The sequence below is a fragment of the Anopheles merus genome, chromosome 3R, assembly GCF_017562075.2.
Source record: "Anopheles merus strain MAF chromosome 3R, AmerM5.1, whole genome shotgun sequence".
Lineage (NCBI taxonomy): Eukaryota > Metazoa > Arthropoda > Insecta > Diptera > Culicidae > Anopheles > Anopheles merus.
In genome coordinates, this window is record NC_054084.1 from 41922686 (window position 1) to 42891545 (window position 968860).

The window sequence follows — 968860 nt, forward strand, 5'->3', positions numbered from 1 at the left end:
TATTTTTTTAATTTTTTAAACTTGTCATTTGAACGATTTTTTAATGCGTTAGTTAGCACAAAAAACTTGTTTTCGAAGTGTCTTTATACAGTCCTAACTCACTGGTTGAACTTCAATTCCCTGCTAACTACTGAATATGTGCTTTTTAGTTGACACGTTTTTATAAACAATTAAAAATGTTTTCGGCAGGCAATGAGGCAATTTTTTTTAATTTTTCAAAAACCCGTTTTTCCATACAAATGCATGCTTTTTAATTGAACTGTCAGCCAACTATCGAGCGTTCAATTAAAAAGCTTGCCAACTAAAAAGCGTTCAACTATTGAATTGTGACTGTACTTATAGTACGACTATAAATTAGTTTTTTCATGATTGGTTGTGTAAAAATGTTTTAATATTTTTTTTAAATATACAAACATGTGAAATAATGCTCTGCACCACTCATACATTCACTGTTTTTTTTTATCTATTTCTCTATCTATCTATCTATCTATTTCTTATGGATTTTCCGCAAATCGCAAAAACGAATATCCATATAGTTGTGGTAGGCGCTGTATTATAATATTACAATTAATTTAAAAAATCATGTCAGCTTTTTTTCAATCAATCATCCAAAACTCATGTAACGCTTTGTAACGTTAGTGCTTTCTGACGGTGCGTTCCCTGGCTCTATTGATTCCGCCAGAAGCATTACTGTATTGATGTTGTTATGATATTATCCAAGTAATAAAGTTGAGCATTTGATCTGGTGCTTAAAACAGTGTTACTAAAATTCCTTTACGCTTCATACTGTGCCCTTATGCCATCTTCATTTAATCACGAATTCAACCCATTCGTATGTTTTTCATCATTAAATCAAACATTTCAAACAATTTTCTACGCATAGACAATTGGTTGCGTAGCCTGCCGTTTTGACCGCCTGTGCACCGATATGAATAATGAATGCAATTAAACTTTTCACAGCAAATAACATTAAATTCATTGTTTATGACAAGAAGCGTGGAATTTGATTTCGTTTCGTTGCATCTAATTTGTTTATCGGATTGGATCGCTCGATAAATTACTCGATATTGTTTTTGAGTTTATCAAGTAGAAAGAAATCATATTTGAATGGTGGGTAGGTGCTCCTATTTTTTTTTGTTTATTAAGTTTTCAAACAATTTTTAAATTTTATTGTTTTATATGTTACATATGTTCCACATGTGTAAAACAAGTGATAAACTATCACTCAAACTATCACTGGCCATGTGCTTAAATTTAGTTTGACCAATCGGTTACTCGCTCGACCGGCTTGCTATGCTAAATAATGCCAAAGTCAACAGCAGGAAATAACATTTGGCATACGGATAGCCTAATCGACACTAAGCCGTAAACTGGACTAGCTCATAATCTGGATCCCCGCGAATAATGTCGAAGCTCAGAACGAGCAGAGAGAGTTTTTCGCTTTACATATACATATACTTTTATTTGACGTTTCCCTGCTGCATTATGTATCCATTAATTGTATGCTTTCGTTCAGAGATTCGCTTCCCTGATGTCCCAGTGCGATGACTTTAGCATGCACGTTTCGGAATGGTCGGGATGGACAACGTCTCTGTGTTTCGGGTGGTAAGAGGAAGGCCAGCTGCTCGCAACCATGTTCGGATAGTACTATGAGCTAAGGCAATTATTTGTTTTACGTTCTGCGTGCACGTTGGGTAATGAAAGATGTTTTTATGTGTATATGTGTGTTTTTTGTATTAGATGTTATCTCATTAGCCCCGAAGTTATGACACACTGTTTATCTGAACAGAATTCAACTCAAGTGGTGCCGCGGTTTCGGGTGGGAGTTTTTAATGAAAGTAATCAATTTGATTAAAAAAAAACTCTCTCATTTACTCACTAAACTAACGATTTTCCATGATTTGAATTGCATGATGTAAAAATTCCTGAAGGCCTGTCCCGTGGTAAAGACGTCAACTAACACGATTTAACAACAAGTCCGGCTTAGGTTCAAGTCATATAATGACCGTGCGTCGTAAACGAAGGATTGCCTACCCTGCAATTGATAATCAATAATTCTCTTATAGCCAAATCCTTTAGTAGTGCCAGGCTTATATCGACTACTGTTGATGCGTCAATAAGAATATTTGTGCTCCAAATTCAATAGTTGAACGCTTCTTATTTGAAATGGTTTGTAGTTGAATGCTCAATAGTTGTGCTGACTGTTCAATTAAAGGCATGCGTTTTTATGGAAAAACCGGGTTTTGAAAAAATAAAATTTCATATTTTGAAAAATTGCTTGGCTTGTTGAGAGAAATTTACGCAAATGTTTGTATGGAAAAACGTGCCATCCAAAAAGCACATTTTCAATAGTTGGCAGGGAATCAAAATTCAACAAGTGAGTTCAGACTGTACCCAAGCGCCACAGATTAAGCTTAAACGACTGGAAAATTGAATATCCATAGAAAAAAAATGAAAGCTCCATAGCTTCACTTGTTTGCTCAATAGATGGCGTATTACAACTCATCATTATATTGCTATCTTTTTCTTGCAATGTGTTTCGACAAGTTTCATCTAACCATGACCTATACAGCCTTTTAACTTTCCAAACAAAAATCTATATGAATGGTTGCGTGATCCGATACGTGGGTATCAACACCAACGACCATTAATCAAATCTCACTTGCTTCAGTACTGGTGGCTTACATCGGAGTTTAGTATTGAAACAATCGTATCGCCGTTCTAGTTCTAGCGATGCATAACTTCAATGCGATACCATAAAACAGTACAGAGGAAATGAGAAGCGAGGAAAGCTTCACTGGTTGGGTATCCCACCAACAGATGGCGCCACCAGCTTTTTTTTTGCTATTTTTAGAATGCATGAGTCGTTCACCGTCTGCTAAACGAAGTCTTTCTATATTCCGTTTAGGTAGAGAGCTTGAGTTGTTTAGAACCCGTTTAGTGGTCGTTTAGTGGATTTGTGGCAGTTGGGAAGGAGACATTGATGTGTAGATCACCAGAGTGAAAATACATGTTTCATTACGATACTACAATTAGAGTTTGGTGTTTAAACAAATTGCATTGTTGTTCGAGTTTTAGCGATGCATAGTTTCAGAGCGAAACCATAAAACAAAACGCTAGCAAATCGAGGAACCCAAATAGCCAGCTCGTACTTTATAGCTGATTCAGAGCTGTTTAACGAAAAATCGGTCCGATGTCGTACTTTGTGGCTGATTAAGAGATAGACGGTACTTTGCGGAACTATGGAGCTTTTTAACAGGCACATGGTACTCTTTGGAACTTTGCGGCTGATTAGCACTATATGTAGGGTTCATGATGGAACTTGAAGGCTTGTTAAGAAAGGGTGCTGAACTTGGTGGAACTTTATAGCTTTTTAATGCATGACATCGGTTCAAGGTGGCTCTTGTCAAAGTGTCAAAGACAAACGCCGGCAATAATCTCATTGCTGCTGCACAAGTTAGATTCGTTAAATGAAGAATGAATATTGAGTGAAGTGATTGTGAATTATCAGTAAATTGTGTAAAATTTTGAGTAATTCATCAATACAAAAGATTAAAAAATATACATATGTGTTTAAACGAAACAAATCTTGTTGTTTATTTCATCGATGACGCTTGCTTGAAAGTAAAACACAAAGAAAAATAATCCCTGGCATCGTGGCATAAAGAAGCTGCTTAGGCGCTGTTTGAAAGACCCACATAGAACTTTGATGCTGTTTATCTACTGCAAAAGGCGAATTAGAGCAGCGATCTTTAGCGTGCCTAAATGAGCTGCTTAAGCAATTCTGGCTATTTGGGAAAGCTCCACTGCTTATCCCACCACTAGATGGCGCCACCAGCTTTTTTGTTGCTAATTTTGGAATGCATCGTTCGTTTATCGTCTGTTGAACGAAGTCTTTTTAGATTCCTTTTAAGTTGAAAGCTTGAGCCGTTTAGAACCCGTTTAGCTCTGTGGCAACGCTTTTTCGTATGCGTTATTTATCGGATGGACTGTAGAAATTTTATATAATATTTTACAGAAAACGTCAGACGACGAATCTCACTTCCGACGTTATGTGATAAATCCCATATAAATATGATCTGATAAAATTGCATCGGATCAGCGGATTATCACCCTTAGTGGTCGTTTAGTGGATTTGCCGAATAAAAGTTACACAAAATAATGGCTAAAAAAGATTAAAGAAATGAAAAATTTGTTGAAATTTCTCAAAAACTATATATTTTTTTATAACAGATTTTTGTACTTTGTGATATTTAACTGCTTTAGTTTCAATTTATTTTTGATTGTGTGCCAAACTTCATATGTACAGTCTGTTCCCGAGTTACGCCGTTTCTGCGTTCCCGACGAATCCGCGTATCTAGTACTTTTAATTTAGTACTTTTATACACTTTATCATTTAATTGATATGATTTGTGAGGAAATTATAATATTTTCGGCTTTTAAGCGGTTTCAATTTGCTAGCAAAAATGCAATTTTTACCGATCTTTAAGCAAATTGTACTGATTTGACATTTAATCAGTCAAATTTAGAAAACCGCGCATCTCCAAATCCACGTAAGTCGAGAACAGTGTATCTCGGGAACAGACTGTACTTCATATCTGGCAAGGAAAATATCCGACACCGGATGAAAAAAGAATCGTTTTATAGTATTATTGAAATACAGTGAACCTTCTCTTATTTGACACCTCTCCAATTTGAAAAACCTCTCTTATTTGAACATTTTGCACAGTCCCTTGATTTCCAGTACATTTTTGTTTCTCTAATTTGGAAAACCTCTGAAATCTGTGTCTCTCTTATTTGTGTATGGTATTGCCATAGTTATTGAATGATGTATGCTTAAATTGGCAATTCTGTTTGCAGTTTCCTATAGCAACAGTTAAGGCTGTATGCTAAATGTTCTGTCTCTTTCTTATTTGTATGGACCTTTCATTCACTTTCAACCTCTGTAATTTCAAAACCCCTCTTATTCGACAGTCCCATTGCCTCTCAAATAAGGGAGAGTTGACTGTATTTCATAACGTGAATTTTTTGCTGCATGGGAACGTGATCACTTGCCGATGAAAATGTTTGTTGGGTATCCAACAGCCTGCTTGACGGGCAGTGTGGCCAGATTATTTTGGCGGTTTTCGGTAGGCGCATCAAAATTTTATCGATAGTTTTCGGTAGGTTAACTCGAAACTTAACTCGAGTTAAAAGAAGTGAAAGCGGAAGAAGTTCTAAGCGGTATGGGGGGGGGGGGGGGGGGGGAGGGTAAAAATGTGCAAAATGAAAGTTCCATTTCAAGAGAATATGCATCCTTTACCTAGGATACGGATTAGGTTTTGTTCAGCGGTTACACAAATGGAGGTCTTTCTGCAGTGTTGATCTGAAAATTGTACTAGGAATTGTAAGCCAAGAAGGACTAAGATGCACATTTTCTTCTCAATGGTGGCAAGTTCTTTTTCTCGGGCCTCCACGCGACCTTAGAGCCGCTGCAGTGGTCCATCGGATATGATTTTATCGTACGTGCTGTCATTTGATTTTCGCTGGATTATTTACACTGATTTGATTGTTTGGCTGAGTTTTATAGTTCAATCATTAAAAAAATTGAGATTTTTTCCTTCAAACCCTAGATATATATATATATATATATATATATATATATATATATATATATATATATATATATATATATATATATATATATATATATATATATATATTATATATATATATATATATATATATATATATATATATATATATATATATATATATATATATATATATATATATATATATATATATATATATATATATATATATATATATAGGTATTTGTGGTCACTTTGCCCACAGGTCAAGGCGAGCGTTTTGGCGGCCACCGTCGCAAAACCGTCGCAAAACGTCAAACCGACGTCGCATGTACTGCAAACTGACGTCGCCAGCGCCTCGAAATCGTTGCGAGTTTCGCTCGCTGGCGACGTCGGTTTGCAGTACTTGTGACGTCGGTTTTGACGTTTTGCGACGGTTTTTCGATGGTGGCCGCCAAAAAGCTCGCCTGACCTGCGGACCAGTGTGGCCAGATTATATTGGCAGATTTCGGCAGGAGCACTGTTGAGAACGCAACAATTTAAATTTAATCAATTATTTTAATGATTATCCCGCTAGCAAAGAGAATGAAAAAGTGTGCGACTTTCAGGCAAGGGGCATGTAGAAGCAGGGGGAGACGGTTGGAAACACGCGGAATTACGCAGAGGCGCGAGCGTGTTTTGGTTTCTACACATCTTTGCACTCATACAATTACACATGAGTGAATGTGTGCGTTCACTTTCAGCCTGCGCGCTCAGTTTAGTTTTCTCGCAGCGGCATGCTGGAATCGGTGTCTCGCTCGCACTAGTGCAGCGTGTTCGGGGAGAAACGGGAAAGAAAGGGTATGTGGAAAATACAATGAAACAGCGCGAGCGAGCATCCCTACCCGCAAATTTCCGTTAAATGCCTTCTAATCGCCTTGTAATCGCCGGCGAATTGAAGGCGATCAGCAGTGCATTTAGCAGTAATTAAATGCCTTTGAAATATGTCAATGAAAAATTTCGCTTTTAATTTGAAATTTGAAATTGCAACTGTCAAAAGAAAACCTTACAGGTGTCTTCAACACTGCACTGTTGTAGTGTTCCCAGATATGTGCGTGAGATTCGATAGCACGATTTACGTGTTATGTTCTCTTGCGTTAAGCTCTGAGCTATTTCACTTTATTAATGATGGTCTGCATTATTCGGTTGTTAAAGACCAACCCGTTGAAAGGTGTTAATATATCAAACTCATGTCGATAAATCTAATAAAACGAGAAATGAGATGCATATTTCTCCCATCCTGATAATGATGGGTGAAGATAGAGTAATTATTATGTTTTTAAAAAGGTATTATTTTCATTTTGCTTCACAAAAAGTTTGTTTATATTCATTATAGCAAGAAAATATAAATATAAAAAGAAATAAGCACAGAAAAAGATCATAAAAAACCAGGATTTGAACACACGCTTTCTCGGTTCGGAACCAAAAGCGTTGTCACTGCTCTATTTGGCAGTTACATTAGTAAGGGTGCAAAACCAGTATATATCCCTACCAGCATTAAACGGCTTTGAAGGCATTCAGAAGGCATTTAAGGCCTTAGTCGCCTTAGAAGGCGAATAAAGATTTCAACCGAAACTTTCACGGCTGTAACGGGTTCTCTTCGAAATCTTTCAACTTTTTGATTCAAGGAGAACAGATAGCTTGCCGCCATCTTAGCTTGTTTATATACTGAATTTGCACCTATACCAATGTAACTGCCAAATAGAGCAGTGACAACGCTTTTGGTTCCGAACCGAGAAAGCGTGTGTTCAAATCCAGATTTTTATTATCTTTTTTCTGCGTTTATTTCTTTTAAATTAATTTAATTTAATTTAAATTAATTAATTTTAAAAAAATTATTTTTTTCTTACTATAATTACTTGAAACAAATTTATGTGAAGCGAAATTAAAATAATACCTTTTTAAAAAAACATAATAATTACACTATGTTCACCGTTCATTATCAGGATGGGAGTAATATGTATCTCATTTTTCCTTTTATTTTAGTTATCGAAATGAGTTTGATATATTATTACCTTTCAATGAGTTGGTATTTAACAACCGAATAATGTAGACCATCTTTAATAAAGTGAAATAGCTCAGAGCTTAACGCAAGAGAACATAACACGTAAATCGTGCTATCGAATCTCACGCTCATATCTGGGAACACTACAACAGTGCAGTGCTGAAGACGCTTGTAAGGTTTTCTTTTGACAGTTGCAATTTCAAATTTCAAATTAAAAGCGAAATTTTTCATTGACATATTTCAAAGGCATTTAATTACTGCTAAATGCACTGCTGATCGCCTTCAATTCGCCGGCGATTACAAGGCGATTAGAAGGCATTTAACGGAAATTTGCGGGTAGGGTATACAAGCGAAGATGGCGGCAAGCTATCTGTTCTTGTTGAATCAAAAAGTTGAAAGATTTCGAAAAGAGCCCGTTACAGCCTTGAAAGTTTCGGTTGAAATCTTAATTCGCCTTCTAAGGCGACTAAGGCCTTAAATGCCTTCTGAATGCCTTCAAAGCCGTTTAATGCTGGTAGGGATTCTTTCCAGTGAGAGCGCCTCGTGTATTTTAAAGGCATGCAAGAGAGCGCCGGTCTGGTGGTACAGTCGTCAACTCGAACGACTTAATAACATGCCCATCATTGGTTCAAGCCCCGAATAGACCGTGCCCCCATACGTAGGACTGACTATCCTGCTATGGTAACAATAAGTCACTGAAAGCCAAGCCCACTTCACTAGTGGGTACAGGCAGGCCTTGACCGGTAGCGGCTGTTGTGCCAAAAAGAAGAAGAAGAAGAAGGAGCAAGAGAGCGCATTCTCTCTGTGGTAGCGCTCCATCCGCCATTTTTAATTTTTAGCCCAAAGCAACCGACTTCGGATCGATCTTGGGCCGGACCCCCACCGTGTGTTTCTACTTACCCCTCGCCTGAAAATTTAATTCTCTTTGTCTGTCGGGTAAGCTTTAACCGCCGACAGCGAGATTCAAATTCAAATTTAAATGATTTTCTTTGACGAGCAATTCTCGGTATCTACGCAACTGACATTTTCTACTTATTATGAACATTAAATTTTAACGGATAAAAATAAAAAGTGCCAGGCAAACAAACGTGCATCAGCGCGATAAGTAACAAATGAGGTTATCAATCCTTGAAACAGCATCCCAAGCGCCACAGATTAAGCTTAAACGACTGAAAAATCAAATATCTGTGATTTTCGGTAGGATAAATGGAAAATCGGTAGTTTTAGGAGGCTTCCCTACCCGCAAATTTCCGTTAAATGCCTTCTAATCGCCTTATAATCGCCGGCGAATTGAAGGCGATCAGCAGTGCATTTAGCAGTAATTAAATGCCTTTGAAATATGTCATTGAAAAATTTCGCTTTTAATTTGAAATTTGAAATTGCAACTGTCAAAAGAAAACCTTACAAGCGTCTTCGGCACTGCGCTGTTATAGTGTTCCCAGATATGTGCGTGAGATTCGATAGCACGATTTACATGTTATGTTCTCTTGCGTTAAGCTCTGAGCTATTTCACTTTATTAAATATGGTCTGCATTATTCGGTTGTTAAAGACCAACCCGTTGAAAGCTATTAATATATCAAACTTATTTCGATAACTCTAGTAAAAGGAGAAATGAGATACATTTTTTTCCCATCCTGATTATGAAGGGTAAACATAGTCATTATCATGTTTTTTAAAAAGGTGTTTTTAAAATTTCGCTTCACATAAATTTGATCTGTTCTAATTATAGCAAGAAAATATTAATTTTAAAAGAAATAAACACAGAAAAAAGATAATAAAAATTAGGATTTGAACACACGCTTTCTCGGTTCGGAACTAAAAGCGTTGTCACTACTCTAGTTGGCAGTTACATTAGTGAGGGTTACAAAACCAGTATATAAACAAGCTAAGATGGCGGCAAGTTATCTGTTCTCGTTGAATCAAAAAGTTGAAAGATTTCGAAGAGATCCCGTTTCAGCCGTGAAAGTTTCGGTTGAAATCTTTATTCGCCTTCTAAGGCGACTAAGGCCTTAAATGCCTTCTGAATGCCTTCAAAGCCGTTTAATGCTGGTAGGGTTATCTGTGAATCGATAAGCATATAAAAAATCGGTAGGAATACAGATAAATCGGTATTTCTGGTCACTCTGTTGACGGGACTTGCTTCAAAACCGTACGTTGAAAATCGATTCAAACGTCAACGATCTCCCAACGGATTCAAACGCCAGCGATCTCCCGCCCAGTTCAGCAGCATCATTCGCCATCGTAGCAAAGCTGGTGTGCTCTTCGGTCACGATAGACTTAAAACGCAGTTGTGTTAATTTATTTCAATAAGTGTTGCAGTTTAAACTGTACCGTAGTGATTTCGTAAACGTGTGATAAGTCGTCGAGTCGGCCACAATACAGGGTCATTTCTGTTATCTGAAGCGAATTGTCGAAAAGTAGTTTGAGGTTAAAGAGTCCTTGATTTTGCTGGTGATCCAGAAAGGGAAAATACAAAATGGATACGGAAAATGTTCCCAACAACCGTCTGGCGGCGTACAAACATGGCTCCAAATCGAACACGGTAAGTGGAATTATAATTCCCTTGAATTGTTTCATACTATACAGCGGCTTCAATGACTTGATCCCTTTTTATATCTCGCTCGTGCCACACTCTCGCCCTCACATACTCACACACACACACACACACAGGAACTTCGCCAACGGCGTCACGAGGTGACCGTGGAGCTGCGCAAGAACAAGAAGGAGGACCAGCTGCTGAAGCGTCGCAACATTACGGAGGATGAAGGGCCGACGTCGCCGCTGCAGGAAAACAATGCTCAGAGTCCGGTAACGCTTAAGTTTGATGATATCATGCAGTACATCCGAAGTGGGCAGCCGGAGAAAGAGTTTGCCGCGGTACAGGCGGCCCGCAAAATGTTGAGCCGGGAGAAGAACCCCCCGATCGATAAGATCATCGGCCTGGGCATGGTGCCGGTGTGTGTGAAGTTCCTTTCCGCGTCGGATCGGCCGGCGCTTCAGTTCGAGGCTGCCTGGGCACTCACCAACATTGCGTCCGGCACGTCCGAGCAAACGAAGGCCGTGATTGATTCGAACGCCATTCCACGCTTCATCGACCTGCTCAGCTCACCGTCGGTCACCGTGGCGGAACAGGCCGTCTGGGCGCTGGGAAACATTGCGGGCGATGGTTCGAAGGCGCGTGACATTGTGCTAGAGCACAACAGTGTAGATGCGATCATCGCCCTGGTTACGAACGGCAACACGCAGATCTCGTTCCTGCGCAACATCGTCTGGCTGATGTCGAACCTGTGCCGCAACAAGAATCCGGCCCCGCCATTCAACCGGATCGAGCCGATGATTCCGGTGCTGTCGGCGCTGCTCGATCACGAGGATGCACAGGTACTGTCGGACGCTTGCTGGGCGCTTTCGTACGTGACGGACGATGATGTGGAGAAGCTGGAATCGGTCGTTGCGTCCGGTGCCGTGCCCAAGCTGGTCCGTCTGCTCGGCACCAACAATCCGGCCATCATTACGCCGGCTCTACGCAGCGTGGGTAATATTGTGACCGGCAACGACAAGCAGACTGATGCTGTGATAGCGGCCAACGCATTGCCCTTGCTGACGAACCTGCTGCGCCACACGAAGAACACGATCGTGAAGGAAGCCGCCTGGACGGTGAGCAACATTACCGCGGGCAATCAGAGCCAGATCCAGCACGTTCTGGACTCGGGCATCTTTAACGTGCTGATTGACGTGCTGGCAAACGGGGACTTCAAGTCGCAGAAGGAAGCTGCCTGGGCCGTCACCAACACTACGACGGGCGGGTCGACCGAGCAGATCATTCAGCTCGTCGAGAAGTACCCGATCATGAAGCCGTACTGTGATTTGCTCGAGGCGAAGGATACGCGCACGGTGCGCGTGGTGCTGAGCGGGGTGGCCAACATCTTCCAGTTTGCGTCGCAGATCGGTGGCGTCGAGAATCTGTGCACACTGTTCGAGGAGATCGGCGCACTGGACAAGCTGGAGACGCTGCAGAACCACGAGAACGAGGACATCTACCAGAAGGCGCTGCTGCTGATCGAGACGTACTTCTGTGATGCGGTAAGTCGGGCGCGCGCAGCCTTTTGATTTGATTGGTGGGTGAAAATACGTTATTTATTTTTTGGGTTTTTTTTTGTCACTATTTGCCCACAGGAGGATGTGAACCCGGAGTGTGCCCCGAAGGAGGTGAATGGTGCGCTCGAGTTCAATCCCACCACACCACAGAACGGTGGCTTTTCGTTCTAGAGTGTGCCGTGATTCGTTCGTTTGTTTAGGTTAAAAAAATATGTTTAATTGTTTACATGTAATCATCATTCAAATCTCATCGCGGCAGGTCCCCAATTTCCCCTCACACAACAGTACACAGTAGCTGGTAAACCAGAGCTGATCCATCATCCAAAATCTAGTACGACTAGGAGCTCTGGCGCACCGCGTTTACAGTTGTAATAGTGCCTATCTTAAAACAATGAATTCCAATGACTGGTTTTTTTTTATTCCGAGCAGTGATAAGCTCCATTTGTCGATATATTTGCGCTTTGTTTCGTTTGACACATTTTGGCCATTATAATAGTAAAAAAAAGGAAACAGGAAGGGTTTTCTTAATTCGAGCTTTGTTTTTGCACTAAACGCTTATTTGAAGTAGGCCTTTTGTATCGTCTGTTTTAATCTGTACCTTACGGCAACTTGTCCAGCGTGTTGGAAGAAAGTGTGTGTTCCGTCTTAAATACATTCACAATGCATTTAGTGTAGCTAGCGAAAGAAGCTTTTGTATGTTTTTTTAATGGTTCAGATTGAAAGAAAACTTATATGAGAGGTACAGATGGTGGGTTAGCTCAAGTCTCTTTAACCGTAAACATTACTGCACAATAATTACCTTTTCGTTACATTTCGTTAAATCTCGTAAACATGTACACTCTCATGCAATTACAATTTCGAAAGCATTCGTATTCTAACATGGTACTGCAACATGTAAATTGTGTTTTTGAATTTGACATGAGTTTTGGTGCTGATTCCCAAATTCTAGCGCTTATACCGTTCGTTACCTATGGTAAAGCAAGCGGGAAAACTCCTCGTGACCGTCCAACCGATTTGTGCTTTTGCTGTAAAAACGTGAGCGAAGAATGATGAGTCGGAGCGAGACGTTACGCCACTCAGACCATCTCTCTACTACAGCCTTGGCGTAAAACACGCGTGAAATGTCACTAATGCTATCACGCACGCGGTTAGAAAAGAAATACAATGACGAATTCTTTCCATTTCTAGAATGTTCCCTTTCCTTTTCTGTCCGTGCAGTGGTGCACCGTTCCGTGTTGCTGCTTTTAGCTTCGTATTGGTACGCCTGTCACTACACTGACCCCTCCTCATGCGTATCATTCTGTGCGTTAAGATGTACACTTAAGAGATTAAAGCTAACAAAAAAAGTTCTATTTTCTCCTACCCCCTCCCTTCTTCTTGCAAAAGAGACCGAGGGTAGGTAACATGTAATGAGTCGCGATGGCGCGGAGAACCGGGATTGAATCAAAAGCAGCATAGTGGTATGTTACACTTGGGGGTCACGATTCCGTTTGCCGTGCACGTCTCATGGCTTACTGCTGTGGTGTGTGCCCCGTTGCTAGGGAGGGGAGAAAGAGCGTCTGTTTTTCGCATTCTTGTCTGCTCTTCGTTTTTAGCATGCTAAGAGCGATAAACAAACTGTAGTAAACGCGGACCAGGAGGACCCGCCCCAACCGTGATGTTGTTGTGTGCGTGTGTGAAATGCCTTGTGCGTGCGTTTGTCGAAAGTTTTGTTCGCATTCACTTAAGTAGCTCATAGAGGCACAGATTTTTGCAGTCTTTTGCGAAATTAGCCGCATCAGCGATGAAAAGCGGTGGATTTCTTTCTCTCGCGCACCCCGGGGTGCTGGTAGATGAAAAGTGGGGCTAAGGGAAGGAGGAGGGGTGGGGAGGTGTGTCCTTCGCTGCGAACGTTAAATTTCCGTTGGAATTAGAGAGACAGTCCCGCAGCAAATCGCAAAGCTTTACTTTTTAAGCACCCGAATCCAAGCGCGAGACTTAACATTTTTGTTAATATTAACTTACTGAATGGTCTTTTAAAATGGGTGCAAAAATGGTCGTTTCTTTACTGTGTTAATTTTATTGCAGTTAGCAGCAGGAGAGAGGGAGCTAAAGATAAGACTGTGCCGTCGCTTTTAAAGCTTCTTTTTGTCGCAACTTCGGTGACTTACTTTGATTTGATTACATTGCCTCGCAAATCATGCGCGAGGTGTGTTTGCTTGGGGAAAGTTAGGCGCGCCGTTGCTATAGCGAGTGAAGATGAGCTTCGTCAGTCGGTTTTACGCACAGTTTTCTTGCTTTGATCACGGCCGAAACAGTAAAACGAGCATGAAAATGTCCCAATTTACCTTTTTGAAAGAAAAGCGATCAGACAATTTTATTTTAATTTGTTAAGAATTAAACTTAATAAAACAGGAAGGGCGTTTTGAAATTGCGAAGCACTATCCTGAAAAACATGTAATCTTAATAAAGGCTAACAACAACACTTTCAGCAGTAGCTAGTAGCAGGGACGCCACTCAACCGGGAATTAGCCGGGAATTTTATTTTTCTTGGAAAAACCGGGAAATTATCACAATTTTTTGCTATCACTGTTTACCATCGTACGAAGTGCATTTTCAATTAATGGGATGTTTTGTATATTGTTCCCAACTTACCACCGGCCATCAACATCACACCAATGTGTAAGGACAACATTTTCCGTTTCTCACATATGGTACGCAATATATGTACTATACTTCTCATTCGCACTGGTGCAATACTTACGTTCATCGATATCGGTTCTTGCACATTTCGGGTATGGTGTGCCTATTCGTTCTTCCTTGCACTCGTCTTTTGTTATTCATCTCTCGTGAAGTAGCGGTCGTGTCGAATTTAACGGTGGATTTAGTATGCGATCCCAATTTTCGAACAAAACTGATAATTTTTGTCCCCTTTAGCAATTTTAAGGTTACCCAATCACACATCGCCTATAAATTGGCGTTTTGCATTTTGGTTTCGGGCCTCTACCTTCATTCTGCCCGGGTGACTGGGTTCCCACACTGGCACTGATGGTTGATTCCTGTAGCTATTCGTGAGGTGCATCATCAGCGTCGTGCGAATAACAGCATAATGCATGGCTGCTGCTGTTTAACAGGAAATCCGTTCTTCGCAGATTTGTATGCTTTCTCCAGTGGCTGGTTGGTCCATGACTTTCGGTAACCCTTTTTTAAAGATTGTGTGATGACATCTGTTAATCAACAATTGATAGCAGATGAAAAATATCTTTGCCACGGGGTAAAATCTTTACACGTTAGTGTCATGAAGCTAAACCACCAAAAAGCAATATTTGTAAAGCTTTTTTTTGTCTTTTTTTCATCAGTTGTTAGCTCATGTAAAACTTCCGAAAATATAAAGAATGCATACTTAGCTTAACATGGATAGTAGCCAAAATAGATCCACAAACGAGCGCACGATTGAAAATTTGTTTGTACAAATTTGATAGAAATCATGCCAAAAATGGTTCTCAATTAGGATGTAACACCTCCAGATTACATACTATATTGTTGAATAATTCACTAATAACTTTTATCCAGTTTTTATGACAAGTGTCCATCTTTCCTGTAATGCCCGTGTTTACTTACCATCCTCTAGATAATGATTTTTGAAAATGTACGATATAATAATTTGGAATTGAAGTATCGAAGCATAGCGAACCGAAAAAGCATAGTCGAAGCATAGTTGCTTTCTTCTTCGTCTTTTTTGGCGCAATGACTTTAGTCGGTGTAGGCCGGACTTCTGCCATTAATGAGCTCGACTGTCTATGACATGCTGGTCCTAATCATAGCAGGACAAACAGTACAGTAAAGATTTGATTATTTATGACAAAGAAATAATGAATTGAAATTAAAAACAATTTTTCTTCTAAAATGAAGGAAAATTCATTCACTATGTTAGTACTTACCTGACACCCTGTTTGATTTTTTTTCCTCTACTTTCTACTTACCCTGAAATGTATTCTTTCCCGCAAAGCAACGGGCAACGAGTTTTTCGGCACCGGGGTTTCACAAAATCAGACGAACTTTTTTAATTATTTTCATCCTCACATCGTGTGCACAAACGACGATGCGCATACATATTTTTATATACACTCGCTCATCTCTCTCTCTCTCTTTCTCTCTCTCTCTCTCTCTCTCTCTCTCTCTCTTTCTCTCTCTCACATTCACACACACACACACACACACATCTCCACCGAGGAAAAACTGTTTTGGGTTTACCGCCGGTTTGGTTTTCTTCTTTCCTCCTTTACGCTTTCATGTTTTGTCGTTTTCGTGTGTTTTGTTTTTTCTTTTTTTTCCTGTTTCTTCTGTACATTGTGAGGAACGTTAAAATTCCTTACCCTATTTTATCCACTTCTAGCTACAGCTTTTCGTTTAATTTCTTGTCTCTGGTTATTTTCTTTCTCACTGTTGTTTCTCTTAACTCTGTTATGCACTTCTTTTAAGTTTTTCACTTGCACCTCTCTTCCCTTTTCTCACTCCTCACTGGTTCACGTGCTTAGTTTTGCGCGCCATCGCGCGTTTTTGTATAAGTTTTTAAACCTTCTTTTATTTTTTTTGCTTACAAGTTTTTTTTTCGTACATCGTTTTGTCCATGCTATTTGCTATTAAAGTTTCGTCACAAAGAAGAAATGAATTTCGTAAAAAAAAAAAAAACAGAAGCTTGTGCTCGTCTTTTTGGGTGTTCATTGATTGGTTGGCTCGATTGCAACAGTAATTTGCACTTCTCACGTGATTTAAAAACTGAACAAATGAAAAATAATTAAACAAACCTGTACAAAACACTGTTAATACATATGTTTGTACTATAATGGTATGTAGATTTTTTCCTTTTTTTGTGAAATTCCAACAAAACATGGCAAACCCGTTTTAACCTCCCCTCCTTTCGGCAACAACCATCTAACTTTATAGTAGAAAAATGTTATTTAAATAAACAGAAAATGGGATACAACAGTTGCCAGTCAGCCTTTTTTGTTTGAAGATCATCCTGTCTTGTCGATCCTGCCCCTTCTCTCCCTGTCCAACACTGTCCACCCGGGGAAGGGAACAACGGATAACCAATATCGTATCGTACTTCTGTGCTGTACACACGCCTCACTGCGGCGTCTGGGTGAAAATGTATCCTCAAAGTGTTTTTGGTTGTTGTTGTTATTGAAATCTTTCCTAATTATGTACACAGTTTTATGGGATTGTGCTACTATTTACACATGAAAAAAAAAAAAACACACACACACACACATACTAAATGATCACCAAAACCTGCTTCATTTTTGTATCTAAATCGATTACACACTAGCTCTGTTTTTAACTGGATCTGCCCTTGCGCCTCGCTTTTGCTTTGTATGTAGAATTTTCTATTTGTATATAAAAACCACGTGTTTCTTCGTGTCCCATTTTGGTTGGTTTTCTTCCCTACGTAAGATTTGTATTATTTTGTGTGTTTTTTTCATTTCTGTTCGTTGCTAGTTTTTCTTTGCCAGCTCAGTTTTTCTTTGCGGTTTGCGTATCGCACACTTGGCACAGCGTGCCTATCCATTACGTTACACTTTTGCTACTCCATCATTCATTGCGCCTTTTTGCCAACTCTCCCACCCCTTTTGTCTGGATAAAACTGGGCGAGCCCAAAGATTTATGATCCCTTGGGAGAAAAGTCGGGAATTAGGTTGCTTTCCCGGCTTTGGACGAGAGTTTCGTTGAAAGAAACACACAAACAGTTACAAGCATGATTGGTAGAACAGGGGCTTTCGCAGAGATAAGTCAGTGCCGGCCGTGCGGTAGCATAGCAGGATGGAATAAGTGACAGAGAAAGGGACTTTCTCCCCCCTCACTCCAGGAATACAACGATATTCTGCTGCTCCTGCTTGTGACAGGTGATGACCATACCGGAAGGGTCCATCACTACCCCCCCCCCCCCACCTCCGGTTGTTGCGTGCTGAAAACACGCCAAATAAACTAGTTTTGTCGGGATGATGATAGGGATCGGCCGCTTCGTGACATTGCTACAAGAAGCTACACAATATCCACCCACGGCCAGCAAGCCCAATCACTCCCGAACAAGATGAATGTGATTTTGGGTGCTGGGTGGCATGATAAAAACGGGAAGCAAAATCCGATCAATTAGTTCACTTTCATCGTTCTAAACGAATTGGGCGAGTCATTTTGCCTTCATGGCCAATGTTCTCAAAAAATCGGGGAGTTGGAATTGGCATCGATTCTTGCGGCTTGTCGAGAATAAAAACATCCATCCGATGCTGGATGGACGTTATGAAAATGAAAGCTCAAAAAAAGCTACATCATTCCGACGGATCCGTTATGTGATTGGAGTTCCACAGCAACCAACTCGCCCGCCCAGGAGCATGCCTTATTACATTATCGCTAATTGCATGATACTGCTCCCGGAACGCAGCGTCCGGAAAGCTTCCACCCGGAGTATATGATAATGAAGCCAATCTTTCCAGCCCGTTTAACAGGAGGACACACTGAAGAAAAAGGGATGTCATTATCCGTGAGATGATATGACGATGATGATGATGATGCTGACGATGAGAATGAGAATGATTGAATTGAATGAAATGGAGCGTGGCGCAACGGGAGATGGCACTAGCAAACAGGCGATTGAATATCATCCCTGTGCATAGTTTATGGTGAGCATATCAGTCCGGAGCTACCGAAACGGGTAGATAAAACAAAAGTAGCGCGTCCCGAAAAGTAAAAGTCGTAGAAAAGCCTGGAAAACCTGTCTTTATCAACACAAACCCACACCGAGAACCGAACGTCCAAAATAGACGGGTTCATTCTATCGGGTACTTTACAGCTCATTTGTGTAGAGGCGACCTTCTGGGTTTCGGTGGCTTCCTTCCTTTTCTGTGTCGGTTTGCTGCTGCTGCTGCAGAGCAAATATTTAACTATCTACGTCTTCAGACTCTTCGATAATTACTTCGTGAACACTGTGGCAAGTGGGCATTAGTGGTGCGCTAATGGAGCCGCCCGGTTGTGGTGGTGGTGCTGCTGCTGCCGATCCGGTTGCTGTACTGGTACCGATGCTGCTGCTGCTGCTACTTACTGCTACCGATGATGGCCCGGTCGTTGGTCGTAGCTGAATCGGTACTACCGAGGAAGAGGATGATGCACCCGTGTCGCCGCCGGTCGTGCGGTTCAGCAGGTAGTCGAGATCGTGCGAGATTCGATCGAGCATACCGTCGAGCGGGCGTCCACCACCACCACACGCCGTCGCTGCCCTGCCATCATCCGTTGACGTGACGGTAATGATGGGCGGCGCTGGGACCGGTTTGCTTACCACTGCGCCCGCCACGGATGATTGCTCCGAGTAGTACGGGATCAGCGGTGATGGTGCTGCTGCCGTGCCCTGGGACGATGACGAGGTGGTGGGCGATGGAGTGGTCTGGGTCGCCGTCATGATTGCTTTCCCCGTTTGACGGGGTAGTGTACCAGCACCATCACCACCACCACCACCGCTGGATGATTCGATTACCGTAACAACCTTCTTGCTGCTGCCACCATCGTTCACTTCGAGCGCTTTGCCACGTATGCCGATGATGCTGTCTGGAACCCCGAGGGGGAATAAGAACGACATAAAGAAACGAAGGAGGGTGTTAGAGTGGCCATAAAAGAGAGAGAGAGAGAGAGAGACTGCACTTGAAGCAGCGGTTCCATGGAGACAAGATGTTGACAAGCGTCGCCCGAAGGGGGTTCTTGCAAGGTGGTTCCTTTTTCGCAACGGTGGCGAACGACAAGTGCAAAGTGGCATGATTGAAACGGCTTGAAAGATGTATGTGTGTGTGTGTGCAGTTACGCCGTCACCAAGGACGTTTAATTAGTGTCTTCTTCAGACTCAAACTCATCAATATTGACTGCTTGCATTGGAGAGTTCACACACACACACACATACACACACACAAACACACAAACACACACACACACAAACACACAAACACACACACACACCAAAGGGACATAAGGAAGCATAGATTAACTACCTTGCCCGACGCCCTTCAGGATGTCCAGTGTGCCCACGCCAACGAAATCGCCCCCATCCGCGGTCGGTATCGTGGGCAGAAAGCTCACGGTCGCCGGCAGCGGTTCGGGACGATGGCCACAAGCGTGTGAGTGTTGCTGTTGCTGCTGCTGCTGTTGCTGATGCCATTCGATGCTAACGCTGCCCGAGCTGGGTGGTGGTCCTGACGGTGGAGGTGGTCCAGCCGCTAACACAATGCTGGGGCTGGTTTCGATCGTGATGAGTGCGGGCACGCTCGTACCACCGACCACCATCGTGCCCGGGCCGGGAGGTAGCAGCAGACTGCCGGCAAGATCGTAACAACCGCCCGCCCCGAACGGTGGCCCGGTGCTGACGGTCGTGTAGCTGCAGAGACCTCCGCCCGCAGCACCCAGGAACGTGTCCATGCTGTGACCCTCCAGGTCTACCACCTGCAGGCAGGGTTCGATGGTGGTAATGTGGGGCGCTGCTGCGGACTGTTGCTGCTGCTGTTGCATCAGCGGCTGGGTAGCTGATGATGATGAGGAAGGGTGTTGCTGCTGCTGCGAGGACAGTATTGTCAGAGGAATCTTCGTTGTCTTACCCACCGACGAGAGGCATTCGTTATCCTTATCTAGTTCCTGATTGGTATAAACTGGATGGGAAGAGTATTCGTGGAAAAAAACATATAGATCTTAAGCACGTGGACAATTTTGGGGGGGGTGCGCACACTTACAACTTAACGGACTATTGATTGATCCCGAGCAAAAGTTTTCGTCCAGGCTATTTTTGGTGCTGGACTTGCTGCTGGTCGACTCGGTTGTGTCTTGCTTCAGCTCTGCCTTCACCACGAAGCTAAACAGTATACAAAATCCCTGTACAAAGTGGGAGAGAAAAGTAGGCCATTTTTAAAAGAAAATTGGTTAATGTTTCCTATAACGACGAAGCATTTGCGCCTAAATGTTGACATTTTTGCCCCTATATGTATGCAATTGTAATAGCGTTCTTGTGTTCATCAAAAGAAACAGCTTGAAATTCCAAACATTTTTTTATGATTTAATTGAAATTATTCATACCGCATATTAATTTCACATGATTTTCATGATATGCTAGAAACAATTTATAAAGTAGCTGGTATTTTATGGACCTTGATTTCACCATGAATGAATATTTTCTGTCAGTTAACCAACGGTGGTATTTTTAGAAGGTGTGTTTTTAAACGACTGACAAATTCCTTTTAATCTGGGATTGGTTTTGGTTATTATTCAATTCGACGAAGTAAGGACATTTTACGCCTAAATGTATGTAATTGTAGTTGCGTTATATTTCATATTACGGGACAGCTTGAGAAATTCCGAACATTCTGCATGTATTAAATTAATTTTTCAGGCACAAACTATCACCAAACCGACTTCAGCATAATTCAATCGTAAATTACTTTGAATCTGGGGTGCATCTGGGGTGCATCAGAGTACATCGGAATCCATTGTATACGTAATCATCAACGTGAAATTACTTTTTAAGTTATTTAAGCAAAGTATGATTGTTTATTCAGGCTCTGATTTATTGATAGTTTTCCACTATTTCTTAATCGTTCCCATGACTTATTAGTGTCGTTTCAGCATGTTAGAGAGAAATGATTCAATTTTGTTTTGGGAACGTTAAATACATCGTGGGAAATGTGAACAATTTTGGAAAGTAACCTTGGGAAAGAAAATCATAAACAATGCTGTTCATTTCGAATATTCGGAGTAAATTGTAACTGTACGTGATGAAATTAATATTTAAATGCATTGATGTCGTGCGAGGAGAATCGTTCACTCGTTCATAAGCAGTTCAATTTAGAAACTTTGAATAGTGCGTCGAATGACAAGAGGAAAAAAACAGCACTCAAATCCCCCGACGTTTCATCTTCTTAGAAAAGCACCAAATTATTGAATTAAGTGTTAGAACTTTGAAAGTCGTTAAAGACTAGATGGGTGTAGCTTTAACATAGGAAGTATGTGGTTTAATAACTCTATGGACAAAGTTTTGATCAAAATACTATTGGTTACTCGGAGTTTTTTTTTATTTGATTTGTTACTTTTATACACTTTACCAATTTTTTATATGATTCGTGCAGAAAATTATGATATTTCTGGCTTTTAAGCGGTTTCAATTCATTATCAAAAATGCAATTTATACTGTACTTGAAGCAAATTGTACTGGTTTGACATTTGATCTGTAAAATTTAGAAAACTGCGTGTCTCCGAATCCGCGTAAGTCGAGAACCGCGTAACCGCGTAATAGACTGTATAATGATTGCATAATTGCATGTACAAAAAATGTCTTAAGTATGCGCACTTAATCAATACGCTCTCCTCTAATGTACAGTAAAGAAATTCAAACAAGATAGTCGAACAAAACACTTCCAACACAACATATGTTTACGATACCCATATCAAACACACATGTACCGTAGATTCCAATCAGAACTGGAAATAATTGGCACACGGTGGTGCGGCACGTTACCTATACATTTCATTAAAATTTGCCACTCAACACACACCCCTCGTATGTCCCTCTTCGGGGCGGATGTGCTGCTTGCTCTGCGGTTGCTCCGCGGGTTACGCTGGAAACACAGACACAGACACACACACACAATGAAATGTGCTTAGGTCGATCCATGCATTTCCAATTAGTTCCGCGGATTGGAGAGGTATGCGCGTGCAGTCGAGGCCAAATCGAACGCCACATTCGTCCGAAGCTCGTCGTATCCGGTCCGTCAACTAATTGGCGCAAGTCGGAAGTACTTTCTGGCCCCGAAACAGTGCGGAACACAACACACTACATCCCGTTAGCGTGTGTGTGTTTTCGGATATTGATGACGTCCACAAGAGGACACACCCGTTCGCTTGCCCTTACACTTGCTTCTGCCCTTACTCGCTCATACAACCCACTCTTTCGATAGGACATGGGACGGTAGATTTTCGTTTGTTCATCGAACTTTTATCCCCGCGGGGGTGTACTGTACCGTACCGTCCACTCGACGAATGTCACGTTGTCACGTACTGCTCCGAGTCGGGGGCGCTGGTTGACGAGAAACTTACTTCTTTTTTCCGCCCTACACACATACACACACTCGCATGCAAGCGGAGAGCCAAAGTAAAGCAAGCAAATTGAGTGTTCCAGCGGTGCACCCGTAGGAGATGGGCGACTTCATCAGTTTTGCGAACTACCGTGTGCCCTCATGCCAGGTTTTTTTTGTCTTTGAGAGAGGTTCGCGGCCACAGAACCACGGTCGGTCGTCGTCATTGTGGCGATGGATTGATCTGATTGGGAATGTAACCGTGGCACGACTCAATTAATGGCGGTGCTTACGCCATCGCACGGCATGCTGTTGCCTGTTTGTTGTTTTTAGGTTGGAAGCAGTTCTTTTACAGTACCAAACGAGGCCCGATTCCTTCGGGAGCAACAAAATGATGTCATTAACAACGCTACCGGGTATCGGTGACACTCATTATGCATTCGACAATTATATGAGCATGGGAGGGACACACAGTGGACGGGGACTTTGTGTGTGTGCTCTTGGGTTTAAAACCCGGGACAGGAAATGAGAAACTGCATCATTAACAGATGTAGCCGATGGGCATCAGGCAAATTGTGCGACTGTTTTCCCCCGACAGACTTTCTTTGCTCATTATGTGGATGTGTGTGTGTACGGTATTGATAGTGATGATCAATTGGGAATCATATTGCATGACATTTGCTGTGAAGAGATGTGATTTGTTTTGTCTAGACAATTTCTTAAAAATATACGTCTCATTAAAATGTGTCCCGAAAGTGTGTCTTTGTTTGGAAAGTGAGACCCAATTACATTGACAAACAATGGTATGAAAAAAATCCATATAATGATATCTTTAGAATCCAATGACATCCCCATTAACAAATTAAAACTATGCAATGTTGACTCTTGACAGGAGTCGTCGCCTAAAGGTATGCAATGAGATTGGATATCCAATTATTAGACGGAATCGCAAAAGAAATGGTTAAAAACTAACAGTCATTAAAAATTGCTCGAATTTGGCATCATGAACGTAATGAGCTGATTTGTTAATTTTAACGACTGGACCTAGGTCGTCGTTAAACAAACGATCGTCAAAAGCGTATGCGATGCAAATTAATAGTCATTTAATTATACTGCTCAATTGATATCGAGCAGCTGTTTTTACGATCGTTTATTTTAACAGGAATGAACTCGGATTAACTAAAATGAACTTTAGTTATTCACGTTAGTTAGTTAGTTTTTCGCGAAGTTTTTTAGAGATTTAAAATTAAATATTAAACAATTAGATAATTCATAAAAAAATTGATTGTAATGAACGGCAAATTATATCTCTGCCAATTTAGCTAAGCGCCTAAAGCTATGCAACAGAATGGTGTGCGTAGAAGTTGGCGATCGTATTGATTTAAAAAATGAAAAGAAGGAAATTTAAGGTAAGTGTACCAATTATGGCTATAATATGTCATCAAGATACTGATTTTACCCTTGTAAAAATAAATATTGAGAAAAAGGACAAAAGTCTTTATGTTTTCTTGTAGTTTACACTGTATAGAACTCGAGGGTATTTTTTATTATGACTCAGTATTCATCAAAATACTCGACCAATTCAATTCAAAATTGCATCTCAAGGTACCAATTATGGCTATGGTGTTCCTAGCAATTCGCCATAGCTGTACCAATTGTGGCTGTATGCTAAAACTCGTGGATATTTAAACCAAAAATTATTTTGTGTTTTAACTTAAATCAAGTAATAGTAAGTTCACTGCAGCATTATAAGTATGCAATCACCATTAAATACGTAAAATTAACATATTCAAGTATCCGTTTTCTATTGATTCGTATGTGGACACATAAAACCATATCTCTTGTATCAAATATCACCAATTTCACCATATATGATCCTATAACATGAGAGAAAAATATTAATTTGTGAGCCAGTACTGTCTATAGCCGTCAGACTGTCTCTTTTCTTCAATGCCTACTTTGTTTGTAACTCACATCAAAGAGAATGTAAAACCTGCCAGCAAACTGACCAGAATAAGCAACATAAAATTTATAATTTAAGTGCTTTTTAACACCAATTTTAGGAAAGTGAGAGTGTTAAACTGTTTTAAATATTTTTATCTGCTTATTTGCATTGATTAAAACATTTTCCAACCCGTATTCGCGTTGCCAAAAATAGGAGCACAGCCGGCCGAAAATAGGAGCAAACTGCCGAAAATGGGAACAAAACCAATGTTTGCATTTTCACGAATATCTCTAAAAATACATTTTATAAATATCAAATATCAATAAAAAATACATAAACATACATTTCAATCGGCAAATAAAAATAGCACAACATAATACGATAGTTTATCATTCAAAATAATGTCACATTCATGAAAAATAATAACAATTGTAAGTGTACCAGCAGTTTAAGTGAAACTTCTGCACTAACCTGCACAATACTGGTACATTTACCTTATTAATACTTTAGATTGTGCAAATAACAAAGAGAAACCCGAGTTGTACACAAAGTGAGTTGATATATCAGGTGGGCTTATACAGTTCAATATGACGTCTAAAAACGAAAATAGGAAGAAAATCTGGTTTGACAGTTAGATCCATAACAAACTCGATGCTTTGATGATTTTTCTATGGACTCACTCCTAACTCTATCCAAAATTTTCACAATTTTACTCGATATTTGAGATCAATCGGTGGTCTGTTAAACAAGGATAAATGCGCAGGCACTCTGATAAATTTCTCACTTTCAGTATAAAATCATATTTGGTTCGATTGGTACACTACTCCTTGCTTGCTGGCAGAAAAGATTCAATAATTGTTGCCTATGTATCAGATTTGGCGAAGGAAATGTTTTTTTTTTTATCTATAGCCTTCAAATCTTCGTTTTAATCCAAGAACTGGCTGCCACCCAATTTTTTTTTTGGCTTCTTTCTTCGTGCGACGCCTGAGTAAAACCACATACAATTTCTGCGAGATTTCGTTTAAACTTCAAGGCATACTAGATTTTGTTATGGAACAAACCGTCAAATTGTGTGTCGATGTATTGGTGAGAAAGAACACCATAAGCCCACCTGATATATACACTCACTTTGGTTGTACACTTGCAAACTACGCGCTACGACCAAAACGACAGTTGTCAACAAAGCATTTATAGTATACTACGATATTTGGTACACCGAAGATTAGTTGTAACAATTATGGACATAGAGAATAAATACATATTTTCGATGAAATATTGGTAGAATTTTATGTGTTGTCGTTAAATAACTAATATCGTTTGCACCAAAATTATGACTTTGACTTTGACTATGAGTCTACGCAAAGAACTAAATTATAGATCAAGCATAAAAATGCAGGACGGCTCAGAGAAGGGAAAAGAGACTGGCTGTAAATAGCATCATGTGTGAAGAATTTTGCCGACCACCGTTGAAGGATATATTTGGTATCTTCTTTTCCTTATTATTTTTTAACTGTTTGATACAGAGAATCCAAAGGATATTGCATAAAATAATTAATCCAAGAGAAGAACCACTATACCAAACAGCTACATACGGCCACATATTGCATATTTCATTCGTACAATCACATCAACATTCGAGGAAGGTCGTAAAAACATTCCCCATTTTTGTACAGGAACACAGACGCCATAACCAATAAACGCAACCACCAAAGAACACACACACACACACACACACGCAAGGCCTTTGAATTGGCCCGGATTGTTGTTCTCCGGTGCCGGATATTGAAAGGTCCGAATCTTAGCACAAACATCATTTGCACCCATCCGCTAGCGATGGTTACCGGTGCAATCAGCGGCATTATGAATTATTTACCTGCCCTGCCGCCCTACCAGCTTTCGTTGTTGTTGGGCATACGCGAAAAAACTGCTCTTAGATAAGCTTTGTTCTTGCACAGCCGGAAAAATTTTGCACAAAAAAGTAGCTCCAGTGTCTATTCTTATTCCCGTATCCGAGGAGGAGGAAGCTCGGTAAATGGAAAATTCATACACATTGAACCTGTTCGAGGACCCGTCTCGTGGGACAAGTTTCGCTGAATCGCATCCCAACTCCATCCATACTTTAGCATAACGGAGCAACCGGACTGCCTGGCCCACAGGTTGCTTACTAAGAATCGCTAACGAACACTCATCCTCAACCAACAAGGAAGGACGAAACTCTGATGCAGCGGGAACTATCTCTTTAACATTGAGCGCGACAAAACGAGGAAGCAGCCTGGTAGAATATTCGATTAGTAAGTTCCCCTATTATTTGTTCCGCGCACTGATAGCCGGCAGAATGGCATGTGTTTTCTCCGGAAACGTGATCCAACTTGCTACCGGTGCTTCAGACAACAGTTGCCTTAGCTGTTCAACGACAACAAAAAAAAAAAAACGAACTCAATAGGTACTCAAAACCAAGTCCAAACAAATAGCATCCCCAACGGGGGGGAATTATTTTCTCCGAAGAGTCGGCACCTTCACTTCTCTGCCCTACTGGTCGTTTTGATTTTCGGCAAAAAGCGTACAACAACGATACGTCCCGCGTAAGCGTGAACGGGTAAAATTCCATTTCTCAACGATCGACGTGGGAGTTGCCTTTTTTTGGATGCTCTCCCGGCTCAGGGACACACATAACAATCAGTGTCGTGCTGCGCTTCCCACCAGTAGCAGAAAGTAGTGTGTGGTCTTCCTATCCCCTTCATGATAATGGTTCTGGTTCCGTTTTTTTTTGCAACTGTTTGCAGCCCGAATATCTACGGGAAGTGCATCAGCGCCATCAGCACCGTGTCGTGAAAAGAAATCTCTGCCCCGATGCTGGTTGGGGAGTCGTTGCAGGAAAGGTTAAACACTCACAGGCGGGAGTGAGAAGGTTTATTTTTTGCGCCTTCCGTTACATTCTTCAAAGTGGGTGTGAGATTTCGTGTGAGGTACCGAAAAACGAAAAAAAATGGTAACACGTGCATCAAAAGGAAAGAAATGGAAGGTGCAAGCTGCACGATATTGACAGCAGCACCAACATCGTTATAGCATAAGGATGCATTTATACTAGACAGTAAAACAGTACTTTTCTGTTGGACGATTTTTGATTTCAGGGAACAAGTATCTACGTTTGTAAGATCGTGCAAATTGATTTCCTTTGCAGGTGTGCACTTTTAAGTATAGTTTACACATTAACGCCTAAATGTAGGCTATCTGTTACTTGAAGTATGCAATGTGCAGTAAAATTGGATGTATTCGGCAATGTTATTGATTGAAATGGATTCAAACTTAATAAAGGCAGGCATAATTAAACGCTTTTGGCAGAATCGACGACACTTATTGTTATGTGCATTATAAACGGTAAATTGCATTAAACATTGTAAAGGTTTACGAATTGTATCATCAATTAAGTACAGTTAAAAAAAAGTACAAAGCATTGGTGCTAAATTTAAAAACACTTATTTTTCCAAGAAGAAGAATTGCAAAATAATGCCAATAAAAAACAATACACAAAAAAGTGGAAAAATTCCACAGTTCCTTGAAATTACTCTGTAATGAACGGACCGTTATCGTTACATTCTTTTTTAACAAACCCACACAACAAACACACACACATAAGCCAAAGCTCAAGTCTCAATCAAGTTTGTGATCTTTGCAGAAGCTATTCAAATCGTTCTACCATTCCCTTTTATTATTACACATCTCAGCCAACTGAATGGCCCGTTTGAACGTTCCCTGGCATGTCGCGGGTATCTGGAGGCAAATGCTGAACGCTTATACTCTATAGTGCAGATACGTGCGGGGGTATGTGGATAATTCGATTTTCGAACTACTTCCTACTTACCAGTGCTATGCTGTTACCGCTGAACAGATAACCGCCCGACGTCAAACCGTCCGTATTGACGTACACCAGGTAGAACGTGTGGCACAGCACATTCGACACGAACAGCAGCCCGGTCCGGTAGAGCAACCGAATCCTGTTAACGGATGAGAAAAAGAAGCAAAACGAAATGGAAATAGACATAAACACACGAGAATATTATACCGAAGGGGAAGACAAACGCTCCCCGAACATGGATCCACGATGGCGGGAACGTTTGGGAATATAACTGTAAGTGTGATTTGCAAAAAGAGAAAGACACTCAATGGAAAGATGGCCGGATGATGATGATGATGTTGCTGTCGCTCCCTGGGGAGCAAGCTTTAACAATGTCGATCGAGGAAAATCCTTCCCACCAACACTAGAAGGAAGTTGAACAAATGTTTATTTGAATATCCCAAACGGTGCAGGAGATAAGATTTGGTTGGTTTGGGGACAAACAATTGTTAACAAGACATTTCTACCATGCGGATTGCATGACTGTAGGGGTTTTGAGATATGAATTGGAAGGCTTCGTTGACTAATGGTTTTGTCCCGTATGTTATCTGAATAAAAAAATGGTGGTAAGTTTAATGTTTTGAAAAATTCTTTCGTTGATCGAAGTGAATCTCATGCTGTTTGATAAACAATTGCGCTGAATAATGTCCAAAAACTGTTCTGAGATCTGCGAATCCTCAGAAAAAAGACATTCGATTTGTTTCGGAGATTTCCGTTCATCGTGCTGAATGGAAAACAATTTCCACTAGCGACGGACTTTCCAGTGTCATTACGGGAGGCGATAGGCAAAGACTCCGGAGAGGTTAAATTACCACATTCAAGAGAAAAGTGTAGAATGGTGAAACAGGCAGTGCTGACGAGAGTGACTAGAAACTCCTCCGGGGACAACATTTCAACACACAGACCGTAGACCCGGCAGTAGAATGTGAAACAAATTGGGCACGGATTTCAAGTAGCAGCGATTGTTGTCAATACTGTTGGTAGAGTTGGTGGCTCAGCTGTCGTGTTACAAAAGGGCTGCCCTTTTTTGCTTCCCTACAGGCTCACTATGATGATGATGATGGTGATGAAAGCGAAAATGCTGATGCGGGGATGATGAGGATAAAGGCAATCCCCTTGCCCCTTATCTATCGCTTAGAGAACGAGTAAGACATCAAACGAGAACAGGACAAAGTCAGAATGGTCAGAATGATCAGAATGTAGCATGTGTTTTGGGACGGTGGTTTATGTTACGTATTAGGTTCGATTGAATTTTTAAGCAATCACTGTAAAGGGGGGGGTTTGTGAGGCACAAAAAACACTTAAACGAGATTTGGTATTGATGAGAAAGCACCATAGATTAAAAACACAATTGTGTCACTATGCGGAGAATTCTCCCAAGTGGCTAATCGATAGGATGAAACGCGTCAACATGAATAGGAATGTTTGAATTTTAATCAAAGCGATCGCTGATTGCTTTTCTATTTCTCTTCAGACAAATTAAGCAGCAATAATGGGGCATGAGTATGGCAACTGGGGGTTTCACAGCCTATCGGAATGGAATATTTATTAGAGTAATTACGCCTAAATGTAGGCAAAACTAGATGTACTAAAAATGTGTTGGACCATGTAACGTTAAATTACTAGGCTTGTTTTTAGATAATGTGCAAAACTACATATTTTGCACGCTTGATCTGCAATACGGATTCTATCGGATCTAAAAAAAGTAAATAAAATTACCTAAAATCACCAACAAATAAGACGTGGCCGTATAAAACAAAACTTTAAATAAAGTTACTTGATTCTTCTTGGCCAAGCAATCTACATTAAAGGGGCAAAACATATCGGTGTGTGCTTTCCAAGGAACAGCAAAAGTTTCGTACAATACCGCACCATGGGGACATCCAGCATCGACAATTCACATTTCCTTTCCACACACTACATGTAATGTAACTTAGGCACAGCGCAGCGACCAACACCGGACGTTCCTCTCGCTCCAGCAATACATCCCACAAAATACACTGTATTTCGAGGAAAAGTTTTGCACGCGCTTCGAATCAAATATCGCACACAAAAGGGTGAAATGGTTGCCGTTCAGCAAAACTGCTTCCATGTTTGCAGATTTGTGTGCTTTAGCAGTGCATTGGGGAGAAAGGTAAAATGGTTACAAATAGAGTAAAGCTCCACGTGTTTGAAATTTCATTTCCGCTAGAATGTCAAACCGGGGGTTAGATTTTTATTTCCATTCGCTCAGTAGCGCTTTCGAATGGCTTTGGGTGTATTGGATTAGTGGATAACTGGGGCAACAACTAAATCGGTTAGGGTACGATGCAGCATGCAGTTTTGTAAATCTTCATCGTCAATGCCAATCTCTGTCTTGTTATCGCAGCTCTTCATGAAGATCAAACTTGTAAGTATGTGAGCTAAAAATACTTAAAATTCTTTCAACATACCCAACACTGGAGGCTCAACATGAGGCAAATATTTTGTCCGAAATTCTAACACCATTACCAACATTGGCAGTAGATATTCTTGGATATGATACCCCTTAGATATTGGCATTTCCCTCTAGTCTGCAGCGAAACGCATACTTTAGGGTATTAGGAAAGTTCTAACTAACAGCAGCAGTACTACATCATGATTCTTATTGTTTAGGTAGGCAGCATATATACTACGTGTCTACTTTTTTATTTCCTTGTAGACACTTGTGCACATGCGGACGAAATAGTCTTTGGAAGTGTACTCTTCTTCTTGAGTTGGGATTCGAGCTGTTCAGCACGTATTTGGATTTCACCTTGCGGAGCCACTCAAATGAAATAGGAAAGTATAATAGAATAAAAGAGAGAGAAAGAGCGAGAGAAAAAAACCCAAACATCTCATCAATTGTCTAAGTAACTGAACGATGCATCATCATTGTCTATGGGGAGTTTCACCGGAAAAGGTTCGTCTTTGGCTCAGGTTTATTTGCGGACGGACTCGGGAAAACCCCTCAGTGGGAGATGTACCGTGTCCGGTAAGAGTATAGAGTCCTGGAAGCCCGTCCAGTTTGCTCATTTCATTGGTCGGTCTTGGGGCACCTGATGGGGAAGGTCAGTTTGGTTTGTATATTTTGTGTGTGCAGAGTTCCGCAGCTGATGTGGAACGATCATTCGTACCAGAAGTCGCAACGCCATGGTACCTTGGAACCATAATCGTTTGACTGTACGGATCAGTGAGTTTGTTTTCACTGGCAGTTTTGTAAATTGAATTAGATGATTGCACCGTAACTGAGTCCTAATAGATTGTACAATTTAAGCAGCCATCTCGGGTTGATATTCCATGTTTGCCAAAGGAAGTAGGTAAGTTGATGTATGGTTTTGCAATCGTAGCAGCACGAATCATTGGTTTGTTGTTTTCGAACAGTTTAAGCTTTAAAGTAAGTTTTAGCATAAAATACTCTTTTTTTAGATTTAATGTACAAACAAGTATTGAATAAATATATTTTGCAATGTAAATTGCATAAACTTAGGCGCTTTCAAGGTGAACCATTTATTTTGTCATTTATTTTAGCTGAATCGATTTTCAATAATAAGATGCCACATTCCATTTCAGTATAAAATTCCATCGTCATTGTGCATAAAATTGCGTCTAAATTCAGTAAGGGACTCACTCCACAACCAATGAAATTGTGAAACATAGTTCATCTTCAAATTGATTGCTTGTCAACTTTCGAAGCCCACCACCGCTAACTCTCGAGAACGATTTGTTTACAATTATAAATGTAAATTACCGTAAAAGCTGTCCCAAACAGGCTAACCAAATAGCGGGGAGAGATAAATCGCTCTTCAACACGCGCAACAATCATCCAACATCATTTGCAAGCGAACAACAAATCATGATCATTAAAATCAATCGCTTATATCGCTGTCTCTTTCGCTCTCTCTCTCTCTCTCTCTCTTTCTTAAGGTTGGTATATGCCTAACGAGCTTCCTTTACATTGCCCGATAGAGTGTGGATTGGTGGACGGGGTGGACTATGCCACTGTTCCATCCAACCCATCCCGCTCCTTATCCCTTTAAGCCGCCACTTCACACGGAAGAGGACAATTTGGTAACGATTTTCGAGGCGCAATCTCATCCCCCCCCACGGCTTTGACTGTCGTAAATCTCCGCTTTATCTGCATGATTGAAAGAAATCGTTTACATCCGAACATTGTTGGCGCAACTCTGTGCTGTTGGCTGTGGTTGTGCTGCCGAAGGGGTCATCTTTAGTTGTGTTGTGGGTACGAGAAGCTCGCCTTCATAATCCTTTCGCTTGTGGAACGCGTTGAGCCCAATGGTGGCGGTGTGTGTGTGTGTGTGTGTGTGTGTGTGTGTGTGTGTGTGTGATTTCTTGAGAGCAGCTGAGCTGTGGGTAATACTTGTACGCCTTCTGGGACCGGTCGGCCAGTATACGCTCACCGTGGGAATAGTATTATAGAAGCGGTGAGGGGCGCGTGAGGTAGCCGACGGGGCCTGGTGGAATAAGCCGGGACGGCCCCAGCTGGATGGTACTACTGTGCAGGATTTGGCTAAGAAAAGTTTGAGACCTCCTTCACGTAGTCTGAAGGCTCGTTAAGAAGCTGTATCTGAGCTGGATCCGAGAATTGCCCGAAAGTCGCACACACCGACAAAATCTTTGGAGCTTTGGAGAGGTTGTTGCCTGCCGGCGCACTGGACGAGCCGGATAAAGGGGCTAGGATTTATTTGGCTTTGTGCTGGCTGGTCTAGGGTAGCGTAGTGTACATGTGCCCACCACACCATGTGCAAAGGGTAGATTGTCCTTTATCCGTTCGCAGCGTTATACAGTCGCTGGTGTGGATTTTAATGGGGTACTACTCCCAGTGTTGTCTGGTCACACCAGTATACGCATACACACACACATACACACTTGCCGTTCGTCGTACGCTTGCACCCGGAAGTCCAACCAGCCTTTATGCAAAGGAGCGAAAAGGTGCAAGTGCATTGAGCAGTGCTTTTCTTTTGCCAAAGTCTCGTCTTTAGCCCTGCTTTTGTATTATGCCGGCGATTGCAATCACACTAACGAAGGTAACGAAGCGAAAGAAGCGGAATAAAATAAATGCCAAAGAATTGCAGTGTCGAATAACAATAGGCACTCGGGTTAGGCACGGAGTGTCGGGGCTCGTTGCAACATGCCCCTACCGAAGATGATATTGAGCGTGCTAGATCGCACGGGGAACCAACTTCAGCAGCACACCAGCCGAGTTTCTTTAAGACCAACCAACGATGGACAAACTCGTTGGATTTGTCTCGCCCGAGACAGTACGAAGGCCGGTTGGCTATGTGTTTGGAGTTTGCCCAAAAGTTTCGGTTGACCGTTGTTGTGTTCTTGGGGCCAAGGCGATACACTTCTTTGTGTGTGGTTGGAGCGGTGCGGAAGATGGAGAAGAAATTCTTGTCTGCTATTCTTTGGCAGCAAACTGTCCCAAGGAAGAGGAAAGCCGTCCAACGACTTTGGAAGTTCAACGAACTGGGACAGGAAAACGGTAGTTGAAGCGCAACACTGGACAGTGGAGAATGACACGATACCTTGCCCAGTGTCTTGCAGCATTCGGTTTCGCTTTCACCGTTTGCCAAAGTTAGGCCAATGGGAAAAGTAAAGTACTGCAAGAAAATAGACAAAAAGGGCAATACTTTTGATGATAGCGCGTATTGAGCGTACTACAGACGTTTGAAAGCTAAGGTAGGTAGGGGACATGTGGTACTGGCAAAACACGAGTAATACTGGTTTGGCATCCGTAGAGACAGAGAACAAAAAAAAAACAGCCGTGCAACAAATTAAACTTTATTTTCTGCCCCAGTATCATTTCCGCTTTCCGTTTTGCGATGTGTGTGTGTGTGTGTTGTGGATTGGGAAATGTGGGTAAGTTTGGTGCCCATTCCCACTCGAATGGGTTCACCGAGTCGGACGTCTTTACGGTGATTTGTTGCTCAATTGGTTGGAACGGTTTGCGAGAACGTTCATTCGTAGAGCAGATTGGGCGCGGGGAAGGGTAAAATTCTCATTTGGTCGAATCGATGTTTGAACGCGTAATGGAAAGTAATGCTGTTTAATTAATTACTCGTGTGTTTTGAGCGGACAAACAGCTAAACAGCTACTGTCGGGAAGTAAATAAATCAAGCTTGTTGTTGAAAGTTGATTGCAATTTGTTAGAAAATGGTTATGATGAAAATACTTTTCAATTTGCTACTACCGCCAAGATCTGTGCCAGTGGCGGCTCCATGCCGGCTGGCGCCAAACACTTTTATATACCATACTTTTATATACCAAGAAATGTTGTGAACAGCTATTTTTAACAACTAAAGCCTGGGGGTTACAACTCCAGTGAAATTGAACGTGAAATTTTGGGTTCTTTGTTGCTATATTTTATTAAATATTTTTTAGAATACGACTTATCGAACAGCAAAGAAAGGATATTCAAATATGTTATAATAAGTAATTAAATGCATGTCTTTATGATTCTTCGCTTTGTTAACTCTTGTGAGAAAATAATGGTCAGTGGAGAATCACAAGGAAATGTATTCCATTCATTATTTCAATATGTTTTGCAGTGTAAATAGTTGGGGAATTGAATTTCCTATCGTTTGGTGTGCGATGATCCATATCCTGAAGAGTATTTAATGAAATGTAGCAAAACATAAATTTCACATCCACTTTCACGTAAGGTCTAATCTGACCTTTACATTACGCATTCATATGGACAATGTTGTTTGATTGCCGGTCACAAATAACAAACATTAAATTAACGCTATTAGTTTCGTCTCTTGTAAATCCTTCTCAAACGCCTAGATGTATGCAAATTAAATCAATTTGCCATTTTAAGCGTCTGTAACGAAAATGTTATGTAACGTTCGTTTTTTTAAACAATAAAAATAAACTCTAAAAGAAGAACAAATTAATAAATTCTCTATTACGTACTAGTAAACTTATAATTCGTCTAAAGCAGACATGCCAAATGCACATACCATGGCAAACATATTTGATTAGCAATATTTATACGGACAAGACCATCGGTGGATTTTATGATCTGCTCACCAAGAGCCCTGTTGGTTACAGTAAACTCCACCTAGTTAGTAAAATTTGCAATTTTCGAAATATTCACATTTTTAAACATAACCAAAAATGTTAAGGGTATTGATAGAAAAATTTCCGGAGATTATAGTAAAATATAAATTTTGCTTTAGCGTTAATGATCCGTTTGCTAAGCCAAGAACATAGCCATACTGCACCGTGCGTAGTGGTCGAAAGAATCGCCCAACACCATGGCTAAAAATAATTGTCCATCGATGATACGCATTTTCAAAAAATCCCACAAACTAACCTATTCTATGGTTGCTAAAGTATACTAGCACACTTGAAGGGAAACAAATTTCATCCCTCTCTTCCTTTTTTTAGGCGTTAATTATTTTGTCACCTGCATTAGAAACAATTTCTCTCGCTCTCAACGCAAACACTGTGGTTCGCACAGTCCGTTGTCTATATGCATATCTTCCCACTACCAAAAATAAATTTGACATCAAGGGTCCTAAGATAGAAACCTACAGAAATATTTAAAGAAAAGCTTCAAGTTGAATAGTCTAAAAGCTTTGTAATGCAATTTAAACTTTTACCTTAAGCTCTGCTTACTGTACCTCTCACATTAAAATGCTTATTTCATTATTGAAATACAGCACTTGCCTAATGGCCACAAAAATGGGCCACAAATAACGCTCGCTATTTACCATCTCCGCGGAGCAACAATAATAAACAAAGACGTTTATTGAATTTTCTCCATCGATTTCTCCCTCGCTAATGCGTTAGAGAACCGCCGGGGCGTGAATCTTCTTATATGTCTTATCCATTATGGGGTCGGATGAGTATATGCAAGCCAATATGCTTCGCAACAGTAAGGCCGAATTGAATAATGACGGCTAGGAAAGAAAGGGAGCCGAAATCGCCTATGGTTAAAAGGTATTTTTGTTTTACTTCTGTGATCTGTGGTGGAACGGAACGGCAACGTCACGTCACTGCTGTATGGTAAAGCACAGACACACACGTGCCATACAGGGGGCAGGAACTTTCGTAGATGTTTCCAAGAAGCTTGTGTATGGCTGTTGTTTCTTTGGTTTACCATAGGCAACCAATAGGGTGTTTGTTTCGCTTTCCCAGCCTCATGGAAAGTCCTTGAGCGAACAGAGAACAGAGAGAGTGTGGGACAGCGTGTGCGGTGGGTTTTGGTTTTGGGGTTCATAAATAAATAGATGGTTTTGCGTAGGAACGAGAACACCCTGCGAACGGGTCCCTCAAGCGGCAATAGAAACACGCACTAAGGTAAGGTACGATGATATCGATATAATCGGTCTAGCACATCCACAGGGCCCCGAGAAGCAGGCCGTATGAGATTGAACCAGTTCCCGGGGAGAGAAAAATATGCCCAAAAGGTGTACATAGCACCGTAGCAAGCTCAACAAGTCAGTGCAGATCTCCTCCGGTTCTGGTAATGCGTCGTAGTAGCTGAAGGGACGACCATACGTCGAAGCTGATCCACCAGCTACAGTAGCTTACCCATCTCGACATGCAGGTCGAAAGGATCGAAAAAGTGAAACGACGGACGAATAGAATGATTTCATCTGCCATCGTCAGTGCGCATCCTTTGCTCGTTGGAGCGTTCGATTTTTCTTGTAATCAGATTATCGGAAAGGTTTCCCTCTGGCTGCCATCGTTTTCTCTTCACTCACAACCGCCTGGAGGAGTAACATGCGTTTTCCGTTGCCCGTTTTCCTTCCACCGTCACACGGATGATGCTGTCCAGTGGAATCCATCGTAGGCCATATGGAAAACAAATTTAATAAATTCTATTGGACTGGCTGAACTTCGGCCTAAGGGCAGAGGCAAGCTGAATCGGATACGGAGCTGAACACAACAGCAGAAAAAAGAAAATCAAAAGAACTAGAGCAAACTTTGTCGCGGACGTGCGCAGCGCGGCAGGACCGGAGACTTCAGCACCGATATTTCCGTACCGGAATGGTGTTCACGACCGATTGTCCTTTGTTGACACAGAGTGTGTGTGTGCGGGAGGAGTAGGTGTGCAGGACAGGAAAAAAAGGAACCCGGATCGTTGTTAGGTCCTTTGCCGTCCCAATGGACGGATATTATCTGCTTAAAGAGTTAAACGTGCCCAACGGAGGCCTCTGGCATCGATGAATGTTATTTGCATGGGAGCAATATTGATAGGATCTCCTTGAGGAACTTTAAGGTTTGATTCATGGGCGGTGACGTTCCCAAATGGACTGGCTCGTGCCCTAAAGCAAACAGGGATAGGCAGAGGGTTTAAAGTTCTGAATATCAAATAAGCTCTAAATGATGATGTAGCACATGAAAAAAACACATAATTTATGTTCCATTAGTCAAAGGAACTGAATAAATCATAAAAAATAAGAAACAAAACAAAACAAGAATCTTTTTTCAAAGGGGATATTTTTTACTCTTTTCACATTCAAAAGTGTACGTCATTTAAACCTGTCAGGATGTTTTATGTATCGCCTTAAAGTATGCAATCTATTTTAAAAGCAAAAATAATATTTAAATAATGAACGGGACAAACCAGTGGAATATAAACGAACGCGATAACACTTTTAAGCTGATTCGAACATGATTTGATTGCCATTTGTACAGGTCTTGGTTATTGGACTGATGAATAAAAAGCCACCAAAAACAACACATAGATCTTCTTCTTCTTCTTCTTTGGCACAACAACCGCTGTCGGTCAAGGCCTGCCTGTACCCACTAGTGAAGTGAGCTTGGCTTTCAGTGACTTATTATTACCATAGCAGGATAGTCAGTCCTACGTATGGGGGCACGGTCTATTCGGGACTTGAACCCATGACGGGCATGTTGTTAAGTCGTACGAGTTGACGACTGTACCACCAGACCGGCCCAACATAGATCTAGATTGGGTAAAAAGAGTTGATTCATTAATCTGAGTCATTCCTCTAATAGAGTGAATGAATCAATTTTCATGGCATGCAAAAATTAACTGCTTTGGAGTTGTTCATGTTTATAATTGAACCATGTCCATATTTTATAATTAACATCAAAATTATTTTTTAATGAATACTATCGTTCCAACGTAGAAATCCTAACTCCGAACAACACAGTTTTCTTTTCGCACATGAGTATAGCGATTTAATTCCGTGAAGAATTAGCAGTGTCATTCAAAAAGGCAAATATTCTATTTAGAGAAGATTCAATCTTGCAACGATTCAATTCCATAAAAATTTAATTCTGATATGAATTGCAGTGGAGTAGAAAGATTCACTTCCGTAAAGAGTTGCAAAGGAGTCGAAAGATTTAACTCCTGAAGAGAGTCGATTTTGATTGATATTAATTCAGGAGTCGAACAGGAGGTCTCTCGAGAGCAGTAATCGAATGAAATGCAAGAACACTGGGAGAGAAAAAAAATTATAGGGGTTTTGTCTCGAAACAAATCATTTGAGTATATTACTAAAAAATGGATTACAGTATGAGACGAAAAAAGATAAGTACTTGTTTTTGTTAATAATAATTTATATTAGTAGCTGTACATTTACAATTCATAACTGATTTTATCTGTTGCCAGAATATTCATCATAGTGAAACGATGAATATTTCATGAAATTTACGATCTTATAAGCAAAAGATAAGATGGAAAAGATAAAAATAAATTGCTGTAACATGCAGATAGAATTGATCGATTGTCGTAATATTTTGTCATTAAAGTCATTTTGTTTTTTGTCGTAAAGGATATTGCCGGATCCCTGTCGAATGAGGTGGACCACTTCAATCGTGTGAAGTGTGGGTCTCAGTCCAGTATAGCTTTTATAATAGATCGATTGAAGTGTGTGTGACACTTATTATTGATAAGCAACGAAAACCGTTGCATGAAGAGAGGAGCCGAGAGGTAGTAAGATCATCTTTTTTTAAATAGACCTTAACCAGGGATCGGCAAACTTTGTAGCCCCAAGGTTCCAATTCAATAGAAATATTAGTGGCTTTTCAAGTGCAGAACCAAATAAAAAAAACCGAGCATTAAAATATTTGAAAATTTTAATAAATGTATGAAAGAAAAAGAGTCGTGGGTCATGCGGAAAGCAGCCGCATGTTGAACCAGTCTCGGTGCCCCAATATCCAGCCTTCAGGGGGCCCTAGTCGCTAGTATTCTGTCATTTTTTATTCATAGTGCATACTGTAGACCAGGTGTGTCAAACTGGCGGCCCGCAGGCCGCATGCGGCCCGCGTCGATTTTGAATGCGGCCCGCAAGAATATTTTGAGAATTGTTTAAAGCACTGCAAATCAAAAATCTGTTATTACTATTTATCGAAGTGTATTCAAATTTTTAGAGAAGAACAGTCTTTTTTCGCTATATTCTTCGAAATTAACATTGATGTACCCATAACATCTAACAAACTTATTCTACACGTATGTACAGAACAACCGAAACCCTTAAAAAAAATTATATCGAATGCAAACTCAGTCGTATTATGTTTCAATTAAATTCTGAATATTAGCATAATTTTGTGCGGAATCGATTGCACATTTTATATGGAAAAACAGATTTGGGTCAACTGTCTAGAAACGAAATAGGAATGAAAATAACTTGATACACACACTTGGAAACTTCGTAACAACTAGTGATAGATTATCGGAATCGCATCCACGGCCCAAAACCATTTCCGATCTTAGCTATTCCGACTCCGATTCCGGTTAAATCAAACCAACAGATCCGCTCGTTGCCGTCCGAAGTCTATAGAGCCGTCCAGAGCCATTCGAAACCGTTGAAGTCATCGGTAGTCGCACGGCTAGTTTGCAGTCAGAAATAGCTCTGGTCGGTCTCACCGATTTTGACAATCTCAATGCCTCCGACTGCCGAGTAAAGGCTTCAGTTGGCTCCGAATTGTTCCGTACGGATCTGCACGGCTGCGACCTTAGAATGTTAAATTTTTTGATGTTCGATTGGATCCACCTCTATTTTTTTTCATAACCATGCCACCATAAAAATGTTAGGCTGGAAATAGACGAACCGAGGTCGTCGTGGTACCGCGAAAATCGCCTATGACTTGAGCTGTCAATTCTGTTATAAAATCTGACAGGTAGGCGAGATAATCGCGGTTCGTGTATCGAACCATCCGAGGTCTGGTGACGATTCAATGTGCTAAGATGATTTTTTTAGTCAACTTGCGAATCAAAATATTTATTTCACATAGTTCATGCAAAATAAAATACAAAACTAGTTTCTTGACATGAGTTTTCACACAAGCCCACCAGAAAAAGTAAAAATAATCGGTTCTCGGTACCGCGAAAATCTCAGCAATACCAAAGTTGGGTATCTCTGCGAAACAGAAGGCGCGATTAGAGGCGCGGAAGATTTGACAGCTCAACTGTTCTACAACTGTTATAAACAAGGCGCGAATTTCGCGGTACCGCGACGATCTCGGTTCGTCTATTTCCAGCCTTAATATCTAATGTTTATGACTCATTGAAAGCGATTGTAACCAAGTTGAAATTATTCGTACCCCCATTCTACAAGATGAATTAATGTACCATCCATCCTCCCCAAAAATCGAAACCAAAATGAAATGATTACGCTTAAGATAGAGGAATTTAGATTAAGGATTCAAATAATCGAAATGCCGAAGCCCTGCAATACATAGCTTATTAATAGATTAGCTCACAAAGTCCATACCTCAATTCGCGAATCATTTAAAACGCCTCAAGTGCCAACAAATATTTGTTGATCTTTGTGGGATCACACACCACGAATCTTCGTCAGATAAAATTATAGTAATTTACCAAAATGTTTCGTATAATACGAGTTCTTGTTATAAGAAATGAATATACCACCACTTGGAACATGGAAATTTGTGAAAAGTAATGTTTAAACACGTTATATTACAATTTTTCTCTTGATCTGCCGAAAAATTGCAGGACAATATTTTTGTAATTCATCTATCGATGGATAGCTTGGATTCCTTGAAAAAGATACGCAACAGGCTGCTAGACTTCCTCTACCTCAGTGAAAAAGTGTGATTGAGCGATATTTTCTAACAGACCTGCCGTTTGAGAACGCGACTAATGAAAAATTTGTTTTTCCTATTTTAATAATAAGGATTAAAGAAATTGCACGTGACGTTAAAAGTACATTCATTAAACGTTTTTTTTTAATAAAAAAGAGCACAATGAAATATACCATCGCAAATTTGTAAATAAGAAACGATTCCAGATTTGAAGTGAGGAGCATAAAAAGTCAATTTGTTTAACAATAATGATTTTAAACAGTATACTATATAAATATTGGGGTATATTTTTTATTATCAACTATGCGGCCCGCGAATCACTGAAAATCTGTACTTGCGGCCCTCTGATGAAATGAGTTTGACACAGCTGCTATAGACTAACGTTCATGTCCGCGTAGGACGTTACGCCAAATAGAAGAACTATAGACTAACGATCGGTTAGCCGGTCTCATTGTACAGTCGTCAACTCGGACGACTTAACAACATGCCCGTCATGGGTTCAAGCCCCAACTAGACCGTGCCGCCATACGTGGGACTGAATATCCTACTATGGGGGGGGGGGAATAATCCAAAAGTCACTGAAAGCCAACCTCACAAGTGGTACAGGCAGGCCTTGACCGACAACGGTTGTTGAGCCAAAAAGAAGAAGAGAAGAAGAAGATAGACTAACGATCTACGGGATCCCATGTGACCGCCTAGTCTGCCTACCGTTAGATCCGCCGCTGTGAAGGGGTCAAAAGAGGCTATACAGGGTTTTACAAGTCAGAATCGAATGTCAGCAAAACAATTTCAGAAGCACAAGAATCAGTTTAGCTGTCAAAAGTTGTTGTTTCACCGCACCGATGCTATTTTTCACAAGCGCAATTTGATTTTTAAATCGCTCAAGTTGTTTTTTTAGAGGCCATTCGCATCGTTTTGCAAATTCAAACATGTATTTAGAGATTATATAATTAAGATCAATGCTGTTATGCGTTTAAGTATTATATTTATGAAATATTACGTATTTATGGTAAAAATTGCGATTTTATGTGCAAAAGGCTACATAAACATTGTACATGTTTACATACGCAAGTGCTCGTAGCTTTTTGCACAGAAAATATTATTTTTTACAATAAATACGTAAAATTTCAAAAATATAACGCTATAAACGCACTAAATAAATGATTTGTATACAAATAATATAAAAATACGTGATTTAATTTGCAAAACGATGCGAAAGGCCTCTAAAAAACCAACTTGAGTGATTTAAAAATCAAATTGCGCTATTGAAAATAGCATCGATGCGGTGAAACAACAACTTTTGACAGCTAAAATGCATCTTGAGCTTCTGAAATTGTTTTGCTGACATTCTATTCTGACTTGTAAAACCCTGTAAGACAGCGGTCGGCAAAGTCCGGCCCGCGGGCCAAATGCGGCCCGCCACAACATTCAATCCGGCCCGCGAAAGGATTTGACTGATTTTGAAAGATGGGAAGAAACGAAGAAACGAAACGATCGTACACAAATTACTGAAGATCTTTTAGTATACCATATTAAACCATCGTACTTTTTCAACTTTTACTTAAAGTACTATGGAATGACGGACCGTTCAGTATGTTCGAGCTCGAGGTCAATATCCCCGTAACTTTAGCATGATAATGTAAAAAACTTGAAAACTTTAAAGTGCAGTTAGTCGCTTGTGCTTTGTGACCTGTCGGAGTTGGTTTTAATTAAACACTACAAGTTTCAATCAACCATGTTTTGTGGTTCGATTTGCACCGCCAACGTGTACCTGATAACGACTGTGACGAAAATATGCCATTTTCGGCTGGTTGTAGAAAAAAACTAGGAAAGATAATTTCTTTACTTTTACATCTGTTGAAAGGGAATTATTTCAGATTACTTGCACAAATAAGTTAAAGATTTTGTGAATTGCCTTTCGTCAGTTATTAGGAATTTTCACCATGGTGGACGGAGACATGCATGATTTAAGTTATACCTTCGATTTTCATCAATTCTTCCTAAGTTTTTGCTACAAAATTGTTAGAGTACAGTTTTTGCATCAGTTTGCGGACTAGGGTGTTATATCGAAATTCTGTTGAAATTCACCTGAAATGATTGCATTGAGTTTTCGCGTAATTGTTTGCCACAGCGAAGCCAGTGGATGCGATTCCTAATTCCTGATCTGTTTCTTCATGTTTCCCAGGTATTATTTTACTGTTTGGTGGGTTGCATCGATATTCCGGTTCAGCTAACGCAGTAATGTAGCCACTTGTTCCTCTGTCTTCATTTCAGCTTCTTTGTTTTTCCTCAAAAATGAACCTGGGCTTTCTTACGATGCTTTCATTGTTGCCTTATAATTCCAAGACGTTGGCGACCAAAATGCAAAAACGGGTATATACGACGTCCACAAACTTCCGCAAGGAGTCCATTTTGGACGCTACGGGGTGCCATTCTTTGATCGCGCACGCTTTTGATTCACTTTTTGGCCATCATGGTTAGAGTTCGACTGATAGAGGAGTCAAATTTTGTCTGTTAACTAATGGGATACTACTGGTGATAAAGTGTAATTAACGTTTTGTTAGTGCGGGTTAAGATACACCCATGAAAAATCGATAATTGTTGTCCATTTTTTAATGCAACCGTTATGTAATATTAACATCATTTTAACACCATAATAAGCCTATCGAAATGAAGATCGCATACGAAATTTTATGATTTATATTTGTGTATATTAAAAAAAATGTTAATAAGTAGGTTATATCAATTTTGAACCATGCTTGGATGACACGATTATAGGAAAACAGCAATAATACCAATCACATTGCTTGATATCATTAATCAATTATTTTGTTTTATAAAATTTAAAAAGTAAAAATTAAATCACAATAATTGAATTACCGCATTCTCCTGGCCCGCGGCTTCAGATCAAAACTAAATTTGGCCCGTTGTCTCAAAAGTTTGCCGGCCGCTGCTGTAAGAGATTCAACTCTTTTAACAGAGTGAATAGCTGTGAGCCACTCTTTTAAGAGTGTCAAAAATCATATCGCTAGTCTCGATATATTACGAAAGATTTCTAGATTAACAGTTTGCATAAATTCAGGCGCTTAGTAAAAGATTTCAAGATATTTTATTTTTTATAAGCTTTCTCTACTATATGTTCTTTTTTTAAATAATGACAAATTTCAATAAAATAACTTACACTTTCGAAATGAGAGCAAGAAGAATTTGAATCGAAGGGGAAATTGATCAATCGGTTAAATAAAGTTCCTTTTTATAAGTGCTCTGAAAATAACCATTGAATGTAGGCGCAATATTTCATCTGTTATCTAAATAAATGCTCCAAAGCATCATCCATAGATGAAAAAAAGCATTTTTCACCCATTCTGAGAACAGAATTGTAGAACGAATCTCAAACGTTTCCAAGTATTGCTTCAGAACAACTAAAGTTCAACCATCGAACTCTTCAGTCGATGCGACCTATCTTGGTTGAGTATATTTTTATAAAAAGAAAAAATGCCGATGGGGAGTAAACACATCGTTGCAACGAGAATATTATACCCCACAAGCAATAGCGTTGTATCGAATATCAAGACGTGCAATTGAAGGCTACCATCGTTATCGGAACGACGGGGGTAACAACTCAAACCATTCGAATGGCTTCGCGCGAATTATGATCGGACGGACAGGGACGGGCTTGGTGTTGTTACTTACCTGCGCAGCAGGGACGTGTTGTGTTTGTCATGCTTCCGGGCGAGATAGAGCAGCCGCTTGATGAGGGTAATGAAGAGCAGCACGAACAGCACCACGAACAGTGCCTCGATGACGACGAACAGCACAAAGCCGAAGGAATCGGACGCGTGCCACCAGTGCGCGGGCGATTCGACCATCACGTTGTACACGAGCGGCGTCGAGGTGGCGCACAGGATGGGCAGAAACCAGCTCAGCCCAATGCTGCCCGAGATACCGGTGGCCAGGTTGGTGGCGGCAATCAATTTGCGGCTAGGGCCGTGCAGCTCCGTTGTCACCAGGACGGTGATGGCGACCAGGGTCGAGGTGCTCAGCAGCAGAAAACCGGACAGCAGAGCCATCACCAGGGCGTACCATTCCTGGAACGGTAGGCGAGAAAAACACATTTTAACCTTTTCTGTTGTGCGCGATAGCGATGCTTGTGTGTATGTGTCTGTGTGCGGGAAACATTTTCCGTTCGTGTTGTTGACCACCATCGCTGTGCCACGAGCAGATCACAATTTTCTTTTCCTAGAATAGAACAAAATGCCATTCAAAAGTGACAGCTTTTGTAGGAATCAGATTGTAAACCCGGATCCTGTTGCATACCCGGGATTTCAATGCTAGGGGCAAAGTGTGATGTCTCAAATGGATAGCAAATGCAATGTCATTTATCCCAATTAGCTGCCATCTTAATGTATCGGGCACAAGACGCACGTGTACAGTTTACGCATCAAACTCAACACCACGATGGTCGATAATTTCCTGCCAAGCAGTTCGCCAAGTGTAAATTACGTTTCTCAAACCGTCTTGTGGGACATTTCACGGACGTTTAGGTAGGTCAAATTAGCAGCTTCTGTATCATGACCCGTTAGCACTCAATTAATTTCTTCATGATAAACGATGACTGGTGATGCGCGGCATCGTGAATGGAGTTTTGTGGTTTTGAAGCGAGCGTTTCGAACGATAGATGGACATTAAGAGTAGCTCTGAAGTGGGATTAGCTAGTCAAGACGGACGAAGAGCCGTGTAAATGCAATTTCCCACACTGATTGCTTGCCGGTGTAAGTATGTGATAACATGGAACTTGTTCTCGATTTACAGCAGTCAGCGATGAGGATGTTCGTCAGCGCTGCTAAGTCCTAAATACTAAATCAAGCAGACAGCCGCACAGTGCTGCGGTTAAAATAACGCTTCCCGGAAAGATCCGGATATCGCGCCGTCAAAGGAAAGCGATCGTTTGATATATTTCATACATGCAACTTTTCAATAGACAATCGTTCACTGTACGTTGATTGTAAATTTTTCAAATATTAGTGCAAGTAAGTTCCGATCTATGAAATTCTACAACGGTATCAGGATACGTTTGTAAATTTCCACGAAAGCCAAGCGGGGCATAGTTTGTGCGATACAATAGCGAAATTCTGCGTCACTTTCTTGTTGTCATATCACAATAACCTTATGGCCTTTGGCAGCCTCCTGGAATTAGTTATCAATCACATGGAAATGAAATTTGTTGGCCAGTTACCTTGATGTTCGATCGGCAGAACAGGGGTTGGGCACGATCGATGAACAGTTGGGTTGCGGCAATGATGAAACACATTAATTCAAAGCACTTTCCCCATCAATTCGGTGCACCTGTCCGAAATGGGAACCGTACCGTACTACCGAGCTTACAACACATTTACGGACGGTGACTGTTACAGGAAAGTTTGCTCCACATAAAATGAGGGTTCCCCTTCAAGGAAAGTGATTTGAAAAATGGGAAAACTTTGCCCCCCCCCCCACGGAAACGGGTGTGCGTGCCACGTATGTGAGGAAGGGGTTCTGCTGGGTTTGGGGTATAAAACAGCGGAACCGAGCAGACTGATAATGTTTTATGACGCAAATTGAGTGAAAATGGTAGATTTATAGGCCAAATAAGGTGTGGAAAATGAGATGGCAGCGTCGATTTGGAGGCATCAAATTACTCGCTGGAATTAGCCCGGTAGGCGACCTGCACAAAAATTAACATATAAATTGGGCCATTTAATTGAGTGATAATGGAGAATTATCATTTTGTACGCGGTCAAAAGGTATGCGAAGCAAGACATGCTGTGTATCGATAGATAGAGGTGCTATTAGTAGGGAAGCATATCCTTTTTAGGTGACATAAATAATTCGAGGCACTTGCTTGTTCTGAAAAAGAAAGTTTTTCGACCTTTCTTCTAGGTGGCACACTGAAAATGAAACAGTTATAAATTGCAAGTGGAAAAAATCAACAGCAAACGCAGCAAAAAAACCCTCCATAGGGTTCACTTTTGTGAAATTCATAAGCAATATTTGTCAGCCGGTGCATCCTCCTTTTTGTTTATTCGACCATTGCTGCTTGATATGTGACTTTGATTCAACATTTTGCTTTCAGTCGTCTTTAAACCAAGAGCAAGTACGCTACAGACGGTACGGTAGAAGCAGTAGCAAGATCGTCCAAGATAAAGCGGATGACATGTCACAAGCTGCAAAGCTCTGCAACGAGGGCGGATAGAAATTGTGAGTGAAGTCAAAAGTAGAATATGCTGTTTTATTTATTTTTTTTGTTAAAACAAACATGACAGCAAAAGGTGACGTTAGTACGTGGGTACGTTCATACTCTAACGACAATTCGTTTTGAGAAGATATAAAACGTTTAAGCGTAGCAGCATGACGAATGATGATGTGAAAATACACGAATGCAACTGTGCTAAAAACGAAAACGTGCTTTTTGCGTATCTATTCGCTCGTGCTGTTTTAAAATCGAGGAGATAGAAAAAAAGAAAATAAATCAGTAACAAAAAGGAAAAACCAAAAAAATGGGATAGGAGCATACTTAAAAAGTAGAAAGTATATAAGAGTAAAATAATATGAATAACAAATGATGCATAGTTGTGAAAAAGATAGAATCGGTAAGATCTGATGGCACTTTTTTCTAGAAAAAGAGGTGGCTTTTTGAAACTAGTGAAAAATGTTGATGACAATGGTAGAAAAATGCAAATGTACTTTATATCATCTTTAAGTGATATTACCTTGTTTGTAAGCATACTAAACAACTACAACTACTACGACTACAAAACGACTACAAAAAAATTAATTCAACAGATGGTTTAAATATGATCTTTCTTCCGACTCCGGTTAACGTACCAACTTCACCATAACGCCACTAAACGATAGTTAAGTGACTATTTCATCTATCCATTAGCCCATTGTTTTGTACTACCAGCGTGTGCTCCTCTTTTCATTGGAGTTGACGATGATAATAACAATGGCTGGTTTTGTGGCACCAGCTGGTGCAACCGGTGCATCATGGTCCCATTGTAATGCAAGTGGTTTTCTTGTTTGTCTTTGCAATGGTGTCAATGCTAACCTAGCAAGCTTGTAAGAGGCAGCCTGCGAGACGATGCAGTTTGCTCTTATGAAATCGCACACAGCCCAACCGGTCTGCTGCTGTTTGGATAATAAATAAGCAAAATTTATTGAAGGAATGAGATGTCTATGGGCTCACCCGCAACTAAATAACTCAAGCTGTGGTAAAGAAAGTGGGTTAGGGGGCTCAGTTACATCGAACGGTGACGGTGCACAGGAAGGGAAAGGAAGAAAATGATGATTGGTTTTTGATGTATGTGTACAATAGGAAATCTGGTGCGCTTGTTGACTTAAGGCCAGGACATTGTCGGTGGTTTGAAGAAGGCTTAGGATTGATTGTTTTGCGGACTAGTTCACATCATTTGATGTATGTTGGGAAGTGAATGCAAGCAGGTATATAAGTAGTGCTAAATTATAATACATATGATATTCTTTTGTTATGATTTTTAAAACAAAATAATCTGAAAATTAAACATGTTTAGAGTTCATAATAATAAAAAAATGCTACCAAAAAAAGCAAAAGAAAAACAACAAATGAATTATAAGGAAATTATAAAACTTGTTACTTTTTCATCTAATATTGCCAAGCAACTCTTTTTTTTTTAATCAAGTTACAAAAGATACATAAACCTGGTTTAAAAGTACTTTTTATCACAAATTTTAACATAAATAGTCCTAGACAACCTGAAAGCAGGTATTAATAATTGCCTAAATTTATTATTTGGAATTTTAGGCAGCAACTATTAGATGTTGAAAAAAATTTTTTGATAACAATTACCCACATGGTTATGAAGATTCCCCAACTTTAAATATGATATTTTGTAAATGACTTTTCGAATAAAATTAAACCATTTTCTATAATACAGTTAAAATAAACTATATAATGGGTTTTGACTCTTCCTCTTGGAAGAGTGTAAAGTCTTTCCCCGAGTTACGCAAATTTTAAAATTTGATAGTTCATACGTCAAATTGGCACCTTTTATTTGTTATTTGTTATTTATTGATTAAAATTCAACGGACCACGAGTGGCCCACTTGAAGCGAATTCGCTTACATTTATTACATTAAGATCACGTTTCGATCATCCATTTCTCACGCTTAGTGTTAATTAAAATAATTAACACGTAAAATAACGCACGACACGAATACTATTTAGCAATGCGGTGCGCGACATGTCAGGTTGATGACGATCACAAATGACATTTTCATCCAGCAATTGCTTCAAAACAAATGGCAGTTATGCTAAAAGTTTGAAATCGCAAAATATATATAAATAATCAAATCTTCTATACGAATTGTATGAAATCAGTTAAAATGCACATTTAAAAATTGAATTAAATCATAAATATCTTTTTATCATTCATATTTTGGCTAAAACCCTGCTCTTTGACTTCCGAATTGAAATCCTGATTTGAAAAGTTACGCGAATAGCCCTGGAACGCATAATTCGCTTAACACGCGCAACGGAAAGACTGTATTGTGTATTGAGATTTGACGTATGACTCTTTAGACCTAGTCCCAAAGCAAGGGGACATTTTTTTGGTCTCAGATACAGTCGTTTGTTGGCGGTCTCCTATAGTTGAAAATCGCCTTAAAGTATGCAATACGCGTGACAAAATTAACTGAATTATGGTTATCTTTAAAGCTCATACATGAATTAAATCACCTATATAGCTTATGAGTTACAATACTTGAAAAAAATCAATAAACCAGGAAGCACACCATGCATCTTATTCATTACAATGAATGGGTTCAACATTATGGCATACGCCTCGTTAATCAAACTGAAAACACGCTGCCTCAGTCAGAAACGAGAGGCGTAATTAATTTTCATTCATAGCAGCACCAAACCAAACTCAGGTCGGTCTCTGCTCAGAGAAAGGGGCAGCGTAACGTGCGCAACACGAATACTCGTCAGTTGAATATTAAATTTTCATCGAGACCAATTTAATGTGTCAAAAGGACAGCCCAGCACACCACCATGGCGGACTGCGGGTGCTTCCTACGGGATTTTCCACCCAGATTAGCATGTCAACGACATGCTCAAACGGAACCGGATCGATTTATTGACTTGCAACGACACTTGAACCGTGACTGCAAGCGAATCGTAAGTAATTGACTTTCAATCACATTTATGCAACCCACGTCTGCCGGGGTCAACTACGCTGTGTACGGGTGCATCCCGATATGTGCGTGATGAAGGGCTTTAATTTATTTATCTATACAACGCCTCGAACCGACGCGCTTCCCCCCTCTACGATGGGCATGATAGATCTTTATGTACTGTCGGATAGATCTTTACTTACTGCTGCTACCACTTCTTCAGGTGAGCTATCATAGCAGGCAACTACTGCTAGTTCACCGTGTCGGATGCGAGACATATTTAATAAGGTTAATTATCATCCGTATGAGCGTCTGGTCTGGCCGTCTGCTGGCCGGAGGCTGAAACTGTTTACCGAAATGAACACCGGAAAATCTCATAAGCCGAATGGTTGGGTTGGTGGGAGGATAAGATGCTCTTTGATGGCTTTATCACTCCTAGCTGACATGCTGACGCAGAAATGGTACAAGCGCAAAGATAAAGACGTCGCACGGCAGAACAGTGGTCGAGAGATTGGAGGTAACAACATGGGCAGCTTGGGACAGTTCGCTAATTTCCTGTAGCTTTTAGGGATTATCCGTTTCCGTTCGATACGGTAATTGATAGGCTTTTGATTGAAAAGCATCGTCCGGGGATGGAAAGTCTTGGGTGGATGCTTCTTCTTTATTTGTTGTTTGTTTGTGGTGTTGTATTGTGATTGAGTGAAGGTTCAAATGTTGCTGACGCAGCAAGAGACATTTGATGGTACTTTATCAAAAACATGATTTTATTATTAATAGCGTATATCAAACGCTGACCTTTCTTTTGATGGTAAAATATACCAAATGAAAATAAATAAATGAACAGATTGAAAAAAACACCATAAATTGAATGGTTATAGACGTTTCTCACCATAATGAAATGTACACATGCAAAAGTAACAAAAAGATCATTTCATCAGACGTGTTTTGTGCTATTTTTATGGATCACTGTTAAAAGGTTGTAGTTTTTTTTGTAAAAAGTTACGAAATTACACCATACTCCTGAGTTCTTGCTTATTTTCATGGTTATAGTACTTACACTGTTTCCCTGCTCAATTTTCAATGTGAACAGCATTATTCAAAACTTGCAAGATGTTTTTCAACAGCTATCATTACTTGTGACAGCTGGGTTGTTAAAAAACCTTGCGCTATTGTTGAATAACACTCTTCATATAAAAAACTGACCCTGAAAACAGTTTATATGCTTATTGTTCTATGAAGAATCTGCAGTCAAAAGTTTTTTGAGCAGTGTAATAAATGTTGGGGCAGGTTACAAATACAAGTAACATGAAAGTAAACTGAAAAATAATGTCAATTCAATTTAAATAATTAACAATCGTATTTAGAAACCTATTGAAAATAAAAAATGACTACTAAATTTCAAAACGTAATGTAATAATGTGAACAAATTAAGAAAAAAATATCGCGCAAATGAAAATAATCTACTCCCGGCAGCAATGGCATTCAATAGTACATAAAAAAGTATGATGAAAAAAAAACTTCACAGGTGCTAAAAAAAGCTCATAATTACCTATGTTCATTAAATGTTATTTTACTATTAAAAATAAAACAGTAACAGTATGACTCGCAACAATGTAAAACTCAGCATAAGAATAAAAAAAGGCAATCAACCGTTTAAGCTAACAGTGTGCAAGTGACCATGGTAAAAGTCATTCCCCCGAGCGCAAAATGAATCCACATTTTGCCGCGAGTGAAATATGCAATCGACATAACCGATTCTATGGAACGCACAGCCCAGGAACGTGCTTGCAAAATGCATCCACATTCGCTCATAGCACGTACGATGCTGTGGGGCAGAGGTGCGTGCAACAGGCTTAAACGCCATCGTCGCGGTCCAGCAACGGCATAAATTATGCCGCACGTTATTTATTTATGAATGCGTGAAATATCATCCGTTATCCGGCTCGTCCCTTGGTGCTTTTTTTCTTCTTCACCAGACCAATGACCAATACCTCCAACTACCTTGCCTGGATGGCTTGCTCGTTTTTCATTGCCGTTTTGCAGCAAATGTTACCACCGTACGAGGCTCGTGCACCAGTTGATAAAATGGTCGTCGATCCGGATTTTCGGCCTTTTAGCATGGCGGTGGTCCTTTGACAATAAGCATGCGTTCCGTTTGCAGTTGCCAGAGGGCCAATGGTGGTCACATGTTGTGACACGTGTGAGTGCATGTCCAATGGAAAAGGTGGCAAAATAGCTCACGAGAGAGATGGATGGTTTTTTGCTGATCAGCGAATTATCTCGTACGGATTTCTGTCCCTTCTAAAATTGGGAGGAAAACTGCAAACGGTAACGTTTTTTACCCCGAGCAGGTTATCTAACGTTGCCGAATAACTTCAGTGCCCGTACGCAGATTTTCTGCAAACACAAACATTCCTTCACGAGACGCTTTTACATCGGTTACATTTCGAGAGAAGCATTGTAAGTTTATGTGCATGTATGTATGTTTTTTTCCTCTTTTCCACACCCATACGCCAAACAGGAAAGTGCATGTCTGTGCAGATATTTGCCGGTTGGAAAACGATGCCGATGCGTCGATTCGAAACCGTTTCAGCGCTTTTATGGTCGCGAGACGAAGGAAGTGGTGCGCTAATGTGCCGGTGATGCATGTGTGTGGACTGTTGTTGAGCATTCCCCAACGCACATCGAAATGCAGTGTGGTAGAAACCGCACGTTTCCCAGTATCGGTTATTACTGGGCCTCATTATACATCGGAAAATGGGTTTCATGACCTGATAGAATGGGTTTTTTTTCTTGAGTTTTGAAAATTTGCTACCATCCTACTTCGGCAATGTAGCAAACAAGCCTGCAACGGAAATTAATGTTTCTCTGCGGATGTATTTCACAAGTGAATTTACATCTCATTTCATTCGTGGATTCACCGGTCCTGCCTCTTAGCTCGATTTCAATTTAAGAGTTAATTTATAAATTCTGTTAAGTGTGTCTGTCGCAAATGGATAACGATTTACATTATTGATTAGCTTATGGACAAATTACGGTTAATGCATGGTTCAACCAATTCACACACCTCATGGTTCAAATTGATAACACTTTACTTAGAATGGATTCAGGTAGTCAAAACGCGTTCAACGGTTCCCAAATCCTGCAAAACGAGGTGTTCTAGCGCTTTAAAACGAACGAAGTTCAGATCAAGGAAAGTAGCTCAGGATAATGAAGGCGAGCCGCTTTATAATTTATGATAAATATTCTTTGTGCATTACTAGAGCGTTCTTGGAATGACGCGATGCCAAATAAAGCGCAACGGCGTAACCGATCGTGTTCCGGTAACGGAAAGTATCATGTCACGGATACGTACTCCAACATCAGTACGACTAATGAGCAGAAAGGAAATAATATTACCAATCCCACGAGTTAGCCGTACGAGAAGATTGCTAATTGGTTGATTATCTCTGTCGTTGTCGCGTTGTTTCTAGAGTTTCTAGAGCTTCGCATGAATAGTGAGTTCAATATGATCTTGGGTTCCCACTTGATCTGTTGATCATTTGCTAATTGACAGGATAGCTTTGCATCAGCAGCTTCTAATAGATGTTTATCTTCCGTCGTATACATGGTGCCGTCTCATAGGCCTTGAGCCACTTGCCGCAAGGAGACATAACGCACAGTACCTTTTCATCGGTGGTCATCTGAATGGTGCCATCGAGTCACTGTCTCTGTTGTCCCGCATCAACATTTTCGCATTATCTCTGTAGATACCTCAACTTCGATCCAGTACTGGTCGGTCAGACCCTGTGATTCGTATGCCGGCGGAGTCCAATGCTAGTTCCTATGCAATAGACTTTGCAATATCTTCAGAGCAGTTCGAAAATACGGCCTCAGCACCATTTTTCTATCGAAAAAATGCCATATGCGCAAACGCTTTAATTTTTTCTTTAATACCTCTACAAAAAAAAACGATTCCCATCAAGTTCAGCATTTAGCGTAGGCAAAGCATTTTTTAATAATTAATAAATGATTTTTTATTACCATAAACATTGAAAAAAAAAATCATAACTTTTACCAATTTCCTTTTACACAACGTTTTTTTTAACTTCAGCAGTATTGTATGGCCTTTTTCTGATATTCGATAATCTCCGTAGCTCAATTCGTCGCGGTTTTTTGCGGATTTGGCAAACAAAGCGGAACGATAAAATTTTTGTAGCGTAGTTCATTTTGCTCGTGGGCGCCATTTAAAAAAAAACGGTAAAATGAACTTCCGCGGCAAAATGAGTGTCAAATGATATTAATATGACAACTGGACCGATCCAAGTTTTTCGTTCGAAAAATGGTGCTGAAGCCGATAGATACCGGCTGATGATATGGCCAATGTAGTGCTGTGTATTACTATCACTTATCAATCATTTGAATTAAATAAATAATAGTAATAATAATAATAATTATCATTATTATTATGCAGTTAGTGCAGATCCACAATTCACCTATCTTGGGTCAAAGGTCAGCAAGGACAATAGCATGGTAGCTGAGTTGCACGCAAGGATGCTGGCTGCCAACCGGTCATTCTACAGCCTGAAAAATCAGTTCACCTCAAAGAACCTGTCGCGACGGACGAAGCTGGGACTATATAGTACCTATATAGTTCCGGTACTCACAAACGCCTATGAGACATGGACACTGTCCAAATCTGACGAAACCTTGTTAGCCGCGTTCGAGAGGAAGATGCTCAGAAGGATATTTGGCCCCGTATGTGTGGAAGGACAATGGAGGACCCGATATAATGACGAGCTATACGAGCTGTGTGTGGCGACCTCACTGTCGTACAGCGTATAAAGCTCGCCAGGCTCCGGTGGGCTGGCCATATTATACGCATGGAAACGGACGACCCAGCCCGTAAAGTCTTTTTAGGCCGTCCAAAAGGACAGAGGAGGCGTGGTAGGCCCAAACTGAGGTGGCAAGATGGAGTGGAGGGGGGGCCGGGATAACGGCCTGCCTCAGGAGTTTCCGAAACCGCTCACGCAAAGCGGTTGTAGCACGGGATAAGTAAGTAAGTAAGTGCAGAAAAGTGCTAAGTGCGAGTGATATTTACACGATACAAACAGCAGTGGAGTTTACTATTCTGCAGCATTCCAGAGATTAATTCTTTTAAACGAGCAGCATTTATATCAAGCCTTTTTCCAGTCTCACTAAGTAGGTGCGATCTTAATCAACAGTCTAGGAAGTCCGAGAGTGCCAAGCTTGCAAAGCAGGATTGAGTGTGGATTGCTATCAGAATCGAAATCACTATCGTTTTAATGTCCTCACTTATTGCGTAACTTGCAGTTCGATAACCGATAACGCAATACTGTGGAGTTAAAGAGCTCTCAATATACTGGCCACAACATAGAGAGAATCCATACAAGGAAAGAAGCAGCTCAAGTTTTTCGTTAAATTATAATCTAATTTGCTTTGTGTGTCGTTTTGTTAATAGAAATCTAGTTTTTTTAAAATAAAAATCAACTAATTCAGTTTGTATTCCATCATTCAGTTAAAGTTAACCTTCTTTATCTTTTAGACTAAATTTGGTATCTGCTTTAAACCTTGTTTATCTATATGCGGGTGGATTTGATTTTAATTATTCATATCACGTAACTGATGCATAGCTTGGTTAATTGATTTCCCTTATTGTTATTTATTCTGAAGTCTGCTTTTATCTATCTATCAAACGGCAATATTCTAATTTTGAGCTTTTGAGCTATTCCACTGAATAGTTCCCAGTTCTTCTTTCTCTCTCGACATTCTTTTAGTTTGTGTTGAATGTTTTCAACACAGCCACATTTTTCACAGTGATTACTGTTAGCTATATTATATTTAAATGTTAACTCCTGAGTGTATACTCTTTGATTGGCCAACAAGTACATATAGCTCTTCTGTTCCGAGTTCAGTTGTTTACCATTTATATTGAGCCATACGCTATCCCATTTTATATTGGGGTATTTTTGCATTATATGTGGTGTGCTATAGGAACTGTTTCTTGATTTGTAAATTGTGTTTGCTGTTAGTTTTTGTATTATTGCAGTTGATAGATAAGCCATTTTTAATGCTATTGTTTTCATGCAAGGATATGATGGTGGAACGTCTGTTGGATATCGGGTGGATTGTGATTGATTGCGATAAATTCCTTAGTATGTTTAATGTATTCTATTTCCTTTAAAATCTCTATTCGTTTGCTGAATAATTTGGATTTTATTTAAAAATGTATACAAATATTAATTAGCAAGTATTTTATTATTATTCTATATAGACCTTTATCAACATATTGCATTCTTTCAGACATCAACCTGGGGCAAATTGTTGCGGCCAATTGATATTAAATGTTTGTTTTCCCTGGGTTAAATTATGAGATGAAAGATTATCTATAAAATTATGACGCTTATGATAATTCACTTAAATTACGTTACACTTTCAGCGATCACTTGTACTCCACCATCACCGTACTTTACTGAATTATTCCGAAAATCAACCCACACCCATTGCGCCCACAGTTTGAGAGAAGTGCAGTTTGCAGCTTGTTGACTTTTGAACGCGCTCATTCAAGCGAAGCTGTGCTTGCCTTTAGCGTGACGTGATCCGCACACTGCATGAGTGTGCAATTTATGGCAATTCAATGGAAACCCCTGACAGGGTAACGAATTTTGCAGTACGCGCGTGTGCGTGTATGTGTGTGTGTGCGTGTGTTCGTGCTCTCTGTGCACCCGGGCGCATTTAGCGCTAAAGGTAGCACATTATCCTTCCGGTAGCGACAAATGTCACGGAAACTCTCCAGCGTAGAAGTTCTACACTTGAACCCTGTGCTGCCCCTGTGCTGGCAGTGGAGAGGTGTGAACGCATTCATTTTCGAGCGATTATGGTTGTTTAACAGTGTCATTGCATAATGCTACGGTGGTGTGAGAAAGCCCGGTCGGAGCGTCCATTTTGCGCAACAGTAGCATTAGTAGTACCGTCCTCTTAAGGGGGGATTGTATTTTGTGCAAATAGGAATCACTTCGCCTAGAGAGAAGCTTGAACTGTAATCTAACTTTAATTATCTTTTGGGGACAGTTGTCAGCTTGGCGCGAAAGGTAACAGATTATCCGAGTTTAAGTGCATTATGATGTAATTTGGTAATTTAGCATTGTAACATATAATGCTTGCAATAAGCGATTAGGAAATTAAAACAAAGTCACAGCATAATTTTGATGCGTAATTAGAAACAGGCGACTACATTTTGAAAGCATTTATTTTCATATGTAAAAACAACCAGTTCGATGGAGACGCCCGGTAGTTTTGAAGCAATTAGGTTCCATCGCACCGATTGCGTCGGATTGCGTCAGCAATTAAAAACTCCTACAAAAGACAAACTGTGTCCAACGCATCAGCCGCTACCATTGATAGCAAACGGACCGTAGCGTTAAATGAAGAGAGAAGCCTTTCGACCCGGAACACATCGGTGAGATGCTGCTGTCAGTCCACCGTGTGGCGTGCGACGGGAACTTCTCAGTCACGGGAGCAGAACGGGTCTTTGACTTTCGGCAGCAGCAATCTGCACCTCGCCACATCACAAAGGTTGAACGATCGTTCGAGGTCACATTCAAGTTAAAGAGTTTCTGCTCGATTTGCTGCCACGGTTGGCATGCTGTGGATAATCACGGTCTGAGCTATGCTAAAGTTCCTTCTCTGCTTGCGATGTGTGTGGGGCGGCACAGGGAGTGGAGGAAAAAAAAATACATACCACAATCAACCAAAACAGCCAGCAAGAATCTGAAACCATGGGTCCATCCGCAGCCGGTTGCTGCAAGTTCATTTTTTAAAGTGAAAACTTTGAAAGCCTAATTGAATTAGGAAAATTCTCGGGCGATAAGAGTGGAAAAGTTTGGCCGGCGGTTCGCGCGTCTGATCCAATTTCGTCAACGCCAAACCAAGCAATGCCGTTTGTGGTTTTTCTTTTCTGAGGCCGGGAGGGGGAATTAATCGACAAACAGTGGCCGGCCGGTTAGGTTGTGGAGTCCGAAAGGGTGGATTACCTTGCCGAGAGCTTTAAGTTGCGAGGAGCTGTAGGTTTTGTGTTTTGAGGAGTGAACTTTTTACGTAAATTTGGCGCTCGAAATTATAAAAGAATAAATTAAATTATTTTCCGGTTAGTTTAACACATAAGAGCAATCTTATTGAATGTATAAAATCCGAGCATTAGCTTTGCGATGAAAGATATCATCGCAAAAAGCTTTCAATTTAATTGTGCACCTTAAGATATGCTTCTGTTTGAAAGAACAAATAATAAAAATCATTGCTCAACAGCCTGATGTAGGAATGAATGAACAATGAATTTGAAAATGACAAACCATGATAAAATTCATAGAACGATTCCTGTTAATGATCATTTCTGCTTAAAGAAGCACGAGCTTTCCGTTTGCCTTTAGCAACATTCTAATTTAATTTATTGTCTTATTCCTTGAGGCTGTTCTGCTGCATCGCTCTCATACCTGTCCATACCGTCAACTGCCCCGACAGTTAAACGTGTCTATGGTAAGATCTTGGATAAAGAAGCCGAAGGAAAGAAAACCCACTCACAGACCACTTCACTTCGACAAGCAAAATGTAGCAACATTGTCTCGCAACGTCTCCATTTTTTTGTTTTGCACCATTACGTTTGTTCGAAACAAGGTACTGTGAAACACCTTCTCGAATGAATAGCCCACTTCAAACGATACTCCACTCGGTTCCGCTCGCCATTTGAAAATGGAACGCCACAAAGCAAGAGGCAAACAAGAGAGTTAGTGCACACACCACTGGCCGAGATTTCAAGCCGTCTAGGAGGCAGCACATGTTCGTCCATTACTCCGCACGCTCTTCGGAACCCGTGCGAGGGGAGGTGTTGTGCAGGTTTGTTCCGATGATAAGTGAATTGTTTCGCTTAATTGATTGTAATTTGTTGAAGCAGACGTACACAATCGTTCTGCTGAAGTGGGCGGATAGTGCACTTGGGCGGCAATGTTTTCACCGAGCTGGATATTTATGCCGCACAGGCCAGACATACAGGGTGGAAGGGATTGAGTGGAAAAAGAGTATTGTTCTCAGAAGGGGAGAGAGTGAGTAAGAGAACCATTTGAAGCGATGGTGAGCCGAACCTTAAGACGGAGCAAACATGTTTATTAACGAGGCTAAGCGGAACTAACCAAACATCGTCTGTCTAAGCCCATGCCCCACAAGACACGGCTAGCACCCCTCGTCGATCCGGCCACACAGGCAAAGAAAACAGCTGTCAAACTAATTCCGAGCATGAAATAATGCATGCCGGTAGTGCTGCAGATGCAGTTTCGTTTTTGTCGCCGTGCCGACGCGGTGCCACGCGGGTGAAGGTGGCCTCATGAGCAATGGCACTTCAGCAGCACACGCCGCCACACGCTCGAGAAGTTTAGCTTTAGTTGGTCGGCACACTGTCGCAGCACACATGTGTGTTAAACGGACAGACGAGGCTTGCTGGTGCTGCTGTTGATACTGCTGCTTCTGGTGCTGCTGCGGTGCAATAACGACGATAACAAAGTTTCTCGTTATTTATAAGCATTTTATTAAACGCCAGCCGTGGTAAGCTTGGGGACCGTTTATGACAAAGTCCCGGCAGATCAGTTTACGGGGCAAGCGCTAGATTGAGGCCGAATGTGGCGATGCCGTGCAAGGCAAGTTTGCCATGCTGCAGTTTACCAATGGAAGAGTGAAGCATAAATTGTACCATCAGCAGCATGAGCAACTCGTACTGTAGACGGACATGAAACGGCATATCACAGCATGAGCAAGGGAGCAAGGGTTGAAGAAATACATGCAGGGCAACATCTTCAGGCAAAATGTCTTTCAGGCTATAGCAAGTGGCGAAAGATACATTCGACTGTCACATGGGTGGAAACCCGAGCGCTATGCATTACATTTATTTGAAAAGAGTTTAATAAATTGCAAATGCGTCTGCAAATCGGTTGTAAAGGATTTCGAGCATTGAAAGTTTGTTAGCAAACGTCGGCTGGGGAAAACTGTTGACATGTATAACTAATTGAATTTCAGGTTGCCCTATAGCGTCTAGGATAACATTGTACCGTTAGTTGGTGTAGAAGTGTGATAAGAATGACACTGTTGCAACAAAGAAATGTAAATCAAATATTAAAGCAGTGTACAATGTAGCTCTGTGAGAAAGACGGCATAGCAATGGTCAAGAGCATAAGTAATATAAATGTCACAAGCTAGTAATAAGTTTAAAACAAATCATGAACAACCTAGTGTTGCTTGCTTCGTTTTTATTAAATTCGTCATTTTAATGTTTTTTTTTTTTAATTTAACTCACAATAGTATAGGCAATATAGCAAACGCGTGTGATTTGATAGGCAAACGCATCATTTTAAACATGTAGCTGGATAAAGGGGTTTCTAAGTCAGTTTCAAATGTAAACGGTGTTATACCCCAATTGGTGCAACTACACCAATTGGCAGCTGTTCAAAAACATCTTGGATGCGGTGAATAACAATGTTTACATACGAAAGTGACTTGAAAAACCCTGTATTTGAAAAGTAAGAATAAATAAGAACATTGCATATATTCAGGCGTTAATTGAAACGATTATAAATAGTGATGGGTTGAATGAATTAGCCAGTTCGTTCAGTAAAATTGTTTTATTTTAGTTTTTACGTTCTTTTACGACAAGTTATCGCCCAATCAGCTTGCTCCCCTCGTTGGATAAGCTTTTCAAGAGGATAATTCTTGATCGGTGACAGAGCTGGGTGTCTGAGCTTAATCTTGTTCGACCGGAACAATTTGGGTTTCGACAGGAACACTCAACCGTTCATCAGCTTTTATGAGCCAAGGATTGCATCGACCAAAACAAAGCAGATACAAAATCCACAGCTGTTGGATATTGCGAAAGCATTCAACAGCGTTTGGCATGGTGGGATTTTACACAAGCTGGTTGATGTTGATCTTCCAGTTTATTTAGTTCAAATTATTAGCAGTTACTAAAAACATAGAACATTCAGAATGGCCTTGGACTCTGCATTGTCTGATCCATATGGTGTTCCTGCAGGTGTACCACAAGGGAACTTTCTGGTTCCATTACTGTACATTTTGTACACAACGGATATCCCTCCCCTTCCCTGTAATGGCATGCTGTTTCTGTTCGCAGATGCCATTGCAGTCAAAGGTAGGAACATGATCGAACTAAAAACCTGGTTGCAACGCTGTCTCGATATCTTCCCGAGATTTGCTGCAGACTGGAGGATCAAAATCAATCCATCCAAAACCAAGGCAATTGTCTTTCTCCATCGTTTTAAGAAAACTCTGACTCCACCTCTGAGCCGGGGGCTTATTGTTGATGGGACGACTGTACCATGGTCGCCGTCGGTAAAGTATCTGGGGCTTACATGTTGAATCCGTCTTAGAAAGAGGACATCTTCTTTTGAAATGCCTCTATCCACTGATCAGTCGTAGTCGTCTCGTTTATCGCAATCAAATAAGTTGGCAGTTTATAAACAGATAATCCAACCAGTTGCAACAAATGCAGCCCCAGTATGGAGTATAAGTGTGGAAGCTCACCTCTGTAGGCTGCAAATCATGGTTAACAAATTGTTATGTATGAATACTGACACCAGCCGCTTCACAAGGAATGCAGATGTATACACCATTGCTGGTATCCTTCTCCTTAAAGAAGAGATTCATTATCTGTCGGAAAAACTGTACAATCGCTTTTCGGTCTCGAATTTTCCTCTAAAAAATAGCCTCGTTGTGGCGTGAGTAATTTAATCTAGGGTAAGCTAGAATAGAGGCCGGTCTCATGGTACAGTCGTCAACTCGCACGACTTAACAACATGCCCGTCATGGGTTCAAGCCCCAAATAGACCGTGCCGCCATACGTAGGACTGACTTTCCTGCTATGGGGGGAAAATCAATAAGTCACTGAAAGCCAACCCCACAAGTGTGTTGGCAGGCCTTGACCGGCATCGGTTGTTGAGCCAAAGAAGAAGAAGCTAGAATAGATTACATATTGAGTTATTTGTGAAAAAATCATCAACGGATTCAAACGCCCTACCAATGTAATGAGAACATATTGAAATAGTACAATAAAAAGAAAACTGTTGTTATCGATCAGGTTTTTTAACGGTTCGTTTGCGTTCTTAAACAAAAGATTGATTTCATTGAGACTCAACTAATTGTATGTAAATTCAATGTTGCCCCAGGTTAAAGGGAAGTAAAACATTTGGTTTCTTTTATTGGCGTAACACGTAGCTCTTACTTGTACCAAAATTCCAAATAGTCTACCCTTGCAAAGAGAAACCATTCACGTCCATGTTACAACTGTAGCACCTTGCTCGTAGACACTGTGGTACGCTTCTGTGCAATCATCATGTCTCGTCACTACAACTGCGCTGGCTTCCGCACGAGCAAACTAGCAAAAATCCTTTCCGTATGTGCAATAAACTGGCGAAGTTGCGTTCATACCAAAATTTACACATTAATTGCGTGGTTCGATCCCCTGAGAAGGTAACAAACTCCTGTGCCGAAAAGCAAAAGGCGCGAAAACCAACCCCTCTCCCCTCCTCTCCGTTGTTGGCTAACCAGAGTCAAACATCGATACTTACCGGCGGGAACAGCTGCAGCAGGCCGAGAATGAATATTGCCATCGCCATCGAGGTGGCGGAACAGAATTGCATTTTTAAAAAGGTCACACAGCACCGACGCTGATACAGGATCGGTAGCATGATGGCGAAGGCGATGCACGACTGCAGGAAGCAGCAACCGCAGCTGATCACCACCAGTATCGGCCGGGTGGTTGTCTTCGGTACAGTGGGCTAAGAGAGGCGGGAGAGAGAAAGAGAGAGAGAGAGAGAGCGAGAAAAAAGAGAAACATGAATAGAGATGTAAATGAGTCGGTTGTTAGGGAAATAAGTTCCCTTGCGGCGCGTGTGCGTGGTAGTGTAACGATTGAACGTACGAAGGTAAAAGTTTACTGTTAAAAAATCCATTCGTTTTTGCAAAGTTTGTTTAGAATTTGCAACCATCGAAATGGTGAGTATGTGTGACAATGGTGTGCTTCCCAGCACAGCTCGTTCGCAAGCAATTGCTGAAACTCTTGCTGAACTAACTATCTGCACACAGCGGTTATATGAGAAAGGATGCAGGGACAGACAGGACATACGAAAAAAAACCCTGGCATTTTTATAGCCGATGAAAAGGAATTTCGAGGTATTTGGATGGAGCACACATAAGGAAATGGAATGTTGGTACAAAACCCCGTACCATTGTGCTGGTGTCATTCCGGCGCGTGGTTAGATAGAGTGTGGTTCGTAACAGTTTGCCATTCTACTGCAAAAAGTTACATCGTTTGGTGGTACTTTTTTCATCCAAACAAAATACGTTTGTGTAGCAATAATACATGGAGGTGGTGGTACGTGGTGTTAAAATGTTTCCCACAAAAGCACACCTCAAAAAGCGTGTTTTAATTCTTCAACTTAAATCATCATCTTTTATGATACTCCCTACTCCCGCACAACGCACAATGTTGCACAAAAGCAGCTCGTCATCAATTAACTTTGATAGGCTCAAGCAACATTCCGGTAATGTTGAAGGGGTTACAAATTCCGGGTTCAAAATCCGGCGCCCTTTCTGCAAGCAAGCCAAAACCCGAAGCTACTATTTTAAATTGGCTTGGAGAGTAATTTGGAAGCAATTAAAAATTCACTAAACGTTCCGATGAAAGGTTCACCACGTGGACCACCCTCTAGCACCCTTCCCATTTCCCAGACGGGCACGGTAGTAGCGAGGGCCATAATATTGGAGCTTGATTGAGTGTTATTAATTTCGTACAGCACACGGATGGAGGAAGCAACCCACCCCCCAACATGGCGTACCCCGGAAAGGATGTCGAAAGATGAAGATAATTTGTATTGAACACAATATTTGCCCCAAATACTTCCGCTCTTACCGTAAGCGGAGGTAGAGCAAGGTTGAAGAATGTGCTCAAAAGGGTTGTAATATTTTAAAGAGAGAGAGAGAGATAGAGAGAGAGACAGAGAGAGAAAAGAGAGGTTTTTGTCGTATGCACGCAAACACCAGCACAGGTAGGGAAGGAATTCATTTACGAAAGTTTGCGGTGATTAATAGGGAATTCATTAACCGTCATGTGTACGATCGCCTACCCGGGTAAGTTTCGCATATTTATTCCAAAATATCTTTGTGTTGAGAAGTCGTACCGAGACCAAATTTTTAAAATGCCTCAGAACAGATGTTTTCTAATCATTTTTACAAAATAAAAAATATCAAAAATATTTGAGTATTTTTTTTATTATTTAACTTTACATACCCTTCACATGTACAACCGCCTACCCGGGTAGGCCATACATTTTGTATGGAAGTATGATGTTTTTCGAGGTTAAAAGCGTATATCTTTTGAGTTACTTGTTAGATTTGAATGAAAACTGTCTCATAGGTTCATAATAATGTTTACTAACACATCGTAGTAAAATTAGAATTTTAAAAATCCTATCAATATTTTTTTCAATTAAAAATATGTTGTAACTCCAACACCCCAACCGGCCTTGCAGGAAGTTTTGAGTGGATGCTTATGTCTTTTTATAAGTTTTACTTACGTTTCTTTCAAAAGTTAAATCTAAATCTTAAAATTTCAAAAAGTAAAAATCTTTTGGTTGTTTTCCTTGTTGTATAAAATATATGTTGACGGTCTATAAGTATGCTTATTACGTTTTTTTTTTAATTTTCATATGTTTATTTCAAGTTTTTTTACTTCGAATCATTGTCAATTCATTTGAACATAATCCCAACATAATTCATTTTACATAAACGTTCATCTATTTAATTACACGAATTACAACTAGTTTTAATAACACTGTGCAGCGCACAAATTGGCTTTTTACAAGTAGAACACGATTTTCTCGTTGATCGTTTTTTTACACATAGATAACAATTGCCTTTGTGTTTGATTCGTCCGGACACATCACGTTCTTCTACATCTTTAGTGGTATTTTTTTTAGATAATTCTATCAATGGCCCTCCTAACATGCTTTCCACTCCGCTGCGTGGTCCAAAGTGTCGCATTATTTGCACATTTTCCGCACGTCTCTGAATCTCGGGCATCGTTAGTTGTTCGGACAATTGTTGCAAAAATATGCGTCTATAATCCGTAGATTGGCAGTTTTGCAAATTATTTTCCTTATATATTTTGAAAGCTGCAAATGCAGCTATGTCCAAAATGTTGAAAAAAAATGCTAAAGGCCATCTATTCGTCTTCCTCTTGGTAGAATATTCAGAAAGGCATTTGTCCATGTTGTCGACTCCTCCCTTGAATTTATTATAATCAATTATCATTGCAGGTTTTTCTTTTGGACCTTGGACATCTTTGTCATAATGCATTGTTGACAACATAACAACGGACTTGTTCTTCTTAGGAATATAAGAACAAATGGAAATGTTTTCGCTAAAGCCATATAATGTCGATTGAATTTCCCTTCCGTGAGGATTGGCAAACATTGGCGGAACAAACGTTCGTCGTTTGTTTACTGTTCCTAAAAGTGCTAGTTTGAAATCTGACATTAATGATGAGGCTAAGTTGTAACTTGTGAAAAAATTATCACAAATTACGCTACGACCACTTCCGCGAAATATTCTACATAAATCTTTTACTACACGCTCACCTTGGTGTCTTTCCCTTTGTCCAGATGGTGCTAACCCTGTATATATTTGGCCTTTGATGGGGTATGATGTGACTGCGTCACATACCCACCACACTTTTATCCCATACTTCGCTGGTTTAGATGGTATATACTGGGTAAATCCTGTGCCACCACGATAAGGATATAACTGTTCATCGACGGTTACATGCGAACCTGCAACATAGCATGCTTGTAAATTTCTATTCAATAATGCAAATATATCCGATATTGCTGCTGATTTGTCCATTTTCTTTCGAACTTCTCTCGTTCGTCCGTCGTCAAAGCGAATGAAACGATTGATCGACCGAAATCGTTGGAGACCCATTGTTGCACGAAATATTGGATGTGAAGATGTTTTCCATAGTTCCGTAGAGTGTACGTAGTTAGAACGCATAACTCCGGCTAGTAATAAAATCCCAAGATATGCTTCGAATTCTGATGTGGTTAATGTTTTCCATGTATGCATGCTTGCTGATTTCGCTGAGTTTGTGACTTGCTCGCGTTCATAAATATGTTGCGCTTTCCTATTTGTTTCCCGAACAATGATATCAATCATTTCGTCAGACATCAACAGCTTGAAGGTCTTTATTATGCTAAGTCCTTCCGTTTTGCGCGTTGGACCTGACTGTGAAGAACGTAAAATATTGTGGGCTAAAATTTTACGGGGTATGGTTGGTTGACTTGACCAAATAGTTCCATCGTTGGTTTTATATGTTGCGCTTGAAGGTTGGAAAGATTCTGCGTAATCGTCATCACTATCAGTTTCGAGAGGATTATACTCTGGTAGTTGTATTTCTTCAGCATCAGAATCTATGATCACTTGATCAAATACAGGAATTTCATCTTCTTCTACTACTGCAGAAATCATATTTTCATCTTCGTTATCGTATTCTATAAATTCATGCATTTTTTGTTGAATATAAGCTTTTCTTTCTTCTTCAGTAAGATTTGAAAGTTCCTCTGGAGTTAGCCATTCAATTTCCTCCATTTCTAGATCTGATCACATTTTTAGTAAACAGTAAAAAATCAGTTAAAAACAAACGATTTTGATCTCAACAATACATTCACTATATTTTTTCACTACTCACTTCTTCCGAAAAATTGTTGACGCAAATTATTTATACAATCTCCTGATCACTGTACTAGCACAACCTTCTCGATTCGTTTTTGAACATGAAGTGAACAATATTCTTCGTGCGAACGAGCTGCACGTGCCGTCTCGTGAAGTCTAGTCTTATTGTGATTGTGTTCAATATTTTCCGAGAATCTTGGTTTTTCATTGTTCAACTACTTTACCTACTACCGAAATGAGTCAAAAATACGCAATTTGCTGGTGCAGGCAGACGCAGAGATACATGGCAGAAACTAGTGTAGGCCCGAGAGTGTTACGCAGTAACACTATAACAATAATATGAATGTGTGTGTGAACTTTCAGCCAGCAAATTCTATTTCGTTTGCTAGTAGCGGTTGGTATCATTATAAAATGATTTTTGTGTTATTTTCAATATATTGTTATACAACAAGCAATAAAATTTCTCTGCAATACAACGTTTGAAAGAAAAGAAAAAGACATAAGCATCCACTCAAAACTTCCTGCAAGGCCGGTTGGGGTGTTGGAGTTACAACATATTTTTAATTGAAAAAATATTGATAGGATTTTTAAAATTCTAATTTTACTACGATGTGTTAGTAAACATTATTATGAACCTATGAGACAGTTTTCATTCAAATCTAACAAGTAACTCAAAAGATATACGCTTTTAACCACGAAAAACATCATACTTCCATACAAAATGTATGGCCTACCCGGGTAGGCGGTTGTACGGTTACGTAGAGTTTTTTGGTCGTACACAAGACGGTTAAACTTATGGTTTGGATGTTTGGAGTGGCGCAAGATGCCTTTAATGAGTAATCGTGACGAGTTTTAGGAGGCATTTAAGGGAGCAACGGTCTTTGAAATATACACAGGAAGCGGCTTTATTGGCGGTAATTAAGACTCTTTAAATGATCAATTAAAGAAAAGTTGCTTACTTTACAGTGTTCAAGAAAGATGTGCTCGGTGGGAAGGATAATATGAGCAGAGCGGCACATCACCCTTAGAACGATCACCAAAGAGAATCGACTGTTTACACACTTTGAATCAAAACTTTCCCACGGGGCAGCCATTTAATGTAATCGAGATATTTTGTTGTCGCTGAACGTCTGAACGGACAAAACTGGAACGCAAGCCAGGATGGAGGAACGCAATGCTGCAGAGCACGCCAATGCGAGTAGCAGCACCATGCGCAAAACCCATAACCTTATCATTTTATTTCACGTAAAAAACCAACATAAAAATGGAAATAAACACCAATATTCCAGCGGCCAGCGGGCACAATTGTTGTGGACTGTTCCGTTCCCTCCTCACCTCACCCGGGGGGGGGGGGGGTGGTTTGGATGGATTGAATGAATTGGATTAGAGCGTGGACATTGGAGAGAGCGGGAGAGAAAGGTGCAGGTTGGAGCAAAGACGTTAAAAATCACCAACACTCGTTGAACAAATCGGCGACTTTCAATAACGAAACGAAGTCGTCGTCATCGTCGTCGCCGTTGTCGTATCGAAAATTTTATAGCTTTTGCAACATAAATTCCTCAAAGCTCGGCGAATGGAAGGGGAAATGGTGATGATGGTGGTGATAGCCGGAAGCAACCGTCAAGGATGCTGCCAATCGTCGTAAAATGGAATTTGTTGAATGTAAAAGGAAAGAGAGCAATTGAGGGATGAGTGGGAGAGAGCAAAAAAAAACGAAGACACACTGAGAAAAAAAACCGGACGAAGTAAATCCGGTCACATTCTCTATCGGGTGGTGCTATCGACAAGTGTGTCGCTACCGCCACTGTTTGTGTCGTTTGCTGCACAACCAAACGACTGTTCTGTGTCCCTTGCTTGCGGGGTGGTGAAAGGGTGCGGCAAGAGAGAACATTAAAAACTTTGTAACATCGTCGCCAGCGTGACGTGATGAAGGCAGCAGCAGCAGTGTGACAAAGAAACGGACCCCACCAAGATCCAGTCCCCACGGTCACCACCATCCGGTTTTTGCGAGTTGCTGCCCAAACTGAAACTCAAATACCGCCACTTGAATAAGCTTTGTGCCGTGAACACGTGTGTGGGAACGTGAGAAGAATGGCCATTCACGAAACTCGGGCACGGACATGGCTGGTGTGGCTAGGGCACCAGGCCAGGGAAACGACAGAGGTCGGTGGAATAAATTTATGATTTTAAATGTTGCCAAAGAAGAACCGATGATGCAAACCGATGCGACAGAGTGGCACTGTTTCTTGTTTAAGCATCTCATTTTGACATCGGGTTAAGCATAATCTTTGTAATTTTTTGCCATCTTTACGCGTAAATCTTAAACAGAGAGATATCGGGCGTTGGAGACATATTGTACAATGCTTTTGGGGGGAGAAAAACAAAAACCATGCTGACAGACGTATATACCACACTTTTCTTTTATGATCTTTCATATCCGGGGAAAAGGGGTTGGTTTTACTACCCATCTCAAACCAACACAAGCCACTATCGAAAGACGAGAGCATTTGCCAGAGCAAGCAATCATCACCATCATCGTCTCAGTTTTATGCTGATGGTCATCAACGGCTTGGCTGCTTCCGGTGATACCATTATATATCCTAGCGGTGCTGCTTCCCTCTGGTGGAGAAGGATTTTTCACTCTTCACTGCCATCACGCAAAATGTGAAACGCACGTTAATAATTTATGATAATTGCTCTTTACCGTGTGGGTTTTGCTATATTACCATACATTTGGGCAGATGATCAGATCGGTGTGCTGCCAGCCAGCCAGGAACTGGCGCACACACCGCTAGATGATTATCGGGTACGGCCCTGCCGGCGAGGTAGGCCGGCCGAATAAAATTTGCATTTTTTATTCGCCACAAAAACAGAAGATCGAGCTCGGGATAAGTTTGGGAATCGTTTGGCGATAGCTAGCTTGATAAATGGTGCTGAAGGAAAGTTTAGTTGATATAGCACAAACAAAAAAACAATTATAACAAATTGTCTAATTGATTCATAGACTCGACGTAAGATTTTTGAAAATGCTACATTTATGATTACAGACAAATATTATTTTCTCCACCGAAAAAATCCCTAAGGACACCGTGTAACAGCATGTAAAATTGCATGCCAAAGTCATACTAATTGACAGATAACTTGCATAACAGTGGATGGCAGTTGGTTCACTAAATTAGTGAAGAAATTGTTAAATTAAAATTGATGTGAGATTCGCTCAAGCAGTTTGAAAGGACAGTTCCAGGCACTTTTCTGACATAATGTAAAGTTAACAAATGATCCGCAAATTTTTTGATGCACAGTTCGATTTTGAATATACTTTACAGCCCTCAAATCAGACAATCGCTAGGCCCAGACCCGAGCCACAGTTGTCATGTATGATACCGAACGCCTTGCATCGCAAGTCGCCGAAGGCTGAACTGATTATGGTGTCTTTTACGATACTATCCAGCTGTTTTGTATCGATTTTGACACTTGGCGGCTGAAATCATGCCAACACTGCATACAAAATCACACACAAGACTAGCCTCAGTATTTCAGCTTGACAAATATGGGTAAAGAAAACTGGTTTATATTAGGGATAGTATACTTATTGCTAGTCAATTCTTTTTTGCCCGGATCGAACGAGGACCATTTACAGACAAACCAACGCTCTGCAGCTTATGATTTTAATGATTTTAATATTTCTACGTCAGTGTTCAAAAATCGTCTTCGTCAGCGTTTCCATGCTGGTAGTTTATAAGTATAAGTATTACTTAAGCTATTTGTGTAGACCTGCGGAGGTCCGACAATTCATCCTGATAAAAAAAAAAATTTTAATTTTTATTAAATTACTAGTCAATTCGCAGACACAGTACTATTTTCTGTAAATCCCAACAGAGGACGCCACCGTAAATGTTTAGTGTTGCCATCGTATGTCACTGATCGGCACGAGTATCCTCATTTTTTTGTCTAAGTCCGACAAAAGTGTTGGATTTTTTTAGCTTTTAATAAAACATAGCACTAAACACTTAAAAGTGTATGTTTTTTCCTAAGTAATACATCTGGGGTGAAAGACACTGTTACTGATACTGTTGACTTATTGCAATTAGTCACAGAATCCGCATATGAGGATCGTCCGCATATGAGGATCGCGGCGCTTGACACTGATGTAAGTCTAAAGTAAGACAGAAAATATCTTATGACATTTTTTACGGTAGATCTTTGTCGTTTTCTAGAGTAGAATTTGTGCATAATTGAAGTAAATAATGTAATAATAAATAATCATAAATTAACATAACATTCTTTTAAAATGTATGCCCTAACAAATGCATGTGCTCAATCTCGGAAAGTAACACACATTTTGATTGAAAAAAAGCAAAAGGTTAGCCCCTTGCTGCTCTGATTGTTTAAAGGCATAGATTGTGCATGCCATTATGCACACAATTTGTCTTCGGTTCTTGCTGCAAGACACCGTGAGGATTTTAAATTATCCTAAGGAATTTAATTTACCTGTCTTATCGTATGCAAATGGACTGTGCGGTGTATAATCGTAACAAAACAAGAGCAGCCACATACACATGAAGACACTCTTGGAAGGTGCGTAGACATACATTCTGCAACCGTTTTCAATCCTACCAGAACGACGCTGTCCCAAACGATGCGTAAATGTGTAATAGAAAATGATGATTTATTTATGTAGGTCCTCCCGTTTGCGTTTCTTTCACTACCCTCTATACTAGCTGCTGCTACAAACTTCCTCTGGCGGATGTCTTAACGAGTGGGGGGAAAACAAACAGAGTGAAAACAGAGATAGCGCAAAGCTCACGGATACGATCCGATTCCTTTTGCGGACGCGTAATCCTCTCCGCCACACAGTGACTGACTGCTGCAGGCACAAGGAAACACAGGCACAATTTGTGTGACACAAGCCCACGGTCCAATGGCATATTCAACCGAGCGGTAACCATTCTCCGCTGTGGATGGGGAAGCAACCCGTCAACCCGACACGCATTGCGTGAAACAGCTGCACACGCAGGGTGGTAGCATATTTTGTCTAGCATAATCAACCCGCTACCATTTGAATCTATTTTCCTTTTTTCGACGTAAATCTCACCCACATCTCGGGCAAGAGGCACCACCAGCCACAATACGGTTGACGTATTTCGACCGGATGAAGCGGCTGCGGGTTTCTTAGCTCATCGCCTTAACTCGATGGAACGGAAACGGGATGCGATGTGAAGGGTCTATTTTAGGTTTGGAAATAAAATAAAACCCCTCACACAGAAACACACACACACACACAAGGGCAAACAGATATCTCATTCGACTGACTGCCAGCCGCGGTTTGGGCAGCCGTGGAAGAGATCAGCGCATCTCTCTATCCCTCTAGTTCGCTTCTCAAAAGCTCATCAGACAGTAGAGGCGCACGGTTTTCAATTTTTATCTCAAAACGAAAAGCTTTCGCCCATTGTATCTACCGAGCTTCGTGCTTCTCTTCCGGTCTTGCACAGCCTGGGTATGCGTTACGATTTTGGATGGTTTCTTTGTGTGATGGGTCGTTTTTTTCTTGCTTGCTTTCTTACTACCATTGACTTTGAATCACCCAGATGTGGGAGCAAATTGCACCAGGGATGTATTCTAATGGTGCCTTAAGTATCATTAAACTGAATCAAATGAGAATTTATCGCTTTCCGGGGAAGTAATTCCACTCACACACACACAGTCAGCCGACCAGCTAGTGAAGGATGGCAATGGGATGGTTGTGTTGGTGACGGTAGGCGGAGGAATAGTATGGCGCGGTAAGGCGTAGGATTGTAAAGTTATTTCCTGCACGGGTTACGTTTGCTAGGCAACAAACGTCACCCTGCGGTGGTATTAGGAATAGAAATCTTGTGTCAGGATCGTCATGGTAGCTTAGAGGGCATAGGTGTAAGTATTCTATTTAAACTGTAAGGAATGCGACATATCAGAGTGAAAAACCTTATGTTTAATCAAAACTAAAGTATTTTGAATCTCTACTTCCCAATGGAATATTAAAAGATGTAGATTAATGAGAAATTTACCATGAATTAGTTTCACTACCATTGTTCTCGTTTTAAATAAGCTGTTCAAGAGCTTCTAAATTAATGAAACAGAAACTCGTATCACAATACGAAATCTTACAGTAAAATACCACCAACTCACTAAACTCTAGCAAGGATTTGGCTCCTCAATTCCACAACACACTTCAAAGTCTCGCATGCACACCACATTACATTCACGCTGTCAAGTCCGAGAATAATTTTTCAAGAAAACGTTCCACCATTACCTCACAATCGCTGGAGTATAGTTTCGAGTGGAATGGAATTTATCATATGTTAGTGTTCTTTTCTTCCCTTTTCTTTTACCGCTCATATGGGAATGCCTTCGCTACACTCATACCATTCCACAAATAATACTAGTGTCCATCGGGGACGACCAGACCACATTCCCTTAGTACCATTCCCCAGCTTTTGCACCGAGTAACAGACTAACCACCACTTAAATGCACTTGACATGAACGTATTGCTGTCATCGTGTAAAGCGTTGCTAGCCCCAATTGTACTCTATTGTACGCGTTGGCCAAAAAGTTCTGATGGTCAATAACCTCTTCCTTTCGTCGGACTGTTCTACAAAAGTGCTGCTCCGTTCAAACTGGGTGCTGTGTGTTTGCTATAACTCATTGACCTTTGTGTGCGGGATGAAAAGAGCAATAGGGAGCTAAGTCTACGAGGGAAAGACACGGGTTTTAAGACACAGCTTAGAAATGCTTTGCTTTGGAATGGTAATACTCACGTTATAGTTCTTCTTAGCTAGCAGCACCACAAACGTGCCCGACAATGGGCAGATGCAGCGGGTGATGTTCTCCAGCAGGTTCTCGGTGATGCACAGATCCGTACGCCACGTCGGTTCGAACGTCGCCTTCGAGTCGTAGCTGAAAATATGAGCGTGTGTTGAGAGTTCAAGACGCAAATCGTTAATGGTTGATTCTGTCTGTCTGGCTGGCTGTTGGTCCGTCTGTCTGTCTGTCTTCAGACAAACGGTCTCAAGGTTCGTAAAGCGATTGCCTCCCCCTCCGTTTCGCTCCAACCACACAAATCCCATACGAGTCGCTGACAGTCGTCATCGAATCGTTGATCATCTAAATTGATTGTACTATATCAGTGAAGCCAAGTTCTTGGGCATGGTCGCGTTACTTAAGAAGGCTCACAATGAAATAGGCCTTATGCGTTCTCGCTTTCTTGATACGATTTTGAATAGAGCCAAGAGTTGGAAAACGCAACTCGAGCTCGATTGTCATTTCTACATAAAAGCACTCCTTCCCTAGATGAGGACTTACGGTGCATTCTGGCAAAGGCAAACAGAGCTTACATCGATGGGAATTATTTCATAATGAAATTTTAATCATCTTCTGCCCGGGGAGCATTTTCTTGAGCTGCGCGACGAGGATTATCATTGTTTGAATTTTGCTGTTTTACTGTAGAAAGACAATAGTTGGAAGAGTGAACTAAGACACTTCGAGGAATTAGACACGCAAACAATGAAATTAGCATTTATGGAAAGGAATTGCTCATCGCTTAGATAAGTATGTTTTCAAAACAAGGAACAAATTAAATTTTTACAGTACTGTGTGAAACATAGAACTATTTAAGAAAATGTGAATCAATTCCTTGAGGTTAAAGCTTTTTTTTTCTATGAAGAAGCTCAGAAACAACACATTGGACTATATAAAAATCCTCTCTCCTATTTGTTTTATACCAATGTAGGGGTTGCTTTTGCAAACCTTTTTGTTATATATTAAGATTTTTTGTAGCGTTAGCCTGTGTGTTTGCGCAAAAAAACTGTTTACAAAGATCGAACGCCAAAAAGCCTAACAATACACGCCCAACCAACGTCAAACAAACGCTTCCCGCAATTTTCAAACAACCCTACCTGGATGTGTTTTTCTTTAATCATCTTGTATGTGAAACGCCTTTTCTCCTTGAGGCTTGGGTGGCCTGCTTCTTTAAAGGCCCGGTAGCGTGTGGTTGCATTGTTTGCGTGGTGCGCAAACAGAAACGCCTGCTATTTTGTACTGGTTTGCGTTCTTGGTATAACCGCAACACATCGTCGATAGCAGCTTGATTTTGCTACGCTACCCAGGGCTGTTATTGACGATGGTTTTACACCCTTTTGCCGTCGTTAAGGGTTTCGCTAGACGGTGAAAAAATGTTGTTCTATATTGGCTTTGTTGGTCGTAAATCACGCGCTAAGCTTAAGAAAATTGCCAACCAGGTAAATCGTGTTGAAAGGCGCAGTTCAAGGTACGATTTTTAACGTAAGTAAACAACCGATTTTGTTTGGCTATTGAACTTCTTTGATGATTTTACCAAAAAAAAAAAAAACAACTTTAAAATCATGTGTCAATGATGAAGTACATGTCAAAAATAAAACAATTTACGTAACGTTAATGGTAACACTGGGACGTAGAACCATACGTGAGGGTTTTTTTTCGTTTCGCTTGCAACAATTTGTTGTAACCAGCCACGTTGCAATTGATGCACATCTATGACGGGTATGATTTAAAACACTCATTCATTCGCTACGCTTCGTCTCACGTCACGGTTGGGGCTTGGCATATTGCACAAGTCCATGCTTTTCACCCAGCTCAGGGCGAGATTTTTTGGCACTTACCCACACAAGGGTATCCATTCGGTGGTGGGTGAGTTTTCATGCTGAAAAATGATTTCCACGTGGGCAGCCTCGAGCGGCACGTGCAGCGGCTGGTTCGCCTCGCTGCCAGTGCGGTTGGCGTAGTACAACCAGCTTGAGATGATTTTCGATGCCGGGATGTAGTCGATGTCGGTGCCGAAACTGTTTGCGAAATAAAAAAAAGAGTGTGCGTGTTAAAAAAAGAAGCAGAAAAGGCAGGATGGGTTATCGTTGAAGGATATTTTTAAAGTTTCTCAGAATAATGTCTAGTTTGGTTGCTCACAGGGTACGGAAAACAAGACTATGAGGTGGGCACGTTGACTAGCTGTCCTATTTAGTGGGAGTTTCCGGAATGTGGCGAAAGGATATTGCCTGGGCAACGGATAAAACCCCACGTCGATACGGTTTATGACAATGTCCAGCTGGGCAGTGTGGTGCGCATGTTTTGCATCCTATCGTCTGACGCTCAGCGAACCATTTGCCACAAATCATGCCGTGTTTTTTTTCGTGTTTTTTAAATCGATTTTGTTTTTGATTTCATGTAGCAAAGTCTGGTTTTGTGTTGGAAGTATGGTATGAAACCGATATAAAAGCATGCAATCTATGCCGGACAAAGTAAATTGAGTGCTAGCAAGTGTATGATGTTACATACAGGGAAATGATCAAAGTCTACATTTAGGCGCAATTTATACCGAAAGTTATAAAAAGCTAAGCTATTATTGGGCCTATAGGCACTTTCAAAAACTACTTTCCTATCTTAAAAATCACTAATTCAACCGAACAGAAGATAGCAGCCAGCACCCAAATCCGAAACAAAATCCCTATCGAAAACCTTCACCGTTTTGAAAGATTAAATTATGCTAACTGGTTTTGCTGTTCCCCTTGCAGTAAGGTATTTGTGCCAGTTTGCCCCCATACCTGTTTTTGGCGAAATAGAAGCGCGGCAGGAAGCTGGTAAGATTTTTGTACGATATCACCGTCACCAGCACGGTGCCGTTCGCTACGATGTCCTGCAGTGAAGCGGACCGATCCATTTCCATGTATAGCTGGTCGGAGTAGAGTTGATCGCTGGGAAGCCAAAACGGAAGAAACAAAAATAAAAATATCGAAATTTGGTTTCACATTTTTGGAGAATAGTAAAACAATCGAATGCACAATCTCACAGTGGGTGAGTGCGATATTGCACGTTGGGAAAATTATTTTTATTTTTAACTCAGTATTTCGGATTTGTTTTTGGATTGTATAGATAACTTTCAAGTGATACCATCGTTTCTCGTGTCTGTTTTGTGGTTGTAGTAAAGAGCACCAATGGGTTATTCAAAATACAATAAATTGTTAATAGGCTCAAACAGCACCGATCAAAGCATATTGGAAATGGAAATGCTTTTAAAAATATTAATGTGAAGTTTGAAATTGAAACGATTTATCTTGCTCTCTTGGTGATTGACGGATATAGATGAAATCAAGATAAATTGATGAAAACATTGAAATGTAAACATCAAACCCCATTCATTCCCTTCCCTTTCCCTCCTTCTGTTTCTGTACTGCCTTTAACCGAACTGAACGTAATAATGAAGTGTGCCCTAGAACCACGAATTCACCACCCGGCACTTACTTACCCATAAATCTGGAGATTAAATGGCAGCCCCTTGACCGTTTCCGTGTACAGATAGAACGAATTCAGCTGATGGGTGGCGGTCGTAGAGGCGGCATGCTTCCCGCCCGGCCCAGACACCGGCCCAAGTGCTGCCGACGATGAGGATGAGATTGGGGCCGCCATCGTCGTTTCATGGTTGAGGGCGGCTGCCTGTACCAGATCCTGCAGTTGCTTGATTTGCTGAAATAACAGAAACAAGAAGAAGAGGAGAGAGAAAAAATACGCAAAAAGGTGAAAAGCACGCAAAAGCACCGGGGTAGGTGAAATTAGGAAAATTTTCCAATTGACTTCGATTGTGTTGCAAATTGGTGCCGGTCGGGATTGGGCGGTTCTCGGTCGCTGGCACAATCTGGTAGCACGAGGTTGGTGAAATGATTTCCCAGCCCCCAGGCAGGGCACACGGGCAAATTGTGCTGCACAACCATTTACAGGGCCGCGGGGGGGGGGGGGAGAGAAGCACGGTTCAATAAATTTCCCTGATTGATGTTATGATGGTAATGGCTCGATGAGTTTGCCAGTGGGCCAAAGCCATCGAACCGTCGAACCATCAGCGCCAATCTAATCGATCGTTTTAGAGAACACAGAGCAGAGGGTTGGACAGCTTGGAGACAGAGCTGGGAGGAGAGATATGAACCACATTTTAAACTATTTTTCATTCGAAAGATACGCTTCCGACAAGAAGAAAGCATTACTGCAATGCACTATGTACTAAAAAATGGGTTCTTCGTAAGTGAGTTGCGTGGAGTTTATTTAATTAATTGGCATCGTTGTTGGTTTCGCCAGTCACTGTGTGGGGGCTAAAAAGATGACACAAGATGATGATTTTCAAACCAAGATGATTTTCCAAACCAAAGCTAGAAATACACAAATTACACACAAGTATAGCACGCTCTCTAACCCACCTGTTGACTGTTGAGTGATGCTTTATTCTGCATAACGACATCGACGATACGTAGAATGATGTCCGATGCGATTTCCTGCTCGTGACGGGTTCCGGTCGCTTCGATGTAACTGAATACCTGTGGTGCGTGTGTAATGCGGGGAAATGATAAACGGAACCAACATTTATTATGCATTTTCCTGATCGATTGTGGCATTTGGTGATGGATTTGGAGGGGTGTTGGGGAGTTAGTGCGGGCCGGTCGGAAGGATGAAGCACGTTTGCCTAATGCATTGGATTATACTTCCGCGAATGATCCTGTGTTTCTAATTTATTGTGTTTCGATTGTGCTGTGTGGATCAATGTACATTGATAATCAAACACAATTACCATTTAATTATTATCAATATTTCGCCATACCATGCAGAGTAATGATGTAAGCTTTTTACGCCTCACTATTGAGAGTGTGATTTTACTCTATTTGGATTTGGTTGATGCGATTATGAACAGCAATTGGTTCAATTATACACTGCTTCCATTTGCTTTATAGTATAAATATTTCAATATTGATCTACCATAATGTGATTAAAAATCGTACAGAATAACATCGCTCGGGAATCGGCTCATAACTCGAAGCAACAAAGTTGAAGCTTGCAAATAACCAGAATAGACAGGAAAACGTTAAGAAAATGAACAAAAGCTTTCGGAGGCACTCTTCGGGACGGAAAAAATTCTGCTACAATCTCCAGAAGACAAAGAAAAAAGGTCTTCTAAAGTTTGCTACCACTGAACTGCGCCTCCGGTTTCCGCAAGCACACTGTCCGCGGACACGAAGCGCAACGACGTGCAATTAAATTTTCCTATAAATTATTCACTCACCATAAAGCTTATGAATATTTAAACCGCGTTTGTAGCACGTTTCATTCCGTGGCAGGATGAGCATTTTCACTGTTATGTTTTTTTTTTGTTTTGCTTTTTGCGTATACACCAACAACCGAACCGAACTTACTTACGCCCGGTTACTGTACTGCTTCCGGTTGGTCCAGCGTTAACCTTAGCCGGAAAGCTGCTGCAGCTAATGCTCAGAACCTCGAGAGCAGCTACCGGTTTTGGAGTAAAAATTTGGTTACGCCAAATGCCGGGTAACGAAAGTCCCCAAACGGGAAGCGGGAGTTTTCGGTTCTTGTTGTATGTTTTGCTTCAATTTCAATTCAACCGTGTACAAACATCCACTTGAGGGAGTTGGAGAGTTGCTCCGTCCGACAATGAGCATGTCCGGTGGCGTCGCCGCACGGCAAACGAAACAAATGCAAACCAGCTGACCCCTTCAGCTGCAGGCGGTAGCGGTGTGTCTGTGTGTGTGATTATGGTAAGTTTTTCTTTTCGGTTATGGCGTTTTTTTGGGACTGCAAAAGAAAGGAATGATGGCGAATAATCGTCCACTTTGGATGTTTGCGCGCTTGTCCTAGCCCCCGAAACGGCGAGCGGCAACAGTTTGTCGGAATGAATTTCCTCTCGCTTGCTGGATTAGCTACCAACCGTCCTGGAGGAGCAGCTGGGAAATGTTGGTAAAAGTTAAATAAATTAAAGTAATAAGCTTGCACAAGAACAAAGAAGGCGTTCGCTCATATTGTGTGTAACACTAATCCCATGAGGCGACGGACACAAACCTCGCACAACAGTCGGTGTGTGTTTGTGTATAAATGCGTAAATTTACTAAACTCTAGCCATTCAATGTTGTAGGACTGTTTAAGTGGAGCCTTTCTCGTTGTTCCCTCGTGGGGAGTGGGGAAATCTTAAAAAAATAAAACAAAAAAAGCAACAACGCGAAAGCCCACAAGTAGCTGTCTTCCACGTGGTTGGGAAAGTTCTTTGCATAACTGCAGGCGCTTAGAGCACATCCAGAAGAAAAAATGGAAAGCTCTTGACAAGCTCGTGATGAATGGTTAGTTTTTGTATCATTTTAATGCTTGCTCTATGCCTCTCTCCCTCTCTATCTCTTTCTCAGTGTGTACTTAGTTGAGCGTCCTTTTAGAGTTCTTTTTTCTTTCTAAGCCACTGCCCAAATAGTTTCGTCCTCCTGTCAGTAGGGGCATTTGTTTCTCATAAACAAAAACAATAGGGGGAAAAATTCTGCGTTTAAAACAACAACAAAAAACTCAAACGATACACTTACCTCTTGCAGCAAGGCCAACAAAATGCCACCCTCACCGGGTAGGAAGGTGGCGCCATGGGTTGAGGCAAATTTCAAGCACGACTGCAGCACATTGGACCCATTAGTTTTCTGGTAGCCGTACGTTAGTCCGCGGAACTGTGAATAGGTTGATGGTGCACGTGGTTGGATTTTTCATATAAATCGCGTTGTTGTGTTGTTGTTGTTGTCGCACGATTTGCAGTAGTAGGTGGAACACGTTCATATCCATTTATCCCGCGAGAAACGATCATCGGATGGGAATGAAAAAGTGAAAAAAGCACATAGTTTTAGAGTAAATAAAAGTGTTGGCAAGGGATGTGTTAAAAAAGTGGCACGATGAATAGAGCTAGAAATACAGTGGCTGCTTTTTTTTACAGTCATGCAGAGAACACAACATGGGATAAAGCCTATCGGGCTCGGGTACATATTTCAAATTGCTCAGCGTAAAAGCGGCTCGCTCGCAGTCATCGCATTCCTGCGTTACATGGCGTTACAATGCAAAGGGAAGGATAAAAAATCAGTTCTTTTTTCTTATCGCCACAGTTGGACCATCAACCGCAGCACATTTGTACGCCTTTGTGGTACGCGCTTTCAATGGGTTTGCACGTTACATGATTTCTATGCGTGCTTGCAAATTGTGGCCATGGAAAAAGTTTCTTGTATGAAAATGAGGGAAGGGGGGGGGGGGGGAAACCACATATGCGCATCAATCCGATAGCCCCCTCCTACACACATATGTTTGAATCGGAAACGACGCTTTGCTAGTTGTGTTAGTTTCCAGTTTCGTGCGATTTTTTTTCCAGTTGCAGCCGAGTTACATGCGCAAGAATTTTGTTCATGATGATGCAAGTTATATATTATACATCGCCAGTCTGGTACCGATATATTGTAGCACACTTCATAGCGAGGAAGCAGATCGTGGTTGACATGGGAAGGAAAATATGCCATTTCAAAGTGCGGTTTGGCTGATAACACGGATGCCTCGCTTCTGACAGGTAATTATCGGAATTAGTGTTGTGCGTCTATGTTTAGCTTTCGCTCCGGGGGAAGGGCGCTGTCATTCCACTAAGCGGTAACTAATGAGATAACGTAAGCGCGGTACATTTAGATCTGTTGTAACAATGCTCTTGTCGGTGCTGGTGCTGGAACACTGGTGATTGTGGTTTTCCGATCACGGTTATTGGTGTTGTGCCGTTCGATAACGAGTGGCGGAGCATGGAGAAAATAATTCCAAACAATCGGTGATATGTATCATCAATCCGCAACACATGTTACGGTGGGACCCATTACGCGCATTATGCCGATTGCGATAACATACTTTATGTTTGGAATTTAATTAGATCTAAACCATCGTGCCTAATCGCCGGTGGCAGCATCTAGATCACAAATGCAAGCAACACACATTTGCGAAAATTACGCACGCTGCAATGATTTTGTAGTAGGCTTGATGTGGTACAGCTGATGAGCATAAAATTGCTCAAAAAAACAGATTGCCTCAAACCCCAATTTGGCATGGTGACATATAAAATGGCAACACGAATCGAGCTTTTTTGCTTGCTTGCGTAAGCTAAACTCTTCTCTTGCTTCATTTACTTCGGAAAAGCCCGCAAAAAAAACCCATCGATGAACGCAAACTCTACAGCTTTCTTAGCCCATAGCACAACATAACACTCATAGCAGTTTATCGTGCTTTGCTATTACATGAGCGGTTCTTGTCGCAAGAAATACGCGTGACAACAAAAAAAGGAAGCAACTTCCATGACAAGGGATGGTGTGTGTTGGGTGAGCGCTGCGAACATTGCTAGACCATGTCTCCAATTTCGCTTATCCCTTTTGACGGAATATGGTCGACGAGCGGTGGTTTGTCAGTAAATTTTCGTCGTCTGATACGTCGTCTCGCTCTGGTGGGGGTATTGTTTTGCCGCACCGACCGCCAGCCACGTGATGCTGGCTGCCGGCCGGGGTGGAAAGGGTGATGATGATCGGTATCGGTAGCAGGTCGATTTGTTCTTTTCCGAAAATATGATAATGACATTGATTCGCTTTTGCGACAGTTCTAACGGTGAGGTGAAGGGAGAGGGGAGGGAGGGATTATTTGAGGGGTTTCTTGAGTCTTTTGCCTAGGGTCGTTTTATATCCTTTGCCTCACCCAATGTGTTTTTGGGGGTGTTTTTTTTTGGTGACTGGCGTTGGAAATGATGACACAGCAAACGGAAATTTCGTATCCAAATGTTCGACTTTCGAGCAAATCGAAACGATATTCTGATGAGGCGAGCAATAGGTTCAGTTTGCGTTGCGGTTGTTTTTGGAATGTGGCTTAGGAGGAGTTTAAAATGGAGAACGGTTTTCCCATGTCATAAAAACAAATGACATTGGTTTCGTGAATAAACAAACGATGAAAACAGGAGGAGCTGCTGATAAAAAGGCTCTCAGAATTGAGTTACGTAAAGTAAGGAATATTTAAGGCATGTAGAAAACACACTTAACTTACTCAACAAAATTAAGATGAAAATAAATATTAAATAAATGCTGAAAGTCATTGGTGGTACATTAACAGAAGCTAATCTTAATACAATCCTTCGTATGAATCTTTAAAGAACGCACAACGTTCAACTACTCACCTCATTGGTAATCTCGATCACTTCCTCCGGCACGCAGTCGGAGAAATCTGGCACCAACCATTCCGGCCGCCCAAAGTCCCGCTGCTCGCAGATGCGACTCGCCAGCCCTGTCCCCCGTTTCGGACAATCGGCCAGCACGGCCGGACCGCTGGCACTTGCCGGCCAGCTTACCCCGTAATCATCGCTCTTCGGGCAGAGCGTAACAGTGCCCGGTTCGACCACCGTTACATGCACACTCCTCGACACGGGAGCGACCGAGTTGGACACGATGCAGGTGAAGACGACGGATTTCTAAAAAAAAGAAAAGAAGTGATTTTGCTCAAGAAGGACCATCATCGGTACGTAAAACGATTCAGCTTACCTGTAGATTGTTCACCTTCAGTATACTCCCATCCGGATAGAGATCTTCCCACAGCTCGCCGTTCGGGTCGGATTGAAACAGTGCCCCGTTCTTCGTCCAGCTGTAACCGACCGTACCGAACCGGCGGTCGGTGTCCTGCGACAGGCAGCGGATCAGCAGTGAATCGCCCCGGAAAAGCGTTACGCTCGGTGGATCAACGCGCAGTTGCGGCACTTCCAGGATCTGGACCTTTGCCGACCGGCACTGCTGGATGCCCATGTCGGAAACCTGCCGTTCAACACCAGCCCACCAACGATGACGACGATGATGCCGATACGATTCGTTGGGCGTGATTGAAAGGAAAATTCGTGGAAATGAAAGACAAAAACGAACGGTTGTGCGGTTAGCGTGAGCGTCAGTGGAGAAGGCTAATGAATAGCAGAACGAACGAGAGCTGGGAAGGATGCAGCAGGAATCGATTTCCTGTTCATACGAACGCACGAAATGAATAAAAAACCCTCTCTAGGGTGAGTTTTTGGAACAAAAAGGATTACCACCAGAGCGCACAGTGTATAAAAGATCACATGAGCTCGGGTTTTTGGGAGTTTTCATTTGTTTTCACAGTATTTTGTTTCTCCATACACAGCCACCATATTGTTCTTGTACGTTTGCCGCAGGGAGAGAGAGAAACACCACGGGGAACGACCATCATTAAACACAGAAGAATCCACGCCCGACCGGGCGGTAGACTCCTCGGTGGGTACGGCAAAGCGACTTAGAGAGCTCGTTGCGCTCCGATGTGTGTGTGTATGTGTGTTTATTCGGTGGTTCGGTTTCAATATCCGCCGGAAACGATCCCGTCAACGAGCTTGTCAAGAGATAGGAAATAAATGTGCATTTAATGGTTTGCTTTGTTAGGGTTTCGCGTTGAGCTTTCGTAGTCGAGTAAAGACGTGTCGATTTAGTGGTCGATGTTGGGTGTGCTTTCGATGGAGAGTGGCCTGTCTGTGTTGGCTCGTTCTAAGGTAGTTCATTTATTTTAGGACAATGATTTATCTTTCCGATAACGATTTCGAAGACAGCTGGGCAGTGTCCAGGAATAGAGGGGGTAATGCTGTAGTCTAGCTCTCTATTATGCAGAGTTAATGTCCTGTGGCCTTAAATAAACAATTTAAAGCAATCTACGGACCAAATTCAACATTTGCTCTCTATTCCTGTGTAATATTATGACATTGCTGCTAAGAATTTGAATGCGAAAGCCATTCTGAAGTGCATCAACGCTGACATTATTTTAATGAACTCTTTTTCAATGCTTTCCATTGCCTCTATCCCTGTGTATCTGTAGTTTGTATCTGTGATGTACTAAATGGAACTCTCTACTTCATCCAGCAATGGTAGCAGCATCAAACAGTATTCAACCGAACAGCGGCACTTCTTTACGCTAAGTGATGATGCAGATGAATGCAATTGCAATGAAACATAAGCACCCCAGCAGGGGCACCAAGAGAGCCAGTTCTCCCAAAACACGGATAACATAACTTCCTTTTAGCAAAGGGCTGCATATCTTCAAAGGCCAAAACCCTTGCAGGGGTTTTGCAAGATTGCTGCAGTAAGTCCACCCCGCAATCTCAATCTCATCGTAGCTTTCAACGATGGTCGTAGCAGTAGCACCACTAAAGAAGTCCCGAGGAGCTGCAAAGGTTGAGTTTGAAGTATAGATCTAACAGATGCGTGCAGCACAACTGAAGAAAAGCGCGCGTAGAGAGAAACAGGGAACGGAGGGTACACTTTTCGGCTGCAAACACTGCAACACACCAATGCAATTGAATGCACACGATAGATCCCCAACAAGCTTCAGGCCATGGCGGGAAGAAGCGAGTTCAACGAGAGAGAGTTGTTGAATTAAATTAAGTGGAATTGATTCCGTGCTCTGGTAAATTGTGTGTAATTTATTACCACGAGTGCGCTTTTTTTCGTTTCGTTCCATGTTGGCCATTTCTTAATTCGGAGCGGGTGCACATAGATAAAACTACAATGTTTTTCACAGTGCATGTGTATGTATGTGTGTGTGTGGTACTCTACACTAAAACTAAACCGTTTGGAGAGTGACCCGATAAAAGCACACATGACCTACAGCTTCGTTCGCTTGCTGTGTGCTGCAAATGGCAGAGTGCTGCAAGAACCGGATGCCAGTGGGGCAAAGTGGAACAGCGACCGAATGCAATGTGAAATGGAATTGATTTCCGGTTAATAGAATCAAGTCGTGATTTGAGCGCTCAGGCGATTACAATGTAGGTTGATTTGATGCAATGTTGTTGAGTGGTTATTGCTTGTTCATTTGTTAGCTTATTGTGAGGCGGGTAGAGTTTCATTTTCGTGTTTATTTTCTGCTTGCGTTTTCATGTAAATAGCTGCACGCTTATTGGCAACGAATTTAGTTCAAATATTAGGCTTGATTCATGTTAATTAGTTTGAAAAATGCAATCCAGTTCCAAACGGCTGTTTGAATGTGTAACAGTGTTGCCTTTATTTATTTGTCCATTTCGTTGCTTTTAACAATAAATCTGACATTGATATTCATGTGCATTGGGCTGCGAGTGTTGCTGACAATCAGCTTTTTAATTACACCACCACCACGATCAGGCATCGCCAGCCACATTACAACCAAGCACAACCATCGAAACATAACACTCTGTCGGTACGTGTGCTGCAAAACGCCCCAGTCGCGTAGTTAAAAAGCTACTTTTCCCAGGCTACTATCGGGGGTTGGAAGTGAAAGTATATGGAGAAAAAAGCATCTCACTTGGGAAGCAAAATTGTGCTTCCTTCGGCCATTTACTTACAACAGCACAGACGCGAACGCACAGACGCATTTGCATAAAAACGTAATTAAGAACAAAACACAACGGACGGACTCAAGCAAGCAGCAGTCGGGGGACTGAAGAAAGATTGCATCTTGCCGATCGAATAAAAGCTTTTTCGTATGCTTTGCCCCCGGCCGAGACACGGGGTCATAAGACCTCCTCCTCCCGACTCCGGTTTGGTAGAAGGTTTTGCAAAGAAAGGTTCTTCTGATGAAGATAATTTCCTTAGCGGGCTCGTATCCGTTCCGAGCCCAGTGCCAGTAATGATGTTGGGCGATGTTTTCCCATCTTCAAATGCATTTTACTAATGCTGTATATTTGACCCGGTTCTTTTTTTAACAGTGTTTCCTTTGGATGTATCCCTTTTCAAAGGAACCCATGACGCACTCAGAATGATCGAATCATTAATGGATGCTGTGAGTGTGTTTTGACCTAGCCAACGAACTGGATTGTACGAAAATTAGTTTATATTCGCCGTCGCTGCGAAATACGCTCGTCTAACCCGTTTGCGTCATGTTCCTTCTGACCTTGGGCCACACAGACAGGCAGACACAGATCAAATAAGAAACATTCGCACTCCAGCATGAACTCGACGAAAGTAGCGCTAGTGCGCGAGATGTTCTAATTTTTAATTATTACAAGCTGCATAATTAAACAACTCTTTCCGCCCTTTCCCCTCGCCTGACACCGAGAGCGACTGAAAGACTGCTCACGCTTCTGTGTTCGCGGCTTGAATTATCTGCTGGAGCTTCACAGAAAGCGGGGGGGAGGATTGTCTTTGACAGCTGGATGTAAATTTGCACGCTTTCATTTGGGGTGGGAACGGCAAACAGCTAACCAGTGACGGTGGAACGACGTACGGGCTGCTCATCAAGCTCAGCCGACGCAATCCGAATACGCGAATGGTGCTCGCGTAGAAGAAGTCATTCGCACAAAAGAGGGAAACTATTTCACGCAATCTTTGCTCATTATTCGCACTTCATTTTCTTCGCCCACGGTGGCGGTGTCCTTCGCTATTCGCCCGCGTGTGCTTTTCTTTTGTCTTCTTAGCAAGATTAGTCGTTAGTCTCCGGCCGCTGGTGCCGGATGTGCCCAGTCGGCCAAGATTCGGTAATGCCAGTCGGTAATGCTTCAGTAAGAGTAACGAAAATTCCACTTTCCGCAAGCAGCTTACACAATGAGAAGGTGAATAGGTAAGCACTGTGCGGGGAAAGACACAGTGCTAGTGGTGGGAAAAATTACGCTTCCTCCGAAAAGCCCACCCATCATCAGACGGTAATGGGGAGCCCCAGCAGTTTCAAGTGAAAACTATAGGCTTCTCATTTCTTGGCTATTGTTTTGCTGGGTGCGCTAAGAGAACAAACGAGAGAGGCAGAGGAAAAGAAATATAAGCTTTTCAGCTACTGATGACACACACAAAGCACCCGTGGTCGGAAGACCGGGCAAAACCGGCCACTTTTTTCGATTTAAATTGTAAATTTTACCGCAATGTGGCAAATGAAAATGAATATTATGAAAGCGCGAGGAAACTCTTGGAACGTGCCAGGGAGCTGCACACTACCGGCAACCATCCGCCAGGCTCTAACGAAGGGTGGCTGAAAATGTCACACTGGAGGAAATAATGAAATCCTCTCTCTCTCTCTCTCTCTCTCTCTCTCTCTCTCTCTCTTGCTGTGTTCTCTCCCTACCTTTTTTGTTTTGCCCAGCATTTGTGTTCCGCTGAAGTGTAATTCTAACAGTGTGCTTTCAATGGACGCATTTTTTGCAACCCCGTGCTTGTCAACTGGAAGGCTTTTGTTTGCCCGATTGTTTGTTTTTTAGTTTGACCATTTACGAGAAAATTCTTACTCTGGCGCGCGCGCGTGCAAAGATTATAATCTAAAGGTGGCACTAATTATTCGCCCATCCGCACTGCACCTGAATCGTTTGAGGGGGGAGGGGGAGGGGGTTGGAGCAGGCTAGCTACGGTACTAATTTGCAGACAGCAACTACGAACCTCTTTTCTGAAAGAAAGTTTCACCTCTTTGCACCATTTCAGGCACGGTTTTGACATGTGACCGGTGGAGTTTTGCATAAAGCAATGTCACGTAATATTAGGCTTTCGTAACCTCGTGCCAGATGGAAATATATTTTCGGTGGAATTTTTAAGAGTTTGTGTTGTTGTCAAAAGAACAACGATCACAACGATTCAAGTAGCACCTTCTGTTAAATCAAATACCAAAATTTTGGAAGGATTTTCACAATTTTTCACCCCAATTCCTCGAAAGCAGTCTCGGAAACTCTCTCTCATTAATTTGACAATTTCCAAGAGAAAGAGAAAGAAAATAGTCATTATCACATTCTTAGTATATTTCAAATCCTTCCATGCCCTACCATGGTAAATGCTGACAAGCGTGAAGGGTTGCTTTGCGTCAGAAAATCAGATTCTAATTTGATCTCAGTATGGGAATGTTGATGACTGCCTACATTGTACAGAGCTGCAATGAAGAGTGTTCCGTTCAAAATATGTTTAATTACTATCGTATGTGATTCAACAATTATTTTACGATTTTGCTTCTTTAAACTTCAGCTCCACTAGTTATAAAGAAAACTGTTCAAAACGTTTATTGCAAACACACTTATTTTTGTTAACATTTTAAAACACCTTTTTCTACAGTGGTCCAATATGCTGAAACGAAACTGTTCTAGACATATTACAGTACCAGGCAGTTATGATTTTTTACTTAAAAACATTCCATTGAACTGACAGACTGTTTTTTGAAAACGGAACATTTTCAAAGCAACTGTTGCGGAATAAAACGATGACCACCAGCGATTTATGGCAGCTTCTAGGAAAGTCCATTCGTTATGACCATTCAGGGAAGAATGATTTAGACATGTTTCACAGTACCAACAAGCTATATGAAATTGTTCAAGATAGTATATTTAATTTGGCCCACTGCTTTATTTTTTGCTTAAGGAAAGAGCGTTATTTTCGAAGCTTCTGGGAACCATCGTGGAGTTGCTAGTCGTTGCGCTTGAAAGATACGTTTCGTAGCTAAACTGCTGCTTCTGTTTCCATGAAGGTAAAACAGCTCATCAGAAATGTTTTTCTGTGCCACAGCACAGCACGCATGACGTATAAAAACCAAGGATTGTGTTATTTCCAGAACAGCGGACGTTTGTCATCGATAACGTTTCATACAAGGCCAAATAATATGGATCGTTACAAAAATCCATCCAAGAATGGTATTAATGTAAGCAAACATCTAATATTGATGAAATATTGGGGGAGAATATAGCAATATGTAATTGATTTTACCAACTACATCTTGTGTGGAACAGCGTTGATTATAGAAATCGCACTGTAAAACGCCTAAATTTATGCAATTTGTTGAACAAATTAGATTAATTTAATTTAACTACGAATATGACGTACTCATCACACGACAAAATGGAAACAAGGATTACGACGAACGTAATGACTTTAGTACCTAAATAAGTTTACCAAACTGTTAAGATCATCTTAAGCTCGAGGATAACATGGTTAACTTCTAAAATGTAGCGATTATCACTAACAGTTCACTTTCACCTCGAACACATGGTTAGCATTGTTCTAAGAAATTGTGATTCCGTTTCGAATGATTTTCCCTTCGTGTGCAACTACCGACCTACTGAAACCAGTCAACGTCCGAGGGGCAGAGTTTCATCCAATCAAATCTTAATCCAATTCAGAACATCACGTAGGAGCATTTTGGTCTCATGGGACCGTGCCCTTTCGCCCGGTTGTGTTCTCCCTGGCATGAGAATACATCTTCATTTTTCTCCGACCAACTATCGCCCACCATTCCTAAGGAGAACTAGGAAGAATGGGGCTTAGTTTTTGGCTTTAACTGTTAACAGTTTTTCCTACAAACACCAAGCTTCGATTCGGCATCCTCTCAGTTTGCAACGATTTGCGCTTCGTTACAGCTGTTGCTGCTGTTACACTTACCTGGCAGGTGTAAATGCCCTCGTCAAGACGGTTCGCCCGGTTGATGCCCAGCAGGGCCGTGTAGTGATCTTTCGAGTCCAGTGGCAGCAGGCGGGTCCACATGTTTCTGCATTAATAATGACGTTTCGTCCAAAGGCGGAGAACGACGAAGCAAACCGAGAGTGTTCAGCGCGGTGAAAGGAAAAAGGTAAAAAAGGAAACTCGTTAGATCGTTGTGTTGGTTCGTTTTGAGGAGCACACAAGACAGCCCCATTCTCCCTTCACTAGTTTTTGACAGCGCAGGCATAGGTGCAGGGTTTAGGTAGCGTTTGTTGTGCTTTCGGAAGAAACAACATCGTCTGTTGAAATAACCTCTAGCCGTTGCTCGGCGGGATGGAAGCAGTGCAGAAGGAACAGCCCCGAAACCGGTCGGATCCTGCTGTTCCTGCATCGTGGAGGGTTATGGCTGGATGACATGTTTAACATATCAAAGGTTTTTGGGCTTTCATGCTTTCCACATCCCGGGGGCCGCCTGCTCGAGAGCTAATCCCAAAGTTTCAACCACATCAAGACCGGCCCGTCCTGAGGTTGCACCCTGCCCCAGCTACCATTCTTTCTATCTGATGTGCGCCTCTCGTCGTTTTCTGGGACTGGATGTGCTTTCCTTCCCCGTCCCGTCAGTCGTATTACTTTTTCTTCGACGGCGGCTTTTTGAACTAATTTTGGACGGCCTTTGCCTTCATCGTTGCCGGGTCGGCGGTTCCGTGTGCGCGATGATGGATGAGACTCAAATGGCCAGCCAGCTTCTCCGGTTGCGGTAGTCTTGAATGCGAAAAAGCGGCACTCCCTCTCCCTTCGGCTGCCCCTTGCCAGTCCTGTTGATTGTTCCTATTTTGAGCGATTTACCTTGTTGCTTTGGTCACGTTCACGAAGTAGCCGTTCTTGTACCACCGGAAGGACATTGTTGATGAGCCCTGCGCCACACAGGACAGTATGAACTCAGTGTTCTCCCGGATCGGTCCCTTTTGATTGATGACCACCGACTGCAGGAAAGAGATGAAACGAATGTTAAAAGGAGAGAGGTAGAATTATGTTTCAAGCAAGATGCGCACTAGATCGCATAAGAGAGGGAGAGGGAGCAAGAGAGAGTTGTGATGATGTGTCAGGCACCGGAAGCACAAAGGAGTGTACAATTTTCCAAGCAACAAGACACAGCACTGGTTGTTAATGGTCCGACGATGAGGGGACACAAGTCCAAGGCCGAGCGAGAGGACACAAATTTGTATACATTACCCACCGAGGGCCCGGGACGATTTAGCTTGGTGACAACACTTCCGACCAAGTGGGTCAAAAATGGTAGCTCAAATCTGTGCATAAATGGACTCAAACCAGGAGAGGACGCTCCTAAATTGGATACTTTAGAGGGATAGGTGGAATAAGGACCATCGTTATCGATTATCCTCCGGTTACGTGCTGGATGCTGACAGGTAAATAAATTGGACACCATCATCAATCTTGCTGCCAGTGTCAATTCGGACATTATATAGAGAGATTCATAAAGAAGGATTGAAGATTTGATGCAACATTATTGAGGATAAAATGAGGATGGGGAACATTTTTGATTTCGAGTGATGATTAACATGTTGAATTGAAGCATATGACCGCAAAGAGTTTAATAGCTGGTTATGCTTTAAAGAAGCAGGAAGGAACGTGTAATTCCGATACATTAAACTACCCACCAACACAGCGGATTAATTATCGGGAAATTAACGCAATGTTCGCGAGCATCGTTGGAAAACTAAAACAACGTTGTGGACCGGTAGGAAAAAAACCGGAAGAGCCAGTCGGCTTGTCCGGTTCGCTGGTCATAAGCTGCCCCGATCTGCGAGCAGCTTGTTTCGTGGAAGGATGGCTGCCACAGTCTATCCATCCCGTCAATGAGGATGCTCTTTCTGAGGAGCGATGTTACAGCAGCAGCCGGAAATAAGTTTCCGGTGCAAATGGGAGCTTCTGGGAACCTTCGCGGAAAAGAACCTACATTGACGCTTTAGCCGGTGGAGCGGCGAAAAACATGTTCTACGGAAAAACACTACCATACACAAAATGCTCCATTAACGACCTATGGTATTCGATGGCCACCAAAACATAAAGTAACCAGTGCGATCCCGTCCTGTGTACCGTTCGTGCGCGTTTGTGAGCAGGGTATGTATCGTCGGGCGAACGAGAACTACGTAACCTACCTGCAGCATTAGACCAACGTCCTGGCGAAAGGAAAGCTTCGTCCCCGGGACGAGACTCACGTTCCCGATGCGGCCCCGCTCCGTCATCTTTTCCATCGCTTCTCGCACCCGGCTCGAGTCGATTTTGGGGCCAAAAAATTGAAACATCACCTCACCGACTCCGGCTCCAGTTGTTGCCGGTGCGGCAGCTTTCGTGCCCGATGTTCCACCGCTACTAGCTCCGGTAGGGATCGCGTTTGTCCTGTGGATTAAACGGTAAAGGTCGATGAGTGAACCGGCAAAGCAAGAATCTCATACCCGTGCCAGGGGTTGGGGGTGTGTTTTTAAAAAAAATGTGCAAAGAAAATACCGGCAATGAAAACATCACCCACCCAGACGCCCAGGTGATTGACCGTTGTCGGTATGCTTGTAATCGGACGGTGCCGCCGCCGAGGGGCTGGCATAGTAATTAGCTATAAGCGCTGACTAGGACTAAATGTATGAACGTGCACGTGTATGTGTGTGTATGTGTATGTGTTGGTTGGTATCGAGCATCGTTGCGCGGGTCAAGAGGATCAAACGGTACTGAGATATGATGACTTCTTTAGGGATGTTCCACGAAGCACAGGCACGAATGGCAATGAGATTAACGGAAAGGTCGTGTCCCGCCCGGTACCACGCTGCTGTTTGGGAAGGTAGAGCAGCGTGTGCTAATTTAAGGACCGGGAGGGATTTTAGATTTAGTTACGTGTGTAATTATCGTTGGATTGAAGTAATTAGGCAAGGTGTTTCAGGTACACTTTGCAATGTAAACATTAAAGTCTTTTGCGGAGGCTCGCTGGAGGTGTGTCGTTGGCGGGACAAAAGGTACATTGAATTTAATGAAATGGTCATGGGAATTGATAACGTAATGGTTTGGTGAAATGACCTTTCAACAAGCAGACGGAGGGCGGTGACACAAAAAAATTGTATCAGTCTACTTACTTCGTAGCAAAAACTTCCAGATCATTGATTTTGGATAGATTAAAATTCCTTAAAAACCGGTTGATCTGCAATAAAGAGAAACAGAAAAATAGGATTAATAAATTATAATGCATTGATTCTGGGAATGAATTATAAAACTTAAATTTGTCATATTTAAAATGGATTTATCGTTTATAAAACTGGCATTAAGTCAAAGAATGGAAGAGATGAAGATGAATATCTTTTTTTAACATCTTTTTTAATTGCATTATTTGAATATCCTACAAGCAGAGATGAATTAAAACGTTATCGGTTTTATCGATTATATCATATTGTTATATTATTTAGATGGCGAAAAACCAAAGCACCAAGCAAATGACACATACTATTTTTAGTTTTAAAATAAGCAAGTACTTTCCTCAATAAGCAAGTACTTTCCTCGATAAGCAAATACTTTCCTCGGTTCCTTTAAAGTCTCATTTATACTTTGAGTATTGCTTTTGTGTATAAACATATTTGGAGTATTTTTTGAGATAATGATCTGCATGAGTTATATGTTTATTCATGAGAGTAATTAAAACTTAGCATAAAATTTCCTCCAAATATGATTCGACTTATCACATCATTTCTCAAAACGCGAACAGGCTCGGTTCACATAAATAATTTTACCTCCACACCTTCCTCAAGGAAGCGTACTTTCACCGATTTTGTTTAATATTTACACATGCGATGTTCCAAAAATGAAAAATGTCAAACAATACTCTTTTGCCGATGACTTTGCGATTAGTTCCTTTGCCAAATGTCCAAGAAGAATTATAAATATCCCAAACAAAGGACTAAATGAGTATGCAAGATACTGCAAAACATGGAAGCTGAAAAGTAAATGAATCTAAAACTGAAGCTATTTTTTTCTCGCGTTGCACAAGTAGAAGAAAATTGTCAGATAGAAAATTTAACATTCATAATAATGAAGTGGAATGGAAAAATGAAATCAAATTTTTGGGGGTTACACTCGACAAAAGGTTAACATAAAAAAAAAACAAAAAAAAACAAAAAAAATATTGAAAATAGAATACTCTCTGCAACAAAAACCTCATTATCTCTATATAGCTTTACTAGCAGGAAATCTAAATCAAACTTAAAAAATAAGCCTTTGCTTAACAAAAAAAATCTTACGGTCTATATTATTATATGCTCTACACACATCAAGAAAATCCAAGTGTTCCAAAACAAATATCGTAAACGAATCCTTAATTTACCATTTTGGCATATGACTAAGAACAAATATGATAAAAATAATACAATATGCTGATCTGCTATTAGAAAAGTGTAAAACAAATTGCATATCCAGCCAGAGCCAGATGGCGATTAGTAAATAGGTTATATGAATGTAAATAGACTAGATTATAAATTTAAGTAATAGAGGAAAGATTAATGTAGATAAGGTTGAGGCTGGATTCTCTTTCGTTATTATTTTTTCTTAGACTATAAGTCCTTAATGTGACCAGGGTTTTTTTTTCAAAAAAACTTTTCCCTGCAGAAGAACTCCACTCTAATGCGATGGCTAAAACATGATCCTATCATGACGTGTAAACTGTTAAATTTATCCAGTACTAGTTAAGGCCCGGTAAAATCTACCGGATGTCCTCAAATTTCGAATTATTTTCAAACTCTACACGTTCAGTGGCAACAACCATAACTCAAACACCTATTTGTTCTTATTTGTTCTTATTTGTATTAACCTTTTAACTTCCTGAACAGTTCTAACTGTACATTGCAGAACCGTTAAAAATCGATGAGGCTACTTTTGAGCCGTACTGATGTAAATCTTAAATATTAAATAACCATAAAAAACCAAGTCACGCAATTTTGTATTTTATAAAACCGGTCTTCAAAAATAAGATTATTTGTTACGCACGTAAAGTACCATTTACTAACACGTATAAGTAATAACAATGATAATCATGATTGGCGAGTTTTGTGGCCATTTTGAAAAAAACAGAAGGTTCAGCACCTGCATTCCTACTTATTTTCAATCGAACTGATGCGTTCCAGCCTCTGTTGACACAAATGTATAATTTTTGATTATTATTTTTTAGTTATCGGCGTGATTTTTGGAAAGCATAGCTAAGTAGTAACCTCTAAAACGTGTCCATTGAATAACGTATTGATGTGCAGTAAATTAAAAAATTAGGGTGCCGCTAATATATATACAACATGTTTAGATCCAATCCCAACTGCGTACTTAAAAACATACAATTTTTGAAATGCTCACTTCTGCTTCAATCCATCTTAGTAATAGAGTAATAAGTAATAGATGCTTAGAAAAATTTCAATGTAAATTTTCTCGGTCTTTAATTTTATGCGGGTCATTTCCAAAACCGCCATCAAAATTTTATTGTATTATCCTGAAACTGGTTTTGAAGTATTAAATGGATTTGGTATTTATGTATGAGACAATTGTTATTGTTGCGCCAAGTATCAAATATCAACAGTGAACATATACCCTCATATTACCATTCCAAATGTGTAGTTCTTATATTCCGATCTATAATGTTATTGAAAAAAATGGTTCAACACTGTCCTTCCTAGCCTTCCCAGATCAATTAACTAAATTCGCGTTTACTTGCAAACTATTTTATTCACTCTTGTCGCCCACATCTTTCCGATTTTGCTTCTAATTTGACGTGTCCTTAATTATAACGTGGTTGTTCTTAATCAACACCATAGTACGGTGATAGCATCACAAAGTAGTAGAGTAGTTCTTCCCGCACGCGAGCAATTCGTTACAAATTCAATTTTTACTTTCAAGCCATCAACATCCGCCACTTTCTCGCTCGGAATTTCAGCAAGGCTTTTTAGCATATGGCCGCTTAGGGTCTCTCGACTACATCCGCCTCTTATTGTCATGCGTTTTCCTTGTCCAAACTCAGCCAATATTGCGGAGTAGTAGATTTGAGGGAGTAGTAGATTTGGGGCGGTCCTGTGGTACATGATCGTCAACTCGAACGACTCAATAACATGCCTGTCATGGGTTCAAGCCCAGAATAGCGGACGGTCCATAGCAAAGATTGAATATCCGGCTACGTGGTAATGAATTATGTCTCGAAAGCCTGTATAGGCCGGCATGTCCGCGTAGGACGTTACGCCAAATAGAAAAAGTTATGAGGGAGTGTACATGTTCGACGTCCTGGGTATAGTAATCCGTTTTACAGGATATTATGTACCACACTTACCTGCCGATCACGACGGTGTATGTAGTACTCGAGGTGCTTAAGGTGCATAAAGCCAACTATACTGGCTTAATGAATGATTGATTTAATTGGAATATCAACCATTTCACAATAAATTTAATTTGCATGGTTTCCAAACATGATATTGTCTTGAATATCTTGATTTACATGAGGTATGAGGTACGACACATCATCATCAGTTTGCTAATTTGCATCTTCAGTTAATAAAAAAATATATATATCCAATACCATGTGATTTCAAATCGGTTTGTGTAAATAAAAAATCTAAGTAACCATTGCCCTCATTACCCGCGGGCTAGCAATGGTGCATGTAGCAAGTCCTTTCGCAGCAACACGCGTTGCTAAGAGAGCTCTGCTTTCACCGCTTTGCTTCTCTCTCTCGCTTAATGTTTACTCTCACGTCATTGTGGCGATTTACGATTTTATATATACAGTCAGTCCAAAAAGTATTCGTCTAGCTGAATATTTTACAGAAAAAGGCGAATTATGGCCGCAATACGTATGGAGCGATAAAAGTAATGATGAGGTTTGATAATGGGACCATCAATACACATGTTTTGCTAAAAAATAAGCATTTAAATAGTGCAATAGCAACCAAAATACATAAAAAACTAAAAAAAGTCGTTTGATGGGCGCGCAAAAAGTATTCGTCCATCTAGCTTTTTAATTATTTACGCTGGACAAACACTACGTAGACGTGAATTAAATTTATTATTATCAATCTGCTGGTGACTTCCTTCTAAATTAATGCATTTCTGTTGTTTCAATTGGACTTCAAGCGGTCAGAGAGGCACTAAAAGCGGGGGAGTTAAATGATTGGAGCATGATGGCGAAAATCGTATATTTAACTTATGCATAACCTATCCTTCTCATTTTTGAAGGTTACAAAAGGTGTGGGAGACCTCGTTCCTTCATTTGATCAGAGTTTGGCCATTTTTCTGACACTAATTGTGTTACAAACTGCCATGTAAGCAGCCATTCTTGACGGTTAATCTAACGAAAGAAGCGGTTTAATGTCCAAAAAATAAAATTTTACCAAGGAATCAATGCATTTTGTGTTGGCCAATAAGATCAGGAAAAGAGATGGGTCACATTTGGTTGATGGGTCATGCTGCATTTCATCGTAGCTGGTCATGTAATAGCTTGAATGAGTGAGTTGTTACAAACATGTTTTGTTTGAATAACACCATACACAGAAAGTGGCCAAATCCGTTACGGTGCATCAAATAATGCAGGAATTTATTTCAAATTAGACTCTACTAACATTTTAAAACATGTTTAAATCGCCAAGGTCATACGGCCGACGTCTACCATAGCGAAAACAGTCTACTAAGATGCAACATCAAAATTTCGTGTAACGGTAGCATCATGGAGTCATGATACTAGGGCTCAGTGAGGAAAGGTGAGCTAGAAAAATGATTCAAAATGATTGGAGACGAGATGGGGAAACATATTAATGCAGTTTTTAAGTACTTTGAGTCCCAGTTCTCAGAAATTTTACTTAAAATGTATCACATCTTTCAAGAACAGTCGAACTGGAGAACATACAGGGCATTGTCATTTGCCCAAAACGTCAAACCAGCTGAAACCAAACTGATGAAAATGATTTAATAGACTCTCAATATGATATCAGTTGCCATTTTTTCAATGGAACTTGGCCACGTAGTCCGGAAATGCAATATTTCTACCAGAGAATAATTGGAACAAGTCTTGTAGGATAAGTGGATCAAAAATACGCCTTTTTAAAGGTTCAAATGAGTTCTTGCGTTGTGCAAGTAGTCACCAATAGTCATAAATGCAATAAGAAACACGATCAGGACATTTTTTGATTCCATAACCTTTGTTTTCTTACGCATATTATGCCAAAAGTCTGATGGACGAATACTTTTTGCGCGCCCATCAAACGACTTTTTTTAGTTTTTTATGTATTTTGGTTGCTATTGCACTATTTAAATGCTTATTTTTTAGCAAAACGTGTGTATTGATGGTCCCTTTATCAAACCTCATGACTACTTTTACCACCCCATGCCTATTGCGGCCATAATTCGCTTTTTTCTGCAAAATATTCAGCTAGACGAATACTTTTTGGACTGACTGTAGTGAGATATTGTGTAAAAAGCACAAAGGTCTAATATCAATCAGAGCTCCATTATATTGTTATTAAACATAGTAAACAATGAAAATAAATATAATAATATAATATAAGCATACAATAAGGATCCAATATAAAACTGTGAGGGTTATATGATGCAGCTAGATCATAGTATCTACATAAATGCAAACAGCAGTAAACAATCATTCCATTTCCCGAAAGCGAATTCAAATCAGATCTTCTGATCATCAAAAGCCGACTAAATGGACTGTTTGTTTATTTGATATGTTTATTTGATAAAGTAACCCCATCGAACTCATTTAGTTTAAACGGGTCATAATTACATTTACATAGTCAGTTTTTCACAATAAATAACAATTAACAAGTTTACTTATTCCTTAATCGAGCTAGACGTAGACGTACCCAGAATGTGGTCTGAGGTATATCGAGAACGAATAAATCAGCGGTCATGTTAAAATTACAAGACATGGATGTTATGGGATTATTTTCTCCATACCGTGAAGTGCCTATTGACTTATTGAATTGAATTGGGATTCAACCATTCATCAACCATTCACCATTCATAATTCCAATCATTCAACGAAAACACTTTTCGCACTACACCTCTACATTAATCAACCACAGTGCAGCTTGTTTAATGCGACTGTGCGATTTTAAACAACGTCATGTTGCGGGTATCACCTCCGACGTATATGACACGCAACAATATGCCACAGTATCACAACGTACATACAAAAACAGTGCCTAATGAGGCCTCACTGGACGACCGATGGAGCTACCGAGTAGCACACCACACACGGGTACAGCTCGTTTGTATCCCGTGCGGAGATCTCGATCGCTTTCATGTGTGCCGCCGAACGGGGGCTCATTCACTTTGGTAAGGGGCCACCGTGCGATATGGGGCTTGGTTTTGACGTGATCTAGAAAATTAATTAGCATATTCGTTTAATTATCAAATGCAAAACGCCAGCATCAGTGCTCGGTACACTCGTCTCGTGGCAGCGGCTGTGTGTAGCAACGAGGTGGTTCAGTGTTTTCTTTCTGCTATTTTTCATTTGCTATACAGAGCGCACCACCGGTGTTTGACACAAAAGGTGTACACGAAACGCCAACGAGTGAAATAACTCAGCAAAGGCTCAGAACATGGCCAGTGCTTGCAAAAAAAAAAAAACCCACCATACTTTACGGGAGTGTCTGGAGCTGGGCTGCTGAGAACTCCATGAACCCGCCAGGCGGTTGCTCTCATTAAGTAGAAATCAAGGGACAGGCCGGCACCAGGTCCGCCCGGCAGTGCTCGTTGGTGTTTGCCGGTTGGCCCTTTTCACACGACAAATACTTCAATTAGCGGGTTGTGGTCCACAACAAACAAGCAAAACCATCGTACACACATACACACATATACTCTAACTCGCTGACAAATGACGACGGGAGACGCATGCGGTTGTATGTTTGAGACTTGTGTTTCGGACGAACAAGCGTCATAATCAACAACGAAAAAAAGCATTTCTTTTAACCGGCATGAGGTACGTTGCGTTGAAAAATCTTGAGAAATCGTTTGTTGTTGCACTTTTTAAAATTATGCTTGATTTTGGATTCAGTCAAGGTAGCCCGTTAACAAGAGCTGTAGGCCTGTATCAGTGTAAGTAATTACTAATAAACCTCAAGAATAGGAGGATCACAAAGTAGAACAGATAAAAGTTCAGTTCTTCAATGTTATCCGAAAAGCATGTAATCTATTACCATTGAATTAATTCGCTAGTTTTGTCCCATTTTTTTCTATATGGTATCATACTATCGCTAAGCTATGTGAGAATCTATGCTACATCATATCACAAAGACATGAGATCGTGGACTTATTTTCTCAAACAAAAAGCCCCCCACCCCCCCTCAAAGTTATATTCCATTGCTATCAACTGGAAGTCTTAACCAAACAGCAAACACTGGCACTCTTTCATAAAGCATCGCAAAAAGCATTTGAGTAAAAAGGAGCAATTCCCGAAATGAATTATTGTAATGTAAATAATTCACAACCATTCACATATAGAACTGTCCAAAGCACTTCCGACGACCTAAATTTTACCTGTGCCTGCGCAAAAAAAAAAAAAAACAGTAGGGGAGTTGGTTCCTTTATTTAACTACCTTACCAATCAAAACCGTCCCACGCACATTGCCTTCGAAATGATAAAACCCTATTTCGGAAAACCCATTCTTAATGCCTTCATCGGATCAGTGCGGTGGAAAGTTTGTTGGGCCCGACTAACTTAAGTTAGGCTGCGTTTAATGCTGCATACGTGACCCCTGTATCATACATCGGGTAAGGGTCTGATTTGTGTGTCCTATTTTCCACCCATTTCCGGAATGGTGTTTGGGACAATCCTATCGACGAACAGCAAACCTCCTTCGAAGGGTATAATGTAAACATGTGTTGCTCGCTGTATTCCAACGGGATGTTATGTAGTAAGAAATCGGCAAAGTGTGCGAGTAGTATTTAATTGTTAGGCGTTTTTCATTCATGTGGTTCTTGTGAACGAAAATGGCTCAACAAAAAGGTTTTACTAGTAACTCTCTATTATCTAGCTAGGTGAACTGTTGCAACTAGTGCACTCTTCACTTTACATACTAACACTAATTACCGCCAATGTTCAGTGTTTGACGCACGCGGTTGAGCCGGAACTGGCTCGTCAGATTTATTAGTCGGTCGACGTTTTTACGCGACCGTAAAGTGCAACACTTTCGACCAGTTTAGCGTAGCGACTGGTTAGTCCACTTGTGTGTTCTGTGGAGTGACAAGTGAACTTCCGAAAACGAAAACGAGTGAAGTGCTATCGGGTTTATATTTCTCCATTCAGGATCATTCCCTGTAGCAACACGAATTCGTCCTATTTTCGTCTTGCGACGTCTGTTTGTTCCCGAAAAAAGCATCCTAGCGGTAGAAAAGCATCTGCTAAGGTGTGATCAAAGGTTCGCGGCAGATCCCGCGTCAGGCTCATCTCACTCTTTAGCGCTTTAACGCTGGCCCCCATACAAAGGCTCCAAGCAGCTGGATCTGTTATTAGGGTGTGTTCGGAAAGATGTGGGAAAATTGTTTTAGGGGGCGAACATTTGGTGAGAAGTTTACGCGTACCTACACCTACACCAACGCAAGGAAAGAGGAAATGGTGGAATGGTGAAACAACTTCATCGTTGTGCGGAATGTGCGCAAAGGCAACAGCAGAGTTTGTTGGAACTAGAAGGATGAAAAACATCACACCCCACCCGCCGCTGGTTCCGGGTTCCCCTGGTGTTGTTCGGTTGGCAAAATTAACCGTTGTACCAACCACCGATTTCAACACGCCAACTTTTCACCAAACTTTCAACCCTCTCGTACGCAATTTTCATAAGCGCGCAACACAACACTTTCCAGTGGCGGACAAGCCCAGCCACCGCCACCGCTAGCGCGGGTTTTTGGCATGACGATTGCACACGCGTTGTTGCGTTCGAAAACGGCTCCCGTGTGTGTGTGAAAAAGAGACAGAAAGACAGCCAAAAATTAATTGTTTCCTTTGATGTTTGCCGTGCGAAAGATAATTTAATTGTTGCTTGCTGTCCTTTTTTTTGGGGAAGGTGGGATTGGCAGAATTCCGTGCGCGAAATGTTTGCTTCAGGGCGGTAGCAAAAACAAGCTCAATAACTTTTAACACATCTCATGCGAATTTTGGCTGGCTGGTGGAAGTAAAATTGGAAAATATTTTTGTGCACTTGTTCTTCCTTGCTGCTTGACAAATCGTTTCTTGTAATTCTGCCCGCTCGTGCAAGCAAACCGGCTCTGGTTGCCGGTGCAAACACCTGGCAAAGAATTTTGAGCAAATTACGTCGAAATTCGTTGATTTTTTTCTGTAGTAGATTCTTATAACCAGCTAGCAACTAACTTACCCCCCCGTGCTAGTGACTAGGAGTGTGTGTGTGTGTGTGTGCGAGTGTGTCGCAAAAGAATGTGTTCCAGTGTACGCGTGTACTAGCAGCAAACAGTGCCTGTAGTGCGTTGATGCAGAAAGCGAGCGGATTATAATCACACAACCTAACCTGCTTCACACAACCGATCTGCTGCTGCTGCTGCGGCTGCTACTACTGCTACCGTTTCTGATCTCGCAGGCAAACGCGGAAAACCGGCCCCTATTGGTGGTGGCAGCAGTAGCCGCGGCGGGTTTTGAATGCCCCGCAGCCTGAAGGATGCCTGGAGTGGTATTTCTTGTTTGTGTTCCAACGGCAAATTATGAAAGGACGTTAATTAACGGTAAGAACGCAAGCCCATTGCACATTCGTCTGGTCGCCCTAATCACTTCCTACGCTCCAACGTTAGTAGAACCGCCCGAAACCCCCTTAAGAATGTACGGTTCAGGTAGCCAACTCCCGCATTTCCCGGCACGGAGTGCAGAGGGACCATGCTTCTGGTTCCTGTTTTCCTTTGTCGTTGTTAAATATGTACTCAACGAAAATGAATAGCAACCTGTTCCGCCGAGAGAATGGGTCGGATTATGGTGGATATATGTTGAAGGAATAACAAGCAAGAAAAAAAATATGGAGCCGTAGCACAATCTAACAAACGTCTTCATTAGCGGAATATCAAAGCGTCCGGCTAGAGACAGTTCCGAGAGTGTGAGTTGTACTGAATATTAACTGAGCCGGTCTCGTGGTACAGTCGTTGACTTGTGCGACTTAGCAACATGCCCATCATGGGTTCAAACCCCGGATGGACCGTGCCCCCCATACGTAGGACAGACTATCCCGCAATGAGGTAATCCATAAGTCACTGAAAGTCAAACCCACTACTTAGACCAACAACGGCAGATGAGTCAAACAAGAAGCAGAAGAAGAAGAATAAAAAGAAGAAGAATACAAACAGTGCTCAGGTTCCAAGAAGATAAATTTTGTAATATATTAACTATTTAAAAAAACACTTGATGCTTGCGTAAAGCCCTTGAATTGGAATTAAATGTCTAAAGCTTAATGGTATTTAGAGTGGGGAACATGGTTTTAATAGTGTTGTTGCAAACACTATATACAAAGTGTGAACACCATTGAAAATATTTGCAAATCATGTCGATGATTTGCAATACACCAAAGGTTTCATAAAATTACATTTTACAAGAGGGAAACGGCCAAAGGCCACTTTCAATCCCGTTTACGAGCAGAAAATCCACCAAACATTGAACTACAAAAATTGTTTACAAAAAAGTACTGTTAGTTTGCAACATGTATAAACTATTACGTCAGAAATTCGTGACTGAAAATGTCTCGAAGGTAAACCAATGGAATATTTTATATGGTTCATTAAAAGCCCACATCTAGTCAATAACCAGCCAATTCAGCACGTGCTCCAACGGTAAATGATTTCGTGAGAACCATTAGGTATCGAGTTCAAATAATTGGTACGAAAAAAAGCAAAAGTTAAAGATGAAGGACCCATATCACTAAGTACATTGCCCATATGACACATTAATGGAGCATATTGACACTTAAGATCTCACTAGTACGCATGCCAGCGTAGCTCGGGTAGAAGTTGATGCCGCAGCATATCACCAGCAACATTTTATTAAACACATAAAGTGTTTAAACCAAAAAGTGGAATATGTCGAAGATCATTTTACCGATGCTTTGAGTCTATTGGCCTTATTCGTCTCTTTTAATGAGAAATTTAACTCAAATCTTAATATATCAAATTATTCTTTACTAGCAATTTTATTCTTGCAGTTACCTTATATCCAGTAATCTTGAAAAACTTGATATCATTTGTAGTGAATTTATTTGAAATTATTATCTAGTTTACATGTAAAACTGGAAGGAGTTTTTTATAAGGGTTAGTGATACGGCCTAACTAATCTAAAAGTTTTCGCTGGCAATTTTTAAGTATCTGGGGAGAGAATGTCCAAGAATATAAACATACTTTATTTATTTCTAGTTTTCAATGCAATATAAAGAATTTCAAGTATGGATTTATGGAACAACACAATTTGAGTGACGTTTTGAAATTTCATTTCGGTTTTGTGCAAGATTTCATCAATGTTTGGGCAGTAGCATCCAATTTTCCATTAGCAAAAGAAAACTCAGTTTTCTCTGATTACTTGCCGTCGGTATCATTTTTTCCACTACGATGAGCGGTCCAAGATTTCTTATCAACTGAAATAGGGGAAAAATACCGTTTTCAAAGAATGCGCTTCATATTTTAGCCGAATTCCATTCACCTTCGGGCCGGTTGTTTGTTGTTGTTGTTGTTGTATGCTTTGTGCCGCGCGCAGCATGCATCGTTTTGCTCCCGAAAAAACAAACGGAGAAAGTGCAACCATACATTTCAAAGCACCGAGACAGAAATCGGCATCAAAAAGCCTGCCCCATCTGCTCGAAGAAGAGTGATTACTTCCTGATGGGAAGCTTCCGGGCATAAAGCAGGCCGCTCGTAGAAAGAGGCAAATGAACTTACTTTTTACTGCAGTTGGAAAAATAGAAAAGGAACTCCACACTGATAGAGACCCCGCACATGTACTGTGTAGATTTCACCCAGTCGAATAGAAATGAAGCCGAAATCGCGTGGTAGTCGAAGGCTGGCAGCGAGAATAAAAGGGCTTCAAAACCGTGATGCACCTGGTACCGCCGACCGGGCCGGAAGCTTGATTGTGTTTGGCTTTGGCCGTTTGGTAGAGCGGAAAAATAAAATTCCTTTCCGTCATCAATCGGCTCTCCTAGAGACGACCACTCTCCTCCCCCGGAACAACGAAATCGGCGGAGATTTCGTAGCTAAATATCGTGCACCTGGTGTACTAGCGTCGTTCTGCTTGCATTCTATTTCCGCGATGCAAGTTGGTCTATATTCAACTTCCATTTTGTTCTTTGGGCTGTTTTCTTACGCTTCCATAAGCCAGAACACGGCGAAAGCGACGACGTTTTCATCTACTTCTGTGTCGTTTATTTTTCGGCCATTCGATTCGATGCCCTTCATTTGATTCTACGGCGAGCTTTTAGCCCCAATATCTAGAGGAAATAAAAGTGAACACCGGGGACCGAACCAAGGAGAGAGAAAGTGCAAAAAGCACGCACAGAAATAGAAAATCATCTACCAACTACTATTACATTCGCCAGAAGGAATAGAAATAAAAAAAAAATGAAACACCATAAAAAGGAATACCGGGCCACGAGGATGCTTCGTGCTTCGCAAAGCGGAAACATTCCTTCCTCCATCCGCTACCTGCTGCACCACACCCCCGAGGGCAGCACTGGGTTGGGTAAATATTTGCAGATGAGTTTTGCTCCACTTTTGCACCGGTTTTGAATGGGGAGCTGCTGATGGCGAACGAAGAAAACAAATCGCTCATCCGCCAGCAGCTCTTCATTCGTATCCGCGGCGCAAGTGGTGAATGCGAATGAACCTCCGTCGCTGAGAGTGCAGCGAAGGACGAAATGATATTGTTAATGGATGCGACCAGGGTAGAAATGGGAGATTCGATAGTAAACTGCACTTTGATTCAGTTCCACACAGTGGCAAAGGGAGATTGGAACCTTGTCTAATGGTGAGTGTTGCTACGAGAAAAAGAAGATCAAATACATTTGAACAAAATGTAACAAACAAAATAGTTCATTTTTCTTTTTGTTAAAATAGCGTTAGACTGAGGACACTATTGTGAATTGTATATAGTTATTTTCCGTGTTGTTAGTAGAAGATACAAGAAACTTGACCTTTTTACCTGAAGCATCAGGATGTTTTGGCTGAGTAAATAAGAAAAGAAAACAAAATAATCGGAAAAACTGCCCTGAACATTTGAGCAACGCTTTTTAAGCTTATTATATAATTTTGTGGTATTATTTTGACTGTTTTTTCAAATTAGCGATTATTGTTTACATTTTGTAACACCGGATTATGCTTTGTTTTAGAATGGCTAATGTAGGATTCCGTAAATATTTATCCCTGTTCTTCTTCTTCGTAACGTTCTACGTGGACAGGCTTTCGAGACTTAATTCATTACCACGTAGCCGGATAGTGAATCCTTGCTACGGGGGGACGGTCCATTCTGGGCTTGAACCCATGACCGGGCATGATATTGAGTCGTTCGAGTTGACGACTGTACCACGGGACCGCCCCAATGCACAATGGGCATTTGCCGGGATGAAATTCAAAAAATCTACTTTGTAATAGCGCAATTCCAAATTATAGGTTTTAATACTAAGGGTTAAACTAAGAAAAATACCAAATATGAGCTCTTTATCTTTTCTGGTTCTCTAGAAAAGACCTTTCAAAGTCGAGATTTGTTAAAAAACGCAGAAATTTTTTCACTTTTTTGGAAAATCTTGAACCTTTGTAACTTTTTCAAATATAAACCGATTTTGATAAGTTTAGATATTTTAAAAAGGATATTTAGTCAGCTTTAAAAATACATTAAAGATTTTGAGTTAAGTTAATTTCATGCAAAAATAAACGATAATAACTGAAGAAACTTCCTAAAAAATTTCATCATTTTAATTTTTGACATGATGCCATTATTGAAGTGGCGTAGAGTGGCGTTGTCTCATATATGTCACATAATAGTGTAATATATATACTATCAATCTGTGAAGAAATATTCTGCGAAAGTTTGCGAACGCGAATTTTATTGAAGTTTTATCACATCGACTTTTTCTAAAAACAGACACATGCGCAACTAGGCGGCTCCATAGGAGCCTAGTGTAGCGTATTTAGTGTATTCTACAAAACTATATTCTACGTGATTTTAATTTCCATTACGAAGCTGTGTATCTTAGTTTCAGCTCATGTACTTATCTAATATGTAAATTTCTATTCTAACCTAACTTTATTATTAAATATAATGAAGCAAATTAGAATCAAATAACTTTTGGTCCTACTCCAGATTATAGACGGATGTAAGGAAAATAATTCTGAAATTATACGAATAACAGGAAAACGTTATGAATGCACCAGCATCTATTGGCGCTTTGGGAGAAGAAACTAGTATGCTACAAAGAATATTTTGCAAGAAAGAAAATGCATCCAGAAGGACATTTTGTATAATGAGCTGTATTCCTCTGATTCGTTAACCAATTCAATATCAGTAGCTACACGCACTAAAACAAAGACAGAGTTTAACTTTACTAATGAAGTAAATACTTTGTTTGTAGCTATCGTTGAACTCTGATTTTTTCGGATAGTTGTAAAACCTAGACCATACAATGTTTAGTTTTATTACCCCTTCTGAAGGCAGTACAGGACATGGAAAAGTATAGGATGAATATTCAAAGACTAACAATATGAGCTGCTTTTCATGACGAATTTGGGAACTACTTTATTTCAATGTACCTGCTCTACCGAATTATTTAAATGCCTTTATTCATGTCTCTAGAAATGTGAGCAAGACTTCAGAAGCTTGTAATAGCATCCACCTAAGTTGTGTATGTAAAATTTTAATATTTGTACTACCTGTGAGTAAAAGTGATGAAAATTAGCTACAATTGTTCTATACAAAACAGAAAATATTATCTTATTCAAAATTATTAAGGCCGGGCTACATTGATCGTACTCCGTAGTGTAATTTTGATTTTCACTAGCGCATCTGGCGGCGGCTGGTGGAAGCTTTTTTTGGTCATCGAGGGAATGGTCATGCCGGATTTCAAAATTAAGTAGTTTTTCCATCGTTTTTTTATGCGAAAATGGCTGAAATACTTGCACAATATGTTTATCTATCAATTACAAAGCTTTTCCAGTCCAGTTAAAGTAAAAAACATGGAAAAATAACATATTTTCTGGAGCGGCTCCAAATTGTTTGGCAAAATGCTTCGGTCAGCCGCCGCCAGATGCGCTAGTGAAAATCGAAATTACACCAGAGAGTACGATCAATGTAGCCCGGCCTTTACAACTTAAGCAAAGTACCTAATCAATGTAATATCTTCTTATTGTTTGAATCAGGGATCCTTAAACTATGGCCCGAGATAATTTTGTTAAGGCCGGGCTACATTGATCGTACTCCGTAGTGTAATTTTGATTTTCACTAGCGCATCTGGCGGCGGCTGACCGAAGCATTTTGCCAAACAATTTGGAGCCGCTTCAGAAAATACGTTATTTTTCCATGTTTTTTACTTTAACTGGATTGGAAAAGCTTTGTAATTGATAGATAAATATGTCGTGCAAGTATTTCAGCAGTTTTCGAATAAAAAAACGGTGTAAAAACTAATTAATTTTAAGATTCAACACGACCATTCCCCCGACGACCAAAAAAAGCTTCCACCAGCCACCGCCAGATGCGCTAGTGAAAATCAAAATTACACTACGGAGTACGATCAATGTAGCCCGGCCTTTAGAATACAGGCTATCCCAGAGATATGCTGTAAAGGCCGGGCTACATTGATCGTACTCCGTAGCGTAATTTCGTTTTTCACTAGCGCATCTGGCGGCGGCTGACCGAAGCATTTTGCCAAACAATTTGGGACTGCTCGAGAAAATACGTTATTTTTCGATGTTTTTCACTTTAACTGGACTGGGAAAGATTTGTAATTGATACATAAATATGTTGTGCAAGTATTTCAGCCGTTTTCGCATCAAAAAACGGTTAAAAAACTACTTAAATTTGAGATCCGGCACGACCATTCTCCCGACGACCAAAAAAAGCTTCCACCAGCCGACGCCAGATGCGCTAGTGAAAATCAAAATTACACTTGCGAGTACGATCAATGTAGCCCGGCCTTAAAGGCCGGGCTACATTGATCGTAATCGCAAGTGTAATTTCGATTTTCACTAGCGCATCTGGCGGCGGCTGACCGAAGCATTTTGCCAAACAATTTGGAGCCGCTCCAGAAAATATGTTAATTTTCCATGTTTTTTACTTTAACTGGACTGGCAAAGCTTTGTAATTGATAGATAAACATATTGTGCAAGTATTTCAGCCATTTTCGCTTCAAAAAACGATGAAAAAACTACTTAATTTTGAGATCCGGTGCGACCATTCTCTTGATGACCAAAAAAAGCTTCCGCCAACCGCCGCCAGATGCGCTAGTGAAAATCAAAATTACACTACGGAGTACGATCAATGTAGCCCGGCCTGAAGATGCGGAGAAATGTTGCTTAGCGCTTTGTATGAATGACGATTTGTCCAACAACAACAAATAACGGCCTACTTTGTTGCATTTTATGGACGTTTATCAACATTTCAAACGGCATACAAGTAGCCTGGTCGAAACTTGATGAGACACCAAGTATGAATAATTTTGACACATAAATTATACCGACATCTAGCTTGCGCTGGTCGTCGCCAGATGCGCTAGTGAAAATAAAAATTACACTACGGAGTACGATCAATGTAGCCCGGCCTTAATAGTGGAATTTCCACAATTTCCGCGCAGGTCGAATTTCACGAATTTCAACGGATTTCAAAATGTAGCTAATTTTCATATAATTTTCCCCAAGGTTGTAGATTTAAGCCATTTTATGAATTATTCGATAGGATTCTGACTAAAGATTACCTTAATGTAGCGCATTTTCCAATGATTTTTACAATTGCACCAAAACGGAATTTGTTTTGCCTTTGACAATTGATGTGTGAAATCAGTACAATTTGTTCAAAAGACAACTTCAGTCAACTTTAGGACTATTTAAAGAGGTATCGCGTATCTCGAGAACGACCTGCAGTTCATTAGTTTGACTATTTCGATCACAATTTTATGTTTTAAAATAAAATAAAGTATCAAAAAAAGACATCAGTAGAAAATTGATACATATATAATGTATTTTCTGATTTAAACGAGATTTACACGATCAACCATTAGCTAATTAGCAACCATTAGCCATTGTGTGGAATGATATTTCATTGAAATCTTTTAAAGAGTATGAGTACTTTTACAACGCAATACATAATTTCAGCACTACAAAATACGCTACTGTCAAAGTCAAAGTCAAATTGTCTTAAGATACTAATTTGAAAGTAACTCACAGGAAATCATTGAAATTATTTTCATGATATCCTGTGGTGGTGTCTAAAACATGTTTCAGTACTTTAGACATGCTTAGACATTCAGCTACAAATCACCATTTTTTCAGAGGCTGGTGTCATAGTAGAGCAGCTGCTATTATAGGACAGTAGTAATTATCATCATTAGGATCATCATGAGCTTGAGTATTCAAAAAAGTATCCAATTCAAGGATAGAATTTTTGATATAAACAGTTTGAATTATTCGTTTTATCACTCATCATCACCGTTTGAACGAATTGGTGCACATGTACATTGACCATGAATTTGACGGCTATACCACGCAACCGGCTATCCGTTAAGGTGGCTAGCTAATCTTGCACAAATAATAGCTTGTAGTAATTAGGATTTTAAAAAATCTTTCAGTGTTCATACTGCTGTAATAATATGCTGAACAATTACAAGAGATTATATATATACATGAAAATGGTTCAATTAAGGTTGCTACTAGTGTTAAACGATTGATTTTTTTTTGTGATTTATGAACAAGTATAATTATTTAATGATTCACACGTTTAAAGTAGTGTTGTTAGGAGATTTGTGAATATTAAAATTCAGAGACTCGATAAGTAAAAGAATACTAATCTGAACGGATTCCGTTCGGGAATCGATTGGGATTTGTTTGCTATTCTATCACAATTTGATCGGAATTGGTATGAGTTTCGATTGGGAATCGTTAGAGAATTGAATATTATTCTAACGAGATTAGGTTGTGTATTGTTATCGCGACAAATTGCTGCACCCTTTCAACATTTTGCAAATGTTAAAATCATTACATTTCCATTTTAGAAGCAAAGGCAATATTAAGTAATAACAACACGAAAGATACCAATGAAAGTTTGTCTATTTTTGTGCAAGATTATTAGACTTATTTATTACTATCATTGTTATTGGTTATTATTTTTTTCATTTTAACACAAAAAGTAAAGTTTTGACTCGAACACTAACTGATATTTTCCTCCCTCACAGGCATAAACTATGCACCTAATAATGAACAGTTACCTCCACCGGAATCGACCCCCCAACAACACTCAACAACACCGGCACGTAATCTTAATATAAATCTGCCAGAAAACGTGACCCAAGGTCCGCGAGGGCCACGGACACCCACCACAGCCCACAATGCAGCCGGGAATGCAGTGTTGCGGCTCGAGGTTGAGCTGCGTGACAAACACGCAGTCCAGGGACGACGCACGGCAAACAAAGCGAAACCACCCAAACCACCGGGGTACGGAGTGAACGCGATAAAAGGACCACCGCCCAGCGTTGCCGGTTCGGCACCGCTTGAAAAGGTAAGGTTGCCTCCATTCCCCTTACATTCCGAAACAAACACAAACCGTTTATCAAGGTCACGCCGCTGGTGTGTGACGCGTGGCCAACCAAGCGTCGACCGCAAAGTTGAGGATGTGACGGTGATAAAAAGCTTCACCCCACCCGCCACTGTCCTTCATTAACGGTTCTGGAACGGTGCATCCGTGGACATGCGGATGGACGATATAAATCTTTTCCGTTTGGCGAGTGTACTCTCCTTTGGGTGCTGCGCTGGGGCCGTTGTTCGTTGTGGCAATGTTTTCGTAGGCGAAAAAGTTCATCCAGTTGTTTGGATTGCACGACGGCGGTTATGTTTTAAGTGGAGCTTATCTGGAGGCTTGAGTTTTGCGGAGTGCCAGCTGCAGCAGCAAGTATTCGATAAAACAAACTTTACAAGGCTTACGATCAAAATTTCGATTTGTGTAGGTTCTGGACGAGTTGCTTAAGAAGCTTGAGATTGACCGGGTCATTTGGCACCCGGACAAGGAGGGGCAGTACTACCAGGTCGTCTTCCCCCTAGCGGCCGGTGATCCTTGCGAAACAACTCTCCACTGTCTGACGGAGCTTGGAATAGGCGTGAAGTACAATTCCAGCGTCAGGTAAGTTGGAATAATATTGTTACATATACATTGTAGCAATATTATAACTTGTCCAGATGGAAAATATTATTTTTCCTAGCTTCTGAAGCAAATTCTGATTTTAATCATGCTTTATCTCCATTTCCATTTCCTTCAGCGTGCTACCGTGCAGCGTCAGCTACGACGGCTCGAATGACACCAGTAACGAAGATGAATATGGGTAACGTTTTCTATTCCCCAGGTTTCCCCCCGTAGTCTCGCGTCATAGTTCTCCCTCTCAACCAGGCAAATTACCGTGTGTGCACAAAAACACACACACACACTGATACATTTGCTTTTTGGAAACCATCCAGCGCCGCTCACTATTATTTAAATGAAGAGCAGTGACTTGTCTGCGGAAGGAAATTCCGTCCTGCGTACATCGTCCTTGTCTCTTGGCAAACGCTTTGTCTTCCCCCCCCCCCCCAAAGGACGTCTTTGTACCGTCTGTTTTTATTCTGTTACAGTGCTGCCAACTGCTGCGAAAGCTTTGTTGCATTGGCTAGAACGGTGTGTGTGTGTGTGTTTTTTTTCTCTCTATTTTTTGTCTGCTACTTAGTTCTTTCTTCCCTACTGTATTTCACCTTCTTCCAGCGTCCAGCGTCGACATCGTTATTGTCGTTGTGCATTTGCATAATTTGATTAGGTTCACGTACGCTGTGCAGCATGCAACATTGCAACGTGCATGTGCAGGAAGCAATATGATCTTGGAAAAAAAAGATGCAAAACTTAACTCAAGAAGAGGGGAATAAAGTGAAACAAAGGGTGCATGAAAGCACTGAATTCAATATTCTTTTCACTGCAGCTATGAAAGGCTGGTGAAACAACAGAGAAAAGGTTACACCCATCGAACGGAGTGTAACCGGGCGTTACATCTTTAGGTGATAGTTTCTTCTTCTTCTTCTTCTTCTTTCACTCTGTCGTTACGTTCACTCGGTGAATATTAATTCCCTTATTTATTCGCTCGGAGTGAATGATTTTTCATCCACCGTAGTTAATCCCTTTCGGTGAAGACGGGGTGGCGGCCGCTGCAGTAACCGGGGTTGACTGGCAAGTGAGTTGACTTTTAATTAAACTTTGCTCGCCCCTCGGAGCTTTCTAACCGATTTTGACGTTGCAAAACGTGCGCAAACGGGCGAGATGGATTAAATGTCCCGTCATTGGACGATAATTAAATGTCCTTTAAGATTCTGTTGCGGAAGTCTGATCCAAGGGAAAAACGCTTTAGATGTGACGCTTAATTAAACGTTCAAACATGTATGTGTGTGTGTGTGTGTGTGTGTGTGTGTGTGTGTGTGTGTGTGTGTGTGAGAGAGAGAGAGAGAGAGAGTGTCGGGGGGAAGGTACGAGGAATGTATGTGTCTTCAATCCCTTTATTTCCCATTTCTCCCGTGCTACTATGGCAGCGATGAGTGTGAGGAAAACTCCAAATGGAACAACTTCGTTGACTCGATCCGCTCGAAGCTCACCGTGAAGCAGGTCGTCGATGGTGTGCGAGCCGGCGGCTCTCTATCGTTCGACTATTTGCTGCTCATCGTTACGGCTGAGTAAGTATACGCCGTAGCTGCTTGGTTCAGTGCATCTAGAACGGTTTCACCTCATCATCATCTAGCTAAACAAAAAAAAAAGATGAACACTTCCTCCACCAGACGAAGCGCGAGCAAATTTTTCTAAACGAAACACTTTGCATCACTTCATCAGGTCATTTCAGCAGTCGCTGGTTTGTTATTTTTTTTTCGTAGTTTGATTTTGCTCCTCTCTCCCTTTCCTTTATAGTTCGCTGGCCGCCCTCGGGCTGGTGGAAAATAATGCACCAAACATTGTAGCCGCGATGCTGGTCTCACCACTGATGGGGCCGGTCATGTCGATTACCTTCGGAACGATCATAGCGGACCGCGAGCTTGTGGTAAGTGGAGTGGTTGCCTGTCTAGGGGGGTTTGTGTGCTTCACCACGCGATCGTGTGCTTCGCTTTGCCGCTCCCATCTCTATGCATAGCTCTGCTGCACGAGGAGATATTTCGATTTTTGAATAGCTTTAGAGTGTACACGAATATGCTTTTAGGTATGTGTTGATGGAACACGTAACGTTTCGCGATGGTTAAGCAAAAAGTAGGATGGAATAGAAATGTTTGGATAGAAAACCTCGTAAAAAAGCGTTTGCTCATAGTAGAAATAGTAAGTTTTTTGTTAACAAAGTTGTAACAGTTTTTGCCCATGGAATACTGCTGACCGACTATGAATACACATTCCCATAATGTTATAGAAAAAATAATAATAATATGAAAACTCTTTCTCAGTATGGTTAGCAACATCATAAGAGTTAGTTTTTAGTAGCAACAAACATGCAAAACACCATCCAGTAAACTTGTTTAAAAAGTCCAATAAATTTATCCATCGCTTAGCATTTTGAATACTACTCATTTCCAAAAACCTGCGCCATACAGAGGACAGAGAAGGAGAGAGGAATCAAAAATAACAACTTTCAGATGCAAAAAGGCAATGAAAACTCACAGATTTTCCATCGCCCACTGGAGCGGAATTCGCGTAACATAAAGTCAGGGTAAAAGTTCACTTTCATAAAGCCGACTTTTTGGTTACAAATAAAAAAAACCGCTCTTCACACACACACACAAACACACACACACACACACACACACACACACACACACACACACACACACACGGAACTTTTCCAGCCCACCAAAGAGCAGATGGTGAACTGAGGCTGGAACTATAAAAAAAACAGACGAGCAAAACAAAAATGCTGCGGTTCTCAGGTGTTCTCAGTCGATGAAAATTTAAATTAAAACATTTTCATTCAAAGCGATGTGGCCGATGGGGAGGTGACGGGGGAGGGAACCGAAATGCAGGAAAGTTTCTCCCACCGGGGCCCGCAACGGTGTAAGGTTGAAAGGTAAAGTATCAGAAAGGGAGTAGTTTAAAAATTAATTGCCTCGCGTTTTGAGAGTGTGAAAGTAGTCGTTGGTTTTGGAAGGGTAAGAGAGGACAAGCCCTATGTTTTGCACACATCTGAATGATTTTTTCCCTCAACTCCATCCGCGTCCGATGGGATAATCAGTTGTGAATGTTGTGAAGTAGGGAAGGAATTTAATGCTGCTGGAAAGAATTATGCTCTCGTAGTTGTACAAAACATTTGAAGGAGTGTGAAATATTAGCAAGTGAGCAAGTAAGAGTTAATTTTCAACACCTTAAATAATTGCACGATTGTTTGGTGGATTTTTTTTTGTATTCCGTTGATGTTGAAAAGCTTTTTGAAGTAAATAACCAGCACTATGATGTGCCACCTCATATCGCCAATTCCTTCGAACACGCTTTCCATTGAAGCATTTGCAATATTATGATTTTTTTTTTGTGATTAGGTTATCATAGATGATAATTACATTACAAAAACAAATGAAACAATGGAACTTGAATGAGAGATAAATAAACGAAACATAATAATATGTTGATTCAGGTTCTCCAAACTGGTGGTACAAGCTTATTATTTTTCTGTCACTGGAAATGTACTATTAATAGCGATAGAAGTAGTTTGTTTCTATAATTGAAGTAGCTAATAAAAGCCAAAAAACTCATGCATTTATTCACCGCAGGCTGCAAGTCTATCAACATAAATTATTTGGATAATTGGCTAATAACTGAAAGATGTATAAAGATCGATACAAAAGTAAAAAAGATTCTTTTTCCAAAAGTAAAATTGATGTTTTATATATTTTTGATAACATTTTTGGATGGTACATTGGATTGGACATGCATCAACTCATATGTCAATAAATTAGTTGAATTTCATGAGTAAAACGTTGCTTATGAAATTTTCAATCGTTTAATAAACTTTCGTTTATTCATATTTCCATGCTCTATCATATTTTAGCATGATTTTAAATCAATATATCTGTACAACCACTTTTTTCATGTTACCTTGCCATTTTCAGCTATGATACAACGAGATATACATAATCATCACACCAATAACTATGAAAGAGACAAATATGGCAACTATTATTTGTTGATGGTAGTGAGCTATGAGACTAAATAGGGAAAAAATATTCTTATCGTCTTATTTACCAGTCACATCTTAAAAGTGATATCATAAAAAAATAACCAAACTTATTTTCACCGTCTATAAAGTCTACAATAAAAATTTAAAAGACCTAATCATAAAATTCAACCTGATGTACCTCACATATTCTTATTCCAATACATCGATAAAAATAACGACTTATACGCTTATAAATTCCCGTTGCACATCAAGAAAAGTGTACCAAAAGGGCGACAGCAAATGGTACGAGAGTTGCGTTGCGATTTGGGTAAATTGAATGTCAAAAAAGCAAACAACACATTCATCACCCATTCCCGCACATCAAGAGCACTTCCGAAGGTTGCCCGAGTGCCAGGTTCGAACAGTGATTAATTCCGTGTTTTTGCTTGCGCTCCCACCCATTCCGCAGCATTGCCAGCATTCTCTCGCACGCGATCCAGTACTTTATACTCCTATACGAGTACTATACGAGGGCTCGGTCCAGCCCGGTCCGTACAATTTCCAGTAAAATATTTACATAACCGAACGTTGCACTGTACTGCCTGGTGCGCCCTGTGCTAATTGCTACCCAGAACGTGTCCACGGACCATTGGTGTTTCGATTTAAATTTTCTCTTCTTTCCATTTCTTTCCCGGGGCCCTTCCGTTACATCACGGGCGCAGAAAGTTGGCTTCACAGCGCTCGCCCTCGGCATGTTCATCTCGATCCTGTTCGGATTCATTTTCGGGCTGATACTCGGTACGACGGAGATGCCGTGGGGGTTTGGCGATTTCCCAACGGAGGAAATGAAGGGCCGGTAAGTGAAGGTGTATTTTTGTGTATGAACGTTTGTTTCTCTTTTACGTTTGCTTTCAACATTCGCACAATTGTGCGCTATCCGCGTATCACGTGTCGCGTTTGCCTGGAATCATGCATCAGCGTGATATGGGCAGCACAGCACAGATACGGGGAGAGCAGGCACAATGATAATGAATTACAAATTCATCGTTACTACGCTCCAGAACACACTCACCCAACATCCCTACGTCTGTAGCAAAGTTACTAACGATTAAGAGGAAACAAAAATGGCACGGCATAAATGTAATGGATGAAAGCAAGCGAAATGGTTGCTTAATATTCGAAAACAACCAAACAGCACAAATCACAGAAATCATTTCACCGCTACTATCCGGTGGGTATTTTGAGATGAATTAATTAAAGCAAAATATAGCGCTCATGCATACACACAAACACACAAAAAAGGAGTATTTATGGTATTTTTAACATTTTTTGCCGATATTCAAGCCGGTACCCTAACGGCCACCCGGTTACCGGAAACCAAAACCCATCGGAAATGAGTTAGAGGAAAACAAGGAAGAGCGAACAGGAATGTGTGTATGTGTGTGTGTGTTACATTGTGCGAACACACCTAAATAGAAATATTCAAATCATTGCACTTTCCCACCTGTGGCAAAGCCCTCTTCATCCGTTGGGGAATAGATCCTCCCGACATCTCCCCTACCACGTAATGTTATGATGGTTTTTCTTTCTCTTCGAAAATCCCACTTCACAGAGTTTCTGCACATTGGTTTGGTGGGTTTTGTTTCGGTTAGCAAATGGAAAATAAACACACACACACACATACACACACACACACACACACACACACACACACACACACACACACACACACACACACACACACACACACACACACACACACACACACACACACACACACACACACACACACACACATACACACACACACACACACATCGAGCACACTGTGATGATGTCGACGGGTTGCCGGGTTAGGTGGGTTTCGCTTAAAATGTGGCGATGAAATATCCTGTTTTTTTCTGGGCGGAGCATTTTGGCCATTCATCGATTGAGGTTGTGTGCAGTTCGGTAGCAACGAGGTGGTAAATTAAATTAGAAACATGCGTGATTTCGATTGGATTAGAGCGTGTGAGATTTTTTGTGAGTGTTGTTACGGCAAACTTTAATTGTAATTATTGTGCAACGATTAACACATTGATTGGGTGTGGTTTTAGTTAATTGATAATGTTGTTGTGGTTTAGATGTAGCCCTGCAATTAGAGGGTAAACCATGTGATGTGGAAGCGATTAAATGGAACGATTTATTTCTGATTAAATAGTTTGATGTTTGATTTAATTGGGTTGTATAAAGCAGAGGAAATTGTTTTTTTTTTGCATACAATATACGCCAATTAAAACAATTGTGAAACGATTCGTGGAGAAAATTATTTAAAAAATAAAATTACATGGGAATATACTTCACTTAAATACTTTACAAAAATTAAAAGAAATAGTGTTTTTTTATCTTAGTATGAAATTAAGGTATTCCCCGATATACGCCATACTCAATGTACGCGATTTTGCTATACGCTGTTTTCTACATTTGACAGATTGTACTAATCTGACACATCGAACATGAAATGCAAAATAAATTCCCTTTTGGTCGAATTTTAAAAACCATTTTGAAATGTACAAAATTGTAACCTTCAGTAACAGTACATATAATCAGATCAAACAACTAATTTAGTGGCTAAAACCTGCCATTTTAAGCAAAATTTAGCTAAAATTTGACTGAAAACCTCGAAATTCGACTTACGATAATATTCGAGATTCGCTTTTGCTATAGTCTTTGGGAACCAAATATTACCAGCATTCTCAATGTGATGCTAGATTAAATTTATTAATACATTGAAATCACAAATTAATTCAGATTAAATAACCAAAAAATTCGTTAGTATCGAACTGAGGTAAATTTAATAAGAGATTTCCAAAAAAGATTTATACTCAGTGTATTTTTGATTCAATCGATGACAAAAAAGATACTTTTAATATGGTTAAAAATTTTGATTGTAATATGCTAAAACATTTCGCATGAGTTTAAAAATTTGCGTTACTGCATCGCTATTTCAAACCGCTTCCTGATTTTTGTTTGAAGTTTCCGTTCTCATTTTACATTACATTAACTGAACTGAAATTGGTTCATTGCGTTACTCCATAATCCATCGTAGTTTGCAATTATTTACAGGCAATGAGCACAATAAGAACCATTGAACCGTTTTCTTCATAATTTCCTTTCACCCCACCCCAGTGGCAACGCACGCTCCCTGTGGATGGGCATCCTGTGGGCGCTAACGTCCGGAAGCGGCGTAGCAGTGGCACTGCTCCAGGGGTCAGCCGGACCATTGATAGGTGTTGCAATTTCCGCTTCGCTGTTACCACCGGTCGTGAACTGTGTAAGTATGGACGCAATCGAACTGAACCCATTCTACCCGACTACCAAACACGAAACGGTACAACACTCTGGCCCAGAGAGTCCAGAGAGATGCAACAGTTTCAGGGCGCGCGCGCGCCCAATAATGATGCTCCATTTCCGTTACAAACATGTGTCGAAAGTACAATCGGCAAGGTACGGTCTCGGTGTCTGTGTAACGTTTCCCCGTCACGCTACCGGCGAATCGAAGGCAATCGATTACAGCAGTTTGCGAAAGGATCAAAAGCACCCGATGCCCGAAAGCCGTTCTATAAGCCCGTACGTAGTGCATGACTACATTTCCACGAACGCGATTAGGGATTGGTTTTGCAATGAATTTTGGGGTGACATTGACAGAGCATGGTGCGCTTTGCAGGGACCATTAGATGCATCCTGTCATTAGAGGTGAACAATGCCGAATTGCAACGTACGTTAAAACGTTCCTATACCCTGAAGCGGTACAATTGAATTGGAGAAGTTTTGCGATCCCTATTGATAGCGCGAACTGAAATGGCATACGAAAGGGTGGTGAGCCCCCGCCTGAGGTGTTAATAGATTCATTAGGGATTATGAGATTTTATGACCGACAATACCCGGCAGGCCCCGTGCCTTTGGAATGGGGCTACTTGTGATTGCTGAAATATTCCTGGAATTGAGCGTGGGAAGTGTTCTGGAACATTATTTAATGAGAAAAATGGCATACAAAAACTGGAATATATGAGCAACTTGATGGCATTTCGCGGTACTTAAAATGCAATCATTCGCTATCGGTATTTCAAATTCTGTGAACGTATATAATTGATTTTAACTGTGCTAGTAATGGTATTTTTAATAAATTTATTAGCTGACTGAATTTGCCAACATATGCTACCGATGGTCAAAAGTCTGGTAAATAATTATAAGCACTGTAATTAATATTAATTTGCTTCTAATTTGGTTGCTTTGTGATAAACTCTTTTCAATAATAAACTCTTTCTAGAATATCTTTCGCCTTCCCGCGCCATTCTCTTAATTATCAGCATACGATAAAATCCATCTCCAACATTGGATCGATTGGCAAATGTGAAATTCAAGGACATTTTCATCATTGCGATTTCACTATTGCTCTCAGAATGCTGTGGAAATTGTGGCAATTGCCAACATTTCAACTGAAACGATTCTCTTGTCCCCCACCCAGTGGGTGGTGTTAGTGGAAAGCATCCCTCGACGGAAGCAATTATACAAAAATCATTACAATAAACGGACGACGGAAAAATATTACGATTCTTTAGCACACCATTACCGGGGCCGGCCGTCCCCATCCAGCAGCACTTGGCCCACAATTATGGGCTTTGGTTCTTTAAATTGAGCTAGCCAGCAAAATGAGACCGAGCCGGGAAAGCATCGCGCGTACCGAACGGAAATCCTTATCGGCCCAACATTTGGGGGGAGGAGGGCTCGAACGACCTTCACCAGCGAATAGGCTCAACCAACGGCAACGGTACGACTGGGCATTCTCCTCACCCATCCCAAAACAACCAAGCAAGCGCGCATTTGATTTTATTTTCCCGTTTTAATAGCCGTCCCACTTGGCGCTTTCCCCCCAATTGTTGAGCAAAGTTTCAGCAGCTCGATGGCGGAATCCAACGATTTCCGCAAGAGGATGATCGTCATCTTTGCTGACAACGACCAGCAGCAGCAGCAACAGCAGCATCATCATCATCATCATCATCATCGTCATCACCGACGCCTGCCAATTCGAGAGCAAATATTCTATTGAAATGCGGATGCGACATCAAATTGTGTCAGCTTTTGCTTTCGGTGCGTGTTGGATTGAAAACTTTCCACCAAACTTTGATATACACCAACCCCTCGGACACCGGAAAGAGGCTGATAACGGCGCCGGAAGAAAGGGGTTTTAAAGGGACGGCTTTTACCAACGAGCTTCCTGAGTGATGATCCGCTGCTAAGCCCTCTGCTTGATACATCGCGAGCAAATTTCCCTATGCAAAAGGGTAGCTTTTGGCGTTTTACAACGCGTTCCCTGGAGCGTCCTTCAACACAAGGCCACGAGAGCACGAGACCACGGGTATGGCGTTTTAAGGGAACATTAATTTTACGACCATAGTTTTGTATCTTGCTCTCTTGACTTATGCTACACCTCGCTATCGTGCCCATTCCGCTGGCCGGAGATCGTAAAGTTTTATCGGCGTGTAAAGGCCGCCCCGTTTGGTTGGCGTGTGAGGATGTGTACGCTCTGCTGAAAATTTGACAAGTTCCAGGGGGTGCTTCCTGTTTGCTGCTGTTGCCGTTGTTGTTGGTGGTGGGGTTATTAGGTGGCAGCATTCCGAACAGTGACCTTTCAAAAACGACTAATGCGTTCGTGCCAATATGTGTGTAGCACAAGCATATACGGTCGTGTTTCGGTAACCGGCTGTGGAATGCTTACGACATGTTAAGGGCAAGCAATTATTTGCGATGTTGTAGTGCCAGAGGCATTGTACGATGTAATTTGTATATACCATTTGCCATTTCTATTGCTACCAAGCAACAAATATGGTTGCGTCCAGCAACAAAGCTCTTTCTATCGCGTTGTGAAAAAATGAAAGCTTCAGTTTTCTTAATGCAACTCAAACTGTATTCAAAAATCACTGAACTTGCTTCTCTTGGTAGAAAGAGGCTGATTTCCAAACCGGATACATTCCATTCTTTAATTACGTTCAATAATGTTTTCTTTGTTGTCTATTTTAAATTGTAATTAAAACAAAACACAAAAAACTGCTCTCCTCTCATACTTTCCCAAGGGGCTTTTCTGGGCATTGGCCTGCATCTGGCTGATTTACAAGGAGGAAGACATCAAGATACCCCACCTGAAGGGTGAGCTGTACAGTGGCAACTCCAGCTACGAATTCATCTACACCAATTACATTCCCACGGAGTTTCTAATTAACGGCATCGTTTCCGGTCTGCTGACGGTGATCAACGTTATTTGCATCTTCATTACCGCCATCATCGTGCTGAAGATAAAGGAGGTGGCCGCACCGTACACCTCCAGCCCGGATCTGCGCCGGTAAGTACGCCCGGGTGGGTTGGAAACCCGATGATAAAGACCACATTTTTAAGCTTTCAGCATTTCATTATTATTTATCCCGGGTGGGGGTTTTACGGTCAACTGTCGTCCAGATCGTTTTGCTACTGCTGGATGGCAGTTAATTTAATGATTTCTTGCTTTTTGTTCATTTGAAGCTTCCTGCGGTGGTGTAATATTCTTTGTTCTTGGTTTGATAAAACAAAATACCGATTTATATCGTTCCTTTTGGCTCAGCAACGATTTATTTGCTGTTTAAAGAGTCATAGACAGGGAGTGTTGTTTTTTTTTTTTTTTAATAATGGATAGATAAATAATGGCGAGCTTTAACTTCGGTAATCGTTTAAGTTTAATTTATTTTATTTGCACATAAAGTTTAATTTTTTTGCAATTAGTGAGTACAAGAGAGATATTAAAATTCTAAAATTCAACTTATACTGAATTGCTATGAAAAGGCTCAAACAATTGTTGAAAAATGTCTGCTGAAAAAGTGATTTTTTGAAAGTATGTTTTATGCTATTGCATTTATGTTATTTAAAAAAATAGTTTGTATATAGAGTATTATTTTATTTACATAGAAAACCAAGATTAAAAATATATATTTTTTCAAATCCACTATTCTAACTTAATCAATATACAGAAATTAAAACTGAAGCGAAATTCCTATCGGAAAAAATCAAAAGGTGGTAACAAAGCAAGTGCTAACGTGTTTATATTGAAACACATTTGAAAAAACCTTTCGATTTGTCCACAATTTTGTCGACAATAGAAATGAAACGAGATTGCCAAATCGATTGAACTACTCCGTATTAGCTCAACATACAGCAACAGTAGTGTGCACCAGGTGCCACAGTCTATTGTTCAACGGCATAGAAGCTGGAGCTGTACGAGTTACGTGTTACTAGACACTGCCGGGAATGCAACTGCAACAATGCAACTTTGAAAGGGCGTAGTGAAAAAGGATGACAGACGGGAAGGAAAAAGGGCCCCACAATCAACCGACGATGAGATGAAAAACTAATGGGTGTAAAATTATTGGCTCCGGTCGGCTGCGTGACTGGTGGTAGCTATAGTCATTTAGCGCACGTTGCACAACATGCACAGAGGAAAAAAGAAGCTTTTTTTTCTATCCCAATCATCACGGCAATGGATACGCTGGTGTAGCCAAAGAGGATACAGTGCTACTGTGGCTCCTTCTGCAGACTAGATAACGGTTTTTTTACCGGTCTGCTCTGCGCTTTGCATTCAGTCGCACGTGTATGGTCATTGCTTTCGCTTTTCGCAAAAATTGAATATTGTAAAATTACCCCGAGGGAAGGTGTTTCACAATTCGCTCTTTCCGTTTCCTGCACTGCACATTTTGCCTGTTACATCTCTTTTTTACTACTCATTTTTAATTGATGATTCGGTTTGAAATGTTCCGGAATTCTATTTGCCATTTCGATGATAGTTTTCACGCGCAGCTATTCGCCCTTCGGGCGATGAAAATGAATTGCTCAAAAAGGTTTGTTCATTGTTGCCAATTACACAAACTTACTATCCTACGCAGTCAGACAGCAATGCAACTTTAGGAAGTGTTCAAACCATTCGTTTTGGGTAATAAAAAGTAGTACAACAGACAAACACTGCACTGTGTGTGTGTTCTTTTTTCAAACAACGGTTGAAAAATAATTTCCATTTGTTTTTACAACGATAATCGCATGTACACCACGCTGTTCAAGGTAGGAAAAACGTGCGATGCGTAGCAAAAAGAGAACCACTGCTGTAGGGCGAAGCTTTACCGGGTGCAGATTATGGTACAAAATCAACACAAAAGTAGCTTTTAGTCTCTTTAGTCAGTTGTTTTTTGTTGTGGTGTAAAAACATGGATTTCTGGTGAGGATTTACCATGAGATGGGAAATCATAACAGACCGAGCATTTATGAATGTGTTCATATTATTCGCCTTCTGTTTAGGGTTGACCAACAGTGCCAGACGCTTAGTGGAAAGCGATGAAGTCAGTAAATCCGACTCGACGGTCTGTGGAAGGTGAGAGAGTGTGTTCGTGTGTGTCCGATGTTGTTTTAAGCGCCGTGTTTTGTGGTGAAATGTTTGCGATGAAAATTAATGCACAGAATGAGGGTTTGCTTTTTTGTTTCGAAATGGTTATTTTTACGCAAGGCATAGTTCAAGTGTATTACAAAAAAAAAAAAAAAACTCGACGTTCAAATAAGTGGTATATGCAAAATGAATGGTTTTATAGTTGTTTTGTGGTTTGTTTTAGTGATTACCAGCTTTGGTTAGTTTTGATTTGATATGATTTCATGTTTATACTATTTTTAATCTTGTTAATGCCTGAGTCTCTATGTTGCTACCTTTTTTGTATGATTATAGTTAAAACAAAAACAAACAAAAACATAAATTTTATTATGGTTTTAATTTCTGACATAAATTGGAAAATAAAAATGTTAATTTAAAAAAAATTAAAAACTAATTAAAAAAATGATATTTATAAAAAATAACAACAATTAGAATGAAACATGATCGCCCAATTGTTACGAACGAATAATATTAGATTGATATTTCATCTAACACAGAATGACATTTCTATATTCAACATTGAACTACCACTCACAATATGTGTTGTTTACCCGTAAAAATATTAAAAATAATAAACAAAAAAAAAGAAAAATATAAATACTGTACAAATGCTACTTATTATGAGAAAAACTAAACCATCAACTATAATGAAAGAGAAATTTTCATAGCAAAAGCAAAAAAAAAAAAGAAATGTATTAAGAGCGAACTGTGACTGTCTGGGAGAAACATGATAGATGTTATAAATAATTTTAAACTTTAAGTAAAGAAATAGAGCCAGTCTCGTGGTACAGTCGTCAACTCGTACAACTTAACAACATGCCCGTGATGGATTCAAGCCCCAAATAGACCGTGCCGCCATTCGTAGGACTGACTATACATCTATGGGGGGTAATCCAAAAGTCACTGAAAGCCAAACCCGCAAGTGGTACAGGTAGGCCTTGACCGACAACGGTTGTTGTGCCAAAAGAAGAAGAAGACATAAATAGATAAAGTCTGCTAACAGTGGTTAAACTGTTAATGATTTCCGTTAGCTGAAATTCATCGATTCCGGTCCCGATTATTCCTACAAAGCACGGAATACATGCTCCGTTGATACCTGATGCAAAGATCGCAGACCAGATCCACAAAAAAAATGATGTGAATATAGCGAGAACAAACACAACAGGAGGCAAAATTAGGCACTTAATCACATATACTAATGCCAAATAAAACGCCTTGCCCATTTATCACCTCTGAGTGTAAGAGTGTACTTGAGAAAGTGAAACCGATTAGTACGAGTACCACTTTCTCCGAGCATAACAAAAGAAGCTGAAAAGGTACAAAGGATGCCCCAAATTGCGTGTGCTTACGTCTTCTCGCATGGAATCAACCCGCTCCAAAGAATGGAGCACGAAACGTACAGAGCAGATTGGGATTTTTTTTGTTGTGGGTTTTACTGATTCCCAAAACAGTTCCCACCTTTTCGGTGTCGCTCGTGCGCGGAAAATCTTTATAATCAACTAGATTAGAACTTATCATGCCCGGCCCCGGACAGTCGGAGTAGATTGTTGAAGATAGGAGAACCGTGCTCTACTTTTCGACCCGGACCCCCGCAAAAGCTGTGCGACGGAAGCGACATGGAAATGAGCCTCCGCTACGCTTCATGGCACTAAAGGGCGGAGGGTAGCGTAATACGGTTTGACATGTTTATGGAACCCTTGGCCGTGGATGTTCAGGACCACTGGTGCAAGTGCTGGATGTGCCAGCACCAGTGGATCAGATACTGGCACACCGGTTCGCGAGTAATGGGCTCGAAATGAAACGATGCTCAAAATTAGACAAGCTTCCTTTTGCTCGGTGCGGCCTTCAACAAGCTTACCATTCTGGTGTCAGTCAGGTCGTTACTAGCAGGCATCTTACAGCTAGAGCTTGTCCTTTTCTTTTCTCTTATCTTTCGCTGCATTGCTTTAAGAGTGCAAAGTTCAACCCCCGCGAATAGGTTGGTCGTGTTTTCCATACGCCACTACGTCCGACAAACGCTACACCCTCTCTCTCTCTCTCTTTCACAGACACCGTCATCATTTAACGAAACCGTTCCGTTGGTAAATTCATTGTTTTCCATTGGTTAACCACTGCCAAACCTGGATGAAAGGAAATTGGAAAAAAGCACCAAAACCAGGCGCAGCTTTCTGAGGGAGATCACACAGCACAATCTCACGGCCACACGCCGTGCCAACGTGCTTACGCTAAACTTTAATATTTATGATTGTTTCTTCCCACTTGCTCGGTTGCAAGATGGTAGAGAATATATTTTTTGGTGAATGAGTGCGTTTGAATAAATTTCCCTAACCACCACCGGTAACGCTGCTGCTACCGTGGACGGTGTAAAACGAGCCGCCATTTTACAGCAGCTTTTTCCCCGTGGGAGAGTAGAAGTGCGTAAATTTACATAAATAAATGTCAATTTTTCGGGACCAAAGGTGGCATTTGCGTGTGTCCGCCTTCGCGTGACCGATAAATTGAATGGGGCAGAACAGGTTGCACAACAAACCGGAAACAGCTTGTCGGTACTGTTCGCAACCCACGGGCTGATCCTTGAGCTCCCAGGGATTGGTTATAGAGGAAACGTAACAACGGAAATTGATCAGTAATTGGTAGTAAGCTCAACCGCAAAAAAGAAGGCACAATAAAAAAACAAACATAAAGAAACTTTCAAACTTGACGTTTCATTAAACACTTTTATAATTAAAGCGTTCATTTGTCAGAAGTTGATGAAGAGTCACATTTTGTTGACTGTTTCGAATAAAAAATGTATGCGAAACAGTTCGGAATGTAGGGAAACCATTATGTACTATTTGGTCAAATTACACCACAAATTCTTAAATATTATTTTTTTCGTCAACATTTCGCCATGTCGACATTTTAATTACAGATTCTGGGAGACGGATATTCGCACGGCACGTACAGCAAATCGCACCACTATTCGCCGGAATCGTGGAGGTGAAGCGGACGTGATGTCAGCGTAAGTATTCTACGTATTCTCATGTGTTTTTTTTTTAAACGCAAATTGTTTATTAAAAACAACGAGCATCAAATTTGACCCATGTTTTACGATTTTTTCGTTTCCATCGAAAATTACCACCCTTTTGACAAACATCAAACATTGCGCTAGAGCAATATGATAAGTTTGCAAACAATTTACTGCGTAATGATCTTTTCATGTTTACACCGTATGCCGATGCAAAGTTACACTCATTCCCCACGCCCACTCGGTACAATTGTTTCGAAAGGCGAACAATCACTCACAAACGCTTTGGTGGCGGTCTAGCTTGATGTAAAGCTTCTCCCGGAAGCCCAGAAGAAGAGACAGTCGGAGGCAAGTGGTGCAAAGTGCTCGAAAAGCGATAAAAAAGTTACAACAGCCCGAGGAGTCATATTTGAAAAGTTAATAAATATTTGCAATCGCTTGCTGCCGTTTCACGAGGGCGCGATTCCACTTTTCCTGTGACTGTGCTTGCCTATGGCACGGGAAACCACTTACTTTTCCCCGCGTTCGTAAGCGGTGAGAAACAGTATGGCATGGTGGTCAATGCATCTTCGCCTTCGGGAAATATCGTAACGTAAAAGATAGCAAACTGAAATGAAGGGGCAGAGTGTGTTTCACTCGTTGAAAGTTATTTGTCGGGTCGATTTTCACCAAACTCTTCAACAGCCCCCCTCCATTTGGCTCCATCAAACCCCTGTGGGACTGTGAGGATTTCCGGGTTTTGCACATTTTCCCGTTAGGCGTTGGCGCTTTTTTCTGTTTCTTCTTTTCTCCATTGTCTTTCCCTTGCTTTTCTTGCCAACAGATACGCCGAGCTGGAAAATGACCCAAAGGCACGGAATCTGGAGAATGCACTCGAGCAAGCCCTGAAGGAAGCCGTCGACGATGACACCTATCGAAAGGTCAAGCGGATGAGCTATTCCAGCAATGCAGCCGGCGAGGTAAGTCCACTCCACCGTCAGTTCCATTTTTTCGTGGTACACGAGCTGCCCCGTCCTGGGCCAGGCCCAGGAGAGTGAAATTAAGCGACCAAGCAGCAGTACGAGGCTTAGCTCCCCAGTATCGGAACCGACCCGACATACACACACAGGTGCGGATTCGTTGGAGATAAATTCCAAAGTTTTACCGGTGTGGAGGGATTTGCGCCGGCTATGGTTCCGATGCTGTGCTTTGGACAGCTGTGTCGTTTGAACGCTCGGTGAAGAATGTGTTGGGTCCGTGACCTGCAACCGATACCGGCGGATCGGTACACGGGACGGATGCTTGAGACCTGTGAGAGCGAATTTGGCTTTGCTGCAGTGGAACGATTTATCGCTGTCCCAGACAAGTGGACTGATTTTTCTCCCGTACCGAAGGTGGTAATGCTGGTATCGATGAACTCACCTTCAAGGAAGAGCCAGTTTGTAGGGTATGACTTATGGCAGGGAAAAATCGGTGATTAAGGAAAAAGCATCCGAACCGTACGACGCCTTCAGTCTGGCAGGTGTTTTGATAGACGGGGTACGCCAAAGTGGGTGCCAGCGCCATAAGCTATTTTGCTTAAGATGTACCCAAACTTTCCTATCATTAATATTCCAACGCTCGGCGATTTTTCAACGAGAGGGATGAAAATGATAATGTTTGAAATTGAATTGACATAACAAAAAATACAATATCTTTTAGTAAATATATTCAATACATTGCCATTGTGTTACAGATTATTATAACATGGCTAATACTACAATATAATGTATCAATTATGCTTAAAAGATTTTGAAATATGCAGCAAACTTGCCATAATCCGTCACTTCCAAATCGGCTATAAACGCCTAAAGTTATGCAACAATGTTGACATAAGTACTGTATCAGTGATTAAAACTTTGACTGCCAGATCATTTTTGTTTATGTTTCCCTGGTGGCTAAGCACTGTTTGTGTACATTTTTTATGGCTCGTGTATTTCGTGTATGATAACCATGGCACCGCAGGAAACATAACTGGCTATCATATATGATAGCCATGGCACTGAAAGTGTTAATGAAATTCATGGTGTTCTTTGTATTTGAATTAAGAAATGTGGGCAGATTCTGCTAAAAAATACGTCAACAAACAGAATTTCACCACCTTTAACAAAAGTACAGTAAAATTTAAACGTTCTTTTAGGCCAAATAGAACCCCCCCCCCTCCTCTCATCCCAGGCAACAAGATATGTTTCAAGTAACTTGTAAAGTTAATAATGCTACTTCACATTCGCCGCGTACACACACATCGCTGGAAGCGAACAAATGAAAACATGCTTCACATATCTCATACAAAACAATCCTGCCTGCCCTACGAGTCGGATGGCAAATTCTATTATTCTGCAATCAAGTCGGTGCAGAGATCGTTGGCATCGCCAACAACAACAATCTTCTGCTCCCACTTTCCCAAAGGAGAAACCGCTTCCGAAGGTGATTCTGGCTGGCAGTAGCCCTCTAATGATACAGCCTCGGGAGGATGTAAGCTCAAGAAGGGGGCGAAAAATGGGCAAAACCCATCGAGCTTTACCCTATACTCAGTGTGCTCCGGGTGTAGTGCACTGCACACCACACGGGCCCAAAACGGTTGCGGCACTTGTTATGCAGATTTGCTCGGGCAGAAGTGTTGTGCTGGCGGCTGTCGAGCTTCTAAGCCCGTGAACCGATTGGGAGGGAAATATCCTCGTGCACACAGCCGCATGGCCGCAGCTGCTGTACAAATGATCGACCATCAGACTCCACACACACGACGTACCAGGATGGTCGCTCCAGGAGAAGGGGGAACCTTTCTTCGCACTTCGTCCGTGATTTATGCCCGCACTAGGGCCGCACGGACAATTGCTAGCACGCGAAACGACGGACGGTTCATGTTTAGCTTCGTTTGTCATTTTTCATGCTTTTCACTCTCAAACTGATAAATGTTGATTTTGGCTTTTCCTTCCTTCCACGCTGACGGCGGCAATGGTGGTTGTGGCCGCACCGGTTTACGGCCGTAACCTCGCGTTTTGTTTGTCTGTCGTGTTTGCTTTGCCTGTGTTGCACTATAGAGTGGATTGTTACTTACGGGTGGTAGCATAAGTCAGGGAGCACACGCCAGCATGCACAATCCGTCCCGAAACGTGTGCATCGTTGGACGGTCGGTCCGAGAGTGCGTTGCAGCCGTTGTTATTGGCGAATCTGCTTCGGGGTGAAGAAAACATCAACCCCGTTTGCATCAAGTGGTGTTGCCATTGACTTTTATTTTTTACCCTTCTGAGCGTAGCATGAGCAGAGCGAAAGTGTAAGCATCCGGTAGAAAATTGTTGAAAAGGTTGAAAATTAAGATGTGTGTTGCACCAGTCGGTTTGGAGGGTCTTTTTGGCAGACCAAAAAGGTAAAAAGGGAAGAGAGGTTTCAACAGCGTATGTGTACTGTTTAGTTTCGCCAAAGGATCTTTATGTTGGGTGTGGTATTTTGACTAGGTTTTTTTTTGTGGTTCATAACAACGCTGTAGAGAAGTTTCAATGTAAAGCATAAATAAACTCGAAACGACGTACACGAATGGTATGGCATAGCGTAGCACCAAAGCAAGGAATATTGCATACGTTCTCGCAAGAAAAAAAAATGAGACCGTAATAAATACAAATGATATGGGTATCACATGCCCGAAAAATGAAGCAAACGCTTCAAATGTACCGTAGAACAGATGCGATGGTTGAAAAATTTAGTACATACATCATTAAGTTTGTAGAAAACTAGTACACTTGGAGATAGAAAAATATTTAACCATCCTCAAGTTTCTTTCCGCGAGAATATCCTGTTTTACTCCGCTCAAAACTAACCAACAGTTCATGTGCCTCGTTAGCGGTACCTTAATACTACGGCTACTTTCATGTACTGGTTTCCCCAGGCAAGCTTTATATTTTTTATTTTTTTGAACTTGTGTATGTCTGCAACCACAAGAGAACGGCCGGGAATTCTTCCTAGTTAACATTTCATATTTCCGCCAGTGGCTGTCAAGTCGTTATTATGCTTTTCCCATTACATTCACCGTCGAGAAAGATCTGGTAAGCTTTCGGCAAGTGTACAGCAGGGGCTTTAGCTCCGTACATTCCCAGGCATTTGTGTCGCTTGTCTGGGAATAATAATGAGGCTAAGCAACGTAGTAACGCTTTGTTTTTTGTCTCCACACACGTGTTTTTTTCACTTGCTTCTTTCAGCTGTAACGGCAAAGCGACATTTTCTGTACACGTTTGCGCTGCAGACTAGTTCCGCAACGGCGCCAGGGTTTTTTGTTTTGTTAATGCGACACTTGCCAACGTGTTTTTTTTATGGCACACATACACATTCGGGGACCTTAAATGTCTTGCACGTAGAAAAATCTGACACTTAGATGAAGGCTTCTTTTTCCTTTCTAACGACCAAATATTACTGAAGGCTTACGTACGAAACAATATGTGACAGCTGCCATGGTTGATGTTGGGCGCGAGATCGGTGCAGGAATAATTTACACGTCTCCGTAAAGCTTTGTGGAAATGTCTTCCGGTTCGTTTCTGTCTTGATGGTTTTATGAGCGTTTATTGTCCAAGTTAAAGTTGGTTGTTTTGCGCTTTGAGCTTGTACAAAGTAATGTGATGAAAATATCGTAGTTTATGTTGCATTTTCATCGTTTTCGGTTTATTCGGTAATGCCTTTTTTCATATAAATCTGTAGAGATTACTGTTAGTTGTACTAACTGTCAATCAAAGAGCATTGTAATGAGGCAACGAAAGAAAAACATAGGCATTTCAATTCCAATTCCGAGAAAAATCCAGATAATAAAAATTAGTAAATCAAAAATTCGTGCAGTGAACGTGTGGCGAGTTTAAATGGCACACTTTTCATTTCATCTTTTCAGAAATACTGAAGACTTTTTTTTCTTCTTTTAAATGAATGTTACATTTGGCGACATGTAAGTTGGCGCCATGAAGCATACGCGTACATGGTCACAATCTGACAGGCGCAGATTTTATCCCGTGCGTCTGTAACAGTTCGTGGGTCATATCTGGGGAAAAGAAGGATCTCACGGGAGGGATGTTTAAAAACCCCTTACACACACACAGCTTGACGCTTGACGTGTGCAGTAAATTCGTATCTCGAGCTCGTATCGTGGAAATCAACAATACACAAAAAACACACATACACAAATTTCGCTAAAAGCCCACTTTCTGTTGTGCCCGAGATTTTGTCGATTGTCTTTTGTGGCAGGCGCACATGGGTTTGGACGGATTCGTGGGCCGCGATGTACAAACGCGAAATGTTGACAGTGGTGGAGCTTGAATTTGAAAAGTTGGACAGGCTTCGTGTCACGTGAACGCGCGTGTGAAGGACGAACGCACGTCAAGCACAACACACACATGTAGGTGCCGCGCGTATCAAGCGACGGTGACGAATGATGCATTTTAATGTGGTGCCGTAGTTGAACTACCCAGTGTAGGGTATTAGTTTACACAATCACGTCTCTAAACCGACTTTGTTTAGCACGTGCTAGTCAAAAAGTGATAATTTGTTAAACAATCCTACTACTGGTCGGAGTTGTTTCAGTTAGCAGCGAGGCTTCAAAAACATGTGCTTCTTTTACATTTTCTTTGCAGAGATGTCGGTTTGCACAGGCTGCGCCAAAGCTGCGGTTTGGTTTGAGATTAAAATAAATTTAATTTTCTGCTAAACGCCGAAACATATGCAATTTATTTACCATGTTTTAGGAGCCTTGTAGACTTGCTTTCAATTAGCATAGCCTACTGCATAGTAAAAATTTCTAATTAAACGCCTGAATGTATGCAACTCACACAACACAAAAGTATTTTTGGGAGTCAAACAAGACTAACGAGCTTATTGAATTGTGACACGTTTACAATGCATCTTCGGAAGGACCATTTACATTCCAATTAGTCACTGCCGTGTTGTAATTGCTCATTCTTTTTTAGCGCTAATTAGTTATATTACGCATCCCGCTGGAAATCAATAGTGTGAAATTTCAAACAGTACCCACTCACATTTCGCATCTTGCATCCCTTTTTGCACCCCTTTCGTATTTAATTTATCACTTGTGTGAGGGTACTGATAGGGTTTAAATTACGAAAGACATTATGAACACGCTTAACTGATTTCCGATCCCCCAAATCCACCTAAAATAGATCAAATTTGCAAGCTTCCTAGCTGATATATTTAATGTTCTTCTATCGCCAATGTATGAGGGTACGATACTGTTTCGTTTGATTGGACCTCGGACCTATCCTCTCGTGTCCATGCCTCTTTTATGAACAAGACTAATTAAGCCGAGCTTGAGTAAAAATTTAATTAGGTTTCAATCCATCGCCGAGCATCGAGTACCGCTTTTTCATCGATGGGGAGGTAAAAGGCACACACACACACACACACACACACACACACACACACACACACACACACACACACACACACACACACACACACACACCAACGGACATTCAAAAACACAGTTGGGACAGTGCCGGTACTTCCGCATAAACGAGGGGGTGGAAAATTTGTCATCGCACGTGTATCATGCTCTGCCTGGTGATAGTATTGAAACTATCATTAACCTGGTGCCCGAGTGTGTGTGTTTTGTTGATTAGAGCTGTACAGGAAAATCGTTGAAAGCGCTTGGTTTGGGTGTGGTGATGATACGTTCCGCTCATCGTGTTTGAATTGGAATTAATTGCAGTCGGTGTACCGCTGACCGACCACAAATTTGACTTCCACCTTCGCACGGCACTCCAGGATAGGGGTGCAACGATGCCAACCTCATCATCTCATCAATAATATTAAATAAAACGATACCGAAAACTGAAAGCGATAGTAATTAAAACAAGGACAAATGAGAATCTCAAAGCAGGTAGATGACCTCACTTATGACGTATTCCATTTGACCCATTGGTTTACTTATTGGATACTGGATACCACATTAGTCTAATTTTAAAGTCCAAAAAATGTTACATTAAACCAATATGGTGTAGGTTAGCCTTTCCCAAAAAGTTGATACACCACCATCTATCTTCTTTCTCCGCATCATCCAGCCTTATTACTAATTGCAAACATTATTTCCAGATTGCCGAACGCCTTTTTGGGCACGGTTCCGCTTCCGGGACGTCAGGAGTACCGAACAATGGAGGTCAAATTGGAAATCCTATGGCAACCGGGATAGGCTCCAGCACGAAGACGACAGCCGATTTAAAGCTACTCGAAAAGCTTGTTACCTCACTGCTGGAAACGCAAGGCAGCGCTACCACCGGGGACGGCCGTACCGATGGACTACATCGAAGCGGTTCCGTACTCGGGCGCTTCCGTCCAATGTCGCGTTCGTTCCGCTCGACAAGCTCGCTGAGAAGACGCAACAACGACAGCACGGGCGCTTCTTCCGGTGCGACCGGCGGGCAGGGTGGTGGAGTACAGGGTGGCGAGGGAACGATGCCAACTATTCAGGAATCTGGCACCGACCGTAACAGCCGTCGAAACTCGTGGAACGATCGGGCTGGAGTAAATGTGCGAAGGGTGCTGAACTCCATCGCTAATGCGCCACACCGGTTTAGTCAGTCGTTGAGTGGTGGTGGTGGTGGTGGTGGGTCACTTCAGGATAACGACGAGGAGCGCAGTAATTTGACGCAGAACATTCTTTGACGGGGTCGCGACAAAGTTAATAAGGATAATGGTATCCCCGGATGGGAATGCTTTTGGGCAGCCTATCAGATTTAGCTTGACAGACAGCATAGTGTTTCCTGCGTAGAGTTTATAAATCGAGGAAAATAGCCCCAACAATACGTAATATATGTGGTACAAATATGAATTTGAAGTATAAAAAAATAGATATAGAAAGGTAATGAAATTATTTTAATATTCAAACATACAATATGATACAGACATTTGTAGAGCCACAGCACCTTTTGTAATATTACCTTCCACAATAATAGTACCAAACTAAACAGCTTGAGCAATAATTAAAATATGCCATCTTATTCCGTAGAGAACACATTCAACAGGAAATGTTACCCTGTGATGACAAACAGTTTTTGAACAAATAATACGCGAGAAAATAAATGATAACGTTTCATGCCAACAAAAAACCCTTGTTCTATTTAATGAGAACCCCGTACCTGTTGGCAACATATTACGTTCCCTACTACACCTAGATACGGTATCTCGTCCCAATCGTCATACACTGTTTACGCCCGAAGTTATGCAACTTACCTGCTTTTCCAGAACCGTCACCGTATTTTCATTCAGCTGATGTTCGCCGTTGTCGTTTAGCTCAAAGTGCGATGCGTTCGCTAACCGTACCGTCATCTCGTATTTGGCTCTTCCACGACCTACAAATAATAAGCACAAAAAAATAAAAAGAAAGGTTCATTAAGAAACTATTACATTTTTTAACGGAATTGTCATCAGAAGATGATTGTATCTGATGTTAAGCTACTATTTTTAGAATTGTGTAACGGTTGTGTTACAAAACGTTTGAAGAAAAAACTAAACTTACAACACAAAGCAAACTAAAAGGATACTTTATCTGCCTGTTCCTAGTAGAACCCTAGTGCGATTATTAAAAGCAGCCAGCAAAGTCTCACCAATGGTTAATAATGGGATAATCTTTAAGTTGATCCTTTTCTAGAGCTATTTAGCTCTTCTTACACACTATAATCTTAATAATTTTTTCTCCTCATCCTCGAAGGTATTTTGCATTCTCATTGCTGCTGCTGTTGCTATTATGCCACCATTTTATGCCTTATCTAAGTTGTACTTTCATCAAACCCGTAATCTTTTTTCAGCGGGCTAAAAACAGGACGGAGGAAATGGAGCTAAAGGGAAAGTTGTATAATTTTACTCCCTGCTTTTTCCTCTTTCCACTGCGCGTAGGATGCCGTAGAGATAGCTGTCTGAACTAGAGCCATGGAGCCACGAACTTTTGCTGACGATGCCATCCTTCCTTATCAGTGGGCCAGAGTAGTGTGCCCGCTCGCCCAGCAGGGAGCGTAAAAGAAAACACTCATAATGAAGTATGGCGTACCGGGTGGTTCCCTGAAACCGATTAGGCTGCTGATAATCGGCCTATTAAACTAATGCATAATTTACGCTTATGTCACCCCTGAGCTTCCACACCACTGCACGCCCGTCCCCGCAACGATAATGGAGTGTTGCGGAACCGGCATGCCGTAGTTTTTCGCACAAATCTAATCCATTGGTGTGGCTTATGCCACTTTTTCACCCATTTCCACCCAGTTGCGTCCGTTTAGCTTCTTCTGCATTATGTATGCAAAAGAGAAAAGCTGCTGGATCATTAGAGTATGGGAGCAGCAAAAAAAGGAGGGAAATCTATAAAGTAGGAAATAGCGATGGGAATGATTTTGTTGCTTTTTCGCCCAAAGTTGGGTAAAATATTCATGCTCTGGAAGGGTAAAAGTGAAAGTGTTGGAAAAAGGGGAACGTGACAACGCAGGGGAGCCATTAATCATGCTCAATGTTTGCTTATTTCCAACAGCACAAACGACAGAGTTCAAATGGCACTATCAGATCGAATGTCAGCGATTATGCAAATGTTTATCATAGGTTTAATGAGGCGAAATCATATCATCATAGGCGTGTTTAAACGGTCCCAGCGTTGGTGATGCAGCACCAGCTCTTTTTTAATTACACTGGGATTAAGTGTTGACCGTGTTGTGCGAAAGAAACACAGTGCAAGAAAAACATCACGCACTGCTGACGAACCAGCTTATTCAGTTAAGTAATCTTCCAGCATTATTCCTGCTCTAGTGCCACACGTGCGATCGATTGTTAACTCCTTAAACAAATAAACGATACCATCCAGTGACCCAACTGTCATCAAGCGCTTGTGTTTACAGATAGCACTAAAGCCTTACCACCAACTCGTAGAAAGGCTTATATTGTTTGAACCATTTATTTTCTTTGCTCTACTCGAGTGAAATTCGGCCACCCAAATGCGTGCCAACACTTTCCAACCATGCTGTATTGCATACATTTAGGCGACATATCAATGTTTGTGTACAGTAGCATGAACGGCCCACTTTTCTGTCCGGTCGTTCATTGGTAAGAGCATTAAAACGTAGCTAATCGTCCACTTGTCACTCCCAGGCTTGCTTTAAGTTGGAGCGTTTTCAGAGCATTCGATGAAACTGTGACACTGTTTCACAAACGTCACCATTACTACTGGAGCTTCCGCTGTGCAACGCTGTACGAGTAGTGGTGTCGACTGTATTCTCCAAGGAGCAAACTCTCCGGCACCAACCAAAAACACATTACACGCAACATCTCCTCCTTTCTCAAGCAACATTTCAAGCACACAGTTGCCTCCTCCTTCATGCTTCGAGATATGATGAGAAATTTACTACTTCTATTCCCGCTTCCCGTTCTTTTTCCCCGGTATCGGTTGCCTTATGCTGGTTAACGTAAAACATCTGAACTTTATCGTTTCCTGCTACCATCACTTCTGCCCACTTGCCTGCTGCAAGAAAGGGTAGGGTTCTGGGACGACCACCTGTCACGTACAGAAGCAGAGTTTGTTCCCGTGCTCGCGTCGGTAAAGTTGCATCTCTGTTACGAAAGGTGCCACGAAGGAAGGAAGGAAAGCAAGCTTGCAAAGCTCAAGAGACTTCGATACTTACTCGAGGACGATACGCTCTGGTCACACCGGCACACGTCCAAGCTGTCACTGGGTGAAATACACTGGCGAAAGCAGTCGTCACCTTCCTTGTCGAGATTGCATCCTGTTGGTAAAAGGTGAGATAGAGAGAGAGAGAGAGAGAGAGAGAGAGAGAGAGAGAAGAGAAGAGACGGCAAGAAAGTTGGTCAAATTTTCATCTTTTACTGTAAGTTTTGCTTTGCTGTTGGCATTATTTTGTACGGTGGGTGACGGAAGGTTTAGGGATGTGTAGGGAAAAATGTAGGATGGAAGAACACACACAACCAACACCAAATGGTTGAATGATATGGAAAGAGCAGAATGCTAAAAATAGTTGCTGCACTAGAGACTTGGTATGGCCTCGGGCCATTAACTCGAGGACAGTTTGACACAGGCCTGGCGTGCCTGGACTGTGCTCGGAGAAAGCGTAAAGAGAAGAACTATGCTTATAAGGAGGACGATACATGCAGAAGAGCGATGTGTAGAGCTGTGTACCGTTTACAGCGAGGGGTGTCAGTCACACGGCGAATGCTACCGTACGCGACGACGGTGTACGAATGGAGATCACTTTCGTTCCTTTGAACTTGATCAACTTCACTCGACTCGCTTTAACTTTTGCCATGGCAATCAACTTGTCCCTCTTCTTGCAGACACACCTTCTGCCTACACGGGAAGTTTACATGAAAACAAACCGTACCGCTCGCTTGCTCCTTCTCCACACAACCGACAGAAATCACACACAAATTCCTAACGAAGCAGTTATCTGTTGGCGGGAGGTCGTCCACGCTACTACTGAGACCGGGGAGAGAAGACAAGTGTTTGCGAGATTACTGGGCTGAATCAAAATGGTGGGGTGATTTAGACGCTGACCCAAGGAATACCCCGGGTGACATCATCATTAGCTGTGAACAAAACGGTATATTTACTGTATGCACTGTGAATGCGAACTCGCACTGTATCAGCAGACTAGCAAACTAGGCTCGCCTTGGACGTGACGATTTCTCGTCCCAGCGTCTGCCAAAACAATGGGCTGACAGTGTGGGGGTAATGATGACGACCACCGTACAAATGACCGTAATGTTGGTCGGTAGGGCTGAATAAATCGCTCCAGGATTATTTCTCTCCTTCGAGCCTGCCCTTCAATTCATGCACGAAACACTTTCAAACACGATGGTGCCATAAAATCGCTATACGACGCTATAAGACGCTATAAGATGCGGACGCGGACGAGGAGCTAAAGAGTGCCAAAACTGTGCACGGCGTCTGCTGGTGAGAAGCGTGCACCTAATGGTATTGTTATATTTTATGCTTATCATATCGAGTTCATCGCTACCTGCTGCAGCACAGATACGAGAAGCGGAAAAGGAAATGAACTTTTGCCACGAAGGTCGATGTTACTATGGGCAAAGTGGTGAGAGTGTTCTTTTTTCTGTTTGTTGTTGTCCCTAGCAGATCCAGCGACCGATTTCACTCAATCAGTTTCCCGGAGCGTGGGACTGGCCATTTAAGGACCGTTCCTCGGTCAGCCTGAGCATAAACCCAACGGAGCAGAGTATATTGCTACCGGATACGGTATCGGATGGGACTCGTGGTGCGTGGATATCTCATCGACTGGCATAAATCATTGGTTGGTAAATATTTAACGACGGTACACACCGTGCGAAGCCATTTGCAAGCGCGCAACTATTTTAGCAGGGTGTGTTTGTATCACAGGGAAGGGGTTTGTATCATAGCAATTGCTACCTTTCTACTACAAAGAGAATGTGTAAAATATGCGCTTTGTTTACTTGTGTTCATTTTTCATAGCCCATCGGAACGAGCTATGTTTTTTGTGGAATGACAATATATACTATGTCTGTAAGAGTACGGAAATGGTGATACAGGGACGGACAATTGTTTCACATTTTAATATGAGTGGTTGCGCTTCAAATTTATTAGATGGGCCCCCAAGGTCCACCTGATAAATGTACCGCAAAATGTGTTACATATCATCGGTCATCATCTCCTTTTGTGACCCCATCGTGTCTCATCGTGACCCCAAAAAGCTTTGCGCAAGGCTATCATATAAATTACATTTTTGTTCACGTCCTCTAGAAAGACTAGAAGATGAAAAATACTGCGTCAACATGCTCCAAAGAGGTGGGGACAATCAGAGTGTGTGTAAGTTACATGTTGTTGTTGCTGCATTATCAAAGGGGGTTTGGACTTCGCATTTTTTATGTAAAAACAATTTATATTTTATTCACAAAAAATACTACGTTGAATCGAAATTTGATTGTTGGGGAAAGCGGGGCAAAATGGGCACCTTCTATTTAAGCATTATATTACTACAAAGATACATTCCAATGCTTAAAATGTATTCATTGGAGTGTTCTATGAACACCATGTAGGTTTCATAACGCTGTAATACCAAAAAACCAAGAAAAATGCAAAAAAAAGATTTAGTAGCCTTTTAATGTTATACCTTCCACTTCGAAAATTTAAGCTTTAAGCAATGTCACAGGGATGCGTGGAAGTTTTACATGATATATTTTTAAAGATTATATACTGCTATACAACTAAGCAATACGGCTGCAGTCGTACTTTCGGAACAAAATAAATAAATATATCTGTACAAATTGTCTGATGAAAGCAAGGCAATTAAATGCGTATTTTTACTAACATGACAAAAATAAAAAAATGATTCAAGTGAGGCAAAATGGGCAGTTATGCTTGGGTAAAAAGAGCAGATGCTTTTGACATATGGCGTCTGGTGAGGCAAGAATGTAGCATTTGTCCCCACAATAATGCTAACAGGTACAGCTTCAAATGATTCGATTTTGTAGATTGAAACGAGTAAAAACTGTTATAATTTTGCTAACATAATTTTGGAAGAATTTTAAGGGCTTTTCTGAACAGCAAAACAAAAGATAGGACGAGAATACATTTCATGAAACGTGCGCAAAAGCATAGACCATTACCTAAGCGCATTTGTTGTGGTCCGTATTGCCCCAGTGTTTTGACGTTTCATGTTTTGTTTTCATATTGCCCATTTTGCCCCTCGTGTCAAAATAGACTCTCGTAAAACATCAACTTTTATTTTATACTTTTTTCGTGTGTTTAACTTATTTTAAGGCTATGTGGCAGTTTTAATCCATAGATAAATGGCGGTAATAATTTAAGAATAATTTGTGTTTAGTGACATATTCAAAGGAATATTCAGTAAACTGCTTATCATTCCCATTTTGCCCCGCTTTCCTCTACTCTATTTTATGATATTATTAGTCTTAAATACATATTCTTCTTCTTATTCTTTGGCACAACAACCGTTGTCGGTAAAGGTGTGTCTGCACCACTAGTGGGTTTGGCTTTCAGTGACTTACTGATTACTACGTGTGGAGGCATGGTCCATTCAGGGCTTGAACCCATGACGGGCATGTTATACGAGTTGACGACTGTACCACATAAGTATTCTGATATTGTAATGTAAAATTTCAAATATATTTTTAAATATCATTTCACTATCTTTTCTCCTTCTTTTCGTATTTAGCGAAACAACAAACAACAAACCCTGCATATAAGGGAGTCGGTTCAACAATTTTTTATATACCGGATAAAAGTATTGTCTTGTTCAAGAGTTGAATAATAATATTATCATATTGATATCAAATTCAAATGATTGATTCATTGTATAAAACATCCTTTTTTGTCAAAATACCGTCAGTCATAATGAATCCAACTGGGTAGTAATCATTTTTGGAGTCCCTTGTACACTCCGTCTTTTGTTCAGACCTCTGTAATGCGTTCTACGCAGTAAAATAATAATCATAAAGTAAATTACAAAAATCATGTGAGCGTAAAAACACACCAAAAAAATTACTTTTTCTTTTTTTTGCCAAACTTGAAGGCAAACCAAAAAACACTTAAACTACACTTTAACAAATATCGTTATAGTGCAACCGAAACAAGTCCCATAGCGTACCGTAGGAATATAAATGTGATACGGTGATACCGTTGGTCGCTTATGTCTTCCTTAGAGCCTTATTCCACATTTCGGAACCTCAGCGAGAAGCTATGAACGGTGAAAGGAAAAACTTTTTCTCACCTCAGCCACACAATTATCCACAATCCGTGCGGCTAACCAGCCGGTCGCCCAGTCTTCGTTGTGCCGGCTGTGTTCCATCCCAACCGGAATGGAAAGTATTGTCCAAAGTTGATTTACGACATAATTAATGTCGTTTTCACTTCCGACGCACAAGGTTCCGTTGGAGCGGAAAAGCGATTGAGCGTTTTTTTGTTTGCCCGTCAGTCTCTTTCTCGCTCCAAAGTGAAAATTCGGTCTAGTAATCTCAGTTCGTAAAGGTAGTTGAAATTTCTAATCGTAAAAAAATAATCAGGCCAAACATTGCTGGCTCAGTACGCTGCACTACAATCGTGGGATGCGAATGAATTATTGACTTTCGATCGATGGAGCGTGAGGAGCATTTGTTATTATGTTCCCTTTTTTCCCAATCCCAAAATAAGTCATCCTCTATTTTTTGCTGATATAAAAAAGAGCAAACTTGCAAGCGTGATTTACCGGAAGAAAATCTTTGCGACATTTCTGCGCCTTGACTCCACTCACCAAATGAGAGGCAAGAGACGATGGATGCTTAAGCCAATTTCTTGCGGCTTAAAACGGCATTCCGACTTCGTTTTCTCTATCCCACCGTACATCAGTGTGCAGGATCGTTTATTCGCAGGATCGTCCTTAACGGAGGAGATTTTCCCAACAAAACTTCTCGGAATCGGTTCTCTCCTTCTGCCACACTTCAGCATCAAACAGCGTCAGCGTTCGTTTACACCGGCCCCAGAGAGTGACAATATTCGTCCGCCCCGTAATTCTTCTCACTAACGCTCACACAGACTCCCAAACACACACAAAAACAGTCAGCCTCCTTCCCGGTGGTCGTAATAAATTATGAAACTTTCCCAAATAAAACAGCAATAAATCTTGTTAATTTGCTGATGAGGAAGTGCAAAGTAGATGCCTCCCATATACAGACTGCTCTCTTCCTTGCCGACCAGAAATAACCCACGCCGTACCAACCCAATGCCTTCGTTGCCGGTCTTCATTCTAAGAAGGTTGATGATTTTTATACGCCAGTTTTGTGCCAATGCCGGTCGCATCCATTTCGCGTTCCAGCATCAACCGAGTTGGTTTCGCCCGGAAGTGAAACTCCACGGGTAAAAAGCTTTTTCGGGGGCAGCCATGGAAATGAGTCCACATAAACCACACCCAAACTCACACACATACAACGAGCCTTTAACACCAGCCCACCAGCTGGTGGGATAATACAAAGCTTTAGCATGGGAAAATGGAAACGATTTGATAAAGTACTTTTGAGTTACTCTTGAAAGAGTACATTTGTATGCGTTGGTGTATAAGACGGAGATATACGCTCGTATACCATTGCCGACCGCAAGTCTCCACAGAAATTGACAACCAGTTCCGCCCGGAAACGGTACACTAGGAAAGGTGTTGTCACTACCGAAGTTTATGTGACACTTTCTGTGCCACTTAGTGTTGTGATGGTTTAATGTATTTTCTGTTTTCTGTTTGATTGCTGTTGTCTTCTTCCTGCGCACTTGAAAAGGAGAAGTCATGAGTAGCGCGTCAAGAAGCTTTAGCAGCGCCGCGAAAGAGTATTCGGTCGCGCTCAGCCTGTTGAGTTAAGCTTTTGAAAATCCAATTAAAATGTTATATCATTTGAAAACTCCACAGACAGTAGGACGGAGGTTGACGATTTCCATGGAAAGTGGCACAATGGAGCAGAGCCAGCAAAAGCCAGATGGGGAGTGCATTTGAAGGGAAAGCATTTGAAATGCGCTTTTATTGCGTTGACGAAAGAGCAACTAGTGTCGTGCCAGTATTCGTGCACGTTTCGAAGAATCATAATATGTAAGGGCAAAGTGCCAATTTAAGTAATTTTTAATCTTTTTCAGATCGCGCAAAAGGTAAAAATTTTAATAACAAGAATTTGATTTATGCTAGTTGTAGGCAGATTTAAGTAATATGGCAGTATATATTTGCTATAATTTGGTGCCGCAAAACAGTTCCTTTCAATCTGTTGCCTTTGATAATGCAGGAGAGAACGTGGCAGTCAACGTTTTAAGAATATAGTATATTACATTTTGCAACTTTATAATATATTTATTTCATTTTGCAACTTTATAATATATTTTTTTATTTGAAAAGGAGTTCTTGCACTCCAAATTAAAGTTTCAACAAACTTCTATAATGTTCAACTGCAGGACATTATTAGAAGAATAATTGAATAATTTAGATTTTTAATTTTGAAGATATAAATATTCTAGTTATGGCCCATTGCATTTTATGGAATTTAAATAGAAATCCCCCCCCCCCTCCCAGCAAAATAAAAATTCCCCAATGGGATAATGTCTTAATGTCTTAAAAATGTCTTAAGTGTTCGTAGTTAGAAGTAATACGGAATAAATGTCCATTTTTATCGTTTACTATTGACAGTTGAAGGAATATAAGAATCCTAAATAAGTAACTATCAACTAACAACGCAAAATGTCAAAAAGGTGACTCTTCCATAAATATTATGAAAAGTATGAAAAATTGAATCTCTATTGTAAACAAAACTAACAGAATAAATAAATCCATTACAATGCAATGGTCAAAATCGTTACAAGTTCAATATGTAGATATTTTTGAAGATGGTGCTGTAGATCGGTTTAAAAAATGCAGATATATTCATTCCGGAGCGCTTGAAGAGAGAGAGAGAGAGAGAAAGTATCATTCAAAATATTGATGACAAATATCGATAACGATATTGGAGCGATTTTTCCGATGGTCCTCTAAAATTCACTCCAGCTGAAGCATACCTATTGAAACGTGGTCGTGGCACGGGCACAGTACGATCGCATAACTGTAACGCACAAACGAACACGAAGCATGGATGGTTGATCGAAACTAGTTTCAATTATTCAAACTAAATAGAAAAACATAAAAAAAACTCCCCTTCGTACATTTGACATCCACGCGGAGAGTGTTTCAGCGAAACGGGCGAAACACGAAACCCACTGCATCATGGAGCTACGGAGAGCACATGCTCAAGGTTTTCCATCCAGCGTCACAAACTGCCACATTGTGAGGCGGTAGGTGCTGCTTGGGTGTACATCTTTTTTTTCCATCGCAAACCGTTACCTTTTCGAGTGGCATAAATTTCGACGTTTTCCCTATACTACAAAACCGAAACTCGATTCCGATCGTTGCCCGGCCACTCTCGATCTGCTGAAGAGGTGAAAAAGTTTTTTTCATCCTCCCGCTGTATTTACGTGGTAGCCGTTTTTCATTCAAGTTTGTCGAAATGTGTACGCAACATTTTCTACTCTGCTTGGCTTGGGTGGGAAAGGTTGAAAGCAGCTGGTATGGAGAGACGGCATGCTTTATGGTAAAGTTGTTCCTTTTTGCTCGTCTCATGATGCTGAAACGGCTCTTTACCTGTGCTGCCGATTTGAATGGGTCTCTGGTACGAGAAGGGAAGTTTTCCCTCTTTCTGTTCCTCAAAAAGTTGCTATATTACGTTTACAAAGTTGTTTCGAGAGGAGAGAAGGAGAGTGCTATGGCTATCGGAGGGCTCACCCCTCATCGAATCGAACCACAGCAAAATGGGGCCGTAAGATATGGGAAGACTCACACAGCAGCGATATCTTGATCCCAGCGTATACACAGCGTATACGCCAAAGAGAAAGTTGATAAAAATTATTGAATTTTATCTTAATAACTTTGGGTGAAATTCATTTTTATGACTTTTATCATTGCCGATGGCAGAGGGTCAAACCTATGGAATGGGGACAAGCAAGCCAGTACAAGCGGGGGGAAGTGCTTTGTAGGAAGTGTAAGGCGAGCAGACAGGTGTAAACAATGAAAGATGAAATTTGATGTACTAAAAATAACTCGAAACACGGAAGCGCTTTCTATTCAGCAGTTGTTGCATCGATGCGAATTATTTTAGGCTCTTCTTTCACGTACGCATTAAACCGACAGCATGTCCCAAGCATGTCAAATCAGACCAAGCAACGCAGTGTTCGTGTGTATGTTTTTTCGCCATCCTTCCTTTTCATCGCTTCCGTCAGTCATTATCAGGCATGTTTACAATGTGATCCTTTATCGAGACTACATTTTCTGACAAATTCAATGTCAAGACACTCAATCAATTTTCGACGCAACAGGCAAACGCGAGAAGAAAGCGATTTTTATTCAACCATCGTGCGGGAGCAGTAGTTGTTGAATTATTCATACCGAATTTAGTTGCTATTGGGAGAATTGATTATCCAGTGTATTCTGAAGACATCAAAACGATGGAGTAGTAAACGATGCACGAATTGGGATATTTTTTACTTTCCAACACAATAAATGAATAGCTCATTGATTAGATGAAAAAAAAAAGATTGTTTCATTATACAAAAAATAAATAAATAGATAGATAGAAGAAGCATCAACGGCTTTGCTTTACCAATAGGTAATCATAATGCCGGTCTGGTGGTACAGTCGTCAACTCGTACAACTTAACAACATGCCCATCATGGGTTCAAGCACCGTATAGAATGTGCCTCCATACGTAGGACTGACTATCCTGCTATGGTAGAATAAGTCACTGAAAGCCAAGCTCACTTCACTAGTGGCTACAAAGACAGGCCTTGACCGACAACGGTTCTTGTGCCAAAGAAGAAGAATCATAACGACAAGGGCAAAATCATAAAAGAAATATGTTGGTACATGAGAAAGGAACATGTAGGAAGTGTTTAAAAATGAAAGTAGTTGAGTTTACATGATAAACGATGTTTAATTCAAAGTTAACATAATATACACAAATGAAGGGATGCGTGTACGTGTAATAAGAAAAGAAGAACTGAAGCATGAATCGTACATGACAACTAAAATGCATTGCTTGTTTGAGAGCTTTAATCTAATTTTAATTAGATTAAAAAGGTAAAATATTACAAATAGAAATTCCTATTAGGAAACAATAGAAAACTTGTTCTCAAAGATATTTAAGCAATTTTGAGTAGAACAGTGTCGGTAATATTCAATTAAGAAACAAGGATTCTAAATGAAGCAATTACCGCTGTTACAATATAATAACTTTTTGTTGTTTTGGTAGCTTACACTGTTGTTGGTAGGTTGGGCGAAAAGAAAAATCTTAAATGTATAAAACAAAAAAAAAGATACAGACTGATATTCCTTAAGAGAAATTAAAAAAAATACTGTGCATGTGTATATAATAGATTGTCCCCTTATTCCCTTATTTATAACCAATTATTTTCTATGATGACACACTTTGTCATCCATACATAACGCAATGTTTATATGTTTATGTTTTAAACTGAGCTACTTTCTTCTGATTGTCTGTCGAGCTTCCTGTTATGTTTTTTTGGATAAAGATGATCGAAGGTTATTGTTTATTAATGGGTGTTCTTTCAGGTTTTCGCTGCGCAATTGGTTTAGCAATTGTTTTTATGGTTTGCGAAACGTTGCGATGCGCTTCCTGCTTGACGGTTTGTTTGAATACATTTGTTTTTTATTGTTATGGCGGTTGACCTACTGTGTGGGTATAAGTTATAATTTTTATTTTAAAATTAAATATTTAATGAACTACCCACGAACCTCAGGTAAAGGTTCACGTTGCCTAAGGGTAAGTCATTGTAATACTCATAGAATCTAGATGATGCTGCAATAAGATCGTCGATTTGCATTAAAGTGTCGAAACTGTTCATACCAGCAAACGCGGGCGCATTGCGAACACTAATTTGAAGCAATTCATTTTAATTAATGAAGATCAATGGTTCGAAACATCCGCGAACGATGAATTTTTACGCGAACGATGAAGTGCGAGTGGGCTACGCATTCGTCATCACTAATTGCCGCCTAATGAATGAACCGTTTGCCCAGTCAATCAATAAAATACAACACTCAATTACAGCAACGACAGTTGAGAGTGGAAGAACAAGAGAGAAACAGGTACGATCGTCGTTCGCTTGCGCTCACTGGATTAGATTGATTTCGAGGGCACAATTTTGCATTTGTGCGTTATAAAAAGCACAAGAGTGCTTGAACTCCACGGGAGGTAATGCAGTAAATCAAGCTAATTGCTTCGAAAGAGCGCTGGTACCGTTCACTTGTAACGTTTGATCATTGGCCATTACTAGAGTTTTGATGGTACACAATTAGAACCTTTTATGTGAACCATCCAAAAACCCCTTTTAGAAGCTGTTTGCATTAGCAGAGGAATGTGCTAATGTAACGAACATTTATGATCAAGATATGTTTACAGAAACATTGTGATAATGTTTCATAGCATTTATGAGATAACGAGGTACATACGGTTTATTGTCGGCTAATGGTTAACCTTTTTCACTTTAGTAAAGCGAGAGAAAAATGTTACAAAATGCAAAGAAAAACAATAGACTTGTCCATTTTAATTATAAGCTTTTGGGCGGCATTTAACGTTGCTTTATCTTACACGCCCGTGCTTTAGAAAGCTTGTCTTGCAATTTGATATTGTCTGGCCGAAACATCCTATCAAAACATAATCCTGCCGCAAACTGATGCAAGAACTGTAAGCAGCCCTGCTGAGATGAATTGCTGCTACTCATACTTTGACCCTTGGGTTGTAATTTTCTTTGAATTTATTTTTTCTCGTACATGTTTTTTTGTTTCTTCTATTTTCTGCCCAACCCACTAGGACACATTACCTTGTATGCCTCCCCCTTGTACAACCGAACCTTTAACATGTTACAAACAGCGACCCTAGCCACCGAACCGAACCTCAAAAGCAAAGCCCAGTTCCCGTACACCAGCTGGCAGAAAGTGCTCAATATATGCGAACGAACCCCTGAGCAGGGTGTACACTAAGTACCAAGCATACGACCCGGGACACCGGCTCCCGGCTGGTGGTAGTGGGGCTGATTTAATTAAAGATAAGAATCAATTTCGTTTCGTTTTCAAAATTATTTTCTGACATTTACCTTCCCGTTTTCGGCACAACGGACGAACGCACAGCAGCAGCTGCCGGAGGTGTGGGGGAGGTTTGCCGCTCCAAGAAGTAGTACCGCACCGCAAAGAGGATCCTTTTGATTTTGCTGCCCCGATCAAAATTTCCGTTTAATCACTACCCACCACATTGGCGAAGGGAAGGCAAAAGAAGCGAGAGGCTTTCACCTTGTTTGATGGTAACACCAGAAACCAGCAGAAAGGTTCCCAAGAGTGTTGAGCTTCGGTAGCTCGGAAGCTTAGTTTGAAGTACTGGGCGTCTCCATTTCCTGGTGGCACGAATACGACAGAAACAACACTGCTCCCCGTTGTGGGTTGTGCCTGTTTTTCGAACAGAAAATCACCTTCTTCGAAATCCGGGTCAGCAGAAGAGCTGCCAGCGGTGGTGGCAGAAGGTAAGTGCTGCTGTACGACCCAACAAACATGATTGAGAACAGCTTTTATTAGAGTTTGACAAGTTGGCACCCTTTGTCTGGGTGCTTCCGTTTCCTTTCGGCCGAGAGAACAAGCGCCTTTTGCTATATGATACTTTGCTGCAATACTGTACGTTCTGCAAGCAATACATGGACCAGGCAAAATCTGATCGTGTGATGTACACGCCCGTACACTTTAGGCACCTGTGCGCTAGGCACCAATCTTTGCAACTCCAACGAGGGGAAAACGTCACGAACAAGCGCGCTGTTGGAACAAGGGATCAGCTATTAGCGCTGTTCTGTTTGCCTCTAACTGTTTTCCGTGCGTGTGATGTGAGCAATACCATTAACGTGCACAGATGCTGCTTAACATTTCTAACCTTCAAAAACAAAAGGAAACTGTGTTAGAAAATATCAAACGCGTGTAAAAGTTATTGCTGCAAGGCTTTTCTTACTCACACTCAGTAACATTATGACATGTATAAAACATCTTCGACTACACGAACACAGACCATCAGAACGCACACAAAAAATCCCATCACCAAGTATAATTGAAAATCACTCCACTGTTTACCGTTCAATGATCCGACAGAGAATCTCCTCCGGGCCGCAAGGAAAAGGCGGTAGAGATTATCGTGACATGATGGCAGCCCTCTTAAAGTGGCTAATTAATTAAAATCCTCTTTCATCAGCATTTCTTGAGCATTTCGGAGAGGCGTATGAAGGATGGGTAAGTAAATTAGTGGGAATGGGAATGGAGGGTGAATAAAACAAGATGACGACGACGTCGGAGATTCCCAAAGCGCCTATCATCGTCAATGCATCATCGTCGTGTCTTTAGCAACAGCGTGGGAAATAATGGGTGGGACAAGGGATGTTTACCGACCGATGCCTTACCTGTGACCTCGTCGTACTCGTTGATCTCGCACCGTTTGCCCTTAAATCCGGCCGGGCAGATGCAGATGATGGCGTTGTCACCGATATGCCTGAAATAGCCAGAGAATGACAAGCCCTGTTTAGCGCCCATGTTTTGTTAATGAGCGTAAGGTTTGCTGCATTACCGGGAAGCGCGTCAAAAACTGGGGTTAAAATGCAGGGAAGGGGGAGAAAAACGGGGAAGCTGAAGCGAGGTGACATTAATATTGCAGACTATGTGGCTGTGGTTGAAAATGATGGGCGGGTTAGCGGACAATCTCATAAAGTGTAAAACGATGAAGCATGCATTTTACCCTAAAAGCTCTTAGTGTGCTTTTGTGGGTGTGTGCGTAAGTGGATGATTGTATGGAGAATATGTGTAACGATTAGTATTATGTTGGTGTATAATTAACAGGAAAGTTGCGGGGCATTTTTATTGGATAAGGCTATTAAATTTCAAAAGTGTTTACTTTACATCAAAATAGTTTGGTTTATTTGTGTTTCATGTTTACAGGGTTTCCCACGATTTATTAGTTGGTTCCATCAATTTTTGGTTAGTTCTTTTCTTTTTTTATGCGTTCCCATGATTTTTGGCCGTTTCCCAGAATTTTTTGATTCAATTGTATTGATATCCAATCGGACGATACCAATAAATTATGGGAACGAACCAAAAATCTATAGGATACGATGAAAAAATTGTGAGACGAGCCCCCCACCGAACTGACCAATAAATCGTGGGAAACCCTGTGTATAGAAATGTTACTACTGGATTTTTATGCAACTAGAACGAAGCATATACCTACAACTTAACATCTTAAACCAGTTTCCAATTTTGCTTATTTTTAAAGATATTTATAATCATTTGTAGTGAGATTTTGTAAGATATAACATAAGAGCTTGAAAATTGATTGACATCTATTGCAGAACAGTGATCCAAATCTTGATGAATTTGAATTGAACTGGAACACTTGGACTGGAATGGACTTTTTTGTACTCATTTCTTTTTTTATTTTAGAATATCAAACAATTGATTTCAGGTTCTACTGAAAGCAACTTTTACGGATGATTTTTATTTGAGTCTAAAGTATTTATTTAAGAATGAAGCGAATAAAATGGAATGAATAATTCATGAGAGAAAACAAAAACTACAGAAATTATTGGCTTAAAAAGAAAGATATGACGTTGGTCAAAACAAGTAGTTGTCTTAAGTCTTCCACCAAGTAATTGAGTATTCTCTCAAACGTTTTGAAATCCTGTATTAAAATTTTACGAGGAAAATTAACAAATTAAAGATTTTGTAGTTCAATATTTTAATGCAACTTTAAACAATCAAAGAAAAAAAATACCACCAAGAACATTAAAAAAAGGTACGGAACGGAAAACCTTTTAAATTGCTAGCAACATAACACTTACTTGCATGTGCCACCGTTCTCACAGACATTCGCATCCTTGCAGAGCGGACCATCGCCACAGTCGGGACCACTAAATCCAGGATAGCAGTCACAATAGTACGACCTGAAAATGAACAAAAGAGCGAGAAAGAAAACAGCCCGTTAAAGATTTAAATCGATGCCACCACCAACGTACACAATCGCCGCCAAGGCCCTACATAACAAGCGAACGAGCTCTGATGACAAGAAACGAAAAATTCCAAACGAACTAGTGACAAAGAAAACGTGTCCTTTTTAGCGCTACCGGGTGTGGGAATCAGTTGGCACGAGCACTGAATGGCATGGGCATGGTACATTCGAATCGTACAGCGGAATCGTACAATGGATCTTCCGATTACCGGCAAAACGGTAAAGGTAAAGCCGAACACTGCATCCCGATGCAGTGAACTGTCTCCAGTTGAATGCAGGTCGGTTTGTGGTCTTAGCAAGAAAAAAATCCCACCGTTGCATCCATCGGCAAGGTGTGTTTGTCATACTCTCGATAAAAGGGGTGTGCCATCGTTAAGGTGTCACAAGCTTCTTGTGACGAGTGTTACACGCAAGGAATTCAATATAACTTGGCAGCCCGATTGACATGCCTTGCTGACTGACAATCGTGCCAGAATGTACCACCACTAGCCGGTCGGTAAAAGCTCAACCAGGCTTCAATCGCTTGCGCCACGGTGAAAAGCAAATAAGTTGGTTCCGCTACTGGTTCCGGCTGTTTTGCTTTTCTCTTTTGCGTGCCTCTTTCTCTGTCTTGAAAACATCACCCCATAGCCGCCGTTGTCCCACCCCTTGTGTTCCATTGACATTTTCGGCACCAGTTTGCGCGTCAGTAAATCTATTTTTATTAACTTTGCGGCGAAATTTATTGTGCTTTCATGAATATTCATTCTCTTGGGTGTGCGGACGCACACGCGCGAGCGCTACCGCGCTCGTTCCGCATTAGCATTGCTTTTACTTTTCGCCCCGGCTGGTGTCTATGCGCTACCTTACGCCATTCTCGAGATTAAGCTCAGGATTCGCCCGTTAAGCGAAACAGCGAAAGGGAAGGCAAGCACAAAAGCAGGCAGTTTTGTGCGGTGAGAAAGCAAATGTGCCATCATCATCGTGTAAAACGCTGCCGCTGGTTACGCATAGCCGGCATGCTCTTGCGGTTGTGTCTGGTAAGGACGTCGTTTCTCGTCTCATTCCTTTTCCACTGTTCTGCTTTGTTTTGCTTTTTAAAAGCACCGAAGGCAAGGAGTTCATTTGACCTCGACGGTGCTTGCTACCCCACCATCTGTTTGTTGGTTGAGCTGCAGCAACACTACCAGCGCCAAACCGCAAGCCATTTGGAGCGGTGGATTCGTATTTTTCTCCCGTTTCGTTACCTTTTTCCCGAACACACATACACAGAACCCTTTGCACCCCCTGGGTGGGGGTGGAGAGACAAATGAATTCACATTCTTTCGCGGCAACAACATGCTGTTTTATTTTTCTTGCCGTCGGTTCCCTTCGCCAAAGACTGACTAAAAATTTTACGCAAATGCTTTAGACACAAAAGCGAGCGTGCTGTCTCAGTGGAGTAAGAAATTCAATTTGTGACGATTCGTTAGATAGCTGACGGGAGGGACAAATAAACGGGAACGGCGACAAATCCTGTCCGAGCGTCCTGAGTGACTCGATGTGCGTATGTGTGGTGTGGTGTGCGAGTGTGTGTGTTTGTTATCCTTTGCTCTGCTCTTGAGGTATATTCAAATGCACACGGAAATGGGATGGTTTCGGAGAAGGAGCAAAAGACACAAAAAATAGCAAGCTTTCAAACAAAACCTAAAGCCATCTGGTCGCTTCGTCGCTCGGCAGACGCTGTTGCCAAAAGGATTTCGATTGCTTTTTCTGGGGAAAGTTTTTGTATAAGGACAGTGTTTTCACTGACAAGCCGTTTGTTTTTTGTTTAGGAGAACTGTTTGTTAGAAGTGGTATGATGAGCTTTTTTATACGGAACATTGGAGCTGAGCTGGAAAAGAGCTTAGATTAAGTTTCAGTTTAAGCACGAATAATGGGAAAAAGCAAAAAGTTAAATTATCAGACAGTCAATCGATTCCAAGTATGAAAGACTTTTATTACTTGTTTTGGGCACTCTTGCACATTTGACATTTTACCAACACCGTGTGATCAATTGGATAATAATGAACAATTGTAATTTGGTGTATTCTATTGTTGGGGGCCTTCACGATTCTAGTTAGTTTTTTGTATGAAGTTTGACAGTTGGAGGCTGAAATCATGTAAACACTCCATACAAAACCACACAAAAAACTATCCTGCAATTTTCAATCTAGCTACATTTTTTTCTAGCTACAAAGCTAGAATTAGATTCGAGTACCTACTCGAAAACACGGTGTTATTTACATTTATCCCAAGGTGCATTAAAGAGATCACGTGGTGGAATCTAGAATCAAAGTGTATGTAGTCCAGGTGGTCTCATAGCATTTTTTATAACCAAATTTGAACATCACTTTTTGACAGAACGAGTGAAAACTTTAACTCCAAAGAGCTTTTTGGAGGCTTGACGAATACTCAAAACACTCTCACAATCTTCATTCAGAAGCAGAAGCAATAAAAATCAGCCTTCTAAATTCATACAACCTTAGGATAAGCACACCTGTATATTATACTCACTTAGACAGCTGCTCGAAAACTGCTATACAATGCAAACAGCTGACAGGCTGAAATTTCAGCCTACGAACTTCAAACGGAAAGGGCCCCGTTAGCGGCAAAAAGGATGTCATTTTCCGTACTACATCGACCGCTCTTTGTTTAAAACGATCGATTCAAATTACCACCAAGTGATAGGAAATAACTACAATTTAAATTTAAATTCTGAACTTAAGAAATTCGTTTTTTGTTATGAAAAATAAATTGTAAACCGATAGTTCAATCTGAAATTATTCATCGATCATTTGCCGATGAAAAGTCAACGCCTTGTCAAAATACCATAGAAGAGAATCAAAGGCTATGGCTATTACCATGCATCTCAGGACAGTTAAAGGCGACCCTAGTTAATATGGAATGTTCCTAGAACTTGGCACTGTGGCTAGTATTAGTAGACAATTGTTAGCCATTTTCTTCAACAAAAAATCTACTGCTCTACCACTTTGATCCTTCAATTCTAGTGATTTTACTTTTGATCTGTTTTCCCAGAAGTACAGATTTTTGGAGTTTGATTTCTTTACTCTTGATAATGCTGAAAGAAATACCTCCACCAACGGAAATGCCTACTACGGTTAATGTAGGTTTAACCTTTCGCACATTTGTCTTTATTTTTATATATTTGACCATGTATGTAGTTTAAAATTAGCTTTACCGATATCTTTTAACTTTAAAGAGAACAGAATTTGAAGCTGAAACAACGAATGTGAATCTTTAAATGCAAATTACGTTCAAATTGGTTCCACATTGATAGGTTACAATAAGTTACAAACTGAATAAAAAAGAGCTTTCAAACAGATTCTATAAGTTAGTATCTACAATTAAAAAAAAAATAATGGCAGACTTTAGAGCAAAAGCCAACGATTTTAAAAATTGCAATTTTTTAGCATTTTTTCCACCATGCAAAACCTTTCAATAATATCGCTAAAAACACCGAGAAGAATATTGAACGTCAATTGGATTCGGATTCAGGATTCTGAGAAGTATTGTGTATTGGTTGAGCTGAGTGGTTTTTTATGTCGCTGTAACAAGGAGACGATTGAGTATAAATGGCCTCTGACCTGCATCGTCATTATTTGTCAGCATATTTAACGAAGAATTGTCAACATTGATCCATAAACCCTGACGCATTCAGAAATGATAACCATTTAAAATAAATATTCAATTAAATGCAGTTATTTAAAAGTGTTTTAAAAATGGTGTTTTGAAAAATGGTACTATCCGTCCAATGACAGCACATTAATTGAAGTAATTAAGTAATAAATAAATGCAGTATTCACTGCCCCCACCCAACATCAAATGTAAAACATCTCTGTACCAAGGATCATATGCATGTTCGGAACTAATGAGAGTACGGAACATCACATCCAGCATAATTGCCGTATAAACTGATGTAGGCCAATAATTTACATCCGCTAATCCTCCTCCGGGAGCATGCTACAAATCACCACGAGTCGCCGACACAACTCATCCCGATTTGCATACCGGTTACTCCACATTTCAATCAATAATTAATATCCACCATTTCCATAATGGGTGCGATCATTGTAATCACACTTTTGCCGAATCCCACCTCGCTGACGGACCTCGACGCGTGCCCTCGTCTCATAGCCCGGGACACAATATAGACAGCTGCAAACCACATCCGGCCACTTCATTACACTTGTCCAGTAAGTGTGGTTTTCTGGACGCAGCATTTAATGACTCCCATCGGGTATTTGGAGCTAGTGTGTGTGTGTACACAAGCAATGCCGGGAATCATAATCAAGTCAAGTGTCATCCAGAGATGATGAAGTTGTCGTCGCTGGAAACCACACGCAATGTGTGCATACATAAACAATGTGTACTGAATAACAAAAAAAAAAAACATCGTTTTGCGTAAAATGAGCGACAAGAGTTGAAGATGTGAGGAAGGAAAAAAACACACCAACCCCTACACCCATCGCCTGAAACGAATTACGATGATAATCAACAGCTCGCCACACAAATTGTTCCGGCTGTGCCGGCGTATACGGTGGCGGGAGTTCACTTTCCCGTCTCATCGCCATTAGTCTACCGGGAAGCGCGAGTCCACCACCTCACCAGGAAGCACATAATTTATTAACGAATCATTGCCCGACACTCGTACGTCACTGCCAGAAATGGCCGCATCGGCATCACCCAACGCGCCCAACGGTGGTGGCGAGCCGCGCAGTGGCCATTTTTCTTCTCTCATGCCACCGGGATGAGATCCCGGAGGGATCTCATCTCCGGGATTGGAAATTGTTTTTTTTTATTCTTCCATGATATCTGCTATCTGCCGTGTTCTACGTTCTACGCTTCTTGTCACCGCCTTTATACAGTGTGTGGTTGTCCAGGGCGAAGGAGGGCGAGCGCGTAATAAATGGCCTCAACTTCTCTCGGCACATCATACGGAATCGATGTCGGTTTTCGGAGTATCGTCGCCGGCGACGGGTTCGTGTTCCGGATGTTGATACGTTTTAATTCATGACCGCGGGTGACAAAATGGCCTCAAGCGCCATTAAACGCTTCACGGGAAAAGGGACCGGTGGTGCCCCACCGGTGCACGGACAAACGATCGCCGCATTGTGAGATAATTTTCCGCTTCATTTCGACGGCAGGAAGGTTCGGGATTTGGCTTTGCCTTTGCAATTGATCCAGCGTACCTTGGGCGATGGCTTCCTAGCGCCGCGTACCATCCATTTATCCTTTTCGCAGCGGTCAAACAATAGGGTGCAAGGGTGCGTTTCACGTTTCGTAGATCGTTGGCAACAAATGGAGCAGGAGTTTTTTTTTGTTGTTGCCGCACGTACAAGGAGAAGCAAAATGAATGCCATTAAAGGCGGCTTATGTGGGCGATATGGTGTCACTTGTGGTAGAATTGAAGCGCCTAGTGGTGAAGGAATGGCTCTAGTGATTTCGGAACCAAGCGTTTTTTCCCGGAGAAACCAAACTTATACATCTTCACGTCTTCTTTAATACTTTTCATTGAGTCATGTTTATTTGACTCAAAACTTAGATTGCAGTTAAGAAATGTTGAGAAATTACCCACCAAAACCACATTAAAGTCTTCATAAAGCATAATAAAGCAAGAAATACAGCATTCATCACTTTTCGTTCTACCATCCCAGAAGACCTTTTTTCTCAAACCAAACGCCGATATCCTACAATCCGAGAAACAACATTTAAACCACAGAGCATCGGCACGTCTTCCGTGACCCATTGCAGAAACAAAAGCCACCACCGTACACTGTGACAGCGTTTTGTGACGATCCATTAGCGCCCGGCTGACGGGAAAAATGGTTCATTATTACTTTTTCCTACATTTATCCATCGCTGGTCAGCGTCGGCACGTATCAAACCCCGGGAAAGGATAACCGTTCCAAATGGTGGATGGACGTACGACGCACACGACGTTCCACTGTTTCACCGGCAGTTCGGTGTGTCTGCTGCGAAAGACAGCCGAGCGTGATAGTGGTAACCACCACCACCACCAACCAAAGCTAACGTGGTAGTGCTAGTGAGCAAATGACTAAACAATAATCGCTTCTTGTGAAAGCTTCCATTACGGGGTGCAAAGAAGGAATAAGTGGTGCAACCGGAGTGAAAAAAAAAGTTTATCCTGAAAGCTGCGCGTGAACGAAACGAGGGCACCGATGGCAAGTGTATCTTTTGCAGTGCAAGTATTTGCACCTTTTTTTTAACCGGTTTTGCACAACCTGCCGGGAGCGTACAGCAAATCAACCATGGTTCTTCGTTGGGATGGTTTCATTGTTTTCGTACCAGAATAAAGACGTAGCGCTTCTCATAGGTAAACGTTAGCCGGTGGCAACAGTAGAGTGTTTCAAGAGAGCATAAAGAAACCATCAGCAAGGTCTTGCAGTTAATGAAAGATGATGAAGTCCGTTAGCGATGGAAACGAGGGGCAAAGTGAACACCCTCACTAACGGAAGTATTGCAGCTTTAAAATGAATAAACGACTTATTATGTATTTATTACAATCATTTCCAGGTTGAAGATACAGTTCTAAAAGTCTTAACAATTATTTTTGTTCAACTTGTTCAGAAAAAAATACAATTAGATGATATCGTCTCTTTCAATAGCGATACTGACATTTTACTGTATGATTGATTAAAGATCTTATTCACAAGAAAGCTCCCATCTTGAAAAGATGTTAGAATTTATTCTTTGTAAATCTTATAATTGAAATTTTATATTGACCCGTGCAGAGAATAAAGTAGAGCAAACATAGTAGATAAAAAATGAAATAATTGTCTGCGTTATAAGTCAATTTCTCCAGCCCACTACAATGCATTATTCAACATATTTTTACAAACAAACAAAAAGCTCTGATGTTATCAAGACGCTTCCCAGACTGGTAAACGATGTTTAGCAAAATCCGTAATGCTGGAGCACAAAAAATTCCAAGTGCCACCAAATAGAGCACTTATCTTTCAACGAAGCACAGCAGAAATTCCACAACAGGTGCTTGTGAAAAGCTGCCAGTACTTTTATTGTGATTCTCCGACGAGAAACCCCCTATCCCGTTCAGTGATGGGTCGAAGGTACGTATACATAATAATGGAAGGGGCAAAAAAATAAACCCGAACACTTTGCAGAAAATATAGAAAATATTTGCACAATTGCTAACAAACGGAGGAAAATGCGCTACCCCAATTTTGACCATTATTGGCATTCTATTCGGAGAAGGTAGGGTGAATATTTGGGGTATCGTTTGATGTTTGCTGAACATACCGGTGAACAGCAGCAGTACTGGTAATACACATCATTATTTGATTTGTTTGATCCCACAACACATTGAGTTTGGAAAACATTTTTCGAGCGCATACGTACAATAATGCAGCGTATCGGAAGTAATTGATTGTATTGTACGCGCTTGGCGTGTGTAGTCTGGGTACATTATGTTGTAAATTATATTGTGCCATTTTGTGAATTCTTTGATTATAAATAAGTAATGCATAAATAAATAGATCAATTAAAATTATTTAAAAAAAACCAGTTTTGTTTGATTCTGACTGCATACTAATAACGGTCAATGCATTATCAGATCAAAAACATTGCAAAGCTTTCAAAAAGTTTGATAAAAAAAACAAAACCATGTGAAATGGCATTAGTTAATAATTACTATGAACATCGAAAGGATCAATGAAAAAAACACCGGTTATATACGATTTGTTATCGAAGTTTTAATTTGTTCTCAAACTTATATTTTAATATGCTCATAGTGTATGTATAGTGTAGGATAGTTCTTGAGATATTTAGACCACGAAAATCGTACAGTCATTGTACATTTATTATTGCCACACAATTATTATTTAGATGTATTGCTTTTCGGAATAATTTTGACTAATTTACATTTCCGTTTACCAGCCAACGATATTGAATTAAACACCACACCACAACGTGTAAGCCATTATGAGGTGCAGATGCACCCTGCCTTCATATGAGCGTTTAATAAAGAAAGATGAAATCCACCCCACACGAATAGGATTATCGTGCAGGGTCAGTACGGATTTTACCGCAAAACCACCCCGGAACCACTCATATCGTCTATCAGAAGTGTGATTTTGCTTTTGTGCATTGTGCACAACAACATTACGCCCATCTCTGACACAACCAGATGCATCCTTGCACGTATGGCACTGGTTTGCACATACACGTACACACATGACAGCAAGTTCGGGGCTCGGGCTAGGATCACGTTGAGGGGTCTAGAAGAAGATTCTTACAAATAAATGATTACGGTTGCATCAGTAGTGGGTTCCTGCATAATTTTTCATCTAAATAGAACAAAACGAGTATGCAGTGGTGGTGCTTCCGTTTGTTGGGTGAACGATGATGTGCCATAGCACAGCACCGGTGTTGAGCAGATTAAGCCTTACACCACATACGTATGAGCATCTGTGCCGTATCAACAGCAAAAAATCGCCCATGTCGACTTATCAGACGGGATAAATGATTGGAAAAGAACGCATGCTTGATTACTATCATTGAACGTATACACAGCAGCGCGCCCTTCTGTGTTTGCATTGTGCCGCTCACACGTTAGATCTCCCGGACCCTCCTTTTATTCGCATTTAGGCGTACTAGAAGAGGTACGTGCCAGAACGTGTGCTAGTTAAACAGCGCTCTAATGCATCGTTTGAGAGCTTATGCTTGGGTAGATTTCGATTGCCTTTGCGTGCGTGCGTGCGGAGGAGTTTCAGGTTCGAGAGGAACCAACATGTTTGCCTTCGTTAATCGGCGTTTGCTGCTTTTCAAACGGTTGCCGAAATTACCGTAAAGCAGACTTTGCGAAACCGTGCTGTTTGGTGGATTGAAATGGTTCGATTCACTTTTATGGCAGTGCCACCGCTACGAAACTGTTCAATTAGACACGTTCCACGATTGTAACGGGGTTCGTAATTGGACGTCTGCCACAGCCAAATAGCACACACACATATACGATAGGGTACGATAAGAACGATAAAAAACTCATCTCTCTCCACCACCACCACGCTTAATGGCGTTGTGAGAAAATGCCACCAAGACAGGACACACGAAAGGGTACTTAAAACTGGATGCACATCCATTCCCAGCTGCCCTGTGATGTGGTCGTTGGTGCAAAATTGAATTTTGATCTGTGATTTGCACGTAAAGCTTTTCACTTCAAACGGCCACCACCAACCTTAAAAATCACAACCATTCATGCAGCCTGGGAATGAGTTGCATAAATCAAAACTGCATTCGTAATGCATCCGAGGCTGGGGATAATTTCGCCATAAGACATCAAAGATAAACCACCACACTTTGCCCCCGCTCCCCCTTTCGGTCATCTTTGTAACGAGTTCCGAGGCCCTCCCGGCCATACCTTCCATCTCCTTCGAAAATGAAGGAACTGCTCGTTTTCCTATGCGTCATTTAGTGGAGTAGAGCCAACACCGGCCCCGACTTCCGGTTTCGCTTTGGTGTGGGCGAGAAATAGTTACGCAGTTTTCGCACAGGATGCTTCCGGACAGCAAAGTACGCAAGCTGGAAACCCCTTCCGGAAGCGAAACCGGCAGTGATGAGCACGAGCGCAAGCCGGTGGAAACTTCTGCATCGGTTGCTGAATCCGGCGTCGACCTGAATTCCGATCCCGGACCCGGGATCCGTACGGTTCGCCCGGGGGTACATGCATGAATAAATAATATTGGTGGAGGATTTTGGTTTTTCACGAGCCAACCGGAAATGTAAAAAAAGTGAGCCCGATTTTCTGACGATGCGTACAACGCCCGGGCATACGACCGGGATAATCCGTTGCAGAGTTGAAGAGCTGTAAGAAACGACGGTTAGGTGATGAGCGTTTCGAGAATGGTTTCGGCTTCTTCCTTCTACGGCATTACACCGAAAAAGATGGGTGAAAGTCATCAGAACCATCTACTTCCGGTGCCCCAAGCCGGTGTGGGAAATTCAGCTTTCCCAGTACCCAAAAGCCTTCGCAGCACATACAACCAGCGTGAAAGAGTGAGTGAGAAAGTGTGTGCTAAATTTATCATATTTAATTCAAAGCGAATATGACCTCAGGATGAAGCCAGCCTCAGGTCAGGTCGGATGTCAAAGTTTAACCATTTTCAGTAGCAAAAGGAATGTATTTTTAATTCACTGAAGCATCCACCGTTGGAATGATATCTTTGCTGCCAAAGGGTTTTTTTTTCTTATTTAACTAAATGTGATGACAGGTTATTAACATTGCAGTTGGTACGGGAGAAGTGATTATTAGTGGTGTGACAGTTTAAAACATCAACCTACAGTCTAAGACGAGACTTTGATCTTAATGATGTCTATTTCTTATGTTTAGTTTAATTTAGGCCACATATAGTGAATGCAATTAAAAATTTGGTAAATTGATACATGCCAACAGGCTGTAATAATTACGACGAAATATTTTTCTATAACTAGTTCATTTGGCTATAAGTCAATGAAAGCCAAACCCACAAGTAGTGTGGTACAGGCAGGCCTTGACCGGCAACGGTTGTTGAGCCAAAAGAAGAAGAAGAAGTTCATTTGGCTAGCTTACAGGGCTGCAAACAATTTTAAAAGATCCATTTTACTACTAAAAATACGCCGAACCCAATTAAAATGAGACACTTATGATGACCCCTTGGACCTGAGTCTATGAACATGTTGCGGAAACATTTATGGATTTTCCTATTTATTTCAAAAACTGTGCACAAATTTGTTGACAAAAACATTTTAAAATTGAGTTGAAATGATTTTTTATCCGTTTTGGTGACCAAACAAGTCCGAAAATGTTCCTGCAACAAATAAATATGAAACAAATCGATTTGTTTCACTTTCATGTTCCCGCAACATGAGTTTGACAGTTCGTCCATACGATTTACGATTTACTCCATACAATACTGGTCCTGGAATTGATACTGAACCTATAACGGTCCTGGAAGCGATGCTGAACTCATACCGGTCCAGGAATCAATACTAATCATACCGGTCCAATAACTGATTATGAACCCATACCTCTTGGAACCGATCATGTACCGATAGTGTCCCTGTCACTGATCATGAACCTATACCGGTCCTGAAAGCTGTACCTCATGAACTCGTACTTACTTTGGAACCTATCATAAACACACATCAGTGCTGGAACTCATCATGAACCCATACTTGCCTAAGAACCTGTCATGAGCCCCAACCAGTCCTGAAGCCGATCATGAAATCGAACCGTTCTTGGAACTGATCACAAACCCATACCCTTCCTCGAAGCTACCATGAACCCATACTGATCCTGGAACCGATCATGAGTTTATACATGCCCTGGAACTTATCATGAACTCATATCGGTCCTAGAACTACTCATGAATCCATATCAGTACTGGACCTGAAAGGAACCGCATAAAGGAACGAATACTGAACCTATATCGGTCCTGGAACCGATCATGAACCTATAATGATACAGAAATCGCTCCCAATTTCAATGATTTTCAAGAACAGTAACTGAAACTGTGCCGGATTCGGAACGATAATTGGACCGGGTCTGGAACAGATACAATTCCAGTTTCAATCGACAAACCATACTCCATAGAAAATTTGCAGCGTTGGAATGGTGTAGGAATTAGTGTCAGTACTGCAAAATGTCACTGTCAATGTCATAAAAAAATCTGACTGAAATATAATTCATATCAGCGTCACGTACTCGATTGTGATAATCAGAGGTGATAGTCAGTTGGTCGGTTGGTGTGACTAATACATGCTCATGACATGTTTGCGACCATCGCTTGGTCAGTCACTATTTCACGACTTTTTTTTGCTGTGAACAGTTTTGCAAAATGTCACTGACAGTCATGACAAATTCCGGCTGAAATAAAATCATCTCAGCGTCACGAGCTCTACTGCATAGATCAGAGGCGAGCCTCAATCAGTTGGTGCGACCATCACATGCTTGGTGACATTGTGTGCAATCAACTCTTGGTAAATCACTTGGTCGCGACATTTTCAGTCGGTGATCATCGCGATGGTCATGGGAGATATGCGGTGCATGCGAGTAGTTCCAAGAAACAAAATGAGCATGTTTTCTCGCTCTGTTTGACCCGACAGATAATCAAAACAGATAAAGGGAGAAAGCATGCTCATTTTTTTGTAAGAGCCCACGCGCCAAGTATATTCCAAGAATGTCGTGATTATCGCCGACAAAAATGTCGTGACCAAGTGAGTGACCAAAAGTTGGGTGCTAAACTAAATGTCACCAAGCATGTGATTGATTCTCCAACTGTTTAAGTATCGTCACTGATCATCTCATTTGTGTACGTGATCTGATTTGAGCTTCGTTTCAGTCATGAGTGTTATAAATAAATAAAAATACACCCTCATCTTTATGACCACGTACCCGTGTAGGTAATACATTTTAGAAGGGAATTCGTATTTTTATAGGTAAAAAAATGTCGTATTTAACTTATTATATGCAGCTATAATAACAATACTTCTTTTTATGTTATAAATTTATGAAGTATGACTTTTAGTTAGATAAATTGATTGCATAGCAATTAGATGAACTGACACTAATACACCGCCATGTCTTCCCGACTGTAGGGGCAATCTTTTCAATCTATGTGGCTTTAGAAGAATATTAAGAGCTAGAAAACTTTTGGAATGGATTCTATAAATATAACTACATGCATTGCTATACATATCATTACAAAATAAGCGACTAATCGAAACCAAAATCCTTTATTTTATGTATTACCTACCCGGGTAGGTGGTTATAGAAGTAAGGGGTAAAAGTTGATTTTATTTTTTAAAGCACATTTACCACTTTTTACCACTTTTTTAAAACATGTTTCTCTAGACATTCTAATTTTTTTTGGATCGATTCGATATTCCAATAAAAAGTTATCTTAAAAAGAATAAGCTAAACATACCCGGGTAGGTGGTTATAGAAATGAAGGTTATGCTTGCACCGGCATTAAGCTCAGTTTATCAGTCAGAGTATCGCGTTGGACACAGCATTCGCATGCCGTGTTCAGCATGTCATGACGCACTTTTATTGACTATCAGCAATGAGCATCAAGCTACCACGGATATGTTCATTGTTTTTGTTGGTGAAAATCTCGTGATACTCATGACATTTTGCAGCACTGATTAGCGTAGTAAATATGGTAAGAATTCAGCGTAGGTAATAGCGTAGGAAAATTAGAGGACTTTGTATAGTAATGGGCGATAGGAATTGTCTATTATTATAGCATCTTCAAAATTACTATAAACAAATCTTACTACAGCATCTTCAAACACAAGCAATTCATTTCAAACCTGCATAACCAGTATTTTAAAGCTTGCAGTGTTTCTTTCAAAATTTGAAATTTGATATGAATTAGTATGCATTCGTCAATTGTTATTTACATATTTTGACACTCAGCACTTGTAAGTGTCATTTTGGCGTAACCGACATTTGGTTGTTTCACCGACATTTGGCGTAACGTTCTACGCGGACATGCCGGCCTATACAAGCTTTCGAGATTTAATTCATTACCACGTTACCTTGCCGTCAATCCTTGCTACGGGGGGACGGTCCATTCTGGGCTCGAACCCATGATGGACCGATGGAACCTCTTTTAGTGTAATGTATTGATTTGATATATACATTTTTTTAATTTTCGCCAAATTTATATTTATTCGATAATACTTAAATCATGCGTATTTGGTACCAAGAGCGAAAGGACACAATGCAATAAACTTCTTACAATAATTTATACTTAGCATTTAATGTATAAATTTACCGTTTAATTAGCTCAATTTCTTTTAGAGACACAACATACTTTGATTTGGTATATAAATCGTTGTGGTCTGTTGAGTATTTTGTGAGGTAGCATACATATTTTTGTTACACTTCAATGGAATGGAAATGGACCCAAGAACGCAAATTTTAAAATTTCAAATTAAACGTTCGTATCCTTTGCGTAACACAAAACACAGAGCAATAACACAAAGAGCCATACACATTTAGAAGCAATCAAAAACATACAATACAATGCAATACAATATAATATATTAAATAATACAATACTAACAAAAACATTCTCAAATGATCAAATTTTGAACGGAACAACTGTTCTACCTTACAAGAATATTCGATGTTTGTATCACAACATTCATCACTTTTCTTGCTAGTTTAATTATACGTCATCTTCTTATTAGGAAGGATTTTTTAGATTAGTATAATGCTTTTCTAATACTATCCTACTCGACAAGTTAATTTGCCGCTCCATACCTTCCAATCTTCTCTTTTATTTTGTAGATTCTCAGACCGGAACTATTTCTTAAGGTTTGTTTAGTTTTGACTCGTCCAACAGAACTAGCTAAAACATAGTGTACTCAGGGGAAACAGAAACAAAATAGCGTTTGCCGCTTTCAGATGCTATGGGTAAAACAAACCAATTTCTTCCCAAGCTGGAAGACAACAACCATCCTTCTTAAAAAAAACCACCCCACGCAAGCAAGTCAACCAGCACAACCGCGAGCAACATCGCACTGACAGGTGCCCGAGAAGATGAAGTTGACACTGATGGGTTCGTACAATCCGACCGCACACCATTCCGACAGAAGACGGACAGAGAACAGATGAAATGGTAACCTGCTAGTTCAAAGAAAAACACGTCCAATTGCAGCGGTAAAAGCGGTTATGAAGCATCATAAAACTGCCACGCAAAAATGGAACAACAGCACCAGAAAGCTTCAAAGTGTGGCGCGGCATGAGCAAAAGGGCGACCACCACCGTGCGGGCACAAAAGCTCCCACCGTTTGTGCTGTGTGTATGTGCGCGCACAGACCCGGTCTTGACCTACTGGCGGCTGCTTTGGTGAGTCAAAATCTTCAGCTTATCGCTGCCGGGGGAAGAATAATGGATAAACTTGAACCTTACTCATAGCTCATGGACCATACGGTATCCCTCTCCGGAGCAGGTCCATTCCGGTAGAGAAAGGCTATGATGTGGTGAGGCAAATTATCCTCGCAGGTTTGGTGAGGACAAAAAGTCCAGCCACGAAAACCTGTTCCAGTTGCCAAGTACGACCAAGGCGCAGCAAGGAGTGGTGCACGATAATTGAGGAAAATAATTTTGCACGGCTTTGCCCGGCTTGTGCCAATGGCCCTGCGGGTTAGCTCCGGCTTTGCCGGTTGAGACGTTTTCGGGGTAACTTTTTGCCTTCCACTCACGGAAGAGTAGTCAATTTTGTGTGAGATTCTGGTGGTTATTTCCACAAGGGAAGAGCTTTCGCTTTGCCTGGGACTCGTGAGTTGAGAGCTTTCTTCTTCTAACTGCTCAAAAACGTACTCTGGAATGTGTACCTGCCGGTGAGGAATGAAAGTGAAAATAAGTCGTTTAGTTATTCGTAGTCCTGAGAGAGGGCGAGGGAGACAGCGGTAGGGGAAGAACAATCTGGGCTTCGTTTTTGCAGCGAGATTCTTTTTCCATGAAGATGAGAAATTTCGCTTGGTATACGTGCACGTGCCACAGAACGGGCTTTAAATTTTGCGTTTAACTTTTCAATTTCCACTCACCGTACACCATTAGCGGGACCAATATTTTATCTTTTCTTTGGAAAACGGAACGGAATCCCGGATGAATAACAATCAACCATAGAACGGTGTTAGCTTTACTTATTCATCTCGCCTTTGTTCGCCGGGGGGTTTGCGCATGCTAAGGAACGTCGCTGCTACCGCTAAACATGCTAAGCGTACACTGCTCACACATTACAACATAACACCCCGGAAAAATGGTAACACTCTGCTAACATTGTGCCAGCACAAATGTTTACACATGCGGGTGGTATGCCCCCCCCCCTCTCTGTGTATGTGCCATCCCTGACGACATTCTTCGACGCGGTAAAATATTTACCCAACGATGGCCTTTCTCGGGAAATCGTCGGCATCGTGCCTTCCGAGAACGAAACCATCAACACCGAGCAGCGCCTCACCACTGTCGCGTCCTGTTGCTGCTGCTGCTGGCGCGCCACTCCTGACAAGGAACATATTTTCCTTCGTGACATATTTGGTTTCTTTTGCTTCCTCAGCTCCGGTGCTGGTGGCCCGTACCACCCCTCGTTGCTTTCGATGACACGCGAATGTCCTTTTGCATGGCGTTGTGGCGCTGCATAGCACCCCGTTGATAGTACGCCACCCCGCTCGGCGTTGCATATGGCTCGAGAAACCGGGGCGTCACACCAACGCCTATGGTCGATTCTTGTGAGCTGTGAAATTTCTTGCGGTTGCAGAGACTGGTCGCTCAAGATGCCCGTAGACACGACGACGACAACGACGACGACGACGACGGCGACGAGCATGCAAAAGCGCATCACAGGAAATGGGGAATAAATCCCTGTCATTCGTTTCGGCACGGTCGCAATTTACTGTGCAGTGAACATCTCGAACGCTTTTGCTTCTTTCCTTTGCATTCTTCCCGAGCGAATGGTGACGCGCATCGCTAAGGTAAGAAAAGGTGCCGAGGACATGCTAGGACTTGCTGGGATGCTTCAAAGTTCCTACCTCAGTACGACGTAGCACGTGTCAGGCATAGTAGTGTGTCGTTAGAAGCACACCTTCAATGCTTTCCGGGAGGTGTTAATGCTAATGTTTGTGCTTTTCTTCCATGGCTCCATGGCTCGATGGTAACCGCAAGCAGCTCTTTCTGCATGTCAACTACCCGTCAGCTATCCGGCAGCCACCGATGAACGGCACAACAACACACTGTTGCGTAAATTGTTTTAATTAGCTTCTGTGCCGGACGGACAAAAATGAGCTGCAGAGCAATTATCTGGCCTTGTGGTTAGGGGTGGGCCCGGCAAACCACAAAACGTAGACGATCATCTTGATAGGATAATTGCAGAGCAGCACGAGTGCGCAAGAGAGCTGCCTCGACCACGGTTTGACCAGAACCAGTGCGGGAGGGTTTAATTCTAGATAAACAGCACAGCTGCAGATGAAATTGATACGTGTGTTGGTGTAAGTGCGTGACCACAGTAAGGCAGATGCAAAACCAACCATTGTCCATTGTCCAGACCATCATCGGGTAGCTAGGTCTCGTCTCGTAACCGCTGCAGAATCAAGAAACAGTTACCTGCAGAAGAGAGAGCTTAATTTATACTCTTCTAAAGGTACCGCAACAATCGGAGGCATCAAACGATTAAAACCAGTGACGCACGGTGTGGCATTACGGGAGCGAAGGCACTAAGCTCAACAAGGTTCTTACTGTTTGTCTTCCGGATCGAAGCCACACTAATTGAAGGCTTTCGATGGCGACTAATGTCAGAGTGAAACGCGAGTTGGGGTAGTTTGTCCGTGACATCGTCACGCTCATCACCCAGAACAAAGACTTTAATACAAGCCCCAATGGTAATACTTTACACCGGAAGTACGGCGCACTCACCTGGCACTCCTTTGCAACAATACAGTAGTTGCCAGTTGTTGCCCGTCAAACAGGATAACTTCCCTAGATGCCCACTATTTGTGACAAAATTTTAACGATGACGCTATGGCAATTACCGAATAATTGGTAGCCTGGCGCGGGTATAAAAGCATGACGGTAAGCGGTACCTGGTAGCTTTGGCTCGTTTCTGGCAGGGCACGTGCGCTCAATCGAAGTGAAAATGAATGACCGGCCCGACGCTCGCAGTGTCAACGTGACGCAATTGAGATGGATTAAGCAGCTCGGGCACTTGGCCAGTGTTTGTGCTTACGCCTGTGCTGAGAGGTTGTGACGTGCTTATCGCTAATTTCTTGCCGACAAACTTTCCTTTCGCAGCCAATTATGGTTAAACTGTGGAACGGAACGCATGACATAAGATGCCGTCGAGCCAGTAGAGCCGTACCCCCTAGGCGGTAATATTTGGATGATATTTTCTTCCAAGAATTACCGGGTTTTGAGCTGTTAGTTTTGCTCTCCGGAGGCTTTTTGCAATTGGGTAAGATAGGACTGCTTTTGCTTGCAATTTCTGTTTATCTGATGTGTGATTCGAGAAATGAATTCTTTTTTTTTTTTAGAAAACACGCTACACTTGGACAAAACCTAAATAGAGCAGCATCAATTAATCATTTAGGCTTTCATCGTTGGAAAAACAAAGTAGAACATATCATATACGACGGATATAAAAGAAGCAGCTAGCTTCAGTTATGTAGTAGTTTAGTATAATAAACTGTAGAGACACATTCTAAACTCATTAGGTTATGGGCTCTCCACGTATCTAACAAGTGTGTGAAGTACTCTGGAAAAACCAACATGGAGGAAGAACGAATGCAACGCGTGTATCTTTTTGATGGAACGAATTTTTCGAATTGGATTTTTCGTATGGAATTGGAATTGTAATGGAACCTGGAAGAATTGGGGTTACTCCATTGTATCGAAAAGACTCTGGAAGAAGAAGATTTTTTTCAAGTGAATCCGACGGCAGACATTAAAGCGCTAAATGAAGAAAAACGGCTAAAACGAAAGCAACAAGATGCGAATTGTAAATCAGTTTTAATTCATAAAATAGCCGATAATCAGCTGTAATATGTTCGAGGAAAAACATCTCCAAGAGCAATTTGGTTGACGTTAAAGGAAAATTTCGAGAAGAAAGGAGTTTCCGGAGTGTTTTACTTGCTGAAACAGCTTTCTACGATGAAGTTCGATGAAAAGCGAACATTGCAAGAACATATTTTATCACTCGAAAAGCTCGTCAGGGAACTTGAATCGGCTAACATCAAGTTGGATAAGTCGGTATTAGTATTCTTTTCGCTACAATCGATGCCGAAATCATTTGAACATCTGATTACGGTATTGGAAACATTGCCGGTTGAACAGTGCTCGATGGAATTTGTCAAAGCACGTTTGCTGAATGAAGCCGTTAAACGACAATTCAACGTGGAAACAGTCGAAACCAGCACAGCCTTTTCTGGAATAGTTGGAAACCCTCGAAATACTGGAAGATTTGTTTTCAAGTGTCATGCTTGCGGAAAACATGAGCATAAGCGTATAAATTGTCCGGAAAACAAAAGAAATGAAAAACACGTAATTGCGGAAAATCAGAAGAAGAAAAGTACGGCACATTATGCGGAAAACCAAGACGACACGGCGTTTATAACTGGTGATGTGAATTTAGATGAAAATTTCTAATGGATACTCGATAGTAGTGCATCGGAACATATGATTAACAACAAAAAGTATCTGCAGAATATTCGAAAACTGAATTCACCAATTGTTATAAATGTGGCCAAGTCAGGAGTATCACTAACCAGTGATGTAATTGGAGATTTGAAGATATTAGTGAAAATTCAAGACGAGCGGTTGTCTTACACAGTACACGATATATTGTATGTACCTGGACCGTTTGCGAATTTGTTTTCCGTGAAACGAGTCGTTGAACGAGGAATGGAAGTAAAATTCAGCAAAAATGGTGCAAAAAATCATGCGTGGATCTAAGGTTTTGTGCACTGCAAGTCGAAAAGGTCGATTATATGAATTGGATATTTTAACACCAAGTATCGAATCTGCCATGGTTACTGATTCTCAAGATTTGCTGACAATATGGCATCGTCGGTATGGTCATATTGGAAATACGGGTCTGGTGAAGCTCATCCAAGGTGAAATGGTTGAAGGAATCGACAACTGTGAAAATGTGAAACCGCACGCAGGAGTCTGTGAATCGTGTATGATGGGAAAACGAACAAGGTTACCATTTGAAACAGTTCCTCGACCTCGATCATCGCGACCATTGGAATTAATCCATTCCGATGTTTGTGGGCCGTTCACACCAGCTTCCTGGGATGGTAAGAAGATGTTCGTTACCTTTATTGATGATTATACGCATTTTACAACAGTGTACGTGCTGAAATCAAAAGTGGAAGTTTTCGACGCTTTTGTTAAGAACACAGCGATGGCTACAGCTCACTTTGATCGTCGAATATCCCGAGTAAGATGCGATAATGACCGTGAATATATCAACTCAAATTTGCTCACTCATTTTTGTGAGGAAAAGGGCATTGTAATGGAACCAACCGTTCCATATACACCGCAGCAAAACGGAGTTGCTGAACGCATGAACAGGACGATTATGGAACGTGCACGAGCTATTTTGGACGATTCGAAATTCAAACGATCGATGTGGAATGAAGCGGTTTTGACGGCAGTACATCTGATCAATCGAAGTCCGTCCTCATCTTTAAGTATGAGCAAAACTCCATACGAATTGTGGTTCGGGCACAAGCCAAATGTGTCTCATTTCAGAGTATTCGGAAGTAAGGTATTTTGTCACATACCGAAAGAGAAGCGAACGAAGCTTGATGTCAAGAGTCAAGTAGGATTTCTTGTTGGCTACGGAATCAATGGCTATCGTGTGTGGGATCCTGTACATCGGAAGATTATCGTTGCTCGTGATGTTGTAATCGAAGAATTAATGTCGAATCGTCGTTTGGAAGAATCCACTTTTGACCAAGAAAGGATGCTACCAGAACAGGCTAGTGAAATAAATCGTAATTTTGAATTTACTGTTCGACATCTGGAAGATTTTGGCGATTATTTGAACACATCGACTGAGGGCATTAAAAACGTGAAAAATTCAAATATTGAAACTACGAATAGATCGGCTGATATTGTTGGAAATTCGGATGAAACATGTCATGAAAACACGAATGATACGCCTGATGTTATTGGCCACATAGAACATAACGAAGTAGCAGTTCGTCGTAGTCAGAGGATTCGAAATCCTCCTGTGCGATTTAGTGATTATGAAGCTAATGTCGCATTTGCACTGAACGCGGAAAATTACGTGGAAGATTTACTCGATACGATCGATGCACTTTGAAAGCGTGACGATTGGCCTGAATGGAAACAAGCGATCAATGAGGAGATGCGAGCGCTCGAGAAAAATGAAACATGGGATCTAGTAGAACTTCCTGTTGGCGCGAGAGCAGTCCCTTGTAAATGGGTATTCAAAATCAAATACTCGGACAATGGTATTGTGAACAGATACAAGGCGCGGCTCGTTGCTAAAGGATGTTCTCAACGTCAAGGATATGACTATCAAGAAACGTATGCAACAATAGTCCGAATAACAACAGTGAGGACCCTACTGGCAGTAGCAGTGCAGAAGAAGTTCTATCTTCATCAGATGGATGTGCGGACCGCCTTTCTGAACGGAAATCTTTCAGAAACAGTGTACATGCTACAATCACCAGGATATGAGAGGGGGAAGAAGGTATGTAAACTGAACAAATCCTTGTATGGTTTAAAACAGGCGCCGCGGAGCTGGAATGAAATGTTCCACAATTATATGTTGACACTGGAATTTGTACGGTCAGCATATGACAGTTGTTTGCACACTCAGAAATCTACGAAAGCTGTGATGTATCTAATCCGATACGTCGATGATATAGTTTTGGCATCAAACTCTTTGGAGGAAATTCGATTGGTAAAGGAACCGGAAATTAAAAAGGAAATTCGAAATGGACGATATGCAAGAAATAAGCAACTTCCTTGGAATGAAAATTGATTACGACATGGCTCAAGGTACGTTAAAAATTAATCAATCAAAGTACGTGAAGGACTTGTTAAAAAGATTTGGTATGGAAGATTGCAAACCATCGTTAGTACCCCAAGAAACCAATTTGAAGTTAACACGCAACCAAAACTTGGAGGGAACAACACAGCATCCGTACCGTGAACTTGTAGGATGTTTAACCTATTTGATAATTACGTCTCGTCCAGACATTAGTATTGCAGTTAATTATCTTAGTCGCTTTCAGAGTGGTGCAACAGATGAACATTGGACACATCTAAAACGTGTACTAAGGATTTGCTGATGCAGATTGGGGTAGCGACGTGGAAAGTCGTCATTCCACAAGTGGCTACATATTTCAAATTTTTGGAAACACTGTTCTATGGACCACAAGAAAGCAAGGAACCATAGCATTGTCATCAACAGAAGCGGAATATGTTGCGTTAAACTAATCATCCTGCGAAGCAACGTGGTTAGAAAATCTGCTTACCGAATTTGGCGTGCATTTGAATACTCCGTTAATTATATACGAAGACAACCAGTCATGTATGTATATTGCCGAAGAGCCTCGCGAACAAAAACGGATGAAACATTTAGACATCACATACAACTTCATACGAGAATGTATCCAGAACGGAAAAATTCAACTGAAGTATATTCCAAGCGAAAACCAACTTGCGGATATGTTTACGAAAGGGCTTTCTTCAGCAGTTTTTACGAAACATCGATTTGCGATAGGTCTAAGAGGGGGTGTTGGAAAAACAAAGTAGACCATATCATATACGACGGGTATAAAAGAAGCAGCTAGCTTCAGTTATGTAGTAGTTTAGTATAATAAACTGTAGAGACACATTATAAACTCATTATTCATGAACGAAAAATACAAATTAAGAAATACTCACGAATAATCTGACTTAGCGTAGCAGTTGCCCAGGAACCGGCAGCGCAGCGCATTACAGGTGTGCGGCTTGACCGTGTCCACCTCGTACGTAATGTTAAACCCGTAAACATCCAGCAGCCGGTCCAGGGCACGCAGATGCGTCCCATACAGGTTGTCCATCGTGAAGCGCACCTCCAGGTATGGGCTGCCGAACCGGATCCACGGTACGCTCGTCACGTCATCCTCGCTCAGCTCGTACACGTTCATGCTGGGCACCTTGTAATCGTCACTGTAGTACATGTACTCGGTGAAGCGCAGCCCGCCAAGAACGTACTGCTGCGTCAGGTACAGCACGATCGACACATTCGCACCGACGATGGCCGATGCGTCGATGATCCAGGTGCAGCTGATCGGGACGGGAAACCGGGCCGGAAAGTTGGGCGTCGAGATGATGCCGTGCGGTGCGGTAAGCGTGCTGCCACCGCACAGCTGGGACGAGGCAGACAGGGCCGGGCCCTGCTCGTGCTCCACCCGGATCAAACCGGGCTGGGATGAACCGAGTTCGCCACATCCGTACGGCGACAGTAGCACCAGCACCAGCAGTAACCGATCAAGCACCACCGCACACGTCCTGTCCGCTGCGGACATCGAAGATCGGAGGCCGCAAAGCCGGACCAAACCACTCACCATAGCCTCACCGGACGTTCGTACATTGCTGGGCGTTGGGAGCGACTGGCAGCACTGCCACGTTTGACGTTTAGTGCGTACCAGCGAAAGCAGCTGGCTTTGGTGTTTGTAAACAAAATAGTCGTTGATGTGCGATCGCGTACGCGTGTGCTGGGTTGTGTGCGCCCCCTTTAATGGCCGTAAGCCGAGCGGTTCTTTCAGGTCCTGGCCGCACAAAACTCAACCAAACACATTCCTGTACCCTCGAACGCAAATTTATGAGCCGACTGACAGGTGATTTCAATATTATGGCTCGTTAATCATGTGCGGTCGTTCGACCATCGGTCAAATGTGGTGCGATAGTGTTACCGAAGTGAGTGTGAGATGTGCACAAAAACCCTCCGGCTTGCCGCAGAGGTCTATCCGTTATCGGTAGAATCTGAAAATAAAAATTCGAAGAAAAAAATTGTAAATGAGAACGTTCCATTGGCAGCGCCGCGGTGTGGAAGGGGGCGAAACGGTAATGGAGTAGTGATTAACACAACATTGCAGTAGGAATGAGTTTAAAATTTAATTTCTCTCTTCTAGATGGTTGATTGAAAATTGATGGCTGATGGTATTTGAGGTTAATGGGTCGGATAGCCGTAGCTCACTAGTGGTGAGAAAAGAGGTATCAGGGAGCGATGTTCATCCCATTGAACCCTACACTCTACACCGCCTGTATTGCTTCCGGCATTCCACAAATTGGCGGGCACATAAATCTGCTGCCTTTGCCCATCCCATGCCACCCTTGCCCGGTGTTTGGCATCTCATCGTCCCATCGATATCGTAAATAAATGATATCGATTCGTTTTCGATCGTTAAATACACAAACAATATTTGCTGGTGCGAATTTGCGCCTGCAGGAGGATCTGCTTGCTGGACAGGAGCGACTAGGGCAGGTAAGTGGTAGCAAACCTTAACAATAGTGTGGAAGCGGATAGTAGTCACATTAAATGGTTTTATTATTTTATCGCATTCGTTTCTTCCGCGTAATGCGCACATATTTGCGTGCAATTGTTTACACTCGACAGGCAGGGCGAATTGGCAGGGCGATAAATGGCCTGCGTTGCTGTTGTAGTAATCAGTGATGATAGCAAAAAATGACACATTAAATGCACACGGGAAAGGCATTAAAGCTGTTCGAAACACTGTAGAGTGCATTTGCTTACCGGACGGTAGACAAAGGTTAAATATGGTGTTAATTAAACCTTTTAAATCGGGTTCCGGTGCAACACATTTGCCTGGGAACACCCTTCACAAAAGAACAAATAAAGCGCTTTGTTTTGCCTCGCACAACCACTAACTGGCATTACGCGTTACTCTACCTGTCTGTCTGTTTGTGACACTCCTGTGGCCACACACGGGAATGAAATTGAATAGATAAACTCCTGTTAAAGCGATCAACACGCTCGAGAGCACGCATTTACGCAGAGAACTGCAACGAGATGCTTCCGATGCGTTGGTGGTATTTGATGCGTAGTTAATATGTTATACTTTTAGTTTTTTGTTGTATGAATTATTGTGGATGGACCGTTTATTATTCATGATTTTTATCGAATCACAAAAGCCCTACTAATCTAGGAGTTTATCCATCATTGAGAAGGATTACTGTTGATCATGATTATGATTAATTATGTTTTTTATTCTTTTCGTTGATTTCTCTAAACGATTCACTATCAAAGGATAAATTATACAGAGTTGGGTCGTTCGGTTATAAGTGCTACAGTTTAAAAAATCGAGATAAGACGATACGTTCGTTGCATCGGTGCAGGATACTTGTAATCTCTTTTACCGGAAACACCATATCGGAAGAAGCCTGTCACTAAGTCATTTGCGATGCTTTTATCGATGGTATCAAAACGATGGCTGATAAGGATGAGTTGGTCTTTTCGCTTTTATTGAGCGGTGGTTCACCGCACTAAAATGAGAAAATTTGATCAATCATCGGGTCTCGGGTTGAATACGGAACCGGAGATACTTCCGTCAGATCAATCTATTTGAGCTGTTCCTCGCTCGATGCATGAAGGCAAAGTGTGTCCCAGATTTTGATATCGTTCCTGACAGCTGTGATACACCCGATTCGCGTGTGGAGCTTGCCAAAATGGATACAATTTAACTGGATTATGTAGCTGCATCTGTGTCAGCAGTGTGTTGTAAAATAGTAATTCGCACTTGTATAAAGGGTATCCCAAGAACGAGCAATGTTTGTGGTCTAAACCATTTTCCTTCACCTTCAAGGCGCTGAAAGGTATAAGATGTATGCAAAGTGATTTGTACTGCTTTCTTCCTAGGCAGCTGGGAAGGATGATGTTGCTGTGTGTCGGTTGTCACCGTTCAACCGTTGACGATATAGGGCGGCAAGCTTCTTACCATCATCATCTCGAGGAATGCTGTTATAGCTTGCATAACACGCTATCTAGAAGTTGTGTAAAAACGTAATACCATGCGCAAATATGTAGAATATTTAGCGTGCGTTTCGTCTTGCTGCATGCGCGTAAAACAGTGGCAATATGGCGAGCGAACTGCAAAAGATGTTACACGCGTATTATGCGATTAAACTGTGGTAGCATATACATTCAGCTTCCTAGTGAGAGCATTTTGTGAGCAGTTGACACACTACTTTCAGTGTGCATGTGTGTTCAACCCGTCGCCTTGCTCTGATGACAGGGGAGGTGAATTACCTCATTCTACGGAAAAGTTTGTTTACACGGAAAGGCGAATTAATGTGATCATTTCAACACAGTGTTTGTTGGAATGCAAATGTTGATGCGTTCTAGAGGAGTTGCGACGCAATTCTCGAACCAAGAGGAAGATGAAAGTGATTAAAAATTCCCGTTACAATTCATCAGTACAAAACCCGTAGATGTAGCAATTTCGTTTTATGAACTCTAATTGCAAGAGATAATTATCGCAAGATTCATTCGTTTAGCTTCTACTTAATTAGGACATGTTTTATATTTAAAATAATTGAATAGCTCTATGCCGAACGTCGTTTGCAAGTGACGAGTTGTGCTATTGTAAACAAACGTTTATTTACATTAATTGACATTTCATTTCCTTAGAACGATTCGCTCATTCTGCTGGATGCTAACAGAAACATGTTTGCATTAGTATAATCACACACTATCCATTTGCGACTTATGATAACACGTCGCCTTAGACCATCCATTACCTTAACGAAGTAATTTCCAATAATGTATGCATGAACCCGGTACAGACACACACATCTCCTTTGCTTGGTAGTAGGTGCAAGCGACAAGCAACTGTTAAAATCTCATTTTCCGAATTCAATCAAATTAATCCGTGCCCGATGAAGCCGAAGGGGGCTGATCTGCGATGACATGTTTAATTTGTCTGATGTGTGCTTCTGGACGTGTCTACCAGCCCAAATACAAATGGGTAATCACTCTTGCAACAGTTAGCAACAGCCCCGCTAATGAACAATCTCGTTGATTATTCCAATTTTATAGCACCGGTCATCAGAGGCTGTCTGATGCTCGGCTGTACACTGTCCACTGTGCGCGCGTAGCTGGAGCGTTGCGGCTCACCGGCAAAATGCCCATGGCAGCCTCATAACAATCGAAACTCATCAACCCGATCGAAGGCTATCGAGACAACTTTTACCCTTTTGCCCAATGGTGTTGCAATTGCTAAGGGGCGCTCTGAAATGTATAAACAAATAGCCATCATCCCATATTACAGTCCCATGTCCCAGCGACGTCCAAGCATCGAGCATCATCGCCACCGGTTTGAAGGGAAGGGAGTTGATATCGGTATGTAATTATGCAAATAATATTTGTCCCAAAAGTGAGTGCCTGTGGAGGCATAAATTAGTGGTGGTGATCTCCCGAGCCCGCAGAGATCGATGACACGTTTGTCACACTGTCAGCGGAACTGTGCGGTTAAAGCGAGCGACAGTAGCAGCAGCAACATCAAAATACAACGCAAAAACGGGAAACGGATAGCTCAAACCGCAGCACACCGAAACAGTCGCAGCGGGCTTTTCCTGGTCAGTATAATGGAAAATAAACCAAATCAAAACACCACAGCCCGCCCAGGCGTTACGCGTTCGATTGCACGTTGCCAATCGATTTGTAACGCTGGCGGTGGAGTTGACAAAACATAAAACTTGTTGCCCTGCTGCCCGGTTGTGAACGATCGGGTCAGCGCAGCGGCGGTGTGCAGCGCGGTATTAATTCAGCTGCAATCACAACCAACCACTTTAGCGCACGGCAACACGTTCGTACATAGATAGACACGCTCTTCGTTGCGTGTAGCGTATTTACAAGCGAAAACAAATAGCGTGGCGCGTGCGAGGAAATTGATTCCAATTTCACGCATTTTGTCACGAGCCCAAGCGGTGGTAGCGCTTGTTCATGAATAAATTCGTACCGCGCCAAGCGGGGGGTTTTTTTGGTCGCCCCTCTCCACCCTTTTCTACGTGCACGATGCGGGTGACGATTGTTGTTGATTTTATGACATTTATTTGATAAAGGAGAAAATTAAATCCTGCCCGGGTAGGGCTTGGGTCGGTGGGTTCGAAAAGTGGTAAGATACATCAGGACATCAGCGCTGCGTCAGGATTTGCCCCACACCGTGATGGATAATACATTTCTATTGCGGTTTTTTTTTGTTTCCGAGAATCGAAATTACATTTCAGCGTATTATTTAGCGCGTGGGCAAACTTCTGAAGGAAAGAAAAGGGATAACCCGGGCTCGTCACTTTAAGTCAACTGGCGCATGGGAGAAATCCCATCAAATGGAACACCTCACCACAGACAGTCGGCGCGCTTGGCGCCGTGTGGCACGATTCAATTTTCGATGCCAATTTTCCAGGAAAAATCACCTCAAAACCACTTGCGAGCCGTAGGAATCGGGTGCGGCTTACGGATTGAGGTAAATGGAAATGGTGGAAAAGATTCAAATAAATCAAAATGATGAATATGATGAGTGTCGTCTCTTATCTATCTTTGGCAATGCCACTCTTCCGAGGCCTCCCAATCTGTATCTGGTGGCGGTTGGTGGTTGAGCCGTAACGCGTGTGTGTACGTAAGCCGCAACACACCGTCTCCCGGATGATGGTGGAACCACCGATGTCACCGAATTCAATCATCGTCCGCGGTAATCGCAAATGTCTTTGTGATCATCGTTTCTGGATTGCTTTTTGAGTGAGTGAGTGTGTGTGTATTGTTCGCAGGGCAGCAACGACAGGGACAGGAACAGGAACCGGTGCAGAGGTGGAAGTATGTTAACCTTCTTTGACACCTTCCAATTTATTTCGTACCCGTGGCCAAACGGTTGACACCGTGCCTGCCAACCATCATTATCGCCGACGGGACCTTTGTTTGCTACCTACGGGCCTCCCCCAAACGATACCGGGGCGTCGAAATCAAAAAGAAAACCACAGGGAGTGAACAGATTTTGCCACAAGTGTGAAGTTTTGGTGGCTCGTTAGAAGTGGAAGATGTGTGGTGGTTGCTGCTGTCTGTTAAATATCCTAGGAATTTTGGCGTCCCAGGTGAGTGGACTCCTCCTGTATGTGTGTGTTTGTGTACCGAGGAAACGCTGTCGCTTGAAGATAATCGAAAGATGAATTCTGTGGTAGGCCGCTCGGTACCCGAACCACGCTTTTCTACGCTGTTGGTTTAATATGGCATAGGTGTGTGTGTGTGTGTGTGTGTGTGTGTGTGTGTGTGTGTGAGTACAGATGAAGCAAAAACTCGCTTCCTCATCTTGTATGTACGCTAGGATAACTTATCATCCTACGTCTCTAGACAGCCGCATCAGCGAACGATCCCCAAGCACCATCTGTCATTGGACGGAATCGATTCAAAGCCTATGGTGGCATTAGGCACAGTGTACAGGTGTACCGAGCGTATTGGGTGACTTGTAGGGAAAGCTTTTCGTAAGGAGGTCGCACAAGAAATAATACTCATCTGCTGGAAGAAAGGTGGAAACTAGGGAATATTGAGCATTTGTTTCCGGATTTCTTCCACTGTCGTGGGCTTCTTTCACCTAGCTATGGCCTGAATCTTTACGAAATCGATCCCCAAGAGTCAAATACAATCACTGTGGGGGGAGTGTTGGGAGCATTGAACGCAGCAAAACAGAATCCGGTATCTGGGGGTGAATGATTAAAGATTCTATCGAAGGTCGCATTCCCATCGAGCTATGTAGGCCACCGGGACCGCCGTGAGAGAATGCGAAGAAAATGTGCGGTGGCATTTTTGGATACGAGCACGGGCATTAATTGGATTCTCCGGTGGGAAGGCGAGGTGGGGCGAGCGGTAAAATGTGAACCATGACAAATCGATGACATTTATGCACTGATGGAAATATATTGCGCCTCCCTATTTTCTTTGGGCCGCCGCTTGTGTATTTTTTCATCAATCAAAGAAACTGTCATATCGAGAAGTTCATTTGCTTGGCTTCACCGATTGCTTGCTCTTGTGGGTTATGATTTGCATGAAATTAAACTTGCTTGTATGCTCTTTGTTCTAAAATACCCTGCCATAAAGGAAGTACCAAAAAACATCTGGATGTTTTGTTTATCCTTTTTCATCCCTAAAAGGAAGATCTTGACAGGATTAAAGCCTGACCAGAGTGGCACTTGTCGCTGTGAACTCGATTGAAGGTAAAAATATAATTCTAAACCAAATTAAAGACAACAGGGAAAAACTGGGGTTGCACGTGGTCTATGCCCGGTCCATTCACCCTGCTGGCGATGAGCTGGCAGTGGTTTAATAATTAAGCGCAAATTAAGATAATCATGACAGGCGTCCGCTTTGGGATTGTTCACGACGGATTTGTTCGTGGCGGTGGCTACGAGATGGCCGTGGTGCAGAAGGACGCGAGAGTGCGAACAAAATTAACGCCATGAAGGGATTAAATCTGTTCGCGAATAGCGAAGCTGCTCCATCTTCGGTGGCAGTAAACGAGAAACGGAGACATTACGACTTTGTGTTCGCGGCCGTAAAGATCGGAACAGATGATATTTTATTTATGCTCGAGCTGGGAACGGTGGTAAACGTTTTAATTCTGTACTTAAAGTAGCCGTTTGTCTGAAGTCTTTGTTGCCAGTGTGATGAGAATGCTTTTATCATAATTGATTTTTTACCATATTTTTTTTTAAATGAATACATCTAAATATTGATTACGACTGCGACCAAATGTTTATCAACTCATATCATAGAAATAACCAACATGTAAATCTTATGCGTAAAATATCAATTTCTACAATCAGAAATACTTGGCAGAAATCAATTTCAAAATAGAACGACGCCTGTGACTTAAATACGATTTGTATGTTGCTATACTGACAACATAGCGTCTGGTTTCGAGATTTAAAATCATTTTAAGCATCTATTTTACGACGTTGGCTCAGTGCGAAGTATTGTCGTAAACATTGTGAGCAAGTATCGTATGTCTCCTCAGAGATCGTATAAATTGTCGTATCGTATCGAGCCAAGCGCTAAGGACGATGCGTTTTTAAGCTTGTTTGCATGCATCAAAAGGTTTTGTTTTTTTATTTTAGTTTTTTTTTTCTTAAAATACAATTTTCCTATTTTGTACGAAAATTACACATGAAATTGAATGTGCTGTTCTGTTTTAATTGAACAATGATACATATGATTTCTCACATTTCCATTGAATTAAATCACTCCAAACACCAATCAGTGAAGATGTATCTTCGCCTTTCAATAGAATTCTATTTATAAGAAACAGCTATTTGAATCGAAAGCAAAAGGCTCGTCTACCTTCTGTTGGTGCTACATGCCTATTGTATAATTTTTGGGAGGAATATTTCAATGCGACGCAGTCAATTTCATTTACGATCAAGGCTACGATGTGTTCTCTTCTTTTCCTGCTTGTCACAATCAGCAGCCATGGCTGTAGCCGGTCAATAAATCTGATTTTCCTTCCTTATCTGTGCTTATCGCGTGCCAAGTGGTATGGTGCGCAGTTTTTCTTTTTTTTTTTGCATAATGGCTCCTAAACGCAGTCTGGCAGCAACGAAATGAACGAGCCACGAATCAGTTAACGATTTTCACTGACAGCTGATTGATGCATGATAAAGATGGGTCGTCGGCAACATATTGGGCCAAATCATCGTGCGCCATCGTACTGGGCTGGGAGGGAAATATTGTCAATCTCGCTGCGATCGATAGAACGATAGGCCGGAGGCGACAATGCGACATGGTTTGCTGCGTCTGGGGCCGTGCCTTTCGTAAGCCGTTGAACGTCTTTAAGTAAAGGATGATTGTTTAAATTTTGACTCGGGACTGATTGCCCAATTTCATTTACATTTTTAAGTTACTCGAATTTGCGTGAACAGGCGAAACGTTAGCTAGCATACCAGCGATAATGCTGAATTATTTATCTCTACCATAGCAGACTGGTGTTTGATGCTTTCGTATTAAACAACTTCAGCGACAAGACAAGCGGTATCTCACTTGAAAACGTAAGCAATGCGAACTTTTTTCTCTTTTCTTTTCCTTTGTCCTTTGTGTTTTTGCATACACAGACACCAGAACACAAACCATCAGCCCTGCTTTTGCCCAAATACGTGACCAACTGCGCGCGAATGACGACAGCTTAAGGCCTGAAAACAATGAAAACTCTGATAAGGTGAGTCGAGGGACTCCTGATATGCGTGACACACAAAAAAACAGTTCACAATACTCCCAAAATAACCATAAACGCGTCACTTCAGACGCTGTGGACAGCATACAACATGCACCAAATGGGCGTTGCATGGTGAACAGTGTGGGTAGGCTGAAGGCCTGCGTTATCGTGAAGGTACACAGCGGAAGCCTTCAAGAGGTCTTTCACCATAAAATGAGCCATTCTTGGGACGATAGGAGCCACGTGGGACAGGCGGAAAGCACACGGTGAAAGACATTCAACCGTTGGGCTGGGAAATTTGTTCCTGTCCAGCCGACAAATCTGGCCATTCCCCCTTTTTTGTGGACGTGCTTTGGTTTGGCTAAAAGAAGATACCCTTAAAATAACTGCGGTGGGATGTTGGTTCAGGGTTGTTTTTTTTGCTTGCATGCTTGCTGACTAGCTGCAGGTAAATCTTGCGGTATAAAACGGTCTATTTCGTCACAGCATCTAATGACAGGTGCCATCAAGCAAACATGTCACCCAGAGCGACCGGCCAGCAGAGCACAGAATAGAAGGTGGATGTGAAAGTAAACCATTTTCTGCTTCTACTGCCCCGCTGCTGCGCTGTTCGGGAAATGGCGGACGGCATCTGTGTAAGGTAAAATCCTCGCACATAGCGAACGAAACGGTGAAAAAAGCACCTTTCCCCCGCTCTTGCCTGCGTGTCGGAAAAATGTTTGCCAAGGGATTTGCTCATCCGCACCAGCGAGCAAAGCGTGTACAGTGCTTTGTGGCGGTATGTGGTGGGAAGCAACAAAAAAGTGGGACAAATTCTGGACTGCCCCACAGGCAGTGTAGAAGATTGACACTGGTGCGATGTGGTGGTAACTAATGGGTGTGGATGAAGGTAAAAAATAAACAGTAAATTAAATGGAAAGACTAAGTCAATGTGGCAACGTGGTGTGGGGATCGTAGGCTTTTTTTTTTTTTTGAGGACCCATGGCCGGGAAGATAAACACAATTAATGGCGTATTTCTTTTCTTCTTTTTTGTTGTTGCTTTTGCTGTGTGTATGTAGTAGATCTGCTCCTCAGGGTCAGTTTTGAACAAGGGTTATCAAATCCAGCGTAAGAAGATTAGACGGGTACAGCGAGAGGGAGGTTTTTCAATTATTTTTTTCGTATTATGTTGGGTGTGTTTAAAATTCTGCTCAAAGTTATGATACGATAGCGTTAAAGGCAAACGCGAATAATTATGGGATATTTTGTATGTTAATTGGGTTGATGGTGTTGTATCGTTGTGGATTATCTGTTGTACATGGTTTAATTTGGTTACTTTAAACCTTAAACCTTGTGGTTACCTTACCTTAAACGACTCTGATGTTAATAATTTAATATTTAATTGCGGTAATACTTGTTGCATGTTTTGTTAATCATTTTCAATTGCCTTACACTTTAATTTATTTTATTCAAATTGTATTGCTATGTATTGAAGTCTATATATTGAAGTCATTAAACACAAGCTTCAAATATAGGCAGCCTATACAAGCTATAAGTTTTCAGATGAAACGATTCAGCACTTTCAATCGATTTGCTCACGTTCTGCACCACTTCCGTTTACACCAACTGCTCCGTTTGTAAACATGACTTTTAAGTGACAGTAGAGACTTATCGATTGACACTTATCTTCAATTGCTGCTTAGACTGTGCTGTGCTTTAGTGGTAGGTCATACGATTCATTTCACGACCCGACCCGGAGTCGGGTGCGAGCCAATCGGAATGGATTCCGACCCGTGGGGCAACGAGTTCGGGTCTGGTCGGGCCAAGGTGGGTTCATTTCGACCCGCGGGTGCAGCGAGTTCGGGTCGACCCGACTGATGAATAGGTGCAAGAAAGCATAAGTGACTCCGACTCGTTGTTGCAGTGAGTTCGGGTCGGGTCGAGTCAAGGTAGGTTCAATCCAACCCGACCCGACCCGAACTCACTGCACCAACGGGTCGGAGTCGCTAATGCTTTCTTGCACCTACCGGAGTTGTTGCACCTACTTGTACCTTTCAGGTCGACCCGAACGACTCCGGGTCGCTTACGGATGGCTCCGACCCGATAGGTTCGTTTGGATCCGCCCATCACTACTGTGCTTATGTTCTCCGTTTCTATTCAATCGTCGCGCGGGGGGAGGGAGAGGGAGATAATACAATGATAATACACATTTTGAAGCATCATCTTTTATGTAAATGTATGCAGGTATGCTGAATGGGCTAAAATTATTTTCCTTTAATATTTTTTTTTTCCATTATAGTATGAACTCACTGGTTGAACTTTCATTCCCTGCCAACTATTGAAAATGTGCTTTTTAGTTGGCACGTTTTTCCATACCAGAAAATTTGAAATTTTTCTCGTCAAGCCATGAGAATTTGAGGAATTTTTCAAAAACCGATTTTATCATACAAACGGATGCCTTTCAATTGAACTTTCAGCCAACTATCGACCGTCCAACTAACAAGCGTAAACTATTGAACTCTGACCGTATTTCATTATGGGTTTGTGCATTTTCGAAAAATCGTAAGACTGTCAAAGCGTTTATCCTTTTTACACGTTTTTTTATTCACATATCACCATTAGCAAAAGTTGATGGAGCTATAAAACTCATTGTTAGTAATATTGTGTAGATAGGTATGTTAAAAAAACAGTATAATTTAATACTCCTAACAAAACATCCTTGCTTTTTATCGTCATCAACACTTTGAAATGAGAATCGTAATTCACAGCTTCAAATTAATTAACTTTGTAAACATTTGAGGTTTCCACTCAACTGCATCTTTTCATTTTTCAATTGCAGTGCAATTTATTGTCGCAGTATCATGGTGAAAGTTTAGCAATTATTTTTCCTTAATTGAAATCAGCCACCAGGCGCCTCCATCCGGTTCGAGGCTTTTGCAACGGAACGAGAAAAAAACAACATAACATAAAACACAAAATCAATCAATAAGTACCAGTGAAAAGTTTCTCAATTCGTGCATCGATACACAACCACTTGCATTCGAGGGAGCTGCTTTGTGTGCATATTGATTTGAGGTTTTATTGCATTTTCATTAGCGCTGGGAAAACCGCCAGCAACCGTACCCGTGATTCAATTGAACGCTCTGTGTACTTCGTCAGTCTGTTCAACAGACTCTGTTGTCGAAAAGTTGGGTTCATTATGCCTCTGGCTGCAGAGCGTTTCAAAACCAAAACTCTAACAGCAACAACAATCAACTGTACTCTACCATATGGCCAAAGTTACACACCACACGCGATTGTAAGCCCCCCCCCAAAAAAAGGAAGATCCTTAAAATCTGGTGGCAGAATCGAACGATTCGCTGTTTCGTGAAAAACAAAGAATAGCAAGAAACTAGGCAAGTAAAATATGCGATCTAACGAAACGCAACAGCTTTCTCAACTTTATTTGTCGAAAGGCGGATGGAACGTGATCGAATGGAGCGGTGACCTCATCCATTTCTCACCCTGTTGGCCCTATTCTCCGTACCACACTTTTACCGAACCGATTTTTCGCCGAACCCGAAAGTGATTTCCATGCCCAAGGGCCAATTTTCCATTCGATCGCAAGGATAATGAAATTTGCGCTCGTGCACCAGTCGGGATAGCGTTGGCAGGCGATGCTGAGGACGATTGCTGATGGAAGCTGCAGTGGACAAGAGACGGGAGCCAAAATTGTTAGCCATTAATCAAAAATTCAAATTTATGCATTATCATGTTTGATTTGAGCTGCTACGCGTTCCACCCCCTCAGCTTCGTGGTACGGTACGGTTCGGTTCAGTTTATTCACGCCATTTACGGGTGACTTTTGAGCGAAATTGAACTGACAAAGGTTGACCGAATGAATTGATCCGGCTTGTAGTGTGAATTGAGACGTGTCCAAGGGAGCTTTACGCTTGTGGCATACTTCTATTGCGGTGTCTCCGGTACCGGTACCAATCGGTACAAAATCGATCATCATTGTGCATTTCATGGGCGTCGCTGCCTCTTCCAATTTTGCCCGTTTTGGATTTCAGCCTGGGCGCTGTGTAAAAGAAAGGAAAAGCATTTTTCTCCCACTGCCTTCACATACGCGGGCGATTGATTTGTATGCGCACGCATCGATTGGGCCGATTTTTGTATCGACACACGCAACGGAACTGATGACAGTTTGATTGGTTTTACCGTTTACTTCTCAATCTCGCAACTTTCTTCGATCCGGGCAGTTTGGGAATAGTGGCAGTGGAGTTGAAAGAGGAACAATCGAGAAAGAAAAAAAGTTAAGCACATCCTGTCAGACGGTATCGGGTGTCGTACGTGCCACTATCAATCAAATGGGAAGCAAGAAATGGAGCGGGAGTGTTTTTTTCTATTTATTTCTCCTTTCACTCATTCGACGCTCCAATATCCCTCGATTATTGGCCGGAAAGGGCGAAGGGCCCTAATAGGTTTACGCTTGGCCGGTTTTGAATGGGGCCGAACCGGCACGAATGAACAATACTGATCCGCCTCAGGAAAGTGCGAGGGCAAGCACGTGTCGTTATGGTTCAAATATGGCAAAAACTCATTTCGAGAGAGGTTCAGTTAATATGATTATTGAACGATCTCGCTCATCAGCCCGACAAAACGCTTGATTGGTGATGTAGTCTTGTTTTTTTTTTTGTTTCTGCTTAATTGTTACACCGAATGATTATCTCCCATAAAAGTGCTTTTGTTCATTGCACTTACATTGCGTCTTGTGTCAGAAATACTCTTCAAATTGAACTATCCGTGATCAACTTTTATTTATTATTTTTGTTTTGAAAACTTTACCCATTTGTACGGCACTCGTTTTATGATGCAAATTCCAGAGATTGCAAAAGTACGTCGTAACGCAACTGCGAAGCGACTTTCATCTCTTTTACGGTTAAAATTTTCCAATCCAATGCGACATCGGACACGGGTTGATATACCACACCAGGAAGGCTTAAAAGCTCGCCCTGTGTAGAACGAGAGGCGAGGGGGAGTGGCTTTTGAAAGATTCATCAAATGTGAGGCGCTTTTGTAGGCAGTTATCCATTTCACCTTTTCGAGTGCTGTGTCGAGCGTATTAGCATATGCAAAATGGGACTTACACCGAAGATGTTATGGGCCCGGCCTTCGTTCAAGCTCACAATATGACGAGCTCGGCTGGGAAAGCGTCTCAACGGTTTTTGTCGTCCGACACGGCACACAGTCAAGGACCGTACGTTTGCGATGGAATTACGTACCGATGTCTTCAGCCTTCGGTAAGCTTTCCAAAAGGGGCTATGTTTTTTAGCCGATTTATGCTACCGTCTGCCTGTGTCGGCGTGGACACTTGTGCCGTTGCGTTGCGAAGCATATGTGTTTGATTATTCATTACCGAGTGCTATCGTTTGCATTCTATCGCATTGTAATCGGTTTTACGGTGCGCCGAAGCAAACGGGGCACGATGATGTATTTGAAATTCAAAGCAAGTGTGCAGCCACTCGGCTATACGGCGGGAGAGATTACACGCCTTTTCGGTACCGATGAGAGTGCGCAATGTGTTTGTTTTTATCGAAATTAAATTTTCAGTACACTTGCACTTGCGTGGTAGCACGCGTGAAGAATGGTAACTTTATACAAGTTACGGAATATTTTATACAAGAAACATGATTAGAGTGATTAGAAGCAACACTGTCAAAATAAAACACAGTTGCCAGATTGATCTAATATTTGAAAAGTACACGAAAATAGAGAGAACAACTTGGTGGTTTCCAAGGGTAATAAAGAAGGATATTAGGGTAGATTGGAGATGAAAGAACACAAAGAAATGTGATGTATGATTATAAATATAGCATGTTTTCCTTATTCTTATTATAAGTTAAACAAGTATCCTATCTCACATTATAACTGGCTATATTTTGAGGTCTTTACTGAATTTTGTGAAATGTTTTGTATGGCTTAAAGCCCGGCCAACTTTAACTCCTGTCATAATGCGATCGAAAAGCGAAAACCGTAAACATGAGATCGCATGCTTCTCCATTCCCGCATGTTAAACGTTCAAGCTGCGAACAATTCCGTGGCAGATGTTAATGTCAACATGAGAAAATAATAAGCAAAAATATTCAATTTATCACCCCAACGACAACTAGTTTCGAGCGTCATTGGGCTTTGCTGACAGCCCTACCGTTGGCTGTCTATGAACTGAAGTGTCTTGTGTTTTACTGGAAGACGCCAAGCGCCGACAAAAAAAGCTCGCTTGCGGGAACCCCCTACAATAGAAGACGAGAGTTTCATTTTGGTGGCGTACAATATTGAGGAATGAAAAAAAAAAATTGACGCCATTGTTGATGCCGTTGACGAACCACAAGATGAGAATCGGTCCCATTCCTACCCGTGCTGTCGGAGCGCGTGTGCTCCCACACACACACACACACACACACATCCTGCAGAACGGGCTAAAGTTTCCGATGGTAACGAATTGGAAAACGATGGTGGCTGGATGTTCCGTGTTGCCAACAGCGTATCCGGTTCTTTTTCGCTTTTCTCGGTCCGTTGCCACGATGATAACGATAATGGTTGATGACTTATCACATTATTTGCGCCAACAGCAATTTATTACCAGCTTCTTGGACTGCGTTGTGTGTCGTTTTTTCCGCCCGTTCTCAACGTTATTTTATTACACTCGCCATTTTGTGTCTGTTATGTGTGTGTAGTTTATTTCTCTGACGAAAACGAACGCATGATTCGGTGCCAGACTGGCTGCAGGATACGGCCTATTTCCATACGACAAGCCACGTAATTATTGCGTGTCGCGAATGTGACGCACGACACACAACAACAAAAAAAGCTCTCGCTCAAGTGGCAAGGGAATGAGAGTAATAGAAAAAAATATACACACAGCGCCTACGGGCTTCTCGGGCGTCCTTCACCACAAGCAGAGAACGTTTGCCTACGGAGCGGATGTGACAAAACGTAGCAAAAGAAAAAAGACAGTGGTTCTGGTTCTACCGACCGCTCGTTTCCGTTTGACAACAGAAGCAGATCATCGCGCCCGGTATGATTAATGGCGAATAAAGATTAAATGTGGAGGGGTGGCTTTTCGCACAAGCTTTCTTTTCGTGTGATGGGGCAGGGTTCTTTCTTTTTTATGCTATTTGTTGTTTTTTTTTCTGTATCTCCCTCTCTTAGCTGTGCTTTTTCTTCCTCACACCTCCCATGTAGGAATGTAGGCTTATGCGGGGTGCGTTTTTGGCGCGTGTGGTGTATCCATTTTTTAATCTCAGCAGGCAGCTCCAAAGAAACCACTTAGAGGCGGTGAGTGCGAAAAAGGTAGCAGCAAGCGTTTTTTCGGGTGCCATTTTTCATGGTAAGAAAGCCTTAAAGTAATAGTGTGCCATGGGAACATCCATCAACGGTTGGCGCGTGCTAAGCGGAAATTGGGGAAGGGGACGATTGTGCTAATACTGAATGTGATGTTTAGTTTTTATTTTTACTCTTGACTGAGTCGGGTGTGGAAAAATTAGCTATTTTTCCTCGCATAAAATGGTGCTAAAATGTAAGCGAATATGTGTGATTAATCTTACGGCATAATCAAAGCCATCGCGTTATACCAAGGCTTTATTATAGAAGACGTAGATTAATATACTTACGTTCATTTTTAATTTTGTTTCATCGTTCGATAGTCGGAACAAAGCCATTCTCTTCCATGAATTATCCTAATGAAGTGTGTGTGTGTTTTTCTTTTTTTTTTGGCTGAACCATTTTCCTTTGAAATACTTCTCGCCCACAAAGTGGTGGACCATCAATTCAATTTTATTCTTCACACACCCTTAGGAACTGAACCGAGAGCCAAAACAGACGGACACGGTATCTGCACTCAGCTGCTGGTAAGCAGCGTGGTCAATAAAAGTGTACCAAATTAATAAACCATCCTGCGGCTCTCGTCCAAAGCTTTTCCATTAACAACACCATTCCCCGAACACAATCCCTCCCCGTTATCTGGAACAGAGCCTCTAATGAACTACGAAGCAGGAATAGAAATTTATGAGCTCCCAAACGTACGCTTGTATCGGCTGTTTTGTTTGGATCCTAAATTCTGGAAAAATCTATCTGCTCGTTTTATCCCCAAATTCCCATCGCTGATAGCACCCCTGCCGCTACGGATCTCTAAAGTGTTCATAAATCGACCAGCTAGGGCTGACGACGGTAGGGAATAAAAGACTCTCGGACCAGAGCTCTCAATAAAACGTCATCAAAACGGAAAGATCACTTCAATTCGATCGGGACAGAGGGATTCCTGTATCGTTCAAGTGGTCCTGTTTTCGTGACCGTTGTTAGGAGTAAAACTGTAGCGTGATGACAGTGCGGCAAGCTACGTGATTGAGATTGTTAATTTTTTATCGTTCATTCATTCGTCCAGATCGGGCCGGCGGAGCTTGTACGGCAATGTTGGTCTCGTAAAGTCTCATACGCTATTATGGTTGTGCATGATTCTGCCGGTGGGCTTTTTTTCGGTACAAATTGCCTCTCCTTATCGATAACAGCCAATTTTATTTGCCAATTTACGGCCGTGCGTCCTCTTTGGTTTGGTAATCTGATCGTAACTCTCGCGAAAGGAGCCTGTTCGCTGTAAGAAGCGTGAAATATTTGTACCTTCGAAATGTTTCCCAATGCGAAGGTTAAGCCTTTAGGGCATGATTCTTTGCGAAAAATAATGCTGCAAATAATGGAATGATTATGTTTTTTTTTCAAACTTTCAAAATGTTTGAAGATTAAGACAAAAGCTTAAGATGAACTGTCTTGATGCTCTTCCATTTGTCACTGTCATGACAGGTATTCCGCAAACTTGAAAGGAAAATATGTGGGCTTTTCTTATCTTCTTCATGAAAAATAAATTCTTCATTAGCTCACCGGATCCCGTCCGCTGCAAATCGGCGTTTGTTTACATATTTTTCGTGCTGCAATAATTTAGGCTGAAATAGTGAGGCCAGTTTTGTTTGTGGTTTTGTATGGAGTGTTGTTATGATTTCAGCCGCCTAGTGTCAAACTCCATATTAAACAGCTGGCATTGGCACCATATTATTTTTCTTGTGCTTTGGTTTCTTTTTTTATTCGAACGTGGAATTTAATCTTTATTATTTCTATGTTTGCACTCTTTTTAAATATATTTTTCATTGAATTTCAACTTTTTTTAACTATCGACCTTAAATTTGACGAATCAAATCCAATTCCATTCGAATATACATCTCATAGGCAATTGAGCTCGCTATTGCTCACTTTATACTTCCATGAATAAACACTCTTAAAACTCACACTTCAAATGTTTTCTCGTTTCCAAGAATTAAGTATCAAATCGGCTTATCGAAAATGGCTACTTTTTTATGCTCAGTGTTTTAGTCTCTATCTTCCTCCCTTCCTATTCTTCTCTTCCTCTCTCTCTCACTCCCAACCAACAGAACCTCAAGAGCTCTTCAATTGATCATGCCCGCATTGTGAAAGAGGGTGGGAAAATTTCCCTCCTCTGTCTTCTTCACTCTCGCTTCGCTTTCCTCGTTTTAGCCATCGCTACTTCATTTTCGAACCCACACTAGAAAGCGATCTCTCGGGAGCTTAAGACACAATTCCCAAAAAACCGTCCCACTGCTGTCAAAATGATGACAAAACTGTACAAACATGGTTTGGCAACGCCTAGGTCTGATCTTCGGTCTGCTTCTTTGGTTATTTTTATTTCCTATGGTTTATACCGCGCCGCCCAGAGGATGGAGACGCCTGGTGGATGGAATCGCCCGGTCGTTGATTTGCCACACAGAGCCGGAGCGTGTTTCGTAGCCGGTAACTCTCAACGGCTAAATTTTTTTGTTTCGTGCTTTGTACGAATCGTTCACGCTGTACTAAATAGCAACTTTTTTTCTTCAATTTTGATGAAAAATCCATACAGACTACCATACTGAGGGAGTTGTACTTCGTATGTCTACCGATGTATGATGCTGATGATGATGGTAGGATTTTTGAATTTAATGCTGCATTCGAGCTCGAGTTGAAACCGGCAGTTCGACTCATGCTCGAGAACAATGCTGCCATCAAGTGGAGTAACTTTTTAGGCAGCAAATGAAAAGAATTACCAACAAAAACGAGACGCGGCTTGTGAGAGTAGTGGTGGGTGTTATTTGTGTCAGCAAATAAATAATATGTTTCTCCAAACGGTTCCTTCTCGGCCTGCGAGTGAGATGAGTGAGTCAGTTGCGCAACAATTCGTAACGCCATCCTGCGAAAGGCAGTGTAGGCGATGAAATGCGCTGATTGTTGTGTAATCAGAAAACTTTCACCCGGACCAATATTCAGCTGTTGTTGGGGCTGCAGGATTTAACACACTTCTAGGGTGCTACATTGTGCCCTTTTTAGTAACCCAACTCTCTATCTCTTTCTGTCTTTATCGTTGTCGTCACCATTCGACGAATGTTGACTTGGAGCTGAGGCACGATTCGATGCACAATGCGCTGCTCTCAGTTAGAACACAAGCGTCGTAAATACAGAGGCTAAGAGGGCGTGAGAAGTTTAAATAGGGGAAAAGCGCGTGATTGTTAGACAATTCTCTCCCAACTGCTACACGTCTCTCCATCCAACCTACAATATCGTTGACGGATTGGTGTAAAGTGCTCGTCACAGTAGCGTTCGTTTTTTCCCGTTTGTTATGCACCATGGAATCGCACCAAACTTTTGCTACTGAAGATGCTTCCGAAGCGTTGGTTTTCAATTAAACTTTGTGAATAATTTTCATACCAATAAGTTCGCTTCAGCAGAAAAATAGCGCAATGTTGGTAGATTTAGATATTAAATTACGTTGATATTTTTACCCATTTATGATGATGTATTGATTTTTTATTGACAGAAAGGATTTACAAAAACGGCATAACAAATCTGATTACATTTTTTATTGAAAAAAAAAAATGTTTTACAGTGTTTTATCTGTGTGGGGAATATGGATATACATTAAACATTAAATATCATTTAAGCATGTAAAATTGTACATTTTCAATACAATTTGCTAGGATATTACAATAGGAGTTAAGTAATTGCCTTATTATGTAATATTTCTGACTTTCAAGTATTTCTTACATCCAGAATAATACCAAAAAATGTCATAGTACGTGATTGGCTTGATAAAAGTACCGAAAATCTAAACGAAGGCTTTTCAACAGTGAATCATGTTAGTGAAAATAATTTGAAGCATTTTTCCAATGCTTTCGTGACCCAAACTGGTAGGATTTTTTATTGTACGGTCTGTTTGATTCTCAATACTAAAAGCCGAAAAAGAAAAGGTTAAGATACACAAACCAAAGCTTTAAATTTATACTATCAAAGATTCTACCATTTCATGAGCAAACAATCATAAGTTGGTTGACTATGGCTTTGAGGCGCCTTCGCTTCGTGCGGGTATTAAAGATGGTGCCGTGAAGATGGCCATTTTCAGAGCGCAAAGCTTGCACAAGGCAACTAAAGATGCTCATTTTTTAGCCAACAATCCTCCGGCCGAACGAAAAATCTCAACCGAACCGAGCAACGCTGCGCTTCGCCGGAAACAAACAAACGATACAAAGCGTCAAGCATAATTTCTTGGACATTCTGCCTTCACCGAATGACGGAAAACCGTTAGCAAACTAACCATCTTGAGGTCCTATTTTTTCACCACCAAAACCCTCCACAGCTAACAAAAAGCACACCAACGAAGCAGAGTAGGTATCCACAAGCACGAGTTTGTGGTTTCAGTGCAAAGTAAACCGGATATGGTAGTCTATTTTTGTTCCTTTTGCACCTTTTCCTTTCAAACATGAGATAGCGTGGTCTTCGTAGTGTCTACAAAAAAGCGAGAAAAAATTGACAAAAACGGAAACCCAAGAAAAGTAAAAATATAAAATGGTTAGTGGTAAACCGGGTTCCGTTCGTCAAACAAACTCCTGGTGTGTTTGTTGGGCTATTTTTTTTGTTGTGTACCAAAAACAGAGCAATGAAAGAACATTTCCAATCTGACGGAATCGGAATGGGTGTCCCTTCTGAAAGGGACTGCAGCGATATGCCGACACATTGCCAAACGAAGTGGCAAAGGTTTGCCACCGATAAAAGGTCAAGATATTACCCGCATCATGTACGCCTTCGAATCAAAGGCCCAACCGTTGCAGGAATGAAAACAAAATTACACACTTCAGCCGGAAGTAGTAGAAGTAGCACAATTTGACAAACAAGCAGTGAAAAGGTTGCTCTGGAAAATCAAACACTTTAAAGCAAGCCAAAAACCATGAAGCATTAAGTGCTACTCTTTAGCTAAATGAAATCACTGAAATTTAATCAATCAATGAAATAATCCAGGAATAAATGAGTTTTCGCATGACGTAAATTCTATTTTTTGGGAATAATAATTAAATAAAATATTACTCTAATTATTTAATTAAATAAATACTCTTTAGATTGCATGTAGGACAAATTTACCCAAGCGTTTATCTGAACAAATCGGTAAAACGTGGAAAATTTTACCCTCTCTACCCTGATTTAATGATGGAGCCAAATTGCCAATTCCAATTGCCAAAAATCAGTTCCAAATTTCTCGGTTTTTATTATTGCAATAAAATTTCATTTCAAACCAATTATTTGATTATTTTTCAACGCGTGCGATTGCTTTCTAGAAGAAAAATGTCTTCATAAGTAAAGAAAACGATCTGCTTTCGGTACACATTACGAAACTTCTGTTGCTCGAGCAAAGCTATCGCGCCTAAACACCGGGCTCATTCACCCACAACCAGCTGCCCAAGCTCACATCATTGCGGAATTTGTGTGAAATAAAATAATAATAATCACAGCATAAACGGCAGCCACACCAAAGAATAAATAAACGCAACGTTCCGGTTCCAATTTCGATGGCGCCCTCCTCCGCAACACTGCAACGATTGGAACAAAACGACATCGAGAACTTTCGCATTTCCCATAATTGACCGTTTCGCACCAAATGGAGCACCATGACTGGTAGCGTACATCGCGAGAAAATTCTTTCCAAAATTTAGCACAACTCAAAAAAAGGCCCAACGCAACCAACAGCGAGCGCCCGCTACACGCCAATCAGGGGGCCCACGACCGACTTCGCGTCCTGTCATTTATCACGGAAATTGTTTACTTTGCAATTACAGTGACTTACTCCAATCAAATCAGCCTCGCGTCGATTTACTTGCCAGTGTTATTTTTCCTGCTGTTGTTTTTGTCCGTTCGGTGCTCGAAGGTTGTGATGGAAAATCATTTTGAAAATTGTTTGCCCAAACCTGAGGTTAGGCGTGGATACGGGGACGGAGAGAAAAATGTGAAACGAGAAAACTAGAGTACAAATGTCGAAGGAAGAGAGCCATTTTCTATTCTTGTGTCGAAGCTTTCCGGCGCTGGTTGCTACACGTTTTGCGTTCTGGTGGAAAATTGACGGATTCTGCGGGCGGTATGATGGTAAACGACATTTCGCGGAAAAGCTGCGTTCGACAGCCCAGTTTCAACAAGTTGACGATACGAATCATAAAACAGGCACAATGGTAAGCGTCAGTGCGCTGGAGAAGAAGCATGGAAGGAAATAAATCAAATGGTACCTAAAATAACATTTACCTAATGTCTTTTCATTCACCATTGGGCTTTTTTTCAGCCAAGAAGAAACAATTACTGGTCACGCGTTCTCTTATAGCCTTATTGTTTGGATTGCTTTATTGTTAAGCCATCAGTATGTCTTTTTGAATTGAAGGATGTATTGCCTGTTTAAAATTCATTTCTATTTGCTTAAAGATATTTGAAGAAAATTAATTGCATTAATTCTATGCAACTGGGGATTTTAATAACATGTACGATCATCATAATCTACAAAATAATTAAATTCCAGACATGCAAATTCGGTTAGGATTAAAATAAAAAAGAGGATAGTACACAAAACTTCATTAGATCGGCAAGCCCCCTTTCTTTCCTTCTTTTTTTTACATCAACCATCTTTTCGAAGGACCGAAACGAACCTTAACCCAGTTTACCAGCAACGAGCACCATTTCTTAAATCTTCTCCGTCTCTCCTTCTCTTTTCCATAATACTGACATTGTAACACCAAAATTGATTCCTTTATCGTAACTGAACCAAATGCTTGCCTTGAAAACACTTCAATGTCGTGCGCTTTCATTTTCTCTTTCTCTCCCTCTTCTTATCACTATCTGTCGCTTTCACACACTGGAAGAAAAAGGTTGTTGGCTAAGGGTGTTTGGGAAGGTGCGATAGTGCTCAAGAAAAATCACTCAACCTTGTACGCATTGAAAGGAAGGATAGAAAAAAAACTGTTGCCAGAAGATATGTTGCAACCAGGGTAAAAAGGGAAGCAAGAAAAAAATATAATAATGTAGGATAGTATGATCATGAAAAAAATGGTCTCACCCTGACCTCATCTCATTTGCTGCATTATAAGGCGAGCAGGGGCAAAACCAAAAACATGCAAAAAGGGGAAAATAAATGTCCCTTTTGAATACAACTTGCGGCGGGGAGCCGTTTTGTATGTTCGAAATATTTCCTACTCAAGATCCGAACTGTAAGTCCTAAAAGGAGTCATTTTTTTCATCGCCGATAACCAAAGCCCCTCCCCACAAAAAAGACTCCTTCTCACGGCACAATGGAGATGCCGAATGTCCCACTGGTACGAGGAAAATTTTTGCTAATAGATTCCATCTCCCTGGGGGCGAGATTAATGGGCACGGAAAAGCGATGCCATAGGTGATGCGATTTGTTTCTTGGGCTCTCCCGACGGTTGGTTTTTGGTTTTGTTCGGTACTAACAAGATTAATGCATCTTATCGAGTGCGGTGCTGACCTTCGATGTGCTTGCCTAAAACTGTTTTCTCTCACCTTCGTTGACGCATTGCAGGAATTGAATTATCCAGCCGTGAAATGGATTTATGGGTGTGGCAAGTAGCAACAGATTGAAGTTTTGTTAAACCGGGCGTTTAGTTGACATGTACATTTAACATCCTAGAACTGTACAGTTAACTTTAACTTTTATTACTTCTGCATGTTTTTTTTTCATTTAATTTCTTCAGTGATGTTTGTTCAATTAATTTTTACTGAATAAATGTTTGCTTCAGTATGAAATTTCAATTTGCCTTAGCATAAAAGGCATATAACGTTACGTTAATGGTTTCTCAAAACACCCATTGTTTGCACAAATCCGTTCCCCAAACACATTCTTGACGCATCTAACACTCTCCCTGTTGCCACTGAAACGAAGTGAGTGGCGTGTAATCTACCAACTCGAACCACAAAAGAGCTGACCCTCAAAGCTCAAAAGGGTTCCATGGATCCAATTTTTCGCCCTTGAATAAGCATCACCATATCCCTCCATCGCTACCGACTCCTCCGTTGAAAGGGAACAACCAGCCGGCATCGGTGCAATAAAGTCATTATCGTTTGGCTAGTGTCATAAATAATTGGACCCACCCAGGCCGGGGCCTCGTGCAAAGCATCCAATCTACCGGACTGGGAGCCCATCAACATGGCTACAATAAAAGAGGCCCAAAATCCCGATTTGTGGTTCGCTGTGCGGCTCAATCTTGATGAATCTATTCCGTCCCGCAGGCACAGACACGCATATACGCACAGACTGGGAAGGATCGAAGAGCTACGGAGAAAATTACTTCCCGATCAATTGCCTTTGACCCGGGCAATGGGTTTTAGGGATCAATGCAGCCGTTGAGGATAGCTGGTTTGCTAAAGGTCAATCACACCTTGCGTTTGGTGAGAAAGTGTGCAAAGAGCTGGTAGGGATAGTAAGACATGTTCATTAATCGGAACGGTTCAGTTCCTTGCGGATCGACATCTTTTCCAGGAAATGGGAATTTACCTATTTTAGCCTGTTGGATGCTAAGATGAATTAATCAGGGAAACAGGTGAAACAGGGGGAAAAGGATAAAGAATAGGATAGGGTAGAAAGGAGGATGGTTATGTAAAGTATCTGCCAGGGAACACTATGGTATGGAATATTTATGGTCCATTTTAGATGTGGTTCCATTGTGTAGTAAAATGTGTTTCGTAGCAGATTGTTTGTGGATTCGTGCCTGGAAGCTCGTTCAATAAAAGGATGAGGCAATCTTGCGAAATAAGCTATCAGGCTTTAACATCGTGATTTTGTTTAGATATCTGTTAAGTAATTATTTGAAAAATTGTTTAAAAAAAAGACAATTAATTACTAAAACAAGGCCTTTCTTCGTTCTATTTTTGTTCTCAGTTTTGTACATATTCTTGTGCAAATACCATTGCTGCAAACTGTCATGAGAATCACGTGATATTACTACTCACCACCGAAAACTATCAACGTGGTAGTTTGATGTTCATTACTGATACTCGATGAAAGTGCGTCATGACATGCCGAACGCGACGTGTGAGTTCTTGAGTCAAATCCGATTCTCCGACTCACAAGCTGAACTTAATGCCGATGCAAGCCTAATCATGATTTTTTTTTTCTGGCCAAAGGCCACTGTTACAGTCTCTAACACTCATGACTGAAACGAAGCTCAAATCAGCTCATGTACACAACTGAGATGATCAGAGGTGAGATTCAAACAATTGGTGAACCAATCACATGCTTCTTGACATTTTTCGCCCAACTCTTGGTCACTCTTTTGGTCACGACCTTCTTTGACTATACTTGGCGCGTGGTCCCAAGGAACAAAATGAGCAGGTTGGCGAAAAAAAAGCGAGAAAACATACTCATTTTTTTGCTTGAGATCACTTGCACACTCCGAATTATCTCCCATGACTATCGTGATGATGACTGAAAATGTCGCGACCAAGTGACTAACCAAGAGTTTGTTGCACAAACTGTCAACAAGTATGTGATGGTTGCACCAATGGTTTGAGTCTCACTTCTAAGCATAGTAGTAGCGTTCGTGACGCTGATATTATTTTGTTTCAGTCGAAATTTGTCATGTCAGTGACATTTTACAGAACTGGTCACAGTAAAAAAGTCATGATAAAGTGACTGACCAATTGTTAGTTGCTAAAACGTCACCAAGCATGTATTGGTCACACCAACTCTTTGAACATCACCTCTGATTATCACAATTGAGTACGTGACGCTGGCCTGTATTTTGTTTCAGTTAGAATTATGTATGACATTGACAGTGATATGTTGTAGCACTGGTCACTACAGCTAAAGTTACATTAACAAAATGCCGATTCAGACGTGGGATGGCCGTACTTTTATCTCAACCTGCTACATCAGCTTAGTCACATTGATTTGTAAATTATATTTCTTGGGAGGGCATTTTATGTATCATTTCCTCGATCAAGTAACAGTTCACTTCTCTACGAACTGTCTCGCTCTTTTTCTCGTTACTCATGTACGTTCGAGTGCTTTCAACAGTATTAAATTTTGCTCTTCCGAAGCAAACATTCTTCGTATTTCGTACCATACGTATCCCGGCCAACTTTTAACGCTTCATCGCTTTGCAAACGTTTTAAGTTTCCATCCAAACGATAATAATATTGCAGTCTCGACAGGGGACTTCCTTGCTGGCTAGACAGCATAAATACTCCCATTGTTGGGCCGTGGATTTGAAATGCAAATTTTGATTCGAATGCGCCCCTTGTGCGTTCCATGTGCCAATGTAATGGACAATGTTTTACATCCGACAATACCAATGTTGCCAAAAGTTGCAAAAATCGATCGTAACAGCGCTCTCGAAGATGGTCCATAAATTTTGTACCGGTGCTTGCCCTTCTTCACCTTGAACTGCTAGCGAATCCTTTTGTGTGTTTTTTTTTTTGTTGTTACAAGAAGCCGGAACCGAACATCCAGTACGTTTGGAGCCCGTATGAGTGTGAGATTTATGTATTATGAATCTGAAATAATTTTCCATTCGGGACCGGGACCGTCCGTCCACTGCCAACAGTGGATCGTTCCCTTTCACCGGCGTGTGGTGTTGCCCGGTTTAACGATAGAAGCACGAAAGAAGCTACGCACCATTTTCTTGCTACACCAAACTAAGAACCAAAGATGAAGTTTAATCTTCGCTGCAGCAGACAGCTTGGTGTAGTAGGGGTAGCTAGAAAGCTACCACCAAAGATGCTGGCAAGGGTACTGTGCTGAAAACTAAATCCCAAAGTAATTGGTGTGAAGATAGCCCATCCAGTGAAGAAATTTCCTCAGCCGAAGGAACACACACTTTGATGGATGAAACAAGGATGGACGACGTGGAGGTTAGTCCTCGCATGGGTAGATGAATCGGCGAAGAAACATCAAAATCACTCACATAAATCCTGCTAATTGAAACAAACTATTACGCTCTTATCCCTTTTCCGCCGGGCGATAATGAAGCTTCGAACATCCTCGTTAAGTGTACGGGATTAACATGAAACAGTGTCGGTCGGACTTGTGTGTTGTACACCCCTCACGCGGATACAGTAAATGAGTGGAATAAATGAGATTTTCGAAATTCACAGAGGAAGAGTAAACTGCTAATGGATTCGATTGCAATGGCAAATGGATTCACCGTGCAAAATGTGTTGTTTAATTAAAGTACAGCACAACATGTGTGGCTGATTATAGTACGATTTTACGGGGCTGGGGGTCAGATTGCATGGTACCATTTAACACCTTTTAATGTTTGCCATTTCATTTTCCATGGTGTTGTTACTTTTTACTGTAGTATATTTTTATTGTTGTATAATTGCAAAAACGGTGTGCATTGGACAGAATAATTTAAATGTATGCTGTCCTTTGCTAAAAGTGTTTTAAAGGGATTTCAAATCAAAAAGACATCTGATAATAATTTCTATAAACAAACCGGCTAGACTTTATTTCTGAGCGGCCATAGGAACTATCAGTTGGTATATGAGCTAAACATTCCAATGAGAAGAAACCAAAAATGGCCGCAATCTTTAATTAATAACAATCTTTAACATCAATATGTTGTACACAACCAATTCTAAACATCAGGGGTTTGAAGAAACCTCTCTCTCTCTCTCTCTCTCTCTCTCTCTCTCTCTCTCTCTCTGTCTCTCTCTCTCTCTCTCTCTCGCTCTTTCTTTCTCTCTCTCTTTCTTGTTGACGTGCTCACGAGAATATGTACTATGTTAAAATACAATACTTATTAGCAGTAGTTGTTGCTAGCTACAAGCAATTTGCAACGAGAACTCGTAACTATCAAAACAGGAAGTCGGCTCAGACTTTAAGACTAAAGTAAACCTAAAGTAAGCGAAAAGGAAGCGATACAAAACAATAAGAAATAGAAATAGAAATAAGAAAAAGAAAAGTAAAACTTTAGAACCATGTTTGTAAATAATAACTAATCCAGAAGGTCATCTTCTTTACATTGCAACCAAAATTCACATGCCCGTTAGCAGGTAAAAAAAAAGTTAAATCAACCACAACTTGAAGTTGGTACTTGACAGAACTGACTTTCGACCAGGTCAGGTGAACCAATTCAGACAGCATTTGCATCAGCAAACCGCGAATAACATTTCATGTTTAATTCAATCCCCGACATACCAAACCTTACAACAAACCGGCATGTAAATTACGAATTCCACCAGCAACCAGCAATAGATGTATGGAATGGTGGAAATCACTTTTAACTTTGCACAAAACACACCATTCGCAACTCGCCAGAATGCCGTTAGGGCTAAAATCACTCCACAAAAACGAGTGCGGTACGATTTGTCCGAAGCACACGCGCAACACCGCCGTTTAAAGTACTTGCTGCTCGAAAATTCCTGCCGATTTTTCTTTGCTTTGGATAGTCCTCACTCCAACTTTACACACTACCTGCCCTTTTCTCTCGCGCACACAGTTTGGTACAGTTGGTTTCGATTGATGCGATAGAAGTTACAACGTTTGCGTCGTTGATTTGCCGTTTCGCTTGTGTCACGGTCACCTTTCACATTCCCGGAACGCGGTGGGACTGGCAAACAACAAATGGAAGATAACGAATTTCCTTTCCCGCGTTTCAGCTCACGGCGAAGTAGAAAGTTGTGTTCCGGCAGTGCTGGAATTATGGTGTTTCTTTCGTTTGAAATTGTCTTTCACTGGTTGACATGAAGAAAATTTCAATTTGTCTTCATCGCCGTCATCGTTTCTGGTGCGAGCTAGCTGGTAAAAAGGGAGGGAAGAAACTTTTGCTTTTTGCGAGCGAAGCGGCACAAGAAAATATACCAACTACAGGAAGGAAGGCACGGAGGAAACTTTCTATCTCCGTGGTGGGTGTGAAATTACTAGTTTCATCACAAGCTTCTCACACTCGTGTCTTGTTGTTTGCTTGATCAAACAAATTGAAACATTCCGATTGCAGTAACGCTTGGCTGTGACTTAAATATGGATATTTTCCAGTTTATTTGTTTTCTAGTTTCGGAATGGTTATTGTTTTTTATCGGATGAAACTGCAATATATTTTCGATATCATTGAAACATCGGTTATGAAGTATTGAACATAGAGAAACACATATTGATATCATTAAAATTTTAATGATATTTTCATATTTTCTTTTTCTGTTTATAGTTGTTTGCTAAAGTAACATCAATGTACAAAGCTTGATTTCTTTAAACTAAACCACAATCTTAAAGGAAACATGGGAAATCGCTTTACATTCTTTCGTTCCACTTATTTTTAACTATTGCAGAAAGTACCAACTCGCACTCACTTTGTAACCCAGCTCCAGATGGCATGTCCGCTTTCCCACCACCGTTGCATCTTACGCTAAATGCGCTTTTGTCACACAAGCTGCACAGTTCATCGTCGCTCCCGGAGCAGCGTAAAACGTTCACCAAAACTTTTCTCCAGACAAAGAAATCCCACACCACCAAAACACAGAACGCATGAAAGAGATTTAATCAATTAAATCATTTCATTCCTTTCGCGAGAAAGTTTCCCTCGCTAGCTCTTTCTAGGAAGGCTTTTCATTTCGTGTTTGCCTTTCTTCTCTCGCTCTGACACAAACTTTGTTCTTTGTGCTGTTCTGCTACAACACACTGATTAAGATAAATAAAAAATCTCTTAAAACAGAAAAATACAACAGCATCCAACTCGCCGCACTCGCAGGGTAGTCGCGCTTACCTACCGTACTACTTGCTTTAATCTTGCAAACTTTTCCTTTCTATTAAGGGACTTTTTAAAAGCACTCCCCTTTGTCTCGCGCAAACTCAATCTTCCCGCGCGTTTTGCCGTGCGCTTCACCACTGCAGCGCGCTGCGTCGGGAGTGTGTAAAAGTTACCCTTAATTAATGCGCATCCCTGCACTGCAAGACTCATTTGACGCGACCGCAAAAACATTGACGCTTAGTCTTGGTGTGTGTGAGGCAACCTTTTCTTCTGAGTACTTTAACTGACCTAGTAACCGGTTCCACCCGGTTAGCGGAACGGGTTGGGAAACTTCTTACTCAAACTCTTGAGGCTGATAATTTGGGAAAATTAATAGGCCTTTCTCTGGAAAGTGGATCCAATGGCGTACTGGTTATCCGTTTATTTAGGATATCGGGCATACGGATCCATCGATTGATTAGGGTATGATATTAAGATGTTTTAATGTTTAGGCAGTATTGCCTGAAGGGTAATAATTGAAAATAAAGCTAAATTGAGATTGGGTTCAATCGAACGCAATGTGGCATTGCAATTAAATTTGTGTTTAAAATGTCAAAACTAAGCATTGCTTCTTTCCCTTTCATGTTGTAATATTTTTAAGCCCTTATTTTTAACCAATACGCCTAGCCGTCCATCCTGATTAAAAAAAAAAAACCCTCATTTTAATCGTGCAAGTGTGATGAGATTTTTGCCATAAATAAAAACTGCACTGTTTCTTTTAACTTATTTGTATTTAGTTTATTTAACAAATGTGCAATAATATGATTAGCCCCAAATTACAAAGGTCAATGTCGTTTAAACATCGACAATATTCTCAAATACATGTTACATCTGAATTGTATTACATCCCTATGGCAGTGCTATTTTTGTTGTATATCATTGCACAATTCCAAACAAAGCTGATTTTATATCATATACTTTAGTAGCGTACATAAAATAACAAAAAACCTTAAATAGTTTCGTTTTGAAATTTCTTCTTCCTGTTTTGTGTATTTATAAAGCGCTACATTGTATTCTGACTGAATGATACATGGTAATTAGAAACTTGAAATGTAGTCCATCCATCAAAAACGCCCATCCATTCACCGATTCACTAGCACAGCAAGGAGGAAAAAGATCAAATGCAACTAGTTCGGATGAAGTTGTTTGTTAGCTAAACACTCAATCGCAAAGTAATAGGAGTTGTTTCCTTTTTTGTGTGCAAATTTTACCCACTTCTCCTCCCCCTTGTGCTTTGGTGGGTGTGTTGGGTCCGACGAAGGCATGTTGTTAAATTACCCTAATCAATTTCCGCACCATCGCTGTATTCATTCACACACACACGCACCATCTATTACATGGCGGTATCGATTAGCTTTTTTTTTGCGCAAGGGGCCTCGTGCGCAAATACTTTCCGTTGATGATGATGGTTTGCATCATTTTCGTTCAGCTCGATGCTTTCAAGCAGTGCTTTAAACAACCAGCGGTACTGTAGAACAAACTTCCGGAAGTTGTTAATTCACTTTTATTGCACACTTTGGCACGTCAAGCTCTGCGCCAGTTTGGGTCGATTGTTTACCCATTTCAAAAAACGTAAAAACCACAGCCTCGCTTCGGCGAGTTGGTTGTTGTTTTTTTTCCTTCTTTTTCCGCTCTACCGTCATTCTAATCACCGAACCTAGACTCGAGCACCGGTTGGAGCTACGGAAAACTTCTAGCTAATTGAAATGAGCACACCGAACTTTGTACCATCCTCGGGCAGTGCGTGTGCTGTGTTTTGTGCGTTTCGTTTTATCTAAAAACAGGCCAAGAGGCGGGCATAAATTTTCCAAGTGTCTATAAATTTTATCATCCATCAGACGTTTGGAAGCATAACTGGAGGAGGCAAAAGGGGATTTCCGCCAAGGGGTCGCCAGTGCGCGCATCGATCCGCAAACCCCGCCCTTGGGAGGTTTCACGTGCTCCGGCTGGTGTGGTAATTTTTTGTTTGCTCTCTATCAATTTTGTAGGCTCGTGCGACAGGGTGCTCTAGCCCTGTCTCATCCCCTTGGGGATCACAATTCTTCACTGCGACAGTGACTTCATTGTTTCGTTCTTAAGCTCCCCGGCGACAGTTTGGGGCCAGCTGCAACGGGGCCGTTGCGAAAAATCAGGGTCGCGCGCGTATCGTTGCGGTGTTTTTTCGATATCAGCATAATTTTTATTCTTGCTGCGTCTCGTCAGTTTTCTTTTTTGTTTTACCTTCTGCCGGTGGTGGGTTTGGCGCTGGCTGTGGCCCAAATTGATAGATGTAATAAAAACGGGTAGCGTATTGACGTATAAAAATTGGATTTTTGTGCACTATAGGTGCTGAAGGGCTGTTTAGAATTTTTTTTAGTACGTTAACGATGTGTTTGATAAAAATAATATCTCTGTTTTGTGTGGGTATTGTTTCGAGAATTTTCATCAAATGTATGCACAAATTATCAAAACTCAAATAAAACATTCTCTGTCTCAACTGTCTCGCCAGCTAGCTTCATTTCATCAATTTATAAGAAACGTTCTTATTCTAATTATTTTGCAAAAAGTATGGATCATTTGAGAATATTTTTTTCTCATATATAAGCATAACAGTTGCATTTTTAATATAAGAATACCTTTCACTGCGAGAGAAAACCCAACAAGTGTTTTTATTATGTACTTAATGAATATGTATCGAATGTAAATTGAGACACGTTCTTGTCTTGTTAAGAAAACCTCCGATTTATCGACCGCTTTGACGGAGAAAAAATAGATCTCATTTTTAAACAACAGACCGCGTAACAGAAGACTTCATTGGAAAACAATTAATAAACCTCCCTCCAATGTGCCTCCTATTTTGCCATGATTCATCGGTAAAACTTTTCCATTATCGATCAAAACCCTACATCTCAGGTGGAACGGGAAGGAACTTGTTTCTGCTGCGCTATCTCGGGTCTGTCGCTGCGCCAAATCCTGATCATGCTCAGCCTTCGCTCCTTCTAGCCTGTAGAGTTTCGCAAAACACAATGCCAGAAAAGAAAAAAATAACAATCCTTATTTGCCCAACATGCTGAGGAACAAAGGAAATCAAAACAAAAAGTAACGATACACTCCGAACATTCACCCTTTCCATCGAGTGCAGTCCAATATTGCCGTTGGTCGCCGGGCTCTTATAGCTTAACTTCCCATCTGAATGCCCAACGCACCGATACGATCGAAACAAGGAAAACTCTGATGCTTTGGCAGACCGGAATAGATCGCATAGAATTAGCAGCTGGACAACCGGTTCGCTCTACCTGGTACCTTTGAAGGATCGTCCTTCCTCACACTCCTAAACCACACCCTAAAAGCACAATTCCCAACGGGAAAGGAGTTCGAGTTTTTCCGATTGTACCAGTTTTCCACATCATTCATTTGAGTCATAGATAAACTTTCCACCATGACTGCTGCTTACCACCGTGTTACCCTCTCTTCCATTTCTTCCACGATATCCGATAGTAGCTTGGTTTCTGTAAAGGTTGGTCCCTTTTTTTCTTCTATTAGACACCGTGATGGCGATAAGTAGGCTTAGTATGTGGTAGGCTTAGCTTTCGTGACCCACTCCACGCACACCAGGAGGATACAGAGAGAGATTGAGAGAGTGAGAAAAGGGTTTGTCGTTTTTCGGGGTCCACGGTAAAAGTTGGAGGAAAGTTTCACACACATTCGTTCCACTCACTTTGCTCTGCACACGTACGTTCGGATGGGAGCAAAAATAATGTATTTCGAATGGGAACATCACACGAAAAATATCTCAATGTCACGCATACAAAATCATAGTGAAGTGAAAACTGGGCAAAGTTTGGTAATGCCTACCATCTCGCATAGATGATACGCTTTTTGCAAAAAAAGAAGCTTAAGTAAAATATGAACTTATTATAAATAAATGTATGTGTCATTAATACAACTAAATGAAGATAAATAATTTTTTTGGTACTCTGTATATTCTTTTCATTTTTTTTGTACTCGGTGGCAGTGATCTAATGATTTCAATGATTTTAAATGTATAACACAGTTTTGCCCAAAGGTTTTTTATGTTCCATATTTTCAAAACAGGCTATTATTTTTGTCTTATATAAAGAGCGAATCTATTGACATTCAAATTAATCGGCTTACATAGACACATGGGCGGACTATAAAAACAGACATCATCGTAAATTCACTGTCTATTTCTTTCTTCAGTATGACAATTCCACCGGTTGCGATTGGAAAGCATGAAATAAAGTGGAATATTTAATTTATTTGGTGCGTTTTTATTGCATGTGTACAAGTGCGAACCATATGGTATGATATTATTGCATATCGCTACTGTTGAACACGTGTATGTAAATACAAAGCGAAACGGTCAATTTAAAATCGACAGTACAACCCAGACTGAAGATAGAGTTGATATTTAATACATACTACTTTTAAAAATTCCATATACTTTGAGAACAATGCACACCAATCGTATATTTGATATTGGGAGAGTGAATTCAGAGTGAATTCTGCTACTATTTTGAATTTATTTGATTATTTGTTATTGTTTGGTGTAATGTTTTTTACTATAAGATAAAAATAAGGTATTTCGTTATGGTTTTTTTTTTTATTTATCGAAAAAGGACACGAAGAGTCAATATTAGTAAATAACGTATTTTAGATTATATACTATACTATTTTATATAGCATTAGGTTAAAAAATAATTAACAAAAAGATTAGCTTTGCCATTCATTATCCGTCTTCATACATTTTTGTATGAATTTTGCATAAACAAAAACCCATCGTCACTATATTCCGTCCCATATTTTCACTTTGTAAAGATGAATAATCTTCATCAAACTTGCTTACTTCATCACCTTCCACATCTACCATATCATTGACCGTTTGAACCTTTTCAAAGAAAATGAACTCACCCTTGACAATGCACGAAATACCAGTACCAATGCAGAATGTAACCAACCGAAACCTTTCAATTTGTATCGTCATTCAATCTTCCCTGCCCAACAATCTCTTCTCCCGTTTCAATCACATTTTTTGTTGTGTTCACTTCACATGAACGATGTATTGAAGTGTTTCATGTCAATCCGGTCCGGCTCTGCCCGGACGGCTAGACGGCCGGGGTGCGGTGAAAAATTTCAACATCTGCAAAGTTAACATTCCTTGTCTGGGTGGTCAGCTTCAACCCCGCTGGGGGATGAAATGGTAGACCGTCAGGGTACTGAACAAGATTCAACACGATATGAAGCCAAGATACACACGGCGTTTGCTTCTCTCGTTTGGCTTGAAAACGGGGCAAAAGCGATCCCGATTTGAAACCTCGTTCCGCCCGGTTGGACTGGGACATATTTAATAAAGTTTTTAATAAGATTTTAGACCAACAACTGGTTGGGATCAAGCTTAGGACGGGTGGTGCTGGCGCAGCTGGTACAGGCTTTTGCGTTGATTCAGAAATATCTACCTCGATAGCAACTGCGAAACGTAGCGTAGCGGTAAGGTGAATGTATTTAAAATTCCTATTTTATTCGTTTTCTTCCATTTTACCGTCGGGGAGTTGTGAGAGGAGGTTACGGTAAAAGCTGCCGGGTTCACGGATTAAATAAGACACTGAGAAGAAACTTAAGCGTATGTTAGCGCTGCTGGCGAAGTACAGTAAAAGCGAATGAAGCATTCGCTTACTTAACGTACTTTCTACCACATCATTCCTTTTTCCGCATGCATTAACATAAATCGAGTAAGGCCAAGAGCAATTGTATCTCTTATTGAGACCGTTACTTGGTAAAGTAAGACGGTTGTAAGGCAGCTGCATTCGCTGACGACAACTTTGTGCTATTCTATCCAATTTCGTGGTGGATTTGTCTAATGAGTCTCAATCCTTGAAGCTTTTTTCAACCTTCTAACACGATTATATCTACGACCCTACCAAAGACATCGCCGATGGGTCGATGATTTAACTAATCGATGTCCACCGGCACTCAGCGGCGACCACATTCAAAATGAGACGAAACTTGATGTATGAAAAAGGACCAGTAAACTCCAATTCAAAAGAATAATCCACCTAATTCAGTTCGCCAATTCTTGTCTTCCGGCGATTCATGTTTTCTCAGCCGTCCATTACCCCGGATGACTAAGCTTTCCTTCCCATCACCATCTCGTTCTCGGTCCCACCCGATGTTATGTGCAAAAGTTGACCGTTGGAATTTGCTCAAAACCTTCCAAAAATTGATCCCATTCTCACACGGTGGTTGGTTTTTCGGACGCACCGTAAGGATACATATTTAGATACATTCAAAAGCACGAGAAGTAAAACATAAAAAAGTTTAACGCAACGGTCACAAGGGGAAATGTGGGAACTGGCCGCATCCCGCAAGAAAATGGTGAAACTTTTCCCTCGTTTATTGAGAAGCAATGCGCCCAAAGGTTGCTCTATTTTACACAGCCAGAAGGCAGGCGAAAGGAAAACCGTTTCACAGAGGCTTCTGTTGTACTGTATAAAAAAGTGGTACACCAAGGAAAAGATGGTGATGGAATAAAACGACTTTTGGAATCATCTCTCTGGATATTATGGAATTTTTTCATGTTTGTTCGTTTCGCTCCATATGCGCACACACACACTTTTCGGTGTTCCGTCTGTGGAGTGTTGACGATAGGGCGGTGGTAAAAAGGATCAAAGTACAGTGCTGCTGCTTTCATTCCCTTTTTTGCGATGGGGGAGCTTTTTTCAAGCATTATGGTTGCAATTTATGCCAGCTTATATTGGAAGACTTTAACTTTTTATTTCAATTGGACAGTGGCTGTGCCCGCCCAGCTCGTACAGGAACGATCTTGCCGAGAACGCGAGAGGACGTTGAACCTTTGCCGACGCTGTGAAAATGTGCTATAATCTACAAAATTATTCAATTAAATTTCACGAGAACCTCACGACCTACGGGAACAAGCTTTCCTACGCTTAGTTGGCATGTGTTTCTGGGGTGAACTGAACCAGATGCTTCTGATGCCAGGGAGCAATGGTTTTGTCTGGTAAAAGAGTCAGGGCAATGTCTTACAGTTTATTTGTCGGGTGCATGATGTTCTGGTTCAAGCGGTTAAGGTGAATATGCTTAGCGTTCTCTTTTCATTTTAACTTGTGTGAAATAATTGTCGTTTCTTTTGTAATTTTAATAATTGTAATTCGTTTTACAAATTTGACAGGATGGGACCCAAACACATATGCGAAATGGACACGATCTTGATCATACGGCTGAGAGAGATATAAAAAACGCTGATCATTGTCCTAGTTACCCTAGTTTAGGTAATTTGTTTTTTTGTTTTTATATAATGTTATGCGCTGTTCTAGTCGCTGTCATTTGTCTTGACTCTGTGCTTCAGTCTCTTTAGTTATGGTTAATAGAGTAGTAGCTAAAGCCTAACTCTTTATAAATTTTATTGACCCAGTACTAATTCCAAACATATCTTTGTTTACTTCGCGGTCGCAAACATTGTTCCGAATAGTCGTTTTTTATTGAAGATGTGTTTAGAATAAGTCGTGACTATCATGTTTATCCTTGTTTCTATTCCCCTGGTAATTCTATCATTAGATCACATGCCAATCACTGTCTTTGTTCTATACAAGATTCTTAACCAGGTAGCATAGACAAAAGGTTACGACTTTAAAAATCGTAATTTTAAACATATTTTTACCTAACATTTTTCCCTATTTATTAAATATGATAAAATAAAAAAATTACCTTCATTCAAATCATCGCTCGTGTTCGCTCAATCCCAAAACGCAAGTGTATTGTAACTATCACCTCGTTTATAACATAATTCGGTTAGTGTGTCGAAAACCCTTCCACCGACAGACTCAATCATTCAACGCACATTTACTGCTACGAACTGGACTGGTTTGGCAGGTTTTGTAAACCCGTCTTTCTAGGAAGCACCTAATTAAGCACCCTTTCGTGTAGAATACGCCTACGCGCCAGTATGTCTGCCATTGACAAGAAAGCTTCTCGAAAGCTTACGCCGTTTAACCAAACTTCGACGAACAGGCGGCAGCATGCATCCATAAGAATCCCTTATTTTTTATTTCGTTCTCCTTTTCTTTCGCTCCCATAGAATCAGGTACCTCTCTTCAAGACGCGCGTGAAGCGTGAAAAGTGAAGTGACGTAATCTGTGCGGTAATCAGTGTTGGGAAGCCTGATTAGTGCCGGGGATCTCAGTAAATGAGGTGGTAGGCAAAATCGTTCACTGTTACTTTGCACCGGTGGAACAACTCTCACACGAACATTTGCTGCGAAGAAAATCATTCACAAAACGCCGAAAACAGATTGGCAAAGCAAAACAGCGAGGAGAAGTGGGTCAGTATGTGGATGAGCCTCTGACGCCTGTCAGCCTTTCAATCGTGTCTGCTAAGCGTGGCCCCACAAACACCCACGACCCGTGGGACGTGGATGCTTTGATTTGGGGCTGGCGGACGCGTTCAGCTCTCACAGTACTGGGGCAATTATTTGAGCCCATGAAGGAGCTTTTTCTGCTCATTCCAGTGTACGCTGGGTGGCTTACAACTTACCGAACTGATTTTCCCGGCAAGAGGATTAGCACACCCCGAGTGGCCCGGAAAAGTTGGACCGCGAAAAAACGTGCGTAAATTCCGGTATAATTTAACAGCTGCCTTTTGAATGATGGTAAAACGAGGGGAGGGAGGTTTGAAATGGCGTTATATCGTTTCATCTATCACGTAAATTATCTGCTTAAAAGCTCACACGTTCATTTCCACAAACATACTCGCATTTAGTCCCGGAAACTGCTCTTCCCTTTTTTCCGGCACTGCGGTTGGGAATGGTGCTTCGGTTTTATTTTTTTATTTTGGTTGGATGAGTTTCGGTTTTCCGGAAGCACTTTTCAGGTTTCCTTTTTTGGAGTGGCAGTGTACGCACAAACTGTGGCGAAAAGGCAAAGTGTACCGATGAGCGATTACGTTGTCAGAGTGCCAGAAAGGCTGGTGTGAGACGGCTTTGGTTAGGTGTGATGCGTCGGTGAATTGGATGGGCAAGGCAATTGGTTAACCGCACTCACACACAAACACAGAACCCATAGAAGTACGTCAAAAGCTTTCAAAACTTGCGCACACTCCGGATTTCTATACAGACATATGATTGATTGATTACAGTTTTTTTTCACTCTCCCTTTTGTGATTGAAAATGCAAAGAGGTCTTTCAACAATACATGTTAAAGTGGTTAGAGATGTATGGGATTTAATTTAATAAATGTCAAAGCTTTAACTTGATTCTAGTAAATTTAATTCGGTAATAAAACAGATGTAAAGATTACTTTGGTTTCTGGACGCAAATGTGCCTTTGACGCATTTATGCACGCAAACCACAAGAAGAATTATCAAAAAATTGCCCAAGTTTTCAAATCAAAATGAATTTTTTTTTGCCAAAATAAGCTAATTATACTAAAATTGAAGATATAAATATGTGAAAATATGAATGATTTGATTGTATGTGAATAACAGTCTAAAAATATCTAGAAAAGTTACTTTAATGAGCTAACAGCTTAACAACTGTGACTAAACTAACCATAGAAGCAGCATGTAAAGGTTAAAGCATACTGTACACCATTCAAACTGTCACAATAATTGAACTGGGTCATGTCTTCGCCGACCGAAATAGCATCAACCTATCACATCATCAATCCTGTACCGGTCACGGATCACGGATGAAAATAAATCGTACCACGATTATCCCAGCAGCGATAATAGGCAATTTGTCTCGCCATTTCGTGTTCCGAAAAAAGCAGCCCGTGTGCTGCTGTTTCAATCCGTTCAAGCTTCCCGTTGTTGTGTCCGTCCCTACCATCCCGAAAACCGATTCACCTAAAGTGACCTCCGACTTTAATAGCTAAGATAGCTAAGACACGTTTGTGTGTAGCACACACAACGGGTAAAGAAAATTGCTAACACACTGCGCGTGAGTGAGAGTGCTTCGATGAAATCTGATCGGAAATCGTTCCCCGGTTTATACGACTCCCAGGACAACTTTCACCACCGATAAAGCCGATAAAAGTGGCACCGAAATGAGCAGTCAAAGTGAACGCTTGCACGGCAAAGTCGAACTGCACACCAGCCCTGACTGGTTATGCTGTGGAGCTGGTAAAAGGTGAACTTCTGCCCACGCATACACTTTTCCAAAAAGGACAGCTTGCTGGTGGAACCGGTTTGAGAGATATCGTCTCGGGAAGAATGGGAAAATACAGGAAAGAAGAAGAATTAAAGTCTTTCGACGATACCCAACCTCGGTGATGCTATCGTTTACTCACGATGATGATGATGAAAGCGATGTCGAACCGATAAGGCGAAAGCACACCAACAGGAAGTAGATTTGTCAAGCATGGCTTTCTTTTCCCGCTGAAAGCTACAGCCAGCAATAACAAAAAAGCAGGAACAGGGCACTTTAGGAAACATTTTTCAAAACTTCTCTTAGCCTTCAAATCTTACCATCCAATCAAACCGGCTATAGAACCTCTCGATAGTAGTTTGGAGAAATGGTGAAGCAGTTTTTCATACGATTGACTGATAGTCTGCATTTGGGCTGGCAGCCAATACCTTCATCTTTGGGAGAGCAGTTAGAAATACTTTTCGGACCGTTCCGTTCGGGAACGTAGGACGTGGCGCAACACGATAGAGGCCACCATCGAACTGAGGTGCCGTTGTGGTAACCGATCGTTAGCCGTTTTAATTGACTCGTTATGAAACTTTTGCTACCAAGGTTGGGCGAAATTTTCTATAGTCCTTTTCCCTGCCCCCTGCGCGATTGCGGCTGGCAGCTGTTTCTTCTAGCTCATCGTCACTTCCGCCCTGGAGCCATACTTGGTATTTTTTTGGGCACCCGCTGTAGTGCGCAAAAAAGGACACAAATATCATTCGATTCGATTCCACAAAACAAGCGAGAACAAGTGCCGGGCACGAGATGGTTGGTTGGTGGTGTTGAAGTGTTTTAATGGGGCTCATAAATGAGATTTTATGCTTCCCTGTGGAACACAATCTCTTCGGTTCGGAATGGGCATGGCTGGCACGGCACCGGCTGTGACGACAACTCTTCCAATTGGCGGTAATGGTAAAAAGAATTCTGGCACGAAGAAGCGTTCGGTGTGCAATTCTGGATTGAAATATATTTTTTGAAACGTTTAAAGCAGAAAAAGGAGCACACTCAAATGCATTAGCTTTTCTAGCAATTACTACAACGACCAGAAACGCTCAAACGAAGGAAAAAATAACAGAATTTATTCCATCGAGAGACAAAAGCAAATTCAAAAATCCTTATCCTTTTACTTTTTGGACTTTATACCACAAGTTGGGGCTGTATTACTTTTCTCTTGTTCCAGTATTTTTTTTTGCTTCCAAAGCATTGCCCATTATAACCCACCATAAATATACAAATTACTTCAATGATGAGAATTTTACAGATTTTTCTTGCCGTGCCTTACACCCTTGCCAAACGAGTTCGGGAAAATTCTTTTTATTCTCTCTCGGCCAAGAAGTAGCAAAATAGCTTGAAATTTTCTACTCCAACAGCCAACGAAGAAAAAAAATACACACACACAAAGCGCATTCCATTCCCGGGTTTTCCAAGTACACACGATCATAAAGCGAATTAGGTACAAGAGCAAAATGAAGCCATCGAAAAAAGGGGGAGGGGACTGTTTTTTTTTCTTATTCGTGGAAAACGAACCCAAATTTTGACATGCCTTCGATGACTTTCTATGGCTTTCCGTCCTCGGGAACGGGACACTGCGTTTTAGCAAGTCGGGCGTGCCAGAGCGGTTGAGTTTAATGATGGGAATTAAATTTCCTTCACACCACTCGCCGCCATACGGCACAACACTGCCTCAAGGCACCATTTCGCACTGGTTGCGCTGAAAGGCAAATGATTGCCAAATGCTTTATATGCGTACGCCTCATTGAGCTTTTTGGCTGGGCGAGGGTTTAATGTTTCTTTTTTCTTTTCTTTTTTGCTCTCTGTTCGCTTTCTTTTTGGTGAGAATTTGGGTGTAATACTGGCACATGCTTACGGGCTGGTTTTATGAGCGTAGTGCGTCGGTTATGTGCAGGCATGTTATTTGGAACGGTTTGTATTTTTATTTTATTTTACCCGGGTGCTGTGCAATTTCCATTTCCTGCGATTCCCTTAATGCTTCATTTGAATAAACGTTTCCGAAGCAGATTGTATTGAGTTTTTGTATGATTTTATTCTCTGATGTCTGCTTGCAATATTGACTGTCTTACTGAGGCAACAAAAAAGTAGAAAAGGCAATCTTTTTTTAAATTACACATCATTGCACTCTTTCACGCACGAGAGAAGCATTAAAAAATGGTCGTAAGTTAGCATTGTGCGTGTGAATGAAAACATGTTTGTTACTATAACGGGAACGAGTTATTCTGATTTGGGGTGTGGTAAAAGATGTTTTGCTTTCATTTTCATTCTGGGTCTAGAAATCAAACTCTGTACGTCAGCTGTCCTGTTCATAAAATTGTCAAAAAATTAATTGCATCGCTCAAATGCGCCTGTCATGTTTGTGTCATCTCAGAGCAGCCGTATGTTCTTGTCATACTAAACGAGTTGTAAAAATGGAAAGCGAAGATAAATGCAACTCCATTTCCATTTAAAACGTACACAGACAATTTTGTACATTTCGTTTGCTGAGAACTGTTAGTATGACGTACCATTTCGATTCAATATTCATTGCGATTGTACTGAAGATAATCAAACATGTTTCTGTGAGGAAACTACTGGCTATATTTAACATTTAAAACGATTATACAGTTAAAAAAATATTAGGTAAACTTATCTTTGCTAGCAAAGATTTTACATTTTTTTAATTGTTTTTCGTAATTATTTGATTATATTAGGAGTATGACATGATATTTGGTCCTTTACAAATGTTTTACAAGTTAAGTGGTTCCATTATGTTTCGTATCGACTGGAAAATTCTTTATTTTATGACATGTGACAATGTATGGACGGATTCTGTTTTTTTTTTTAATTCTTGGAGATATATTTGTACCACTACAAACTCCACCACTATTCGTAAGTTTACCATGCTCGTTTTTAATTGATTTTTTATGAAGAGAATTTGTCAAACCATCTATGGCTTATAGTTAACGTTTAACATATTGAACAATAACTAGACATTAACATTATATGAAATTATAATATCCTGTGAAGTTGTGTATTATAAAACCACTACGTATAGTAACTGATTTTCCTTAATTTAATTTTCCATTTAATAGACCAAAATGGTTCTGAAATATCACATATCTTTCTATAATCTTTTTTCTCTGCGGTTGCATTTGGTTCGAGACACACTGTAGACCAAACTAACCACAGACAATTTATCAAAATCCCCGTGGTCGACAATTTCCACCCACTGCCACACTAACAATTACCAATCCAATCGGTCCCATGTGGTGAAACCCAAGCTCCCACCGACTTCGGGCGTTGTCGAAGGTAAATTAAATTCCAATCCGCCCTAAAAGATGTGGCTGATAAATTGCACCCATTACACACGGCTTCTTGCAAATACAGCTTCACTATTCGTTCCGACCGGCGGGAGGGCCTTGTTAATGTCCAACTTTAAATCCAATTAACACCGCGACCCATTGCTTCACGGTGTGCGTGCTTTACAGCAATTAACCAACGGCACCGATGTTCTTGCGGAACGCCATAACGTACGGAAATTAAGGATTTTCCGCTCCGCTCTTAACGAATTCAGTGGGAAAGGATAAGCGGGGAAGGGTGACAAAGAGTCAGAAGAAACTCTCATTAGCATAAGAATCTATTATTTACATTATTCCTGCCCGCTGGATGTGGCGTTGATGAACTGCTGCTCCTCTGCTACTACAGCATCCGTCTGCCCGCCGTGCACTGTCTCCAACACTCAACTGCACCGCTATCACCACTTGCTGCAAATAGCACTTGTGGCACCACTTTCTCGGAGTGACACTCTGCTAATGCTCAACTTTTATGAGCGTTTTAATGAGCAGCATTGACAGAAATTGCCAGTTGGTCAAACTAACTTGTGCCACTTTAATTACGCTCTTCACACATCTTATGTATTGTGTGCTGTAGTATCAACTTCACTAGCACACATTTTGTTGGACAAACTATACTATTTATATTTTGATTTGGCACAAATTAAGCTTAAAAACCTCTCCTCACCTTTTTTCACCTCGTACTTTTACCTTTTACTTTTTTTCGAAAACGTAGGAAAACTTCCCCGGTCTGCTACGTTGGCAGAGCTTTCAACACACTAAATAAACTGAAAATCAAACACACTCACACAACGTGCTGACACGCTTATGTGCTAGCACACACGTTCACACGAACACACTGTAGCACACAGAGAGCGCACGGTTTGGCTCACACTGTCAATCTTACAATTACAGCACACCCCAAGGCAAACACACTAAGGGGCTCCCGGTCGTACCGTCGTGCGCTTCCGGTTGCGAAGAGTGCGTTGGGACGAATTTAAATTTTTGTCGTTTCCGTTCTGCGGCTCACTTTCCGGGAGGTAGCGGGACTGTTTTTCCAGGAAAGCACCCAGTGTACGCTGTGTTTTCTTCTTTGTAGCTTCAGCTCCACCAGCTTCACCTTCACCATCAGGTGGCAAAGACAGAAAGACGACTCCTTAGGATGCTCCTTGCTTTTTTGGTTGATGGAAAGATTTCACCTACGTGTGCCACACACACGCACAGTGCGCCCAATCTGTGCTTACCATTCTGGGGTTGGCTTTTCGGGAAGTAGGCTTACTTTATAGATGGCTTCAGTTTCTAGCCCAGTTCCCACAAACACATACCCACACGCATGCACACGCCTTCTCATACAATCCCCCACACTCACGTGGTTGAACCAGGGAAAGGACGTAAGCTATTTTCGGTTTGGGTCCCTTTTTCACGGGATATGATTTTAACGTACTGGACTTTTATCCTTCGCCCCCAACCGTTTCCGTAATCTGATTGCGCTGAGATAAGCTACAAAATGTAAATTGATGATTTTTGTCTGCAGTCAAACCCGCAGCACCCAATGCCGGTCGACCATGAATCAGCTGGTAATCCTGGCGAGCGCAACTGCAGTATCCTGTTTGCATATCACTACAGCCCTCTATTATTTGCTCTTTATCGTGGTGCGCTTACAAATATCGCACAACACTTCACTTTTCTTATTTTGAGGGATTCAAAGCACGAATCAATTTGAAACAGAAATAGTATGAATACGCATCACTTTAATTCTTTTAAATCACGTCGCGTTTTTGCTTGATTTTTTCAATCCACACACACACACACACACACACACACGCAAAACACAATGGGGAAAACGCCCTGCAAAACGTGTTAACCGGTTTTACGAGTACCGTTCGCCCGTTTGTTCGTCCGCTCGATTCGCACTTTCGGTTACTTTCTGCCGTTCACGTTCGCGCGATACGCGGGTTTGTGCTCGCACACGCTAGGACTCGACCCGGTTCCGTCGCCCAGCGAGATGAAACTGGTCCATACGGTGAGCGCCCGCAGTGACGGATGCTTAGGATGATTATCATCGCCTTCCGGCAAGCGTGTTCAGCGCTTGCCAGCGAGCCGAAGCCAAAGGATGGACCGGGCACGAGATCCTCGGCTCGCCTGCACACGAACCGAACGATGTCCGGATGAACAGCATCTCCAACCAGCGCGGGATTGTTCATTTTGCGAAACAAATCATCGTTTCGGGGGAATGAATTTCTTATCAGTCGGTAGCGTGGAGTGTGTGTTTGTAATAACCAGAAAGGGAAAGTAAACGGCAAAATAGTATATTTTATTTATGAAACGAACAAATGCAATTTACAATATATAGTAACATTTTTATAAGAAGTGTACTAAATTGGAGTATATAATGCCTTTAAAAAAGTATGAAGTATCTAACAACGTGTTACTTATATAAAAAGTAAGAATTAAAAATTTATAAAATTTTGAGAGATGTTGTGTCTTAATGGATTGGGAATTGGTTATGGTTTATATTTTATTTCATTTGTTTTGTATCTTGTAACGTAGTTTTTTCATGTTCTTTTTTTGCTTATTAGTCTTCATTTTAATTTCGTCAAGTGATTTACGATATTTTCTACCTTAAGCTAATTCAATTTTGTTGAATCAATTACAATTCTACATTTTGATATGAGACTTTATGTTAAATAATAGGTGTTGCTAGTGACTGTAAATATTAAAATACACTTTTTGGTTGCATAAATTTACTGCGTATGTAATGTTGTTGTCTTAAACCATAAATCAGATATGTGATGTTAGTAAAAATACTCATATATTCATAAATTATCTTCAAACCCAACGAAGAATTATCCACAACGGTTAGCACCAGCTATCACGGCATTGGTGATGCTTTGCCAGACTTTCTCTTGAATGAAATAACAACCTGACCGAAACCGGGTTCGTGCTCCTCCATAGGGGAATCGTGTCTGCTCACATGTTCGGCCACGGCTGCGTACTTGGCCCGAGCATTTCACCAACTTCATTGCCCACTGCCCGATACAACGACTGTCCCAGTAAACTAGAAAGCGAAGGCAAAAATCAGCAACATCAACAATGAACTCACGCTCCCCAGGACGATGGGATGACCCATACGGTTACAGATGAACCATGCGCCTGGGTGAGCTTTCGGTGTGAGAACGAACCTTCATCTGGTCGGGGCTTGGGTGCACCTGACCCCGGACACGGCGTTTCCGGTTGGCACCGAAAGAGCGGATGCGTTCGCCCGTGAATTGTTGGCCTTGAGCACAATTCGGTCGACCACCCGTTGCGGGGCCCATGTGTGGGGAATGCGGTGAATGCAGCAAAAGGCTGACAGTTTTGCTTTGTTTTCCTTTTCAGCCGTTAATGCAGTCGGTGCCTGACCGTGACACGGGAACCGCATAGCGTTTTGCTATTTCTAGACAATTGAGTGTAAAAAAGCTATGAACAAACTGAAGAATTAATTCCTGTTGCTAATCATGGAGCATCATGCAGTAGTAATTCTTGTATTTCGGGATTTTTTTATCGCTTTTAGATAACAAGATTTTTATTCCTTTCCAGCTCAGGAACATTTCATAGGTAAGGAGCGGTTTTCTATTTTTCAAATTTTTCTTTATTTTTTTTCGATATTTTCTAATATCAACTTTTAAAACCAAAGGTCAACAAATTCATGAAAAATGTTTAGTTTAATTTTATTTATTTCTTATTGCATTGCATCGTTGTTTTTCCAGTAAAACATTCCAAAAAGAAAAAAAACATTCATCATTTAAATATTTTTGAATGCTTGTTATTCGTTTTTGAATAGTTTGAATAACATTTTGACTTTGATTCTTCATTGCCTTGCAAATACTGTTGTAGGTAGATAATTGATTGATTAACAGCAGATAATAATTGATTAAATAGATTATCAAATTAAGTTATTTTGGCAATTTTTTTACATTTCATTGCTACGGATGCCTGCCATAATTACTTCGGCAGTGTTTGATTTTTTACACATTGCATCCTGAAATATTACTGAATCTCTTCTCTTCTTTTGGCTCAACAACCGTTTTCGGTCAAGGCCTGTCTGTACCACTTGTGGGGTTGCCTTTCAGTGACTTTGGGATAACCCCCCATAGCAGGATGGCGACACGGTCTATTTGGGGATTAGACCCATAACGGGCATGTTGTTAAGTCGTACGAGTTGATGAATGTGCCACGAGACCGGAATCTCTTCTAGAGTAGTAAAAAATCTTATCGTTCAAAGAAAAAGTCGCATCATTCCCGTATCTTGAACATTTTATTTTGCACATAAAATTCCACTCACATCTCCGTCCAACCGCTTATTTGTGGCCATTCACAACCAACATAACAATCATTAAAACTGCAATCGGTCTTAAAACGTTCAAAAGAAACATAAAACTATTAAAGATAAACAGTGCGGTGCTACGGTACGGTCTTGCAATCATTTTTCCCGTGATTTCATCTGCCCTAACGCGAGTCCCAGTGAGCAAAGTGCAGCGGCATCCGAGACCAAACGACATCGTAAAACGTTGCAGTCGTCTGTCTCGGTCCCCAATCCTGCCAAGGTAACCATAATGAACTTGCAGAATTGTCTCCCGCCTGCTCTCCCTGCGAGTGCCAGCAACGCTCCGGATGTGGCTGATGTATGACACGTCAGCTAAATTTAATCTTCACTTGCTGCTTGCACCAAAGTGAGCAGAATTTTCAACTACGTGAAAGAAGCGTTTCAATGCAAACTGGCAAGCTTGAAGCGAGTAAGAAGCGCAAAGAAAAACTTATCCTCGTGCTCCGCTTGATGCAGTCGATGCGCACGGATAGGGGAAAATGAAATATTATTTCCGTCGAGTGATAACAAAATCACTTTACCATTCCAGAATGTGTGATAAAAACATTGTCGCCTCTCTCTTCACTGTGGGACTATGTTGTTTTCCTTCGCTTAACCCCCGCATGCCTTTCGTCGTACATAATGATATGCAATTGCATTAGTGAGTGCAACAAACAAGCGAAACGAAATTTGCCACCAAAAGCAACGGTGTCTGATATCAGTCAACAGCAAAAACCTAAAAACGGACGCCACATTCTAACACTGCACACCACCTCGTGACCAACATGATAATGATTCATTACGATGTTAATCGGATTGACTTAGTTGGTCGGTGTTGGTGGCGCAATTGCGAGTAACGTGCTTAGTTTGCTGCGGTTAATGACACGATCTGACTCCTCTTTTTTCCTCATTACTCGTAGACGCAAAAAGGGCAATTAAAAATTCAGCGACAAACCCATATAAGCTACCGGTGGAGTTGCAAATTAACCACTGGGACGAAGGTGAACCGAAGACAAGGGTTAAAGGTAGCACTCTAATGAATACGCTTTCGAGATCATCGTAAAATGGGGTTGAAGATAAAAATAAAATGAGGATATTTAAGAGTGACGCACACATTCTCTGTATGTTATTTAAACCCTCATTAGATCATGATTCGGATAAAAAAGGCAACTCCCTCGGAATCCTCACCTCCTCCAATTTAATTACGTTTCATAATGGGGTCTGGGATTTGCTTTATCTCCACTCGATGCTGCTGAATGCTATGCCAAAGGATCACCTTTTTTTACCCGTTGCCCTATTATGAATGCTGATCAACACGATCTCTTCTGTACACAAGCTATTACGGTACCAGGTGTTGGTGTAAGCTCGTTTGATATATGAACGCATAACAAAAAAAGACATGAAATCAATCAGCAAATGAAAAACGCATGACGATGAAGTGTGCGTATTTAAGATCCAATTTTATTGTTAATACCCTGCAACGAATATCACGTTTTCGTGCAGCTGCTGACTGGCGGTGGACTGCCATCCTACAAACAATCGTGAAAACATTAACGCAATAGAACACGCCCGAACACAATCCCAGAAGCGAGAGTGGCTGTACTTGGGGGAAAAGGAAAAACATGAAACTGATTAACGTTCATTGCGGATGGCTTACTGTGCAAATTAATTCGTGCAAACCAAACTGTGGAAACTGTCTGGGCTGGTGGATGTTTGCTGACGTTTGCCACTTACTATCTCTCTTTGTTTCTCTTTCTTTCTCTCTCTTTCTTTGTTTGCTTAATGCGAGTAAATTAAAAATTAATATCCCAGCCCGACGTTTCGTCCGGCGGTTCGTCCTGATCCTTCGGGTACTCGTCAAAGTTCGACAAATCAATATCGGACACGATGGGACGTATGAGAGGCGCTGGCATCGTTCGTTCCTTCAACTTTTGCCACTCGAAGCTCCCGAACCAGCTAGAAAAAATGGAAGTAAGTGAGCGTTTTTGTATGTGTGTTAACATAACAAGGAAAAATCAAACATATTCACAGCTGCGCTCAACACCGCAGCAACACTGCAACAAGCACACTTACGGATGGTTCTTAATGTCGGCTATACCGTTCTTGCCGTATCCCAGCCGTTCGGCCGCCGTCTGTCGGCAGAGACGCTTAATCAGCACCTGTGCCTTCTTGGGTACGCGGGACGGTAGCTCAATAATGTCAATACCGCGCAGGATGGCATTGTACGTCTTCATATGATTCTTGCCACGGAACGGTGGCTTCCCGACCAGCAGCTCATGGATCAACACACCCAGCGCCCAGTAGTCGACGGCCCGGTCGTGACCCTTGTTGAGGATGATTTCCGGCGACACGTACTCTGGCGTACCGGCGAACGTCCACGTCTTCTGGTTCGGTCCGATGCGCTTGGCAAACCCAAAGTCAACCTGCAAAATTCACAACCGTACCGAGCAGGGAGTTCAGTAGTTTCCGAACCGCGCGGCACCGGGAGAGCAGTGTTGTACTTACCAGCTTGATGTAGCCCTTCTCGTCGAGCATTAGATTTTCCGGCTTCAAGTCACGGTAGATCATGTTCCGGCTGTGCAGATACTCGAACGCTTCGACGACACAGCCCGTTATGAAGCGAGCGGTGCGCTCGTCGAAGAACTTACTTTTCTGCAACACGGTCCAGACGTCACCACCGAGACAGGCCTCCATCAGGAAGTAGAGATACTTCTTGTCACGGTAGGTTTTATACAGGCTGAGGTTGAAATCAAGGTTGGCGGGTGGAAAAAAGATACATTCAAAATTAAGCTCTTTAGGTTGTCGTGTAGTAGGAGAGAGGTATGTTGTTGCATCACTGTCGAATGGTACAGAGCTGCCTAAAGGGTATTATGCTGGAAGATAATTAAATACGTAGTCTAGTGGAAAAGTGTAAAGCTCTTTTTATAGGTATCATAAGTGATTTTAAGCTACCCAATGAAGCTGGACCTAAAAAAACACTTAAACACGTTACGTGTTTTCATGGAACACCATTGTGAACGTTGGGTAATGGGTCTACGGTCTATGGAATTTAAGCAAATTTCGCAGCAATGAAGATTTCGATTAAAAGCCTCAAACTTAAATTATTAGATTGAATTGCACAAAGTTAGAATTACGTTAGCTTTCAGACTTTTTTTGTAAGCAATACGACCCTACTGAACAATAAATAAATAAATAAATAAATAAATAAATAAATAAATAAATAAATAAATAAATAAATAAATAATTCAGGTTTTGACTTGAATGGTAAAAAATATACATTAACAGTTAATTTAAATGGTAAAACACTCGTCGTAATATTTAAGAAAATCTGAACAAAATAATAGCAGAAGAAATTGGTTTTTGTTTGTGAGTACGCCCAATGAAACCAAATGTGTTAATATAAGTGTATTCTACTATCCAGGAGAATATTTTGCTTTTGCAGTGCTTTTTTCTTCTAATTCTTTAATTATCTTTTTTCAACTTTCAAATTTCAGTAATTATGTTACAGTCATATGCCTATCATTAATTTTACTTTCTATGCACAATTTGCAACATTTTTGACGAATTATAGTCCACTTTTACTTCTTTAACTTCAGTTTAATTTCTATGAAAAGCTCGTATTTTTTTCTGATTATTCCCTCCGACAATTAGCTTATGCATTGATACATAGCTTAACGAAGGTATTATGTCAGTGCACTATGTGTCAATGCATAAGCTAAATAAGAAAAAATACGATAATGATATCAATCGATTTTTGCACTGCAGTGAAGTACTATGTGCAAAAAACAGTTGCACACTACAAACTTCATTTTAAATATGTGTAAGTCATCTAGAAAAAGAAAACCATATCGGGTTACAAACGTTGCTTCATTACAGCATTGTAAATTCACCCACACACACAATAGTCCGTCCTGAAATGTACCTGTGGTATTCCAGCATAAAGAGATATCCTTAAGCTTGAATCACTAACAAACCGCGAGACATCAAATCGATTCAACCACCCGGAAGCAATCGGGCAATCCAATATTGTCCCAAAAAAAAAAGGGAAAAAGCTATACAGAGCGAGAGATTCATTTGATTCTCGCAATCGCACATCGGTGTATCGGTTTCAATCGGGCAATGCTTGAAGGGATTGGACAAGGTTCAATCGCTTTTCACAAGCTCGTAATTCAATCCCAAGTGTTACCCATCCCCGACATTCATGTGCCGCCATACCAGCGTTTCCGTTGTTGTTATTGTTCAACGGGTATGTCTCTGATCAAAGCATCACCCTTTACGCGCGAGACCAGCGGATTTTTGCCGTATTCTGACAAACCAACCATATCCCGTTCGCGCTCCCTCCCGCTTGGGGATTACTTTTACATGGTGCAAAAGCACCAAACAAAACCTTGCTCGCACTGCTGGCCCTAATCGTTCGACCGCGTGAATTCAAATCGGACACCGCAAGCACCACAAAACGGGAGGATGAGTTGGGCTATCCATAGTGTACATAATCATCACAAAACCGATGCCAAAACCCGATACGGTTTGTCGAACACGTATCGGATGATTGCCATTCGAGAACTGGTAGCGTAAACGACGGGACAAAACAAAACCCAAACAACAAGCAACACGATCGACGCGGCCATAAAAGCCGACAAGTCCTTACCGTACGATGAACGGACTGTTGCAGCTTAGCATGATGTCCTTTTCGCTGTAGGCGTGCTCCTGCTGCTGCTGCCGTACCATTTCGATCTTTTTCAGATATTTGAGGGCAAAGGTTTGGTGGTTTTTGTACTGGACCAGCTCCACCCGCCCGAAACCACCGATGCCAAGCGTTCCGATGTAGGTCAGATCGTGTAACTGGATATGGTCGTACTCTGGTGGGTGAAGGGTGTGGGTGAAAAGGTGTAAATGAAAAGTCAGTAAGGGAGAGAGTTGCAACAAGTACAGCAAGCGTCAAGAGTGGAGCGTCACAGCTGTCAGTGGTGAGCAAAGAGGTACATGCTCACACCACCACACCTTGTACAACGCTCCCTGGCGCCTCCATTCGAAGACATCTCACCTGAGACAATATTTGTCATCGTCGAGCTGCGTGGTATCGTGTCCGAGAGTTTCACCTCACGCAGCTTCTCCAATCCGCCCAGGAACTCGTCGAATGCACTGTAGAAACAAACAAAACAAACAGCACACAATCAGCTACGAAACATTTGCGGTCACCGTAGCAACCAGTGAGCGCCCGGTCAACACCTACATGCGGTTCAGCGTCAGACACTCGGTTCCTGGTGGGTTTGCAATAATGCTGGCCAGACGACGGTCCTCGTGGAGGAGGGCCTGCTCACCGAAGTATGCACCACGCTGCAGCGTTCCGACCAGACGGTCGTTGCCCTTTTTGTCAGTTTTGATGACGTTTACGCTACCGCCGCGTATGATGTAGAATTTGTCTCCCGGATCGCCCTGCTGGATGATGGTCGAACCGGTGGCATAGAACTCCTGCGAAACATTGCACCCCGTAATCAAGTTACTCGAACATGTCCCAAATCCAAAAGCCGTAACAAGACATAGGTGCTTCTTACCCGCTTCAAGAGGTCCGATATTTTGTGCAGCTTCTCAATCTCCAAATCCTTCAGCACCGATACCGTGCTTAGGAAGCGTACGTTTTCTTCCCGCTCCTTCCGACCGCTCTTCATCATGATCTTCTGGAAGACCTTACGCTCCAGCAACCAAACGCGCGCTCCCGTCGTCACGCGGATCGAGGCAAATCGTTTCGCTTTGTAGAGGATCGCCAGCTCACCAAACACAACGCCTCGGCCAAACGATTTAATAACCTTATTGTCCACCACGACCTCGTATGTGCCCTCTTCCGAGACGAAGAAGTGCGCTCCAATGTCGCCCTCTTTGATGATGTAGCTGTTTGGTGGGAAGGTCATCGAACTCATGGCCGCTGTTACGGCCTGTAACCGTTCCTCGTCCATCATGTTGTTGAGGAAGTCGTTCGCTACGATGGCGGTCTTGATTAGAAGCTCCGTGTCCGGGCTCTTTGGGTGCGTTGGGATAACAATATCCTTCGATTCCTTCAGATCGGTCTTGTCCGAAACTACGCCCTGTTTGCGAGTCTTCTTCAGTGTGCCGATTTTACTGTCCAGCTCCTCAATGAGCGACCGTTGGGAAGACACCTTGCGCAGCATTTCCTTACGTGGCGGGGTTGTTGCTTGCGGATCATTGTCTATCGTTTGTTGATCGGATAAAGGAATTGGCGGAGGCTCTCGTGATGGCGGTGGGGCCGTTGGTAGAGGTATTTCCTGGAAGAAATAGAATTGCTTGTTGTACGACACATTCTTACCTTAATACTTGCAAAAAAAAACTACCTTTTCTTCTTCCCGTGCACTCTGTCGAATGATCGTTTCCTGCAGCGATCTACTCAACATCTCATCTACGGCAAGGTTCTGTTCTAGCTGACTTCTTGGTGGTGGCAACTTCGGCGGTGTCGGTTCCTCATCCTGCGAGGTATCGTCCGCTTCTTCCACGTTGTTAACCCTGCTCAATCGAGGCGGTAAATCCGGTGGCAATACCGTCGATCTGTCATCCTCCGAACTTGGTGCTTCCGGGACGATTTCATCGTTTGGTTTCTGTCCCGAGATCACATCGTAGTCGGACATTTCGCCATCCTGCAGGGGTTCTTCAGTACGGTTGTCAGCTTTTGTAACAGACTGCTCGATTACCGGTGGCATTGTCAGTGGTGGGAGATTCGTTTCGTACGAGTTGGCACTATTGCGACGATCTTGCTCTGTCCTCTTTGGCTCATTGGTAGGCTGCGGTATTTGTTGCGGCTTCTCCGGAGCTTTACTCTTCTTCTGCAGCTCTTGTATCTCTTCTTCCAGCCGAACCAGCGTAGCCCGTTCGCTCTTCGATAGCTGACTGTATCCCTTAGATTGAATGGCCAACATGTGTAGGATCTTGTTCTGTAGCAGATCCTTTAGCAGCTGCTCCTGACCCTGCTTAGTTGGTGGTTCGATGGTTGATGTTTCTCGAGAACTGCAACTTATTTTGGCCTTTTCCGAGTCGCGTGGCCTCGATGCTCGCCGTTCGATTGTCGGAGCTGCCGGTGGTACCACTGCCGTCGATCCCTGCACGCGCCACGATTCTTCTGCTGGACCGATAGGATCGGGGAGCTCGCGATTAGTGTCGTTTGCCGTAGCGTTGCTTGTAATGTTTAATCGTTCGTCCAACGATCCCAGCCCCGACTCACGTTCATTTGATTTCACCACCGTCGAGACCACGGTGGTCGACTGTGATGGTGGTGATGGTGGCGGTAGCTTTTCCAATCCAATTTGTCCATTGATTCGATTCACGGGCGGTATCGTTTGATTGAGCTCCTCGTCGTAAAGCCGCCGTGTTACACGTGTAGCCTGTTCAGTGAGAGGGGGAAGAGAAAACCAGTCACTAACTTTACAGCTCATCCCATTTAGTTAGCGTGTGGACAAAGCAGGGCTTTATTGAAAGTCATAAACCAGACCCTACACTGGGTTGCGTTCCGGTCGGTAAAGAGGGTGTTCGTTTTACTACAGAAACGCGTCCACGCAACACCCACTTATCACGCTGTCTTCCATCAGATAATTTAAGATGCGAGAGGAAGCTTTCAAGGAAAAGGGCTTGTCACACTGCCGGCCATGTACCTGACATGTCTTAGCTAATCCTAAAATAGATTGATTGAAGTGTTGCACAAACAAACTATCTCCCATAGCATTGTGATAAGCGGTCAACTTAAGTCGCTCGCATGTTCTCAGAAGTAACAGCGATAATAGTAGAAAACGGGGCTTTACAACTTGAATGTTTCGTTAAAAATTTCAAAATTTTAGATCCCTTCCTTTTTTTAACGAAGAATCGCGCTATTTTCATACTTGTAAACATTTAATTTAGATTAATTTAGATTTAATTTAGAGTCGTTAACTTGTACGACGTAACAACATGCCCGTCATGGGTTCAAGTCCCGAATAGACCGTGCTCCCATACGCAGATTTGACTATCCTGCTATGGTAACAATAAGTCACTGAAAGCCAAGCTCACTTTACTAGTGGGTACTGGCAGGTCTTGACCGACAGCGGTTGTTGCGCCAAAGAAGAAGAAGAAGAAGAAACATTTAATTTATTCAGATTTTTTCTATGCCCGATGAACAACTTAATAACTACTTAATACTTCTACGACTTGGCACAATTTTTTGGACGTTTGCATGAAAGGCATCTCAAAATTAGTCACTAATTTATCATGTTTGTAGTTAAAAACATGTACAAAAGTCAAAAATAAATTATTATTCATTTGGTACAATTGGTATTTGGTATCTTTCAAAGGTTGCGTCATGAGACCATACGATTGTTGTATAGCAGTTTTTCGTTTTAAAATCAATTGACTAAATGAAAATATCGCCAATTTGGTCACGAGTAATGTGTGTGTGTGTTGTCTATAAAAAGCGAAAAAATGCGTTACTAAATAATATTTAGCGACAGCAAGTTAGCAAAATAGTTAGCAACAATGTGAACTCACTGGTAGAACTGCAATCGCATGCCAACTATTGATAATGTACTTTTTAGGTAGCTATTTTTACATTTTCTAAAATTCTATTTTTTTTTCTCTGCAGTCCATGATTTTTTGCGAGTTCATCAAAACCCGGTTTTTCATACTAACTCTTACTTTTTAATAGATCAATCATCCAACTACCAAGAGTTCAATTAAAAAGTGTTGGATTGAATATGGATTGTACAATCTAATGAATTTTTCTCATAAAAAGTATTCTTTATTATAGGTAAAATTTCATGTTTTTATGTCATGTTAGAATTTAACTTACGTCTTGCATCAATGTTTGAAATGTGTAACACCAAATACTAATTGACCTCATTGCATTCGCCATTTTTTATCTGCCACTGCCTAACGTAAATGTAAAGATTCGCTGTCGTCAGTTGTAATGAGTTGCTTCAAAATGGTTCAGTGACATGCGTCAAAAATAAATTTGCCCAATCACTGCCAAAGCAGTGAACGTCCTCCAGAAACATACTTATTGGCCATAATAGATTGATAAAGGTGGCAAAAATAAAAATCATTGCATACCGTTCGCTTGATTGTAATCGATCAGATGTGACATCTAGCGTGTTATACAATGCTATTTGTGCGGAAGACATGTTTTGTTGTTTTTAAATATTGATTTTTTTTTATGAAAAATCAGTCACATACAAAATTAATCAAATAAGACCAAGTACACTGATCAAATAAGTAAACTGTTGTTGAAAATCACTCCCTACTTCGCTTTAACAGCACACAAGAGAATATCTCCCGAGTGTAGTTGTTGTCGCAGTAAAGTTTCTAGTTTTATCGCTTTTAAATATTTAATTCGATAAGTACACAGCTGTCCATGTTCCAGACAGTAAATCCTCATTTTCCTCTGACCCAATTCTAGATTCCGGTAGCTCGTTCGACGAAAAACACAACCCCCGGGCAGTGGCTTCCAAGCACATATATTCCCAAAATTTGAACCCCCGCTTTCGTGTGTTGTTTCAGTATGACTTACTCATGCCGCAACAATCAGCTAAACATCACTGGGTGGAATGGGTCGCAATAGCACGAAACGGCGGGCACCAAGACGCCCTGATTGCGGCTTGTACCCGCAGCAAGTGTGATAAGAGCAAAACACCATCATTTCGCCACCGCCACTGCTAACACGATTCGGTGTCTACCGAAAACCGGAATGAATCAAAGTTCCTGCAGTACCGCGGAGTTCCAGACAAGAAAAGGTATGTAGGGCCTTTTTTTACCCCACCCAAGCAAGCGAAATACTCACCACAACTTCTCCATCACCTGTGCCAGCATCGGGTAAGTTGAACGAACCGTGCTTTCTACCGAAGAGCTTTGCAAAGCACGCCATTGCCTATAACACAGATAATTTAACTACAGTTAAAATGCTTCTGCGCCGTTGTCTACAGGTGTTTCGATCACTTAAGCAAAGAGTTTCATCTCACAATTCACTAAACTTGGTATGGCTTTAACAGCAACTGGCCAGTATAAGTAACATTAAGAAAATCTGGCACGCATTTCATTTTGTCGGATGTTGCACCACCGTCACTACTGCCACGTTCGAATGCTTTCGTTCAATTGGATTGATTGTTTCTGACCGGATGCACTCGTCGTTGTCGGCACACTCGTCGTCGTCAATATCAGTAAGACGTGTCACAGCAGTAGCTTAGGCTAATAAGGCACTTTCATTCTATATTCTATATTGCTATAAACACACTTGCATGACAAACTACACTCCGGGTTTCTTTTTTCCTCAAGCTTATCGATTGAGCCACTCTGTTAATTCACTTGAACTTCCTTGGTCCCAATACCAAACCGACCGAATCTTACCGCCGTTCGAATCGTACTGAGCCGCGGGCCGAAAGTAGCTAATTATTAGAAACCAATTACTTACTAACACAACACAATCATCGCATACCACGTCCGCCCGCCCCCAACACTCGGCTACTTTCTGATAGCTGTGATCACACCTGCCTCCAACACCCGTTTGCTGCGGCACCATTCACACACAAGTGTCTTCATTCTTTTAAATTCCACCACCCTTCATCTATCGATAAAGAAAGGCGCTAGGGAAAAAAGGCAAGACGACGGGAAGCGGGCAAGGGCTACCGAACCGGGCAGTGTTGTCATCTACTATGCCACTGCCATGCATAAGATAGCTTTATCTACACGTCGCGTTTCTTCTCGTTTCGTCTTGCCATAGAGCGTCTTGGGAGGAAAGTATTGGTGTCGTCGTTACATCGTGTCCAATGAAGCATACCAAGTGGTACGACGGGGGAAATGGTCCAATGGGAAGTAGTTCACTTTGTGGATTTAATATTTATGCTATTTGAAAGGCAAAAATGGTACGAAATTTATTGGAAAATCAGTAGTTCAAATGTTTACAACAAAAAGCTAAATGTGGCAAAGTATTTTAAAATTTTAAATAAAAATGTGCAGTTTAAAATTCAAACTAAAATAACACTGGAATAAAGTTTTTTTTTATTCAGTAGGGACAGCTTTGCCGTGTTGTTTACACTGAAATATAGTTAAAGGAAACAGAAGATTGGCTTTAAATTATTTTTTTAACAAATCTAAATAATAAAGAATATCAATTTTCTAAATATGGTAATTGAAAATAATTACTTGAAAATTATACCAAAATAAATAAGTTAATGATTTCTAGCAGATGAAAATGGGAGCTGAAGCTACAATTACAGCAGAGCAATGTAGTTTCACAATTAAAATTAGCATTCTCTTTCGAAAATTCACTTCATAAATCATATGTTAGATGCAAAACTCTCATCTTCTAAACTTACGATTTCTTCGTAAACCGGTTCTATTGCAAACAAGCAAACAACAACGGTTGCAGTCGATTGACCATGTGTGACGGTAGTTTGCAGCTGCTGTTGACACTGTGTTTGCCGAGCTTCTTTTATGTCGACTGTATCACCTTACAGCCCCTACCCACACTGGTGGCGCTCAAACTCATTCCATAGTGCCATCTTCCCGGGAGTTCCCCTTCCCCGCTCACCCAACAACAACAACAACTATAACCTCTCTCTCCCTTCTTGTATACCATTGGCCTTCGATGCCTAACTGTGTCCGATACCTCTGTTTGTATCTGTTTGTGTGTGCGTGAGGTAGAGACAGAAAAAAGAACCCGCCATTCTTATCAACACACTAACCGCCCGATAACAACGGGTAAGATCGTGCGAGCCCTTATCGAACCAACACACATTGCGGGGCGCTTGTAAACAATCGTTTGATTTTAAAGAAATTAAATTCATCCCGCTACAACACGGCTATGGTTCACCGGTTCACCAACACTAGTAGCCAGTGTGAGCGTCGTTTTCTTTTTTTTTTTGTATCACTCGCTAGGTGACGAAAAATAAAACAACACTGTTACAGAAACACCCCCTTTGATACGATCTTTTTGACTGCATTCCTTCAATGACGCCAACGATAATAACACCGCTCAGGAGAAGCATTAGGCTGTCACCGAATAAAACACAACTTTTTTTTGCTTTGTTTCCATACAATCTAACAATAATTGTAAACATACACACTGGCAGGTTTCAGTCAATTTATGTAGCTGGGGAAATGTTTCTGGCTGATTTGCACTTTGCACTCAACGGTACTGAGTTACTGAGTTTGCTCATCGATTGGCAGATATTCATAACGCTTAATCGCTGTCCGCCAGTGGCACTTCAAATCTCCTAAGTGATTTTCTCGTGCATCAAGTGGCAGGTGAATCAATGTCCTGGCTCTCTCCGTTGTTGAAGATTATCTTGCAATGGTTTAGCGGAGTGTATGAATAAACTAGCGATAACATAGTATTAAATGAACTACATACATTAGACTATCAACAAAACAGTATACCACAAATTTCATGGTTGTTTGAAGAAAGCTTTCTTATTTTCTTTTACATTTATAATGACCTAATTGAATGATTCAGAATTGATTAACAGCATGATATGGTGCAATATATATTTGCAAGCTCTTGTAGGATTGTTAAGAAAATATAGACACTTTATAATATTTTTCATTTGAACACATAGTTTCACAAAATTAATTTAATATTGTGTCAAACACTATCTTTTTAATTTATACATTTATTAACTAATTATAATAAATCCACCATTTTTGTGCTAGGCTGTTTATTCCTTCAGCTAAAATTAATCTTATTTAGATCGAAATACAGCATGTCTAAACCGGTTTTATATAAAACTTAAAACAATATTGAATGCTTATGATAACAACAAACTCAAATACATAATACAAATATATTTTGCAGATTTGGTGCGTTTCATCCGATCCGATGTTTAATACTTCACGCAGGTTCAAAGGCAAGCCTCTCTTGTTGGGCTTATCTTTCCAGCCACCAACCCGATTCTACGAGTAACGCTTGAACTCAAGGCTGCTTTATCAGTTTCTCATCAGCGCACTTTTTTCTCATTATTTATTTTATCTGCACATGGATTGCAAACCAAGACACGCGAAATATATATTCGCGACACAGTACATTATGTTCATGCACTGCAGTAAGATCTAGTCGCATGCCGATAAGGTTAGTGTTGATGGTGGTTTCTAATCAAGCTAATTAGCTAAAAGCATTCACTCCGTCATCGGTACGATCGGTGAGCGTTAGTATGGTGGAAGTAAAGTTTAATGCGACACAAACATCAGAGTATGAAGTAGTTTCAAGAATCACTTCAGTTCAATTCAAGGCCTTAAAAAAGTTATAAATTGGATTCTTATCATTCAACACAAAACTCATTTAATGTAATTCAGAAAAAATCGTCTCGTCATAGTTACTTAGCAAAAATATGGATTTTGTGTATGGCTTGCGTGCACAAAAACTAAGTGCAAGTCATAAAATCTTATGTCTGATGTCGGGAAATACCGATAGAGAAATGCTATAAAATCGTGAAATGCACCAAATCAGCGCCAACTTTACCAGTAAGTGCACATTACCTTTTTTCCAGTCTTTTCGAACTGGCAGATTTTTTTTTTTAAATTCCATTTGGGTGACCTCATTCTAACCTTATCAATATAGAACTATTTTCATCACATCGAAGTGTTTCTTCTCCAGCACAATTGCTACGGAACACAGTACCTGTAAAGACATCGATATCGATACTTTGGTGAACTGTTCATCTCGTTCAAAAGTTCGCATCATAACGAACTGGTTTATATGTTTCAATGCTTTTCTCCTTGTAGAATCATTCTTCTTTCCTGTCTCAAACAGCACCGTCTGAAGATCGTAAATCAGAATGCAATTTATAAACGATGACCCAATCCGATACGCCTGGTTCCTGGAACTCGGTTCCCTGTATTGCTCTCCTGACGCTACATAATGGCAGTGGTTTGGTTCTTTTAGACGATTGTATGCTAACGTTTTTCTTAACGTTTCCTATTTTTTCCTGCCGACTCTCGAGTTATGCGTAAGAGTTCGCTTTAGTGGTACATTTATTAGACTCGTACAGTTCATAAAGCACAACCAAATGTGTTCTGAGTTACGATTTGCGCACCGTTCGCACAGTGAAGTATGCGGTGCGCAATCATAATCGTAATCATAATAATGATAGCGCTAACAATAGCTCAGGACAGCACGGACAGCAAAGAAACAACAAAAAATGAACTCGATTGCAGTTTGAACCAGTGGAGCATGATTTGAGCGCACACTGTACTGCTGCTGATTGTTATCTTGTGTAGTAAGCTCTGGTAATGCATCATAGATACAGGACCATTTCCGATTTTAGTGACTGATCGGATTTCATTGGCGTTATAGTGTATTTCTATATGGCTGCGATAATATTCTTACTTCAAGAGTTTGGCAGTAAAAATGAGACTACTTATGTTCAACAATCTCTAGGCGGTGGATTGTGTGTGGTGAAAAATAACGATACTATGAATATACGGTATATTGCAGTGATACCGCATGTGTTTTTACTGTAGAAACATTGTTTTAAACGGTGGCGGTGATAAACTTAAACAAAAAGTAACACCTTAAACCCCTATATTGGAAATGTCTTCCTCCGCCTCTCCACCGGTACTTATAATGTTTAAAGATCAATAAGCAAATGCGTGTTCGGTATGTGTTTTTTATTTGATTTGAAGTCTGCTGGACTGGTCTATTATTTAGCTCGCACAATTATCGCGAACATTGCGGCTCTACATTTGATGTTTTCATCTAATGTTAAGATCGGTAAAAAAATACCAGACTCTTCGAGGTTGCCATCATTGTTTAATCTCAAACCCTTATCGGGCTTAATGTCCACCTTATCCATGAACTTTTCATGTTGATAGTTTCAAATTCTTGATCCATCGTTCCAATCGTTATGCCAATATTCTTAACTCCATGCAGTAATATAAAGCTCTTTTATCTTTTTTCTATCTATGGGGCCCTTCCCGTTTTAAGTTCGTAGGCTGAAATTTCAGCCTGTCAGCTGTTTGCATTGTATAGCAGTTTTCGAGCAGCTATCTAAGTGGGTATAATATACAGGATATCCCAAAGTGTATGAATTTAAAAGACTGATTTTTATCGCTTCTGTTTCTGAATGAAGATTTTAAGAGTGTTTTGTGTATGCTTCAAGCCTCTAGAAAGCTTGTTTGAAAAAAAAATTCACCCATCCTGTCAAAAAGTGATATTCAACATTGGTCATAAAAAAACATGCTATGAGACCACCTGGACTACACACACTTTGATTCTAGATTCCATCTAGCTTTGAGGCTAGAATAATCTAGACTGAAAATTGCAGGCTAGTTTTGTGTGTGATTTTGTATGGCGTGTTTACATGATTTCAGCCTCCAACTGTCAAACTCCATATAAAAAGCTGACTAGAATCGCAAAAGGCCCCTATTTTATATTTTCACCTGATTTAAACCAGTATTTTACGTTGTGTTATCGAAGAAGAACAAAAGAAAGGATCCGTTATAATGACAAGCTATAGGAAATGTACCGCGTCCTCACTGTCCTGCAGCGTATCAAGCTCGCTAGGCTCCGATGGGCTGGCCATGTTGTACGCATGGAAACGGAAGACCCAGCCCGTAAAGTCTTTTTAGACCGTCCACAAATACAGAGAAAGCGTGGTAGGCCCAAACTGACGTGGCAAGATGGCGTGGAGGCGTCCGCCATTAAGGCCGGGAATGGCAGACTTTTAATGATGCCCTAAGAAGGCGCGAGACCGTGAGCGGTTTCGGACACTCCTGAGGCAGGCCAAGACCACAAAGCGGGTGTAACCCCGAATACAGTCGTTGCCGGTAAATTGTGACTCTAACTCATCTATTTTTGTCTCAAAGGCACCAATTTTTGACAGCTTGTCTAAGTTTATGCCTCAAATGCATAAATTGTTGACAGTGCGCATCAATTTTTGTCTCTAAGGCATCAAATTTTTGACTGTGAGTCAATCGCTTTATTTACTTCATTTCACGAGATTTCTGAATCTTTGCGTTCTGAAATTATTGAAATTGAGTTCGGTAATGAATAATTCTGGTCCGGTCTGGTAGTACAGTCGTCAACTCGTACGACTAAACAACATGCCGGTCATGGGTTCAAGTCCCGAATAGACCGTGCCCCCATACGTAGGACTTGACTATCCTGCTATGGTAATAAAAAGTCACTGAAAGCCAAGCTCACTTTCACTAGTGGGTACAGGGTAGGCCTTGACCGACAGCGGTTGTTGTGCCAAAGAATAAGAAGAAGAATGAATAATTTCATTGATAGAATTTAAAATAAAACAACTGTTCTATCAATTTTGGATGTTTTACAGGGTTTTACAAGTCGGAATCGAATATCAGCAAAACAATTTCAGAAGCTTGTAGTTTTTTACACAGAAAATCTTAGTTTTTGACAATAAATACGTAATATTTCAAAAATATTACGCAAGAAACGCACTAAATAATTGATTTGTATACAAATAATCTCAAAATGCGTGTTTGAATTTGCACAACGATACAAAAGGCCTCTAAAAAAACAAGATGAGTGATTTAAAAATCATAATGCGCTTGTGAAATATAGCATCGGTGCGGTCAAACAACAACTTTTGACAGCTAAACTGAATCTTGAGCTTTTGAAATTGTATTGCTGACATTCGATTCTGACTTGTAAAACCATGTATTGCTACCACTGATCTCGATTTTCTAATATAATGATACTAATATAACCGATGAACACGTTTTTGATGCAGTCCTGTTAATCTGTTAATTTTGTCAATATCTTCTGCTAATCTTGTGTTGATCTTCTGTGTGTGCTAATTTCTTTTTCTGCTTGACGAAACGAACAAATCGATCATGGCAACGTACAAAGGTAAGCATGGTATAAACTGAAGTTATTAGGCACTACGTTAAAGGGGGATACAAATCCAAATTCTCATATTAATCCAAAAATGCCCAAATCTTGGGTAAAAAACTGTAGAATTCTTTCCATTCAAAACTGCTGAAGCGACATGAAGAAGAACGACGTGTTGCGAAGTGGCTTTTAGATTGGTAGCAAAAGAACATCAGGAGAGGGTTATCTATAAAAGTCCATGATGAAACAATTAATGGAGCTGAAAAAACTGCTGCACATGTTAAGAAATTGTAAAACAGGATGGAAAAAACACGGTGACTCTTACTTATACTAGATAGTCCAGAATGCCCTTCCCCTGATTGAAGTTGTGAGGGGGGAATATAATCCTACATACACTCACATGGGGGGAATACTGAAAGTAAGTTGAAAACCACTGCCCTAAAGTGTTTCACGCTTGTGCGAATAAAATTTTTAAAAAATCCTAACATGTTATAATACAATTTTATTTGCGTTATTCATTAAACTGTTCTTTCCGTGCTATAACACATATTGGAACACTGTATCGCTTCCTAAAACCAGCTATGTTTCACGATACTCGCATGGCATTAGGGGAATGAGTTGCAAAAAAGTTTACACCCTTCCGGTATAATAATTGTTTCATATAGCACACTCCAACTACCGGAACTATCATTTGCAAGCGTGCTGGGAATGTAGGATGATGAAATTTTAATGATGCATTACGAACGGATGCCTTCCAAACTCTGTACCACTACATTAAGCAATGTATACATACACGCACATACAAACGAATTGCAAATAAAATGTACCATCATATAATAATTATGTTAAAACATTTGGAACGTTTCAACGCCAACGAATAAGTCTCAACGGCATTTAGTAAGTATCGTACAATGGTTCATTCCACATTTCCGCATAAACGGTGACACTTTCCCGTCCTGCCTAAAGCTTTTACAGCCCTGCGCCGAGAGCTTTTACCGCCCCGATCCGGATGTCTTTGACGGCACGTCGCTACCGTAACGCGATTCCGAGCCATTCTCACGCCGCATAAATTCGTCGTAAGAAGCTGCTGCGCTGCACTATCAAAAGCACTAGGATTGCTGCATGATTATCAGCCGCATATTTTATGCCGCACCCGTCATCGCCCATGTTGATGACTTTCTTCGGGCGCGCACTTCAGCTACGCCGCACCCTTGCCACCGGCAGCACACGGAAGAACATTTCACGCGGACCAGCTACCGGATATCCGCCAATCCGCTCGGCCATTTGCAGTCTGGGCGCAGCTCAACCTTCTGGTAGGGAGTTAAAATAAAAAGAAAAAAACATAATCCAAGGACGTTTCCACGGCAGCGAAGCTCATCCCCAATTCGCGGCGGAAGACGAAGAAACTGTATCTGCAACGGAACGACCGGGTGTGAGCAGTATCGTGAATCCTTCGCCACACGGTGTGGTTCATGTGGAGCATGGAAATTGTGTCATTACCATGCATAAATATGATTACGAAAGCCACAAGCCGCCGACCCGTTTTGTACTAACGCTTCCAACGGACATGGGCAAACATCGTTAACAGAAAGCGCTGCAGAGAGCCCTCGAGGATGCTTTGCATTTGCATCCGGACCGCTGCTCCAAACATACCGGCTAACGATCGTCGATGAACAAATGAGCTGGAATTTCGCGGGATATTCTAGAATGCGGAAGCTGTGAATCTAAAATATTTCGGAAAATTGACAAGGCTTTCCCGCACCAAAAGTTCCAAGGACCTATATTCAAAGAAGCTTAAGGTTAGATCGATTCCTCAGTCATACTTGCAAGCATTAGTTGGATTAGGCATAATATAATTTCTCAGTTTTTTTGTAGTACTAACTTTGAGAAACGAGCCCGGTGGAACAAATCGCTTAACTTCCACCACATATTGTCTGCTGATGAATTATATTCCGGGAAAGATAAAATCCTTTCAATCTTTTCTACCAACTATTTTCCACGATCTTTCGCTTGTATGAAGTTTACAAAGAATCACTGCATGCATACTTCATAATTCATTGTCGACTAGAACCCTTTCCTCGGAAGTGCTGCAATCTGTGCGAATATCTTCATCACATACCCCGCCGCTTGCCTTCCCTTCTTACAGTATCGCTACAGTTGCATCTAAAAATGTGCCCCACTAGATGCCCCGCGACGTTGAACGAACGAACAGCACTCGCGGTTCTCATATGGCTTATCCATGACTGGAAGTGAATATTTTATTAAGTGCATCCCGAAGCACAAGGGGCACTGACGGGCACGTGCTAGCTGATATGGTTATGTTTGGTGTAGCTTTTTTGTAGGGCCAAACTAGTAACTATATATGAGGCTTATAACCGATGGCGAATTGATTGTGGAAACGGGAATAGATTATCCTGCACGGGCCGCAATTATGATTATTTTAGTATCTATTCATGAAGGTGTATAAAGTTTACAATAAATGCGGCAACAGGCCAGAATGATGATTGTTTTAATATATTTTCATTCAGTTTTGCAAAATGTCATGTAGAACTTGGTACAGTGTACTATAGCCGCATAGGAAACGCAAATCAAAACGAATAAGATTATTATTTTTTTAACTTCCATTTATTATAATTTTTACTCTCACGAAGTGCATGGACTTTTATGCATCTTAACAATGCATTAAAGAAGTAAAAGTATAGCTTTGTATTGCGGATTGCCTACTACTTGGTGTTGTATAGCAATACTGATCAACTATTATTTACTACGATTTACTTGAATTCCAAACAGATTCCATAAATACAGTGAAATCTCTCTAAGGTGTAAGAGGTCATCAGCTTAGAGAGATATTTATGTTGAGGAAAACTAATGAAGATGTTGCTATGAAGTATCCAAGAAAAATTGGCATCCTTTGACCAATATTTTTGTGTACTAGCACCCAAAAACTCATTTGAGAGAATTTCGACTGTCAAATCGCATATGTAACTTACTGAATATTCGCCTTCATCTTAAAGGTATTTATCATCATGATCATCACCATCATCATCATCATCATCATCATCATCATCATCATCATCATCATCATCATCATCATCATCATCATCATCATCATCATCATCATCATGATCATGTATAGGGAACGGTTCCGTAGCACTTTTAATAACTCGCACGACTTAACACCTTAACATAACAACATACCCGTTGTGGATTCAAGGCTCGTGTGGACCTTCTTCCAGTAGCAAGGATAGTCATCCGACTGCGTAGTATTTAAGGCTGGAAATAGACGAACCGACATCGTCGCGGTACCGCCTTGTTGTTTATAACAGTTGTAGAACAGTTGAGCTGTCAAATCTTCCGCGCCTCCAATCGCGGTTTCGCAGAGATACCCAACATCGGTATTGCTGAGATTTTCGCGGTAGCGCGAATCGATTGTTTTTACTTTTTCTGATAAATTTGTTTGAAAAAAAAAACGTGTAGAGAAACGTGTTTTGCATTTTATTTTGCATAAACTATGTGAAATAGATAATTTGATTCGCAAATAATACAAAATATTTCTTCTTGGCATATTCAATCGTCACCAGACCTCGGATGGTTCCATACACGAACCGCGATTATCTCGCCTATCTGTCAGATTTTATAATAAATAATAAATTTCGAAAGCCTGTACAGGCCGGCAAAGGTCGTTAGGCCAAGGAGATATATGATTCGCATAAAATGTGATTGTGGAATGCAGGGTCATCGAATTAGATTTAAATAATAGTTCACAACAAAACATTATATCCATTACAAATTTTGTTATATTGGACCACCAATTTATTGATTAATCAGTTACATATCACTTTCGAGTTCGATTTCTAGTCATCAAAATGTACATTTTTGCTATAATTTCAACAATCTGTCTATGGTAACACCGAGGCAAACGATATATTCCGTTTACAGCATCCATTTCGCGATCGGCACACTGTATAATCGTTGCTTGAACTACACCGCTTCGGAAGCATCTTACAACGAGAGACGATTAATTACACTCTCACCGGGTACGATCCATTACCGCTTTGCTTCATCGTCTTCCACTATCGCGTGCTGCTGGTGATCGGTTGCTTTCAGCATAGTTCCAAATTTGCTACCCGGTTTACCAGCTAGCTTCCGGGGACATCCATCCTCAACGATACGGCCCTGCTCTAACACCAGAACCCGTTCGTAGTCCACCAGCGAATGAAGCCGATGCTATCGATAGTGTCGAAAGTGTAAGGGGAAAAACACATTAATTGCAATTAAACCCAACGTAACCTTCCCTAGAACCATCCATCCTTACAGCAATCGTGATCACCGTCCGTCCCTTGAACGCTTTTTTCGCTGCCTGAAGGACTAGCTTCTCCGTTTCCGTGTCGAGCGACGACGTTGCCTCGTCCAGCACCAGACAGACCGAACCGCGCAGTATGGCCCTTGCAAGACAGAACAGTTGCCGTTGACCGCTGCTAAAATAATGCTTATCGTCCGATATCTGTGTGTCTGTAGGTGCAAGTCGATGTAAGGGCAGGATGCATGTAAAATTATGTTAATATCAATTACAATTGACAACAACAAAAATCCGGAAGAGGAGAAATTCTCTGTTTGACTCTGTTTCCTGTTAACCCCTTACCCAATCCGTCCGGTAAAGACATGACGACATTTTTAAGCTGCGCCAGCTCGAGACAGTTCCACAGCTCCAGGTCCGAAAAATGACCCCTCGGATCGAGATTCTCCCGCACGCTGCCACCGAACAGCATCACCTCCTGGGGGATGATCGATAGCCGCGAACGCAACTCATCCGTGTGCAGTCCGGCGATGTCAACGTCATCGATCAGAATGCGACCTGCCGTAACTTCCAGCGCACCGAACAGGGCCAACGCTAGCGATGATTTCCCACTTCCAGTGCGTCCACAGATGCCAAGCTTCAGATGAAGATAGAGAAGGAACAGAGCGTAACAGGGAGAGAATGTAACGAAATGAAAAAGTGATTGGATCGAATTCGAACGTGACACCAACGGGAAATGGAAAACAATCGTTCGAATTGTCAGCATTGACAGGCCAGTCCAGTGGCGATTGGTATGCTACGAGAACGAGAACACCCAGCGGGACACAGACAGAGAGTGCGAGAAGGAAAGTGTGCCACTGATGGTATTGGCAATGTTTTTAGTTGCTCGTTAGTGTTTGCACCCTTGCTCTAGATATTCTACCCCGGCAAAACGCGCCCGTTACGAGACAGAGGCAAACTAGTTTTTAATTTCAAGATTTGTCACAAACTACCGCTTTTTTGACAGGGCGAGAACAGGATAGGGAAAAGAAGCAGGAAGGGTTGCCCGGTTTGTGTACGAACTAATTCCTGGTCATCAATTTCGCACCCGGGTTGTACAAGAGTGTGTGTTGTTGTTCGTGGTGCTGGTGTTCTACCTTAAGTATCTCACACGACGGCAGCGCTACCGATTGTTTCTCGGTACTATCCGCAACCCATTCCCCTTTGCTCGGGGTTTACATGAAAAGGAACCGGTGGACCATCGTTCGACCAACGCTGGTATCGTATGAAAGTCATTTATTTACTATTTCTCTGTTTTGCATCGCTTTTGTTGCAGAAATTGCACTTCCTTTCGCCTAGCACCCTTGCGCTAGACAACACTTTGTCCATGCTGCTGCTGCTGCAGGAATGCCATTGGCATTCAGCAACCGCCCGGTATCGTTCTGCTACCATTCTCATCCACACGCTCATCGTCCTGGTTGGGGTTCGGCCAGCCACTGTTTCGACCAACCAGGATGTTTAACTATCGCTTCTTACTAAACATTCATCCGCAACGGTCGGTTGAGAGTAAAGCTTGAAAGGGTAACGGGGCAAGGAAGCTAGCATTCAAAGCACCCGAGCAGTCCATTAGCCTGTGAGTCCGGGGGCACCTTCTATCTATTGCCACTAGTCTCATGCCTCCCGCCGCTCCCTGACTGTGGCGATGAAGTACGATCCCTGGGTCGAGGTCCATTGTGCAACTCCCTATCCCGTAGCAGCAGCGCGAAAGCAACGGTTTCAAAAGCTATTGGAACACATTCCATCGCTTCGACTGTGGCGTACCAAGCTGCGCGCTGGGTAATGTAAAAGTAGTCATTTAAATAATTAATTGTACTGCGTTGTTGATGATGGCAGGGCCGGATGGTGCGCACAAGTACGCGCGGGCAAAGGGATGCCACTTGAGACATTGTGAGGTGGAATGATGACGAGAACCTTGTTACAACGGTTGTTCCTGTCTCCTTTAGCCAAACGATAGAATCAAAGAACCCGTGAGCGAGAATGCAGTGAGAAGAGAGAAAGCGAGTGTAGTGTTTTGTTTAACGCTATGCCCTGCGTGCTTCGCAACTCCCCCCGCCCTCCCCATCCCCTCACACTTACCCGTTGACCTGCCGGGATTGTTAAATTCAAATTTGTGATTATGTTCTCCTTTTGATTTTCGTAGCGCAGCGAGACGCCCTCGTACACGATGACACCCCGCAGGGGCCAAGATATTGGGACAGTTTTATCTGCATTATAGTGGAAGAAAGAAAATGAGGTAAATATGAATGTGTAATTTGTAAGAAGTTCCTGATATTTCTTGAACCGGATCGGATGTTGAAAGTTGAATAATATTCCTGGCGCTTCTGCTTCCGGCATGCACCACGGAAATACTGAACTCTCCGTTAGTGGCATATCCGAACCGGATAAAATATCGATAAGCACAGGGTGTGTCGTGGGAATAAATCTGTCGATGATCGGAACTTGCAGAAAGCCAACGTTGGTATGTGAGGTCTGCGTTCCGGGCATCATCTCGGTCACCGGCAAATATCTTCATAAAACATGCAACATGTAACAAGCTACAGTGATTTTCTGTCATCTTGGAGAAATAATAGAAGATTGCTGTAGTTGATCGAAGTTTGATTGTGTGCGGAACTGTTTGAACCAGCCAGTGAATGGAGCCGTTACTGGGGAATAAAAGCAATCATGCGAAACGCACCAGTCCGATAATAAACCGGACACAACATGACCATCGATGAAGCATTGGGACCTTTTTCCTACCGTATCATGCCCCCACCATACCGCCACAGACAATAACTCATCAAAGATTAAACATCGTAGTAACATCTCAGTAGATATTCTTCCATCAGTAACATCCATCCGCCAACCGCTCGCTGAGCAGGAGGAATTGCTGAAAGGAATCAATTTTAATCCAGTCCAAGAGACTTACATGAAAACGGCACCACACCGGTGTCTTGCATCACTCTTGACGAACGTCCCCGGAGACCACCGTCCTGCCGGCGCCGCTGGACATCGCACTCGATGAAGGATTGTATTCGCTCGACCGCACCGCCATACATTTCCATCTCGGCGAACAGCTTCACGACCCAGTTCAGATAGATTGGCACCAGCATCGCGTAGTTAACCGCCAGCCCAATCAGCGACGAGCTGGTCGACTGTGGTCGCAGGCTGGCCGTAATCAGCGCTGTCAGGATCGCGACGAACACAATGATGGCACCGAGATAGTCCAGCGCGATGCCGAGCCACCGATTGCTGCAGTTCAGCGCCAGCTGAGCCACGTTGTTCGCCTCCATGCGCTTAAACAAAACCTCCATAAAGCGTGCTTCCTGGCCGAAGGCACGGATCGTCGTAACGCCCTCAATGGTTTCGGAAAAGTGTGCCAGCACCGGGGAATAGGTCATGCTTTCGATGCGCTGCAGCTCCCTGGTTGGAAAGAGGATGCGTCCGGTTATTGGGGAGCTGTTTAATCTTAAATTATTTCTACCATTTTTTTTCACCCACTTCAATAAAAAAAACTCTGTCACTCCACACCTTTTCTACCGCACACGTACTGTGCATTCCAGTTCATCAAAGTTAATTAAACTTTGGTCAAATTTTGAAGCTTCTAATCTATGTCGTTCTCGAGAAGACCATACATTCTAACCAGCAAAAACATACTACAAAACCAAAGAAGATCTTTATCGTTTGGTTATAGGAGAGCGGTTTGTAAAAAAAAAGAAACCCCAAGCGCACTAAACTTCTGCAAACTTCAACTCGTCACTTCCTGGTGAGCTCAAAATTACAAAACGCCATTACCGAAGGGAACCCATGTCACGCGTCGAACGCAGCAAACGTTAGAGCAACGAAGGTTTGCCCAATGGCCACCCATATCTTCTGATTTTCTTTGGTAATTGTCGGTGGACCGAGCAGCTGCAGAAAAGGCTGACTCGGGACAACCATCGAACACGTGTTCTGGTGTGCGGTACTCCGAACCGACCTACCATAGATCATGTCTCGTAACATGTGGCAGCATCCTAACGATACCACTTATGTGTCCTGGGTGTTTCTGTTCCTGCAATGCAAGAGACACACACACTCACACAAAGACAGACACACTTGCACGATAATCCAGTCTAGGCGTACTGCTTCGAAGCTACACTGCATTCGCTTTCCATTTCGTTGCAACATCGTTAGTGTCTTACAGAGACCATTTTTTGCCCCACACCTTCGAATGACGGCCAACACGGTACGGCAGGATTAAAGTTTAACTATTTTTCAAGAACAAACTGAGCATGGGGTCACAGCTTTTTCTAAGCTTTGCCCTATCTGTGGGGAATTTTGCATTTTGCACCTTTGTCCTCTCAGTGCAAGGAGGCACACACACACACACGGTCCATAGGTTTGGATCTCTTATGATTGAATTCAAGAACAGGGGGTGATCTTATTTCACCAGAGGGCAACTTTCTATTGCAAGTGAGAGAAATTACGCTTGACAAACCGTACCAAGAGAAGCAGCACGAGCACCACAACCGTACATCCGGAACAATCAAATGTGATGATATTCATACGACGCGGCACAAACCGTACCCACCGCAGCCGTATCAGGCAGCCGCTGAGCACACAAATTTATGCCAACTCAGCGGCAACCAATTCCCCGACTGTCAATTTTCGTACCGTCCCCGTCCATGTGCCGTAATCAATTTCACCAAAGTTAAACAAGCTTTTGAGCCGGAAATTTGTATATCACCCCACACCAGGGGACCACCGTTGCATCGGACCACGACACTGCATGAGAATTTTCTTCACCAATTATAAATCAACGACTTCAGCAAACGGGAAACTTCACCACCGATACCATCCATGCGTTTGGGCAGGAATGAAAAGAACGGCGTTGCATCAAAAAGCGAGCTTCGGTCTCACTTCCACGTCTGTTACTGCCCCAGCGGGTCCTTCAGAGGTTTAGATATTAGATAACTCTGCACCTTTCATTGCATTTCGAGTGTGTAGAACTTTATCCCAACAGACATGCAGGCCGAAGTTCAGCACTTCGCCCAACTTCGCCAGGAAGAGGAGGTTCGTTGGCTTCGGCATTTGTGCTTTCTGCTTATGTGTTTTGCTCGCCCGACCTGTCTTCCGGCGCCGGGGCTTCCGGACGATGGTAAGATACGTCAGCTGCGTGTGTGTGTGTGTGTACCAGTTACATGTGCAACTCGGCGTGCTCCTTCTCCCTTCCCCCAAGGGATAGCAAAGTGCAACCGTGACAAAGTGTGTAGCGTAACCCTCCCCATTCGGTAAGTAAATGTTTCACATACGATAAATTGGTTGTCAACGGATGGGAAACTTCATTTCTGCACTCTGTTGTTACCGACACTGTGTGCTGGGCTGAGAAAACAGAACCCGGCTGCAAACGAGTTGCTGATTATAAAGTTGTGTTGCTGGCGTATTTCAGGTGAGGATATGTTTACGTGCACGTAAGATTAAGAGCACTTTAAGTGATGGGTACAATTGTTTTGAATTCGTAAGTATGCATATAATATGCATAAAATTTGTTTGTTTTTTGAGAAACGTTCCAAAGATGGGTAGATGTTTTGAAGTATCCCGATTCTGTCCTTGTACAAACATTAAGAACATAACGATGCAGCGACCATAGAAACGAAACAAATGGTCATTATTTGTAAAAATGTATTCCCAGGACAAACCATCAGCCAACCCAAACACGCAGAGGTTGTCGCTCCAACCATAGAGATTAATTGTCCTAGTCCGAATCTGAACGCTTCTTTGAAGGCAGTGTTTGTTAAAACTCTATCCCACAACAACCATGGCCAACAAGCTCTTTCGCAATCCTGACATGCTTGGCAAGATGCTTGGTAACCCGCTCAACGAAATACCGAAGTACGATATGGTTCCCCGGAGGCAGCGCAGCCAACGAATCCTTTAATACTACTTACCTGGACGATGCACGGTAGAATTTTTGCACCATGTAGTAAATGCCACAAATTGGTATTGTTAACAGGATGAAATACGGCGTCACGACACTATTTATGAGCACGGCACACACGCAGAGCAGAATGAATTGTAGCAGCTTTTGACTTGTTGCAGCGATTTTCTGTAGAAAGGTAAATGAAGATCCCGAGAGAGAGAGAGAGCGAGAGAGAGAGAGAGAGAGAGAGAGAGAGAGAGCGAGATAAATGCATGTGTAATACGAACAGAATGAAGCTGTAGAGTAGCAGCAGCAGATTGAGTCGTTCTTTGAAGTGATGAAGAAAGCTAGGGTCAAGGAAGCGGGGCTCCATGCCAAGCACTGATTTATGGATCAATTTGCAATCCTTGTCTGCTTGCTGTTCGTGCGTTCTTGTGGTTTTGCAATCGAACGGCAATCTTGACCGAAACAACCTCTTACCTTATCCACCACGGCCACGTCGATGCTGAGCCGGTTCATGATCCGCCCCAGCGGTACGGATTGGAAGAAATGGATGGAATTCTGCAGCACCGATGCAATCAGCTCCCGATGTAACCGCCGCCGGGCGTTGCTGCCCGCCCGCTGTCCGGCCGGTACGGAGATGGCCGCCAGTACGATACACACGGCGGACAGTGCGACGTACGCGTGAAAATGGCGCCGTATCTACGTGTGTGTGCCGGAGTGTGTTTAAACCGAAAAGAAAGAACAATCCATTACCACCCGCTACATGAGGCGACGACAATCATCATCACATCCGACCAATTCGTATGCAAATTGACAGTCAAATTTAGCCTTTCGTGTGCACGATACTACACCAAGCCCCAAGCAGTTACCTCCAACGGTTTGGTTGGCGAAGATGCATCGGCAACCGTGCCATTAGCCGGAACGACAATGGTCGAGATGGTCGCTGTTTGATCCGTCCACTCCTGCAGCCAGAAGTCGGTGTACACTTTGAGCGCTTGCTGGGCCAGCGCGCTCAGGAAGAAGATGGCAACCATGCGCGGACCGCACGATATCAAATACAGCCAATACATTCGGGCCGGAATGCGGCCGTATTTGCGCTCGTCGTCGTAGATCAATCGGTTGGACACTTCGGTTTCGCCGTAATCTGCAAGTGGAGAAGGAAAGCGGAAAGATTTTGTACATGGTTGTACAGGATTGGTGGTCTTCGTTTGCGCAGTGGGGTCAAAGGATTGCAAATCGCTCAAGGTTTAAAGAGTTAGAAATTGCTCGGGTGATCTATAGCTTAACTGAGCTGTTTCAAAATTTGTGTTAACTGTATCTACATGTGACATGTTATTGTGTATGCAAGTTATCATACGAAAAATATTCTAGTACTCAGCCAGTTTATCACACTCGAACGAAGGAGAATTAGGGATTATTTTAATTAATTTCAAAAGTTTTCTGATAATTAATCTATCGAATTGAATAGAACATGATCGAATTGAATCGTTCGTGATTATTAGTTCAAATATCAAATCAATATATAATATCAAATATCAAAATCAAAAAAACACAATTTTATGCCTTTTTTTGACAAAGTTAAGATTATGAATCTGACTGAAAATTGTTAAAAATTGTTGTCGTTATATAATTTGGCAAATTTAAATAATCGTGTATACCTATTCAGTTACATGTAGGGGAAAGCGAGGAAAATTGGACCGGTTAAAGATTTTGGTTTATATCTTATTGGTTAAACAATTTTTCATTGTTATTTTGACATCAATCAATTATTCAACGTCTTCGTCATGAAAAACAATCATAAGATGACGCATTAATAACAAATATATACGTTTAAAATGGATTTTAAAAATCAACGTCAAAAGTCGTGAAAATGTATTGTGTGGGGTAAAATGGTCTTGCTATGGGGCAAAATGATCTTACACAAAATGTCAAGACACATCAAAACAAAGGGGCAAACTGGACCACAACATTGAACTTCAGGGTTTGATTTAAGCTCTTGCATCTTGGTAGAATTGTGAGAGTAGAGATTTAAGATGAGTATTAAAGTGTTATGCTGAATAATTTAGTAAAATGCTTGAATATTTCAATAATTCCCGTGTTGTCAGTATTTTTTTCTTGTCGATATAGTAAACATACAGTACAGTTTTATTTATGTAAAGCTAGTGTATTGTAGCGACCTTAGCTTATACCACAGCCTCATCATGTTGCTCCTGTCAAAACATAAAGACCATTTTGCCCCAAGTGAAACATTTTACAAATTTTGGTTGGTTACTTTTTTCACGTAAATCATCGATAAATATCATGTGCCTGGATGCACTTTTTTTTGCTCTAATATACGTTAAATTCTTACAAAAGCTTATTTTCGAGACGGTGAAATTTACATAGCTTAGAGAAAACATTTTATTTGCTAAATTATTCTTTATTTTGAAATCTTATGTTATGAAACGTACATTGTATTTGATATTTTTCAATCATTAGAAATCTTTATAACCGTGTTAATTTGCCAATAATGCAGGTGGCCATTTCGCTCCACCTAATCATTTTGACCCTGGTTCCCATATGTACAATTTTTAGAAGATTACTAAAGTCAAAGCTATCCATATTTCGAACCTTTTTTCATCGTTTTTGCTCTTATCATTATTTTCGGCATATTTGGATAAAATAAATATACAAAAAATAATAATAATTAGTATCCAGTGTATAATGTTTTGATATAATTGTGCTTTTATAAAAATTGGATCTATAAAAGCTGTTACGGTATTTTGAAATCAATAATATTTATCCACCAAAATGTACTAATGTACATGTTGCACCAAAACAGCACAAAAACTTTGTTTGCAGCATCGCAAGACTCTCACCAACTTAAGAACCAACTTAGCACAATGCTCATGATTCGTGAATTATAATATTCCCCTTTTGTCTGCGAACCACAGCGAATAAGTACACATAGACGTCATACACACACACTCACACACATACATCCATACTGCCGACAGTTTGGTTCAACAATGACATTTCGCTAAAATGCAATAGCGTGCACTCGAGAGCGTAAGTCTCTGGTGGTAATTTTCTGTCCCATACTTTATCCTATTTGTGCTAAATTTCTCAGGCCAAATGGGGAGATGGGACGGGAATAAAATGGACAAAAAAACAACAACCAAAAACGCTAAATCCCTCACTCGCTCGCTCGCACTAGCTGCGACAACTTGGTGACGTTCCAATTTATGATGCAATCGCGTACACTCGGCGACCCCGAAATATCCCGCATGGCCCGCAACAATTCCCGGCGTCAGTGAGACCCCTTTTCCATCCTCCTTTCCCTCTACCACGTCTTCCCCTTTCTTATCTGGCAGCATAATGCTCGATTATGCTAAAGCACTCTATCGCTCCGATGGCAGTCGCGACAGCCAGATTGGCGTACGAGCGAACCGGCGTACATACCCGCTTGCATTTTATTTTCACTTCGTTTTGCTTCTTTTCATTTTTTTTTTCGTCAAATGCAACGGCATGCCAACGTAGAATCGAGGCATGTCAAAATCGGATTATTGAACGTTACACTTCTTTCACCGCACAACACACAGCCTTCCTCGCTGGCGTGACGCGGAAATCGCATGCATATCCACTACCCGTCCCAGCCGCACCGACATAGCTAATCCCGTGGAAATCAACTTCAAGATCGTCAAAAGCAGACAGGATGCAGGGAGGGGTTGCACCCACACTGCAATCTGGTGTTTAAACCACGTCCGGGAATGCATAATCGATGAAATCCACTTGTGCCAAGTGCGTCCGCGGAACGCGGAAACGCGGAGTCGGAAATCCAGTGGGAAGCGCAAGTGTGGTGGCTCCTGTTCGCGCTTAAAGTGGAATGTCTTGCGAAGCACGCAAATCTCTGAATGCATGCCAAACGGAAGCATAATCGTACAGGCAGCGCACAGAAGGTGATAAGGGGATATAAAAAAAGGCAACGGTTCTGGCACTAACCACATGACATGGTTTTTCGTACGCCTTCGGAAATCTGTCAATAGCATAAAATGGGCGAAAAACAAGAAGCTCTACGAACAAGGCGCACAGTCTAGTTGTTTGGTTTACCCTGTTTTCCCCCTTCCCTCAGCAGTTTGCTCAAGGTAATTACGATATAAGTGCTTCTGGTTTAAAAACCATCAATGAATATTTATTTTGGAATAGGGGCATTTAGCTGCATTTACTTCTACTTGATACGCAATGAAAGGCCCCGCATGGATGCAAGAATGTTTTCCACGCACAATGCTTGACTTTCATTGTGCTAATTGGATTTGCTCTTTAGTGTAATCGAAGCTACCAAAGGAATGGAATGCGATTTGCTATAAAGGGTCAATTTTAAAACGAAATAGGGTAAATGTACCATTATTGGGCTGGTTAGTGCAGCAGTTTCACAAAAACTACTCCTACATTTTTGGCGATTATCCGGCACTACAACCGCTTTGCGGTCTTGGCCTGCCTCAGGAGTGTCCGAAACCGCTCACGGTCTCGCGCCTTCGTCTGCCAGTCCGTTATCCCGGCCTTAATGGCGGACGCTTCCACGCCATCTTGCCACCTCAATTTGGGCCTACCACGCCTCCTCTGTCCTTGTGGACGGCCTAAAAAGACTTTACGGGCTGGGTCGTCCGTTTCCATGCGTATAACATGGCCAGCCCACCGGAGCCTGGCGAGCTTTATACGCTGTACGACAGTGAGGTAGCCGTACATCTCGTATAGCTCGTCATTATAGCGGCTGCTCCATTGTCCTTCCACACATACGGGGCCAAGTATCCTTCTGAGCATCTTCCTCTCGAACGCGGCTAAGAGGGTTTCGTCAGATTTGGACAGTGTCCATGGCTCAGAGGCGTATGTGAGTACTGGTACTATATAGGTACTATATAGTCCCAGCTTCGTCCGTCGCGACAGGTTCTTTGAGGTGAACTGATTTTTCAGGCTGTAGAATGACCGGTTGGCAGCCAGCATCCTTGCGCGCAACTCAGCTTCCATGCTGTTGTCGTTGCTGACCTTTGACCCAAGATAGGTGAATTGTGGGACGACTTCAAAAGTGCGTTCACCTATCTGCACGTCACGCCTACGTAGATTCTGATTATTTGTTGGTGGGCCCGCTGATGTTGCCACCATCAGTTTGGTCTTTGCCTCGTTTATCTGCAATCCGAGGCTCTCTGCCGCGTGCTCGATCCCTTGGTAGGCTTCTGCTACATAGGAGAGCCGCAGACCAATGATGTCTATATCATCAGCGTATGCCAGGATCTGGGTTGACTTATAGAAGATGGTTCCCGTAGTCTCCACCCTCGAGTCACGGATGGCCCTCTCTAGCGCCAGGTTGAATAAGAGACAAGCAAGCCCGTCCCCCTGGCGCAGACCCTTGGTGGTAGCAAAAGGTCCTGAGAGTTTTCCATCCACCCTCACCTGGCATGTGACGTTGGTCATAGTCATTCTAACTAGCCTTATCAGTTTGGCCGGGATTCCAAAAGAGCTCATAGCGTCATACAGTTTTACCCTGGCTATGCTATCATATGCGGCTTTGAAGTCAATGAAGAGATGGTATGTGTCGTGTCTGTATTCAGCCATCTTCTCCAAGATCTGCCGCATGGTGAAGATCTGATCAGTGGTTGATTTTCCGTTTCGAAATCCTCTTTGATAGTTTCCGACTATTTCTTCGACGTGCGGGACAAGGCGATCCTGAAGGATCAGGGAGAATATTTTATAGGCGGTATTCAACACCGTAATACCCCTGTAGTTGTTGCAGTCCAACCTATCTCCCTTCTTGTATATGGGGTAGATGATGCCGAGATTCCAATCACAAGGCATCGATTCGCTATCCCACACCTCAGTAACAATTTGATGAATCTCGTTTTCTAGTCGTGCACCTCCATTCTTGACCAGTTCGGCTGCAATTCCGTCGGTTCCGGGTGCCTTGTTATTTTTCAGCCGACGGATAGCCTTTCGTGTTTCTTCTATGCTAGGTGGCAGTAGCATGTCACCATCTGCTAGTGGCGCTTCTAGCTGTTCGCTAAACTGGTCATTGAGTAGTTCATCAAAGTACTGAGCCCACCGCGAGAGGACCTCTGGCTGGTTACTGACCAGATCTCCATCCTTGTTGCGACAGCAGGTTACAACGTTGTTTCGGTGACCTGCTATCGCTTGGTACAACTTTCGTGTCGGTCCGTACGCCTCTCTGGTTTGCTCGAGTTCTCGCATGTTTTGCTCTTCCAAAGCATGCTTCTTGGAGCGGTGAACTCTTTTCTCTTCGCGTCTGAGCCGTGAATATTCCTCTGCGCATGCCCGCGTTCTATGCCGTTGCTGCATTGCTCGGTATGCAGTATTCTTACGTTCGGTCACTTGTCTGCATTCATCGTCGAACCAGCCAGATTTGGTGTTGCCACGACGTGGTGGGAGTATATTTCTTGCACAGTTTATTATTTTTGTTTTTAGAGCGTTCCACCTCTCGCTCGTAGTTTCATAACTGTTTTCTGGTAGTAGAGACTCGTCCAAAGCGGCTTTGAATTCCTGTTGGACAGTAATGTCCCTTAGAGAGTCCGTGTTGAGCCGAGGCTGCGTGTTTTCTCCACCCCCATTGGCGCGGGGGCGGGCGATTTTACAACGTATCACTAAGCCAACCAAGTAGTGATCGGAATCGATATTGGCTCCTCGATATGTTCTGACATTTAACAGACTCGACTGTCGTCGGCGGCTTATTAACACGTGGTCGATCTGGTTGAAGGATTCGCTATCCGGGTGCGCCCACGTCATTTTGTGGATGTCCCTCCGCGCAAATTTGGTACTTCCTGCAACCAGATTGTTCGCTGCGGCGAACTCCTACATTTACAATTTTTATTATTTTTCATTAAAGTGATATTATTTTGAACGATAAACTATCGTATTATGTTGTGCTATTTTTTATTTGCCGATTTAAATGTATTTTTTAACGATATTCGTAAATGTAAACACTGTTTTTGTTCCCATTTTCGGCAGTTCAGTCCTATTTTCGGCAGGCTGTGCTCCTATTTTCGGCAACGCGAATACAGGTCGAAAAAATTTTAAATTAATGCAAATAGGCAGATAAAAATGTTTGAAACAGTTTTCCACTCTCACTTTCCTAAAATTGGTGTTAAAAAGCACTTCAATTATTAATTTTATGTTTTCAATTTTGGTCAATTTGCTGGCAGTTTTTACATTCTCTTTGATGTGAGTTACCAACAAAGTGGGCATTGAAGAAAAGAGAAAGTCTGACGGCTAGGGCGGCTATAGAGTAATGGCTCACAAAATATTATTTTACTCTCAAGTTATTGTAGTGAACCTGTAATTTATATGTAGTGAAATTGGTGATATTTGATACAAGAAAAGACGTTTTATGTTTCGACATACGCATTGTAGTGTTCTGGTCAAATTTAAATGATTATACAGCAAAATTAAAAGTGTGTTTATGTTTCAAGGTTCGGCAGGCGCCCACAGTAGTTATCTGTCAAAAATCAGATTAGCTAAGTTAGGTAGCTAACCCACCGTGTACCTATTTTCGGCATCGTTTAAAGTGAATTGTTTTTCGTGATTTTAATATTCCAACCAGGCTAGAGTAAATTCTAAAACCATAGAATCTTTCATAAAAAAATACACTTTAATTGTGTAAGTGCTATGGTTGTCTTAATAATGAAACATGTCAAACTATTGGCTGACAGCAAATCTGGCGAAAAACTGTGAACTCTGCACATTTTGTTTGATATTTTGATAAATATGCAATAAAATTATGTGATACTTCGTATATGAATAACAAATGAGCATATCTCTATTTAAAAAATATGTATTGAGAAAATTTTCAATGCGTTTTTGCGTAATTACACGTTTTTAGCTTCCCTGCCCAAAACAGGTACACTGCCGAATACTGGTACAGGTACCCTACATTAGATTAGAAATTTTTATCTATGATAAAAATTTATAATGGCATGAAAAAGCAATAATGCAACATGCAATCAACCCTCAATTCTTATGAATTTTAGAAAGATTTCAAGTTTTGATTTTTAAACCTCTGTTTTTAATTTTGACATATTATCCTATGTTTCACCGGCTTTTGCCGTGGCCGCAGTGAATTGCGATGCAAATCTTATTTTTGCTATGTATTTTTTTTTTTCAATTGAACTGTTACATCTTAATTAGGCCATACGGCCCGTTGAAGATTAAATAAATAATAATAATAATAATAATTTGTGCCTTTTTTATGGTAATTATTTGTAATTGATTAAAAACTGTTTCTTTTTTATGGTTGGCCAGTGTGCCATCCAATATGGAGCCGCTTCAGAAAATGTGTTGTTTTTCCACCTTTTTTACTTAAAATACACTGGAAAAGCTTTGTAACTGATAGGTGAATATCTTGTGCAAATATTTCAACCATTTTAGCATCGAAAAATGGTGAAAATAATACTTTGTTTCGAGATCCGGCACGACCATTCTCTTGATGATCAAAAAAAAGCTTCCACCAGGCGCCGGCAGATGTGCTAGTGAAATTCGAAATTACACTAGCGAGTACGGTCAATGTGCCCCGGCCTTAATGTATGTTCTGACACGAATGAATTAAATATTTCAACACGTCCATCATGGCCATCGTATTGTAAAACTTAATGATTTAAATACACTGAAAATCAGTTTCATATTCAAACAACCTCCTTGAATTTAATAAAACTATAAATAAAACGCCTCCAAGTTTGCATTGCGCAATTATAAAATTCCCAAATATGGAAACATTTGCAACTCTCAATGTTTCCGAACATTATTTACCTATAAACAACGCTATATATATAAGTTCTGCGAGTTCAAATTGTAATCAATTGACGCGTTGTCTTTACCTTTTTTTCCTATATCACTATTCAATGCCCACATTGCTATCATTATCAAAACCAGCCCATGCATTCCACCGTGCTGTAAAGTTCACCAGTTCACTTACCAACGGAAGATTCCTCCGTATCCTCGCTTTGGCGCGAAATCGTCGAAAGCAATCGTTTGATCGAATAATGTCGCTCCTTCGGAATGCTTCTGTACGGCGGAAAATGAAAAGAACAAACGAGCACGCACAACGCACGGCCAAGGTTAGGAAAAAACTGGCACTCCATCCACAACGAATGCATACCGACTTTAGCGAACTGGTCTTGCGTGATGACTTTCGCGAGCCATCCTCCCGCTCCCGGTACGGTCGGCCGAACTCGGTCGGGTTCGAAAACCGGCGGCCACGCAGTGACATCCTTCGCAGGAACTCTGGAATGCGAAATCCAATCGAGCTACGCTTCAAATCCTCACAACTATTTCTGCCCTCATTCTGACCGTACAGCAGCACACCTGTCCGGTTCGGCTCGATGCCGTCCATCCCCGTGTCGTCCGTGCTGGCAAGCATTCTAAGAGAGGGAACAAAAAGAGCATGAAGAAATAACCCTCCACCCCACATTATGGGAACGTCAGTGAAGGCGTAGGGCAGTTGAAAGAATTCCCACGAATCGATGAGCGGGAACAAAACTTCCCACAAAGCCCACAAGGCAGCACAAATGCCGTACGCATCAGCCCCCGTACCTTCGCTGTCCGGACAGGGCGTCGGTAGAAGCCATCTGTCCCGAATGAGCCGCCGTACCGCCCTGGTTGAGCCGCTTCCGGTACAGCGTATCATCATCAAGCGCACCCGAGCTGGTCAGCGTGGTTGGGAATGAAATGTGACGTACGACGACCGCAGGTTGCCGCTGCTGCCGTTGGTTCACCGTGCTGCTGCTAGTCGTTGCGTTCGTGCCCAGCTGCAGGGACAACGCACGAAACACACTCTGATGTCCGGTGCCGGGAGGATGTTCGATTGGTCCGAGTGGAGGCCGGCGCAAGACGACGGCCGTTGACGACGGGGGTGAATCCTTCCGGAGCCGGTTGGAGTAGTGCCGGCGCAGGGCAACGTTTGGTTCGTGACAGTCTTCGATAGGCAGCGGAAAATCGTGCGCCGAGAAGCGTGATCCAAACAGGGCTCGGTTAGCCATCGTCCGGGGGAAGTAAAATGTGCGCTGCAAAGGGGAAAATGGGCGGGAAAGGAATGAATGGTTAGTCTGGTAGTTCCGTTTTGATCGTAAAGTTTATTACGTTATAAATATCGCTAGTTAGCCAGTTTTATAGCATCATACGTTTAAAATTTTCATAACAAGAGTCAGATAATCAATTTCGTTTTTCCAATAGTCTCCCTCAAGCAGTTGAGTACTCAAATGTATTATCTTTTATGAAGACATTTGCTTAAATGCAACATATGTAATCAAAATTTAGTTGCTTGAAACAATAATTAAAATTAAATTTAATTATGTATGTCACCAAAAAAAGTTTCCACGACTGATCTTCAGCTGTGGATATTTAAGGATAGCAAATCGAGTCTATTTGTTAGAGATAGACGGTAAAACTCTTGCCTAGATGGCTTTTTGGACCCCCTCCCATCTTAGATTCTCTAAAGTAAATTTTCGGGGCCTCGTTATTCTTATTCGAAATTTCTCTCTTATATGAGTTTATCTTATCCAGCTTGCATCGTATCGCTTTTATACAATCGTATCCATAATCATACAAAAAGTTATTTTAAAACATTAATCTGCTTAATCATGGTCAGCCCGGTAAAGACCTTAATTTTTGTTTATCATAAAGCTGTATAATCACCCCCTGTTAGAGCCGAACGCTCCAGCTAATCATCCAATTTCGGTCTTGTAAAAGCTGATGCGCTCACCATTACAGACTCATAGAGAGTTAGAAGTTTTACTTAAATCAAAAACATACTTTTCCCATTTACAACAATTTAATCAGCTGTCTGTTATAAGCTTGTTTTGTAGTACTAGAAAACTTTAATACTAACAGAACGAAACAAACAGGAAAATTTCGTCTTAAAGAATCAAAAACATATTAAATGAAAACATGCTAAACTAAAAACAAAAACACAGGTCTTCTCGACCCCAGTCATCAGTAAACCACAATATCGCTTGCTCAGTTTCTTGCCAGCATCGGACCCAGAACGCATTAGAAAGCATTCTTTAGATGGTCAAGCTTGACGAACAATTATGAAATCTTACCTGTCCATCCGAGAAATAGGGATGCTACTTTCATCAACCCCCGAACTGTTACTTCTTTCCTCAAATACCAAGCTAACAACCCATTTCCAGCCACTGTAACCATAGCACATGGTGTAGAAGACTTCTCGGACCGAAAATCCCACACGGAATCCGTTCTTTGGAATTTGTTTCCCCAAGGAACGAAATAAAACTTTTCATCCGCAACGAACAAGCAGCGGTAGGGGGAGTGGTCCGCACCACCCGATTTAGTCACCACCAACATTCTCGAGGTTAATCGTTTGGCGTTTGGAAGAAAGACAGTGCCAAAAGTTGGTGCTTACATGAACGGGCAACGTATACGAGAGGGATCGGAAGAGAATGGGAGAAGCATAAACTTTTCACAGCTCAAAAGTTTTCCATCGACAAGACTGCGGGGCAGGGGCCTGCGCCACCACGGCCACCACTTATCTCTTTATTTCTTTTCGGTTGAGCATATTAATTTGCCGTTCGAAGCGACTAGCTCAGCCACAGAATCGTATTTGTATTGGGATTGCGTCCTTATTATAGCCGTGGTGCTTGTTTTTGCCGTCTTATTTTTGTTGCTGTTGAGTTTTGCAATCGGAACAATTGGTTCGATCGGTGGCTGAAGCGACTATCGGGAAAAAGTTAACTTCACTGCTAAATGAACATTCTCAAAAAGTTTCATCGGCCAGTGGCTGTGAAATCTACAAACTTTCCAATAATCATCATCAGCAGCAGCAACGGGCTGTGGGTTGCTTGGACTGGGTTCGGCGTGCTTACTGTATACAAAACATAATCAAACGAAGCGAACGATTATCTGGTTGAGTGAAGTGTACCGGGCCGGTGGCAGAAACCCGAGAAACATGCGGAAGGAACCGGCTTAAATGGAAACTTCCAGGAATATTATGACGCAAGCAAACATAGCGTCGTGGATGTGAGAAGGCATTTTTTTCTTCTCTAAGATCAATATTTATCTTAAAACGTAGGCTCAACACATGAGCCACATAGAGCTTAAATCTGTTATTAAGACACATATGATGTACACTTTGCATAAATTAAGGCGTTCTCAGTTGCAGTGGTTGTAAAAAGGTGTTATGAAGACTTTTTCAATTTCCCATAAATTACTAAATCTTAAGCAATTTCCACTCATTAAGCCTCATTCAATGATCGAGTGAAAGTGGACCTCAGCTGTGTTTTTTTAAATGATATCTTATTAAATAATTGAAAATGATCCACGAAGCGCTCAGAGTGTTATGCAAAGTATACCTTGGAACCATGGTTATACTGTGTTCATCGATTTGGTTGTTTATGTACAGATTTTCCGTAAAGTTAATTAATTCTAGTAATAAGCTATAATTGATTTTTTTCCTTCGGGACGGAGGAATTCTTTACATATTGGGCTTTTTACTGTAAATAATTCAATTTAAATAACTGTGCGAGCGTAATGATAAAAATCGCTTCCCAGCAACACTTACCTCCATGAAATCGTTCTCCTCGGTTGCATGATTCCGCTGAAAGCTAATTCGAGAGATGTTTTTGAAGAGCTTCCATCGTTCCCGTGCCGTCCGTCCCGGGCTTCAAAGAGTCGTTCGAGAAGGTTGTTCAATTGCAACGCCGCAACACAGGTTGGGGCCAGCAAATTGGATGAAAAATAAACACCCACCGATGGGGGAGTAAAACAAAGCAAAAAGAAAACAGAACGATCATTAACCACAGAGCTTGGGGCGGAAATGGCATGGCAGTCTCCTCCCACCGCACAATGGAAGCAGGCTGCAACGCAATCGTCAACAACTGCACTCCTGTTGCGCATGGTATTTTGTCTGGTAAATAGTCACTGATTAAAACAAGAAAAAGCGCTCCAAACCCCGGAACGCTGCATGCTTAGGTTTTACCAAATACCGTGCCCGATATGGTCAAAGACGGCAGATAGAGAGAATGAGAAAGTGTGAGTCGCTTTCCCGGGTCCTGACTCTGTGTGACGGTCGGTGTGCAGCAACGATTTGCAGCAAATAGTTCTTCTAATTACCTCGATTGTGCTTCGCTCGACTGTTGCTGCTCCTTTGCAATAATTGCATTCCACTCCCGCAGGATGTGCGGATAATTGTTCTCGATTTCCGTTAGCGAACCTGTTGCACTGACCGTGCCTCCCTCCATCACCACGATCTGGTAGCACGATGGTTGAATGGTGCAGCAGCAGCGTTTTGCACGAATCGTCCCCCAGTTGATGTCGTCCAATCATCCGTGCCGGCCGAAAATCCAAACGGTTTAGTTAATGGAATGTCCGCGAAGTGGTACAGTGCCGGGGGAGAAGAGTGAGAGTGAGGAAGTAAGAGAGAAAAGGAGAGAAGTAACAAAAAAGCAAACCAAGAAACCAGAAAGCCATTAAACGTTCACTGCTAGGAAGCGGAACCCGGCAAAACCCACTTTTTCCCGGACGTCTATCACTCTACCGGGATGCGGCCATGATGGTGCCCACACACCAGGGTGGCGGATTGACTTACATTGTCCGCTCGATGTACCAGCTGCACCTTCTGGGTGACCAGGATGATGGTTCGCTTTTGGCGTGCCAGCATCCGGTGGACACCGTTCTCGAAAACGTCCATGGCGACCTCGTTGTCTAGGGCGGACAATGGATCATCCTGGGAAAGGTAAAAGAATCACGCTCAATCAGTTAGTACCGAGTCAGTACATTGGTATTGTGGAAACGGATTGAAAACATAGCTCAACAGCAAAATAAAATGCAAACCTTATAAAATTCTAAACTCCTAACTTAATTTAAAATATTGAAAGTAAACAGCAACTTAATTACACACAAAAAGAATTAAAGAAGATACATTAATGCAAGCACGTATAATAACAAATCAATGAACAAAATAGTTTAAACTTATGTAAACAAATGAAATAATATGTATTGATGTAGTAGTAGTATTTGTTGTTTAAAAAATGGAAAATTTTAACAAAACACAATAAATAAGCACAATCTAATTATAATAGAGACATAGAAAGTAAAAATATACATAGCTAAGAAAAAATATTGATTCAAAAATCATAACCGATATAACTATATTTTTCAAACAAAACGTATTTGAAAAAGAAATGTAGAATATAAAAAAAATGCTAAAACCAATTAACTTTCTCCCGAGCACAATCAAATCAAAGCGCCGAATAAATAAAACAACACATGAAAAACCCCTCCACCGCACACAACACACATACACTTACCAATATTACGACGTTGGCCGACGAGTAGAGGGCCCGGGCGATGGCGATACGCTGCCGCTGACCGCCGGACAGTTTCAGGCCACGTTCGCCAATTTCCGTCCCATCGCCGGCAGGCATCAGGTCGAGGTCCGGCTTCAGTGCACAGGCCCGCAGCACCCGGTCGTACCGTTTCGGCCGGAAGCTCTCGCCGAACAGGACGTTCTCCCGGATGGTGGCATTCTGTAGCCACGGTTTCTGCGGAACGTACGCAATCGATGAGTATCTGAAACAAAAAACAACCCACCCCGAAACGGAACAACGGATCGTGAGTGAGAGAACAAACAGAAACATGACAACTGTTGGTGGCTGCAAGTGCAATGCACCTTTTACCTCCGCACGGTTTCGTTGACAAACCAAACAGTCGAAAGAACCGAGGGGAACAAGTTAAAACGCATACAACATAAACGGTGTCCTTTTTTTTCTTAACATTTGACGACCTGACTTGACTCTAACTGCAGCGCACTGCTTTCGACAGGTTGACTTAGAGCGCCGGAGTCTATTGCGAGACACACAAACACCCAATTACGGTCTGTCACACCATTGAACGAAACTCTCAATCAAGCCGGAACGGATGGGACGGTGCCGTTATGGACGATCTTGTACATTTCCAAGGGAACTGTGTTCACTAGAAATGGTTTTATGTGTTTGGTTGGATTTAGGACAAATCGGAGTTATAGTATAAAGCTTAGGTTGCTTCGAAACATTGCTTTAAATGTTACTAAGGCAAATAAGCAGAATTGTAAATCATCTGCTGCTCTTTTCCATTCCTCCGTTCGTAAGTAAGGGATTGCAACGAATTAACTTACCAAACAATGCTGCTACCGCCCCGATGCAAGGCTCGAGATCGGTACGAGCACGACAGGGCATTCCAATGATACAATGCACACTCACACACGTCTCTTCATCTATTGCAATTCAGTCCGAACAGTCCATACGGACGGCAAACCAGCGAAACGGATTCGATTAACATCCGTTTTCAGGTCCGCTCTCCCTGGGGGTGGTAAGAGATGAGTGCAATTCAATGTTCCTTACCAACCAGGCACAGCTACTATATGCTCAACGAATAAGAATCGTCACTGATTGTTTGCACTTGATCAAATGCTTCGTTTCTGTCTGCAACATCGAAAAAGATACCAAGCGTTGTGTATTCTATCATGCATTGAATAAAACGTTATTGGTTTAGTTTGGACTTTTATTTGCTTTTCTGAGGTTTTGTCAGAGAGCACTAACCAAAGGTGTGAGGTAAATAAATATTTAGTATTTATTGCTTTACTTATTTATTTATTTATCTATAATTTTAGCCTATACAAATTTTGAAAGTGATTAATTTTTTGTCATGGATTGTTAGATTGTTACATAAATAACAATATAACATTAAACTTTAACATTGTTATCATTTTTAGCCAATTTCAATGAAGGCAAGTTTGTGATGCAGCTTTAACTTCTCAGATACGTGTGTTTTTAGATGCTAATTATGTATTGATGATCTTATAAGTGTAAAAATTCCTAGTACCCTGTTTTTGCTCAGAGTTTTGTATTTTTTAATATTGTTGATTATTCTGCCAACTAAAAAATCTATTTAAAAGATACTTGAATCGTCTTCATGGTCGTAATGTGGAATAAATCTATTTACATCTACAATATAAATTTTTGCATTTAACTTTATTTTCATACCAGATGCCAGATGCTGCATTATACTATGCATTATGCATTATGCATTCTTTCATACTCCTACATGAAGTCGATTCCCATCGAGTTCAGTATTTAGTGTAGGTAAACCATTTTTTTTAATATGTAATAAATGATTTTTTATCACCGGAAATATTGAAAAGAATCAAAACATTTACCAACATAACGGTTTTCAAAACCATTAACCTTGATTTATGGCATTTTTCTGATATTCTATAATTTCCGCAGCTCAATGCGTCGCGGATTTTTTCCCATACAAAGTGGAACGATCGAATTTTTGTAGCATAGATCATTTTGTTTGTGAGTGTCATGCTATACCAGTTTTCAAAAAGACCAGTAAAATGAACACCTTGGCGGCGAAATGAGTGTCAAATGACACCAAAATGGCAGCCGGATCGTTCGAAAAATTGTGCTGATGCCGATAATCTAAACAAAATCTCGAAAAATTAACAAATTTTTTATACGGTGGTGTTATTTTTATTTTGCAACTGTTTTGAGGAATATTCCAGCAAAATTGAAAAATATGTAGTCAATATATAAAAATAATTTTCTGAAATGGTGTAAAACAGGTTATTTTTTATATTCTGAACTAAAAACTCTTAATTGATCAGGTAAGTCCTAACTTATTGTAATAATATGGCATTTGAATTTCTCATAGTGTGAATTGAATAAAACTTTAAATTGAAGTTAAATTAAATTTAAATTAAACGATATAAAAACATCGCTTCACACGCTTTATAACCTTCATAGATTAAAAATTATAAGCTTGCTAAAGCTAACGTGAATGAGCTAACATTAATAAGTACAACGCGATTCTACGTTTGTTTAAATGTGATTTGTCTAAGAAAAACCACACTAGAGATAGTGTTTGAAGTGTTTGCGTTTAAGCATTATATTTATGAAATATTACGTATTTATGGTAAAAATAGCGATTTTCTGTGCAAAAAGCTACGAGCATTAGCGTATGTAAACATGTACAATGTTTATGTAGCCTTTTAAACAGAAAATTGCTATTTTTACCATAAATACGTAATATTACATAAATATAATGCTTAAACGCATAAAAGCAATGATTTCAATCATATAATCTCAAAATGCGTGTGCCAAACGATGCGAAAGGCCTCTAAAAAATAACTTGAGCAATTTAAAAATTATATTGCGCTTGTCAAAAATAGCATCGGTGCGATGAAACAACAACTTTTGACAGCTAAACTGAATCTTGAGCTTCTGAATTTGTTTCTTAAATTTCGATTCTGACTTGTAAAACCCTGTATAAATTACGGCTCTTTGAGGCTTTTCAATCAATAAACGAAACGGAACGAAATAAACTGATAGCAAACGAATTTATAAAATAACGAATCCAACGGATTTTAATTGTCACATTCATAGATATCGGTAGATATGTTAGAGAAAAATAAGTAAAAAAAATTGTATCTTAAAATATGGTTTGCGCTATATAATATATTTCACTTTAAAATGCAGCTCTATAAAATCATTGCTTTAACGTCTTACATTACATACGTTTCATGTAAATATTTAAATAAAAGCCATACCGAAACCACCAAACATTGCCTCATTTCGCGTATCAAATGCATCGTTTGATAACGCACTGAATCGACCAAATGTGAATCTACATAAATCCAATGCCAACCCTCGTAAAGCATCTGCTTTTTCCGGAAATCGGATCATAAAGCTCATCCAACAAACGGACAAACGATCACAATTGGATTGGTTGATTGAACGCATGCATGCATCACGTGGGCAGCAGTAGTAACGCGTACGTTCGACATACGTTGAAGTGCACACGATAATTTGCTCACCAACTCACCATTTCCACTCTTTTGGCTCTTTTTGTTGCTGTTCATTTACTACGATCCAAATCAAGCGTGTTTGAGTATGTGCAGTTCGTCATCGGCCATTTAGCTTGCCCATTTCAGTTTACGCAGGGCTTGTTTGCTTTTGAGCACGTAAACGGGGAACTATCATTTTAATTTAAACCTTCGTACCACGAAAAAAGGATCCCTTCGCCTCTGTGGTGTATCCCACTTTCTAGGGGTAGAAGCGGATAGAAGCGCTAGGGTGCAAAGCATCAAACTATTCCGATAAAATAGCATTAACGTCAGCGCAGCCGGTCACAGAACGGTGCGCGAAATCACATCCACCTACACCGGAAAAGTGCCCCATAAACATTCGATAAAATCACTTCTCAGCCGATTCCATACACACACACATACAAAAAACGGTCTTTTTTCAACATGAACAAAAATAAAATAAAACGCAGAGAAAGCGGAACGAATCATTGCAATAAATACCGTAAAAAAGGAACAGACGGGGAGCGAGATTCGGAAAACGTGTGCGGAACACGTTTTGCTCCCATCCGGCGATAGTAGCCAGCCCATTTATTTATGCTCACCCTGGCCCTTCCCATTCCTGGTCCGGATTTTGGATGAATTGATTTTCCGACGAATTTATTGGCTTAACTTTTATTTATACATCCGCTTTAGTTGTGTTGTGGATGAGGAAGACTTGGACAAGCAAAAAGTATAACGTAAATATTCTACCTTTATAGTAGTTTTTTCTGGGACCTACGGAAAATGTAGGTCGATCAACTGTTACGAAAGGTGATGGAGGCATTGTATGGTTTTATTTTATCTTGTCAGCAAAAACTAATGCGCTGTGCAATGGAAGGCAGAGGGCTAGGATATAGTGTCCGTGTCCGTTTACGGTAAAGTGGGAATGTTGGTGGAAAACAGCTAAAAACATTTCCATAGATAAATTTTCAATTCAAACAATCTCGGATTGTGTTGATCGTTTGGATCGTAAAAAAATCCAATTAGCTTTCATACCATTGTCACGTCCTTTTTGCTTGTCGTTATTAAATCGAAAAATTGGCTTAGGTTTTACACGGGTGAATGAATAAAATATTGAATTACTCAATTATTAAGCAAAATCTTTACCTTCAAAGTGGCGCAAGCAAATTTCGTTACAACTATACCTATCAGATCGAATATAAAAATTGTGAGGTTTTGCTTAACCAATCGATGTTTCATAGCACAAATAAACAATTGCTGATTTTTTTTTCATGTCTGATATCAATGGTTAAAATTATATAAGACCAGACCCCATCGTCTCCATACACTTTCATATATCCATCCCATGGGGCGGTCCCGTGATACAGTCGTCAAATCGTACGACTCAATAACATGCCCGTCATGGGTCCAACCCTAGAATGGACCGTCTCACCGTAGCAAGGATTGACTATCCGGCTACGTGGTAATGAATTAAGTCTCGAAAGCTTGTATAGGCCGGCATATCCGCGTAGAACGTTACGCCAACTAGAAGAAGAAGATGAATATCCATGTCCTAAGGATTGGTCACATAACAGTATGCAACTTGTATGAAGCCTTGTTTGTTAAGGGTTAGGATAGTTTATGTCTTTTGGTCTAGCTTATTATTAATGTAATTAGGATAGTGATGGCAAATAGGGTAGTGAGGCAACCAAAAAAATACTATCAAGTCAGATTTGGGAATTTATATGACACAGGGGGCCTTCACAATTCTAGTCAGTTTTTGTATGGAGTTTGACAGTTGGAGGCTGAAATCATGTAAACACTCCATACAAAACCACACAAAAAACTAGCCTGCGATTTTCAGTCTAGAAAATTTTAGCCTAAAAGCTAGAATTACATTCGAGTACCAGCTCGAAAACACGGGTTTGTTTACATTTTTCCCAAGGTGCATTAAAGAGACCAGGTGGTGAAATCTGGAATCAAAGTGTATGTTGCGACGATCGCTTTTGCAAAGGGGTTTATTTAATATAATAATCACGAAAACCAAGCTTTTTGTAGCGAGACTTGTTTATTTGTGTTAAGCTTAAAAAACGTCTTGGCTTCTCCTTTGCGAATGGACTCGTTAAGTGTTTTTAGCGCGCTTAAATCGGTTTGACCTCTCTGACCTTAACCGCGATTTTGTCCCTTTTTTCGGAGAGCTGGTTGGTTTCTTCTAACTGATTTCCCTCTCTTTTCCACGATCTATTCCCTTTTCCACGATCTATTCTATACGCCATCTAGTGGGCATTGATGGCACCTATCATTATTCGAAATCATAGATCAATATTCGAACTCATTCGAACATCAACAATCCGCTGTCAGTTTAAAGCCGTCCCAACAACAATATCCGTTCCAACATTCCCCACCGCGTGAACACATCTGCCTGCACGTTGTTGCTGTTCACTCATATCCTACTAGTTTGCATTGGTATTTTCGGCTTATTTTGCTCGTCTATGTTTTCCCCATCTTTCACTTCAACATCGATCAACGCTAGTTTTACTGCCGGACGTTTTAGTTCCTTCCCCGTAGTTGTACGTACCAGTGCTTGCCTTACTGTGCCATCCGTGCCCGGGTATGTTTCCAGTACGATTGCTCTCAGCCATTCCTTCCTTGCACCCTCTGTGATGAAAACCAGGTCTCCTGGTTTTAGTGGTTTACATGGCTCCAACCATTTACTGCGGCGGTTTAGGGTCGGTATATATTCCTTCAGCCATCGATCCCACATGGCCTCTGCTAGGACAATCGCTCGTTGGTAGCTACTTCTTAGCGCGTTCGCTAGTTCTGGTGTTGTGCGAAGTGTTTGTTTTCTTCCTGCCGAGTTGCCTAGAAGGAAATGGTTAGGGGTTAGTGCTTCCCTATCCGATGAAGTTTGTGGCATATAAGTTAGTGGCCGAGAATTGATCAGGTATTCCACGTCTGTCAACACGGTAACGAGTATTTCGTCATTCAACTTTCTGCCATCATTCAACCCGTTTAATCCTTCTTTAACGCTTCGGACCAGTCGTTCCCAAACTCCACCCATGTGTGGCGCGGAAGGGGGGTTGAAGATCCACTTCGTGTGAGTGTCTGTAAAGGTGGCTGCGCAGGTAAGGTTCAGTTCTTTCATCTGTCTTTTCAGTTCGTTGCTGGCGCCTTGAAAATTGGTTCCATTGTCGGAGTAAATCTCCGCCGGTGGCCCTCTGCGACAGACAAATCTTTTGATGGCCATTATGCAGGACTCGGTAGAGAGGCTGTAAGCGACCTCGAGATGGACTGCTCGTGTCACAAGGCAAGTGAAAACGGCCACATATCGTTTCTCGTGCCGTCGCGCATTTATGATGTCTATTGGCCCCAAATAGTCAACTCCTACGTTTGTGAATGGGCGCAAGAAGGGGGTAAGTCGTTGCTCCGGTAGCGGAGCCATTCGAGGATTTTGTGACTTACACTTTTTTATTTTGCAGTATTGGCATGTTTTCCTCACTCTATCAACCACTGCTCTTAAGGATGGAATATAGTACCGCTGTCGGACTTCATTCACCCCGGTTTCCCGATTCGCATGCCCATATTGCCCGTGGTAGTGTCGCAGGAGCAGTTCTGTCGTGCGGTGCGAGGAGGGTAAAATGATTGGGAACCTTGTGTCGTAGGGAATATTGCTTGCATTCGCGGTTCGCCCATCTACACGTAGAATCCCGTTTTCGTCTACAAACGGGTCAATGCTGTACAGAGGGCTTGATTTTTCGACCATTTGTTTGTTTTCGGCCCCTGCTTCTTTCTGGAGGACTTCGAGCTCTTTTCTAAAGCAATCGTTCTGTGCTAGCTGTATCAGAAGCTTTTCAGCGCGTTGAAGTTCTTCGGATTGTAGTGGTTCTAACTCATGTTGCATTTTGCATTTAATGATCTGAGCCTGTTTCTCGGTAGCTTCGAGTGTCTTTATGGGTTTACCAATCAGTTTCAGTTTACAATTTGTTATAAACCTGCAGACTTTAGCTACAGTGCGTAATAGTACATTCCATTTCGAGATTCGGGTGATATCAATGAGCGGTAGATCCGAAGGCGTAATGGAATGTGCAAGTAGGGGGACCCTTCTTTCTATTGTTGTTGTGCGAATTGGTTTTTGTTCAGGCCAACACTCTTTAGGATGGTAGAGGAAAGAAGGACCGTTGAGCCATCGCCCTTCCGCTCCTATTTCCGTGTCTTTATTCCATTTCGTCAGACAATCTGCTGTATTCTCTTTAGAGGGGACGTATCTCCAGTTAGCTGTGTCTGTCAAGGTTCGAATCTCTCCGACTCGGTGTGCTATGTATTGTTTATATTCCCTAGGGGGTGATCGAATCCAGGCAAGAACGACTTCAGAGTCAGTATGTATATACTTTTCTGTTATATTTATGTCGTGATTTTCACTGACAGTTTTCATCAGTCTTGATCCTAGAAGGGCTGCTTGCAGTTCAAGCCTGGGTACGGACAAATGTTTAAGGGGTGCCACTTTGCTTCTGGACATCACCAACGCACAGCGAATAGACTTGCTCTCTGTCAATCTAAGATACGCCACGCATCCGTAAGCCTGCTCGCTTGCATCCGTAAATACATGCAATTGCACTGCTTCTTGTGTAGTCGAGCATGCACCTTTGAAGTACCAACGCGGTATTTTTACTTTGTAAATACTGGGAAGTATGGCTATCCAGTTTCTCCATTTAGTCAGTTCTTCGTCTCCCACTTGCTCGTCCCAGTCGATTCGGCTTCGCCACAGATCTTGCATCAGCAAGCGTCCGTGAATCAGAGTGGGGGCTAGTACTCCAAGAGGGTCGAAAATGCTCATTATCGCTCTCAACGCAATTCGTTTCGTGGGTCTTTTTTCTTCAACCACATAAGGAATTAGTTCTTTGTGCCATGATGAGGGAAATTGGAAAACATCACTGATTGGATCCCAAACCATTCCAAGTACTCTTGTTTCGCTATCGTTATCAGCGGGTTTGAAGGTTATTAGAGTTTGGCTGTTTTGGTTTTCTTGCAAGCGCTCTACAAGAGTGTGGTCGTTGCTCACCCAGTTTCGCATATTCAGTCCTGCTTGGGCGTGAATGCACTTTACTTGTTCAGCGCGCTCGATTGCTTCTTCTTTCGTATCGCAGCTGTCGAAGTAATCGTCCATGTAGGTGGAACGTTTTATGGCAGCTGCCGCAATCGGGTATTCCTTCGCATGTTCGTCGGCATTACGGTGCATGATATATTGGGCCGAGCATGGAGAACACGTTGCCCCAAATGTAGCTACGTCCATGAGATAGACGTCTGGGTCTTGGTTTTTCTCGAATCGGAATAAGAATCTTTGACTGTGTGTGTCTTCTATCCGTATTCGAATTTGATGGAACATTTTTTCGATGTCTCCACCAAAGGCAATTCGTCGTTGCCTAAATATGCTCAGTACTCCTGGCAATTCGACTAGTAGATCTGGGCCTTTTAGTAGTTGCGAATTCAAAGACACTCCTTCTACTTTTGCGGCGGCGTCCCAAATCAGTCGTTTTTTAGTGGGTTTCTTGGGATGGGACACGACATTCAAGGGGAGATACCACACTCTGTCTTGATTTGCTAGTCCCAATTCCTGGGGTGTGGCAACATGAGCAAATCCCTTTTTCACGTAGTCTCGGATTTGATTATGGACTTCTATTTTGAGTTCGGGATCTTTATCCAGTTTCCTTTCCAAGGCGAGCAGTCGCTTGAAGGCCATGGGCTTACTATCTGGAAACCGAAATTCATCGCTCTTCCATAGTAGTCCAGTAGTGAATCTACCGTTTGTTTTGAATGACGTGTTTTGCAAGATGGTTTTCGCTCTTGCCACGTCAGTGGGTTCTGGAATCGGTCCGGCATAAGTCCCTACATCATCTAGCACAAATAATTGTCGCAGTAGCTCGTTGAGCTCCCTATCTGCAATCGCTCTATCATTTCCCTCTTCGCGAGGTTTAACGCGGGAAAACTTATCTACTGCTAATTGTAGTGCTACTTGATTATGTGGTTCGCTCACCGATTGTCGTGGTACGGCAACGTCCTCCAGCACGCCCTCACGCGCTCCCTCATCGCGGTGGGTTTCGCGGGAGTTCGAGTGGGGCTTTTCAGTTGGTGTGTCGTTGCTCGTTCCTTCATCGCGAATGTCTTCGCAGAAGCTCTCCTCCTCCTGTCGGGGTGTTTGGTGTACTCCTAGGGTCATCCTTTCAGCACGCGCGTCGGTTGGTCCGTAGATGGCCCAGCCGAGGGCACTCCTTACTGCGACGGGCTCATGGGGTAGGCCAAACCGTGTTTCGAGCGGTCGCATCAACTGCATGTCTCGCAGTCCGATCAGGATGGTCGGCTTCGCGTTAGCCAGGGACGTCATCGGAAGGTGCTGTAAGTGTGTAAAGGAACTTATCAGTGCGTCGTATTTAATGTTGTTAGACGGCAAACTTAGCTCTTTGACGGTGCGGGCGGCCGCTATGTCGTAGCGCCGCCCCTCTCCTCTCGCAGATATCTGGAAACTGACGCGGCGGGACTCTTCTTCCTTCCGGGTTACGTTGGCTGTCCAGCAGAGCTCTAGTGGTTCTACCTCTCCGTCAAGTCCCAACTTCGAGGCCAATTCGGCTTCCACCAGGGTGATGGCTGATCCCTCATCAAGAAAGGCGACGGTGTCGATGGCGCGCCGGCCGTGGTACACCGTAACTGGCACGATGCGGAAAATCGCCGGCTGCTTGATGTAGTGATGAGCTTGGTAGTGCACGCCCTTAGGTGATTCTCTATCTCGGTGTAGCAGAGTGTGGTGTCTTTCGCCGCATCCTGGCACCCGACATGTGAATCGTGATCGACACGGTTTCGTACCATGTCTGTTCTGGCACGTCGAGCAAAGTTGTAATTGCGTTACGCTTTCCCACCGTTCGTCCACGGTCATTCTCTTGAGCGTTTCGCAATGCTTGGCGGCATGTCCCGGCGTAGCGCATACCAGGCATTTTATAATGACTTGTCGCGAAGTGTGTGACGTATGTGCAGGCGGTTCTGGGTCGGAGTGTTGCACGTGCAAGTGGGAGTGGAAGCTTCTTGATCTCGTTTGATCTGCTCTAGGAGGAACGTAAGTGGTGACGTCGCATGCATCGTCTACCAGCGTCTCTATGAATTCGCCGAACTCCTTTAGCGTTGGTTCGGAATATTTGTTTTTGTACCTAGACCACTCAAGTTTCCTTGTTGCAGGTAATTTATCCACCAAATCCGCCAAAAGTTCCGGGTTGTTAAAATAGCCAGTCAGGTTGCTCAGAGTCAGGTGATCGCACAAATTAATGACTTCCAAGCCGAACGTAATAAGATTGTTCAACTGCTCTGGCTTGGGGGGTCCAATCTGCGAACACGTTCCGTGAGTTGTCGCACGAGCTGGGCTGGTTTTCCGAACAGTTTTTCCAACCGTTTAATTATGAGCGGAGCGGCATTTGGCAACCTTAGTTTGGACTGCACGGCATCTCGAGCGGGGCCCCTTAAACACTCAGTTAATCTGATGGTATTTTCGCCATCAGTATACCCGCAGGCTTTGGTCGACTCTTGGTAGCAGTTGAGAAAGATGGACCATTCATTTGCACACCCTGAAAATATGGGTAGTTTTTTGGGGTACATTTCGCGTGCGATACTTAATTCGGCCGTTCGTGAGTGTGTCGCGACCGGGGTGGACATTATTGCTGGCAAAATGGGTTGCGATGGAGGCTCGGTTCTTCGGCTCTGTTCGGGGGTGGCTTCCATGACTTGCCGATTTTGGTGCTTGACCCACTCGGCTGTCCTATTTGTTTTGGAGTCTGCCGAGTAGATTGACAGATTTTCTATCTCGTCTTTCAATGCATTAAGTTGCGTTTCGTGTTGTAGCTCCATTTCGGCCATCTTCGCACGAATTCCCGCTTCCATTTTTTCCTTTTCAGCCAGCAAGATCTGTTTCTGCATCTCCTGCTCCTTCTCTAAGCGTTTCAGCGCCAACTGTGCCGATAGTCGGGAGGAAGCGACACTTCCTTGCCTGGTTGGAGTGGGGTTTTCCGGATGGCTCTTTGCAGTGTTCGGGCTAGGAAGAGGCTTAGCGGGCAGTTCCTTGCTAATACCAGGCGTCGCTTCCGATTGTTGCTTCCCTTCCGGGAGATCGGGCTGCTGGCTTGCCTTTGCAACCGCCATCGCTTTTTCGCTCTTAGGGCGCCGTGTCTTCATTGACGTTTTTGGCCCTTGTTCCGCGCACTTGTCGCACACCCAGAAAGCTTCTGAGACGCTTTCTCCCACTCCAGCACAATTGAAGTGACACCATTTCTTACACTCCTGGCACTGCACCATATCATCGATATCGTTGGGTAAACTGCACTTCACACAATCACTCTTAGTCGCGGGCATCTTGTCACTTAACTTAACTTAACTCGCGGGCACTTTACGCGTAGACTTTGAACTTTCAAGAAGTTTTTTAAGAATGTTGCGACGATCGCTTTTGCAAAGGGGTTTATTTAATATAATAATCACGAAAACCAAGCTTTTTGTAGCGAGACTTGTTTATTTGTGTTAAGCTTAAAAAACGTCTTGGCTTCTCCTTTGCGAATGGACTCGTTAAGTGTTTTTAGCGCGCTTAAATCGGTTTGACCTCTCTGACCTTAACCGCGATTTTGTCCCTTTTTTCGGAGAGCTGGTTGGTTTCTTCTAACTGATTTCCCTCTCTTTTCCACGATCTATTCCCTTTTCCACGATCTATTCTATACGCCATCTAGTGGGCATTGATGGCACCTATCATTATTCGAAATCATAGATCAATATTCGAACTCATTCGAACATCAACAATCCGCTGTCAGTTTAAAGCCGTCCCAACAACAATATCCGTTCCAACAGTGTATGTAGTCCAGGTGGTCTCATAGCATTTTTTTATAACCAAATTTGAACATCACTTTTTGACAGAACGAGTGAAAACTTTAGCTCCAAAGAGCTTTCTGAAGGCTTGACGAATACTCAAAACACTCTCACAATCTTCATTCAGAAGCAGAAGCGATAAAAATCAGTCTTCTAAATTCATACACCTTGGGATAAGCCCACCTGTATATTATACCGACTTAGATAGCTGCTCGAAAACTGCTATACAATGCAAACAGCTGACAGGCTGAAATTTCAGCCTACGAATTTCAAACGGAAAGGGCCCCACAAACTGTTTTCCAAATTGTATGAAACAGATATCATTGAAGATAAAAACAATACCCATAATTTAACTCTTTGTTTTGTATTGGCTTTGTACTCATTCTTATTCTGTATCTCTCGCATTTTGTAATTTTTGGTATAGCTTATAATATGACCAAGTAGTACTTAACAAGCCGGTCTCATAATACAGTCGTCAACTCGTACGACTTAACAACATGCCCGTCATTGGTTCAAACCCCAAATAGACCGTACCGCCATACGTAGGACTGACTATCCTGCTATGGGGGAAATCAATAAGTGAAAGCCAAGCCCACAAGCGGTAGGCAGGCCTTGACCGACAACGGTTGTTGAACCAAAAGAAGAAGTACTTAACAAAGTTTGATCAGGGCAAATAAGACATTGTTTTTTTTTTTTTTATATAATTACTATTTTATTCAAAATGTCCTATTTTGTCAATCTTAGAATAGACTGCCCGCAGTGTCGTTGAATAGTTAAACAAGTTCATAATCTTTGAACATATGCTTTGAGAAACGAAAATATTGAATTTAACAGTCTTATTTACCCTAAAGGCCTAGATAAAAAGAAATGATTAAAAAATAATGTATATTATGTTAAGTAATTACGATCGGTTTTGTAGGGACAGACATGTCTAAAATTATTCGCACGAGGTACAAATTTGCTAATCTTGCTTTTCTAATGATTGTAATCTAATAAAAGCAAATGACCTTCAATCCACTGAAATATATTTGCTTCTTCGTGTTCAAAATTTGTGCCCGCAACTTATCCGTAGATGATGGTTAAGATCAATTATCAATCAAAACGAAATCCCTTAACCCGCGATGTAAGTGAATTTACGTGTTGATCGAATTTTTCTCAAGGAAAGGCAAATTACCCGCAGCAATTAATTCGACCTAATGTCATCGACTTGAGCAGAAAAAGGCGTTGAACTTAGGAGAAGACCCAATGTCATCGACTTGAGCACAAAAAGGCGTTGAACTGAGGAGAAGAACACAATTTCTCCAAAAAGAACCACTTTGTCCTTTTCTATGTCTTTCATCATGATTGTTGAAAAAACGTTGAAATATTTTCTTTTTTCTTGTGAAAAACTCTGGACCATTCGTGCTGCGTCTTTAGAACAACCATTTTCTAACCCTTTTTTGTGCGTTCTTTTTATGCTGAACGAATGGAATATTCTCATAATCAAGCAACCTTTCCCACACCATCTCCTTCGCCCCGCATTGCTAACCGGATAATCCATGTTTACTTCCAAGCAAATGAGCCCCTTTTTTGTCGCCCTAGTGCGGGTGCTAATCTGCAGCTAAATGCGCCCCTTAATAATCAGCCGATTGTCACACGGCTGAGTGCGCTTTTGTATCAGTTTTCCGCTCAATCCCTTTCTGGTTAGCTAAATCCCCATTCATACTTGACAAAAAGCAACGAAAAATCCGCTTGAAAATGGTGCCGCCTGCGGGCGGAAAGAATGCCCAGAGTAAAACCAGCAAAAGGAAGAAAGAACTTACTTATTCCAGATCAGTTCGCCGGAAAGATGATTTATCTCTTTGAGCAGCGCAGCCAGCAGGGACGATTTGCCGCTCCCGCTACGCCCAACAATGACGGTCAGTTTGGCTGTGAAAATAAATAGAGAGAGAGAGAAAGAGAGAGTAAGATCAATTGGGTTAATTTCGCATTCCATGTTCGACAACTTCCGGCGACTGTTCGGCGGGCTATGGCAAGCTCACCTTTCGGTACGGTCAGCTGCTCAATGTGTAGCGCACAGTGTGCCATGGTATCGTCTGCCCCCGTGTCGTTCCACCGGAAGCGTGCGTCCTTAAGAAACACCGCCGCATGGTCGGGCAGCCCGAAGCGCATTTCCCGCGCCAGATGCTTCTGCTTCTGGCGACACTTCTCCAACCGTGCGCTCACCGACAGCTGGCTGTGCTTCTTCAGCTTCACGTGGGGGCTCGGGACCGTCTTCTGGTATTTGGCCGGTCGCTGCCGGCCCATCGGTGCCCGGTCAACCTGCTCGCACCTAATCGACCGGTCCGAGCTCATGGACGAGTGCTGGCTGCAGCTTTTCCCACCGACATCCTCCACCAGCGGCAATGGGCCTGCATTGTCAGCAGCTTTCCGCTCGGTTTGCGGCGAACCGGTAACATTATCGGACGATTTAATGCCTGGCTGTTGCAGCTGCTGCCCTTCTTCTACCTGATCGGGTGGTGCAACGACCGGAACACCCGGACACTGTTCCTGTGCTGCTGCAGCATCGTCCCCGTCCTGTGGGTCACCCGCTTCGTCCATGTCCAGCGACGCGTCACTTTTGCTAAGAATTCGGGCCATCGTACGGATACCTTCGAGCGAACTCCGCTCTACCTCCGGCTGCCCAAGGAACGCTTCCAGCCGACCAGTGCTGACGATGGCCGAAAGTGTGATCGGTATGGTGATAGGAAAGATGAACAGTGGTACGGTGAGTTGATTGAAGAGCGCCAGCGATGCAAACAGACGGCCGGCGGTCAACTCGATCGGGTTGTTTTCGAGCGCGAGAAACACGGCTATCGTTACGATGGTAATTAGCACGGAGGAAATGTGTGTCAGCAACACTGGAAAAAGGGGAGGTAGGGAACCAAAGACAGTAAATCAACGACTTACAATGTAGTAGGTTTTGATCATTAGAGTAACACTGTTGATTTTTAACTGACATAGCCTTACAACCCGTCCGATGCCAATCGAACTCTGCTCACTACAAACACCACAAAAGCAAGTAAATGGTTACAATGTGTTAGAAGCAACCACATTAGAGGAATAGCTTGCAACCACATCGAAGAAGTATCTCGGCAACAGCTCTCACAAACCGTTCGAAAGCTTTCATATTTCAATCAAAATGACACCTTCAATGTATCTCCCAAAGAAGGGCACGACTGCTTGGCTCTGTTACTTTGTAACAAAAACGAAAACCACTCCCTTAGAAACATAGCTGGCATGTTGGCATAGTAAAATGCAACTATTGCACTCTGCATTGGCAAAGAGCTACCGAGAAAAACTCCTCATTCGATGCCTTTGACATCCTTCATTTTTTGTGGAAAAGTAACGACTATAATGAAGGGAATATCCATCTGTTAATGGTTCGTTGCATTTGTTTGTTAGGGTCAAGCTATTAGAAAGAAATCATCGTAACAAACAGGATGTTGTAATGCCGTTTGGGTTTTTTTGTGCATACATTTATCCGTGATAATAATGATTGCTGGAAGGGAGCTTTCAATAACATGCCAATTTATGGTAGAACCTTTTTAAAACCGTATATAGTTTATGCGTGTCTCATTTGACCAACAATCTAAAGGAATTCAGCCTATGTTTTAGGCCAAAAAATAGTTTAACGTACACTTTTATTTTGTATTCGATAAGGTTAGCTCATCTATGCGATAACTTTCTACTGAAGCACTCACTTTTTTGCTGTATGCAAATGTATGATAGAATCGTAAATATTTTTCTCATTTTTTATAAAAATAGAAATAAATTAACTAACAATGACAATAACAAGCACATGAACTTCATCCTACCATACGGTTTATTCCAGGGCTAATCCAAGAGTTTTGTCAATTCTGGGCCCTTAAACCAAAGGAGTGAACATTATCTGACAAAAGAATATAGTCATGGTAGGTGCTGTAGATCGTTGGATATGAACAGCGACAAAGTTTGCATAGCCGTTACACGCAATATTAGGAAACAAATCGCTAATCATTATCCACAACTCTGTAAGCGTCTTTTCTTCAAACAATGGTTTTGCAGTAGAACTATTTTGCAATCCAATAAGCATATACTGGGTTTAATCAATTCTGATCAATTTTAAGTTTTGAAAATATCTTACAAAGCTCAGTTTTAACTGATTGCTGGATAAATATTAATGTTTTATTTATGTTTTCAGTGCGTGTGTTAAAAACTGGCGCTCTAACCAATAAATAAGAATGCAAAGTGAATGACTGACAGTGCACCAAAAAATAGTTTTTTTCTGTGTTCTCTATAAATCGTGGCTCTTGGGTGTTTATATCGCAATTAACTTATTTTGTGCGGTTTTTTCGCTTTTTATGTCTAAGCACACACATAGAAACATCTCCCCAATTCCAGCAACATGAAAACCTCTATAATGTACAGTTTATTGTTATAATTCTTGCTTAAAAATGCGAAAATTCTACCTTGGAGTGGATCCATATGGTGGAACAAAACTGTCTATTACGAATAGAAAACACAGCCCTGTTGATGAATGTAGCACTGGCCCAGGCTGACACAACTTCAAGAAACATTCGGGGTTTACATTTTCAAATCCTTTTTGCTTTACAGCTACTGTAAAAAAGTGTCTCGTAGCCTTCAAAGACGAAGATCTTTATTTCCAAAATGGAATGATGCGTGAAAACAGCTACAAAAGGATTGCTGTTATTTATATGAATAAAAAAACACACAATTCCACATACCGCCTTACCTGTTTCATGGAAAGAAGAAAAAGGAAACTTTTCAGTCACTTTTTTTTGGCCTGATAGCTTGTTTTTGTTCATTTAAGCTCGCTTCCCTATACTGATCCTGCTGATAAAACACATCACACACGCCCTCCCCGATCTCTCTCACGCTCCATTCGTTTTAGTGCCGCACACAAGTCGTGCCAGACGAAGGGATACTCCTACTACTTACTCATTAATGTCCAGTAGATTGAGTCGAGGTCGAGGTGGCGTAGCTCCTGCTGGCGGGCTTGCGAAATTTTATCTTTGAATACGGTCTCCCATGCGTTCAGTTTAATTAATTTTATCCCCAGCAGTACCTCGTTGATGCGCCGTAACCGCTCGTCGGTGCATTCCTGGAGGTGGAGCATTTGAATGAATGGAAGAAAACGAGAAAACAGATAGGGAAAATCAGAGATCAGGTACTTCGCCGAAATTGGAAGCAACTCTGGTAGCAGGAGAAGCTGTTACCGGCAATAGTGATTCTTGCTGGAGTTGCACCTAGCACAGCAACCCCAGTGGTGGAGAAATTTAAAATGGCACGAAGCTTAAATGTGAACAGAACTGCTTTATGGCTCTGTGAATTTCTGGCTCACAAAAGATTTCACCTCTGTACCCATTTTCCACGCTGAAAGGTGGAAAATTGTATGCAAAACTGATAAAAGGGCAAACGAACGATCCTTATATGAGCAGTGGGTTGCAAAAAACGTTAAATCTGGGGAAAATCATTCCACCAGAGTGTGTATCTTAGTGTGAATTAATTTTAATGGGAATGTTCTTCCTGGTGGATTCAATGGAATTTAAATTTTGATAAAATAGTATGTTTTCAAACGTTGAATCTACCCTTTTAAAAACAGGAACTTTCTTAATTGTTTCCGTTTATTCGTTTCGATGTGTTTAATAAAATGTGTTTCTGATCAATACAAACCGTATCTTTATTGATATGAACAACCGAACCGTTCGTAAAATAATGAATTAATACTTTGACAACAAAAGCTCGCCCATCAGCAACATAAACCCCCCTGACCGATCCCAACCAATACATACCGAGACTTTCTTCGAGTTGGCAGCCATCAGCTTACCGATCAGCAGCTGCAACGGTGTCATCGTGACGATGCAAACGACCGATCCAATTACCGTACTAATCCCCAGCTGACGATAGAGCAGGTACATTACGACGGCAATCTAGTAAGAAAATGGAGGAAAGAAGTAATTATAGAAACACAAGAAAAGAAGAAAAAAGACACACGGAGAGCTGCTGCCCGCGTACGACGGTGAACGGGGCTGCTGAGCCACCCCGAAGTAACGCCGGGTTTCTTTGCTAGCTAGTGAAAGTAAATAGGAAGGGAGGACAGGAAATCATAGCAAGAGTTGATATCAAGGGCAAGGGGTGGCTACCATTCCACGCAGGGGCACAGCAAGCGGTTATCGTGCCCGTAGGGTAATGAATTGAAAATTGTTTCTACTCATTACCACCGTGCGCTACCGGAATGAATGATGCCGAAGAGGGTTCTTTTTTACTAACAGAAGAAGCGGTTGGTCGGTGCTTCAAATGCCATCACCGTCAGACTTTGTTGCTGTACGATCGTCTGAGCCATCATCATCACCATCATTATCACCATTATTTTCAGTGTCATTTGAGCAAGTGCACTTAAGACGATATTCTACAAACACACTTACACACAAAAAACCGCTGCCAATTGCGTTCTTCTCAGTGGTCTTCATTTCTTCGACCCGCGGAACAGTGTTGGAAAATTTCCTTATTAACCCGAAAAAACATAACAATAATAACACGATAGTGTGAGGGAAAAACAGGGAGAGAGAGTGAGAGAGAGAGAGGGACAGAGAGAGAAAGAGAGAGAGAGAGAGAGAGAGAAATCCCTCACAGCTGTTCATCGTCACCAGCAACAACCATAGTAAATGGAAATAAGAAAAACGCTTAGCTAGTTTCTCGCTATAAGCTTTGAATCTCTCGCCACTGACCAAAACTTAAAGAAGAAATTCTTACGCGAAACTTGAAGAAGAAAGTCTTACTGCAAGTAAGTTGCTTCTTCCTTTTCATTTTCACTACTCAACCCCCCCCCCTCCCCCGGCCCTAAATTGCTACAGCAACTGCTGACTAGAGGGTGGACCGCTGCACGAGTCACTTCAATGTCAGCGAGTAATTTGTAATTTCAAATTATCTCACTCCCGCTGACCTACTTTTTACCTTTTTTACTTCCGTGCTTGGGGCCAGTGATGACTGTGGGTGAAGGCAAAGAAAAGCTTCTAATTACAGAACCTAGAAACGGTGACAACGAAATGTGTCATTCAAACGGAAGAAGTGGCTTACGATATTGAATATTCATTTTTGCTCTGCCATTTTTCGTAGCACTTCGTCTTTTTTTGCGTTGACTCCACTTTAGCCTGCCTGTAGTAGGTAAGAACGTTCTGTCTGTATTTAAATAAGATTAAATTAACACATTATTCTTGATCACTTCTAAGCCAAAGTTTTAACTCACCACTCCGCAGCCGATAACTTTTAATGGCTGTGTGCCTATTAACCTTTAAAGTGTTGAAACTGTCGCGTGAACCAAAAAAGAAAGAAACGGAAAGAAGGCAACATTCACTGCAGGTGCCGCACGCGCTCGGCATTATTTACACAACAACAATCAGCAACTTTGCTAGTGGGGCAGAAGACGGGTGCTGCACCTGCACCAAATGGCCCAGACCCGATGGCCTTACACCGGGTGGAATGTTAATGGGCGGCATAAACGCTATTATGCTTCCTCACTAACTGCTGCCGGTCATCTTAGCGGTAGTAAAACATTCATTGGAAAACTTCCGAAGCCTTACGATGATGCTTGGCTGGTTGGAAGGAAAAAGTTTCGCTTCAATCCTAATTATGCCCTCCACACACTCTATGACCTTGTGCCCTACACCCGCTTGTTCCATACAGTGACAAATTAAATACGAATAAACATAGTCCCACCTCCATCGCTCGGAAAGCTCGTACCAGCAGCTTTCGTCGGTTGGCGAAGCGGTTACTGGGATCAATACACCAGAAGAAACGGTTGGCAAGATTATTAACATACCATCCGTGTGCCGGTGGCTTGGTGCCAAAGTGATTGGGGAACGTTGATGCAACGTTTCCATCGGACCAGCCCGCATGGAAATTAGTGTGGAAGGACACGGATGAGTTGAAACCGTCGAGCGCTCGTTTGCTTTTTCGTTACAGTGTGCCGTTCTGATTTAAGTAAATCCAAAGCAGGAAGTTGAGCTTGAAACAGTATTGAAATTTTAACTATTTTTTCTTGAACGTGGTGTATCCTGGAGTGGTTCAAAACATGGAAATGATTTTTAATACCATAAATAAATGAATGATTATAATCAACAAGATGCTTTTACATGGCTTTCAAATGTATTCCTTTAACATCGACTGCTTGGGATCCAGCATCAACTTATTATTCTTATTTGGTTTAGCGCAACAATCATTTTTGGTCTAGGCCTGCCATAAACCACTACAAATGGCCTTTATTATCAATTACTTTTGATAGCAGGATAAACAATTATACGCAGTGGAGACGCGGTTTATTCCGATTTGGCCCCATGAAGCGCATGTATCAAAATAGTCAATCTCAAGAATTATAAAGTCTCGAGAGAACAAATTAGCATTATTTATTAAGATTTATATGACACTGACAATATTGTATGAGGTTATAAGTTCGTTTTTATGTTTTAATTTAACAATTCAATAATATACTGTGGCACCCCTCATGACGAGTTTAATCCGTTCCAGCGGCTCACTCATTATGCGAAAAACTCGTCTTGCGGGCTGCTCTTTGCATTATAATTTGTATGATAAGTTAAATAAATAATTCTAGGACCGTAAGTGGTTGCTCGTTATGCGAGATTTTGCTTGAGTATTTGGATCTGCTCGTTATGCGAAAAACTCATGATAAGAGATACTTGTTATAAGAAGTTAAAGTTAAATGAGTTATTGTCAAAGCGAAAAAAATATTTTGATTGCTTACTTCTATGAATAAACTATAAGCTGTCTCTGATCTACCATCTTTAGCTAAACAAATTCAAGATCGCTGAACCAACAACGTTAAGGAACACATATTACTCAATTATTGAAATTTAAAGATGTTTGCATTTTTTTAGACATCGTGTATTTATCTCATTTTGAACGAAGCGTTAGAATATAACTGATCAGTTTTATACACAGAAAAGCTCATACCGTCAAACAGCCTTGCACGTGAAAACAATACTATCGGTTTTGATGAAATTCAAAATTGGTATCCCTTTCAATTCAATCACTTAAATCGCGCTCCATCTCGTTAGTGATATCAATTAAACGTGCTGCCGGCCACACAAAGGATGGCCTTTAAAACCACCTGGCTACCCTGTTATTGTTTGCAATTAAACCAATTATATTGCCAGTTCAACTTAACCGTGAAAAGGGTCATGTTTTTTCTGTCTCTCTCTCTCTTTCTGTCCCCTGCTTCTCATTCCGTAACAGTGTTGTTTATCGGGAAAAATAACTACCCGAAAAAAGCTGCGCGCTTTCACTTCCGCACCTTGCGCGCTGCTCATCGAATGCATTAAAATAGGCGACACCAAATCACTTCACCAACACCAACACAACAAAGGCTACAAACAGTATGTATCGCTGCACAAATTTTCACTTCCAAACAAAACCTGGTCAACCTGGTCTCGCACATGAAATCGGAATAATTGAATTTAATCACCAGGTGGGTGAGGTCACACTGTCCCCTTTTTCGCCCACGGGCACCAGTGTCCTTGACGATCGGTTTGTTATCACAGCTGTACCAGCGACGACCACTTGCAAGCACAGCGTTGCATCGTTGGCAGTTTTTAATGAAATTTTATGATACATTCCGCCAGTGGTGGTAGTGTGCGTGTGAGATTCGATGCAGATATTTAAAACAAAACAAAAAAAGATCACGTTAAAAGCACAACAATAATAACCGGATTGTGTGGTAGACGGCTGAGCTGCCGAACGCGGTTGAGCCAACCGAAAGTGAATTAGTGCAGTAGTTTATCGAAAATGGTGCCTATGGGAGACGGAAAACAATTTACGGTTATTGTGAAGATGTACTTCCGCACGTGAGTGTGTTTCACGCACGCATAATGCTGAGGATCAATAAGAAATTTAACGTTTGTGGTAGTCAATGCAAATTACATTTAAAAAGATAAGTTAAGATTGTTTACTTCGAAAGCTCTTAGAAGATCGCGCTAGTCTTTGAGACACTGTCACTGATACAGTTGGCCAAGGCAGAAACAGATATAAAATAAAAATGCAGTATGTTTAAACATTCGATATTGAAGCACCAAAACCAAGTAATTTAATGAAATAGAAACAAACGCTTTCACACCTACTCAGTAAAACGTGCATTCACAAAATTAAATGCTACATTTACAAAGCACTTAAATGGATGCCACTGAACATTCCATTTTCTCTAAAAGTCTACCTTTTAAACCGCGAGCACCCAACACTGCTCCCTTCTCTCCGTGTCACCGATATCGCACCCGGTTGTAGTAATGCAGACAACAACCGATGCCAACAAAGACTGATGCGTTGCCAGCAAAATAAACACCATCATAAACGTTGGCCTCTATTTGAAAGGCATCAGCAGCTTGTAACATTGATAGGAATTGTAGCCGCTTTTGGAAGGTTGTGCGCGCCCGACGCTGTACGCCAAAAATCTACAACGCAAACCTGACCCCGGAAAAGCGGTCCCACCATAAACTCCCCACGGCGATTCATTTACCCCATCACGCAGGAGGACACTTGAAAACAAACCCGCGCACACACACGCACATACACACTTACCTTCAGCGGAATGGCCCACACATAGTGTACCATCTTCACGAACGACATCACGTTGAACGCATCGTCCGACATTAGGTTGGTTATGGTGCCAGCATCGTGCGCAAAGTTTGGCGCTGGTAGCTTTTCCCTTCGTTCCGATGCGCTGGCTACTGCTGCTGCTGCACCGCCGGATGACGATGATGATGACGCATTTCCGGACGCTGGTTCTTCCGCCGGTTGTGGTGTCTTTTCCCGAGCATCACAAATCAAGCGCTCCGCAACGCTGTCGCCCTCCCAGGACAATCGTTCCCCGCCCGTGCGCCCGTTGAGCTGTTGAACTTGATCGCCGTTCGTTGCATTTGGTGGCCGCCGTCGTTCATCACGCGCCTCCTCGCCCATCTGTGCGCTGTTTGCAACCGATGTTTTATGTTCGATCGCTTCCGTGTCCAATTCGGTTGCAGCTGCTGCTGCTGTTGCCGTTGCTGCACGCCTGTTGACATTGTTCTCATCCGTACGCTCCCGGTGGCGTTCATTTGCTTCTGCCCCGGGGCTGTTTCTTCGCTGCGGTTTGCTTTGTTGCGGGTGGCCAGCCCCTTCCCGTGCTTGCCGGTGCGGCTCACTCCGGGCTGTTCCGGTGGTGCGCGTGGGAAGTTTTTCCACCACCGGGTGAAAACAGCTCGTGCTGAGCAGCAACGTTTTCCGGTACACCAGCCCTTGGAGAGCATTTTTCAGCCGAATGCCTTCCTCGTCCATCAGGTGAGTGCTCGCCTGGGAAAGGGTTCCCTGGGCGAGCGATGCCACCAGCACGAGCACGCACACGATCCATCCATTAGCGAACAGGGACGCCCAGGTAAGGGTGAGCGCTTCGAAGCCATCCATTTCGACGCCATTTCCAGTGCCGCTGGCTGTCGCCGCAGGTGATTGATTTGATTTGGCAAAGCTGCCGGCGGCGGCGGACAAGTTTTGGCTGGCGTCCCAGTGCGCTGTCTCATTGGCCAAAATTAGCGACGCTGCCGGACGCGTTTCGGTGACGCCCGACGCCGTGGCCTCCAGCGACTGGGCGGCAATGTAATCGACAATATTGGAAATGCAAAGTGGGCCGACCAGGGCGCACAAATCGCCCGCCAGCTTAAGAAGCCCGCCGAGCAGGAACATCCGCCACCCGTTCCGGACGTAGCAGCGCCACAGGGAGGCTCGAGTGCTCTAGCGAAAGGATTGGAAAAGAATGAAACGAAAACGTTAAGAAAGATTAATTGCATTCGGCAGCAATTTGGTACCGGGCAGGAGCGTTCGAAAAGTCACATCTGTTGGACGAGCAAGGTGCTCAGGTGTACGGTGTTGTACTATGCTTTAAATCCTTTGATGGATGTAAACGAAAGAATGGATAGAATGAAGGGGTGTAAGAAAAAAGTATCCCAGATAAAGACGGATTTTGGAGTTTTTCCAGGGTCTGGGTGTTTTTACACCGGAAAAATCAAAATATTGCTGCATGCTATTGTTTTAAATCAAATGATTTCAGTATTGATGATCAAATGTTTAAAGTAACTTCAATAACTTATTTTCCATCATTTTTTTTCATTCGGGCATGAAATTACCAAAAATATAAATGAGTATCGCATTTTTTAAGTAAATCTTACATGTCCACATACACCTTGCGGTTAACAAGTAAAACATTAAACATTCTAAATAAAATCAACGGATAGCTTTCAGTAAATCGAGACTAGGTATTTGCAAGCCACAAATAGCCTGCAAATAAGAATGTTAGATTTTTAGTTTTAGATTTAATCAACCGATTAAAAGAGGCGAGTGAGGCCAATCGGCTCAAAGTGTCTATAAAAAAGCAAAAAAATACCTTGCCGCACCACAATTTGCTCCTCTCATGAAACACCATGCGTCTCCACCGAAATCATTTCAATTATGTGAAATACCATGCGTCTCCATTATCAATAACTTCGTTCCATAAAACACCATGCGTCTCTTTTTTAATTAGGCGGTAATTTTTACTTTTCCTTTAACATTTTGACCGCCGGGTTGGCATAACAGATTTTCATGTGAGCATGTAGTGCATGGCAAGTGAGCGATGAAAGCGCCAATTCCTCGTGCGATTGTAATCACTCTTTTGTTTCATTCCAATAAGCGGCGTAGCACTTGTCGTTCTTGTTCTCTCTTTCCTACCTCTTTAATTCCCAAGAGAATCACTGACCGTCAGATACAAACCTGAGCGGTAAGCTCATGCGTCATGCGAATTCGTATGGTGCGTCGCTTAAACTGTTAACACTCTGGGTTCTGCGTGGATCGTTTTCGATCCACGGGTTTTTTTCACTCTCCTTCTCTGCGATTGTTCTTTCAGCAGCAATCAGCAGCAACCGCTCTCTTACCCTGTACTGTGCTCTCCGCAGAAAGCCAGTGCAGAATGCCAGCGCTAAGAGTGTTAAAATATTAAACTTATGTTAAAACTCCATTTAAATTAATGCACCAACTAGTCTGTCCAGTACTTTTTGTGTAAAATTCAAATTACTGGCCACAAATTAAACAAATATCGATGGATCGCAAAGGTAAGCTCATATTGCAAATGCATCACCTGCCGAAAGAACGTAGTATTTAGTAGAAACAGTCTGTCTTGTTTATTTTTTGCATGAAAGGCTTTTGCAAAGCCTTTTATAATTAAAAATATGTTTTCTAGTATCATATTTGCTTAGGCATTTGCAATCTAATTGGTCAATATTTCTTTACGAAATTATGATTTGTTATTTATGTTAATTCAAGGTCACCATGACAACCCCCTACCAAAAGAAACGGATCAAAACAAAATAAGCTGCTAGCCTAAACCATTCCTCTTGGTCAGCATGAATATCTCGACCGCACGCCGTCACACAAACAAGTGATTTATGTCATAAGAAACCGGTAAGATCATGCGATACAGTAACCTAAATAAGAGAGCGATGAGCGGAAAAAAACCTTGCGACATAAAACCCTTTTCATGCTTGCCCATTCTATACTAATTCCAAGCGGCTATCTCAACACCCAACACTCACATGCACACACCAGGGCGTCCCTGCTTAAACGGATTCTGGTTGCGCCCCTTGTGTCCATCGTAACGAAAGCTAAAATCCACCAAGCAAAGGGCGAAAAAATAATTGGACCTCAAGGCGGATAAACGAATTCGATTCCGGTACCGGACCCCGGCATCATTTCAATCCTACCCGCTGCAGCTAGATAAGAAAGGACCGACCATACTGTCACATAGGATGGGATACCTGCAAGAGGAAAGAAGGAGGTGGGTTGCACAAAGCAAAAGCCGACCCGAAAAAAGCTTGATTTGCATGACCGAGAAAAAGCTTATCGCGTCATCCTCGAGGCACCCATTCGAGACACAACATTCGGTGTTGGTGAGAGATGCTTTTTTGTTTCCATTCAAACCCATTCGTCTGTTCGGCTTTCAACGGTTGGAGGGTGCTAAAAATGCTTTCTCGCTTTTTAAAACTTCTCCGCCCCCCCTTTCGCGGCTTAGTTTGCCTTCCATTGTTGACGAGAACTACAAATCCACTGGCTCAATCTGTACAGCACCGCAAGTTGCTGAAGCGAGCGAAGGGATCACCCAAAATTTTGGTCACCGGTAAAGTGGTAAAGTGAATTAATTATCAGCTCATGTAATCCTGGTCTGTTTGGGTTTGCCGTCGTTTATTTCAGTGGTGAGAGTGGCTGCTTGTTCTACTCACCCGCTATCGCCTTCTAGTAATTAATGATTGCACTGAGCATGGAACGCGTTAGCAACTAACTGGAGTGAAAGAGATAAGCCTACAAAACACACACACACACTTACACACAGACGTCAGTTTATAAAAGCACTGAGCACTGAATCATGCTTGCATTAAAATGCTTCATACGGTGAATTGTCGCCGGAAATGAAAAGGGTCAAAGCATGTTCGACATTCACGCACAATTAGCATCACAAGTACCGCTAATGCCGCTCGGATAAGGATTGTTTCGTGTCGATGAAAGTGCAGAGAGCTGTAGATGGACAATCGGCGATTAAATGGTATCCCTGTGTGGGGGGAAAGATAAACGGACATCACATATATTATATTTCTGTTCGCTCATGATAAACTTTGATCTGCAGTACAATCACCAAAAAAATGTTGAAGTAATACAAGTATTAACACTAGTATTAATGGCTAGATAAGAGAACTAGATAAGAGAGATGAACGTCGAACTCTGAAACTATAAATATTAAATAGTTTTTGAACTTTGAACTCGTAAGAATATAAGATTTGATTTCAAATATCTTTTTTTCTAAACATTTCCTTTAAAGATAGAAAATAAATCAAAATCAAGGGCAAGGTTCAGTTATGTAATGTTATAAAAAAATCAAATAAAACATAACGAAATTAAGAAGCTGTAAAATCCGTAAAAAAATTGTATCCGTATCTGTAAAAATTTGGCCTCTGACACGACCATAGTGTCGATTTAGCGGGTTTAATCATAGCCATACCAACTGTGCAATCGTATAAATGTCAAAATAAAGAACCATTCTGCTTTGGATCGTTGCTTAGGCAACGATTTAAGCGTTTCACCTTAAGTCTTCAGTTTTCAATTCTTCGGCCTTCTGTTCTTCAGTTTTTGGTTATTTCAATTATTAAAATACTGTAAATTCAGTGCCCATTACAAGGTATAAAATAAAACTAAATAAATAAATGTTGCTTCACAAAATGCATTCAGCGGTTCTGAGATATTGCAGCGCTGAGTTGTAATTGCAATGCTCAATCATGAGAGAATCCAACCAACAATGGGTCAGGATGTCTCCTAGCATGGATTATCTAGTCTCGGTGCTGGCCAAATCATGTTGGGTGGGATCGTGCGATCCAGGAACACTGATAAATTTGTAAAACTATCATAGTTTTTATACAAATACATATGTAATACACCAAAATCAACTCAAAATCGAGGATGAAGTAATGAGAGTAATGAATAAATACATAAACTAGATTAAAGTGATTTATTGGAACATATTGGTCACCATGCATCAATAAAAATGTGCACACGTGAGCGATTAATAGCAAAAAAAAATCCCATTAAGACGCATACCTTAAATTTGATGCGTCATTTTTCAACACCACCAATGACTACCTACTAATATTTCCTGTCACACAATGAATTATCCTGTCGGTTCTGGTACACAGTAAGCGTAATTGTTAATAAACTCACATAATCCCTCTCCGCATAATCTCCATAATTATTTTAACTTATCCTTTCCCTTCTCTTTTTATGTCATTTAATCCCTCCTTACTCCTCCTCTGCCGGCATATTGTTTCTTAGTTTATTATTCACTTACTACAATTAAACCAGCAAAACACGTACAAAGCGATCCTTTGAAGATACGAGCTAAAAAGAGAATAACAGATCCCGTTTTTCCTTTCCTATAGATTTTTTTAACAAAAAGAAATTACGATATACAAAAACAAACTATCATAGCCGCGGGACAAAATGAAACTACAAACTTCCACTCTCCAGTAGCTTTTTTCATTCCACGACAGCAACTAACAGGCTAGTGAACATCGTTTTCCCTTGTTTTCCCTGTTTTATGTTCGCTCCTTCACAGCATAATTAATCATGTCATTATTTCACACTTAAGCAGCATTTCGTAGCGTTTCGGTGTGCCTCCCCCAGCCGCACCGCAAGTTGCCCGTAAACCGAACCCTCGGAAAGCGTAAGAACGTAAACTTGTCGCCAAAGTGGCTACACTTTCGTGCTTCAAAACTAACGCCACTCCACGGTTGAGCTTTTCAAAGAAGATGGAAAATTTCTTCTGGTGACAAAAGACGCCAAAGGAAAACTATCTTTTCCTAGCCTTCTATTTTACTTTTGAGCAAGTTGCGGTAGCTAGTTTGGTGAGTGAAAAATCTGTCTCCGTCTCTAGTTCGTTTTCTCACACGCTCTTGTTCAAATACGTCCTGCACGCACAATACTTGATTTATGGTCGACACGCTACTAGATGAAACTCTCGCTTCCCGCAAACCATAAGAGGCTAAAACCCCTTTCACACACTCTTTCGTACAATGTCAAAGTCACCATCAAAGCTTTCGACCGACGGTTTCCTTTTTCTGTGTTCGAGCTCGTCAATAAAATCCTGCTCCCAATCTTGTCTGGGCGACTGGACGCTGCAAATTTCAGAATATGCAAAAAACTAAGACCAAAATTCCTACCGTAAACTGAAAACTATCGTCCCTTTGCCTTCGGTTCCTATTGCTGTAATCCGTCCGGTCCTGCCCACCAGCGAGCATAAGCGTCCGCTCTGCGGTAAACTTACCTTGTAGCTTTGATAAATGAACAGAAACTGATCGTAGTGATAGCGACTGGTGTCCTTCTCGTGCAGGTTGCCTAGATCCTCCAGCTCGAGCGGCTCCCGGTAGCCGCGCCACAGCAGCGGCACGATCCAGTGGAAAGTGACTTTCGACAGGAACGGCGAGTGAGGCGTCTTGTAGCCGAGCTTTTTCTCGCTCGACATTATCGACGAAACGTGCCGGCGTCCAGTGTTTTGCTGATGATATGCGATGGTAGCGATGGAGATGTAAAAACAAAAGGACGTTAGAAAGTAGAAACAAAACAAACGTAAAGGAAAGAAAGAAAGAGAGAACTAGAAAAAGAATTAGAAAAAAAAGTTAACAGGAATTTTCTCTTTCCGTAACAAGTATGAGACCCAGGCTAGTGAACTGAACAAGAAAAAGGAAAATTCGACACATTTCCCCGTTCGTCAAGAAAACTGAGTCCAAAATGGACGTTCAACGCTGAAAGAACGAAATAAAGTTATTAAAGTCGAAATCGATAGCATGATTAATAGGAACCCTACTTCGTCTGCTATCGAATGACGATCATCAATCGACGGACCGGATGTGGGACAGGGGCAGAATTTGCGGGACCCATTTCGGGCTGTCATCTTTTTGCCCTACCGCAATGTCAAAGGTTCTTCAGCAAGAAGAACCTTCGTTGTTTTTTTTTTTCTAGCCTTCCCATTTGTCCCGCATGTGATGAAAGAGGAATGTTGACGGTTGGCACTCACATAATTTATTTGAAGGTGTTTTTTTTTCCTCGCAAACTTTTATAAACCACTCGTATATACGTTTGACTGCCACAAAAAAATGTCACACGAAAAAAGAGCTTTAAAACTCTAATGTGTAAAAGCTCTTTGCCTTTTCCCCCCTCTTGAACTATTAATCATCCGATGAAATACCCATTTTCGGGTTAGAGCTTAGAGTTGACTTCCACGTACAAATTCATCATTTAAATCCTTTCTGCTCAAAAATAACCGTTTTGTTGTGGGTTTCTTTCCTACTTTTGCACCGGAAAATCCCGGACAAAATAGAAACATCGCTCCTCTCTGGCCTTTCCCATCATCGAAGGTTATAATACAGGGAAGGAAGGGAGGGGTTTCTTCTCTTTCCTCTGATAATCGAAAACGATTCCTTCCCTTCCTACATTTTCTGCACACATATCGTCTCCCGTTTTCTCCACCCGATACTCGATCAAATCAGCATCGATAATTTATTCATGACGTTTCACCTCGTTAGCACCAGGGACCCGGGTAACACTGGGTGGCTCGCTTTCTTCTTTTGGCTTGCGTAAACGATGAACGTCGTCTTGGCGGAACGGGGCAGAACAGCAGCCATTCTGCCAAGCGAGCTTCTAAGAAAGTAGCAGTAGCAGATTTCGATGATTAATAAATATGGCATTAATTTTGCCAGCACGTCGGAAAGCTTGTGCTGTGCTTTGGCCGATCAGTGCTGCCCGGTCCCGTGGGAGCATATCCTGAACAATAGCGGTCGTAGTATGTATGTGGCGAATTGATTTTGCAAAATCGTGCGCAACGGAATTGGATGTTTATGTTACATGGTTGTGTAGCATTGTTAATTGAGCAAAAGGTGAGTATACTATCGGTAGAATTTATGTAATGCACTTCAATAAATATCCTTCAATATGTCCATTACTAGGCATTGTTACTTTTCTATACTATATTATTACTGAAACTTTTAGGAATATCATGATCGATAAGGTCAATCTACCGTATCTTATTCTAAGAAATACTGCCAAAGCTCTATCCTAAATAATGATAATAATAATAATAAAAACATAAATAATAATAAAAATAAAAACAATAATAAGAAACATAATACGGCCTTTTTGGACCGTTACTCCTGAATAAAAAATTAAAAAAAATAATCAAAATAATTATATAAAAACAACAAAATAATGATAATAATGATTATAATAATAATAATAATTATTATTATTATTAATATTATCTTAATTTTGTCATTTCTCAACAATATGCTGGGAACTTTTCACCTACCCCGGGCTATTCAAATGTTATTATTATTATTATTATTATTATTATTATTATTATTATTATTATTATTATTATTATTATTATTATTAGTATTATTATTATTATTATTATTATTATAACAATAATAAAAATAATACTCAAAATGATAATAATAATAATAATAATAATAATAATAATAAAGATAATTTTAATAATGGAATTAAAGCTAAATGCAAATCCAGTATTTCTTGAACCGTACTTGTTTCTTTTCCATTGAAAACATTTATTATATTTCCTTTTAAAATGGCACAAAAACTCCCAATAAAACACACCGACCCTCACCCGAAAATATGTTGACAAACATAATCGCTAAAATAATTACAAGAAAATTAAAATAAAAAGTATAATTATCAGTATATCATAACATCACAAACTTTGTTCCCCATTTTTGTAAAAAAAAAATCCATCCTTTCATGTAATGCCACCCGCAAAGTTTATGTAAATGCGGTCTTCTTCTACCGCAATAAACCATGCATACAAAAAGCTTCTTTTTGTAAATTCTCACTCTAAAATTTTCATCAACATCAGGAGGTGGAAAAAACTGGAAAAACACCCCCACTCGTGTGTGAATGTACGTGTGTCACCACCAGCATCAATCGAAACACGCATGTGAAAACTTGCGACCGGAACCGGCTAACCAGATTATCGACGACATAAAACATACCTCTGCCACTGCCTTCCACTCCTCCTTCCCTTCCCACTCCCTCCTAGATGAGTCCTCCATTTTGATCCGTTTCCGTTTCAGTGGAACGCTCAATTACAAACGCTTACGGGTGAAAAATTTCATCACGCATTTGCCGACACATTTGTCAACATTTTGCGAACGGTTTCAGGGTAATTGCGGTACCATTTGCTGTCTTTTGCTTTCCATCTTTCACTATCGCTCTCTCTTTCTCTCTCTCTCTCTCTCTCTCTCTCTCTCTCTCTCACCTTCCCCAATACCCTTGCTTACTACAATCCTGAACCATGGCGCTCGATAAAACAAGCATTGATTTATGCTGTTAATATATCGATATTTCATCTAGCGATAGCAGGTTATTTTTTCTGCAAAGCTTCGCTATGTTCAATCGCATTTCATAGCCGGTACGCAAGTTAGTTTACGCATATTCATACCGCTGGGATGGGTTTGCCCCGTCCCATTGTTCTGTGCTCACTTTGAATTTTAAAAACGTGTTTGTCATACTGAGAACCAACCCGCTGTTATGCTATGCTATGCTGTCATCCACCACGCGTGTCTTCTTTTCTCAACCACATCGATCACTGCACACAGCGCAATTTACATACAATCAAAAGCCAATGCCGCTAACACACACACGCATATCCCTTTCTCGGTGAAGCTTCATGAACATGACCGTGAAATGTTTGTAACGCGCGGTTTGAGGCGATTTTTTTTTGTTGGGTGGAATCGATTTTACAGCAACCGCAACAAAAACCGCAAAGTTTATGCAAACGCACCAGAACGTGTACCGGCCGATTTGTTTATGTTTTCTGCCACACGCCCTTTTGCTGATTGACTGGCTACGGGCAAAAGGGCCGTCAGTGCTCGTGTGAGGATGCTGTGCTACTGTTGTTACATGTGTCGGGTTGGAATCATTTTGCAAACATTAACCCCACATCCCACACCCAACGATCAGATCAGTGCAAAGGGCCCATTTTTGATAGCTTACGGCTTGCAGGAATGGCTGTTTATGTATGCAAGTTTGTAGATGGTTAGTGTGCCTAGTTGCCACTAATTGCTGAAAGAGCGCTGATTATTATGCAACCGTAGTGCAGCAACGTGACGCAAAATGCGCAAATAATAATAAGCACTGGAAAGGACAAACTGTACATCGATCAGTTAAGGGGTGAAATAATTCTAAGAAATGTGTCCACCAGCTACATCATTTATTTATTATTCACACCGTTAAGACAACAACACCCTCCACCACGCAGGCCATCTTTTGTAACCTCTAAATTCTTCCTTCAAGATGCATGCTTCATGGCCCCGGTAAAAGACCTTCCGAGAGTGGCCAAAGAGCAAAGGGGCCCGAAAAGCCTGGCAAAACTTGCTAACGAACACAAACTTTCCTCTTCCACTTGACAGGGAGGGTAAAGTTTGGCCACTAACGAGAAAGAGCTGCCGGAGTCTTTCCTTACCTTGCAGCTTGGACACTACTAGTTTCCGCAGAACACACGGCTGCCGCATTTCTTGAGTAATTTTGTTTATTAAATTTAATTAAAAAATAAACGAAAAGAAAATCAAAAACTTCCGCACACTCTAAGCGAGCTAAACTAAACGTGTACATAGTAGTGTTCTTTAGTGCTTTGCGTCGGTACCAGCAATGTTTTAAGCAGCAAACTCTTTTTAAGCCACATTATTGCTACCGTGCTACGTGGACGGCATACTTTCAGGCGTTTAGCGCAGCGCGTACCGTTCTCGAAAGGGATGAAGCCTCACGACCGTCCCGGCTACAGCGAAACTTGTGCGTCAGGTAAATAATATCAATCACCGTTCTAAGTGGAAATCTTTCCCACTTGAAGCGGAACGGGTAAGCTTTCCCACCTTGCAAAAGCTTCGCCCCACTGAGAAAGGGACGATAAACACATTACATCATTTCGGTTTCTAATTCCTTCTGCCATCATCTACCTGGCATGCACAGCAGCATCCCAGACCGAACGACAATTCTAACACTCTGTGCACCAACAACATCCACTTCAGTGAGATAGCTAGCCGGTAATTCAGTTAATCCCTGCCGAAAATTACTACACCAACTAATTGTGCTCCATTATGGGGAACTATTGCCCCAGCACACCAGAGCAGATCGGATGGATAGTTACAGAAACAGGCAAACTGTCGTGACATTGCTGGTGCAAACTTTACTCGCTCCTTCTCCCCATGTTTGTGCACTGCTGGATATGCTGTCGTCGTGTCGCAGTGTAGTTTTGCCGCTGGAATGGCAAGAAGCGAAAGGGCGCTCCCCAACGTGCAAACTTTTTATGTACGCCAATCTAATTATAATTATGAACTAAATTTTCCTCCCCTTCGTTTACACACACCATTGACCGTGCGTCCCTGCGAATAGCAAGGGCTGTACGTTTAAGCGGTCAGCGAACACATGAAATTTAAACTGTCCACCGGGAACGGGATGGAAAATAGGGCTCGAGCATGCAGTAATGTTACAGGTTTGCGGCACAGCGCTTCACAATCGTTGCGTGTATTTTGCGAGGGGAACTACCCCAATAGAGTGTTGGAAGGCGCGATTCCCCAAAACTTCCCGTTAACTAGTGCACGTGTTTTTCTCACCTACACCAAGCGGCACTAACCGGCCACTACCTTCCCAAAACCCTCCTCCCGAAAAGCGGTCTTCTATTTTCCCACGCTAGGATACAACGGGGAATCGAACTATGAAGTTTCAGAAAATGCTCAACAGTGAAGGGAATGTGTCAGGCGGAGGTTCATTTCTACACGAAACAGCACCAGCTCAAGCTCGTGCCTGGAATGTTAGACGCACACGCCGACGGGTGAGCGATGAAAATGTGCCCGATTGCATACTGACGGTGTGACCGCACGGACCTGTCACACAGAACGACGGTACACAGATCAGCAGTGTTATGTGGTATGAAAAAAGACTCTGCCTCTCTCGCTCCTTCCAATGCTTCATTCCCAAAACGAGGGATTTTCAAACACCGTAATGGTATGCACCGTGCAATATTTACTTTGATGCTGTGTTGCGGGAGATCTTTTTTTTGCTCTTTTTCCAGCAACACAGTGTGGCGTGTCGAAACAAATGCATACTATGATGGTGTCACTGAGCTTTCGGTAGAAAATAGCACAAACACGCAGATAAAGAGAGCGAGCGAGAGGGAGAGATAAAAAAAGATCATGGCACACTCAGCACGGAAAAAAGTTCGCTGTTCCGAGTAATAAGCAAAGCGAAAAATGCGCCATATCAAACCACACCAAACCCCTTTCCAGCGCCAACAACCCGAACCATCCACCAAGGATGGAACGCGCTGATCGTGTCTAGACCACCGCGTGAGCGCTGTCAGAACGATATAAATTCCACGAAATTTATGACATTTTCTATACCCGGTGCAGTGCACGTTTCCCGCCTCCTTTGCACTCCCATTGCTCCCGACAACTGCCCACCCTATGCACGTTTCAATTTGCATGGGGACTGGCGAGGATGGAAGGAAAGGGAGAAACAACAATTTCCAAAAGGGCTCTGTACGCTTCATATAAAAAAAAAACAAAACAAATTATGCTAAATGTATGCTAATTGTCCTGCAGCACAAAGATGGACAAACGTACCAGTGAGTGAGATAAAGGCAGTGGGGCACGTGTTTTTATTTTGTGCACACCCAACAACAATCCAGTTGTTGGTTTAATTCGTGACCCATGGCCCGATCACGTTGCAGACGGGTGAATCGCTTGTTTTATTGTTGTGTAGTGGTAATATTTAAAGCACACCGTTTGGGGGTGGCAACGGAATTTTGCATTTACCTTTTGGTGAACACTAAATTAAATACCAACTACCAATGCACCTGTTAATTATTGCCATTAATTGCAGCCGTGCTTTACCATCCTTTCGGCTGATTGCATGTGCTGCACAGAGTAAGAAAAGCATAACCGGCACTGAAATATATGGTGTCAACCCCTTTTCTAATCGATCGTAGCGTAAAAGAATGATGCGCCTGCTTGTGTGCTTGTGTTTGCGTTTTAATCCCTCGGTATGGCGTAGGCTCTTGCCATACAAGCAAGCGACAAAAACGGTGGCAATTTCGTTAAACTGTTTAGGTGTCAATGCAACAGCCACACAAATGTTTAAGCCGATTATGTTTAACTTTGAACGGTAAGCTGCTTAACTCTTTTTTACGCTTAAAGGGTTAAGTGAAGGTGTTAAGCATGCTTTATCCGGGCTATTTTGATTCATAATCTCATTTCGCGGACCATAATTATGATGAGTATTATTTTATGAATGTTGCTGTTGATAGCTATTTGTAAATTTCAATGCTTTTATTTCACAAAGCTGTATTATCCAGAACAATTGTTTCAGATTCGGTCTAATTATATGTATATATTTTTTTAATTTCAAACGCGAAGGAAAAGTAAAAATGCATACTAAGTTATTTGGCAATCGTTATGAAATCGTTAAATTGTTTTGAATCGTTGGATCAAATACGTAGTTATCTTGAAATATTGCATGCAAAAGTAAAATATAAAATTAAAAACTAACATTACTTATAAGTAAATAGAAAACGTTCCAAAACAATAAAGTAAAGATCTATAGCTTAGAGCGATATTCATTCACCATAAACACACATTACAGAATTTAGCAAACCAAATCACATATACAACGTATAGAAACTCGCTATAGGGAGACATTTATCTTGAAGGGACAACATGAATGGAATATGACTGCCAAAATCTTAACAACAATTCAAACATTTGTAAATCCGTTCCGTGGTACAGTCCACACGAATTAATCACATGCTCGTCGTGAGTTCAAGTCTGGTATGGACCATGCCCACGTAGCAACTAATCAAAAGAACTAAGAACTTATTATTCAGCTGCATGATACAAAATATGCATGCCTTGAATGCCTGTTTCCGCTGGAATTGCCGCGTTGGTCGCTTCGTCTAATAGAAAGAAACTAATTGACTAATAAGTAGAAGACTAATTGGTTAATATGAATATTTCAGTTTTAACGAGCTTAAAGATGATACTTTTAAAAATTCGCCGTTGAACTATTGAGCTAATAAACAATTATACTCTAATCCGGAAAATAGCATACTCGCTTTATATTTCCTACTTTATGTTTCTTTTTTATTACAGTTATTCGAGTAGAATTATCTTATAGATACTTTCGTCCATCTCAAACCTGTGCTGGGGTAAGAGGTGAGACTTATCATCATCATTTCCATAATTGTCATAATTGTCAAGATTTGTAAAATAAGTGTTACCGATAGTAATAATAATAACCATAATAATAAATAAAATATTGTATGAAAATGTTAACGATAATAATAGTAATAAATAAAGTCAAACTGCCGAAAAAAAATCCAAACTACACCAAACATGCTGTTTTATACTCATAAGAAACATTTGATAGCTGTTGAAAAACTGTGAATAATAATGTTCACGTTGAAAACTGGCTCGGAACTGTTTTTTTAGTGATGTCATTCCGAAATTGAGAGAAATAGAGCTTCAGTTCGGTTTTCGATTGCTCTATTTGAATGTTTATCATTCTTTCTTAATAACTGAAACCCCATAAACAATGCTATCTGATCCATTTGAAAGAAAAAGCTTTATAACCAAATCCCCAAAAATCAAATAATTTATAACCAAATGGAGATCTGGTTAGTAACCAGCCAGAGGTCCTCTCGCGGTGGGCTCAGTACTTTGATGAATTACTCAACGACCAGTTAAACGAACAGCTAGAAGCGCCACTAGCAGATAGTGTCATGCTACTGCCACCTAGCATAGAAGAAACACGAAAGGCTATCCGTCGGCTGAAAATAACAAGGCACCCGGAACCGACGGAATTGCAGCTGAACTGGTCAAGAATGGAGGTGCACGACTAGAAAACGAGATTCATCAAATTGTTACTGAGGTGTGGGATAGCGAATCGATGCCTTGTGATTGGAATCTCGGCATCATCTACCCCGTATACAAGAAGGGAGACAGGTTGGACTGCAACAACTACAGGGGTATTACGGTGTTGAATACCGCCTATAAAATATTCTCCCTGATCCTTCAGGATCGCCTTGTCCCGCACGTCGAAGAGATAGTAGGAAACTATCAAAGAGGATTCCGAAACGGAAAATCAACCACTGATCAGATCTTCACCATGCGGCAGATCTTGGAGAAGATGGCTGAATACAAAAACGACACATACCATCTCTTCATAGACTTCAAAGCCGCATACGATAGCATAGCCAGGGTAAAACTGTACGACGCTATGAGCTCTTTTGGAATCCCGGCCAAACTGATAAGGCTAGTTAGAATGACTATGACCAACGTCACATGCCAGGTGAGGGTGGATGGAAAACTCTCAGGACCTTTTGCTACCACCAAAGGTCTGCGCCAGGGGGACGGGCTTGCCTGTCTCCTATTCAACTTGGCGCTAGAGAGGGCCATCCGCGACTCGAGGGTGGAGACTACGGGAACCATCTTCTATAAGTCAACCCAGATCCTGGCATACGCTGATGATATAGACATCATTGGTCTGCGGCTCTCCTATGTAGCAGAAGCCTACCAAGGGATCGAGCAGGCGGCAGAGAGCCTCGGATTGCAGATAAACGAGGCAAAGACCAAACTGATGGTGGCAACATCAGCGGACCTACCAATAAATAATCCGAATCTACGTAGGCGTGACGTACAGATAGGTGAACGCACTTTTGAAGTCGTCCCACAATTCACCTATCTTGGGTCAAAGGTCAGCAACGACAATAGCATGGAAGCTGAGTTGCGCGCAAGGATGCTGGCTGCCAACCGGTCATTCTATAGCCTGAAAAAGCAGTTTACCTCAAAGAACCTGTCGCGACGGACGAAGCTGGGACTATATAGTACCTATATAGTACCAGTACTCACATACGCCTCTGAGACATGGACACTGTCCAAATCTGACGAAACCCTCTTAGCCGCGTTCGAGAGGAAGATGCTCAGAAGGATACTTGGCCCCGTATGTGTGGAAGGACAATGGAGGAGCCGCTATAATGACGAGCTATACGAGATGTACGGCGACCTCACTGTCGTACAGCGTATAAAGCTCGCCAGGCTCCGGTGGGCTGGCCATGTTATACGCATGGAAACGGACGACCCAGCCCGTAAAGTCTTTTTAGGCCGTCCACAAGGACAGAGGAGGCGTGGTAGACCCAAATTGAGGTGGCAAGATGGCGTGGAGGCGTCCGCCATTAAGGCCGGGATAACGGACTGGCAGACGAAGGCGCGAGACCGTGAGCGGTTTCGGACACTCCTGAGGCAGGCCAAGACCGCAAAGCGGTTGTAGTGCCGGATAATCGAATCGAACCAAATCCCCAACAAACAAAAAAACCTATCCAAAATGGAAAACAATCATCTACGAATACGAATCGACAAACATACGAAAATGCTGTATCTCCATCAGAACGGAACCCCCCGAACCATAAGCATTCAACCATTTCTCTCCCTTGTTGATAAATGCATGGATCAAGAACGAAGGCGCCGCAGCACCTAAACGTTGAACCGAAATGAATTCACGTCCACCACACAGCAAAGTCCACCGCCACCGCCCAAAAGTGCGCTTCTTCTACGCAACTCATCCAGCGAAACCTGACGACAGACGGAAAAGCCCCAGCGAAACACAGACCACGGGAGGAAACCAAACCAAACCATCGAAACCAAACCTCAAAAAACCCCGATTGCCCTCTTACCTCAGTGTACAGTGTGAAACCATCGATGACGGTGAGTGCGGTCGCAGCGAGTGCACCGGCCAGCGTCAGGAAGAGTTCCGGCGTGCCAAGGATGCTGCGCCCCGGTGCGGAGCTGCCCGGTCGGCTGGCAGTGTCCGTGACATCGTTGATATATTTAAATTTGCACCAGCGCACTATCGACTGGGCGCCTTCGGCCGCCAGCACCGCGTATAATAGTCCTGCAGGGATAATAAATAAAAAAGCTGAGCGTACGTTTGTGTGCACATGTGTATGTGTGTAGCGGTGTCAGTGTCCCTCAGAATAGCCATCTGTCCTGGGGTCCCCTTACAGCCTACCCATAATAATGTGTGCGAAGGATACTCTTCCTCTCTCGCTTCTCATCTCTGTCTTTGCAAGTTAAAATATTCTTTATGAGAACGACAAAGAGAAAAAGAGAGAGAGGAGAGAATGAGAGCGAGAGCGAGAGAGTGAAAGTAATGCACAAAAAGCGTAAGAGCCAAGCAAGACACGCGAAGAGCGATGGATCTAGCACCAACGGGGCCCTCACACAATCCAGACACAATAAGGACCGATCGGGTGCGTGTCTGTGTGCGCGCTAGTGTGAAAGGGTTTTTGGAGTGCCAAAAAAATCATCCCCAACAGACACGCCAGCATGCTCAGTGCGTTTCCCTCGCAAAAGGACACGGAAAGGACACGCCGTACAAAGCGACAATATTTCGTACCATTGGATAATGCGTAACTGCTTACTCGCACCATAAATAGTCACGGGACGAACGGGAAGAGCCGGGATCGCACACCGACGGTGGGGCGTAATATCATGCGACATGACGCATCGTACCGACACCAGGCCTAGAATGCTGACCCACAAAACGCGAGGCAGCAGAACAAGATGTGAGAGTGTGAAGACGAGCGGCCGGCCGGTGGGGCGGTGTGCACCCTTTTGGGGTGCATAATTTATGGACATGCTTCAGATTGAAAATTTATTTGGCGATGTAAATAACTTATTACTGTAGTCAACTCGGTGTGTGTGCGGCCACTTGTGCCTTTTGCCTCAGCCCCTCACCCGGGTTTGCCTCTGTGCGTCAACCGACGGGTGCGAGATACGAGGAGTGGAAGTTTTGGGATCCTCCTTCTAGTGCTCCGGTGGGAATAACGGGCGTGTGTGTCACTTGTGGGATTTATTCCCGCCCTCTCACTTCCTCTCCCTCCCTCACGCTCTCTCTCTCTCTCTCTCTCTTCCACTTCCATGGGCGACCGCCAGCGAGAGGGATGGTTTCGCACAATAAAGCTATCACAACCTGTATGCTCCGATGAGAATCCTTCGGCGATGGTGGTTGATTGTGTTTATAGTGTGCACCAATTTATGAGCTTTTCCTATTGTTTTCAAACCCCTATCGGGTATTGGGAAAAGGGGACCCGTTCGAACTGGACCGAAACTGGACCGTGGCGAGCATACGCAACGTTCATTTGGTAGAGAGAGATATGTATTGGGGAGCGGTACTGGCGGACAGTTTCGGGTGCTCTAGAACACGTGTAAATAGGTTGCGTAGGGTCAGTGCTTTTACAAAGCGGAGAAAAAAATGGTAGAGAACGAAGGTAATTTAGCACGTTTAGTAACTGGGTGTATTGGTTCAATAGGGTGGTTAGATCGTTACTTCATTCATTACATTATTCTATGTAGCTGTTTTAGGGGCTATCCGTGAACTACGTAAAGCGAAAAGAAAACATATTTTTGAAATTCACTACCCTCCTCTTCTCTCGAATCAAAGTGTATCATTGTATTGTAAATATACCACTCTATGAACTATTTAACGGATTTGTAAAACTTTTGTAATGAAATAACATTTCGAAAAATGTATATTAAATATTTGGAACAAATTATTTAACGTTACACAACAAAGCTGGGAACATCTGTTCTTCCAAATGAATTAAAACATAAAATTGTAAGATGTTCCCCTTCTTCCTACGAGTATTACCTAGTTTTTGGATGGTCCCTTCTGAATGGTTTGCAATTTCATCAATAATTTTATGTTAAAATGACATTATCTCAATAGCTAGATCATTTGTTTCTAAAGTTTATTAATAAAAATAATTTAAAAAAATACCAGTAAAAGCCGCCATTGTTTAATTTTAATCATTTTTTGTTAGGTTCATTAAAGTCTCAAAATAAATTTATTTTAAAGTTTAATGTTTAGTACAATTTTGAACAATTTTCACTAAGTTATTCCTATAGCCACCATGTAATATAGCATTTTTAATAAGATTCAACTATGAGAAAAATACGATACAATGGTACAGTCATCTTCACGCACTACTTAACATCATGCCCGTCACTGGTTCAAATGCCGTACACAACGAACTCCCATACGCAGCAACGCCGTACCATAATACTGCAGCAAGTCGCAGATAACCAAGCTCATTAAGCAGACTAAGGTAACGGTTGTTGCGACAAATAAAAAGAAGAATGTTGTTTTGTTATATTGATTTCAACTGACTGGTGAAACTTAGACTGTTGAGTATGACTGTGTTCTGTTAAGTAATTGTATAATTATGGATTATTTTTAGTAGTAGAGTAGTAGAATTTAGTAGTATTTAGTAGTAATAGTAGAATTTAGATTTCGGTATTTAGTCATTATTAAAGCTGTTTTTTTGGACACAAACCTATTCTTAACGTATTGTAAACATGAATGAGAAACAAAAATACATTTATTACAAAACGGCCAAAATATAAATAAAATAATCAACCACATTCACGCTCCTTGATCATACAATGTAGACATGAGCTAACTAATTTCATTCGGCTTATTACTACCCCACCGCACCTTACCACCAATATGCATTTGCGTGCTGCGTCGGTCATATACAAACGCCCAATAAATAGCAATACTTCTAACCAGCAAGTAAGTAAACAAAAGCACCTAAAGCACTAAATCGACACACTTACCCTTAACGCCCCAAACTACCACACGGCCAACGTAAATGCCCGAATCTCTAAACCATTGCACTACTTACCACATTTATCTCGTCGCTCGATAGCCCGTACGACGCACGCCACACCAACCAGGGCCAACAAGGCGACCCAGGCCGCCCCCAGCCCAACGGTAACCGTTTTCCAGACGGCCGCATCGCCATCGAACGGTTCCCGGTCCGTCGTAAACGCTTCCGATTGAGTGGAGTGCACTTCCGGGCGCTCCGTTCCGGTGCAGTCGGTTCGTACGCGTCCCAAACGATCGACGGCCAGCCACTGGTGGCCAATTTCGCCGATGCCGACGAGCAGCGCCACCAGCAGTACGATTGACCGCAAATTATGCAAAGCCAGCAGATTATGGCGCCTGGAAAATGGAGAACGCATAAGACGTATGAAACAGTACTGGGGAAGGGTAAGGGTGGAATGCATATTTGCACATTTGCACATAGCCCATTTGGATGGTTGCCGTTACGTGGCAAGGACCGAGGTTCGATCAATGTGAGCAGGATCATTTCGACCTAAAGATTGCTTTTCGCTCAACGCCCGTAAAATAAGCAAAAGGCTAAAGACAGTGAAGATAGACACAACTTGCTTGTGGCAATAATAATGAGGGCGAGAAACGTGTGTTTGATGAATTGATTTGGATGAAATAGCTTTCTTTGGTTGTACGCATTATTATTTGTGTTTGAAATGCATGAAAAAATTAATTCAGCTATAGGTGTAAAATGTTCAGAAAATATTGGCATTGAATTGCTATTGGTTGGCAAAGTGTGTAGCATGTTTTGAAAGTTATATCTTCACGACAAAAAACATGCCCGTCATGGGTTCAAGCCCCGAATGGAACGTGCCCCCATACGTAGGACTAACTATTCTGCCACTGGTAAATATATAAGTCACTAAAAGCCGAGCCCACTAGTGGTACAGGCAGGCCAAAGAAGAAGAAGAAGAAGATCTTCAGGGTGAAATATGATTCATCCAACAAAAGACGTAATCCTTGTTACAGGAGGCATTATTTGCTAAAAATCTATAACTCACGTAACGCTCACAGAAATAGAGAGAAATATTTTGAATCATCACGTTTTGCCACATGGGACCTATCAGTTATCTCCCTATACAAAACGAAGTAAGAGGTGACGCTCACGTTACGCTCACGTCACGCTCATAGGTGAAACGATTGCTCACTATAGGATCTTCCTGTACGAAAAAGTTACTCACTATAGAACGGTTTTGCTAACCAACTATGGGTGCTTGGATGATTTTTATTTCTTTGCGGTGTTTCCATTCTCCGAGGCAACAAGCAATGGTAGAGTGATTGAATCATTGATATATTCAGATCAAAAGACATCATTGTTTTATTCAATACAAAACTTCTACACCAACGTTTTCAAAGTGTTTATGTGAAGCTCATCGTAGCATGGATTGATCGACTTAATTTTTTATGAAAATAAAAAAATAAAACAAAAGAGAGAAACAGTTATGAGCAATGTGTAAAAAGACGTGACATACTAATAAAATAATATCTTTTGAAAAAAAAGTATGTCAATAGTAAAAAAAAGTTTTTTTAGAATTATTCCTCATTTATAAGCATCGAAATTTTTGATGACAAATATGGTATTGAAATTGTAGAATTTTGAGATGCTTCTGTCAATCTTTCACTGATTACCGTCGAAAATAACATTTTCTTCTTGAAAACAAACAGTCTAATCACGTAGTCTATGGAATCAAGCTGATTGTCAAGAAAGTCTATGAAGTCTTGAAAAGAAACAGTCTAATCAAGTAGGCTATGGAATCAAGCTGATTGTCAAGAAAATATAATTCATGTAAATTGACGACATTCAAGCATATTGTGAAATAATTGTTACAAGATTTCTTAACAAGATTAATTTTTAACAACAATTAAGTGTTGGAAAAGTTTCTAAGCAGTGGACGGGTAAGCATATACATCACATTGAGAGATAAGGTTACACAAGTAGTTCAACGTTACTGTTCGATTTTTAGAATATGAGTGCTGAGCCATGTCCACAGGACTGGAGGGTAAGATATGCAACACCTCCCGAAGAAACACCTGATGCAAAAAAGAAACGTCTACAACGCAAACGACAGGCCGAGTGCCGTCATCGTCGACGAACAATTGGTGATACTACAGGTCCGGAACCATCGGAAACGAGGACAAACGATCGTGACGAGGAGCCGTGTCCTCAGGACTGGAGGGTAAGATATGCAACACCTCCCGAAGAAACACCTGATGCAAAAAAGAAACGTCTACAACGCAAACGACAGGCCGAGTACCGTCATCGTCGACGGACAGTTGGTGATACTACAGGTCCGGAACCATCGGAAACGAGGACAAACGATCGTGACGAGGAGCCGTGTCCTCAGGACTGGAGGGTAAGATATGCAACTCCTCCCGAAGAAACACCCGCTGCAAAACAGAAACGTCTTCAACGTAAACGGCAGGCCGAGTACCGTCATCGTCGACGGACAGTTGGTGATACTACAGGTCCGGAACCATCGGAAACGAGGACACATGATCGTGAAGAGAATCCTTCCTCACATGAATTGCAGGTTGCTCCATCAGAAGATACGCATGCTGCTCGATCACATCTTCAGATTTATAGAGAGATAGTAAGTAATTCATATGTCAATCTTTTGCAACAGCTAAAAATAAGAAAACTTATTAATCTTCACCATAAGCAGCAGACAGAATTCGTTCTCCCGCTTCGCCAACGATGGGAAGCCTTTCGACGGAAACGAATCCAAAACAAATACGGAGCACGAACACTAAATACTGGGCTCGGTTATCATGATAACTACAACTACCCAATACGTCATAAACTGAACGCTCGCACACCGTGCCCATATTGTGCGGCAGAAAAATGGGCTGGAGAGACTGGAACATTGTGCTGTAATGGTGGTCAGGTCATTTTGCCACCATTTCAAGAGCCTCCAACTGAGCTATCTGAACTGTTTGACGATGCAGAATTCATGCGAAATATTCGTGTATACAATAACGCATTCGCCTTTACGTCCATGGGAGCATCAATACGTGCAAATGATCATGTGCGTCAAGATCGCTCCGTCGCCAACGGTAGAGGTGTTTATACGTTCCGTATCCAGGGTACTCTGTGCCATCGAATCGGTGCACTTGACCAAGTCCCAGGTCATGCGCCAGCTTATGCACAACTTTATTTCAACGACACGCGTATAGAAGAGAATCAGAACAATGTTATTGAAGCACGAGTTGCTTTGAGCAATAAGCTGGATCGAATGAAAGTGGCAATTCTACAGCGTATGTTTGATGCCAATAACTCCTTGGCTCACCTGTTTCGTCACGCATATGAACGTAAAACGCTACAACAAAATGTCCAGCTACACATTCACGCCCGCTTGCCGGGCCTCGATCAGCGTCGCTACAACAGACCAACCGCCGATGAGGTCGGTGGCATATTCCTTTATGGAGAACAAGGACAGTCACGTGACATCGTTTTACAATGTCGTGCTTCTGGCAACCTCAGCCGTGTTTTCGAATCACATCAACTATATGACCCACTAGCCTATCCGCTCCTGCATCCATACGCAGAAGTTGGGTGGACATATAATATTTTAAAGAGAATGCGGCGTGATCGGGCACAACGACACACACGAACAGGTAGCCGCAACGATGATGAACCAGCCGACGGTGAAGGACAAATGGCAGTTGGAGAAAATACCAGATCACGGCAGATTACGCCTCGAGAATATGCCGCTTATCGGATGTGTACAAGGGCCGGACAAACATCCCTAATCCATCGTGCAGGACGCCTTATGCAACAGTACGCCGTTGATCAATGCTGTAAGATCGAAGAACAGCGGCTCAAGTTCCAACGTGAACATCAAGCACAGCTGCGTGCCGATGCATACGCTGGCATAATGGATTTTGCTGGTCCAATCGTCAATCCGATACCGGAAGATCCGCTCGAACACGACCGAACACTTGGGCAAGCGGGCACACGCATTATTCTTGCCCCATCTTTCCCAGGAGGCGAGCGCTATATGCGCGCCCAATATCAAGATTCGATGGCCATTGTGAGAGCTATTGGAAAGCCAGATTTATTTATCACTGTCACTTGCAACCCGAAATGGGTAGAGGTATCGGAAGCTTTACTTCCACGACAACATGCCGCAGATCGACCAGATCTGACGGCCCGTGTGTTTCGACTGAAACTAAAATCTATCTTGGATGACCTTTCGGCTGGAGTTCTTGGTTTAGAGATTGCACGCATTCATGTTATTGAATACCAGAAGCGTGGCCTTCCCCATGCTCACTGTTTGCTGATGCTTGCTGAAGCGGACAAGCCACGATCGGCGGATGATTATGACCGTTTAGTCTCTGCCGAAATCCCGGATCCAGAAAACGAACAACTTTATCAAACAGTACGCATGTGCATGATGCATGGACCATGCGGTAGATCGAATCCGGATGCACCGTGTATGAAAGATGGTGTATGTTCGAAAAGGTTCCCGAAAAATTTCACCAATGAAACAAAACAAGCCGATGACGGTTATCCAGTATATAGACGACGCAACGATGGACGTACTGTAACAGTAAAGGGTGTACACCTGGACAATCGTTATGTTGTACCCTACAATCCGTGGTTGTGTCATAAATACGATTGTCACATAAACGTCGAGGTATGTTCGTCGGTGGCCAGTATTAAGTACCTTTACAAGTACGTGTATAAGGGACACGACCGAGTAGTAATTTCGCCATCTACATCATTGAACGAGATACAAGAATATCTTGATGCTCGGTACATATCAGCATCTCAGGCCATGGCAATCATCTTCGGTTTCGAGATGCAGGCAAAAACAGTCACTGTCGTCGTACTACCGATACACCTCGAGAACCAACAGGGAATCGTCTTTAATTCGAACGAAAACATCGAATCTGTCATCGAACGAGGCCACCACACAATGCTAACGCGCTTCTTTCAGCTGATGGCAAATGATCCTTCCGCGCGAAATCTCACATATCAAGAGCTACCGACGTACTTCCGATATGCCAAGCCAACTCAGCGACTTCCATGGCATGAAGGCTCAGGATGCCAGTGGATTCAACGCATTCGTGACGCAAGCATCGTGATTGGTCGTATGGTATACTGTCCGATGTCGCAGATGGAACGGTACTGCTTGCGGTTGATGCTGTGCTATCGCAAAGGCCCAACTTCATTTGAAGACCTTCGGACGGTTGACGGTATCGTTTATGCGTCTTATCATGAAGCAGCTACTATGGCTGGGCTACTACAAGATGACCATGAATGGGATCGGGCAATGCAGGAAGCCGTTTCGTTCCATATGCCATCTCAACTGCGCCATCTGTTCGCAATCATCCTGTCGCAACAGCCACAAAATCCTCGCCGCCTGTGGGAGTCGTACGTGTTACATTTATGTGAGGATTTCCATTGGCAGCATCGAGAGCGTTATACAACGCAGGACTCTGATCAAAACATGCTGCTACGTACACAGGAGCAATTTTGTGCTCTGCGCGTCATCGACAGATATTTGCGTCAAATGACACCATCAAAAACGCTGACCAACTTTCCAGACATGCCACAATTGGCTGATTTTCAACATCTTCCGATGCACCTTCAATCCGATCAGCATAACGATGTAAATTCGCACATCGATGCAGAACGTTCGTATAGCTTCAATGTACTAGACGAAACGCTTGCATCGATAAATCTACTGAATTCCGAGCAAAGAGTGGTGTACGATATTGTCACTGCCGCGGTAGATCGTATCGGACCAGAGATAGAAGATTTTCCAGAAGAGCATCACAACCTTTTCTTTCTGGATGGTCCTGGTGGTACCGGAAAATCTTTCCTCTTAGAGAAAATTCTGGCGTATACGAGGCGGAAGTCAAAGATAGCACTGGCTGCAGCTGCAAGCGGTATCGCCGCGTTACTTCTGACTGGTGGTAGAACAGTGCACACAACTTTTAAGCTGCCACTGGTGCTGGACGAGTATAGCACCTGCAACATACCAACCCAATCGTCGCTTGCGGACCTAATGCGGCAAACCTCTCTTATCGTCTGGGACGAAGCTTCGATGAGCAGTCGCTTTGCTCTGGAAGCAGTAGATCGTAGCTTAAAAGACATTGTAGGTGTACATCGGCCGTTTGGTGGTAAGGTGGTACTGCTTTGTGGTGACTTCCGGCAGATTTTACCAATAGTTCCGAAAGGTACCGATGCACAGGTGGTTCAGCAATGTATAAAGAAAAGTCCATTGTGGAGGCTGTTTCGGGTTTTGCGGTTAAAAACCAACATGCGCGTTCGAACTGCGCCAACCGTACAGAATGCCAATGATCTACAACAATTTGCTGATTTTCTACTCTGCATCGGTGAGGGTCGCCATTCCACATATCCGGGAATGCACGCCTCTGTAGCAAAGCTTCCACACGATATGGTGTTACCCAACTCTTCCAGCATTGATGCCGACGTGAGGAAGTTGGTAAAGCGAGTTTATCCGAACTTACGGTGGCATTATCGAAAAGCAGAATATTTCACAGATCGAGCAATACTCTCACCAAAAAATTCTGATGTGACAGCTATCAACAACAGTGTGTTGGAACAATTACCTGGCCAGGTGCAGGAGTATCTTTCGGTAGACACGTTGGTCAACCCGGAAGAGCAAGAGGCGCTTCAGTTGCCACCAGAGTTTCTGCACTCTATTAATGTGAGCGGAATTCCAGTTCATTGTCTGCGGTTGAAGAAAAACACACCAGTACTGCTTCTGCGAAATCTTAACACCGAGAGAGGGCTATGCAATGGGACGCGTTTACAGATCATCGATATGAAACCACATTGCTTACATGCACGGATTTTAACTGGCAAACGGCGGGGAGACGATGTGTTTTTGCCACGTATCTTTTGTGATAGCAACGATGTAAACCTTCCGTTTCAAATTCGTCGCAAGCAATTCCCAGTCCAGGTTTGCTTCGCAATGACTATAAACAAGGCGCAAGGTCAATCCCTACACCACCTTGGTTTGTACCTACCCTCAGATGTGTTCGCACACGGACAGCTTTACGTTGCACTGTCGCGAGTGACATCAAGGAAGAACGTGGCGGTGCTGATAGTGAATCCCGATTATGATCTTGAGGGTGTCACAGTGAGAAACATTGTTTACCACGAGGTGATTGACTAATTAAAAAAGATTGATGCACGAAAATAATTAATCTTAGTGCCCGTTATGTTTAAGGAAAGCCAGCTTTTAAGTCCAACAGGAACAATACAAATACTGGCATACTGGTAACATACATAACATCTTTCTTGCTTATTCACTTATTCAGTTAATAATATATTTAGTCGGAAATGAACTGTAACAGTTTGCGTATTCAGGAATTGTTACTTATCAAAATAAAACAGATAACAGATTTGATAACTCTGCATTTGCTATGTAACCCACTAACCGGGCCAAATTAACTAGTCTCCCTATACAAAACGAAGTAAGAGGTGACGCTCACGTTACGCTCACGTCACGCTCATAGGTGACGCTTGCTCACTATAGGATCTTCCTGAACGAAAAAGTTACTCACTATAGAACGGTTTTGCTAACCAACTATGGGTGCTTGGATGATTTTTATTTCTTTGCGGTGTTTCCATTCTCCGAGACAACAAGCAATGGTAGCGTGATTGAATCATTGAGGCATTCAAATTAAAAGACATTAATGTTTTCTTCTACACACGTGTTGAAAGTGTATCAATAACAATCAAATTATTCCCAGTGATTCTAAATAATTATGTGGTAGAGATTCTACCACGCTCCATGCATTTTATCATGCGTAGTAGTGTTTTATTGTGTAGTTCAAAACGTTTCAATAAAAAGACTTGCTTCGAACTATCATGTACTTGCTTCAAACCATCATCCACGTGCAGTCAAATGCTTGCTTGAAAGGATTGCAAAATCGTACGCTATGAACGTTTAACAATTGCAATTTTTCATTGTACATTAACCCAAAATGCTGGGTACCATGCAAAATAGTGAAACCATCGGAGCTGCATAACTAGGACTAAGTGAACAACTTTAAAACATGCATATAACGGGTTTATATTTCCCATGGATCGGGTCTCCATACGTAGATTGTTGGATAAGGCTAAGTACGAGTTGTGTTAAACATTTGGAAAAAAAATTGAATAATTGAATTTTAATATTTTGTAGCGGGTTCACGGAGTTTAGTCGTTCGGCTGTGTCGTTACCAGAAGAACCTAACCTAGCTATAATAATTCCCAATTATTATGGGATCAAGGTTGCTACAATTTATTCATCCATTGAAAGTATATCTTGCGGGAAAAACAATTGTATGGTTCAGCAGTGGAATTACAACTGAAATGCACTGTAAAACTGAAATGAACAGCAACTCCTATTGGGAAAAGTAATGGGATAATAATATACACGGAATAAGGACATTCCTGGGTCAGGGGTTCTTTTTTATATGAGCACATGATGAAGCTACAAAGTTAAATGAAGTTAGTTTAGTTGTTTTTATTAGCATTTAGCACTCCTGAATATCCATGGCTGCTTGGTACACAAATAGTCTTGCAGAAGATGAGGCACGGGTCAATAATAAGCCGTGACAGTGAGCCCTGTGGATGGAAGACTCGGACCCATATGTCATATGAACATGTCATGACATTTAATAGTAGCTATTCCATAAGTTCAGAATGACTAAATTAAATTTTCGTATGTCCTATATGGTTGTGAAAATGGTCAATGATAGCGGAATAGTCAAACATCTTCTTCTTTGCCACAACAACCGTTGTCGGCCAAGGCCTGCCTGCGCCACACCGGGGCTTGGTTTTTAGTGACTTTTTGATAAACCATAGCCGGATTTTAGTCAGTCATACTGGAAGTTGAACCCATGATTGACATGTAATTAAGTCGTTCGAGTTGGCAACTGTACCACGAGTCCAGCCGATAGTCAAACATAGTGAAAAAGAAAGTGGACCACGATTGCTAATGTAATGGAACAACTAACATTTGTAAATAAGACAAAAATATGGAAGGACTATGAACCGGGATCACAATAGGATGGAAGCCTGTACCAAGATAGCAACACGATCATAAAAAAATATCAGTAAATAGACATCAAGAGAGAGCAGGAATGCTTACCTACATGTTTGAATGAAAACATTTAAATGTGCCCTCCAGTTAGTATACACGTCTTAGGTTCTGTTGCTTAAACGTGCAACCGGGCCAAATTAACTAGTCTCTATTATAAAATTCTAATAAAGGCTGATCAGCGTTACTTTCCAGCGGTAGCTTGGATGATTTTTGTTTAGTTTACATCCATACAATGGCAACAACTTTGGTTATGGAAAACGCAACGCCGACTTGGTTTTGAGTGTTTCGAGGTGTAAGGAAAGAATGATACGAGTTACAGTCAGAATTCTATAGTTGCACGTGATTTTTCTGTTGCGTGATTTTTCGGGATTTTTTCATATATTGGCCTAATTTTAGCACCCAAAAAAAAAAATCAAAACTTCATTCGATAATCCTCATTCGATTCAAACAACTAGACTGCTTTGCATAGTGCCATGATTGAGACAGATTCAGATACTATTCAAGTCCCGAATTATAAAAGCAAGCGGTATGAGTTTGAGATTAGTTCCAGTACCCGTATGTAACAGAATCTGCATGGGGTCAGGATCGGTTCCAGTATCGTTATGAGTTCAGGACCGGTATGGTTTTTGTAGCAGTTATCCAAGCTGTGGTCCGTGGCGTGAAAAGAAATGGTCCGCGAAAGAATTGTTTTTTTTATAGAAAAGTTTAATACACTACACATCGTGTATTTTTTCGCCATAATCGAGATAAACATTTCAACAGGAATGTCTAGAAAATGATTTCAACATATTTTTATCAAAAAGATTCTAAGTCCACAAAATGTAATCCGCGGCCAATCTGTTTTCAAAGCCAATTGAACTGTAATCCTTAAAGAGTTGGAGACCACTGCGGTATGGGATCGGGATCGATTCCACGATCGGTATGGTGTCCGGATCAGTTGAAAGACCGGTTAAAGGTTATGATAAGTTCCATGGCCAGGTTTATGACAAATTTTAACACATTCAGTCAGAATTCAATAATTGAATGCTTTTTTGATGGCATACATTTGAATTGACCGCTCGATTGTTGGCTGACATTTCAATTACAAAGCATGCGTTTGGATGGAAAACTCGGGTTTTGAAAAAATATTAAAATCTCATGGTATGCCGAGAAAAATTTCAGTAATTTTTTGTAACGAAAAACGTGCCAACTAAAAAGCACAAATTCAACAGTTGGCAGGGAATCGAAGTTCAAGCAGTGAGTTCAGACGTTATATGGGATTGAAATCAGTTCCAGTACCAGAACGATTTCTGAAAAATTTCAGGATGGACATGGGTTCTGGATTAGTCCCGGGATCGGTATGAATTTTGAATCAGTATATTTTAATGCATCCCTTGGAACTAAATGTCACCTGGCATTTGCATTGCCTTTTCAAAAATCCTTAACACACACCCTAAAGTTATTACAGTGGCCGGCAAAATAAAGTGACCACTACTTACAATTTTACACTTTTTACATTTTTTACGTGAAAAAGGAAGTTATTGCACTGCTTTATATTTTGAAACATTGTTCATGATATGCTTAAGAATGCGCAGTACCATAGCATGACAAAAATGAGAAGTTTGCTTCAAGAAAAAATATTTTTTCCAAAATTGATCAAAATCACTGTGCCAAAATAAAGTGCCCACTTTATTCATTCTACAGAAAATATTTTTCTGAACAAATATAACAGCAAACCTATAATTTATATGCGTTCCTCTCGCATTCTTTATATGTTTGAGGATCTTTGCCATAATTTATTATGTTTTTATCTGCACATATTTGGCATTGGTTCTTTCTAAGAGTATTTCAGAGCTTTAACACATTTTGTTTTTCTTAATCACGTCATTTTCACTACATTTGCATTAAAATTTGCACACTAAATGTCGATTGAATTAAAATTAAGACTAACTAAGAGCCATTAAAATTTTTTTATTTGATTGGATTGAAAAAATAAAATAAAAATTCTTCGTGTATAACTTGAGTCGTCTTCCTGTTGTAACATCATTTTATTTACTAACTCCGTATTTTTCACAGAAAACAGATAAATTCACACCGGATGCTTGTATAGGTATTAGCTTTCATTATGCTGTCGATTCAAACCATGCTCCCCACTTCTCGTATAGAAATCCCCTCCCTGGTCATCACATTGCACTCTTCATACATATTGGTTTGTTGGATCGCGTCTAGATATTTTTGAACATCAGTTCTAATTTGGACTCATCTGTCCAAATATCAGTTTTTCAACTATCTAACGATATATCTGCATGTTCTTGATCATATTGAAGCCAATTGGCTTTGTTAGTCTTGCTGTAGCTCGGGCGAGGAACTTGAAGGACGCTACATCTAACGGGCAGTAAATTACGAAAATTGCAATGTGATAGCTAGGGGGTGTTTCTCTTTAGGAGTAGCAGGAAAACTGGTGTGAATCGAAAGTACAACTATGACTGATACCTTTTTTAACATTCTTCATCACTACTTTGGGATATTTCTTTTAAAAAAATGGGGTTTGAAAACTAAAAACATGTTCCTACAGGCTAACATCTCAACACACACAATCAATACAAAAATCATTTCTCAACTAGTATCGTATAAAACACCTTGCATGTCCTCCATGAAGTCTAAATCTTTGTTCCATCGAGAATTTGTGGCAGATTCTATATGCGAAGGTGGATAAAACTGGTGTCAAAAACAAATAAATTTAAATTTAAAGCTCTTGATAACGCTTGAGAAGAACCAGATGCCAAAACTAGATGCAGAACTAGATAAACCTTTAAAAATTAGAAAAAAAATACGCCAACGATCTTCGAACATGTAAAGAATGCGAGAGGAACGCATATAAATTATAAGTTTGCTGTTATATTTGTTCAGAAAAATATTTTCTGTAGAATGAATAAAGTGGGCACTTTATTTTGGCACAGTGATTTTGATCAATTTTGGAAAAAAATATTTTTCTTGAAGTAAACTTCTCATTTTTGTCATGCTATGGTACTGCGCATTCTTAAGCATATCACGAACAATGTTTCAAAAAATAAAGCAGTTCAATAACTTCATTTTTCACGGAAAAAATATAAAAAATGTAAAATTGTAAATAGTGGCCACTTTATTTTGCCGGCCACTGTAAATACCTTCAAAACTATCTTACATAACCCTGTAACTGGGCCAAATTAACTAGTTCTAACCAAATTCGGCTCAATATCAATACGAAGTTTTTGTGTTACGTAATAAAGTTTCGAATCACTCTGTTTTTCCCGAGGATCAAAATCATCATGCTCTCCCGTTCTGCCAGGTTTATGGGACAGTTATCATGTACAGTCTTTCCCCAAATTACGCGACAATCGAGTTACGCGAATTCGAATTACGCGAACTTTTATTTTTGACGGTCCAGAAATCAGTACATTTTTTCCGCCAATTGTCAAATAAAAAATAGTTTTCAATTTTTTTCAAAAGTTTCAAATCAGTAAAAAGACAGAAATAACCGAATTTCCCTCAACGATTGCATTAAATAAGTAATAAATTACATAAATGAACTAAATTCAATCAAAAATCATTATTAATCAAGTATATTTTGGCTGTAAAACGTGATATTTGACTTACGCGAATATCCGAGTTACGTGAATGTCTCCGGAAGGCATTATTCGCGTAACTCGGGGTAATGCTGTACTACAATTATCAGTCGTAAACGACACTCGATAAACGCATATCCACCCAATCTACTCTGGATGTTTTATCGTAAATATTGAAGTATTTTGCTACATTAAAAGCTCTTTTTGAATTACCATGTCAAACTTATATTTGGATATTTGTTGACCCTCGAATCACTAGTATAAACTATTATTCCATAAGAATTCGCTAGTCGCGCAAACTTGAGATATGCTATTGTGCTCGGTGCCGTACGATAGCGTATGAATTTCGAATCCTACAACAATACTATTGAAACACGAATAACCATTCAGGGGTGGAGAAGGAGAAAGAGTACGTAACAGATTGATACACAGTCTACATTTTGTAATGATACAGGGAACATGGGTTTAAAATTCCTGTATTTTTGCGTTACACAATGTAGGGATAATCCCTAATAGAAGTTTTACTTTTTTATTTTCTGTTTAAAAATTATTTCTGTTTCTTCTTGCGGATGATTTTACTTCTTTGTTCATTTTGCATTTTTTATGGGGATGCAGTGTAAAATTAGATTTCATCATAAATTCATCGCTCAATTTCCGTGATAAGGATATCAAATTCTAGTACCCACTTTATGTATTGAAGCCATTTTCGTAATAATTCCCTTGCTAACGTTTCTGACAAAATTATAAAAACTTCATCTAGTACATCAATAAATACGATAAAATTTTCGTTTTATAGTTTTACAACTATCCAAATAGTGTATATTCTGATACGAACTTTATAAATACCATTAGAATATTTGTTGTTACCGTTTGAAGATTTTGAAGCTTTTATTTTTTTTTTTTATTGAATCATAAAAGATTTTAGATTTTAGATTTTAGATCCAATCCAAAAAACAACACAGAAGATGCATGAAACTTGCTAAAAATATTGGTTTGTTGTAAATATTTCATCATTTTTAATCATTATCTTGATTCAACTTTTTCATTTATTATCTTGTTTCCTTCCTAACAACAAATGTGTATGAAAAATACGAGTTTCTATAATTTCACTAAAATCTCATACGAAAAAACGTGAAATTAAAATCACATACTTAATAATTGGTAGACAATCGGAATCAAATTAGTCAGTTCGAACTGCAATGCGTATTATCAAACGTATGATAGAATTGCATTGAAATTTATAAAAACATTAAACTGTTTCAATCGTACATATTAATTCCATTGAACGTTCTTTTTACACACAAATATTTTTGAGTATATTAAAATTTTAAATTCACTATCAATCAACAAGATATTGAATTATTTCAAATAAAATCGAATGTTTTTACTAAAATTAGTAATTAATTTAAATGATACGCTAGCCTGGGCTCCAGATTCAAAACGCGCTCCTATTGCATAGGAAATAATCTCCTTTTGCCTTTCCGTCAGACGCTATTTAGGCGTTTAGTTTGTTCGGAACAATAATAAATCATAACAAAAAGGGGTTCCGCTTGAAGAGGGTTCATAGAGTAGTAAAATGTGAAACAACCATCCACGGCCACTACATTCTCGGCAAAGCGTTCGGAAAAGCAGAACATTTACCACGAACTCTTTCCCGATTGTTTACTACCCCCTTCTAACCTCCTTCCTTTTTTTCCCACTTCGTCCCATGCGCTTAAGTAAATCTCACCTTTTCTCATACTTCACCACGATGTAACCGAGGGCGGAAAGGCAGCAGACCAACATCAATCCACTCACCACCACATACGCCACGTTCGTGCGGTACAGCGACTGCACAACAACAACAGCTGCCGGCTGCAACCGATCGTGCCTGGACCCGACCACGGTCAGGAACGCGACCATTAGGGGCGAACTCACCCCCGCCTCATCACCGTCCGCGACCCACTTGCAGACCATTTCTTGTTATGTGCCTCCCGTTTTTTGTTCGGGATGGAATTTTCTTTACTTGTTATTATCACTACTCTTTATTCTTCTTGCGAGATGGTTAATTTTACACGCCCTAGCGCACACATTTACATCGTGCCGGATTCACTGGGAGGTGTGTGTGTCTGCGTGCGTATGCAAACAATTTCCATGACACTGTTACACTGGGACGGCTGTCCCGCGTTGGACGTACTGCGCTGATCGACTGTACAACATTACCATCGAACGAGCACCATTTGTTGTGCGAGCACTGCTTTAGTAAACACTTTTTATGCGAAACACACCCACACACACACACACACAAAATGGCACTAGATTTACACTCTCGAGATAACTGCCATTACTTTTGAAAAAACACTACACAGATTTGGGCAGATGATCTCACTGCTCTATCACGCTCACGCTCCTGTCACACACTAGCAATTGAATGTAAAGCATCATCCATGGCAAACCGATCACTTGAAACACGTAAAATCACACACAAAATCACTTGTACGATCCCGCACGCCCCACAGCACGATCACGACTGAACCAGACTCGCACGATCGTGGACGGTTGGTGCTGAAAAGAAAACAGCTGGACATTGCTTCATCGTTGCGGCGAGCGCACCACACCGCCCAAATAATAATCGCACGCATGCCCACCGAGGACGCGAACGATCGAGCGAATGTCGGGAAAATTTATCTGCACCTTCATAGTGGACCACCACCAGCACCGGGTGAGATGGAACACGTTCTCACCTCGCACTGCTCGTTCGGGCTGGTGAGTAACCGGCACGCGCCATGGGCAGGCGTGCGTGCGTTTCAAATCTCACGATCACTCGAGCTGTCCTGCTGCAAGCTCGAACTTCTTCTTTTGCTTGCGAGTAAGGAAGTAAATGTGTGATGACAGAGACATGATACTGAAATAACACAATTCGTGTAAATATGTGTCATGGGAGGTTGAAATTTTTGGCATTTCGTAGTTTAGTAAACACAAGTTTAAATAATGTGTTAACATTACGCGGTAGATAAAAAAAAAAAAACATATATAATAGGAGTAATTTATTCGTAAAACTGATTTCTTTCTGAACTGTATATTCTACTTCTACTTCTACTTTATTTTCAAAATTTCTTAAAATTATTTAGGTTTAATGCTGTGCAATGATCTATGATGAGATTTTCCAGTATGGTACCGTCACTTCGCAAGCCTAGGTCTTGGTTTTAGATATTTAAGTAAGAATTTATTTTATCTGATATTTTTTTAATTAAAATATAGTATTAATAAGTATAAAAATAATAATAATTATTATTATTATATAATATGTAATAATAATTAGATAATAATAATAATAATTATAATAAAAATAATAATAATAAAAATAATAATAATAATAATGATAATAATAATAATAATAATAATAATAATAATAATAATAATAATAATAATAATAATAATAATAATACGCATATAATAATAAATAATTAAATTTCCAATAATAGAAACATTTTTAAGATTTTTGACATGATAGTTTTTTACGCTTTTTTGCCTATATTTTATTTTTGTGTTTTATTCTTTTTAATATTGTGTGTATAATGAAATCATAGAATATATCTTTTAAAAAATATCTCGAAAGATCTTCAATCTCGTATCTCGAGTAAAATATAGGTTTAAAATAGTTTACCTTTCTCAGAAACAAATCAATTATCACATAACCGCATAAGATATTCAGTAAATACCACACGATCTCGTTAAAATAACAAAAAAAAACCTATACCCTATTTAAAAAATATGTATATTTAATTGAGTTAACTCTTGGCGAGACACTCGACTGCGAACTGTTTATTTACACAGCATTAACACTGCCAACGGCAACGATTTCTGCCTCGAACATTGACAGCTCGAACCAAACGATAAGCAACCGCGTGTGACGCGCTTTCTTAAGCAAATCTTAACCCAGCCAAAGCAAATCCGAGAAAAGTGTTGAAGAAAAAAAGATACATCAAATACACAGACACACACTCACACCACGGCCATGTGCACGGTACAATCAACACTTTAAACACACATTAATCATAACTCGGCTTAACCAACGCGTCAAGCTGCTGCCTATTGATTTGGACTTATATTTACAGACTCAGATCACCGCAGGTGGTTCCCTGCGATCGTCCCTCGGGCGGCGTTGGGTGAAGTGAACCTGTCTGTCCAAAACCCCGTTACCGGGCAAGGCAGAAACGAGGATCTTCAACTTCCATCTCGTTCCTGCTGCAGCTGACAGCACGGCACCTACGCCCCACCAAGCCGGAGCAGCATTTCCGTGTTGGCCACGCGCAAACGATGCTGTGCGAGCGCTGGTGTTTACGCATTTGAACATGAAAACGTATCCAAATATCGGTGTTTGTGTGTTTGTGTGGCTGGCCCTTCCTAAAAAGCGCGAACTGAAATGAACACATGACTCAGTGCGTGTCTTCTTCGACGGTCGCGTTTGGGAGTTGCAGACGCCACGCAGTGATTCCACCCGCGCGGTGACGTCGCTGGCAGGCAGGAAATATCCAATTGTTTGCTTGGGGCTACATTTAGCGCGCAATTAAATGGCTGTAATCGCTTTGAAGTGTTAGGCACAGGATTTATGTGTTTGATTTCCCTTCCCTGCCGGGTATATTTTTGATGACTAAATTTAGACTTATATGCACAATCTTTGAAGGTTGGATTTTGTTCATGTGCTGGGTAGGACTTGGCGGATATTATTTTTTGATCTTTGGCACTTTGAGGATGCTTTTTAAATGAGTGTTTCATTCTGAACTCATGTGAATAATAATGTATGTAAGATTGGGGTCACATTTTCTCATTGTAAAATATTATTTATTACACGTTCTTCATGCTTTGAGTCCTGCTGCATTGAGTAGGTATATTAAAATTATATAATTTACGCAGTAACATGCCCGTCATGGGTTCAAGCCCCAAATAGACCGTGCCGCCATACGTAGGACTGACTATCCTGCTATGGGGGGAAATCAATAAGTCACTGAAAGCCAACCCCACAAGTGTGTTGGCAGGCCTTGACCGGCATCGGTTGTTGAGCCAAAGAAGAAGAAGAAGAAGATTTACGCAGTGTTATTGAACTCTTTACCATTTACCATTTACCACCATAGACGTAGGTTTTATTTTGACATTCTATCGATAAAAATGTACATTAAATAATACTTTAACAATCGAAAAGGGTTTAATTAAAGGCACTTTTATTAGTATACGTCAAATGAGTATAATCATTGCTCCCCAAACAGAAAACGATAGTTTCCTGCAAGGCCGTGCGTGCCTTATTTCTCATTCGGACCGTTGCCTTGTATTAAATATACAGTAAAAAACCAAAAGGCTGCCAATGTAAGACCGGTACTTCTGGTTATAAGACTGACGGGATAATAATTGATGTTTTGAAAAATTCACTCAACCAAAACCACTCGTACATTTGTACATACAAGTTGAAACGGTTAAAACAACTTTGATACACGATTTAACAACATGCTAAACGAAAGTGTAAAGCCTAGGCATATAACTTGTGGTAATTAATGTAAAATATTGTTTTTATTTTATAAAATCCAACAAATGATTAAAAAAAAATATTTAAAAATATGTATTGTACATAAAATGGTACATTACACATATAAACATTAATGAAAACAGGAAATTAAGTCATTCTAAATATTTAAGTAATGCAGTAATTTTCATATTGCTAACACGCTAGATTAAGTAATGATGTAGAAAATGAAAAACTAAACATTTTAATCTTTGATTTCAATGTTTAACTAATTGAGCCTTTAAAAGAAGCGTTTCTCCATTTACAGGATCTTTAATTCCTTAATCGATTAATGTTATTTAAAGCTTAATTAGCAAAATTTAAACTGTTTTATTCTCATCTAAAATCTTCCACATTTGTTCGATCATCGATACGATATACATGAAAATTGCTAAACGATAATAAATGTACATTAAACGATAATCCCAATGTTAAGAGTGCAAGTTTGAGCTAACTCGATCATTATCCCATACTTTCTAAAATATCTCTTTAACGCACACAAACACACTCACACATACACATCTAAAATCTCATGCACACCAACAACTCGTTCAGCTTGTCGTGAAAATTCCCAACAGTACGATCCATTTTCCATCGAATCGATTTCCCACCCATCGGAACACAGTTTTCGGCACGCACACGCCAACCGATGCTATTCGATAAGCTCCCAAATCGGCTGCTGTCTCTGTGTGTGTGTGTGTGTGTGTGTGTGTGTGTGTGTGTGTGTGTGTGTGTGTGTGTGTGTGTGTGTGTGTGTGTGTGTGTGTGTGTGTGTGACCTTTTCCAGGTTCCAGTTGCCGCTAACGCGATGCGTAAGTCGGTATCGATAAAGACCTTTCCTGCCTTACCCTTTGCCCTACCTAGCTGTCGTAAAATGCCGGATCCCGATAGCGGCAGCCTGTAGCGACAACCATTGTTTTGCGTCGTAGTGTTTGGTGGTAGACAGGACGGTATTAGATTAACATAAATTTAACCTGCCCCAACGCCCCCTATTTACTTCTTCCCATACTGATTGTGGGCCAGTTTTTCCGCTATCACGATTGCACTTCGAAAGCAATAAAGCTTTCCACCTAATGGATCACATGTGCATCGTTTTCCAAACAAAAGGTTTGTGCGTGTGTGTGTGTGTGTGTGTGTGTGTGTGTGTGTGTGTGTGTGTGTGTGTGTGTGTGTGTGTGTGAGTGTGTGTGTGAGTGTGTGAGTGTGTGTGTGTGTGTGTGTATGTGTGTGTGTGTGTGTGTGTGTGTGTGTGTGTGTGTGTGTGTGTGTGTGTGTGTGTGTGTGTGTGTGTGGTGTGTGTGTGTGTGTGTGTGTGTGTGTGTGTGTGTGTGTTTGTATTTGTGTGTGTCTGTGTAAATCTTTCCTCCCATATGGTTACCGATCTATTTTTCGCCGGTTTTTTTTTCGTCCCTGTGTACGGTTTGGTCTCATTGGAGCTCGTGCTTGGCAAACAGCAGCAGAAAGCGAATCATACGATCCAGCCATGAAATCACAGCTCGATGCGAAACAATGCAAGAGGTAACCGAAAGGGAGTCGTAAATCCGTTCCATGTGTGTTTGGGCAGAGATTTTCCAGGCAGAGAGTGTTTATTAAGTATTTAGTGTGTCTGTGACCCGCCAACGGAACCAAAACCCGTAGGTAGAATGTACCAGCGACCTTAAGCTGTGCTCGGAAATGTGTACAACCGAGCAATTTAGAGCGAAAGATCGATTCAATACTTTAAAGTATTAATGGTACAACAGCAAATGGGAAATTCCTTCCATCGCTTGTAAGCAACTGATTACACTCAGCACTGCACAGGCTCATAAGGTGAGCTTTCGGGAAAAGCTTGTTTCCGATGGTTCTAAACGTTCGTAAACGTAGCCCACCATAGTAGGCTAGAATGTATAGAAAGAGAGCGAAGAGTTATTTGTTCAATCGTCACCTTAAACACAAGCAACAAAATAACACAATTTTGCTGCTAGCGCTGTCCAAAGACTTTATTTAAAATTGTGTGAAAAACTAGTTCCGTTTCATTTACACAGCACACACCGCCCGGTTGCATATTCGCGCACTGCGTCCCGGTGCGACCGAATGGAAGTTTGCTATTTTTAGCTGCATTTTCACATTCGCTGGACTCCACACGAACACACACACACACACATGCAGCGTTATTTGTATGCGTACGCTTGTTGTGTTTTGTAGTGCGGGCGGCATTTTTTGTTTTCTTCTCGCGAAAAGTAGGTGCAAACGAATGCACCACGACAATAGGCTGACCCTCCGTCCCTCTAAGGGGGACACGTGGTTGGAAACGAGGCCGCGGGAAGATCTTTCGCTGGTCCGCGTAATGCCCTGACCTTGCATGGATTGCGGGCGTTGAAGCCGCACACGCGTCGGTGCCGATGGCGTCAAACGGGTAAAGTTCACGCGTACGCAACAGCATTCCGGAATTCCAACGTTTTGGGGGAGGGGAAAATTGGGTCAGCAGAATGGAAGCAGAAGGGATAAAAATAAATACACACTCACACACACACACACGAATTGTCGATCGTGGTCGGGCGGATCAGTTTGTAGCTTTTGTCTTCTGTAGTTGGGTTTATTTTTGTGCAATATTCAAACCGTCCGCAAGCGGGATGGAAAGCTGCTCTTTCCACCTGTTTCACAGGGGATTGGATCGCATACAAATTGAAATTGAAATCGAAGGATGGAGTGCAGGCCGCGATGGAGGGGGTGTGAAACATTCCATACTGGAGATTTGGATTAGAATCGTTGCCCACATGAAACAAAACTATTTTGCTGACGTTTTATGGGGAAGTTTAAAAGCGGATGGAAAACAACGAAAAAACATACGGCTTAGAATACGTAGAATAGAATGCATGACGCACAGCTAGAAAGGCATTGTCGTCGTAATGCATCACATGCACAGGCAAGTGCATTGCGATACTGTACGCTACTTTACTCATGACTCAAGGACAAAAACTAATTCGAATTTCTGTACGTTACTGATCACTTTGTACACTCAATTCGATGAAATGGACGGAAAACTCAGTGGAAACATTGTGCTCACAGGAGCTAATCAACCGACGCAACACACACACACACACACACACACACACACACACACACACACACACACACACACACATACGCACACACTATCACTTTGTATTTCCGTTGCAGTGTCCATTAAATCACTGCTAACAATTAGCGCCGGTTTGCCACGACACCACGTCATCAACCACAAGCTGTAACAATACTGTGACCATCGTTTGGCTGTCCTTTTACCCACCCCCACACACACACTTTCTGGTCGAGAAACCGTCCAACCACCCGTTCGGAACCGCGGTCAACAGGTTGACTGACTGATAGTGAGCGATTGACGCTACTCGACTGGACCGAAATACCGGAAGGCCCGATCTGCCGTTACAGGCTACGATTATACCCGTGAAAATGCAATTTGCCGACCACACCAGCGCGAAACACCGATCGGGCTTAATTAGATTAGCTGCTGGCCGTTTCCGAACACAGTCAAGGGGCCCATATGGCGAGTATGTGTGTAGCGTTTGTTTTTGTGTCTGCTGTAAGTAGAGCAGAAAGTTGCAGCAATCAGAACCTGCAAGGTGTGAAAATCGTGTGACGAAATGGTGTGATATGCTTGAAAAACAAGGGAATAACGGAATTTAAAATCCAGTTCGATTGTGATGCTGCAAGATAGTGAAATAGGACGTCACAGTTTTTAGTATTTTTTATTTTTATTTTAAATGTCTGTCTCACCTCCAATACGTGTTATTGTAATCATGTTCTAACCTTTGCTTGCATTTTCCATGTCGTTAGGCTAAAAACTCGTTGCAGTCCACTTCAAAGTAACGATTTCTTATTCAAACTGCTCGAATTGCATTGTTGCTGTACAATTCGCGCACTCATGCTCGATTGCACCACACTGAACGAAAACTTCTATGAATTGGCCAAAACAACGTAGCCACGCAAAAAAAAAAATGACACACCAAAACACAACAAACCGCTGTCAACCAAGCAAGAACCCGCGCTTGGTGCTCGCCTCTTTGGTAAACACCATTTTGTGCGTCCGTTTTCTTTTATACCGTGCATCATTGAATTGTGCATTTAGTCACGATGGAGCTCATTAATCCTGGTCCATCGACTCACCAGACTACTGTGGCCGATAAGCTACGCTCGAAGGATGCGGCCAGACGGTTCAAGTACGGTTCGCCGAAGCTGGTCGATATGATGCGTGAGGTAATGGTGTTTTTAGTGCTGTTCAGGCACCCACCAAATCCGATACGATAATCGCAACTGTCCATCCACTTTGCAGAAGTGTCGCATCCGCATCAAGGAAGCCCGCAACGATCAGTTTCTCAAGAAGCGTAACATCCTGCTGGCGGAGAAATCTTTTCTAGCATCGATTGTACGCGAGGAGCTGTCGGAGCTCGAGCACGACATTGCACTGCAGGAGCTGATCTACAAGGAGCTGATGGAGGACGCGGAACAGTGGCTCTTTTACGAGCAGGCAGAAAACTATCTCATCGACACGTACGACACGGACGCTGTGTTCTGTCCGATCTGCGAGCATAGCGTGCTGCAGCTCGATAGCGCCGCGAAGCTGCTCAACTGTTCCTGCGGTATACGACTGCGGTACGCTGGGACGATGGAGGGTTTCAATAAGCTGGTGTCGGAAACTATCGCTCAGCACGCGGCGGCGCGTTGTGCGAGTAATTTACAGTTTTTCACCGAACCCATCGTGGATGTAGATTTTGTGCAGCTGAACGCTTTCTGTCTCGGCTGTGACTATTACCGTGAGCTAACGAGCTAAGGGCGTACTAGGGCGAGGAGAGTTGTTTTTTTTTTCTATGTATTGTTTTTGTATTACGTTTTGCTTTTTAAATTGTGTTGTCTATTAGTCCCGTTTGCATATTGATAAGCTACTTTTGTATTTACTGCGACACTTCCTTAAATCGGCGATTTGGGCAAATCATAATTGTATAATAAATGTGTGTTAGCACTCTGGAAATGGTGTGATCGATTTCAGTCGTTTTCTAAAATATGAGCTGCTTCTAACGTTCTTCAACATTCTCGACAACTTTGGTGTTTCTTTTTTAAATCCATCTTTCTAAAAGTTATTTTATCATGTGCGATATAATCGCAAAAAATCCTACATTTTTATAAATACAAGGAAAACGAAAAAAACTTCCGATTATACAAATTTTACCCAAATTCGTTTCATAAACTGTCATTCCAATTTTTCCCATGTCCACTTGACCTCCGTGTGTGCCGCACCGCGGGCGCTATACGTCACCGTCAAAGGAATGCTTGACAGCTGATCTGTGTGCCGAAACACAACCAAAACACACGCATACACGCAGCGCGAGAAAGACGAAAATTAATCGACACTTGCACCCTCCAGCCCAACAACAACGCACAGCTTAACTTCGCCCTCAACCGAAACAACAGCAACACATGCAGCTCGCAACGCCTCCTCTACCCGTTGCTGCTGCGGTGCTGCTGGCCCTGCTGGTTCCATTTCACGTAGTGCAGTGTTGGGTCGTTCGGGGCTCAGTTTCGTGTCGCTCGTCTCACTCTCGCTCACCGTGCTCCATCGGTTACGCCACTCGCGGTAACTGTGTGTGAACCCCATCCATTCCGCGTTTGTGCTTCGTCGCGCATCCGCGGTTCTGTGTTTGCGGGAAATCGCGAGAAGATCGCTGTGCCCAGTCCGCGATCTTTCCTCCCGCGCGCGCCAGTGTGGCTAAGGTTATCAATGTCGTCGTGGTCGTGGCCGTCGTCATCAACCTGAAAGTGTATGTGCCTGTTGCGTCCGGTAGGGGATCGCACATCGTGTGTCAGTAGTGCGCGGATCGGTCGCGTTTCCGTGAGTCTGTGAAAGCTGGTGCGGGAAAATACGCACTCCCCCATCGCTCCAAACGTTCCCCTCATTGCTGCAATCGGGAGTGAAGCGAACGAAACGATAAAGAACATAATCGAATGTTCCACGCGAATGTTTGGTATCGCGTCTGGTGCTGCTGCTGCTGTTGCTGCTATCTCTCGCCCTCCGTCATCGGAGTCGTCATCGGCGAGTGGGTACGGGCCCCTTGGCAGAACATCGAGCAGCCTCTCTTTCGGACGTTGTCTCACTACTCTCTGGGAACTTTCCATAGGGTACGCTTTGCTACTGCTAAGCGCATCCGTACTTTAAGGCATCTTCTCCTGCTGGCATGCCGTTCAGGAAGTTAGTTAGCTGATTTCCGTCTTTACAGTGCGTTCGTGTGTGTGTGTGTGTGTGTGTGTTTGTGTATGTGGGGCTGTGCAGTGTGGCCAGAGAAAAGAGATAGTGGCGACACGCGACACCAACGGCGCACAGTGTGTTCGCGGACGCGCACCCGACAGATTAGAGCTGGTTTGGGTTTTCACCCCAGCAGCCTCAGAGCGCCAGAATGGCCGAATGGAGAAAGTCCTTCGGTTACATTACTTGCATTTTGGCGTGCATGTGTACGCGCTAGATCACCCAGCAGTAGTAGGCCATGCCAGTGAAAAACAATAAGCGTGTGAGTGCGACATTCCCGAACCGTACGGGAGAACCACAGTGCAGTGCAATTGATCTGTGATAAAGTGTGAAATTACCCGCAGGACTACAATCACCCTGCCTTCCTGTTCGTCCTGTTTTGTAATTTCACTCGATCCGTGTGTTAGTGTGTGTGTGCGGTTTGACGTCATTGAAAAGAAATTTGATCATCATCTTCTTGGTGGAGAGCAGTTTGTTTTGCTACGAATTTGCGCTTCATCAATGTCGTCATCGAAGTAACAGTTGAGTGTGTGTATCTGTGTGTCTGTGTGCGTGTCCGTGCCCGTGAACCTTCGCGCAGCGTGTTTGTAAATGTGTGTGTTGGTAGAATTGTTTTGATTTTAACAACAGCTCCGAGTCAAACGTAGTTTGCCACAAATCCGGGTCTACCATCGTCGTGGCCAGTGTGTGTGTGTGTTGAGTGCGAGTGTTTCTGTGTGTTTGTAACGAATTCGGTGTGCTTAAAATTGGCCGATAGCAATGACGCCCGGACCAACCACCAAGATGGATCGATCGATGCTGACGGGTGGCGGGGGTGGCGGGGGTGGCGGGGGTGGCGTCGGATCGACCACCGGTACCGAGGAGCGGAAACGGTGCGGCGAAACGATCCACTCGGGCCAGTTCATGGTGTCACACTTCGAAACGGAAGGCGCCGAAGACGATGATGACGATCTGGGGATGCAGATGGAGGATGTGAAACCGACGGATCTCATAACAACCGACAGTGCCAGCGTAATACGACCGGTGTCCGTCTCCGGTGCCCTTTCGGACGTGGCGTCCGTCGTCAGTGGGCCCGGTGCGCTTGTACCGATGGCCAGCATCGGTTCGACCGAACCCCAGAACCAGCTGGCCCGGTATGTGCCGAAGCATGGCGGCAGTCGGTCCACGGTTTCGCAGGTCGAGATCGATACCGACCTATCCACCGTATTCAATACGCTCAACGTGACGTACACGTAAGTTGAAGACCAATTCGAAGACGGATCGGAAGTCTTTCCCACTTTTCTTTTTTAGTTCCTAACTTTGAACCAACCTTCCATCGGCTTTGGGTTGGCATCCATGCTCCCTTACTACTGCTGCAAGGGATAGTAAGAAACCGGCTGATAAGCGTCCGATTAGACAAAGCGATAGAAAGCCAGACGAATAGCAGCAGCGCCCTTCGCAGACGATTGGAGTTGAATTGTCGGGGCTTATCAGAAGCCCGTGGCTGAGTACGCAGCGAAAAATGTCTCGAAGAGCAAGTGCGTTAAAGTGTGCGTGCTGGTGGCCGGTGCACCAAGGAGCGCAATCTCCACACCGGACCGTTCGTCATGTTCCTAAACAAAGACCGATCGCATCGGTCGTTCGATTAGAATGGGGTACAGCCCAGCCCAGCACTAGAGAGGCACGTATGGCTGGCACGCTGAGGAAGCGAGCATGATTAGGACGATTTTGTGTGACGATCGCGCAGTTGAAGGCGCATTGCGTTCCGCAAAAAGATCGATTGCCATTTCGCAGCTCTAATCGCAACTCCGATCGTTTGCTTATTGTTTTCAAAAGTGCACGACGCTTGTTGAACCCACCCCAGACATTAGAGGTCGCTCTGTAGGGCATGCGTAAAGCATCAACTATAGGAATCAAATAATTTAATACTATACAGCTTACATAATTTTTGTTGTCATAAGTCCTTAAACTATTTTAAATAGAAATACAAGCTGGCCATTCCTAATGGAAAAAGACGCACTTTTATTTATTTTATTTTTTTTCAAATAGGTGAGGTCTTGTGAGTTTATCTTTCTGGTCACCATTGATTAGTGATTTGTGACATGAAACTAGGCCCGTAACTGGATCGTTCAAGATGATGCCATGGTTCTTGAATAACAAGAGTTTAGAGCAGGGGTCTCCAAACTTTTCAGTTCGCGGGCCGCATTGCTTCGTAAATAACGTTGTTGAGGGCCATTTACGCGTTACTTTTGGTAATGAGAACGTTTAAATCTCGTTTTGACAAGAAAATACTCAATGAATATTTTAAAGTTCTGCCTTTTTCTTTTACAGTAACTTGATTCTTGTCTTGGTTTAGTAAAAATTTAAAAAAATGATGAAAACTGTCCATCATATATGATATTTACATTATCGTTTACAATATCATCGTGGGCCGCATTATAGGCTCTAGAGGGCCGCATGCGGCCCGCGGGCCATAGTTTGGAGACTCCTGGACTGGAGTAATTACTTGGAAGTGAACCAGGATAATAAAATGACAGGAATAAAGATCGGTACCGGGAAACTTTTACCGATATGATGGTCCTGTCTAAATCATTAAACGGCTTAGACTAGACATTCAAGGGTAATTGTATTGGTTGGTCTTGTAGAAGTTGGGTCAATAATAACTAATTTGGCCGCGACAGTGTATCCTATGAATTGGATTCTCTGGTCTAAATTTTATATGATGCTAATCATGTTCAATAGTGAATATTTAACAAGTCCAGTAAGTTATACTAAGCGAGCTCAAGGCTATCGTAGATGAAGCTAATACGATTGGCAAACGTTTGAATGGACCATTGTACTCAAACAACCCTACATATAGAGAAGAAACAAGACGCAATTGAAAAAATAATTTTGAAGAACATGTATCAATGTTGATTTTGACCCAATATCAGATATGGGCCAGAAACTGGTACAAAAATTGTATAGAAATCTGTTTAAAGCCGGCAACACGATCATGTGCCTGAATAGCTTTATTTAAAAAGAGGGTTAAGTATCTGCCAGTAACGATGAAAACCTTCCAATTCGCTCCGTAGCTAGTAATCAGGAACATATTAACCGCTATACACTAAAGAGGCCAACATTGTATATAAATTTAAGTTAACTACAAAAAAATCCCAATGAGCTTATATTGGAATTTTGGATGCCAGCTAGCTGGTAACGGCTATTAACTATGAACAATATTAGATGTTATATTATAGAAATATTTGCAAACAGTTATATTCTTCTTCTTTTTATGGAAGTTTTTGAGACTTGTTAGCACTGCCCATCCGGATAGTCAGTCCTTGCTACTGGCGGACGATCCTGTTGTCTATCGATTTTATCCGGCCTTTTAGGATCCAATGCATCTTCCAAATGGACCACCGGATCACAAATTATTTGTTGAATAAAGCTCTATATTGTGTTGGATATTTGAAGAGATAACGTCAATAATAGACAAAGAGAAACATCAAACAAAAGTTCATGCTAAATTTTCGCAGAAAAAAACTAAATTAGGGTAACTGTACCAATTATATGGCTATAATATGTCATCAAGATACCGATTTTACGCCTGTAAAAATAAGTATAGGATAAAATTACAAACTTTTTAATGTTTTTATTTAGCCTACAATGTGTAGAACACTAGTGTATTTATTATTTTCACTCAGTGTTTATCAAAATACTAAAAAAAAATCACTTCAAAATTGCATCTTAAGGTACCAATTATAGTTATAGTGTTCCTAGCAATTCGCCATAGCTGTACCAAATGTGACTGTAAGCTAAAACTCGTCGATATTTACACCAAAAATTACTTTGGGACATTGTTTTAACTGAAATCAACTAATAATAAGTTCACTGCACCAATATAAGTATGTGGCCACCATTAAATACTTAAAATTAACATTTTAAAATATCCGTTTTCTATCGCTGGTTGTATTGATATCCACGCTCAATACGAAGCTGTTATACGATACGTATAACGATACGAAGATGAACACAAATTAGGGTGGTCTGTTTGAATTTGTTTAAATGAAGAATCGTAGCCATAGTTCAACTATCTTCTGACCAAGATATTTCTGGCCAAGACTAGCACTAACTACCGATCAGGGAAGAACAAGAGCGCATTTGGCAATAAGGCGACACGAGTGGTTTCAGATTTCACTTTCTTCGTATGAAAGTCTTACAAAACTGTATTATTTTGGTGAAACTGATTCGATTACATTCTTCTGATTATTCTATTGATTACTGATTCGAACACTTTACAAATAAATGATGCTTAAAACACATATTAACACTTTACATTGCGAAAATAACAACGAGAAACCCCGATTTGTTCACTTGTAAACTACGCGCCACGACCAAAACGACAGTTGTCAACAAAGCATCCATAGCATACTGCGATATTTGGTACACCGAAGGTTAGTTGTACCAATTATGGACGTACAAAAAAAAGGCATATTTTCGATGAAATGTTGATAGATTTTGATGTGTAGTCGTTAAATAACTAATATTTTGCACCAAAATGATGATTTTGAGATAAAATTATGGTTAGGTGCTTGAAAATCGCTAATATCCTACAGTGCAAAATGGTAAGAGATATAAAAATGCAAAATGGTAAGAACATATTTTAACAGGGTGATATTTAACAAACGGAAGTGACCAACATGAAACTTATGAAGCAGAAATGTATAAAATGTTCATAATTGAAATCCTTCCGTGGTTTTAGAATGCATATAGACTGTTTTAGAGCGAAAATAGTGTTCGTTATAGCCATAATTGGTGCTATAGCCACAATTGGTTCACTTACCCTAATCTTTAAAAATTGCATGGAATTGCAAATAGGTGTGTGTGTTTTTTTAATTTTACTTTGAAATTAGTTTAACATGCATTTTTGTCAAATTAAATTCTTTCAGAAGAAGTATCAGACAAATAAGCTGATGTGCATACATGGAGAGAATCATATACTATTAATAATATCCTGTCAAATCACTACCAGTCATATCTTGTTTATGCCGATGATCTGAAGTTTTTTACTGTAATCAAAGACACAAGCGACTGTCAGCGCCTGCAAGAAATGCTTCACCTATTCGAAGATTGGTGTAGCCGAAACCGATTAAAGTTGTGTCCAGTTAAATGCCAGACTACATCCTTCTTATATGCACTATATGCACTACCAGCCTACGAGATCTTGGTGTCCTGCTAGATTGGATGCTAAGGTTTCATAAATATCTTGAAACTGATTTCTCTAGGGGTTATCAGACACTAGGACTTATAATAAAAATTTGTAAATAGTTTCACGATACTATGTGCCTAAAAGTCGTGTACTGCGCTATCGTTCGGTCCCTCCTAGAATATTGTTGTGTAGTATGGTGACCCTTAGCAGACCGCTCAATCAATCGCCTGGAAAGTATTCAGCGCAAGTTAGGTACTATGTACGCTTTACGGCTCCTTCCTCGGTCTAACAGGTTCCAACCTCCTTACTATCAACGGAGCCTATTACTTGGTTTGGAGTCGCTTAATGTGAGGAGCAAAAACATGCAGCATGTATTTCGACTGTTAAAAGATGATATCGATTCCCCTGCGCTCCTTGTTGTTGTGCATTTTTTACACCATCTAGGATAGTTAGGACTAATTTTTAGTTTTGCTCCGAGCGTACGAGGACCTTTTACGGAAAGCAGCCCTTTCGATTTTCATATTTTTACGCCAGTGTTCAAACATCGTTTTCGTCAGCGTTTCCATTCTAGTAGTTTTTAAGTATTTGTTAAGCTATTTGCGTAGACCTGCGGAGGTCCGACAGTTTATCCAATTAAATGAAATTAAATATCACCTGACCAGACCTGACCAGAGAATGAAGAATTTGACCAGAGATGTGTTTTCGTTCAAAATCGTCTTACCGGTTATAAATGATAAGCGGTGGGGGAATCCTCCATTCCCACAAACAACTCAATTCTTCCTCACGATTAGGGTAGCCCAATTTAAGCCATCCAAAGAAAATACAATTGATTCGTGGGTCTGGTGTTGCAGTGTCCGCATAGGCCGGCAATGTTTGTGCGTGTGGTTGAAAGGCGGCGCAGTTTGCACACATACACAAACCGTACTGATAACCTGTGGCCAAACCGGCACGACCCTGGCTGCATACTTTAAAGATGCTGTGGATGCAAACAGTTGGTACCATGTGCTCCACCGACAGAAGCCACTGTTTGTGTGCCTGTGTTGGCCTGCAGAAAGGGCACAGAAGTCGGCGTCCATCTCGGGGTTCGGGTTGATGGGCCCGTCTCGGACTGCCCGTAAGCGTAGGCAATTGCTCACATATATTTATAACACGCACCAACACAGGTCACTTGAGACCCGGTGTCTACAAGCGGATACTGCCTCGTACACCAACACAACATCCATCACAGCTGATGCTAACGATGGGCCCAAAATCGGATCATTGCCGCCGCATAATCACCCAGCTGGTGCGTGTCATTGCATCATCGGCGTGTATGAGCGATTGGCGACGAGCAAGCGAGAACAAAAAAAAAGCACGCGCGGTTATCATGGACTTTCAACCCTCAGCGCTGGTCAAAAGTGTGCTCTACAGCCCTATCGGGACCGCTCGCTTGCTTTCTGCATCCCAAAAGGCAAGAACGCTACGGCACAACGGCAAGCAAGGAAATTGTTTACGCACGCGCCGAGCACGGTTTAAGCTAATGCAAAAACAAACAAAGTGGATAAGGTCCATATCCTTGAGCATAATCGCAAAGATACAGTGATATAAGCACCTACACACAGTAAGAGCAATGTAGCAGTGGTTAGAATTTCACCACTATTTCACCATCAAGCCACACCTTAGGGAACCGTTTTTGCCGTAATTGCGCAACAACAAGGGTAGGAAACAGAGCAGCAGCTCTACAAAATGAACCGGATTCAACTGGACGCGCGAGCTGCACTGTTGCTGCTACGCCACACCTCCAGTAGTGAGCACATTCGTTAGTGCGCGCATGTATAGCGTGGCCTTTCTGTACGCAGCTCAAACATCCCCTGTACGTCACCGCTGTCGCGGTGCGGAAAAATAACCCCGAGGCAATAAAAAAACTGTTTGTCTGAACGTATTTTTAGGCCCATTCGGCGGGAGACGCACGCATGTGGAGAGTTCTGATGTACTCTGCCCGCCTGTGCGCTGATTAGAGCTGCACGTTTGGCGCGGTTTATTTGCACGGACAAACGTTACGTACGCGGCGGTATTGCGTTACATGCGTTACTACACAAACCGTTCTTACTGTGCACGGGGTGGCAACGCGTTTCGAATGATTTTTATGTGGGATAGATAAGCGTGAACTATTCCAGAAGTCATATACATCCTAATGTGTCCAGAGGTGTTCAATTCACAATTAGAATAGCATTTTTCTTTAGCGTTGGCGAAATATGATTGGCAGTTCCCCGGACAGTTCTATGTGTTCCCATCGATTACATTCGCTTTTGGGGTGTTGAGCCGTGTTGGTATGATGGAGAAATGTATTTTTAGCATCACTTCGCGTCACTTTTCTCACATCGGTATTGGTTTGGCTATTTGCTTTTTTCCTTTCCGTCGCCTAGCGTAACCAAACAACAGTGTGCCCGTCAGTTTGTATCGATTGCAAAGCCGGTACAAAGCGGTTCAATGCTATGCTATGTAGCTATTGACAAACGGGTTCGTCTAAGCAGAACAAGGCTACTCTTTAAGCGTGAACATATGTATGAGATATGTAGAGGTGGAGAAGAGTCGCTTGATATTAGTATTTAAATGCAAAAGGTGTCAATGGACGGTGGTCTATTCGATAGATGCGTCCGCTCCGATCGCCTTACCAAATCGATTCCCAATCGGACCAATATCCCTTTAGTTACCTATCAGGCTGCGTGTTATACTAATACACTGTTTTCCGTGTCAATTTCGAATGTGAACGGCATTATTCAACAATCGCGCGAAGTTTTTTCAACAGCCCAGCTGTCACAAATATTGACAGCTGTTGAAAAACATCATGTTTTGAATAATGCTGTTCACACTGAAAACTGAGCCGGAAAACAGTGTAAGTCTGTGACGTCTATATAGGTCGCCATGCCAAAAAGAAGAATACAAATTAGCTAATGCATATTTATAATGATTGGGAATAGCAGTATTATGCTATTAATGGTACTTTCCAGCAAAACCGTCACATTCCTATCGTACGCCGCTCGATCGCCAATCATTAAACGCCACAGCAATATGCCACACGCGATTGCCATATAACATTACGGTGACAATAACCTTCAACTGTTCACAGATACGGCAGCAAGCACCGGTAAATCTTATCTCAGCACCACACGAATTGCTAGTCACAATGCGTAATGGGAACGTCATAAACTACTATTCCGGTATGAGATGTCCCTTAAGAACCTGGCAATGAATCAACACTTAATCCAGGGCCAGAACCCAACTCACTCTCTGTTACCAATCTCTAGTAGTTGCAAAACAAGTCCATTACACTGCGCCTCCGTGTTTGGCATTATTACGCATTTAGACGTTCTCCCGTCCTATTTCGAAAACACCCAACTCGAACCGACTCGAAGTCCACCGCACCCGTTTGCAATGGCGCACGGCGCTTAGATGCGTTGTACCGAGGTATGCACCACGACCAGCGTTCTCGCGCGCCCTGCACTCGTCTGTGTGTGTGCGGTGTTTTTTGGCATCATCCGCTCCCCTAGTACTCGCGCAAAGGAAAAATGTAAAGAATGCATCAAGCCATGTATGTAGCCATGTATTGGTGCCATTGCACTTGCCTCTGCACTTGTCTTCGCAGTGTATTTGTGGGTTGCAATGGATTTGTTTTGATAAAGTGTGCATTAGTGCTATTACACTTCCACACAGGGGGCACGCTTACATAGAAGCGAACAGGCGCGCCCTTGCACACGCCAATATAATGCAATGGATGTAGCGGTGCATAGCACACCCCCTCAACTCCGTCTCGCGATGTTAGAACGGGCCTTTCGGTGTGTCAGTGTGTTAATCTAACAGACAACAGCACCACCAACAACAAAAACTGTAACTTCGTCGCTGCTGGGGGCACGACTCGCTCTGCCGTGGCCTGCACGTGGTTGTTATTGTTGTCGAAGGCTTGATCTAACGGTTCCGTGGTGGCAAGATCGCGCATTGGCGTGATGCGGCTCAAACACTCCCCTCCGTGTATCATAGAAACAGTAGTGCGGCCGTGTATGTTGGGGGGGTATGTGAAGTGTTGTTTGCACGTCATCCGCAAAGCTGCACCGACGACTGCACTCGAAACTGCGGTTAGCTGATTGATCACGGTGGAGTTCAATTGCTCGGCTCACGTGCCCTGGTTCTGATGATAAAACGTATTTACTTGCGGACAGATTAACATATCATTACAATTTCAATATGTTTTTCTTGTTGAGGTTTGTGCTCAGAATTAAACATCCATTGTTAATTTCGAAATGTATTGAAATAATAAGAAAATAAGTTTGAAGTTCTTTTTATTGAATTAAATTTTAAATTTGAGTATTTTAGTTTAGCCAAATGTCAGTAATTCGTTTATGATTTGTTGTATTATTGTTTAAAAAAACGCGTGTTATGATTATTTTATAAAAAGTCCTAATTTAAGGTTGGGCTTTATTGAGCTGCATAAAATTAATTCTTCAAGATGAAGCAGAAACAAAATCCAAACTTCAAATAAATTGCAACAAATGTGTTAAGAATAATAATTATGCATTTGATTGCATTTCAGTTCATTTTAGTAGCAAAATGGCTTTTCTTAATTTACATTACATCCATGCTAACTGCAATCAAAGCTTTTGCCCGTTATGATAGAAGCTCATCCACGCCTGTAGTACGGCCATGCAGGGGCAATATACACCACCACTCCCAAATGGCAAGTACTTTATATCGCAAAGCTACAAAGTAACACTTAGCGCTACATCGTCTGGTCTAACTCTAGGCGTTTCTTTCCGCCAAAAGCACACACTTGCGCGTTCCTATATTACCCGCTTATCGACCACAACCGACCATTTCGACAGCCGTCCCAGACGTTACCGTAGCATCTGGTTGTCAGACTCCCTCGGTCGACACACGGCGTGCAAACATCGGTGACGTATCACAGTGTCAACAATATCTTCTATTCTCCAGCTCGTGATGGCTAGATTCTCCGGGATTGTAGCAACTCATGCTTCTAATTGAGCAGATTGGTATATTTGTTTAACGAGCTCGCGATTGTGAAGGCTTTCAATAGCAGTCTTCCGCCCTAGCTGGGCTGAAAAGATTCGGTGATATAGTTATTATAACTGTCTCATCATTCAAGCACCATTGCGCGCCATCATTCTAATTGCTGCTAATTGGCATTTCTTTCGGGGTTTGGCCGATTTCTGACACTCCAGTACGCTAGCTATATAGCTAACATGGATAATAATTGAAGCAAAGTCAAAGTTTCGCGCCTTCCGCGCTTGCTTTATCGTTAGGAGCAACTTGTATCAATGTCTGCCGGCATTTCTTATCTTTCGTAAGGTGGTGAAATAGCACTGAGAAACGTGCTTTTAAATGGAAATGAAGAATGAGGAATCCGAGTAACTACGTTACCATAAGGCAACGAACAATCGCTGAGCAAGCTAATTATATTTCTAAGATTTCTTTTTATTTTAATTATTCACCAACAGTAGTATGGCTTCGTCTCGCGGCGCCTCAAATCACAGTCTCTTGTAACTCTGGTCTGGAGGAGCTAACCTCTCGTACGTTTGCTACTTTCTTTCCAGGCAAAAGCTGACGTCGCCCAAATGGAACCCCTTCAAAGGCATCCGGTTGCGCTGGAAGGAGAAGATCCGCCTGAACAATGTTATCTGGCGCTGCTGGCATATGCAATGTGAGTTTCCTAGTCCCTTTTTCCTGGTCTATCTTATCCAAATTTCTCCAGATGGCTTCTAGGGACACAAACTGCACCGTTCGTGTAGCCCCGTGTTTACCCATCAACTTAGCCCTCCGGTTGGGTCCGTTCGTCTGTACCCGTACCATGGAAAGATTATGCCATATTTACCTAAAGTCTTGCTCTCCCTGTCTCTCAGTCTCTTCGTCTCCCGCTATCTCTGAAGAGCTTTGCCTGCCCGTTACAGAACATCGACTTTAAATAGATCGTGTCTACGTCGCAATCGTTCGCATCTTCACGCGGCCAAGACACCCGTATAGTGTAAGATAAACAATCAAAGTATCGCGTGACAAGGGGCCGGTTCACTCCCCTCCCGAGGACCATCGGTAGGAGACCTAATCCATCCTCAATTGCTGTGTCCATCGGTCGTTCCGTTGCCCATGTACCACCGTGCTCTTGCCTCTCATTCCGCAAGCTCTCCTGCGGAGTGGACTCCAGTGGAATGTTCGTATTCGCAGGTGCTATCTGGTTGATAACGAGTTTGGTACCACCACCACAGGACAATGTTGCATAAAAATTAGGAAAAACACATACACTAAAAAAACAAAACCCCATCAACAGCCTTATCGCAGCAATGTCCCGGTTTGATCCGGTTTATTTTTTTGGCTCAATCAACCGAACTCCCCATACGCTGCAATTGGATGCAATTTCATCTAATCAACATTTAAATCCTTCCTGGTTTGCGTTGCATTCCGGCTCGCGCAGTGTCACTATCTTAGACGAGCGTTTTAGCTCCTGAAGCTGCCAATTGGAAATGCTTTCTCAGAGGTTGGGGGTTGTTTCGTTGGCAGTGGGGAAGCGCGGTGTTTGCATACAGCTCGATCCCTTTTGCTATGCATAGGCCACTGATAAGAAGTGACCAAATATCAGTGGTTGTCGTCCGTTTGGTTAGAGGTAGCGGGGTGTGTGTGTATCTGTGTGTGTTTGTGGGGCAGCAGGCGACTACAATCTCTCGGCAACCTCGGGCTCGGCAGACTCCCTGTTCCCGCACCGTTGTTGATATAGACCGTCCGAAAGACTTTGTGGCAAAACGGGTAACGATCCGCCATTCGCCTCCCCACCTCAATTGGGTACCTCACCTCAGAGCAGAAGGGTACAGCAACAGCAAAACGGTACTGTACACCTGCTACAGCTGCTGGGTCCGGTTGGGAGGGTGACTGTATGTTTGTGTGGAAAAATCCTCCCTTTCTACTAAACGGATGATGCGAGTCATGGGGCAGAGTGTACGCTGCAAGGGAAACAAGGAGGAAGGGAGCAAGCGGAGCCGCTTGTCTTGATGGATGGTCCAGCACGTTCGTCAAGGAGGGATAGGGGGAGAGAGAGAGAGAGAAAGGGGACCCGAGTGGCGTTACCGGTAATAGTCGAGCAATCTTCGTTATCAAAAGTCCGCCCGATGGATTTGAGCGCCTCGTCACGGGAACGTTTCAGTCGACGTGTGTTGCACCACTCGCAAATCATATCGCGGGCTCAGTTCGCGTTCAACCGAAGACACGGGATCGTCTAGCGTCTAGCGTTTTAGCGAAAGCATCTGACATTGGTTCACTGTTTGTTTGTCGCTAAAATTGTTCTCATTTTGCTCGTAACAAGAACAAAATCGTAAGGCGCAAGTTTGCAGAGGAGGTTGTGATGTTGGCAGAGTTTTCTGTGCAGTGCTTGGGAGGTTGAAGGTTTCTTTTTTTTCCTGTGGTTCGTTAGTAAATAACCAAACTGCGCCAGGGCATTGCGTTCCCGGGGGGTGTGGAGTGCGGGTGGTGTGTCATGGTGTTGTGGCGGTGGCAGAAATAGTATTTGCAAAACAGATTGTGTCGATCGCTTCTGATCGATAGGGTGTGTGTGTGTGTTTCAGACATTGTGCGAGCCAGTGGAATTATAAACCTATTCCAAGGAGTGTACATCGTTCGTAGTGCTGTAGTTGCTACCTCCACCGGATAGATTTCCTTTTTCTTCTCCGTGCTGCGCAAAGACAGCCTGCTGGCTCCGCAAGCTACATCACCAGTTTCACACATGGTACAGAAGATGGGCAAAAGAATTCCTGAATTTTGCGTCCTCCGACGCACCCGGTACAAGAAAAGCCAGAAGAGACGTTTCCGTTTGGTAAATGAAACATGCCTTATTGTTTTTCTTATTTTATTAACTAAAAAATCACATGTAAAATTAAAAATATGACTAATTTGTATGACTTTCTTCCTTACAGTTATCATGAAACGGAAAACTCTAGTCTGTCAGTTTGCTTCCCCTCTAGACGTAGACGTGCACAATACACCGCAGGTATGAGAGCTGCTTTAAAAGACATCACCGTCTTAACAATAACACCAACTAATTATGTTGTTCTCCTTGTTCCTAAAAACAAACAGGCCATCTTACTTGAAGGAAAGTACTGGAAGAGAAAATGCAACGTAATCAAGGCGGAGTATAAAAAATGGCGACGGTTTAACGTTAACCGAGCACTAGGTGCGACCAACATTGTTGATACGGTAAGTGGTCGAATATGTACGTATTTATTTATTTATTTTTTTATTCATTTATTAATTCATTTATTTAGTTACTTATTCGTTCATAATATTTTTTTGGCGTTTTATGATATTTTATGATTTAATTCTTATGTATTTTTGACATTTGAAATGTATTTTGGGCATTTGATTATCGCTTTTCCATCTTTTATTTTACAATATGATTTTTGCGTAAGGCTTGGCGTATTTTTTTAACACCATGAGTCGACGCTACGTTAGTTACGATCGTACTGTTTATTGCTTCCGTGGCATGGTTTTGATAATGTTAGCCGGCTTTTTTTCGCAACGTGCGAAAAAATCATGCCACCAATCGAGTGTGTCTGTACGCATGTTTCCAAAAAAGAAAAATCGTCAAACCCTCTTATCTGGTGGGGCACGTTTTTATCAGCAATCAAAGTGTAGGCCTTCATTCAGCAAACTGAGCAAACGATTAGATGTGTTTGTGCTATAATGCGTAAGATAGAGTGTACTTGCGTTGGCATATTTTGGGGTGCTGTTTTTTTTCTTACTCTCCTTTCCCTTACCAAAGCTGACCTTGATTTTCTGCGTAAGGTAGTCACTATTCGTGCATGACGTGTACGGTTCGAGCAGATCGTTCAATCATTATGTACCGATAAGGCAGGGTAGCAGATGGCAACAGAGGTTTGTGTGTCGAAGGTGCAGTTTAGGCTAAAACAATCGTAGCGTTGAATAGGGTTTACCTTATTTTATACTTGTTTTTTTTTTACATCAAAAGCTCCATTGGTCAGGAATTAGAAGGAAATGTTCGAAACGTTTCGAAATGTCACTCAGTAATCTTCAAAATCATACTTCCGAAATTGTATCAATATCACCAAGTACGTGATCATCGATGTCAGTGCCTGTTAATAATATAAACAGTAAGAGCAACGTTAGGTACATCCATAGATCTTCCAAAACTATGTGTTTACCGTGCAAACGAGTTTGTTGTCCAGAACAAATAATCCACCCGCCAAGAAGCGCTGCTGGTTTGTCTGGCTGAGTTTTTGGAGTAGAAACCGATCGATCCACTTCCTCGCTTCAACTCGCTGAGTATTCAATGATCCAACATTGTTGCGCACCGCTACATTAACGTCTTGGATCTGTACCAATAAATAATTATTGAAAGAGAGTGAATTACCCTCAATGTATTGTTGTCGTCTTTAGTTAATATGGTCCGTTGCCATTGTATCTGACCTGATCGTGGCAGCTGTCGCACGCGTATCCCACGACAAGTAGTATGAGAAGGAACAAGCTTTCCCACAGCTGCGTGTGCAGCACCGTCAAGCCGGTGACAATCGGGACAAGCCCGTCCACTGTGCTGCAGAACAGAATGAAATACTGACAGCATAGCTGCACCTGAACCTGTACCAGCATCACTAGCAGCAGCTCCGAAAATATATGGTTGATTTCGTTCACCAAATTCACGGTCGCTCCATACTGATCCACAAAGAGGCACCACTGTCGGGCGGTGTTTACCGATGCCCCAAACTGTTCGACTCGATCCTGGAGCTGCCGGAAGTGCATCTTAACAACCAGCACGCAGACGATGTATGTAAGGATCGCTATCATAGTAACGTACACCCGGACAGCTTCCAAGATGGTGACATACAACGGGAATTTTGTGCTCGAATTGTATTGACTGAGTATCAGCAGGGAAAGATATAGCATCGTTCCGATCGTGATTGCCGTGGCGAACCTTCCCAGCCAGCGGGAAGATTCGTACCAACTATTGCTGCGATCGCCAAAGAATCGCCAGCTTCTGTCGGTGAATAGTGCATTGAACAGGGCCGTAATTCGCACACGCTTGGTAAATGCGATCAGGTGCATATACACGATGGTTACTGGCAATGTAAGCGTGTGCAACATTTGCAGGAAGTTGAAGATGCGTGACGCATCGTGGCGTTCACCGTTCCATATCTGTAGCCAGTCGAAGCATAGGTGCACACTGGCCAGTGAGATATTAATACCAAACGCTGTTAGAGACAGGTACGAGTTGACTTTAAATTTATTTTCTTTGGGACAGTAGCGACACGGTATCAGATACAACACATTGCTTACGAAGAATAGCACTCGCAGTTTTGCCCACAACCGTGCCATGCCTGTTCATGAAGTGAATCTGGAAAACAACTACTACCTTTTCAGTAGTTTGTACAACTTTTAAGCTAAATTTTTCCACTTGATGTTAATAATAAATAATAGCAATAAATTGGATTGCTTTGCGTGATTCTACTAGGTAATTGCTTTAGAATTGCTATAGTAATTAGGTTTGCAATATTTTGCATATCCTTTGCATTGTAACATTTATTTTCGTGTTGCGACAAAGCATTGCTATTACTTTTTTTCTTTCTTGCTTATCTATGCCACTCATCTTAATGAACCTTCGGGTCTGCACCGATAGCTGTGGTGTTAAGGTTTGTGTTTAGGTACGAAAGACGCTCCGGCTGCAGCTGGTCAAACTGTACCAATATAACCAAGTATGTAAAGATGGAGCTAAGCACCTAAGAAGAATAGGTTAGTACATGTTATACCCATTGCTATTATCGTCTATGTGCTATTTCGTCTGATAGATCACTTGAACTAACAAAAAAGAGCTATTTATAGCAGCTTACCATATGAATCATCGCGTAATCTATATCGAACATTCCGCAGACCGAAAAATTTAATTTGCGGTTCAAGCTCTGTAGTAAAAACCGGTGTATCTGAGTTGTCACACGTGAGTTCCGATTTCGATCGTCGTCCAAACGTCGCACGAGTTGAGCCGTTTGTTGAAGCTGTAATATGAAAATAGTGTTGTGTTCAAGCTATAGCGAGCATGAAGTCGTTAAGGTGGATGTACTAACCTCGCCACATGTCCTTTGGCAGCCGGTAACAGTAAGCAGGACAACTGCACCGTAGATAGTCTGCCACAGCTGTCGCAGTGCCCACTGTACGTAATCTATTTCTAAGTTTTCCATAAACACTGGACGGTCCAGTGCCAGCACCGCGTAGATATCGAACACTAGATAGACCATCTCGATTAGCACGAGCAGAACGATCATCGTCAGTGGCATCGAGAAGCACTGGTCAATTTGCCGTAGCTGTGCCGCGTATAGCTCGAACCTTTCGACGAAATAGTACACCGCCTTTTCCTGGGCAGGGTGACGTCCACAGCTCAGTTTGCCCAGTATCGACAGCTGTCTCATACGTACTCCGATCGCTCCCACACATACTCGATGAATTATACACAGATAGCCGATGCCAAAGATCTTCAGCGCCACGCTCATACTCAATATGCGAAGGCTCATGTCCCGATGATAGAACATGTTGATAGACACCATCGTCAGCATTGCAAATAGAAGACCAGCAAAGGGGCGCCGATTGTCATACTCCATCTCGGCACTCTCGTACCGATCAAGCAGCCAGTCATCATGGAACAGTACATTCATTAGTCGCGTGTACCGGTGCCGCCGGCCAAAGGTGTTCAGCAACGTACAGGACACAATTGACACGTACACCGCAATCTCGATGCTTCCGACCGCAACCATGATAGGTGAAATGTTCTCCAGGTAGAACGCGATCATAAACTTTAGATCGAAGTACCAAAAAGGGACCGTCATGCCGATGCCAAACGCAAACGCTAGTTTGTTGACGGTTCGCTGTTCAAATTGATCGGTTTCTGTGTTGTAGCTGCAGGGTACGAGATAAAATAAAGCCGCGGCTTGGAATATTCTAGCGTGTCGCCTGTAGTAGCTGGACATTGCTGAATGGCTTGCGGCCCCGAATGACACCGTAAGAAGCGTACCACGCGAACTGACTGAACTTACATCATAGCACCGTTCGAATTCCCATCCTTTAGCCTGTGACGTCGATAAGCACTAACAGAACATCTGCTGGGTTATTGTGTTATGACTACTTCGGACTTTGACGTGCATTAATTAGCTTCGGAGCCTTCAGGTTAAAATATTCATGCGCTTGATGGATTTGCGGGTCAACCGACGTGTTCTGTCCAATGCTTTTGGTTCTATTTAATGAGGGGTTTGTAATATCTTTCGGAAATCTTTTCCAAAAAATCTAACTGACGCCAGAGAAACTTGAGGGGAACATGAGGGGGAAGGAAGTTGCAGTTCATTGAACACTCTATTTGTATTAAAAACTTATGATTAATTAATACCAAAAACTCTGTACGCAATTTGTCTTTAAATCACATCAATGTTTATTGAAATCAAGTTTCAAATCAATCATACCCGTAAACAGCTGTGAATTGTTACTTTGTTGTAGGCTTCTGAACCCTTTTGCAAATTACTGAACACTTGAACATTGAAAATGGTTGCTCCTATTATATTAAACGTGGTAGTTTACCCACTCGTTGCCCCAACTGTCTCACTACGGCTGAACAGTTGACACGTTGCTTGTGACATCGTAGCCATCTCCAGATTGGGTTAAATCGGTTTCCAGTTGCTTGAATTGTATTAGTATCACCAGGTACGTTACAATAGAGCTGAAAACCTATGTGATGAAAAAGAATTATTTTAAATGGATGATATTAATTCTATGAACCTAAAAAAAGCCTACCATGTAAATGACGGTATTATCGATGTCGAAGAACCCACAAGCTGAGAACTTCTTCTTCTGGTGCAAATTTTTAAGCAAAAACTTTTGTATCTGTTTGGCAGCGCGTGTATTCTGTAGCCGGTAATCGTCAAAGTGCCGTGTACAGAGAGCCGTCTCTTCTACCTAGTTAAACGAGAAAACAGAATGGTTTCATGATAGCGTAGTACGCATTGAAATAATAAACTTTGATGGGAACATTCGTGTTTGGATCAATTTTGAAGTAAAATTATACCTCCTCAGAAGCTGTACCACAAGCGGATGTACAATAGTACCCTAATGCACCATACACCGTTTGCCACACTTGGCTAAATAACGAATAGAAAAAGTTGTCCGCAACCGGCATCATCGTGCCCGTTTCTATCGTACTGTACACATGTTCTGCCAAATAGATCAGTTGTAACATCACCAACAGAAAGACCAGCACTACCGGGAACGAGTAACAATCGTCAACCTCGCCAATCTGGCTCGAGTAGCGATCGTAACGATGTAAGAAGTAGTCCAAATGTTGCTCCAACTCTTCACTTGCGTACAGAACGCGCAGTTGTTCCATCCGCTGCGCGATAGCTCGCACGTGCAGTCGATGCACGAAGATCAACATCCAGATCGTAAGCAAGCGTCCCGCCGTCATCATCCTCAGGATCTTAAGTTGTGCTGTTTTTAAGTGGAACAACTTGATAAACATGCCAAAAATTATGAACAACGCAAACGCTAGCAACTTCCGGTTGTCATTATAGCGTGCATCTGCGGAATTTGTGGGACTGCAGCGATCCAATATTCGGTCGGGTCGAAACACCACATTCATCAGCCGTGTGATACGTTGTCGCTTAACGGACACATTTAGTATGGTGCATATCACCACACTAACGTATATCAGCAGCTCGATGCCACCCACCGCTGCAAAGACTGTTGTGTATGTGCGTAGAACATTGGTAGCCATAAGGTGAATGTCGTACACCCAGAAGGAAATCGTAAGCACCAGAGCGACACCAAACACTGTTAGATTTCTTTTGGTGGCTTCAAAACGTCCTAGCTCCTCGTTGTAGCTACAGGGTGTGAAGTAGAGCAGCGAGGAGATTTGAAATATTCGACTGTGCTGTCTGTACAACGAAGACATTGTCGGGTCAGCAACAGCAAAGTTCCTTCCGTCTGCATGGTCTTGTATCTACTGGCCGGCAAAAGTTGGAGTAACAAACATTCGGTATGATGCGTTCTATGAATAATTAGACAAATTGCCTTGCAAAGTGCTTTTCACTGTGTGTTTGCTGGTATGTTTAAAACATCACCTCATTATGTTTTCATTGGGAAGACTGCCCCCGCACATGTTGAATGATTATTACCTCGTTTGACCCTTGCTTGCAAGACGGCAACAATAGCAATACGTTGCCATACATCAGCTGCCAAAACTGGCTAGTGATCCATTGCTGTACGTTGGTGTAGTTTCCATTTACCACCTGTCCTGTACGGATCACTCGGAACCATTCGTACGTAAAATATGCCAGCTCGATCAATGCCTGCAGAAGCATCCTCAGCAGTGGTGCGAATAAGCATTGGTTAATCCGTTCAATCTGGGCGATGTACAGGCGAAATCTTACCAAGAAAAGGCCAAGAAGTTGTTCGAACTCGTGCTCGTGCTGATGGTCCAGAAACAGCACCCTTAGTTGCTGCATCCGCAAGCGTACCATACTGACGCACAGATAGTAAAGATATATGTATTGTGTAGGGGCGGTCCCGTGGTACAGTCGTCAACTCGAACGACTCAATAACATACCCGTCATGGGATCAAGCCTATAATGGACATGGGGACGTAGCAAGGATTGACTATCCGGCTGCGTGGTAATGAATAAAGTCTCGAAAGCCTGTATAGGCCAGCATGACCGCGTAGGACGTTACACCAAATAGAAGAAGAAGAAGTATTGTATCGTTAGCAAGAAACTGTCATATTAAAATGACAATAGTAAAAACAAATCAATGCCACGAACACACGGTTAGTTCTGCAATGAACATTGCGAGCGTAAAAGCTGACTGGTCAATGTTGTAATTAGCTAGCACTTTGAAAAAATCATGGTAAATGAAACCGATCGAGAAGAGCAATCCGATGGCAAACGATATGAAATTTCAACACCTTTCAATAAAACGATTTTTGGCTGTGTAATACACGATAACCCGGTCTCGTGGTACAGTCGTCAACTCGTACGACTTAACATCATGCCCGTCATGGGTTCAAGCCCCGAATAGACCGTGCCGCCATACGTAGACTGACTATCCTGCTATGGGGGGTAATCCATAAGTCACTGAAAGCGTTGGGTAATCCATAAGTCATATTGGTAAAGGCAGGCCTTGAACGATAACGGCTGGTGAGCCAAAAAAAGAGAAGAAGAATACACTATGAGATGATTTTGTGTAGCGAGCGCAAGCAGACATTGTTGTGTGGCTTGATCATGAATGTTGTGTACGCGGCATGCAAGAATGAAATAAAAAACATGTCAAAATAATGGTAATTATTGGCTAGCTATTGCCTGTAAGTTAAAATAAATTATGAGAAGACAGAATTGTGTTTATTCACATGCATATATATCAACATAACTGATTGACGTAACGTTGCACACATAGGAATTCTTAGAAGAGCTAACACACAGTGAACATTCATTCAGCGGTGACTCCCTGTTTTATTTAATTCATGTAGTTGTCCTGCATATTTGTGCTATAAGAACTTATTAAACCATCTTATATTCATAATTCGAACTAATCCCTAGATCAACGACTATTATCACAGAAATTGAAAAGAAATAAAAGGCATGTCTTATACCAAGCATGTGAGAGGTTAAAATCAAAATGATCAGTCCAGACGTTAAAATGCCTTGCCATTTTGATAATATAGGATCGTTAGTTACATATAGCATGCGTCTTGGTACGGTATTCAGTAAGCTGCGCGATCGAAGGGTTCTAGCAGGTGCATAAATGTAAAGCTTTCCTAGTAGGGAAGGTGCATCCAATTCATTCTTTAACAATTTGCAGACAAAAACATTTTGATTTACTTTCAAGCGTTTGGAGACCTAGTAACAAGTAACGCTCCCGATGCCAAGCTATAACACTAACTCCTCTCAAAGGTGAAAAATTCATAGCTAGTCTAGTAAACCTGCGTTGAATTCATTCTATCTTTCTTACCTAAATAGCATTATGCGGAAATCAAACAACAGAACAATACTCAACACATGAACGAACTAAACAAACAAAATGTGAATTGAGGCTAAATGGATCATTACATTCGCGCAAATAGATAAACTCTAATAATTTGGGTGCTATACTGACAATGTTGTCAATGTGCAAGTGAAACGTTAAGCATTGGTCCAAAGTCAATCCTAAATCACAAACATGTTACCGACGAAGTAACGCCCTTACCTGCCAGACAGTAATCGAATTCTATTGGGTGTTATAATCTGTGGGCCGGTCTGGTGGTGCAGTCTTCAACTCGTACGACGTAACAACATGCCCGTCATGGGTTCAAGTCCCGAATAGACCGTGCCCTCATACGTAGGACTGACTATCCTGCTATGGTAACAATAAGTCACTGAAAGTCAAGCTCACTTCACTAGTGGGTACAGGCAGGCCTTGACCGACAGCGGTGTTGTGCCAAAGAAGAAGAGAATTAAGCCATGCTACTGTGTCATATGAGAACCCCATGTACAACAGTTTCTTTTCAAGGAGTTTATAATGCACATTATGAAATTCAGTTTTCAAATCAATATATAGTGCATCTACTTGATATCGTTGGTCAAATGAATGCGTACATGTTGAAACAAATTTAAGTAGATTGGTATTAGTGGAGCGTCGGGTACGAATCCATGTTGGCAGATCGCGATGATGGGACTGCACTTATGCAAGATAGTTCTATGTACAGTTAATTTGAAGATTTTAGCTCCAGCACTCAAAAAAACTAATGAAACGGTAGTGTTTGAAACAGCCGCTCCAACTAAAATAGAAAACAAACTAAATTTTTTAGGCTGGCACTTAAGGTGCGCCAAAAAATGAGTTTTTCTCTTTATTGTCAGCAATCTTCGCTCTTGGTTGTTTCTATCGCGATTATTCTATTTTGCGCGGTTTTCTCCCTTTTGATGCCTATGTACACACACAAAAACATCGCCTCAGCTGACAGTTTGTTGGAACTTTATAACAGTTTCCAACAGATAGTTTTCGAATATGCATTTATTATACCGATTTTATTCCATTATTTTTATTCGATTATACCCTTCTTGTGCACCAGACACATATACGAACATTTCCATTCGTTAGGAAAAGTACAAGAAATCAGCAAAGCTTTCAAAATTATCCGAAGCGGGGAAAGGTTGTTACACCTCTTAAACACAACAGCCGGTACTCCACCCAGGAATGGACTTTTCAGATTTTGCAGTTTTTATACTCCCAGAGGAAGGGTAGAGATACAATAATCGAACGTCTACAGCATCGCCTAGTATTTGCTATGGTGTGAAACTAACTTCGTTGGTCTGCTTATGAAATTTTCTTTATAAAATAGTAGATAACACATGCTCTCATGTTACCGGTTACAACAAACGACTCAAGCACTAGTAGCCATAATCCGAGGCAGAGAAGAATTATTACGTTTTTATTCATAATTAGTACCGTACCAACAGTACTGCGTTTTTTACACCGTTTTCAAGCCCAAATAAACAATATTAAGTTGCTTTTGAACATTGTTCAACTGGAACCCGGGTCTATGAACATGTTGCGGCAACATTTATTCAATGGCAACATTTCTGGCATTCATTTTGGGCAACGAAATGAACATCAAAGAAACGAATCCGGGTAATACAAAATGTACGTTAATATTGGGGAACACAAATGTTTACTTGCTATTGAACAATGCATCAGAATTTCAGTTGGCCGTTATGGCCCGGGTCTATGAAAGTGTTGCGGGAACATTTGAACAGAACAACCAAATCGTAAGGATGAACTGTCAAACTCATGTTGCGGGAACATTTTTGTTGCAAGTGAATCGATTTGTTTCATGTTTATTTGGTGCAGGAACATTTTCGGACTTTTTTGCTCACCAAAACGGATAAAAAATATTTTCAACTTAAATTTGAATTGTTTTAGTGTGAAATGTGTGCACAGTTTAAAAAAAACCATAAATGTTGCCATTGAACAAATGTTGCCGCAACATGTTCTTTGCAATGGATTTAATGTAACGACCTTTCAAAAATCGGGTTTGATGCCGATATGCGTTGTTAGCGATGTAGTTTACCCACTCTTTGCCCTCTCTCTCTACGGCTGAACAGTTGACACGTTGCTTGTGACATTGTAGCCATCTCCAGATTGGGTTAAATCGGTTTCCAGTTGCTTGAATTGTATTAGTATCACCAGGTACGTTACAATAGAGCTGAAAACCTAGGTGATGAAAAAGAATTATTTTAAATGGATGATATTAATTCTATGAACCTAAAAAAGCCTACCATGTAAATGACGGTATTATCGATGTCGAAGAACCCACAAGCTGAGAACTTCTTCTTCTGGTGCAAATTTTTAAGCAAAAACTTTTGTATCTGTTTGGCAGCGCGTGTATTCTGTAGCCGGTAATCGTCAAAGTGCCGTGTACAGAGAGCCGTCTCTTCTACCTAGTTAAACGAGAAAACAGAATGGTTTCATGATAGCGTAGTACGCATTGAAATAATAAACTTTGATGGGAACATTCGTGTTTGGATCAATTTTGAAGTAAAATTATACCTCCTCAGATGCTGTACCACACGCGGATATACAATAGTACCCTAATGCACCATACACCGTTTGCCACACTTGGCCAAAAAACGAATAGAAAAAGTTGTCCGCAACCGGCATCATCGTGCCCGTTTCTATCGTGCTGTACAAATTTTCTGCCAAATAGATCAGTTGTAACATCACCAACAGAAAGACCAGCACTACCGGGAACGAGTAGCAATCGTCAACCTCGCCAATCTGGCGCGAGTAGCGATCGTAACGATGCAAGAAGTAGTCCAAATGTTGCTCCAACTCTTCACTTGCGTACAGAACGCGCAGTTGTTCCATCCGCTGCGCGATAGCTCGCACGTGCAGTCGATGCACGAAGATCAACATCCAGATCGCAAGAAAGCGTCCCGCAATCATCACCGCCAGGATCTTTATTTCTGCTTTTTTGTAGTAGGAGAATTTGATACACATGCCAAACAGTATGAACAACGCAAACGCTAGCAACTTCCGGTTGTCATTATAGCGTGCATCTACTGAATTTGTCGAACTGCAGCGATCCAATATTCGGTCGGGTCGAAACAGCACATTCATCAGCCGTGTGATACGTTGTCTCTTAACCAACACGTTTAGTATGGTGCACATCACCACACTAACGTATATCAGCAGCTCGATGCTACCCACCGCTGCAAAGACGGTTGTGTACGTACGCAGAAAATTGGTTGCCATAAGGTGAATGTCGTACACCCAGAAGGGAATCGTTAGCACCAAAGCTCCACCGAAGAATGCCAGATTTCTTTTGGTGGCTTCAAAACGTCCTAGCTCCTCGTTGTAGCTACAGGGTGTGAAGTAGAGCAGCGAGGAGATTTGAAATATTCGACTGTGCTGTCTGTACAACGAAGACATTGTCGGGTCAGCAACAGCAAAGTTCCTTCCGTCTGCATGGTCTTGTATCTACTGGCCAGCTTATGTGGGAGGTAACAAACGTTCTATTTGATGCATTCTATGAACAATTAGACAAATTACCTTTTGTTTGGGGCATTTCTCACAGTGTGTCTGCTTATAACATCACCTCATTATGTTTTCATCGGGAAGGCTGCTGCCGCACATGGTGAATGATTATTACCTCGTTTGACGCTTGCTCGCAGGACGGCACAAGCAGTAGCAATACGTTGCCATACATCAGCTGCCAAAACTGGCTAGTGATCCATTGCTGTACGTTGGTGTAGTTCCCATTTTCCACCTGTCCTGTACGGATCACTCGGAACCATTCGTACGTAAAATATGCCAGCTCGATCAATGCCTGCAGAAGCATCCCCAGCAGTGGTGCGGATAAGCATTGGTTAATCCGCTCAATCTGAGCGATGTACAGGCGAAATCTTTCCAAGAAAAGGCCAAGAAGTTGTTCGAACTCGTGCTCGTGCTGATGGTCCAGGAACAGCACCCTCAGTTGCTGCATCCTCAAGCGTACCATACTGACGCACAGATAGTAAAGATATATGTATTGTGTCGTTAGCAGAAACCGTGAAATCAATGTGAGCTCCAGAAACGTGTGTATGGTGTGTATCATATTAATATAATTGTAAAAACAAAGCAATGCCACGATCGTATACAAAACTTTCACGTAACGATTAGCAATACTAAAGGGTTGGACACTGTTGTTCCCATAAGTACCACCCAAATCCAGCACATTTTGGTCCGCAAACATCACATTCAATAGCTGCGCGATCTCTTTGCGATGTATGAAGCTGTTACACACCGCACAGATCGGTACTGTAGCGAACACGGTTAGTTCTACAATAAACACTGCGAGCGTAAAAGCTGACTGGTCATTGTTGAAATTCGGTAGCACTATGAAAAAATCATGGTAAATGAAACCAATCGAGAGGAACAGCCCGATGGCGAATGATATGAGATTTGAACGCTTTTCGATGAAACGATTTTCGGCTGCATCGTAGCCGACGGGCAGGTAATACACCGATGAGATGATTTTGAACGTGTAGCGATTAAGTAGAGCGCAGGCAGACATCGTTGATAACTTGATTATGGCTCTACCATGAATCACGCGGCATGGTAGAATGAAATGAACCACATGCCACAATGTTGGTGATTATCGGCTAGATATTCGGTGTTATTTAAATAAATTATGAGAAGACAGGGTTCATATGCATATGTGTTAATTAACTGATTGACATAACGTTACACAATCAAGAAGCTTGAAGGATAACTTTCTGCTATGGGCTATTTAGGCCAGGGTGGCTAGTTACGATAGAGAATTTTTTTTTTAATTTACCTGAATTGAAGTTAGATTACCGGTTATCCCGATCATGCAGATGATAACTGGGTATATCATTTGCCAGATCTGTCTGAATAATAACCCAAACTTATTCCCTACCGACATAACATCCAGCAAATTATAGTTGTCATATACATCGTACGCTGCAACGGTTCGTTCGAGCAGAATTAGTAACAGTACGTGAATTAAAGGTATGGCAAAGCAGCGATTGATGCATTCGATCAACTCGTAGTAGTGCTCGAATCGTTCTAGAAAGAGCTCAACCTGATGGTCCACATTTAATTTCGGGTCATTGTTTGTGAGCTGCAGCAGAAACTGCAACTGCTTCATACGCTCCTCAATAACGATCACACACGCTCGGTAAAGCTCCACCATCACAAACATTCCACAAAATCTGAGCAAAATTAACCAGTATAGCTTAAAAATCGTAGAATTTGCAGCATACACAAAGTTGTAGAAGCTGTTGAAGATTACTAGCACAGTTAACAATCCCATATTGCCATTGTGACGTGTTTGTAGATTGAGCGCGGTCAGTTTTGCTTTTATCACTACCCACTCTAGTAACCAATCTTCCTTGGCGAATAGGCTGTTTAACAAGAGTACAAACGTGTCCCGATGGTAGAATGCATTCCAGATAATCACGATCAGCATTAAGGCGTATGTCACTAGAAAGATCACTATCACACCTAACATCACAAACGACATGTAGCCGATTGAAATTTTAATAGCATTCAAGTCTAACCACAGACACATGCTGTGAAGCACAATATTCAATACTAAAGCAAACATGTTGGTCCAAGATTTTTCAAACATATTGGTACAAAAGTTGTACCTACAGGGCAGTATGTACATAACGGTTGCTACGGCAAACAACCGTTGGTAACGCTTCACGAGTGAGGACATTTTTTCAACTGGTGTGTATTTCCAGAAAAGAGATAATGTGTACCATAATAATAATAATACTAAGAAAAGAGAAAATGTATACCATAACAGATGTGCTAGCATGATTTACACTGAAATTATTGATTTCGGGTTAAATTTATTAATTAATAATGTAATTAAATAATAACTGCACACCAACAAACCTAATAGTGTGCCGGACTATTAGGAACATACTATGCGTTAATAGAGTTGGCAAGCAATAGTAATGGCCAATTGCCTAATTTAATTGATTCTTTCATTTGCTACATTATGATGCATCATATCAATGTTTGGCTCATAAACAGTTGTGCGTTAGATGCGTTCTGGTGACATGGTAGCCAATACCACATTGTGATTCGATTCCCATCAAAAGTGTCCTTCCGTGCTTATCGAAAATGACTACACAATTCCTGTTAGGCTTTATGGTAGACCTGTGTACAGAGATTCTTAAAACTACAGCCTACTAAAATAGATAAATGATGACTTGTGGATGTTTCTAATAGCTTCCAAATTTTTCCTTATCATAACTCACCTCTTTTCACGGCGAAAAATCACTTCTGAATTTGGTTCTTAAATTCTAGCTGAATAAGGCTGTTGAAATTTTGTTTTTAAATTTTATAAAGTGAATATGAGTTGATGAAATCGAACCACACGGCACGCCACAAAGATGACCGATCTACGTGCATGTTCCATATAATTTCTTACCGTTTTCCTTGTCTGCTCGCAAGATGAAACTGTCAGCACCAAAAAGTGGCAGTACATCGATTGCCAGAACTGGCTGAAAGCCCAATCCGTAAAACCATTATACATTTCACTATCCGGTGAACCAGCGTTGTACGTGTAAAAGCACTCAAACACAAAATATGCCAGCTCTACCATTCCTAGCGCCAAAATAGTGACAATTGGGAGAGAAAAACATCGATTGATCTGTTCTATTTGCATCACGTATCGTTCAAATTTCGCCATAAAAAGTCCGAGGTAATACTCAAACTCGTCCTCGGTTTGTTTGCGATGGAAAAGCATTTTCAGCTGCTCCATTCGCAAGCCCACCATGCTGACGCACATATGACAAAGATACAGGAAGTGTATCATACCCGTGTACCGTAACACAAACGTTGTGGTCAACATTTTGTGTGAGATCGTTTCCAATGCAAAAAGGTTGCACAATTCAAGGGTTACCAGCAGCATGCTCAAGACGCTGATATACAGAAAATACGCACCGCTCATCGTGACGTTCGTGGTATCGAGTACACTATCGTCTGCAAAAAGAACGTTCAACAGATCTGTCAATCGCTTGCGATAGAATAAATTGTTCAACACTACACAGAAAGGCACGATGGTGTACAGTAGCAGTTCCAGCAGTACAATTGCAAATGCAAACGGTGGTAGGTTTGCGAAGAATACATTTTGGATGAAAATATCGTGATAAAAGAAGGCAAACGATAGTAGCATTCCAACGCCAAACGAAACGATATTGGTGCGCTGCTGGACGAAACGTTGTGCCGTTTGGTTGTAGCTGACGGGTAGAAAGTAAATCGCTGTAATGATGCGCAATGTAAAATGATTCTGGCGAATGTACTTAGACATTATGTCAACCGTGTTCGTCTGATAATAGAATGTTACTATCCGAATGGCATTATAGTACTAGTCATTCAGGAGTGCCTTTAACCAACTCATGGACGTTAGGTGAAGTAGCTAATAAATAATTAATTTAATGTGCCTCTTTTGAGCACGCGTGGAAGGCTGTCTCACGCATATGTTAATGTACGTTTCGAAGCTATCAAAAGAACGCATCAAGACTCAGCGATTAATTGTAGACGTCTGGTATTGATTATAACTGAAAGCTCGATTCAAAAATTGGGCATACATTTAGTAACTGATTGTAGTAAATTACCTGTAAACTTGTTGCATTGCAATTGATCGCCAACAGTGCCATCAGCACAATGTATGTTATTTCCCACACCTGCCTGTACAGCAGTCTATAGAAGTCCCAGGAGGTTATTTTACTCTCTCCCCTTAAATGTTCAAACACATCGTACGCTGCTACAGTCCGCTCGAGCACGATAAGCAGCAGTGCGTGAGTTACCGGAACGGAAAAGCACTTATTCACACTCTCGATCAGTAAATAATAGCGTTGAAAACGGTCCAAAAACAAGTGCACGATATGCTCGACACATGCAGCAGTATTGCTTTCTTCCATTTGCGTTAGCAATACTTGGAGCTGCTTCATTCGCTTTCTGATGATTCGTACACACACCCGGTATAGCTCCAGTATCAGGAACATGAAGCAGAATCTAAGCAAAATGATCATGTCCATCAAAACCATGCTGTGATCGTTGACAAATAGGGCATTGTACATGGCGTACAGCAATACCAGCACGATTAAACACACTAAACCTCCCGTCCTTTGCGTTGAGCGGCGCTGCTGCGATGATCCTTGCATGGCAACCGATTCAAGCATCCAATCGTCACGTGCGAAAAGACTGTTCAGCAGTTGCACGAAGATATCTCGATTGTACACTGCGTTTAGGATAATGCAGAATATTAGCAGATTGTATACGGTCACATCGACCGTCAATATTCCCACCAGCACTATCGGTAGCGTGGCGTAGAATTTCAGAATCATTCCAAAATCATACCACACGAAGCCACCGAAAAACACTACGTTGCATACACAAACCAACGTGTTTCGGTAGGAACAGTCAAACAGTCCGGTACGGATATTGTAGCTACACGGTATCAGGTATCCAATCGAAGCGACGGCCAACAGCAGTCGATTACGCTTCAACAAGCTTGACATCCTGTTAAACAATAAGCAAAATGGTGGTAGCCAACCACAACCTCAATACGGGAGATAGACGGGAGGAGGTTAATCAAACTAATTGAAAATGGACCCATGTCCACTGGCTGCATTAACATATGTAATCGATTTCAAAGAAAGCTGGACCATATGTCACGTGCATTGATTGCATTGCGGTATTTATGCTTCGAAAGCTTCCTAGGGGTGGATATCCTAACATTGTACTTACGTGATGGACGTAGGCTATTGGGTAGTCTCGCCTGATGCTATACACAGCCCGGATGAACTCGATTCCCACCCAGACCGACCCGATGTAGCAAAGGACTATCTATCTAGTTACGTGGTACTTTTTAGTTTAGGAAGCTCATGTAGGGCAAAATGATCGAATAAGTCGTTACGCCAAACAATAAGAAGTCCTGTTTGGTTTGATCCCCGAATGCGTCAATGACTAAATGTGCTTGCTTTTTGATGATCTTACTGTACTGCTTGTTGCAGATTAGCATAAATCTATCACTTACCAATCAAATTACAATACTAACTATAAATCTCTTGGTACAAGTAAGAGACTGGGGCATCATAAAACGGTCAACGGTGCACCGACAATGCTTCACCCAACGTACACAGTCATATTCAACATACTCCTGTGTTACGGCATAGCCGTAGTAGTAATTAAGCGGTCATCCAAAGCTCATCCAAAGAGCGGAACGGCGAGACACTGTCACATGTTAATGTACTTTTATCGTCATTAATCAATCTCACTACAATTCTTTACATAATGATGTTAGAAGTCGTAAAACAATTACTTACATTCTGATTGACGCATAACGTGATAAACATTGTGTTGAACATATGACATAACATAACATATTATTGGTTTACGCTGATGGATGAATCTAATACGTATTGTTTCGTCAAATTACTCATCATATGAATGCAATGAACACATTTTATTGAAAAAATGCTTACCTTTTGCTTTAAACACTCGCTCAACTGCAACGGGACAATAAACTTCTTGAAATCAAACAGTAACCATAAAGCTCCAATTGCGATTAAGCTCATATCTAAATCACTGCCGTCATATAGTAAACCACCCAAGTCAACTAACGATATGGCACACTCCAGTATGAACAATGATGTGAATAGTACCACAATAGGACCACAGTATTGGCTTAGGTCTTTGCGTACATGGATCGTCACACGATCGTATACATCCCACAAGATGGGTGAGATCTGTTCCGGGGCAATGGCTCGCTCGTCGGAAGCTTTTAGCAGTAAATCAATAATGTGAGAAAGCTGCTCTATGCCAACCAGCATTACCACACAACACAGCCCTAACGTCCAGCCGAGGGCTAAATCCATCGCTAAATAAATACATACGGAAAGCTGGAGGTGAATGAATTCATCAATAACCCAATTTTTCATTAAGTAGGAATAGAAAAAGAAACTGACACATGCAATTCCATCCCATCGCATGACGAAGGAAAAATAGGTCGCTTCTGTATAGCAGGGTGGTTCTTTGCCAACCAGTAGAGCTAGTCGCCGAAGAATGGAATCGTTTATCAGCAATGCATTCAAACTGTTTGCAAGTTGGTGATGCTTGCAGTAGCATTGCAATGGTAGAATAATATAGATGGTGTTTGTAATTATTGTGTTAATGATGAAAATAGTTATATCAAAAATTTTACTGTCAAACTTATATACGGAGTAGTCCATGGGACTGCGCCATATGAGATAGCCTGAGCTAATCAGAGCAACAGCAAATAGGCAGCTGAACTTAAATCTTGCGTTTTGCACACTATTGAAAGTATGCTTTTCTGAGTCGTATTTCACCATAGTTAAACCTAGCCTTCCCATATACGCCAGTTGTACCCGTATGCAACGCATAGCGTCTGTTCACTTGTACACCTGGTTCACACTTTCCAGACGTGCTCTGTAGCCTTCAGCCCTAGAACTGTTCTTGTTCTTTCTGTGCATTGAGAGCTTTATATATATATGTATAGCAGTCCAATGTACCCATAATTACGCTTTCAACAGTAATTAATCATCTGACGAAAGAAAGGATTATGTTATCAACATCTCACTACGCTCATTTACTTCCCATATTCGTAACGAGCGACCTGCGACTCAAATATCCTCTTCGTGTACATTGTGGAACATGTTAGTATGACACTTCCTTATTTAAATCATTAACAATTATGAATTATTTTGTATATTGCTGATTTTCCTTTTCCTTAAGTTACATTTAATTATTTACATTGATTAAATCCCCCCCGTGTTCTTCAGACATGCACAACAACAATTTTTTGTACGAAAGCACTGTTTTAAAATTAAGGAAAAAAAACGATCAGAGGTCATTTGGCCATTTTTTTTAAACGTATCAAACTTATTAATGGAAAAGTTTAAAACCATAGAAAATTAAACAACTTATAAGTCATGCGTGATTTTTACAAAGTGGGAATCATAAACTGGCTAAGGCTTATTTGTGATATTTTAAATTCTTGGCATATCAATAGAACTACTGTCAGTAGAATACACTATTGTACGAAAAGTTATATATGGACAGTTCTATGTTCAAGAAAAATAAAAATAAAATAAAATTAAATAAAGGGTTTTAAAATACTTATGTTGTATATCTAATATATGTATCTCTCATATGTATCTCTATCTCACGGATAAACAGTAAAGATTTAAAATCATTTGTGTATGAAACTGCAACGCATATTTCGCGTAGGTCTGTAAATTTTCCCTTTCAATTTGGTCTGCAAATCGGCCGACACCGTATTTAGATTATTTTTGACTCGATTATTTTCTTGGTACAGTCAGCAAGTCGTACGATTGATAGACAATTGATTGTTATGTGTCTAATCTCGAATGGATAAAGCCTTTCACCACATACACAGATCTAGATATTCTGCGTCAAACTTAGTCCAAGTCCATCTCAGGAATAATAGCAAAATGAAATTGATATCTTTAACTAGCGTTTTCTTATTAAAACGAGATTTTAACGTAATTACCAAAGAGTACCAACGGCACTAAAGAACGATATTTGCGAAATACTGCAGCCCACGAAGTAAAAAGTTTGAAGATACCTGTATTAAACCTATGATCCGCTTTAATTCTATGATGTCAAGTCCTCGATAGTTATACACATCATATCTTGCCAATTCTACTACAGTGGAACCCCTCATAACGAGTTTAATCCGTTCCGAAAAACTCGTTATGTGGGAGGTTCTTTTTTATACAATTTGTATAAAAAGTGAAATAATTGGTTCCAGGTCAAGAAAAGTGCAGGTATATAGGGATTTTATGCATCACAAACATACGGAACACCTCCAAGAGGTAACAGTAATGGATTGATCAATTCTTCGTATCGAAATTCTAGCTTTCACGACCAAGTACATTAAGAATGCATGCAATAACACAGTCATCAATATACCTCACACTTGAGACAGATGCTTCTTAGGGAAGTACACTACAGTAAAATCCACGTCCTGTCTACTTCCACGGCCGGGCCCGAAGAAAGACTCCTATATTGTCTAAAAAAGGAAGGAAATGGAGCAATTAAACTGAGGACACTACCTCACTTATCCCTCTTGTCGATAAACAACTCTCAGAAAAACTCACAGCTTCGCTATCTGACCTGTAAAGAGTTATCTGGAGTGGTCGCGCCCACGGCTTTTTTTAGATATTTGTACGACTTCGTGAGTTTTGGACTGCCAGTGGGCGTCAATGTGTCACCTCCCTTACACTTTTCTTCATATTTGACGATTCTTAGTAGTTCTTAGTATTTAAACTAAACAAAAAAGAAATTGCTCGTTATGCGAGATTTTACTCGTTACGAAAAACTCGTTATAAGGGGTACTCGTTATGATGGGCTTCACTGTATGTAAAATAGTGTTAGGCTACTGCTCGCTTGTTTAATAAGATTTTCAATTTTATTTCAATTTATACTATTCAATAACCAATGCTTCGAGTTCCAGTAAACTTCTCCATTACAATCAATAAAATTATCATGTATTGATTACCTTTTGCTGCAACAAGGACGACGAAATTGCCACTAGCAGAACATTCTTTGAATCACTCACGAGCCATAGAATGTAAGACACCAACATCAGATTCGATTCCTCGTTCACTATTTGAAACTGCATGCTCGACGACGCGCTCAAGAACGAAAACCAGATCGATGCACTTTCAAACAGTACATACATACAATGAAATACCACAAATGATCCATAAATTTGGCTAAGATGAAAGTTTATCAATACTGTTATGCGATCAATTAGTTTAAAATACATATACATTTCCGAGGCAAGAGGAAGCTTTTTTGCTTCCAAAGCATTGATCAAATCTTTCAGATATCGACACAGAGTCATCTGCGTTGTACAGCAGATAATGATCGTAAACTCTATGCAATTGTTAGCGTACTGCAACAGCAAGGTCTCTATATACATTAAAATGAACGTATTGTAACGGAGATGGTCAAAGACATACAGCGTGTGTATGATGATTACGTAGAAAAAGATAGTCCATATCGTCAGCCATTTGGTAAACCGCACAATAACACCGTAATTGATTTTTCGTTTTAATAACACCGTTAGCTCTCGTTCAATGTCAATTGTACTGTTCAGCAGATCAAGTTGCACATGTTTCCGCGTGTATCCATAATATACCATATGCAGTACGCTCAAAACGAGCATCAAGTTGCTCACAAAAAACAACGCATAGTCAAAGTAGCTTTCCTTCTGCGAGCGTTCCAACACATCCTGCTTGGTGCGGATAAGCAAATAGCAGCTCGTTGCCAGTAAGATTACAATCCAAAATCCAAATTTGATGGTTGGTGACTTGGAAATAACAAAACGATCACTAGTGGAAGGACATTGCTTCACGTAACTAACACCCAATGTACAGGCCGTGTTGATCATCGGTCGTATCAGTTCAGCGAATGATGAAGCAGCCATGGTTCGTTCAGAGTGCGGAACGGCAACATACTGTTATAGACGATATGTTTACGGTGCCATTAATCAATCTCATTACAATACGCGGTATTAATAATGTGTAGTAAACATAACAAAAACTAGAGTTCTACTTCTGATTGACACATTACGTTACGAGCGATGTATTGAAAAAAGTAACGATTCTGGAAATCAATCGATTTTTTTCAATAGGATCATTCATCTTATATGTTTTCTGTCACAGTTTCAAATGACGTGTGGAGTAATTTTGTGTATATTAAATGCTTACCTTCTGCTTCAAATGCTCGCTTAGCAGCAATAGAACAATAAGCTTCTTGATATCAAAGAGTAACCATAAACATCCAAGTATAAGTATCGTAAGATCTCCAGTACCATCATTTAACGCTCCTCCAACATCAACCATCTTTACTGCACTTTCCAGTCCAATCATGCATGAAGAGAATACCACAATCGGGCCACAGTATTGGCTTAGATCTTTGCGTACATCGATCGTCACACGATCGTACACTTGCCATAACGGAGGCCAGATCTGTTCAAATGCGATGGTTCGTCTTGTGGAAGCTATTTTCAACAAATCAACGATGTGAGAAAGCTGCGCTATTCCGACAAGTATCATCACACAACACAGCCCCAATGTCCAATCGAGGGCTAAATCGGTTGCCAAATAAATACACACAGAAAGCTGGATGTGAACGAAATTACATTTCGGCCAGCTTTTAATGAAATAGCTGCAGAAAAAGAAACTAACACAGACAATTCCATCCCATCTCATAATGCGGGCAAAAAGGGTCGCTTTTTTATAGCAGAGTTGCTTTCCACCCATTTCAAGTATCGCCTGACGAAGAATGGAATCGTTTTTCAACAATGCATTCAAACTGCTGGAGAGCTGGCGGTGTTTGCAGTAGCATTGCAATGGAAGAATCAGACTGAGGGCGCACGAAATGGTCGTGTTGATGACGAAGATAGTTATATCGAACATCCGGGTGTCCAATTTGTACACGATATAGTCTAAGGGGCTGCGCCATAGCAGATAGCCAGAGCTAACCAAAGCTGCAGTAAACAGGCAGGTAAACTTTAATAGTGCGTACCGCACACTAATGAAAGTATGTTTTCCAGGGTCGTACTTGACCATGGTTAATCCTAGTTTCTCCATGTACACTAAATGTATTCGTAGGCACCACATAGTTCTATGTTAACTTATAACGATATTCACTCTTTTCTGTCGTTCACTGTAGTGTGCAGCCCTCAAAATGTTGTTATTATTGGTTCAAAAGGTGTATGCTGAGTTGTCAAGTGTATCCATAAGTAATGATACGCTTACAACAATAATCAATCATCTGACGAGGATGCCTGGTAATTTCATAAAAAGCCTGGCAGATTTTCTTGGTTTATTCCAAAACTGGAACACTAACGCAAGACATGTGAATAAGAAGATGCTCGATTGTTCTGCAATTGTTTTAGTTTATAAACTCAAGAACATCCAAACGGACTCTCACGCATCATAGCATCACTATCACGGGGTAGTGTGTTAGTTCGCATTATTATCGCGGTGTTCTTCCTCCCATTCTCTTCAGACATATCTATAATTGATAGCACACTATTAACATTAATCACTTAGTTGCCGTATTAACGATTAATTATTTAAATACCATATAGGTAGTAGACATACCTTTACGACCTGTGTTAATTCCATAAACCCTCACATCCCTTGCGTATTGCTTACCTTTTGCTTTAACACTTCACTCGCGTACAGCACGACGAACAGTTTTTTGACGTCAAACGACAACCACAGCCATTCTGAAACGCTCAACAACTGCTCGGTCCAAACGGTTCTATACGTACTTCTTTTGAATACATCGTACGCGTGGAACAGTTTTAGCGATCCTTCAAAAATTAGTAACGGACAAAAGGTTGCCACGACTGGCCCACAGTACTCGTAAAATGGTTGCGCCACCTTCGTGCAAACACGATCGTACGTCCGACAGAACAGTCGCAGCCGTGTCTCCAATGTGTCGGAATGATAGCGATCGCTTTGTAACAACTTTGCAGCACAGGATAACTGTGCGATACAGAACAACATGATCGCCGAGTAAATTCCAAACAGCCACGACAAACACAAGTCTTCGTAGATATATATGCCGATGTTTAAAAACAGATACCATGGTTGTCCCTGGTACCAAAACGCTATTATGTACCCAGTGCTTAGTAATAGACAGCATACGACACCATCGAGCTGGATGAAACAGGCAAAACATTTCACTCGCCGATAAGACAACGTAATTACGTGACCTAGCTCTACATCGTTCGCCTGCAGACTGTTTAATGCGTTGACCAATCGAGAGCATCGCGCATAAGCGTACAGCGGAACCACCATCCAAATAATGCAAAAGCTCGCGGTAGAAACAATGAAGGATATATTTTCCAGCATTTCGTGCTCTATCTCCGAATGCACTGAAAATTGCACCCATACGCGAAACGACGTGAAACTGATGCAGCAAAGTGAGTACAGCAACTGTACAGAAAATTGAAGGGAAGTCGGTTTGCTATAAGATCGATGCCGTACGTCGTATCTGACCAAAGTCATGCCTAGCGCACTCAAGCTTTGAAACATAATTTGAAGACACTCCATTCGGATAACTAAATACAAGCAAACAATTTTTAGGAACTAATTCACGTATACGTATACTTTTAAGATCGTGTACCAACAGCACGTCCGAACCTGGTGTCGTTAGAGCATCTAACAAATTGATGTACAATATCATTACAAGAGTATTTCTTTCACGTACTGAATGGTTGCATAATTTATCACAACAAATATAGTACGATCAATCAACTGTCCCTCGACAGTAGATGATGGGCATTTACAATTATTAGGCATTATGTATTAAGGCTCCTTGCTATCCTGTTCGTGCCTTGAAATTAGTTGCCAACAGCGATTGTACACCCGTTCTTGGTACAATTGTCTTCCATCATGATTCACCCTTATGTATGCTTACCTTTTGTTGCAGCATTCCATTTATATACATCACTATGAACAGTTTCTTAACATCAAAGCACAACCACAAACATTCTATAACGTTCAACATATGTTCCGTTTAAACGATTTCGTTCACACCTCTTATAAATACGTCGTAGACATGGTACAGCTCGAGTAATCCTTCAAACATAACTATCGTACAAAAAGTTGCTGTGATTGGTCCAGTACATTCGAAAAATGATCTTAGGGGGATACACGGGGATACAATGAGATACAGAACACCCGCACACGTTCATCCAGTGTATGCGCGTGGTCTTTTTGTATCAGCTGCGCTGCATACAACAACTGATCTACGCAATCTATCATGATCGTAGAGTAAAAGCCGAACAACCATGACATACAAAGGGCCTCGTGCCGATAAATACCAATCGTCAAGTACAGATACCAAGCTTCTGGCTGGAAGCTGTACAGTATCGTATAGCCGGCGCTTAGTAGCAGACAGCACGCAATGCTTTCGTACTGCATCATCCGTCCGAACCATTTCGCCTACACGTAGGACAATCCAACGGAGTTTTGTATGGCGTGTAAGCGGCTAAGATCGGCATCGTTTTTCAGCAGACTGTTCAACGCATAAATTAACCGATCTCCTTTGATGCAGCTGACCTGAGGAACAACAAACCAAGCCACTATGAAGCTTGTCGTATTTAGAATAAAGGTGGCATCGTCGAATTCATAATTTGCCATCGCAAAGATACAGTACTGTTCTCATTTGCAGTACAGCAAAAACCCAATGCTAAACAGTACGAGCAGAAAGTGGGTAACACATTGATGCGTAGTTGGACGCCAATACGAACATTGTTCTCCGTCGCACCTGACCAATGCTACACCGATGGTGCTTAAGTTATTAAGAATCTCTTGCACCCACTTCATTTGTGGAACAAATTATAAAAACGCATGGAAATATGCCAAATCACTTCACGTGTTCACAATTATTCCGACAAAGGAGCAAACGTTTTATTCGTGGCTGGTATTGCAAACAGAATATTATTAGCTGAATATGCCTTTCATTATGTATTCGCTAATACATCATCATTGTACGCAGACTAAAGACATCACCTAGGTCATTACCATATTGGACGAATACATAATGGACGAATCGAGCAAGACAAAATTGATCTATATGGCCATTACAAAGTGCAGACAAGCGGACTCGCATTTAAATATGCAAACCGCATATCCAACCGCCAAAATCCATGCAATTTGTATAATAATTTGTTTCTTACTAGCAAAATTGATCTTCAGCTAAACAACTTACCACCTGTTTTGTCCTCTCACTGAGCAAAATCACAGCAAACAGTTTTTTAACATCAGTTAACGGCCACAGAACCACTACCACAATGTAAAACTTCGACTGACCCATAGGATTAGTCAAACTGTTGACGATCGCTAATACACAAATAGCCACCTCTAGTGATACATAGGTACAGAACACTGCCAACATAGGACCGAAGTAATTACTCAGATGGTTTCTTATCGCAAACGCAGTACGATTATGTATAACTCCATATCGGAAAAGTAATCTTTCCGGTGAATCGACGCCATAGTCGAATTCTCTCGCAGCTTGCGCTAAACGTCCAAGCTGAAGCTGCGCAATCAGCAGCAAACAGCCGCACAGTCCCAGCAGCAACTCCATCGCCAGATCGATGTACATAAAGAAGCAGCTCACAATGTACATCGATACAAATCGATCGCCAAAGTGGCGAAATTCGTCAATATAGTAGAAATGAAAGAACACATGAAAAAACACTCCATTCCAAAGGCAAACGGTTGCAAGCAGTGTAACGAGGCGATAGTTAGTACTACGCCCTCCACTCGTCAGCTTAACTAGATCTTCTTCATTTTTGATTAATATGTTCATAAAATAGGCGAGTTGATGCCGTCGGCCTACGGTTTGCACTGGCAGGACACATAACACAACACAAACGGTAATGGTGTGTGCGATGTAAAAGAATGGCTCGATTGTCGTATTGTTCATGGCTGCCATAGCAGGGTAATCGAGAATGTTGCGATACATTGAATAGCCACTGCATGCTAAGGTAATCGTGAGGAAGATGACAAATTTCAAAGCTGCATGTCGACTGCATTCGAACGTATTGCCTGTTTGCCGGTATTGGTGTATGGAAAATAGGCCTAGAAGACGAAGGCAGCGAATTAAGCCGCGCATGTTATCGAACACGTCCATGATTTTGTACTGCAACACTTGTGTGCACTGAGAGTTCTGAGCTACAAATGACATTTTTATCCAAGAGGAGACTAAAACTGTCTCTCCCCGTCTATGTTACTATGCAGAGAAAATTACATTCAATATTTATATACATATCAACGGTGCTAATTATTTTTGTCTAAGGTACAGCTGTTCCTTGTACATTCTCAGCAAACAGGCACTCGCGATGTCTGCAGTGGCCAGAATCTACTGGAGAGAGAGTTGTACACTTACCACACCGTTCACTCCTTCGCCGAGCAGAAAAATTGCCACCAACTTTTTCACATCACTCAACGGCCACAGTATGTTTGCGAGGATGACCATCATGGATGGACGATTCTGCCGGGCTAAGTAGCTGTTTACATCGAGTATGCATACGGCGGCTTCTAGGCATACGTACGATGAGTGCAGTAGAATTATCGGTCCAAAGTATGGGGTTAAATTGTTTCTTAAGACATTCGTTATGTTGTTGTACACCGAAACGTAAGTCAGAAGTACCCGATCAATCGAAACAACAGTGTCATTGCGGTGCTTTACGATCCACACCAAACGTTCGAGCTGGAGGCGTGCAATTAGCAACAAACAGTCGCACAGTCCTAGCACCAACTCGATCACCAGATCAAAGTACATAAAAGTACAACTCACCATGTACACAAGAAAGTACGTATCACTACCAGTGTTTTTAACGATATAGTACGCATGAAAGAATACATGAAAGATAACTCCATTAGACAAAATTACGAACACCAAAAGCTTCACCACGCGATAGTCCGTGACACTGCCAGTTAGATCGATCAAGCTCAGCTCGTTTTGGTGCAGCGTGTTCAGGGCTGCTGCAAGGCGATTTCGCTGCCTGAACGTTTGCAACGGCAAAGAACAAAGGACAGTGCATAGCATAGCATAATGTACCACGTATATCAATGGCCAAATTATACCGTCCATTGAAAGCTGATCATAGTCTTTGACACCACGATATAATAAATGACTACTAGCCACCACGGACACAATAAAGGAAAGGGTAAACTTAGATGTCGCATGCCGGGTACTTCGAAACAAACCGTCTTCTTCTGCGTGATTTTGTATAGAAAGCTGACCGACCCATTGCAAGGAGCGCAGTAACGCGTGTATGTTCTCAAACATGTTCAACTATGTTTGGCACAAACCCGCACTGCAAGGTAATTCTTTTTTGTATCGCTTTTGGGTGTTTTATCTCTCTGAAAAATAGTTATTGATGGCAATGTTCGCTGTTCATCTATGTTGAATGTTTTATGTAATGCTACACTTCTAGGGAAACATAAATGGATATTAAAAATTGATGGAATAGTTGTTGATTTTGTGCTGTGTAGACAAGTGATGACCATATGTTGCATTTTACTTAGAAAACATAAAGTTTCTTACTGTAAAAATCGTGCACCAACTACCTAGGATATTGGAACTTTTTCAATATCCAGTCAATACTTACCAACCGGTTTACTTGCTCGCTTAGCAGAAAAAGTACCATCACCTTTTTGATATCACTCAATGGCCAAATGATGTAAACCAGGTAAAGCAAACCAGAACTGTAGTTATTTAAAAGCAGATCATACATATCCAGTATGCAAATAGCCGCTTCGAAGCAAACGTACGAACAGTGCATCAGAATAATGAACCCAAAGTAGGGACCCAAATGATCGCTCAGTACAACGGCAATCTTGCAGTACATAGTACCATAAAACGTAAGAAAATCGTCCTCTTTAGTGCCGCTCCGTCCAAGATTTCGTGCACTGCACACCAAACGTTGTAGCTGCAGCCGAACGATTAGCAAAAAACAGTCGCATAGTCCTAGTACCAGCTCCATTGCCAGATCTACGTACATAAAAGCACAGCTCGTGATGTACAACGGAAGGAAGGGTTTGTCCATGCCGTCATATTGAACGATGTAAAACACTTGAAAAAACAAATGCAGACATATCCCATTGCAGACGATAGCGATCGCCAACCAGCTGACGATGCGATAGTCCGTTCGAACGCCGGTACGGGCGATCAGGTTTATCTCGTTTTGGGCAAGGATATTCATAGCGGCTGACAGTCGCTTTCGCTGCCAAAACGTTTGCCACGGCAAAGAACACAAAGCGACGCACAGCGTTATTTGGTGCACAAGATACACGAATGGCCAAATGGTGCCCTGATCGAGCGCATCTATCACGGAATTATCGATGGTGCCACGAAAAATTGAATGTCCACTCGTTAGCAAGGAAAGGGCGAAGAGAATCATAAACTTTGGTGCTGCATTATTGGTGCTCTTAAAAGGGGTGGAACCGGAACGGTGATCGCTACATTGACACTTTTGCACGGAAATCAACCCCAAAAACCGCAACGAGCGCAACAATACGTGTATGTTGTCGAACACGTGCATAGTAATGTAAACGACTTTCCCAAAAGATTTGCACCTCCAACGCACGTGTGCTCCGCTTCCTTGTGAAAGAGATACTAAGGTAATGCATTCCACCATTTCCCGTCCCCTTTCAACCCTATTAATCATCTATGAGTAAAAGCCATGTGTCCTAAATTAATCCCATTTGGCAATGTCAGCTGTTGATTAATTCCGAGAACTTCACCATCATGGGACCTCTGTCTGGGGTACAACCGTTCCAGTCCGTTCTCGTGGAACAGCTGTCACCTGGGTATCTTGCCTTCAAAGATCTCCGGGCTGACTATGCTACTGACTGCTAATTCCAATAGTTGTACCAAATATTACGACAACTTTCCATCACAGTTTAGTTTTATCTATATGGACGACTTACCATCCGGTTGACTCCTTCGCCGAACAGAAATACTGCAGACAGCTTTTTCAAATCACTCAACGGCCACAGAATGTTTGCGACGATAGTCATGATACCATCAATTTTGATTATGTGACGGTTTGTGTCCAGTATGCATATCGCTGCTTCTAAGCAAGTGTACGAACAGTGCAACAGAACAAGCGGCCCAAAGTACGAACATAAGTGATCACCCAATACAGCCGCAATGCTATTGTACGTAGTAACATACGTCAGAAGTACACGATCAATCGACATAGCAGCTTGATCGCGATTCTTTACTAACCACACCAAACGTTCGAGCTGAAGGTGTGCAATTAGCAGCAAACAGTCGCACAGACCTAGCACCAGCTCAATCACCACATCAAAGTACATAAAAGTACAATCCACAATGTACACAGACAGGAACAGTTCATCGGGAGAGTGGGTTTTAGTAATATAGTACGCATGAAAGAATATATGAAAGCACACTGTATTACACACAATTACGACTGCCAAAAGCTTCACCACGCGATAGTCCGTGACACTGCCAGTTAGATCGATCAAGCTCAGCTCGTTTTGGCGCAGCGTGTTCAGGGCCGCTGCAAGACGATCTCGGTGTCGATACGTTTGCCACGGAAGAGCACAAAATACAGCACAGAATGTAGCGTTATGAACGACGTAAACAAGTGGCCAAATTATACCGTCCACGGAAAGCTTATCATAATCATCGATGCTGCAATACATTAAATAACTGCAGGCCAGCACGGATACGGTAAAGGAAAGGATAAACTTTGGTGTAGCATGCCGGGTGCTGCGAAACAACTCATCCTCTTCAGCGTGATTTTGTATGGATAGTTGGCCAACCAACTGCAGACAGCGAATTAGCATTCGCAGGTTGCTAAGCACATGCATGTTTTTTCTGCTAGAAAGCTATACTGAAGAGCATTGATCCATTTTTTGGTTCATGCAATTTATAGATTTCCTCTGTCAGAGGGGATTGAATGTTTTATGAAGCTTTGTCGAAATGTGCCCAACGTTACATTGAATATTGATGGACTGATTTTTTCACATTTTTCGTTCTGTTTTCCTAGTCGATTCGCTAGATGTACATGGTTCTTTGCTGTTTACACAAAGGCTCTTTTACCTTTTTTAGCCTTGTTTTTGTGCTGGGTTTTATCAATTTGTCTCTTTACGAAGGACTCTTCCACTTCTTCTTCAACTATTTGGCGTAACGTCCTGAACGAACATACAGGCTTTCACACTTATTCAGTATGAAGCAGTCGAATGGTAGTCCTTGTCAAATTTTTCGCCGAATTCTATGGAATTTGGATGAGTTCTTCACCAAATTCGTACTTTTTTTTATCGTACTTTTCTCTATGATACTGTTATTTTGATTTTCAGCATCTTTATTAAACGTCTCTGCTACAGTTGAAGGAATAGGTAATGTGTTTTTGTTGATTATTTAAAATATTACCCGTTATTAGTTTATCTCATCAGTCATAAAGGCAACCCTAGACCGACTGCGGTTGTTGTGCCTAATAATAACAATTATAATACTTATTATTATAACAATAATGTCCTGTTGATAATTACAGTCCAGACACCATTTAGTCGAGCTATATTCGAAAATGGGTTTATCAAAGTTATAATATGATGTATTACATAATGTTTTATAATGTTTTTTTAATCAAAAATGTAATTTATGAAGTATGTAGTGGAACTTGTAAAGCTCATTAGATATCGGTTCATTGAAGCTTAACAGCGATGCAACTGTCAAGCAAACATGGCAACAGCAAAACATAGCTTCAAAATTGTCTGGCTTAAGATATTAAACGGATATTCCAACAGAAAAAAATAAACATAAATGTTTCTTTCTTCGCTTTATATACTAATGGACGCAATTTCCCCTTCTGCTCTCGTTACAGACTAGCGAATTAGACTTCTTGGAGTGGTCCCCGATCAGCAATGATATATTTATGATTACCGATAATATGCCCACGGATACGCTGTTCTCCACACTTGCCCAGTATCCGTTTCCCGATTCTCGAGAGATAGGTAAGTGTCTATCGTATTTAGCGACCTTCCCCGCCGATCTACGTTTGCGAAGCATTAAACAAATCTAACGTCCCTTTTCAGCTCGTGGCGCGGGTCGGGCCGACTTCATACAGCCCAGCTTGGGCCCCTTGCAGCCAAATCTAGATGATTTAATGGATTTGGACCTAGACTTTCTAAACTTCCCACGACTTGCCCCCGTACCGGAAGAAGCGTCAGACGATCTGCTTAAAGCAATCGAATACAACTACACACTCGGTAGGTGGACTGGACCACACTATGTCACTCATCGTAGAGCAATCGCACTAATGTACTGTAATTAATTTCCGCTTTTATCCCCTTCCGCTAGGGACCAACCAACTAACCAACGCTGGTAATAGCATACAGGAAGCGCCGGAGACACTGGGCGTCTCCGGCAACCATCAACAGACGAGCCAAGCGCATCAAGCGACCGGCTGCATACATCAGCAACCACCGGCCGCCTTACAGTACTCGGCCAAACTGTACGCCCAATCGTTGCAACCACCGGGCGGTGGATCGTCCGCTTCGATCTCTTCTGCTGCAGTGCAATCCTCCATTGCGCAACAGTTTACCAACTCGATTGACTCGTACATCACCGATCAGATGATCGGAGGTGCCGGCCAGAATAACAACAGTCAGGGTTCGGCAGCGTCGCTAGCTACTTCGCTCGGCATAGCACAGGTGATATCGGCCCAGCAGCAGCAGCAACACCAGCATCAATTGGGTGGCGGAAGCAGTGCCGACGAGCTGGCCCGGAGCATTAAGTCCAAGTTTACCCGCGCGTACCCCAAACACAACTACGACCCAAAATACCCACCGACACCCCACCAGACGATGGCGTATAACATGGTCTCGCAACCGCACATGGGCCAAACGGCTGGCAGCAATGCGGTGCTCGGTGCTACGGCTAGTGGCGGTACCTATGGAAGCAACGCTTCCAGTGGCTTCCAGAATGTCATTTCCTCCGCCGCCACAGCGCCTTCCGGCATGCTGCAGATGGGCTCGGGTGGTATACCACCATCCTTAACGCCCAGCAGTATGCAGCTACACTACAACCATTCCAACGCCGCTACCAATCCGGTCAATCTCTCCAACAGCTCGGCAGGGACGAACATCGTTGGTGGTGCTGGTGGTAATGGTGGTGGTGGCAGTAGTAACGTACGAGCACACACCCAGCTGGGTACCGCACCGACAGCCGGCCAATCAAACGTGGCGGCCGGATCGGTACTGCTGATGCAAAACCTCAACTCCAAACTGCTGACGCACAGCCAATCGCTACCGGTGCCGGCATTGCCGCAAACCAAGCCGGTCCCAACGCAGCCCCGCTCCACCTCCATGCCGACCGGGCCGTCAAACTACAACCAAATGCTGGCCGCATCGCAACACTCACCTCCCGGCAGCCTGCATGCGTCGCAGTCGGGCAGTAGCTACAAGTCGTACCACGGGCATCAACCCCAGCCGTACAAGATTCCTTCCCAAACGGTCGGTGCCGGTGGTTCGTACGCGAGCGGGGTGCGGGCAATGCGCCACTCGTCACCACCCCACGGCACGGTCCTACAGCCGACGTCGGGCTCGTCCGGAGCGGCGTCGGGCATCGGTAGCTCGGGCGGTGGTGCACCGGTTGGACTGTCGAACGCGCTAGAACAATCGCAACAGCAGCTGCAGGATCTGCAGCTCCAGCAACAGCAGCAGCAGCAGCAACAGCAACAGCAATCGATCGTTTCTACGTCGTCCAGCATCGTGCAGCAGCAGCAGCAACAAACGCAAACGAAACGCCACCCGCCCCATCCCACCAAAGAGATGTTCCGCTCGAACAGTCTACCGATTAATGCAACCTTCCCGTTGCCACCGAAAGAGGGGGACAATTTTGCGATGCCTCGATACCATCAGCAGCAGCAGTCGTCACAGAAGGCGAACGCGAAGCTGCGCACACGCAGCAACTCGATGATCATGAAGCAGCAAACGACGGGTGTCCTTAACAGCATCCCCGGCATGGGGATGGTGGGATCCGGCAGTGCGGCTGGCGGCATGGCCGGCTCGTCGCAGCACATGTCGCCGACGCTGCATGCCACCTCCAGCGAGCCGATGCTGAACGTTACCAACAGTGCGCTGCTAGCTCAACTTCTAACCACTAACAGTAAGTAGTCATTAACTAGCAATGTATTGCAAACAGTGCACGTAGTGCAAAGAGCGCAACGCTAAGGTGGTGTTCTCATTTACTCCCCTCCCCCTCTAGACGCAAGTACCTTACTGAGTAAACAATCACACAGTACATCATCAAGTGCCATAAGTACCTTAACGCAGCAGCAGTCTCAGTCGCAGCCGCAACAGCAACAGCAGAACAGTCTGTACCAGACGATGTCTATGGGAAGCACTATTTCACCCTCTTCCTCCCAGCTTCAGTTGCACCAACTGCAACAGCAGCAGCATCAACAGCAGCAACTTCACCATCAGCTGTCCAGTGCAACACCCAGCACCTCTAGCGGCGGCACGATGAGAGCCCAAGCGAGCTCCGTGCTGAACTTTGCCTCCTCAAGTGGTATGTCGCTGTCACAGCAGAGTCTGTCGCCCGAATCCGCACACGATACCGACGGTCCACTGTCGCCGACTGGGCCAGGCGGCAACGCTAGTGGCGGGGCCGGTAGCAAATTCCCCCGCAGCGACAGCCAACGTCGAACGGGGCACATTCACGCGGAACAGAAGCGCCGGTACAACATAAAGAATGGGTTCGATACGCTTCACTCGCTGATACCGCAGCTGCAGCAGAATCCGAATGCGAAGGTAAGACCGTACCGAACGAGCTTTCAGTCCAGAGTAGTGGTGGGAGCTCGGAATCGAACCTACTCGATTCGAGTCGATTCCGGAGCCAATTACGGAGAATGGATCATTCAAAGACAAATTTTGATTCTTGGCGGCTCATTCGTTCCAAACGTCGATTCTTATGGAGATGCCGAAACCGACTCCCATTTCGATTCTGATTCTGATTTCGGAGCCAATTCCGCATCCGGCACCGCTTCCGAATCCGGAACTGATTCCGATTTCGAAACCGATTCCGATTCCGGAACCAATTCTAATTTCGGACCCGATTCCGTATCCGAAACAGAATCCGCAGCCAATTCCGATTTCCGAAACCGATTCTGATTCCGGATCCAATTCCGGAGCCGATTCCGGAATCAATTTTGGAAACTGATTCCGGACTTACTATCCAGAATCGATTCCAGAAAACTTTGAAGCTATCCGGAATCGAATCCGACGAATACTTCAGTTTTCCCGTCACTAGTCCAGAGTTATATGTATCTAATAGTCGTTTGTTATTTGTCCCCTTCCCTCCCCCCACTCCTCTCCCCTTAACAGCTAAGCAAGGCGGCCATGTTACAGAAGGGGGCCGACTATATTAAGCAGCTGCGCTCGGAGCGATCGTCCGCCACCGAGCAGATGGATTCGTTGCGCCGGGAGATTGAACAGTTGAATAATTCATTGAAGTAAGTAATAACGCTTTATGCAAATTCGAACCAACAAACGCAGAAACAAATCCTTAATCGATCCACTATTTGATGCTTGGTGTGTGCTTGTCTGTATTACAGCAATCTTCATACTGCACTGCCTGCCAGTGGGGCACCCGTTTCCCGCCAGCGAACCGGCCGGGTGAAGGAGCTGTACCACCACTACGTCCGGCAGCGAACGCTGGATAACTGGAAATTCTGGATCGTAAGTCAAGCAGATCACCGTGTGGTCGGACTTGTATATATTATAAATCTTTCTTTATAGTTTGGGCTGATATTTGAGCCGCTGCTAAATTCCTACAACCAGACGGTTTCCGTCGCCAGTATGGATGAGATGTATCGCACCAGCCAGCTGTGGGTCGATCAGCACTGTTCGCTGGTAGAGCTAAGGCCTGGTAAGAAAGCGTTCTGTGTTTGCCGTGTCCCATCCCACTTAAATAAGTAGCCGTCGTAACAATGTAACTATGCTTGCCTTTTCGCCCACTCGTTATTCAGCCGTTTCCAATCAACTGCGCCAGCTATCTACGACCACCGACGTGCTGTCGGATCCTCCCAGCTCGCTGCAGGAGGAGGTACTTAAGGCGATCTCCAACTCGAGCAGTAACTGTCTCGCCCCAAGAGGCTCCGGCAAGGGGGGCAGCCGCGGAGGAAGCAGCACCGAAACTAGCCCCCATAGGTCGTAATAATCGTCAGCGGTGGTGGCGATGAGCCGTTTGTCGTGTTTATGACGAGGTTTTTAATTCGTTCTTTTTCTTAAGACTTTTCTCTGTTCTTTCAACTATTTACTAATCAGCTATCCATTTGCTTACGACAAACGGTTTTGTTAAACATTGGACAAAAGATAGGAAGGAAATTAAAGAAGAAAAGGCTAGTAGGGGTATAGTTTTGGTTTACAATTATAGTAAGAGTTTAAAAGGGCAGCACACAACAGAACCCAATTGAAATAGCGCAAATGTTCGGATACAGATTTCCATCTTCCAGCCTTTTTTTACGCTCAAATAGGGAAGAAAACGCCTGTGAATATCAATTCACCACATACAAACAAACAACCAATAGTGCCTTTTCTACCCGGTTCAATTTTCTTTTCTTTTTTAAGACAAGGCAAGACAGTGATCATCCCCTCTTTCTCCGGTGAATTGAATCGAGTGATTAAGATCAGGATTTTTTTGAATTGCTAAGCAAAATGACGTTACCATAATCTCAGTGTGATGGACAAGGTTGCACACACTACAGCTTTGCTGGGGGTGGGGATGGGGGAAAGCCTTTTTTCACAGATCCAATTTTCGGACCATGTTTCCGTTTAGAAAGAGGTTCAGTTTACACTATTTTGCTTCGTCGTTACTGGCTAGTTGTCTTTTTTTTGTTTGTTGTATGAAGTAAGTTTCTTCGTATTGGTGTGTGTGTGCCGCAGTTGCACCAATGCTGTTAGCTCCTTTTTCTACGTTTACTTTAAGCCTGTCGTCATTAATTTGTCTCTAAGCAGATTAAGTTTTCTCTTTTGCTTCCCAATTTACGTTAAGTGTGTTTGACTTATGTGCGTGTGTGAGTGTGCATGGCGTCGGTTTAACGCCACGGACGATACGAGAGGAATGGAAGCAAACGAAGAGTACGTTTTTTGTTGTAAGTATGACATGCGTTAAGGTATATTGTTAATCTATTTTTTTAATAGCTTTAGCAACGGCGTTATTTAGAAGTTATGAGATTTATTTGAGAGAAGAAAAAAAGAAAGATGAAACATTTATGTTACTTCCTATCGAAAAAAGTACGTAATGTAGCGAATAGCCTTGTGACAGTGACGAGAAGAGATGTGAATGTTTAATGCAGAGGTCAGCGCAAAGGTTGTGTGTGTGTAGCTGAATCGGTCCATTCTGCATGCAGAACAGCACCATAATAGGAAGAAAAGCACAATGTATGGCATAGTAGGGAATAGCTAACGCATAAGAGCAGCTCGAGTAAAGTACAACTGAAAAGGAAGACAGGGAGCAACAGAAACAGCTTTGTCACCATTGGCAGGGTATTGATCAAACGCATTAAAAAGCGAATAATCGGGAGGGCGGTGGGGGGAGGCGGTTTTGTTCGCTTTTATTGTAACAAAACTGACGTGTTGTGCGCAACACCACCAACCACACGCCCTCAAAGCAAGCCGCATCCGGTGTTTTTCAAGCCACTTATTACGCTTTGAACCAACCGTCCGAAACCATTTAGCCTCACCGAAATAGTGCTAAGAACGTCCCATCCGTTTGGCTGCCTTGTCGACTTCCAACTGGCGGAACTGCGTCACGATCACCAGGTACGTTACGATCGAGCTTACCACCTGCGGAAGATAGAGTGTGAAGCAATTGTTTCTGTACTGTCGCCCCAAGCTTTTCACCACTCACCATGTAGCTTAAGCTGCTGTCGATGGTAAACAGTCCGTACACGGTGAAGCGGATGTCCTGAAATAGACACTTGTAGTGCAGCTTATCCACCATCGCTGCCAGCGGTCGATTGTGCACGGAATCGAACGTGCAGTGCCACGAAATTTGCGTTATTGCTTTTATCTGTACGATGTGCGATAAAAGTGGATCATTTTTTGTGTGTGACAAATGCATTTTTAGGCATTATTTACCTGTTCCGCTACCAATCCCGCCACGGCTAATAAGCCACCCGTAAGGACACACTTCCACAGCAACATCACCGAATGTTCCACCAGGTACGGTTGATCGTGGTAAAACTGTAACCCAGTGTACACGAAATCGAAATACACTACACAGGTCATCGAAATGAGCAGGGACGCACTGATGCCCAGGAACAGTATGCCATAGATCCGGTTCACCAGCGTGACACAGTGCAGCAGATCGTCTCGAAGGCGAAGAACGGCACACAAATTCGTAACATCGGCATGCTGCAGTGTTTCGCCGTACATCGATTGCAACCGTTTCGCGCACCGTCCCATCGCAAGAAGGAGCAGAAACACGTGTACCATATACACATCCACCAGCAGTAGCTCCCAGCGAATCTGCAGCACCAGGCTAATGTCCGGCTCGAAGTTGCTAAAGAATCCGTACCAATAGTAGACGGTACAGAGGCAAACGCCCACCATGGCCAACCAGCGGTACGGTGGATAGGCTGGCGATCGATTTACGCTCGTCGTCGTACTCGGCCACCGGTCAATAGCACCTTCGATATGATCCAGCAACTTGATCAGTGTGCCGTATTGGGTTACATTTAGACCGTTGGCAATGAGCAGCAGGCTAAGCGCGATTGTGTCCACCGTCGAGGCCAGCAGCCACAGCACGTACGATAAACTGTTCAAGAACAGCGAGTACTCGGTAAGGATCTGTGCGCGGAGCCACGTGATGAAGAGTATTACGCCCAGTGCCAGCACAATCCGCAGCCGAAAGCAACGAAGCACGCTTTTCACGTTTCCCCTGGCTGGACGGGGAGGAACGTACGGCACTAGCGAGCAGCATTTGTAGATCGTGAGCAGTACGTGCAGTTCGCGAAAAATGCCCATTGCTAGTGAGCAATCGAATGGACTGCACCGATGAAGCTGCTAATTGCGAGTGGTATATGCATATTTAAACTCTTGTGCCTCATGTGTCATTTGTGGAGCGAACCTGCGACCCTGCGCTCCCATCCGATCGATTGTTTGTGATAAGATAAAGAAATGAAGGGAAAATAATGCAAACCACCGCTGCAGGATAAGGGGGAGAACTATACATTTATTTTTTTGCCGAAAGACTCGCGCACTTTAGTTCATTATCTCATTTGTCTAGAAATTATTGTTAGCATAATTCTCTTGCTAATTCATTACTGCTATGTGTGTCTGTGGCGCTCCGATGCGTGAAAATCGATGGATGAAAATTTAATTTAATTTAGCGCCCGTATGATAAAGGTGACGTGAACAATTTGAGCCTTGATCCTTGACTTGTACGATCGAAAAAGGAAAAGTTACACAATTCTACTGAATATTCCTGGCTCTCGCGAGAATTACATCCTAAAACACAGACTATTTTTGCATCCCACATGCTCGTGGAAGGGGAGCAAGGACTGGGAAACGCGTGCTTTATCAAATGACAAATTCAAAAAAAACACACATACACATCACGCAAACAAAAACTACACTTAGGCTTGGCAGTCTGGATGATTGGGTTATCTTGTTTGTTAAAGAAAATTATTCTAAAATTACCACAAATTAATAATAACGCGTTCGCTTCTCGTCACGTCAACGTGCACTTATTAGTCCCAATTCCGTCCAAATTTAATATCTGTCCCTTCTACTCTACCCCTCACCGGACACGTTGTCCTGAACCGCGCTCGTCACCATCGTCGTCGTCGACGGTTCTTCTTCCACCACTCTTTGGTTGTGCTTGCTGCCGGCCGTCCCGTACCCGAACAGATCAAACACACCCTCGTCCCGCCCGAGCGCGAACGGGTAGTTGCCGTAGAACCGTGGGTTTACCACCAGGAACGGTTTCACCAGTCCGCGCGTTTCCCGCTTCCGGTTCCGCCAACCGTTCGGCCGGTACTGGCTGCGGCGGCCATCGTCCCGCTCGTCCAGCAGTATTCGAGCGAGCCGTTCCCGTTGCTGCGCGATCATGCACTCGTCTTCATCTGATTCTTCCGGTTCCTTCTGCTGCTGCTGCCCCCCTTCGGAGGACGATTCCGACGAGAGCGCACCGTGGCCATGGTCGCACGGTCGCTCCCGATGTTCTATTGCACTTTTCGATCCTCCTGCTGCTGCTATCGGTTGCTCCTGCTCATGCTCCTCCTCCTCCCGCTTTTCCTCCTCGATCGGGTCCGGCAGCTTTACGTATCGCTGTTCGGCCCCGAACCGTAGCACTGCCGATCGTCGGCTTGGGCGCGTGTAACACGATCCCGCCGGTTCCTTCAGCACCATCAGCGTCAGTGGTGGTCCGTTGGGTTTCGATCGCACCCACAGCTGCCGGACGCTGCCCCCGTACGGTATGGGATCGGGAGTGATTTGCCAGTTGGGTGTGGTGGAGAGCAGCGAGAAGGAGGAGGACTGGCCTCGGCTAGTGGTAGCGGAACCACCATCAGCAGCAGCCGCGTACGCTGCCGCCTTCATCATCATCATCATCACCGATGATGACTGGTTATTGCTTCTCGGCGCAAATTCGTTCTCGCTCAGCACGAGCAGCTGCCGCCTGTCGCCGAACACGGACGTCAGATCGTCGCTCGTCACGTACAGGAAGGAGCGCTGCGCCTCATCCGCGTGCAGCATTTGCGTGCTTTTGCGCATTGCCTCCAGCTGCGCATCGAACCACGCTTCCCGCAGCTCCAACTGGCGGCGCTTTCGCATGTGTACGCCGATTTGGCGCGCCGTACCGAGGCATGATTCCGTCGTCAGCTCTTCGCCACTGGAATGATCATTCGGGGTGGGAGGTGGAAATTATTAATAATTCAAAGCATTCAATTACATACACGCGTGTTATGCCGGTACGCAACACAAAATAGGCGGGCGCGCGCGCGCCCTTTATTTGACAGGTGTGAAACTGGCATGGCGGGGGAAAAACAATAACAAATGCCAATTGGTCACCACCCTTGGCGAAACCCTTGGCGCCCAATTACTTACACCCATTTGATGTGGTTTTTGACCTGCTTCTTCACCAGCCCAATGCCTTCCAGCACGTTCGTAACGTCGTAGATGCGTCGCTTCTGTCGGTTGGATAAAGTCGATGACACCTGTAAACGCGAACGCGGTCAAGAAGAATGCATTAGAATGCTGACGTAGCTGCAGCAGCACGGGGGAAGGGAGTGGACACATACATCACGCAGGTACAGCACGCCGTCCGGTGTTTCCCGCAGCATCTTCACCACGCTCCGCGTCAGCATGGTGAGCGATTTGTCGAACCGTCGTTTCGAGGTCGGCTCAAACTCACCATCGTCATCCTCCTCCAGCAACGTACTCGGAGTAGGCGACGAAAGGCCCCGAAGTGCCAGCGTCTTGGCCCGCTGCTGCTTGCTGTCGCTCATTCTGGACCGTTTGGTCGCTTTCTTCGGTTCGCTCATGCTCACTGTACCGGAGTGTCCCGGCGGTTCGTCCGTCATCTATCGCACCGTGCGTTACCTCGCTAACCTAATGCCCGGTGGTGGTATTATCGCGTTTGAATCACCTTGCTGCACCAACATTATTCGTTCGCCTCCAAGCTTCAAGTTCGCACCATACCACACCAAACATGCATCCTTCCTCCGGCTTTAAGCTAGTGATGTTCTAAATATGGTCACGGGCAGTCGAACGGATGGCTTCGATTATTTATCTTACGCGCCAGATCGCAACTTCTTCTTGGTCGCTTCTAATCTCTTCACACAGCCTGCCTACCCGGGGGGCGATTGGTTTATCTCAAAGAAACTGGCCACGGGAACGTGTGACACGGTGGACCCGGGGGGGGAGGAGGGAAGGATACACAGGGCCTGTGTTGCCGTGCCCGTCCGCACGAGTCCGGGTGAAGAAGCAAGCGATCGCCCAACGCGGCCCACGAATAGCACGAAACAGTTTTGAACGGAACGAGTTATACCGCGCGAACAACGGAAGGCCTGTCACGCACTGTTGTTATCCCGCCAAAGGCAGCTAAAAAATCCGCCATTGGCTTTTTCCCTCTTGTCAATTGCTTATCGCTGTCAGACGGGCTGTGATGTTTTGGGAACGATGACAAATGGTAACACCAACACATACGCAGCACGCGGTGCAGTGCGCAGCACAGTTGGCCGACTCGCCGTACGGGAAATTGGCAAGAGCGTAAATATTTATGGATTACACATTCACTACAATAGCTTTTAAATTATTAATTGCACTAAAATTGCACCTTTTCTACTGAAAAACAACCACAATACACTGAATGCAGGACGTCGCACGCGCATTGTTTACCATAAACAGAGCGCACTGTCATGGCGAGTTTCGAGCAGCATGCATCTCGAGCACGTTCGAGCAGTTGCCGCTGCCGGAGCGCGCTTTCAACCCGGCTACGTAAACCCAGCCCCATACCCACGTGCTGACAGATCGTGCTTCTGTTTACCATCAAAGTGCACGTTGTTTTCCGCCCGTCCGGCGTGTTTTCCCGATTTGCTGGAGAAAAGCTAGTTTTTCTTGTTTTGGTTTCTGTGTGCTTTCGGTAAAATGTCCAGCTCCGAGAGTGACGGCATGTCCGACGTGGAGGAGGCAGCAAGGGCTGCCGCAAACGGGGACGATTCCTCCGAGCAGGAGGAGAACGGCTCCGGCACGGACGGTGACGAAGAGCAGAACGGACAGGCGGAAAATGGTACCGACGTGAGCAAATCGTGGGAAGACTTGGTACGTACCGGTGGGATAGCAAATTTTACAACAGCGTATGTAATAGCATTTTCCGTTTTCCTTCGCCAGGGTCTCATCGACACGCTCTGCACCGCCTGCCGTGGGCTGAAATGGAAAGCACCGTCGAAAATTCAGCGCGAAGCCATCCCGCTCGCCCTGCAGGGCAAGGACATAATTGGGCTGGCGGAGACGGGCTCCGGTAAGACGGGTGCGTTCGCCCTGCCTATCCTGCAGGCCCTGCTCGACAATCCGCAGCGCTATTTTGCCGTCGTGCTGACGCCGACGCGCGAACTTGCCTACCAAATATCGGAACAGTTCGAGGCACTGGGCGCTACGATCGGTGTCAAGTGTTGCGTGATTGTGGGCGGCATGGATCTGGTGACGCAAGCGATACAGCTCGCCCGCAAACCGCACATCATCATAGCGACGCCGGGCCGGCTGGTCGACCATCTGGAAAACACGAAGGGCTTCAGCCTGAAGGCCATCCGGTACCTGGTGATGGACGAGGCGGACCGCATCCTCAACATGGACTTCGAGGAGGAGGTAAACAAAATCCTCAAGGTGATGCCGCGCGAACGGCGCACCTTCCTGTTCAGCGCCACCATGACGAAGAAGGTGAAAAAGCTCGAGCGCGCCTCGTTGCGCGACCCGGTCAAGGTGGAGGTGTCGAGCAAGTACCAGACGGTGGAGAAGCTGCTCCAGTACTACCTGTTCATACCGGCGCGCTACAAAAACGTCTACCTGGTGCACGTGCTGAACGAGCTGGCGGGCAACAGTTTCATGATTTTCTGCAGCACCTGCAACAACACCGTCCGCACGGCGCTGATGCTGCGCGCGCTCGGGCTGGCGGCCGTCCCGCTGCACGGGCAGATGACGCAGAACAAGCGGCTGGCGGCGCTGAACAAGTTCAAATCACAGGCCCGCCAAATCCTCATCTCGACCGACGTTGCGTCCCGCGGGCTCGACATACCGCACGTGGACGTGGTGCTGAATCTGGACATTCCCATGCACAGCAAGGACTACATTCATCGCGTGGGGCGCACGGCTCGTGCCGGCCGGGCCGGTCAGGCAATTACGTTCGTGACGCAGTACGACGTGGAGCTGTACCAGCGCATCGAGCATCTGCTCGGCAAGAAGCTGCCCGAGTACAAGTGCGAACAGGACGAGGTGATGGCACTGCAGGAGCGGGTGGCGGAAGCGCACCGTACCGCACGCATCGAGCAGCGCGACATCGAGGAGCGGAAGGCTAGCAAGGGAGGAAAGCGGGGCGCGAACGATTCGGACGAGGAAGACACGGAACAGTTCAACGGAGTTAGGAAACGGCTAAAGCCGGGCAATCCGAAGGGCGGTGACCGAGGGGGTCGAGGTGGCCGTGGCGGTCGCGGTGGCCGGGGTGGCAAAAGGGGTCGAAGAAACTAAGAACCGGCATTGGAGAGGAACGGGCAAAGAAGAAACAATAAAAGGAATGTGTCGCTTGTACGCGAAAGAAACCGTTAAATCTTAAACCGTAATTTATTTGATCGTTTTCCGTTTCAACTCGAAAAAAACAAAACGCGTGCGTCGCGCGTTTGAGCAGATACTCCTTCTTCTATTGTTTTGCTTCTAGCGTGCTTTGTTTAACTCCTATGATTCACTGTCTAATATCAATTCCTTGTTTACTTAAACGCGGTCAGCCTGCTTTTCGATACAAACATAATTCACCTCGAATCGTTTAACCAAAAGTCGAATGAGTGGAAACGTGTCCTTGGGGCCTTGCCGCAGCAGAGGCAACACACAAGTAGTGGTCTTCCAAATGCTTTTAAAACATAATAAATAACTAAATTTTTAGCCCGCAAATAACACCGTCGACAGATCAGCGCTAGCGGGACGACCGGCTAGGGGGTCTAAATTTAAATGTCAGAGAGAGGCTTCCCGGCGGCTGCTTTGAAGATGCAACCAACACTCAGGCTCATTCGGTAATATCACACAGCTTCCTTTGTCGTTGTGATCAAACACACATGCACACACACGATCCTTTCGACCATTTCTGTTATTTTTTTTTGTGTTCCTGTCTCTAAGCACGTTCCATACTCTCTCTCTCTCCCTGTATCTCTTTCTGCCTCTATTTGTGGATTGACCTTTGCTTTTGCTTTGCTTTAGGAACGAGCAATTACAAGTATCTTGTGCTGGCATACTCATCAACGCAACTACAACATAGCCATTACACTCTATTAGCCATACTCTAATTATTACATATACGCACGCACACACGCTCGCACGCACGCATCAGAGCATATAGTTTAACTTCATTAAGTATCTGCGAACACACACACACACTGTGTGCCATACGCTCACACACGCTCGCCTTCCCTATTTAATTCTATAATTTATTGATATAAAGGAGCGGGAGAAAAGAGTGAAGAGAAGAGTTTGAAAGTACGCCGGCGTGTCCGCGTCTGTCCACGTGTTCTCTATGTATTGCATTCCATAACTCGCGCGCTTCTAAGCTAAACATCCCCCTCTTCTTTTAGCTTCTTCTACCTTTCTACTGAGTGGGGTTGTTGAAATTGAGTGATTGATTTGTATGTGATTCGATGCTACTACTATTATTGTGTGTGTGTGTGTACTTGACACACTATTATCAACAACATGACGACAGTTTAATTTCAGTAGTGAAAAAACAGGCAAAAAAGGCACTCTAAGTGAATGAGCTCAACAAACCTCACCTACACTCTCCCTCCAGAATACGTTTCTCCCCCACCGATCGCCTTACACACGTGGTGTACTGGATAATACTATGCTGTTGCATTTTAAATAGTAATAAAAAACGCCCCTACTGGCTACGGTGTTGTAGGCTACGGTGTTGCGAGAAAGTTTGATCGCGGATCGATCTCGATATTCCAATGCAAGTCTTCTCTATTGCTAGTAGTGTGAATAAGAAGAAGGAGAGTATGTTTTGAACGGGGTTGAAGCTATTGCTACTGCAACGTTTTGCTGGCGACAAACGTTTGTTTAGGGACAGAACAAAACACGAACACAATTCTAGTCAAGAATTCTTAACATAATGCAACGGAAAGCAGCATAGAAACATCTTTCCCTGACTAAGGGTGCAAATAGAGGAGGTTGACACGCAAGGGAAAATGAAATTTTGGGGGCTTTCAGATTGTAATTCCATAAAAAAAAAATTGTATAAGTGATTTTTGCACCAAACGATACTAAATTTCCTAACAGAATAGCATTATTTTCGATCAAAAGAATCCTTTTTAATAACTTTTTTTGGCCATATCCCGAACAATTCACATAAACGATCGTGAAAACCAGGAGGAAAGCTGATAAAAGCCTTTTAAAAAGAGTTTAATTTGATTGAAAATCATCTTCATCCATCAGGAGGGAACGACATTATCTCTCGTTTTATACATAAAACTTCACATTTTTTAAGTAAATACAACCCCTAAAACCTTAAAATTTATGTTCACTTTCACACTACTTCTGAATGCTCTAATGCTTGCCTCGGCGTGAAAGAAAAAGAAGAATACAAACTGAAACATAACCTATACGCCAACTCCTCACTCAATAGACCAAAATCCTTCTCCTTATCTATGATAATAGCCCTGAAACGCAGAACCAGATAAATCAAACGATATCTCCTTTCACTTGGTTTGTTTGTTTTTCTGTGTGTGTCTGTGTTTGACTTTCATCCATGTCGTCCACACAACCGTCAACACAAGTTCCAGTTCCGTAGCCGGGTGCGCGCGCTCGGGGCTCGTTTTTAAATCACAGTTGCTACATCATTTTTATATGCATTTGCAGTGTTGCATTGACGTTTTTTGTTCGTGCGCTCGAGAGAGAGAGAGAGAGAGTAGTAAAACAGCGGCACAACACCGCCCGCACAACAGGAAGGAATCGAAGTTCGATTGTCGATCTTGCCCCACACGCTGATAGTGGGCAAAAGAAATGCACCCTTACCGTCCCGCCGGGGGACCCGTCCGTCTCACGAAACGCTGTACGGGAGCAGTGGGTTAAAGTTGTCGTACAGTTCCCGCTCGCTAGTAGCGTTCCGGTAGCCCCAGCTTCTCATTGCCGCCACACAGCTGTCTTGGATGATTTTTACCTAAAACAGACAAGAACGTTTTTTTCTATTATTACACACACACACACACAGACAGTAGTGAATTTCGCAACCGTATTGCAACGATAGAGCGCCGCCTACCTCGTCGTACGTTAAATCCTTCGTCCAGTGAAAGGGGGCCGATTTGGAATCGCGATATGTTGAGCTAACGCCACCGACGTCCTGTTTGGTGTGCGTGTCGAGGAACATTTTCACCTCCGGGTGGTATGGAAGCCCGTAAAACTGCAGTATTTCTTTGGTCATCTTGTACGGATTTAGCGACAGATCTTCGTACCGTACAACGCTTCGGAAGAGAAGAGGAGAGAACAAAGTACAATTAAATGTATAATCATATACGAAATTCATGGATATTAATGGCTATACAACATGCAAATTCCTTTCCACACGTGTAATAGTTACTACTAATCGGCTTATCTTTTCTGCTGCTTTTTTTTTAAGGATTAATACCAAATTGGCGATCACAGGAAGGGGGAGGGGCGGGCGGGCTTATACATGGGTTGTCACATTGTCGTGAGCTACAAATTTCTCCTTGTAACCGAAAATTTGCATGTTTGGGAGGGAGTTCGGCTCTTCTGTGCGAGCTTGACATCATACAGGGGTTTTCAGGGGTTCTCATAGTTGTGGAGCACTTTCATTACTCTTTCTTATACGAAATGAACTTTATGTGATAAGAAGTGGACTATACAACACCCTTTTTGGACAAATCCTATGAGAATTTCCAATGTGTCTGTACAAAAAGGGTGCCTTAGAGTAAAATTCCCATCTTACAAAGTTCACTTTACATAAGAAAGAGAAAGAGTTCACCTCCCCTGAAAACCGCTGTATTCGTTCTATCGTGGTTGTGTGATTAAACAACATTGAACCGACAGTGTGGAAGCAAGTTAAAGTCATTTCATTTTTCACTTCTATCTGCTGTAATAAATATTGTTTTAATTTTCTTTTTTTATCTCACCTATCTCTATACCTATTCAAATTTTAAAAAAGTTATTTATAAACATATGTTTGTTTATTTTTATTTTTTATGTGCACGAATGCTACTAAAATGATTATAAATTGTCAATATCGACAAAAATCTAAATAAAATTATGATTTTCTTTAAACATGATTAAGATCAAACCTAGCCTTTTTGTATATATTTTTTTGCTTCCTTTTAAGAAACATTTCATTTTTTTACACATCACTGAGCTCCGTATAATGCTCGTTTTTTATTATTATTATTCAGAAGGAACAGTAAAAGGCTGTGACGTACAGAATGTGGATGCTTTAATAACAATGTGGTAACTTCAATAATAATTTTACGTAAACTAGAGTCGAATAATCTTTTGTTAATGGTAAAAATAGCTTCTTTCTTTCTTTCTTTATTTTGGCTCAACAACCGTTGTCGGTCAAGGCCTGCCAGAACCGATACTTTTGGGCTTGGGCTTCCGTGACTTATTCATTCCCCCCATAGCTGGATAGTCAGTTCTACGTATGGCGGCACGGTCCATTCGGGGCGTGAACCCATTGACGGGTATGTTGTTAAGTTGTTCGAGTTCACGACTGTTCCACGAGACCGCGTTCGTCATTTATTCCAAATTAGCTAGCTAGAGTTAAAATTTTTGCAGCTAATTACAAAAACAACGGTAGAAATAGTTAATTTATATTTTACTGCTATCTTTGTTCTTAATTTTGAAAAATGTTTTAAATGGTCTGTCATTTTTTCATTACTTATTAGTTAACTAGCTATAAAGTTTACTTTTAGCTAGTTATTGGCAACTTGTCAATCAATAGTACCATTAACCCTTTTTATTCTTCTTTTTGGCATCACGACCAACGCCGCGGTCATGCCAGCCTATACAGGATTTATAAACTTAAACTCCCATGCTGCGGGAGAGCGGTCCACAGACCACCATTTTTTATAATATCCACTGTTAAAAAAAACCCGCTTTATATCATTAGGGTGTGTTGTTTCACATGTTCGATTGTTTGCATCGTATTACATTCAAACAAAACCAGATTTTTTTAATTAGCTCATTAATACGTAGACTGCCACCCTGTGTATTACGTTGAGTATCAGATACAAAGCAGGATATGATTTAAACCCATCGTTCAGAGAGAAATTATGTTTCACTCAAAGTGTTAATGTAAAAATTTGTTAAAACGAGAAGATTATGGATTTCGATTTTATGGTGTTTGACACAGAAGTAAAAATAAAGACGATTTTATAATGCTTCTTTTTTCATTTCCACAAAATACGCGCCAATGAAGAGTAAAAACGCTCGAAATCCGCGTCAATCGCAAAATCCGCGCTAGCTGTAACAGCTCTGTATCTACTAATGAAAAAGTAACTAATCATCTTTCATCATTTTTTATTGTTAAATTCCCACCTGTTAACGTTACTGTGCACGTTATAAAGAGTTCCATAGGGCGGCATGACCGCGTAGGTCGTTACGACGTTCAGTAATTAGACACAACTTGGGGCATTAGATTGAGAAATAAAAATCGATAATTCTACTTGTCGTGAAATATACCGAAAAAAAAACTATGTAAAGAATTCAGACTTTGAAGGTTTGTAATTGATCATTGGATGGAGTTCATTTAAATGAACGTTCGACCATAGATGTGCAATCACTTTAGTCTTTTCTTCTTATGCAATCTCTTTAGTCTTTTTTATATAAAGAACGGCCATATTTCTTATTCAATTCTACTTCTACTGACCGACACATCAACTTCCTGGGCCATTCGCATGATACAACAGCCAAAAGTACTAACAACATGTCCGCAATTGGTTCAAATCAATGAGTAACAACAATCCGAATCCATAATATCACAGAAAGCGCCGCAAACACTCACAAATAATCCATAATACATAAGTGGATAGCCGGTTCGGTGATACAATTATAAGCTCATATAAGCCAACAACATACTCGCTATGGGTCCTAGCTTCATATGGACTGAGCCCCACATATGTAGGATTGACTGATCTTGCTGTAAATAAGATTACCAATAGGTCACTGATAGCTTTGTCAGTGCATATGGTGCGCTTAGACGACTGACTACGGCTTTTGCGTCAAATAAGGAGAAGAAGATGATGAGACAAAAATCTCCATTATTTGCATTATATTATTATCAGTGGTTTAATTCAAACCTTCACAGCGTTTTTTTCTTTCTTCAAATTGTAAAATTCATTCGTTCATTTTTCTACACAGCTCTTTTGACTGTTTACAATTGTTGAGTCAAATAAGAAGATGCAAAAGACTTATAGTCTGCGTACAAACGGCGCCCACGGTCCTGCCCACGTCCGAATGCATAGCCGATTGCATACGATTCTATCTTTACCATTAACAGGAGATAGACAGGGTCACCAGGACCCCGATATAACACAACGGTAGCCGAATAATCAGCCCTACACTAAACACTAGGGGGCATCAACAGATCAGATAGCAATTGGACCACGATCGACATCTACAGGGTCCGGCGCTTCTATCATTAGACAATCCGACCGGCCGCCTAGGGTCAAATGCACAAAAATAGGCACACAATGTCAAGGGGTGTGGTACAATGTTTTTTTTAATTTAAAACTTTAATCCTATATGTATCCGTTTGTCCTTTTTGATACACTCTGGGACACACATTTTTTTTCTATATTTTTCAATATATTCAATGAAATAACAATACTTGAAATATGTAATTTTGTGTTTTTATAGTTTAAAACCTTAAAGATATACACGACTCATTATATTACATTACATTCATTACATCTTATGGAACTTATTTTTAATAACCGAAATATAGATATTCGAAAAAAAATATATATACCACGAGATAGGAATGTACAACAGAAATTCACCCCGATCTTGACAAGCATACCGAACGCTGATCAATTCGAGGCGAACGGGCTCAAATCGATAATGTGCGCTGTAGCCAAAGTCAAAACAACAAATTTACTCTGTACTAATGTACATTTGCATCCATTAGCAAACCTGTTACCAGAAATTTTGTTTTTGTTTTGATGCCTCAACTAATGGCTCGTTACAAAAAAGATAAAAGATAACGATCTTTATCAATAATTGAAACAAATTGCACCTTTAAGTGTGCAAAGTATTGTCTCCCCCGTATAGACATAATACAAATTGCTTAACTGATTTTAGAAGCTAACAAACAATCATTTCCTAAAAAATACACACGTTATCTCATCATCTCGTGAGAGTTTTTAACCTCTTCCAGATGGCCGACGGTCAGTGAACCTGCGTCCTCTGCGTAATATGCGCAGAGTTTGGCAGGAAGGTGCGTCAAAATCAAATCAGGGAAACACAGAGGTGGGAACAACGGTCGACGAAAAGTCTAAATAATTAGAAAATATTATGGAAAAAATATTTCATCCCAAAGATTGCTGCACCAAACACACACACACACGCACATAAAGCCCGCGGGAACATTTGGCCACTTTAAGCCGTTGCTGCCTTTCACTTTTTACTTTGGTCTCTTCAGCTCACAAAATGATGAAGCTGTCCGTTGACATCGCGCCACAGTTTAGTTGTTCGCTTCTGGATGAATTGTAGCGATCTGCCGATCGATGTGGAGAGAGAAGCGCTTTGATTACTGTCATCAAATTGAAGGAATTGGAAAGGTTCCTCGCTTGCCTCTACGTACGAGCAAACTTGTGTTGCAGTCACCGCAGCACGGTTCCAGCACGGCCAGGTGCTGGTGGAGCAAAAGCGCACATTATAATTTACCTCTCCTGCACCCTTTGGGACGGTGAGAAGCCGGCGGTGTATAATCAATCTGTCGGCAATGCTCTTACTGATGCACACGATACAAAACACGGCGACTGGTCTAAGGCCGACCCGGCACCACGCCGAATGTGCCGTCAATCACGTGCGCATGCAAATCGTGCTCCATGATGCCTCACACAATCGGAGAAGGATTGCAATTCATGGCAGAATGTTGTGTGTGGGTTGGAATGGCCAGCGGCACAACACTTGTATTGTGGAGCTCATTGGCGACGTCACTATGTATTGACTAATTTTACACCTGCTTTGAATTCCAAAGCAAAGCGACGGCCATTTTTGTAGAAAGCTAACCGAAACTTTCGATTCCAGTTTTTGTTGTTCGGCCGGAACGGCTAATGAGTGAATCAAATGGAGGAATAACGGATATTTTACTTTATTTAGGAGATGATAAAACCATTTCAAGCGAAGTTTTGTTATAAGCTAATGCGTTACTTTTCTTGGATTAAGGGGTCGAGAGGTTCAATAAACTGGATCAAGATTGTTGGAATAATTAGTATTTCTTTACACTTTTGCTTGTACGATCACAACCTAAATCAAACAATTGTACATTGAGGACAATTCAATGTTTTTTTTTATCACAGTAAAATGACCATTTACTATCAGCTGTCCGGTTAATTAAGTTACAATAATCCTATTTAATTTCAGGCCTTATACGGGTTTAACAGCCTTATAAAATAGTAAAGTCTCTAATTTGATTTATAAACTAACTGTACAGCTTAGCACGGTTATCTTTCAGCTAAATGTTTACTGTACTGTTTCGTATGAGAAAATTATGAAGAATTATATTAAAAATGTTATTCGAAAATACGTTTACGTTGTTAACGTTGTACGTAGGTAACAGCGAAAATACAGTTTACGGTTTTAAGCATATTGAAATGCCCTAACAATCAAATAAGATATTTAACAACTTACAAACATGAACATGATTAGGATGATGAACACGCCCGTCATGGGTTCATGCTCCGAATAGACCATGCACCCATGCGTAAGACTGACAATCCTGCTATGGTAACAAAAAGTCACTGAAAGTCAAGCTCACTTCACTAGTGGGTACAGGCAGGCCTTGACCGACAACGGTTGTTGTGCCAAAGAAGAAGAAGAAACACGATCAAGCGTCATTAAGCAGCAGTTATGAAAACAAAATTAATCTTCTTGATAGAATAATGACATAGCACGAACTAGAATCTATTTTAATATACAAAAACAAATTCGCTATAAAAATATATTCGGTTAGGTGTTTTATTTGGTACACGAGCCGGACTCCTTTCCTTCAAAGCCAGATGTATTCGTGCCCATCCAGACCATTCCTCCGTAGCAAGGACTGCCAACGCAACTGCATGATCCTAACAAGTCTACGTTACACGTTACACAAAACAAGAAGAAAGAATAAAACTACGTCCCCACGATAAAGTACAGATAACGTCAATATAAATAAAGGTTGACAACAATACTGCTCCATGCTCTCCGGTACTTGTGCTGCAATTAGCGTAGTTTAGTCAAGAAAGAACTCGTCAATGTTAACATATCAGTCTAAAGCACTTGAAATTCTGTTTACATTCTTTGCGTTATCAATTCATCCAATCGATTTAAAACAATCCCCCTTGAACTTGAAAGAGTTTGCTTCAAAGCAAAGTTTGTTCAGGCTGTAAAACTAATCAAAGGCGTTTAACAACATATGTGTCAATACTGTGCACCAACGATAAAAGTAGATAGCATCTACATTAGTGGATTTGTTCTTCAGAATCGTAGCCATATGTCCTGAAGCTGTTTGGAGCCTTTCCAAGCCGTCCGGGCTGTATAATCGTTATTATATCAATAAATGTGATGTATACAAAAATCCTAACAAATCTTTTAATCAATCGGTATTCAGTGACTCAATCAACAAAATACAACACATAGTCAATTGAACGATTGGCAAACTAGCAGCATTGGTCTGGTCCGGACAACACCAAACTGTTCCGGACAGTTCCGTGCATTGTTCCGCTACTGTTTCGGAAGCGTGTTCGCTTTAATTTCGGATTCACCTCTCGCTAATTACTTATTCTAGAAAGTAGATTGGTTAGATCGAAACCCAACCCACAAACGACAACAAACAGATCATCGTAAAGAATTTTTGCTCTTCTCTGCTCATAGTTTGCCCTTTATAGATATGAAACTTACAATGCACACAACATCACGCGCAGACTTTCTTCCCATCGGGTCAACTGTACTGGTACACCCGCGGCGGCAGCACCAGTGAAGACACATTTCTCATTTCGCATATCATAAAAGCTTCTTATCGCGCGCGCTCGCTTGGAATACGGCAACAGACCGCAAAGCAATCAAATCGACAATGTGTGCGCAATGTGTGTAAAGCATTTGGAGCGCGTGTGCTATCTTACAGCACCAACAGTTAATTGCACAGTTCTGCGGAATAAACCCCTTTGCAAATATACGCTTTTCCTGCTGCAAGGCTGTTTATCAAAACTAGCACACATGTGTAAAAGGGGATCGGATCGTGAGGCATGCATGAAACGCCAAGAGTAGATGGTGTAAACAGCTTAAGAGTCGCGCACAGTATTTTGATTTGCTTCCGTTGTTTGTTTGTTTGTTTGTTTTGGTGGTATTGATAATATTTAGACGTTACAATCACCAAACTGGAAAGATATAAGATATTAGATGAAAGTAGGCACATACGAGCACTGCGGGCAAAATGGAAACTACTTAAAATAAAGGATAGGAAGTTATAAACGATGCAGTATCCAATGAGTGAACAAGATTTCTTGGATATTAAGCATACAGCAAGAGAAAGAACGTTTATTAGAGCAATAAGAAACCTCCGCAAGTGTTACTGGGAGTCATATACCACTATGAATCTGAAGAACGTATTGAAATCCGGAAGGAATAGAACTCCGGTGAAAACAGCAGCCTGAAATTATTCTGATCTTCGCATGCCGCTGATAAGACCTTACAATATCCAATATCTTGCCACGACTTCAACCAATTTGTTTTGTGTTAAATCAAAAACTGAAAGAAGAAGTGATTTGTTGAATAAACCAACGTTTGGCCCTGGCTTTTGCTATGGAAATATAACCTACAGAACCACCTAACAAATCCATTACTTATCATTACTTACTTATTACTCATTACTTATTACTTAACACCTAACAAATCACTAGTTGCGGACATGAGCAATTTCCTACAGTAAAATAGCAGATTCTCGTTCCATAAGCACGAAGAAAGTCCACCAGCTCGTAAGGCTTTAGTTTCTACATTCTACAATTTGTAAAACTGTAAACGTCACTTAAAATTCCATTGGGCATCAATTCAATTGAACTAAAAAAATTGTGGGAAACTAAAAAACCATGGGAAATATAGAAAGCAACCAAACATTTTCGGGAAAGAACGAAAAAACCTTGGGAAACCCTTAAGTCACTAAAAGCCAAGCCCATTAATGGTATAGGCAGGCCTTGATCGGCAACGGTTTTTGAGCCAAATGATAAGAAGATGATTAGTCGTTTAACTGCCCAGGACAGTTCAGTACACCAACTTTGAAAAAAAGAAAAGAAAGAGTCAAATTCTCAACGTATTGCTTGTAGAGAGTTCCCCGTGAAGAGTCAAATGCATGAACCAAGTAGAAAAAATCGTTTAAATTCTATGTAACATATTAAGGGAAAAGCAACTAAGAGCCACATGCGGCTTCCAAGCCATACCTTGCTGATATTGTAAAAAAAAATTAAGAATAAGTATAATTTTGCCTCATAATTCTAAAATTTCCATTCCGATCGGTGTTTAACTTAAATGATCTCAAGTTCGACAATAAAGTCCTTCGCAGTAATTTCGTAATTGTGAACTACCTAAAGCGACAATTTACATTACGACTCCTAAAATCATACCCTAATTCATTGAGGTAATCAATAAAACACTTACCGAAACCGCTGCGGAAAGCGTTGGCTCAGCTCGATCGCAGCCTCGTAATCAAGCTGCATATCACTGCACACGGTGCTGGGATCGTCACAGTCCGGCCGACCCGGACACCACACACGATGCTTCCGTGACTGCATCGACCCCCGCGGGTCTCGTATTAGCAGCACCACCCGCACATTAAGGCTGTAACGAAAGATAGAAGCAGATAGATGTAACAAAAAACCACAATGTGATGAAAACAATGGCACAACAATGCTGAGGTGATCTTCTCCGTGCTGTTATCAGTGTTCCGATGTACATGTACACGACATTTCATAAATCCGGATCCAACGCAACTGTCACCGAGCGTCGCTCTATCGTTTGTCATTAATCCACCAGCCCATAAAGCGGTAGCTTTTGTTCTATCCGGCGGAACGGAACGGGGAAAGCAAATGGTTAGTAGCACCATTGATGCTTCCATCTCACAGAGGGGATGATGAGCACGGCACCATTTGGTGTCAAAAACGAACCATCAGCACACACGTGCGGCCCCTACTAATGGTACATTAATTTGCCCTTTGTTATAGTACCGGATAGAATGATCTATCAAATCCCATGGCAATAACGTGCCACTAGCAGGTAGTGACCGCACACATCGGACGTCTCTCGATGGGGAAGCGATTTGTCACTGAATTGTTGCGCCACACGCTAGTGCATATATTAGTAGTGATATGATTTTAATGAGTGCGCGAGAGTTGGTCTTCATTGTGTTCGTTATTTGTTTATGTTTAGATTAGTCGAGCTAATTGAATAGGATTGAGTACTAATTTGAAAGTAGGTTGTTTGATTGCACCATCGTGCTAAAATGATCTCGACTGATCGAGCGATGGTACTCAGACCGATGCAAGGCATGGGATCAATTCTAACCCAAAAAGAGCAAAATTTAACTCGTTGTGAAACTTTTAAAAATTCCAAGGATTTTAGTCATAAAACACTGACATATAAACAGCTGTGCTGTTTGCTTGTATTTTTATAGCCAACAGTCACAAAAAATATTAGAACTAGGCAACAAAGCAAAAATATCCATTAGCGATTCCATCGTCTACCCAATTTTAGTCAATTAGATTCTCACTCTTCTTTATGTGTCGATTGCCAAGCTTGATTTGAGCATTATGATTATTATTATTTAAGTTCAAGGCTTCTAATTTTCATTGTTCCAACCAAACACGCTACTGATTAATATTCGGAAATTGCTCCAGAATCTAAATTTTGTGTTCCATTCAAAGTTTCTAACAACAGTGGAGAACTGCTGCATGAAATAAACGGTGACAATAAACTTTAAACCCATAGCTCAGAGAGCTACTGTTGAAAAACTCGCCATCAATCTGTTAAAGCCATTTATTACCCGTAGACCAACCAGTCCCGTTTTCGAACTGTCCTCTATCAAACCACCCGGATGCGACGTTTCCCAACAACAACAAAAACAAATATCTTCACACACCAATTACCCTCCCCACAAAGATTATCGATCGATCTGCACCGATTGACAGTAATTGATATCTTCCCGACCGTCCGACTGCACTAATAAGCTAATGCCGCTGCACACAATCTATTAACCACGTTCTCGAGCATGATGTAGCTGCATCTTTCGTGCCACAAAACGGTATGTGTGTTTGTTGGTTTGACTTGATGCTACCACCATTAACCCGTCGCGGCTGCCGTTGTTTCAAATAATGTCAAGGGCAGCGTCACACTGTGCTATCGACGGGCTCTGCCGATATAGTTAAAAGCCACTTGCAACGTGTGGGACAAGGTTGCAGCAGTACAATGTCCGAGAAGGTAAGAGCGTTCAAACCCCCGAAAAGTGGTATGTAGTGTGGGGCACACGAAATTCCACAACCTCTGGCACACTCGATACACCGCCACGAAACGTAAATCCATCAGTCATTTGCCAATTTGTTCCCCTCTTGGCCGAATGACCCTACACATCGGGCACGGTTGGTGGTGGTGGTGGTGGTGATGGTGCTGTTGTCGCACTGGCTTTACAGTTTCAGATCCAATTATATGTTCCAGATCCTTCAATAACACACACGCACACATACGCACACAAAATGAACCCCTTGTACCCTCCGACCAGACCAATACGTCCTGGTCAAACCGTCCTTAGGTAATCGGTAGCTACCGTCGAACCTCTGCTAATGGCAACATCGAAACGCAATTGTTTTCTGTGACTTCTCTCCCTCTCCATCTCTCTCTCTCTCTCTCTCTCATCCCCAGTACCTCTTCCCTTTTTGGTCCAAAATCAAATAACTTCATCAAACCACAATCAATAATCCACACAAAACCGTTCCTATTCGCCCAACGGATAAGAAGGTTAGTCGCGGAAAGAAGCAAGAGAACTGCTGACGAATCGCAACAAAAACACTGGACGGATCTCCCAAGCTCCCAACTCAAAAGCCACAACAAAAACCTCCACTTCTTGCACCCATGCTCACCCACAAAACCTAAAGTGGTCAAAACGGTAAGGGGGCAATAACGCAATTTGTTCCTCCCCAGCGGAATTCCCTTTCAACCACCTACACAAAACACCTTGCCGTCTCCCTGCCTTAAACACAATTCCCGCAAGCCATTAGAGGGAGGAAGGATGATGGGAATGGGGTCCACTACTACCGAGCGTCACACGATTTGATTTACCGCAAAATGCATTGCCGTGGTGTGTCCATTTTGACTCGGCCCGGAGTGGCCGAACGTACGAACGAACGAACAAGCGACCAATCGTTATTGATTTCCGAAGCCATCCAACACCGTGTGGAAGGGGCGTTCATTGTTTTGGAAGCCTAATTTTAGGGCTAGGCGACGGTGTAGAGATTCGTTTGTTCAGCAGCACTAATGTAGGTCTTTCCGGTGGGTCGGAGTTTTTTTTGTTGCATTTATTTGTGCTCGATTGATAAGTGCCTACCACCTGTGCGTGCTTTCAGAGCTGTGGTTATATTGAGGAAGCTGTATAATTAGACAACACAGCTATTTTGAGTAGATAGTGAAGCCTAAACAAACGAATGGATTCTTTTCAAAAGGGGTGAGTACAAAATCTACTTATAGGTACGAAAATATGTCATCCAAAAACGGGACTAAAAACAATTCTTTATGGAATCATTGTTTGCTGTCGTACATGCTGTTTCTTTAGTACTTTTCCTTTCTTGTGCAAGGGTAAGCAATGTTTAATCAATACACACAACTTTGACAAACTAAGCCATAAGTTCAAGGACGTGGAGTTTGCTACATTCGGCTGCCCAAAATGTTTTGACTTATATGAAAAGAACACAACAGACACATTTTGGCTTTGTCTAACTGTGCTAGACTATGTCCTTTCAAAGTATTGTGCTACAAATACCATGATTCTTGTCAGAGGTAATTATGCATCCTGAAAATGAATTATTTGAAACGACATGTTAGTGTGCATTTTCTACTTGTTTGACTGATTAATAGAGGATTACATTCCCAAATAAATTATTGTATGGTGATTATTAAAATATGTTTTTATTTGTAACATTCAATGGATAAGAAAGATCCCGGAGAATAGTCTCGGTTCTAATTTAATGGTAGGTAGGACGATACATATCGATCACAATACGATGGAGTCACGGTTAGAACCCAAGTCAATGTCATATATGTCTCCTGTTGTAGAGAAGATGTTGCGCATACTTGCACTTGCGCAAGTGAATGTACACACCTTTTAAGAACAGAGCCGGATTAAAGATTGTGCGAGACAGTTTTTTTAAATAGCTTACCTAATACTTTGTTTAAACTTGGTAAAGGAGGAATGGAAGTTGATTTATTTCAACGAGTTTAAAATCCCCAACAAAAAATAAATAAAATTGGAATTGCTGAAAGGCGGCTGTTCGTTGCTTTTTGTTTTTAATTATTACAAGGAAGGAATATGTTACAATCTTACATGTTGTTTATTATATTTCGTAAAACCTAGCTAATTTAAGCCCCGTAAGGAATAATTTTTTTCTTCTAATTATATTACCAAAATATCATAACAAAATTATAAAGTAAGTTTTGATAGTGCACATCGATAGTACTATTTTTTTTAGCGTATCGAACTAGGTGACTGTGCTAAATGATACATGCTCATTTGTATCCCATGCAGTCGGAGACAGTCACAGTCTTTGTTACGGGGGAACAGTCTGGTTGGGAATCGGTTCTATCCGGCTCTGTAGGCGCCGAACCATCTGTCGAAATGACCGCCGGGACACTATTCCACTTTCTATCTAAAATATGTGTATCTTTTTCATTAACAATACAAAACAAATCTGTAGCCGACATACTTGATTTCTGTAAAAATCTCTTTCATAATTCACCTAATAATCAAGTAATAAAATTTTGAAACTATTTTGAACCAGTTTAAACAATGTATCGAGCCGAACTCTGCTGACCTTTGGCCTTCAACACCAATGCTGTTACAAACTGCACTTATTCTAAAAAAAACGTCCCACAATTTTTTTTTCATATCCTCCACATTCAGCAAAAGCTAGACAATCTCTTTTAATTAAAACTTCCTCCTATTGAGAGCATGAAATTAAAACCGTAAAAAAACGAACCATTTCTCTTCTGTTTGTCGAAAGGCAGTTACTGATCACTACAAACAGATCACCAGCTAAAAAGCGCTTTTTTATAGTGAAAGCTGTTTAAGGTAGCCTAACTAAATCCCGTAGCAGAAAAATTGCTATACCTTGTTCTAATGAATGCAAGCGCTGAAGTGAGAAGAAATTGTTGCTAAGAGAACTGAGAACTAATTGTTACTCCTATACCGTTTTCGACATCTGTTAACCGTTACGGTCAAATAAACGAATCATCAGACCCGTTAGGTTCGTGTAAAGTACCTACGCTTTGGAGTAGATCATTATCGGCAAACAATGATATCTTCAGGTGTGGTTTTTTTTTTGTCGGTTTGTCCTATCAAGGCGAACCGGTACATTCCACCGTTGCGGTGCGATGTGTACAGTGCAAAACATTCGCACAACAAAACGAACGGTGCCCTCCTCGCGTTGGGCTACTTATCCCATTCCAACCGTTCAATATTAATCAGTCTTCAAGCTTAATTACAGGCGAGGGTTCCGACAGCATCGTTGTACTGTGGCCGTACTTGCAACAAAAATATAAACCGCACCCACCAAATGAGCCCTATCTAGGCAAGTGATCTCGGAAAGCAGATCGGGAACGATTGCGGCGTCAAGAATGTGTGTTCTGTGATGCCAACGTCAGCTTCATCACCCATATATGCCAGTGCCGCACAGCGTAGGTTTTGGCACGGCGCACACCAGAAACAGCTCCTACACAGTCGCATTGACACACGCGCGCGCGCTCGCCACATCACAGGGATGAGATGTTGCGATGAAGATTCCTGGTGGGCGCAAGATCATAACCCCCTCCGACCATTAGGGGATGGGATGAGATAGGAAGGTTGGTGATCTCATTCGTAGCTACGAGCCGCCCGTACTGCCGAGCACGATTAACTCACAGTGTTGTGTGCGTTACAAAAAGCAAAACGATTCGCTCGTTGCTACTACGTCACACCGTTGCACATTCCTCACAAAACTGCCGACGAATGCGGTTCTCTGCGTCAGCACTGCCCTCCGGTCAGGGCAAAGTGATGAGACTGATATACACGCGACTTGTGCTGGTGCTGCTGCTGCTGCTGCTGCTACTACTACTGCACGGTCTCTAGTCATCTCTACACGCAAGCAAAACTTATGCTCAAATCTTCGATGGGCACCAAGCAGGGCACACACACTACATGGTGTGGTGTGTTGTTTTCGATGGTTTTGCGGCTCACCAGCCACTCATGTTGGCAGATGAAGGAAACACTGCTAACCGGTTTTTGGACGATGGTTTGCCCAACAGCCCAACGTTCGTGTAATCATGACACCGAAGTCAATGCCAACAATGCTGCAGCCGCGATCGTTGACTGACTATGATGTGTCTGCCAAACAAACGTGTACGAAACGGTTGTTGAATATTCGTTTTTCAAGTGTACAAGTGAACACGGTCGGTGGGTTAGAAACGCAACAGTAACCATCATCTAATCTTATACCAGCAATAGTCGATTTGCTCCTTCAAATGGTAAATTTCTCTTGCCTTGAGGTTCATCAACATTTAACCTCTAATTGCTTGATAGGAAGAGCTGGCAACGTCGAATGAAACAAACATACACAAACACATAAGAAGTACATCGATGAAGATTTTGTTAGCAAAAAAACAAACACACAATGTACAGAGATTTTGACCGAAAGTCAACAACAAGTCAAAGCTTACAACAAACACCGACTAAAGCGATGCCCTTACAGCTCCGGTCCAGGTTCATAATATCTAGAAGTGATGAGCGACAACATACTTTCCTGATCACTCAACAATACTCTTTTTCTGCAACAGTTCCTTTTCTCTAATTAATTCGTTGACCCAAGGGTAGTGCAAGCATGTAGAAAATTCTGTTCTTGCAGTGAAGATTCGATCTTTATCATATTTTTTTTTTTTTTTTTTTTTTTTTTTTTTTTTTATTCAGGAGTAACGGTCCAAAAAGGCCGTATTGCTTAAGAGTAGAAAATACAAATGTAATTCATGGCGCTACAATCCATATTGGCAGGGAGACATTTCCTTCTCTGAGCCATGGAAGGGCACCTTATCCCGGGTGTACTCGGATGATCTTTATCATATTAAAATAAACGAAAAAAATCGTTTTCAACAGTTCGGGGTGTACATTGGAATGGACGCAATAAAATGCTTACCAACACTTAAAATGTACCTGCCACCACTTATGAAAGATTAAAAATAATGTGCCCAAAATGGAAGTCAACCTTCCAATACAATTGAATGCGAATTTGTGCTTTGACCAGCAAACGGAGGAGATTATTACTCGATGCTAAGGGCTTAACAACATGTCCGTCATGTGTTCAAGTCCCTTACGGACCGTGCCATACGTAGGTAGTGGATCATCTATTATTCATTGATAGCAAAGCCCACTATTGATACAGGCCGTCCTTGGCCGACAACGGTTGTGTTGCGCCAAAGAAAATGCACTGCATCAAAACACTGTATTTGTATGATCGCGATCATGCCCCCAGCCCGGTATTCGTGTACATTTGTCAGTTTAAATAATACGAAACGTGGCTTTTGCTTCTTGAAATTCCTGCAACTGCCCCACATTAGACTAGGATACTGTGCAACAGCTATTTGTGATAGGCTTACTACTGAGTAATATCGACGCTCTCGACCGCTGCCTGCGGTAAACATCGCCGTTGGACCGGTTCTGACTGTACAGACCGCCCCAACAACATGATGTATGTAATGAAGCATATGATCGTTTTGACATAGGAATCTCCTTCATACAATATTTTCAACATCACATTCAAATAAACACATTTAGCTAAATGATGTAGATTCAAAACTAGGTTTTGAATGAGTAACAAATAAATGCTTATAATAATAATAATCATCATCAGCACTAGGATCAGTATTTATGATCGTTTATTTAGTCATTCTTTGCATATACACGATTTGATTGCAACAAATTGGGTAAAATTGAAACAATGTTGCAAATAAAACATAGCTGTTACTGTATCGCAATTCGGCAACCATAACACAAAAGTTCTAGAACCATTCCCCCATTCCTCATAACAACCGTACCCAAGCAAATAGTCCCTCGGGCTCGGTAGAGACAGTACCCCGTCGCAAGCAGTTGCGCATTTTCCGATGCATGTAAAATGCATTACTTTCCACGTCTTTTTTAAAAGTATTCTTACCCCTTTTCGCTGCTTGGCGTCAATCACTGCGGGGAAAATCATAGCCTATCCTACTAAGCGGTACGATGGATGGCGGACACACACATATCCACACCCAACGACAAACGAACACACGCGAGCGGAAATGATAGTTGGGTCAGGATTAAATTTCTCCAACAGGTTTACCCAGAGCCAGAACCGTTACCACGTTGGCTCGCTCACTTTAACGGTGCTGTTGCGAAACGAACCGTGGCCTATAGCCGTGGTTGAAAGCAGATCGAGTAACAGTGGAGGGGGGGAAGAAAACTCACCGGCGGTCAGTAGCCGCACCGGCAACTGGCGATTGGTCGACGCCGGGTTGCGCATTCCCATGGCATTGCATTTTTGAATGATGAAGGAATACAAAAGACGCTACATTAGTATTTATCACAACATTGGGAAAGTAACATAAAGACCTCCAACCAAGCGACCAACGTACGTCACTGGCAAACAAATGTCAAACAATGAGAAATGTCCAATCAATTCTTCACGATTTTTAAACAATTCAATTCAAAAATTTCAAATGGCATTATATTACGTATCAATTAAATTAGCTGAAAATAAAGAGACAAGTATCATAAATTTGGAATATTATAACAAATTATAAAACGGCGTTAAAATAGACGTCTCATTTAAAAGGCAGCCACGCCGACAAGGATACATTCTATCGGCACTACTTTAGTGATCGTATAGCACAAAACCAAACTTTCCTCTCACTTTGCACGCACACAACGGACGGTGTATTGATAATGTTATTCAAAGCCACCCGATAAATACGGCCAATCAGTGTCTGCAAAACACCGTGACACCGTCGAACGAAAGCGAGAGAGTGTCTAGGACCCGGTGTTTTGCCCATTTTGCAAGTCCCTTTCGAATGATAATGACAAAACCCCTCTCTCTTTCTTTTTTTTTTCTCTTCAACATAAACCGGTTTACCTAGGAGGTTGGTGTTTACGCGTGATGCATAATGTTTCAGCAGGTTTTTTTCAAATTCTTTTTCCCAATAGCAGCGCGGTGTTGTTTCAAATTGCCTCTAACAATAAAATCGAAACGGAACCACATGACCATAAAACTTGAACGCAACGGAAAATGTGCCATTTGTCGGTGCCAATGTAGTGCACGGCTTGAAACTCGATGAAAACGAACAGAGCTGTGGCACGGTATTGGGCTAAAGCTTTTTTGTGTTCGCACAGTTTCGCCCCCAAAAAAGAAATGTTCCATTTCCTCGCATTGCAGAAGGTCGGCGAAAGCGTGAATTGAATATTTTTACAATTTGCACTACCGGCTCACAAGCCAACACAACGGCTGCAATATTGCATTTTTTGCTTCTTTCCTTCTCCTTTCTTTCTACTTTTATCATAATATATATATATATATATATATATATATATATATATATATATATATATATATATATATATATATATATATATATATATATATATATATATATATATATATATATAGAGAGAGAGAGAGAGAGAGAGAGAGAGAGAACTTACATATCAGTGTAGAATGAAACTGCCAGAGTGATTAAAAAAAACAATGTGAAAATTTTGCCAAAAATGCAGATTGGAGTTCTATTAGAGGGGGCAAGAGCGGAAACTGCCCTCGCGCATAAATATCGCAATCCCATTCCATCTCATCCCCCACCAACACGTACCTTTCATCTTCTAGCAGTGGCGTAACGAGGGCCGCCCGCAACCGGACCACCTTCATGCTCTGGCGGGGAAACAGCCGACAGAACGGGCCGAGAAACCGCGGCTCGTAGCAAAACTGGGGAAATCGCACGCACTGCTGCCACAGCCGGGTGTTGTGGCTGAACAGATAGTTGTGCGTGCGGCCAAACTCGAGGTAGTTCTCCATCTCGCTGTAGTCGCAGTGCAGCAGATGGCGCAGATTGTGCAGCGCGACACTGTCGTTCGGTGGGCCGCGTATCTGCACGATGTCAAAGTCGAGCAGCGGCTCGTAGTGGTAGTAGTTGCCGGGCAGTGCGTTCAGGATGTCGCCCAGGAAGGTTGACCCGGACCGCCAGGTGGTGATGATGAGGCTGCGGGTCGGTTTGCCGCCCGTTTCGGGCGTTAGCCCGTCCGGCAGCTTCCGTTCGCCGTAGGAACTGTCGGTACATTCGGCCGATATTAGGGCCCGCTGATAGTTTAGCACGTCCTCGATGCTGATGGTGGAGTTGTGGGCCGTCGACATCGGCGGGTAGGTGTCGTATGCGGTGCCTGCTCCCCCTCCACCCGCCGCTCCACCGTACGTTCGTGACCTACAAATAGAAGCCGAACAGAAAGAAAGAAAGAAAGAAAGAAGCAGTTAGTAAAGGGTCGGGCAGCAGGCTAAAGCACCACAATGAATAATAATTTTAGCACGTTTGGTCCCATCGAAGGAAAGCAAATCATTTCACTTCCAAACACGGGGCACCGGTCTTACAACTGCCCAGGGAAGACGCGAGACAAAGTAAGTGAAACAATTCGCTACCGTCACGTCGGCGCGCACCCGACTTCAGTTCGCTTAACATTAGCGCAAACGATCCCACGCAGCAATCTGGTCTTGCGCCAGCCACTGGCTCCACTGCTATCGTGTGCCCGTGCACTGCTGTAAGGCGGGGAAAGGCCAATGGACGCTGCTGGTGTGTGAGTGGGCGAGTTATGTTCCCGACCGGGTGGGACTGGCTCTATGTTGCAGCGGGAGGTATAATTTTTGCACCATTGTTTTTCTTTTGGACAATAGAAGTGACGCCGCGTCGGCCGGGCCCTCTTTGGTGGCGCGTAAATGAACGCGCGAAGAAAAGGTAAATGTTTACATGCATTCACGACAGTGCACTTTTCACAGTGCACAAGCGAGGCGGTGCGGCTCGGCCACGGGAATGGGCCTGCATTGTCAACGAACTCTAGTTGCGAAATTGGTACCCTATTCCTCCCAAACTGTAGACGTGCGTATAGGTGTGTCTGTGTGTATGTGTGTCTTTGTAGATTATTGTATAGTACTTTACAAAAGCGTACGGAATTAAAAATAATTAAAAAAGGGCTTCCATTATGTAACAAACTGGAGCTCCAGGTATTTCGAAAGGATTTTAAGAAAGCGTCGTTGTGTAAAATCCGTGGGAAAGGAACCAGAATTTGGTAGTACAGTTTGGTTGACGATAACAATCCTTTCACTTTTGCTTGGCTTTGGCTTTAGGTATGAGAAAAAAGGGACCCATTTTTCTTCAAGGAATAAAACTTTTACCAAATGTATTACTTTATTTTGATATAAAATGCATTACATACTTACAGGGGTTTCTAAGTCAGTTTTGAATGTAAACGTTGTTATTCACCGCGTGCAAGATGTTAATCCACATTAATCTGATTTTTCATTTTCATCACGATACTTTTTTATCTCTTCAGCGTGATTTTCAACACTGGATTGAGTTTGACAGTTCTTTGTGGTGTGTTGAAAATCATGTTTAAGAACTGAAATTTTACTATGATGCAAATACTCCATTTGACAGCAGTTGAAAAACATCTTGGATGCGGTGAATAACTATATGCACATTCGAAACTGACTTGAAAAACCCTGTAAGCACCACCTCAGTTTTCAGTTCAGTTCAGAACTTCAGTTTTTACACATGATTTTCAACACATCACAAAGAACTGTCAAGCTCAATCCAGCTTGAAACGTGTTGAAAATCATGCTGAAGAAATTAAGCATGATGATGGAAACGAAATATCAGATTTATGTGGATTAACATCTTGCATGCGGTGAATAACAACGTTTTCATTTGAAACTGACTTGGAAATCCCTGTAATGATGTGCACATTTGAAAGTGACTTGGAAAACCCTGTATTAAGAAAGGTAGCATTGCAGCAAATTAACAATTAATAATTCAGTAGTTTTTTTTTTCAGTTGTTTCTCCAATTATTCGGAGTTGCCCTATTTTTCTCACAAAATTGACATCAGAACCTGCACTGACCATTTCCGTTGACTGGGGCTTACCATGATTTTATTGATTGACCCATATCTATACCACATAGCGAAGGAAGTCGGCTAGTTAGAGATAAGAATAGGTATGTTTTTTTGTATACTATCTCTATATTCTCTCAAAAACATTTAGAACAATAAAGTATTGGATTTCATTAAGGATTGAGTAATTCAGTTAGTTATCTTTTGTAAGCATGTAGGCATAATAATTATAGCTAAAAAAAAGAGAATTTTCACTTATAAGCTACCTCTTAACACTGCTCTTTTGTGTCTATATTAAGTCCAACATTTAGTAATAACACAACTATCTAGGTAGATCGTTCTGTTGCCGTGCCCAGTGTGTTAGCAGTTGAACACAAAAACAAATCTCGCCTTTGCTGCGCAAGTGTGTCCACAGGAAAAGCTTGGAACAAGCTTGTCAGAACAACCTGTCCAGAAGGTAGCCCGTAACGTGAAGATAGAAACAGCGAAGAAACATCAATATTTGGCAACACATGATTAAGCAATTGAGTAAATATATATACAATATAAAAGGATACATATGTACTAACACATGTGTTCTCAACAATAAGCCAGCCAGTGAAATGCTTTAGAATTACTAAATTGATCTTCTTTGTTGAAGGGATTTATGACGCCAACCGATTAAGGGACAATCTATACCATCGATATTATGGGCAAGTTATGAATAATATCTTCTTTTTCTTCTATTTGGCGTAATGCATCCTACATGAACATACCTGTCCTATACAGACTTTCGAGCCTTTATTCAGTACCACGCATAGTCCCGGATAGTCAAGTCCTTTGTACGGGGAGACGGTCTACGTGAGGCTTGTACCCACGACGGCCATATGTAGTTAAGTCACGGAAGTTGAAGACTGTACCACGAGACCGCCTCTAACAATATGTAAAGCCTAAAAAGTTTTCTGCATTTCGTCTCGACTCTGTTCATACCAGAATAGAACCCGCGACGGGCATGTTGTTCTGTAATACAGCTTAACAACTTCAGAAAAAAAGGAACCACAAACATTGATTTCGGTCTTCCATCATATCTCTAATATTAATTCAAAAGTCACTTTTATCCTGTTTGATAGAAAATTCGTATGCGAACATCGCATTTTTTTGAAAAATATTCAATAGAAAATCCTTCAACAAAAAATATGGGTTCATGATAGTTCCTGGAAGCAGTATGAGCTGACGATAGGTTCCAGGACCAGTATGGGTTCATGTGAGGTTATAGGGCTGGTATGGGTTTAGTATCAGTTCCAGTACCGGTATGGGTTCATGATAGGTTCTAGTACCGGTATGGGTTCGTGATCAGTTCCTGGAGCTGTATGACCAGTATTGTTTCTAGAATTTCTAGGTTTGGGTTCAGTATCGATATTTGGACAGGCATAGGTCCAGTAACCAGGTGCAGGACCGGTATTCGGTCATGTGCAGTTCTTGAACCAGAAAAGGTGATATAATGGTGTTAGGACCAGTATAGGTTGGATTTTGGTTTTAGATCCCTTAAGAGGTCGTCATAAGTACTTAATTTTATTTGAATTTGGAAACTATTGTTTTCAGTGCACTTTTTACAGTAAAGTGGATCTTTTTAAATTAATTGCGTTGCCCTGTAATCTGGCTTTGATCAAATTAACTAGTCCTTCGACAAATATTGAAAAAAAAATCGATTTATGGAATCATTCGTCACATAAAAGATGTTTAAACAATGAAAGCAGGTAAAGTATCAAAAAATAGTTTTAATTTAAAATGCCAAAATAAACATGTTCTTACAAACTAAAGCGCATGGAAGCCGATAAAGGTGAATAAGAATACACCTCATGTACGTAAGCAAAGGCGGCAGCACAAAATGGCTAAATTCTTCCAATGCCGGTTGCACAGCATTTTTAATAAAACCCTTGTCGTCAAGGTGCGGTTGCTATGGAATTTCTTGAACAATATGAACAATTTGCAAGAATTTCAAAGCTTTCCATCGTGGAAGCTCAAAGATGTTCTGCCTCGTAAGATGAAACAATGCCCCGTAAGGGTACGGGAATTGCCGCGGCATGCAAATTCTTCCTTTTCATTGCCCCGTTTTGTGATGATGGCCCATTCCAGCGTCGGCATTGGAATTCTTGCCCGAAGCTAGTTTGCAAAAAATTTAAACATGTATGTATGCCGGGAAGTTGTGACTTGCTTTCACTTTTTTGGGCCATACGCTTTGGGGCGACTCCCTACCAGGTAGATGTGGCCGAGATGAATGTGAGGGATACGTATCAACCGTCCATACTGGGAGGAAATCGGCATTTGCTTACCCGTAGTACTTGTGAGAGTTGAGCATCCGCAGATTGGCCGGACGTTCCCGTGGTCGGAAGTACTCCGTGCCGTAGCTGTTCGATGTGTACCGCTGGCTGGCGTACAGCAGCACTATGCAGACGACGGTGGCCGCAACCAGACCGGCAAGGTTCTTACGACGCGACATCCTTTCTCGCACGGCGTTGTTGCTTGTGTGACCGACCGTGCCAGCAACTTTCTCCATGTGTTTGTGCCCACCAAACGGCTCCTACGATGAGGGGGCCAGCGGCATCGAGCTGCACTCACGCACGATACGTATGAGCAGTCATAAGTTACAGCTGCAACACAAACGGCCAGCCTGTTTTGGGGTACGATGTGTTCTAAAGATGCACTTAACTATGCTTTGGATGCGTTTTTTTTTCTCAGACAAATAATGCAACCAAAAGAGGAATAGGATCACCTTTCCGATGATCTCTTTCTCTTTCACACACACGCACACATACACACTATCCGTTTTTTAGGATGACCCGCTTTTCACAGTTTCCGTACGGCACTGATGTGGTCGGTGTTGTGGAAGTCGCTGTGCAGTATGACCCCGTTTCTGTAGCTTTCTTTCTGAACCAGCATGATATTTCCCCCCTGCTAACACGCTCTTCTTCACTGCAGCACCATCACTCGCATACACGGTAGAGGAGATAGAGAAGAACGGACAACACCCTTCCGCCCTGTGGCCCACAACACTAGACGGCAGCACACAAAACTGTTAGCACAGGAGGACCCCCTCGCACTGAAACATTAATTTAATGGCACTACCAACATCCACACATGCCCTTCTTTTGCTTCTACACCAGAGACACTGCGAATTTCATTTTTCAGCAATTACACACATCGGTAAGGGTGTTTTTTTTCTTTCTTCCCTTATCCGCAATTAAAACGTACGTGAACGTGTATTCACAATCAGAAACGTTGCACTTTGTAAACAACAACAACCCTCCTTCTCAGCACAATGCACAATCACTCACTAGCACAACTAGACTCGAACTGATTGCGTATCCTTCCGTATTTAGGGATTCGAACCACCACAACCAATCGAAGGGATAGGGAAAGGAACTGGAACCACGGCGCGAATTTTCAGCATTCCATCGGAGAGCTACGTTTCATGCACGAAATTCATTACAATAATGAGCGAGCTGCTTTGCGGGATACATCTTTTTGCTTCGTTGACGTTGGGTGGTGGTGTGACGTTTCGGGTGTTCAGGTCGGATCAGCTAGGGTTCGTGAATGACAGTTGCAATCGAACGTCATGCGGGAGTTGCGGATTCAGTGGAGGCATACACGCAAAGTTCGGAAAATAATTTACATCATTTTATTAGCACTTAAAAGCTTTTTTTTATTACATTACAGGCGGTCCCCGAGATACACGGTACCTCTTACACGCGGATTCGGAGATACGCGGTTTTCTAAATTTGACAGTTCTTTGAGCAAATTGTACTGATTTGACACATCAATTGTAAATTGCCAAATAATTTCCGTTTTGATCGAATGTTAAAAACAATTTCAAATTGTTTAAAACTGTTATATTCAGTCAGAACAATATCAAATAATTCATAAAGTGACTAAAACTGCCTCCTACTTGCAAAATTACACGAAAATTAGTGATATTTTAGCTGGAAATCACGAGATTCGACTTACGCGGAAATTCGAGTTACGCGGTAATTTGCGGCCGTTTTTGGTCCCCATTAACCGTGTATCTCGGGGACCGCCTGTATTAAGTTTTCTAGTAATCATAGTAGAAAAAGTTAAACATTATGATAAAATGTCTACTTGAATTTTTCGTTATACAGGTAGTCCCCGGGACTTGCGGACTTGGAGATAGGCGGTTTTCTTAATTTTACAAGTCTTTGAGCAATTTTTACTGATTTGACAAATCTATTGTCAAATGCAAAATTAATTCCCTTTTGGTCGGACCTTGCCATTTACTCTTTCGTATGGTGTACTGAAACAACTTATACCGACTGTAAACTGGAAATGCTTGTCAACTGTTTAAATTTATTCGAATTTTAGAAATCTTTCTTTTGCCATCAACTAAATGCACACAAGCGCACAAATTAGTCATTTTATCAACCAAGGTGATTCGTCTTGTTGTGATCAACTCAACGGCGACCCAGCTTCTGCGGCTTATGGGTACTGAAAGAAGGATGTTGCTCACATTGCCGTTTTTATTTGCAAACAACTGCAGCGATGACGAATGCGGCAGCAATAGCGAAGACGTTTATCATCTCGTAGCTCAATCTCGAATGCAGCGGAATAGGTTTTATCCATTAGATCTTTCCGACAAGAAGTAAGTCCAAAAGGCCCTTTACCATAACCACTATTTAACTTGCGATCACGTTGCTTTGCAGATTCGTTAACAATTACTACGTTTCTAAGGAAATATTCCTACAAATATTTACTGAAATCGAACCCAAGTTTGGTCCAATCGTGGCAAAAGGACTGGCGGTGAAGGAAATGTTGGCCGCTACGTTGAGGTTCTTGGCAGAGGGAAGCCACGAGAACGTCATGCCCACGAATGCCACCGTTGTCCAGTCAACATTTTCCATCGTTTTTTTCTACTAAATACTAAAAAAAAATACTAACAATCATGCAGGACACGTTGTGTAAATTCGTTAACCTGGCGATGGACCCGGCCGAGGAGCAGGAAGCGCGCCAATACTTTTACGAAACGTGTGCCATTCTCGACGTCGTGTTATGTATGTGGCTGGTATGCACGTTAAAATGAAAGCACCAGCCCGCGACAAGATTGCGTTCCATCACTGGCGAGGATATTGCTGCTTAAACGTGTTGATAGTAAGCAAGATCCACACTTTAACATTATAAAGTAACATTATAAATTGTGCCCTTTTTGAAGGCATGCGATCATAAGACGAGAATTCGCTACGTAGATCCAAGATACGGCATTGACGGTATTGTATATGTACAGAGCGGAATTGATCAGTTTTTAGAGGAAAAGTATAAGCAAGGTCAAACCAATTACAAAATGTTGGATGAGTGTTACTATGCGATGTCGCAAATTATATTGTCGAGGCGTTTAAATAAGGGGTCTCCAAACTAGTAATGAGAAAAATGAAGATTTCGTCGGAATCGGTTCCGGCTAGCTCCGAAGTTTTCTGGAATCGATTCCCGAATCGGCTCCGGAATTGGTTCCAGAATCTGCTCCGAAATCGGATGCGGCATCGGAATTGGTTCCGGCATCAGAATTAGCTTCGAAATCGGAGTCAGTTTCGGCATCTCCATAGGAATAGGCGTTAGGGTGCAATGATGCAAAGTATTGATAGCAGCAATAAAAACTTATAAACGATCCATTCTCATGGGGATTCCCGAATTGATTTCGCTTCTGAAACTTCTTATTTCAATTCAAGAACTAATTCTCATTCCGGAGCTGATTCTATTTCTGGAGTCAATCCTGATTCCGTTACCGGAGCAAATTGCGATTCCCAGGTCGATTTCAATTCCGAAGCCGATTGGCCGAAGCTGGAATTGGCTCCGAATTCGGCTCCGGAATTGATTCTGAACACCAGGTCATCGCGGGCCGCATGATAGGTCCTCAAGGACCGTATGCGGCCCGCGGTCCGTAGTTTAGGAGACCCCCGCTTTAAATCATTTCCCTTTCGATTTCACAGGCGATTATGCTTTCCCTGCCAAACCATGGATTTTTAAACCGATGCGGGAACCGGCACCAAACTCAACGGAAGCTGCGCACAATAAGAACGATGCAAAGGGAAAACAAACAATAGAACGAGTTTTTAACGTGCTGAAAAACCGATACCAAGGGACTCGTAAGCTACACTACACACCGGTGAAAGTGGCACTAATGACAAATGTTTGCTGTATTGTACACAACATTTGTATGTCGCATAATTTGGGAGCATTTGTTGAAGATAGGAGCGCCGTAAATTGATTCTAAGTAATCATCATATCGAACTATTAGACAATAGGGCTAGAACTAATCTAACAACCTTGCGAAGCAAGAAGCATAATGAACTCAACTTGGAATACAATTCGCATCACCTGCTTTTTTTTTATTAACCCTTCACTTCACCACAGGCGACAATCGTCACCTTCTGCTGCACTCGTCCGCCCTTCGATCCACAGCGTTCCATTTTTCGTACCACATCGGCGCCGCTAATAACGTTACCAAACACGACATGCTTTCCGTCGAGCCAGTCAGTTCTGTGAATTAAAGGAAGGAAAAACCAAAGGACATACAAATGTAAGCAATATCCTCCGCCAACGGTGCCCCATGCGTTTGTCTTACTTTTCCGTACAGATGAAAAACTGGGATCCATTCGTGTTTGGGCCAGAGTTCGCCATCGAAAGCACACCGAACCCGGTATGCTTAAGGATGAAGTTTTCGTCCGCAAACTTCTTACCGTAGATGGATTTTCCGCCCGAGCCGTTGTTTGCAGTAAAATCACCCCCTTGGCACATCTGGAGTATGGCAAGAAGTGCAAGAAATGTTAGATTCTATCTACCGAATGAAGCACAAAAACCCCACAAAAACACTCACAAACTCCGGTATGATGCGATGAAAGGTCGATCCCTTGTAGCCAAAGCCCTGTTCGCCGGTGCAGAGTGCACGGAAGTTTTCTGCCGTCTTGGGCACCACATCTGCCCGCAGCACCATGATGATGCGGCCGACATCACTGTTCCCTATCCGTATGTCGAAGAACACCTGCGGGTTGCGCTTCTTCTCTTCCGCCGCTTTCGGTTCCTTCGGCTGCACCTCGTCCGTGCCGGTGTCCATCGGCTGCTCGGCACCATTCTCCCCATCGTTCTTGAGCGTTGCCCCGGCGTGCTTCTGCAACCAGTTGTCGTCGGCCCAGACCGGCCGATTGCTGCCCTCCTTGATGCGCTGCGGTTTCGCCGTGTTGACGCGTATCGTCCGTCCGCACAGCTCCGAATCGTTCATGTTGTCGACGGCGGCGGCCGCATCTTCCGCGTTTTCAAACTCGATGAAGGCAAACCCACGGTGCTTCTGTGACTCGTAGTCGATTGGCATCTGTATGTCGACCAGGTCGCCGAACGGGATGAATGCGTCGGTAATTAGCTTCTCTGTCACCTCCTCCGAGAGGCCCCCGACGTACACGGTGCGTTTGTCGCTCGTCATCGTTTTTGGGGTGTTTACGGCTTTTGGAAAGGTTTTGCGGACGCCTGCAACGCGCGGAAAGCTGCTGTTTTTCTCGATTGGATTTGTTTACGTTCTAATGCCGGGTTGTGTTGTCAGACTGGAGGCAATTGTAAACAACGTTTTGCTACGGCGTGGTGAGACGGATGCCAAGGCCAAGGTTTATACAGCGCACGTGTTCTTCTTTTTAATTCAATTATAAAATGTGAAATGGAAACACAAGAGCCATTTCTAAGATGTAAATAGTATATTTCTTCTCTTTTAGCTTCATTTATCACTTAAATTCGTTAAATACCATACAAAACTGAAAAAGAGTGCTAGGGAAAGTCACCTAAACATCGTTCAATTGTCAGGTCAGAGAACGTCGGGGTACATGGTCCTACCTGCTCTGCGTCACCCTTCAATCGAATACGTGGAAACTTTGTTTTGCTTTTGCATCCATATCCCTTTCACCGACCAGCAAAGAACATCTGTGTGGCCTGTTACTAACAACATGAATGTAAGTTTTCCCTAAAATCTTAATTCAATACACGTCCAACCCTTACAATCTGTTGATTATTCGGTCCTGCCCTTCATCTACCACAGGAAGCGGAAATTCCGATCGACATCGCCGCTGGCAAGCTGCTGGATTGGTTGATTTCCCGACGAATCGTTGACAAAAATTGGCACTTGCATATCCGCAACATTCGTAACAAAATCAGCAATGCCATCACGGACATGCCCGAGCACGACGAGCTGTTGCAGCTGCTGTCCGGTGCACGTAAGCCTTCACATTTCCCTGTTTGTTTTGCCAGAGCTTTCACCATCATCCATGGCTCATTGTAGATATCAACTATTTCCACTGTCTGCGGATCGTGGACATTCTGAAGACCACGGAAGCCGACTCGAAGAACGTGTTTGGCCGTTACGGTAGCCAGCGCATGAAGGACTGGCAGGAGATTGTAAAGATGTACGAAAAGGATAACCTGTACCTGGCGGAAGCGGCCCAAATACTGGTGCGCAACATCAGCTACGAAATCCCGGGCATACGCAAACAGATCAAGCACCTGGAGCAGCTGAGCGAGGAAGCGGACAAGAAGGTGGAGGATCTGGAACGCTCCGAAAAGGTGGTGATGGCGGAGTATCAAAACATGTGCAAGCAGCTGGGCGTTACGGGTACAAACCTGCGGCAGGAGCTGGTGGACAAAGTGTTCAACGACTTACCCGGCATGCTCACGAAGGTGGCCAGTTCGGTAGCGCCGCTGAAGAAAACGGTCGAACTTTACGCCTCGTTTATGAACGATGCGGAGTGCTTGACACTGTTGAAGCACGTGCTGGCCAAGGGTAACACTACCGTGTACGAGTTTGTGTACGGTGAGCCACCGCTCTCGATCGAAGAACCGCCGGTCAAGTTTGTCACGGAGCAGCAGCAAGAGGCGGCAGATGATGGTGGTGCAATCGATTTTGGGGACGACGATGGTGGTGCGATCGATTTTGGCGATGCAAGTGGGCTGGATCTCGATGCACCGGTCGAGCTGGAGGTTGGCGATATTGATTGGGGAGCGGCGGATGAGGGTGCCGATCCGGCCCTGGCAGGAGCGAACGATGGCAATGTGATCGATTTTAACATTTCCCTGGAAGAGAGTGGTATCGTCGTGGAGGAGGACGGTAATCTGGGTGGCGTTGCCAAAGGCGACGAAGCGTTCACCGTTCTCGATGCACAGCAGTACCGGGACCGGTTCGTGAACGATCTGTTGGAGCTACAGTCGTTCTTGAAAATGCGCCTCCATCAGCTGGGAAGCGCAGATAAGGCGCAGGTACTGGCGTTTGCCATTATGGACAATTTTAAGGACCACGACGAAAAGACGGTGGCAAGTATGCTGGCCGAGGTGGAAGTCGTGTACGCGGGTGTGACGGACGAGCTGTTGCAGCATTTGCTTCAGATCAAACATTCCCCAGTGTAAGACCAATGGATGCATGGCAAACACATCCCTACAAGTCATTGTTATTAAATTCATATTTTCTTTTGCTTCTTCACAGGTACGTGGACATTTTGACCTCGAACGTGAAGCAAAAACTAACGTCGATCGATAAGATGAAGGAGACGGCACTGATGAAGCGGGAAAAATCGGTCAGCTTCAAGCAGCAGAGCGTCGAGCTGAAACCGACGCAGGCAAAAATCGTGGAGCAGACGAAAACGCTCCAAGGGCAGATAGAGAAGGACATTTCCAAGCGGTACAAAAACCGCCCCGTCAACCTTTACGGTACTAATCTGTAGTAGTGGCGCAATGGCGCTTCGTTGATTTGTTCGCTTGACTTGTAATGCCTACTAAGATGTTAATATATGTAGAAGGGACCAGGGCGTTTGAATTCAAAAAAGCCTACATTTAATGATGTGTAACGGTCAATTTAAATTAGTGTCCCTCGTGGTGATCTTGCCGTTACGCACCCACCGGTTGAGAAACGTTACGGTGCGCTGTACGCATGTGCAGCGCACAGCACAATATCATCGCATCTCAGGACGACGCACATAACGCAACACAGTCATCCTTGTTCACGGGTTTTTTTTATGGCTATATACGCTACGAGAAAGAGAGAGACAGAGCGCGAGATAACGAGTGTAGTTTTCCTCCAGCATTCGGTCGTACTGGCGTGTTCGTTACGCGATTCCGCAGTTCGATTCGGGAATGCAACGAGTGTACGACAAACCGTCCCCTACTGGTGTGCCCGCTGGTGGTCTATCCGGAGTCGTCCTCGTTGTTCATTCATCTACATCGGTGTGATACTACCGTTGGTCGGTGGTCGTGGCTGTGCGGTAGAGGAGCAGGGCCGTATCTGCCGTGTGCGCCGTGCGGTTACGAAAAGGGGAGCGAGCGAAACCTGCCCCCGCGCCCCGTGTGCTCGTGTAATTTTAAACAGCTCAGTGTATTGCATTAAAAGCATTCCTGCTGCTTATCTAAGTAGAGTGAGAACGGAAAAGCAAAACGAAAAAAAGGAAAGAAACCGAAGAGAAGGTTGCACAGGAAGGCGCCTGTGCGTGTGTTTGTGCGAGGGTACAAGGGAGCTAGTGGTGGTGGTGGTGCGGCGAAGGTAATGGTTGGTTCGTAGTGTGATGGATGGCAGTCGATTCATCCTGCAGGAAACTTGAAAGAAAAAGGTCTTCCCCCGGACCGCACGACGGGAGCAGCTGGTGTCGTCTCTGCTGGTGTGACCGCTGCTATTGCTGCTGGTACTGCAGGAGTAGGAGTTAGCAGCAGCAACTCTGCCTGGGCAGCGACAAGGGCAGCCTGGTCCCGGGTGGGTGTCCTGTGTGTGTGTCTCTGTGTGTGTGCGCGCTAGGCTGCTGCGGAAAGAAGAGCCGTCCGTTCGCTTGTAGTGCATGAAATTTCTTCCTTCATTAGTGGTGGACCGCATTTTTTTGTGGTAGGTAGTAGTAGCAACTCTCGCTTATTGCCATTGGGTGGAAGCAAAAAAGCCGCCATAGGCACACCAGATCGGTCCATTTGAAAATTAAGTGAATTCTATGTATGTATGGGTGCGTATTGAGCTGTGAAAAGAGAATTCCACACACACACGCGGTATGCGCATTCTTTTTTTTTTTTTTGTACCCGTATCCCCATGACCTCGTGATGACGGTGAAGGAAGGAGGGTGTGATGGTATGCTCGAATTGCTAAAAGATAGATCTCCGATAATTTAATCATACAGCAGTTGTTTAGTGTGTCCTTTATTCTGTTTGTGTATGTGTGTGTGTGTCAGTTTGCTGTCCTTGCTGTGTGGTGGAAAGCCCAGGGAAACTTCGGGCCTAGCCCAGTGAGACGACGAATAGCGAAAAAAACCCGAAATCAGCGGAACTTCGACAAAACGGAAGGACATCCGATAGAGCAAATTAAATCGGATGTGGCGTGAAGAAGCGTACAAAGCTTGTTTGTGTATGGGTGTGTGTGTATTTGTATTAACCGCGGATTATGAACTCCGACACCGACTGGTCCCAAGAGCGAACCAATTTTCGCGCGCGACCATTACCATCCTTCATCGTTCTTTATGACCGCCGCTGCGGCAGTGCCGTTTGGGAATGTACGTATATGAGGCAAAACGTGCTAAATACAGCCGAAACAGGAGCCTCTCTTCAACCGCTCGGTATTGCAAACCGAAGCCAGAGCAGCGGGATGAAAAATTGATCCATGTAGGATTGTATCGAAACACGAGAGGGACACGCGAAACACACGACACAGTTGGCGCGGTGGGAAGGGCGGAGGAGGAAAAGGAAATTGTAGGTCACTCACCACCATTGCGTCCCCTGTTCGGTTGGTGTGCTTCATTCATAAGAATCATGATTCGCTTTTCCATCTTGTCTCTTCCCCACCTCCCATCCTCGCTTTATCTTCTTCTGCTCTCTGAACCAACGTGCTGGATGCGGACCCCGCTGGACAAGGACCCGGGGAGAAATACGTACACCAAGTACGGGGAGGGGAGGGGGGGGGAGATCTGAACATCTGCACCGCCGCGCCGCGGTGTGTGAAGTAACATTTCGACCTTCTGCTCATCACACACCACACGCGCTGCTCGCACATTCCAGGATATGTTATTGTGTGCGTGTGTGTGCCTCTGCTCTCTCACACACCCAAAACACCGCGCGATGGAATGTGCGTTGGTATGCGTGCCACACGCAGCAACAAAAAAACGCACACTTTTTCACGTGTGCACCAGTGTAAGCGTGTGTGTGCGTAAATAGCGTAGACGCATCGTGATGGTCTACTATTGCTGCTGCTAGTGTCCTTTTTCTGGAGTGTGAAGTGTCCTTTTGATCGTGGAATGCTTTGCCATTTTTTTAGCAAATGTTGTGTATCGCTCCATGCTTATTATCGATTTTGCTGCTGCGAGCATTTAGCCTGTACACGTGCTTGTGCGTGCCTGTGGGTCGTTGAACACGTGGTCCAAAATTTTAATCCCAAAATTACCATTTTCCACACCGTCGTCGTGCTCTGTTTGCTGTGCCGCGAGCAAGAACCTTTTAGGTATTTCATCAAAGCAGCCCGTATTTGTGTGTTAGTGGAGTACGACTACCGCGTTGTGTGTGTGTTTACGTTAGTTCGTGTAGTTTTTTTTCCTACTGTCGTTCAAGTGCGGTCGAAATGCATGTGCGCTACAGGATATGGGGAGTGGGAAATCAATCATAAAACCACCAACAGCAGGAAAAGTGATGTCTCTTCCGTGGGTTTCCGCTTTCGTGACACATAATGGACTAAATGTGTGTGTGTTTGTGTGTTTTGTGCTTTTTTTCTTACCCTTTCTCGTCCTCTCACTTTCAACTCTCCGTTATTATCTGTTTGTATCCTGCTCTCTAGCTCTGTCACTCTCTCTTTCGCTCATTCGCTTACTCTCCCTATATGTCTATCTCCATCTCGCTCTCGCTCTCACTCTCTCTCCTACTCTCGTATACTCACTCTCGCCCGCATTCCAATTTCTTTTTCCACACCTTTGTGCCCTATGCTGCTGCTACTGCTGGTGGTAGTGGTGGTGGTTAATTTTCCGCGCCTTCGACGCTCACGGTTCCATGCTCACCTCAAACTCTCACTTTTTTGCCTGCGCCTCCATGCTTCTCGCATCGATGGAGGCGCCTAGTGTTTCTTCCTTGCAGAACACGCACACACTCACACAAAAACTCACGAAAAGCATCGTCGCCAGCGGGGGTAGTGGTGGTGGTGGTGCTGCTGCTGCTGCGTGTGCACGGGATGCTTTGTTATGTAAAGCCTGCTCCCGTTTAGCACGCGCTTTGCTAGCCGTGCTTCCTGTACGACCGCGGTACACCGGAACAACTAGCCCGCATCTTCCACCGTTTAGCCTTCCGGCGGCAACAGGACAGGGCAAAGGAAGGGGCGCTAAGAAATGGACGGAGCGGTGACGTTGAAGGTTCATCATCGCGAATTTCGGACGGTGTAAACGACTTACTACATACACACTCCCCGCTTGCTCCTTGTCACTGGAACGGTGGCGCATTGAGGAAACGATTTTTCATTTCATGCTGGCTGTCAAACGACTGTTCAAAACATTCCCAAACGGATCGATCAAGTGTTGCTTGTGCTTCCACTCCACTGCCTACTGTTGTGTGCTACCCCAAGTAGTGTGACAATTTTTAATTAAAGGCAAGTCCTTACGCCGTTCGTTTTCTATGCCTTTTTCCCTATGTCCGCATCCACACGCCGCGCGCTTCAGCTTTGGCAACCGGACCCAGTATCGTGTACGGTGATGGGGGAGGGCCCCCTGACGGGAGATGCAACCACCCCAACGTTACATACCGTCAGTTTCTGATTTATACGGTACGGACGAAATAGAGTTCCTGCTGGACGAAATACGGGATCTCGAACCAGCCTGCTGTCAGCTGGAGGACATCCAGGTAGGCCATGTTTTTTCTTCTTCTTTTTATTTCGTTTCTCTGGACCAATTTAACTGTTTTCTCTTGTACCTTGTGACGACCCGTCACCCGATTGTGGTGCTTCTCCCCACTTTGCAGGACTTTGAAATAGCTGGCAGCAGAGCAGGGGAGCTTTCCATATCGCTCGAATCACCGATCGGCACGTGCACGTCCTGGGACTCGCATGCACATTACCGTCAAAGGATAGGGAACACACCGCTACCGTGGGGCGTTGCGCTGCACTGCGACGCCTCACATCTCACCAGCCCGACCGGCATCGTGCGGATACTGCTGGTGGTACGTTCGCCAAAAAGCACCTCCCCTCCCCGCGTTCCCTCTGCACTGACCCAAATACCTAATGGTGTATGGTGGATGTGTGTGAGTGTGTGTGTGTGTGGCTGCTACTCAACACATTTTATTTATTGTAGGTCTCATCCGCCGCATGTCTTGCCTGTGAGTGTTCCGCCGGCACGGTACAGGTCGGTCTGTTTCTACTGCCATTGATTGGGCGCCTGAGGTTGATGGTAAGTGGACAGTGAACTGACAGATGTAGAGAAATAGGGGGGAGGGGGAGGGGGGAGAGTACGAGACTAGTACGAGAGAAGGAAAAGGACGGTTGGGAATGGGTGTTAAGAGGCCACTAAAATCCCCCCTCTCTTATTTGATAAGCACGCTGTTGACACGTTTAGCGTTTGACACGGTGGTAACAGGATTAATGATGATGATCGCTTCGCTGGTTGTGGTAATGTGATGATGGTGCTGAGTAGTGCACGATAAATGGTGCCGTCCGGGGAGGGGAAAGAGAAAAAACTGGCACAAAGTAGAACGGGTCGTTTAGAGGGGTATTTTGAGGATTTTAAGTGACGTTCAAACAAAACGATGTCACCCCGAGAGATTGTGTAATTAATGATAGTGCTCTGTACACACATATTGCAGGTTTTTTGCGCCCTGTTCTCCTTGTTAGTCACCTGTTTGATGCTGTTTTTGGATATCTCACACATAGCGTTAATGTTTCCCTTCAACTGGGGAAGATTGGTAAGTAGTAGCTACAAGGTTTTCCAAACTAATGCTGTACATGGAATAGAGGTTAGAGGAATGTGACACATCAAATTCCAGTCAATCTGTATGATGAAAGAATCGTTTCATGCCCGATCTTGTAGGAGCCCATGCATCCATCTATTGGGCAGCCGGGACAGATATGAATAGCAAAAATCGATTGAAAAATCATTCCGAAACCATGATGAATTAACCGATCGGTGGACTTAGAAATACAGTGGAGCTCCATTTAAGCGGGTACCTTTTATCCGGCTATCCGTTTATCCGTGCTGTTCAGAAATGACAGTTCAATACAAAGGTGACATTGCGTTCTGAGGAGGATATTTTAAAAAAAAACGGTAATCAGAGCACATTGTCATAACAAACAACACTATAATTCTTGGCAAACTACTAATATTCTCATTGGAAAAAAATTAAGTTAATAAAAGTTTGCTAATTTGTATCAAAACATAAGATAAATTTCAAACAAAAATCAAGAATTTGTGCTTAAATATATTCTTTAGCTCATTAACCGTGTTATTTGCATATCCGGGCGAGATCAATGAGTCCGGATAAACGGCGCTCCACTGTATTACATTTTCCAAACATATTGCGAAAAAAAACCTACATACAGGCGGTCCCCGAGATACACGGTTAATGGGGACCGAAAACGACCGCAAAATACCGCGTATCTCGAATTTCCGCGTAAGTCGAATCTCGTGATTTCCAGCCAAAATATCACTAATTTTCGTGCAATTTTGCAAGTAGGGAGTGGTTTTCGCCACCAAATTAATTATTTGACATGTTTCTACTGAATTGAACAATTTTAAACCTTTTTAAATAGTATTTTACATTCGTTCAATACGGAAATTATTTGGTATTTCACAATGGATGTGTCAAATCAGTACACTTTGCTCAAAGAACTGTCAAATTTGGAAAACCGCGTATCTCCGAATCCGCGTATAAGAGGTACCGTGTATCTCGGGGACCGCCTGTACATTTCATTGACACATTCAACCGACCTCTACTCACCAGCTAAAATCACTCGCAACTCGTCTACATTGCGCTTTTTGAGGTTAACAACTTTGCACTTTGTTCTATTCCTGCTCACTTCCCAGAATGCATGGATGTACCTGACGATTGGTTTATTATTTATTGTGGGTTCATCATTGCTAATACATATGGTATTTTTCGCTGAAGAATTCATGTGGGTGCCAAAGCACTCGAAGGACACACTATTCATATCAGCGGTAAGTGCAACGGCAACCGTACAATCGTACCAATGGTTATGACATGAAAAAAGCTCTTTTATTCCACTGCCACAGATTCTTGGCTACATCTGCTCGATCGAAGCGTGCGTGCTGGCTGCACTGACAAAATGTCCGTCCCAGTACCGGCACGTCATGGACGAGTACAGCGAGATGTGTTTGGAGGAGCGCGAGCTGAGCCCCATCTGCAGTAACGACATCACCAACCACAACCACACTACGGCTTCGAACGATCTGTCGAACCATCGGAGCTATAATAAAATCGAAACGGGTGATAGCATTACGCCAACGTGTAATCAAAAACCTTACATACCAGGTAAGAGGTGGTCGCCGTCTACTCAAGTGACAGTGAGTGTTGATTGTAACATCTTTTTTCTTTTCCACATCCCATCTTTTGTAGTGAAACGTCCCGACCAATCGTACAACCAGCGACCTACCCTAGGTAATATGCAGAAGTCGAATCACCGCAATCGGCAGGGTTACCACTATCAACCAATCGCCTCAACCTCCCGGCAAAGTCCCACGTTCGTGCTGGACGAGGATGCGCTGCCGGGCCCATCGTCCCGCTCGCTCGACTACTCCAGTGCGTGATGATGTTCTGCACCGATATTGGGGCGTACTGGGCGGTGGAATGGTGAGCCGGCAGCATCGGTCCGCTGGTGGTGGGGGTGTTGGTTTTATCAAATATTCGAGGCGTTGGTTTCCGTTTCTAGAGACGTTTGTCTGTTAAGTATTTCCTATAAGTATTAAGAACGCAGCCACAGTCACACACACACACACACGCACACAGCCACACACAGCCACATCTACAACATTCGCTGTTGTTTCAGTGCAATTTTTCGTAGTTTGCTGAAACAATCACACACACACAGACACATTCACACTCAGCTCCGAGAGACAAAAAAGGAGCGCTCCATTTGTTGGTAAGAGCGGAGTGGGAGGTAGTAGAACTTCGACGAGACAAAACGATTAAACGATACCCTCGACAGGAATATGTCGACAGGAGTGTCTTACCGGTAGCGCCATTTGATGCGAAGGCAAGCATGTTTTACCCAGACATTTTAAGACTCTGGAGTGGTGTAGGCTGGATGACGTTTGCTAGAATATAAACTGCAGTTGGGCCACGTGGACAGGGATAAGTATAACCGCTAGCCCAACAGTGACATCGGTTTTAATGCGAATGGGTTAGTACGTATGTTACAATATTTGGATTCGTCTATAGGTCGGTTAAATAAGGCACCTGTTAATGAAAGTAAAAACAACAAGAATAAGAAGAAGAAGAAAAAACAACCAGACAAACAACAAACCAGCAAAACCGACATCGAGCAATCGTTGCATCATCCCGTTCAGTTGCTCGTAGGCATCGGGGGAAAGCGTTACTGAATTGCTTCCAGTAGATCTCTGACGAGAACCTTCTGGCACAAAACTTGCAACACACACACACACAAAACACGCAGACACATCCATCATTAACACTGTTAGAGCACATTACAGCTCCAAATGAGCTTTTATTATTTCGTCTTTCGGGATTAATACTCTTCATTGGAGGATTCACTTCCAAACGGACTCCCCCCCAACTGGAGCGATCAACATAAAGCTAAAGAGCGCATAGAAACTCTCGTTTTGTTTAGCATCTCGGCCGCATATAACTTGCTATCGTAACCTCGTTATCAATATTTAAAAAACAAACGATCCGGGTATCCAGGTACTATACTGACAAGAGGTCACCCAGAGTACTGCTGCGAGTACCCCTCGAAACAAACATAGAAATACTCTAGCGTCCGTCCTATTTTCCCAACAAAGAAGAAGAGCAGAAGAAAAAGATACCGAAGCAGAGGCACGAGGTAGTAGAGGAACGAAGAATAATGATAACAATATATTTTTGTACCGACATCTTTTCTGCAAGCCCGTTTTCATTTGTCTGCCTTCGTACCTTGTGAAGCCAGTTTAAGTAGCCGGTAGTAGATAGTGCTAGTGCGAGAACCGGAAGAGATCAAACCGTTCGAACGTTCGAATGGTAGGTGAACAATGCGTAGCTTCTGAGAAGGATTTATTTTGCTCTTTCTTTGTTTTTGGGGTCTTATCTACTACTCATCTCTACTATCCCCGCACTCTCCTAGTGTAGCTGGTTTTGCTTATAGGTGTGTGGAATTAGAACAGCTCTATCAACAGTGAACTGCGATTGACGTTCACCCTTTGGTTTCACATTCAGATAGAACAGTGATCCATTATTTCATCCTCCCCGTCATTCTCTTCCCTTTTCTATCTATTTCTCTCCATAATCTGCCGTCCAATAAATAACACAAGTTGCTGTTTTAGTAGCCTGCAAAAGTGTCGGGCGATATCGGGTTTGCAAGATGCAGTAGCAGAAAGAGGGTTCTTCTCCTTAGTGTACTAGTTCGTTTGGTAGTACAGCCGCATCCACTCTAAGTGAGCCTGTTACAGCAAAAGATAGACATTGTGCAATAGATAGAGATGATGATGTGAAAAACGAATCGTTTATTGCGTTCTGATTAGTGACGCTTGTGCGCAGCAACGCGATTTCATTTGAATGGCGCACAGTAGGATTGATCTGTTGGGACAATAATTGTAACTTACAGCAAGAAGAAAAAGAATCCTTCCTTTCAGTACGTAATGCATGGGTCTGCAGTCCCTTTGCTTCGGTACAACAATGGTATCCCCAAAAAAACAAATGATTCGACGAACGAAAAACAACAAAGACATGATAGAAAACACGCCAATGAGGCCGCGTCAATCGATAAAGCAATAGAATCTCTCTGTATCTCTCTGTCTCTGTGTTTCCTATCCTACTATCCTATATCGGTGTTTTTGTGTTGTATTATCGTTTAGCGCCTTTTGATTTGTTTCATTATCCAATTTTGTGTATTTACTTAGCCCGGTAGCCGGTAGGATACAACCATTGTTGTATCTAAAACGTAAGCGGAGAATGATCAAGCAGAAGAAACCACATATAATCGACAATAATCCACATAACCCCGATGAAAGATGGACATCGTGACGCATACTAATAATATATATATCACAAGGATTTCGGTTCCAAAAACCGCCCATTGACCCCCTTCTCCTCCCTGCATTTAGTGTACGCGTATAACAGCGACTAAGACACTGTTATAAGTAGCGCACACGAGCACATACACCAACACACACGCTGTTCACATGGCACCGTTAAAACCACTGAAGGCACATGCCCTTAAAACACGCCAGCAAGGAGATAGGCGCACACATTAACCTTACATTCGCTGGGCGAACTCGACGGGCCTGTTTTCGTTGTAACTTTGCAAAGTTTAGATAAGTTTCATTTACCCTCTCCCGTGTCCCGTGTGTTTTAGTGTCGTTCAGTTTGAATTCGTTACAATTCTCAGGAAATCAGGTGTTCTAGATGTTGATAGTGATAAATACGTAGCTCCGGTGCAAAAAGGTATACAATTCGCAAGCACACACGATCGTCCCTGTCCCTGTTTCACTCCCCGTGAAAATTGTGCCCGAAAGTAGATTAAGGTTAGGCGGGGCTTTTTTTTAACATTATCAGTTTGTTGTACGTTTGGGAGGTAAATGGGCGGTTCTTATTCTTAATAGTAACAACGCACAAGCCAAATAGCAAACGGTGTAGTAATAAGTTTGGCATTTATGTTTTAGTGTATCTGAGTTGTTTGGAGTACTGTTGCAGCTGTTCTGCATCCAAAGTTTCCTTCTGTTAAAGGAACGTCCTTTGTTAGTGTCCCCCCCAGTCGAAAGCCGCTGCCCACTAAACGAAGCATTTAACCCAGAAGCATTTCAGTTCGCGCGATAAAAGCTAACGCTGTCCCAGTTCTCAGGCTCGTTGCAAACACGTGAGGTCGTGAGATTTGTACATAGTTTAGTTGTTAGATAGTTTTGCGAGAACAAAAATTTAAGACGCAAACGATGACGTTAAGACGTAGACAAACACACACGTACACACACACACACACACGTACATGTACACAGATTTGTAGGCGCAATTTCCGGCGGTCAATTCCGGAGCAAGCCAAGTTTGAGGCATTTTCAGTAGATCGCAAAACTGGTTGCAAAAAAAAAACACACACACACGTCGCGATCGAAGAAACCCCGATCACGGATGAAAGATAAAGGGGATGGTGTGGAAAACTAATGAAATACTGCCAAAGAATTTTGCTAACGAAGCGGCCACCTCGCGTTCGTTAGTGTTTAGTGTACTAAACTGATAAATTGTAGCGTCGGTCTGTGAGGCCTAAAACAGAGAGAAAGAGAGAGGATAGAGAGAACATTCATATGGAAATGTGTATTGGCACAGGTAGAACAAAGCATTGGAAACGGTAGAACAAAAGGAAGCTACGAGCCCGTGCTCGTCATTTAGGAAAATGGAAAATTCAGTCAAATAGCAGAGCATTATTAGTAGATTTTTTAGTAACACGATTAGTAACAGATAGCTGAACGTTTGGATAGAGATCAGCAGACCACAGAAAAAATGAAACAGCAAAAAAATACATCGGTGGACGTAATTTTGGGTCGTGTAGGGTACCGTGTGGTTGTTCGTTTTTGGTTTTTATTTTTTTGAACTTTAACTAGACGGACAGGCACAGATATGCCTTTATAAGGGGGCCGAATGTCGGTTTTCAAGTGACATAAGCGTCCCGGATACGCAAAGGAGTGATAAACAAACGTAAACCACAACAGAGAGAGAGAGAGAGGGAGAGAGAGAGAGAGAGAGAGAGAGAGAGAGAGAGAGGGAGATAGAGAGAGAGAGAGCGAGAGAAAGAGAGCGAATAAACAAAAAGAAAAATAAACCCCATGATATCAGTAACGATAGTAGCCATATGTAACGCTAGGTTGTTAATAGATGAGTTTTCAACATTTTCATTTCATAAATGCCACTAGCAATCCAATCCGATCGGCCATAGGAAATATTTTACAGGGTAAACGATAAAGTTTCGTTTCGAAAAATGTGATTAAAAGTATTACTGAATGCAAAGAACAAAAAAAAAGACAGAAAAAGATAGAGAGAAACAAAAATAAGGTAAAATAACTTTACAACAAAAAAAGCGAACAAACCTTGTACGTGCACCGTGCGTGCAACGATATGCAAAGGAAAAAACATATATTTGAGAAACAAAAAATAGGAACACAAGAATTGCGATTGGAAGTGTAGCGCGTACAAGCAAATAATCGTAGGATTAATAAACAACAACCACAACAACAAAACAAATCACACAAAAAAGAACAAACACACACACGTGCAGTCATTTATCGAAACAGAAATGAAATGGGCAATGATGATAATCTAATAACAAAAAAAAAGATTTAAAAATAATTTAAAAAATGCATACACACGCAAAAACAACAATACTGTAGATAGATTTGTTGAACCGCAGAGAGCGCATTACAGATAAAAGTGAACTATAAACAATTAAACGATACAACAGAAACTCTCATTCCTACAACATTGGTGTTGTAAATAGCAGCAAAAATAACACACAAACACACAGAACGTACTACAAGCAGCTGGTAAAGACAATTTAAAAAAGGGGGGAGAATGAAGAATGCGTACAGCGGTACAAGATGAACAAAGCCATAAAGAATGAAAGTCACTAACCGAAGCATAGAGTCCAATTGTTGATGAAAGTTGGAAGAAAAGATAACCGTCATGTTTTGATTCAAGTACTCTCAACCTTCCAATCGGAATAGAGCATTTGGTTTATGGTTGTCTGATTGATTTGTGTTGAATAGTTTATTTGCATGATCTGTTATTATCATTTTCTTACATGCATACAGTCTCAATAACTTAATAAACACAGTATATACAAAAACGAAATACTCCGTTGTTAACCCTTGCCGCCATCCAACCATCCAAACCCCCTTCACATAATCATGGTACGGAATGTTTGCAGCTCCTCGTGTGCCGCTGTACGTGCAGCGTGCCGCACACTGCGTACCGCAGTAAACAAACAAACTTTAATCGAGCAAATTCTTATAAGCAATTTGAGAACGCGTACAGTAAACGCAGGAAATCGTCACTCGTATCGGTGGAAATCCTGGCAACGGTGGATAATTAAAACTGTACTGATACAAATGGGAAGGCAAAGAATGATGATACTACTACTAACAACAACGTAGTAAAGACACAGTTATGTGTAACAATCGAGCACAATTAGCGAATCGATACAGCAGAGCATAGAGCAATGGGCAACGAGTACAGAAAGATGTATGTGTAAAAGTGAACAGGAAGTAAAAACAAAAAAAAAACAAACGGTTTTTCAATCAAATTTATATAGGGTGAAGTGCCTAATGTATAGACAATATAGTTCCCTATAAATTCTAGCACCGAAAAACGCAAAACTATAATGACTATACCGACCGAAACTGTAAGCAAATGCAAACGCTCTGCAGTACGCAGCAGAGGTTGTCGAATTAGCAACAACAAAAAAAAACAAGCAGAAGATAATAGAACTGTTTCGATCTGTAATGGCTCAAAACGAAAAGGAAACCACACACCACACTCATTGAACTTCAAAAAAGGAAACGAAACGAACCCAATTTCCCGGGCAAAACAACAAAACAAACACACATACACAAGGACAAAAACCCCAAAATCTGGAATTAGCTTCACAGCCAAAGCACAACCTAAATATATGAGAAGAAATCATCTTGATGTAGCGTACGTAACAAAAGGACGGTGTGTGTAGAAGAGGCAGCATATATTAACTGATTAAGCGAACTGTTTATGCGGCATCACAGTTGTTATCAAATTTGGAACAGAAAAACACCATACAGCAAGAAGTAATAGAGGGAAACGATAGAGCATGGTTGTTTTAGGTTGATTGGTTGATTTTACCTGAAGAAGGAGTGAAAATGTCGAACTACGAACAAACATTGGTGATATTGGTGTTCCCCTTGGCAGACAGAAACGAGAACCGAAAATCGAAAACCCTCTTCACCCAATTTGTACTAAGTTTTATCGAAAGGACACAATGCTTCTTTCTACTCAGAACGTTTTGATAATCCGATCATTAAATCTCAACACCTTATCCAGCACGGTGAGTTTCTCTTTGTCCTTTTTTCTCGATCACCGTTTGAAAACATGCAACGGCCACACTTTGTATTCATTTCAAGCAACGAAAGCATTTCCAACCGTGTACGTGTCACTTCACCTGTGTGATCGTTAAATTGATTGAAAAGATGTGGAAAGGATGACGAATCATTTCATCGGATCGCATAGAATGATTAACATAGAAACAAATCACTTAAAACATTACCCTCTTTTCCAGCCATCCATAACTATCATACTCTGCTCCATATGATGGTTTAGTTTGATTGTTGTACACTCTTCTCAAGAAGATAAAGAAATCAATCAAAGATAGAAAGGAAGCGGGAGCTATATGAAGAGAATTTGTCCCACTTGGCCCAGAGATGATTCCAATTCTTTGTTTTTGTTTTAGAACGTAACGAACGAAGAGCAGAGAGAAAAAGCAACCCAAAATCATTGTATAAACGAGAAAAATAGACAATTCATCATTCCCAAAGTAAATGATTTGTGTTTTTGTTTCCACACGAGTGTCTAATGCCAAATTTTCCCTTTTGATGACGAGTCATGTGATATTTGCCAGACTGTTCCGATTGTTGTGTCTGTTGTGTGAGCGAGTCACAACTATACAACAATCTTTCTCAATATATTGCACCAACACATTGGCACTCCCGCACGTATATTCTGCTTGCAAAAGTAAGTGATTTTAACACTAGTATACAGCATATAAAGCCTACCTTAAGCCCTTGGCACAAGTGACATCAGGAAAATCCAAACCGAGTACACATTGCACGAATAGTCCTTGATGTGAACGCCCAGTGCAAACTCTACGGCAGCTTCTGAGTTTAAGTGTATGCCGGTACCCTTCACGTGGGCCACAATGGTGGAGAGGTTGTTGTAGGGCAGGTTGATGGGAAACCCATTCACCTTGTACGAAATGAACATCTGGCTAAACGCTTCCGCGTGCCGTTCCGTGTTCGCCTGCAAGCACGTGTCCCGCTCCAAGCTTATCAGTGTGCTGCGTAGATGATCACTTATGAAGCTGAAATGAAAATAAGATCCGTTAAGCACTGTACAACAATTGCACTTCCACACCACAACCCTTGGACCGATGATGCGCTTACCGATTCCAAACCGTTTTCCTCTGCGTACGCCACGAGGCAATCTTGCGCATGAGCTTCCGTTCGATGGCACGCTGCAGCTCTTTGGCAGGTAGTGCCTCGCGAAACGGAAAGGAAGCCTCCTGCACACACCCAACCGGTGGCTCGTGGAAACGATTGAACAACGCACGCCAGTAGCCCGACTTGCGCACATCGAGCTGCGTGAGAAAGACACGGTTTTCCTTCTGAATGTTGCCCCACACATTGTCCGGACCCACAATCAGATATATCCGATTCAGCGGACAGTACGTGTCGGTCGAGCTGTACCGCTTGCCACTGCACGGATCGACGACGAAGAATTCACCTCCATCCAGAAGCAGCACAAAGGTAGTATCGCCCATCAGCACGCTATTGCCGAAGATGAGCCACACCTCGTAGCCCAGCTGAAGATAGAAACAGGCCAGCAGGACACCGAGATCTTTCGGCGAGCCACACATCATGGTAAGTATTTCCTGTTGGGTCGTCATAAAAGTGGGTTATTTTACAACACACATCTTGTATCCCATAAACAGTCCACATTACCTTATTGGTAAGCCATACACCGCTCAACTGTGAGCACGGATCTACGCTGTAGTGCACGGGAATAAGCGAAACGTACCGGCGGATCATGGTTTCTGCCAGCTCATCTATCGGAAACGGTATCGGCAATGGGCCGAGCAGCCTTGTGGCACAGATACGCTTTCCACCGAGCAATGTGACCATCGGTGGGACCACTGCACGGGAAGGAAACTCATGCCGGTACTCTTCATACCACAGGTAGATGCGTGTTTTGATACGCTCCAGCTCTACACACTCCAAACCGCCCGTATCGAGACTCGGTCGTTCGATCAGTGGCTCCAGACTGATGAACAGTGTCACGTGTGTTAGTTCCCGCATGTCTGGCAGACCACTCACGCCAGTTCCTACACCGCCACCGAGTAGTCCAATTGGATTTCCATAGTTATCTACGAGCTCCGTCGTTGGATGGTCTTGCATTTGCCGATCGTAGCCAAAAAGAATCGGTGGTGTTTTTATCTCAAACGTTCCTTCCAGCTATGGACGAAAGAAAGGGCCTCAAGAGCTAAACAGAACCTTTAAATAAGCATATTTCTACACACCCGTTGATTCAGATAGATCGTACTAATTGGGATACGAAGCTGGCCCAACCATCGGCTCGAGATACGCTGGTAAACCTCAGTCGGTCTGGTACGATCATCCTCGAGCAGATCTTCCATGTACTCATCGTACAGGTCAATATGCAGATGTTTCCGAATTTGATCAGTACTACAGTCCAGCGGCACTTCCAGTTGTTCGTTCCACGTTGGCGCTGTTCCATCAGCTGTCGAGGTGCGGAAAATGCGATCCTTCAACGACACTGCTATGTACGGCCGTACGTTCGAAGTTCGGAAAGCTACAAGAAGAAACGTAAAGAAGTTTAAGGCGATGAAGGAACTCTCCAAAAAACCTCCAACACTTACAGAATCGTCCGTTCGACGAGGACATGTTACTGTTCCTTCTACCAACCGCACCCGTCTGATAGTCCTCCATGCGCATCGGTATACCGAACGCACGCACGATCGTAACAATAATCTTGAACCGTGTCACGTCGCTCACCCGCACCGATGCTCGGCTGTTCGGCGATCGGCGCGACGGTTTCAGCGGCCGTCTCGGACCGAATATCTCCAAAAATGCCAAGCTGAGCGAACCGAACGATGGCACCTGATCGCCGCCGACCAGCAAATTTGCATTGTTCACCTTGTCCTGGTTCAGCACCCGGCAGTGATTGCTGATCGTGTCGTACACCTTCTGCAGGTGGCGCTTACCCCGGTGCCGCTGCAAATCGATCGGATCCGTACCGAGCGTTTCGTCGATAATTTTCATCGACTGCTCCTCGATGCCGTCGACCGCCAACTCGCGCTCGGTTTGCGGTATAAATTTAGCGTCCCGATACTTTAGGCTGCACTGGAACCGTTTGCTCAGCATGTTGAGCCGTTCATTTTGCTCGATCGTTTCTTCGCTGCAAAAGGCAAGTAGATCCTCGTTGAAAAGAAACTCTGTCTCATCGGACTCGTCCGCAGCTTGGGCGGAATCTTTCGAACGGCGCCGATCACGCTCCTGGGAAGTGGTGGGCTCAGTTTCGTTCAGTGCTCGCAACAATGCTGCATCAGTGCCGGCGTTCGGTTCGTTCTCACTATCCAACGCTCGATCGTCGATCCAGCGGCGCAACAGTTCCCTTGGCACGACGACCCGTTTCGGCACCGTGCGACGCTGGCTGGGACTGGGAAAGCTCCCATCCGAGGGCTCCATCCATCCGATCCTCAACTCAACCGTACCGTTAGTGTATGTCTGCGCCTGGTACGGTTTGCCAGACGAAAACTGATAGTCCACAAAATCCACATCCTCGTAAAGCTCCTCCGAGCTGGGCAGAGGTAGAAAGAGTTCCGCTCGTTTGCTTTTCATCATCATTCGATTCTTTTCATACAGATGTAGGGCAATCGTCTCCGGGATTTTGGTCGTTAGTTTGACAGAAAAGGACGTGTTAAAGTCGATCATCGTGCGATCATCGGTCTCAAAATGGCGTGCCTTGGTCGATGCCACGTGATTGCCGTCAATGAACAGCTTCATTTTAAACAAAAGATCTCGACCGGAAGGAACCCCGGATGGGTCTGATCTCCGTTCCTGATCGCGCCGCAATACAATGTCCACCAATGGTTCACCCGGAGCGCGGAATGTCTCATCAAACAGTACCCGAAACTCTTTCTTTATTTTGCTGATATCCGGTTTTTTAGGCTTTTGCATTGAAGGTACTGATTCGTTGATGTCCGTGCGATGTTCGAGGGCCAGATCGCGTAGGTAGGCTTTATACTCCTGCTTGTCGCGCAGGTATAGTTCCTGCTCTTCTTCCAGTGTTTCATGCAGTTCCAGCTCATATCGATCCTGCCAATCGCTACCATCACGGTCCTCATCCGTGTCCTGGCTGTTGACAGACATCTTCAGCCCGCATCCGTCCTGGTGCTTTGCTTTCAGCTCCTCCCAAAGCTCCAGTATCTGTTGGGCCAAATGGCGCTCCGTACGAATCTCTTGATACAAAAGATTTCTATACTCTCGGCGGGCCATTTTCTTCTCGTAGGAGACGACTGGTTCTTCCGGTTCTTGCAATTCCTCTCCCGCATCTCCACTACCGTCTCGCAGCTCGTCCAGCTTTGCCTGCAAAGCTTCCTTTCTGTTCAGCTTCCTGATTCGGTAGTACTGTTTGTACAGCTCCACTATTCGCAGCCGCAGTCGTACCACTTCCTCCAGCGAGGGATGTGCATCGAACCGTACCCTACCGATCAGGATCTTGACCGTACGTTCCATCGGTAAACGCTCCAGCGTCTTGGCCAGTGGCATGGGTTCAACGAAGAACGGCACAAACGTTTTGCTGCAGAACCCCCGCACCCGTGTTTGACTTTCGATGTAGCACCGGAAATCCACAAGCTCCCCGCTCGCATCGAACCACTCTTCCTGCTCCTCTTCCAGCAAACGGTTCATCATTCGGTTCTTGTTCGCCACACTAACCGGTGGCTTTTCGATGCGGCGAGCACGGTCGCCTTCCATGTCCGATGATTCGACATTCGGGTCGATAACACACACCTGCTCAAGCGTGGCTCTGGATTCGGGCAGCGTGGCAGCGGGTCGATAGTACAGCAGATCCTCATCGCAAAAGGTATACTTTTGTAGTTTCCAGGGTACAACCACCGGTGTTCCATCTTCGGCTTGGAAGTACGACGATGCAAGGTGTGTGGGAGTATCCGCTTCATTAGAGGACGATGACCGCGGGGAAGGTGTTTTCTGCGGAACCTCATCTGTACCGATCGGAAGAGCAGCTTCGGGTTCTGTGTCTTCCGCGTCGAAGAATTCCTCATCCGGCAATACATCGGTGAAAAAGAGAATGGCTCTGTCGATCTCGTGTAGCGATGGTTTTGAATTTGCACCATCCACGTCGGACGTTACTTTTAAGCGCTCCAGCGATGCTATTACCTCGCGCTCTTCCTGCAGAAATCTGGGATCTACTTTTGCCTTTCTATGCCTATGATCTCGCTCCGCTCGTACAGACGCATCTGCAGCTGCTACTGGCGGTGGTGAAGATGGTTTTGACTGAGGTTTGGTGCCAACGGTCGGCTTGCCGGATGAACGACGGCGATAGCGATGCCTGGCACGTCGTTTTTTCGGTGATTTTAGTCCCACTGATTCACTCATTTTGGTTGATTGCATTATTAGAACAAGATTACCGGGAGTTGTTTACCTATTCTAAAGCCCTTTGTAATGTCTGTTGTCATCCTGGAACAGTCACGTTTGTGTTTGCAACAATAACATGGTAACGGTTGCTAGGCAACAGGTTTATTACATATCCTTCGGTCAGGTTTGTGCGAGGTTGTTTGGATATTTGAATTAGTGTTGGGAACATGTTGGAAATTAAAGAACGGAACGGAACTAGGTCCATTCGAAAAAGGAACGGAGTGGAATGTGAGGATACATTGATATTATGGTAAGGTTGTTGCGGGTATTGGTGAGTGAGTGCAGAATCATTTCATTTAGTTTTTCGTTTTCTTCGCACATTTGTGGCTGCACTAGTGGTGGGAGATCATCCCGAGCCCTATTCCGTGTTCGAAATCGATTCCGATTCCGGTGCAGATTCCGGAACTTATGCCGGAATTGATTCCGGAGTCGATTCCGGAACTGATTCCGGAGTAGATTCTGGAGCCTATTCCGGACTTGATTCCGGAGCCGATTCCGGAGGTGAATCTGAAGCCGATTCTGGAACTAATTCTGGAGCATATTAAAATTCCGGAGCCGATTCCGATTCGGGAACCAATTTCGGAGCCGATTCGAATTCCGGAGTCGATTCCTGAAAACATCGGAGCTAGCCGGAATCGATTCCCAGAAAAACTTCATTTTTCCCATCACTAGATTGCACGCTTCGCACATTCAGCAAGATTCCGATGATTCCGAACGGGTTCGACAATTCCAGCTGAATTCAGGCGGAGCTGGCGATTGCATTTCTTTGGAACCGGAACTATAATCACCCTAGTCGGAATCGGAGTGGAACCGTCGATGTGCTGGAGTGATTCCATTAGGATCGGCGGACAGGAACAAGATCAAAACCAGTGCTGAGCCCAAGACGTGCAACGAATCGGTTTAGGGACAGGTTCAGTATAAATCTTTGAACATTATAAAGGATCAGGATCTGTGTTAGGGACAGGATCATTTCCGGGATTGGGATAGGTTCAAATCTAGTTCCTAGACAGAGAGAGTCCCGACATAAGTTCCGAGATATATGAGATATTAAGCTCGTGTGATAAGCTATCTGTCGTAGTTTCCTTATGATCGATCCAGCGTTATCGAAGGGTTCTACTGACATCTGACATCTATACGGAGTTAAAGGAAGCTTCTTACTTCCGGTTGAAAAAAAGCAACGCCACGTTGTTCTACGTTTGCAGTTTAGTATAACTTTATTGATCGTGAATGATCATGGGAACTATCCCATTTATGTAATGCCCGTTGTCTACCAACAAGCGTTAACACATACACAGCCAAACATACATATACACGGTACCGTGAATTACATGCAGTGATAATTATTTCATATGCTCTCTCACTTCCCCTTGGCGCGTCTCTGCCCAACCCCCGTTAAAAATTGACAATTTCCCTCTAAACAAACAGCATTTTCGAGGAATTGTCGCGATATATAAGATAAAGTTTCATCTCAGTGGGAAGATCGAGCGACTGGAGCCGCCCATTCATAATCTGCACCTTGTCCGGCGCCAACCGGTTCATGTTTCTCCACACAACCTCCCGCACGGTGTCCCGGGCGAAGCGTTTCAGCGTAAACAGCTCAAACTGGGGCCTGCCCATAATACTGTAGATCGCCCGCCACGTGCCAAACCGGTACAGCAGCCACTGGTATAGTGGATTCTTCGGTATGGCATCGTTGATGCGGCGCGCCAAAAATCCATAAGAACAATACTTCAGACATGGAAAAATCATGTCCATCTTTGTGCGTACAACTTCGGTGAGTAAATGTTTAACGAGTGCATCCAGCTCGGTGCCGTTCAGCAGAGCCAGATAATCGATGGCACGCTGATACTGCTCGTACAGCAGCGCGTTAATTTTGACGTTGTCCAGCGCGTGAATTTCCATCACGACCGCCGGCATAATGTTGCGTACGGTTTGTTTCAGGGTTTTCAACGATGCGTTGCTAAATGCTACAAAATCTTCCAACAGCTGCAACACCTCGTCGGCGGGCCGCTTCTCGTCGCCCTGGATGAAAAATGTTAACAAGCGTACCAAATCGGCGGTCAGCAGCGGTACGCAGCAAACCAGCGGCCAGGTATACTCGAGCTCGGCTCGTTCCGCCGTGACCGGGCCACACTCGCACAGCACCAGCAGCGCCAACAGCTCGTAGTCGGGAATCAGTCTTTCGTACAAAGAGCGAACACGTTCCTGCTTTTCCCACTTCAGTTCCGTTTCGATGAAATACGGGATCAGGGAGGACTGGGAGCGATAGCTAAGCAGTGCGGGCTTAAGTATGTCGTTCACATCGTACCGCTGGCGGTACATGTGGTTCGGGTGTTCCAGGTTGTACAGGATTTTGAAGCACGCGACCTTGTTGCGCGCGGAACAGGGCCCCCTAGCGCTAAATATGTCGATCACGTTAAAATCGGCATCGTCGGCCGCGTTCAGGAACTGCCACTTGGCTTTGGCGATAAATAGCAAATAGATTAAAATTTCAATATTGCCCGTGTCGAACGCGGCCGTATGGAGGGCGGTTTCGTCCGCGTAGTCGTTCAGGTTGACATCCGCACCGTGCGCTATCAGCAGCTCGACCAGATCCAGCCGATCGTTCGACACGGCGTAGTGGAGCGGCGTGATGCTCTCCGTGTCTCCCGTGTTGACCACGCTGCGGTCCAGACGCAACAGGTAGCTCACGATGTCGACCGACACGGACTGCTCGCAGGCGCGCGCCAGCGGGGTGAGCCCTTCGTAGCACTGCGCGTTGGTGGCGGGATGGAAGTGGTCCACCACCAGCTTGACGCAGTCCAGATTGCGGCTGACGACGGCGTGGTGCAGTATGTTCCAGTGATGGTTGTCGAACCGCTTGCCAAAGTCTGGCCGTGGTGCTTTGGCATGGGTCAGCTGGCGTAGCTTCTCCATGTCGCCCTTCATAACGGCGTTCCACACCTCGTTCGCCTTCATCGTAACCTCGCACGCCCGCACGCACACGGGTGCACCACGTTCGATCCTGCAAAACGGAGATAGGGTCAATCGTTTTCACGCCAACAGAGCGGTAATTCTTGTTGTTTACCACCAACAAAAGCTTATTGCGTTTTACAAGTCCTAACTTGTTTCAAAATACGTCAACCCATTCTTTTGTTGTATTTTGACAGTTCTGCGAAAAAACAACCCTCTTGCAAGGACTGACAGCTCGGAACGGAATGGAGAAGAGGCAGGGGACCGATTTGATACAAGCCAAGTACCGTCCGTTTGTTTACGTTTCGCTGTCCATTTTTGTCCAACAATCAACTAAAAAACATTGTTTTTCGCACAAAACTTGGTGCACGTGAGGCACGCGGCAGTGTGGCATAATTTGGAGAAGCAAGAAGTGATATAATTTAGCTAGGAACATGACGGTGGTGGAATTTTTCGGCTGCAGCTTTCTAGCGTTCGGACCACCGGTCGCTATGTTTGCCCTCACGATAGCGCACGATCCGATCCGCATTATCATCCTGATTGCTGCATCCTTCTTTTGGCTGGTATCGTTGCTACTTTCGTCAACCGTTTGGTTAGCATTTCATCCCGTCACCTCAAAGGTTACCTTCGGGTTGATATGCTCCGTTTTCATTCAGGTTTGTAAACGTCCATACACCTTCCCACGTATCGCACACGGCTCTTTCGTGAGTCATCGCTAACGCTTTTTCCCTTGTGGTTGCCTCTTTCAGGAAGGATTCCGCTACCTGATGTACATGGTACTCCGCAAGACGGAAAGTGGCCTACAAGAGGTGACGGACATCGTGCGCATTGCCGACTATCGACACATTCTTTCGTACGCTTCTGGGTTGGGCTTTGGCATCATCAGTGGAGCATTTTCGCTGGTCAACATTCTGGCGGACTCGGTCGGACCGGCAACGGTGGGACTAAAGGCGGCCTCGGACATCTTCATGCTGATCAGTGCCGCCCAATCGCTCGCCATGATCCTGCTGCACACCTTCTGGAGCGTCATCTTTTTCAATGCTTGCGATGTGAAGAATTACTATCACCTCGGCTACGTGGTGGCAAGCCATCTGTTCGTTTCCTGTATGACGCTGCTGAACGCGAGCGGCCTGTACGCCGTCACGCTGCTCATTTCGTACACGATGGTCGGCATTACTGGCGCGATAGCGTTCCAGGTGGCCGGCGGTACCGTCGCATCCTTCCGAAAGTTTCTCACGTGCAAGTGAAATTCCAAAACATAACTTCGTGTACGAACATCTTAACTATAGTTTACCATATTTATAAATCCATTTTATGTATCTGTTTCTCACACATGCATTACAAAATTTCTTTCGTATAAAACAATAAATTCGACGGCACACAAGCAGATTATACAATATTTAAAGATGTTTGTTATATTTTCTGATTTTCACTGGTGGTAAAAATATACAAATTGGAATAAACTAAGACCAATGCCGTTGAATATCACACCGTTTGTAGGAAGACCAGATCTTGCAACAGTTATTCCTGGAAAAGAAGAAAAAAATCAAATCAATAAACAATCGCAAATGTTTGAAAGATTCGATCGTGAGTATTATTCTTTTATCAGATAGGAGCGAAAGACCAGTTTCATCGCATTGAATGCGTTGTTCATGTGTTATCACAGTTTGATCAACTGAACTATGCGTCATCAATAAAAAATAACACAATATGCACGATAATAATGAAAATAGAGATTGACTAAAATAGTGCAACTTACCATTCGAAATTCCACGGTCCTGGATGGAAGTTTGGTGGATGATTCAATGTGCGACGAAGAAAGTTTCATTGACTATGAGCCTAGTTAAGCTACAAAGAATATCATGCACCTGAAATTGAAAGAAAATGTAACATTACAATCTTTTAAAAAACATGGTGATGTTAACAAAGATTTAAAGGTACAACAAAAATTAATTGCTATCAGATAGGAGCGAAAGACCAGTTTCATCGCATTGAATGCGTTGTTCATGTGTTATCACAGTTAGATCAACTGAACTATGCGTCATCAAGTAAAAACTATCAATTTTGCATTTATATATAATTAATTAAAACAACAAATACATACCTTCTTAAGATGTCGCTAAGTATTTTATATTACAGCAACTTCCGGTCAAAATCTGTACAATAAACACGATACAAAATGTTAACATTTGCAACCTTGGAACAAGCAATCTATTTTTTTAATGCTGCTATTGTTTCAGCATCCTTTTGGTTATAACGTAATAATGTGATTATCGATCATTATTCTTCTGATACATTTTAACATCATGTAAAACAATATTTATATTTTTGTATGGCATTTTGATTATTTCCTCACCTATCGATTATTATAATGTACGTTCAAAATGTCGGGGACGTCCATTCCACCAGGAAACAGTTACTGTAATGTAAATTAATGGAAAAACTTGATTAGACTCGTCACAAAAATCATTCATTATCGTTTATTAGAAGCAAATGCTTCAGTTGGCCGTTCCTTTCACTCACTCATTAAATTCTTGAAACAATTGGTGAGAACATTCATCATTCATAAGAATAGCGAATCTAATGTGTTAATTTACACAGAACTTACCTCTTCAAATGATGAGATCCGCTGAATGTCAGTGTGAGAACGAGCACTTTGGGGGATTCGAAAGAGTTTTCTGAAAAGTAAAATAATGGAAATATTATGATTAGATTCAGAGAACTAAATTTGTCAGCTCTTGAGTATTCAGCGTTGTCATTGAATTCTTCAGTCGGCCGTTCTTCTTATTCAATCATTAAATTCATTAAAAATTTGTGCAGAACATTCATCATTCGAAAGAATAGTTAATCTAATGTGTTAATTTACACAGAACTTACCTCTTCAAATGATGAGGACCGCTGAATGTTAGTGTGAGAACGAGAACTTTGGGGGATTCGAAAGAGTTTTCTGAAAAGTAAAATAATGGAAATATTATGATTAGATTCAGAGAACTAAATTTGTCAGCATTTTAGTATTTTGCATCGTCATTGAATTCTTCAGTCGGCCGTTCTTCTTATTCAATCATTAAATTCATTAAAAATTTGTGCAGAACATTCATCATTCGAAAGAATAGTTAATCTAATGTGTTAATTTACACAGAACTTACCTCTTCAAATGATGAGGACCGCTGAATGTCAGTGTGAGAACGAGGGGATTCCAAAGAATTTTCTGAAAAGTAAAATAATGGAAATATTATGATTAGATTCAGAGAACTAAATTTGTCAGCTCTTGAGTATTCAGCGTTGTCATTGAATTCTTCAGTCGGCCGTTCTTCTTATTCAATAATTAAATTCATGAAAAATTTGTGCAGAACATTCATCATTCGAAAGAATAGTTAATCTAATGTGTTAATTTACACAGAACTTACCTCTTCAAATGATGAGGACCGCTGAATGTCAGTGTGAGAACGAGCACTTTGGGGATTCGAAAGAGTTTTCTGAAAAGTAAAATAATGGAAATATTATGATTAGATTCAGAGAACTAAATTTGTCAGCTCTTGAGTATTCAGCGTTGTCATTGAATTCTTCAGTCGGCCGTTCTTCTTATTCAATCATTAAATTCATGAAAAATTTGTGCAGAACATTCATCATTCGAAAGAATAGTTAATCTAATGTGTTAATTTACACAGAACTTACCTCTTCAAATGATGAGGACCGCTGAATGTCAGTGTGAGAACGAGGGGATTCCAAAGAATTTTCTGAAAAGTAAAATAATGGAAATATTATGATTAGATTCAGAGAACTAAATTTGTCAGCTCTTGAGTATTCAGCGTTGTCATTGAATTCTTCAGTCGGCCGTTCTTCTTATTCAATCATTAAATTCATTAAAAATTTGTGCAGAACATTCATCATTCGAAAGAATAGTTAATCTAATGTGTTAATTTACACAGAACTTACCTCTTCAAATGATGAGATCCGCTGAATGTCAGTGTGAGAACGAGCACTTTGGGGGATTCGAAAGAGTTTTCTGAAAAGTAAAATAATGGAAATATTATGATTAGATTCAGAGAACTAAATTTGTCAGCTCTTGAGTATTCAGCGTTGTCATTGAATTCTTCAGTCGGCCGTTCTTCTTATTCAATCATTAAATTCATTAAAAAATTGTGCAGAACATTCATCATTCGAAAGAATAGTTAATCTAATGTGTTAATTTACACAGAACTTACCTCTTCAAATGATGAGATCCGCTGAATGTCAGTGTGAGAACGAGCACTTTGGGGGATTCGAAAGAGTTTTCTGAAAAGTAAAATAATGGAAATATTATGATTAGATTCAGAGAACTAAATTTGTCAGCTCTTGAGTATTCAGCGTTGTCATTGAATTCTTCAGTCGGCCGTTCTTCTTATTCAATAATTAAATTCATAAAAAATTTGTGCAGAACATTCATCATTCGAAAGAATAGTTAATCTAATGTGTTAATTTACACAGAACTTACCTCTTCAAATGATGAGGACCGCTGAATGTCAGTGTGAGAACGAGCACTTTGGGGGATTCGAAAGAGTTTTCTGAAAAGTAAAATAATGGAAATATTATGATTAGATTCAGAGAACTAAATTTGTCAGCTCTTGAGTATTCAGCGTTGTCATTGAATTCTTCAGTCGGCCGTTCTTCTTATTCAATCATTAAATTCATTAAAAAATTGTGCAGAACATTCATCATTCGAAAGAATAGTTAATCTAATGTGTTAATTTACACAGAACTTACCTCTTCAAATGATGAGGACCGCTGAATGTCAGTGTGAGAACGAGGGGATTCCAAAGAATTTTCTGAAAAGTAAAATAATGGAAATATTATGATTAGATTCAGAGAACTAAATTTGTCAGCTCTTGAGTATTCAGCGTTGTCATTGAATTCTTCAGTCGGCCGTTCTTCTTGTTCAATCATTGAATTCATGAAAAATTTGTGCAGAACATTCATCATTCGAAAGAAAACCGAAGATCATATTTCAATTAACGCAAACCTACCTTCGTGAATGATTTTTCCTCATGCTTGCTCCGGTTTTCGAAACTTCCCCTGGACAAATGTTCTTGGCACATCGATGTTTTCCTTCGGGTTTACCGTGCGCCGATGAATGTAGTTGTTCACGATCACCGTAAAACCGGCCTGACTGAACAATTTCGATACTTCCTCCTCGGCAAAGTAGTAGCTTCTCGTACCGTCCTGTCGCATGTAGAAATTTTCCGCTATCTTATGCCCTGGCTTGAACCGTAACTGAGCCATATCGTAAAGGCCGTAATCGCGGAACAGCACAACCCCTCCCGGCTTCAACAACCGGTAAATGTTGGCCACCGTCGATTGGAACTTTTCCGGATGTATAGCGGACAGTACGAAGATCAGCGTAACTATGTCCAGGCTGGCCTCGGGTAGCGTCTGGAACACTTCCTCCGTCGTGATGTCGCAGGCGAATGCTTTCATGTATCGCTCATCGTACAGGTTATGTTGCCGCACCAGCTCCACGGCACGTGGTGACAGATCACACGCATAGATGAAGTAGTCACGATGCCCGTCTTCGATTAAGGGAAATATTAAATTCCCTACACCGCACCCAATTTCTAACAGCTTTTTCTCAACGCTTATCTTTTCCACGTTTTCCGGCTTGGCCAGTGGCGAGGAGCTAGCAGCGGCAGCCGGATCTTCACCCGCCAGCAGCTCGCTAAACTCACGCGTCGTCCAGTGGCGATCTTTGAAGAACCGGTTTTCATTCCGCTTGTAGAACAAATCCCAATGCTTGCGGGCCTCTTGCTCTAATTTCAGCGCTTTGAACGGCGTCACCAGGCGTTTGTTCTGCTCCTCCAATTTGGCCCTTTCCTCCTCGGTGAGAATTTTGGCCGCATCGGTCACAACGTCACCCAGATTGAAAGTCTTTTGCTTGGGAAATCGATCCACGCTAAATGGATCCACAGTTTTGGAATCAACAGGCTCGTCCATTCTTAAAATGCCAGTGTCACCTATTCACAGATGTCCAGCTAACACTTCGGCACCTAAGTTCAGCAATTGCCATTAGAAGTAGATTGATACACGTCCTCCTTCCTTGAAACGAGAATGGGAAAGAATTTGATGTTAGAAAAGTTCCGGCGTCAAAGCTTCGATTGCCGACTGTAGGAAACCGCGCTCACTCACACAGACACAATGTTGTTCCGGAAGCGCAGCAACAACTGTCAAAATCGTACAAAATCATCAAGGTGCATAGATACGATGAGATGTCAATAATTTCAAATCGATTTTATTTGAATGTACGGTTACAGAATGGCATGGAACTAAACTGAGATATTAATGATTTATGTTAATTTACTTCTGATGAAGCTATTTTCATGGTGAAAGCAATCACTCATACAACGGTAGTAAAGTTGATACTTTTTTGTTTCCTGCACAAAGAAGGTAATTGATAATTGATTTATGTACCTATTTAGTACTTCTTAAACGAAATATCGATGATATTCAGATGTTGCAGCTTTTTGTCGTTCTTTTGTATATTTTTGGTGCGGCCACGAGAAAAGCTCTTTTTGCAGTTGACAAGGAATTTTGACAAAGTTGAAAATTTTTTCAACAATTTGTCACCTCCGTGGCCACGCGCTAATTGAATGGACCACAGAGCTATTTTTATTTCTTGTTTCCTTGATATTGAAAACATACTAGAAACCAAAGGGGAAACGTATTACACCTAATGTTTTTTTAGTTTTATAGTTTAAGGTTAATTAAAAAAACGTGGTTTTTAAATTATTTTTATTGGATTTGAATTAGTTTTTAGTCCTCAAATAACACATCGATTTAGACATTTTGAACAATTAAAATTTTTCTCATAGTTATTACTGCCAGATAGATGAGGGATTTAATGCTCTTTTGGTGCGGCGGTGACGAACCTGCCACTTTGAATGACAACGCGTTACGACAAGGTTTTATCGGTTATATGCATAAATACGAAGACTCCAACAATAGACTATCCCCCAATTTTATTTTTTATATTTTTTATTTAAAGCCGGTCTCATGGTACAGTCGTCAACTCGTACGACTTAACAACATGCCCGTCATGGGTTCAAGCCCCAAATGGACCGTGCCGCCATACGTAGGACTGACTATCCTGCTATGGGGGGAAATCAATAAGTCACTGAAAGCCAAGCCCACAAATGTGTTGGCAGGCCTTGACCGGCATCGGTTGTTGAGCCAAACAAGAAGAAATGATTCATCAGCCCAGGGTTCATCCTTTTGGGGCACCTGTAGCTAGTACTCTGTTCATTTCTATACATACTATAGACTAGCGATCTTCGGGGCCCTTAAATCGGCGGAACCCCGGATGAATCATTTAGGTGTGAATATTTGTATTAGGTGGACGAATAATATACCTATCATTTGAAAGGAAATTTTATTTACTTTTAATGAAAAATAAACAAAAATATTCCTTTCTTGTTCTAACACCCTTTTTATTACAAACCGAACAAAAATCGCACTAAAAACAACATTTTTTCAACATTGGTAATAAATTTTAAAAAATGTATACTTTTGCATATCTTCAAATTATCACCAACCCTTATTTTACTGCATTCAACATGCTGTCAAAAATTGAGACTTATCATTTAACCTCAAATGTGTATAAAATGCATTCAAACATGTTTGGAGCGCACGCTCTTGCACGGTGCGCCATACATAAATCGTTTACCTGCACTTCCGCAAAAACAACAGAACGCCATTGACAATATTGGATAAAACAAATTATTTCAAATATTTTGTTTTCTTTAAAAATGGCGACCGGGATAAAGCAGTTGTCTGAATTATTATTTTCTATTCCTTTTTAAATAACGAAATGTCTAATATAGGGTGCTATGAGCATTTAGAAAATTAATGATTCCTATTTATTTGTAATTACTTGGTTTATTATTTTTTTACTTTGCGGTTGTTATTTTAAATGTTTTTTTTTTTATTAAATCAATACAATACTTCTCACATATAAAACTAAGCTCATGACTCGATTGTATTAACCGATTGAAGTATGTGTTTGTGACCATGCACAGTAAAGAAATACACGGTTTTTACTAGTTAGAAAGATTTTGGCACCCAGTATAAAGACTTTTTCTAGAGTATGAAGACCACCACCTAGATTAAGACCAACACAAATGACCCCCTTGCTCAGCCAGGCCGAATGTCTCTATATTGTGTGCCAAAATATTTATAACATGTGAAAAACCCTGTAACAACACTGTTCAGTGGCGCCATCTGGATTTCCAACGCTTAAAACCATGTTTTACAAGTAAATTTGCCAATTTTAAATAAAATTCGATGTGATGTATCTCGTAAATAGCACAAATATTACTTATGATCGCGGTTTGTTAGAGGCCGCCTCATAGTGCACGGTATCCTACATCCGCCACTGGGTTTGAATCTATAAATATTTACCATATCAAATCCCCATCAAGAGGAACTGATTCACTGTCATTGAATAACCCATCCACACTCTATTGATAATTATTATCCTACAATAGAAATGATTATTCTTACAAACTGTGAAAAGTTGTCATTTCCAACTTTTGTGAACAATTGTTTGCCTTAAGAAGCTTAAAAAACTTCCATTGGAATGATTATCCGAAACTGGACCAAAGAGAGAGAGAGATTATTAAATATGCATATTTCACAGCTCCCTCTTCGTTACAGAGACAGAGGAAAAGTTAAAAAACAAATTGTATACATACATATCCTTGGACCCACCGACTGGGAGAGCTTTCACGTATTGGTAAGCCAGGCGTAGCTGCTGGTATGGGAACGGTTTGTCTGTGCGTGTGCTGCCCATTGAGAAGGCAATAAAAGAGCAGTCCAGCGAAGGGACTACGAATAATACTGTGCATGCCACAGCGTGGTAACGTTTGCCGTTGAAGCCGTTTCGTGTGTTTTCAGTTGGACTGCGTGTCTACTAACTTCAACACCACCCACCCAGCTTGGTGGTGGAAGCACCGAAGCTTGGTGAATTCGAATGCATCGCACACACAACAAAGCCACTACCACTACAACCGGCTGATTGACTGACCATCGCGGGAGCAGACATACTCGGTGCGGAACCCAGTGCCCAGTGTGCAGGAGCAACTGCATCCGTCAGTAGCTATTTATACTTCGCGAAGTGCACACTTCAACTTTCCCGACACGTGGGAAGTGTGTGGCGTGGAGATTCGATCGCCGATACGGATATCAACTTGTACGTGATTGCCAAATCGCTCAGGATATTGAAATTATTGTTTTTTTCTTCTCTTTTTTTTAATCCTTTTTGCGTGTTCAGTTCAATGGTGTGAAACAAGAAAGCCCTTTCCATTAGCAAGCGTGGTTGATGAACTGCCGTTTTGAACATTTCCCGCCAACTACGTTCGGTAGTTACTGGTGCACTTTGGGCGCAAAAGTTGCAAGGGAAAGTGACGGAATCGTGCAGAAAATCGTCCGACGTAACGGCTGTTAGTGCTTTCGTGAGTGTGAATTTATTTTTAGTCTTGTGGGTCGGTAGGTAGTACGTAAAGTTCGGGCCTGAAGGCTCAATGCAGTGCAGTGTTTGCTGGTGTTAATAGTTGTTCAATGGCCACCAAACTACCGGCAAACAAAGTTATGCTACGGACCCGACTGGTGGCGTTAGCTGGCTCCGAATTTGATGAACCACGTGGAAAGGCTGCAATTGTAACAAAAGGGGATAAAACTTTTCGGGCCATACCATAGCTCCTGCCTGCCGACCCCGTACAAGAGGCGAGCGGGAGGAATGGTTTTCGCGTGTATGTGCTGATTTTTACCACCTTGCTGCTGCTCAAGCGGACGCATTAACACGTGGCGCGCAAATGTGCGCTTTCCGATCGCTTAGGAAACAATTTGAGCGGATTTTTTATGTCTACTGTTACCTTCTCTCTTCGTTTGTTGCTGAGTGTCAAGGTCTTTGCACGGAAAATTTAGCTAACATAGATTCCTGCGGGGGAAATTGGAAAAAATGGCATCAAAAGGAAAAGGGGAGGAGAGGTGGTGGGGAGACGATGCAGTAGATCGATTACAGGTTTCAGTCGCAGCTCTCTAGCCTATAGCATTTCTTTTCTCTGATGCATTACAAATTACGTTGACAATTGTTGTTTAACTTCGATCGATATTGAAAGCCAATTTGTCTGTCCGGCACGAGATAATCATGTGCACATACTGGTACATGTGGTTCGATGAAATTTAGTGGTTGTATACACCAACAATATCGAGTAAGAGAAGAAGAAGGTTTTATTTTCCTTAAGTTAGTATTTTAAATTTTATTATTCTTAAAAACTTTTGAACTCATGTGAAAGTAGTTTATGTCAATGTCAACCATATTTAAGGATCTGGACTGACCAGTTTGAAGTAGATGATAATCTGGTAACGAACTTTGACCACGTTTTGACAACATGCGACCTGTAGAGGAAAGAAAGGATTAACAGAACTTTAATCGCTTGCCATCACGATCTATCGAACGACATCCGAGAGTATCTTGAGTTGACCTTCTCATGCCATGTTCGTTTTGTTTGGAAGAGAGCAAAGCCTTCTTGGATCCCCTAGATAGACAGTAGCCATGTGAAGTCGTGAGCCACGTGGTTTTACAATTTGGCTATTTAAGTTTCTACTCTACGGATATTTCAACTCTTTAAGGTGCAAAGCTTACCGACCATCCTAGGCTTAGAGCCCATCAGGTTGTAAAATTTATAAGTTTAGTCCCATTTTTACCTCCGAAGCTTTTAGCACGTTTAGAATGCTTTGTAAATTATCCTCTTGTTCAGTTCTATAATTTACAGTGTCGTATTGAACATTATTGTTCACTTTTCGTTCGATCGTTGGACAATCATTGGGCCAACCGTCTCCATACTGTCTCCCCGGATTTGGATGATTATCGATCGGTTTCTGCAAACATAATGATGATGAACATTCTATACTGCCTGGCTGTCTAACAGAATGGACCTGACGGCCCTTCCATTGGCTGCCGATCCACTGTGTGTCTGTCTGAATGCACGATAGACTGCGAATTGTAAGCGTGTCCTCCCATGGATCGATGCCCACAACTTGATAATTTATCGAAAAACAGTTATGAGCAATTGTGCATTTAGGGTTCGCACTAGACCATACCGCTTCTACTACTTACCTACTTACAGGTGAGAACGAACGTGGCAAGTATGCGTGTACGCACACAGCCGTTAAAAAGCAATCAAACTACACCTAACAAGCTATTTGGCTAATATTGACATTAGCAATGTAGGTCCAATTAACAGTGCCCAACCCACTTGGCCTACTAGTTCACCTTCATTCCAGATTTACGATACGCGCAAATAAATGAGACTTTTAAATTAAACGATGCACCTTACCCATTTTCCCTTCTCTTCCTGCAGGTTCCCACCACACCAACACGACACACTATCGAAAAACAATGAGCAGTTGTTTGTGCCGAGCGCATGTAATTAGAAGGTAAACAACATTGCACTACAACACACATCCGTTACATCGGTGCCGTTAGTGCCTTACGCAAGCGAACGTGGTTGTTTACTTTTTTCGTAACGGCTAAAAGATGGCTCCGATTTGAAGCTTAGTGACTGTTTGGGGGTGGAAAATCCCTTACTTTACTGTGTTTGTCTGTAAGCTAACCTAGGGTGACTCGTCAATTCAACCTGATATGGTCGGGTAAGCCTAGCGGCACATCATCAAACTCTTCGGTTCCTTTGTTGGGCTGTGCTGTACGTGGGTGTGTGTGTTTGAAGAGTGAAGCTTTTTTGCAAAGGGATCGGTATGGCCCCACTTCCGACATTGCCAGGGCCACCGGCTGCACGGGAACGGCATCATCATCATCATCACCACCACCGCCGAAGAGCACATGGGCTGTACTTCCATTCATCACCACCCAAGGGTAAGTTTGTTTGAAATTGAATGGCCATTCGTCATACTTTGTGTAAATGAGGAGGGGGGCGGGGGGTGGAGCGCCTTTTTTCGGGTTGCCGCTTAACGCGTACAGATGTATCGATTGGGCGTATGGCGATGGAGACGCCCAGTGATTTATGATTGGCGGGAGAAGTTCCGCGTGGCACGTGAGGATTTTTTATCCAGTTGCTAAGAGTTTGGTCGCTAATAGAAGGCAAAACAAATCAGCAAAAGGTGTACAATAAAAAATATAAATTAATGTGCGAAAATTATCACAGAAGCAAGGCAACGGTGCAACCGCACGCAATAAATGCTCTTTTATGAAGATAACTGCAATGTTTTAATATCTTCTACGTTCAACTTATAAAGCGACTTATTAGTTATAAGAGTTGGAATGGAAATTATTGCCTGGTTGTTAGGCCTTCACTATAAATGATTTGCGACACACATTTTGCTCCAAAATGTTGCATATGGCTGTCGAATTTTAATTGAAATTAGGAAAGTCTTTCAATGCATTTTCACCTTTATGATGAATGTATGTCACCATTGTGGCAAAGAAAGGTTCAGATTTCTGGTAGTATCAGATATACCCGAGATGTTTCAGGGTAGTTGAAACACCGCCAGATCCTGGGTTTGGGGTCAAATAGTATCTAATTAATTCATTTTCAAATGTCACACCCATACCATATGACAGTTGTTGACAGTCATTACGGTTATTTCGATAACCCAGATACAGCGCCTGAATAATCTATAGCGGCGGCTTTTCTAGACAGTGTTCGAACATTTGCCGGTAAACTGCTGGCGTCATGGACTCGCTCCCATGCAGGCTGAATAATTGATAAAGCTCGAAAATAACACTCCCCGCTGCACACAGACATTCGATCAAAAATGGTGTCATACAGCGTGTGTAAAGTGTGTCATTGTGCGCGTACATCGAACCAATACTGACTGGAAATAAATTATAGCGCCTAGGGAGAGATAGAGAGAGAGAGAGAGACACAGTGCCATACATATACCGTGCTGATGACTATATAGCATCGGCCTTTTTGTTTGTTCGTGCCATATTCCGAACCGGAGTTTGCACCCAATGACTCAGACATGACCGGCCATTTAATCATCCACTGTCACGCCAGTGTGCTGTCCATCCGGTACAACAAACCGCCGATGATGGCCTCGAGCTTTCGATCAGGGTGTTTGTTTCTACCAAGATTTTGAGGACAGCTGCTGTTGAGGACAAATCAGTAAAATGTGTAGGGGCTTAACGTCCTCTCCTGTTTCAATAATGTCCCAATATTGTTCAAGGTGAGGTTGAGCGTAGACCTCCAAGAACCCACAGAACACGCTATTAAGCCGTTTAACGTCAGCTAAGTGGGACGATTCTTAAAATGTCCCTTAATTAGGTTTATTACAAGACCTTGGAAGACGCACGCGCTCCAAGATGATGCGAGAGCTGTCACAAACGGCGACGGTTTGAGGGCAAGCTAGTTAAGCTCTCTTGCTAACAGGTTGATCCCAGCTTTCCTATGAGTCAAGTGATAGTTTGACCTTTCCTTTCCTTACACTCTATGTCAATCATTTCGATTCACCTTTTCATAAACGACAGACGCACCTCGGAGGGCCTGGCTTGGGATGTACCACGAAGCGTTCCACGTGTCTGCCAAGCACATTTCCAGTCCAATTTGTAAAAGTCATTCACATCCGAAGGTCATTGGACGGGGCCATCTACGCATCTACACTTGTCGGCTTGTCTTCAAAGTGTCATTCACATACCCCTCGGTGGATTGCTCAATCCTACCGGAGACCGTGCAGTGCCGGCTACGATCCTTAGAAAATAATTGCCCACTTGTTTCGAACGTTCGAACCTATCTACGGACACATATAAAACGCTTACATTTTTGATACGCTATCGACAATGATTTTGATTGATTGTTTTCTAAATTTGCTTTACTAGACAGACTTTTGTACAATATTGCGATGAAGAATGGATGGAAATTAGAATGTCCACAAAGCTGTACTTCCTTTTACCTTTGAGCTACTTTGTAAGAATGACGTCGCCTATTGTATTTGCTGGATGGCGTGAGCTGGCCACTCTATGCAAACAACAATTTACTACGAATCGTTTTCCAGTAATGCTTGCACCTCTGTCTTTGGTCTATCAATACACTATTCCATCATAACGAATGTAATTTAAAATTATACTGATGGTGGTGGCCGGATCAAGTGGTCAGTTTAAAGAGGGTGTTCCATTCACCTATCTAAACTAAGTAATTGAACTTCAGGGGACAAAACTGATAGAAAAATGTTTCTTATGAGTTTTTAAATATCATCGTAGTCGTAACAAATGATTTAAAGATTTTTTTTAAACGAACATTTAAAAAATCAACAAACGAACGTATTTAGGATTTTGTTACAGTGTACAGACTCGTTACTTTTAGACTGCATGTTCGCATGAAACGCCTAAATATAGGCAATATAACCGTCGTCTGAAATCGTACAACAAAGCGCCGGATTGTATGCAACATTAGTTCCGTGTTGATAAAAACTTTACCCGGGAAATGCAAGGACTAAACCTTTTCAAAAGCGATGAAATGTCCTGGGAGTAAATGCTTTTGAAGAGTCGAATGCAGTTAGTAGTCTCAAAGACTATATGAAAAAAAAAAGAAATTCCAGTCAGCACACGATAAATGGAACATAATGCCGCCATGTGGTGATCAATACAAACAAAACTAGGTAGTTGTTTATCCTCATACATCAGTCAGTATCGTAGCAAAGCTGTCAACTCGCACGAGTTCAGTACATAACATTCAAACTCCACATGGAGCGAGATTCTACACATATAACTGATTATCCTGCTTAGTAAACCTTTAAGTAATACACCAACTCCATTGATTAGACCTACCATCCATTGTCAAGTGGCTCATGACAGGCCTAGATCAACCACGGTTTTTGAGACAAATAAGAAGAAGAGAAGAAGAATATCCTTACGTATTATGCGTTAAGGTTAAGCGTTAAGGTAACCTAACATTTTATGTGATGTGATCTTTTAAATTTCTTTTAAATCTGTTAAAACTGAGACTAGTATTTATGGTGGCTCTACTCTCTCGCACTATTACGTCGATCAAATACGATCGCTACGATCGAATCCAATCTTGAGCAGTCAGATTCTGACGTGAAACAATTCCTCCTGTTTTCGCTCTTAAATCCTATTGATTTTAAACAGCTTTCTATCTTATCCAGCAACACGCCACACACATTTCCGCAAAGAGACATATACGTGCATACTCCGACCGTCACGCCATGCTTCTTCCATGCAGTTGCTCCCATACACCTAACACCTTCTATTACGGATGGTACCGAGACTGCAATAAAAGTGGCTGTTACAGTCGAATCAAACAATCGAACCGTAATCGACGCAAAACCCGGCAAGGACAAAGCACCTTTTTGTTGGGTGAGTGAGCTACTAGGCTTTACTTAGACACGAAAGGGACACAGGGGTATACCCCGCGCAAACACGCGCGTGTCTACCATACTGTCCGCGGGAAGGGGAGATGACACGCAAAATGCAACCTATATAGCAGAAGGAAGAAGAAGGGGCACCCACGGAGCAGCCTGGTAAAACCCTAAAAGCCACCCCTTGACGAATAAATTATATCTTTTGGGGAAATCAATTTCCAATCTATCAAACCTGTACTGTGTGTGCGGCGGCGTTGAACGGAATGTGGAGGAAATAGATTCTTACGCCTCCCGCGTTGTCCGTGTAATAATGGTTGACGCCTCGCGCTTCGTTCGTTTCCCATCCACGCCTCCAGCTGCATCGCATCGCACCTTCACCGTCAAGTACCAAGTCAGACGCAGACGTTACATGGCCATGCCGTGTAATGGTACGCCCCAGTCTAGTTCTGTCCGTTGTCGGTTCTTGACGTTGTTTCGAACGACTTTGACGTGCACACACATACACGCACACACGTCGTTTGGCTGCAATGGAATAGTGAAAGTTGCAGCTTGCCACTTACTCACGTGCTGGATACTAAACACCTTGATCCAGATGTGTGAGTGGTGCAATAAGTAACTATAAAATTCAAACCCTCCATCGTTCTGTCGTGCGTGAAGAAGTTTTACTTTCTACCAACTTGACTAAGGTCTCGGTACGGACTCGAATCGTTTTTTGTGTGTGGTGCTGTTTGTATCTAGTGTGTGTCATGTGGTTTCGGTTCTCATGACCTATTTGTTGCCTCATGTTTTCCCTCGATTGCCACAACGCATTAAACACTCATTGCGCTGATGTGTCTATAGGTCTGTGGTCCATTTGAAGGGTTTAAAAGGATCACTTAGAGGAGAGAGAACAAAAAAACGACCAACACATTTCACCGTCGAAAGCCAGTGTAGTAAGTGTGCTAGCGCGTTGATGAGGGTTCGTCAATGGACAGTGGAAACATTGTTTGTGTTACAGTTTAATTGATGAATTATTGATACCTTTTGAAGTTTGAATGAGAGCGAAGTTTGTGCTTTGTAGATGGATTTCGTGTACAGTGTTCTAGTGGTTTAATGAGACAATACTGCTTACTGTCGAGGATTTCTGTTTTAAAAGGTTCAAATTAACAAAAGGGTAAGATGTGACTTGAAGGGAGCCCGTTTGATGATCGTAGATGAAGATTGTATTTCAAGTGTTTCGCTCTGAGTTGATGTTCGAGGACGTTGCAATCTCTATGCATGTTTTAAACTAAATCCTCAAAGTTTTTAACGATTAAAATATCAAAAATCTACGATAAACATTCTAAATGGCTCATCATTTCAAGTTTACTAACGCATTATTGTACTCTTCCATACTTCTACGACTACAGTGCTCCAAATGAACAACCACCTAGCAGCAAAGGAAAATGACTACCGGAGCAGGGACGGTAATAATGACCCATTTGAGTGCCACGGCACACCATCCGACCGATCGATCGATACACATTTCCTAACCTCTTTGCTTCTGGACCCCTGTCCTATCTTTTTACCCCACATTTCCTGCCCCCGCATAGCGATCAAACCATCAAGCATTCGAATATGGTTGCATCACAAACAAATGGGCAAGCTGGCGAAGGTGCTGTGGGCCGGCCAGGGTATGCGTTTGCGGACGGAAACTTCACACCATCCACGTATGAAACGGTTCCTCGAATGTGTCCCCCATGTCATGGTAGGTTTGAGGCGGAACTGAAGCTCCGTTAAGTGAAACGGTCTACTATACACTGTCCCCTGTTGCACTGTTCTCTGCAGGGAGTTATCAAGGATATTCATCAGGCCGTAATAGACAACGATCTGGATGTGCTGAAGGAAAAGACCGCACCGCCAGCGCCGAGAGTGATTCTTACCAGCAAGGACGCGAACGGGTTGACACCGCTACACAAAGCCGCCGGCCTAGCGCACACCCAGATTGTGGAGTACATTCTGTCCGTGTGGCCGAGTTTGTCGTCGGATGAGGATCACACCGGCAAGACTCCACTCCATTGGGCGGCCAGTGCGAAAAATAATGCACGCAGCTTTAATCTACTCGTGCAGGCGGGTGCAGACGAAACGGCACTAGACGATGTGAGTGACGGGAGTGAGCGAGTTCGATCGATGCCAAGGGGTAGGACTACTAATATCACAACTCTCCTCATCCATCGGTAGCGCAACAAACCGGCGGAGCATTACAAAAACAAACCGGGCGACATTGACCGATCGCTGCTGGCCGTCATCCCGGAAGCGCCCCGAATTTCGCAGCAGGGTTTCCCGGCCTACTTCGACTGGGCCATGTTCACGCTCCCGGACGACTCCGATGAGGTAGCTTACGGTGTGTTGCAGGCTTTGCTATAGCCCGATTTCTTACCACAAACCCCCCCGGCAAACAAAACCAACCAACCAACCCACCGCTCCCCCACCACTTCCCACTTCTGGGTCTGGGATTGGGCGTTGGGATGGGGTTTTGTTTCTCTTCTTGTTTCTTTTCTTCTTTCGTTACGTTCTTCCGCCACTTCCGGTTGATACAACGCACACCTTGCATCGCATGCTCGCAGGGTTCACAGCCAACGCGAATGAAACCGTTTCTTTCGCAGAATAATCTTCTGGATCCGGACGGCGGGCAGGAGGGTGGGTTGGCAGGCGGGGCGGCCGACACGGTCAGCAAATCGAAATCGGTGCACAACCTCACAAACGGTGTGCTGACCGTGCTGGGCCAGGAGCGGGACGTGAATGGAGAGGGCAGGTAGGTTTGTCTTGTCTGCACGATGACGATCCTCACTTTAAGCGGGAGGCATTTATGATCAATTATTACGGTTGCACTTGTTTTATGTAAAAGCAGCCTGACTAAAGGGAGTGCTGATGAGGAGCAAGTGGATGCGCAGGACGATGCCAATGGTGGCCAGGATGTGGATGAGAAAGAGCTCGGGGGAGAAGAAACATCGGACAAACAGGTAACACTTTTGCACTGATGGATTTGTTTTTCGCGGAACTGATTTGGGTCGTTTTCCGTGTCCCTTTTTTGTTTATTTTCAATTTCCTTTTTTTCTGTTGATACGTTATCGTTCATGTCTCTGGAGCGTGTTTCATCACAATATCCTGTTGATTTTTGTCCTCTTGTTGAAGGGCTTTAAGGGTGTTATACCGATTGCATACATTTAGGTGCATTAACGTTGGAAGGATCTAATAGGGCTTAGGTTTGAATCTTTTTGTTTGTTTTTATTTGATCTATTTTTGTCTTTTGAAGGACTACAAAGGTAGTTCGCAGTAATACATTTCATTTGTTCAACAGCTCCTCGTTTGAAAATATCTCAGAGTTCATTGTTAGTAATAATTCTTCAAGCTAGCTGAAAACTTTTAATTTTAAAGAATGCTTTAAATGCCCAACCCAACAATGAGATGAATGTTATTAACATTAAGTTACACCTTGTGTTACAGTCCTGGTATAGATTCTTTGTCATTTAGATTTGCCTATAGCAACAGGCGATGTTAAACTTTCTAGCTAATGTGTTTAGATACCGTCTCGAGGATCGTGTTTAGGCTGTACATGCGCCAACCATCAACCACCACAACAGTTACACATCAACTTACAAAAACAAGACAAAACCAAATCAGTACTGGTGCGGGAGTAGTGACTCGATGTAAGCGTGTCTGTTGCACCATTAGTTTTCCCTCTACTTTCCTTACTACTTTTTTAACTTCTATTTATTCCCCTCATTTTAACTGTATCTATCTGTGTATTATGATGTGCATATGTGTAATGGGTTTGCATTTGTGCACCGAAACTGTACATACTGGTATAACTGTCGGAATGCCTAGGAACAAATAGTGTGTCAATTTGTCTACTCCACAGGATGGGACGCTAGTGGAGCATGAAGAGCAAATTAGCACTCCACCGGCAGGACCCGACGATACCGATGCACCGTTGGATGTATCGAGCGCAAAAGTAGACGATAGTGGTGGTGATGATAGCGTTGATGATGCACAAGAAATACAGCAAACCGAGCCTGAGGCTGATAGAGCTGAGGGAATATCTGAGACAAAGAATGAAACAGGCGCACCAGTTTCGGATGCTCCGAATGCTGTTGCTGAAGAAAATAATACGGAAAATGGTCACACCGAGAATGGGGTAACGGTGGAAGAAGAGGATCAAACAAATTACAATGATACTGTAGCAAGTCGCAATACGTCTGCTAAAGAAGTAAACACTGACGAGTTGGACAACACGGCTGAGGTAGAGCTTGAAAAGGAGACCAATTCTGCGTCTGCTGCACTGGAAGAAGCAGAAGTTTCTAGGGACAGTTTGGAGCAGGTCGTACCGAAAGATGACGACATTGAGCTGGATAGTCTTGGAAAGGATTTAGAGCCTGAAGAGCCATTACCGGATGCGGCAAGAGTGACCTCTGCTGAGTCCGACAAGAATTCGGAGCAGATGGACTCGCAACCCAATTCTCGGGCAACTACTGGGAGGAGTATCAAGTCCACGATCACAGTGACTGATCAAGATGACATTAAAGAGAATGTTAGTAGAAACTCTTCAGCAACTGCCGTCTCGAACGGTCGCCCAGATACTGCCTCAAATGGGAACATGAATGGAACTGTTAAGCCGAACGGTACCCCGGAAGACGTGGGTGACCAAGATGGGTTAACATCTGCTGGGAGCGAACGACCAGAAACACGCGGTATATCAGCTCACCGCACGTATCCTAACTCGGCTAAAGAACCAACTTCACCAGTATCGCGTCCAATAAGCCGTGCCGAGGTGGAAACCATTTCTCGAGCGGCTTCTTCAACGCTTACCCCAGGACATACAGCGGCGAAGTCATCTCGCTCGTCCACTCCGTATCGGAAAGCGTCGATTGGATCACGAAAGTCAGTGAGCTCTGCCGTGGGTAGCGCTGCACAGAACGAAACTCACGATGGTGCGAATAATAACGATGATGATGATGATGATAATTCGGAAGCGAACGATGACTCTAATAATGCAGACGTGAAGATCGCTAGTTACCGTACGCCCGACGAGGTATAGATGTTGTTCTGTCCTTTGAATTTGATGAACCACCTCCATCGATCGCCCAGCGTTGGATGGTGAAGCATTTGTATTGTTTTTTGTTTGGGAAGAGAAAAAAAACTCGGACACCACCTAGTGGATTGGTCCTGTTTTGTTTAGTATGTAGATTTTTAGACAAGTTGAATGAATTATTGTGCTGCAAAAATTAGAAAATTGGTTTGGGAAATTAAACCCTGAAACAAACAATTGACTATAACGAATTGTTCATGTTGACTTAATTGACTCGTTAGAATAGATCGTAGAAAAAGAATACAGATTTACTGTGCACTTTAGTAATAGACAGCAGAGTTAATAGAAGATGATAATCCTACTAGCTGCAAAGTAGTACATTCAAGCTTCAACAGAACTCATCACAGCTAATTCTTGGCCAGGAATAAATCCTCCAAAATTTCATAATTTTCAGTTCAATCTAAATTTCTTGTTTTTTCATAAATTAACACACTTGAAAAAGACGAAAACAGTATTAATTTTATGAAAAACTCACACCCAAAAGTGGCAAATCAGCTGCAGCATACAATTCGCGATCAATCAGTAGAACGTTTATATTTGTGTACGTGCGTGCCTTTTGTGTGTTTTATGTCACAAGTGAGTCAGTGTGTGCGTGTGTTTGTGTGCATGTGGGTACGTGTGAGTTTCGAGGAATGGCTTGAGGGATTGTTTGTAGTTTATTTACTTCAATCATGCCACCACCTTAGTAGGCTTACAAACTGCTAACACACATATCTGCTAGTGCGCTTACTCATTAACCGTAGTAGTTCTTAGTACATTTCTCTATTGTGTCTGTGTGTTTGCTATCGTACACACTGTGAAAAGTAATCCGTATAACAACATTAAATCACACACAACTGACAGGATTTGAAAGGCATGGAAATTTATTGAAACTCTTGCAAAAATGAAAAGTATCAGATGATCGTAATGTGTATCAGATGATCGTAATGATCGACCAAGCCTACCAAGACGAACAGTATATGATCGATGTACTAAAAGCTTGGAAATAGATAGAAATATTTAAGTGAGAATGAGATAGCGAGAAGCAGACACTTTGGAATAGAAAGAGATAGTTATAAAAAAGAGAAAATGAGAGAAAAGTTAGTAAGAGAAAGAGCGAGTGTGATGATCGTTTACTACATTTCTACACTATTTTGTATCCGTGTATTCGTTTGTCGATGTTGGTTTTTCCTCAAATATAGTATGAAGCATTTCATGTAACACGTCTTGTTTGTTTTGTTTGTTTTATTCTGTAACACCACATTGTTTCGCATATTGTTGCATGGCTGATTTCAATGCTCGTTTCCCTTTTCATTTTCGAAGTACACTGTGATGCTGGCGTGTGACGTGCTTTTATACACACACACACACTTTGCTCTCCTCTATTTGCATTACTTCTTGGGCAAGAATCGGTGAACGTCTCCTGCTGGACACATGCACACACGTGTCGGAGCATTTAGCGATTACTAATGTGGACGATATTATTCTTTTATCTTCCATTGATTGAACTGGATTGCAATGCCATATCTGTCTCAACTGTCGTTGGGGAACAATTTCAATACCTGTTTGCGACAAATGGGGACGAACTCACTGATAGAACACTACTTCTGAGCAACTTCTAGAGAAGACTGCCGAAACCCATCCCGATCAACCAGAGCTAGAAGACCCGCCCCAGGCTGTCGATGAAACTTCTTCAGCTAAAGAAGAGCCAATGGCACGTACCGAAATAGAGACGGTGACTCAGTCAGCTACATCGACTCAGTTAGCTACTGCGGCCGCTACGGAAGCCTCCAGCCAGGTGCTGGAAATTGAAGGAACGGTAGAAGGAGAACCGGACCAAGGACAGCTACAATCACAAAACGATCCACCCGTCGAACATGACGATCAACCGAATGTAATACCCTATTTCTTGATGTTTGGTAGTGTTTCGAAATGTGTGTCTGTGTGTTTGTCTGTGTTCGTGTGAGTCGTATTGTAGCATTATTAGCTTGTAAACTCAAGTCACCACTATGGCGCATGTACTACACTGCTTTCATTCGTTGCATGTTACTTCTGCTTCCTGCCAATTGAACTGCACACTTGTTCGTATGGCTTTGCACCAAAGCGATCATTGGCACAGTGTTTAATTATTAACGTCGTATCGATCGTCCCTCAAACCATGTGCCCATTTGTTACATGTTATTTGTTATTTTACTATATATATGGAAGTTTTTTTGGTTTACTCTATTTTTTTTATTCTTCTCTACTGTACCAATTTTTCATTTGCATAGATGCAGCAAACGGTGCAGGATGCAATCGACTCTGCCGATCTGGAGCAGTTGGCTGCAATTGTGCTGAATGGTGAGGGAAAGCAACTGATTGGGCGGAAATCGGATCAAACCGAAATACAGGCATTTCTGGACAATGTCCCAGCATACATGGTAAAGCTATCAGTTTTTTTTTTATTTATTCTATATGAAAGTAAATTTTCTTCTTCTATGCCACTACAACCGTTGTCGGTCAAAGGCTACCCTGTACCACTTGTGGGCTTGGCTTTCAGTGACTTTTTGATTACCATTAGCAGGATAGTCTGTCTTACGTATGGATACACGGTCCATTTGGGGACTGTACCCTTCCGAGACCGGCCGAAAATATCTTAGTTTTCCTACAAAATAGAAAATTTCTATAAAATCTCATTTCAAGACCTAAAAGCTTAATTAAGCAGAACGCTTAGAATATGTTCAGATTAATAATCATCTTACGCTGTTGCTACAAACTAGGTACAAACTATCCTAAACTGAAGCAGCAAACAATATTCGTGATTTACTATGCTCTAATGGCTATTTAATTTGTCCTGTCTCATTAGCTATTGTATCGCATCTACATCACCCTAACACCCCTACTCCAGCTCCCTGTCATACTTCTTCTTTTTTCTTCTTCTTTCAGGGTAAAATACGTCGTGTCCATCTGGCAGCACGCGAGGGAAGCCTGCGTGATTTACAGTCCGCACTGGATAGACGCAAATTTGCCACGGCAAAGGACGAAGTATCGCCGCACGGTGCAACACCCCTGCACGTGGCGACAATATTCGGTCATGCAGGTACGGGTCCAAACGTTCGATCATTATGGTTCGTGGCATAGCTGAGCACCTTAACCCGTGGGGACCCATGTTTTTAAGGATATAAAGGGGCATTAAGAGTCGGGGCTGATGCACGACGTCTCAACCCCGTCGCTTTGCCTAGCGACACTCCGAGCCCGATTGTCAGTTCGATTGTTTATCGATCGATTTACATGAATACATGGCTTCCGTTCCACTTTTCCGTTGACAATCAACTCGTGGCGAAGGCACACTGCGTCGTACTTTTCACGCGATGCATACCTAACGAGGCCACCGAAGGACACCGAGCACCAGCAAGCGTTAGCGTGTCGTCAGTCACTTTTGTGTCATAATTTACTACTCATCCTTCTTTGCGCCTTTGTCAGGTGGAAGTGCTTAGAGCACCCGTTTTCTAATGCGTCTTGAGTCGTAAGCTGTAAGAATACGACGTGTCTTCAGTTGTTACCATTTCCTTGCCCAGCACGGACGAGCGTAAAAGCAGCCTGGGGAGCATGTGTACCGCATCCAACGATATAAACGGTGCAAAACAAAACAAGAAGAAAGCAACACCCTTTGGATTGATAATTACAGAACACTAACATTTGGCTTTTTGTTTCATTTTGCCCCGTTCCCGCTCTTTCCATAGGCATTGTGCGGTATCTGGCTGGCCGGTTTCCCGAAACGCTCAGCGCAACGGATGACGATGGTCGGACGCCACTGCATTATGCGGCCACGCTCAAGGACAATGGGCACTTTTACAATCTCCTAACACACCTAGGCGCCAACCCAAAGGTGGAGGATAGTGTGAGTATGGAGAAGTTGTGTGCGTTTAATCATTCAACACGGCTGCAGTGCTGCTATGCACCACCGAGAAAGCGATCGTAACGTTTAATTTGAAAACTTTCATCCAGCTGAAAGTATGTAAATTACACGTTGACCCACTGCAGGGGCGACATTTCACGTGGAAAAAAGAAAGAAGGAAGAGGAATTAATTGAACTCAACCTACTAGTTTTCAATTGAAAACATAAAATATGCATTCTAGCACTAGCATCGATCGAATGCAGCAAGAACCGTTCCGTACAACGGTTTACCGATCGATTTAGTGCTACGCCACGAACACTATGCATCTAATCGCTGCCTTTCATTCCGTTTCGATCAGTTGAACCATTCGGCCGAATACTATCTCGGACACGTGCAGTCGCAGGGTATCCTTTCCCATCGGCAACTATTGCGCGACTATGGTGCCAAGGAGGAGCTCGCCGATGAGATGCTGAACGATCAAGGTGAGCACGGATCACGGTTGCGCTGCGAATGCGCACAGCAAACTGTGTCCCGTAAAGCGTAATGTGTTTTTGTTTAGAATTTTTCCCTTCATCGTTCATCGAAAACGTGCAATCGTTTCCTCTCTTCCTTCTTACGATATGTGGCAGTGTGACCTAGTTTTACACATCGCTATTACCGCGAGTAGTTCTTGTTTGTTTTTGTTTTTTGGTATGTGCGCCATTGCGAAGTAAAGAAGATGGTGGAGAAAGGTGGATCAATTAGATCTCATTTTTGGTGGTTTATTTAAAAGTGTCTGTTTTTATCTTTACTTCAATGTTTTCTAACATGGTCATGGAAATTTTATTTCCAAAACTAGAGTGACCACATTATTATAACTTGTAACACGCAATGGCGCACAAAGGGCCTTTAGTTTGCGATTGCAATCCCTGGCACAGTATTCGTGTAACTGCAGTGCGAACAGTGGTAGAGCCTTGTTTTTTTTTTTGGAACGTTGGTTTTGCTTTTTGAACATCATTCATGCCATTTAATATTGTTTCCCCATCAATCAACTATTAACAGATTAGTTCTTCTTGGATAATTAGTACACCACCAGCAGTTGGTTCTTATTTACGAAACCCCCTGCATGAGATTTTAACCCTAGTTCCAGTTGCTTAGTAAACATTCAATTCCTCCTCAATCCGATACGCCCCCGATACGGACAATCAATCAGTTCCAGACGATCTACATAGTGCCCGCCGGCCGCTCGACGACGTCGACACGCTAACAACGCTGGAGCGATGCTTCAAAATCATCCACGAACCGATCGACGATCTGGTGGTAAAGTCGGTCGGCCTGCCTACCAACAGTGTGCCGGGCAGTGCGTCATCGCTCCGCATCCTGATCACCTCCTATTTGGCCCGCTTCCTGAAGCGCAGCGTCTTCGACAAGGTGAAAAAGCGCCAAACCCGGCTCGATCACAATCTGTTCGACCTGATCTGGCCGGCGATGAAGAAGGCGACCAAGGAGAAACGGCTAGACGAGGACCTGAACGTCGGTATCGTTATACCGGACTACGATGTGTTCGTCGTGTTCCAGGAGTTTCTGGTGCCACTGATCAAGGATGTACACTGCATGGAGGGAACGCAACCGCTGATGCCACACCCGGCAATGCAGTTCTTCCCACGGTACGCGATCAACGATCAGCAACCGGATGCTGCCGCCTCTCCGACGGCCAGTAACAATGGGAACATACTGCGTGAAAATCCGGACAGTGTGCAGCTCAATCTGGACACGTCCGGGAAGTACATTACGGGGTGTGTGATCGAGTGTGCCAGGAATTTAGATGCGTACGAGTTCCCGCTCAATCTCGGTATCGCTCAGCTCGAGCAGGTGGAGCGCCTGATCACGGCGCGTGTGCTTTCGATGGACTTTGTGCACGCCACCGGGGAGACGGAGCTGGGCACGTACTACAGCATGAACGAAATTTTGGAAAATCCGTCCGAAATTCGCACAATATTAGCCACCAATGGGCTGCTCATTCCGTTGCTAGATCACACGGATCCATACCAGACGGCCGAATCGATCGCTATCAATGGAAGGTATTGGCCGTATGGGCGCGGCGTGTACGTCAGCGTCGATGGCAGTCTGGTGGTGTGGGTCAACGCGCAAGACCACCTGCGATTGCTTTGCTGCACCGGAAGTAAAGATCCTGCGGCGATCGGTGCCGCCTACTCGAAGGTCGGCCGTGCCATGAACTTTCTCGAGGAATGGATCATGTTCAAGCACAGCTACTTCCTAGGCTGTCTCCTGTCAAGGCCCTCCTTTCTCGGCACCGGTCTAAAGTTCACGCTAACGCTTGTGCTACCTCATCTTTGCAAGGAGAAGGAAAATTTGCGCCACCTGTGCGTCGTGCGCGGATTGCAGCTCTTCACCGGCGATGGCGACGGTCCGACGGTGCGGATGTGCAACATGCGCAGCCTAGCCCAGACCGAGTGGCAACTGTTTCAGGACTTTAGCAGTGCCATCACGAACGTGGTGGCGCTCGAGAAGGAACTGTCCATGTCGAACTCGTTGCACATTGCGGCGACACTGTTGCGCATCTTTCGTAAGAAAAAGCACAGCCTGGCAGCGGACGGTGCCGTGTCGCAGAACTGAGCATGTGTCCTATGTGTGTGTGTGTATGCTCCCGTACATGGCAAGGATGAGCACCACAACCTCTCTCCCAAAAACACACCGGTCTTCTAGTATACTGTCCGCATACCGGTGACAGCGTAGCCACGTGACGGCGAGCAGTTTGAACCATTTTGTGCTGTTTGTTGCGCAACTAGTGCGCTTTTGTTGCCATGCCATACTGAGTACAGAGTAGTAGATGTAGTAGTACATCCCTGTGGTAGTTAAAGCAAAATGTTTCAATGTTTCCAACCTTACTATACTGTCCCGCGTATTGCGGATTTTTGTGAACGGAAAACGGATGTAACGCAACCGCTAGATGCCGCCTCAGCTTTGTTGGCTGTATTCTCTCACTCCTCCCCCCCTCCATCGTTACCTTAGTAACGCAGTGGTAGTCCTTCCCATGCATGCAAACCCGGCCAAAGAAAGACAGAGAAAGAAGGAGCTCCACCGATCGAGTGCGATTGTAAACGGAAGAGAAGGACGCAAGCAAGACTGACTGACATACCAATAATTCCCGGGTTAGTAGTGATTGCCATTGTGGTAGCGATAGGCAATAGTTGGCCCCCTATTGTTTCTTTTTATTTGTGCATTCTTTTTTCCTTGCTCGACCAAATTTTGTTGTACCCAAATGTGTGATGAGAATTTGTTATTATTGCTGTTCTATTGTGTGGAGTTGTGTGTCAAGGCAAGCAAACCTGAGTGCCTGGTGTGTAACATGACAGAGAAGGTCATCGCAAACAACTTTAACAGCTGTCCTATTTCTACTTCCTGCTCCTTCTTTCTGTCTGTCCTTTCTATCTGTCTCATTTCACCGTACTGCTTTCAGGGTTCATTGCTGTACATTGATACAACTACAGATTCTGCTCATACAAGCTGATGTAACTATTTCTTTTAGAAACAATAATCTACCTTTATCTTTTTCCACGGTTGGCGCTACTTAGAAATAGCATAGTCTACAGTGTTACATAGAGTAGCGATTATACATGACACCATCCATACAACCATGGTAGATGCGCAAACCGATCATTTCTCATTATGATTTGCATTATTTCTAGTAGTTCAGACCAACACATTTGTTAGAAATTATCCTTTCGGCTTTGAACACACAACGTAGAAATGCTTTTGTTATTTCACTGTGTATATGTGTTCTTTTTTATCGATACAAAGCTTATGTTCCAAGTGGAATATAAATATAATTGTCCCATTTTTCCGTTTTTTTTTCCTAAAACTAGGCGAGCAACAGGTTGAGATTCCTTTATTCCGTACTGAGGAAGGACGATACCTAGCAACGTGTAAGTGCCATGAAATGATGTAAAGTACTCTAAATGAACTGAAAACACTAAGATTTGCTATCTTTCACATTTCCACAGCTCTGGGAGATCCTCTCATCAAAGGGCTAACGGAGATCGCCAACAAGCGACCCGCTGATCCGATCACTTACCTAGCAAACTATTTGTTCAACTTTGCCAATCAAAAAACTAAAGCCGATCGCAAGGAGGTGGATAACGATTCGAACAACAACTTGATCGAGGGTTCCGTAAGACAGCCGTCCGAAAAGGAGTTGGAAAGTTCGAGCAATCAAACCGCTGCTGTACTGGAAACCGTCGCACAAGCGCCTGTGCCTGTGCAACCGATGGAGACAAACGTTCGGGAGGAAAGTCAATCATCACCGGATGAACCGGACATGATTTCGGCACCATCGGACGATCGGGTATGAATGAAGGAGGACACTCTGCAGGTGACAATTTAACAATTTTATTCATGCGATACATTTTGGCAGGATGAGCATGGCCAAAGTATGCTGCATTTTGCGTGTGCCCGATCGCATGGCAGAAATGCACTGATTCAACTGATCGAAGAGTCGGGCACCAACATAACCTATCGTGATGAGCTGTACCGTACGGCTAGGGATGTGGCGCTGCAAGCGACACAGCCAGACAATGCCAAAGAAATTGATCGTTACATTATCGGACTGGTGGCAAAAGGTAGGCAATATTTATTTAAAACAATTAGCAATTAACAAAATATAATATAATCTTTCATATAATCTATTTTACAAAAAAGGTGATCTTGAAGCGCTGAACAGTATGCTTCTGGAAGGATACGATCACATTATGGATGTCGCTGCACCCGACGGAACCACCATCGAACAGGTGGCTAGCTCCCGTGGCCATCAGGACATTGTGCGTTTTCTCGAAGGCATACGTAATTTTGAGGTAAACTAATGTTACTAATCATTGAAGCATGATGTTCATGTGATTAAGATGACCCAACAAAATTATCTGTTTTTTTTAAAGGAAAATCGTGAAAATTTGCTCAGTGCCATAAGACAGAAGAAGTTTGAAGCTGTTGTAAATCTCACGAAATTACCAGATGGAGCCAAACTTGTGCGTGCAAAGAATTATTATGGTAGGTTATGATTGTAAACAAAAACCAATTTTAATTGATCTCACGAGACGAATTATCATATTGATAATCACATTAACCTTTTTTTAAGGTCGCTGTTCCCTGCATATAGCTGTACTGATGGAAAACGAAGACATCGTTGACTATTTAGCCAGCAATTTTAAGGCAGCGCTCAAGATTGGGGACAATGTAAGTGATTTTAGTGGCAAAACTGGTGCGTTTTTACACGACACTACTTTCCGCTTGTAGCTGGACCGTACTCCACTGCACTACGCCATGGGAGTAAGCAACGTGGAAGCGTTAAGTCGTATCCTCATCAAGAATGGCGCCAAGCGTGTGCTGAAGGACTTGAAGGGCCGGCAGCCGAGCTACTATTTCATGAACAAGGCGGACGTTTTGCGCCTGCAGGAAGAGGAAAAGGAATGAAGCAGTTGCGGTCTGCGAGCAATCAATTAAATTTATTGGATTAAAATGTTTGTTGTTAGTAAATCTGTTCATCCGTTTCTTGTAAATCGGGTTATGGATGTTTTGTGGTAGTACAATTATTTTCTATATGTTTAGTAAATAGTTTCATAGCAATAAAATCGTTTCTGCGATAGTTGGTTTCTGTTTAAAAAAAAGTGTCTACTCCTGTTGCGTTTCAACCGTCCTGGGGGAATACAAATTCGAAATCAGACATCGTGTACCTTTCCATACCAACCTTGCGCATAACTTGACAGTCACTGTCACGTGCGTTTGTGTACCTGTTTGATTTAAATATAAATAAACACCACACAAACACCGAATTCGTTCACCATGAGCTCGTCTCCAAATTCCGAGGATGATAGGTAATGTTTTACTTATGATACTACAAATTTACCCTCTCGCTATTGTGTTGTTAACTTTTCACACTCCCTCACAGAAAGATGGATTTCAACCCATTGCTGCTGGCGAGCGGTAAAAGGAAAAGTGCCTTCCTGCCGTACAAGCCTTCGAACACAGTGCTAACAAACTTGCAGCGCGGCAACACGGAAGCAAACATTCCCAGTGAAATCTGTCTCAACTTTCACGAAAAAACCGGACAAGGGGAAATAACCGAGGAACAGATACGGGCGGAACAGGCGGTCGACGTTCCAGATGCCGATCAGTTCACGCCGCTCCATTGGGCGTGCTACTATGGACAGCTTGCGGCGGCCAGTATTCTTATCAAGTACGTGAACAAATTTTAAATTTTGCTCCTACGTGGCTCATTTTGTAAGGTTTAATGGTTATGCCCTCTCAAGGTGTGGTGCGGATGTTAACAGACAAGCAATGGACATGATCACCCCGATACTGCTGGCAGGAGCAGGTGGACACAATGAGATCGTCCGATTGCTGGTGGAAAACGGAGCAGTGGTCAATCACATGGACATCGTAGGCAATACTGCGCTCATGTACGCGGCTGCCGGCAACCATCCCCACACCTGTAACGAGCTGCTTAATTCCGGGGCTAGCTTTACCGAGACGAACGAGGACGGGGAGTCCGCCTACTCGCTGGCGGTGAAAAACAACGCTAATCTTGCGCAGGCTGTACTAGAAAATCACATCACAGCACTGCTGATGACGTGAAGGGGAGCCGTGCTTTTTGGAGGAAAGATATGTGATAATCAGATAAACCATTGAACAAACCCATTAGAAATGTTGGTAGTATTGCAACGTAAAAAAATCGTGCAGAAATATTTCAAAAATCCCAAAACGAAATAGAATATGCTTTTATGTCAAATACAAAAACAAGATGCGCTTACTGCAACAGCACTCACTGTAGACATGTATCGCAGGAAAACAAACGGCTGTCAAAACGTATGTTTTCCATCGTACACCGCTTCGAACCGTGAATTCGTGTTTCGTTTTCGTTCTACCCGCTGTTTCGCTTGCAATAGCTGTGCAGAGTGGCACAAACTTCCATCGAATTTCGGTGCAATAGTCGCCGTTCCGCTGTGTCTGTGATAATCGTGTGAACTGTAAACCGGTGGGAATAGCAAATCTCTTTATTCTTTATTGCGTTTGTGTTATCTTTTTCACCTTTCCTTCAAAGCATCCTTCCATCCCGGCGTTAAACGGCGTCCCCCTCCCCATCCACACTTGCTATTCGTTTCTTGTGCAATCCCGGTCATTCAATCGGCCAATCGGGTTTAATTTAATTAGGCTTCGCGTTTAATTTGGTCAAAACAATAAAAAAAAAGAAAAACCCATCAACCCCGGCCGCATAATGGCTGCCGACTGGGCGGTTGTTGGCAAACAGAAGAAATCCCGTAAACAGACGGGAGGAGACAAAAAAACGCAATCCCAGAATGGATCCGAGAGTGCTCCAAAAATAGAAGACATGGGTAAGTTTGGAACGATTGACTCTTTGTCAGCGGCGCGCTAGATGCAAGCGGCGAACTGAGCAAAATTAGTGATCGAGAATAGAGCCGATTCGTCGTACAGCGCATCGTACCGGCCTTTCTGCCGGCAGCCTACTGTGCTGATGCATACCCCGTTCCTAGCCCGATCGTGCGTGCGTTCGATTGCCGGTTACACGGTCGGATGCTTGGACGCTGCAGCTCAGTCGCTAGTTTGCTTCCGTGCAATACCGTAATACACCGGCAGCAGCATCATTCGGTGGCCGTACAGCACTTGATTCTACCAGTACCCGTGGCCTAATCCTGTGTCGTGTCGATTGTGTTGGCTTTATTTTTAGTTGACATGGATGAAATCTGCTCCCTGTACAGCGATGTGAAGGACGATGTGTTTGCGAAATTTAACGGTTTGAAGGACGCCAACACCGGTGCGAAGGCCGACCCGAAAAAGACGCTCGCACCCGTTAATGGCAAGCGGACGGCGACACCTGTACGCGATCAGGCGCTACAGCAGGGCGGTGGTGGTGGTGGTGGTGGTAGTAACAAAAACAATCAGCAACGGGAACCGGAATCGGGCGCGGCTCCGGCCAAGCAAACGTACAGGAACTTGGATGCGGCCTTACGTGCGATCAGTGCGCCGGATCTGCACTCCCAGCTTGCGGCCGTGAACGTAAGCTTCAAGGACAATCATCTGATGCTGCTAAAGGCACTGACTGGAATACTGAACGACAAACTGCGGGTGGACGATGCGGCCGCCGACCCACTGTACAGCAACAAACCGACCACCTACCCGTACAAAACGATGCCCACCGCGCTGCGCACGGTGATTGATGAGTGTATTGGGAAGGCGAATGAGGAGAATGTGAAATATTTCTACGACCTGACGCTGTCTAATTTGGCCAGCGATCTGAACAAGGGTTTGCCCCATCTCGGACACAAGGTGATACTGCAGGCGATCGCGATGCACTATCCGTCGGCCTGTGTAAATAATCTCGCTCGCAATGCGATACTGCGAAATTCGTACCAAAACCGGCACAACATTGGACTGAGCCTGCTGTGGGCCTTGGGTCAGGGTGGGTACAACGATCTGGACGTTGGGCTGAAGGTGTGGCAGGACATCATGGTGCCGGTGATGGAGCTGAAAAACTATAACCGTTTCACGAGCGATTACGTCGTGCGTATCCTTCGACTGCATCGTGCACATAGGTAAGAACAAAACAAAAATTAATGCATTCATTCATGGTATGCAATTTTACAGCAAAATCAATTTATTAATTTAAACGGAGCTATTCTTAATACTGAAAAACTGTGATTATTTTTCCTGATAATACAATCACGTACGATTGTCGGAAAATATTGACTTCCCTCCACTCCGTATCTCACGCTAAGCCCTAGCACATTAATCTTTCGACAGAAAAGAGATTAATGTGAAACCGTTCCTTTGACGCCGTGCCGCGGATTGCTCAATCGCGTCACCGCCGTGTGTCAAGCCCGTTTTCGGAAGCGGCAACCTGTTGTACCCGTCCCGCTCATTACGAAATGCAGATCACATTTCAGATGGTTCAGCTGCCGAGTTGGGTATTTTTATTGAATGACAATACGGTGCAGGCGGCGGTGGTACCACGCCATGCCTGTAAAAAAAAATCGGAGCAAATCCATAAACTTCAGCATTAAACTACTCCCAGCCCCGCCCCCCCAAAAAAAAAGGCCCCGATCCTTCAATGCGACCGTCGATTGTGTACCAAACAACCGATACTCCTTCTGGCAGCCGGCCGATTGTTAACTCCGTCATTGTGTGCTTATTTATAGACTCACGCTGGGTGGCAGCGAGTTCCTCACGATCCTCAGCTCGCTGACAACGCAACCCAAAGCGTGCCGCGAACTGGATGAGGCAGCTCAACTGCTGGTGGAACGGTACGTGTTCAGCGCACCGAAGGCATCGGCCACCTTCACGATGCTGTTCAAGAACATCTCCTTCATCACGCGGCCGGAGATGATTTACTACGGACTGGCACTGTGCCTGTTGGAAGATCCTGAATCGGCAGCCGTCTGGTTAGGGTTGTACCGGAACAATGTGGAAACTTCGCTCGCCATACTGAGCTATCTGAGTGAGTACGGAAGCACCATTCTAACGGTGTTGGAATCAATGCGAAGAAGCCTTATTTGATATTTCTTCTTCAACAGATACTTCATCGCAGAAAAACTGCGGCAAACTATTAGGTGAGGACCACTTCATTCGGTTTTTGTCGGACGTGGAAAAACTGAACGAAGAACTTCAGCAGTCAAAGAAGAAAATCGAAGGCCTGGAATCGGTTACTAGTATACTAAAGGTAGGTAGTTTAATGATTTTTTAAACTAATCTGTAGAGCCAAAAGTTAAAGTTATTTTATAAGACACATTTTACATCTCCTTTGTAAGATGAAAGATCATTACTTGTGTTACATTGATGAAACAGTGTTTATTCTTAACAAACATTTCTTACTATTTATTACAAAAACTGTTATTTCAAGCTTCTTCGAATGAAAAAAAAAACTTTATCTTAAGTTTTTCTATTCTATAGCAACCTACACATTAATAACGGTCTACACATACTGTAGATAATACAGACTGCAGAACAGACTGTAGATAATTCTCAGTAGTGATAGGAAAAATGAAGCTTTAGTAGGAATAGATTCCGGCTGACTGCGAAGTTTTCTGGAATTGATTCGGGGTAGTAGGTCCGGAATTAGTTTGCGATCGGAATCGATTGCGGAGTCGAAAACGCCTCTGGAATCGGAACTGCCTCCGAAATCATAATCGGCTTGGAAGCGGAGTCGTTTGGGGCATCTCCATAAGCATAGGTATTTGGGTCCAATGGTGATCCGTTTGGTCCGTGATAGTCCGTATTGATAGCCGCAAAGAATCAAAATTTAATTGTAATCGATCCATTCTCATGAGATTCCCGAACTGTTTTCGTTCTGAAATTTACGCTTATTGCAATTTACGAACAATCAGTTCAATCTATCCGGAGCTTATTCCATTTCTGGAGTCAATCCTGATTCCATTACCTGTGAGAATTGCAATTCGCAGTTCGATTACGATTCCGGAGCCGATTCCGGAATTGGATCCAGAGTCAACTGCAGAATCGGCTTCGGAATCGGGTCCAGAATTGATTCCGACCACGGAATCGGAATCGGATAGATCCGATTCCGAGCTTCCACCACTAATGCTCAGTCCTTGCTAAAGTACCCAAATGTGTATAAATTGCATTCAGGGCTTTTAAAAAGCAAAAAAAAAAGTTTTATAATTGATATTTTCAAGCTAATGAAAATACCGTTTAAAATTGACTCTAAATAATTTCAAACCCAAAATCCCCCAACTGCGTACAAAACCCGTTCGACAGTTGCGCTTGATCCGACCTCAACCATCGCGTGTAAACCGATCCACTGACAGCTGCGGCTGCCAACGCGAAAGCCGTTTTGACAACACGACGGTTTGTCCCCGTGCGCAACGCTTCCCCCCCCCTTGTCCTGGCCCACAAACGAACCCAATCGGTCGTTAACAGCCTTTTTTCCCACTCCTCACAGTTGATTTTCTGCTTGTGCATCGTGAAGCCACGCATTTTGTCGTTGCCGATTTTTTCTTCACACATTCACACCTTCCACGACGGAAAACTACTACCTGTACACAGTACTACTAGGTTTAGCTTGTTTTTAGTGTACCCACCACGGTTGCTACGGTTGGTTTTGTGCATGTTTTTTTCTCTCCCGAAACATTTTCGTCCCAGGTTTTACTCTCCTCGCGGTCGTTAGCTCGGTTGGTTGGTGCGGCAGGGTTAAACAACCGCTCGAACGCCGCCGCCGTAACAGCAAAGACAAAGGTGTGTGGAAACGGGGTGTGACGCGATGATGGTGATGTGTGCGCCCTGGCTGTGTGTGGAACGATTCCTCCCTAGCAGCCCATCGTGTGTGCGAGAGATGTAACTCCGTGGCCGGAATTTTCATTGATCGAGCTGTGCTAACGTTTTGCCGTGTTTGTGTGTGTATGTGTGTGCAGTTGTGCCCAATTTCCACGTGCCCCTAGCCTACGACAGCGAACGTCCGTGCGTTCCCGTGCGTGTGTGCGTGAGCGTGTGTGTGCGTATGCGTGCGTGCATGCTTGCGTGTGTAGAGCATCTCGAAGCGGAGACAGCAAGGGCGATGGAACTCTGAAAACGCTTTCCGGGGAGGACGCCGCAAGCATGCTATCACAGCAAACTGCCACGAATGTACCACCACTTTCCAAATGGCACACACGTTTCCACCGATGCTATGTGTGTATGTGTATGTGTGTGTGTGCGAGCTGGCGAGTAGATCCCGTGAAAATGTGTTCAGTGGCACAAAAGGAGGCAAGATGTGAGGAGCGGGCGCGTGTGATCTGCCCCAAAACTACCCAGCGGTATCTAAAGCTTATCGGCAGAATGTTCATCCCTTCACGGGTCGCCGTTCGCTGAAAGAGGGAAAATCGATACATCTTGAACCCTCCCGCCACACGAGCTCACAAGGGCTACTATGAAATGAAAAAAAAAAAAGATCCGCTCCGACTCCCGTCTCTACACGCCGTTTCGGCACCAAACGGGTGTAACGATAGCTTTTATCTTTTTCACTCTTTCACACGCATCTCCGAGCAGAGAATGTCCTTAATTTGGGGTTAAACTAAGTACATTTCGCGCAGCAAGAGGGATAGCTTTTAATTAATCTCCCTTGTTTTTTGCTTCTCAGCGTGGAAATTACATTCACACTAGCCAGTGTGTCCGATGGCTAGTGACGTGTACACGCAGTACTCACTGCCGGGAGGACAGTGAACAAACTTTCTCTACAAACAATATTTTAAACGCCAAGAATCAGACGGGCTGTGTACCGCTTTCCGGCTGCTTCCAATCTCTTGCATGCTGTATCTTATGTCGGGCTAGAGGCGGCACATCACCACCAGAGCTACACAAGACATGATCATCGTATTGCTTTTTCTTTGCGATCGAAATATGCACAACATGCACGGAAAATGGTGTGTTACATGTGGAATGTGATGGTTTGCGTGTACAATTGCCACTACTTCCTCACCACGTACACCCAGCCGGGGGTGGTGCATTGTGTAGCGCGGCGGTGCAATTGCGCCCAGTGTGTACCGAGTGTTGTACGGTGGTGAATTTGTGTTAATTTCATGTGAGAACGAGTAACAATCGTCGGCCAATGGGGGGTCGTCCAGGTTTCACCGGCTTTTCTGGCAGAAAGATTTCACATCTGCATCCGTTTCTTGGCTCCACTTTCTACCATAATACTCTGCTATATGGGCTAACGAAGCTGGAATAAAGTGGTTAATGGTGTCTAGAGTAGCAAAAAATGTCCATGCTATTCGTCAAATCGTTAACCTCCTATTGAAATGGACAAATGAAGAACGTCGTCACTATAGCACACTATGGGAGGTGCTTCGGGCCTCAGCAGTTGCATCCCCGTTATCACTTTCTGTTTATCTTGTGCAGCAGCGATGCACAACACACTGCTCCTTAGCTCAGATAATCAGGAAGGTTGCTGACCCCCTGTACCCCGTCCCGTCAAAGCAACTCATTTCGGAGGTGATAGGTTCAATGCGAAGAGAAGAAAGCTTTTGTTCGGATCATTCTTGCCTGGCCAGTCCCACCCTAGCGCGATTGTAACGGTTACACATTGCCCACACACACACACACGGACGCGCGCACGCCCGAGAGGATCGCGCAGCATCATCAGGGCAGGCCGTGCCAACCGGCAAAAGAAATCGGTAGACTGCCTCCACCATTACAAAAAAAACAACTAACGACTACTTGATCGTCATCCCCTCCATTTCCGTGCCGACGAAAGGGGAAAGAACCATCTCGCTTCACACTTCCCACCCATCTTCGTATGTCTGCTCTCTCGCTCGCTACCGTCTCCCATCGGCAGATTGTTTCGGAACAAAGTCTAAGAGGCAAAATAGTTAACCGAAAACGGAAAACCTGTCGCCAAGGGGGGCACCACGAAGACGGACCCACTGGTTTGTCGATCTTTCCAAAACTCCTAATGTAACTGCCAACAGTTCAAGTGCCTGTCGTGCGCTCCGTTAGTTGTGTGTGTGTATGTGAGAGAGAGAAAAGGAGACAGAGGTACCGTTAAGTAATCGGCGGGGTGACGGGGCGATGTTACCTGCAAACGTGGTCGCGCCGTGGCTGAAGTCGCGATTTTCTCTGTTCCGTTTTCGTGTGCCGGCTTGCAAACCCCACACAACGCACAAACACACACAAAACGGCTTCGGTGGTAAAACGACGGCACCACCAAATCGACCAAATCGTACTGTAGGATGGAAGCTCCGGCACCTCATTTACCCGGGCGGCCTGGATAATGGCCAATGCCATTACGTAGAGCCGGCTGAACGTGATGATATTTCGCATGCAGAAATTATTCAATCCTCCCTGCACTGCCCGCCCGGTGCGCGCATGCGTGCAGACTGATTTAGAAAGTGCAGTGGACATAATTGCTTTCCGAACGGCCTGCTACACTCTGCTGGGGCCCGTAGGCAACCTCCGCAGGCAAGGTGCTTCCTCATCATCGGTGGATTGTTTTAAGTCACTGACATCATACCGGATCATTGAAACAGCTGCTTTTTTTACTGGACGCATTCACACAAAAAGACGCAGTGGCATAAAAAAAAAAACGATGATCAAATCAGAACGCACTGTGTCATGCGTCACGCGTTAATTGTTTACTTAAGCGGTCTGGCTGTGGTAGCGTCCAGGCCAGGCGCCCAGCGTTTCGCTTAGATTGCTATTATTTATTGCACCCCCTAGATCCTAACCTTTGGCCCACACTTATCGCCTTGGATAACATAAATCGGTGGCCGTCCGATCAGATCGAGATATTACTTTATTATTGTCCACGCACCTAAAACTGCAGTTACCCTTCTCCTTTCTTTCAGCCATATCAGCGCAGAACAGCTGTTTTCCGCACCTATCGCAGCCGCCAAAATGTGATGTGGCCTTTTCCGAATGGTCGCGAACTGCATCGCGAACCTCACACCACCCTGTCGACTTCGTCGACGGTGTTGGGTGATAAGAAGGGGGTGTTCTGCTTTTTTAGGAAGGTCAATTCCCGTAACTGCAAGAGCCCCTAAGTGGGCATGTGGAACTGATAACAAGCCTATGATTTGCCCAGGCCTCTATGCATTCGAAGGCAATAAATTAACCAAAAGGCCAGGCGAGTATAGAAATGCCGCGTGGCACAAAATCGAGGTAGAAACAGCAGTAAAAGGAAGGACGTAAAAAACCGTTAAAAGCTTTAGAAAGTACGTTAGTTTTTTTATATTGAAATGTTTGTTACTGAATTTAGCACATTTATCCGACGTGTGGTACGTTTGTCGAATGTTCTAGAAGCGTTCGTTGCGTTCGATTTGCAACGGCATTTGTTGCTTTTTGTTGTAAAAGGTTTATTTACAAATTTTGACCCACAAAAAAGGGGTTTATTTGTTAACATCCTACAACAAAAAATCGAACACAAATATAAAATTGATGATTTGACCGATTTATTGGTGTCAGAACCGGAGTGCCAACGACATGGTGTTACAGCTTACAGACAAAAGGAAAAATCGATTGACAAACACACACAGCCGATTCGTGTCTTGTGTGTTTGTGTGTGCTCCAAAATTGGTCTGAACAAGTATCGTTAATAAAAGTATTTTCGTTTTTGGATTTTTGGTTCCAACCATTACCGGTACGCGGGGCGAATTCTAGGACAAGGATGACGCGAATCTTTTAGAAAGGCACAATTGGTACTTGGTACAAAATTAACGAAAGCATCAGCAAAAATTGTATTAACTGTGGCTTTTATCAAATTTGCTGCCGATGCAGGTAGTGGTGCTCGATGCAACGCGATCGCTGCTTCATTACAATTCCCCGGTACCGGTTTTGCGTACAGATATGCGCCTTCGCACCGTACTGCACGTGTGTAGGGTGGCTTTAGGCGTAATTTACGCCCTTGGCGCACTTACGTAATGATGCGCGATGTAAACGTGCGTGTGTGTATGTGTATTTGCACGTAGTGAAATCGTTTCCACCTCTGAATCGTTGACGATATATTGGGACTTTATGCGTATATATTAGTTGATCTTTTCAACAATTGCGTATGCGTGATGAGATGAAATGCGCATGATCGAATCGTTTGATTCGATCTCAGATTGCTCTGATCAGATAGAAATCAGATAAAAATAAACTGTCTTGCTACACACGCACTTTTCAATGAAGCTTGGCCGTTCGCTTCGGGGGCGGGGGGGGGGGGGGGGCACAGGAATGTGTAGGAAAGGTGTAGAATAAAGCACGAGAAGCTCGATTTGTAATAGTGCAAGCAAGACGACCATTCCATTGTAGGTTGTAAACCATTCTTTACATGCTCGTACATGCATTCCAGACAAGCCTGTTGCTTACTGCTGTTGTACAATGATCTACATATGTTGCGCTGTCGGCCGTTGGCCGCCTGTGGATGCTTCCCGCCGGGAGTGAGGGCCATATAGGAAAATTATTAGCAACCGATTAAGGTAATAGCAACACGAGCTGCCCCCCACAACACCACCACCACTATTCGTATTCTTTCATTCATGGTTTCCACTTGCCCCCCTGTTCATTGATTCGGTAAAGGCGCTCGGCTTTGTGCTATGATATTAATGCGGCGAGGCCAGGACCTTCATCCTTCCAAAAGCTAAGCGGCTGGGGTGGCACGTTATGGTGAATGAAAACCTTCATGCTCTTTTCGATGAAGCATGAAGCTTTAGCACACAAGCGCATGCACTCTTCCGCCTTTGTTTGCTCACCTCGTGCGCGTACGCAATGAGACGATGGTAGTGAATATTATGCACATATGTAGAGACCTCGTCCTTTTTAGATGCTAATCGGTTTGATTCGATTTTTTTGCAACATATTTGCAGCCGCTGCTACTGCTTGGTGTGGTTTGGTGCAGGTGTAGACTAAGGAGCGTTTACAGATCCACTGCCAGTTCGTTTTTTAAACTCAACCGGACAGATCAGACAGAGGGGCAGTATTTGCCCTGAAAAAAGGCAATTTTAGAACAACTTTTAGCGCACGGTGTACCGCTTGAATCCTTTGCTTTCGATAAGAAACCAATTCAGATTCTGTGAGGTGTTATTCCCTGTCAGTGTCCGTGCACAAACCGTTCGATAACCGTCATTGCTTTGTTTTCCTCTCCACAATAGTTGCATTCCCTGTCTTGGTCGTGATTGTACATTCCATACATCCTCTTGTGTGTGTAAAGTGTCGTCTGAGGAACGATCTCCGTACTGATCGTACCCCCCGTGGCTAAACTATTCAAAGTGTAAAGTGTAAAAAAACAATTCCACAACTGGTATTGTCTATACATCCCATCAAAGAAACGAAGGGTGCATCGAATTATTATTTACCTATAACTTGTAAGAAAGCTAGAAAGGCACACCTATTTAAAAATGGCCCCGAAATCGTCCGCTGACAAGAAAGCCCAAAAACAGAAGCCGCAGAACGCTGCTAACCAAAACCAAAACCAGAAGAAGGTAATTGATGTTCAGGATTCATCGGGAAGATTTAGTTCTGTTTAATGAAGAAAAAAAAACAAATTTATTTTATAAATTAAAATGAAAAGCAATTTACTGAATATTTTCTGCTTCTTTTTTTTTGGTATTTCTGTTCATCCATATAGGAAGTGCAGGGCAAATCGAAGAAGAAGCAATCGTCAAAGGTGAACAGCAAATCTTCTTCCTCGGTCACTTCCGTCCTCTGCAGCTTCCTGCTGGCCACATTCCTGCTGTTCGGCGTGACTGGCGCGCTCATAGGCTATGACACGTACCGGGCCGGCGGCAAGTTCGAGGCTTCGTTCACCGGGCAGACGCTGAAGCAGGCCGGACTGCTGCCGGCGGTACAGGATGCGTGGACCTGCACGATGAAGTACAGTGCCCGCGGCTACAAGTGGGCCGAAACGAACGTACCGGTGTACTATCAAGCCACCAGCAAGGTAAGCAGAGTGAGCAGTAGTGGTATAGATGTGGATATGCCTTTAATGATGTCCTTTTTCCTGTTTTCGTTCACATGCAGGCCCTTGGACCATACGTAGAATTTTCGATAGATTTTGGCAAAGTTCTCTGGAATGGTACGAAGAAGGGCTTCGCCAACATGAAGCTGCTAGCTGAGCAGAAGCTTCCAGTGGTGGCCGATTTCGTAAGTATCACTCCCTTACTCCCCTTCTGTGTGCCTGGTGTGTGTTTGTGTGTTCTGTACATTCATTGTTTTTTTTTTGCTCGTTTTTTTGCTTCAGATTGAACAGTACGCACCGGGACTGCCGAAGAAGATCGGTGATGCATCATGCTCGTTCTGTGACACCGTGAGCACGTTTGCGTCCAATGCGTACAAGCACACGTTCGAGTTCTTCAAGACACAGGTGTTTGTGTAAGTGTAAGGGGTGTGGTGTACAGGGATTTGTCAATGTTCCCAGGGATTTGCTTTTGCCCAAATTCATTTATCGGTTATATTAACTCTTTATAAAGGAATAGTTGATTAATGAACAATCATTCATGATGCCAGTGTAATTCACAACTCTATGAATATGTACATTCCCTTAGCCATTATCGTTTATCATATGTTCGTAACGTCAGGTTCGATCGCAATTGTAACCAATTCTGCTGCGTGATATGTTTATTTATTTAATTTTTTTATTGTGGCTTTGTTCTCTTTAGATGTTATTTTTCATTATTACATATTTTTATTTTAATTGATGTTTTATTTTATATTGCTTTTTCTTTTCAAATTGATTGTACAATTCATGACAATGCTTTAAAATAAGTATTTTTTTCATTATTATTTTATTTAGTTTTTGAAGCCTGTATTGCATAAAATCAATGAATGACAATTTTTTTCTTCTTATCTTTCGATACAGTGGGAAACTTTCCATGGAAAGCTTGGGAAAAGCCTTCAACAGTACCCAACAGGCTGCTGCTCAGTACTATAGTTGGTTCAACGATCAGGTTGACTTCTATGCCAAGCTAAAGTAGAACGGTGAGCATCTTTCCCACCGTTAGCAGCAGCTGGTGCAGCAGCAGCAGCAGTAATCACCACAACAGCAACAACGTCAACAACACTGTCTCGTAATAAACATCCTTCTTCGATCTTCGGTGGAACCGGGCGAAGATGAAATGGCTCTCTATTTCATCAACGTCCGGGGATAGGCTAGTTTGAACTCGATTGGTCTGCGATCGATCGGCGATTCAGCTTGCGCTCTCTACCTTACTATCATCATTCGATCCGATGTATGCAGAAGAACAGTGGGAGGAAGAAAAGCGCGGTGCATTACGGTTTAAGATAAAAAAACAAATGAGAATGTGAAGCAGGCCAGCACGCATGGCACGCGGACGGTCGAAGCATTAGGAAAATGAAAAGTGTGTAATTGTTTCTAGCAATAAGAGAAAATTGAGGGTGAGTCAGAGACCGAGGGAGTAAGCGATTGTGTACGTAAAAGATTCAAAGCAAAAGCCGGTAGCGCAGCCTACCACAGATGTAGGGTTGCACAGACACACTGGATACAAAGTCACATGAACCAGGGAGGATCAGCTGTACGTCACAAAAGGGAAACGCATTGTGATCGTGTTTGGGAGTATCTAGTAGGCGCAACATCCTTTACCTACCTTTGATATCCGCAGGGTCGGAGCATGAGGAAATTCCTTTCCACACACGCGAAAGGGAAAACGCGTCAATCTTTTGCTAGAATGGAGGTGTTTTTTCTCTTATGCCTGTTATGTACCCAGTGTGTATGTGTGTGTGCTCTTGTTTATGGTAAGCTCATTTAGTGAAGTGTGTCACACAGTCCTGTCCCGTTGCATATTATATTGTGCGTTTGTTTAGTGTTAAAAACAGTACTGACCATTGGAACACAGAAAGGAAAAAGGAACTATTTGCATAGGATGAGAGGAGTCACACACTTCGGGCGGGAATCGAGTTAGATGTGATGCATGGAAATGACATCGAAAAGGACAGAACATGATCATCGTTAGTCATCATCGTCATCATCGTGGAGAACATAGCGATAGATACCGCGTTTGTGTGTGTGAGTGAGAGGGAGAGAGAGAGGAAGAAAAAGAGCGAGCGAGAGCCATATAAAGGATGATAATAAACTGAAACAACATCGTGTTTAGTGTGGCTTACGAGAACAAAAACTAGAGCCTAGAGCGTTGCAGCCGGAATAAAAGAGATTCTTCAGTCAGGTGGCAGATGTATCTTGTGTGTAAAGTGCAGCAAGGGTGGGACACACTCCCCCTTTCGATGGTCAAAATAGACAGACTTTTTTTACAATTATACTTTTTTTCTGTTTTGCTAATTTAAGATCCACGCGATACTAAGAACTGCCCACAAACACACACCGTAACACAAATGGTGAAAGTCAATAATTATGGGCGCGGCTGCGCCCGTTTTGATTCAAACAAATAATACTTCACGCAATTCCCCGCAACAGTGTTTAAGGGCAAAGGCCAGGACGATTTTAAGAACCGTTTGGTACACATTTCATTCAGAACACCACCATATTTCGACAAAAAATATCATAATCTCCCCCCCGATATTCATCCCTTGAGAAAGGAGTGCAGAAAAGAATGAGAAAAAAAGAAACATTAAAAATGAACCACAAACACAGAATGTACCCTTTTTTGTTGTGTGTTTTTTGGTACTTTCTGTTGATGACAGCAGACCAACATTGGAGGTTTCTGTGCCTCGGTGTTGGTCTGCAACTGCGCGTAACATGTTTGAAGAAAGTCAGTAAAACAACTGATTTAGATGAATCTTCTAAGAAGAAACAATGAATCACAAGATTCATCCTGGGTACCGCAAAAGGGTTTTTTTAAATAACCGAATTCTTAGGAGGGCCTACAATGCACGGGATACATAAAGAGAAACTGGGGAACCATTATGGCCCAAAAATTGAGAATCCAGTTCCAGGTCCTGGAACTGATGCTTAATCTAGTGCCATTCATGGCAGTGATCCTCAATCCACATCGTTCGAGAAACTGATCCTGTCCAATACAGGCCCTGGAGCTGTTCCTGAACCCGTATACATACCAGCTTAAAAGCTGATCCTAAAGTCATGAGAGTCCTAGAACAAATCCTGAATCCATTCCAATTTTGGAACTCATCACCAAACCATACGTGTTCTGGGATATATTCTAAACCCCTGTCCGTCTGAGAATTGATTACAGGTCCTGGAACTATTGCTGAACGCTTATTTGTTACGTGCGAGGGCGTCTTCGTGCTTAGACTACATCTGCACGTGCGATGGATTTTGCGAACGCTGACGTTTTCCGAGCTTTTCAACGATTCACGAATCTTTGAAGATCAATACTGAACTTTAGATATTCCTGTAAACAACTGATTCATCTATTCAGTAAAACAACTGATTTAGATGAATCTTCTAAGAAGAAACAATGAATCACAAGATTCATCCTGGGTACCGCAAAAGGGTTTTTTTAAATAACCGAATTCTTAGGAGGGCCTACAATGCACGGGATACATAAAGAGAAACTGGGGAACCATTATGGCCCAAAAATTGAGAATCCAGTTCCAGGTCCTGGAACTGATGCTTAATCTAGTGCCATTCATGGCAGTGATCCTCAATCCACATCGTTCGAGAAACTGATCCTGTCCAATACAGGCCCTGGAGCTGTTCCTGAACCCGTATACATACCAGCTTAAATGCTGATCCTAAAGTCATGAGAGTCCTAGAACAAATCCTGAATCCATTCCAATTTTGGAACTCATCACCAAACCATACGTGTTCTGGGATATATTCTAAACCCCTGTCCGTCTGAGAATTGATTACAGGTCCTGGAACTATTGCTGAACGCTTATTTGTTACGTGCGAGGGCGTCTTCGTGCTTAGACTACATCTGCACGTGCGATGGATTTTGCGAACGCTGACGTTTTCCGAGCTTTTCAACGATTCACGAATCTTTGAAGATCAATACTGAACTTTAGATATTCCATAATCTTTTCAAGATTCATATGAATCTTCAAAGAATTGTTCAATTTTTGAATTAGGATGTCGTAGACTATCCGATTGCGTGGTATTTGAATTAATTGAATGCCTGAAAAGTCTGTATAGGCTGACATAACTGCGTATGTCATTACGCCAAATATAATACCCATTAAGACTGCTACAGTCATACTACCATGCTTTACCGATCAATCAATAGTACAAAAGCGCGCCGTGTTGTTTCTACAATAATGTCGGGATGTAATCATCGGTTTTTGGAAACAATTCCCGAAATTGTCTATAGAACGGATGAATGTATTTCAATATTAATTTACAAGGAATATGCGGATTCCTCTAGTGGTGGGGCCTCCCGGGCTGCGGATGTGCTCAAAGCTCACGCACTCTCTAGTAGGCATCGACACGCGGCGGTGGTGCGTAATATCCATCGCCCTTGCGCTCACCATTCCATCCCTGACGATGTCTTTCCATTCGCATTGCCTATGGGAACAAAGGAAGAAAAAGCACCGTTCAGTGAAGACCATTTCATATTAACGGGCACTTCGATGGCTAAGCCCCTCCAGAAGGAAGGGTTTGTTTACATACCCGGAATCTAGCGATCTGTTTCGTCATGAACGCGCACTCCTGGAAGTCGGCCAGCAGATCGGCACACTTCTTCGCACCGCGCACAGTACCGTACGCTTCGAGGCAGTCGATCGAAGCCATCTCCAGCTCGCCGCACTTATCGTACTGCTGGAAGTTGACCATCGACGCGGTCAGATCAGTGAACGGTGAGCGGAAGAACGGTCCAAGCGACATCTTTTGGTAGCTTTTGCTGGGATGACTGGCTGGAACATAAAACCAACGGGGTGGAAAACGTGAAATGGTAAGCTACAATTAAACAAATTTGTTTGTTTCCCAAGGATGCAAGTCTCTCGTGGGTTCTCGGTTTGGTGCAGCATCAAAATAAAGCAACTGTGATGTAACGTCACTGTCTATTGCGGCCAAATACGCTATGAAATACACCACGAAAAACGGCATTTTGTATGTTTTCTTTAGCAAGACATAACAGGAGAAAGTTACACACTGCATACGTATAATCTGCGTGCCTTTAAAATAAGTAAAATCCACAAATTAATAGAGTAAATTGTGATAAAAACTCACCTGGTCGAATTGCGAACAGATGTTTTTTTTTACACTCGCTTTTGGAACTTCCGAATTGACAGCTAGCAGACGTGTCAAACTCCGTCTGATAGCAGTGTTGCCAGACAGAAGAGCATTTGATTACGGTTGCTACGGTAGCGTTTGCAATTTCCGTTGCATGTTTATTCGCAAAAATAATTCTATTCATTTCATTCATTGTAAATTGTTCTATGCAAAGTCGTACCGCTAACAGCATTATTTCAGTTTGGATTTCTTGTTACAATTAATGATCACGTTTCGCAGAATAGTCACTACCTCGTTCGGTGGAATCACTCGTTCTGTGCGATCGATAGGAGCTACCTCCGTACGGTTGGTACCTATCGTTGCCATGTCCCCGGTTGCGGGAACCATCATCGTCATTTCGACCGTATCCTCGAGAGCTCCTAGATTCCAAATCATACCCATCCCTACGGTACCGACTATCCAAATAATCGCTACTACTATACGTCCTGGATTTTTCGTACCGGTCTCTGCTCGAATACCCATCGCTACGACGATCGTATCCGTGCCGCTCACGATCGTGATAGCCACCGCTATCCGATCGTCTACTGTACGGGTTCCGTTCACTCGCTTCATGCCTGCGAGAGTTGGACCGTTCTCCGGAATGTCTATCATCACGTTCCCTACTGCCCGAGCTTCCTGGTTCTTGCTTCATTTCGCCATACCGGCCACTAACAACTGTTGCAGCATTCGCGCCGTGTGAAGCGTTTCGTCGAAGCCCGAACTGTTCAAGATCATTCTGACGCTCGTTCAGTGCACTGCTACCGAATTCTTCGTCCGAGGTTGGCTCTCGCTTCGTCCCGCTGTCGTTTTTCAGCACAGCGGCAGCCGTTCGCTGCTCCACAAACTGATTTATCTTCGGTGTGATAAAGGCAGCATTTTCGTTCTTTTTCGCTCGACAGCTTTCCAGCGGATCGTACGCCTTGCAGTCCGAATTGTCCCAACACTCGGTATCGTCCAGTAACGTCTGTCCAACCGTTGTGCTGGTAGTACCACCGCGGCCACCACCACGACCACGACCGCCGCCGGCTCCTGCTCTTCGTATGATCGGTTCGGTTGTGTTGATGATGAGATCGTCGGCCGGATCGGGCAGGCTCGATACACGGCTAGCGGCCCCCGTCGTGAGGCTGTACTTGTACGCATCCAGCTGGCCACGGCTCGTGCACGTCTTCATGTGTTGCTGCAGCTCCTCCTCCCGCATCAGGTGGGACGTGTCGAGATGGCATCGGGCTAGCTTGATGTCCGGATGTTGTCGTTGGCACTTGACGATATGCATCGCGAACGATTTGCCCTCGATCAGATGCGTCACCTCAAACGGGCACTGTTTTAGATCGGACATAATGTATGGAGCTGAGTTAATCCACGTCGAAAGCCAATTTCAATCACAGTTGTCGGTATCGAAGGGACGCTACTACGAAAACAGGCCGCTTGGCTCACTTGCTGGCAGTGTACTGTTCAGCAATTTTCAGCTGACAGTGCAGTGTTGTTGTTCCGGGCAGCTTGGTGACAGTGTTGCCAAGGTACCCAATTTCTTTCAAATCAAATCAAAACCTCCACCAAAAAACCGTTGCGATTTCACAACAACAGAAAAAAATGTGCCAAGAATCAATTTGCCCTGTTATTTGAGTATATTATTATATCCGATTAAAAATCCAAATGCTCTAACCCCTTCCCGAACCGAACATCACTTTCTGCAGTCACAGTTTTGCGCTTTATTTCGAACCAAAACAACAAATTCTTTCCCGGCGCCGTTTTCGTTAGCGAGGGCGCTCGCACGCACACACACTCCCACCAACGTTCATTCGCTGTATAATTCTCGCAGGATAGGTATTATTAATTTTATGATAAAATTTCTGAACAGAAAAAAGATTAACAAATAGCAAGGGATGGGAATGAAAAAAAAAACAAACGAAAAAAAAATTCAATTCCAGCACAGCCGTGTGGTGGAAGACAAACATTCTCCTCGTCCCTTCATCTGCACCACCCGTCGTCGGCGGTATTTGTTCTTTTCGTTTTGCAAAATCTAACTAGCTAAATCCCGCACCAGTATGTATTTATGGAGCGCTTTAGGCGTGGGCAGGAGGCAGCACTGAGTCACTGAGTGGAACGACAGTCGACAGTTGGTACACTAAACCGAGGTCCGGTGGGCAAGTCCTACCTTCTCCGCAAAGTTCCCGAGCAGGCTGCCGAGCGCCGAGTCCGGTACGGATTTGAATTTGAATGCGATTGTCGAGTAGTAGCAGTTGTAGAACAATGTTCGCACTTGATTCAGCCGTTCACGACGCCTGCAAATTGCGAAAAAAAGAAAGAAAGACATAAAACCAATGCGTTAAAGGTATAGAACGCACGCCACGTGATTATGCGCATCGCACTTACATTGCGTAGAAATCGTGACTGTAGGACGAGCTGAAACATTCGTCGTCGAGCAGCGTGCAGCAGCTCGAGTCTTGCGATTGTTGCATCGGGTGCAGATGAGGTGGTCCAGAAGGAGGAGGAGGTTGACCAGCTGTATGTCCTACGCCATGATGCAGGTGCTGATTCGCATTCGGCGTCGTGGCAATCGTGTCTGAGGATATTGTTCCGCCACCGACAGCATGGCTGTTGCCGTAAACGTTATTGCTATATACATTGTGGAACTGTGGCTGGTGTTGTTGTTGTTGTTGTTGTTGTTGTTGTTGTTGTTGTTGTTGTTGCTGCTGCTGCTGATGATGATGATTATTATGGTGATGATGGTGGTGGTGATGGTTATGGTGATGATGATGATGGTGCGGCTGGTGTTGGCTGGCAGCATGGTGCAATTCCGTTGCCGAGTCCGTGCTACGAAGGCTGCCGGTGCCAGATATCATCTGCCAGCTGCCGACGGACAGGGAGGACGTCGACTCCTGACGCTGTCTTAATCGGCTCGCCACCGGCACTGAGACGGGACTAGTTCTATAAAGCAAATGAAAATATATCATATAAAAAAACCAAACGACACAATTCTACACAATTTACACGGAGGGGGAAAGAAAGAAAAAAGCAAAAGCACTTTTAAAGTAGCACTAACGCAGTAAATTGCTGCACAAATGCGTTCCAAAAGAAAATACTGTTTTGGTACGCGATACCTAATGATCATAACATAAGATCGTAGGAAGCATAGACTTTTACCGGTACGCGGTTGTTTATAAATTTTGAAAGGGGAAACACGCGAGACAGGCAAAACAACAAATACAACAAACAAGAGACGAAGAAAAAGGGCAGAGGGAGGTTGTGCTACTAACCTGTTCGGTTGCGGTGACCAAGCGCAATGATTACTGAGATTAGTAGTACTATCGTTCGATATGCATCCAATACTGCTATTACTATCGTGACTATGCGCTAACCAGCCATTGCTATCGGGGGGGGGGGGGGGGGAAGGGAAGGTAACGTGAAGGCAAGGAAGTTGGAAACCGGATAAATGTGTGGTGTGATGGATAAAAGAGAAAGAAAAGGAAGAAGAAAAAGAATAGCGTGATCACAATGCGTGAAAGCGATGAAAAAATAAAAACAGGATAAACAAAAAAGAATACGAATACAAAATACACGTGTGTGTGTGTGTGTGAGTGAAGGGAAAGCTCGTCTAGGCCGGTAGAGAGAGAGATGGAGCGAGAAAGAGAGTGGATAAAGCTACTCTAAATTGAGAAGAATCTAAAGCGAGTCACAAACGCGTTATCTTTGTGTGATTTTGATAATGAGACACGTCTAAAAAAAGTATCAAACCTTTCGAATTTATCTTTAAATTAAAGTGAAAAGGGTAGAGAAAGTTATAATTGAAATGAAATAACTCGCTATACAAACGGCTAAAGAACATGAAAACACGTGCTTGGTGTGTCTAATACCTGCGCTCTAACTGAAAAAGCCGAATTCTCGCGCTAATCCCAATCATTTGGCCAATACTCTCCGACCAGAGCCTAATGAACATCCTCCACTACACTCCCTACGGCACAACTTCCTTACCCATTGCTCGCGTTTAAACTGTCATCGTGCGAGTTGTGCACACCGACAATTGGCCGGCTACCGCTCGTCGCATGATGCTGGATGCTTGAACCACCGATCGTAACATTGATACCACCACCGCCACCACCACTGATTGCACCGTTGCCACCGACACTAATGCACGTTTGCGTGTCGTGCTGGGACGAGCTTCGCCCACTCAGGCAGCTGCAGGTTGAGTTGAGGGAAACGCTCGAGCCTCTACTTTCTCCATCGAGCAGTATACCGTCGAGCATTGATTCGCTGTCCGTCCGTATCACGCCTATGCTACTGCTTCCGCTGCTATGCTTACTTTTATATCTACAACAAAAAAAAACGGGGAAACGGAAAGAATGGAAAAAATGAACGTCTGTACGTTTTGAGCTTGTGCACACCACGTACCGTTGCCCCAAAATGCTGTACTCATCCTCGGCAATATACTTTAAGGCGTAGAAGCAGAAGAAAAATATCACCTCGCCCTTGTTGAGCCGGTCGGGCAGATTGTGCCCGAACAGCAGCCAATCGTACGCAATGGTAAAGTAAAGGATCTGGGCCGCACTCAGCGACTGATGGATGGCACCGTCGGCCCACAGCGACAGGCGCAACAGCGACACAAACAGTGGCGTCCGGTCCCAGCCGCTGATGCAGTGGATGAGCAACCCGGAGCTGCTGTCCTGCAGGTAGCGCAGCAACAGCTTCAGATAGTTCTGCGTGATCTTCACCAGATCCCAGTCCTTGTAGTTGTCCCAGTCGATCTGGAGCTGGGCCGCCACCGTATCGTCCGGCACGCCAATGTTCGCGTCCACGTGTGCCTGCGACCAGTCGAAGACGAGCCCCTCGCCGGAGTAGTTGTTGTCGCGGTAGTCGCGGAAAAACTCACAGCCCGGGTACGGCAGCGAGACGATCTTGAACTCGGCGTACCGGTTCTCCTTGTCCACCTTCTCCGACGAGGTCACGTTCATGCCGAACTTTACCTTCTTCTTCTCCACCATGAAGTCGACGATCGTGCCGACGTTTAGCGTTTTCAGCAGCTTTATGTCCTGGCTGCGCACCCGGTCGAACAGCTGCCAGTCGCTGTTCGTGATCGGTTCCTCGAACGTGTCCTCCGGCAGTGACGTTTCGCGTGCTTCGTACGCTTCCTCTACAAAGCAAGATGTGAAAGAATCAATATCTGGAGGAGGGAGCGCACACACAATGCTTACCATCTAACGTCGGTGAGGTAGCAGTTGAGTCTAAGCTATAGAAGAGGTAATCTAACCCGGACCGTCCGTAAATCTCCGGCCCACCGGACAGCGTGGCCGATCGACAGATGTACTTGCCCTTGTACAGTATGACCGGCAGCGGAAACCGGGCCCGGCAGCGGGCAAACCGTGCCTTGTTAATAAGATCGCGCAGCTTGTTGCCATCGTACGTCGTCTCGTAGATGGTTTGCTGCTGCTGCTGCTGCCCTGGACCGGCAGTTGGTGCGGAAGTTTGCTGCTGCTGCTGCTGCGGCGTTTGTGGCTGCTGTCCGGTGCGGATAAGATAATCATTGATGCTGGCGTATCCATTGTTTGGACCACCGGCGGCATAGGTTGGTGCCTGAGTATTGTTAATGCCCGCGCTGCCACTGCTGGAGAGACTTTTGTACTCGTACTCCGGTATCAGCAGGGTGCTGGGATAGTGCGAGGATAGTTCACCGGTACTGTTGCTAATCTCGATCACACTGTAGTCCTGCTGGAGTAGTACGTTACACCGATGCATAACGTCATTGCCCTGGAACGGGGAAAAAAAGACAAGCGATCAAATACCTTGCGTACGGGAAAGTGGCGCTACTTTCAATCGCGTGCAGACGACGCGCAAGGCTTCGTTGCGCGAACGGGTGAAAATGATTTGGCGTGTGGGAATGCGGTCGAAAGAGTGTCGGGCTTGATTTCCTTCATACAGCGGCACTGTTTGCCCAATCGTAGCAATCGACCCGGGTGGAACAATTCAACCAGAGTAACCGTAGCGACTAATCAAAACAACCGCAAAGCTGTTAATTTGGTAAGCCCTTTTTTTACTTCGTGCCAGCTGTCCCATTTACAAAACCGGCGATTTATCGGTTAAAAAGTGAGTATTTTTAAATAGAACTGTTTACACACATTTTAACACACACCCGTTAGAGTGTCGCCGCTCCTCCCACCTTTCCCGCACAGCCAATCTAACACAGGCAGAAAATGAATTGCGATGTAAACAAATAGCATTGCGATATGCGCGGCAAGTAATATGAGAAAATGTGTGATTTAATTTATATTCCAATGTTAGTTCGTTAATGTAGATGTTAATGTAGTTAATCGAAACATTTTATGCATCATTATTCTATTACTTTATCTTGCATTTATCTTAATCTAATTTGTAAATCTTGTAAATTGTAATGAATATTGTACACATTTTCTTTTTACAAATCTTCAATTAGGCCACTGTGCCCGTTGAATTAAATAAATAATAAATAATAATAAATAATAATTACGCATTTATATGGAACAGAATATTTCCGTTGCGCAATAAGGAGCGACAAGACAAAGGCACCTAATATTTATCCGTATTCTATGAATTGATCAGATCCACTGTTAAACAGCTATACAGGGTTTTCCAAGGGTTCTCATAGTTGTGGAACACTTCCTTGCCTCTTTCTTAGAGGGAAGTGAAATTCATATGACGGAAATTGGATAGGCTCCTTCAAAATTTTTGTTGGATTTGTCCAAAAAGGGTGCTACAGTGCCCAATTCCCATTACATTGAGTTAATTTCGAGTAAGAAAGCGTCAATAAAGTGTCCCACTGCTATGCGAACTACTGTCGAACCCTGTAACCATAGTAGCATATTTGTAATGTAAAACGCACTGATATACAGACAATGGTTTACCATTTGTCCGGCATTATTGTAGCAATGTGCCATTCTTATACTATTGTTTTTCGTATAAAATTAGAAGCTTTTCTTGTTTGATCGTTCAAAAATGTAGGTTCCTGCTTATTTCAGACCATACATGTTGTGGGATTTTGACCAAGTTTTCTTATTGTGAAACTGTGCTTTTTACTTTCAAATCAATAAACCTGAGCTATTACATTTTCACTAAAATACTGTCCACTTTTCGGTGATAATTCTGATTCATCAAACACATTAAATTGTCCTCCCCGTGTGACGATTGACTACTTGTTGCTGTTCAGACACATATGCACCGTCTACGACTACTTGATTTGCTGATGGTTTCTCACACGCCCCAGCACCCACTGTCCCAATTGGAGACAAAAGCGTAATAAAGAATAATCTAAATTAGAAAAGCCTTCCAACTGCTATACTAGTCCCGGGAAAGGTCAGCGACAAAAGCAGCTGGTGTTGGTTCCGGTCTCCGGAGAATGCTTGGAAACCTTCCTTTGCCCGGGAAATGTCCTTCAAATAAAAATTAAATTAAAGCCTCCCCAAAACACACACACACACACACACACACACACACACACACACACACACACACACACACACGAGATCGAGTTTAAAGGGAAAAGCGGCTACCTGCACACCCCATAACAGGCCATAACAGACTCTTCGACGAGGGGCGAGACACCCGCGATCGAAGCAGAGGGTGATGATGTGGCGCGTCTTTTGGATAAAAATAACAACCCCATAACGTGTCCCCCAAACACACAAAGCAACCAGCACCGACTTAGATTGTGTATGAGGTGTGAGGGGTGTAGGGAGGGGGACCGCAACAAAGAGCAGAGAAGAAAACGAAATTGTTGTATGGTGTCTGGCCTTTCTCCTTCTTCTTCTACTTCTTTTGTTGGTTCACACGCTCTCTCTCTTTCTCTTCTGTGGCGGATACGGTTTCGCTTTTGTTTGTTACACACATACACTAAGAGACTAAGAATATCATTTCCGCACTGTTCCGCGATTTCCTGCTTCCCCACTACATTCCCACCCGGTTCTTCCTCCTTTACCGCCCACTGCGCTGGATTGGAAATCCGCGATTTGCACCAACCTGCGCCGCTAGGTTGTTACTTAAGCGCGTAGTAAACCATGTGCACGTGTGAGAAAGAGAGAGCGCACTACTGTTACAAATTACCTATACCTCTCACTCTTGTATGGATTGTACAACGTGTTTATGCATGCGTGTGTGTGTTTGTATCGCGGTGTTGGGTTGCTTTGATCGACAGCACACACAAATCAGACAACGTTTCACAACATTTCTCCCCACGTTCCCTTCTCTCGTTCCTGACATGTTGTCTATTTTGATGTTATTCACGATTCCCGTGGGATCACCAATACAGTGGCAAGCGCGCGGGTGTGGACCCGGGGGGAGGGGGGGGTGGGTACAGATACGACACAAGGACGGTGGCGCCTGCAAGGTCTTTGCGTAGGGTTTGTGCGCTGGCACCACGCTTATCGCTTCAACTTCGCCCGCGGTTGATGGAAGAGTGGAAGAGGGAACGAAAAATAAGAATCAAAATAAGTGTGCACATGCAACATCAACAACGCCCCACTTCAGGGACAGGGAGCTAGAGGCGACCATTTGATGATAAAACGTCAACGTCACGGGGAAATGTGGGTGAATAGGTTAGGATGGGATGGCTGCTCCCACTGCTGGGGATCTTCTTTGGCCGGCTGGGTTAGCGCCACTGTTTAAGACCCTCGTTTTTTCTGCACTCGTTTTGCAGCTTACAGCTCACCACCCCTTGCACCACCCATTCCACCCATCAATGCTATCCACGTGGGCCAACTGCGCGAGCGAAAGCGCAACAATGTCGCCCCATATTACAGACGACGGTACATACGTACATTTTCACAATCCTTCGCGCGGTACATGTTCTTGGCGAAGTATTCCAATAACGATTGGATGTCCTGCGGTAGTATTTCGCAATTCATCCTTGCTGCTGTACATTGACGGTGACGGTCTGGAAGCGCTAGCGCGTACGCAAAACACACGACGATGCTGTTGCGGCTGCAGACGATGTAAGCTGTGCGTGATGTGGCACGAAGAAGTAACTTAACACACACGAGCGCGCGCGCGCACACACTTGCAAACAGACGGAAAAGATGCTGCTGGCGGATGCTTCCAAGGATACGCAAAATCGCGAATTACGGCGATGCGCACGTGGGGGCTAATGGGAACGATTGGAAATCACTACCACCACTACCACCAGCGAGCAGCAGCGAGCTGATGACGACGACACTACGGCGACGGCGAGGGCAATACGCAAAACTACGGAAGTGGCTTTTGTCTGCTACGCAGCAGTACCGTTCACGCGGGGCAACGCGCGAAACTTGTATCTGTATGAGTGAGTGAGTGTGTGCGTGTGTTTTTGTTCCTTTTTTCGGGATGATGCTGATAAACAAAACAAATGTCTTGTTTACCGCGCACAACATACACACACACAGTACACACGCACGCACACTTGGATGGGATTGTGGTCGCTTTTTTTTGCTGTGTTCTTTGCGACCCCTTTTGCACGACCGATTATCAGAAAACGGCCGTGAGAGAACGGGGGAGTAGGAGAAAGTTCACGGTTCACTTGGCACTACGGTAAAACGACCGAGAAGGAATTCGCACGCGTGGTACACGATTTTCCTGGCACGACCGCTTCGGGCACTGGGACGAAATGAACAATTTTACGTGCGTTCCGTGCTTTTCCGATTCAGCCTTAGCTCGCAGCAGGCGTGAAGTTTTTCCTTTGTAAATAAAAGACGGAATCGCGTAGCAGCTGGACAGTGGGTGAACTGTGTGGTCTTGCCAAGTGACAGGTAAATTTAACAAAAGTCAATCAAGCCAATTGTCAAACTTAAAATTGTTGAAATGGTTGAAATTGTAATTGGGAGTGCATAGCAGCGGAAAAATATGAGAGAGCCCCTTAAAATATACGAATATATTGCTGCAAATACTACAATGACTGCATGGCATCGTATAAAATCATAATAAGTTGCGAATGATCCAAACATTTGTGCTACTGCAACAAAACTGCAGTAAATGCTTCTACTAGTGTCCGCTAGATAACTCTGCTAGGCTACAATGCCCAGTAGACAATTTTTAAAACGACAGGTACACGCGGCGTGCTCGCTTTAGTAATCTTCATCAAAACGTACAGTGCACGCTCGGAAATCCGCCCTTAATTGGGTGCGAACTATCGTATGATGTTTTGATGTGTGTTTTAACACATAAATATTTTGTTCGGTTCATGGTGACACAAATTGTGTTAAATACAATAGAACGTCGATTATCCGGAGATGGATTAACCAGTGGGCGGCTAGGGCATGCGCATAAATTTGACTGGCGTTCAATTGTGGGGAATATTTCCATCGATAGTCAAGTTGGTAAACCATATTTTAGTACAGCTATCTAGTATCTAGTGATATTTTTGAACTTCATTTTTGTTCATGAACAGATGTTAAACATGTAGTTTTTGATTAAAACAATATTGTTGTTGCGACGATCGTAAACAAAAAGAGTAGAACTGTCACCGCAGCTGACAGCCAAACATTCAGCACTTGCAATCGAGAGAGATTCCACGATCTCACCTACAGAGGGCACTGTAACGGGTTCGGGTACAGGGAAGGCGAATGACCTTAGGATTAGGAATCGGGTTCCTCGCCATCGCGATTGCGACAGTAGCGTAACGACAGCGAGCGAGAATAGTTAAAAACTTTTTAAAGGTGTACAAAAACCGCGACAGAATAAAATTTCCACCCAAAACGAAACTCGGCGATTAAACATTTTTGACTCCTATGAGAAAATAATTCCTATATCGTCACGCGACTAGTTCTGGAGCTAACAATTATACTAGTGTTTAATCAATCGATTCAAAGGGAGTTGTAAGTAAAACCAGTGAATTTTATATTTTAATATGCAAATGACATTATTTGGACCATTATTATTGGTAATCGATTAACCGGCAACCTTCCGGTCCTGATCTACATCAGCCAATATTCAGTAGCGAACCCATGGTATAACATCACCGACAAACAGACGTGACACTGGCGTTACAAAAGTGTCCCACATGAAAGTACTGTCATTCACCAGTGAGGCGAACACTTCTGTCAAAGTAAACTCTGTTCACTGCTGCTTCGATGTAAACAACTTTTCTAAATACAAATGGCAAAGGAAGTGTGAGGCAACATTTTGTGAGAATTATTGGACAAAACACCCAGGAAAATCATTTTATAAGTTTCCAAATCAATGCAAAAGATGTGAGAAGTACATAAAACAATACGCATTGGAATTTGCGAAGAAAAACAAAAAGGGGGTTTAGCAGTTTCTTCTCTATGTCAGTGTAGTAAGCAAATCATTATAGAGATGGCGCTAGTGTTTAACGTATTTTCATTTGAAATAAGGAGACAACTTTTGAAGCTCATTTTGTTCGAAGTGTCACGTCGGTTTGTCGGTGATAACATTGCTTCTAAACGATTAACGTTTGTACCGTGTTGTGTTTTGCACTTTTACTTTTATTAAAACACTTATAACGTACATAATAAATAAAACATAAACGGAACAACCAATACACTTTAAAATATAATAGTACGGTGGCCGCGCACCAGCCGCACCGAGCGCCCCTGCCGAGGGCTCCTGCTCGATCGGCTCGCTAACACACTCTAACTGTGCGCTCGGCACACACTAAGCCTTGCGCTGCTTAGTGTGTGCGACAGTGTGTGTGACACACTGTCGTCCTCCTGGACGTTGACCGGTGGCAGCGCAACTGCCACGGCAAGTCCAGGGGTCGGCACGGCTGCCCACAACATCTCCCCCTTTTAATACCGAAGGGCTCGAACCGACGCGGGGGTATTCCACTAAGGGAATACCGGCGTGGTGAACCCTTCCGACCGATGCTGCCAAGATGTGGGGACCCCGATGTTGGTGCGCTGAGCAGCGCTGGCTGCTGCTCTCGGGCCACACCGCGATGGCGATGACGCGGCGGTGATGCTGCTGCTGTGCCGCTCCCTGGGACGGCGGCGATGGTGTGACGGCGATGATGATGACGATGATGATAACTATGATGATGATGATGATGCGATGATGAAGGTGCCGCGATGATGAAGGTGCCGCGATGATGATGATGCCGCGATGATGATGACGATGATGATGATGATCCTCGCCCCAGGGCAGCAGCGATGTATTTTTTTCTGATGACGGGCGGCAGAGATGAAAATACTCGGGCGGCATTGTTCCTCGCCCTCCTACGATGCGTTGGCTCATCGCCCTTCTTTTATGCTGTGGCTGCAGTCGCAGCGCAATTTGGTGACGCCCGTTCGACTGCAGCCGGGACGGCATGCTACCTCGTTCCCTCTGGACACTGTGGCTGTAGCCGAGGCGCAATTGGCGACGCCTGTTCAACTACAGCCAGGGTGAAAGCGTTCGCGCCGATGTGTGCTGCTGTGTTGCAGCCGATGCAACTTGTGCGTTGCCGATCCTTGTTGTGCTGCCGAGGCGGAATGGTACGTCGCCATGGTGAGAGGCAGGGCTCGAGCCGCGGCGGAATTGCTGCCTCGCCGATGATGTGCTGAGCTCGAGCCGGGGCGGTATTGCTCGTCGCCGATGGATCCTTGCACTGCTGCTGCTGCAGCTGGGCGGAATGCGTCCTCGCCCGATGAATCTGGGGGCTGCAGCATGGGCGGATGCGACGCCCATCCGAAGATCCAGCAGCAAGGCGGAAAGCTGCCTCGCCTGTGGTGCTGCTGGCGTTGCTGGGGCTGCAGCCCGACGACCTTCCTTGTCGCCGAGAGTGTGTGTTCGGCTGCCCCTATGGTCGCCAATGATGGGACGGCAGCCGGGGGCCTCGGTGTTGGCGGCGGTGGCGGCGGCCCGATGTTCCGCGGTATCCCAAAGGCACAGGGAACCGTGCCATCGCGATGGCCGCTGCAATGATGCAGCAAAAGCGAGATGGGCTCGATCGCGATGGCTTCCGCGGGTTCGTTGTAGGATCCCCCCCTACGCGAGGAGGATCCCATCCTCGTCGCCACTGTTGTGAACTGCTCTTTGCACTTATTATTTTGTTCACACATATTAAAACATTACATAATAAATAATAATAAAAACGTAAAACACTTTAAAACGTACAATTGCGGTGGCCGCGCACCAGCCGCACCGAGCGCCCCTGCCGAGAGCTCCTGCTCGATCGGCTCGCAAACACACTCTAACTGTGCGCTCGGCACACACTAAGCCTTGCGCTGCTTAGTGTGTGCGACAGTGTGTGTGACACACTGTCGTCCTCCTGGACGTTGACCGGTGGCAGCGCAACTGCCACGGCAAGTCCAGGGGTCGGCACGGCTGCCCACAACATACCGCGACAAAATTTATGTGAGATTTTCTTTTAACATTGCTTCTAGACGACCAACTTTTGTACCGTGACAAATTTTCTGCGAGCTCTTTGTTCTAAAACAACATCTCAGTTTTAGAACAAAATCAGCGGCAACCGTGAATTTTGGAGGTTTGGGAATTTTTCACAGAAAGGCAAGGCTCGCGTTTCGCGACAATACGATCGAAGTAAGCCATACATTCGTGCTGTTACGGTTTGACAGATAGAAAGTGTCGCAAAACATTGTCGTGGAAGATTTTTTGGGTCGTCTAGAAGTGATGTAACCCCAAATAATCAAGATACCGAAAACGCCCCCAATTTTCTGTACTAAAAATCCAGTTGCATCGAACAAAGCCAAAAATCTGTCAGTTTGGTGGGTTAAACTACACATCTGCAGAAGCGGCCACATTAATGTTTGTTGAAGTCAGTTTTTTTATGCACGAGTAATTCATTTGCTCATCATGTATCATCCCAAAATGAGTTAAATTGTGCAAAGGAAGCAATAAAATTTGTGAGTTTAAGTTCTGAAGAACTTCGGCAATATTATTAGTCTAAAATATGCACTGACCAGTGAAATGAAAGAATCAATTTGGTAGCAAACAAACACACACAAACATATATTACTGGAAGGCCAAACGAGGTGAAATATACAGCGAAATGAACTATTTGACAGGACAGGGACAGCAACCAGCTGATGTGTAATGTAAACAAATAACTTGTACAAAATCGAAACTTATTATTTATTATTCAGAAAGAACGGCTTCGGCCGTATTGCTAAAATCGCAACTAAATCCATTAAAAAAACTTCAATATCAAGTACAGGCGGTCCCCGAGATACACGGTACCTCTTATACGCAGATTCAGAGATACGCGGTTTTCTAAATTTGACAGTTCTTTGACCAAATTGTACTGATTTGATTGATTGATGATTACTGAATTGTACTGTACTATTGTAAAATGCCAAATAATTTCTGTTTTGATCGGATGTTAAAAACTATTTGAAAAGGTTTGAAACTGTTATTTCATTCAGAATCATATCAAATAGTTGATTAAGTGGCTAAAACCACCCCCTAGTTGCAAATTTACACAAAAATTAGTGATATTTTGGCTAGAAATCACGAGATTCGAGACAACTTTTGAAGCTTATTTTGTTCGAAGTGTCACGTCGGTTTGTCGGTGGTTTAATCGCCTTCGTTGCACAATTCAACACATTTTAAGGTGAAACATGTTGAGTAAATGAATAAACCGTGCATAAAAAAATGTAATTCTACAACTTTGACCGAATAATTCCCTTTTATTAGTATTTTACAAACGTAATGGCGTCGGTGAAGAAAGAAACATCTTTCAAACGTAAACAAAAAGTTTACTATGCTCTTGCTTTCAGAAATCCAATGGTAGCGCCACACGATTCAATCGTAGCGGCATACGATTCTACCACAGTGGAACGCGATTCAACCATGGGTACACGAGGTGAAATATACAGCGAAATGAACTATTTGACAGGTGAAATATCTGTCAGATAACGCATCACAGCAACCAGCTGATGTGCAATTTAAACAAATAACGTGTACAAACTGTATCGCAACTAAATTCTTTAAATAACTTCAATATCAAGTAATTCGTCAATTTTTAGTCAACAATTGATCATTTTTTCCAATTAGAAAATGTTCTGTTTAAGAAGATATTCTTTTTAAATTCATTTAAAAAGCGGATGTTGTATCTCCCCCAACCCTTTAGCGGTATCTGTCAGATATTTCAATTGTCAAATAGTTCATTTCGCTGTATATTTCACCTCGTGTAGCCGCGCGGTAACGTATGTTCATTTGAAGTAAGGAGACAACTTTTGAAGCTCATTTTGTTCGAAGTGTCACGTCGGTTTGTCGGTGGTTTTAGCACGAATGTATGGCTTACTTCGATCGTAATGTCGCGAAACACAAGCGTTGCGTTTCTGTGAAAAAATTCACAAACCCGCGACCATCACAGTTGGCCATACACAGTTGGTCCAAAACTGAGCCGTTTTTTAAAACAAAGAGCTCTCAGAAAATTTGTCACGGTACAAAACTTGGTCGTCTAGAAGCAGTGTTATACAAGGTTACCGGGGCCGAGGAAACCAAGATCTATTAAGGAGAACAGGTCGATGCAAAGCCCGTTGCTAGGTTGCCATTTCCAGCTCGCTTTTGACAGTTTCATGAAAAAGTGTTTACAAACAAACGGCTAATAGTTAACGCGCAAAAGTGAACGAATTTACTATTAGGAAGGTTCTATTGGTTAAATTTCTTGCGGTCAATCACTTCTGGACAATAAAGGAGAAGTAATTGCAGTCTACTCTGTATTCAGAAACATTGATAACCTTTTTCATTGTTTGCCATTCCGTGACCACAAACCACTACCGTTTGCAACGGTCCTGCTGGAAAAACGAAATGTTTAACATGTTCAACTGGGTTAAAGAAGTCCTTTTTACTTTCAATTGAACACTGAGAGTAAAATGAAACATCGAATCGACACACACTGGTACAATATGCATACCGTCATTTACTTATAACCCGGCTACGAATGATAAATGAGATCCTTGGATTGTATCAGTCTTGTAATATTCTAATCGGATTCTAATTCTTCAAATATTCTAGCAGGCATTGAATGTAAAATGCTGAACAAAACTCTCATTCACTCCATAGCAACGTTCATCGCTAAACATAAACAATGTTCACTTTAACTGTCAAAATTTTTCCATGGCTTTCTGTCAATTTACTCTAAGCGCTTCGACCTGTTCTCTTTCTTGGACCTTGGAGGAAACCTTGGGTTGTGTATTTTAGACCTGATTTTAAAGAAAAAAAGAAGGTTGCCCGGGTGATCAAAAACCAGTGCGCCATTGTCACGCGAGACGTTGTCCCTCTACGTCTACTTGAACGGTTATTCAGCACGACGCTGCAGAAAAATGCTTTCTGGGAAATATGCCGTTTGACAGCGGGAGTCGTCTTGGCAAACGATGTCAAAACTCGTCACTTGGGTATTTTTCCATCTTTCGCGGAGTTCGTTCGATTTTCCTGGCTGAAAATCTTTGCTTTTTACCTTGCATATTTGCGTATCAGGTAATTAAAACTGTGTTCAAACGGTGCACCACGGTGAGCTGCGTGCGAAAACCATCGAGTACGGTGGAGGAAGTGTTTGGAAAGTGTCCAAAAAGGCAGTTTAAAATGTGACCCCTTGTATAGAGCACGAAGAAAAAAAATCGCTATGGTGGACGGCTCTCGAAGTATTTTTTTGCTCTACGTAGCTCGGATTCATCGTCTCCCTCTCACCTATCTCGCTTGCTGCACGCTGCCTGTCCGCTTACGTACAATACAGTACGGCAGAGGTTGTCTCTTTTCGTCAACTGGTGGGCTGGCGCACACTCTATCATTTGCTGCTGCTGTTGCTGTTGCTGGTAATGTTAGCTGTCTCTTTTCGTCATTTGCGGACCAACGGTTCGTACGCTCTTTGTGAGGGAATGGCGATGACGACGACGGAACCGTCGTTCCGATTGTGTGATCCGCTTTCGCCCTCCTTCACTTGGGACGGTGTTCGCGTCTACCACCTCCATCCCCGCCTAGCCTCCTGGGTTCGTCCCATCGGTCTACGCGGTTGCAGCAGCAGCAGCAGCAGCAAAGAGCAGGCGGTGGCAATTACGTCCTCGTCTCGGCCGTCTCGGGTGCGAGAGTCAACCGATTGTCCGTAGTGTGTAGCGCAGCCACAGATGATCATGACGATGATGCTGATGATGATGGTTGTGTAGTACACACGTAGTCGGAAAGCAGCAAGAGCAACAACGGGTGACCACCCCACGCCACACAGCCAAGCGAAGAGTGGATACCACCGTGCGTGTGTGTTACGCTACGGGGAGCGAAGGGTGGCAATTTTGTGTGAATGTTCGTCATCATCGTCGTCCGTAGTGTGTGCATTGGTGAATTTTTGTGTAAATAGCACTTGTACCAAAGGAACGTTGTGCGTGTGTGCATTGGTGAAACACATATATTTCTTCTAGTGATTTCTGTATGCTAATGGTCTGTGCCGGAATCCCAACGGTTCGTTATGCTGAAGGAAAGATGAGACGACAATCGGCTTTTCCGAATTTCATTCGCAACCCATACTGATGGAGTACACGTACGGTAGAAGGAAATGAAAATCGATAGAAATGGATGCAACAACTTGAAGCATTACCAACCCGACGGCATGTCAGGCAGCTGCTGGTGCACTACTTCGTTCAAAAATTGTGAATCTAAAATGCTCAAATAATCCAGATGTGTGGAAATGTGGAAATCCTGTTCTTCCCAATCTGCAAACGGCTATCAAAAATCAATTTAAAATCTTGCCCAAGCACACAAAGATGCGGTGCGCAGAGAAGGGGAAGCAAAAAATGGCCCACTCTGTATGAGTGTTAGTATGCGCGCGCCTGTGTGTGTGTGTGTGTGTTTGATTCGGACCCTCGACGGTTAATCAATACACCTCTCCCTTGTATGCACCGTTACATCGACCGAGATACAACCAACACACAACAAAAGACGGTCCCATGCAAAAAGGGTTGCATTCTGGAAAGATTCAGCATCGATCCGATTCCACCTGCCGCAAGGGGGATGAGGAGGACAGGGGAAGAGGGGGGGGGGGGGGGTTGGTATGCCAGAGCGAAAAGCGTGTGAGCGCCAATAGGAGCAGAGTGGCGAAGCAAACGATCTCAATAATGCAGCATTAAATGTCCATTGCATTTACACAGCGCACAGACACAAACACACAAACAGTCGTTGGTTAGTTCGTCGTTTTGTGTGATGTGTTTGAACAGATGAAGAATGAATTCGCGTATTTTGGGAATGTTTTCTGATCAGTATTTCCTTAACATTTCCCAATTCAATTCAACTCGCACACAAACACACCCCTGCACAAACAATGGGCATGAAATGGGGGAAAGGAATTGTACCATGTACGAGGGTGTGTGTAGATGTGTGTGTGTGCGCAAAATATAGCAGCGCATAAAACCCTTCCCGTCCCATCACGACACACACTGGGTGGCGGGTGTACGACGGATATTATGATATCGTGATGTAACCAATACCATCGCGCAAGTGTTGTATTGCTGTGTTTTGTTTTCCCTACAAACGAACAACGGCTTCTTGCCAGTGTCTTACTCCTACGAGTTTCGTCTTCTTTTTCATCCATCTTCTGTACAGTATCCCTCCCCCCCACCCCGGAAAGCAGCCTTTCACTTCCCACTTGATGCAGGTTTTATGCTCTGTGTGCATAGTATGTACATTCCTTGTTTGTTCTCTCTATTCTTGTTTGGACGAACGTTGTCGCACACAGACCAACACATAGATGGCCTTTTAAAAGAAATTTGTGAACACGATAAAAATGGGTAAAACATACAATGCAGTAGTGTGTTGTTTAAAACAAAAATAGAAAACGATTCAAGCATAAGCATACTAACTTTATGCAAACATAATTGAAATCAAAAATGGACGTATACAATCGCACAACAATCATTGTTCGTTGTTCATGTAGTGGTGGTGGTTCATACGCGTACGCAATACACACACACACACTCTCACATACACTTGAGCATGTGTTAGTAGTGTGTCGTGCTTCTATTTCTTCGTGGTTGCCCTTTTCTAGGTACTCGAGCGCATGTGAGAGCGAGAGAGCACGAGCGAGAGAGAAAATGCGAAAGAGCGACCCGCATTGAACATATGAGCGCGTGCGTACGTGCGTATGTGTGTGTAAAGTCGTGTGTACGCGAGTGTGTGTGTGAATAGTATGCGTAAAATATTACAAATTGGAATTAGCGTAAGAGTGTAAAAAAGTCGAAGAAAAAAAAGCTTTAAATACCTTACCGTTGAATTGTGTCTAAATATTTTTAAACATTTTGTCAACTAAGTGTGCTATAGGCACTTTAAATTCCACTTTATTGAAAGAGAATGTTGAGTAGTTCTGCGCTAAACAAAGAATTTGGGCATATTTGTTGTACGGTGTGCGTGTGTGTTTCCCCTGGTGCAGGTTGAACGCAGGGAAAACAAGGGAAAAGGGAGCTTGGCCTTCTCTCTGTGGACAACATACAACCAACCAGCTCACTAGCGCTCAACATGTCAGCAACACCACAGCGCGCGTACACATTCACGCATACAGACGTGGCAAACGGAGTATCGAGAGCAGAGCGACATAGAGGGAGAGAGCGCGAAATAGAGAAGAAAAAAGAAACGAAAACGTAGTACCTGTTTGTACCGTTCTGCTTTTTCCGTGCCGTGTGCCGTGCGCCTTCCAAGCAGCAGTTATGGCTGCTATTCGTCGTGAGCTGCACGGTTGAGATTGTTGTACACCTTCGTGGCTTTAAATGTCAACTGTGATTGACTGAATTGTTTGAAAGTAAGCATTCCAAGAGCATCAGCGAAAACAATGGTGGCGCTGCATTTGCGAGAGGTCGTACCATTTGCGTGTGGTTTAAGCCTCCTCCTCCCTTCAATGGTTGCGAAACAAAGCTTAAGAACGTTGCGTTCCTGGAAAAAGACCGTCATCAGTGCGTCAGACGGAAGGCACGAAAGGGTTGTGTTGATGATTGTGTAGAGTGGGCGGTGGGCGCTTGGAATTGGAAGTTTTTCTTTGCCCCACCCCCTCCCATGAAGATTGTTTTGCGTGCTGAAGAATAATTACAAACGGAATGGGCAAACGGCGTGCGAACGTTGCTCTAGCCGTGTGATGACCTTTTTATGTGTTGTTGATTTGTAGTCCCCGAGTGCACCCAGCAGCCTATGGAAGAAACCGAGTGCTAAGGGTACAAGAAGAAATAGTGCGTACATTTGTGGTACTTGCCTCTGTGTTAGTGTATGTGTGTTTGTGTTGGTTAATATGTTTGCTTGCATTGTTTGGCATAAAACAGTCACCTTTTTGTGTTGCAGCACGAGAATTGAACGAAAAGTAACCCCTCCCCCCCCTCTCCGCTCCGCTCCACCACCTCACGGAGTAGGAGTCAGTGTTGTAAAGAAGAAGATGAGAAAGAGGTTGCATACACAGGTTTTTGTGCGTACGTGGCATCATCAGTGTACAACATCGCAGCCTGCTTGCGGGAACTTCTCACCGGGGAGGAAGGCAGAATAAATCGTTTGAAATTAGCAGAGCTTTAAGTACTAGACATACTTCTTTATATAATTTACGTAAAACCTACGATAACTCGATTTTAGCTAATCGTATCACACTATACTACGCTGAAAATGCTGCGCCGAAACATACACACGCACAAACACACGATGGCTGCTTTATCTGTCGTTGCTCTTGAAGTCACCTGGAAGAAGAAACGTCACAAGCAGCTGTTATAACGTCATTCTAACGAAAAAGGAAAAAACAAATTAATATGTCAACAGAGACCTAATGATAGTCTCGGTTACGGTTGGGTTTCCATTAGTGTGGGATTAACTGAACCATCGCCCGATCGCAAACCTTGCAAACAATAGTGAGTGCAAAAACTTCCTCCTACCTGTAACGTACTTTCCCGGTGCCCTTTGCGCCTTCGCTCGTCCCAAGGTTAGTGGTTGGGAAAAAGGAACACAAATTGGTCAGCGCACTCAAAGTAGGCGGCACATCCGCCACACCGATGAGTTTTCCTTGCTTCATTAACGGCTCAAGCATCTTTCCTCCAAACCTGGACAGCAGACAAGCAGAAAAAGTTACCAAAGCTACAAAAGCAACATTTGTTGGCAAAGCTTGCCGAAGGGAAAGTGAAAACACAAAAATTGGAAAATTGGAAGATGACCGTAAAACAGTGTGTGCGTTGTTGTGTGTGTGTGTACTTGGCAGTAAAGGTGGTGTTTTGTGTGAGTGTGCGTTTTTTTGGGCGAGCAATGTGTGTTGTGTTGTGCTTGTGGGTTTGTTGGTTGTTATTTTACTTCAAATGAACCGACAGCAAGCGACCGGAGCTTTTGCCGTTTCACCTTCGTTCCCTGGGCGTGATGGAAAGTGAAAATGAAATCCGTCTAAATACATTCCCTCCCCCCTCTCCATCGCATTCAAAACGTCATCGAACTCTTGTCAATGTTGAGCTGGGTTTAAGTTGGAGAAGGGGAGAAACGCACATTACCCGGGTACTACCAAAACTCATCGCCTTTTGGTGTGCACTGGGAATTGCGGGGTGGAGGAGTGTTGGTTGGGTTGGTTTTTGCATTTTCGATCACTAATATTGCAACGTGTCTTGTTTCGCACGTAACAATAGCTAACAGGGTGCGGTGTAAAACCTATCTTTCACCCCGAACAACTGGGAAGAAGAGAACAACACCGACCAACTACAACAAAAAAAAAAAAAAACTTCCAAATCGTGGGTGGCAACAAAATTTGGATGTGCAAATGAAATGAAGTGTAAAACTTATGCCACATGGTGTTTGGAAACAAGGATTAGAGCTCTGCAGGCTGTTGTAACCAAAGCCAACCCGAAAGTTGACTGAATAATAAGCACGATTTCGTAATGTCACCTTCTAATCCTCGTCTACTGCGACAGGAGTGTTAGAGTGTATTATTCACACATTCCCCAAAAAGAGATATAACATTTACTTAAGGAATTTACTGCGGAACAGCAGGATACTTGTCGAAATATGGGGAAGTTGTGGAAAAGATCATAAACCAACTGAACAGTGAATCATCCATAGAACGGAGATAATCTTAAATGTTTCTTTAGAGCATTATATGTTCCAGTAGTTTTGCTTATCGTATGGAAGAAATGCCTTTTTTCAAGTCTAAACAACTTTTTAGGCGAATTTGGATTAAATCGAATTGATTTTTCATAGTCTTTACAAAAAGAACATGGTTATTAGCATGAATTGAGCTGATTTAGCTGCTGCATATAACGATTCATTTCACGCAGTATGAAATTATGTTTTTCTGTAACAATCCATAATTCCATTATGAAGTAAAAAGTCCCACAAAAACCTCACCTACTTTCGGGTTGGTAGAATAAATAAACACTTGCCATAAAGGAAACTGTTGCATAATATTTGCAAACTGTTTCTCATGTACGTGACAAACTCCGCTAAAATGGCAATCCTGTCCCCGCCACAGCAGGGCGAATAATGCATACCATTGCGATAGAATTACCAATGAATGGGAGAAATGAAGCAAATCTTGGGTGAGAAGTGCCTGCTGTTTCTGTTGGTACGCTTCCATCCACTCCTGGGGCCAGAACACAAAGAAACAACTTTTGTACCAACTCCAGCAAACGTTCTGCGATCGCTCCGTCTAGCATTAGCACATAAAATGCATCCTTCTCCATCTCAGACGCTCTCGTGTCAGCATGTGAAAAAACTGGAACTGCGCGAGAGCAGCGTGGATCGATCGAACCGGCAATGTCGAAAGGGCAATGTGGTTTTATGCTCAGCTTCATCCGTCAGGGGCTCCAGCGTACCAGCAGTTGGGGATTTGGATGATACATTGTATGCACCTCCGGGACCTGTAGACCATTCGGAAGATGACTACATCATGGCAAGTGGATGTGTGTGTGTAGACGTCAAGCTGAATTTTACCGAGCTTGGGGTTTCTTCTCTCTGTTTGCAGCTTTTACTGTTGCTGCTACCCTTTTCTAACTTTACTTATGTCTTCTAAGCTTATGTAGCTTTGCTCATTGACTATCGGTTACTGATGTTTGCGGGTTTTAGGCGCCCCAAGAGCTTCTTCTCTTTATTGCATCTTAACTTTGACTTTTCTTTTTAGCGTTAAAATGTGCTGAGACAAACAAACGCTCAATACGAGTGGAGATTCAACTTGTTATTTTCCAAGAAAGAGGAACTTCCCAGAAGCAGGATAATTATTTCCCCTTTGGTAGATGTGTATTACGCATTGACCGTGTCACAGTTTATTGATAAAGCTCGGTTTATCAAAACATTTCGTACAAATCATCAAAAATCAAACGCTGATAAGCACACTATCAACAGCCTTGACATTTGCGATACATGGATGGAATCGGTTGAATTTGCAGTCGCGCGCGATAGCCAGCTCGCTCTATATCGTGTCATTCGGCTCACTGAATTACAACTGGTTTTGCAGATTCTGGGAATTCCAGATATTGTGCCGTGCGTTGTAAACACATTAGCGTGGGTTGTTAGCTTTTTTCTTCTCCCTTTCGTCCATCTAACATCCGCCGTTTTCGATGGTCCATCATCGAATGGAAAATTACCACGCCGGGCCTGTCAAGTTGATAACGCGAGCGCAACAATCTATACTGAGGTGCGAAATGTTTGTTTTAGCCCTCGATGGGGGCAAAGAGAGGGGAGAAAAAACACTCACACACGAAAAAAACGAGTCACAACTCACACACCCATATGTAGCCAACGTTGGGGTTGCAGTGTGGGCGTGTTTGAATGTGCATTTGATGTCGCTTAGCTTGAAAACCTTCACCAACCACAGGGGTATGATGTTGCTGCGGCGGCTAGTCTGGTCGCTATTGGTACGCGCCAGTGACAGAAGCTTAAACGCAATCGATTCCGTAACCCAGCACCGTCGCGGTCGCGTCTGATTGACGTTTAGTTTGAATGGCGCAAATTCGTCGAGACCACTATTAGCGTGGGTTAGTCACGTACCACAAAAAAAAAAAACAGTCACGCACACGCAATAACAATGATTATTCACAGCATCGTTGTATGCATGTGTATGTCTGTGGCGTCTGGACAAGAGAGAAACACCCAGTCCACTCCACTCTAGTTGGCAATTCCCTAAAGTTGGATACCATTTGATGCGGTCAGAATCGAAACATCTTCTACTTCCAAGTGGCGACCGAGTTGCATTCATTTGCTCGAATGCAATTGTGCCGCCAGAGGCCTTCCCTTTCAACCAGTTCCTCTTTTCCTTCCCATTTTTTGGAATGATCGGGAAGCACAAGATTGACGGCGAGACACAGTACCCGTAGACAAACATCACACACATCGTCAACGGCCCCTTTGTGTGTGTGTTAATATTCAGTGTGCGCTCCAACGCGCGGTCTGTGGCCGTGTGTGTTTGTGTGTGCTCTGTCCGATGCGTCTGCATTGCGCGCGGCGCACGTTAGCGCACATACAAATTCCGCGTTACTTAATTTTGAGACGCAATTTTTGCGCAATCGCGCGCACCCAGACCTCGCCAACAAAATCTACCTACCTACCTCCATCCCCCTTGCTCACCATTTGTCCTTAGTCGGTGGGAGGAATTATCGCAACTGTAGTCAACTTTACGTCTGCGCTCCCTGACCTCTTAGAAGTCGGCTGTAGAGCTACTTACTTGGTTCGAGTGTGGTTCGTTAAGGTTTTTACTGATCCGATAAGTCTTATCGGATCGCAGAGAATGAGGAGGGAGCATATATTGGATGGACGACTACGAGGTATTTGCCAGACAGCCGGAATTTTGGAAAACATCACAAGAACAGATGTAACATGGGATGCAATTGTTTGTTTCGTTGCATTTATGGACTGATAATGCTTTAGGGCCTCAAGTTTTTTCTTATTTCCATTTAGATCAGACACGTCAAACATACGGCCCGTGAACTCTTTGAATCCGGCCCGCGAAGAACTTTGGCAGTTATTTGAACGAAACTGAAGTAGATTGTAGATTACGAGACAGGAAAAATGGGTGTATTAATTTTTATCCACCGAGAAAGAAGATTTCAACATTTAGTCTTAATAGTTCGATTAACGAAGTGAGCAGTAAGTTACTGCTGGTTGTTTAGGGAAGGTATCCTCGAAGATGGCATGTAGCATGTGTTTTAGTTCTTGTTTGCTGGCGGCTCTTCAAAGTCGGAATCATATTTGCCCATATTTTCGCCTATTTTCTGACTTTGAGGCTTTCTGAAAAATTCGGAAACTATGTATACTACTCGGAATATCACTTTCTTCACTTAATTGATGAGGGTACTCTTTAGCTAGGCTTCTAAAAAAATCATGCCGATTTCTTTAAAAATCTTAAAAATCCAAGCACTTCAAAAAGGCGTGATCTGTATGAGGCATACTAGAAGTTGGCAGTCTCTTTTCCTTAAAAAAGGCAACATTGTTTGCGAATATTTGCCGGTATAGTGCTAAAATGATGAGTTATCGTTTTTAGTCATTAGTTGCTGATGGAGAAAACAAAAACTTGGAATAAATACTTAAAACATCTAAGTGATATATTTTGGTATTAAAGGGTTGAATTTTATCACCACATAATCTCCGACCCCCCCCCCCCCCCCCGCTCTCACCTACCCAACATCGCTCAATTGCGGCCAGCGAGAATATTTTGAACTGTAATCCGGCCGGCGACCCAAAACGAGTTTGACATCACTGATTAAGATGATCATAATGTTCACTTGATCGATCAACTTCGAAGTGTAAACAACATTCACCGGAATGGCGCGCCACGCTGTTCAGTAGTGCGTCTTATGCCCCTATTGCCGGATCCGGAAGCTGGTATATCTTATCGATGTGTTTTGTGGTATGCTTTATGGCATTCCAAACAAAACCGGATGTTTGCTATTTTACGGTGAATGGATGTGTGTTGTTTTTAATTTATATTTGTAGCAAGATCGCTATGACTTCCATGTATAAATGCAATACAATTTTGAGTGGAGGATCGTGAAGAACTTTCGATTTTTCGTTCCACCCTATCGAACACGTCGACCGATCGCCTAGACATGTGTTGTATGTTTTTTTTCCTATCCTATCTCTCTCTCTCTCTCTCTCTCTCTCTCACACACTCTCTCTTTTTCTCTCATCCCTCTCCGTATGATTATGAATTTCGGTTCGAGCTCTCTCCGCGGTGTACCGCGATCGGGGTTTAAGGTCGGTACAAATCTTCCTTCAAAAACAGCTGCGAGTTGCCTCTCTAAAGACGCACATTTTTTTTTTGTTGGTCGAACTCTCCCTTTAACATCATAAGTCGCGCCTGGGTTTTTAATGTATAAACAATGGCTCGCCAATCTGCGTGCTGGTAGTAGTAGTAGTAGTAGTGTACAACCAAAAATAGTACACCGTTGTTGGGGCCAGCAGTGGCGTCGGTGCTTTAGGAGGATTTTGTGGAGGGCTTTTTCGGTGTGCCGTTCGTACGTTTGTGTTTTTTTTTTTGGTTTTGCTTCGACAGGGAGAGTCACTCAACCAAAATACGCACGAGCCGGGGCAGTGTGGTGAAGGTGAAAATGCGGTAACAACGGGAGCCACACTTTCGACAATCAATTTTAAACTGAAGTTATGAACCAAGTGGAAAGATGAGCCAGCCCTATGGTTGCTTGCTTCAGTTACAAGGGTGGCAACCTGAGTCCGAAACCGGACGCGAACATTCAGCAAAGCAAAGGAGAAGTTAGTGGCATACACACACACACATACCCGCTTTCAGACTGCTATGAATCTGGTAGTGGATGTGCACCGAAGCATCTGCTGTCGTTTGATCTATGTCGTTTGTAAACATGGAGCAGCGATAAACTTCCAATGGACCTATATGGTGGCTTTGTGTAGGGAAAGAATGGTCAACATATGTGTACACACAGAGTCTACAAAAACAGTTCAGTCGAAATGCTATATGGAAGCATGATGTGTGCAATGATTGCCAGAAGAGTACAAAGTTTGATAACGGTTCAACTAACGAATGCATACACGACATACATACCTCCTTATCTTTTAGGGTTAAAACGGAGAATAACCTTCATACAACTATTCCGGTGCAAAACATAAATGGGAGGACAACTTACTGAAGACAACATTATTTCCTCCTTTCGTTCTGTAGCATTCTATTTTTTTTTTTTTGCTATGAAATGCAACAGGGTCGGATCTAAAACTTTGCTGCGTTGGACGGTTAGCACTATTACCTCCTGGAGCACGCCATTCACTTTTGCGCCTACCCGTTCTATTGCGCGACGCGTGTGTGCAATAGAAACGCTCGTGCAGAACGAATGGCGTTTTTTTGTTGTTGCGCATCGAATCAAAGTGCCGCTGCGCAAAATTTACTTTCTTTGCGTGAAGTGATTCGAATATACTGTTCAAAATGTAGAAATATAGTGTGCTGTGGGGAAAAAAACTCACAAAAATTGGGCGACCAAAAATGCTAATTTTTATTTTATGCATTATTGGATGTGTGTGAGATCAATCGATTCGAGTAACATCAACCTGAGGTTAGTTTAATCTGTATGTTTGCTGTCCTTTGTCCAGAAAAGCATTTAAAGGTTTTGATAAATGCTAACCATCTTTTATTTTGCTTTTGCCGTATCCCATTCACCTTTTGAGCGCGCGAGCGAACGCTTCAAAACTCATTTAAGGGTATTTTGGTGGAAATTTGCTGTAGAGCGCGTGCGTTTTCTGGTGTTTGGTTTCGCTCGACACTCAGTAGGTGGAATGTTTTTTTCAATGTCATGTCGCGTGGGGTGGGCAGGTTTTCGGTTCGAGCACCATTACGTGCAAAGTTGAGTCGTTTCTTGATTGCGACAGAGAACCGCAGAAACCACCCCCCTCCTACCTAACCGGTGGCAAATGTTGATGGTGGGACAGATGAATGGATGGTGGTAAACAAAGTTTTATCCTTGAACGACACCGTTGAGCGGTTGGCAAAATGAGTTGGATCGTTCGTTTATTGATTATAAATCAATCGCGTGGCTTTGTTTGCTTGGTGCTTGCCAAACCGAAAATCGTGCGAAGAGGAGAAAACACTCTGCGTTGGGTAAGGTAAAGGATTGTGTGAATATCGGAAGAGGATCGGAAACCAGAAACATCTACCCCTAAAAAAGATCGCAAACTATATCTTGTGTGTGCGTAATCTTTCATGTGTGCGTTGCTCGATGAGATTTGGTAAAGATAAGATGTCGTCTGGTATCTAGATTTTTGAAACATGCTGCTCCAAAGATAAGGTGTACACTGTAGCGAAAAGTTATGGAACATTCCGCCTGTCTGTCAGAGTGCTCGTACGAATGTTTCATCGCTCTCGTTGTCAAATCTCTCACATCCCAACAAGCGTTAGCAATGTTCCAGAACAAACACACACACGCGCACTCGCATAGCACACAGTGTGTGTAGTGGGACAGACAGGATGGCAATAGACAGTGCAATTATTACATTATGCACCGAATGAGGGACAGAGAGCGCAAGAACGGAGGCAAATCCATTGCGCATCCTGTAAAGAGTTGCACACACAGACACACACAAGAGAAAAGAAGGAGCACGTTACGGCATTGGATGGGGTTTTCGGTTGTAAAAGTTGCAATAGAGTGTGTCTCGTTGTTTGGGTGCATTCTCAGCGGGGTCTGTACATTAATGTGGCCGCGAGAGCGAGAGAGCGAGAGAGAGAGAGTGCCAACCAACGCAGAGTAGTGATGGCCAGTGGTAGCTCGATTTGTTCGATTTGCGAGTGTATTTTGTTGTTGTTTTTCCGTGTGTCCATATCTGCTCGGGGGGTTGTTGTGTGTGGCGAGAGTGCGCTTCGCCAAACGGCTGCCGTGTCGTAAGCACTGACGTGGACGACGTGGATGACGGTTCGAACGGTGTGCTGCAGTTCATTTGTTTTTGTCTTGCCCGCTCTCTGCACTCTGTAGTGTATGTAGGTTAGGTTGGATGTGGGTTGCCATAGCAAAACCAGCAGGACACTGCACTGGCCAATGACAACACAGCTACTGGGATTGGATGCGAAATGAAGAATATTGGCTGGGTAGGAACGATGGCATGCAAAATGATGGTACCCGTTGCTGCTGGCACACAATGCAGTTTTGTAATGTCATTCTGCCATTGCACAACTCGGATCCGGTGCGCTCTGGGTGGGAGGGTGAGTGCAGCGACGAGAAAACGAGCAGCAAAAGAGACACTTACCGTGACAGAAGAGTTGTTTTCGGCTTTTGAGGAGGGACAACTGGAGGTAATTCACTCGCGAATCGAGGAGAGAGGAGCAGTTTTAAATTGTACGTTTATGTGCATTCTGAACAAACGGCCACGCTTGTCGCTTGCTGTTTGACCATTACATTCAGTGGAGGATACATTTGGGGCGAATTACTGACGGACCGGATATTTGTGACCGTCGGAATGTGTGGTGGTTTTGATGGCAGGAAGCAATTATTAAATCCTGTTGCTGCACTTAATTAAGTTACAATTCCAAGTTACCTAGTTCGTTTTTGTTTGGTAATTTTCGTTGCGTAAGTTTCACCTGGTGCAGGAAATTAGAGGGTGTTTTTTTTTTGGTAATTAGTGACGAGCTTACATGACCTTCTGTGGGGCGGCCCTGTCTTTCGGTCGTTAGGTAAATGTAACGTTTCATACATGGTGGGTTGCGGGTGGGGAAAGTCCGTTGGGAGTGTTCTATTATATGTTGAACAATTTTTGTGTTGTGGGTAAATACTAGTCACCAGAGAAGAAAAGCCTTTATCGTGGACACAGGAAGTTAGATCAGTACCTCCAAATAAACTACCGAGCAATATTCCCAGATTTTTGCCGTGTGTGCGTCAAAAAGAGGGTAATTTGCAGTAGTAAAATAGGCAAAAAATAAATCAATACCTGTTCCAGTGAAATTGATTTTTCCATTCGAATTTGATTCTCGTTCAAATTCAGATAGTCAATACCACAGAGATTTTACACAGCGCAACAATAACAACAACACTCATCCGCACGCATCAACCACACATTGCCGGAAGTGCGCAATTGCCATCTGCGCATCCGAGCAGCGTGTGTAGAGTAGTATTTTGCTACGTTTCCCTTCTTTCCCGCAGTTTACTACTTCACAGTCGCACACAAACAAGTGCGCGCGGTACCGTGTACGCAAACTCGCCCCGTTTCGCAAATCTTTGACAATTTTGCCCCTCATCTCCCCTTCTGCCCTTCTCCTGCTGCTGCCCATAATCGAGCAGCTGATTTTGACAGACGCCTGTGTCTCAGTGCAGTTCAAGGAAGGGGTATGGAGGGAGGGAGGGGGGTATCACGGTGGAGCCCCTGTTTTCTTTTGCCGCTTGTCGCTTCTGGTGGCCGTTTCACTTTTGCGTTGCTCCACTTTCTCTCCGTGTGAGGTGTTGTTGTTGTCGATGCATGAGGCAACCTCTATTCCCCTGTTTTCCTCCCTCATCCATTGCCTTTAGGAAGGCTAGTGTGAGTTACAGTGGTAGGGGAGGAGTGAATGGGAAGCCGGAGAGAGGTATTCCTTTTTTCGGATACGGAGCAACCTTGCGCTGCGTGAATGGGGGCAACGAAGGGAAGCAACAAGGTAACAATTAGACAGCACCGGGAGACACGTTTGACAGTTTTGAGCTGTTGCTGGTGCTTTGCACAACGGAGCAGCAGGCGGTGATGCTGTTGTTAGGGGAAACATAGAGCTGATCAGACCGAGGGGTTTTCTTAAGAAGCAAGACGATGGTGGTTTATGGAAATACTGTTCCCGCAGAAGCAGTCTCTTTGCTTTTTCGATACGAGCCGTTGGAGAAGCGTCGTTTAGAAAATTCGTCACGAAGGTTACTGAAACGAGGCTAAGAAGTAGAGTGTCAATGGTGAGCAGGAGCTTTGCATTATTTTACTTTTCATAAAAGAGAAAGAGCCGGGAGGTGGTGGGAGTTTTGCAGTTTCATAAGTTCAAGGGCGGGCATCTGACGGTGTACAGACGGTGTCGGATCTCTTCTGGTCTATGTCGGACCGCCTGTTCGTGTGTGTGTGGTGTTGTGTTGTCGTGATCGCAAACGTGTTGGGGTAAGCTTAAGAATGGTTGTTTAACCGTTCGACATGGAGGTCACTCTGCAAACGGTCCGACGGTGGTGGTGGTGGTGGCAAAGAAGCGCTTCCGTGGCAAAGGTCATAAGAGCCTTGTTAAAGTTGGTTCGCTTTTTACAAAAAAAAAAAAAAAAAAAACAAAAACGCGATTCGCACAAGAAAACCGGCTGCTAGCTGAGGACCTATGCCGGCTGAGATCGAAATGTTTCGATCGGCTAATGCACCCGCCGTAAAGCAATAACACCCCTAGTACCCAGGCAATAAGAGACGGCCTCATGGAGTTGCACGGCCGGTTTGCAATGGTGTCAGTGCGTTGGGATCCACAAGCCCATACACACATACGAGCAAATATACAAAAAAGTAACACGAATCAGAGCTAATGCACAAACCACCCTACTCGTGTGGCGGATTTTGCGGTCACGCATGGCCGAGAGACAGGCTATGTTGATGTTGATGATGATGCGAAAAGCTATTTTAGCCCACGGATCGGTTCAGCGCTTGGGCTAGCGATTGGGGCAGACAGTAGTTTCCCGATGGTGTGTGCGCGGCGGTCATTGAACAAATCTCCGGTCCGGTTTTGTCAAGGCAGGCACTACTCTCCAAGGCGAATGAGGTGATTGTACCGATGGTTATGCATGCGGCATCGAATTCCAGCCGTTCAAGACCTATGGAGAAGGATTGCCGGCGCTAAATGCGTAAATACTACAAACGGAACACAATTTTCTAACAGTTACTAAAAGTTACCCAAGAACTGGCACCAATGTGAATCTCCTCTTGCGTGGTGCCGCAGCACAGCAAACCCGCGAAGATTGAGGTCCAGTTGCTCCTCAAAATTAACATGGATACTAACTGTGCTACAGCGGTTCCCCAACGCCAACGGTTTCCCCAGCAACGGACTGACCATGTGCAATTCCGCCGGTAAAACTGTGGTGAGAGAGAAAGAGAGAGAACAAACAGCTCTGGTGTAGTGCCAGTTATACTATACGCCAAGGCCAACCATACATCCCCATACCATACCCGCTGCAACAAAGATCCATAATTATGCGTTTTTCTTGTCGTGGCCGCAATTCCTACTTTTGCCTACTGAGATAAAACGAATAGCGCTCGTTCTCCGTAGTGGTGGTGGTGTGTTGGTTTTCGTATGTATGTTTTAACCCACCATCCCTCGGGGCGACGGACGGATCAGCTGCGTCTAAACGGAGCCAGATGCAACCACTACACCATCAACAGAGATCGTACCTTGAAATGGGAGAGTTCAGTGAGCAAAACGGAGGGAAACTTCTGCCTCTCAGTATCCGGTTGATGTTTCCATTTCCAATGTAGTGTGTCACCGATACAGCAGCATTGCAGAAATCGTCGAATATTCTCTACATCAAAAAACTTTTGAGGAATTTAATTCTCAAATCTGTTTTGTTAGCTTAACTAAGCTTGTTTATTGCGTTCAATGCCCGCATTCTATCTCAGGCCTTTTATGGCAGTCGAAATAACGACCAAACCTCCCTCTTGCTCCAATCGAACTGTTGTCCGTTATGTGTGTGAGTGTGTGTTAAGCGGCTCTTAGCTGCTATCCCCTGCACATGCCAACGAACACCCTCTGGCGTAAAGTGTAAAAGTGAAGGTGTACAACGGCACTACCGCAATGTGTACTAAAGGGCATATCGTCGTAGATCATTTGCGGATTGCTTCCTGTTGTTGGTATGAGGCTGACACACACAAGTACACACACGCCCGTCACATTGTATTGGGAAAGGACAGGTCTAGCTGTAAAATGGTACACCCTTTATGTTCAGAACTTCCTTCTCCGCACTCGCAGTTGTCAAGCAGTGGCGAACCAGAGGGAGAGGGACATGACATGAGTCACGCACCTACCTTACATTATGATGGAGAATAACGTTTTTCGGAGGGCGAAACAACGTGGCACTTTAAACTGCCGGATATTGTTTCGTGATAAGTGAAAGCTGCTGCACGCGGATTTCTTTGCTTAGAACAATCAATATTGTCGTCTCTAGTGCTGTTGTAGTGCTATCGAATCATTAACCTTGGTCCCATTTGATGGTTAGCGGTTTGAAAAGAAGGTTTCAGCACTTGATTTAATGGGTACTAGTGGACCTAGATTTGATTACTGTTTTTTTTAATTATTTGCCTTAATTTGTAAATCAAACAACATTGAATCAAGTGCAATAGAAAACGTTTTTTGAATCGTCATGAAATATACCTTGAGAGGTCCAGAAGCTTCGAAGGTGAACAGTACCAACTTGATCAAAGACACGTCAATCATTTCAGTCACTATCACAACACAAATATGCCCAGCCATTTCGACGCGCTCTGACTGTCTCTCTCTCTCCCCTTCGTTGTGCAAACATCAATGCAGCCAACACAACATCAATTTCCTCCGTTCTGCTGCAATCGTGCAATAGTTGCCCTCGTCGAATACAAAGTCGAAAATGCTCGTCCCAACCTGACACAATGGCGATAAGACAAGAAAACCTACACGTGTTTGTTGTATGCGTGTGGTGTGTTATTATAAGAATGAACCACCGGCGTGTATATTGAGAGGAAAACTTCGAAACTAATATGCTGTGCTGTGCCGTCCAACGATTAGAGCGAGCGTAAATGATGGTCAAGGGATTTCGGTCGAATCGGTCGGTTTTTGGTTTGCTTTCGAGCTTTCGAGTTTGTTTCTAGTTTTTTGGCATGAGCTATATTTAACTCTTACTCGTAGGTCGGATTTCGAGAACCGAGCACCCCTGTTTGTTGTTGTTGTGGCGGTGGTGTCTGTCTCTACTTTTACAAACGGTTACGGTCTGTCTATTAGTAGTACGTTTCCTCTCGCTCGCTCGATGGCCGAGAAGAGTGGTGTGGCCATTTATAAAACATAAAACGATTGCGGCGATTGCATATTACTGCTACAAATGAGAATATTTTTAGAGCAAGCAAGCAAGCACAAGGGGCCATCGGTGATGCGGTGTTACGAATGCTGGGAGGAAAAGTGTTTTTTTTTGTTTGTCTATTTATTTAGTGTACATATGCGTCGTGTAATCTTATGCACAATTAATTTGCTCACCGTAGCCTTGACTAATCTTTTTTTCCCATTCCTTCATTGCAGATTAAACTTGTACAAACTAAGATAATCGCGTGGTGAAAGAAGAAACGCAGTTTTGGTGTCCAATCGGTCGAACTACCGAACCGATACAACTTGCATTAGTATCGCTTCCAAGATACAGGTTCCAGGCTACAGGTTCCGCCCAGTCATAGGCTGCGTGTGCGTGCTGGTGTTGTTGCATCGACACAGCCTCCCGTGATCGATACCCGATCCCGGGCCTGCCAACCGACCAGCCCATCTCTCTACCCAGCAGTATTTGTGGCAAAGTGATTCCGCTCCGTTAGCGAGCGACCGTTGATTGATTCTGTAAGGCGCGCAGCGATCGTTTTTCTCCTTCCGCTGGCAGCGAAGGAAGAAAACAATTGCCGTGTACTGTTTGTTCTGGTAGGTAACATTGACATATCATTATGATTGTGCACTGGATGTTTATTCATTGCGTTAATTTGTTTTTCTTTTGTTCCAGGTGTCGCGTGTTACGTGCATCAACCCGAGGGGCGCATTTGTTGCGTCCTAAGCAGAAGTGACATTTGCTCTTCGTTGTCAACGCTGGTGAAGCTGTTTTCGCCGTGGTGAATTATCGGCTAAAAGTATATCAGTGTGTGTGTGTGATTCGGAACTGATCACTGCGTGTACTAGATTTGTTCTCCGCGTAGCCAACGTTGGTCATCATTAGCAGCATGATGAACAACAGCAGCGGCGATGAGCAGGTCGAGTGTCCACTGTGCATGGAGCCGCTAGAGGTGGACGATCTGAATTTCTACCCCTGTACCTGTGGATATCAGGTAATGTGGATGGAGCTGCTACTTCTGCCCCCGCTACATCATCGGTATTAATGTCGCATTTCGATTTTATTCTTCCCGCCCAACACGCGCCCAGATCTGTCGCTTTTGCTGGCACCGGATCCGCACGGACGAAAACGAGCTGTGCCCGGCGTGCCGGAAGGCGTACCCGGAAAACCCGGCCGACTTTACGCCCCTGTCGCAGGAGCAGATTGCGGCGTTCAAGGCGGAGAAGCGGCAGCGGGACCAGCAGCGGAGAGCGAAGATTTCCGAAAACCGCAAACACCTGGCGAACGTGCGGGTGGTGCAGAAGAACCTGGTGTTTGTCGTGGGGCTGCCGCCCAGATTGGCCGATCCGGAGGTCAGTGTGTGTGTGTGCGCAGTGGTGTTGTGAACACACAATTGCGTGCGTGATATTCATTGCGAAGGTCGCTTCATTCGTTTGGTTTGCCTTTGTAGATTCTGAAGAAACATGAATACTTCGGAAAGTATGGTAAGATCCATAAAGTGGTCATCAACCCTAGTACAACGTATGCCGGTGTGCAGGTATAGTTTGGAGGATCGTAGAATAATGGGGCTCGTGATTAATTGTAATTTAACTTTTGTAATTTAACACACAGGGTCCCTCGGCGTCGGCGTACGTGACGTACATCAATAACAACGACGCACTGAGGGCGATCCAAAGCGTTAACAACATCATGATCGATGGTCGACTGATAAAGACGAGCTTAGGTACGACGAAGTACTGTAGCCACTTTATGAAAAACCAAACTTGTCCCAAGCCGGACTGCATGTACTTGCACGAGCTCGGCGACCAGGAGGCTAGCTTTACGAAGGAGGTTAGTGTCGGTTGAGCAGCCGGGCTTTTAACGCTCGCCCGATCAGCGATGCTCATTGTTTGACTCTATTTTTCTTCTTCTCCCCGACACCTAGGAGATGCACCAAGGGAAGCATCAAGAGTACGAGAAGCGGCTGCACGATGCCATGCAGGCGCAGTTAGGTCTGACGTCTGCAGCAGGAGGGCATGGCAGCAACGGCAGTGGTAGTGCGGCGGCGACGGCGGCGACGGTGGCGTCCTCTGGTGGTGGTACCGCCACCGCGGCCCCGACCGCCGGCCTGGTGTCGTCGACGGCGGCGGCAGTGGTGGCGGCGTCGGCGACGACGGCAGCGGCGGCTGTTGCGGCGGGAACAACTGCAGGTGCGTCCTCCTCGCTGGTGGTAAATGGCGGCAGTGCGGGTAGTGCGGGTAGTGGTGGTGGTAGTGGTGAGAGTGGTGTGCCCAGGTCCGGCGGCAGCAGCAGCAACAGCAGCAGCACCAGCAGCAGTAACGGCGGCAGCATCGGCGGCAAAGGGACCAGCAAAACTTCGTCCGGCAGTGATATCAAACAGATTAGCGACATTACCAATGGACCGATACCGAGCAAAGAAGCGTGGCCCAGCTTATCGACGACGCCGGTTGGCGGCAGCGCGCACGGCGGCGGAAGTAGCAATAAGGAGAATAAGCTTAACGGTAAAACAGGTGTGTGTGAATTAACCTCCCAACGCGGGGCGCGGCTAAGAATTTTCTCCATTCATCAACTGCAAGTGTGACCCACAAGTGAGAAGAGTGCGCTCTATCGATCTATCCCGGGCGTAATGTCTCGCGACGACTCTTCGTTCAGTGACACGACTTCGTCCTAACAATAATATTCCTTCCCCGAATCGTACAACGTTTTAACGACTAGTGATTTTCTTGTTATATAACAGTTTAAGCACTCTGGTCATGGATTGGCGTCGGGTTTGGAGCCGATCAAAACCAACAGCAGAAGATTTGTACGCTGTATGCTTTCCCCTCGCCCGTATCGTTTGTGCGTGTGGTGCACAAGTAAAATGGAAGTGCTGGTGTTGAATGACGTAATTGTGAAATGATTGGTGGTGTTGGATGACTTCATTGTGATATTTTACTGACTGTGTTGGCAATGCTCATTGCATGCGATTTTTTCTATTTATTTTTGGATACATAGCGATTTGTTAATTGGCATCATGAGACAAATCGATATTTACGTTGTTTTTCGGTGTCGTTCGGTGTCGATTTTGCTAAATGTTCGTTTATTATTTTCTGAACAAGCCTGTTTTGCAAAGAGTAATTTTTTTTTTTGGTAATTTTATCTACGATTTCGACTGTATCGGTGTCGGTGAATCTACAACGAAATGTGTCTTTGTGTGTGTGTGTGTGTGTGTGTGTGTTTGTGTTAAAAGAGGAAGAAGGATACACTGTTTGGCACTGTTTTTAACGATCTACCTACCTACCTACCTACCCCACCACCTTGATATTATTCTGCACCAAAGTGCTATACTTTTACTAAGCTACCGAAACCCACCCTTTAACCTCATACTTAAGCTACCAGTGCTAGAGTTAATTGGTATTTTGCTCTATTCTTATTGGTTCTAGCAGTTAATGGGAATAGCGCCGGCAACAAGGAAAACTCGAACCGAAGCGACCGAAAGCACGAAACGAAATCTCGCTCGAAAGGAGGCAAAAACAAGCAGCAACAGCAGCAACAGCAGCAACAACACAACAACAAAAATAGTCACGACAATTCCAGTAATCATAAAGATAGTACAAGCAACGTGACTAGTGCCAACGGTGTTGTTGCTGCTGCGAAGGGAGGTAGTGCGGCGTTGGTAAACGGCAAAGGAAGCAAGGCTTCGAACGGAAAGCAGCAGCAACGAAACGGTGCTAACAACGCCCCAGAAGCTCACGAGCATGCGATTGTGAACGGTAACAGCAAGGAGGCACAGAACAATAGCAAAAACCTGAAGCAGCAGCAGCGCGAACGCGAACGAGAACAGCGAGAGCAGCAATCCCTGCTCAAGGGTAGCAGTGATAGCGGCGAGCAGCAGCAACTGCAGCAGCAGCAGCAGAAACAGCAGCAACCACCACAGAGCAAAAAGCGAGAAGCTAACGGCACCAGCAATGGCCCCACGGCGACCAGCATTAGCAATGGGAACGCAAATGGAAACGGCCATATTATCAATAATGATCTGGACGATGACGATGACGAGCTGGACTTTGAGGATCTGGACAATGACGCACTGTCGTCGGACAATGATGGCAAAACGGATTCGCCTTCGTTAAGGTATGTCGTCCTGGGGTGGATCACGATGCGAGGGCTTGTGGATATGAGAAAACGAAATTTATATTATGTCTTACGTGTGTGTTAATTAATGTTTTTCTTCTATTTTTTTTGCAGTAGTTCGGCTTCCTCCCGGAACGGAGTGGACAGTGAGACGGCTAGTGGTAAGAGCACCCCCGGTGCGTTTGTCGATACGCTTAACAATGGTGACAGCAATGTGATAGACGCTGGTGCATCCGTTGGTGACGCTGTCGCCAGTAAGACCGACGCATGTGAAACGAATGCCATACCAGCCGCCACCGATGGGGACGCCGCGGATTCGAACCGCAGCTCCTCGTCGCCATCGTCGAGCTCGTCGATGGGCGATGAAAAGGCGGACAGCGAAAGTACTGCCCCGGTCGCCTCCTCATCCTCGACTACAACCTCGTTGTACGGTGGGCTGGACGATGGTACGGACACCACCGCGGCCGTGATCAGTGCGACGATGGGCAAACTGTCCGTCACTGACACGACCGCCAGCAACGGTGGTATCATGAATCACAAGTTTGCCAACGAACTGATCGACCTGAGCGCGCGCTACGGTAAGCTGGAAAGCATACTGGACGACAATAGCAGCTTCTTCTCGTACAACACGTTCGATCCGTACGGCAAGCCGAGTGCGGCTGGCAGCACGGACCTGGGCGTGGACAGTGGTAGCGGTAATCAGAGCGTTGGTTTGACCTCTTCGCAACTTCCCGATCTCTTGAGCGGTACAAACGACACAAACGAACAGCACGCAAAGGAGCTGTTGAAAAACATGGGAAATCTTCAGCAGCAGCAGCAGCAGCATCAGCAACACCACCAGCTTCAGCAGCATCAGCATCAGCAGCACCTTCTGCAGCAAGTCGCCCGCTTCCAGCAGCAGCTCTCTGCCGGGCTTATCGGCAACGGTGATAGTAGCATGATTGGCGGTGCGAGCGATGAGCTCGACCCAGCCCTCACCAAATGCTTACTGCGGCAGAAGTACATGGTGGAGGATCAGCAGGAGGAGTGGCTTCGTCTGCACCAGCAGCAACAGCAGCAGCAACAGCAACAGCAACTGCAGCAGCAACAGCAACAGGAGCAACAGAAACGCAACCACCTGAACAATGGACTGAATGGACTACCGCCATTCCATAATTTTAACGGTAAGGAAACGATTTCAAGCGATGATGCCTGTCATGCGGGCTGTATTTAATTTATGTGATGTAATATTCTTCTCTATCTTTGTATTTGTTGATGCAGAATTTGGTACGAATGATTTCTGGCACAAAACATATGCTATGCGAAACAACTTCCTAAGCCAGCAGCAACAGCAGCAACAGCAGCAGCAACAACACCAGCAACAGCAAAGGCTACACACAGACATGAGCCAGATGTACGGAAATGCAAATATGTCCAAGTTGAACAAGTTCTTCGACTTCCACAAAAACCAGCAACAACAGCAGCAGCAGCAGCAGTTTTTACTCAATGGACAAAATTCACTCCCGCAGCAGACGCTTGACATGAACTTGCTAGCGCTGGAAAACAGCCGTTTGAACAACCATTTCCTTGATCAACACAACGAAAGTAAGTGCTTAGCGCGTCGATCGGTGCAACACAGTTACGTTGACGATAGAGTTTGTCTATTTGCAGATTTGCTAAGCTCCCAGCAGCTACACAAGCAGCGGCTGCTCAACCTTGGCGCTCACAATCCGCTCCTGAACGGTGGAGATCGTTCCATGCCGCAGCACAAGGCATCTGTAGCGGCAGCAGCAGCAGCTGCTGCTTCGCAGTCGCAACAGTCGGGCAGCAGAACCCAATCGCAGCCGCAGTCACAGTATCCCCAAAACCCGACCGCCGACGATGACCTTGGGTTCGATCCGTTCCTGGAAACCCAGAAGGCACTGGCCGAGCTGATGAACGATGAAATGAATCAGCAACAGCTGCCTCAGAGCGGCTCGAACCACAGTAAGGTGCTAGAGAATGTTCAGCAGCAGCAGCAGCAGCAACAGCAGCAACAACAGCAACAACAGCAGCAGCAACACCAGCAACAGCATCAACAACAGCAACGTACCCGCATGCCACCGCCTGGCTTCAACCACATGAACGCTTTCGGCTTTGGTGTACCACGGGCACAAGGTATGTGAGAAGCACGTGTTTTCTCTGCACACGTGGGAATAGTGTTACTAATAATCGCTACGGTATCATTTGCAGGCAGCAAAATTCTACCCTTCATGAACGGTGGTATGCAAATGCCGAATGGACAGCAGCCGCAGCAGCCACCGCAGAACGGCAACTGGAATCAGCAGGTGCAGCAACCCTTCCTAGGATATCAGCAAAATGAGCACATGGCTCAGCCGCAGAACGGACTCAACAAAGCAGGTAAGCATTGGGAAACCGGCGTTCTAAATCTTTTTGCAATTTCTCTAATGATAATTTCGGGTTTCATCTTGCAAACACAGCGTATGGCAATAATCTCACCGACTGGACGTCGATGGACCCGGCCATCGTTTCTTACCGTCAGTTCTCATTTATGAACGGACCAAACCAACCAGCCGGGGGTGATCTGTTTCTGAACGCTCAGCAACAGCAGCAACAGCAGCAGCAGATGAATCAGCAGCAAAATCTTCAACCTGGACAAGGTATTTGGTTTGCTAACATTCCGCGAAGAGAGAAAGTCCTCGTTGCTAATGTGCTCAATTTTCGTTCCACTACGTGGGCGCTTTTCATTAGGTTTCGGACACCATGGTCTCAACTTGCAGTCGAACCTGATGGGTCAACAGCAACAGCAGCAGCAACAACAACAACAAGCAAATCCACAGGTAGGACCCAAAACACGGAAATCTCAAAACAAGGCTCAATATTTTAAGCAAAAGCTGCCACTTTCGAAACAGAAGCTATCGCGCAACGAACGAATACAGCAACCGAAACGGTCAAGCAATTAGAACTTTTTTATATCAAGAAGTGCCAGTGAACTTTTTCAAACATAAATTAAACCTTTGCTATGTATAAGAAGATCTCACTCATTGTACTGGCCAGTATGAAGGATTACCACCGCCTTAAAAAAAACTGAGACAACTGTGTAACTATGATAATTTATTAAATGTATTTACTTTCAGCTTAACTTTTCTCATGTCAACATCATCAACAACGAGCGAAACGTTTTCATGTACGAAGTAGCCAACTGCGGTTTCCCGAACGGCTTCGACAAGTACTCGATCCCGATGCCACCGGGCTTTCAGAACAACGTCCCAGGCAACAACAAGCAGAAAACCGAATGCATCAACTAAGCATATGGCATGGCAGCATAATACAGACAAACGTAAACTCAACAAACACAACACAAGTAATCACATATTTCCGATTGACGCCGATGCTGAGCGCATGGGACAGCGCTAAGCAAGCATCATCATCATCAGAACGGTGCAGCGCAAACAAAATAACAAAAAAACTACTATGTCAGCTACCCGCCGCGCTTGGTTTGGTGCGCCTTCTTCCACTTCCCGAACACAGTGAGGCGCGCCCGGACGCTAATGCGACCAAAACAAAACATTCTTCGATGGTGTTTCCTCGTGCACAAATTCACTTCGCATGTGATGAGATGTGGTGTCGTCGAGAGCTAGCATAGGAGAGCAAGCGAGAGTGTGCAGTAAGTACTCTAGTCTACTACCTTCGTTTATTATTTTTTTGTAAGTGCGTCAAAAATGAAACATGGATATATTGCGACATAAAAGCCAGAGCACAGAACACAGAATTTTCATTAACTCATCCCACAGTGACATTATGATCAGTTTACAGCGGTTTGCCTACTGCAGTGTACGTGTTAAAGAAATGCGCCTAAAAATGGCCTGTCCCTACCCGAATTGGAAAAAAAATCCGATGAAAGTGGTAGTAGATGATGGATACGCGTGCAATGGTGTGGTATGTTGCGTTCGAGAACGCCGTAATTGCGAAATACATAAATGTACTAGAAAAGTTAATAGCCTTACACTCTACTATCCGTGTTTTATCGTTGGAGGTTTTTTTTTGGTACGAAGGACAAACTGGTTCCATCGATTTTGATCGGCATTTGAGATGGTTCAAAAAGAACAAAAAAAATCCCTTTCGATGAAACGCCGATGACTAGTGTGAGGCAAAGAGTGGAAAGCTTTGGGACAAAACTCGAGGACGTATCAGGATGTAGGGAAAAGCAAATTAAGATTTCAGTCGGTGATTCCGGAACTGGGTAGAAGTGATCTTAATGGTATGACGGTGTCTCCCTTGCGAAGGCAGGGATACACTCGATCAGATTGCTGGATGGCGGTTTGGTTGGTTTGTGGTTGCTGCCATACCCCGTATTATACACACATTTTGTGGGAGCTGTGAAACACATAGCCAATCGCTATAGGATGTGCTGTTATACGGACGTGTTATGTTGGAAACCATGATTCTAGTCAATCCGCCTCCAGCCCATTGAAGATTGAACAAAAAAGCAGGTCGATGATATAGCTGGTGAGACTGTTCACGGTATACTCTCTCAGCAGTTGTATCGTTGAAGGGTGCTGTTTGGGATGCATACAGATATACACTCAAGGAGCTAGATTGAATAGGTTCTTTCATGCAAATAAACAAAACAAATACCAGAAAATAATGAAGAAGCAGACCCTTTCCTAATGTCTGATACACTGTTTTTCAGTTTCAGTTTCTAGTGTGAACAGTATTATTCAAGAATCACAAGAGGTTTTTTCAGCAGCCCAGCTATTACAAATAATGACAGCTGTTGTAAAACATCTTGCAAGTTTTGAATTATGCTGTTCAAATTGAAAACTGACCCGGAAAACAGTGCAATATGAAGCGAAATTATTATGGGCCATTCGGCCAATAGAGCAGCAGAGAGTAAACCAAGAAACTAGACTATTACAAAAGTATCGATCGGCACACATATAATATTGATCGGTTGGAGGTAGCTTACTTGACATCTTGCCATATGCGCTGGACACATGTGGACACACAACAGCACACCAACGAAGCATTTTTTTTCACTCTTTTGGTTCGCTATTATTACACCTAGAAGAACTTTTTGTTCCTTTTTACTGTCGTAAATCGATCGTAATTTTAATCAATTTGGATACACATGATAAAGTATGCATAATGAGTTTTTATAGCGGTTACAAATCCTGGATTGGGATGTTTTCACAGCGCAGCACTGTAAGGGTGCTTAATTTGGTCGAACGCGAAGAAGCAGTAGGTGCGCAATCGGAAATGTGATGATGAAAATTATATTACTATTTCACAATTATTATTGGTTATTATTGATTACTGAATTTATATTACAAACATGGCCCTTCTCCCTAGTATCACAATGGGGGGAAATTGTAAGATCCTGATGGGTAAAATCATATTATGCAATATACACATATATATATAGTTATATATAGTTATACAACAAAAAGCTCCACAATCGAGAATTGCTGCGGTATGTTGAGGAAAACTGCGGGGGACATGATAATGATCGATCATTGTTTTTTAATATCGTTTTGCTGCAACAATCCATGATACAAGTAGTCAGCAACAGAGAGCAACAACACTTTGGACGATCAGGAAAGCAAAAGCGCATGATGCTTCAAAAGAAAGGTGTGTATTTTACTGCTTTGCAATGACCGACAACGCTGTCAGCTGAACGCAACGTGTGCGATCGTGTGTGAGAAGAAATAGATTCGATCGGCGTCAATTGCAAACGTTAAGGGTGCATCGAATACGCGACGAACCTTATCTGCATCTCTATTACGTTAGTACCTTCCCCTTGCACACATATATAGGTTTGCAAAATCTGACGGCTGTTGGGATTATTTGAACGGTCACTTCCTCCTTTCCCCCGTTTCGACGAACGGAGTCGTATGCTTTATTGCCCTGAAAAACTTAAACCTTCGCTGCGTTGATCGCATTGGCGGTTAGGTATTGAGGTTCTGAAAAGGAAAGATGTTTTCTAAAGAATGAAACTGTCTTTTATCTGGATGTGTGTTGCTCCTGTTTACTATCTGCTGGATTTGTAAACGACCCCATGTGTCTTGATCCATGGAAGCGTTCTGCAGCGAACAAATCTAACCTTGATGTTATACCTTTGCCTTGTCAATGGTGAACAGCCTGTGCAAACGGATCGATAGACCACAATTGAGAAGTCCCCCGTGTACCCGTACGGAAAGAGAAATGTTGCAACGTTGCTGATATATTGAAACATAACGTAACGTGATTGTACAATACCTGCTGCTGTTAAGAGCTGTTATAACAGATGCAAAAGTACATACACAAGAGCACATACGCACCAGGCTGTGCTGTGCTGAAACAAAACTGCTAAAGCTGATGCTGCTAATGAACACGATATATAGACGACGATAAACCTACTGTCTACTGCTACCACTTACTACTACTGCTACCACAACTACTCCACACTATTATGTGCGAAACTCGATGTACGAAACACAGAAACAGTCGCTCCCGCGGTCGATAAAGATGCATTTTTAAAAGGAAGTCGCATCGCAAACATGAGACAAGAGAGAAAGAGAGAAAGGTATAGAGAGAGAATGAACCAGGAGAAAACACAGAGGAAACTCAACACAAATTGTAGCAAATTAAACACACGCATCGCCGGAGAGTAGCTAAATGTAATCGTAATCGTAACAGAAAACATTTTGTGTGGAGATCACACAACTCGCGGGGTTAAAGAGAAGCCTCGCGTGGGCGTGTGTGCTAGGTGTGTGTTGGTGTGTAGGAAGAGCGGAAAGAAGAGGAAGCTCTAGGGCGTCGAACAGCGCAAGAGAAAGGTGAAGAAAAGACGATATAAACCGAAACATAAGGAAGAGAATATAATACAAAAGAATTAAAAAAAAATGCAAAATTGAAAATATTATGGAACAAACCCATAAAATATACTTAAAATTTGAAAAAAAAGCAAGTGATTTGGAAATTTGTCCTTGGTGTTATGTATGGATTGAGAAATGAGCGATAATTGAACGAGGATGCAATTTGGGCATTGGAAAGGGTAAGTGTATTTAATATGTAGCATTGAAATGTGTTCTTAACACTGGTCTGTTGGATCCACCTCTCCTTATCCTCTTAGCACGAACTGATCTACGATTTATCAGTTTTCGTCCACATCAATCCATTATACAGTAAGCCTGTACGAGGTCATCATGACCACGTAGATTTTTAGGCCAAGGAGCAGAGGACAAAGTGTTCGCGAAATACCAACAGATAGAGGTGAGTATTGCTTTATTTTCTTTAGATAATTGTGATAGCGATACCATGAAAAAGTATTAAACTTAAGTATATGTATGAGCTCACTTTAACCCTTTGAAGTCCATAAGCTAGGTCTAAATAAGCAAATACAACCACATTTTAACATAACTACAAAAAAAAACATAGTAAGGTGTGTGGGTTTTCTATAATTTCATGGGATTATGATTATTTATGATATTTATTTTTATTTATGATATAAATAAAAAAAATATGATAATTCATTACAAAATTAATGCCAAAACATGCCTTCATTTCTTCCAAGTTAACTATAAAATGTCGTTCATTTTATAGACCGTATTTAAGCGTGTAACCTCCATGAAAATGTCCGTGAACAACAACACATACCATGGCGGTCAGAAAATGTAGGGGAAAGCGGGGCAAAATGGGCATGTTAAGCAGTTTACCGAATATTCCTTCGAAAATGTCACAAAACACAAATTATTCTTACATAATTACATGCCTCCACCATTTATCTATGGATTAAAATTGCCACATAGCCTGAACATAACTTAACATACATGAAAAAAGTGTAAAATAAACGTTTATGTTTTACGAAACGCTATTTTGACACGAGGAGCAAAATAGGCATATGTAAACAAAACGTGAAACGTCAAAACTCTGGGCAATATGGGCCACAACAACTGCGCTTAGGTAATGGTCTATGCTTTTGCGCACGTTCGATGAAATGTATTCTTGTCTTATTAAGCCCTTAGAATTGTTCCAAAAATGTGTTATCAAAATTAAAACAGTTTTTACACGTTGCAATCTACAAAATCGAATCTTTTGAAGCTGTTCCTGTTACCATTCTTGTGGGGACAAATACAACACCATAGCCTCACCAAGCGCCGTATGTTAAAAGCATCTGCCCATTTTGCCCCAAGCGTAACTGCCCTTTTTGTCCCCACCTGAAGCATTTTTGTATGTTTTGTTATATTAGTAAAAATACACATTCAATTGCCTTGCTTTCCTCAAACAAATTTTACCGATATATCATATATTTAAAAATATATCATGTAAAACTTCCACGCATTCCTGTTGTATTGCTTAAAGTTTATTTTCGAAGTGGCAAAAATTACATCAATATACTACTATACTTTATTTTGCATTTTTCTTGGTTATTTGTTATTAAAGGGTTATAAAACATACAAGGTGTTCATAGAAAACTTCAATGAATAGATTTTAAGCATTGGAATGTATCTTTGTATGGATATAATGCTTAAATAGAAGGTGCTCATTTTGCCCCGCTTTCCTCTATATACACATGTACATGATATAAAAATTCAAGAAAAAACAAAATCACAAACCTTATCATATCATAAAATGAGGCGAAAGAAACCCATGAGGTCCAAAACCACTATAATTCTATAACAACACAACTACATATCATAACACTACTACGATCGGGTGTATACCCGATATGGAGGACAGGAAAATCATTTTACCCATGAGCTTTTTTGTAAATTTTATGTAATTGTACTAATATTCTGTAGTTTACTGTGTCATAATAACAACTTGTGCTACCCCTGTAATTAAAAAGCACTTTAAAATTTGAAATGTTTATTGAACATTTCCCTTGGTCGTGAAAGGTTAAATTTTGGCAAAAAGAACTTATAACCCAGGCTGGACGCAAGTCTTAAAATTGCATACAATAAAAGGATGCGTACAATATACTGTGCAAGATCGTACCCTAGCCGCAAAGTTGAAGATTTCGGACGTCGTGTGGAACGTCGGACTTTAACCGGACTTCGTAGTAGTTGCGAGCACACCAGCTGTTGATATGATAGTGGTGGCAGCGATATCGCTTATCTGCTGTCTTCTTTATCCGTTCTACCAGATCATATACGTTTTCAGTGACGTCACTTCCCCAACCTCCTTCATTCTCCCAGCAGTTATTGGCGAATAATGCTTGACCTTGTGTGAGCGCTTGACTTGGTTATTGTTTTGTTCCTTCCCGTTTTTTTTGGCTGCTGATGCATTGTGCGTTGGCTAGAGCGCCGTCGTTCGAATCTGGATTTGATCAACGCGCAAGTTGTCGTGTAGATCAGCGGGTCATTTACTATATCATTTACTTTTGAGACAACGGGCCAAATTTAGTAAATGATCTAAAGCCGCGGGCCAGGAGAATGCGGTTTTTCTATTATTCTGAATAATTATTACATTCTAAAATTTTAGAAACAAAATAATTGGTTAATGATATCAAGCAATGTGATTGGTATTATTGCTGTTTTTCTATAATTGTGTCATCCAAGCATGGTTCAAAATTGATATAACCTACTTATAACAATTTTTTTTAATATACAAAAATATAAATCATAAAATTTCGTATGCGACCTTCATTTCGAAAGTCTTATTGTGGTGTTAAAATAATGTTAATATTAAATAACGGTTGCATTAAAAAATGGACAACAATTGTCGATTTTTGATGGGTTTATCTTAACCCGCACTAACAAACCGTAAATTACACATTGAGCAGTAGTATCCCATTAGTTAGCAGACAAAATTTGACACCCCTATCAGTCGAACTCGAACCATGATGGCCAAAAAAGTGTATCAAAAGCGTGCGCGATCGAATAATGGCACCCCGTAGCGTCCAAAATGGACTCCGTGCGGAAGTTTTTGGACGTCGTATATACCGGTTTTTGCATTTTGGTCGCCAACATCTTTGAACTATAAGGCAACAATGAAAGCATCGAAAGAAAGCCCAGGTTCATTTATGAGATTCCGAAAGAAGCTGAAATGAAGACAGAGGGACAAGTAGCTACATTACTGCATTAGCTGGACCGGAATATCGATGCAACCTGGGATAACCTGGGGAACATGAATCAACAGATCAGGAATTAGAAATCGCATCCACTGGCTTAGCAGAGGCAAACAATTACGCGAAAACTCAATGCAATCATTTCAGGTGAATTTCGACAGGATTTCGATACAACACCCTAGTCCGTAAACTGGTCCAACATCCGTCATCTGTGATCCATTAATTTTTTTCTACACCAACGTGATTCAAAAACTCTATTCTAACAATTTTGTAGCAAAAACTTAGGAGGAATTGATGAAAATCGAAGGTAGAACTTAAATCATACATGTCCACCGTCCACCATGGTGAAAATCCCTTATAACTGACGAAAGGCAGTTCGCAAAATCTTTAACTTATTTGTGCAAGTAATCTTAAATAATTCCCTTTTAACAGATTTAAAAGTAAAGAAATTATATGTCCTAGTTTTTTCTACAGACAGCCGAAAATGGCATAGTTTCGTCATAGTCGTTATCAGGTACACGGTGGCGGTGCAAATCGAACCACAAACCATGGTTAAATGAAACTTGTAGAGTTTAATTCATACCAGCTCCGACAAGTCACAAAGCACAAGCGACAAACTGCACTTTTAAAGTGCAAGTTTTAAAGTTTTTTACATTAGCATGCAAAAGTTACGGGGATATTGACCTCGAGCTCGAACATACTGAACGGTCCGTCATTCCATAGTACTTTAATTAAAAGTTGAAAAAGTTGACGATGGTTTAATATGGTATACTAAAAGATCTTCAGTAATTTGTGTACGAATCGTTTTTTCCCATCAAAATCAGTCAAATCCTTTCGCGGGCCGGATTGAATGTTGTGGCGGGCCGCATTTGGCCCGCGGGCCGGACTTTGCCGAACGCTGGTGTAGATGGAATCGATTTACCGTTCGAGCTATTTGCCGGATCGATTGAATGCGTACTTCGTACGGAGTTTAAATTGTTTGTTAGTACTGTTAGTGGCGTTTGTGCAAAAATAATAATAATAATCATATTATCAATGCACTATCACGCACAGCATACTAATGCTTAGTTTAAGTTAATTGAATATCATATATTCCAGTGAGGGATGATATCATTCAACATATATTGTCTTCCCCCCCCCCCCCCCCCCCCACTCTTTCCTTCCCACATAATGGGGAAAGTAGGGATTTAACACCATGTTGTACCGTCTTCTTCCTAATTACCGGGGCCTCCACTCCGGAAGAGAAGAAGGAACTTCTCCCCTGCCTCTCGGAGAAGGGCCCTGCCTCGACTTGGCTGGCGCGCGCTTCTCGTTGCCGAGCTCGTTCCTTCTCTCGCATTCGTAGAAGACGCATCATCGTTACGGATGGTACACCGCGGCCATATCGCTGTCTGGAGGGTGGCATAGAGAGTTGTGTTCTGGCCCGTCGCTACATTCGCCATTAACACAGCATGCGTGAGTGACGTTTATGCTGGCGCTTATGCTGGTCGATGGCGCTGCGGCTGCGCTCGGGGGTCGGCTGTGACGATCGGCCCCCGGGAACCTCAAATGCCGGTGATGCAGCCGGTCCTTTCACGCGCTAAGCTGCTCCACGCGTCCCCTCGTTATATGGATGGTTGCCGGTCCTTTCACGCGCTAAGCTGCTCCACGTGTCCCCTCGTTATATGGATTCGGTTGCCCCTCGTTGTAGTGTTGATCCAACACAACACAACAACATGACCGTCCTGCGTTCAAGCCCTGTTTGATCCTAGTGGCACAGGACTGCCTATCTCGATAGGGGTAAACCAATTAGCAACAGGTCACGTCAACTCGCACAACTTAGCAACATGCTCGCCATGGGTTCATGCCTCGAATGGACCGTCTATCGTAGCAACGGTTAACTATCCGGCATGACCGCGTAGGTCGTTGCGCCAAGAAGAAGAAAGGAGTGGCTTAGGCAGGCAGAAAAGCAATGGTTATTGAGTCAAATAAGAAAAAGATGAAGAAGCTTTGTACGATCCGCAGCTCATTAGATTGATGTGGACAATGTGCACGATACAGAAGGACGAACATCGACTTACAAAAAATGCATGTTGCTCCCTTCCTGTATGTCCTCCCCGTTCCTGTATGCTCCATCCAGTTCGCTTTGCTCTCGTCCCCCATTGTTTAGAAACCATCGTCGTTTCGGAACAGTGAACGCTGCTACACGCAATCCCCGCCTTCATCTTCTCATCTCACCTCTTCGACTATCACCCTTGCTGCTCCTGCGCTCCTTTCCGCTCTAGTTAGCCTCCCATTTATTTACTCCCTTTCCCCTTCTTTCCTTCCCTTTCCTTTTGTTTCGTATTGTTGTTCAATAATGCCAGCATAGTTTAGAATAGCAAATGTAAACTGTATTTGCCGTAAGCCTTAATCCAAAAAATAGTGAGTTGCGGGCAGGGGCGGATTAACCAGTACGCAAACTAAGCGGCCACGTGAGGTCCCGAGGGAAGGATCCTTCGTAATCCTTCTTAGTCGGAACCAAACGTAAACGATCATTTGTGTCGACACGAACACGTTGCATCCACGGGTCGGATTGGCGCCTACCGAACTACCTAGCGCACTCGCTGACCACATAAAAGCGCTCCATGGAACCACTTGGTCGATTGCAGCCGGTGGCAAATAAGACCCCACAGCTCCCTGCCATCTCCCTGCTCTCTTTGTTGTACAGGTGATTTCGCAAGCTCATAACCTCCCGTACAAATTTTCTTCTTCTTCTTTGACATAACGAACAATGCTGTAGACTGTGCTGAAACGACTTCTTAACCTTTCTAAAATCCTGCCATCGGATAGTCGGTTCTTGCTATCCGGGGAATGGTACGGATAAGAATCGATCATGTCTGACCTCGTAGGAACCGCTCTCATCACAGCATGCGTTTAATGAGTCGGGGCGCTGGTCGAAGAGAGCACCAGGGCGACGAATAAAAGATTGCAGCAGATTGCCGTTTGGTTTAAAGGGTATACAATATGCGGCATTTCATTGTTGCTCAACCGCATAAAAAGTTTACAAAAATATGTTTGTAGTTGTGCTAGTTACAAAACGCGTTAGGTGCAGTGTGGCACATAAACGTGCACGAATTGGTATAGAATTTGGTGTGCCAGAGCCATTGGTTCTAACAATTTACCCTTTAACAAACTTAACTTCCTTTAACGCATCAAGAGCGTTCGCAGCCAATGTCAAACACGGGAAAAACAAGGAGAAAGAAAACTCCCTATTGTGTCATATCGAATTTCCGCCGAAATTCGCCTAAAATGATCGCATTAGGTTTTCACGCCATAGCGTGCCGCTGAGAAGCAAGTGGATGAGGTTTCCTTTTCTCGGTATGTTTGTTCATGTTACCCAGGTATTATTTCACTGTTTGGCCGGCTGCATCTCCTTCCCGACCAAACTAACGCTGCAATGTAGCTACTTGTCCCTCGGTCTTCATTTTCAAGTAGCTTAAGGATCGTTGGCCATTCGAAACCGTCGGCCACTTTATGCGATGCTCTGATTGTTGTCTAATAGTCGTGCTAAGATGTTGCAGATGCCGAAATGGATTTATCCGATGTCCATAAACTGCCGCACGATGTCCGTTTCCGCCGTGACGTGGTGTCTTTCTTTGATAGCACACGCTTCTAAACGAAGTTGTTTCACTTTTTTGGCCAGTACGGTTAGAGTTCGACTGATAGAGCCTTCAAGATTTGGCTGCTGACTCATGCGATACTATTATTGAAAGTGCAATTAACGTTTTGTTAGTGCAGGTGAACAGGGACGGTCCCGTGGTACAGTCGTCAACTCGAACGACTCAATAACATGTCCGTCATGGGTTCAAGCCCAGATGTTACCGTCCCCCCGTAGCAAGGATTTGACTATCCGGCTACGTGGTAATGAATTAAGTCTCGAAAGCCTGTATAGACCGGCATGTCCTCGTAGGACGTTACGCCAAATAGAAGAAGAAGAAGAAGTACATGTGAAGCTAAATCCATGAAAAATCGACAATCTGTGTCCATTTGTTTAAGATGCAATCGTCATTATTGTTATTATTGTTATTTTTTATTATTCTTATCATCATCATCATCATCAATATTGTGTTTTATTGTCAGTTAATGGAGGAATAAATAATGGATATGAATGTTTATCGTTTTATTTCACATTTTAATGTATCATCTGGAATTTGTTCATTGAGTATGAACCAAACTACATTTGCTTCAACTACAGGCGTTTTATTGATTATAAACCGGATCCCACAACAACTTCACTCAGTAAGTAAGTAGTCTTTACACGCATCGATTACTCAATGCTCTTAAGAAAAAGGGAGGGAAAAGCTCATCTACTAGCACGACAAATCGCTGGGCTATCAAACATCGCAATCACAAAACCCCGATGTTGAAGAGTTTTTAATTAATTTTCGTGCCTGTTCTCCTTCCTTTATCCGGAGCCTCGCAACCCACCCCCCCCCCCCCATTGCCACAATGCGTTAGTGAATCCGTGGACACAAAAACAACTCTACTTACTGGACACGGGTTGTCAATAATGGTGTTGGAGGAGAGATTATAACAAAAAAGCACAGCGAAAGTGAAAAAGAACGCAAAAAGTGCATCAAAAGTGGGCGAGGGAAATACTTGCAAAAAGAGGGACCGACCCACCCGTTCGCCGAAAGTTTTCCTTCAGGCAATTGTCTTTCAAAGCTGTCATGTTAGGTTTTTGTGTTTTTTTGTTCATCTCGGGTCCCTGGGCCGCATGCACTGCAATTGTAATTATGCGAGCGCAAAACTTGTCATGCGCACCAATTGACATGATGTGTGTTGGCGGAGTTTATTGCGCATTCTTTGCTAGCGTCCTTTCGGTTTCGGTCAGCTGCGCATGGAGGGTGTTGCGCAACTGAAACGGCGAACTGATGCCACAGAGGAGGAAGATGAAAGAGGTAAGTGTTGGAATCTCGTGGCACGAGATTTGGAATTTACGTTTTCGCTTGGTGAATAATGTATGTGCAAATTAAAAAAGTTTATAGTGGCTTTTACTTTACGTCCCGAAATCAATCGAATCTAACACTCACGTTTAATATGCGTCATTTGTCTTTCTTTGCTCCCCAGGACCTGGAGCTGAGCTATCTGAGTTACCCCATGTCAGGGCAGTCATTACCATTTGCTGCAAGGATGTCGATATTGCGAGCGTGGATCCTGAACTCCGATGACCTGACGGACGGACGGATGGACCAAAAAGGACACATTCATGGTACGATTTTGATTCTCTCCAAAATACCCTAACCGTCTTTCTGGTGAAGGAAGCTAGTGTGGTCAGTAACGCAGCACAGCAGCACACCGGAGAAGAGTGGTACAGGAACAAAAGAAACCCACTCCGTAAGAAGAAGGTAAGGAAATATCTCCGTAGAAGCTCATGTACGGCAAAGAAACACTTCCGGGGGTAGCCTCGTACCGTACTGCTGCTGCTCCTTTCGGTTTCGGTCAACGGTTTCGGTCCCGTTCAGAAGCTGCCTTGACCATTAGCTGTTAGTGTTATTGAAAAATGGAACATATGGTGTTCATTTCATTTCGGTACGGTAGTATCCTCTCTTCCTGCTTCCTACCCTCCACACTGTCAATGGTCTTCTGTCCATTCATGATTTGTCCATTTGTCTTAGTCCCCGACCACAGGACCATACCCCGCTATGTGAGTGTGTGTGTGACCCCCTCCCGTGTACTCCGGAAGTGCTCACTGAATCGGCAAACTTTGGCTGGAAATTCGAGTTCGATTTGTGTGCGAGAACTCGTTCGATGTCTTGTTAAATCTTACCACCCTTCCCTTCCTTGTGTCAATCTTTGCTCTTCCTGCTCTTCCAACGCTACTGGTACCGTTACTGGGAGCGAAAAACTTCGGGCAAGCAAGAAACGTATGTACCGCTAGACTTTAGAATCGTAACGCTTTCGTAAGTTTTTGGACGCTGGCCGGTCGTCGTTCGTCTCCGTGTGCGTCATCCGTTCCCTTTTCTGCGCTTCGCGGCCGAAAAACCGGAACACATAAATAACTGCTGCTGCTGCTCCTGCTGCCTTGAGATCACTTCCGTTCGTTCGAATCCGGGTGGTAAAAGGGGAAGGTGACTGTTCGAACGAGCGCAGAGTCTATTTTTGGGATTGACTCGCACGATGGTTTCTCTTCACAATAGTGACATTGCCGATAGTGGCAAGCGTTTGTGCAAGAGTGAATCAACATTGTGCAGCTAAGAGGTCTGGCCTCTCTCTATTGTGTGTGTGGTGTTGAAACAGTACCGTAGTCGAAACAAAAGGATTTAACAGTTCCGATACACGGAACGCGCCGGATGAAATGACACATCATTTTGGGCTTGTTTCGGGGGGGATGAGTGTACAAATCAGGGACGAAGATTTCGGTGCAAAGTTCACCGAAAGATGTCATTGTTCATTGAAAACACACCAGAAGAAGGAAGCTTTACAAGGGTAGAGAAAAACTTTCTTTCGCTCCTCAACCAAACGGAACCCGGTAAGCTTTCAGTTAATTTCATATCAGACGCTAAAGTTGTGCATGCATCCTTATGTACCATTCGCTTCTCGTTGCAAGGGGGAAAACACAATTTATCAGTGCATACACCGCGCTTTGGAGCTTTGGTCCTGCCCTCCCAACGGTACAGGAATGGCGGCTACTATCCAATGCTGCATAATGTGGCGTTGCCGGGGCGCGCCCTCCCCAGAGTAAAATGAGATATGATTCCAATCCGAACGCGTACCCTGGATGCCGGATGCCCGGACTTTAAACATTTCTTTGCGCTCGCTTCCGTTGCCTTTTCTTTCGCTCTTCAAAATGGATGCTGGTGGATGGTGCTGGTGGGTAGGCGAACTCTTCACCTCGAAAAACTCCGCGAAAACTCCGGGAATGTGAGTTTCCCGTGTACGGTTGGTATAAAAATAAAGCGTGCAGCGAACGGGGCAAGACAATCCGGCACACGGGTTTTTTTTTCAAAACTCCACAGAGACAGATTCCGTCCGTCAGGCGATAATAGCAAGAGTTCTCGCGTAATACCGTGATTTAGTAGCGTGTGATAGTTTTCCCTTCGTTTTGCGCTGCACTGGCGAAGTGCCTTCTTTTCCTTCTTGCAGAAAAAAAGTGGTGTACCACCTTAGCGAGAATGCTGCACTTTGCAGGGAAAGAACAAAGAATGAAAAGCAAAAAGAATCGGTACGAAGCATCCCCGCGATCCCCTTTTTCTGGTGTGGAGGAATTGTGCTTTTTGTGTGCTTTTGTGCGGCTTTTGTGAAGTGCGCGAGCGTGTGTTTGGGGGGTGGAGTGGAGTGGATGATCATAAATTTGAATGTGCGCTACCATTTTTAAAATGGCTTTCCTATTGGGACAGAGTAATGGTTTGAAATATGAAAACAATCGCTTTTGATACATTAAATTAAAGATCACTCGTTTTTGATGGGCTCGCGCCCGCTCTCAACAGCTGCTGGCTCTCCCGCTTCCAGGTTTATGAGGTTTTGGAGGGCACGCTGTCGGCTATGAAGATGATGGTAGCAATTCGATTTCAATTTCTAAACCCTTTAGTTCCTTTTTGCGTACTGTTCTGTTCTTCCGACAATTTAACCCTATTTTTATAGCCATCGAACGATTTGGGAATAGCCAGGATGTAGGGAATGGCGAAAGTGGCGTTGCAATTTCTGTCCGGAGACGTGATGCAACTGTCGACTTGGTGCAGCTTTCACTGCAACCAGTTCAAGGAGTAGTGTACAGTCTGTGGGAAGAGGAAATAGCAGTATAGGATAGAATTGGGTAGGGTAGCGAAATTTATGCAACGACAAAATAAATAAGCGTTGAGATTAGTGATGGAAATGTCGTTCTAAAGGGTACAATTTTCAAATGCAATCTGCAAGGAGAGACTAAGCAGGAATGGTATTATTACGCGATGAACTTACTGCGAAACAACCTACTGAAAAAAAAAACAAAAAAAAAACACATAAATTTATCCTTAAGTATCGCTTACAGAAATATAGAAACTTTAGCTCAGCTCTGTAAAAGGACAACGGTGGGGCTTATGAGGTTAGCCTCATTGTTGTTCATCAACAGCGTCTCTAACTTGACAGCTGCTTAGTGGTGAAGTGAGAGAGAGATGGGCATGTAGCACAGGCAAAGTAAACACGGGCGAAATAGCGAGAGCAGGAAAGGTTCATCCCGCCCGCCGGTTCATCGCGTCCAGGATGAACCTGCGCAAGTTAAGTGGAATGACCGCAATCGGGTTTGCGCGAAGTTTTAAAACGGACACGAAAACGAAAATCGACCTCTTTCTACCATCGCGCCAAGGGAAGCAATTTCAGTGAATTTTTTAATACAGTTAAAGTGAATTAAGAAAAGTGAAGTTTCATTCCTTTTACTACGCGAAAGAAAAAGCTTTGTTGCTGGACGCAACACTCATAAATTCAATCACTATGAACAGAACTTATGAACTTACAGAGTTTATCATGTTTTATAGTTGTTTACCAAGAGTTTGTAAATACGTCACGATATTTTTTGAACTCGCCTCACGATAAAAAAGGGAAACAGTCAATAATGTATAACCCCGGATCAAAAATATGTGCAGCACAGTCTTTAATACGTCTAAAAATTCAACCCGGTATTATCTTAAGATATTATGATCTTTTTTTTTTTTATTTCTCGTAAGGACGGCCAGGTTGGCCGTATCATTAGATATTATGATCTTATTATTGTAAGATTTTAAGATCGTATAATTTTAAGACTAACTCTAGAAATAATTAATATGAGAAGAGATGTGACGAACCTCCTGGGGCTGGTACTTGTTCGAAATTTAATCACTAATTACTAAAAATCAGAGTAATTAATTTTTTGTGTTAATAACTGCAATAGTTTTAAAGCAGGTATTTGTAATTAGATACTAGTAGCTGGTTGAAATCCTGAGATGCTGAGTACCAGAAAACTACGAGCCCGCACGAAATATCGCTCATTGATTCGACGCATCCTCTGGATAATCTTTGGCAGTGTGTTCGAGCATGGAGCGTGGAGAGGAAGGATGGACTACGAGCTTGCTGAGCTGTACGGCGAACCGAGCATCCTGACGGTGACGAAGGCTGGCAGGATACGATGGCTGGGGTATGTCATGAGGATGCCGGACTCATGACCCACCAAGAAGGTGTTCGACAGCGGCAGGATGTTTTTATGCTCATATAAATAGGAATGATCTGTTGTATTTGGGAGTTACTGTTGACTTGCTCTTATCTTTATAGAGTTCATTCTGTGATCTAAATCAATATTATTTACAGAAACTTTAAATTTTTAATAGGTGTTACCTTGGTTTTACTCTGTTGTACCAAAATCAAGATAGAGGTAGAACTTCAAAGCCACCAAAGTGATTTATTGAAGCCGCAACAAATTTCCACTTCCTGCTACGTAGTATTTCTCGCATGAACCAAGCGCTTGATCGGTCAATAGACGCTTTATAGAGATAAGCGATTCCCATCAAGCACTTGCATAATATTTTAAGCATAGAACCAAAAATCCCTAGATGGATACAACGAGCACAAACGAGCAAGTTATCAAAAAGTTGCTCGGAAGAAAGGGGTTCAAGTCACTATTTCTCGATAAAAGCTTATCTTTTTTTACTGAAAATGAACAGTAGTGTGAAAGATAGAAATCATCATCCTATCCATAACCAGATTCTATAACGAGTGTTTGCCTCGCTCAGTACTACATTGAAGAGGAAAACGCATTAGTTTATTTATAGAACACGTTTTGCACAAATTTCACCTTTGGCTTACCTTTGCATAAATGAAAAAAAAGGTGACTAATTCAATATAAAAGTATAAAGTAAGTGAAGTACGTATGGGGCGTAAGTTTGAAGTGTAGCCTACAGTAGCAATATGTCCAATTGTATGGAGCTCTTTTGGGCTTATAGTGTGGATGCATATTTAGCGATTGTTTTGTTTACTCGACAACCATGATGGAAATATAGCTACCTTTCTCTAACTCGTTCGCTCGTTAACATGTTGAGCGCTGCATCTCTTCGCCTTGTGCTTCGTCTCCGCGAGCATCTGAAAGAGAGAGAGAGAGAGGGAGAGAGAGAAAGAGAGAGAGAAAACATACTGCAGAATCAGCATTCAGTGACAAGAGAATGAACGATTGAATGATTGGTCCGATTAAATGATTCGGATGACTTTTCTGAATGAACCGAAGCTGAGCCGATCTTCAAAAACATCCGTTTCTAACATCTCTAGTTAAGACTCGATAAACTGCACGACTACCTCCTAGAGTTTTCAAATGTGGATGTACTAAAAAGCAGGACTTTATTACAAATGCTTGACTAACCTTCCTTTTATGCAATTTTATTCATGTAAAAATGCAACTTCTTGGGCCATAGTACTATTACTTTCAAGTTTAAATTATGTCTTTACATTCCTTGAAGTTTATTAAGAATTGACCCACTACAGAGAGAAAGAGACTGCTTCATTTGCAGCGTACTCTATACAATATGACACATACACAAAAAGGTTTTGTTGAAAAAGACCATTTATTTGGCCGAGAAAGCTTTAACCAATAATTATTCCTAATCCTTTTAATCTTACCCTCGTTGGTTTTGCTGGCAGTCGGCAACAACTTCTAATCCGCCGTAAGTGGCAATGTTTCATTCTTACCGCGCTGTGTTTAAATGAAAAGCCGGGCAGTTCCATTTTCCCCAAACGGATGCAAAGTTGAACACTCACCTTGTTCAGCGGTCACCACCACCGACGGGAAATGCAACATGAAATGTCCTTCCTCTTGTTTGACTAGCCAGTATGCAGTTAGGAGGTAGGAGTGAATGGTGTGGAGAGCGGGGTAGGAAATAAGCTCAGTAAACCAAGGGAGAACAATTTTCACTAATACCGACGTTATATGGTCAAAAGAATAGGATAAGCATTTCTGGTCTGGTTTGGTTTCAAAGCCAAAAAAAAAAAAAAAGAAAGTAAAGCTAAGCATGCTTCCATACCTCCAATTCCATCTTATTCCTGCTCTCTCGCTCTCTGTCTGTGTCTTTCTTTCTATCGCTCTCTCTCTCTCTCTCTCTCTTCCTCTCGCTGTAAGCCAACTAATCCAGTGAAAAGCCAACAATGAAACAACGACTATAACAACCACCAAACCACAACACCCTTTGCAATGCAGTGCGGCACGAGGGAGGTCAACAAACCGGATGGACAGCGTCTCTTCTGCAGGACTCCAGTATTGCGCTGGCATAAGGCATGGCAAATGTACCTTTACCACCCTATCCGCCGGTCTGTCGGTCTTTGGGGATTACATACTTGCTAACGATTTTTCTCACCTGCCCGGCGTTTGAGGGAAGATGCAGAGCGATAAACATGTCTGTGTTTAAAGTTTTGAGGAAAGTTTTAAAGAGGATTTACTCGTTAATTAATACAATGCGTCCGTACAAGTTGTTTCTATCGGTTTAGAGCCTTTTCTGCACTCTGTTTATTTATCGCTAAAAATGAAGAGTTAAATTGAAGCATTGCATATGTATCATGATCCTGTGTTATGTTCTTCATCGTTTAATCAATGAATTTTGAATTATTTAATTTTATTTTGAAATTATCTGTTTTATTCTTCAAGATTCAGTTACAGATTCAGTAATTGATGAGGATAGTTTTCAAAATAATATACGTTCAGAAATAGATCCACGATCGATATTGTTTCATAACATTGGTTCAGTATCAGTTCCAGGACCAGTATAGATTTGGAATATGTTCCAGGACCATGCATGTGACCAAGATGGGTCCTAGAACAGGTATAAGTTTGAGATCATTTCACATAAGGAGAAAATCTAAATGCTCAACAAATATCTCTCTTAACGAAAAAAATATCGCATAATGAGCAATATATTTTGTGTTCCTGATACACTTGTTTGATGCCGATGTGAGACTGTTTGAATTTATATTTACGTTTTATATTTGAATTATATTTTATTATGGCATGAATTATGGGATTATGGTAACGGGATTAGGAACAGACAACTCTTGAAGGATAGAATATAAACAAGGGAATAGATGAGGATTAGATGAACTACACAATGAATTATAGCATGTACAAATTAACTCAAACGGACAAGTGAATACACATTAGCAAAGTGAAAGTTTAACCACCTACACGTTATTTCATTATATTCCCAAAATATCACAATTTTCCTCTCATTTCACACCCGGTGTAATTTTCTACAGAGATCAAGATCACGATCGGTTAACGTTGAGCTTTTTTCGTCGTATTTTTGGTGCTGCCTCAGGCAGTTAGATGGCGTTCATTCTTTAAGCTACCGCCGCCACGTGTCTCAAGTATGTTTTATTAGTGGCCATTTAGTTGCTTCTACTGATACTCCCGGTTACTCTCGTTCATCATGCTTTCTGTTCCCTCTCGTTCTCTTCGTCATTATGATCCTGTGTCTATTGAGACATGATAGACATGATACGTTATATACATACAATGATCTTCTTCTATCATGCTTCACGTGGTTTAACCATTATTACTCTCTCTTTGATTATGACTCTTCTCTTAATTCATTCCCTTACCACCTTCTTCTAATTTATCCCTTTTCTTTTTATCTGCTCTTCTTTTTTTCTCAGTTTACGATAGTCTCTTTGTGCTATATCTGTTATCTTTTTATTTGTTAGGTCAGAACTTGGTTTAGTTTAGTTTATACTAAAATTTAGTTTTAAATATTCGTTATTTAGCCATGATGACAGATATTGAATGAAAATATAATTAAATGAAATTTCTTTATTTTTGCTTATTGTATAGGCAGATGAGAATATTGATACTAAGAATCGTTTACAGTGTTTAACTAGCCAATCCAGGATTGTAAAAGCAATATCATCGGTCGCCGTAAATACTCATTCGGATGACCTAAACCCTCAATTGGGCACTGTTCTTTCTATACGGACCTGATGAAGTATGAATCTGTCATAGTACAGAATGAAAGCGGCTTACTCTGGTAGGCCTTTATTGTACTTTTACGACCAAGACTTTTGCTACCTAGAATTTTGCGAACAAGAGTTTTGCCACTGAGAATTTTTCAACCATGAATTTTGCGACCATGAATTTTGCGACCAAGAATATTGCGACCAGAAATTTTTGCAAAAAAAATTTTGCTACCAAAAATTTTGTGACCAAGAGTTTTGCGAACAAGATTTTTTGCGACCAAAAATCCCTTTAGTCCGCTTTTATTCTTTACTATCCCTAATTTATACTTCACAAGGCTCGAGTAGAAATTACAGTGCCCATTTGAGGGTTTACGTCACCCGAATGAGTATTTATGGCGACCAATGACGCTTTTACGATGCCGGTTTGGCTAGGCAAACCCTGTAATATATTTAATTAATGTAAAGGAAAGGAGGAGAAGTGTCATATTTTATGATGTCCAAATGTGTGCAATTTTGACGAGTGCTGAAGGTTTGATGCCAATGAATTTATCGTCTTTATCTTTGAACATTTAATTCGTGCTGAAAAATATTTACCTAAAAAGTTCAATTGTGATGTTGGAAAATTTATAAAAAAATTGTAAGAAATGGCTAGAAACGTGAGCTGCGCTACAAACACTTCTTAGAAACCGATAAAAGATTGGTTAACATTGTTATTGTTCTGCAATGCAAGGGGTGAAATGAAATTGTTCCCTCTTATTTACGTTAGCATCATTCAAAACAATAAAAAAACAATGAAAAATTGGAATTTCTGAAAATTCTTTAGGAAAGTCTGAAATAGTTGATCACTTTTTGAAGTGAAAAGATCAATAGTAATGGCAAAAAATGAACTATAAATATCCCATATATGACTTATATCAGCACATTTGCGGTGATGGAACCAGTCTGATGGAACCAGGCTAAATTTCTACGTAGTTTTTTTTTCAAACAACTGGTACCGAAATGGTTCGTCAGTAGCGAAGGCTGGTTCAAAGTAGGTACTGTATCGGTCCAGGGATCGGGACACGTTTGCGATTCGTTCCTTGACTCAATCTGGTTCAAGTATCAGTTAAGGTTAAGTATGTAACAACGGAAGTTTAGTATAAGGATCACAATCGATATCAGTTCAATGTCAATTCCAGGACCTGGACTGTTCCTTGAAGTGATACTGGAACAATACCGTTCCTGAAACCGATTAACCAACAGCACCAGGACCGCTATAGGTTCAAGATCAACTCCATGACCAGTACGGGTTTATGTGGGTCTGTTTCAGGGCTGCTATGGGTTCGGTACCCGCAGTACCAGTATGGTCAGTACCATGCAGTGGGTGCATGGTCGGCTCCTGGGCCAGTATAGGTTTTGTAGATTTTTCGGAATTGTGATGAGTTCGCGATAGGTTCCTGGAGCGGTTATGGGTTAAAGATTTGTACCAAGACCAGTATGGATTCGGTTTCGTATATAGGCCAATTAATAATTCGTCTTAAGTTGATGAAACTCAAGTTAAGAGTTTGAGAACCGTTTGTTTTTGAGCGTACTTTCTAAAATATAGAGAATTTTTGAAATTTCGTTGCGTTGCCCTCTAACCGAGACAAACTTAAAAGGGGAGCCAAACTAAAAACAGGGGTAGAGGGTGAAAAATAAATAAAACACGAAAAAATACATAAAACATGGAGCAAAAAACTTAATTGATTCTGGAATGTAAAAGCATGTCAACAAACATACCCATTAGCTTGCCTCGTTTTGATAACTCTATTTTCGTAGTTTTTTTATATGATGAAATTACGAAATGCTTAAAAGCATTGCCGCACAAACTATGGCTACCATTAATTCAGAACCATTCAGCCATTTAAATCATGCTCATATAAATGATTTAAATTAAAATCCCTTCCCGCCTCTATGACGTTTACCTTCATAATTTAACAATTATTCAAAACAAAAGCTCTCACCACCATCAATTGCATTAAAGCTAATGGGACGATTATGACCACGCTTTTCCTCCGTGCCACCAAAAAAAACAAAAAACAAAAAGCGCGCGCATCATGCATCATACAAATCTTACCGCAAGCACAAATGTCCAAAATGGCCAAACCGGACAGAACAGCCAGTTTCACCAGTGTGGCCAAAAAACAAATCCGATGCAACTATGCTCGTATATACTACATGTGAATCGCCCACGTGTGTGAATGTATGTCTGGACCGGAGGAATGTGGCCTAGCAGTAGGCGATGGAAGGAAAAATCATGATAAATCAAATCAGCTGACAGAGAATGGAAATATTTTAAAGCCCCGTATGTGAGGGTTCCTCCGGGTTTGGTGGTGACAGTGGTTCCCGAGCAAAACCGAAAGCCAAACAACAACAGAACAGTGGCAGACGAAAAAATAATACAAGCAAAAACTGGGTCTGGGTGAGTTTACAATACCTACCCCAAATGGTGTTTTATGGCGGTGAGGAGGTGGAAAACTCGCTCCCGCGACGGAACATTTGTAACGGTGTGGAGTTTTTCCAACTGATTTCCCGCAGTCCGGTTTGTTTTCGTCTCGATTTGTTTGTGTTTTCATCAGGAGAGAGAAAGAGATAGAGAGAGATAGAGAAAGAGAGAGAGAGAGGGATAGAGAGAGAGAGAGAGAGAGAGAGAGAGAGAGAGCGAGAGAGAGAGAGATTTGCTGTTTTGGTGTTCTTTATTCCTCTTAACTCCGCTTACATTGCACTGGGGACACAGGGGTACAATGTAATGAGAAGAATGAAAACGAAGGTAAATGAAAAATAGCGACATAGCGGTGTGGTCATTGAAGGAAGGGCGGAAAATGAGCTGTTGTGAGTGGAAAAATTGAAGTTTTTTTTTCTCTCGCCGAACAACAAACAACCGTACCCGTACGCGTAACGGGTAGCGGGTCCTGGCTGGCTGAATTGGTCAATCCGTAATCCGATTCTACTACTTTTCACTAGATCGCTCTCGCATCCTTCCCGTTTTCATCGTTTCATTAGGTAGCGGTGGGAAAGTTTCATCGGTGGCCCGCTCATCCCAATTCACCTTCCAACCCGTTCCCTTCAATTGGCGCGGAAAAAAAGGAGCCGAATGGTGAAAAGTCACAAAAATATGGTCATTTGTTAGGAAACATTTTTACCGCAAACAATTCCATTCTCTTTCAGCTCCAGAAACATGTCGCCTGTATGTGTGTGTGCGTGTGGATGGGGGTACTTTTGTTTTGGCGGGCTTTTCATCTCGCTCTCTCGTTCTCTTTCTCTCTCTCTCTCTCTCTCTCTCTCTCTCTCTCTCTCTCTCTCTCTCTCTCTCTCTCTCCCTCTCACTTACGATCAAAAATGGTCAGGAAAGTTGGACAATGCATACTGGATTTTCACCTACCTTTAGGTACACACAGGCTGGATCACACTAGGAACGGACCATTTGCGGAGAAAAGTTTGTGAAAACAAAGCATGCTCAGACGGGTTCATACGGTTGAGTTTGGAAAATGACAAAATCTTCCCTGTATTATCTTGTGAAAGCTACTCCTTTCGGCAGATTCTTCTACTACGTTCCAATCGTTTCATAAAGCAAACTAGTAGAAACATAAAAAAGATGAATATAAATTTCCCACCAACCCACTCAAAAGCTCTGGTCACTTTCTGAGGACGAGTTAAGACCTGTTAACAGATGGGTATATCACACGATAGTAGAGAAGAGCGAGACGAGAAAGGAGTAGAATGAAACAATGTACACACTCCAAGCGGAAAACCTCCACCACGGACAATGAATGATGAGAAAATTTGTTTTTACTTTTTTGAGCTTTTTCTTCCACTGTATACGAGGAGCGATTGTGGTAGATGGTACCCTTTCTGTCTGTCCGTGTGTTTTGCTTGGTTGCATGGTTGGGGATGCAATTTGTGGTTCCTTCCATTAATAATAATTTAATTGCCCCGGATTAGGCATGGTAGGGGCTGTACTTTTTCTGTTCGTTGCTCAGCTCCGTTTGTGTTGGAGCAATTTAATCACCGGAAAAAGTTGCCTTTGTAAGATTCAGGCTATGTAAGCTCATAGAATGAAGCATATTTAAAGTGGAAGCATGCATTAGTTAGATCTGTATGATTGACTATTATGATTTTATTTAGGGTTACAACTAATATATCACCATGAATTGATTTAAAAAGATGCATAATTGCTTTATGATGTTGAATAAACTAGCAAAAAATCTTTGATTGCATGTGTTTCATGTTAAGATCATAACAAGAACGGAACAGTTTGGTGATATGTAATATGAAATTTTGGGATTGAAAATCAATGTTTATGATTCTTCTGATTCATACGTCCCTAACATACGTAGCTTATGGCCGCCCCAATGACCATCTGTTACATGTTATTTTTCATAGGATCGAATCTAACGTACTAGCCATGGATTTGAATTTCTTTGAATAAAATTCGCCCCAATTCACCATCTCTCCCCATAATCTGGATTGCGTGTTCATTTCTGTGCAACTGCAAGTAAAATAACCAATCCAAAATGGAGGATCTTATTGAAATTATTGAAAAACGGCCTCAAATACGTAATCCGCTGCTGGTTCTACGAACACCGGTACGTGCCAATGTAGCAACCCTACCCAGAATGCACCAGATGCACTCACTTCATCTTGCAAAACTTCTCAAGCCCTCAGAGCCATGCTTTCCCCTTTGCTTAGCTTCCTTGCGCTTCGCTCACCATCATCATCCCAAGTCCTTCATTTTCTCCATACCAAAGCTTTTATCCATACCGAGCAGCGTTGCAGGAAGGGCAAGGGACAAGGAGCGCCGTAGCCACACGGGGCAAACATTCCGACGACATGCTACCACATATATATTTTCGCAGCAAATAAAACTGTTTCTGATTTATTTCCTATTGCACATTACGGCAGTACACGGGATGGTGCAGGGAATTAGAAGCGAGGAAGCGAGATGGACAAGCTGTACGTGCCGGACGTGCATTGCCATCGGCGGTGGTAGCATTAGCAGCAGACGGTTTCGCTCCTGGGACTTTGACTTTGGGTGACTGGGCGATTGGCCCGGGCGAGTGATTTAATGCGGGTTTACTTTGCCACTGTTTGTGGCTCCTCATTCCGTATGCTGGTGTTCTGTGGTGAGCTTTTATCTGGCTGCAGAGTCGGGTACGGGATGGTGGCACTTATCGTACGGACAGTGGTAGCGTCTGTGACGGTGGCCGGTATCAATATTACAAAATGGTCATTTTTCAAAACCGAACCAAGGACACTGTGTTCAAATTGGCATTCGAGGAATACTCTTGTCCCTGCTTTGATGTACGAGTATATGCTTTGGATGTCTTAAATAAGATTTGATTGATTTCGGAAATTGTGATCGATCGTATTGTCGAGTTAGAAGCATACTTCAAACTTTTCATAACTGAGCAAAGTGCATACTGAGAAGGAAGGTCCTCCCTTTAGAAAATGTAATTACTTTGAAATCATCTTAACTAAGCAATACTGGTTTTGATAAGTGCTGTAACATCCAATCCAAGCACGACCAGCTATGGAACGAGGAAGTTGGCTTTTATTTGCTCTCCGTTCGAACTGTCACATTTGGCGACGAGGATGGGATCAACCATTTTCGTACTGCTCCATACCACCTGCAGTCGAATGGCCAAGCTGAGCGTTTGGTGGATTCCTTCAAACGCGGCCTTAAGAAGTTAGGTAAGGGGGAATCTTCAACATGAGAGCATCTACAGACGTTTCTTTCAGTGTACCGATCAACACCCAACCGAAATACACCTAAGGGAACTACTCCAGCCGAAGCGTTTTTTTAAAGAACGATGCGCACTACGTTAGATCTGTTGAGGAAACCATTTCCTCCTACTGCAGCCGTTAATTACAAACAAAATGAGCAATTCAACAAACGGCATGGAGCGGTCAAGCGATCATTTGTAGAGAATGACTTGGTGTATGTTGAACAACACGTACACAACAAAAAGTCGTGGGTTCCTGGTCGAGTCATTGAACCAAAAGGATCCGTTAACTATGCCGTGTCGCTTGACTTGTATAGAAGACAGAAGCTGGTTAGATCGCATGTCAAACAAATGCGTTCTCGCTACGGTTCCGAAACCCCTGGGCAAGAACTACAACAACTTCCATGGGAACTTTTATTAGAAGAAGTTGGTACTACTGCTCCAGTGAAACCAGCCGGCAATCATGTTGCTATTAGTTTGAACTCTACGGTGCCAGCTAATGTTCCTGTTTTTGAAAATTCGCCAACTGATTTTAGCCCGCCAACAACCAATGAACAACCATGTGCATCAGCATCGGAATCCGTCACAGTCGAATCCATCACATCTGAATCCGTCGCATCCGAATTCATCGCAAGCTTACCACGTCGTTCCGTACGAACACCGAGAATCCCTCGATGGCTCGCATCATACGACCTTTATTAAAAAGGGGGAGATGTAGTAGACTATGACTACCAAACAGTGGTTTTGCCTCACCAGAATTTCGCTTCCTAGGCATAGTAGCCTATGCCTTCTTTTGTATTAAATTAATTCATAGTTATCCACCAAACGAGCAAGTTGGCTTTTTAATTTGCTCTCCGTTTGAACTCTAACAGTTACTGATGCTGATAATACAATTCTGGGATATGCTACAGAGGTATCTCGAATATCGATTGTTTTGGTATGCATTTTTATGCTGTTATGAATAACATAGAAACGAAATATTTCTTAAAGGCAACATATCATAAACATATTTTTAACGAATTAATACGCAAAATATTCATTACGGGTTAGGAACATTTCATAAATACAGTGAACCCTCTCTTATTTGAGAGGCAATGGGACTGTCGAATAAGAGGGGTTTTCAAATTACAGAGGTTTAAAGTGAATGAAAGGTCCATACAAACAAGAAAGAGACAGAACATTTAGTATGCAGCCTTAACTGTTGCTATAGGAAACTGCGAACAGAATCGCTAATTTGAGCATACATCTTTCAATAACCATGGCAACACCATACTCTAATAAGAGGGACACAGATTTCAGAGGTTTTCCAAATTGGAGAAACAAAAATGTACTGGAAATCAAGGTGCAAATTGTTCAAATAAGAGAGGTTTTTCAAATTGGAGAGGTGTCAAATAAGAGAGGGTTCACTATAATATAAATATGGTGGCTTAACAACTTGACCGTCATGGGTTCAAGCCCCAAATGGACCAGTTGTCTAATGGTGCCAAGATGTTGTAGATGCCAGAACAAGCTTACGACGTACACAAACTGCGGCGTCCGAAGTCCGAAGTCCGTTTTAGACCCTACGGCAAGCCGTACGCTCTTGAACGATGTTGCTTTACTTTTTTGGTCAGCACGGTTAGAGTTCGACTGATACAAGTGTTAAATTTTGTACACTGCCTGAAGGGATGCTGTTATTGAAAGTGCAATGAACGTTTTTTTTTAGTGCGGGTAAAGATAATATCATGTAAAATTGACCAGTTTTGTCCATATTTTTTTGATACAAACATATCAGATAGGTCTTAAAAACAAGCTTGCACGCATGTCTTCGTTTCTTCTCTTCTTTGGTACAACAACCGCTGTCGGTCAAGGCCTGCCTGTACCCACTAGTGAAGTGAGCTTGGCTTTCAGTGACTTATTGTTACCATAGTCCTACGTATGGGGGCAGACCGGCATGTCTTCGTTTACACTGGCGAAATTTCGGGGTAACTGACGAAATGCAGCTCGCAAGGTCGTAGATTTTTTTTGCATTTAAGCTTAAATAATAGCATTTCAAAGGATGGTCATGGGAAGACAATCCCTCTCTTAGTTTTTTTTTCTACAGCCAACCGAAAAAAAAAATCTATGTATCAAACAGTGCAATTCAAACAATGAAATTCAAATGAAACATTCAAACAATAACTCGATACTGCGTGAAGTTTCTAGTTCAGCTAAATGTGACGTGTTCATAGTAGAAAATAAACATTCAGCGTCAATTGGATTGCTTGAAGTTTAAAGAAAAAATGCTGATTTCTTGTCGTCGTAGAGAAAACGATCTCTCGTATTATCATCAACCCTGTTGGAGCAATCCATGTCTGAGGTTATAACCAAAAAACACGTTACCGTTTAGACTATAGCACACAAAATGAGGTTGATCAACCGATAAAATTTATGTATCTCAATTTAATCCGTGTTCCCCATTAAGCCCTTACTATCACTCCACAGTGAGTGAGTGAGTGAGTGAGCTGCAGAAGCATCGCTTCATTATCTCATGACTCCAGTGACGGTCTTACTACGGTAATTGATGCTACAAGTTTGGCTGAAGCTGAAAACTTAGGGACGCTTGCCGGGAACTCTGCACAATTATGTCTTTCATCGTGCAATTGCAACCGAAAGTGGGAAAACCACGATTAGACACGAGCAGAGAAGGGAAGAACGAAAAATGCACCTTCATTCATCTTTTTCACCGATTTATCACACCCCCTTCCTCGCCCTGCTGCTTCCCCATCCATCATCGTTATTTGTTTAGATTTGTCTACAAGGTACTGCAAGCGAGCGAGTGGCAGTGCTTTCGACTGTAGCACGCAAAAACCACCTTGGCGGTGTGGAAAATGAGCTAATTTTCGGTGAGTGAAAAATAGGTTAACTTTTGTACCGTTTTTTCACTTGCCTCTCCCCGTGCAGCTTGCAGTACACTCCCCCTTTGCCGCTGAATTGCAGTTTGAGCCATTTTTCAAGCCCGAGACACAAAAACGTACCACTGCAGGCAAAGTGCAACAAGCTACCGACTACGTCGACGAAGTGTGCAAAGGGTTCATTTTGTCTTTTTCCGTTGGGAGGTTTTTTTTTTGCTGTGGTGCTGGCTGGTGCGGAGAACATTGTTGCAAATTCCAATCGCTTCACGACGTACACTAACCCGTCGCCATACTTCGGCACTTGCATACTTTCGCGCTTCATGCCTATGCCGACAGTTTGATTGGGGTATAGCTTAAATGAGGTGTGGTGTACGTGTGAAGGTTGCGTCTGAGTGTGATACCTATACCTAGTGGGGTTGGTTCAATTTAATAGTGCTGCACTATGAGACTTTTCCATGGGTCGTTCGGCGTAGAATAATGCGAATTTATTCCAGCCTTGTTTATTGCACTGGGTTAGTTTAGGGCACATTCACTTGTTTAAATACAGGGACAGGGTCACATTTAAAGGATAATGCTATGCAAAACATGTTGTCTCATTTTTGCTCTACAATTTTCCAAACCTTAATTAGCGCAACACGCTATACAGGGTTTCACAAGTTTCACTATTATTGTTTGCTGATCGTTTGGATTCATGTTTGCTTTTGAATATTTTAGATTCGTGTCACAATTTATTTATTGCTTTTAATATATTCCCACAATTTATTGACATTTTTACAGCATTTTGAAACAAGTGATCAATAAATTGTTTTGCCAACGCTCAATAAATCATAGGCTGAATGTATAAATTGTGGGAAACAAACAAACAATAAATCAGAATAGAAAAATCGAGAAAATATTTAAAAACACGGGCAGTCCTATAACATGCCATAAGCAAAGATATGAAAACGTTATAAGCAACAATAACAATGATTAAAAAAAAAAACAACCAAAAATGTATGAGAAACTCTGATGATGATGATGAGTTACATGAATAGATTTTGCAATAGGAATAGCTTAGTGATGCAGCTATTTAATAACTTTGCATTGCATACAATAAGAAAATATATAGAAACAGTAACATGTTGGAGACCTTCAGGCGGTTGGCATTAGTTGATCGAGGGATGTGTGGAAATTTGATTTAAAGAAATAAATTGTAGGACACTGAAATAAAACAAAATATGATAAATGATATTAAGACTAACTGTTAAATGCAATAAACTTTAAATTGTAACAAAATAGCCAAATAGTTTTGAAAAAAAGTTTTACCACACAATAAACAGTAATTATCATAATAAAACATCAACACTTTTGTAATCTTAATATTAACTCAATGGTTATAAATGATGAAGTATATTTAATGTATCTCAAAATATTTTGCCTTAGAATAGAACGCTTTGATTGATTACAGTTTTGAAGAGCAATGAAAACACAACAAAATGATTGAAGAACTTTTTCAATTCAATTGCATGTTTTCCTTGAAAGTCATCCAAAACTTCCATTCAACCTTTACAACATCAAACGCTTTCCCACTGTCACTGCACAGCTTCGGGCCAGCGTTATGTCCCTTAAGCTTCTAACTCTCCGGCTCACCGTGCAGCGAAAGCAAAGTACCATTTCCTGGCTGCTCGCTTCCGGCTGCTAAAGTAGCTACCAAAACTTCCAAATCTGTGGCCATCTCCGCCGCACCCCCTTTCCCGCCAAAGCAGCACTACTACTGGCAATGGATCCAGCCGCCAGCGGCAAGATTAATTACTGTCATAATTTGAGTGGCTTTTTCCGTTTTCGGCGACAAACCTTCGCCCCGCACGCCGTGGTTTGTCTCTGGTCGCTTACCCTCAACCCTTGGTCCTCATCCGTCAGCGTTCCCTTTCGAAGCGACTGCAAATTGGCTCTCATGCATCATCGTCAAAAGCGCGGCGGCGGATTTCGCGATGTGAGCCGCAAAATTGGTGCGATTTTCGGGGAAGCTGCCGCGCAGCATCATGCAGGGACAAAGTTAGACGATTTGGCGCGTACGGAAGTTTCATTGCCGCAAAGTGCTGACGGGCAAATTCCAACTCGAATGGCATGGCGTTGGGGCGAATTGAATTGACGAGAGGGATGAAACGTACAAAATTGAGAAAATTCATCTTCGACACTAGGCCATTAGGGGAACATTGACACGGCCCTTTGGCGGGTTGATCGTTGGTGCCACTTTTTAAATTTGGAGGATTGAAGCGTGGTGCGGGATGGGGGAACGACCGATCGGTGGTTGTCTTTCAATGCGACTAACGTCAAATGCGTTCTATTTGGCGTAATTACCAATAGCAAACGGCAAGCTGAAAAAGTGTTTGAAAAGTGTTTGAAATTGAGCTCATGACAGTGTAGGAAACAGATTGAGGAAAAAATGTCCCACAGTAATTTGTTCAATCTTGATTGCTTCTCTTCGCAAAAATGTAAAGTGAGTAAGAACAACAAGTAAAATATTTGAGACAGAAAATAAATTCATCATTAGTAAATGTTTAATTAATTATAAATAAAAGTCTAGTTAAATGATTGACTTCTTCTAAAAGAATGAAGAAATATAATTCAAAGTATCTTTCGCGAGAACCGATTGTCAACTATGAATCAAGTGATTTGACAATATATTGCATAGCTTTAGGCGTTTGGCACACATTTCATGAATTATGCTTAGTATTAGATTGCATACTGACAGGTACTTAACATAATCTGCATGTAGACTAACGTTTGGTTATGGCAGATCGAATATATAAATATAATATTGGAAATATTGCATTTGTTTGCAAATCGTTATATTCAAAAAATGGACAAAAAGTCTTATGCATGTCTTTCGGGATATTGACGATCAGAAACATGAAGTTGTTTTATATATCTATTTATTTATCGTTAACACGTTCGTCATACCTACCTGTTTGTAATTCGTTGGCAGTATATTTTTTATGATGTTAATTTCAGTTAAGTCCATTGTAAGCCAATGTATTGAAAAACTGAGAATAGTTATGTAGGCCAGTCTAGGCTAGATGACTTAAATTATTTTAAAAAAAATCAATAAATTAATACATAAATAATTCCCTGCCTTATAAATTTTTTGCAGTTTATTTTTTGTATAACGATTCGGAACATACTGTAGTCGCAGAAATGCGGTTAATAGCATTCATCATGTATACATAGATTTAATTTACAATTTAAAGGAAATGCCACATTCGTCCTACTCTTAATTGATGTGATTAATAGTGATTGAACATTTCAAACGCTTCTAGACAACCAAATAACGCTGAACAGCAGGCACTCATTAATGCGAAACTGAACTTGTAATTAATTTACTTCGCAAATCAATCTTTCACAAATTCTTGCGACCCTTAACCATCGTCGCAGTAGTTATACGCTGCGAACAAAAACAACACAAACAAACCGTGCAGCAGCCTAACATGCTCATTGTCGGTCAAGAGCTACCGCACCGTTGCAGACAGGGAAGGACCACTGATCAAAACCGCCCATAATCGGTGGCGTCTGCACACTGTAAAACGCAGCAGGCAGCCGTATTCACTCCCAATTTTCACTCAATTTAACGCTCTGAATGGAAAATAAATTCGCGCTTCTTGCGGCCCATTAATTTTGAACAGTGATAGTACAAATTTCATTACATCCGCTCTAGTTGTCTGCGTACGGTGCGAAACCGACCACAGGGACTACCATGCCTTGAAGTGTTTGTGTGGCCGTGTGTGTGTGCTTTCCGCCCTTCATCGGAAGCTTCCGATGGCCGGCACCGGGTACTTCAGATAGACGGGCGCGAATGTAAGAGCCACTACCCGGACGTGAATTAAAAGGGACAATTTTAATTAAACGCTTCTGACCAATGCCAATGTGCGAACATGTGTGTTTGTGTGTATGTGTGGATGAGTGTGTTTGCACACGATGAATAAATAGTCAATGTGCAACAAATTCGCTAACGCGTAGGGTTTGGTTTTGTATGATAAGGGCGCTGAGTGCAAGGAAGGGTTATAGAGAGTGTACTGTGGGGTAGAAACCACCCACACGACGCGATTAATGGGGGCTTTGTGAATTGGTTTATTGGTTGTGTTGTTGCAGTGATCGATTGATTGACTGCTGGCTGTGGTTAAGTTATTAGATGCCCTTTTTCTCAGCACTAACATATGATCCTGCCCAGTATTCATGATAATTAAGTTTTCGTCGTACTACCACATTACACAAGGTCAGAATTTGAGTTTCATACATATTTACATCAAATATGACCGCAAAACTGTACCGAAAGAGTTTGCAGTACAAGCTGTTAAAATGAGCATACCTTTAGGCGCTGATAAGTCAATACTTCAACAAAGCGTGCAGGCTTCATCGATAACTGCAATGGGACAATTCTCATCTAATTTTACAAATAATTTTAACAAACGCATCACACCCAGTAGCGCTAAGAGTTACACTGCTGAGGGTGGAGCTGAGCGGATTTATTAGTTTGATCGGATTATCTTTCGAACCAATTCAACTACTAATTATCCATTTCAATGATTCAAATCAGTCTGATTAATCTAGCAGGCTCATTGCAGCGCATCATGTTAGAACGGAAAAAGAAATAAAATAATAATTAGACAATATGTTACTATAAACTATGGACAGGAAGTTTTGGAATGTATAAAAATGTAAATATGGCAAGCTTGTAAAAGTAAAAAAATAAGTTATTGGTTTGATCCAGTCGTTTTGGTTAGTTAATCGGTGAGAAACAAAGGAAAACAGAAAAAATATCTTGTATTATTTATATCTGATATCTATTCAAGCTAAAAGGGTGGTAGAATATGCTACGTTGAGTTTGGATTGTAGAGCCTACAAGTATGCAATGTGCACGACAACGGTATATTATACGTAACGGTTTTAACACTACATTATGACACTTAGTATTACCAAGTGTATTAAAATCTTTTTTTAATTAGTGATTACTTTTAGAAACCGAAAACCATCTGAATTGCTTACTGTGAAAACTTTATTTCCATTGCAAAGTAAAAAAGTTTACTTGTACGATTCATCGCAGGATTTAGTTAAGTCGATATTACCCTCGAAAAACAATCCTCCACTACGTAAAAGCAAATTTCTACGCTGTCTTTTCATTTAAAATCATGTCAAACAAGAAAAGTGAGGATGTAAATGCGTTCGTAAATTGTTTTCCCAACCAAGGCAAAGCTACGGGGGTGGTTGCTGTTAGCTAAAAAGCTCGTCGTCCCCTCCCTCGAACGGGGTGTGATTCACGGGCTGTGTAACCTCGTACAGAAAACATCCGACAGGTACTTGATCTTTGAGATTGTAGCCCGGTGTGCGTGTAAATTTTGCCATACCACAACGTACAGTTGAAATGATAAAATTCGATTTGCATAAATTAGAATAGTTTCGTGACAGTTCTCACGTAACCGTTGCACGGTGTGCCTGAATGCTTCCACACTCGCTCTAGACCAACTCTGGACACATGCCACCAGCTGTGTGCCGTTTTATGTACCGGGGCAGCGGTCGGTGCTAGAGAGTAGTGAAAGTTAAATTGACGGAAACGTTCCCACCCCGGTAGCAGTTTGGTGTACCGTAGACCGCAAAGGCCAAGAATTTGTTGTGTGGAAAATGGTTGAGGTTAGCGTTGGTACGATTGGTGCAGCGATTTCGGGATGGTCACGGTGGTGGTCAGTAGCCAATTTGGTGAGTTCAATCGTACCTACTCGCTGGTCAAAACAACCGTGACGTACACCATGGTAGTGGTTTGCACCTAAAGCTGAAGATGAGCTTTTGGGAGTGCATTCCAACCCGTTAGTTGCTCGTACCTATTTTAGGATGGGTTATAGGTGTATTTAAATTTTCTTATCGTTTGGCGACGCTGGAAGCAGGGAGTTAAACGATAGGAGTAGAAATTTACATGTGTGAGGTTATGTAAATAGAACTCATCTCAAGCTCTAGTGCACCCAGTGCGAAATGTGGCTACGTTTGAATGAACCTTGCAGCAGATCGCTTTAGTAGAGTTTTTACGGGGCGTAATTTCGGAGTTCTGTACCAGTGGTAGTTTGGCCGGTGTCCAATAAAAGTCAGTCAACCGTCCGATTGGGTGACAGTAGGCAACGAACCGGAACGCGAACTTGTCGATGGGAGTACTGTACGAATACTTGATTCACGAAGTGTATGTCTTGCATGGGCGGTAAATTTTCAATTTGTGGTGAAATACAGCCATACGTTGAGATGATGAGAGAAAGTGTAATTAATATGCAATCTATTTACACCGTACGCAGGGGCGAGGGATTTAATTCACTTGAATAATATGTAGCCCAACTAAACAACGCAGATGCCCAACAACGATGGATGCTAGTAGTACACTCAGAATAAAATCGTATTCGCACAGGATATAAGCAGCATTATATTAAAATGAGTAGAGGCCCTAAGCGGGCACACTAATGTACGCCCTGCGGAAGTATTCAGCAGAAGGCTTAATTGTGGGATTCAACTGAAGAAATATGAAATTTATTCGATAGAGGAAGAAATGCCTGAACCTCGGTGTCCTAAGCGGCCTCTTAGTTTACTTAATGGTTGATCTGCCCCTGTTTATTAGAGCTGTTGTATTGAGGAGTTATCATGATTCCTTAAACACTTATTTTGTCTTTTTTTTTCAATAAATGTCTATACATGTGTATGTTTATCATATTTTATTGCGAAAAATAAACTTTATTATAAAAAAAAGTCAAATGATGTTGTTTAACAGCTGTCGCACATTGCATTCACAAAACAATATTTTTTCTATTTTTCAACATGATTTTCAACACATCACAAAGGATTGTCAAGCGCAGTCCAGCTTGTGGCGTGTTGAAAAAATATTGTGATGAAAATGGAAGTTTTAACAGCTGTTGCTAAACATCTCGCGTACGATAAATGATGATGTTTATATTCAAAAGTGACCGGACATGGAAATCATGTAAATATATTGCATACTTTCAGGCGTTTTTTAAAACTGAGCTGAGGATGAATGGTTGCATACTTTCGGGCGTTTGACAACGCCCGTGAGCATTAATGTTAACTTGCATATTCTGCTAAAAATATGTACATTTGTTTATCACAGAAAACGTTATGAATCAAAAATCTAGAACATATGATTAAAAATTAAAATTTTTATTAATGTTACAAAATACCAATAATTCATGCAATTATTCTACATTTCAAGCAGACTACATGTTCAGCAATGATATGATATGAATGCTAATAACTTCGCCCTAAAGTATGTAACTCGCATGGCTATCCTTTTAGAACCCCTTTTTAAGACTGTCAATGGGAACTTTCCTACAATCGTGTTCGCATTTTCTTCCCGTTTTCTAGCTACCGCTTTCAAAACTTCTCACAAAACACCTACTTTCCGTAGTGCTGCCCGATAATCGGTTCTGGGACCTTTCCACAACAACACTTACCGAAGCGTCTAGACATTATATCCCGCAAGGGCCCTGTCCGACTGCAATCGCATTGCACAGGTTTCACGTGAAAGTGTGTTGGTGGTGTGTATGGTCAAATGCCATAAATCGAAAACAATGTGCGCTTTTGCAGGATGCAGGACATTTTCCCGCTTTCCCCGTGGGTGTACGTAAATCAAGCACCCGGGACACTGTTGATAAGATAACGGACGCACAGTACGAACGGAGCACCAGACCCAGGGAGTCAACCGGCGCAGATGCATCGAGCCAAGCAGAAGAATGCAGAAGATCCGTACGCAAAGCAACAACAGAATCTCATTCCCACACACACACACACTTACTCGTGTCTCGTCCGTATCGTTTGCGCGGTGCTTGCAATATGGTAGCAGGGACATCTTCGCCTACAGAGAACCAACGGACAAACTATTGTTATTGTACGACGCCCGGCCCGATACAACTTGCACGAGGGTGCAGCTGTTTTGTGTGGTGCTTCAGCAAAACCATCCAGCAAAGATGGCAGTTGTTACACTCGTTAGGCGTTCCCTTCCCACTGCTACATCATTAACGGCGGTGTGGTAATGATTGTTGTATCGGTTGAAAAGGCGAGCAAAAAGAAGCCTACCGGAGCCGGCGACTAACAGGAAATCAGAAGTGACCGTGCCACCGGAAACCGTACGGTGCCCCTCTCTGTGGTGGTCGGTTCGCCATTGAAAGCAAGCTGGATAAGATGAAGGCGACTGTGTTTGCCTGGTCGATGGTCAACGGGAGATAATAATTAATTATGAAAATCTCGCTCATCCAGCGTGCGGCATAACATGGCATACGGGAATGAAGTGTCCTTGTCGTAGTTACTTAGTGTGCTTATAGAAGAACATAATGCATTTTACTCTCTCTCTCTCTCTCTCTCTCTCTCTCTCTCTCTCTCTCATACTCTTCCGCTTGCTGTTCGGTATGGTTGGTAGATTTGAAGCTGTTTTCGAAAGTGATATGCTCTAGCTGTGGTCCTGTCCTAAGCCACCGTAAGCCATGTCCCAAGAGAGAAGGTGGTTTGATTGAATAGCTGCAGAATGTGTTGTTAGAGTTCGCTGTAGTTCGGATTACAAGATGAGCGATGCATTAATACATGTAACGAGCTTCGGCTAGTCGGTGTACGTCGATCATGCTACATTATTGCTTTTGAATATGGTTCACAAAATAGGATGTAGCTAGGAACCGTGCTTGTTGGGTTTGGCAAACTGCAAGCGAGGGCATATTTTTGTGACAAGTTACAGTGTGATTAAAAGAAAACAATCATAAGCCATGTGGAAAACAACTTCTGCCACCCAAGGGTGCGCAACATCCAAAACGGAAGTAAGAAAACGTTTCAAAACGCCGATGGAAACAATATTTGCACAGTGTGTCAATAAGCATTCGGCATGTCACTGCCAAATATGCCTCGAAAGCTTGTACGCCACGTCATAAATTGAATTGTTAAATTATCACACTTCATCCTGAGGAAGTGAAACAAACACACACTTCATCGTCGTCTGTCGCCTGGTTGAATTGTTGCGAACGTAACGAATGGTAAACAAGGGGGCGATGGCGTACACCCATCAGTATGGAACCTTTTGATAGAGAATCGGTTGGTTTCGGCGTATCTGCTGATGGATGGCGAATGGGTTTGTCTTTGGCTTCCGGCACACAGCGTCAGCATGTTTGGATGAACAATGTGCGAACGGATTGAAATTGGAAAATAAATATTGCTTTTCCGCAGAATAAAGTGTTCGTTTACCAACGATGCATCATGTATACTTTTTTTTTTTTTGGAAAACACTCATCGATTTCCTTACTACAGCACTCTCTGTGAATACTTTTCTTATTGTGACAGTTGATACTTTTAAAGATATTAGACTATTGTTTAGAAGCCGGTCTCATGGTACAGTCGTCAACTCGTACGACTTAACAACATGCCCGTCATGGGTTCAAGCCCCAAATAGACCGTGCCGCCATGCGTAGGAATGACTATCTTGCTATGGGGGGAAATCAATAAGTCACTGAAAGCCAACCCCACAAGTGTGTTGGCAGGCCTTGACCGGCATCGGTTGTTGAGCCAAAGAAGAAGAAGAAGAGACTATTGTTTGAATTTAAGTGGAAATCATTTGTTATTATTAACATAAGGCGTAATCCATCAATTACGTAACGCTAATAGGTGGAGAGGGAGTGTCGTCAAACGTTACGAGTTTTTTCATAGGGGAGGTGGGGGCAGTAAAACTTTTGTTACGGTGATCTTAAGCTGATATTAGTGCCAGTTTTGGAACTGATTTTGAATGCATGCTATTTTTCCTACTTATTTTGCTTACTATTGTTCAGTCCAAATAATACCCCAAACCTATACCGATCCTAGAACTGTTATGTGCTGAATCCATGCCGAAACTGTTCTACAACTCATACTGGGTCTGTAACAAGGTCTGATGTTATACCGATCGTACTGGAACCGAACTGGACCTGAACTCACACCGTTTCTGCAACGTATAGACAACTCGTACCGACCCGTACCGGCTCTGGAACTCATTCCCAACCCAAACCTGTCCTGAAACTGAACCATACCGTTTGAACTAGAACTGATTATGTGCCTATGCCTGTCTTGAAAATGAGTTTAAACCCATATCGGGAGCTTTTCCTAATCTTACACTGTTGTGTTAGCTACTCTGGTCCAGCAGCTGATGCGGCTACTATATTGGTCAATGCACCATTCCCAGAAGCAGTTGTCCCATGAATCGTTCCGGAGTTGTACGGAGTTCGAATCCAATCAATGCTCGACAACTCCAGACGACTCCGACACCACGAATCTGGGCGACTCCGGACAACTCCGAACGACTCCGGGCAAATCCTGACTACTCCGGACGGATCCGAACGTCTCCGAACGACTCAGGACGACTCCACACTACTCCGGACGACTCCAAACGACTCCAGGTAAATCCTGACTTCTCCAGACGGCTCCGAACGACTCCGGATGACTCCAAACGACTACGAACGACTTCGGCCGACTCCTACTTTCGTTTTTTTTTCTAATATCAAAACGTATAAATCAACTATTGTTTTTTAATTCAGGTGGAACGGTCCAAACAGGCCGTATTGCTCGAATCAACTTATTCTAAAGTTTAACAATTTGCTCTCATGATATGCAACAAAACAAAACATTTGACGGATTTGTAAAAGAAACAAAGCGTCTATCTGTCAATAATTTTTACATTTAAAATACAACCCAATTAAATTGTCGTTTAAACGAGTAGTGCAAAATTAAGCCTTTTCAAATGAAAAAGCCAAATAAAAACAGTACAGCCCGCCTTTAACATTTATAAAACAGTGCCAATGTCACCTACACTGACCAGAAACGACTTACAGGTTCAGCCACAAAAAGCATAGAGACACGTCGAGAAAGTTTCACGTTTAAATTTACATCACGGAAACAGGTGTAGGAAATAGAGAGAGAAACTGAGCGTGGAAAAACAACCCCATTGTAAAATAAAAGAAGTACCAAACGAATAAACGATGAAAAGGAGAGCCGGGGCATGTAAGGAGGGCATGTCGCGACACCGAATGATGCAATCAAACCAGAAACATGCACTCGTGGCCAAAGTTTTCCTCTACTCAAACACAAACGTAGCGCCGTACGGGGAGGTGTACCATTTCTTCTCGTTTCGCAATATCAAAAGCATTCTCTACATACACACACACAGGTAAGTATTTGCGTATATCACACTGGTCTGGAAGAATGAGAGGGAAGTTTTAGCAGGGAACGAAGCAAACCCACCCGCTACCCCTGGTGTAGATGTGACGCTTTTTCTCACGAGCTGCCACTAAAATAAATGCCACACACTCACATTGAGGAGGTGTCCGCGGGGTGCCCTGGTGGCCAGAAAATCGGGCATACAATGCAATAAAAGGAGCAAAAAAAGCCCTGCCCCCATCCCTAACTAACTGTGTGCAACAGCACAGCAAAGAAGGATATACTATTCCCAGGATGGGGTCTAGGATTCGACCTTCCTCCCGTGGCGGTGAACAAAAAGGTGGCGGCGGGGCAGCAAGGTGGTGAAGCAAAAAACTTTCCCAACTAATGCATTTCCATCCTTTTCCACTGTACTACTACTATTCAAGCCCCTTTTGTTTGATCCACAAAGCAGGCGACGTCTCCATTCAGTCGAAGCGGGTTGGCTGGCGGGCTGCTGTGTTGCCGTGGCTGCTCGGCAAGACTGCCGCGATTCTCATTGCTGTGGTTCCTTCCTAGCCGCTTTGTCTTCTTCTCCATTTTGATTGTGCGTGTACGAATGTGTAAGTGCAAACAAAAAAGTTTTCCCTTTCTTTCCCTTTTTTTTTTCTTCCGCGAATGAAAATCCAACTGCTGCTGCCCCTTACTGCTTACACTTTCTCACAGTGTTGTGGTCGGAGCAGCACGGGCTTTGAAGCGATGAAAAAACTAACCGGAACTATGTTTTAATGTTGATGGCCGGATTCCTTTTGATGGTTAGTTTTAAATTGCTTCCTTTATGATGCTGAGGGTACGTGTGAGTGTGGTTGTGCATGTGTGTGTGTGTGTGATTGTGTAACCCGCATCACTCTCGGGAAGAGTCTCAAAGTCAGTACAAACGTTGGTACGGCAAACAAGATCATTACACTACGAGCTTACCCAACTAACCCTCAGCGAAGTTTCTTCACCAAAGGGTCAAAAAGGTAGCTTAGCGGTGAAGAAACGTCGAGGGAACGGGAATGAATGGCTCGAAAAAAAAAACAAAAAAAGAAAACATTCCAGATACGAGTTTCCATTTCCATTTCGGTGACATTTGGCAGCGGCTCAAATGTTGTCGAATAATTAATTGATTTTCTTTCAGATCGCACTTTGATGGGATCGTTTCAAATCGGTTCCGTACTGTTTGTCGTTTTTTATTGTTTTGTTTGAAGCATTTTTTTTCCAAGAATATGTGCTTTTTATGTTACAAATGTACAAATGTACTTTTTTTAGAATACGGAACGGGCCAGGACATGGTGAAAGTAAGGACCAGTGAGTAAGCTAGCAAAAGTTTGATTTGCTTTTCGCTAGTGCATACATTTGGTTCCCTCTACTGTTTCAATAGAAACGAGACGATAAACATATTTGGTGTGATTTATAGCATGGATTTTGGCCCATTTTTTTTTGCATGTGGGCTTGAAATGGTGGTAATTAATTTTATATTTTTTTTCATCATGGGGTCGTTGGTTATGTTTCCTGGAATGGTATTTTATTCAATCATGTTATGCATCTTATTACTATGTGTTGGTTTTTAATAATGCTACATAATTAGAAAAAGCTGTTTTCAGACTCAATGTTAAGATTGAACTAGTTGCTCTAAAAATCGTCGTACATCTCGTATTATAGCTTTAGTTGAGAAGTGTATCGATGTGAGGCATAAAATACAAAAAAGTTTTTCTTTTATGAACAAGGCATTCTAAAGAAACAGAGACAAATGAATCTGCATCCAAAGCTTAATGCTGTATCCGGTACTTGCATAATTTTAAGCGCATTTTGTAGGATATGTTTCAGTAAAATTCTACATTTAAAAACAATTCCACTTTCTATACAGTTCATATACTTAAAATGCTTTCCCATCAAATTCGAATCTTTTGTATCTTGGGATCTATAACAATAGCTTTTATTAATATTAAATAATATTGTATACACGAACCATACGATACGTCCTTTGCCTTTGCCGGTCGGGAGAGAAGAGAACGATCTCTTTATCCCGAAGCGCGTCGATCGTGCTTTCACGCACACGGTCGCCTAACATCGGGCGCATGACGAACTCTGTCAAGGCTTGTACAGGGTGGCTCCCAACAGAATCAAACAAGTACAGTCTTTCCCCGAGTTACGCGACACTACAATTACGCGAATTCGAGTAACGCGAATTTTAAGTTTTCACATTTTATACGTCAAACTGGTACAATTTCCTGCAACCATTGCCAAATTCAAAATAAGTTGCAGTTTTGCTTATAGTTTTAAATCGCTAAATACACATAACCGAATTTTCTATACTAATTGTATTAAATAAGTAATAATGAACATCAAACTAATAAATTTAATCTTAAATAGCATTGGCTGAAAAACGTGATATTCGACTTACGCGAATGTCCCTGGAATGTATTATTCGCGTGACTCGGAGAAAGTCTACTTCCAACATGAAAATGAAAATTTGTATGTTGACAAACCAGGTTGCATAGCTTTAGGCGTTTATATTTTAAACTTGTTAATGATTTTGTATGACCCTTTGTATCTATGAAACAAGTAAAAAATGTTCATTGATACATTTTGTTTAATGTGCCGTTGTTCGAATTTATATTGGGATTTTTTTTTAAATTGTCTTAACATTAACATTTTCTTCATCTTCTTTGACACAATACCCATTTATGCCAATGCCTTTACCACTAGTGGGCTGGGTTTCCCGCGATCCATAGCAGGATAGTTTGTCCTAGGCTTGAGCCCATGACGGGTGTACGAGTTGACGACTGTACCACCAGATCTTCCGATATTTCGATATAATCACCGATGAGATTACAATTATTCCAGCTAAAGAATGATGAATGTGTTTCTGTTACTCATGCAAAATTGAGATATAAATTACAAAGCACAGGCAGCAGATTTGTGGAATAAGTAAATATTCTAAAGAAAAGTATCACCGCACTTTACTGTAAACAGGGCAGGCTAGTGAGCCCATTGGAATTATATTACCTAGAAAACGGGAACAAATTCCAACATAAACGTGCATTTTCCTTTGATGTTAAATGGCAACCGATTTGTAGCTGCATATTTATAGGACTCCTTACACATACATAACCACACACACACACACACACACACACACACACACACACACACACACACACACACACACACACACACACACACACACACACACACACACACACACACACACACACACACACCACACACACACACACACACACACACACACACACCACACACACACCACACAACACCACACACACACACACACCACACACACACACACACACACACCACACACCACACACACACACACCACACACACCACACACACACACCACACACACACACACACACACACACACACACACATACACACACACACACACATACACACATACACACACACACACACACACACACACACACACACACACACACACACTACAATTTACAACATTATGTGCTAGTAATCGAGAACAAAGTACAACTTGAAACGTTTAAACAATAAGAGCCCCTGATAATGTAAGAATTTTCTGTGGAATGTAGCTTGCCTACTTCGATCTTTCCCCGCCAGTGCGATGCGTTTCCCCTGGTGCTATCGTGTACATCGTTTTGAGCGCGTATTTGTGGTGTGCGCGTATATTTATGCCGCATGTTTTGCGCATCAATTGCAAATGTAAAATATGGAATGCATCAGCCAACTGTACAGCTTGCACATTCCACAAACATCAAAATCTTCATACTGTACATTGGAGAAAGTTCATTAAAATGGAATTACGTGCAGCTATGCACAAAAACTATCTCACACACACATACATGGACACTGTTTACGATTGCATTTGGACTGAAAGATTTCTGATCCTCCGTTCCGATGCCACTTCACTCTTCTTTTGCTCGATTCAGCCGGCAGTCAGTTCCATCCATTTCCTATGTTACGCTGCTCAGTTTCAGCTCGGACATGGGGTTCGGAAAAGATACATTCCACCCAGCCCTCTCGCCCGCCGCACACACTCACAACAATCTGCAATATTATACGTGAGGTGAGTCGAAAGTTAGTCGCCTCGGGTAAGGTTTCGGCAACAGAAATTCGGAAACGTTTTACTCCTCCCTTTTCCCTGTCTAATCCCCCTGTCTATCGAAGATCCTCAACTTCCACATTTTAATATACCAGTAACAGATAGGATGAGGGGACGACAGTAGAAGTTGAACAACTTCTCGCATCGACACTCTCGCACTGGAAATCTTTTCCATTCGAAATCAGTTTCTTCAAACGCATCGACAAAGTTGCACCCGCCCCCCCCCCCCCCCCACCCGCTCAGTTCGTAAAAGTTCAGCAAAACCAACAGTTAAAACGTAGTGCAGCGAAAGCTCATCCCGTTTTGGTGAGCGTTGTGCAGCAAGCTCGGGCAAATGAAAATCCCCACTCACGATGTAAACTCGAAGGTAGAAGAAAGGAGGAACAGTGGGGGTAGTGACGGACGGTTCGATGTTTAAAATTAATTGGTTGGCAGGGAAAAGTTTTCCTTCAATCCGCCTGGCAGCAATATGGGGAAGTATTAGCGAGAAAGGGAGATAGCGAGAGCTTCTGTTAACCGTTTTGCTCGCTGGTACGGGATGATCACGGTCGGAAATTGGTTTCACCGTTTATACCGTGCACCGTGCATTAATTGAAGAGCTTATCCCCGGGTGCGTTATCGTTTGAGTCCCGTGTTGGCTTCGGGAGAAGTGTATCGAAACATGGTCGGTGTCAACGCTGGTGTGTAAGAGTCAAATTTCACTTCAGCCATCAAACGATCATAAACTTGCAGTAGAAAGTAAATGGTTTCGTGTAATGCAACATAACAAAGGGCTAATTGGAAATTGAGTTGAGCTTCTGCATTAATATTGTTTGAAGGCAGAGTTGGTAGTTTGAGGAAAATATAAGCAGTTTGATCTTTTTTTTACTACTAAAAGGACTGTGCATGGTTTTGGGTTAAATAAAGGTGCGATTACTAAACCCCCTTAAAGTTTGGAATGTATAGCATATTCTGATTAATAAGTTTTAATGTTCCATTGCTCCATTGCTGATTTGGGGCTGTATAACGAAAAATCGTTCCAATGTCGTAAAAAAGTAAAATTTTTCTTTCTTGAAAATAAAACACAACGAAAAATAATCCCTGGCACCGTGGCATAAGGAAGCTGCTTAGGCGCTATATAGAAGAACCACCTAGAACTTTGAGTGCTTAAGCATCCAATTTTGGCATGCTAAAGATCGCTGCTTGAATTCGCTTTTTGCAGTAGATAAACAGCATCAAAACTCCAGGTGGGTCTTTCAAACAGCGCTTAAGCAGCTTCCTTATGCCACGGTGGTGAGGATTATTTTTCTTTGTGTTTTATTTTCAAGCAAGCGTCATCGATGAAATAAACAACAGGATTTGTTTTGTTTGTGTACATGTGTATATTTTGAAATCCTTTGTATTCATAAACTACACGAAATGTATCACAATTTACTGTACATCACAATCACTTCACTCATTATTCTTTCTTCATTTAACGAATCTAACTTGTGCCGCAGCAATGAGATGATTCACGGCGTCTGTCTTTGACACTTTGACAAGAGCCAGCTTGTACCGATGTCATGCATTAAAAAGCTATAAAGTTCCACCAAGTTCGATACGCTTTCTTAACAAGCCTTCAAGTTCCATCATGAACCATGCACATCAGGCTAAACAGCTGCAAGGTTCCAGAGAGTACCAAGTGCTTGTTAAAAAGCACCATAGTTCCGCAAAGTACCGTTTCATTTCTTACCACCCACAAAGTTCGACATCAGAACGATTTTTTGTTAAACAGCCTCAAATCAGCTATGGAGTTCGAGCTGGCTATTTGGGTTGTGTCCTCTAATAGTACTATTATATATGTTTATTATCATCCGGCTGCACAGAAATATCGAGTCAATAGGAAGATGGTGTAACTGACTCAAAAACTAAAAAAAAACACTTTTTTCATAATTCAAATGGAATGGAATGTTTATGTCTATAAAGATTTATAATAAAAAATATAAAAATTTAATTAACAATCCTTGAACGTTGAGAACTCTTTCCAAAATTATAATCCAGGATAACATTCAAGGAGTCCTAATGAAGTCAAGCCCCAAGAAACTGGTAGAAAATGTTTTTTTTTGTGATTTGTTTATACAATTCGGCTGTTACTTTCAAGACGATAATGTGTATTGTTGTTAAATGCGAACAAATCATTGAGAGTGCATAGTAAAAGCTATAAGTTTTCTCAATTCAATTAAAAAACAAAAAAAGCATGTTGCACACACACAGTAAGATTTCAACAAAGGGATTTTCTTGCTTTTCTACCACAGCTGCAAACGCCGGTACGATTAATTTGTCCGCATTACAAACAAACCCGCTAGCTTGTACGTGTAAAGTTCTATGTTTTTTCCAATGCTAACATTTCTTATCTTGCTTGCTGAGCAAACCCGTCCCACCAACACGCAAACCGTTTACTCAGCATATGATCGCTTCCCACGGGATCGAACAAAATCGATGGCAGGGGTGAAAAAATAGCCCCAAATGGGAACCATTTTCTATAGCGCCGAAGGAAAAAACACCTTCATGCTCTTGATCGTCCCCTTCATGCCTTCCATTCCCTCCCTTGCTCTTCTGAACTGAAAGACAAACAAGATGAAAGGTTATCGCAATCAGATTCAAATAAATTTCCTTCCCCGTTTTCCTTAATCGTCCCTAACGCCCGAGTGCCCGGGAAATTCCCCTGGTTGCTGGGGGGGAAAATGTGGCGGTCCATTTTGGACTTGGCCTTGCTTCACGATTCGTTCCCACACAAACACACACGCATACGCACACATATTCCGGCGAGGAGGATATGTAACCATGTAAGGATAGCACACCGGTCACTCACACCGGGCACAAAGAAAGTACGGCTGGCGCCACGCTGGGCCGAACGGACACATTTGTTTGTCTGCTGGCCTTCGAGGTAGCTTTCAAGGACCTGAAGAGCAGCACACACGCTCCTATTTGGGGAGTGTTTTCGTTTTTTCTTCTTCTTTTTCTCTCCTCTCTCTTCCCGGCATAGTTGTTGTTGTTGTTGGCCGTTTTCTTAAGACACAAACACAAACACAGACACACTAAGCGAATCGTGTTTTTTGTTGCACTCCGTTCGTTCTCCTTCAGCGAATCTATCGCCTTGACGCCTTGAACGAATGTAGCCAACCAACCGTAACGTGCTGCCCCGTGCAAAGTTCGGGAAAGCTTTGCTTTCTTGTTGACTTTCCCCACCCCTCCTCGGAGGGAGAGATAATTTGGAGGGAGGCTGGAGATCAAACCAAAGAGCTCTCAGTGTAACCCCCGAAAAAAGGGAGCGAAAGAAAACAAACACACACTCACAAAAAAAATCCCACGCTCAGCGCACAGTCAACGCGGAAGTGTGGAAATTTATCAGTGTCGGAATTTTCTGGCCAGTAACTCAATTTATGCTTATTTATTTACGAGAAGGAGAGATTTACGCTCGTTGACTTTTTCCCTTCGCTGTAGCAGCAGCAAGCAGAGGAAACGGGGCAGTGTGTTTCAAGAGTGCTTTAGGTGTTTGAATAACTTTCGTTTTTTTCTTTTCTAAGGAGAGGGCGTTTCGTAACGTATCAGTTAGTTTGTCTTTCTGATAGTGTTTTCGGGGTTTCTGTGTGAGATGCAATCTAGCAGATAAGCGACTAGTACAAATGTACCGTTGTTTGATCTACCAGTAGAACAAAGTGACTGGACTGGAGGTTAGATAGTTCGAATTTTGTTTTTGTAGCCGAACAATGTTTGGTTAACTGAAATGGAACGATGATATGAGAATCTATCGATTGTATCCTCTAAATATAGTGTTTTCTCGGATAAATGAGGTTCAATAAAAACAGGATTCACAAAATTATTACATCAAAATCAAACAAAACAACAAGTTTATACCCTTGTCAGAATTCCTCCTGTTTGGTCAATGTTGGTCACCATTCAATGCCGTACTCCATATGGTTTTACCAACCCCTTTTCTGCTACTTGTAACTTCAACGAAATCAGTGTTAATTGCACCCCTTAATGCGACTGCATGGGTTCAATGTATGTCAAACTGTCATTACACATACGATAGGATTTGATAGACCTTCGAGGGATCAGTGAACATTGAATTATTACAATATGTCCACTCATGAGCGACGAACGTTTTTCGACGAACGACCACCCCGATACGGTCGAATAAGTCACTGAAAGCCAGCCCCACTCTAGTGGTTAAGGCAGGCCTTGACCGACAACGGTTGTTGTGCCAAAGAAGAATAGAAGAATTGGGCAAATTTTCTTAAAAACAAAACCCTCGCCGGCCTTGCAAAACACCTAAATGTATGTAATAATGTAATTTTTGCACAAATAAACCACAATCTGTTCCCGAGATACACGGTTTATGCATCCCCCAGGAACCCACGTCAGTCTAAAACACATTTGATTACTCAGTATTTTTGATTAACTTTGGTACTTTTGTACACTTTATCATTCATTCGATAAACCAACATTCGTGAATCATATTATTTTCACACATATTGAAGTAAGACGACGTCAGAGTTTAATTATTTTTAGCTTCTAAGCTATAATTAATAAAACTTTAAAAACATGGATTTATGTTAGTTTAATTCACAGGTATCGAAAAAAAAATTAATAAAACAAAAAGATATTTTTAAATATTATTGAGTTCATTCCGGCAAATGCCCACTGTGCAATGCTGTAGGTAAATCAATAAGTCACTAATAGCCGTCCTCTTGAATGGATAATACAGGCCCAGATCGAATACATTTGTTGTGACCTAGACTAGAAGTAACACTAGAAGTTGTGACCTAGAGTAAAGTAATAAATATAAAATAGTTTTTCTTCTCTATACGAACTAACAAGGGATATAATCTAAAAAAGGGAATAAAAACTTGCAAAACGCAATGCATGCTTTAATAAAGCAACGTAATGCGTAGCTCAACGTTTCATTAACACCTGTTTAACTAGGAACCATTGTTAGGCGAACTAAAAACTACATTTAAGAGCTATTAGTGAATGTTTCACTTTTCATTACCTATCCATGCAAATCTGTTTCAAATTTGCTTCAAGCTCCGTTGACGACTTCCTTCATCAGCATCAGACAACTTTTCCTGCAGCGAAACAGCCTTCGAAACACTAATTGCAGTCATTTACGGTGCGATTTAACAACCGTAGTTTTTCTCATCATTCGAAGAAGGAGGACAACGCTTTTTCACTAGGAACTGGGAGTCTTGTGAGATGTGCTACTGGCCAACGCAACCAGTTGTACGTAGAGCATTTTTTCGGATACAATATGCTACGCGGCGCTCTATAGCGTCTAAGATAGTGTCAGTGTAAGTGAAATGAGACTTAATCTCTTTTCTTAGGGCACTCAAAACACTTCCGCTTTGGGTTGGCCAATGGTAATGATGGAGACATTCTTGCCAAGAAGCTGAGCCGCTGCTAGTCACAGCTAAAACGGAAACTTTGTTGTAGGTTGAAAACTGGTCAAGAGCTTGCCGCTGTCGTTCCCTTTCTCTAAGCCCTATCCCGAAATTGTGAACCACCCGGAAGCCGGCATCACGCGAACCGGTTTTGTCTTTCCATTCATTTTCCTTTCTTTGCACCAAAACTGTAAACTGCTGTAAAGATGAAAATTTCTTTTAAAATCATCCATCCTTGAAACGTTTGCTCTCGGCGAATGGGCAGCACGGTTGCACGGGGTTGAGTCGTGCTGAAAGTTTTCAATTATTTTCTGCACTTTTAAAATTCAATTACATGTAGATGAAGACACAGGCACGCGCCTTGCGTTCGGATGGTCGTGCCACCGGAGAGACAAAGAAAAAAACGAACCCTAAGTTTAGTTACCGGTGTGTCCGTTTCTCCCCATCCAGAACCAGCTTCCGTTTCTTGGTGTTTTCTAAGCGGATCAAAAGTGCAGCTTAAGGCTGGTGAGATGGGATAAGGTTTATACCAAAAGAAGAAGAAAAAAAAGGCAAAACAGAAAAAGCAAAAGTGCAATCGCGTGCCGAGTGTCTGGCGATGCGGCAAAACGCGAGAAGCATTAAAATTAAGAAAATGTTGTAAAGGAACGTATCGCTAGAATTGGTAGCAAAAGCAAAATCAACGAAAGCAACGAGTACAGCTTCATCCTAGCTCCGTACGATCGTACGGTCCTCGGGTCGAGTAATCCAGCTAGTAATAGTGCTCGTTGATAGTCCCCCTTGGTGTCTCTTCACGTGATTCTTTCCCGTCTCGTTTATTTTGTATTGTCACTGTGGTCGAGGTTGTTGCAACAATGTGCCATCGCTTTGCCGGTTTGCAGCTACGAATGGGGGGGGGGGGGGGGGGGGGGGGGTGGGAGAAATAATAAATAAAAGTTGTAATCTAGAAACTGCCAAGGTGATAAGCGTGTACTCACTGTTCTTGGAAAGGCTTGGAATTCGCTTGCATCTCACGACTGTCGTGCAAAACAATGCAATCGAAGAAACGGCAGCAAATTTTGCGTGCCCGACCGTAAGACAAGCAAGTTTTTATTGACTTTATTTATCGATGCTTGTTCGGATGTTTCCTTTTACACAGCACAGTGTTGTGTTTTAAGTTCGTGGAATTGATATTTAATTACAATGATTGGTTCGATGGGCAATCGCGTTGATTAAACGGTAGTTTGTTGATTGAAAGCATTGCGCGTCATTGAATTCAGTTGGTTGAAGTTTTGAATCTTTTTTACAAATTTCTTGATTTTTTTTTTGAGTAAGCGCGTACTAACTCAAATAAGGAAACTTGCATAACTTTATACACCATTTTACAGAGCAACTAAAGTTTTGCAAGTAAGCAAAGTGTAACCAATTATCGAATTTTGTAATTTATTGTAGTTTATTGTTGGGAGCTTTGTGTGCATCGCCAATACATCGCTTACTAGTGTCAAGTAACCGTCGCGTTGATGACGTGAGTGTCGTGAGAGATAGGGTTCTCAGGTTGAGTGTCCCTTTTCTTCCTTGATCGTTGTCAAGACCGTATCGCTTTTCTACTATTCGATAAGTTTTAATCAGCCGTACCGGCGAACTCGTTCGTCGAGAAACATTCGTTGCTTATGAGTGGACAGGGTTGTACCACTAGGTTGGCCAGGGCAAAATCTATTCGGTTTTCTAATTTTTGATCTAGAGGGCAATGAAATGAGTGAAAATGAGCGTCGCGGCGAACGTTCCCAGGAACGAATGAGTTCGCCGGTACGGCTGAATGTGTAAGTGTTCTTTGAGATAAATGTTCTAATGTGTGATACAAACACAATCAAACTAGACTAGATACTTACCAGATTTGACCTCGGAACCGATTCCGGAGTTGACTCCGAATCGGAGTTGACCTGGGAATTGCAATTTGCCCCTATAACGGAATCATAATTGACTCCAGAATTAGAAATAACTTCGGAATGTGAATTAGTTCCACAATTGAAAAAAAAGTTTTAGAAGCGAAATTAGTCCGGGAATCTCCATGAGAAAGGATCTTTTACAAGTAAATTTTGATTTTTAGCGGTTATCAATACGTAGTATGATTGGACCCAAACGCCTATTTTTATGGCGATGCCGAAACTGAATCCGTTTGGAAGCCGATTCAAATAAGTTTTAAAGCGACTAAAACTCAAAATAAAGTGTTGTATGGATGAAACGTGTGCTATAAAAAAAGTGCTACATTTATCGCCACAGGATGGGGTTTTTTGTTTGTTGATTGAAAGAAAACTTTCAATTACATAAAATATACATAACAACGTTTTCCATGAAGTGTTGTTTAATTTTAAGCCGAATATAGAATTAAAAAGTGTTGATATTTGTTGAAGTGTTATTTAATTTTAAATCGAATACAGGATTTAAAAAAATAAAAATCGAAACACGTTTTAAGGCAAATTTATTTTTGTTATTGATATTTTTAAACGTTTATTTTGATTTTAAAGTATATTTTATCTATTTTTCTATCAGTCGTACCGGTGAACTCATTAGTTCCTTTGAACATTCGCCGCGACGCTCATTTTCACTTATTTCATAGCCCTGTTAATAAAAAATTAGAAAACCATCTAGGTTTTGTACTGCCCAACCTAGTGGTACAACCCTGTGCACTCATGAGCGGCACCATACTCAACATTAAACTTCAACTAAAATATCAACTAGGCCCATTTTACGCGCACGTGTTTTGAAGTTAGACAGACTACATTATATTTATTTGTTAATTTATTTATTTATTTATTTATTTATTCATTTATTTACTTATTTATAACTAGTATATAAACTCCAAATGCGGAGCAATCAGGGTTTTAAAAAGTTTAATTTTCCCATTCAAATTATATTCATTTTTATGTTTATTTACGACACCACACATTTTAGCTATCTTATTAATACGACAGTCAATGTGCGCGTCAAATGTTAACTTGTACTATTTTTGACATACCGATTCCAATTTTATCTACGAATTCTAATACCACCAATGAACTCAATAACATATAAATTCAGTAATTATTCGTGTGATGTAGATCGATATATGCTTACAGATTAAACATAACAGTATTTATATAATTACCAACAGCGACAAATTCGTCACATTTCAACGCACTCCTTACCGTTATTCATATAGCAATGCTGTCGATCCAACTTTTATGAGTCAACACATTTACAAACACGTCTGGCGAGCGACCTGTGCACTGCGAACCATAATTGAAGAGTCCAACAAGTTTTTGTGAGTCATATCGTACCAGCGGACCGGCCTCGTCGTGCTTTAAGTAAATATAATAGCAATAAGGGGAAATGTGGGGAAAGAGTCATTGTCATACCACTTACCGTGCAAGCAGCTTGTCCTGGTTGACCGATAGTACATATATTATCATCTGATAGTTCCATCAGCTCGCTTCGTGCGCGACAATCAGATGTTGACAGTGTACGTTTATAAAGTGACTGCAACACATTTGAATACGCAAGGCTGCCGTACGATGAAGCTCCCCAACCGAAAAATACGACTGGAATGCCGCTAATAATCGGTTCGTCATTCAGAACAACTGTAGCAACCCTTGACGAAAGTGAGACTGCTTCAGAAAGTTGTAGTAGTGCTAGGTTATATTCGCTGCTCGCAGGTTTGTACGATGGATGGCGTTCAATTTTGCTAACCAATAACAATTCCTTGGTCGTAAGCAAGCGATGGGATCCTGTTAGAATTTTTAAATCTGCCGCTGTTTTGTCATTCACGCATTGCGCTGTGGTGAGTATCCAATTTGTTTTTATCAACACACCAGCACACAACAAAGTCGAAGCACTGGTTGTTTTTATTGCAACAATGTATGGTGCCGCTCCTGGTAACGATGCGTGTCCACCAACGATGGAGCGTACTTTGTAGAATAAGTTATGAAATCAAGCATTTCAACTAAGTGAGTAAGATGAACAGAAAACATTTTCATACATTATTTCTTCAACTTACCTTCAGATGTTTGAAAGACTGCAGCAGCAATTATAAGCACTGCACATTTCACGAATTTAGCCATCATTTTACTATCAACTGTAACTTCCTTTTAAGTTTTTGGCTGATGATAGACACTGCTCCAAGAGCCGTTGTTCGTTGCAGAATACGCTGAAAAGTCTTTTTGTAAGCATTTAACTTAAGTTACTACTCAAGATAATGTAAATATGTGTACGATAGCTCGATAGGAAAAATAAATAAATTACTAACAGTTCCTTTGTGTTGTTCTTATCTTTCCATACTCTATTGGTTTATGATAGTAATGATATGACTTTGTGTTGAAGAAGAGAAGGGGCGTATATATTCTATTATACTTTAGCAGCACATAAGATTTGCAGAAAAGATGAGAAATTTTTGTGGCTACAGAAACAATTATGGCTTTAACGAACAATATGGTCGCTCTGTCGTCTATTTGCTTTCTGAAACCACGGATGGATTTTTTTAAATCAAATATGAACATTTTGAAACATATGCGCTTCATTAGTTCAGTTTAGTAAAATATTACCCTTTTAAAATGTGTGGCCAAGACATTTGGCATCTCGTCCCAAAATTGTACAGGGATTAGAATCATATAATGGATTAGTAGTTTTAAGGCATTAGGGGAAAAGTGCAAATCGATAGTGGAATGTTGCAAACATAGTGTGGAAATTTAGGGAGCACATAGGGGGTTAGACAGCATAGTGCAACGTCAGTTCTACGTATAGGGCACGGTCCATTTGGGGCTTGAACCCATGACGGGCATATCGTACGAGTTGACGACTGTACCATGAGTCCGTCTAGAATGGATGGATTCATAAAAAATCGATCCTAGAACAGATTGACGATTTATTTCATTTGATCATTTTACGCTAGAACTTAATTCAAACAAACAGTTTAAAATCGGCACGTTTCTTGTTTAGCATATACATTTCCGAATTCTCGAAGTTTGAAGTTACGAATTGTTTCTGTTGAATTTTCCAAAATAATCATAAATATTTTTATATATTTTGATGTATCAAAAGAAACATAGCGTTCTTTTTTGTTAACCAGTTCAATCATGTTTAATTCGATCCGAATAAACCGTACGGTGTTGGCTCATTTAGCACACCTCTAGTCCAAATCCGCAGACTATTGCAAAGTTAAAAACCAACAAAACGCTGCATACATGTAGGTGCTTCACATCGTCCAAGTGCACATAAAACCTAATCCTTTTTTATAGCGCCCAAAGTTATGCAATGTGTTGCTTTAGTTACTAGTTATTTTTCAGGTAGTGTGTATTAATTACACCACTATTCACAAACAAAAAGCACACAAATTACATTGTAAAATGCATTAACGTAGGATAATGGTCACAAATAAGTATAGGGTGGTCTCAAGTGCAAAACTTACTGCGTCCTTGGGTCATTTATCATTTTATGGTAATGTTGTCTCGGTGAAACACGGTCCGCAAGATGTTTTTAAAACTTTACTCCCTCACTCGGCAGCAACAGCAAAGCTGCCACACTCACTCCGAGCCAATATTTACATAACCTCAATAAATCTAGCCGGAAACCATATTTCCCGTTCAAGATGGCCTTGGCCTGAGTGTGAAAAAGAATGTTCGCACCAACACACTCTCTCACACACAACTACAGTTCTTTAAACGCACCAACTATCAGGAAGACAGAGCAGTTGTGAGGGTGCTATTGCTAGTGAGAGAAACTTTTTTTGAAACAGCTGCCATACTTTGGCTTTTGTGATATGAAACATCGGGAGAACTTAAAGAAGAAAACAAAAACTAAGTATTCAAAAAAAAACACACACCCCGTTAAAGTGAAAATCCGGTGTGAATAATCCTTCGCTTATCTTCACCATAACTCAGACACCGTGCACAGGCTTTCACTTGTCCAACTAAAGAGCCAGTGCATGTCGAAACAAGCCTTAAACCGTCCCGTAAGGCCACAAACTCATCGGCCCGGCACGAGATGATGTATGCGAACGCGTTCGTTTATCAAATGCTCATCTTAATAGACTTTCGGTGTGGTATAAATTCACACGTAGGGGAACTTTTTTTTGTTTGCTGCTACTCTTTCGCTCCACCTTGCACATCATAATACACTCTGATTTGCCTTGACTTCGTACGAAAGGGTGGCGGCATTGAGTTGTATGATGCGAAACTTCCACTGGCAGTCTCCATGCATCGACTGAATGTTGCAAGCAAATCCACTTGTTTGGGTGGTGTCTGTGTGGTATTCCCAGCCGGTAGTCGGTTGATAGGATTTTTTTTCGTTCGCATTTTTGTTATGGTAGACTCCCGTAACATACGATACGTTGACGTGTACTCGGCGAGTGTGAGTACGTTGAATGCTTGGGGAGTCGATGACATACCCTGAGGCAATAATGGAATCGAACTCGTTTTTTTAATTATTTTTCAAAGCTATTTTATTGGCCTTGCCATGGTTGTAGAATTAAAGGAACGAGTACGAGCTGTTTGGTTGGGTAATGTATTTGCATACAAGTCATCAGAACCAATTTTATGATCTTTTTGTGAAGAATCCAGTTCTTTAGTATTGAGTACAGGTGACATTTGGTACATATTTAAAACACATGTTCCATAAATTTTATGAATATATTAAAAGAATCTAATATGAAGCTTAAAACAGCATAAAAAGTTCAGTTCGTCTGTATCCTGTACCCTGCCATTTCCTGTTTTAACCAACTACAGTCTGAACTCATTGGTTGATTGTCCAATGATAGATGGTAACTATTGAATGTATGCTTTTTAGTTGACACGTTATTCCATTAACCTTATTCCTGCAACTTTCTTGTTTCACCTGGAAGTGAACCTCTCATAGCTTGCTCCCTGTCCTTCCGGTTATTCGATATCATCTGCCCAGTCAAACGTTTGGAAAGTTCGGTATATAATTATACTTCGCGTGCCAATGTTGCAGCCTGCGCTTTAGATGGTACCTTCCATATCAATGTTGATGAAGATTAGAAGGAGTAATCCACTACCTTACTTCAGACTCTGCTGAATTTCCAACGAATCACGCTCAATAAATCGAGTTACAATAAACAAAAAATGGGATGCATTCGAAAATCTTTTGGAAAAATACCAGAAACCCGTAAGCGAACCCTGTATTACCTGTATCAAATTCTCAGGATAGTGCTCCTGCCGCATGTTACTTACATTTAAATAAAGGTTGCATTAAAATTTTGACTTTTTTCAACAGGCCGTAGAAAAACACTAATATCAATAACTTCTTAGCATGAACATCCTTTGAAAGGTAATTATGCAAGTTTTCTTGCAAAAATAAATGTGTTTCGTCACTTATACGGAATGTTTGCCGTGGCGGACTCAATTTTTAACAGTTGCTCTTCAGTTTTCGCGACAAAACTGTTGGAATAGAGCGTTTGCATCATACTGGTCTAGAAAATTTGCAGTTGGAGGATGTTGGACCAGTTCGCGTACCAGGGTGTATTGAAATTCATGTGAAATTAACCTAAAATAGTCGTATTGATTTTTGTGGTCATTGCTTGCCGCTGCGAAGCCAGTGGATGCGATTTCTGCTTCCTGATATGTTTGTTCATGTTTCCCATGTATTATTTCACAGTTTGTCCTGTTTCTAGATGTTGTAGATGCCGAAACAAGGTTATACAACGTTCACAAACTGGCCCACAGAGTCCGTTTTAGACGCTACGGGATCCCGTTTTTTTTGTTTGCGCACGCTACTGAACGAAGTTGCTTCACATTTTAGGCCATTACGGTTAGAGTTCGACTGATAGAGGTGTAAAATTTTGTCTAGGAACTAATAGGTTACTAATATTGATGATGCGTATGAAATTTTGTAATAAAAAATTAATGTGAACCCTTGAAAAATCAACAAATTGTTGTCCAGTGTTTTTTATTGCAAACGTTACAACAAAAACTTGCTTGAAAGATTCCAAAGAAATATTTATTTATTTATTTATTTCTATCTGACCAATCGGACCTATTCTATTAAGTATATCTGACCTCTGAGTCCTACATATATCACTTAAATACTAAGGGACCTATTACTAAACGTTCCTATGATCTAGTGCTATATGTTCTTTTAAGCGTCGCAAACATTTGGTACCATTAGAGGACAAGTCAATGTACAGTAATGTACTGGACAAGTATGTCCAGTAGTTATTAAACGTTTTGAACATCAGAAGCAAAGGATCCCTAGCACAGCACAAGCCGCAACGATGGTCAATGTATAAAAATTGTCTGTTTCTGAACTTTCTAGTTGGGACGTACAAATTGACAAAAGACAACAATTGAGGTGCATCTTTGTGACCAGTCAGTGCTTTAAAAACAAACATACACTGAGCAACTGGTCTTCGGTTCTCTAATGTTTCCAAACCTAAACGCTGACAGCGTGTTTTACACGGTAGAATACTATCAGTGTTTCTCCACGGAAGCCGTTTTATCGCAATCCATGTGAACCTTTTTTAAATTTTTTCTAGCCTATCAATAATAGTTACTTGTGCAGGGAACCAAGCTACTGACGCATACTCAATTATTGAACGTACTAAACAACAATAAGGAGATTTTAAGCACAGTGGATCGTGGAACACCCTACTTGTCCTTAAAATATTTCCTAGCATCCTATTAGCCTTGGTTATTACCGAGTCAACATGTTTGTCCATTGTCGAGTAAGACGCCTGAATCCTGTAGTGTCTCAGATCGTGGTAGAGGTTTAATATGTAGTGTTGAGTGCCATTCAACTGTACTTAAAAAGCCGGTCAGGATTCAGGACTGTGAAGGCTTGAAAGCTCGAAGTCATTTCGTGCCATTTCGGTTTACAAACTCGATAGATGGACATCAAGCGCCCAAGCTCCTTTGAAAGTTATTCTATTTCCAAATAGAATAATACCATTTGACCATTTATACCATTTGACTTCTTGTTCGCTCTTCACCTCCTGCAGACATTACCAATCTTATTTTAGGATGTGTGGTGTCTGAACCCGTTTTGTCGCTAGCACGCGTTATATGCTAGTACTGCTACTGCTATATATCATGTGCTCTTTGCTCTAGAGTAGCTTTTCCACCTTTCGATCCTCTTGTTTGCCTAATATTAATGGAGAATACAGCTAAAACTACATGGAAAACACCTGGGTGCTAAAACTACATGGGTCCAATAAAATCTTTGATAACAACAAAGTACGTACATTTAGCTTATTTCGCCCATTATAATTGAGCTCACACTTTTTATAATAGATTCCCTTTTTATGATACATTTGCTATCTATTAATTATATTAAGCTAAATTCAAAATGCTAAAAAAACCCCAATTGCTGATTCAAACTACAGGCCACTGATTGACAACAAACCCACTAGCAAATGAAGCTCATACCATATCAGTAGCATTAAAACTTTCGCTCGTAAACATTAACATCATAACACGGCACCAGCGATGAAACGTGACGTGCCGTATGGAAAGCGTTGTTTATCGCTTTATATCGCACGCCAGCAAAAAGCTCGATCATGTTCCTCAATGTGTTGCTGACCATGTTGGCTGGACAATGGGCAAAAAGCGGTGTCGAAACTCTTCTTGTAATAGTAATGGTGGTTATTGTCCCTACCTTTCTCGATCGTACCATCTCTAGTCGTAGGGCTCTTCCCCCTGGCATCTGTGCAACAGCTCACTATTTAAATAGCCTTGCACTTCGGCACGTCGATTCGGCAACGGAAGGGAAACACATTCGTCGATTCGAGTGTGTGTGTGTGTGTGTGTGTATGTGTGTCTGTGTTTATTCCAGTACAGTATTTACAACGGCCAATGCTTGCTTATGCTTTTTATCAGGATTCATTTTATTCGGCTTACCTACCCACTCAGCAAGTTGGAAGCCCGCTGTCCCAATCGCAGGATGGGTTTGTTGTGTTGTGTTTTCGTTTATTGTTTGCTATGCTTTTCCAGCCCGCCGTCCGCCCCTCCTTGAAAGACAATCGCCACCTTGGTGCCATTGTTTTATGTGGTTTTCGTGTAGCCACGTTTCCTGCTGTTACCGGATTCTCTCACCGAAAACAAAACACCAGCCAAACCGGTCCTGGGGCTGGCCGGAAACGGGACAAGCAGTCATTGTTGTTGCTGTCGCTGTAGTCGTTGTTAAAGCACGTGTTTCATTTCGACAAAATTATTGCACTTTGTTCACGGTCCGTTGATGGACTGGGGAAAACGGGGCAAAGGGGCGGGTAGTGGGGTCGAAGGAAAAAGTGCATTCGGACGGATGTGGTTGTGGCCAGGCCTGGATGCAGCGACGACGTCGGCACCATCGGTGGAGCATAAAATATGCACATAAAATAAATGGACCATAAGGAAACGGTGACCTCAAAAATGATTTCCTCGATGGGAGGGGGGGGGGGGAACAGGCGGAAATAGGGGGGGGGGGGTGGATTTCTTATCATGTTTTGTTGTGATTTTTTTGTGCATGCTGATGTTGTTGCGCAGCATGTTTGGGTAAAATAGCACAGGAATGTGGACAGTATGCGTTTTTACTCTTTGGTGTGGCTCTTTACTTTCAGAACCTTTAATGGGAACAATTGTGATGATGAGTGTAATGAAAGTTTTTATGAATATTGATAGCTTTGTTCTTGGTGCGCACCAACCAACCAAGCAATTCATTTGCTACCATACTTATTTAGAGGACATTTTTAGAAAAGTAATTAAAGCTTTGTTAAACTTTGACACTTTCTCAAACAATGTACATTATACTAATAAAAGTCCATGCTCTATTCTGTATCAAAAGCATCTACCTCTCGTTGAAAAGGGCAATAAATCCTCCAATCCCGTTCGTGCTCTGGCGTTCTGCAAAATTAAGCTTAGTTTTATCCAATTTGAAAGCTACAAAACTTCGAACGGAAATTCGTTTAACATTCGATCTTTGAAATTTGGCCCCCGCCCCGCCCCAAATGCCTCACCGCTGCCATCTTTTTACCCCAGCTGCCATTTGCACTGCATACCGGCCGGTTCGGCATCGTTCAGAACAAAAGTGCAATTCGTTTTACATGGACCATTAAAAGTGATAGTGCCACGCCTGGGCGACCTTCCGTGCGCTAAAGGGAGCCAAGGGAGCTTTGGCCCGTTCGTGCCTGTGTGAGTGTGCTCGGGAAAGGCTTTGTGCCTGTGGTCTCAACAAGACGTACTGCCCCCATCCACTACAGGAAGTGCACGAATATTGGGGGTGGAGGGGGCACTATTTTGAGTTGGCTGTGCCAGCATTCCAACTACCAGTAACGTAGCCGTAATTGAGATCAGCCCTCTTTCCGGTGTCGGGATGGTGTGCGTGCAGGAGGAAAAGCAGCAAGTGAGCAAGCTCGTGAGTAACTGAACGAACACAAAAATTAAGACTGAAGAGCAGAAGAGTTCAGCGACGGAACGGAGTAGTAGTCGTTGGATGACGCTTCTTGCACCCGAAGAATGGGCAAGCAGTTCAAAGTAGTTTAGCGTTTCAGGAATATTTTTTATCTCGCAAGATGCAAGAGATTTGATCCAACGGTGCACTAACAGATTGTTTGTGAATGTGTGAGTGTTGTATAACGAGCTGTAATAGTAGAAAGCAAGGGATTTAAAAAAATAAAATTGTGCCAAAATTTGGGTTGTAGCTTGTCAGCCATTTTGTAGCTTACAAATAGAATTAAATATCAAGTGGCAGGCCGTCAGTGCAAGTATGATCTGTCAACTAGTAACCTAACTGTCACTTTAATTTGAAAGCTACAGGTCTATGATTCATGGGATACTTGTTTTAATGATCCAATTATCGGAAAAAGCGAATTCTTTATTTTTCCCGTTCAACATTCAGTAACCGTAAATTTGGGGCAGTTAGAGCCACTTACAAATTTTCCCCGTTTTATACAATTTTATATTTTTCAGCTCAACTTTGACCTAAACAGGTTTACAAACTTTTTCATTGTCTCGCTGCCACATGCAAAGGTCATGCATGAAAGTGCACCAAAGCGTACCAAAGACCTCAACTTCGCCAAGAGTTGTCCGGGTGTAAGCGCGTGCTCTACTATAATCGAGTGTGTGTGTGTGTGTGTGTGTGTGTGTGTGTGTGTGTGTGTGTGTGTATGTGTGTGTGTGTGTGTGTGTTTATGTGTGCGAGTGTAAGTGGTAAAAGTGGGATGGATAAAGAAACGAACCCCAGCCGCAAGAAGTGCATGATAGCAATAATTGCATTAACCCATTACGACTTCCACACACTTTGATGGCAAGATAGCGTAAACCGATCCCACTGGAAGGTCTTACCCGCTGGCAAACGAGCACCGATTCGCGCAAGGATATTTAGCATGGGGGACGGGGCACATCTTCTTACGCTCATCGAACAGGACGAAAGGACGAAGTAGAAGGGCGCGGAAGGTTGAGAAAGGAACGCAAAAATGCACTCGAGGCACTCCGTGGAAAACGATCGCCCGCTTCGCCCGCCTGGCTGCCTGGCGAGAGGTGTAAATGTGAGACTGTGATTTACTTACTTTCCATTGCTTCCGTACACACTCTCTCTCTCTAGCTCGCTTTTCCTCGCCATTTGTTGAGTTCTTTGTTTCTTTGGTAGAGGAAAAAAGCTGCATAGAAATCGGTTGGAAAACAAACGCCGGAGTGAATGTTTTTCACCGTCTTTACCGTTTCCTTTTCTTTTTTCCCACTTCATACTTTTCCCGGCAAAGAGTTCAGGAGTGAAACGTTGCCGACCCGCCGGGATAGTGTTGGCAGCGTAAGTATCGGGAACTGGTTTGTCTATGCACGATGAATCTTCATCCTGTGGCAGGTTTCAGATGATGCATTTTTCAATGTGTTTTTGCTTCTTCGCTTTTTTACCTTTTTTTTGTATTCGCTCACGATACGTCCGTGTTCCGCCAAGGCACGTACGAATGAGCTGAGGCAAACGGTGTGCCATGCATGAGGGATCGCTTTGATTGGTTCGAATGCAAGCGCAAACAGCTGGAAGATGACATAATATGTTTATGCCATCAGCACCAGTGTGCTTCACCCGCTGTGGATGGTGATTTTTCCGCGGTATGATAAAATGGAAATGAATGTTTTCCGGTCAACCCTTTTTGTTCAATTCTCCAGGAAATGTGGTGTAAAATCAATTGAATTGTTTTCGATTGGGATTCTTCCTCAGGGATGACGTACGATGACGTAGTAGGTTAACTAGCTAGCTAACTGTTGAAACTATTTTGAGGGAGTAGCGCTGTGGGAATCGTAATTCCGTTAGATCGTACATTGAATCACTTGTAGAAAATTATGTAAAAAAAAATATATCTGTTAAACCACCAGGCACCAGGCTCTAAGCAAACAAATAAGAGAACAAAGTGAATTTGTTAGGTAGACACAGAGGGAGCACCAAAAAATTTGGCGAAATCAACGAAAAATCCTCGGGAAAACATGTAAGTTCTCGCTTTTGGGTAATTTTTTTTATCGCAAATGACTTATTTTGCGCAGGTTTCTCCCTTTTTATGTCCTTTATCCTTCGTTCTTGGTTCTAATGAGCAATTTTTTTTGTATATTGATTTTTTCGGAGAAATGAGTCAAATTAGCAAGAGTGGATCTTTTTGGCTATGAAATCTAAAATGAAATAAAATGAGAACCAATTTTACTTAAATCGTTTATCCGTGTCGTAGAATGACGAGAAATGACTGTAAAAAGTGGTAATATCAAAGATGTATTAATTGTTATTCTGAAATATGTTGAGAAAACAGTGAACTATGCAATTATTAAAATCAACAATTAAAAATTAAAATATAAAAAATTCAAAAAAAAAACAATACAATTAAAATTATTATTATTATACAATAATTTTATAAAAGGATTTGTATTTCGAGCTACGCACAAATAGAACATTCCCGAGGAAACAGTTGAAGACAACATGAGCACAACATTTAAATAAACTTGCATAAAACTGCTTTGATACTACAATGTTCTGCTAGCTGTTTGTTCATAAAAAAAACGTCTAACTTTATGTTCAAATGTGAACGAATCCTTTACTGTCATGAAATTAAAGATTATTCACAATTTGCTGAGTTTCCTCTATGATTTTATTTACACTAGGAAGAAACATTCAGTCTATATTGGATATATTTCATTTTATAAAACCATGATCTATTTAAATAATTATAAAAGGAAGCTGAAGAAATGACATTCAGCCTTGCTTTAAGCTTCGAAATGTATGCTAGCAGCGACGTATTTTCTCATTTGCTTTTGCTCACGACAAAATTATCACAAACCTCGTACCCTTATCATCGCCCATTTCCTTGAGTGACATTCTTTGCTTCACCTTTACGAAACAAAAAGAAGAAACAACCACCCAAACAAAAAATCCACCCTTAATGCACACAATTTGCTTGTGAAATAGTTCGCGGAAGTACGCAACCGGCAATGCACCTTTACGTTAGCGCCACAGCACGGAACCGTTGACAAGGGAAAAACCCCAAAAGCCGCGGTCGGCTTCCGTGCAACAAGTGACACAATGAAGCGGGAAGAAAGGATAACAGGAATCTTTTCTTCACTTCATCTTCACCCTTACGGCGTGTGGGTGCGTTGAAGGATAATTAATCCTTTCGTATTCCGTTTTCCTGCTTAAGTCGCTTCACTGGGCGTTTGAGTAACCGGCAGCGACGACGGTCAGGCGGAAATAAAATTTAAACCAAACACCTTCACACGCTGCACCTTTGCTGTATTGACCTCGGACCTACCAGCCGGATGTGTAAGGTCAAAGTTTATGCGGCGGAAGAATGTTGAAAGATTTTGATGTATTTCACTTTCTTTGCGTTTTTCTGTTTTATTTTTTGCCGACCTATGTCAACGGGATGTTTTATGATGGCAGGGATAGTAGAAAAAGGATTTTGCCATGGGTTTGAGATGAAATATTGTAGCCAGAGGAGAAATAAGTTATTCAAGGTAATTGAAGAGGGATTTTGAACGGAAGAAAAATGAGATTTTTTTTTATTAAAGTAGTAAAGAACATAAAATACGGCATAATATTTAATTTAGAAACTCACTGCGATTTGATGAACTATTTTTAGGTTTTTATTACGATCCATGGCGAGGTTTCCTATAAACAGACGAGGCAGCCGCAACGAGCTCGGTCTAAAAGGAGACCTTAAGCTCAAGCTTCAAGCTATTTCCTCCCATGTAAATGATTGAGGAAAAAATAAACTAAAAGGTAAAAAAAAATTTCGCAAACAACTACTGAAGCACAAATGAATAATATTCTGTTTCAGTTGTTGAGTATTCAAAACACGTCGGTTTTATAAAAAATTGCAGCCAAGTATGGTCACATTTTAGCAGGCACGAGGAAGACCAACTATCCCAGAGATTTGAAAAGCTGTATATAATTCAAATGAATCTGAGCTTTGATGTTGTTTTGATCAAAATATCGAAGCTTTTTAGTGTATTATCAAATTTCTGCGTAATTCGATCGACAGAAATATATAATTTTGATAGAAAAAAAAACTGAATATAGACTGTATGATGGCTGCAGTCCACCCCAATCTGGATGGGTATGCTTGATTTGATATAAAAATATTTTCAGGGGGAAAAATGTCGTATATGTGAGTAACAAGTGTGTGGAGTATGTTGACGTGCTTTTTACAAGGAGTTACTTGCTCATACGACAGTTAATCCTGCCAATTGCAGCCACTTGTAGGAATTTAATATGGCTGCATAGGTGGTATTATAGATTTGATGCCAATAAAATTATCGAAAGTTGTAATGTACTATTATATTTAATGGCGCAATGTCCTACTTTCGAGACTTATTCAGTACCACGCAGTCCAATAGTCAGTCCTTGCTACGGGGGACGGTCCAATCTAGGCTTGAACTCTTGACCGTCATGTTATTAAGTTATTAAGAGTTGACGACTGTACCACGGGATCGCCCCATGACCTTATTTGTAATGTAATGTAATGTTTACCATAATCAGTGCTCCAAAATGTCATGAGCATCACGAGATATTCACCAACGAAAACCATACTGTAATGTGATCGAACGTACGCGGGGCCGTCGAGCACCGTTTTTGCGGGGAGTCAGTTTTTACTGACATGAGCCGAGGTGGAACGAACTATTCGACATAAACTGATTTTATCGTCCAGGCGATCATGGAAACCCGGAAGGAATTTCCCTTAATGGAAATGTTGGAGTTTAGAAACCTTACCTTGTGTAGGGGGACATAACTCATTTGTTCATGTATCCGGCGCTACAACCGCTTTGCGGACTTGGCCTGCTTCAGGTGTGTCCGAAACCGCTCACGGTCTCGCGCCTTCGTCTGCCAGTTCGCAATCCGGGCTCAATCGAGGACATAACTAAACTCTTGAAATAAGTTGGTGCACGAAGTTTTAGGAAGCGTAATGTAGCGCTGAGCTTATAAGCTATCTTGGCAGTCCGAGCGAATCTGATCTGCCGTGAACGGAATTGGTTTTATTTATACTGAAAATAAGTAATGGGTTTCGTGGTACATATGGTTTTAGAATGTGTTTTTGTCCTTATTAAATGTCATTGTCAATGTGTGCCTATGCTGCGGTTTTACTGTATTGCGAAAGAAGGTTTCAACTATTGTTGCTAAAGAATGGATGTTTTCGTCGCTGAGCTTATAAGTTGCCAAGCGTTCTCGGGTCACCTAGTTTGCTGTAGCAACGCCTGATTTGGTTATTATGCGCGTTTCTGGTGTTTTCTGTAAGTGTGTCACAATTGTTTTTATATGAACGGTGTGGCCTGAACTCTTCCGGTTGTCTTGTTATGGTATGATCTGATTTGCTGAGTGTGTTGTAATGAATGTGTTGCAATAGTGTGGTTTGGCTTTCCGAAGTGTGTTACAATGAGTCTATAGCTGAATATGTGGTTTATAGTTAAAACTGAATAGTAGATATGCTGCAATATCCATGGTTGCTTGATGGTCATTGCCGATACTCAATGAATGTGCGTCATGACATGCCGAACACGACATGCAAATGCTTGTGTCCAACGCGATACTTTGGCTGACAAGCTGAGTTTAATACCGGCGTGAGCATAATTATGATTTTTTTCTGTGATCAGTGCTGCCAAATGCCACTGTTTCAGTCACCAACACTCCTGACTGAAATGAAGCTCAAATCAGATTACATCAACAACTGAGATGATCATAGGTGTGACTCAAACAGTTGGTGGACTATTCACGTGCTTAATGACATTTTGTTTAGCACCCAACTCTTGATCACTCACTTGGTCACGACATTTTCTGTTGGTGATAAAAACGACATTCTTGCAATATAATTGGCGTGTGCTCCTAGGCAACAAAATAGGTATTCTTTCTCACTCTATCTGCTTTGATTGTCTGTCGGGTCAAACAGAGCGAGAAATATCTCCCATGCCCATCGCGATGATCACCGACTGAAAATGTTGCGACCAAGTGACTGACCAAGTGTTGGTTGCACACAATGTCACCAAGCATGTGATGGTCGCACCAACTGTTTGAGCCTCACCTCTGATCATCACAGTTGAGTTCGTGACGCTGACATTATTTTGTTTCAGCTGGAATTTGTCATGATTATGTCAGTGACATTTTGCAGAACAGATCACAGTAAAAAAATCATGTCATAGTGACTGACCAAGCGTTGGTCGCAAAAATGTCACGAAGCATGTATTGGTTACACCAATTGTTTTGAGTATCACCATTGATTATCGCTGTTGATTGTTGATTGATTGTTTTAGTCAGATTTTGAGATAAATCTGGTTTATCTGAAAAAAATCCAGCTATGTTTAAAGAAAATGTCTAATAGCGAAACACACCTTCAATGAGTCACTGGAACGGATTAAACTCGTTATGAGGAGTTCCACTGTAATGTCTAAATTTCCACAAAGAACCATTTTCCAGTGCTTTACAACCAATTACTCATAGTACTGCTACCACTATAGGTAAATTTACTATTTTTACCACGATTTTTTAAATTTAAATTTCTGATGTCAAATGAAATTCAAGATGAACCAATGTTAATTATTTTAAACTTTGGTTTTGAAACGTAAAATAAACAACTGATTGGCAGTAAATTTTTCCCGTACACATACACAGTACACATGCTCTATAGAAACACAAACATTTCGTACTGTAATGTGTTTGATGACTGTTACGGTCGCCATGTGGTATGTTTTGAGATAGTCACGGTATGTTCGATTTTGGGACGGTTGCCTTGTAGTAACTTTGAACTCGCGTTGGTCAGGGTGGCCTTCGTCATCGTTTGCCGAATTAAGTAGAACTGAAGTGGATACTGTTTCGAAGCGGACGTTCGACACTTGATCGTCCAGGCGATCATAGAAACCTTTAGGAGGTTTCCCTTACTGGAAACGTTGGAGTTTAGAGGCCTTACCTTGGGCAGGGGGACATATCTAAACTCTTTAAATGAGAACTCGATAGATGTAGGATGGGCATAGTCCTATCCTGACATTCCGAACGAATCTGACCTGCCATGATCGGAGTTGGTTTTATTTATACTCAAAAGAAGTTAAGGGTTTCTCACATTTAGTTCCGGGTTGTATGTTGGAAAGTTATTGTTTTCACTAAGCTAGTTACGTTTGTCTTTTGTTGACAAGAATGATGGTTCTTGTCACTAAGTTCCTGTTTTGGGTTTAATGCTTATACTGTTCCTGCTTTGGGTTATAATGCATAAAATGTTCCTGCTTTGGGTTATAATGCATAAACTGTTCCTGCTTATGTTGTACGTTTCGGTTGGTTCTGTTAAGTGTGTCACAATTGTTTTTATATGAACGGTGTGGCCTGAGCTCTTCCGGGTGTGTATGGTATGATCTGATTTGCTGAGTGTTTTATAATGGATGTGTTGCAATGGTGTGATTTGGCTTTCCAAAGTGTGTTACTATGTGTCTATGGCTGATAGTGTGTATTACAATATGTTCTGTATAGCAGATATGCTACAGTACCTCTTCAGCAAATGTGACAAAGAATTGTTTTGGCAAGGGAAAGTTTAGATTTAATGAAACATTTTACCATTACAGAACCAAACTTGTACAAGGTATGCAATTTGATTTTTTTTTATTCAGGAGTAAGAATGCAATTTGATTTAATATTAGCAATTTTGTACTAATCAACATGAGATATTGTAACGCCGCCCCTAAAAAGGGTTTTCAATTAAAAAAGAAAGTAGGTAAGTATCTCCAAATGGTTGGTACTTAAAACATACCACATACCCAGAAATAACGAGACATTTTTTTTCCATTGACAGTGAAAGCATTCGCAATAATTATGATGCATTTGTGCATCGCGTTCGTAATTGTACAGTCACATGATCGTGAGGGGGTTTTATTTTGTTCCTTACTATCAAATTTCGTGCTTTTACGCCTTTTCTGCTTTTTTTGCTTCTTTCTCATGCACAGCGCAGCACTACTGCGTATGTTCCTCTGCTGGCATGTGCTAATGGTTGAAGGGTCTAAAATTTGTTCCCTTTTTCGCGACCCATTTTCATACATCCCGCTCGAACCGCGACATTCAGCCATGTTGCGGCAATGCGTCAGAGCTTAAGGCTCCACTCAAAATGCCCCTCCCCCCATCGTCTGGCTGCATTAGTGCCGTGAAAGCTTCGCGTGTGCAATAATGAAAGCAAATCCCGTTTCCAGACCCCACCCCAAAGGGGTGAAGGAGTAGTTTCATCTACAACTGCAAACCACATCGCTACACACTCATAATCCGACCGACACCGAAAACGCACGCCCGTTGCAGCTGCAGGTAAATTGAGCATAAACCGGCGACGCTGCGAGAATAAACAACGGCTCCAGTGCAGTGAATGTGGGACGGCGGCAAGAGGGAACATTCTGCTCTGGAATGTGTCAGAGGCTGGAAGGCGGCGTGCAAAAGGCTAACATGCCGCCCAGGCATTTCCACGGTAGAAAAGGAACCCGAAACCGTTGTCCGTTTGCATTCAGCGGCCGTTTTTCCTGTGTGCAGTCTGGCTGTTTCTTTGCCCGGCAGCCCGGCACAAAGGACTCCGGGACCGCGGATTGCACGAATGGAGTGTGTTTATGTGTGTGCATTTTTACTGCACCCCTATTTGCGCTTTAACCATCCGGGACGGTTATGAAAAGGAAGCACTTTCTAGAACGCGCGAGCCATACCTCTCCGTGTAGAGTGCTCTGACCTGCAGATCATCCTCGCTGCCTAGTTTCACTCTGCGGCCATTGTGCACTCACGGGGATGGTACAAAAACATACGCAAATCCGATGAAGGACGTAAATGAAACACCAGGAATGGAGGAAGGAATAAACACAACGTTTGTGACAATTGGCTGCACTACCGTCTTGCGTCCGTTGGCTATTGCGGGGGAAAAATCACCTGTCAAGCGCGTTCGCAACGAAAAACTTAATAAAACGACAACTTATACAAAGTGCAACAAAAGCGTCTGCAGGATCAGCCGAAAAATCTGTAGCTGTGTGTTTAATTTATATATTTTTGCCTCCCTTCCACTCTACCACAACTAGCGAAACTCTTCCGGTGCACCACACTGTCTGCACTCAACATCAAACGAACGTAATGCCACGTGGCGAAGATTGTATCGTTGCTTGGCTTTTTAGTGCGTCCCGTTGCACCTTCCTGTGTTCTCACATTTTGGTTAGTTTTAATATCAAATTTACAGGTCTCTTATATGCACACACAACGTGTCTGTGTGGTGCTCTAAAAATGAACCACCATTTATGGTTCATGGCTGATGCGTGTTTCCGTGTCAGTTCAAAGAAGGTTAGGATGGTTGGTTTTACATTATTATTATCGTTCTCTCCACTGGGGGTTTCGAGTAGTTGCTGCTTGGGACTGCTTTTGAACACGGTTGCATGAAGCAGATGGAACATGGTGTACTTCCGGTGTAATTACTTTGCGGTGTATGTAGCCAGTCTTAATCATGAGTGACTTAATAGTATACGTTCAATATTGAGTTACGAAGTTATAGTTTTCGTAAAGTTGAATAAAGAATCAGGAATGATTAATCATAGCTACGATAGGACGATACAGATGATATTTTTTACTGTTCGAACTTGTAGAAGCTGGCGCATCGCATAATTTTCAAGACACACGCTTGTTAATTTGGCCTTCGCTAGCTCACCATTTTATCAACAAAATACATGAGAAGAAACTTCGACCGAAGAAAATGTTTTGAATGTTCCATATTATATGTCATAATCACATGTATAACAGAAAACTGAAACGGTAATATCTTAAAAAATTACAATCACTTCAATTAATAAAGGCACATCAGATTGCCATTCGATAATCTGGCATCAGCGAAAATTAAGTGGAATGAATGGAATAAAACTATGAAACAATGAAACTAGACGGTACAGTGTTTGTGTAGTGATGAAAGAAGAGTAAATTAAAAAAAACTGTCATAAAAATTGACAAATTAGTTTTATTATTGTTTGTGAACTATGAATTTAACGATGACATTCAGCCTGATAGTCAGATGCTGGTACTTTTTGTAGATTTATTTAACTTGTTGTTGCGGCAGCGGTTTGAGGCGCTTTTTCAATTGTAACGAAATTTTTCATTGGCAACGGCTGAGTTTGAGAAGAAATTTAAACTATTGTAACTTATCGTAGGAAATCACGATCGCTGGTCTAAATAAACATATTTATTTTTTGGAAACGGGCTGATGCTTGAGTTCAACGATAATCGTAAACTCACGTAGGTTAATAAAATAATCTTAGAGTTGGTACGTACGGCGTGTGGAAAGAAATTAGGCGAAAAATGCATGCTGGAAGAAAACGTGCATATCCACCAGATAATGAATCCTCTCAGATACCAACCCAAAGCGAGGAGATCATAAAATCTCAAGTGTGTTTAGGATTAATCTAGAAATGCGTGGAATTGCAGCATAAGCATAACATATCGCAGCATATGGAAACATAAGGAACATAAGAAAGACGATTGCATATATTTCAGAAAAAGACACAATATTTTCACACGTATCGGCACCAATACATTTAAACAACGTGTACGGACAAGTTTCAACACCATCAAACATGTTAGTATATAAGAACCGATTTTGTGTAATAAACTTCAGATTTAATTAAGAACCTTAACGGAAAACTTCTTAATTTTCTCGGCTTTTCTTAGGATTTGCTTTAGGTCTCATCCGAGTCACTCTGTCTCATCCGAAAAGTTGTTGTATCAATTATTCCACATTCGCAGCATAGATTACCACGAACCGAGAATACTAGCCGAAAGTTTAATGCACAATATGTTATAATAACTCCTTTCGGACAGAAACCCCTATTTTCCTATAAACCCGTTTTCGGTTGCAACTTAGAACCCCGAAGGCCTTTCCTTCGCGAGGCCTGGCTCTAATTCCGCCGTGAACATTCTTTGTAATTGAATAAAGTGCATTTCTTACTAGGTGAATTTCAGGTACTGTTCATTCGAAATTCGGTCATCTAGTTTTACCTTTAAGTAGAGTTAATATTTTTTTTCAGTTTCGTGTAGCCATGCCGTCACTTTCGATTGGGCCGATCCTCGATTACATGAAAAAATCCCGATCGTGGCAAAGGTAACGATCTGCAGCCACTCTTATTCTTATCCCCAGGACAAACAATCTATTTTTTAGCCTCTTCAAATTAATGAAAGGATCCAGGAAAGAAAGAGAGCTGTTTATAACGTCTCAACAAGTAAACTGACAGGTGATGCTATATGGAACAATTTGATAGTTATTTGAAAATATATTGGAGCATGTTATACGATTTTACAATAGTACATGTACGTGCTTAGGTTCAATAGTTACGAACGATCCAATTACAGGGGAAAAATACACAAAATGATTGTGATACAAAAACTAAACAATCTGATGTGCGGAAACTGGCTGGGTAGCATCCAAGGATTTTGTACAACAACATTATATAATTTAATAGTATTTATTAATATGACAATAAAATATCTTTCTAATGCTAATGTCATTTTTCTATGCAGAAAATTGATCGCTCTACAGCATGTGGTAATCAACCAAATTCTATGCAAGAGGCACTTTAATTTATTTTAATCAACATTATTGGTACCAGCACCATCCAAGGAGCAATCATAAATTAAAAGTTTTCTTTAGGTTTTTCAAGGACCAATCATACATTAAAAGTTTTCTTTAGGTTTTCTTGGGAAACTAGTTTTGTCCCTTTGGTTTTTATTTTAAAAAGAACATGTTAGCAGTCACTATACAGTAAGTAGAAGAGATTCTCTAGATGGTGAATCTTACCAGTCGAAAAAATCATAAAACAGCCAAACTTTTAACGCTTTTATAATACTTATTATTGTAACCTGCATATGCGCAAACATGGAAATTTCATTAAATAACCAATACAAATAACTGTTGTTATCAGTTATAATACACAAGTAGCCAAAATAAAAGCTCTCCCATGTATTGTGTTTCATTATATTTCAATATGCAAATAGACAGCATTTTGATACAGCAATGGAAAGGTGACAAACGAAGATTTGAGCGATTCACCAATTAGGTTAAACGTACCTATAGTGGTGGTATTGCACTAAAATGCATATCATACGACAATTTAAAAGTAAATAAGTTATTTAGATTTTTTTCGATGAATCTTTACTATAGGAACACAATACATCGACTATAGGAACCATACCACCATAATATGTATAACGTAGCAGTCACAAAAATATGCATTTTTGTAAATTTGATGTGTTTCATGGTAAAAATGTTTGTGATTGAGATGGTAAACCGTATTTCAATTGCTATGTGTCTAAATATTCATAAACTTACCTTTTTGACACTTTAAATACATTAAAACACATCTGTACTACAAATTGTAACATTTACTTTACACATTTACATTTACAATAGTGACATTTACTCTGGTAAATTATATTAACTGTTGGAAAGATCAGAATCTACGTAGGCGTGATGTACAGATAGGTGAACGCACGTTTGAAGTCCTCCCAGAATTCACCTATCTGGGGTCAAAGGTCAGCAACGACAACAGCATGGAAGCTGAGTTGCGCGCAAGGATGCTGGCTGCCAACCGGTCATTCTACAGCCTGAAAAATCAGTTCACCTCAAAGAACCTGTCGCGACGGACGAAGCTGGGACTATATAGTACCTATATAGTTCCGGCACTCACATACGCCTCTGAGACATGGACACTGTCCAAATCTGACGAAACCCTCTTAGCCGCTGTTGAGGAAATCGTATTCCATTTAGCATACGTGCGCGCAAGAGAGAGAGAGAAGGAGAGAGAGAGGGAACTTAATCGTGTCGCCGTGCGCTGCTCGACGAGAGAGCGCAACGCGCTGACCGAGAGAATTCTTATCAGCTTAATCAGTCGCGTTCTGAACTCTGACCCGATCAGTAGCGTTCTGATCCCCGTTCCAACAAGTAGCGTTCTGATCCCCATACCAACAGGTCGCATTTTGACCTCAGACCCAAAAAGTCGCGTTCTGACCAATCTGTTCTAAAGTGAAATAAACTTGTGAATTAACAACATCTTACAAACATATATAGTGTTCGGACAATTAAAAGTACATATCACATCTAACCCCAAAACCCCCTACATAAAAGTTTGGTCCTTCGATCCGAATGTGTCACATTTTGTGGTTCTTAGATCCGAATGTGACACTTCTTCTTACTCTTACCGCTGACCGCGAACCGCTTACCATAGTGCGCTTATCGTTGAACGCGAACCGCTTACCGCTAACGGTAGCACGCCGACCGCTTACCCCAAAACGCATTCTCTTACCGCTTACTTCTGACCTCGTACCGCTTACCGCTTACCGCAGATCGCGAACCGCTAACGGCAGAACGCCTATTCATACCGCTTACTTTTGATCGCGTACCGCTTACCCCTGACCGCTTACCTCTTACCGCTTGAAAAAGTATTGCATCAGAAGTGTTGCATCTTACCCATACCAGTGATCGTATCGAACATATTCATACCGCTAAACCAGAAAGTGACGGAAGTGTTTAATCGAACATATTCATACCGCTAACCCAAAACGTGACGGAAGTGTTTTATGAAACGTGTTCATACCACTAACCCAGAAGTGTTGTGACAAACATAATCTAACCCCTGATCAAGAAAGTGTGTGTCTTTCTTAAACGTTAATCGAACCCTGACCGTGTGAAAGCGAACTAAAAGGTGTAAAAAAGTGAAGTTTCCAACGAACCCGTAAAAGTGACAAAAAAGTGAACGTTTAACAAACATTACAAGTGCTTATCTAACCAGTTAAAATGTCGCTAATTCGTTCGCCGGCGGCTGTGTCTGGACCGTCAAGGGAGCAGGAGGCTTTGCCTGGACCGTCAAGGGCGCCAGACGCGAACGGAGCAAACCAGAACGAGGACAGCGTTTCAGATGTGTTCCCTATCCTCGATGACATCGCAAGGGCTGAACGCCAATTGATCCACCTATTTCGGCAGTTAGATCGCATGGAGGCCAACTACAACCAGAGGAAAACGGACGTTGCGGCACTCAAGCTGATTGCGGTAAGACTAAACGAACTTTCTTCCGAAGCAGCAGCCGTGTTTTCTGTGTTATTTGAAGAAACTGATGAAACTAAGTACAAGCTGGCAGAAGAGCGCTATAGCAGTTTCGATGACAGGATTTTTGATCTGAAGGTAAACATACAACAAGGTATGTTGGCTCTTACTCCTAACATTCAATTAACAAAAAGTGATCCCGATCGAGAAAAGCCATGCGTTAAATCAAACCGTGTAAAACTTCCCGAACTAAAATTGCCCAGTTTTGATGGAACCATTCGAGATTGGCCACCTTTTCGTGACGCATTTTGTTCCATGATCGATTCATCAGACCAGTTGTCCGATAGCGACAAACTATCATATTTGCTGACCACCGTAACAAAGGAAGCAAAACGAACAATAGAAAACATTCCGATCACATCCGCTAACTACGCCGTTGCCTGGAAACTTCTTACCGATCGATACGAAAACAAATATCTTCTTATCAAAGCATATTGCGATGCGCTGTTCGAGATTCCCGCCTCCAAAAAGGACTGTGCCGAAACGCTCAACAGTATTGTTAACGAATTCGAACGAAATCTGCGCCTGTTGCAAAGCGAGGGAGAAAAAACGGAGCACTGGAGTACCCTTCTCGTTTTTCGTCTTACCTCTCTTCTTGATCCTACCACGCTGCGACAGTGGGAGTTAACGCGCAGCAACAAAACCATACCATTGTACAGCGAGCTGGTCGAATTTCTTCGAAATCATTGTCGTACGTTGCAATCCGTAAACAAGCTATCTGTCTCGCTCAAACCAATTGACACAAATCGATCAAAAGAACATGCCAGAGATTTCGGCCGAAAAGTGCAAACCGTTCACGCAGCAACACTCGACTTGAAAAAGTGTGTGTTTTGTTCTCAAACTAAGCATTCGCCATTTCTTTGTCCCGTCTTCAGACAAATGCCAGTTTCGAAACGAAAAGAATTGGTAAAAAACAAAGCCTTGTGTTTCAACTGTTTTTCTTCAAATCATCGACTGAACCAATGCAGTTCGAGTTCTTGCCGGGTTTGTGGATTGAAACATCATACAATGCTGCACGCGGAAAATGTTTCGCAGCCAGCCCCATCTCCTTCTGTTACTGTTCCACGAACACAAGAACCACACACGTCGGTTTCACATTCTGATCGCACACAATTAAACCCTGAACCGTCCACTTCTTATTCTCACGTATCGATGATAACGCAGCCAACCCAAATCATACCGAAACAAGCACAAATATTACTTCAAACAGCGATAGTTTCTGTCTCTAACTCAGTCGGTAAACCCTTACCTGTACGCATATTGCTCGATTCCGGTGCGCAATTGAATATTGTAACTGAACGATTGATACATCGTCTTCGCTTGCAAAAACATCGCGAAATGCATCGCATTGGCGGAATCGGCAAAACTAACCTGGTGTCGCAAAGTTACGCAAATTTAGACATTCAATCACGGCACAAAGATTTCAAGGCAATCGTAAAATGTCATATACTTCCGGAAATAACTCGTGAGCTTCCTAGCAGTCCCATAGACATTTCCTCATGGGAATTGCCATCAAATATCGAACTTGCTGACCCAACCTTTTACCAACCTGGACAAATAGATATGCTTATCGGTATCGATTTGTTTTATGACATCATACAAGAAGGCTTAATTAAACTTCCAAACAGCAAAACCGTATTGCAGAATACTTGCCTTGGCTGGGTGGTTGCTGGACACCCACCAATTGATCATACGCCTTACACACAAACCTCGAATGCTTTTCATGCTTGTAGCATTGAAGAGCAAGTGGCAAGATTTTGGGAGCTCGAATCATGTCAAAGCAAAAAAGGTATGTCGGTAGAAGAAACGACATGCGAAGAACATTTTATCAATACATACAAACGCGATTCAAATGGCAGATTTGTTGTTCGCTTACCCATAAAACCGAACGTACTTTCCCAGTTGGGAAACTCTTACCATACCGCGATGAAGCGACTTGACCAACTGAACAACAAATTTATTAAACAACCTGAATTGAAGGTAGCATACAGTGCTTTCTTAACAGAATATTTGAACCTAGGTCATATGGAACAAATATTTCAAACCGAAACCGAACCGTCCTATTTCTTACCTCATCATGGTGTACTTCGTCCAGACAGCTTAACCACAAAACTACGTGTAGTTTTTGACGCTTCTTGTCGTTCTGATACAGGTGTATCATTAAACGATGCGTTAATGGTAGGACCGGTAGTGCAGGACGATCTAATCACAATCATTCTAAGATTCCGTATGTCGAAATATGCGTTGGTAGCCGACATAGAAAAAATGTATCGGCAAATATTAGTCCACGAATCAGACCGTCCGTTACAGCGCATAGTTTGGAAATCAGATACAGATAAACCGGTACAAATATTTCAACTGAAAACAGTTACTTATGGTACTTCAGCTGCACCTTATCTAGCGACCCGATGCTTAACCCAACTTGCAAAAGAAAGTGAAAATACACACCCTGTTGCTTCAAAAGTGCTCAACAGAGACTTTTACATGGACGATCTGTTGACAGGAGTAAACGATCTCGAACATGGTAATTTACTCTGCAGTCAACTAATTTCGTTGCTCGATTCAGCTGGCTTTCGTCTACACAAATGGGCGTCTAACGCCACAGAACTTCTCGCAAATATTCCTAAACAGCTTAAAGACGAAAGATCCATCCTACAGCTTGACGAATCATCAAAACCCATAAAAACTCTCGGTTTGAAATGGGATACCACGAGCGACAAATTCATCATCGATGCACCTAAATGGCCTGATCACAACCTTATCACGAAACGTACCGTACTATCAGATACATCACGCTTATTCGACCCATTGGGATTGGTCGGACCCCTAATCTTGCTAGCTAAACTCTTTTTGCAGGATCTGTGGAAGGAACAGATCAGTTGGGACGAACCATTATCTAATGTATTTGAGCAACGATGGTTGTTCATCCGTGACAATCTGGCGCAACTGCATGATCTTACTATTCCTCGATGGGTGATGTCTACATCCAAACCCGTATGCGTAGAGCTTCATGGCTTTTGCGACGCGTCCGAAAAGGCCTATGGAGCATGCGTTTATGTTCGTACAGTAGATCAGTCCGGAAACATATCATCTAACTTACTTGTTTCCAAATCACGTGTGGCACCCTTAGGAAACTCAAAGAAGGAGCGAAAGTTAAGTTTGCCCAGATTGGAGTTGTGTGCTGCTCATTTGCTCGCTCAACTTTATCAAAAGGTACGTACATCCTTACAAGCCGATCTTACAACATATTTCTGGTCAGATTCCACCATCGTCTTACACTGGTTGTCGTCGCCATCATCACGCTGGAAGAACTTCATAGCAAACCGTGTATCTGACATTCAACACCTGACTTCTGATAACTGGCACCATGTTCCTGGCGTACAAAATCCCGCAGATTTTATATCTCGTGGAGCGAATCCTGATCAACTGGCATGCTGTCAATCGTGGTGGCAGGGTCCTGACTGGTTGACTAAGTCATCAGAGTTTTGGCCGATTCAGCAACATTTACCTGATCATCAAACTAGCAGTGAAGTGCTAGAAGAACGAACCGTACTACTTAACCAGACCATCGAAACGAATCCCATATTTTTGTTGTACTCATCTTACCCCAAACTGCAGCAACGTGTTGCATGGATACGTCGTTTCCTGTACAACATCAAACCAGCTAACAAAGATAAACGTCTTTACCCGTACCTCACTCTACAAGAACTTCAAGAGGCAACCAAATGTCTTGTACGAATGGCTCAAAAAGAAGTTTTTGGTGCCGAATTTTTAAGTCTGCAAAAATCTGGCCAAGTTGATTCTAATTCCCGTTTGAAAGCGCTTACCCCATACCTGGACGATGATTTACTGTATGTTGGCGGGAGACTTCGTCATGCTGATGTGTCTCCGTCCCGGAAACATCCTCTGATTTTGCCAGCTGGGCATCCTCTTTCAATGTTGATTGCTAATCATTACCATTTTTGTTACCAACATGCCGGAGCAACATTACTAATTTCTCTTCTAAGGGAGAAATTCTGGCCGCTTCGAGCAAGGAACCTGGCTCGCCGAGTAGTTCATTCCTGTGTGAGCTGTTTTCGAAATCGACCAACAACGCTGGAACAGCTCATGGGAGACCTGCCGCGAGAACGTGTCACACCAACCTTACCCTTCTTACGGACTGGAGTGGACTTATGTGGTCCTATTTTCTACAAATATCCTAATCGAAAAGCTCAACCAGTCAAGGGCTATGTAGCTATCTTCGTTTGTCTGGTCGTAAAAGCAGTACATATAGAGATGGTTGCAGATCTCTCTACCAACGCCTTCCTGGCTGCCCTTCGACGTTTCGTGTCACGACGTGGTCGACCACAGCTGATTGAGTGTGACAACGCGAAAAACTTCATTGGAGCTTCTCGAGAAGTGGCACAATTAGCAAAACAATTTCAAACTCAGCAGTTTCAACAGACCGTTATCAAATCATGTGCCAACGACAGTATCGAATTCAAATTCATACCTCCGCGTTCCCCCAATTTCGGCGGATTGTGGGAAGCCGCTGTAAAGTCATTTAAGGCTCATCTCAAACCCACCATCGGAAACGCCATTCTTACTTACGAAGAATTTACTACCTTGCTAACCCAAATCGAAGCTTGTTTGAATTCTAGGCCGCTTACCCCGATGTCGTCTGACCCGAACGACTATGAAGCTCTGACCCCGGCACATTTCCTAATACACCGCTCTATCGTGGGACTTGCGGAACCATCTTACGAGTCGAGACCTATCAACCGACTGGACCGTTACGAGCAGGTTCAAGAGTTTCTGCGCCGCTTGTGGAATCGATGGTCATCGGACTACCTATCGGGCCTTCATCCTATGACCAAGTGGACTAAACAGCGAGATAACATCACCCTGGGCACTATGGTTTTGGTGAAGGAAGATAATCTTCCCCCGCGTAAATGGTGTTTAGGGCGAGTAACGGACATCGTGAAAGGAGCGGATGGTAACGTCCGAGTAGTTTTTGTTAGAACTAAGGATGGTGAATTCAAAAGGACTATCTCTAAGCTTTGCGTCCTTCCAATCAGACAGACTACTTCAGAGGAGTGTTGAATCTCTTGGTGATTCAACGGGGGGGAGGATGTTGAGGAAATCGTATTCCGTTTAGCATACGTGCGCGCAAGAGAGAGAGAGAAGGAGAGAGAGAGGGAACTTAATCGTGTCGCCGTGCGCTGCTCGACGAGAGAGCGCAACGCGCTGACCGAGAGAATTCTTATCAGCTTAATCAGTCGCGTTCTGAACTCTGACCCGATCAGTAGCGTTCTGATCCCCGTTCCAACAAGTAGCGTTCTGATCCCCATACCAACAGGTCGCATTTTGACCTCAGACCCAAAAAGTCGCGTTCTGACCAATCTGTTCTAAAGTGAAATAAACTTGTGAATTAACAACATCTTACAAACATATATAGTGTTCGGACAATTAAAAGTGCATATCACATCTAACCCCAAAACCCCCTACAGCCGCGTTCGAGAGGAAGATGCTCAGAAAGATATTTGGCCCCGTGTGTGTAGAAGAACAATGAAAGAGCTACTATAATGACGAGCTATACGAGATGTACGGCGACCTCACTGTCGTGCAGCGTATAAAGCTCGCCAGGCTCCGGTGGGCAGGCCATGTTTTACGCATGGAAACGAACGACCCAGCCCGTAAAGTCTTTCTAGGCCGTCCAGTGGTAGGCCCAAACTGCGGCGGCAAGATGGCGTGGAGGCGTCCGCAATTAAGGTCGGGATAACGGACTGGCAGAAGAAGGCGCGAGACCTTGACCGGTTTCGAACACTCCTGAGGCAGGCCAAGACAACAAAGCGGTTTTATCGCCTGATAAGTAAAAGTAAAAAGTCGGAAAGAGAGCTGATCATTGGTGAGCAGATATATCATTGAATCTCTGAATATAAAATTATGCATTTCAAAAGGATAATTTAAAGACAATAAATGTCGTCCCCATTTCTACATTCTCTACAATTTCTCATCTTCTTTGGTCTGGACGTTTTACAACAAAACGTGCATGAATCGATGAAGTTTTTGTTTTGTTAATATTTCGTGTAATCATAATACAATATTGAAACTTAATAGACAGCAGTAAGTTCTTCTATCTCAGTGGGTGTAACTTTTTGCGTTTGAGTGAAAATAAATAAATGAAAAACATGAATTCTGTCCAGCAACCAGGAAATGGCGTATGCGTTTTTGAATATCCCTCTATGATGCAGTTACAATCATTCGCACCAAACTCCAAGACAGAACGCAACCCTATGTTGCAACCGGTCTGGTGTGCGGTACGGTGCATTGCCAAATCCAGAACGGGCCCATAGCGCACTCAACCACTCATTGCCATTGAGCGACAAGGATAAATTGTCCCAAAGTACAGCCGAAAATGCACCACTTCAACCATGGGCAACGCTATGATATGCGTTCGAGGTTACTCGTTCCCAGTCCCAGGAAAAGCTTCGAAACACGACCCAAGCGGCACTAATTAAATATGTTTCAACTCGCAATTAAAACACGATTTGCAGACCCATCACAATTTGTACGAAATCCTGTCGAAAACGGACTCACCATCGTTCCGAACACACGCGACCTTTCCCTTCCGAAAGGGTCTACACGCGCGATAACGAGTGACGACAGAGGTGCCCAACAGTGGGACCGTTCGGTACGCAAATGGATGAATTGAAAATTTGCGGATTGCAGCGGAAATGATCCGGCAAGTAGCAAGTGCGTATTGCAATGAGCGAATGAATAAAGAGCGAAGGGATGGCAACCGAATGGGGGTCCGAAATAGCTTAGACCTTTGCCCCGGAAGGTTTTTGTTGTTTAATATTTGACACGGTACATGGCAGTGCGTGCAGATGCTCCGGTGATGCACTTCGGACTGTAGTAGGTTTGTGGGACTAATCGTGCACCATCCTTGGTCGGTTGTTCCATGTTGTGCGATGATCCTGTACATTCCAATTCTACCCGTACAAAACCACAAACGGTCGCGTATTTTGCAATCATGTTGTGGTCGTTCCTTGTGCCGTCTACCTTCTTGCACACAGGATACGGGCACGGCATCGAAAGCGGACCTTGGTAAGGAGTAGTTTTCATCCGTAACAATTGTCAATCGATCGGATCGCAAACGTGCACAGTGACGTGAGAAGAAATTAAAAGTGAATAGAACGTAGTTCGATGTGATTTTGTGTCGGTTACAGCACTCACTAGAGTGTATTTGGAAGTAGCATAACAAAGGTGGAACATGTGACGATGAATAAAACCATCGCTGGAGGACATAACATCATTTAGTGGCTAATTTCCTCCTCATAGCACGTGTAATCGGTGTGGTATCGGGCAGGTTCATGCATTGCACTCTTTTGCACTGCAGCCACGTGGGTAAAAAATGTTGACACTTTCATAAAACGGATGAACACGAATTGATTCTTTTTGCAAGCAGACGATTTTATTTTCTATTCTACATTTTCTATTTATATAGCTTACGACTCAATAGTCTTCGGCCCTATCTTGTGGCTAACTGTCGTTGCACGGTTTGATAATTTGTTGATGGTTATAGTTTTGCTAGGTATGGTTCTGCATAGTGTGCACATTTGTGGCTGGACGAATGGTTGGAACATCGATTGATTAACTAATTAAAACACTAATGGAGTTCTACTTATGACGTAATAAAAGAAGCGTGTTCACAGTTCGATCTAAATGTTCCCACGTACTGCCACAACGGTTAAACTGTACATTCATATGAATAAAACGTGTTACATCATCTTAAAATTTACATACTACTGTGAAATATAGGCTTGAGAGACTCTTGTAAGCGAGAATACCGTTATGCTTCGAATTACAGACATTCGGCATGTTTTTATTGAAATGCTTCATATCTAGTCCTTGGTCATACTGCTTTTTAATTTTATATAATGGCCATGATGTGCTAGAATCTATTAAAAATGTGTCTGACTCCTAGTAGGCCCTGATGCCACACTAAATAAAAGATTTCTGTCGATCAGTTCACCAACAGAGGTAGTTTTGCTCCAGTTATTTCGTAAACCCACACCAGTGTTATTTCTTCAATAATTCCTATTAATCGCGTCCACGTGCATTGAAATACATCAGAATTCATTGTGGTGAAAACAATAGTATTTTATTATATTGTGCTCAGATTTTTTTAAAAACACGTATTTCATACTGTACGGAACTCGGAGCAATATTGTTTATTTTGATTTTAATTCCGGACAGCCGAAATACATATTGATTTATTGCATAAAAATGGATTTTTTTAGCAGTGAATAACAAGAATAAGGATTCAGTGATAATAATAAAACAACGATATTCGGTACACCAAAAACGGTGTAGTATGTGTGTTAATATGAAGATTATAAATGCATTTTGGGGGCTGTCCGGAATATGAATCCGCCGTAGTTTGAAACATGAGCTCGAACCTGTGCGGAATGCCTGAAGTGCCAAAAATGCCTTAAGTGTCCGTAGTTGGAAGCAATACGGTACTTGATATGGAAGTTTTCTTTTTTGGTATGAAAAAACTTATCGGATTTCTCAAAATTTGCCAATAATATATAACAAAATAAATATAGATTAAATTTAACTATTGAATTATGATTGTCGTAGTAAAATTATCCAAAAAAGTTTGCATTTTTTCAATTGCCCTTTTTATCTAAACCAGAGATGTCAAACATAAGGCCCGTGGATCACATGTGGTCCGCGAAGAACTTTGGCAGTTATTTGAATAAAACTGAAGTATATTATAGATTAAGAGACAGGAATAATGGGTGTACTAATTTTTATCCACCGAGAAAGAAGATTTCAACATTCAGTCTTAATAGTTCGATTAACGAAATGTGAAGTAAGTTACTGATAGTGGCTGTTTTTGAGAAGATATCCGCGAAGATGGCATGTGTTTTAGTTTTTGTTTGCTGGTGCCATCCCAAAGCTGGACTCACATTTTGCCATATTTTCATCCATTTTCGGACTTTGAGGCTTTCTGGAAAATTCGGAATCCATGTATCGGAATATCACTTTGTTCACTTAATTGATGCTTTGTTCATTGATTCTTTTATTTGGTTGCAAGATGGTTGTCTTTTTTCCTTAGATGTACATAGAAATGTAGATACAATTCTAGGTTAAAAAAGAGAGTCCTTAAGCACCATGAAAGAAAAAATGGACTAAAAACTTTATATATAGAAACAATATATTTTAATCTAAAAAAGCACAAATTTATTTACCATCAAATTCCCCGAACCCTCCGATTCGTGTCATTTACAATAAGGCCAGCACTTGAAGAATTGAGTTTTTTTCCTGAAGTAAACATAATTTGTAAAAAAATAAAAGATTTTAAACATTTTTAGATTGATATTTTCAAATTGAAAAAATCACTCATTTTAAACAGAAAAAAGAAAAACAAAACGATTTTAAAATGTATCTTCGTTTTTACACAAATGATGAAATCCAAAATGGCGGGACCTAGTTGTCAAATACATACATCCTGGAAAATTCATACTGTCCCACTGAAAGATTGAAATTTAAGCTTTGTTTATATTAAAATTATTTAGTTAATTAGAAAACAGGTAAATATTTTCATACAAAAAGTGAAAATTAAAAAGATGTTTATTTTATTTATAGTGAGTAATTTTTATTTCATTTGTTTTGATATTTGTTGTAAATACCTATCGTTTTTTCCTTTTATAATTAACAGAAAATTCTTTGTTTAATTAAATGTATTAGCCCGCTATTATGTAATCTAATGATGTAAATCCTAACTTAACTTATCTTAAAGACAGGTGATAAACGGATCATTTACATCAAATATAATTTGAATCGCACCTTCGAATGCACCGCATGATTTAAAGGAAAGCACGAGAACGAAAAGGACGTGAAGGGATGTACAAGGGTACACGAGAAAGGAAGCACTTCTTTAAACAAAGAAGCAAAAAGTCGTACTAGCCACTAGTGATGGGAGCTCCGTATTAAATTCGTGAATCCACTCCGACTCCGAAGTTCTAAATCTGGATCCGACTCCGAAATAAATATGACATCGAATCCGACTGCTCCAAACAAATACAGATACCATTGGCTCCGTTTGAATCCGGATTACTCCAATCGAATCCAAACGGCTCCTATTGAATCCGTTTCGCTAACGTCATGCTTTGCTCGTAGGCCACCTAAGTATTATACACTACAAAAGCAATCTTGCAAGCCACCCAAGCTCCTAGCTACTTCTTCTTCTTTGGCACAACAACCGGTCAAGACCAGCCTGTACCACTAGTGGGCGAGATTTATTGTTTGCTTTCGTTTTATTTATTGCTTGGATTCGTTCAACGATTTACTAATAGATTCTCGCATATTGTTTACCCATTCTCACAATTAATTGGCATTACCCTAACATTTTTCAAACAAATAATTGAAACAATTTCGAGCAACGCTCAATACATTGTTGAACAGTTCAAATAAATTAATTGAATCCAAATAATTTGTGGAAGCTAGTAATAAATCGTAAGCGGAGCCCAAATCGGAAAGTATTCAAAAGTCACCGGAAACTTACTGCTATATAGAAAAACAGTGTATAGTGGCACTTTATAGTGCAGATAGTTGATTGATTAATTGTTGCATATTGTGTAGCAGTTAATTTTAATGAATAATTTACTAAGGATGATGAAATTTACCCGAGAATGTAAAAAGGCTGAATATGATTCTACTCCAACCAGCTCCCCCTTTTCCCCTCTCCCTTGACCCGGAGTTGATCCGGATTCAAATATGAAAGCAGCTGGATTCGAATCACCAAATCCGGCAGCAGGCTCATTTTACCCATCACTACTAGCCACACGACACCACATCGTTGTCATACTCTATCGGGAAACATACTTATTTTACGATTTATACCCACGATTTATTCACCGTTGCTTGGAATATCAATACAAATGATGTAAAAAAATAGCAGTTACGCTCAACAACACGTGGGTACGATACAAAAATGAATAAAAAGCATCTCATAATTTTCGGGAAACAACCAAAACACCAGGGACAATCATGATATAATTTTTAACCCGAGGATGTATTACAAGTTCCCTGAATCTTCTCGCATTTAAATATTTGTAAAGTGTGCACTGTAATGCATGAATAATGCACGTTATTTTCTTTGCAACGTTTGAAAGCTTAAATCCAGATTTTCATCGGTAGTATTTTATAACTCAAAAGCACACGTAACTAAATACCACCATGCGTCTCCATTATACATTCTATTTTAATTTTAGACTTGATGCTAAATACAGGGAAATGAGGACGTTAAATTAATTTTATGCGAAGCTTAAATGTATGGTGGATGTGTTGTAAATACGTGAGACTTGACGACTGAACCACAAAACTGAATTATTTTTGTATAATATGTACTGTCTATGTGAACAACTGGGCGTCTCCATCAAACAATTCGCTGCCTTTATGTTTACAGTTTTAATGAGAAAATGAGTAACAGATGTAATAATTAAAATAATTTAAACATCAACTATCCCATACATTCAAATATTGGCATGAAAATAGCCTAAAAGATAATACGCCTCCTTTACGACTATTTACCGATAAAGTTGCCGTTTTTTTCGCTCAATTATTTCTCCCATATACGTCGATTAACATAAATTGCACCAGCTAACGATCTGCCGAAAGATGCAAGCAGTGCTGCTGTATAATTAAAACGCTTAATTCCACCCCAACAAGCACTACATTATTAATGAAGCGTTAAAACCCGAATACCCGGCAATTCCTTTACGAAGAGTAAAGAACTCAAAAAAGCCAAAAAAAAAACCTCTAAAGCATAAAACCATCGATACTTGATCATAATCTTATTAATGAAGCGAAAACGAAATGATGAAAGCGATACAGTACAGTTACGCTTTTTGAATTTTCCCGTTCATACGCTCTAATAACCATTACTGTACGTGCCTCCTCCTGATAGGCCGTGTTGCCATGTTCGTAAGCTGTGCATCATCAATCAAGAAAAATCACATTTTATAACGGGTACAACATGTAGCTCATTTTAATTCCCCTTTTCAAACAAGTACATGTAATCATTGGCATTGACGTACCGTTGATGGGTTTGTCGATTATGAAATGAGCTACAAAGTTCGTTGAAACGAATATTACTTACCATCACACGATGAAGTAACTAATCCAGCTCTATTGTTGATGTTTTCGCAATATTTTACATTGTGTCGTTTAGTAACATTCTCCATTTACGTAAAAAGCCATTTGCCTGGTTTTGTTTCTCACAGCATTCTTCTGCCACACAGTAAAGCAAAATAAAACATAAAAAAATGGAGCAATATGAAAACATGAAGACTGGCATGTGGTATACCAGGGTTAGATTATTTATTCGCAAGTAGTTTCATTAGTCTCGCCTACAGTACGTCTCGCTATACATCTTATACAGTCGTGCCGCATCCTCCCCCACCGCCACATGCCGCTCGATTAATACATTCTTAGACATCTTAGTATCATTGTCCCGCTTGTGTAATTTCCTACATTTGCGTCTGAATGTGTGTGTGTGTGTGTGTGTGTGTGTGTGTGTGTGTGTGTGTGTGTGTGTGTGTGTGTGTGTGTGTGTGTGCACGCGTGTAGGTGTATTTTTCATCGCGCCTTTAAACGCCCCCCACCAACATGATTGAAATCCACTGCGCATTTCGAACCGATTCGCCGTGCCGAAAACCAACATATGCCTTCCTAATTATTACTTTCTACTTCTGCAGCATACCTAGCTTATCTTTACCTGTCATTCGTATATTTATTTACACACATCCTACACCACCATACCAAGGTTCGTCGTGTAGCAATTTTTCTGCTAGTATCATTATTATGTCACCTATTGAAGAACCTTGCACAGGCGGACAAATTATTTTCCCCAGTCGTCATTGTAACGGTACGGAATGGAAATTACTTTTCAGCGACCGTTTCATAGCAACGGCCAAACTCGCACGCACTCACACATACGCACACACACGTATACCGTAGTACATATTCACCTAGCCTGCAATTGCTGGAGCTTGTGCACCGGGTGTGTGTGCTTTACCCTCTTGGTTGATGAGTTTCGTCTGGTGACGCTTTTTGGTTGGTTTGCTTTCATCCTCGTTCTCCTCTCCTCATCCTTACCGTAGTGTGAGATATTCAATATGTCTTGCTTTTTCTTTTCCTGCTGATTGTATACTCTTTTTGCAACCTTTCCTTCATTTGCTTTAGCAGCAGCACTGCTCACGTAGCGTTAAGGATGGTGGCAAAATTTATTCACTTTAAATCATGTTGGCGAAAATGTTGAGTCGCGTTTTGAGCTGTCGTGGTGTACCCCAACCCCCCCCCCCCCCCCCCCATCGCTCTCCGCTTTCTTACTTCAATGCTCACAAACATTAACAGGTCAGTACACGCAACAGAACAGAACATTTTGCATCGTGTAGGGTGAGACAGCATTGAGAGGGAGAGGGCTTTTTTATTATTAAATTTGTTTCATTTGTCGACCAGCAAATCTTTCAAGCTTGCGCTCGCCGAGGCAATGCCGTCGCCCACTGGCCGTTATTGCACTGGTTCCGTTCTAGTTGCATTCTCCAATGACTGCTCGCCTTTTTTGCTCTTGTTCAACCACTATCCACTCTTGCATCTTCTGCATTCGTTGCATTATACTGCGATGATCACGGAGCTGGGAAAAGCATGAATCTAAGTGTTGTTTTTTTCTTCACTTTCTGCTCCTGCTTTCTTTTAACTACCCCCGACGAACTGTACGGGCAACGCAACGCAACGAACCATATTTACATCGCACAACAAACGAAAATGGAGCGCCTGGTTATGCTGACCCCCACTTTAGGGAGCCGGAGCGTGCCTTTCTGCATGCGCGAATGTTTCGCTGTGTGTGCGCGTTTTTTTTTGGGTTTGCTTCACTGTTCGTTTGCATTTACTCACTTTCCATTTACTAAGATTTTGATGTTTTCCATCCCGTTTGACAGTTTCCTTTGCGCGACCAACACGATGAACGAGTCTTTCCAGCCGGATGGTTTTATGGGACAACGGGCACCACACACACACACACACACAAATAAATACTAGGGGAGTTTTATGGATTCGGGTGGTTCTTCACATTTTGCCTCATTTTTTCCTGTGCTCGTTCTAAATGACACTCGCTGAACCGTTTTCCGGGTACTCGGAGTAACCGAACAACCGGGAAACCACTCACAATGCAATACCCACTACTGCCGACCCACAAAAAGTGCGAATGTGTTGTGAATGTGTGTGTTTAGTTGTGGGACAAGAAGGGCGGCCACTATCATCACACCGAGCTAAGACCATTCAGAGCGCTCAAACCAACGCCACGAAGGAAGAGATGGACCGGTGCCGACCACAAGACGCCGGCCGTTGACCTACACTGCCACCGGAAAGAAGTGCCACCAGGGTCGAAAACACTATTTGCATAACCGCTGCCACTGCTGTCCGGCTGGCTGGATGCAGAGCACCGAGCGTAAGGATTATTCGCTCCGCACCACCCGGTCTGGATGCTGTAGATGACATGTCTCCTGTGCGTGGAAGCGCGAGTGAGAGAGTATAGAAGAGAAAGGAGAGAGAGAGAGAGTGAGAAAGAAAAATGTTAAAATTAGAATCATCATGTGATTCGGTTGAGGAAGCGGGTGTGTGACAACCGGGAGAGACAAACCGGGAATGATTAATGGACGATGGGTGTCAAAATATGGGTGATGTTAATGTGTCCACTTCTCCACCCGTGAGAACTCGTTTGCTGAAAAGCACTAAAGATCCCCGATAAGCAGCTCACAGCAGGGAAAGGTACTGATGCATGGTATAGTGGAGTAAAACGAGCTGTGCTTTTAAAAAGAATACTTTAAACATGTACGAACGAACTGTTGTACAGAAATGGTGTGTGCTTGTTGAATATAATTATGTTGAATATAATTACTTTTTGGCTGGGGATTTTTTTTTTTATCAATATCAGAGGATTTATTTTTAAGATTAAAAATTCAATATTTACGCAATATGAGCCATTTGCTCAGATTTAACACTTTAACTATCGTGTCACATGGAACCGTAAGATGAAAAATGAAATTTTCATTTCAATCAGCAAGTTCGGTTCTCATTATTAAACGACTCTCCACTAAGAACTAATAACAGTGCACAGGTAGAGCACTAAAGGGTGGTTAAAATCGCAACAAAATTTGTTACTCTCATCTTACGCTTGCCATCGTACAAGAGGCTCATTAAATTGTTAAAGAACCCTCTAAAAAAGTTACTTTAAAACAGCCAACTAAAATATGGTCACCCTTTGACATTAGAAGTTCTATGTGCACAGAGACAAAGACGCAAACTTCATCACTTTGATTAGTTTTTTATTTAATTTGGATGCCCAATTGGCTAAGGGAAAAATAGAGCAAAGATACGTAGAATACATAGTTCTGTTAATTCAAATCACATCACCAAACTGTACTGTATGAAAATCTCGGCAAGTATCCGAGCAGATTGGGGAAAAATATCCTTTGAACAGTCTAGTCTGTAAACAAACTAGAATGAATTTTGTTACGTTTTAATAATTTAAAATAAAAAATCATAAAATTTGATTAACAAATAATTTGTTTTATAATGTTACAAAATTTCTTTATCTTTGAACTGTATTAACTTCCCCTGAAATCTCAAGGAGGTGTTTCCAATTTTCAATTGAAACTTTTTATCAACTACCGGCCCTGATCTAGTGAATTTCTTCTGTTGGTAAATGTTTTGGTGCATTTTACTCTTACATTCTGATACATTTTTACCAGAGCATAGATGTCTTTTGCCTCAATAAGATACAAATCTATCTAATATAAAAATAATATTTAATGATGAGCATATTACTTTTAGCAAAAATGGCAAAAAAATTTGTGCACAGATCGTTATGCTAAAAAAAACACAATATTTGATTAAATTGACAGTCACTAGAAAATTGCATTGCAAATTAAACTTTTTGCTTAAGTGAGGCATGTTATCTAATATTTCCCTACTGCTTATGTTTTTATCCAAAAGTGCTATCTACCGATCTGTTCGTTTGATTTCATTTTTATGGACTGTACAGTTTCATTGTTTTTTTATTTAGATTTCAAACACTGAAAAAAACTTTATGCTTTCAATGACATCCCTATGGGCCATTGAACAAATGGCTAGTTAATGAACAGTCAATAACTACTTTTCATATCAATAATTGCAATTTTTATAAATTCTATGTCGCTAAATATTGATCTCCTAATATCACCAGCAATACATGTAAAACAAAGCCTTAGAGTCGTCATTCAACTTTAGTGTAGATATCATATTTCCAGCATCTCATAACTGCAATGACCGTTATGCCCAGCGCACACAGATTCATGTTCATTTTATGATCCATATTTTTTTAATCCTAGTCCCATTTAACTCTGCCTTCCGGAACATATTTTAAACATCGATGGCAGTACAATGGTGGTAAAGTGGCCAGGAGAACGAACGTAAAAAAAAGCAGGGGACGGACAAATATGAAAACCATTAAGCTAAAAGTTTCACTCCCAGCCGACCCTGGCCCGTTTTGGGTCAGTTCGGTTTAATTTTACTGCTTCATGCCTCCATCCTTTGCCAACGGCGTTTCACGTACTAGCAAACGGGCTTGGCTGTACACATTTAAGGAAAAAAGTGGAACGGGGATAACAAAAAAAAAAAAACATTCGCTTCACTTCGGCTCATTCGCCTGATGCACTGCTTGGCTACGATTTCCATCTCCATCGTCCTGGAAGCATGGAAACTGTTGACATATCAACCTTTCATGTTTGTTCGCATGTTCCAAACCGGTAGCAACCTTTCAACAGAATAATACACACACAAAGACACTAACACAAGCAAAGCTCACACACGATGAATGACATGGGAGCTATAAGTACCCTCCCGTTTGACTGCGATCACAAATGTCCCGACTGCATCGGGACAAAAACAAAACATAGTTTCATCTCCACTCCTCTGGTGTTTCTCTTTCGTGATTGTGAAGGTTTTGTTTTTTGAGCCTGCATGTAAATGAATTCCTCTTTTAGCGAAACGGTCAACGCCGTTAGGCGTGACCAACTCGACATGTCACACAGGTTGAACAGTTTCCGGCGAAAACGGTGGCGCGAATAATCGAACGGAAATGTAATAGGCTTTTGTATCATGGGGAGGAGCACAGTTAGGGAGGGAAAGTCAACACGATGTAGTTACAGGAAAAAGAAAATAGGTAGAAAAATCTAGCCTAGTGTTCAATTAGAACTGCATCATCAGATTTCGCTCAATGTTTTCATTGAAACGAATGAGCCTTATGGCTATGTGGCGATGGAACGGTTTAACATATTGACCAACCGTGCAAAAGTGTTTTATTATTGCGCATTTTGAAATATTTCCAATAAATGAAGGTAATAGATAATATATAAGGTAATACCGAGCTGTAACTTATCGTATGGAATAATTATCATTGGCTTATATAAACAAGCATTTTTGGTATGGCCCGGTACTTATGTTCATCGATAAGCGTAGGGCAATAAATCGCCTCAGCGTAGGTCCGTACTAGTGATGTGCTCTCTGGAGCCTTATAGACAGAAGGACAGAAACGAAGCTACACTTTTCTTAATTTATGAGCTAGGAGTACCTACCCTATAGCTACCCAAAGTAAGGTCTCTTAGCTCCATCGATTCCAGCTAGGGATATTTCTTATAAATTTCCAAGATCGCCTCGATAATCACCAAAACGATGAAGTCCCAGTAGTGAAGTACTGGGTATATTTTTAATATATTTTTATATCATACAGTTGAAACGACTAAACTACTTTTTCGGAAACGCACGACACTACTAAATAAATTAAATGTTTCTACTACAACACATTATGCACTTCTACTTAAATTCACCACCAGAATAACCAAAGTCTATATAATACAGAGGTCGATGCATAGCTCGATTTTGGTCCACCATTTTGAAAGCTTGTTTTTGACAGTTAGATGAAAAAGTTTGTGAACGATTCCACACAACCAAACACTTTTTAGGGCCAATTGTGCTTTTTCTGTACAAAATCTAGTGTAACTATACATTTCCTTCTCATTTACGTGGCATGGAGTAGTTTTTTCACTAATTCATCAGTTAAAAACGACCAAAATCAGAAAACAAGCCTATTAACTTTGGTCCTCTTGAGTTGCACATGATTTCGTCCTAATTTTGGGCACTGATCTTGTTATAATCAATAATTGTACTATAATTCTATCTTTTCTTGATATTCGTCCACTTTTTTAAGTATAATATTACAAACAAACGATGTAAAAATGACCGAAAATGCATTCAGACCACTGCATGCACAACAACTAAACCAACAAAATGTATGCTACGATGAAGCTATTGAAGCTTTTTCATCCAGCTGCCAAAACTTTCCCACGCTTTTTGATCAAATGTTCTGGACGACTCGACCTCTGTATTATATAGACTTTGAGAATAACAATGAGTCCACGAAAAATGTTCGCGTCTTCCTCAACCGCCATCGCTCCACCGAACCTCCGATCCACGAACCCCGCACAGTAGCCGTCGATTTTGATAAGGCCGCCTTAAGACGCGTCTACACGTATCTTGTCGATATCTACATCTAAACGAAGCTTATCTGATCGACATTTTCTTATCGTAGCGGCCGAGGTCGCTACACAGTTTACAGTACAGAAGTACATATAATACCACCACTATAGGAACACATTATGACAACTATACGAATAATACCGTCGTTAAGGGTACAATGGAGCATTCAGTATAAATGGTTGTGTCAAGGAAGATATTATGTATTACATTTACAAAATGTTAAAATATTCATACATCTATATTTTTCACACTTTAAATTCATTAAACCATATTTTTATCACCATAAATAGCATCACTATTGGTACATTTACCCAGTACAAAATCTATACGGTTTTCTAATTTTTGATCTAGAGGGCTATGAAATGAGTGAAAATGAGTGTCGCGGCGAACGTTCCCAGGAGCGAACGAGTTCGCCGGTACGGCTGAATGTAAATACAATGAAGTCCTTCTGATTTGCGACCTTTCCAGTTTAAACTCCCGCCCCCCCCCCCCTTATTTGAACATTTTTCGAAGTCCCTTCATTTTCCATACATTTTTACCCTTTTAATTTGCCTCTGAAAACCTCTGAAATCTATGTCTTACTTATTTGTGTATGGTGTTGCCATGGTTATAGTATTATGTATGCTCCAATCTGCAATCCTGTTTGCAGTTTTCACCTTTTCCTCTCCCCCTTAGAACTTTTCATTCCATTTCAATCTCTCTAATTTGAAAACCCCTCTTATTTGACAGTCCTCAGACAGGTTCTCAAGTTGAGAGTCGACTGTAATCTAAAGCCTTCATAAGGCTGGAAATACACGAACCGAGATCGCCGCGGTACCGAGACATTCGCGCCTTGTTGACAACAGTTATAGAACAGAATCCAAATAGCCAAAATTGCTTAAGCAGCCAATTTTGGCATGCTAAAGATCGCTGCTTGATTCGCCTTTTGCAGTAGATAAACAGCATTAAAGTTCCAGGTGGTCCTTCTTAATAGCGCCTAAGCTTTTCATAGCGGTCATTTTGGCGGAAGCTTCCTTATGCTACGATGCCGGGGATAATTTTTCTTTGTATTTCAAGCAAGCGTCTCGATGAAATAAACAACAGGATTTGTTTTGTTTGTATACTTGTGTATATTTTTAAAATGCTTAATATTCATAAATTACACTAAATCACAATTTACTGTACAATCACCATCACTTTCCTCAAAATCCCTTCTTCAAAGAACTAATCTAACTTGTGCAGCAGCAATGAGATGATTGACGGCGTCAGACTTTGGCAATTTGACAAGAGCCAGCTTGTACCGATGGCATGCATTAAACAGCTATAAAGTTCCACCAAGTTCAGTACACATTCTTAAAAAGTCTTAAAGTTCCATCGTCAACCCTACAGATAGTACTAATCAGCCGCAAAGTTCCAAAGAGTACCGTGTGCTTGTTAAAAAGCTTTATGGTTCCACCAAGTACCGTTTTATCTCTTAATCACCCACAAAGTTCGACAATGAGAACGATTAAACAGCCTCAAATCAGCTAGGAGTTCTAGCTGTCTATTTGGGAACATTCCTGAGATTTTCGCGGTAACGAAAATCGATTATGTTTACTTTTTCTGGCGCATTTGCTTGAAAACTCGTGTCGAGAAACCAGTTTTGTATTTTATTTTGCATACACTATATGAAACAAATAATTTGATTCGCAAATTGATAAAACATATTCGACCTTGGCACCAGTTCTCGGATGATTCCATACACGAACCACGATTATCTCGCCTGCCTCTCAGATATTATAACAAAATTGACAGTACAAGTCATACGTGATTTTTACAGTACCGATTAAGCCTCGGTTCGTCTATTTCCAGCCTAAGATGCTCTATTTTGTATCAATTTTAATTTTATTCAGCTTACAGTAAGTTCATCCATGTCAAAGACGCAATTTATTGAACAGATAGCATAAGAAATCTATGCTGAATAACATAACAACTGATATTATGTAGCGCAACAGTCGATCTCAGCATTGGCTTGGCTAAGCCACCAATGAGCTGGGCTATCTGAGACTTGTTGCTGTATTCATAGTTGCTATATTCATGCATGACGGGTATGTTTAAGTTATGCGACTTGACAGCATGGAATCGATACAACTCTTATTTAATGACAATGTGTAAATCTTTACCTATGAGGTTACGGCAATTTTAGAACAACAAAATCACTCTCATGCAATTAATTATCAAATTCAATAATGAACGGAACGGAATCCCCTACACACAAACACACACAACGAATCCGTTTGTTTTACCGGTGTATAACATATCGCATAGTTTCGTTTTGCCCGTTGTGCATAGTATAATAAGCTACAATTTCTCTTGTTCTACTCCTCCCTTGCACGCTTCCTAGTACTTTTTTGTTCTTTCTGGTCTAACAGCAAACTAGCTGAAATGCTTTTTCAATTCGAGCAGAAAATGCAATATCATTACAATGTCGACCTACGAAATTTGCATCAGCATGCAGCTGCATCACGAGCCACGAGCCTCCACTCGGCATGCAAAATGGTTCGGCCAAAGGCAAACCGGAGAAGGAGCAGCACAAAAAAACAGACATCTTGCGATCATTCGCTCGATGATCTGGCTTGCCAAAGAAAGCTTCTCTTTTTTTTTGTTGCTTATGGTAGAGTTTCCTACCAAAAACGGGTGTCGGTGGGTCGTGCTCGGTCACGTAATAACATTTTCGTTTCCGTCATCGACCATCGGAAAACGCTTGCAGCGTTGTTCTTACCCCCTGTGTGCCGCCACCGTTAATGTTCGAGATGAGTGTAAAAAAAGCACCCCAGAAACCCCGCACGAACGTTTCCCGTGTGCCTGTAATCGACCAGCAATAGTGCTGGTGGTAGGTACACTTTGGCTTTGGCAGCAGCTACGTACTCATCTGCATGCGAAGCTCGCGATAAATGTGCCGTTCTGCAAACTAATTGAATTCTGTGCCTGTGCGCCTGTGTTTTGGGGCGAAGAACACGCTTTGGGTGGACTTTGCACGGGCGGGTTGCAATGTAAACGTGCATAAAAGTTACCCGAAATGTTTTGGCACAAAACTGCTGCTACGAGCTGCTTTCTTTGGGACCTTTTTTGACCTCTTGAAAGGCCTTGCGCAATGATGCGGCGAACTTCATGGCCGTTGTCACTGCTTTACTTTTGTCTGTGCTGTGTGCTGTAGGGTAGGTTAGGGGCCAATAGTTTTGGATTGAATGAGGCCTCGTTGAAATAATCAAGGAAGCAATTGCAATGGTTATCAGAACTTTTACTACATGATCAGTCAAATTGAGTCAAGTTTTCCGAGGGAGATACCAGGCCATATCATTTAAAATATAAAATTATCATAAATCTTGATACTGTTTTCATATAATATTTCGTTTTCAAATTGAATTCCCCATAATTTATTGGTTGGTTCCCATAATTTTTTGGTTGCTTCCCATATTTTTTGGAGTGTTTCCACGAAGTTTTGCGAAGTCTGGGCATTTCCCATATTGCTTTGATTCAATTGTATTGATATCCAATCGGACGATACCAAAAAATTATGATAACTAATCAAATATCTATGGTATACGATGAAAAAATCGTGAGACGAGCCCAAACAGAATGGGAACCGACCAATAAATCGTTAGAAGCCCTGTAAAACCAAAGAAATAAGCGCCTAATGATATGCAATGTGCATGAAAAATGGGGCTTTATTAACGTGTTATTTTTTCGCAGAACCTCCTCATTAGCTAAATTGACGCAATATATTTCGCAAAATGTGAATGACTCGTTTGCGACTTGTGCTAAAATAAACAACTGTATAACAGAAGTAAACTTCGTCAACTCCCGCTCCACAAAATTACCTTGTATTTGCGTCATGTAGGCATCACTGTTTTGATTGTCAAAATCGCTGCTATCGTGATGGTGGTAGGAAGATGCTGCCGACGACTGGTCGTAGATCGAGTGTACATAGTTGACTGGATTGAGCCCAACCGGAGAAGCCGATGCCGCCATCAGCTTTGGTCGTTCGTCCTCGATCCACCGATCGACGCGCTGCTCGTACACGTCGTAGATTACAGCAATGCAGCTAAACTGCAGATGAAAGAAAGCAAACATATAACGGTAAGGCTATGGTCACTCACAAGAAAGGGAAAAGATGCAAAACAGTTCAGCTGAAAGATGAAACAATTTCTCTTCGCGCGAGCTAACTAGCTAACGAACGAAGCTTCCGGTATTACCGCCTTCCTGCTAATCAATGTCACGCATCATCGACCCGCGCAAACAGTCGTGTAGTAGACAAACGCAAGCAGAGACGCTCACAACACTGTAGAAAGATAAATAGAGCCAACGCAAGCAAATCCACCGCCCCTGCTCTTCACTCTGCTGCGACCAAAAAGCATAACCTAGTGGCAAAAGCTCGAACGTAAAGAAGAAAGCGCGGACAACTTGCTTTCCCTTTTCTACCCGCGACACACGATTTGTGCTACATAAAAGCGACTGATAACTGTCTTCCTTGAAGTAAACGATTATTTATGTTTGCGGAGGGAAGAAGAAAAAAAATAATGTTGAAACACTCGCGATTGGACAAACGATGGAAAATAGAAGCTTTCAGCCTTTTGAGAAGTCGCTTCAATGGTAGATGAAAAGCGAAAGGGAGGGAAAAAAATCAAGCGACAAAAGTCAACTCCGGAATGACGAAAACGGAACTCGGTTGCTTCTTATCTTTCATATTTGTACATCCTTTCATGTCACGCTGTTACAGCGCGCGATTCAGCAGCAAATGGACCGCCAAGCGACGATTTTTCCCGGTATGTCGTCAATGTGGCGGAAAATGACGATGTTGTTTGTTTCCGGGCGAAGTAATGCTTTGAGTGGAAAACAAGTGCCGTGGCTGGCGGTTGCTTCTAGACAAGCTGGGCCAAGGCAGCAAAGGCAAACATGTACCAGGGATGGCAATGAACGAAAGTATGTGTGCGTGTATGCTCGAGATGAACAACCACTCTCATCGCTACTTTCGTTCTGCAGAACTTTCCAGCTGCTCCATAGTTTCAAGTTGAGCAATTATGCGAAATCCGATATAAAAAAGCAAGCTTTAGTGTGCAAACTAACAAAGCTTCAACATATGTTAACATATCCCAGCAATTCGATAACACACACTAACACACACACACACACACATACACACACACACACACACACACACACACACACACACACACACACACACACACACACACACACACACACACACACACACACACACACACACACACACACACACACACACACACACACACACACATCACCTACTTTGAGTTTACTCCGGCCGAGAAAATGATGGGAGAGATGAAAAAATAGCCCCAGGGTGGATGTGTCAAGTCCACTCCGCTGGTCCTTGTAGATCGGGTACTGCATCATTTGCGACGCATTGATCTGTAAATAATAGAAGAGTTGTGATGGTTAATGAAAATTCAATCATTTTATCCCGCGATGGGAATTATATAATATCTTTTATAAGACGAAGAGTGCAAATTTTAAGATGATTTTTCCAAAATTAGCTTTTGTTCTTGATTCATACATCAAATATATTAAAATATGGAAAATAAAAGTGTTGTTTCATTGAAAAGATGTATCACAATATACTAAACCTTTTTTACAAGAGGCTAATACAAAGTCAACTTCATGTAAAGCTAGTTGTGTATCAACTGTTGCATACTTTTAGGCGTTATGCGTTGATTAATGGTAAAAAATCATGCCAAGAATTTTAGAAACCACTTTATTTACTTTATTGATTGGCTTCGGAATGTTTTAACTTAATGTTTTTTATTAGAGTGATGACAGAAAAGTATGTAAAGTGATGACAGTTGGCAAAATAAGCACATGGTTTAAACGAGTATTGATAAAATATTTTAGATTTTAGACTATTCCAGTGTAATAAGTTCCAAAACCAATAACGTATAGCATAATGACGAAGAACGATGCTCTTAGAAACTTAGAAACTTTTCTAGTAACTGTTTTAAATATTTCATTTGTGTTTTTAATAAAGATAATATATACAATGAAATTACAACTTTGTTCAATCTTTAACTAATGTCAAAACGTTTGCATTAATAAAACTGACCAAAAATTGTTGAATTTTCATGAATTTATTTTAACACGCAATAAAAAAGCGTTAATTTTTCTTTGAATAAAAGTATCCCATTAGTCTGTAGACAAAATTTTACAATTCTATCAGTCAAACTCTAACCGTAATGGCGAGCAAAGAACGGCACCCCGCAGCGTCTAAAACGGACTTCGTGGGCCAGGTTGTGGATGTTGTATAAGCTTTTTTCGGCATCTACAACACTTTACACTATTAGACAACAATCAGAGCATCGAGAGAACGCCCGGTTCCGAATGGCCGATGACCCTGAGCGACTTGAGGTTCCAAAGGAATCTGATAATGAAGACCGAGGGACAAGCGGCTACATTGCTGCGTTAGCTTGGCCGGAAGGTCTATGCGACCGACCAAACAGTGAAATAGTTCCTGGCGAATATCAACAAATATATCAGGGAAGAAAGAAATCTCATCCACTTGCTTCGCAGCTGCACGCAATGACGCGAAAACTCAATGCGATCATTTTAGGCGAATTGCGATGGAATTTCGATATGACCAGCGAACCGGTCGAGCATCCACCAGCTGCGTTCCATCCAAATTTTCTGGACCAACATGATCCAGAAAAGCTCTACTGCAACAATGTTGCCGCAAGTAGTTGAGGAACTGAGGAGGAATTGATAAAAAATCTAAGGTAGAGCTTAAAATATGTCTACACGCATGTCTTCGTCCAACCTGGCCAAAAATCCGGCGAAAAAAACTGACGAAAGGCAGCGCACATGATCGTAGATTTATTTTGCAAGTAAGTTTAAATAATTACCTTTGAAAGGATGCTCATAGATGGAATTAATTACTCTTAGTTTTTTTGTTTGCTACAATGAGGCGAAAAACCTTTTTTTATGCAAACGTTAGACAAAGACAGGCATTTCATTAAAAATGGGAGATATTTTTCTTGCTCATGAAAATGTTAAAAAGTTCTCTTACTTGAAGAGTAGATGATTTTCTTACGGATAATTAATGTACTCACATAAATGTAGCCGCCAACAGATCGTCATTATTTCAAATTCATTATTTAAAATGGTGGTTCATTATTTCAAACCACCTTCTTTAAACGATTATCTTAACACCTTACTATACTACACAATAAATCATCAATAATAATCTTACTTCAAAGGTTTTCTTCTAGGAATGCTTTACTCGCCTGTGGTAAGTATTAATTACAGCAACATGGAAAACATTTTCAAATTTTCGATTCTTTGAAATGATGAATCGCTGTTTTCATTCAACCTTAAAGATTCCAGCTAAAGCCAACAAACTCGTACTGTCACTATCCATTTTCCCCTCATGTGTGTCCGGATGGGACCTGTCCGGACGGGTCAGTCTGCTGATGGGAAAATTACAACAGCCGCACTACAAGATCCGTGCCGCCTTCAATCGCACGTCGGTATGAGTTTCACTGCCTGGGGGATTTAACACACCACATCCTGCATTCGCTTTCAAGATACGGTCCGAGCTATCTCGAAGCGAGAAACTTTCCCCAAGCAACATTAGCACACCCAGGCAAGGGAAACATATTCCATCCAGCCCGAAACCATCACCCGAACGGTGGTAAACAAACCGAAACCCACACATGCTCCCATATGGAGCAGCAGCAGTGACACTGTTCGTTTCCCCTGGGAGGCAGCCACTCGACATCGTCAAAAGCTTCCTTTCCCTGGAACAGCAAGTTTGCGAGGGTTAAATAAAGTACAAACTGAGCAATGGCTTACGGAGAGTGGAGATTTAGATTCGTAATGCTGCCAGAATTACTGCTGCCGGGCAGCATTTACTATTTACTAGCAAACCCATGGAGTGCCGCTGTGAACTTGTCGCTCCTTTGCCCTTCCCTGTGCTCACTGCTGCCTGACACTGACATCGCTTCCGGGCGGGCTCTTCCAGCTCTTACACGGCTGCAAGCTCAAGCATGTTTTTATCCACTCCAGCACCCATCCCACTGCCGCAGTGTGATGACAGGGATTTGTCGACACCGGAAGATTGATATTCCGAAGGATTAAAGTTTTAATTAAATACATAAAACGATTTCCCATGTTGATTGAATTTCTAGCTCTTTTGCTCAAGGGCCGAAGCGGGGTTATGCTATGTGCAACAAACCGTTCCGTATTGGATTTCAATGTCACACGACCTGAGTCTGTAGGGTGAGGTCCTGTGTTCCAAGAATCAATGCTTGAATGGGATCGTTTGCTGCTGAAGATATCCTCACCCGGGACGTACCTTTTTGTCGTCCAGCAGCCAGGTAAGATTGGCTGCCGGTTTCGAGTTGTAGGACGTGCAGTTGCCCAGCACCACGTCACCTATTCGGTAGAACTGTTTGATGCCCGTAATTAGCGGCTTTGTAACAGGGACGTCTGGAGGAAGAAGAAAGATATGGAGAAAAATGAGCAATCGCTTAAAGAACCATGTTTGTAGCCATAAAACACTCACCAACAACTTCCATCTCGCTGGACACGATCATCGTATCGAACGACGGTAGATCGGCAGACACTTCGCAGCTGTATTTGCCTGTTGCTGCCGGCTCCACCGCCACCAGCGTCAGATGGCTACCGTTCGATAGGGGGCGCTGTTGCAAACAAAGAGGAACAAAGGTGTATTAAAACCAAGCAGAATGGACGGGACGGGAGAGTTTTTGAGTTTACCCAGATGCTTTTATTATTTTGTTTTCTATCGTATGTCACGTGTCATGTTTAGCGTGTTCACCATACCATTCATGCTAGCAACATCAAACGGCAGGGCGTACAAGTGAAAAAAGCCACCAGTGTGCTGGTGCGGAAAAAAACCTGGGCAACTGTGATGTGGACAGATTTTGCTAACGCTCGTCGCTATGTACCGGCAAACCTATACAGGCTGTGTTTATTATTTTAGCCTACACTGTGACCGGGACGTCACTGGCACTGGATGAGCTGTCAGGTGGAAAAAATGTCTTTTTTGTTGCCATTTTTTATGCGATTGCTCCGGTTACCATTCACGGATGGAACATTTTTATGGGTCAATCATAGCGTTGTTGAAATGTGGCGTGTTTTGCTGTTGTCTGGAAAAAATGCTTTTAATAGTTCTCGATAAAAGCTGTACGTTATATTAATTTTGGTTGATTAAAAACTGATTGCAATTTAGCAGAAGCGGTAGTAAATGGTATAATCAAATGGTATAATTAATTACGGTATTTTTTATTGTCCATATAACAGTTTTTAAAGTCCATTATAAAAGGGTTGCAAAATGAAGACCTCATAAAAAAAACTCGACCATATAGTCTTTCAATTACTAGCCAAATTTCACTCAGATCAAATCTATAGAACACTACCGAACTGCAACTGCTTCGCATGAGTAACAGCGGCAAGAAGTACCGACATCATTAGTGTGCAACAGTGTGCCACACAATCAGGTCATTACACAATGCTGCACCGCATCGACTAACCCAAATCCTCTTCCTGGAACTAATTGTGCTTGCTACCTTTGCCTTTGCACCCAACGCAGGGTAGGCGAGCCTGTCTGATCCGATTCAGCATCGTTAATCAGCAAACCAGCTAAAAACGGGGTAGCGACCGCACAGAGAACGGGCTTGCTACTAAAAGGAGAAAAAAGGTCAAACGAGAGAATAATCCTTACGAACGGCCGCGTAACAAAGGAATGATAATTATGATCCCGTTGATCTGTGTAACAAAATCGTGCGCGTTCGTGTGTGTGCGTGTTTGTGTGTGTGTGTGTGGAAGAAGAAAGTTTCCGATTAGAAATCATCATCATCCGGTGCACCGATGGATGCACCCAGGTTGTGCTGTGATGGTGGATAGATGCATTTTCTCCCACCGTACTGCATGTACTGCCGCCCAGAGTTTTTACTGTCTGCGCTCGCGACCGCATCAATTCCACCAAGGTAAGCGAGACAGAGCAAAATCGTGACTTCCGTACGCCCCAACAGTACGCCGTGTGCCCGCTCGTACTCACCTCCACCGACAGGCCCGCGACGACGAACGATTTCAGTGCGGGAATTTCCTTCGGCGTGTAGCGGAAAAACTCGCGCTTTCCCTTGTACCACTTGACGGAGTACAGCTCGGCACCCTCCATGTCGTAATGGCAGATCAAATTTGCATTATCGCCCCGCCTGATGGCAACCGGAACACTGACGCGCACGTCCTTCAGCGTGATGACGAGATCTGCGGAAATGCGGAGAGAATGGTAAAGCGGTGGAGATTGAGCTAAATCGGTTCTGACGGACGAACGTGCGGTTCTGGGGGGGGGGGGGTTGCTGGGAGGAAATTGCATTTATGAAAAGCTTGGTGTGAGAAAGAGGCGGGAAGAGACGGTTGGGATGGGTTGGGCGAGAAAAGAGCTGTAATGGGATTGGTGAGAAGTCAGAGCATTGATAGCGCCGTTTTGGCCATACGAAACCTCGACACCCACTCTCGGGCTGTGGGTTGTGGTGTCGATAGAGTCAATAATCGACTGTAAGCGATTTTGCCGACGTAACGATTCGGGTGGGATACTTTGGTGCGATAAAAATAGAATGGGATAAAAGTTTTGCTTTTTTTTTGTTATTTGGAAGCAGCATAATGTCGATGCTGGAACGCGTGTTTGAACGGTTTAGTGATCGGATTTATTACCGAATAAAGGAGTGCTATTTCATGGAGTGACAACTGATAATGGGAAGGGTTTTTTAAGTGGATTCAAATGTGTAGTAGTCATTTTCAACTTTGCTTCTCTCTTTGTTCATTTTTAAATTTCAAATTATCAGATGCGTAGCGTGAGGTTTGGTTGATCACTTTTAAGGGCGCCTTGCGAGATGGTAAATCATCATAATACAATCGCATGGTACAAGTATCTTCTCTCGAAACTCATTATTGAAATGACTCAAAATATATGCATAATTTATTCCATCATAAAATTGAGTGTTTAGTTGTTAACTTGTGAGTAAAACAAGTTGAAAAAAAAATATTTGGAATTGATTGATGCAAAGTTGAAGTTAGTTTATCATAAGTTAACATTTCAATAGTTAATTGAAATGTTAGTGTTCTGTCTTGAATCAAAAAGTGGTATCAAATAAGTTATCTTTTTCTCCGCTTACTGGTAACATCAAAACAGTGATGGTCAATGTAGGGTATATAGCCTACTCCGTCTCGTGGGGGAGATAACCTCCCGAGCAAAAGTCTTGAAAAAGGCTGGCACTCCGATATAAGCCTCCGCTATGCTAATCGCGGAACTTATTGAAGAGATCTTGCCACTCTTAGAGGAAATCGAATTTCCCAATTAGAGCAATGCTCACCGATACCTTTGAAGGAACTACTTAGTACTTTACACTGGAATTCTAGGCAGAACACACCCTTAAGGTTAGGCAATGAATTAATAACGCCCAAGCATAGGCAACACGCATTACATCTATTTTCCCATTAGACAGAAATCCCATTTAAACTAAAGTAATAGTGCCTACGCAACGGGAATTGTAGAAGAAGATGTATGTATCGCTAACGGAGCACATAGGCTTGACAAGAACACCCCCGAAATTTCCAATATACCATGTTAGAATTCAAATGTAATTAACTACGTTCTTTCTTCAAGATTTTGATGAGCATTGCTCATATTGGGAAGTTTGGGTTTCCATAACAGTGGCAAGACCTCATCAATAAGTTCCGCAGTTAGCATAGCGGAGGCCTATATCGGGATGCCAGCCTTTTACAAGGCTTTGGATCGGGAGTCAATCTCCCCCACTATACAGTCCACGAGACGAAGTAAGCCGTAGTAACCTACAGTGGTCATTTTTGAGCCTAGTGATTCTATGAGTTTATAAATTGTCAACAGAGTCACTCGTTGCTGATGCATTTTACGAGTAAATTCATAGAAACCAGTCAATGGTTACACAGAGCTTACGGACCAAGTAAATACTTTGAAGGAGAGGGCTAATGTAGGCGTGGATTATCTGTGACGTTGGGACGATCCCGTGGTATAGTCGTCAACTCGAAGGACTCAATTACAAACCCGTCATGGGTTCAATGGGTTTTTTTTTCGTTTACTTCTATCTAGCAACTGTTGTGTTAGATTTGCGGTTCAAAGTTGAAGAGTTGGTAAAAAAGTGTTCTATAGCTTTTTAACCCAAAGTGGACATTAGAGGGTTTGAATATTTTGATTCTTTAAACGAGCACCGTATGTTATTTTTTTATGCCTCTTCTCTTGTTTTTAATTGACAAAACCGTTTTCGCGGCAAAACGTTATACAACGAATTGCTGACGGGAACCCACAACTCTAAGCACATTTTATTTAAGCATTATTTGTACAGAAAAATCATTTTACAGATTCATAAGCTTATTCTGGATTAAATACGAAGTTTTTGCACTGTAATTGTTAGTTACAACAACCTTTTTTAGAATATTCGCCTTCATTTGTTTATCGGATGTATTATCGTTTTTTGAATTTTACCTTTTCTTTTTAGGTGAAGAAAATAATCCTACTGGAATAATCTAGAATAATCGCCCATTTGGGTTCCTTTTCTCAGGTCACTTGATACCTTCCCACGCTTCCCACGCTTCCCACGCTTAGTTTGCGTAGTGTTTTATCCAACCCTGAATACATTCTATGCGACAAATAAGAACAGAACTAGAATTATTGAATAATAAAACCATCTTGGCAATAAAAAAAAACTATTAAAAGGCAAGGTTAAAGTTATCTTCATCCACGACCTCCTGTTGCCAGCTCTAGCTATAAAAATACCTACACCAGCCAACATCACACATAAACTTCTGTTCGTTTCTTAGCCAGTCGCAAATGTCTCATTTGCCAAAGCGCGGTCTAGACTGGCGAGGGTTTTTCCCACTAAAAACATCAGAATTGTAACAAATTGTATGCTATATTCGCACCATTGTAAGAACAAGCCCTTTCGAAGCTGTAACTATTTAGCGGCCATGCCGGTGTAAGTGTTCAGGGCACAGACGAATCACATCGCAGGCAGCCGGCATTCTGCTTCCGTGGAATGGGAATCCCAACCACTCAAACACAACCCAAAAAACCCGAACCGAGTTGATGGTACGTGTTCGTCGCAGGCAATTGTTTCAAGTGTAATTACACTGTTGGAAAGTAATTAAATTTCACTGCTACCCCAATTTCGATGGCGAAAGTCTGTTTTTAATCGACTACTACATTTTGTGCGCTTGTTTTTGTGTCGTTTTGAGTGAAGAGCGATGAGGAAGAGGGTGGAAGGAGAACCGGGATACTTTCGTGTTGAACAGTGTTTCCAAACGCACCAAACGACGAAAGATTCGATAAAGATAACGGGTGGCAACAGCAGCGAAGTCAGTCGCCCTGTAGATAGAAGCGGATTAAAACAAAAATAAAGCTCCTCGCCTTTTGTAGCAGAGTGGACATAAAATAAAGATTTGTTACCATCGTGAGACGTACAGTCAACGGCAGTAAGATACAAAAGTATCCCCCGGTGCGCGCACACACAAACAGAAGCTCTATGCTTGCTTTGATCGCTCAAGTATTAGCGGTAAACCATTTGACAGATAACCGTTTATCCGATGCCGTGACCAGGAGAGCAAAGCGGCTAATAATAAAGCCGTCCTGGACACAGAACCCCATAACAATGTGATATTAACGGTACTGCTGCGGATGGTGCGACCATGTACACAGCTGCGTGTGTTCCCGCGAGACACCAATTGTCCTGCCAATTAGATGAAATGTAAGAAAGGTGCTGGCGATCTAGCCACATGTTGCACAAGCTAACGGAGAAGATTGTATTCCGATGGTGCAACTACCCGCCCGGCGTGGACATAAATCCCGTGCAGCACATGACGATAATCGTACACTCTTTTCCCTTTATGGTGACAATTGACTCCTCTGCTCCCTCCTTTCTTATCTTCAGTAGAGACATTCTACTCGATTCTACAAGTTCTTACAGTACAGATTTTGATCTTCCCTCTGGTGGCAAATACGTTTCGCCTACGTGCCGTTCAGCGTGGTGTGCTGTGGTAAAGCAAAAGCCACCTCTCAGACGGTAGTTTTCGAATCGACATCGACGCTAAAGCATCCCGCTGCTCCATTGCTGTATGATGGAAAAATTGATAAAATATGTGTACAACAGTGGTCATAAAACGGCCGTCTTTATAGGTTGTCCCCACTGGCCAGGCGTGGAACACTGCACGACAGCTTTGGACTTGATTTTACAAGCCCGTTGTCTAGAGCCAACAACCAGCGAACAAACGAACGCCTCGAGTACAGCCAAGTGTCCTTGTAGTCGTGCATGGCGTATGACAACCTTTTTCGGTGCCAGCTTGATAGGCCAAGCTGTCTCAAAAGCTCTCCCCTCCCTGCTCTGAGCCGTAAAGTGTTCTGCTAGATTTCACTTCGAATCGCCTTACTGTTTTTTTATCGCATTTGTCCCTTAACTGTGTGCATTGCTTCGCACTCTTCTTCCGAAGGTCGAAATGGACCACAAACTTTAGATCATTAACGAGGCATTATCCGAGCCTGGTGGCACTATTTTGCCACGACGGCATAGAACGGCACACGACACGCCGATGCTTGAAAGATTTTTCGGCACAGTTTCTCCACTTCTACTTGCCTTGCTTCTTTTTTCCTTTAAGGAAAATGTAAAGTTAACTTAGCTGCTTCCTCTCTTAAGGAGACGTGCAAAAGTAAGAAGAGGCAGTGGAAAGCGGGAATAAAAAAGCTTCTCTTAACTATCAGCTCAAAAACCCATTATCCTGGTGCCGCTCGTTCGCTAGTGTTGGGAAACTCTGAATAGGAAGAGTGCTTTAGTTTTCTGTACGCAAGTTCGAGAACTGAAAGTCTGTAAAAAGTTTCTCTTCTCAACGAGCACACACACACTCACAGATAACTCCCGAACTGACATGGAATGAAAGAGAATGGCACCTTTTTTTCAAAAAGTTTATCATCGCATTGCGTATCACTTTTGCATATGATACCTCCGTTACGAGAGCAAATTGAGATCGAGCATTGTTAAATTAATGGATGAACCGGATGAGCTAGGTAACGCGTGGTGGTAGGTCGCTTTCTTGCTTCCCGACTCATCCGACATGCAAATCACCAAAAACGAACCGCATCAAACTTAATCCCGTTCCTCCATCTTTTCCACTCGCCCGCTATGTAGAGCCTTTTGGAGGGAACCGTTTAGCGCGCCACATAATTTATGTGTTTTTCGTCAAGATTTATAGACATTTCGGAGTAATTTGATGCACTTTGTCGAGGGTAAGTCGTTGGGCCGTTAACCCGTGTCACAAGAGAAGGACGACGGGGAAAAACTAAAATCTTACCAAACTCGGTTCTAGCTTCGAGCAGGATTCATTGCTGGAACATTTCCAAATGAAAGCATAGCTTTTCTCTTTTCCATTTTCCTGCTCCGGTGCAAGTGAGTACAGTTGTTGGGTTGAAACTAATGTTTAAATAGGCTAGCCGTTGAGATTAAACTTTACTGCTAAGAGCTTTTTCGTTCCGTTAATCATATCTATTTAGGTGCTTTGTGTTCGTGGAATGGCTTTTTAAGGTGGTGATAATTTTGAGAATTATACAAATGAACAATCGTCTGGTTGCTTCCCCGGTAGAATCAACGTGAATTAAGTTAGCCTTATATAGTTTGTGTGAGATCTAAAAAATATTTTAGCAACGTTACGTTACGCCTAATGGCTTTTTTGCCGTGAAATTTTTCGTGTTATCATTTAATGACAAAGCACGAATGCTGTATGTAGTGAACATGGGCTATATAGTATGGCCAAACAACTACACCAGCACATTTCCGTTCATGGTTTGAGGCTTAACTATTTTAGGCTGCACTTCTAGTGCTTTTCAGCTTAAAGAAAGTATTGAAATGCTTGTACGTATCTTAATTAGTAAATGTAACCGCGACAGACTGTTTATCTATTCGATAGACGCTACCATATTTGTTCTACCATAGCAAGGACTGACTATTCATTTGCATAGTATAATACAACTGTAATCTAAAGCCTCTATATGTCAGCATACTATACGTACTACTCGCTTAGCTAAGTAAAAAAAGAGACAAAAAGCTTTTTTTTTTCATTTGAGCAATATCAAAAAGAAGACAGTTAACTATCAAAATATAAACAAATGTCACACTTGTTGCATACTTTCAGGCATGAATGCTGACTATGAACACTACCCCAAGTGACATTTGCTCGAAACTGTTTTTCCATATCTGCTCGATTAGTACTCGATACACCTGAAATTATTGATTTGTGTGTGTGCTGAAAGCGCTAAGATTTGGTGTGTTCGTAAATTAGACTTTCTTCTATCGATGGACGATGCCGTCGAGCTCATTTTTCATTCACAGCTATGGTTTTTGATGAAAAACATAAGCTAATTTAATGTGACGCTATTCTATACAAAATGGGTATTTTTAAAGCATAAAATGGCTACATGAACATTTATAACGTTATAAAACGTCATTTCCAGGTGGATCTACAAGAAATTGACGAAAAAGTCGCACCACAGTTGATTTTAGAGGCGTTTTTCTAAATTCCCTTAAACTGGTGCAGTTTAAGGGAAGTTTAAGGCTCCAGTTTAAGGGAATTTGCTCGAATTCTCGGTTATTCGTACTCGAATATGTCAATTGGGACGTCACAGATATTGTTGGCACGTTTGCCATGCGGTTTGTCAGCGATTTATTTACAACAATCGGTTGTCACTAGACCATTCGCGATAATCCGAGCTAGTTATCGTACCGAGCACCAACTGACGCTAGAGAGGAAGATAACACCGACAACGGATAATAAACAGGGGGAGATAGAAACAAGACGAGAGGGGGATGAAGTTACGTCCTAGAGAGATAGAGAGAGAGTACGTCTGGAAATTAGGTCACGGTCGAGAACAAAGGTCACCAAGGGTCATGCTAGCTCGGTACGCATTCAAAGTCGAGTACGCAAACGATCAGCTGAGCTACTTTTTATTTTCTGATAAAACATGCACATCCATTTTTAATGTATGCACATTTTCATGGTCGTTGCATTTATACATCCCTAGATTTTTCCAATTTTCCTTAACATGTCCGTCTTTACCTACCTTACCCTACAAAAATATCTCAAAATTTGCTCAGTATGCCATGAAATTTTTGTGATTTTTTCAAGATGACAAGATACTTCAGAGTTCAGGTGGATTCTTAACTCTGATTTTGGCAGCCATGATGGATGTCCATGATTTCTATAGAGATTTGCAAAAAGAATTTTGACTGTAATCAAGGCTAAAAATCTGAGGCTCGTTTGGCGTGTGGTTTTGTATGGAGTGTTGACATGATTTCACCCACTAACTGTCAATCACCATATAAAAAAGCTTGCTAGTATCATAAAAACCCCTATAATGATAAAACTAGAGAATAAGAAATTAAAGAAAGAGCCACTACCAACAGAATTAATCCTGGGATGTGTGAAATAAGCAGATTGCCTGAAGTTATATATGTTTTAAATAAATCAATTATAAACACTTAGATAATAAAATTTTTGGGCCGGTCTGGTGGTACAGTCGTCAACTCGTACGACGTAACAACATGCCCGTCATGGGTTCAAGTCCCGAATAGACCGTGCCCCCATACGTAGGACTGACTATCCTGCTAATGGTAATCCATAAGTCACTGAAAGCCAAGCTCACTTCATTAGTGGGTACTGGCAGGCCTTGACCGACAGCGGTTGTTGTGCCAAAGAAGAAGAAGAAGAAGAAGAAGAAGATAATAAAATTATGAATTTAATGGGATATGTATTTCTATTGATAGATACTTCTGAACGATTGGCTTCCTTTCACCTTCTTTCTTTGGCTTCTCCCATCATGGCTGTAGGTGTGGAAAGTGTCAATAATTGTTCGGATTCTATTCCACTGTTTCCAATTGTTCGGATACAATCATTCGATTGTGGCCACCGATACCAAATACAATGTTGTACATTATAGCAAAACCGAAAACAATTCTCAAAATCAGATAGTTCCTCAAAACATCCTTACGGTTTGATCAATGCTTCCAAACGAGAAGCAAATCAAAGTCAACCGCAAAGCTGTCGCTACGCAGAAGAAAAACAAAACATGTAAAATAAATTTTATTTACTGTTCATGTTTATCTTCACATTATTCACAGGCAAACAAGTGAGGAAATGAAACGATCAGTGGCAAGATAACAACCACCACCCTTTTTCGTCCCTTTTACGCTGAAATCTAGAAGTACTCTCAACAGGACGCCCATAAAACCGACTCTACGTCCCCTCACCCGAATACCGTGGCTTTTATACGCTCAATGTCTAATCGTGCGTTTCACCCCTTTTTTCCATCCGACTTGCCCGGGGCCACACGGTCTGGTGGTTTCAAGGGTTTCACCCTCAGAAAATTCGGCGGTGGCAGCGGTAGTTGATTTACGGCTGGAGTAAAAAACAACCGTAGAAACAGCCGAATAATAGTGCTTACTGGCCGCCATTTGTTTTATGTCCAACTTCCAAGCTTTTATGTTTCTCTACACTCGCTGCGGTTGTATTTCACTTCTTCCGTTTTGTTTTACCATTTTGGGACGTACGGATTCGAATGTTTTGTATTGGCAATCATTTTCCCTCCTCACGTTCCGGTGGAAAAAACGCGAGTAGGATGGGGGTTCCCGATCATGAGTTGAATTCAATTTGTTATTTCGCTACGGTTACTGACAGGATATTAGCAGTCAATGTTGATAAATGGTTTTTAAGTTTATCGATTACCGGGCGATTTTGTTTTTCCAGGGTGGAGAGCTGCCCAACCCGCCCACCGAAGGAATTGAACGTCTCTGAAAGAGGTAAAAATTGTTTCCCTTTTGGCAAGATTCAACCGCTCCGGAAACTAAGCGCCAGCGCCGATCGGAACCACATCGGTACGTATAATCCTGCACGGAAGCGAGACATCCGGGGCACCAAAAGAATGGAGAACGTTCCGTATTCTGGTCAGAAAGAACGAAGATATCAATCATCTTTCGTAGCGTTCGTGGTGCCGGTTCTGCCGGCTGCAATAAAGTCGAAGCACCCCTCCAGGGCACCCGACAGCCTTTTCAGCGAGTTGTTAGTAGCTGCTGCCGAAGCTCCGTTTTCACTGCTTAACCAACCCGAGGGTGTTCGGAAATCGAACAGGTATGATCAACGCAACCATTGCAGGACTGTTTGGTAGTGGAGAGGTGCAGGAATTTTCCAAACCACATGAAAAGCTTATACCCTCATCCCTTCCTCTGATTCGACCATGCCCCAGACCACTCACTCAATGCCAAAGCCACGTGAAGATAAATTAGATTAATGCTCTACGTTGCTGCCGACATTGCCAGCGTCTAGCTTCTACCGACATGCTTCTATCGACCCTCCGTTCATGCTGTTGGTGTGGTTGAATGATTGAAAAATTCATAGATCCCTTCGGTGTACCAGTAGATTGGTAAGACAGGATGGCTGCATGCGTAACGCAACACTTCAAAGTGAGCTGAATGTTAAACACACTTCGTAGTTTATCGATTCTTGAGCGGAAGCAGATCAAGCTAATGAACTTTGTAATTACAAGAAGAGGTAGAAAATGATGTGAAAAATGTTTGCCATACAAAGGCAAATTGTTCAGTGAATTATTGCTTTAATGCATAGGGTCTCATTTCGATTTATGATTCGTGGAAAATACTATTTTCCTTTGAGTCGTCAAATGCAACATGGCATACCATCAGGCGCATTCTCTTTAGTTGCCCGAAACGTTGTAAAGCAAAGTTGTACGAGAGATTCCTTTACGTTGTCACTATATAAAAGCTTCATGTGTAAGGCGTATGCATTTGAAAGCTTTTGAAAATAATCTGTTAACTCACTTTTAACTCTATAACTTGATTGATGCTCACACGATATCGAGATAACTTTGCTACAACTATTCCCCTTTGTCCTCCCATCATACTCGTTTCAGCTTTATGGCTTTTAATCCTTTGGTGAAAAGTCAATATTCCATCGAAGCTATCCGCAGCTATGTGTTCTTGTATATTACCCAGCTTAATTCAAAGGTTAAGCTAGCTTGGTTGGTTGGAGTTTTTATCTTTTTTTCTTTTTTTTTCAGGCAAATTTTCTGCTGCTGCTCTTGGCCTCTCGTCAACTTTCATGATCAAAGGCAAGGAAACCCCACACAGAAGCTGGTTTCATGCTGAAGGCTAATGCAATTATTGTTGACCTCACATGTGCAAACGTTCGGAAAAACTTTATGTTCAACAAGCTGCGACAACAGGAGCCGTTTTGCTAACTTTTGTTCAACATTGATGCAAATTGTCAAAGCAAGGGGTGAATATTCGCATCAGATAAGTGTTTAATTTCTGTTTCGTTTATAATTTTACCTCAGCTTCGAGCAATAATTTTGCTGCATAATTTAAAACACATAGATTTCGTGATTGCATTTCAAAGTTGATTATACTTTGAAGAAGAGCAGATCCAAAGAGCCACCGTAAATAAAATAAATTGCACCAGCAATTCTTCGAACACTGCCAGTAAGCAAATAAACCACATCAAATATCATCCACTCATTGTTCTATTTTTTCTGGTGTAAATAAAAGAAAAACATTTCTCTTTCGACCTAAACCAAACCTGGAGGAATTCTCGCTTTACACCATTTCTCGTTGTCTGTACAGTGTAGAGATGGAGAGGTGAGTGAGCTTTCCTCCGTTTTTCGCGAAGTTCAGAAAACGTGAACGACTCGATTATTGCTTTTCATTTTACAAACTGTATCGTGCATCGTGCCCGACACAAGTGTGTTTGTGTTCAGTCGTACCACCGGTAAAGCTAACACCCAGACGAAGCTAATTTTTCTCCATCGATGATAAATATTTGCCCCATGCAGTGAGAAGGTTGCCACAAACGAGCTTGAACCCCGTTACTACGGTTGACGACGTTTATGTGTAATATTCGATAAGTGTGTGCGTGAACGAAATTTGCAAGAAATGTTAAATTAATTAACAGCTTAATCAAGAATTGAATTTAACTTAAAGTTCCAGGAAAATTCAATGGATGTCGTGTGACAATGTTTGATGTTTTCATTTCATACATTGCTGAAAAGGCAATTTGCTGTTAATTGAATTGAATTACCCTCCAGTTCCCAAATTTGCACTAATGATTCTACTTTTGTTGTGATTTCAACATACGTTATGTATGCCGTTCTGTTTGCTTTAAGTTCATTACTTTGGCCTTAATAAACTTCTTGCTTAAAGCTCATACACTCTCAATCAACATCCTGCTTAAACACAAGGGCTTGGTACGATTATCTATCTTACGATAAATGATGCAAATAAAAAAAACAGCAATAATACGTTATTTAACTATTTAAAATGTATTGTCCTATGGATTCTAACTAATCCAAGCTCACATTTCCAACCTGTACAATAGATATCTACAGTGACGGATCTAACGGTGGGCGGTCTAGACGGTCGCCTGGGGCCCCGCCGATTTAGGGGCCCCGTAGATCGCTCGTCTATAGTATACCGTATGAACAGATAAGTAGCAACAAGGGCCTCCGAAGGATGGACGTTGGGACCCTGAGGCTGGCGAAACATTTGCTCCCCCCCTCCCCTCACCACCACAAAACTTTTAGAGCCTGTGACTGATCTAGGACCTCCCGACGGCATTTCAAGTGTACTGTTTAACCGAACACCATTTACCATTTACAGGAGGCCTCAACTCGTCTTACCGCCTAGGGCCCCCGATACCCTTAATCCGCCACTGGATATCTATTACAATAGATGTATTACAATAGATAATTCTACATAAACCTGACCTGTCCTTATGGTACATACCAACCTAATGATACATATATTAAGTTTTTCATTATGAAAATGTACAGGCTTGTTAGGTAGACCATATTTTGTATTTCGTTTCTTCCAATTCCTGTTGCAACGGAACAAAGTGAATGAAAGACTAAAGGTGAATGAATTAATCAATGAAAACTGATACGTCAAAAGGGTGTAAGTGCAAATTTGTCCAACGCATGGCAAATACAGATAAAACATAAGCGAGTTTTGCGAGTTTTGTTATAGGCGTTTAAGAAACAAAAAGTAAAAAAAACTGAGTAAAAAAACTCAAAAAAGCACATCCTTCCGTGAGTTCGTCGTGGGTTGACTGCTTCCGTTGTACAGTGCTAATTTCAAAATGTTCATCATTGAAATTAATACATTTCTGACAATTGAATAACGCCAAAATTCAATACTATGATAGTAATCCTCGCTATTATTCTGAAACAAACCTCAAAATTCAGTTTCGTTCGAATTGTATTTTGATTTTGTAGCTTTCTTTAACTACCCCCGCTATAAGAATATAATAAGACAATTATAGGAATCATATGAGTACAACAGAGCAGTACGGAAAATAAAGATTTTTTCGTATATTTGATAGGTTTGCTTGCAATTTGGCTAACGACACAGGAACCGCCTAGATGTTTGCAAGAAAAAACATCATTTTGTATACATAGTACAAAGTAAATACACTATTGTTTTCAAGTTAGCCTTTAAATACTCTATAAATATCACAGATTCATCGAACAAAATAGCAATTCCATCGTTTTTTAAAATACCAATAACGAGCATGAGATCACGGGTATCCTTTGCCCTTTCAAAGAACAAAACTTCCTTCAGCAAAACTGCTGCCGAACAAAACTCGGCACCAACAAAAAACGTTCCCACTTTTCACATCGTGTAGGAAAATCTCATAAATTAGCATAGTACGTTCCAGCTGTAAAGTGCATCGAGGCAACATTTAAAACCGTCTCTTCGTGAGGCAGAAAGAATTCTTCACTTCTTCTCCCGGTGGCCAAGGGAAACAAACGCAAATACACCGAATATCACAATCTTCTACACTCTCACAAGCAACGAAAACAACAAAGTGATACAGTACAAGCATAAAACATTCTTCCGTTCTGCGTCCGTGCCGTCCCGTACAGTGACTCCATCCAGCCAGCTCCTGTCCTCCAGGAGGGTTAACAGTTTTGCACACAACATGCCAAAAATACGTGCACCGAATATCGACAGCACGGCTGCACGTCTCTTCCGAACGGGGAAATGAGAAACGAAGCAGAGAGGGCGGAAAAACACGTCCCCTCACGCAACCATCGCCAAGCGAAAAGCCAATATCGAAACCAATAGAACAAGGACCCGGACCCTTCATGGACCACATGCTGGTACGAGCAACGGAGAAAGAGGGGAAGAGCGAGAACGCTGAACAGCACCGTACCAATCCGGGACGTATATCGTTTGGGACCATACGTACAGTTTAAGTTTATCGAAAGTGAATTCCATGCCCGGTGCAGGTTTTAGCTTTTTCCAAGCGTTCGTGGTTTTGCGCCGTCTTTTTTAATGCCTTTGCGAGTTTTCTTTTACGTTTTGCTGTTAAACCATAGCTAAGGTTCAGAAGTCTATTAAGATGAGAAATTGATAAGCATACATCAGGGCGCAGGCGAAAGAACAGCGAACCGCATGCATTTCGTTCCGCTTCTGGCGGATCACGCACATGTGTGAGTGTGTGTGCCTTATTGATGATGTGCCAGGATATTGGGGCAGCACCTTCCGAACACCGGGCCAACCACACATGGGAGGGAGGGCGTTTAATGAAGTTCAAAAGCGCAAACGAAATTGGTTCATTTCAGCATTCGAATCGAAATCACCGGCATCGCCAATGAGCTCGACAACATGCTTTTGCAGCGTGTTACAAAACGGCACGCTTTCTACACCTTCATCACACCACCCCGAGGTTTCCCCACGCCTGTCCAATGCAAAGAAACGAACACATGGAAACAAAAAAAGAAGAAACAGTGTATAAATTGTTTCGTTTTTCCTTGCTACTGCTCAACATTAATCAGCACGAGCTAAAACGATTCTACCTGAGCGTTTTACAATTATGTCTCGGTTTTTAATGGGAAGGCATATTTTTCAGTTCATTTCATTATCGGCTTACATGACCTGTGCCTGGAATCGGCCACACACTCTCAGGCTTAGAAAGCTGAAATGGGTACCCATGAGGGAAACATTATATTTTCATTAAAGTTTGCCTTTCGTGTTGCTTGCTTTATTCGGAGTACTACCCCATAACATGGCATTTATAATTACAGGAACTAAAGCCCATACAGGAAGCCATGAAACAATAGTCCATGAGACTAAAATAAAACGCTAAGATAAATTAAAACATTTTGAATAAATGGAAACAAAAACCCAAATAATCAAAATTTTACATTAATTTTATAACAAATTTTCAATGTAAAACTATTGCTCTAGTCATTCAGTCTTGCTGAGCGCCTGAAAGTATGCACTAAGCTGTATAATATAATATTTTAATTTTTCAAGTTTGAGCACATGTTGAGCACATGTAAGGACGGACTTGGTAGATTTATTGCATCGAGCATCCAGATATTGATTCCTTTCTACGAAAGGATAGTAGCGATGAGTATCAACCCCGTTCATATTTGTAATAACAGGTTTGACCATCGAATAGACCGCCCCAAATACCGTATCTATTGTACATGTTTGGAAACGTTTGTTTTTTTTTTAAGTAAAACAGCAATACTTTTCTTGCTAAGCTCAATTCATTAGCATTAGGCATCCTTTAGGCATGTAGCCTAATGCAAATCGATGGGAGGGAAAGTGTTTCGATAAACCAACGCATTATCTTGACATTTTATCAGAAATAGATTACATTTTTAATTTATACAAAATTATTGTTATTTAGTATTTTTACTGATTTTTTATGTTTATTTTATTATTTTACATTTAAAATTTACTATTTTAACTCATTTTATTTTATTGGTATTAGGTTTCCAAATTTTCGATTATTTTACTAATCATTATTATTAAATTTATCCGAATTAATACATAGATGACATATGCACATCAAAGCCATTGCTAAAATTGTACTTCCTTGTATATATCAAAAAAGTGTATCACAGAAACAGATTTCTGATTAATATCCTATCTATGCAATCCTATAACAGTTCCTTCTGAAACCATGTTAACGTTAGCACTCACTCAACCAACTGTATCGTCATCCAGCTCAATAACTAAAATGTAAAGCTCAATCGATTCCACACTCATGAACATGCTTACCAACGGTCAATATTGACTTTGTAAAAGCCAATAAACTAGGTTGCTGCTGGGCACCGAAGGCAATACCCACCCAAACACGCTGGAAACGGTTCCTTTGCTAAAAAGGGTCACTTTGGTCCCCGCTTCGCATCATCATGCACTTTGCCTACCCGAATTTCAAGCACTTAATGGCCGGGAGATAAATTTCTCTCATCACTGCATTGCGCTTTCCACTTAAAGCATGCAGCTCCCCCCACAAAAACGAATGACCCGAGAAGAAAATACGCTTTGCAGCGCATACCACCTTCCTTGCTGCGCTCTGCCATCCTTACCCCACTCCCCCAATAAGCTGGCTGGGTTGGGGTTCGATTCTTAAATACTCCAAAGTGCATGCATTTAAGATAAGTTGTCCGTACAGAGTTGGGGCCGCACTGTGCCCGACGCGCCCCAATGTATGGCAAAACGGTGTTTGCCTGTTCGCCGGCGCATGGGAATGGATGGGCGGTCAACGAATGAACGAAGGGTGGACGAAGGTGCTGGACTAAAAGCGACTGAAGCGAATTTAAATTAATTTAAATTAGGTTTCCTTCGTTGCGCTTTGGAAAAAGACAGACGCTCCAAGGCCTTTCGGGAAGTTTTGGTTAGGAAGGAGCCTTTTTACAGTCGAGCCGAAGCGAGCCCCAACCCCAGTAGTTGGTCAGATGCTCCGGTGCATACGTTTCGGTGCATCAGCAGGTAAGCTGAGGCTGACGCTTGTATGCAAAAAAGAGAATATTCTCGAAAAGAAAGCTGGCTCGCTGGAATGGAATTCCAAGTGCCTTTGGGGTTGCTTCAATACGTGCAGGAAGCCTCCACTTACTCCGGAACCAAACTGAACCGGGCCCACCATGGTCAGTTATTTATCACTTTTTCATCCCATGCTGGAGGTTAGTAAGGGGCTGAAAAAGCAATAGTAGTGAATGGACTCGCAAGAAAATGCAGCAGCTTAACGAACGAAAAGTGCTGTAACATGTTTTATTTACTGCTCACTTGAAAGCACGTTGCGAAAGCGGGACGAAAGATAAGGACATGAGGACGTTTTAAAGAGCAATACCTACTATCTTGAGATGTTGCTAGAGACTATAAACATTACAGAGCGATGTTGAAAACATCTCTAAATTTTTCTATAAGCCGATCTGTGCAGATGAACGTTGAACATATTGTAAAATAATATGCATAAATCCGTTTCATTGTCCATCACAATTTACGGACTTTTGTTGAACGCCTGAAGGTATGCAAAACGCACGTCAATGCAGCTTTCGAGTAGTAATAATCATTTCTTAACATTTGTTTAATTTCCATACTTGGTATCCAACTATCAATATTTTCCGTAACACAAAATATATGTTTTTTCTGGAATTTAACACAATTAACGAATTCAGTGAACGCAATCGTGTAAACAGTACTTTGCTTTTCAAACTGTTCACGAAACAGTTACGGTTTTTCGCTACTTTTATGGAAACTCATAACTAGCGTTTGTTGCTACCTTTATTCCCTCAAATTTCCCTACGGCTTCTCCTCCCAAATCAAAACCCCAGCCATTCCCAGCTACCGGACGTAGAGCTACACGGTCGGTATGTAATTGAATTTAAGCAAATTGAAGACACACAAAAACACAACCCTGAACCCAGAGACGCGGAAGCTTGCTTCAAATTACTGTAAAACTTGCACGGCACGTACCTTCTTCCCAGTTTCAGTTCGTTTCATCCATTACCAACCTTCCCTTTCCCCCGTCTCTCACTCACTATCTCCTCTCATTTATCCAAAGCTACTCTTTATTATGCTGCAGAAGGTGTGTTTCTGCCTGTCTTTCTCTCTCTCGCTCTCACTCTCTTTGTTTCTTGTTCTCTCTCTTCGTCCTTATCTCCTCTCCTTGGTTGACGGCTTTCCATCTAGTGTCTCAGATTGACCAGCTGGTTCTGGGAAGTTGCAGAAGCTTGGCCAGCTCTGTACGACTGCCAGATGAAAAATGTCTGCTGCAAGCAGATGCACTCCAAACAACCAGCGGGCGCGCGTTTCAGGGAGAGAGAGAGAGGTTGTGGTTGGAAGAAACGTTCAAATTGAAATATAAACGCAATGTGTTTTCCTCAAAGCCGGAGGTTTTTTCCAACCATCAGGAAAGTCTTTGGATGGTTTTAATGTTTGTGGTCCGGAAAAGGGAAGTTGCGAACATGTATCTTGAACGGAAATGGTGCTAGTGATTCAGACAAATCCAAGCTTCAATTAAATGGATGAACATGGAGTGACAACTGATTCATACTTCATTTTTAATTATTAAGTTTACAAACAAGCTGTGGTAAGCAGTGCACTACGTTGGTTTTCATTGTTGTTGTCGTTGAAAATGTTTTCATTGAATTATAACACAGAAAATAGGTTACTATTTTATCTTTGTATGTCAAATATTCCTCAAATGAGCCGATGAGAAAGTGGTAATTATCGGTATGATTAAACTTTCACGAGAATTTCCAATCTAACTGTGGATTTTTAATTTCTAGTATACAGCAGAAGCTCATGTAATTTAAAGACAAGCCCATTCAGTGTATGATTCATTATAAACTTAATTATTCATAAATATATTTGTATTGCTCTTTGGTGCATTCAGCTTATTTACTGATGTTCCTTAACCTATTTTTATTAGTATCGTAATTTATTAATTTTTTTATGCAAGTATGTTTTGTTTTGGTATTAAAATATGATTTAAAAAACATAAATTACATAACACATCATTTGTTCAGGTGGTGATTAAAAATATGGCGATTTATCATTGTATCATACAAGCTATAGACAAAAATTAATCTTTTAATCATCTTTAAATTCAACTAAAATAAATCTTCCTCTGTTGCCATATTTTTGCTATTATTTGCCATAGATTGCCAAGGACATATTATTAAATTAAAAAATAATCTATTTTTTGCCAATTTACTTAGCATATGAGAGCTTTGAGTGATACATCCTCAGTGTTTTAAATACTTATACGAATGAAATTTCCTTTCTAACGGTCCAAAAAGCCCTTTCCCACAATCGTCCTCCTGGATCAATCCATCTACTTCAAATAGTGTACTATTTACTTCCTAATTTCTGCGTTCTCCACCAGCTCACATTCACACACTTCCATCTCCATCCAGCAAGTGCGTCTGTATAAAGCAAGCTGCAACGAATCGACGAATTAATCCACCCAAGCCGCCAAGCCGAGAAAGTATACACTGCACAAACAGGACCGAAATAGTCTACCAACACTCTTCTCGTAAACACTTCAATAAACATAAATTGAGTTACTATTTCCTTTACACCCATCCCCTCACGCACACACACACACTGAATGTACACCATACTGTTTCCACATTTCCGCATCACAGTCGAAACGAACTCCATACGCCACCTGCCACCATGCGCGTTCTCCGGGGCTTTGGCTTGAGTAAGAAATCAATCGAAATAGCTTTCGAAGGAACAACTTCGGTGCTCCATCCGGAACCGGATACAGAAATAGGAAACCACCATTGGGAAGCGGCGGAAGTGGCACTTCCCTGCTGTGCGAATAAATAAGAATTTATTTGAATGTGATTCATGGTGCTTGTTGATGGGAAACATATGTGTTTGTGTGTGAGTGTGCGTGCGTGCATCTGTGTGCTGGTAACGATAAAACGTAATCTAGCTAACTGACTAACACGGCACCCTTCACATTCCGTCGATATAGGAGGGGGGGGGGGTTTGTAGCGGACTGTGCACCTTGAAAACGTACGGCCAACATACTTCTCATCATACGCTCGTTTAGCTTGTGCCTGCCTGCTCCATTACGCAGACGGAGCGGGCTTTGTTTTTGTGGAGCAGTGCTTCAATCAGCTGCCCGCTGCCTAATAGATAACCTTTCATCTTGTGTTTGCTATTTGATCCTAACAGATGCCTGAGGCGGCAGCACTGGCCAATGCTAACCGCTTTGCTTTGCGGTGTACGATTTATGTTTGCCCGGTGATAATTTGCTTTCCGCAAATATTTCACCTTCCCGATGAAATCAATCGTTGGTCGAACTGGATTAGCAATTAGGATTCCTTTTCGCAACGGAAGACGGGACAGGAAAATGGTTTACCATCTCTAGGCCCCAACTGTGTTACGCTCTTCCCTCCCTTCTCCACCCTGTTCTCACTCAAAAGAGACAGCTTTAATGGGGATCGTTAATCAAGGAAAGGGCAAAAATAATAACCAATCGTGTGACGTAAATCATACCCGCGCTGCGCACATTCGGTCTTCCACCTTCGTACACATTATTAATTTCATTTCAGCTACGCACTGCCGTTAGATAATCACCTTCTGTGCTCCGTACATCTTTTTTAAAAAAAATGTTTGCATTTAAATGGCAGACCATGGGTTGACTGATTCTCGCCAATCACGTTTTTTGTGTGCGATGATTGGAATGATCAATAGCACTCCATCAATCACACGCGACTGGTTGCAGGCTGCAGGCAGGGTGTGCTGAAAAGAAATGAACCTTTTTGTGTGTCACCTTAGGGCATCGAATTTGGCCTCGCTGAGTTGAGCCAAAAAATCTACCCTCTACCCTCGTCAATTTCTCTATCATCATAAACATACTCAATCATTTAATTATGCGAAATTTCGCTCCATCCCGTCGTTTGCTACCTCTCTCCTTCAAATTCCCTGGTGAGACATATTTCCACCAATGCAATGTGAAGTTTTTTTTCTTCTAAGAATCGTCGTCAATCGATCCATTCACTCAAAAGCATATCGAAATGGTCTTTGGATGCCGCCTCTCCTCTGCTTATTCTGTCTACTTTTACCCCAGTTTCGCTCATTTCAGTGAGCCCCTTTTCGTATAATAGGAAGCATTACGCGAATGTTTAGAGTACGGGATGTTTCCTCGGTAGCTTCTTCATTTTTCATTTTTTTCCCAATTCCATCAACGTTCGATTCGACGAAGGACCGGTTACGAGGCCTGTTTTCAGCAGTGCTTCAAATGATCCATAGATTCTGCATCGACACTGGCTTAAGCTGTTCGCTCAAACACACCGAGTGCGTTTTTCTGTCGAAAGTGTACTTTCTTTTCCTCGTGCCAAGCACACAATCGCTCCCGACAACGTGCAACCGGGTCATGATTCATTATTTTACTTTCTTCCTCTACATGGAATCCGCCATTTTTCGGCCTACCGATCGAAAACCCAATTGCCAATGGTACCGCCAAGAAGCAGCAACAAAAAAACATGCTTAGCAGGAAAAAGGAATTCAAATTATTAGCTCAAGATATCGGGCTCGGCATTTTGTCGACCTCTTATGTGGGGTAAAATTTCGTGAGAGAATAGGACCGACCTTAAAAGCGAGGAGGATGTTAGGCAGGGAAAACGATGAACCATTAATTTTTGATTGCGTACAGTTTGCGCAGCCAAAACTTCCTGAACCTTCAAGGACCAAATCGAAGGCTCGGGTGGGCCAATTGGGGCAATTCAAATTCATAAGCGTAAAGTCGCTCGATTTTTTTTTTGCTTTGAATACCACTTGCTCTCCTTCTTTTTCTCTCTTCCTGATAATGTTGAGGGAAAAGGTCGGTTGATGAATTTTAAATTGCCAAGATTATTATTTATAGCAGATGTATGCGACGAGCGGCTGACGGAACGCAATTTCAAACGCCTTGACATATGATTGGGCCTTTTTGCCTGTTAACATGCCGGAGGTGTAGGGTAATGATGATTTTGTACTGCTACATTAACTGTTTGTTAATTGAATAGGGTTGTACTGGTTGTGTAAACAATTGAGGAAACAGATAGAGGCAAAACCGAACAAATGTCTGCATATTAAGAGGATCAAACAAAACTGAATAGTTTATGGGCATTATTGCATGATAATTTTCACTAGAAAGAAGCTAATATACCATTTTCGAGTCCAAATAAACAATTTTAAGCTGCTTTTGGACATTTTCGAACTGTAAGTTAACATTTCACGTACAACAGAAATACTGATAAAATAAACCATGCGGCTTGACGCACACCACAGGAGAGTAGGCTGCCGTTGAAATACTGATGCCTATCTGAACTTCGTTTAATAGTAAATAAACAAGTGAAACTCATAAGTTGATTCATTTGCAGGGAGTTTATAATTTTGTTTGTACCTTCGTTTATCCCGATACCTTCAAAATTGATAGTTGAGTATTAAATTAGTAAAAAATCAATTAAAATTAATCTGCTAACAATTTAATATCAAAAAGTGAACATTAGACAATCGAACACGTCTACGCTAACAGTGGAGAAAGCTAATGCTTATTTGCGATTGAACAATGTTCACAAAGACATTAGCATTTCAGTTGGCCGTCAAATGTTCACTTATAGTTTAATGTTCAATGTTCAAAAGTGCTTTAACGTTGTTTACATGTGCTCGAAAACGGTGTAAATTGTAGAAACGATTCAAAATTACAGGGGGTTTTACTTGATTTCGCAAGCGTAGCAACGTTAAACGCAACCGCAGTGCTAAGTAAATTGTTTCATGGATAACCAACTTCACATTCAAACAAATATGATTATTTTCTTTTAACTTACCTAAAACCTAGCTGTTAGCTAATTATGAGGTAACAATGTAACACATATTGTTTTGCTATAATTACTATATACCACCAAACAAGCATGTTCCTAATGTGCTCTTTGTCTTAGAATATGGAAACAAAATAATAATTTGGATGACCGAAATCTATGTTAACTGATAATATATTTCATTATCTTTCATTTAATTTGCTTTTCATAATTGATACTCGTTTGTTTATAATGAAAATGATTAGTTTTGTGAGAAAGTTGAGTATTTCCTTATACTTTTAAGTAGTAACAAGAGAAATAATGTGAATAAAATGAGAATTAAATGTGAAAAAACCACATAAAAATTTAAATAATAAAAAAGCACAAGAAACTATACATATTGGTGCGATCGTAAAGTGTGAGAAACATAAATATAACCTCAAAAAATTCAATAAGGATATGATTGAACTAAAGTATATGTAATTATTAAACATAATACATCACTATTGTTCCTTGTCATGACTTGTATTTTTCTATTATCAGGACTTTTTTTTGTTCAGAAAGAACGGCTTCGGCCGTATTGCTAAATAATGACTTGTTAAATATTGATCTTTTTTTTTTCAAGAATGAATTAGTGTTACGGACGGATTTAGATCCAATAAACAAAAAAACGCTCAAAAAAATTCGAAAGTTCAGAGTTTCTTATACATGATATAAATTCTTGTCCATAACCAGCATCTAACTTGTGCATTTCTGCTGGTCCAATTCACAGCAAATCGTTAGCAAAATAGTGTTTCCAAACTTTTGCCAAATCTCGTTCAAAATACTTCAAACCGCATATGTGTGTGTCCGTGTGTGACAATAACTTTTGTTCCGCTTACTTCCAATCCACACCTAAGATGTCACCCTTGCCTTCCCTTGGAATCGTTTGTTCACTCCCTTCACCGGTCTAGGCTCCCTTCAGTTCGGGGTTCATCAACCATCCGATTCTGCACGCGGCCGATGTGCACGTAGAACACTCTTCACCCTCCACGAGAGCCACTCCTGATGTCGCATGTGTACACAAGAAAGCTAATGAATGAATAGACAACTGTCAAACTTTTGGCAAAGTAGTTTCTGCCACAGAAGCTGTGCCACCAGTTTTGCCGGTCGAACCACACATATTCACACACACACACATTATTCCTTCACTTTTATCCTCAACTTCTAACGTAGGGCCATCAAAAAAATAAAACAAGACACAAAAAACGGTAGCAAAAACTTTCCTTTCTCCTTCCGTGCCAACGTGTCCCCCTGGTGTCCGTTCTTCCCTTTCCTGCAGTAAGCAACGAACAGATTGAGCGAAAATTGCTACAACAACTTTGCTACTCTACCGTAAGCACTATCGATTGCTATCAGTTCATTGGAATCTATCGCTTGATGGGAAATGGTGCACCGACAAAAAACAAAAATGAAACAAACTACGAAACGTCCTTCCAACCGCCCACCCACACGCCCGCACATTCACAGCTTAAACACACACACACACACACACACACACACACACACACACACACACACACACACACACACACACATACAGAGAAAAAGTTTTGCGCACTATATACTCCTTCGCCCCGGGTTGACGCTTTACTACTAGCGCCAATGGTACGTGACGCCACGAACGACAGGAACAGTGTCACTCGAACGCGTACGAAGCGTTACGCAAGATGACATCAGACATTGTCCCACGGTCCGTTCCTTTTGTCATCTGTCCTGACCTACTGGGAGTAACGAAACAGAAGTGTGCAACGATAATAATAATAATAATAAAAAACCTCCCTCACCAGAACGCGGTTCACTTTGAGTAACTACAAAAACACACTTCCCAGTTTTCTGGAGCCACCATATGTCGCATGTTCGGCGAGAAGCGAATTGCATCAACATAAACGAACGGCCAGACGTCAAGCAGACGCGTGACACCGAACCTGCGTTGACTTCACTTACTGCTTGCTCATGGGCGATCAGATTCCGTTGCCGTCTGCGCGTCGAGATTCTTGCGCCACCCGAAACTCAATCACCGACCGTTGTCGTTGGTTTTTGTGCAAGCGATGTGACGTCTTCGGTGTGCTATGCATGCCCAAAATGCCACAGAAGTGACGAGAGAGTGGCCACATTGTTCACTGTCTCAGTGGGTACCTCATTTCCCTTCTTAGGCATACTACAACCAACAACGGCAGCAGCAGCAGCAGCCGCAGTAGCAAGGGCCAACAAAAAAAGGAAAGCTCCATTTCATCCGCATGAGTAAGCGAATCTAGCACAGTCAGGTTCGGATCGGATGCGATGACGACGAGCAAAATGCACCTTACGTAAAGCGTTCTACTCCGTGTAATTGCTCCATCATCCCGCGTACACGGAATGGTTTAGGAAGGGAAGCGCCTGCAATACCCGGGCACTGCCGTGAGTGGAGTAGATCTAGGGATTATGATAAAGAGGGTAGAGAATGAAATAACATTCTCATTCTAGCGCCACTGTGGCCGATGTTGTAGCAAGAAGGTAGTAAAATATATTGTTATAAGGAAGTTAGACATCGAGCCCCGGTCACGGTGAGCGATGGGTGAAGGATTACGTTCAGCGGTGAAGTTTGGTTTGAAAACAGCTTCGAAGCAGGAAGGTGAGTAAGCGCGGTTAGTGGATTGTGAAGGAGTTCATCAAGATTATTTCGTTTTGTCGTTATTACTACTAGCCTAGCTACCACACACCAATACACACACACACAGGCACTATCTCCTCAAAAGCGAGTTTCGAGTTTCTCACAGATCATTGTTATCCGCAAGTCGACCGGAACTCATTCACTGTCAGCTTCCGGCAGCGCTGACTAGATCGAGCCCGGGCCCGGGCTGGTTTACGTGGAAGTCGAGAATCGAGCATCATCCTTCATCGTCGGGCCCGTGTAGCGACGGATGGATAAAGTTATGAAATTACCTCCCATTCCCCGGGAGCATGTCTGGGAGCATGTGCCCGAGATAACACTTCTACCGGCAACGGATGGTGGATGGATGAAAACAGGTAGCCCTTTCTCTCTCTCTTTCTCTTTCTCTCTCTCTGATCGAATCCATCGATGACAGTGGATAATAATTGCAGTAGCAGCAGTGGCAATCGCTTACCCCGAGGCGATCCAGAAGGTGAAGGGGCGATCGAAATTTGCAGCTAAGTAATTGAATACACCGTCAATCGCTTCTGAGCCCCCGATTGGTAGTACTGGTGTAGCTGGACGTGAGTGGTGAGTGTAGCGAGCAGGACACGACCTGTACTGTCGCACAATTGAGCGTGATTGCGATCGGTTTTAGTGTAACCAATTATTTTAATGAAATTTGCACCAGCTACTCCAGGTTTTACAGGTAAGCGGATGAAGAGTGAGATGGATGAAATGCAGAACAAAGCAGGTATAAAGATGTCAAAAACATCCGTTTCATAAATATCACATTTTTTTTAATCTTCAAGAATTAATCTTGTATAGCAGTGCGATCAATAAAACAAAGTATAAAATGTTTAACTTTTGAAACAAAACATGCTTTAATTCTACCATTTTCATAACTTTTCGAACTTTCACTTACCAATCATACCGATCAGCGTCAGTAGTAGCGGGTATCGTATATCCATGTTCCATCCGAAAGGAAAAATCATCTTATATTCGATCACTTTCCACGCAATATAGACGATGTTTTCTATCAATCGACAATCCCGCCTTGAATTACGCGGATGTATTCACTTTTGAACTAATTACAAACCTCTTTGTATCAAATTTGTTACTTTTGAAACGATGATTAATGAGAGAGAGAGAGAGCTCTGTTTTCATTACAAGCACTGCCAAAACTTCACTACACCTTTACCATTCGGAATAAAGTAGCATTCGTTCATAATTAAATGCACCACAACAACACAACTGCTCCAACCGTTGGTAACATTTGCATTCGCTTAACCGGTTTTAATTGCGCCGTCCTTCGTTGATTTAATTTCCTTCCTTCCGAAAATATACATATATTCACCCAACGGCACATCAATCATGTAAACGGATGTTAGTTAATTGATTAAATCTATAAGCACCAGCATTTCCACTCAACCGCTTAACCCGGATACACTACACCCGCCATTGGCGATTTCAAGTAAAACACTCTTAGCGCGCACTTTTAAACTAACTAAGCACCATCGTGGGAGATTAGCTCGCACGCCGACACAAGCTCATCATCATCATCATCCGGCCGTACACTGTCAACTGGTCGGAAGCAGTTAAGCTCGGCACATAATCAACCCTCCCTAGGGCAAGAGCTCCGAAAAGCTCGTGTCTTTGTTTAGCTCAGCCGAAGCAGGTGCCGAACGCCCGAGTCGGAAAGGATCGGTTCAAAAGGCCCGAAGCGACCAGCGACCCGAACGGAAGCATGGCGCTGCCGACGAAGCACATGATGGCTAGAGCCATTGTAAACAAAACATTGAGTGTCACGTGAATGGTTCTCGTGTGCCAGCCGTGAGTGTCGGTTGGATGTGACGCGCAGAAGGAAATGAGTTCCATTTCTGAGTGTTGATGGGAGTGGTGCATTTTGTAGATGGAGGCGCATGGTGCCTTTCGTCCACCAAGTTGCACAAAAACCTTCTAAATGAATATTTTACAATAACCAATTAATTAATGTACTAAATGTTAATATAATACAATAATAATGTAATTCAATCCATCCTCCAGCCTTTCATCAATCAATTGAATGGAGGCGCATGGTCATTTTGTTGGTCGTTGGTCGTTAAACTTTACCAATTTTGCTTACTTTCTATTTCTATTGCGATCGTTATTTTAAAACGAATTACACTTCTTATCTCACTTTCATTGTAAATTGTGCTAGAAAACGTGCTACCGTTCAAAGGCAAAATCTAATAAATTGCTTCTTTTCACTAGTTGGCAGAACACAGAGCCCGAACCAACAAAACATCACCCAACGGCTACCCCAAAACTTTTACTATCCCACAAAACCGATCCCTTCAACGTGGCGTACGTGTGTCATCGCTATTTATTGGGCACTTCCACTCTTTCTCTCTCTCTCTTTCTCACACAAACACACACACCCTCGCTCGCTAGCTGACAGCGCGTAAGGATTTATTCGATTGCTGTTTCAGCGCTGTTGCTGATGCGCTGAAAAGTGCATTCGGCGCAAAGCAAGCGGAGGAAGCGGTCACGGTAATAAATTACTCCATCGTCAGCCTTAAAACCGTACTGTCCTATAATAGGAAAGGTGACGGGGAGGGGATGGCAAAGTGCCGCAAAGAAAAACAAAATAAAACAAACTGTTAGCAAATAAATTTACCCGCTTTTGACTCGCAAAGTCAATAGTTTGGTAAAGTTTTTACAGCTGGTTTGCGTTCGATTTGTATCCTTTTGAACAAGAAAAAATGCTTATTTTACTGCCCAATCACAGTCTATGGTTAAATAATTTACAGCAAAACTTGCACTTCTTTCTCTTCACCATTTTGATCCATTTTGCTTGTCTGCTACAGTGCTTACGTACGTAAATTGATCCCCGTGCACTTCAAATCCCAACAGAAATTGGCGTAAGATAAACCACACGCTACCGAGTACAAACACTGTTGCACTGAACCTTCTTTGCCGCAACTTTTACCTTCCAATCAGAGCTAGTGGGAAAGTTCATCGAACAAATATTCATATTTCATGACAAACTTTAGTTTTCAGTTCGTGCGAGCAAGCGAGTGAAGGTGGTGAGCTTCTTCGGTGCGATTTACAAACACGCGTCCACAAGGGCGAGTAATCGCAGAGATACGAACGACGGATTATGTTTACCTCTGTAAAAACCCTTTCATAATTTTATTCCATCCCATGCGAATGCGATCCCGTCTCACTGGTGGCCGTTAGGAGAGGGAAGCAGTAAACGGTACAACTCCTATCACCACCACCTCCCGTAGGGGTTGACGTTGTCTTGCTCGCATTTGCATAACCTCACACATGCAAATCAGCAAACGCGCTTGCACACTCCATCGTTTAGATCGTCACACTTCGTCTGCGGCGAACGTTGATAGTTGTTGGAACTGGATGATGAAAACAGACGGGGTCAACCCCGCTCAACTGCTTTTTGTCGTGATACTGGGCCTGCACTCGCGTACAGGATTGTTCGGGGCGACCCGTAAACATCGTCGTGTTTTTCCACATTTGCCACGCCATATTTGTTTGTCACCGTTGGGAAGATACACACAGCACCGTCTTGTGTTGGCAACACGAATCTCAAACACTCTATTTCTGGCCTAAAGTTTTTGACGGAGGAGCGAAAGGTGAAAATTAGCTGTCCCTGCTACTGTCTCTATCTCTCTTCGCAAAGGTACAAGGGTAAGACGCAAAGCGTAGCCTACGCCTTTTCTCGTAATCCATCCAAGAGATGGGAAAAGCCATGATGAGAAAAAGAGATAGAGGATATGGGGAAGTAGTTGACAATTTCTACCCAAACTACTTGGGGGTTCCCTTCCAAGCTGTCAAAATCGCACAGTGCAAGAAGTCATTGACGAAGTTTTGTTCCGCCACTTATTTCCTGGAACATATTTTAATTTATGTAAATTGAACACCAGTTTGAAAGGTTACGAATAGAGTGGAAGCGGATCTTCTTTTTCTGGGGTGCGAAAAAAAACCCTGGATTGACCTAGTTATTATTTTAATTTAGTGCTAATGTTAAAATATTTTCAGAGCGCAATTGAATGGGGATATTATATCTGTGAATAAAAAACTATCAATATGGTAAAAAATACTATTTTCACACGTTATAAACGGCTTCCATTCATAATTATTCTCTCCAATGATCAAAAGCTGTACCGCTTGAAAACCAAAGCCTGCCTTTTGCCAGGAAGCTTACAATTACACACTGAAACGCCTGAATGCACGCACCGGAACAGCACCGTACGCACGCGTTTTGTATGCACGCACCAGAAAACAAAAGACCAAGTGGGGGCAAACAAAAATGGCAGTCCGTGGTACGTATTTCTATTTTGCTGGTAGCTTCCTGCCAATAATAGGATTCACGCAAAGAATCTGTATGTGTGTGTGTGTGTGTGTGTGTGTGTGTGTGTGTGTGTGTGTGTGTGTGTGTGTGTGTGTGTGTGTGTGTGTGTGTGTGTGTGTGTGTGTGTGTGTGTGTGTGTGCGGGTGTGTGTCCGTTTCCGACCTGTGAAACAAAGGCTGCATACATGCAGGCGCATCGTTAAAAACGGAACGGCACTTTTCCGTTTTCTTCTCTGGCTGGAAAACCAGCTGATAAAGGGCAGTTCATGCATATGGTTTTCATGGTTTGACCTTTTCAAAAAGCACATCATTTCCATTTCACACCACCGCTGGATGCAGTGTGAAGGTTCGCATTCGGACGCTCTCCGCTGTGCTGGCCTACGCGTTACAGATCCGTTCATTAGTGGTTAGAAATGAGAACTTATTTTAATTATAAGCGATGAGGTTGGTAATGCACTTTCAAAGTGTGATTTATCGCTTCCACTAGATACGGAGATGTATGAAATTCAATTACTGGCTCAGTGTTTTACGTGGCCCCTCACGGGCATCGGTATTTGAAGGAAGACTTTTTCCATCTATTCGTCAATAAAACTGTTGTAATTCGAGCATTTAAAACACATTAATTACATCGCAATTGAAATAAATCAATGCTTGCAATGTTCTATTCTTGTTCACTGAAACTTTTGATACTTTGCTTGGTTACAATTGAATGCCACGTTGTTTACAAGCCTACACCAACACAGCGCCACTCCAGATTCAACAGAAAAGTGACTCCTGCTGCAATACCATTGTTAAGCGTGAATAGAGATCAACCCAATCTACCACCGCTGTTTGAGTAAGCAAAATTATTTCCAACCTTTTGCTTCTCAGCATCCGACTTAAGCAACTTTGCTCGGCATGGAAAGAAATCATCACACACGATCGTACTTACCAAGCCGCAGTACCAGGCACTGCAAACGAAGAAGCTTGTCGACTTTAGCCATCCATCCGGGCCACGATACGCCAAACACCGAATGCAAACACAGTACGCGCTTAGAAACGCGACGAGAAACGCGCAACGATGCATAAAAACGTCATTATTATGATGATGGATAACTTTGCAAAGATGGATTGCACTATTTGGGTCACCCTGGTTGGGTTGGTTTTATTATGGCTGCGGATGCGGCATGGCAAGAACGGCTTATCCGTTGGTGTAAGCAAACGAACGGTCGAGCAAGAAGAAATTACTGCCGCCTAGAATGGCGGGTTATGGGTTTGTGCAAGCATAATGCGCCCTACTGTTGCTGTATTCAGTTTGCCTTTCTGGAGAAAGGGATATACAGTGAGGGCGAGAGAAGGAAAAAAACACTCATTTTTCCATTACAACAGCTCCCGGGGAAGAGTAAGCAAAGCGAATAAAGCACTCAATCCTCCTTGCGGGTTGTATAGTTTTTGAATCTCCACTTTCTTTACCTTCTGTGCAATAAAAACAAACACACCAAATGCGGCGCAGCTTATAAAAAGGATCGCGGCTGTAAAAAGAAACCACAATGGAGCACAACAACACCATACGCCACCATACCGGTTGGTTGCGGTTTGCGCTTAATGTCTTTCAGATGCGCGTTTATGCATTATTATTGCATGTTTTATTGAATTTCCATTCCAACCATAGCATCAGATTGTATCGTAAAGGGGTCAAAAGAGGGATAGAATCCATCGTTCACCGTGTCGAACTGTCTCGAAGAAATCGGAAGATTTCTAATAAAATGGAAAGTTTTGCCATATTTTCTGACAGCGAAATAACCCACGAATACGGAATGCCCGTGTCACACATGTCCGGCCCGTTTCAGCAAGATTAAACAACAGTGAAGGATATCCGTTCGCTTTCGTTCCATCCATCGAACGAGTCAAGGGATGGTGCGGTGTTTGGCACATTGATTTGGTTCGTGAAAATATGATCGAAAAGTCGAAACATTTTGTGGGCCACATTTCACCACATACACACAGACGAAAGGTAAAACAAAACAAAACAAACACAACACAACACTTCGTACAGCCAAACAGCAAAAGGTCATTCCATGTGGTAGTATCATTGCTTCATTCGTATTCCTTCTGGTTCTTTTTCCTGTCTGTTTTCAGTACCCTACGAGCTGATCTTCTTCCCGTGAGATTGAAAGCGTCATCAGGGATTTTCACATGCTGTTGCCCTATCCCCGTTTTTTGCGAATCCAACTGTTTCTTTCCTTTCAGAAAGCACTAAAAAAGTTGATAAATGGATATTTGTTATTGATTTTTCGAGCACTGACCATATGTTGCGCAGGATTTTTTTGTTTCGTTGTTTCGCATAGGAGATTCGTTGAAGGTTTACTCTATTTATTTGAGGTAAATTTTATGAATTTATTTGTCTTATTATTCAGAATTATATTTATACTCCCAAAATTATGCAACATTTTTTGTTCTATCTTTAAGAATTTTTTCTTAAATTTTTTTTTGTTATTTCTACTAAGAACGGTCTAGATGACCGTATCATTATCATTAAGAACCTGAAAGAGCTTAACTTAAACCGTTATAACTACGTTAGGGTTTTCAGCGGTTTTGACACTAGTAGCACACTTAAACTATTTAAACTGTTTCTAATGCAAAGTAACGTAACTAATAATGAGCGCGCTTGCTGATGATAAAGCTTTTACCTTTCTGAACCATTTGTAACAGGATGTGGACTCATTGCAACCCTTATTGAAATAATCAAATCCCACAAATAAAAATAGATTTATTTTAATAATTGTAAACACCAGCATCCCAGGTCCAGGGTTTTGTGGGGATGCGGTGTAAGATAACTGTCGACAACTACGCTAATTGCTACACAATTCCTACCCTGCACATTTCGTTACGGGTTCAAGGTTCAAGTATCGTTACGATTCCGAATCGGGAACAGTTCTAGGTACTAATTCAGAATTAAATGAAATCGGGAGCTATATCTGGATCGGTATGGGGGCTTGGTAGGTTTCAGGGCCTGTACGAGTTCATGATAAGTTCCAGGACCACTATGGGTTATTAATCGGTTCCAAGACCGGTATGGATTCAGTACCGGTTACAGGACCGATATTGGTTGAGTATTAGATTCAGGACCGTTTTTATGTTGCAGTTGTGTTTTGTGTGCAGTTCTTGAACCTGAATAGGTAATGTGTCAGGACCAGTATGGGTTTTGGTTTTGGTTTTAGGTCTCTTTGGTGGTCGGCATATGTACCTCATTTGAATTGGGTTTCGAGGCCATTAATTTTGGTATACTATTAAGAATAAAGGAGATCTTTGAAATCGAGTGGCGCAGCTCTGTAATCTGACGAAAATAACTAGTATCTAGAAATTCTTTAATGCACAACCTTTTTTAATGCTCCTTTTCCCCCTCGAGAGAAGGTCCATAACTAGGTTAGAGCAAAGTCAGGTAATGTAAATGGGGCGGTCCCGCGGTCAACTCGAACGACTCAATAACATGCATGTCATGGGTTTAAGCCCAGAATGGACCGTCCCCCCTTAGCTAGGATTGATTATCCGGCTACGTGGTAATGAATTAAGTCTCGATAGCCTGTATAGGCCGGCATGTCCGCGTAGGACGTTACGCCAAATAGGAGAAGAAGAAGTATAAATTAATATCACTTCAAAACTATATTTGACTTTTAATCAATATTTAAACTTAAATATACTTAAAAAAAGACAAATAAAAAACTGTCTAACATATTATGTTCAATATTGGATGATTGTTTTATGATGCTTATGCTAGTTTATAAAGACAGTTTTCAGTATCGTATAAGGGTATCCGAGGCCCTAGGCGGTAAGACGAGTTGAGGCTCCCTGTAAATGGTAAATGGTGTTCGGGGGGAGGGGGGCACTTGGTATTTTGGGTTGGAAGATTGAACAGTAAACTTGAGGCACATACGATCATCAGACACAGGCTCTAAAATTTCATGCAATAAAATGTATACAATGTTGCATGTGCCCATTTTTCTACCAAGGCCCAATAACTCTCCAAAATCTATTGAAGATTCCGACGCATCCTGCAAAAACAGAAAACAAGCATAAATTCTTCAATATAAATATTCCCCAGAAACTTATGTTGCTCCCTTCCGTCATCATTGTCTGCTGCTTAAATAAATCCAATCTTTGGTAGTTCGATCTACTCTCACACACACGAAGCACCTAAACGTAGCACCGCAAATTTACATAATGCCATGCCGATGCCGGAAGTGTGCACGATGTAAAGTTTCGCTCTTCATCGCACCATTGCACCTTCCGGGTGCGGGTGCACCTAGCAGAAAGGAAAACTACGCGTATGTGTGTCTTCCGAAACTTGATGACCAACAGTACATGAGTGAGTGTATTTGAAAATTTGCAAGAAAAACGTAGAAAAGGATTTGTGGAGGGTGGAGGAAAATTTATCTCCATCACATAAAGCATGGACACACACAGCACTAAGCACTATCGAAACGTGTTCCATTCTCCATCAGCTCAAAGCAACACAACTCAGTTTTCCCCTTACTATTACGGAGTGGGTCGGAACAGAACAACAGAACGACAACATGGAGGCCAAACCATCTTCTTTGCTTTTTTTTTGTTTGTTTGGTTTTGTTGTTGCTTTGCCACCTAAACCCGAAAAGCACACCAGCTGCTACTTTTTATCGAGTGCACACGTTCTCCCACATTTGGGTAAGACCGAGGCATCGTGTGCCTTGTGTGGTCAGTGTTGTTCGCAGTGTTGCTTGCTAAATACCATGAGAATGGAGAGCTTTCTCCCTTTGGCGTGTGCATGTGTGTGTATGTGCGAGTGTGGTTTCCAGTTCCAGCTCAGTAGTGCCTGAGGACGATTTGTGGAAAGTTTTACGGATAGTCAAACAAACTGTGCCGATCTCCCGTACTGGAGGGTAACTGTGCCCACGCTTGATTGCTTCCTGCCTGTGTCCACGGTGTGCCCGAAAATGGTGCCAGTTTTTCTTTTCCCGGCCTGGGCCTGGTATCGCTACGGAACATTACGAGATCCAGTTCTAGGCTGCAACAAGCACCCAGCCGCTCTGTTCGTATGGGCAAAAGGGAATACGAATATCGGCAGCAGAGGCAACAGAGATCCATTGCAACAGATTTCGGGGCAGCGCTGTTAAGCTGATAAGAGGTTTGCTGACAGCCAGATGTTGGATTTTCCATCTCCTGTGGAGAAGTTTGTTCCCGCTTCTACTGTTTATGGGGGGTTTACAGAGTACTGGGGGTTTGCATTTCTGTTTTTTTACTCATGCTCATGCTTCGATAAACAACATCACATAAACAGCTAACGTATCGAGATATGGACACTGTCACATGGGTGAACGTTTAACGGCTGCAGTATGAGAAGGCTGAGTTAGTTGATTATTGCAAGATCAGGTATCATTTTCCGGTGGGGATATTTGTTTCATTATCTTTCTATACCATAAAGAACGCCAATAAAAATTATGACTATCAATATTCTGAACCGGATCGAGTGTAGTTCATTTGAATACAAAGTTGTAAATATTTCTCTTGCAATTATTGTAAATTATATGGTTTGAGTTCAGATTGTGCCAAGCGTACATATAACTATATATTTTAAGTAGAATTTTAAATGTAATTAAAATGGTATGCATATTTCCTTGATCCACTATAAGAAACTATCGGAAAACGACTGTAAAGTTCATAAACATGTCTAATTTTCTTAACACTTAAAACACCAGCTATTAAAACGCCGAATAGTAAGCAAGTAAGTGAGTACTTGTGAGCCGAAGCACAGATAAAAAGAAATAACAAAATCCATCGATCGAAATCAATTCATACAGCGCTTGCAGTGTTAATCAACAATAAATCCTTTATGCGAGAGATGGAAATAATCCCTGTGAGATATCTCAGACCCAATGGGTGTCGGCAACAGCGGTCGAAGAGCAGCGGTCGGCAAAGTCCGGCCCGCGGGCCAAATGCGGCCCGACGCAACATTCAATCCGGCCCGCGAAAGGTTTTGACTGATTTTGAAAGATGGGAAGAAACTATACAAATTACTGAATATCATTTAGAATAACATTTTATGCCATCGTACTCTTTCAACTTTAATTAAAGTTCTATTGAATGGCGGATCGTTCGGTATGTTCGAACTCGTGATCAATATCCCCGTAACGTTTACATGAAAAAATGGCCTTTTTTCGGCTGGCTGTAGAGAGTAGAGGAGAGATAATTTCTTTACATGTATATCATTTCAAAGGTAATTGTTTTAGCTTCCTTGGACAAATAAATCTAAGACTTAGGGAGTTGCCTTTCATTAATTATCCGGAATTTTCACCATGATGGACGAAGACATGCTTATAGGCATCCTAAGTTTTCGCGACAAAATTGTCAGAGTAGAGCTTTTGCATAATATTGGTCCTGAAAAATTCGATGGAACACATGTGATGGATGTTGTACCAGTTTGCGGACTAGGGTGTCATGTCGAAATACTGCCGAAATTCACCTACAGGGTTTTCCAGGAGTTCTCATAGTTGTGGGACACTTCCTTGACTCTTTCTTATGCGAAATGAATTTCATATGATGGAAATTGGACTCTACGGCACCTTTTTTGGACAGCTCTTATTGGAAATTGCTATTGCATTTGTCCAACAAGGGTGCTATAGAGTCCAATTCCCATTACATTAAGTTCATTTCACGTAAGAAGCAGTCAATAAAGTGTCCCACAACTATGAGAGCTCCTGGAAACCCCTGTAATATGAACGCATTGAGTTTTAGCGTCATTGTTTGCCATTGCGAAGCCAGTGGACACGATTTCTGCATCCTGATATGTGTGTTCATGTTTCCCAAGTACTATTTCACTGTTTGGCGGGTTGCATCGATCTCCCGGCCCAGATAACCCAGTAATGTAGCCACTCGTACCTCTGTCTTCATTGCATCTTTTAGAACCTCAAAAATGAACCATGGCTTTCTTTCGCTGCTTTGATTGTTGCCTAATAGTGCCAAGATATTGGCGACCAAAACGCCGAAGCGTTCTTATGCGACGACAAACTTCTGAACGGATTCCATTTCAGACGATATGGGGTGTCATTCGGGTGTCTGATAGAGGTGTTAAGGTGAGGTGACTGATTTGAGTTGTCTGTTGTCTCATGGGATACTACTATTCAAAGTGCAATTAACGTTTTGTTAGTGCGGATGAAGATAATCCCATGATAAACCTATGAATTTGTCAATTTTGTTAATGCAACCGTTATGTAATTTTAACATTGTTTCAACACGACAATAAGACATTCGGAATGAAGGAAATCGCATACGAAATTTTATATTGATGAGATACGCTAAAGCATGATTACAATAAGTTTATTTAAAGTTTTGCATGTGACTTTGCGATGGAAGAGCCTTTAACTTATGCGAACGCAAAACAGGCAATACAAAGATTTAAATATAGTGAAATAGCTCCATACATTTTCACGTTATTATTTTTGTTTTATTCGTTCTTCTTAATTTCACACAAATCAGTTGGTTTGCTGTTAATCTATTTTAGGGATATTTTCGATCGTATTTGAAAGCAAAAACGAACATTTGAAACCCCCTGTTGTTTTAACGAGAACGATGATACCACACTGTCGCTGTTTACGAGTACAATGATTGTCAAAGTGCTTTTTCAAAACGAATCCGTTATCAATGTATCTGACATGGCATGACTTGTCCGTAAAGCAGTTTGATAATACGGCGCATGTTTGCTTCAATAATTTTTCAGTCGTTGAGACTTTTATATCATCCCCAGAATAACGTGAATATTGTTTGCGGCATGAGAGGGGGGTTATCAAGAAGCGATATTGATCATTTTCTGTTATTTTTATACTGATCACATTTTTGGCCATCTATTGCCGATTCTCAAATGATTAAAGATTTCAATTAGTTTTTAAATTGGTATCTTTAATTTTGAACCATGCTTTGATATTATAATTACAGAAAAACAACAATTATACCTACAAAGATTCTAAAAGTTTAAAATGTAATAATTTAAGTGCAATAATAAAAAAACACCGCATTCTCCTGGCCCGCGGCACTCGATCATTTACTAATGTTGGCCCTTTGCCTCAAAAGTTTGCCGACCACTGGTATAGAGAGTTAATCATGTTATCTTTTTGAATACCTAAGCACTAAATAATCGAAAAATTATAACCCTTGTATAATACGGGTAATCTTTCAATTGTTGCACACTTAAAAGTCGCTTTAGGCCTTGCGTGAAAGTGAACGTGAAATTAGGGTAATTTGGCAATATTTAATTTAATATTTATCAGATCATGATCTGATTTTTTTATCTGAGCTTTTCGTACTCCAAAAGAAAGGATATTCAATTCCTCAACTATTTAATTCGAAAAACGTGTTTAAATAATGAATTAAATACATTTCCTTGTGGTTCCCCGCAGACAATTATTATTTCACTGTGAACAAATCGGGAATCACAAGGAAATGCATTTAATTTATTAATACAATAATTTTTATTGTCTAGATAGTTGGGGAATTAAACACCCTTTATTTTGGTATACAATAAGCCTAATTCTGATAATAATGTATTGAAATATAGCAGAAAATCCTAAAATTTCCCGTTCAATTTCATTGGGGCTCTAACGCGGGCTAAAGGGAATAGCCAACGTATTTCATATATGTTTGAGATGGATAAAACCATAATATTATTGTTATATTTGTCTAGCATAGAACAAAATTGTTTGAAAAATAGTTTGTATATTTTATTTTAGGGATAAAAATGACAAATGATGTCAATAAATACTGATTTTTTAACCTAATCAAAAATCCAATTGTTGCACACTTACAAAAACTACAAATTCTAATATTGCACACTTTATTTCCAACTATTGCACACTTTCCAGTACTCGGAAATAGACAAAAATAAGCCCTGATGGATGTTTTTCTATCGAATAGTATTTAGGACAATGCAAACGCTGTTACATCACACGTTTGTCCTCGGTTAAAGCTGGTATTCTGCAAAACAAGTTTGCAAACATTTGCTCGTCGAATGGTCTCCTCGTAGTGTGATGTAAAGTTGAGCCTCTCTCTCTCTCTCTTGTTGGCCTGCTCACGATAGAGCACGTCGATGTGACATAACCCGATCAACAATCATTCTCCAGGATGCTCGGTTTTTGGCTGTAGCCTCTCATCCATGTAGACACCCGATCTCTGATAGGTCTCGCTTCACCTGATCCAACCATCGTGTTCGGTGTGCTCCCCTGCACCTTATGCTGAACTGGGGATCGCTGTCGAACACCTTCTTGGTGGGTCATGAGTCCGGCATCCTCATGACATGTCCCAGCCATCGTATTCTGCCAGCCTTCGGCACCTTCAGGATGCTCGGTTCGCCGTACAGCTCAGCAAGCTCGTGGTTCGCCTTCTTCTCCACGCTCCATTCTCGAAACACACCGCCAACTATGGTTCGGAGGATACGTCGCTTTGCATCCTCCGCTCGGATGGTCCAGGATTCGTGTCCGTAAAGGACCACCGGGCGTATCAATGTGCGATATATCTCACATTTCGTGCGGGCTCGAAGTCTTCTGGATCACAGCTGTCGATGAAGCCCATAATATGCACGATTCCCCTGCACAATGCGTCTCCGAATTTCGCTGCTGATGTCGTTGGCCGAAGTAACGACCTTCCCGAGATAGCAAAACTCCTTTATCACCTCGAGACTGTCGCCGTCACCGGCCAGCAGGTACATCGTCTTCGTCACATTGATTCTCAATCCAATTCTTGCTGCTTCGCGTTTAAGTCGAGTGTATGCCTCACACACCTTCGCTGTTGCCCTGTCGATCATATCGATGTCATTCGCGAAGCCAAGAAATTGGAGAGATCGGTAAAGGATCGTACCACGGATGTCGTGGTCTAGCCCCGCGCCTCGAATGACACCTTCCAGGGCGATGTTGAAGAGCAGACCGGAGAGTCCGTCACCTTGCCTCAGACCCCTGTGAGATTCGAACGGTTCCGACGTCAAGTTCGATTGCACTGCTCCCCGTTCATGGTGGCCTCTAACAGCCGGATCAACTTCCCAGGAAAGTGGTACCGCTGCATGATGCTCCATAGCTCCTTCCGGTCTATGGTGTCGTAGGCCGCCTTGAAGTCGATGAACAGGTGGTGCGTTGGGATCTGGCGCTCTCGGCACTTCTGGAGGATCTGCCGCAGAGTGAAAATTTGGTCGGTGGTTGATTTGCCTCCAACAAATCCAGCTTGGTAGCTGTCGACAAAATCTATAGCAAGGAGCCCAAATCTGCAGAACAGGATCTGGGACATGATCTTGCAGGTGGCATTTAAAGACTGTGATGGCTCGAAAGTTCGTGCAATCCACCCTGTCACACTTTTTGTAGACTGTTGAGCCTACTATCTAGAATCACACCTAGGTCGCGTGCCTCTGTTTTCCGTTGCAAAATTTGTCCATTGATTGTATAATTTGTTAAAATAGGAAAACGCGCACGAGTGAAGGTCATAACAACATAACTTGTTACGATCACACCACGAACTAAATGATTCTAAGGTAGTTTTCAAGTGGGCTGAATCTTTGTTGGAGGCATACATTTGTTGGAGGCATACAAAAAAATAATAAAAAAGTTCTCATTTTAAAAAATAAAATAGTGGAATATGCAGTAGAAATGCTCAATATTTTCCCATGTCATTATCAAATGTGTAACTGCAGTTTTTATCACGATCTTCATGATGATGATAAGATTATTCTTTATATATTATAATTAAAATTATGTAAAAAATATGTAAGAAAGATACATATAAGAAAATTGGGCCGGTCTAGTGGTATAGTCGTCAACACGTAAGACTTAACAACATGCCCATGATGGGTTCAAGCCCCGAATGGACCGTGCCTCCATACGTAGGACTGACTATCTTGCTAATGGTAATTCATAAGTCACTGAAAGCCAAGCCCACTAAATGGTACAGGTAGGCCTTGACCGACAACGTTTGTTGTGCCAAATGAAGATGGATGGATGTGTATGGTATGGAAGAATATAAGAAAGAGTCAACAAAGGTTTGTGACACGCGCGCGTGGAAGTGAATATTCGGGATCTATTTGGGGGGATTTATGGTTTGCACTGGGAGTTCACAGCATGATCAATCATTGATGATTGTAAGTTTCCAATTCCAGATACATTAGGTTCACCTGCTTCGAAAGGTAGTGCCCTGGAGCCAGCCGATGGTACCAGTGGAACTGGCCATATGAATGTCGTAGTTGTGTTCTGATAAGTGGTGCGCCGGATCCATTGGTGGGTTCTTGCCGAGCTACGTAAAGGATGCTAGGGAATACCATTGTATTCGATGGAGTATGACCCGTTTTTTCTTGATAAAACTATGTTGGTCGTATTGGGTGTGTGTATGACTCGGTGGGTTCCTCTGAGTATTATCCGATGCCACAACTTGCTCGTACAAAATATTTCAATACACCTATCAGAGTAATATTATCGTAAAGATAGTTCTGTCCTTCTCAAACTTGTGTTGGGGTGGAACTTATCATCACCATCTTCATCATCATCATCAAGAAAAATGCTTGCTTTCATGAATATTTTATAAATATTTGAAAAAAAAACGCAAATTTACACGCAGTGTGCAATAATTGGGATGTGTGCAACAATTGACAAATTGCCCTACCCCGTTATTCTGATTTTGATTATTTTCGACCTTAAAGAGGGCCCTTATAAACGCTATAATACGGTTTATTCTCTCGCCCATATTCGTTTTTAACATATCTTTTAACATTTTATTTTATTCATTCCAATGATTTAACTCACTTCCTTATAATAAACCCATCACTACTGTATTCTTATTATAGCTGTAGGAAACTAAGTCCTTTGCTAGCTAATGTAACGTCAAAGATCCTTATTATTTAATATTATTCACTATCTGAAAGTAATGTAGTCTAGAAGGTAAAGAACTGGCCGCACTACAGCCGTCAATTCTTATAACTAAACAGCATATCCATCATAGGTTCGAATCTATAATGGTTCGTTTCTCCCGATGTTTCAGAGTGATTATCCAACTATGGGTACAACAGTGTGTCAGGATATTTGCTATACGGGGTTTGAGCTCTCTTCATGATCGGATCTACCGAAGCACAAATAAAGCAATTAAACCCAGCAAGATCTACAATCATGACGGAGACTGCACCAGCGATGCATACAAAAGAAATAATTGAAAAAGTAATAATTGAAAAATTTACGTTATAATAGTGCTTTCGCCGTGCTGCGATTTGAATCTACATCTAGACTGCTTCCAAATTCAAATGGTGACAAAACAACAGATATAACAGAAGTGCCACAGGACTAACTTAAACTAAAAATGCACTTTAGGCACTTTGTGCCCCCGGTATTCCCCCCCTTTCGCCCCATTCACCATTAATTTACCCACCAGCCGCAGCAATCAAATGCTTGTCTTCAAGGCGCTCTTCTCTCCTTCTTCACACCTGTTACCTGACCCTCCTCTTCCACTCTAAGCACGATGAATAACGTCCACGAGAGCAAATGCCCTCTGGTAGGAGCTATTGTCCGCGAAAACTTAACCGCCACCGATTCGATGACTTAATACAGTCATCCACCTTTCCACCGGAGGATGATCCTTGGCTCCCCCGGGGCGCTTCTGTTTCCGCTCCCACCGTAGTACACTTTCATCATCTCCGGTCCTGACAAAACATCCACTCTCTTCCAGTATGGTGGAGTTTACGCGAAAAACATCATCCCGCAGCAGTAAGGAAAGTGCGGCAGATCCACTTCCAAAGAGTTTTCACTCCTCTCCCGCATGAGATTGAGTCAGTAGAAGTGGGCGGGAATGGGCAGGAGTGGGGTTCTTTTTCGGTGCGCATAATTTGCATAAAATTTTATGCAGATGCCAAATCTGGTGTTCCCTTTTCGCGGGAGAAATTTTCCCACTTGTCCGTGTTCGGGCCTTCACGACTTATTCCCCCTCCGCAACCTTGTATGCAAAATGTGTATGGTTGACTAACTAACTTGTTTATAGCGCCAGTGTTCATCGTGACGCGACCATGTTCCGTTTCCGCTTTCCGGTTCCGGGACCCCGCCCTGTACCTTAGCTGTTTCACTGGTTTCACTCGTTCGCTGCTCTTTAACACTGGGTCGCCCGCCAAGTGGCACTTTTGCTTCTAAACGGTGGCCAATTTCCTGTGGGTCTAGTGCAACTGCTGGGTGTGCCTGTGAGCGTGTGTTATAACAAGGTCTACTTGGAAGGTGCAAAACATATACTTTCTTTGCTTTCTTTCCTTATCATTAGCACTCAAAACTCAATTTGAGCAGCAGTGGAGCAACAGCATGCATGGAACATTTTCGTCTTATTGCTTGAACTCCTTCTCAAGGAAAGTTTACTTTCACAAAACAAGCTGTTACTAATTCGCACAATTTTAAAATGTAGAAGATAATTAAAATTACAAAACAATCTACTGTTTGGAACACTTGGGAGACTTTGTGTTATACATACAAATTGTTATAAAAAAAGTCTGCTTTTAGACATTCAATAAGAATATTTTAGCTTTAATATTAATTGTAACGGTTTGAGCTCTTCCCAGTAATCGTCGTAATCAATAGTCGGAATTGAAAATGACCATCTCTCGATAAACGTGTAGCTTATGACCCATAACAAGCAACACGAGGTTAACACTTCAGCTCCCTGTTTGCTCACTAATGCGAGTAAAAGTACAATAAAAAACACAAATAGAAATAATATTACCTTCCCATAGCGGCGTTGGAATCGGTGATTCAAAAGACCGATCCCTACTCAAGTGGCCTTACTTATCTACTGTTCATTATCTCTCCACACACACACATACTAGACGGTGATCAGTAGCAATCATATTGCGGGTGAAAACATATAAAACCTCTCGTTATGCTCATCACTCGCTAGTATCGTTTCATTCATAACGCTATTGTAGTAATTGTATCGAACGTAAATCATGAAAGGTAATTTAAAGTGATACACTGCAAGTGAAATTGCGAGCTAAATGATTGACTGTCCACGGGTTTCAGGTGCCGGTGCGCTAATTTTGCTAGCCACGTTTGCTGTGGCTGTACACGCCCTGGACATCCCGCTAGAATGCCCCGAAGAGGACGACATTTTCCACCCGGTTCACATTCCCCACTTTACCGATTGTACCAAGTTCTACAAGTGTTTCAACGGCAAAAAGTACGAGATGGACTGCCCGGCCGGTTTGCACTGGAATATCGAGAAGGATTTTTGTGACTTTCCCGAGGAAGCTAACTGCGAACGGCCGCTGCAAATCGACCCGTAATGGTTCGATCAACTAAGTGAATAAAATCTTTTATTATCAAAATTAAAATGTGGTTAAAATAGTTTTCTGTGTGCGATATATTTGACGGTCACTGTATATACAAATTTGAAATACAAATTTCAAACCACGTTGGCATAGATTCGGCTAGGCACAGCTATACGTGCTCAAATCTCAACTCAACCCAACTGACGCGTAAACGCGTTCGCTTTGACAGCGCAAAGTAAACACAGGCACAAAAGAGAAATCTTACAAATCATAACAACGTACCCAAGTTCTGTGATAAATTTGTCCTGCGCTCGCGAAACGTAGAGCGTGAATAGATAAAACAATGTTTCGTAAAGCCAAACAAACCATTGCTCCTCTCCCGAAACCACCGACCGAAGCACAGATGCTGGAAGATTTGCAGCTGTTCCACGAAACGAGATCAACAGTATCGCAACCTGCCAGCAAAGAGAACCTACCATCCCTCACGGAGGAGTCAACCATGGACGAATGGTGGAAGGTGTACGATGCCTCGGTGCAGCAACACGAGCAGTTCTTTGACCAAAAGACGAATGCACTGGAGCTGAAACAGTCGCTGCAGGAAATGCGAAGTGAATTGCAAGCAGTGTGCGATAAATTAATGGCCGAAATCGAGCAAGATCTGGGACGGCTAGCTGCCACGATGTCGGAATAGATTGCTGCCTTTGGAATGGTTTGAATGGATGGCTAAAATTTTGAATTAAAATATCTACTGTGATGAGCGTAACGGAATAAAACTACTACGGTTTAATTGTAATCCTGAATCCTGTGGTTTTATTGCTTTACTCTTTGTATGCCACCAATGCCGACCTGGTAAGTACGTGATGTGTGTATCTGTCTCTGTGTAAGCGCGCATTCCGCGCCAGTCGTTCAGTTGTTCGGGTACACGTGGCCACAGACCGACGACAGCCACTTCCACGGGTAGCCTATGGTATGGAATGGGGGGATGGAAAATGGGGTTCAGGGTTGGACGTCGCATGTTTAAGGGTTGTCTTCGGTTTTTTGCCCAAAATACAGTCGGCAGTCGGCTATGCACTACACACACCCACCCACCTCCCCGTTACACAGACACACATTCCATGCTAAAGCCCTTAGTCCTAGTTCCATTAGTACGCGTTGCTGTGTCCGCATTACAGTGCCAGTAATATTCACACCAAAAACAGGGTTTCAAAACAAACGTTAACACATACACACAGTTACAAGATTAGGAGACGAAGGTAGAATACATTGTGTCGAATGCATGGGGGACATGGGGGAGCACCGAGTTCTTCTTTTTTTCATTTTGGGGAAGCAGATGGAGTTTCCTGTTTCGAAAACCCGGTGCACAAGAGAGATCGGGTTGAAGGTGCTGGAAGCTCTAGTAGCTGTACTGATAGTGTGGATCAGCTATTAATGCACAGCAACTGCACGGGTAGCCTAAGAAGAAGTGAACGATAATGAAAAACGGGTAAGTTTAAATGCAAATCGCCGGTCCAGTACACACTTATTATCAGTAGTATCAGTACGTGTTGTCTACATTAAATTTTGTAGCCTTTTTTGTTGTATATTCCACAGGGAAAAAGTAGTTCGTTAGTTAAAAAAGAGGGCAAACATTGCTGCAATCCACGAAAATGAATGCCAAAATCAAATCTTCGTAGCATACGAATTTCCAATATTTTTGAAAAGATGCAATGTGTGCGCCATGTGGGATTAGTGGTGGTGCAGAGACGAATGAGCGGCACTGCTCTGGGAAATGGTCCGAAATTGGTTGTTCCAAAAATACAAACAACGATGCTAATTCATTCAAATGCATGTAAAAATGTACGTACAAAAAAGAGATAATGGGAAATGAGCATAAACACGCTAAGCTTAGAGTAGTAGTGTCCACACACACAGGTCGTCCTAGTAATGGGGATAAGAATTGACGGGAGAAAGCGTGCGCAGTCCTACGAAGAGGGAAACAAGAAACGTTTTTCACAAATATCAGCACCCGGTTACGGAGTGGAAAAGAACGGTTAGGTGTATGTATATCGTGTCTGGGTGTATTATTTTGGTTAGTTTCAATCAGCTAGGTCTATTCTGTCTCTCCAAAACAGTTAGTAAACTTACCTATCTACAAGAGCTTACCGAGTAGCGTACACTCGAAGGATAGGGAAGGATTACAGGCACTGCAGAGCCACTAAGTAATGTTAACAAAATAGCGCTAGGTAAAAAAAAGATCGACAACTCTATCGAAAATAGGAAGTGCAGATAAACCCACCAGAGCTTGTGCAATTGAAGGAAGATTAGTAAAGGAATTCGACGATCACTAATGTGGGCCATTGTGTCAGGGCGTAACAGTAAGAATATTTCGGATGGTATCGCATAGTAGTCGTCAATCGCGTTTTAACTAAAACCGGTCCAACCCCTCCCTTTCGCTTAAGCAAAATTCAACCTCATATAAGTTCGCCTGAAAATGGTGCGCGCGTACAAGTTTTATTTAAAAATACATTTCCGAGACACGGGTTTTGCACGTGCGCTTAAAATTGGAGATTACAAACGGCTCAGCGGTATTTTTGCCCCTGTTTTCGAATCATTTTCGAATCACCACCATCACTAAAACTCCCACTCTCTCTCTCTAAACTATCTGAAAAATCAACAAGAAATTAGCTAGCTGCCTCTAACACACTCCTAACTGCAAATCTGATCTGGTCCCTGTGCTATTCCAGCACCTTTGCTGGTTGTTGTGTGAGTTGCAGCTCGGGCCATAATGATAACTTTAATAAACATTTAAAAACTAATCTGATTCATAAAGTTCAGGCCAACTGTATCGGTATTCGGTTTGCATGGTGGACGGATGGATACAATTACGTTCACTAAACTAATCAAATTCTCAACAAGGAAAACAAAATAAACTAACCTTTTCTGCTAAACATTTACATTTACCCCGTCAACAATTAAACTAATACACTTAAGTACCGTAGGGAGTTCGGGGTGGGCGTTTAACTAAAGATTCTCCAAAAAAACATTCTGTCTACGTTTGTTACTTTCATTGCGGAGGGAATGTCGTTTAGGCACCTGTTATCGCTAGCCCAACTCTTACGGCAAGATTAAGCCGCTTGTTAAAGCATTGTTTGCATACTCTGTTAGTTGGGAAAGAAAGGAAATACTGCAGCCCCTACCCATGCATTCCATGTCCATACCTCATCAATAGGGAGAGGAGAGCTTGTTATCACACAGGGAGCATTACACCGGAAACTACATGGTCAACATTGGTGTTAATCGGAGAGAAAGCGGGAAAGGTGTTTAAGATAAGACAGCTCGGTTGTACAAACTCCATACTACTACCATACGTCTAGCGATCGAGGGAGCGAGCGAAGGAAAAAAGTACCCCCTTTCCCCCCCCCCTCCTCCCAGCGGGTTAGTCGTACCGTTCGGAAGCCGTTAGCCAATAGAAGAAGTAAAAAATGCGTAACTTGCCTCGCGGTTTGCACTTCAAGTGGTACTCTACGTACTGGCAGGGGCACTGAAATGCGCGACAGTGCCGGGCCGGGTCGGTTTGCGTGACATCGATGAGGCCACGCATCGCCTCATTGCCCCACCGGGACGCGTAACGGAGCAGCAGCAGCATTCCACGTTCCTGCAAAATAGGGGAGCATTGGGTAGGGGAGATACGATGAAGTCAAGGCTGAGCAAAACACGCACGCATTTGATGGTGCGGGGGGAATGCCGCGTTACGTTTGGGAGCAGTAGTAGTAGTAATAGTAGTTGTAGTAGTAGCAGATGTGGATTAGTGGAGTATACAAAGTTTGGTGTAGAGATGGTTTAAATACTATAAGGAGAACATAATTAGCAACCGATCAATCAAACCGAGCCGAGTGCGCATAAACGGATGCGTGTGAGTAATCTACCGATTCCTCCTCCGGGAAAGCATAAACTAATAGCCCTGCTGAGAATGAGAGGCAACTATCACGCTTACAGTTCTAAAGCAAAACCCGCCACCGATTAAAAACTAATGCCCAAGGCACTCACTATACAGCGCTCTTACAGTTGAAACGTAATGGTTCTTTTCACTACATAATGTACCTTCAGTTAAAACAAAAAATCATCTAAAAATGGCCCATTTCCACAACCACTCTCTCTCTCTCTCCATCCTACGATCATCCTATCCGCACACAACACAAAAGGCACGCTGGGGTCTTTAAAAATCAAGTACAGTGTAATAGCAGTAGCTTCCTGGCTAAGAGATTGCAGTTTTGTACTCATTTGTAAAACAGACTAATGCGCGATTGCGTCCCACTAACACACCAGAATAAAAAGAAAACACGCTGCAAATAGCTTAAGCTACTCATATTTGGCTTCTAATACACTCCCCTCTCCGCCTTCCTCTCGCTTTCCCTAACCGACCGCTCGAGCATAACCCATTCCCTTAGGCACATTTGGCTAAAAAAAATTCCACCCCTCTCCTCCTCTCCCCGGATCCACCCTCTACTACATCATCGCCATCATCCGGCCGACGGTCGGTCAGAAGTGGAAACCGAGGCGGGCGAGCTGCACCCGAACCGTGGCACAGCAGATCCGTGGATCTTCCTTCGGTTTCTTCTGCAGCAGCACCTCCTCTGCGTACTGACAGGGACAGTAGGCCGTCGGCAGGTGGCGCGGTGCCGACACGATGGCATTCTCCTCGATCGTCCAGTCCAGCCGGCGGCGCAGATAGTCCTTGCCCCAGCGCTGCAGGTACCGCAGAAAGATGCCCTCCGCTCGTCCCTGCGCAACACGTTGGTTGATCGTTCGGTGATCGCACCACAAATGGAGGGATGGGTAACGTGTGTTGTTAGAGAAAGTTGAAACGGGGGTTTTCCCAACAAAAAATGAAGCGCAAACGGAAACGGAAACAAAGGCACATCGACGGATGTGGGATAAGCGAAACAAACACACGCACTCACGTACAAAAGACACACACACACACAACTTAAGATTAAAGGTACATTTACAGGCTGTTCAATCAATTAGAATTTAAAGTGCACAAGAAAAACTTGATTCGATAATAATTACAGTATCCCACAAAGCAAATCTATTAAGAAGCTAAGAAAAGGGACGAATAAGGATCAATCCTTTTCTTATGACCCGTAACTTAAAAACACCCCTCTATATTCTACAATCTCTCACACACACACACGCTCACACACATAGACAGTCAACCAGTTCTACCCACACCTACCTGCTTCCGGGACAGACGGGTCGTGTTCGCACCCTGAATAACGATATCATTGGTCGCCACGTCCAGCCGGCTTTCCCAGCCCGGCTCGATCGTGTTGCCGTTCTGTTCGCTGCGCTCGATAAACTCGTTCAGATAGCTGATGCACTGCGACGGCTCAAAGTACAGGAAGCAAAGGTTCACCTTGTGGCACGAGATGTGGCCACGGTCATCTAGCGCGAGCAGTATTTTGTGCCGGATCAGCTGCTTGTTGACGCGTGCCATACACCGTTCCAGTCCGCGGGCCAGCTTCAGCTTTACCCACATGCACAGGAAGATGGCGGCCGCGTTCAGAAACAGCCAGGCGACACCGAGCGACAGCAGCGTTATGCCGTAGAAGCCGGAGAACAGCAGCCCGATCAGGACGATAAAGGCGAACAGGATCCAAACGACCAGCACGCGCTTGTAGCAGATGTTGTACAGCGTGAATCGGTAATCGTTTACCAGCGTTTCCATTGCGTGCACGTACTCTTCCACCGTTAGCTGGGGGAGAAGTGGAAAAAGTGATCAGTTTCAACTGATGCGATAGACTTTCGAAATACTCTTGCTTACCGTCAAGCCTTGCGCCATCAGTTCTTCCGGTACGAGCTCCGGGCGGAATACGGCCGGTGTGACCCAGGGCCAGCGGGTGTTTGTTGGTAGTAAGGTAACAATCACATCTCCATTTGCTAAAACAACACACAAAAGGATGTAACGAATTTAAATTAAAACAAGATAGGCTTTAACACCCCCCACCGCACACACTCACCGAATCCTTCCCGTACGCGACCCGTCGACAGCTCGATCGTGCGCATCGACTGGATCGGCTGTACCACGTTGACCGATTGCTTCGGAATGTCTATAACGGCCGGTTGTGATGTTTTGTTGACGCCGCTTACGGCACTACCGGCAGCAGGGCCGGGAGCCGGCTTGCTGGCACCGAGGGCTGGCTGCTGCTGCTGCTGCGTTGGTTGCTTTGGTGTGCTAGGCGTTCGTGTGTCAAGGTTGACGTGCACCGTTTCCGTTGGCAGGACGGCCGGCGGTGCGGTGTCGGGTGATGTTGCCATCGACTGGCGGTTACTGCCGGCCGCCAGAGGATGTTGCTGTTGCTGTTTACTTGCCGCCGCTGATGGTGGCGGTGGCAGTGACGGTGAAGGGGACTGTAAAGATACAACATGAGTGTGTTAAATGGATTGAAGGGAATTGCTGTGACAAACAGGGTCGATCCCAAATGAACTAGTTTAATTTTAGGACATGATTTTTTTTCAATTTTTCGAGTTAGGCATCGTGGAAGTTACTAAACAGAGTGGATATTCGCTATGTTCGATAAATTATGTATTTAATTCACACCTTTTTTTAACCACAGTGTTAACAATTTATCTAAATAAATACCCTATAACTGAAGCCTTCATTAGCAAGTTGCTATAAAAAGTTTAAAGTTGTTAAAAATATTGTCTAATATCTGCTGCTGACTTGCATTTCATATTTTGCACCTCCAAGAATATTATTCTTTCACTTTTGAATCTTTTGGTTGTTGGTATAAAATATGAAAAAAATCCTTATGCTCAATCAATGTATTAAAATCGCTAATAAAACCAATTATTAAAGCCTTTTGTGATATTTTAGACCGTCACATTGGTTTGTTGAGGTAGTTCTTCTACTTTATTGGCGCAACAATATCGCAATAGATGTGTGCCCGTCCTATAATGGTTTTATTTGTCTGTGACGTGTTATTTCACCCATAAACGGATGGTTAGCTATTTTTCTTTTTTTTTGTCAATATGGTAGCCAGTTAGTTGTGGCAAGCAAATAAAGATTCTAAATAATTATAAAACATTTGACAAGTTCAATTGTCAGTAAGATAGTGCGTTTTATTTCAATAATTCAATCAAGATCAAGATCAATAAAAACTAAACTTTAGTAATAAGCTGTGTTGCTGTATTGAGAATACACATATGGAATTTCGTTGCTACTAATAAAAAAAACTTGTTAACAATTTGTTTTTACCATATTGGAAAGAAGATTTGTGAATTGGATTTCAAAGAACAACCGACAAGCTATATTGTTAGGTCGTTTAAAACCCGTTGTGAATTTAAGCTCCGTTTAAATCGACCCTTCTATACGCAAAAAGTAACAATCCTGATATGGACAAACCAATCATGGCACTGATAACCAAGGGGCTAGGGTTGGCTGCACCAAATAAGAAGGGAATTCTACTATTCCTTCCGAATGGTCCTTTTCATGAACAGATTACATTTCAAACAATATTAAATAGACTCAGGTCAACGAATATGCAAGAGTCGTTGCTTCTTCTTCTTCTTATTTTTATTGTTTATCTTCATCTTTTTCTTCTTGTTCTTCTATTTGGCCTAACGTCCTACGCGGACATGCCTACCCATACTTAATGCATTACCACACAACCGGAGGCAAGTCAATCCTTGCTTCGGGCAGATTCTAGGTTTGAACCCAAGACGGGCATGTTGTTCTTGAGTCGTATGAGTTGACGACTGTACCACGGGCCCCGCCCCAAAATTCCTTGCATCACTTTTAATTTAAAAGTTATTCAATCTCACAATCAAAGAATATAGTTCATGAAAAGATAAATTGATATATTAATTAAATATTTTTCCCCTCTTTGAGTATAATCCTTTTTAATGTGATGTACCTAGTGACATAGTTAAGACTCTGCTATATTACTTAAAATTGGAAATTATTTCCACGCAATACTGATATGTGCGGGGAGAAGTGCAAGAAGTGTTGTTTTTTCGCGCATTATCCATATAAAACTACACCAACGAATTTCTGTTTGAAAGAAAAGACCTTCTCGTTTGTCGATGGAACGATTCTACGATTGGCCGGCTGCCAGACATTGTACAGCTCGGAATACCATGTCTGATTCACTCGGAGATGCTGGCCAGTAGTAGCAACGACAAACAACAGCTTTAAAAACTGTCGTGGAAAAAAACCCCATTTCGGCTCAGGTTTATCGCCTGTAAGACATTTCTCTGGATATTTGCTGAACAGCAATTTCCAATCTACACCAAAGTCATAACACAAGTATACATATTGATGTTCAAAGTAACAAACATAGCAGCTACGAATTGTCTAAATTATTTGATAAACTGTGGATTCTGAGTAGAAGAAAATGATTCTTGTATTATCTCTCGAAGTGATATTAAACTTCAACCCGAACAAAAGATAGCAAATCACAAGTCTATTTTAATTTACTTAAATCATTCAACACAACCACGCAACATGCAAACATTTTCCACCACATAGACAGCAATTTACCCCCTTTTCTTTGGGTATGTCATTGAGTGGTGTTAATAGGAGAAGAAACCGAACACCCACCTACACCCAGCTACAACGTTTATCACAGGGTGTCAATTGAGAACTGATTGCAAAAAACACACAGAGTGCTGAACGTGCACGTTGGCCAAAACAACCTGAGAGACGAGTGATTCATGTGATCGTTTTTTCCCCTCTCCTGTTAAACCACGAGCAGATAACAAAAAAAAACACACCTAAATAAGGAATGTTACGGGTCTTTTAGTATGCTAAAGTGCGTCCACATACGACGGCACCGATTGTTCTATTGTGCGGTAAAGGAAGCTGTATTGTTTTTGGGGAATTTCAGTTTCAGCTGTAAGCCGTAAATGAAGAGTCGCAATGAGCAATGAAATTCCAATTACGACTGTGTGTGCATTTGCATTATTTTACGGTTGACAGTTTCAATCGCTTACATACGATAAGCATGGCTGCATATCGCCCCATGATAAGGGGCAACAAATCTTTTGTTTCAAACAAACGATAATGTGCAACCAAACAAGACACTTTCAACCCAATTGACAATTCAACTTTAGACAAGGGACATATTATAATGTCTTAATAATTAACAACAAAATACAGGCGATTTGTCAAAAGCTAGCAATAAATCTCACATTTACAGTCATTAGCATCCGGGCAGTATTGGTCACAAGAGTCGATGGCATTCGTCGTGTCGGGAAAGTGATTCGCTTTCCGCCTAATAGGCCCATTAAAGCTAATTGCCTTTACCATCGAGACCAAACCGGCGTAACATAATCGAGAATCTATAATACCAGCGTGCAAGCATAATGACAGCAAAGCTCCTCTTGATGTGTGTTTATGCGTGTATGTGTGTGAGTGTGTCCTCCTTTGTGCTATTTTTAAAAGCAAACTGTCCACCAAAAATTAATAGCGTTGAAAGACAAATCCCCATTCCGTTCCGGTTTCCGTTGGCATGCATGCGAAAGCCCTGGTGGAGAAGCTTTTTTCCCCCGCTGCAACGTTGTTAGATCACCATTGCGAAATGTGACATCATCACATGGGATGGGGCGTTGAGGGCTGCCGTTGTTAGCAGTGTAAGGTTGTATGCTTGCAAGGAAATTCGAAACCATGCGTCCTGAATACGTATATGTGAGCGCAAACAAGCCCCCCAATTTGGTCAATGCGATAGCATAAGCGCAAAGGGCATGCTTTCCTTGGTAGCGCAACAACTGTAACATGATCCGTATGAGTAGGTCATAAAGGTCATTCAAACAACGACACACACACACGCAAACACACACACACAAAACACAAATTTGAGAAGCCATCTTTGCGCCCTCGAACTACATCAGGTGCTAACTTAGTCGTCCCCTATTTTCCGGCCACTGGCGATGACGATTCATTCGCCTTCTTGTCTTCGCGTCTTTGCGTCCATTGAAGCGTGGTAGAAAACTGTACAGCAGCAATCGCGCCAACACGTGACAACCTGTACGGTCGTGATGGTGGTTGTGGTGGTGCACGCCCATGGTGTGCTACGATTAAATTGTAATAAACAAAAAAAACAGACAACCCCCCCTTGGCAAGGCGGTGAGAAAAGCGCCGACTGACAGTTTAATACACACAAACACACACACACACACACACACATAGTAGAGCGTGAAAGACGTGACCTACTAAACACTCTGCAGGGCAAATGTGCGATTGTGTGTGAAAGAGATGTTTGGAAAAACGGAACAGCCTGCTATGGGGCTTGGGAGGAGGGTGTTGCGGCATGAGCGATTTAAAGCTCGCCCCTTGGTCCGGTCCGCGGGCATGTACGCTACGCTACGATTGGGTGGAAAGGGTGCAACACAATGACAGCACGGGCGTATGGCACCGTGGAATGCTGTCACCAGCGACAACCACCGATGGCACAACAAAACCGGATAGAATTGTTGTGCCGTTCTAGGCGGCTCACAAGGGTGCTCCCCACGCCAACACACAAAGCGATGGACGGTGGAAAAACAGAAAACACGTGTGTTAGGCTGTGTAGGTGCGCCACGGAAAACACACGATAGCGATGCTTAAATATTTATATCTGTTGCTTGGTTGAAAATCGTGGCTGAATCACATAATTCTACGAAAGTAAGCTGCTCCATGGTGAAACGATAATATCCATAGCAACTATTTCTGCATACATAAAATCTTTGGCTCTTAATTTATTGCCTGCAAAAAGTACATTTCTTCTGAAACCCTCCACCCCTAAAACTATTGTTTAAGAAAAAAAAGTAATTTAATATTCTCGACCGCTTCTAAGCCGCAAATTTATGCAAAATTGCGAACCTCACTGTATCCAAACGGTATCCGCAATATTGACTTTATTGGAGCCACTAGCAAGCGAGAGAACGGAACAGTCGCGCCTCTGTCACACACAAAGTGACACCCTAATACTCACGACCACCCCCTCTCCCCTCCTCCCCCTTGATGCTCATCATCGTGGAATAAACACCCTCCCTCTAGTGCACAACACCACCAAGGGATGGGGATGTGAGGTGATGAATTTTGTTTAATCAATTGTGCGCGCCGAAAAGGTGGAACCATTCAATCGGAAAAGCTCCACCGTCGAATCGGAGAATTCTGGGGGTTCGTCGCTTATCGCCATTTTTTTATTTCTCATCTTCTCTTTGAAAGCCACGTCCAATGTGCGATGGGAACGGTTTTTTTTATCCGTTTAGCTGTTCAAATTCCTTTTCGGTTTTTGGATGCGAGCCCAAACTCCACCAAAACCCCCTCCAGTTTCATCGCCATAGCCTACCTTGCTCGGATCCGGCGCTCCGCCATTTTCCTCCTCCTCGAACTTTACCCAGTTGGTTGTCTTCGCGGCGGTGTCCACTCCATTGCTGATCCCCGACAATGGGCCCATCCCGGCTGCATTGTTGTTCTGGGTGGCTCTCGCTGAGGGTGACGCACTGCGGTCATCGCTTGGCTCACCAACACCACCGTTAGGCTGCTCCATCGCCAACTGCGTTCTTCTTTCCTTCTACGCGCTATTTTCTCCCGTCGCACCCGTCTCCAGCTTCGGTTCGGTTGGTTGGGAGAATTTTTTAACTCCCTGCTGCTGCTTTTTTTTTCAATGCTTACCACTACCTCTCGCGTGCCACGGCAACACACAAAAAAACGCAACGAAAAACGCACTTTACACACCAATCGGGCCCTGAAGGGAGATGTGGCACAACGGCACAACGCACTGGGATAGGAATGAAGAAATTCCAACCACACACACACACACAGACACGCGCGCACGAACACAAACACCCTGGCGATGGGGATGCGATGGGGCGGATTGCGCTAGAAGAAGAACAAACACGCACCACACACTGCGGACGGGGGTTGTCTAACGCGTACGCCAGCACACATGTGCGCAATCCCGAACGACAGGGTGGTAAAAAGGTAGGCGGACGATGAGGTTTATTTTTTCGATGAATGCAAATAAAACCGCTTTTTTACCGCTTTCAAACCATTTCTTGCCGATGGATCACGAGCGGGCGATCACGAGGGCACACATGAAAACTACACCCCTTCGAGAGCGCGCACAGACACACACACACACGCACATTGACACGATTTCGTGATCGTCTAAAACCACTATTTTTTTTTTCGCTTTGCTGGAAACCTGCTGCTAATGCCAACCGGAGACGGTGTATGATGATGATGATGACGACGACAACGATCAGAGCGCAGGCCGCGAGCGTCTCCAGAAACCGAGACCAAACACCGGAGGCGAATGGAGCGCTATGAATACTAATTAAATTTAATCTGTATACGTGGAAGCTTGTTCCGGAGGGTTGTGCTTCAAAGAGGCTCTCGGGGCCTGGGTGTACACCGTTCCGTTGTTTTCTCGAGGAAAAGTCGCCAGCTCGCACTGTCCGACGTCATGCGTACCCGCGCTTACCTGACACACTGCGTGCAAGGAATGAATGGAACGGGAAACGGCATATTCATGTTGAGCCGCGTACGAATCCCTTACGCGAGAGAGAAAGAGAGAGAGAGAGAGAGAGAGAGAGAGCGCGGGCAAGAAGGAAAAAGAGCGATAGGGAAAGCAAACGAGAGAGGAAATAAACCGAAAAAGAGAGAGAAAAAGCATTCATGCGGCAAGATGTGTTTGCTTGTGAGTATGAGAGAGAGAGAATCCGTATTTGTGTGTGAGAGAGAGAGAAAGATGAAAATGTTGAAGCGTTTGAAACCCTGCACTACCGCCCGAATGCATCACCTGAGAAACGACCGTGCAACGGGGTGCGCGAATGAGCGAGAAGGCACATACAAGTCTGGTGTGGTGCATCAAAACATTCCACTGGGAAAAAGGGGTAAATATTCTCTCACTATTTTTATTGCCAGTTCTCGCTCCTTCTCGCTTCCCCATTTGGTCGCGCAACACTGAGAACACCTGTTTAAGGGTGGTTTCTTGGGGATGGAAATTATTCATCCCTTGCAACGCGATCTTAATGCATTTGTAATAGCGTTGAATGATTTTCTCTGATTCTATGAACCCCATTTGATTGGTATAGAAATGTTACGATTTTTATTTTCGCCCTGCTTCATGTGTTAAATATTATACGGTATAAAAATAAATATTCTTTTAGTGCCACTGGTAAAATCACGGGCTTTAAAATAATGGTATGACTTTTTTCCATCGAATACTTTTGATCCAAATGCATTAAAATTAAGAATGCCTTATTGACGGTGGAGTACGTTACTACGTTCGTATTGCACGACACTGTGTTTTGGTGTTTCGCTCCTGCCGTACAGCATCGGTGTTAATTTTATGCACGCTTTTGTTGCAAACTGAGATTAAACCATTATTCCTAAATAAACCAAATTATTAATCAAAAGAAACACGATACGACTGTACCTTGAGGTAGAACGTTAAAATATAGGAAAATATGCCTTAGGCATTGATTCGATATCGATAAAAAGTTCGAGTCCGCGCTCGTTATTAAACCACATTGAACAGCAGCAAACGGGTCAGCATCGACACGACACATGGCGTCTGTTTGCGCATATTGTACTCCGGCATGTTCGACACCGACTCGTGATCGTACGCCACCTTCTGCGTGACGAAGGTGAGCAGCGTGTTAATGTCGTACCTGTGCCCGTTTTCCTGCAACTCCTTGCACAGCTCGTTGATGAACCAGGAACCCTCGGTCGTGTTGCGAAACGCCATGAAGCCCGGGATCGTGGCGTACGCAAACAGAAAGTCAGCATGCGTAGGGATGCTGTACCGTGCGACGCCGTCCTTCTGCACCTTTACGCCGTGATCGAGCTGGTTCCCACGGCACGCCTGAATGACAAAAATCTTCGGCCGCCCGGCCAACGATGGACAGTTGTCGGCCGTGAAGAAGCTCCAGATGAGGGACAGTTCGTACGGTTGATCATAGGCGTACACAATGCCCCCGTCCTCGCCGTGCGTGAGGATAGCGACCAGAAAACAGTCACTGTCGCTGTGGTCCATGGACGATACTACAAAAAAGGAGGTGCAAACACCACTTCGTTAACAAAATGCTGTCTCTGCGTTACAAACGAGCAGCAGCCAAACCTTACCCTTCCCAATGACGGACTTGATTTCTTCCAGTTTAAAATCGGGATACACCTTCACATCGAACCGGAACAGCTCCAGCGTTTCCTTCAGCCGTTTACAGTCTATGGCGCTGCCTTCGCGCACCGGCAGACTAACATTGCGCACGTTGTACTTGTTGTGCGAAAAGATCAGTGCCATGCCGCGCCGTTTGTGGTTCATCGGGTAGTAGGCAGCGTACCGTTCGATGACGTACGCGGGCCGTATTATCCCATTCGCCGTCTGTGAACCGCTCGCGATGGGTGAACCGTGCGGCATTCCTCGCGTATCGCTGCTGTCCTCTTGCTTTCGGCTGAACATTGCGCTGAAGGCTTTCGTCAATGGTTGCTGGAAGTCGGTTTAAAAATAAACATTATAATCATCGAAAGCAGATGAAACTACACACAAACAGCTGATACGCATCCCGCCACCTTGGATGCTTGCGTACGAAGAACAAAGAACCCGTTTTAACGTGCACCGTAGTTGCATTTGCGCAGAACGGGGTTATTACGGAGGTTATTGTGCATTTTCTGGGAGTTATTGCAATGTCATGCTTACCATTCAACTAAACTCGACAGCTCTAATTGGCACAGTACTCTTCGGTGGAATCGTTTGAAATGTATAATATCACAACAATTAAAATCACTGGAAGATCGATCTTGCGAAGGTTTCCGGTGCGTAAAAACGCTGCAATTGCAACCAACGGGTTGAATACGGTTGAACACGCTGTGGCAAAGGAGAGCTGCAACTACCGGCACAAGCCAGGGAAGGAAACTAAACTTACAAACAAAAATAACAATATAATTTAGACACTCCGAACCGTATGGAGTGGTGTAAAATATACCAATGTTCGCTTTTTGTGACTCATCGGTTGGGCAGATATTTATTTACGCAAAACAACTTGCAAGCGAATACGCTCCCGAACTGTCAGCGCACGAAGGAATAACAAATCACTATGGGCATGGTGAGAAAAACATAACGGACAAATTATTCGCACGTTTTATTGAAGTGTATGCTGCTAGAAATGCTCAAATAAGAAATGATTAACTCATTTCGGAGTGGAAATCTTTCATGATTTGTGCTATGAAAGACACCTTGGTGGCTCCTGAGATTGCATACTGAAAGAGAAAGGAAACAAAATTTAAAGCATGATAGCACTACCAAAAACCAAACATTACTTTCCATACCTGTACGATACATTTGTACGATACTTTACACACTCCGAATGCTTCAAAGAAAAATACTTTATAATCTAGCAGCAGCTTTAGGTGTGTTATTCGTGTTTTAATCGAACTTGTGGTTTTATCCATGTGAACCGTATTAAGCAGCTGTGATAGAGCCTTCATCTCTCCGTTCAAGCATTCGCATGACCAGGTAAAGCTTATAAAGATGAAATGGTATGGCACCACATTTAGACAGAATACTAATGAGGAAAAAAAATTAATGCACTTCATCTACAATTATGCAGCCCTACTCACGTTCAAAAGATGTTTCCATGATGGCTCGATACACGGTCCAATAAATTTCGTTCCATATGATGATGCTAAACTTGAGGCACACCATAAAAAGGCCAAAAGAAAATTGATCCTGTATCTGAATGAATGCTTTCATGCACAGGAAGTAGCATGAGCAGCATGCCCTCAACTTGTCTTCAGTCTCGAGGTCATGGTTCGTTCCTACCACCCTAGCATTCAGGCCTTTCACAATATCCCGGATGTCATCTTTCAGCCGGTGCAGATAGCTCGTTACAATGCGCACGTATAGTAAAATTTGCAGAATTCGGTGGATATCAACACTGCTAAGTAGCTCAAACAGTATTATAAAATCCACCAATGCACCTTCCATTATCCGATACTCGATGAGCAATATACCTGCCATGGTGCACATTAACGCAACGAGTGTGTAAAATATCACGCTATACACACGATACGTTTTCGAAAAGATGTCCTTTGAATTTTGATTGCAAATGTTCAGGGTGGTTTCGATTTCGTTGAACGTGTTCCATATTTTAACATCCTCCTTGCATCCTGCCAACGCTTCCCAGGCAACGATTACAGCTGTTGACAGTGTTGAGGTAAAGCAGAACCAATTGATCAACCGATTGATGCAACTGCGATTGGGTATTAAATTGGCCTCGAAACATTTGCCATACACTCCCAACAGTGTACAGAGCAGAAGAATCAGCAGCTTCTTGATGATAAACAGCTTGTGACGGTAGGAGTTCAACTTGAACGGATCAGTTTTGTCCTTTGGGTCGATCTGATGGTATCGATAAAAATTAACAAAGCTCCTAAAATGTTTTTCTGCTTCCATCGCAAGTGGTCACTTGAACGCGCTAAACTAATCTACCATATTACATCCTTCAAGAATGCATTTATGTCAACAGTTTTCGAAGGTGTAAAGTTTACAACGACATGCGATGAGCGTAAATATTAAAAAATGCAGTGAAAAATTAGCACTAGCAGTGAGAATGTAATATTCATGAATATGAGTTGCAGTGCTACTGTGTCAGGAAGCCATTTGTTTAAAAATCACTTTTTATCAACAATCGCAACCAACCCCCCTTGGGAGGGTGTTTAATATTAAATTTGAATAAAATATTTATGTCCTACCCTACCCGCAAATTTCCGTTAAATGCCTTCTAATCGCCTCGTAATCGCCGGCGAATTGAAGGCGATCAGCAGTGCATTTAGCAGTAATTAAATGCCTTTGAAATATGTCAATGAAAAATTTCGCTTTTAATTTGAAATTTGAAATTGCAACAGTCAAAAGAAAACCTTACAAGCGTCTTCAGCACTGCACTGTTGTAGTCCCAAGTGCCACAAATCCACTAAACGACCACTAAACGGCTTCTAAACGACTCAAGTTCTCTACCTAAACGGAATATAGAAAGACTTCGTTTAGCAGACGCCAAACGACTCATGCATTCTAAAAATAGCAAAAAAGCTGGTGGCGCTATCTGTTGGTGGGATACCCCAACCAGTTGAGCTTCATCGCTTGGAGGAGAGCTTTCTCATTTCCTCTGTACTGTTGTATGGTTTCGCATTGAAGTTATGCATCGCTAGAACTAGAACGGCGATACGATTGTTTAAATACTAAACTCCAACGGAAACCACCAGCACTGAAGCAAGTGAGATTTGAGCAATGGTCATTGGTGTTGATACCCACGTATCTAACCACACGACCATTTATATAGATTTTTGCTCAGAAAGTTAGAAGGCTATATAGGTCATAATAAAATGCAACTTGTCGAAACACATTGCAAGAAAAGGATAGCAATATAATGATGAGTTGTAATACGCCATCTATTGATCAAACCAATGAAGCTGTGGAGCTTTCATTTTTTTTCTATGGATATTCAATTTTCCAGTCGTTTAAGCTTAATCTGTGGCGCTTGGGGTGTTCCCAGATATGAGCGTGAGATTCGATAGCACGATTTACGTGTTATGATCTCTTGCGTTAAGCTCTGAGCTATTTCACTTTATTAAAGATGGTCTACATTATTCGGTTGTTAAAGACCAACTCATTGAAAGGTGATAATATACCAAACTCATTTCGATAACTAAAATAAAAGGAAAAATGAGATACATATTTCTCCCATCCTGATAATGAACGGTGAACATAGTGTAATTATTATGTTTTTTTAAAAAGGTATTATTTTAATTTCGCTTCACATAAATTTTGTTTAAAGTAATTATAGTAAGAAAAAAATAATTTAAAAAGAAATAAACGCAGAAAAAAGATCATAAAAATCTGGATTTGAACACACGCTTTCTCGGTTCGGAATCAAAAGCGTTGTCACTGCTCTATTTGGCAGTTACATTGGTACAGGTGCAAATTCAGTATATAAACAAGCTAAGATGGCGGTAACCCAAATAGCCAGCTCGTACTTTATAGCTGATTTAGGGCTGTTTAACGAAAAATCGTTCCGATGTCGTACTTTGTGGCTGATTAAGAGATAGACGGTACTTTGCGGAGCTATGGAGCTTTTTAACAGGCACATGGTACTCTTTGGAACTTTGCGGCTGATTAGCACTATGTGTAGGGTTCATGATGGAACTTGAAGGCTTGTTAAGAAAGGGTACTGAACTTGGTGGAACTTTATAGCTTTTTAATGCATGACATCGGTTCAAGGTGGCTCTTGTCAAAGTGTCAAAGACGGACGCCGGCAATAATCTCATTGCTGCTGCACAAGCTAAATTCGTTGATTGAAGAATGAATATTGAGTGAAGTGATTGTGAATTATCAGTAAATTGTGTAAAATTTTGTGTAATTCATCAATACAAAGGATTTAAAAATATACACATGTGTTTAAACGAAAAAAATCTTGTTGTTTATTTCATCGATGACGCTTGCTTGAAAATAAAACACAAAGAAAAATAATCCCTGGCATCGTGGCATAAGGAAGCTGCTTAGGCGCTGTTTGAAAGACCCACATAGAACTTTGATGCTGTTTATCTACTGCAAAAGGCGAATTAGAGCAGCGATCTTTAGCGTGCCAAAATGAGCTGCTTAAGCAATTCTGGCTATTTGGGAAGCTATCTGTTCTCCTTGAATCAAAAAGTTGAAAGATTTCGAAGAGAACCCGATACAGCCGTGAAAGTTTCGGTTGAAATCTTTATTCGCCTTCTAAGGCGACTAAGGCCTTAAATGCCTTCTGAATGCCTTCAAAGCCGTTTAATGCTGGTAGGGTAGTTTTTCAACAATTCATGCATAAAGCACATTATGCCCAAACGTTCCATGTGTAATTAACCAGTGTGCGATCCCATCCCATCCGAAAGAACTACAGCTCCGGGCTTCTGCTCGATCGCCACCACTAGCGCTTTTTCTCACTCGTGAAAAAAAATCGACCCGGACCCGTGTGCGTGCCCATTTCTCCGTGGCATTTCCGTGCAAGAAAAAGAGATTTTTCTCGTGTTTTCCCGTGTTTGTAACGTGAACTAAAACACTCAGTGCAGAATAGTAAGTACGGGCAATCAATCGGTGTTAGCTTACGATAAATCACTTCCTAAATTCGTTCTCATTTTTCGGGATAAATGGCCTGAATGAAAGTGTTCGAGAGTGGTGGTGGTGCCGCCGCCACGACATAATCATCTTCCGGGGTAGTAGCCAAAAATCGAAGACCCAACCTCACCCACAATGGCAACATTGTCTTCCACGCATTTGTGTAGCCAGAATCAGGCCGTGTGCTTTCGGACGCTCGATTGTTGAATTTGTTTGCAATTTGATTGAAGAAGGAAGAGCACATGCCGGCATTTAGTGCAGTTTTGAGATTACATAATCGATCGATAAATTTCATAAGAATCCATTGTTTCGATGTGCCAGAACAGGCTTTCTCCAGCTTCCTTTATGGTTGGGATTAATCTAATCGACCATTGCTACGGAAATTCTAACTATTTCATTACTATTCCCATTCCCCAATGCCTGCTGGGCGGTGTTAGGATACACCCCCCGGGGTAGGCTCTTTCGGTAGGTGTGTGTGGAATGATGATGAAAAAGGCAAAAAATCAATATGGCTGAATTCACGCATACGAGACACGGTCACGGTCCTTCGTTGTGCAACGATGGCTGAAAATAATTGTATCCCGTGCTGGTGCTAAAACCTTACAGCGCCTAATCTTTATATCCAGCAGGTTTGGAGAAAAATGTCACCCATACGGCGGGGTCATTAGTTCCGAGCGATTGATACGGTGTGTTGGTCTTGTTCTTCGACCCCGTGCAAGGGGGAGAAAACATGATGCAAGAAGAAGCAATCCAGCACACAATTTTTGCACCACCAGCCCCTTTGCTTGGACAAACCTGACCCGGCTGGTGCAATGCACACAAAAGTTAGGCTTATGTAAGCGTTTAGAACGAAATTGGACAGCGCACAACGCCGAGTACACACACGCCTCAGTACACATTGCGTATGCCCGTGTATGCGTGGTGCGCAAATAGATTACCTTTCCATGCGTCTCGGGAATAGGAGCAAGGGGGAGGGTGGTAGTAGGATACACACAATCACGGGACAGTGATGCTTGATGATAGGACCGTGACAGTTAATTAATTTATCATACGATTTGCAAAGACCGAGCTAGAAAAAAAGGGACGAACACGCTCACTCCCTCTGCAATAGCAGGGTGTGTGATAAGATATTTTCATCGTACGATAGTAAGCAACAAAAAAAAAATGCCGGTTTTAGCTAGCGTGAGAGGCATGATACATTGCGGGAGAGAGTATTGCTGTCGTGTCTCCGTCTTTGAACGTAGAAAGAGAGTACCAGCCATCAGCCTTAGAGACAGACCACGCGGCTTCTTAACTAGCTTTTCCACCGCATGGTTACGTCACCAAATCCGGCGAGTTGTTGTCAGCCCCGTTGCTGGATGGTGGTGCTAAGCTCAGAAGCAGGAGATGGGTTCGGCAATGATCTTTAGTTTGATATACGACGATGAGAACACAAATATTGAATGACGATTTAGAGCAAGGTCGGTAAACAACATGCGCAACCGCCCCATTGCTCGCGAAACACAGCCCGTCGTGTGGCTGGGAATTGTATAATGTGCTTTTTGTTAATCGTGCACAGATGATATAACGTATGGTGTGGGATTTTATACTCTCATATATTCTGTCCCGATTTGACTAGAGACAAAAAAGCACCGTTCACAGGTTCATTGTACGCTAGGGATAATAATATTAATCGCGTTGGCCTCTTATTGCTCAGCAACGCCAAAAGCATTGGCAAGCTTGCTCTTGAATAGCTATAGCGGGTCGGGGGGAAGGAAAACAGCGGAAGGGAGAGGGCCGGGTGGGTTCACATTGCTTGATTGGATGTCAATAACAACATCGTGCCCCCGGGGGCTACAAGCAGAGTGCGATTTCTAATCATCTACCGGCATCTGTCTGCGCAGCTCGTTCGCTTTGTATCGATGCAATAGCGGGCAGCACAAATAATGCAATTGAGGGAAAACGAAGACAGAGATCTTAGTTCTAAATATAACTCTAAGGAACGCCATCTCATACTCACACCAACAAGCACACACACAACTGCGCGCTGCTCTGTCTGCCAGAAGATGATGATCGTCTCGAAAATCTAGTAGGGAGGGTAGGTGGTGGTGTGGTGGCATCGTGACTGCACGTGTTTGTATGCAATGGGGGGAAACGGAGCTCAATCGTTCAACTTCAAAGATGCGTTATTTCTGTCACATGCATAAACGTGCTTTTTTATCCCGCCATTTTGCATCGATTTATTTCTCAAACGGTTTCATTTACCTTTTCCCGTCTTTCTCTCTCTCTCTCTCTCTCTCTCTCTCTCTCTCTCTCTCTCTCTCTCTCTCTCTCTCTCTCTCTCTCTCACTCACTCTTAGATGGCCCCACCATCGTACTCCGATCTTGGCAAGCAGGCCCGCGATGTCTTCAACAAAGGCTACCACTTCGGACTGTGGAAGCTGGACGTCAAGACCAAGACCAACTCGGGTGTGGAGTTCAGCACGAGCGGCCACTCGAACCAGGACACCGGCAAGGTGTTCGGCTCGCTGGAGACCAAGTACAAAGTGAAGGAGTACGGTCTGAACTTCTCGGAGAAGTGGAACACAGACAACACGCTCACCTCGGAGGTGTCGGTCGAGAACCAGCTGGTGAAGGGCCTGAAGGTGTCGTTCGATGGCATGTTTGTGCCGCATACCGGGTACGTGCAAATGCCGCCGTCAAGACGCCGAGTGTCGTTCGGTTACGCCGTGTCGTACAAATACTGGCGTAGACCGTCGGCATCGACCGACAGTGAAAACGGCGCCGAGGGCGTCAGTACGACGGCCGATACATCTGCATCATCACCACCACCACGGAACGGTAACAGCAGTAGTACTAACGGAGTTTTTACTTTGTCCTACAGAAGCAAAACTGGCCGCTTCAAGACTGCCTACTCGCACGATCGCGTTCGCGTCGATGCCGACTTCAATGTCGACCTGAGCGGACCGCTGGTGAACGCGTCCGGTGTCGCTGCCTACCAGGGCTGGTTGGCCGGTTACCAGGTTGCATTTGACTCGCAGAAGTCGAAAATCACCGCCAACAACTTTGCTCTCGGCTACTCGGCCGGTGACTTTGTTCTGCACACCAACGTGTAAGTGACGGTTTTGCACCGCGTGCATCTGGATAGCATCAACATGATTTTCTCTGATTTTTCTCCTCCACCCACAACACAGTAATGATGGCCGTGAGTTCGGTGGTCTGATCTACCAGCGATGCAACGATCGTCTGGAGACTGCCGTGCAGCTGTCCTGGGCTTCGGGCTCGAATGCTACCAAGTTCGGCATGGGCGCCAAGTACGACTTGGACAAGGATGCTTGCGTCCGTGCTAAGGTCAACAACCAGAGCCAGATCGGTCTCGGCTACCAGCAGAAGCTCCGTGATGGTTAGTATAACATCAAGCAAAAGCATGTTTCCGTGGCTTCATTTAAACAATTGTTTAATACAACTTTTTGTCTTTACCTACCTCCTCCCTACTTGCAGGTATTACTCTGACATTGTCCACGCTCGTTGATGGCAAGAACTTCAACGCTGGCGGTCACAAGATTGGCGTCGCTCTGGAGCTGGAGGCTTAAGTGCGCGCGCTCGTGCCGTTTTTGTGTTCATGCGCCCATTTCCCCCTTCCCCTAAGGAAGCCCCCTAGTTCGCAAAACTCAGCTGGCTTGCGGACACACGAAAGAAGAGAGTGCAGGGGCTGCATTGGGTGTAGTTGCAAAGTGTTTTAAGAAATATTAAACGATCGAGGGAATCCTTACCACATATACCTACTACTCTACTACTAATGCTACAGTTTAAATAAATTGAGAACCACGAAAACCCAGCTATATCATAAAGTAATACGTACACACAGCACAGCCGGTAACGGCGATGAAACGGAAGCACACACTATCACGCAGGAGCCTATCTGAGACGAGAGAATCGGTATCAGCAGTGAGAATTAGAGCGAGAGAGGAGACGGTAGCGCAATGCTTTTCACGGATGATTTTCCTAATTATGTGAAGCTAACCACGTCGATTCTCAGATGTAGTGCGAAGCAGATCAATTACTCGAAAAAGGCACCTTCGATGCAAAGGAAATGGTATTCACCAATAGCTGCAATCCCACTGAACGAATGCATAATTGCTGCTTCTTCACTGGGCCTCACCTAGCAAGACCTTCAACTCACTATCAGACCTCTGCCAGTGACCACGCTGTAGCAGCTCGCCAGCTTGCAACTCAGCGCACGCGGTTCTGTGTATCGCATCACAAACGAAGCTGCCGTGAAAAAGACACTCAAAGAATAAGAATAAAGTAATTACTGTTAGTCTAGCCAATTATGGGTGAATTACCATACAAGCAACAGAGAAAGGCGGTCGTACGCTAAAATTGAAACAGAACTCCTCTTGCTATGCGCAACTTTCAGCTTTAATATGTTGGCCAATTTTCACTCAGCACGTTTGAACGTCTCGGGAAAGGATGATTCACAAGTAGAAATTGTGGATAAATGAATTCGACTATATTGAATGAATAAATCGTTGCCTGTACGAATGATGTTTTTTCTTCCTTTTCCACATGTATGCGAAATATGCTGCCTGAATTGTAAACGGATGCAATAACGGTTATTTTGAATTTAAAATCCAATTGTAAACAATACGTCAAATTGGTCTCCGTTCCCGAAGGGATAGAATTTGACAGCTTCGATGAGCGATCACAAAAAAAAAACAAACCATTTTTGTTATTCTTTCCTCTTCCGCTCACAGCTCAAGCTAGTTTCGTGTTATTTTGCGCAAAATAGCAATGGCTATATCAACAAGCGTCCTTCGCACCCAGCTGGTGGCTCTCACCAACTCGTCTGGCATACACAAGGAACAGGTGGACAAGTATCGGTCACTGTTGGACCAGATATTGCTCAACACCGGCAACGAGCTCGTCGACACCTTAAAGCTCTTCATCGAGGCGAGTAAGTTGTTACTTGATAGATTACCTTCGTGCGCTGCTCAGATTGTTGAACGCAATGCTTTTTTCCTCAGTCCTGAATGAACATGTCAGCTTGGTCATCTCGCGTCAGCTGCTGTCCGACGTTAGCACCCACCTCACCAAGCTGCCCGACGATATCTCCAAATCGGTGGCACACTTCACACTGGACAAGGTGCAACCGAGGGTGATTTCGTTCGAGGAGCAAGTCGCCTGCATTCGGCAGCATTTGGCACAGATCTACGAACGCAATCAAAACTGGAAGGAGGCGGCAAACGTACTCGGCGGTATCCCGCTGGAAACTGGACAGAAGTAAGTCGCTATCAGCGGCACACATCTCTCTCACAGATTGCTTTGATTAAGACGATATGTCTCGTGTGTGATTTTCTCCAATCCCCCCAGGCCCTATCCGTTGGACTACAAACTGGAAACTTACCTGAAGATTGCACGTCTCTACCTGGAAGATGAGGATCCGGTGCAGGCGGAAGCGTTCATCAACCGTGCCTCGATCCTGCAGGCCGATACGAAGGATGAGAAGCTACAGATTCTGTACAAGGTGTGCTACGCCCGTGTGCTCGACTATCGTCGCAAGTTCATCGAAGCGGCCCAGCGATACAACGAGCTGTCCTACCGTACGATCGTGGACGAGGGTGAACGTATGACGGCACTGAAGAAAGCGCTCATCTGCACGGTACTGGCGTCGGCCGGTCAGCAGCGGTCGCGCATGCTGGCGACCCTGTTCAAGGACGAACGCTGCCAGCATCTGCCGGCCTACTCGATCCTGGAGAAGATGTATCTCGATCGTATCATCCGTCGATCGGAGCTGCAAGAGTTCGAAGCGCTGCTGCAGATGCACCAGAAGGCGAGCACGCTCGATGGATCCTCCATACTGGATCGGGCCGTGTTTGAGCACAACCTGCTGTCGGCCAGCAAGCTGTACAACAACATAACGTTCGAGGAGCTGGGCGCATTGCTAGAGATTCCACCACCAAAAGCGGAACGTATCGCCAGCCAAATGATCACCGAGGGCCGCATGAATGGGTACATCGATCAGATCGACGGTGTGGTGCACTTTGAAAGTGAGTAACTCAGAGCATGGGTGTTAGAGCATAACTAAAAAACAGTTTTTTTTTTCTTTCGCTTGACGTCCAGCTCGGGAAGTACTGCCACAGTGGGACAAACAGATCCAGGGACTTTGCTACCAGCTGAACGGACTGATCGAGAAGATCGGTGCAGCGGAACCGGACTGGATGGCCAAAATCATGGAGGAAGAAATGTGCACATGAATTGTTTCTCATCGGGACAAATGCACACAGGCACACACATACGTCGTGGTGGATGAGATTGATAAAATTTAAAATATGCACGAAATAAATACTTTGTGATTTGATAAACTTGAACACTAATATCTTCACTAGAACGATCTATGCGGTGAATTCAGCTTGCAAGGCATAGACTAGACTTATTTCAATGCTACAAAAGAAAACGGTTCGGATGGGAATCGATGCATGTGCTGCGTTTACAGCAGCCAGCGCGACTATCTTAGGCCATCGCCACCCGAAAGATCGCGTAAACTTAACTACAAACGTAGTTTGCTACATAATAATAAAATGTATTTACATACTATCTTTTATTCTTTTCCTATAAATACAACAGAACGATATGGCTCTTTAAGAGGATATAAAAATTTAAGAAAAACTATTGAACAAAATTCAAAAATCAAACAAAAACGATAGCAACCAGTCTTTCTAGCAATGCAACAAAATTGAAACTAGGCCAGACATCGCTTGCTAATGGAACTTCCTGGAAATATATTGAAATATTAAAATGCATTAATAGAGTCTTCCAGCTTCTAAGTGGAGATGATAATAGCAAATAATTATAATAATAAATTTAAAATAATTTATATTTTCTATGTCGTACTTACGAATGGTTGTACTCCTGCCAATGAGCAGGAGTAGAGTCCTTGCACGCTCTAACACGCTCACAAACGCATATACAGAAGGGATTAATGTAATGAGCTTACCCAAGGAGTGGATGAAACCATGATCGCCAGATCACAGCACCTTACCTTATTTTTCCTCCCTTCGTCAGACGTAACTTGTGACAAATCAACACAACACATACACTTTACTAGCTAAAATGGTGATCGTGTCATATTTATACGAGCGTACGAAACGATTTGTTTTTCTCTTCGTTCAAAATAACAATGTAAGATTCTTTATTTACTTGTCACAGTGTATGCACAGTGTATGAACGAAACACAGATACTCTTGCGGTAGTTGTTGTTAGATGATGTTGCGTTAGTAGTATTGAACTGTAAATGTATGTGGCGCACCTTAACGCTCCCTCCTCTCCTTAACGTAATCAATGTGTTAAGTTTCTTTAGAACACTATGTATGAATGTTATGCTATGCATTTTTTTTTTGTTTTTGTAATAAAACACCACAATTTACACGGTAAAGGCACTTTTGAGCGAATTGTGAGTGTGTGTTTTCAATAAAAGAGTAGTGTTATTATTGCCTTTCTTGTGAATTTCGTACAGAATACCTTAAGGGGCAGGAAAACTTTAATAATCAGGAACTGTATGATGTCCTAGGAACTATCCTACAGCTCGGTAACTGGTTCATATCCTAACTATTGTATTAAGACATTGCGGCGCCCTATTGAGCTTTGTGTTTAGCTAAAATATTGCAGAAGCATAATCGTTAAAAGCAAAAAAATGGGTTGTTTGTGTATAAAGAATGTTCATTAGAGAATGCAAAAGTTAGCAGTTCCTGGCTCTGTACGCGCTTTATGGTTATGGCTATTGTAGTTAATGCATATGAACACATGTTACTGGTTTGCAATTGAAGGTTGGCCTTATCGATTCCCTGCATAAGTCGCATCTGTATATATTTGTACCCTTTTTTAATTATGCCCATTATTCTTTTTTTGTTTAGCTTTTCGTATCGTTGGCTTTATTTTACCTTTTTCTTCTTCTTTCTTACTTCGTGTTCGTGTATATTAAACTATATAAAAAGACTCTTAGCCTTAAAAAGATTACACATCGTTTGAGAATATCGAAATCTGACCAAATGACATTGAACACACATGAACTTAAGCATAACATAAAAACACGAATAATTTGTGGGAAAACCGGAATTTGTTTTTTTTTTTGTTTTTGCCTCATCATTAGCAGTGGAATTAAGTTTTACACAACGGATGGCCATGTTACAGTTAGTATTGTGATGTGTGTGTGTCATTATTCACTCAGTAGTGATTCACCTGCTGCTGTACGAAATACTGGAACATTTCCCCCTTACCCGTCATAGTAAGTACACGTATGAGTATGTTTTTACTGTTGCTCGGCTTTTACAAAGTTTTTTTTTTAATGAATTTGTTGTAGCAAACAAAACAAAAATTCTCTATAATTCGTACTTTAAGTAAACAGTAACCAATTACACTAAAGATAAGTAAACACGTATCATATTAAGTAAATGCAAATCGTGCACAGAAAGTAAATATGCTAGCCTTTTTGCTTCCTTAGTTTTCTGGCTATGAGAGTGTGTATAGAATGTGTTGTTGTTTCGACAAAATTATTAAAGAAGAAAAAACTAAATAAACAAAAAACAAAAGTTCACAAACGAAGCTAACGGTTAGGGCGAAGCTTAACGTAAACAAACGTAATTTCGTTAGAATTAAGCCTCCAAATATTAGCTAAACCAAAAAACAAAGTTAAGAAAAGAACAAAACAAACGAAAACAAAAATACAAATTAAACCTTCATGCGAGTTCTTATACGCCGCATGGACATTACATGAAAATGTGAAAAGTTTCAAAAAACTTTACTAACCGCATTGTTTGATTGTCAAGAAAGTGAAAATTCAAACAAAAAATGAAACAAATTCAACCAGAAAAAAAACAGAAAAACAGTCACTCACACACACATATAAATAGCAATCTCAGAGAGTGTGTGTGTGTGTGCCACGAAATGAAGTGAATTCACGTGTACTAAAGAAAGTGCTAATAAGGCTAATAGTTAAGATTGAATCCTTACACCAAACCGGCATCCTTGGCCATGCTGTAGAAGGCGGAATTCTTCGATTGCAGCAGCTCGGCCGGCGGTGCGAACTCCACGATCTGGCCCTTGTCAAGCACGATCACCTTGTCCGAGTCCATGATGGTGTTCAGACGGTGTGCGATCGTCAGCACCGTACAGTCCTTAAACTCCGTGCGAATGGTGCGCTGGTGGGGAAAGTGAAGCAAAACAAATGGTAATGAATATCGCTCATGTCGAGGAGGGGAGGCTTTTCGTCAATCTCACCTGGATCAGATCATCCGTTTCCAGATCCACGGCAGCCGTTGCTTCGTCCAGGATGAGCACCTTCGTCTTGCGTAGCAGGGCACGAGCTAAACAGATGAGCTGTCGCTGGCCAACGGACAGATTTTCGCCACCTTCCGTAACTTCGTGGTTGATTCCCGCAGTAAGGCCTTAGAAATGTAAGCAATGCAACATTAAGCTTCGTTCTGATATCTTCAACCAAAAACCCAAATCCCATCATACCTTTAACGAACGATTTCAGATGCGCATGTTCCAGCGCCTTCCAGATGTCATCGTCCGAATGTGCATTGAACGGATCGAGATTGATGCGCAGCGTGCCAGAGAACAGGACCGGATCCTGCGGGATGATGGTGAGCCGCGAGCGGAGCGCATGCAGACCGAGCTGGGAAATGTCCTGCCCGTCGATCACGATCGAACCACCGGCCGACTCGATGATGCGGAACAGTGCCAGCGTCAGGCTAGACTTGCCCGCGCCGGTACGCCCGACGATGCCGACCTTTTCGCCACCGTTCACCGTGAACGAGATGCCGCGCAGTACCAGCTCCAGCCCCTCGCGGTACCGCACCTGGAAGTCGCGGAACTCCACCATACCCTGCTCCGGCCAATCGCGGGGCAGCGTGCTGTTCGGCAGCTCCCATGCGGCTTCCTGCTTCGTCTCGCCGTACTCCTTGATACGCTCCACCGCCACTATGTTCGTCTCCACGTCGGATGTCATGCGCACCAGCCAGTTAAGCGTTTGCGTGATCTGCAGTGCGTACGACACGGACAGCCCAACCAGACCGGCGTTCATCGTTTCGCGACCAAGCACGGCGAACAGGGCAGCAAACAGAATGATCAAATTACCGACCATCTCAAGCCGTACGGCAAGCCAGCGGTTGGCGATGATGCTCGGACAGTAGCACAGCTGGTTTCCGTCCACTTTTTCATCCGACTCCAATATGAATCTAGAAACGAATGGGGGAATGTTTAACACTTCATTGCTGTTTTATATAATGCTCTAACTTACCTATCCTGCACACTGTAAGCACGGATCGTCTGCACGCCCTGGATGGTTTCGCCAAAGTGTGAATAGATCGGCGAACGGGACACCGACTCCAAGCGCTTCAGCTGCCGCGATGTGGCGACATAGAAGCGCTGCACGGCATAGTACAGAATACCGATCGGCACGATCACAGCGGCAAAGATCGGAGTCGAAATGCTGATCACTACCAGGGTGGCAACCACCTGCAGGTATAACGATCACACACGATTGGGATTTCCCCGCGTAGGGATAGGAGTAAAATGGAAAACGTTAGTAAAGCTTAAAATTTTGAAATGTTGGCTTAAAAGTCAAGGTAAACTACAGTCTTCTCAAACGTAAAAAGAAATAAAAGCTACATTCCACTATTAAGTCTAATTTGCAATCAGATTATCATTCTACTAGCAAGCATTCTAAGTAAGCAAAACTAAAGAAAACATTCGAACTTAGTGCTATATATGGCTTACAGACAAAAATATTCTTTACTTGTAACGTTTCGGGCGAGTAGTTAGCAGACGATGTATATTACGAACTTTTAAAAGCGAATCATACACAAAGAACCGATATTGGTATGATATTTACAGTGTTGGCCCACTAAAAGCTCCCTTTTCTTTGCAATTGAGTGTCTTCATGCCAGCACTGTATTTAGCGAAAATGGGTACTAAGTAACTTGCGTGACATTGCCAATGGTACTAAGTATCTTAATCAGCAAAGGTAACGACTTATTTTTTACAGAATAAAATCTATTCCATCCCAAAATTGCTGCGCCAGGATTGAGCCTATTTAGCATGACTGCTGAATAATTGAACTTCGATTCAAAAGCAATTCCGGAGATGATGAAAATATTTTACAAATTTACTCTCTTATCATAAATAAAGCTTAAAAACAGCTGACAGCAGAGCTCGATGAAACTTCGAGACACACAACGAGAAGGAAAGGTTAAATACACAACCAATGAAGTAGTGAACACAACAAATAGAAGGCATCCGAAGAAACAGTCGTAGTAATAATTGCAAAACATGATGATTAGTGAAAACTAGGAATGGAACATGAAAGCTGTAGGCAAGGTTTGAGGAAAAAAAGGAGAATAGAAGAGCTACACCAACGTTACCTCAAAGAAGCAATAGTTTAGCTCACTGACAGTAATGGGGAGCGTGTTATCCAGAATATCGACATCCTTAGAGAACCGACCCAGAATGCGCCCGGTAGGTGTGATGTCGAAAAAGGCAATCGGTAACCGCAGCACGGCCTGCAGCAGCGTGGCATGCAGATGCTTTGCCGCCCGCCACGTGCCGAGCTGGGGCGACAAATCGCAAAAGAATGACAAAAAGGCTAGAAACATAAAATCGGAAAATGGAGTAACATGTAGAATGAGTGGAAGCGGTTCGAGATAGGGAGATTGATTAAGGGGGTTGAATTTGTAAGTAACAATGAGAAGGGGCCAGGTATTTCAGTGTAATTGTGGGTAGAGTCAAATGTGTCACAGAAGCGCAGCAGTACTACAAAACTCGTCGGTTACAGGAGTTGTTTGAAAACGAACAAAAAATCAATTTAAATCGATACCTCATCTCTGTATGTTTTGAACCCGGCAATCGACCATATGTGATTAGTCGTCACGATAAAAATACATTCCCTGTAATCGAACGATCCTTTTGGAGCAGCACATTCATCAATGGTCACACAATGGGCAATGGGTAAAAAGCATTTGATACATAATAATGGGACAATGACATGCTTTAATTTAAAATCACTCGAATTTAATAGAAAATGAGGTAAATGCATTATTACAAAGGGAAAGGAACCACCATGTATGTTACCTCGTAAAAGCAATAGCTTATAGATAGTACAGTATCGGGAAGTTCATTATCCATGACGTCGATATCCTTGGAAAATCGACCCAGGATACGCCCGGTAGGTGTGATGTCGAAAAAGGCAAGCGGTAGCCGCAGCACGGCCTGCAGCAGCGTGGCGTGCATCCGCCGGGCTGCACGCAACGTACCGAACTGAGGCGGCAGTTCACAAAAGAAAGAGAGTATTGCTGCAAAACATAAACCAAACAATGTAGGGCCGGAACAGAAAATGCGATGCGAATGCGAAACTGTACCAGTTTCTTTATGAGTTTTGTGTAAAATTCTACAACATCTCGCAATTTGTGTGTGTATGTGTATCCAACCTTTCCAACAGCGCTTATTTTATCTTTGAACCCGCGAATACCCACAACAGTAACATAAAAATGTAGTTTTATATACACGCGTAGGATGATCAATTTCTCTATATATCTTCAACAGCAAGTATAGCATTCTTTAAAATGTTGCTTTTGATTGCTTTTGCTTGAATCGAGATACTCTAAATTTCATTAGGAAGCCAATAGTAGCGTTCGTCCTTTACCTCAATCGCACAAATAATCCAATCTAGCAAAAGCCCTGGCAATTTAACGTCCAGTACGTCCACATCTTTTGAGAACCGTTGCAATATACGACCGATCGGTGTCGTATCGAAAAAATCCATCGGTAGGTGCAACACATTAGTAAGAAGCAGCTTATGGACGCGTACGGCCGCCGCCCAACAACCCAGAAAAAGCGTTATATCGAAGGCAACGCGAGCCACACCTGAAAAGGATAAAGGGGGGGTGGGTGTCGAGTGTGTTTGCTGTTACTTCCAACGTAATAGTATACTTTGGGCGGTGATCGATGCTTTGATCGATGCGCCACGCCGTTTAAATGCGATCATGACAGACAAAAAGATCCTTACGATCAGATGAATTATGAAATGTTTATAGCAGTGGGACATGTGTAGTAATTTGTGTCTGTACTGTTTTGTTCCCATCATGGAAATTACGATTTACAATATAAAATACCGAATAAGAATACTTTAGTCCGTATAATTAAGAAATTCTCTTGACGCCTATTCTCCACACAATGGCAACATTAAACAAAATATGCGTTAAACACAACCCTATGACTATGCTACATATTTTATAATTGCAAACTGTGATAGGAATTTATGGAGAAAAATTTAAACAATATTTTAAATGTAACGACACACAAACCTACATGCGTATCGTGATATCAGTAACACACTCTTATTATTTTATCTAACAACGCAACTATAGACAATTGAATTAGTGGCAACGAACTGGCAAGAGAGTAGTAAACCAACATACTAACAACTCAACCCAACGCAAAAATAACAACAGCAAAAAGATAAACCACGCAGCAATAGTTACAGAGCGGAGCCGGTGAACTGTGTCGATCCCCGGCCAGGACCGGCCATTAAAAAATTATAAAAAAAACTCATAATATCAAACCGACATGCGGGTAGAGCGAGGGGGGAGCAGGGCTAGAAGAGACTCGACTAAGGCAGGCGCACAACACATACCCTTAGCACCGTTGGAATGAAGTTTTTAATATTCATCGGTAGGCTGTAGTCGAGCGTATTGATATCGTTGGAGAAGCGTGCGATGATGCGGCCCCTCGGTGTGGTATCGAAAAACGTCATACCACTCCGCAGGATGCCCTCGAGCAGCCGTCGGTGAAGGATAAGCGTCGCTTGGATCGAGCCCATCACTAGGGTTAGCACGCTAAGGTACAAGCTTAGTACTGACGAAGGAGAGAGAGTGTTTTCGTGTGTGTGTGTGTGTTGTGTGAGCGTTTAAGGGAAGAGAAAAGGAACAGAACAACATCTAGCGGTGAATAGTGAGGTAATTTAGATACGTTATGTTAATTGTTTCACTGAAGCGTGCCGATTTAGTGGAGAGAGAGATAGAGAGATCCGAGGAACGCGAGTCGAAAACGACGAAACTTAAACGTAACGCAAATTGAACGATTTATTTTGGTAGTTATAAACTACTTGGGGACAGAGAGCGCGCGATCCCGATACACAACCCACATGAGATATGAGATTTTATCCGTACGTGTTTTTGATTTCTGTAATTATGTGTGTGCGACGCAAGAGGAGCAGTGTGTTATTCGCAAACGCGGCGTTAAATTCACCCTAAAAGCACCGAGATCCGCTTAGTTCAGGAAGGAAAAGGATGTATGTTCGTACTGGTGGTTTGTATGCAACAGTTTTAGTTTAGTTCTTTGCAAGGCGTTCTACGACCAACGAGAAGGCGGGAAAATACCAACATAGAAAACTTAGTAACGCAACGTAACTAGGAAAAAAGGGGAAGAAACATAACAAAAAGGTAACCGACAACTGGAACGAAAACGATACCCCGAAAAAGCAGGCACTCCAGGCGCGCAGGGTCGCCGGCAGATCGGAATCCGTCGTGTCAATATCCTTGCTGAACCGGTTCAGCACCCGGCCGACGGGCGTGATGTCGAAAAAGGAGGTCAGTGGTGCGTGCAGCACGCGCCGTAGCAGCGTCTTGTGCAGCGTCCGGGACGCTTCCAGCGCGCCAATGTAAAGGAACAACGTCGACAGGAAGGTGCTTAGCACTGTGGTGGGGCAGAGCAGCAGCAGCACCAGCAGCATGTTGCATGCATGCATCGTGGTCGTTCGTTTTCGGTGATCGTTAACACACAAACCAACACAACACATACAAAACGCATCATAAATGGAATTACGGCAGAAAAAAATGGAATTACATTAGAAAGGGCAAAACACAATGGCAATTGCAAAAAACGGGAAGCAGCAAACGAAACAGCAAACCACGAAGGATACACACATTGCACACAATGGGACACTGAAATGAAACAGGGGTTATATGCGGAGGGCGTAATGGGGCCGGAATGATTTTTATCGGATTGAATCGGTTCTTTAAAACACATATGATACACACATAGACAGGAAAGTAGGGGTTAATCTGTAGTTTGAAAGACAGAATAGTTAACACTTCACTAAAGCATGCACAATAGGGGGAAAGAGGAGATTCATCATCATGCACAGCAACAGGGTACAATGTGTGGATGAAAGGGTATACGTAGACAACAAACAAATGGGGCAGCACAAGAGCATAAGCAACAGTGGAATTCAACACAATGCTGCCAAACGAACGTTAACTAGTCGTAGAATATTTTTGTGCAAACTCTAAGTCAAATGTTTTGCATCCTATGACATTGTTAATAGCAAATATAAGAAGAAAATGCCTCGCCTTTAATTCTCCTCAAATGTTAAATACTGCTCTACTTGTTCTTTAGCATAATGCACTTGAATCTTAATTTTCCTTCCAAGTTTAAACATCTAAGCTACATGCATTTTTGTGAACTGATAATAATAACAAAAAAAAAACAAGAATAAAAACAACAAAAATAACAAAATTGATAACTATTGCAAAACAGTTGAACAAATTGATAAGAAGAGAATGAATGTGTTTTATCATTTACCACAAACAACATCATGAGACAGGAGCGCAGAACCTGCGGCAGCGTGTTGTCGAGCACGTCAACGTCCTTGGAGAAGCGGTTCAACACCCGCCCGAGCGGGGTCGTGTCGAACAGCTCCATCGGCCAGTGCAAGACGTACCGTAACAGTAGCACATGCATCTCCCGGGCGGCGGCCAGTGCTCCCAACGCAAACGATAGAGAACAGGCGAAGCTGGCCATCACTGGAGAGAATGGGAAGGTTTTTGGTGTGGATTTATGAAGAAAAAATGCGTTCGACGAACGATTAACCATCCCATTTGCATGAAATTATACAGAGAGAAAGGGGAGGGATGTTCTGATTGACAGTTTGTAAAAATCCATAGGTAAAAACACCTCGCACCTTGTAGGGCCAAAAATGCAGAAAAAGATTTAGTAGTGAAGTAGTAGTTTGCATGCATGTTAGATATTGGAAAGGAAATCTTTACATGGAAATAAAAGGAAGAACAAATTGTTAAAGAAAAGTGCATTGAAGGAAAGTGGAAAATAACACCAAAGGATAAAATATAGAGCAGTTATAAAACATACTAACAGATGGAAAATATTAGAAAACCTGCAAGAAATACCCTTTTCTATTGCTTCCCTTAAGGAATTGACTATTACGTTATCAATTTGGTCTTAATATTTCTTATTTGTTGAGAACCTATTGTAAAAGGCGTTAACGCTTAATACTGTGGAAACGAGTTGGGTATAAATCGACCATTGAACCATCTGGTGGTGGTGGTGATACTGAAATCTTATCGCTAAATCTTATTACCGCAAAGAACTGTGCAAGGAACGAGCGAATCAGCTGCGGCAACGTATTGTCCACCGTGTCGACGTCTTTGGAGAACCGGTTTAGCACACGACCCAACGGAGTGGTGTCGAACAGGGACATCGGCCAATGGAGCACGTACCGCAGCAGCAATTCGTGCATCGTTTTGGCCGCGTACAGCGAGCCGAGTGCGAACGTTAGGGTAGCGACAAAGTTTGCCAGTACTGGAGAGTGGAGGTTAGTATGTATGTAAGAGGGAAAAATTAGTAAAAGTTGGCGGAAGGTAAGCAAAAAAGTGAAGAAAATTAAACAACAACTTGGGAACAAAACTATACAGAGTGAGTGTAAGTAGGATTTGGTGTAGTAGTGGGTTGTATAGAAGCAGTTAGACAATTTTTTAAATAAATGTTAGGCATTGATTAGAAGTAGGAGAGCATTTTAATAAACTACCGAATGGAAATTAATGTGAGAAAAGTTAAAAGATAGGAAGCATTGTACTAAGAGTAGTGGGAAACAAAAGGATAGAAATCATGCCTAATGTGTATCATCGATATTTTTGATTACAGCATTGTAGTTTCACTGTAAGTAATGCAGAGTTGCGTTGAAACGTAACCCGAATGTACCATACAAAGCTGGCACATTGTTATCGTTGTAGGTGCTTCATGTGAGGTTCCTTATCGTAAAAAGGGGCTTGTCTTAGTAAGTGTAGTTGTTGTATTGAGGGGAGGGGGGAAAATAATGTCTCGTTTGCCTGAAAATGGAAGATTATGACACTGCACACTCTAATGAGCTTTCATACCTTGACCGGCTCCGAATGCACCGTACACGCCGAGATACATATCCCGACGGCTGGTATCATTTCCGGCCGTATCGTCCGTAGACCAGCGCGACAACCAGAGGTTCGAGCCAATCGAGAAGCCTTGGAAGATCATGTTGAGAATCACGGTCGCTACCGAGAGCGTTAAGCCGATGCTCTTGAGATAATGCTTGTACACTTCCCATTTGACCTAAAATCGAAATCAAGACGTTAGGGGATGTGTATTGATAGAACATAGCGATTTGTTGAAGATTAATTACACTGCCAGTTTCCGATTTTTCTTGCTCGATAAGCTTCGTTTTCGCCACCTCTGGAGCCTTTTCGGACGTTCGGCGACGCAAGCTTGTGTTGCTATCCGTTGTGGAGTTTTGACGCGAAATGTCTTTTACCGAGCTGATGAGAAATGCGAAAGAGTAAATGTCGATTAAAAATGGCCAAAAGTTATCGATCGCATCATAGTAGTTTGGGGTTTCCCAGCTTACCCAGTTTCCGAGGTGCTTTCGCTGCGCGATCGTTTGCTGTTGGAGCGCTTCAGCTGATTCAACAATTCCTCTCCACCGACACTATTCTCCAGCTGCTGCTTGATCTCATCCAAATCCTCTTCCTCCTCGCTGACCTCCTGCAGATGCTGAATCAGGAACTCCGCGAACGCGCCCTTCTTATCCATCAGCTCCTGGTACGTGCCGCTTTCCGAAATTTCACCCTCCCGCAACACAAATATCTTGTCCGTGTTGGGCAGGTAGGTAATGCCGTGCGTCACCAGCACGCGCGTCTTTTTCGCCAGCAACCCACTCGGCCCGATCACCTGCTCGAAGATGTGCTTTCCAACGTGCGAGTCCACCGCACTGAGCGGATCGTCCAGGAAGTACACATCGGCATCGTTGTACACCGCACGGGCAAGTGAAACGCGCTGCTTCTGACCGCCGGACAAGTTGATGCCCTTCTCACCGATTTCCGTCATGTCGCCGCCGGGCAGCATCTCAATGTCGGGCTTCAGGGCGCACGCTTCAATCACGCGAGCGTACCGTCGCTGGTCCATTGGTTTGCCGAACAGGATGTTGTCCTTTAGGGTAGCGTTCTGTATCCATGCCTGCTGGCTGACGTACGCGATGCGCCCAAGCGTATTGACGCGTCCCGATATTTTGTCCATCTCGCCAAGGAACGCCGACAGCAGCGAGCTCTTGCCCGATCCGACCGTACCGACGACGGCCACTATTTGATTCTTCTCGACGCGTACGTTGATGTTCTTGAGCGTGGTTTCCTCGCCGCCCCACGAGAAGACGCCATTTTCAATTAGCAGAGGAGAAGCTGTACGGCAAAAAAAAACCAATAAGTTTGAATTGTTAAAGCACAATTTGTACGCGCTTGAATTTACTTACACTCCTTTTCGTCATGCTGCACATTGTCAGGGTCCAGTTCTTCCTGATTCAGGAAAGTGTTGATGCGATTCACAGAAACGCTGGTCTGGAGTCAAAAAATAGGGGAAAAGAAGGTTGAATCTCGTTTCGCTCAAAGCTGTCGTTAAAGCTACAACTGTTTCCTCCATTAAAAACACGGAACATAATAATTCATTTGTTAATAACAGAATCTACTTGTTGATTAATTTTACATTTGACTTTAAATTAAATCATAAATTGATAGCAAAATATGGTCAAATATACGTATGACAATAAAAGCGATAATTGACAGTTAACTAGTGTTTTATATATTGATACGATAAATTATAAGGCATGCATTTTATACAATCCAAACCAATCAGAACTGTTTTAAATAGCTTTAAACAATAGTTATTCATCGATTCCGCTACTTACTTGCACCATATTAGAGATGAGCATGGGCAACATGGACAGGGGAAACCGTAGGATGTTGAAAAGCGAAAGTGAAACGAAAGCTGTGCTTGCATCCAGTACATTATTCTCATCCACCAGCACATAGGTGGCAAAAGTGACCAACGACACCTGCGTGAGATTATGTGTGATTGGTGCCGTACACACATACAAACACATACACACACAGCCATTGGGTGTAGGAAGGATATGGGATGGGTGAGTTGTGGTTTGACCCATGGGACCCATGGAGTGTTAAAGATTGTTTGATCGGTTATGGTTTCAGGGGACCAGGTGCGACAGTCGAGTGTAAAACACGAGTGTCAATGTTATATATATGCATGAAAAGAGAGAAATAAAGAGAGAAACAAAAGAAATGAAGAAGAGAAGAAGAGAACGGAATAAATGATAAACATTATTAGAAGGCACATTGCAGATGGTGTGGAATAACAGATGCTGCACACTATTGATCGTGTGCCGTAGTACAATCCAACCTGATCCAAGCTCTTTGCAAGGTGCTGTAGCTGTGGGACAGCTTGATGGACGAGTTAAGTATTATGATTACGTCTACTACGCTGTTTGAGTTGAATGGAGAGGTGATTAATTGCATAATTTTGGGCTTCCAGGCTCCATAGTGGAACCGACATCGTTAGAAACAAGCTACGAAAGCACAGAAAATACGAATCTACAGCACACCGAACACCGGACGCCGTGAATCGTCTTAAACGATGTTACCTGTATCGCGTAAACGATCAGCACAGGTAGCAGCACAAGAGGCATTCGCAGTATATCGAACAGCGTAAGGCATACGAATGCTTTCACCGGTGTGAGAACATGGGATTCGTCGGAAAGGACGTATGTAGCGAAGGAAATGATTGAAACCTTGGAAAGTGTAATCAAAAACGCGCGTTCAATTCGAATTTTATCACTCAAAAGTATAAAATCACGGCCACGATCAGGTATGCGCACATCTTCGCGAGGCAAAAGGTTTGTTAGAGATGAAACAAAAATACTTTACCAAAAATGGTGCACACGACCAGATAAATGATGTTCCAGCGTTCAAGTAAGCGGCCGATTTCAGCACCTTCACCTCCTTGTCACGGATTTTAAGTATCTGCTGCTCGAAGCTTGGCTCCCAAGCGTACAATTTAAGTACCTAAAAATAGACAAAACCCGTTAATCATGTATCAAGTACCTTAACATGCAACCTATTTTACTCACCTTAATACCACTGAGGACCTCGTTCATTAGCTTCACACGCTCGTCCTTGTTCTTCATTTGCTTGATTTGGAGCGTTTTGATCATGTTGGCAATTACACCATTCACTGGAATGAGAATGATCATCACAGCCAACCCGGCCAACACGGAAGGGCCCAAAATTTGCCACAAAAAGTACAGTGCCAGACCAATCTGCAGTGGGGCACTCCAGATCATATTAATGTACGTCGTTAAGTCCATGAAGCGTTGCGCATCGACCGCCATTAGATTCACAATTTCACCGACGGTCGAACCTTTTCGCGCACTGTTGGAAATGATCAGCGCCTTGCGATAGATGGCACTGATCAGTGCGGTACGGATACGCAGTCCAACGAAGAACATCCGGTTGAAATATTGTCCCAGCAGCAGCGTCTGCGTTCCGGCAACAACGAACAGGGTGATTGCGTACATCAAACCTTTCCACATCGGCTCTTCACCGCCCACAAACCCGATAATGAGCTTCAGGATCTGGGGCGAGGCAAAGGTCAACAAATCCTGGCCAAGTTTAAGGAACGAACCGAGCAGGAACGTTCCACCGAACGTTTTGATCAGTGCCGGTAGAATGGAAGCGATATTTTTAGCTTTCGTGGTACGAAAATCAACACGTGCCGAGTTTCCCAGCTTCTTAAAAGTGACGTCATTGCTCGTTTCACGCGACTGGTACGTCTTCTCGAGGGTTTCGTTCCAATGGTGCAGGAAAGCCGGCGACACCTCCTTGGACGAGTCTTCGGGCTTCATTTTCCACAGATCGTCCACCTCCAGTGGCTTGCGGAAGCCGACCCAGGCTAACCGATCGAACCAGGCGAAAAAGATGCGCGATGGGAAGCTGGCGGCCAACTCGGGACAATCCTTATCGGTGATTTCGTACTTCGATTGGCGCGGTGGCTTGTCGACGAAGAAATTGAGCAGAAACATGATGCACGTGAGGGAAAAGAATATCAGAAAGCTCACAAACTGATACTCTGCCCACGAATCTTCGACGATACGGGCTTCGTAGGCACGGATTTCAGTGCGTACTCGTGGTATGCTGCACACGGTCAGCAGGAACCAGAACAGGAACAACAGCCCCGACGTTCGCATGCCATAATGCTTGTTGAGGTAGATCAGGATAGCCACAAAGATCTGGAATTATTATCAATTTGAACAAATGAAACTGTTCTTACCATCGCTCAGGAAATATTTCCACACTTACGAAAGAGGCGAGCTTTATCACCGGCGTATAATAGAACAGTGGTGCCGATATGCCGTCCGTTGAGATTGCCTTTGCGAGATCAACGATAGTAAGTACGATCAGCGAACCGATGACCAGCAGCTTGGTTACGTTGACGAAGCTCCACGGTACATCTTTGTTGGCGCTTTTTCGCAGATAGTACAGCTCCAGAAAGGAGAACAGCCAAAGAAATGCACACGGTGCCCACACCAGTACGGTCTGCTGGAAGCATGGCGTTAGATCTGGATCGTCCGTGTACCAGGTGAGATTTAAGTCCTGTAGCCGGAAGAGAGGCACATTAGCGCTCGCTGACATTATGATGTAAACAAACCGGTTTCACAGAACGTGTGTCTTCTTTTCATGTACGAATCGTCTTCTTTTCTTCCCCCATCTTCATCACATAGTTGAGATCGTTATTTCCGCACGTTTTGCACGATTTTAACTGCGTACTTCAGTGCGATGGCGATCACAAAGGTTTCATCCATCGGAAACTGTAACAATTTGGCAAGATTGGGACTTTTTCACTGATTTACTTACCCAAAACCGAGAGCCGCAAAATTCATCCATTGGATGAGTCTCCATTTTTCCAACGAAACGCACCGGGTACACTGTAGGATGAGCTTAGGTCCAGTCGTTTGACAGATGTGACAGTGGAAATCGGATAAAACTTTTTTACGGAAAAAGAAAATACAAAAAAAGCATTATAAAATTCACATAAAAGGGTTTAAATAAAGCTGTTGCTATAATATATTATATTAATAAAACGAGAAGGAAATTCAAGTCTCTTCAACTGCCATAAATATCGATTCGAGAAATCTTTTCATCGAAAGACGCATTGAGCACCCCTGCCTGGTTTGACGTTTCGCCAAACAACAACCACTGTCAGCGAGCCGCCGCAGAAAAATTGTTTTCTTTTCGCAGCAAACAAGTGTGGCGCGGTGCAAAATCCCGATAAAAATGAGTCGATCATCTAAAAGCATACTTCTCGATGGCTCTGGACTGGAAACCAGTTTCAAGATAGTGAAGGTAAGCGGTCTATACAACGTGCCGATCTTTTGAAAACAGTAACTTAACTTTGCTTCCCAAACCCACCCGTAGAACGAAGCGGAGGAACAGCTGGAGAATTTCCTTGCTCCAGTAGCGGAACTGGCCGACGACATCAGCAGCGGACGGTCAAAGATTGTTAAGCCGGCTCCAGGTAAGTCTAGCAATCTAGTCGTTGGATGGGATGCTTCGAAACAATATACTCCCCCTAATGCCGATAACGCTTGAATAATGTCTGGCACTATCTGTTAAAAAAAAAAACCATGAAAAAGCTATCGCGCGAATGTTTATTGTTTGCGAGTGTGCGCTACAAATGAAGCACAAATTGTTGGCGGCGAAATCTGTTTCGATGGTGTAGCAGCGATTCGGCGGTGGGAAAGAATATCGCATTCTGCTACCCGCCTACTGATAACTGCACAATTAGGAAGTGGAACAGTGGCTCTTGCCACTCGATGGAACCGTGCGACCTCCGAGATAAGCGACGATTATCACACGCAAGATGCGCAAACTTTGGGAGCTGTACTGAATTACTTCTTTCCAATTCACAACTGTTTCGCAATGTGTCGTCATGAAGCCGGTACGTGGTTAAACTATTCTACGAATTGTACGTGACTCATGAAACCGTATTTGAAGTTTTGATAAAGTATTATCAAATGCATTGATGGACAGGATGATTGATATGAGCGGACGGTTTAAAAAACGATTCCCTGCCGTATCTTGTCCCGTGCACGCTTCAACATGTTTCGAGCACGTTTTCTCCTTCTGGTACTCGTTGTGAGAATTCAGTATCAGTATTAGTTTGCTTTTGACCTCGCTGTGGCATAACACCTTGCAAGATCATGCTTTTGAGAGATATCGGATTGTGCAAGAAGGAACAAAAAATATACATACAGTAGGACAAATGTTTGTCGACCTGGAGTGTGCCGGTTTGTGGCGCTTGCACCCGAGCGGCGGGCTCATTAGCGAGTTCATCTGCTTATCTTAAGGCTAGGACCCGGTTTCTTATCATGTGTCACTGTGAATAGTTTGTTCAAGGCTCTTTTCAACAAACTTCCATCCCATCGTTTGCATAGGGCGCTATGTTTAGTAAGTAAACCTTTGACCACTTACTAGCCCACTTGCAGTGCCCTTTACAAATCAACAGGAAAAGCTACTTCATTCCCATCCGTTTTTTCCCCTCTATGCTGCGAAGCGTGAAGCAGTGCAGGGAAAACTCGGTTTGAAAAAATAACTGCAATCACAAACAACCGCGTATCGAAGCCGCCCCGGGTTGTGTGCAGCAGACACATACACACCCAGAACAGCGCGTTTAAAACAGCTGTTATCATCGATTGGGTGGCATCAAGAAACACAGCAGTGGAACACAAGAATGTATCAGCTGATAATTCCTATCGTGACCCAAACACACAAAGGCCCGGACAAACAACTGTCGCGACATTTGCTGCAAAGAGGAAAACGTTTGCAAAAACATAAAATCATTGCAAAGTAGTGAGCAGTCGACGAATGGATCGATTGCTGCTGGTTTAAAAACTCCGCCACAATCCGTTAGGAAAAAGGGCTTTCCGGTTGAGCAGGCAGCGTACGTTGAATACGCACCGACCGGAAAAGATCGCATCATGATCGTTCGGCATTTAGCTTGCCCTCCTCCCCGTCCAGGGACAAGGAATGACTACTGCTGCTATACACGCGCGAAAAGAAGTAAGAAGCAACATTAATGATCTTGCGAGATCCAAACGAAAAATTTCTGCCAGTCATTGCGTCGTCGTGGGTCGCGATCATCTCTCTTTAACACTTGTTCTTCCACTCCCCTGTGCATGTTTGCGCGAGAGTGGTGGTTTCTGCTCGTTTTGGGATGCTTGGTTCGTTACGCATCTTTTTTTGTGTCGCGTTTAGTGTGGTTGAGGTCGTTTTTTTGTTCTTCCTTCGATTTGCAGAAGAACAAGTTTGAAGAACAAGATCTTCATGCACCCACCACACATACAAACACCTTTTCCGCTTTTGATCTTCCGCCCAACCAATACACGAATCACACACAACCTCACAGAGTGCATACGTCCTTGGCCGTTACAGGCACCAGCAACTACAGGGTACTGGTTTCATCAAATGTTTGTTGTACCCAATCTTCACTCATCATTTGTGCCTCACCACATGGCGGCATCTCTCACCGTTGGGACACCTTTTTAAGCGATTAACACCCAACTCGAGCGGTGCGGCCAGCTGGAGCGTACACAAACCCACACACACACACACACACGATCCATTGGGAGGTTTTCAGCGCTCACGGCATTGTTCATGATTCGTCATACGTAAATTTAATAAATCACTTCTCTCAGCTCAGTTTCCGGCGGGGGTCATCTCACTCGAATATAGTACCGGCCACAAACACGGAACTTTTTTGCCCCTCATTATTGTCGCATAACCAAATTAAGTGCTCACAGCACAACGTTTGGGTTCGTTGGGTTATTTTTTGTTGTTGAAAATCAACGGTTCTTGATCTGCTGCTTGTACATACATGCCCGCGGTGGGGACGAGCTGTGGACCGGATTTCGAGGAACTGGGAGAGATGGACCGAATGACAAACGCTTATTTTTTTCCTGCATTCTTCTGCCAACTGTTAGCTAACATATTCACCTGTCTGTCCGTTTGTTTGTTTGTTTGTTTGTTTTCTCCCCCGTTTCGCTAAGTGATCTTTGGTGAACCGCGCGGGTGGACGAAGAAGCGTTTGAATGCCAAATTAGTCGCGTTTTTTGTTTGTTTCTCCTGCTTTTCGTGCATGTTATTTTATTTTAGGAACATCTTTACTGGACTACCACAGTCCCAAACCCCTTCACTTGGCGAGATGGTCCAACATTCTTAAATGATACACGAGACGTGCTGCTTTTGCTGTACGGATTTCCATATCTTTTCAATCAAACACGAACAGCTTCCAGTTCCAGCTAACCAACATACACAACACGACATTCACGATTCAATCACACTAATTTGTACGCGCTGGGCCAACCATTTAAGCGAAATAATTGTTACGATCTGGCGCGAGTGAGAGAGGGGGCGGAATTGATGATAACGATGGATCAGACGAATGCACCCCGATTACTGTCCCTGTATGAAGGGGGCAGTGCCACAAAAAAAAAACACACACACACACACGTCCTACGCTCAAACTAACAATCTATTTCGATTGTTAATAGAATTGCGCCTATATATACATACACACACGGTGGCCCACACTAATAATTCATGTAGCTACGAAGGAACGTGAGAGCGGGTCAAGCTACGTTTTGATGCCAAACGGGTAGTAGGATGGGGGTGGCCATTTAACTGATGGCCAACATAGAATTCTCGTTCTACCTCTACTTTTTCTTCCTCTTTCACGGTGCAACACAACACATTGGTGCTTCAAAGCCGTAGGCGAGCAAATATTGCACAATGTTTGATATGATGAGGAAAGGAGGAGTCCGTTAACCTCACCTTTCTCCTCCACGACACACGTTTTGTCGGTTGGAATCGGTTGATTTAAATATATACAACCCACCCGTGTAACAAGTATTTAAAACGAATCTAATCTGTTGTTCTTTGTTGTTGTCAACCGGTCTTCCGGCACTGGCGAATGGCGGAAGAAGGCCGCATCAACGGCAGATAAGTATATTTAAATTTTCAAGTTCAATGAAACACGTGGTCGCGTCGCCTGTTATGCTTTTCTTTTGCGCAAGGGGCAGACGCTACCGCAATGGTCATTCGCTTGCGCGTTTTGAGGTTTTTTTTTGAAGGCAGTCGACCTGTAAATTACCGCTTGGAGAGAAATTTACATCCAATATGGTGCCGAAGTGGTGATAGATGTTAAATGCGAAATGTCCACCTCACACTAACTATAGCAGTGACCCTTTCTAATTCACCCCGCTTTTCGTTTTCATAATGGCCCTTAGGATTAAAAATGGGCGGGGAGTAGTAAAACGTTTCAATTTCACTTCTTACACCACAAAAACATCAATTCAAACGCCTTTTAACACCATATACCAGCGCACAGCACTGATAAGTGATAAAAGGGACCAAACCTCGTGATACACATTCGTGTACGCCGCACACTCTACTTACATTCTATTGTTTTTGCACACGAAAACTCTGGCAAAGCACTGTTGCTTCCAACGCGACCACCACCACTACCACCACGGGTACGTACGTGCGAACAAACTGAGATCACCCGCGGTTCCCGGATGGATGAACTGCCGATGGCACCGGTTCACCGGTCGTTTATGGTCGCTTGTGCGCGCGCGTGTGTGCTCCTCTCGTCCGCTTGACGCGGCCGTTCCGAATGGACTGACGGTGAAACGTTTTGCGACGATCGGCGGTCTTGCTTGCGGGTTTTGCTGCGATTCGGGTTCCTTCTCCACCAACGACGAGATATCTCTCTCTCTCCGGCCGGCCGGCCAGTGCTACACAAAACAACCCTCATTACACACATACGAAGCCACCGTGGTCACCGTGTGTGTGTGTGTGTTTGTTTCTATCGAAAGTGGTGCGCACTCTCGCCCGCGGTGGGGTTTTGTGTCCGCATGGCTTTTTCCCGCGCGCCGGTTGTGGCTTTTCACACGTGATTAATGAGTTTTCCTTCCGTCACCTCATTTTCCGGTTTTGTTTTCTTCGTATTTAAGAAACGAAACTAAATATTATTTCTTTTACCCCATTTTAGACTGTCCGGAGGCGGTGTGGTTGGTGTGTATTGTACGAGCATAATGTTTCGAATCGAATTACTTTGACCGCGGCAGCACCGCGGCTTGTTGTTGTTGTTGGGTTCATTGAATGTCTCTCACCACTACCAAACAACACGCTAAGCTGCGGGGTCAGTGTCAGGGGACTAGGGGCTCAAGTTACTCCCCCCCTTTTCTAGTATGGCTTCGAATTGGTGCTCCCCCATCGATCGATGATGCTCTGCGCGCGCTTATCATGTTTGGCGCTGTGCCACGATAACGTCATCGTTACATGCACCGGTGCTTGTGGCGCAAGTGTGTCTGTGGCCGAGCAGTGGAATATAACGTCATGGAACGCGCCGAGTGGTGCCTTTCGATGACGAAAATTTTAGCCAGTCATCGTCCATACGGCGGTGTGCACTGTGTCCCTACGCATGGGAGATGCTATTTGTTTGAATGCTGTTTTTCTGTCTTATTTATTAGTCATTCTAGTTCTTTCTTCGTGCACGATCGTACAGGTTTTCATTCGTTTTATCTTGATTGGTAATCGCAACTCTATTTGATGGATGGATGGGCTTATTTTGCTGTGCGTTTAATCTTCCAAAAAGTCATTTTTATTTTTATACAAGCACATTCCGAATACGTAGAAGGAGTTACGGTTTATTTTCTTTTTTTTTTTTTATAAATTCTTACAAATACTTCAGTTCAATTTTAAGCTGCTTTTTGATGCAGTGGGTTTCCCGTACTCCATTGTTCATGATTTGCATAATTGCTATCAAATCCTTTCCGTGTCTATCTAAACTCTTCAAACTGTACATGATAATAGTTCAGATCGTGCGTGGAATTCTGGAATTTGCTGGTCATGTGAAACGTTTTTTACTGTCGTTTAGTTATAATTCATGCATTTCTTTTGTTTTTTTTTGCACAGGATTCTGCGTGAAAGCGTTCAAGAAGGGAACGGAGGAAAAATTCTTCATCAATCTCTGCCAAACCGATGGCATTCCACCGCCGCGCGACATTACCGAGGACGAGCTGATACGCATCCTGAACGATGGTGAGCCTAATGCATTCCGCATCCCGATGAGCATCACGCAGCCCCGCCCCGCACTGGACAAATCCAACCAGGGCTGCCAGGTGTGCGATATCGCGATCAATACGAAATTCTACGCCAAAATTGAGTCCGGCGGGCTGTTGCGCGAGTTCCTCATCAGTGTGCTGTTCGATGGGGTGGAGAATAAGTACAACGTCGCACTGGACGAGAGGAACTTTCGCATATTGAAGAACAAAAAGTTCATCGACAAGCTGATTCCGCACAACATCCAGAACCGGGACGTGCGGCAGGTGATCGAAAGCTATCCGCACCAGTCGGACGCCGATCGGGCGCTGCTCACCGAGCTGGACAATCCGAGACCGCTGATGGCGGGCGCCCAGCCGAAGAAACCACTCATCGAAGAGATTGGCGCAGATGCGGGGACGGTAAAAACGGTTAAAAATGAAACGAACAGCTCGCGTAGTGTCGCACCGGTATCGGTGGTAAATGCCAAACAGCAGCAAAGTGATAGCACTACCCCAGCACCGTACGTGCCCGATCCGACAAAGGTGGCCATTTCGCAGGCCGCCACGAAGAAGCCGGAAAGTAAGCTGTTCCGCGAACCGCCCGCCGGTAGAGCCAAGCGACTGATAGGAGAGTTCCATCTGCCGGAATGTGTAAGTGAACTGCTAAATTGCTACAGGGTTTTCTAGGGGTTTTCGGACACTTGACTCTTTCTTGTTGGAAGTGAACTCCATATGTTGGTAATTGGAGTCTATGGCACGCTTTTTGGATAGGGTTCTTGTAAATTCTTATTAAATTTGTCCAAAAAGGTTGCTATAGAGTCCAACTATCATTGCATTAAGTTCATTCCACGTATGAAAGAGACAATGAAGTATCCCACAGCTATGAGAACTCCTGGAAAACCCTGTAAAGGTCCACAGGCGGATGCTTAATGATTTGTAACTCCATTCTGTGATGATATGATACAGGTTTCATCGAACGAAATTACGCTGGACGTGGGCGAGGATCGCATTTTGCTAGAGGCACGTAAGAAAGGCTACCTGCTGGATGTGTTCGTGGACTATCGTATTGATGAAAGCAAGGTGGAAGCTCATTTCGATACCACCACAAAGATCCTGCAAGTATCGATGCCAGTGTTGGCAGCTTAAAGTCGAATGGCGTCGCACGCGGTCGGGATGGAAATATGTAAAGAGTTTGTGTGAGTTTGTTCCCTTCCCTAAGCTGTATTTCTAGTTCTAATCTGCCTACCGGTCCTAATCTCTATGTAAAGTTTCTTTTCAAAAAAGCATTCTCGAAAGCAAAAACATACGTTCCAAATATGAGGGTCTTTTTGTTCGTTCGTTATAATTTAGTGAAGTGATCTTGATTTTTGGTATATCACCCTTTTCGTCTGTTACACTTGCTTCAAGTTCAACTTGGTGCTGCCCGTTTCCCGTACAAACTGTATCACACCACCACCACCACCTGCACCAGCAGCAGCACGTTCGCTCATCGTTCGTTACGCATTCAGATAGTTCGTTCCGTAGTGTGGTTTCAGCGGGCCACGCTCCTCGTTGTCGTTCAAATAGTCCTCGTACTGTGCGCCCCCTTTGTGGGACGAGTGCGACAGTAGTTCCCGCTTCGGTCGCATAATGCCCTTCACATCGCTCAAGCTAATGTCCATCTCGCGGAACGCGTTCAGCAATATCACCGCGACGATCACCACGAAAAAGCCGCACAGATCGCCGATAATGTCTTCGGGGCGCATGTGGCGCCATTCCTTGAACAGGATCGCGGACGCCGTGATGACCAGCGTGGTAAAGATGACGTAGTAGATCGGCGTCACGATGCTGGTGTTGAAGATGTCCAGCGCTTTGTTGAGGTAGTTTACCTGTATCCCCACAAACACGACCGTCACGATGATGAGGAAGTAGGGGAGCCACATGCCGAAATCGTTCGACTTGCCGGACAGGGTGTCGCGTAGCGCGAGCCCGAGCGCTTTGCAGGACATGACCGTAAGGCTGCCGATGGCGGAACAGAGCAGTATGTAAACGGCTACGTGCTTGTGCCCGTACCGTGGCCCAATGCAGCATCCGATGAAGAGTGCGAGCGAAAGAATCAGCACGACGTACGTGATGAAGGTCGGATCTTGCAGCATATCGATCAGCAGGTTAAGATCCTCCACCTCGCCCTCTTTTGGTGAGTGTATGACGATGATCGTGGAGCCGACAATGCACAGAAAGCAGCCGAGCTTGCCGAGCAGGTTCAGCCGCTCTTTGAGAAACCGGGAAGCCATAACGGCGGCCACGATCACGCTGAGTGCTCCGAGCGGCGTAACGAGGGAAGCCGGCGCGAAGGCGTACGCGGCAAAGTTGGCTGCCTCCCCAACACCCACTGCAGTCATGGAAGGAAGAGAACAACGGGAGGAGGGAATTAGAATGGAGCGGAATGTTGTTGCTGTGTGTGTGTGGTCTTATCAAATTCTCTCAAAGCGCACACGAGCGAGAAGCGTTCTGCCTCCAGTGAGTCATGCGATCGTGTGTGGAATGTTGCGCCTCTCGCTATACTTACTGCAGATAAGCCCGGCCCACCAGATCCAGTCGCGTAGGTAGCCAAACCCGCCGGCACTGGCCCGCACCGAACCGACCCGGGAAAGTCGCAGCAGGCCAATTTTCTTGATGATGAAGCTAGACCCGATGAAAATACTGCTGGAAAGGGCCAGCGCTAGCCCGATGTAGAAGTCACGCTCCATGTACAGCTCGTCCATGGCTGGCGGTGGTGGTGGTGGCGCTGCCCCTGCGGAAGGCATTTTTTCACGCCCCGTGTGATCTTTTAATTAACCCCTCTCTGTTCTGGGCGGTGCGTCGAGTGAGCCTTTTCGCTTCTTCGACTAAACACTGATCGGTGGCGAGAAAAGGTCACACTAGGCAAGACATTTTCACGATGCACTGGACACGAAAATCTGGACGATCCTGTAGCGTAGTGACGACAATGGGGGAGACAACGCGTTATCAGAACGGACAGCGGACACAGGAAAAATGAAAAAAAGAAGTGACTCAATTTTGGTAGCAATCTGATTCTGGCTACTGGATGTTTTGTTTACGCTTTGATCTGATTAGAGCAGCTTTGAGTACAGATGGGGAGAGCAGGTTGGGCCATGGAATGATCTGTCAAATTTTGGAATAAAAATATTAATGCAAAGGACAGAAAAAAGACTAAAATGTTGTAATTTTAAGAAAATTTATCCTACAGATTAACAAGAGACGTATTTATGGCTTGCAATTTGTATTGTTAAAATTAGGAAAACAATAGATATAGCTGTCAAATGAAAGTCAACTTGATATACGCATCGTGACACATGGTCATACCTCTTTTTTACTGTGACAATTCTCCCATCGGCTTCGGAACGTACACAAATTGTCAATGCTTTGTGATTTTTACAATTTTTGGTAGCATTTTGCCGCCTCTGTGGATTTTCAAAGTGGAAAAAGAACTTAATACCATCTCAAACTCGTCGCAAACGGGTTAAGGTATGTGCCTGAATTTTAAGTAACTCCATTTGGTGTGTTTCCTAATAATTATTTTGTTATTTTAATGCTCGCATCAAACGTACCATTCCGCAGCGCGTTAGAACTCTCGTGGGCAATTCCCATTGCGGTTTCATTGGTTTTTTTCTATACTGATCGAACAAGTATCGATCGCACAGCCCTAAAAATGAGTGCTAGCGAAGGTAAGCGATAGGTTATTGTCCTGTTTTTGATGATTTTTTATTTAAAATTTGCCTTTTCTTCCTGCTTCATTTGCACGGGCAGAGCAACACGATCAGCAGCCGCGTGCCGATTCTCCCACGGTCGATGAAGAACGCCCACCTGGTGCGGGCGAGGTGGCCGAGCATGAGATCGTTAAGATGGAGGACGTAATCACGATCGATCCCGAGACGACCGAGGTCGATCTGAACCATGGCCGGATTGGGAAGATCGAGAATCTCGAACCTCTGACGAAGCTGGAACGGTGAGAGGGGGGAATTTCAAAGGGTGAATCATACCCCGTTTTAATGACCATGTGATTCATCAACGCTCCTCTCAAAACTTTCAGACTGTACCTGCGTTGGAATTTAATTAAAAAAATCGAAAATCTTGACCATCTGACGTCGCTGCTGGAGCTCGAGCTGTACGATAATCAGATCACCGAGCTGGAAAATCTGGACAATCTCGTCAATCTGGAGTACGTTACACCGGGATTAAGCGATAAATAGAGTATCTAACCGATTTGCTTTGTTAACAGAATGCTCGATGTCAGCTTCAATCGGCTGCATCAGATCAAGAACCTGTCCGCGCTGACCAATCTGCGCAAGCTGTTCCTGTGCGCTAATCGCATCTCGCTGATCGAAAACCTTGACCACTTTAGCAGTCTGACCATGCTGGAGCTGGGTGATAATAAGATAAGGGTAAGTGATGCGTTTATCTGCTCATCAATGTATTGTGTTTGGGAAATTATAATTATTACCTTTTTTTAATAGAAAATTGAAAACCTCGACAATCTGTCCAGCCTAACCCATCTGTACCTGGGCAAGAACAAAATTACGAAAATTGAAAATCTCGACAAGCTGGGCAAGCTGGAATGCTTGAGCTTGCAGTGTAACCGGCTAACCAAGATCGAAAACCTGGACCAGCTGGTAAATCTGACCGAACTGTACCTGTCCGAGAACGGCATAGAGACGATCGAAAATTTGGACCAAAACAAACAGCTCGAAACGCTCGATCTGGCCAAGAACCGGGTCAAGCGCATTGAAAACATTGAACACCTGGAAATGCTGGAGGAATTTTGGGTAATGTTTTTTTTTTATACATTTCAATTTATTTGCTATCCTGAACAAGATTTCATTTGTGTTATTTTTACAGATGAACGACAATGGCGTGTCGGAGTGGACGTGTGTGGATAAGCTGGCCAGCAACAAGAAGCTGGCAACGGTCTACCTGGAGCGCAATCCGGTAGCGAGCGACGTGAACTATCGTCGAAAGCTGAAGCTGGCCGTGCCTTGGTTGCAGAAGATCGATGCCACGCTCTGTCGCTAGGAAGTGTGGTGTGAGTCTGTCCTATTTTTGTAATGCAGTTAAATAAAGCTAAGATCCAAAAGGTGGATAGTATTAGGAGCCTATCTGGTTGAATTGTAAAAGCATAGAATACGCAATACTTTATTGCCAACTTAACACAAACATCAACCCGGGAATGTACTTTTATACTATAGAGGCATATTTACAAAACCCGGACGATTCGGTTGTACTTGGAAAGAACTTTTATTAACGCTCCTCTTTGTATGTAGGCGTGTTTGTTGCATTGGCAGAAAAATCGTGTCTAGCGAAATAATACCGAAGGGACTCCAAAATCCCTCCTTAACAAGCGGTTAGTGTATGATGAAGTGCGGTTATCCATAGCGAACGATGATATCGCTCTGTCGTTAACACACAAACCCTCCGGGATGGTTGGAAGAGTTGGCCATGCTCGTCGTGTCTTTGCCTTCGCCATCGTTCGCCTCGATCGCTTGCAGTTCATCGTCCACATCGTCATCCTCGTCGAACGATTGGCCCGTTACCCGTTTCAGCTCCATCCGGTAGCGTTGCATCTTGCTCTCCTGATCGGTCAGCAGTTCCAGCAGATCTTCCTGATCCTTGCGCAGCTTGTCCAGCTCGGTGCCGGATTCGTTCGCTTTACCTTCCGCCACACTGACGCGCGCCCGCAGCTGATCCAGCTCACCCAGCAGCCGGCTATTTTCTGACTCATAGTAGGCTAGCTTTGCACGATCCGTTTGCTGCTCGAGCGACAGCATGGAGAGCCGCTTCTCGAGCACTTCCTGCTGATGATCGCCTTGTGCGGGCAGCAGGTGGAGCGGGGAGGAGGCCGAAGAGGAGAGCGTTTGCTGGCGCAAATCAGCCGCTGCCTGTAGCTGCGCTTTCAGCAGTATGTTCTGATCCTGCAGTTGCGCATTGCTCGATTGCGATTGTTCCAGCGCACCGGACAGCTCGCGCACTTTTGCTTCCTGGTGCGCGAGTTGCTGCTGTAGCGCCTGCAGTCGCGTATCCTGCTCGCGTATGATGTCTTTATACTGCGCGACCAACCCGGACGCTTCCTGGCTGAGCGTGAGCTCGGTAATGTTTTCCCCACCGGAGCTGAACCCGTTGACCGTTTTGGAGATGACCGCCTCGAGCGCTTTGAACAGTCGGCAGAATTCATAATCCAGCAGCAGATCGGTTGTGGCGGCGATGCGAATTTGCGGCTGTTTTGCGGATTTGCTGTAATTTTCGTGCTTGGATACTTCGCCCAGCTTTTTGTTGTACGTGTCGAGCCCGATGCGCTTCACCAGCAGCTGGCAGAGAAACTCGCGCTGATGCTCCTGCACGCTGTTATCGTTGAACTGGATGCAGATCCCCATCAGGAAGGCGCACAGCCCCTGCACCAGATACTCGTTGTCGCCGTGCTCGTTGGCGGAGATTTGCCCCGTCAGGTACGCGACCGTACCCGGGATGGAGAGGAATGTGCGCACCGCCAGCTGACAGTGGCTGAGCCACACGGACAGCAGCATCAGCAGCCCGACCTTGCTTTGGAATTTGCAGTTCGCCTGCTGCAGCAGCTGATTGCACTGCTCCAGCAGCGAGACCGGTTTGCTGGTGTGCGAAGTGGCCAGCACCACGCGCAACAGCTGCTCCTTTTGGGCCGGATTTTCCAACAGTGCGTGGCTCATGGAGACGGCGGCGAACCAGTTCGACAGGGGGTCGGTGCTGAACAGACTGCGGCAGAGCAGCTGGCCGCTGGTGATGGATTGCGTCTGCTCTGAGGACTGTAGCAGCGTTTTCACGAGCGACGTCTGCCCGGCCTCGTTCCGGTAGAGATAGCTCTGGAAGCAGTACAGCACGGCACAGCGAAGCGAAAGCGGCTGCTTCTCGTTCACCATCGACATCAGCAGCAGCACGATCGCGGACAGTGGCGGATCGCACGGTGCCATGAACGAGTTAAAGTAGTCCTGATTCTGCCCATCGCCCCGAATCACCTCGGCGATCGTGTTGATCGTTTCGATCAACAAATCCGGCGGCACTCCGCTGGCCATTATGATGTTGCAGATGGCCGACAGCAACCCGGAGCTACGGATCGCTTTTTGGCAGGAGCTGATCACCTGCTGCGGATTGCTCGGGCAGACCAGTGCCCTGACCACCTGCAGCATGCAGTGCAGATTGGAAACCTTCTGCGGGCTCATGCCCGCCTGATCCTGATCGGTGGAAAGCTCCAGCATCGGCGCTAACCGCTGAATGTACGAACCTTCCTTGAAGAACTGCTGATTGCTCGGGTTGTTTTTGAGCAGGTTCAGCATCAGTATAAGACAATCCTCCACCACGATGCCACCGTCCGAGCAGCCCTCCTCCTTGATCACGTCCAGCAGCCGATCGAACGCGTTCTCAAACGCCACAATCTTCTGTATGTTTCCGTTGCCCTTGGTTAGCTGTATCATCAGCAGCAGTGCATCGTTCCGGATCACCTCCCGGCTGTCGATCAGCAGATCCATCATCTTCGACACGCCCATCGGGCTGACGAGCACTATCTCCTGTATCTCCTTCGGCCGGTTGGCGAGCAGATTCGTCAGCAGCTTAATCGCCGCCCACCGGACCCGAAAATCGTACTCCTCCAGGCACGCCAGCACCAGACACACATTGTCCGAGTTTTTGATGAAAATCTCCGTAAACTGCTCACCAATGTTGGCCGTCACGTTCGGGTTGTCTTCCTCCTCTTCGAACTGCTCGGGCGACGTTACATGGCACAGCGTGTCGAGACAGTACCCGATTATTTCGCAGTCCGTCCGATCGTTCTCGAGCACCTGGAGCATCGCGTTCATACCGATGCCTACCTCAATGCGATACTTTTTCGAGAGGGCTTTCAGCGCCCGACATGCATCGCGGCGGTCCTCCAGCAGGGTCGACGATGTGACCCGTTCCACCAGCAGTTCCACCTGGGTACAGGGAAAATGGTTGGTATGTTAGAACGGTTGGAAAATTCTTAATCTGGGCGGAGGAGCAATCTGTTGGGCGGGGAGGGCGCATCTTACCGTTTCGGCACCGCTCGGCGCCTGGTTAGGTTGCTGCGAACCGAGCACCGTCTGTAGGCCACTCTTGAGGAAGTTCATCCCGGTGGCAAACAGACCAACACACCGTCCAACAATCCACTATTCGCGTCGTTTGTTGGTAGAAGCTTTGGGTACACGGGAACAAACGGGCACGAATTTTCACATCCAGCTTTCCTTTTCCCTGCCACCTAATTGGTACACGTCAATATTTTCGGTGGCGATTATTTGTTTCTGTTTTGACAACTACGGAGGCTGATAAGGTTGGGAGTTGAGCAGAAACATTTTGTTTGGCATTTTGCTAGGATTCTCGGGTTGAATTATTTTTTCAGCTCGAAGAAAATGATTTCTCTTGGTTTGTTTGTAATTTTAAAACCAAATATTTGCTTATAATAACCCCCGAGATCTTTGAAATTGCGTATAAATGCGATGCTCATCAGCGGTTGATCCATCAAGCCAGATTTGAAATGCGCGTTTGACGTTAGCCGCTGACATGCTGAATTGCGTTAACAAATGTCAACCCGCCGCGGTGTTTGGTTTACAGGAAAATTACACATTACCCTGAATTGCAAAGGAAGGACTGCGCCCTGTGGTCTTAATTTTAATAACTCTGTGCTAGTACGAATAGTTTGTTTTAAAGCGCAACCATGTCCGACATACAAATGCTGATCGATATGGGATTTCCCAAAGAGAAGGCGTAAGTATCCACAACAACCACCCCGGCCGCACTCCTCGCTATTCTAACTCCCCTTTTTTGCCTTTCCGCTCGGGGGGACTCGATTCTCTTCCTCCGTTTTGCAGTGAACGGGCGCTCGAGGTGACCAACAACAAAGGGGTGGAACAGGCGATGGAGTGGCTGCTAGCCCATGCGGACGAACCACTGCCCCCAGCGACGGCGGCCGCCGGCGACAGTTCCAGCTCCACGGCCGCTGGCGGTGCAACGACAGAACCCTCCACGGAGGAAGGTGCCGCCGCGGCGGAGGAACCCGTAGCAAAATCGCTGAAATGTGACGAGTGTGGCAAGCTGTTCAAATCCCAGGAGGAGGTCGAATTTCACGCTGCCAAAACGGAGCACAGCAGCTTCTCAGAATCGACCGAGGAGAAGAAACCGTTGACGGAGGAGGAGAAGAAGGCGCAGCTCGCCCTGCTGGAGGAGAAGATGCGCCGCAAGCGCCAGGAGCGGGAGGAGAACGAAAAGAAGGAAGCGATGGAGCGGGAGCGGCTGCGCATCAAGTCGGGCAAGGACATGCTCGAGGCGCGCCGCAAGATGGAGGAGCAGGAGATGAAGAAATTGATGGACCAGCGGAAGCGCGAGAAGCTGGAAAGTCAGCAAGCGCGGGACCGTGTCCGAGCCCAGATCGAGGCCGACCGGGCCGCCCGCAAGGCCAAAGAGTCTGGGTGAGTAGCGAGCGTTTCGCGCGCTCTCGGGTGTCGAAGCGTTTGATGTGCAATGTGTGTGTGTGTGTGTTTTTTTTTTGTGGAATTTCAGCGAAACCACTGCCGTATCACCGACGTCCACAGCACCGGTCAGTAGTCCTCCGCCAGCAGCGGCGAATCCGACGTCCACCACCACCACTACTATGCCCACCAAACCGGCAGAGACGAAAAGTTACACCACAGCCAAGATTGCGATCCGCATGATGGACGGGACGCAGCTCGTGCAGACGTTCCAGGCGGGCGAGCAGCTGGCGGCGGTGCGGCTGTTCGTGCAGCTGAAGATGGACTCGGTCGACGCGGCGTTCGGACTGATGACCAACTTCCCGAAGAAGGTGTTCACCGCGGAGGAGTACGAGATGCCGCTGGACAAGCTGGGGCTGGTACCGAACGCGGTGCTGATCGTGACGAAGGCACCGTAGTGTGTAGCTAGTAAGGATTAGATGTGTTTGTATAAATTCTCCTATACGAGTGTGCGATTCTCGGTTCGATTTCGGTTGTGTTTGTGCTTTGATTTGGTGGTGCAGTACGTGTATTAAAAGGCGGTTCTCCCGGTCGCGTCGCGATCTGGCACTGATGTACATGATTGTTTGATGGGAAAATAGGTTCTCTTTTATTCAAAATGATCTTAATTTCCGTTCGTAGCTCAATTCGATAGAGGAGTGTAACAACTATCCGAACATAACCATAAGCTATACGTTTTATGAAATGAATTGCATGGCCTTTACAAAAATAGTACCTTCGAAGAGAGGAACTTAAACAAGAATTACCTCAATTTCGGTCTTTCCATCGGATATTTCGTACACCGTTTCGTAAACTACATCACGATCCGATTGCGAAACCTCCTCCTCATCCTCCTCCTTCTTCTCCTGCTTCTTTGGTACAGCGTCCGGATAGAAGATGGGTTTGGCGGCGTTGCAGTTACTAATCACCGTACCCACCCGCGAGTTGGGCAGCACGATACGCTCCAGCCCAACGATCCCGTCGCAATCGGCCGACTGTAGCTGCTTGTCGAAACAGATGCGCACCTCGTTCAGAAACTGTTGGTGCGTCTTGCGGTCGAAAAAGCACTCGATCGCCACATTCTTCCCGTAGTAATCGTACAGTGCCTTGTTGAGCGTGGGCAGACTGTAGTTAAATCCGGGCTTAATGTCTCCGTTCGTAGCGAACGCGGCGCTCACAGAATGTTGCTCCAGCCAGCTCAAACCTTGGCCGAAGTATTTCGCCTCCGTGTTAAGCTGCTCGATCGCTTCGGCGGCACAGGTACCGTGCTTGAGCCATTCGTGCTCCCAGAGCGAATCGTCCGGTTTGTTCTTCTCCACATTGACCCAGTGCGCCTCGAGCTGCGGCTCGATCGGGCTGAGCTGCGACACATCGAAAATGGCCGACTTGTTGCAGAAGGCGGGCCCGATCGTGTTTAGCTTCGTGGGCCAAATGCCATGGATCGTCCAGACGGTGGCCGGTGTCGGTAGGCCGCAGATGTGCTCTTTGCCCGTTTCACGCCACTCGTAGCAGGCGGTGATCGGCCAGCGTTGGGTGAAAATGAGCAAATCGAACTGATGGACCTGCTTGCCCTGCTCTACAGCAGCGATCGAATTTTCCCGTGAATCTTCATCATCGTATCTATTGCTGGTGGGGCGAAAAAAAAACACGCACAAGATTATGCTGTTGGGTATTAACAGATCAGTACAATAAATTACCTGTTTGGCGCAGCAAAACACAAATGCACGAACAATAATGCACAAATAATGCGAATGGACAACTTCATCGCACCAACAAAGTGTTCGGTTCTATCTATTCCGTCTTCCGAGTGCCGGTTTGACAAGCGAAGCGAGGAAGATGCCACTCGATCGGTGGTGATCGTGTGCATCAGTTCGTTCGCTTTGTTCGTAAATAGAACAGACGCGTAAAAGCACGAGCCATAAAAACGGAATGCAAGGAATGTTTTGACGTTCCCAAAGGGTGCGCAGCGATAAGCGCGTTTGGAGGACTTTTAACGGTTGCAATAAATAGAAAACAGTATTATCACACGGATTGGCAATCAACGGGGATTGTTGTTTGTTTGTTTGTTAATCTTGAGTGTGATATGAAGCTCATTTTTAAAAGAAAAATATTTAAAAAAAGTATTTTTCATATTTTATTTGATGGATTTACATGCTAAGCAGTATCGAACGTAACAAAAAACTCTGCACTATAGCACATGTTTATTGCAAGTCTTTACAAGCCTCATTAAATTGTGTAGAAGAGTTTGACAAGAAAAAGAACATAAACTTGCATTTTAAAATATCTTTTATAAGAAACTTGTTGCTTTTAGTACCCTATAACATTATATTTAGCCTATGTAGCATTCCCTCCTTCCCTAGATTCAACTATCCACCAGTAGAAGAAGAAAGTTGAGTAGAAGAATTTAAACAAATCCTGTCATAACCAGAGCCACAAAACACATTTAAATTTTCTAAATTTTGCTTACGATACATTAGGCTCTTACGGTGGAATATAAATACGTGAAGAGTTATTTCAGTTAAAAAGTGGATTGCTTTCTCATTTGTAATCTTCAGCCAGTGCTCAAACAACAATAGTGTGGTGGTAGTTAGTAGAAGAGGATTTTGTTTTATCTATATAATAGTAATAAATTTCTGTTTCCTATTTTTGAACCCGCATTCTGTGTGTGTGTTTAATATGTTAGGCGCCTTGTTTTAGTAAGTGCAAATTTAATCTCAATCTCCCTACCCCTTCTAGTATACAAAACCAATATTCAATATGGGTGTAAATAAATTCGAAATACTCTCTCATCGCACTCGCACACACACACTCCGTTCAATTTATGTATAAAAAAAAGTTTCTATACAAACGCAATGAATATTATGGCTAATTGGAAAAAAAGCAGAAAAACAAACTTGTATGCCAAAACAAAAAAAAAGTAATAACTATTCAGCAAATTTTTAAATCAACAGGGAACCGTTTACGCACACTCCCGTTTCCAGCTATGCAGCTATCCATCTTTTTTTTCATTATCACCGGAAAGGCGGAAACACAAAATCACGTGAATACTCAAATCGAAGGAGTAGAGTTGGATGAGCCCGACTTGTCCACGCTGAGCCGAACGTCCTTGTCGATGAGAAAATCGTGCTGATTCGTCTGCTCGTAACGGTTCTCGATGTTGATCTGCTGCAGCAGCGCAGCTTGCGATTCACGGGCACCAACTAAAAATACGCTCTCCTAAAGGTTGAGATGTTAATAAGAAATGTAATCATGTTAAATTGCATATAAATCATTGCATAAAGTTCATTCTACGGTACGGTAAAAAGGATTTGTTTTCCTTTACGCGAAAGATCAATGATTCGATCATTTCGTCACGTGGCTTCATTCGCTCGTTGTTTGCTATTTTCTTGTGAAGTTTTTGTTTGCAGTCTACAGCAAACACAGCACAACAATAAACATATATTCTGTAGACGCCTCACGCTTGGCACGTTCACTACATTGAATAATGCAATTCGACTGCACCAAAAGACACACACACACGTGACAACTGTAACTAAAGAACATATGTTGGAAACACAATCACGACGACGATACATGGAGTTTCCCTTTCCGGACAAGACGATAAAGGCCATAGCACAGGAGTAGACGATAAGGCACCATCCGGTTGAACGAATAATGAAGAACGGTTGAACGGTAAGGAGAGACACGCACACAACAGCACATAAACATTATTGTCAGTAAAAGCGATCAAAGAAAGCAAAATGTTCCCGATTTCCGAACACAGAGATCACTAGCTAGTAAAATTACTGCTAGAAACTATTGCTTGTTTGTTACAACTTCTACAGCGGGTTGTTGCGATACCGTAACACCCACCGAACTGTTCGCACCACCACCATCACCCTCCAGCTGCAATCATACGCGCACGCATCAGGGGGAGAGAAATAAAGAGAAGAAACATTGTACAACACATATTCTGTAGTTGAAATGTTGAAGAGCAATGGGGTAAGCGCTTTTAGGTGGATGATGAAAAAATGGTGAAAAGATACTCAAACCCCAAAGGGAGCAAGCGTGTAGAAGTGGCGCACCAGGGGTAGCAAATCCATTGCAATGAAGCAAAACGGTGAAATGAAGAAAGCGATACACCCAAAATATGGTTTAACACTCAAGACGTAACTAAAACAAGAGACAAGTAAGACAATAAATCGCACACCAGATGAACAGAGAGGTTCAATATGACTACTTACAGGGTGGCTGGCAGTTTTGCTTTTGCCATTTACACCACCACAACCCTTAAATGTTTTAAATAAATTCATAAAACGTGATTTAACAGAAAATAAGATGATCTAAATTTCAATGACAACAATGACCCAGATGCGGGAGAACAAACAAAACAAACGCATAAGAAAAAACACACAAAAAAGACGAATGAAGACAACAAGACGAAATGAAAAGTCATACAAAAAATATTGGAAAACGCAAGAGAAAACAGCAAGCAACTTGTTTTTTTTAGCAATCAATTCGAGCCAATGAATGAAAGAAGCATCGATAGAAATGAACGATCATCATCATACCAACAACGTAGCAGCGAGTTCGGGCAAAAGATCGTGCATTGAGGAAGCGTAACAGTAGCCACTGTTTGTGAACGCTTTCTGCCACCCGTCACACCACCTACCTTGACCGCCTTGTCCGAATATATATCCATCTTGTCGTAGATGATGGCATGGATACCAAGGCTCTTTAAATGCTTTATCGTATCCTTACAGTTATTGTCATCGCCCCAGCAGAAGATAATCAGACCGCGCTCGGTTGCCAGGTTCACCTAAGAAACAGGTAGCGAATTAGTGATACAATTCACGAATTCACCGTACGAGCATGCCTTCCCGCTTACCTGAGTTTGATCGCGCAGCAGATCCTCCGTGTGTGCCACAATGCCCAGCAGCTCGGTTGCGTACGCGTTGCGCACCGCCATCTCGATCGAGTTGCAGCGTGGGTCGTGGTAGCTCGGGTAACGGCTGGTAACACCGAGCGTTAGGAACATCACTGGGTATAGGTTCTGCTTGAGCCGCAACATCGTGCAGATGTCGGCATCGAAGCAGGAAAACACGATCCGACGCTGGCCAGCCTTCTCGAGCACCACGCGCAGTATGCAGTCGACGTACAGGTTTGAATCGAAGTTCAGATCCGACTCCATCCGGCCGTCCTTCAGCTTCTGGGACCACTTGATCTCGATGTTGAAGCCGCAGTGCGGATCGATCTGGTCGAGCGCTTCGGCCAGCTGCGGGAACGGTTGATGCTCCTCCAGATCCTCGTCGAAGAATTTTGCCTCACGATTACGGCCCTCCACCACGTGGTAGACCTGTTTGTTGATCCGTTGGTTTGTGATGTTTAGTGCCGGAAGGAGGAGTAGGAGGAGTTCAACAATGTTATAATCGTGCATTGCACTACCAGCAATATACTCTGATGTACCACACGGTGGCGGTGGTGGAGGTTGATTGATCGATATTTTAGATTTTTTTTCTCGTTACAATTATGTACCATTCAAAGCGATTGCTTGGAACCATCGGGAAAGAATGAGTGGCTTGGCTGCCCCGAAAAGGGGGAACCGCAACGCGGACGCTATGAGTAGGAAAAATGTAGTTACATTTACCTTAAGGGTCCTCAGCTGTTCTAGCGTGAGCTCGCGCATCGGTAGCTCCAGCATGTCGTTCGTTTCGAGCGTGGTTTTGCGCTTCAGCGAAACGTAGATGTCGAAATCGTGATAGATCACCGGGACCAGATCCTTGCTCAGCTGCACGTCGAACTCCACCATATCGGCACCGTGCGCCACCGCCTTCTTGAGCGACGCGATCGTATTCTCGCGGATCACGTTGCCATCGCTCGCCTTGAAGCTGGTGCCTGAGCCGCGATGGCCCACATCCAACCCGGTCCAGCGCTTGTTCCAGTACCGGATGTACGACCGCTCGAGCGTACAGCGCGACGGTAGCAGCGGCGTCACCTTCAGGTACTCGATGCGCATCATGCCGAGCGGGCGATGTTTGCTCGCGCACGTAACCGGCAGCTCCAGGATGCCTTCGGATTTTTTCAGAAAGTTGGGCAAAATATAATGATACCCCAGATGGTACGGCGGCTCGTCCTCCTTCGACTTGGAGCTGTACGTGTACAGGTCGACGAGATAGGCCACGTTCTCCGGCTCCGCCACGGTCACGTTGAAGATCAGAAAGTCGTCCTTGTGGTAAGGACAGCCGAACTGTGACTGCTGCTCGTAGCAAGCGCTCGGATTGCGTAGCGAGGTCACCTCGGTGAAGGAGTACGTGGTCATCGATTCGGTACCGTTCTCGCGCGTGTCGTTCGAAAGCGACTCTTCCAGCAGCGAGGAGAGATTTTGCGATTCCGCATTAATGCGCAGATTCATCGTCGTTATCTGGAAGCAACAATGCAACCCATTAGAAGGGGGGAATTAGAATTCGCATAACGCACTTCTCCTCGGCTCGTCCAACACGCTCGACCAGCTTACCTTCACGTACAGCAAACGATTCTTGATGCGCTCCTTCACCGAGAACGGATTATCGAAGAACTTAAACTGCATGATGGTTTCGGTGGTGAGCCAACCCTTGTCCAGCTTGATGGTGCCATCAATGTCGCCGAGCGTGTCGATCTTTGGTTGTACCTTTTCCTTGCTGCCGTTCGCTTCCTCTTCGGCCAGATCGATCGGCACCTGCCTGGGCACGAGGTGGGTTTCGAAGCGCCGCACATGCACATTGCCGCTGGTCGGATCCACGGAGCAGATCAGGTAGCGATACTTCACGGAAGCATCCCGAGGTAGTTCTGTCTCCAGCCGCCAGATGGTGCTGTCGCCATCTAGAAGAATTCAATCGAGGAAACGATTTTTGTTAGTTCTCCCAGAAAGTAACCGAAGCGATGAATGCAGTTTATTCATTTTTATTTGAAATCAGCGCTTTTTTAGCGCTCGTCATACGCGAGCAAGGGCGCACTGCTTGTTGTGCGGCTTATTGGCGCAATCGAATTAACCCACTTGAATGTCGCGACTCGTGCTGAATGAAATCAAATTGTCTACATACAATTCAATTCCCTTGTCGGTGCACCACGGGAGCGATAAAGCGTGTTTTGCTGTGGTAGGCAATAAATGGAGATCGTTTAGCAAAAAATTGCAGTCGCTATAGTTTTCGTTTAACGGTGCAATTGTGGCTTACACGCGTTATGTGTCGAATTTATGGAAGTAACAAACTGGCGCAAAATAAAATAATAACGCTCACACAACTGCACGAACACGCGGGCCATGATTTCTATGCGCCCACTTGGGTGAAAATGGGTCACTACCGGTTGTCACCACCATCATCAATTTTCATAATAGAGAAAGGAAGCGAAACGGTCTGTCATCTGTAAACCGGTTTAAAAAAAGAGCATCCCACCACCCCACGAAGGACGTGTTGTCTGGGAGGGCAGGGTGTATGTCCCGCCGTCTGCACTGTTCTTTCCGTTTTATTTATTGTTTTATTTAGCATAGAAACACGCCGGAAGGGTGGCAGAACAGTGTGTTGTCGTCGGCAAAATGTATAAAAATTCATATCCCGCCCCCCCACCGAGACCCGGGGTGAAAACAACATAAAAAAACTCTCCCTCTCTCTTTCTCGCTATATGGTAATATAAGTGGTGAATCAAGCGATTTGAACTTGTTCTTGCTTGAAGTTTCCCGTAAAAACCTGCACACCCACCAAGAGAGCATCGCGTCGCCTTTTGAGGTCAAACACCTGACTGATGAGTGGTTGGGGGGCGTTGGATTCCCCTCCCTTTCAAGAGCATAAACTTGACACATCGGGGCTGTGACTGGCCGGTCTTGAACTTGAATGCTTGTTTGGCACTCGCACGTGGACACGGGGACGTCAGTAGCAGACAGTGCAGTCAGTGTTAGAGAAACAACGGTACGAGTTGGCTTGTAATAGGATTTATGAATTTTTGGTTGAAGGTCCTTCCTTCAAATCCTACCCTAAAGTTGAAGATCGTCCCGAACAGGTTTAAGATGTTGCTTTACCATAAATTGGGTTTTTTTGTTTTGTGAGAGTTGTTTGAATGTAATTAACGCACTATGGTCGTTCATTTTATTAGCCGACCCGGGTCCGACTGTCACACTGATAAAAGGAGTTTGGGGTATCCCCATAACCGTGCTCCCTTCTACCTTGGCCTTGTTTCGCCGAGAGATAGAGAGAGAGAGAAAGCCCTGGAGATGCAAACTTAAACTTGATCCACACAAACAGGCCGCCCGGTGGGGTTAAACAAATAAACATAAAAAAGAACCCCCCATTCTATGGCGGGGAATTCCCACCGCGATCGACAGTACAACCACACTCGCAACTTGATCGTCATCGATCGGTCCTTCCCGCGGTACTTCCACGGTAGCGTCTTACGTCCGGGCGTCCCACGGGCGGGAGGAGATTAACCGCTACTGGGCGCAGGCACAGCTTCTTGGCTTCTCCACACATTGCTGCTGCGATTACAATCCGCGTAGTGTGCATGTGATCGTAAGAACGTAAACTCCACGCGATCCGCGATCTGCGCACGTATATTGGTGGGATTCCTGAGCCCCACAGCGGTTTCGCCTGTTGGCTTTTGGAATATTGGTGAGTCTATTATCAAGCCACGCAACCGGTCCCTGCCTGTGCGCGCTCAGTAGGGCAGACCACCGCCGGCAAAAGTGTGGGTTTTGATAATCTTGCGGGTATTTTTTGCGTGTGTGTCGGATTAACATTCTGCGTACCACCAGCCAGTGCCAGTGCGACCGTAAAGCCGCGTTCGGAAGTTAGTTGTACGGTACACAATGAGGTGGTTAGTTTGTTTGATCGTGTCCTGGTGCTCGCTGGTGCCGTTGGAGACTACCGTTGCTCAGTCACTCAACAGTGGCGATCTGTGCCAAACACCGTCCGGCACGGCCGGGACCTGTGAGCCGGTGAAAAACTGTTCGTACGTGCGGAAGATTCTCAAGAGTCCGGACTTTTCGCACTACGACACGACCTATCTGGATACGCTCAAGTGTGGCAATTTGATGGTGCCTATGCGCAAAAAGCCCATTCCACTGGTGAGCGACCTCTCGAGAAAACTGCTAATCGTCGAGACTGGCTAAGCGTTTTATTGTTTTGCTCATCTGCTCATCTGACCTCATGGGGTTTTAGCTGTGCTGTCCAAAGTTTAGCAATTCACCTACGTGCGGCGCTCAGCAGCTAACGGATCGGATCTACTTCGGCGAGGAAACGGAGCGGGGCGCACATCCTTGGGCAGCGCTGCTGTTTTACAATGTCGGCCGGAATCGAACCGTGCCCAAGTGTGGTGGTGCGCTCATTTCCGAGCGATACGTGATAACGGCTGCACACTGCACCGTGGACAAACCGAACTGGAAGCTGTGAGTTGATGATAGGGGAGCAGTGAGATGGAGCTCGGCTTGTTTTGTACGGGTGGAGTCTCTCATCGTCACGCTGTAGTCGTTTCAAATCTCACCAAACTGTTCTTTACCAGGCTTTATGTACGGTTCAACGAGTTCAACACAAGCAGTGCGGATAATTGCACCACGGTGAACGATGAGGTCATCTGCCGGGAGGATTACGCGGTGGAATCGATCGTACCGCACCCCGAGTACGACATGCACAACATTTCCCGTCCGAACGATATCTGCATCCTGCGGCTCGCCAGCGATGTCACGTTCAATGACTACGTGCGGCCAATTTGTTTGCCATTCGATCCGGACGTTCAGCAGCTCCCGATAGTGGATGAAATCTTCACCGTCACCGGTTGGGGTGAAACCGAAGACCGTAAGTGATGTCACACTTGGCGGAGAAAACTTTCTCTGCGGAGAAACTTATACTCAAAGCCTAATTGGTCTGCATGTATCCGTGTGTTTTGCAGGAAGACCCAGCGATACACAGAAGCACGTGGAGCTACCCGGGCTGGAGCATGAGGCGTGCAATTCGGTGTACGCGGTGGCCAACGTAACCCTGTCGGACAAGCAGCTATGTATCGGTGGGCTAAATGGTTCCGACTCCTGCCGGGGAGACTCCGGTGGACCACTGATGCGGGAAGTTCGCGGTGGTTGGTTTCTAATCGGTGTCGTTAGCTTCGGGGCACGGTTTTGCGGCACGCAGAACTTGCCGGGAGTGTACACGAGTGTGGCAAAATATTTAGACTGGATGGAGACGGTTATGTTTGTGGAGCGATATTTGTAAACCGTGATAGGCAATAAAGTATGATATGCTTTCTACAATGTGGACACAGTGGATTCATTCCTAAGATTCATCACAGACGAAGCACTCCTGTAATCTTATAACTACCACACAACTAATGACTCTTCCTAAAGTAACCGTAAATGCCGTACTTACCATTTTCCGGGCGCAACTGTACGCACTGCTCCGGATCCCAGTTGCCAAGCGCGTCACAGCTGCCTGTGATGGCGACGGTTTCGTCCTTCAGCAAATCGTACGTCACTAGTACGCGGAACGTGTACGGCCGGTCGCCAGCGGTCGTGGATTGCTTTGGTTTTTTCACGGACGCTTCCGACTTCTGCGAGGCGGCGGTGGACGACGATGGATCCTTTCCTTCGGCATTTTCCTCTAAAAACCACCAGCGCTGCATTTTGTTTGTTGTCTGTTGTGTGTGTTTTCTACGAACAACTTATCAAAAGCACTGAAATAAGAAAAGAAATGTGCAAATTTTAATATATTTAAAAGAAGAAATGGGTTAAACAATATTCAACCAACACAAACTGACACAACGGCACGATTGTTTCTAACAAACAGCAAAGCGTTTCAACGACTGATAGCCCAGATGGACTTCAATTACCGCGCAGGTCGTCGTCGGTGGGGTTTGGCGAATGCTGATAATGAGCGCGCCGTTTGGGGCAGTCGAAGGTATACTGCAACAGATAGCTGTGGACGCTGGGTGAGTGGCGCCACCGACCAATCACCGGCTTCCGGGGTCGATTTGTTGGTTTGGTGGAAATCGATTCCCAGGGGCTGCCAGTTTGTTTGGAAGTGTTCGATCTTTGGACCGTCATGCTGTTACGGCCATGGTTCACATACAGTAAGAAACTGATAAACAATCCAATAGGAGACCATGCATGCGTTCCCACCAACGGCCAAGGGCTACCAACCAACAAGTGTATGTATATCACGTGTAGTCATGTTATCAACCACAGCAAATAAACTGAGGCGCGTTCGGGCGTATGAATTAATCTCAAATGTACTGCGAGGCCACATTTGTTGAAGACTGGTTGACAACAGGCCGAGGAAGGAAAATGGTTCCTATAATTACCGACCTCATGGGGGAGGTGCCCAAAACGAGGTCTTCAGGCATCAATCGAGCGATGATATCGGCCAATAAACAATCGATAGCCCGTTGGCATTGTTGTCGCGTAAAGCAATTGCTATTTTTTGTTGTAAGAGATACGATTGGACATGGGGCAAGTGCAGCGCAAGCCAGGTGATCGGCGAGTTATCGAACGATCCTTAGCTTTCACTTAGTCATGGTGCTGAGTAAATATATGCTCGCCTAAATATATCTTTCCTCGACACATTGCCACATTCACACAGCACAGACTGTCCACATGGCGAAACAAGCCCGCGTGTGTTGTAAAACACTCCCGTACAAAGAGTGTTGATCGCCGATGGCACTTTTGGCCATTCAACTTGCGCAAGCAGGAAATGCATATCAGCTACTAGGCGCGAGGACCAAACTAGATTGGTGGCGCAGCGTGTGCCGCTTTTGGCGCGAGAAGCGTAAACAGCGTGTACCGCCGGCGGCCGCTCGACCGGCAGCATGCAAGTCACGTGAGGGACAGAGCGGTGTGCCGGCGACGACGACCACGAGTGTCGACCGAACTTCGGAGTGTTGGTGTGATCATGCGCTCGGCAACGGGCACAAACTCTACAAACCGGTTTTCCGATCAAAACATTCACTTTCTCCTCCTTCCGTTGGTTCCGTTCCTCCTTCCTCTAGCAGCATGCATTGGTGGATGGAATCGAAGGAACCGTTCCCCGTCACGACACGCAGCAGTGGCGCATTCCAAAGGGAGGTTGGGGGACAAGGTAAATTAACGCAACTATCCGGTGGTGCATTTAATTACATTCAAAGTATCGCGCCATTTCGCAGCTTTGCACAGTGTAATCGGTGTGGCAATTGTGGTGATAAGGTACGGCAAAACGAGATATCCTTCAAGGGAGGCGTTACGGTGGGTTCTTCTGGTGCAGGGTCAAAACGAAACCGTGCTAGTTGCTCCTATTCAAGTAGTCCTTGAGCACGAATAATGCGCACAGATGAAACCAGATTACCATGGAGCTGTGGCAGAATTGCATAACTCATCGTCCTCCACACACGCTAGCTAGATTCCTTCCTTCTACATGGCCGTGAAACATGGCAGTTTGAATAAAAAAAGCATTCTTTTGGCGCATTTCAAAGCCCCTACTCATGAAACACCAAACAAGGATACCAATCGTGCTGTCTCGTGACACATTTTTCTTACCTTCTTTGGTAGCGTGGGCAAAATTGGAAGACGATTTGTGTTGCGAGCGATCCTTTGTTTACGTTTGTTTCTCCCGTTTGCACAAACGCACTGGGCCCTTTGGCACGATAAGAAAATGCCAGTCTTTGCACAACTGGCGCGCACACTCACACAGACTTCTTTGTTGTTGCACAAAATTTGGTTCAAATTAATAAACAACACAGCGCGCACTGGCAGGAGCACAAGGGCAAAGGGCTAAAAAAAGACGTGAAAAACAGCACACTTAGATGGCGAACTTTGGCAGCAACATAGAACAAAAACAACTCCGCTGCAACAGAGCACACGGGACTACAGTGGGATCGCGAAGGTATTCAGCATCGTGGTTGTACGCGAGCAACCGATACTGTTGACACGAAAAACAAAAACTCATCCCCAATGCTGGAGAAGCCAGAAGGGAGGATTTATTGAGGAGGATAATTATCTTCCTGTAATACCACAACCGACCGTGACGTGTCGTTTTCGCGTACACGACGAAAAACAGCACAATTCGAACTGGGTTGCTGCTTCCCACACTGCTGGGTTGATGTTTCTTGATCGCAAAAACCTACCGATAATAGTAAACACCGCAAACGAAACTGCACCTATTTTGCCCACCGATCCTATCAGGGCACACTAACAACGCACGGTCATTGTTTTCCCACGAAACAAAAAAAATAAAGGAAACGTTTTTGTACTGCGTGTTTTCTCACGGAGACAAAAACGCGAGGCCCCCTCACGCGACAACGAGTTGGAGAGAACAGTTTGGGAAAACAGCAACACAACCCGAACCCCGAATGTGACGACATCCCTCGTCCCCTCTAGGGGGATCTGTCACAGCTGACAGCAAACGGCCGCACAGCTGTGCGCGTTTATGGCGCGTGGTTCAGCGCTCCGATCGCTGGTTTTACGAAGGCACGAAGGCGGCCGAAGTTTGACAGGAAGCAAACATCATCCGCCCATTTGTTCGATTCTGTTTCGCTGCGCTGGTTTTGTATTTCGTAGGAGAAACATTTGGTGTGAAATCGACGCGTGACCCTTGTTGATTTGTGAATATCCTAAATAAATCGGTGCAATGAACGTGTCGCTAGAGTAATGCAAAGTTTCCCGTGTTGTTGTGTTGTGTTTCGTCCTCCTAGCAATTCCTTCGTTGGTGTGCGTTGGTGGAGTGAAGAGAGCATAAAAAACCATTCATCCCACCCACCCCCACCAGTGCCAGTGTCCGTCGACAGTCGTGTAAATATTTTCGCAATCTTCATATGCGATCAACACCTTGGTGCGCCACGGTCGTCGCACACAGCCACACGGAGAGCATCATCCTAGCTGCGTGTGCGATGGAGTTGTGATGTCATCCGCAAATTTGCAGGCGAGAATATCCGGTTCGATTGTTAGTTTTTGTGTTTATTGTCTAATACTAGTTGTGGTTGGTGATGCGCATTCATCGGCGATGCTGCATTGTTGATTAAGTGTATCGAGTTCGGATGTGTGTGTGTGTGTGTGCACGCTTGTGTATGTGAGATTTTTCTGTCCCTCTGTGTGCCTGGTCTGCTGCTTGTCTGGGTACAGATTGTTTGGAATTGATTGAGTTGGCGCTGGGTCATAGTTAGTTGGTGGGCACGGTCCCATTCCTCTCGATCGTTGTTTTCTTCCAAGTGTATGCGCATAGTAAGCGAGAAGCTGCTGCTGTGTTCCGCGACAGAGTGAAAGAGAGATGCCGTGCCGTTTATAGCCGTGTGACGGGGTCAACGAAACGGGCGGCGCTGGCCACCCCAGTGTAGAGTGCATTTATGAATTCATGAGCTTTGGTGGGCAACGACAATCTCACACTATTCGTCTTGCGAGAAGTCCACAGCCCCCTGGACCCGCCCATCGAAACGTGAGGTGAATATTATTACGATCAGCTCGTAGCGACGGATCAAACTGTGCGAAGCATAATTCACCTTGGAGGCCAGCGGAGGTGACGGTTGCTATTCCACGGTTCAGTGCATAACAGCATAAACAAAAACGCAGCATCGCCATCGCGGCGGGTCTCCAAGGAGCGAGGGAGAGCACATCGGAGAACAAAGAAACGGAACGGAAGAGAAAGCAACATAGCAGGCCACAAGATGACGAACATGCGACCGCCGAGTAAAAACATACTGCTTAAAGTGGTCATTTTAGGTAGGCCTTCTACGGAGGTGACGAGATTTGCGAGAGTCGCGACCCAAACGAAGCTTCGTGACGGTAAAGCATTTGAATGGGCGTTCTAATGAAACAATTTTAATTGCTCTTCCAGGCGACGGAAATGTGGGCAAAAGCTGTCTAATGAATCGCTTCGTCTCGAACTATTTCGACGCCAACAGTTTCCACACGATCGGGGTGGAATTTCTGAACAAAGACATTCAGGTGGACCAGGAACGGTTTACGCTGCAGGTGAGTGGACGATGTCGTTGGGTGTTTCGCCACCTGCGAATGACGATAGTTTACACGAAATGGTTGCAGGGGATAGGAACAGGGCAGGAAGATAATTGAGCAAACGCGACACATATGCGAGGAACACACACAGACAGAATACGAGCGATGTGTCTAGCGGTGTGTTCGTCCACCAAAAGGGCAATAGTTATGGGTTACCACGTACACAAATACACACGCACACCGTTAACCACCACAGTGCAAACAAACAAAACCGAACAAATGAACGAAAAGCTTATCTTTCGTGCTCTCGGTGAGAAGGTGACGGAGATGTTACAGATGTGGCGAAGGATCGCGATGGGCCGCTATTGTGGGTGTGGGCTGGGCAAATAGTAGATGAAACGCAACTATATCGCGAACGCAAGCTTGGGTAGGTTCGTTTGTTCGCACACCCGAAACAAGGTGACCACTACCGTCAGCTGGGTAGGTTTGTTTAAACATGAGCAGCGTCGTCAACAGATGTTAAGTTGTGGGTAAAATACCTCATGAAACATTTATTTGTAGTTGGAAGGGCACAAGGGAGCTAGGGAACAAAGGAAGGTAGGAGTGTGTCCAGCATTGTAGGTAAATTTACGATTTACGACCGAAAAGCTTAAAATGAAACAGAGAGCATTATGTTAAAATGAGTAGAAAGTGCATTTTTTCAATGTCATTAAAATCGAGCTCCATTAATAGGAGAGAAATCTGCCCGGAAGTGTTTTGTGTGTTGCCGCTTATCTTATTGGAATGAATGCGTATCGCTTATCGTATAGCAATGTACACCTATACGATATTAGAGATTTGGCTAAAATCTGCTTATTCTACAAGGCTGGTATGGTTTGAAAACAATCTACTTCTTTAAAAAAATATGTCAGCATCAAAGCTTTCTCGATGTTATAAAAATAGTATAAAATAATTTTAAAAGACTAAAATAGTTAGAAACTGGTATAAATCGCAAATGTCTTTATTTCCAGTTTAGGCCGTTTGCAAACGTGACCTGAATGTTGTACAAAAAAATCGCTCTAACCGGGCAGAAGAAGGAAAGTCGCCCGGCGTCTTGCCCGTAAAATTGTCTCTTCGTGTTGTGTGTAAATAGCGTGCACAGGAGCTATTAAAATCACATCGCCTGTAACAGTCGTATTGCTCTTTTTATGGTTGCTGTTTGCAATTTATTCTTGACAAGAAGTGCGCAGCGTTTAGAATGAAGTAATGAATGCGATGGCGGGGCTCAAGGGATAAGGTTTGGAAATCGTAATCGATTTAATTTTAAACGATGTTAGCAAAGTCGATGTTTGCTGGAAGTCGAGCGCTGCAGGCTTTGGATGGCATAATAATGAGCCTTTTTGCGTTCTGTTGTTGCTAAGCCCCAGCAAAACGTCTTGATCTTCTACATTCGGAACTTGGTGTGATGTAAATGTATAGGCTCATTGTTGATGTCAATAATCTGCGGAAGCTTTGCCCTGTGGTATTGATTAGCAGGTTGGGCATGACGCATCGATGTGTCAGGTGTGTGGGAAGGGAATTTTTGCATGCTATTTGCAATCGGGCGTCTAATACTGTTTACAAAATTGATTAGGAGTCACGCGAATCACATAAACGGTGTTGAAAGACGCGATGTGATGTTTGTCATAGACAACCACACACAGTTTTCACACAGTTTTGACATGTATTATCAATTCTAATTTTTGTTCTCAATTTTAGATCTGGGATACAGCCGGACAGGAAAGGTTTCGAGCGCTGCGAACTCCGTTCTATCGTGGTACCGACATTTGCCTGCTGACTTACGCCATCAACGATCGGCTAAGCTTCCGAGCGTTGGCCAGCTGGCGCGATGAGTTCCTCCGGTACTACGACGTCAATCCGGACCACTTTCCGTTCGTGGTCGTCGGCACGAAGAATGATTTGCCGCCGGCACAGCGGGAGGTTACGGCCGAGGAGGTGTCGCAATGGTGCCAGGAGCACCACATAACCGCTTACATCGAAACGTCGGCCAAAACGTCCGAAAATGTGGCGACTGCCTTCGCGCTGGCGGTACAGCAGTGGCGAAAGCTGGAACGATCGACCGAGCGGGAATTGCGCGCTCAGGGACAGGATACGATCGATTTGATGAAGAGTGTCAACTTGAACGCGAATCGCAATCGGTTCTGCTGTGCGGGACTGGGCCGCCCAACGGTCAACACGATGCAGGACGACGACGATTATCCGAACTGAGTGTGATCGGTTCCCGTTGATAGGCAGGATCAATAAGTATGTGATAAGAGATTCTGTTAGACGGTTGCGCGGTGGACAGAATCAGCAAACGGGACAGCTTTTGTTTCAACTGCTGGCAGCAGCATGATTAGGGTTAGTCATTTCTAATGATAGTTGGGTTGTGGTTTGAAATGTAAAGTAAGCACAAAGTCGACGAGAAGGTTGGAGGAAAATCTTCTCACGTGTTTTCTCCATCCGTGCATCACTTTCAATGGCGTCATAAACACGGTGTGAAGTGGAGAAGTGATTTTGAGATTTATAGACACTATTTGCACAATCTTTCAACAAATGGCACATTGAGTATTGTGAGTCCGGTCAGTGGCTTTACGCTTGCAAACGGGCAGCGTACTAGAACGAGACACATTTGTACAGATCTTTACGCCTCATTGCTTGCGCGTACGTGGCGAGATGCGATGTGTGGTGGGTATTGTCATTGTTTTTTTAAGCTTCAGCTGGCTGAAGGTACTAGACAAGCGTCACACAGATGTAAAAACTCAACGGTGGCGCACAATCTAAATGATTGTTCCTCAGTTGGTTGAATGAAACAGCTAAAAGCAAGCAATTTCTTTGGATCCAATTTTAAGCTGTTCACTGCGTTCATATGTGTATTTTATTTTATCAAAACAATTCGTAGGAAGTGTTTTGTATTGGTTTAGTAGAACTAAACCTGTGTTTTTCCTGTGCATTTTATACCCAACGCGGTGATCGCGTTGGTAAAGCAGCATTGTTATGAGTGCTTGTGGATTTTTATTTAAACATTCTTTTATAGATTGTGTTTATATTACTACTAGTGAATGCAATATTACCAACGGACGGGACCTAGTCGTTGGATAGTATTGCTTAACATTTGCAATAATACTAATTTATAATCCAAATATTTATTTCATATCAATTAATTCTGAATGTCGCATGCTGCTAAATCAATGCTGTCGGATTTTTGAATGAAAGTTGTGTGAAAAAATCACAAACCACAAAGACGATCATGCAGACTGTTTAAAAAGTTTGTAAAAGGAAAGGACACTTGCATACAAACAAGGTTTCAGTTTTTTTATGTTCAAATGGTGCTTTTATTGAAGTATTGTATTGTAGAACGAAATTGTGAGAAGATAATGAAGTCATTTTATTAGTACGATTTATCCATTGCGACAAACCACTATACATAATATGGTCCATAGAAAATGGTGTCTTTTTTAACATAAACAGCGATAGAAAAGCACACCATTATTTTCGATGCGCTTAAGATTAACTTTTGTGCGTGCGTTTTTGGTTCAGTTCCATACTCATTTAATGTACACTGTACAAGCAAAAACAAACTACATAAAAACTAATATTTACGTACCTGATCAATCTGAAGCGCAGAGCTGAGTTGTGAATGCTCATCAAATCAAATGGCAACATTGAACTGGAGACAGTTTTTATTTACTTTACTTTCACTGAAAAGCGGTTGGATGTGTACAGTTTACGATAGCACAACGCACATCGCCCAATAAATCATAATTACTATCCACTTGAAATGCGAGACTATTGTGCTATCAATCTAGACGTCAGTCAGCAAGGAGATTCATTCAAATGTTTCACGCATTCCGTTTACGTGTGTTTGTAAGATAATTATATTTTAGCAATTTAGGCAGACTGTGTCGTGTGTGGCTTTTCCCGGAATGCACGTCTTCCCATTTTTTGGCGCGTCATTTGTATTTTGGTGCGCTTTCGTATGTGTCCTTGTGGCAGAGAGCTTAGGTTAGATTACATTCATTATGCTTAAAGCGCTGAAAAAATACATCAATCGTTGGGACATGAAATCGAACCAGAGTGAGAGGAATGTTTAGTGTAGTGATAAGATATGGCGCAACAAAATGCAGCCTGGTGCGGTGCATGGAGTATTTGAAACAGAGGATTGCACTGGACAGATGTAGAGATAGAAAGAGAGAGATAGAAGAAGGATCGTAAAACGCTATTTTGTAAGCATTTTCAACTTTGTGCAACCCGTACCGCTGTACAGACACGATTGTATAATAAAGCAAATTAAAAATTCAACTTGGCTCGTACTGTTTCAGCCATTTCTTTCTACATAATGCATAAATAACAGAAGTACATTCCCATTCGGTTTTAACAAATTCATTTTCCATACGTATATTTATTTACTTTCACTAACTTGTTTCGGTGAGGTTACATCGAATTCAATTCTGGGATTGTTCGACGAGCGACAGTTACAGAACGTGGAAGAACATTAATTAAGGGGAAACGGGATAAACATACACAAAAATAAACATTTACATAATGAATCGTGAGTGCGAGCACAGGTACCCTCCCTCTCTTACATATCTCGCTCAAATGTTACATTTTACTTTAAAAATCCAACTAAACCAACGATTGTTTTGCTTCATCTTCTCTTTTTTACTTTACAAAAAGTTTACACATACACAACTTTAAATCTATTTTAAGAAACTTCCACGAAATCGATAATCCTAACGTTAAGGGGTTTGCTGTCGTAGTAGTAGTAGTAGTAGTAGTAGTAGTAGTAGTAGTAGTAGTAGTAGTAGTAGTAGTAATAATAGTAAAAGTTACAAATAACGCACAACAAAACAAAAGAAAGGCACCATATATATGTCTGTCTCTTTAACATGTATCAATGTGTTGGTTTGTGTTTGTGGGGAGTTTTTTTAAATCATTTTGTTATCCTCCAATAGCAACACTTATGTTGGTTATTAGGGGTGCAAAAGTGCATTTGCTACCACTCTCAATCATCGATTTGCTTTACTAACACTAACTAACTACAGCTACTACCTTTTCCTGTCCCCCGTATGTTTGCCTATCGGTTCTGCAACTTAAAAAAAACTTAACAACAAAAAAAAAAAAAGGAAACTAGGGCCTTCGAACACATCGTTGCAGTGGGGGGTGATAGGGGAAGGAACGTACAAGGAAGTTTTGTTTAAATCGTATGATTAACATCGTACCTTGACAGGAGCACGACTGAAGGACGTCCTCTGGTATGTTGCATTGGATCAACTTTTCGATTTTGGTAAGTCCTTCTTTCCCTACGATTCTTTTATTTATTAAACCATTTCCTTTATTCCTATCTTCGTTATCGATTAATTGTGTTTGTTCGCTTTGTTTTGAGTCACTTTTGTCAACCGATTATCAACAAATTCCTTTTTTATTCCTTTTTTTGTGTAAATTTCGTCAAATTCTTTTCGCTTATAAGGAAGCAACGCTGTTAGAAAACAACCTAAAACCATAAGTCACTACTTTACCAGTTTCCTTTTCCTGTCGGGTTTGTTAAAAAGTAAAAGTTCTTAAATATTTTAGTACAATTTAGTACAGTGGCGGTGACTTAACTTTTATCCGAAAACAAAAACGAACCGATTTGCTTCCCTAAAATAATTTGAATTTCGTTAAAATTTTTAGCGTATTTTAGAATCCGATTTTTTTTTTACAACACACACAAAGAAAGAAATGAACATACTCTCAGGAGCAAATGATGCGTCCGCTAAAAGTGGTACTAGAAAAATACAAAGAAAAACAAAGCCTATTTTAGTGCAAAATTAACCGGTGAGCTTTTGCCTACAAGAGTGAAAAGAGTTAAAATATTATCAAAAGAAAACAAAACAATCAAATGGAAAACAAACACATGGCAAATGAATAAAACGACAGTGTTCGCGTACACTAAATCCGACAGTTGAAAGTGAAAGAAAATAATTGGTAAAAACGTTCATCGTACATTACAGAAGAATAAATAAAATGAATGAACTGTAGCAACAGGGACGAATGACAAGAGGCGAACAAGAAAGTGGGACATTGCAATTAAATCGCTTAAGGCACTAAACGTTTCGTATCCGATCGACAGTTCTGATCCACTCGCCTACCAACAGCTGGCGGTGGCGCATTCCGCATTAACAACACTAACTTTAACAACATCAACAACATAGTAATAACACACATACACAACAGCAAAAGTCAACATCATCAACAGCAGGGGGAAAAAGCCTTAACCACTAATCGAAACTCGAAGCGTGTCGTGAAGGGCGTTGCTTTGCTTTGATCGTACTCGTTTGCTCCCGTTGCTTGGCTTTTGGCTTTAGTACATTAGTATTTGCTCTCAGCGTGCACTAATAATAATAATGATTGAATGCGTTTCGCGTTGTTCGTCTAAAGTATGGGAGGGAACACATTTGAAGATGATCCATTAGGACGTGTTTTGCAGGTGTTTTTTTTCTCTTTTCTTTTTGGAGCATAGTTTAACATTTTTATGTGTTAACATACATGGATAAGCCAAAACGAACAATAAAAAAAGCGAGTCTGCACAAAAAAAAACAATGTGTGTTAAATGAGCAATGTGAACAAATGTATTATTATTGCGTGTTAATAATTGGTGCCGGTGTTTAGATTTCCAACTCGAATCGATGAATTTGCTGTTCAACGTCCCTCTCATCTAAGGGAGGGGGCGAACAAAGTTTTGTCGATGGCTTAAGCTCGTGCATATTATCGTTATCATTATTATTATTATTGTTATTGTTGTTGTTGTTTAAATTACTGACATTGTTGTTGTTGCTGTGTATGTGATTGTTGTTTAGGTTGATGAGATGATTTGTGTTGTTATTGTTGTGGTTGCTGGACCCATTGCCACCGCATGCCGGCGCATTATTCACGTGCGCGGTCTGGTGGTTTCGGTGCAGATTGCTGTGCTTGAACGTGGCACTGGCGATCAGCGGTAGCGTGAGCGCCACTGGGTGGGGTGTGGGCGGACCGGTCGGGGACAGTGGACCGGACCCGCCGCTGATCAGGTTCATGTTGAGCTGCTTGGAGCTGAGGACTTTGGCGCGGTTGTTGTTGGTGCTGCTCGCCAGGTTGACGGAATCGTTGACGATCGCCGTACCGGGCGCGCTGGTGCCAACGGTCGTGCTGGAGGTAGAGAAGATCGGTGCTACACCTAGTTTGGCTCCTGCTGTGGCCCGATGCATGAGGATGCGAAAGATAGGAGAAGAGATAATTGGGAAACTATTTAATATCCTTGCCATTGGTTACAATTTATGTTGAGTGTCTACCAAGAAGTAACCCTTAATAATTACAATTGTATAAGAAAAGGAACCACAGTATATTCAACCCCGTTGCGCATGCATTGATAACTGTTATTGTATTTTTTTGGAAGGCTTAATGATATATAGTAACATTTATTACTACAAAATACTTGTACATAAATTACAAAAATATATATAAATATATAAAATATATTTTAATGAAACATTTACCTATTTTGTAGTTTCTAAATAACTGTAAATATATTCTAGGATACGCTTCTATCTTTGTTAACCTCCAACATTACTTCATAAAACCGAAAATTGCTTATTGAAGAGGTAATGTTTGGTGGTGGATTTTTAAAAATATTTTGAATAGACTAGAATTTTACTTCATTATCAAAGTTTTTTATTCAAAACATAAGAAGTAAGATTTTAATACTGTTAAAAATGGCTTAGCAATCGTACATGTACGTATTTACCGGGGATTCCAGGGTTTCTCATAGTTGTGGGACACTTTCTTGACTTTTTCTTCAGGAAAGTAAACTTCATACTGTGGGAATTGGACTCTATGTCACGCTTTTTGGACAGGTGCCTTGGAAATTCCTAGTGGATTTGTCCATTACATTAAGATCATTCCACGTATGAAAGAGACAATAAAGTGTCCCACAGCTATGAGAACTCCTGGAAAACCCTGAACATTTTTCTATTTTGTATAATACTATTAGTTAAATTATGCTAAGATAGAGAAATTGATAAAAAAACACCACAAAGTAGAGAAGAAGATTTTATACAACTGATAAATAATAAAAAAAATTACATGCAAGTATGAAAGATAAAGGAAGAACATTTGGAAAGACATGCAATATAGAAAACAATTCAAAATACAAAAGAAGTAGTGAAAATAGAAGAAAAAAGTGAAAAAGTGTTAAAAACAACAACATAACATTAAGTAAGTGAAAGTACAATCAACATACATCAAACACCAAACAAATAGAACAAAGTTATATCTAAAGCAAAAGTGTAAAAGTGTAGAGCAGCAACCCCCGGAGCGAAATAGCTTGAGAGGCGAGAGGTGACAGAGTGTGTGTGTAAAAAAAAACAAACGGTGGGCTACCTTCGGTGAACTTTAACCGTGGATGTGATTCTTTCTTATTGTTGTTCAGCAGATGCTGACACTCGCGCAGATCGAGCAGCTCGAGCGGTGGTGGCGCACTGGTGGGCTCGATCGGCACCGAGCTCGGCACGATCGTCGTTGGCGTGGTGGGCGTCGGTGTGGTAGGCGATCCGTGGCCTGTAGCCGTTCGCAGAGCGGAAGTGCTGCGTGGCGGTGAACTTTCTAGGTGCTGCTGAAGTGGCTGCTGGTGTTGCGCCCAGTGAGTCATCATCCCAGTGTTGGTGGTGTGGTGGATGTGGTGCGATGGATTTTTGTGTTGTTTTTTGGTTTTGGTAAACGCGGGTTTTGTGATGATTTTTTTATATTGTTGTTGCGATTGTTAGTGGTTAGCCGTTAGGAGAAAAATAACAAAAGTTTGTCAAACATACAAAAAAAGGGCACACACACACGCGAAAAAACAAACGAAACACACGGGAAAAAAGGGAGAAGAAACGGGTGGGAAGGGTCGGCGATCATGCTACGATTCGTACATGCTTTGCAAAAGGTGTGACAAGGTGGAAAGGGTTTTTGATGCGGGTCAAACAATCGTTCAAATTCACAAGAAATGGTGCCGCACAGTTAAGAAAGTTCAATCGTATCAATTCAGAACATGCCAAAAGGAAGGTGTGGATTGTACAGGGCAGAAGGGCTTGCTTGTTTTCTCTCTTCTTAAGTTGGGTGGGTACGAGTCAAGTGAGCTATTTACCGTGCTGTTGCTGGTGAACAGGTTGGTATCCTTTGGCGTTACGACACTGCTGGTCGGTGGTGCAGAAGACGATTCTTCCGGCTGGTTGGAGACAAAGTGCGCTCGAAGTTGTTTGTTCCTATGAGGCGGGAAGGAGCAAGACGTGTAATTAGAACCTTGCAATCGAATTTGAACTGCCGCTTGGTTCACTGCTCGAATCTTACCTAACATCAAGCTGCTGAATGTGTTGCTGCGAACATTTCAGCTGTTGCGTCGCATTGCGTAGTTTCTCCTCGAGCGCTGCCGTCTCGACACACTTCATCGAGTACTTCTCGGACAGGGACAGGATCTCGAGTCGAACTTCTTCGAGTTCTTGCCTGCAACAGTGGAGTGGAGAGGGAGGAGTTTAGCAAACGGGTGCTTTTGTAATTTTAAACTTTAATAGCATCTTACTCCTTCTCGCGGTACGTTTGTGGCGGTTGGCCGCCCTTCTGGAACTGCTTGAGGAACTCCTGCTTGAAGCGCGTCACCTCCCGCTGCACCTCATTCTGGTGTGCTTTCTTCATGGCGTCGAGTGCTGCCAGTGTTGCCTGCAAAGTGTTGCGAAATTAGTTTCATCTTCAAACCGGGTTTCTTTTCCACTCCACCATCTTACCTGTGTTTCTTCGGCCAGCGCTTGTTCCTTTTCCAGAATGAGCTTAGCGATCTCCTGCTGGTGCTTCTCCTCCAGATCGTGAATGATGCGCTTGTGCGAAGCTTCCATCGCAGCCAGTCCTTTCTCGCAGAGTGCCTGCAAACACACGCGGAACAGTTAAATGAAACCTTCCCGCAAGTGTGCGCCTAAATGTAGGCAACACCGCACAACACCTTACCCGCAACTGCTCGATTTCGGCCTGGTAGCGCGAGCGCAAGCTATCCTCATCGTCCCGGTCCTTCTGCGAGTCCAGCTCGTTCGCCATCTGCTGCTCCCGGTAGGCGGCGTGCAGGTTGTCCACCTGCTGCGCATGCTCCGCCTCCACCATCTCCAGGTGCTTCTCCAGCTTCTTCGCGTGGTCCTGCTCCTTGCGCATCTGCTCGTACAGATAGTCCCGCTCCTTCTCCAGCTCCGCGTACTCGGCCGCCGTTTTGCGACAGCTGCCCGCCAGCTCCTCGCACCGGTCCTTCAGCGTGCGCGCCTTCTTGCACTCCTGGTCGTAGCTGTCGAGCAGATCCTCGATCTCCTTGTCCTTCTCGTTGCTGGCCGCGTCCAGCCGGGTCAAACGCACCGACAGCTCGTGCAGCTCCTTCTCCTTCTGCTTCAGCAGGTTGCGCTCGTTGTTGAGCCGCTCGAGCAGCTCCACCCGCTCTCCGTCGATTGCCCGTATGCGCTGCTGCTGCTCGTCGATACGTCGCTGCAGTGCGGTCAGCTTTGCCTCGTGCTGCTGCCGAACCGTGCCGAGCTCGCGCTCGTGCTCTTCCGTCAGCTGGAGGAGCCGATCCTGCAGCCGGCCGCACTGGTCGCTGCGCGACTGCAGCTGCTTCGCCGCACTGCTCAGCGAATCGATGCGCTGCTGAATCTCGACGCACCGCGCGTGAATGCTGCGCAGGCTGTCCACGTCGATGGCGCTGGCCGCAACGGCATTCCCACTGTCCGGGTGTAGCGTGGCCTGCAGCGCCACGACCGATCGCTCCAGCTCGTTCAGTATCGCGGACACTTCCTTCACCTCCGCCTTGTTGAGCGCGTGCTCGCTGGTGAAGTACTTGTACATGAAGTTAAAGTCCGCCTCGGCCAGAATGTCGTCCGCGTTCGCGACCTCCAGATCGGCGGTCAGGTCCGTGTACAGGTTTTCGTACTGCTTGAGCGCGGCCACGCTGAACACTCGCTCGCACGGTTCGTCCAAAGTATCCGCGGGCTGGGCGGGTTTTTTCGGCACGTAGTCACCCTTCAGCACGTGGACGCGCGCATCGATCAGCGCCTTGTGAGCGACAATGTCCGCAAACTCGGCGAGCAGTTGGCGCCCTTCGCTCGGTTTTCGCTCCTGCTCGAGGTGCAGTCGCCACTGGCCGCGCTTCATCTTGGCGAGCGTTTCCTCGTAGCACTCGGTCAGCTGCCGCACGGCCGCATCCATCTCGCGGCGCAGCGCTTCGTGTACTGCGTCCGCGAACGTTTCGAACGTGATGCGCTCCTGCGTGGACAGTGCGTACCCGAAGGCGGGCGCCAGCGAACCCTCGTACCGCTGCGCGTTGCGCATCATGATGTGCGCGATCTCGGACTGCACCAGCTCGGCGTTGACCGCTTCCTGGGCCTGGCGCCAGGCTTCCTGCACCGCGCCCTGCACCGTCTCGTGCGAGGACGCAATGTAGGAGAGCGTTTCGGCCGCCAGCCCGTACGCCAGGTTCTCCATGATTGTCGTTTGGTAGCGTTTCGCGATCAGGTGCACCTCGTTCTGCTGGCGCAGTAGATCGTCCAGCAGGGCGGTTCCGATCGGGGGGAAGGAGAGCGACCGCATCGTGCTGGTGCGGCCGGCAGACAGCATTAGCTTGCGGGCGAGCACACTGGCCAGCACGTCGGCACTGCTGCTCGGTCGCACCACGCACTTGCCGGACAGCTTGGCCTTCAGCATCGACATCAGCTGGACGGTTTCGCAGACCTCCACCTTCGTTTGGCGTTCCTCGAACTCTGCCAGATTTTCTGCCCGCTCGAGGGCGTGCCGTAGCCGGCCGAAGCAAACACTCTCGAACGCGATCCGCTCCGCCAGCAGCTCCATATCCTTGCGCTGCGTGAGTCCGTTCGTTTCGCGCAGCATGCGCCGCTGCTTGAGCAGATCCGCCAGCTTGCCCTTGAGCTGTGCTTCCAGCTGATCCAGTGCCAGCTTGATGGGGTTCGATTCGGGCAGCACAATCACGCTGCCGTAGCCCGTGCCCTCCACCGGCACGACACAGTTGTCGCAACTCTCACGCAACAGCTTCGACACCTCGGCCAGACAGCGCTCGATAAACTTGTACGAGTCCTTCCGGTCAGCCGCTGGCGATACGGAACGTCGCGAGCGGGAAGTGCGCAGACTCTGGAACTGCTGTGCACTTTGGTCGATCAGTTCGCGTACCGACACCACCACACCTTCCAGACTCTTGAGCCGATCGAGCAGATGCTCCGGCACCGGTTTGGCACCTGTGCTCGATGTACTGGCCGTCTCACACTCACTGACCTCGGGCGGCTTTGCCACTGGCAGTCCAACAGCCTGCACGTTCTCGACGCGCTTTTCCAGATTGTTCAGCCGCAGCACGACCTGCATCGGTTGCGCGGACAGCGTGGCACTGTCCAGACTTTTCCTGCGCAGCCGGGTAGACGACGAACGGCGCACCGGTTGCGCAGCTTCCGGCGTCGCAAGCTCCACAGTCGCCTTTGCCACCGGCAGCAGCACACCGCCACTTTCGAGCGCATCGATCTTGCTCTCCAGCTCGGACACCTTCTCCTCCAGCTCCTTCTGGATCGAGAGCGACTCCTTGCCCTTGAGCGACAGCGATCGGCGCTTCTCCGACCGGATCGCTTTCTGCTTCAGCAGCCGAACCTGCTTCTCCGCCGCCGTGTACTTGTTCGTCATGTCCTGGATCCGATCGGCCATCATGCGCGACTGCGCCTCATGCTCGGTCGCCTGTCGGTCGAGCTCCTTGCGCAGCGTGGCGTACGCTATTTCCAGCTCATCGTACAGCCCATGCGCGTCCTTCAGCTCGCGCTTCATCGCCTTCAGCTCGCTGACGGCACGCTCGAAGCGGGCGCGCAGCTCCCGGTACTCGTCCGCCAGCATGTCCCGGTCGAGCTGGGTTGGATCGATCGCGGTCAGGCAGGTGAGATCGCTGAACGAGTCCATGCGCTTGATGCGACCGCTCCGTGCCACGGCCAGGCTGCACAGGCTCGACGCTGGGCTGGTACCGGGTGCGGCAATGCCGCACTCCTGCAACCGTCGGTACAGCGACTCGTTCTCCTCGATGCCCCGGGCCAGCCGCTCCTCGAGCTCCTTCGTCGTGTCCCGGCTCTTGGACAGCTCATGCGTGATGCGGTCGATTATGTCCTGCCCCGCGGCTCGGCTGTCTTGCAGCTGCACCATCAGCTTCTCGCGGTTCTCCTCCAGCTCGCGCTTGCGCGTCAGCTCCTGCTCGGTGCGCTCGAGCGTGGTCAGCAGCTCGGACATGCGCGCTTCCCGCTCGTGCGTTTCCTCGCGCAGCATCGCCAGCTCCTTCTCGGCCGCCTGCAGCCGCAGCTGCAGCTCCTTCTCCAGCCCGCTACCGTCCTCCTCCTGCACCGTGTGGAACGGGGCCAGCGGGACCGGCGCCTCCGACTCGATGGTGCTGCGCCGTGAGCTCGGTGGCGACGAGCGGCTGCGCTTGTGGAGCCGCTGGTGCTGGTGCTGTTGCTGCTGACTTTGGGCCGACAGTGGCGGGTTCGTTCTTAACCTATCTTTGGTACGCATTGCCAGCGGCACCACCGACGGCGGCGAGGGCGACACTGGCGATCCCCACTGGTCGCCAACACTATCCCGCCGGCCACCCTCCGACGCCGTCCGGTACTCCTCGTCCGACGAGAACAGCAACGATTTGGGCGTGAGGGGCGTGACGGGCGACTGCAGCACCACCACCGACGACTGTTGCTTTGGTTGAGGCTGACTACTGCTAGTACTACTGCTATTACTACTGCTATGGGTGGAGGTGTTGATTGTGTTGGTGGTGGTGTTGGTGTTGGTGGGGGTGGAGGCGTTCATAGCGCTCTTGTCCTCCGGCGGTGTGCTGGCACTGTTTGACTGTTCGGTAAGGTTGCGGGCAGCCGTCAGATGCACGATCACGTCCTTGGGTGCCTTGTCCACGACATCTTCGCCCGCGGTTGGACTTGCCGCCAGCGGTACGACGCCCTCAATCAGCAGGTGCCCATTCGTGCCACTGTTGTTGTTGTTCTTTTCGAGCAGTTTGCCCCGCTTCAGCTTCGGCTTGTGCTCGATCGCGTCGCCGAGCAGTTCGCTGATCTCAAGCGAACTGGGCGTGGCCGGGGACGGCGGGGGCGACTTGTCCGCTAACGTTTTGAAGTTGTCGTCGTTCTGGTTGGACAGCTCGAGCGTCGCCTTGGTCGGTGGCAGACCGGCCGCGTTCTTCAGCACGTTGATCCAGTTGTTGCGCACGTTGATCGTCACGGCGGACAGCACGATCCGGTGGTTGTCCCAGGTCTGTGTGAAGAATTAGTGTGATGGTGAAAATATCGCTCGAACGCTTGCGCGTTTGAAGGTACTTACCGTCAGCTGAAAGCCGTAGCCCTTGTTGACCGGCACCTCGGCGATGCCGGTAATGCTGTTCACGTCCAGCACACCGTCCAGCACGCCCTTCTCCTCGGCGACCGGGTCGCGGTAGTAGAACAGGGCGGCGCCACGCAGCGTAAACCAATGCTTGCTCCAGTCGCCCGCCCGCCCGTCCTGCTTCAGCAGCCAGCCCTTCTTCGCGTGCAGCAGATCGGCGTCCGGGCCGCGGTGCTCCGAGTTCTTGCCCAGGTAGCTGGCGGGCGCATCGTCCGCCCCACAGTCGCCGTCCGGATCGCCCCGCTCGTGCGTTTGACTAGGCTTCAGCTTCGGACTAGTTGCGTTGGTGGTGGTGGTGGTGGGTGGTGGCAGGTGCAGTGCCCCGAGTGGTGGCACCGGACAACCCGTCGATCCCTTGCCGGTGAGCGACGTGGGGATCTTTTTCACAATGGCTGACACGATCGCGGGCGCACTGGACGGGAGGGTGAGCGAGTGGGGCCGCATCTGGAGCGGTGTACCACCGCCGCCGACACTGGCAGGCGTTCCACCGGTACCGCCCGTACTGCCACCTCCCGTGCCGCCTCCTCCTCCACCGACTCCCCCATTGGTTCCGTTGGTGTACTGCGGGGGGATCGTGTTTTCGTCCCGCGGGCTCGTCGGCTGATGGTGGTTGTGATGGTCGGCCGCCGTGAGTGACAGGCTGTCCGTGATGCAGGGGCTGCTCCAGCGGTTCACGTTCGTGATCGTGTTCGCGATATCCTTCAGCTTTGGTTCGTCGCGCGAGCGCAGCTCAGTGCCGCTGATGCCAACGCCACCATCGAGCAGCAGACATTTGGTCGCTATTGTTCGGAGAGAGAGAGAGAGGGATGAGAAACGCGCACGCACTATTAGTAAGGAAGATACAGAGCATGGTCTAGCGTTGGTGGTGGCTCAGTTCTCTATTCAGGTTGCCTTCAGAAGCACAAAAAAGACTGACTTCATGAGTACACAGTAAACCAAGTGCTACGTGATAATTATGATGCGTTAAAAGCGTGGTAAAGCGCGCGATGGTCACGTCATGAAGGGTGTCCCTGGCGTACCGAGACGCAAATGGTGGATGTGCTATTTTTGTGCAGGAAAAGATCAAACGCGTCCGATAAATGATTCGAGCCAAGTGTGACTAAGTAAGGGACGTCCCCTTGAGAATGTTAATAATTGCAACTGATGTTTAGTGGGTTTTTTGTATGTTCATTTCGAGCTGCTCCACCACTTTGCAATAAAAATGGAAATAGTTTTGTAATTCAAACAGGGGAATGACGATGATGTAACATAAATTTAAAAATAGAATAAATTTCCGGTGCATTGCTCCGTATGAAACAAGTTTGTTTTCTTTTTCCAATCGGAATTATTGAATAATTGTCCTAAGACATTTTTGCGCAATGAATCTATAATGAGCTAGGATGTATGTTGCTATTAGCTATTAGTTATGTCGTGCATTAAATAGGTGTTACAAATTAAAAATCATCTGCAACAGAGATCGGCAAAGTACAACATAATGCAATTAGACTTATTCATCGTACTAGCAACATAAAATCTTATTCAGAACTTATGTTTAAACCCAGTTGACTTGTGTTAGAAGAAGATTACTTTAGTATCATCTTAGAGGATTATTTTAGAATATTTTTGAATATTTAAAATAGTTTCAAAATAAGGATACAAAGGTTAAATTATCACAAGCGACGGGCTGCGTACTGATTATTGAATAAAATGAGTTCTTTCTTTCAGATGACGTTGACTTGTTTGACTCAGTGTTACCGACTACGGCTTTTACTTTACATATGAAGCCTAAGATTCTTTAGGTTATAGAAAAGTCTTTCAAAAATTCATGAGGCCTCATTTCGTATTTTGTTACAAAACACTCCGCAACTGAAGTTTGCATGTGTATTTGACTCTTACTCAAATGATAAAGAACTTCTTTATTGACTCAAGCTTATCTCTCATAGTTGTGTATGTTCTTTCTTACCAACACTGTATACATCAATACATCAGAAAATGAGAGCAAATTTCAGAACTCTGGCCAACTTGTTGAAATGTTTACCGCTCCCTGGCCCAACAAAGCATTGCCATTTGCATTCCCATGTTCTACATTCCTTCCTACAGTTGGACTAATGCCATCGCTCATTAGTTCGTAAAATACATGATTATTTTGCTAAAGATGACATTAAATCTCTTTAAAACATTCCACCGATCTGTTGTATTCACACATCAAGTGATGCCTTAACATTCACATCGCCCCAGAACTTCAATTTCTGTAAGGAACAAGCGAACAAAATTCCTACCACGAAGTGACACGACCGTGCACACCTAACAACCCCCTTCACCTGGCAGGCACTGCACTGCCTAGGTGTCTGTCCGCTTCTAACATCTTTATAACCGTGTCACTTGCGCGCGCTCAGCGTTGTGTTGCGTGCTGTACAGCACCGAAGCGTACCGCTCGGCGTAACATTCCAACAAGCGTGTAGCCCCATCCTTGGTCCGGAGGTTCCCAGGCCGTTGTAAAACCAGCTATTAACAAGCGAGGATAAACACACACATACCCCGGGGGGTGGCCGCGGATCATGCGGGACAAACCGACGGCCGGCGTCGTAAAGAAAGGAGACGCGTTTTCGGTTCGCGTCGAATGACATGGCACGCGAAAAACTGAACAAATAAATTCAATTAAAAGCATGTTTAGCTCGATCGCTCAATCGTAATGGTGTGTTCTAAGTGAGCAAAGCTCCAAGTCGTCTTGTACGCATGTGAAGGAATAAGTAAAAAAAAAAACCCTGAAGGCCCGTAGCCCGTGACCCGTCTCGATGGCTTTATTTGGGCTTTGGCAAGACACTTAACACGGTTGTCTCGGCGGCACTCCCAGCTGTCCGTGGGAAACGCGGACCCTCTACCGATCAGTGCCAATATCGGTTTGCACGGAAGGTGTATATTCCAGCCGTGGTTGAGTGGCGTTAAAGCCTCACATTTGTTCTGAATGGACCGTGCGATCGGACCCCAAAAAGTAAAAAAAAAGAACTTCTTCAGGAGATGGCGCTGGAGCACAAAAGCGGCTGCCGGAAGAGAAGTTTGCCGTGGAGAAGAATTATACCCGCACAGACGTAGTAATTTCCATACCAGAGCGAACGGTTTTTCGATCTGTTGTCGATCGATTTGGTGCTGAAAGCCGCTGTCAAACAAGTACGCAACGCAAATTAAAACTCCGCACCGTGAAGGCTGTCATGGCAAACGAAATCGCGATCGATCGACACTGGAGGCAACATGTCGCACATCTCGTTTCGCACCGCGCAAGATGGGATCGTTAAGAAATATTAAAAGCTATCATTATCGGGCCCCGTCGATTCGGTCCTGTCGCGCGTTCGATGTCCGATCCGGGCTAATTGGTCGTCCAGCGGCAAAAATGCTATCATCTTCTCCCCCCCATCCCAATGCAGGAGCGGAAGTAATGCTGACGATGAGCTACGTCTCCGTTCTTTTGCATCGCTTCCAGTTGGAGTTTAGAGGAAGCCTTCACTCGTAATCCTTAAATGGACACCCCTCTACTGTTGCGGCAGGGAGCTTGAGATGTGAGGCCTCTCCTTGTCTCGGATGCGTGACGAAAGTTCAAGGCTACTACTAGACCAGGTTGCCCAAGGTGTGAACGAGCCAAGGCTAAAGTTCGTACAGATCTCCCAGGGGGCCACGAGCGGACCGTCGATTGTTGTTTGCTCCACAGTTCTTATTGCGCCGTCACAAAGCGGCATGTGTGCAAAGTTTTTATTGTCTAGCACGGCGTTTGACCGGCGTGTCCAGGGCAGGATTTTTAAGGTGAGGTGTGCAATTAGGTGTGATAGCGATCGCGTGCGATGTGTGTCGACGATTGTGACTGGCGTAAAGGCACACCTGGGGGCTGGGTGTTAACGAGCGCCCTCGGGGAGCAGTTTTTGTTTATGCAGAGGGATGGAATGGATGCAAAACATTCATGGACGATTGGTTTATGTTTGCGATTTGAATCCAAAAGGAGCTGAAACTTGAACTGGAGAAATTGAAACTAAATCTGCGTAGTACATAAAAACGTATAGCATTGATTCATCGATTATTTTAGGACCAGCATTGATTCTTCAACTAAAGTCTTAAAAAATGTAACCTGATGAATACACAATACATTATTGTAAATGTTACTTCAAACGTGTTAATTCCAAAGTCTACAATTTCACAAGAACTTACATCCTTCTCTGCCAATCACAACACTAACTTATGAGTGGCGACTTACAACCTCCCCAAAATAAGTCTCAAAATTCAACCACCCTCTTCAGCCGCTTACCCTTGGCCTCTAGTACTCACGCCAGCCACATTCGAAGCGAATTCGAAGAGAACGTAATGTACTAGTGCCTAATTGTCCTTAAACCATTGACCCACTAATAATTGTCGGTGGTGTCGATACAGACGTAAAGTCACGATTTGCGCACCATGTACCAACAGTCTACCAAACTCACCGGGGAAAAAATGATTCATCGCTAGATGGAACGAACGTACAACGAATATTCGGAAGCGCTAAATGCTATGTAGCTGATGGTGGTGATGTTAATAAGCAAGTCACCGGTTACCTCCATTCCCTTTTGGGGTTCTTACGATCATTCAAGGAGAAGAGCCACACACACCGATGGGTTGCTCTTTTTTGTAGCATAAAAGTGTAGCATTCTTAATGACTCGCTTTCTGCCTGAGAAAAAAGACACGACATCCTTCTTAACCCTAGGAATGGTAGAAAGGGGCCACATTGACGCATACGTTACGCCTTGCGGCACGATCGTGCTCAAATGCTTCCAGCAGCAAGGAATGTTATGTTGAACTTCATCCATCAAACTGCGGCTTATGCTAAAATTATGCCAAGCCTTTATCGATCGCACAAAAAAGGGATGATGGGAGAAGGGAGCAAGTTTTGTGATGTTTTCAACACCTTTCGAAGGTTACTCGATCGATCACAAGCGGGCTTTGTGCGGTGGTGCGATATGAGATTGGGCGCATTAGTGGCCGCCCCCCTCGATCAAGCGTCGATTTATCCCTGAGGCTCCGCTGTCTCTCGAGCAGGCCTGTGTAATGCCTGCCCGCCAGTGGTCGATATGTTGTGTACCATAAAACTTACGTCCATTCGCATTCGATTGGATTGTGGCGATTGGCTTTTACGGCTGGCAGGGCAATCGAACGAGCGAAGTTACACACCCTGAAGGCGTCCAACTCATAGTCGTGGTAGGCAGGCCTTATGCAAGGGGAATCGTTAGATTGCCGCAAGGTGGGTGTGATTCGGTAGCTTATCCAATGCCGCACACGCTCATTTTATTGAGATTTCAATATTATGATTCACGCGGTGATTTGGTCGATTCGCACCAGGTACCGCTAAACATCGCGTGGCTATTAAGCGTGGCGCATTACATAGGCTCACGGTTTGGCTTGCAATTGTCACGCAAATTGATTCGCCGGCGTGGTGATATTTTACAATCGTTACCGTATGCCTGGGGGGGGGAGGTGGTGGGGTAATTTGAAAGGGAGTGTAACGAAATGAAACTCGCAATAAACATTTATTCATCACGCTTGCAAATGAGAATGATGTACGGTAATAATGTAATTGCAAGTGGAACTATTTATTGTGCACGTGAAACATGGGCAGTTTTTATTGTCCGTACTGTGTCAAAATAAATGCATCGATTTAATTTAGTTTTTTTTTATTCAGGAGGAATAATCTTGTTTTGATGAGGTATAAAAAATCGCGATTTTATTGTACGTTTTTCAATTCAAAAGGATAAAAACAGGTTTAAAATGTGCATCTTTGGGATTAAATCGCCCGAAAGAGCGATATTGGGCAATAATGAAACAATAATTAGAGAAAACTAAAACAGTAACTAAAGACATCAAACAAACGCAGAATTGGTGGAATTTACTGACCAGACCAGTGACTTAAGCTAAATGTATGAAGCTTTCCAACAGAATTGTTCCATTGAATTAACGGTATGAAAGATACACGCAATGCAAAGAGCCCCATTTCTAAATGATCTGAGCCTTACTCATTATGAATTAATTGTTTCTTGTATATGTTTACTATGTGAATATATAATTAAATAACTTTTACATGTCTTCTCCTCCATGAACTTGTAACTAGTCAATTGTTAAATAGTTACTATCTTCTGGCTAATTATGACCATGTACTTGTAAGCGATTACTTGTTGCTAGTTAATTTAGTTAGTCACATTAGCTTAGTTATCATTCGCATTGTTTTAATGCGACGACCACACGCTGGTAACTAGTTACACAAGGAAAACTAATTTGTCATATTTCGTTACTTTTCACTTTTTAATTCTCTACAAATGTTAATCTTCATTCTGTCGCCAACCACGAAGCGAATCGGACGTTCTCGATACGCGCTCCAGGTGGATGATTACGGCCAAAGTCAAGCCACTGACCCCACCATACACACACGAAGATTTACGTACGCTTAGTTGAACGTGAAGCGATCTGTGCTTGCTGTGCGTAGTAAGTGTACAGTGCGTAGTGTACTGTGTTAAGTGTGTGTAGTGTATGTGATTGCCCGTGTGTTACCCGTTTGAGAGTGTTGAGCAACAATACAGGTGCGTACGGCACGCATCTCTTGTGCTCGCATTTTGTGCGTTCGCATCTCGCGCGCTCGCATCTTGAAGAGCGCGCTCTCCTCTCATTTGTCCTGTGTTTGGTACCCAACGGGACAAAAGTAGAAAGCTTGGAGCAAAATAATCGTTTGTCTCCCTCTATCCTCTATTCCGCGCTTGCTTGCACTCATGCGCGAGCGCTCGACTATATTCTCTCAGAACTGAGTATTCGCAGTTCAACCCGTGCAGTGAGAATGTATGTGTTAATGTGTAGCGAAATTTGTCTCTGTATCTCATTCCCCCACCCCCAAAAAACCACATTCACTCTCCGCGCACTCTTACAATTTTGGCGCGCACGCTACATACAACATAATACAAAAGGTCGTTTTAACCGCGCGCACTGATCAAAGTCGCGATGGTTCAATCGGAACGCCGACGCTCCAAGTCAGAGATATTTGGTCTGAAGAAAAAAGTTTTTCTGACCAAATCGACAACACACACGCGACGACACACATCGTCACATCGACCGCCGTCGATGGAAGTGAATGATGTTCTAAAAATAGATCTGTGGGGCGAGTGAGAAGGAGGAGGGGCGTAGAACAAGAGTACGCGTGAGAGTGAGTCGTCGCGTGCGTGTGTGTGGGGTGTACACGAGAGAACTCATTTTTTTGCTCTTTCCTGGAACCCAGATGTTCTACATTCTTCTGATTTTAAGCAACAAAAGTAGAACGGGAAGTAGAAGGCTACTTCATTTCTACTTTCCTTGCTACTTTCGAGCGTGTTGACTCGCTTGGGTAAGTGATCCTCTCTTATCCTACTATCCTTGTCCTCCACGCAGTTGAACTGTTGGCTCGGGCTCTCCCATGGAGGCGGAGCCTATGGACGACTCTGATGAAGGCTTTATTACAGTGAAGCGCAAAAGTTCTGACCCAGGGCAGATGGCGAAGAAAAAGGTTTTACATGAACCTTTGGCTTCAACATCGCGAGATGATTCTGCTAAAGCGAATGTAAATTCAAGGGCCAAAACGTACCATGCTTCTTTTAACGGGGCACATAATGTTTTTTTTATGCCTCGTACCAAGCCGCTTGACGTTAGATCGATCACAGCATCGATCTACAAAAAATACCCGGGTGTTTTGGACGTCATCCGACTGCATCCAAAGAAGTTGCGTGTCACCGCAAAGGACCGGGGGCAGGCCAATGCAATTGTGGCCGATCCGGACTATACGGAGGATTACCGGGTGTATATTCCCGGTGGATTGGTGGAAGTCATCGGTGTGGTAGATGACTTTGAATACCCCTTAGAGGATATCCTTCAGTACGGACAAGGGGCATTCCTCTATCAATCCTCGCCTCGTGTCAAGGTCCTCGAAGTGAAAAAACTGTACGCTTCGAAAATGGTTGACGGAAAGAAGGTGTTCCGTGAGACTTCCTCACTCCGGATCACTTTTGAGGGTACAGTACTGCCAAACACGCTGTACTTTGAGGGTCTGCGAGTACCCATCCGTCGACCCTTTGTTACAAAGGTGGCTACCTGTTCTAGATGCAGCCAGATTGGGCATTCCGAGCCTTACTGTACCAACTCTGTTAGGTGCGGTAAGTGCAAAGGACCGCATTCTACGGCAGAATGCAAGGCTGACAACCAAAAGTGCGTCCATTGCAAACAGGAATGGCACGAAGTTTCTACTTGCTCAGTGTACCGCAAAAAGCAGGCCGAGCATAAAAAAGCCGTCCTTTATAACTCAAAGAGGTCATTCGCCGATGTTCTGAAGAAAACCTCAGAAGTGAATCCGTTCGATACACTCTCACTCCTTGAGGGTAATGAACCGTTGCCCAATCTGGCCCCTCTAACAGGAGTAAAAAGATCGATTACACCGAGAGTGTCAATTAAAGGTATCCGAAAAAACAAAATTGTTCCCCCTAAAAAGGCACTTCGACGTCACGTTGATGCGACCCAACGCCAATCCAAGGGTCCCATGCCCCCCCGTGATGCTCGATCTCGTCCACCTTCCCGTAACCTACCCAATCCTAGCAATCTGGCTTTCCCTAGTGAACCCAGATCCTTCTCCAGGCAATCCCTCCCAAGCCTGACAGAGGTTTTGCAATCCCTCCTAGACTCCCTTTCCCTCCCGGAACCTCTTTCCGGGCTGATCCCTTTGGCATTTCCTTTCCTAAGAGGAATGGTCAGGCAATGGTTATCAAAATGGCCATGTCTAAGTATGATGGTCCGCTTGGATGATTAATGCCTCCAACGACTACTATACTACAATGGAACTGCAGAAGTTTTTTGGGAAAAATAGATTCTTTTAAAGTATTACTAGGGCAATATAATTGTAATGCATATGCCCTAAGCGAAACTTGGCTCTCACCCGATAAAAATATTACCTTCCCGGGATATAATATTATTCGTCAAGACCGACATGATCCATCTAGTGATAGGCGAGGTGGGGGAGTGTTAATTGGTATTCGAAGTAGTCACAGCTTCAACAGAATACCCCTCCCCACACCCGAGGGAATCGAATACGTCGCAATCCAGGCAAAGCTAGGGGATCTTGACGTTTCTATTGCTTCAATTTATATCCCACCGGGAGCCAATCTGGACCCAAAGAAGATCAACAAGGATCTTGAAACCTTAGTAACGGTACTACCAAAACCGTTTTTCATCCTGGGCGACTTTAACGCCCATGGATCAGATTGGGGTTGTACGCATGACGATAATCGTGCACCAATCATTAGGGATATCTGCGACACATACAGTTTGACGATTTTAAACTCTGGCGAAGCAACTAGGGTGCCCTCACCTATGGCACGACCCAGCGCAATAGACCTATCTCTTTGTTCATCGTCTTTAGGGCTGGATTCTATGTGGAAGGTAATCCAAGACCCGCTTGGCAGCGACCATCTGCCAATAAAGATCTCGATTATCAAGAGAAGTCGCACAGTCGATCAAGTCCCCGTTAATTGTGACTTAACGAGGAACATCGACTGGACGAAATACGGCGACCAAATGACCGCTTTGCTAAACCGCGTAGAACCCAGTTTCTCCGTGAATGAGGAGTATACAAATCTCGTTATGGCGATAAACGAGTGCGCCCTCGGTGCCCAAACGAGGCCGCCCCCCCAGGCAAGGATTTTTAAAAGACCTCCCACTCCTTGGTGGGACGCGGATTGTAAAGCGGCATTCTCAGCGAAGCGGAAGGCTTTTGCCAGGTATAGAGACACCGGTTCCATGGATCTATACATCCATTATAGAGGCCTGGAGCGTAGGTGCAAAAACTTGCTTAAAGCAAAAAAAAGGTCATACTGGCCGAGGTATGTCAAAAACCTCAAGCCTTCCACTTCGCTAACGGAGCTTCAGAGTATGGCGAAGAGGATGCGCAACAGCAAAGCAACAAACGAGAGCGAAAGGGTTTCTGGGACATGGCTAGAGCCATTTGCACAAAAAGTCTGTCCTGATTTCGCTCAAGCACACCCTTTTAAACAATGTGCACATGGGAGTGATCCACACATGGATTCACCGTTCACAATGGTAGAGCTATCGCTTGCTCTGTACTCCAGCAATAATTCGTCTCCAGGACTGGATCTGATTCGGAACAAATTGCTCCATAATCTGCCAGATCTGGCGAGGAAACGGCTGTTGAGATTATTCAACATTATGTTGGAGCTTAACACCGTCCCGTTGGAGTGGAGAGAAGTGAAAGTAGCCATCTTGTTGAAACCTGGCAAACCGGCATCAGACTATAATTCTTACCGACCGATAGCAATGCTATCTTGCTTGCGAAAACTATTTGAGAAAATGATTCTTTTTAGACTGGACAATTGGCTCGAATCCAAAGACCTTTTGTCAAGTACCCAATTTGGCTTTCGCAAAGGCAAGGGTACCAACGATTGCTTGGCGCTGCTTGTATCCGAAATCGAGATAGCTCATTCTCGCAAAGAAATGATGGCATCTGTATTTCTTGACATCAAGGGGGCTTTTGACTCAGTATCAGTCAATGTTCTGTGTCAAAAGTTAGAATCTGCGGGCTTAACCCCAAGACTGAATAACTTCTTATTCAACCTCCTTTCGGAAAAGGCAATGAATTTTGACAATGGCCACATGAAAATTCGGAGAGTCAGTTACTATGGACTACCACAAGGGTCCTGTTTGAGCCCCTTGTTGTATAATTTTTATGTGAATGATATTGATACATGCCTTGCACCTGGCTGCAGCCTTAGGCAATTGGCGGACGACGGTGTTGTTTCAGTCGCCAGCAACAGCATCACCGACCTTCAAAGTCCTTTGCAAACCACACTAAACAATTTAGAAGTGTGGGCCACAAACCTGGGTATCGAGTTTTCTCCAGAGAAAACGGAAATGCTGATATTCTCTTTCTTTTACAACACTGAGAGTAATAGACGCTTGAATTTGGTTGACCCAAAGGTCGATATCTTTTTATATGGTAAAAAGACATCCATTGCCAGATCTTTTCGATACCTAGGGGTTTGGTTTGATAGCAAAAATGTATGGAGGAAACATATTGACTATCTGGTACAGAAATGTACAAGAAGAATCAACTTTCTCAGAACGATTACCGGACTCTGGTGGGGTGCCCATCCCAAAGACGTCCTTAACCTATATAAGACAACGATACTGTCCGTCTTGGAGTATGGTTGCATATGCTTCCACTGGGCAGCCAAGTCGCATTTAATCCGACTTGAGAGGATTCAGTATCGCTGTCTTAGAATCGCACTAGGTAGCATGAAGTCGACTCACAACATGTCACTCGAAGTGATGTCCGGAGTGATGCCGCTAAAGCTGCGTTTTGAGCTACTATCGCTTCGCCTCTTCGTCCGCTCTACAGTATCAAATCCATTGATAATCGAGAACTTTGAAACACTGCAAGAGATAGGGTCTAAATGCAAAATCATGGAGGTCTATCGTGATTTTGTTTCTCTACAGGTGCACCCTAGTACATCTCAAAATACAATCTGTGCCAGCTTATCAGAGTCCTACAGTTCCATTTTAAGTGTTGATACCTCGTTGAAGGAGGCAATTAAAACTATCCCTGAAAATCTTCGCTGGATGACAATTCCCAACATCTTTGTGGAAAGACATGGCCAACCAAATGTAAACCATTTTTACACTGACGGATCCTCATCAGAGCAGGGCATTGGTTTTGGTGTATACAACACGTGTACCCAAGCATATTTTAAATTACGCCAACCATGCTCAGTTTATGTAGCGGAGCTCGCCGCAATCTTTTATGCCTTACTATTGATAAGTGCATGCCCTCCGGATCAGTATGTAATTTTTTCAGACAGCCTAAGTGCTCTTGAAGCTTTAAAATCCGTGAAGGCTATTAAGAGCCCAGACTATTTTGTAAAAGAAATTCTAAAAGTCCTAAGCTCCCTGTTTGAAAAATCGTTTCGAATATCCCTGGTATGGTTGCCTGCTCATTGCGGCATCTTAGGAAACGAGAAAGCAGACCATTTGGCCAAGAAGGGTGTTTCGGAAGGGTCCTTTTACGATAGACCCATCCTCCCTCACGAGTTCTTACGGGCCCCACAAGCTTTCTGCATTGCACGCTGGCAGAGCTTGTGGGACACGGATGAACTCGGGAGGTACCTGTACTCGATCTCTCCTAGAGTTTCTTTGAAACCTTGGTTCCGCGACATCTCTGGAGAGCGTGCATTCATTCGAATGATGTCTAGACTTAGGTCTAATCATTTCGCATTGGGCGCACATCTCCAGCGTATAGGACTGGTCGACTCGAAAGCATGTGGCTGCGGCCTTGGATTTCACGACATAGACCATCTTCTATGGTCTTGCGAGGAATACGAGGCTGCACGACCCACTTTGTTGGATGCAGTCGAGAAACTGGGAAGATCTCCTGGTATCCCCATCCGGGATATACTAGCTGGGTCAGACTGGAGCCTCTTAGGGATTATCTTTGGGTTCTGCAGAGCTAACGGTTTAACTGTGTGACATCCCTATGGCAAGACTCTTGTGGCTGGCTGTGCGGTGGTCGGTCGTCTGTGTTGGCATGCGCTTGTGCCGTCGGGGTGCGAACGTTTGTCATCGTCGGACGGCTTGCTATCGGTTGGTTGGCCGGAAGAGTAATGTTTCCCATTCATACTCCATTTGTTTGTCCTTGTGCTACATGTTGTAAATCGCTAGTTTGCTTGTGATGAATGACTGTATGTGTGAATGTATAAATGAATGTGCGTGATATGTATGGCTGGAGGTTCAGGCACGGCTTGAGACAGAAGATCTTTGCATGGATGAGGTCCTTGCAAAGATTTTAACCCTCGATCCCGGCATATAGATCCTCGCCAAGGGCTAGGACAAGGTCCTTCGTAAAAAAAGGTTCCTAAAAACACGCTAGATGCATACCGTCACTCGAAAGCGTTGGAAGCTAAATTTCATAAAGACCCCTGCTACGCTTACTGGACTATTCAAAACGGACTGGATCGAACCTGCAATGGATATTTCGAAAACTCCAAGACTATCCATATGATGACCCGGACAAATACGCCGGATGACAACTTACAACACGATCTCGACCCCTGCCACGAATGGACTTCACAAAACAAACTGGATTGGACGACGATGGATCGCATGATCTCGACCCCTGCTACGAAAAAATAGGCCATTCGAGAAGGACTTGGATTGTATAATATCTGCACTGTCCGAGCACACCCGGAATAAGGTGTCCTTCCATAATTGCGAGAAGGAAATGTCTCGCAATCATTTGAATTGTATGATTATACCCTAACATTAAGCAATACGGCCGAAGCCGTTCTTTCTGAATAAAAAAAAAAAAAATGTTAATCTTAATTCTTAAATATTTTTCATCAACTAATCGATACAGAAAACACATAACATGGCATTCCATCTGTTCGAAGTATTATAACTCATCTCGCTTTATATCCTTGTGACGCTGATGCAATGAAACCCCATTATGATAACCTTGTTCATTAACATTCCACATGAAAGACAGTAAAAACATACAACCTCATACGACGACCTTCAAACAGCACTGAGCAGCAATACCTCAACCGGCATTTAATGCTGCTGCCCCAACCGGCATGCATAAAACAAGGCACGATAAAGAGACCCCCCTCCCACCGGAGACGCCAAATTACAATAGAATGTGCGCATATTACGAGCACATTAAAATCCATGACGATACCCGCACAGCACCTTGACGAAAGAATCGTTCAGTCCGTACCTCTCCGGGCGCAAGAAGCTTGTCTCTAATGAATCGTCACGCCAGGAGTCGGGGACAGGCGTGAATTAAAAATGCACAACACGTTGACGGTTTCCCCGCGTTTTGGTCCCCTCCGCATCCCCATCGATTCCACACGCTATCCTCGTTATCGATAGGGTAATGGGGCTGGAAAATGGCAACACAATCACCTGGCGTCGAATGGAAAAACTGTCCGCCCCGTGTTCGTTATTGGTCCGCCGCTGTGACCACCGCTGAACACTTCCACATTTATTGCTTTTCCATTAAAAAATCGGCCCGGCCGGCCATCACAACTCGACCGCCGTGATCGACGTCCACCGCATACGATGCAATGATCCCGATGCGATGTATCATTTCGCGACGGATTGACCACAACTCAACGCTCATCTACCGATCGCAGTGCTCAATGACGTGCCCCAGCCAGGGCCAGGAATGTGCGATGCGAGGATCCACAAACACTCATTAAGGCGACGGGTGAGGGCTTATTATCGAGTTGGAAGGTTTCAGCGTCTTCCGAAAAGCAACGCAGGGCCAACACTGGCACGCTATCCTGCGGAACGCGCACCGGACCAGCCTGCAGACCAGATTGATCGACATGCCTTGAATGCCTCTTCACTGTTCCCCATTCATCCCGCTGGTCGGTGTGTTTGGTCTAGCTACTTGTAATTGCTGTCGGGAGCAGGAATGAAATGAAAACTTATACATATCCGATCCACAGTCGCATCCACAGCGCAGACGCTCGTTACCGGCTTTATTAGCGACAGTGGGACGCGTCCCCATGCGAAATGTAATAAGTAATAACAAGTATTAAATAAAGTAAATAGGCCACTAATTTCCGCCCAACCAAGGACGGGGCGGGTGCAGCGGGCGCGTGGTGGGTGTCGCGCAGTCCAGAATGCGTTTAGTTTGGTGATTAAAGGGCAAAAAAACGAGCGCAGAGCAGAAAACTGAGATTGAGTTGCAGTTTCGTCGAACAAGCTCATCATTAACGGTGGCAGTAAATCAAGCGAGTGATTAAGACGGGTGCAGAAAAAGGCTTAGGGAAAATAGCACAGACTGCAGCACGTTCGATGGGAGGGGAGAAATAAGTATAATTTAGTGAAGGATAATAAAAAAAAGCTGCAATCCTTTCCGTTCGTGTTTCTTCATTATTATAATTTCTCAAACAATGTACCCACACACAGATGGGCGCTTGAGTAGTTGGTTAGTTTGTGTTTCATAGTTGCACAAGGATAATGGATATTGATGTGTGCTTAAAGTTGGCCGCTTAGCAGCGGTTGCTGTCGCATCGCAATCCAGAAATCGAAACCATTGAACATAAAATACGCCATAAAATACGCACATTCTCGCAGCGCTTGATGGGCAAAATGGGCAAGCTGCAAGTTTAACGTGTGTCTTCACTTTTACGAGCTGGCGTTTATTTTACGATTCGGTTTCTAGTGTTGGCCTTTTTTGACCGCCGCAACCGCGGGACCGTCCGGGCAACTGCTCGGTGAAGCAATAAATCGTATCGAAACAACCCGTTGACAAATAAGCACACACACACGCGCACGCGTGCAAAGTGCAACGGGTGACATAAACGCTCTGTGCACATTTTCGTTCGCCGTTCGTCGTGGCCGTCCTTGGCCGACAACAAGTGCACCGGATCGGGTGTTTAGACTCGTTTTGTTTCGAACGGTAATCGGAGATTTGTTATATAGCAAAAAAGACGTTTCGTTTGGAGTGATTTTATGTCTCACTTTAAGCAAAAAATCTGTCTCTCTTCGCTGTGGTGTGATCGTTTAGAATGGGGTTTGAGTGTCCTTGAAACTGGCAAAAGAATTATTGTTTCCTAAGATATTCTGTTCTGATTTACACACGGTAAAGGCACCTGCACGTTACAGCATAGTGTTATATTTATTATCATGATTGCCGACAGGAAACGACGGTACGGATAGCTTTGGCTTGATCTAGCAAACTTCTAATTCCCGATCGCATCGTAGCAAACGTGAGTCACACAAGCGACGGGGTAAATTATGTTTTATTCCACTTGTTAACATCCTTGCTGCGGTGTTCGCTACCCTGGGTCACCCTGCAGAGGGGGTGAAGGCGAACGAGAACATCATGTTTGATCGTGTGTAACCTCGAGTTCCATTTTCGGTGGTGCATATGCTGTTGTTTTTTTTTTGTTGTTGCAGGTTTTGCACGATCGAAACAGCAAAACGGCAAAGCAACGTAGTAAAGTAGTTCACCATCCGCGTGCCGTGTTGCGCCCATGATCTCTTCCATGTAGAGCGTGCGAAAACGTGCAAGAATCTACGGTAGGGCGGTTTGCGATAATGCCAGAATTCCAGTAGTTGTACAGAATAACATGGCGGCAAGAGCAGCCCGCCACTGTTGATTCAGTCCAGGAATCTAGTGTCAGCAACATAATCAACGCGGTGACTAAAGGTTTTGGAGGCCGCGCTGCTGGACTACTACTGGTTCACTTAGCTTCCATAATAGCATTCTTTATGCAGTTAGCAACACGGTTTTTGTTCTGTTCATCCCGGCCGACGCTGTTCTAGAGTCTCCTCGCTAACAACAGCAACAACAATGCGAAGCGACTACCGAAATAATTGCCACTCATTTGTTCGACTTTAATTTGTTCATATTACCGGTTAATTTTTATGCAAATTGCAACCCCGGGTTGATTAGCAGGCTGCCGAAGTTGTCTGGCGCTTGTGTCTCGAGACACGGGAATGACGAGAACGAGAACAAATCCGTTCGAGGCAAGCGGGGTGGAAGAAAGAAGCTGTGCATCCTACTAACTAGCGTCGATTACCGCTCGACCCGGGAGGAGAGTTTGCTTCCGAAGTTCGACCCGAGTCGTTGGTAATTGTTCCGTGTTGAATGCGCCACACCGCAAAGGGAGACCTTTGTTCCACCCGAGCAGTGGAAATGGGAAGAGGAGGTTGTCTAGGTGTAGTTCTTGTCTGGTTTCCTGAACACTGATGCCAGCACAAAATCTGAACTCGTCTCTAGTACGCATCTTGGGGGAACAGAGAGAGAGAGAGGGAGGCAGAGTGAACCTCAGTGCGTAGTGGTTGATCTATGAAGGCAGGAGTGTTTTCGTTTGGGCTCGTATGATCCCAGCCCTGCTAACCGCCCGATGGATACGCCGGTCATGGGCTCCACTGCAGTTCAGGGAGTGGGTAATTATTTATGCATCACTCACTATCATTTCCGAGCGGTGGATGTGCAACTCCGCAGGGGCAAAAATCCAGCTCGTTGTTCCAATGTTGACCTCCGAAGACGGTGGGACGCATAAGTGGAAATGTACCCTCGTTCAATGTTTACCTTGGCGCAAACTCCAAAGTTCTTTGGGCAAGAATACCTCCGATAGTTCTTCCGAAAACAACCACATCCACAAGAGCCTTCTCTCTTTGTCTACGATGCGGACGACTCCTAGACCGCGACCACGAGAAAATGCCGGCCCATCATCGCCGTACTCCTCGAACACCGCCGTACCGGACGCCCCACGGTTTTGCTGCGCGGATCCGTAACAACATGAATATTTGTTATAATTTATGGATTGTTTTCCCTTGTCCCGAGCATTGGTTTTCTTTTGCCCCACCGAGCCCGTTCACACCAGCCTCGCGAGTTCGTGTACGTTTTCGTTTTCGTTCAAGCGCATCCATGCTGCATTCGAGACGCCACCGGAGGAGCGGTGAGAGGTGCACAAACGGACACCAGCTCAGAACGGTTCGCTCGCTTTGGCTGCTGTCTTGAGAACGAACTTCAGATCAGATTGCGATTCGATTGCGTTCGTGAGAACGTTACCCCTGGGGTTCTCGCGGTGGTTCGTGCTCGCGTCGTCCCGCTAAACCGCCGACTGGTAGCATGTTATGACAAGTCTCACATTTCATGGTGTACGCTCAAAATTGTCGGTTTCTGTCCCGAAGTCTGGTGGGATAATGATAAGTTATCTTCGGCGCAGCAACCGTGTCTGGAGCTAGAGTTGTTGCATGCTGCGTCTGCGTTTTTCGAACTCCACATGATTTTCCACGCTTTGTTTGAATAGGGTAATCCGGGCCGGGGACACTGGAGGAGGCCGATATTAACATGCCCACTTTACACGTTTGTGAAGGCGTTTGTGAAGTTGGAGATAGCTCCCTCTGACCATTGGGTGGTACGAAATCGATAGCCATCGCGGGGATGATCGGGGGAGAAAAGAACGTGTTCTACACACATTGAATGTCGTTTGGGTGAAATGTAAGAGGAGTTAAATTTTACACCTGTTGTGTTTCCGAATCAGATGGATGACTTCCTTGGGGAAACAGCACAGGATCATATTGCACACTGGAAGTGGAGGAGTGCGGCCGTTCTAATATTGGAGCAAGCATTTGTATGAGATATTGATGATCAGATCGAATTTCTTGGCCCTTGTCGATCGAGTCGATATATTGGGGTCGGAATTCGAAGTATCATTTTTTTTTTAATTCAAGATACTGAAACATGAAGATGTCTGGCGATAAAATATCTCACCTGTGTAATGAGATTAGCGGCAGTGAACTGAGGTTCTTAAGCCATTAAAATGTTTCTCATTGGTTATTCATTGACTAGCAAGATATGATGATTAACCTTTTCCGCTTGGAAGATCCACCAGTGTCATCTACTTCTAGATAAAATCTATGGGAAATGGATATCGAAGCAATGGCTCCAGAGCTTTACACACTCAAGTACCCATCTAGATGGTGGTGATCAGGCTGATTTCGTTAGCGGGGAAGTGATGCGGAGGGTGGGTCCTAGAGGGGATTAATAAATTTCCTCGCCAACTATTGCCAACCGATTCCCATCTAATAGTCGAAGCGGTTTGCGCCAACCAAACCAACCACCCACTCGCAGGGTAAGCCGCAAGGGAGTGTGGATGATGCCTGGGAGTGCTAGTGCATATGCAATTTTGCGATAATGATCGCGCCGCGTACGATCTTTGCGCCAAGGCGTGTGAAAGAGCTAGCGTGTAGCGCGAGCAGGATTAAGCGTACCACCGCTTCTTGTGTACACTACGCGCCGCCGTAGGTTGATGCACCGTGCACCGTACAGTTCCCTGCTTTTAACCCCTTCCCTCTCACTCGCTCTCCTCTCCGCAGAAGAAGAAGAAGTAGCGCAGCGTGATTTATAGGGACTCGGGAGAACACCACAACCGGCCTTTGATACTGGTACCGTTCATGCACACATGGGCACACGCGGGATTGTACATTTAAATTAGTGTTTGTTTGTTGTTTATTCTGTCCCTTCATACCGCCCGATTCTAGGGTGGTGGTGAGTCTTGCGGGTGGGAATGGAACGGTAAAGGTTTATCCACCAACCTCCACCCGTCGCCGTCCTCTGCTGCCTCGATTCGATCCGATTCCAGGACCATAAATATTAATTGAAGTGTGCCCAATGATGCGAGAATATGATCGCAACGATACCAATTAAGAGTTCCAACCGAGGCGAAGGATCGGTTGCGTGCTCTCCTACCCTACCCTCCCCCCGGTTGCTTCAGAGCAGTTCTGTACACTTTGGTGACTCCAGAATGTCATCATAGTTTGTCGTTGACACGGCACTGCGCTGCCACAACGAGTTGGACTGCGGCAGAGTGCGGAAGGAATAGAGACGCGGCGCTTGTTGAAGTTCAATTGGTGCCACCGAGACCGAGGCAGGCGAAGGGAATTGCATTCTTACGCTCCAGAAGAATGCAACAAGGCAACACAACTTCTCCGCGCTGGCTAGTCCCGCTCCCCTGGGGACAGACCACAAATTTGCATTTTTATGAATTGACTTTTAATTGGCTACGATCGGGGTAAAGTTTTTTTTTTTTGTAAAATTGAAAATAAAGTATTGAAGGTGGACTGCTGTCCGGGTGTGTACTGCCGACTGGGATGTAAGTATCGCCCTTTGTCTAATTTTTTGGCCCAGCAGCACCACACCGACGGGCCACCTGGGTTGTGTTGGGGCCACATTCTGTGCTAGCTACTGGTGCTTGAAGTGGAAACGGTTACAAAAAGCTACGCTTATTACTGTAGTGCCCTACCGACGTCTGGTGGACGGATAAGTGTCACGTTGACAATTAGCCGTCATACCCGTGGGAGGGGAAAGACAGCAGATAATGGGACGGGGGACGTTTTGACAGCATACCGGACGCCGGACGTGTAACGCCGTGCAACGCTGGATGGAGATGATGTAATAATAATAATGCGTCAGGATAGATCAACTGCACTGTTTTGTTGAGCCAGTTGTCAGTTTCGCTTTGGATGGAGCCGGCGCCAATTTGTGTGTGGCTAAGTGGCGTCGTGTTTGCATTGGAGCTTTTTCTTACCCGGTTCGGTCTCGATAGAACTGGAGTTAAACGGTCACTTACACGAACGTGTATGCCTGCATGCGTGTTCGAGAAGGTACAGGGTGGTTTGTGTGTAGCAACCAACTGCATTTTCCGTACTGCAATGGCGAGGGTCACACAGAAGGGTCTGCTGGCAAGAATCTATAGGTTCGATAGTGTTTATTGGAATACCTTATGTAGCCAAAGGTAACGTTTCTAGCCGGCAATTCAAGACGTTTTGGGGGAGGCGTTTATGAGCATCCTTGAAAGGTCAGCAGCGAATCGAAAGCAAACGGGTCGATCGATGGTCAATCACAGGATTAGCTTGCACAAACGGCTTTCCAGTGTCTCGCTGCGCTTTGCAAACCGAGCACCGAGGTTGGGCCACAGCCGTGGTCGGGGAATGGAATGTTGAAGGTTTTTATTATTATTATTATTTTTCCTCCTTGCCAATGGGAGAACGAGGGGAAAGCAAAATCCCACATACGGTGTTTGGCTCGTACACACACACACACACACACACACCGCCCGGAAAACATGGAATCGTCGATTAAAGTGATGGCAGCAAACCATGAGCTTAACCGCTTGCAACATTGTTGTCACTCGGTAGGGAGTGTAGCCATGCAGCGGCACGGTTACGATACGAAACATTCCCGAACGGCAGCACCGGCCTGACCCAGGGCCGGGGTCAAGCCGAGCCGGTACGAGCTGGGCGAGCGGTCTCCATAAAACATGTACGGGAAATGATTCGCCATTAAGGTGCTACATAACTTTAGCGCGTCATCCGGGCCCCTTTGGTTGCTGTTTGCTCATGTGCTGCAATCCGGCTCCTGGTGAGTGTGTTCCGCATGAATTTCTCTTCAAACGCTGGCAACAGGCGTTAGTGGATTTAATATGCTATTTAATACCCCCCTGCATTAGTAGTGCGCCCAGAATCGATACAAGGTGTATGCGTAATGCGAGTAATCGAGTGCACAAGTCAACACAAAAAAGCCGACCAACCAAGAACGGATTGTTTTATTTCAGAGCCATTATCGTGCCCATCATCATCACCATTATCATCATTATTAGGGTGATCGGGAGCGCCAGTAACGGTCTTGCAATGATTGCTAATTTACGGATCTGGTAAAGGGCTTTCGTGTGATGCGTTTTGCTACGCACGCAAGGATAATTGTGCAGGTTGTAAAGGGAGGTTGGGAGAAATGTTCCATTTGCTTGAGAAATTTGCACAACATCAGACTATTTATTTCGTGCAGCAATTGATCTTATAAGTACTGATCGTGTTGCATTCATTACGGCACTGGATTGTTCACATCCGTTAAACAATTCCAGATATTAAGTATCGTAGACAGCAAATAAGCCAATAGCTTTCGCAACTTGTAAGCATTATTTTGCAGCTTAATTCTGCGTAGCTGAAGAAAAAGTACAAACGCGACCACTAATAATACGATACAATCAAAGCACCACGAACAAAACACCACACCATTGCAAATCCGCAACGGTGCAAACAGACAGACAGACAAGTTTTACGAGCTACGATTGACCACACATCATAAATCAAAGCATATGGTGCCCAAGGCCGTGGCGTTCATTACATACGTCCCCAAGATCGACAGACATGCGTAAACATGGACTGCACTAACCGTTGTTGTGAAAGTTATTAATCATCCGCTAATCCGCTCCGACGATGCAATGGGTTGCATCGATCGAGGCATGGGCTAATGCACCTTGCTGGCCAGTCAGTGCCACACCCAAACGGTGCAATCGAACGATGGATCGATCGTTCGCACCCAAGTGTCACACCTGATCGCACGGTCAACGATGGTGCAGTTTCGGTGGTGACCGTTAGGTGGTTGAAAATAACTGTGTTTTGCGCTTTTTCAAACCTTTAATTGAACAACGTTCCGGGGGGGAGATGTACCAGCTGTCAGGCTGATTGTGACGTTACTATCTTATTATCACATCGTCACAACCTGCTGCAACTACAATCCTGGCAACTGACTGGACTTTTGATAAACTCCACCCATTGTACCATTTTTCATCGCGTGGTTGAGCTGCTCTTTGCACCCCGTACTTCAATAAAAGGGGATGTTTTATTTTTATTTGCCTTTTTTGCCTTTATTCCGTCGTTTCCTCTCTTCAATTTCTGGGCAGTCTTAATGAGCTAATGGGGAAAAGATACATTGGTACTGTCCATGTTTTTGCTCTTCCCTCTTTCCTGCGCTTTAATTTGTCCTCTTGTTTGTTTACTGCAAATGAGTGATCCTGGTCACGGTACCAAAAGCTTCCAACCTCTCGGCAATTGTCTCCACACAACGGAAAGCATGGCTAGAAATATGACGTGCCGTCGTGTCTGTGTCTGATGCTGTAGTGCAAAACTGCAGAAACACTGTGCGGTGCATATTTTACCCTGCATGCACACCGAAATCACGACACCGAGCACACCACCCAACAGCAGCGCGTGACCGCATTTGGCCACTAGGATAATGCCGGTACCAATGGCTGGCAAAGACGGTTGGCAAAGTATGTGATTAGCGTCCGTAAAGTATTGGATTAAAATAATAAACGGGTGAATATATTGTGCAATTAAAATTGAATAGTCCTCGGTGGCGGAGGGGCGTATGCCATTCGGTTCGCTCATCGAGATCCGTCGATCGAGAATTCATTTGCGCGTTTGGCGGATGTATGCTGTGTGTATCTCTTACGCTTGCCTACAGCTGGGATACTGCGTGCAGAGGAAAACATAGAGAAAAAGCCCAACAAACACTGTACTGATGGTGCAGCATCTACATCGATCGGTGAACAGGTTGTGAGCAGAAATGGGGAGAGTAGATCATTAGAGGCTGAACCGGGTCCAAGCACTGGCTACAGCACATCTGGTGTATACAGTTTCTAACACGCACCCGCTAGGCCCTCGTTTGTGTTCGGATCGGAAAAAAAATCGGTAGCATTGGGCAAGGTCCGTTCCTGGCTACCGAGCGGTTGGTCCATGGGCACATCCGCTCCATTCCGGACGTGGATGGTGGTGGTGCAATGTTTTTGGGAGACCCACTCATTTGCACGCTAACGGCGCGCGCGTACGGAGGCAATCAGTGTGGAAATTACGCAAAAAGAAGGGAAAATTATAACTACAGTCGACACGATCGACAGTGAGCTTGGTTGGCGCAGTTTCTTTTTGCAATGCAGCTGCTGCTGGATATCGATGTCGAATGCATCAAGCAGAAATAGTGTGCAATTTGTCAAACGTAAATGATTCTGGGTAAACATTTTCTCTCGGCTCGAGATATGGGGGCTGGAAAAAGGCTAATAAAGGTAGTACAGGGAGTTGCTAAATGAAATTGATCGGTATAAATATTGGCGTGTTTCGTTGGGTAATGATCGACATTTACCTGCACCAGGTTCGATGTGCGAATCAATTCCAGAATCAATATCGTCTTGCTCACCTGCAAACAAAAACAAGAAAAACAGGGATGTTTAGAAATGAGTCTTTAAAATTGAACACACTGTATCTCTATTTGTATGTTAAATATTCAAAATTATGTAGGTCTACTGATAAACTGCAATCAATTAGTAATTCTCTACGGCTAGCTTACCGTCCGCTTACAAAATACTAATTTTCATACCTAAGAAAGGATGTGAACCATTAAGCAGCGGTAACTGATCGGAGGCTAGCGCAGTAAAACCCTTTTTCCGAGCGGCGAATCAGTTGACATTTACATAAGCATGTATAATTCTAGCAATCGCTTCCATTTCCCACCGTCCGGATCGGAACCGAACCGAGCACGTAAACGAAAAAAAAGTTCGATAAAACCGTGCACGATTGACTCGAGTCGCGATTAACGCGTGAGAAAACCACCGAATTATAAGGCGACACGCCGAAGGTACACTCCAGTGATTAATTCGTTTGCCCGTTAATTCGCTGACAACGTGCCCGAAACATGTGTGACCACGCGAAAGCAGTGAGAAGTATGGTGGAACGAAAAAAAAACGGTCTCTCTCCATGTGCCCAGTAATGACAAAGCAGGAAAGGAAAAGGTTTTAAAATTGGTCTGCTCACTGCCTTCAGGTTCATTCCATCTCCAAAAACGATGCGACAATGTAGGAAAACCGAAAGACATCGCTCGGAAGCTATTAATCACAGAAATTGTGTCCCCAGCGCTGATCAACATCCGAATTGCTGGTTGGGTAGCAGCGGAGATGCTGGCAATGCTTCACATGCAACGCTGAAGCGAACTGGATCGCGAGCGGAAACATAAAAGCTGCTGTGCTTTCTTTCGGTGGCCGCAGCGCGATAAGTAATCGAACACGATCCACCGAACGTGTGACAGCCCCGAGAAGGAGAGGAAGCGGTGGGGCTCATTTCCGCTTGGAAGGGAGCTATTAAAGACCCTCACCTTCGCATGTTCATTAAGTCGGCACAAAGATGGTGGAAGGCCGTGTGCATCTTATTTTTGGGGGAATTTCGAATGAAGCATTAACCGGTGAATGAATGTCAACGGTGTGAGATGGCCGGTAGTTAATCGAAAGCGAAAATCGTCGACAATCGACAACGACCGCACCGAATTCGGTGCCGTTCATTGAGCGCGCGCCTGTGTGTGTCTGTTCGTGTATGTGGTACGCATATTAAGATAAGGTTCCACATGCTTTCGCTTCCCGCGCACTCCTCAACGTTTGGCAGCGTGATTCGCGCAGACTTTCTTCTACCACCACCGCTGTTCGGTCTGTTAATTAAAGTTCCCGTCAGCTGAACGTTTAAGGTCCATTTTAGGTACAGGGGTTTTGTTGTTACGACGTGTAGTCAGGACTGCCGAGCGGGGCTGGTCAGTGGATGCCCAGTAAACAGGAAGCAGCCAACACCGCGAAGTGCGGGCGACCGATGGTAGAAAGCCATGAAATGAAAGTGAAATCGTTTATCGATCAATGGTCCCTCTTCTCTCTTTCCCTTTATTTCTCTTTCCCTCTCTCTTCTTCTTCTTGTATTGTGTGATGAGCGGCAGGTTGGAGTAAGCAAATTACGACACCGTTCCCTACCGTAACGGTGCAAAAATGCGTGGGAAACGTTAGGCGCGATAACGAAAGATTTCAACGCTTCGTTTTAAGGCTAAATTTGGCGGTAAGCGACGAACCTTTGAGTTTATTTTTGATTTTATGATGATGAGCCGTATTTGAAATGTTGTTTGTATTAAAACACTATTTTAAATATTTTCAATATTTTTGAATGTTATAAAAAAAATTCCAATGCGATCAATGTTACAACAATGGCTCTACAATAAACTATTACACAAAATTACTGTCAATTGAAGTGGTTTCGAAAACTACCTCACTATTCCGACACAATTTTAGTTGCTTGTACTTGGCAATTGCAATTGAAATGAAGAAATCAGCCATTTGCAACTCCTCGTCAGCTTTGATCACTATCTAGATCACGCACCGCAATGGGTTTTCTTTTGATTTCGCACTCCGGTATTTCATTTCTTTAGTGATGCGCTTGCAGAACAGCGCTCGGTACACGACGCAAAAGTCGTAAAGTCGTGCAGTACCCGAATGCAGCAGTATGAGGCAAGACGAAAGGTCAAGGGTACATTGCCGCAATGTTCCTACATCCCCCCTCCGCTACCCATTTCTTAAGTAGCTTCGATTGAGTAGTAGATTCCTACTCAAAGGAAAAAACGGATGCCGGTTCTTATCATCGCGTCTCGATCTGGCGCTCAATCAAACCGAGCTGTTGTGTGGCTGTCATCGAGCGATGGGCTGATGCGCTGCGGACCGAAAGCCCCTGGGAAGCCTGTGATAGTGACCACAGGATGGATCACATTTCGGTGCGATTTCTTGATGTGGATCTATTAATTTAGCATACGGCCGACCGAACCGTCCGTGAGCGCGATAGGTACTGGATTGTTGGACCGTGGAGCCGTGGGATAATCGCCGGCTGCAGCGTGACGCGTGATGCAAGTCGTTTGCAATGCACATACAAGCCACGCACGATCGTCCGGCGTGTGTGGAGCGAATATGAGTTTAATGTCTTTATTTACACCCGTTCGTGGATAATTCGGTCGTGATTCGAACGATCGAAAGAATCATTGTGTGTGTGTGTGTGTGTGTGTGTGTGTGTGTGTGTGTGTGTGTGTGTGTGTGTGTGTGTGTGTGTGTGTGTGTGTGTGTGTGTGTGTGTGTGTGTGTGTGTGTGTGTGTGTGTGTGTGTGTGTGTGTGTGTGTGTGTGTGTGTGTGTGTGTGTGTGTGTGTGTGTGTGTGTGTGTGTGTGTGTGTGTGTGTGTGTGTGTGTGTGTGTGTGTGTGTTTGTGCGAGGTTTTACATTTCATGCCTTCAACTTACTTTTAAGTAGCTTATGAGGTGGATCTTAATGGTGTCGTAAAATACCTATTAAACGGAAGCGCGATAACTCCACTCGAAACAGAAAACGGAATCTAAAAAGCATTAAATTTATAAGTCCGATTTTAAACGATTTTAAAACTTGAACGCTTTATTCAAAGTTTCGTTGAGCCTCTATTTTAAAGCTATAGCGCACTGCACGTGAAAACGGATGTGGCGCTAATTAAGGGCTCACTTTCTATCCGGTATCCGGGTGACCATAATAGACGGCTGACGACGGCTGACTCGAGCTTTACGCGGACAAGCGCACAAACAGTGAAATATCAACACATAAAACTCATCTTGAAAATTACCGTCATTACGTAGCTGCGTAGGACAAACAGCGAATGCACGCTTGCGCATAATTTATGATGATTTGAGTGCGAGTTTCCCCCTCGACACGCTGTGACACTGCTGTCACTACGCACACTCTCCGATCAATCACGCCAGCGCCCGCTTGCCGATCAGCAGCAATGTTAATCGAAAATGATTAACTACCGGTACCGGTGGAGCTGTTCGTGTGACTATAAGCGATCCGATCGAGGCTTTAATGTCAAGCTAACATGAAAGTTTTACACCAGATTTCGAACAAGACATTGCCACTCTCTACCCGTATCCGGCATGGATACGGTGTCCTGTTGGAACATCGCTTCTTGCAAGATGCAGGCGATCAGATAGGCCCAGACTCTAAGGACGATCGATATTCACCCATCAAAGGTACGTACGGGTGTGCGTGCCCATAAACTGTATTATTTATAAAATTCATTAATTTTAATTAAACTTTATGCGTAATTATTCCCTTGCCTGCGAATGGGCCGGTGCCGAGCTAATCGGACGGCACGAATCGTGCCTGAAGGATACGCGGCGTTCGCTAGAGATCTACGATCGGTTCCATCGGTTTACTGAGCGCCAAGCTGAACGAGCCGCACGGGATTGGAACATAACATTTTATTAGCCCGCAATCGCGCATGTCCCCCGGAGCGTTCGTCTGGGGTCTAGCTATACGAGATCCTTCGCAGCGCTTTTCTGGTATGCGTCAACGGGGTGCGCTGTAGATTTTTCTACATGCAGGATCTAGAAATAATCATGCGAAGAAAGAACGCTCCCAACGAGCGAGGTGGGGCAAGGGGGAAAAATAAAACACAAGATAAAAAATCATTCATCTTCATCTCCTTTCGTAGAGTATCAAGGCAGAAGGTAGATCTTTGTTCCGATGTGAAATTGACTCCGGGAAGGGAAAATGTAGCGGTCGCTTGGTGCCGTCATCACCGCTGCAAGCAGCATCCTCGGCACTGATCTGGTAGAAATAAGGACCATTGGGTAGCGCTAACGAAGTAAACAACTTGCAACTCGGAGGCTCAAATTAAACCTCACACGCGAAGAAGTATTAAAAGTCGCCATGGCATTGCCGTGGTTTGCTCGCGGGGATACCGCGATACGCTAGATCGGATCTACTTAATTGAAAGTATCTTTCCGACGCGCCCCGCCCGTTAATGTGTTGAAGAAAAGGCGTCATAGATATGAGAGACAGTATTTGTGTGTGTGTGTGTGTGTGTGTGTGTGTGTGTGTGTGTGTGTGTGTGTGTGTGTGTGTGTGTGTGTGTGTGTGTGTATGTGTGTGTGTGTGTGAGAGAGAGAGAGAGACGATCACTATAGGGATTCAAAATTGTAGTTTGAATGTAAGTAAGTAGTTGAATTGACGTATCTGATGGGCTGTTTGTTCTTAGTACAGGAATTTATTACTTACAGCCATTTTGTACCATTTTAGACTGGGATGAAAACAACTTTTTCAATTTGGGGGAAAAATAATTGAATTATTTTGAGAATTGAAAAAAAAAATAGAGCACGTCAACGTGGCATGGCCCGGTGAAAAATCATTCTCTAAACAAATTAACAATAATAAAAAAATGAAACATCGATAAAAAACGCAACTAAATGTATTGAATAATGGATCAATTTAAATAAATCCCTTTCTCTGCTTTTCTCAATTCTTCCTTACGTTTCAGCCTTTCAAAATACGTTTCATAATTCTGTTTGATAACCTTGAATTACTTCGCCCGGGCACCTTGAACCCTTTGCGTGATCTTTGCCGCACTTGACACTGGGGGCACTTTTCCAGGGACAGGTTGCGAGTGTGTGCGGCAGCAGGTTCACGAATGGCCCAGGGAACGAATGAGATATACAAAGAAATGACACAAGCCATCCCCCTCCGTAAATCGATCGGGCACTCTGTGTGTTTGCCTTTTGCGGTGACCGATGGAGGTAAGGCGTGCTAGTTGAGCGGGAGGCGTAAGGGGGATATTGGTAGAAATCATGACAAATTTAAATTAATTTTACCACACACATACACCGGCTGGGATGCTGTGGAATGTAATTTCATGCCGCTAATCGAGTGCAAATATGTGCATTGGTTGCGGTGCAAGTGGATGGGTAAGATGTGCAAGGATGCTGAAGAGGGGTAATATTTAAACCCGATCGGTAACTAGGGTATGATTATGGGATTGAAAGACTTATAATAATAATAATTGCAAGGGAGCGGCTGATTATGACAAGTTTTCATCGTTTTTTGTGCGGATGTATTAATTTGACAAAAAAAAGGGATTTACCAAAAAAAAAGGTAGCGAAAATTGTTTCTGATTCTTGTTCTTTAAAGTAATAATAGAAAACTATAAAAAATATGACCAAAATACAATCGAAAAAAATAATAAAAAAATGTTAGTAAAACTCTCCCGATTAGCGGTTTCACTCGTGTGCTACCAAAAGATGCATAACTCACCTGAATCACTGACGTCGACCGATGAGCGATGGCGGGTCCGAAGTCGCGGCTGGGCCTTACCGCCATCGAGCTGCAGCGTAAGCTTGTCCCTTCCTGGGGGCGTGTTGCTTTTGGCCGAAATGGGCGACTGTACCTCGTTGTACACTGTGGTGCATCCGTGCATCAAATCCAGGTTGCATTGTATTTTGGGAGGGTGTTGCAATGGTGGAAGGAGTGGGGGTGGGAGTGACAAAATAAAACACAAATGGTCGAAGTGCAAGCGTAACAACCGTGCATACGCACCCAAACACACAGGCACATACAAAATCAAACAAATAAATATGAAAAAAACGCATTCAAACATGCAAAACATGAAGCAAAGCAATTTGAAATTCATTCATTTGATGATGGAAGGAATGCAGGTGAAGGATGCATTTCAAGCATATTTGATTTGGGGTGTGTCGAAATGGAGGAGAAATTGGTGATGAAGGAAAAGGAAGATGGTGGTAAAGAAAGAGAGAAAAAACGAGAAAGAAAAAGAAACAAAACTTTAATTGAAGCCAAATGATAGATTTGCGATCGTTGTTATATTTACATTGCACAATGGGTGCTTATAAGATAGGATAAAGCGGATCAACAAAGCGATTCGGTGCAGTAAAAGATAAGAACCGTAGAGTAATATAGATTTCGTGCAGCATACCCTACAACAAACCCACCATCACGCTCAAATAGACCAAACATCATCGAACAAACACTTTGGTAACCGATCGCACAACTGTGAGATCGATGCGATCGGATCGTTATCAACTTTGTTTGGCAAACGGCAAACGCACAGCCAGGTTCCCCACGGACAGCTTTACCCATTGCCAGGGCGAAAGTAAAATAGGTTTAATGTGCCCGTGCATTGGCAGCCGTAAAACGAGGGCGCAACAGTCAGCTACATAATTAACGCGCTGGCTGTGGCGCGCTCGGTCGAAGATAACCGAGAGTAAACAGGCAGCACACAGCCGACACCCCGTGCACACAGCATCGCCATTGCCACCGGATGCAGTTTGCCCAGTCGCCTAGTTTGCGCAGGCCACTGGCGTTGTTCATCTGATTGGAAATGTCGTATTTTATTTCATAACTGAAACCTTTCAACACTTTAACACGTTGCACCATAATCATAGCAGCGGGCCGTTGTCAGGGCCATTGCATTTAATCGCTGCGGCACGGCAAAGCGGCCGACTGCACAGTTGGTGTAGAATTTATGTTTCTAAATCGTTTGCACATTTCAAAGTGATGGTTTCGTTTTATTCTAATTGCGGGTAATGATAACGGGGTCCTACCGCACTGGGACGGTTCATGACACTTGCCGTGCCGTGCGCAGGGCAGGACGGAGAGTGGCATCGTAACGGCAGCCACGCTTTGCAACATAATTGCCAGCGCAAAAAGGATGTGCTAAGGTGTGACCGTAAATTAGGCATACTTTATAACGTATTGTTTGGTATCGCTACGATTACAGGGATGTGTGGGGACATCGGCGTTAAGGAAATTGTCGCTCAAAGACTCTCATCACCGATAGCTGCAAATCGGTGTAAATGTGTTAGAAGTATTTTCTTCCACCATGGTTTTCTCAAGAAGCAAATCAGTGTAGAAGACGACCGAGGGGAAACGGTTTTAATGTTAGAGTTGAAGAAATTATGATCGCACGGATGAAACAGTCTTCTTCTACAACAAATGTAAGCATGGACTCTAGAACCGGCCAAGCCACAGCATTGAGCATTTAAGTGCAGAGTCCGAACTCTTCCTACGGGGCCCTAGTCATCCCGGGAGACAACAACATCACCCCTCGTTCATCGTATCACGCCGTAGTAAGAAGGGCCTTTGTTCGGTGCAATTATCATACAATTGATAAATGAGCGTTACAATCGAATGCAACAGCGAACTAGCGAATGTCGGCAGATCTCTCGCAATGCATCTTTCGAGTTCGAATGTGCTTCGCGGGAATGTGTGACGGGGGCGTGTGGAGGCAGATGTACGTTTACAAGTATATTGCCTCCGGTCGGAGAACGTTGTGGCACAATAACGACTGCACTGCAACATTGTTGCACTGTGGGTTGGGAAAATGTGTAAAGAGAGAGAGGGAGCAAAAGTAGTATTACATCGAAGCATAAAAGAAGTCGATGGTTCGATCGTATAATAGCGAAATGCACTTATAGACACAGGAAATAAAAATTGCAAAAGAAAAAAAACCCCAACCAACAACAACAACGAAGGAATGGAAATGAGTACCATCGGTACCGGTTCGGTTGATGGAGCTGGTTTTGAGGGTTGATGCATCACATATCCCCGTGCGCGCACAGTAGGTGCTTATTGGCGTTGGTGTGACGCTGTAAATTATAATTACACGCGAAACTTATCAAAACGTCTCCGCTCCTCTTCTCACATGGAAATATATATCTCTCTCTGTCTTTCTCTCTCTCTCTATCTCTCTCTCTCGCTCTATCTCTCTCTCTCTCTCTCTCTCTTTATCACTCTTCCGAAACCGTAGGTATGACCTCTGCCCATTGATGAATATCTGGCTTTGCAACAATGTATGCAGTGTCAGTGAGCATGCACGCGAAACGAGTGGGGGCAAACACAAGGAAGAACATACACTCAGAGACAATCGAAAAGCCAATATTTTGCTACACGGGAGACAACACGAAAAATGGCTGTAATTAATAAGGAACCTTTTTATTTTTGTTTCCACCCGGGGGAAGGTGTGCCGGCATGCTTGGCATGAAATCAATTTAGCTGCCCCTCTGGTTAGCAATTGTAACGCGCTGATAAACACGGTTCACGTTGGGTTACAATTTATCGACATGCGAAATTAAAAGGAAAACAATCACCAATGTTCGAAGGAAGAAATATTCCTACAAGCAGGGAAGGCTTTTGGGTGGTGTTTTTTTTTTACCGTCGATTTCTAAGTGTGTGCTGTTAATGAAACAATGCAGCAAAGAAAAGGAAGAATGCGCAAAGGATAACAAAATTAAAGGGGCAATATATTCTGTCTATAACCACCCGTACAGAGAAAGAGACTTAAGATCGCGTAGGAAAGGGGAGAACAAAACCAAATAACATGGTATTAGAAGATGGAGGTGAGGTACAATATAAAATGAGATAAGGTCGTTTAAAGTCTCTTTGGTGTGGCGATACAAGAGACATCGATTTAAAATTCGCTGAACGGATGCACCGAACCAACCATCCGAACATTGCACCAGAACACGAACAAACCTCTAAATCGAAAATCCACCGAGCACAAGAGGGGCGTTGAGCGTCCCTCCAGCTCCTGCAACCTTTCAACCCCCTTTTTTCTGCCAGCCCAGACAACGTGTCTGTCCGGTATCGATTTATCTTTCCATCCTGTAACCTCCATCCATCCTACCCTCAAAGCCCCTTTAAGCTGATTCGTGTTACTGCAGGCAGCACCCCACGGTTTGACTCGCGTACACTAATCAGCTTCAAAACCTTTGACTGCGCGAATAAATAAACTCTGCGGCGATTGCAGTCACACCCAGGGAGGGGTGGGGGGGGGGTGGTTTTCGGGTTGCGTTCGGCAGCAGTTGCAGCACATCACAAATCTCCCCCCCCCCCTTCTTTCTCCTGGTTTGGTTCCCGCCCGGCGGTAGGATTTTATGTTCCGGAAGACTGTCCGTCGCCAGCGTCGCCTGGCTGGAGCTGGGGATGAGGGCGAACATACTGCGCGGCGGGCGGTGCACAAGCGAAACCTGGCGCGACAAGTTTTCACTTTCATAATTCGTGAACCCGATGGGATGGAGAGAGGGCAGGGTCGAGGTACATCGCGAGAGGTCAACGGCCGTACCGCGTTCTGCGCTCTGCGTTGCAGCGGCATTCACGAACACGAAAGGGACGGCCTGCGGCCTGGATCGAATCGGCTTTGTTAGACCTGGGTGCGTACGTTGGAGGAAAATGCGTCGCAGTGTTAACATGTGTGGGTTTTTTTTCGGGGTGAACATCGTAATTTTTCGTTTGAATCGTTTTTTCTCTACCGTACACTTGTCCCTTTTTCATGTCGACCGTGGTGGTGTGTGCTGCAAATATGCAGGTTTCTTCTGCCACTTCAAAGACAAGCTGCGAGGGACAAGGAGGCGAAAACGAGAGGTCTAGGCTTCATTAAAAGCTAATTTATCATCTTTGTCGCCCCACACGGGAGGGAGAGCGAGTCGTGTCGGAGAGAGTCTTGTGGACGGGGACGGCCAGTGTCAAAGATGTCATGCTCTTTCGGAAAGGAACAGACTGCTTCCGCGAAGTGCATCTGCACGGTGCATCAGTGCACGGCGTGCATAACTACGTACATGATGGGTTCACCGCGGGTATGCATGCAAGATGCATGCAGCTTGTGTTTGCAGTTTTCTAAAAGTGTGATCGTGTGATTTCTTCTTGCTTTAGTTTGCACTGTGGCGTACAGCAACATCGTGTTTCTTTGAGCTGTAGTAACATTTGAAGAAGAAGCGAACGCTGTGTCAGGTACAAGTTTTTGGAGCATCTTGTGGGATGGTAAAAGTAGCATTATGTCAATTGGATCGGTTACTGTATGTTATCCGTTGTATGGTATCGCAAACATACATCGAATTGATGTTGAGTGTGTTTAAACAGCTTATTATTTTATTTAAAGGCCAACACTATATAATCTTTAGTTTCAATATTTGCTGTGACATCTATGATTTTTATGAAGTAACATAAAAGGCTTCGATGAGGATAACGACAATGAAATAACGACCAGGATAACTATCTATTGTATAGTTTACTATTATATATTATATATTACTGTGAAGCACAATCTAAATCCATCAAATTGTGTTCATAATTCGTACTATTATCCTTGTGACCACAGGCTATAAAACTAACCAAGGCCAGGCAAAACGAATTCGATTGTTGGTTTTATTGTGTTATCTACATTTTAATGAGAATGATTTGATATGATGAAAATAATTTACACTTGTTGTGGTCGAACCATAAACAGAAAACAATTTAAACTCAACCAGCAGCATAAGCGGTCAGTGAAAACGATTTATTTGCTTCCCCTTTTCAAATTGATATCTCCAATTTGGTATCAAACAAAACTAAGCGCCTATCAGACAGACGCCCGCTTGCGTGTGTGATTAGATTTTCCTACTATGGCAAAACAGATTAATTAGGTGAAACAAAATCACTCCCTTCACGTGATCGCGATCCGAGATACGACACAACGCCTTTCGGATCGCACCTGTGGCACCTGTTTGGGTGGCACCGCGAACCTTCCGCGCGGCCAGATAGTGGTCACTTTTTTTGGAACTGGTGTGTCGCTTAACCGATTCCTAGCACCATAAATGGGCAGACCTGACCCTCGAGGCTGAGGCCGAGAAACAACGAACGCGCACAAACGCACTCCGAACAATCCGTCATAATGAAAACCGGTCATCCTTCGGAGTTGCTGCGAGCTGCTTCGAATTCCATCGAAAACAAAAGTTCCTCTGCTGGTTGGGAAACTCAGCGGTAACGTAAGGCTAGTTGTAGAGGCAGTAGGCCTGATAATCGGTGTCGCTGGTGGTTTGGGCTTTTGGGGTGGTAATTGTGCCCACCAGAGTCCATCCAAACCGAGTGCCGGTGGCAGGCCTTTGGCTCAAGGTTTTTTAATTGCACATTGGCACAATTCCGAACCCGATAGGGGATACAAAATCAGGCATGAGCGCGCCGCGCCACGTTGTACGAGCGACAGACACAGCCAGCAATCGCATATTTGCAGTTTTTATTGTTTTTTTTTTTTTTAGTTTTTGCTAAAAGTTTCATGCGTACGTGGTGCTCGTATCTCGTGCAATCACCACTGCAAACATAAATGAAACAAGCTACAACAAGCGTCGATAATTTTTGGCCACACAAGAGTGGACGGCGAAGAAGAGACAAGTGCGGTGCTGCCAAGTGGTGTGTCGTACAGACCGAACACCTGCAGAATGGATCGGAATGTTTGACCGAATGCTTTCGCAGCCGCGGCATTGACGCGCCAGGTTGCGAAAGCCATGTCGCATGCTGGTCGCGAAGGGGGATGGGGCTGCTTTTTGCTATCGAACAAAACGGTGCGCGCAATGCAGCCCTTGAGCGTGTCTCGTCTGTGTGTTATTAATAAATAATTCACTATCTGCACCACAATCGGCAGGCATTTTGTAGCAGTTTTTATTGGAAGCGTGGCAGTTTTTTTTAATCTTTTATAAGACCTCAAAATTACCTTTGCCATTTTGCGGCAGACTCGGGATGGTGTAATCTTAATGTTTAAACAGGATCGGCGAAGGGACTTGCGTGATGCTCAATCAAAGACGGCCAGCGCATTAATGTCAGCTCCAATGCAAAAGCCATTCCGTTGTTCGTGATTGCTTCGTGCCAGCTTCACTTTCAATGGCAAGTGCAGGCATACACATATATATTTATTTATAACACACAAATCATGCACTGCACCATGTGCCGGAGTGGAATTGGAATTTTCTTCCTCATATCCAAGGATACAGCATATTTCCTATCCAAAAAAACTCTTCATCAAATCGATCATCATCGAATGGTGGCAAAAGGATAGTTATAATGGCATGTTAACATGCGCAGTGGGATGCGTGGAGAGTTGCCGGAGAAGATTTACGACTTCGAAGGGATTGGCTGGCTGGCTGAAGATTTAAGGTGAATTTGGTCCTTGGCCGAGAAGAGCCGATTTCGATTGATTAAAAAAATAATCCATCGTAAGATTCGTGGAAAACGAACAGGCTGTTAATTCAAAAATCACAAGCGCTCCGAATAAAATCGATAAACACGAAAGCCTTTGCGTACTTTGCGTGCTGCGAATGCATCGATCGAACGATCGAGCGGGGAGCGATTTATTTGCGAATGATTGCCTAAAATGTGCTAACCTTGTAGAGGCGGACAACTCAAACCCCGAGAGGTGTGATAAAAGCGTTATATCGGTAAAGGGAATTATGTATCACTAATTTCTGCTCTTCTTCTTTTCTTTTAGTCATTTTTCACTCCTCGTACCTCCTTTGAAACTCTATAAGTCTTCTAACCAGAGTTCTAAACGAGTTTTATCAGTCCCATTCCCAAAAAAACTGTTGCTTAGCAATTTTGCCGATGATTTATGTCGTCTGCATGTTGCATTATTCAGCACACTTTCCATCCTGCATACGGTCTTCGGACTTCGACTTAAGCGACTTTTGGCTTTTGTGCTGTGGTGCTTAAAGTACACCAAAAGTGGATAACAAAGAAATGCCTCGAGCAAAAAAAAAGAAAAAAGAAAAGAGTATTGAGATATCAAGTAGAAGGAAGCAAGTTGATGCACGATGAGCATCAGATGCGTTCGGTGCATGCGGGAAGGTAAATGCTTCTTGCAATCGCGCGGCATGCATTCGCAATCAGCCAGCCAGGTCTCAATCAGCCTCGTTAGCGGGCTGATGTTTCGGCAAGGTTGCATTATTCATGTTCGGCAGGTAGGTATTGATTTTGGGTCTTCCAGCGTGCCAAAGCAAGATTACGATTGCTGCGCACAGCTGCCGTTGGAGCTGCAGCTTTGCTGGTCAAACGAATTGAGTCGAATAAAATCGAAAAGCGGAAGAATGTGTCAATACTTAAGACGGGTTTAAAGTGTGGAAATATTTCCGCCGAGAATGTGCCGACCCATCAGAGATCAATCAGTTGTCAATTTGTGAGTAAAATGAAATTCGGCTTCATGTGTGCTACCTTTAGGCGGGATGTTTGGGCGTTCCAAAAGGTATGATGAAATTTTAAAAATGTTGTATCCGAAATGAAGTTTAATGAATAATCAATGAAAGAACATTATTCAAATGAAGGACCATCTGCAAATTTCACCAATGATAGTTTATCAATCAAATCAAATTGTGCTGAATAAAATTTCCTCACATGTATCACTTGTTAGACAGAATGTTTAGTTCAACACGATCTCAGTTTTAAAATTCCAGTGATTATGGTAGGTCGTTAAGTTCACATATGTATTTAACAACAATGTTGAGCATTTATCGATTCAATAAAAATCAGGTAATTATGGAATAGGAATACAGTAAAATGTCCTACCGCCATTCCCTGTAAGAATAATTTGAGATTTCTTTATGCAAACCAGTTGGTTCTAAACACGCCGTTGCGGCACACTTAGCGTCCAAAAGCCAATCCTTCAGCGACCTACCCTTGACGACAGCCGGCTTGCAATAAACGCTGCACAATACCCTTTGACCTGCGCACACACACAGAGTATGCTACAGAGTCGTGGATTTTGCCGGGTGCAGCTCATAAATCGACCCCGTGCCACGACAGCAGCACAGCAACACCGGGAACTACAGCAGCAGAAGCAGTAACAGCAGTTCAAATTACCTAATAGTTTGCAAGTTCTTTAGCTTCTTAAACAAAAAGCAAAAAACCAGTCCGGCACGGGTTAGAGCAGAATATCCACGCTCCAATCCCGTCGACAGGACGCGAGCGATCAAGCTCGAGATGTTGTGCCCATGCATGTTGGTGACACGAGGGCGAGAGCGCACGTTGTCTTTTTAGGGGATCAGATTTAGCATTTTGCGCCAAAGTAAGCCATGATTTATGAGAATGCAGCTGGAATGGCGGAACGTGATTTATGGTGCGCGTGTGTGCTCGCTATTAAATCATGCTAAATGCTTTCATTATCGATTCGGGGACGGCACACGGGACTGTATGGGGTGTTTAGGCTCATATCCCATGTCTACTGCACACATTCGACCATCGTACCAGCGCTGTTAGCGCGGTTAGACTTCATTAGAAGCGCACGCGGCTCCGAGATTAATATCACTACAGGACGCAGTTTTAGCATGCGACATTCTTTATCCCAAAATGCTGAGGCTACTGCACTAGCAGACGGAAATTTAATACCGATGAGACGGCTGCTGTTGCATAAAAGATTATATGTTTGTTGCTAACAAATTGTTTCATGCTGATACTTAGCCCAAAAATGAACTCCCGCCTGGAGCTCCAAAATTACGGTTCGTTACGGTTTAGAAACGTAGCCGAATCACTTACCTGCAACGAAAGAAGAACAGAAAAAGCAAAAAGGTAACAATATTGCACCTGCGTAAAGCAACTCATAAAACATGCAGTCAGAAGTCAAATGGCGTGTTTTGTTGTTCCCCTCCCGGCATCCTCCCGGATCACCCGCTGCCACATATTTAAGATGCATATCTTGCCGCACAATTAAGCCTCCGCCGTGTTCTTGTGGCGTGCCGGGGCCGGACCCGCTGCGGGTGGTTCCTCGCGTGAAGTCAAGGTCAGTCATAGCAGTTTTGCGCACACACCACCACCCCGGGGTCATAATGAGAGGCGAAACGCACCAGCGAAAGACCAGCGACAAAACCATGGACCGATGGATTAGATAAATGGTGATCACGATTAGCCAATTTCGTTTCGCATCTTATGTTTGACCGTGGTGATGGTGGTTGCCGGTGTGCACTCCAATGTATGCGATCGATGATCAGTGACGAACGTCGTCGATTTGATCGAGATGGCTAATTTGGAACCGTTTAAAAGTGATTGATGATATGGTGGTTAAATTTTTGGTAAAATTACCATTATGAGAACGTCTCGGTGTGTTTGTCGGGGAATTTAGAGAACAAGTTACGCTTGAGGCTATTAGAAAAAATCGGTTAGATAATATCTACTTGAAATCAATTTCGTTTTTGGATGTATGTTTAGAATTGGAATAAAGCGTTGTCCAATAAACACCACTTATAATTTTGATTGTTAACATAACACTTGATGCTTTGCGACTAACATACTTAAGCGATCGATTAGTCAACCACACCGTGATAGATATTACGGAAAGAAATTGGATTCCCAAATTTCGTAATTGGAAAACAGTTCGCTTTGCGGTGTGTAAATAGGTCAGCTGGAAAAACGAATTCCATTCGTTACCGCACAGCCAGCTTACGCCTATCCTACCATCCGAAACCGAAACCTCATAAAGTGGAAAGTGATCACTGCTAGTCTCCATTTCTCTACATCATAGACCGCCCCTAGCGAACCGTGCCGATCGTTGGTCGCTGTCGTAACGCAGGGAAACACACCGATCTTGGTATTGGCAGCTTTCGCACAAAAAAGGCGCACAGTCGTCACTGTCTATGGCTTTTTCTTTCATCCCGTATTACTCCCATTCCATCCGCCCCTTCCCGCCACAAAGTGTGAAGGGGCAGAAAGAAGATAGTGATGCAGTTTTTAAATACCACCTCCCAAACGGTGACGGCATCGTTCGGAGAGGGTTTCGTTTTCAATGGTTGCCGGTTGCAAATTTCCCTTTCTTTCCGTCGCGGTAGAATTTTCATTGGAGCAAACAAATAAAAAAAGCGAAAACAACACTGCACACTTGCTTTCTGTACTTGCGGATTGCGAGAGGGGAGGGAGGCAACGAGAAGCAATAGCAAAGGAAAATTATGAAGAAACCAAGGCACAGCACAGACACAGGAAAAGCGAGCGTCCCAGGGCAGAGATTAACCGGGAAAGATCGCGATCGTTTTCGGTTCGTGACTGGCTTGGTTCCCCAGTTTTGTTTTTGCTGTTTTTCTTGAACGTTTCGTTTGCTTCGCTTATGTCGCAAATATCTGTCACCGCTCATCTTTGCGATTAATTTATTGCAAGGCTCTGGGTTTTTTGGAGACGATGTAAGTGGAATCGTGGATTCGTTACCGGCGTACGGTTGTCGATAGTTTAATTGGTTAATTGTCGATTGATACTTCACAATTATTTTTATTGATTAATTGAACATCGTTTAATAGCGGGCTTCAGTTGAGGTGCGGCATTCTGTTTTATATCTGCTATGTCTGCAGCAAGTCTATATTAAAAAAAAGCATCTAAGAGCAATCATTTGTCCGGGATATAGAAACAAAAAAACCCAACGCTCGCAAAACTATCAACCGACATAAATCATACCACTGATGACATGTGTGTGTGTTGCTGTGAGGGTAGAGCTGCAGTGACCGTGCTGGGGTTTGTGTCAAAGTCACAGCACGATCATGCCAATTCCAACACCTACGACGATCGCTTTTGCCAATCCAATCGCTGCTGCTAATGTGCGTGGGACTTTTCGCGCTCTGCGTCGTTTTTTCGTTGCGCTTTGTCCCTGCATAATAAAATCTAATAATGAGAAATAGAATGTATAATCCAGCGCCAATCGACTACTGCGCCCGTTCCGCGGGGTGTCTAGCTAGTGAAACCTACATAGGCTGAGGTTATGGTTCGATTTGTTTAATGGTGATTTCCTGCTCTCGAATTCCAATACGGTTGGGAAAGGAAGAAAACGAGCACGCGAGCAAAAGGTGCTTAAATTAGCCCGATAAGCACCGCCGTCGGAAACAATTACGGCGCAGACGTATCACCATAATTTATGACGTGCACTAAAATGTAGCAGCCGGATCATCTTTCAACACTCCGATCGACTAAAGGGGAACTACGTGAAAGAGCAGAGGACGGTTTGATAATGAAGGCGATTTATTAGACGCGTGCGGTGGTGAGTGATCCAAATTTGTTCACTTATGAATAATTTTCACAATACGATGAAGCCAGCTAATGATGGCCGACAATGGCTCGGGACAATGGTTCAGTATCAGTTAATTGAAAGTCTGCAAAGAGAAACCACGCTAATATCCGCTTAGAAAAGCGACAAAAAATGGCTTTGTAACAGGAAAGGAATAAAGACACTAATCTTTTCGATCGTAATTAATTTGGCAAACAAAACCATTCTCCATCGCCCGATTAGTCGTGGCACATGATCGGATCGCATGTCCGATCGGTTACATTCGAAATAGCCTTTGCAAAAAGCGATCGGTTATGAGTGCGATACAATTTAATTGTTTTTACTCTACCACCATCACCTCCACCACCTCTTTTGCGACGGTCATTCAAATAAGGAACGTTTGGCACGCGCACGGTTTGGCCCTCTCACCCCCATTTTTCTACGTCGCGGACGATGGTCGAGATCAAACCAAACCGGCACATGCTCCACCCTGATCGATCCGGAAGATATGATTATGCCACGGTACGGCCTGTCGGAAAATGTGGGTCAGCGCTGTCCGTTTCGATTGGAATGCGTGAACTGTAGCGCCCTGTTAAGGGGGCGCGCGTGCGGCGTTGTGTTTTACTCCAATCGCACAAGTCAATTTCCTGGTCGCCTGGCTCGCGTTCTAAGACGATCCGGTTCGAAGGACCAGAAGTTCTGAAGCGAGTTAGTGTGGCCCGGGTGTTCCCGGGGAGGTAGTGCATTTCTGGAATTGACATTCTACTCGTGCGGATGGGGGCGGACGGTTTGTGAGCTGACATTTAACAAATTGCACCCAATCGGATCGTTACGGTCCCTCTAATTGAGACAGACCAGGGCATGTATGCAGGTCCGGCTCTGCGTCGCGCTTGAATCTGGAGTTCCCGCCACAAAGGTGTTACGGCGACGTGTGTCATAAGCGTCGAGAACGGTTTACATCCGAAAGCAATGGCTGGTGGTGTGTTTCGTTCTTTGTTTCCCGAAACTCCTCCCCGATGCACGATTTTCCCACTACACTTGCTCCCCCCTCCCCTCCCCCCTGGGATTGGCATTGTTTCCGACTGTCGGGCTAGGCTCGGGCCAATTAGGAAAGGAAAAATTAGCCCCTTGCCGGATGAAGCCGTGCCACAATTATGCACGATCCGTGTCGGTGTCAATGATTGGCTTTAATAGTTGAAGCGTTCTAACAGGGCCAGAGCAGAGAGCAGTTTGCGTCTAGCCGGGTGGGTAAAGATTCAGTTTTTTTCAGTAAAATTTCCAACCCAGCAAAGGTCGCACGCAATGGCAGAAACGCATGGGAAAATTGTTTTGTTTTTGCGCTACTCTTCCCAAGCTACATGGCCGACGACGACCTTCGATGCGGTGCAACTTTCAACACCTCGTCGCTGGGTACGCTCAAAACCGATCAGCCGTGGGGGATCGCGGCGTCGGACGGATCGTGCACAGGCCGCTCAAGGTTAGCAAGCCGTCTCCCATCTCCCCTTAGCTGCGCCGTTTTGTTTGCGTAACAGTTTTCCCGCCGTGAAGAAGCTGCTCCATCAAACGTCAGTACGGAGGGGTTGGAGCAGCAGGATCGTCAGAACATGTCGTCCGCAGCGTGTAAGCAACGGGAGCACTCGAGGGTAGCCGGATCCATCGAAAAGATGCTATCGTCACGACGATCACGAGCGCGCAGCGGTTTCGTGAGCGACCTTTGGGGCAAACATCAATCCGTGTTGTTTTTTCGCGAAGGAGTAAAATGTTTTCGCTGAAGGTGATGCGCGAAACGTACGATGATGCGCTGCTTAATGTCAATGTGGAGGTTAAGAGCGAATGTCCTGGGGCTGGGATGGACTGATTGTTTAACAAGGAATATTTGTAACGATCGATTCAATGCAATATTGGTTTCTCGAACTTATAGCTTTATTTTAGTAAATGTTGTAAAGCGTAGTAACGTTACGCACAAAAGGATTCTATTGTAGCAGGATTTGAGATGCAGCTATCTTGCAGACTAAAAAAATACATTTTTTCAACGCTCTTCTTCACTGCAGACAGCTTACCGCAGCGCTTGATTCATTCCAGCCATTAAAACGATATGTGATCAAGAGGTAAAAACCCCTCCCGACAGCATCACGTCAATCTAACCGAAGCGCTCCAAAGCGCCCCACAGCATGCCCGTGACCCCGTGAAACTCCGCACACGCGTGCGGTTTGAAGGAGGTCTTGGCCAAGAATAAATAAATAAATAAACAAATATGTATATCTTCTCCATCACCCATCACAAAGCCCACCATCGAGCGCGAAATAAAGGATTGCTTCTTTGCGCAATATGTGCTCTCCTCTTCCTGTGTACCCCACCGGCTGCTCGGGCTGGTTGTTTGATGAAGCTGAAATGGAAATGGCTGAAATTAGCAGCCAAGCAGATAGACGCCGTTCTGAAGGAACGGCAAAGACCACAGCTCAGTAGACCAAAGAACGGGTACGAACAGGGATGAGATTGAAAGGGAGGGCGGCTCTCGATTGATTGAGCACGAACATCAAGCACGGGCGACCACATCTTTGTCATGCGGAACATGCAATCCATCACGACGTGCGGATTAGTACAGTATGTGTGCGTGTCGTATGTGAGCTATTCTTGGTTATTAGAATTGAAACCACATTTTGAGATGCTTTGAATAATCAAATGTCTTTGGAACAATGTTTGGGACCTGAGCGTATACTGTAAGCGGTTACCAAATGACTGTTTAATCATTGGAGAGTAAAGTTTTTACAATATATACAATCAAACACAATTTAAATTAAAATTCAAAGCACATTCTACCATGTAGCGGAAAATTGGTACCTCACTGTAGCGCGATCGAATCGATTTAGTCTTCTTGTGCAAAAGCGAACAGGAGAATAGAACTTTGGCAAGAACTCGCACTCGCGCCTGCGCCTGCATTCGATTCTGCTTTTGCATTCTGCATGACCCACGGTGCACCGATTATTTGCATCCCTGGACCGGTGCACCGACCATTGATCCCTGCGTCCACACGGTTCCGACACACGACGAGGGTGGCATCTTTACGCTTACTTCTACGACCGGCGGGAGGCAAGGTGGCGTTGCCGGTGCGAGGTCGATTACGATCCGATCCCATGCGATGCGTGATGAAATGCAGTGTGATTGGATTTTTTTCCCTTTCCATACACGAGTGTGCCACCCACTCGCCACGGGCGTTCTCTCCCCTGCTCACCATTGCGTGAGCAAATAACACGGGGAGAGGCGTGTCGTCGCATCGATTCTAGCCGATCCTAGAATGCAATTTCATACGAACCGGGTCGATCACTTGGGCACTCTGTGTGTTTATTTTCTAGCGGTACATTTGACTGTTGCGCCACTATGGCTGCGAAACGCTTTACGATCGGGTTGACAAAGGAGGGAGGTTGGTTGGCAGGAAAGGCTCCAGTTGGCACACCGTCCGTCCCAACCCTCTTCATTTTGTTTAATCCAGTGATCATTCGCTTTCGCATCATCTTCCGCATGATCTTAAAAAAAAAGAAAGAACGGACGATCGATAGGGCAGCTTGCGTAACGGGCTGGAAATGGGAGGGAAAATTACTGCTGATTGGTGATGCGCCGAGGGGAAATTGGATGCACATTGCACACAATTGGAGAAAAAGGAGAATTATGAATAAATTTGCATCGGCAATGAGTCTCAAGTCGGAACACATTCACATACACAATCGGGCGGATTCGATTATGCCGAATGCACCTTTCCGGATTGGGAAAGGGGGAGGACCAGCTGGCCACTACCCCCTTGCACGGCTGATGCTGCTGCTCCTGTTGCTGCCGATGATGATGTCGAACGGCTGAACTTTGCCGCCGCCGTTTGATGTGGAAAGTAAAGGCGTGTTGTTATCGGTACGAGGATTGTGCTGGGATTGTGGAGGCTGGGCCGAGAGAGTGTTTGCCTGTGCATTTGCACTCGTTACGCGGTTTGTTTGTTGCTCTTTTCAGGCGTGCAGCTTCAAGGGGCGCGAATGTTTTCTTCTAGTTAGATTAAAAATAATAACCAAACAAATTCTAAGGGTGCTGTGTGCTTAAAAGCGTTCGATCTTTAAGTGGATTAAGATCGTGGTCCAAAGGGCGAATGGAACGAGTGGTTCTTAAGGATTGTTAGGGTGTTTGAAGCGTCTCACTGGATGTCAAATTGTCTTCAACAGCGGCAAATGAGATCAGGTATGCGCTGGAAGTGCAACAAACTATGTAAAACAGTCGTTTAAATATCGTTTCAATGCAAAGATGATTATGATTCGTCATATCTTAATGAAAATACGAAACAAATTACTGAAGAGAATGAAACAATCCGCCTTTTATTGCAAGTATGCCATCTATTCTGCTCTGAGTTTTGCTTAAATTCGCTTTCAAGTACAAGCAACATAAGCCTGTTAATTGATCGTGTCAGTGACTTCATTTGGAAATAACCATGTAGAATTCTTTTAAAAATGGATATTCTCAAACATAAAAAAACTCTAGATCGATAATGATGGACATTATTAAAGCAAAAATGAAGAAATGATTAATAAGTAAGCTTACATAAGTGAGGATTATATCACTTACCATTAACAATATTGAGCTATATATACTCTTACAATGTAAAGTGTGCAATATGATATGAAAATTGATAAGAATTTTCAAAACGTTCAAAAGCGTTTGTGTCTCACTGCAATAGATATCGATAAAACAAGATAAGTAATACTGACAAATTTATTGTATAATTTTATTTTACTTTTACAATGAATCAAAATTTGCATTTTGTATGCAAAATATTCGCCCTGTATGAAATACGCACAACAAAACGCTTGATTGTTATGCAAAAGAATGCAACAAAAATAACTCTCTTTCTCTCTCTACTGCTTATCCCGATCCAAACAGACCGAATAGAACAAGCAATCAGTCGAATGACAAATCTGTTTTTCCACCGTTCTACCACCACCTACCCATCCGCCTCTAACGGTGCCCAGGGGCCCTGCACTTCGTAATGGCAGCAATTTTTCCCGCAATTTCTCATAATCGAACCTCGGGTTTTCATTTCTCATCAGCGGTGCATCCGAATGCAGCTCCGGGACAGAAGAATGGCACCTCCCCTCTCCTCCCATTCTTCAGCCATTCCAATTTGTGCAAAAAACGGCTACAAACCATCCGCTCTCTACTCCCCCCCGGGACAGGGATGTGTAAAACAAACGGTGAAAAATGGGAAGAAAAACGAGCCAAGAAATGACATCGGGCAGCAGCCAGCTTGGCCGCAGCGAACCATTCATTCGCGTTCTTGGCATCGGTCCGGCAAACGGCACACAGTCTCTCGAAATCGGTGAGATTATGCTTCATAGCTTCTAAATTGGTGCTCGATTGTGTAACACGAAGCGGAGTGGAGGAGGGAAAGGGACGGCCGCCATGCCCATCGATGCCGATTTATCTAAGTGCGCTCGGTCACATCTCGTGGCAAACATTTGTCGTAAACGTATGTAGCCGTGTCGCGCAAAGCGCCCGGTTACGAGTGCGATCGATTGTGCGTTGTGCCGCTGGCGTAAAGGGGTGCACACAAAAAAAGAGGAAACATACACATTCCCGTTCCGTATTTCCCCCATGGCGCGGGAGTGGGCATCTAGGGACAGAATAAATCCGCAATGCAATACACAATAATAACATCATTACCGTCGCTATCGAAGCCGCCTTTGGTTGAGCATCTTGTGCAGCGGCAGCAGCAGCAGCAGCCAGAGCGTGTTCTCCTAGGTTATGTTATGAAACGATGGTTTAAAAAAAAACGCTCGACAACCGGTAAGGGCGCAAGATCCAACGTCAAATCGGTGATCACGCATGGTAGAATAGAATGTGAGGTATAGGCTGATTGCATTTCCAATGCATCGCAACCATGCATCGGAGTGTGAGAGAGTTTTCTTTTTCTCCCGGCTCTTTTTTCCACACCACAAGAAAAACACTTCACCAACCGCAGAAAGACAGTTTTCCCTTGTGGTTTGAGGGGGAGTAAAGAGAAAGCATAAAGCAGCAAGAAGAAACAACGGGTGAAATGTTCTACATGTCAAAATCTTTTATTATTATTGATTGCATAACGGGGTTTATATCATTTTTTTTCTTCTACATCTTTCCCTCTCTCTGCACTGACCCTCAACAAAGCAGTAGTGGTGGAGGTGCGGTGGCCAAGATAAATCGATCGTGGCGATCGGTGAGGCCCGGTTGCGGTTCGTGATGCACCACGGGTTCCTCATACCGTACGAGTGCAAGAAGCCTCCAATTGGACAGTTGGGATTAAAGCTGAAGGGATAGAGCTCCATGAACGCAACATAAAAAATGTGTAGAAATTCTTGAAAAAGAGTGTGTGGTCTTGCTGCTTTTTTTCGTGGAAAAACAAGACAAAAAATGTATCCCGGAAGACGGCGGGATCCCATTTGGCTGGGAATGATAAATAAAGCTAAGATTCACCGCCCAAAACAGCCTCAACCGTCATCTTCACTGGACGCCGTCTTTCTTTCACCAGGCATGACTTTTCACAGCGGAAACGTTTCTCTGGTTCGACAACAGGGACGCAAAAAACACGGAAAACAAATGAAGAAAGTATTTGAAATGGAACAAAAAATGGCAGAACAACTTATAGGAATTGAATCGAACGTGCCGCGCTCTTTAGAATGAGAATAAATCTTTGCCGCACAACAAAAACCTCACCGAGACCAAAATAAAAGAATTTGTTCTGTTGGATAAAAGGTATGAAAAGCTGAAGGTGCCCCATCCAACCCTAAAAACGCATCCATCCACACACACACACACACACACACACACACACACATATTCGTCTGCGGCAGAAGGGAACACACATTGTAACTTCACGCCACATTAGCGGTTCTTTTGCAGCATGAGTTTTAGCTTCCTTTCGCTTCGCTCGACTCTGACACTCTCTCAGCTCGCGCAGGATGGTCAAGCTTCTGGCGGTGGTCAAAGCTGGGCCTTCCAGTGACGGAACCAATCGTCATGTAACGGGATTTGTCCATTGGCTTCTTTCCCGCCAGGCTTCCCTCCCTGTGCCTTTTATATTGGGGGGGAAAGGGAATCAATTTCGCGCGCCCGTGAAACGTAAGAATGATTGATTTAGGAACGCGGATTCGACGCTTCACTGATCTTCTCGGTATGGGTGGTGATATCCAACTCTACCACACCGTCCTCCCCCACTTCTCACAGTGGAAAAAAATGCTTGTCGAAGGGTACAACCTGTCCACCCGCAGCACCGCCGCGTGGGTGCGTGGTGAAAGTCTTTCGGGTGCGAATTTTCGGCCGCAACGCAACGGCAAATTCGAAAGCGCAATGAAGCGAAAGAACAATCTACTTACTTTGAGCTTGCAGAATCGTGGTCGCCTGTCCGCCGGGGAAGGTTGCATTTCGCTTGTGACGGCCCTGTAAAGATGGGAATTGATGGAGGGGGGGGGGGAGAAACAGCAAGTAAGTGAATGTGTAATAGTTTTGCCATTGGCCCGTTGGGCGGAGAATAACACTAAAACGTTAAAGTTTGCAAGAAAGCATATCGATCATTTGCAATTACGCGCATGCACGCGTGATTGATGCAAAGCGATGGATGGAGATGATGGGCCTTTTCGGTGGGATACGTACCTTGGATTTGGGGAAGGCTACCAGCACGTTGAACCACCATTTCGACTCCTCCGGGCAGGTACCCTTCACGAACGTGACACGGTCCGGTGCGGTGATGGCGATCGAGTGCGGGTGGCTGGTGATGTTGTCGGCCGTGGTCACCTCCAGGACCTTCGTCATGTCGATTATGGCCTGTGGAATTGTTTCGGGCTGCAATGGGGAAAGAGAATGAAATTGTATGGAAATTAATATAAATTTTGTGTGAAAGTATTCAAAGGGAAGGTAATGTTGTGATAATGTTTCATGAAAAAATAACTTTCGCGTTTACATCATTTGTTTATGTATCTATAATTCTCCTTAAATGCTTCTACAAACCTTTCTCGAAGCTATTTTACAATCTAAGACGATATGATATGAAATTCCTGGAATTCCGGTTCGGAGGATAATGCTTTCTTTGGTGAAGCTTATCAAAATATACATCTTAGCTATAATTAATCTATTGCTTATTTGTTTATTTGTTTAAAAGTTAATCCATCAAACAAAAGTGATTTAAACGGGTGCTCTAATATTAGTTTACAAGTGTAGGTTTACATACAAAAATATATATGAACATGTAACATGGTTTACATGATGCTTAACTGAGATAGAGGTAAACGTTCCCTGAATGTGGCCTGAGTTATATCAAAGTCGCACAAAGCAGCGGTCTAGTTTAAGTTTTTGAGTTTTTGAAGACGTTATAGGACTATTTTTTCCCAAACGCGTGTTGTATTATTAAATTAAATCAAAATTTGAATTGAAATATTTAACAATAATTTTGAAAAGCGAGACAACTATTGCATATCTAACAGTGATTAAAAAATATAATTTAAATCATGAGACTGGATTTCGATGACCCTCATCGGATATAATCTCTCAACCATAAAAACACTGAAATGCATCCTTAAAATTAACAACGCACAACGTTCCGAAACCAAACGGGGGAGGTAAGTGGCACCATCAAAATGAATTACCATTCACCGGCTAAAGATCTCTCAATCAATGGGTGCACCGTGATGGCACACCAACGGTTTCCGAATCGATCGATACCGTGCGGTGCAGACGCACCGATTTGCAGACCACAGCAACAGTAACAGCACGGAGATGGTCGCTCCGTGTGCAACTAAATTGCATCAATAAAACCGTTAAATTAGTTTACAGAAAATCTCCATTTCGGGGAGGCTGTTATAAATTGCACGCATGGGCAAACAGAAGAAAAAAAAAAAAACAAACCCCAACGACAGCCCCAAGAAGAGAAGCGCTATCATTCGTAGGGATGCGAACAAGGGAAGGATTACATCAATCCCATTTTGGGAAAATATTTATATTCCCCACCGTTTCGGGGAAGGTGTTACGGTGTTCTGGGGATGCATGTTGAGCCTTCGCTTTTGTCTGGTGTGTTGCAGTTTTTGTCGTTGTTACTTTGGCAGGAAGAAATGTGTCAGGACCAAGAGATGCGCCGATGAGGCGCTAACCATTTTTTGTTGTTGTTTTGCGCCACAGTGCGCCACCTGTGGAGAGATTTTATTAAGCAGCAGCGGTCGTGGGTCGACGGGCCACACGGCACAACAGGGACGCGCGCTATGTGTATGCGATAGTGCCCATTTTAGCTGCACATTTTATAGGGTGTTTCTTTTATTTCTTTACGAGCACTGTGAGCGAAGTGATATCGGTGCTATTACCCGAAAGGATGGCAGGGTATGTTACGTCTTTGCGAAATTAAATTGGATTTCTTTTCGGTTTCGCTTTTGTTTGGCTCTTAATCTTAACTCTCAATTTTTGGTTGCATTCGATTGCATTCGCCCTTGGAGCTTTAGCTTTAGCCCGCTGGCATCTCAAGGATTGTGTTGAGCTGGGTTGGGTTTGGTTATTGGTGAAGGTTTTCCCGAGAAGGATTAAGCACGTCGCTATTCGATGGCCGTGCAATAAAATGTCGGGAAATGAATTTGAGACAGTCTGTGTGCTGGTTTGGCCATTGTTGGTAGGAGGGTTTTAACCTTGGGGAAGATTAATTTCAAAAAAAAATCTTTTATGCATTTGCAGACATTTTGTTCAAATTCTCAAACGGGATACGACGTGGAATTTCAATTCCAGCATTCAAGGGCATGTTTTCTGGTTCATCTTTTCGTAATAGCATGACGGACGGTGTGGTCGTCGGATTACTTCCGAAAATCTGACAAAATATTATGCCTTCAACGGATACCAAGAGAGGCATTCATATTTTCAATCAACTTGGTAACATTCTTAATTTGCAGACACAGGGCCGGGGGCGATAGTAAGCCGAAACCCTGACAGTGATTCTTATCTTGAGCGGGACGATTTAAAATATTTGCTTGTCTCGCTGCATGCGAGCGTGTGAGCGAGCGAATGCACACTTGGTTTGATGCTGGAATCACGTGAGGATGTATCGCATCGTTGATCCATTACAACCTGCTGAGTTGAGTGCAAAAATTCCTTCCAGAATTGTTTAAGCACACATATGCAAAGCAAAGCCGAATGTATCATTTTAACCTCACATCACGAGGCGTTGAATGCCCAAAAGCCAATCTTTTTAAGGTGATCCATGATTAAATCGACAATCCGTGGCACCATATTCAGCGTGAAAGAGCCGCAACAGCGAACATCGCAATTGGATGGGATTGGTGGATTTGGGTATTAAAGTTTAAAAATAACACAACTCGATTCACCCCGATAGCGGCAATTACGAAAAAGTGGACAAAAAAGACAAGCCATTCAATTAGAAACTTTATGTGACTCGGCGCACTTCGGGCTAGGGATGTTTGGACAGCAGAATCGTGAGCATATTTTGGTTAATTTTCGCACACCTTCTCATCCTTTGAAGAGCGATATAAGGCTGGCAACCAATCAACGGCAAACATTTTTAATGGGGCGCTTTCTGTGTGTTTATTTGCTCATGTACGCATCACATGCGTGCCTACATAAAAACAAAGATTGCAACGAGCGTTTAAGCACGTGTTCGAATAGCTTGTCGGAGGGAACCAAAGACAGGTGGAGGTGGAAAATAATTCTTCAAGCTTATTATAAATAATGTCTGAAGTGTACCGGTCGTGTTCCTTTTTTGGAGGGTGCACGGTGGTTTGCTTTGTCTCGTAAAAACGAGCAGAGGATAAAAATAGGGAGGAAAAGGAGGCTGTGATCCGGACTTTAGTCACCTTCTTGGTAGTGCTAATTGACCATTGTGAAGCAACCTTCCCTGCGTCTTGGGGGGATAAGGTTTCGCTTGTAGGACAGTATTTCCGTTATTGGTTGTGTTTTGTGTATGTGCTATGCCTTTACTTTACGCATCGAGATTGAATGCGCCTTTTGTGTATGGGGCTTTTTGCCACTCACACCTGTTTTACGTTATCTGGCAAGTATTTAGCGTCATTCGAAATGTCTGATGTTGTACGTTGAGACAAATGCAACAAAAACGATTTGACCGGAGGGTTGCAACGCTAAGTAAAATTGATTTGCTTCGCTCGGACAGTTATCCTTCACACAGGTTGCAGATAATTAGCAAGGTCAAGCGGTTCTGTCGGATGTTTTGCATACGAAAAGCAATTTATTAACCATCTCCACAAAGAGAATGTTTTTTTGGTGGTTGCTAAAAATATGCCTTTCAAAACACCAAAAACGAATAAAAACCGTCAAGAGTAATAACTTCCACCATAATTCAATCAATCGATAATGCGTTTATACTTACATGTTCATCCACCGAATAAGTGAGCTCCCCGTCGTCGTACAGCACGAACCACCTTCGTTGCCATCGCTGTGGAAAAGAGAGGGAGAAAGAGAGAAAAAACACACATACCAGGTAAGAAAATGTCAAAAGAATGCAAATTAATTACGGTAACCATAAACAAGCCGCAGTTGTAATAAATTTGCTCCCCGACAACCGGAGACGTTCTCAAAACTTGGTGGAGGCTGCGCATACGAGGAGACCGGGACTGAAAAAGATAAGCATACTGCCAAATAGTAAAGCAGCACCGAAACATTCCCTCCAAAAAAACCTCCAAAGAGAATAAAAGTACCCACCAAAAACAAGACAGTTAACATCAATAATTGAAGGAGAAAGGCATTAATTCAGGCGAGTAAGTGAGAGGGGGACGCGGGGCGATGGAAATGAAAATATCATAAACGTCCACCGCGAGACGATGCGGATAAAAACGTTCCAGACATGTGTTTTATTAGCTTTTTTTGGCGGTTGGATGACAGAGGGTGGGTCGGGCACCGTGAGATGAATTTACAGCAATGCAGCAACACTTATCCGAAAACGCTTTATTTGGTTATGGAATGCCATTTATTGGCGTTATAAGGTTAGGGCGGCCAGGAAATGGGGTGAACGGGGCCGGTGTTCGAGCCAAAAACGGAAGGATCCGGTGGATATGGATTTTTTGTTTTGTTTTGATTTTCACATTCTGACCAAATATTGAAGACAGGCACTTCAAAGAGTCTGTTTGAGTTGAGAAACATGTTGAAGTTTTTATTTAATATCATGAAATTGTTACACATTGAACTATAAATATAAACTCGGTACCCAAAAATGTTTGGTTAGAGAGATATTATTTAAATACAATCTTATCACAATATTGCTACGCTGGAGTGTTAAGACTGGTCAAAAATCTCTGATCACAGTCAGAAATCTGATTTTTACCTTACAGAAAAAAAATCAACAAAAGACAAATTCAACAGTTCAACATTGCAATTGCACATTATCACCTTGATCGGAACGCACGCTGTATAAACCATGAGCGTACGAAAGTGCAGCTCGGCCAAGATGCATTCTTGTTCACGTAAACGGAACGGTTCAATGCCTTTTTTGGGGAGCCACAGCCATCTGACTGCCCTGCCCTTGCTTTTACGTGTGTCTGATTCTGATGGAGCACACTGACGATGAATAAAAAAAAACCCGTAAACATATCATCATCAACTGACCTACAACTGAAGCAGAACGCGAATAAGAACGCAAACGCACGGTAGGACACGATGAAAGCGGAGGAACAATATCTACCGCCCCAAAAATGGCGAGTGTCCTTCGCAGGGTCATGAAGGGATGTAGTGCATACGGCGCACGGCACAACATGTCTCCTTTGCTTGCGAAGTTGACCTACATGCCAGAGGGCACACCGGTGATCGGTGAAGAATGACTCGTTTGGCTTTTACCGTTCAACGCGGACCGGGAAAGGGGACATAATGTTTTGAGTGCAATGTTTTTTTTTAAAGGACGGTGTTGTGGACAAAAAGGTTTTTTCTTTTGAATTTTGATGTGAACAACTGGCTCCATGTTATTAACTCCTGCCGGCCGGACAGGTACGGGGACCAGTACCGAATTGTGAGTGAAAAACGATTCATCATATTTTGTGTGTGATAGAAGCTTTGAATGGAATGCACTTTTGCCGGATGAATAACGTTCATACGGGGAAGAGTGTAACTCCCCCCTCCCTTCCATTCCCTTCTCCCACCCTTGGGGACCTATCACACGCATTGGCTCACATTTTCTCGGTCCCAATCTAATCAGATGGGAATGGGTTTGTTGTTTTAGGCGGCTTCCGTGTCGTTTCGTTTGTTTGAAATAAAACAAACGACTCATTCGAAATTTTGAGAGTGAAGCGACGATCCCACAAGGGGAAGAGACATTAAAATAACAGTTAAGCAAGCAGTTTTAATCGTTTCTTTTAACCCTTCGTCGTGGCCATAGAGCTGAGTGTTGTGTTTAGTTTCCACAACCTGTCCTAATCAACCTCCCCAATGTCTTCTTTCTTCCTCACGGGACTTAGTGGTGAAACTGATGCGTGTAAGTTTTTGTTTGTAAGGGAGCAACAAAATAGGCAGACGGTCACATTGGATTGAAGGAAGTGATTACCACCGGAGGCGTGAGCAGAATCGTTAAAGTGTACATAAATTATATCCAGCGGACCGCTTCAATTGCGTTCAAGTTTGCTCTGCCCTAGCGGACTACCTTTATTTAAACCCTGCCTATTGCTTTCTTTCTGAAGGCGAGACGGTGTGTGAGACACTCCCATTCAAAAAAGGGCTGGTGCTGCTGTTGCTGAGAGGGAGGCAAAAAAAGACGAACCCTTTACGATCCACCTTCTCCATTCATCCAGCCCGAATACTGCTACTCCGTCTGCTAGACCTAAACTGCCCGGAGGCAAACTGTGTGCGCAACATTGTTATTGTTTCGTTGAACTACAAGGTGTAATTCTCCAAACTCCAACCCCAGGACCGGTGTCGGATGAATGGGATGAATGAATGGGGATGCTAAAGGCACCCTTTGAGTACAGTTTAATAGAGACCTTCTGGTGGAGCAGGTGGGCTGCAAGAGGGAGTGAATCGTGGGAGTTTTGGGCTCAAAACAAGCTGGCCAGCAACTAATTCCCGAAAGGTGGCATAAACGAGTTGCGCGCAGTGGCAAATAGCAGCGCCAGCCGCAAGTGCCGCAAGAGATGTTAATTAAATTAAAAATGCAAACAATCTATAAAACGCGTAGGGGTGTAGATTGCATTCGTGAGATGGTTGTACTGCGATCGTTGTACCGGTATGTGTACTAGGAGGGAAAAAGGTGTAAATACATTGACGCCCTATGCGAAAGATCACTGTGAGAGAGTGTTCTATGATAAAAATAATTCCAGTTCTAGTGGGTTTGATTAATGGGCGTTGGTTTTATCGTTGTTTTTTCATTCAGTAGCTTTAGAGGGAGGAAACTATGCCACAGGCAAGTGTTTGTAGAAGTTTATCGATGTTCGTAAGCGTTTGTTTGCAAGGGAAATTTCTTTCCTCGAAGATTAGAGCACACTTAAAATCACAAAATCAGCCGGAAGGGACAATTAAATCTATTAAGAATTGAACGAGAAACCCTGAAACCAAACCATTCTTTCACTCTGTTCGCTTAAGCTAAACTCCTTTCGGCTCGTTCTGGACGTGTTTCTCTTCTTTCTCGTTGATGCCCTTTCGGTGCAGAATTAATTTCCTGTAGCGATTGGCATTGGTCAACAAGCCAACCAGCAAGAAAATCTGCGTCTTCATGCAGCAGCAAGTGGTTAATGCTAATTAATTGTTGTTTCCCCTTCCACAACAACCCCAACAACCTCCGCCATCACAACCCTTGGAATGGAACACAACCAAATTGACGATGGGAAAAAGTCTCGATTGTCTTTCGCCAGTGGATTGCATTGAAGCTTTAATAGCTGTTTTTGATAAGATACATTATTTATGGGTGACTCGTGGTTTGTATAAAACTTATTTATGAGTTGTGTGTGTGTGTGTGTGTGTGTGTGTGTGTTTAAATACAGAAAAGAAAATGATGAAATGAAAACATCAAGCAAACTACCAATGAGTGAGTATTGACAAAATTTATCCAGTCCTGAATATAAGTATCAACTGTTTTTCAACATTTTCTTCCTATTGCAAAACTCGAGCTTAATGCTGGAGCTTAATTTGTTCTGATTTCATTGATCGAGACAAATACACATACAACAGCAGTGCCGCAGGAAGAAGAAACTCTAAACGACCATCTCCAAATCGAAACGATGTAAGTGTGCGGGATCTATTGAATCTTATAATTAATTACCTTCACTTAATTTTAATCACTTAACCGTTCGGAAAGCGAACAAGAAAGCGGTCCAGAAAAGCTTGCCAGACACTGACACAGCCCGGATCCGGTTCACCGGTGGGTCAAAAGAACGGTAGGGGATCGATTGAATTCGACCCATCGGCTCGACCAACTGCTAGCGGTTGTGGTGGTGCAGCGAAAACAAGTGCTCCCAGGTGACTTATAATCTGGCCCACCACAAGTTATTGGTTCCGATTGATCCTGGTGACGTGCCTGGGGATGCTTCTTCTCGCGGGCTACAGCTGTGCCGGTGCGCTCGAAATCGGCAAGCCGATTACAAAGCGTTCGGTGGTGGTACTTTTTTGCTCGGTTGCTCAGTGTAAGGTGATCAATTTGGCGCGTAACAACATGTTGGCATTGGGTACGCGAGACGATGGTGTATTTTTTTTCGGTGTTGTCCTTTTTTTGTCCCTTAATGCTTCACGCGGCATAGGTAGCAACACCGACTGGGGTGACATTTGCAACCGTGTGCGTCTCTGCGCGGCACATACCATCGTCTCCTGCATGCGCGTACTTGCGCACATCGCACCCTTGCATTAGCTTGGAGAAGCGCTTGGGCAGCACAGGGGAGATGATAATGGCCGCTCGGGCTCGGGAGAGAAAATATGCGTCGGGTTGGGCGTTGTCTTGGTCATGCCATGATTTGTGACGCCGCGGAATGATCGATCGATTCGATCCCCGATCGGTTTGGCCTTCTGTCGCGATCGGCAGGGAGTTGTCGGTCACCGAAAAGGGCACGGACTCGGATGGGACAGTCGCGGGCAGATAATGGCACAATAAAGCGGTCAAAGCTTTGGAAGGCAAGCGCAGGTTTTTTGTGTCTGTTTCGTGTGTTCGGTGTCCGCATGGTGCGAAGGGCACACAGTGACAAATGGTTATGGAGCAGATAGTCGATCACGCGTTGAAATGTACAAAAATGGAGTTGCGTTTTTAAGGCGTTTAAACGGAGGGTTTCAATTTTCTTTTTTGCTGTTGCTGATGTTAAAACATATTTCAATTTGCAATGACCCTTGTACAAGAGACTGTTTTATCTGTACATTAAGGCATTAAAAACGCTTATTTCCATTTGGAAAAGCAAGTTCTAATCAAGTTATCAGTAACTAGGTAAAATCAGCTAGCAATGGGTCCGTTTGGCTAGAAAGGAATTTCTAACAAACTTTATCAAAAAACACTTACTTTTCAAAAGCTTGACTAACCAATCAGTTTCCTTACTAAGTTTAAACAAGAAGAACAAAATTAAAACCCGTCTTATATAATTATTTCATAGTATCAAAAGGTCGTTAAGATCAAGTACTTCTTCTTCTTCTTCTTTTGGCTCAACAACCGTTGTCGGTCAAGGTCTGCCTGTACCACTTGTGGGGTTGGCTTTCAGTGACTTTTGGATTACCCCCCCCCCCCCCCCCCATAGCAGGATAGTCAGTCCCACGTATGGCGGCACGGTCTAGTTGGGGCTTGAACCTATGACGGGCATGTTGTTAAGTCGTACGAGTTGATGACTGTACAATGAGACTGGCTAGATCAAGTAGGAGATCAAGTACACACTTTATATTTATAGTGATTTATGGATTGTTAGCTTTACATGCCTCTAATTCAAATCTTAAATCGAATTCAAGACATCTAAAACTTGATTTTTTCAAACACATTTCTTCTTTGCTGTAATCTTAGTTCGGTCATCCTAAATTTGATACATGCTGACTAGGAGACAGTAAAGCTTTCATCTGACGTATATTTTATCCGAACCCAACTATGCCATATTTTCGCCAATAAAATCCCCTACAAAAATTCTGTCGGGATGCTCGCGCGCTTTCGCTTTGATCCCGTAGGTTGTGTGCGCGCGCGTGAACGCAAATTTATCGCCTCGCATCCGTCGGACCGGCCACACGAGAGAGTTATGCTTGCGCATAATTTTCCAACCTCGTACCAACATCACAGGCATCTTCCATCACCGGCAAAAAAGGGATACATTTTACGCGGCTTGATTTTGTCTCCAACTCTCAGGTAAATGTTTCGGGCGGAAGGTGAGTGGTTGGAAAAGCGACGCTACAAATAACGCCATTCCACGGCACGAAACAAGTTGATCCATCGGTTGATTTCGACTGAACAGAGTAGAGATGGGGCGGTGTTGCCTTCCAATTTTGCTCGTCCCCAACTCATACAGCCGCGGGGTCCTTTTTTCTACCCCTCATAGCCTGCCATGCTTAGAGCTGGAAACCCGCGCGAGGAGAAAGCACGAGGTAAGGTGTCAGGATGCGCCAACCGCCTCCGCGCGATACGCGATCGCGGCTGATTGTTTTCTTCCCGCGAGCGCTGCATCGTTCGCGATCGATGGCAAGATGGCAATTTGCATAAATTGGAGTGTCATTTGCCACTGCCAGAGCGCGCGCGAGCGCTACCGCCAATGCCCGGCTACTGTTGCGCACTGGCCAGTCGTAGCCCGTTTGAGTAACGGGATTTTGAATAGTTGCGGGAAGCTGGGGCGGGATGGGCGGGTTGAGCGAAGCGGTACAAGCGTTACTACCCTCAGGGCGTTCGAGCCGGCGAGATCGGTTATTGATTCGTTTGGTTCGTTTGGGAGGGTGATTTTGTCTTGTTGTGCTGTTTTTTGTTTTGTTTTGCGCCAAGCGACCACCACGCCAGCGAAAAGGTCGTCGGGTTAATTCGTCAGCAGTTCGGCAAAGATGCAGTTACAAAGAAAGGGGATGATCATCCGATGCAAGATCTCCCACGACGCTCTCGGACGAACGTCGGAAGGTAGGCTGGGATAGGTTGAAAACAAAAGTCTTCCGAAAATAATGCCAGAATAAATAAACACGAACTTCCAGCTCGGTGTGGCCCAGAATGGCAAGTAACAAAGTATCAGTTTGCAAAGCTGGGCAGCGGGATGTGCACGCCAAAATTGGGACTGAGGAAGCATCATCAAGAACACGATCTGCTTCACGATTGTTTTGTGTCGGAAATGCAGCTCCGGAATGCAGCGGGATGTCGAATCCTTATTATTATCTTAGCTCAGCAGCCCCAACTGCAGCGAAAGAGGAAATCACGGACCCACAATTGACGAGCTGCTCTGGATTCGGCGGAGAGATAGAATTGAAAAGAGTTTGTGAGCGGATGTTGGAGCAAGTACAAAAAAAGGCCATACTTAACACAATGTAACACTTTTTAAGGGCATAATCATTTGCTTGCCTTTTTCCCTGAACGTTAGGATTACAATTATAGTGTCATTTTGGTGCATTTTCATGCTGCATTGCGTGATTTCTGGTTGGGTAATATTTTCGCTAGCATTCAATCCATTCCGTACCTGGGACCTGAATTGGTTCATTCTTTTACGATGGTTGATGCGTTTCAAAGGAAGTTTAACGTGATCTGTTTTATATTCTGGGTATTTTCCACTAATGACTGTTATTTGCAGCAGGACTTCGAAGTCTAGTTAACATGCTTGTTTGTTCGACGTCCAAAACATTGGAGTTTTGTGACGGAAATAAAAACAATTTCGATCTTTTGCTACATTAATTTACAAATACAAATCAAGATAATTTTCATGATAGCAACAAAACCTTTCGATTGCGCTTATCTATCGTTTTACATCACAGCAAACCCGGCAACATACAACCGGCAACATTATTCTCAGATGAAAGGTGCAATGAGGTTGGACCTCATCTTACAGAACTCAATCGTTGTGAAGAAGTGTAATAAATGAAGAGTAAGTGATGCTAGCATGCAAGCCGTTTACAAAAAAAAAGCATGGCTTCCCCAAATGTCATGCACAATTTTGTGCAATTTATGTTTATTGTTTTCGGCACGTCATGTTTTACGACATTGTTTATCTTGCGCTTGCGATTTTCGGAGTGGATTTTGCAGCAGATGCAGAAGAAAACTCCAAACGAAAGGGAATGAATTTTCCTTCACCGTGCGAATGATTTATGCTGCTTCTCGTCCCGCATTTATTTGTTTCTCTGCTGTGCTATAAAACCTTATAAAACAAACCGGTGAAGCAAGGGCGACATACGCAAAGGGACTAAAGGTACGAAATTTAATAATTAAAGAAACGATAATTAACAGCACTAATTGATGCCGTTCAGTGAAACATCTATCATTTTCTCCCGCCCTCCCGTGCATAAAACCGTGCGTGATGCAACGAGCAGAATGGGTTGCAATAAAAACGACCAAAGAACACACACACAACACAGGGTCAGAAAGGTGCAATAAATGCAATGCACTTTGCACTGTTTGGTGGGGCAAAAAAAAAAAAAAACAAAAAAACCCGTGGCTGAGTGTACCGAGAGATTTGTTGGCATTAAATGGTACCCCCAAAAATGGGTAGGACACTGAAACGAATCGGTGTAATTTAGCTGTACGCGTTTTCGGTGCAATCTTCTCCACAACAGTAAGTAGTAATCGTGAAAGTGACCCCCGCCGCGGGACAATTGTAATTATTTTAATTTCCATCGCAAGATGATGCTCCTCGCAAAAGTGCTCGCGCGAGGTAGAAAGAGAAATGTTACGAAAGCGTAGTGCCATCCGGCGACCATGCACGGTCGTCACGGTTTGTTGTGATTTTGGGGATTATTCAAATTTCCAGCCACACCCCTAGAAGAAGAGCATACAAAAAAATCCCAAATGGCACAACTCGAAATGGAACCTGAACCACGGGGGGAATCGCTACCCAGACAAGTGGCCATTACCGGGCGTAAGTGGTATTGGGTTGGGATTGCGCACTTGGCACACCGACGATACCACCGTATGGTGTTTGATATTTATTTGTCACGAGTCAAAACTTCCGAGTGGCAGCGAAGATCTTCTCGCCTGTTGACACTCCCTTGAAGCGGTGCGCGGTCGCTCGTGGTCCATTGCGTACCATCGCGGAGCCATGAAATCTTACTTTAATTGCAAGGCTGTACCGGCGGTGTACATACGCGGACACACTTGAAACAAATCACGCACCGCTCCACCGCTGGTGCGAGGATATCTTGCGGCGGCTGTCGTAAAAACCGTGACGGAAGTCAACAAACTCTCTCAATTGAACGTTTTTTTAGAATACATCTGTACGTGCCCGCGATTGCTGGAGGTTGTGATTGTATAATTGAGGGTTTCTGTGAGCCGGTGTCCTCTTCGAGGCAGCCGCCTTCGAACTGGTATAATTTGAAACACGTTCGAGCGTTTTGGGTTGTTCCAGTGTAGTTGCTTCCACCTTGGGGTAAGATTCATGCGGGAAGTGTTGTCTCTCCACCATAACAACAACAACAACAACTGGGAAGTGGAAGTAAAAACAACGCTATACCGGTGTTGAAGATATCTCCAAACAACGCTTATCAGCACCTAAGCATCGGTCTGGACCGCAAGTAGGAAGATCTAGGCTGTGGCTCTATGTTAGCATCCACTCCTCTCCCGGGTTCCAGGGCATTCTACAGAGTGCTGAAGCAGGAATGGTATCGGGGACGGAAAAATGTAGCCAAACCTGTCAGCATCAAGTGACCGTGCGCATAAAAAGCCACAAGATACGGTCCATGATTGTGCACCGAGAAAGAAAGAGAGAACGAGAGGGGGAAAAACGCTTCCCTCCAAAGATAAAGATGGAGCGGTTCGGAACTTCACCGTTAAACACGCTACAGATGCTGTCAGTGCTGTTGGCTAAGAAGGTATCTCTTGTACCGGGCCTGGGGAAGTTAGATAGACAACTTAGAGGACATCAAAGAAAAGCACATCGCAAACATCCGGAGATGGTTGGGCCGTGTGGTGTTTAGTGTACAGTTGTTCAACATTGGTCTAAAACAATGTAGGTACAGACAGGTCCAAGAGTTAGGTAGGTGTGGATTGGATGACCACCTTCGCGAGCTGACGGACAGATTCATTGCGTCGGAGATACTTTCGTTGGGGTCAAAGATCTTCAAAAGAACACCTTCATCTTAGGCGCGCCTTTTAGCGCTATTACAGCGACAGTCTACTGCGCTTCTAGAAGTATTTCAAGATCTTCTATATCCAGTGCCCAAACCATAGTCTCAAACGAGGAGCATCCCGATGCCATGGAGTGCCGGCGACCGGTTGCGAGGTACACGAGGCCAGCCCAAACCCAATCGTAAACCGGTCAAACGGTAGATGGGTGGCTCCGATAGGAGACAAAAATCAAGAAAATCAATTTTCCATTTCCCTGTTCCCCTCCCACTGGATGGCGTTTTTGTGTGTGTGGTTGTGCAAGAGTTTGGAGAGGGTAGCATCTAAAGAATACCGGTGAGAATGTAAATGAAAAGCCTTTGCCTTTGATGAAGGTGCTCGATAGGCGGCGGTCCATGCGCTATCTACCAAACGTTTGGTTCCGCTGGAATGGCGGAAGGATGCTACCCCAACTGGAATGTACCAACTCGCACTCGCCCAGTGTGTGTGTGTGTGTCTAGCCACTCGAGACGCAGATAAATGCTCCCCAGGCCAGACTGAGCTCTGAGGGTGTGCTGCATAGAAATAAAATACAGCTAGGCCGCCGCCCGTTGCCGTTCAAGGGCAGGTGAATTCAATTTAAAGCTCGGTTAGCTACGGACCTTTCGATGAATGGTGTGTTTATTGAGGAAGATTCACAGCAAAGACGCGCACTATCACCCTCCTAAGGCGAGCCGGCATTGACGACCGACCCGGGAGGAAGTGTAGTGCCTTGTTTTTAACCACTGTTACCGGTTTTTCGGGACCCCGGCATGAAGGTGCTACACCTGGGAATCGGGACCTGAAAGGGGAACTTAAAGGCGTTTTTTTGCAGCCCCATCTGCCTCCCCGCTCTCTCAGTGTTTAGTGGGGCCGGTAAACCGGGATATGCTTACGCAACAGGTTTCGTGCACATAATCTGGTGGCATTCATCTGGGGGAAGAACGGGGCTGCACGGGAAAAGGAAGCTAAACGTTACCTTCTTTTCTTCCTATGGCCCTAGAGCTTGGCTGCGCCGGAGGAACAGAATTCACGTCGTAAATACGCATTCCTAATCGGTTATGTGCGACCGGCCGCCGCTCGCCGGTTTGGCACGGGATCGCCAACAGGAGAGGTGGCGTGTGTTTGAGTGCGCGCTCGTATCACAGATGGACTACTTTCCGAGCGCGGCCAGAATGCGCTCTCGCCAGTCTTGTTTTGTGCGGTGGCTAGAACGTGGAATGCATGTCAATAGCTACCACCGTGTGTGCCCTTTTTTAGTTTTGCTTGGGAAACTAGCAGGCAAACCCCGAGATTGGTATTGGCTTCGTTTTTCCTCGCAAAACCATCGGTTAAAGTAAAGGCTGTTTATTGTATTGAATTTCATTCTTTAAAACAAAACAAATTATTTGTAGAGTTTCCTTAAGAAAAACTGGCAAAGAAATGTGCTAAAAGTTAAAAAAGCAAAGCCTGGTTCCGAGAAAAAAATTGTTTGGCAAACTTGGCAAATATTGACAGTCCATCAATTATGTGGACAAAACATTACTCAAGACATTACTTTTTGTCTGGCTGAGTGCTCTCCCTTCCCACAAAAAATACCTCCCCGTTAAGAATAATGTTTATGTCGTTTGCTTCGTTATTTTTTGCTCTCTCGAACTGTGTTTCGCACAAAGTAAAATTAACGATTGTTCAATAAAAATGACACATTGAAAATTTTTGTTTCCTCCAACTCGTACCAGGAATGTTTGGGAGAAGATGGCAAAAAATCAGAACCACACCCCTTGAAAAAATAACAACAACAACAGTGCGTTTCTCCTTTGCTTCGAGCAGAACACAATCGGCCTCACCCCAAAATAATAATAACAGACAGCACACACACACAGAGGCAGAAAAAATGCAAACGACCAAACGACGACTCATCATTATCTTATCCAAGTTGTGCCACAGGGCTGGGCAGGACGACCTAAACGCAACAACTCCCCTGCCCAACCGACCCCCAAAGAAACCCTATTGTTAAACAGCCCGACGGGGATCCGCATGTTCGCGAAAGGATGTGTGTCCAACACATTCAGCAGCAAAAAAAGAGCCACCACAAAAAAATGGAAGACAACCCATTCAAATGGCAACGGAGTGTAGGAATTCAATTTGCTTTCTGTAAATGTGCTTTGGTGCTGCACAGAACCGAGCCGAAAAGGAAATGGACGGCATGGAAGGAAAAGGTACGCGCGGGAAGTATTCAAAAGTCGGTGAAATGTGCGTTTTACGCCGGTGCGAGAGGTCAACGAAATTTGTTTGAACGTTCGCGTTCGCGCGGCACGATGGAACAAATTGATCCTCGAGCGAAGAGCAACGCTGCGGACGGAATGCTTTTGCAGGGGAAAGACGTTTTCTGTTCGACGCAATCCGATACTCGCTTCGAAAAAAGGAAAAAGCCGTTTGCCAAACATCCGAAACAATAATTGCATTGAAGTCGAGAATGATGATAAGTAAACGGACGGTTAGAACTGCGTCGTGTGGTGTGTGTTTGAGTTTAGTCTTTGTGGTGTTTGATTTTTTTTTTGTGTCCGCAAACAAGGATTCACATTCTATGTTTATCATCATGTTATTAATCTTCAGTTCAAACGTTGGTAAACGAACTTGTATTGAAGCATTTGCGTTGGTACCTCAGGGTTGAAAAATTGGTGATGATTGCACTTTTTTCGGGCGGTCCAGCAGGGTGGTTTAAATTGGTTAAACGAATCCTTTTTTGCGAAAATTGCTAGGGAGGTTACATTTGACGGGCAATATTAAGAACTGTTGATAAATTGTTTTACTCATCGAATGATGATTAAGGTGAGAACTTTAGCAAATGGGATTAACGGATTGTGAAAGTTGAAAAATTTGATTGTTTTGAAATGATTGAAATGAAATGAAATATAAATGAAATTGAAATGAAATTACTTTTCATATTTATATAGCTTTCTAGCCGAGCTCTCCTAAGCCAAAGCTCTCTTCAAAAATCAATTCTTGACATTAATGTATATATTTATTTCCCTTATTGCTTACTACTGTTTATTATAGTTTTTTTTTTTAATTTTCTGCATGGTCTATTAAATGGCCTCTTACTCTTCGTCCTTCTTCTATTTGGCGTAACATCTTACGCGGACATGTCGGCCTATAGAGAATTTCGAGACTTAATTCATTACCACACAGCCGGATAGTTAATTCTTGTTACGGGGAGATGGTCCATTCTAGGTTTGAACCCATATTCCATGTCGGACGGGCATGTTAATGAGTCGTTCGAGTTGACGGCTGTACCACAGGACCGCTCCGATATGGTTATGTGGCCTATACAGCTCAAAAACTATCCTGTACTATTATTAACTATTATGAACTATCTTATTAATAATTGGCGTTATGATGATTCAAAAGGAGCTAGTATGTGATTTTGTTTAGAGTCAATAAAATGATTTAAATCAAAATAGACTTATGACAGGTAGAAACTTCGAGTGACGGACAATAAATATTCATTAGAGCTATACTGTTGACTGCTAAGCCCAATATTTAATATACTTGGTTGGTATATTGATGTTAATTCTGGCCAGCAGATCTGAGGACTCAATAGATTTTGAGGGTATTTTGGAAAACCCTGTGTCGATGTTTTAGTTATTGTTATCGGTGATTTTAGCGATTGTAATAAGAAAAAAAGTTGACAAGATAATTACTGTAAAATCGTCATACAGTCAAAAAATGTTGGACAACTTTATAATCATGCATACGTAACTCGAGAAAGAAAATATTTCAGTCCATATCTGCCATCATCGCAGGAAGATCAGCATGTCCTGCTGGAGAAAGCTAGCCGTTTGTGGTGGGCAGCAGCTACGCATCATGTTCAGGATAAACGTAGCCTGAAGGATTTTTGGTTCAAAAATCAAGATAAAACCGAACGCACCCAAGCACTGCGTTCGCAAAGCTAGAGCGCGGAAGATTTCACCGGACCACCGGAGGTATTGTGTGTGGTTGATGGGTAAAAGAAAACAACCCCGGACTGAACAAAACCCCGCATCGGAACATAGGGATGGCAGGTCCATAAAAATCCGTTAACTACGAACGGTGCCGTAAATTTAAGTCTGATTTATTGGGCACCGAAAGATAAATTGTGGCCAGCACGAACGAACCCACCCAATTGGATGGGTGGAAAGGAAAGAAGAAGTTATATAACTTTCCGACACCCATCAACCTGTCGGTGGTGGATGGTGGTTTCGCGCTGATCCAGTTGAAACGATACCGGTGTCATATTTAAATTAAGCCGCTTGGAACACGGAGCCAACCAGCCACAATGGGCGGGAGGCGGAAAGGATTGGTGGTAAGCAAGGCTCGAAATTCCACCAAGAGTACCAATTAAACGAACATCATTCGCTTAAAGATGGGGAAGATCGCTTTGATTTGGCATCTTAATGATGTAGCGTGGGTAACACGTGAGTGGTCAGTATTTTTGTGTTAGTGTTTGAATGGTTGTGATCCGAGTATAAGGAACTAGTGATCTTTCAAAACTCTCTAACCGCTGAAAGTGAAGCTAAAAATCAATCTTTAAACTCTCCCTTCCTAGCTGAACGCTTCGTTTCACAGTTTAAAGCAGAATTTCGCAAACCATTTCTTTCTTCGGTACAAAAGAAGCACTTTTCCAGAGCTATTTAGCTGCTTCTGTAGCTTTTAGGGAGCACAAAACAGCCAATGTATCGCAGGCGCTGCATTCCATTAACGTTCCGTACGATGATAAGCACCTTTCCGGCGCTACACATTATCCCATTCTTGCTTTATCAATGTTTGAGCACATTTCAACTAGCACCTTTTTCTTCTGCTGCCTCCACCCCGGCGGAGAACAAAAAGCGCACCACACAGCGTCTTCACTTTTCACTCGTGCCGAATGAAATGGAAAGATTAATTGAGTGCGATTTTCCACAGTCAAAGGAGCCCTTTGGTTGGTACACCTTCGCATATGACCATTGCGCACTATCGATCCCGCGTATCACTTTCGATCGATCAATTTCCGCTCAATCATCGGGGAAGGGTTTTCTTTTTACATTAAACGGGGATTAGAACGGGATCAATGTGTATATATGTGTGTGTGTGGGACGACTGGATGTGGATGTGGATGTGGTGTTGTTACAATCCGAGACCGAGCACCAGGACGGTCACTGACCACCACCGATTCGACAAATTGCCCGGTCATTCCAGACCCAAAGCCCCATTCGCTCCTTATTCTTTGGGATGGGCGAAGTGTGAAATTTCTTTGCTACGGCTACGGGGATTCATCGCCCTTTCGATACGAAAACAAAAACAGGCGCGCCGAAGGAACTAAGCGCAAACTCCACAATGGGAGCCCAATTTTTGTGCAATAAAACGCCACGTTTTGAAGGAAAATTGGCAGCCCGGGAGCCTTTTTTGTAGCCTTCCCCACGCCCTTTATGCATCACGCCAGGCTTCGGTACTATCATTCGCGGACTTTTCAGTGGCAAAATCGAAAGTTCATCAAACTTTCAGCAACATTATAAGACGGTTTTATTTGTTTTATGTTTTTTCGGTACCCAGTTCAATGATCTCTGGGGTTCAGAGGTGTGAAAATATGTTTTTATTGCCTCACTCTTCTGGATGAAAATTCGCAACAAACTCTAATCAAATAGTGACATGTGTGAGAAAAGGAGGAGTGCTCACAGAAGCTAAGCCAAATTATTGTGGAAATTGTTGCAATCTCGAACAAGCAGAGCGGATGTAGAACAATTTGCATAACCATAAAAAGTTTGTTTGAACGTTTTGCAACACATCCGACACAACAGAAGCAGCGCGGAGAGTGTTAATTGAAATGTTTTTTTTCTTTGGTACAATTAAAAAATCGCAAAAATTCGTATCGTTGTAATATTGTTAACTGTTTTATCGTTTCATATCGATTGTTCGTGGGGGACTATTGCAAATTAATTAGCACTTTGTCGTTAAAATGATGGTGATGATAAAAAATCATTTGAACACAAGAAAAAGAAACAAGTTTCAAGAAACGTTTTACAACATTTATCAATAAGAAAAAAGAACCAAAGAATTTAGAAAAAATCTATAACCAAAAGAAAACAAAATGAATTTAAACCTGCATAGAACATGAGTAAAGTAAAGAATGTACTAAATGAAACATAAAAAAAATACGAAAAACAACAAAAAGCAAATAATAGGTTAAACAAAACTAAGGACATAGCAATACGGCAAGTAAAATGTCGTCTCACTCAAAACCACATGATTAAATTACATAAATAAAGCTAAAACTGTTAATAATCACACTGACAAGAGTACGCTTGGTGCAAGGCAAACAGCAGTCATCATTAGAACCACAAGCGCACAACAACACCAGCTAATTAGAACATTTCCAACAGAGATGATCATTCAATCGATCAATGTATCTCACCGTTGTTGAAAACTAGCAACAAGCCTAGCCGATGTACACATAGGTCAAAAAGGAAGCGATCTGGAAATGGCATAAACATCTTCGCCCCTGAAAACCCTTCTCCCAAACCGGTCTTCGTGATTTTGCTAGCTTCGACCGGCGTGTAAAGACAGCAACCATTTCCGCATCAAGTGCGCAAGTGCTGCAGTGCAACGATCGCAAAAACATGCACCACAGCCAAACCGTGGCCACACTCCCCTTGATGACGCACTCTCAAATGCAAACATACGGCGCGTGTGCGTGTGTGTGTGTGTGCACCGAGTGAAAACAGAAAAACCAAAACCCAAGGAAGCGAAACAGCTAGTTGACAATTTTAATTGCATCTAAATTTAGTTTCCTTTCCCGTTTTGCGGAGGGACAAGTGCTGGTAAGGAAGAAGTCACGGCACCTCCTCCGATCCAGAAAGGCACGTGCATTAGACGGGTGGGTTTTAATTAAATTTTCTCCTCTTTACGAGCAAGATAAATTTCTCCTTTTTATTGAGCGAGAGGTGATAGTGCCTCGCACGGTTAAAGCGGGAGGGTCCGATGGCGTGTGGCAGGTTTTTTTGTGTCCCCCCTCCCCCCCATCATCTTCTCCCATCGGCTCCGTCCTCCTACTCGACGGTCGTACGCGTAGCTTTGCGATATGTTACCGATAAAGTGACCTCAGCCCGTGCAGTTTCCCCCCACACACACGGGATTAGTGACCGGTGTGTGTATGTGCTGCGTTTTTTTTTTTTGATGCGTTAGAGAGCCGGACAAGACACGCCGGGTACCGCTACTAAGCGCCAGGGCGATGGGTTTTATTTTATCGCTGGAGGATTTTATGTTTTCGCTAGCAAGATGATGCCGGGAAAGATGGAGCGTTTAAAAACCGTACGCCGTAGGTAAATAGGGGTCGGGCTAATCTCTTTGCCCCTTTACACCGGTATCGGAGGATGAATTAGAGGCTGGAGGATCATCTAGGCAAGGGAATCTTTAAGAACACAGAGCGGCGGCACGGGCACATACACCTTTTGCTCGGATAATTTGCAGAGCGGAAATCTGAAACCACCACTTGCCGCGGAATGCCGCCCAGCCGATATCCGATTGTGAGCTTTGAGTCTGTGTCTGTGTGTGTGTGTGTTTGTTCCTCTAACGGCTCGGGCTCATTTGGCTAAGCATTTGAAGCGTTTAGGCTTTCCTCTCACTCCCTGCCGATAGTTAAGAACGAATTTTGCAGCCGCTCCAGCCGGTTACGGTTATGTTGCGCAAGTGTGTGCGGTGTGGGACGATACGACACGATGATCAGACAGCGTTGTTGTGCAAGGGCCGATGGAGGGGCGATTTTTGTTTCGATTACTCACGGCGGTGGGCTGGACCATTCTGCGCGCATCGCGGAAAAAGCGCGAAACTCATAAAGCTTACCTGTGGAAGAGGAGAAAACAAAAAACGATTGGATGAGAACAGTGAGCGAAGATGGAAACAAGTGGAAAGCGGAACAGAAAAGAATGGTCAGTGTTAATTGAAAAGTGCTTTTGCGTTTCGAATAAAAAAGCGATTAAATAATGATGCTTCAAATTAAATGCTGCCCCAAACATATACGCGGTAAGATTGGAAATTAAAACCCGCGCGCACTTGCGCATTTTTGTCGGTGCTTTGTCGGATTACCGGGTCAGATAAGCCGGCCGGCGGTAGTTTGAAGCTATTTATGGTGTTTTAATTTCATATAACGATTTTCTAGGCTATCTAGCATTTTGAGTTTTAAATTTTAGGCGTTTTGAAATAAAAAGCCGTAAGAAAATGAAAAACAAGTTGTTGCCCAATTAAATAGGAGGAAATGTTTGAAGCAAATAAAAAACTGAATTTAGATCAATATTCGAAACATCGATGCTCCATTCCCAACTATTTGCTCTAGAATCGTAAAGGATCCGCTTAACGGCAGTTTAAACAAAACCAACCTCTTCCAGCCGGCATTCAAAAACACCACAGCATAACGTAATAATGCTCAACGCTTCACTGCATGTCCTTCAGAAGCTCACGTTTGAGGCACCGCTTTTAGTTCTGCCCCGTCGCCATTGTGTCTTTGCCTTTTTCCCTAGTGCGCAGTAGCCGTGCCGTACCGTTTTTGCTGACATAACCCGTTGCCAGACATAGGGGGTTGGCTGCCTTCCTGTCCGCACTGCCGAGCTAACGAGCCGAAGTGTCGTGACAAACTTCACAGCAAATCAGTTCGATTTGAAGGGTTTGCTCCAGCGGTGGGGGTTGCAGGCTGGAAAAGAGCACCACGGTTTGCCACGGTAGCTGAAAGTGTTGGACGTTTGAAAAAAAAACCCGACCAAACGGCGGAAGAACAACAAGTGTGAAACACAATTCCTTGCAGACACAATTGACATTTTCGTGCAATTTAGATTTAGTGATCAACGAACGGCGAAGCCTGCTTCATCAGCGGTCGTGGATATTTTTCAGCATCGCTGAAGATTGGAAGCTGTTGGAAGGTTCTCGCTTGTGCTTTTTTGTTGCCTCCAACCACTGTTTGCTTTTGTTTATTCTATATCTTAAACAAGGGATAGGCCAGACAAAACCAAATCGAAAAACCATCGCAATGCGGTAAGAGACTTCTGGTGAAGGTATACCCCACACTATAGTTGTTCTACGGGATGTTTTTTTTGCTTCTCTCGTCCCCTTCTCATCTCCACATTGCACGATGCTTTTTCCATTACTCCACGATCGCGAGCGAGTGAAGCGAGATGGAAATGGAACGGCGGTTGTTGTGGCACAGCCGTGCACGATCCGCGAAGATTTAACGAGATGATCTAGATCGATTGATCGAAACGTTTCGATCGGAGGGTGATATTCGCGGCCTAGGACATGATTATCGCAACGCTACTCCCGTGCCTCTCAAACCGTGGCTGTCTAGTTAGGCACTGTCTTATTAGTCGAGTCGAGGTTTGTACTAGGATTTTTTTTTGTTTTTTTCATCCTTGCTGTCGTTTGTCTCCGAGCGTGGCAGTGGAGGAAGTGACACGTAACACCGGGCAAGAAACAAACATACGAAAGAAGATGTTCTCGCCAGCAGCTGACAAACGATGGATGAGCGAAAACGCGCGAACCGAGCTAGTGAAGGTTGTCACGTTCGTGTGACTGTGACATTTTTATGAACCGGCGTGCCGTTTGCCGAGCTATGGCCCGGTGGACGGCATTGTTTTACTTTTTATTATGCTAATGTTTTGTGGGAGGTTATGCTGTTACAGCATCGGTAGCTCTTAGATTGTTGCAACAAAGCGAGAGGGAGAACAACGGGCTTTTCTTGGGTTGGTGTTTTACTTTTTTTATTTCACATTTTTATAGTATTGTGGGAATGTTTTAGTTTTCAGTGCATTTTTATCAGTAAATGAATGTTACAGAGATTAAATCAAGTTGAGCTTAGTCTGTTTGGATACCACAAGTAGGAAGCGCGCTGTTACTTCTCATTAAAGGGAATAAATACATTTAAGGTCCGTCGCCATAACAGAGACACACAATTCCTTAACGTAACTTGTTCAGCACTATTATATGGTGGTAGTGAATTCATAAGGAAGCAACAATATTGCATCATTTTATCGAACCGTCGCCTTAAACGTTGTAAAATCGATACGATTCACTTTCCCAATCGAAACATAACCGTGCAGAGAAAGTTCTCCTCTGTCATTGCGGTCCCTGTCAATGGCCAAAACTGACATGAAACGTCGACATCCCTTGATGGACGGAACGCGCCATGTGACCAACCTGCGTTTAGCTGGTATGTTGTCGTTGATAAAAAAAAAAAAAAAACATACCAGAAAACTATCTCTCACACTTTTCCTTTCGCAACACTGGGGAAGCAAACTAATATGGGATAGGAAGAAGCAAAAAAAGGGGTACATATAAATAGAGTCCAGTCCATAACCATTCCGGCAGCGATGGGGACGCTAAACGACGAACCCCAGCTTCCGTGTCTACGCACCACCGGTCGGGTTGGGCTGGGAGCGTTTGAGTTTATTGCTTCTCGCTATTTGAAGCTGACGATCCCGTCGCCGATCGATCGATCGATGGTCGGTATGTCAATACCCACAAACGCTCGAGGTATGTGAGGAGGCAGACGTTTTGTGTGGATTTTATTTTTTCACCACGGTCCCGAGTATTATCGGTGAAAAATAATAACGATAATTGCTGCCTACTGGTTGCCAAAGCTAGCGGGCTCAATGGGTAATTTTATGGCAGTGCGGAAGCGGCCGCGCCTTCCGAAGATTCTGGTTCGTCACAACTTGAAGTGACAGCCACAGTAGTCGTTTGTCCATTACGATGATGCGTTTGACGGCACGCCATCAAAACGATGACGAAAAAAATAAACAACACTCGATCGGCAAGCATCTGCAAAGGGGATCCAAATCGATCGGACCGGCCATTTGATGTAACCTGCAGCCGGTGATGATTAAAAGATGAAAGATGTAATAAAACCTGTCACGATGCCGGCGACTTCCACACAGCAATTCCGTGTCAACCGTGGCCTGGCGGTAACGGGTCGCCGTACCCGGAGAAAGGTGTGAAAGATCACTTTCTTTTCCGAGAAGTAGGTAGGGTTTTGGCTTGCAGCAGGGCTGTGCCGAAGTGGGAGAGTGTTAGTGTGTGTGTTGTGTCATGCCTGTTAATCGTGAAATCTGGAGGGTTTGATGGACTGTGGGATGGGTTGCTTAACATTCGACACGATCGCTCCGGGTCAGGTTGAGCGTGTAAGTGACGTGAGTGATGCATTTTTCCACATGACGAAATTTATCGACAGCGGTAAGCGTTTTGTAGGATTTCGTGTATACTTTTAAGCAGAGATTAGATACAGCGGACTTCATTTAAAACCGTATCAGATTAACTATGTATTATTTTTTGCATTTTATGATCTTCATGGTGTTGGTTAAATAAAAAAGCTCTTTGGTGCTTTCTCTCTTATTCTCTCTTATGTTATTCTGATTCATTTATTTGTCATAATTAGTTTTAGCACAAAATATGTTAGAAATCACGTTAATGAGTCAAACTCAAATATGCTATCATTAAAATAATATAAAAGCCTAATTTAATTTTTTGTTAAATATCGGAATACGCTTTTAAGTTAAAAAGATATTGTTAATTGAACAGAATGAACAATATAGTATTCGATTATTCTGATATGCAGTATCTATCTAGTTCTATCATCGCCCCATTTCGCAGTAAATATCAACATATTACAACATGTTGTAACGCCTTTTTACAGCATCTTTATTGCTGTTAAACTAAAACTAAACAAAACTGTAATACAAAACCCAACACACACGTTTAACCTGCAAATGAGCCGCCCATCTGATAGCTCGAAACGTCTGCAACAATATTTCCCTGAAAGGGGCCATCGCAGCGGCGCTGGTGCACGAGAATTCAGGAATGAGTTTCACTTTCTCTACATGCCCCGAGGGCAAACGCAAGTTATCACATACGAGAGCGGGCCCCGCATGTGCGGTCGCGCCGAGGGTCTCCATCGATCGACTCCCTTCCCCGGAGACCAGCGACACAAGCGTTTGGACGACGAGCAGGAAAAGGAAATCGGACCTTCGAACGCATTAATAAAACATTTACCACACGGCGGTCTGTTTTTACCCCACCGGTGTCCGCGCGCCTTCACTGCCGTGCTGCCCGTGGTGTGGGAACACTGACGAAAAACTGTTAGTAGATCGACCGGCCGCGATATATTGGGAGCAGCCAATACTCGGGGACTCAGCCCGGGAACTCAGCCTGCAGCGAGTCACGACCGTTGGAGGGCCGGCCGGTCCGTACGCTATCCTGTCTGTTTGACGTTCACCTCTCTCCTGTGTGGATGTGTGTGAACTGCCATTCGGAACGGACCGCTCCGAACCTGTCCGGTAAAGCTCTTGTTGCGGCCGTGGGTTCGGAAATTTCATGGCCAAAAGCTTCGCGCCCTCAAGCGGTCTGTATGTGCCCAGAGACGCAGAGACAACTTTCCTTTTTGTTTTTGCCTAAAATCACTCCAGCTTTCGGAAAGGAAAGGTCCCCTCGGCCCACAACCCAGGGAGGATGGAAAGGTGAGATGAATATAAAACTAGACAAAAATGCATCGCCTAAGGGTTCGTTGGAGTGACAAAACTGAGGACAAAAATAAAATCACACACACACACACACACACGATCGTACGCATAATTCAACATCCGCTCTGCGTAAAAGCTAAAAGCCCTCGAGCCCACCGCTTGCGATGCTTAATTGCACCACAGCATGGATTTTATGAGGAAAGGGGGAATTGGAGCGTAGATCGGAGCATCGAGTTAGAGGGAAAGGGGTTATTTTCCTGCGCCTAGGGTTACTTCATGGCGACCCACCGGTGACTAATTAGTCCGGCGGTCCACGCGATTGCGCAAAAGCTGGCTGGCGTTTCAAAAAGTTGCTCGCGTTAGATACTCCGTTCCACCATCCCGGCTCGAACGGGTCCCTCCAAGGGTGGTTTTGGTGTGCCTTCCAAAGCGCATTAGGCAGCCGTTGCGCTAGAAGCGTTGCATCAGATGCGTTGTGCAGGTTTGGTGGCGAAGAAAAGGGCAAGAAAACAGGTGCATCAACCTTTAGCGACACTCGACACCATAAATGGACTGCGATCGTACTGCGTGCGCCGTCGCCCGCGGCTAGGGAAACCGAGCCCTTGTGGGTTCTCCACATTCCCTTCTCCCAACGCCTGCTCCTTTTCCTTCTCCTCCCCTTCATCCACTGGTGACATAAACGGTACACCAGGAGCGTGCACGCGCGTTTCGATCGTGCTGCAACAGCAGGTATGGTGCGAGCGCATACGCAATGAAGGAAATGTCGAGAGATGCTGAGATGTTGCGTAAACAACATCCATCTTGCAGCACTCACATACCGATCGGAAGGAACAAATCAGGTTCACCCAAGCGTCCGAACGGGTCACTGCTCCGTCAATCTGGTTGGGAGGTTTGTTGTTTTTATTACTGGCTCCTCTCTCATTGCCCACCGTGTTATCTATCAATAATGTCAGGCGCTTATGAAATTGAAATGACTTGGATAACGGTGAGGGAGGGGGAGGGGGGGGGGAGCATCCCAGGCGGTTGGTGATACAAGCTGCTGGCAAAGGAGGGCAAAATTAGGAGACGCAGAGATCGCTTTCTCTATCTTGCCCTTTTTTGGGCGATCAGTTCCGTCAGTTTTCCGGAAGCTTCCGCAGTGGAGGTGATAGCTGGACATGTCAAGTCAAGCAGCCATGATAGATGACAGATACAAAGTTATGAGGTCGGAAAAGTTGTATTTTTGACATATCCTGGATTTGGAATAACCCACAAAACGAACATATGTAATAAATTCTGTTTGGCTTTCTCTTCGATTTAAGAAATTTTCTACCAGGATATGGATGGATAGCTTGAATATTTTCTAGTAGCCTTTTATCGGGCTTTGGAAATGATATGTTTATTCCTATGTAAAGATGATTGTCTGGTTCCTCTGGACAAGGAATTGATGTGCTCTGACGTTTGTGTATTCTGTTTTTAATACACCGGGAAGATGTATGACTTCGGATAGTTTTTAAAAATAATAATTTTTGAATTCTAATCAGAGTTGTGGATTTTGAACGCATTAAGTTTCGTAGATCTTTTCGCCTTGGTAGGGTGAAAAAAAAGATATGTTAAAGGGTTTTTATAGAAAACTAAACACTGTAAGCTTCATTTCCAATTTGTAAAATACCAATTCAACATTTTCAAATGCTTGTCGAACGTACACAAAGCAATTAATGACAGATCATTCGAGTTTCCATTGTTATTATTAAAATGTATTTTACGGGATTGAATTGTTTGCTTATGGTGTTCAGATGGCTAGAGAATCCCTGTATCGAAACTTACCAATTCATATCCAATAATTGAGCTAAGCTATATCAAAGATTTAATCTTTTGAGCATTATTTATAGTCATTCATCACAAATGCTGGTGGTAGGAAACGATTGAGGCAATATTGATTAATGAAACCTACTTTAATAAGGTTTTTTCTCAGCAGCGTATGATTTATATTTATATCTAAACTTGTTTTTGTCGAACAGATGAATATTTTTCAAAAAAAAAAATAATAATAATTTTAATAAGACCACTTACAACTCATTTAATACAATCAATATTTTATTTTTGTCATAATCATTCATCATTCTTTCATTGCTGAATTTATGTTGGTTATGTTTTAAAATAAATCTCTGAACAGGTTATGTTAACAAATCTTAAAAATCTAAATAAATGTTATAAATCTTAAAGGTTATGTTTTAAAATAAATCTCTGAACAGAGTTTTTCATTATTCAAACTTTGAGGAATAGCATCAATGTGAGTGTAGAATGGCCTTAAGGCATCCAGCCAATTTGTTAAACTCGAGCAAAGAGGGACGGAAGCAGCAGTTGCCAAGAAGCAACGATTGCTTGTTTCACCTATTTCAAGAGTGTGTAATTCAATAATGCGTATAATGTGGCGAAATGTGTAAATAAAAATCAAACAAAACCATCATTTTATGTAATTTTGATTGAGATCATTTTTGATGAACATCACAGAAAACAAAACAAAAATCATAGAACACTTCAAGCCTTTTCTTTTCCTATTTTTAAATAGACGTATTTGAGTAAATATTAGTTTCAAATATTTCCCAATGTTCTATTCGCCCTATTCTCCATTACCAGATTACCTCTTATTCAAAGATATATTATTTACTGCATACTCACGGTATTCGCGAGGATTGCATAACAAACTTTGCTGGCTGCAGCCACGCTGGTCACCAGCCCATTCAACCATCCATTTGTCGACATTTTGCGCATCTTGGGCCGCGTTGCACATCGAACGATTTTGCGATCACGATCGGATGCCAAATGGCGAACCATTATCATTAGCTCTTGATTGAAAATTGATGAATCCACTGGTTACGGGAGAGATCCGTAGCATGGGACGCAAACCGGGACCCACGGGGTAAGAAGTATCAATCCAGCCCTACGCCCGGCTTTAACCGTGCGAACGGGAACCATCAGTCTGAACCACCCGGGCACCCGGATTCGTCGTCATCGAAGTGCAGGACGGTTGCCACATAATCTGCACCGAGCACACGGGAATGGAGCGGTAAAATTTGGTGATGTGAGCAGCGATTGAGATTGAGCAGTATCGAGCATGATCGACATACCGGAGGTACAACGTTCCTCCCCCGAACCCCCTATGCTCGGGCCAGCAGCATGTGCAAGCGCATCCGAAAGCTTTGCTTATCATCATTACAGTTATTACGATTAGCCGTGTCCGTTATTAGCTGCACTATTATGTAACAGTACATAGCGTGCCTACACGATGAGCATGGAGGCGATGGAGGCGCTCGAGAGCACGAAAGAAGGAAAGGTGTGCAGTTGCACCGTTGCAGTGGGTTTGTTTACCCTGCTTCTTTCTTATTTTTTTCTCTTCACCCACTAACGGGCTCACGCTTCGTCGCTGTCGATCATGAGTGAACGGTTGATCATGAGCGTAAAGTGCAGTTTCGTTGCTATAGCAACAGCGAACCAGAAAAGGGTGCTAAGGGCAATGTAGAAGGGTGTGTGTATATGTATGAAATAAACGAAACGAAGCGGGAGGAGGAAAAGAATGTGGTCGCTCTGAACGAAATGTGACCGCGTTCGATCGGGGAAAGGGTTTATGAGGTTCACTTGGCTCGGCTCGGGTTGGGTGCAAAAGAAGTTGTTACATTGGGTGATAAACATAATGTTGGTGCAGTTTTTTTTTTCTTTTCGCGAAAAAAGTGATTGTCTGCGGCACAGTTCGTAAGGTAGCAGCGTTTTAAGACGATTTATTGGCACACATTTGTTAATGGATATTGCAGTCGACGTTTGCGTCCATTTTTATGCATTCCGTACGGGATGTTAAGCGAGTGAAAATTGCTTTTCGTATTGCATGGTAAATAATAACATTTTCTTAACGCTCCACGTTTGTCCCAATTCAAGCCAATGGTAAATAAGAAGGAAAACAGATTGCACAAATCAAGAAATGCCGGTCTTGAAACCATTCTGCACCAGAGCAAGCGCAACCGTCCACGCGCCCAAGATTGCACGATGCACGGTCGCTCGGTGATGCAACTGCATTCATTACCACCCACACGAACGGTCCCCGGTTCGAGCCGATCGATCGGCTACGGTCCATCGGAGCCGGTTATTGCAGATCTCCTCCACAGCCCGCTTTTGCCGTTGCAGGTTAATTTCCGGTCACCACACCACCGAAGGCACCGCGCGCGTCGTCTCGTCACTTGGTCTCGCCACTTTCGTTCCTTGGTGCTGCAGCGCTCGACAAGGTGCCCTTAATCGCACACGACGGCCCCCACCGATCGGCTGGCGTGTGTAAGTGTGATGCGGCGGCAAAGAGGTAAGGTGTCGGTGAAAACGAAAAGTATTATTCATTTCCTGCAACAAACATTGGCACACAATCAATGCTCCAATGCGGGGACAACACACCCACCCACCCTGGAGCCGCTTAAAGGAAGAGGAAGTGCGAGAGACAGGGATAGAGGGGTTGCAGAAATGGAGCTAGAATGGAGATCTCTCTGCGTTGCACTTTCGTACGGGTTCGGGAAAAAGGAAAACAAACGTGAACCTGCGTTCAACCGTTGGCGGAGGAAGGAAAAATTGCAATGCAACACAGCTGACAACCAGGGCTAGCGGCAGCGAACGGAAAAAATCAATTCAATGGAATGGTTTTGGAAGCTAATGCGGGCGTGCGCTACACAAAGGGCGCTCGCCGGCGCAAAACTGTCGCGACTGTGGCCGCGGTCGTGAGAAATTGATTAATTGAGATCGATTAATTCGTTTAAATTGAAATTAAATGACTAAGGGGCTTGTACCGCTAGCCATTGGCCCCGGGGGTGGATCTTTACACTGCCCTGCGTGTCCCGGCGTGTCTTTATGTTTGTTGTAAAATTCACTTTCGATCGTAAAGCGCACCATTTGTTTGATCGGGTTTCCGTTGGATCGTGCGGCAAGCAAAAGCAAGGAAAGTAACCGGCCAAGCGAAACTGCGTGCGCCTTTGGTTGCACTTTCTCAATCGGTTCTTGTGGCGAATTGCACATTATGTTCGATCGATTGGTGCCGTGCGCAATTACTCACACAAAAAAACGCTGCGACAGTTGCGTAGGCGCTGTTTCGAGCGTGGCTCAGATGAAAAACAAAAGGTTTCGCATAAGGGCGGGTAATTTTAAGCGGCTTCAAAATTTTGGCCCCGCAAAGGCAAATCGGTGTAGTGAAGGTGAGATTTGTGTGCTGTGTGCTATCCATTGTTTCATGCGGGAAGGGCAATGTTTTGTCCCGGCCCCAAGGCACGAGAGCGGTACAAATTTTTAATTGATTTACAACCGCAAGATAAGTTGGCGTTCGTTGTGCACGAGAGGCTTGCGACATGCAACCAAGAAATAGTGTTCGAAAAAAAAAAGAAAAGTTAAAAAGTATCAAAGAAAAGAAGAATGTTCGGGGAAAAAATAAATTTTCCTTTTGGAACGAAAGGTAACAAAGCATGACTCATGTATGTTCAAAAGAAGTAAACAAGATTATTGTTAACAATTTTTACACTTCCTGTTCCTTTGATTCCGCAGTAAAATATCAATTTGCATAGCATATAATTGAATGCTCAAACATATACCTAATACGATGTAATCGATTGCCATGCCACACTCGCAACCATCACAACACGAATGAATAGAATGCTCTTTGGAATAGGTGCAACATTGGAAGCTGTTTGGGTATAAGGTAAAAGTGGGCTGGTATTTCGACTCAAAATCCCGCATAAGTGTGCATTCCCTTAGTCCGAATTCCACCAAAACCTTAGCCATTCCCTTTTCCGTTGATTGATCATGCGGGAGAGAACACCAACACGCCACGGGCATGCTGCGATCGTTCGCAGGCCGAAATAAAACATTGCGTTTGTTTGGTGAATTCTTCGCGCTTCACACTCACTCACTCAGCAACGCAAGCGCTGAAATTATGTAAAGAATAAAAGCGAAAAGGCAATTCCCGCTCGACCGCGAATAGTGCCCGAGAGCGCATGGGCTGGGCCTTTCTTTTGGTCGTTTTTTTTTTCTTTCTTCAAATCTTCTTTTTGAGGTGGTGGGTTCTTCTTTGGTGGTTCCCGTCCGCAGCTAATCTGTAGGAAATCGAATCAATTTTGTAATCATTGCGTCAGCCTTTTGCCTTTCGGCTTTATGATTCTGAAGCCTGCCAAACGCGCAGCACGAGTGCGCTGCAGCACAGGGAGAAGAGAGGACGGTTGCGTTTATTTTCTGCTATCATGCAGTCGATTATGGTGTTTAAAGGTACACAGGGGTCCTTTCACGAGAAACCGAACTGTCCGCCCTGTGCGCGTAGCTGCGTTGGCGGCTGGATGGGCAACTGATTTTTGTGGTACCACGTCAGACAGATGGGATCGTCATGTTCCCGATTAATGGGTCGTCGAGGTTTGCCTAACTTTTTTTTCAGCGAAACAACTGCACCGAACCAGAGTATCCAGAAACATTTGGTATCCCAAAATTTGATAGTGTAAGGTTTGGGTGTTGCCCCGGTGGCGTAACCGTGAAAGCTGCGTTTGCATCAATTGGCCTAGAGTCAAGGGGACGTGTTGTGGTCGTGAACACGATTTGCGATCGATTTGATTGCGGCTTTAAGCGCCCGTTTGGTTAACTCAGGATGAAATAAAAGGAAAGAAAAAGAGAAAAAGACAGAGACATAGAGAAAGAGAGAGGGAAAGAGAGAAAGAGAAAGAGAGAGAGAGAGAGAGAGAGAGAGAGAGAGACAGATAAAAAGAAGGAGAGAGAAATCTTCTGCAACTGCTTCTAACAGATGTTTAGATCGGACGGTTTCCAATCACTCTAACAACTGGTGATCGGAGTTACTAGGGATGCAATGTTTGAAAACATTCCATTACACAAGTTATTCAATCGCAGAGAAAGAAAGTGTGACTTGGGTTGGAAGCAAGTATCAGTAGTGAATATTGTGTACATGAATGGTTTTGATGATCTTTGTCTATTTACTTTGCACTTCTTCCGCACGTCGGTCTATACTGGGCATAAGCATGTAATAGACTTTATTATCTATGATTTATTGGATATCATAGCAGGATAGTTAGTCCTGAATGTGATGATGATATCTTACAACATTCTTGGACAGTTCAATATCCATGGTGATCATCAAAATTTACCGAGATAATATGGATTTTTCCCATTATCTTTTATTTTGTACATGTCTCATGAATAAAGAACGTGTTTAGGTTCTAGGATCAAACACATTGACATCTTTTGAGTTTAAACTTGAGTAATTCTTGGGGATTTATTTATCAAAAAATCATCAATGTTGTCCGTATTCACAGTTGTTCAATCAGCAACAAGCGTTTAAATGACGTAGTTGCTCTCGGAACGCTTTGACTCGTTGAATCTCGTTAGCGGCTTCCGTTGATAACATGGTGATTCCCCTTATCAATGTGCGTCGGGAGTACTCCGGCGAACGTTTCAATATAGCGCAAGCGTCTCAGTGAACCAAACAATCTCCGACAGTGCAAATCAGATCGTGCAAACCTTCACAGACATAAAATATTGCTTCGGAAGCAATGACAGCTACCAACATTTCATTTCTGCTACTTCTCTTAATACTTGCCGTTCGTTCGCATCAACGCACTGTTCAGGGTGAGCAAGAGTGTACATTAGTAACGCATGAACGTGAATCGAAAGGAGTTCTGGTCGCCGCCGATCAATGTATCACATTTCGGGAGCAACCAGAAAACAAAGACTTGCACCCTACGCACCCCGTCTGCTGTGCCGTGTTTCGAAGTGATCCAACCTGTGGACGACTATCGCAGTATGCCGACGAATTTAGCTTCGATAGCCGCGAAACGCAACTGGATCAGTTTCCGTGGGCAGCGATGGTGCTACTACGCCGGGTTCAGAAGCTTGTGTGCAGCGGTTCACTGATCGCTAGCCGGTTCGTTCTGTCGGCGGCTCATTGCTTTGTGGATGTGCGCGGTACGAGTAAACCGTAAGTGATAAGCAGCGCCGGGGAAGTTCTCCTCGTTCCCCGTATGACGAATTATTACAATTTCAGAGCAACCGATTACCGGGTACGGTTAGGTGATTGGGATCTTGAGCTCGACGAGGATTGCCTGTACGTGCGCGGTCAGCTCGTTTGCAATGAACAGCAGCCGGTGGATTATGCTGTCGAGCGGATCATTAGTCATGGGGACTTTCAACGACAGCGGAGGGACTTTTTGCACGACATTGCACTGCTCAAGCTTGCCGAAGCGGTAGAGTACGGTGCACAGATAGGACCTGCTTGTTTACCAAACTGGAACGTTGGAGTTCCGCTGATTGCTGGTCAGAAATTTACTGTCTTCGGTTGGGGACGAACGCGGTCCTATTCGGGGGTAAGGCGCAAGTACAAAATTGAGATGCCGGGCAGGAATATAAGTGCGTGCGTAAGGGCTTACGGGTTGCGTGCGCCGGAGGTGCCTCGGATACATCTGTGCGTTGGAGGAGTGTACAGAAAAGACGTGTGCCATGGTGACTCAGGGGGTGCTCTGATGCGAAGGGAATCGAATCGATGGGTGCAGGAAGGCATTGTAAGCTTTGGAGCGTATCGCTGTGGAAAGCCATTGCCTGGCGTGTATACAAATGTCGCTCACTACATTGATTGGATTCAGTGGGCCATAGATGTCTCTTCAAGTTAGGTCTTGTTTTAGTATGTTTTAGTAGTCTTGTGTATAACATATCGTTTAGACCTTCTAAATAGATCTCTCCAAGCTAGAGCGCATAATTTATGTTGTTTTTATTTCAATAAATATACCAAGCGTTTAGCAATACACTAATAAAACGGGAATAGCAACTTCTATGAGAATAACAAACTCCGAACGCCTAATTATTTACATTACGCAAAAGCTGCAGCTGTTATTCTCATCCACGTCGATACCTAGCTCAACCTACAGAAACAACAAAACTGAAGAAAACAAAACCTCAACCGGCACCTGGCACCTGGTGCAACCTGCCACCCCGCCGGCAAACTTGCGTCGTTCAATTTGTTGCGCAGCGCGCTAACTTTAGTCCGCCGGGGACGTTGGATCAATCATGCATCGGTAGCCAGATCAGCCATGCGGTTTGCACTGCTGCCACCCGGTTTCGCTTTGCACCTGATATGTAAATTAATCAGCCACTTTTTGACATCCATCAATCGCCCCATAAGTCGAAGCGAGCCCGTTGAGCGGTCGCGGATGGCGAAATCGGTGCGCGCGATCGCAAACTACCGCTGCCGACGCCGCCTCGTCGGTAGCGAGGTCCCTCTGGCGCTCGTGTCGATCAGTCGGTCGTCCGACGGTTGGATCGAGACAGCGCTGAACGCTGCGCTCCCGGATATCGAGCATACCGCGCGGATTCACAGCTACCGTTTGAAACGCCACCCAACACAGAAACTAAAACCAAATCCCAAACGTTGTTGATGGGAAAGCGAACGAAAGAGAAACAGAACAGTTGATCAAACAACTGGCGACAAGCAGCTCATGCTGCAAAAAGAATCGGTATCGATTGGGTCCGTCGCCGCCGTTCAACAAAACCGGTGCGATGTTAGGAACTGGAAGCGTAGCGTGCACGGCTTGAACCGCTTCCAGCTGTGGACATTAGGCCGTGGCGCTGACTAAACGATTTAATTTGCATCTCCACCATTCCACCAGTACCCTTCTTCTGTTGCGCCGTATTTGTCACCTTGGTCGCTGTGATGATGGTGCTGGAGTGAACTTTGCCGGTGAGTGGTTCGAGCTGCGAGTGACAGCTTCAGAGGATTTGCAAGTGATAAATAAACACACCACACTCGGCGAGGTATCGCTGCGCTGCACTGTACCATGATTTGGAAAGGTGCAGCCAGCACGGTGCCCGGAAACGGGGGATGTACTTTGGCGTGAAGAACGTGCCACCAGTACTGCAGTCACTCCGGTGGCTCCGATCGTGATCCACCCGGTTTCGTTCCTAATCCGTCACCGTAAAGCACAACCCAACGGAGGAGGAAGAACGCGAACTTCGAATCAAGCGCAGTGAGAGTAACGGGTAAGTAACGTCAGACGACAGGACCATGGTTCATGCTCGCTCAAACTTACCTTTGTTCTGTAGACCGGATTGCTAAAGTCCCAGTCCCAGGGGGCGACGAATAAATATCCACGTTTTGACACCTTTCGCGTTGCCTGCAAAGAAAAGCGGGAGAAGAACAAGCAAAGTGAGACATTAGGGAGATTTGGGGCTGTCGGTAGGATGCCGTGGCAGACTGCATTCCTCAAATGCAGTCGACGTATGTGTGTGTGTGAGTGATGTGGGTTAATTATGGAAACAATGTGGTGATGCATACGATCGATGTTTAGCATACAATGTTGTCGGAAATAAAGGCAACTGCCTTTTCTTTGAAGCCGGTTTGTATTGAGCAATGGTGCTTATTAGACCTCCTTCTCGGGGTTTGGCTTAAATTGGTATGTCATGACGTTGTCCTATATCTATCGCTAATTAAGCACATCCACAACGCTCAATTATCGAGGCTAAAGAGAAGTAATCCCCTAGGCATGATCTCATTCATGTAATTTAGTTGCATGTTTGAGAATCGTCTGAGGTTCGATACATTACCAAAGAAAATAGTAATTAAAGTAAACATTTGCAGTGCGATATATGCATCTAATCTGTTGACTTGTTTTGGGATAAGACCAATGAAAGTGTTACTAAAAGTTTTGTTATTTATAGGATCCATAAGATTCTTCTTTTAATGCAATCATCATAAATATTTTTAGTCAGTTCTCTTAGATAAAATGTCATTTCCCAGCAATAGTAATTAATTTAAATGGTCGTTTTTCTATTCACATTTAGTAAGCGGTTGCCAAAAAATACAAATGACAAAAACCTTCTTAACTTCAAAACTTTAAGGAGAGTATGCCTTAATAGGCACTTGTTAAGCTAAATTGATTTTGCATTTTAAATCGAAAATTGTACGCCTGTTTGTTCCTGTGTTGACAGGTTTACTGGTCTTTTAACTTAAAACCCAACATAAACATTAAGCCCAAATCTGGGCCGCACTTGCAGCAACTGGTTATGAAAGCGGACTAAAATAACCTCCAAAACCTGTGCTCTGATTAAACACGTCCTTTTACCCCTCCCCTCATCACCAAATTGCTCTCAGTCTACCCAATTGCCCGCGAAGCCCACGAAGAAATACTTAGCCTCGTAATCTTTAGCATCAGCCGCGTCCGTGAATTGAACGTAACATTCACTTTCTACCCGTCTTTCCTATAGGCAATGAAATCAACTGGTTAAGCACCGGTTGAGTGAAACAAAAACACAGAAAAAAAGAAACGGAAACAAGAACACTACACCAAACTCCGGAACGGGGCAGGGTACACTAAGACGATCGAGTGCAATCACCGATCGACAACAATACCGCGGTAGGGACGGGTACAGCACATCAAACGGCCAGTAAAAACGGGATCAATAAGCTTCAATAGTCGCGCACTGTCCGGACGAGTGGGCTATGCGCGAAATCAACAACCGCGGCCGTCTTTATTGCGAGCGAGAGATAGAGGGAATGGGTAATGGGGATGAAAAATTGCGCAAATTTACAAGTGCAACACGGGCTAGTAGTAAGCAGACTTCCTCAGCCCCATTCAAGATCATTGAGCGCTCATGATGTGCGCCCGAAAACGGTAACCAGCAATTCTCGCGCCGGCACTGACTCACCCAATTGGCATCGAACCGGGAAGGGAATGTGTTTGTGTGGATCCCATCTCTACGGTGCGTGCTTTGTTAAGCTGCGCAATGGCGAATAAGAACATTCACCCAATTAATAAATTGATCAAAGTGCACTCCGGCATCATTCGGCTTAATTAAGCATAAGCGATCTGAGAAGCCCAGGAAAGGGGGGGGGGGGTGTTCTTATGGGGGCTCGTACCAATGGTCCTGTTCTTGCCGGTGCGCTCTCCACCGCAACCACTGAGGCAACTCGCAGCACTGAGGTGAATGTACCAATTGACCTACTAAAACAGAACAGCGGCCCAGTCTGCCGCGTTCTCTTTGCACCCTTCGCACTTCCCTTTCCTAGAACCAGGGTGAACGATCGCGCGAGAGGGCTCACGCGGTAGCCAATAATGTTTGCCGGGTACACGCTGTCGCTTCTGGTTTCATATTTTGCATTTCGAAAGCAACGGAACACGCGAAATCCGACCGAAAAAAAACAACAACTACAACAACAATCACCTCACCATCATCAAACCGTTTCAAGTGACACTCATTTGTATCTTTTCCAACATTTTTTTGCTGTTGTTCCCAGTCGCTGGTTTGAATGTTGCGAATTCGAAGTGAGAGGCTTGGGTTTGGGGATTTGCTCCGTTTCGATTTTGTAGTTTGGCCATCTGAGTTTTAATTCCTTTGAGACGGTGGAATCGGGAAGGTTTTGGGACTACCGCAAAGCCTTCGCGGTACACCTGTCAATAAACATTAATGCTTATTGGATGAGTTTTGACATAGTTTGCTTGCATATGTTTTTGACCCCTTCTTTGGTCCGTTTTTAGATGGTTCCAAAAGAGAAGCCGATCGGGTTCGGGTGTAGCTTTCATTTCGTTCAAATGAATTTCTGTCTCGATGACATCGGGCATCGGGATCTGTTGGCGGACTTTGATGAGGAAGGGAAACATCATAAAGATTGTCATCAACAAATCCAGTAGCTTTTTGCATTTTTTGATTCGCATACCATAAATGAATTGCAGGCAATTCAATGAAGTGGCTGATCTCAGGCTTAATGGCACACAGTACGGAACATTATCGTGATAAGGGAACTTTTACACCGTATGGACATCTTCTTTCCAAGACGTGTAAAAATTGAGAACAATAAACAAAAGATTATGTTAATATGCAGATTAAACAAAGATTAACATTCTGACAAGACAGATCTGAATTTGTACAAGTATAATACTTAGTTGTTATTGTGTTATTGTCTGTAAAAAAATATTTAAAAATCCAAATTTTAAGAACATGATTTTAATAATTTTGTGAGAAACAGCTAAAAACAACCTCAAAACCCCTCAGGAGAAAAACCCTGCCAGTCAAATACGAAGGAAATACGAAGTAAATATCAATATTTGATAAAATACTTTCATTTCATTCATAATTTACACCCACTGCCTAACACATTCCGTTCAAACATTAAGCAATTAAAACATTGCTCACGTTGTAAATGCTTTAACCACTGTATAACATAGCAATGCTGGTTGCCCAATTTTAATGCTCCGGAAAACAAATGTTCGAGTGCAAAATATGTAAATGCATTCAGCTTCCACCAACCAACGCCTTTCACTAGCCTAAACAAATAAACAAAAAAGTAGCTTGGCGGATCACATTCTGTACTTTGTGAGGGTCCATCAAAATGTAGCCAACGGTCTCCGGTAGTTGACCATAGCGCCACATTTACATACATTCCTGCGCATGTTGACCCTTCCCCGCTGGTTGAGCTGCTGCTGCTGCTTGATCACGGCATACAAAAGGCGGCGGGATATGGAGACAGGGAAAGGCGGCACGAGTATGTTAAATGTCACCATTTATTTCCGTCAAACGGCGGTGGCGTTGATTTCTGTAACGCCAAAACAATAACAACAGGAAAATGTATGGTAGGTGCATGCAGTGTAGCGTTGTCTCTGGAGAGCGAGAATGAAACCTGTTGTCTGCAGACAACATGCAGCGGGCACATACAGAACGGGCTTTCCGGAAGCCAAAGGCGGCTGGCTGGTTGGAGTGGCTGGAGGTGGTTTGCTATAGCAAAACCACGCAAACAAGCAATGCAATTCCGGTGGTGGGCGATAAAAGGGGGCTTCAGCAACGCTGCACAATCTATGTCACCAGGTTGGGGCTGGGGCGGCGGATGGCAGGTAATTTGAATTTACACATTTGCTTCATTGTTTTCGTGGAGGTGTGAATGGTCAGCGTGGAGAGTTGAACACGTAGCGTTACACGGTTTTCTAATGCACAAAAGGCGCGGATTCGGTGGTAGAATACAGGCTTACAGCTCAACACTGTCACTGCTAAAGGAGTAGTGTCCTATTTTTGCGTACAGATGGCGCTTTTGGATGGGACGTTTTAGCGACTTCAGACGAGAATGAGAGTAAAAAACGCGTTCGTTGTATAGCAGGTTCAAACTGAACTTCATGAGAAACTCACGGAAGATGTTTTCGATGCCCAGGCCCTCTCTTGCGGTAAATAAACCACACATTTACCGTTTGCCTCTCATTCGTCAACAATTATTTCGTCTATTTTCCATCAACTTGCTTGCCCGTGCCTGTACTGCGTTCAATCGACAGCTGGATGCAAACGGCTACGCCAACGTCTGTCCTGTGGACTTGTACGGTGGTCCAATGGACATTCCATAGCTGTAGTAATATGCCCTTGAGTCAGCACAACGGTGGAAGCGCTGTTTTGCACGTTTTGCTATCAGCACCTCACACGACCACGAGACGCAAGGCATAGCACAGCACACATTGCACACCGTTCACTTTCCATCAGCGAATCCGATCGATCGATACTTAGTGTCCCAGGGTAGCGATTGGATGATATACAACAACAGGTCCCGCGCGGCTTGTCTTGAGACAACCCAAAAGCCCCTCGAAGACGTACGGCAAGGTTGCGTAAGAGTTTTGTCTATCTTGCCCATCCCCTCCTCTCTCCCTTCGAGCTCTCTCAATCTCTCAATAGGAGAAACCTATGCTTGACCTAATCGCCAAAACCGTCTCCGTCTGCCCTATGATGCCAACCTGTTGCCGCGCTGTAAAGATGCCTCCACTGCAGGCAGCGGGAGGGCCCTTTTTTGTGTGTGTGCATTTGGCCGCGACCACGACGGTAAAGATTTTTAATCGTGGGAACGCGACGGACGTTCATCTTTTCCTGCGCCAACAGTATGCGCATCTTATTACCCTTCCCGCGGGCCCCGAGCGATACCCTGTCGGTACCGATCGGTTTCGCTTGTAACATCCCTTTCTCACTCTCTCTCCTTGGGTAGGCTGGGGCACATCATGCACATGCGCCAGTGGCTTGGTATCGAGCGTTTTGTGTCGATCGAAAATCGAATCGACAAATGGCGCAATATCGCACAATCGAGACTACCCCCCTTGCTTGTGTACGGAGCCGGGCCTGTAGCTCGTGTAAGATCGTGATTCGCGCGGAGAAAGATCATCGATCGATTGCGGGGTGCTGGCTTGCTGCCGAGCGGTGAGGTGATCTTTAACGTGTGCGGATGGGTATGATTGAACGGAATTTTCATTACGCTTAATGTCACCCGAAGAAATGGAGAGTGGGATCGCGTTTTGGGAGTAAAGTTGTGTGGGAAGCCATTGATGGATAAACTTCACATAGGTAGTGATGTTTTAAAAGGCACGAAATCTTGGTGAAAATGCATGCTTTAGTTTGAACAAAAAGCTAAAATTTTACAAACAACATTTACAAAATCTTCGGTTGTGTTGCTCCCAGAATTTGAATACATATTTCCCCCCTTTATAATATACAAGCACTGCCAGGGATCTTAAATGAAACCTCCAACCGCATCGATGACGACGACGACAGTAAAGACCCATTATTTATGGCTCACATACAATCATCATAGTCCCATACAAATCGATTTAAACGGACAACTTTGCTGGCCATTAGGGCTCCCGGCTCCTTTCTCACTAAGCCCCCACACCCTGCCTCGGCCACCAAATGCAGAAGAACCAGCTCCCGAACCAGCTGCGGCTTTCCGATAAATCAGCAAATCGATCGTTAGCGAGGGCGAACCTCCGAGAGCGTAAAGCCCGGGCGCAACAACACCAAATTCCCTAGCACCCATCCTCACCAACCACCAACCTCTGTGGATGGCCTTTCGAATAATATGATTTTGACAGTGTAAAAAGATGGTAAGGGAGAGCTCCTTCTTGTGCGATTTAAAAAGAAGCGATCCGAAAAGCCGGGGGTGTTGCTTTTGGGGGGTGCCTTTTTGTTTGATGTCCATCTCATCTGTAAATCATTTCTTATTTCAAGCGCACCAAGTGAATAACATTTAATCTTTCGTTTTTATGGCTCTTTCTATTTATTGGCAGCTTCTTTTGTCGAACTGAAGCGCTTCTTCGGCTCCATTTGGTCGTGCGCATTTCGATTACGCGATCATGTGCTCATGCCCAAAAAATGGATGAACAGCGCGCTTCAGCGCGGGCAGGTGTATGTGTGATGTGGGCAGGTGCCAGAGCTCCCCTGCGCTCCGCTCAAGCATAATCTTGATCGTCATCGGCGTCATGTGGGATCATCAGCGATGAGCATTTTTATTGTTATTACTATTATCATTGCTTTTTCGTTAATAGTTTTTCTTTAACTACATTTAGCCAACCAGCAACCACCAATGGTGCGTGGGGTCGTGTGGCGGGGATCCGAGTGGTTAAGAAGAAAACTCATCACTCCCCTATCTCACCCGACCACGCTGCCCAAAGTCCACTCCGCGCAACAACAACAGCTGTCAGCGATTTGACGGGGTGGCTTTAACGAATCACTTAAAGGTAACTGTTTCTTGACCTTGGCGCTCGATCTTCACCCGTGCACTGAAGACGCACAGCCGCAGAGGTACATTTTTGAGCACAGTGTTTTTGGGGTAGTTTGGTTGACGGGGGTGGAATTTTGTTTCACCCTGTGCGCCGTACTCCATGTCCCATCGCAGATTGCCTTCATTGCCGTGGCCGGTGTGCCGTTGTTGCGTAGGCCGCTGCGCATTCCAACCAGGCGCGGCCGTACAGTTTCACGTGTGTCGGCGAGGTACCCACTTTGTTTTTTGATTTCGCGTTGGCAGGTTGTACAAAAGTGGGGCCGACGGGGATTTGTGGCAAAAGGGGATGGGAGAAGATTGCCTTTTAGGAAACATAACGACCGATTCAAACTATGCTGACCTCTTCGGGCTGACCCCGGGCGTGTAGGTTTGTGTGTGTGTGTGTTTTTAGTGGCGAAGGCATTCAAATGATGTGTTTTCAGAATGCTCAAAATTATGAAACATTGTACCTTTTTTGGATATTAGCATTCGGAAAGTCAAGATATCAGCTAACGGTTGACAGTTGAATTGAAGTGGTTTGTTTACAGTTGAACAAAGTAAAGGATGTTTTCAGTATGCAGAAAGTATGCAAACGTTTCGAAATATTTATTCCAAACAAGAACCATCACAAAGTTTGTAACAAACCGACACACTGAATGACCATTCCTCATACGCATTCTCTCACGTAACGAGTTGATTTCTTCCAGTTGCATCCATTCCGCCTGTGATTTGAAGAAAAAACCCTCTCTCCCCAAACGGACAGTGAAAGGGTCGGCGAAAGTTGCTTATTTTGATTTATATGCATCCGTGCCAGTGTGTCCATGTGCACGTACACTCCTCCTCCCGACCGCATCTATGCAAAACCTAATAGACAATTGTCAACACACACAAACAAAAAAACAACAACAAATTCCTCGCGCGCATGCACCACGCTCACTTGCGCATGGGTCGAACGATGTGCGATTGTAGCTGTAGCAGCGACGATCGATTTCGTGAAAGTCCTTCCGCCGCATTTCCCTGCCCCTATATCGACGTGGCTGCGGTTAGGAGCGCGCGCACGCGCGTTGTCTATTGTTTGCGATAGTGAATAAATCTCCCAAACCGTCCAAACAAACCTCTATACTCTATGACCTGTGCGCGATCCCATTGCACCCTGTTGCACCTTGGATGGTCGCTGGACGGTGGACGGTTTGTGGTTGGCGTTTCTGTATATTGCTTGCGGTGGTGGGTGCGATTTGAGAATTCTTTTGCTGAAAATAGCCAACTAGCCAGTCTGCATCCGTGGCATCGGCCTCAGTGACTGCGGTAGGGCGGCCTGTTTGTAAATGGTCAACTACCGCAGTGCAAGTGAAGGTGAAAGGCGACGGAAATGATGGTTGGGGTCCTATTTGTTGGTCAGACGCCAATTTTGCGGAGGGGTAACAATTTCCATTATGATTTCCATTTTAATGTGCATCGGTTTGTATCGACCGACGTATCTACGTTTCGTGATGTGTGTGTGTGTGTGTGTGTGTGTGTGTGTGTGTGTGTGTGTGTGTGTGTGTGTGTGTGTGTGTGTGTGTGTGTGTGTGTGTGTGTGTGTGTGTGTGTGTGTGTGTGTGTGTGTGTTGGGTCGATTTGCAGATGGAAATTGAAATCACGCATCGAATGGACTGTTACAAGCCTCTTGTTGGAGAGTAAGAGGATCAAAGAAAGCAACGACTAGTGATTTCAAATCATTGTAAAGAATAAATTTAATATTCTACAGGATAATTTCAACACTAAACTAATTACAGCTATGAAAATTGTACAACAAATGTAAATTACACTATTATCAGCAACGCTCTTTAATAATCAATATCAACCACACACAGCGATCATGAATAACACAATTTTCTATCCATTAAAATCCCTTCTGGTGCGTTTGATATAATTTCCCCTTTCCTGACTCGATCGCAATCAATGCCATCAATTGCCAATAGCCTACCCTGAATTCATTACCCATTCCATCGGCCGCAGGACTCTATTAGAATAATTTGAATTTAATTGACTCACAGATGGTTCGTCCCGCTTTTCGATCCGCTTTCATCGATCCGGCAGTGGTTGTAGTCGCTTTTCCAATCATTGCTTCCCTTGGCCACTTGGCCGACGAAACGAGGCAACGAGGACACTGTCGCTCTAATTCAAACAAACATTCCATCATCTTTGCGCTTAGTTGCGATGCCGCAGTTTGATCGTACTGCGCGTTCACAGGCAGGCACACGATTATCGAAGCGCCGCAGGTTTTTGCATGTGATGCTTTGCTGGTTTATGCTGCCCATCGATCCACACTTTGCACGTCCGTCTGATCGATGGATCGCTATCAGCCATGGGAGGACCGGTTTGCTCAAAACGCTTACCCGAGGGGAGGGAGCAAAAAAAAAAAACAACAACAAATGGGATCATCACTTCGACCGCCGAGGATGGTGGAATGCAGGCGGACGCAATCAACAGGGCAATCGCTATGGCAGGAAGGAAATGAAGATGAGGTTTGTGCATAAATAATTAAACATAAATGTGACACAATTTAACGTTGCGGCGGGGGAAAACACAAACACGCAGGGTGTGCTGTGCGTGCCCAGCGGTGTGCAACGATGCAACACTGACTGAGCGGTGCTGAGCCGTCAACAGGTGACACCTCGTTTTACGGCCCAGGGCACTGTCGGCACCCGCTGCCGCTCCGTTTGGTGGATCCGATTTAATGGAGCTTATTTTTATGCTTGTTTTATGGGGAATGAACATGTCTGTTATTTATGCAGGGGCCGTTTTTTCTCTCTCGCTCAAAGGTGCATCCAAGAAAGTATGTTCCCTTTGAGGGGGGTTGGTGTGCTTATCGTTGCGTATCTTAATCCGAACGGTTGGCATATAAATCAACGCACAAATCGTAAAAGCAGTGGTGGAAAATAAAATAAAAAACTCAGAGAATTTTCCTTTTCCCACTTGCACATAATCAAACAGGAAAAACCACTAGGCAAACGCATCGCACGAGATGGAGATCTAGTTTTTTCGTGCAACGCCTGCAGGGCTTGCAATTAATAAATTAAAGCAATTAGAGACGCCCCATCATTTGGCAGGGCGCAGATAAGACATGATGAGTGGATTCGCTGAAGAAAGCAAAGGAAAACTCGCCCCCTCCTTTCCCCGTCCTTTTACCATCTAAAACGAAAAGAAAAACTGCCGTAAGATTGCAAGACAGACCGCGGCGTGAAGGTGCGGCCCGCCTGTTTAAGCTACTTGTTATTGACTTTTCCTTCCATCCTGCCCTGCAGATCACTTTCAGCTCGCAGCACTTCTTCTTGTAAGTGCAAAACCGCAAGCTGTTGCTTCATCTGCTCAGGCACCAAACCGGGACACGCAATACGATGACCTCGAAATCTATTTTTCTCCTGCGATTCCCTGTGCACAGAAAACACTTCCGGCCCCCTGTGAAGTCCTCATGGTGTGGCAAATGGAAGATAGCATTTATCTAGCCTGGGTGGTTTGCAAATGAGCAAAAACCAGGCAAAGCGCGTCAAGATGGGGACACTTTTTTCCCCGCCACCCCGACCCCGATCCTTACGTCGGTGGGCACGCCGATGGGCGACACAATATTGCCGGTCGTTACACAGCGCCGTTGAGGAGGGGTTGTGGGGTTGGCCGGCGTGTCAATATGTTTGCGCCCGTAACTGCTTAATACGCTCATCAACGACAAGCAGGGCACTGATGATGGTATGTATGTGAGTGTCACCGTGCCGCGAGGATATAATAGCCCGTGGACGTGCCGGGAGTGTCGTTTGCACTCGGCAGCCAAATGAGGGTGAAAATGGTAGCGATTGTGTTTAATCGCGGTCGTGTTTATTATCTTTCCTGGGACGGATGGATGAGCTGTTTGCTTGTACGGCGAGGCGTAAGAAAATATTGATTTATAGCTTTCACAAATTAATTGCTTGTACATGCATTATGAAGCAATTAAAATAATTTATCAATAGTTTATTAGTGTTTGCGAGTATCTATATTAGCTATTTATCATAATAGAGATCTAAGGTACATAAATAGCGCATTAAAAAAAATGTACATAAGTTTATTATCAAAATCGATCGATTGCATCAACTGCTCCAAAAAACATGTATTTTAACAATCGTTAGCTTTCCCAAGATGGTGTTGATGCTCAAATTAAGCTTAACCGCTTAACTAGATCCATCATAAAGAATGCTGAATTATCCTCCAAAATGTTTGGTATGTATGTAAAGCCTTTGGCGAAAAACGCTCAGCAGGACTCGTGTTCGGAGCTCATTTCGTTGGGCACACGCTGTGCAGAAATTGTGACTTAGTTCACTGACACTGTCTCATTAGGGAGGGAATCAACAATAACAAACCTCCACCCAATAGCTGCACCATCAAAACGTTACACAACAACCGAACGTTTGACGAAAAATGTATAATCCAAGAGCGCGGTCCGTTCTAGGTCAACGGGACCAAGCGATGAAATCAAAACAAAAAAGAACACCATCGTCGCCCAAAGCAACCGTGTACCGAGTGTACCGTTAATTTGACCACCGCTGCGACTAGCAACGACGACAAAAGACAGAATTTTCAGCTAGCCCAAAACAGGGGAACGAAGCGGCAAGGAAACAGCGCCATGTTTGCGAGCGCCGTATTTTTACAACATTGCAATTTCCTTTTGGAAGGCTTTTTTGTCGTTGCGCGCGACTGTTTTTTTTCTTCTCTCGTTTGCGACCACACGTTGGACACACGGTCAGGTATATCGGCCTGGGAAAATCTTCACCTTCGAATCCGTCATCCGATTTTCGTCGGTGCACTCGTTTCCCGTCTGTGGGCCATAACCGAGCGTGGAGTCCGCTGCTTTCGTAACGGTGAGTGCCCGCAAGCTAGGATCAATAAATCAGTACCACTTTGATCGGGTCTGCCAAGCTGGGTGGTTTGGCTGTGTGTGCTGGCCAACGGGGGTCGAGAAGCGTTCGTCAAGCGATAAGCATGCGAAACTTTGTTCTGGGTCGGACACCGCGCAAACGGTACAGGTGATCGTGAATTATCGCTCGAATTGGTATTTAAATTGTTGGTTGGGTGAAGCGTTGTTGCTTTTTGGACGTTCAAATTTCGCTCCATTAGCAAAAAGGATCGCGCGTTGGCAAATTTAGACGTATCTCCCGCGGCGACACGTCCCGTTGAAAGAGTGTTTTCGTTGTGTTTGCGTTTTAGCGGTTGGATAGCAAACAAAAACTGCAGACGGATGTCTTTACTTTCCCGGGATTCGCTCCTGTTGCGCATTTGGTGGCTTAATGAGACCCCAAAGAATGTTGTCGTGGTTCGTTAAATCTAATCTTAACTGCTGCCAATTAACTATCCACCAGAGATTAGGCATGAAAAATGAGTCGCAAATGTTTCGGCTAATGACGATATACGGTAACAATTTTGTTTATAAAAAGCCATAACCAAAAAAATAAATCACATGGATTGTTTATTTAAACACAACTGGTAAATAGGTTAAGCGGTTTCGATAAATGAAACCATGCTTGTTATGTATTCATGGCAATATTCAATAATAAAAAAAACCCCGATGGATATCTTAAGGAGCGTTTCGAAATCGAAAGACTTCAACATATAAGCGACGAACGTCGTGTCGCATGCATTCTAAGTGTATTCTAGTTTCTGGTTGGGAGCCAACATATATATGGCCAACAGGTACTCGGTTTCCCAGACGTACCGTCCCAAATAGTGTACCGTTTAATTTCGGTGCTGGACGTGCTGCGAAAAGCACTGTTTGAAACCGATGGTTTCGAAATAATGGCTCCATTTTCGGCCAGGCGCCATGCCAATTTGCGATCGTCAAAGCGGTCATCGATTTCACTAGCTCACTCGACTGCTCGCCTGCTCGCCTGCTCGCGCCCTCCCTTAGCCACACCCCAAGTGTGGTAGTTATGTTTGACGATAGGTGAAAAGATCGATGATACCTCAATTCACCCAAAAAACCCTCCGTGCACATCGACCAGATTGGATCGCTCCACCCAGTTTTGAGGCCCACCACTCCGCCTTCCGCCCCGATGTACATAAAGTAACGGATCACTTTTCGGTGGATTAAGCAAAAGGCGAATGGGAGCCAACGGGGAGGTGTCCGTAAAATATGAGCCCAAGTAGGAAGGTAATGACTGTTTCATTGTAATTTAATTGACCGTAACACCCAGCGCCCGTGGCGATAAATAATTCAGCCCAACCGTAAGACATGCGCACACACACACATACACACAGATCGCGATCGTGCGATCAAGGGGGTATCGAAATAGTTTACCCTTTTTTTTAATGCGATGTTGTCGCTCGAGGGAGAGGTGTGGGGCTGCCTTTTCAATACCTCCCTTCCAGTCCTAACCACGCAACACCACTGGATTTATGTATGGCATCGGTAACGTATGTATGGTTGGCCACTTTTAATCCGTTTAAATACACGACACGAATCACGCAACGGTTGATGAAAGGGTATTGGTGGATAAAAAAAACAGTCCCGTGCCAGCAAAAGAGAGCATTTGCGCGAGGGGAAGTGTTCACGTGCAGATCCCAATCAGTGTCCTGGTCCGGGCAGATGATGGGGTCCGATGCATAATCTAATCAATTGTTTAATTAGCATGAACCGGAGGTCGGGTGTTTATTTGTGGAATATCGATCGCGGTTCGATTCCGTTACGACGGTTCAAGTTGGTTCGATTTCTCTCTCTCTCTCGATGGTTCAAATCAATAGAAGGCTACTGCTGCGAGTTGGTTTCGAAATCGATTCGGAGCTTGATAAAATAAATTCACCCACCTGTAATTTATCTGGTTGGCATTTATTTAAATTTATGCTTATTAAAAGGCGAAACGAAAAAGCAAACCTAACATTACTTTTGGAAACACCAAATCTCTAAACTTATCTTAAGGTTTACTTTCTCGTCGTGGGAAAACCAACTTAAAGAAGAAATTCATTCAGAGGCAAACGTGCGAAAAAAGAAATTGCAAAAAAGTGAACAAATCCGATACAAACCCGATACCGATCGGTAAACCACCGTACGGCAGAAAGGAAGATAGCGCAACCACAAGTTATGCTGACAGTGCCAATAAAAGATCACCCAGTTTCAGTGATTTACGTCGAAAAGTGTACACGAAACGTGGACTAAACTTGGCGTAACCCGGATGAACAAGGTGTTGCTTGTGGTTCCGTTTTATTCACCTTCTTTCGCCACCCGAAACGCAGCATGAGTTAGAAAAAGCAGCAGAGATAGAACTCACTAAGCGCAAAGGAAATCTGAGCTACCCTTATAGGGGGTGTAGGAAAAAATGGCGGCCAGCTGTGGGACGACACAAATCAGGAAATGACAAATAACTCACAAAAGCCCCCGTTTTGTTTTCCTTCCCTCGGTGGAGTGGAGACTCACAGCTGAACCTCCTCTATGCATTTTTGCCTTCCCAAACACCAAACATGGCAACGGGGCTACAGGGTGGGCAACTTTCTTACGCACACACGCACACACTAAATTTATGCTACGAAAACAAAACGTCCCGGCACCGGCACAGGGAAATGGAGACGTGGAGGGATGATGGAGCATTGCTTCACTTTTCTTCGGCACTTTGGCTGCTCGCCGAATGAAATATGTAACATCAGATAAGCGATACAGTGCCGTGACCGTGTGGGTACAATTCTATGCAAATGGAGGATTTACACCCCCGAACAAGCAGAGACGGTGTCCTGCTGTTCGATTGGGAGCAGACCGTATTATTTACAGCCGCTCAGCTTGCGCCAAGGCCCGGTACGCCCGTAGTGGCTGTGATGATTTATTCTTGATCTTGAACTTTGGCTGCATTGTGCGCTGAGGTGTGAAAACGGATAAAACGGCAATCCCAGTAAGCCAGCTTCAAGTCTACCACGCACGTACGCAAGTAGAAAATTACCCCTTAAAGCGTGCGTCACCAATGCACCAGGCAGCGCAGTGGGCTTAGTACGATTTTTTGGTGAATAATAAAACCGAAAATTAGGCCATTGAAAAGCTTAACCTCTCCACTTTGCCACCACATGTGGGACAACAAACCAGTGGGTTTGGGAAGGTTAGTCGACCACCTACGGGACCCATCCCACCGGGGGCTTCATCGTGGGCTAGAGCGTGTGTCCAGCGGCTTAGCTTTGTTTAGGTTTCAATTTGCCATTGTTCGTCGGCGCTGTACTCGTTTTCATGTGCGCTCATTCATCAAACCACCGATGGCCTAATGCCACAGGCGCAGCTGAAGGGTGGCAGAAGAAGAAGTTCTTCAAAGAACGTGTGAGTAATGCGTGCCAATTAGATGCGTCTCGCGTCACGGCTGGATGTGTTGGTGGCCCAGGACCAGGAGGGGCAGTTGTGAGATGCAGTGCTTACCTAGAACGAGAGGGCGAGACAAAAAGGGAAAAAAGGAGCAGCATTAGTTGCCTGATCGAACGTTGCCCGCGTGGGTGATGTTGGCAGAATGTAGGTTAGTTTGGTTCGCCGCGAGGAGAGATCACAATTTGAATACAGCTCTTCATCCTCCCCTACCCCGACTGTCTTGGTGCGGCATTCAATTTCGTGTTGCGTTCGGGGTGCAATCTAAAGCCCGTCCATTTAATCGAGCAAATCATGCATGATTTATTGTGAGCCGGGTGAAAGAGGTCGCGAGAGACACGCCGGATGGGTAGCGCAAAGTGCCTTTTGCAGCGCAAGGTTAATAGATTTTGGACACGGCGGGAGAGGCCGGCTAGGGCAATTTTTGTAGGAATAAAAATGAACCCAGCTTGTTGGGAGAGAGCCAAAGCCATGGGGGCTATTTATGCAAACGCGGTAAGGGATGAAATTAATCATCTGAATCGTTCGGCATTGACCGAACGGCATTAGCAGGGTCAGCGTGAAGGTGTGCAGTGATCTTATTTATTCTCACATAATTTTTCAATCTACAAAAAAAAGCGATCCTCAAGGTTAAGACGCGTAGCGTTGAGTGTGTGAGCGATTGAATGGCAGTGGCTCGGGCTGAGCTGACCGAGTCAATCTAGATGACACACGAGAAGGGCGCATTAAAAATCACTTAAAGAGCCGGTTCAACAAAAGATCATTGATTGAATAATCTGTGCACGGAGAGGGGTGCACGGTTTATGATCGCAAATGCTAAATTGCCAATATGGTAATGGGTTAATCGGCAAATATGCTCCATTTGAATGTAAAATGCATTAGTTACAAAGCTAACTAATCTTAATGCTAACTTTACTTGAATCCGCTTGCTTTAAACCAGTATGCTTGCATTTCTTATTTGTTATCATTATTCTTAGCTAAATTTATGCCATACATATAATATGATAATTATTTTTATATCATAAGGGGGTTTTACGATTGTAGTTGGCTTTTTATAGGACAGTTCAAACCTGCACTCAAGTATACAAAACCAAAATTAAGCTGAACACATGTGAACAAACGCCAATACATCGCTGGCTCGATCAGGTTATTATTGATTGATTTGTTTCGCTGGAAGCATATATATTTGCTTAAGAAATATTAAAAAGCGTTTGATTCGATATTTTAGAAATTATGAAAAATACTATAAACTATTTGAAATAGAAAAAAGAAAACAAAACGATTTTAAATGCATCTTTGTTTGTATTTAAATGGCGAAATCTGGTATTATACAGTACAATATTTATTTCTAGAACTTATACATACTCTTTCATTTATATTTAGTCTTTGGAAGTGCTTTAAAGTTTTTTTTTGTCTTTATTTACCGACTGTTACACCGAGTCCATTAATTTGACTGGGCAGTAAAAACGATACTCAGCCGGCCCTACCGATGCTTTGCCACAGTATCACAAGATTAAACGCTCCCGGGTGCGGGAGTGTCACAAAGTGGTAATGGTTGGATCATAACCGTTGCGGTTGGAAAGCCCACTGACAGCCGGACAACGAAGTGTCATAAACCGATTGTTTGCCAGTCACCCCAAAACGGGACAAAAATGGCAAATAGGCGTACAGCAGAGGTAGAAGCACGGTGAGGCGACCAAACACGCCGCCAGACGCCGTTTATGAAATAATAGCACTCACTGCCACAGCCCTCAACCGAGTGGACCGCAAGTTATGCTTGGCTCTAGCGGAGGACTGGGGTGCGGTGTGGCAGATTGGTCGCAAACGTGGACAGCATAAATTATGATCATTTATTAAATAAGCTCAAACTTCTCGCTTCATCACGCCGCCTGTACGATGTCGACCTTAGCGGTGGGGTTCGGTTCGGTCCCGGGTCAACGGTTTCATTCCGTTCTCGAGCCAACTGTCAATCGTCGAAACTAGCGCGTTGTGGAAAAGCTTGGCCACTGGCAGGTACAAACATTGCACTACAAGACCCTGCCCAACACGGAGGGATGGAGACAAAAAATTAAAACACAATAGTGATAAAGTTGTCGGCCGTGGTTGTAGGTGTTGGGAAAAAACTGCATTGCTAAAAACACAAACGGTCAGTTGCAATTGCAAAATCATAATGACAAAAAAACAACGCTCGGGAGCGGGACAGCAATGGCACAGTTTCGCATTGTCGCATAAAGCATACATAATTTGGCGTCATGTTTTATGGTTGGCACTGTTGAATAGCATGTTATTAACGTGTTTGAAACGGTTGCAGAATTGGCAAGGTTCATTTTTTGTCAAGGGTGACCTGGCTATTGTTTCTTTTTTGGGAAGGTTTCATAATTTCATTATTTCATCAAATCAATTGCTACGCTTAATAGGTACTGCTGAAAATGAAATTATACGATTACTCAATCCTATAATTAAAACACCCACCAAAGTCCCATTTAAAATGGACTTGTACAACTTTAATCGCGATAAGGTGGTGGAGAGTAACGTCGTTAGACAAAAAAAGACTTTATCGTTGCTGCCATAATACACTGTAAGCTCCAACATTTCCCATCGGAATGAAGCCATTTTATACGCTACCAACCTTCTACAAAAAGGAAAGGGAATTGTAGCTGTACCCGTAGGTGCTCTAAATATGGCTCCAGAATCCGTCGTGACAAGGGTCTAATAGACTCAGACACTCTCACCCAAGCCTGATGCTTAATGGAACGAGCACAACCTATCCCATAATTAGCATGTTATAATTCGATTATATTGTTCCCACTCGGCTTCCTCGTTTCGTGCGACGCTTATCGCCGTCAGGGCGGGTGGCAAATGGGAGCGCGACGAAAGATTTAAGGTGATCGGATTTGGTAGTCTCCCTATAGAGAGAGAGAGAGAGAGAGAGAGAAAGAGCATGATTTACAGCATACTAGGAGTAGCATTTTTGAGTTTGCCTTCTTCAATATGTTTTGTTGCCTCATATCAACTAGGTGACTAGCGCGGAATGGTGAATGAGGGCGTTACTGAAGCTCGATGGACCATTCCGAGCGAATAGAGCGCAATGCGATTTCGTAATTCTTTTCTGTGTCGTCGGTTTGGGGAGTGTGTGTTTTCTTATTTGCTCAAAGGATGGAGCATACGATAGGGCATGGCGAGACGTTCATCGAACCGTCACAACAGCGAGACGCGGGCGACATAACGATGGATGTTTTTTATTTCGTCGCGCTCTAGCTTCGGAGCGTCAAGAATCAATGCCTTTGTTTTACGCTTAACCAGCCAAAGCGAAGAAAGCAAATATGCTTTCTTGCGTCCCTGCCATCACACTCCCCGTTGCTTTAACGAGCGTTTTATTCCACACTAGACGCGTGCCGAAAACTACAACCCCATGCCATGTGTGGGAGGAAAAACAACATACACTTTGGTGGTTTGAAATGGGTTTTCAATTGCGCACGTTGCGCCGGAATGAAGTTAAACGATGGAATTTTAATTGGCATTCAACAACGTCGTCAGTGCTGCTGCTACCACCCGACCACCCGACAAACTAACCTACCCGTATCACGCCCCGCCTGTCCCATGGCACTCCCGTGCTCATTTCGCACCACATAATTTCCCACTGCTGCATGCTGCAACACACCGGGCATGTGTCGACTTTCGTCAAAACATCAACTTACAAGTCGTGTGCGGAGGTCGTCGGCACCGTGTTTCGTTACTCTACAAACGATTTGCAACGCTTTCCGTTGTCGTTTGGAGTGTGTGTGAATGTGTGTGTGTGCAGAAAAACGTAGCCCGTCACACAAAACGACAAAAACCGAGCAAACACACCGGCCAGCGGCAAAGCGGTTCGATCTATCAGCTTGCACTTTCCATGACGCCGCACTATTTTGCCGCAGCATTATGCAATGCTATGCGAAACTGAGAGCCAATTTTGGTAAAACATGCTTTTCGGACATGAGACTAGAGAGGGCACACAGAGAGAGGGAAACAGAGAGTAGAGCAATGCAATTTACATTCCCTTGCGCACAAAACGATTGCGCGTTACAACGGCAGTGTATGAGCCGTCGGTGACGGTGGACAGAGAAAGGACTTAATTTTTTGTCCCTTCGCAACCCCTTCCCCACGCTCTCCAAAGTATGGAAAACAATCACTTCATTCGCGAGCTGACACGAGCTTTCGCTAAGCGGACGTTTGTGTGCTTAAAAGACGTGATTAAGATGCTGTGGTTGCTCCCGGGAGGGCCACAGAAGTAGGACACATAGAACATGGTGTGGGAAATAAATTATCTTTTGAGTGGTTTGCATTTAACGAGACTAGTGAAACATTTCACAACAAGACACAACAACCGTGCCCCAGCTGTATGCAAACGCTCATTCTAATCCTCTGCCGCTGGAATGGTGTAAGCCAGCGGTGTTGCGCAATTGGACGGGCAATTGGACGTCCCGCACTCGCCTCGGCCACGGTGACCTAATGGAATAATTTAATACAAATAGCAAACCATCTTCAGGCTGATTCGGCTCGCACAAAGGTCTTACATCAAAGGGAAACAACGATGCCGGACAGGTTGTTAGCGTAGAAGAGTGAGATAAAGAGAGAGAAAGAGCTAGAATCAACACAACACACTCCCCACAGCAAAACATACCCACTGAGAGTTTCACGAACAAAACATGAAAAAAACCCACAACAACACAAAAGCTGCATCGCCGACGCTGGTTTTTCCTTGAGTGGAAAAATGAGCACGAATTTAATCAATTTCCGAAATTAATCGACATTAAAGCTGTGCGCGCGGGAACGAAACCGCGCGAACCAGCAATCCGAAATGCCACTATCACAGTCGGCTGGCCGTTACAGAAAAGTAAGAATAATGAAGAAGAAGAAGAAGAAGAAGACACAAATATCTAACAACAAAACAACAACATTACTTTGCCAGTACGAGTGAAACGGCACGAGAAAATATCCACATCGTGTAACACACACAAAAAAGAAGGCAGAAACAAAAACACCATTCGCTGCAAAACAAACAACAAGCGGTAAGAAATAATTAAATTACATAACCCTGATGATGATACACCCGCCGTACGAAACATCGCGGCCAGCGTTGGCCTTTTCCTCTGCCGGTCACATCCGATCGCGACGTTAAGTCACGCCGTCACCGTTGGCTAGGTTTTCCATCGTTAGCGGTGCGCGCGAGTAAGTTTTTCCCGAATCTTACCGGCGCTCGATGGTGTAAACGGGCCACCAGAGGGGGGGGGGGGGGATTAAAACGATTCGTGCAATTTCGTGATCAAAATGAAATTTGTATTGGTTTGCGTTCGATGCAAACGTTTCGATCCATTTAGAAATATTTTGGCAAATCCGGTTCGAAGGACCAAATGTTGTATTTCTTTTTAAATTTGTTTTCTTGCACAAAGCGAGTCAAAAAGTGCACACAGTTTCCTTGCCAGCCATTATCCATCAAGCGATCGCCGATGGAAAAATATTTCTTTTACCCTCTAACTACCCTCCTCAGTCACGGGCCATCTTTTTGCCTTACTCTCGCTGAATGTTAATGCGCCATCACCATGCTTTCAGTGCTCATTAGAGACGTGTTGTTCGCTTTTTTGCAATTTCCAGCACATTCTAACCAGCAAAACGCGGGGACTGGTAACAGCAGCTTCAACACGCAAAAAAACGAAAAAAACGATGAACCAAACCCTTAAAAAAACCTTCCGCCTCTTCAAAGCCAGACCCCTTAATCGACTCCCTGCGACACACACAGTGCGACTTATTGTCGTTCTCGCAGTGGAACCGTTGAACCAGCAACAGCAGCAGCATGAACCGATACCATAATAGAACGAACAGGATGGGTAGGACGGTAGGGGAGGAAGGTGCACACACCCATACAGACACATACAAAATGCATTATTGGAACGTCGCACCATCGCCGCTATCGCGAGTACGACACACGCAGAGATGCGCTGCATCGGCATCGGGCACATCGGGGGAGAGTGAAATAAAGGGGGGCGAACGGTTTGGTGGACTTTAATGTCTTATTGTTTGCCAGCCAGCGCGACATACCAATTTGCAAGGGACACGGTGTACGGCGGTAACCGTCCACAATACCGAACCTCGGTGCACCCGGTACCCGGTTGGTGTGATTGTGGTGCTCCCCTGTAGCAACGCGCACCCATCTTCCGTGTGACCGTGATCAACACGATTTTGTAGCCGCTAAAAAGACAGCTTTCGGGCCCCGGTCGTTGCCTGCGCTGGTTGACAATGCGCGACTGCGCGTTTATGCTGCGTTTGCTCGGGGGGATGCGTGCAGTTGTGTGAGCAGTGTGCTCAGCGAGAACATGGGCGAGAAGAATGCATCGTAATCTAGGCTTAGTTTCGTCTTTGTCGCCGATTGGCAATTTAGTCAAACCATAGCGCACCGCGGCACGATCGTTACTTCCCACACACCAACGCTCAGGGCAGCTATTCAAACTGATTGTTGATTGAGTATTGGGCGCACAGGAGTAATGCGAGTACAACAAAGAGTTCCAAGACTTATGATATCTTTCAGAGGAAATAACGAAGAATTGATCATTATGTTTGAAGACATCATTTTGTTTCACACCGATAGGTTGTGCATTAAAATACATTTGAAGAGTGTATTGTCATACGAAAATATTTTTTAAGAGTAAAGAACAGGAAATTGCAAAAAAAAAGTAACAAGTTCATTTGCCCGAATACCTTGCGCAAAGGAACAAATCAAAGACGCTTCTTCTTTAGAAAATGTTCCCCTCACTGAATAATTTCAACCGTACAGATTGCACTTCATTAGCATCTCAATAAGTGGCAGCATGACAAATGTCCTCCAGGCGTTTCGTAAGCTCCAGACCCCGAAAAATTAGCACCGAAACTGGGAACTGCGCAGAATCTCCACTTCAATAGATCGTATCCACGCTACGCTACGCTACAAATCGTTCCCAGTTTAAAACATATTTTATCCCGAGCGTGGAATTCTGTGGAATGTGAATGTGAGTTGCGAGAAATACAGAGAACCAATCCCAGCTACGAATGAAGTAATCAGCAGGGCCAAATAAACCGTATGTGAGTGTGTGTGTGTGCTTTTTATGTGCCTTGTGATGGAAAATTCATCCCATCCCATGCTGCGATACTACCTCACATTGTGTGCTTCCCTTGTTCGACGCTCAACATCGCTTTTGTTGCATAAATCTACGCGACGCGCATCCTCACGGGCCGAGAGCGAGAGCGAACGTGTCCGACCATATCGAAATGCAAAAAAGGGCTTGCTGAAGAAGCCATCTACAGCAACAAACGTGGTACTACGGTCGCTCGCTTCCATAAAGTCCATAAGTGCAAGCTCGCACAACATTGTAATCGGCTCGCACGGGAGGAAACTTTGGGGCGCTGGGTCGTCGCCGCTGTCCAACTTTGGACCGCTCGTTTGCATAAAGACGCGTGGTTTCCATTTTCCCGAGCGTTGCGTCCCGAGAATGCCGCTGCTTCCAGTTGCCCGCCTCGCGTCTAGACGGCGATATGAGCGGGAAACCCGAGCCTGTACTGTTATTGCTTATTGCCTTTATCATCAAAGATCAAGCTCCTTCCCGGTGAAACAGCCGCCCGTCCTCGAGGCTTCGTTGATCGAAATCCATTCCTCAATCACCGTTCGCGACGAAACGGACAATGTTTCGCTGGGCCTGATTACACGGCGCGCATAATGGTGCGCAGATGTGGGGGTGGAGTGATGCAGGGTGGCTACAAATAAAGACACCCGCGTACCACAGTGCGAACGGGCCGCGAGGTACGTCGGGAGGTATTCAGATCGGACGTAATTTGTTGTACATTGCACAAATCCAGCTCGGTCCAGAATAATGGGATTTTCTGTTACGGCACACGCCTTTCTTGGAGGGCGCACAGCCAGATGCTGGCTGCAGTGTGGTGTTTACCTTAATCACCGCGATGGACTACCAATATGTACCGCTGGGAGCATCCCGCGATGTGATCAATGCGATGAAACCGATTACAGCAGCCGCGCATACGGTTGCAGTAGTTTTGCAGATTCGTTTGTCTGTTCTGTTGCTTCGCCTGAAGAAGATTAACCACCGTCCGGCGATGATCTGACAGGCTACCAATATGACGCGGCTGGTTGAACTCGGCGCGTATATTCGCAACGTTTGCGTTCAATTTTTACACCATACTGTTGTCGAGTACACATTGAAGGTAATTATTTTTCATACGATTCAAGCACACCAGCAGGATGAGCAGTGTTTGCGAATCGAAATTAATACCGTGAGAAAGATCAGTTGCAAAGCCGAGTCGATCATATTGGAAAGTTGAAACGAAAATTAACTTTTCACAATCAGACAGCTGTTGCTCGAGGATCTGTCTGACAGGCGTCAGTTTGCGCATGTAGTATGATTGATGAGCGAATTGTCAGGATGTTGGTTTTGTGGGAGCAAAATAAAGTATGAGTGTTTTAATTAAAACATTGATACCATATGAGGTGCTTTGTTTCTTACATTACTCTCTTCAAATAGTGTTCAAATGCCATTCTTATTTAACCAAAACTTTACTCATTTTACAATGTTGACTCTTGCCTTCCTGTGCTTCAAGCAGCAACACAACTCCTTCTTTTCTCCCTGTGTGACATCTGTCCTCGAAAGCAAAACGCTTGGAAAGGTTTCAACATTTTAACAAAAGGCCACCGTGTGACGTCTGCAAACACTTATCATGCAAAAACCCCAACCGCACCGAGCTTTCTCTTTCGCTTAAGAACTTTCCTACCACCAGGAAAACACCACGATCGATCAGACATTTCCCACAGTTTTCCAGTAGCAGCAACAGCAGCAGCAAAGAGAGAGCTTCGCTCTTACCCTCCCAATTTTATCCAACTCGCTATCGTATGTGTTAATCAAAAAAAAAAAAACTGGTGAAAATAACCGTTCCCACCCGGGATGGGACGACACTCGAGGAACGGGGAGAGCAGCGGAACGGTTGACATTATTTGCCGCGGGCACGAGACGGTACGGAATCTGCCAAAGACCATCGCTGGCCTGCAGGGACAGGCAGCAAAAAAAGCGGACACAAAAACGCCACCAAACACCAAACAAAACAAACGGCAGGAATGGCTCGGGAAGGGAAAACCGACCCTTTCCACCGGTGAAGCCCCCGGGATGGAAAGCGTAGGACACCCATCGCAAGTGTCACATTCGCGCGGCTTACGAGTCACGCCGTAGTCTTCCTTCATTTTCGTTGAGCTGTAGCGATGTCATACCATCGCTTCCCTTTCTGCAAACGCCAGCAATTGCAAAACAAGGTACAGACAGGCTCTCTCACTCTCTCTGCCTCGCACCTTTCCCGGGTCAGGTGGCGAGACGGGAAGCAGACGACGAACCTGCACTCATGTGGCAATGTCTGACAAACTTCAAACTCGGTTTCGCTTTCCGCTTGCTGGATGCTGGAAGTACGATAAGAGTGTCTGTGTGTCGCGAATTCAACCAAAATCTGCCTGCTACTGACTGGTGAGGCAATGGATGCCGGGCAGCAGATGCCGTCTGGATGCATGGGCCCATCATGGGAGAATCTATTATTGTTGCAAATTAAACATTCAAACATGGTGCACCGCGGCAACCGACCCACTCTCGGCCGCAATAGCGTAGAAGGGACGGTGCGATCGGTCGTGTGCGATCTATGCTTCGCCGAGTTTCGTTTGGGTCCTTGCTGGTTTCTTGGATACAGATTTGCGGCGTTGAGAGACGGAAGGTGAGCTTCCCACCTTTCTTCCCAATGTATGTACGACCCCCCGTCATCGGTTTGCCATATGTGGTGCTGCATGCTTGCCTGTAAGCACCGTTGTCACCGTGCTGGCTGCTTCACTCTTGGCGTTGTGTGATCCTTCCATTAGCCAACCCCTCCAAACCCGAAACACACGAAGCGCCTACGGGGAGAGGTGCACAAGAAGGAGGGATTGGTTTGTCGCATGCACATGTGCAAATGCTTCGCCGGATTGGGGAGCCGAGGGCCGCAGCAAATCCGAAAGGGCCGTGCGGGGTTTGTTTGCATTCACCTTTTCCCATGCATCCCATGCCAGTGGCATGTGCATTTTCAATTTTCTATGCACCCAAACTCTCCTCCCTTCTCTTCGTACAGCGCGCTCCAGGCATCCGGGACCACCTGGCTGGCTGGCTGGCCCGGAGTCACTGTAAAGCTCATCTCATCGCGCCGAACCCGCTTCGATCCCAGTCTACCTGTGCCGTACCTTCATCAGACATCGCGGCTCGTTTTCGTTTTCATCATCTCATGCTCGACGCGGAGAAAGTTTAATGTAATATAATTATTGGGTCAGTTCTATCACGGTTTTCGTCGTGCACACGGTGCTCAGCGTGCCCTTCACTGTCCTTTCGGAACGGCTAATCCCACCGTTTAGCCTCCCCATCCCTCTTGCTTTTACTCTATTACGGTGCTTCCGTACGGCAAACAGTTTCCCTTTCGACGCGAGGGCAAATCGGTGTTCGATGGGTTAACCTCCACCGAACCCTTCTGCCTCTCGCCAAACGGGGAAAGGGATGTCGCTAGCTGAGAAATTAGAAATAAAGCAATTCCGTTAATGAGAATTGCAATCAGTGCAATTCGTCGCAGATGTGCATGATTGTCGGCGGGGCTTAGTTGGTCAGGGGGGGCACACGTTTCCTCTCTGCCATATATGAGGTATACGGAGTCGTTTCGATGGCGGCTCACGATTAGCGTGTGCGGAGAGTGAAATGATTTCACTACAGTAATGAGATTAATTTGCGATACTTTGTAAGACAGGCGATGCAGCGAGAAACAGGGGGAGTTGATGGACGATTTGTCGATTTTGCGGGAAGTCCATTCTTCCTCTTTCCGCCCATCTCGTTTACGGGGGCTACTGTGGGTGCTTGTCAAATTGGAGAGCATTTTGCTTCCTTTAATGGTATTGAAAGGCTGTGGACGCTTTGATCGTGATTTGTCTTAATACATTTGGATAGCAGTTGAATTTAGATCGGTTTGGTAAATGAATAATATTCCTTTTTTGATTAATAACACAAATACTTACAATATAATGTATAATTTATCAATAAATTATAAAACCAACGCATCATGCTGATTTGAAGCGTAGTTGATCATCTTACACAGTTTATCATCTAAACAATAATATGGTATGCTAGGCAGACAACTTATCGAACTGACGAAACGATGTCTATAAATAACCGAATATTTCTACTTAAGTGCAATTCAGGCCAATTTAGGAGCAAATTTTTGCACGTTGCAATTTTTTTTTATTTCACCATTTTTTGCCAATAATTACTACTCATCAATAATGTTGCAACGTTCTTCATTATAGCCATGCCACCAAAAAATCTAATGTCAATAGTATGTTCTAAAAAAATAGACATAAATATCGTAATGCCCACAGCAATTGCCCTGCCGCATATCTTAATTGATGTAATTTAATTAAAACATTATTTCAAAATTACCACCCCAAAATCCCAAAAAAATTTTGCGCTCCGGACCGATAGTCATCAATTGTAATGTGGAGTAGCCTCTCGGTGCACTTTCATAAATCCGAATCCGAAGGCAATCTCACCGAACCGTCACAGCACGTGAGTGAAATTGGCGCGCGGCATGTGGCGCAAACGGTTCGGTGCGGTGAAAATTAAAACTACACCACACACTCCGGCATGCCCGAGATGCCGGAGCAGATAATTGCCGCCTGGGCCCATTGCCACAATTAGTCGTATGTGTGTGTGTGTGTGTGTGTGATTCTTGTGTGAACTACTTTACATGCGTGCACGGGTCGATAGCTGCAGCATCACAGAGCGTAGCGCAACTGAGTAATTTCTATCGCCACAGCGAAACGGCATTTCATTACCGGCTGCTTGGCAAATTGGCAACTAGGAGCCAACACCGCAGCAGCAACGAGAGACGAACACGAGAGAAAAAAAATATCCCTCCAACACAACGCATGCATGCATGAAGCTGAGGGAAAGATTCGAAGCCACACACTAATCTCGTGTATATTGCACACCTTGCCGGAGAGCCTCCTGCTGCATCGGCGCGCTGTGTAATTAGCCTGCGCGTGTGCGAAAGCCACCCAGCGACGACACCGGGGCGATGTGCGTAAATCCGTTAGCCGTAGCGGATCGCATTGCAATTGCACCCTTTGCTGCATCCTCCGCTGCTGCATCATTATCAACCCATTCAATATTGGTGTGTGCAACAGCAACAGGCACGGACGAAAAAAAATCTCCTTCCACTTGCAAATCGAAATACATTCTTCGAGCAAATGAACGGGGAGACGTTGAACAGTTTCAACCGATGAGAAATTTATGCTCAATCTCTCGGACAAGGTTAGACACGTCGGAGTCGGTGAGAACAGGCCCCAGGGGGTGGGGGACCTTCATAATGCAGCTGAATTCAAAACGGGCGCTCACACCTTGCTGCACTAATTTCTCAAGCAAGCAAACGACATGATGATGATGGTAGTGGTGGTGGTGGCGGTGATGCATCGAATGCAATAAAAGTGTGTATTTTTTTCCTCCACCGTTTGGATCTGCTTGGAAGCGTTCAGAGCTTGCAACCTGCTCGAGCTGTGAGCCGTGAGATATGACTGCGGGTGTGCGGGCAAATGTACCATTTTGTGTTCATCACAACACAAAACAAGCATTGAGCCATCGAGCGTAAATTGATTTTCACGCCCTCAATCACCGCTGTGCTGGTGGTGGCGGCGTTTGCAATTCTAGAAATGAGGATGGGAACCGATGCCGTTATAAGGTACGCTCTGTTCTGCAAACAGTTAGAGCAGCAAGACCGCTACATACAGAAACAACAAAAAACTGCTTGCTAGGGCGCTGTGAAAATGCTAATTGATTGCAAGAAAAAAGGGCAATTTCTTTATTTTACGGTACAAGCGTCCGGAATGTTTGCTCAAAAATAAAATCACTCTGTACAAGCGATTCAGTGCAACGGTTTGCCCGCCGAAGTACATCTATAAAACTAAAACACCCGCAGTAGCTTATGCTCGACCGAGCACTAACATGCAGCTCTGCTTGCAACAGCATAATGCCTTTCTAACGAGGCTGTACCATCTAGCGCGTGTGCTCAGATTTCACGGCATGACTCATACCAAGCCCCGCCGTATCGAATGTTACAGGCTCCAGATTCCTGGCAGGAAGGCACCAGGCAAAGAAATCGTCCAAATCGTTCGCCACAACACACCGCACCAACAGTCTGTTGTCAGCAAAGCTTATGCTCGATTCCGCTACAGCAACAACATGCACATTGCACGATCATATATACTTGCGGCTACTGCTGCTACCGCTGCGCCTGCTCCTGCGGGCTTGTACTTTTAGTTAAACTCCCCACCGAAAATATAGCTACAGCAAGCGGCCCGCTTGCGCTTGCTAGCGGAGCAGCGCATAAACATGCGATAATAATAATAAATTCCACCGGCAGCTTGTTTGGTGCGGAGTGGCCCATTCCAGAGGCTCAATAACAAACCTCCCTAAACAGCTGATCCGCGGTACCACGGTACAGACCCTTCTCCCGTGCGCTAGCGTTCAGGCTCGTGCAATGTGGGGATGAAGCTCTTGCAGGACACAATGATTGCAAAAACAAGGGGAAGGCACACGTTTGACGAGCAGCGCTGGAAATCATCTACAACCAAATCCATCCATCCATCCATCGATCGATCGATCGACAGCACCGGGCGGTAGAGGAACGGATCAGATCGCGGATGCTCGCTCAGTAAATCTAGCGATAGTAGGGTACACAATTGGTACTTGAGGTAAAGTTATGGCCGCGGTGTAAGATGTTCCATAAATCCTGTTTGCTGAGGTTTGTTTTCCACGGGTGGCAAAATGGGAAAGAGTTGAAGAGAGTTTCGTCTAATGAGAATAGGGAAGGGAAAATGTTAAACGATCGTTCGATGCGCTTTATCGTCACAGGGAGCAGAGTTGTACAGTGCTGGCATTGTAGGTGGAGGAGAACGTCATTATGGATGAGCTATTGTAAGGTGCACAAGGTTTTAACCTAGAAACACAATGATGATTGACTGACTTTGCAGCCTGCACTGGTGTTGTTTGGAAGCATATAAAGCTGGTTAAACCTGTGGAATGTGACCTAAGACCGATTAAGATCAAACAAAATACCGTATTCGGATCGAAAGTATATATATATATATATATATATATATATATATATATATATATATATTAAAAACAATGTTATAAGTTATTCTCCCTCAACTGTTGATCCCATCTTCAAATAATAATCAAATATTATATACTAGAGTGTGTTATCGACACAACAAAGCATTGAAAGGAGAAAACTCTGAAACAGAAATACTTTAAAAAAATAATATTGAACATACAATTGACAGTAGATATTTTCCCTTTCGCTCATCAAACGCTAACACTAACGATACATGACAACCATCCCACACCATCAGTAAAATCAGCTGAAACCAGCTTCAGTTTAATGTGTCGTCCATTTTTCCCTTCTTTTCTAAACCCGGGAAGTAGGGAAATAAAACATTTGCTTGTTACAGCGCGGCATCTTGTGGTATAATGGTCAATACGAGCGAAGAGTGATGGTGTCTAAAAGGGCTACAGTACGCATACATATACTGCCAGCCATTCTTGGTTGATTGTCACTTGGAAAAGAAAAGGAAAAAAACAGGGCCAGGACTTTATGCTGCGACAGCCGTTCAAGAGAAAGGAAAAGTAGAAACAAATAAAATAAAAACAAGACACACATACCGGTAAACATCGTCACCCGGCGGCGGCGAGATGGCGTAACATTGTGAAAAGGGAATTTCAAGACACGATGAGAGTGAAAGCTTCAATCAAATAATCATAACCGTCGTCCCGCGGTGGCGTTGCGTTGGTGGCATCGAAGCAGCGCTTTAAGGAGTGCACGCCGCGGCGAAGCTATGCTTTGGCGGGTTTGACGCACGTGTTTGAAGCAAGCAGTCCAAAGGGAATCGAACGATTCGTCGATAAGTTGTAGCACCGTCCCGTTGGTTGATATGATTCCAGGCTTTTATGTCGAAGTATCGACGACGATCGAAGACGTATCGACAGCACACCTACGCGGACGTTACTTTCCCCCGATTGCAGCGTGGTGATGTTGCGTCGGATGGAAGTGTTCGGGTGTCTTGGTTTGGAGGATGTAGAAGGATTACGCCCGCATAGATTATGGAGCACCGGCACACAGTAAAGTGTGATACAAATGAAGCAATGAAGAAGGGATTTCTCGGTTCCATAGTCCCTATCTCACGAGTGCGGTGTGTGGAACTGATGTTGTGCAGAGATTAGTAACAGGATTTTGTTAATGAATTTGCTCACTTTATTAGAAGCTAAAGCGATTCCGCTTCAAATTGGATAGAATATATGTTCCGTAACTCAAACGACATGTGTGTCGCAATATTATTCCCCTCCCTCTCTGTTTTTCGCTCTCCTCTTTGTCGTGGGAAGCGACAACCTCTCCACCCCGCAGGCACTATACATTGTAGATAAAGATTTCACCGTACAGACACACACACCCCGGCAAAAGGTCACTGAACTCGATAGCGCGCACCCTAGCCTCACTTAGGCACCCACCACAAGGGCCGCCCGGTAAGGTGGTACGCCATCGCGAAAGACTCCGTGTGCCCGCCGCTAAGCAAACGGTATGAACCTGCGTACGATCCCGTCGATTCCAACCGCTAAGTCATAAACAAAAAAACATACACAAACGCTGCTCCCGGCGAGAAAGCAGGCGAAAAAACAAAAGATGAAGGCGAAAGCGCGATTAACCCGCCGGCAAGAAATCAAAAGTATGCGCGCGCGCCCGCGTCGCAATTTGCGTCCTTTTTTTCTCCTGCCCCTTTTCCCGCGGGAGCTTCCCGATTTTACCGTGCCCCGTTGGTTTAGGTACGTTGCTGTGGACACCACACGCGGTGCGGTTTATTGGTCTTTATTTTTCCGGTACATTTTATCTTTCTCTTGCCCACTGGTTACAGCTGGGAGTGAAGTTAAATGAAATGGAACCCGCACCGCATTAGGGAAGAGGCGAGGTCTTAGAGGGCACAGAGCACAAGTGCCGGCTTGGTTGGGTGCACTGGGCAGCAGCAGCACCGGCAAGCGAACGGAACCCACCGGCAGCAGGTTTCACTTTCAATCATCATAAACCTAAATAAACAAAAATTGCTTGAAGCTTTTTAGATAAATGCAACCCCTTGCCGGGCTCGGTGGCCTTTTGGTCTTTTTTGGTGCCGGTGCGGACATAAAAAGCTAACAGCGGATGAAGCGGTTGCCGATGGGAAATGGGAAGTTAGAGTGCTCTCGGGACTCTAAGGGCGAAGAATAAACTGTCCTCAGATCAAAGGTAGCAAAGTGAAAATGAATTTTGCTATCGCATATAACGGGGGAACAATTTAAATTAATTGAAAAGATTGTTGGTGCCGTGACTAGGATGCGAAGAAACATAGTGGAGCCAAACGTTGGATTATGATTTAGTTTTTATTAGACGCTCTATATGATCTTCAATAGTGATATTAAAATTACTCCGTTTCGTCTTAAATTATATTTTTGGTGAATTTCAAACAAAAATTCAAAAATTCTATTCAAATCTCATTCCTACTCAGGAAAATCAAGGTCAGCTAACCTCTCGAATCAATGAACTCCACAAGTGACTTGAACAACCGTTAGATGCGAATGCTTAGCTCCCACGAGTCTGTCTTCCACTCCGAAATAAAAAACGAAACCCCAACCATCTGGCAGAAATGGGATATGTGGAGTTGGGGGCCCACCGAAAAGCACGAAAACTCATCCAGAACGTCAATATTTTAACGCACAGTCCCCTGCCGAGCTGCCGGGAGTGTCCATTTTTCTAACCGGATCTCATAAATTGCACTCACAATGACACTGGTTAGCTCGCAAAGACTTTCCGCGGACCCACAACGCCGACAGTGAGCAGCCGGCCGGCGGAGGGAAGCTCAAAACAAATCATCATTTTCACCTGCCTCGTACATCGAACTTGTGTCACTTTGGGCCAGCCAGCGGGAGGCGTAGCGCGTCCGACCGGGGAATGGGTGAAGCTAGAATGTACACCTTCTCCCGACGACCATGCGAACTTGTTAAGCGAGTTGACAAAACACGTGATAATCTTAACAAATGTTAGCTTAATTTATAGCTAATCACAGTTAGCCACAGTGTGTGAACCGAACTGGCAATCGATCGATCGAAAACGGCCGAAGCTGGTTGCGCTGCCCTGGTGCCAACGCTCTGCCATCGTAAATATTAGCGCTTCTATTAGCAACGTTTTCGGCGACACTACGGCCCCAACGAGACTGGCAGAATTGGTTATTTATTCAAATTAGAAGCGAACGTGTCCGTTCAGCCAATAACCCCTTAATATCGGTCGATCGATCCAATCAATGCTGGACAGCTCGCTAGATCGTGATCACTGCGATGGGTGGGAAAATTGCCAAAAAAGAAGAATGAAAAGGGAATATAAAAACGTCCTCCGAACCGGTGACCCGGCAGGAGAATAAATTCAAAACCATCAATTAAACGGTACCCAATTTACAACAGCCCTCCCGAGGAGGGCGGTACGAGAGACGGGGCGATTACTCACGATTTTTCTAGCAAACCAGCTCGTTAGAACCTTATTAATTAGGGGACTCACCTGCAATGAAACGAGAAAAAAGAGAAATGAAATAAAACGTTTGCTTTTATGGGCTGAGAAAAACACATTGAATACAGAGAGAGCTGCCATAAAACGGCAACCAAATTGGCATTAACAAATCGATAATCTAATAAGCCTGATTTGAAATACTACTCCCCCATCCATTTTCTTCATCACCTAATCCTTTTTTCTCTTCGCTGGAACCATAGGTAAAGAAAAACGCGTCGTTTGTAACTAGCCTTCAACAATGCAATGATCGGCACGGATTCCGCTTTTTTTGCGCGCCCGACCGTAAATCAATTGGTTTTAATAAATTTTCAACACTTTCCCTCGCCGGGTTTGCTGCAAACGGTGGCCTCCGCCCAACGCCATCACCCACCCAAACACACAGAGACCCACAGAAGGGTTCGGTTGAGGAATGGTTTTGGAATATATTTTTTCCTCCCGATTTTTCTCTGCCTTCCGTGACGAAAGCGTTGCTTTCACCAAGGGCACCGTCGTTGCAGCCGCCAGCGCTGGGCTAAGAAAATGGCCTGTGGGAATAAAATTGCCGCCATCAGCGTGGCCGGGGCTTCGATTCCGCAGTGGAACCTTCAAACGAATTAAAAAACGTAACATACCACACCATCCAGCGTGGAAAGTCAATGCAGCATAGAATTGTTTATTGGCCGTTGAAATGGAGCCGTGACTGCAAACCGCCAGCCGGACGGCCAAACAAAACTCGCCACTGCCACAACCTTTTCCCGTTCCCGCAGACTGTTGGCTCGAGTATCCTCTCGAGTCCACCTACAATCGTCCCGTAAATTTTTCGGCTCCAAACACTCCACTCGAGCGGGCGAGCGATTGGACACTGGAGCAACCCTACCAGCGAGAACCCCGGCCACCCCCGACCGAAAAGAACGTCTCGGGGACCGTGCAGCGTCTGTGAAGGCGTCATAAATCAGCTGCCGATGCTAATAAATCAACCGTGTCGGGGTAATTTTGTCCTAAAATGGACACAAACGATCAACGGAACGATCGGCCGCTGCTCGGCCACTATCTAGCCTCTGCGAGTGAGCCAGCCGGGAGCGTTGATGAGGAATAGAAATCAAAGCTACGATGGGGTTTAGGCCTGGCTAGAGGTTGCTTCGGGCTAGCAGAATTCGTTCATGCGATCGATGGGCGCGCAATCTGAGCAATGGTACTATTGGGAGTAGAGTTTGAAAAGGAAGTGTATATGAGGAAGAGAGAGATAGATCGGTTTGGAAGAATTTATTGTTGTTGGAGCGTGATCTGATTGGTTTATCTATTGAACCGATCTGCACCCATCTGGCTGGCCTCGGACGTAGGTTAGGTGCGATACGATCTCTAAGGTTGCACAAATTTGGCAAATAGCCTTCGGGCGTGGAAGTGCGAACAGAGCGCTGACATTGAATCTAGCAGTACGGGGAAATAGCTGTTGCTGTTCGCTAGGGTCACAAAACAATGCTAAATGTCAAGGTGGCAGGGAAAAGATTTTACAATCCCTTCTGGTAGGTGTAAACAAAAATACTTCTATAAAGCTATGGTTTTGGCATAATTTCCTTCGATTCGGTAATTAATAGCGTACTCTGATCTAAAAGCCCCTTAAAGCCAGCTACACGACACCGCACGAGGCTGACCAACCGGCGTGTGAATGACCTAGCGCTAGAAAGATCGAAAAAAGACGAAATTTCGCTGGCAACGCTTCTAACAAAGAACTTCAACGAGCGGCAAAACACGAACCTTTACCCGTGTTGCGTGTTGATTCACCTTCAGGCTCCGGTCAATCGGTTGAATGCGAAAACTCCAAAAAAATCGTGCTGCGAAAAGCTCACCAATTGGTAGCGCCAACACAACAACAATCACAGCCAATGCAAAAAAAAAAAAAAACAAACTCTCGCTTTTCTGCACCTTTCGTGTGCTCTTGACCGTGTTTTTTGGCGTGCGTGGTTGATTTTTTACCATACCGGTCCGTTTGGTTTGCGTGACTTCAAAAAAATGAGTTGCAGAACGCCAAGCGTAGAAAAGTGCGGCAACAGAATATCGCATATTGGGTTGGGGCTTTGATTGGCAGCAAATCATTCGCTCACGCCAGCCCAGGCCCATTGCGTGATCGCGAATTCATCCAAGTCCGCCACGGCGACCAGCAGCTAGCAGCGTCTTTGGATGGCTAATTTTTGGTAAGATTCCAAAGAGCCAAGAGCGTGAGGGAAAAATGATGATCATCGGTGTGAGAAATCACGACGCTAACCGCTTTTCGGCGGACAATTCAAGCTTCTCCAGGCCGGCAGAGGCGCTGCGGTTTTTTTTTTGTGTGCATGTGTTAGTGTCTGTAAATTCAAGTGTGTTTCGTTTTTCGGGGCAGCTTGAGCGTCTACTAGACCGGATGGCTTCTACTCATCGAGCCGACATTCCAATGTTTTAAGGGTGAGTGACGGGTGAAAGTGATCATAGCTGCCCTGGGCGCCCTCTGTGCCATCGGCCATCAAATGTAATCGCTCGATCTCAGATCGCATCCGGACGCAAAACCTCCACGCCGTGAAGCAATTAGCCAAGGTCAATGGCTCGTCAGCGGGCCAGCGTCATCGACAGGCGACACTGTCATTTAAAGCACCGTGCGACGGCGATCGCGAATGAATAAAAACCTGCACCCATGATTGATCGCGACGTTTGACCAACGCGTAAGCAAAACATTCCGTTTGACCCACCAACCGTCCCGGCGGACGCAGTGTGCGCATCATCCCACCAGGCGTTTGAGACGCGGGAATCGCGGGACTGGCCTTCGACACTTCTTCGACGAACCCCGTACCGGGTTTGCCAGAAGATCGCTCAGAATTGATATGTCATACGGCTGGACGGCATGATAAATTGAAAACGGCGTCAGTGCGCGTCTAATGGCGCGACACTCATAAGCAGCCACTTCCAGCACTTGTGCATCTGCGAGCCGGCGGTGCCGTATGAGTGATTGATTCGTGCACTGAGCGCATCGGCAGCTTGGGATGGGTGTGAGTTTGCGCATTTTTGGTCCATAAACATAGCTTCTCCCCGTCCAGGAAGGTTGCTGTTCGGCTGCGCCTTAGCAGTGCAAAGTTTGACAATGCACAGTAATGGAGCTCCAAGGCCACCACTGGCCGGGCGCTTAAATTGGTGTATTTTCTGACATTCCGCTGGAAAGATTTATTGACATCGGCACGCTATCGTTTTTGCGTTGTACGAGCTCAACACGCTCAAACGTTATGAATGATCCGCGAATGCTTCTAGTCGGTCAAAGGGAAGGGAAAAGGCTGCTGAAACGTGTTCGTGCTTTCAACAATTGGTTCTGTAATATAATGGCTAGGCACAGGGATGCTGCTTCCGGGATCGATGGCGTCTCGTCAGTCAATCTTTTTGATAGAATATTTTTTTAGTGAATAGGCAAGTACTATCAGGATGTCACTTTTGTGTATAAGAAACCCATTATTGCCTCGATGTTATCATTTTTTGTCTCTAAGGCTGTGATAAAAAAAGACCAACGGTTGTTTGCTTTCTAGTTGGTTACCGTTTTCCTTCATGGGTTTTATAGATGTTTCACTTTCATGGTTTCAAAATGTCACACTTTAAAGCTGATGTCTCAAAAACCCAGCAACTACTGTCATATAGCAATGTAATATTGCAGTAATTTATAAAATAATGTTTATGGGCCCCTTTCCGTTTTAAGTTCGTCAGCTGTTTGCATTGTATAGCAGTTTTCGAGTAGCTATCAAAGTGGGTTAGCCGGTCTCATTGTACAGTCGTCAACTCGTACGACTTAACAACATGCCCGTCATGGGTTCAAGCCCCAAATAGACCGTGCCGCCATACGTAGGACTGACTATCCTGCTATGGGGGGAAATCAATAAGTCACTGAAAGCCAACCCCACAAGTGTGTTGGCAGGCCTTGACCGGCATCGGTTGTTGAGCAAAAGAAGAAGAATCAAAGTGGGTATAATATACGGGTGGGTTTATACAAAGGTGTGTGTATTTAGAAGGCTGATTTTTATCGCTTCTGCCTCTGAACGAAGATTTTATGAGTGTTTTGGGTATTCGTCAAGCTACCAGAAAGCTTGTTTCAACAAACGTTTTCACCCATCCTGTCCAAAAGTGGCGTTCAAATTTGGTTAAAAAACATGCTATGAGACCACCAGGTCTACATACACTTTGGTTCTACATTCTACCACTTGATTTCTTTAATGCACCGTGGAATACATGAAAACACCACCTTGTTTTGCCATTTTTTTGAACAGGTACTGGAATCTAATTCTAGCTTTGAGGCTAAAATAATCTAGGCTGAAAATCGCAGGTTAGTTTTGTGTGTGATTTTGTATGGAGTGTTTACATGATTTCAGCCTCCAACTGTTAAACTCTATATAAAAAAGCTGACTAGAATCATGAAGGGCTTAGCCTTAATGGTTGTTGCTTAGCCATCAAGCTGTTTGATTTTCAAAGAATTCTGATAGTTTCTTTAAATATCGCAGAGCACTGTTTTCAAGCAGGGAATAAACATAATTATGAATGTCTCTATCATCGGTTTTCTTTTCAAAATAATCGATTGCACTTTTCGGAAAGTGCTGTGCAATAATTGCATTCAATTTGTGGAATACATTCTCATAGAAATAATGTTTAATGTTTCATGTTTACCTTATAGCATGTAAATAATTTATATGAATCATTTTAATGTAACCTTATTTGATTACAAAAATACACTCAAAAAGGTAGATTAATCATATTTGTTCATTAACTCAGATGTTTAAAATCTGTATTTAACCCAAGGGTTTTTTCTCTCCTTTTTTTAAGTCTTTAAAACCGCTTCACATCAGCGGATGGCAGCGCAAGTGCATCGAACAGCCAAAATTTCTTCCCAATAAAAACAAAAAGTCATCAAACAACCGCAACGTCAGGGGCAAACTTCATGTGACAGGAAACTCAAACACACAGCAGCCGGAAGCGATGCCGTAAGTACTATTACCGCAGGCCATAAACATTCACGTGCAGCCACCGTGCATGACCGTTACCTTTCTGCCTGTTCCCATCCACGTGATGTGGTGTCGACGCGCCGTAGTAGCCGGAGTCTAAACGTGAAAAAAAACAAACACACATACACACACACAGCTGCCACCAGAGCCATTTCTGCTAGTCGAGAAAACAAGCCCCGGTCATGTGGCCATGGTGCCCGGGCGCATGTCATTTGTCCATTTGTTTATCCGGGGGCCCCGAACCGGGCTGCTAGCAAAGGCGCTGCAGTCGCACTAAACAGCCGCACACCATTCAAATTGCAGCAGCAGGCAGAGCTGGTAGAAAGCTGGACGCCATGGAAGATAAACATCATCACCCGGGTTGAGCGCGCGCGCTCGAGCCGTGGTGGTGGGCCGATTTGCCATCGACGACCGGCGACGATTGATAGCGATAGAAAGTCGGCGATACTGGCGGGCTCGACGCTGCACCGGGGGCGCGATTTGGGCGGTGAGGACGGCAGCCCGTCCCCGTCTGCGCTTCCTCGAGGGCACGTGAAAACGAAATTATAACGATCACTATCTTTAGGTCCCGGCCGGATGACGGGTTGGTCAGATCCGTCCAAACCATTCGTAACATAGGCTCCCTTTTCTCTCTCTGTATGATCCCCCACTACTAAAGTGGCCAGCTCATTTCACATTCCAAGCACACGGGAGGAACTCTATACAAATGACCGGACGAATTCTCGCGAGGAGAAAAGCTGAGAGAAGGGAATGAAAGGAGGCAGCACCGCCAGCACCGAAAGCCAATTATGCTCCTGCTACTTGCTCTCTCTCTCTCGCGCGCAGGCCCACCAACCCTCCTTCTCCTCGATGAACCGTGAGTGAGAGTGATTTTATGTTCTTTTCCCATCCACGTCCCGTCGTGCCCCGTCGTGTGTTTATTATGTACGTAGCGCAACCGTGATATGACCGTGTGTGGGGCTACCGTTTTGGCCACATCAACACCCGCCACCACCGCGCCAGATTTTGGCACGCGAAACCGGGTAGCGCTGGTGAAAGGTTAACAAAATACACGCGATCGAAGGTTGGCCGCCCGGGTTCCGGCGGCTTATAACATAAAATCACACCGAAATCACACGCCGAGCACAAATCGGTAGCGGCGGGACATTATCGTGTGTGTGCAGCGCCCGTGGGCTCTTGAGCAGTTGTGTTTTGGATTAGGGCGCATAGCTGAAGCCCACCGCTTCCCTTGCGAAGGGCACCGAATAGAATGTGCTAAGCTGGAGAAAAATGCTTTTCAATCGTTTCCCGGGCATCGTGAGGTTTTGTTTGTGGGCCCTTTTTACCGTCACGTTAGCCAGGGTCCGGGCGCTTCCCGCTGGTGGTGTACGCCCGATTGAGCGAAAGTGCCCATTTCCATGGATAGGTGATGGTGTGTGGTTGGTTGGTTGGTTGGTTGTGTGTGAATTGCCAATTAGGAGTGTGCGGCGCTGCCCGGGACCAAATTGTACAGTCCTGGGTAAAGGTCTGCAAGTTCACTGAGCCGCGGTCTATTATTTGGTTGCGCTTCCGCCAGCGGAGCCAAGGGCGCGTGCGCCTTTGCAAACTGGTGCTGGTTTGAGAAAAGGATTCAATCAGCGGGAGGAATTTAAATTACACTGCTGAGATTTTTTTTACAATTTGTAATCACTTTCAATCCGGGATCGATATGAAGGATGAGATTGTTAGCATATGGAGAGCGGCCTTTATTAGCACTCATGCCAAAATAAAATAATATTGAAGGTATGAATTGATTTTAACTACAATAAAGATTGCTAATGTATTACACGTAAGATTGAAACGATTTAGAGAAATGTTTTGTTAGCCTATTTTTATACCTCTTTATATTATTCTTTTCATAATATACGGAAATACCCTGATTCGAAAAAACGGGTTATCACCATCTTGATATAAAAAGCTGGAATTGATCTAACTTTTACACTTAAAACATGAAATCAGATTTAATTTTGAATTGACTATTACATACAATGCTACATAATATCAGTATGTTTAGTGTGATGGTATGCCATATGATTAGTTTTTATGAAAAATGTCTTCTTCTTGAAAATGTCTTGTTGAAAGGTATGGTAGCGTTTGGAAAGAAATGTAGCGACGACTGTTAAACAAACAAACTTCATTTGCATGCACATAAAACCTTTCTTACACCTTTTTTTTCTACCACAAAAACTTTCACTGCTAACAAACATACATACACACAAAACACACACAATGCACTGCAGCAACAATCCGGTGTGTATTAAAAGGTCGGTTCACAGCACCGAACACACATACTGAGCGCATGGTGGTTGCGCATGTTGCGCGAATTTACACGACAAACAAACATGCGCCAAAGGGACAACAGCAATGGAAAAGCGAACAACATATGCTCATGTGCGCCGGCCAGCATGTCGCATGGACGACGCACCGCTAGTGACACGCTTTTCTTGTGTTTCAATTGCACACGGTAGACCACGATGGGAATGTTGGTGTTTTGTTTTGTTTTTGTTTTTTTTTTTGTTTTTTTTACGAGCTTCTTACTGTTGCATTGTAGGACATGCTGCAAATCTTTTTGTGAGACGTGTAAAAGTATGGTACGGAACAACAGTGTTACTGCTCATGATAAGTTCGTACAATAATCTCAATTTAATTTGATATAAAATTTAATTAAATTCCCTATCGAATCCAATAATGCTACATACTTGAAGTTCAGCAAATAAAGCTTTAAAAACTACTTTTAAATTCCTTTTCGTAGTTGAACCTGATTTGTCTGTCGCTGCTGTCTGACGACATGCGTCACCAATTCCTTCTTCAGTGGGAATTTTGATCAACCTACCCCGCTCTGTTGCTATTTTTAAACCATGCACACACTTCAATCTGCAACGAAACAGCCGAACGGACGACTCTTGTCTGCAATGACCCAAAAATAATCCCTCAACAAAAGCAAAGAGAAAACCGGGCGTTAAATTGATTCACTCCATCTCGTGCACGCAGTGACAGCGGCCACGCCGAAAAATGCTTCAATTTCTATCACCAAACCTGCCTCAGGTTCCCTCATGCCTTGCTTCACCTCAAACAAAACAATATTCTCTCCGCCGCGCCAGCAACAAGTGGTATGGAAATGAAAGCGGAAAAGAAAGAAAAAAAAACAAAGACGTTTAGATTTCAGTGCCCGCGATGGAGCAGCAACGGCAACGGAACGGGAAAAAGGCAATGCCATCACATGAAAACCATCACGCCATCCGTATGATGTGCCATGGTTTGACAAATTGGTTCAGCGTGAAGCACCGTCTTTTTTTATTTTCGAGCTTTTGGGTCTGCCTTCCCTCTCGCACACATCGCCGCCTTCCCTATGCGATTCTTAGGGCTGGTGGTCGATTTCTCTCCTACACGCACGCCCAGCAGCCTGCCTCTGTCCCGGTCCGATCACTTTCCCCATTCACCGACCGAGTGGAAAATGCAAATTCAATTACTCTCCGGGCACTTTCGGGAGCAAACGGTAACGGCGGCAAATGGGTTTTCGAAGCACTTTGCACCGAAGCGCCCGCACTGTTTCATTCACAAGCGGAGGAAACAGAGGACGAGGGAAAGCAAACGTACGAAAGCCAAAATGATATTTATGAACGAAGCGGAAAACTGGAGCAACCACGAAAATTGTGTTTTGCACGCATTCGACGCCGGTCCCGAACTGTGCCACACGCACGGGCTACGCTGTAAGGCTCACTGTGCCGCAAACGCCACAGTACAGCATAATGTCACGATCGCGTACGCCGGCACACTGGGGCTGGCGCGATTCTTGATGTGTGCGGCGCACATAAGGAAGTGAACCCCTTTTTCCTTCAAACTGCTGGATGGAAGGGGAGCGAATCAAGGGCAAATGGGCCGGATGGCAAGGGAGGACTGCGAGAGTGCTTTCTAATCATGTCTAATCAACACCTCACGAGTATGCTCCGCTTACGAAACACGCTAAACCCCCGAATACACACGCCAGCCGCGCGCGCGCGCTCCCTGAAAGTTCCGCAAAATGGAAAGATTTCAATGTACGATCAGATGACGAGCGGAATGTTGTGCTCGACACACTATGACGCAGATGCTGATTGACACACTGCTGCGGTACGGTAAGATGAGACCAAATGAATGGAAAGAGGGGTGGTTGGGCGGGGGGGTAGGAGGTTGCTGCGGGAAGTGCAGGACAGATGATGACAATATGATGCGCTATATTTGCCATTACAATTCGTACCTTGGCTACCCGCCAAGTGCCTAGTGGTGGAAGTCCCTGAAGCGCAAACCACACTCGGCTATTAGCATCTTCCCGTCTCTTGGATAGAGAAAAGAGAGCGTCATGAAATTCATCATCTAACTGTGGTTTTTGTGTGTCAACGGATGGGTGTTACAGAGTGCTGTTGGTGATGTTGGTAGTGGTGAAACCCTTGACAAGTGTTTCCATTTCGTTCCGGGACGATTGTGATGCAGAAAATCTGCGCCCGATGTGAAAAGAGAGTTCACACCTCCCGTGTTCTCGCACGGTACTACTTTCATGAACGTTTTCTTTAAAAGCGACGTGTAATTAGGAAAAATGTAGTGCGCAATCGTGGAAGCGTAAAAATCGAGGCCGTGTATCGGGCGTGCAGTTGAGTGCAGCTTTTGATTGAAAAGCGTTTCCGTGCCGTTCGCGCGTTGTCACGGTTTCATTCAGAACTTAACTGCTCCGTTTGAAGATTGGAAGCATGCGATGGTGAAGCAGCACATGCACGCCCCAAAAACCGTTAGCTCTGTTTGGGCACGGTTCTTACCGTGGGCAATAATGATGAATGCGACATTAAAATTGCACCCTAATTCGCAACCCCATTAGCCAATCCTCTGTGACTGATAGCAAGGTACATACATTAATAAAATTCCTATCAACGGAAGAGGATTTAATCGAACACGCAAAAGCATTTCCAACATCCATCTTCTGTGGCAGCTGTGTATGTGAAGCATCACAAAATCCTTTCATCCTTTTAGTGCTGAAGCTTCTGGCTTAGTCATCGCTTCGGTACGCTCTTATCCAACGTGACACCTACGGCTGTTTGCGGGCATTTAAATCCACCACGCCGCAGTACGTCATCCAATTTCGGCGAAACATATGCGTGGGCTGAAGTGATAGCGGACCCATACGTGATGCTCAGCCGGTTGGGGAAGTGAATTCGATCCCGAGTCCAAGAAGATATGTTTGAAAAGGAAGACACGAAGATACCAAGACAAGCCACCGTCGATCAGAGGGAGGATTAACTGCATGAGTTACGATTATATTGTTAAAGATGATGATATCATTAATTTTGTACCGCATCACTGCTCAGTCGCAGGTTGAGTCACTCTCTCTCTCTCTCTCTCTCTCTCTCTCTCTCTCTCTCTCTCTCTCTCTCCCTCGATGAGCGGTACACTTGCTGTAAGAAATTTACGAACCTACGTATTTTAACCATCGCGTGTATGTGTAGTTTGCAGTTGCAGTGATCTATCGACGACGAACCAACATCAACGAGAGTCTTAAGCACACCTGGAACATCCTGGATGTGCTAGATTACCTCCAACGAACGACCTCTATCACGGTCACTATCCTGAGCAACGAATGGCACGAATCTTGACAGCAAAGGACTGCAGGACACACTCGTGTGATAAAGGTACCGACGAAGAGGGCCGTCGAAGCGATCCATCCAGCTCAATGGAGCTACAGTGCTGCCCTTCGGCCGGTATGCTAACCTTGCTCGCACCGCAAACCGGTGCAACTTGGACAGATTGCAGAAGTTAAGCGACCGGGCAGTACACATCGAGCGTGGCTGGGCCAGATCTGACCCCGTTGCGCACATAAATCAAAGTGATAAATTCTTCGCTTCAGCTCGCCGGCAATAAAACATAATTTTTAGTGAGCTTACAACCTCACCTAACTGCACCCAGCAGCGTCTAGAAGTTCTTTCGTCTAGAAGCCGTTTCGCCCTTCGCGCCACCTGAGCAGCATGACCTTTTTTCGCACACTATTCTTGTTTGTACGGATAAGTGCGCAGAAATGTCACCCGCAGCACAACGGGGCAGGGTAGTTCCACGAACGACAAATCTTATTCTTGTTGATGGAAAGAAACTGTTTGTACAAGCATCTCGTTCCATCCAGGGAGGTCTTTCCGAGCTTTAATCTCGGGCGGAAACATAATCGAGAGTAATTCGTCTCGAATCCCTGTTCGTCTAGGCAATCGCGTAGTGTAGACAGCAAAGATACCACCACCACCACCAAGCGCTCCACGACCACTAGAACGAAGCGACAAGAAATGAAGCCGGCACATTCCACTGCGCAGAGCCTTTTGAGCGCGAAGCAAATCACCGCAGAATCATCATCACCATCGGGATAGTTTCGGTGTTGGGTTCAGCGCACTGTCCATCCATCCATCCATCCATCCATTGGTCAAGCACAAGGTTCGAAATGGCAAACCTTCATCAGCATTATCGCGCAAAGTTTCCTCGGTTTTCTGGCCGGTAAAGAAAATTAACCACCGGGAAGAAAATGGATGATGTCTCTTTTAAGCGTTGGCAGCCGGCTGCGTGGCTTGGGCTTCCCGTGTACCTTACAGGGCGGGGCGTGAAGAGGGGGTTTTGGTGGCAACGGAAATGTCAAGAACGTGGCACTAAAGTGAACGCCAACAAATTCAGGTTGCAGGTTGTTTGCGGTGGTGAAGTTTGAAAAATTGTTGCAACTCACTGACGCCCCCTCCTCTCTTTCCCTCTCGCTACCAACACACATACACACGTGCCCGTATGTTCTCCAGGTGCAGTTGCAGTATTGCAGTTGCATTGCATTGTGGAAGCTACACACTCCGACTCGGATGATGATGATGATGATTGACGCCCGGGTTTCGTTCGGTTTCATCCCTTGGCCGTGATCCTTCACATCGGCATTCGATTCTGTGGGGCATGTCTTCATTACGGCTGTGACCATTTCATGGGCTGAGATTGCTTACCTAGGTTGGGGAAAAGAACAGAGAGGACAGAGGAAGATTGATTAGAAAACACTCATCTGTGCAGTGAACGGGAAACAGCCGAAGTGCAGAATGCGATCGAGTGCGGCATTCGCAAACAAGACGTCGCCAGTTATGAAATATGTTTGTACTACCCTTCTTACGCTACGTCCAAGAGTGTAGAAGCTTGGGGAAGGGAAGAGGGAGAGTTTTTGCTTTATGGACGTTATTAGTTTGTGTGCTTAATTTGATATGTTTAAACCAACAATAATTATCGAAGGTTTCTTTAACACGAAAAGCGGTTAGAGATACGAAAGTAAAGAAACCTTATAAGTAGTTAGTTAGAATTGATTGGAACTGATTCAAAGGGCATCAACATTTCATCGTCAAATGGTTGATTAACGAAACCACTGGTTTATTGTTGGAGTGCCTTTTTAAGCTAAACAAGTAGTTGTCAAAAATAATTATATCAATCAATTCGAAGCTCTTTGATTCCAAAAACAGAATTATTTTCACCGTTTGAAGACATAAATATGTAGAAGAAATTCCTCCTAATTCAAACGGTTTTTAATATTCAAACAATTTACACCTAAAACACTCATTGAACTTTCAGCAATAAAGTGCTAATTTTACTAATTTTAAACTAACATACGGCAAATGAAACATAAACCTTCTCGATCAGATTGAAGCGACTTTGTAGTGGTACACAGGATCATGCTACGTTATAAAGTTATCCTTGGGCACACCATTGGGGCAGCGATCGTCAATCAGCCCCGGCCGATAAACGGACGTTCTCACCGACGGCAGACAGCAGACAGCGCTAACGATTGATGTTTATTTGTTAAACAAATCTGTCCATCAGCTCGACCGATTTCAAATAATAAACGAAAAAGAAGCCCACAGCTAACTCTACCATCCGAAAGGGAAGCATAGAACCAAGACCAATCAAGCAAGTGAATCATACGGACTCAACCATAGTGGCAGTGTGGCATGGAGTGGTGGAGAGTGCGATCAAATTATCATCCACCCGCCAATCAAATCTGCTAAAATAAATGACAGTTCAGCGAGATTTGAAACCACCAACGGAATCGGAGTCAGCGTCCCGGCCTCCAAGCCGCACTCTGTCTCGCATATTATCGCTCTTCCATTACCATCTCTCTACACGGGCAGCGTTAGCGTGTTCGTTCGCTCGGGAAGATAATTTTCGATGCAAATTGAACTTAATCTTATTCCCATGGGAATTGGGATTTGATATCACAGAGGCAGAGCGGCCGTTGGATTGGTTGCTATCGTGATCGGACCGTACAGAGCGACGGACAAGTTTAAAGAATCAAGGAATGAGTGAGGACCTCCTTTTGTAGAAAAAAATATATGTTCTGGTGCTTACCAGCGGAGACACTCCTCGATTTTGGCTAGAAATCAGAACACCTTCCCCAGTTCAACGTGTTGGTTTTTTTTAAATATTTGTTTGAATTTAATTTTGACCAACGGCTCACGGCTACGACGAGCTGTCTAGCTTGGTTAGCGACACGGTCAGCGTTCCTCGATGGCTGAAGGGAGTCAAGATATGCCGAACTAGCCACCGGTTGACCTTGGATATCCGTGCGTTAAATCAGCCGCTCAAATTCAGGCGTGCCTTCAGCACCTATGCGGAGGGCACTCGGGCGTATGGAAGCTTGCCCTCCGTGGTCTAGAATGTTTGGTCATATTTTATAACCCCGCAGTAGAGAGACAGAGAGAGTGAGAGACGCGACGAAAATAAGAAACAAACACGTTTCAAAGATTCTAACACATTTGATTGAGTCTCAAGGGTGCGGATTTAACGAAATGAAATGAAAAAACACGAAACAGACGATAAAATGTCACGCAAAGATTAAGCTGCGGTAGAGGATAAATAAATTATCGCGTAGAGAGTATCTTTACAACCGTTTCGATCGGAGCTGTTTGTGTACTAGTTGACGACACACGGTAGACACAGCAAACGCGCCACACAAAGCGACCTGAATATAGAATCTTTTGCTAATCTTAACACACACACACTGATATCGTTGGATTATTAGGCGCAACTTGTGTTGTTAGGTGCTTTTTAGACTGCGAGGAAGTATGAATTTTAAGCAGATAGGAATAACTAAATCAATAAAGCAAATGAAAAGCAACACAACCAAGTGGGTCGCGCCAAGGATGGGCCATAAAAATGGTTGCAACATTTAAAATACCTCAAGATCACACAAAAAGAGCGAGAGAGAGAGAGAGAGAGAGAGAGAGAGAGAGAGAGCAAGAGAGAGAGAGAGAGAGAGAGAGAGCAAGAGAGAGCTGGTAGAGTAATCGGTTTCCCGTGCACAGCCTATGGGCATGAAAAAGCTTAGCTTAGCTTTTACGCAAACCCTTAGCTTGACACTTTGAATTTATTCTTCACTGGCGCGCTCGCTTAAACTTGAGCCTCCGGAGTGACCAGGGTGGTGGGGGAGGCAGAGGTGGTGACAAAAGAAATGAAGAATAAATTGTATACTTTGCGTGTGTCAGCACACTTCCTTTCCCCGGTATGTGTCACTCGTTGCAACCACTCTCGACTGAACCGCAGATCCGATTGCAGCACTCCAAAACGTGTCGGCAATACGATCCCGCCGGGTGCGTTCATCGCACCTGACCGAGTGGCGCTGTTCAACGGCTTTTTCCTTAGGAAACCTTTCACACTACAGCTACAGTGAAAAAACGCAGTGGTTGATTTCTCATAAGTTTACCTGCTGCGTACCATCCTTTCTCGCCTGGGCATTCTTTACGACCTTCGGCCAACGACGATGCGCGCGGCAAAAGATGCCTGTGCCTAACGTAACGAACCGAAATATTTCCGTAAGAATCCGTTACGCTTGATCGTCAGGGCCGTGGCTTACTTTGGTCCCCGTTTTAGTTTTGCTAGCCACAAACTGCTACAACGGCTTCTTGTCACATAAAAACAAACCGCTTTCCACCTACCCAACCTTACATCTACACACACACACATCATTCGGTGGAGCCGGTGGCACGTTATCATTAGCATTTAATCTTTGCGCTCGCACGTCCTCACAAAAGCTGATCTTTTGCACCATCGTGCCTCGACCGAACGGGGCAAGAACGCACCGGCTCTTCCGTCAGAAAAGTGGGCCTTCACCGGTCACAGCAACGGCTGCGCCACCGTGAGAGATGTTCCAGATTTGCCCCGGCCCGTGTGTCATGCATGTTTAATATTGCCATAAATAATAGGACCTCACCAGACGTGCCCAGGCGGAAAATCGTGGCAACGCGTCGGACTGGAATGGCACTGGGACTAAGTTAAGGAACCAACAACAAAAACAAAAATGTAGCGGGCACATGCTTTACCGTACAGAACATATCCCCTCATTTGCCCTATGTGTGTAGCAGATAGAGGGGGCAAAACGTGGCAGCTGTTATGCGAACGCGTGGTTAGCACGCCAAGCGCCGGGTTCAGATCGCGAAAGAAGGTTAAGATTGCGCACGATAAACGGTGCGACAAACCGCTGGAATTGGGGTCTCAGGCAAAGGTTCCAAAGAGAGAGAAAGAGAGTTCCAAAGAGCAATGCCGGGAACGTTATCACTGACGGCGCATCTGGCCGCGATGATAAATTCCATGCGTCGCAGGCGTTGCATAGCTGATGGTTGGAAGCTGCTGGCGGAGACGCGCTGCTAAACGCATGTGTGGCTTTGATGTGTAGAAAGAAATTTAGCCGGTGAAATGGATCCGGTACTCATTGTGCAAGATTTTCGGTATTAACATAGGCAGGTATGGGAATAGATTGATACTGATGGAATCCTGGTCACGGCATCATGCTGTGCTGAGGCACAATTCTAAAACAAGTAACCTTTTCCTGCAATCATTATCGAAGCAAAATCTTGCACAAGCTCTCGCTCGCTTCATTCTACACTCTCCTACAAACCGTATCCATACAACCTTCAATGTCACGTTGCACCGACGATTTTCGTTTTAGAACATCACAACAATGGCACGGATTTTCCAACTACTTCGCGAAGCTCGAGCGCGGGCACTATTTACTGTCACGTGGCACGAGATGCAGTAATGCACCTTTCGAGGCAATTACACAATCTGTTCTTGATCGGGCTTCGCTGTGACTCGTGTTCGGGGCACGTGGTTCAAGCCCTTCATTTGCCATTCGGGTGTTAGCCAACAGCCAGCAAGGTGTGAAGTTGTTTCCGTTTTTCTAAATTGGCCCATTAGCAGCCCCAGCAATCAATAGAGTGTTTGAAAGTTTTGGTATGGATCTAAATTTTATAGAACTGAATGTACAAAACTAAATGAAAACAAGAAAAAGTTGATGTAACGCTGAAGAACTTACTTTTAAAAGATTAACAATTCATCTGTATACACCTCCTAAGGAAAGTGAAACCATCAAACAAGACCTGAACCATTTCACATTCAAACAAATGATCTATTTCTCGCTCGCTGTTTCAATTTTGGAAACCAAACCCGGAACTAATACAGCTCACTGTCCCAAAGAAACGGGTGAACCCGAAAAAAGACAACATAACAACCCAACAGCCAACAATCCGGTGCGACACTTTACGGGTTCGGCCTGCCCATGATCCGTCAAATTGGATTAGACGCTAGACACCCGGCACCGAAGGTGGAACTCGGACCGAGACGGGCAAGCGGGAAAGTAAGGCTTTGACAAGGAAATATTTTGACATTGACCATCCTTTCCAGCGAGCGACATGGTACCACGTATACAGGTGCCGCCGTGCGTAAACGAGCCATTTCTGGACGTCTTATTTCGCGGAAGGTTTCCTCGGTCAGAAAATTGAACCGCAAAGCGCCCACTCACTCACCGACCAACTACTACCAATTGGCAGGAGGTTAGGAGGAACCAAACTGGGTGTTGCGGTCGGAGTGTGTTTGTGTGTTTCTTTCTGTTCATTCACTCACTCTTGCCGGCATTGTCAGTGCGTTTGAGCAAATCTTAACCCAAGCAAAGAGGAAAGGTGAAATAAAATATCACTTTACCGACTGCAACTCCTCACCGCACGTCCAGTACAAAATGACACATTACCAGCCAAAAAAAATGTGCTAAGGAGATGCATACACACATACACACACACACGCTTTGGCGAACAAATTTAAGACGACGAAAATCAATCCAACCCCCGCACACCTCGGTTCGTTTGTTTGGAAGATTTTAATTCTCCGAGTGGTGGGCTTTCATGGCCCAACGAACGACAACTAAAAAAAGTAAGCTTCGCGGCCATAAAATGTCTTCTAAATCCACACCCGATACGGGTTTCGTTTGTGGCGTTGTCCCGATGCTCCAGCTGGCTTTGGTGTGCGTTGATTTCACCTGCTGCACGTGCTTAGCTTCGGTTTGCTTTGGAACGTACGAAACGGGGAAAGAAACGCCGTCATCCCTGCTTTGTAATCGATACCGGATTGTGATAAGAGGTGCATACAAGGGTGGAAGAGATTAAGGACATTAAAAGCAAGTGGAATGTAACCACGAACGCTGCCATCCATTCACTTGCCGTTTACTGGGGATTTGGGTAGTACAAAAAAGAAATCATGTAAAATAATACTGTTCAACCATCGGTGGAAGCGCATGCAAGCGCAAGACGCCAAAGTGTGTTAGCAGAATGGACAAATAAAAGGCCTGTGTAACATAAGAACACCATCTTTTACACAGAAGACATTTCCGGCAAAAAGAGTTTCTTTTGTTTGGCATTAAAAGACTTAAGAAAAGCGACCCAAAACTCGAACGAAAAACACACTTAGTTTCATGCAACGCTATTGTGTGCACACTCTTGCCAATCATAAAGCGATTTGATTTGTAACCTAACCGTGCAATCCAATAACAAACAAACCAAACAATCCGTCCAATTCCAATGTCCAACCACAGCCTTACAAGCGGCACCACCGTGTTTCGTGATCAAATTTGCTTTTACCAATTGAATTCAATTCGTAACCCACAGCTAAACCACCACAAGGCTCCATGCTCCATTTCCCAACAGCTGCTCCACACATGCGTAGGTGAATGCAGCTACTATCAACTGTAACACGATACTTCCTAAGCCTCGCAAAGCACTCCGCAACCCCCCCTCGCATGCGCATAGAAAAAGATAGGAAACACTTTCACTCAGCAAATAACATACCACCCGCCAAAGCACAAGCTCACACAACGTTTCCAGTTGGCTCGTGACTCGAAACATTGTACGCATTCTTGGAGCGTTGGAAAGCCCACCCGGGCCAGAATTCATTGCTAATGGCTCCCGCCAGCTATAACATAGTCACAAATTGGCTTCCCTTGATCGGGACCAGGCGGGTACACGGGGCAACAATGTGGAGCAGTGTGTGCGTGTAGGTAACAATTGTGCATCGGGACAATGTATGATTAAAATATTTAATAAAGTCACCCCGCCGTCACCGGTACTGGCGGAGGTGGAATGCAAACGATCTGGCGCGGGAAATTGCAAACAATAACACTGCATGCGGCGGTGCAGTTCAGCTATGTTTGTTTGTTTATTTAGTCTTTGCCGACTTGTGCCCGACCACTAATCGGGATGTGGCTCATATTGTATGCTCTTGCCTTCTCCAGTTCCTTCTCCATTTTCCCAAGATGCTGGAGGAGGTTTGGAGAGAGAGGGGACAAGCAGATGTTGAGGCGACGGCCCTGTGACCGATATTATTAGGTTAGAGCGCGTACGAAACAAAGATGAAGGGCGATCCCCTCGGGGACTTTGCCTATCGCCGGCCCGGTGAGGATCGCGAGCAATTGTTTCGGTCAGTGAATGCTCGAGTGCTTAGTCAGTGAATACTCGAGAGCCCAGGTTGAACCTGTGCGGAGGTCGTGCTCTTTTGGATAATGATAGCGTACGGAGATACCGGGTAGAGTGAAGCCTCCCGAGGGTATATAGATACACGGAGCCAATTTTCCACCACAATGATTTATCATGGCAAGTGAGAGTTTTTGGTCTGCTTCATGGATGAAGTCGCCTGGAGATGTGGAGGAATGCACTGTCTAACTGCGTCAACCGACAGGCAACTAAATCAATGTCAGAGGAAGCCCAAATGAAGGTCCACAAAACTCTTCAAATGAATCGGCAGAATCTGCTCGGGGGATATTTATGTCCTCGGTCAGTCCATTTTCCAATGTCCAGCTAGTTAGCAATCATTACGGATCCATCTTTTAGGAGCTTGGGGAGTGGGCAATCTAATACATTTTATGTTACCACCATTTTCGGTTACCGGTGTGGGATAGCCAAAGTGTTCGTTTGCAAATTTTGCTTCTGGCTCATTAGTCTAGGCCTGGTGTGTTGGCGCGTTGGGCATTAGGGATGGAGCACACCGTTTAGGTGTATCAATTCACTTATCTCCCATCGGGGGTAGCAGTGGTATGGGGGATTTTTAGGTACACTGGGAGCTTAAGCTACCCCAGCGAGCAGATAAGTAGATAAGCCGTGAAAGAAAAGGTCGTTGAGTGGTTAATATGCGCTCTAAAACAAAATCCTTCACTTAAGAAAGTCTTTAGCAAGACAACAGATCTCACTACTAGTTAAAAGCTACCAAACTGAATACGAGATTCGCCCTGTATCCATAACCATATATTGCGGTGGGGTTGTGATGAGGAAAAGATATCTAAAAGACTGCCCCGACCCTGGGGCAACCGTTTTCTTCCGACGACTTCAATTAATCAGCCATAAATCTTAACCGTTGTGCCGGTTGTGCGAAGGCGCGGTGGTGAGGTTCCATTTTCGGATCGTCTGGTCGGGCAAGTTCAGACGTGTCCGGATTCTAGCAAAGACACAGCACAGGTTCAGGGAGAAAGAATTTTTGGCATGTCGATGAAGAGCTGTCCACCCGCACGATTTTGACGTGGCGAAGAAATTATGGTCGAGGTTAGGTCGAGGTTGCTGTCCGTCTTTCGGGCTAGTTTCCTCCCACACATCTAGGGGAAGCGGAGGAAGCTCCAAACCGAAGCATGGAGGTATTCAAGTTTGTTTACCCGGCTTTCCAAAGCTGAAGCTCGCTCCGTTTATGACACATCCGACTTTACGAGCATCGAATTTTGACGAATTTGCTCCGGTTGGGTGAAATTGCTTTGACGAATACGGAAAAGAAATGTCGTGGGTAGAAGCGCCATATTTGTGCAGACCGTGATTGAGACCTCCTCGACATGGTTTTCCTAATTGGATTGGTGGCCATCGGTAACTTGCTTGATGCAATAATTTGCTCTGTAAAGAAGTTCTGAGCAGGGTAATACACCGATGGAATACGATGCTTAATTTCAGAATGACTGTCTTTGGTAAACTTTGGCTTCTTTCCTGACTTAATCGATTTTTGCCTTACTCATCACCCACAAAAAATACTCAACTCATTAAAAACATCATTTTGTAGTTCGTAAATTTCCATAAAACAACAGCTCTCAGTTGATTGCGATCAACCAAGCAACACAGCCCAATCAGAACGCAACAACACCAAATATGTGTCACTGGTTCCCCGATCACACAAAACCGGGTCGTCCAAAACCAAATTCGCCCTGTTCGCCAACCCCCATATACGGACCACAGTGGGCAGAGTATTTTGTCTTGAACCGTACCGACCGCGGGATGCTTTCGTGGCACTGGAATTTACCGCACCATTGCATTACTTTTTACGATCCACATAACTTTCAATTATAAAACATAAATGAAAAATCTTCCACCACGCTGCCACAACACTGCCGCTGTCGGAGATATATTGGTTGATTCTTTGCGGCCTGGCCGGGAACCGTACACACCGTAAGCAAGCGGTTCACATTGTAAACGAAACACACACAACGGGTGGAATGAGAAAAGAAACCAACCACCTTGGTTCGAGTGTGTTCAAACCGTCTGTTGCATCTTTTTTTTTGTTCGTTTTCTCAAATCCACCTTCCGTTGCCAGTTGCGATTGTGAGGATAAGCGGTGGAGCCTGTTTAACAATCGGGTCAGCAGGGCCACCGTTTTCTCTCCCGTGCGGGCAGCGAGGTTCTTTTCAATTTCCGTACGGTTTTAAACTCTCCACCCTTCTCGTCCTCTGTTGAATGTAACTCACCAACCATCAAATAGTCCTAATCGGGCTAGGCAAGCGGATTAGGTCGAACGGCGGTGGAATATGGCCATCGCTGGCATGGAGCAGACCGAAAGGGGAAGCAGTGTAGATTCAAAAACAGCTGACTTGCATGTCCAAAGCACCGAAGGCTCCTAAGCCCTACCGTCCGGGAGAAACAAACGATTCTTCTGACTCGATGGTCCGAGGGATGCAATCGATGCCGGTGGCTTTTTGCGCTAAAGATTCACTGACCGATTCCGATCCGAAATGGTTGATTTCATTATTCATCGGTATCGGGTCCCTCTCTCTCCACCAGACGCTGCTTCAGGCAGGCAGGCGTTCCAGTAGACGATCCAAGATAGTGTCCGGTGCATCGAGCAAGGAGGAACTGCGCTGGGGAGAGGAGGAAGTTTATGTTTGCGCATATTTGCTTACGCTACTGCCAACTGGTACCGACTGACCGAACGACCGGTGACCGATTGGGGGACACTGCAGGGAAATTGTTTCCACAGAGAAGGACCGAAGGAGATCTAGCAGGTCGTCCGTTTGACAATCGAGATGCGAGGGCCGCGGCTCACCAGACTAACCTACAAAACCGATCAGGTGTAACCTCCAGCATCAAGCATCTGGCGATTCTGCCGTTTGCTGCTTATTTCGCAGTAGGTTAGAATAGGCTCATCGCAGAGGAAAGTTTATCGCGATAGTCGCGATATAACTGCGGTGGTGGTCAGCGAACGCGAACGTTCCTTTTCGTTTTCGTAGCGCAGCGGGTTAGAGTCCGACCGTGGGGGAGAGTTTATTATATTTTATAAAATGCAAATGCAAAAAGGTCATAAAAATGCGCCTAACCTAACGAACGTGGCCAGTGCGGACCATCATTGATGCAGTTTTTATTGCTATTGAAGCCATAAACATGTGCTTTTCAAGCAGACACACACACACAATGTAAACAGCTCTTGGGCGGCGGAAGCGAACGAGTCCGTTAAGCGCACTGTATTAATCTCCTGCAAATGCAAATGGATGTAATAGAAGCAACAAAGCTAAAACCTGCTTTAATCCCAAATCCCATTCCGATTCGCAAATACACGACGCCATACACTGTAGAGGCGCATTTTAAACGAGGTGTCTTCTTTGCTGGTCGGAATCGTTTGCAATCGTCCTGCCCGCCTAATGACCATGCTGCAACGACATCATTCCAGCGAAAATGGTCGTTCCGAAAATCTCTTCTCCCCTTTTGCTGCCACCCCTGCACAACCGGTGCATGCCGCCACCCAAATGATGTCATCTCATTTTATTCTCATTATAAAACTTTTACACCACGCCAATGTGTCGGGCACTGGGGACGGTCAAACACCAATTCTCGCTAGCGGTCAACTCGGTCAAACCGTCGGTTTGCTGATTGCTTTATTACCCCCGACCGGTGGAAAAATGCAACTCCAAAGTGTTGTTTTGTGTTTCGGTGGATTGTTTCCTCATGTTGCTGTGAAATATAACAAAAAAGTACAGCCTCAACCAACCACAACAACCCCTCGCGGATCGCGAGCCTAGTGCAACAAGCGCAACCTGCTAATGACAATATTTTCCAAACCCTCCCCATCCCTGCGTTCAACACAACCGTGCGGTCACATTGCGGAGTTTAGGGTCTTCTGCCCTGCTCCATCCAGCACGTTTGGATTTAAAAGGAGGTTAAATAGCATCAGCCAGCACCGCACTTGGCACCGGGCTGGGGGTCGAATCGAAGAACGAAACGATCTGATCCGCGCAAAGTGTGTCACTGGTGTGTGACTGGTGCCGGGGCTGGAAGAAAGCTCTACCCGAGCTCGAGATGATGGTGGTTTCTGTAAGGTGCACACACACCATCACCGTTCGAGCGCATCATCGGTTGGAGCGACGAGCGTATATAATTACTTAAATTATGATTGCCTTCACCCCATGCTGGGCGCGCGCACAGCATACAACCGCCCGGATTTGATGATGGCGCGATTCGCGATTATCTTCCCATCCTAACGAGAGTCATATGGCGAGTGGGTTCGCATTCGGATGACGAAAGTCTGGTCTGTCCCCTCCAAAACGGGTCGCCATGCCGTTTGATGGATCGGTTGCCGGCGACCTGTTCCGTGCAAAACCGTACACCTACCAATCGTTCAATTTCTTACACTGATTCTTTGAAACAATCACCAGGGTCTTTGAGGAGGTGGTTGAAGTTCCAACTATTCTGTGGTGGTGGTTATGTGCACGTGTTTCTGTACATTCCCGCTGAACTTGATCAATGGTGAAGGATGTTTACACTCACAACACCTCACACCGTCGCACCAAAGCTCGCCAAAAAAGGAAACTCGTCCAAAAGTTCACGTGAAGGGAAGGCACATGAATGCGTTACGCCTGTCATCCGATTAACCTGATCAAACCAACCCTCGTCGCATTGAATCCGTACCAGCCGGAAGTTGTGTTGGCACTATAAATTGGCCTGCACAGTGCGCCAAATTCACCTGCGCATGACGAACTCTCGAGGGGCGGCACAGTTGGCTAAGATGGGTCACATTCGATTTGCTCCGCACTGACTCCGGAGACAGCCTGTGGGACGTGATGGGGCGGTCCACCGACTTTGGAACCGTTGCAGTTCCGCCGTCTGGCGGGCAGATTCATTGACACATTAAAGTTTTTGCGTCCGCTTTCTTGCTTGGCCAGTGTTGATGCGCACTTCCTTGCGTCTGTTTTTGCTTTTAGCACCCATGATGGTGTGCGTGTATGTGCTTTTTACACCTTTCGTCGTGTGCTGAGTTATGTTTTTTGCATGAATTGTAACCAATTGCGGCTCGCTTCGTGGGTATCACGACATCGCACGACAAGGTGACAAGGTCGGATGGAAATGTCCGAACGGTTAAGCTTCCCACTCCGCCTCACTCCCGGTGTAAAGGCATGGTAAGTATTTCCTGCTGTGCCTGCCAACCTACGACCCCGCGAGCTAATCCAACCAGCCACACACACACGTACCTCGGTATGATGGTGAGATTGCAATTTTCAAACCAACATTAGCTGGCGACGGTTGTGGTAACAATAACACCAACCGTCTGAAAGAACCGCGCGTGGTGTCACCTTCCGGAATAAGGGGTACCTACAGGTACTGGGCGACTGTGGGGGCGAAAATGCCAGTTCCCTGCGTGACGCTGCATCGCGCATTGCGTATGGTATGGCTAGTTTGCTACGGATTTTCAATGACTACCACACGGGAGGTTGTTGTTGTTGTGGTTGAAAAGCTCTCCACTGTGAGTGGGAGTGCGCGCGCTGGCTTGTCCCGCGTGTTGTGTGTTGACGCTTACCTGCAACGAAATGGAAAAGAAACGAACAGGTGAGAACATTAGCGCGATGTTGTTAATATTCTTCTCTGTATGATTGAATGAATTATAGAGTTGTTTATTCGCGTCGGAGTCATTAGTTACGCCAGGCTCGGCCCAGACCGCAATGGGGCACACACACAAACACACATACATGAATAATGTGATATTGTATTATAACTCTGCACTCGTAAAACTTGAATTCCATGGACACTTGCTGCATGACGAAGGGAGAAAAGGTATGTAATGTTAACGACGCGAGTGATGCCTATGCGTGGAATGCCAGTACCATTGGTTTGTCCATAATAATGAACCTAATCTTCACTGCGAATCGTTTTTGTTTTATGTCAAATGACGAAGAGAGCAATGTATAATGCTCGGTTTTTATTACTTCAGGTTAGTTCTGGATTAGATGCTAAGATTTAATCGTGTATACATATTCAACTATCTTTCCAGAACGTTAAAGATCAACTGTTACCCTTTTCGAAAGTTACTGCATCAGCAAGCAACGAACAACCCGGCAACGATCAATCAGCTTCGTAGCTAATTAGTCACCGTGCGCGGAATGTACACCTGGCGTCGAAATACCAACGAAAAGGACCTTCTTCCAAAAAACCCATCCGCATGAATCGTGCACACTCACGTGCATCTCTCTCTCTCTCTCTCTCTCTCTATCTCTCTCTCTCTATCTCTCTCTTTCTCGCTCTCTCTTCCGCTATTACCCGTTGCATGGAGTTGACCCATGGCAGTTCAATTATGATGTCTCCATTCCGCACACGAAACGGGCGCTCGCACCGGCAGGCCCTGTGATCTTGTAGGCGCGAAGGCACGCCACCGATGATACAACGCATCGGGCGATCGGATCAGCCTCACGCATGCGTGCAACTATGCGGAGGCTGCGGGCACGTAGCTCACCTCCCAGAAATTATGGACCAATTTGTCGAACCTCGCGAACCACTCCATGGTAATACCAGCACGGTTTCGGTTTGCGTTGGAACGCAACACACATCGATGCTGTCGAATCGAGCTGATAGCGATCGAGCGCCGGTTTCATTGGGCCCGATCTTCGTGCCGCCCGTAACCGAAACCAGCCATAACCGCGGGGCTGTTATTTGGAAACATTCATCGAAAAATTACCTACACTAGGTTTTGGGCAGCTGTTGGGACTAGAAGTTGGGCCTTCTCTTTGTCCTCACTCTCTCCCCGCAATAGGATAGTACAATTAAAAAATCATTAGCACGATTAAGCTATATTCATGTTCCGTGTTGAATACCAGGCGTACGACTCTACCAATCCACAGTCTTCCTGGCGTGAGGACAAAGTATTGATTTTTGGGGAGCTACATCTCCGTGAGTGGAGTCTTTAAACCATCGGTTACAACGGTTACCCGCGTGTGTGGGACGTACCCTAATGGAGTCAGATTACATACTGCCTGTGTGTAAGTGTGTGAGACAGAGAGAGAGAAAGAGAGAGAGAGAGAGAGAGAGAGAGAGAGAGAGAGAGGAGGTTTAATTTCGGGACCGGTACACGAAACAGGTGAACAGCTCAAATACCACGCAAGACCACGGATAAAAAATGCGGAACGCCACTCAGACACTCAGGTAATCCGCATTTAACTCTCGAAATGATGTCCCCAAAAGGACAGTGGAAGTGGTGGTAAAACGCGCAATAAAATCGGATAAAAATGTACAAATTAAACCCATTTCAGTTGGTGTGCTCGTATCAGATATTGCAACATTGTTGTACGCTCAGATTCTCACTCTCAAGTTAGTCAAGTTAGTCATCTTCAAACCAGCAAGGTGTAGTTCAGGGTCGTTTTGGACCCAATTCCAGTTTCTTGTTTCTGTTTTCGATTCGAATGCTATGGCGTGATAGTTGTGTGTGTGCCAGTTCGAACTGGTATTGCATGTCAGTAAACGATCGAAAGCAAATCAGTTTGCATTGAAGAGCCCAACGGTGCAGCATCATTAGACTGCCACTTCCACTCGGTGGTCCACTAGCTTCACCGGGCCGGATTCGGTAGCCGTTCCTTTGGTAGACAATCGATTTCCGTTTCAGCTTCCCAAAAGTAGCAGGTTTTTGTTTTACAGATTTGTTTTTGTTTCCTGTAGCCCTTGTTGTTCAATTTCGTAGCTCGCTTGAAACGATTGAACACCGTCTTTTCGGCTCGCAGTTGAAAAACGTCAATTTCGGCAGACAGTCTATCGGACGCAGGGCCTAATTATCCGTTTGTCTGGAGCAAACAACAACAAAGATACTCCCGGTGGAACGCAAACCAACATCCCGCGAACACGTTATCCCACTGCGGCTGGCGCTTAGCAAGGTTTAGGATAGCTCACCTCAATCACTCTCCGTTCTCCTCCACTCCCCAGTGGTGCACAAAGCTCGCACGGTAGTGCGCCGAAACGATCGTCCATTTACGCCACACTGCGGCAGGCCTTTAAACTGCTGACGGACAAAATCGACGGGAAAAGTGCTGCTATTATGCACCGTTCAGGTTCGCCACAGCCGTGTGGAGCATTCTTCTTCTTCTTCTTTTTCTCCCTCAACTACACTCAAACAGAATCGTGGGGTGCAGAAGTCTGGAAGGGGGAAAATGGCACGGAAATGGCGCACGTGGCGCAAGAGACCGACCGGGCAGCGTTCATCTTAGACTTAGCCCGGTTCGTTCAATGTCCGAAAATGAGAAGGTCCGTTTGCGTTTCGCCGCCGTCAACATTCCGGAGCACCAGCACCGGTTGTTTTTCGTTAATTAGGCATATTTGTCGTGCCGCGCAGCAAAACCTGCCCACCTGAGCTTCTCTCCCTTCCCCCAGGTTCCATCGGCATTCCACCGGCTGTGCGTAGTCGGGTCGAGAGTTTGGGTTTTCTTCACGGACAAAAGTCCTCTTAATTTGTTGGATTTTTGTTTTAATTTTATGACGTAGCCTCCAAGCGTCGACGATCGTGCCACCGGTAGCAGTTTGATTTGCTCACATGGTTGAATTCTTTGCTCTGGTTACACATGGTGAATAAATTTACACACATCTTATTTGTGCCCTTTGATGGACGGAAATGTTTGTACTATTAGCATTTTCGCATCGTTTTTCGAATTTTTGTTTTATTTTTCAATCGTTTGCATTATTATCCTAGCGCATAAAACAGGCCAACGAATGAATACTAACCAGGAAAGGTAATCAAATGCAAAATCTAATACCCATATTCATAAAATATACAATTCCGAGAGCTTTTTTTGAGTGGGGCCACTTCGCCACAAAGCAGCCGCTCTCGATACCAGCCTACGCAAACAGGCGGTTTATGGATTTCCTGCTGTCATAAATTCAATTCACCATCAAGAACGTGACGGCAAACGACGGGCCTGCAGGCGAAAGAACCGCCACACAACACCAATCTCCGCGAGCCAATTTGTCACAATGGACAATCAAACCCCTAATCGGTAGTAACCGTTATAAACATTGCTGAAAAACGCTTGCAGGTGCGATTTTCCTACCTCCACGCAACAATGGAGGTCAAACCACGGGGCCGAAGATTTGATCCCGCCCTCCCAGCAACCAAATCCGTCCCTTGGGCTCGGATTGTTTGCCATTCCAAATGATCCATTCGCCGCCGAGTGAATGCTTTCGACTGGAGGGCCTACACACATCCCATAAATACCGTAGTTGCAAAGCGAAACATGCAAACCAATCTCACCAAATCACTTTCGGGCATGCAGAACAACGCCACCTTCAGATTCTGATTCGATATGGTAGTTAAATTGCCTTTGAATTTTCACACCCATCACGCCAGGTCCCGTGGTGAAGGTTTCTTTTCCGGTGTGCTTTCTCTCCCCCTCCCGCTTCCCCTCCCCGGACAACAATGATAGAGCAAACGCAACTGTGACTGGCTGTCATCAACGCCACGCTACGGGTCAGATGGGGGAAGTTTAAAATTAATAATCACTTTCAGAGGGACCAGCACCAATTTCACACCACGGCACGGAAGATGAGATGGGGAAGAGGCGAACGAACGCGACTGGTAGCGTTCGTCATATTTGCCAATTTCTTTGTGGCTTTCTTGTGAGCCAAATTTGGATAGACGAAAAAATTGGGAAATCGTCATCATTCACCGGCACCGGCGGAAAGCGGTTCGATTATAATTTACCCTACCAACCCGTCTCGCACACGCAGGGAAGCTTAATAATTTACCTACCATCCACTACTCCCTACAGGTCTTGAAACATCTTTCTTTCCGCTCCATAAGTTACACGGAGAGATTCAGAAGAAAAAAGAAGTATCAAACCTCGAAAAGAACACGTCCTGTCCAAGTGGGTAAAACGGTTTTTTTGCTGTCGGACGACTCGGAGTGTCAAAAGAAAATGCAGCCTCATCGCGAAAGTGCTTGACTTCTAGCGTGTAGACAGCTGATACAATGGCAAAAAGGAGAATAAAACATATACACACACACACGAACACAAACCGTTGACTTTGCCAGGTGAGTACGAACATGAGGAAGTATTCCTGGACAACCCTTTTTTGGATGTCCTCCAGCTCAAACACCATCATAATCGGTCAATGTTCTGCGTGTTTCTACCCTAATACGGACCAACATCGGTTTGTGTGGTTTTTGTTTTGTCCGAATATTGTTATTGTACATTTCAATAGACCCTCCCCAACTTCGGTGTGTCTGTTCCTTTGACCTAGCAGCACTAGAGTTGACTGAACTTACGTGAGTGGATTAGAAGTGTCCCATTTGTGTTGTTGCTGAGGCTCGGCCCGTTAAGTTCAGGGTGCGTGAAATGTAAAGTTAATAACCGAGCGTTTACCAACACTCCCTGAAAGGATGTTGATCCAGTACCGTTCACACAGACACACACACACACACACACACACACACACACACACACACACACACACACACACACACACACACACACACACAGCCAGCATACCAAACTAGGGATGACAGATCGAAATCTAATGACGATTGAATCGGCGCGGCGGCCAATATGGCGACCGTATCGTGAATTGCCCGCTAGTGAGACCCAGAAACTCGCTAGGAGGTCATTGAGTCAGTCGGATGTCAGACGACAGGCCATTAACTTTCCACAGCTGGGCGGGGGGTTGGGTTTTAGCGTGACCCACTTCTAGGGCATAGCTACCATCGTTACCGCTCCAGACTTTATGGGTGGATGGAAAAATGATTGATCATATCCGACGACACCGACCGCCGAACCGATTGTCACCCTTTGCCGGTGCGGGACAAATTGCTGGCTGGAGTCTCTCGCACTCGCTTATCTTAGGCTGCCGCATCTCGCAATAGAAGCAATGATACTTTATTTCCGCTCGTCAGAGAAACCTCCCGGAGGGTTTCAGGTGTCGCAGGTGGAACCCTTTCAGACAGGGAGGTAGGTGGAACTGATCATCACCCGATATGCATCCGCTTCAGCCGAGGTAAGGCTTTTTGAGGTCGCGGTAGGTCGTAGCGAGTCGTAGTGTTTAGTGTGTTGAGGGCGAATGCGAATTCATCAAGATCCTCGGGATATTACCGGGAGCGTTGTAACTATGCTGTCTAATGCTCGAAAGCGATGGCAGCGACAAGAATTGACATTCTTCTGGGCGAAAAGAAAGTAACAGCTGCTTGGCGGCATTGGTACAAGCAGACGTTCCTTGTGTCTTACTTTACTAGCAACTCTCAATAGTTTGTAGTACGCGCTCGACAACCCATACCCATTCAATTCCAAGCCCCTAAACTGACGCACCCAACGCTGACTTGCGCGCCGACGACGACGACGACCACGATGGCGAAAGATAATTTGAAAATTCCATAAATAGAGCGAAACCATTACACGCGCTCGAGTTACGCCGTTGCTGATGAGTTTCTTCCCATTTTCGATGCACGGCCTGGTGCACGGGAAATGTCCGCCAAGCTGAAGATTGAGTTCTTCCCGGGGCCGAAACCTCGAAGCCCGGAGGACCGGGTGCCGCGTCCGTTTATTCTTTAGCAACTATTTTCTAACATAGCTGCCCGGTAGCTCTATTTCCCCGATCTTTCCCACCCCCGGGCTCTGAAGATGCGAATGGAGATAGCTGACGACACGCGCCACCGAACGCTGGTACAAACGGTCGGGGACAATTCTGTACAGTGCGCTTCCGCAAAACAATTCAACTGTTGCGCCCGGTTGATGGACGTTGAAAAGATAATCACACCCACCGAAATGGTCGCATAGATTTGCCACATATGGTGCGAGCATGGAGCAACAACTGGCACGATACTGTAGGGCGGTACGACACACGGGATGACTACCGCTGCCAAACAAGCTGAAGGAGAGCATCCTCGTACCCAGGCTGCCGCGCTTGGGATCGTTGATTATCATCGTGCGCAATTTTCCAACTAATCCAGGCAAACTGCGGACACCCCCCTGTTTCCATCCACCATAGCAGTCCCATAAGCTCCCTAAATAATGGCTGCGAATGTATGTCTTACTTAAAATCTGCTACCGGTTGGGAAGCAGGGAAGCAATTGAGGGCTCCCAAGAGAAGACGTAGAATTGATAGACCAATTTACAATCACATTCCCAGGCTGTTAGGGATGCACTCGCCAGCCAGGGTTAAAATCCATCGATCGATCAGGAGGAAAATCCCGATAACGGTGCGTTTGCAATGCGGCGACATATTTACCGGTTCCCCTTGTACACTGGTGGACATAAAAATAGGAAAAAAAAATTGTGTGTTTTTTTTTTTGCGTGCACTAGGTGTGTCATCGCCAACAGTTCGAGGCGTACTGAATTTGCAATAGTCGAATTATGCCTTTTATACTCTCATTTTTGGTGCGCTACTTATCTGAGTTTTGAGTGCCGGCAGCGTTTTGCGGCAGTATAAAAGGAGAGCCAAATCGTGTTGAGCTTCATTCTTCCATCAGTGGTCAAGGTGAAAGGTTGCTGTTGAAAAATTCCACAAAATCATCATGGGTCGCGGAAAGCACTGCACACCAGAGGAGCGAAAACACATTCAGGGGCTTTATCGTGAGAACGTGCCAATCAAGACAATCTGTAAGGCGTTCGGCCGTTCACGGACGTTTGTGGACAACGCCATTCGTAGCGAGGCTACGGGTAAATCGACAGGTCGTCCGCGAAAAACAACGGCCGACGTTGACGCGCAGATTGTTGAGATAATCAAGGCGGATCCTTTCAAAACTTGCGCTCAAATCAAGCAGGAGCTTGGTTTGCAAGTTTCGGCGAAAACGGTGTCTCGCCGTTTACACGCCGCTGGGTTCTGTGCCCGGAGACCGCGGAAGGTTCGTAAGCTGCTGCCGCACCACGTAGAAGCGCGCATTCGGTTTGCCGAAGAACATTTAGCTGCATCCATCTTTTGGTGGAGTAAAATCATTTTTTCGGATGAGTCCAGAATCAATCTGGATGGTTCGGACGGCATTAAATACGTCTGGCGCCTTCCTAATCAGGCGTATCATCCGAAAAATACGATAAAAACCCGAAGTCACGGAGGCGGCCACGTAATGGTGTGGGGTTGCTTCTCCTGGCACGGCCCGGGTCCTTTGTTCCGTATCAACGGGACACTGAACTCGGAAGGGTATAGAAAAATACTTAGTCGTAAGATGTTGCCATACGCCCGACAAAAATTCGGAGACGAAGAGCATTACATCTTTCAGCATGATAACGACTCTAAGCACACATCGCGAACAGTTAAATGTTATTTGGCAAACCAGGATGTGCAAGTTCTACCGTGGCCTGCGTTGAGTCCTGACCTAAACCCAATTGAAAATCTGTGGTCAACTCTCAAGCGTCAGCTTAAGAACCAGCCTGCACGTTCAGCCGATGATCTATGGACACGCTGCGAGGTTATGTGGGAAAACATACCCGAAAGCGAATGCCGTAAGCTCATCGAAGATATGGCCAAACGCTGTCAGGAAGTGATAGCGAATAACGGTCATCACATTGACCGTTAGAATGTGTTTTCGCTCTGTGGAACACCGCAACACCTCCTCCCAACAACCACTTAAACAGTCCTTTTCAGGGCTACCAAATATTTCTGACAAGAACTATGTCTTTCGGTCACAGAAAAAAGTTCCTATTTTTATGTCCACCAGTGTACCACCGCAACAGACAGGGGAATATACCGACCAACGTCCAGTACGATTTCAAACCCCCACACCCGCCCGAATGGCCGATGACAGATGACAGTCAAATATGTGAAAACAAGTCCGTTGCCCTTACCGGGTGAAATAGGCGAGCAAATGCCGGGGCCATGGGGCCCGAAAACGGGTTACCCCTATCACACACACACACACACGCTCTGGAGCGGGAAGCGAAGTCATCTTGGAGTCACCCGATTGCAACGACGATAGCGTCTATCATGTAGATCTCGTGTAGCTTTTTCCCGATTTATCGCATGAAATGTGAGGAACCATAATTGATGCGATCGTGTACTTGATGCAATCTACTCTACGCTCCGGTTTCGGATGACAGTTGGGACGGTGGAAGTTGTCCGTCCGTCCATCCCACCGTGTGGGTCATTATAATTGGACTCGCCTGGAATGGACGAATAATAAACAGCTTCATCCTACACCGGACGAGCCGGGGTTCTAATCACTTTCTTTAGCAGACGTCTTCAATGCAAGCACAAGCCTGACGGTGCTGACGATGTCTTTAGCTTTGATCAAGTTAAGCTAATTACCGCTGACCTTGGGCGAACACTTCGCTTCAAAGGTTCAAAGACTTTTGACATTCACTCGTAAGTAGAGTCGGACGTTTCGGAGAGCTTTTTTTACATACGTATATTTTTATGGGAATCATTTTTTTTTATACTTAAAATGAAAATCAGCACACATCAGAGAGAGAGAGAGGAGAAAAAACAATCTTCTCCAATAAAATTACGCAAATAAAAAACAAATGCCGCCGAAAATAACAAACGAGCAATCCGCATCTCGCAACACCAATCTCATCAACACCGAGAAACACACTGGAGGTCTTACACCACCTTTCCCTTTCTAGCGCAAAACTCATCAACGCCAAAGGAACAGTGGCACGCAATCGTTTAGGCCACTGCAAGGGGGAGTAGCAAATACAGAATACACACCGTCCGTCATCAACAACACACACAAACGCACACAAAAAGAACAACTAGCATATCGTATCTCATTAAAATTTTATTTCTTACAAGAAACCTCACTAAAGACCGCACATGTGTGCTACGTACACCGGAGCGTTGCGTTGTGATGGCGCTTTTTTCTGATTGTTTTTTGCGCTCCTCGTGGTGAATCTGCTTGCCGCGCAGCTACACATATCAACTCTAGACCATCGTAAGGTTGAACGAAAATCGAAACGAAAGAGCCGATCTCTGGTTAAGATGAAATCACATCTTCAACAGTTGGAGCTCAAATACAAGGGGTTTTTAAGGAAAGAAATGGGAGGCGGGAGGGAAACAATCAGCGCTCGATTAAATTCCATTCCTAGGCAAACATTCCGCCGACCTATGTATGTAATGCTGGCGTATGTGATGAAGATATTTTGATCGCGAATAGATCTTTTAACGGTTTGGAGTTGTGGAGGGGGGCAGAAAAAATCCCAAAACTGCCTTGAAAGATTGTATAACCATGGTTCTAATCATGGCAAACGAGGACAAATTTCGCTTTGGAATATGATCGCCCTCAACAGTGCTGCTATGCAAGAGGAGCAGCTCGAGCTCCTCACAACTACCATTCCGTCTCTTTCCTCACCTTTCTTAATGGCTACCGTAATTCTTTGTTTTGTTGGCCAAAAAACAATCCACGATCACCACCATTACCAAAAAAAAAAACGGAGATGTTACGCTGAGGGAAAAGATATGGCCACGACTATAAATCTTTCTGCGGGTTGCTGGCTGACGATCGGCTAGGTTTAAAAACCAGACTGCGGCAACTTGGTGGCATAAGTATTCCGTTCACACATATCTTTCCTTCACTCTCTCTCTCTCCCTCTCCCTCTCTCTCTCTCTCTCTCTCTCTCTCTCTCTCTCTCTCTCTTCCACTTCTCTTCGGCTGTGTTGTTGTGTTTAGAAAATATGATTTATAAACTCACGTCTTTCGTTTACTTCCATGCGTTTTTTGTCTATCGTGCTCGTGGTTTTGGCCACACAAGACGCACGCGACACGGTAAACAGAGCAACCGAGCACAACCGCAGTGCGTGCAATTAGAACGTACGTTTCCAACGAATTACGAATTAAATACGCGTCCACACGGCAAACAAATAAACGCTTTCCCTCGTCGCGTTTTACCCGCGAATGCTTCCAGATGGGCAATAAACAGTTTTGCGACTTCGTGGAACAAGGCGAATGTTGTCGCATCCCTCAGCATCCCTACATAGGGACTCGAGTCTCGATGTCTCGCGAGTTCCTGGAAGTCGTTGATCAGAGATCACGACGGCTCCGAGACTGAGGCGTACGGATCTTGCAGCTGTACGTAAACAGTTGACTTTGCTTCCCTTGTCTTTAGTCGCACGTGCTTTTGATTAATTTGCACATTCTCCAAAATGCGCATAGAATGCTTCGGGCACAAGTTCTTGTTGGAACGACTCAAAGCTGTGTGGGCAGTGTGGCAAGGAGTGGAAGTCGTTTTTTGTTTGCCTTGTGAAAGCAATTTGTATCCACATTGCACCATTTCTATTTGTTCTTCCCCTCTTCGCCATCGCACATACACTCACTAACAGATAGCGTACACACCATGTACGTCCAAACGCAACGTTGGGAGGCACAATTTATTATGCTGCGCTGGGCAAACATGACCTATATTTACAGTGACGGCTCGGTAACATGTTTCCACCCGCTTTCATGTCACTAACCGAGCGGGCAAACTATTCCCACTCCCATTCCTTCCGGAGAAGAAAGCAAAGCAATGGCCAATGTCCACCGCCGCAGGAAGGTACATTCGCATGCGAGTGACGGCCGGCCGCTGTGGTCGATGATGGGACTTAGACGTCCGAGCACTGAGACAACGGCGTTGCAGCATAAACATAAACATACGCGAGGGAAACACATGTTGTCGCACATGTGCGTTGTTGGAGCAGCACCAGATCTGATCGACGTGATGGCAAATAGAAGAAAGATATTGTGTATGTGTGTGTGTGTGTGTGTGTGTGTGTGTGTGTGTGAGAGAGAGAGAGAGAGAGAGAGAGAGAGAGAGAGAGAGAGAGACAGAGGTAAATAAAGCTGATGTACCAAATCCCCACAGTGTAGTCGAACCAAAATCGATACTTTTCACCCAGTTTTCTGCGTCCCAGCACTGACGTTAGGGCGACGTTTGTCACATCGACGGCGGATCATCGGGACGGAGCGAAACGGGCGAAACCTTCCCGAGTCGATCGAGATCACCGGTCACTTGGTTCGTATCTAGGCCGATCGAGCCGATCTCATTCATATTCGCGGCCCTGCGCGCGCTCCACCTCTGGCTCGCTCCACTTGCGCAACGCACCGTAAGCATGTGGAAATCGTACTCGAGAGTGCGGTATCGATTTCAAACACGCTGGCGCGTCTCTGCCGCGATTCGGCTTAGGAAGGGTTGCGCCAGTGCTCCACCAGCACCAGCACCACTACAAAGTAGGCTAAAGTGATCGTATTTCCAAACTGTTGTGCGATCTTCCGCGATCGGACCAGTGTGGGGAACAGAAGGGATGCTTGCACGGAAGTGCAGCAAAGCAATTGATGCAAACCGTGCTTCTCGTGGGTCTACAATTTCCGGCACTTTCTTCCACAGTTGGCGGTTTCGCCCCCTTTCTGACAAGTTAAGAACTTTGAAAGAACGGGAAAATGCATCAAATGTAAAATGCGACGAAACATTGCACCCAGTCATGAATGCAATTAGGCACTATCGGAGCTGATGGGTGCAGCGGAAAATGCAAAAAAGCTTCCTCTCGTTTGCGTTCAGCGCTTCTTGATCACTTACGAGCGTTCTTACTCTCTCTCTCTCTCTCTCTCTCTCTCTCTCTCTCTCTCTCTCTCTCTCTCTCTCGCTGCTGCCCCTTTTGGTTCCCGCAAACACGAGGAGATGATGGTTTGCTACCACATAATCAGCAGGTAGGGCAACGCGATCACGAAACGTAATCATTCGCCGGTCGCTTCTTGCCCTTCTCGCATGCTCCAGTGCACGCTTCGGCTTGGGTGAGTGATGCAAATCTGCCACCGTTTCTGCTACCGTTTCTGCTCCGGCTGCTTATTCCATCTGTGTTTCATTCGCGCGCCTTACGGGCGGGTCTCACTCAAACGGCATACCTGGTTGGTGCAATGGATTGCAGTTTTTGGTTTGAAATGCGCACCCAAGCATGCATGCGCAAGTGTGCGGTAAAAATGCGCTTACTTTTGCGCTACACACGAGCTAGAACCTCTGGGCACACCTCTGGGATCCGCACGGAAACGGCTGGCCTGGGTTTTGGTACGGTTGACGGTCCCGTAATCTAACCTTGACCGGGTGGTCCGTTACACAGACTCAGAGGTAGGCCCGTGTGTGTGCAAGCTATTTCGGTGCTTGAAGGCTGATGGTGTGAAGGAGTTCAAGGGAACTTATTTGTTTACTTCTTTTGTATGAAGGGGACAGCTTTTTTGGGCTATTCATTCAAAAGTAATTAATTAAAATAGCAATTGTTGTCTTGGTGTCTCATTCTTAGCAAATACGATATAATTGCTATTAGAAATATATGGCGAAAAAAAACTAAAATATTCATATATTGGTTCCTACATTTTGTGTAGTACCAAGCAATGACCTGCATCATCATCGAACCATTTTTGGTCGGTTCCCTTTTAGAAATTCAGCGACTATTTGCCTTACACGTTCGATCAACATCCATTAACCCTCCCGAGTGTGTTCTATTTCAATCTCTCCTCCAATGCAATCATTTTCTCCCCACAGTTTCCATCAGTCTCGAGTTGCACATTCTCAGCCAAAGAAATCACAAACCACCACCACCATACCACCGATTGCAAATCGCTTTCGCTCTCGGTCGAAAGATTTACGATCCAAAAAAACACACTACTACCATCACTTAACCGATGCCAAACGTTCGCCTTTCCTCTCCGATGACAAATTTACTGGCCCTCCGACAAATGGAAATGCCATTTCCACAACATTTATGCCAAAACCACACACATATACACGACGGTTTGAGCAAAACTGGGGCGGCTTTTCATCGTGTCTAACCGTGACTCATCGTCTTGAACCGTGGCCATTTGATCCCCGTCGGTCCGCGGGATGGGATGCGCTTTGTGCAAAAATAGATTTTCCGTCCGTCGGAAAATTGCACCATGATCACCGCTCACGGGATGGAACTGCCGACAGCCAAGTGTAGTGGAAGCAGCAATGCACTACAGTGCATTGGAGTGTTGTGATTGAAAAACTGCCACGCTTGGATGTATGCGCTTTGCCTTACGTTGGCACCGAAACGTGAACGGACGCGCATGTGTGGCACGAAAATCACGGCTTAAAAGTGTTCCAATGCACCCGAGATTTTTCCCGTTTTCAAAACAGTGTAACGAGCGACATGAACAAGGGCCCGGGAGGCCTCGGTTCACTTTCGGCAGCTAAAAATAAAAGCAAATATCCATCCCAATTGCTCAGCAACGAGTGCAGCTTCAATTGCTCCCCGCTCGCTGCCAGATCGTGACATTTTCCGGGCAGGTTTTCCACACAGCGGTGCAGCTGCCGGAGAGTGAGTTTTCCCCGGTCGCTGGTCAGCAGCCGTGCTCGAGGTTGTGGTCTTACCATTTGGGGTACGGCTAAACCGTTAGCCTCGAGTGCAGACGGCAAAGCAAGGCCCTGACAGGCTGCCCGTCCGTTTGTCAAACTCCGACCAATGGTGACCGATCTAGATTGCAGGACGGTAGGAGGAAGGAGGTGTATGTATTTGGTTTAATTACTGCACCTACCATAAGCGCACTTGCACGGAACGCATCGTACCACGCATCGTCCATGCGCGTTCGGCGAAGCATGGAGCATCGAGTACGATCGGGACTTGGGAACCAACGAGTTCGAAACTCCCAGTGCCATAATATTGGCTTTGAAATAATTCAACCAAAGCAGAGTGTACGGTTTGGTCGGTATGGGACAGTTGGGAGAGAAAACAGGAAACCGTGGAACTAGAATGTCCAGTACAGGTACGCAAGACCCGTTACCGATCCGGAATAGAGTCGTCATGGTGAGATCATAAATAAATCAAGGAAGTGGAACTTATTCATTCACTTAGAAGTGGTTATGGTCGGGAAAAAGGAACGAATTTTACTATTTTATTTCCAATCAAAAGTAAACCCAGTCAACGAGGATTGAATTGCTCGTAATACATTCACAATAAAAGTGAAGGTTAATTAAAAAATCATGCATATGACAGGATTTATTTTCAACCCAATTGAAACTGAAAGAGAAAATGGTCGCCGTAGGTTCAAGTTGACAATGGACCGTAGAAAGGACTGACTATCCGCTTGCGTAGTACTGAATTAAGTCTCGAAAGCCTGTCTAGGTCGGTTGTACGTTGAATGTGAAGACACAAGATGTACAATTTAAATATAATAATTTTGATACATTTTACACTGTTGTAACGTATACAACAAAGTTTTAAACTGTTAATTCCGTGTCAATATTAAACAAAGTTTTACATTTTGACTGAAACGCTTCTGTTTTTATTGCTTCGGATTCAAAAATCCTTCATAGTTTCTGTGTTCAACCATTATACGATGCCAATGTCTTCTAGCCATCATAAATCTCGGTGTGCGCTGGCAAAGTAACCAACGCAAGCTTAAGACACACACACAAAGTGCACACACCCAACGGGGCCCTACATTCGCTCCCGATCTATCCGGGGTGTGCCCATGGCAAGTAAAGCACGCGGGAAAAAAACGGTACGAACAGGGCAGAGCATTACGTCGTCATTTGTTGCCCTGCCCGTACATAGCACCGGATCGACAATCGCGACCAGTACCTGGCTCCTCCAGGTCCTAAACTCCAGTTTGCTTATGCTGCTCGCGATATGTTGCATTCTTTTCAATTCAGTGAAGGGAAGCAGGAAAGAGAAGGCGGCCTCTCCCAGCCATACATCACGCAAGCATCGATCGATCGAGTATCAAGTGTTGCAGACCGCTACCGCTACCGATAAGCAGGCCTGATCTTGATATGCCACATCTATGGCATCCTCATCGATCACGATTCACGATGCGAGATCGATCATGAGCAGTGTTTATCGTGGGGTAGGCAGCACCATTATTGCTTTCGTTTGCGATTGCGTACCGTGAAAATGGTAAGACTAAGCTCGCAGAGGCCAGTATTTCAATGCTTTAAAATACGTTAAACAGAAACTACAATCGGATAACTAAACGATCGCTTTGGTTGCGTCGATGCTCGGTTACTTTCTAGTTGATCCATCTCGCGTTCGATAATTACAGCATCCGGGCAGCTGATCGATTATCAGTTGAAAAAAGAAAAAAAAAACGAATTAAATAATTAGCCAACGGTGAAATGAAATAATACCATACCGTTCAGGTCGAGCCGCGATCGATTACAATGAAAACGGGTTAAATCTTACCGTACGGCTACTTTTTACCAAACCCTTGCCCGTTCCGTTCCCCTTGTCGGTTGGGCTAAACTGCAGCAGGAACCGTCTGCAGTAGCCAAGCCAAATTGCATCCAATGCACGAGTGAATGGAAGTGAAAAATGCAACCCTCTCTTAGGCAAGTTGCGTTCATTTTTCTTTAATTTCATTTCCATCCCTTCCTCCCACTGGCGGCCGTTAAAGCGAAACTATATCGATGGGTGCACTTAACAAGTAAGGTACAAGTCGGCGCTGGAGGAGGGAGGGAAAACTATTTAACCGTTCAGTTGTAAAAAAAAATCCGGGTGCTTTATTACTGGTTTTATTTTAATTTTGCCTCTCTGTCTCATCCTTTGCTCCATACAGCACCATTCCCATTATTTGGACAACCCATTATCATGCTCGTAAGAGCGTACACGGGGGATTGGGAGCTTCTGAAAGAGCAGTGGAAAGGGTTTTTTTTTCGCTCAATACCACCCAACGAGTCGCCTACCCTAGTGCTTTGAAGCAGTGGGAAAGTGAGTGATTGGTCTGCGATAAGAGTGATGGCTCTCCTTTTACCTTCTCGTAATATTTTCAGTTTGCTATTTTGTCTTTTTTTCATTCATTCATTTCCCTCACCGTACCATTCCTGTATCAGTAACAAAAATGCAGTTGAAGTGCATATGCAATCGTCAACAGTCCAACCAAATGGGTTTGTGCTTTGCTTTGCGCTACACGACTCAACGATTTGTTTATTAATTTTTCCTTACCAAGACACAGCAAATCGTTTCGACTTTTTTTGCACGTGCAAGAGAAGAAAGGACAACCAGAAAAAGCAACCACCATCGCTGCACACTTTCAGTATTGTTTACTGGTTTCTGGTTGCGCCATCGAGCAGCCTTTTGACTGTTTTCATTATTAATTTTTCCTACTGCACTATGCACGTGTGCGCATTAAAGTGAAAGTAAGCAAGCGCGCGTGCGCGCGTTCGTTTTGGCGTATAAACTACCGATCGATCGCGCTAAACAAGCCAGCCACCGAAGTGCCAACGAAAAACGCGTCTTTTATACATATTAAAGCAGTACATGTAGCGTATATCCACCATGGTGAATATTTTTTTGGCCGACACGGAGGCAACTTTGGCCGACACGGAGGCAAAACTAAAGCGTGCGCTAAGCCAAACGTGCGCTTGTCGGTGCACGTTTTACACGCGCAAAATATGCTGATGGTGCTGTTGCTCGAAAGTTTCAATTTCTTTTGCATTTTTAAACCATTGCCCGTACAATTCCAACATGCTTCATACGAACCCCGGTGCGTTCCTTTGCAAGAAGCTTTTGCCGTTTGCTTTCCCTGACAGGTTACGTTCCCCGAGTGAGCATTCATTCATGCACAGTATGTAATTCGTATCCTTTTCCATACATCGCCCGGAAGCGAAATATCGGCGATAGAAGTAAGGGAGAGAGAGAGAGTGCTACACAAAAAGTTAGTTCATCATTGTCGATGCAGTTTCGCGTTTCTTCTCCAATTTCATTCACCTTTCTCCACCAAAACAGCAAAAAGGCGATTAGTTCCGTTGGCTAGTCGCGGGCGAGCCCTCCGGCTCCGAGTAGGGATGGAGCATTATGTAAAGCTTCACCGAAAAATCAGTTACCGTACCATACCGGCCGAAATCACGCCCGAAACCGTGGCGCGATCATGTGCGCAATGGTTTTGCGCCAATTGAGGTGTCCGTTGTTATTATTGTGTTGTTCGATTGCCCGACCCGGGTTCGGATGCTGGCAGCTGCTGTTGTGTTAGCTGCCGTTACCACGAGATTTGCCAATGTTACATACCTGCGCGAGAAAACGAGAAGAGAAAAAGAAAAACAAGGGAAAGGCGTCAGTACGATCTGTGTAACTAGAAAATACTGCTACCAAAATGCTTATGCAATGCTGGCGCCCTGCATTTGGTGCGAAAAATAAAGGGTAGTGCGAGGGAAAGGATCGTAATAGGGAAGTATGATCGAATAGCGCACACATAAGCGCACGAATTTTGTGCGCGATTGTGTGATTGCACTGTGCTAGCGTCGTGGTTATTGTTGTTCCGAAATCGAAGACGCATGGGGATGGAACATTATTTATTCGATTTTAAAGTACTTTCTGGAAGTTTTCGCTTTCGAGTCTAAGTATTTAAAGTTATGCGAAATCTGTAATTCCCCTCCACAAATACTAACCCAAAGTAAGTTGTGGATTAACAAGTTGTTTCCTCTTTATATCTAACACATTGAAAGCTCAAAGAAGAGCCACTTTTTGGAGAGTGTATACCGGTTTCTTTTAAAACCCCGACATGAATTATAGAAGAAAAAACTCACATCATCGCACCAGGCAGCTAACGCAACCTCTCACTGCACCTTCTGCCTGCCCATATGTGGAGAAAGTGGGTTCTAGGTCAACACCTCATTAGGAGAAAGTTCATCCACCCATCCCGCACACATCCACAGCGCTCCAAACCCGTGTTGAAATGATGAAATTTCACCTGTTTCACCCAGAACCGACCCTGACCGAACACCGTGCCACCGAAGCGCCGAAGAACGTACACGCAACTCGTCCAGCCCAGCATCCAGGGCACGACGCACGCACGGATTTGGTGTGCTTTTTTTGTATTTGATAATCTATTTTTCTTCTACTTCGGTTTTTTGTTTTGCTCTTCTCCACCTCTGTTCCACAATCTTGCAGGATCATCCCGAACAAGTTTCAGGGTCTCTCAGCTAACGACGATTCTCGTATATTCGCTGCGTAGCTCGTTGCTTATTCAAGTTCTCCGCCTCTGGGATGCGTTAGCGCTTGAACTGGGCCGGAACAAACGCTGGTTTTGATCATTCCCGTTTTCTCCTCTCTCACTTAGGGAGTATCCTTTGAAACCCCGTAGCCAGAAAAGGACAGGTGAGCCAGAAAACGAACTCAATACTTACAACAACAACAACAACAAAATTCCCATCATCATCATCATCACCATCATCGTCCAGTAATTTACGATACACGTCTTCAAGCCCTTGAAGATTCCCACTGCCTGCCGCTCGAGACACGTCGAACGAACGTTTCGAGCAGGAAGATCCCCTCCTTCTTAAGCTAATAATCTAGCAAATCATTGACGATCGGGAAACAAGTCGATCGTTTGGGTGCGAGAAACTAACCAACGAATTGAACAGGGAGAAGTAAAAAAACACACCGAAAGAGAAAATAAATAGAAACTATTCCCTTAGCGACGGAACGGATTTCGAACACGACCGACAGCCGAAACAAACGGAGAAAAAATCTATGTTCGAACTCAACAACACAGCGACACACACAGGGAAGCCGTTCCTCTTGGCATGCGGATGGTTTTTTTTTTTTCGTTCAAAAGGATCTTAAACGCTTCTGGTTTGCGCGCTTTGCCAATGCCGCCTGCACCTGCCCGCTCATAACGACGATGACGATCGAAGATTTGACGAGGTCCGGAGGCTCCTCCAGACACTGATTCCGAAATGGGTGAGGCTAGAGCTGGATGGTTGTTTAATAGCCGATCTCGATCTTCCCGCGTACGTGCTATCTATCACGAACCGCACCTTACAAGCACGCAAACTCTGTTTTCCCCTTATAATGTCTGGCCTACACAAAAACACCAATGCTCTCAATGGTGCTACGCATCTTTAGCACTGAATGATTCTGCTGATCTTGAAGCTTAATTGATCATGTGTATTTGGTACCTTCAGACTCTGTACACGGTTCAGTGTGTCGCGCACTTAACGTACATACGACGTCTACCAGCTGGTTTCTTTGTTTCGATGCGTAAAAGAATTTTAAATCGATTAACCAAATTCGAACTGATTATTTCGGCATGAGAAGCGAAGCAAAACATAGATGTCGGACAGATTGGGTGAAATGTTGTACGCATCTGAAGAGAGCCTCACAAAGCACAATCAAAAGCAGAGTGCGGTAATCTCCTCAGCATGCGTGATCCTTACATGCCGCAGACCAATCTAGCCGAGAGGGAGATGAATTCAAGCTATATAAAAAAGAAAGAAAAAATAGCTCCAAGCAATGATTTGGAGAGAACTAGGAATAATTTTACGATAAATTTTCCATGCATTCACCGCCGATCGAATTCCCGAAGGCATAGAGCCAGCCACTACACGCTGATGACGACGAACCCGAAAAAAGACCCTGGAGACGATCGTCGTCGACGCCACTCCCGGGATATTCTATAATTAATACTCAATCAAACGAGCTGTACGGGTCGTTCTCCTGCGTCCTACGTGCTACAGAGCACAGCATCACAGAGCTCGTTTACCGTCTGCCATACCAGGCAAAGATGATGCTGATGACGATGATGGTGCATGGTGTGACGAGGTGTGCCGCTCGTGAAGGGGCAACAGGTTTGGAAGATAGGCTCTTTTCGGCGGGCCTTATTCTGGATTTCATTCTATTGCCAAGCCTCCCAAGGAACCCTTTGCCCTTGAACGATTCACGATTGTGTTTTTTCTCTCTTTCGTGTATATGATTGGATCGATCTCTATCTAATGCACAGCACACAAACACACAGACACATCCGAAATCCAATAATTTCGTTCTGGGAGATAATGAAGCGTTATTTCAACTTCATCCCTTTCTCTTCACGATCTTTCTAAATGAACCTGAAGAAGGAAGCAACCTGAAACCCTAGCAGTTGATTTCAAGCTCTTTCAATTATTGCCGCTCGTTTCCGATCCTCGTTGAGACTCGTTTAAGATAAGATCCTGGCGCGTTGGCCATCAATGTGCGGTGTTAGAGGAGTGGTTTCAATGTCCCTTCATGACATGTCTTTGGACAATAATGAACAAAGGTCCTGTGATTATTTTTATCTCCTTTTCTCGAGCTAGATTTCACCACGATCAAGGTAAACCCTTGTAATCCAATTCCAGCCGGAAGCCAGCACAAGTGCCTGTATCTCTTAATTGTCGCTGGAGTACACATCAATCAGGATTTTCTTCCGATCACTTTAAACAGGCTTGTCTTCCACACTCGCAACCCAACGCTGCACAGTTTCTAATGATAAATTATTGGCTATGAAAGAGGAAACATGAAATATCACTTTCTACCAAACCCAATGGCTCTTGAACACTGCCAGCCCAACCTCTAGCGGTCGAGCCCCTCTATCGGGTAACCCACACCCACGGACGCTAATATCATCATAAGACGATTGCATCACGTCACGTTTGCCGCAGTCCCGAAACGGGCGATGTAAATTCGTCCAAAGTGTCAAATGTTTACGATGCAATATTTCTCTATCGTGCAACCCAACTACCAACTCCGAGATGGGAGACGCAAAAGGAAACACCAGCCCGCATGTAAATAAACATGCGCGGAACAAGCGCGGATCTTTCGGGGCTGAGTCTTGGGGTTATCTAAATTGTCTGCATTTTCAACACCGGCGTAAAGGGTGTTGCATAAGCCCAGGGTGCGACGAAAATGGTGGAATCTCATTTATTATGTTTTTACCACCCTGTTGGAATGCGTGAGCTCCGAACCGTTCCACGTCAAGAATGTACCGGACCGGTTGGTTTGTTTGCTTGTCTAGGTTGCTCTATCTAGATTCAATTTGATTCGGTCTAGATAGATAACTTCATCGATCACTCTGTACCGTTTCATATTAATTTAAGGTTGAAAACTCATCAAACACCCACTCCTTGATAAGCTTCACTCACAATATTTGGACGCAACTGGGGGTGTGTCATTCAAGAGACAAGCAGCAAACATTAATTTACTACACCATCAGCATGGGCTCAGTTACAGTCGATGTCCTACCATTCACGAACATGGGCATCCCAAGTTCATTGATATGCCGTGGAATGTTACTGTCTTACCCTTCCGATAAGAAGCAACTCTTGTGCCGGCTTCGAAACGCTCTATCGTTTTACTCGGTCTTGCTCCCTGATAAGAACATGTCAATGCCTTTTCGTCCCCACCTTCCTAACTGCGTGTTTGCTTCTCCTAAGCTGGATGGTGTACCAAGCGACAAATGTAAATTTTGACAGCCAATAGTACTTCCTCCTCCATGATAATAAAAGCAACGACACAAGGCTGGTAAGGTGTGTCTATACGACGCTCCCCAAACAGTGCGGCGGAATCGTCAAGGCACGAAACGAATTTACATTTTTAGTGAGCAACGACTTTTCGAGAAACAGTAGACATTCGAGCCGTTAGGACCGACTGCGTTTTCAATCCAATAAGACGAACGTACCTGACGTTCTGGTACAGTTCCCACGTAAAGCTTTCGACGTAATACAGGTATCCTGGAGTGAAAGCATTACTGGGTAAAGGTAATGAGATTAAAAAATTCAAAATACAGAATAAGACGTTTTAGTTTGAGGTTATGTAAAACCTTCTCAGCACAACCTTTCTTTCCGGCATTATGCAACCGCGATGGAAATGTTCCGTGAAAAGTGGATTAAACGACGCTAAGTACATTACTTCTCGGCAAGTAGTTGCGACCACCGTCAGCAATATAAACCCCTTACCACTTACGTATACTTGGATCGATTATTGGATTACCTTAGCAATGGATTATCCGTAGGCTCCGTGTACGAGCGTACAAGGCCTTTCACGTGCCGATGTCAGTTAGCGATCGGTTGGCTGCCGTCCGCCAAGAATTCTTCTGCTCCCGTACTGCGATGTACCGCTCCCCTGAGCCACACCATTGCTGAGGATGGTCACGTGACAAGCGACGATAAAACTCATGCTTTTAAATTGCTTTTACCCTGCAGCCACCGCATCAGCACTGCTCAGCCACCTGTGGAATGCGTTGCACCGGTCGAAGCAAGGGATAGTTTTTTGTGCTTATGTTCTGTTTTTGGTTTGTTTTTGCACCGCAACCACCGCAGCAAAATCCCGACCTGACCGTACTCAACCCGTACGGGCTCCAGCTGAGAGTAATGAGGCAACGTGAGCCTCTCCATTTTACCTAACCGTAATCCTGGCCACTGGCCAATTACTGTCCGCTTAGTGTGCGAGTGTGTGTGTATGTGTGGCGCTCGGACATTACACCGGCCATAGTAGGGTGCGGTTCAACCCCTAACTACACAGATGACCCGATGAGGCCTAAACAAAGCCAGGGTACAAGAATTCTGCCATTCCGGGGGCACCGGAGGGACTCCGACTTTCTGGGTTAATGAATCGATGAATCTGCACGAATGTTCTGCCAGGCAGCCGGGACCCTCAGGGCCAGGGGTCCTGGGACAACACACCAACAACAAAAAGAACAAGTAGCAGCCACGTCGAACGGTAGTTCCTCTAATCGGCACCCATTCAGGCTCGTGGCCCGCGTTTTAAAGCGAACGATCGTCTGGCCTCGCAGCAGAAAGGCTGCCACGCGATGTTTCGGTAGCTGCTTTGCTGCATCATTCTGCAAAAGAAAGCGGCCGGGGTCGAGGAAGCTTCCGTGTTGTAGATCGCCGCTGCTTTCTTTCACCCGCTGACAAATGGCACCGGGCCGAACTGTCGGCCCCGTTTTGACACATGTGCAAAATCGATGCATCCCGTACACGAGACGGTTCGTAGCGAACAAAGCGAACACACGGCAGCGCACACAAAAGATCTATGTCATTAGTGTCATTTTTTACACCCCACTCCGACACCACAGTACAATCGGGCGGCCGGTCGGGGCTTTTGCCTAGCGCAAACCTAATAGATGGACGCAGTAATTATGAAACCTTTGAGCGACCCTTGCGCATCACGACGCGTCCATGGTTGTGCTACGGGCCTCGACCGACTGGACTGCCACCGGTAAGACGATCGATAAGGCAGAAAAGCAGACAAAATGTGAAGAACCGTTCTGAAGGAATGTTGATGTCGATGCGCAAAACATAAGACTACAGGGGCTGCAGGAGCTGCCGGGGCCAGAGAGGAAGGGCGCTTGGAACAAAGGTTCATCAAAACTAGGCACGCCAAGCAGGCAGCAGATGCTGTCGGGGTGACCATTAATTGTTCTAACAAATCGCTTCAATGCTCTGTTCACACGTGGTAACGGCGGCTGTGAGTGTTTCGATTTCTAAGCACAGAGACCGGGGCGCTTCGCTCTTCGCGATCAGTTACGTGAATACAGGAAATATGGTGTTCGCTTGGGTAACACCGGGCACCGCTCGCGGGAGAGTCCCACGAACGACAGTAGAAGCGAGAGACCGCAAGGACGAGGAGGATTAATCGATGAAAATTAATGTATTACATCATTACTGCATCGTTGGAAGTAATTTCGCCATGCCTTCTCTTGGCCTTTTCCCCCCGGCCACACGCCGCACGCCCCGGTCCGCTGGAAGCGCGTTCGAATGCGCCTAGGCAGCAGTTTTGTTGGAGCTGAGCTGTATACCTCTCGCCGTACCTTCGTTCTACAACCTCATCTGATCGGACCTCACCGATGAACCGACGAGGTCGCGGAACCGATAGATGGATCGACGGGACTTGTCTAAGCTTCTAGCGCTCCCTGGGTGTACACGTGTGTCCCGAGTTGTTCGGCGTAATTTCCTAGATTATTCCCTAGACCCCGGGAGTTACCCCGCGGTCCGCATCGCCGCTCCGTTCGATGCTCGAGGGCCGGCGGCTGCAACACCGCGGGAACTCCCGAGCTAACGGAATAATGCCACTGCCACTGTCCCGCGGGTGTTCTGGTCTGCTGGTCTGGGTTTCCAGTCGCTCCCTCCTCCCAGAATGGCAACGGGCATGATCGCTTATCGTTTTCGATTGCCTCAACCCAGCGGGGCCCAGCGTCGTCCGCTCGCAGCCACCGGGCACGGGGAGAGTTTTAGTTTTATTGCCCAAGCGCGTTACATCTTAAACCACTACTTACAGGGGTTTGGCCCTGTCGTTAGCCCGTTGTCTCGATGTATGCTGCAATTAGGTATCCGCGCTGATAGGAAGATAATCTGGCTGCGCTGCGCTTTTCCGGCTGCGCGAGACTAGCGGCGGAACGCCAGCAATTCTACAAGCATCGTGATACTGTGCGGCCGGTGATTTGCGTCAATCTGCATCGAATGACAGTGTTGCACTGCTGCACGATCGGCGTGCGCACGGCCACTGGAGGGATGTTTAATTATTCCGTTCGCCGGGGCGTTTGCTAATGAGCCACCGGCTTCACATGTGTGATGTCATATTCGAATGGAATATTGGCACACGACCGCAAACACCGCAGTGTGTGAGAGAAAGATATCGAAGATTGTTGCCTGCATGGCGTAATTTATGGGCGATCGAATGGCAACAAATGATGGACAGTGTGCCGATCAGTTTCTTATTATTTACCTTTCCTTCGCGCTCATTAAAGGGAATTAGCTGATCTGTGCTGATGAGGTAAAAATCGTTAAAAAAAAAACCATATTTTCTTTGTAGGTCACACCAATCGGGCACCTTTTGAGGGCTTCAGTTGATCTCCAAATTCAATCACGCTACAGCAACTATCGCCACAAGATTAGATGGCGGCATGGCGCTTAATCCGGATGTCGTGTTCATAAATATAGCGGGCACATATGCCCTGCCCAGTGTCTATGATTCGTTCCACTAAATTCTATTAAAATCATTTCTATTGCCATTTTGCACCACACCACACAGGCATAATCGATACGAATGTTAAAGCACATGCAAAAATATGCTTGAATTTGTAACTTGAGAAGCTCGCTATTTCTCGTCAGCCTAAATAAGGAATGTGTGTTCGATAACTGAAACTAATCATATGCCACAATGAAAGCGGCAAGCAAAACACATCCATTCGAAGCCCATTTTAACCTAATTTCGGCCCTCGGGTGAAGTATTATAATTTCGCTCCAAAATTGGGATTGAATTCTCGAAATTCCTCCGCCCCAATTCTTTGCTTAACGATTCATAATTGCCAGTCGATAGGGCTAGGGCACCGCACTTCCGATACTCGTAAATATATTTATCGACGCGCGATTTCAGATTAATTTTTGGGATGGCCGTGGTTTCGGCGTGCTTTTTTGTCCCTCCTTATCTAGCTCCTTCTTGGTGATCTCATTTTGGGAGGCCCGCGAACCAATCGCAAGGGAGCATTTGCACAGTGACCTATATTTAATGCTGTTTTTTTTGTTGATTCTTGCTAGCCAAAGCAGGAAATGCTGAAAAACAAGACCAAGTAAACTTTTTTTTCTAACAGTTTGTTGTTTTTTGTTGACACCAATTTTAGACGAAAGCAATTAGAATGGCTTTTTGATGGTTTCTGTTTCACTTCATAATTTGTAATTGACATTATGAAATTAATGTCTCTTAAATCTGATTTTTTTTTCTACAAATGAGCCGCTTTGAAATCGTTTCTCGTTTTGCTGAAGCAACACCAACGTTTATAACGATGAGAATTTTGCCAGTTTCTTTTACATCTTGCAAATGATACCCAGTTCAAGGATTGATTCCTGTTTGCACGGTGCTATCCGTTGCCGTCCGCAATGCCATTCTCCAGCCAATCATCTACAGCCACCTCGAAGTTAACAAACACTCATTACGCTCCGTTGCACTATGAAGTGAACACAACACAAAATCTCCTCGAAACCGCCATCAACCGCAGTTGCATAAGCACAATACGGCCACGCCGGCTGCACCGAAATGACCCAACCGGTACGGCAATAAAACACAATATCCGTGACAGAACTGAGCAAATGATGGATGTTATCGTGGTCGTGGTCGTAACCCGTGTCACTGAGGAGGGCTGTACTGGAGGAAAGATCAACAACAAACCCCAGCAAACGGGTGACACACTGAGCTGAGTATCTTCCTTTCGTCACAATTTGCGCATAATCACAAGTATAAGACTGTACACTGTGTTAATAGCTGGCTACTTCGCTAGTTCGCGCTAGATACACAACCCTAAACGATTGTGACCGAAAAAATATGAGCCCTCACTTTACATCGAATGCCATGTTACGAGGCGCCATTTCTTTCTTTCAACTGTCGGCCACGACCCTGTCACCTCTTTCCACTCACCGTCACAATGAAAGCGAACCGAGGGAAATTATTGTGCACAATCCGGTGAAACAATCAGTTAATGGTTTACAAATTTTATCCCTCTAAGAGAGGGTTTGAGGGACCAAAAGCGGAAAATTACAACACAGCGCACACAATCTACAAAAAAAAAAATGCGCGCCCTATCTTAAACGTTCATCCTATTTAAGATTTGCTTTAATATTTGCTTTGTGCTTTTTTGTTTTGAATTTTTCCGACCGTTCCCTCTTCATCGGTCGGCTTGTGCTCTTGGTACTGTGGAAGACCTTCACCAGCCGGGTGACATGGTGTGGATGTAGGTGGGTGTACGGTACCGATAGTAAAAGTGTTTCCCAGCCACGGCAACAAATACGGGAATAGAGAAACAAAAGCCTCCAGACCGGATAAGTAACGATAAAGATAAACGAAGAAACAACAACCGTAGCCGATGCTCTGCCGTAACACAATTAATGCTGCAGACGAAGCGGTGAAATGGAAGAGGTTGAGAAAATAGTAACAACAAGCAGAGACAGAGGGAGGAACGAAGAGAGGGTTAGATGAAACAACATCCCCTCCCCACGGTGCTAGCTTAGACCTACCGTGGAGATAAAAGCTCATCCAGTACAATGGTGTGTCCGGTGTTCAGGGTTGAAATAAGACAGGAGAGTGGAAAAAAGCGCACAATTGCGTCGGTAGTCCACCAAAGCGAACGAAACCCGAAAATTGTCTTCCTAACTAACCGCAATACCATTACCACGCTTTGCGCCATCGATCAAGATGTTCACTACCAATCGCGATGATGATGATGATGGTGATGGTGATAAACATGATGAGGTAGACAAAAACATTACCTTTTCTTAGGAAACGAATCAACACTAAATTCACTTTCTATGCACCATTGCGCACCTCCAAAAACAAGAACAGCCACACTTATGGCTCCAAAACTCCGCCGCTCCAATCTGTTCCGGTGGTCAGTTCCCACGACAATTCGGGGGGTTTGAGAGACAGCGTTATGAAATTCTAGCCATGAGGCCGAAAAACATCGCATTTTGCACCATGGTGCAAGCACAAACAATACCAAACAGCCCTACCCGGTCTATTGTGGAGACCCTTTACGATAGACAGTTGCGCTGGCGGCCACGGCCTTTGCGTAGGGCACCACGCACACCTCAACGCGGAGTAAACAATTCGAACGACTTATTTAGCGAGTGGCTTTTGACCTTCCTAGTTGCACCGCTTACCGATACGATACCCCTGTTAAGGGCACAATGCCTCTAAACAAACACACACCTGCTGCACGCAAACGTAATTCCTTTCAAAACATACTCCCAGGGTGTGTGTGTGTGTCTGTTCTGATGTCTAATCTCAGCGTTCGGTACACCGAAACAAGACGACCTTCCATGAACACCTTCAACGGAGTGGAGTGCTTGCACGTTGGAGTAGTGCCGTATCATCATCCCTACGCTGTCCATACGCTCGGGTTCGATGCACAGCTTGTGTTGCCTTGTATAATATCGCCATCCACCCATGCCACCCATGCATGACAATGTGGAGAGCTGAGAGCTTATCATGTGCTTTAACATTTCTAATTTCAAACCACTTCCGGTAGAAAATTACCTCGCTTCCTTTTCAAAAATTCAGCATAAATTGTAACACATGCATGAGCTGTTTAGAGCTTAAAGGAAGAGGGTTGTGCTTTAAAAATAATAGATGTCATTTTAACATCACGTCTTGCTAACGCTGTCCGTTGAAGTAGCAAACAAGCTAAGCCCCTGTTTGCTTTCAATTACGCCTCCGGACCAATCAGTCACAGACATACACACCGGTGACCTTCACACATCAAGTGCAACTGTCACACGGCTGCCACTGCACTTGACGAGACCGATAGTACAAACCCTTCGAATCTATTCGATTCGTACTGTAAATCATTCATATCGGAACTACACTAATTTCCCACCGTTTAGCTCAACACATTGTTGTACTCTGGTCATACCGCAAAGGGGAAAAGATTTATCTTTACCGGATACGTTTGGCTTCCGGTGCCTTCAGGGGACTCAAAACCGCTGAACCTTCGTCCATTCATGAATGAAACTCGTGTAGTGTCGTGCTGTCAAAGCTATCATCAGCGCATCAACGCGCGATGCACGCTTGGCTTATCACAAACACACACAGTGCAGTTGCTGCTACGCTCATCGATTCCGCTCGGATCGACGATTGTTCTCGTCGAAGTGCTCGGAAGGAAGCTATTAGTACAATTATATGAGTACGTATAGCGCGCTGCACCACTCAAATGCGAGGGTTTGCATTGAAACGGAAAACGATTACGTTATTATGCGCCGCATCGAGCTCGGATAAAGTTCTTGACAGCAGGGTATGCTTGGGAAGCATTCCAAGTGGATAGTTCTTTTTTTACTAGTTATAGCTACCAAAGCAAGAGGTCGTAGAACACCAGCATGGAAGTATCATTCTTCTGGTACATACCTAGAAAAAGAAAAGAAAAATAAGACGTTAGATTTGCTCATTCGCTATTGGATTCTTATCTCAATCGTATGTAAGTTCCACTGAACATGTCATGGGAGAAATTAAGAACTTAATGTACTGTTTGCTTTGTTTTCCTTTGCCATCTACCGAACCGTGCCTCGGGGAGAAGGCTTACTAATAAATAGAAATCAGTTTCTAGCGTGACAATCGTTTCCAAACGCCTACGACTTTTCTGAACTTCACACTTCCTTGATACTCTTACGGGGCAGTTCAAAACCGCCCCACACTATCTACCGGTATATCTAGATATACTTCTCGCTACGTATGCACCTGGGGCACGGGTTGGACTCGATCGGACTTCGGAACAACTTCCTTCGAGCGCGTCATAATCGCCCCCAGCAAGTCTACAGTCAACCTGTCAACCTGGTCCAAACCTGCCCAACCACCGATTGGGCGCGAGCAGGACAGCGATACCAAGCTGGGTCCGTGTCAATGCCGGCGCAAAATGTGCGCATATTAATTTTCAATCAAACCTCGCGAACCACGACCCCCCGTTGGTGGTTTAGGCGAGCATGCCAGTACGCTCGCAACGCGTCCACAAACACCTTGACACTCTCCGGAAGGTCCGGTTTATTTTTCGTCACCGTAGCCGGGTGCTGTAGGACACGAAGGACACAACACGGCAAAGGTAAACACTCAAACGGTGTCTCAATGCCGCGTGGCGCAACGCACTACAAGAACCCACACCCTCACCGATCACCCGGCAGGAATGCGTGTGTAGGTCGTCGTCGTCGCCGAGATCAACAATTGTATATTCGCGTTCAATAAATCGAAGCCGGGCTGGTTCTGCACTACGATCCCCCGTCCGAGGAAGAGAAATAATTAGAGCCGCATTCTCGATCAGGGAGATCTCGCTGGACGCTGGAGAACCTACGGTTTGTTTGTGCGGTGGATGGATAGCTCCCTTGCCCGGGAGTGGGTCCAACTCCTCTGCACGCCCTCAGTGAACACCCCACATTCGGACAAACAATTTGCTCTGATCAATTGGAATTAATTTGTTTTTCCAGTACCGAACAAGTACGTTCCCTCCCTTGGGTAACCAATTCTGCTGCTGGTTCCAGTAACAGAAAGCTTTCCCACTTAGACTCAGATATACCTACCATCAACCGTAGATTTTCGTTTGTTCGTTTGTCAAACACCCCAACACACATGCTTTCACCTGCTAGAAAAGCGACAAATTACTCCTCTACCTTTGTGACTACACTCTTTCTCTCCCCCTCTCAGTACATCTCTGGAGTGCAAATTGGTGTGCTGCACGACCGGCGACAACTTCATTTTTGGTGCCCAAGTATCGTCGACAACGCGCGTAATCTTCATTGCACCGGGCAGTGGAAGAAGAATCCCGGTGACATTAAGTTATTTATTACCTTAAGCCTTCAACGCGGAATTAATTTCCCACCAGCGAATACAGAGTGCCCTGTACGTGTGTGGGACTTCAACAGTTGGGAAAGAGCTGACAACGCACTTCCAAGTGCAGGTAGTAGATCGAGTTAAAGGGCGAAGAAAAAGCCTGCGCAAAGAAGAGATCTTGTGATGCAACAAATCATAGACACTACATCCGAAAGGAACTGGAAATGGGACTCAGTCCGAAAAAAGAGCTTATTGCTGCTCAGCCTTGGGGGACGTCATACTCCTCAAACGCAGACGATCGACTGAAGATATGATCTGATCGTTAGCAGGCAGATCGTACCGTCCTACCACACGCTGCATAATGAAATCATAAATTAGAAAGAAATTTAAATTTTCCTCTTCAAGACCATGATCCGAGCTTGCATTTTTACTTTAAACTTTCTTCGTTCGCTTTAACCTCGCCGGATCTAATAGGCCTTGTCCACCAACAGTCTAGGCGTTTTTATTCTGAACGATGAAGCAACGAAACGTTCCGGAGGCCTGGTTTGCGCACTCGTACCACACAAATGGGAGGTAAGCTGAGGGGACAGGGAAACATCGTTTACCCCATCCTACTATGTGCCCAAAACTGGGCACGCTAGAAGAAAACCGATCGTGGACCGGTTCTTTGGCCTGTGTTGCGTTTAGGTTGGCAGCATGTCGGACAACACTAGCAACACTGTGGTTGTGGATCATCACCATCAGCAGCAGCTGGAACAGTCGCGTCGCCGTTGCGTTGGAAAGACTACTCGGCCAGTCAACCTTTGCGATTGCCTTCCCAAACTCAAGCCGCGAGTCCCGTTACTGCAAAGCGATCATTTAGTAATGTGTCAATTTTCTTCTTCGCACTCTCGCACGCTCGCACACACACACGCTCTGTCCGGGCAAATCTTCCAGACCTGAATGCGAACACATCTCCGTACATAGTCAAGTCGGGAAGCGTGGTAGATGTTCTGCGGACGGCATTTCCGAACCCAGCCAGAAAAGCAAGCGAACGAGAAGATGGGGACGACGAAAAACTAGCCATCGCCACCTTACATTGCTGCTCTTTGATTTGTCACTCCGTCCTCAAGGGGGACGCTTCCCTGGATTGTCTTGTTTTGGGGGTTCTGGGCCGCACGGCTCTGTCCGATTAAGTTGTAGGATTACACACCATCGGACTAGGCACCAAATCGTAAATCCCAACACGTTCATCCGCTCTCGACTCCCGCAACCCCGTACAGATACGATGAAATTGCACACCATCGAACAAGGCACCGCTCTCGATATGGCTTAATTTGCTACGGATTTGACACCTGGCCTGTTCTACCATGCCACGAGCGGGATGAGGGAGAAATGGTTTGTGACTGACGAAACAGAATCCCCCAATGTATTGATCGTCTAACGGCGGTTTTTCTTGTCTTGTCGTGTGGAATTTTTGGTGGAGTTGGAGTAGTAGAATTAGAATGTAGCAATGGACATTGGAGCTACAGGCACTGTCGTCTCCTCAGAACACACTTTACAATCTTGTCCCTTATTAGCCATAGACGAGACCCAAACGGGAACGCATTTCGTGTGATGCTTTATCCTATTTCCATCCGGTCCCGGGCACGCAGATCACAACCTATCTAGAGCAAACCAGTTCCAATCACAATAATTTGATGGACATGATGCTCTTGTTACTCTCGCAGGACCATTCTGAAACGCTCCGAAGTCCGCGTCAGTGGCGTCCCGTTTGGTCAGCGCACACAGGCCGTTAATGCTCCCACCTTTAGGTCGCACGATCTTCGCTACGATCACGCACTGATCGAGGGGGGGGGGCGATTGATGCATTTCCCGCAAGCAGCGTCGAGCCGTGGTAGATGCACCCGCAGGGTGCAAATCGTTCAACAATGACTCGCGCTCCTCGCATCGTCCAAGTACCCCGTCATGAGTGGAAGGGATATTTTAACCAGTGAAAGATGTCCGTGTATGTGTGTGTGTGTGTGTGTTTGTGAGTGTTTGTGATACGATCGTATCGTTCTAGGCGATCGAGAAGATACGGAGGCCGTCTGCGAGGAGGAAAAATTATCCCGACGATGCCCTGCAGCAGAGCGATGGAAGACAATGTTATGCCCTCCGGGTGTGTCCGACGGTTGGTCATTAAATTTTATGCTATATCAGCACCACCAGAAGAAGAGAGTAAAGTTAACAGAGAGAGAGAGAGAGAGAGAGAGAGAGAGAGAGAGAGAGAGAGAGAGAGAGAGAGAGTACGGATAGAGTACGATAGAGGAGTTGGTGATGGGAAGGCCTCTCGGTCATGGAAAGACATGACACATAAAGTAGGTTCTGACGAGGTTCTGCCCTGTGCGGACCTCCGCTGGATGCTTGTGATCATACTTTATTAGCACCGGAGTTTCATGATTGCCAGCATTACTGCCATCGGTGTTATTAACCATATTATATCTTATTTACCACCAGCACACAAGTAATTGATAATTTGCCCTACTCAAGAATGAGCGCACAATTGTTACGATTTGAAAGCCACAAGAGAAAGAGCAGAAGTAGAAAGATGTCTTCTAGAATTTCTCCAACTGCTCCCATTCTCAACTATCGAAACGTTTCCGGTGTTCCGGCAGCCTAAAGACATCTGCTAGCGTGTACACAAAATGTTTACCTTTCTCCACACATCTTTCTTCTGGCGACAGAAGTTCAAACACGAAAGAATGTCAACTTCCTGCCGCGCGTTACACCAAGCAAGATCGCCTTGCACCAAGAATGCACCACGGGGTTTTTTTGCAGCGAAATGCATGCGTTCACGAATTTCCAACACTCTACATTGAGAAAGGACCATCCACAACGCATGGTCTTCTCCGTGAGGGCACTCTTTCTGAGGTATATCGTCCACTGAATGTATCTCTCTTTCTCTCTTTCTTTCTGTCTTGTTCCCATCCGAAGAGCACCATCATCTCTTACACCATCGCCGCCATCATCTTCGTCGTCATCGTGATCATATGAAGCATCCACGAACACACGGGATGAAACAGTCATGTTGGGTTGATGTTATTTCTACGCTCTTTTGCTCTCCCCCAGAAAGGGCAGAAGCCAAGCTGCCTCTCCACAGTCGCCGCTCCAGAACACGGGGCCCGGGATCCGTGGCGAGCCCACACGAGAACTAATTGTACCGCCTGTTTTGCCCTCGCCACCGCACAAAACCCGTCTGCCCGTGTACAAACTGGCCAGTGGCGAGAATCGTTCCATCGGGCTGCAAGCGAGCTGCTTTCCATCAACCCGAGAGGGGCTGCTGCTTGTGGCCAAGAACGGCCTCCACCCTTACCACATGCCGGTACCAGCTTTTGCTCATTCTTTCACCTTGTGTTGCCGGCCGGTTTGACTTCGCTTTTGGAGTGCCTTTCTTTCGGTGCGTCCCCCATACGCTCGCGTATCTTGACCATGAACAACCGAATACCAAGCCAAACCTTCCCCCTTTATGCCGGGTGTATTTACGTGTGTGTGTGTGCACACGAGCTCCAAACCTAGTTCAGTGGAGCAACATTCCTTCTCAGTGATCGTGCGGATGACGCGCCGATGCCGAAGAAGCGATCGGTGATTCTCGACCAAAAGCTAGGCTTAAGGACCCTATTAATGCTTCTCTACCTCCAATACACACCTCTTTTATTTGTTGGAGTAGCATGAGCGCAAAAATAAAACGCGCGTGTTCTAGGCTCCAACACACATACGTACATGGGTGAGTGGAGTAGTTTGCCCTTCACATCGAGACCCTTACACAGCGCACAAACCCTATTGCCGCATAGGCCTTTTGTGAAACCTCCCCCCCAATCCCGCCGAAAAACAGCTCCGATCGCAGTCAAAATGAAGCACAGAACCGCAACAACAACAAGAAAAAAAGTGTAAAAAGTTAAGCTCCACTGCCTTCGCATAAGTGCCATCCACCCCCCTCGTCACTCTTCCTTATTTTTCGATTTTGGAAGTGCGCGACCAGAACACGTTCCGACAGCATGATGCATTCTTCACCATTGACCTGACACCTTTCGGTATCCCGGGTGAAACGCTCCACGCTGCCGCCACGGTGGAGAAGCCCTGTAAACCCTGTACAAACTGTCCGAGCCCAAAACATATGTTCCGCTCTTGATCGTACGATCGCAAGAAGCTCTCGAGGACTGGGAAGCAACAGCTACGGAAAGGGAGTGTGGAGTTTGTAAAAAGCTTCAACCTTCCCCCTCTATACACACATTATAGAATGTGGCTGGGTAAACCGATTTTGCCGGCAAACACATTTGCCCGCTCAAAAAAGGATCTACGCTGGTCTACTGTGTGCCGTTTCATTCTCTTGTTGCTCCCTTTTCCCAAGTACGATCGGGAAAGCGGGCCCATTGCGGTCCGTCGATTGCGTAAAACGTGCGTAAACTGCCGACCGAACGAAATTATTTCGAATAAAGTTATTATCGTGTTAAGGTGCAATTGATAAATTTTTCACCCCCTCCAGTTTCGATCGATATGATTGTGTGCTGCCCGAGAGCCCGTGCCCGCCAGAAGTGCCGGCAGGGGTGATTTTGGGTGAATTATTCTGATTAAACGAAGCTTTTTGTTCCGATCGGTAGCGGTGCAGGGAAGTGAAGGCGTGTGTGCCAACCGAAAAATGAGAAAAAGAATGTTTCATTCCTTTACACCATTGGTAAAATTGTTGAAACGAAGGTAAAAACTAAGATAAAAAAGAAAACAGAAGAAAATAAAACATAAATTCTTATTCTGCGTGTTATGTTTGTTGTTGTTATGTGCTACCCCTTTCAAACATGGGGTGCCTTGCACCTCCAACTCCGGCTGTTTGAGTGTTGATTTCCATGCTTTGCCATGCTCCACTCGCTTCCCCCTTGGATCAATTGTTTCCTCCGGGGGTCAACGCTGGCGTACATGATCTGCTCTTTTTGTTTCCCTTCCATTTTTTCGGGCATTTTTACATCCCGTGCAGCAAATCGCCAACCACTTGAGTTTTAACCGTACCCCATTCTCCTCTTTCACCCTCGACCTCCAATCAGCAAACAGACCTTGCCGTTGATGTTGTTGTTGTTGCTTTGTTTCTTTTAATTGCACCAATTAATGCAATATTAAACTTAATAAGAGTTAAGTAATTACTTGTTTTGCTGGGTGGTTATGCTTATAATTCACCTTGTTAACACGGTTTAACTCAACTCCCCATCTGTGCCCCCTGTGCCGGTGTTTCGCGAGCGGAAGTGTTGTCGAAAGCGGGTACAGCAAACACACCACACGCTGGCACAGGTGGCGCGGCCTGCGTGTGCTTTGAGGTGAACTACAGTGATGGTAGAGGCATAGGGAAAAAACAACGACCCTGCACCACGTGCGGTGAACGTGTGAACATAGGGTGAGGTGGCCAACAAAAATGTTACATTTATGTGAGGATTTATTTTGGAGTGAATGCTTTTATGTGTAGTTCCGCTGCACTGAGCGTTTCGGTTTTTTTTTTCTTCTCTAAGTGCATTTCACCTTTTTGTCTGTGCCGAGGGCACAACGCCGTAAACAGTCATAATAACAGTGTATGGAGACCAGTGCATTACGATGTACATAATTTTTGAAGATGCATTATTTTTTATGAAAACAACAAATTGATTCACCATTTTTTTGCCATTTTATTGTTGTACCTTTTTAAAATGTAATTCCGTTACAAATACTCTACCAAACAGGGTTACTCAAACAAATAGACACTATCTCTTCCACTCCTAATTACCACTCCTTACGGGTCGGTATTTTCTAGCAGGGCAGTAATTAGATTACCACACACCATCCATAAATCTATCCGACCCTTATAAAAGCCCTCGTGAAGCCCAGTCGTAAACGATACCCCTTTTGCGGAGAGTAAATCACGGCGACTACGCAATTCCGACCACTTGCAGGTGCGCGATAGTGTAGAGCAAATGTCTCACCACCTACGGCAAAACACGAGATAACACAGCGAGGAAAGATCAACGCGCCAGCGATAAAACTATCATGTGACGGCGGCAAAGACAGCGACGCTCCGACCGAGATCGCGATATCAAACCGCGTCTTATCGGGTCCATCTCAGGAACATTAACACCCGAGGCGTGTTGCAATAAAATTAAAGAAATAATTAAGGACAGGACGCACCAGTACCGGCTGAAACACGAGGCGCCAATGGATGGAATTACAGTTGGATTGAAGGGCACCGAAGGTGGTTAAAAGTACCCCCAGCGAAGAATGGCACTATTTGTCACTTTCATAATGTTGATAACAGTGACGAGTAAATGAAAAATGACGTAAATTATTTAAAAGAAAACATCTACACATCAATCCAACCATTAAAAGCAAGCTGAACAAGTGTAAACCAATGCTTCACTCACTTTCTATGTAATACAAACACGTTGACAATACTGCAATGACCCAAAAAAAAAGAAAAAAAAAACATTGGCCAAAAGAAATGGAAAGGTGTGTAGCGATCGGACCATCGTCGCAGATCGATCGCAAACACAATAGCAAATGTGGCAGATAAAAATTAAACCTGGCACAACAAGAAAGAAAGAGAGAGAGAACAAAATAACACACACACAAAAACACTTCAAATAAAAAGCTACTACTCTCGAAAGAGGCAGTGAAAGAGCCAGTTGCTACGTGAAAGATGATTAATCTTCAACAAATTTCCACCACGCTTCCACGACAGGCCGTTGAGACGTTGCGCGCCGGTTGTTGCGATTGTCAGTGCCTTGCTCTGGCCGCGCTAGTCGTAAATGTTCATCTTGTGCGCGTTCCATCAGTTGAAATCATCGCAATCTCACCTCATCCTCCCCTCCGGGTGCTGCTTTCTACCTTTTTCCCGCGCTACGCTTAACGGAGTGGGTAAGTGTTGTGGCGCCTTGTGTGACGCGAAAACCGGGCCCGATACCAGCCCGGGTGAGTCAGCCCGGGCCTTAATCCCACCGGGCGGCGGCGGTGGTGGCTGCTGCTGCTGCTTGGTACCTGTGCGCCCGGGCGATGGATGATTATCGACAATTGTTGTTCACATTTGTGCACATTCATTTGTCTTCTATGTTTCGCGCTGGGAAAGCATTCGGAAAGGGCAGCATCATCTGGTCAATTCTGGGCGATACGTACGAGAGTGTGTGTATGTGTACACACATTCGTCTTCCAATTGAATCGGTTACATTGAAGGCAGCAACGAAACTGGAAAAAACGCAAACGCATCGAAGCCGGCGTGAAACCGCATCGTGTGTCTTGTTTCTTCACCCCTTTTGGAGCCACATTCCATTCTTTATCCGCGGTGGTAGGTAGTTGCAAGTGAAGAAAAGTTGTTGGTCACACCAACAGGGGCGGCATCGGCTGGCGACACACACACACACCACTCCCTCGCTCCGAATGAAATCGAACATCGATCGAAAGCTTTGTTTGGCGGCCACGAGGAGGAAAGGGAAAATGGAAAGGCCATACGGAAGATGAAGCCTTGGCAGCCGGGCCACGAGTGAGAAAACCGGCGAGAATGCATGTGTGAGGCAGTGCTGTCACTATCGAAGGTAGCTAATCTGGTTTAGTGTTACTCTACCGCTCATGCGTGTCCCGCGCAGGAGAGATCGTGCCATCGATGCACACCCAAGATGCGAAGTGCGAAAAGTGCACTGGGAGGCCGCAACGCCTCAACCCCACTCTGCCTTTGTACGAAGCGCGACATTAAGGAAGCCACAAAGTATCCTATTTCATCATAAGCACACGTCGTCTCTTCACCAATCGAACGCAGGATCTAGAGTGGCTCCTCGTCGGTGCGCATGCACCAAAGAGGTCTTCTGATCTAGGCAACCCTCACACCCAGGCGAGACGCTTCGCACGAACGCAAGAGATATCTTCGTTTTGTAGCACCCATTCGCTTCCAGTCCCAGCATCCATTCACTTTGCCTTTCCAGCCGTTTCCTCGATGTATGGATGTGTGTGCAAAAGTGCACATGATCAGGTGTGAAGTGAAGACGATTTATTATAATTTGACTATGGCGATGCAGGGACAACTTGCTGCACACGCTGGTCGCTGCTCGAAGAACCTGCCCTGGAAGCGTCGATCCAAAAGACGTTCGACGCAATGGGGAGGTGAAGGGGTGGTCTGCGAAAGGGTGAAGAATGTGTCAACCTGGCCAGACGGGAACAAATTCCCCTGTAAATTGTTGCCGATCACGACACATTCGTAGCGTGGCTTGTGAGTGCAGTGTCCCTTCCAGCAGTGTGTCTGGTCGCCGTTTTGTGTGCCCACAATTTGCTCGCACAACACTGGGTCTAGGTTTTGCGTGGATAATGGGTGTCGGATGTATTTCTACCATTTGATGATCATGTGAGACTATAAAAGGAACATTCTAGCTATCATTATCTCAATTAAGCCGCAGTGGAAAACAAGGTTGTGGTTACAATTTCGTACATGCATCCTAGTCACGGCACCAACTTCAATAAGGCGACGTTAAAAAAATAGGAATAATTTTCCTCATTGTTCACCAACTGTAAGCAAGAACCATTGCCAGCTGCGTGTGAATAATTGAAAACTCAATTTTAATAGCCGCACGACCTTTGGAGGAAGCGTAGGCGAGGGCCTTATCGTAGTCCCTCAAAACGCTGCCAACTCCGCTTCATGTTTACCGCTCTGGCACCCTCTGACGCCTGTGCCGGGTAGCTCAAAGAAGCCCTATCGGTGCCCTCCGTGTAACCATTTTTACAAGACAACTTCATACCATCGCCGCTGCATCGGTCGTTGCTTCCCTGCGCGAAGGACATACAACCCGCGGCAGCCTGCTCACATACACACACGCACCTATTGTCTCGCGCGGAGGCCAGTACATCGCCCTGCATATGAATCGGTCCGTCGCTCACGCTTATAGAGACATCAGAACCGGCCACACAGCAGAGCCACAAACGACATCAACCCACCACCGCCCAGTCATTCCGTTTGCACCGCCTTCGGCTGTGTGGGCTAGATAAGGATTATCTAGCGCGTAAAGGCAGATAACGCTAATTAAATAACTGCGCACCGAAAATAGATCCCATAAGGTCACGTTTGTTCCGTGGTGCTTGTGCGCCTGCGTACGCCAATATGGGGAAGCGTTTCTTAAGACGGAAACAACCCGATGAACGAGGGTCTCCAGTTTGCCGGAAAGCTCTCCGCAGACTTCAGATAAACCGCGCTGCAGTGACTCAAACTTTGTCTAACGAAATTTACGAGAGGGTGAGGTGGATGTTTAGTTTCTTTTAAGGGTAAGTTCGGCTAGTCGCTGTGTATTTTGGAGGGCGGAGAGAAGTGTGACGAATAGAAGCGTTGTTCTGTTGGTTGTTTGAACCGGAAAAAAGGACGGAAGACATAAAAGCACTCCTAATTTAGTGCCATATCTCTAATATTTGACAAGTTCAAGGGCAACAGAATGTTCTATGAGGAAACTATCGTGGCGGATTAGTGCTTGAGCGTACAAGTCGAACAACTGTTCACTGCCAATCAATACCTAAATTGTTTACTTATATGGCTTCATTTCTATATTTTTTGTTTCGTATTCGTCGTTTTCCACAAATAATTATGTTCATTAAGTTTTACCTAACACATTTCCGACAAAAATCATCTTAAAAATTCAAACGAAATCTTAGTAAAACATGCCTAGTTGAATTATTGCAGAAACATTCATTCGACAAAATCACAATCAAATCAACTGAAATGCCAATCTTGCTAGACTGACGGCGCCCGGATGCGTCGGCAATAAAAATTCTTTTGCCCAACCGTCATCCACCCCGATAGACAACCAGGATGGCGCAAACGCCCGCAGCCGAATAATTACTCACGCATCACTCCACGGTGGAACACGATGCTCTTGACTCATTTTCCGTCCGATTTTGCGCACTCTTTACCACACGTCAGTTAGACACTTCTACCTCCGCACGCTGCACACACAATGGGGAATTGAACTTTCTCTTTCATTTTAAACGGCGCATACAAAAAAAAAAGAAGACGACACTAACCTACGTACGAAGCAAATCGAAACCGAACGGATAGAAACATATTTTTAACGATCAGTTCAATACCTGGTTCGGTTGAAGCTGTTGGTGGCGCAAGGAAGAGAAGGGCGAAAAACACCTATGCTCAACCATTTGAAAAAAAGCATTCAAGAAAAGAGCGCACACACACATACACACGCAGAAAGCGTTGCCCCATCAAAAACACATCATCACGGCAGGGAGAAGCGGCTTAAGAGGCATTTTTGACCGAAGAACAACAATCACATTCCAACGGTGTCGTGAGGGCGAAGAGATGATGACGGAGCGCGCTCCGATGGCAGTCAATGGCTCCTGGCCACGTGTCTACGTGTGTGCCGCCCGCTTACATGTGCGTATGCTTTGTGTGCCGAGACGCCACCAGTACCTTTCCCTTTTGGTGTGCATCTTTCCCTCGCGGTAGACAGTTCATTGCTCCCATCGATCGCGGGTAGTGTACTGGCTTGCGAACTCCGAGCAGCTGGAGATGGGTTGCTGGGTTATGCTCTGGAGCGAGAAAGGAGGGACCGCATGCCTACGCACAAAACCGTGCAGGTTGCATGTGAAATCAAGGTTAATCGAATCATGCAAAAGTGGTTGTTGTTGTGGCACAAGCGGACGCAGTGCATAAAGGCTGATAGTTAACGATTCGATTTGGAATTGTTTAAATGCTTTTACTGGCATTGTTTTTCATAAATTTCAGCAATACTGATGCTGATAAGTACGTACTGAAATACATTTCGAGAACATGAATTTTGGAAACAAATGACAACATCCTTTAATCCACGAATCAGCGAAATTAATTCATAAAAACGGCAAACGATCGACAGGGCAGGCCGAAAAAGAGTAGAGAAAGCAATCAACACCTACAGGCACGATAGCACGATTATCTTTAGGCCGCTCATCATCAAAAGCTCATCGTGACTTGTCGAAGCGCTCGTCATCACTCCTCCCGTGGCCCGAGACTAACCAAAACAAATAGGTATTGACGACAATATCGCGCTGAAAAACGACGACCGAGCACTTTCTACGTGAAAGCAAAAGCAAAAATCTAATGCCGACCACAGCGAGCTGCGTGCCAATAATTAGAAAATCCCATAAAAAATGTTTTGCCGTGCAATAATAAAAGCAAAAAACCCGCGGCACCAAGCTTAAACGGCAGTCCAGGGAAGGGAGGGCTGCCACAGGGAGCAGCACATATTCGCAATGAAAGTGAAACAACCCGCAGCGTTCCCGTGAACGTGTAGACACACAGAGCAGTCGTAACGACAGGCCGTTAAAGGAAGCCAGCATTCACGCACACACACACACACAGGAACTAAGCACCAGGAAAAAGACGAAGGCAAAAACACACAATTTTATATCGGCGGAAATATTCGCACCGTGGCCACGCGCATTCCGATGCGGTCAGTTTCGCGAACTTGCGCCGATCGGGGAAAGCAGTCCGTGGCTTGCCGCTCGTACTTTCCGCTTCCGGAATGCCCGGGGTCCGCGGGGTGTCGGTGTCTTTGAGGGTCACTCGCGGTGAACGAACGTGCGATGAAATGTTCCATTGATCGGGTTTTGGCAATGCCGCGCAAAACCGCGCTATTCCATCATTATTCGATGAGGAAATGCGTTTTTTCGGTTGAACAGTTTGATACGAATACGCGCTGGTTCATTGCACAGAACAACGCACGCATGCCCTTTTTATGGCCGGTGCTTTCGGTGAAGGAAACCCTTCTTTTCTGTTTGCACAAAAACAGCAGTTGGACTTGAGCTTTGTTTTATTTCCTTTGCCAGGCTTTTGTTCTTCGCAACGCGTTGCGGAAATTGAAAAATTAACAGCTGTTGAAAAGGCTGCTTTCAACCCTTTCGCGCTTGACCAGAGGGTGGTATGGAGCAAGCTAAACGGAGTATCTGGATGCTGGCTTTTTTCACTTATTTACCTTTCCCATTTTGGTTAAAGCCATTTGCGCCCAAGAAGCGCCCGAACACCCGTGGGCTTCTGGGCGTTTGAGGCGAACTGCCGCCGACAAGGTGGTTTGTTTTAATGCTTGTTTGAGAGTCTTTTTTGCGTTTGCGTTCTTGAATCGATGCCGCCCAAAAGCAACCGAAAGGACGCAATAGGGAGTGTTGTAAATTGGAAAAGGTGTGCAGCTCAAATAAAAGAAACACACAAAAAACGTCAGTTGCGATCGAACCCAAAGTGGCAAGCGAACGTTAATTGAGTAACGAAACGGAAAACGTAAAGAATAATCAAGATGCAGACGTAAACATCTCGCAAGTTTTACATCCACGGCTTGGAGCTTTACATTATATTGTTAGCTGCACAGTTGAAACTCAAACGAAAGAAAAAATGGACCCAAAATTTGTAATGGAACTATTTCACACCACATTCTTTCGGAGAAGTTCAAAAGTCTGTGTCATTGCGGCTTATGCGACCGGTACGAGACCTCGATTAGCTTTCGCAACTGCACCACTCGATCGGTGCACTAAAACAACGACTTTTATGTCTCTAGCAACTCGCCAGCTTACCCAGCAGCGGGACAGCGAACAATCGCCAACCGGTGCAATATCCCAACCAGCTCCCCAGTTGTGCGATTGCGCGCGATCCAAATCGAATCGGTTTTGGAATTCCCTTCCCACACGAAACTTCAACACGTGTAGCACAACATTCGACGCTTTAAAAGCATTGGCCCTAGGTTCGAGACCCTTGCAGCACGGCAGCAACCGTTGCGGTGGTGGTGATGCTGTGACCCTTTTGGTTTTGCCTCCAACTCGATCGATCGCAACATTCCATCAATTTTTCTGGCCACGCGCGCACATGTGAGTGAGCAATAGGAAGTGTGTGTATAAGTGTGGCGGGTTCAACTTTCCTGCCATTCGGTGCCACACGGTGTGCCTTTTGCCTCGACCGTGAACGGTAAGCGGCGAGCGCACGCCATTTCACACCATACACTGCACCACCCGTGACACCCAACCCGGGCAATATCAGCCGACGCAAGCGAACGCGAGGTCTCAAGTTCACTCGATTTCATCAGCTTCCTCCATCATCATCACGAACCGCGAGCCACAGCCGGACCGAGCGAATTAGGTACTTCGCTGCAGTGGTCTTCGGTGGGTTCGATTGGTTACTTTTAGGTGATAAACGTAACCGGTGACGATCACCGTTATTAGGCCGGTTTCCGGTGCGAGCTAGGGTGTAGAATAAACGAATAGATGGATAGATGAGAGAAACTAAAATCGGTGCCGTACCATTCTCGAATCCGAAAGCAGGTTACCGATGTTTGCCTCCAGCGCCTAGATCTCCGCGTAGTGACCCGACAGAGCTTGTGTGCGAGTGAATATGGCAACGTTATTAGGGCATCAGTGTGTGAGACCCACATCGGGAGACACAGACTCCCCCTGATACAAGGCGAAAGGGATTTTGGGGTCAGACATTGGTAAGCTACAGCATCGCCTAGGCAAGATATTCGGGTTTAACAGTCCCTAATCAGAAGTGGGAAACTTGGACCTTCTTAGTATACAACACAATATTTCCAACATCTTCAAAAGTGCCTATTATCATTGTCGGAATAGACCACTTGTGTACATTGCTCATCTCATTCCCGAAATCATTCCAAACGCTCAAGAATTCACCTCCAGCAACTTCAAACTTCCTCTGGGGCACACAGCATCTCCCAAAGCTGCACGCAACTGCGTGGCGTCGGTGCGACTTCGTCAACATGTTGCCGAAACCGATCTTGCTGTTCGGTTGTGAGTGAGGTAAAGAGAATTCGTTGGTGATTCTCCGTTGCCGAAAATATCTTCAAAACAAGCACCCAGCTCCAAACCCGACACACCTGTACCACACGTTGTCGCCGTTCGAGAATTCGCGGAGCAAAGAACCAACACCGAAAGAGATCGGAAAACGTAACGTCCCAAAATGCGGTGTCCCGCTAGCTCTCGAACCAGCCAGCCCCGAAGCCTTGAACGGTTCAACAAAACATCTTAGGTCCAAAGTGCTCTCGCTCGTCTCGAGTTCGGTGTTACGCGCTGTGTTTTTCTTTTCTTCCCAAGAGTGACTGTTATATTTGTAACAGCGACCACAGTGCGCCCGTATGTGGTGGTGTGGTCATCGACGTTGTCTTCCAATTTCTTTCCCCGCCCATCGATTGGTTTCGGTCAAGCAGTTTTGGGGAGGTTTTTCAGTTTGTCCCAGGAGGAGAGTTTTGGAAGCTGTTTTTTGCATAAATTATGCTTCAACCAGGCCCTGCCGGATCTCCTGGGTGCTCCTTCACGTTGTCCAGAGTGGTGACTGGCTTGCCTTTGAGAGCGTCTCAAGATCAATCCACAGAGCGTGTGGAGTGTGCTGTGAAGCATATTTTCCAGTGCTGGCGCATCGAGGTCAGCTGGCCAGTCTGCTCCATGGCCCTGACATCTCGGCGCTTTGGACATGTCAGCGTTCTGCGCACACACTACCGGGCCGGTCGAGCCGATCCTTTCCACACTCGATCGCGATGTGAATTCACAACCTTCTGACCTTACCCGAGCTCCCTTTCGGGGTACTCAAACCATTCCTACGGGCAACACTGGCAAAGGTGAACGAAAGCAAAAGATCGGTCAGTAAGGCGCGTCCCTACTCGAATAAGATCGCGGGTCACCGATCACCGAGCCCTAGCGATGCAAAAGAATTTCTCCACCATGCAACAAGGCAGGCAGTGTTGGATGGTGGAACTGTTGGAATATCACGCGCGCACGTCCCGATTACATACATCCGCGTACGTACAGTTTGCTCCGCCAGCAGAACCTCGCGAAATAATCTCACAGTCACCAATCTGTGTGCCATGGGTCACCCAACCCAATCTCGTTTTGGCACTCGTGCAACCGCAGTGCCGTGTGTACTCGATCGTTAACAATTTCAATAACATCCGCCCGTTCCCCCGGTCTTTGGCGGACGTGTTCTGGCCGCATCGTCGGTCAACCAATTATGTGCAGCAAATAATGTTCTTCTCGGTTTGTGGAAGTACGATTTTTGAAGGGTAGCCGCCCTTAAAACAGGAATACGTGCATACGTCGAGGTCGTGGGACGTTGTGGCACGTCGCAAACCCGGCCACAAGCGTGAAAACGACGTGTGGAATGAAGCAATAATTTATGAACAAAATTATAATTAAATTTTGTGAAGTTACAACATCCCCCAGCACCGAGATGACATCATGCGTGTGTGCTGTACCGAAGAGAACGCATTTCGTAATGCAGTTGTTCCCAAACATGGAAAGGGCTCAAAATATGGATGGGGAGACACGCCGACACCAGATGGCAATCATCTGGGCGAGCTGGTTTCAATCGGCCATAAATCAATTGCCTAATCATTCGCCCACAACCAATAGGGCGTACGTGGTGGGGGGGGGGGGGGACGTGGTGCTATTCACCACTTTTAGGGGGTTTATAGAGTCAGTTTTCGGGAGCACTGTGCCGCTTGCAATGCGATACCAAATGCGATGCGCTTTTGTGATAAATGACGTGGATTAAAATGAACCACGGCAAAGCGCCACAAGAAAGATAACTCTTATCACTAACTTGTTCGGCCCGTCTATCGTTGAAATTACGGGACGGTTTCAAAGTTGAACGTGAACAAAATAAATTCTCATTAATCGAGTCGTTTCGTCGCAAACATAAAATGGGGTTTTTCCTGAGTTCCCCAGAAAAAAAACAGCAAACGAAATCTGCATTTGCAATGCATTCCCACACCTTCCAGCAGCTGCGAACAACAGCTACAACGGCTGCCGCAAATATGCATCTGCATATGTGCAACCAACCACACCTACCCACCGGTCCACACCCACACACACAGTAAAAGCAAACGACAAATGCGCCCAAAAGACAAACCCCTGCAACTGCACGCCACAGATTTTGGGGATTTGGAAGTACCGAAGGGACAAACGAAGAGACAAAAAAAAACAACAACAAAAAATGAACCTAAACTTACCCGATTGCATTCCAGGGCGGCGGCACTATGCTCCTCCCGCTGGCGGAAACAGTGCGTGCATTTGCTCTTGTTGAAGATGTTCGGCGAAAATTTACGACACTCGATGTTGCGGCTGCCCATGTTTACTGAAATTATTTCTTTAACGATCTGTCGCAAAAGGATGAATCACAAACAGAAACCGAAAACACACATCCACACCGACAGGCAGGGAATCAAGAGAAGGGACACACAAACCAAAAAACACCTTCTCTTACGCACACATTCACCTTTGAAAACAAAAAAATAGCACAAAATTCACGGCGCAAATTTCCACTCTCTATTTTTTTTGCTTTAATTCGCGCGCGCGTTATTTAATTCCATTCCACTGCGGTGAGAAAGATTTTCGATTTTCAATCACTTTTTTGCGATGTTTGAAAGATGCAAGGTCACACAGACACACGCGGAGACACTCCAGAGAGCAAGGTTCGAAAACCTTCTCGCGCCCCCGGTTTAGGCGATCGTACACTGCATCGGCTGCATTACACGATGCATTGTGATGGATGTTCCCACCCCCCTTGTGGGAAGGGGAGGGTCAGTTATCGTTAGGTGGGATGTCTACACTTTCTTTGTATTTTTTTTTTATTTATTTCACTTTACTTAATTGCCATCTCCCTGATGGGAGATCGGTTGTAGATCGATTTTATTCACACACAAAAACACACACTTTTTCGGTAATTTTTGGTTCTCACTCGAACAGAACGATGCTACAGAGACGATGAATTATTCTTCTCTTGATGATTGAATACACTTGCAAACCGCACACAAACACTCACTCAATTACGCTCAATAAGGCGTTTCGCAATGATAGCGAGCTGTTTCCAGGTGCACTTTTCATTCGCTTTTCTTCAATTTTTTTATTTGCATACACACCACATGCACTCGGTGCAACGAAAGGTCCTACGGCAGACTGAATGCACCTGGGTTGCACCCCAAACCTGTTGTTTTGCACTAATTGAAGAAAAAAAAATAAATTATTAATTCTTCTGCACATCCTGCTGTAGTATCAATTTTTTATGTTTTTTTTTGCGTTGGATTATTTGGGGAAAGCTGGCGCAATTGACACTCCACTTTTCCACAATCGCTAGAAACGATCGCGCTCAAATACGCTCGCTTTTATGGCCGGCAATCATTTTTGGGGCAAATTGTTTTCCATTCTTCAGCGCAAAAAAAAACAACAACAACAACCAAACCCAAAACAAAACACAATGGAAGATAGACTTGAAATTGTTTTGATTGCAAGTATGTTACTTTGCTGTGGGGTTTCCTTCTCAACATTTCACATTGCTGCTTATTATTACTCTACTCATCGTAGCACGTGAGCAGCGGTGAGGCCAACAAAACACTCCATTATCAGGTTGCTGATCGAACGGAAAAGAAATCACAATGTTATTGGGGTAGTTTTTTTTATTGCCTCTTGTGGTAAGCTTGAATTTGCTTTGGTTTTGATACTGTTTGATCATCTGAGTTCGTTTCACTGTATGCTCCCCGTTTTGGCAGGTGTGTGTTTGCGATCGAACAAACGTGGCCGGCACGGCATCTACTGCTTGAAGTTGTTGCGAAGGTATCGTGTTTCACAAGGAACTTTGTTTAATTTTTCATAAAGCTAAATCGAATGACAATTTTATAGAAAAACAAACAATAAGCAAGAAATCAACTTTAAAGAAGCTCTCGCTAAACGTCAATTTGTACATCAAAGACTGCCTAGGCTTTCAACCCGGCTCAATTTAAACCAATAAATAATGCATTCCATTGCGGTGCATCAACGCACACACACACACAGTCTCTCTAATCCAAACCGCACTGCATCCCAAGAGATGCTGCTGAAAAATAAATGAAAACAAATTGTACACCCTCGTGATCGCTGACGGTCGGATGAAGAACATAACAATAAAGTCGACACACCACCAAAAACGCAATTCTCCTTCACACACATCCGCACAAAGGCACACACGTACGTACGCACACAGCAACACATTTCGTTCAACCTCAGCTTCCAGCTCAACCATGTCGCGTTGCGTATACGCTACACCACCAACACTCACACTGGGGCCAAGAACGTTTTGTTTACCCACACGCACACGCAACCGCAAGTCCGGACAGCTCGATCGCTACGCACACCAGTCGACCCAGCTCGTGCTACGGCAGCAGCAACAGCAGCAGCAGCAACAGCAGCAGCAGCAACAACACAACAAAATGCTCGCAAGTGAAGATCAGCAGGAAACGTACAACAACAACAACAACGAAACATCAAAATCGTATGCACCATGTCAAGACACTTGTGCTCACGTGCACGCACGAACGTTGCACACTGCGGTGCGATTGCACCCGAGGTTACTGGTTGCTGGCGTACTGGGGAAGAATGCGATACGATCACCGGTGATTGTTGTTGGTAAGACTGGTACAGCTCGGGCAGCGTTAAACGACAGGTTGATTTCACAACGTTCGCATGGAGTTCACAAGCCGTGGTTGAATCATTTCTACAAAATATGCACTGTTCTCAAATACACCAAATTTGTGACACATTTCGTTCCTCACTAAAGCTAATGATTGCTTTCCCGATTGGCTTCAAACAATTATTTTTTGTAAGAAATTGTACACCCTGCATTTGTATTTCATTGCTTGAGATTTAGAAAACAAAAACACAAACACACTACTTGCCTCCTGGTTTTCTTTCGCTTAAAATCACTGGGCCAGTTGAGGTACACAAACAAAAACAATTCCAACTGCGAACTGTGAAATGGTTTCGCACCGTGTAGTAACCTGCTTGCAGAAACAGTAAACAATCCGTACACTGCAAAAGGCTACGTTGGTGTAGTTAGTACTTTATCTTGACGCGCGCGCACTCGACAGAAACGCACACCCGACCGACGTCGTTGAGAGCTAAAATTTTTTTAACCCGCAATGTGGCCGGATCTTTAAAGTGAAGCAAAGAGAGCCGATCGAGCCACTCAAATTGCATTTGTTTCGCTCTCAAACCGTTGTAAAAGTCTCTCACACTTTGCATTACGAAAAGTGAGCACGGAACTGCGACGCAAAGATAGTAGAGAGAAAGGGAGAGATGAAAAAACCTGCTCAACCACTCACACTTATCTCTGTCCTTCGTTCAAATTTGCCGACTGTTCTTTTGCTTACGGTTGAGCGTAACAACAAAAGTTGCTCAAAGTAGCAGGGAACGCTCCAACTTAACTAATGTTCGCTCAGTGTACGCTACACTCAGCAACGCTCTGAGCAAGGGTCTGAATAGATGATCTGCTGGTGTGCCAACATAACATAGCTATTTTCACCACATAGTCTAAACACTAGAGCATTTTTCGCCACATTTATATAGTTAAAGGGAAAATTCTGATTGGAGATAGTAAAACTTACTCTGAAAACAATACATCCTGAAAAAAATCTACATTTGAAGTCTAAGAGATCGCTTAAAAAACTGTTGTTATAGCTATAAGACATTATAGCTTCGCGGAAAAAAATAAGAAACTTAAATGAATTCCATGAACTTCAAAAAGCATTATTAATTTTGCTTGAATACGCATAACTGATCAAATAAATCCTCAAATTACTGAGAAATTATTATTTTCAACACCAATTACTATCAGGTCCCATATTTCAGTTAAGGAAGAAATTTCTTTAAATTTGGCTTCTTTTATCTAAAACTGATTTGTAGAAAAATATTATAATCAACAAAAACCACTGTGGAAGGTGTTCTTATACTCAAACAGGGATTGACTCAGGATGTTGGTGAGTGTTTTGTCAACTGGGAATTATATCTCTCTCGGTTCTCAGTGCTGAGGCTGCGGTGCTGGCTCTACACCTTTCATCAGTATATTCAAGTCTTTCTAGGTATAATAAAATTGCTATTTTGGGATTAATATTTTCTCTCGATTTTTTATCCTGAAATAAAATGACGATCCCCGTAATTTATGAAATATTATTTCGTTTTACAAAATTATTTTGTGTATTTTTCATACTCTACTTTCTTTTCGGAGGAATTTCAAAAGTGTGTTTTCTAAATATTAAGTGCAATGAAAAACGAAAACAGCAACATTAACTATCGTGAAATGCTAATGTTATTCATAACAAACCATGTTACTATAACAAAAATAACAATGTTATAATAAAAGATGGGCCGGTCTGGTGGTACAGTCGTCAACTCGTACGAAGTAACTACATGCCCGTCATGGGTTCAAGTCCCGAATAGACCGTGCCGCCATACGTAGGACTGACTATCCTGCTATGGTAATAAAAAGTCACTGAAAGCCAAGCTCACTTCACTAGTGGGTACAGGCAGGCCTTGACCGACAGCGGTTGTTGCGCCAAAGAAGAAGAAGAATAAAAGATATTTGAGAATCAGAACACGATCTCAAGACAGTGAAATACAGATCCGGACTCGTACATACTCGCCGGTGTCGACCAGAATTGGGTAGTTAAATACGAAGTCTAATGCAGTTTTTTAGAACCAAAATCGAAGTGGATCTACAGCTGCATTCTGGATTATCCATCACTACCACTTGCTGCTAGTAAATACTGTTTGTAAATTAATACATGATATCTTCTTCCTTTTCTTCTTTTTTGCACAACAACCGCAATCGGTCAAAGACACTTACGAGCTTGCCTATCTATGACTTGTTGGTCTATGCATAGGCTGCATTAGTCCACTTGTAGGTTAGTCCTGATTATGCGCGGGGCTTGGTTCATACGGAACATTGTGTTCTCATCATTAATAAATCGGTATGTCATTGTCCTAGTCCTTTGGTCCACATCTATTAAAGTTTGTTTTCGAGTTTAAATTATCAATATTTATTATTTATGTTGATGACATAAGGTTTTCAAAGAATTACAGTAACATATTTTACAGGGTTTTCCAAGTCAGTCTGTGAATGTAAACATTGTTATTCACCGCGTACTAGATATTAATCCACATCAATCTGATATTTCATTTTCATCATCATAATTTTTTATTTCCTCAGCATGATTTTCAACACATCTCAATCTGGATTGAGTTTGACAGTACTTTGTGATGCGTTGAAAATCATTTGTAAAAACTGAAATTTTATTCTGAAGCAAATACACCATTTCAAAGGTGTTGAAAAACATCTTGGAGACGGTGAATAATTATATGCACATTCGAAAGTCACTTGGAAAACCCTGCAATACTAGATAAACAACAGCAAAACTTCGGGTTAAATCATGTCTTTCGATTTTCTTCTTCCGGTACACGCTCACTCTGCGTTTATACAACGGTGTAAAGTTCCGATAAAGAAATGGGTGCGATCGCCACATGGATCTACCATGAACGCATTCTCATTATGCAACGATTGATTGTGCTGATGCTAAGACTTGTTAAAGGTTCATAAAATAACCGACTAAAAATTGCTAAAGGAGATAAATGAGATAACTCTCGTTGACTAGTCAAAAGCTAAAAAGACTTTCCAAAAAATCGAAAGCAAACAGCAAAATGTCTATTCTAAGCTTAAAAAATGGCAGAAGTTGTTTGAAGAATTAATGGATTTACACATGTTTCTATTTTTCTATCACATCTCACTTCTTTGTTACAATCCTTACTTCCTAATGGTAAGAGTATTCTATTCTCAGCTGAATGGAAGTTCCTCTCACTTGACACACTCAATATTCATCTCCAGCAGCATCCGCCAGAACAAGCGGCAAAACACAAAAAACCACATCCCGCTGGTACAAGATCTTATCATCCGCTTCTGAACAATATATTAATCCCCGTTAAGCTTATCATCGCCACTTACGCGAATCGTCAATTTCTTTGCCACCTTGTTGCACTTTCTTACTCTCCTTCCTTGCTCCCCCGCCTCACCATTCTCGCAATATATACTTTGCCATCGAAAACACGGCACGATAATTCATCCTTCAATCACAGCACGATCTAGTGGCTGACGGTACTTCTGGCGTGGCAAACGGCGGGCAGGATCGCGAGGCGTAATAGAAAAGTTGACGAACACGGCGAAAGGAAACCTCTGCACCGGGAAACGGCAGAGAAAGACGGACAGAGAGAAGAAGAGAAAAAAAATACTCTCGTACAAGCAGAAGCGTCATTGATGGAAAGATTTATTGCAGGGTACGGTGGCATCCCTCATCTCATGCCGAAGCCGTCGCCTTCAGCGCCATTCTGCCTGCGAATGGTTTGATTTGACAATCCATTCCTTGTCTTCCTTTCCTGCCCTACCCACCCTGCGCCAGAGTTTACACCAGTAGCCAGAGTAACATTCTTGCCATCGTACGGGAGCACCTCCGGGTAGCGTAAGAATCCCAGCCGTCGAGAATGTTGTTCCCGTGTCCAGGGCGATGCAGCTTGTCAGATTAGTTGCAACATACTGGCGCAACGGGGTCGTGAGGGGACACGCGCGTGCCCACACTCATGCCCCCCCTTCAGCTTCTCTCATACGCATTCGGTAGCTTCCGCATCGTCAGCGTTGTTCCGAGCATGGAATGGGTTCAAATTGTTCTCCAATTGCACCTCCTTTTCCCCCTCAGCGTCAGCGATGCAACTCCAGTAGCGATGATAAAGTCAAAGCAGCATCCTTCTGCTCCACCGACAGAAGCCTTCAAGTGAGTTCTAATGGAGTCAGAAATATGAGGGGGTCTAGAATACCAGCGACCTTCTCCCCCTTTACATCGAGGCTCAAGATCGAACTGTCTTATCTGGTCGGTGTGTGTATGTGTGTCGAAGCAAGATTGCATGGAATCTCTTCCTGCTCCGCGGGGACCACCATTGTCCGGCGCGAATGATGAATGATGTAATCTTGTGTAAAAGGAGGAAATGTAAACCGATTCCTTTGGAGCTTGGAGGTATGCAGGCAACGGCCACCGGGACCGGGCATCCTCAAGTAGCATCGCGGATGGAATCTCGCGTATGCGACCTTCTCCTCCGTCGCCGGTGGACAACTTCGAACCAGAGAGCGCATCGAGAATGTTTCCTACCTGAAAGCTCCTACCGTGTTTTACCTAAATGCATTGAAAAGCAACACAAAAAAAACACACACACACACAGAACCTAACGAAAGAACGCGAGCGACCCGCTTCTTTTGACGATACGATCGAAAACCGACCCGACCCGGGTTCCGGACAACCGATCGGATCGATAGCCCGCGAAAGGTTCGTAATTCATCGCAATGGACCTGTCGTGCCTCTTGCGGTACAGTGTTTGCAAAACGAGCAGGTTTCCACAACGGGACTTTCGTCTTGGGCTCGGGAGCCTTACCGGGGTGGTGGTTTGGGCGGTTGTTAATCTCCCTGGCTGCTCAGCTTCCAGAGTTTCACCTCCGAAAAATGGTTGTCCGTGCGCTTCAAACGCACGATCCGTGCTTCCCGTTTGATGTTCCATCAGCGTCCAGGTTGGACATCCTCGCGACAAGCGAGACACATACATACATACACCACACACACACATGGAAGATGTCCGTGGGATTGATAAGCCCCGGCAGAACTTGGTCAGTAATTCATTGTGGACCACGGACAGCCTCAACTGCCTCTCACGATCTAACCCCGATGCGTGGGTCCGATTCAGGTGCCAGGAGACGGACTGGACAGTTTGTTGGCCGGCGTTCACATGCACACGATCGCTCTCGTGCGTAATCAACGGTGTACGATCTTGGGACATAATTCACCCTGACCCGTTCCGGCGAGTGCTGGGCGAGGGCGCTTATCTCTTCGATTCGTTTTGCAGCTTGGGGAGAGTCGTTAGGGGAGGCGGGGTAGGAAAAGTTGCAACTATGCGCGTGTGTTTGTACATTCAAATCGATTTCAAATCCACTTGCTACCTGTTGCCGCATCCAGGCCACATTCAACAGTCTCTTCCCCTGGAACAATTTCTTCCACATCGTCAAGCAGTTGAAATGCAACGGTCGTTCACTCGGTTTCCTTGTAAAAGTATGAACGCGATCGCACCCTTTTTTCATCTCGCCAGGATGATTAGGATATGTGCTTCACACACATACTCGCACTCATACACATGGGTGAAAAAAAACACAAGAAATAGCCACTGGCGGACAGCAATGCGGAGAAAGTAGCCCGTTGTGCGATGGCTGGTCAGCTGGTCAGCTCGATATGCGATACGATCTTGCTTGTGGTGCGGCTTGGGGAGGAAAATTTTTGATTAACTCCAACATCCAGCATCGTTACGCTGCAGTGCACATGCGCTCCGTACCAACATTTCCAGACACTTTCAGGAGAGGATCTTTTCTCCATCAGCCTGTCCTTGTGAAAGCTAAACGCTAAGAATGTAGCAGCGCCCGTTCCCTCTATTGGTTCCTCTTTTTTCCATTCGTTTGCATTGCTTAACGTAAGCTTTCCCGCAGAAATGCCTGCAGGAGAAAATGAATGAATCCGCGGGGGCAATGCACTCGATTGCAATCGCTATGCCGCGCTACGGTAGCGATATCGATCGTCACACAATTGTTGTACGATTGCATCGTTAAACGCTGTTACGCCGCTCGAGAGAAGGGTAGCGCCTAATTGATTTGGCTATGGATAGTGAGTGATGCAAGCGAATCGTTGCATGATTTTTTGGATTTTCAGGAAAAATGAAGTTGCATTAGCTTAGGTGGAGTTACGTGATGGTTGTGGTAAATTATTCTCAAATTGGTAAAAAACAAGCCTAGAAACAGTTGGATTGCTCAAACATGTCACCATACAGACGTGTCAATACTGGTGTTTTGACAAACTTTAAACAGTTCTCAATTGGTCAGCACGCTGTTCTGCTCTGAACCCCTATGAAAAGCACTTAATCGCCCTTGTCCTTTGTTTGTACGACTTGACAACATGCCCATCATGGGTTCAAGCCCCGAATGGACTTTGCACCTATAAATAGGGCTGACTATCCTGCTACGGGTGATCAATAAGTCACTGAAAGCCAAGCCCACTATTGGTACAGGAGAAGAAATGAAAAAAAAGATAAGACAGATTGTTGCTTTCGATAATGTTTATATAAAAAAAATAGTACACCTTTCGTTAGATCTCCGAAAATTTTGAAGTGATGCATCTTTGTAGTGGAAAGGATTAATAAATCAGAGATGGCAAAACATATGGAACAAATCACCCATACCAAACCTCAAAAAAAACAAGCTACGGCATCTTCGAACGATCCACTAGATCACAGCGATCAAAGAGCAGTAACAAGACTGAGAATTGGACACACCCGACTACGCATACATACAGACTAAAAAAGACCTTTAATTTAATGCCCGTTTGTGGATGTGTTACTACGGTAGAATACATTCTAATAGATTTGTTAATAATTATTAACGTCCGATTCGCACAGAAGGTGTTGTTCCCTGTAAGGTAGTAGAAGGTGTAATTGCCGACAGAGGGCGACGCGGTAAATGCTTAGTGTGGACAACGTCCAACACTAATCGGACCGAGTACTCCCGAAGGCTCACGATCGGGGCTACGGGAGAGAAGTAAGTCCAATCTTTCGCCATAGCCCGAGACAAGTGACGGATTTTTTAGCGTCTCCTGATAAAATTCTAACTCAAAGGCAGCTTAAAAAACGCTTGTTTTTATTAATAATAATTTACTGCGGGTGAAAGAAAGAGTGCTGTTGATAACGTCTCAACAAGATTGTTTTGGATATTTTGCTGAAAGGAAACACACACAAACTTGGAGAGCATTCGGACATTGTTCTTTCAAACAATTATAATGAAATTGAAAAGATTTTAAAATTTTAATAGGACACAAATTTCTACAGAACAAGTTTAGAAAGTATATGGGTAAATATATATTTATAAAAACATAATTTAAATGAAAAAGTACCAGAATTAACAAATTTGTTCTCCTTTCACCATCATGGTAATAATAACTCTTGTTTTTTCTTGAATTTTTTCTTCAATTTTTATCTGAAACATTATTGACCTTATTAGTAGTTTCTCCATCGTAAATAACTATAGGCGAATGCTAAAAAGCCTCGTAAAAAATAAAACAACAACAACAACGTGTAAGCATGTGTTTGAGTGCTACCAGTATAGGGCAGCTATCGGCAAAGTGCGACTCGTGAGCCGCATGCGCCTCTTTGAAATCAACATGGCGGCTCTTATTAGTTCGTATATTTTAGAGATCTTTAATTCATTTTTGCTCTTGGGTTAACAATTTAGCTCTTCACGTGAGACTCTACGAACATTATTTTAGAATTTGGCTCTTTCGGTTGTAAAGTTTACCGATCGCTGATTTAGGGAATGCTGCATTGCATGCAACTCAGCTTCCATTGGAGCTTCTTGTTGCTCAGAGTCGTCAGACATTTGGAATCGGGTTTTCTTTCGTCCGACGTCCACAAACTACCGCACGTTGTCCGTTTTGGTCTTGATGGGGAGCCGTTCCTTGACCCTTTCTGAACGAAGTTGCTGAACGTTTTGAGTTCGATTGATAGAGCTTTGAGATTATGACTGCTGAATACTATTTTTGATTATTCGCAATCAACATTGTGACAGTGCGAGTGAAAGTAAACCCATGAAAAATCGACAATGTTTGGTCTTTTTTCAAATGCAAACGTAAATTGGTAACAATGATTCCAAGAATGTACAGTAAGTGATTAAAATACATTTTGAATTTGTAACAAACAAAAATTTCTATTCTGCATATTTCGCAGTTATGCTAAGTTTGACTAGTTGCTAGCAAAAAGGTTGGACTATTGTAACCAACATTAAAGAAATGTCTTTATTTTTTCCAACTAGATAAAAAAGACCAAATTACTATCACTTCCAATTGCCACCAACACATCAACAAATGATGGATAACCCTTCATCGATAAGTGTCACATCCTTCTGTGAGACAACTTTCGCTTTGACTTTCCCTGCCGAAACGTGCCGCCCAAATTATAGCCACAATGCATCGCTTCCTGCTTTCCTCGCCACCTAACCTAGAAGGAAAAGACCGATTCACACTCCGGCAAACCACTCCGATCTAGCACCGACTACAGCTACCGTCCACTTCCTATACAGCTTCCTCCGTGCCTTTAAGTGATTTTGTTAAAATTCAATTTCCCGACCACGAAATTAAAGGTCCAACACCGGAGCCCAATGCGAGGCGGTATCGTTCAATGCTCCTAGGCTAGTCCCATTCCTAGTCTCGCTGGCTAAATTGAAATAGAAGAAACAAAAACCAACGACCGAACACAGGAAGGAAACCTATTCCTTCACCTTCACCGCATTACGCATTACGGCAGTGGTCATTCGCTGATTTTCGCGGCAACGGTACGGCAACCCCCCTCCACAATTAACCCTGCGATAATAAACATAACCGCAGAAGGCGCCACCCCATTTGCTACACTCCGATCGAACGCCGTTTGTCAATCGTCAGTCAAGCGCGATACAATCCGAGCCGCCCGAACATCCGCACATTCTATTTCGCGCCCCCGGCTTCCGCGTCCCCTCGCCAATCGGAGCGTTACAGGTAGAAAGGACCCCCCAGTGATGGGTGGTGAAGGCTTTCACCTTTCTAACCGCTCCGGCAGGGATGTTTCGCGATGGGAGAAAGAAACACAAATCGTACAATCATAACGCTTGGCGGAATTTAATGGGATGTGGTGGAAATCAAACATAGCTTACCGGTTGGAGCAACAACAAAAACACACTCACACACGATTGGCGGTTGGAAGAAAATGCAATGTGTAAGAAAATCAACAATGCGCAACTACGCACCGCTGCACAATATCAATGCAATGAGCAATCGCGGTAATAATTAGTGCAGCTAGCTTTGCATTCCTGTTGATCGATTTTTCCTGTATGTACGGGAAGGAATGTACCTAGAGGAAATTAGTACAAAGACAAAGAACTAGAAAATAATGAACAATTGTGCATAAAATGAAGTCATATGAATATACCATATTATGATCTGCATTATCCGCACCAAATGTTCTCATCCGTTTTCCTAACTGATTGTCCTTTCCTTAATGAGCATAAGATTCTATGAAGCTATATTAACCTAATTCGATTTTCAAGGAAAACTACAACTGGAATTGAAGTTCAATTTTAATTATAGTTGTTAGTATCTACTCTGGTAAACTAATTGCCAAATCAATGAGATGAAATGTAAATTACATACGATTAAATTTGGTTTTTACTGTATTAAATCTTCAAGAGCCTTAAAATGTCAATATCCCAAGAAATAACAGCTGTATAAATATTGTAAAAATAAATGTTAAAATGAAAACAACACTTTTACTTTTATTTGACGTAAACGTTCTACGCGGACATGCCAACCTATATAAGCTTTCAAGACATTTTTTCAGTACCGCACAACCGTATAGTTTTTGCTATGAAGGGACATCCCATTTTAGGCCTGAACCCACGATGAATATGATATTGATGCATTGTAAAAACATGTTTTCGGCATAGCAGCATCACTTAAGACTTTCTACACCATTCTCAACAATCCGCTGCAGACAATTAATTGCGAAACATAAATTTAGTTCTTGCGGGACAAATATCCCATCTCCATTTAGAAAAAACGATAAATATACATAGGACCATATCGAAAAACAAGAATTATACATGAAGCAGCCCCCCAAAATAAATAAGATCTCCTACCCGGCTAAATATTGTGACGTCAAACTTTAACAGGGAAGCTAAAACACATTTATTCACGAATAAAAAAAAAAATAAAAACAGCTTCGACGAGCGCTGTTTGAGATCCAATGTTACCTTACTTTTGGGACACAGTAGTATTTGTTATTGCTGATTCCAGTAGCTCGAACACTTCATAATTTATTGGTTGATTTATTGGCTAACTTAAAAAAGAAATAACTTATTCCTGTAGCAAAAGATAAAGGTACGAAAGCAAAACAGCAAAATTCAAAATTTGGTTGGAGCCATGACCAGGATCTCATTTGCAAGATATTTGCAAATTTATCTAAATAATCATGATTTGTTCGATTCTTCTTCTAAAGTTCGTACTACATGCATACATATTTTACAATTCTTCTAAAATTTATAGAACACGTACCCCTCAAGTGATGTTACCATTCCGTTCTACCTCCCTTTCCAATGCCACGGTGAATGCAAATGACTTGTGACACAATTCGACAGCAAAATTGAGGTCCCGATCCCGTACTCAAAGCAAACCCTTTTCCAACCCCCGTGTACTCTCTACCGGTACTGTGGCGCTCAGCATAAAAACAAAAGCATCACATGTGTAGCATAACACAAAATGCAACGGTTGAAGTACAGTGCGTGGTTGGCGGTAAAATCTGGCACGAGCCATATTGTCACCGGCGCAAAAGTTTCACATTACACGCCAGCCCCGCATGCGTACGCGTACGTATTTCCATCCGTCCATCCAGCCACTCGGACAAGCCACAGCTACAACATACAGGCCACATACATCATAACGCGGTATCGGCGACAAGTGGTCAATTGAATGGAGCAATTAACATAAATACCGTTGCCCATAGAAAGCCGCGGGTGAAAGGAACGCTGGCTGCGTGCTGCCAAGTGTTGGTTTTTGGTTGTAACGATTGTGATTTTTTGTTGGTGTCGTGCTTTCTTTTGTTTCAGTATTTGGAACAGTGTTGTCTTCGTTTGTATCTGATGCGGGTTTGAATGTTTTTAATGTAGATTTTTTCGGTCCACGCTGATCAGAAACGGTGACAAACATACATAAAATGTTGTACTTCACTGTTGAATCGCGTGGTATGCAATGAAAGGGCCTTTCTGTGGGGTAAAAAAATGATCAAAAACATCGTTAATCCCAGACCATCCCCATGTCGGATGCAAAATTGAAGATATATCAGAGGCGATGCGCTGCTACGAAAAATGCTGACCTAGAATGTTGAAGGCGAGGCAAACCTTCGCTAAAGAAAGATTAATGATGATGATCGCATACAACCGATTTCACTTTCATTTATGATGGGTCTCTATTGAGTTTAATTTTAGTAGCTTTAATATACAAATAAGTGTATATATTCCAGAATCACACCATCTTTTATTAAAACATTCTTGTTTTCTTATAATTGCAATAACAAAACAACTGTCAAATAATCAATATACCCAATATGGGAGGAAAATCTCATGCAATAATCATCAAAACAAGCTATCATGCTTATCTTGTTCAAGATACTTACTCATAATACTTTTGTTCAAGACATTAATATTAATATTTTTATCTTTTTATATATGACGTATTTAATTATGTATATTTATTTTTTTGAGTCTAATTAAATAATATGTATAAATAACAATTCAAGATACTTACGTTTCCCGAACATTCATTGTTCTAATTTTTGGCTTTCGGAAGCATTTTTCTTTTCTCCTTTAGTCAAGTAAGAAATTTTTATTCATTCGGATCTCGATTTAATATTAAACATTTCATAAAAGGACATCTTTTCAGCCTTTTATTCAATGCATTTTGCATTAGTTCCATCTTCGTTGTTACATTTTTTTGTTATTATAGGCAATATTTCTGTCAAAAGTCATGTTCTGCTTCACTTCTGCACATCATACGCATCGCTTTTATTTTTGAGATAGTTTTTCCTATTTTCTAAAATAAATGTGATTTACGAAGTTTTTGGGTAAAATGCGCGTTAAACCGATCTGGTGACTTGGATACCTTGATTCAACTTATCAGAAACAGTAGTAGGATGGCAATCTAGTTAAGGAAAATACGATTACTAACAATTCACCATATTGTTTGAGGATTTGCGCCTAAAACTATGCTATTATTAACGACCAGTAGAAGGATATGATCCTTTCAAATGATGTCATTTATATGTTTTATTGATCTTATTTTATTTTGGAAAAATTTAATAATTAGAAAAACTATCTGTCCTGAGTTTGTTAGCATGAAAATTCCAATTATAATACATTTCGCGAGAAGTTGTGAAATTTTCTACAATAAAAAACATAATACCAACAATGTGTATGCCGTTCTTTACAAACATAATGCAGGGGAAAAAATGTTATTGATTTTATTATCACCTTATTGTAAAACAATTAAGCTACATTTTTTATCCTCCTCTGAATGGTGCTACGAAATATGTTATTGTTATTGCAAAACACATTCCAAATTGGTACGTGGGATCCTCTACTCCAACACCTCACGTACGAAACTAAGTATCGCAACGACTCAATAACAACCGCACCCCAACCAGCTGAGGATGCTGAGGCGTTCAAACGCACAGCATTGATCTGCAATTCATCAAACTTGAAACCAGCCAGCCCGTGACACACAACACAAAAACAAAACAAACCATCAGCGTCCGTTTGCCACATTTCCGCCATCTGGATGAGCGAAAAGCTCGAGGGCGCAACCATTGGCAAACCCCTACGCAGTACGCGTACCCGGCTGCACGACGGTACCGTTTGCCGGGCGTAAAGATTATTCTAAAAATCGTCGACCCCCTCCGACGCCAGCAGGAAGGTTACAGAGCAGCCTCGAGCTCGCCCATCCCTGCGCACCCATCCTGCTTGTTTCAATTTTTTTGCTTTGTAAGTATGCAAAAATATGCAAACAAAATAAATCATTCATTGGCACGCGCGAGCGGCACATTTTCGCATCGCACCTCGCCTGGCGGGACCATCCAAAAGGTTGGTTGCGAAAAACATTACAGAAAGTGTCACCGAAAAAAAACAAGGTTTAACGCAACAACGCACCAGAGTGGTTTCCCCTGCGCACCCTGCCCGGATAAATGGGCGTGTATATATATTTATATTCCTTCGAGCGAACAAATTCCTAACGGGATCCCTTGAACATTATGCATCCCGCAACCCGAGCCCAATCCCTTGCCCAGGCACCATTGTGCTACGATTCAATGTGTCATTTTGGGTTGATCACCTAATGATCGCGAGATGATGAGGATGGATGTACGCAAATTACGATCGATAGGAAGAGACCATCAATCACAGGCGCGCTCATCGCAATTCAACGAGCTTTGCGTTGCGCTGCGCCGGTTTGGAGAAAGCTTTGCGCTACGTACGTACGGTGCACTAAACTGTGCACACCTAATCCTTGAATAATGATGATGCACCCCTCCCCCTTTCGCTACAATGAGCCGCGTGTCAAAATACCGCAACGCCCATGGC

General features: G+C 43.4%; 45 protein-coding genes, 1 long non-coding RNA gene and 2 other non-coding genes across 125 annotated transcripts; 24 read left to right on the forward strand and 24 right to left on the reverse strand.

The window, feature by feature from the left end:
- Nucleotides 1-9798: 9798 nt before the first annotated feature.
- LOC121597276 (importin subunit alpha) lies at nucleotides 9799-12414 on the forward strand. The gene is made up of 3 exons (XM_041922912.1): nucleotides 9799-10160; nucleotides 10289-11698; nucleotides 11792-12414. The coding sequence occupies exons 1-3, from the start codon at nucleotides 10095-10097 to the stop codon at nucleotides 11882-11884; spliced, it is 1569 nt and encodes a 522-aa protein (XP_041778846.1). The 5' UTR covers nucleotides 9799-10094; the 3' UTR covers nucleotides 11885-12414.
- A 3612-nt stretch (nucleotides 12415-16026) lies between these two features.
- On the reverse strand, nucleotides 16027-221833 carry LOC121595626. Its single transcript, XM_041919717.1, has 24 exons — nucleotides 220114-221833; nucleotides 175873-176955; nucleotides 153241-153342; nucleotides 151810-151898; nucleotides 139442-139543; nucleotides 137016-137134; nucleotides 94048-94112; nucleotides 93085-93325; nucleotides 91751-91887; nucleotides 90866-90971; nucleotides 84050-84316; nucleotides 83689-83979; nucleotides 81050-81184; nucleotides 78896-79012; nucleotides 77956-78173; nucleotides 77255-77404; nucleotides 76319-76498; nucleotides 74441-74579; nucleotides 63487-63696; nucleotides 45372-45766; nucleotides 28596-28728; nucleotides 20458-20596; nucleotides 19726-20376; nucleotides 16027-19291 (listed from the first exon to the last, which is right to left on the reverse strand). The coding sequence occupies exons 2-24, from the start codon at nucleotides 176538-176540 to the stop codon at nucleotides 18630-18632; spliced, it is 5316 nt and encodes a 1771-aa protein (XP_041775651.1). The 5' UTR covers nucleotides 176541-176955; nucleotides 220114-221833; the 3' UTR covers nucleotides 16027-18629.
- On the forward strand, nucleotides 102102-136871 carry LOC121595628. 11 transcript variants are annotated; one of them, XM_041919721.1, is made up of 13 exons: nucleotides 102102-102354; nucleotides 103273-103666; nucleotides 112342-112664; nucleotides 113110-113282; nucleotides 113419-113481; nucleotides 114707-114847; nucleotides 115077-115206; nucleotides 118020-118153; nucleotides 120466-120610; nucleotides 123411-123676; nucleotides 128685-128774; nucleotides 129604-129739; nucleotides 135879-136871. In XM_041919721.1, the coding sequence occupies exons 2-13, from the start codon at nucleotides 103603-103605 to the stop codon at nucleotides 136446-136448; spliced, it is 2235 nt and encodes a 744-aa protein (XP_041775655.1). In that variant the 5' UTR covers nucleotides 102102-102354; nucleotides 103273-103602; the 3' UTR covers nucleotides 136449-136871. The 11 variants fall into 11 exon arrangements, with proteins under 11 accessions (XP_041775655.1, XP_041775660.1, XP_041775664.1 ...); XM_041919726.1 differs by having other exon boundaries at nucleotides 103319-103666; XM_041919730.1 differs by having other exon boundaries at nucleotides 103326-103666.
- Nucleotides 176938-180279, forward strand: LOC121595630. Its single transcript, XR_006005195.1, has 3 exons — nucleotides 176938-177036; nucleotides 177105-177457; nucleotides 180029-180279. It is a non-coding gene; the product is annotated as an uncharacterized LOC121595630 (long non-coding RNA).
- A 3750-nt stretch (nucleotides 221834-225583) lies between the features above and the next one.
- On the reverse strand, nucleotides 225584-235621 carry LOC121595627 (cGMP-dependent protein kinase, isozyme 1). 3 transcript variants are annotated; one of them, XM_041919720.1, is made up of 11 exons: nucleotides 235482-235621; nucleotides 233951-235008; nucleotides 231371-231530; nucleotides 230490-231268; nucleotides 229698-230423; nucleotides 229376-229614; nucleotides 229187-229284; nucleotides 228791-229001; nucleotides 226648-226879; nucleotides 226216-226565; nucleotides 225584-226098 (listed from the first exon to the last, which is right to left on the reverse strand). In XM_041919720.1, exons 2-11 carry the CDS (start codon nucleotides 234032-234034, stop codon nucleotides 225936-225938), a joined length of 3042 nt encoding a protein of 1013 aa, XP_041775654.1. In that variant the 5' UTR covers nucleotides 234035-235008; nucleotides 235482-235621; the 3' UTR covers nucleotides 225584-225935. The 3 variants fall into 3 exon arrangements, with proteins under 3 accessions (XP_041775654.1, XP_041775653.1, XP_041775652.1); XM_041919719.1 differs by having other exon boundaries at nucleotides 230490-231271; XM_041919718.1 differs by having other exon boundaries at nucleotides 230490-231530.
- Nucleotides 235622-244755: 9134 nt separating this feature from the next.
- LOC121596097 (ATP-binding cassette sub-family C member Sur) lies at nucleotides 244756-329797 on the reverse strand. Of its 4 annotated transcripts, XM_041920740.1 has the most exons (26): nucleotides 329690-329797; nucleotides 323609-323769; nucleotides 322615-323429; nucleotides 308244-308563; nucleotides 305232-305449; nucleotides 294765-294995; nucleotides 288479-289660; nucleotides 283687-283824; nucleotides 282833-282995; nucleotides 279895-280752; nucleotides 279676-279781; nucleotides 265470-265731; nucleotides 264749-264886; nucleotides 264274-264410; nucleotides 263723-263822; nucleotides 260740-261209; nucleotides 260310-260567; nucleotides 260123-260211; nucleotides 252039-252313; nucleotides 251647-251868; nucleotides 251195-251352; nucleotides 248197-248690; nucleotides 247368-247495; nucleotides 245598-245889; nucleotides 245271-245467; nucleotides 244756-245182 (listed from the first exon to the last, which is right to left on the reverse strand). In XM_041920740.1, the coding sequence occupies exons 3-26, from the start codon at nucleotides 322839-322841 to the stop codon at nucleotides 245003-245005; spliced, it is 6843 nt and encodes a 2280-aa protein (XP_041776674.1). In that variant the 5' UTR covers nucleotides 322842-323429; nucleotides 323609-323769; nucleotides 329690-329797; the 3' UTR covers nucleotides 244756-245002. The 4 variants fall into 4 exon arrangements, with proteins under 4 accessions (XP_041776674.1, XP_041776676.1, XP_041776673.1 ...); XM_041920742.1 differs by lacking the exon at nucleotides 323609-323769 and having other exon boundaries at nucleotides 260123-260208; XM_041920739.1 differs by lacking the exon at nucleotides 323609-323769.
- Nucleotides 270983-276340, reverse strand: LOC121596098. Its single transcript, XM_041920743.1, has 2 exons — nucleotides 275019-276340; nucleotides 270983-271849 (listed from the first exon to the last, which is right to left on the reverse strand). Exons 1-2 carry the CDS (start codon nucleotides 275910-275912, stop codon nucleotides 271802-271804), a joined length of 942 nt encoding a protein of 313 aa, XP_041776677.1. The 5' UTR covers nucleotides 275913-276340; the 3' UTR covers nucleotides 270983-271801.
- A 588-nt stretch (nucleotides 329798-330385) lies between the features above and the next one.
- LOC121596099 (RIP-like protein) lies at nucleotides 330386-331427 on the forward strand. Its single transcript, XM_041920744.1, has 2 exons — nucleotides 330386-330654; nucleotides 330731-331427. The coding sequence occupies exons 1-2, from the start codon at nucleotides 330532-330534 to the stop codon at nucleotides 331226-331228; spliced, it is 621 nt and encodes a 206-aa protein (XP_041776678.1). The 5' UTR covers nucleotides 330386-330531; the 3' UTR covers nucleotides 331229-331427.
- A 302-nt stretch (nucleotides 331428-331729) lies between these two features.
- Nucleotides 331730-383160, forward strand: LOC121597394 (protein WBSCR14 homolog). Of its 2 annotated transcripts, XM_041923124.1 has the most exons (12): nucleotides 331730-333927; nucleotides 343451-343557; nucleotides 345812-345885; nucleotides 345972-346091; nucleotides 377368-377497; nucleotides 377579-377752; nucleotides 377844-379652; nucleotides 379752-380296; nucleotides 380870-380997; nucleotides 381100-381223; nucleotides 381284-381413; nucleotides 381514-383160. In XM_041923124.1, exons 1-12 carry the CDS (start codon nucleotides 333455-333457, stop codon nucleotides 381699-381701), a joined length of 4002 nt encoding a protein of 1333 aa, XP_041779058.1. In that variant the 5' UTR covers nucleotides 331730-333454; the 3' UTR covers nucleotides 381702-383160. The 2 variants fall into 2 exon arrangements, with proteins under 2 accessions (XP_041779058.1, XP_041779059.1); XM_041923125.1 differs by lacking the exons at nucleotides 331730-333927; nucleotides 343451-343557 and adding an exon at nucleotides 345024-345711.
- Nucleotides 355863-364400, reverse strand: LOC121597398 (putative gustatory receptor 2a). Of its 2 annotated transcripts, XM_041923130.1 has the most exons (4): nucleotides 364319-364400; nucleotides 363416-363439; nucleotides 356186-356347; nucleotides 355863-356120 (listed from the first exon to the last, which is right to left on the reverse strand). In XM_041923130.1, exons 1-4 carry the CDS (start codon nucleotides 364331-364333, stop codon nucleotides 355998-356000), a joined length of 324 nt encoding a protein of 107 aa, XP_041779064.1. In that variant the 5' UTR covers nucleotides 364334-364400; the 3' UTR covers nucleotides 355863-355997. The 2 variants fall into 2 exon arrangements, with proteins under 2 accessions (XP_041779064.1, XP_041779063.1); XM_041923129.1 differs by lacking the exon at nucleotides 364319-364400 and having other exon boundaries at nucleotides 363416-363845.
- A 1542-nt stretch (nucleotides 383161-384702) lies between the features above and the next one.
- LOC121597396 lies at nucleotides 384703-387649 on the reverse strand. The gene is made up of 3 exons (XM_041923127.1): nucleotides 386791-387649; nucleotides 386597-386706; nucleotides 384703-386381 (listed from the first exon to the last, which is right to left on the reverse strand). Exons 1-3 carry the CDS (start codon nucleotides 387070-387072, stop codon nucleotides 385283-385285), a joined length of 1491 nt encoding a protein of 496 aa, XP_041779061.1. The 5' UTR covers nucleotides 387073-387649; the 3' UTR covers nucleotides 384703-385282.
- Nucleotides 387650-388024: 375 nt separating this feature from the next.
- On the forward strand, nucleotides 388025-389810 carry LOC121597395 (probable ATP-dependent RNA helicase DDX47). Its single transcript, XM_041923126.1, has 2 exons — nucleotides 388025-388312; nucleotides 388382-389810. The coding sequence occupies exons 1-2, from the start codon at nucleotides 388139-388141 to the stop codon at nucleotides 389729-389731; spliced, it is 1524 nt and encodes a 507-aa protein (XP_041779060.1). The 5' UTR covers nucleotides 388025-388138; the 3' UTR covers nucleotides 389732-389810.
- On the reverse strand, nucleotides 389806-416363 carry LOC121597397 (carbohydrate sulfotransferase 1). Its single transcript, XM_041923128.1, has 5 exons — nucleotides 415155-416363; nucleotides 410561-411166; nucleotides 401102-401281; nucleotides 392502-392703; nucleotides 389806-392402 (listed from the first exon to the last, which is right to left on the reverse strand). Exons 1-5 carry the CDS (start codon nucleotides 415376-415378, stop codon nucleotides 392283-392285), a joined length of 1332 nt encoding a protein of 443 aa, XP_041779062.1. The 5' UTR covers nucleotides 415379-416363; the 3' UTR covers nucleotides 389806-392282.
- A 741-nt stretch (nucleotides 416364-417104) lies between these two features.
- LOC121596986 lies at nucleotides 417105-419140 on the forward strand. 2 transcript variants are annotated; one of them, XR_006005351.1, is made up of 3 exons: nucleotides 417105-417475; nucleotides 417537-417981; nucleotides 418815-419140. XR_006005351.1 is itself a non-coding variant. In XM_041922424.1 (2 exons), the coding sequence occupies exons 1-2, from the start codon at nucleotides 417315-417317 to the stop codon at nucleotides 417748-417750; spliced, it is 375 nt and encodes a 124-aa protein (XP_041778358.1). In that variant the 5' UTR covers nucleotides 417105-417314; the 3' UTR covers nucleotides 417751-418487. The 2 variants fall into 2 exon arrangements, 1 of the variants encoding a protein (XP_041778358.1); XM_041922424.1 differs by lacking the exon at nucleotides 418815-419140 and having other exon boundaries at nucleotides 417537-418487.
- Nucleotides 419141-419187: 47 nt separating this feature from the next.
- LOC121596985 (peptidyl-prolyl cis-trans isomerase E) lies at nucleotides 419188-420432 on the reverse strand. The gene is made up of 3 exons (XM_041922423.1): nucleotides 419702-420432; nucleotides 419450-419622; nucleotides 419188-419364 (listed from the first exon to the last, which is right to left on the reverse strand). The coding sequence occupies exons 1-3, from the start codon at nucleotides 420299-420301 to the stop codon at nucleotides 419217-419219; spliced, it is 921 nt and encodes a 306-aa protein (XP_041778357.1). The 5' UTR covers nucleotides 420302-420432; the 3' UTR covers nucleotides 419188-419216.
- Nucleotides 420433-420723: 291 nt separating this feature from the next.
- Nucleotides 420724-422683, forward strand: LOC121596983 (CDK5RAP3-like protein). Its single transcript, XM_041922422.1, has 4 exons — nucleotides 420724-420818; nucleotides 420905-421079; nucleotides 421145-422258; nucleotides 422339-422683. Exons 1-4 carry the CDS (start codon nucleotides 420813-420815, stop codon nucleotides 422574-422576), a joined length of 1533 nt encoding a protein of 510 aa, XP_041778356.1. The 5' UTR covers nucleotides 420724-420812; the 3' UTR covers nucleotides 422577-422683.
- Nucleotides 422684-422974: 291 nt separating this feature from the next.
- On the forward strand, nucleotides 422975-434039 carry LOC121596219. Of its 6 annotated transcripts, XM_041920982.1 has the most exons (8): nucleotides 422975-423721; nucleotides 426513-426693; nucleotides 426811-427008; nucleotides 427140-427235; nucleotides 427648-427746; nucleotides 428865-428996; nucleotides 429072-429330; nucleotides 429415-434039. In XM_041920982.1, exons 2-8 carry the CDS (start codon nucleotides 426571-426573, stop codon nucleotides 429603-429605), a joined length of 1098 nt encoding a protein of 365 aa, XP_041776916.1. In that variant the 5' UTR covers nucleotides 422975-423721; nucleotides 426513-426570; the 3' UTR covers nucleotides 429606-434039. The 6 variants fall into 6 exon arrangements, with proteins under 6 accessions (XP_041776916.1, XP_041776911.1, XP_041776912.1 ...); XM_041920977.1 differs by having other exon boundaries at nucleotides 426513-427008; XM_041920978.1 differs by having other exon boundaries at nucleotides 422975-423595; nucleotides 426513-427008.
- Nucleotides 434040-436729: 2690 nt separating this feature from the next.
- On the reverse strand, nucleotides 436730-441564 carry LOC121596116 (coiled-coil and C2 domain-containing protein 2A). Its single transcript, XM_041920769.1, has 5 exons — nucleotides 438671-441564; nucleotides 438311-438603; nucleotides 437736-438245; nucleotides 437178-437665; nucleotides 436730-437095 (listed from the first exon to the last, which is right to left on the reverse strand). Exons 1-5 carry the CDS (start codon nucleotides 441444-441446, stop codon nucleotides 436792-436794), a joined length of 4371 nt encoding a protein of 1456 aa, XP_041776703.1. The 5' UTR covers nucleotides 441447-441564; the 3' UTR covers nucleotides 436730-436791.
- Nucleotides 441565-444746: 3182 nt separating this feature from the next.
- LOC121596119 (gamma-secretase subunit Aph-1) lies at nucleotides 444747-445821 on the forward strand. The gene is made up of 2 exons (XM_041920783.1): nucleotides 444747-445078; nucleotides 445172-445821. The coding sequence occupies exons 1-2, from the start codon at nucleotides 444857-444859 to the stop codon at nucleotides 445667-445669; spliced, it is 720 nt and encodes a 239-aa protein (XP_041776717.1). The 5' UTR covers nucleotides 444747-444856; the 3' UTR covers nucleotides 445670-445821.
- On the reverse strand, nucleotides 445812-450565 carry LOC121596117 (tRNA N(3)-methylcytidine methyltransferase METTL6). 12 transcript variants are annotated; one of them, XM_041920777.1, is made up of 11 exons: nucleotides 449426-449595; nucleotides 449166-449227; nucleotides 448897-448966; nucleotides 448098-448159; nucleotides 447830-447898; nucleotides 447300-447369; nucleotides 447031-447100; nucleotides 446779-446841; nucleotides 446527-446578; nucleotides 446182-446290; nucleotides 445812-445949 (listed from the first exon to the last, which is right to left on the reverse strand). In XM_041920777.1, exons 1-7 carry the CDS (start codon nucleotides 449495-449497, stop codon nucleotides 447059-447061), a joined length of 447 nt encoding a protein of 148 aa, XP_041776711.1. In that variant the 5' UTR covers nucleotides 449498-449595; the 3' UTR covers nucleotides 445812-445949; nucleotides 446182-446290; nucleotides 446527-446578; nucleotides 446779-446841; nucleotides 447031-447058. The 12 variants fall into 12 exon arrangements, with proteins under 12 accessions (XP_041776711.1, XP_041776712.1, XP_041776716.1 ...); XM_041920778.1 differs by lacking the exon at nucleotides 447300-447369; XM_041920782.1 differs by lacking the exon at nucleotides 449166-449227 and having other exon boundaries at nucleotides 449426-449547.
- Nucleotides 446020-446125, reverse strand: LOC121598135. Its single transcript, XR_006005528.1, has one exon. It is a non-coding gene; the product is annotated as a small nucleolar RNA snR60/Z15/Z230/Z193/J17 (small nucleolar RNA).
- On the reverse strand, nucleotides 446374-446479 carry LOC121598137. The gene has a single exon (XR_006005529.1). It is a non-coding gene; the product is annotated as a small nucleolar RNA snR60/Z15/Z230/Z193/J17 (small nucleolar RNA).
- A 2753-nt stretch (nucleotides 450566-453318) lies between the features above and the next one.
- Nucleotides 453319-472783, forward strand: LOC121597143 (arginine kinase-like). Of its 3 annotated transcripts, XM_041922699.1 has the most exons (18): nucleotides 453319-453639; nucleotides 453721-453901; nucleotides 455813-456324; nucleotides 461177-461233; nucleotides 461360-461514; nucleotides 461595-461906; nucleotides 461988-462140; nucleotides 462374-462561; nucleotides 462655-462769; nucleotides 463669-464838; nucleotides 466472-466768; nucleotides 467145-467294; nucleotides 467800-467953; nucleotides 468597-468754; nucleotides 469111-469234; nucleotides 469945-471904; nucleotides 472619-472678; nucleotides 472757-472783. In XM_041922699.1, exons 3-16 carry the CDS (start codon nucleotides 456207-456209, stop codon nucleotides 471366-471368), a joined length of 4575 nt encoding a protein of 1524 aa, XP_041778633.1. In that variant the 5' UTR covers nucleotides 453319-453639; nucleotides 453721-453901; nucleotides 455813-456206; the 3' UTR covers nucleotides 471369-471904; nucleotides 472619-472678; nucleotides 472757-472783. The 3 variants fall into 3 exon arrangements, with proteins under 3 accessions (XP_041778633.1, XP_041778634.1, XP_041778635.1); XM_041922700.1 differs by lacking the exons at nucleotides 453319-453639; nucleotides 453721-453901; nucleotides 455813-456324 and adding an exon at nucleotides 460240-460941; XM_041922701.1 differs by lacking the exons at nucleotides 453319-453639; nucleotides 453721-453901; nucleotides 455813-456324; ... (8 more) ...; nucleotides 467145-467294; nucleotides 467800-467953 and adding an exon at nucleotides 468284-468490.
- Nucleotides 472784-474543: 1760 nt separating this feature from the next.
- Nucleotides 474544-475566, forward strand: LOC121595711 (DNA-binding protein RFXANK). Its single transcript, XM_041919889.1, has 3 exons — nucleotides 474544-474619; nucleotides 474694-474981; nucleotides 475055-475566. Exons 1-3 carry the CDS (start codon nucleotides 474588-474590, stop codon nucleotides 475377-475379), a joined length of 645 nt encoding a protein of 214 aa, XP_041775823.1. The 5' UTR covers nucleotides 474544-474587; the 3' UTR covers nucleotides 475380-475566.
- Nucleotides 475567-475608: 42 nt separating this feature from the next.
- Nucleotides 475609-488494, forward strand: LOC121595710 (transmembrane protein 214-A). Of its 2 annotated transcripts, XM_041919887.1 has the most exons (9): nucleotides 475609-475779; nucleotides 475846-476137; nucleotides 476491-477355; nucleotides 477959-478257; nucleotides 478334-478479; nucleotides 485851-486162; nucleotides 486243-486365; nucleotides 486463-486593; nucleotides 487081-488494. In XM_041919887.1, the coding sequence occupies exons 2-9, from the start codon at nucleotides 476020-476022 to the stop codon at nucleotides 487193-487195; spliced, it is 2109 nt and encodes a 702-aa protein (XP_041775821.1). In that variant the 5' UTR covers nucleotides 475609-475779; nucleotides 475846-476019; the 3' UTR covers nucleotides 487196-488494. The 2 variants fall into 2 exon arrangements, with proteins under 2 accessions (XP_041775821.1, XP_041775820.1); XM_041919886.1 differs by having other exon boundaries at nucleotides 475609-476137.
- A 1958-nt stretch (nucleotides 488495-490452) lies between these two features.
- On the reverse strand, nucleotides 490453-491423 carry LOC121595712. 2 transcript variants are annotated; one of them, XM_041919890.1, is made up of 3 exons: nucleotides 491320-491423; nucleotides 490762-491003; nucleotides 490453-490656 (listed from the first exon to the last, which is right to left on the reverse strand). In XM_041919890.1, exons 2-3 carry the CDS (start codon nucleotides 490972-490974, stop codon nucleotides 490564-490566), a joined length of 306 nt encoding a protein of 101 aa, XP_041775824.1. In that variant the 5' UTR covers nucleotides 490975-491003; nucleotides 491320-491423; the 3' UTR covers nucleotides 490453-490563. The 2 variants fall into 2 exon arrangements, with proteins under 2 accessions (XP_041775824.1, XP_041775825.1); XM_041919891.1 differs by having other exon boundaries at nucleotides 490762-490999; nucleotides 491320-491405.
- A 1627-nt stretch (nucleotides 491424-493050) lies between these two features.
- Nucleotides 493051-500718, reverse strand: LOC121597345 (myotubularin-related protein 14). 3 transcript variants are annotated; one of them, XM_041923047.1, is made up of 7 exons: nucleotides 500142-500718; nucleotides 496551-497103; nucleotides 495751-496489; nucleotides 495334-495669; nucleotides 494619-494729; nucleotides 493735-494289; nucleotides 493051-493643 (listed from the first exon to the last, which is right to left on the reverse strand). In XM_041923047.1, exons 1-7 carry the CDS (start codon nucleotides 500226-500228, stop codon nucleotides 493487-493489), a joined length of 2538 nt encoding a protein of 845 aa, XP_041778981.1. In that variant the 5' UTR covers nucleotides 500229-500718; the 3' UTR covers nucleotides 493051-493486. The 3 variants fall into 3 exon arrangements, with proteins under 3 accessions (XP_041778981.1, XP_041778982.1, XP_041778984.1); XM_041923048.1 differs by lacking the exon at nucleotides 500142-500718 and adding an exon at nucleotides 497273-497370; XM_041923050.1 differs by lacking the exon at nucleotides 494619-494729.
- Nucleotides 500719-507644: 6926 nt separating this feature from the next.
- LOC121597343 (myb-like protein Q) lies at nucleotides 507645-536149 on the forward strand. Of its 5 annotated transcripts, none has more exons than XM_041923043.1 (15): nucleotides 507645-507735; nucleotides 525410-525790; nucleotides 525870-526188; nucleotides 526283-526546; nucleotides 526645-526731; nucleotides 526806-527024; nucleotides 527119-527383; nucleotides 528617-529304; nucleotides 529419-530467; nucleotides 530565-530888; nucleotides 530955-531440; nucleotides 531516-531683; nucleotides 531764-531943; nucleotides 532035-532123; nucleotides 532421-536149. In XM_041923043.1, the coding sequence occupies exons 3-15, from the start codon at nucleotides 526084-526086 to the stop codon at nucleotides 532589-532591; spliced, it is 4095 nt and encodes a 1364-aa protein (XP_041778977.1). In that variant the 5' UTR covers nucleotides 507645-507735; nucleotides 525410-525790; nucleotides 525870-526083; the 3' UTR covers nucleotides 532592-536149. The 5 variants fall into 5 exon arrangements, with proteins under 5 accessions (XP_041778977.1, XP_041778980.1, XP_041778976.1 ...); XM_041923046.1 differs by lacking the exon at nucleotides 507645-507735 and adding an exon at nucleotides 510610-511033 and having other exon boundaries at nucleotides 529422-530467; XM_041923042.1 differs by lacking the exon at nucleotides 507645-507735 and adding an exon at nucleotides 510615-511033.
- Nucleotides 536150-584320: 48171 nt separating this feature from the next.
- On the reverse strand, nucleotides 584321-585736 carry LOC121596461 (chymotrypsin-2-like). The gene is made up of 3 exons (XM_041921442.1): nucleotides 585568-585736; nucleotides 584937-585478; nucleotides 584321-584872 (listed from the first exon to the last, which is right to left on the reverse strand). The coding sequence occupies exons 1-3, from the start codon at nucleotides 585632-585634 to the stop codon at nucleotides 584726-584728; spliced, it is 756 nt and encodes a 251-aa protein (XP_041777376.1). The 5' UTR covers nucleotides 585635-585736; the 3' UTR covers nucleotides 584321-584725.
- Nucleotides 585737-620448: 34712 nt separating this feature from the next.
- Nucleotides 620449-661652, reverse strand: LOC121597410. Its single transcript, XM_041923145.1, has 7 exons — nucleotides 661006-661652; nucleotides 635792-636000; nucleotides 634277-634412; nucleotides 634067-634200; nucleotides 631012-631134; nucleotides 629565-629793; nucleotides 620449-621653 (listed from the first exon to the last, which is right to left on the reverse strand). The coding sequence occupies exons 1-7, from the start codon at nucleotides 661073-661075 to the stop codon at nucleotides 621439-621441; spliced, it is 1116 nt and encodes a 371-aa protein (XP_041779079.1). The 5' UTR covers nucleotides 661076-661652; the 3' UTR covers nucleotides 620449-621438.
- A 16634-nt stretch (nucleotides 661653-678286) lies between these two features.
- LOC121595943 (peritrophin-1-like) lies at nucleotides 678287-678765 on the forward strand. The gene is made up of 2 exons (XM_041920428.1): nucleotides 678287-678388; nucleotides 678455-678765. The coding sequence occupies exons 1-2, from the start codon at nucleotides 678382-678384 to the stop codon at nucleotides 678715-678717; spliced, it is 270 nt and encodes an 89-aa protein (XP_041776362.1). The 5' UTR covers nucleotides 678287-678381; the 3' UTR covers nucleotides 678718-678765.
- Nucleotides 678766-678916: 151 nt separating this feature from the next.
- LOC121595942 lies at nucleotides 678917-679502 on the forward strand. Its single transcript, XM_041920427.1, has one exon. The coding sequence runs from the start codon at nucleotides 679046-679048 to the stop codon at nucleotides 679391-679393; it is 348 nt and encodes a 115-aa protein (XP_041776361.1). The 5' UTR covers nucleotides 678917-679045; the 3' UTR covers nucleotides 679394-679502.
- LOC121595929 (bromodomain-containing protein 4) lies at nucleotides 679486-691183 on the reverse strand. 7 transcript variants are annotated; one of them, XR_006005220.1, is made up of 7 exons: nucleotides 690015-691183; nucleotides 684702-685092; nucleotides 684506-684621; nucleotides 683918-684436; nucleotides 682177-682336; nucleotides 680547-680663; nucleotides 679566-680154 (listed from the first exon to the last, which is right to left on the reverse strand). XR_006005220.1 is itself a non-coding variant. In XM_041920408.1 (6 exons), exons 1-6 carry the CDS (start codon nucleotides 690213-690215, stop codon nucleotides 679609-679611), a joined length of 1443 nt encoding a protein of 480 aa, XP_041776342.1. In that variant the 5' UTR covers nucleotides 690216-691183; the 3' UTR covers nucleotides 679517-679608. The 7 variants fall into 7 exon arrangements, 6 of the variants coding, with proteins under 6 accessions (XP_041776344.1, XP_041776342.1, XP_041776341.1 ...); XM_041920408.1 differs by lacking the exon at nucleotides 680547-680663 and having other exon boundaries at nucleotides 679517-679664; XM_041920407.1 differs by lacking the exon at nucleotides 680547-680663.
- A 576-nt stretch (nucleotides 691184-691759) lies between these two features.
- On the reverse strand, nucleotides 691760-693741 carry LOC121595939 (caspase-like). Of its 2 annotated transcripts, none has more exons than XM_041920421.1 (4): nucleotides 693655-693741; nucleotides 693369-693584; nucleotides 692798-693158; nucleotides 691760-692716 (listed from the first exon to the last, which is right to left on the reverse strand). In XM_041920421.1, exons 2-4 carry the CDS (start codon nucleotides 693369-693371, stop codon nucleotides 692193-692195), a joined length of 888 nt encoding a protein of 295 aa, XP_041776355.1. In that variant the 5' UTR covers nucleotides 693372-693584; nucleotides 693655-693741; the 3' UTR covers nucleotides 691760-692192. The 2 variants fall into 2 exon arrangements, with proteins under 2 accessions (XP_041776355.1, XP_041776356.1); XM_041920422.1 differs by having other exon boundaries at nucleotides 693369-693558; nucleotides 693655-693732.
- A 3883-nt stretch (nucleotides 693742-697624) lies between these two features.
- LOC121595940 (voltage-dependent anion-selective channel-like) lies at nucleotides 697625-701572 on the forward strand. The gene is made up of 5 exons (XM_041920423.1): nucleotides 697625-697772; nucleotides 700154-700473; nucleotides 700678-700905; nucleotides 700988-701196; nucleotides 701295-701572. Exons 2-5 carry the CDS (start codon nucleotides 700154-700156, stop codon nucleotides 701384-701386), a joined length of 849 nt encoding a protein of 282 aa, XP_041776357.1. The 5' UTR covers nucleotides 697625-697772; the 3' UTR covers nucleotides 701387-701572.
- A 928-nt stretch (nucleotides 701573-702500) lies between these two features.
- Nucleotides 702501-704164, forward strand: LOC121595930 (COP9 signalosome complex subunit 4). Its single transcript, XM_041920412.1, has 4 exons — nucleotides 702501-702750; nucleotides 702821-703076; nucleotides 703167-703843; nucleotides 703917-704164. The coding sequence occupies exons 1-4, from the start codon at nucleotides 702588-702590 to the stop codon at nucleotides 704048-704050; spliced, it is 1230 nt and encodes a 409-aa protein (XP_041776346.1). The 5' UTR covers nucleotides 702501-702587; the 3' UTR covers nucleotides 704051-704164.
- A 238-nt stretch (nucleotides 704165-704402) lies between these two features.
- LOC121595924 (multidrug resistance-associated protein 1) lies at nucleotides 704403-724710 on the reverse strand. 14 transcript variants are annotated; one of them, XM_041920390.1, is made up of 16 exons: nucleotides 724469-724710; nucleotides 719870-719999; nucleotides 719315-719608; nucleotides 718087-719244; nucleotides 717884-718021; nucleotides 716851-716997; nucleotides 716419-716503; nucleotides 715522-716347; nucleotides 715300-715432; nucleotides 715022-715229; nucleotides 709217-709437; nucleotides 708094-708311; nucleotides 707310-708031; nucleotides 707070-707236; nucleotides 706803-706990; nucleotides 704403-704567 (listed from the first exon to the last, which is right to left on the reverse strand). In XM_041920390.1, the coding sequence occupies exons 2-16, from the start codon at nucleotides 719912-719914 to the stop codon at nucleotides 704555-704557; spliced, it is 4563 nt and encodes a 1520-aa protein (XP_041776324.1). In that variant the 5' UTR covers nucleotides 719915-719999; nucleotides 724469-724710; the 3' UTR covers nucleotides 704403-704554. The 14 variants fall into 14 exon arrangements, with proteins under 14 accessions (XP_041776324.1, XP_041776325.1, XP_041776327.1 ...); XM_041920391.1 differs by lacking the exon at nucleotides 709217-709437 and adding an exon at nucleotides 710494-710714; XM_041920393.1 differs by lacking the exon at nucleotides 709217-709437 and adding an exon at nucleotides 711484-711704.
- Nucleotides 720203-727263, forward strand: LOC121595931 (PIH1 domain-containing protein 1-like). Its single transcript, XM_041920413.1, has 4 exons — nucleotides 720203-720358; nucleotides 720431-720530; nucleotides 725990-726768; nucleotides 727084-727263. The coding sequence occupies exons 1-4, from the start codon at nucleotides 720290-720292 to the stop codon at nucleotides 727261-727263; spliced, it is 1128 nt and encodes a 375-aa protein (XP_041776347.1). The 5' UTR covers nucleotides 720203-720289.
- Nucleotides 727264-727440: 177 nt separating this feature from the next.
- On the reverse strand, nucleotides 727441-729234 carry LOC121595932 (magnesium transporter NIPA2). Its single transcript, XM_041920414.1, has 2 exons — nucleotides 728666-729234; nucleotides 727441-728488 (listed from the first exon to the last, which is right to left on the reverse strand). The coding sequence occupies exons 1-2, from the start codon at nucleotides 728901-728903 to the stop codon at nucleotides 727614-727616; spliced, it is 1113 nt and encodes a 370-aa protein (XP_041776348.1). The 5' UTR covers nucleotides 728904-729234; the 3' UTR covers nucleotides 727441-727613.
- Nucleotides 729235-729467: 233 nt separating this feature from the next.
- LOC121595938 (protein phosphatase 1 regulatory subunit 7) lies at nucleotides 729468-731247 on the forward strand. Its single transcript, XM_041920420.1, has 7 exons — nucleotides 729468-729624; nucleotides 729718-729824; nucleotides 729907-730105; nucleotides 730190-730318; nucleotides 730379-730541; nucleotides 730614-730922; nucleotides 730996-731247. Exons 2-7 carry the CDS (start codon nucleotides 729809-729811, stop codon nucleotides 731167-731169), a joined length of 990 nt encoding a protein of 329 aa, XP_041776354.1. The 5' UTR covers nucleotides 729468-729624; nucleotides 729718-729808; the 3' UTR covers nucleotides 731170-731247.
- A 10-nt stretch (nucleotides 731248-731257) lies between these two features.
- On the reverse strand, nucleotides 731258-734436 carry LOC121595926 (general vesicular transport factor p115). The gene is made up of 2 exons (XM_041920400.1): nucleotides 734187-734436; nucleotides 731258-734090 (listed from the first exon to the last, which is right to left on the reverse strand). The coding sequence occupies exons 1-2, from the start codon at nucleotides 734262-734264 to the stop codon at nucleotides 731553-731555; spliced, it is 2616 nt and encodes an 871-aa protein (XP_041776334.1). The 5' UTR covers nucleotides 734265-734436; the 3' UTR covers nucleotides 731258-731552.
- Nucleotides 734437-734715: 279 nt separating this feature from the next.
- Nucleotides 734716-736126, forward strand: LOC121595937 (UBX domain-containing protein 1). Its single transcript, XM_041920419.1, has 3 exons — nucleotides 734716-734898; nucleotides 735003-735599; nucleotides 735691-736126. The coding sequence occupies exons 1-3, from the start codon at nucleotides 734849-734851 to the stop codon at nucleotides 736055-736057; spliced, it is 1014 nt and encodes a 337-aa protein (XP_041776353.1). The 5' UTR covers nucleotides 734716-734848; the 3' UTR covers nucleotides 736058-736126.
- A 98-nt stretch (nucleotides 736127-736224) lies between these two features.
- On the reverse strand, nucleotides 736225-737539 carry LOC121595936 (ribonuclease Oy). The gene is made up of 2 exons (XM_041920417.1): nucleotides 737336-737539; nucleotides 736225-737264 (listed from the first exon to the last, which is right to left on the reverse strand). Exons 1-2 carry the CDS (start codon nucleotides 737503-737505, stop codon nucleotides 736391-736393), a joined length of 1044 nt encoding a protein of 347 aa, XP_041776351.1. The 5' UTR covers nucleotides 737506-737539; the 3' UTR covers nucleotides 736225-736390.
- A 220-nt stretch (nucleotides 737540-737759) lies between these two features.
- On the reverse strand, nucleotides 737760-748962 carry LOC121595927 (glycerophosphocholine phosphodiesterase GPCPD1). 5 transcript variants are annotated; one of them, XM_041920401.1, is made up of 8 exons: nucleotides 748725-748962; nucleotides 748138-748371; nucleotides 746000-746303; nucleotides 742132-742475; nucleotides 741265-742038; nucleotides 740506-740973; nucleotides 740290-740436; nucleotides 737760-738854 (listed from the first exon to the last, which is right to left on the reverse strand). In XM_041920401.1, the coding sequence occupies exons 3-8, from the start codon at nucleotides 746250-746252 to the stop codon at nucleotides 738687-738689; spliced, it is 2154 nt and encodes a 717-aa protein (XP_041776335.1). In that variant the 5' UTR covers nucleotides 746253-746303; nucleotides 748138-748371; nucleotides 748725-748962; the 3' UTR covers nucleotides 737760-738686. The 5 variants fall into 5 exon arrangements, with proteins under 5 accessions (XP_041776335.1, XP_041776337.1, XP_041776338.1 ...); XM_041920405.1 differs by having other exon boundaries at nucleotides 738800-739523; XM_041920403.1 differs by lacking the exon at nucleotides 748138-748371.
- LOC121595934 (CLIP domain-containing serine protease B15) lies at nucleotides 744093-745884 on the forward strand. Its single transcript, XM_041920415.1, has 4 exons — nucleotides 744093-744708; nucleotides 744803-745029; nucleotides 745143-745435; nucleotides 745530-745884. The coding sequence occupies exons 1-4, from the start codon at nucleotides 744451-744453 to the stop codon at nucleotides 745844-745846; spliced, it is 1095 nt and encodes a 364-aa protein (XP_041776349.1). The 5' UTR covers nucleotides 744093-744450; the 3' UTR covers nucleotides 745847-745884.
- Nucleotides 748963-748985: 23 nt separating the features above from the next.
- Nucleotides 748986-754866, forward strand: LOC121595941 (ras-related protein Rab-9B). Of its 2 annotated transcripts, XM_041920424.1 has the most exons (3): nucleotides 748986-750312; nucleotides 750428-750564; nucleotides 752284-754866. In XM_041920424.1, the coding sequence occupies exons 1-3, from the start codon at nucleotides 750258-750260 to the stop codon at nucleotides 752791-752793; spliced, it is 702 nt and encodes a 233-aa protein (XP_041776358.1). In that variant the 5' UTR covers nucleotides 748986-750257; the 3' UTR covers nucleotides 752794-754866. The 2 variants fall into 2 exon arrangements, with proteins under 2 accessions (XP_041776358.1, XP_041776359.1); XM_041920425.1 differs by lacking the exons at nucleotides 748986-750312; nucleotides 750428-750564 and adding an exon at nucleotides 750589-751026.
- A 980-nt stretch (nucleotides 754867-755846) lies between these two features.
- Nucleotides 755847-955702, reverse strand: LOC121595923 (protein outspread). 9 transcript variants are annotated; one of them, XM_041920381.1, is made up of 16 exons: nucleotides 955576-955702; nucleotides 952788-953774; nucleotides 849543-849626; nucleotides 817157-817222; nucleotides 813439-813627; nucleotides 813162-813225; nucleotides 794268-794411; nucleotides 764944-765782; nucleotides 760558-764877; nucleotides 760341-760475; nucleotides 760139-760275; nucleotides 759910-760062; nucleotides 759707-759824; nucleotides 758962-759205; nucleotides 757368-757774; nucleotides 755847-756331 (listed from the first exon to the last, which is right to left on the reverse strand). In XM_041920381.1, exons 2-16 carry the CDS (start codon nucleotides 952905-952907, stop codon nucleotides 756320-756322), a joined length of 7032 nt encoding a protein of 2343 aa, XP_041776315.1. In that variant the 5' UTR covers nucleotides 952908-953774; nucleotides 955576-955702; the 3' UTR covers nucleotides 755847-756319. The 9 variants fall into 9 exon arrangements, with proteins under 9 accessions (XP_041776315.1, XP_041776318.1, XP_041776314.1 ...); XM_041920380.1 differs by lacking the exons at nucleotides 755847-756331; nucleotides 794268-794411 and adding an exon at nucleotides 788511-788564 and having other exon boundaries at nucleotides 756867-757774; XM_041920378.1 differs by lacking the exon at nucleotides 755847-756331 and having other exon boundaries at nucleotides 756867-757774; nucleotides 758962-759202.
- LOC121595935 (CLIP domain-containing serine protease 14D-like) lies at nucleotides 846940-848228 on the forward strand. The gene is made up of 2 exons (XM_041920416.1): nucleotides 846940-847441; nucleotides 847508-848228. Exons 1-2 carry the CDS (start codon nucleotides 847017-847019, stop codon nucleotides 848127-848129), a joined length of 1047 nt encoding a protein of 348 aa, XP_041776350.1. The 5' UTR covers nucleotides 846940-847016; the 3' UTR covers nucleotides 848130-848228.
- Nucleotides 955703-968860: the final 13158 nt, after the last annotated feature.

What these genes read in the sequence shown, in the direction of transcription:
- LOC121597276 (XM_041922912.1), top strand. Translation starts at nt 10,095, where the DNA reads ATGGATACGGAAAATGTTCCCAACAACCGTCTGGCGGCGTACAAACAT. An exon ending in ATGGCTCCAAATCGAACACG is followed by an intron (nt 10,161 to 10,288) that starts GTAAGTGGAATT and finishes ACACACACACAG; the next exon opens with GAACTTCGCCAACGGCGTCA. An exon ending in AGACGTACTTCTGTGATGCG is followed by an intron (nt 11,699 to 11,791) that starts GTAAGTCGGGCG and finishes ATTTGCCCACAG; the next exon opens with GAGGATGTGAACCCGGAGTG.
- LOC121595628 (XM_041919721.1), top strand. Translation starts at nt 103,603, where the DNA reads ATGCCTGGAGTGGTATTTCTTGTTTGTGTTCCAACGGCAAATTATGAA. An exon ending in GAAGCGGACGTGATGTCAGC is followed by an intron (nt 128,775 to 129,603) that starts GTAAGTATTCTA and finishes TCTTGCCAACAG; the next exon opens with ATACGCCGAGCTGGAAAATG. An exon ending in CCAGCAATGCAGCCGGCGAG is followed by an intron (nt 129,740 to 135,878) that starts GTAAGTCCACTC and finishes CATTATTTCCAG; the next exon opens with ATTGCCGAACGCCTTTTTGG.
- LOC121595626 (XM_041919717.1), bottom strand. Translation starts at nt 176,540, where the DNA reads ATGGTGAGTGGTTTGGTCCGGCTTTGCGGCCTCCGATCTTCGATGTCC. An exon ending in TTTAATCTCCAGATTTATGG is followed by an intron (nt 77,405 to 77,955) that starts GTAAGTAAGTGC and finishes TTGGCTTCCCAG; the next exon opens with CGATCAACTCTACTCCGACC. An exon ending in AATCAATAGTCCGTTAAGTT is followed by an intron (nt 20,377 to 20,457) that starts GTAAGTGTGCGC and finishes CTTCCCATCCAG; the next exon opens with TTTATACCAATCAGGAACTA.
- LOC121595627 (XM_041919718.1), bottom strand. Translation starts at nt 234,034, where the DNA reads ATGGCGTGCTTTGCAAAGCTCTTCGGTAGAAAGCACGGTTCGTTCAAC. An exon ending in TATCGGACCTCTTGAAGCGG is followed by an intron (nt 229,615 to 229,697) that starts GTAAGAAGCACC and finishes AATGTTTCGCAG; the next exon opens with GAGTTCTATGCCACCGGTTC. An exon ending in GATGACAAATATTGTCTCAG is followed by an intron (nt 229,002 to 229,186) that starts GTGAGATGTCTT and finishes TTCACCCACCAG; the next exon opens with AGTACGACCATATCCAGTTA.
- LOC121596098 (XM_041920743.1), bottom strand. Translation starts at nt 275,912, where the DNA reads ATGACCGTGGACGAACGGTGGGAAAGCGTAACGCAATTACAACTTTGC. An exon ending in TTGCCGTACCACGACAATCG is followed by an intron (nt 271,850 to 275,018) that starts GTGAGCGAACCA and finishes ATTTCCTTCTAG; the next exon opens with GCAACTCGGCAGGAAGAAAA.
- LOC121596097 (XM_041920739.1), bottom strand. Translation starts at nt 322,841, where the DNA reads ATGGTCTGCAAGTGGGTCGCGGACGGTGATGAGGCGGGGGTGAGTTCG. An exon ending in TGTGGGCCATTCCGCTGAAG is followed by an intron (nt 283,825 to 288,478) that starts GTAAGTGTGTAT and finishes TTTTCTTACTAG; the next exon opens with ATTGCCGTCGTAATGTACCT. An exon ending in GTCTTTACCGGACGGATTGG is followed by an intron (nt 245,468 to 245,597) that starts GTAAGGGGTTAA and finishes TTGCACCTACAG; the next exon opens with ACACACAGATATCGGACGAT.
- LOC121596099 (XM_041920744.1), top strand. Translation starts at nt 330,532, where the DNA reads ATGGAGCTCATTAATCCTGGTCCATCGACTCACCAGACTACTGTGGCC. An exon ending in TGGTCGATATGATGCGTGAG is followed by an intron (nt 330,655 to 330,730) that starts GTAATGGTGTTT and finishes TCCACTTTGCAG; the next exon opens with AAGTGTCGCATCCGCATCAA.
- LOC121597394 (XM_041923124.1), top strand. Translation starts at nt 333,455, where the DNA reads ATGACGCCCGGACCAACCACCAAGATGGATCGATCGATGCTGACGGGT. An exon ending in ACGCTCAACGTGACGTACAC is followed by an intron (nt 333,928 to 343,450) that starts GTAAGTTGAAGA and finishes CTTTCTTTCCAG; the next exon opens with GCAAAAGCTGACGTCGCCCA. An exon ending in GCGCTGCTGGCATATGCAAT is followed by an intron (nt 343,558 to 345,811) that starts GTGAGTTTCCTA and finishes TCTTCCTTACAG; the next exon opens with TTATCATGAAACGGAAAACT.
- LOC121597398 (XM_041923129.1), bottom strand. Translation starts at nt 363,808, where the DNA reads ATGGATTTAGCCCTCGGCTGGACGTTAGGGCTGTGTTGTGTGGTAATG. An exon ending in GCGAGTGTTTAAAGCAAAAG is followed by an intron (nt 356,348 to 363,415) that starts GTAAGCATTTTT and finishes TCGTTTAACTAG; the next exon opens with GTAGAAGAGACGGCTCTCTG. An exon ending in ATAATACCGTCATTTACATG is followed by an intron (nt 356,121 to 356,185) that starts GTAGGCTTTTTT and finishes TTCATCACCTAG; the next exon opens with GTTTTCAGCTCTATTGTAAC.
- LOC121597396 (XM_041923127.1), bottom strand. Translation starts at nt 387,072, where the DNA reads ATGACGGACGAACCGCCGGGACACTCCGGTACAGTGAGCATGAGCGAA. An exon ending in GCGTGCTGTACCTGCGTGAT is followed by an intron (nt 386,707 to 386,790) that starts GTATGTGTCCAC and finishes TCGCGTTTACAG; the next exon opens with GTGTCATCGACTTTATCCAA. An exon ending in AAAAACCACATCAAATGGGT is followed by an intron (nt 386,382 to 386,596) that starts GTAAGTAATTGG and finishes TGATCATTCCAG; the next exon opens with TGGCGAAGAGCTGACGACGG.
- LOC121597395 (XM_041923126.1), top strand. Translation starts at nt 388,139, where the DNA reads ATGTCCAGCTCCGAGAGTGACGGCATGTCCGACGTGGAGGAGGCAGCA. An exon ending in GCAAATCGTGGGAAGACTTG is followed by an intron (nt 388,313 to 388,381) that starts GTACGTACCGGT and finishes TTCCTTCGCCAG; the next exon opens with GGTCTCATCGACACGCTCTG.
- LOC121597397 (XM_041923128.1), bottom strand. Translation starts at nt 415,378, where the DNA reads ATGGAGAAAGTTGCTGGCACGGTCGGTCACACAAGCAACAACGCCGTG. An exon ending in CCACTGCTAGAAGATGAAAG is followed by an intron (nt 401,282 to 410,560) that starts GTACGTGTTGGT and finishes CTTTCGTTACAG; the next exon opens with CCTTAATGTGCGGGTGGTGC. An exon ending in AGGATTTAACGTACGACGAG is followed by an intron (nt 392,403 to 392,501) that starts GTAGGCGGCGCT and finishes TGTCTGTTTTAG; the next exon opens with GTAAAAATCATCCAAGACAG.
- LOC121596986 (XM_041922424.1), top strand. Translation starts at nt 417,315, where the DNA reads ATGGGTACTGAAAGAAGGATGTTGCTCACATTGCCGTTTTTATTTGCA. An exon ending in TTAGATCTTTCCGACAAGAA is followed by an intron (nt 417,476 to 417,536) that starts GTAAGTCCAAAA and finishes GTTGCTTTGCAG; the next exon opens with ATTCGTTAACAATTACTACG.
- LOC121596985 (XM_041922423.1), bottom strand. Translation starts at nt 420,301, where the DNA reads ATGACGAGCGACAAACGCACCGTGTACGTCGGGGGCCTCTCGGAGGAG. An exon ending in ATCGCATCATACCGGAGTTT is followed by an intron (nt 419,623 to 419,701) that starts GTGAGTGTTTTT and finishes GCCATACTCCAG; the next exon opens with ATGTGCCAAGGGGGTGATTT. An exon ending in TTTTTCATCTGTACGGAAAA is followed by an intron (nt 419,365 to 419,449) that starts GTAAGACAAACG and finishes TTTAATTCACAG; the next exon opens with AACTGACTGGCTCGACGGAA.
- LOC121596983 (XM_041922422.1), top strand. An exon ending in GCAGCTGCTGTCCGGTGCAC is followed by an intron (nt 421,080 to 421,144) that starts GTAAGCCTTCAC and finishes GGCTCATTGTAG; the next exon opens with ATATCAACTATTTCCACTGT. An exon ending in CAGATCAAACATTCCCCAGT is followed by an intron (nt 422,259 to 422,338) that starts GTAAGACCAATG and finishes GCTTCTTCACAG; the next exon opens with GTACGTGGACATTTTGACCT.
- LOC121596219 (XM_041920977.1), top strand. Translation starts at nt 426,571, where the DNA reads ATGCAACCACCCCAACGTTACATACCGTCAGTTTCTGATTTATACGGT. An exon ending in TCGTGCGGATACTGCTGGTG is followed by an intron (nt 427,009 to 427,139) that starts GTACGTTCGCCA and finishes TATTTATTGTAG; the next exon opens with GTCTCATCCGCCGCATGTCT. An exon ending in TTGGGCGCCTGAGGTTGATG is followed by an intron (nt 427,236 to 427,647) that starts GTAAGTGGACAG and finishes CACATATTGCAG; the next exon opens with GTTTTTTGCGCCCTGTTCTC.
- LOC121596116 (XM_041920769.1), bottom strand. Translation starts at nt 441,446, where the DNA reads ATGCAATCAACCAAAATGAGTGAATCAGTGGGACTAAAATCACCGAAA. An exon ending in CGATCTATCTGAATCAACGG is followed by an intron (nt 438,246 to 438,310) that starts GTGTGTAGAAAT and finishes TTTCGTCCATAG; the next exon opens with CTGGAAGGAACGTTTGAGAT. An exon ending in GTGTATGGCTTACCAATAAG is followed by an intron (nt 437,666 to 437,735) that starts GTAATGTGGACT and finishes ACGACCCAACAG; the next exon opens with GAAATACTTACCATGATGTG.
- LOC121596119 (XM_041920783.1), top strand. Translation starts at nt 444,857, where the DNA reads ATGACGGTGGTGGAATTTTTCGGCTGCAGCTTTCTAGCGTTCGGACCA. An exon ending in TATGCTCCGTTTTCATTCAG is followed by an intron (nt 445,079 to 445,171) that starts GTTTGTAAACGT and finishes TGCCTCTTTCAG; the next exon opens with GAAGGATTCCGCTACCTGAT.
- LOC121596117 (XM_041920773.1), bottom strand. Translation starts at nt 450,389, where the DNA reads ATGGACGAGCCTGTTGATTCCAAAACTGTGGATCCATTTAGCGTGGAT.
- LOC121597143 (XM_041922699.1), top strand. Translation starts at nt 456,207, where the DNA reads ATGGCCCCACTTCCGACATTGCCAGGGCCACCGGCTGCACGGGAACGG. An exon ending in ACGAAACGGCACTAGACGAT is followed by an intron (nt 461,907 to 461,987) that starts GTGAGTGACGGG and finishes ATCCATCGGTAG; the next exon opens with CGCAACAAACCGGCGGAGCA. An exon ending in AAGAAACATCGGACAAACAG is followed by an intron (nt 462,770 to 463,668) that starts GTAACACTTTTG and finishes TCTACTCCACAG; the next exon opens with GATGGGACGCTAGTGGAGCA.
- LOC121595711 (XM_041919889.1), top strand. Translation starts at nt 474,588, where the DNA reads ATGAGCTCGTCTCCAAATTCCGAGGATGATAG. An exon ending in CCAAATTCCGAGGATGATAG is followed by an intron (nt 474,620 to 474,693) that starts GTAATGTTTTAC and finishes ACTCCCTCACAG; the next exon opens with AAAGATGGATTTCAACCCAT. An exon ending in GCGGCCAGTATTCTTATCAA is followed by an intron (nt 474,982 to 475,054) that starts GTACGTGAACAA and finishes TGCCCTCTCAAG; the next exon opens with GTGTGGTGCGGATGTTAACA.
- LOC121595710 (XM_041919886.1), top strand. Translation starts at nt 476,020, where the DNA reads ATGGCTGCCGACTGGGCGGTTGTTGGCAAACAGAAGAAATCCCGTAAA. An exon ending in CGCCATACTGAGCTATCTGA is followed by an intron (nt 478,258 to 478,333) that starts GTGAGTACGGAA and finishes CTTCTTCAACAG; the next exon opens with ATACTTCATCGCAGAAAAAC. An exon ending in CGGTTACTAGTATACTAAAG is followed by an intron (nt 478,480 to 485,850) that starts GTAGGTAGTTTA and finishes TCATCCATATAG; the next exon opens with GAAGTGCAGGGCAAATCGAA.
- LOC121595712 (XM_041919890.1), bottom strand. Translation starts at nt 490,974, where the DNA reads ATGTCGCTTGGACCGTTCTTCCGCTCACCGTTCACTGATCTGACCGCG. An exon ending in AACAGATCGCTAGATTCCGG is followed by an intron (nt 490,657 to 490,761) that starts GTATGTAAACAA and finishes TTGTTCCCATAG; the next exon opens with GCAATGCGAATGGAAAGACA.
- LOC121597345 (XM_041923047.1), bottom strand. Translation starts at nt 500,228, where the DNA reads ATGAATTGCGAAATACTACCGCAGGACATCCAATCGTTATTGGAATAC. An exon ending in TGGTCACCGCAACCGAACAG is followed by an intron (nt 494,290 to 494,618) that starts GTTAGTAGCACA and finishes TTTGCTTTATAG; the next exon opens with AACTAGTCCCGTCTCAGTGC. An exon ending in AGTCACGATTTCTACGCAAT is followed by an intron (nt 493,644 to 493,734) that starts GTAAGTGCGATG and finishes CGCAATTTGCAG; the next exon opens with GCGTCGTGAACGGCTGAATC.
- LOC121597343 (XM_041923043.1), top strand. Translation starts at nt 526,084, where the DNA reads ATGATGAACAACAGCAGCGGCGATGAGCAGGTCGAGTGTCCACTGTGC. An exon ending in TGCGGCGGGAACAACTGCAG is followed by an intron (nt 527,384 to 528,616) that starts GTGCGTCCTCCT and finishes TATTGGTTCTAG; the next exon opens with CAGTTAATGGGAATAGCGCC. An exon ending in GCCATTCCATAATTTTAACG is followed by an intron (nt 530,468 to 530,564) that starts GTAAGGAAACGA and finishes TTGTTGATGCAG; the next exon opens with AATTTGGTACGAATGATTTC.
- LOC121596461 (XM_041921442.1), bottom strand. Translation starts at nt 585,634, where the DNA reads ATGATGGCTAAATTCGTGAAATGTGCAGTGCTTATAATTGCTGCTGCA. An exon ending in AGTCTTTCAAACATCTGAAG is followed by an intron (nt 585,479 to 585,567) that starts GTAAGTTGAAGA and finishes TATTCTACAAAG; the next exon opens with TACGCTCCATCGTTGGTGGA. An exon ending in CAGGACAAGCTGCTTGCACG is followed by an intron (nt 584,873 to 584,936) that starts GTAAGTGGTATG and finishes ATTTACTTAAAG; the next exon opens with CACGACGAGGCCGGTCCGCT.
- LOC121597410 (XM_041923145.1), bottom strand. Translation starts at nt 661,075, where the DNA reads ATGATTTTTCCTTTCGGATGGAACATGGATATACGATACCCGCTACTA. An exon ending in GGCTGCTGGACGACAAAAAG is followed by an intron (nt 631,135 to 634,066) that starts GTACGTCCCGGG and finishes TATTATTTACAG; the next exon opens with ATCAATGCGTCGCAAATGAT. An exon ending in CTACATGACGCAAATACAAG is followed by an intron (nt 621,654 to 629,564) that starts GTAATTTTGTGG and finishes TTCCACGCACAG; the next exon opens with GAGACATGTCATCTACAGCA.
- LOC121595942 (XM_041920427.1), top strand. Translation starts at nt 679,046, where the DNA reads ATGTTTCGTAAAGCCAAACAAACCATTGCTCCTCTCCCGAAACCACCG.
- LOC121595929 (XM_041920406.1), bottom strand. Translation starts at nt 690,215, where the DNA reads ATGGAGCAGCCTAACGGTGGTGTTGGTGAGCCAAGCGATGACCGCAGT. An exon ending in GAGCGCCGGATCCGAGCAAG is followed by an intron (nt 685,093 to 690,014) that starts GTAGGCTATGGC and finishes GTATCTTTACAG; the next exon opens with TCCCCTTCACCGTCACTGCC. An exon ending in TGATGGCGCAAGGCTTGACG is followed by an intron (nt 684,437 to 684,505) that starts GTAAGCAAGAGT and finishes CTTCTCCCCCAG; the next exon opens with CTAACGGTGGAAGAGTACGT.
- LOC121595939 (XM_041920421.1), bottom strand. An exon ending in CAAGTCCGTCATTGGGAAGG is followed by an intron (nt 692,717 to 692,797) that starts GTAAGGTTTGGC and finishes CCTTTTTTGTAG; the next exon opens with TATCGTCCATGGACCACAGC.
- LOC121595940 (XM_041920423.1), top strand. Translation starts at nt 700,154, where the DNA reads ATGGCCCCACCATCGTACTCCGATCTTGGCAAGCAGGCCCGCGATGTC. An exon ending in ATGTTTGTGCCGCATACCGG is followed by an intron (nt 700,474 to 700,677) that starts GTACGTGCAAAT and finishes TTTGTCCTACAG; the next exon opens with AAGCAAAACTGGCCGCTTCA. An exon ending in CCAGCAGAAGCTCCGTGATG is followed by an intron (nt 701,197 to 701,294) that starts GTTAGTATAACA and finishes CCCTACTTGCAG; the next exon opens with GTATTACTCTGACATTGTCC.
- LOC121595930 (XM_041920412.1), top strand. Translation starts at nt 702,588, where the DNA reads ATGGCTATATCAACAAGCGTCCTTCGCACCCAGCTGGTGGCTCTCACC. An exon ending in CCGCTGGAAACTGGACAGAA is followed by an intron (nt 703,077 to 703,166) that starts GTAAGTCGCTAT and finishes CAATCCCCCCAG; the next exon opens with GCCCTATCCGTTGGACTACA. An exon ending in CGGTGTGGTGCACTTTGAAA is followed by an intron (nt 703,844 to 703,916) that starts GTGAGTAACTCA and finishes CTTGACGTCCAG; the next exon opens with CTCGGGAAGTACTGCCACAG.
- LOC121595924 (XM_041920386.1), bottom strand. Translation starts at nt 719,914, where the DNA reads ATGGAGACTCATCCAATGGATGAATTTTGCGGCTCTCGGTTTTGG. An exon ending in GGTCGTGTGCACCATTTTTG is followed by an intron (nt 717,748 to 717,883) that starts GTAAAGTATTTT and finishes ACACTTTCCAAG; the next exon opens with GTTTCAATCATTTCCTTCGC. An exon ending in TGATCGTTTACGCGATACAG is followed by an intron (nt 716,504 to 717,600) that starts GTAACATCGTTT and finishes TTTTGACTCCAG; the next exon opens with ACCAGCGTTTCTGTGAATCG.
- LOC121595931 (XM_041920413.1), top strand. Translation starts at nt 720,290, where the DNA reads ATGAGTCGATCATCTAAAAGCATACTTCTCGATGGCTCTGGACTGGAA. An exon ending in CCAGTTTCAAGATAGTGAAG is followed by an intron (nt 720,359 to 720,430) that starts GTAAGCGGTCTA and finishes ACCCACCCGTAG; the next exon opens with AACGAAGCGGAGGAACAGCT. An exon ending in AGTTCCATCTGCCGGAATGT is followed by an intron (nt 726,769 to 727,083) that starts GTAAGTGAACTG and finishes GATATGATACAG; the next exon opens with GTTTCATCGAACGAAATTAC.
- LOC121595932 (XM_041920414.1), bottom strand. Translation starts at nt 728,903, where the DNA reads ATGCCTTCCGCAGGGGCAGCGCCACCACCACCACCGCCAGCCATGGAC. An exon ending in GTGGGCCGGGCTTATCTGCA is followed by an intron (nt 728,489 to 728,665) that starts GTAAGTATAGCG and finishes CCATGACTGCAG; the next exon opens with TGGGTGTTGGGGAGGCAGCC.
- LOC121595938 (XM_041920420.1), top strand. An exon ending in CCTCTGACGAAGCTGGAACG is followed by an intron (nt 730,106 to 730,189) that starts GTGAGAGGGGGG and finishes CAAAACTTTCAG; the next exon opens with ACTGTACCTGCGTTGGAATT. An exon ending in AAATGCTGGAGGAATTTTGG is followed by an intron (nt 730,923 to 730,995) that starts GTAATGTTTTTT and finishes TTATTTTTACAG; the next exon opens with ATGAACGACAATGGCGTGTC.
- LOC121595926 (XM_041920400.1), bottom strand. Translation starts at nt 734,264, where the DNA reads ATGAACTTCCTCAAGAGTGGCCTACAGACGGTGCTCGGTTCGCAGCAA. An exon ending in CGCCGAGCGGTGCCGAAACG is followed by an intron (nt 734,091 to 734,186) that starts GTAAGATGCGCC and finishes CCCTGTACCCAG; the next exon opens with GTGGAACTGCTGGTGGAACG.
- LOC121595937 (XM_041920419.1), top strand. Translation starts at nt 734,849, where the DNA reads ATGTCCGACATACAAATGCTGATCGATATGGGATTTCCCAAAGAGAAG. An exon ending in GGATTTCCCAAAGAGAAGGC is followed by an intron (nt 734,899 to 735,002) that starts GTAAGTATCCAC and finishes TCCGTTTTGCAG; the next exon opens with TGAACGGGCGCTCGAGGTGA. An exon ending in CGCAAGGCCAAAGAGTCTGG is followed by an intron (nt 735,600 to 735,690) that starts GTGAGTAGCGAG and finishes GTGGAATTTCAG; the next exon opens with CGAAACCACTGCCGTATCAC.
- LOC121595936 (XM_041920417.1), bottom strand. Translation starts at nt 737,505, where the DNA reads ATGCACACGATCACCACCGATCGAGTGGCATCTTCCTCGCTTCGCTTG. An exon ending in TGTTTTGCTGCGCCAAACAG is followed by an intron (nt 737,265 to 737,335) that starts GTAATTTATTGT and finishes TCGCCCCACCAG; the next exon opens with CAATAGATACGATGATGAAG.
- LOC121595934 (XM_041920415.1), top strand. Translation starts at nt 744,451, where the DNA reads ATGAGGTGGTTAGTTTGTTTGATCGTGTCCTGGTGCTCGCTGGTGCCG. An exon ending in GACAAACCGAACTGGAAGCT is followed by an intron (nt 745,030 to 745,142) that starts GTGAGTTGATGA and finishes GTTCTTTACCAG; the next exon opens with GCTTTATGTACGGTTCAACG. An exon ending in TTGGGGTGAAACCGAAGACC is followed by an intron (nt 745,436 to 745,529) that starts GTAAGTGATGTC and finishes TGTGTTTTGCAG; the next exon opens with GAAGACCCAGCGATACACAG.
- LOC121595927 (XM_041920403.1), bottom strand. Translation starts at nt 746,252, where the DNA reads ATGCAGCGCTGGTGGTTTTTAGAGGAAAATGCCGAAGGAAAGGATCCA. An exon ending in ACAGTTGCGCCCGGAAAATG is followed by an intron (nt 742,476 to 745,999) that starts GTAAGTACGGCA and finishes GAATTCTTCTAG; the next exon opens with ATGGCGACAGCACCATCTGG. An exon ending in AACAGCTGAGGACCCTTAAG is followed by an intron (nt 740,974 to 741,264) that starts GTAAATGTAACT and finishes ATCAACAAACAG; the next exon opens with GTCTACCACGTGGTGGAGGG.
- LOC121595941 (XM_041920424.1), top strand. Translation starts at nt 750,258, where the DNA reads ATGACGAACATGCGACCGCCGAGTAAAAACATACTGCTTAAAGTGGTC. An exon ending in GCTTAAAGTGGTCATTTTAG is followed by an intron (nt 750,313 to 750,427) that starts GTAGGCCTTCTA and finishes TTGCTCTTCCAG; the next exon opens with GCGACGGAAATGTGGGCAAA. An exon ending in AGGAACGGTTTACGCTGCAG is followed by an intron (nt 750,565 to 752,283) that starts GTGAGTGGACGA and finishes TCTCAATTTTAG; the next exon opens with ATCTGGGATACAGCCGGACA.
- LOC121595935 (XM_041920416.1), top strand. Translation starts at nt 847,017, where the DNA reads ATGACAGCTACCAACATTTCATTTCTGCTACTTCTCTTAATACTTGCC. An exon ending in GTGCGCGGTACGAGTAAACC is followed by an intron (nt 847,442 to 847,507) that starts GTAAGTGATAAG and finishes TTACAATTTCAG; the next exon opens with AGCAACCGATTACCGGGTAC.
- LOC121595923 (XM_041920376.1), bottom strand. Translation starts at nt 952,907, where the DNA reads ATGGGCAGCCGCAACATCGAGTGTCGTAAATTTTCGCCGAACATCTTC. An exon ending in TAGCCTTCCCCAAATCCAAG is followed by an intron (nt 813,226 to 813,438) that starts GTACGTATCCCA and finishes CCATCTTTACAG; the next exon opens with GGCCGTCACAAGCGAAATGC. An exon ending in CGCTGGCCGAAGAAACACAG is followed by an intron (nt 760,276 to 760,340) that starts GTAAGATGGTGG and finishes AACACTTTGCAG; the next exon opens with GCAACACTGGCAGCACTCGA.